We start from the raw sequence: 1,153,433 nt of genomic DNA, 5'->3' as shown, positions 1-1,153,433 counted from the left end.
CAAGCAAACCTTATGCGCACCAGGACCCAGACCCCAAGGAGACTGAGACAGAACTGTGTTTGAGTATCTCCTGTGGAGGTACAGGTCAGCAGTGGCCTGCTGCAGGGGCAGGTGCTCTGGGTGCAGCAGTCTTGGGTATGGCATAAGCCCCCCTGGAGGAGGTCGCCATTAACCCCAACATAGAGCTGCCAGAACTTACACAGAACTGAGAAACAGACACTTGGAGGGCTCAAACAGAACCTTATGTGCACCAGGACCCAGGAGAAAGGAACAGTGACCCCACAAGACACTGACTCAGACTTGCCCATGAGTGTCCAGGAGTCTCTGGCAGAGGCGTGGGTAGGCAGAGTGGCCTGTGCTGCAGGGTTGGGGGCACTGAGTGCAGCAGTGTGTGCATGGGTCCTTATGAAGGAGGTTTCCATTATCTTCATTACCTCCACCACAGTTTACTGAAACTGAAACTGAAGTCGCTCAGTCGTGTCCGGCTCTTTGGGATCCCATGGACTGTAGCCTACCAGGCTCCTCAGTCCATGGAATTTTCCAGGCAAGAGTACTGGAGTGGGTTGCCATTTCCTTCTCCAGGGGATCTTCCCAACCCAGGGATCAAACCTGGGTCTTCTGCACTGCAGGCAGACGCTTTACCATCTGAGCCACCAAGGAATCCTCTATCATAGTTTGGCCCTAGGTAAATAACAAGGAGGGAACACAGCCCCACCCATCAACAGAAAACTGGATTAAATTTTTACTGAGCATGGCCCTGCCCATTAGAACAAGACTCAGTTTCCCCCTCAGTCAGTCTCTTCCATCAGGAAGCTTCCATAAGCCTCTTATACTTCTCCATCAGAAGGCAGACAGACTGAAAACCACAATCACAGAAAACTAACCAATTTGATCACATGGACCACAACCTTGTCTAACTCAATGAAACTATGAGCCATGCTGTATAGGGCCACCTAAGATGGATGGGTCATTGGAGAGAGTTCTAACAAAGTGTAGTCCACTGGAGAAGGGAATCCCGAACCACTTCAATATTCTTGTGTTGAGAACCCCATGAACAGTACAAAAAGGCAAAAAGATAGGACACTGAAAGATGAACTCCCCAGGTCAGTAGATGCCCAATATACTCCTGGAGATCAGTAGATAAACAACTCCAAAAAGAATGAAGAGACAGAGCCAAAGCAAAAACAATCCCCAGTTGTGGATGTGACTGGTGATGGAAGTAAAGTCAGATGCTATAAAGAACAATATTGCATAGGAACCTGGAATGTTAGGTCCATGAATCAAGGCAAATTGGAAGTGGTCAAACAGGAGATGGCTAGAGTGAATATAGACATTTTAGTTATAAGCAAACTAAGATGGACTGGAATGGGTGAATTTAACTCAGATGACCATTATATCTATTATGGTGGGCAAGAATCCCTTGGAAGAAATAGAGTAGCCATCATAGTCAACAAAAGAGTCCAAATGCAGTACTTGGATGCAATCTCAAAGATGACAGAATGATCTCTGTTTGTTTCCAAGGCAAACCATTCAGTATCACTGTAATCCAAGACTATGCTCTGGCCAGTAATGCTGAAGAAGCTGAAGTTGAACATTTCTATGAAGACCTACAAGACCTTCTAGAACTAACACTCCTCCAAAATGTCCTTTTCATTATAGGGGACTAGAATGCAAAAGTAGGAAGTCAAGAAATACCTGGCTGCTGCTGCTGCTAAGTCGTTTCAGTCGTGTCCGACTCTGTGCGACCCCGTAGACGGCAGCCCACCAGGCTCCTTTGTCCCTGGGATTCTCCAGGCAAGAACACTGGAGTGGGTTGCCATTTCCTTCTCCAGTGCAGGAAAGTAAAAAGTGAAGGTGAAGTCGCTCAGTTGTGTCCTACTCTTCGCGACCTCATGGACTCCTCCATCCATGGGATTTTCCAGGCAAGAGTACTGGATTGGGTTGCCATTGCCTTCTCCTAGAAATACCTAGAGTAACAGGCAAATTTGGCCTTGGAGTACAGAATGAAACAGGGCAAAGGCTAATAGAGTTTTGCCAAGAGAATGCACTGGTAATAGCAAACACCCTCTTCCAACAACATAAGAGAAGACTCTACACAGGGACATCACCAGAAATACAAAGACCAAATTGATTGTATTCTTTGCAGCCAAAGATGTATAGCTCTAAACAGTCTTAAAAAAAAAAAAGGACTGGGAACTGACTGTGGCTCAGATCATCAACTCCTTATTGCCAAATTCAGACTTAAATTGAAGAAAGTAGGGAAAACCACTAGACCATTCAGGCATGACCTAAATCAAATCCCTTATGATTATACAGTGGAAGTGAGTAATAGATTCAAGGGATTAGATCTGATAGAGTGACTGAAGAACTGTGGACAGAGGTTTATGACATTGTACAGGAGGCAGGGATTAAGACCATTCCCAAGAAAAAGAAATGCAAAAAGGCAAAATGGCTGTCTTAGGAGGCCTTATGAATAGCTAAGAAAAGAAGAGAAGCGGAAGTCAAAGGAGAAAAGGAAAGATATATCCATTTGAATGCAGAGTTCCAAAGAATAGCAATGAAACATGTAAAATATCATGTAGGAAAAGAGTTGCCAGTCCAGGTTCGATGCACGATGCTGGATGCTTGGGGCTGGTGCACTGGGACGGCCCAGAGGGATGGTATGGGAAGGGAGGAGGGAGGAGGGTTCGGGATGGGGAACACATGTATACCTGTGGTGGATTCATTTTGATATTTGGCAAAACTAATACAATTATGTAAAGTTTAAAAATAAAATAAAATTAGAAAAAAAAAAAAAGAAAGACTTCCTCAGTGATAAGTGCAAAGAAAACAATACAGTCCCTGAAGAACTCTAGAGGAAAACAACAGAATGGGAAAGACTAGAGATCTCTTCAACAAAATTAGAGATACCAAGGGAACATTTCATGCAAAGATGGGCTCAATAAAGGACAGAAATGGTATGGACCTAACAGAAGCAGAAGATATTGAGAAGAGGTGGCAAGAATATACAGAACTATATAGAAAAGATCTTCATGATTCATATAATCACAATGGTATGATGTCTCATCTAGAACCAGACATCCTGGAATGCGAAGTGAAGTGGGCCTTAGGAAGCATCACTATGAACAAAGCTAAAGGAGGTGATGGAATTCCAGTTGAGATATTTCAAATCTTGGTTGATGATGCTGTGAAAGTGCTGCAATATGCTAGCAAATTTGGAAAACTCAGCAGTGGCCACAGGACTGGAAAATGTCAATCGTCATTCCAATCCCAAAGAAAGGCAATGCCAAAGAATGCTCAAGTACTGCACAATTGCACTCATGTCACACGCTAGTAGAGTAATGCTCAAAATTCTGCAAGCCAGGCTTCAACTGTATGTGAACCGTGAACTTCCAAATGTTCAAGCTGGATTTAGAAAAGGCAGAGGAACCAGAGATCAAATTACCAACATCCGCTGGATCATCAAAAAAGCAAGAGAGTTCCAGGAAAACATCTATGTCTGCTTTATTGACTATACCAAAGGCTTTGACTGTGTGGATCACAATAAACTGTGGAAAATTCTGAAAGAGATGGGAATACCAGACCATCTGACCTGCCTTTTGATAAATCTATATGCAGGTCAGGAAGCAACACATAAAACTGGCCATGGAACAACAGACTGGTTCCAAATAGGAAAAGGAGTACATCAAGGCTGTATGTTGTCACCCTGCTTATTTAACTTACATGCAGAGAACATCATAAGGAACGCCAGACTGGATGAAGCACAAGCTAGAATCAAGATTGCTGGGAGAATATCAATAACCTCCGACATGCAGATGACACCACCCTTATGGCAGCAAGCAAAGAGGAACTAAAGACCCACTTGATGAAAGTGAAAGAGGAGAGTGAAAAAGTTGGCTTAAAACTGAACATTCAGAAAACTAAGATCATGGCATCTGGTCCCATCACTTCATGGCAAATAGGTGGGGAAACAACAGAAAAAGTGAGAGGCTTTATTTTTTTAGGTTCCAAAATCACTGCAGATGGTGACTGCAGCCATGAAATTCAAAGACACCTTGGAAGAAAAGCTATCACCAACCTAGACAGCATATTAAAAAGCAGAGACATTACTTTGCCAACAAAGGTCTGTCTAGTCAAAGCTATGGTTTGCCAGTAGTCATGTATGGATGTGAGAGTTGGATTACAAAGAAAGCTGAGCACCGAAGAATTGATGCTTTTGAACTGTGGTGTTGTAGGACTCTTAAGAGTCCTTTGGACTGCAAGGAGTTCCAAGAGTCTATCCTAAAGGAAATCAGTTCTGAATATTTATTGGAAGAACCCATGCTGAAGCTTAAACTCCAATACTTTGGCCACCTGATGCAAAGAACTGACTCATTTGAAAAGACCCTGATGCTGGGAAAGATTGAAGGCAGGAGGAGAAGGGGACAACAGAGGATGAGATGGTTGGATGGCATCCCCGACTCTATGGACATAAGTTTTAGTAAACTCTAGGAGTTGGTGATGGACAGGTAGGCCTGGTGTACTGCAGTCCATGGGGTTGCAAAGTGTCAGACACGACTGAGCAACTGAACTGACTGACTGACTAACATCTCTTTGGCATACGAATTGTTTTGACCTGAAAATCATCAAGGCCCAGGAAATAGGAAGAATCTTTGGCTTTCCCCCTAACTACCTAAACAATGTAGATAGAACACCTGTTCCAGGAAGGGAATCATCACCTTAGATAACTATGTGTGTGTTCTAAGTCACTTCAGTAATGTCTGACTCTTTGAGACCCTATGGACTGCAGCCCTCTTGGCTCCTCTGTCCATGGAATTCTCCAGACAAAAATATTGGAGTTGGTTGCCATTCCCTCCTCCAGCAGTGTTTCTTGCACCTCCTGCATTGGCAGGCAGGTCCTTTACCGCTAGCATCACCTGGGAAGCCTCATAGGTAACTGTAGTATGAACTAGGTGTGTAGACAGGGATGGACCTAGCAAAGTCGACTTGTTTAAATTCCACTCTGTGTTCCATTGTCTCTGCATGATCCAGAAACACTTATTTAATAAACCTTTATTCTTCCATCTCTGTGTCAATTGCCTTCCTCCTTGGAAATCCTAAACTACTACCCTCAGTCTCCTCATTTGTCTTTAGCTAAAGACGGTATTTAAGGTGAGGATTTTAGCTATTATGGGGAATTCCTCAGTTCTCTTGGGTCTCTCCTATGTATCAGTTCAGTTCAGTTCAGTTGCTCAGTCATGTCCGACTCTTTGCGACCCCATGAATCGCAGCATGCCAGGCCTCCCTGTCCATCACCAACTCCCAGAGTTCACTCAGATTCACGTCCATTGAGTTGGTGATGCCATCTAGCCATCTCATCCTCTGTCATCCCCTTCTCCTCCAGCCCCCAATCCCTCCCAGCATCAGAGTCTTTTCCAATGAGTCAACTCTTCACATGAGGTGGCCAAAGTACTGGAGTTTCAGCTTTAGCATCAGTCCTTCCAAAGAACACCCAGGACTGATCTCCTCTAGAATGGACTGGCTGGATCTCCCTGCAGTCCAAGGGACTCTCAAGAGTCTTCTCCAACACCACAGTTCAAAAGCATCAGTTCTTCGGTGCTCAGCTTTCTTCACAGTCCAACTCTCACATCCATACACGACTACTGGAAAAACGTATACACGTTATCAAAATGTTGTGTGATTTTTCTGTTAATTTGTTTCACATCAATTTAATTCTTAGACCAACCAGAAAAAAGAACCTATAAGTTTTTCCAGGTAGGAAAAAAAAAGTTATTTTCAATTAGATTTAGCATTACCCTAGATTCTAATAAAATTAAAATAGCTAATATTGCTCAGAAGTTTATTGATGTTCTAAGATTTTTTTAATGTCCTGATATTGTGTTGTGAGCATTAGAAAATCAGCACCATATCCTACTAAACTCCCCTAGTATGAGCCCATACACCCTACAACCTCTTCTACAACTATGATGGGAGGCCCTCATCTTACTTTCTCTGTGAAATACTTCTGTCTTCATGAAGTCCATTAAATAGACACTGGTAACACAGAAAATCTATGCAAGGGAATTAAAGTATAACTCAAGCATAAGGCTGGAGTGTGAGAAGTGGGGACATGGCTCTTAGAAAAGAGGAACAGGAAGACTAGAGGTCCCTGGAGGTTCATTTCAGATCTTTTCACCACCCTGCTGCCTGCCTTTTCATGGTAATATGTTAATCCCAAAGATATGAGAGCTGTTTCAAACCTGGCATCAGAGTTATGTAAGGAGCAAACTGGTTGGTGCAAGGAGCTCCTGAAATATTTGTATACTGTTTGCTGCTTAACTGGGCTTCCCTGGTGGCTCAGATGGTAAAGAATCTGTCGGCAAAGAGGGATACCTGGCTTTGATCCCTGGGTTGGAAAGATACCCTGGAGAAGGAAACAGCTCTCCACTCCAGTAGAATTGCCTAGAGAATTCCATGGACAGAGGAGCATGGCAGGCTATAGTCCATAGGGTTGCAGAGTCAGATATGACTGAATAACTTCAACTTTTTCTGCTTAACTATCAACATTCAGCTATTCTCACTGGCAGTGATACCTGATATGTCATTATGGCCCAGATATAATTTTATGGCTGTCACTATTGTGCTAAATGAACAACAGTATGCTAAGTAGACCAAAGGACTGGTAAGATTTTGCACTCCTGTAAATCCACACTCATATATGTGTTATTAAAATTATTATTAAAGAAACATACTTTGAATTTATTTTAGATTTATGGAAAACTTGCAGAGATGGTGCACAGAGTATCAGTATATCACTGACCCCTCTTCCCTAATGTTAACACTTCAAATAACCATCCTTTGATTGTCAAAGCCAGGAAATAGCCATGGTTTAGCACTATTAACTAAACTCCATGCCTTATTTAATATTTCATACCTGATTTTAATTTCACCCATTTTCCCAATAATGTCATTCTGTTCCAGGATCCCACACTGCATTTAGTTTACTCCTCAATCTCCTCCATGTGATATTTCTTTTTCCTTTCTTTGTCTTTCATGACTTTAACACTTTTGAAGTCTACTGATCAGTTATTTTGTAGAATGTCTTTCAAGTTTGTATTTGTATGTTGTCTTCTCATGCATAGAATAAACATGCTTTTTGGATCAGAAAACTAAAGAAATTACATTGTGTCCTTTTGAGTGCACAGAGGTGATTTTTAAATATTCTCTGTTTAGATACAATCTATAAAGCTGAGTTCCTGTTCATCAGTTCAGTAGCTCAGTCGTGTCAGACTCTTTGCGACCCCACAGACTGCAGCACACCAGGCCTCCCTGTCCATCCCAACTCCCGGAGTTTACTCAAACCCATGTCCATTGAGTCAGTGATGCCATCCAACCATCTCATCCTCTGTTGTCCCATTCTCTTCCTACCTTCAATCTTTCCCAGCATCAGGGTCTTTTCAAATTAGTCAGCTTTTTGCATCAGGTGGCCAAAGTACTTCCTGTTCATAGAAGTACTCAAACAAGGTGTAGATGTAGGATTTTTGGCTTTGGATATAAAATTGAGGTAGTTGACTTCTAAGATCCTTTTCTGTTTATCAGATTCTATGATTCCACTTCATCTATTTAGCCAGTAAATATACTGAGAATCCACTATGTGCCAGGCATTGAAACATAAATATTTGTATTTAAACAAGTAATATTTTAGGAATATACATAAACAGATACATATATAGCAAAATAAATCTATTCATAGAGGAATGTATAAATTTCTTGGGGAGCTCAGGAAAGCTGAGGGTTAAGAAAATCAAATCGGGGAATTATGTCTTTTTTTCCACACCACCAAGAAATTCTCCTGTACCCGCTGCCGCTGTTAGGTCACTTCAGTCGTCTCCGACTCTGTGCGACACCATAGACGGCAGCCCACCAGGCTCCGCCATCCCCGGGATTCTCCTGGTAAGAACACTGGAGTGGGTTGCCATTTCCTTCTCCAATGTATGAAAGTGAAAAGTGAAAGTGAAGTCGCTCAGTTGTGTCTGACTCTTAGTGAACCCATGGACTGCAGCCTACCAGGATCCTCCATCCACAGGATTTTCCAGGCAAGAGTACTGGAGTGGGATGCCATTGCCTTCTCCCCCGTACCTGCTGGGTATCCTACAATTCAACTCATTTCTGATACTCACTGGAGTTCATGTCAGAGTCCACAGGTTAAGGGTTCAATCCTACAAGAACGCCCTCCCCAACATCCTTTAGATGCCAATTTCAAGTCCAGGTTGTTTTCTGTGCTTCAGACCCACCAATTGCTACCCATAACCCCCTCCTCAGTTTGATCAGCTTGTTAGAAAGGTTTACAGAACTTAGAGAAATATTTACTTATATATACTAGGTTATAAAAGTATATAACTCAGAAACAACCAGGTGGAAGAGCTGCATCAGGCAAGGTACCTACGAAGAGAGAGCCACTCTCCCTGAACATTCACCAACCCAGAAGATCTTTGAAATTTTGGGGGTTTTGGAGGCTTCATGACATAGGCATGATTGATTAAATCATTGGCCATTGGTGACAGAATTGAAACCTTGGCCCCTCTCCCCTTCCTAGAGGTCAAGGTTGGGACTGAAAGTTCCAATCCTTTAATTACAAGGTTGGTTCCCAGAAACCAGCCCTCAGTCCCTAGGTTACCCAGGGGTTTTCCAAGAATCATTTCCTTAACATAAAAGACACCTTTTCAACTCTGCTTCAAGAAATTCCAATGGTTTTAGGAACTCTGAACCAAGAATGGAGACAGGATCAAATAATATATTTGTTGTTATAAACCATGATATCACAGGAATATGAGAAAACTCTTCTCTCCCTAATCCCCATCTTTATCTATATAGGAAGGAATGTCCTCTAACATTGAACTTGAAGTGGTGGGGAGGTAGCTTCTTACTTCTTCACTCCCTTACTCAGCTAACTAACTGGTGAAATGTAAGACCCTGACCTTCAGTGGGTCTTGTTTTTTATTGGACGTTAATAAATGTGCTTTTCTTTATGTGTGATCCAGAGGCTTGATTTCTAGGACTGTTGTCTTTGAAAACAATAAGCTTTGTTTACAATTTTTGTAAGGTTAATCCCTCAGTGGAGGGGGTGGGCAAGGGTGAGGGAGCTATTTTCTCACTGGTGGCTGGTGTGATGCTTGAGTGTGTTTGTGTCGGGGGTGGCTGTATGAGGCTCTGCTGAATTCTCCAATCCAGTTTTCCCATTAATCACATGGCTACTTCAATCCCTGTTTTGACTCATGTGTCTATTATTCATTGATTTGAATCCAAAGGAAGAAAGATCTGTAATCAGCACTCCTAAAACTCAAATACCTTTGATTGTCAGGACAGGCTTTGTAGAGGCAGAGCTATTGGGACTAGATTTTGAAGATAAGACAGAGAATGTCAAGGGTAGAAGACAGGTATATATTTTGGACACAAGAGTTTTGGAGTGTTTGGGAAAGTAGCTAATCATAGCATCTCTCTTCTCTACCTTGGGTTTAGAACAAATTGTCAAATAAGATAACGGAGTAGCAGATGGAGAACCAAATATAATTTTTATTACTGATATATGCCAACCTGGTGAATATACCTTAGGGTAGGTCTGTAACAGAGGGCAGTGAGTGCAGCCCTTGTTGTGTGTCATTATTCTACACCCTGTTACCAGGCTCGGGTCCTGCTCAGCCATTGGTTAGCACCTCAGTGGGCCCTGCCCTCAAGCAACCAACTGTCAGTGGGTGACCATTAGTAGTCCTGCTTAGCTATTGGTCAGCACTGCAGTGGGCCCTGTCCACAAGCAACAAACTGTCAATGAGGGATCATTAGGGAAGCTGAATGTGAAAGAATTTCAGTCTAACCTGGAACTGGAGAATATGAATGGAGAATCTCACACAACTATCCTCAAAAGAACAGAACTTCAAAACTGAGAAACTGATTTCCTATAAGTGCCTGATTTACAGAAGATGGGGACTTATCTCCTGATCAAAGAACATCTGTCAAAATTCTCTTTCCATTCCCAAGCAGTGAGCTTACTACTTAGCCTCTGATTGCACCCTCTCCCCTTTTCACTTTGTGTGCATAAATACAGTTCACTTCAGACCCTCAGGGGACTCACCTGTAGCTTGCAGCAGCATGTGTTTCTGAATTGCAATTCCTCAGCTACTCCCAAATAAACTCATTCTGGTAAATCAAGCTTGCCTCAGTTTACTTTTTTATTTAGGTTGATACGCGTAATCCTCAGAATTACCCTGAATTACCCTCATGGTCAGTGATGAACTGGGGCAAGTATCCCAACATGGAGTGTATGCATGTGAACAGTATGGGGTGTGTGTGTGTGCGTGTGTGTGTGTGTATATTGAGATGCTGGAAAATAATAGAATATGAGACTAGAAAGAAACGTTGGAATAGACTTAGTTCTTTGGAAAAGCTATATAGCTTGTATCCTATATTAGCTCATTCTCATTGTCATATGAAGGACGCATTGGCAGGAGGGGAGACCAATGGCAGGCAGTTAAGCTCAGCTCTCCATTTGTTGAACTAATTCAGGAGTGAAGTGACTAGCTTATGAACCAAGACAATGGAAGTGAGGGTAGAGTGGACAGGATAGATTTAAGACAAACCAGTACAGCAGAACAGACCGACTTGGTGAACAGTTACATGTGGAAATGAGGGAGAGGAAGAAGATTAGGAAGCCAGTTGAGTCTCCTGCTTGAGGATCTGAATTAGGGAATGTGGGCAGCAGCAGGTACTTATGGAGAAAGGTGCTTATGACAATTTTTGAGCTCCTGGTGTGTGATAGAATGTGCTGGGCATTTTCCATTGGGGTTTAGGAGGTCAAGAAATAATATTCCTCCCAGGAAGCATTTCATCCAAAAGCAAAAGCAAGTCACAACCATCTTCACCAGCTACTGTCACTGTCACTGGGGCTGGACATTTCTGCCTCAGAGCCTCCAGTCCTCACAGCAAAGGAACCAGGAGGCAGCCCACCCAGCTCGCCCCTGCCCTCATCCAGGAAACCCCCCTAATCGGCCAGCAAGGCACTGGTGGACAGTAACACTTTCCCCCAACCCCACCTAGGGCCAAGGAGCGCCCGTGACACTCAGCAAAGACACTGTCCCTGACACTTGCCCTTTTTAGGAGGAAAGGCTGTACTCACCAGGGTGTCTGGGGAGCAGAATGTTCACCTGTGCCTAGTCGGATCTGCCAGCACCTGTCAGGCACACAGGGGAGTGGGAGCCATGCCCTCAGCTTCTCACCCTTGCCACTGCCCCACTAAGGTTTCACAGGTAGGATCTGAGCCCCACCCCTGGTCCAGTGCAGACCTGCCACAAGAGCTCTGCCCTCCAACAAGGCTACTGTCCACCCGAACCCAGTGGTCTGCCTCCAAGAACTCATCAGAAGCTCATTGAGGGTAAAACGTAAACCCTGTGAGAACAGAAGGATTTTGAGCAGTAAAGTTGGATCTGACCAAACCAAGGTATTTCTGCCAATCTGTCTGAGGTTCTCTCCATCATTCCAAAACTCTGGGAACAGAGCAGAGGATGGAGGCAGCAAGGAATCCTGGGAGCCACAGGCCAGGGCGAGGGTGTGTGGCCATCCTCCCAGCAAGGGTGCTAGGGGCCCCACCTGAGTTCACTCCCTCACAGATGCTCTCTGCCTGTGCTAAGTCAGACTCTTTCCAAGGACACCCAACCCCAGCCTGGTACTCAGGGCCCTGGGGAGTGGCGATGGGAGGGAGCCACTCCACTGACTACATTTCGAGGCTTAGTGCTTTCAACTCGATGAACAGTACTGTCCCTTTTGAAAACTAAGGAAAACCCCCAAGCACGAGAAGCATCAGGACAGGGGACTTGGTCTGCTGTTCACTGCTGTGAGGCCAGGACATGTGCCTCCCCAACATCAGGGGTAACATGGCAACCAATCCCCAAACATAGGCGCCCCACAAGCACCAGGCCAGCACTCCTCATACATGTCCCAAGCCCAGAGACATGGGAGCAAGTGTGCAGACCAGAGGCAGATACCTCACCAGGGATCCTGATGGGACCCCGGCCCAGTTTGTGTATGAGTTAATGGTTCTGTGCTGACGTTAACTTCCTGCACCTAGCAGATGCAAGATGCTCACATTTTGAGAGGGATACAGGAAGGTATATGGGAATTCTGTATACTAGTTTTTCACTTTTTTTCCAGTAAAACTAAAAGGTTTAGTTTGTTTTTTAAGTTAAATTCTGAAAAAAAAAAAAAGAAATAATATTCTTATTTCTCTCTCCAAATTGGAAACCATTTATGAATAGGACACAGGAGTTAGTCACATGCAGATCAAAGTCTCTGGCCACGTGGACTTGCCCATATTTTTCACCTGAATCAAACAGATTTAGCAACTAGTGAAACTAGGCAACTGTAGGCATTTATCACAGGACTGGAAACAAATTAAAAAGAACTAATCCTTTCTAAAGGCAGGCACTTCTGAAAGAAAGAACTTGAAAGACACTAACCTGAGCAGCTTCAAGTCCTTCTGAACTCACCAGAGAACTTCTCCTTTTGCAGGGAGAAATGAATCAAGGGTGCAGAGTTGGAGGAAGTGGTCCTTGGTTTTCTTTCTCATTCTTGGAAGGGGCATTGGGATTATTCACATCTATGGAAATAAGAGGAATAGAAATTAAACATTAGCTCTAGTTCTAACAGGCTTAATTGAATCACTTGCAACAGTACTGAGAGATGGGTATTTTTAATCTCCATTTTACAGACCACAAAACTGAGGCCAGAGAGGTTAAATTACTTGTTACCTTCACATGGCTATTGAGTGGTAGGGACAAGATTTATATACAGCTTTGCTTGAAATGAAATACTACATCTTTTGCCATTGAAATACCACATTGCTTTAGGAGCTGAGTTCGGAAATTTTGAATTTTAGATGCTGGCAAGGACATCCAGGTGGAGAGGGAAAGTGGAAATACATATCTGCAGTCCAGAAGGAATTTTAGACTAGAGTTATAAATGTAGGAGGCAGAGGAAAATACATGGATGTTGAGACTTTTGAGGAAGATAAAATTCCACCCAAACTGTTATTTGATAAGGAGGAATATGTAGATGACAGCTTTAGGAAAAGAGGATTTTGGGGATAATCAACAGAACTATGGGTTGACGGCAAGTTATATACATACTTTGTTATTACGTTATTTAGTCTCGGTCGTGTCTGACTCTTTGCGACCCCATGGACTGTAGCCCACCAGGCTCTTCTGTCCATGAGATTCTCCAGGCAAGAATATTGGAGTGGGTTGCCATTTCCTTCTCCATATATACATACATAAATTTTACTTAAAGTTCTTCCTTGTAATCTGTGACATATTTCCAAAGATAGATCATTCCTTTCAAAACTATGTTTATGAGTCTCCCAGCATAGGAGGTAATTATGTTCTATAATTGCCATTTCTCTCTGCTTTACAGAAGCACTGATCATGGGTTTGGATTGACAGACTAGGAAGAAACAGTTGACTTCACCCATGATTGTTTAGCTTCAGGAAAAGCTACAGGACATAATAATAGCGTGAGTGGACCAGCAGAGCAAACGTCCCAAGACTTCCAGGCACCCATTCTGACTTCCCTCCCACTCCGCACCTGGAATGCAATGAAAGTGAGTCGATGTAGACAGCCTCAGTTTAGGGGCCCCTCTGGGTCCTTTTAGCTTTCATGACTAGCTACTCACTTAGATCCTCTCAGAATTATAATTCTTTTATTCTGTAGTGCAACTTTCTCACCAATGAAAGTTGCTCATTATTTCCTGAACAATCTTGACAGTAAGATATAGGTTCTTAGTCTACTATATAGTCCTTGGCTGGATTCTCATTTATTTTGGATCAAGAACAGGCATATTCCTAAAATTTCTTCTGTTAGTGTTATGGGAGGATTTATAGGATCATGTTCCCAGGTATCTCCAAGACTAGAGTAAAGGCCACAGAACCATTTCATCCCAGTAATGAAGAGAGAAAATCAAGGGAAATCGACAAATATTATATCAACAATGTAACCCATTTATCAAATAATTATTAGTGCATTCAGTTCAGTTCAGTTGCTCAGTTGTGTCCAACTCTTTGTGACCCCATGAATCGCAGCACGCCAGGCCTCCCTGTCCATCACCAACCCCCAGAGTCCACTCAGACTCACATCCATCGACTCAGTGATGCCATCCAGCCATTTCATCCTCTGTCGTCCCCTTCTCCTCCTGCCCCCAATCCCTCCCAGCATCAGAGTTTTTTCCAATGAGTCAACTCTTCACATGAGGTGGCCAAAGAACTGGAGTTTCAGCTTTAGCATCATTCCTTCCAAAGAACACCCAGGGCTGATCTCCTTCAGAATGGACTGGTTGGATTTCCTTGCTGTCCAAGTGACTATTAGTGCATTAGAATGATCAATTACAAGTAGTCAAAATTAAAAACAAAACTTCAAGCTGATTTAACTAAAAAAGAAAAATAATTGATTAAAAACCTAAGAGCAGCTATAGCTTCTGATACAGGTTGTTCTAGGGTCTCAGGATTGCAAATGATACATGAATATTTACTCTCTCTTTTCATTTCTCCACTCTGCTTTCTGATCTACTGGCTTCACAGCTAGGCCTAGCATAGTAATCCCTATAAACTTAATGCTTGGTTTCTCCAATGTTCAAATCTAGTGGAAAAGAGACTTTATCCTTCCAAAATCCTGCCTCACTGGCTCTGTTTGGAGTACATTCCCATTCTTGAACAAGTCACTGTGGTTCAAGGGAATCTGATGCTCCAGTTGGCCAAGCCTGTAGCTGCAGCTGGAGGCCCACATGAAGCACCAGGACTAAGAACTGGAACAGGATGCCCCAGGGAAATTTGAGCTTATTGGAAAAAATGATGCCTGGATGCTTAATGACTGAAAAAAGTCATCTCTGTTTAGGATTCCCTCTCTCAACTTACAGGAATCCAGCTCAAAGTAACTTAGGCACGAAAAAATCTTCATGAATTCACATCCATGAAAAGTCCAGAGATGCAGCCAATCTCATTCAAAGCAGCAACCAGGAGCTCAAACGCTCTTTCGTGACTCTTTCACTTGCATTCCTTCACTTTGCTTTGGTGTTTAGCATTTAGGCTTCTGCACAAGGTGGGCAAAATGGCAGCTGGGAATCTCATAGCTGTTATTTAGCTGGAAACACTTGACTACTTTAGCATTTCTCATGGGTAATAGGTGTCTTTCCCATTAGCTCTAGAACCCTTGGAGAAGACTTTCTGCTCTGCTTGGGTCAGGTTTCTATCCCTTCATTAATGTCGAGGCCCCAAGATGCCTAGCTATTTTGGCAAGGTTTGGATTCACCATTGACCTAGTGAGGGCAGGACACTGGGACTAACAACTCTGAATGGGACCAGGAAGCAGCGGTTCACAAAGGAAACTATATTTCAGAAGAAGCAGACAAACCACAGCTAACGCAGTCTATTCCAAATCACTAAGTCGTGTCTGAGTCTTTTGCGACCCCAGGGCCTATAGCCACTGCAGGCTCCTCTGTCCATGGGATTTCCCAGGCAAGAATACTGGAGTGGGTTGCCATTTCCTCCTCTAGGGTATTTTCTCGACCCAGGGATCAAACTCACGTCTTCTGCATTAGCAGGAGGATTCTTTACCATTGAGTCACCAGGGAAGCCCCTCTAACCGGTTAGAGGTGTCCAAAGGATTTAATATTGTGTCCATACATTTTCTCACTCCTCTGAAAGCAAATCACCAAGCACAAGAGTTTTAAACATGAAAAAGAGAAAGATTACTGTGAGTTCCACTTTAGTAGAACATAAGACCTCATATTTATTCACTGGCAGTTCATATTCTTTGGAAGAAATTTGGGAGGAATCATGCAATTCCTTGTAGTAGGCCTGGTATTTTCCTCTGCAATGCTACACTCACCAGATCAGAGGAAATAAAGCTACTAAAATCAATGAGATGAGTTTGATAGATGGAGCTTTGTTAGGTATGATTATTGCTAGTGTTGTTTCCTTTATTAAATTTTTAATTGGAGGATATTTGCTTTACAATGTTGTGTTGGTTTCTGCCATACAACAACATGAATCAGCCATAAGTATACATATATCCCCTCCCTCTTGAACCTCTCTCCCACCCTCTACCCCATTCCACCCCTCTAGGTTGTCATACAGCACTGGTTTGAGCTCCCTGTGTTATATAGCAACTTCCCACTAAATATTTGTTTTACATATGGTAATGTATGGATGTTAGAGTTGAACTGTGAAGAAAGCTGAGCACCGAAGAATTGATGCTTTTGAACTGTGGTGTTGGAGAAGACTCTTGAGAGTCCCTTGGACTGCAAGGAGATCCAACCACTCCATTCTAAAGGAGATCAGCCCTGGGTGTTCTTTGGAAGGAATGATGCTAAAGCTGAAACTCCAGTACTTTGGCCACCTCATGCGAAGAGTTGACTCATTGGAAAAGACTCTGATGCTGGGAGGGATTGGGGGCAGGAGGAGAAGTGGACGACAGAGGATAAGATAGCTGGATGGCATCACTGACTCGATGGACGTGAGTCTGAGTGAACTCTGGGAGTTGGTGATGGACAGGGAGGCCTGGTGTGCTGTGATTCATGGGATCACAAAGAGTCAGACACAACTGAGCAACTGAACTGAACTGAACTGAACTGAAGCATGATGTTTCAATGCTACTTTCTCAATTTGTCTCACCCTCTCCTTCCCTCTAGTGTTGTTTCTTATTAAGTCTCTGCTTTACACTTTGAGAGTAACTTTGGCAACATTTTTATTTAGTTGTAATTATTTTATATTAAAGTCCTTTGGAGACGAGCTTTTCAGAAGGGGCGACTCCATCAGCGAGTCCCTTCTAAATTCATACAACTTTATGAGCAGGACCGGAAGTGAGTAAGATGTCTTTAGTGAGACGTGTTAGAGATGATTCACTTTGTTTTTCACTGTGTACCACACATTTCTCTACACGTGAGCCAAGATTTCTTCACTTCCATCACTAGGAATGAGGCCACCCAAGCTGATTAACTCACACCAAGGGTTTAAATGGAATGGAATAAAGATGGCTTATTTAAATCACACGCATTTTGAGGATCATTAGAGCTCTGTGTCCTATGAATAAGGACGATTAAAATTCAGTAGAGTTTTGAGTATTCTTAATGTGCATTTAGTTTACACCACAACGCTGTCTTTAACATACCATTATGATGTGTGCTGTGACTGCTATTCATAATGACACACACTCAGTAATATGCATGATGATACAGAATAAGTTCAAGTGTCTTTACATTATTCTTAATATAATAATGGTTCCGAGGGCTGCATGCAGCTGTGAGTGCATATTAACAGGGGTATCCCACTGTGAATTATGAATCTATAACACAAAATTTTCAGAAAAAGTACTTACTGTGTATGTAAAATAGCTGCCTTTTAAAGCTTGAAACTTGGTCTGGTTAAAATTGCTCCTAGTAATATTTTTAAAAGAAAATATTCCAGAGGTAATAAGTGGACTGAATGGATTTGTGAATGATTGCCGTAAAGTCTTAGGTAATAACTCATAAAACTGCAAAAGGAATAGAAAATTATCTTTTTATGCATGTGTAATATGAAATCAATTCAAATGAATTTCAGTAACAAATGTTCTTGATGTTTTTGCCATCTAAATAGGGATCTCCTTATTTATCTTTCATTCTTGTTGATTGAGTGATACCAAGACATAAAGGATCCTATTTCTTTGCTAATCTGAACTCAGTGCTTATCGGTTCAGTTCAGTCAGTTGTGTCTGACTCTTTGTGACCCCATGGACTGCACATGCCAAGCTTCCCTGTCCATCACCAGCTCCCAGAGCTTGCTCAAACTCATGTCCATTGAGTCAGTGATACCATCCAACCATCTCATCTTCTTGCGTCACATTCAGTGATGACAATATAGGCACTACATTCAGTGCCTAAAAATGTAGACAAATTCATGGATTATTTTTTTAAGTTGCCATTTTGACCTTATTTTGGTAATATCCAGACCCACATCCACTCCTCCCCAAAATCTCTCTCAAATTCTAATTATCCCAGTGAACCAGTCCAAACACTTTCACCTTACACAGGAAGCTTCTTGTTAATTATTCACTACACTCTTTCCAAACTTATCTTCCTTGACCTCCCACCTCCTCAGAAGATGGACACCAGCATCTTGGAAACATTCATTACCTCTTTGCTCTGTACCTCTTTTCCCTCACCCTGGAATGTTTGCTATGTGCCTGTGGACACTTTTCAGTTTCAAGGCATAGTTACAGCCTTGTCTTCTCAGTAACACAACGCTTGATGCAGCCCACCCCAATCACACGCTTAGTTACCCTCTTTACAATGCTGTTTCTGGACTGTGTACACTGCCCTCTGATGTACTTACTGGGTGGCGCACTACTAAAACACTACTGATCCCATGGGACTGACATAACCCTGAAATATGTGTAATTCACAGCATCTAGTGCAAAGCATGTACAGTATGCATTAGCTATTCTTATGCTTACTGAAATGAACTGTAATTATTTTTAATTATGAGTGTCTCTTATTAGACCGTTCACCCTCTGAGGTCAGGGACTATGTCTTATACTCAGGACCAAGAATGATATTTAGAAAAAAAAAAAGTGACTAAATGAATGCTTGTTACAAAAATGGGTTGAATATTTCACTAAAGCACTTTGTAAATGATAGAACGATTTTACACACAAGTTATCATTATGGTATTTCATTGATTCTAAGATTCCCTTTTTTGTACAGTTTAACTCCTTGGAAATTGGGACAGGTTGTCATAACTTGATTGACAGCATTCGTTCTTTCTCAATGGAACATAATGATGTTCCATAATGTGTCTTAAATTCAAAGAAACATGGCATTACTATCTTCCAAATAGAGTTAATAAGGTTATTTAAAAATATCTGTTAAGAGTTTTTGTTGATCAGAGTAGGCTGAGTATCATAATGCAAAAAAAAGGGGAAGTCACTCAGTCATGTCTGACTATATGCGACCCCATGGACTACATAGTCCATGGAATTCTCCTGGCCAGAATACTGGAGTGGATAGCCTTTCCCTTCTCCAGGGGATCTTCCCAACCCAGGAATCAAACCCAGGTCTCCCACATTGCAGATGGGTTCTTTACCAGCTGAGCCACAAGGGAAGTCCAAGAATACTGGAGTGGGCAGCCTATCTCTTCTCCAGTAGATCTTCCTGATCCAGGAATCGAACTGGTGTCTCCAGAATTGCAGGCAGATTCTCTACCAACTGAGCTATCAGGGAAGCCCAAGTATCATAATAAATAGTCATAAATCTCAGTAGCCTACCAAAGGTTAAGTCTTCGCTCGTGTTCCTGTGAAACGTGGGTCAGGGAAGAGATGAGGGGAGTTAGTCTTTCAGAGCCTGTGCTTGTTCTGTCTGGAGGCTTCTACTCCACTGGGGTAGTGGCACTTTCTCATGGACCGTCTAAATGAATGGAAGAGTGACAGCAAGAGGACCTTCTTGGAGCCTAAATGTGGCACATATCACTTGCATTCCCATCTACCAGCAAATGCAGTAACATTCCCCCACCCAACTGCAAGAAAGACTAGACTTCTAGTCTAGATGTGTGCCAGGAGGGAGAAGAAAAGGGGTCTGGGAAGCACACAAAAAATTTCTGCCTCAAGCAGCATGAGACATGTGGCAATATTGAGAGCACACACAAATATTTCCACAACTTCAGTCTGCAACAAGCTTATAATTCAATCTCTATTTAGTCAATAAGTATTTATTTAATATCTGGAATAAGCCATGCCGTGTGCTACAGGACATGAAGTATACAGAAACAATGGGATGTGGATCCTCATGTTACGGATTTATTATTATATCTGAGAGAAGAGGTGAGATAAGCACATAAAGAGCTGTAAGATAGAAAGCGAGAAGTGCCACTAAACAGGAGCTTGTATCTTGCTGGAGGAGTCAAGGAAGGGTTTTGGAAGAGACGTGTAGACACAGACTAAAACAAGGAAGACTTTGAATATGGATATGAACAGAAAGAATGCCAGGAAGAATGGACAGACTTGGACTCCAACAGGAAGAAGAAGATACAGGCTTGATCTGAGTGTTCCAGAAATTTGCCTGTGTGTGGCTATTAGCACAACTGATGCTACTTGGCATCGGTTCCTCCTGTTCTTCTATTGACCCTACCCAGCACTGCATTATGCAGTGAATCACTTCTGTCATCAAGGACTTTGTAGTTAACATTGTTTAATAATCATGAGGACCAGGTAGCCCCTACGCTCTGTTAGTCCCCAGTCAATGATGAAAATCTTCCCTGACATATTCCCAGGGCACATGATAATAGTTACACATTCATGAAACTTGACTTAGAAGTGCACATCTTGTTTCCAAGCCCCTACCTCCATACCCTCAGGTTAAGTATAAGATTGTCCCAGTGGCCGCTCACCAGTGTTGAGTGCAGCTATGAATGCCTTTGGATTGTTGTCTGCCCCATCAAGTATGTTACCCTCTAATAAGCTAGTTCATTGATTATATGGAACTGCCTACCTTCTTTTTTGGCCTAAAGATACCTTCCCAGTGAAGTGGATATTTTTTGTTCCTGTGTCCTTCAACAGCCTGGACAAACACATGGTTGCAAAAAGTCAAAGAAAATTTTAGTGAACAGAAGCAGCCTAGAAAGGGATTTGAGTAATGTTTTGAGGCATGTAGGATTTTGCTAGGTAAAGCCAAAGGGGGAGAGAGTGCACAACGGAAGTGCCAGAGGCAAGGTCTCCATGTTGCCTGCTTTGGTTCCATCATGTCAGTAGCTGGGTGAGCATGTATCGCCATCTGCCCCCCTCCCTCCCATCTTATCAACATACGATGTGGTAAGTCATGTGCCATGGGTGGAGTCTTCAGAGCACTCACAGTGCTTTCCATCTGGACATGTGTACAATATGTCCTCAGTGCAGAAGGATTTATTCCTGACACCCTGTCACCCAACCAAAAAGGCACTGTAGCAATGCCTTTTGTGCCCAGGGCCACACTCCCTTAGTTTACCTCTGATTTCAGCCATGGCTGTGATGGAAGTGGCATGGAAACCCAGACCTGCCTTGTGCTGGCAGCTTCCCTTCCATTGCAATGGGCCTCTGAAGAACCTGTCAGCCTTGAAGTGGCAGAGGAGTTAGCAGCCTTTGGGGCAGCCCTCAACTAATACTGGAGGGTGTCCAGTGGATAAATGCTCATATTTATTTCAATTCATGTGTTACAAAAATCTTTGAGAAAATCATGTTTTCCTTGTTGGTTGCTGACAAAGGAAGAGAGCTTCTGAAAGTGTTCCAGGAACTAAGAAATATCCAGGACCGTGGCTTAAAAACCTGTTGCTATAGAACTTATGTCCTTTTGGAGCTCTGGAAAGGTCATATATCTTCCAGGGAGTGTCGCGTTTGGTTTTTCATGCAGTTACTGTTCTTTGCCTTAATAAATGCTGCCTCTGTAAGCCTCCTTTAAAATATAAGAGATACCCCTCTTTGTCTAACAGCTATAAAAGCTTATCAGCACCTTAGTAACCTTTACAGGTTTATTTCTGTTTAAATCACTTAATCTGATTTACATTAGTCTTTTTAAAAGAAGCAATATTTTCTTGCTGTAGTCTTTTTAAAAGAAGCAATATTTTCTTGCTGTATACACCCTTTGAAATTGATATGGTTTAAATCTTCCCATACAGGCATCTCTGAACAGTGACTTTTTCCCCTTAGTTGCCAACAGACTGTGGAGATACCAATAATAACAAAAGAAAACACAGGTTTCCCTGTGTCGACGTCACCTTAAAATCCCATAACTCTGTGTGGCTAAAATAAAAAAAAAAAATATGAAAGGAATACCATGTATGCTCCTAGTATAAAAGTTAACTGCAGAAAAAAAAAATCCTTAGATATCTACACTGCTACATTGAGACTTGTATTTAGAGGTTCCTTACAGCTTTCATGCTGGTTGATGGAATTCAGCTCACCATGCCTTTGTATTTCTTGAGTTATTTAAATTACTTTTTAATACAGATAACAGGAATGATGAGGATTTCAAGAAGTGAAATGGTATCTCCTGAATGTTTACTATCTACTGTGAAGTATGATACACACTTTACATGCAACTCACTTCTTCCTCAAATCAACCTAATGAGATTGGTATTATCTCAACCTTATCCCAATCTTTTAAATGATAAATCAAGACTCAGGGAGGTTAAGTAATGTTCCTCAAAGTTACATACTAGTAAATACATATCCATTCAAGGCAAATCTGTTCGACTGCCTTGAAATGACAAACTAGGTCCCTTCTTCTGCTTCCTCATTTCTCACCCTCTCCTGTCTGTTCATCCATTTTACTCCACTTATTCTTTGTACAGACCCACCTTGACTACCTCTTCTGCACTAGATTCTGGCTTACAGGCTTTCAGTAGACTCAAAATGCAACCATTGGTTAAAGCCACAGAGTTACAATAAATCTAAAAGGTTATCTAAGTAGCTTAAAATTAAAATTTGAAATTAAAAACAATTGCTCCTTGGAAGAATAGCTATGACAAACCTAGATAGTGTATTAAAAAGCAGAGACATCACATTGCTGACAAATGTCCTTATTGTCAAGTCTATATGGTTTTTCCAGTAGTCATGGACTGATGTGAGAGTTGGACCATAAAGAAGGCTGAGCACAGAAGAGTTGATGCTTTCAAATTGTGGTGCTGGAGATCTTCAGAGTCCCTTGGACAACAAGGAGATCAAACCAGTCAATCCTAAAGGAAATTAACCCTGAACAGTCATTGGAAGGACTCACACTGAATGCACCAATACTTTGACTACCTAATAGGAAGAGCCAACTCATTAGAAAAGACCCTGATGCTGGCAAAGATTGGGGGAAAGAGGGGAAGGAGGTGTTAGAGGATAAGATGGTTAGATGGCATCACTGACTCAATAGACATGAGTTTGAGCAAACTCTGGGAGATATGGAAGGACAGGAAAGCCTGGCATACTACGTACGGTTCATGGGGTCACAAAGAGTCAAACACGACTTGGCCGCTGAACAACAAAAAAGTAGTTTAAACTTCCTCTAGATACAAGAGTCGGAAGCTAGGTGGAGATGGGAGGCATGCCCCTACAACGTTCTGAACACTTTTAGCTCCACTTGAAAACCTTCTATGATCAGAATTTAGGTTCTTTCAAGGTAGTCTATTCTTCAAATCTTAGTTTTAATCTTTTTTTTAAGTGTCTGTTGTAACTAGATTTCATCACATATTCTCTCTCCACTAGAGCAGCCTGCAGGGAGAAAGTTAAACTTTCTCCAGGAGAACAAGTGGCCAGACAGCTTTGGCTCCTACTTCGCTGGATAGAACAGACTGGGAAGGGTCAAATCTGGGTATCTTGATCAATTTCCAAATCAGTGTCAGTCTCTTCTGTCAAATTGAGAACTGATGTTTAGAAAGTCTCATCTTTCAGCAGATTTCCCAAATCAGTTGGGAGGATATCTCTCCCTCCACCCCTCCCTCCTCTTCTTTACCTCCCCTTTTTTCTCTTTGTTATCATCAAAAAATGATATAAATTTCCTATCCAACTATTTGGCTCCCTATTTGACCCATTGTTTCTTTTAGGGATTTTTAAATGTGAAGAGTTCTTTGCTCTTGGAGCCTCTACTGCAGCACCAACTCCACTGAAGGTAACTCTATGCATTCTGATTTATTAAAATTCAATCAGTGAGAGTTAATGAATTCCTAAGGGCAGGAGATCAATCATGTTCTATTTATATTTAATTAATTTCATGTTGCCTCACTTGTCTTTTATAACTACTTTAAAGCATTTGATAAAAGTATACTTGTGAATACATTCTTATCTTAAAATAACTTTTAATTTTTAAATGAATTTTACTATACCTAATTCATAAAAACCTTCATTTTCTAGAACTTTTAGGACATATTCAGTAAATCTCTTATTGATAAAAATCTCATGAAATCACAGATTTCATGCCTCACAAATTTCTTCATTTCATTCAAGGGAGAATTGATTCCATACTTTTTTCTTTTTCTTTTTGGTCATGAATGAAACTCAATTGTAACAATTTATTGCATGTGCTTGTTTATCTGTTTGTCTGTCTTTCCAGACCATATGCTCCTTGTGCTTAGCAGAATCCATGGTACACACAGTAGGTGTTGTAAGAATGTGTTGTTTTGTTTGAAAGACTGGCTGAGTGAGTGAATCTAAGAGGCTGTGAAACTAGAAAAGTACAGAATATACAAGACATATCAGAGGGAGACTGGCTGGTTACACATGGAGCAAAGGGATATGGCAGATGAAAGAGGTGATGACACATGATTAAATATTGAGTAAAATGAAAGGATGATATAATGTATGCAACTGGGCATTAAGATATTGATAGAGAAGGAAAGTGGGGCTAGGTTGGAAGAAGAAAAAATGTTTTCAGGGAAGTAGGTGGATAGAGAGGGAAAATTGGGAGACCAGAATTAGGGCAGGGGAAACTCATCTCTTTCAGAGGCTGGTATAATAACATGGACATAAGTTCTTCTATTATGGAAGACTCAGATCTCCTTTTGGTGGCCAGGCCAGTTATTAATTTTTCCTTCAAAAAAAAAGTAGGGAGAGGGATTCCCTGGTGGCTTAGTGGTAAAGAACTGGCCTGCCAATGCAAAAGACACAAGTTGAATCCGTAATCTGGGAAGATTGCACACACCGCAGAGCAGCTAAACCCATGCACCACAGCTGTTGAGCCTGTGCTCTAGAGCCCGGGAACTGCAACCACTGAGCCCATGTGCTGCAGCTACTGAAGCCTGCACAACCCATAGGCCATGCCCTGCAACAAGAGAAGCCACTTCTCTGAGAAGCCCATGCACCGCAACTTGAGAAAAGCCTGCACAGCAACAAAGACCGGCACAGCCAAATAATTAATTATTATTATTTTAAAAAGGAGGGAGACCATTTAGGGAAGAGGTCAACAAATTTTTTCTATTGAGTAATTATTTTCAGCTTTGCAGGCTATACAGTCTCTATAGAGAATTCTTAACTCTGGAGAAAATTCTCAATTCTGCTCCTGTGAAAACAGCCAGAGACTATATGTAAGTGGTCCAATTTAATTTTATCTAGAGAATCAGATATTGGCTGGGTTTTGCTTGGAGGCATAATTTTCTAACTCCTGACTTGGAGCTCACAGATTATAGTCAGTGTTGGTCGGTCCTCTGTTTACTCTGTTGTGTTTTCATGGCTTGTGCAATAAATTGGCTTAATGTGAAATTAAGGCCTCTCTGCTCAGAACAAACGAACAACTTAGCTTGCTTACTAATAAACTCCTTAATAGTAAACAGTCTAACTGAAAGGAAAAAAAGCACAATGTGAGGGTTGTGAGTTAGGTTTATTTGGGGCAAAATGAAGACTATAGCCTGGGAGACAGCATTTCAGAAAGTTGTGAGAAACTGTTCCAAAGAGGTAGGGGAGTTATATATGTGATTTTGGTGAAGAGTGAGTAGTACACGCAATTAAGGGTACATTTTTGCAGAAGGTTGCTGCCAGTCTGGTGACTGTGATTCACAAGAAGTAGACATCACTAGAAAAGATTTTATTTATGAGAAGATGCAAGAGTTGGGCTCCTAAAATCTTCTCCTGAAAGTATCTATCTGGAGACCTGTTCTGCCAGTTTTTCCCAGAGCAGAGCAGGGCCTCATTTCTGATCTCCACTCTGAACTCCTTTCAGGGGGTTTTGAAGCTACAGTGGCACATAATTTAATCCTTGTAGAGGTATTTTGACAAGTGCCAATTTGTAAGGAACAAAATAAAATCTTTTATTTCCTATTAGCTACAAACCATTTTACTATTCGAAAGTTAATACAATATTTGGAATGCACTCTTAAAATATACCTATCAAGCAGTTGAGAATTTCAAATGATCTATTTTAATCCTTTTGTTGTTCAAAGGGGAAGAGACAAAGAGGAAATGATTGCTTCAGACATGTGAACTGGGGGAAGTGCTGGACATGAGGTGATAGGTGAACAGGCTAGCTGGAGAAGAAAATTAAGTTTGTTCTCCTCATCGTTTGACTTAAAATCAGTACAGTTTGTCTCAAATTAACCATAAATTATTTCTTACAGGGGCATTTTTGTTAGCAATGACTATTAATGTTCCATGGCTTTGTTTTGCAAGATTTCTGAAAAAACTTTTTTTTTTGTTTTGTTTAAATATGATTGATCACATAAAAAAAGGAGTCTCAGTGGATTCCAATTGTGGTGCTCTTCATTCCTTAGGATACTAGAGAGGTAGTATTCTGATCACAATGGCACTGTAAGTTTATGTATAAAACTGTCTCTTCCCAACTATAAATGTATGGCAATAGCATCTATAAATAATACATATAGGATCACTGTTATTCTGGAAAAGAAGATAAACATCTTACTGACAAAAAATTTAAAAGACAGAAATTGCAATTAGGGAGACTGAAGCTGGAGATCTGCTACTTTATAGGATGAAAACACAAAGAGGCAGCTGAGAGCTCCACCTCAGGAGCTGAGGAAATAAAATGAGTCAGCATCATTCTCAGGGGCTATAGCCTATAATGTACTGCTTGGTAGCATGGCAAGAGGAAGCAGAGACAGCTCGATAGGGCTCAAGTCATATACTGACTTTGATACTAGATCAGCTTTAACTCCCAGAATGGTAGTTCTGAGCTGTCAGTACAAATCCTGTTTTTTGACTGGGGACCTGAGTAACCCTAATACAGTCACCTATAAAAAGACTAGACATGGTATAGTGAGTGCAAAGAGGAATAGAAAGGAAAAATGATAAAATACAATTGTGAATTTGATCTTGCAACTAAAATTTCATGAATGAAAACTCACAATAGTCAACAGATTTACTAAATGATGAAATTGTTTATTTGCTAAGTCATGTTTGACTCTTTTGCAACCCCATAGACTGTAGTTTGCCATGCTCCTCTGTTCATGGAATTTTCCAGGCAAGAATACTAGAGTGGTTGCCATTTCCTTCTCCAGGGGACCCTCCCAACCCCGGGATGGAACCCATGTCTCCTGCATTGGCAGGTGGATTCTTTACCACTGAGCCACCTGGGAAATCCAAATGATAAGATTACTAAGATTATAATCTTTTGAACATGGCATTATATGGTAGATGGTCAAAATCCTCAAAGAAACAAAGTAAAAATATATGCATAGAGAAACCAGGTATTATAAACAAAAATAGATGAGGATGAGTCATGGGTAAGAGATGATGTTTTTTAAAATATAGCAATTTAGGAAGTAAAAATGTAATCATTGAAAGAAACTCAGTAGATTGAACACAACCAAGGAAGAATGAGTGAACTAGTGGAAAGATCTGAGAACTTGACTTAGAATTCAGGAGATGTAGATAAAGTATAAAAGGAAAGGTAAGAGACAGAGAGTAGAGTGAGAAGCCCAACCCACATGTAATAGGAGTTCCAGAATTAGAAAAAAAAGAGTAGCAGAAAGGTAATATTTTAAGAGTTAATGAAGGACTTAGTGTTTTTCTGAACTGAAAAATTTATCATCAGAAAAGGGCCACAAGCTGAAATTCAAAAGTAAAAATAAATCCATATCCAGAGTAACAAAATGTAGAAAATAAGAGTAGGAGTTCTTAAATGCTAATGGGGGAAAAAGACATTACCTACATAGTGGTGAAAATAAAGCTGAGAGCAGACTTCACAGAAGTAACAATAGATGTTATGAGTTGACAGAGAGGGAAAATAATTTTCAAAATATAGCTCTGTAACTAGCTAAACTATTGTTCAAAGTAAAGGCAAAATACCATTTTGAGGTACTAGGATTAGGTGAATTCATCCCCCATGTATAATAGCTGAGTGAAGATCTAATCAAGTAGTAAACCAGTAAATTAGGGAAGATATCATCAAAATAGGGATATAAATTAACTACTGATGCTAATATTAGTATTGTGTATGTGCTTAGTCACTCAGTCATGTCCAACTCTTTGTGACCCCATGGACTGTAGCCCGCCAGGCTCCACTGTTCATGGGGATTCTCTAGGCAAGAATACTGGAGTGAACTACCATGCCCTCCTGCAGGGGATCTTCCCAGCCCAGGGATCGAACCCATGTCTCCCACATCACAGGTGGATTCTTTACTGACTGAGCCACCAGGGAAGCCAGTAACCACCAATTCTCTTAAAACTAATGAAAAGTACAAGATCCAAGACAAACAGAGGGCTAGTGTTTAGAGGGTAAAATAGACTTTGTTAGAAAAATATGAAATAAAATAGGATTGTTAAAAATTTTAATGTTGACACTAAAAGAATAGAAATACAAGTATAATTCTAAATTGGCAGAGAGAAAAAAAGAGGGAGTGAGAATAAATGTTATCAATAATAGGCTGGAAGTGAAAGGGACAAAGGAAGAAATATGGAGAAAAGAAAACACAAAAGAATGTAACATAAATGAGCCTAAATAATTCAGTAGTCACAATGAGTTAGTTGATTAAACACACCAAGTATCAATAAAAGTAGGGTGATCAAATTGCATATTAAAAACATTTTCAGGGCTTCCCTGGTGGTCTAGCGGTTAACAATCTGCCTGCCATTGCAGGGAACACAGGTTCAATCCCTGGTCCAGGAAGATCCCTGCCCAGGGCAACTAAGTACATACTCTCAACTACTGAAGACCGCACACCCTGGAGCCTGTGTTCCTCAACAAGAGAAGCCACCACAGTAAGAAGCCCACTCACTGAAACAAAGACCCAGTGCAGCCAAAAAGAAATACATCTTTAAAAAAAAAAAAAAAAAAAGCTCCAACTTAAAAAAAATACCTGCAACATGATTTACCAGTGTATCATTAGAGAGGGTGGTTTGGAGGAAGGTAAAGTAAAGCAGGTGTGTGATTTTGGTATCGCTTTTGTTATTTAGCATTTAGATAACTTCAATGTGACTTGCTTACACAGGAAAACCAAGAATAATAAAAGCAGCTGATACCACTGCATTTGTCTGCGCATTACTATGCAACTATGCTTTTCAGGGGATTTCAAATGAGAAGCACTTCAGCTTAAATCCTGATTGTGTCATTCGATTTTGTGACACAGAACAAGTAAGGTTTCTGAGATTGTTTTCTCATCTGTAACATTTTATAAAATCCTACTTCACAGGATTAAAAGTGGATGTAAGTTTAAAGTGTTTATTAAGGTTCAGTATACGTTAGACCCCTTTTTCTGTTTTCCCGTTACTCTTTAATGTGTTCTATTTGGGGCTAAGATAAAGCTAAACATTTGACTTGATTTAAAGCTTCAATAAAGAAGTAAACCTAGAGGCAGCAAAGGCTCATTAAATATCAGTCTACATATGTAGATGGTGTTTGCTTGGAAGCACTACAGGAAACTCAATGATATCTAAGAAAGGGGGTTTCCAGCTTGCACGTGCTGTAAATCATAAATTGTGCACAGGAAATGAAACACAGGATTAGTGTGTTGAAATTACATAGAACAATGTCTCCCATTGTTCTATGAATATGGAAGTAGTGAAGTGAAAGTCATTCAGTCGTGTCTGACTCTTTTCGACCCCATGGACTATACAGTCCATGGAATTCTCCAGGCCAGAATCCTGGAGTGGGTAGCTCTTCCCTTCTCCAGGGGATCTTCCCAACCCAGGGATAGAATCTAGGTCTCCAGCTTTGGAGGTGGATTCTTCACCAGCTGAGCTACAAGAGAAGCCCTAATGAATACCTGGGGAGCTTGTTAAAATGCAGATTCTGATTCAGTAGACCTGGGTGGAACCTGAGATTTTTCACATGGTTTCAATACTGATCCACTGTAGACCACAATTGGAGTTCTAAGGACATACATGTTGAGAGAAGGACAAACTTTATAATCTGAATCTTCACTAAAGACACAATGTGCTTTCTTCCACATTTCAGGTAGCTTTCTAGGAAAGCAAACAAGAGATTGTTTCTGTTGGGTTTATAGAGCAGGAATAAACATAGTAAGTAAGTGAAGTCCCTCCTTCTTGTCTGACTCTTTGCGACCCCATGGACTGTAGCCTATCAGGCTCCTCTGTCCATGGGATTTTATAGGCAAGAATACTGGAGTGGGTTGCCATTTCCTTCTCCAGAGATAAACACAATTTGTATTGATATATATTTTTCTTAGTTTGATATTGGAAGTGAGATAGTAACTATATAAATAGAAATTGATCAAAAAAAGTTGTTAGTGAAGAGAGAATTCTGAATGCAGCCACCTCAAAGTTCTCCCTTTGTGCCAACTTCACTGTCAAATTTCCAAGTCTAAGTGTTTCACTTGAAAAATAAATGGATTTCAAAGCACTTTTGTGCCATGACTCTCAGTGGGGTTTTAGAACACATATAAGGGAACCAAAATCCAAAGTAAAACCCTTTGGAACAAGATATAGTACGTTCAATTGTTAGGGTTGGATTCAGATAATTTAGTCATGTTTACTTAGGCAACATTCTTTTCCCAAATACTTCTTGCTTCTAGGATCTGAATAAGCCTCTTAGACCCTTGGGCTCAATTTCCCTGTCTGTTATCACACTAATTATTTTTTTTTAAAGAAACACTTAAAACTGTTCAATGCTAAGTTCTTAGATTTATGGATTCAATAAAAAACAGTGCGTCTTCAATTTTTCAGGGCTTGTGCTGATTTATATGGGCTTTGCTGACACAAAAATTAGATTAAAATTTTTTATTGAATCTTGTCTGAAATGCTTAGACTTGAAGGGAGACTTCAAGAGAGAAAATTCACTTTACTGGATTTGGCTTTGGGAAAACTGAATATAAGCACCAATAAGGTTACTGGTTTATGTCTGGATGTATCTCAGTCCACCCCGCCTATCAGGGGAAGAGATTTCTTCTCTCATTCATAATTTCACCAGAATTAAGTATTCTACTTCATATTTCAAAGTGTGGCAGCCTGATTACCATCTGTGTAGTCAGGGGTTTGAAATTTTCCAGGATCCCAGCAGGTGAACAGATCTCTTTCTGACCAACTCAATGAAAGAATTATCAGGAGATTTCTTTAGTGCCTTTGAAAGAACTTGTTTGTCAGAGCTCAACATTCAAATTTCTGGGTGGCAGCTTCCTGCAGCTCTAATCATAGACTTTTTCTCCTTAGTCACGATTTTCTTCATTTGAGCTCAGTTTGGTCTCTAGAAGTCCAGTAGTGTTTTATGCACTCGGATGAACATTGAATCAGGAGGACAATTAAATGGCTGAGAACAATGAACTCAGGGAACTCTGCCTTTCTTCTTTGTTTAAATCCAGGAATTCTTCTAGCCCCTGCTCTCAGAATGATCAAAACCCTTTGGTTTTCACCCCCCAGTTACAGGCTACCAGCAAAGTGTGGAATTGGTTTCATTACCTTGTGAGATTGCTGGTGACAGTGACTCATGCAGGGATGGTTATTTGTTTCCTGTGATTTTCCTGCCATGCAGGTGGTTGGTTACATAAAAAAAATTTTTTTAAGACGTTATTTTCAGATATGTCCTGAAATAATATCACCTCTGTTGGGTTGCTTAAGGTAATAGGAAACTGAAGGATGAGGGATAGGGGACTTGGTCTTGCATCAGTGGTAGCAGAAAGGTGCTGAAATGACAATGTTAGAATAGCTACAAACAGAATGCAATGCTATCATTGCTAATGCCCACAAAAATTAAACACTGCAATAAAATAATTATATATCGGGTGAACTGGTAGACTGTGGTAGTTTTATTAGTATGATTTTGAAAATTTTAATAAAGAATTTATTATGAAAATAATGAAGCAGAAATTTTGATACCTACATTTTTGCTTTTGCCATGATGCTCCCTATCCCATCCCCCACTCCGGGAGGAAATGCCCCTGGTGTTTCAATTCTCTCATCCAGAAGAGTGAAGACTAGATCTGGGAAAATTTATTTTTGACAGGTAAATTATATGTAGTATTTTTGAGGTGGGCTTCCTGGTGGCTCAGTGATAAAGAATCTGCCTGCCAATGCAAGAGATGTGGGATCAACCTTTGGGTTGGGAAGATCCCCTGGAGAAGGATATGGCAACCCAGTCTAGTATTCTTGCTGGGAAATTCCATGGACAGAGGATCCTGGTGGGCTAAAGTCCATGGGGTCACAAAAGAGACATGACTTAGCAACTAAACAACAACCAATTTTTGAGGTGTAGGTTACAAATGAATCTTAACTACTAAAAGATTGCCAGAACATTTGCATATCCATACTACCAGGGAGTTTGAAATATTAAAAAATAAATATCCATTCCCACCTGTCAAATACAAAAGCTTTTCATCTTGACACAAGTTAAAAGCCTCATTGTTATTTTCCAAACTTATTTAGTAAACACATGTTGAGCTCAGTTGTCCCTATGAATTTAATCAATCAATAAATTCTCCTTTTGAATTGTGGTTTCTCAGAACTTAACCAGTGAGGCACTGTAGGAAGGCAAACTTCTGGATCAAGCTCTTCAGATCCTATTATGCTACGCTCTCTCTCTCTCCACTCAGACTGCAAGCCTAGGCAACCACCCAGGGTTCTATGTGAGGGGCTGGGAGGCTGTTAGGAGTCAGGGAACAGCTTTCTCCTGGTCATGGTGCTGCACTCTTCTGAGAACAACAGGGCACTGACCCTGGTGGCTGCTGATAGCCTGTCTGCTGTTTTTCAAAGCTAATCTTTCTTTCAGTTCATTTTTACACTTACATTTTATTACCATGTAAAGCTACAAATATCAGAAGAGGTAAAGATTTACTCAGAGAGGATATTACTGAGTTAATCTCATGAGATATCACAACACCCATACTTTCATTTTTCAGCCGTTATCAACTGGGTTATTTCATATTAATCAAGGAAGATATGATTTTGCTGGTGTTGCTATTAGTTTTTCCTGTGTGTGGTTCTGTCATCTTTTCTTCTATGGTAGGAGAATTTCTTCAGACTCAGAATAAGATCTAGAAAAAGGTGACATGATCTATATCCTTAATTTAGAACTTGTTTCTAATGATTGATTATCTGCATCAAAGGTGAAGTTTTTAATGTTTTCACTTTAAATACAGCTCAGGCAGCATTTCTAATGCATATCTTTTCCATTAAGCATTTAACGTTACACTTTTTATTTATCTCTTGAGACAAAAAACCCATTAGTTTATAAAAGAAAATGGATAATTTTTTTGACTGAGTTTGAATGTTGCTGGAATGGGACTAAATTTGGATACGTCCATGGATTTTAGGTGAGGGACAAGGTAGTTGTGCTCATTTAAATAATCATTGGGTCAGATTTCCAGAGAACATCTTACCTGTACAAGAGAATCATTTCACTTATAGTAAGAGCATAGGGGATGTGAGCTTTACACTCAGAGAAAGTTTCAAATCTACACTGATGAGCAACAAATAAATTATTCTGTAGACCAGGTTAAGACAAATACTTTGTTTTCACTTTGTCTTTATGATTTTTAAACCAGATTGTGGCATATCATACAAGTTGTACTTAAGAGAACAGGAAAGAAGACACCTTTATTGATTTAATCCCTCAATTGATATTAACTAAGTCTTTGCTACATCCCAGGAACTGTGCTAAGCCAATTGGTTTCAGCTCATCTTGGTTACTGCCTGACAACTATCTAACATCATCCTGACCTTCCTCCTCACTGCTATTCTATAACTACCAGGTCCCAGGCCCTGAAAAATGTCTCTGGGACTAGTTTATTTGTCCTAGTTGTGATCATCTGTGAGATTTTTGCTCCACTAGTCCTGCGTCATCCCGCTTCTCTTTCTAGAGAACCATCCCTCTGATCCACCCAGGAACCCAAGTGTTACATGTGGAAATGGTGCTCTGGCGATGGCTGTGCTCATTCCTCTTGGGAAGAGGATTGTACATTTCTGGTGTAGTTGCTCTGCTTCCACAGGACATAATGGGACCTGTGATTCATCTGAACCCTCACCACAATGAACTAACAATGGAGTCCTTCTAAAACTTTTTTTCTGACACAAGTACTTTACAATTGTTGAATGACATTTCACTGTTACAAAATGGTCTAAATGAAATGGGACTAGAGATGAAGGATTACTTTAAGGCACTTAGGGGAAGAAAGAAGATGTTTTCTCTGAAACAATTTGCTTTTCAAGGCTACCAGAGACCATCTTCACCTTGAAATGCCTTGAGTAAAAGTGGGCACTAAGCAGGAAAGGATTCCAAGATTTTTCTCTAAATTCCTAAATTTTTTTGACCAGTTGGTTGGCAGGGCTCAGAGCAGTGTGAGCTATCTAAGTTGCCAAAATGGATACTTTTTTCTAGAAAACAGCAAATATTTGAGAATTCTTAGAAATTCTTACAGTATTTATTAGATTGAAAAACAAGATTATAACTCAAATTTTTAAAATTTTCAGTCTGGTCTATGAAAACTGGGGAGAATTTGAAATTAGACTGTAAGATCTCAATTATTTGTAGCTGATAATAGTCTGAGATAAGAAAAAACAAATTGAAGATAAATTTTACTCTCTAGGAGGCTAAAGTCTTGTGTGTTGGAGAAAATTTAAACAAAATTTAAAATTTTGTTTTAAAATTAAAACAAAATGATTTCTCATCCCAGAAAAATGCTCTACAATGGTTAGTAGAAAACTTATTTGAATAAGCATGAAACTGTAATATGATCCACGTCCCAGGCAATCTGTTAAGAGATAAGAAAGACAGGAGGGATCAAGATGGCAGAAGGGGAGGATGTGGGGCTCACCTCCCCAACACAAACACATCCAAAGCACACCTACATATGAAACAATTCTCAAGGGAAGCTGGAAACTGGCAGAAGAACTCGTAGACAACCAAAGCTTCAAGAAAGATTTCCACATAACTGGAGAGGATGGAGAAAAGTCATGGGATTGGGAAGGCTTTGAAAGGAAGGAAAGGCCCATACGGGTCACCTTCACCCTGGGGAGCAAGCAGGTTGAGCTGGGTGTCCCGGTCCTGGAGGCCTCCATGGAGAAGACCAGTCCCTCTGGCTGCTGGGAGACCTGCTGGGACAGGGAGAAGGGCTGGAGAATCTAGTCCCCACTTGTGAATGGTGCACGGTGCTGGTCTGCCAACCACAGGACAGAGAGCTCTGCACTGACAGCAGCTAGCTCACCGTGCTCCCCAGCCTGAGTGCAGCAAACACCCTGGACCTGCTTATTCCACACCGGAGCTTGGCATGAGATCTAGGAGAGCTGCGTCTGGGGAAAAACTCCGTCTAGGCACACAGGCAGGTTGGGGGTCTGGGATGTGGTCCAGGTGAAACAGTGGCTGCCAGGGCTAGCACTAGCTCAAACCAACACCACAGGGGAAGCCCAGACTGATGATGGCAGCAGAGCTGCTTGAATTCCTGTGGCCACAAAGCCCCAGCCTGGATAACACACCGGTCTCACTCACTCCATGTCACAGCTGTGCACTGGATCTGGGAGGACCACAACAGGGGAAGAGACACAGCCTTGTGCTACGTCTGAGCTGAGCCATGAATTCCTACACAGGCGGCACATCAGACCAGTGTGAGTACATGAGCCTCACTTCAGCGCTCCCGTCCTTTGGGGCAAAGCACGCACTCAAGGGAAACAGAGCCTGCTCAAGCTCAACCCTCAGGCTTCTGCTCCAGCAACTGGAGAGCAGACCCTGCCTCTGATAGGGTGGTGACAGCCCCTGAGCAGAAAGGAAGTCCCACCTCTCACTCTGCACAGGCTTTAGATCCCCTAACACCAGCCACCCTAACAAGGTGATGGCATTCAGCATACCCTGAGGAAAGATGTGGCTGGTGTCCATATCAAAACAAGCCTTAAAAAAAAAAGCCCTCACACCAAAGGCACAGTCTACATAGAGACACTGCCACATGAAAACACTCCCTCAAGACCACAATAGATAAGGGTTTCTCCTATATTCACAGAACAGAGAAAGTTAAGTGAAGAGGCAGAGAAACTATTCCCAATTAAGACAGCCGGGGAAGACCCCCTGAAAGACAAAACAGATCAGTCTATACTAGACAATGAGAACAAAATGGAGTTTATAAAAATGCTAACTGAATTAAGATTATCAATATAAACGCAGATCAACGTTAACAAGAAACTAGAAAGTATTAAAGATGACCCAATCAAAAATAATTCAATTTCTGAGATAAAAAAGAAATCTGGAAGCAATGAATAGCTGCCTAAATGATGCAGAAGAGTGTACAAGTGATTTGAAAGATAGAATAATGGAGATCACCAAATTAGAATAGCACTCAGAAAAAAAAGAAGAAAGCAACATATGAGACCTATGGGAATAAAACATGCCAACTTATATATAATAGGGTTTCCAGAAGGAGAACAGAGAGAGAGAGAAGAGAATCAAAACAATTTTTATTTTGTTTAAAGAAATTGTGGGATGCCCCTGGTGTTACAGTGGATAAGAATCCACCTGCCAATGCAGAGGACATGGGTTCAATCCCTGGTCTGGGAAGATTCCACATGCTGCAGAGCAACTAAGCCAGTTTACCACAACTACTGAGTCTGCAATCTAGAGCCGGTGAGCCATAACTACTGAAGCCCAAATGCCTAGAACCCATGCATCACAACAAATAGCAGCCCAGTAGAACTGCTCTATGGAACTAGAGAAAGCCTGTGCACAGCAATGAAGACCCAACACAAACCAAAAAAAACAAATAATTAAAAAAAAATGATTTAAAACAGATATTATGGGTGAGAACTTCCCAAACCTAATAAGGAAACAGATGCAACCCCATGGACTGTAGCCTGCCAGGCTCCTCTGTCAAGGGGGTACTCTAGGCAACAATACTGGAATGGGTTGCCATGCCCTCTTCCAGAGGATCTTTCTGACCCAGGGATGGAACCCACAGCCTTTTGCATTGTAATCAGATGCCTCACTGTCTGAGCCACCTCAGAAAGCACAGGGGTGCCCAAACAAAATGAGCTCAGAGCCAAACCAAGACATATCACAGTTAAAATGGCAAAATTTAAAGATAAAGACAGGATTCTTAAGGCAGCAAGAGAAAACAAGATTTAGTTACAAGGAAACACCCCATAAGGCTGTTAGCTGATTTCTCTGCAGAGTTTGAATATATCATGCAACTCCCTTCTGACTTTTAAAGTTCTGAAAGGGAAAAACCAGGAACCTGAGATAGTCTACCTAGCAAGACCATCATTTGGAATAGAAGGAGAAAGAATTTCTCAAGATAAGCAAAAACTAAAAGAATTAAAAACGTTGAAATGTATTCTTATGTATAATGGCATGTATGTAGTTATAGTTGCTTTAACAATTTCGGTTTTTAATCTACATAGTGGCTTGCTTAAGTGATATTTCAGTTCAGTTCAGTTCAGTCACTCAGTTGTGTCCGACTCTTTGTGAACCCATGAATCACAGCAAGCCAGGCCTCCCTGTCCATCACCAACTCCCAGAGTTCACTCAGACTCACATCCATCGAGTCAGTGATGCCACCCAGCCATCTCATCCTCTGTCATCCCCTTCTCCTCCTGCCCAGCATCAGAGTCTTTTCCAATGAGTCAACTCTTCGCATGAGGTGGCCAAAGTACTGGAGTTTCAGCTTCAGCATCATTCCTTCCAAAGAAATCCCAGGGCTGATCTCCTTCAGAATGGACTGGTTGGATCTCCCTGCAGTCCAAGGGACTCTCAGGAGTCTTCTCCAACACCACAGTTCAAAAGCATCAATTCTTCGGTGCTCAGCCTTCTTCACAGTCCAACTCTCACATCCACACATGACCACAAGAAAAACCATAGCCTTGACTGGACGGACTTCTGTTGGCAAAGTAGTGTCTCTGCTTTTGAATATGCTATCTAGTTTGGACATAACTTTCCTTCCAAGGAGTAAGCGTCTTTTAATTTCATGGCTGCAGTCACCATCTGCAGTGATTTGGAGCCCCCCAAAATAGTCTGACACTGTTTCCACTGTTTCCCCATCTATTTCCCATGAAGTGATGGGACCGGATGCCATGATCTTCTTTTTCTGAATGTTGAGCTTTAAGCCAACTTTTTCACTCTCGACTTTCATCTTCATCAAGAGGCTTTTTAGTTCCTCTTCACTTTCTGACATGAGGGTGGTGTCATCTGCATATCTGAGGTTATTGATATTTCTCCCGACAATCTTGATTCCAGCTTGTGTTTCTTCCAGTCCAGCATTTCTCATGATGTACTCTGCATATAAGTTAAATAAGCAGGGTGACGATATCCAGCCTTGATGTACTCCTTTTCCTATTTGGAACCAGTCTGTTGTTCCATGTACAATTCTAACTGTTGCTTCCTGACCTGCATACTAATCCTTCCTATATATTTACCTTTCATATTGGGATTTTTCCCTTTTCTGTAAATTCTTGCTTCTTTTCAATTTAGAAAAAAAAAAAACCCTTCAACCTTTCTTTTAAACAGTTTACATGTTTAAACCCTTCAACATTATAATGTATAATGGCAATAAGTACAAACGTATCAATTATTTAAAAGTTAATGTTGAAGGGTTTAAAATTTTTAAATGTTCAAAAGAAATGTTGAAGGTTTTTTTTTTTCTAAATTGAAAACAAAAATTTACAGAAAAGGGAAAAATCCCAATATGAAAGGTAAATATATAGGAAGGATTAAAGATCACTTAAGCAAGCCAGTATGTAGATTAAAACCAAAATTGTTAAAGCAACTATAACTACAATACGTATAAAAAGGATAGGCAACAAAGATGAAAAATTGGACATCAAAGAACACAAAATGTGGGGGAGGGCAGTAAAAACGATGTGTGTTAGTTGCTCAGTCATGTCTGACTCTTTGTGACCCCATGGACTGTAGCTTGCCAGGCTCCTCTAACCATTGGATTTCCCAGGCAAGAAAACTGGAGTGGATTGCTATTTCCTTTTCCAGAGGATCTTCCCAACTTAGGGATCAAACCCAGGTCTCCTGCATTGCAGGCAGATTCTTTACCATCTGAACCACCAGGGAAGCCCCATATAGATCTTCTAGAATGTGTTTGAACTTAAATGATTATCGGTTTAAAGCAAGTTGAAGTAATTATGGCTCAGCATACATGAATACCAGGGTAACCACAAATAAAAAGCCTACAGTCGATTCATAAAAACCCAAAATGAAAGGAAAGAAAATCAAACTATAGCATAAAAACAAAAACAAAGATCTACAAAACTAGAAAACAAAAAGTAAAATGGCAATAAATACAAATCTATCAACAATTATTTTAAATGTTAATGGATTAAATGCTCTGATCAAAGGCAGAGTGGTCAATAATTAAAAAAAAAAGAACCATCAATATGATGCCTACAGGAGATTCACTTCAGGGTGAAAGATGCAGAGACTGAAAGTGAGGAGATGGAAAAGATCTCAGGCAAATGGAAATGACAATAAAGCAGAGGGTAGCAATACTCACACCAGACAAAACAGACTTTGAAGCAAATGCTATAACAAAAGACAAAGAAGGGGTTATATGATGAAGGGATCAATATAAGAAGAGGATATTATACTCATTAACATACATGCCAAACAAGAATATACAGTGGAAATAAAACAGTCTTTTCACCAAGAGGTGCTGGGAAAGTTGGACAGGCGCATGTAAATCAATGAACTTAGAATACATCCTCACACCAAACACAAAAATAAACTCCAAATGGCTTAAGATGTAAACAGAAGACATGGCACCATAAAATTCCTAGAAGATATCATAGGCAAAACAATCTCTAATATAAATCATACCAATGTTTCTTGGGTCAGTCCCCCAAGGCAATAGAAATAAAAACAAAAATAAAATAACAGGACCTAATCAAACTTATGAGCTTTTGCACAGGAAAGAAAATCATAAATGAAAAGGCAACCTACAGAATAGGAGAAAACACGTGCAAACAGCCAAGCTGTGACTGACAAGGACAATTTCCAAAATATATGAACAGCTCACACAACTCAATAACAATCATAAAAAAAGAAGAATCAAAATACACAAAAGATCTAAATAGAAATTTCTTCAAAGAAGACATACAGATGGCCATGAGGCACATTAAAAGATCAAAACCACAATGAGGTATCACTTCACAACTGTCAGGATGGCTATCATCAAAAAGTCTACAACTGGAGAGGGTGTGAATAAAAGGACATTTTTGTACACTGTTGGTGGGAATTTAAATTGGTGTAGCCACTATGGAAAGTTGGTGGGAATGTACATAATGGTACAGCATGGATTTTCCTTAAAAAAAAACAAACTGAAAATAGAACTACTATAAGATCCAGAAATTCCACTTCTGGGTACATATCCAGAAAAAATAAGAACACTAAATCAAAAAGATACATGCACTCCAGTGTTCATAACAGCACTATTTACAATAGCCAAGACATGGAAGCAACCCAGGTGCCTGAAAACAGATGACTTGCTTAAGAAGATGTGGTATATACAGACAATGGAATATTAGTCAAGCGAGTTAGTGTTAGTCACTCAGTTATGTCTGACTTTTTGCAATTCCACAGACTGTAGCCCACCAGGCTCCTCTGTCCGTGGATTTCTTCAGGCAAGAATACTGGAGTCGGTAGCCATTCCCTTTTCCAGGAGTTTTCCCTGACCTAGGGATCAAACCCAGGTCTCTTGCATTGCAGGCAGATTCTTTACTGTCTGAGCAACCAGGGAAGCCCCACAATGTAATATTATTCAACCATAAAAAAGAATGACATATTGCTATTTGCATCATCATGGATAAGCTTAGAGAATATCATACTTAGTGAAATAAGTCAGACAGAGAAAGACAAATACTGTATAACATCACTCATATGTGAAATCTTTAAAAACAACATGAATGTATACACAGAACAGAAACAGACTCACAGACACACAAAATAAATTTGTGGTTACCAAACAGGAAGGGGGTGGGGTGACAATGAATTACGAGTACGGGATTAACAGATACAAAATACTATTCATAAAACAGATAAGCAATAAGGATTTGCTGTATAGCAGAGAGAATGATACCCAGTATTTGTAACAACCTAAAACAGAACATGGGCTATTCCCAGGTGGTGCTAGTGGTAAAGAACCTACCTGCAATGCAGGAGACATTAGAGATGGGGTTTCAATCCCTGGGTCAGAAGACTCCCCTGGAGGAGGACACAGCAAACGGTATTCTTGCCTGGAGAATCCCATGGACAGAGGAGCCTGGCATGCTGCAGTCCATAGAGTCACAGAGTAGGACACAACTGAAGCGGCTTAGCATGCATGCACAAAACAATATAATCTGCAAAAAAAAGAAAAAGTGATTTGCTATGCTGTACACATGAAAGTAACACAATATTGTAAATTAACTATGTGTGAAAATTGCTCAGTCATATCTGATTGTTTGCGACCCCATGGACGATACAGTCCATGGAATTCTCTAGGCCAGCATACTGGAGTGGGTAGACTTTCCCTTCTCCAGGGGATCTTCCAAATGCAGAGATCGAACCCAGGTCTCCTTCATCACAGGCAGATTCTTTGCCATCTGAGCCACAAGGGAAGCCCATACTTCAATTAAAAAAAAGATTTCAAAGGAGAAAGAAATCTCATCCCTTTACACAGCCAAGCAGATTAACTCATTATGTACATGTTTCAAGATGAATAACAAGTAAGTAAGTAAAGGACTCATTTGTCACAAACAGTTCATCCTAACTTTACCTGGTAACTGTGGAGACAGTATGTATAAGCTAATTGGATTTATCTAGAGAAAAAGCAAACCTCATCTCTTTATAACAGGAGGCAATTTTGCAACTTAGAGCAAAGTGTCCACTGAATTTAGGCTCCTATCTTGCCACAGATTCTGGAAGCTAGGGCTACTATCTCTCCTGATGTTTGTACTTCAAAGAGATGGTTCTCTAGTTTCTTCAGAAAGACATGCCTAGGTCAGAAAACTGACAAGAGGCCAGTTGACAAAAGATCTATCTAGTCTTAAAAATGATTTATATGTATTTCAAAGAGATAAGAAAGCGAATGCTCTGTGTAAAGGGAGGAGAGAGAAGTCTCCCCGTTTTCAACAGGGAGAATTAAGCTTCTTATTTTTAATTTATATTTGTTCTTACATGTGCAACTCTGTGGGAAAAAAAATCATTATTTGGTTTCACAATTGTCTGCTAATAAGATCTGTAATGTAAATGTTTACCTCTGGGTATTGAGACTGTGTGCAATATTTATAACTTTAACTCTGATAAATGTATCCTATGAGCTGAGTTCCTGAGAAATTTGAGATCGCTTCTGCAGCTGTCCTCCTCCCCCATGCTCTAAGAGAATAGAGTTTAAGAGATCAGGAATCTGGCTTATGTAATTTTGCATGTGCCATGACCCGTGGCCGCAATTCAGTGGCACGTCCAACTTTTGAGCTTCTTAGTTAATTTATATAGAGTTAATAATTCCTCCCCAGCCTTCCCCTTAATTCAGTTCCTATTGATACAGATATTCTTACTATGTCCACACAATTCCCTTCTTACTCCTATTTACAACAATGGCTCTTAACACTGAATAGATATTACACTCATCAGTGGACCATTTATAAAATAACAATGTCCAAGAACTCATGTCTTTCAGAGATTTCAATTCAGTTGACTTGTTATAGGGCCCAGGCATCAAAATTTTAGATATGTGCTGTGCAGTTTGAGTTTAGAACCACTGATCCAGAACAAATGCTTGGTCCAATAAGCCATTCACCAAAAATACTAATTACCCTCTCTCTGTAAGATGGTCCCTTGCTCATCCATTTAGAATGGTGGAGACTTCCACTTCACTGGCTCTTTTTATAATGGAGGAACATCTTTTGCAGGAAACCACATTATCATGACCACCATCATTTCCACCACCAATAACTGTAAGCTACCTATGTGAATTGTTAGTACCATGCACATTCTGGCATGTAACAACATCTAATAAATCTTTATCCAATGGATGAGGAATGCCTAGTGTCTTGCTGTATCTCACTGCTCGCTGAACCCAGGGTAGGCAAGGTGTGAGCTGAGAAACTGGAAGATAACTGAAGGAATTGTAGGAACTAGACATGTTTATTCTCTACCTGCGGGTGTGGCGGCTGTAGCAGCAGCAGACACGCTGTATTCTCTTATGGTTAACCCAATATAACACACCCTCAGCGGCTTTTCAGGTGAAGCTTACATACCTTTCTACAACAAAAGTGGCCCAAGGCCAAGCGGGTACATCCTGAGGTGCATGCACAGTGCTATCAGTGATCTCACCTGTTATATAACCATGTATTTACAAAACATGGGGCAAGAGCGAGAGGCTGTGGGGTGAGAGAGCCTGACCACCGCCATCTTGGCTAATTTGCTTTTTCCCTACATCTACTAATTAATTAGTATGTGAGGCTTAAAGAGACAGAACTTGGAGCTCTTGTATGTAAAGAAGGTCTCTTCTAAAATTCCAGTTCCAACTCCAGGGGTGTAGGATCATAGTAAAATTCAAGTATATGATTATTTTCTGATAAGAATAATTAAGGTGTGATCATGGTAAGATGTTATGCTTTAAAATGGGGGTGAGGACTCAAAGCCAGAGACATTTGAACAGTAATTAATTCCTGGATTTTTAAACACTTCAGTTGTAAGATATCTATAAAGTATTCTGCTATAGACTATCTCTCCATTGAGAAAAAATAACACCCAGAAGCTTTGAAGAAATATCACTATTTCTCTTCTTGGGTAGGATGGTAGTAGAGAGGAAAATAAATAAAGGAGGAAAACTGGGCAAAAATAATGTTTTTAGGGTTGAAGAGAAGAAGGGAAAAGTGTCAGACAACAGGAGGAAATTGACTGAGTGGGCCTTTCCCGATCAAGACAAGGAAGTTAGAAAAGGAGTAGTTTCTTTACACACAAGCATAATATTTTACTAGCCTAATAGACAACTAACAATAATTTTGGAAAGCTTCCTATCCTCTTTAACATATATCTTGTATCTTTGGTAAATGTGCTTCCTGGTGTTTTCCTCCCCCTCTGTAGTCCTGCATGGTCTTCAGTGGACAAGAATATGTATAAAATATAATACACACACATGCACACAAATTTAGAGGGCAACTATTTAACCAGGAGTTCACCTAAGTTTAGCAAACCTTCCCCCAAATGTTCTACATTCAGAAAACAGCTCCTAGCCAGGAGCTGTTTCTGAACCTGAAAAGCTGTGTGCTAAAACCTCTTGCATATTAACATATGAAAGGCTCGAGAAACCTGAAATCATGAAATCTGTTGAACTTTAACTCAGCGTTCTCCAAAGTTAGGAAAGCAAGGAACTCTTTACAATAACTTCCCTGCAGAACTGCTTGCTGCTGCTGCTGCTAAATCACTTCAGTCGTGTCCGACTCTGTGCGACCCCATAGACGGCAGCCCACCAGGCTCCCCGGTCCCTGGGATTCTCCAGGTAAGAACACTGGAGTGGGTTGCCATTTCCTTCTCCAATGCATGAAAGTGAAAAGTGAAAGTGAAGTCCCCGAAGAGCTAGACATATGTATTACATCCTTTCAAGGATACTGTGTTAAGTCATTTTACCTGTGTTGCATTTTCTATCTTGTTACTTTAGTTCTATTACTGTGGGCCTTTATTCATCTGTATTACCAAAGACCTAAGAAAATTTTGGAAAATAGGTGATAAAAAGAGGAAAGTGAAGCTACTAGAAGGCGAGAGAGATTCAAAACCAAGATGGTGTTAGATCAGGAACTGAATCAAGCTGGTCAAAAGCTTTTCATATGAATACGCAGTTTAGGGAAAAGAATAAGGGAATAGGCTGTCTGGATTCCTGTGTGTGATTTTAGGATTTCTACTAGATGCAGTCTTGGAGAAGAAAATGGCACCCCACTCCAGTACTTTTGCCTGGAAAATTCCATGGATGGAGGAGCCTGGTGGGCTGCAGTCTATGGGGTTGCGAAGAGTCAGACATGAATGAGCAACTCACACACACATACTAGATGCAGTCTAGTCTTTAGACAATACAGTCTATTCAAAAGAACTGGGATGAAAGTGAGCTGAGCTTGAGATTAAAAAAAAAAATGTTAAAATAGAGAAAGAAAAGAATCCTTCTTTATGACGATTTCAGAAAAATTGTTCTTATTCCTCTCTTGAACATGGTTATGATCCACATTTCATTAAAAAAGAAATCCTGTTCACTAATACTGTTGTTCAATCTCTCTGCTACCTCATTACCAGCTATAAAATTTATCATAACCCAAATTCAGCTAACTAGATTCCTCTGGCTACAACTAAAGAGCCTTTCTTCATTATTCCATGCTTAGAAAAATAAATGTCAACAAAAGAAGCTAATAGGAAGGATTTATGAGATGTGCAATAATTCCAGCAGCATGACTTTGATTTCCAAAATGCTCTCACATTGAGCATCTAATTTGGTACAGACTAGGCAACTATAATTATCTTAGTTTCCAGATGATGACAGTTAAATGATTTGCCCAAGATCACACTGCTAGGAGAGCCTGAACTTTGGCTCATTTCTTCTGACTCTGAATCTATTTTCATCCCAATACATTTAACAGCTTACTGGCCCTTTGATTTCACAAATAACCCACACTTAAAGTTCACAGAAAAATGATTAGTTAACAGCTAACAATTTTTAAGAAGTTACTATGTTGTGGGCTCCGTTTTGAGTCTTTACACAAACTATCTTATTTCATGTTCACAAAATTCCTACAGAGAAAACGGTATTGCTATCTTCTTTTTACCAGTGAGGAACCAAGGTTTGGAGAGGTTAATGGGCCTGGAATATAGACTCAGGTCTTTTACACACTGGAGCTCACTCATGTGCTAAAGCTGTTTGTTTTAGTTTTCTATTGCTATTGGAACAAAATATCACAGACTCAGTAGTTTAAAGCAACACAAAGTTTTATCTTACCGTTGTTCTAGAAGTAAGAAGTTCAACAGGAGCCTCACTGGGCTAAAATGAAGGTGTCGGTGGGGTCGCATTCCTGCTGGAAGTTCTTGGGGAGAAGTGACTTCTTTGCCTTCTCCAGCTCTGAGAATCTGGTCAGGTCACATTTGTTGGCTCCAAGCGTCTTCCCCTGGAGAAGGCAATGGCACCCCACTCCAGTACTCTTGCCTGGAAAATCCCTTGGACGGAGAAGCCCGGTAGGCTGCAGTCCATGGGGTCGTTAAGAGTCGGATACGACTGAGCGACTTCACTTTCACTTTTCACTTTCATGCGTCAGAGAAGGAAATGGCAACCCACTCCAGTGTTCTTCCCTGGAGAATCCCAGGGACGGGGGAGCCTGATGGGCTGCCATCTATGGGGTCGCCCAGAGTCGGACAAGACTGTAGCGACTTAGCAGCAACAGCAGCAGCGTCTTCCCCATTTTGAAAGCCTGCAGTGTTCTCTAAGGCGCCTTGCCAGCTTTCACTAAGAACGCTTGTAATTACTTTGAGTATACCTGGGTAACTGAGAAGAATCTCTCTAAAGGTCTGCTGAGTAACAAAATTAATTCCACGTGCAACTTTCCCTTCCCTCTGTAACTTAACATTTTCAAGACTTGGACATCTTTGGAGACTGTTACTCTGCCAACCACCCTGTTCTGTTTTCACAGAAAGGAAGATTCAGTGAGGTTTGGAATGCAGTAATACATTTAATCAGGTAGAAAATGCCACCAGAAGGTGTTTAAAAGACTTCAAAAACTTAATATGTAAACAAAAATAACGATAAATAATGAAGAACTTTGAAAACATGAATTTTTAATGAAACAACTGGATTTGCATAATACTGTGTACTTTGCTGCATGCTTCCACACACATCTGATGTCTATAGATCACCTACGAGGTAAATAGGTAAGACGACAGTTAATTAACCCTCTTTCCTTCCTACTTTTTTGCTTTTTCTTTTTATCCTGCCTTGTTTAACAATTTTCCCCCCCAAAATAAATTATACTGTGTAGGCCTAGCCTAGTAAAAATGATAACTATATCCTAAAATAAATGCATTAAAAATGTCCACAGCTTTCTATTATTTTTTAGCTTAGTCTTCAAGGAACGCTGTGGGAGGACTCTGAATATTATTTGCAGATGGCAGGCCTTGAAACTGGTTTATCTCATCAGTAAAAGGAAAAACAATCAAGGAGACATTGTTAGGAGAAGTAAGAGTGAAGTTGGTAAAAGGCAGGCATTTATTCATTGAGAAATCATATGGAACACTTACTGTATGCCAGGCACTGTTCTAGGCTCTAGGCAAACAGTAATGAATCAAATAGTCAAGAAGCCTGGTCTAGGGGGCATAGACATCAATTTCTAGGAGATAGATAGTGAACAACTAAACAAGTCTGTATATAATATTTAGCAGTGGAAAATGCTGAGAAGTCTGAGAAGAGTCACTCAGGGTGGTAGTTGCTGTTTTCTACAGGGTGGCCAAAGAAGACCTCCCTGATAAGTTACTATTAAGAACAGAGACTGAAAGGAAGTATTAATAAGAGACAGAACCATGTCAATATATGACTACTAGTGTTTCTGAAAGAGGGAACAGCAAGTCCAAAGGCCTTGAGGTAGGAATATTCTTGACATATTGAAAGGAGCAATTTTTTTTCCCCTCAGCATTATTAAGGTACCATATGAAAAGGCAAAAAGATAGGACACTGAAAGATGAACTCCTAGGTCAGTAGGTGCCCAATATGCTACTGGAGATCAGTGGAGAAATAATTCCAGAAAGAATGAAGAGATGGAGGCAAAGCAAAACAACACCCAGTTGTGGATGGAACTGGTGATATAAGCAAGGTTTGATGCTCTAAAGAGCAATATTGCATAGGAACCTGGAATGTTAGGTCCATGAATCAAGACAAACTGGAAGTGGTCAAACAGGAGATGACAAGAGTGAATGTCGACATTCTAGGAATCAGCGAACTAAAATGGACTGGAATGGATGAATTTAACTCAGATGACCATTATATCTACTACTGCGGGCAGGAATCCCTTAGAAGAAATGAAGTAGCCATTATAGTCAACAAAAGAGTCCGAAATGCAGTATTTGGATGCAATCTCAAAAACGACAGAATGGTCTCTGTTCATTTCCAAGGCAAACCATTCAGTATCACGGTAATCCAAGACTATGCTCTGACCAGAAATGCTGAAGAAGCTGAAGTTAAACAGTTCTATGAAGACCTACAAGACATTCTAGAACTAACACCCCAAAGAAGTGTCCTTTTCATTATAGGGGACTGGAATGCAAAAGTAGGAAGTCAAAAAACACCTGGAGTAACAGGCAAATTTAGCCTTGGAATATGAAATGAAGCAGGGCAAAGGCTAATAGAGTTCTGCCAAGAGAATGCTCTGGTCATAGCAAACACCCTCTTCCAACAACACAAGAGAAGACTCTACATGGACATCAACAGATGGTTGACACCAAAATCAGATTGATTATATTCTTTGCAGCCAAAGATAGAGAAGCTCTGTAGAGTCAGCAAAAACAAGACCTGGAGCTGACTGTGGCTCAGATAATGAACTCCTTATTGCCAAATTCAGACTGAAATTGAAGAAAGTGGAGAAAACCACTAGACCATTCAGGTATGACCTAAATCAAATCCTTTATGACTATACAGTGGAAGTGAGAAATAGATTTAAGGGACTAGATCTGACAGACAGAGTGCTTGATGAACTATGGACGGAGGTTCATGACATTGTACAGGAGACAGGGATCAAGACCATCCCCAAGAAAAAGAAGTGCAAAAAACAAAATGGTTGTCTGAGGGGGCCTTAAAATAGCTGTGAAAAGGAGGAAAGCGAAAAGCAAAGGAGAAAAGGAAAGATATACCCACTTGAATGCAGAATTCCAAAGAATAGCAAGGAGAGATAAGAAAGCCTTCCTTAGCGATCAATGCAAAGAAATAGAGGAAAACAATAGAATGGGAAAGACTAGAGATCTCTTCAACAAAGTTAGAGATACCAAGGGAACATTTCATGCAAAGATGGGCTCAATAAAGGACAGAAATGGTAGGGGTCTAACAGAAGCAGAAGATATTAAGAAGAGGTGGCAAGAATACACAGAAGAACTGTACAAAAAAGATCTTCATGACCCAGATAATCACGATGGTATGATCACTGACCTAGAGCCAGATATCCTGGAATGTGAAGTCAAGTGGGCCTTAGGAAGCATCACTACGAACAAAGCTAGTGGAGGTGATGGAATTCCAGTTGAGCTATTTCAAATCCTGAAAGATGATGCTGTGAAAGTGCTGCACTCAATATGCCAGCAAATTTGGAAAACTCGGCAGTGGCCACAGGACTGGAAAAGGTCAGTTTTCATTCCAATCCCAAAGAAAGGCGATGCCAAAGAATGCTAAAACTACTGCACAATTGCACTCATCTCACACGCTAGTAATGCTTGAAATTCTCCAAGCCAGGCTTCAGCAATACATGAACCATGAACTTCCAGATGTTCAAGCTGGTTTTAGAAAATACAGAGGAACCAGAGATCAAATTGCCAACTGGATCACCGAAAAAGCAAGAGAGTTCCAGAAAAACATCTATTTCTGCTTTATTGACTATGCCAAAGCCTTTGACTGTGTGGATCACAATAAACTGTGGAAAATTCTGAAAGAGATGGGAATACCAGACCACCTGACCTGCCTCTTGAGAAATTTGTATGCAGGTCAAGAAGCAACAGTTAGAACTGGACATGGAACAACAGACTGGGTCCAAATATGAAAAGGAGTACATCAAGGCTGTATATCGTCACCATGCTTATTTAACTTATATGTAGAGTACATCATGAGAAATGGTGGGCTGGATGAAGCACAAGCTGGAATCAAGATTGCCAGGAGAAATATCAATAACCTCAGATATGCAGATGACACCACCATTACGGCAGAAAGTGAAGAAGAACTAAAGAGCCTCTTAATGAAAGTGAAAGAGGAGAGTGAAAAAGTTGGCTTAAAACTCAACATACTCAACACTAAGATCATGGCATCTGGTCCCATTACTTCATGGGAAATAGATGGGGAAACAGTGGAAACAGTGTCAGACTTTATTTTTCTGGGCTCCAAAATCACTGCAGATGGTGATTGCAGCCATGAAATTAAAAGACACTCCTTGGAAGCAAAGTTATGAGCAATCTAGACAGCATATTAAAAAGCAGAGACTTTACTTTGCCAACAAAGGTCCATCTAGTCAAGGCTATAGGTTTTCCAGTGATCATGTATGGATGTGAGTGTTGGACTATAAAGAAAGCTGAGTGCAGAAGAACAGATGTTTTGAAACTGTGGTTGGAGAAGACTCTTGAGAGTCTCTTGGACTGCAAGGAGATCCAATCAGTCCATCCTAAAGGAGATCAGTCCTGAGTATTCATTGGAAGGACTGATGTTGAAGCTGAAGCTCCAATACTTTGGCCACCTGATGCAAAGACCTGACTCATTTGAAAAGACCCTGATGCTGGGAAAGTTTGAGGGCAGGAGGAGAAGGGGATGACAGAGGATGAGATGGTTGGATGGCAACACTGATTCAATGGACTTGGGTTTGGGTGGACTCCGGGAGTTGGTGATGGACAGGGAGGCCTGGTGTGCCACAGTTCATGGGGTCACCAAGAGTCGAACACGACTGAGCAACTGAACTGAACTGAATTGGTAAGGTAGAACTGACGTACATTGTTGTGTAAGTTTATGGTTTCTGATGTGTTGATTTAATAAACATATGTAGCAAAATGTTTACCACCATAACATTAACTAATACCTACATCCATCACACCATTACAATTCTTATGTCTTTTGGTGAGAACATCTTTTTGGTGAGAACATTCACTCTTAGCACTTTCAAAATTAAAAGACGTCTTAACCATAATCATCATGCTGTACATTAGATCCCAAGAGCTTGTTCATTTTCTAACTGGATGTTTGTACCTTTAACCAGCATCTCCCCATTTTGCCTAGATTCCAACCCCTGGTAATCACCACTCTACTCTGTTTTTATGAGTTTGTTTTTGGATTCCATATGTAAGTGATATCATACAATACTTGCCTTTTTTTAAGTGATGCTGGGCATTGCAGCAGCCCCCCTGTGCTTTTTATTTTTTTAACTAGTATTTGTCTTTATTGTCTGATATTTCATTTAGCATAATGCCATCATGATCTATCCATGTTGTCACAAATGGCAGGATGTCCTTATTTCTCATAGTTGCATAATATTCCATTTTATGAATTGTGTGTGTGTGTATATATATACATATATACACTTTATATAATGGATATATCACATCTTTATCCATTCCTCCACTGATGGACCCTTTGGTTGTTTCCGTGTCTTGTTTATTATGAATAATGCCACAATAAATATGAGAATATAGATATCTCTTTTATTTCCTGTGTTCATTTCCTATGTTTATACACTCAGAAGTAGAATTGCTGGGAAAAATTAGTCTAAGTGAGGCAGAAGGATAAAACTAGACAGAAATAGGAAGTGAGTTTAAAGAAGTAGTAGGGACAAGACTATAGCTAATATTTGAGAAATTTGGTTTCATTCTGAGTGAGATGAAAACCCACTGGGTTTTTGGAACAGAGAGGTGAGATCTGATATTAGTTCTGAAAAGGTTACTCTGGCTGCTGAGGGTGAGGAAAAGAATAAGGGAAAGAGAGACCAGTCAGGAGGCCATGAAAATCACCCTATTGAGGGAAGATGGTAGCACCTAAGATGAAGAAGGGGCCAGATTGTGAATTTATTTTGATGGCAAATCTATAAAGATTGCTGATGAAGGGAAAGTGTGGTATGAGGGGAAAGGAGGAGGCGAAGATAAAACCAAGGAGTTTAACTGAGCAACCGAAAGACTAGAGTTGATATTTAGCGCTGGGATGAATGAATCCAGGGACAGAACAAGTTTGGAGAAGAAAATGAGGATTGTGGCTTTGGACATATTAAGATTAAATTTCCCATTGGATAATCAAGTAGCAATGTCAAATAGGCAGTTGGATATGTAAGTCTGGACTTTAAAACTGGATATAAAAGTTGTGAGTCATCTTAAGTCTTTCCTAGTGTGTCTCAATATTTAGCAGTTGGAGAAAAGAGGTGGAAATTAGCAAAATAAGCTGAGAAAGAGCCAGTGAGATAGGTAGAGAATCAAAATAGAGTAACAACCTTAGAGTAAAGTGAAGAAAGTGTTTCCAGAGGGGAGTAAAAATGCAACTGTGTGCTCAGTTGCTTCAATTGTGCCTGACTCTTTGAGAAACCATAGACCAAACGTACTCCACTAGGCTCCTCTGTCCATGGGATTCTCCAAGCAAGAATACTGGAGTTGGCTGCCAAGCCTTCCTCCAAGGGATCTTCCCATCCAGGGATTGAACTCACATCTCCTGTGTCTCCTGCATTGCAGGCAGATTCTTTACCACTGAGCCAGCAGGGAAGCCCCCCAAATGTATCTAATATGGGGAAAAACATAAAATTGAAGACTGCCTGCTGGATGTAACAATGCAGAGGGGACTTTGATAACCTTGGCAGGAGTTTTTACAGTGACATAGTAAAGATGAAACTGATTGGAGTGAGCTCCAGAATGGCAGGGTGAAAAGAAAGAAGAGACAGCAAGTATAGACACCCTTTAAGAATGGCATCTGTGAAGAGGAGCAGTAAAATTGAATAGTAGTGGAGGCAATCATGAGTCAAGGTTTTTTAAAAATATTTTTCTATTTTTGAAATGTTATTTTTATTGATATATATTTGATATATAACATGTAAATTTAAGGTGTACAAGGGAAGATTTATAAAAAAAAAAATGGTAGAAATTATAGTATATTTGTAGGCTGATGGGAATGAATTAGGGTTTCCCAGGTGGCTCAGCTGGTAAAGAATCCTCCTGCCAGGCAGGAGACCCTGCGTTCCTGTATTGATAAGTTCTCCTGGAGAAGGGATAGGCTACCCACTCCAATATTCCTGCCTGAAGAATCCCCATGGACAGAGGAGACTCGTGGGCTACTGGTAGTCCATGGGATCACAAAGATCAGACACGACTGAGAGATTAAGCACAGCACAGCATAGTACAGGAATGAAGGAATAGGAGAAACTGACGATGCAGGAGTCAGGACAATTGCCAGAGTAAGTGGGTAAGTGCTTCCCTTGTGGCTCAGCTGGTAAAGAATCTGCCTGCAATGTGGAGCCCTGGGTTTGATCCCTAGGTTGGGAAGATCCCCTGCAGAAGGGAAAGGCTACCAACTCCAATATTCTGGCCTGGAGAATCCCATGGATTGTACAGACCATGGGGTCAAAAAGAGTTGGACATGACTGAGCGACTTTTACTTTCACTTTCAAGAGGACGAAGGAATGAAGCTTAGGGAAGTGCTGTCCTCACAGAGAATTAAGAAAAATGACAAGAGGGAAGGTGGAGGATGCAGGACCAGATACAGATAGATGGGCAGGTTGGTAGATGTTCTCATTACTTCTGAGAACTTCCAGCGTCTCAGTGAAGTAAAATGCAAGGTCATCAGAAGATAGTGAAAAGAGGGGAGAAAATTTGAAGAGTTTGAGGAAAGAGAAGAAGCAATCACCTAGGAGAGTAAGGGTGTCAGTATTCCAGGGAGACATGGCAGAATGCTGGTGGTGAATTTCAGCATGGCTCTGCGTTTTTCTCTAGCTCCCCCAGGGATAGGAGACTGAACCTTAATTACAATCCTTGGAGCTGTAGTAGTTTTAAAATCTGTAAAGGTATTATTTCTTTCTGGATTATAATAAAGTATTATGGGCTTCCCAGGTGGCTCAGTGGTAAAGAATTTGCCTGCCAATACAGGAGATGAGGGTTCAATCCCTGGGTCGGGAAGATCCCCTGGAGAAGGAAATGGAAACCCACTCCAGTATTTTTGCCTGGAAAAATTCCATGAACAGAAGATCCTGGTAGGCTACAGTCCATGGGATTGCAAAAAAGGGACGTGACAGGATGCTGGTGGTGAATTTCAGCATGGTTCTGTATTTTCCTCTAGTTTTCCAGGGACATGAGCTGCTACTGCTAAGTCATTTCAGTCATGTCCGACTCTGTGCGACCCCGCAGACGGCAGCCCACCAGGCTCCCCCGTCCCTGGGATTCTCCAGGCAAGAACACTGGAGTGGGTTGCCATTTCTTTCTCCAGTGCATGAAAGTGAAGTCACTCAGTTGTGTCCGACTCCTTGCAACCCCATGGACTGTAGCCCACCAGGCTCCTCCACCCATGGGATTTTCCAGGCAAGAGTATTGGAGTGGGTTGCCATTTCCTTCTCCAGGGACACGAGATTGAACCTCTATTATAATAGTTGGAGGTAGTTTTATTTTTTAATTTGTAAAGATATTATCTGGATCATAATAAAGTATTATGGATGAAGCCTTTAATGTGGTCCACCTCTGGGAACATTTGCACTTTCCATAGTAGGAGAAACCATTACCCAATACCTGATGACTGAACAGTGGAATTTCTGTAATAAGGTTGGTGAGGAAGTGTTACTGAAGAATGAGTGCGATTGCTGTTCCTCAAATAACAGTATATTGTTATCAATGGATGCATGAGTCTGGACCTTTATAAATAAGCAGTTGTGATTTTAGATATTTATTTTTGACAGATGCTATTCCCTAATGTCAGGGTGAGTGTGCCACTTAGCTCCAGAACAACAACCAAAAAGAATAGAAACAAGGAAGGATTTAAGGGGATAGCACGGTTGTAAATCTTCTTTGTTTTGCTGTCCTGTGGTTGTCTTTTAAAGCTGTGATTCATTTCCAGGGTTTTTCATCAAAGTGAATACAAAGTACCACAAAGATTCACAGTATTTTCTTTTTATAGCCCTTTGGCCCATTATTACAATGCTAAACTCAGACATCTTTGGGAAATGAGCACACAGTGGGGTCCTCATACCACAAGATGCTAACTCTAGTCACCCCTTCTATTTAATAAAGACAAAGGAGATGTCTCTTTCTCTTAAGTGGCAGAGCTAACCTTATAATCTGTCATAGCTCTGCCAAAGCAAGAAAATTCTGAGAAAACTTCTGACACATTTTTCTAGACTCCTGGAAAAACAGTATATAAAGAACCAAGAGAGCCTGACATGAAATGAAGACAGCTTACTGTTCTGTCTTTTTCCTTAATTGGAAATGCTGTTTTATAAGAAGCTCTGTTTTATTTTCATGTACTTTAGAGAAGATCAGGAGAGTCTGATTAAACTGGAAAGATCTTCACTGGTTCTCTAACACTGCTGCTTTATTTTGGGGCTCATGGTGTGATTGAAAGAGAGACGGATGCAATTTATTAGTTTTTCATATCTAAGGGTCATTATCTAGCCTATTACTAATTCATCCATATACTCCATTAAACATTTATAAGTATATGATGTACTTATACATGATACTTACAATACTTCATACTAGGTTCTGAGAATATTGAGATTAGTCGGTGATGGTCCTCGATCTCCTGTAGCACACAATCTAATCTTCCAACATAACCAACAGTGTTGGATTGAATTGTGTTCCACTAAAATTCATGTCCACCTCAGGATGTGGTTTGCCAAATCTCAGAGTGTGATTATATTTGGAAATATGGTGTTTGAAAATGTAGTTATGTTAAGATTAAGATCACACGTGGCATCCTTATAGGAGGAAGGTTATTTGAACACAGACACATATGGAGAAGTAAGCCATGTGAAGAAGAAGGCATAGGTTGGAGTTTTGGTTCCCCAAGGAAGGCCAAGAATGGCTGTCATCAGAAGCTAGAAGGAGGCAAGGAACGACAATATTCTAGAGCCTTCAAAGAGAGGATGGCCCTGCCCACACCTTGATTTAAGAGTTCTAACCTCATGAACTCTGAGACAATGAATTTCTGATGTTTTAAACTGCATAGTTCGTAGTTTGTTAATGTCAGTCCTTGCAAACTGATACAGATACTCACCCATTTTTATGTATATTCACTGCCTTCAAAGAATTCTCTTCTCTCATTTTTTCTTTTGTAAAATCATTCTCTTTAAATGGAGAAAACTTTCAAACAAGTGGTCTAATACAGTTGATTTGTGATATCCTGTGTCAACCCATATTCTTTTTTTATACCAATCAAGTATTTTTGTCTTCATGTAGGGTAGATGTTTTCTTTTAAAAGTACATCTGTCAGAGGGTTTGCTTTCATAGTGCAAGTGTTTTGTGGTGTAAATAAAAGCTAGTCATTGATGACTTATTAGAAACTGAAGGCCTTTTTTTTTTTTTTTTTTAAACCAAACTGCAGGTGAATGGCTTATAATTCTTCCCTGAACTTCAAATGCTTTTTGTGAGAAGCAAATATGGAAGGAATATGATACCAGGGTTTCTTAAAGTTAAATGAAATTTCTACTTGGCCATGTCTTAATAAACAGAAACCAAATAAATGATATTTTTTTATCTGCACAAAATAAATGGCATTTCAACCAATAGATTCAACAGCAAAGAAAAAGCCATGATAGTACAGCTGCCAATGTCAAATATAGTAAGTACTCAAGAAGGCATTGGCAGGGACAAGTTTTGTGCAAATGTTGTTTCATGAAAAGAAGATTCTCATGGTAATTGTTGGTGACTATGGAGATCATGTTCTAAATGAACATTGTACGATTATTGATTTGGAGATGGGAAATGCATTTATCCCAAAATCTCATTACCTAGCAATCACTGAGGCAGAGTCACCCAATCAGAAATAGCCTCTCTCATAAAACTATGGAGGTCAAATTATGTGTATGGTTTGTGTGTGTGGTAGGGAGGGGATGTGTATTAAAAAATAGGTTTACATAGAACAGAATATTCATAGCCTTTACTTTTCAAACCTGCTAAAACTAGATTCTCTTATAAGGAATAGGAGAGAGCATAAAAAGATCTCTTAGGATGCTTGGGAAGTAGAAAAATGGTAAATTACTTGCATTGGTTAGATAACATTTATTTTTTTCTTCAGGGGAGAGCTTTCTTCCTCCTCATTCTCTCTCACTCTCTCTCTTTCCTCCCCTCCCCTCTTTCTCCTCTTAGACAACTAACCACATATGAAATCTTAGAATGTATATATCCAGAGCTATCTAACCAACACAACCTACTTCCATGTGGCATTTCTTTTAAAATATTTCTTTCTGAAATATTTTCCTAAGAAAATGATGCTCAAGACTAATCAGAAAATCCCAACTTGATATGAAATAAAATGTAACTGGAATCTTCTGGGGGCGATGATCCCATGAAAGACAGCCGTTGTGAGCAAGTTGACAGCAAGTTTACTCATTCAGTTTATGGGCTTAACTAGTAATTTACAGGGAAATAATGCTCCTTGATGACAATATATGTTTGTTCATCTATGTTAAGAGTCTACTAATTTCCTCTCATATTCAATATGTTGGGAGATAATTTCATGTTACTGTATAAAAGTGGAGGTGTTTTGGAAGTGATGGTAACACATACATTTCAGAATCGGTTATAATAGCCTATTACATACAAACCCTGCTTATTTTAAAAAACTTGTGCTTTTTTATTGGAGTATAATTTCTTTACAACATTTTGTTAGTTTCTGCTGCACAACAAAATGACAGCTACATGTGTGTATGTGTGTGTACACCCCTCATCCCCCATCCCCCTCCTCTAGGCCATCACAGAGCGCCCAGCTGAGCTCCCTGTGCTATACTCCAGGTTCCCTCTACTGTCTGCTTTACACATGGAAGTGTGTGTATCAGTGCTACTCTCCCAGTTTGTCCCATCCTCCCTTTATCCTCTGTGTGCACATGGCTGAACACTTGCTAAAACAAGAATAAATTAAACGTTCACATTAAAACTAGGAGGGTAAAATAGTCAAAGATCTTGATCTTCCTTACTTAGTATCCCTATGATTCTCAATGATTTTTGACTAGTTCTGATCACATTTCAAAGAAGAAATGTTTACCCAATGGAAAAATGGAATTCTACCCTAATTCTTTGCAGGGAGATAATTATGTGAACCATGTATGTGACTATATCCTGAAGCCTTAAATTAGTCATAAATCTCCCCCCCCGCCCCAAATTTAATTTTTTGATCTGTGTAGACTTCCTTTCATCATGCTAAATGTTAAAATCTAACATTGTAACTAATGTTAAAATAGTTATCTGTTGAGTGCTTGCATGAAAGATGAAATGCTTGGAGCATTTGGCATGAGAATTACAGGCATTAGTTATTAGACCAGTAAAGTTAAATTTATGACCAAGTGGCCAATGAATGAATGCTTTACTCCCTAATTCCTATTTATCAGTGAGCTGTAATACTCTGAGAAGCTCTACAGAGTTGGATAATAAATAATGTATCTCTGTATATAAATAACTAGAAACACAATGACTTGTATAACTGAAGTTAAGATCCTTAGCTGGCGTTAGTAATCTGTCCCATGACTCACTCCCTAAAAAATATTTATTGAATGCCTACTAAGGGCAGGGGATTGGGGATTTAGCAGTAAATAAACCACACAACTTCAGCTTCTTCAGCGTTACTGGTTGGGGCATAGACTTGGATTACTGTGATATTGAATGGTTTGCCTTGGAAACGAAGAGAGATCATTCTGTCGTTTTTGAGATTGCATCCAAGTACTGCATTTCAGACTCTTTTGTTGACCATGATGGCCACTCCATTTCTTCTGAGGGATTCCTGCCCATAGTAGTAATTACAATGGTCATCTGAGTTAAATTCACCCATTCCAGTCCATTTCAGTTCGCTGATTCCTAAAATGTTGACATTCACTCTTGCCATCTCTTGTTTGACCATTTCCAATTTGCCTTGATTCATGGACCTGACATTCCAGGTTCTTATACAATATGCTCTTTACAGCATCGGGCCTTGCTTCTATCACCAGTCCCATCCACAGCTGGGTATTGCTTTTGCTTTGGCTCCATCCCTTCATTCTTTCTGGAGTTATTTCTCCACTGATCTTCAGCAGCATATTGGGCACCTACTTACCTGGGAAGTTTCTCTTTCAGTATCTTATCATTTTGCCTTTTGGGGTTCTCAAGGCAAGAATACTGAAGTGGTTTGCCATTCCCTTCTCCAGTGGACCACATTCTGTCAGATCTCTCCACCATGACCCGCCCATCTTGGGTTGCCCCATGGGCATGGCTTAGTTTCATTGAGTTAGACAAGGCTGTGGTCCTAGTGTGATTAGATTGACTAGTTTTCTGTGAGTATGGTTTCAGTGTGTTTGCCCTCTGATGCCCTCTTGCAACACCTACCATCTTACTTGGGTTTCTCTTACCTTGGACGTGGGGTATCTCTTCACGGCTGCTCCAGCAAAGCGCAGCCATTGCTCCTTACCTTGGATGAGGGGTATCTCCTCACTGCCGCCCTTCCTGACCTTCAGCGATCAATGCAAAGAAATAGAGGAAAACAACAGAATGGGAAAGACTAGGGATCTCTTCAAGAAAATCAGAGATACCAAAGGAACATTTCATGCAAAGATTGGCTCAATAAAGGACAGAAATAGTATGGACCTAACAGAAGCAGAAGATATTAAGAAGAGATGGCAAGAATACACAGAAGAACTGTACAAAAAGATCTTCACAACTCAGATAATCACGATGGTGTGATCACTGACCCAGAGCCAGACATCCTGGAATGTGAAGTCAAGTGGGCCTTAGGAAGCATCACTACGAACAAAGCTAGTTGGAGGTGATGGAATTCCAGTTGAGCTATTCCAAATCCTGAAAGATGACGCTGTGAAAGTGCTGCACTCAGTATGCCAGCAAATTTGGAAAACTCAGCAGTGGCCACAGGACTGGAAAAGGTCAGTTTTCATTCCAATCCCAAAGAAAGGCAATGCCAAAGAATGCTCAAAATACTGCACAATTGCACTCATCTCACACACTAGTGAAGTAATGCTCAAAATTCTCCAAGCCAGGCTTCAGCAGTATGTGAACTGTGAACTTTCTGATGTTCAAGCTGGTTTTAGAAAATACAGAGGAACCAGAGATCAAATTGCCAACATCCTCTGGATCATGGAAAAAGCAAGAGAGTTCCAGAAAAATATCTATTTCTGCTTTATTGACTATGCCAAAGCCTTTGTGTGGATCACAATAAACTGGAAAATTCTGAAAGAGATGGGAATACCAGACCACCTGATCTGCCTCTTGAGAAATTTGTATGCAGGTCAGGAAGCAACAGTTAGAACTGAACATGGAACAACAGACTGGTTCCAAATAGGAAAAGAGGTTCGTCATGGCTGTATATTGTCACCCTGTTTATTTAACTTATATGCAGAGTACATCATGAGAAATGCTGGACTGAAAGAAACACAAGCTGGAATCAAGAATCCCGGGAGAAATATCAATCACCTCAGATATGCAGATGACACCACCTTTATGGCAGAAAGTGAAGAGGAACTAAAAAGCCTCTTGATGAAAGTGAAAGAGGAGAGTGAAAAAGTTGGCTTAAAACTCAACATTCTGAACACTAAGATCATGGCATCTGGTCCCATCACTTCATGGGAAATAGATGGGGAAACAGTGGAAACACTGTCAGACTTTATTTTTCTGGGCTCAAAAATCACTACAGATGGTGACTGCAGCCATGAAATTAAAAGACGCTTACTCCTTGGAAGGAAAGTTATGACCAACCTATATAGCATATTCAAAAGCAGAGACATTACTTTGCCAACAAAGGTCCATCTAGTCAAGGCTATGGTTTTTCCTGTGGTCACGTATGGATGTGAGAGTTGGACTGTGAAGAAGGCTGAGCGCCGAAGAATTGATGCTTTTGAACTGTGGTGTTGGAGAAGACTCCTGAGAGTCCCTTGGACTGCAAGGAGATCCAACCAGTCCATTCTGAAGAAGATCAGCCCTGGAATTTCTTTGGAAGGAATGATGCTAAAGCTGAAGCTCCAGTACTTTGGCCACCTCGTGCGATGAGTTGACTCATTGGAAAAGACTCTGATGCTGGGAGGGACTGGGGGCAAGAGGAGAAGGGGACGACAGAGGATGAGATGGCTGGATGGCATCACTGACTCGATGGACGTGAGTCTGAGTGAACTCCGGGAGTTGGTGATGCACAGAGAGGCCTGGCGTGCTGCGATTCATGGGGTCGCAAAGAGTCGGACATGACTGAGTGACTGATATGATATGATATATGAAACCAAACAAAAGTCCTTGCCTTTGTGGAACACTAATTCCATGATGACTTTAATTAAAACTTTAAAACTAAATATTTTTTTAATATAAATTTTTTAAAAACAGGAAAAAAACAAAAGCAATGAAGCAAAACAGAAAAAAAAAATAAAACTAAATATTTAATGAGAGTTGTATATAAGTTTGAGCAATGTAACTGGCTTTTTTACAGAAGTAAAATTTATATAGAGTGTAATACTGTATAGGTAGGACAAATTCTTATAAACATATACACCTGGGCAATTATAACTACAAAGAATAGGACATTTCTATCTCTCCAGAAAGTTCCCTCATGCTCTTTCCCAAGGAACTCATATACCACATCAGGAATCACTGTTTTGATCTGGAAAACCCAAAATTACTTCTTCTTTTTCTTAGATTTTGTATAAATACAATTATAGCATATGCACTATTTTGTCTTAGTTTTTTCACTCTATGTAAGGTTTTTGGGATTCATTCATGCTGTTGTATTGCCATTACATTCCTTTTTATTGCTGAGTATGATTTCATTGTATGGATATACACAATTTGTATATTCATTCAAATGTTGATGGACGTTTGGGTGGTTTCTAATTTTAGATTCTTATGAATAGAGTCTGTAATAAACAGCTCGGGGATAACCCTTTTTCATATAAGTCTGTTGTCAGGTGTATATACTGCAAATATTTTCTTCCAATTTGTAGCTTGTATTTTCATTTTTAACCATGTCTTGTTGATAAACAATATTTTTAAAATTTAATAAAGTCAATTTGACACACTGTTTTCTTTTATGGTCAGTACTTTTTGCCTCATCTTTACAAAAACTTTTCCTCTTCAGGAATTGCAGATATTCTACTTTTTCCTTTAGAAGCTTTTACATTTTAGCTTTTGTGGTCAGGTTTATGACCTATTTCAAGTTAATTTCTCTGTGAGGTAGAAGTTGAAATTTATTTTTTATTCATGTATTTATCCTATAATTTTGCATCACTTTTTGAAAAGAGTTTTTTCCCTATTGAATTGCCTTGGGACATTTTCCAAAAATCAGTCAGTCATATGTTTCTGGACTATTATTGAACTCTGTTCTGTTTCATTGATCTATTTTCTAATCGTTACTTAATACAGTACTATTTATAACAAATTTTGAAATTAGCCATTGTGAGCCCCAATTTTTTCTTTCTTATTGTAGGCTCTTTCCACATAAGTGTAAGAATTAATTTTGTGATTTGTATTTAAAAAGCTTTGTCGGGAGTTCTTGAAATCATGCTGCATTAGTTTAACATAATTGAATTGTGTTGATCAGTGCATGAAGAATTGATATCTTAACAATATTTAGTCTTAGAATTCATAAACATGGTATATTTCTCCATTTGTTTGTCTTCTATTTCTTTCAGAAGTGGTATATAGTCTTATACAGCTTTTGTTAAATTTATTCCTAAGTATTTTATCTTTTCTGAAGATATTTAAAATGGTATCACTTTAAATTTTATTTTCAAATTATTTGTTACTGATATATGACAATTTAATTGAATTTTATACATTGACTTTGTAACCTTAAAATTTGCTAAATTTACTTATTAACCTAATTATTAAATTATTAATTATTAAATTACTTATTAATTGTTTTATAAATTTCTTATGATGGTCTATATAAATAGGTATTATATTATCTGCAAATAAAAACAATTTGTAACCAGAGTTTTAAAGTCTTGTTAGAAAATAAAATATTACTGAGGTTCAAAATTACTAATAATGTCAGTATAAAAATAAGGGCAAGCCTTCACCATTTTAAAGTTATATGTTGAATCTGAGACAGTTTTTCTGTATCCTTATTAACATACACCAGTGCTGTCCATTAGAAATAAATCTGAAAACTTTTCTAGTAGCCGCATTTTAAAAAATAAATAGAAATGGATATAATTAATTTAATACTATATTTCATTTTACTCAGTATATCCAAAAGTATTATTTCAACATATAATCAATATAAAAATTATATGATATTTTATAGTCTTGTCTTTAGTTCTCATCCTTTGAAATCCAGTCTGTATTTTACACTTACAGCACATCTCAGTTTGGATTAGCCACATTTCAAGTGTCCCATGGCAACATGTATCTGATAGCTTTCATATTGAACAGTAGAGATCTAGAGGATAAAAGGCAAGCATATAAACAAATAACTTGTAATTTAACAACTGAATATTTTCTCCTTCTACAGATACATGGAAGCTAGTGAGATAACTTGAAAATTTACTTTCTCAAGGCACATATTGCATTATTTAACACACTTATCAGTCTAAGCACTGTTTGAGGAAGGCAATGGTTAAGAAGCCAAGCTCTGAGCTAGATAGGCTGTTTTCCTGTCTTGCCTCCATAATCTAATGTGTGACCTTGGACAAGGCTCTTTTTCTCTTATTCTCTTTGTCTTAGGTGAGTTAAATAAGATTAAACAGAGCAAGGTGCATAGCAAGCTTTTAAGAATGTTAGCTCTGAGTATTTCACTGTGTGTGTGTGTGTGTGTGTGTATTTGGAAGCACCATGTATACATGACCTGGAGGAAAAATGGATCCAGTGGCAAGTCATGTTCACTTATATCCCTTTTGGTTGGTACTGTGTTTAAACTGAGTCACATATATCAGATTTGATAAATTAAATTGGAATAATCAAAAGTATTACACTTAACGAAGAAAAATCATGAGGAAAATATCTGTGGAGTTCACTAAAGCCGTATACCCTGGCCAGCCAAGAGAGGTTCTATCTAGGGATCTCAAAACTGCTCTGTATTTAGAGCTGAATGGACTTTTCAGACATTTTTTTATAGATATATTTGCTCTAATTTCTATTTCTGGTCCCAGGCTGCCAGTAACCTCTGCTGGCTCAGTTGACATCTGGCAGCTCTCTGGCTCAGTAACTTAAGTCAAATTACCTTCTCCTCTTTGTTTTAATAACTATCCTTTTCTATTCTCCATGGAAGCCAGAGAGAAAGGACAGGAGGAAAAAAAGAAGTCCCTCTGAGGCAAAGTCTTAGATTTTTGAAAGAATCTATTTTAGAGTTGCTTTAAAATCCATTCATTTTGATGAATATAATCTAGTATGTGTCTGGAGCCAGCCCAGTAAATTTGTGAAGATTCTCGGCTTCATCTCAGTACTCTCAGAGAGACAATAAATTTGCACTTCTGCAGCATAATGAGATTTATTTGCACAACTTCCCTGAGTGTATCTATAGAATGTGCTTGTGGGGGAGAAGGGTTATTCAAGTGCTACCATCTGACTTTGTGCTTTCAGTAAATGTTTGCTATTTGAGATATTTTTCTATGTATGTGTCTCAGAGTTTCTTTGCTTTGTGATGTGTTCTTCTCATGGGAGGCTGGCAGTATAAGTGGTTGACAAAAAAAGCTAATAAATCCAGGGTTAATAGGGCTCTAGACAGCAAAGTACATAGTATAAGGAGTCTCACTAGCTGCAGAGTGTGGTTGAAGATGGAACTGTCAACAGAAGTCTGATTATTGCTGAGGCCAGGACAAAGCTCGAGAAAATTCCAGATGAGTTTTCAGTTCACTGAAGTCATGTCTCACATCAACATATATCTCTGCCATGGGATTTGAAGTCATCAAGGAAAGATACAACTCTCTGTGGGTTTCAGCTTTGCATGGATTTGGAGTTGGTTCAGGTGAAATACTTTGAGTGGCAAAGTACACAGGAATGGAGAGTGTCCATACTCAAGTACATCATGAACTTTAAATGTTTGTGTAAAGAGCTGCATGGTGGAATCTCGTGCTTTTTTGTGACAACATGCCTTTCACACTGCTTTTGAAGCTCCATGATACAGGCAATGGCAACCCACTTCAATACTCTTGCCTGGAAAATCCCATGGACGGAGGAGCCTGGTAGGCTGCAGTCCATGGGGTCGCTAAGAGTCGGGCACGACTGAGCGACTTCACTTTCACTTTTCACATTCATACATTGGAGAAGGAAATGGCAACCCACTCCAGTATTCTTGCCTGGACAATCCCAGGGAGAGAGGAGCCAGTGGGCTGCTGTCCATGGGGTCTCACAGAGTCAGACACGACTGAAGCGACTTAGCAGCGGCAGCAGCAGCAGCAAGGGGAAATCAGGTACATTTAAATATTAGCTTCGGTGGTTACACAGTGGAGGTGAGGTGGGGTTGTGGGCAACGATTCAGTTCAGGCAGATGCTTAGGCAGGATCTTGGCTAAATGTGGGTTCAGTGACCACGGACATCTGACTGTCATGGCAGCCACCACTCTATTTCCTCAGAGAATTTCTTAGATAGGCTGAGGAGGTGTCTCACTGCGGTTGTGAAGGGGACTGGTTGATGGGGCGGGGCCGATTTTCCGAGATTTGAGCACCGAAACTGTGAGAAAGGTGGATAAAGATGACTCATAACCTCTAACGTGTAAAAAGAGTAAGAGGCTGAAACATTGTACACTTGAGGATTAGGAAAAGGAAAGGCAGCTTAAGTGTACCTCTGACATAGTGACACAATTATCAGAAAAACCCAGGCCGTCTCTGATCTGTAACACTAGCATTGGTTTCTCTCAAAGGCAAGTCAACCACCTCTTGAAACATGCACAGCTCTCACATTGAAGACAGGAAAAAAATCTCACTTAAAAATAATTGTGTCATTTATAGAGACATGGATGGACCTAGAGTCTGTCATACAAAGTGAAGTAAATCAGAAAGAGAGAAAAAAACTATCATATATTAATGCATATATGTGGAATCTGAAAGATGGTACAAATGAAGCTATTTGCAGGGCAGGAATAGAGACATAGAGAATGGACAGGTAGACCTGTAGAAGGGTGGGATGAATTGGGAGACTGGGATTGACATGGGTGTAATTGCCATGTGTAAAATAGATAGCTAATGGGAAGCTGTTATATAGCACAGGGAGCTCAGCTCAGTGCTCTGTGATGACCTGGAGGGATGGGATGGGGCTGTGAAGATCCAAGAGGGACAGGATATAGCCTGGCAGAATTTCTTGTCCTTGAATTCATTGGAATACAACTGTTTTATTACATAGATACATAGCTGATTCTTTTCAGTGTACAGCAGAAACTAGCACAACATTGTAAAGCAACTATACCCCAATTAAAAAAAAATACATCAAGAATGAGGATAAACAAGCTCCCATATAAATTGTAAGTTTCTCAACATGTACAGAACAAGCAATTTGTGCCAAGTCTATTTCTAGGTCCAGCAAGGAGGTCTAAACAAGTAGGGATCTCATCCAGCAACAACTGTTTAACTCTTCCCAGAGGTCAAGCTTTGTGTGAGGCACTGCAGGTTGGAGAGAGCAGAGGGAAAAATGTTCTAGAGCCCTTGGGAGTCTGCCAAGTACATGTTCACCTCTTCTGAAGACTGCCATGAAGTCTTGGGAAAGAGAATGGGCAGGGGGTGAAGGAAATATCACTGAGAGCATAAACCCTCCAGCTCCTGATAGCTCTCATCTTCTCACATAGCCTAGCAGGACTTCTTGCCCTTGAATTCATTGAAATACAACTGTTTTCTCAGAATCAGTTCCATTTTCTGGCTTTTGCTAGTTTGAAGGGATATCTGTTATTTTTTGAGGGAGACCAGATGACTGAAGCGACTTAGCAGCAGCAGCAGCAGCAGCAGCAGCAGCAGCAGCATGTCGCTTCAGTCATGTTCGACTCTGTGTGACCCCAGAGACGGCAGCCCACCAGGCTCCCCAGTCCCTGGGATTCTCCAGGTAAGAACACTGGAGTGGGTTGCCATTTCCTTCTCCAATGCATGAAGTGAAAAGTGAAAGTGAAGTCGCTCAGTTGTTTCCGACTCTTAGCGACCCCATGGACTGCAGCCTACCAGGCTCCTCTGTCCATGGATTTTCCAGGCAAGAGTACTGGAGTAGGGTGCCATTGCCTTCTCTGCAGCAGACATACTTACAGTTAAACAAAGGAATATGAACATGTATTATTGAAGTAGAAATAATCCTTTCTATTCTAATTTCTATCTTCCTGCCTTGTATGTTTTTCTTGATTCTTATATTTTTGGAGCTGCTCAATGGACCCATATCTTTTCTCTACCCTCTTTCCATCTGTAATTTTATCTGATTTGCTGTAATAATGAGGTCAATGTGAATGAATCCCAATCTTGTCTCTCATTTCTGCCTTTTATAGACATTATGTTGTGATAAAATTGGACTATCCACAATATGACAGTAAACTATTCCCCAAATGGTTAGCATGTTAGTTACTACTGAACTAACACAGTGTTTTCCCATGTAAACCACAGACTTTTATATTTTAATCTCTATATGTCCAAGGCTTACTAATTTGACTCGGTTTAAATGTTGCATGCTTCTGATTGCTCTTGCTTATCTCATTCCTCTTATCCCCTTCCCTTTCAAACTTACCCACCATGGAAAATAATGCTCTCTTCTTGAACTTCCCACACTGTTCTATGTACTTTGCATGTGCTAACTCATTCAATACTAAGCATAACCCTATGATGTATAATATATAACCTTAAAATCACCACTATTTTGCAGATGAGGAAATTAAGGCATAGCAATCATGTTCTTGATTTCATGTTCTTGTCCTGTGCTCAGTTGCTCAATCATATCCAACTTTTTGTGATCCTGTGGACCATAGCCCACCCGATTCCTTTGTCCATGGAATTTTTCCAAGCAAGAATACTGGAGCAGGTTGCCATTTCCTACTCCAGGGGATTTTCTCAACCCAGGGACTGAACCCGTGTCTCTTGCATCTCCTACATTGGCAGGCAAGTTCTCTACCATTAGCTCCTGCTCTTAGTAAATATCTGATCCAGGATACAAACCTAGACAGTCTGGTTCTAGGGTCCATGTTTTTAACCCTTATTCTATAATGTCTAAATATGGTCCGTGCTCTATATCTAGTGTTAAAGATGTTGATGGCAACTTCTTTTCCTACACTTATCTTCTTGAGCATACAGCTGCTGTTTGATTTTCTTTGGTTCTTCTACATTGCCTAGCGGGGTGCCTTACACATTTAGAAACTCAATACATATTGGGTGAAGGATTGATTCTCTTATTTTGTTACTGTGTCACTTTCTGTGGCTTGGTTGTCTCTAAATTTAACCAAACAACATATTAGTTGAAGGTCAATATGTTGATTTATCATAAACCTTATTAAGATCAGAGTAAGCCGTCTCCTTCACATCGTTCATGCTACCTCTCACCTCCTCCTGGCTGAAGAAGAAAGAGGAATTGGTTTGACATGACAAATTTTGTGGGCTGCTTTTAAACAACTTAATAACCTCCAGGATTTTACAAATTGATCTTTTTCTTAATGAATTGCCCAAGAAACTTTCAGGTTTGAGAGTCAGACCAACTGCTCCATAATTCATGAGTTAGTCCTTGTGTTCTTCTTGTAATGCAGGATGAACTGATTAATTTTTTGGACATTTGGCAAATCTGATCTGGGTGACTAAGTCCCTGGCCTGTTTTAAATCCTATTTCTTAAGTCCTCTGATAGGAATTATATTATGTCTCTGACAACAGTGGCCTTTGTAATGAGAACTGAAACAAAACAGGCATTAAACATACTCATGTTAGCCAACCATTATTCAATTGTCTTCTTAGTGCAAAGACTATCTACCCTTTCTTTTTGACTATATTTGAAATCTATTTCGTGGTTGCTAAATGTTACATCTTTCCTGCTAAGCCGGTTTTATGTATTAGAAGCATATGCATAGTTAGAGGCATTGGATGATAGAATTTGGATTCATCTATTTTTGAAGGTTAAAGTTTGGGGATTATTTATTACAGCAACCCAAACCATACAGGCATGATCTTTACCTTGCTCATAAAGAAGGGCTTGTCACACAGACAATAATCTACTTCAGTTCAGTTCAGTTTAGTCACTCAGTCGTGTCTGACTCTTTGCAACCCCATGAATCGCAGCACGCCAGGCCTCCCTGTCCATCACCAACTCCCAGAGTTCACTCAGACTCACATCCATTGAGTCAGTGATGCCATCCAGCCATCTCATCCTCTGTCGTCCCCTTTTCCTCTTGCCCCCAATCCCTCCCAGCATCAGAGTCTTTTCCAATGAGTCAACTCTTCGCATGAGGTGGCCAAAGTATTGGAGTTTCAGCTTTAGCATCATTCCTTCCAAAAAAATCCCAGGGCTGATCTCCTTCACAATGGACTGGTTGGATCTCCTTGCAGTCCAAGGGACTCTCAAGAGTCTTCTCCAGCACCACAGTTCAAAAGCATCGAATCTTCGGCGCTCAGCCTTCTTCACAGTCCAACTCTCACATCCATACGTGACCACAGGAAAAACCATAGCCTTGACTAGATGGACCTTTGTTGGCAAAGTAATGTCTCTGCTTTTGAATATGTTATATAGGTTGATCATAACTTTCCTTTCAAGGAGTAAGAGTCTTTTAGTTTCCTGGCTGCAGTCACCATCTGCAGTGATTTTGGAGCCCCCAAAAATAAAGTTTAACACTGTTTCCACTGTTTCCCCATCTATTTCCCATGAAGTGATGGGACCAGATGCCATGATCTTCGTTTTCTGAATGTTGAACTTTAAGCCAACTTTTTCACTCTCCACTTTCACTTTCAAGAGGCTTTTTAGTTCCTCTTCACTTTCTGCCATAAGGGTGGTGTCATCTGCATATCTGAGGTTATTGATATTTCTCCCAGCAATCTTGATTCCAGCTTGTGCTTCTTCCAGTGCAGCGTTTCTCATGATGTACTCTGCATATAGGTTAAATAAGCAGGGTGACAATATACAGCCTTGACGTACTCCTTTTCCTATTTGGAACCAGTCTGTTGTTCCATGTCCAGTTCTAACTGTTGCTTCCTGACCTGCATACAGATTTCTCTTAGCCTTACTTTATTATGTCATGCAAATGCCTGGGGAAAATTCGGAAGCTAATGATGTCATCAAAATAAACTAATCTGTGATAGTTGAAGACATTTCCTTCTTGCCTGAAGGCTGTAGCTCCAACAAATTTAAAGAGATGCATTTATTTCTTCATCCATCCATTTTTTTCAACAAATATTTATTGATGTTCTAGCATGTGCCTGCGCAGGTGCTAACTCCGGAGGAGCATGTAAAGATAAATAAGAATTGACCCTTACAGGACTTCCCTGGTAGTCCAGTGGCTAAGACTCTGAGCTCCCAATGCAAGGGGCCCAGGATTGATCCCTGGTAAGATAACTAGATCCCACATGGTGCAACTAAGCAATCGTATGCTGCAACTAAGATAGAAGATCCTGCATGTTACAACGAAGTCCCAGCACAGCCAAATAAATAAATATTTTAAAGGAGTAATTGACCCTTCCCCTTGAGGAGTTAGTTCAGTCTGGTGGGAAGACACTGCCAAGTTATGTATCAACAAAAATACTGAGTATTTACAAAAGGAAGAATGATTCACTTACAAGGGCACTGAGAGAATGTGACTTTTAAGCCAGGTCTTCATGACTAGAAAGAAGTGTGCAAGATAGAGAAGAGGCAGATGAAAAAGAAACTGGAGATGGTAGAGGACTAGAGGGATGGGGATGAAAAGGAGAGCTGGGCTCTCATGGGGAAGGGCTTAGTGTCATTTTTTTCAAGGGGCCATATTATATTCTGAAGGTAATAGAGTCTGAAGGTTTTGAAAGATGAGAGTGACATGCTTGTATTTCTTTTTGGTAGGAAGATCATTTCGGTGTCGGGTGGGGTACAATTTAGAGAGAAGATAATTGGGAATTGCCTATAAAATACTGAGTGACATTTCTCGGAATTTGATTTTCTAAAGATGAGCATATAAAAACTCATCCCTAGTAGAGAGAAGGATTTTATTGATAACAATCATATATTGATAATCGTTAATGATTTATTTGCCCTATAGCAAAAGAATCAGCTCTGGAATGACTTTACTGTGCTCAGAGTACAAAATCACTGTTATTTTCCCAACCCAGTGTACATATCTGAAATTCAACCAAACCCTTGGCATTCAAGCAAGTTCATGTTCATTTGTAAGCTGTGGTGCAGCAGGATTTGGACCAACCTCTTATGTACATTTGGTGGAAAATAACCTCAAAAGTAATTGTGGATCACAAACTTCCTCTCTTGATTAAAGCAGAATTAAATTTTAAGAGGTCATGATTATGGATACTGTAGAGCTGATGGCAATGGTATCTGCAGGTCTATTATAGAGCCCCATGCCTAGTCAATGGCCAAAATATTAATCAAGGGTGATGATGATAACTGTGATGCTGTTATTCAAGTCACTCTTAGGACAATTAATTGTTTTGTCCCTGTCCCCGGAAAGGAATGTTTTCTCTAATCATAGAGAACTATACTTTTTACATAAGAAGACTCAGATCCCATATTCATAACAGAAGAATCTTCCTGTTCAGGAGGTGTATTTGAATAGCCTGCTGGATTCATGAGAGAATTGGGGTGTATGTATGTATGTATATCACGGGGGGAGAAAAGTAATTAAGCACACACAATAGAGTCCGTCTTTAAAGTCTTATACACTAGTAAGTCTTTTAAAATGTTAAAAATATATTCAACATATGCAGTAGGAACCCACATGTATCTACAATGAATTAACACTTGAGAAAAATATCATGATGTCATGATGTTTGGCTTAATCAGACTCAGCCCAAGAAGAAGTGGAAGGAATTTTGCAGGAAGAAACAATGATGATTTGATGTCTGAACTGGTGGTAAGTAGCAATGACAAGTCAAGGCCAGAATTACTACCCGTGTGATAGAGTAGAAGTCCATCTTCTGAGTCACGTCCAAAGATATACGTTCAAGACCAGACTCTGCCACATGTTGGCTCTGGAATGGTGGGAAAATCATTCAAGCAATGTATGCCTTAGTTTTCTTATCTGTAAGATGAGTAGATTCAGTTGCGTGCCCCCTGAGAAGCCTCCTAGCTCTAATGTTATATGAATTCATGTCATTGCCTGAAGGCCCATGATTTCAGGGGTTAGGTGAATCTGACAAAGTGGTTGGTTTACCAGACTCTGCTGATGGGCTGTCAGGGCCATGGTGCTAAGCAGCAATGTAGATGAGGCAGTGAGGGGATGACTTTCTCTATTTCCTTCAGGGTTGGAGCTGATCTCTATTTACCTTAGTTTCCATAAACCAATTATAAATGTGAAGTCGCTACCTGAAGGTTATAACTCTTGAAGGATTGGATCCACCAAAAATACAGAAGTCTGCAAGGTTAGGATGCCCTGGTCCTCTCTATGGTGTCCATGCAGTCCTGTGTGTGTGTGTGCCCACCACACACAGCCCAGTTACTCAGTGGTGTTCAACTCTTTTCAGCCCCATGGACTGTAGCTCCCCAGGCTACTTTGTGTTTGGAATTTTCCAGGCAAGAATGCTGGCGTGGGTTGCCAATTTCTTCTCCAGGGGATCTTCCTGACTCAGGGATCACACCTACATCTCCTTCATTGGCAGGCAGATTCTTTACCACTGAGCCACCTGGGCAGCCGCCATGCAGTGCCATGGTTACAGCACTGACTGTCTTGGTGACTTCAGTAAGTGCTTAATCTCTCCAAGCCACATGTTCCTCACTAGAAAATTGGGCTAAAGATAGCATCTATCTCATTAAGTAGGCTGGAAGATTCAGATAAGTAATTTTAAAAATAGTATTTATTGAGTGGTAAAAGTCCAGCGTTTTGTATGAGTTTTAAACTCTTAACGTCACTTATTTCTCAAAAGGATTAGAGGGGATGTTGAGTGGAAAGACTGAGATGGTAGAGGGAGGAAACAGGGGCACCAGAAACAACATTTTTAGAGCTTTGTAGCTTTGCCCACCATTTGCCTCGGTTTTCTTATAGTTCATAGGCTTACTGCTGTTGTAGGAGTGACCTTTGACTTTCCAGAGGAGAATAATGAAGCAAGAGAAACTTAGTGAAAGTGGATTCGTGGCAAAACATAAATGTGGCTTCTGTATTTTATGTTCACACCAGTGTCTTCTACTTTAAATTTCTCTATTTTGTCCCCACTTTTCCACTTGGTAAAAATCATTTACTGTTCTAATGTTCAGTTAGTGGATTTCTTTCGTAGGAAAAAAGGCTTTTTAAAAATCTACTGTAATGACCGCAGTACAAGTGAATGCTTTCTATAAATTCACTTGGATTTTTACCTTGACAATTGTGAATGAAATGTATTTAACATACTTGAGAGAAGGAATGGTTTCCTTTTCTATTAATTTTAGATTCACACCTAATATTAATTTGTTTTTGGTTTCCATTGGGGGCTGACTAAGATAAATTGCATTCAAAGGGAAACAGGAATGATTTTGAAGACAGAGGGTAGAACTGGCTCAGATGAAAATTTCTAAAACACTGTGGTGTATTTTCTGGAATGACTGTGAAAATATCTTCCCTTGAGAAATTTTTTAACAGACTGGCTTCCTCTCTGTTTATATTATAGTCAGTGCAGTGGTAGCTGAAGTGTGGGGGTGGGGGAGGGGTGGGAGCAGTGTATCCAAAGCCCCTTCCAGTCCAATCCTTCAGAGTCTAATACCAAAGGGAAGGAAACTTCACAAACAGCCTTTATCATTAGAGCCAACTTAATGACAGAGAGCAATTAAGCATTTCTATGGCGGGTAGTATTCTGTGTCTGTTAGCTATTATTAAACTTATTGAGTTTTTGAGGGGATTTATCTCTTGTTGCCTCTCTTTGCCTTTGGCTCAATAGGGCAATGAAATCAGAATTGCATGCCTGTGACAACATGGGGGCGTTGCCACAGGATGAAAGATGTTACCAATTTAGCCTGCCGACCACTTCAAACTCGAGAGGAGGAGCAGATGGGCTGGTGCTGGAAAATTCTCTTACTTGCTAGATGAAAACAACTCATAAAATGCTAAAGATGGTAAAGTGATTTTAAAAATTAAACAAATACAAATCAATTTTTTGTGTCTCTTGGTATGTTTCCTAAACAATAAAGTCATGTTTGGCCTAGAATCAATCAAAGAGCATTTGCTGAGGGCCTGCTAAATATCTGTCATGAATTACGGAGTACAAAATTAGTGAGTTTTAAAGATATGGACTGCTTCTAGGGAGAGTACATATGATTATCGGGACAACCTGCACACACATTTGTGTATGTCTGTCTCTATCTGTTTGTCTATCTCTGTATGTATCCATTTATGCATCTATCATCTATATATCACCTATCTGTAGAATTCTATTAGCATCAGGTCTTGACAATATTATATATATATTACATATGGACAAGACTAAATGTTTAATTGCAAGGTACTGGCATATAAGACTGTCAGTTATGTAATATGCAATACAGATATTGTAAAGGAGAATATTTAAGAAAAAATGATATGAATAGAGATATCAAAGATAATTTGACCTGGACATTCAAGTACATAGATGGGAGGAGCAAAACAATTGAGTGTGACAAACAACTTGAGCCAAGATAGAGGCTAGGGTCAAGGTGACCGTGAAAAGACGTGCTTAATGGAACTAGGTTTTGGTTGATTTGAAATTACAGAAGATAAAGCAAAGTAGGCAAATAAGCCAGGAGAATTAGGCAGAGTTGGAATTAATATTGTACCCTTTATAGGGTTCTAAATTAGAGATGGCACACAGTTTAGTGGATGGATGAATTTAGATGTGGAAGTAAGCTCTATTTCTACCACTATCTTGTAAGGTTGGAGACTTGCTTAATGGAATTATTTGGGATAATGAGAACTGAACAGTTGTAAAAATACCATAGTAGAGGCAAACATTTTAAAGGTGGGGAGGAATATAATTTAGAAAATGAATTGCTGCAAACTTGGTGATATCATTCATTTAAAAAACATTTGTCAATACCAACACTGTGCTAGATACACCCAGTAGACAGGCTCCCTATTCTTCCAGGGTTTATAGCTGTGTTAAAAAGCAAAATTTAACTTAGTAAATTTTAAAGATCCTATTGGCTCTATCCCAGGTGTTACTATTGTTAAAGAACCTGCCTGCCAATGCAGGAGACATAAGAGACATGGGTTCAATCTCTGGGTTGGGAAGATCCCCTGGAGGAGGGTGTGGCAACCCACCCTAGTATTTTTGCCTGGAGAATCCCATGGACAGAGGAGCCTGATGGGCTACTATCCATGGGGTCGCAAAGAGTCAGACGTGACTGAAATGACTTAGCTCGCACACAAGGATTCAGGAGCAGAGCAGCATCTAGCAGATAGAAAGGAGCTGTACAAAATGGAAAGCTTTTATAAGCAGAAAGTAGAGAGGGACAAGGAGAGAGCAGCTTATTTAAGACAAGAGAAAAAGCATGCAACTGACTCTCCTCCCTTTCATGTGGCATCACTGGGCTTTCTCAGACTTACCTACATGTTTCTAAAACTCCCGACATCCTGAAGACTTTAACCCTGTTTCAGTCCAAATTATTGCCCTCACCCAAATTCATATGTTGAAGCCCCAACCCCCAGTTCCTCAGAATGTAAATATATTCAGAGATAAGGCTATTAGTTAGAGTTAAATGAGGTCATATAGGTGGCATGCGTGCTCAATCACTCAGTCGTATCAGACTCTTTGAGACCCCATGGACTATAGCCCACCAGGCTCCTCTATCCATGATTTCTCCAGACAAGGATACTGGAATGGGTTGCCATTTCTTCCTCCAGAGGATCTTCCCATCCCAGGGATCAAACCCGTGTATCCTGCACTGGCAGGCAGATTCTTTACCACTGAGCATCTGGGAAGCCCCATATAGGTGGACCCTAACCCAAACTGATGGTGTCTTTATAAGACAAGGAAAGGTGGACACACACAGAGAGACACCAGGATTATGCACACAAAGGAAAGGCCATGTGAATACACAGCCAGAAGTTGGCCATCTGCGAGCCAGGGAGAGAGGCCTCAGAAGAAACTAAAGCTACCAACATTTGACCTTGGACTACTAGCCTACAGAATGGTGAGAAGATAGATTTCTGTTTAAGGCACTCAGACTACATTATCTTGTTATGGCAGCCCAAGCCAGCTAACACAACTCCCAAAGCAGAAAGTTGAGGACTTTTCTGTATGATTTCTTAGCTCTTTCCTCTCTTTCCTTTCTATGATTTACTGGAGCAGGAAAGTTGGACTTCCTGTGCATAAACTTGCCTATCTAAGTCTATCTTGCCCCCAGTTATCAAGGCTCATAATATACCCATGATGAAAGAAGTGCTATATTTTCCTACACTAATAAAAATAAATAAACAAATCCACGATTTGAGTCTTTCAGGCATGACTGTTCTTATGGTAGCTATGGAATAATTTGTAACAATGAAACTAGCATGAAAATGCAGTAGTTTAATATCCTTTAAGTATTATTCCTGTACATGGCCAAGTGGAGGAGACAAGGCTTTGACACACACTCACACAAGCAAATAAGTAATTATGAAGAGGAGTAAGTATGATGAAAACAAATATAGGATCTACTGAGATGGGGATGTGCAGAGGTAGGGAATTTCTCTCTAGGAAAGTATTGGGTTGGCATTTCAACTAGGACTTGAAGAAAGAGTAGTATTTAACTTGGGACAGGGGGAGGCTATATCAGGAGTGCAATAGCAAAAAAGGAAGAAGAAAGCTCCTCTGAGGAACCAAATGGAAGCTGGTGGGGATAGGTGGGGCAGCCAAATAAGGATGAACACATAATGTGGCATGGGATAGAGTAGTGCACCGCACTATCATAGAGACCTGGCTGTGGAAGGCTGGTGGCTGCGTTAGAGGTCTGAGATTTTAACCCCTGTACAAAGGCAGCCACCAAAGGATTTCAGCCTGTGATTGCCAATTTGTGATGATGCAAACGCCAGGGAGCAAAAATATGTAATGATAATAGCCACAGTAGCATTTATGAAATGCTTCCTTGATGTCAAGAGGTATCTGTGTTATTTAATCCTTATAACACCTAGAGAGGTAATAATTGCTACTCTTTATTGGATACTGACAGTATTCCAAGCACCATGTTAAATACTTTACAAATATATCTCTAGTCTCACAACAAACCTGTCAGGAGGTATTATTATCTCCTTATTTTAAGTAATATAATGCAGGCTCTGAGTGATTAAGTGATGATTAAGGTAAGTGGCAGAACTGATGTGAAAACCAGAGCTATATAATACTACCTTCCATAGTCCTAGGCATGTGGTATGTTTAAAAACAACTGAAAAGGGTGAACAGTAGACAAAGCAAGATAAACAAGAAAGATGTGATTTGAGAAAGGCCTTTCAATATCCCTGAATTGCGACCCCATGGACTGTAGCCTACCAGGCTTCTCTGTCCATGGGATTCTCCAGGCAAGAATACTGGAGTGGGTTACCATTTCCTTCTCCAGGGGATCTTCCTGACCCAGGGATCGAACCTGGGTGTCCTGCATTGCAGGCAGATACTTTTAACCTCTGAACCACCAGGGAAGCCCAAATTAAGGGCAAATCCATAAAATTTATTTGCTATTGTGCCTGTATACTTCACCAGCAACCCATTAAATCATCTTGTGTTTGTGTAATGGGTATTAGTTTCCTAGGGTTTTCTTTTTTTTTTTTTTTAATTTTATTTTATTTTTAAACTTTACATAATTGTATTAGTTTTGCCAAATATCAAAATGAATCCGCCACAGGTATACATGTGTTCCCCATCCTGAACCCTCCTCCCTCCTCCCTCCCCATACCATCCCTCTGGGTCGTCCCAGTGCACTAGCCCCATCCTAGGGTTTTCATAACAAATAATCACAAACTCAGAACTCCCCTGGTTGTCCAGTGCTTACGATTTAGCCCTCCAATTCAGGGGGTGGGAGTTTGATCCCTGGTTGGGGAGCTAAGGTCCCACATGTGTCAGGCCCAAAAAACACAATACATAGAAGCAATATTGTAACAAATTCAATAAAAATTTAAAAAATGTTCCACATCAAAAAATCTTTTAAAAAAAGAATCACAAACTCCACAATAGAAGTTTATTCTAGATTCTGGAGGTCACAAGAAATCAGGATGTCGTCAGGTGCATGTTCCCTCTGAAGGCCCTCGAGGAGAATCCTTTGCTTCTTCCACTGGTGGCTCCAAGTATTCCTTGGCTCATGGCTGCATAACTCCATTCTCTCCCTCCATCTTCACATGGACTTCTTTTTTCTCAGTGTGTCTTTTCTCAGTGTTTCTTTTCTAGGACACTTGTCCAAAATGGCACCCCACTCCAGTACTCTTGCCTGGAAAATCCAATGGGCGGAGGAGCCTGGTGGGCTGCAGTCCGTGGGGTCGCGAAGAGTCGGACACGACCGAGCAACTTGATTTTCACTTTTCACTTTCACACATTGGAGGAGGAAATGGCAACCCACTCCAGCGTTCTTGCCTGGAGAATCCCAGGGACAGGGGAGCCTGGTGGGCTGCCGTCTATGGGGTCGCACAGAGTCGGACACGACTGAAGTGACTTAGCAGCTTAGCAGATGATCCAGGATGATCTGTTTCACATATAGAACCTCAATTTAACAGCAAAGATCACTTTTTCAGTAAGGTCAGATTCACAGGTTCAAGAGCATGGACACATCTTTTCCCCACTTTCCCGCATGTTTCATTTTAGGAAGCTCCTGCTGTGTTCTAGATGAACATACAGAGAAAACCCAGGGTGTTACCAATCTCTGATCTCTTTGTTCCCCAAGGCAGAAGATCTCCTTGCTTAGGGATTACCTTTCGCTGTGGGTTCAATCTTCTGAGCAAATATAGACAAGTTAAAAATCTACAGAAGTTTGCGGGTTTTTTTTCATTTTATAATTGGGAGTTTTGTGATATTTCACAACTGACCAGAATCAGAATTTTCCCTTCCTTCTTTGATACACAACTCTCTTTTCTATGTGTCAGTTTGTACACAGGGCATTAGGATGTGTGTTGTTATTGTATCAAAGAATAAAAAAGTCTGTCTGGAGTATAAATAATAGTTATGACTTGATCATTGCTTTTTTTCATTATGAAGTCATCAGTGTTAGTCTGACAAACAAAAGTGAAAAGATCTTCACACAGCCCCAAGTTAACAAATTCTTTTCTACTCACTCATACATCCAGGCATAAATGATAAGGCGTCATCGTATGTGTTTGGAATGGAGCCCTGCAATCTGACCTGCAGATCAAAAAAGTGCTAATAAGTGGCAATCAATCCATCAGCCAACAAATGGTTTTATTTTCACTCAGTAAGGGTTTCACGCTTAAAGGGGAGATGGATAATTAAGACTTCATGTTTCAAAATATTAAATATTGATTTGTAGACATTTAGCAGCAGGCATAAAGCTCTCCTGAGGGATGACAACAACTGTCTCAAAGATTATAAAAGATTTTATTTCTCTGGGTAGAATTTAGCATTTATTTCTTATTTAAAAGATGTGAAATGAGAGTTAGTAAAATATTATATCAAGGAGATAGCTCAGAGCTCCTCAAATTGCTGTCATGTCTGTGGTGTGTGGCTGGCCAGAGTTAAAATAAAACCGTTTTGCTAGTTGCGTATCGGCTTTTGGTTTATTGAAGTGTCAGAAGGTTTATAAGCTCTTCAACTCAAGTTTTGATTGTTTTATCCAACTACTGTCACTTCTTATCAGCATTAAAGGCAGAAATCAAAGCAAAGGCCCAGGGGAGGAGGACTTCCAAACGTTGCTTTTTGCTGTTGCTGTTGTAATGCTGACACTTTCCTGACAGGCCCTTTTTCTTGACACCATGGAGCAATTAGGGGCATTTTTATAATAAGCTTTACCAATTAGTTAATACATTTTCTGATTAAACACTCCTTTGTCTCAGCTGTACAGAAACTGCCTAAATGAGTAGGAGCTGGAGATGGGACCTACAGCTGGGGCTACATGGAAACACCACGGTGAGTCCAAATGTCACCTGAGCTTTGACTTTCTTAAGACCTTGAATCAGGAATCCTTGTCAGTGCAGGCAATTGGGACAATATTAGGGCCAGACATAATATTCAGACCTCACAAAGTAATTTTCCAATCAATAGACTCCATGTAATGTGTGGATTTTTAGCACCTTGATGAAATTCAGTGTCTTTTCAAAGGTTTGCCCCATAATAATCTCTTTTGTTGAGGGACTGTGCAAGACAAAGTGGAACATTGACTGGACATGGTGTGTGTGTGTTAATCGCTCAGTCATATGCAAATTTTTGTGACCCTGTGGACTGTGGCCCACCAGGCTCCTCTGTCCATGGAATTCTCCAGGCAAGAATACTGGAGTGGGTTTCCATTTCCTTCTCCAGGGGATCTTCTTAATTCAGGGATCGAACCTGTGTCTCCTGCATTGACAGGTGTATTCTTTACCATCTGAGCTGAATGGATGTGAGGGGACCTACAAAACAGTCTAAAGGTTCTGCAAATATCTTATAGAAGATGAATAAAAACTGTAAATTCCCCAGCGTTGCCACAGCATTCTCACAGATACAATGCAAGTTTCATCTTTATTTACACTACTTGATATGCTTCAATACAAACAAGCATACTATCAAAAATTATGCCATTTGGTTTGTTGCATCAAGCTCTTAGCTGTTAAAAGTAAAAACTGCGATTTCAAGGCAGAATTATTTTGGCTACAGAGGGCTTGGTATTGTTGGGTGAAGTAAAAGTGCAGTGCTCTTGGGTCTGCTCTTCTGAGCCCTAGCGTTCCCCACGTGGAGGACACTTGGGCAGTCTCTGCTGCCTTTCTCCCATCTTGTTCTGAGTCTCTTCCTATCTCTCAGCAGCTTCTCAAAATTTCTTCTACTATAGTATTCACTCAGGGATATTTTATTTCTCATTTTAATATGATGGAAAAGTGACAGCAGTTGGATTTTAAAAATTGGAATTTGGATTGAAGTTCTTATAAATCTTCTTTCCAGTGGAGATCATATAATATTTGTTCATGTAGCTATTGGTAGCTCAGGCTCCTTTCTAAGACCTCAGTCTTAGAGGTACCTAACAGAAGCAGAAGATATTAAGAGGAGGTGGCAAGAATACACAGAAGAACTGTACAAAAAAGAGCTTCACGACCCAGATAATCATGATGGTGTGATCACTCACCTAGAGCCAGACATCCTGGAATGTGAAGTCAAATGGGCCTTAGAAAGCTTCATTATGAACAAAGACAGTGGAGGTGATGGAATTCCAGTTGAGCTATTCCAAATCCTGAAAGATGATGCTGTGAAAGTGCTGCACTCAATATGCCAGCAAATTTGGAAAACTCAGCAGTGGCCACAGGACTGGAAAAGGTCAGTTTTCATTCCAATCCCAAAGAAAGGCAATGCCAAAGAATGCTCAAACTACCGCCCAATTGCACTCATCTCACATGCTAGTAAGGTAATGCTCAAAATCTCCAAGCCAGGCTTCAGCAATATGTGAACCGTGAACTTCCTGATGTTCAAGCTGGTTTTAGAAAAGGCAGAGGAACCAGAGGTCAAATTGCCAACATCCGCTGGATCATGGAAAAAGCAAGAGAGTTCCAGAAAAACATCTATTTCTGCTTTATTGACTATGCCAAAGCCTTTGACTGTGTGGATCACAATAAACTGTGGAAAATTCTGAAAGAGATGGGAATACCAGACCACCTGACCTGCCTCTTGAGAAATCTGTATGCAGGTCAGGAAGCAACAGTTAGAAATGGATATGGAACAACAGACTGGTTCCAAATAGGAAAAGGAGTACGTCAAGGCTGTATATTGTTACCCTGTTTATTTAACTTATATGCAGAGTACATCATTAGAAATGCTGGGCTGGAAGAAGCACAAGCTGGAATCAAGATTGCCGGGAGAAATATCAATAACCTCAGATATGCAGATGGCACCACCCTTATGGCAGTAAGTGAAGAGGAACTAAAAAGCCTCTTGATAAAAGTGAAAGAGGAGAGTGAAAAAGTTGGCTTAAAGCTCAACATTCAGAAAACTAAGATCATGGCATCTGGTCCCATCACTTCATGGGAAAAAGATGGGGAAACAGTGGAAACACTGTCAGACTTTATTTTTTGGGGCTCCAAAATCACTGCAGATGGTGATTGCAGCCATGATATTAAAAGATGTTTACTTCTTGGAAGGAAAGTTATGACCAACATATATAGCATATTGAAAAGCAGAGACATTACTTTGCCAACAAAGGTCCGTCTAGTCAAGGCTATGGTTTTTCCTGTGGTCATGTATGGATGTGAGAGTTGGACTGTGAAGAAAGCTGAGTGCTGAAGAATTGATGCTTTTGAACTGTGGTGTTGGAGAAGACTCTTGAGAGTCCCTTGGACTGCAAGGAGATCCAACCAGTCCATCTTAAAGGAGATCAGTCCTGGGTGTTCATTGGAAGGACTGATGCTGAAGCTGAAACTCCAATACTTTGGCCACCTCATGTGAAGAGTTGACTTATTGGAAAAGACCCTGATGCTGGGAGGGATTGGGGGCACGAGGAGAAGGGGACGACAGAGGATGAGTTGGCTGGATGGCATCACCGACTCAATGGACTTGAGTTTGAGTGAACTCCGGGAGTTGGTGATGGACAGGGAGGCCTGGTGTGCTGTGATTCATGGGGTTGCAAAGAGTCAGACACGACTGAGAGACTGAACTGAACTGAACTGAACATCATATAGGCATAAATTGTGAAGAGAAATAAGCCAGAGTCTCAAGTTCCCAAACTTCAGCCATGATTCTCCCCTCGATGAACCTTGAATCTCCATGCCCTGTGGTCGGCTTTCTACTGATTTTTGTTTTCTAGATCAATTGCACCATAGGGCTTTAGAATTGCTTGTTAAGGAGTTTGAAAAAGCAGCAAATTTGGTTCAATTTTTGTGTGGAAAATTTGCATTCTCTAACTCTGAAAGTCCCAGCACTAGAGCTCTGCAGCCCTTACCTCATGCTTTGAAGGTTCCATTGCGTATACCCCATGGCAAAGTGGAAAAGATTTAATGAATAGCCTTGTGGTATATGAAATTGATTTCTTTAGTAAATATTAGTTTGGGAGCTTCATGTGTGAAACTGGCATGCAGTGTCACAGTTCATTTTATTTTCTTTTTTGCACTGATATATTCAATCCTAGAATAAAAGATTTTTGTATTTCCCATTGTAGTTTATGTGATGATGTTTAAAGCTATCTTTTGCTTATAATGAAACACTTAGAATTAAAAATGCATTCTTTTAAAGGCACATCATTTTTTATTAGACATTTGAATGCATCACACTGTTTTATCAGCAGTAGTAAGTAGAGGATAGAATAGGGAAGTGACAGAAAATCTATTTGGCAGAGAAAATAGGCTCTCTTCATATGTGTATGTGATTGCATGTGTGAGTAACATTACAGTAACCGTAATACGAGGATAGACATCTTTTGGCATCATAATGGCAAATCAGAAGATAAAATACAATTTTTAAAATGTGGTCTGTTTTGGTCACTTGATTATTTCACACCAGCAGCAAACAGAAAATAGACTAAGACAAGAGAATCTATTACATTAGATTCTAGATTAAGTCCTACATTATATCTCTTTTATAAGTGAAAAGGAATTTAAAAGGTAAGTCATCTATTTGGAAAAGAGAAGGAGATAGTATAGTTGGAAATAAACAGTCATATTTGTTTTAAACATATATTTTGTAAAACAAAGAAGCAGCTGTGGTTTCCATAAGAGAACCTTTGAGAATGCATTAAATGGAATATTTAAAGCTGTAAAGTTGAAGTGGGAATTCATACCAATTATCATTGCCTCTAATAATTTAGATAGTATTTCCTAGTATGCAAGAAAATCTCTAAAGTATATGATCATGTTCAGATTTATACATAGGTTTCAAAGAAAAAAAATCTCTCTCTTTCTGAGAGCTTCCAGGAAATTCTTATTCAATATACAAATCCCTTCTGATTATCAGGTGATCAAGGAAGTATTTGTCATTTCTAAAACACTAAACATTAGATTCTAAAGATAATTCACCCCAAAGAGGGGAAAACCTGGCTCGTTTAATAATGTATACTTCATTTACAGTTCCGAGGAACTTCGTTCTTCTGGCTATGACATTTCCCCCAGTCATGGTTCTGATGTATGCAGATCTCTAAGTACATTTTAAATAGAACAACAACTGAACGATACACTCAACAGGATTCATGAAGAGGAAATAGACATATTTCGGCGTGGGAGAATATTTATGCATTATTTAACAGCAATAATGTTTGAATTCATACATTATGCAAATGCAGTTATAATCAGGAAAATGAAAGAACTTGGACTGCTGCAACGTCCTTAAACCAACCATTAGGTACCTATTTGTGCATAACATTTAATACTGCACAATGCCTTACGATACTACAGTGTATCACTCAAAGAGAAAAGTTATCAGAGATTAACTGGGTATAAAATGAAAAGTTGATGAACCCCTGATTGCTACCTTGATACTGACTTCTATAAATTTATCTTTAAACAAGTGCAAGGATGTTAATGATAATTAACATGATATTGGAATAAAATGCACTTGACTCAAAGGCTGCCCCCAATTAAACCTTTCTGCTATTTAGTTGGATATGAACAACTTCTTTATCCAGAGAGCCACTGCACTTAAATGCAGGCACTATTCTAAGAATTTTACATGACTTATCTCATTTAATCTCATAACAATTAGCTCATAACAATGTTATGAGGTAGATGCTATTATTATTCCTATCTTACAGATGAGAAAACTGAAACACAGAGAGGATGGGTGTCCTGCCTGAAGCCAATGAAGTATTAAGTGGTAGATCCTTGACTTTGAATGCAGGAAATCTGAATCCAGAGTCTACACTCTTAGTCTCAATGCCATGTTGTTTATATTACTATGATAGTTATTTATGTTCTACTTCTTTCTTTTAAACTGTAAGTTCTCTGCATTAGAAATGATAATAGTTGAGTATTTATTATATCCCAGGCAGCGTGCCAGGCCAGGTGAATGTAAGATGAGCACACATGGCCCCTGCTCTCCAGGGGCTCACAGTCCAGCAGGTAGATAAACATGAAACTAGACTGCATCGTGGGAAGCAAGAGACAGGCATGTAGAGAGAGAATTAGGGAAGTGATTGGAAGGGCATCTAACCCATCTGGAACTTTAGGAGTAGGAACTATTCAGGAATAGGAATCTAAGAAAAGCTAAAGGAAGAGATACTCCTAATTGGGACTGCATCCTAGTTACTGAGGCCTTTCCTTATCCTCTAGTTCCTGGCACGGAATTCTTCACAGAGAAATTGATTACGTAGATCAGACTAATGTTTAATTGGTTGAATTAAGCCATTGTTTCCCAACACCAGGGACTTCCATATTGGCAGTCTTGGGTCCAACAGGGTCTAGGGAGAGTTTGGAGACTACATGTGCCCTGATTTTAACTGAAGAAACATGTGCCCTGGTTTCTGTTGATTTGTAGAGAATTTTATAATATCCCTGACCTCGCCCCATGGGGGAAAAATGTACATCTCTGTGGAATTCTGTGAAATTTCAAGGTGTTTGTGAACTCTCTAAAATCCACTCGGGACCCAGTTAGGGACCCCTGGTCTAATGGAGTGCAACTTGGATGAATAGTAAGCCTACCAATATACAACGGCTGTTAGGGAGTGCAGATCAGTGGTTCTTAAACTTTCTAGTCCTGAGGGACTTCTTTACACCTGTAAAAACTAAGGACCACCCCCACCCAAAATTTTTTGTTTATCTGGGTTATATTAATCTACACCTATGTTAGAAACGAGAACTGAGAAATTTAAACATTTATCTATTAATTCAAAAATTACAATAACAACTTCCATTATGTGCTTGCATAAATGTTGTTATGCATGCATATGTGCTCAATCGCTTCAGTCGTGTCCAGCTCTTTGCGACCCCATGGACTGTAGCCCACCAGGCTCCTCTGTCCATGAGATTTCCCTGGCAAGAATACAGGAATAAGTTGCCATTTCCTTCTCCAGGGGGTCTTCCCGATCCAGGGATCGAACTCACATCTCCTGCATTGCAAGCGGATTCTTTACCTGCTGAGTCACCTGGAAAGCCCTAATGTTGTTATAGGATATAACTATGTTTTCCAAATAAAAAAATTAGCAACATGAGTGGTATTAGTTTACATTTTTATAAATCCCTTTAATGTCTGGCTCAGTAAAAGATAGTGGGATTCTCAAGTCTACTTCTGCTTTTAATCTGTTGGGATATGTTATTTTGGTTGAGCTTACAAAGGAAAATTATTCTCACATAGATATGTAGTAGGAAAGGAAGGTATACTTTAATAGTCTCATAAGGTCATTGTGGACATCCTTCTTTGATAGTACACCAAAACTTGGCAAATAGTTGTTTCTTAAAAGTTATTTGAAATGTCAAACCTGAAACAATATTAATGAACTTTTTTTCTGCTCTGCTACTTGAACATCCACTAGTTTTCTTTGCATTTTGAGTGGATCTTTCACTCTTGTATGATGCTTATAAAATTTTGTAATGTTTATTTGGAAATGCATGTTCACTGAGATATGAAGACCTTCCAAATGTTGATGCATTCCATCACACAGCATTTAAAAATTGCATTCAGTAATATCACCACCAATCTCACCCCAAAATCTTTAAATATTGGGAAGTTGTGAAACTAATCAATATGGATACAAGATTTCCAAACTTTCAATTGAGTGAAATTTAATTTTATCAAAGCAAAGATTGTCAGTTGCTTTTCTTGAAGTGATAGGTTTATTTGTTTTTGAGAAAATGTCTTCCAAATACACATTGAAAAAATCATGATTTGTCAATTGTTCTTTCAAGTAAAAATGCTTTCCACAAAGTGGCTTGTTCAGCTTACAACACAAATAAGCCCACAAATACTTCTCCCTAAGACAAAGCTTGTACGTCTATGTATAACCAAAGTGCTTCATATCTACTTCCCATTTCATCTTATTAAATACTGTATTCAAGAGTAGCTTTAATAAAATTAATTTTTACTGTTTCATAAAAGACATTCTTAAATGAAAGTAGCATTTGTTTAAAGTGTAATTGCATAGCAGTTGAAAAATACAACTACATTGCACAGTTGGATGTTGCTTCCTTGATTTCACAAAGGCACCAGAAGCCCTACCCACCATTACTTTAGCACCATTAATGCAAACCATCAAGACAATGAAAAAGGCAAATCACGTGTTAGTAACATTATGAGAATAATTTTGACCCTGCAGATGCCCTGAAAGATCTCAGGAATCCCTGAAATTCTGCATTCTACACTTTGAGAACTGTCTGTGCAGAAGGTACAAAGAGAAATTAGCTTCCTCTATGGAGGAAGTTTGAAATAAATACGGAGGCAAGTTTACAGGTTTGGAAAAAATAACTTTTCATGGAAAGGAGCTAACTCATAAAAGTATTTGTGTGTACCTAAGTATGTTTCAAGTGCAAGGAAATACTGTTTTATACTGTAAACTTCCTGGATGCCCAAAACACCAATTTTAACATTGGATTGTTCAGGATAAGAATGTGAGACTCCTGAGGTAGTCATTTCCTGGCTGCAATTTTTGACCTTAGTGTTTCAAGCACACCAATATCCATTTCTCTGGGCAGAATTTACAGGAGTCAATGGGAAACGGTAGGAGGGAATTACACTCACCCAAGTGGAAATAGAGATTTTTAAAAACCTTACAAAACGAAGACTTTCAGGAGTGAACTTATACTGCAAACACATTAGCTTCGGCGAGTCCAGGTTTAGTGTGGAGTGTTGACAGACACAAGACTGGAAAAGCAGGAGGAGGCTGTTCTGCGGTAATTAAAACTAAACTGGAGAAGTCGAAGGATGCTTGTTATTCTGTGTTTTCATAGCAGTGTGTTCAGCTGCCATGGAGGAGACTCTATTAGCATTTACTTTACAAATCTCATTTCTTCAGAGGTCAGAGCTCAAGCTGAAAATTCACTTCTGGTGGAAATTCCTTAACTTTCTGTTGGCCCATGTCACAAATGGAATGCTTCTTAGGTTTATTTTAGTTGTCTAAATATTGTAGGGTTGCTTGGTAATAAATCAACTTTATGCAATATTTTTCTTCTCTTTATCTCTGGTCATCTTGAAACACTAAGGGTTTCTTGCATTAAAGTAGAATCCTGTATAATACATAGATCACTGATAAAAAGATAATTTGGTGTTGTGAAACAGGTTAATAAGAAAGAATATTACTAGCCATTCATCTTTCTGCCTCCAAGGCAAAGAATATCTTCCAGAAAGATAGCAGTTGAATGTCTTTTTAAAAACGAAGTGGTAATTTTCCCACCAAGATTACTGGCATGTGGATGGAAATTTGCAGTAGAAAGTTATCCTAAGCTTCAGATTTCATTATACTTTGTGATTTCCTTGGTATCACCATTTCTTCAAGCACAGTTAAGGTATATTGTGTGGGATCTTTCATGTATACAGATCCTGGGATCCTGGGACAGATTCATATATGTCCGATATGCAGTTATTTCTGGGACTAGGTTAGCATTTGGTGGTATTTCCTGCCAAAGAATTTTGCAAAGGAAATTGCTATGCTTGGGTAATGCATGAAGAATATTTTCTGCTGAGACTCTGAGTACCTACCACATGAATAAAAATATGTGCTCTCAGCAGAAAAAAAAAAAAGCTTAGACTAGAAAAACTTACCCTGCTCTTCTGACCTCTGTGGGTCATTGTCACAACAAAGAGAGGACAAGTAAGTCCACAGCTTTGGAGATAAGGATAAAGGAGATTAGGTAGTTGTCTCTTGTTTCTATCCATTTGGAAGCAACTATTTCTGTGATATGGAATGCTTTAGACATTCACACTTGACTTTGTAACTAATATAGTAATTAAGCACATTTATGTAATTCTGGACTGGGTATCAGTGTTAGATTAATGGAAGACCTTTCTGGTAGTACAATTTGCTGAGCTACTCAGAAGGCTTTCTCAGAGGACTCTTTGGAGATGTCTTTTGGGGAAGTTTACATAAAAATACTCAGAGAATTAAAAATCATTGCAATAAAGGAAGACTTGGAGATAGTTTATTACAAACCATTCATTTCTTAAGTGAAATATTTCCAGCTTTTCAGGATCATATCAGATGAGAGCGAACCTCTAGACGGGTGACAGGACAGAACTCCTTGAATTCCTTTCAAGGCCTAAGTTTTCATGATTTAATAAGAACAAATGTCAAAATACTTGCATTGAAATAAAAGCCCTCCATACATCCTAGCTACCATTTTTATTATTAACTGTTGGTTAGATGCTAAAGAGTGAAGAAATAATAATAAAAAACCGGTCTGGGAAAAAGGCTGAGAAAAAGACTCTCTATAGAGATTTTCAAGGCAAGTAAAACAGCGTTAGCCTGCTGACAGGTTGTGATGGGGAACAGTTGAAAAGAGCTTAGAATTTCTGAATGGACACAAAAGCAGTACAGGTGTCACTTCAATCTCATATAATCTTAAACGAAGCCCCAAATCCTTGTTCCTTTTGTGAGTCAGAATCAATATAGGCAAGAACGAGGCCACAGGAAGGAAGCATGGTATTTGCTTATTCACAATGAATACTTTTCCTGCAATATGTTTATAATACTGGTGCTTTTGTTTTAGAGGTATAATACACCCTCCCACCACCACATACACACATTCCAAGCTGAAACATAGTACCAAGAGCATAGCATCATCCCACACAGTTTCATTATTAATAGTGTTATCATGAATGCAAATGTTGACACATTATCTGCACAACTATTTTCTAGTAAGGAAGTCCACAAATAACACTTGACATCTTGTTTGCATAGCAGCTACCATGTGTATTTTTCACTGTTCTTTGTATCTTCACTGCATATTGGAGCTCCGCATCATTTTGGCCTAGTTCAACATCTTTAAATATGCAAACCTGATTCAACATCAAAGGACAAATCAGCTTCAAACTGATTTTCCGCACTAACAGTCTTGTGCATCACCACCAAATATTATCACATTGATTACCACACAGTTTTAAGATTCAATGGTTTTGTGTTGATTTTTTTCTCCATTAATTTATGTGGCCTTTCATAATATGCTTTTGAGGGCATAATTTTTTAGTTCTCATTTTCTTAAATCTATTCTTCATTAAATGTGTAATTTTCAGTACAACTCAGGGTTTTCTAGCATCATGCCGTTAATGATACTTCAATTCTTTTACTCTATTGTTTGCAATGCAATTAAGCAAGACACTGAATCTTTAACATTAACAATTCTTCCATATGACTACAACCATTAAATAACTACTGCAAACTTGCTATCAATTCTGTAGGGTTTACATCAGAAACAATCTTAGAAGAGCTATGTTTCACCATAAGATGCAAACATCTTGGTTCCTAAGAAAGGCATCGTGGAGAGGGTTTGCTAATTGATTTTTCTTTAAGAACAATCTGTTTCCCTTCCAGTTTATTATAGGAAACACTGGTATTTGTCATTTTTCCAATATTTGGAGGCTGCTGCCTTAATAAATGCACATATCAGATGATGCTCACTCCCTGTCTGATGGGCGAATGGTGTTGGGCAGAAGAAGGTCACACTGATGTTAAATTTGCTGCTGAGCAAAGGATCAAAGTGTAAATGGAATTCTGAAAGCTGGGAAATGTGAGTGTGCCAGTGTAAATAATCTATTAATTATTGACAGCTAAGAGGCTAAAAATTCCTATTTGGTCATGACATCTTAATTTTTACATTGAGCCATTTCTGGCAATTTTTAAATTAAACTTTTCTTTTACTATAGATATGAAATATTTCCATTATACTAAATCACTGCTGGTGCTTCTTCTTTTGACATTTTGTCTGATTTCTGCATATTAAAGCAATATCAGATGACAAAAGACAAGGACTGATTTGAGCACAAGAAAGAGAACAATGATATTAGAAGTGCTTACACACTACACATTTAAAAATTTTTGTTCCTATGTAGAGGGGAAATAAATCCCCGGGAATAATGTGAGTGATGTCTGAGAAGCTTCAGGTGTGTTCACTATTTATAGAAGGCAAACAAGACTGAAGGTGATGACAATTATGAGGCCATTTAGCAGATATCACAGAACTGTAGGTCATTTTTCAAACATTTTAAAGTGTATCCAGGAAAAGGACAAGGCGAAAGTAAAATATTTTCGTGTCCTTGCTGTAAATTTTCAAAGTTATTATTATAAATCATTTAATAACACGATACTTTTCATATATTCAGTTTCTTCATCTCTACTACACATCATCAGGCTTTCTTTATTTCTGGCACGAGCTATTTGTTTAACTGAAGTAACTGGCACTCTGCTTATCAGAGTTTAACTGGAGAGAGTATAAATGGAGCCTGACGAATAGGTTGGGCCGTACAAGAACATTCGGGAACTTCTGAGGCACAGTGGGTTGGTACCCCTGACATCTAGGGGAATGGCTTTTATTAACAGCGCACTTCCATTGGCGAGGTAATGTTCAGGACTTTGATCACTATAAAGACCCTCTCTTCTGGGTTTCTTAACAAACTAAAAGGTTGAATCAGGTTCCCTGAAGTTTGCGAACCCCTTTTTGTCCATTTGGGTCAAGTTTGAAGCCCAAATGGGCCAATTTATGTTTGCAGGTTAGTGTTGCTTTGAGTTGAGGAAATATGTTTGAACTTTCTATTCAGCAGTCCAACTCAGGGGGTGTGAATACGGTGAACTGTTCACACGAGCCCCAGCACACCTCCATGCTGGGTTTCCTACTGCTGGACTGCTGGTCCAAACTGGCCTTAAAGGATTGGACACCAGAGGAGGTCTTTCATGTTTCTCTGACTTTGATTTTCCCACTCTCTGCTACTGATCATTTATGATAAACTGGAGCCTTTTGAGGTGAGCAATGTCATGGCTACTGTCTACTTTTGAAATGACACTATATTAATGCATTTTACAACTAAAACGAATATGAAATACTTGATTTTTAAAAGAAATATTTTAGGTAATAAGTCTAAGATAGAAAGGGGGAAAATGAGAGAGAGGGGTCACCATGGAATAAATGTGTGAAGAATTTAATTACATCGTTTATTTAAGAGCAGAAAGAAAGCAGGAAAGATCAGTAAAGAAGGAATTCATCAGAGACTAAGCTAATAGCAAACCATTATCCCTAACAGAATCACATAGTAAGGATGAGTCTTTGTATTTTCAGTTTGGAAAGATATTTTCTTTTTGGGGTGATGCTGTGCATTGTGTGTTCTACAACAGCAGTATCTGAAATGGAGCATCTTTAACTAGCTCAGCCATATTCCCTCGTGGTGCTTGAAATGCTCATTCGGTCCAGCAGAGGGCACTAGTAACTAGTGCACACCAGTACACATTGTGGTGTTTCCCATGATGAATAACCATATTTTCAATACATCGCAAGCCGCAGTAATGAGAAGAACTAGTTATTATTTTTGTTCTTGTTATCATGACATATCTTTTATTTATCCCATTAGACATTTCCAGCTTCTATAGCTTCAATTAAAATATCAATACCTGGTTCAGAATACTCTCTCAGTGTCAAGAACTGGGCTATTAAAAGAAATACACACAGATGTTTTCACGCTTCTAAATAAAAGGGACTTTCTTGACTTTTTCTCAAACTAACAATTCTATTCATTTAAGCAGGATTCCAAAGAAAAAGGGCAACAATTCTAAACACTGCAAATCTTTGAGTGGAGAGCAATGGTACTTTTAGAACTTTTAAGAATCATGGCTCTGCTTTCCCAGTAGGAACTTTTCAGTGAGGGAACACAGTCAAGGTTTGACAAATCTTGGTTTCACAGACAGACTCTAGAAATTTTAATTAGTCCTCTCCTTACATGTTTAGACATTAATGTTGTTTATGTAACTACCGTATTATATATTTAAACATTGCATTAATTTGGCAGCCTGCTGAGTGTTACTGAAGAATTCCCTGAAGAGTGACAGATATTTCCAACATTTTACCAAAACATAATTTGCGAAGTTTAACTAAAGCAATTTGGCCCTTTTCATCATCCTGGACCAGATGTGTAAAAGGAAGAAGCAATAGAGCTTTATTTACCTATTAAAAAAAAAAAAAACAAATATCTTCAAACACCTGGCAAGAAAGAGTTCCTTACACTGTTTCTGTGCTTTAGCAACCTAAACACATTATTACTGAATGATAGTTATCTAAAGTCTATGTATTGTGGTCGTTTAGTCCCTAAATAGTGTCTGACTCTTTTGCAACCCCACGGACTGTAGCCTGTCAGAATTCTCCAGGCAAGAACACTGGAGTGGGTTGCCATTGCCTTCTCCAATGCATGAAAGTGAAAAGTGAAAGTGAAGTTGCTCAGTCGTGTCCGACTCTTAGCGACCCCATGGACTGCAGCCTACCAGGCTCCTCCATCCATGGGATTTTCCAGGCAAGAGTACTGGAGTGGGGTGCCATTGCCTTCTCCAGGGGATCTTGCTGACCCAGGGATTGAACCCATGTCTCCTGCATTGGCAGGTGGTTTCTTTACGACTGAGCCAAAGTCTATGTTGCTCAGTCATGTCCAACTCTTTGCTACCCCATGACTCTAGCCCGCCAGGCTTCTCTGTCCATGGGGATTCTCCAGGCAAGAATACTGGAGTGGGCTACCATTACCTTCTCCAGAGGATATTCCCAACCCAGGGTTTGAACTCAGGTATCCCTCATTGCAGATAGGTTCTGTACCATATGAGCCACCAGGGAAGCCCAAGTCTATGTGTATTCTTCTTGAAAAGAAATTTTATAAGACATTTTAAGTGAAATCAATGTATTTTTATATCCCTGTATATACCTATATGTTTAACTTTGGATCATTGTGATTCTCTCTCTCTCTCTCTCTTTTTTTTTTTTTTGTTGGTGGGAAGACCTTATGAATATGTGCAATAATTTTAAAAAATGTGATATACACTGCACATAATTGAAATGACACATTTTGCTATAAAATTATACCTTTTATGGCCTTCACTTAAAACACAGAATGTACAACTAGTTGATCAATTAGAGTTTTGAATTTTGATATTCATATTTTCTTATCATCAGTTTATAGGTAGTGTCCATTTTGTTTTCCATCACTGTTGTGCCTGGTTGAGTGTCTAAAAAGTTCCATTCTACAGGACTTCCTTGGCAGTCTAGTGGTTAAGCCTTTGCATTCCAATGCAGGGATGTGGTTTTTATCCCTGGTCAAGGAACTAAGATCCCACATGCCTTGTAGACAAAAAAAGAAAATATAAAACAATGCTGTAACAAACTCAATAAAGACTTTTAAAATGATCCGCATCAACAAAACACAAGTTACATTCTAGAATATGGTAAAACTTTAGAGGGAGATTTATGCCATTTTGAATGAATTGTTTCAGGTTGCCTGCATTTTTAATACCTCTTTCTTTTCACAGAGAAGAGAAGAGAAGTTTGTTATTTTTGGCTTTCATTAGCGTTCTCACTTCAGAGTTTGTATAGGATTCTGCTTTCAAAGCCAGCATCTCTCTTCTTTTTAGCATCTGTTACATAAACAGGGTGAACAGCTACAGGATTCCAAATTGGTGAAGGAAGCAGCTAACCCGCTTATTCCTCACTAGCCAGTGTAACTGACAGCACTTAGCTCTCTCCACCCCTGCCGCCTCAGTTTTGAAGGGAAGCACTGTTTTGCTCCTTTCCCAACACTGAGGTTCTGACAACAGGCAGATCTGAGGCAACGAGTGTTCCTGGGAAAAGAGCAGAGGAGGGAAGCCTGGTAGTAGGAGAATGAAGGTAATAAGGGAAATGATTAATACTTCTATAGTATTTTTTGGCATATTTCTTTCACTGATTCTTATACCATCCCTTTGAGAATATATAATTGTGTGTGTGTATGTGCTCAGTCATGTCTGACTCTTTGCAACCCCATGGACTATAGCTTGCCTGGATCCTCTGTCTATGGAATTCTCCAGGCAAGAATGCTGGAGTGGATTGCCATTTCTTTCTCCAGGGTATCTTCCTAACCCAGCAATTGAACCCTCATCTCCTGTGTTGGTAGGCAAATTCTTCACCACTGCACCACCTGGGAAGCCCTCCCACTAAAAATTCTATATATATATTTGTATATATGTATATTTTAGGTAAAGAAGAGGGGAAATTCTCTAGACAGGAGAATTTTTTCCCCTCTGTTTTCTGAGCTAACATTCAGGCAGGAATTGGTCAAATCAAAATATCTTAAACACAAAGGAAAATACTGGGTTGGCCAAAAAGTTCATTTGTGTTTTTCCATAACATCTTACGGAAGAACCAGAATGAACTTTTTGGCCAACCCAGTATTATCTTCCATAACAAAAGCTTCAGTGTAGAGTGACTCCAGGGCAGAATGATGTCCTCAAGGATTGAATGTTTGCCTTGGTCTTTCTGCTCTGCTGTTCTCAGAGCACACTGGACTTGTGCTTAGCTTGTATCTTCATAGTCATAAAGTGGCTGCCACAGCTCCAGCAGTCACAGTTCATGTTGTCAAACAACACATAGTCCAAACACAGTTTCTTAAAGATAGCCAAGTCTGCTGCATTGAATTGTACTGTTTTACCTCTGAGCTCAGTGGTAGCTTAATTCCCAAGTTCCATAGGGAAGTAGAATGGCTGCATTTGCTCCTGCCTCTCAGGTTCAAAGACATCATAAAACAAAAACAGAAATAAAAACCTTGCACTCAGAGAGTTAAATAATTTATTCCAGGATCTAGGAGCCTACGTGGAACATAGTGCCTGTTGTTCTAAGTCTGCCCTGGAAGGGCTTTGGTTTAAGAGAAGACAGCCCTCTCAGATTTCTGTTTATTTGTGTAACTTCTTTGTACACAGTAGGCACTCAGCATCAGTTGATTTGATTTTAGGTTTAAAAATGAAATTAAAACCAAGTTCCCTTGGGCTATTTGGCTTTGCTCTCACTCTCTGGCATTTCTCTGTGATAAGTTTAATTGAATTTGAACCAGACTCAACTGTGAGAAATGTCCAGGACCCAGATATCTTTTCTCATGTGTTTAATTTGTGCTAATATTAACATAGATGGAGATAATCAGACTCAGTGAACTCATTCTGCAGCTCTAGGATGGTAGGCCCAATCTCTGTAATTAATCAGCCAATCAATCTACAATACCTTTTGAGTACCCCCACTAGGACTCCATCCTACCTGCTCTAAAATTTGTAAAAGGTGCTTTTTGTCAAGGAGCTTACAGTATATTTGCAGAAATGTGAAGTACATGTAAAGTGTTGGCTAATGGTTTTAAGGTGTTATATATGAATCAAATAATTAAGCTCCTTGGGAGGCTCGGTACATAAACAGACATAAGATGTGAGCTGGCCTGTGACAGGTGAACCGGCCACAGGGGAGTAAGAGTAATATCTCTGATGGAGAAGCTCTACTCAAATTTTATGAACATGAGTTTTCTCAGATATCTGTAGTTGCACCACCTGGAGGGATTGGAACTGAATAGACCTTAGAGGCAAACCTCAGGGCTAGAAAACTGGGCCAATTGCTTAGGGCTGTGAACTCTGTGCAGTGGGACAAGGATTCAGAGAGTCAGCCTGAGGCCCAAAGGAGGATGCTTTTATTTAGGAAGATTTAACTAAGAGGCAAAGGTTGCAGGTCCATTGAGTTGGTGATGCTATCTCACTACGTCATCCTCTGTCACCCACTACTCCCCTTGACCTCCATCTTTCCCAGCATCAGTGTCTTTTTCCTCTCTGCTGACTTTCTACAACCAAAACTTTATAGCTCCATATTATGTGATCCAGCAATTCCACTCTTGGGTGTATATCTGAGAAAAATGAAAGTACTAAATCGAAAAGATACATGCACTCCAGTGTACATAAAACACTATTTACAATAGCCAAGGCGTGGAAGTGACCCAAGTGCCTATAAACAGACAATTGAATTAAGAAGATGTGGTATTGATATACAATGGAATATTACTCAATGAAATGAAATACTGCCACTGCAGCAATGTGGATGGACCTAGAGAATACTATGCTAAGTGCAATAAGCCAGAGAAAGACAGATATTTCATCACTTATATGTGGAATCTAAAAAATTACACAAAACAGAGACAGACTTACAGATGTAGGAAGCGAACTAGTTACCATGAGCCAAGGGAGGTGGGGAGGGACAAATTAGGGGTATGGGATTAACAGGTACAAGCTACTATACGTAAGATAAACACCAGGAATATACTGTGTAGCACAGGGAATTATAGCCATCACCTTATAACAACCTACAATGGAGTTTAATCAGCAAAAGTATTGAAGATCATGGCATCCGGTCCCATCACTTCATGGGAAATAGATGGGGAAACAGTGGAAACAGTGGCACACTTTTATTTTTCTGGGCTCCAAAATCACTGCAGATGGTGACTGTAGCCATGAAATTAAAAGACACTTACTCCTTGGAAGGAAAGTTATGACCAACCTAGACAGCATATTCAAAAGCAGAGACATGACTTTGCCAACAAAGGTTCGTCTAGTCAAGGCTATGGTTTTTCCTGTGGTCATGTATGGATGTGAGAGTTGGACTGTGAAGAAGGCTGAGCGCTGAAGAATTGATGTTTTTGAACTGTGGTGTTGGAGAAGACTCTTGAGAGTCCCTTGGACTACAAGGAGATCCAACCAGTCCATTGTGAAGGAGATCAGCCCTGGGATTTCTTTGGAAGGAATGATGCTGAAGCCGAAACTCCAGTATGTTGGCCACCTCATGCGAAGAGTTGACTCATTGGAAAAGACTCTGATGCTGGGAGGGATTGGGGGCAGGAGGAGAAGGGGACGACAGAGGATGAGATGGCTGGATGGCATCACTGACTCGATGGATGTGAGTTCGGGTGAACTCCGGGAGTTGGTGATGGACAGGGAGGCCTGGCGTGCTGAGATTCATGAGGTCACAAAGAGTCGGCCACGACTGAGCGACTGTTCTGATCTGATTGAATCACTATGCTGTACACCTGGAACTGACACAATATTGCAGGTTAACCACACTTGAATTGAAAGAAACTAAACAGTTCTGTTTTAAATCCCACTAATTCTGACATGGGTGTTTGTATTATTAACAGGCAATGTCTTAATGTCTAAAGAATGTCTCTATTGCTTAGTTAAGAGACATCAACAGTGGTTTCTTGATTCAGGGTTCTCTTGGGTATCCTCCTCAAAATATACTTATAAGCAGTCACCTACTCATGTGATACCTTGAAAGCAATAGAGGAGAAAACGAAATAAATGGTGAAGAAGTATAACATGATGCTATCAGACTATTTTCACAGAAACCAAAAACTGATTAAAAGAAGCAAACAAATTTGTGGTCATTTAAAACCTAAAGACACATTTAATAACATTTCTTAATTTCTTTAAATTTCTATCTCTTCCCTCCTATGGAGGAAATCTACCCAGTATAACATTAAACTGCTAATACTGTGGTCTAGGCAGAACATGGTTCTCTGAGCCAATGCAGGCGAGTTTCAGGGAACCTAACAACATTATTGATTTTAGGCAAGCTTATTAGAATCAGTGTTACATGCCGTCTTCCTCTACCAGATTGTATTTGGACTTCATTATGAAATCTCATTACATTAAAAGGAGGCTGCAATGAGTTCAGAAAATAAAAAATTGTCAAAGATGGATTTGTTAAAGTTAGTACATCTATGAAACCTGCTTTGGGTATCAATCTGTCAAGAAACGGGATCATGTACTTCATTCTTTCGTGCATCCCCCTTGCCCTTTTCTTTTCTGGATTGAGAATATTCACCAAATCTAGTAGCATACAGAAAATCTTTGCCTGTTTTCCTGTGGGCAACTTTGTACAACATACAACTGGGTGAGACACCACTTCACATAATGGCTACAGGCAGCTTGAGGGGTGAATACTGGTTTGTTCCTCTTTCCATACAGCTTAGTAACACAATAAACTCGTGAATCCCAAGCAAGAGCTATGACAATGGAGTTAAGTCCACAGCCCTCAGGCCCCACCTATTAGTGCAGGAATATGAAGGACTAGTAGAGATTTGAAGTCACTCCCATTTCTGCTTCAGTAGTACATGGGAAATCATCTGGATGAGGTGGCTTAAATGAATGAATGAAATTGATGGAAATGAACTGATAGTGGAAATTATTTTTCCAAAACAAAGAGTTATAATACATGCTTTTCTCTTAAACTCAGTCCAGTGGCTATTTAATCAGTACCAACACACACAGTCTTGTAAATACTGGAAAGAATGATGAAAACTGTCTAGCCAGAAATCTGAGTACCCTCTCCTTCAAAATTGCGGGCACAAACTTAACACCAAACTATGAGTGTGTCTTCAGAAGCATTTCAGAAGCATTTCTGAAAGCCACATTTGAGGATCAGGTAAGGGTGGAGAAGTGTGGCTTCAGAAGCATTTCAGAAGCATTTCTGAAAGCCACATTTGAGGATCAGGTAAGAGTGGAGAAGTGCAAAGCGTTACTGGAGGCACACAGCCGCAAAGCCCCGCTGGCTTCACAGAAGGCTCCCCAGCTTCAGTTTGTACTGCCCTGTCCCAGAATGCTTCTTCCTCACCCGTCCAGTTGACATTTGGGATCTCGGCAGATCTGGGCATTGATCTGACCTGTTGGATTAATACTGTCACAGGGACAAAGACCTCAGCACCAAGATGCCGAGTAGCACACTACAGTTTAGGGAGAACTCCCAGGACTCTAGTCTCCAAGTAAAACGTGACAGTTGAAGTGACTGGCTGATTTCTCCCTCCTCTGACACGATTTTCCCATCCACCATACCTTACATAGATTAATAGTGGGGTCACACATTTACTCAAGCCATACACAACCGCGCTGGGAAAATGTAGTGTCTTTATACTCTGTGATTGATCTGAGTCTTCTTTATGAGTCCCCTCTCTCTTGGATGCTTTGAGTTGCCAATTAACAAGATATCAGTCTCCTCTGCTTTAAACAGTCTCATTTCAGCCTCTAGTTCATCTGTCTGGCCTCTTCCCAGGACTGTTGCTCCTGCACTATGGGGACTTGGCTTGGTCCCAAAGTCTAGTAATGTCCTAGAGATCTGGAGCCTGTCAAAATGGGCAAGCACTAGTAGCAGGGTTTCTAAGTTCCCCTGTAACTAAGTTTTTAATTATCATCCCCTCTTGGGCTGTGGCCCCAGGATGGGTGGGACAGGGGAGGAGGATTATACGGATGTGGAAGTACACACGTCTCTTCTTGTGTTTTGCTTCTTCCTACCAGTTTTCAGAGTTGGCAAGATTGGGCTTTTATTTTACTTTCTTTTTCTCTGATCTGAACTTCTTATTAATACATCCCACATTTCTCTTGCAGAGCTCATTCCCACTAGTCCTTGAAGTTTAAAGAGAGAATTCAACTCACCAATAAAGGATTACAACTCAGAAGGCATTTTGAAAGCTTTGTACTCATTGCCTACTGCTATATTTATAGAGGTAAAACTTGAGTGGAATTATAAAATATTGTCACTTTCTCCTTCCCATATAAGCTTTCCTCACAATGTCCATTTCAGAGACTGACTTGAGATGTCAATTGCCTTAGCTCCCATGTTGTTTAGTAGCTAGATATCTGGACATTAGAATCTCCTAAAATTCTTTAAAACAGAGGGCTGTTTATTTTTAGTAACCACAGTATACTTGGAAAAGTTTGCATGATACTTGTAACATAAATGATGAAGGGTTTCGTATCAGTCTGGTTGTTATCAGTCTGTATGCTTATGTACAAAACTCTCTTGCTACGATTTTCTTAGAGCACTTCAGAGCAAAGAAGTCTCTCACTTCTAGTTTGTAGAGTTGTATATACAGAGGCATTAGGTTATGAAATTAGTTTTTGAAGCTTCTGCAATCGGAGAAATGAGCTCATCGTACTCAACACCAGTCAACCTCCCCTGCGCTACATTATACAGTTCTGGATACAAACAGTACATCTCTCGGAGAGCAACTGGGATTTAATTATTCAATGTATTTATTCAACAAATATTTATTGCACTCTTCAGGCCATCTTTTTTTTTTTTCTTAGTGCTGGGTACAAAATGGAGAATTGTTAAATAAGGTAGATAAAGTCTCTATCCTAAGGAAGCTTGTATTCTGGAAAGTAAAATAAGAAAAAGGAAACAGATGTGGATGAAAAATGTCACCTGCAATTTATCAGTCAAAAAAGATGGGGCCATCAAGTCATCAGCCACTGCAGCCACCCCCAACTGTGCTCCCTGAGGGGATTCAGGATGGAGAAAAGCAGGATACTGGTCCTAGACAGCTAAGGTGAATATCAAAGGAGTGATTTTAATGACTGCAGACTCTTGCATCTTCCCATACATCAGATCAGATCAGATCAGTCATTCAGTCATGTCCGACTCTTTGCGACCCCATGAACTGCAGCACACCAGGCCTCCCTGTCCATCACCAACTCCCAGAGTTCACTCAGACTCATGTCCATCGAGTCAGTGATGCCATACAGCTATCTCATCCTCTGTCGTCCCCTTCTCCTCCTGCCCCCAATCCCTCCCAGCATCAGAGTCTTTTCCAATGAGTCAACTCTTCGCATGAGGTGGCCAAAGTACTGGAGTTTCAGCTTTAGCATCATTCCTTCCAAAGAAATCCCAGGGCTGATCTCCTTCAGAATGGACTGGTTGGATCTCCTTGCAGTCCAAGGGACTCTCAAGAGTCTTCTCCAACACCACAGTTCAAAAGCATCAATTCTTCGGCACTCAGCCTTCTTCACAGTCCAACTCTCACATCCATACATGACCACAGGAAAAACCATAGCCTTGACTAGACGAACCTTTGTTGGCAAAGTAATGTCTCTGCTTTTGAATATGCTATCTAGGTTGGTCATAACTTTCCTTCCAAGGAGTAAGTGTCTTTTAATTTCATGGCTGCAGTCACCATCTGCAGTGATTTTGGAGCCCAGAAAAATAAAGTCTGACAGTGTTTCCACTGTTTCCCCATCTATTTGCCATGAAGTGATGGGACCCGATGCCATGATCTTCTTTTTTTGAATGTTGAGCTTTAAGCCAACTTTTTCACTCTCCTCTTTCACTTTCATCAAGAGGCTTTTTAGTTCCTCTTCACTTACTGCCATAAGGGTGGTGTCATCTGCATATCTGAGGTGATTGATATTTCTCCCGGCAATCTTGATTCCAGCTTGTGTTTCTTCCAGTCCAGCATTTCTCATGATGTACTCTGCATATAAGTTAAATAAACAGGGTGACAACATACAGCCTTGACGTACTCCTTTTCCTATCTGGAACCAGTCTGTTGTTCCATGTCCAGTTCTAACTGTTGCTTCTTGACCTGCATAAAAACTTCTCAAGAGGCAGATCAGGTGGTCTGGTATTCCCATCTCTTTCAGAATTTTCCACAGTTTATTGTGATCCACACAGTCAAAGGCTTTGGCATGTCAATAAAGCAGAAATAGATGTTTTTCTGGAACTCTATCGCTTTTTTCATGATCCAGGGGATGTTGGCAATTTGATCTGGTTCCTCTGCCTTTTCTAAAACCAGCTTGAACATCAGGAAGTTCACGGTTCACATATTGCTGAAGCCTGGCTTGGAGAATTTTAAGCATTACTTTACTAGCGTGTGAGATAGGAAGTGAGAAAAGCTCTAAATCCATTAACCTGCAATGTCTGGTTTTCTTTAATTGACAGTGCTATTTTAATGCTCCGACTACCTGATTATTTGTTGTAAAAACTCCTTACACATCCTGGCCCCTCCTTTACCTCTTCAGAGCTGTCCCTCAGAGCTGTCTGAGAGGCTGCCTTCTGGGCTTAAGCCCATTTCTCTGATTGCAGAAGCTTCAAAAGTTACTTTCATAACCTAATGCCTCTGTATATACAACTCTATACTTCCTCAGCTAAGTACCCTGAAAAAACAAAAATAATTCTCAACTTTTAGGTTGTGCTTTTTTTTTAGTTGATATGAGTATATGAAGAGTATTTAGGGACCTTCAAGAATTTATCCATAAGAAGAAGAGAAACCTCCGGGAAAGGAAAGTGAGATTTGATAACTATGCATAGTAGAGGGACTGAGTTTTAGAAGAGAGAGGAGCTCATATTCCTACTTGGTGTTGCTGTGTAGAGCATGACTGGGACCAAAGGGGAGGATCAGAGAGGCAGATCTTACTCAATAGAAGGAAGAACTTTCTAGCAATTAGAGTTTTACTTCACCTGTCTTTGTAGAACCTTACTATACTGCTGGAAGGAATATGAATTGTTTAGTTGTTTTGGAAAACAGTTCGGCAGTTACTCAAATGACTAAACATACATTTATCATATGACCCAACAATTCCACTTAGGTATATACACAAGAGAAATGAAAATATATATGCATACAAGAAGTCGTATATGAATATTTACAGTAACATTATTCATAATAGAGAAAAGAGGGAAACAATCCAAATGTCCATCAGCTGACGATCAGATAGTCAATGGAATATTATTGGCCATAAAAAGGATGAAGTACAGATACATGTTACAACATGAACAAACCTTGAAAAGATTATGCTAAGTGAAATGAGCCAATCACAAAAAAACACATATTGTATGATTCTGTTCATATGAAAGTACAGGATAGGAAAATCTATAGAGGAAACAATACATTAGTGATGGTCTAGAGCTGGTGAAGAGGTTAGGGGTCTAGGGGAATGAAAGTTAAAGGGTATGCAGTTTCTTTCTAAGGTGATGAAAGGGCTCTAAAATTGATGGCAATGACATCTGCACATATCTGTGAATATGCTAAAATTGTATACTTTAAATGATTAAATTGTAATTGAACATGAATTATAGTTCAATAAAGTTGTTAAAAAAAGAAGTAATATTTGAATCTGTGCTTTCAACTTTTCCAACCAGATTATGGGACACACCAAATTATGGCTTTGGTTCAAGGGAAAAGAGAGGGTCCATTTCAAACTCCTTTTGAGCCTTTTAATTCCCTTTTAGCATGTATGGAAATCAGACATTCTTTGATGATTGGGGAAACTGGGTTTTCTGAAAGATAGCGCCTGCCTTTTTTTTTTTTTTTTTCTTTAGTGTTTTCTGTGTCCTTTGTCCTAGGTTCTCACTCCTAAACATGCAGCAGTAAGATGCAGAAGAAGGAAAGATCTGAGAGAAATTCACCAATCAGTTGCTACTCTTCATCTCTCAATGAACTTTTTTCAAAAAGGACAAATTTTAAAAGAAACATACAATAAAAGAAGGGTATCACTCATCAATATATTCTTGAAATTTATAATAAGGAAAAATATTTAAAATTTCAAAAAAATTTTAGCATGTTTTTAAAATTTTTTAATCTGTTTTTTAATTGGAAGATAATTGCTTTACAATGTTGTGTTGGTTTCTGCGATACAATAATGCTAACCCTAAAAATTTCAAAATTTTATTAAAATTTGTTATGAAAGAAAATGAAAATGTTAGCCACTCAGTTATGTCCAACTCTTTGCAACCCCATGGCCTGTAGTGCGCCAGCCTCCTCTGTCCATGGTATTCTCCAGGCAAGAATACTGGAGTGGGTTGCCATACCCTCCTCCAGGGGATCTTCCTGACCCAGGAACTGAACCCATGTCTCCTCCATTGCAGGTGAATTCTTTACCATCTGAGCCACCAGGTCATTTGTTATGTGACATAATAAAAATTTTACTTATTGGTACTTACTGAGTACCTGTTGTGCCCTAGTCCCATTTATATACCTTAATCATAATTCTCTTTTGAATTAAAGAAACAGTTTAGAGAGATTGTAATTTGCTTCAAATCACTATTTTTGGTTCAGTGGCAGAGCCAGGTTTAAATCTGTGTCTTTCACATACCAGTATGTTGTTACAAGTTGCCCCTGAAGAAAGTAGACCAAAGCTGCAGCTTGAACATCCTTACTGCTAAGATGTACAAAACAACCTAAGAGGTAAGAAAGAAGCCTGGTTACATAGAAGGTCCCTCCATAAAGTTATCAAAAGTGAAACCACATCCTAAGTGAGTGCTGCCAATTATTTCTTAAAAGGTCAGTACCATTGCTTAGTCCTGAAAATTCAAAATTTCTTATTCCATGATTACTGGATTCAAATAGCAGCACTTTCTCTCTCTTGTCTTTTTCTCTTGCTTTCACCCTATACAAATTGCTAGTTGTTGAGCTGCCAACAAACCAGAGCTCCCCTGGTGCTTCTCACACATCTCCAGAAGCGATGTCAGACTCATGTTCATATTCTCCTTGGCTGATGAAATATTTAAACCGTGCTGATAGCCTCAGATGGCATTTTAGATGCTGAATACACCACCCTGTGGGTCTCTTTCCAGAGGAACAGTAGGCTGCAGTGCCCTGCCTCCATCTCTCTCCCATGTTTATGCTAAAAATGACACTTTCTCCTAATGCTTTTTAATCAAAAGCAGCTCATCACCAACACTAAAAAAAAAAAAAAAAACAGTCATTGCTAGTAGGCTTGACTGGCCAAGTGCACACAATTAGTAAGACCTTTTGGAGGAAGAATGTACAGAAAATGCTCCATTCGTTGACTTTCAATTAAAATGATAACAGCAACAGATCAAGTGATAGGAAACCTGTTGCCTTTCTGTCAACCCTGAGGCTGCTGCCTGGTGGGAGAGCGAGGCTATCTTTGCAAGCACAGGTGAGCGGGTCATGCCAGGTGCAGTTCTGACACCCAAGCTAATTGAGGAAGATATTTTCATTTTGACCTGATCCCATAGAAAACAGACAAACAAACGCAAAACACTTGTCAAAGAGCTGTGCTGACACAGGTAAGGTTAATAGGTGTGAGGGACTAGACTTTCCTTAATATTAATCAAAAATAATTTGAGCCTTAACACAATGCCCTTGCTCCTTAATTTTGATGGTAAAAATCAGACCATTTCCCCTCAATGCCATTAATGGGGTCAGTCTCTGAGTTTGAGCCGGTTGCCATGCCGTCAGTCCTGCGGAATCCTAAAAACCATCATCATTTGTTTCTAAACAGATCAAGAGCTATTTACCATCTCAGTGTTTTGTGTACAGCTGGGTGTCTGGCAAATGTCCAATATCCATTAACATTTAAAAATTAGTCCCATAATGCATCTTTTCTAGGGCTTGAGAAGTATACACAGTGACACATGTTGAGAACCAATTACACTTGCACTACCATTAGTCTGGCTGCATTCAACTTCCCAGTAAATGCAGGCTAATTTAGTTTCCAGAATGGTGTGTCTAAATTCATACAATGACCTTAGAGAAGGCTGAGTATCTAAAGATTTAAAGTGGAACAAACTGCTTAGCAAGAATATTACTTTTCATAGTGAAACATGAGAACACATTATGTGATGATCCGCTGAATTTCTGCATGTTCCCTTTTAATCCCTTTTTTCTAAAACTTGCAGTTAGGATGAGTCAGGAGGGCATGGACAGATTTCAGCAACCATTTTTATTCCCTTGGTCTGTAAAGCTCCCATCACTTTGTATGTTAGCAAATAATTTGCAATGTGTCTATTTTTTTTTCACGTTTGTGGTTATAACTGAGTTACCTGATTCCATTTGTTTAACAAATGAACAAATTCTGTCTTCGGAGTACAGCACTTCAAACTCTATTTGGGAATCACATTATCATGTTGCCCAAGATAAGCAAAGCAAACTATAATGGGTGGTTTGGTAAAATGCTGAAAATAGAGGTGTTCAGAAAGAAATGGGCTTTCAGGGTGACACTAATGGTGAAGACTCTGCCTGCCAATGCAGGAGACATGGGTTCTATCCCGGGGTGGGGACGATCCCCTGGAGAAGGAAATGGCAACCCACTGCAGTATTCGTGCCTGGAGATCCCATCGACAGAGGAGTCTGGCACGCTACAGTCTGTACAGTCTCAAAGAGTTGGGCAGAACTGAGCATCTGAGCACGCACACACATAGAAATACTTTCTGGAAAATGTTCTTCAAATTTGCACTGTCTAGAAAAATTCCTCTAATCATATCCAAGGTGAAAGAGGGATTGAGTCTTTCTGGGGAGCAGCCCCCCTTCTTCCCAGCTGTCCTTTCAGTTTTCAGTAATCAGGACGGAAACTGACGGGCTTTCCTGGCTGATGATTCTGGAGCACGTAGTGTACCAAGCTTATCTTAGCTCACTTAGTCTATGTCATGCTGTTTAATAAAGCTAAATTGCTCACATAAACAGAATACTGTGCCATGGGCTTTTAGGATTCAGAGGTAGTTTAAAAATATAATTTTTCACTAACATTCAACAGAACAATTTAGCAATAGCTTACAGAAAATTGCAGGAAAGCAGTAATTTTCCAAATGTGCACAAACTGATTCAGTGATTTACCAATTAGAGACTTTGGGGGTGGTTGGGGATGTGCACTGAGCTAAAAAAGTTGTCCTCTCCTAAGGAAGATTTCCCATGACTCAGGCCACACTTGGGAACCTTACTGCATTTTTCTCAAGCATCCTGAAATATTTCATGATAAAGCTCCTTTTGGAGGTTATAATTGTTAGGTTAAAATTGCATTGATTTAAATCAGAGTTGACTCTAGGAGATGTTGGGCTTCCCTGGTGACTCAGATTGTGAAGAAACTGCCCACCGTTCAGGAGACCCAGGTTTGATCCCTGGGTCAGGAAGATCCCCGGGAGAAAGGAATGGTAACCCACTCCAGTATTCTTGCCTGGAAAATCCCACGGACAGAGGAGCCTGGCAGGCTATAGTCTATGGGTTCGTAAAGAGTTGGACGCAACTGAGCATAAAGCTAGGAAATGTCAGGGCTTCTGTAATTTAAGAGTAATTTTTAGTGCATTTAGAGACGTTTATTAGCATCTCCTCTTATTTTGAGAAGACTATATATTTATAATATTTTGGGTTTAAATGCTTCTAAACATCACAGGAAACACAACTGCTTCACTAGGGCTGTTGATCTGTGTTCTTACTGAATTGGGAGTTTGGGGTTTACACTCTTTTTTATCATTTGGGGAGTACAAATCATAGTTACTGCTGACAATTTGTAGGAGAGGAAGATAGACACAGTAGATTAAAATGATAAAGGAAAAATGTGCCAATGGGGGAAAACATCCAAACCTATGCTTTTTCAGAGCTATCTGTATTGTATATTTCCAGGTCATTTTGTGTGTGTGTGTGTGTAGGAATTAACCCAATTGGCATAGAAGAACTTGATTTATTGGGTGAGTAGAGGTTCAGTTAGGCTGAGAATATTTCATTTCAGTAACTTGAAAGGTAAAGATTTTTACCTATAGTAGTAAATGTGTGTCCTGCTTCAATAACTAGTTCAAAACAGGCTTGAGAAAAGGGTGTGTTAATCTTTGTGTAAAATGCATGCAGGGTTGTGATATCATCACACATACAAAAATTCCTTTACAATTGCAAAAGTGAACAAGAAATGTATTTCCTCCAACTTATTTAGTTTCCTATGAAGAAGTTGATCTGCAGAGGTCAATTATCCTTCAGGGATATCCTGGAAAAAATGAACAATTAGCTTGATTTTCTGTTGAAGTTGGAGCTTGAGACTCAGTATGTGATCTATTTAAAAAAGGAGATAATTCCTCTTAAACCATGTCTTAATATACAATGGAGTCTTACACTGCAGGTAAGAAATTAGCAAAATAATCCAATCCACCACCATGCTGCCAAGACAGAGCATCTCGATATGCAACAATCATGGCTTCAAAACATTAAAAGAAAAGTCTCTCATGGGGAGCAGTGAAGGATAACAGAATTCACTCCTCTTATGAAGTGTGAAACCTTATGAAAGGGAAATGCCATTTGATTTTTTTTTTTAACGAAAGAGAATTGCTCAAATCTGATTAAAGGGAGTAGCAGCAAACATTGTAATTTGGGGTAATCAGGAGAGTGTACAGTTTTACGGAGAGATGAAAGCCTAGAGCAAGACTTTCATAAGCTTCAGACTATCTGGGAGGCTGACTATTACCTGTCTCTGCTCTAAAAAAAAGCTGTTTTTGCCCCAAGAAACAGAATTTAAAGTGGGGACTAAATTGAACTAAAAGCATCCTACACAGAGCTTTTCAGAAAAGCACTGAATTTTCCTACATGATGAATCTATAAAAAAATTATTTCCTCTCTGGAAACATCTTTCTCTTTTTTGAGTTAACATGGGAGTTGTAGATACAACATTCTCCCTCTGTCTCTCTCTTTCTCTTAATTTTAGGATCTTAGTTTCAGCTGGCTCTATTACCTTGGAAGCCAGGACTATGCTTTAAGCTAAATAATATTGGATGTCTCAGAAGACCAGAACCTTCATGTCACTGACAGCATTTCCCCTGAGGATGCATTCATTTGCTTTGTCTTGGTCCTAGGAGTCTGGCTTTTAAACACACACACACACACACACACACACACACACACACACATACTTGGGAGAGAGATGAGAATATCCAGAGTGTTTAAAGATGAAGAAGTCAGAAATATATTATGGATTGGGAACTTGCTGGAGTTGTGTCATGTCAAATGTAATCCCAAGAAAATAATTTTATAGACAGTTGCTGGTTTTCTTTACAAGAGGAAGAACAGTTTTATCAAAAACCACTGCGTGGGTGGTAAAAATAAGTTTCTGCATGGAGAGGGGGGAGAGCTCTCTTGAATGGCTGCTACTTATGATACCAAAGATAATTTGTAATAATACATAAAGAGAGCACCCTGAATCCATTTAACCAATTTCAATGAGATTTAAACCCTTTTCATGCATTTTCATTGACTTCTACAGCATTCTGGTGAGGCAGAGTGGGCAGATATTATTTCTGCCTCCGCAGTTGAGAGATGGCTGTGATGAAGACTAGAGCTGAGGGTGTGTGGAACAGTGTCTGCTGATACAAGATTAGGTGCTTCTTGTTGAATCTCTTTTCAAGTTATTTTTCTTTTCTGATAGATTTCCTTTTCAATATTTTTCTCTGCTCAGTTGTACACTGCTTCAAGTCTTGCCAGGACGAAGTGGAGAGGAAAGGATCCCAAGACTTTGAATTAATCTGAAGGACATATTCTTTAATCCTCCTTTTCCTTTCTCAACTTGTCTAAACTTCTGCTGACAGCCTCAGGGTGACCTAGTAAGCTTGAGCCTGGCATCAGATGTGGCCAGAAGATAGTTTATGAGGAAAGATGTGGTCCTTTCACTCAGTCTGGACTTGCATCTCCAAAAGCAAAGCCCAGCCTACTGGCTGCTTAACAGGTCCTGAAGGATTGAATAGAAGTGGCAATTATAGCTTCTGGTGTTAAGACATAACTAGATTTAATCCCTGGCCTGACACTTATGGTCTGAGTCTTCCTCATCTGTAAAATGGCCATAATATTGATAACCACTTCATAGGATTATTTATCTAGTATTGGTAAGGATTAGTGAGACAATGTGAGAAACATGTCTATTATGCTGTCACTGCAGACCCATGCTGAACCAAACAACTCGTGTCTCTGTGATGCATAGTAGCTGTGGACTCAGACTTGAGCTTAGTCTTTTTTGTAGTATGCTTTCTTGGTCAAAGCAAGAAAGAAAACATCCTCTGTCGTCCCCTTCTCCTCTTGCCCCCAATCCCTCCCAGCATCAGAGTCTTTTCCAATAAGTCAACTTTTCGCATGAGGTGGCCAAAGTACTGGAGTTTCAGCTTTAGCATCATTCCCTCCAAAGAAATCCCAGGGCTGATCTCCTTCAGAATGGAATGGTTGGATCTCCTTGCAGTCCAAGGGACTCGCAAGAGTCTTCTCCAACACCACAGTTCAAAAGCGTCAATTCTTCGGCGCTCAGCCTTCTTCACAGTCCAACTCTCACATCCATACATGACCACAGGAAAAACCATAGCCTTGACTAGACGAATCTTTGTTGGCAAAGTAATGTCTCTGCTTTTAAATGTTGTACATCTGAAACGTATAATACTATTTGTCAATTATCTCAATTTAAAAAGTAAATGGAAAATAAAGATGTCTGAGAATCCTTTAACTAATCTTTGTTCTATTGAATAGTAAATTTTCTCCTGAGAAGGCCTTACATCTCATAAAACTGTCTCTGAAGGTGCAAAATATATGTGGTGGCAGTTTTCAAAAGCATTTCTGTGCTTTGCAACCAGAATCAAACATCAGAGAACGTTAGGTCCAGCAGCACCTTGGAGAGCACCAAACTCGCTGCTCAGGCCATTTCAGATGAAGAAACCGAAACATATAAAGGTCGCACTGCTCTTCAGTTGCTAAGTAGGTTAAGAGCCTTGGACTCCTAACTCTTAGTAACGTGCCTTTTCTTTCTCATAGGATAAAATATGATTTTACCAAATATTTCTGGATACAAGTCTAAAGGCAAAGACTATTTGTTCATGAAACAATTGATCCATGCAGGCAATCTACTTATTCAGTCAATTCATTCCTTGGCAGGGGAGGGAAGGGCATGTCACTGATGGAGAAGGGACTCGTAAAACGGCTGTTTGGCTAATTGTTTGGTGAAATAATTCTCACTTCGAGCCAGTGGTCATTTCAATATCTTTGAGCTCAGAAAAAAAGCGCTCCAGTGATGTCCCTTCCATGCTGTTCTGGATGAATAGAAGGCAGTGGTTATGGCCACGGGGCAGTCAATGGGACAGGAAGAGATGTTTGTCATGCCTTGGGATTTACAAGATGTATAACTGTGGCTAGTGGTCAGCTCTTTCTTATTCCACAGGATGATCCAAGGTGAAACATCACAGTTTTTTTTTTTTTTTTTTTCTTTTCTTTCCACAATGATTTATTTCCTCTACTTTTTTTTCCCTTCAGTGGTGCATTTATACAAGGCCTAACAAAATGTGGACACCAAACTCAAGTGCACAGTTCAATAGTTCAAAAGCATCTCTGGGAATTAAGGGAATGTTTGAGCAACCACCAGAATGACAGGTGAAGTCAATACAAGACAGCTTCAATGTTTTTCTTTTCAATTTGCTCTTAGAATGATGCAGTTTTGCCTAGTGAGGAATTGGTGAAGCTTCTTCTCTAATAGTAAGTTTTAAAACACCCAAAAGCATTTACTACTCCATCTCTACATTCTTTTTCTCTGGTAGAAACATTTTGTTCTCATAGGTCTCTAAAAGTTAGAGAGTATTTCAACATCTGTTCCATACATATTAGTTGTTCCCAAAAGAGCTTTGTGGAATCACCTTCACTAATTCAGAGCCAGCACTGAGCTCTGTTACATCTCCTTCTGTACCCTATATCAGGATGCCTAACTACTTGTGTAATCTGACGACCGTGATCTTATAAATGATGGCTCATAAACATTACTACCTGAACTTTACCAGCTCAGAGCCCCTAGTTGCTCGTTTGAGAATCCCAGCCCATCTCCCACTTGATTCACTAATCATGTGTGTAAGCTCACCCTGGGATACATTCACTTAGGATTCAGTCTCTCAAGTTCTTTGCAAGGTGTTTCACCAGTGTTGCAGTGCTGTTAGACAGAAGACTTTTTGGCACAGTCTTGGAATGGCCCTAAGAGCCTTTTGGGAGACTGAGCTGTACCATCGTGGGGAGTATCGTGGGGCTGGAAGCCCGTGAGAGGGGCTAAGAAAAGCCTTCTCCCCCTCTCTGTGCTGTACTTTGTCATCTGGATTCCAGAGTAGAATAACTTGGGTCCAGAACCTTATAACATCTGTGACTTTAGCTCCATACATCCTAACTTCTTCCTTTTGGTCCAAGAACTGCTGCCTTTCAATCTGGTGGTGGGGAAGAAACACGTTGAGGGAACAGAAGAATACCATGCTACCCTCTCCATCTTTCCTTCCACCCATCTATACCCCCACAGCAACACTCCTAACCCACACAGTGCTTCCTTCAGCTGAGAGGCCAGCCTCTGAAAATTCACTCATGGAAATGGACATTCACATGTGTGGTGGGGTAGGATGGAGAGGAAGTTGAATAGGAATGTTCTCATCCTGAAATCCTTGACCAGTGTAGGAATTCAGGGAGGAAGTACTGGAGCCAGTCAGGTGGTGAGGCCCTTCCTCTCACACTGTGAGGGAGTCTGGCTCCTTCTGGCCAACCATTGTTTCCTCTGTTGTGTGGCTGTCAGAAGTAGATCCTCTTCTCTGTGTAGCAGATGGAGTGTCTGCCTCAGAAGGTTTCCAGGAGAATAGAGTATGCTGGTGACTATTATCAGCAGTTCTTCACTGAAGAGCGCACATGCTTGCTCTGAAACCATACAGTAAAGGGATGAAGGTGGGGAGATTGCAGCTTCTCACCATGTGCAGGAGAAAGGCCTCTCAACCTTGGCCTTGAGTTCCAAGCAGATGCTTTCTTGCTCACTAATTCTCCCTGTTCTCTCCTCTCACCCCTTTAAAGCCTCTTCTCATGGTGGTGCTTTTAGTCACACCATTCCTGTTCCCTTCCTACTTCGACAAATACTCCCAGAAATTCTATAGCCTCACCAGAATGATGAAGCCATTGTATGCCTCCTTTCTCAGAAAATTCCACAGTGTGGACCTCGGGTCTCCATTAGGTACCATGGCTTTCTTCCTTTTTTTCTTCTTTCAGCTGGTCCTCCAGATGTGCTCTCACCTAGAGCCTGCTGGAGCTGTGGAAGTCCTGCTCCCCTTCTACCTCTTCCCAGGACACTGTCTCTGGAAGACTGTGTGTTTAACCTTTGGCACGGGTTTTCATTTCTCATTGTTAACAGACCATTGACTTTGCATCTTGAGAATGATCCTGGCCTTGTATGTTCCCCGTCATTACTTTCCTTACATTCATTGGCATTGTGTTGCATGCATGCTCATGCCTCTTCGAAAATTAAGTCATGGAAATGGGTGTACAAGTTGACCTTTGAACAATATGGCAGTCAGGGGCACTGACCCTCCTGCTCCATTAAAAATGCATGCATTACTTGTAGTCTGCCCTCCACAATTGTGGTTCCACATCTGGGGATTCAACCAACCTCAGATGATATACTATTATAGTATTTACTATTGGGGAAAAAAATGGCTAAGTGGAACTGTGCAGTTCAACCTGAATTGTTAAGGATCAACTGGCCATGTGTGTATTGGGACAAGACAACTCCCCAGATAGCTCCTTGACCACAGAGTTGGGGTGTGGAGGTGGGAAGACTTGCAGGCAGTTTTCTACCTGCACCAGCACAGACTGTGTTGCTGGGGGTGGGGGCCATGCCCTGTACACACTCAGTATGTTTTCACACACAAGTCCTTTAGTCTTTGTCTTAGGTTGGGTCCCCAAGAAACAGACCCTGAGACCAAGATTTAAGTGTAGGAAGACTTTTACATGTGAACTTTCAACTTGCAAACTTTCAAAGATGCATATGTGGGTGCCAGCCCTCGTATGCAGCTGTTGTACTGTGTGACTGTACTTTTCAAGGTATTGTACTATGAGATTAAAAATGTTTTCTTTATTTTTTGTGCTAAACGCTGGGCTGGAAAAAGCACAAGCTGGAATCAAGATTGCTGGAAGAAAAATCAATAACCTCAGATATGCAGATGATACCACCCTATGGCAGAAAGTGAAGGGGAACTAAAAAGCTTCTTGATGAAAGTGAAAGAGGAGAGTAAAAAAGTTGGCTTAAAACTCAACATTCAGATCACTAAGATCATGGCATCTGGTCCCATAACTTCATGGGAAATAGATGGGGAAACAGTGGAAAAAGTGTCAGACTTTATTTTTCTGGGCTCCAAAATCACTGCAGATGGTGGCTGCAGCCAAGAAATTAAAAGACACTTACTCCTTGGAAGGAAAGTTATGACCAACCTAGATAGCATATCAAAAAGCAGAGACATTACTTTGCAAACAAAGGTCCGTCTAGTCAAGGCTATGGTTTTTCCTGTGGTCATGTATGGATGTGAGAGTTGGACTGTGAAGAAAGCTGAGCACCGAAGAATTGATGCTTTTGAACTATGGTGTTGGAGAAGACTCTTGAGAGTCCCTTGGACTGCAAGGAGATCCAACCAGTCCATTCTGAAGGAGATCAGCCCTGGGATTTCTTTGGAAGGAATGATGCTAAAGCTGAAACTCCAGTACTTTGGCCACCTCATGCGAAGAGTTGACTCATTGGAAAAGACTCTGATGCTGGGAGGGATTGGAGGCAGGAGGAGAAGGGGATGACAGAGGATGAGATGGCTGGATGGCATCACTGACTCGATGGATGTGAGTCTGAGTGAACTCCAGGAGTTGGTGATGGACAGGGAGGCCTGGCGTGCTGCGATTCATGGGGTGGCAAAGAGTCAGACACGACTGAGTGACTGAACTGAACTAAACTGAATATGTATTATTTGTGTGAAAAACCTATTGTGGTATAGTACTATATAACCAATTGTGTTGGGTACCTAGGCTGACTGTGTTTGACTTAGGAACAAGTTGGACTTATGAACTTGCTCTTGTAACAGAACTCATTTGAATGTATGGGACTTAATGTATATCAGTTTGTAGGGGAGATGATCTCAGGAAATGCCAGTAGTGTAATGCAGATATGAGCCAGGAAAGAGAAGGGAGGGAGCTAGTGTGTGTGCAGTGGACTTCTGGGTTGCCAAGCACTGGGAGACTGTAAGGAACTTACCTCAGCAATGTCCCACCTAAGGGTGGGATTCCCCTCTATTACTAAAGAATGGGCCTTCCCAGGTGGCTCAGTGGGTAAAGAATTTGCCTGCGATGCAGGAGACGCAGGAGACACAGGTTTGATCCCTGGGTCAGGAAGATCTTTTAGAGTAGGAAATGGCAACCCACTCCAATATTCTTGCCTGGAGAATCCCATGACCAGAGAAGCCTGGCAGGCTACAGTTCATTGGGTCACAAAGAGTCAGACACGACTGAAGTAACTGAGCATACACACACGCCTTACTAAAGAATGCTACTCTGAAAGGGAGTAGCAGGCCCTGCCCTCTGTTAGAAACCAGAGAAAGCCCTCGTGCAGAGTCATAGGTGCTTGCAGTCAGCAGCCCATAATAGCTTGCACTGGGACAGTCAGAGCCAAAGGGAATGGGCAGGCCACTCACTGCCCCGTCCACTACTGCTCTATTCAAAGATATCAGGAGAAACATTTTTATACTTCACTGCTCTGTGACCCAGAAATGGAGACCCCTCCTTCCCTTTGGTCAGAACCTGCTCCATGCTGGTGTGTGTGTTTTTTTTTAAATGAAAGTCCTCCCTACCCCCACTCCACAGAGAAGGATTTAACAAAGGAGGGCTGGCTGGGATACTGGGCCATTTACAATCATCAGCCTTTGTTTTGATAGCTCCTGAGAAAGTGGCTAGTACCTGTTTAATGAAAGTAAGTATTTGTTAAATGGAATAATAAATATAAAAATTGGAATTTGAATCAAGGACACCTGATCTCAAGAATTATGCTCTTTTCCTATAATTCCATCAGTAAATAAACTGCCTGCAATGCAGGAGACCTGGGTTTGATCCCTGGGTTAGGAATATGCCCTGGAGAAGTAAGTGGCAACCCACTCCAGCATTCTTGCCTGGAGAATTCCATGGACAGAGGAGCCTGGTGGGCTACAGTCCATGGGGTTGCAAAGAGTTGGACATGACTGAGCAACTAATAGTTCCACTTTCTTTTCCTCATTAGGGAGACTGGAAACAGTAGTTGCCACCAGAATGGTTCTCCTCACTGGGAATTCTCCACCCTGACTGATAATGGCTTTTGAGTATCTAGAACTTGGATCTGTAAATTGGCCTGCCAACCTAGCCCGAATGCTAAACCTTACTTTGTTAAAGGCCATTCAAATCAACTGAAACGTCAACATTCTTAAAAACAGATCTATTAATAATTCAAAAGCTTTAGTAACAGTACAAGCATTTTCTTACACTATATTAGAAAATTTGACGATGTCTGCCATATTTATAATTGTACTGGCTTTATTTTTCAGAAATAGTATGATTGCTAAGTACTGACACGTCTGGTTTGATGACAGTTTTCCAAAGCCCAAAGCTCTTATTTCAGTAAAGGAAATTTGTCTAGGAAAAATGTGAATTCATCACAAGAAAAAAGAAGCTAATTTTAGTATGGGCTTAGTGGTGATTAGGTGTTTTTGTTTTTTCTATTTCTTTATAATTTGTTATGGGCAATAACTTTCTAATCAGGATTCATTCTATTCCACTGATACAAAACAAATACTAAAGTTTCAATAGCATGAATTTTCACACACATTATGTACACATGCATGTGAATTCACACACAATGTATTCATTCATTCATTCATCCATTGAACAAATACTTACTTGCTGATCCATAAATGAGTCACTAAATGTATAAACTCATTTGAAGGCCTACAATGAGGTAACTGGTTTGCTAAAAAGGAGAGCACAGACCTCTTGTTAGGAAAGACCTTAATTCAAATTCTATTAGCTGCCTAATACTGAATAAGTGAGTTCTACTCTCCAAGTTTCAGTTTCTGAATCTGTGAGATCATGATAAATAATACTTATTTCGTGATTGATGAGGGTTAAATTAGATAAGACATGTGAGTAAATTAATACTTAATTCTATGGATGACTCTATGAGTCATTGCCATTACTTTGCACATTTTTGAAGAGGAGGCAATCAAGCTGCTCCCAGATAGGATTCTCCCAAGTTGCGCAGAATGACATCTCGGTAGCTAACACAGTAGGCCACATTCTGATTTATATACCTGATGTCTTGCTCTAAAGTTTTCAGGCTTATATAGAAGTAATAGGAAGCTTCCCCTTATTTCAAGTGACACTACAATTGTTCTTATCAGGTAAGAGACATAGAATCTCTCTCTCTCTCTCTTTTTTTAAAATCAATTAGATACTCATTAAGGTCAGCAAACTTCTATTGATTGGTAAAGAAGTATGTGGCTAGTTAAAGCGGCAGTAACAAGTTAACTGCCAAGCAGAGGACACCCAGCAACTCTCCAGAAAGTTATTTTCATATATTTCCATTGAGTGTTATTAAACTCCCAGCATCACAGCCTAGGAATGCTGTTTAAATATTTGAGTGGGAATTGATTATGTGTTTTGACTTAGTTGTGCTTTTGCAGGAGTATCAATGATCACATAGATTGTTTGTTCACTTGATGAACTTCTTGCATGAGTGGTGTTGACACTCAGACTATTCCTTCAAGAATGTGTTTGGTGTCACCAGCATCCTTCTGTAATATAGTAGGGTAAATATTTTCCTTTGTATGTGTGGGAACAACTTTCTAAAATCACAGAGGAAGGCAGTGGGAATGTATGATTTTCATATACAAATATTTATTTTATAGACAACTTTTCAGGAGCATTTAGTTCATAAAGCTAAGTAGATCTATATATTGATTAGACTGGCTGGTTCCCACGGCAGGAGAACTTAATTCATATCCTATAAATTCACTATTCTCCTTAGAGTTTCAGGTTCTTCACTGGCAGCATTTCTTCCAGGGTTATAAGGCCTCTGCCACCTATGTGGGTATGGGTTAAAAAAGAAAAGAAACAATAAAGGAAGAACTAAGAATGTACAAAGTGTTTTGAAGATGGAATTACAAAGCATAAATATGTTTACCTTTGATATATTTTATATAAGAAACCTAGGAAAAATAATCTTTGTATTTTTCTTCATATTTTTACCTACTTTTGACAAAGGGAGAAGGATAAGGCAATAATGAGATTGGGTTTGTAACCTGGCCCACCTGAACGCTCCTCTACCCCTCAGTTTGGCTAGAAGAATGTTCCCTACCCATCCTGAGTCTTAGGCTCAGCCCCTAAAGAATGAATACAATTATAAATGCCATGTAGAGTTGTGAAGATTAAAGAAAATGTATACAAGGTACTCAGAAGACAGTAAGTAATGAATAATTGTCAACTATTTTTATTTCTTGAAAATGTTATTATAGCTCCTGAGAAGACAAAACATCTAGTAGTTAGACTACAGTATTAGAAGTGGGCAAGGCACAAAATTCTGTTTGTAGCTCTACTATTGACTTGTTGCATGTTTGACATGAGTAATGTACTTTTTCATTTGTGCCATTTAATTTTAAGTTATCTGGAAAATACAATGCTGGCATTTGGTGATAATAACAGTGCCATGAAACTTTTTCAGGAAGGAATCTGGAAATAATGGGGGAGGGAACAGGTCACACAGAACCTTAGGGATCATTGTGAAGATGGTGGCTTTGACTTTGCCACATCAGGATTTTAAGTAGAGGATTTACTTGAATTAGGTTTGGGAGTGTTCTGTTTTGTTTTGTTTTATTGGAGTATGCCGCTGCCGCTGCTAAGTCGCTTCAGTCGTGTCCGACTCTGTGAGACCCCATAGACGGCAGCCCACCAGGCTCTCCTGTCCCTGGGATTCTCCAGGCAAGAATACTGGAGCGGGTTGTTATTTCCTTCTCCAATGCATGCATGCATGCTAAGTCACTTCAGTTGTGTCTGACTCTGTGAGACCCCATGGACAGCTGCCCACCAAGGCTCCTCTGTCCACAGGATTCTCCAGGCAAGAACACTGGAGTGGGTTGCCATTTCCCTCTCTGTATTGGAGAATAGTTGCTTTATAATGTTGTGTTAGTTTCTGCTGTACAGCAAAGTGAATCAGCTATATGTATACAAATATCCCCTCTTTGGATTTCCTTCCCATTTAGGTCACCACAGAGCACTGAGTGGAGTTCCCAGTGCTATACAGTCAGTTCTCATTAGTTATCTATTTTATACATAATGTGCTGTGTGCTCAGTTGTGCCCATCTCTTTGCAGTCCCATGGACTGTAGCCCGCCAGGCCCTTCTGTCAATTCCAGGCAAGAATATTAGAGTGGGTTGCCATTTCCTTCTCCAGGGGATCATCCCAACCCAGGGATCGAATCTATGTCTCTTATGTTTCCTGTACTGGTAGGCGGATTCTTTACCACTAGCACCACCTGGGAACATAGGAGTGTATATATGTCAATCCCAGTCTCCCAATTGAATTAAGTTTTGAATTGACTCTTGGGATTGGTCTGTTGACAGAAGCCTGTGGGGATGGGGTTTGGGGAGAAAGATAAGGCAGGAGGTAGAAATCTTCTTCAAGTGGACATTACAGTAATCCAGATGAGAGTCAATGGTGCTTAGATCAGGATGGTTGCAGAGGAACTCTTGAGAAGTAATTAAATTCTTTATGTATATTCAAAGTAGGGACAATATCATTATAGATGAGTTGGATGTAGGGTGCAAGAGAAAGAGTTAAGAATCACTTGAAAAGTTTGACCCGAGTAAGTGGAAGCATAAAGTGTTATCAACTGGGAGGGAGAGAACTGAAGTGGAGCAACTTTCGGGTGGCAGATCAGGAGTCCAGCTTGTGACATGCTGAATTTTAAAATGTGTATTGACTTCTAGACAGAGATACTGACTAGAGAGTCAGAGGTATGTATCTAGGGTCAGAGATATGAATCTAGAGGTCAGACTGGAGATATAAATTTGGAAATCATTTGCATGGAGGTGGTATTTAAAGACATAGACTGGATGAAATCATAAAGCCAATTAATGTGATGGAGTAAAGGGGACCAGGTGTCAGGTCTTTGGACAGTTTACTTCATTAAAGGATGTCTTCCAAAAATTAAAGGCAGAGCAATCTTATTCAAAAGAGCTCAAATCTACATCTGATCACTTTTGTGCCTTCAAACTGTGAAAAGTGTAAGTCTTCTTGCACTTGCTGAGTTTCTGGTGAAAGAAAAGTTATAGTACACAGCAGGTGAAATTTGATCTTTTGGAATGTCTCTTAACTGCCATGGACTTGTATCTTGAGTGTATAAAGAATGGTCAAAATCCAATAATAAGAATATCAAGCTTTGATTAAAATATAGGCAAAATATTTGAACTAACACTTTACCAGAGAAGATATAAAAATGGTGAATAAGCACACGAAAAGATACAGAGTATAATTAGCCTTTATAAAAATGAAAATTAGAATCACAATATGAGATATCATAGCACACTAACTAAAATCACTAAAGAGCAAATACAAAAGAAGCAAATAAAAAACATGGTACCAAATGCTAAGGAGGATACAGAACAACTAAGACTGATGGTTAGGAATATAAAATGATAAAAAGCCACTTTGGAAAACAAAGTTATATGCACTCAACATAGATTTAGCACGCATATTTACCCCAGAGAAAAAAAACTTGTAAACAAAAACCTGTACACGAATGGCTTTATTCATAACTGTCCCAAACTGGAAACAATCCAAATGTCCTTTAACTGGTGAATGGATAAACTGTGGTATGTTCTTACTATGGAGTTAGTTCAGTTCAGTTGCTCAGTCATGTCCGACTCTTTGCAACCTTATGGACTATAGCACGCCAAGCCTTCCTGTCCATCACCAACTCCTGGACTCTACTCAAACTCATGTCCATTGAGTCAGTGATGCCATCCAACCATCTCATCCTCTGTCATCCTCTTTTCCTCCTGCCCTCAATCTTTGCCAGCATCAGGCTCATTTCCAATGAGTCAGCTCTTCGCACCAGGTGGCCAAAGTATTGGAGCTTCAGATTCAGCATCAGTCCTTCCAAAGAATATTGAGGGCTGATTTCCTTTAGGATTGACTGGTTTGATCACCTTGCAGTCCAAGAGACTCTCAAGAGTCTTCTCCAATACCACAGTTCAAAAGCATCAATTTTTCGGCACTCAGCTTTCTTTATAGTCCAACTCTCACATCCATACATGACCAATGGAAAAACCATAGCTTTCACTAGATGGACCTTTGTTGGTAAAGTAAAGTCTTTGTTTTTCAATACGCTATCTAGGTTAGTCATAACTTTTCTTCCAGGGATCAAGTGTCTTTTAATTTCATGGCTGCAGTCACCATCTGCAGTGATTTTGTACAATGGAGTACTACTTAGCAATAAAAAAGAACAAGCTATGGATATACAGAGCAACATGGATGAATTTCAAATGCATCATGGTAAGTTTAAAGAGCCAGATTCAAAGTCCAAATACGGACTGATTCTACAAAGACGGAACAGATCAGCTGTGTGACTAACTGGAGCTGTGGAAAGGAGTTGACCACAAAGGACACAAATGTGTATTTTGGAGCTCTTTTGTGTCTGGGTTTTGGTGGTGGTTACATGACTGTACACATTTGTCAAAACTCATAGAACTGCTCACCCAAAGAGGTGGATTTCACTGTATAAATGGTTATATCTCAATCATCCCTGATTAAAAATGTAGGATTTCTTTACACTAATGAGAAACAACTAGAAAAGAAATCAGAACAAACAAATAGCCATATGGCTTCACAGTGTTGAACTCCTGGGAAACCACCTCCGAAAGTCAAGGAAAAACCAAATCCCACGCTGGAGCCTCCCCACAGGGCTGGGCAGGGGGGAGTGAGTTGATGAGGCCCTCTTTCATTCGCTGCCTCCAGAGGACTTTGAACAAAGCCAGGGATGGCCTTGCTGTGGACTGTTGGACAGCACATCGTCTCAGTGATATATGATCCAGCCTCATGTACTACAAAGTACCAGCATACAACAAGCTTGTTGTATTTTTAGATCCCAAACTCAGAAACACCATGTATGGTATTTTCACCTGGGGTGAGGCTGACCTGAAACACCACAGGCAGACTCTGGAGTAAAAGATTTTTAACTGTGTGTCAGCAATGATTAGTTACAAAGGGAAAGAGAACTTGCCCCGTTTGACACTAAATGACAGAACAATGTGACAAAAGCTAAAAACAGCAAAAAACAGTCTTTAAGACAAGAGGCTGATCCCCAGTAGTGTTAAGAACAAGCCTTTTGATTACATCCTTTGTCCCAAGAATAATAAATCCCTACCCTCAAAAGGCTTTCTAGGCTAGTCTCCTAGATTTTGGCCTGGTGACCTCCAAAGTACAATATGCAGAGCTGAAAGAATCTGACCTGCATTTAATATTTCATTTCTATCTATCTCTGCAAAGTGTATTCTGGAGAGGAAGTCACAGAATCACTTCATATCCCTATAAATCAGGCATAACACAAACCACATGTTCTCTAGCTTTTTAGAGACCTGAGTAATGGGTTAAAAACCTGATTAGTAAAAATGCTCTTTTAAACCTCTTGACTTAGTCTTCTTGCCAGGCTGTTAATTGTAATATTGGCTTTCTGTGAAACCTCAGCCTCAGTAATAAAGTATCCTGTACGGCTTTGTGAGAACTAAGCATGCAGAGACACCAGACACGGTCCCTGCCATAAGGGCTGGCATTAGGGGAGGAAGAAGCAAGAGTTAATAATATAATAATAGTGATGATGATGATGGCTATGGTAATTCAAAATAGCATATGCTAAATCCCAAATGTGTACACAAAATAGTAATCACAATAGAGAACTAGAACACTGTAAATAGAGGTTTGAGACCCAAATAGTTCTTCCCTTAAGTTCAAGTTCCATTCCTTTGTGACTATGAAACACTGAATGACTCATGGACCCTCTGTCTCAGTTTCTTTATCCAGAAAAAAAGATAACTGTAGATTCTACTGCTTAGACCTGTGAGAATTAAAGGAGATCATGGGCATACTTGTTTGAGGACAGGATGTGGCATAGACGTGCTCTATTGGTACCAGAAGTGAAGATAATAGAAGTCCTGGTAGGATTGAAAAGAGGTGGCTACCTCTGCAATGGTATGTCAAGTGTGCTCTCAGAGAGAGGTCCTGGATGGAAATATACATTTGGGAGTGTGAATAATTCTTAAAATGATTGGAGTGGAGTAAAATTAGGGAAAGAACATAGATTAAAAAGAAGATAAGGGGACTTCCCTGGCCATCCAACAGTTAAGACTCTGTGCTTCCAGTGCAGGGGGTGTGGGTTCAGTCCATGGTCAAGGAACCAAGGTCATGTCCCAGGGCCAAAAAAGAAAATTAATTAATTGAAAAATAAAAGAGGGTAAGGCCTAGCATGGAGCCCTTTAGCATGCTGAAGTCTAGAGATTGGGCTGAGAAGGGGCTACTAAAGTTAGTTTTTTGGTTTTTTTTTTCTTTCTATTTTTATGGGCTTCCCTGGTGGCTCAGTAGATAAAGAATCTGCTTGTCATGTGGGGGACCTGGGTTCAATCCCTGGGTCAGGAAGATCCCCTGGAGAAGGAAATGGCAACCCACTCCAGTATTCTTGCCTGGAGAATCCCATGGATCAAGGAGCCTGGTAGGTTATAGTCCATGGGGTCACAAAGAGACGGACACACCTAAGTGACTACAACTTTCACTGTACTTTCCTTCTATTTATTTCAGAATTTACCTCTATAAGACTTCACAAATTCCCCAAAAACAGCACAGTCATGGAATTCAGCTTCAACCTAAATCATGATGAGTAGCTCCACTCACTTGCTTTTCTCTCATTATTCAGGGAATGTGAAAAAATAAGTTAAATAAACCTTTGTTGGCCTGTGTAATTGTAGTCCAAGTCTCCATTGTCAATGTAAAGGGTTGAAGTAATTATCTAGATAATTCAGGCAGAACCTACCAGGCCCCTGGGACCCCTCTCTCCTTCCGCCGCTTTTGCCTGAGTAACCAGGGAATCACTTCAATCCTTTCCCTGCTCACGTACTTCTGGTCTTGCTACATCTTTGACCATTGGACCCTGTCACTTAAATAAATATATCATATTGGACACAAATACCAGGGAGGGAAGACACTCTCATTTCACATGTGGATGTATTTTATTTCCATATGGACTATGCTAGAAACCAGTGAGGAAGGAAGATCTAAAGTGCAAAGGATAAATGAAGGCAGACTGTCAAAAACTGAGTCCTTGTCAGTTTGAAAGGAATTCAAACCCACTAAAGGTGCAGGAGTTGAATTTTCTCAACAAGATCCTGTATATAGCTCTTAGGGAGAACAGCAGGAATACGAGGAAAAAAAAAAACGAGAACACGTTGACCCATGTCACAAAACACTGTATGAATTTATAACCTCTTCATTAGAGATATTTTTCTAATCAAGAAGTAGCTCTTTAGCCTCATGAAAAGAAATGTGAAGGGGATGAGATGTTGTTGATAAGAGACTAGAAAATTGTACTTGCTTACATGCCCAGGATGGGATAAATAACAGCAAGGTAAATGAAAATCTCCCCAGCAAAAGACACCCTCCCTTTTGTGTGACTGAATATAAGTTCATGGAACTTGCAGTTGTGGCCAAATAAAGAGAAGCCACCAGCTCTGACAGAGGCTGTCAGATCTTATCTTAATGAGGCACAGATCCTAGGACAGGAGAAGAACAAAACGAAGCTGTGTGATAAGGTACACAGCGCAGTAATTGGATCAAGCTGAGGCAGTGGTGGTCCTTAACAGCAGCTCTGGGTACAAATGAAAGGGCTGTCACTTGCAAATAATTTGCTGTGTTTCAGTGTTCACTTTTGTCCATAGAGTTGTGTGTCAGGAGAAGAGTCTTAGACTTGCCTTCTCCATTTGCCTTCCAGAATATTTGTTTCTCACTGCACTTCGGCCAATTTAACAAGGAAATCTTGAGATGTTAGAAATCCTTTATTCACATGAATATACTTTCTCAGTTCTTATTCTGCATCCAGTAAATTCCCCATGTTGCTAGCATAGTGTTGCAATTTGCATTGCATTGTCCATGACTTGCCAAGTGAAAGTGAAAGTTGCTCAGTAGTGTCTGACTCTTTGTGACCCCATGGACTGTACGGTCCATAGAATTCTCCAGACCAGAATACTGGAGTGGGTAGCCGTTCCCTTCTCCAGGGGATCTTCCCCAACCCAGGGGTCAAACCCAGGTCTCCCACACAGAAGGTAGATTCTTGACCAGCTGAGCCACCAGGGAAACCCAAGAATACTGGAGTGGGTAACTTATCCCTTCTTCAGTGGATCTTCCCATCCCAGGAATCAAACTGGGGTCTCCTGCATTACAGGTGGATTCTTTACCAGCTGAGCTACGAGGGAAGCCCTTATGACTTTCCAGGGTTCCCCTAAAATGCTAGGTAAATATTGACATCCTGTGCGGTGAAATGAACTCTCCAGAATAAACTGAGGTCTTATTACAATTAAAGAGGCATTTAGCCCCTGAGAATCACAGCACTCTTATAACAGTTCCACGGACATTGTTTCTGTAATACATTGCTTTGCAGCAGACTGCTCTAAAACGTTTTGGTTTTAAACAATAGTTGACCATTTCTCATTATTCTCCAATGTGGATTGGGCTCACTGATGGGGTTCTTCTGTTTCATCTGGTGTCTGTTGTGGACTGAACATAAGAAGATGGTTCCTTTACTCACATGTCTGGGCCTCCCCTGGGTTTTCTTGAACAGCTGGGGGCTGGTTGGGGATCTCTGTCCATGCAGCCTCTTCATGTGGCGAGGCTGGGCCTCCTGGTGACACCATGGTCTCAGAGAACTCTCTCCACCTTTGTGGAGACCAGAATGGGAATGTAAACTAAACAAAATTAACAGCTCACATTAGATCACTGCTTGCTCTTCAGCTGTTACAGCGGTGAGTGAGTGATAGAGTTTTAGCTTCGGAATCAGGACACCTGCATTCGAGTTCTGCCTCTGCCCAGCAAGTCCTCCAGGCCCATCAGTCCTCAGCATCATCTGTAAAATGAGTAGATAGGATCAGACTGGTGTTTTTCAAATCACAAAGGTGCAAACGAGGGATTTTTTAAAGCATTTTCTCTCTCATTACTCTACAACTGAACCATGCTTAGTGTATTTATTCAAGCACAAGCGTTAACTCAAGCACTTTCAAGCAAGTACGGAAAGCACAACCTATTCTCTGCTTTCAGGACAGGTTTTAGGTAGTTTACCTTCTTCACAACTCTAGAGTATTTCAAAGAAATAAAGTCGTAACTGCTTACTAGTGCAAAGAGAGAGCATTTCTGACTTCAGTGATATGAAGAACCAGAGCAGTTTCCTGAGAGAGGTGGTGGAAATGTTCACAGGAGATTTTGAGGAATAGGGCTGTCTTCTGGGAAGAGTTTTAGTGTGTTTCTGCCTGGAATCATAGATTGACTCGAAGACCTCTGGATCCACTCACCTCAGTGTAGTGGTGTGACGGGGCTGCATTAACTGATGGCCCAATTAGCTTTTCAACAGTAAAACCGCTTATTAAGAAAACCAAACTGTCTCTAAACACGGGCCTACAGTTGACCGTGCAGAGCTGTGTAGATGTTACTTTCGTTCTTCCTGTAGCTTAATGTTCTACTGCTGTGCCATTCAATAGAAATATGACGTGAGCAACATAGGCGGTGCTTGGAAATTTATTAGAAGCCATGTTGAAAGAAACAGAACTAATTTTAAAACTTTATATTTTGAAGTAAATTTAGACATAAAACTATTACAAAAATAGTGCAACTTTCCCAGACATCTTTCATGATCCCAAACTTTCTTAATGTTAGTATCCTGCATAACCATGGTAAGGTTATCAAAACTAAAAAATCAATATTGATGCAGTATAATTAAGTACAGACCTTATTTGGATTGGTGAAATTAATTAACCCCATACATCCAAAATGAAATCAATAGAAAAATTATTGATATGATATTTTATGTTCTTTGTTTTGTAGTAAACCTTCAAAATCTGGTGTGTATGTCTCAGTTTGGACCAGCCATATTTCAAGCATGCAATTGCTCAGCGTGGCTGGGGCTCTTTCATGGAGCTGTGTGTGCTGTGCTCAGTCACTCAGCTATGTCTGACTCTTTGTAACTCCATGGATTGTAGCTAGCAAGGCTACTCTATCCATGGAATTTTCCAAGCAAGATTACTGGAGTGGGTTGTCATTTCCTACTCCAGGGTATCTTCTCGATCCAGGGATTGAACCCATGTCTCTTGAGTGTCTTACACTGGCGTGCAGATTGTTTACCACTGTACCACCTGGAAAGCCCCGAAGTCCTACTATAACAAATTAGAGAAGAGCTGCCATCAACAGTCGACTTATTCTTGTGTGAATCCTACTGGAGGCACTTGCATCCATGCAGCACTAATGGTAGAGACAAAACAGCCTCTTGTTGAGAGCTCTGACTTAGGGGACAAGCAGAGGGGAATTCCAACTTTGTAACTTAGTGTTATCTATATGACTTTGATATATAACTCAAATTTTCTGGGCCTCCTTTTCTTCATCTATTAAAAAATGAAGAAAATAGCAACAACTCATGGGGTTACCAGATTGATAAAATGAGATCATGCAGTTAAATGCTAGGACAGTGCCCTACCTGGAGTGGCTACATGGCAAATGTTAGCTTGAGTGGTCATCTATATCACAGCCAAAAGGCCAAATAAATGTCCATCTTCCTATGAGTGATTGGAAAAGTTGTTTAAGGTTCTGGTTAATATTTCAGAAAAGCTTAAGAAGTGGTTATTGAGTATCGACTATTTTTCATAAGCTTATGGAAGCTTCCATAAGCCTATTATCCTTATCCATCAGAGGGGCAAACAGAATGAAAACCACTATCTTGGAAAACTAACCAAACTGATCACATGGACCACAGCCTTGTCTAGTTCAGTGAAACTATGAGCCATGCCATGGAGGGTCACCCAAGACAGACAGGTCATAGTGGAGAGTTCTGACAAGACGTGGTCCACTGGAGAAGGGAATGGAAAACCACTTCAGTAGTCTTGCCTTGAGAACCCCATGAACAGTATGAAAAGGCAAAAAGGTATGACACTGAAAGATGAATTCCCCAGATTGGTAGGTGTCCAATATGCTACTGGAGAAGAGTGGAGAAATAAATCCAGAAAGAATTAAGAGATGGAGCCAAAGAAAAAACAACACCCAATTGTGGATGTGACTGGTGACGAGAGTAAAGTCTGATTCTGTAAAGAACAGTATTGCATAGGAACCTGGAATAGTAGGTCCATGAATCAAGGCAAATTGGAAGTGGTCAAACAGGAGATGGCAAGAGTCAACATAAACATTTTAGGAATCAGTGAACTAAAATGGACTGGAATGGGTGAATTTAACTCAGATGACCATTATATCGACTACTGTGGGCAGGAATTCCTTAGAAGAAATGGAGTAGTCATCATGGTCAACAAAAAGAATCCAAAATGCAGTACTTGGATACAATCTCAAAAATGACAGAATGATCTCTGTTCGTTTCCAAGGCAAACCATTCAATATCACAGTAATCCAAGTCTATGCCCCAACCAGTAATGCTGAAGAAACTGAAATTGAATGGTTCTATGAAGACCTTCTAGAACTAACACCCCCAAAAGTTGTCTTCTTCATTATAGGGGACTGGAATGCAAAAATAGGAAGTCAAGAGTTACCTGGAGTAACAGGTAAATTTGGCCTTGGAGTACAAAATGAAGCAGGGCAAAGGCTAATAGAGTTTTGCCAAGAGAACACACTGATTATAGCAAACACCCTCTTCCAACAACACAAGAGAAGACTCTATGCATGAACATTACCAGAAATATCAAAACCAGATTGATTATATTCTTTGCAGCCAAAGATGGAGAAGCTCTAAACAGTCATCAAAAACAAGACTGGGAGCTGACTGAGGCTCAGATCATGAACTCCTTATTGCCAAATTCAGACTTAAATCGAAGAAAGTCAGGAAAACCACTAGACCATTCAGGTATGACCTAAATTAAATCCCTTACAATTATACAGTGGACGTGACAAATAGATTCAAAGGATTAGTTCTGAGAGACAAGAGTTCCTGAAGAACTATGGATGGAGGTTCATGACATTGTACAGGAAGCAGGGATCAAGACCATTTCCAAGAAAAAGGAATGCAAAAGGCAAAATGTTTGCCTGAGGAGGACTTACAAATAGCTGAGAAAATAAGAGAAGCTAAAGGCAAAGGAGAAAAGGAAAGATATACCCATTTGAATCCAGAGTTCCAAAGAAAAGCAAGGAGAGATAAGAAAGTCTTCCTCAGTGATCAGTGCAAAGAAATAGAGGAAAACAACAGAATGGGAAAGACTAGAGATCTCTTCAAGAAAATCAGAGATATCAAGGGAACATTTCATGCAAAGATGAACACAATAAAGGAAAGAAATGGTATGAACCTAACAGAAGCAGAAGATCCTAAGAAGAGGTGGCAAGAATACACAGAAGAACTATACAAAAAGATCTTCATGACCCAGATAACCATGATGGTGTGACCACTCACCTAGAGCCAGACATCCTGGAATGTGAAGTCAAGTGGGCCTTAGAAAGCATCACTACAAGCTGGAATCAAGATTGCCAGGAGAAATATCAATAACCTCAGGTATTAAGATAACATCATTCTTATGGCAGAAAGAGAAGAACTAAAGAGCCTCTTGATGAAAGTGAAAGAGGAGAGTGAAAAAGTTGGCTTAAGACTCAACATTCAGAAAACTAAGACCATGGCATTCAGTCCCATCACTTCATAGAAAATAGATGGGGAAACAGTGGAAACAGTGACAGACTTTATTTTTTTGGGCTCCAAAATCGCTGCAGATGGTGACTGCAGCCATGAAATTAAAACACCTTTGCTCCTTGAAAGAAAAGCTATGACCAACCTAGACAGCATGTTAAAAAGTAGAGACATTACTTTACCAAGGAAGGTCCATCTAGTCAAAGCTATGGTTTTTCCAGTAGTCATGTATGGACTATATACATGACTATGAGACTATATAGTCATGTATGGACTATATACATGAGTGAGAGTTGGACTATAAAGAAAGTTAAGTGCCGGAAAATTGATGTTTTTGAACTGTGGTGTTGGAGAAGACTCTTGAGAGTCCCTTGGACTGCAAGGAGATCAAACCAATCCATCCTAAAGGAAATCAGTCCTGAATATTCATTGGAAGGTCTGATGCTGAAGCTGAAACTCCAATTCTTTGTCTACCTGATGTGAAGAACCGACTCATTGGAAACGACCCTGATGCTGGGAAAGATTGAGGGCAGGAGGAGAAGGGGATGACAGAGGATGAGATTGTTGGATGGGATTACCAACGCAATGGACATGAATTTGAGTAGGCTGTGGGAGTTGGTGATGGACAGGAAGGCCTGGCGTGTTACAGTCCATGGGGTCGCAAAGAGTTGGACATGACTGAATGACTAAACTGAACTGAACTGTTTTCCACAGTACACTGTGATGAGTACTAGAGGCAAAAGGTGAATAAAAGCCCTTACGAAGCTATTGCTACAGAGTTTGAAGGACTATTATATAAAAGCAATAGTTACCTAAGATATTTTTCAAATCAACTGGTCAGACTGCATTAATTAGTTGGATGAAAATTTACTCATTTCCTTGTTACAGAAAGAGGTGGCAAGCTCATGGAGATGGTTAGAAGTATCAAGAAAAATTATCGTTGGTAATAACAGTAACAAGAGCCAACATTTCTTCTGCACCAAATCACCCAGCAATGTGACTCTAGACTATGTCTTACCTTATACTTTCTTTATTAAAGTTTTTGTTATTTAAATCTCTGAGTGTAATGTATGTCAATTTTTACATTCCTGGCACATACAATCAGGAATCCACAGGAGTGAATCTTTCAAACTTGTAATTGTCTTTGGGAAGTTGTCCTATGCATTAACCATCCCTTCCTCCCTCCCTCCCTCTCTCCTTCCTTCCTTCTCCTCTCTTACTTTCCTATATTTCTTGCATTTATATCATTTGATATATCATTTGATATATCATTTGATATACTTTATATCATTTGATCATTTGTTCAGACTTCCTAATTTTTTATGTTATAAATGCAATTTGAGGAATGAGCTAACTTGACTTTTAATAATAAAGACTAATAACTCACTATGCTATGCTAAGTCACTTCAGTCGTGTTCGACTCTGTGTGACCCCATAGATGGCAGCCACCAGGCTCCCCCGTCCCTGGGATTCTCCAGGCAAGAACACTGGAGTGGGTTGCCATTTCCTTCTCCAATGCCTGAAAGTGAAAAGTGAAAGGGAAGTCGCTCAGTTGTGTCCGATTCTTAGCGACCCCATGGACTGCAGCCTACCAGGCTCTTCCGTTCATGGGATTTTCCAGGCAAGAGTACTGGAGTGGGGTGCCATTGCCTTCTCCGAATAACTGGTACCTTTTAAAAGACTCTATGGTGCAGCGATCACAAGACAGACTGAATTCTGCCTCTTATACATAGATACATTCCTTTTGCACAACTGAAACAATTTGAGTCTCAGTTTCCTTATTTGTAAAATGAGAGTAAGAAAAATGCTTTTTGTTTAGAATTGTTTTGAGGATTTAAAAAGATGATGTATGCAAAACTTGTATTACAACATATGCTTTATACCCATCAACCACAAAAAGTGTGTTCAGTAATGGTTGTTTAACAGTCAGTCCAAGATGTCAACCTAATTGTAATTGGGAAGCACTGAGGAATAAACACTAGTGTAGCAGGAATGTGAAAAGAGTTCTTTAGCTTTTAATTAGCTAAATGACATTTTTGTGCTGTGATGATCATTTTGAAATCTAGATTTCTTAAATTAGAAAAAAAAAACTTTTTGCCCCAATATATTACCTACAATTTAACTTTTAAAGAACCAAATATAGAGGATTTTAAGCACAACTTTTTTTTTTTTTTGCAGAATGCCCTTCTACCTCTGGCAGCAAGGCAATGACACTCATTGCCCTGGCATGAAAGGAGGCTGGGGGAAAAGGAAATGGGAAGCCAGAAATTGATTTCCTGTGTTCCAGGAAGGGATGAATGAATAATTCTTCCAGCCCCCTGATTGGGTCCACTTCTCATTGGCACAAGGAAATTTAAGAATAATCCAAATAACTTTATGATCCTGAGTCGTGAGTGCTGATGGCATTGTGTGGGGAAAGGCAACAGACTCTCTTAACAATCCGAGCTGTACAACGGATCTCTGTCCTACTTGGTTTAGAAACGATGATTCCATCACTCTTAGGGATGAGCCTGAGGGAGCATCACTGGCTGCCCTTGGCCTTTGTAAGGCTTAGCAAAATTGGCCTGGGGTGGGGATGGAGAGGCCTCCAGTGGCCGGAGGACTGCTGGAAGTTGTGATGAGGAGGGCATGGAGCAGAAGATGCTGAGGCATGGAGCAGGAGATGCTGAGCTGGGAAGGAGGGGACTGGGTTTAAATGGTGGAGACTGTGGTCTCTAGCAAGCAACATAAGACTCTCACCCTCCAAAAAGATTTAAAAAAAAAAAAGTGAGAGAAGCACTCTACCTCTGCAGCCCAAGTTTATGGATCAGAACAGACCATATCAGACCATTTTTAATGGAATACTCTAGATTATTTGTAGATTCTACCTTCCCAGCATGAACACTAGATCATATTAGCTGCATTCTTCTACAGACTCTGGCAACATTTTTACAAGGAGCAGGGGAAGGATAAGATAGTTTGAAATACTGAAGAGAGACTGTTATATCAGAAGAGACTGAACTATTTTAATGGAATAATTAAACTGTTGGATCTAAAAGTTTACCATATTAGATTAGCATTTATTTTTTCTTCTATTAACAGGTAGTACAGGTGTGTATGTTTGTATGTGTAGAAAAAAATCTAATGATGAGAACACAGGGAATATAGCCAATATTTTATAATAACTATTTATGGAGTGTAACTTTTATTTTTTAAAATATATTTTTTCATGTATTTATTTGATTGTGGCATGTGGGATCTTCCCTTGTGGCAGGCAGGTCAGTAGTTGTGACTCACGGGCTTAGTGGCTCTGCAGCATATGGGATCTTCCTGGGTCAGGGATCTAACCTGTGTCCCCTGCATTGGTAGGCAGATTCTTAACCACCGAACCACCAGGGAAGCCCTTGGAGTATAACTTTTAAAAGTTGTGAATCACTGTATTGTACATCTGTAGCTTATATAATATTGTACATCAACTATACTTCATATAATATTTTTAATTAAAAACTGGGAGTTTATTTTTGAGAAAATGGATATGATTGTGAGGAAAGCATATTTTTGGAAGGAGAAATCAAATTTCCATTTGTAAGTGTTAAATTTGAGATATCTATTAGATATCTAAATGGAAAGGATGGGTAGGCATTTAGGCATTCAGAAAAGAGGATTGTGCTAAAGATAAAATGTAGCCATTATCAGCAAATAGATGGTGTTTTTGTGCCAGGGCATGGCTTGTTGTTGTTGTTCAGTCACTAAGTCTTGTCGACTTTTTTTTTTTTTAATTAATTTATTTTAATTGGAGGTTAATTACTTTACAATATTGTGGTAGTTCTTACCATACATTGTCATGAATCAGCCACGGGTATACACGTGTTCTCCATCCTGAACCCCCCTCCTAACTCCGTCCCCATCCCATCCCTCTGGGTTGTCCCAGTGCACTGGCTTTGAGTGCCCTATTTCATGCATCAAATTTGGACTGGTCATCAACTTCATAGATGGTAATATACATGTTTCAATGCTATTATCTCAAATCATCCCACCCTTGCCTTCTCCCACAGAGTCCAAAAGTCTGTGTCTCTTCTGCAGTCTTGTGTATAAGGTCATCATTACCATCTTTTAAATTCCATATATACATGTTAATATACTGTGTTGGTGTTTTTCTTTCAGACTTATTTCACTCTGTATAGTAGGCTCCAGTTTGATACACCTCATTAGAACCAACTCAAATGCATTCTTTTTAATAGCTGAGTAATATTCCCTTGTTTATATGTACAAAACTTTCTTATCCATTTGTCTGCTGATGGACATCTAGGTGGCTTTCATATCCTAGCTATAAACAGTGCTGCGATGAACATTGGGGTACACATGTCTCTTTCAACTCTAGTTTCCTCAGTGTGTATGCCAAGTAGTGGGATTGCTGGGCCGTATGGCAGTTCTATTTCCAGTTTTTTCAGGAATCTCCACACTGTTCTCCATAGTGACTGTACTAGTTTGCATTCCCACCAACAGTGTAAGAGGGTTCCCTTTTCTCCACACCCTCTTCAGCATTTATTGTTTGTAGACTTTTTGATAGCAGCCACTCTGACTGGCGTGAGATGGTACCTCATTGTGGTTTTGATTTGCATTTCTCTGATAATGAATGATGTTGAGCATCTTTTCATGTGTTAATTAGCCATCTGTGTGTCTTTTCTGGAGAAATGTCTGTTTAGTTCTTTGGCCCATTTTTTCATTGGGTCGTTCATTTTTCTGGAATTTAGCTGAAGGAGCTGCTTGTATGTTTTTTATATTAATTCTTTGTCAGTTGCTTTGTATGCTATTATTTTCTCCCATTCTGAAGGCTGTCTTTTCACCTTGCTTATAATTTCCTTCGTTGTGCAAAAGCTTCTAAGTTTAATTAGGTCTCATTTGTTTATTTTTGCTTTTATTTCCATTACTCTGGGAGGTGGGTCATAGAGGATCTTGTTGTGATTTATGTCAGAGACTGTTTTGTCTATGTTTTCCTCTAGGAGTTTTATAGTTTCTGGTCTTACATTTAGATCTTTAATCCATTTTGAGTTTATTTTTGTGTATGGTGTTAGAAAGTGTTCTAGTTTCATTCTTTCACAGGTGGTTGACCGGTTTTCCCAGCACCACTTGTTAAAGAGATTGTCTTTTTTCCATTGCATATTTTTGCCTCCTTTGTCAAAGATAAGATGTCCATAGGTGTGTGGATTTATCTATGGGCTTTCTATTTTGCTCCATTGATATATATTTCTGTCTTTGTGCCAGTACCATATTGTCTTGATGACTGTAGCTTTATAGTATAGTCTAAAGTCAGGTAGGTTGATTCCTTCAGTTCTATTCTTCTTTCTCAAGATTGTTTTGGCTATTCAAGGTTTTTTTTGTATTTTGTATTTCCATACAAATTGTGAAATTATTTGTTCTAGTTCTCTGAAAAACACCATTGGTAGCTTGATAGGGATTGCAAGCAATCTGTAGATTGCTATGGGTAGTATACTCATTTTCACTATATTGATTCTTCAAATCCATGAACATGGTATATTTCTCCACCTATTTGTGTCATCTTTGATTTCTTTCATCAGTGCTTTACAGTTTTCTATATATAGGTCTTTCGTTTCTTTAGGTAGATTTATTCCTAAGTATTTTTTTCTTTTTGTCACAATGGTGAATGGGATTGTTTCCTTAATTTCTCCTTCTGTTTTCTCATTGTTAGTGTATAGGAATGCAAGGGATTTCTGTGTGTTAATTTTATATTCTGAAACTTTACTATATTCATTGATTAGCTCTAGAATTTTCTGGTGGTGTCTTTAGGGTTTCCTATGTAGAGGATCATGTCATCTGCAAACAGTGAGAGTTTTACTTCTTCTTTGCCAATCTGGATTCTTTCTATTTCTTTTTCTTTTCTGATTGCTGTGGCTAAAACTTCCAACTATGTTGAATAGTAGTGGTGATAGTGGGCACCCTTGTCTTGTTCCTGACTTTAGGGAAAATGCTTTCAATTTTTCTCCATTGAGGATAATGTTTCCTATGGGTTAATCATATATGGTTTTTATTATATTGAGGTATGTTCCTTGTATGCCTGCTTCTGGAGAGTTTTTATCATAAATGGGTATTGAATTTTGTCAAATGCTTTCTCTGCATCTATTGAGATAATTATATGGTTTTAATCTTTCAATTTGTTCATGTGGTTCATCACATTGATTGATTTGTGAATATTGAAGAATCCTTGCATCCCTGGGATAAAGCCTACTTGGTCATGATGTATGATCTTTTTAATATATTGATGGATTCGGTTTGCTAGAATTTTGTGGAGGATTTTTGCATCTATGTTCATTAGTGATATTGGTCTGTAGTTTTCTTTTTTGTGGCATCTTTGTCAGGTTTTGGTTTTAGGGTGATGGTGGCCTCATAGAATGAGCTTGGGAGTTTACTTTCCTCTACAATTTTCTGAAAGAGTTTGAGTAGGATAGGTGTTAGCTCATCTCTAAATTTTTGATAGAATTCACCTGTGAAGACATCTGGTCCTGGGATTTTGTTTGTTAGAAGATTTTTGATTATAGTTTCAATTTCTGTGCTTGGGATGGGTCTATTAAGATTTTCTATTTCTTCCTGGTTCAGTTTTGGAAGGTTATACTTTTCTAAGAATTCATCCATTTCTTCCAAGTTGTCCATTTTATTGGCATATAGTTGCTGATAGTAGTCTCATATGATCCTTTGTATTTCTGTGTTGTAATTTCTCTATTTTCACTTCTAATTTTGTTGATTTGATTCTTCTCACTTTTTCTTGATGAGTCTGGCTAAAAGTTTGTCTATTTTATTTATCTTCTCGAAGAACCAGCTTTTAGTTTTGTTGATTTTTTTCTAGAGTCCCCTTTTTTCTTTTTCATTTATCTCTGCTCTAATTTTTATGATTTCTTTCCTTCTAATCCTGCTGCTGCTGCTGCTAAGTTGCTTCAGTGGTGTCCGACTCTGTGCGACCCCATAGACGGCAGCCCACCAGTGTCCCCCATCCCTGGGATTCTCCAGGCAAGAACACTGGAGTGGGTTGCCATTTCCTTCTCCAATGCATGAAAGTGAAAAGTGAAAGTGAAGTCGCTCAGTTGTGTCCGGCTCTTTGTGACCCCATGGACTGCAGCCTACCAGGCTCCTCCGTCCATGGGATTTTCCAGGCAAAAGTACTGGAGTAGGGTGTCATTGCCTTCTCTGCCTTCTAATCCTGGGGTTCTTCAATTCTTCTTTTTCTAGATGCTTCAGGTGGAAAGTCAAGTTATTTGATTTTTCTCTTGTTTCTTGAGGTAAGCTTGCACTGCTATGAACCTTCCCCTTAGCACTGCTTTTACTGAATCCCATAGGTTTTGGGTTTTTGTATTTTCATTTTCATTTGTTTCTATACATATTTTTATTTCCTTTTTGATTTCTTCTGTGATTTGTTGGTTATTCAGAAGCATGTTTTTTAGCCTCCATGTGTTGGGATTTTTAGTAGTTTTTTTCCTATAGTTGACATCTAATCTTATAGCATTGTGACCAGAAAAGATGCTTGAAATGATTTCAATTTTTTAAAATTTACCAAGGCTAGATTTATGGCCCAGGATGTGATCTATCCTGGGGAATGTTCCATGTGCACATGAGAAAAAGGTGAAATTCATTGTTTTGGGGTGAAATGTCCTATAGATATCAATTAGGTCTACCTGGTCTATTGGATCATTAAAGCTCATGTTTCCTTGCTCATTTTCTGTTTGGTTGATCTATCCATAGGTGTGAGTGGGGTATTAGAGTCTCCCACTATTATTGTGTTACTGTTAATTTCCCCTTTCATACTTGTTAGCATTTGCCTTACGTATTAAGGTGCTCCTATGTTGAGTGCTTATATATTTTTAATTGTTAGATCTTCTTCTTGGATTGATCCTTTGATCATTATGTAGTGTCCTTCTTTGTCTCTTTTCATGGTCTTTATTTCAAAGTCTATTTTATCTGATAAGAGTATTACTACTCCTGCTTTCTTTTGGTCTCTATTTGTATGAAATATCTTTTTCCAGCCCTTCACTTTGAATCTGTATGTGGCCCTTGGTTTGAGGTGGGTCTCTTGTGGACAGCATATATAGAGATCTTGTTTTTGTATTCATTCAGTGAGTCTTTGTTCTTTTGGTTGGGACATTCAACCCATTTACATTTAAGATAATTATCTCTAAGTATGATCCCATTGCCATTTACTTTGTTGTTTTGGGTTTGAGTTTATAAACCTTTTCTGTGTTTCCTGTCTAGAGAAGATCCTTTAGCATTTGTTGAAGAGCTGGTTTGGTGGTGCCGTATTCTCTCAGCTTTTGCTTGTCTGTAAAGCTTTTGGTTTCTCCTTCATATTTGAATGAGATCCTTGCTGGGTAATCTGGGTTGTAGGTTTTTCTCTTTCATCACTTTATGTATGTTCTGCTATTTTGGCCTTAAGAGTTCCTATTGAAAGATCAGCTGTTATCCTTATGGGGATCCCCTTGTGTGTTATTTGTTGCTTTTCCCTTGCTGCTTTTAATATTTGTTCTTTGTGTTTGATCTTTGTTAGTTTTATTAATATGTGTCTTGAGTGTTTCATCTTGGGTTTATCCTGTTTGGGACTCTCTGGGTTACTCAGACTTGGGTGACTATTTCCTTCCCCATTTTAAGGAAGTTTTCAACTGTTATCTCCTCAAGTATTTTCTCATGCCCTTTCTTTTTGTCTTCTTCTTCTGGGACTCCTATGATTCGAATGTTGGGGCATTTAACATTGTCCCAGAGGTCTCTGAGGTTGTCCTCATTTCCTTTAATTCTTTTTTCTTTTATCCTCTCTGCTTCATTTATTTCCACCATTCTATCTTCTGCCTTACTTATCCTATCTTCTGCCTCAGTTATTCTACTGTTGGTTCTCTCCAGAATGCTTTTGATCTCATTTATTGCATTATTCATTACTGATTGACTCTTCTGTATTTCTTCTAGGTCCTCGTTAAACATTTCTTGCATCTTCTCAATCCTTGTCTCTAGTCTATTTATCTGTAACTCCATTTTGTTTTCAAGATTTTGGATCATCTGTACTATCATTCTGATTTCTTTTTCAGGTAAACTCCCTATCTCCTCCTCTTTTGTTTGGTTCAGGGGGCATTTATCATGTTCCTTTACCTGCTGAATATTTCTCTGCCTTTTCATTTTGTTTAGGTTGCTGTGTTTGGGGTACCCTTTCTGTAGGCTGGAATTTCATGGTTCCTCTTTATTGTGGAGCCTGCTCCTTGTGGGTAGGGTTGGATTATTGGCTTGACAAGGTTTCTTGTTTAGGGGAGCTGGCATCAGTGTTCTATGTGGATGGGGCTGGATCTCTTCTCTCTCAAGTGCAATGAAGTGTCCAGTAGTGAGTTTTGGGGTGTCTATGGGTTTGGCATGGCTTTGGGAAGCCTATCTTTTAATGCTCAGGGCTGTGTTCCAGCTTTGCTGGAGAATTAGCTTGGAAGTCTTGCTCTGGAACTTGTTGGCTCTGGGGTGGAACTTGGTTTCAGTGTAGGTATGGAGGCTTTTGCGTGAGCTCTTGTCTATTAATGTTCCCTGGAATCAGGAGTTCTCTGATGTTCTCAAGTTTTTGAGTTAAGTCTCCTGCCTCTGGCTTTCAGTCTTATTCTTACAGTAGCCTCAAGACTTCTCCATCCATACAGCACATTGATAAAACATTTAGGTTAATGGTGAAACAGTTCTCCACAGTGAGGGACACCCAGAGAGGTTCACAGAGTTACATGGAAAAGAGAACAGGGAGGAAAGAGATAGAGGTGACCAAGAGAAGAATAGGGGGAGTCAAAGGGGGAGAGACCAATCTAGCCTGTGATCAGTTCCCTAAGTGTTCTCCAGAGCCTGGAACACCCAGAGAGATTCACAGAGTTAAGTAGAGAAGCAAAGGGGGAAGGAGGAGATAGTGGTGACCTGGGGGAGAAAAGGGAGAGTCAAAAGGGGAGAGAGCAATCAAACCAGTAATCACATCCCTAAGTGAAAATGGATGTTGAAGATTAGATTTTTAAAGGTACAAAATTGACAACAAATACCAAAAAGCAGAGATTAAAAATCTAGAGTTTAGACTGTCAAAAAACAATATTAAAAATACAAAACAAAATCAATCACAAAAATTATAAAAAATATGTATATGAAATTTGCTTTAAAAAATAGGGGCTTTTTTCTAGTGATAGAAGGTTATAAAAATGAAAATTAAAGGAGTAATAAAGAACTTAAATTTTAAAAAAAGTAAAAAGTGATAATAGTAAAAATATACCTAGAAATTTCTCTGGAGCTATTGTGGGCAGTGTGGGGTCAGTTCAGTTTCCGATAGTTCCTTGTTCCAGCTTGTACTTGTTCTCAAGATCTATAGGCCCCCTCCAGTGCTTAGTCAATGTTAACTCCAGGGTTTTAATCTGTTGTACCTGTCACTTTCAGAGCGGTTCCCTCTTTGTTTATTTTGGCTTCCTCTGTTTCCAAGTCTCTTCAGTGTCTAATTTCCACTCTGACACAAGGGGGTGAAATTTAGGCTCACTTGTGTAGTTGTGTTGTGGGGATGGAGGGACACTGCAAACAAATATCGCTGGCGTGTGTGGGGAGTGCTTGCAGAGTATGGACCACACTGGGTTTGCCCCAGCTCAAGGTGGTGTGTGCTTTCTGGGTCTACACTGCTCAGGCTGCAGGGTGCTCTGCAGGGGAACTGTCCAAAGTGGACCCTGCCTTTCGTGCACTTCTTAGGTCTAAGCTGCTCAAGTTCTTGGGTACTCTGCAAGGGCACAGATTCAGCTGGGCATGCATTTTGTGCCCTTCCCAGGTCCGAACAGCTCAGGCGACCGGGTGTTTGGCCAGCGCACTGTCCCAGGTGGACCGTGTGTCTTAATCACCGCCCGGGTCCCAGCTGCTCGGTTTCCCGGGTGTGCCCCGAGAGAACTGTCTCAGGTGTGCCGTGTGTCTCCTCTGGGGAGTTGATCTCAGGCTGCAACCCTCCTGGCAGATATCAACCATCCAGGATCCCAGGAAGACGTGGTTAATAACCAGGAGCATGCACACAGTTCGGTGGAGGATGCCGGTCTCTGGGGCCGAGATTGGAGCAGACCCTTGCCTTCTGACTCGCTGTCGCAGGGCTGCCGCTGTGCCTTCGGTGGTGGGGAGGGGCCTGCACACAGCCAGTTAGCTCTCCTTTGATATTCCCTCAACCCTTTGCTCTGTGAGCAGGCCAGGCTGCCAGTTAGAGCCTTTCATGGGAAAGTTCTCTCTCTTTTTTTCCTCTCTGGCCACCCCACAGTTTGGATTGCTAGCTCACTTAGCTACCTCAGATTGTCCTCAGGGCATTCAGGCCTGGTCCTTCCCCTAAGCACCAATTATCCAGCCCCACCTCCCTGTCCAGCCCCTGCTCGCTGGTGGCGGACTCGAGCATCTGGGCTACTTCTCTGCTGGCAGTTGCAATTAGGTACGTATTCTGTGTGTTTTTTGTTTTTGTTTTTCTCCTGGTTATGTTGCCCTCTGAGGTTCTAAAACTCCCCACAGACCCTCCTGTGACAGGGTTTCCTACTGTTTGTAAACTTCTCCTCCTTCACAGCTTCCTTCCCAGGATGGAGCGTCTCTGTCCCTAACTCTTTGTCTCTCTTTTTGTCTTTTATATTTTGTCCTACCTCCTTTTGAAGAGAATGGGCTTCCTTTCTGGGTGCCTGGTGTCCTCCACCAGCGTTCAGAAGTTGTTTTGTGGAAGTTGCTCAGCATTCAAATTATCTTTTGTTGAATTTGTGGGGGAGTAAGTGGTCTCCCTGTCACATTCCTCCACCATCTTCCATGTTGACTCTTTGTGACCCCATGGACTGTAGCACAGCAGATTCCTCTGTCCTCCACTAACTCCTGGAGTTTGCTCAGATTCATGTCCATTAAGTCAGTGATGCTATTTAACCATCTTATCCTCTGCTGCCCCCTTCTCCTTTGCCTTCAATCTTTCTCAGCATCAGGATCTTTTCTAATGAGTTGGCTCTTCACATCAGGTGGCCAAAGTATTGAAATTTCTGCCTTAGCATCAGTCCTTCCAATGAATATTCAGAGTTGATTTCCTTTAAGATTGACTAGTTTGATCTTGCAGTCCAAGGGACTTTCAAGAATCTTCTCCAGCACCACAGTTCAAAAGCATCAATTCTTCAGTGCTCCAGCCTTCTTCATGGTCCAACTCTCACATCCGTACATGACTAATGGAAAAAACATAGCTTTGACTATACAAAAAAAAAAAAAAAACATATATACTTTGTGGGAAGTGATCTCTGTTGTTTTAAATACACTGTCTAAGTTTGTCACAGCTTTTCTTCCAAGGAGTAAGCATCTTTTAATTTCAAGACTACAGTTGCCATTCACAGTGATTTTTGGTCCTTGGCAACTCAAGTGTTTGAAGAACGTTTGCCTTTCACTGATTATCTTTTGGCAGCACTGTATGCACACCTGGGATGGGGAGATGGAGGACTGACCTTTGCCCTTTCCTTTGCCCTTGACCATAAGCCTAAGAAAAAAGAAAAAGTAAGATTAGATCTGTATGACCTAGAGAGTATGTACTGATGCTGAGAACAAAATTCTTAGACATCTGCTTGGCTGTTGATGAGGAAGGAAGGTGAACCTGTCTACACTCCATTCAAGTCTCATGGGAGGAATAGTGGGGACACAATTTGCACGTCACCCAGGGCAGTATTTTGAGAAGGAAAGTCCTATCCTTTTGTAGCTTCCTGGTTTAACAAAGGCATGAGAAGGGAAGACATGAAAGAGACGTCTCCAATTGAATACTGACAAAAGCCACTTGCCTCCTGCTGTTTCCATTGCTTTACCTTCTAAAAATAACAGCTTTGAGAGCTGGGTCTGCATGTACATCTGTCTGTTGGGGTTTGTACTCTTCTTGTATCATATTCATGCCTCACAATGAGGAGATATTTAAGGCTTGTAGCTCTCACTCCCCTCCTTTCATTTATACTCTCCACGTTTACCTCTTCTTTCACACATCCATCTTCCCGAAGCGTGCTCAGACATGATGGTGGAAGCAAGTGCTCTATTTCATGTCACTGGGGATGGATGATATTGTTCCTGGTAGATGCACATAGACCGATCTCCTCTGCATCACGGACATAATATAAAATGCCCCCCTCAGTTGAGGTGTCCACAGGTCCAGTGTTATACCTGATGGGTTTTCAGTTGCTGATTCTTCAGAGTCTATCTTGTTCTTGAAATACACAGAGTCTCCTTTTCTGAGAGGCTTGAGCAAAGTATAGGAGAAAGGTTAATACTAATAATGGCAATGATGATATTAGGTTTGCTAATATTGACAGTTACCATTCATTAAATATCTTCTTATATTCAAGTTCACTATGTTCGGTTCTTTGCCTGTCTTACCTCAGATACATGTGAAATGGGGTTTGGGAGGCCACAACCTTGGTGGTTAGAGCCATATCTCTGGAGCGAAACAGTTGGGATTAGAATTTTGGTAGCATCACTCATTGCAGTGTGATCTGGGTCCCCTCTTGGCTTGGATTTCTTCCTCTGAGTAATATGGGCAGTAGTAGTGTGTATAATAAAAGTACCAACTGCAGAAATTGGCTTCCTGGACTAAATGTAATAATATACATAAACAATTTGACATATTAAGAAATTGGAAAAACACTAGGCCCGTAGTAAGTGATAAATATCAGCTTTATAAATATCAGTATTATATTTGTCCTCCTGTCAAAAAGGAGAAAAACAAATCAAACATAAGTGATCCCAAACTGCACCATGGTAGGTGGTATGTCTGGACTTATAGTCAGGTTTGTTTAAGGCTATGCATTTTCCAGTGATGCAGAGGCCAAAATGGCCCCATAACAGATTTCTGACATTTGTATAGAGCTAATGAATGTTTCATTCTAACATAAGAATTAGTGCTAAGCATATTGTGTGCTGTATCACATGGGTACGTGTTATACCACTGTTAAGAGAGGACCACAGTGTTCCCACTTCACTGGACTCTTGCATTGGTTCAGGTGGCCTTGATCTACATGCAAACTGAAACAACAACAATAATAACAAAACCCCTGCAGCTGTGTGAGAAGTTCAGTGCTCCTGACCGCTACCACCTCTGATCACAGGCTGCAGAGTCATGACTTTATAGTAGAGCCTATGCATGTACTGATACTTTGTAAACTTTAAAACTTTTACAATTATCATCCTTGAATGCCTATTGTGTGGGTACCAATACCTAGGAATGTTTGTGCCATCTGGGTAGAAATAAAAACCCCTGAAAGTTGATGTTATAACTCTTAATGCATTTTCCTCTCTATTTTTCTTGTTTCTAATGTTGACAACCGCCCACATGGTATTCACTGGTTCTCAGTATAGCCCACAGAAATGCCAGCTGGCTGCATGCCGGTGTCAAGAGGATGAGATTGTTGAGAGCTTCTTCATAGCAATACCTTGTCAACCACCAGCATTGTTTCTAAATCTGAAATATTTTTCTTCTTCTGTGCCTTTGGTTTCTCTTTCCACTTGGGAATGAGACCCAGGATAGGTTACTAATTATATTGTGGTAGCTGTGATTCCTAAGAACTCCAGCTCTCATCTTTATGCAGCATCACTCACTTAACTATTCCAGCTAATGTGTGGAGATCGGAGAGGGCTGTCAGCATGCACATGCAACATCACAGGAAGTCTGCTGTGCCTTCAAGTAGTTCCATGCTGGCTTTAAAAATATGATTTGTTGTCTCCAAACCTGCCCAGTGCACAACATCCAGAGAGAAACATGATAAAACCACAAAATCTGCCTCCTGCCTAGTTTTGACAATTAAAATCATCTTTGTCTTCAATTACTAGAAATGCTAAATCTATCTTTTTGAGAATCAATAACTACTGAAATTCAAACAGAAGCATTTCAAAAAGCATGATGTTTCTCCTACACTAATAACAATTATTCAGGTAGCAGCACAGATTCTAAGGAATATTTTTGAGCTTAGAATCTGGCCTTGTGTACACTAGATTGTTGATTAGAGCATTAATAAATGAAGAAATCTTGCAGAGTGCACAGCACTTCCCAGGCTGTACAAAAATATATTATCTTCTACTTGACAGATAAAATGCTTTAAAAATGGAACCTCACTGGCTCCAGGACCTATTTTGGCTTCCAAAATCTCCCAGCCAAAAAACCTAAGGGCTTCTGACTGTGTGCATTTTGCACATAATGAAAATACATGGTTTGCCTTCAACCTGTGTGTGATGTGTGTGTATCAATATAGTAACTATATGTGTTATGGTGTTTGAATTTAATCTGCCAGGAATGAGATCAGTTTACTGACTTAAATGTCCTTAGAGAATGACAGAGTCAGGAATCATAGGCTTGTCATTAGAGTTATGTTTGCTTTATACTCAGTGCTGTGGTGGTTTAGGACTCTGTATTGCTGCGTGTGGAGTGGTGGTCACCATACTGAATTCCAAGTGGCTCTGGATTTGGGAGCAACAACAGAAGAGAGGGATTGATTGTTGCCCCTGTTCTACCACAGACTTGAGGTTTCTTTCTGCCTACCACAGACTTGAGATTTCTTTCTATGTGCAGCTCTTGACCCAGGGTAGTCCAGGAACTTATTTAAAATGCAGCTAAGGTTTGAAATATTCAAGTTGTTCTTATTCTGGGTATATTGTACATTTCTTTGGTAGAACAACAGATGAGCTAGTATATACTGAGTAATGTAAGTACTATGTAAGCAGTTTCTAGGGGCTTTACATGTGTTAGTCCACTTTAACCAGCATAGCAGTCCCATCAAGTAGCATTATTATTTTCCCAATTTCTAGATGAGGCCACTAAAACATAGCAAGGTTAAGTGATTTTTTCCTAGAGCCACACAGTAAGTGGTGGAAGGGAAACCGGTCCAGTGTTTTTAACCACCATGGCTAAGACAGATTTTATGTAGAAGTGGTATGGTAGTAAGGAACTTTTCTAATGGCAGGTCAATCCAGAGGAGAAGCCAGAAATCTTTGATTTATGATACTGAAACTTCTTGGCTTTTCAGGTTATGTTAGCAACGGCATCTAAGATTCCTTAATTTGGGGGGAAATCCTAAGTCTATGATAGCTATACTTTTTCTTCTTTTGCAACAAAAATATTCTAAATATGTAAAATACATGAAAAACTGCAACTAGTAAGAGGTATGATGAAAAGATAGGACAAACTTAGTGTATTAAAAAGCAGAGAGATCACATGTTTTGAAAAACAGAGACATCACCTTGCTGACAAATGTCAAAGCTATGTTTTTTCCAGTAGTCCTGTATGGATGTGAGAGTTGGACCATAAAGAAGGCTGAGCTTGGAAGAACTGATGCTTTCAAACTGTGGTGTTGGAGAAGACTCTTGAAAGTCCTTGGACAGGAAGGAGATCAAACCAGTCAATCCTAAAGGAAGTGAACCCTGAATATTAATTGGAAGGACTGATGCTACAGCTGAAGCTCCAATACTTTGGCCACCTGATGTGAAGAGTCAACTCACTGAAAAAGACCCTGATGTTGGAAAGATTGAAGGCAGGAGGAGAAGGGGGTAACAGAGGATGAGATGATTAGATGGCATCATCAACTCAATGGACATGAGTCTAAGCAAACTCTAGGAGATAGTGAAGGACAGGGAAGCCTGGAGTGCTGCAGTCCATGGGGCAGCAAAGAGTTAGACATTACTGAGCAACTGAACACCAGCAAGAGGCATGAATATAAAGATTCTCTTACCCCATGTGATGGTAATAGAGTAGCTGTTTCCAGAACTGGTGTCATCCATAGTTCTAAGTCTTACCTAAGAAGGAGGTAAGGTTCCACTTCAAAGGAATGCAGTGTTCACTATAGTTGAATCATTTGGTTGACAACGTACCTAGAGTAAGGAGCCCTTCTGTACCCTCCAATCATTAGTTAGCTTCACACAAAGTTATAGGACATTTTCTGTAAGTGCATTTTCCATAGATGGTGCATATTAGCAAGGACTAGACATTTCTTTTTTTTTTTTTTTTATGATGGAGTTTTTTTTTTTTTAATTTTATTTTATTTTTAAACTTTACATAATTGTATTAGTTTTGCCAAATATCAAAATGAATCCGCCACAGGCATACATGTGTTCCCCATCCTGAACCCTCCTCCCTCCTCCCTCCCCACACCATCCCTCCGGGTCGTCCCAGTGCTCCAGCCCCAAGCATCCAGTATCGCGCATTGAACCTGGACTGGCAACTCGTTTCTTGCATGATCAAGGGATGTCCTTGAGTAGAATGTTTTGATTTGCTCCTATGAGTTCTGACCTTCCAATAAGTCTTGTGTTCCCCTGATTTCCAAAATATTGTAAGCATTTGAGGTAGTCTTGAGTAGAGATTCCCAAGGAACCTAATGAAATAAAGAAAACTTGAAACCCTACCCTTGAAGACGCACATGTAGACCTTACCTTGGTGTGTGGCCAAGGACACAGGAGAGGATGAGCCATTGGTTCATTTGTTTCAATTCATTCCATATCATTTCACACCACCAATCCATTTCATTCTGGAGTAGCACCAACAGTATCCTCTTTTTGGCCTTAACCAGTGAGTCATTTTTTAAATTTATTTACTTTGACTTCTCCACATGGCTTCTAAGATCTTGGTTCCCCAACCAGGGATTGAACCTGGATGCTTGGCAGTGAAAGCTTGGAGTCCTAACCACTGGACAGCCAGGAAATTGCCAGCCACTGAGTTCTTTACATGTCCTGTGCTATCTCATTATTTTCACTCTTGCTCCCTGCCCTCTTCCCACAAAAAATTCATTAGCAGCACTATGAATGATTTGGTTGATTCACCTGCCAATTTTGTTACACTTAGAATTCTAGAACAGTTTTACAAATGAAAGGGTGTCTAAGTAAAGACTCTACATGTTAGGATAATTCACTAACTAATGGTTATATTGCTAATTTGATTTTGCTGCTGATCAGAGATAGGAAGAGAATTGTAATTGAAATGCATTGCCACCAATTTGTAAATGTTGGTACACATTATCCATCATTGTTATGCTATTATGCTATTAACATAAATTATCACATAGAGGTAATTTAAAACTGTTAACTGACACAGGTATATCTTCTTCCTGGTGATAATTACACATAAAGGAAAGAGGTCAGGCTAAATGTTGCATGGTATTATTGCATGGACTATTGATGGACAGTAGTGATTAAGTGATGTTAGCATTGAAAAATTATTTTGTTCCTAGTATCTCTATGAATTTTCTGTTATACATGGATTTAAACTCTCATATTCAAATAAGCAATAGATTCTTCTTAAAGCACACAGTTTGGGGGCTAACTTTTCTAAAGTCACTATTCTGCTTCACACTAATATTGATTTTAATGAGTTTTTGTTTCATGTTCTTTTAGTTGCATACTTAGTTATAGGACTTTTTCTTTAAAAAATTAGAAGACATTAACTCACTACTAGTGAATTCTTGGTTGAGTACATAATTCCCAATTCGTTTGTATATCAATTTGTATATCAATGTATATTCTTAAGCAAATTAGAATTTGCCTCAGAAGGTGAGTATTCATGTTGAATGGGGATATGTGGGCATATTCTGTGTTGATGCTATGATTGTGTGAAGAGAGATTTTCTGTGGAGTCTATCCGATTATGTACCATATGTAGCTTCGGGGATATAACTAATGAAAGGGAAACTAAGATCGATTATAGGATGAGAGACAAAGCCAGACGATGAGCATTGGATTTTTCAGGCTTAAGCTTTGAAAATCTTAAGTACTTGAAGCTTCTCAGCCAGAGGATAGGTTGTCAATGAAATACTAGAAAAGTCATTCCTGGAAATGTTCAATGAGATCTTACTACACTTGGATTTCAAATGTTAAATAACCAACAGACCTCTAACAGAATAATGTGCTATAATTTCATCTCATCCCAGAGGGTTTCATCAATTCTAGGACCGCAGAGTCTAGGAGAGGCACGTGTTGCAAGTATTTATGAGATGGAAATGAAACAATGTGGGTGATATTCTGAAGTTGTGAAATGGGGAAACTAGACTGATTTCTCAGTGCTCAGGTCAGAAAACAATCACATAAACTTACAGAGAACATGCTACAATAATTCTTTGTTGTTCTCAAATGTGGCATGCTAAATGCCAAGTCAGGACATAGTGGGATGTTTCTAAGTTCTAACATAATCATGAAGGATGAAAGACATATACCATCAGAATTACTCTTGAAAACCTTAGGAAGTTACCCTATCAAAGACCGAGACACTCTCTCAGTTAATCCAGAACCACCAGTTTTCTTCCAGGTTGGGTACATCAGTACTTCTGTGTACACCAGAGGCAGTAGGTGCCATTTATTTAGGGCCATAATACACAATGATATATATATAAAACCAGAATCTGAGTTGACAAGAGTGGGGACAGTCACATGATGAGAGGCGTGCAAGGACCAGGCAGGTTGAAGGAACAGATGTCTATCTTCTCACATGCCATCTACAACCTCTCTGGGATTTCCAGGCACTAAGTGAAATAGCTGGCCTAACTGCATTATAACAGTTATCTTTCCTTTCTTCTTCTCTTTGCTCCCTCTCTTTTCTCTTTCTCTTTTCTCCCCTCCTCCCCCCTCCTCTCCACTACTCTCAACAGAGCATGATTTAGTATCACCATGATAGTCTCTTCAAGGTAGAATAAAAACACTAAGACTTTTAAAAAACATGTGTAGTCTATTCTCAGCTCTAAGATCTCTAATTTTTCAAACCCCTATGTCTTATTTTACGTTGATAGAGATTCTTAATGTTTTTGTGGGTCAGACTTTTTGAGTAGGTTCTGAAAGCTAGGGACTCTTTCCCAGAAAAAAATGTACTATAGACATTCAATCTCAATATAAACAAAAATAAAGATCCATGCATGACCCTATAATTTTTAACTAAGATTCTCTAGACCACCACAGATTTCTCCTTCAACCAGCAGGTGATCCACATTTTGTAATCTAATATCCTCTCTATATCATCACTTTTGAGGGGACCTATAAGGATGATAAGGACAAGAACACTAAGATTGAATAGCTAACATTCATTAAGTTCTTAAACATGTACAGGCACTAGTCTAACTCATTTGCCATTTATCACAACCTGATGACAAATGGATTATCACAGTAATCCAAGTCTATGCTCCAATGAGTAATGCTGAAGTAGCTGAAGTTGAACAGTTCTATGAAGACCTACAAGACCTTTTAGAACTAAGACCCCAAAAAGATGTCCTTTTCATCACAGGGGACTGGAATGCAAAAGTAGGAAGTCAAGAAACACCTGGAGTAACAGGCATATTTGGCCTTGGAACACAGAATGAGTCAGGGCAAAGACTAATAGAGTTTTGCCAAGAAAATGCACTGGTCATAGCAAACACCCTCTTCCAACAACACAAGAGAAGACTCTGTACATGGACATCACCAGATGGTCAACACTGAAATCAGATAGATTATGTTCTTTGCAGCCAAAGATGGAGAAGCTCTATACAGTCAGCAAAAACAAGACCAGGAGCTGACTGTGGCTCAGACCATGAACTCCTTATTGCCAAATTCAGACTTATATTGAAGAAAGTAGGGAAAACCACTAGACCATTCAAGTATGACCTAAATCAAATCCCTTATGATTATACAGTGGAAGTGAGAAATAGATTTAAGGGCCTAGATCTGATAGATAGAGTGCCTGATGAACTATGAAATGAAGTTCGTGACATTGTACAGGAGACAGGGATCAAGACCATCCCCATGGAAAAGAAATGCAAAAAAGCAAAATGGCTGTCTGGGGAGGCTTTACAAATAGCTGTGAAAAGAAGAGAAGCGAAAAGCAAAGGAGAAAAGGAAAGATCTAAATATGTGAATGCAGAGTTCCAAAGAATAGCAAGAAGAGATAAGAAAGCCTTCTTCAGAGATCAATGCAAAGAAATAGAGGAAAACAACAGAATGGGAAAGACTAGAGATCTCTTCAAGAAAATCAGAGATACCAAAGGAACATTTCATGCAAAGATGGGCTCGATAAAGGAGAGAAATGGGATGGACCTAACAGAAGCAGAGGATATTAAGAAGAGATGGCAAGAATACACAGAAGAACTGTACAAAAAGGATCTTCACAACCCGGATGGTCACGATGTGTGATCACTGACCTAGAGCCAGACATCCTGGAATGTGAAGTCAAGTGGGCCTTAGAAAGCATCACTGCAAACAAAGCTAGTTTAGGTGATGGAATTCCAGTTGAGCTATTCCAAAATCCTGAAAGATGATGCTGTGAAAGTGCTGCACTCAATATCCCAGCAAATTTGGAAAACTCAGTAGTGGCCACAGGACTGGAAAAGGTCAGTTTTCATTCCAATCCCAAAGAAAGGCAATGCCAAAGAATGCTCAAACTATGGCACAATTGCACTCATCTCACACAGTAGTAAAGTAATGCTCAAAATCCTCCAAGTCAGGCTTCAGCAATACGTGAACCGTGAACTTCCTGATGTTCAAGCTGGTTTTAGAAAAGGCAGAGGAACCAGAGATCAAATTGCCAACATCTGCTGGATCATGGAAAAGGCAAGAGAGTTCCAGAAAAACATCTATTTCTGCTTTATTGACTATGCCAAAGCCTTTGACTGTGTGGATCACAATCAACTGTGGAAAATTCTGAAAGAGATGGGAATACGAGACCACCTGATCTGCCTCTTGAGGAGTTTGTATGCAGGTCAGGAAGCAACAGTTAGAACTGGACATGGAACAACAGACTGGTTCCAAATAGGAAAAGGAGTACGTCAAGGCTGTATATTGTCACCCTGCTTATTTAACATATATGCAGAGTACATCATGAGAAACGCTGGACTGGAAGAAGCACAAGCTGGAATCAAGATTGCCGGGAGAAATATCAATAACCTCAGATATGCAGATGACACTATCCTTATGGCAGAAAGTGAAGAGGAACTAAAAGCCTCTTGATGAAAGTGAAAGAGGAGAGTGAAAAAGTTGACTTAAAGCTCAACATTCAGAAAACTAAGATCATGGCATTTGGTCCCATCACTTCATGGGAAATAGATGGGGAAACAGTAGAAACAGTGTCAGACTTTATTTTTCTGGGCTCCAAAATCACTGCAGATGGTGACTGCAGCCATGAAATTAAAAGACGCTTACTCCTTGGAAGGAAAGTTATGACCAACCTAGATAGCATATTCAAAAGCAGAGACATGACTTTGCCAACAAAGGTTCGTCTAGTCAAGGCTATGGTTTTTCCTGTGTTCATGTGTGGACGTGAGAGTTGGACTGTGAAGAAGGCTGAGCACCGAAGAATTGAGGCTTTTGAACTGTGGTGTTGGAGAAGACTCTTGAGAGTCCCTTGGACTGCAAGGAGATCCAACCAGTCCATTGTGAAGGAGATCAGCCCTGGGATTTCTTTGGAAGGATGATGCTAAAGCTGAAACTCCAATACTTTGGCCACCTCATGTGAAGAGTTGACTCATTGGAAAAGTCTCTGATGCTGGGAGGGATTGGGGGCAGGAGAAGAAGGGGACGACAGAGGACGAGATGGCTGGTTGGCATCACTGACTCGATGGAGGTGAGTCTGAGTGAACTCCGGGAGTTGGTGATGGACAGGGAGGCCTGGCATGCTGGGATTCATGGGGTCGCAAAGAGTCGGACATGACTGAGCAACTGATCTGATCTGATCTGATCTGATGACAAATGTGCTTTTTATCCTCACTTTACTGTTACAGAAACTGAGATGTGGGGAAGTTAGGGAATTTGCCTAAGATCACACAACTATTAAGCAATTGAATCATGACTGGAAGCCAGAAAGTCTGGATTGAGAGTCCAGGCTCTTAACCACTATGCTGTACTATCTTGTGGTATAAAATTAACTGGGTGTCTTTTCTGCTCAGTTTGGTCAAAAGAGAATAGAAGATGATCATGGCTACACTCTCCCATTAAATTGTGACTCTGTGACAGTGGTGGTTTCTACTAGTGCTTCCCTTCTTAGAAGAGGATGCACCTCCTCTTAGTATTTGAAGATGGCTGTTCACCTACAACTACATCCAGCTAGTCTTGCAATCAATCCTCTTGGAAGCAGTTGAATTGATTTCTAGCAGCCTTTAGTCTGATTCTGGATTCCTAAAAGGACTATACCTACTTTCCAGTTTAATTACACATCACTATTTGTTTTACAATCAGAATATAATTTCAAAGACTAAAAGATAAATGATATTATTTAGAACATATGGTTGCAAGAATCAGAAATTTAACTTGAAAAGAAAAACATATTGGATTGTCAAAGATCTACAGAACAGTGACATCATGGAAAAACACAGAGGAAACTAATAGTAATGGATAGGTTTGCTTCTCATCTGCTTTTCCTTTCATTTATTTCCCCTTATTGCTAACTGGCTTTTTCCAAGTGGCAGGAAACATGAGCCACCATAGATTACACATTTTATATTTTAGATCTTATAGAAACGGAGACAGTTTTATCATTTTCTTCATGCCCAGTTCAAGAATCTAAGACAATACATTTTATGGACACAACTTGGGTTAATTTCCCAAGGGTCTGTTCAGTGGAACAAATCCAATGGGACTTGAGATAGAAGGGTTGGAGCATTTGAAAACATATCAGTCCCACAGAAATATGTGGGTAGAATAGTAAAGGAAAGTTCCCAGGAAAAGTGACAGAGTGATATACAGACAGCACTTATTGGATGGCTCCAAAAGAAAACTCAGCTAAATTCATTTGTTTGCAGTTAGCAATAAATTATAGAGGACTATTAGAAGACTTGGAAATGTATTTCTTGCTTTGCACAGTCAGAGGAATACCTTGGGGAAAATGGTGTAGCCAATCTAATTTGTGTCAATTCAGCAAATAAGTGACTATTGGAAATTTTTTATTATTTCATCCTTAATTTGGACTTTTATATCAGTTTAAGGTGAGATAAAAGTGTAAGGAAAAGCTGGTGGGAATAAGAAACACCTTTTTTTAGAAGAATAGCTGTGACTGCCTGCTGAATGACTTCTGGAAGAGTCTGGGATTGTGACAAAGATAACTAAGCTGAGAAGGAAAGTGAACATGCAAAGCTTAGAACCTGACTTGTCAGAGGTTTTTTGATAGAGTAATTGCCATCTGGTGCTTTCTAATGAAATAAGCAAAATAGCGTTAATACACATAACACTTTAAGTAACATGATTCTGGGATATGGGATGGATCAACTCCTAGAGGAATCTGCAGTTTTTGAGAAGGGTCTGTCACTGGTCTGGCTACACCTGCCTTACATTGCTGTCATTCTGCTGAGTAAAAGATAGTTTTACACAAGAGTGTTCTTACAAATTATGTTAGTGATAAAGACTTGTACTTTATGGAGGTCACATTTTCAGCACTGAACAAGAATCAGGATGTGAAAGGACAAGTTTCTTTCTCATTCTTTCTCATTCCCACTACGTGAGAGAAAGAAATTTACAGATGGGACTTCATGTATTTAAAAACACCTGGGCATCAGATTGGCGCTTTTCTCCTTGACCAGCTTGAGTGAGTGTGAGAAATAGTGTGTGGTAGATGGGCACATGCAGCTCCAACTCCATCATTTAGGAAGATGAATAATAGAGTTTTAGATTGAATGCTTTTTTAAAAGGTGCTATATGTTTAGATCTATATTTAAAAATCTTTTTCATCTACCATTAACTCTTGGAACATGATGATGGAATACTAATATCAATTTACAGCAATATTTTTTGAGGAATGGAGGTGCATTTGCATAGGAAGTTCAAAGGACAATGTAAGATTAAACAAATGTAACCTCTAATTTCTGGTGATAGTAGGCTGTCTCCATAGCTTGAAAGGACAAGGTGGTATATATGGTGAGAGAAGGAACATAAGGATGAGATATAGTGGGGAAAATGCAAGAAGAGTGCAAAATTGGTAAGAAACAAAGTGTACTTAAAGAGACTGTGGCTGTACCTAAATCACAGTCACTGATTCCATATAGAAAGAGAAAGAAAATAGGATGTTAGAATATAATTTGTGAGAAAGAAAATCCAACATGCTTCTTGGCTGTTTAATAGAATTATGACTCATTATCCATTATGTCATTGGAAAACATTAGTATATAGTTGGTCAAGAGTATGGGCTATAGAATCGAAGTTCAAAAAATCTTCCCTACTGGTTGTGTGAACTTGGACAAGTTAATCTTCTAAATCTCAGATCTACCATCTTCAGAATGTGGGCAATAATAAAACCTGCTTGAAAAGGTTATTCTGATTAAATGAGCAAATCCATGTAATGTTATTACCTCAGTGCCTGCTATACACTGAGAACAATTTCCTACTATTTATGACTCAATCATTAATTCCTCCTCCTCATTTATGGATAGAAAAATCTGTCCCATCATGTACACACCACATCCTGGTTGTATTCCTGGCTTCAGAACTCTCTAGAATGGCCTTAATGTTGTCTAATCATAGATAACTCTTGACTAGGGAATGGTAATAGACTGCTCAAGACAGAAAGTGGCAAAGTCTTAACTACCATTCCTACTGATGAATAAACTGAGTCCTAGAATGCCTACATATCTTTCATAAGGCTACCCAACTAATTGGTGTTAGACTAACAATTTTTCCATTACAACATTTCTTCTTAAGATTTTATGGGTGCCAGGAACATCTATGAGCATCTGACAGAAGCCATAGACTTTATCCTCAACCAATGTATGTCTGCACATATAAAACATTTTGCATACAATCTCAAGGATTCTCCCAACCACACACTTTCATAGGCACTTGCTTTAGCTGACCAACACCCCCCCAACTTTGCCACCTTGAAAATTAACTTTTGGTTAGATTTATCCTGTTTTTCTTTCCATCTATGTCCTTCATGTAAAGACTTTCAGTCTTTCTTCCCACTGTTCTCAAGACCATAGAGAACTCTCTAGAATGGCCTTAATGTTGTCTAAGGGCATATCTAAGGCCTGGAGCAGGAGATCTAGAAGCAATGACTTAATGTTATATTTTAAAGTTGATTAGAATCTGGAGGTCTTATTCCCTGCATCCTTTGGAAATGTTTCAAGAAAAACACATTTCTACCCAATATCTCAGGAACAGGGCAAAGAATGACTTAGGGAAAACATAAATGTCGGGTTATGTCCTTATATGTGGCTGTTCTAATTTTTATTATACCAAGAACATGTGAAATGGGATGGTGCCTCCAGATTTGCACTCATAATGGAGAGAAAAATTGCCCCAAATCATTGCTTTCTTTACCTGCTGCAAATGATGACTTGTGATTGTGCTGGTAACATATCCAAACTAAAGGTTTCTCATCAGTGGTGGAATGATTTATTTTTTCTTTTGGAAAAATTGCAAGCAATCTCTCTGTATGCAAAAGAGTGAATGGGTGGTAGATATAAAAGAATGGAAAGAGAAGAAGTGATTAGCTTTTAAAGCAACAAATGGTTATTAGAGTATTAGAGGGATAAGAGGGGGAGGTAAAGGGTCAGAGTAGAGGGAGGGGAGAGAGCAGAGGACAGAAAAGCATAGGGAGACCAGATTGCCAATTGTTCATCCAGCCTCTACAATTCTGTTGGTAGCAGACAGAGGACCCCCACTGTCCCTTCCAACCCAGACTAAAGCCTCTAGATAAAACAGCATGTGTATTACTGTGTGAGGGCTATCACAACCAGACTCTACAGACTGGATGGCTTACACAACAGACATTTCTTTTCTCTCAGTTCTGGAGTCTGGAAGTCCAAGATCAGCCTGTCAATCAGGTTGGCTTCTATTGCGCCTTCTTTCCTTGGCTTACAGATGACCGCCTTCTCTCTGTGTCCTCACACGGCATTTCCTCTGCGTTTGCATTTCCCTGGTGTCTCTTTTCAAGTCCAAATTTCCTCTGACACCAGTCAGATTGAATTAGGGCCACCTTACTGGCCTTGTTTGAACTTGATCCCCTCCCTAAAAGACTTATCTCCAAATGTAGTCAAATTCTGGGGTGCTGGGGGTTAGAACTTCAACCTATGAACAGAAGGAGACTCAATTCAGTCCATAACAGCTGAGTAACGTGTTAGCCTGGCAGCTTCATAAGTTGGTCATCCAGGCAGAGGTGAGCAGACATTGCTATGTTTTTCACTGGAGTAATATTTCTGTAAGGTAGAGTGATGTAAGGTAGGCTCACAACTGACATTTTCAGCCAGCAGGATTTGGCAGGTATAAACCAGACAGTGATTATTTTGGCTCTTTGGCCAATGCAAGTCTTGACTCCTGCACCAGCTCTCTCTGCAAAAATATGAAGTGTTTGGGACAAAGGATTTTCTATAACCCTGAGAATGGATTTCCAAGAAGGCTGCCAATCCTGATACAAAGGCTTTGCTCCCGTCCAGCTCTCAATGCTGTGTATACTCACCATGGTGGAACATTTCCAATCCCGTCAGCTTGTCTTTGATTTCACATTTTTTATAGTAACTTTCTAGCCAAATATCAATGCTGCTCACTGTCTTTTAGATGTTCAACATCAAAAGTTTCACAGTGGCTATGTTTTTATTTTATTTAAGGATTATCTCTATTTTTGGCAATCTTTGACAAGTCTTTTCAGCACCGATGCTGCTATAAACCCATTGAAACCCTGGCTTTTATGGAGAGCAAACAAGCCAGAGAATTATTTTACCCAACTAAGATGAGACATAGATTTTTGTTATCCTCCACCTACAAAAATCCTATATATCTCCATTACAGGTTTACCTTAAGAATGGAATTTTGTATCTTGCTTGCATTTTCTAAACTTTGTCTGGAGGATTTCACATAAAATTGAAAAGTACTTTTCATATCTTTTATTTAAAACCAGGACATCTTCTGGGCCAAAGAGGTGTCTTTTAGAAATGGAGCTAGGACATGATCATCTCCCCCAAATGGGAGACAAATCTAAAGTGTGCTGAGCTAAAAAGCCAGGCAGGTTTCAAAAACCTCTTACCATATTTATTTTTATCTGTATACTTCATCTTGTGTCCATTCCCATATGATCTGCCATCAATTACCCAATGTAATGGAAACCTCGAGTTTCTTACAAGGTGGAGATATGATAAAAGTAACTGGAGGCCAGTGAGGTTGCCACTTCAGCTTTTGTCTTGTTGCCTGCCCCTTGCACACCCCTGACTCCTTCCTCTAGCCTTGTTGTTAAGAGCTTCCATTTGTACATCTCTTCTTTTTCATTTTTTAAAGTTCATAGGAAAAATGATACTGTTGTGTTTGAAAGCACTTTGGAATCAGATAGATCAGGAATTGAAATCCTGGCCCGATGCTTGCTGTGCTGACTTGAACAAGTTTCTTTTTTTCTGGCTTTATTTCCTCATCTCTTAATTGGTGCTATGAAAAATAAATGGGATTATAATTATAAAGCACTTAGTCTAGTGTTTGACTATAGAGTGTCAGACTCCACACAAAAGAAAGCTATTTCTATATTTTGTATTCTCTCTCTTTATTGGTCTTTTTAATCTTGGACCCCTCTCCTCCCTTATTCCTTCCTCTCCTTTACCGTCCAGTTTTCTCTCTCTCCTAACAATAACATTGGGTACACATGTCTTTGCTTGCCATCCAATCCAATGTGTCTCAAACAAGGCCTGTATTGGAAATGCTTAAGGGCTTCTAACTATTTCAAAAACCTGAGGGAAACTTTAAACTGATCAGTAATAGCACCTCATTGTTTCTTTTCCTTTGACTCCAATTAGGTCAACTCAGTACAGAGAGACAGTCTAGTTTATGTTTATCAGCAACTCTAATGAGATATAAATGTCTTACATTTGAAAAGAGAGAGAGTGAGAAATAAAGAATGGGGGAAAAAAGAATCAGCTTGGAAATACTCTTTTTCTGGGAAATCCATCTTTCAACATATGGAGTCTATGAGGATTGGGAAAAAGAATAAACAAATCCTTTTCTTTTTCTCTTTTCTTATCTCTAAATTTAAAAGGGCATAGACTAGATGATTTTATCTGTCTTCAACACTCACGTTATAGACTATGTCAACATGACTCTAACTGAAAGATATTTTGATATTTGAGACCTGTAGCCTTTTCCTTGAGGGATACTTTAAGAAACAGGTTTATGAGTCTCACCTTCGTATTAGCTGTTCAGGATTATTATTGAGGACATTGCCTACTACATTATTCAGTGCGGCTCCTATATGAAACCCGTCTCACTATTTCATGTTGACATCTAGGAAACTTACAAAAACTTCAAATCTCAATTCTAGTCACCGAAAGGGTCTTTACAGCTTACCATCTATATTCTATTTTCCCAGATCTCAGTAGTCAAAAAAACAATGTATTCAGATCTTTCTATTTTATAATATTTACCTTAAGCCTTTACAAAAATTCAGAGTATACATTAATCAATAATTCTGCTCCCTCCTCTGGCTTCTCTAACTTCTTAACCTTCATAGATGCCATTTCTTCCAGATGCCATTTTATTCATACACCTTCTTATGCTCTGTTCATCTCCAGTGTAAAGTCAATGACTAATAGTTCATTCACACTCACAAAAGGAGGGGAGCCTGTTTTTCCTCCTTTCCTGACCTCTAATTTTTGCATGTGGATTTCTGTTTGGCTTGTAGATGTTACTCTATGCTATTTGGTAAGAAGAAATTTACAGCGATAACTGATACCCTATATCATACTCAACTTTCCCTTATGGTCTTAATTTTGCTAGTGAAGACTGTGGTATTTTTCTCTTTTCTATATTTCTCTTTTCTTTTGTTTGAGAATATGCCATATTTTGTTTTGGCATAGTCATATTATATCTTAAGCACATGGACTTGGGAAAAAATTGTTCCTGAATTACTTAGTTTGTTCCCGACTTAAAACAGATTAATTATTGCAAGCCAAATTGCCCACAGAATGTAGCTGGCTCATGCAAATCCTCAATTTAATAATTTACTATAGGTTATTGAAGGGGTTTCACAGTCTAATTATGCAAATTGCTTCAAGAGCCTTTTGGTCATTTTCAACAAAAACTTTAGTGAGCAGAATACACAAATAACATTATTTTTTACAAAAGTAGAGCTAAGACACTGAAAACTAAGATGGCATGTGGGTTAGCACCTGGTGAAAGCCAGGAATCTGGAAAAGGACTTCTCGGGTTTGAACTCTAGTTTCTTCACTTATTTGCCATGTGGTTTTGAACAGGTAACTTAGTCTTTCTGTATTTCTTTTTGTTTTTTAATCTGTAAAATGGGCCCAAAATGACGCTTTTAGCTTAGCTCAGAGCCTGGTGCATGAGCAGTGTTATTGTTTCAATGATTTTAAGTTTTCAGGATAAAATTGTCAAAATTGGCCTGCAATGAATGGGCACATAAATACACTTTATTGCCTTAACTCCACATCTCTTGGCTACTTGTCATCAGGTTTCTGTCATCCAGAGAAAGCTGTTCTATACTTCAGCATTAGACCTGGACACTGGGGAACAAAAAGGAGCTCATGTAAAATGAAGCTGAAAAAGAAGTTGATGATTTAAATAAATGAGAATTGTTTCTTATAAAACCCAGGAAGGATAAAGAGCCCCACGCAGTTCATTAACCAGTTACTAAATGGTGTTTGTGTTATCCCCATGAATACTAAATGAATTCATTATGATATGTGCTATTACAGTGAATAGCAAATGAATTCATAACGATGGGCTTCATAAAAATATTCCTAATGGAGAAGTTATGCATTATCAAGCTGGTTTCTAGAGTAACTGGGGCTTACATTTAAATGGGGGAAATAAATAATACTAGGCACGACATGGGCTAGTTGGAGTTATTTGGATAGGTTCTACAGAACTGAGAACACAGTTCATGTCTTGGTTGTATGTCAGGAGCCTCCGATGACTCTCAGGTTTTGGTTTCTGTCCTTTATTACTGATGCTTGACATCCATTTTGTCTTTGGCTCAAAGAAAAGGATCCAATAATATGTAGCTGGTCAACAGTAAACCTCTGCTTTGTGATTAGAGAGATTAAGTGCGAAAGTCTTAAAATGTTTTCAACCTTTCTTGCCCAGAGGCCATCCGATGCCTATCACACTTGACCAATCTTCAGGTCAGTTGCTGTACGTAAAATGCAGTGAACCCCCTCATCTGTCCACTTCCACACAGCATAAGAATAAAATAAATTTTAGAATGAACGGCTTGAATGGCGTATCCTTGAAGTAATATTTGAATTTTATTGACCGTCATAAATAGATTATGAAATCATGGCAGCAACAAAAGCACAGATGGTATCTTATTATAAACCTGCAAACTACAAGCAATGAGCCCCAAGACCACTCAGAGGGCACTTGTGGGCCATCGGTGGTCCAGAAACCACAATATACTAACCTCTCATCTAAAGGTGGAAGTAATTCCTTAGAAAAAATTGACACAGCTTCTCGGTTTCATAATAAACTTAAAATGCTTCCAAGGCTTAATTTTTAAGAACCAGCAGTTTTATGTGTCACCCTAATTTATGAATTACATTTGAGCCTCTGAGAGTAAAATTCAGCAAGTATAACAAGAAAAAGAAATAGGAAAACGGGACTAGTGCAAGCAGTTTAACAATTTAATTAAATAACGTTACCTGTAGCCTACCAGTGCAAGGCATTGAGGGAGATATATAAATAAGACACTGTGATAGTCTTCAAGAAATTTTCAATAGAATTTGTCATGTACATATTTCACCATGATGTAAATTAGACTGGGATCAGATTTATAACCAATATGCATGTAGTGGAATTGAATAATTATAGCAAAATTATACTATTCAGTTATATAGGATCTTTTTGTGTGCCAGAATCTTTCCTAAGCACTTTACATCAGTTGTTCATTTAGTCCTCTCAACAAGCCTGTGGTGTGGGTACTTTTGTTATTCCCAATTTCTGTGTGAAAAAGTGGAGCCACAGAGGGTAGAGTAACTCAGAAACTAACTCTAATCTTCTCTTGCTTTCCTTCTCTGATAGAGAGTTTTACTGAGAAGAATTTTGTAGTTGTAGAAGAGGGTAGAACCAGAAGATGGAAGAAGTTTGGATTCCTAATATCATGAAAAGGATTGGATTTTCCAAAACAGAAGGTGGTATCAAAAGCAGCAAAGACATAAAATAGGATGACTGGTGAAAAAGACAAAACAAGAAAGATATTTGACAATTAGAACATTGATGGTATTTTTAAGTGAGTGGTTCATGGAAGTATTAGTGCATGGACATGATTTCCAGATTAAACTTAAAGAAAATATGGCATAAAAAAGTGAAGACCGTAGGTGAAGCCTACTCTTCTAAAACAATTTAATGTTGAGGGCCAGGAGAGTAAGGGTGAGATTAGTTATAGACATTTTTTAAAAAGGACAGCTTTTCAAAATTAGCGTGAAGTAGATTTAAGAATGATTGTCAGAGGAGAGGAGAGGAGTTGAAGAAGACAAAGTGATTAAAAATGTGATCATTTCACCCTTTCTTGGGAGAGATATGCAGACTTCCCTGGTGGCTCAGACGAGAGAGCGCCTGTCTACGATGCGGGAGACCCGGGTTCGATCCCTGGGTTGGGAAGATCCCTTGGAGAAGGAAATGGCAATCCACTCCAGTACTATTGCCTGGAAAATCCCATGGACAGAGGAGCCTGGTAGGCTACAGTCCATGTGGTCGCAAAGAGTCGGACACGACTGAGCGACTTCACGTTCACGTTCACAGTTGATGTATAATATTATGTTAGTTTCACGTGTACCACATAGTGATTTAATGTTTGCAAACACTATGAAAGGGTCGCCATGATAAATCTAGTAACCATCCGTCCCCATACAGAGTTATTACAATATTGTTGACCATAGTCTTTAAACTGTATACTACATCTCTGTGACTTATTTATTTTATACTGGAAGTTTATGTCTCTTAACCGCTTTCAGTTCTTTTGCATTGCCCCCACACCCCACCCTTTAGGCAAACACCTTTTTGTTCTCTGTATCTACGAGTCTGTTTTCACTTTGTTTTGTTTCTCTTGTTTTTAAAATTCTACATATGAGTAAGATCACATATTTTTATTTCTCTGACTTTCACTTAGCACAACACACTTAGCTCCATTCATGTTGCTGCAATAGTAAGAGTCCCTTTTGTTATGGCTGAATAATGTTCTATCACATCTCTTTAATCTAATCATTTATCAGTGGACACAGATTGTTTCTATATCTTGGCTGTTGTAAATAATGCTGCAATGAATGTTAGTGGTGTATATTTCTTTTTGAATTTGTGGTTTTGTTTTCTTCAGGAAAATATCCAGAATCACATGAAATTTCTATTTGCCTTAAATAATTGTATTTATTTATGTATTTTTGGCTGTTTCGGGTCATCGTTGCTGTGCAGATTTTCTTTCTCTAGTTGTGGTGAGCAAGGGTTGCTGTCTAGCTGTAGTGTGTGGGCTTCTCTTTGCTGTGGCTTCTCTTGCTGCAGGGCACAGGCTCTAGAACACAGGCTTCAGTAGTTGTGGCTCTGTGGCATATGGGATCTTCCCAGGCCAGGGATCGAACTCATATCTTCTGCATTGGCAGGAGGATTCTTTATCACTGAGCTACCAGGGAAGCCCTGGAAGTTCTATTTTTATTATTTTGAAAAACCTCTATATTGTTTCCATAGTGCCTGTACCCAATTTACAACCCCACCAACACTGCAAAAGTGTTTTTATTACTCCACGTCCTCACCAACACTTGCTGTTTGTTGTCTTTTTGATGATAGTCATTCTGAGAAGTGTGAGGTGGCATCTCATTGTGATTTCAATTTGCATTTCCCTGATGATTGGTTATGTTAAGCATCTTTTCATGTGTTTGATGGTCATTTGTATGTTTGCTTTGGAAAAATGTTTAATCAGGGCCTTTGAGCATTTTTTAATCCTAATGTTTTTTTGATATTGAGTTGTATGAGTTATTTGTGTATTTTGGATATTGACCACTTTTGCATATGTATATCATTTGCATACATCTTCTCCCATTTAATAGGCAGCCTATTTTAGCTTGTTCAATTTCTCTTTTGTTTTTTTTAAATTTTTAATTTTGTGTAGGGATATAGCTGATTAATAATGTTGTGATGGTTTCAGGTTAACAGAGAAGGGACTCAGCTACACATATACATGTATCCATTCTCCCCAAACTCCTCTCTCATCCAGGATGCTACATACCATTTAGCAGAGGCAGCTTTTTCATTTTTGTTAATAGTTTCCTTTGCTATGTTAAAATTTTTTAGTTTGATTTGTTTTGTGCTTTTGTTTACTTACCCAAGGAAGCATATCAAAAAAATATAGCTAAGATCAGTGTCAAAGAGCATATTGCCTGTTTTCTTCAAGGAGTTTTATGGTTTCAGGTCTTACATTTAAGTCTTTAATCCATTTTGAGTTAATTTGTGTATATGATGTAAAAAAGTAGTCCAGTTTGAGTCTTTTGCATGAAGCTGTCCAGTTTTTCCAGCATCTTTTATTAAAGAGACTGTCTTTTCCCCATTGTGCTGTTTTAGTCACTTTTGTCAATGCTGTATAGTTTTCTAAGTATATATCTTTTGTTTTCTTAGTTAGATTTATTCTTAAGTATTTAATTCTTTTTAATGCAACTGTAAATAGACTTGCTTTGTTAATTTTTTCATTGTTAGGGCACAGAAACACAACAGATTTCTGTATCTTAATTTTGCATCTCTCAACTTTACCAAATTATTTGATGAGCTCTTATAGTTTTTTGGTGGCATCTTTAGTATTTTCTATATAAAGTGTTACACACCACCTGGGAAACCCCATAGAGTATCACATAATCTGCAAAAAGTGATAATTTGCTTCTTTTACAACTAGGATTCCTTTTATTTCTCTTTCTTGTCTTATTTTCTGTCTTATTTCTGTGGCTAGGACTTCCAATACTACGTTGAATAAAAGTGGCAAGAGGGGTCATCCTTGTCTTGTTTATTATACTAAAGGAAATGATTTTAGCTTTTGCTTGTGAAGTATGATGTTGGCTGTAGGCTTGTAATATATGGCTTTCATTATGTTGACATATGTTTCCCTTTATACCCACTTTGTTGAGAATTTTTACCATAAATGAATTAATTCTGCCCAAAGCTTTTTCTATATTTGTTGAGGTTATACAATTCTGCTTCTTTAATCAGTTAATGTGATGTATCACATTGATTAATGTGCAGATATTGTATCCCTGGGATAAATTCCACTTGATTATGGTGTCAAGGAAAAAAAATATTTAATAGATAATAGAGACTGAACACCATTTTGTGAGGAAACATGGCTTGGTGGTGATTTTCCCAGTTCAAGCTCTTCATTAACCAATGTGCCTGTTTTTTGTGGTTGTAGTCCAAGGAGGGGAGGGAAGGAAAGGAGCCTGTGACCAAGATAGAGAAGAACAGTGAATCCAAGGAGTAATTTCAGGGAAGTCAGGGGAAAATTTTTCTGAGTTTTCAATGTTTGGCCCATTTCAATATCACTTTCATGTTTCTTGAAGAAATTTTTGTCAAATTTTCAGACTCTGGACCTTCATTAAAGCAAGTCATAACACACACAAACACACACACATACCATCTCCAGTTAATCTAACTACTATACACAAAAGCCTTAGTTTTGAGCAATTTCCTATATTACTTAAACTTATATATGATGATTCAGGTAACTTCATCTTAACTTCATTAAGACAATGGCATTAGAGCCTGTCTTATTAATAGCATATTACACATTTCAGAAATGAGAGAACTTTTCTCATCATGCCAAGCAAAATGTCAAATGAATTAGATATGATTAAATATGAGCTTTAGTACATTACCTCATTTAATACTCACAAAAATCCTGTGAAGTAGGTATCATTATCATGTTTTACAGCTGAGGAAACATGTTAAGTGATTTGACTAAGGTTACAATGGGTGGAGAGGGAAAGTATATTCTTGAATGGGTTTCAAATATCCCAGTAGTAATTTCACCTGTATTACATTTGTCTCATTTGTACTTAAAATTGAAAGTATAAACAAGTTTAAACTATAAACTTCACCATGCTATTAAAAATTATAACTTTTTAGTGTAATGACTTCTAAAAACTGTTCACAGTCTTGTACTGTGGTTTACACTTCAGCACAAAAAACTCTCAGCACTTAGTGTGAGCGTTTTATGTAGCCTAAAAATGCTCTCAAGTAAGGCCATTTAGTAGCAACTCCATAGACAACCTCCTGAATATAAAGTACGAACAGAATCTAAATGATAAGATATGTTTAGTGGGGGAGGAACACTGTTATCAGTATCCTTAGAGTCACCCTGCTCTTAGTGTGGTACCTGAAGAAAAACAATGATGTAGATTTATTGATACTGCTCTCTACTACCCTCCTGGAGGTAATTGATAATCAATTACTTAACTGTCCTTAATATCCCTTCTATTTCTACCATAACAACCACAATAAAGCACAAATGGATTAATGTAATCATTTATTCTTTCCCAAACTCCTTCTAAGTAATTATTTGGTGCAAAGCAGTAAGATTAGCATTTTGGGTACAAATATGAACAGAGTTCCTAATCTATTCCCTTGAGGCTCTTGTTCTCTATTATGTGTGTTTTAGGTACTTACCTATATATGTACACATGTATGTCATATTACATGTAGGGACTTTAAAATGTGTTATAAAAGATATATTAATGATAATTTGGTATTACATGTTATGCTAACAGTTGTCCCAGATGACTCAAATTCTAAATTTTTCCAGGAGAGAAGCTGCCTTATATAGTACTTCTTTCCCTCATGTCTCCCTTCCTCACCAGCTGGTACAGTGGTTTAGACTTAGCGAGCAGCCAAAAATACTAATTAATTGATTTTTTAATTGACTTGTGATGATCTTTATTCTTTAAGATATATACTTGGCATTTTCTCCATGGCAATAATATTTTTTAATAATTGGTTAGATTTATTCTTTCATCAAACACTAACAAATGCCTTCCCAGGTGGCTCAGTCGGTAAAGAATTTGCCTGCAATGCGGGAGACCTGGGTTCGATCCCTGTGTTGGGAAGTTCCTCTGGAGGAGGGCATGGCAATCCACTCCAGTATTCTTGCCTGGAGAATCCCCATGGACAGAAGAACCTGGTGGTCTACAGTCCATGGGGTTGCAAAGAGTCAGACACAACTGAACGACTAAGTGCAGCAAATGCCTGCTAGAGGTCCTAGAGAATTTCTGGATAGTTGTCACTGAGTTCAATTCACATTTAAACAAAGTCTTGATGTTCCAGGATTACTAAGGATGATTTAGCATATGTCAGTTTATTTTCTAAGGTCAGTAAATCAGGCAGTGTCTCCAAAATACCACCACTATTAAGTAATCTAACTTTCACATTCACCTGGTGGGTGGCTTTATGTTTGCCCATCCAGGGGAGGAGAAAAAATGAGAAAACCAAAATTTGCTTGGTCATAGAAGGCAAATCACTCAGTCAATTGTCTTGCCTCTCTAGGAAGCTATGGCTCATAAACAAACTGAGCATATCTAAAGCTGATAAAGTGGCTGAAGCTTCAAGAGCAAAACAAACCCAGAACCTGATAAATCCCTTTGCTTAAAAGCAAAACCAAAGAAAGTTAAGTGACGAAGAGAAAAGCTTTTGTTTAGCAGCCAGGGATATGACACATAGTCTTGTGGGAGATGGGATGAGAATTCAGCTCTCATAAATAATCCCATTGTTCTAATGGATGATTATGAAATGACCAGAAAACGCATATTGCTGTCTCATTTTGATCAGGATTTAAGATAATACAGTGGAACAAGTTTGATCATTAAAGAGCTCTGGGAAAGCTGGTGTTTACTTAAAAAAAATTAAAACTAAGCCATTCTTCTCACCGTGTAATTTAGGTGACAATATTTTTTTTTTTTCTTTCACAAAAACCACTTCAGTCTTTATCAGCTAGGCTCACTCATTTCTGAGAAGTTGAAATTATGTGCCCCCAAAGACAATGATGTACATTACTGCACAACCAAATTGACTTGAAGCATTTAAGGTCATTTCATGATTAGATTTGAACTAGCTCTTCTTTTGGAAGATCTGTTATTGCTTCTTAGTTGCTAAGTCATGTGCAACTCTTTGAGACCCCATAGGCTATATATAGCCAAACAGGCTCCTCTGTCCATGAAATTTCCCCAGCAAGAATACTGGAATTGGTAACCATTTCCTTCTCCAGGGGATCTTTCCCACTCAGAGATCAAGCCCATATCTCCTGTACTGGCAGGCAGATTCCTCACTGCTGAACAACCAGGGAAGCCCTTTTGGAGGATAGTTTGTGGTAAATCCCACAAAGGTATATGAGTGTGTGTGATTTGGGAACACACAGATGACCCTTCCTTACCTCTTGAAATGATCTCTACCTTTGGACTGCACGATAACTCTCTTGATTTTTTCCCTAATCATTTTGTTAGTCACCTTCACAAGGGTTTTCTTGTTCACCCCATCTCTTCAATATGACTTTTTAGTTTTCTACCCCAGTTGTAATATATAGCAAAGGGTGTAAGCTTTGAATCAGACTGATTGTGGCTTCCGAGTAACTATGGGGTTTTGAAAAAATATCTTAGCTTTTTATGTCTCATTTTCCCTCAATGATTTGCCAAGATAATTATACTTGACTGCCTGTTTCTTAGGGCTGCCACAACAAAGTACCAGAGGCTGGGTGGCTGTCTCACAGTTGTAGAAACTAGAAGTAAGAAACTTAGTTGTTAGCAGAACCATGCTCCTTCTGAGACCTGCAGTTTTGCCTCTTTCCAGATTCTGGTAGGTTTCTGGCAGTCTTTGGCATTCATTGACTTGCCGTTGGGTAACTTGGATCTCTGTCTTTGTAATCACACGTCTTCTCCCTGTTTCGATGTTTTCACCTGACTATCTTCTTATAAGGACCAGTTACATTTTATTAGAAGCACACCCTAACCAGTATGACCTCACTTTAACTTAACCTCAGCAGTGACATTTGCAATGACATTACTTCCGAATAAATTCATGTGCTGAGATACTGGAGGTTAAGACTTTAACGTAAGTCTCCTTCTGAGACCTGCAGTTTTGCCTCTTTCCAGATTCTGGTAGGTTTCTGGCAGTCTTTGGCATTCATTGACTTGCCGTTGGGTAACTTGGATCTCTGTCTTTGTAATCACACGTCTTCTCCCTGTTTCGATGTTTTCACCTGACTATCTTCTTATAAGGACCAGTTACATTTTATTAGAAGCACACCCTAACCAGTATGACCTCACTTTAACTTAACCTCAGCAGTGACATTTGCAATGACATTACTTCCGAATAAATTCATGTGCTGAGATACTGGAGGTTAAGACTTTAACGTAAGACTTTAACGTAGGAGGGACCATTTCAACCCATAACACTAACCTATGGCATTCTTGCTTGAACTAGAATGATGGATCAAATGCTTGGCATCTAATTATATAGATGCCACGCAATTGCAATTATATCCCCTTCCTTTCTCCTTCATGCTGGGTTTTAATTACAGTGTCTGTCCATGACTGACTTCAGTATGTCCCAATGTCCTTACATCTTGTCCAAAATGTGCATTGAAAGTGGTGAAAGTTGGGTCACCACGTTGACCTCTTTTGATTCTCATCCTCGTGTTGGTTTCTGAAGACATGGCTAATAGATATTATTTGCTATTTTTGTTTAGAGAAGCATTCATTTGCGCTTCACTCAGTGTTTACCCATTTTTGGCTTCTTTCTTTGTCATTTTATTCAGTTTTATTGCAATCCCTTCTATACCACAATGTGCTTTGATGCAAGGGATCAGATGCTCCAGGAAGAGGGTTAACGTCCACGGGTAGTGGACCCCATGAGTACCAGCTCTGATTTAGGAGTCAAGACGTCTCCGGAAGGCACACTGTCCTAAGTTATAGATATTCAAAGGAGGGTAATTAGTTTTAATTGTAATGCTTTACTTTTGGCTATGCTTACCTCCTGCCAGATTTTTAATTCCCTTAACATTTAAGATTGTCAAATCAGGCCATCTGTAAACATGAAAAGTTGTAAAACTGGGGTCTTTCACCAAAACGATAGTTCTAATATTCTGAACAGAAGAAAGACTGATATTTCTAGTCCTGAAAGTCCCAAATAATTTAATTTGGAGTGGGTATATCTTGTTGCTTCTTCTCTCCCTGCACTTCCTAGGGCTTTCTGGATGTGGGTGGATTTTGGTTCAGTGACCATCTTTTAAAATTTTTCTCTTTTCTTTTCTTTCTGTCCAGAATGTGCCTTGGCAAGACTTGTGGAGAAGCCCAGCACAGCCTTTCATGAGCCAGAAAGGTTAAAACTGTGCTGAAAGGACAGCCCCAGCTCTCTGCTGTTGGTGAGTTATTCTGTTTATTCTACATATGTTTCCTTTTAATTAAAATGTCATTTTTAATTAAAAATGAAATGTCAAGAAGGAAAAAAATTGGCAAAGTCTGGACTATTGCAATGAATACAAGCAGAAAAAGTCAGTAGAGAGGAAAAAAACTTTGAAAGGATGAGAACAGTATCTCATTCACCATTTTGATAGAAAGAAAAAAAAAAATCGAGAGGCTTGGAGACGTTTGAATACTCTTTGTTGTTCACAACACACACACACACACACACACACACACACACACATCTGCTTTATAACATGTTCCCATAATTAAAAAATATATATTTGATATGTGGGCACATGCTTTAAGTTAATGAGTGATGCTGATGGGTGCCACATTTTTCATGAGTGACAGAGCCACTAATGAGATGTAGCATTGGCTACAGAGGGCACCAATAAATTGTGTGAAACACCCCTGCTGGCCATTTATTTAATTTATTTTACAGAAGTGTAATGCCTTACAGTTTAATATGGAGGTTTTATTTTGTTATAAAGATCCAAGCCTACAATAGGCTTTTCAAGAATTATTCATCATTTATGCCTCCCATTTCAGTATTGCTCTGATACGGAATGTTACATGTTACGATTAAATCGTTAAGGGGTGCTTCCATAGACAAATAAATTCCATAAAAACTGCACTAGAGTATCCATCACCTTTCTTAGAGTGCAGGAGCTGACACATGGTTAGGTAGATAGTAAAGGAATAATGAAATGTTCAGTTCAGTTTAGTTACTCAGTTGTGTCCAACTTTGTGACGCCATGGACCGCACCTTGCCAGGCCTCCCTGTCCATCACCAACTCCTGGAGCTTGCCCAAACTCATGTCCATAGAGTTGGTGATGCCATCCAGTTGGAATGCCATCTAATCATCTCATCCTCTGTCGTCCCCTTCTCCTCCTGCCTTCAATCTTTCCCAGCATCAGGATCTTTTCCAATGAGTCGATTCTTTGCATCAGGTAGACAAAGTATTGGAGTTTCAGCTTCAGCATCAGTCCTTCCAATGAATATTCAGGACTGATTTCCTTTAGGATTGACTGGTTGGATCTTCTTGCAGTCCAAGGGACTCTCAAGAGTTTTCTCCAACACCACTGTTCAAAAGCATCAATTCTTTGGCACTCAGCCTTCTTTGTGGTCCAACTCTTACATCGATATAGGGGAAAAACCATAGCTTTGACTATACAGATCTTTGTCTGCAGAGTAATGTCTCTGCTTTTTAATATGCTGTCTAGTTTGGTCATAGCTTTTCTTCCAAGGAGCAATTGTCTTTTAGTTTCATGGCTGCAGTCACCATCTGCAGTGATTTTGGAGCCCAAAAAAATAAAGTCTCTCACTGTTTGCACTGTTTCCTCATCTATTTGCCATGAAGTGATGGGACCGGATGCCATGATCTTCGTTTCTTGAATGTTGAGTCTTAAGCCAACTTTTTCACTCTCCTCTTTCACTTTCATTAAAAGGCTTTTTAGTTCCTCTTTACTTTCTGCCATAAGGGTGGTGTCATGTGTGAATCTGAGGTTCTTGATATTTCTCCTGGCAATCTTGATTCCAGTTTATGCTTCATCCAGCCCGACATTTCACATGATGTACTCTGCATATAAGTTAAATAACCAGGGTGACAATATATAGCCTTGATATACTCATTTCCCAATTTGGAATCAATCCATTGTTCCATGTCCAATTCTAACTGTTGCTTCTTGACCTGCATACAGATTTCTCAGGAGGCAGGTCAGGTGGTCTGGTATTCCCATCTCTTTCAGAATTTTCCACAGTTTGTTGTGATCCACACAGTCAAAAGCTTTAGCATAGTCAATAAAGCAGAAGTAGATGTTTTTCTGGAATTCTCTTGCTTTTTTCCTATGATCTAATGGATGTTAGCAATTTGATCTCTGACAAAATGTAGTTTTGATATTGAGTGTGGGAGAGACCAACGGGAAGTGAACCTCTCCCCAGCAGGTAATACCTTGATTTTGCCTTTCCTCTCTTTCATTTTTGTCTTGTTTGCTCTTTTTGATGAGAACTCCCCATCCCTCTCCATGTCCGTTCATGTTGGCTTTATTTTCCTCCCTCCGTGGTACTGTGCTTTTCCTTGACTTGGGTCTGTGCGTATCCTCTTCCTTACCTTTGAAATATAATTTCATCCCCATACTCTTCCCTAATTCCTTAGCTAGTTACTCTTCTCATCTTTAGATCTCAGTGTATAAAATCAGTTCTCAATAGCAACAAAATCTACTGCTTTTTCTCTACCATCAATAGGTTCTGTGATTACCCGTCCACCACAATCTTCTTTCACAATACCCTGGAGGTCTCGCTTGTAGCACTTATTGCAATTGTTATTAAATTATTAAATGCTTAACTTCCAGCTTAATTTAGCTACCTTTTCTAGAGTGTAAACTTCAGGAGAGGAAATGGTGCTTACTTTGATGGCTATGTCTCTAGCACATGGCTCACTGTCTGCTGCTGCTGAGTCGCTTCAGTCGTGTCCGACTCTTAGCGACCCCATGGACTGCAGCCTCCCAGGCTCCTCCATCCATGGGATTTTCCAGGCAAGAGTACTGGAGTGGGGTGCCATTGCCTTTACCGGCTCACTGTCTAGCACATGGATATGTATTTGTTGTTGAATGAAGTTTACTCTCAGGTGGATTCTTCAAGTGTGTAGTTAGTATGGTTTGTTACAAAGCAGGTTAAAAGTAGTGTAAATTCATACAGATTATGAAAGGGTTTACAAACAAGCCCTGTAGCTTTAGCTCTGTATTTAGTATGGCTGTGATCCATGAAAATGATAATAGTGCTTAGAGTTTTATCCTGGTGTGATCAGAAAAAATGCAATTTATGGAGACATAATTCAGTAAACTGGTGTTAAGATTCTATTGTGACAAGCAGTGTGCTTGGTACCTACTGTACAATTTAGGAACTCTCAATTTAGTAAAATTAGCAGAGCAAGTGAGACTGAAAGAACATTTTTATGTTGGTTATCTTTTTGTTCTCCACCAGTAAATGTTATCTAAAGGAAAATTAAAATTAGGTTTCTTCCCAGTTCTTCACTGGGTCTACAAGAAAACATACTGACATCTATTTACAAAGCTGAATCTGGAGGAGATTGAAATACTGTTCCTTGTTTACCTTAATAACTGATGAACTAATATAACATGACTACTTTTGTTGAAAAATAAAGCAAATGGTAGAAATTTTATTAGGCCTATATTAATTTCCTTGTCTAGTCCTGAGTGTTATAAATATAAGTAATAAAAGTAAAGACATCTCCTATCCATTTCACTGGATATTTTTTGACAGTTATCTTTGAAAAATTATTGAAAAGATTCCCTATTCTTTTATCACCATGATAGTCCAGAAGTCCTGCCTGGTGTCCAATTGAAATCCCTCCTGCTTTATTAAACTGATTTCTGCTTGTTTGCTTCTCTGTGTCCATGGAGAACAACTGATCGACATCCTTCATATAAAACCCTTTATATTCTTGGAGGCAGTAATTTCCTGTGAGATATTTAGTTGAAAGTTTCATAAACTTTAAGAGAAAAAAAGGACTGTGGTTAGTTTTTACTTCATAAAAATATTATCCAAAGTTTTAGACATAAAGATAGTTACATTTACCTTCCTGTGTGACAAATTAACTTTAACCTCTTTTTAAGTAGCACTTTAAGTCCTATCATAACACATTTAAATCATGTATTTCCTGTCAAGCGTGGTTAATCATTTCGAAAGCGTGTGCATTGTTGCAACTCTTTTCGGCTTCTCTTAATTTCTTGGTAATTCTCTTCGACTGTGTTCTATCATTTAAATTTATAATTGTTTCAATATGAATTATCACTCATTTTGAATTGATTTTGGCAATTTGATTTTAAAACCTCGAAATCTGATTATGGGGAACCAATAAAAAAAATCATGTCAGAGACAGACACAAAATATTACCTTTTAAGGTTGAGTGATTCAATTTCAGGAGCAGTTTTTAAAAAATACCTCATCTCTAGCATTCATTTCACATTAGTTGTCCACAGTAGTTTAAGAAATCCAAACATTTATATAGCAATAATGGCAAAATGTCACTGAAACTGCAAACATTTTTATGGTAATCTAGATGTGAAGGTACTTTCTGGGATTGACTACACATGATATTAACTGTCTCAAAGTTTCTTCATTCTTTATAGCAAGAGAGGTCTTCTCTTTGGAAGTTCTATGATTGGAGGGGTCTCTATACAAATTAACACAAAGTTCTGCCCAACTGTTTCCTTGGTTCTGGTGAAAGGCTGCCCTCTTGTGCGGAGATGAGAAGCAACTGTTTAAAAACCTCATTTGCCTTATTAGTGATGCAATTTCTGTTGGATTCTGAAATGGACATTAAAACTTTGCACAACACCCACAAATCATCTTTTAGAAATACCAAGAAGCTGCTCTTAACCTTACTTGGGACTCCTTGTATGTTAGAAATAAATTATGATTTTCATAATTCTTTAATACAACTCAGACGAAAGATAAACTTCACTTCCATATAAGAAAATAGCCCACTGATAGGAAGAATCTACATGGTTCCCCTCTTAAGAAATAAATGATGTGCTCATTTCTAATTACAAAATCTTCTGATCTGATAAGCATATAGCTAAATAAAAAGAAGTCAGAATTAACTCCTTTTAGTCTACTGAGGCTGAGTTTTGACTTTGTCACGAAAGGGAAAGAATAAACATGAAAACTCCTTCCAAAATTAGCACTTACAAGTGAAAAGCAGAGCACACACGCTCTCCCATCTTTTTTGTCTTATTTTTCCAAGTTTATAATTTTATTGCAAAAGCAGTGATTCCAAAATGCATTTTTGATAAGTAGATCAAGTAAATGGATTATTTCTAACTGATAGTTTAATAGTGTTTTATTCTATGCAAATGCTTTCTTGTACTTTTTAAGTTAGGGTTTTAAACAACTTAACAAATAATTATTATTGTCACTTAGAAAAGAATTAGTTGACTATCTGTGAAGTTATGAGTGATGAAGAATTGTGAGCAATGCTATCTGAATTAATCACTCTGTCTCTAACACATAACTCACAGAATGGAGAAGTAAAGCTTTGACGTGGCTTACATGTTAGAATTCTATGAGGTCTTTAGTCATCGGATGATGTTTGAACTCCATCTTTTTAAAAGACAAAAATGACTGAAAGCAGACAGAGCCCCAAGAAATATAAAAACACATGTCCACACAAAAAGTTGCAAACAAATGTTCATAGCAGTATTATTCATAATTACCAGAATAGCCAAAAAATGGAAATAATCTTAATGTCCATCAGTGGAAACCTGTGGTTTATCTATACAATGGAATATTATTCATCCATAAAAAGAAGTGAAGCACTTATATTTATTACAACATGGATGAATCTTGAAAACATTATGTGAAGTGAAATAATCCAGACACAGAAGGCTACATAATGTTTGATTCCATTTTTGTGAAATGTTGAGAATAGGCAGATCTATAAAGATATAGAGTAAATTAATGGTTTCCTAGGACTTGAGGTAACAGGGAAGTTTGGAGACAGTGAGAGGAAAAGGAAAGCTGCTGTTAACAAGTACAAGATTTTCTCAGGCAGTGATAAAATTCTTTTAAAATTGCTTGTGGTGACAGTTGCACAATTTTGGGGATATATTAAAAACCACTGAACTGTACACTTCAGATGAGTTGTACAGTATTGGAATTATATCTCAATAAAGCTGTTATTTAAAAAAACAAGGGTAAAAAAAACAAAAAACACCCACTCTGTTCTGAAAAAAGTCTTTTCCTTTATTGTCAATGTCTGATATTTGGCATTCAAAACTCCTCATATGTGTGCAGTTAGCCTCAGAACCTTCCTTGGTTTTTAAAGATTTTATGTCATTGGTTCAAATCTGCCTTCTTGTTTTATGAGTTTAATTATTATGAATAATATCCCTTCAGACTTTTCCCCCCCTTCCAGGACAAAATGCCTTGGAGGGAATGTAAATATTTTAAATGTTGTTACAATATTTATATGACTGCAAACAAAGAGCCAGGGGCGGCACTTTGCCCTAACAGAGCAGAGCACAGGCTTTGCGGTCTGACTAATGAAGATTCAACCCTGCTTATTAGTTGTGAAATCCTGCACAAGTTCTCTTTTTGAATCTCAGTTTCCTTAGCTGTAAAATGGGGACAGTTTCACACAGCTGTTCTCCTGGGTAATAGATGAAATCTATTTTTTTAACTGTTTAACTAAAGTACATGATGAGAAAACAGAGTTAGCCTCCTCAAGCCATTTTCATGTTCAGGAGGGAGTTTTTGCCTTCGCCTTTAAAAATAGGAATATTTATAGAAAGTTCAATATGAAGAAGCATTTTTTCCCTCTTTAAAAGAAAAGCTAGAAGGAAACGTAAGGATTCATCCTTTGGAGAATGGTTAAAATTATTCTCTTCAGGTATTATTTTGAAAATAATAGATTTTACTTATCTTAGGAATTTTTTTTCCTGCCCTTTCATCACAATTGCAATCAGCACACTACCTTCACTCAGTAACAACAGAAACAGCTGGATCACCTATTTTGATGAGGGATTACTCTTCATTATTTATAGTAACACCCATTTCACCAAGTGGAGCCCAAAAGAAGCAAAAAACAAACAAGTGACTTTCCTTATAACAGGTAACTGTTTTCTTTTGTATTAAATTTCCTTCCCTATTGCTTTCCCCAGCTTCAGATTCTGAAGCCCGTTTTGCCACACAGGGGACACTTTGAAAGCAGCCAAACCAACATAACCAATAGAAATTTAATTCTCAAAATACAAAGGTTTGCCTTAAACATCCTGTAGAAGCATTAAGCAAAATATTAGGGGATAAAAACAAGCACATAACCATGCCAAAGACCTTGAAATCTGAACAGAGACTATGTTCGAAGTCAGACATGCATAAATAAGTGTCTTTGCTCAGTGATATTAATGAAATAGTTAATTCTGTTGTCATGGCAACAAAGAACAGCTGTGATGAAAAACAGCTAAAGGTCTATACATAATGCCCAATGCAAGGTCTCTCTAGTTCTAAAGCTGATTTTCTTAGCTACAATAGAAGTGATGTGTTTTCAATATCATCCTAAGCTTTCATGTCAAATCCTTCCAGTTAATCCAATAAATAGACCAGCAGCATAAAAAAGAATATATGTTTGCACATTATAAACCTTATAAAAGAAGTTTACCTATGCTCAATCTTAAGAGGTGATCTGGAAAGTAAACATATACTCCTGCAAAAATAAAAACCTTTACTGAGTGGAAATTGTAAGAAATAAAATATGTTCCAATGGGATATCAGAGTAATTATCAAACATATTATTATCTAACCAGTCAGAAGGAATGTACTATATTTGAGATAACAACATCACTGGCCACAACAACAGCAATGCAACAGCAAAAATAATTCAGTTTTAAAACCCACCAGAATATAATACGTGAACAAGTTTGTTTTCCAGGCTCATCAATGCTTTTCTGTGAAAATGAATTCATTTCAATTTGCTGAATAATCATACCAGTAAATCTACCTTAGATTTCAGATCAATTTTGGATTCTGACAAAGATCCATGTAATATTTCATCTTTCTTTATAAACTTCTTCTCTCTACCCTCTGGTTCCTGGACGATGTTCTGGCTTTCTTTGTCTTCCTCATCTCTGCTCCTCATGGATCTCTATCAGAACTGTTCTCTTCACTCTCGATCATGATCGTAGTTTGGGTGCTCAGAGTTTTTTTCCCTGCATTACTGTAATAATCAAATGCGCCCCAACTTAATTTCTTCCCAGATGTCAGAGTGATCTTTTTAAAACACAAATCAAATTATGTTACTTGTCTTAAAAATTTTCAGATAGTCTCCCTTTGGTGCATGCTCAGTTGTTTAGTCCTGTCTGACATTTTGTGGCCCCATGGACCGTAGCCAGCCAGGCTCCTCTGTTCATGGGATTTTCCAAGCAAAAATACTGGAGTGGGTTGCCATTTTCTCCTCCAGGGGATCTTCCCTGACCCAGGGATCCAACCTGCGTCTCCTGCTTCTCTTGCATTGGCAGGCGGATTCAGTGGTAACCCTGAGCCACATGGGAATCCCGGTTTCCCTTTATGTTCAGGAAAAAATCCAAACTTCTTTCTTTTTTTAATTCATCTGTGTTTCTTTTTAAAAATAAGAACCACGTATGTTTAAGGTGTTCATGATGATTTGATGTACCTGTACATAGTGAAATGATTACTACAGTCAAACTAATTAACATATCCATCTCCTCACATAGTTACTTTTTAATGAAAGTACCTGAAATCTATTCCCTTAGCAGATTTTGAGAGTATAATACAGTGTTATTCACTACAGTCAGGGTATTCACTAGTCCTCTAGACCTAACACATCCTGCAGAACTGCAGTTTTGTGTCCTATGACCAACATTTCCTCGTTCCCCCATCTCCCTGCCCGTTGTAACCACCATTCTGTTCTCTGCTTCTATATATGTTACTTTAAAAAATTACATGTGTACATAAGAGTCTGAAGTATTTTTCTTTCTGTGTTTGGTCTATTTCACTTAGTCTAATGCCCTCCAGTTTCATTCCTTTTGTTGCAAATGGCAGGGTCTCCTCAGAAGGTTCTTCATGATCTGAACCTTAGTGACTTCACTCTCATCTCCTGTGATGCCCACATCTTCCTTTCTGGCCAAAAATACCTTTCGAAGCTTTCCAAATGGACAGTATGTTCTCAATGTCTGGGTTATTTTACAACTCTTTCTTCCTTTAATTTGAAGGTCTGTCTTTTTGCTTCTCCATTTAATGCTCTCCAATTTGTAATTTTAGATCTAACTCGTATTTTCAAAAGTAAACAACATAGTATTATATGTAATGATAAAAAGTGGTCCAAATTCAAATATCTCATCATCAAATCATTTAGTTAAATTGGGATATAGACACGATATGGAATATTTTGAAGCCATTATAAACTATGCTAGAGATATACATGTACTGATACAGAAAATTTTTTTTTGCTAACTTTTTGGGTTACTAACAGGTGAAGAAAACAGTATGTTCAATGTAATTCAAGTTTTAAAATCAACTTTATCCATGCATAATTTACACACTATAAAAGGCAAAGATTTTAATTGTATAGTTTGATGGATTCTTTTAATACATGGAGAAGGAAATGGCAACCCACTCCAGTGTTCTTGCCTGGAGAATCCCAGGGATGGCGGAGCTTGGTGGGCTGCCGTCTATGGGGTCGCACAGGATTGGACACAACTGAAGCGAGTTAGCAGCAGCAGCCTGTAAACATCATCACAGTCAAGATAAAGAGTATCCCATCACCCAAAATTTTCCTGGCTCCCTTAACTAGTCAATCCCACTGCTACCCCTGGCCCCAAGCAACCACTGATTTGCCTTCTATTATTATAGATTAGGTTTTTTTCCCCCTAGAATTTCAATGAAAACATATAGTATGTGCTTTTTGTGTCTGTTTTTTTTTTCTTCCAGCACAGTGATTTTGAGGTTTCCCCATGTTGTTTTATCGATAATCCTTTTATTTTATTGCTGTGTGGTACCCTCCTTCATTGTTCAATAATTTATCTGTTCATGCCTTAGTGGACACTAGAGTTTTTCCAGTTTTCACCTAAGGTGTAAATGATGTTGCTATGAACCATCAAGTACACTTCTTTGCATGGACATGTATTTTGTTTCTCTTGGGTAAATATCTAGAAATAGAATTGCTCAGTTGATTGGTAAGGATATGTTTAACTTTACAAGAAGCTGCCACATTATTTTCAAAAGTGGTTGAACAATTTTATTTTTCTTCAGTGAATGAGATTCCAGTTTCTCCACCATCTTAGAGTGTGATTCTTATCAATATTGGCCATTCTAGTTGGTGTGTAGCAATATCTCACTGTGGTTTTGATTTGTATTTACCTGGGCTCCAAAATCACTGTAGATGGTGACTGCAGCCATGAAATTAAAAGACGCTTACTCCTTGGAAGGAAAGTTATGACCAACCTATATAGCATATTCAAAAGCAGAGATATTACTTTGCCAACAAAGGTCCGTCTAGTCCAGGCTATGGTTTTTCCAGTGGTCATGTATGGATGTAAGATTTGGACTGTGAAGAAAGCTGAGCGCCAAAGAATTGATGCTGCGGTGTTGGAGAAGACTCTTGAGAGTCCCTTGGACTGCAAGGAGATCCAATCAGTCCATTCTAAAGGAGATCGGTCCTGATTGTTCTTTGGAAGGACTGATGCTAAAGCTGAAACTCCAATACTTTGGCCACCTCATACAAAGAGTTGACTCATTGGAAAAGACTCTGATGCTGGGAGGGATTGGGGGCAGGAGGAGAAGGCGACGACAGAGGATGAGATGGCTGGATGATATCACCGACTCGATGGACGTGAGTTTGAGTGAACTCTGGGAGTTGGTGATGAACAGGGAGGCCTTGCACGCTGCGATTCATGGGGTCGCAAAGAGTCGGACACAACTGAGTGATTGAACTGAACTGATGATTAATGACATTGAGCATCTTTTCATGTGCTTGGTCATCTGTTTATCTTTTTGATGAGAATCTATTAAAATCTTTTGATCATTTTTAAATTTGTCCTTTTTTCTTGAGTAGTGAGAATTTAGAATATTTTTTTCTGGAAACAAGTTTTCTGTTTTATGTATATATTACTAATATTTTCTCCTTGTCTATGGCTTGAGTTTTCATTTTCTTAATGGCTTATTTTAAAGAGGAGAAGTTTTTATGTGATTATGTTCTGGTAAAAATAAAGTGTAAGCACATCTGTTAAACCTGGAAGACAACCTGATTGTGCCTTTGCATTCCTGGAACCTGGCTCAGTATCTGACATAATCAGTGCACGATAAAATTTCACTGAATTCATTCAGCAAATATTATTGAGGACCTGCAATGTACTAGGAACTGCGCCTGGAACTGGAACACAAGTTATTTATAAAATTCAGATCTTGCAAATAAGTAGATTATAGTTCAATAAATGAAAGGTAGAGTACGGTATATGGACAAATCTCTGGATTGTCTGTGCCTAGTACTCTTGCCTGGAAAAATCCCACGGACGGAGGGGCCTGGTGGGCTGCAGTCCACGGGGTTGCTAGGAGTCCAACAAGACTGAGTGACTTCACTTTCACCTTTCACTTTCATGCATTGGAGAAGGAAATGGCAACCCACTCCAGTGTTCTTGCCTGGAGAATCCCAGGGATGGGGAGCCTGGTGGGCTGCTGTCTATCGGGTCTCACAGAGTCGGATACGACTGAAGTGACTTAGCAGCGGCAGCAGAATTCCTAGCACTTACTAGGTACTTGAAAAAAATATGCCAATGAATGAAATGGAGTGATAATATTTTTAGTGCCATTTTGTGCATGCATGCTAAGTCACTTCAGTCATGTCTGCCTCCTTGTGACCCTATGGATTGTAACCTGTCAGGCTCCTCTGTACATGGGGATTCTCCAGGCAAGAATGGAGTAGGTTGCCATGCCCTTCTCCAGGGGATCTTCCTGATCCAGGGATAGAACCCATGTCTCTTGTGTCTCCTGCATTGTCAGGCAAGTTCTTTACCATTATTGCCAGCTGGGAATCCCAGTGCCACTTTAGTGATAGTATTAATATTTTTAGTGGTTCAGATACACTATTTATTTAAGAGTTTTTTGTTTGTTTGTTTTTAATTTAATAGATATGAAGGCAGACAACCCAGATAAATGAGAAATTGATAGAAGACTGAGGAAAGTTTATAGGAGAGTGACTAAACCAAATGAGCTATTACTCTGGGACTTCTGCAAAGCTGATGACTCCTAAAAGGAGAGGGATCAGGCAAATAAATTTTTTTCATTATTTTTTTTCAGGAGAATCATCTTTAAATAAAAACGTAGCTCCAGAAGTCTGCATGGAACTGTCTCCTTTTCTTCTTTATTAGAAGTGGTTAGATCAGATCTCAAGTCAGTTTAAATGTCTTAATTATTAACAAGACTATGATCATTCTTTACATAGATGTTGTCTATGTATTCCTCAGTTGTTAGAATCAGGACAGCAATGTCATTATCTGTATAATCAAATTGGATGATTTCATCCTCAGGCTCTCTAATATGTGTGATACTGGTAACTCATTTCCTGAGAAACATTAACTCCTAGATATTAGATATGTTATTATTGGTTACTATATTTGAACCTTTTCCTAATAAGGGCAAATAGAAATGGTGATTGCAAGAAGTCTCAAAACATATGAATAAAGAAAATGTTCTTTCAGTAGATGATAAATCCTAGTTATGTAGTAATTCATGTGTAAATAGAAAAGGCCTTTGGGAGTGTGGGGAGGGATTTTTTTTTTCTGGAGAAATTGACCATTGACTATTGTTTTAGTTGTGGGATGTATATTTCTTTTATGATAATATTTAATGGGCAGGTTTTTAAGTTATCAAAGTGTATGATAGGAGATTAAGGCTTTTTTGTTTTAATTTTATGGTAGCATTCTACAGGGTGGGGTCTTTTACAAACACTACTTTCCTCTGAGCTTAGCTTTTGTGTTTATTTTGGTGATAAATCACTACCTGTGGGTGGAAATATGCACCTTGATACATTTGATAATAGCTTTGAAGACAGAAAAACACACATTTTTTGGAGTGCAAATAGAGAACATGCACTATTATAATCTTTATCTTTTTCAAACAGGAATGCAGTTCTGGGGAACATAAGGCTGTTGTCTAATTATTGGTGAATTCTGAACTGCTTGTTAACTTGTATTAAATTGAATTTGGATCATCCCTTAATCTGAACAAAGCATTTTGCTATTACATTTGCTAAAGTTTACCAGCTGGTTCATGATCATCTCTTCATCCTTCTACAGGATGACTGGTTATAGAGTTTCTTAAAAAGCAACAAGACTTATTTCAAGCTTTCTCATTTCTTCCAGAAGTTGATAGGCATTACTGTAGAAAGTCTTGGAGACAACAGAGAACTTTGTCTGGCTTATATTTTGTATGAGAAAACTCTGAAAGGGGCACTAATGTTTTTCACATCATCAGAAAATACTGGAAGAAATCAGTTACTTTCTTGAAGGACAAGGTGATTTCTATTGTTCTGTGATAGGAATTCCCAGGTAGCTCAGTGGTAAAGAATCCAACTACCAAGCAGGAAATGTGGGTCCGGTCCCTGGGTTGGGAAGATCCCCTGGAGAAAGAAATGGCTACCCACTCCAGCATTCTTGCCTGGGAAATCCCATGGGCAGAGATGCCCAGTGGGCTACAGTCCTTGGGATCCCAAAAGAGTTGGACATGACTTATAGCAGCAGCAGCAGCACTCTGGCATAACTTAAAAATCTAATGATTGAAGAAGAGGGTTCTTAGAGAAAAGAAAGAACAATATATAATTTTACCCTCAAAAAACCAACAAACTGAGACCCAAAGTCTAACCCAGTCGTAATGTTTTATCTCATCAATCATGATAGGAATTTTAAAAGTTTGTAATTTTATCAATTAATCTATCATTGCCTTAATGTCTTTATCTCAAAAATGAAGATAATTGTACTGCCTTTCTCACTGACTTATTTTGAAGTTAAATCAGATCATATAAACAATCCACTAAGATAATAGATGTCACTTAGTAAGGGCTTAATAAATATTAACACTGCTATTAGATGACTGATGTTCATACTATTATTTCCCAGTTTTATTATTATTATGGATTACCCCTCTCTGGTTTCTGTAATGTTTAGAGTCAAGACTGTAAAATGAAAAGAGCTGAGCATTCATCTTTGGGGATGATCAGGAGCTGACATTACCCTTCTGGAAGAAGCATCCTCAAACATTGAGATCACTGTGTCCTACTTAATGGATAGCGTAAGCCTTTCTGCTTGTGTCTTGAAGGGAAAGAATGTCATGGGAGACTGCCTGAGCCTGAACCAAGGTCCTGAGTTATGATAGCAATTCCCACTGTGCTGAGAGAGCACCAAAGATAAGTCAAGAGTGGGTGGTAATCAATTCACAGATTTATTTGGCAATACAGATCCACAATTCCAACATCTAAAAAAACTCCAAAATCCAAGAGTGTTTGGGGAGGAGGGTATTGTATGGTTGTTGTTTAGTCACTTGTCTTTTGTCACCAAAGTTAACCTGATCTGCACTCACGTGGCAATGAAATCTGCATGGATGTGATGTGAGTCTATTATAGCATCATCATCACCCTTAGAGTGAATACACACGACCAGAAATATTAATGACTTCATATATGAAGAGCTGCCCTGACCTTTCTGGGGATATGATATACAGGGTGGGTTTTTTTGGTGCTAAGTTGCTCAGTTGCTCAGTTGCTCATTCATGTCCGACTCTGTGACCCCATGGACTGTAGCCGGCCAAACTCCTCTGCCCATGGGGTTTTCAAAGCAAGAACACTGGAGTGGGTTACCATTTCCTTCTCCAGAGGATCTTCCCAACCCAGAGATTGAATCTGTGTCTCCTGAGTCTTCTGCATTGGCAGACATATTCTTTACCACTGAGCTACCTGGGAAGCCATGATATAAAGGATATGCATATTCATTTTTTTCCCTAAAATGTGAGAAATTCTGAAATAGAAAACATGTATGGACCATAGCTTTGTGGATAAGAGATTAAGAACTACACCTAGTAAGAGATACATTTTGATCTGGTAAAGCAAGCTGACTCAGTGTGATCTGTTTACTCCTCCGTGGGCGATCACCTCTGAGTGTCTGCTCCTGGAGAGACATCTTTCATCTTCAGGCAGTCCTGGTAGGCTCCCACAGAGAGGGGAGGCCATCAATATGAAGCCACAGCCTGACTGTGGTGATTTCTTACCTTAGAGAAAGCAACTCGTCCCTACTTTTTTGAAGCCAGGAGTCTAAATTTAAAGACTATTTGGGCAATCAGAATTCAATCTGAAGGGTGATCTCCTCAGTGAGGTTAGAATATGGCCTTGTGAGCCTAACATTTCTAGTTCCAATAAGGCCTTCCTTTGCATGTTGGAGACTTGGGTTCCTACTCATCTTTAGTTTTCAGTTTGGTGCTGAGAGCTCTTTTCCTATTGAGTGGTCCACACCTTTCCCCCCTTCAGTACTGCAGAGGACCTGTGGCCACTCTGGGCTGACACCTTCCCTTTTCTTTCCACTTGTCTTGAAAATAAGATGGTATCTCTGAAATTTACAAATATCTAACAGATTATAGCAGACAAAGAACATCATGTTAAAGAAAGACTAGACACGGATGTTAGTGCTGTGCTGTGCTGAGTTGCTTCAGTTGTTTCTGACTCTTTGAGACCCTATGGACCGTAGCCCACCAGGCTCCTTGGTCCACAGGATTCACCAGACAAGAGTGGGCTGAGGTGGTTGCCATATCCTTCTTCAGGGATCTTTCTGACCCAGGGATTGAACGTACATCTGTTACATCTCCTCCAGGTTCTCTACCTCTGGTGCCACCTAGGAAGCCCATGGATGCTAGTTCTGGTACTTAAATGTTCTAGACAAGGAACGTGAATTAGAAGGGTGTTTAGTAATGAAATCCTAGAAATGGTATCAGAGATGGAAATCATTAAAGCAGTGTGGAGGGAAAGGACTCTGGCTAGGGAGGTGCTTTACCAGCCCAGGTGCTCTGGACTACTAGAAACTGATGTCAGTGAACATTCCAACCTTCTACCAACTCCCTTTACTTTATTCCTGTTTTGCCTGCCTAGACGGAAAAAATATGTTGACATAAAGGCTTGCATTCCAGTCCCCTATTATGAAAAGGACATTTTTTGGGGGTGTTAGTTCTAGAAGATCTTGTAGGTCTTCATAGAACCATTCAACTTCAGCTTTATCAGCATTACTGTTTAGGGCAAAGACTTGGATTACAGTGATATTGAATGGTTTGCCTTGGGAATGAATAGAGATCATTCTGTCATTTTTGAGACTGTATTCAAGTACAGCATTTTGGGCTCTTTTGTTGACAATGAGGGCTATTCCATTTCTTCTAAGGGACTCCTGCCCACTGTAGTACGTATAATGGTCATCTGAGTTAAATTCACCCATTCCAGTCCATTGTAGTTTGCTGATTCCTAAAGTGTCTATGGTCACTCTTGCCATCTCCTGTTTGACCACTTCCAATTTGCCTTGATTCATGGACTTAACTTTCCAGGTTCCTATGCAATATTGCTCTTCACAGCATTGTACTTTACTTCCATCACCAGTCACATCCAAAAATGGGTGTTATTTTTTCTTTGGCTCCTTCTCTTCATACTTTCTGGAGTTATTTCTCTACTGTTCTCCAGTAGCATATTGGGCACCTACTGACCTGGGGAGTTCATCTTTTGGTGTCCTATCTTTTTGCCTTTTCATACTGTTCATGGGGTTCTCAAGGCAAGAATACTGAAGAATAAGAAGCCTTTCCCTTCTCTAGTGGACCATGTTTTGTCAGAACTCTCCACCATGACCCATCTGTCTTGGATGGCCCTATATGGCATGGCTCATAGTTTCATTGAGTTAAGACAACCCAGACATACTGGAATGCAAAATCAAATAGGCCTTGGGAAGCATCACTATGAGCAAAGCTAGTGGAGTGATGGAATTCCAGTTGAGCTATTTTAAATCCTAAAGGATGATGCTGTTAAAGTGCTGCACTCAATATACCAGCAAATTTGGAAAACTCATCAGTGGCCACAGGACTGGAAAGGTCAGTTTTCATTCCAATCCCAAAGAAAGGCAATGCCAAAGAATGTTCAAACTACCACACAGTTGCACTCATCTCACATGCTAGCAAAGGAATGCTCAAAATTCTCCAAGCCAGGCTTCAGCAGTATGTGAACCGTGAACTTTCAGATGTTCAAGGTGGATTTAGAAAATGCAGAGGAACCAGAGATCAAATTGCCACCATCTGTTGGATCATAAAAAATCAAGAGAGTTCCAGAAAAAACATCTACTCTTGATTTACTGACTACGCCAAAGCCTTTCACTATGTGGATCACAACAAACTGTGCAAAATTCTGAAAGAGATGGGAATACCAGGCCACCTGACTTGAATCTTGAGAAATCTGTATACAGGTCAAGAAGCAGCAGTTAGAACCAGACATGAAACAACAGACTGGTTCCAAATTGGAAAAGGAGTGCGTCAAGGATGTGTATTGTCACCCTGCTTATTTAACTTATATGCAGAGTACATTATGCAAAATGCCAGGCTGGATGAAGCACCAGCTGGAATCAAGTTTGCTGGGAGAAATATCTATAACCTCAGATACGCAGATGACACCACCCTTATGGCAGAAAGCGAAGAAGAACTAAAGAGCCTCTTGATGATGGGGAAACAATGGAAACAGTGAGAGACTTTATTTTTGGGGGGGCTCCAAAATCACTGCAGATGGTGCAGCAGCCATGAAATTAAAAGATGCTTGTTCTTTGGAAGAAAAGCTATGACCAACCTAGACAGCATAGTAAAAAGCAGAGACATTACTTTACCAACCAAGATCTGTCTAGTCAAAGCTATGGTTTTTCCCCTGTATGGATGTGAGCGTTGGACCACAAAGAAGGCTGAGTACCAATGAATTGATGCTTTCTAATTGTGGAGTTAGAGAAGACTCTTGAAAGTCCCTTAGAGATCAAACCAGTCAATCCTAAAGGAAAACAGTCCTGAATATTCATTGGAAGGACTGATACTGAAGCTAAAAGTCCAACACTTTGGCCACCTGATGTGAAGAACTGACTTATTGGAAAAGATCCTGTTGCTGGGAAAAATTGAACGTGGGGGGAGAAAGGGGCGACAGAGGATGAGATGGTTGGATGGCACCACTGACTCGATGGACATGAGTTTGAGTAAGCTCCGGGAGTTGGTAATAGACAGGGAAGCCTTGCGTGCTGCAGTCCACAGGGTCGCAAAGAGTTGGACACGACTGAGCAACTGAAATGAACTAAACTGAAGGGGCTGAGAGTGCAGGCTCCTTGACTTTTCTGGTTCCTATTGTACAGTCTCTGTGAGTGGAGGTGGTAGGAGTTTGCCCCAAGATGTGGAGCTAGCCCTCTGTGTATGATAATAAGCTCCCAGGACTGAGTTTCCAGCCTGTAGGACTTCTAGCAGGTGGGCGCAGGCTCTCCTGAGACTGCCTGCCTTTGCCTGCAGAGAGCAGATGGGTGATAAGGTTCCGATGACACAGACAGATTCTCGAGTTGTCAAGTAGGAAATGTGCATCTTCCCCTCCAAGTTTTCTTCCTGAAGGAAAACAGCTATTTTTGGTATTCTTTATTCTTTTCTAAGGTTAAGGTACATCAGGTTGACAATAATTAGTCAAAAATATTTACTAAGTGTCTGTTTTCTCCTCACAGTGCCAGGCCTTAGGGGCATGCAAAAGAAGGAGATATGTTTCTGCCCTGGGAGGATGAAACAAACAAACTTAAACAATAAACCATTTCTGCAGCTAAACCAGGGCAGGTAAGTGTGGCTGGTTTGATTGACGGTGGGAAGACTTGGGGACTGACAGTTAAAAGAGGAGGAGAGAGGCGTGAGCAGATTTGGTGAGAGGTTCTAGAAACCTATAAACAGAGAAGACACTTGTAGGTATGCAGGAGGCACGGAGGTGATGGATGGGTGATGGGGCTGGTCTGTCCACATGGAGAGCCCTGCTGGAACAGGCAACTGTTTATAGATTTAGCTCAGGGGTCAGCAAATCTTTTCTGGAAAGTGCCAGATCTCTCTGTCACAACTAGTGACTATGAAACTCTGTTGCCACTCTGCTATGCAACTTGTTAACCATGAAAGCAACTATAGACTGTTCAGTTAATGAATGAATGTGGCTTTGCTCCAATAAAACTTTATTTATAAACGCAATCTGCCTTGGTGTGGCCGCTGAGGTATGACAACCTCTGCTCTAGAACTGATAGTTGTTGGATCTGAGTTTTCAAAATGATACAGAAATCAGGTTCATGATATGAAATATGTTGATTTCAAGAGGTTGACTCAGTAAAACTTTTAATGCCATCTGATATGAGCAAAGTTGTTTCTATGGCTCCATTGTGGCCAATTTGCATGCTTGGTACGATTTGACATAGGCTTGGGGATAAACAGGATTTGATAGCTGAACTGGAGAGAAGAAAAGCTTTCTAATAAAAAAGAATAGCATGAGAAGAATTATCCAAAAACTGAAGGTGCCCATGATGAGTGCCCATGATGAGTATTAGGAGTATAAATGCTAAAGCCATCTACTTGCCGTGAGACCTTGGATGAATGACTTCACCTCCCAGGCTTGGATTTCCAAACTCTGCATAATAAGAATTAAATTAGTTATTATTTGTAAAAGTGCTTTAGACAGTACCTGGCATAGAGGAATCACCAAACACCTATTGAGTTAATAATAATAAAAAGAGATGTTAAGAGAACTTAAAGATTACAAATTAGGTGTTTAGGCCAGCTAACTAGTATGAATAAGTACATAAATTTTCCCTCATTGCCCATTTCCCATTATATGTGTTTTATTATTTGTAGTGGTAGAGATTAGTGAATTCCACACAGGCAGATAACTTCCATTTGGTCAAAAGTCAAACTCCACTCCTGACTGGTCACTCAATCTGCAAACAAAAGGGACCAAGATAGACTATGTATACCAAATAGGAAGAAGAAGAGAGAAGGAACATCGAAGGAAATCTAGTATATGCTAATTGTTCCAACAGGTATCAGAGGTCATACCAAAATCCTATAAAGTATGAGAGTCTTCTCATTCTCTGAGTCCAGTAGCCTGCTGCTGCTAAGTGGCAGTGGCATAAACCCAAATCCAATCTAATGTCGATGCCTGTGTCCTTCTTTTGTAGCTATGGTTTTCAAAAGGTACCTTGTGGAACTCTAGAGTTTAAGAGAGTGACCATAAGTCACTGTGAGCAGAGATTTTGTCTGTCTTTACGCTGAAACCACCAAGGCCTAGAACATGCAGTGTGTGTGTGTGTGTGTGTGTGTGTGTGTGTGTGTGCTCAATTGTGTCTCATTGCAACCCTGAGCACCATAGCCCTCAAGGTTCCTCTGTCCGTGGGATTTCCCAGGCAAGAATACTGGAGTGGGTTGCCAATTCCTACTTCAGGGAATCTTGATCTAGGAATCAAACTCGCATCTCTTGAGTCTCCTGCATCAGCAGATGAATTCTTTGCCACTAGTGCCACCTGGGAAGCATAGAACATACACTGTGTGTGTGTGTGTGTGTGTGTGCTAAATTGCTTCAGTCATGTCTGACTCTTTGCAACCCTATGGACTGTAGCCGACTAGGCTCCTCTGTCCATGGGATTCTCCAGGCAAGAATACTGGAGTGGGTTGCCATGCCTCTTACAGGAAATCTTCCTGACCCAGGGATCGAAACTGTGTCTCCTGCAGCTCCTGCATTGGCAGGCAGATTCTTTACCACTGAGCCACTGGGGAAGCCCCAGTACATGCACTAAGTATTTGTTTAAAAAAAATGAATAAATACATAAAGGAAGGGAGGAGGACATGAGCGCTTTTATTCTTGGCCTGTTTCAACCAGAGAAATTCAACTTGCATCTGTTTTATCCATTTGGAAGCCCCTGCAGTGCATGTCACTGCCTCCCCTCAAAAGCACATCATCTTGCCTGTAACACTGGCAACAAAACTCAGCGAATGTTTAAGCATCATTGCTACATTACTGGATAGCGTGTCTCTTCTAAGCCTGAGCTGAGATTAAAATCACCTGGCAAATAGAAGCCCTTGAGACTATGCTTCAGGAGCCCAAAATTACCAATCAGCATTTCTAGGACTGGCCCAGCCCGATTCCCTGGGCCCTCTTTCTAAAGGTGTATCCAATCATGCCATGTGTTCTGTGCAATGTGGGAATGGCTGTTGGGAGGAAGAGAAATTTTTTTCCAGTGACCTGAACATTTGCACTAAAGGATTCGCAGGCATGTGTCTGAGGTCACTGACAGATACAAACAGGGAGAGAGAGTACAGAGAGAAAGACTTAGGCTGGGAAGACAGTTTCCATTTGAACTTTTGCCCCAGGCACCATAAATACCAGGGCAACTCACTGGACCCCTTTAACAGAAGGTAATATAAGGAGTGAGGGCAACTTTTATTCTTTTTACCTGAAAGTAGAGCTGATGTCCCCTGGAGAAGGGCATGGAAACCCACTCTAGTATTCTTTCCCGGAGAATTCCATGGACAGCAGAGCCTGGCGGGCTAAGTCCATGGAGTCACAGAGTTGGACATGACTGAAGCGACTTAGCATGCACACACACAGAGTTGATACCATACTAAGAGGACTGAGAGCTTTGCTAACAAGAGGATGTTATGCAGTGGAAACTCAGATGAGCAGAATCCAGGTTCAGACTGAGGGGACCCTGGTGTCTCCAGGCACATGGCTGGAGTGCAGGAGCATGCAGGAGCACATGGCCCCATGGAGACAGATGCTAATCCTTTTGCTATTGTAGGAAGTTGAGAATGGGGTGTACTCTTAGAAAAGGGCTGTCATAGGTAGGCTTGTGGGCTTCCCCAGTGTCTCAGCAGTAAAGAATCCCCCTGCAGTGCAGGAGACGCGGAGCTGCAGGTTCAACGCCTGAGTTGGGAAGATCTCCTGGAGAAGGAAATGGCAACCCACTCCAGTAATTTTACCTGGGGAATCCCATGGACAGGGGAGGCTGGTGGGTTACAATCCATGGGGTCACGTAAGAGTCAGATATGACTGAGCGACTGAGCAACAATAATAATAGGTAGGTTTGCAAGTGAAGGCTGGCTGTTAACATTTATTTCATAAAGTTAATATGACTTCATTGGTCCACACAGTGACCTGGTGAGGCCTGAAGACATTCAAATCAGGTGAACATTCACACAAGTGCTGTTTGATTAGCCCAGTGCTGACAGTCAGCGTGTGTCCCCATTGGAGACAGCCTCACTAAAATCCAGCCCTTCTTGCAATTGTTCTCTTTAAGTACCCTTTGTAATTCTTTGGTTGAGGGTTTTCTAAAAACCTATTCTATTAGGGAGCCCCAAATCTGTAATTTCCTTCTAATGAGTCCTGTTAATTTTGTGACAGCCTTCTCCAATATCAACACCACACTCCTTCAGTCTGTAGGGGGGCTTCATAATGAGATGGATCCAGGGGGACAGAGAGCTGCCAGATACATTAAAGAAGCCAGTGTCCCTGACTAAGGAAGGACTTATTAATGATTTTAGTCCCAAAGGGAGAAATACATAGAAATTCCTCAGAAAGAAAGAAATGGTGATGGTGAAATCAAAGCAACCCAGATGGCCTATAAACAGGCTAATTATGTGGAAGACCCAGAAGCAACTCTGAAGTTTCTTCCCCAGCTGCCTTTGGCGTCTGCCAGGTAGCCAGATGCTGGCAAGGCAAACACATCTTCCACAGGTCATCAGCAAAGTAGTGCCAAACATTAAAGCAAATGACAACCCCCTAGGATCATTCTTATGTAACAGGGAGTATTTTAGATCTTTATGGATAAAATTCTAGAGGGTTTAGAAACCTCCATATTATTCAATGAATAAAAATTATTATACAGATTGTTTTTGTTACTAGAAAAGCATAATTATGAAATGCTGCATATATGTATCTGTTCATACCCATGACCACAATGTCAGATTAAGGAAAAATGATACTAGCATATTGTCAGTTTATTATAACTGAGAGATAAATGGCAACATTTTGATAAATAATGTCATTTAATGTCAGAGTTTTCTTTACCATTTTCAAAGTAGAAAGTCCAAAGCTTGGGGCAGATTCTGAAATAAGACACTGGGACTGTAAAGCTCTGCTCAATCTCTTGGCCTTGACCAGACCAACACCCTGACAGATATCCAAAAGCAAGGAGTGCAGGCCTTTCTCCCTAATTGAGTTTGGTGATTTCAGCAATGTCTGCAGAGAAGCCAGGCGCCTGACTCAGGATGAAGAAGGAGACAGAGGGTGGGAAAAGGAAGTGTGCGGGGTTCGTATTTTAAATGAATGGATCGATTTAACCATGGGCATAATGATGTCATTAAAGGCATCTTGGTGATTACAAACTGATGTTCCCATGAGGTGGAAAGATTAGTGCCCCCCATCCCCAAATCCAGATATTATTCAGGTGTCATTTTAAATTATACCTCATAGGAAGAGAGAACCAAGGCTTAGTCTAGAAACTTAGAAGGGATTTCTAGCCGACCTTTACACTTTTCTGGGCTCACATATTGTTACGTAATTTTCTGATATACTTATCAGTTTCCATCATCATACTGTGAGTTCCCTGAAGGGAGGAACCATGTCATTTAATTCAAAATCTTATTCTTGGAGGCGAAAGAATGATATCATCGACATACAAACCTGGGACAAATGAAGAGCCATGTGCAACAGAATGAAGCCGGACTCCTACTAGTTTCTTAGACATTATACCAGGAGTATAAACAGCAAAATAAAGTAGATAAATCAGATATTGTCAAAATTTTAAAAACTTTATGATTCAGAAAACACTATCAAGAAAGTGAAAAGACAACATATGGGATGAAAAGAATTTTTCCAAATTTTATATATGATCAGGGACTTGTATCTAGAATACACAAAAGGCAATCTAAGAGTCCCTTGGACAAAAAAGAGATCAAACCAGTCAATCCTAAAGGAAATCAACCCTGAATATTCATTGGAAGGAATGATACTGAAGCTGAAGCTCCAATACTTTGGCCACCTGATGCGAAGAGCTGACTCATTAGAAAGACCCTGACTTTGGGAAAGATTGAAGACGTGAGGAGATGGGAGCAACAGAGGATAACATGGCTAGATGGTATCACAGACTCAATGGAGTTGGGTTTAAGCAAACTTTGGGAGATAGTGAAGGGCAGGGACGTGGGGTATCTCTTCACGGCTGCTCCAGCAAAGTGCAGCCGCTGCTCCTTACCTTTGACAAGGGATATCTCCTCACCTCTGCCCTTCCTGACCTTCAACGTGGAATAGCGCCTCTAGGCCCTCCTGTGCCCTCGCAGCCACCGCTCCTTGGATGTGGGGTTGGTCCTCCCAGCCGCCGCCCCTGACCTCGGATTTGGGTAGCTCTTCTCTGCTGTTCTTGCGCTGTTGCAGCCTGGCACTCTTGGCCACTGCCCCTGACTCGGATGTGGGGTAACTCCTCTTGGCTGCCGCCTTTCGGGCATGGGGTCCTCCCAGCTTCTGCCCCTGACCTCTGACGTGGGGTAGCTCCTCTCGGCCATGCTTAGTGCGCCCGTCGCAGCCGAGATACCCCACGTCCAAGGTAAGAGAAACCCAAGTAAGATGGTAGGTATTGCAAGAGGGCATCAGAGGGCAGACACACTGAAACCATAATCACAGAAAACTAGTCAATCTAATCACACTAGGACCACAGCCTTGTCTAACTCAATGAAACTAAGCCATGCCTGTGGGGCAACCCAAGATGGGCGGGTCATGGTGGAGAGATCTGACAGAATGTGGTCCACTGGAGAAGGGAATGGCAAACCACTTCAGTATTCTTGCCTTGAGAACCCCATGAACAGTATGAAAAGGCAAAATGATAGGATACTGAAAAAGGAACTCCCCAGGTCAGTAGGTGCCCAATATGCTACTGGAGATCAGTGTAGAAATAACTCCAGAAAGAATGAAGGGATGGAGCAAAAGCAAAAACAACACCCAGCTGTGGATGTGACTGGTGATAGAAGCAAGGTCCGATGCTGTAAAGAGCAATATTGCATAGGAACCTGGACTGTCAGGTCCATGAATCAAGGCAAATTGGAAGTGGTCAAACAAAAGATGGCAAGAGTGAATGTCAACATTCTAGGAATCAGCGAACTCAAATGGACTGGAATGGGTGAATTTAACTCAGATGACCATTATATCTACTACTGTAGCCAGGAATCCCTCAGAAGAAATGGAGTAGCCATCATGGTCAACAAAAGAGTCCGAAATGCAGTACTTGGATGTAATCTCAAAAACAACAGAATGATCTCTATTCGTTTCCAAGGCAAACCATTCAATATCACGGTAATCCAAGTCTATGCTCCAACCAGTAACACTGATGAAGCTGAAGTTGAGCGGTTCTATGAAGACCTACAAGACCTTTTAGAACTAACACCCAAAAAAGATGTCCTTTTCATTATAGGGGACTGGAATGCAAAGTAGGAAGTCAAGAAACACCTGGAGTAACAGGCAAATTTGGCCTTGGAATACGGAATGAAGCAGGGCAAAGACTAATAGAGTTTTGCCAAGAAAATGCACTGGTTATAGCAAACACCCTCTTCCAACAACACAAGAGAAGACTCTATACATGGACATCACCAGATGGTCAACACCAAAGTCAGATTGATTATGTTCTTTGCAGCCAAAGATGGAGAAGCTCTATACAGTCAGCAAAAACAAGACCAGGAGCTGACTGTGGCTCAGACCATGAACTCCTTATTGCCAAATTCAGACTTAAATTGAAGAAAGTAGGGAAAACCACTAGACCATTCAGGTATGACCTAAATCAAATCCCTTATGATTATACAGTGGAAGTGAGAAATAGATTTAAGGGCCTAGATCTGATAGATAGAGTGCCTGATGAACTATGGAATGAGGTTCATGACATTGTACAGGAGATAGGGATCAAGACCATCCCCATGGAAAAGAAATGCAGAAAAGCAAAATGGCTGTCTGGGGAGGCCTTACAAATAGCTGTGAAAAGAAGAGAAGTGAAAAGCAAAGGAGAAAAGGAAAAATATAAGCATCTGAATGCAGAGTTCCAAAGAATAGCAAGAAGAGATAACAAAGCCTTCTTCAGCGATCAATGCAAAGAAATAGAGAAAAACAACAGAATGGTAAAGATTAGAGATCTCTTCAAGAAAATTAGAGATACCAAGGGAACATTTCATGCAAAGATGGACTCGATAAAGGACAGAAATGATATGGACAGAAGCAGAGATATTAAGAAGAGGTGGCAGAATACACCCAAGAACTGTACAAAAAAGATCTTCATGACCCAGATAATTACGATGGTGTGATCACTGACCTAGAGCCAGACATCGTGGAATGTAAAGTCCAGTGGGCCTTAGAAAGCATCACTATGAACAAAGCTAGTGAAGGTGATGAAATTCCAGTTGAGCTATTTCAAATCCTGAAAGATGATGCTGTGAAAGTGCTGCACTCAATATGTCAGCAAATTTGGAAAACTCAGCAGTGGCCACAGGACTGGAAAAGGTCAGCTTTCATTCCAATCCCAAAGAAAGGCAATGCCAAAGAATGCTCAAACTATGGCACAATTGCACTCATCTCACATGCTAGTAATGTTCAAAATTCTCCAAGCCAGTTCACGTATCTTCAGCAATACGTGAACCGTGAACTTCCTGATGTTCAAGCTGGTTTTAGAAAAGGCAGAGGAACCAGAGATCAAATTGCCAACATCCGCAGGATCATGGAAAAAGCAAGAGAGTTCCAGAAAAACATCTATTTCTGCTTTATTGACTATGCCAAAGCCTTTGACTGTGTGGATCACAATAAACTGTGGAAAATTCTGAAAGAGATGGGAATACCAGACCACCTGACCTGCCTCTTGAGAAATCTATATGCAGGTCAGGAAGCAACAGTTAGAATTGGACATGGAACCACAGACTGGTTCCAAATAGGAAAAGGAGTATGTCAAGGCTGTATATTGTCACCCTGCTTATTTAACTTCTATGCAGAGTACATCATGAGAAACGCTGGACTGGAAGAAACACAAGCTGGAATCAAGATTGCTGGGAGAAATATCAATCACCTCAGATATGCAAATGACACCACCGTTATGGCAGAGAATGAAGAGGAACTAAAAAGCCTCTTGATGAAAGTGAAAGTGGAGAGTGAAAAAGTTGGCTTAAAGCTCAACATTCAGAAAACGAAGATCATGGCATCTGGTCCCATCACTTCATGGGAAATAGATGGGGAAACAGTGGAAACAGTGTCAGACTTTCTTTTTCTGGGCTCCAAAATCACTGCAGATGGTGACTGCAGCCATGAAATTAAAAGATGCTTACTCCTTGGAAGGAAAGTTATGACCAACCTAGATGGCATATTCAGAAGCAGAGACATTACTTTGCCAACAAAGGTCCGTCTAGTCAAGGCTATGGTTTTTCCTGTGGTCATGTATGGATGTGAGAGTTGGACTGTGAAGAAGGCTGAGCACCGAATAATTGATGCTTTTGAACTGTGGTGTTAGAGAAGACTCTTGAGAGTCCCTAGGACTGCACGGAGATCCAACCAGTCCATTTTGAAGGAGATCAGCCCTGGGATTTCTTTGGAGGGAATGATGGTGAAGCTGAAACTCCAGTACTTTGGCCACCTCATGCGAAGAGTTGACTCATTGGAAAAGACTCTGATGCTGGGAGGGATTGGGGGCAGGAGGAGAAGGGGACAACAGAGGATGAAATGGCTGGATGGCATCACTGACTCGATGGACATGAGTCTGAGTGAACTCTGGGAGTTTGTGATGGACAGGGAGGCCTGGCATGCTGTGATTCACGGGGTCACAAAGAGTCAGACATGACTGAGTGACTGAACTGAACTGACTGAAGGGCAGGGAAGCCTGGTGTGCTGCAGTCCATATCAAAAAGAGTCAGATATGACTTAACGACTGAACAACCAAAGCAGAGATAGTAATAAACACATGAAACGATATTTAACATCATCAGCTATCAGGAAAACAAATCAATACACAAGGAGATACCGTTTCACTTTTCTAGGTGACTATAATCAAAAGGACAGATAATAACAAGTGTTGGTGAGGATGTGGAAATATCAGACTTTCATGCATTCTTGGTGTGAATGTGAAATGGCACAGCCATTTTGGAAAGAAACCCAGTAGATTCCTGAAAGCTCAAACATAGTTACCACATGACTCACCAATTCCACTCCTAGGAATTGTTCCTACACATGCACCCAAGATAAATGAAAACATATCTACACTAAAACTTGGACATGAATACTTATAGCAGCTTTATTAATAATAGCCCAAAATGAAAGCAAGGCAAATGTACATCAACTGATAATGGGTAAATAAAACATTGGTGTATCATGGAATATTACGCAGTCACAAAAAGAAATAAACTACATGCTACAAGATGGGTGGGATGAGAAGATTTTGCAAAGTGAAAGAAACCAGTCATAAAGAACCAAATATTATGTGATTACATTTATGAGATGTCTGGAATAGGGAAATCCAGAGACAGAAAGTAGATTGATGTTTGCTTGGGGTCAGGGCAGAGGGGAATTGGGAGTGATTGCTAGTGGGTATGGGATTTCTTTTGGGGGTGATAAAATTCCTAATGGTGACGGTTGCACCACTCTGTGAATATACTAAAAGCTAGTGAATTGTATACTTAAAATGGCTGAATTTTTGTGTTATGTGAATTACATCTCAGTAAAGCTGTTAAACAATCCATTATCTCCCTGGCTTACAATATGCCAGACCCTCAACCTGGTCATGGGAATGCAGATATGCATATGGCAATTGCTAGCAACCTAATGCACTCATGTGTGCATGCATGCTAAGTTGCTTCAGTTGCATCCGACTCTGTGTGACTCTATGGACTAGGAGCCTAGCCCGCCAGGCTCCTCTGTTTATGGGATTCTCCAGGCAAGAATACGGAGTGGGTTGTCATTTCCTTCTCCAGAGGACCTTCCAGACCAGGGATTGAACCTGTGTTTCTTAAGTCTCCTGCATTGGCAGGCAGTTCTTTACCCCAGAGCCATCTGGGAAGCCCAATGCACTCATGCTATGGTATGCTAAGTCACTTCAGTCGTGTCCAACTCTGTGCGACCCCATAGATGGCAGCCCACCAGGCTCCCCCGTCCCTGGGATTCTCCAGGCAAGAACACTGGAGTGGGTTGCCATTTCCTTCTCCAATGCATGAAAGTGAAAAGTGAAAGTGAAGTCGCTCAGTCGTGTCCGACTCTTAGCGACCCCATGGACTGCAACAGGCTCCTGGGTCCATGGGATTTTCCAAGCAAGAGTACTGGAGTGGGGTGCCATTGCCTTCTAGGCACATGCATAATGAGCAAAGATATTACCAGGAGGGAATAATTAACTCTCATCTCTGGGCATGCCCTTGGGAAGAGGGCTTAACTTCTTGAGTTAGTTTTTGAAAAAAAAAAAAAAAATTTTACTCTTAGTATGATCTGATGAAGAACACTATATAAAGAGGAAATAGCACTTGCTAAAGTATTGGGGTTTATATATATATATCTTGGTATAACGTTCACTTTTAAAAATTTTATGCTAAAAAAGGAAAAGATAAATTTTTGAAAGCATTTTATTGGGCAATTGCTCTAGCATTGTTGAGAGGTAGGAGGATGTTGTGTGTTCATTCTCTGTCACATCTGACTCTTTGCAACCCCATGGACTGTCCACAGGATTCTCCAGGCAACAGTACTGGAGTGGGTTGCTATTTCCTCCTCCAGGGATCTTCTTGACCTATAGATTGAACCCAGGTCTCATTGCTATGCAGGCAGCTTCTTTACCATTTGAGCCACCAGGGTACTTAATGATCTCAGCCTGTTTTCCCTTCTGTTTACAACTGAGAAAACAGGCTAAGATCACTGAGTGCCATCCACAAGAAGGCACATCTAGGAGGTGGAGCCAGGATTCAAGCACAAGGAGTTTGATTCCAGAATCTGCATTCTAAATCAGTACACCACATCACCAGTCCACAAGATTCTGTTCACCTGGTATATATTTGCTGTGAAGAAATCTTAGTCTTCCCCAGATTGACTTAAATATGCCTTTATATTATTTCCACAGTAGCATGATCAACATTTTATTAGGAGAAAATTACTGTGTATTTCTAGTTTTTTCCTTTTACACAGTGGCTGATATCTACTGGTTATTAATAAATACATGTTGTTCCCAACTCTATTGCTAAATATATCTTCAATCCATCCCTTCCTCCCTAACCACAATATTGCTGCCTTATCAGTTCAAGGTCTCAAAATTTCTTGAGTGGCTGCAACAGTACTGTAATTAAACGGTGCTGCCATACCCATTATCATACCTCGTGGTTTGAAATACTCCTAGTCAGCCTTTGTCTGTGCAACCAAAAAATACTCCTAGAGTCTCCCTGTTGATAAAACTGATCTGAAAGTTAAACATATATACCTTTGGATCCAATTATTCCATAATTTGGGCAGCCCTGACACTTGAAATTCTTTAATAACAGTTATTTGATAAATGTGGAGGAGCTGTGTCTGCTATTTAATGCATGGTGATGAAGAGTGTTGATTTGTAAACACCTCTTGGCTGAGTGTTGGAGAAGGGCATGGCAAACCACTCCAGTATTCATGCCTGAAGAATCCCATGGACAGAGGAGCCTGGTGGGTTGCAGTCCATGGGATCACACAGCGTTGACATGACTGAAGCGACTCAGCATGCACACGTTTGGCTGAGTGTAAAAATGGTTGACACAATACTAATATGCAAAAGATGGTTTTCTTTACTGTTGTTGTATCAAACAAGCCATCTAAAATTTTCAACCGCCTGACAAATTCCATATGGATCTGTTTATAGTAATGAACATCTTCTCTAAGGAAGGTATTTTCTAAATTCTCTGAAACTGACAGTCATTCATTCATTAAAATGTCACTTAAGATGCAGAAAGTAATAAACTTCTTTTCCTAAATAAACAAATCCTTTACAATGCATAAAGATTAAGAAAACTTTGTTTCTCATTTTGCCTCAGCATGAAACTTGTGGGCTAGTTTTTATTAACTCCTCAATTACACAATCTGGTTAGGGGCCTGGCAGCTTCAGAATTTTCTATTTACTACAGTTGTTAGATAGCATCACTGACTCAGTGGTCATGGATCCGAGCAAACTCCGGGAGATAGTGATGTACAGGGAAGCCTAGTGGTCTGCAGTCCATGGTGTCACAGAGTTGGACATTACTTAGTAGCTGAACAACAATTCTTTCAGATTTTTCCTATCTAGTGGAGTTGTACCTTATACTTTAGCTTTCAATACCTTGATGACCAATGGAGTTGAACACATTTTCATACATTTTGTTAATTGATAGAATACTCTTTTTTTGTGTGGCCTCTATCATGGCTTTTGCCCATTTTCTCTATTGGTAGTCTGTTTTCCTTAATGACTTGTAGGAGTTTTAAGTTTTGTACATGAGTCCTTTGTCAGCTATATGTATTGCAAATACATTTTCTCACTCTCTGACTTACCTGTTCGTTCTCTTAGTGGTCTTCTAATGAAAAGAAATTCCCAATTTTTAAGAATTAAAAGTAAATTTATTTTTGGCCATGCCTCATGGGTTGTGGGACCATGGTTACCCAACCAGGAACTGATCCTAGGCCCTCGGCAGTGAAAGCATGGAGTCCTAACCACTGAACCACTAGGGATTCCCAGAAACTCCTAATTTTAATGTTGTCATTATCAACTTTTTCTTTCATGATTAGCAATTTTGTTTCCTGCTTATTAAACATTTACCACCATATATCCATAAAATGACTAATACCCATGCCCCAATATAAAATGTTAACAAGGGTGAAGAGGAATCTGATTCCTGCTGGTGAAGTGTGAATGGCTATAATCATTTTGGAAACTATTTGAGAAAACAAATAATAGTAAACACACATAATTCCTATGATTAAGCAGTCCCATTCATGGTTATTTCTCAAATGAAATGCATACATATATGGACCAAGATGAATCTTCATGGAAACGTTATTTGTAATAGTTAGAAAGACTACCAATGACATATACTTTCTTCAGTAACAATATAGATATGAAATTATGACTTATGCACTGGAATACTACACAGCAATAAAAATCATCAAATTACCATTACATCCAATAGCATATATGACTCTCCAAAGGCTAATATCATGTGAAAGACATCAGTCATTAAAATATATATTATATATATATAATATATATACATGTATATATAGTGGCAGACTTCTATGGTGGTCCAGTGGTTAAGGTTCCACTATGACGGTATAGGTTTGATTCCTAGTTGGGGAACTAAGATCCTGCTTGTAGCGACATGTGGCAAAAAACAAAACAAATTGTATGGTTCCATTTATATAAAGTTCAAACAAAGGTAAACCAGCATGATGTTAGCGGTCATGGCAATGGTTACTTTGGTGGAAAATAAGAAGGCCCAAGGAGGATTTCAGAGATGTAGGGAGATTTTTGACTTGCATGGGGATTAAATGAATATGGTTCTCTTTGTGCAATAAGCTGAAACTTACAACTTGTGAAATTTTCTGCATGTGTTACATTTTAATAAAAGAAGTTTATAAAAAATAAAATTAGCACATAAGACAAAAATCATATTAAAATCCTTTTTGGAAATATTTGTCTCTACATTTTATTCTCTCATCTTCTACATATATTAGTGTAATTTGCTATTTCTTGGGCACAGATCAATGTTTAGTTTTTAATTCTAAGATCATGTGAGTTTCTACTTTAGATTTTTTTTTTTTTTTGTCTTAGGTACTAGATTCTAGAAACACAGAAATAGTATGGACCTTAAAAATCACTTTTAAATCCCTTGATAAAGAGCTAAAGTAGAGCAATGAGAATAGAAGTAGATACAGAAACAATTCTTATTTCAGAAGCAGAATCGATAAAAATTGGCAAAGGATGGGAGGGATAAAGTGGAACAGATTGTAGTTGATTTTTATTTTTTGGTCCAGCCATTCAAGCAAATTTGGTAACAGTAGAGGCATAGAAGACAGAGCCCACAGAAGGCTCCCGATCCTTGCAGAATATATGTCTCTTATTGCTCCTGTAACAAATGACCACAAATTAAGTTACTTAAAGCAACACGAATATTTATTATCTCACAGTTCTGGAGGTCAGAGTCCAAAAAGTATCTCCACAGGTTAAAAACTAGGGATGGGCTGAGCTTCCTGCCTTTCTAGATTCTCTAGAGGCAAGTCCTTTTTATTACCATTTCCAGCCTCTAGAGGTGCTTTCTTTTCCTGCCTTGTGACCCTGCTTCCATCTTCAAAGCCTTAAGTGACCAGTTGAGTATTTCTCCATTGCATCACTCTGACATTCTTTCTCTTCTGCCTCCTTCTTCCACTTATTGAGGATTCTCGCAATTGCATTCAGCTCACCCAGATGGTCTAGGATAATCCTCCTATTTTAAGGTCAGTAGATTAGCAACATTAATTCTATCCAGTACTTATTTTCTCCCCTTGCTGTGTGTTAGTGTTAGTTGCTCAGTCATGTCATGTAGCATGATAGTCGCTCACTCACTTGCCATGTAGCATGATAACCTCATGGGATCCAGACATTAGGGCATAAGCTGTTTGGGCAAGGGACATTATTTTGCCTACCACACAACATGATATTATTTGTTGTGATACAACAAAGATGATGTGAACTTTGAGCTCCAAGAGTCATATGTGGAACCTGACAATAAAGCCACATAAGCAGAATGGAGAGATGAAGGGAATCTAAGTTCTGTCAATGCCATTATTTGAAACTCCGCATCCAACAAACACTACCTCTGTGTTTTTAGATGTGTAAGCCAATAACATTCTTTACCTAAAATAGTTTGAATTGGGTGTTCTGTCACTTGAAATTAAGCTTCCTGACTGATATGGGGCAGGAAGGAAAGAAAAAGTTTATTGTTATTTTAATGGGCAATCTTGAGTGACTAGAAGAGGAGAAAATCTTCAAAAACTGCCAGCTGTATATGAGTTTGAATTCATTAATGATAGTGGAATAGAGAAGGCAGGGACCTGGAAGCCTCTTGATGTTTACAGAACACAACATATGGAAAAGCACTACATAAATTCTGTAAATAAATAACTACAGATACATTAATTAAGATAACTCACTACTGTAGAATTTATCAGTGACAAAATGGCTTGGCTTCTTCAATGGCGTGGCAGTTTAAATATGTATTAGAAGAATAGTAAATATGAGGACAATAATAAACAATATCACAGTTAATAAATGCTGTAGATCAGTTAATGAAAGGCAAATATACTTAGAGGGACAACTAGCCGTGCAATTTTCCAAGCTAAATGGGACTACTCACTTCATTTGTAATTTAAAAAATTTAAGCAGAAAATTTGTATTAGTTAATAAAAGAGGGAAAGAGGTACCATATTAATTAATGTTATCATATTAATTAATAAAAGAGTTAGACTACATGAATCTCCCAGGATCAGTAAAGATCTCGTCCAAATTCTTACTCTGCATGCATTTTGCTGAATTCTGTGCATCTGTAGATAAAAGGGGAAGTTACAGCTCTGGGTGGATAATAGTGTGTCTAATGGCTTTCCTGTTAATGAATTAACTTCATAGGACAGAAGTAGACCAGATCCTGCCAGGTAATAAGCTCATTTCTAAGGACTGTATCTTAACCCTTTCAGACTATGGTTATTACACAATTTCTTCAAGTCATTAAAAGGCACCTTAAGACCACAAAAAGTGAATAAAACATCTGCAAATATTCATATTGTAAAAAAATAGATAGTATCCACTTAGCAAAATGATCTGGAAGAGAAAGCATCATCTGAAATTTAAGTCAGCTGAGCTTCATTTCTAAATATGATAATTGGATAATTATATATACATATATATGCCAAAGAATGTTCAACTACCACACAATTGCACTCATCTAACACACTAGTAAAGTAATGCTCAAATTCTCCAAGCCAGGCTTCAAAAGTATGTGAACCATGAACTTCTAGATGTTCAAGCTGGATTTACAAAAGGCAGAGGAACCAGAGATCAAGTTGCCAACATCCGTTGGATCACAGAAAAAGCAATAGAGTTCCAGAAAAAATCTACTTTTGCTTTATTGACTATGCCAAAGCCTTTCACTGTGTGGATCACAACAAACTGTAGAAAATTCTGAAAGAGATGGGAATAGCAAACCACCTGATTTGCCTCCTGAGAAATCTGTATGCAGGTCAAGAAGCAACAGTTAGAACTGGAAGTGGAAAAACAGACTGGTTCCAAATAGGGAAAGGAGTACGTCAAGGCTGTATATTGTCACCCTGCTTATTTAACTTCTATGCAGAGTACATCATGTGAAATGCTCGGCTGGATGAAGCACCAGGTGGAATCAAGATTGCCAGGAAAAATATCAATAACCTCAGATATGCAGATGACACCACCCTTATGGTAGAAATTGAAGAACTAAAGAGCCTCTTGATGAAAGTGAAAGAGGAGAGTGAAAAAGTTGGCTTAAACTTTTTTCAGAATACGAAGATCATGGCATCCGGTCCCATCACTTCATGGGAACTAGATGGGGAAACAATGGAAACAGTGAGACTTATTTACTTGAGCTCCAAAATCACTGCAGATGGTGACAGCAGCCATGAAATTAAAAGACACTTGCTCCTTGGAAGAAATGATCAACCTAGACAGCAGAGACATTACTTTACCAACCAAGGTCTGTCTAGTCAATGCTATAGTTTTCCCAGTAGTCATGTATGGATGTGAGAGTTGGACTATAAATAAAGCTGAGTGCTGAAGAATTGATGCTTTTAAACTGTGATGTTGAAGACTCTTGAGAGTCCCTTGGACTGCAAGGAGATCCAACCAGTCCATCCTAAAGGAAATCAGTCCTGACTATTCATTGGAAGTATTGATGCTGAAACTCCAATACTTTGGCCACCTGATGCAAAGAACTGACTCATTGGAAAGACCCTTATCCTGAGAAAGGTTGAAGGTGGGAGGAGAAGGGGACAACAGAGGACAAGATGGTTGGATGGCACCACTGACTCGATGGACATGAGTTTGAGTAGGCTCTGGAAGTTGGTGATGGACAGGGAAGACTGGCAGGCTGCAGTCCATGGGGTCGCAGAGTCAGAAAATGACTGAGTGAACCGACTGAACTGATATATGTTAAGTTTCATCACTGGGTTCTTTCATTTTTATTATTCATCTTACTGTCTTTTTAAGAGAATCTTGATTTTCCAACTGCTTGGAATGTCGTTTTCCTGATTGCTAAGATGATGAATGAATGCTTAGAAGGTCATTCCACCAGTTAATACTAAGACAGTCTGACTTTGAGTCTAACAAATGTAGATTTTTGCTAGTAGCCTTTTATCTCTTTAAAGTGTATTTGAAATTTGTATGTGCATAAACATAAATTTCTATGTTCAACCCAAATGATATCTAATGTATTAAATGCAAAGCTATCATCTTCCTATTACAGATGAGGAAATTGAGGTTCAGTGGTATAGTTAAAGTATCCAAGTTCATGCATTTGGCATGCAGCAGATATAGGTTCTAATAACGTGTGTGATGGACATGAGTTTGAGTGAACTTCGGGAGTTAGACAAGGAGGCCTGGAGTGCTGTGATTCATGGGGTCACAAAGAGTCAGATATGACTGAGCCACTGAACTGAACTGAATGTGTGTGAGATGAAAAATGTTTTTCATATTCGTAGGAAGGTTTGAGAAGTGCAAATGAAGATGGGGAACAAGGACCATAGGCTGTGTAGTGAGGGAAGCTCAGTATTGGATTTAAATATGGACTTTGCCCTCTTCAGTGTATGGTCTTAGGTAAATTTCATTAACTCTTTGAGCCTTGGTTTTTCATCTATGAAATGGGGCTAATAACCTCTAGTCTGATTAGACTACTATATGCTTAAATGATACATTTTAGTTACATTTCAATTTTGGTTTGTTGCTGTTGTTTGGTTGATATAGTTTTGAAACAATGGTAAAAGAACTTCCTCTGCATTAAATATGTGGCATATAAAAAATTGTTGTTTAGTCTACTTTCTACTTTTTCATTTCAATTTCCTATGATGAAAAGAACATCTTTTTTTGGTGTTAGTTCTAGCAGGTTTTGTAGGACTTCATAGAACTGATCAGCTTCTTTGGCATTAGTGTTTAGGGCATAGACTTGGATTCCTGTGATGTTGAATGTTTTACCTTGGAAACACATTTTGGATTCTTTTGTTGACTAGGAGGGCTACTCCATTTCTTCTAAGGGATTCTTGCCCACAGTAGTAAATATAATGATAATCTGTATTAAATTCACCCATTCTCGTCCATGTCCATTTTAGTTCACTGATTCCTACCATGTCAATGGTCAATCTTGCCATCTCCTGCTTGACTATGTCCAATCTACCTTGATTCATGGACCTAACATCACAGGTTCCTATGCAATACTTTTCTTTACAGCATTGGAATTTAATTTAACCACCAGATACATCCACAACTGAGCATTGCTTCCGATTAGGTCTAGCCACTTCATTCTTTCTGAAGCTATTCGTAATTGCTCTCTGCTCTTCCCTGTAGCATACTGGACACTTTCTGACCTAGGGCGCTCATCTTCCAGTGTCATATCTTTTTGCTTTTTCATACCGTTCTTTGGATTCTCTAGGCAAGAATATTAGCATGAGTTGCCATTTCCTTCTCCATTTCCTCCTCACATTTTGTCAGAATTCTTCACTATGACCCATCCGTTGGGGTGGCTCTACATGGCATGGCTCCCACTCCAGTACTCTTGCCTGGAAAATCCCATGGATGGAGGAGCCTGGTGGGCTGCAGTCCATGGGGTCGCTGAGAGTCGGACATGACTGAGCGACTTCACTTTCACTTTTCACTTTCATGCACTGGAGAAGGAAATGGCAACCCACTCCAGTGTTCTTGCCTGGAGAACCCCAGGGACGGGGGAGCCTGGTGGGCTGCCAGATGTCTATGGGGTTGCACAGAGTCGGATACGACTGAAGCAACTTAGCAGCAGCAGTAGCAGTCACCATGATAAAGCTGTGATCCATGAAGGGGATGTAAACAATATTTACAGGTGACTTTTTTGTTAATGTGCAAGTCAACAAGAATTTTTAAGTTATTTTATTGTAATGCTGCTAAGTCGCTTCAGTCGTGTCCAACTCTGTGCGACCCCATAGACGGCAGCCCACCAGGCTCCCTCCTCCCTGGGGTTCTCCAGGCAAGAACACTGGAGTGGGTTGCCATTTCCTTCTCCAATGCATGAAAGTGAAAAGTGAAAGTGAAGTCGCTCAGTCATGTCCGACTCTTAGCGACCCCATGGACTGCAGCCTACCAGGCTCCTCTGTCCATGGGATTTTCCAGGCAAGAGTACTGGAGTGGGGTGCCATTGATGATAGGCTCTCAAATGAATAATATAAGACAGACCTCTGATGTATCCTCAGATAATATTAAGAAGATCTTAGCAACTGAGTGTTGTTTTATTATTGAAATTATGTATAGATTATAAAATATAACCTGATTATATGAGTTCTAGTATAAACATATTTTTAGGTGAACAGATGTTAAAAATTTGATGAACTCATTATTGACAAGGGAACCAGTAAGATTTACAACTTGTTCTAGTATAAACATTTCAATTTCAAAATAACAACACATAAGAGAAGAGACAAGATGATTTGTATTCAAAACATATCTTTATTTTATAAATTGTTTCATTATAGGATGCTTTTAGGTAAGTAAAAATAATTGCTTATTCAGTGAGTTGTTTAATTAACCTGTATTATTATTATTTTTTATCCTCACAATAACCTTGGGAATTAGAAACTGTTTTAATGCCAGTTTTAAAGATTAGACAGTTGAAGTTGGTTGTCTGAGGTAACAAGCAATTAAGTGACAGGCAGATATCAAACTCCAGAGACTGTAGTTATCTTCCAACTTTGGCTAAAGCTCAGTTATGTAAGGGACATATGTTTGGAATAGTAGTGGAGGGGTCTTAGCAGGAGAGTATTGTATTCCATTTTAATGGAGGTGGTTTAGTCGCCAAGTCATGTCTGACTCTTGCGACCCCATGGACTGTGCCCTGCCAGGCTCCTCTGTCCATGGGGTTCTCGAGGCAAGAACACTGGAGTGGGTTGCCATTTCCTTCTCCAGGGGATCTTCCCAACCTAGGGATCGAACCCAGGTCTCCCGTGTTGCAGGCAGATTCTTTACCAGCTGAGCCACAAGGAAAGCCCAAGAATACTGGAGTGGGTAGCTGATCCCTTCTCCAGTGGATTTTCTTGACCCAGGAATCGAAACTGGATCTCCTGCATTGCAGACAGATTCTATACCAACTAAGCTACAATGAGACTGCATTTAATTTGTTAACACATGAAAGGATCTGGAGGTTTTTATGATGGTGGAGAAATATGATGGGACAATCATGTTGGCCAGTAATGTAGCATAACACCTGAAAAAGTGAGCAGGGATGTCAGCAGGGATGTCAGATGACCTGTTAGGAAGTTATTACAAGAGCTGGACAATACATGTTAGAGGAATGAACTATGGCAGTTTCTACAATTTAAAGCTGGGGAAAGCCTTGGGGAATGTTTTAGGAGTAAAATTGTTGGACATGGTAAAGGACTGGATGAAAACAGGGAAGACAAAAAGTGGAGAAGTAACTATTTTGACTTTTGAAATTGAGTTTGAAATGCTTAAATACAGCAAGTGGTCAGATACATGGATAGAAGTCCAACTTGGAGGTATAGACGTTAGCATCATCTGTACAGAAGGGGTGATCAATCAGCATGGAGGAGAGGGAAGAAGTCTCAAGGACATCTTCATTAGATCTGAACTAGTTGATGATGGACAGGGAGGCCTGGTGTGCTGCAATTCATGGGGTCACAAAGAGTCGGACATGACTGAGTGACTGAACTGAACTGAACTTTATTATATGTATTACTGAATGTGAATGGAATTTACAACAGAGTTAACCCCAAACTACTCTACCTCAGAATCTAAATGGTTGACATGCGATTGTATTTGCAGAAGAGATAGCAAATGACCATGTTGTTTAAAATGCTTTATAAAATTTTATTTAATATTATTTGATCATACAGATTTTGTGGTAAATGTGCATTTCTAAAAGTGCATAATCAAACATTTATTTTTCTCTTGATCTTGCATTTGTCATAGAAAGGTGCTATGGATGATTACATGAAGATTTACTACTTATGGATTCATATTAAAATATGCCACAAAGAAGAGATAAACAAGTTTATAAGATGCTATTTGCTGATTTTAAAAATCGAGGAATATAAAAATATTATTTGGCAGTAACAGAAAATACCATTTCTTTTTTAATCACTTTCGAAATTCAACATGGACACTAAAATAAAGAGTTGGTAAAGTGGTATCACCCATATAATATATATTACCCATACTGGATTTCTCATTCTTGAATAAAGAAGCACATGACCCCACTTCTGTATAATCTGTGCTGTGTTCAAACATTAATTGCTAGGATCACGAAGGTGACTATATTAGAAGCAGATAGAACAGATCTGTGCACAGCAAAAGAGTGGCTTTAACCAGAGTTCCATCCTAATGTCTTACTTTGTTAGGAACATAGTTTAAATATTTAAACAGGAATGTCATGTTGATTCATTGGTAGCATTTGGACACACATCTCAGGCCTGAGCGGTGAATAGCATAGCTTGATACAAATGGTTACTGAACACTCTCGCCTTCAGTATCCAGTTATTTCAGTGAAGAGACCTTAAGGAAAGTTTCCCAAACCCTCATTGGCTTTCTTTTGCTACCACAGTAAATAATTATTTGACTTCATCTGAGCTTTATGGAGCTAATTACTTTTGCTTAGAAACAGAGTTAAAATTAAATGTAATTTTTAATTATAAAATGTTTCCTTGGAAACATTTGTTGTAAGTTAAATTGTACTTTGTTCTAAAATACTTAATTTCCCTTACAATTAGAAATCAAAGACAGAACTCAGCATAGGGCAATTTGAAAAGTGTAGCATTAATTGCTACAAAAAAGTTAATTTTTTCATAATGGACAACTGATGGTGAACATCCAATTAACTGCTCCATAGTTATATTGAACAATTCTGCTCAGAAAAGAATTATTCTATTTTATGACCATTAATTGAATGATCACTGAAAGCAGACATTTTTAAAATTTAGAAATTTCTTTAGAAATAATCTTTTTTTAAATTTAGAAATTATATGTTTGAATTTAGAAAAAGCTGAGCATAATGATCACTATTGAAAAGATCAGCATAAGTAGGTGACCTCGAAGTTCACTGCAACTGTTTCACAAATCACCTTAAGACACAGGATTCACAGCCAAGGGCAAGCCTCTCTTTGGTTCATAAGGTGTTGTCCTGGAAACCATTTTGATGCAGTCGATAATAGGGCAGACGGAGAGACACAGGGTACAGCCTGTACAAGTGTCAGTAACGGTGGGCAGGTGGGTTTCAGGATCAAACTGGATAGCCTGCAAACAGAAATAAAGAGTCTTGCTGTCACTGCCCACAAAGGGCAAGAACGCCCCTATTTTAGCATCAACGTTTTTCTCCACTGCAGGAGAGCTGCACTTGGAGACAGCTACGCCCAGACTGTGGTGCAGCTATAGCAACAGTTGAGCTGCTAGAGAAGAGGGGGGAAAAAAAGACAGGAAAAAAAAAAATCCTTTTAAATTAGAAACACGATGTTTAAAATTCCTTAGAGGTATTTTTCTTTCTTTGTGTGAGGAAAATATTTCATAACATAGTAACTCTCTAGTTTCCTGCATTGTGAGCAGAGTGTGGGTCCTGCCGGTCTGACCATGACCTGGTGGGTCGGCTGCCTGAGGCGGGCAGGGCGCTTCCACACCTTGTCCTTTTCACACTCCTGGTTCTCGACAGTGGAGAAGTGTCACTGTCAGATGAAGCAATGAATGCCCTTGTTTGGGTTTCATATTATGGCTATAGTGCTTACAGAAAGGCAATAGAAAAAAAAAATTTGCTTAAGAGCCAGCTTTCAGGTTTGAAGGTTTCCAAGCTGATTCTAGGCACTGCTCCTCCACCAAGGGGAAAAGCACTGAAAGACGGGAGCCTGGACACCCGGCTTCTGGTCCTGGCCCGGCACTCTTCTGCTTGGAGGACCAGGATAAAGCTTTCAGTTCTCAAACCGCTCAGGATTTTGAGAAACTCAATAATTTATTCCTTCCTCCCTCCTTCTCTCTCATCTTTCCTTCCTTTTAACATGATTTAATTTATAATATGGTGTAGCAATTGAACAACAACAATCTGTAACATGCAATGAAAATACCTGGTGTGAAATTTACAACTGAGATTTTCATTTAAAGTCATGATGACTATTTGCCTGTTAAAGAGATATTTCAACAATGGAAACAACAGACAGGAATTTCCATCTAGGAAAGACTTCAGGGCAGCTACATGGGGGCAGAGAGGGCTTGAGGACTCGTCGAGAAGTCTCTCTCGCAGAACAAGTCAATGTTTTTACTCAGACTGCGTGCTAATTTGGAGGGATGAGTGAGGGGGCTGAGAAAAATTACGAGGGTCAGTAAGCCCTCACCTTGCCCCAGATACTCCTGGAGGTCAGGTCTGCAAATCTTACATTTTCAAATAATTACTGAGTTCTGATTTTTTTTTCCTGTGTCATATACAACATGTTATAAAATCCAATTAAAGTATTTGTTATGTTTATGAATTTCCCTCCCTCAAATAAGGTTCCTTGCAACTTAATTTTTTTTCTCTTTTATGAACATAACAAATTAAAATGGTCTCATTAGAGTAAATTATGTCAGAGTGCTTAATATTTTTTAAAAATTCTGAGCTTTAAGGAAACAACCATATATCTGAACAAGTACTGTAGCTATGACAAACCATTAAGAAATTTGGTCTAACCAAATTGCTGCCATGTTTTGTAAAACAACATCTCAGATGACTGTTTAAATGAATAAAAGCTATTCTCTTCCTTATGTACTCTATTATAAACAGAAATACAAGAAACAACTGATGAAAATAAAATAATACTTACGTCTTAGAAATCTTACACTTTGAAATTTTGCAAACATGTAAAACTTCACATTTATTTGAATATTTTGATTTTCTATTTTTTATCTTTGAGAGACAGAAGAGCCAAAGGAAGGCTTTTAAAAATCTTTTTGAATGCGTAACTGCAATCTCCCCCCTCACTAATAAGATTATTTTTGTTGAAGTTTTGCAAGGCTGCAGTTCCAAAGTGGGAGTCATAACCTCTAAGATTTAAGATGTTAGAACCCTAGTGCTGTGATTTTAGTGTTAGAGCTTCCTGACTTCTCTCTGTTTGGTTAATGAGAGGAAAGATGAAATGAAAATGAATATGATATGATTAGTATTTTCAAAATAACTGCTAGAGATGCTTTCCAGGTGTAGAAAAAGATGAGTAAATACAATGGGTAAAAATTGGGTATGGAACAGTGTTAAATTGAGGAGAAAGAGGTTTTTTAAAATTTAAACTTATGTCTGTCATACCTCCATGAGGTGGTCAGAAGAATACATAAAATCATATCACAAGCAAATAGCACCTTTGTCCAAGCTAAATAAGGTAAATGAAATATAGTTTTTTAAAAAATGGGCCATTTTATCTATCTTGAAAATTCATTAGTCATCTTAAAGGGATCTTATTTTTACTTTATTATACTTCTTTAAAGTGTGAAATATTTAATTAAAACAATATTATTCTGTAGTTCTTAACCTGAAGACAGCTGATACCCACTTTTTTCTTTATTGTTCCATGGAAGACTCTCAGCTGAGCACTCAGCGACTGGAAAGAAGCTCTGGCTCACTTTATGCGGTAGGAACACAAATTGCTCAGCTTTTCCAGCTACAGAAGGATAGGTCCCAACCAGCATAGCTATTTGGTGGCAAAATGCTTTTTCTTTCTAACTGTAGTAAAAGCCCAATCAGGACTGAATGGAAGAGCACAGAAGCCAGTTCTTCAAGATCATGGAAATAAGTGCTAGTTCTTTTCCCTTCTTTCTCCTTTAAGGTATGATGCTTCCTTATGGCCATAATTGTGTGAATTTTTGTTTGAATTTTTCCTTCCAATTTTATGAGTGATGAAATGACACTAAAACAATACTGTGCATTGAATGGTGGCATCGTTCATATGAATGATTAGCTTCCTTTAAAAAAAATCACTAGAAAAATGGTATGGATGAACCCGTTGGCATGGCATGAATAGAGATGCAGATGTAGAAAACAGAGGTGTGGACATGGGGTGAGGGGAAAGAGGAGGTGGGATGAATTGGGAGACTGGGATTGACATATCTATACTACCCTGTGTCAAACAGAGAGTTAGTGGGAGCCTACTCTATAGCTTAGGGAGTTCAGCTCAGTGTTCTCTCATGATCTAGATGGGTGAGATAGGGGAGGTGTGAGCAAGGTCCATGAGGGAGGGGATATATGTACATATAAACTGATTCACTTTGTTGTAGAACAAAAATTAACCCGACATTGCAAAGCAACTGTTACTCCAATGATAAAGGAAAATCACCACTGTGCTATGAATGTGAGAGGATGGAATGCTATGTCACTGCTGAGAAGTGACATTTGGCATGTCTGGTCTGAATCCCATACTTCACAACAAAAGATGCTTTTTGCTACAAAAGCCAGAAGAAACATGCCTCACAGCACCCTAATTACAGCATGATTCTTACCTGGTAGCCAGAGTCATTACAGGTCATGTAGCATTTGCCACAGTTGATACACATCTCTTCATCGATCACAGCCACAACCTGCTCTGTGTTGTTCAGTTCACCATATGTTCCAAGGTACTGCAGAGCTTTTCCAATCACATCCTAAAAGATAGGCGCCGGATTACTTACGGGGCTCATTTTAAAACATTATCGTGTTATGACTAATATCGGTCCAAATCTCCCTGTTTTTATAGAATGTTGCATTATCTAACTTAGAAGATTTTAGATATTGTAGCTCTCATGGATATACTTTTTATAATTGTAGCTTACATATTTCTGTCTCCTGAAAGATGGACCCTCTCTCGATATCTAGCTTAGAAACACAAGACTTAACTCATTGCATTCAACAGGTTTTCCACAAATGATCTAAATCAATGTTTCTGTGGGCAGGAGAAATGACACATTTTCAATGGTTGTGGCTTTCTTTTCGTCTGTTTTGGACTTTGAATGATCCAAGTAATAAGGAGCAACAAAGGGAAATGCATTGATACTAGAAAACGTTAAGATTGCTAGGAATGAGAATAAAAATGTGAACACTATGCATTTATAGCACTGCATTTGAAGTCTAGATTTTCATTTAAAAAATGCTTTGATAGCATACCCACCTGTCATGTTTTGAAGAGTTATTTCATTATTTAAAAATTCTAATTTATGTTAATTAATTAGGTTAATCTAGTAGCTAAATAAGATGCTCTTTTACTATTAAAGAACTCGGATTTTCTTCATTCACCGTTGAAGATTCTTCATGCCGTTACACATCTTTGTTCTTCATATTAATTGGAAGTGTGCTTAATATGTGAAGCACAGAGGATGTTTCATCAACAATAAGAAACACTTTGTTTCATAAAACAAAACAAGAGAATGTAACAATGTTTGTCAAATTAGTATGCTGTCAAGATTTTCTGCTTCTGTTTTTAAATTTTAACAAGACAATCTTTTGTTTGAATTCAAGGTCCATGTTCAAGGAGGTTTCACTCTTATTAAAGCCATCTTCTGATATTCTCTTTGGTATTTTATTTCCTGCTCTTTTTTTTATGACCTTGGTTTACCCTTTTTAACTTTTATTTTTTTCCTGTTTCCACTCTAAATGACAATATGCTCATGACTTTGGGCTTTCAAACTGAAACAAAGTTTACATTATTATATACTGTTTATTGGTATAGCTCTCAAGGAATAAGATCAGAAACTTACTGTCTTTTACTATTTTCTTTTCAGGGTGTTGAAGATATAATTTCAACAATCTCACTGTCTGTTTGTAGGGGGCTGCCTGGGGTCCAAATCAATATCTCTATCCAGAGTTTCTCTCACAAACTTAAGATCTTCATTAGTGGCATGATGAGCACCATTCCTAGAATTTGGTACAACAAATTCACCACTCACTGAACTTTTCATCAACATCACAAAATTGGATCTTTCTTCCGATTTCTTTAGTCATAGAAATACTGTTAGGATTTCTTCAATCACTGAGGCTTGAAATTTCAGAGTTGTATTTTACTCCTACTTCTCCCTACTCCAATATCTCAATGATTGCCAAGTCTTTTGAGTTCTGGATTTGCAAAATCTTTTGAATATTCTTTCCATGTCCACTATGGTCTTTCAGTTCAGTTCAGTTCAGTTCAGTTGCTCAGTCATGTCCGACTCTTTGCGACTCCATGAATCGCATCACGCCAGGCCTCCCTGTCCAACACCAACTCCTGGAGTTCACTCAAACTCACGTCCATTGAGTCGGTGATGCCATCCAGCCATCTCATCCTCTGTTGTCCGCTTCTCCTCCTGCCCCCAATCCCTCCCAGCATCAGAGTCTTTTCCAATGAGTCAACTCTTCGCATGAGGTAGCCAAAGTACTGGAGTTTCAGCTTTAGCATCATTCCTTCCAAAGAAATCCCAGGGCTGATCTCCTTCAGAATGGACTGGTTGGATCTCCATGCAGTCCAAGGGACTCTCAAGAGTCTTCTCCAACACCACAGTTCAAAAGCATCAATTCTTCATCTTTAACCACTATTAATTAATTTCCCATTACTTCTAAGGTAGTTACAAGAGCCTACACAGTAAGTCTCATTATTATATTCTTCCTTTCCCATCCTATCTTATGCAGTATTGTCATCTTAATCTGTGCTGTATAGCACAAACTGAATTTCCCACTACCTTACTAAAAAAAAAAAAAAATCTACTGAATTAAATACAGTTTCACATTTAAGTCTAGCATTTAAGGCTTTCACTGGCATGCCTTTTTTGGTCTGATGCTATACTAGACACATGCCTTGTACTGAACACACTTATCAATCAACTCTTCTGGTACCTAATTCTATCTTGGGTCTTCTGTCCAGAATACTCTTCCTTCCCATTTTGATTTTGAAAAATCTTGTCCATCCTTCAAAGACAGCTGACACACCACTACTCCAAGAAGATTTCCTGAATCTTTCCTTCTTTTCCAACCAAGAAAGGTGTGATCTCTCTTTTCTTCTTTCTCTTCTTTGTCTCCTACCTCTTTCTTTCCTACACACCCACAATGGCTCATAGTATTTTATCTATTATGTGGAACTAATGATTACAGATTACTTTGAGTTCTTACTATGTATTGGGCCAGCGCCATAATTTTTAAGCATTTTCTCACTTAAATTTCACATATATTATAGAGGATGAAGTGCCTAATATCTAAGGTATAAGAGTAAGTAAATAAAAAAGCAGGCATTCAGACTAGGGCTGCCTAATTTCAAAATCTATGTCTGTAAGCACTCTGTTATGCTGACTCATCTGTTACTTCTCTGTTTAGCAAATTCTGCTTCATCTTATACATATTTCTATATTTGCTTCCTATATGCAGTCTTTTGCTAGGCTTTATTCATCTTTGTGTCATATGTGGTATATCTTGCTCCTGAGATCACTGAAATCTAATGGGTACTTGAATATTTGTTAAAATAAGTGCATCTTTCACTTCTTTATATATTCAATATATGGCAAAATATTAGGCTAAAATATTAGTTTTATTACAACTAAAATATTAGTTGTATGGGCCTAATAGCTATTTGTTAATTTACTAAATATTTTTTTAAAAAATATGAGATTCACAAAAAGATTTGAGTACTTTTTAAAAATCATTTTTTATTGGAGGATAATTGCTTCACAATATTGTGTTCAGTTCAGTCGCTCAATCGTGTCCAACTCTTTTTTACCCCATGGACTGCAGCAAGCCAGGCTTCCCTGTTCATCACCAACTCCCAGAGTTTACTCAAACTCATGTCCATTGCGTCAGTGATGCCATCCAACCATTTCATCCTCTGTTGTCCCCTTCTCCTCCTACCTTCAACCTTTCCCAGCATCAGGGTCTTTTCCAATGAGTTAGTTCTTCTCATCAGGTGGCCAAAGTATTGGAGTTTCAGCTTCAGCATCAGTCCTTCCAATGAATATTCAGGACGGATTTCCTTTAGGATGGACTGGTTTGATCTCCTTGCTGTCCAATGGACTCTCAAGAGTCTTCTCCAACACCACAGTTCAAAAGCATCAATTCTTCTGCACTCAGCTTTCTTTATAGTCCAACTCTCACATCCATACATGACTACTGGAAAAACCATAGCTTTGACTAGACAGACCTTTGTTTTTTAATATGCTGTCTAGGTTTGTCATAGCTTTTCTTCCAAGGAGCAAGCATTTTTAAAATTTCATGGCTGCTGTCACCATCTGCAGTGATTTTGGAGCTCCCCAAAATAAAGTCTCTCACTGTTTCCATTGTTTCCCTGTCTATTTGCCATGAAGTGATGGGACCAGATGCCATGATCTTAGTTTTCTGAATGTTGAGTTTTAAGCCAACTTTTTCACTCTCCTCTTTCACTGTCATCAAGAGGCACACAGATTTCTCAGGAGGCAGGTTAGGTGGTCTGGTATTCCCGTCTCTTGAAGAATTTTCCGCAGTTTGTTGCAATCCACACAGTCAAAGGCTTTGCCGTAGTCAATAAATTAGAAGTAGATGTTTTTCTGGAACTCTTGCTTTTTTGATGATCCAACGGATGTTGGCTATTTGATTGACAATATTATGTTGGTTTGTGCCAAACATCAGCATGAATCAGCCACAGCTATACATATGTCCCCTCCCTCTTGAAGTACCCCCCCCCCCATTTCCTACCCTATTCCACCCCTCTAGGTTGTCCCAGAACACTGGGCTGAGTTCACTGTGTCACACAGGAAATTCCCACTTGCTATCTATTTTCCATATGATAATGTATATGTTTCCATGCTATCCTTTCAATTTTCCCCACCATCTCCTTCCCCCACTGTGTCTACAAGTTTGTTCTCTGTTTCTGTGTTTCTACTGCTACCCTGAAAATAGGTTCATCAATATCATCTTGATTCTATACACATGCATTAATATACAACATTTGTATTTTGCTTTCTTACTTCTTCACTCTGTATAATGGGTCTATGTTCATCCACCTCATTAGAACTGACTCAAATGTGTTATTTTTTTTTTATAGCTGAGTAATATTCTATTGTATTGATGTACCACAATTTCTGTAGCCATTCATCTGTCAATGGACATCTAGGTTGCTTCCAGATCCTAGCTATTGTAAAAAATGCTGCAACAAACATTGGGGTACATATGTCTCTTTCAATTATGGTTTTCTCAGGGTAGTTGCCCAGTAGTGGGATTGTTGGGTCATATGGTAGTTTTATTCCTAGCTTCTTAAGGAATCTTGACTACTTCTTTAAATACAAAATAATCATAGTCAAAGAATCTGGATATGCTTAATATTTTCTGATACTATTTTAAATCAGTAAATGGATGAGGTTCTTCTATGGCTGTAAAAGACAATATGTGATAGAAAATAAGTTTTTCAATCTAATAAACAACCCAGTCAAAATGGTTGTTTCATTGGATTAGAGCATGACTTGACTGAAATAATCAGTAAATATTCAAAACATGATTAAATAGGAAACTCCCTAGACAGGAATCCAGCTTATAAGGTTTATTCCAAAGAAACAATGCATATTTCTAAGAAATGTTATTGTAGGAAGCAAATTCACATTCTGCATATATCAAATACCCTTTTTGCACTTTATTGGAGAATTGTTCTCGTCATTTATTAGAACACCATTTTTTTAATGTGAAACTAAATAAAACAAAGTCTTTGGAGCTCTAAAGTTTATTAACACATGGTGTTAAATTGAGTCATTTGCAGTGATGTGATGAACCTCGAGTATATCACAGAGTGAAGCAAGTCAGAAAGAGAAAGAAAAAGAATGTGTATTAATGCGTACATATGGACCCTAGGAAAACAGTAACTGATGAAACTATTTGCAGGGCAGAAGCAGAGATGCAGACATAGAGAACGGACATGTGGGCACAGCGGGGGAAGAGAGGGTGGGATGAATTGAGAGGGCAGCTTTGGCATACATACATTTGTGCTCGTGCACATCCACTCAGTCATGTCCAACTCTTTGTGGCCCCCTCAACCATAGTCTGCCAAGATCTTTTGCCCATGGAATTTTCCAGACATTAATACTGGAGCAGATGGCTATGTCTACTCCAGGGCATCTTGTCAAGCTAGGGACTGAACCCACATCTCCTGTGTCTCCTGCATTTGGCAAGTGGATTCTTTGCCACTGAACACCTGGGAAGCCTATATATACAGTACCATGTATAAAATAGATAGCTAGTGGGAAGCTGCTATGTAGCAGAGTGAGCTAAGCTCAGTGCTCTGTGATGAACTAAGGGGTAGGATCAGGAGGTGGAGAGGAGGCTCAAGAGGGAGGGCATATATATATACTGATAGCTGAGTCACAGTGTTGTACAGCAGAAACCAATACAACATTGTAAAGCAATTATTCCCCAATTAAAAAGAAATCACCTCTCTTTCATCATAGTTCTTAAGAAAATTATATATATCTTTTAATCTGAAAAATGATACAAGAATGACAACTATTTTAAATTATTTTGGAAAGAGTATCAAAGAAAATGAATTATCATTCTATGCAGTGGAAAATGTGGACGTTTGTTTAAAATCAAAGCTTCCATGTAGTACTGTCAGCTTATGAAAACCCTTGAGTCTACATTCTGGAATCTGGAGTTTGCTGAAAGGTTCATATAATAAGTGAGGCACATATGGCTAGTCTAGTCCCTGTTGGACACACATCTGTGGCGATTAGGGAAACTACATTCATTATTACAAGCAAGGTATGGCTGTACAAAGGTCACGTGATGTGCTATAGTCATCCCTGATTAGTGGAAAAGTTTATGTATGAATGTGTATGTGGGAAAAAGTGATGCTAAATTCTTTAAAGTATAGATGATACATTTGATTTAAATATCTGTTCCCAAAATTAATGTTGGAAAAGAGTACAGAATTCTAGAATCACATCTTTGTCAATTAATTATTTGTTTGGGATAATCAAAAGAACTTTGTAAAAGAGATCAGTCAATATTTCTGTTTAATACAAACTTTAGGATCAAAGAATGAGGAACTAGAGGACCCCCATCTATCCGAAACAGCCAATATTTAAATCATTTGATGTAGGTGTTTAATTACTTTACCATTTCCTTTTCTGTACTGTTACCAATGTCACAGGTTCATATTTTTTATATCAGGTTCACTGCTTGCTTAATTATCCTATCAAAATAGGAAATGAGATAATTTGGTTTGTTTCTACTGAATTTATGCTGACACTTAATAATTTCTCTTTTAACTAATGTTCTCAAATCAAAAGTTCAATGATCCTTAATGAAGCTTTTCTACTTCTGTCTTTTCCTCACTCTCCTTGCCACATCCACTTTTTTCTTTTCTAAAAAACCTGGCGTGTTCATGCTCAGTCGCTCGTCATGTCCAACTCTTTGCTATCCAGTGGACTGTAGGCCACCAGGCTCCTCTGTCCATAGGATTTTCCAGGCAAGAATACTGGAATGGGTTGCTGTTTTCTTCTCCAGTGGATCTTCCCAACCCAGGGATGGAACCCACATCTTCTGCATTGGCAGGTGGATTCCTGACCACTGGGAAGAACGTGGGAAGCCCAAAAGAACCCAGAGCACCATTTATTTTTCAGCAGTGTGATAGAGCAATATCATACAAAAATACTCTCAAAAATATTGCACACAATTTATTTTTGATATCTTGTATAATGTCCTCTGAGGAAGGAGATAGGGAGGGTGACTGTACAATTAGAAAAAGAAGTCTAAATTCTTTAAATTTAGAGTTTAAATTCAGTTGAACTCTGATAACAGGACTCAGGATGAATAAGGTGAACTGGGAGGGCAGAGACAAAGCTTGATTCAGGAAATAAAGAAGTAGGTTAGTGGAGAAGGTGAGAGAAGCAAGCAAACCAAGAGATGGGATAGAAGCTAATGGAGTGTTAGTCACTCAGTCGTATCCAACTCTTTGTGATCCCATGGACTGTAGCCTGCCAGGATCCTCTGTCCATGGGATTCTCCAGACAAGAATACTGGAGTGGGTTGCCATTCGCTTCTCCAGGTGATCTTACTGACCCAGGAATTGATCCCAGGTCTCCTGCATTGCAGGCACATTCATTACCATCTGAGCCACTAGGGAAGCCCAGAAGCTAATGAAGATCTGGGAAATGAAGTGGGTGAGGTGAGAGGGTGGAGTGGGAGATAGACAAATGGGTGTGATTTGGGTGTGGTGGAGGTTGGTTCAGTACAGATTTGTGGCCCTGATCACTGTATTCTTTTTATGTGGGTTGATTCAGGCTTTAAAGTAGCAAGTTCTTGCCAGACACTTTATATTTAAATGCATTTAATGAGGCTAAACAGAGAAGGCAGTGGTACCCCACTCCAGTACTTTTGCATGGAAAATCCCAAGGATGGAGGAGCCTGGTAGGCTGCAGTCCATGGGGTCGCTAAGAGCTGGACACGACTGAACGACTTCACTTTCACTTTTCACTTTCATGCATTGGAGAAGGAAATGGCAACCCACTCCAGTGTTCTTGCCTGGAGAATCCCAGGGACCCTGGCGGGCTGCCGTCTATGGGGTTGCACAGAGTCAGACACGACTGAAGTGACTTAGCAGTAGCAGTAGCAATGAGGCTAAATGTGATGTGTTTTTACTGTATCCTTATGGCACCCCACTCCAGTACTCTTGCCTGGAAAATTCCATGGACTGAGGAGCCTGGTGGGCTGCAGTCCATGGGGTTGCTGACGGCTGGACACAACTGAGAGACTTCACTTTTGCTTTTCACTTTCATGCACTGGAGAAGGAAATGGCAACCCACTCCAGTGTTCTTGCCTGGAGAATCCCAGGGACGGGGGAGCCTGGTGGGCTGCTGTCTATGGGGTCGCACAGAGTCGGACACGACTGAAGTGACGTAGTAGTAGTAGTACCTTATTCAACTCTTGAATATGTTTTCCCTGTTCTTTTCGGTTCTGAGAGCATTCTTTATGGGGATGCTAGACAGGTAATAGGAATTGAACAATTCTAATTGTAAATTAATTATATATCATCTATTCAAAGTAATAGGTGTTTCCTCTTTCCCTTTAAAAAAAAATTAACAAAGTACATTTCTACTTTTCCTAATATTTTCTCCAAATTCAGATAATTTGAGGCCTTGTTACTTCTGAAACATGTTAAAATCTTAAGGCCACTGTTTTCTGATCATTGTTGGTTATATGATCTCTATTTTCTTATATGACCATTGAAAACAGAATTATCTAAATGCTTAACTCTTTTCCTACTCCTTGTGAAACTCAGAGATTATGTCATCAAATTTCAATTTGGCAGCTTATCATTCTTCTTGATCAATGTTCAAGTTAGAGCTCTGACTACGGGATTGTTTTCTATTGTTGTTTCTGAATTCCCTGAAAGTAGATTCACTTAAGGTGGCATACTTATACATTTTACCTCAGACTTCCTTTCTATGGCCTAATGAACTCTAAGATGATATAGAATGGTTACTTTCCTTCAAGATTCTTTTAGCTGCCATTTTCCACAAACAGATTTTTATAGGGAGCCAGAAATAAGCCAATGCAGTAAGTTCCTCATTGCTTCTTTCTCTTTTGTGAGATTAAATTTCCAACAAGGCAATTCAATAATTTTTCCGATGTTTTGCCTTTAGTGGAGTGGGATTTTCATCTGAAGTCTATAAAGGCTTACATTGCTGCTCTATCTTGCCCGTCCATATTAACCATCTGGTTACGAGGTCTCTGATGTAATCCCAGGATAACACTTCTGTTCTCCTTTCACACTCTCCTGCAGCTGCTTCCTGCATGCTTTACCTTCAGGTATGTGGATTTCCATGCATGTGCACATCTTTTTGACATATACTGCTTCTCCTCTAGCTGTTCGATTAGACCTATTTATTTCAAACAAGATACACCTTTCCATCATCATATTCCAGTCAGGAATCACATTTCAAAATATCCTCGCAAGACTTAAGAGATGATTTTTACCAAAAAATTATTTTCGTGTGTTTTAAAGTTCTGTTTGATGATTTTTCATCTCCTACTTGTCTGTATACAGACAATTGAGAATGTGAGTACCTCCTGCCCATTTCTCTGGTATCTTCTGAAAATTGCTGGGGAAGTCCTGCAGTATTTTTCTTTCTGCGCCATCCCTTTTATGCTTCATAGTATATAATATGGCCTTACAGTTTTCTCTGAGTACTTTTCTCCTTCCCCTCACAACTCAATTGAAATAATAAACCACTCGATCAGGCTGACTGGTCTCCTGCCAACACTGTCTTGCCAGTCTTATGAGATGCAGTCCATCTCCTACTAGAAGCAGCAGGAAGAAGAGATGAAAACATCACTTGTGCCCCTAAACCATTCATTTTCCTACCCAGAAATTCAAAGACGTTAGAGATACATTCCTGACTTCATAAAGAGAATGAGAATTCATTCTCATATATATCAACAGAAGTGGGAAGCATTCGGGGAACTTTATAAGTCCTGGCAGAATCTCAAATCTCTGTTATACGCTGCCTGGGAATAAAGCACGTCTCTTATTTAGCAGGGCCAAATATGCACACTGTCACTTCAGTTTTCTTCAGCCAGGAGACAAAAGTGCCTCCTATTTGGCTTCTTTTCTCTAGCACAGGTGAACCTGTGGAATGTCAGGAGCTTCTTCAGAAGGTCCTGGTTCATCTTTGAGAAGACTTATGTATTGCTGGAGGCCAGCTGTCTTTTGCTTACTTTATCTCATTCTTCCCCTTCAGTCTTCCAATACTGATTTGGATTACCCTCCTTTTCCTCAGAATCCTTTTCTTTCAATTTCTTTCACAAAAGTGAAAGCCCCACAGTATGGCAATATGTACAATAAAGGCTGTGTCACTATGAAGTGGAAGCCAAGATGTAGGGTTGATAAAGAGGAAACTGACTGGATGCCAGGCAGACTCTAGTGAAAGTGAAGTTTCTCAGTCATGTCTGACTCTTTGATAACCCATGGACTGTAGTCTACCAGGCTCCTCTGTCCATGGGGTTATCCAGGTAAGAGTGCTGGAGTGGGCTGCTATTTCCTTCTCCAGGGGATCGTCCCAATCCAGGGATTGAACCTGGGTCTCCCACACTGCAGACAGGCACTTTACCATCTGAGCCACCAAGGAAGCCCAGCTGACTCTAGGGCCCTAGATTATTCCTTGCTGTAGGACTGACAGTCTCTGAGACCAGTTTTTAGCTTCCAAGGATGCAAAGAGAACCTGGATACCATGTTGGCTAGCAAAGACTTCTAGTTCTTAGGGACTCTTAGTCACTGTGTAACTCCTGGTACTCCAGCTGAAATTCTTAGATGTGTAATCAGTACATCTCCTTGCCCTTTCACATTATATTAAGACCAATGGAGAAAACTGGATTATTTTCCTCATTATTACCTCTAGTTTGGTCCTTTCTATAAGTTTTATTGAACAAAAGAATGAGTTGTATTGGATTTAAGATCCCATGGCTGCAAATTATTCTAATTATGTATTAATACTATGCTTTGCCAACATACTCATATGCTTAAAATGCCACTTTTCTTTTTTTTTTTCTCCCTTTCATGAGAGACAGTAGAAGATAGTGATTAAGGGTTCAAGTTCTAGAGCCAGATTTTGGAATCAAATCTTGGTTTTGACATCTTTCTAGCTGTGTGACCTTAGATAAGTTATTTAACCTCTCTGTTTATTAATTACTTAATCAGTAAACTAAGGAAAACATGGGTACCTGATAGGGCTATGGTGAGGCTTAAATGAGTTAATTCACAGGCATGCAGAACAGTGACTGAAACCTCATAAGTACTCAATAAATATTAGCTTTTATTATTAATTCTCTGCTTAATTAACACTAATTTATTAAACTCCATGTTAAATATCACCATCTCTGTGAAGCTTTCCACAATTACCCGAGGCAGAACTAATCCCTTTCACTCCTCTCTGTTCCCAGAGCATTTTGTACATATTTGAATGAACTGTAAATAATTTTTAACATGTGTCTTTCTCCCTTGTTAGACTATGAGCTCCATAAAGATAGATATCTTTCTTTTTAAAATTCATGTTGTATTCCCAGTTTCTAGCACAATTCCTGGATTGCAGCGACTGCATAATAAATATATGTTAGTACTACATGTCCTCCGAGATCAGGAAAATTGTGGTGCCTTGGACTGTGTACCTTGTATGTCTCTGGAAATAGACCCAGTCCTTAGCACACTGCCAGTCACATAGCAAATACTCAATAAATATTTACTGAGTGACTGATATTGAAACTGCCTACGTCTGTAGCAGCAGACCATTACTTCTTATCTGAGGTATTTGAAAGAAAAAGAAGAACAAAAGATGAGATCTATTGAGCATGGCTTGCTTAGAAATAATATTGTCACACTCATAACCAGGGAAGATGGGGGTAGATTAGAAACTTGAATGCATGGCTGAAAAACTTGTTCAGACAAGAGGGGCTTAGTTAACTTTGTGGGGCACTGGGGCCCTCTCTATAGCAGATGGGGAATAATATACTGTGCTAGCTGAGAGGATAAACAAAGCATTGTCATGGAGTTTAAACTATTGAACAGAGTAATCTATAAAGAGGCCAGCAGAGGAGAGAACAAACAAGCTAAAATAAACAGATGGGTGGACAGAAAAAATATTAAGCATGAAAATAGATAACCCACAGCCTCAGGAAAAAGGGAAGAAGGAAAAATGGTTATGTCAAGCATAGAAGAAACACTGTAGAGAAAACATGAAGGCAATGATGAAGCAGCAGAGGGAAGAACGAGGTGTGCCGGGGTAAGTGCGGTACAGTGAAACAACAAAAGCACGGGGAAGCAGTGTCTGACTCCCAGGCAGAGATAAAACGACTCTTAAAGGGAATGTGACTATTCATTCAATGTCATCCAGATGGAGTGGGAATTAATGGGGAAGGGGCGGGGGGCTTGCATGAAAGGGACAATAACTGTGTCCCCTTACATTTGAATAGAACTATTGGAGAAGGAAATGGCAACCCACTCCAGTGTTCTTGCCTGGAGAATCCCAGGGATGGGGGGAGCCTGGTGGCTGCTGTCTATGGGGTCACACAGAGTTGGACACGACTGAAGTGACTTAGCAGCAGCAGCCTCCTTAAACGGAGAAGGCAATGGCACCCCACTCCAGTGTTCTTGCCTGGAGAATCCCAGGGACGGGGGAGCCTGGTGGGCTGCTGTCTATGAGGCCGCACAGAGTCAGACACGACTGAGCAACTTAGCAGTAGCAGCATGATTTAGGTGAGGGGGCTTCCCAGGTGGCTCAGTGGTAAAGAATCCGCCTGCCAATACCGGAGACACAAGAGCTGCAGGTTTGATTCTTTGGTCGGGAAGATGCCCGGGAGAAGGAAATGGCAACCTGTTCCAATATTCTTGCCTGGAGAATCCAATGGACAGAGGACCCTCATGGACTACAGCTCATGGGGTCACAAACAGTTGGACACAACTGAGCCGCTGGGCAAACATGCTGAGTACGATACTTGCACACACATCACTTCATTTAGAACAATGGAGTTGCGGCCTTCTGACATCTAGTATTTATTCTCCTTGCTGCCAGTGTCTCCCCTATCTTGTTGCAATAGCCTTCTAACCAGTCTCCATGCTTTTGTCCTTGCCCATCTAGGATCTCGCTCAACCCTGCAGCCAGATGATCCTTGGAAAAACTGAGTCTGATTACATCATTCTTCCTTTTAAAAAAGCCTCCACAGTTTCCTGCCAAGGACTTTCCTACTTCGGAGTCTTTGCATTTTCTGTTCCTTCTGAATGGAATGTTGTACCCTCGGGTGCTTATCTGCATTTATCACTCTCTCTCTGTGAAGTGTCTACTCATGCCATTTAACCAGGCAGGCAACCCCTGAAAAACCTCTCCAGCGATTCCTTTTCTCCAAACCCTGCTGCATCTTCTCCACAGCACTGTGACCATCTGATAACAGTATGTATCCACTCGCTCATTTGTTTATTGACTGTTCTCACTAAAATGCAGGCACCCTTAGAACTGGGCTTTTGTTTTGTTCACTACTGACTTGCTGGTGACTAGATCATTGCTGGAACATAGTGAGTGGATATTAATAGTCATTGGATGAATGACAAAATGGATGTATGGGTAAATAGGACAATTACTGCCAATTGGCAATTGAAATCTCAGTGGTTACATGTGAAAGACACAATAAAACAGTATTGGATGCCCTTGCTAAGATGAGTAGCACTTTCTGACCTGTGGTCCTCTTCCCCAGACTTCCTCTTCCCTCCCCTCCCCTCCTCCACATCACCATTTCCTTCTGGTTATTCTCTTATTTCTTTGATCACTTGATCCCATTTTCTTCCCCAGAATTTCTATTCCCTCATAGGGTATTAGGTTAAGCAAGAAATAAGAAAATATACGAGAAGCTGCTGTCCTGTGACTGGAAACTAGTAGGCGGTGAGTATGTTAGTTATTTTCTCTTTATATCCTCCAGCACAGGTCCATAATTAGCCTGAGTTCACTAACTTCAATATGTTCAAATCTATATTTTTCATCCACATCAAAAAAACTCATCAAACCTAAAAACACCAAGAAAAAAACCTTGATTCATTATCTTTTATTTTTCTTTTAGTTCGTGGCTCAAAGGTTAAAGCGTCCGCCTCCAATGTGGGAGACCTGGGTTTGATCCCTGGGTCGGGAAGATCCCCTGGAGAAGGAAACGGTAACCCACTCCAGTATTCTTGCCTGGAGAACCCCATGGACAGAGATTCCTGGTAGGCTACAGTCCATGTGTTCTCAAAGAGTCGGACATGACAGAGTGACTTCACTCACTATCAATAATCTAAGCATCTTAATCTCCTTAAATGCAACTCCTTACCATTCCTTATACCCCAGTATATAAAAGAATCACCAAGTTTTAGAAGAATTAACAGGACTTCTTCAATTTCACCTCTGTCTATGTTTCCATTACCCTATCACTGGGAATATCCCCTTTTCCTCTTAATCTTCTAGTAACTACCCAGTCTTGATTTGGTTTCAAGTCTCTCAGTCGTGTCCGACTCTTTGAGACCCCATGAATCACAGCACGCCAGGCCTCCCTGTCCATCATCAACTCCCGGAGTTCACTCAGACTCATGTCCATCAAGTTGGTGATGCCATTCAGCCATCTCATCCTCTGTCGTCCTCTTCTCCTCCTGCCCCCAATTCCTCCCAGCATCAGAGTCTTTTCCAATGAGTCAACTCTTCGCATGAGGTGGCCAAAGTATTGGAGTTTCACCTTTAGCATCAGTCCTTCCAATGAACACCCAGGACTGATCTCCTTTAGAATGGACTGGTTGGATCTCCTTGCAGTCCTAGGGACTCTCAAGAGTCTTCTCCAACACCACAGTTCAAAAGCATCAATTTTTTGGCGCTCAGCTTTCTTCATAGTCCAACTCTCACATCCATACATGACCACTGGAAAAACCATAGCCTTGACTAGATGGACCTTTGTTGGCAAATTAATGTCTCTGCTTTTCTATATGCTACCTAGGTTGGTCATAACTTTCCTTCCAAGGAGTAAGTGTCTTTTAATTTCATGGCTACAATCACCATCTGCAGTGATTTTGGAGCCCCAAAAAATAAAGTCTGCCACTGTTTCCACTGTTTCCCCATCTATTTGCCATGAAGTGATGGGACCAGATGCCATGATCTTTGTTTTCTGAATGTTGAGCTTTAAGTCAACTTTTTCACTCTCCTCTTTCACTTTCATCAAGAGGCTTTTTAGTTCCTTTTCACTTTCTGCCATAAGGGTGGTGTCATCTGCATATCTGAGGTTATTGATATTTCTCCTGGAAATCTTGATTCCAGCTTGTGCTTCTTCCAGCCCAGCATTTCTCATGATGTACTCTGCATAGAAGTTAAATAAGCAGGGTGACAATATACAGCCTTGACGTACTCCTTTTCCTATTTGGAACCAGTCTGCTGTTCCATGTCCAGTTCTAACTGTTGCTTCCTGACCTGCGTATAGGTTTCTCAAGAGGCAGGTCAGGTGTTCCAATATTCCCATCTCTTTCAGAATTTTCCACAGTTTATTGTGATCCACACAGTCAAAGGCTTTGGCATAGTCAATAAAGCAGAAATAGATGTTTTTCTGGAACTCTCTTGCTTTTTCAATGATCCAGCGGATGCTGGCAATTTGATGTCTGGTTCCCCTGCCTTTTCTAAAACCAGCTTGAACATCTGGAAGTTCACGGTTCACACACTGCTGAAGCCTGGCTTGGAGAATTTTGAGCATTATTTTACTAGCATGTGAGATGAGTGCAATTGTGTGGTAGTTTGAGCATTCTTTGGCCTTTCTTTGAGCATTCTTTGAGCCTTTCTTTGGGATTGGAATGAAAACTGATGCCACTTCCTCAAAGAGGCCTTCCTCATCCCGTTCAATCTAAACTAGGTCATGCTATGAAAAAGACTGCATACATCTTGTATTTTTTATTTACAGTTTGTACTATAAACATAATTTTATGTTTCTTTCTCTGTTCTGTATGTTTCATGAGGATAGAGCCTGTGTCTGTTTTATTTTTTGTACTCAGTACAGTTCAGTAGCTCAGTCATGTCCGACTCTTTGCGACCCCATGAATTGCAGCACGCCAGGCCTCCCTGTCCATCACCAACTCCCGGAGTTTGCTCAAACTCACGTCCATAGAGTAAGTGATGCCATTCAGCCATCTCATCCTCTGTCGTCCCCTTCTCCTCCTGCCCCCAATCCCTCCCAGCATCAGAGTCTTTTCCAATGAGTCAGCTCTTCGCATGAGGTGGCCAAAGTACTGGAGTTTCAGCTTCAGCATCATTCCTTCCTAAGAACACTCAGGACCAATCTCCTTTAGAATGGACTGGTTGGATCTCTTTCCAGTCCAAGGGACTCTCAAGAGTCTCCAATTCCTAGCACATTGCTTGTCTCATAGTAGCTATGCAATAAAGATTTCCTAAAAAATATATGAACTTCTTCAAAACTTCCAGCTTGGTAGACCTCCAGAGCTTTACACTCTTAAGTTTATTTTGTTGGCTATAAGGAAATGGAAAGTCACCCTAACTGGTTACCTCCTTCAAGTTGTCCATTCCTAACATCTTAACTAATAGCAGATAGCATTTATTTAGGATATATTTAGGTGTAGACTAAAAAGCTGGAAAAGGAAATGGCAACCCGCTCCAGTATTCTTGCCTGGAAAATTCCATGGACAGAGGAATCTGGCAGGCTACAGTTCATGGGGTCGCAAAGAGTCGGCCATGACTGAGCACATCAGCACAGACTAAAAAGCACTTCTCACACTACCTAATTTATAACTGCATGAGGCAGACACTTTTATTATGTCCATCTTACAGATTAGTTAGCTGAGGGAAGTTCATATAGCTGCTAAATGGCAGTGCCACGATTTGAACCCCAGCATTGTGACAGAGGGGTTTCCCAGGTGGTACACTGGTGAAAGAGCCCGCCTGCCAATGCAGGAGATGCAAGAGACACAGGTTCAATCCCTGAGTCGGGAAGATTCCCTGAAGGAGGAAATGGCAACCCACTCCAGTATTCTTGGCAAGTAAGGGAGGAATAGAATCCAGATAATACACGAAGTTATCTTGGATAAAACAGTGACGTATCTTAAGATTTTCTACTTACTGCAATGCCATAAACATTTAATGAAATTAAATTTGGGCTTACCAGTGTCATTTTAGGAAGTAGCCCATGTTTGAAGAAAGTCACTGCAAGGAATTATTATGAAGCTGTTTCCTTCATTGAAATATATAGCAAAGTTTGTAAGATTTTAGCAAATTATATTAATGGGAAAATAGTTTTATGAATTAAGCCTAGATAGAACTACTCTGTCACACAGAGTTGTTGTGTGGTCAATTGCTCAGTTGTGTCCAGTGCTTTGCGATCCCATGGACTGTAGCCCACAAGGCTTTTCTGTCCATGGGATTCTCCAGGCAAGAATACTGGAGTGGGTTGCCATTTCTTCCTCAAGGGGATCTCCGTGATTCAGGGGTTGAACCCACGTCTCCTGCATCTCCTGAACTGGCAGGTAGATTCTTTATCACTGACCCACCTGGAAAGCCCATATATATACCTTTATACATAATATATACCTATCCCAGGTATTGTGAAGATTTATTAAATTATTGTTCTCTTTCTGTTTTGCTTCTACATTTCCTGAAGGAATTTGTTGTTGTTTAGTTGCTAAGTTGTGATCCACTCTTTGCAACCCCATGAAGTGCAGCACACTAGGCTTCCCTGTTCTTCACTATCTACCGGAGTTTGCTCAAATTTATGCCCACTGAGTCAGTGATACCATCCAACCATCTTATCCTCTGTCACCCCCTTCTCCTCCTGACCTCAATCTTTCCCAGCATTAGGGTCTTTCCCAATGAGTGGGCTCTTTGCATCAGGTGGCCAAAGTATCAGAGCTTCAGCTTCAGTCCTTCCAATGAATATTCAGGGTTGATTTCCTTCAGGATTGACTGGTTTCATCTCCTCACTGTCCAACAGACTCTCAAGAGTCTTCTCTAGCACCACAATTTGAAAGCATCAGCTCTTCAGTGCTCAGCCTTCTTTATGGTCCAACTCTCGCATCCGTACATAACTACTAGAAAAACCATAGCTTTGAGTATAAAGACCTTTGTCAGCAAAGTGATGTCTCTGCTTATACACTATCTAGGTTTGTCATAGCTTTTCTTCCAAGGAGCAGGTGTCTTTAATTTCATGGCTGTAGTCACCATCCACAGTGATTTTGGAGCCAAAGAAAAGAAAGTCTGTCATTGTTTCCACTTTTCCCCATTTATTTGCCATGAAGTGAGAGGACTGGATGCTATGAAGGAATGGAAGACTGGGAAAAGTTGCAATGCTTTTACATTGCATTTCTTTTATTTCAAATATAAATAATATTTTTCTTTTGATTCTTTTATACATACAGAAAAGATGGAGATCTTATGTTTACTTGAAACTAATTAACTAGAGAAATAGACCCACAATTCCCCCTTAACCCCAAATCATACAGTAGTTATAGTCAAACATGGGGGGGCAGTTGTGAAGAGCTGAAGGATCCAGCTTCTTCTTAACCATCTGTGTCCACATCATCCTTTTAGCAGCACACAAATAATTTAAAGGAAACAGCTCAAGAGACTCTTTGGGGCTATTTTATTGTTGAAAGTCCCAAGTGTTCACTTTATTTGGAATTATGGCATTGAAGTGCTGGTAGAATTTGTGTTCAGCCACTTCCATATTTCGTTTCAGGACTCTGAATCATTTAACCCTCCCAATATCAAGTCAAAATTCCACTCTTTTTTTATAGGGCACATTTTTTCTCTCTCATAGGTACAAGATATTTTTAAGGGTTCCAATTTGACTACAAAAGAGGGGTAACAGAGGAATTCCAGAAAACTCCTAAGACCAAGTTTTTCAACTGATGCTTCAACCAGAAAATGGGGATGTAGGAGTAGACAGTCACTGAACAGAGAAGAATTGGTTTCAGTGAATGCAAAGCGCATTCAGCGATGGTGATTTCAGAGAGAATATGGGCCTGTAATACCACCCTGCCTCCTTTTTTTTTCATTATGATTGCTTTAAAATAATGCCATCTTGAGGGAGGTGGGCAGGAGTGAAGTAGATGTGGCTATAAAGGGGCAAGCTGAGGGATCTTTATGCTGAGGGAAATCTTGTATCTGACTGTTGTGCACACAGGGCACAGGACCCTACACATGGGGTGAAACTGCATGAACTAAACACACATGTATGCACGCACATGCAAATGAAAAGTACAACTGAAGAAATGTGAATAAGATCAGTAGATTGTATCTCTGTCACTTTCCTGGTTGTGATACTGTACTAGTTTTACAACATGCTACATTGCAGACACTATGTAAAGAGTACACGAGACCTCTCTGTATTATTTCTTACACCTGTATGTGAATCTACATCTCTTTCATATGAAAAAGTTGAAGGAAAACAAGAAATATAATGCACACATAATTCCATCTTAATAATAATTTTTGATATTATCCAGAAAATAATTCTAAAACCCAAATTTGAACAGACTTTTCCAGGCTGAACCAGAGAAAGTTTTTCTACAATGTAAGGTATCATATGGATATTGATGGTACATATTGATCACGCGGGGCTTCCCCAGTGGCTCAACAGTAAAGAATCTGCTTGCAATGCAGAAGACACAGATTCCATCGCCAGGATGGGAAGATCCCCTGGAAGAGGAAATGGCAACCCACTCCAGTATACTTGCCTGGGAAATTTCATGGACAGAGGAGCCTGGTGGGCTACAGTCCATGGAATGCAAAAGAGTCAAAAACAACTTAGCAACTGAGCATGCATGCATACAAAAGAGGCTATCCTATCATCACAGACAAAAATTTTTTAAACTTTCAATATATTTTAAAAACAAAACCAGTGATGTATTTAAGCAGGAAATAAACACAAACTAAACAGTAAAATCGGAGAAGGCAATGGCACCCCACTCCAGTACTTTTGCCTGGAAAATTCCATGGATGGAGGAGCCTGGTAGGCTGCAGTTCATGGGGTTGCTAGAGTCGGACACGACTGAGAGACTTCACTTTCACTTTTCACCTTCATGCATTGGAGAAGGAAATGGCAACCCACTCCAGTGTTCTTGCCTGGAGAATCCCAGGGAAGGGGGAAGCCTGGTGGGCTGCCGTCTATGGGGTCGCACGGAGTTGGACACGACTGAAGTGATTTAGCAAACAGTAAAACAGACATATATATATATATACATATACATATACATATATATATATATACACACGGACAGCTTAATCTTTACCTTAACAGAAGGAATAGGTTTTTTTGGGATAAAATGGTTTCTTTCAAGTGGTAGAACGGTCACATTTTCTTTTTTCAGTCTCAACTTTTCCTCTGCTATGATTTTCTTGCGCTTCTCAAGATAAGGTCCAAAGCTTGGCAGTTTCTAATAGGAAAACACACAAATAAGAAAGCATGTTACTTCACAGAATAGAAAAATGTGAGAATATAAACACATAAATATTATGAACAAACAAAATGTGTGTTTGGAGATTGGTTCAGGTAAACTGCAACAAGGTCTTCATTCTTGGGCCATTAGTCTTCTAGGTATTAGATTTCATTAATTATTAAAAAGAACACAATATCACAATACCTTTACCAAATATGTATGTGTTAGATATACAAATGTTAATTTAAAATACATCTCTAAAAACAGAATAAAATTCACAATGGTAAAATCAGACCACTCACTTAAAACAATAGCTCTTAGTTAGACAATTTGTTTAGTTCATATAGACAGAAGGTGAAACCTATTGATGGTTTTTTTCCTTTTCATCAGGTTTTTAGCACAGTATAGACACAGCCCAGTCTCTGACAAATGCTTTTGTCAATAGCAAAGATACTTTGCCAAAGTTCTAATCTGTATCTCTATTTTATTATGTTCAAATTCTTACTACATCTCTTTAAAGATTGTAACTAACGTTTATTGCAGTCTACTGGAATAGCTGAAAAACAGAATGGTAAAAATATTGATTTCTCTGTACAGAAAATAAACTTTATTTGCATGAAGGTGGCAAAAATAGAAACAAAAAGCAGGAGAAATATCACATTGCTTAAACAAACTCCATCAGTATTCAAAATCACATTATGTAGCTTTAAATCTCAAGGTTATCCAATTGTACTTTACAAAGTTCATTTAGAAAGATACCTGGGTGTCATGGAAAAATGCTAAGTGGTTTCAAGTTAACATGAATATGCCCTCCTATTATTCATTATCCTGTAATTATTTCCTCTTCACTTTGTCCTTCTCTTCTAGAACCTTTGATCTTCACTTTTACTGACATATACTGCTGATGATGGGCACCATTGAATTCCAAATGTTACGTGTTTGCTTGTAACCTGGAACTGCTAGGCCTCTTTTCTAAGACTGCAAAAATAACCCCCTCCCACCTCTCCTGCAGAATAAAGCACATTTATCTCGCTGATGAAGGCTTGGAAAACTACAGCACTCCAAGGTCATACTGATCTCTGACCTAGCAAGTACTTTGGTACAAAATCATAGTTGTTTCAAAACACTGGCCTCTACCTGCCAGGTTGCATAATGCCCTAGGAAAGTGAGTTCTCTGGTCCTTTAGAGATGTCAATTGGGTAGGTAAACCAAACTTAAACTATGTTACAATTCAGCCAAACTGCAACTGGAAATTTATATTGGCAGAAAATACTTATGTGTAACTATCTATGATTGTTACTTCCATTATCAATTTACTGTAATTATGTCAAGTCGAGCAAATAGAAACAATGTTATGAATGCCAATTTAATTTACATACAATTAAACCTGAACTATACACTTCATCTCTGCACCTTAATGCTTTCCTAAATTACTATATTTAATGATTACAGTAATATGTGAAATGATATGATGGAGGGAGAGAATATATGAATATATTGTATCTATTTAATCATAAAATAAGTGATGCTGTGCTATTAAAACACATACAGTATAAAACAAATCCTTAATATTATCACATATTTAGGGCCCTTTAATATAGAAAAGACAAGCTTGCTTAGAGTATCCTCTACCGAAATGACTCTTTCCCCTGGCACATGAGGCGTTAGGGATTACACTTGGTGCCAATACCCCTTAGGGTTCTGATAACACCTCAGAAGGCGGTGAATGCATGTCCACTTGATACAAATCTTGTCAGAATATCACTCTCACCACACTTCTACATCAAGGACACTCGCACACTAATCTTACATCCTTGAAGATTATCAAGATTTGTTAGTGTGAAACACATGACCTCTGAGGCTAGCAGATCCCTCATGAGGAAGGCGAGTTTTATGAAAATCTGAACCATTATCCTCTTCCTTGACAGGGTCTTATCTTATTCAACACTGTCTCATTCCACCTAAAAGTTCTATAAAGTTATTCAAAAGAAATCATTCTTGGAACTTGTTAATCTACTTTTAAACATAGACCAGAGGAGATATTTCTTTTCCATTTAAATTATTGCTTATCCAAAGAGAAATAAAGTAGTTACATTTAAACTGTGATGATTTAAATTGTTCCAATAATGGTAATAATAATAATAATAGAAAAATTGTTTGATACAGAATAGAATACAGCTTGCACAGACACCAACCACTTGTTATTTGGTGCATTTTTTTTTTTTTTGCAGTGGCTGACCATATTTGCCATATTTAACTAATGCAGCCTTTTCATGACTAGAAGTGCTATAATTATAATGTGTTAATCTTTTATAATTTATCCTAAGGAGAGGTTCTCAATTTAACATAAAGATTCTTACAGGATTTTCTCTGTGTGTTAGTTGAAGAAAACAGTGGAAAAGAAAGAAAACTCGTGTCAAAGTTTTCTTTAAATTGACAGCACACCCACACAGATCACTGACTGCCCCTTCGATGTTCCGCCATTTATCTCCAAATCAATGAGGGTCTCTTTGCACGTGGTTTCTCACTGCCACATGGAGTCTGAAGTGTTGGAGGAGCAGTTTCCAAAACTTCAAGGTTGCTATAGTCATTTTGCTTTCTGCATTAGTATAAGAAATTTCAGTGCTTTTAAAAAATTATTATTATGTTGCTCATACTTAAATGCCTCTAAGATAGCCGAGAACTGAACATTTGAAAAGTTAAATTTTCTGAAAATAAAAAAGATCAATTGCCCCTTGCATCTGAGCACCATATATTACACTTAGGCATATGTCTGTGTTTAGATCTTGCCAAAGGGACAAACCAGAGCAAAATAAAAATAAGAAAGAGTGAAGGTGAAAGTATAATGGGCCACGGTATATGTGTGCAATCAGTGATGATTAATAAAGCATTTAGCTCAAATCTCTGCCCGAACATACAGTTAATTGATTTCCTATTGCAGGAGGAGAAGCAGCAGGCCCTGACAGAGCCAGCAGCAGGAGGTTTTCCTCTTCATTCATTATTTTCTTGCAGAAAAAGTTGTAGCCTGCGGTAACTCCAAGTGAGAGGTTTGAGCGTCATGCTATATTTCTTAAACAAAAGAAAAAGTTCTTTAGGACTCTCAAAAGCTGCTTTGTAACTGATGAGCTGAACAAAGCTCAGAAATGGTGTGATTTTTGTTTCAATAGTTTCTCCAGGGATTCATCATTGATGAAATTGTCCTCACCAGAAAAGCTAAATCCTACTCATTTAAAGATAACAGTATCTCACACTAAAACTGTCTCTATCCAGATATTAAAAGCATTACATTGCCGATAGAAAAGTGACAACATAATGAATCAACAAGGATACCTTAAGCCAGCAAAGCTTTAAGGTAAAGAAGTCTATTTGGATTATAATTTATTCATGGATCAATCTAAAGGTAATTGAGCATATTATGAAGCAGAAGAGGGTTCTTGTTTCTAATAGAAGCAAGCACTAGTATCTCCCAGTTTAAATTGCATATTTTTTATGAGAATGGCAGCAAGTTGGCTAATAGCACAGGTCTACAGTGCTGTACGGAGAAGACGATGGCACCCTACTCCAGTGCTCTTGCCTGGAAAATCCCATGGAAGAAGGAGCCTGGTGGGCTGCAGTCCATGGGGTTGCGAAGAGTCGGACACAACTAAGCGACTTCACTTTCACTTTTCACTTTTCACTTTCATGTGTTGGAGAAGGAAATGGCAACCCACTCCAGTGTTCTTGCTTGGAGAATCCCAGGGATGGGGGAGCCTGGTGGGCTGCTGTCTATGGGGTCTCACAGAGTCGGACATGACTGAAGCGACTTAGCAGCAGCAGCAGCACGGTGCTGTAAGAGATCAACTCTATTTTTTAATCGTATCCTCTTACCTGATTTGAAACAATGAGGGCAAGAAAGGTAATTTCTTTGATAACCAAAAGGTAATAAGTTAAAAGATAAAATGATTTCAAGTTATACTGAGTGTGACATAAATATATATATTTCATATACTGTTAAAACACACACACACATATATATACACTGAGTGCAATATATATATATGTGTTACAAATTGCATATATATTTTGCACTCAGTAAAAACCTGAAATCCATATGTGTGTGTGTGTGTGTGTGTGTGTGTGTGTGTATACTGTGTGTGTGTGTACACACTGACAGATTGAAGAATAAATTAAGTGTAAATGATATAGTAGCTTCACGACTAAGAATTAATTTTTTTACAAATTTTTTACAACTTTTTATAAAAAACATGTTTACATATGACTTAGTTACACTATCTTTTGTAATTTAGTCAACATCAGATCAGATCAGTCACTCAGTCGTGTCCGACTCTTTGCGACCCCATGAATCGCAACATGCCAGGCCTCCTTGTCCATCACCAACTCCCGGGGTTCACTGAGACTCACGTCCATTGAGTCGGTGATGCCATCCAGCCATCTCATCTTCTGTCGTCCCCTTCTCCTCTTGCTCCCGTTCCCTCCCAGGATCAGAGTCTTTACCAATGAGTCAACTCTTCGCATGAGGTGGCCAAAGTACTGGAGTTTCAGCTTCAGCATCATTCTTTCCAAAGAAATCCCAGGGCCGATCTCCTTTAGAATGGACTGGCTGGATCTCCTTGCAGTCCAAGGGACTCTCAAGAGTCTTCTCCAACACAACACTTCAAAAGCATCAATTCTTCGGCGCTCAGCCTTCTTCACAGTCCAACTCTCACATCCATACATGACCACAGGAAAAACCATAGCCTTGACTAGACGAACCTTTGTTGGCAAAGTCATGTCTCTGCTTCTGAATATGCTATCTAGGTTGGTCATAACCTTCCTTCCAAGAAGTAAGCGTCTTTTAATTTCTTTTAATTTCAGGGCTGCAGTCACCATCTGTAGTGATTTTGGAGCCCAGAAAAATAAAGTCTGACACTGTTTCCACTGTTTCCCCATCTATTTCCCATGAAGTGATGGGACTGGATGCCATGATCTTCGTTTTCTGAATGTTGAGCTTTAAGCCAACTTTTTCACTCTCCTCTTTCACTTTCATCAAGAGGCTTTTGAGTTCCTCTTCACTTTCTGCCATAAGGGTGTTGTTATCTGCGTATCTGAGGTTATTGATATTTCTCCCAGCAATCTTGATTCCAGCTTGTGTTTCTTCCAGTCCAGCGTTTCTCATGATGTACTCTGCATAGAAGTTAAATAAGCAGGGTGACAATATACAGCCTTGACGGACTCCTTTTCCTATTTGGAACCAGTCTGTTGTTCCATATCCAGTTCTAACTGTTGTTTCCTGACCTGCATACAGGTTTCTCAAGAGGCAGATAAGGTGGTCTGGTATTCCCATCTCTTTCAGAATTTTCCACGGTTGATTGTGATCCACACAGTCAAAGGCTTTGGCATAGTCAATAAAGCAGAAATAGATGTTTTTCTGGAACTCTCTTGCTTTTTCCATGATCCAGTAGAAGTTGGCAATTTGATCTCTGGTTCCCCTGCCTTTTCTAAAACCAGCTTGCACATCAGGAAGTTCACGGTTCACGTATTGCTGAAGTCTGGCTTGGAGAATTTTGAGCATTACTTTACCTGCGTGTGAGATGAGTGCAATTGTGTGGTAGTTTGAGCATTCTTTGGCATTGCTTTTCTTTGGGATTGAATGAAAACTGACCTTTTCCAGTCCTGTGGCTACTGCTGAGTTTTCCAAATTTGCTGGCATATTGAATGCAGCACTTTCACAGCATCATTTTTCAGGATTTGGAATAGCTCAGCTGGAATTCTATCACCTCCACTAGCCTTGTTCGTAGTGATGCTTTCTAAGGCCCACTTGACTTCACATTCCAGAATGTCTGGCTCTAGATCAGTGATCACACCATCATGATTATCTGGGTCGTGAAGATCTTTTTTGTACAGTTCGTCTGTGTATTCTTGCCATCTCTTCTTAATATCTTCTGCTTCTTTAGGTCCATACCATTTCTGTCCTTTATCGAGTCCATCTTTGCATGAAATGTTCCTTTGGTATCTCTAATTTTCTTGAAGAGATCTCTAGTCTTTCCCATTCTGTTGTTTTCCTCTATTTCTTTGCATTGATCGCTGAAGAAGGCTTTGTTATCTCTTCTTGCTATTCTTTGGAACTCTGCATTCAGATGTTTATATCTTTCCTTTTCTCCTTTGCTTTTCACTTCTCTTCTTTTCACAGCTATTTGTAAGGCCTCCCCAGACAGCCATTTTGCTTTTTTGCATTTCTTTTCCATGGGGATGGTCTTGATCCCTGTCTCCTGTACAATGTCATGAACCTCATTCCATAGTTCATCAGGCACTCTGTCTATCAGATCTAGGCCCTTAAATCTATTTCTCACTTCCACTTTATAATCATAAGGGATTTGATTTAGGTCATACCTGAATGGTCTAGTGGTTTTCCCTACTTTCTTCAATTTAATTCTGAATTTAGCAATAAGGAGTTCATGGTCTGAGCCACAGTCAGCTCCTGGTCTTGTTTTTGCTGACTGTATAGAGCTTCTCCATCTTTGGCCGCAAAGAACATAATCAATCTGATTTCGGTGTTGACCATCTGGTGATGTCCATGTATAGAGTCTTCTCCTGTGTTGTTGGAAGAGGGTGTTTGTGATGACCAGTGCATTTTCTTGGCAAAACTCTGTTAGTTAGTCTTTGCCCTGCTTCATTCCATATTCCAAGGCCAAATTTGCCTGTTACTCCAGGTGTTTCTTGACTTCCTACTTTTGCATTCCAATCCCGTATAATGAAAAGGACATCTTTTTTGGGCATGATACTGGATGCTTGGGGCTAGTGCACTGGGACGACCCAGAGGGATGGTATGGGGAGGGATGAGGGAGGAGGGTTCAGGATGGGGAACACATGTATACCTGTGATGGATTCATTTTGTTATTTGGCAAAACTAATACAATTATGTAAAGTTTAAAAATAAAATAAATAAATAAATAAAAGGTCTTGTAGTCTTCATAGAACCGTTCAATTTCAGCTTCTTCAGCGTTACTGGTTGGGGCATAGATTTGGATTACTGTGGTATTGAATGGTTTGCCTTGGAAATGAACAGAGATCATTCTGTCATTTTTGAGATTGCATCCAAGTACTGCATTTCGGACTCTTTTGTTGACCATAATGGCTACTCCATTTCTTCTGAGGGATTCCTGCCCGCAGTAGTAGATATAATGGTCATCTGAGTTAAATTCAACCCCATGCCCGAGGCCAGGGGTGGTGGCCAGGAGGACCAACCCCACGTCCAAGGAGCCGTGGCTGCATGGGTGCAGGAGGGCCTAGAGGAGCTATCCCACGTTGAAGGTCAGGAAGGGTGGCGGTGAGGAGATACCCCTCATCCATGGTAAGGAGTAATGGCTGTGCTTTGCTGGAGCAGCCGTGAAGAGATAACCCACGTCCAAGGTAAGAGAAACCCAAGTAAGATGGTAGGCGTTGCAAGAGGGCATCAGAGGGCAAACACACTGAAACCATACTCACAGAAAACTAGTCAATCTCATTACACTAGGACCACAGCCTTGTCTAACTCAATGAAACTAAGCCATGCCCGTGGGGCAACTCAAGATGGGAGGGTCACGGTGGAGAGATCTGACAGAATGTGGTCCACTGGAGAAGGGAATGGCAAACCACTTCAGTATTCTTGCCTTGAGAACCCCATGAACAGTATGAAAAGGCAAGATGATAGGATACTGAAAGAGAAACTCCCCAGGTCAGTACGTTCCCAATATGCCACTGGAGATCAGTGGAGAAATAACTCCAGAAAGAATGAAGGGATGGAGCAAAAGCAAAAAGAATACCCAGCTGTGGATGTGACTGGTGATAAAAGCAAGGTCCGATGCTGTAAAGAGCAATATTGCATAGGAACCTGGAATGTCAGGTCCATGAATCAAGGCAAGTTGGAAGTGGTCAAACAAGAGATGGCAAGAGTGAATGTCGACATTCTAGGAATCAGCGAACTGAAATGGACTGGAATGGGTGAATTTAACTCAGATGACCATTAGTCAACATACACAATATCAAATGCCTATTCTGCACAAGGAAGTGTCCCTTGCTACATTAAAGGTTGAGTAATTTCTATATGTAATGTGTATAATTATCATTGCTAGTAATTTTATAAGTATCTCTTGTCATTCATTAGGGCTAGTGTCATACTGAATAATATATCAAGCATATCTAGTTTTGTTGTTATCTAAAGGCATTGTGTACGAAGATCCTTGGAAAACTATTTAATCTCAATCAATGATCAACACAAAGTGAAGAGAATAAACTTTCCAAGATTTAATCTTTAACAAAATTCAGTAAGGCAATGAGTACTTTTGGATACCTAAAATAAAAATGTAGGAGCACAATGGTTGGGAGCCTGGGTTCTCTTAGTGTGTTCCTGCTGCTGCTGCTGAGTCACTTCAGTCGTGTCCGACTCTGTGCAACCCCATAGACGGCAGCCCACCAGGATGCCCCGTCCTTGGGATTCTCCAGGCAAGAACACTGGAGTGTGTTGCCATTTCCTTCTCCAACACATGCAAGTGAAAAGTGAAAGTGAAGTTGTTCAGTCGTGTCCGACCCTCAGCGACCCCATGGACTGCAGCCTTCCAGGCTCCTCCATCCATGGGATTTTCCAGGCAAGAGAACTGGAGTGGGATGCCATTGCCTAACACACCCTAATTAAATCACTACATGCTCAGTGTGATGTAAGAAAGTATGGGAAACAGAAATGAGAGGTCTGTTCTGTTCTGTCTGAATACACTAATTTTTCTTCTTCCCTTCCTTCAATTATGACAGCAATTAATTGCTTATGTTTGATTCTGAATTTTGTTCCATAATCTGCTTTAATGTGGCTTACATTTAGAAACTTGGATTTTCCCCATGAATAGCTTGTAATACTTAATCACTGATATAATACCAAGCAATATTTCATAGTATTATCAAATTTGGACAGTGGAAAACAAGAAGAAACAGAGAGGACCATCTGTACATTACATTATCATAATACTATATGGTGCCCCGTGGTACAAATTGGGACACTGGGGCTGGACATTGCAAAATATATGATATCAATGAAATGTAACTCTTAGTTTAACCTGATAAATTTAAGTGGACAACTTATGATCAAAAATTTGACGTCTATGGCAGTCAAAAGCAATGATAACTCATGCTTCATAGTGAAAGCAGAAAGGCAACATTTGCATAGTGGTTAGGATACTGATTTACAAGTCAAATTTGCATTAAAATCACAGTTTTACACCCATTAGTTATGTGACTATGTGCCAATTACCTAACCATTCTGCTACTAATTTTCCTTATCAATGAAATGAGAATGATAATATCTAACTCACGATGTTGGTATAAGCATTAAATGGAATAACATTTGTAAAGTTCATCCCTGCCAATTTATTCCCACAAGCCTTAACTGCTTACATTGCACTGTGTACCATGCTCTGTATGACCATGTTTGCTCATGTTAGGAATGAGCCCACCCTGTGTTTTTAACCTGGGACATGTCCATTTGGTGTTTTGTCTCAGTTCAGTATTCACAGGATCTTAATAATGTCCTCTACTGACTCCCCACTCTCCCCAGTATTAAGAGCCCCTCGAAGTGTTGCAAAGCACTCTGGACACTTCTATCCTTGCATTTATGCCACTGTCGTATCATTACAGGCCTCTGACTTCATCTTCCCCACTTGAGGTCCTGGTTAGTTTTTGATGTACTTACTCAATGTATTTTCTTCCCCCTTGTTTTTGGCTTGTTGCTTAGTTGTTTTTTTTTTTTTTTCTCAATAAGTTTTTCAAAACTTGAAAAATTACCGAATGAATGCATGCATGAATATCTTGAATGTAAGTTAAAAATCCTGCTGGTTGTTGGAAATATCAGACAATCCCAAACAATTACTTTCAGAAAGAAATTAACTTACAGAAATAGGTTCTTTTAAAATTAAATATTATATATTACACAACATCTGTGATTCATAAATTAAAAAAAAACAGTGCAAGACACCTACTTTATATATAAAAAAACCAATGTGTCATCTTAAAGAACCTGTAGTTAATAACAACAGCAGTACGCCAAGACAAAGGCTGTGGCAGAGGTGACCTCAGATGTCAGATGAGCAATGACAATGTGGACCTAACCCAGGCTGAGAGGGTGAAACTTTTCTAGAGGAAATGACATTAGAGCTAAGTTCTGAAGGATAGAGTGAAAGTTGATTGGCGAGTAGTGAAGACAGAGATGTGAGGGTTAGGAAAGGGAAAGAAAATCTTCCAAGTAAACGAAATACCAGGGGGAAGAGAGTAACACTTTGGAAGCAGCGCTGGGGGGCCAGGAGGCTGCTGACCCTCTGCCCTGTGTTTAATAAGATATAAGAGAGTGTGGAGCTTCTTCAGTGAAGGGCAAGCAGAGCATGTTTTGTTGTGAAGTGATGACACTGGGATGTATGTTAAGAAGAATGTCAATCAAGAGAAGAAAATCTAACATGAATGGAATGCCAGAAAAGGGTGAAGGAGGAAAGACTTGCTTTTTGCCAAAGACTGTGCAGGTGCTGGAGCCACAAACACAACAAGGAGGTGGTTCTTTCCAAAAGCAGCTTATGGCCTGTGAGGAAGACTGACTCATATTCGATGGAACTCAGGTAAGATCATTACTGTTTTATATTGACATATTATTTAAATGATGTATAGCAGATTCCTCTAAAGAAACAAACTTATTGCTTAAAGTGATAACTTTTAAAGCAATATCTTTAGCTTGGAGTTCAGGAGATTAAGTCCTGATGTAGTGATTGAAAAGAAATAAAACCAAAGAGATGTCCAAACCACTATGCATGAGAAATGCAGAAGACTCTGAAGCAGAGGGGGAAGAAAGGAGAGAAGAGGAAAGATCATTAAGAGAAGGAAAAGAGAGACAGAGAGAGAGGGAGCAGAACCTGGTGGTGTGATGGCTGGAGGACTTTCATAACGAGGAAGAGCTAATATTCAACTTTAAGCTGTTTCTATTGCTGCAGCCCAAATCCTCCTCTATGACCCCTAAAACTTTAATAACATCTCCTACCCACTTACCTTCCCTGGAGAGAAATCTGGAAGAAAGTCAGGAAAACAGGATTGAGTTTCATGGTTGGATTAGAGAATTCTTGAGGTTGGCCTCAAGAATAGACTAATGAGAGGTGAGATGTGAGGGAGATTCAGAAATCAGTGGGAGTAAGAATTTATCGCCAAAAGTGATGTAGAGAGCACAACCTCTAGGAAGTTTGTAGCAATATCCAGAGGATGGGATTGGGTGATCTCAGCTGACATCTGGGTTGTGTAGATAATTATAAGGAGGAGAGATATGCAGAGGAAGAGGTGCACAGTTTGACGTAATCCTGGTCTAATGAGCAATTTATTTCAACTAAGAGCTTCCCAGGCAGTGCAGTGGTAAAGAATCTGCCTGCTGATGCAGGAGACGCAGAAGACATGGGGTCGATCTGTGAGTTAGGAAGATCCCCTGGAGCTAGGAAATGGCAACCCACTCCAGCATTCTCGCCTGGAGAACCCCATGGACAGAGGAGGTCTAAGTCCATGGGGTCACAAAAGAGTCGGAAATAACTGAGAAACTGAGCATGCACGTAGTGGGCACGCAAGAGATTAAAGACTTTCTAGTAAAGGAGGAATTCAAACTGTGAAGAAAGATTATAAAAAGGAGAAATAGCATGTGGTGCTAGAAAAGGGGAAAAAAGAGAAAGGAATCGTTGAGTAAAGGGATGGAAAGTTAAGAAACTACAGGATGAACTCATTCTTAGACAACCTAAACATAGTAAATACCTGAAGAATAGTAGCAAGTGAAGCCGGGAAATCTGTGGAGGGCTCTGAATTTAGGGCAAAGTGGTTTGAATTTTTATTCTTCAGGGTGTAGGGAAACATGTACCCTGATATACTTTTATGTAATCAGGTCTCTGTGGTGGCAGACAGAAGGATGAATTGTTGGGAGAATGCTTGTGGTAGAAAGAGGAGAATGATCCAGAATGTTGGAGATACTGAGTTCAAGAAGTATATTGGATTTCAGAGCACTGTGAAAAAAATTTAAATAGAAAGAAAAAGAAAAAAAACATGAAAGAAAGAAGAGCAGAATGGAGTGAGGGAGTAAAGGAAAGAGGCAAGGACGAAAAAAGGAAATGAAGAGCAAAATCAATCCAAAAAATGAATTTTTATACACAGGAAAATATCTTTTAAATATTGTATACTCTGAAAAATAGAGGCCCAATAATGACTACACAAACCAACCCCAAGAATTCACATAAGTCTTCACGCCCTCACAACTCACCAACTGGTGCGCCCCTACTCTGACAATGGCTGCTGCCTGAAACCACCTCGCTTTCATTCTTTCCGACACAGAACTTCTCTCTGACAAACTTCTGCTTTCACCTCTTTACTGCTCATCTCCCTGCAAATGACCTCTCCTCTCTCACCGTCCCCCGCGCAATCAGAGTCTCAGGTGTTTTCAAAATCGTGTGGGAACTGTGTTAACGGGTGACTGCACAGGTTGTAAGCTACAGAAGAGTTACATCTTCAGGAAAATGAACATAAAACAATGTGGGTAGGGAATCTGGGAGGGACAAAATAGGATTCCGTTTTCTTTCCTTGCACACTGGAGAGCTCCTGCTTGTGCTTTGTACTGGTGATGAACTAGAGGGAGAAGACATGGGAAAATCAGCTTCCTCAACAATAGCTCTAGTGAGAGGTGACTGTAAGTTCTATCCAGGAAGCAATTGTACCATCATCGTTACCTTCCTCAAAATCAACATATGTATCCAGCATCCCTCACAACAAGCCCTTTGCAAAGTGCAGGAGTACATCAACTCTTCTTCACTGAAAACCCATAAGGTGGGTATTGTTCTTGTCCCCACTTACAGTTGAGAAAACTGAGGCTTGGAAAGGCTGAATAACTTGCTCCAGTTCTTACTTATTAATCAAAAACAGATCCAGGATTCACTTCCCAGTCTGCCAGATGCTAGACTCTGCACTGTGCTGTCACTCATACCTCTGTAGTCCTTACAAAGCTTATTAAATGACTATTTACTCCATTTTTGATTGATGTAAGGACGAATACCACACACATATTCCATTCCTTGAAATCTATGCTTCTTATTTTTCTCATTCCACAAACTGTGAAGAGAAAAATGCCTCAAAAGAATGCTGAACACATGCCATGCAAAATATCTGTATTAGTTTAGTCCTGTTTATTACTGGCCTCAAGTTTAATGAGCCCAAGTTAATACAGGTGAAAGGCCAGAGTGTTACATGCAGTAGTTAATGAAATACCATAGAGCTGCTGAGAAAATGATTAGCCAAATATGAATTTAATATGCTTCATTCTCAAGATGCAGCACCCCATGGGAGGCATCTTTTGCGGGGAGACAATGTGATATATTGCAAACAGTACTTTCTTGAGAGTTAGGAGATGTGGCTCCAACAGTAACCTTGCTACCAGCTCTTTTTGTGACCTCTCACAGTGCTGTGACTTTCTCGGTTTTCTCATCTATAAAATGAGGAGGTTGGACCAGATGATATATAATATTCCTTACACTGTCACATTTTGCTTTGTTTTCAAATTCAGTTAGAAATCCTCAGGGTTTATGCCCAGGTAACAACACATAGTCTGTGGAGGAAATGCTGGATTGAGTCATAACTTACATAACTCTTTCCCTCTTACTTAATGATAGAACATTCTGAATCTATTTAAGTAGTAAAAATATGGATAGTGTAGCTAATATTTACCAAACTCCTGAGGCTGGATGAGTTCTTACACTGCTTTAGGCTTCATCGGTACAACCACATATAGCATTGTTATCTATCCATTAAGTAATAAAATCTGTATGGATAATTAGCAGAAATAAAACAGTTTTTACAAAGAAAGCTATAAATAATCTGTATAAATTGGGAAATTCCTACAGATCACAACAAACACTACACTGTAATTACCTTTACAAAGTTTGATGTTTACTTACAAAGTCACCTGAGACACACTGTCTACAAAATCAACCATGCACATTTAGAGGTAGATATAAGTGACTGGCATTATTACTGGGCATGAACCTGCCAAGTAAGTAAGAATAAAATGTAGATACACTTGTGATTGCATTTGTGTATATTGGAAGTTTTAGGCTGTTAAAAGAAAGTAATAGTGTGTGTGTATGTGTGCTCAGTTGTGTCTAACTCTTTGTAACCCCGTGGGCTGTAAGCCTGCCAGGCTTCTCTGCCCACGGAATTTTCCAGGCAAGAACACTGCAGTAGGTTGCCATTTCCTTCTCCAGGAGATCTTCCTGACCTAGGGATTGAACCTGTGTCTCTTGTTTCTCCTGCATTGGCAGGCGGATTCTTTACTGCTACACCACTTGGGAAGCCCCCCCCCCAAAATAGACCCTTCTATAACACTAAACAGTGCAATATACAGAATGGTCACTCATCTTGGATGCAGAGACTGAGACACTGAGTCTCTAAGACAAGTCACTTGCCCTCTGTGAGCCTCAGTTGTTATCTATGTAAAAAAAAAATAATAATGATCACTCTTGCCTCCTCACTCTTCACAATTGTTTGAAATAGGAAGGCACTAACAGATTATTAAAATAGAGCTTTTACTGTTTTATAAAGTATAAAGCAGCCTAGAACTCGTGTTATTTTAATATATTGAGTATAAATATGATTTACAGTCAATATAGCAAACAATATAAAGATGAAGTGAGTATGCTGCGTTTTAAAAATGTCACAAAAAACTACATATGAAGAAAGACTTCCTGAACGATAGTTCTTCCAGTGCTTTAGGAGGACTTGGATGCAATAATATGTTTTGAAATCCACCTTCAAAATGCCACTGCTTTCATGGCAAAATATTGCACAGAATGTCAAGGGCAAAAACCAATGAGGGAAAATGGAATAAAAATTATTTCATACAATGGGATAGAAGTAAAGGAAAACATAAAAGTGGAGTGATGAAGAAAATGGGACTGCTATAAACATGAAAAAAGGCACTCAGGTTTCAGGCTATATTTGGAGCCACATTAGAAGATTAATCAATCTTTTTCAGATTTATATACTACAATACCTAATATTTTCCTACATGGAAACACCTGGATGACGGCTTTAAAAACCTTCTTACCTCAAAGTGTGGCACAAGATATAAAGTATTACATGTTGATCCAATCAAAAATCCTATTTGTGGTTACATTTCAGGATATATTGAAAAAAATGATCATTTTGAAAGTCAATTTTTAGGGTTTCTATGCTAAGCAGGAAATTTATATTGGAGAGAAAATGAAAGTAAGTGCAAGTTTTTAGTTGAAAGGAAAAGAATTTTCTAACATAATTAATTACCATGCTGGTAGGAAGTATTTAACAGGGGGAAAGAATCTTTTACATGTGTGGCAAAGGGCTCTATAAACAACAGCTTTTCCATGCAGGTTCGAATACACTAGCTAATGTCCATCTGTAACATCAGACTTGCATCCAGACCTGGGTCACTGCTGAAGGCAGTCATTGTCCCACAGATTTGGATCTTCCCCTGTCTCTTCCACACACATCACCTTCTAAACTATAATACCATTATTTGTGCATTTTCTTTTTTTTCTGTATAGATCATAAACATTTTGAGAATCTGTTGATTCTTCATCATTCCTCTTAATTCTTTGCATCTAGTTGGCAATAATTAAGTATCTGATGAATGAATGAAGGATTAAAATTGACAGAAAACTATACTGACAAGTAATTTCAGCTAACCTTAAGTGGTCACAGCTTAATGATGACAACACATGATCTAGCCTGAACACTTTTGCACAAAATATTCAAAAAGATTCCCTCTATGCATAATGTTTGGCAAGAGTGGGATTGATCTAACACTTAATGACCAGATGATATTTCCATAGTATTATAAACCAATCCCTGGTAATAACATTTACTTTGAATTGTGAAAACATCCTATAGCTGAATAAGTAATAAGGTATTGTATGCTTAGAGTTCAATACAAATAATTTCAGTGTATTTTCCAGGTTCTCTGCTTTAAGTTTTTAATAAGAAAATAGTAATGACCCACTATTTCATTCTCTTTGTTAGGTAGTTAAAATAGGGCAAAGGAGTCCAAAATGGCGGTGGCGAATGGACAGGGAGGCCTGGCGTGCTGCGATTCATGGGGTCGCAAAGAGTCAGACACGACTGAGTGACTGAACTGAACTGAAAAGACAAGGAAGAGAAAAGCCCGCGAAAATAGAACAGAGCAAGGTCAGAGGAAGGTCCGAGGACCGAAGTGAGGACTTCAGGTAGAATAGCACTCCTGACTAAGCCCAATTTACATAGGGCAGGCCCGGGGGAAGAAAAAAACATATAAAAAGAAGAGCCAAAGGGCTCTCTCTCTCTCTCTCTGTCTCCCGCATGCTGGGGCACTCTTCTCTCCACGTCTTTGGATCGACATGCTCTCACGCCTTGAAGACGGATTTTCCTGCTATCTTCTAAATAAAATAGAGCTGTAACACTGAGCTGTAACACTGATTTGTCTAAGAGCTATAACACAGTCCGTTGAGACCTGAGAGCTATAACACGGTCCATCCAGGACCTGAGAGCTGTGACACGCCTAGGGGGCTTTAATGTCCGTCACTCCAAATCTTTGTTGTGATGAGGCAAAAACCGAGGAGCATACACTCGCCTGACATATTCTTTATAAAAATATCAAACAACAAAATATTTTATAAATCATAGTTATAAAAAAAATCATTATTTTATTGAAAATTTACTTAAAACAACTGTGAACCTAGGCAATTATCACATTAGGTCAAATATCCCTGAAGGTACAATCCAGTTGATTCTGTGGCCTTCACAAAAGCCAAATGGTTGTGTTGTCCATGCTGTGGTTCTTTTTATCCCCAACCCCAGCCCTTGGGCCTAAAGATGAGCCTAATACTTGGCATTGACTAATACCACAAAATGAAGACAGCAAAGAAATCAGCTATTAGTTACGTAATTATCTGAGCTTCACCAGACATCAACCAGTTGTTGAATATCACATGTCCCAAGAAGAATTAGTACCAAATAACATGGTTATAGATCTTAAAGTTTTAGAAATTGTTTTTGTGTATTATCTCAATTTCTATCATAACATAATTATTATAATACTGATGAAACTTGAAGCCCACTGATGTGGCAAACACTTAACGCCTAAGGCCACATAACAGTAGGCAGCAGAGCAAACTCAGACCTTGGTCTCCCAACACCAAGCTTAACCCCATTGCCTTCTACACTGACTGATCATGTTCTTCCCAAGCTTTTTGGCTGCCATTTCACCTAAAACTACTGCAAGGTTTTTGGCAGTTTTAGTAGTTTGTAGTAGTTTTTCATGTAATAGGATTAAACATAAATAAATAATACTATAAATACATACAACATTTATCACAATTTTATTGATATATATTTATGTAATCATTTGTTTAAGGTCTAATCCTATCAGACAACAACTTCTAACCCTTTGTTGCACTCACCAAGCAAAATCTTTGCCTGTATTTAACCCAAATACTCAGTTATTTTATGTTTACACTTGAAAACTATATATGGATACAGAATATAACTGCTCCTTGTCCCCAGCTGGGCACTCAGTCCTGTCCAATAAGCCTTGGCATGTTACCACTGTCAACCTGGGGCTTTCTCATTACAAAAGAACATTTTTATACCTCCTTCTTTCTTCTCAAATCTAAATTGCCACTCCTAATTGTTAGTTGATAGTCTTAGTTAAAAATCATTATATTATTGGTTAAAATATTTGAAACAATTTTTCTATCTTGAATCTTATAAATCTACCTCATTTGTACTATCATCCTTCATCATTTCTTCTATTTAGATGGGAAGCACACTGGTTCTTTCCAACAATTCATCGAGGGCTCTATCTCTCATATACACCTGATGATCTGAAGGAATTTGCTTCTGTAATTTTCATCTATGCTCATCCGTGATTCAATCTCATTTTTAAAAATATTATTTCTATTAACACACAATATGCTTTATTGATTGCACCAAAGCCTTTGACTGTGTAGATTACACCAAAGTGTGGAAAATTCTTCAAGAGATGGGAATACCAGACCACTTTACCTGCCTCCTGAGAAACCTGTATACAGCTGAAGAAGCAACAATTAGAACCGGACATGGAACAACAGACTGGTTCCAAATACGGAAAGGAGTACATCAAGGCTGTATACTGTCACCCTGCTTATTTAACTTATATACAGAGTTCATCATGAGAATTGCCAGGCTGGATGAAGCCCCCAGCTGGAATCAAGATTGCTGGGAGAAATATCAATAACCTCAGATATGCAGACGACACCACCCTTATGGCAGAAAGCGAAGAGAACTGAAGAGCCTCTTGACGAAAGTGAAAAAGGAGAGTGAAAAAGTTGGCTTAAAGCTCAACACTCAAAACACTAAGATCATGGCATCTAGTCCCATAACTTCATGCAAATAGATGGGGAAACAAAGGAAACAGTGAGAGACTTTCATTTTCTTGGGCTCCAAAACCACTGCAGATGGTGACTGCAGCCATGAAATTAAAAGACCCTTGCTCTTTGGAAGGAAATATACCATGTTCCTTGGAAGAATTGGAAGAATTGGATTGGAAGAATCAATATAGTGAAAATGAGTATACTACCCAAAGCAATTTATAGATTCAATGCAATCCCTATCAAGCTACCAACGGTATTCTTCACAGAGCTAGAACAAATAATTTCATAATTTGTATGGAAATACATAAAACCTCGAATAGCCAAAGCAATCTTGAGAAAGAAGAATGGAACTGGAAGAATCAACCTGCCTGACTTCAGGCTCTACTACAAAGCCACAGTCATCAAGATAGTACAGTACTGGCACAAAGACAGAAATATAGATCAATGGAACAAAATAGAAAGCCCAGAGATAAATCCACGCACCTATGGACACATTATCTTTGACAAAGGTGGCAAGAATATACAATGGATTAAAGAGGTGCTGGGAAAACTGGTCAACCACTTGTCAAAGAATGAAACTAGAACACCTTCTAACACCATACACAAAAATAAACTCAAAATGGATTAAAGATCTAAACTTAAGACCAGAAACTATAAAACTCCTAGAGGAGAACATAGGCAAAACACTCTCCAACATACATCACAGCAGGATCCTCTATGACCCACCTCCCAGAATATTGGAAATAAAAGCAAAAATAAACAAATGGGACCTTATTAAACTTAAAAACTTCTGCACAACAAAGGAAACTATAAGCAAGGTGAAAAGACAGCCTTCAGAATGGGAAAAAATAATAGCAAATGAAGCAGCTGACAAAGAACTAATCTCAAAAATATACAAGCAACTCCTGCAGCTCAATTCCAGAAAAATAAATGACCCAATCAAAAAATGGGCCAAAGAACTAAATAGACATTTCTCCAAAGAAGACATACAGATGGCTAACAAACACATGAAAAGATGCTCAACATCACTCATTATCAGAGAAATGCAAATCAAAACCACTATGAGATACCATTTCATGCCAGTCAGAATGGCTGTGATCTGAAAGTCTACAAGCAATAAATGCTGGAGAGGGTGTGGAGAAAAGGGAACTCTCTTACACTGTTGGTGGGAATGCAAACTAGTACAGCCACTATGGAGAACAGTGTGGAGATTCCTTAAAAAACTGGAAACAGAACTGCCTTATGATCCAGCAATCCCACTGCTGGGCATACATACTGAGGAAACCAGAAGGGAAAGAGACACGTGTACCCCAATGTTCATCGCAGCACTGTTTATAATAGCCAGGACATGGAAGCAACCTAGATGTCCATCAGCAGATGAATGGATAAGAAAGCAGTGGTACATATACACAATGGAGTATTACTCAGCCATTAAAAAGAATACATTTGAATCAGTTCTAATGAGGTGGATGAAACTGGAGCCTATTATACAGAGTGAAGTAAGCCAGAAAGAAAAACACCAGTACAGTATACTAATGCATATATATGGAATTTAGAAAGATGGTAACAATAACCCTGTATACAAGATAGCAAAAGAGACACTGATGTATAGAACAGTCTTTTGGACTCTGTGGGAGAGGGAGAGGGTGGGATGATTTGGGAGAATGGCATTGAAACATGTATAATATCATCAATGAAACGAGTTGCCAGTCCAGGTTCAATACACGATACTGGATGCTTGGGGCTGGTGCACTGGAATGACCCAGAGGGATGGTATGGGGAGGGAGGAGGGAGGAGGGTTCAGGATGGGGAACACATATATACCTGTGGCGGATTCATTTTGATATATGGCAAAACCAATACAATATTGTAAAGTTAAAAAATAAAATAAAATAAAAATTAAAAAAAAAAAAGCAGAAACATTATTTTACCAACCAAGGTCCAACTAGTCAAAGCTATGGTTTTACCAGTAGTCATGTATGGATGTGAGAGTCGGACTATAAAGAAAGCTGAGTGCTGAAGAATTGATGTTTTTGAACTGTGGTGTTGGATAAGACTCTTGAGAAAGTTCCTTGGACTGCAAGGAGATCCAACCATTCAATCCTAAAGGAGATCAGTCCTGGGTCTTCATTGGAAGGACTGATGTTGAAGCTGAAACTCCAATACTTCGGCCACATGATGCTGACTCATTTGAAAAAGACCCTGATGCCGGGAAAGATTGAAGGTGGGAGGAGAAGGGGACAGCAGAGGATGAGATGGTTGGATGGCATCACTGACACAATGGAGATGAGTCTGAGTAAAGTCCGGAAGTTGGTGATGGACAGGGAGGCCTGACGTGCTGCAGTTCATGGGGTCGCAAAGAGTCGGACACGGACAGACACGATTGAGCTACTGAACTGAACTGATAATCCTTTCAGGAATCTGTCCTCTTTTCCAAACTAAGGAAATGCTTTGGTAATGAGGTCATAAAGCACCTTTATATTGCAAATTACATGGCCATGCTTTTGTGCTCATTTTACTTTGTGTGCTTTGTCACTCAGTAATGTCTGACTCTTTGTGACTTAGAATACTGGAGTAGGTTGCCATTTCCTCCGCTGGGGGATCTTCCCAACCCAGGGATTGAACCCATGTCTCCTTTGTCTACTGCACTGCAGGTGGGCAGATTCTTTACCTTCTGAGTCAATAGGGAAGCCCTTCATTTTACTTTATCTTTCAGTAATATTCACCTAGGAAAAACCCCTCCTTCTTTCTTAAAATACTACCCTTCTTTTCCTCCCACATCACTTCTGTACCCCTTTTGCTGGTTAAACTTTTCTTTATGAAACCTGTAAGTTAGAATATCCAAGACTCAGTCCTAGACACTCTTTCCCCCCCTCTATCAACATACTCTTTCTAAGTGATTTAATCTTGTCTCATGGCCTTAAATATCATTTCAGCTGTGGCTTTCAAATTTATAGCTCCGATACTGTTCTTTATACTGGGCTTCAGACTCGTAAGTCCAGCACCTAAATTAACATACTTAATTAAATGTTGGGAAGCAATCTCAAAATTAACGTATCTTAAGTAGATTCCTTACTATTTCACTCCAAATAGATTTCTTTCTAATCTTCTCCATCTCAGATAATGGAGTGACTGCTCACCCATTTGCTCAAGTGGAAAACCTAGGGTTATTCTAGGTTCTTTCTTTCCCTTACCATCCTGCTTAGATTATTCCTTCAGCAAAATACCTAGGCTCCACCCTCAACAGACATCCCCAAATTCTCCGCTTCTCACTGTCTTCACTGATAAGGCACTAGTCTGGGTTTCACTGTCTCTCACAGGGAACAGAGCAGTAGCCTCCTAACTCATCTGCCTCCTTTCTTTTTTGACTTGCTATAATGTATTCTCCACATAGCAACCAGAGCAATTGTCTCCAACAGAAATGAGAACAGGTCACCCCTCTGCTTAAAATTCTCCAATGATTTCTCAGTGTCCTTAAAATAAAATATAGAAGCTTCACAATAACTGCAGATATATCTGGTCCCTGACTACTTCTTCAGTTCTGTTTTGTTTTCTTAATTCGCTATATTGCTGCCATACTGGTCTTCTTGCTTTTCTCAAGTCTTATAAATTCCTATAGCCTTATACTTAAAGTAGACCCTCCAAATCACACTCTGCATATCTCACTTTTAATAATAATCCTATAATTAATAATTAATTAGTGTTTTTTCTCTATCTTCTCTAGAAGGTATAGACTACCAGGTTAAGCTGTTTATCAATTTTGTTCATTGATGTTTCCCAAGGACCTTGAACTCTGGCTGACTCATTGAATATTCTTAGAGAATGAAGGTATTGGGTAGCAGTATATAGTATATTTAGGATAAACAGTGCAGTCCTTGACTTGAACTTGGCTTCCAATCCTGGTTCCATTATTTACTAGGTTTTTGACCTAGGCAAATTTTGTTTAACCTTCATGTCTCTGTTGCCTAATTCATAATATGGGAGTGATTTTTCATAGGGTGGTAGTAAGGATTATATAATTTATACTTGGTATATAAAACAAAGTCAGAGCTTTGTACATATTAGGCACTTAATAAATACTAGCTCTTATCTTCAACATCATTATTTTTATAGAAATCCCAGCAGGGTGTTACAGTTTTTACTATTACTATCTTACATGTGCTTTAGCATATTTTGCTATGTGCTTATATTACCCTAGAATTAACATTTCCCTCCTTCCAATAAACTTTTTTCCCCAGTGTTTACAAGGGAAGTCAATGGATTAAGCATGTTTTACATTATGGAAGATTATTTCACATTTAGACTGCATACATTCTATAGAGTAAGAATTGCTCACATAGTTATACAACTTTAAGCTCTGCATGTTTAAGTAAGTAAAATTAAGGAAATGAAGATTTGATGGTTGAGAAGTAAATATAAACACTAGTGCTTAAAGAATGAAGACAAGCCCATTCTGTAGCCTAAAGTAAATGCTGTCATCTGTGGGGGTAGGGAAGAGCCTCAGATCTGAGCCCATTACCATGCTACTCCATGAACATCTGGCAGTCTGTCACTTCACAGGCAACAACATCTTCTCCAAACAGAAGAGACTTGAATTCATCAGGGATTCTCATAGTACAGTATATGCTTAACTTAAGTACCTGCTTTCCGTGATTTCCATAGATTATCATATTCATGACACTGTGGAGTGAAGGCATTCTCCTCACTCTCTAACCAGAACATGAAAAAGAAATTAAAACACTGGCAGGCACTTTGTCTCCAGTTTGTTGGACAAGTAAGAAAAGGACTTTCTACCCATTTATGTAAATGAAATTCTGTCAACTCAGAGCATTTTAACAAAGATAACAGCCATCTGTCTATTAATAAATACCAGGCAAGATAACAGTTACATTTGGAGTTGACTGTTTTTTCTTTCCATAAATGTAGGTCATTGGATATTTTTAAAGACGATGTTATAAATTTGCAGAAGCCCAATAACTTTCCCCCTTATCTTATTAAGCCAGGAAGAAATTTCAGCATGTACATTTTATGTTTGTTTTCTTAATAGTGGTTTTGGGATGTACCAGTCAAAGTCATTTTAGGAAATCAACCCTGAATATTCATTGGAAGGACTGATGCTGAAGCTGAAGCTCTAATACTTTGGCCACCTGATGTGAAGAGCCAATGCATTGGAAAAGACCCTGGTTCTGGGAAAGATTGAAGGCAAAAGGAGCAGGGGCAGCAGAGGATGAGATGGTTAGATAGCATCACCAACACAATGGACATGAATTTGAGCAAACTTAGATAGTGGAGGACAGGGGAGCCTGGTGTGCTACAACCCATAGGGTCACAAAGAGTCAGACATGACTTAGCCACTGAACAACAAGAACAAAATGTAATTAAATAGGTATGTGCTTACACACACACACACACACACACACATATATACACACACATATTAGTAAGACATCCATACTCTAATCCAATATTTTGAATTCAACAGAAAGACATAAAGCATAGTAGGCTCCCTGTTGTCCAGGGGTGGTTATCCAGTTAGAAATTATCTGGGTCCTTGTATTTCATTGACTATCAGAAGAGAAGCATAAAGATATGTAACAGAAAAATTAATCTGGTTACCCATCAAGCCTTAGGAATATACTTAGGAATAATATATTAATGAAAAAATTGAGTTTTGGGGGATTATCTATAGACTCAATTAATCCATCCTGGTCCAATGCTCTATTAGTTAGATTTCAGAAAGTGACTTTTTAAACAGGTGATGATGAGATTCTGAATTTCCTTTTGTGGAAGATCATTCCAAGAAAATGTGTTTTTCTCTGTCTAGTGAAGTTTGGGACAGAGACTATGTTGCTGTATTAGAATGCCAGTTAAAAGTACTGGATAATTTTGTTTTTATTTATGACCAATTAAAAGCACAGCATTATATTTAATCACATTTAAGATGTTATCATATTTTATGAGGAAAAATAAGCAGCATAAATTGTTTAAAATGTTAGTAAAACTTTTTTCCCTTCAGAGTCTGCTAATTTAAAGATGCCATCAATTAATTGCAAGGCATCCAGATTCAGAGGTATTAAAATGTGGGAAAAAAAAAAAAGCATGTCTTATAACTGATGGGATATACTATGTTCCCCAAATATTTACTGGCTCAAATATTTCTAAGTTTCTTTTTTATCACTGTTAGTAGCTATAACAATGGTATTTCATTATTCCTAGAGCAATGCTATGTGAAAATTACATCATTCCTAAAATTCCACTCATAAATAAGAGTGCAAATTTTAGAAGTATAAAACAACAACAAAAACCTTATCATCAGAAAAAGGCAGGGAATAAACACTGTTTTATTTCCAGCTTTATCCCCCAAACAATGTGAGTATCTAAAAGAAAGAGAAGGCAGAGAGGAGAACTCACTGGATGCCTCTGATCTGGGTGGAGTCCAGGTCTGCCCACCTCTGAGACAGGTATCTTTGTTTCCTGAATTCTATATCCCCCCATATCTAATCTAGACATAGGTAATGCCATTTAACAAAAGATTATTGTGAGTTTAAGGAGAAATTGTCATAAGCAATAGTGCTCCTTCAAAGAAAATCATATGTGATCATTTTTTTAAGAGCAAAATTCACCTCCTGTATTTCTTATTAATGTCTCTGCATGAGCTAAATACCAGAACAGTTGATGGACTTAGTTATTTCCAGAAGAAATGTCTGTTGATCAGAGTGCAGGGAAAAATTCTAGCACTGCCCCTCGGAGATACTTTTTCTAGGACAGAACGAGCCACAGGAGAAAGCTACACAAGACAGTGTCAAAAGATAGAGCATTGTTATGCCATTTATAATGGCTGGTGTGGGTTACATCAGCCAATAGTCCTGGGAAAGTAGGTTATCCCTGAATAAGAATGAATCAAAACAATAATGTCCTAATTTATAAGAATCAATAAAGTCATAAGCAAATACTATAGACTCCTGTTAGTCATCGCATGATGGAACTGTGTATGTGATGGCACTAATGGATTCCTTAAATGCAAATTACTGCTAAATTCCTAAGTAAACCATCCTTCACTTCAGAGCCATTGTAATCCATCTCTTATGTCAGATGAACTGTGAGACTTATCCCTCTGATCGCACAGGATTTACTGCTTTTCTTCATTCATCTCTCATACTCAGTAATCCTTTTACTTCTCCTTTCCAAGTTTATAATTTAAAAGCAATCTATTCACCATTGAAAAAAGGACCCTAGTGTAAATAGGATGTCTTCGACTTATGGCCAAAGAAGCCATTACTGGTTATACAATGGTCCAGGTTCTATTACACATATGACAATCTGGGGAGCTCCAAGGCTCGCTCGCACTCAGCAATGTTTCCTGTCACACAGAATCAAGGTTGGGTACTGACTTTGGGGGTCTCTTCCTGCTCCTATTTTTTCATATGATCTCACAATTCGTGTTTGAGAGAAAATTCCCAGAGGGCCAGGACTGGCTTCAGTAAGTTCTGTGGTTGGTCATCAAAATGGATTTTGGCTTTTTAAAAGTTCCAGTACAGTAGGTTGGCTAAATTTGCATTCATTCCTCAAAATCCTTGATGGCCATTAAAAAAATCACATACAGGAGGATTATAAGAAGCATAAGGAATGCTTACACAATATATTTTTAAGAGAAATAAAAAGTAGAATTAGATCAGTATATGCAGTATGATACCAATTTAGTTTGAGAAATTATTGCCTATATGTGTATACACACACCTGCACACACAGTTAGGGTATTTGAGCAGTAAGATTAGCAATGATCTTTTTTATACTCAATGTATTTTGCTAATTTTCTGCAGTGAGCACGTATTACTTTCATAATAAGAAAAATGTTATTAAAACAAATACTGTCTTAAAAGATATACTAGTGGAAAATACTATAAAACCTTTGTGGGATTAAATGACAATTATCATTGTGGGAAAAAACTGCTATTCTTTTTTAAAACTATAAGCTTCAAGTATAAATTTGGGATGGTAGCTACCAAGTAAATCTAAGTGGGAGAAACCATATGCAATCAGTTCACTTCAGTCACTCAGTCGTGTCCGACTCTTTGCAACCCCATGAACCACAGCACGCCAGACCTCGGTGTCCATCACCAATTGCTGGAGTCTACCCAAACTCATGTCCATTGAGTTGGTGATACCATCCAACCATCTCATCCTCTATCATTCCCTTCTCCTCCCGCCCTCAATCTTTCCCAGCATCAGGGTCTTTTCCAATGAGTCAGCTCTTCGCATCAGGTGGCCAAAGTATTGGAATTTCAGCTTCAACATCAGTCCTTCCAATGAACACTCAGGACTGATCTCCTTTAAGATGGACTGGTTGGATCTCCTTGTGGTCCAAGGGACTCTCAAGAGTCTTTTCCAACACCACAGTTCAAAGGCATAACTAGACATAAATATGATAAGCAGATCTCAGGCCAGGTTCTAAAAAAATGGTTAAATACACATTAAATCAGAAATGTTCATCCACTCTAACAAGGCACTGAATACAATTTGAGATTACATATGTTTATTTTATAGCTGTGAAAAGAAGAGAAGCGAAAAGCAAAGGAGAAAAAGAAAGATATACTCATTTGAATGCAGAGTTCCAAAGAATAGGAGGAGAGATAAGAAAGCCTTGCTCAGTGATCAGTGAAAAGAAATAGAGGAAAACAATAGAATGGGAAAGACTAGAGATATCTTCAAGAAAATTAGATATACCAAGGGAAAATCTCATGCAAAGATGGGCTCAATAAAGGACAGAAATGGTATGGATCTAACAGAAGCAGAAGATATTAAGAAGAGGTGGCAAGAATACACAGAAAAACTGTACAAAAAAGATCTTCGCAACCTAGATAATCATGATGGTGTGATCACTCACCTAGAGCCAGACATCCTGGAATGCAAAGTCAAGTGGAAGCATCACTTTAGGAAGCATCACTACAAACAAAGCTAGTGGAGGTGATGGAATTCCAGTTGAGCTATTTCAAATCCTAAAAGATGATGCTATGAAAGTGTTGCACTCAATATGCCAGCAAATTTGGATAACTCAGCAGTGGCCACAGGACTAGAAAAGGTCAGTTTTCATTCCAATCCCAAAGAAAGGCAATGCCAAAGAATGCTCAAACTACCGCACAATTGCACTCATCTCACAGGCTAGTAAAATAATGCTCAAAATTCTTCAAGCCAGACTTCAACAGTACATGAACCATGAACTTCCAGGTGTTCAATCTGGTTTTAGAAAAGGCAGAGGAACCAGAGATCAAATTGCCAGGATCTGCTGGATCATTGAAAAAGCAAGAGAGTTCCAGAAAAACATCTATTTCTGTTTTATTGACTATGCCAAAGCCTTTGACTGTGTGGATCACAACAATCTGTGGAAAATTCAAGAGATGGGAATACCAGACCACTGGACCTGCCTCTTGAGAAACCTATATGCAGGTCAGGAAGCAACAGTTAGAACTGGACATGGAACAACGGACTGGTTCCAAATAGGGAAAGGAGTACGTCAAGGCTGTGTATTGTCACCCTGCTTATTTAACTTATATGCAGAGTATATCATGAAAAACCCTGGGTTGGATGAAGCACAAGCTGGAATGAAGATTGCCAGGAGAAATATCAATAACCTGAGATATGCAGATGATACTACCCTTGTGGCAGAAAGTGATGAAGAACTAAAGAGCCTCTTGATGAAAATAAAGAAGAGTGAAAAAGTTGGCTTCAAGCTCAACATTCAGAAAACTAAGATCATGGCATCCTGTCCCATCACTTCATGGAAAACAATGGGGAAACAGTGGCTGACTGTGTCCAAAATCACTGCAGATGGTGACAGCAGCCATGAAATTAAAAGACACTTACTCCTTGGAAGGAAAGTTATGATCAGCCTAGACAGCATTTTAAAAAGCAGAGACATTACTTTACCAACAAAGGTCCGTCTAGTCAAAGCTATGGTTTTTCCAGTAGTCGTGGAGGGATGAGAGAGTTGGACTATAAAGAAAGCTGAGCACCGAAGAATTGTTGCTTTTGAACTGTGGTCTTGAAGAAGACTTTTGAGAGGCCCTTGGACTGCAAGGAGATCTAACCAGTCCATCCTAAAGGAGATCAGTCCTGAGTGTTCATTGGAAGGACTGATGTTGAAGCTGAAACTCCAATACTTTGGCCACCTGATGCAAAGAGCTGACCCATTTGAAAAGACCATGATTCTAGGAATGATTGAAGGCAGGAGGAGAAGGGGACGACAGAGGATGAGATGGTTGGATGGTATCACCGACTCAATGGACATGAGTTTGGGTAAACTCTGGGAGTTGGTGATGGACAGGGAAGCCTGGTGTACTGCGATCCATGGGGTGGCAAAGAGTCGGACATGACTGAGTGACTGAACTGAAACTGAATGTTTATTTCTGAATATATAACTAAATGTCCTATATAGTGTGGTGGAAAATTAATATGCTTCCAAGAATTAAACTGTAATGTAAACTTTAAGAATTAAAAATGTAACTAATACTAGCCTTTATTAGGGTGAGATATTTATTCATTTTATATTTCTGAAAGGAGACATATATTTAGAAAGATGCAATATAAAGCACTTATACTCATACTGGCCTCTCTGATAGCTCAGGTGGTAAAGAATCTGCCTGCAATACAGGAGTTCGATCCCTGGGTTGGGAAGATCCCCTAGAGAAGGGAAAGGCTACCCACTCCAGTATTCTGGCCTGGAGAATTCATGGACTGTATAGTCTATGGGGTCCCAAAGAGTTGGACAGGACTTAGCGATTTTCACTTTCACATTCATACATAATCATATTCAGAATAAAACTTTGTCCCTCCAAAGTTGAGTTTAACAGCTAAACAACTGTAGTTTACTGAATGTCCCCGAGCCTAAAAATACTGCATCTCCAGAAGGATCTTTGGTGGCAAGTATCATCTGCACTGAACAGAGTTGAGAAGAGCTATCAAGCTAAGTAATACCCTCACATTTAGTTTCAATAGGACTGTTTGTGGATGAAAAAGAACACTTTTTACTGGCTAGTGATGTCTTTTGTAGGAAATTCTTTTTGTGTAGAAGTCAGTGAGTATGAGAGAAGTTTCACTAGCATAATGAAAAAATGAAGTCGCTCAGTTGTGTCTGACTCTTTGTGACACTACGGACTGTAACCTGCCAGGCTCCTCCATCCATGGGATTTTTCAGGTAAGAATACTGGGGTGGGTTGCTGTTTCTTTCTCTAGGAGATCTTCCCGACCCAGGGATTGAACCCAGGTTTCCCTCACTGCAAGCAGACTCTTTACCATCTGAGCCACCAGGGAACCCCATGATTAATAAAATCAGTTTTTTAAAATATGAAACAAAGACTATATACATAAATTAGAGGCCATAGCAGCAAATACACTGATGCTGGAAAAATAAGGTATCAGTAGAGAGAGGATTATAAACAACAGTTGGTGAGACACAGTGAAGACTGGTACTTTACAAACATCGAAGACCCATTAAGATAATATCTACTTCACAAACATTTAAAAATTGGTATTTGTATTTCACTCAGGCCTGTGATACACACATATACAGCCTGTATAAACAAAATATATACTATACACACTATACACTATGTATACACACACACAGGTAAGTACACAGGGAGAGAAGCCAACTGTAATTTAAACTCCACCTTCCTCTGGAAGCAAAGGACAGATGCATAAAGGGGAAATTGGGCATGTGAACATGATCTAAAAAAAGGTAAATGAAGGACATTATTGAATCAATAAAACATTAATTTTCCCATTGTATATGATATTGAAGTTCAGAAAAAGTAGCTGTTGAAACTCTGCAAATGCTGAGTCATCTGATGTGATTTGAAAGCTGGATAATCTTCTGTCTGAATAATTCAATTAAGTTACATAAATGTGTATGCAGAGTACATCATGGGAAATGCCAGGCTGGATGAAGCACAAGCTGGAATCAAGATTGCTGGGAGAAATATCAATCACCTGAGATATGCAGATGACACCACCCTTATGGCAGAAAGAGAAGGAGAACTAAAGAGCTTCTTGATGCAGGTGAAAGAGGAGATTGACAAAGTTCACTTAAAACTCAACATTCAAAAAGTAAGATCTTGGTGTATGGTCCCATCACTTCATGACAAATAGATGGGGAAACAGTGAGAGACTTTAATTTCTTGGGCTCCAAAAGCACTGTGGATGGTGACTTCAGCCTTGAAATTAAAAGACCCCATGCTCCATGGAAGAAAAACTGTGAGAAACCTAGACAGCATATGGAAAAGCAGAGACATTATTTTGCCTACAAAGGTCCATCTAGTCAAAGCTATGGTTTTTCCAGCAGTCATGTTTGAATGTGAGAGCTGGACCATAAAGAAGGCTGAACACCTAAGAATTGATGCTTTTGAACTGTGGTGTTGGAGAAGACTGTTGAGAATTCCTTGGACTGCAAGGAGATCAAACTAGTCAATCCTAAAGTAAATCAGTCCTGAATATTCATTGGAAGGACTGATGCTGAAGCTGAAACTCCAGTACTTCCGCCACCTGATACAAAGAGCTGACTCATTAGAAAAGACCACGATGCTGGGAAAGATTGAAGGCAGGAGGAAAAGGGGACATCAGAGGACAAGATGGTTGGATGGCATCACTGACTCAATGGACATGAGTTTGAGCAGGTTCTGGGAGTCAGTGATGGACAGGGAAGCCTGGAGTGCTGCAGTGCATGGAGTCACAAAGAGTTGGACATAACTGAGAGACTGAACAACAGCAACAAATCTTTGGGCTTCCAAGGTGGCACAGTGGTAAAGAATCTGCCTGCCAATGCAGGAGACACAAAAAATGTAGGTTCGATCCCTTGGTCAGGGAGATCCCCTGGAGTAGGAAATGGCAACCCACTTCAGTACTCTTGCCTGGAAAATTCCATGGACAGAAGAGCATGGCAGGCTATAGTCCATGGGGTTGCAAAAAATCAGACACCACTTCGTAGGCACATGTGCACCCCAATGTTTCCTGAGAATCTACAATGTTTTAGGCATTGCCTTTTCTCTCTGATTCACTGTCTGCAAGGAGACCCAGGCTAACTGCACCTCTGTGTGCATGTGTGTACCTTCTCAGCTGCATCCAACTCTTTGAGACCTCATGGATTGTAGCCCATCAGGCTCCTTTGTCCATGGGATTTTCCAGACATGAATACTGGAGTGGGTTGCCATTTCCTACTCCAGGGGATATTCCAAACCCAGGGATGGACCCTGAGTTTCTTGCATCTCCTTCACTGGCAGGTGGGTTCTTTACCATTGTGTCACCTGGGAAGCCATGGACACCTTCTAAAGGCGGCTAAGTTGTGTTGCACTGAGACACCAGCTTAGGAGGCCTAGAGACATACAACCGGTATGAAATGACAGTTCTGGATCTGCTATGGATCCAGGGGAGTTCTCACAGAATTCATTTCTGTACATAATCCCTTTCTTGCAACATTTTGTAGTGATGATGAATTTCCAATTTTGGTTATTGTCCTCTAAAATATATCCCAGCAGATGCTTGAAGAAAAAATTCACATCTCCATGGGACAAAAAGCATAATGACAGGTTGAATGTGCTAATACTACAGGTTTCCCAAATAAAACCTTTATTGATTGAATGCCTTATCATTATCAAGAGTCAATCATTTATCTGACCTTTCAAGTATATGTCAGTGTATTGATGAACACAGATTTTTTTTCCTGAACAATCTTCACTAAAGATCACTTCAGAATTGTAGCCTGAAGCTTTATTATTACCGTATAATTGCAGAGGACACTTAGAGGCAGTTAGGTCAAGCACCGTTACCATCTTTCTCATATACTGATTCAACCTATATACTGGGGTTTATTCACAGTCTAGAAAGTCATACAAAGATTAGAAGAGAAAGTTAGTCCATTGGAGAGATATGCTGCATAAAATAGTCAGTATCATTAAAACATCAAAGATGAAGTTTTAAATATTATTTGATTTAGAATTTTGCATCATTCTTCATAAGTTAAAAATTGTCTGTTTTTTTTTTTTACTGTAGTACAATTAGGTCTTAGTAGTAAAGTTCATCAAGTTTCATAAGTTTTGGGGGGGCCTGTATCTTTTTATAAGCATTAATTGGTTAAATAACATAGAAACCCATAAAACTATCAGCTATTCAACTGCAAAACTACTCATGCCTGATATGCTTCTCATGGTAAAATCTAAAGTTTGCATGCCAGTTCTATCGATGATAACTTGTTACATGTTTTCAAAACTTTGGTCATTTATTTTTGATTAGAAATTGGTTATTCTCTCTAGATTTTATTGCCAACAAGTTATACATAACACATTATTATTCCTACTAGTTCTCTGATATCTGAAGTTACTTCTGTTTTCATTCTTACAGAATATATTTTGATTTCCTACTTTTAAATTTTTAATAATTTTTTGTATTTATTGGCTTTTCTTTTCAAATGACATTTTTTGTTTTATACTTTTTTCTTTTCTGTTATTGTTGTCATTTTCCAAACATATCTTGCTGATACCCAGGAGAAGTGGATATTCTTAGATCCAATGTATCTCCCTGGTAGAGGTTCACCTTCCCTTCTTTGAGCATTGTGAGCTCTCTTGATGATCTTCCATCTCTACTGTGAGTACATCTTCTTTCTTTTCCCTTCTACTTTATCCCTGTCCTTAACCTTCTGTGAAGATGCTCTTTCTTTTTAAGATTAGATTTCTCTTTCCCTCAACATTTCAAGCCAGAAACTTTGGCTTTCAAGGATACAGACCATGTGCATATACATGTGTAGAAAGCAATAGATGGTTGGAAAATAGATTCCATGTTCCTTGGCTTCTGCAAAGAAGTAGGGATGGGAAGAGAATAAAAAATTAGGTCCAGGAGTAATGAGTGACATTAGTGAGTTTTCTGTTTGTTTAAGTACCAATAAACAGCAGCATCTGAAACAGTTCTGAAAAGAGTTTTGAGTCTAGAATCAGTTGGGAAAATTAAGACTTTAGGTCTTTGCTTAAATTATTTTTTCTGCCAGATTCAAAAATTAAGGCTTCTCTAAGGGATCTTAGACTCTTTGCAACCCCATGGGCTGTAGCCTGCCAGGCTCCTCTGTCCATGGAATTTTCCAGGTGAGAAAACTGGAGTGGGTTGTCATTTCCTCCTCCAGGGGATCTTCTCGACCCAGGGATCAAACTTGTATCTCCTGAGTTTCCTGCATTGCAGGCAGATTCTTTACCACTGAGCCACCAGGAAAGTCCAAGGGATCTTTTACAAAAATCATTTTATTTACTCAAAAGATTAGAGAAGGATATAAAGTCAAACTGAAAATAAAAACCAAAAAAAATTAATTATAAGTTTTACAGTCCCTTGAATCTGCTTCAAAACTTATAAAAGCTTATTTGCTTATTTTAAATGATTTATTTTACATTTCAGTGGTCTAGACCAGGTCATCTGAGGATTGAAGTTGAGTCAGAAAGTTCCTGTGCTAGTTGCAAATGGAAAAGAAATTTCTAAATTTAGGTGCATAGCTTTGGAGATCTCTGACTCTGGAATGAAGCTATTTGCACGTTGTCCTGGGCAAGGAGCACAGCTCCCACAAGGATGACTCTTCTGTGTGTAAGACAAATTCTCTACATCATTAAAAAAAATGTAATGAGATGAAAAATAATATACTATCATTTAGTAATAAAGGAAAAAAAAACCCTCATTGTTTTTCACAGGCTTTGTAGACAAAAGGTTCTTGCCTTCAGGTGCTGGCAATTTTGAACAAAAAGCCTTCAGTATAAAAGCACACTGGATGTGTTATTTATTGTGATTTCTAGTGATGCATTAGAGGCCAGAACAGTATTTGAAAAGAATGCCCAATACCATGCATTCTATAACTGGTTCACAAACATTAGGAAGTCAATTTTATGCCCATTGACAACACATCTCATCCCTTCAGCGTGTCCCCAGAAGTCAGGTAAGAGTCCCGTGTAACAGCTCTGCACGAGAAGACTGCTGAAAGGCAGTGACATGGAAATTAGCACACTGCATGTCCCGCTTTGCAGCCCAGTCCCTTGATTTCCATGATTTGACAGGAAGATGGTATCAAAGGCTGCGGAAAGGTGTTAAGGATAGGTGAGCAGTTAGGATCGTGTGTCACAGGCTGACAGCAGAGGGAGTGTCAGACTACCTGGGGAGTGAAGCCGAGAACACGGGCCCTATCATAGAAAATATGCTTCTTGTTCAAATTCTCAGTATGGTGAGGGAGGGGCAACCTTTCTGGCATGAATGCTCTACTGCTGTGAGGATCCAGTGAAAGGTCTTCTCAGGGTTTGTTTAAAAAGGTCAGCTCAGGAACTACTGACCCCCATGACTTCATCCTGACAGTTGCAGCCCTCTCACAAAATCACTCTTGTCACTTCTAGCCTCCTGTGCTTTTCTGAAAACAAAACCCTCTACCACCTGCCGTCCATTATTCCGTCAGCGAGCAACACACGCTCTCTTCAGCTGATATTTCAATTTATTTGTGGTTAGATGTGCAATAATCCTCTGACCGAAGCGGAGGGAACAGTTTAAAGATTTAAAACAAAACAAAGCCAGTGCTTCAAACATTTCTTCATGCAAAGCTTACCAGACACAAAAATGTGGCTAATTCTCCTTCGCACAAAAGCAAAACTAAGACACGCAGATGGTCAGTGCCTGCCCTCTGCAGAGGGAGAAGCAGGGTTGGCTCCAAGTAACAAATAATTATCCAGGTCCTTTGTAACTCAAGTTGTACCACTTCTCCTGTGAGCATCCACAAAGACGGCTGCATATATTTGCTATTAGCTCCTCCTTTGTCTGGGGATTTGGTGAAAGCCCTTTCTTCATATAAGTTTGTGCGCCTTGTTCTCACATTTGACACCAACTGAAATAGCCTCGCAGAACCTTTGTTTCTATTTTCTTCAAAATGTGTATTCCTCAATGAGGAATTTCATCCTAATCTCTTCTTTTCAAAAGGATATGAATTGAACATGCAGAGAAGCAGCCTAACAGGGCCGATTATCAATTTCCATTTCCTTTCAGCATTTGTGCCACCCGTGGGTCCCTAGACAGCATTCCTTGAAGACAAAGGGCGTCTGAAATGGACAACTTTATTTTCTACACTGGTCTTTCTTAGTGGGCGACAGAGACTCATCGCCCATAATAAATCCTTCCTCTGACCCTTTTATATAATGCACAGCTGAGCTAAAAAGGAAATCAATGTGGCAATTTTAATTTAGCACTTTCATTCTGTTAATTTAGCTAAAAAATCCTATGCCATGACTTCCCCTTGTCAAAAGAGCCAATTTCCGTCAATGTAAAAATGTGAAAATGCTTTGAGCTTCTTCCCTTTTTAAAAATAGTATGGCTGTGTAAAACATGGGTCACATACTAAGTCCTCTGTGATTTTCTTGTGAATGCAAAGCTCCTATTGAAATCAATGTGAGCACAGCAAGTTGGAGAAATGAAGGGCTCTAGGGAGAAAAAAAATCTTGGCCTACACTTTGTTAGCTTTGCTAAGGATGCTTGGTAAACGCTGTAAAAACAGGATGCCAAGTGTCTAAAATGTGCACGAGGTTGTGAAGCCCAGTCATTTTTAGTAAACTGGGGCTGTTTAATCATAATTAATCCTTGGGGAGAGTTCTAAGGGAACAACACTGTTTTCTGTCCACCATAAAATGACTCATCAGTTTCACTCCTTCTCTCTGTATTTCATAGCAGGAGAATGACTGGCAGACAGAGACTTACTCATCTCTGGACATGGCATTGTCATAAGGGAAGGACGCCACCTCAAAGCCACATGGCAACCAGTGCCATGGTGGATGAGCAAACCCCATAAGGGAGGTGGTCAACGGGAAGTGAAAGTGAAAGTGTTAGTCACTCAGTCTCAGTGCTGTCTGACTCTGCAATCCCTTGGACTGTAGGCTGCCAGGTTCCTCTGTCCATGGAATTCTCCAGGCGAGCACACTGAAACGGGTTGCCATTTCCTTCTCCAGGGGATCTTCCAGACCCAGGGACTGAACCCAGGTCTCCTACACTTCAGGCAGATTCGTTACCATCTGAGCCACTAGGGAAGCCCTTTCAACAGGAATCTCATGTCAAATGAATCGCTTCTTCAAGTCTTTGCTCAAACCTCACCTTCCCTAAGCATCCTTTTAAACTGAAATTTTCCTGCTTTGTGTCATTCCCCAGCTCCACCTATCTATACAACTTACATGGCTTCTTTTTCTTCTCAACACATGACTTTCAACCTCTTTTATAATTTATTTTTATTGTCTATCTCCATTTCAGGTAAAATGTTAAGTGCCTTGATTACTTGTTCACTAAATTATCCTCAGAGCATGGCATAGCATTTGGCACACTGTAGGTACCTCGTAGGAGAAGGCAATGGCAACCCACTCCAGTACTCTTGCCTAGAAAATCCCATGGACGGAGTAGCCTGGAAGGCTGCAGTCCATGGGGTCGCTAAGAGTCGGACACGACTGAGCGACTTCACTTTCACTTTTCACTTTCATGCATTGGAGAAGGAAATGGCAACCCACTCCAGTGTTCTTGCCTGGAGAGTCCCAGGGACGGGGGAGCCTAGTGGGCTGCCATCTATGGGGTTGCACAGAGCTGGACATGACTGAAGCGAGTTAGCAGCAGCAGCAGCAGCAGGTACCTGGTAATCCATTTCCCAAAGACATTTTACAAGGCCATATCTGCAGATTTGTTCTCTGTAGGGAGGAATGGCAGCAACGCACCTCTACTGTCATCCTAGACCAAGGCCTGCTGTAGAGGGTTACTGGAGGCTGACACATTATGGCTGTGTCTGTGAAGAAAGTCACCTCTTACTCTGAGAATCCTTAGAACTTCCATAAGAACTGAGACTAGTAGAGGAGAGGAAGCCCAACTCCAAACCAGACCAGTGAACTAGTCTAAGTGTGGGCTTGTGAACAATCAGATCCTGGGACTTGGGAGTTGTACAGACAAAACTAGATGGTTTCAGTTTGACACAAGGCTTTTGCTATTGGGCCATTTAGTGAGGGTCATTATGGTGTAGGTACCATGGGTTGGGAGGATCACCCTGGAGAAGAAAATGGCACCCATTCCAGTATTCTTGCCTGGAGAATTCCAAGAGTGAAGGAGCCTAGTGGGCTGCAGTCTGCTACTACTGCTGCTAAGTCACTTCAGTCGTGTCTGACTCTGTGCGACCCCATAGACGGCAGCCACTAGGCTCCTCTGTCCCTGGGATTCTCCAGGCAAGAATATTGGAGTGGGTTGCCATTTCCTTCTCCAATGCATGAAAGTGAAAAGTGAAAATGAAGTTGCTCAGTCATCCCTACTCTTAGCGACACCAAGGACTGCAGCCTACCAGGCTCCTCCGTCCATGGGATTTTCCAGGCAAGAGTACTGGAGTGGGGTGCCATTGCCTTCTCCGGGGCTGCAGTCTATGGGGCCACAAAAAGTCAGACATGACTGAGAGAATGAGCACATTACATTACATTACCATGTCTGGCACTGCTAAAGAGATGCATCTGGCCTGTGTCTACAAGTAGATTATGATCTACAGTAGTTAGCTTGTATATTTCAAGACTGGAGCAGGACATGGAGTTTTACTACCTTGAATCTTGAAGAATGGCAAAGCTCTCAGCAGCAGAGATGAGTTGAATGGCATTAAAAGCAATGGGAATGGTGTTCCAAAAAGCTGAATGCATTTGAGGAATAGCAATTAGCTTCATGTAGTCCACTTAACTTGCAGACATGTTTACTGGAGGGATGTTGAAAAGGGAGATAAATCTAGAAAGACAGGTGGCTAATTATATCGGAGATTTGGTTTTATATGTTGTATTATTTTACTGGGGAACTAGCAGTATCTTTTAAGGTGAGAACAGACTCCTTCAAAAGTCTGTGCTTTAGGTAGGATATTTTATTTTATTCTGGTTTTGTGGGGGTAATGGGGTGGTGGTAAACATAATTAGCTAAGCAAATAAATATTTATGAGTGTTGAATCATAAAACTTAAAAACTATGAAATTCATCCAATTTCTAATCTTTCATAAAAGAATATTCTAGAATAGAGTCACATTTGTTTTTCAGAGGCTTCCTAGATAGGGACTTTGCAACTTTTCTCACTCATCTTTCCAGTACTCTGAACTGTTAAGAAATTCTTTCTCATTTTCAAACCAAACCTTTTAACCTTCATTATAGCCAATTTTATCTGATTTCATCTTATATGTATACAGAGAATTACCATATGCCATATAAAAGTTAGCCTCCTAAATGCCTGAAGAGAGTAAGGAAGAATATTTTGCTGAAATAATCTACTGTTCTCTAAAACCTTGTTGCTAGAATTTTTCCTAATGTCACTCATTTTATCCCTTTAGCCAAAAAAAAAAAAAGACAAAAGTCTTAGGTCTCTTTGCTGTCTTTATATTTCCTTCTGAAGAGTAACAATAAAACTGTATCTTGAAGAGTATGCCTATTAAAGAGACTAGTAGATGATCATTTGGTGGCTGTTTAATGTCACTGATTGACTTTTTAGTCCTCAATTGCATTGCTCTGATTAGTCTAATTAAATATAAGATTGCCTATAACCTCAGATTTTCTTCTTTCTATACTTAGACCTAGTTAGGCCAGATCATCCTTCGTTACCTTCAAAGTAAAGGTTAACTATCACGTGACCAAGTAAGAGGGAAATGTAGTTTTGACATATTAATTTAAATTTGGAAGTAGAGCCCTCAGTTTTAAGGTGATTAAATGTAGACTGCAATTTTTAATGCCAACTATAACATTTTAGGTTCTCATTTGACTTCTGAAAACTGGGAATCAGAAACACATTTACCTCGCATACCAGCCAGGACAAAGATAGACACACCAAGAGTTTACCACAGTTCCTGTAGATAAAATTTATTTTTTTAATAAATTCTGCCTCTAATAATAAGGTTGGCGTTTGACCAGTTCATTGAGACTTGGTCCTTTATTACCCTCTGAAATTGGTACTATAAAATGAATTTAAGAAAACCTTGAAATATGGCACCTTCAATAGCCCAGAGGACTCTGCTACTTTCTAAATCTGATAAACAAAGTAAATATATGAAGAAAAATACATGTGCTCCTTGACATCACATTTATATACTAGCTTATTTATGAAATTTTTCTTTATTGGTCCTTTGAATGTAAGAAAATAAGAAACCTAAATGCTTTTAAAATGGATGAGAGCATTTATTCACCAAGAAAATATACATGAATGTATACCAATATTTACTTTTGGTTTTTATTCTTTCATTGTTCCTCAATTTTTCCTTTATTTCCTATCTAATCTTTAACAACTTAAAAAAAATGCTACATTACACCATCCTAAGCATCCTGTTTCCTATTTAGCCACTGCTGGGCTTGGGTGGATACCTTTATTGAGTTGTCAGGACGATGCAGGTTCTGAGCCCTCAGCACACAGAAGTCAATACGCAGTAATGAATCTGGGTCCCTGCCAAATATGGCCTGCCATGGCGAAGTTCCATCCCTGTATTTTAAATCATGCTGGAGTTTCTTGTGTTTCACTTTTCCTTGGATTTTGTTTCATTAAACAACTTTGAGAGAAGTAGTTTACACTTTAAACCTCTGCATGAAAGTCACTGATCAATCAGTGAGTTTACAGTTTAAAATGACACAATGACTAATGTGTAGGAACCAGAAAAAAATTTCAGAATGAACTCCTTTCTTATTTTACTGAAGCAAATGGCTCCCCCTGCCCTGCTCCAAACAGCACATATTTCTGGCATTTTAATATGCCATTAGTTGAACCAGATAGATTTTAATCCCTAATAAAATAATTCTCCTAAACCTGAGTTTATTTATTTCTCTTAATGCTTTGCTATGAGAAAAGGCAAATAGTCATGCTAACTGGGTCACAATGCTTTAATATTATAACTTTTAGTAACTTTTCTCAGTAATTTTAAAATCACAGAGAGGCACAGTTTCCCAGCAGACAGCCAAGGGAAACCAAAGAACTAGATTTATTCCAAGCACAGATTCAATAGGTCAATGACCATATGCAAATTTGTCTTTTGCATTTTATATTATTTTCTTCAACTTGTTTCAGTGTCTCCTAAGAATGGAAAATATATTTTCCATGGTCCAGTTGGAATTTATTTCTCCATATTTGGACAGATACTAGAGGTAAAATATTTGGTTTCCAAGGATAGAGGCCCACTGAGAAAAATTAGATGTTACTAAAATTTGCCTGCATTTTTGGACATCCTGTAAGATCCATCTCTTACTTGCCTCCTGTTCCAAATGTCTGTGCATGCACACAGAAAATAGAGTGGTTTTCATGATCTTTTCTTAGTGAAATGCTGGGCAATCTTTGTCTTATGAATTTAGGAAAGGCATTCTCCTTCTGTCTGTGCACCCTGACTTTTTCTACTTGGTGTGAAAGAAAAACTCTAGTTTCATGGTAAATACCTACATACGCCTGAGATTTAAAAGCCTTGGACACCCCTGGTGGTCTAGTGGTTAAGACTCCATGCTTACAATATAGGGGCTATGGGTTTGATCCCTGTTTAGGGAAAATCTGCATGCCTTGTGGCATGGCCCAAAAGAGACATTAAAAAAAAAAAAATTACTTCCCTGGTGGTCCAGTGTGCAGTGGTTAAGAACCCACCTGTCAGTGCAGGGGGTACAGGTTCAGTCCCTGGTTTGGTAAGATCCCACATGCTTCAGGGGAACTGAGCCCATGCACCGCAACGACTTAAGCCCGCTCATGGCAATGAGTAGCCCATGCGCCGCAACTAGAGGGTAAACTTAAACTCTAACCTGCTGTGACTAGAGAAAGCTCTACTCTAGCACCAAAGATCCAGTGTAGCCAAAAATAAATATATAACATTTAAAAGAAAATAAAAGCTTTAATTTACTGAATATGCCAGAACAAACCATGATAAGCAATAAACTATTTTTATATAAATGCTTGGGAACAGTTCATTCTGTTTGTTGTTGTTGGTTACTTGTTAAGTTGTGTTCGACTCTTTGTGACCCTATGGACTGTAGCCCGCCAGGCTCCTCTGTCCATGGGATTCTCCAGGCAAAAATACTGGAGTGGGTTGCCATTTCCTCCTCCAGGGGATCTTCCCAACCCACAGATTGAGTCCATGTTTCCTGCATTGCAGGCAGATTCTTTACTGCTTAGTGGAGATGTAATTTATATCATTCCTTTCTCTTGATACTATTAATGGCTTATAAATCTATTTGAGATTAATAAAACAAGGATTAACTTTAGCCTTGCTCTTGCCTAATCTGTCATAGATTCTCAATTTGGGGGATAAAAATGAGTGAAATTTACTATATGTGTGAGACTTTTTCCAAAACTGTTCTTTGGCTCTCATTTTAACAGATGTGGTATTAAGTGATGAATAGCTGGAGAAATTGAGAGGCAGTAGCTACTATTTCTCCACTTTTAGTACAAAGTTCCCAAATGATTTAAGTTGGGATATCTTTTCTTTAGATTCTAATATCTAAACATAAATCTGATAAATTTGCTTGAGTAGAACTTCTAAATGTGAATATCTGACAAACTTGATTCTATCCTAGTAATTTTTATTATCTGTAGATTATGAAGCATTTGTATATAAATGCCCTGTCGAAAGCTCTGGATCTTAACAAAACAAGCACTTGCTTTGACGTGCCTGCCTGGGTCCTTCTTCCACTCCTCCATACTTAAACTGAAACCAAATTCAATTCCTTTCAATCCCCAAAGGCTCCATTATATCTCGTGCCTCTCCATGTACACATATGTTCTTCTCTGGGCCCTATACATCTTTCTTCTAGGCTTAATCTAGTGAATCCTAGGTCTTTCTTTCTAAGCTGCTTCAGTCATGTCTGACTCTTTGTGACCCCATGGATTGTACCCTGGTGGTCTTCTCTGTCCAAGGGATTCTCCACGCAAGAACACTGGAGTGGGTTACCATATCCTCAGGGATCGAACCTGCATCACCACTAGCACCATGCACTGCTTCCTCTAGAAAGCACTCTGGTCAACACTCATTTATATAACACTTGAGGTTAACCCATTCATAACATTCACTCCACTCCCCTCCCCTGAGTACTTGACATTCTCCCTAGGCTAGTTTCTTGAAGAGCAAGGACTGAATGTAATAGTATTATTAAAAACCATGACTGTCACACAGCTGTGCTCAAATATGTGTGTGGAGTAAATATAGGGAGGACTAGATAGTAAAAGTATCATCTTTTCTTTAATGTGCTTTCTGCACATGACTTCCTCATTTCAGTTCTTTTTAATGCCCTGGAAATAGAAGCTTGAAATTTACTCAAATCCTTTTTTTCTTTGGGACTTTTCTACCTACTCTGCCTGAACAGTTATTTATTTATTCAACAAATATTTTTGAGTTTTATTTGTGTACAAGTCATTTGTCAAGGTTGTGGGAAAAAAACACCAAGGGAAATCATAGTTAAGTGTTGCCCTTCAAAAGTTTACAGTCTAATAGAAAAGGAAAGACTGGCATAAAGAACACTATCATCGAAATAAGAGTGTCATGCAAGAGAAATGATGTATTTAGTTGGAGAGATAAGGCAGGTCTTCCTAAACATGAACAAGGTCGTAAAGCACGTTCAGGGTCTGGACATTATGGCATACAGAGAAAAGACATTGCAAACGATGAGATAATGTGTGCAAAGAAGAAAGAGGAAAATAGAGAGCATGTAAACGCAGACAACACAGCTTCCCAGATGGTGGTTCAGATGGTAAAGAATCCACCTATAATGCAGGAGACCCAGGTTCAATCCCTGAGTCAAGAAGATCCTCTGGAGGAGGGCATAGCAATCCACTCCAGTATTCTTGCCTGGAGAATTCCATGGACAGAGGAGCCTGGCAGGCTACAGTACATGGGGTTGCAAAGAGTTGGACATGACTGAGTGACTAACACTTAAAACACAGACGAAAGCTTATTTGGGGCTCCAGGTTTATGAATGAGAACAATGCTGTAGTATGCTGAGAGGGATCCTGGGTTTAGATAGTGGAGATCCTTTAATGCTAAGCTACAGAGTTAGATTTCTGGTTGACAAAGGGGACAACTGAAGCTTATGAGCAGAGCTATAAATCTCTCATTGTCTGGCTTCATCTTTCTATATAATATTTCTGTATCTTACTTTTTTCCTACAAAGCCACAGAAATACTTATCATTTTGATCCTTTCCTTATTATTTTATGACATAGTCATTGATTCCTCTAAAAGCCCCACTTGAAGTCTGCTGGAAAGGTCATTGTCAAACCATTTTCTCCCATCCCCATTAAGCTTTATTATTCATATCAGGTTAAAAAAATCTCAATAATTAGCATCTTTTGCAGTTTCTTACTGGTATCCATTCAATTTCAATTTACCTGCTACACATTTTCCTGGTCCTTATGAGAACTTTGACTCCAACTTTTCCATTTCTGGAGTCATTTCCTTGTCTTATATACTTCTGTATTGTCTGTCTTTTGAAACACTAACTTGTGGCCAAGCTCCCTTGAACATCTTGGATTATGGAAAAAGCATATTAAATGAAAGTTGTTAATCTCACCCTCATGATGCTATATATTGTAATGATAAACCTTGTCTGTATAGCTGATTTTGGATGAACCAAGCACATAGTAGTAGGTATTTAATAAGTGCTTAGTGAATAAATGAATGGAATGACTGTTGATTCATGTTGGAATACATGCTTCTTAGGAATAAGAATTAGTTTTTCTATTCTACACCCTCCTACACTCTCACTGGTACAGACAACTCAATAAAAGCTAATTAAATGAATGTAATTAATCCTTTCAGAAAAAGGAAAAATCCCAAGGAGGTGCAAAAGAGAATAAATTTTCTCACCTCCAAATACACAGAGCTTCATATATGGCATTTAAGATAATACAGAAACATACTCTTTAAAAAAATATAGCCATTACTGATTTTTTTTTTTAAAGCCCAACTCAAAGGCTTCATATCTTTGAACTAAACAAGAGTTCTGGGTTTTTACGGATTGCACAAACAGAAGCTGGATGTGGTTAGAGTTATCCGTGCCTAATATTTTAATTCCATTGTTCAATAATTCCCATTCCTTTGCATTACTTTTGCTTTATTATACTCTTATAATACTCTCAAATATATCTATAAAACTTTACAACCCTTTTCCAATGGCATATGGTGTGTGTTCTGAAGAGAAACATGTTTATGAGCTGAAAGATGGGAAGAAAATGTAAAGTGCTCTTACGGGACTTGGGGAGGGAATGCTGCCTGCTTGCGTGGCAGGAACATTGCAGTATATCAGACTCTCGCAACCTGAATCAGAGCTCGTCTGTTTCTGCAGTGAACAGAAGTCTGGGAATGTACTATGCTAACTTTTATGCAATTACAGTCTCCTTGTTTTGGTTTTATTGTTGTTGTTGTTTTTCCTGCTGGGGATAGAAGTCAATAGTTCCTGGACGATATTTTAATTTCATAAGCTACAAGAGGAGACATTTAGCATGTGGATAGAGGTGCGAAACCAAATACAATTTCACTGTCCTCTCCCACTGGAGCCCATCCAGATTTTGGCAGGCCACAGGTAGTTCCTTGGAGACCCTGTCGTTCTGTAATCATTCTTGTAAGCCTACAGAAGGTTCTGAAAGAGCCTCTGTGTTCTTAAAACGCTTCACTTGTTGAGCTCTAGATTCAAACTTTTAGCTTCTTCCTATATGATAAATCACTTCAGTTGTGTCCGACCCTGTGCGACTCCATGGACAGGGGTCCTCTCTCCGTGGGATTCTCCAGGCAAGTATACTGGAGTGGGTTGCCATGCCCTTCTCTAGGGTATATTTGCCACCCAGGGATCTAACCCACCTCTCTTACGTCTCCCTCCTGCATTGGCAGGCGGGTTCTTTACCACTAGCGCCACCTGGGAAGCGTATACAGAGTTCTTGTCTTCCTCTTCACAATCATGGATCTAATCATGGAGACACAGAGCCTAGAAATCTTAGCACAGTCTCCAACCTCTCATTTTGGTTTCTAGTTGATCAACAAGTATAGCTCATTTATCCTCTCAATTCTCTCCTACCCACTTCTCCCTCTATCTTTGCACTTCCCTAGTTTCAGGCCTTGACCTTATCGTGTGTGTGTGTGTGTGTGTGTGTGTGTTTGTGTGCACGCACGGGCGTGCATGCACACACGTGCACACTCAGTTGCTCAGTCGTGTCCAACTCTTTGCAGTCCCATGGACTGTAGCCTGCCTGGCTCCTCTGTCCATTGGAATTCTCCAGGCAGGAATACTGGAGCAGGTTGCCATTTCCAACTCCAGCAGATCTTCCCATCCCAGGGATTGAAATTGCATCTCTTGTGTCTCTTGCCTTGGCAGGCAGATTCTTTATCACTAACACCATCTGGGAAGCCTTATCTCCCATGGCCTAATTCAATCATATCTTAATCAATGTGACTCAAGGGTTACCCACTCAAATAACCCTTCAACATGCCACCCATAGGATGACTATTCCTTTAAGAAATCCTTATAACAGCAGCACCGGATGCACTCAGGTTCTTCTGCACATTCTGCTCAAACTTAAATCCCCTTGAACTTCTTCATCCTCTGAAATATGGCTCCTCTGTCAAACTGTGGTTTAAAAGATTCTTGTAATATTCCTGGATTTCTCCAATTAGAAATAGTCTCACAGTTAGTTGCTAGACAGTTTAGAGTCTTAGTCTCTATGTTCTTTTATTAGCAAACATAAGGCCACTCATAGACCCTTGCCTAATAACTCCATTCTTTTTCCATTTTATTTTTCTCATTTTAATATCTATCTTCTGAGTTCTCCTTAACATCTATCTATCTATCAATGTTTATCACCTACTTATCCAGTTATTACCTATTGAAATCACTGTAATGAGTTTTAAGATATAAATAGAGTTGAGGAAAATATGCTAGTGAGTTTAAGTTCATACAAGGAACATAAGATGACACTTTATATACAGAAGGTACTCAAAGGTTTTGTGATTAAACCCAGAGAATTTTGAAGCATGAAAAATTCCACAGAAAAAGATTACAAGTAAGATGTAATCGGGTCACTAGAAGGAAGCCAAACACAAGAATATGGTATTCATGCTTATTGGCTTTCATGTGTTTATAGTGAGTCATACTTCATAATTTTTACATAAAAGGGTGAGGCCACATATGCAGTATTTTCTCCCTACTATAATCCTCACAAAGAGGATCTGAAAGAGAATGTCACTCTTCACATATGTAATAATACTCAGGCACCACCATATTCACTAACTCTGTTAAACAGGAGTCATAAAAAACAGTCATCAATATCTCTCTTACCTCCACCTGAGAAAGGTTGGTGTTATGGGATGTGCACAAAAGAGGGGCAAGGAGCATAGATGGTTGGTCCCTGATCTATGTCAGAGCAAGATAACAGAAAGACACTGAGAAGGTCAGGAGCAGTGGAAGCTGAAGAGACAACTATTTGTGTTTGTGTTTGTGTGTGAATGTTCATAGGATCTGAAGAAACTTGAGTTCAAATGCCAGTCGTCATGGCATGACTGTGTATGACTCAATACAGAGGTGAAATCAAGATGTCCATATTGAGAAGTTCAAAGTATTGTCTCCCAAAGAATGAGGCTGCAACAAGTCAAGAGATCCAGTCATAACAGGAAGGAAATCCACCTTTCATATTATGCTCAGTTGGACTAGCAATGAAGAAAGGTCATTAAAAACTAAATTATTATAGTTTCTAGGGTTACCTTAATGTATTTTTTCTTATATTACAAAACTTTTAATTCATTTATTTACCTTGGCTTGGTTGCTAAGGTGTCTATAATTTAAAATACATTTGAAAAGATTTCTGTGACCTTATAATTACCACACTATGAAGAGTGAACACAACTAAAATTGGGAGGAGCATGGAGAAAGAAGCCCGGGCTGGGAAGGAGGGGAACAAAAAAACTGTTTTTAAAGATATTTTTAAAGATACACACAAATAATGTAATTCCTTCATTATCTTCATCAGACTTTCTTACATCTCAGCATTCTTTAGGTCAATCAGTTAAATCTCTGCTAATGCTTTCATCAAAAGGAACATCATGATTGAGGTTAACACTTCAGTGCAAGAGCTGTTACTAATAATAAAAAAATTATAATGCTAAGAACTTTTTCCCTTTAGTGATATAGAAAATGGCCCTACAGATAAACTACTATATCATTTCACTAATATATTAAACATCTATAAACTTGACTATAGAATAGTTTACTAGGATAGAAACTGAATAAGATGCAGGAAATCTTTACAGCATAAGAGATATGCATAAAACATCCTGTTTCTATATTTTTTAATTATAAAGGTAAAATAATACTATAGAAAAAACCGACATGGAGAAAAGTAAAACACACACAATTAATGCTCTAAAAATTCTTATCATTTTCATGGCTCCTCCTTTCATCTTTTTCAAGTGCACGTCATCATGATGCAAAATGACTGAGAATATATTTACTCATTTTGCATTTTATCATGTGGAGTGTGCCAGAACACTGCCTAGAAACTGAAATATTTTATTCAATGATGCACCATGATTTAATCAATTTTCTGTATTGCTTCCAAGTTTTTATAGTTATATTTGATTATTAAATAATGGTGAAGTGAACTTGTGTGCACATTTAAAAAAATGTATTTGGGAATATTTCCTTAGAATTAATTAAAAGGGTTTCTCAGGTGGCGCAATAGTAAAGAATCTGCTTGCCAATGCAGGAGATGCAAGAGATGTGGGTTCAATCCCTGGGTTGGGAAGATCTCCCGAAGTAGGAAATGGCAACCCACTCCAGTGTTCTTGCTTGGAAAATTCCATAGACAGAGGAGCCTGTCAGAGGCTACAGTTCATGGGGTTACAGAAAGTCACACACGACTGTGCATGCATACGCACACACAGATCATAGGATTTCTTTTCCAAAGAGTTAAAACAATGAATATTTCCAAAGTGATCAATATTTATGATATCACCAGTTACATACTGATATACTTGATATTGTCTTAATATACATAAATATAATTTTTATGCTGCTTATTTGTTATGTGATATAAAAATGATACTATTTTCCTTCAATTTTTTTCAAAAACTAGTGGGTTTAAAAATTTTTTATATGTTCTTTATTAGTTGTACTTTTATTCATGAATTTGATAATGGAGTTACCAAGGTATATTTCTTAAAATTTTAATTTAACCTTAAAAACCTTAAAAACGTTAACTCTGCCATGCTTATTATACTCTCCCTAATTCTATTGCTGAAGTTTGATAAGTATTCAGTTTTAATTTCTACCTATTCATTGGTTTGTTTTTATATCTAATTATTAGTCCTTTTGGAATTTGCTTTGGTGTATGGCATAAGACATTTTAGATTTCTTTCTATGTAACTGCTATACATTACCATATATTTTAATTAAAAATGCTTTGCAATTGTATGAAGCTCTCTGTGATACACAGAATTCACAGAACGTATTATACATTCTAGGTTCCATTTTTAATTTAAAATTATACTCTACATAGGTAGAGACTTGTTTTTAAGGGTTAACTACATCAACAATATAATTATGGGAAGCAATATTATACTGATAATAATTTACTTATCTTCTATTAATAGACAATGACTTTTGACCAAGCCAGAACTTTATAGAATTGGTGCTGGCCTGATCCTAAGTTTTCAAGAAATGAGAAGATTATTGCCTCCAATTTTTAAACTAAGTTATGATTCAATCTCCAAAATGAAAATAACCATTTTCATTAAATTTGAGTATAAATGTTTGTTTTCCTTTGGTAAATGATCTGTTTAAAATAAGACTGCATTTTGTATCACAACATAGCATTGTTAGCATGAATTCTGAAGCCAGACTGGCTGAGTACAGTTCTTTGTGTTGCTACTAACAGGCTGGATAGTTTAGGGCAAATTATTTAACCTCTTTGTGTACTACTTTCCTCTTATATAAAATGACAACAGTAACAGTCATTATCTTCTGGGATTGTTATAGAATTAATATGTATATACACAAAACTATATATATATATATAAAACTTTACATAGTTTTGGAGGAAAAGGGGGAATTATGTTAACAAAGCTTTCCTAGAAAAGGTTATCATTGGGCTAAATCTTAAAATATAAGTAGATGTTCACTACTTAAATTTTTCATTTTGACATTAAGTTTTAGAAGTTGGTGGTTGCTGATTTAGCAGTGAAGTTTTACTACATATTTTTAGAAAGTTCTGCCCAGTTCTGCTGGGACAAGCTGAATGTTTCTTTTTCTAAGAAGTCCTAGGCCTGATGATGAAGTATGTCAGTATTGCCTTTGACATGTATCTTCTCTTAGTAGAACTAGTATTGAAGAGTAACTCAATGTTGAGAGTATAAATGGTAAAAATCTAATAGAATAATTTACACAAAGGTGAATAGAAGCTAGTGGATTACTTCTTATAGGCAGGATCTCATGTACATTTTTTATTTAAAAAGTGTCTCAAAAATAATTGATATTAAAAAAAAATCTTCCTAAAGGTCAGCTTAACCCACCATTTTTCTAGGTTTCTCTAAGCATTAAGTTTGGCCACCTTGAAGCAATAATCCTAGAGTTTATTAGCTCAGCTCTGCATATAGATACTTTTACTGAGCTGACTTGGCTAGGCTCAGTGGTAAAGAATCTGCCTGCAATGCAGGAGATGCAGGAGATACAGGTTCAATCCCTGGGTCAGGAAGATCCCATAGAGAAAGGAATGGCAATCCATTTCAGTATTCTTGCCTGGAGAATCCCATGGACAGAGGAGCTTGGTGGATACATTCCATGGGGTCTCAAAGAGTTGGACATGACCGAGCAACGAATATTTTCACTTTAGCTTCTACTAAGAATTGAAGTGATATAGTTAATTGAAAGACATTTTTGTGTCTTTCACAAAATAGCAGCTGTAGGCATTGTACATTATTCTTAAATATGGATCCATGTAACAAAATTTCCTAGTATTAAGTGCCTGCCAAGAACAAAATGTTGTCTCTTAAGACAAACCTAGTCATCCTCTTTTATTAGACAACAAGCACTGCAAAGCCAACTGCTACTATTAACTTTAGAGCTAAACTTGGTGTTCTGTTTTAGTCATATAGCTTATCTTTGATTTCTGATACAAGTATTTTTTACTTCCTAAATGATTGCTGATCACTCTTGAATTAAAAAAGAATTGTATTGTCTCAAATAATTTAAACCTGTAAACTGCTTTAAAAACCATGTTGTTGCTGTTGTTGTTTAGTTGCTAAGTCGTGTCCAACTCTTTTGTGACCCTATGGACTACAGCCTGCCTGGCTCCTCTTTCCAAGGGATTTTCCAGGCAACAGTATTGTAGGGGGTTGCTATCTCCTTCTTCAGGGGATCTTTCTGACCCAGGGACCGAACCCGAGTCTCCTTCTTGGTAGGCAGATTCCTTACCACTGAGCCACCAGGTAAGCCCATTTGGGCTTTATTAAATGGAAAAAGAAATTTTTAAAAGACAGTGGTAATTTTTTTCTTTCCAAGTAAATTTCAGGGTCCTACAGCAGGATTTTTTTTGTTTTATACCTTCTATACCATTCACTTTTAGGTAGTCAATAAATAACTTGACTGATTGACAGCTGTCTTTTAAAAGAGGATGTCTAGAGAGGATTTTTACCAATGAATTTTCATTAAAAAATGACAGGTTAGTAGGAGAAATATTAAACTGAGAGAGGCTTTCTGTTATTTTCAAATTCCTCCACAATGGACTATGGTTATTTTCTATATGTAAGGGAGAATATATCCAGGATCACCATTCTTTAAGCTGGAAAGGATTTCGATAGAGTCCAGTTCCTTCATTTCAGAGATTAGGAAACCAAGGCCCAAAGAGCTTACATCATTTGCAAAGGTAGCATGCTAAGTCATTAGAAAGTCAAAACTGGAATTGAGGCGTCTCATTTTCCAATTGAGTCAGCTGAGGCCAATCCATTTATTTACTTTCTGTGTCTACACAGTAAAAATGAATTGCATTAAGGTTTGAAATCAAGCATGACCCTAATTAGAATCTCTATCCATAACCTCTAAGCTTTAAAAGTGCTAGGAATCATGACATAAATAACAAAATCCAGAGTGCCCATTGTGCCAGACCCTGTGTTAAACGTGTTTCATTATTTCCTATAATATTCACAGTAACCTCCGATGTAAGCATTGCCATTATTCCCATTTTATGGATGAGAAAATGAGCAGCAGGCCCCATGCTTAGTACAAGATTTAGCTGAGCTCTCATTTACTCCAAGTACTGCCTCACAAATCCATTACAGTAAATCCATCGCTTTCTTTTTTAGATACACAGAGATTTTACGTGGCCAGACTGAGCTACCTTAATATTCCTCTAATAGAATTCCTATTTCCTACCCACTTAGGCCTCTTCCCTGGAAACTTCCCACCATCAAAACGGAAGTTTATACTCAGCACTTGATGACTGGAGTCACAAACCGTGCTGGAACCCAAGCAAACACCAAGTATTTGGACAAGTCAAGCAGGAATAGTCTGAATTCCACCCAAAAGATGTGAAAAGAATGTGCTGCAATTAAGGTAGACCTTGGAAGAATGTAGGAATCAAATTTGTAAAGAGAAGGAAGGAATCTAAGCTGAAAGCAACTGGCTCCTTTCTTTGTTTATGCCATCCTCAACACCAGAAAAGAGTAGTATGCTAGGTTGTCTCAGACTAGAAAGAATAAAATGGACAATAAACACCATAATATTTAAAAGTGATGCAAATCAAAGAAAGTCTCAGTTAACAAATCTCTCCATTCCATAATTACGATATTTGCCAAAGGTGATCTGCTTGTTAATTTTTCTTATGAAGCCTAAGGAATCATATGGCAAATCCCAATGAAACGGTTCACTTTGAAGCATGTTAATTGTTCAGCTGTTGGTACCCCAGTACTGTGTAGTGTTTGGAGGTCTTTTGTAGCTGTGGAATAGTGGGACATTTAAAAATGCTAAGAGTATAGTGTCTTCCCAGAGTTGAGTATGCTGGATGCCAGCCTCAGTGACACATGTCCCACCTAAAAACCATGCCACACAACCCCATAATGTTTGCAGCAGATTTAAACATCTGCCTTGGAGAGACAGAACATATTACTATGGATTTAGCTTGGTGTTTAATATGGTTGTTAAATTTTAAATTGCTGTACAATGACCAATACTTTAGGTAGCAATGTAATTCTTCCAGGTTTATCATCTCTCTTGAAGCTTGACTATTCAGTACTTTGTGTAGCATTAAATTCCAGACAGAGGAAGAGTTTTTCTTTTTATGTACTTATTTTTAAATACACAAACACCTAATAGAACTTTTCAGTAAGCTTTCTCATAATGGTTTTAACAGGAAAAGACAATTGCCCTCATTGTGTGCCTCTGAGGACATTCTGCCAGCTCTGTATCTCTATCAGTTTTTCCATAATGTGCTCTTGGCACACTTACTTTGGTATGGCTGGTTTGAGAGCACTGCTTTTTTTTTTTTTTTTTTAAATTATTCTTGTCACCAAATGTGGTGTTTTCAGCACTCAAGATACACTGCAAGTGGGGATAAATACTGAGACTGACTAATATCGAGACTACAACGGAGAACACGTAGGATCACCTGCCTCTTTATAGAATGAGCCTTTAGGAAATTACTTCATCTTGGGAATATGTCTGGCTATTCTACACAAGTTTTTAAAGGGTTAGTAGTTAATGTGCCGGGCAGCACTGCTTTCATTCCCACTGCCTACGAGCAGAGCGGTCTCGGTGGGTATACACCCTAAAGGAACGTAACACCTACTTTTGCCTTTCCCACAGAGAGACTGATGGCTTCACTGACCACACATGCCTGATCCAAGATGTTAGTGAACACTCTCAGATAGGCGGTGGACTCTCAAAGGACTTTTTCAGTATCCACCACCCACGTTCCAGTCTGGAGGAAGTGATGTTAGCTAGGTATGGGGCTAAGCACAGATACAACCTGGGTATTTAAGCTGACCCTACCGGCGGATGTTGGCTGCACACTGAATGTGGCCTGGCTGAAACGTGTTCCTATGTGAAGTGTGGCATGTGGAAAGTGGGACAGATGGCAGGGGCAGTAATAAGGAACTTGTTTGTTGTTGCCGAGTGGAGGCCATTTCTTCTGCCAGCATGACTCCACAGATTTATCCTGGCATTGGTGACCAAGGGGAGACAAACAACATTGTTCAACAAGCATTCTGAAAGATAGCATATGGCCTGGAATAAATCTCTGGAGTATACCAGGATGTGTTGTGTTGTGTTACACTGTGGTAGTATTGCTCCTAAGCAGTAGGGGGCATGATGAGTTTATCCAGTTAGAAGCATAAATAGAAGTGACTGAAAACAGCAGCAAATATACTCTCATGTGCTTATGAGCTATGGTGTGGTGTGTTGCTTCTAAGATTAATTGCTTAATAAACTGCATTACTTTCATTCTTTCTCATTTACTACCAGAAAATATACATATGGGTTGGGTTTTAGGGTGACAAAGTGTTGAGAATGTTATATATATATATATATATATATATGTAAGATATATATATATAAAATATGTGTATATATGTGTGTATATATCTATCTATACATGAACTAATAAGAGGGAAGTACTAATGATGTTAGTCTAGAAGCTTAGTTAGTTGGGAGTCTCTAGGGGAGTCACTCAAGTTGGTGTCTGCTAATTAAGGCGATGCATTTTCCAGGGATTTAAGAAAACCGAGAGCCTGTCTGACTTTATGACCACTTGTGGGTTATTATGCAGAAGCAGTGACCAGCTTTCACTGATCCTACTCACATGGCTGACTTAGTTAGACACATTTTACTTTCACCAGAAAACTCATGGACAGTAATACAGTAACATTAGTCATAGAATAAAATACCAAGGTGATTCCACTTCAACTTTTTTTTAAGAAATCTGGAAATTCTGTCATTTAGTTTGATCTTTTGGAAAGAAAGAAAGAAATCTGCCACAACTGCATACTTCTTCTGAAGCTTTGTGGACTCATGAATCTTGTTTAGCCTGAGATAGTTCCTAATTAGGAATCCTGAAATTCCATTGGTCCTGTTCTGATCCATGCCAGCTTTGGTTCATTAGTGCTGCGCAAGTCCTGGTGCCTCAGATACTTCTTCCTCATTTCTGATGTTACAGCAATCAATTGATTAAGTAAATGGGATTTTTAGAAGGCTGCAAAGTACTTTTCATTCTACTGGGAGCAAGTCATTAAAATAAAAATAATTATTAGTAAAGTGGTTTCATAAGGTGAATCAAAGAAAAGTCAAAACATTGTGAAAAACTCAATAATACAACTTCCATATATGTAATAGAACAATAAAATAGCACCAAATCCAAAGACTGAGTTTTATTTGTGGATTTGAAAACTCCTGGACTTCCAGTATTTAAAACTTATCTCCCTAGAATTCGGGTTTAACCTTAACATCTGAGAATGAGTGACCTGAAGAACTCTGGGATCTGCCCAGGGTTTTATCCAAAAGCAAAAAGAGAGACAGAATGGGTTCTCACTGGGTTTGAGCGAGAATAGAGTTGTTCCTGGCTTGTCATGAAAGTGCAGCTCATTCAGTTAACTGTAGTATCAGTTTTTCTAATACTCAAGTAATTTAGTTTTGTGTTATACTACAAACATGAACATGCGACTTCCCAGGTGGCTAGGGACAAAGAATCTGCCTACCAATACAAGAGATGCAAGAGCCATGGATTCAATCTCTGGGTCGTGAAGATCCCTTAGAAGAAATGGCAGCCTGCTCCAGTTGCTGTTGCTGCTGCTAAGTCACTTCAGTAGTCTCTGATCCTGTGCAACCCCATAGACTGCAGCCCATTAGGGTCCTCTGTCCCTGGGATTCTCTAGGCATGAATACTGGAGTGCATTGCCATTTCCTTCTCCAATGCATGAGAGTGAAAAGTGAAAGTGAAGTCGCTCAGTCATGTCTGACTCTTCGTGACCCCATGGACTGTAGCACACCAGGCTCCTCTGTCTATGGGATTTTCCAGGCAAGAGTACTGGAGTAGGGTGCCATTTCCTTCTGCCCTGCTCCAGTATTGCCTGGGAAATCCCATGGACAGAGGAGCCTGGTGGGCTACAGTCCATAGTATCACAAAAGTCAGACGTGACTTAGCAACTACGCATGTGTCCACAAATCTAAACATCGGTGTGAGCCGAGAGTGGGCCTTAAGTCATGTAGGTTTGCAAACACGTGGAGGGTAAGGGAGGCTCTCTTCTGAGTACACATGACATACGCAAACCTTATCATTATAATCTCAAACAGGGAGGTGCTACTATGGTGACCTGGCTTCATGGAGGAGGTGCTTGCATTTTCTGGCACAGTTCCTGACAGATAATGGAAGCTGGATAAATGCATGTCAAACTGAACTTGGCAGCTTGAGAGACAACAGGGCAGATGGACACAGAAAGTGACCAATAGGTTCATGAGGGGAACTAAGTTAGGGCATAAAGATGGGCACCCTTGCTCTACTCTGCCTTACTTCCCTGACTTTATCTGTCACTTCTCCCAATCATTCTACTCCAGCACACTGCTCCTTGCTGTTTCTTCAGGCTTTTGCACTGTCTGCTCCTTTGGTTTGAAAATCTCTTCACAGGTGTCCACATGGCTTATTCTTCACATCCTTCACAACTGTGCTCAGATGTCACCTTCTCAATGAACTGCAACCACTCTCCTCACTCCCATACTTTTGACTACTTTGTTCTACTCTATTCTGTTTACATAGCCCTGTCTTGTAACATACTTTCACTTGTTATCCCTAATGTTCATTTTTATGTCCCCTTTCTTGAATATAAGTTCTAAAAGGATAGGACTCATTTTTATTGATATGTCCTAATTGTCAAAGATGATGCTGTGAAAACGCTGCACTCAACATGCCAGCAAATTTGGAAAACTCAGCAGTGGCCACAGGACTGGAAAAGGTCAGTTTTCATTCCAATCCCAAAGAAAGGCAATGCCAAAGAATGTTCAAGCCACCGAACAATTGCACTCATCTCACACGCTAGCAAAGTAATGCTCAAAATTCTTCAAGCCAGGTTTCAACAGTACGTGAACCGTGAACTTCCAGATGTTCAGGCTGGATTTAGAAAGGGCAGAGGAACCAGGGATCAAATTGCCAACATTCGCTGGATCATTGAAAAAGCAAGAGAGTTTCAGAAACACATGTGAAGTGAAGTGAAGTCACTCAGTCGTGTCCAACTCTTTGTGACCCCGTGGACTATAGCCTACCAGGCTTCTCCGTTCATGGGATTCTCCAGGCAAGAATACTGGAGTGGGTTGCCATTTCCCTCACTAGGGGATCTTCCCCACCCAGGGATTGAACTCGGGTCTCCCACATTGTAGGCAGACGCTTTAACCTCTGAGCCACCAGGGAAGAAACTCATCTACTTCTACTTTATTGACTATGCCAAAGCCTTTGACTGTGTGGATCACAGCAAACTGTGGAAAACTCTTCAAGAGATGGGAATACCAGACCACCTGACATGCCTCCTGAGAAACCTGCATGCAGGTCAAGAAGCAACAGCTAGAACTGGACATGGAACAACAGACTGGTTCCAAATTGGGAAAAGAGTACATCGAGGCTGTGTATTGTCACCCTGCTTATTTAACTTATATGCAGAGTACATCATGAGAAATGCTGGACTGGATAAAGCACAAGCTGGACTCAAGATTGCCGGGAGAAATATCAGTAACCTCAGATATGCAGATGACACCACCCTTATGGCAGAAAGTGGAGAACTAAAGAGCTTCTTGATGAAAGTGAAAGAGGAGAGTGAAAAAGTTGGCTTAAAGCTCAACATTCAGAAAACTAAGATCATGGCATTTGGTCCCATCACTTCATGGCAAATAGACAGGGAAACAGTAGAAACCGTGAGAGACTTTATTTTGGGGGCTCCAAAATCACTGCAGATGGTAATAGCAGCCATGAAATTAAAGGACGCTTGCTCCTTGGAAGGAAAGCTATGACCAACCTAGACAGCTTATTAAAAAGCAGAGACATTATTTTACCAACAAAGGTCCATCTAGTCAAAGCTATGGTTTTTCCAGTAGTCATCTATGGACGTGAGAGTTGGACTATAAAGAAAGCTGAGCACCAAAGAATTGATGCTTTGAACTGTGGTGTTAAAGACTCTTGAGAGTCCCTTGGACTGCAAGGAGATCCAACCAGTCCATCCTAAAGGAAATCAGTCCTGAATATTCATTGGAAGGACTGATGCTGAAGCCGAAACTGCAATACTTTGGCCACCTGATGCGAAGAACTGACTCACTGGAAAAGATCCTGATGCTGGGAAAGACTGAAGGCAGGAGGAGAAGGGGACGACAGAGAATGAGATGGTTGGATGGCATCACCGACTCAATGGACATGAGTTGGTGTTGGACAGGGAGGCCTGGTGTGCTGTAGTCCAAGGGGTCGCAAAGAGTCGGACATGACTGAGTGACTGAACTGAACTGAACTGAACTGAATTGTCTAGGGCAATGTCTGGAAAATAATAGGGATTCAATAGCTATCCTAAGCTGATGAAGAATGATTATAGGTGGCCTGAGGTTTCTGTGCCATGTTAACCGAATTCCCTTTGAAATACAACAGAATATATCCTGTGGGCGACTAAGCAATTACTGACCTCTAAGACAAGTAACTGCAATGTGTATCCATGACCTCCTGCCAAAAGCCAGTATCCTGGGTATTTGAAAATCACATTCAAATACTACTCAGGGGCTCTTGAAGAGATACCTGCATTCCTATGTTTCCCGCAGAAGTTTTCAAACACACATACACACACACACACACACACACACACAAGAATATTATTCAGCCATGAGAAAGAAGGAAATTCTGATACTTGCAACAAAATGGATGAACCTTGAGGGCATTTGACTAGGTAAAATAAGCAAGACAGACAAAGACAAATACTACACATATCAATTATATGTTAACTCTAGATAAAAAGGAAAAAGAAAAATCAAACTGAGAGAAACAGTAGAAAAGTGCTTGCCAGGGGCTAGGAGGAGGTTGGTGGAGGAAATTGAGGGAAGTTGGTGAAAGGTGCAAACCTAGTGATAAAATGAATAAAGTCTGAGGAACTAATGTATAAGTGATGACTACAGTTGATAGCACTGTATTATATTACTGAAATTTACTAAGAAAGTAAGACTTCAATATCATCACAAAAGTAAAAGAAAAGGTAAATTTGTGAGGTGATAAGTGTATTAATTAATTCTGCAGTGAGGGAGGGATCCTTTAACAATGTATACAAATATCAAATTATCACATTGTACATTTTAAATATCTTACAGTTTTATCTGTCAAATTACATTTAAATAAAACTGGGAAAAAAAGAAGAATTACGCAGGGGCTCTCAAGTCAAATGGCAGGTGGAAGAACTGCTTTGGATGCCTCCTTGGTTGTTTGGAAGCGATTTGGAGGTACTCAAGATTTGAGATCTATCCCTATATCATGCGGAGAGAACAGGATTTAGACTACAAAGTTCTTCGAATCAACTTGCATTCAGAGAACACCAAGTGCACCAAAAATAATAACATGTTACATTAAGGAAAAATAAATCTATTTTCAGTAGGATTTCACCAAGTATTTCTGGTGTTACCTTGAACAGCTAATGAGAATTCTGGTGAATGCATTTTAAAGAAAACTTCATGTAACATTAGGGAAGGAAAAGAAACTAGCATCCATAACTATATATATATATATATATATATATATATTTCTACAAATTTAGAATTATAGATACCTGGGAATCTCTCTTTTTCTCAAAGACCAAAGAAAAAAATAAAGATAAAAGAAAAAAAATAAAAGAAGTTTCTAGGGATTGTTTTTTCAGTCCTCTTCAAATAGCTTATTCACATAACTCCTATCAGATTTAGCTTCTTTGTATTGATTTAATTTCCCCTCTTCAGTGGTAGACTTAGAAAACTGAACTCTTAAAAAAAAAAAAACTTTACATAATAATATATATATTTTAAAAAGTAGCAATTTTTCTCCAGCCTTTCTTTTGTGGCTAAACTAAGTTCAATTTATTCTACAAGCTAAATACTGCCAGTTCTTTACACCCTTCCTGATTGTGCTTTCTGCCACTTGAATAGTCTTGATTCTTTTAAATTTGGTTCTTCCAGGACTGTTTTGATGAAATATTTGATCAATATTCTTTAGAGACTCCTACAAAACATTCTAAAGCTACTGCTTTCATTTTTAGACTTTGTCACTATAAAATATATATGTTCACTATGGGAAATTGAGGAAATACAGAAAAGAAAAAGCAGGAAACCAAAATTTCCCAGAATGTCTGCTCTAAGAAATGCCAGTTAATATATGGGTATCATCATAGCTGTTTTTTTCTGTCCACACATACATGTTTTTTGAACAAAACTGGAATTACATTTAGATATAATTTAGTTTCCTGGTTTTTAACCTAATATGAACATTTCCTAGGTACAGTAAACATTCTTTTTTAATATTGTATTTATTTTAAAAAGGAGTCACTTTCACTCGGCTAAAGTTGTTTATAACAAGATATATTTTTGAAATCCTGCTTGGTAGAACAGTTATATAAAGAGTATCTCAGCATTTGCTTTAAACACACTAAAATAACTAATGGCGAGTATTTGGAACTGAGAATACTTAACCAATTAGAGCAAACTGTTTGAACTGCAAAGGAAATAAACCCAGAAAAGTGACATGATGACCATCACTGATTGAGATATTTGAATTTTTTACCCAAAGAAACCTCAAGGACCTAGACTCTTGAGCAAGACGTTTTAGCATCGTCCAGTGGCTGCAGCAATTAGGTAAACCCTTGAACGTAGTGACTCAGTGTCAACAACTAGAAAAGAGCAAATATATTTTCATCTACATTCTACAAGGATTTTCTTAGAATTTAAGTCTGTCAAGTATTCACAGATTAAAAATTAGTTCTTTTTAATCATAAGAACTTTTTTTTTTAACCATAGCATATTACCAGGAAACAACTATTCATTACCTGATAGATTTATTTTCTGATATGAGCAAAATTATAAACCAAAAAGCATTCTGAAAATAAAATTTATAACCCAACTTTGTAGAGCCTTTTCTTATATGTTATCTTACAAATTTTTGTTCTACCAGAATCTGGGCAAAGAGACTGCTATTCTTTTTTCTTTTATTAAATTATTTATGTGCTGGGTTTTTGTTGCTACATGGGCTTTTCTCTAGTTCTAACAAGTAGGGGCTCCCCTCTAGTTGCCATGGGCGGGCTCCTCATTTCAGTGGCTTCTCTTATTGCGGACCACAGGCTCTAGGCTCACGCACTTCAGTAGTTGTGTCCATGAGCTCAGTAGCTGTAGCTCCCAGGCTCTAGAGCATAACCTCAATAGTTGCGTTACACAGGCTTAGGTGATCCACAGCATGCAGGATTTCCTTACACAGGATCAAACCTGTGTCTTCTGCATTGGCAGGTGGATTCTTTACTACTGAGCCACCAGGGAAGCTCGAGTTATTCTTAGTAAGTATGTATTGGCTGCCTTTCTGTGTCATCAAGAAGAGGTATCCCCCAGCCAACAATGACTGACTCCTTTAGTGTATACGGTATTCCTAGTTACAGACCTTTCCTACATGGTAATCTTTATTCCTGATTTGCTTTTCTGGTCATCAAACCCCAGTATGTATAACCATGAATCAAATATCCAATAAACGGTAAACATTAATAATTCAAGTAATTTTTTAAGGCAGAAGGACAAGAAATGCTTGTCATGCATGTTTCCTTCTGCCCGCCAATGCAGGAGACGCAAGAGACTCGGGTTTGATCCCTGGGTGGGGAAGATCCCTGGAGGAGGAAATGGCAACCCACTCCAGTATTCTTGCCTGGAAAATCCCAGGATGGAAGAGCCTGGAGGGCCAGAGTCCATGGGGTCACAGAGAGTTGAACACAACAGAGCGCACATGCTGTATCTACATCCTTAAAGTAGATAGATACACAAGTGCTTGACTTTCTGCTTTACATAAATGTAGTAGAAGGATTTTTTGATTCTGGGCAACAAACCAGAACTTAATTAACTAGTAGATGAAGTAAACGATATGTTCCAGATGTAACAGGGAACAAGTGCACTCAATTAATAGAAGGTAAAGTCACAGCCCCCAAATGAAAAAGAACTAAGAGTCATCAGGTCATTCTACATGAAAAGTCCATTTTGACATTTCTGTTGTATTAACAATCTGTTCCTACTTTGGGGGCCTTGGAAGAATAACCAGCTATATTCATAATCTCTACTACCGGTTTTGTTAATTTTTTTGAAGACCACTGGATAGGTAGTAACCTAAAACTTCTCACTACTTAAAGTGTTCTCATTTCTGTAACAAATGGATTAAAATCAACAGAAAAAGTTCCAAAGAGTGACAAAATTATTGGGTTTTCTTGAGATTGTTACGCTTACTTCTTTACATGGAAATTTTCTGAGTCTTGATGAAATACCACCTATTTGGAGTCATGTGCTATGTTGCATGCCTTTGGTAGATCAGAAAGAGAGAGGACTCAGCTCCATCACTGCAATTTGATGCAGCAGAAAAGAGTGACAACTGAAGTAGCCTTAGACAAGTTACCACTTTTCTCTTACAAATTACATTCTTATTCATTTTATAGATATGCCAAAATAGCAGTTGTTCTCTCAGTAAATTTAACAAATAAAATAATATACCTTTCAATGCAGTGGCTAAGATTCAGTCATGTTGAAGGAAGGGTGATGTATAGAGAGATGTTAGCATGGTACAGGGTGCTGGGGTGGGGGCAAGTATGCACCGTTAATAGGAGAAGATGTCAAAAAAAAATGAAGCATAATAATAGTGCAATTTATCCTTGCTAAACGTACTGCAGTGTGCTATAATTAAATATGAAAACCTAAATTTATCTCTATGTTCGGTTGTCATTAATTTAACAGGGAGTGCACATGTTCTAATCTAATGGCTGATTTTTTTTTCTCCATGTGAAGCATATTAAAATGTATATTAGCCTCAAGGTGCATAAACACAAAATAATAGACCAAAGGTTTTGGCCTGTGGAGAAAAAAATCCATGCTCAAAGGCCGTCAAGTAGCTGTGATGCAGGGGAGACACTCACTTAGCCTCATTAAGCCAAAGCTCTCTTTTGCTTGTCTTTTGTTCTGCATGACAGCAGCCTCTTTGTTGTATAATAATTCATTCCAAGTTCGTTCCAAGCTACCGAAACTGGTGAACTGTGGCCATTTTAATGAGAAGTATTGGTGGTATGCATAATCTGGAAGCCACGTGGGCCAGACAATCACAGAGCACTGCAGCCAGCAAAATGAGATATTGTCGAAATCACAAATTTGTCAAGTTGTTTTTGGACAGGGTATTATAATAAGCACTAAAATATGCATCCTATTACTCTGCATCTGCCAGTCAAAGATCACAGTAATGAATGCGTGCTGCAGGGGAAACCAGGCCGCTTTCCTAAGTAAAACAAACCACAGAGTAGAGAAAAGAATTATGTGGTAGTGGTTTTTTTTTGTTGTTGTTGTTTTTTCTTGGCATTGCTCAAATTTTTTTTTTTTTTTTAATCCTTTTCCACCTGGAGTCAGGTTCTCCTGGCATGGTGTCCACTGCTAGCGGTGAATACACAGAGCCTCCTGATGCCAGGGAGTATACGTGAATACATTGCTTTTTAATAGGTGTGCTTACCAATGGAGAATGCAAAACCTCAAATTCAAGGCTTAAATTGAGTCTAATGAAGAATTCCTTGGAGACAAAAGAAAAAAATGAAGGCTAAGAAAATCTCTCCCGATGATATGAAGCTTTATGTTTTATCCTTTCGTACTTCAAATGACTTAACCTTTGGGGCTTGTTTTTTGTTTGCTTGTTTTCCTAGTTTTTTTTTTTTTTTTGTCTGTTGGTGTCTTCCTTTTTACAGGGCTTCCCTGGTAGTTCTTTTCCCTGTGTCTTGCTTTCTTGCTTTTTTGTCTGTCCGTTGGTTGGTTTGGTTTTTAGACTAACCTGAGGCTTCCATACTAGCCAGTTTAAGAAAACAAACACAAGGTATAAGGTAAATATTTTCACTTGTCAATAAAAATGGTCCTCAAGGAGAGTGACCGTATAATTTCTCATCTAAACCAGAACTCTCCTGAGAATGAAAGAGAGAGGGGTATCAACAATTGAAGACATAAAAGCCAGGTTTGTCACATGCAAACTGGCTTACATGACCATCCTAACCATAAGTTCTTAGATTGGTAAATGTGAAAGAAACTCAACCATGACCAAAGGCAGTACAATACATTCTCTTATTTTAGACAGTCTGTATTAAACATGTAGGGGTTTTGTTTGTGCCTTCAACCAATAGATACTCCATAAGTTCTGGCTAGAAGTACAAAGATTGGAAGACAGTGGTAGACTAGAATAAAAATCCATTGTTACACTACTTTCTAATCACTCATTGAAACAAATCTTTTTGAACCTTTGTTTAATGATCAGCAGGTACTATGAGAGACAACAATTTATAAAAAGTATGGTCCTTGTGATGTTTATAAACAGGCCTGAGGGTGGAAAGATGGTTAAAGACAGGTGGCACGATGACTCAAACAAATAGGTAGACACAGTAAATGTCAATGTAGGTATAAACCAGATAGTCCCCTAGTTCAGAGGAGAGAACTATCCTAGCTGGTGAGGAAAAATGATCAAAGCTTCCTAAAGTAGGTAATGAAATCAGGATGAGTAGAATTTCTTCTGACACAGACAATCGAGTCTGGGGAATTAATTGCACGTCAAAAGCCGAGATGTGGCGATTGTGATAAGAAGGGGCAGGGAATGTTTTGGGACCACTTGACTCAGAGGTGACGTGCAGATGAATAACTAAAGTAAGGCTGGTATAATAAGCTGCACCAAGATCACAAAGAGCCTTGAATGCCAAAGGAAAGAATCCTTTATGTCTACTGATCATGCAGTATTACTGAGGCTCTGAACAGGAAAATGAGTTTTGGAAAGAGTAAGTTGTCAGTGATATGCAAGAGGACTGGAATGGGAGAAGCTGAGACGAGAAAGCCTCTTAGTTGCAGAGCAGGAGAGTGGTCCTAAAAACCTACACTAGAATATTGATGTTTGAGTTGGATAAATGGGGCGGGCTGATTCAAGTACTTCTACTCTCTTTGAAATACCCCTACTGTGAGACTTATAACATTTCTCAAGTTGCATTGTAACTTCTCGGTGTCTTCTCTGTCCTCAGCCCACCAGCCTCTCTTGCTTCCATGTCCATCTCTTATTGGAGAGCAGGTCTTGAGCTCTACATTGAGAATGCTCAGGACCAAGAGGGCGAGTCTATTTACTCTTTTGCCTTAATATTTAAAAGTGTGAGCACTCTGGGGATATAACTACTTTAATTTATAGGTGCAGCTTCGAAAAAGAAGCTAAATGCAAGGCAAACTAGAGCTCCGAGTTTGTTTTAGGTGGAAGAAGTCAGAAGTTCTGCCCACAGCTGAATCATGGAAGCCTGAAAGTGTAACAAATGTCTTGGGATGTAATGTTTCGAGTCTTAAAGCTGTGATGCATGACAACTTAAGCTCTTCAGTGCCAGAGGTCTCTGTCTCTGGGGCACTAAAACATCCCTTCATTGCCCAAATGTCTTCTGTTTGGTGTGTATCTGTGTAGGGGTGCGTGTGTGTGTGCGTTTGTGTGTGTGTGTTTTCCTTTGGGACATTTGCTTTGAAGTCTGGTCATCAAACCGGCTGTTCCCTGGGGAGAGCACCATCCTATAGAAAAAACATCTACATCAGCCTGCAGTTTGTGTGACTTGCTAAACTGAAGACAGATAACACTGCATGGCAACTGGAATGCTTTCATTTATCTCTTAATTTCATTAGATTTTTCATCTAATGGTCAAATTTCCAGTTTTCTTTTTTCAACTCTGATGATGAATATTCAGAATTATTTTACTCACAGCTCTATTTCATTCTGTAGGGAATAAGAAGCATTCTGATTTTTTTTCTTTAAAGACCTCAATAATATTTATCTCCTACATAGAATCTTCAAATACACCAGGGCTATCTTACGGCTTGCTACACGCTGGGACATGTCTACTATGAGATCCCTGGAAATAGCTGGTTTTAATTAAAATGAAATGTCACAATAATATCATTGCATATTCTGATGTCATAACAAAAATCATTTGATAAAACTTCTAAAGATTGTTCTACATAAATGGAATCCCCTACAGTGCATTGCTTGTATTTCCTTTATATGCTTCTGGTATATTCTTTCTTGCATTATAGCTATTTAAGTCTTACCTTTCAACTAAATTATAAGTTCTCAATAGATAACATCTGCTTCATTCTAAGTTCACAGCACAGAGCTATTCATGTGCGTTGGGCTCAATAGTTATTAGTGGAATAGAAAGGTAAATCTAAATGTTTCACCCTCCTCAGAGTTCATTTCTATTATAGAAACACAATATGTTGATGTGCTAACATAGGATGACAATAAATAGCAGTCTTTTGGAAACTTTCCCTTCTCCAGGGTATCTTCCCAACTCAGGGATAGAACCCAGGTCTCTCTCATTGCAGGGTTGGGAAGATCCCCTGCAGAAGGGAAAGGCTACCCACTCCACTACTTTGGCCTGAAGAATTCCATGGACTGTATAATCCATGGGTCACAAAGAGGTGGACACGACTGAGTGACTTTCACTTTGAAAACTAGCATTTACTAAATGGATAGGGTATGTGTTATCTTAAGATAACATTGCACAAATAAAATGCTCCACGTGGACCAAACTGAAAGCTCATATTGGTGGCAATGATATTGGATTCTAACTGTATTTCACCTGCAAAAGACAGATTACCTTGCTCCATCCCCAGTGCCATTATCCTAGTCTATGGCAACAATTGTCTTGCAACTAAATTTCTGTAACAGCCAGTCCCATCTGCCTCGTGCAAAATAAAAATGCAAGCTCAGTTTAAAAAGTATTACAAACTTCAAGATGGAGTTAGTAGGGCAGTAAACGAAGAGCAGAACTCTTTTTTTTTTGTTTGTTTGTTTTTAATTTAATTTTATTTTTAAACTTTACATAATTGTATTAGTTTTGCCAAATATCAAAATGAATCCGCCACAGGTATACATGTGTTCCCCATCCTGAACCCTCCTCCCTCCTCCCTCCCCATACCATCCCTCTGGGTCGTCCCAGTGCACTAGCCCCAAGCATCCAGTATCGTGCATCGAACCTGGACTGGCAACTCATTTCATATATGATATTTTACATGTTTCAATGCCATTCTCCCAAATCTTCCCACCCTCTCCCTCTCCCACAGAGTCCATAAGACTGTTCTATACATCAGTGTCTCTTTTGCTGTCTCGTACACAGGGTTATTGTTACCATCTTTCTAAATTCCATATATATGCATTAGTATACTGTATTGGTGTTTTTCTTTCTGGCTTACTTCATTCTGTATAATAGGCTCCAGTTTCATCCACCTCATTAGAACTGATTCAAATGTATTCTTTTTAATGGCTGAGTAATACTCCATTGTGTATATGTACCACTGCTTTCTTATCCATTCATCTGCTGATGGGCATCTAGGTTGCTTCCATGTCCTGGCTATTATAAACAGTGCTGCGATGAACATTGGGGTACACGTGTCTCTTTCCCTTCTGGTTTCCTCAGTGTGTATGCCCAGCAGTGGGATTGCTGGATCATAAGGCAGTTCTATTTCCAGTTTTTTAAGGAATCTCCACACTGTTCTCCATAGTGGCTGTACTAGTTTGCATTCCCACCAGCAGTGTAAGAGGGTTCCCTTTTCTCCACACCCTCTCCAGCATTTATTGCTTGTAGACTTTTGGATTGCAGCCATTCTGACTGGCGTGAAATGGTACTTCATAGTGGTTTTGCTTTGCATTTCTCTGATAATGAGTGATGTTGAGCATCTTTTCATGTGTTTGTTAGCCATCTGTATGTCTTCTTTGGAGAAATGTCTATTTAGTTCTTTGGCCCATTTTTTGATTGGGTCATTTATTTTTCTGGAGTTGAGCTGTAGGAGTTGCTTGTATATTTTTGAGATTAGTTGTTTGTCAGTTGCTTCATTTGCTATTATTTTCTCCCATTCTGAAGGCTGTCTTTTCACCTTGCTAATAGTTTCCTTTGATGTGCAGAAGCTTTTAAGCTTAATTAGGTCCCATTTGTTTATTTTTGCTTTTATTTCCAGTATTCTGGGAGATGGGTCAAAGAGGATCCTGCTGTGATGTATGTCAGAGAGTGTTTTGCCTATCTTCTCCTCTAGGAGTTTTATAGTTTCTGGTCTTACGTTTAGATCTTTAATCCATTTTGAGTTTATTTTTGTGTATGGTGTTAGAAAGTGTTCTAGTTTCATTCTTTTACAAGTGGTTGACCAGATTTCCCAGCACCACTTGTTAAAGAGATTGTCCTTAATCCATTGTATATTCTTGCCTCCTTTGTCAAAGATAAGGTGTCCATATGTGCGTAGATTTATCTCTGGGCTTTCTATTTTGTTCCATTGATCTATATTTCTGTCTTTGTGCCAGTACCATACTGTCTTGATAACTGTGGCTTTGTAGTAGAGCCTGAAGTCAGGTAGGTTGATTCCTCCAGTTCCATTCTTCTTTCTCAAGATCGCTTTGGCTATTCGAGGTTTTTTGTATTTCCATACAAATTGTGAAATTATTTGTTCTAGCTCTGTGAAGAATACTGTTGGTAGCTTGATAGGGATTGCATTGAATCTATAAATTGCTTTGGGTAGTATACTCATTTTCATTATAGGGAGAGCTGTGAGACTGCACAGGTCACACACCCATGAAGCTGGGCCTGATAATAGTCTCCTAATGATTTCTCTGATTTGATTTTACATATTTTCTGTTTTCCCATAGCAGAACAATGATGTATTTAAAATGAGATGTAGATAATATCATTGTTTCTGGGCTAAACCATTTGACAGTTTCCCTTGCACATTTAATATAATCCAAATTCTTTATCATCACCCATAAAGCTCTATACAATGTGGCCACTGCCAGCCTCTCTAATCCTATGCAGTGTGACTTTTACCCTTTTTCTCTAACTTTGGCCATACAAGTCTTCTTTCAGTCTATTAAACTAAATCACAAATGCTTTTCTCTCTCAGGGAATGCTGATCTCTGAGTCTTTCTCATCCTTCAGATCTCCTTTCAAATATCACTCTCTCAGAGAACCATTTCTGATCCCTAAACCAAAGTAGCTAGGCATTCCACACATTCTCCTAAACACGTCTTTCTCTCCTTCATTATAGTACCACAAACTTTAACTTTTAAAAAAATTAAAATTCTCTCCATTATCTGACTATAACCTCCAAGAACCCAGTTGATCTTATTCACTCCAGTATAACAACATTTGGCACAAAGCCTAGCTTACAGCAGGAGCTTAATAAGCATTTGCTGAATGAATGAATGAGTAAAAGAATGAATGCAAGGTTCATTCAAATGCTCAATGACACTTTTCTCATTATTATCATTCTTTTCACGAAGTTAAGATGTAATTCGCTCGGGCACCCAGAAATATAACAAGTTCACTTTGGCATTTGGAGGGGGGCGGGTACTTAGTAGGCTCTTCTGTACTTAGGAAGAAGATATTTTCTCAGAACAATGAGCATTTATCAATATTTATTTCTGTTATACAAAATAAGACCCAAAACTAAGTATCTTCTCACGTCGTCTGCTTTCATGACTCCTGGATGGTCTGAGATATAATGTGTCTTTCTAGGGCTTTCTCTTTCTCACTTTCTATTCTATTTCAGAACAATGGGCTGTTATTTTTCATAAGCCATCTTGTTTTTCTTTGGCTTCAAATAGAATTAGGACCCTTTTTAAGAAACCACACGCAGATAGAGTATACTGCCTCTTCCTGGAACTCTAGTATACTATTATGACAAGTGTTTTTTATAGCAATATTTACTGTATTAGGTTCAACTGTTTTTGTTGTTGGCCTGTAAATACTAGAAGTATAATTACTAGCTTTGACAAAGTAATAAAGTCAATAGAATAAAACTATGCTAGGATTATGGCATCTTGTTATAAGATAAGCAGCAAAATCAGTACACACATGGAAAATTAATATTGATATCAAATCCAGCTATCTTATGTTCAAAATAAAAAATCATTGCATTCTTAAAATATTCTTCTATGAAATTTATTCCATTTATAATGTGAAGGCTAAGAAAAAATTAAAATAGTTAACACATATATATATATATATATGGCACCTATTAGGAACTTTTTATTATATATATTTATATATATTATGCTTATATAAAAATATACTAAATGTATAAACATATATATGTATGTGTGTAAAATTTATTTTGATCTCTATCATACTTCTATGAAATCAGCAGGGGAAGATTTAACTATCTCCATTTTCTAGATGAAAAAACTGAGGCTCAGAAATACTATCTATGACCATGCAGTCAGCCAATAATAAAGTCAGAATTCAGATCTTCAGAGTCCTATTCTTTCTATTTTACCATTCTATGTTTAACAAACAGTAGACATAAAATATATTTTAAATTTAAAGTGTTCTGATGAACATATTCTACTGTTCCATGGAAGAACTTAATAGCAAAAAGTTAATTCATGAAGAAATCTTACAATAATTCATGAAGATTTACAATAGTACATGATCTGAATTTGTCTAGTATTATTTACTAAGCCCTTATCAACCTTTCCCCATCAAAAAAGAAGTGTATTAAATTAACACTACAGTTATTTAAGAAGTAACTTTTTCTAGCCTGATTTCATATTATGAATAAAGTATTCATTATCTTGATGTCTTGGTTTCCCATCAAAATGCATTAGGTATTTCCAGGAAATCTCTTGTGGTAACTTTGTAAAGCACTTACTCCATAGGAAACATTTTCAATACTTTCAATAGAAAAATACACTATGCAATTTTGTCCAAAGTTTCCAGGGATATGAAGGATTTCTTTCTTGGACTAAACCATCTCTAAATGAGATTTAAGAGTTTAAAAACTGGGAGTGAATATATGGCTGGATTACATTAAATTCAGATGAATGAGATTTGCAAGGTCATTGTCAGTATCAAATTTAGGTGTAAAATGCAAAGGTAGGAAGTTTGATATTTCCACTTTGTTATGTGATGTCTGTGCACACTAAGTCGCTTCAGTCGTGTCTGACTCTTTGCAACTGCCAGGCTTCTCTGTCCATGGGATTCTCCAGGCAAGAATACTGGAGTGGGTTGCCATTTCCTCCTCCAGGGGGATCTTGCTGACTCAGAGATTGAACCAGCGTCTCTCTAAGCCTTCTGCATTGGCTGGCCGGATTTTTACCACTAGTGCCACCTGGGAAGCCATTGTTAAGGTGACAGCTGACTCACAAATATGTATAAGTATATATGGACATACACATATGCAGATTCCCATATTTATATCTATTAAATGATAGTGGGATATCACATATACATATATATATGTATACTCATTTAATATTTATGTTATATATAATACATGCTACTATATATATGTAGATAGGCATACATATATTGACATATACAGTAGAAAATAGATATTAACATACAATATTTGTATATATTAATATATGTAATTATCTATCTGATGTTAACATTATCAAGTTTTTTTGTCAAGTTGTTCCTCTCTCAGGTATAGCATGACTAAGAAATGGATACTTTTTTAAGCTTATGTTTGATAATTTTTGTTGTATTTTTCCACTGATAAAGTAGAATTTTAAATATAACTTGTTTTATTTTTATCTGTCCTCAATTTGAGTGCTTCCTAGTTCATTAAATTTAGAAATCCCTTCTCATTGCCCCTCTGCCATGTACTTAATGATCTGTAAAACACTTAAAAACACACGAGGAGATCGATTTTTTTAAAAGAAACCCTACAGAGAAGCCTTCTGAAATGTGAGAAAAATCTTTTGTAATCAGCAATTTATTTATTTGTGTTTTAACTACTGACGTTCATATAACACAGGTACTACTTTGCAGGGCAAACCTAAATATGCTCTGCAGCTTAATCTGATGATAGCTGATAAGAGCCTGTTTTAAAATTTTTTTTTTTTTTGCATTACTATTGTAACATATTTAATTTAGAGCCTAATGAGCAGAATTACAATCCAGAGGAATAGGATTTAGGTTCAGCTGGGGGGAAACAGGACAACAGCTACCCTACTTCTACACTCCCTTTCCACCACTATCGTGTCTGTGGACTATTTGTTGACATGGTGTGATAGGTGAATTGAAGCCTGGCTGTAGGCTGTAGAACATAGTGAAGACAGAGTTAAGAGCATGTGTCTAGGCAACCTGCACAGTAGGTACCATTGTCCTAGGTAAATTAAGTGCGTTTTTACCTGTGTCATCATGAGAGTGGAACAGGCTAGAACTGTATTAGACTGAACTTTTCTCAAGTGGGGAGTTGGCCTCAACTAGTTATCTTCTGTTTGGGAGAATGCTTACCTGCCTGAATATCTGAGCACACAGACTCGGGCTGGATACTATTAAGTACGTGGGATGTAACATTTGGGACATAGTTTTCTGTTTGATTTCATTACTATACTTCAAATTTCATGCTTCCTAGAATCAAAGGCTTTTCACATTTCATATTTCCATATGCTGTCAGATGTCTGACCTTGGGATCATCATTTAAACTATTAGTAGTTCTTTTCATCTTTAAAACTTTATAACCTGTTGTTCTCTGGATCCTATATGAAGCATGAACCTTTCTGCTTTTGTGGCCAAATATTCTCTTTGAATTTTCACCAGAGTCATTAAAAAACAACCATTATCTGCCTCTTCCATAATTTGTCTCTGGGTAGGAGGCCCCAAATTGCATTAGTTGTTTTTATTATCCTAATACATTGAAAGCTGATTTTACTATAATTTGTTCTTCACTTTCATCCTGGCTCTAGGTCTCCTGATACTACTGTTTTCTAAATTGTGTCTATTAAATGTCTTACTGTGTCTATTAAATGTCTTATTTGGCATTATTATTTCACAGATTCATATCTTACATTTAACCAGGTTTCATTTCATTTCTTCTTCCTTATTTGTAATGTCTTCAGATTCTTTTGTGCAAGTTAGCTTTTTCTAAAAATTAAAAAGTTTTCAGAAAACTACAAGTTTTATAACCATCTACAAGTTTCCTTACTGTTTTTTGGCCTCATTTTCCAGTGAGATCTCTAAATAAGACCTAGAATGTGCTTCTTACTTTGAGATTTTACTTTATTGTATTATCTATACCAGCACTCCTTAAATTTTAATGTACATGTCAAATGCCTGGGATTCTTGTTAAACTACAGGTTGTGATTCAGTAGATCTGAGGTTGGACCTGAAATTCTGCATTTCAGACAAGCTGCAGGTGATGTGATGTTGCTGGTTCAGATACCAGGCTTTGAGTAGCATTCATCTAGATCATTTTAACTCATGCAAATTACATGAATAACCTAACTGATTTCAAATAAAAGTTTAATGAAAATGCTCATGCTTTTTACACTTGGATTTTAATTTGAAATGGTGGCTATTTGAGATGAATTTCTTTGATTTAGGATTAGAGAAAAGTTCTCACTTCAAAATGACCTTAAAAGGTGATGAGCGTTTGGTTTTCCCTTCTTCAGGATCTAGGGTTCTGCTTTGGGGTAAGAAAATGCCTACTTGGTTCTTTCAAGCTCTTCTTGATGGTAAGCTATATTACCTAATATTTACTCATGTTCAAACACATGTCACCTTTCTGCCCTTTCATTCAATTTTAGAGATCTCTTTTCAATGTCTTACCACCCTCTTGTCTTCTGCTTATTGGGGAGAATTATCTACTTACGTGAGATTTTATTCCTCAAATAATATAGGTTTCATTACTGACCCCTGAGGAACACAAATGCCTAGCTATTCCTATTATTAAGGCAGTACTCTGTAGAGGACATCAAAGTTCCTCTCATTACCATGCTGACTGATTGAAAAAGCAATGATTACAAGGAGCAAGCCAAAGCATATGAGACAGAAAAAAAGGAGCCTTGAACTTTCTTAAGACTCAGGAAATGTGTATTCCATGGCACAGAATGGAGTATCACTTCTGAAATATTTTACTTTCTGTGAAAACTGCCCACACATCTTGATGGATATATTTTCAAGTTGTACAAGCATTCCCATACCTGTAATATGTGTATAAGCTCTCCTTTATTTTTGACATTTTTATTCACCCTTAATGGTACATGGAGCTAAAAGTGATATATTTTCTAGACATGGCTTGATTTCAGGTGATGTATATCTGCAGCCAGAGAATAAGATTCTTTACAATGAGCAGTGTTGAATAAGTGCTTCCATAATAATCAGGCATCATGTATTTGGACTTGACTGCTCAGGGTAACCATATATATTCTTATTGAAGTGCTGGGTGCTTACAAATGTTTTACTTCATTCTGCAGTTAACAAAAATGACCCTGAAAAGTACACTGATAGCAAGCAGTATTGCACCAATTATACCCTTCACTGCATTTGATTGTAGGGTTTTCTCATTATTAGCTTAAAAGTGAGCAATACCAAGTCCAATTCCCCAGTGCCTTTTGTGCTTCTACAAATCATGTCAAGTTGCTCACAACCACTGAATTCATTGCTCTGATTTAGAGATAGCCATACATTGGATAAGAATTAAAAAATAACAATAGCAGGAAACATTTTCAAACTGTACAAATCCGCAAACTCAGAGAATTTTATATATAGGTAAATGTTCTTTTTATGAGGATTCTTCATGTTCCTCACTTACTAGGGATGATTTTTGGAGAGTCTACTTCTGCTAATGGCAAAGTACCTTGTGTTGGAGTTCTTCAGCAGGTAACTCACCACAAGCGCGCGCGCACATACACACACACACACACACACACGCATACAATGTCATCCAAAGGCAGTGAATAATGATTAAAAGAAAATGGAAAATGAAGGGAAGTGGGCATTTGGAAGAAGGGGATGACATCATTCTTTCAGCTTGAGGATGGGTTCAGTGGTATTAATCAGAGAGGTTAAAATTCAGAGAGAAATCCACAGTCCAAACTGGGTGAGAAACCAGAATTGAGTGTCCTCAAGGCCCCGAGAAACTGGGTGAATTTCTAGGAAAGGGGAAAGTTACAGAGCAGAAGATTCTGCATACATATTGACCCAAATCTCTGACTGACTTCTGAGACATGCACACACTTCAAAGACTTCAAGCAGCCCAACTAAAGCTCAAATAACTGAGAAACATATTTTGATTTCCACTAAGTGGACAGAAGGACAGGGAAGCCTGGTGTGCTGCAGTCCATGGGGTTGCAAAGAGTTGGACATAGTGACCAAACAACAAAAAAGTGGAGATAAGACAGAGTTTCAGATTTGCATTTACATAAGTTAACGGTCTGCTAAAACAAATAAAAATCAGCACTCTTAGGTAGCAAATAATAGAGTCCAGAGTCTATACGACACATCATTCATACGATCCAGAAACAATAAAAAAAATTGCAGACAGATGATAAAGCATGAAACTGTGTCATTTCTCAATAGAAAGGGCAGTCAATATAGATCAATCTTGAGACAATCCAGATATTAGAATTAGAGGTCAAGGCAGCTATTATAACCATATATATATATATAGAAACTAACACAGAAAACGAACCAATCTTAAACACATGGACCACAGCCTTGTCTAACTCAATGAAACTAGAAGCCATGCCATGTAGGGCCACCCAAGACGGATGGGTCATGGTAGAGAGTTCTGATAAAACGTGGTCCACTGGAGAAGACAGTGGCAAACCACTTCAGAATTCCTGCCTTGAGAACCCCACGAATAGTATGAAAAGGCAAAAAGATAGGACACTGAAAGATGAACTCCCCAGGTCAGAAGGTGCCCAATACGCTACTGGAGATCAGTGGAGAAATAATTGCAGAAAGAATGAAGATACAGAGCCAAAGCAAAAACAACACCCAGTTGTGGATGTGATTGGTGATAAGTAAAGTCTGATGCTATAAAGAGCAGTATTGCATAGGAACTTGGAATATTAGGTCCATGAATCAAGGCAAATTGGAAGTGGTCAAACAGGATATGGCAAGAGTGAACATCGACATTCTAGGAATCAGCGAACTACAATGGACTGGAATGGGTGAATTTAACTAAGATGACCATTATATCTACTGTGGCCAAGAATCCCTTGGAAGAAATGGCGTAACCATCATAGTCTACAAAAGAGTCTGAAATGCAGTACCTGGATGCAATCTCAGAAAAGACAGAATGATCTCTGTTCAATCCCAAGGCAAATCATTCAGTATCACAGTAATCCAAGTCTATGTCCTGACCACTAATGTTGAAGAAGCTGAAGCTGAATGGTTCTATGAAGACCTACAAGACCTTCTAGAACTAACACTCAAAAAGATGTCCTTTTCAGTATAGGGACTGGAATGCAAAAGTAGGAAGTCAAGAAATACCTGGAATAACAGGCAAATTTGGCCTTGGAGTACAGAATGAAGAAGGGCAGAGGCTAACAGAGTTTTGCCAAGAGAGCGCACTGGTCATAGCAAACACCCTCTTCCAACAACACAAGAGAAGACTCTACATATGGACATAACTAGATGGTCAATACTGAAATCAGATTAATTATATTTGTTGCAGTCGAAGATGGAGAAGCTCTATACAGTCAGCAAAAACAAGACCAGGAGCTGACTGTGGCTCAGAAAATGAACTCCTTATCGCCAAGTTCAGACTTAAATTGAAGAAAGCAGGGAAAACCACTAGACCATTCAGGTATGACCTAAAGCAAATCCCTTATGATTAACAGTGAAAGTGACAAATAGATTCAAGGGATTAGATCTGATAGAGTACCTGAATAACTATGGAAGGACGTTCGTGATATTGTACAAGAGGCAGTGATCAAGACAATCCCCAAGAAAAAGAAATGCAAAAAGGCAAAATGGTTGTCTGAAGAGGTCTTACAAATAGCTGCTTTGCCAACAAAGGTACATCTAGTTAAGGCTATGGTTTTTTCCAGTTGTCATATATGGATGTGAGAGTTGGACTGTGAAGAAGGCTGAGTGCCGAAGAATTGACGCTTTTGAACTGTTGTGTTGGAGAAGACTCTTGAGAGTCCCTTGGACTGCAAGGAGATCCAACCAGTCCATTCTGAAGGAGATCAGCCCTGGGATTTCTTTGGAAGGAATGATGCTAAAGCTGAAACTCCAGTACTTTGGCCACCTCATGCGAAGAGTTGACTCATTGGAAAAGACTCTGATGCTGGGAGGGATTGGGGGCAGGAGGAGAAGGGGGCGACAGAGGATGAGATGGCTGGATGGCATCACTGACTCGATGGACATGAGTCTCAGTGAACTCCAGGAGTTGGTGATGGACAGGGAGGCCTGGCGTGCTGTGGTTCATGGGGTCGCAAAGAGTTGGACATGACTGAGCGACTGATCTGATCTGATCTGATCTATATATAAGATGGACACAATAAAGGACAGAAATTGTATGGACCTAACAGAAGGCAATGGCACCCCACTCCAGTACTCTTGCCTGGAAAATCCCACGGACAGAGGAGCCTGGTAGGCTGTGGTCCATGGGGTCACTAAGGGTCGGACATGACTGAGTGACTTCACTTTCACTTTTCACTTTCATGCATCGGAGAAGGAAATGGCAACCCACTCCAGTGTTCTTGCCTGGAGAATCCCAGGGACGGCGGAGCCTGGTGGGCTTCCATCTATGGGGTTGCACAGAGTCAGACATGACTGAAGCAACTTAGCAGCAGTAGCAGTAACAGAAGCAGAAGATATTAAGAAGAGGTGGCAAGAATATACAGAAGAACTGTACAGAAAAGATTTTCATGACCCAGATAATCATGATGGTGTGAACACTCACCCAGAGCCAGACATCCTGGAATGCGAAGTCAAGTGGGCCTTAGGAAGCATCACTACGAACAAAGCTAGTGGAGGGAGGTGATGGAATTCCAGTTGTGCTCTTTCAAATACTAAAAGATGATGCTGTGAAGGTACTCCACTCAATACACCAGAGCAAATTTGGAAAACTCAGCAGTAGCCACAGGACTGGAGAAGGTCAGTTTTCATTCCAATCCCAAAGAAAGGCAATGCCAAAGTGTGCACAAACTACCACACAATTGCCCTCATCTCACACGCTAGTAGGAGAAGGCAATGGCATCCCACTCCAGTACTTTTGCCTGGAAGATCCCATGGATGGAGAAGCCTGGTAGGCTGCAGTCCATGGGGTCGCTAGAGTCGGACACAACTGAGCGACTTCACTTTCCCTTTTCACTTTCATGCATTGGAGAAGGAAATGGCAACCCATTCCAGTGTTCTTGCCTGGAGAATCCCAGGGATGGGGAAGCTTGGTGGGCTGCCATCTATGGGGCTGCACAGAGTCGGACACGACTGAAGCGACAGCGACTTAGCAGCAGCAGCAGCAGCAGCACGCGCTAGTAAAGTAATGTTCAAAATTCTTCAAGCCACACTTCAACAGTGTGTGAAATGTGAACTTCCAGATGTTTAAGCTGGATTTAGAAAAGGCAGAGGAACCAGAGATCAAATTGCCAACATTTGCTGGATCATTGAAAAAGCAAGAGAGTTCCAGAAACACATCTAGTTTTGCTTTGTTGACTATGCCAAAGCGTTTGACTCTGTGGATCACAACAAACTGTAGAAAATTCTTCAAGAGATGGGGATACCAGATCACCTGACATGCTTCCTGAGAAACCTGTATGCAGGTCAAGAAGCAATAGTTAGAACTGGACTTGGGACAACAGACTGGTTCCAGATTGGAAAGTAGTACGTAAAGGATGCATATTGTCACCCGGCTTATTTAACTTCTATGCAGAGTACATCATGAGAAAGGCTGGACTAGATGAAGCCCAAGCTGGAATCAAGATTGCCGGGAAAATAGCAATAACCTCAGATATGCAGATGACACCACCCCTTATGGCAGAAAGTGAAGCAGAACTAAAGAGCCTCTTGATGAAAGTGAAAGAGGAGAGTGAAAAAGCTGGCTTAAAGCTCAACATTCAGAGAACTGAATCATGGCATCTGGTCCCATCACTTCATGCAAATAGATGGGGAAACAATGGAAACAGTGAGAGATTTCATTTACCTGGGGTCCAGAATCACTATAGATGATGACTGCAGCCATGGCATTGAAAGATGATTGCTCCTTTGAAGAAAAGTTATGACCAACCTAGACAGCATATTATAAATCAGAGACATTACTTTGCCAACAAAGGTCAGTCTAGTCAAAGCTATGGTTTTTCCAGTAGTCATATATGGTTGTGAGAGTCGGACTATAATGAAAGCTGAGGGCCAAAGAATTGATGCTTTTGAACTGTGGTGTTATAGAAGACTCTTGAGGGTCCCTTGGACAGCAAGGAGATATAACCAGTCCATCCTAAAGGAAATCAGTCCTGAATATTCATTGGAAGGGCTGATGCTGAAGCTGAAACTCCAATACTTTGGCCACCTGATGTGAAGAACCAACTCATTGGAAAAGATCCTGATGCTGGGAAAGATTGAAGGCGAGAGGAGAAGGGGATGACAGAGAATGAGATGGTTGGATGGCATCTTCAATTCAGTGGACATCAGCTTGAGTAAGCTCTGAGAGTTGGTGATGGAAAGGGAGGCCTGGCATGCTGTAGTCCATGGGGTCTCAAAGAGTCATACATGACTGAGCTGAGCTGACCGAACTGATCATAACAATGCTTGTGATATTAAAAAAAAAATTAGTGATTAGAAACCTACAAGAAAGAAAAGCTATAAAAATGAAACAAGATCACAGTCTAAAATTGAAAAATACAGTATCAAAGATAAAATTTTCACTATGTTGGCTCAACAGCATAATGGATATGGTATAAGAAAAAATATTCAGTAAGCATGAAGGGAGATCAATAGAAATTATCCAATCTGAAAACGAGAGAAAATAAACAACTGAAAAAATAAGTAAAAGAACTTTAGGGATCCATGGAATAATATCAATGTCTAATAAACATTTAATTGGAGTCCTAGAAAAAAGGAAATACAAAATAGGACACAAAAACTACTTGAAGAAATAATAACTAATAGAACTCAAATTTAGTAAGATGCATACATTTACAGACTTCTCAGGTGGTACAGTGGTAAGGAATCAGCCTGCCAATGCAGGATATGCAAGATACTCAGGTTCGATCCCTGGGTCAAGAAGATTCCCTGGAGTAGGAAATAGCAACCCACTTTTGTATTCTTGTTCGGCGAATCTCATGGACAGAGGAGCCTCGCAGGCTACAGTCGATAGGGTCACAAATGACTCAGACACGACTGAGCACACATGCACAGGCCTATCAGTTCAGTTCAGTCACAGTCCTGTCCAATTCTTTGAGACTGCATGTACTGAAGCACTCCAGGCTTCCCTGTCACAAACTCCCGGAGCTTGCTCAAACTCATGTCCATTGCATCAGTGATGCCATCCAACAGTCTCATCCTCCATCGTCCCCTTCTCCTCCTGCCTTCAATCTTTCCCAGCAATTGGGTCTTTTCATATGAGTCAGTTCTTTGTATCAGGTGGCCAAAATATTGGAGTTTCAGTTTTAGCATCAGTCTGTCCAATGAATGTTCAGGACTGATTTCCCTCAGGACAACTGGCTAGATCTCACAGTCCAAGGGACTCTCAAGTCTTCTCCAAAACACAGTTCAAAAGCATGAATTCTTCAGTGCTCAGTTTTCTTTATGTTCCAATTCTCACATCCATACAAGACTACTGGAAAACCATAGATTTGACTAAACAGACCTTTGTCAGTAAAGTAATGTCTCTGCTTTTCAATACACTGTCTAGGCTGGTCACAGCTTGTCTTCCAAGGAGCAAGCATCTTTTAATTTCATGACAACAGTCACCATCTGCAATGATTTTAGAGCCCAAGAAAATTAAGTCTCTCACTCTTTACATTGTTTCTCTATTTGCCATGGAATGATGGGAAAGGATGCCACAATATTAGTTTTTTCAATGTTGAGTTTTAAGCCAGCTTTTCACTCTCCTCGAAGAAGGCAATTGCACCCCACTCCAGTACTCCTGCCTGGAAAATCCCATGGATGGAGGAGCCTGGAAGGCTGCAGTCCATGGGGTCACTGAGGGTCGGACACGACTGAGCGACTTCACTTTCACTCTCCTCTTTCACTTTCATCAAGAGGCTCTTTAGTTCTTCTTTGCTTTCTGCCATAAGGGTGGTGTCATCTGCATATCTGAGGTTATTGATATTTCTCCCAGCAATCTTGATTCTAGCTTGGGCTTCATCCAGTCCAGCATTTCTCACGATGTACTCTGCATATAAGTTAAATAAGGAGGGTGACAATACACCGCCTTGACACACTCCTTTCCCAATTTGGAACCAGTCTGTTGTTTCATGTCTGGTTCTAACTGTTGCTTCTTGACCTGCATACAGATTTCTCAGGAGGCAGGTCAGGTGGTCTAGTATTCCCATCTCTTTCAGAATTTTCCACAGTTTGTTGTGACCCACACAGGCAAAGGCTTTGGCATAGTCAATAAAGCAAAAAGTAGATGTGTTTCTGGAACTCTCTTGCTTTTTTGATGATCCAGCGGATGTTGGCAAATTGATCTCTGCTTCCTCTGCCTTTTCTAAATCCAGCCTGAACATCTGGAAGTTCACAGTTTACATACTGTTAAAGTGTGGCTTGAAGAATTTTGAGCATTACTTTGGTAGCATGTGAGATGAATGCAATTGCGTGGTAGTTTGAGCATTCTTTGGCATTGCCTTTCTTTGGAACTGGAATGAAAACTGACCTTTTCCAGTCCTGTGGCCACCACTGTGTTTTCTAAATTTGCTGGCATACTGAATGGAGCACTTTCACAGCATCATCTTTTAGGATTTGAAATGGCTCAACTGGAATTCCATTACTTCCAATAGGTTTGATCGTAGTGATGCTTCAAGGTCCACTTGACTTCGGACTCCAGGATGTCTGGCTCTAGGTGAGTGATCATACCATCGTGGTTATCTGGTACATGAAGATCTTCTTTTTATAGTTCTGTGTATTCTTGCCACCTCCTCTTGATATCTTCTGCTTCTTTTAGGTCCATACTGTTTCTATCCTTTATTGAGCCCATCTTTGCATGATATGTTCCTTTGGTATCTCTAATTTTCTTGAAGAGATCTCTAGTCTTTCCCATTCTATTGTTTCCTCTATTTTTTTTTTTTTTTGCATTGTTCACTCAAAAATGCTTTCTTATCTCTCCTTGCTATTCTTTGGAACTCAGTTCTCTTCTTTTCATAACTATTTGTAAGGCCTCCTCTGACAACTATTTCTCCTTTTCACATTTCTTTTTCTTGGGGATGGTCTTGATCAGTGCCTCTTGTACTACGTCATGAACCTCTTTCCATAGTTCTTCAGGCACTCTGTCTACCAGATCTAATCACTTAGATCTATTCCTCACTTCTACTATATAATTGTAAGGAGTTTGATATAGGTCATACCCGAATGGTGTAGTAGTTTTCCCTACTTTCTTCAATTTAAGTCTGAACTTGGCAATAAGGAGTTCATGATCTGAGCCACAGTCAGCTCCTGGTCTTGTTTTTGCTGACTGTATAGAGCTTCTCCATCTTTGGCTGTAAAGAATATAATCAATCTGATTTCAGTATTTCTGGTGATGTCCATGTGTAGAGTCTTCTCTTGTGTTGTTGGAAGAGGGTGTTTGCTATGACCAGTGTGTTCTCTTGGAAAAATTCTGTTAGGCTTTGCTCTGCTTCATTATGTACCTCAAGGCCAAACTTTCCTGTTACTCCAGATATCTCTTTTCCTTATTTCATAAAGTTTGAACATCAGAATTTCAGGGGGAACACAACAGCTTTACACACAGAATCAGTCAGAGTTTGACATGTACCATCCAAATTATTTACTTTGTCTATGATAGACACTACCATTACTGGAATTTAAGAATGTGGTATATGAATAAAAGCCTTACTTTAATTACTTCTTTTTTTTTTTCAAGGCCCAGTTCCTAACAAATTCTGAAAACATAAATTTGGACTCGGTCATTGTTTGTTCTCCAGTTAATTCTTCAAATAGCTTCAGGATAGCTTTAGTTAACTTGGCAAAACGCCCTCAAAAGTGAATTAGCATGTTTAACAACCAGGCCAATGCCTCCCTCATCCCCACCCCAAGCAAAGTCTGTTTCATTTCAAGCAGGGAGTTTAGCATATAGTGGACTAAATTTCGTCCTGTGTTTCTGTCTTGAATTGGCTGATTTGGAGGCAGGCAGACTTCCTGTATCTCATGCAATTTAGAAACAACAGCAGATTAGTGATTAAATTGGCTGAACAACTTCTGGCTTGTATCAATTAATTTCTCCAAGGATTTTCCTTAAATAAAGCATCTTTTCTACACAGCCACAGGGAGTGTCTCAAAGAGCCCAATATATAATACACCACTATCTTTGAATACTTTCATTTTTAATGTTACAAGCTCTATCACAGAAAACAGCCTGGAAATGCTATGGGGGCAATCCATCATTATTCAACATTAATACAAGTATAAGAAACAACAGTATCAAAGTTCCAATAAATTGAGACTCTGTAAAGAACTCTTTTTCTGAAAGCATCGGCAATCATGAGGGATATGAGAGTATTTCCAAGCCAATCAAGAAAGAGTTATATATTTGGTATCTATAGAGATATCCTCCTTCTTAATTTCAAGTTCAACATGAAACCTAAACCATGCATTGCTGTTGTTGTTTAGACAATAAGTCTTGTTCCACTCTTTGCAACCCCATGGACTATAGCCCGTCAAGCTCCTCTGTCCATGCAACTTGCCTGGCAAGAATACTGGAGTGGGCTGCCATTTCCTTCTCAGGGGATCTTCCTGACCCAGGGATCAAACCTGCATCTCCTCCTTGGCAGGTGGATTCTTTACCACTGAGTCACCAGGGAAACCCTAACCATGTGCAGTTAGAGTGATTTTCCAGGAGGAAAGAAAACAACCAACCTCCCAAGACCACATACTGTGAACAGTAGTAGAAGAAGGGATGACCCTCCTTTGGAAACAGGGTGGAAAGGGTAAGGCTGTTCACTTGCTTCTGGTCCCTAGAGTTTGATTCTTGAAAAAAAAAATGTAGAAGGTAAAAAAAAGCTGTATAGTAAAACAGTCTTTATTCAGATGGGGGAAAAAAAACCAAAACACTTTCCTCTTGGGGTTTTCTTCAAACGCTTGATGCTTTACCTGTACTGTTCCCTCAGCCTTTGGCAGCTGATCAACTCAGCTATCTACTCCTTCCAAACTTCTCTATTCTCCCAATTCCCAGATACTAGGAATTACCTGCCAGGAGTTATATTTTGTGTTGAGAGTTCTCCAAACATAATGAAGAGTGCAGAAATTTGCCAAATGGGTCAGATCTTGTGCTTTAAAGTTAAAAAACAAACAAACAGAATTTAATGCAGAAACAGGAAAATTACCTATGTACCCTACTATCTGAGCATTTTGGAAATTTTCCTTATATTTTATTTTCAGTACCTTTTATTACCACTAGTGTTTTCAACAACTTTAGAGAACATATTAATGGTAAATTAGAAAATAGGAGTGCTTCTGATAGCAAAAGTTTAGATTTATTAAAACGTGGAAGAAGGGATTTATATATTAAATTCTTTTTTCTTTTCAGAGAATATTCATGAAAATTTTATATTTATCAAAAGTTTTAGTGCTGATCAAAAGTTAAAATTTTCTTGCCATAGGAAAAACATGGTAAATACTTCTGCAGAATATCTTCCTCATATTCATACACTCCTTGGATTTATTTAGTTTTAGACTTAAAAATTAAAACCCATATCACTCCATTTCCTGTAAGTTGCCACTTCTTGACACTGTACAATTCTTGGACATAATTACTCTGAGTCTCTAGAGTAAGATCAGTAAGCAACTAATGAAAGATTCCTGGCAGAAGGAGATAGAATGAGACAACGACTACATAACTGAGATCAAATGATATCCATGGGGAATATGGTGCTCTCTATATTCCATAAAAGTCTACAGTAAAAGCTCACTAATTTGGATGAATTGTGTGAAGAGTTCTTTTGAATTGGTGAAAAGTCTGAATTATAGATTATTGAGAAAGAAATACACATCCACTGGAAAAAATTGCTAACAAATGCTCATTTAAAACAGCACATTCATTGTTGGTTTTCCTAAGAATTTTGATAGCATACTTGAAAGCTGTTAATTATCTTAAGTAGGTTAAACAGTTTCTGGAAATGTGTTTATACTGATAATTTATTTAACAAGGCAGTATTTTTTATATCAAATAGCATAAAGGTATACTACAGCTACTAATGAATAAACATCCTGCATTTCAGTTATATCTAAACTTTACAACTGTGGTGTTGAAGACTCTTGAGAGTCCCTTGGACAGAAAGGAGATCCAACCAGTCCATCCTAAAGGAAATCATCCCTGAATATTCATTGGAAGGACTGATGCTAAAGCTGAAACTCCAATACTTTGGCCACCTGATGCGAAGAGCTGACTCATTTGAAAAGACCCTGATGCTGGGAAAGATTGAAGGTGGGAGGAGAAGGGGATGACAGGATGAGATGGTTGGATGGCATCACTGACTCAATGGACATGAGTCTGAGTAAGCTCCGGGAGTTGGTGATGGACAGGGAAGTCTGGCATGCTGCAGTCCATGGGGTCGCAAAGAGTTGGACACAATTAAGCAACTGAACTGAATTGAACTGAAAATTTACAAGTTTGTAGTTTTCCATTATTAGTTTCTGAAAAAATTTGAGGTCTTTCTTTCAGAAGTCCACTACTCTTATTTAATATTCATAAATACATAACTTTAATTAAATATGATCATATTCTGAGTTTGGTTTTCAAATTTGGATGACAGATTTCCATAATGCATGAGAAGCCTAAACTTTTTCTTTCAAAAGTCACAGATTCTAATTGTAAATCTGAAGAACTCTGAGAATATGAAAACATTGTATAAGTCTGATATTCTCCAGACAGCAAGTTAAGCTTTTCATAGGGAAATAAGAATATTATGAGGCTTAACTAATATCTGTCTTGTTCTGTGATAGTCATCCCCTATAGGGTTCAACAGGCTATCATAGTCGAGCAGCAAATCCATTCTGGGAATTGAAGTACATTTTGCCAGCAGCCATTCTTTTTTGAGAGGGATGTGGAATGGTTTGGGATTTGTGTTCTGATTTCCTGTTAGCTGGGTTCAAATCCCAGCTCAGCTATTTACTAGCCTTGAGTGTCTTCCCATCTGTGAGACAGGGATACCAGCAAGACCTATTTCATAGGCTGTTCTGAGGCTTAAATGAGGCACTCAGTCCAGCACATGGTACTTTGTAGGAGCCAGGAGAATGTTAACAATAGTTATGTTTGCTAGAGAAATATCAAAAAGAAGTTGGGTTCTTTTGGCATGAATTGTTCTTAATAAGTTTTCATTTCTCCCTACCTCTAGGGCCTCCCTAGTGGCTCAGACAGTAAAAATCCTGTCTGCAATGCCAGAGACCTGAGTTTGATGGCTGGGTTGGGAAGATCCCCTAGAGAAGGAAATGGCAACCCACTCAGTAATTTTGCCTGGAGAAATCCATGGACAGAAGACCCTGGCAGGCTACAGTCCTTGGGGTCACAAAGATCCCAACACAACTGGGCAACTAATACAACAAAAACTACCTCTACCCATGAGCATTGTTTTAGACAAATTCTGCTTCCAAAAGAATAGTCTTTCTTTTCACAATTTTTATATATATATATATATATATATATATATATATATAAACCAATGAAAAAAAAATGAGTTCTAGTATTTTCCAGAAGGCCAAAGTCAACTTTAATATTCAGAAATTTTCAAAATTCACATTTTTCCCCCTTCAGTAAAATGGATATATCTTCCAAGTTATTTGTGTGTGATTTCTTCCCCTGTGTGTTGTAATTTCTCAGAGATGACCAGTACTGTGTTTGATCGGATTTTCAAGCTCACTCAGTTCCTTGGACGCAATTTGTCTGGGGCTGGAAACTTGCATTTAAAGTAGTTCAGTACTACCTGACTACTCTTGTTCATATTGAAACAGGGCTTCAATTTGGATTTAGTGATTTTTGTTCTGCTCTTTCCAGACTGAGATGATCCTTCTTGGTGGAGAAGATAGAAACCAAATAGGAGCTGAGTAGTTCTGTCCATTTTGTATCACCAGTGAACACCTAATTTTATATTTACTTTCCTAAGAAATGATCTGATCACTAGCATTTTCACCTGGTAGCTCTTAAAAAAAAAAAAAAATATATATATATATATATATATATATTACTGATGAGATGGATACCTCCACATTATTCTTTTCTTTCCATATCAAAATAGCTCCATATCATCATCCTTCTTACAATTTGTCTTAGATGAAGCATATATTTCTTTCTAAGGAAAAATATTTGGAGGAAATACTCTTAGTATGAATATGTGTTTACAAATACTTGTGGTAATGACCAGATTTTCTTCTTTTTTTTTTTTTTTGGATGAATTGGGTTAAGTTTTGAAACACTGTCATACTTTGCTTTTTAGATTAACATTCTCAGCTTGTAGCAGTTTATCACTACTGAGTCAAGTTACATTGTTCTAACCTGCATTCTGTACACATTTAGTGTAATAAATAAAAAAAATTAAAAAATACTCTTCAATGCTGACCAGCAGTATAACTCTTGTATGCACAGCTACACCCTGCTTGGGATTATTGCTTGACTTTATATACTCACTACACTGAAATCTTCTCAAATACACCTTTAGAGCTTGCCCCTCCACCCCCAAATCCTGCTGCTGCTTCATCCACCCCAAATCCTGCTGCTGCTTCATCTCACCCCACCCAGCTATGGCATGTTATACCTTGAAACACCAAATAAAAATAAAAAATGGATGCAAAACTTTAATTGTTTTCCTGGAATTTTTCTAGGGTTAAAGAGTATAAGGCCAGGTTTCTCTAGGACTTCCAGAAAGAACCTTACAGAAGTAAATACAGGAGGTATAAAGCATTGCAAGACTAGGGCATATCACCTACATACAGATCTAGGGAATTTTCAAGTACACTTGTAGGTTTAATGTTGCTTTCCTGCAGCCCACAATGCTTGAATAAGGACTACAGGAATGGAAGCTTCATCTGGAATATAATGAAAATGTTTCAAAATTCTTGGAAAGTGTATGGAGGGGTTTGCATACCAGTAATAAACCTGTATAAACCTGTCACTGCCTGGTACCCTGGACAGTGGCAGGCATTAGAAGCCCATAGGAGACTGTGTACCGTAGGAGAGTCTAAAGTTCATTCAAATATACAGCTACTGCCTAGATGGCTGATTTTATATGGAATTGAGATGACTTAAGAGAGAAAGACGGCAATGTTCACAGTTTGGCTGGGCATCCAGCCAGACATGCACACAAATCGAGACAGGCACGGCAGCTGCTGGAGAAGAGGCCTGATGCTGGGAGAACAAAGCAGTCCGCTGGAGCCTCAGCAGACTTCAGGGCCTGGCTCCTCCCCGTTGTCTGAAGGCTTTCTCTTCTCCATTACACTCTGGCTCCCTTTATCTTCAACATGATTGAAGACAAAAATGAGCAGACAAGGACTAGATTCATTAAGGCAGTTGGTGGAGAAAATATATGCCTATAAATACATAAATTCATAACCTAAACTGGATTTGTGGTAGAGGAGCTAAAAGTCAAGAAATCCAAAATAAAGAGACAGAACTGAAGGGAGAGAGGAGTTCACAACCTCTGCCAGTAAACAGAGTACACGGAGGATCGGCCCAGTAAGCAAGATGACAATGTGGCTAATAATCTTAGTGCTAGTGGTTAAGGGCCTAGGGAAGGATGTGATGTGCCTGCAAAAGTAAAGATTTATCCTGAGTCCACTGAATACAGGTGAGCAAGCAGGTGTCAAGTGATTCCCAGTACAATCCACTACCACAGGTCACTGGAAGGGAGGTGGAAAGTTCACCACTTTGCCCACAGATTAATAGAATCCTAGTCTGCTATCTGTCAAACCAGGATCAAATCTAAAGCATTCAAACCAAGGATTGCCTTACACAGGATGATAACTAGAGGCAGTGAAGCACAGAAGGCAAGTGTGCAGGTTTTGTGAGCAAATACACCCAGGCCTAAATGTTGTCTTTGTTTTTATACTAGCATGGGAACTTGTATGACTTTCTTCACCCTCCTGACTCGTACTTTTCTCAGTAGAAAGAGAATAATGGTTGAAACTTTACATGGATTATTACAAGGATTAAAGTAGCTAACATACAGACCCTCAAAACAACACTACATGACACCCAGTTGAAAGTGTTTTTATCACATCATCGTAACTACTGGGCAAACCACCAAGTGTGAAATCATGCACTGACTCTAACAGCTTAGTCTGTGTTATGAGATGAACACATAATCAATGAATGGCAGAAACAGGACTTCGCCAGCTATATATTCAGTGGGTGCGGCTGAGGGGTCTCACTGGACCCCAGGAATAACAAGACTGATCCCACTGACAAGACAGAGAATGGTGAGACCAGGGAAGAGGAAGTGCATTGGAACAAATGAACTCTTGGAATGTTAATATCTGGAGAAGATACAAGAAAATTTTCAAGCTAAGGAATCACTGGGTTTATGACCATGATACAGGAGTTAAAAAGTCAGGCGAAAGTAGATTTTGTGTCCCATAGAATCCAAAGCACTCCATTGTCACGATCATAGGTGGATGACGCTATTATTATCTTTCTTCATAGGCTTTAGAGACTCTAGAAGTGGGTAGGAGAAGGGGATTCATATTTTATAAACTCCAGAGTTTGTATATTAGTGAGTAAAAACTGCCTTACTCTGGTTAACACTTTTTTGGACAATCTTCAAGTAGTAAATAAAGTACTTAAAACTTATTGGATTAAGCTCTGATGAGCCTAGAAATGCTAAGGAGAAAGATAGGCATGATCTGATACAGAGTTATAGATCTGATTTCTGTGTGTGAAAATTCATATAAATTTGTTTTTGTCACACTGATTTTGATAACCTGCCATAAAACTTTTGTTAATGCTAAGAGGAAAGACACAGCTAACGCTATAAATTCATGTAGATATCTCTGCCTTACATATTTTGGTAGCAAATTAAATTTATCACTTCATTATCCCTTTCTGGCAGTTGGAAGTTGTAGACTTTAATGGAAGGTGCCAGGGTTGCTAATAGAATCTTCTCGTCACAGATGAAGGAAATGTAAAAGCAAAACTCACAAAGATTTGATGGGATTTATGCTAAAAGACAACGGCACCCAAAAGCACAAGCTAAGAATGAAGCCTGTACCCTATCAGGGGATGGAATTAATTATCTAACAGATCTGTAACTCTTTCTCTGCTATAAATAAAGACAGAAATTTTCACGTGATCACTTGGCCACAGCCATTGCCTAGTATAGATTGGAATTAATGAGGACATTTACATAAAGCTTATACTACTGTTTTCATCCCTCAAGACAGTTCATCTGTCCCTTCTCAATTGCTCCTTATTTCCCAGGTTGAGATGGACACATTACTTTCTGCTTCTATAACTCTGATATCATAAAAGCAGTTATGCTGAAAGAAGGTATAATTAGTGGTTAAAGGCAGTTTTTGCAATAAACAAAACATGGATTTGTATCATGCTTCCACTAGTAACAACTAAACCTCTTTAAGCCTTCAATTCAGTGCAATTCTGTTGCTCAGCCACGTCCAACTCTCTGAGACTTTAAGCTTTAGCTTTCACCTTTATAAAATAAGGATATAAATATATGTGTGTGTGTATATAAGTAAATGCATATATATGCATATGTGTATATAGTTATGTAAAGCATTTAATGAGTTTATTATTATTGCCGTTTTTTTTTTTTGCAATTGACCGTCCCTTGATGATAAAGTGTTCGTGTTGTTCATCACTCAACCTCAATTATCTACCACAATGCCTGGTATGTAACAGATATTCAATATGTGTTGAATGAACAGATATATATTTAAATGATTAAAAGTCAGACTCAAAGCTTCTGAGCTAGGCAGAGAGACATAAAATAAATTCTAGTTAATACTCAAAATGAAACCTGACAACAAAAGTTATGAGTTCAGAAAAGATATGTGATATTTGTTTCCAGGCATATGTTTTTAGGAGATGAGACTTAGATGACAAGAAGCACAAAAGCAGAACTTGAAAGAAAAAAAAACTACCTGCATCAAAATATAGCTTTGAACCGTTTATACTTTGCCATAGTAACACCCCACAAAATGCAGAAAGTGTACCTGTATGAATGGAAATTCAAACTCAAGAGTTTTGTCTTTATTTTAGTAAATGTTATATATAATTTTATTGTCCATTATTAACAGTGCTATTACAAGACAAAATGTCAATGCATATATTAAAGCATTAGAAAGGCATTTGGCTTAAATTTCCAGACAGATGTCCCACTGGGTTTGTTTGTATAAAGGTGGGTAGGACATTAGGGCAAAAGAGCCCAGCCCTGCATGTAACAGTCTATCTACAATCGATTTAAGGTTCTGTTCTGGGAGCTGTGGCCTCAGGCAAGGCCAGCTTTTACTAACTGAGGCTACAGGCACTGGCTGATCCTACAAAGCAAAGCAAGTTGAAGGTCTACCAAAGGACCTAATCAAATTTTCCATCTTTACAAAACAGCTTCTCATTTGCATTGTGATGCCACATCCCTTACCTGTGTCACTCCTCAAGGAGCCAGATGTTCCCCTTCTTGATTTCTAAGACCTAGCCAGCCTCCCTGATATGCAAGGCCTGAAGTATTCCAATTCCACACCCAGCTGCTGCAGGGGAGTTGGCAGAGGGAAATACATTTGTTTATGCCCCCAGCCATCCATTTTCTTTAAGCTAGTTTCCAGCCAAGATTGTTATCTAGGTACCAGTTATTATTTTCCAATGGTTAAATTCACAAGGTTTTTAGTTCCCAAAGGCTATCTGATTAAAAGGAATTTGGACACAAAAAATGTCTTTAGTATTTCTTGTATGATAGATATATCTTGCTTTGTCCCTAGAAATATTACTGAATGTTTCTTCTCTAGTTTCTTTCCTGGCCAGTTGTTTACTTTTTTAAAAGTAATTTAATGTATTTATGTATATTAACACACAGAAAAATACATAGGAACAGTATACAGTTGGAGGAATTTGAATAAATAAATATATCCATGAAACTATAACCCTAATCAAGGTATAGGACCTTTTTTTTATTTTTAGTTTAATTTAATTTTTTAACTTTACAATATTGTATTGGTTTTGCCATATATCAAAATGAATCCGCCACAGGTATACATGTGTTCCCCATCCTGTCCTCCCACCTCCCTCCCCATGTCCTCCCACCTCCCTCCCCATGTCCTCCCACCTCCCTCCCCATACCATCCCTCTGGGTCATCCCAGTGCACCAGCCCCAAGCATCCAGTATCGTGCATCGAACCTGGACTGGCGACTCGTTTCATATATGATATTATACATGTTTCAATGCCATTCTCCCAAATCATCCCACCCTCTCCCTCTCCCACAGAGTCCAAAAGACTGTTCTATATATCAGTGTCTCTTATCACTCCAGAAAATTCCCTTATGCCTTACTCCAGTAAATTTCTACTTATCACTGTTGTGATTTTGAGACTGAGCAGGACCCTATGGGGTTCCTGGGAATGGAAGACTTTCTATGTCCCCATTTCTTGTTTGTAGGGAATGGGCTTAGCCTCCATGACCTTCTCTGAGTTCCAAACAGCAGGTTCAAACTGTTGCTAACCAGGGCAGGGAGGGGATACAGAGACAATGGAGGAGCAGTCAAGAAACAGCAGTGAAGCCTTGGGACAGGATCCTGGTTCTGCCTCAAGGGATATACCTAACAATATTTTTGAGCTCTTCTGCATAAATAAACCCCCCAACAAATTGAAGATGTTAACTACTTGGTGAAGCATTCTTCATTCTATAGAGAAGGTTGGTCACAGTTTGGTAACCTCAAGAACCACCGAAGTACATCAGGAGATTGCCTGAGGCCAGATTAAAGGAGTGTAGGCCCTGAACATCCCTGATCCTTATCAGCAGCCTCACTCTTGAACCACTGCTATCAAATTCCTCACCATATCCCCACCAGTTGGGACACAGTTTTGGAGCACCAGCCTGCTGTGCCCCAACTTTCCCTCACAAAGCAATAAAGCTATTCTTTGCTGCTTCACCCAAAACTCTGTCTCTGAGATTTGATTCAGCATTGGCGCACAGTGGCCGAGGTTTTGGTATCAATTTCTAATAACATAGACTTATTTTTCCCATACTTAAATTTCACATAAATGGAATTATTTTCTAAGTATGCTTTTGTGTCTGGCTTCTTTCTCTTAACATAATGTTTTTGAAATTTATCTACCTCAAACTTTAAGGATATATGCTTTTATTTCTCTTGGGTAAATACCCAGGAGAATAGTTTGGTCTTATAAGAAAGTGTTCATCCTTGCATGAAATGTTCCCTTGATATCTCCAATTTTCTGAAGAGATCTCTAGTCTTTCCCATCCTACCATTTCCCTCTATTTCTTTGCATTGTTCACTTAAGAAGACTTTCTTTTCTCTCCTTGCTATTCTCTGGAACTCTGCATTCAGTTGGGTGGTGTCTTTCCCTTTCTCCCTTGCCTTTTCTTCTCTTCCCAGATTTTTGTAAAGCCTGCTCAGACAACCACTTTTCCCCCTTGCATTCTTTTTTCTTTGGGATGGTTTTGGGCACTTCCTCCTGTACAGTGTTACAAACCTCCATCTATATATAGTTCTTCAGGCAGTCTGCCGACCAGATCTACTCCCCCAAATCTATTTGTCACCTCCACTGTATATAGGTCGTACCTGAAAGGCCTAGTGTTTTTCTATATTCTTCAATTTAAGCCTGAATTTTGCAATAAGGAGCTCATGGTCTGAGCCACAGTCAGCTTCAGGTCCCGTTTTTGCTGACTGTATAGAGCTTCTCCATCTTCAGCTGCCAAGACTATAATCAATTTGATTTCAGTATTGACCATTTGGTGATGTGCACATATAGTGTTGTCTCTTGTGTTGCTGGAAGAATGTATTTGCTATGATTAGTGTGTTCTCTTGACAAAAACTCTGTTAGCCTTTGCCCTGCTTCATTTTGTACTCCAAGGCCAAACTTGCTATTACTCCTGGTATCTCTTGACATCCTACTTTTGTATTCCAATCTCCTATGATGAAAAAGACATCTTTTGTGGTGTTCTAGAAGGTCTTGTAAGTCTTCATAGAACCAGTAAACTTTAGCTTCTTCAGCATTAGTGGTTGGGGCGTAGACTTGGATTACTGTGATGCTCAATGATTTGCCTTGGAAACCACCTGATGCGAAGAGCCAACTCATTGGAAAAGCCCCTGATACTGGGAAAGAGTGAGGGCGGGAGGAGAAGGGTGTGGCAGAGGATGAGATAATTAGATAGCATCACGGACTTATTGGCTTCCTTGATAGCTCATTTGGTAAAGAATCTGTCTGCAGTACAGCAGACCCCAGTTCGACTCCTGGGTCAGGAAGATCCCCTGGAGAAGGGACAGGCTACCCACTCCAGTATTCTGGCCTAGAGAATTCCATGGACTATATTGTCCATGGGGTCACAAAGAGTTGGACACAACTGAGCGACTTTCATTTTCACTGACTCAATGCACATGAGTTTGAGCAAACTCCAGGAGATAGCGAAGGACAGGGAAGCCTGGCGTGCTGCAATCCATGAGGTCACAAAGAATTGGATATGGCTTAGTGACTAAACAACAACAACATAAGAAAGTGCCAAAGAGTTTTACAAAGTGGTTATAGCATTTTATATATCCACTGGTCTAGTTGTTCCCTATTCTTGCCAACATTTGATGTTATCAGTCTTTTTAATTTTAGCCATTACAGTGGGTGTGAGGAGGGTGTGAAATGGTATCTCATTATAGTATTTTGCTGCAATTTCCAAAGTCACCTAAACATTTTTCTCTTTTTTCTTACCCGGGTTTATCTGTTTTTACCTAGTGCTGTCCTTTACTTAGAAGAATATCATTCCTAATCACCAGTCTACCTAAACTATAGTGATGTGAAAGACCACCTGTGTGATGGAACAGAAGTTGGTGATAACAAAAGATACATCTACCAAAACATTTCCTTAACTCATTACTGCTAAGCTTCCTTTGAGTTCCCCAGGAGGGGCAGAATGAACCACCATCAACATAGCATCACAGATAGGCTTTTCAGAATTTTGGCGAACTAATTAAACAGGTGGTCTAGTCGCTAAGTCATGTCCAACTCTTGCGACCCCGTGGACTGTAGCAGGCCAGGCTCCTCTGTCCAAGGGATTCTCCAGGCAAGAATATTGGTGTGCCATTTCCTTCTCCAGGGGATCTTCCCAACCCAGGAATCAAACCCAGGTCTCCTGCATTGCAGGCAGATTCTCTACCATCTGAGCTACAGTGGAAGCCCCTAATTAAATTGAGGTCTGCTCAATCTTGAGGTCAAAAGACTAATGAAAAAATAAAGACAATGGTGTGGGGCTATAGAATATCTGTTATTGAGCTCTCTACCTTGTTTCTTTTATTCAATTGCTTCTTTCTTAGGCCTTGACTTCTACTTAACCAGTTAATGCATTCCTCTTTAGCCCAGGGAAATTATACTTGAAGCTCATTAGAATCAAGTGTATCTCTTATTAATTTATTCAAAGTAGAAAAAGAAAAAAAACTCACCACATTTCATACAATTTAGGCTAAATAAAATTTTTGAATACAGTGCAAATCAATTGAGCTGTCCTTTCATGTTGCATCCTTCAACTGCTGAATATTCTATATGGCATTTCACAGAAATATGATTTGATTTGAGAACATCTGCAGCAGTCTGGAACATATTTTCCCCTGTACTTGACTTTTAGCTCATTATAGCTCTCAGATGTTCTCTCAGCAATCCTGTGACATATTGGAGTGTTACTGAACAAACATCAGTGAAGCCTATGTCTTGAGTAGTGTCAATCTCAGTTGAAAATGTTTCAGCTTTCTTAGCATCAACACTGGAAGAATTTAATTAACCCACTGAAACTTTCAAAATGATAGTTAATGCATGTAAGAAATGAGAAATCTGAAATGGAGGAGGAGAGTGGATAAGTGCTTAACCTCCCACAAGCTGATGCCTGCCACCCTCAGTCTGCACTGAGCCAACCCATGAGAAGCCTTGCTCTCTGTGCAGCCTCCTAAATTTTGCTACGAAACCTCTGGCTTGCTCTATAGCCCCTCCGGAGATGGAGAAGGTGGAGGTGGCAACTACTGCTGTCACACTCCCCTGGTCCCCAAACAAGGTCAGCTTCCAGCCTCTAATCAGCTCCCATCCAGCTGCTCTCATGTTTTCAGTAGGTGGGGTTGGGATACCAAGGTCAGAAAAGCACTGTTGGCAGTGACACGGTTTTTTGCCCACTGCTGCTATTACATTAAGGAAGCAGCTGGTGAGATAATGTATGCCAAAGTGCTTTGTAAATTATAAAGTGCTTATATAATTGTCAAAAATAATCACTTCTGTTATTTCATTCCTAGGTTGCAGGATGAGCACTGAACTGGACCATTGGGTGGCAAAGTCCACCACTAAGCTGGCTAGATGGGTGTGTGGGGTCCAGAGGGCGGGGTCTCTGGTGACAGTACAAATTTGGAAGATAACAGAGGAGGAGGCTCTCAAAGGAGAGCCATGGATAGGCAAATGTTCGTATTTAAGAGCCAGAAAAAGGAAAGGTGTCCTGAAAGATTAACTCCAGGAAGGTTCTCTTCACACATAGAAATGTTATTTGCCTCCAAGCCTCTGCAGACTTTCTGCCTTAGCCTAGGGTATTCTTCCGATGTTTACTAGACCTTCATTTCAGATTACTTTGGGAAACACCCTCAAACTCCTCGATACCTCTGCTATCCTGTGCATTTCTCTATATCACTGTCATCATCATATCATATTATATAAATAACTCTTTAATTGCCTGATTTCCATACTAGTCTGTGAACCTTTTAAGGAAGACAACATTATAATGCTTGGCACATACTAGGCTTGATAAAAGGGAAGGGAGAAACAAGTAGAAAAGCGTGTTCAAAAATCAAAGGAGACATTTCAAATAGGAAGAAGTGGTTGACTATGGAATGTGACAAGATGTGGTGAAGACAAGACTGGGAAATGACTGGATTTGGTGATCACTATATCATGCAACCCTCACAAGAGTAGTTTTAGTGATTTTGGGGGGTGGGGATAGACAGAAATCTAATTTAAATGCATCAGAGACCGAAAAGCAAGTAAAGAATGAGACAGTGAGTAGAGGCAATGTTTTCTGGAATCTCAACTCTGAAAGGAAGAAAAAAATTCAGAAAATATTATTTATTTTTCTCAATAATCCTATGGAATGCCTACTGTTATCCCAAGTTTTTCGATGAGGAAATGGTGGCTAAGACCGAGTATGTAAGTTGCCCAAGGCCTTACTACTAACAAGAAAGAAGCTCTGTGAAAGGCACACATTCTGCTCAATTTCCTCAGCTGGATTAGGCCAATGGTTGGATCTCTTCATAGTAATTTATTTATAACCAGGTACAGGGCAGGAATAATTATCATTGCTGTGTGTTTGGGAATAAATGTCTATCTAGTATCTTCAGGCATTTTACTAAGAGGTCAGACCCAGGGTAGGGTGATGTAATGGGAAATTGCATTATGGTACCAGCTGCCAGCATGTGGAAAGAGGTGCAGAAAGAAAAGGGAAGGTCACTAAAGAAAAGCTCTTCCGTTTTATAATTTTTCAAAGGGCTACAGAGCTATCAATCCTCTGGCAACAGCTACAGGTTATTTGCAATTCTGTATTAATCCTCACTGGCTGGTAATAATAAACTCGAAATGTCAGTGACTTAATACAATAAAAGCTGATTTCTCACTCATTAAAAAAAAAGTCTGTTGTATCTCTGGATATCTTCAATGTAGCGACTCAGCAATCTAGGCCATCCATTTTATGCTGCACTTTCTCAACTTGAGTCTTCAGAGTTTGCTGTAGCAAAGGACAGGTAATTTAGAGACCTGAGCGCCCTCTGTGAAACGCTTCCCCTCCGAATCACACGCCACATCTCACTTATGTGGCAGCGACGAAAGCATGTCACCTGGTCATACGGAACATTTAAGAGGCAAAGAGGTTTACTTCTCCTACAGAACCCTGAAATGCTAGTGAGCACCACCAAGGCTGACCACAAACTCTGTAGGCATGAACAGAGGAGAAATCAGCTTGCATGCTTCTTATATATCTCAGTGAAGACTGTATACAGTAGTCTTAGAATAATTCTTAGGAGGCCTGGATTACCCCAAGTGCCACATGTTTACTTTCATTACCTTCACTTAAGACCTACATTAAATATAAAGAGATACTTAGCAACACTGGGTAACATTTAGGCTCCAAAAGGTTACCACCTTGATAGCCCTGAGATGATGGGTACCATTTACAGCTCAGTTGGAATGGGCACATGCAGAGAATAACTGCCAGCAGAGGATCTAGAGACGCTTCTCCAGTTTGAGATGAAATAGGATAAAACTGATAACGCAGGAAAGGCCAGAAAAGTGATTTAAAGGGAAAAGGCAACAGAAGTTCAAGTAGCACAGTCTTGACATGATTATCCAGAAATAATCCACAGCAGATGGGCCAGCAAGGTGTGAGGAGCTGGGAGTGAGGCTTCAGGGTGCTTCCAGGTCTATGAGACTACTTCACAGAGAGAGCCTGAAGCTGTAAATCAAAGGCTCCAAGAATCAAAGGATTCTCTACATAGCATGAGTCATGTTCTCTGAGCAGGTTGCAGTCACATCTTCTCAAACACATTTCTAGGGATCACTGGTGGCCATGAAGCACAGACTAGTACAGGGCATGGATTTTAGACACTAATAAGATTGCTTTCCAATGTCTATACAGCATGAAATGGACAGGAGATTTAGAAATGAAGTGGGTAATTAGATCAACATGGGCAACCAAACAAACTTGTCAGGTTTCTGAAGAGAAGAGGAAAAGAGATAGATACTTCATCTGGATATCTAAATGGATTTAGTTAATTGAGAGATTGAATGCCAGTTTTCAGTACAATTGAAGATATCTTTGCCTATCCTTCCTGAACTTCCAGGGTTTTAGTAACCCTATTCAATACAGTCACAATGCATAAAATTTCACAGGTAAAAAATACAAAACCAAAATGAAAAATAAAATACAAAAGCAAAGTACTATGGTGTGTCTTGTTTGATTTTTCTGGGGAGGAGGTAAATCAGATCCCTCTTTTGAATTTCAAAGAGCAGATATTTAATTCGTTTTCTCAAATCTTAGATTAAAACAACTTGGTATAAAGCTGAATATAACTAGAATTTCTGTTTGCTCTTTGCATTATCAAACTGACTCCTTTGACTCCCTTAATATCAGAAAAATATATCTTTTATCTAATACTCCCTTTATTCAAGTGGACAGAAGAGCTCAAACAGACATATAACAAATACCTGTTTTTTGTTTTTTGTTTTTTCCTCAGGGAGACTCTCAGGAGCACAGCTCAGAGTTACAGAGAGATATTTTGCTTTATTCCATAAAATCAGGATATTCCATAAAATTAGGAACAAAGCTAACTGGTTTGCAATAAATGTTCACTGATTCTGTAGAGTTCTTAGGAGTGGGTAGAGGGAATGAGTTCAAGGATAGTACTTGAATTCAAATTTTATCTTACATGCTTTTATAGTAATGGTTTCTTTACAAATCCTCAGTCCCCACCCAGAACAAGAGAAATCCTAATCTTTTTTCCTGGCTTAAAAGTACCATAAAAATGAATGTGGGTAACTTGTGTTGAAGATGAAAAGCACTTTTGCACAAGTTCTAAGTATATAATTAATATTAATGAGATGCATTCTGATTAAAGTAGTATATTTGATGAAGTATGAGGAATAACCACTTACTTTCATGAAAGTGACAAAGAGAATAATTTCATTTGTACTTGGCAATTAGATATCAATTTAATGAGTGAGAAAAAATAGGGAATTATACTTTTTAAAAGCATGATGGGGTTCTTGGAGCAGTAAAAATGTTATATGGTTTATATTTTATTTCAGGCCTACAATGGTGGACCACAACAAGGTGGGTGCAATGTTTACAAACACAAGAGCTCATGTTTGCCCAAATTCCTAAACCAAGCTCCACGTTCTGGGAAGTGAAAAGCCATGTCCTGAAACATCTTGTTCTGTGTCAGTGCCCACGTAGGCATTTCCATTCAGTTACATACCTCTGCTGGGCTTAGCTTTGAGTTGGGCTTAGCACTCCTCTACAAAGTGCTCCCAGTAATTTCTACAAAGTGATCAGAGTTCCCTTGTGAAATGAACCCACCCACCCCAGAGATGGGAGAAAACACGGGGAGATTTATAGGGGAAGAGCTATTCTGGTCATAAGCACTGCAATACTATCTTTTCCCATAAAATGAGAAACTTCTACCAGCCCCTTTCTTAATGGTTCACTTCACATTCTGACAGTTACTCTGTCAAAATAGAGGGCAAAAGTGGGCCCCTCCTTTCTACCAATTTTAGGACCAGTGATGAACCATTCAAACCAATTTACTGCCCAAACCCCCAATTAACAAATTTATTGCCATTTTGGGCTTCCCTGGTAGCTTAGATGGTAAATAGTCTGCCTGCAAAGCAGGAGACCTGAGTTTAATTCCTGGGTCGGGAATATCCCCTGGAGAAGGAAATGGAAACCCACTCCAGTATTTATGCCTGGAGAATCCTGTGGATAGGGGAGCCTGGTGGGCTACAGTTCATGGGGTCGCAAAGAATCAGACATGACTGATCAACTAATACTTTCATTCACTTCACGTTCCTTTCCATTTTACCTGGAAAGCAAACACTGATTTGTTCAGGAACTTTTTTACATGGGTATGAAAGGGAGTGCTTCAAAGGACAAAGTTACCAACTTTTAACCAGTTCAAATGAACCTAGTAAGAGCATGTTATCAACAGAAGGCCAAGAGAATGTATAAAAATAATCTATGAATACCAGCTGGAAAATCTATGCAAGATCTAGGATAAATCAATTCATAAAGCATTGCTCAAATGTTCATATTTACCCTAAGATTATACATATATTTTGGATACAAATATATCATATATCCAAATTACCCCCTATGTAGCTAGCTAGCTATGTTAGAATTAACTATAACAATAACTGCCATTGCTGCACATCAAATGTCTGCTATATGCTATACACATCACACATATGATTTCTAGTCCTCACAAAACACAAAGCACACACAAAATCACTATCATTGTCTAAATATGTCATTCCAGGAAAGGAGAACTGCAGCATTCATGTGGCTGGCATGTTCATCCAGCAGTAAGACACTGAACCAGGATTCAAATTCAGACCTGCCGGACTCCAAACACTGTGCTCCTTTTACTACAGTAGTGCACTGACTTCACTGTGGGATCCTTACACATTCATAAGCTGATGAGACACTCAGGACTACAAGACGATCAAGGACTATCAAAACTTACCCAACAGTTTTTGCTTCTAAGTAGGAATAATCACCATTTATAACAGGTGGTTGCCCTATTCTTCAAGGGTACTTGGCAGTTCAGCATTCTACCTAAGATACTACTCAAACCATCTGATGATATTTAGAGATGTAAACAAGTTGCCACAATAACCATGAGGTAGACTGATTTACTAATTTCGGGAAGTCTGAATTTCTAGGAACCAATTTTTTTTTTTTTTTTTTGCCATGTCCTATGAAGTGAACTAAAACAATAAAAAATATTTAGCCTCATATAATCAGTCATAGAAAGTGACCTCAATAATACTGCTTTCTAATTCCATCATTACCCAAGTAACTGAAAGTAATGTAACATGCTATTTGGAACTTCTCTAACAATATAACATAACTCCCCCCTTCCCATACATGCACACAAATAACTGCAGGGACAAAGCTGAAATGAGAGAAGAAAGCATGGACAAGAAATACAAGGCCATAAGATGAACTTGAAAACAAATGACCTTTATCTTCTTTGTACTCTCTTTTCTTGGTTAGCTTTGCAAGTGATCATTCAAGAAACTAGCAAAAACATGTTATCATGGAGCGTGGCCCCGCCCATCAGAACAAGACCCAGTTTCCCCCTCAGTCAGTCTCTCCCAACAGGAAGCTTCCATAAGGCTCTTATCCTTCTCCATCAGAAGGCAAACAGAAAACCACAATCACAGAAAAGTAACCCATCTTAAACATATGGACCACAGCCTTGTCTAACTCAATGAAACTATGAGCCATGCCGTGTAGGGCCATCAAAGACAGACAGGTCATGGTGGAGAGTTCTGACAAAACATGGTCCACTGGCGAGGGAATCGGAAACTCCTTCAGTATTCTTGCCTTGAGAACCCTACGAACAGTATGGAAAGGCAAAAAGATAGGACACTGAAAGATGAACTCCCCAGGTCAGAAGGTGCCCAATACGCTACTGGAGATCAGTGGAGAAATAACTCCAGACAGAATGAAGAGATGGAGCCAAAGCAAAAACAACACCCAGTTGTGGATGGGACTGGTGATAGAAGCAAGGCTGAATGATGTAATGAGCAATATTGCATAGGAACTTGGAATGTTAGGTCCATGAATCAAGGCAAATTGGAAGTGGTCAAACAGGAGATGGCAAGAGTGAACGTTGACATTCTAGGAATCAGCGAACTGAAATGGACTGGAATGGGTGAATTTAACTCAGACGACCATTATATTTACTACTGTGGGCAAGAACCCCTTTGAAGAAATGGAGTAGCCATCATAGTCAACAAAAGAGTCTGAAGTGCAGTACCTGGAAGCAATCTCAAAAATGACAGAATGATCTCAGTTCATTTCTATGGCAAACCATGCAATATCACAGTAATCCAAGTCTATACCCCAACCAGTAATGCTGAAGAAGCTGAAGCTCAATGGTACTATGAAGACCTACAAGACCTTCTAGAACTAACCTTCCAAAAATATATCCTTTTCATTACAGGGGACTGGAATGCAAAGTAGGAAGTCAAGAAATACCTGGAGTTATAGGCAAATTTGACCTTGGAGTACAGAATGAAGCAGGGCAAAGGCTAACAGTTTTGCCAAGAGAATGCACTGGAGAATGCAAACACCCTCTTCCAACAACACAAGAGAAGACTACACATGGACATCACCAGATGGTCAATACTGAAATCAGATAGATTATATTCTTTGCAGGCAAAGATGGAGAAGCTCTATACAGTCAGCAAAAACAAGAACATGATTTGACTGTGGCTCAGATCATGAACTCCCTGTGGCCAAATTCAGACTTAAATTGAAGAAAGTAGGGAAAATCACTAGACTAACAGGTATGACCTAAAGAAAATCCCTTACAATTATACAGAGGAAGTGATAAATAGATTTAAGGGACTAGATCTGATAGAGTGCCTGAAGAACTACGGATGGAGGTTCGTGATATTGTACAGGACAGAGGGATCAAGACCACTCCCAAGAAAAAGAAATGCAAAAAGGCAAAATGGCTGTCTGAGGAGGGCTTACAAATAGCTGTGAAAAGAAGAGAAGCAAAAAGCAAAAGAGAAAAGGAAAGATATACCCATGTGAATGCAAAGTTACAAAGAATATCAAAGAGAGATAAGAAAGCCTTCCTCAGTAATCAGTGCAAAGAAATAGAGGAAAACAATAGAATGGGAAAGACTAGAGATCTCTTTGAGAAGATTAGAGATACCAAGGGAACATTTCATGCAAAGATGGGCTCAGTAAAGGACAGAAATGGTATAGATCTAACAGAAGCATAAGATATTAAGAAGAGGTGGCAAGAATGCACAGAAGAACTGTATAAAAAAGATCTTCATGACCTAGATAATCATGATGGTGTGATCACTCACCTAGAGTCAGACATCCTGGAATGCGAAGTCAAGTGGGCCTTCAGTTCAGTTCAGTTTACGACCTTACGAATCATAGCACACCAGGCCTCCCTGTCCATCACCAACTCTCAGAGCTCACTCAAATTCATGTCCATAGAGTTGGTGATGCCATCCAGCCATCTCATCCTCTGTCGTCCCCTTCTCCTCCTGCTCCCAATCCCTCCCAGCATTAGGGTCTTTTCCAATGAGTCAACTCTTCACATGAGGTGACCAAAGTATTTAGGAAACATCATTACAAACAAAGCTAGTGGAGGTGATGGAATTCCCGTTGAGCTATTTAAATCCTAACAGTGATGCTGTGAAAGTGCTGTACTCAATATGCCAGCAAATTTGGAAAACTCAGCAGTGGCCACAGGACTGGAAAAGGTCAGTTTTCCTTCCAGTTCCAAAGAAAGGCAATGCCAAAGGATGCTCAAACTACCACACAATTGCGTTCATCCCACACGCTAGTAAAGTTATGCTCAAAATTCTCCAAGGCAGGCTCCAACAATACGTGAACCATGAAGTTCCAGATGTTCAAGCTGGTTTTAGAAAAGGCAGAGGAACCAGAGACCAAATTGCCAACATCCGCTGGATCATTGAAAAAGCAATAGAGTTCCAGAAAACATCTATTTTTTCTTTATTGACTATGCCAAAGCCTTTGACTGTGTGGATCACAATAAATTGTGGAAAATTCTTCAAGAGATGGGAATACCAGACCACCTGACCTGCCTCTTGAAAAATTTGAATGCAGGTCAGGAGCAATAGTTAGAACTGGACATGGAACAACAGACTGGTTCCACATAGGAAAATGAGTACGTCAAAAATATATTTTCACCCTGCTTATTTAACCTATATGCAGAGTACTTCATGAGAAATGCTGGACTGGATGAAGCCCAAGCTGGAATCAAGATTGCTGGGAGAAATAGCAATAACCTCAGATATGTAGATGACACCACCCTTATGGCAGAAAGTGAAAAGGAATTGAAGTGCCTCTTGATGAAAGTGAAAGTAGAGAGAGAAAAAGTTGACTTAAAGCTCAACATTCAGAAGACTGAGATCATGGCATCAGGTCCCATCACTTCATGGCAAATAGATGGGGAAACAGTGGCAGACTTTATTTTTTTGAACTCCAAAATCACTGCATATGGTAGCTGCAGCCATGAAATTAAAACACGTTTATTCCTTGGAAGGAAAGTTATGACCAACCTAGTTAGAATATTAAAAAGCAGAGACATTACTTTGCCAAAAAAGGTCCGTCTAGTCAAGGCTATGGTTTTTCCCATAGTCATGTACGGATGTGAGAATTGGACTATAAAGAAAGTTGAGCAACAAAGAATTGATGCTTTTGAATTGTGGAGTTGGAGAAGACTCTTGAGAGTCCCTTGGACTGCAAGGAGATCCAACCAGTCCATCCTAAAGGAAATCAGTCCTGAATATTCATTGGAAGGACTGATGCTGAAGCTGAAACTACCTGATACAAAGAGCTGACTCATTTGAAAAGACCCTGATGCTGGAAATAGTAAAGGCAGGAGGAGAAGGGGACTACAGAGGATGAGACTGTTGGATGGTAACACCGATTCAATGGATGTGAGTTTGAGTAAGCTCCAGGAGTTGGTGATGGACAAGGTGGCCTGGTGTGCTGCAGTCCATGGGATCGCAAAGAGTAGGACACTACTGAGCAACTGAAGTGAACTGACTGATGCAACAGCCCACAGGCAGGTCTCTCACCATGGATTTTTATTTTAAGTTTCCATATACTTGTTGATAAGATTAAATTGTTTTAAATAATTCCAGTTTACTTTAATAAAGTATTATATATATATTCTGGCCACAAGTTATTTGTGTGTTACAAGTATTATGGATAGTTTCTCCAATTCCCTAATTTAAATTTTCATTTCCTTAACTTGCCTTTTGATGAGCAGAAGTTAATTCTGATGAAGTGCAACTATTAATTTTTTTCAAGTATGTTTTTGTATCTTAAACAATTTTCTTATCCCAAAGGATATTTACTTACATTTTTTTAATTATATAATATTTTTTTAATTTTTATATCTGTGATATATTTAAAGTTACTTTTGTGTCCTGTGTGAGGTTAATATGAAGGTTCATTAAATACCTATGTATCTATATCTATATATGGTTATCCATTAATTCCAGCTCATTTATCGAAAAGTCTTTCCTTTCTCCATTGTATTGCTTTGGTGTCTTTGTCAAAAATCAATTGAGGTTATATGTGTGGTTTACGTCTAGACTTTCTATCTGTTCCATTGCTCTATTTGTCTGTCCTGACACTAAAACAGACTTGCTTGACTACTCCGGATTTATAGAAAATCTTGAAGACAGATAGATCAAATCTTCTAAGTGTGTTCTTTTTCAAGATTCTTTTGGCTACTGTTGGACCTTTGAAATCCAATGCAAATTTTAGAATCAGTTTGTCAACTTCTACAAATACATGTTCTAGGATTTTGATTGGGATTGTCGTATACCTACAGATCAATTTGAAGAAAATTGCATCTTAGCATATCTCTCTATTGATATTTCTTCATTAATTTTTCTCAGCAATTCTTTATAGTTTTGTAATTTGTAGTTTTCAGTGGGTGGTTACTGCACAAATTTTAATTTGTTCCTAAGTATTTTGTAGATTTTGAATGCTATTGTAAAGGGCATTTTAAAATTTAATTTTGGGGCTGTATATATAAAAATACAATTGACTTTTGTATATTGTCTTTATCTTGTGAAACTCTGCTAAGTTCATTTATTGATTTTTAGTTCCAGAGAATAGAAAGGAGAAATAAGAAGTCCTTCTTAAATGAACAATGCCAAGAAATAGAAGAAAACAATAGAATGGGAAAGACTAGAGATCTCTTCAAAAAAACAAGATATCAGGGTGTATTTCATGCAAGGATGGGCATGATAAACAACAAAGAGTAAGGACTTTACAGAAACAGAAGGGATTAAGAGGTGGCAAGAACACACAGAAGAACTACACAAAAAAGGTTCTCAATGACACGGATAACAATGATGGTGTGATCACTTACCTAGATCCAGACATTCTGGAGTGTGAAGTCAAGTGGGTATTAGGAAGCATTACTATGAACAAAGCAAGTGGAGGTGATGGAATTCTAGCTGAAAGCTATTTAAAATCCTAAACGATGATGCTGTTAAAGTACCACATTCAATATGTCAGCAAATTTGGAAAACTCAGCAGTGGCCATGGGACTGGAAAAGGTTAATTTTTCATTCCAATCTCAAAGAAGGGCAGTGCCAAAAAATGCTCAAGTTACCGTACAGCTGTACGTGTTTCACACGCTAGCAAGGTTATGCTCAAAATCCTTCAAGCTAGACTTCAGCAGTATGTGAATCGAAAATTCCAGATGTAGAGGCTGGGTTTGGAAAAGGCAGAGGAACCAGAGACCAAATTGCCAAGATTCCTTGGATCATAGAGAAAGCAAGAGAGTTCCAGAAAAACATCTACTTCTTCTTTATTGACTATGCTAAAGCCTTTGACTATGAGGATCAAAACAAAGTGGAAAATTCTTAAAGATATGGGAATACTACCTTACCTGCCTCCTGAGAAACCTGTGTATGTGGTTTCAAGAAGCAACAGTTGGAACTAGACATGGAACAAAGAACTGGTTCTAAATTGGGAAAGGAGTATGTCAAGGCTATTGACTGTCACCCTGCTTATTTAATTTCTATGCAGAGTACATCATGAGAAATGATAGCCTGGATGAATCACAAACTGAAATCAAGATTGCTGGGAGAAATATCAACAATCTCGGATATGCAGATGATATCATTCTAATGGCAGAAAGTGAAGAGGAACTAAAGAACCTTTTGATCAAGGTGAAAGAGGAAAGTGAAAAGGCTGGCTTAAAACTCAACATTCAAAAACTAAGATCTTGGCATCTGGTCTCATCATTTTATGGCAAACAGAAGGGGAAAAAGTGGAAGCAGTGATAGATCTTATTTTCTTGGGCTCCAAAATCATTGTGGACAGTGACTGCAGCCATGAAATTAAAAGACTCTTGCTCCTTGGAAAGAAAAGCAATGACAAACCTAGACAGCATACTAAACAGAAGAAACATCATTTTGCCAACAAAGGTCCATATAGTCAAAGATATATTTTTTCCAGTAATCCTGTATGGATGTGAGAGCTGAACCATAAAGAAGGCTACATCAGGAAGAATTCTTTTGAATTGTGCTGCAGGAGAAGACTCTTGGGAGAGTCTCTTAGATAGCGAGGAGTTCCAATAAGTCAATCTAAAGGGAATCTACCCTGAATATTCATTGAAAGGACTGATGCTGAAGTTCCAATACTTTTGCCACCTATTGCAAAGAGCTGACTCTTTGGAAAAGATTCTGATGCTGGGAAAAACTGATGTCAAAAGGAGAAGGGAGCAGTACAGGATAAGATGGTTAGATAGCATCACTGATTCAAGACATGAATTTGAGCAAACTTCGGGAGATAGTGCAGGATAGGAAAGCCTGGTGTGCTGCAGCCCATAGGATCTCAAAGAATTGGACACAACTTATTGATTGAACAAGAACAACAATAGTGTTTTTACAGGTGCTTTACAAGTTTTATGTACACAATATTACTACCTGCAAATTAAGACAGTCTTCATAGTCTTTGTTTCCAATTTAGATACCATTTATTTCTTTTTGTGTCCCTATTGCAGTAGTTAGGACCTCCAGTATAATGTTGGATATAAGTAGTGAGTGTAGACATTTATGCCTAGTTCTTGATCTTAGGGAAAGTTGATTTTTTTTCACCATTACATATAGTATGAACTATAGAATTTAAATAAATGCTTTATCAGGTTGAGGGTTTCCACTAGATTGCTTAGGTTTTTATGATGAGTAGTTGCTGGATTTTGTCAAATGCTTTTTCTGCCTCTAAGGACTTGTATCTAGAACATATATAGAATTTCTAAAATTTAATTAAAAAATCAACCCAATTTTTAAGTAGGGGAAAGAACTGAATAGACTCTTCAGAGAAGAAGATATATGGATATGTAAAAAGAACACAAAGAAGTGGTGAACATCATGAATTTCCAGGGCAATAAAAATTAATATTACAGTATGGTTGTCATGTACATACACTAAAATGTCTAAAATGAAAAGGAAAGAGAATACTAAATGTTGGCTGGAATGTGGAAAAACCAAAACACCCATCTGCAGTTGTAGGAGTGTAAAATGCTGCAATCACTTTGGAAATCTGTTTGTAGGTTTCTTATAAAGCATACACATTACCTTATGATGCAGATATTACACACCTGGATTTTACTCAAGAGAAGTAAAAATTTGTATTCACAAAACCATTTATGCCTGAATGCCTATTTCAGATATATTTACAATATTGGGGAAGTGAACCTAGCCCAAATGTTGATTTGAACGAATACTCAAATTGTGGTATATTTATACAATAAAATATTATTTACCAATAAAAATGAATTGCTTTACAGCCCCCCAAACATGGATGAATCTCTGAAACACTGTATTGAGAATAACCACACAGAAAAAAGCATACATTATGGAATTCTAGTTGTATCATGCTAAAGCATATGAGCAAACTAACCTATGTTGATGGAAATTAGTGTTTGCTTCTGCTGGTAGGAAAGACAGAGAGATAATGACTGGGAAAATGTAGAAGGGAATCCAAGAGGTGTTGGCAATGTTGTGTATCTTGATAGATGCAAGGATTTTATTGGTGTATTGTTGGCCAAAACTCATCAAATGGTTTAAGATCTATCCATTTTTATGTAAACTAATCTTCAATTTGGAAAAATGAAAAGCACAAAAAAATAAATAGCATGAAGACATAAGACTTTTAAAGTTTTTAGTAAACAGGAGATACCACTGTTATTATGAGGACTTTTGTGATAGTCATGCTTATGACATTATATATTCCTTGTGGATGCTTCGTTGTTCCCTGTATTGAAAAACATACCAGAGACAAGTAAATAGGTAGAGATCTACATACAAAGCACCACCACTACATAGCAGTAGTTTTATAAATCATATTCCTTTTGATTTTAAAAACACGAGAAGGATGCAACTGGCCATACAGATGCACACATTTTGGTTTTTATCATCAAAATAAAACCTTGTATTATGAATCACTATACAAGCACCAGACAGTGTTTCTGATTTTATCCCAATGAAAGCTTTTTAATGAGTACACATTATGTTCACTTATTAATATCACTGATAGGTATTTCATCATATTTTAATACCTACTGAAAGTAATTTGGCACGTTTACTGTTTTCTTCTAAAGTGCTTGCTATTCTTGAAAGGGCCTGGCTGGAATTTTAATTATAAACTGGCTTTCTTTTTTTCTTCTAAAGAAGGACACCACAGATAGTCTGTGCAACTTAATTCTATACACATGGAGCATTGTGCGAGGTGCTTGAAAATTCAAATATAAATGAGACATGATCTCTGTTTTCCAGAAGCTCATAATGAGCTCAGTGATGGACAAGAAGTAATATAACTAGAAGATCATCTAATAACTGCAATACTGGTTATATGAACAAAGGGCTGTAGGAGAAAAGTGAAAGTGAAAGTCACTCAGTTGTGTCTCTTTGCAACCCCATGGACTATACAGTCGATGGAATTCTCCAGGCCAGAATACTGGAGTAGGTAGCCTTCCCCTTCTCCAACCCAGGGATCGAACCTAGGCATCCTGCATTGCAGGCAGATTCTTTACCAGCTGAGCCACAAGGGAAGCCCAAGAAAACTGGAGTGGGTACCCTATCCCTTCTCCAGGGAATCTTCCCAACCCAGGAATCGAACCGGGGTCTCTTCCATTGCAGGCAGATTCTTTACCAACTGAGCTATCAAAGAAGCAACTCAATTTTCCTAGAGGGAGAGGAAGACAGTCATAGATGACTTCACAAAGGAAGTGACATTTAAGATAGATAACACATTTAAGATTTAAAAAAATAAAAGAGTGATTAATACATCATTCGGCAATTCAGCTACCATGCTGTTGCTCCTACATGATGAACATTAGGTCAGGCACTGGCACATGGTGTGGTCTAGACCCTCAAGAAGCTTATACTCCAGGTACATTTTGCCAATTCTAGAAGGAATCAAGGTCGCTCAGTTGCATACCTCATTCTTTTCACTCTGGCTTCTTTCCATCTCATTTTACTAGACTCATACACCATAAAAGACATTTAAGTTCAAAGTTACTATTTTTCTTTTTTCATTTTTGATGTAATGGGGGAAATGATGCATGGTAAATATTGACTGTTAGTTCTACCACTTAGCTGTTTTCTTACAGCATTTATTTATTCATTCATTTACTTATTCAAACATCATTTATTAAGCCCTTACTGAGTATCAGTGGGTACCGAGGAATTGGCATACAAAGGGGAAGACTGTCTGGCAGAAGAATCAGAGATGCAGAGATTCAAATGCTGTGTGATACTGGTTGCAACTCAGATGGAAGAAGAAAAGGAGAAATTAACCCTGGTCAGAGAGGTCAGAGAATAACTCAAAGAGAAGAGGATGCTTTAATTACTCTTTAGTGAACTGGAAAGACTCCAGATGTAAAGAAGAGCAGGTGAAAATGCGCACAGACCCCAAGCAATCAGCTGTGTTGTCCTGTGTTGTTTTCTCTCAAGGGCTCTTGCTTAGGAATTCTGCTTTTATCCTAAGCACAGAAAAGTGCAGTCATTTCCTTCCATACTTTCTGATTGTAAAATTTTGTTTTTTTCTTTTAGCATGCAATTTTTTCCATGTTTCTCAAGCAAATTATCTCAACATAATTCTTATTTTCACACCTTAAAATGCCAAATATTAGCATTTTATTTTCTAATGTCACTAAAATATATACTTCGCCTCCAACTCTAAAGAAGAATTTGTGGATAAAGATATAATCGCAGTTACATTTTCATTTAAGTATTCTTCACAACACTTTATCTAAACTATTTAAGGCGAATCGTATTTCAAAATTCAGAAACTTTTTTGGACTTTAAGAAAGAAAAATGGTACATTTACTACATTATACCTAATACCTCCAGCAAGATGCGGAGTGGCAACCTGGACTCAAACACATTAGTCTCTCTGCAGTAAACATGCAAATGTTCACTCTAAAAGGAATAAATAAAGATTATAAATAGCCTCATATCAGTTCAGGCCAGGTTTGCTGCCAAATGAGTTATGTGAAACATTTGGTTACAGAGTTTTTTTGGTTTCAGAATTGTTAATGAGAGAATGCGGACTTGTGGTTATCCTCATTTTATAGTTTGAGACACAGATTTAGAGAGATTAATTAACTCACCGGAGTTGCTTAGTTAATAAGTGACGAAGCCTCATAGAAACCCCACAGGCTTGCTCTGAACTCTGCCAGTAACCACTGTCCCACATACAGCAAGCAAACATTTCACTTTTATTGAGCTGCCAGGTTTTTGCCAGGTAAAGAGGGAATTAAGGTAACTGAGTATAAAATAAAAGGGTTTGGCTACAGATGCCCCTCCATTTTTGATGATATTGTGAATAGTCTCAACTTCCTAATCCTCACAGACATCCTCATTGCTGACTGTGGAGGAAAATGAGACTTGAGCCATGGAAACAAGGATTTGGCCACATTAGTTATGTTAGCTTTCAAGTAATTAGTGTATTTAATATATTCTCCCTAATGCATGCCTCATGTATTAATTGATTAAACTTCCCAAGCAATGTTTCTTCATGTGACTTTGGAAGAGCAAGAAGTCAGGCATGGACTCTGGATGTCATGCCTTTGACAACTGTCTCTGCGTTACAATTCTTCTTGCTTACGTGTCTTTGATCCAACAACTGAACTAACTCCCTGGTTCCTCAATGGGCATGTTCAACCACTGGTCATTCAGAACCCAGTGTGCTGCTTCTCTGGATTTCCTCTCCCTATTCTCTATGTCATTTCTCTTCCAGCTCAAAATCATTTCTTACCAGCTTTCTCCTACAAAAGAAGCTGTGTTATGTCCATCACTATCTTCTCAGTCTCTGACTGTACAGTACTCAGTTGCTATTCACTTCAGTCCTCTTGGCAACATGGATCTTTGTGTTCTTCCATCAGAATCAGGATGTTAAAATGCAGATTCCTGGACGCACCTTTGACCAGTTAAATCAGGATCTCTAGGAGTGGAGCCGGGGAATCTACACTGTCAGATGTATGCCACATGGTATTCAAGCACCATGAGTTTGAGATAACAGCTTTGTGGTGTAGAAGAGCTATGACTGCCCTTCCTATGGAATCTACTCTCATGCTTGCAGGCACAAATTTATACAACTTGCACCATAAGACCAGAGCAAACTATAAATGCCTGACTTCTTGCTCTTCCAAAGTCACATGAAGAAACATTGCTTGGGAAGTTTAATCAATTAATACGTGAGGCATGCATTAGGGAGAATATATTAAATATACTAATTACTTGAAAGATAACATGACTAATTTGGCCAAATCCTTGTTTCCATGGCTCAAGTCTCATTTTCCTCCATCTTCAAACACTGCACTGTAATTGGTTTCTTCTAAATTTCTACTCTAATTTATTCTAGCCTGACCTCTGAGTGAAAGATTAAGTAGAGTAACAATTATACTTTCCAAACAAATTTTTTTCCTGTCTAAAGAAGCCAGCTACTTCTAGCGGGGCTTTTTAAAAGCGTCTGCATCTTCTCTTGTTTCCCTATAGCATGAAAACATGGTAAGAAGCAGCATCCTACTCTTTAGCTAATGAGAATATAATATGAATTACTGTCAAAGATACACACACATACATACACCAGGAAAGAACAGCTAGGAAGCCACCTGTACTGTGGACCCGGAGTGCTTTGATTCACTATTAGGAATATTAACCTAAAGGAGATAGTCACCTATTGTTTGAGTCATGTCAGCCCTCACCGGAGACTCTGGGGCATAGATCTATTTACCAGACCATCTGCTTGTTCCTCAACTTAGTGCTGAGAAATGAATTAGTAATACAATCACATAGGCAAGATCTTCCTTTTTTTTTTTAACAAATGATAATACTGGAAATTACGCTTACAACTTTGATGAAGGCTGGGCTTACCAAAATGAAGTCTAAACCTAGATTCAAACTATCTGAAAATCAGTTTCCACTTATGTTATTGACACAAGTGTATCCATCATTACCTATCTTTTATTTGAATATGTAAGTTTTGAAATGAGTGTGGAAGTCCTTTAGAGACAAAATGACGCAGTGCAATGCAGCCTTTTCCATTTCAGCTCTCACGATGACTGCATATATTTGAGACAATGCTTTTATAGATGGTCATAAACTATCAAAACCATCACGTCAGAAACAATTAACTGGATATGTTTACATTGCATGAGCGTAAAGTTATTTGTAAATTTTTTTTAGTTATGAACAACCTTGGGATATTGATGGTCATTGATAAAGGCATGAGCACTCACTGTCTAAATACTCTCAGACTCAGTTTATAGTAATATGATTAGTTACACTAATAATACTGCTTGGGCACAGTCTTGCTAATTATAATATTATAAATATTAATGTCACCCAGCCTTTCTGTTTGATTGCTATTCATGGAGTCATTCATCACGATATTTTCCTGGAAACCAGCAAGATTTTATTCCCCCCCCCCCTTTTATTTTTGATCACTGGACTTGCAGTCATTCATACACATTAATCTATAAGAAGCTCTTATTTTTGGCTATCTCAATGTAAATCATTATATGATGTTTCTCTTATTCTTTCTGAGTCCCTAACCATGCCATCGAAAGCACAGAACCCAGGGTTTTTGTTTTCCATTCTTTTTCATGTGACCTGTTTCAAGTTAAGATTCATTTGAATTATTAAATGCTTCCTTAAAGAATCTTTTTATACTTGCCTCTCTTTTTTTAAAGTTAATTATTGATGTAGTGACAAGCTGAAAAGACTAAGAATTATAATTTTTTCCTCCCCTCATTCAGGACTCAAGAAACGTCTTCTGACAATGGTTGTCTATTTAGAATAATACAAAGGAAATACAAAGGCAAAATACTGAATGTTGTTTCAGAAAAGATTTGCTAAAATCACTGTATTATACAAAATGTAAATGTAGTGTATATTTCTCTGAAAATAGCAGTTAGAGAGAAAGTTGGGACATAACCTTTTGAGCCCAGATTTAACCACACACATAGCAGAAGCAGTTACAAAAGATACTGATTAGATTTTAATTTTAAAAACTTCATCATATTATTCAGGGCTCCAGTGATTTGATTGTCTGAAAATAGAAAGGTAATGTTATAATTTCCAGAGCTGGTTAAAGAATAAAGAAATCTCCAGCCTCCCACTGGAAAGAATGCCAGTCATCACCACAGTAAGCAAGAATTTGGAGGCATTTTATACTATAAACTTCAATCTTTTTCCTTTATGTGACCTTGTGTTATACAGGTTTCATAAAAATGTAGCTCAGAGACCTGTCATATAGTTGTAATCAAGGCTCCTTCAGAACAATTCTACTATGCAGTCACATCCAACGGGGCATCTGTGTTTCCCCTGTTAGTAGGACAGTGGGAGGGCAAACAAGACCCGAAATGGAAAATGAAAAAGCCAGAGTCCTCAAGGACAACCCAAGAGAGGTGACCACGTACCTTTCCCACAAGTTCAGCAATACAAGGGACTGGTTTCCCTTTCTGGTGACTCTTCGTGGCTGGACTCTGCCCATCCCAGTCCTGTAGTTCTTCAATGCTTTTCAGATAAAGCAAGGCTTTGAGGCCAGTGCAGTAGTCTTGGATGATAGTGAAATCCTGATTTTGAATAGCACTGCATACCTAGAAAAGGTAGAGCAACCAACAGAATGTCAGTTCAGTTGCTCAGTCCTATCAGACTCTTTGTGACCCCATGGACTGCAGCACACCAGGCCTCTCTGTCCATCACTAACTTCCAGAGTTTACTCAAACTCATGTCCATTGAATTGATGATGCCATCCAACCATCTCATCCTTTGTTGTCCCTTTCTCCTCCCACCTTCAACCTTTCCCAGCATTAGGGTCTTTTCAAATGAGTCAGTTCTTCACATCAGGTGGCCAAAGTATTGGAGTACCAGCTTCAGTCAAACCAAGAGCTAATTCTCCAAACAGACTCACTTTTCAGACAGTCAACACAATTTATTTTACATGCCAGGCACTGGTCTAAGCCTGACATGTCAGTCATTGCCTGCCGGGGATGGGAGTGTTAGGGAAGGAAAAACTGCCAAGGGGCACAGCGAAACTTTCAGGGACTATGGATACTTTCATCAGCTTGATGTGGGGACAGTCTCACAGGTATATACATATTTCAAAACATCAGACTGTATACTTTAAATATGTGTAAAGTGTTAGTTTCTCAGTTGTGTCTGACTTTGCAACCCCATGGACTGTAGCCCTCCAGGCTCCCCTGTCCATGGAATTCTCCAGGCAAGAATACTGGATTGGTTTCCATTCCCTTATCCAGGAGATCTTTCCAATACAGAGATTGCACCCAGGTATCCTGCATTGCAGGCAGATTCTTTACCATCTAAGCCACCAGGGAAACCCTATGTCATGCATAGTCAGTATGGCTGTAAAAAATGAGGTCCAATAGGTAGAATTTCCAAGGAGTTAAATTCAGCACAACCTAAGAATGGACATTTTAATCTCTCATTTGCTTTCTGTTAAGATGTACTGCTTAGAGGTACATGTCCTGGCTGGTCACGTACCTTGTTTGAAGGTGGTCATGCTGGGCTGGAGTGCTCTCATCAGTTAACTCAGCCCGCAGGTACCAATGCCTACCTCTTCAGCCTCATATATTGTTGTTCTTCTTTGTATTCACTATGCTCCAATCATCCAGGTCTTTCCTCTTTTCCTCAGATTTGCCACATTCTTTCTTTGCCTTGAGACCTCGTAAGACCTTGCTGCCTGGAAGGCCTTTGCCTTTTACACATGGGTGACCAACCCCCCAGGCTTCAGTCTCATGGGAAATATTACCTCTTCAAGGAGGCCTCTAGGAGCTCCATAAGGAGGTTAAAGCCTCCTTAACTCATAGAGTTTTGACTTCTAACTTTTGCAAGATTATTTGATTGACAGCTCCCTTCCCCGATAGACTGAAGCTTTAGGAGGGAAGAACCTATATTTATTTTGGACAACATATTATCCCCAGGGACTAGCACAGAGTTTGTCACTTATTCTGCTCTTAATAGAGATATGTTTAATGACTGCATATGCAGGAGAGATTTTTTTTTTTTTTTGCATGACCATTTGTTAGAAAATAGAGATTTAATTCTAGAGTTAAGGAAGGCTGAATCTGAGAAATTAGGATCCTTCTAAAAACAACATATTTGAGAGTCTGTTAGGATTTGAGTTAGAGCTTGAATTCAGTGGATTTAGAGAAACACTTTCAGATTGATTACTTACAAAGATAATTCTCCAATTTTTATATTACACATAGACTCCAGAAACTCATTTACAACTGCTGGTAGGACCTCTTCATCCATATGGCCCACCATCACTTAAACAGAAAATTTATCACCTAGAATTCAGTGACTCTCCACATCCATATTTCAAATCAATCCAAAGAAACAACCATCCAAACAAAAGTAAGCAAAGCAAAACTCATTTCTAGCCTATCTTTCCAGATGTTAGATTCTTAGCATATATCATAGTGCCTGGGGATAGCAGCCAATAAAGAAGCTCCAATACTTCTGGCCACCTGATGCAAAGAGCTGACTCATTGGAAAAGACCCCAATGATGAGAAATTGAGGCCAAGAGAAGGGGGCGACGAGGATGAGATGGTTGGATGGTATCACAGACTCAATGGACATGAGTTTGAGCAAACTCAGGGAGATAGTGATGGACAGAGAAGGCCGGCGTGCTGCCGTTCGTGGGGTTGCAAAGAATCATATATTACTTAGCGACTGAATAACAACAACAATGAAAACTCATGTCATATGTGAATGTAGATGAGGAAATACCTGAAAATAGAAGGACAAACCATATTCTACTTCAAGGTCTCTTAAAGCCTTCTGGGTGTTTAATTAATATATTTCATTACAATCCTCATGCCTAGCACACCACCAAATACTTAGCTATTGCTAGGCTGGTTGAGAAAATTTACTGAAAACATACTGAGAGGTTCTAGAATAGGGAATGGGAAATAGATAGAAACAGAGAAAGGGCAAGAAGAATGTATACCTAGCAGTTCTCAGCAAAGAGTGGTAGTCATTTCACTATGTACATATAAAAAGGCCAAATGTGGGATTCTGGGAATAGAAGCATTTAAAATGAAGGCTTAAGGAAGACAATGAAGGACACTCAGAAGAGACACAAGACAGATGTCAAATGCTGCACGAAGGGTCAATAATATCAGAGGTGAAGAGGTATCATTAAATTTGTCAACCAAAAGACATTAGCATTTATGGTGGATAATTTCTGCAATAGGGCAGAAGCGTGTTAGGATGAATTGAGGAGTCGATGAGGATTGAGGAACTGAAGATATGAAGATGTAATGATCTGATGAGAAGTTTGGCTCATGTAAGAAAAAGAGCAGAGCTAGTGGTATAAGTAGGAGAATTTTGTGTACTATTTTTATAAGGATGAAAATGGCTATGTTTTAAGGGAATGTGGCCATTTTATATTTCAGAATAAAAAAGAATGGCTCCTGTATATTAAATTTCTGTCAAACTTGGTTGAATGATGATGTGGTAAGAATAAAACAATGCAATATATAACATGAGGTAGGCTCTTATGATGGGCCACATACTCTGTTCAACACTTTTTAATGTATTATATCATGAAGTCCTCAAAATAACACTAAGAGGTAGGTTTAATTTTTAGCCCTAATTTACAGATGAGGCAAGTGAGATGCAGAGACATTAACTGACTTGTCCCAGGCAGGCCACATGGTTAGAAAGTGGATTATACTACATAATTCATGACCATGCAGGCTAAGGTGACTTAGGTGGAGACATTCACAGCAGAAAAACTCTTTTCATATAATGAAAATTATTTTTTCCATGAACCAAAACCATGCATATATACTTTAAATGGTCAATTATCTTCAACCCAAATATAACTATTGTTTTGAAAAACTGATCTAGTAGATAAAAATTGTCAATGTCTTCATGTTTTACTTCTTACTTGTATAGTATGAGTAAAAACAACAAGCCAAAACCAAAAGCAGAAATAAAAACCTTTCATTTCCTATTGTGAAGGGCTGTATGTTACTACAATGTAGGAAAGAACACTGAATAACTAAATACAGACAAGAATATTTTCTAGGAAGTCCATTTATATCACATAAAAAACCTGTTTCTCAGGAAGAACAATTTAAGCATTAATTAGGCCTGTTATAACTTTCTTAGAGTTGTTTTCTTTTCAGAACAATGATAAAGAACATCATTATAATCTCCTCCACAGGATTTTTTTTAAACTGTAAAAGTCAACTGACACTTTACTTAATCTTCTTTGTTCTGTGAGATTCTATTTTTTTTTTTTTTGTAGTATATGCTAATGGATACACTTTTACTATAGTCTTAAAACATTTACCCATATGAACATAAGAGATCAGATTTTGAAAATCACATCATGTCATGTAATTTATAGGATGTTCACGATTGCTGTGAAAACCTGCTGCTGAAAGGACTCTAAAAAGGACTCTAGCCACTTTGCAATGCATGAATAGTCAAGTTTAGTCTTAGTCCTCCCTAACTTTCCTGGTGAGGAGATACAGAAGCCACTACTTCCCTTAATCCACAATTTGTATAGAGTGGACTCAATCAAGTGGTGCCAGAGTGATCGGAGTGACTTGTGTATTTTAACTATGGAAGATCATATGGTGCTAAAGACTAAAAAGACTTCCTCTTTTTCCCACCCTCTTGTATGCTCTTTATTCTACTGTCCTTACATAATTGGGAGCTGCATTGAGCAGGTGAGGAGGACATAGGACTTGAAGAGGGAGGAGAGACTACCAGCTGGTGACTGAACATGGCTGGGATGGGGTGCTATGCTGGAAGCCCTGGACCCCACCATCAGGGTCAGAGGGGACCACTTCAGACATGTTTCATCATAAAGAACTGTCACACTATAATATACTTTCCGAAAATAATTTAACTTTTTTCCCCATAAGATTAAACATTAATTTTCTGAAAGAATTTCTGATAATAGAAGCTTTTAGATTGCTATCTCTTTGAAAAATAATATATACACACACACACACACACATATTATCAGAGGGTCTTATTAAACTGTAAATTCTGTTTCTGTAGGTTTGGAGTGAGTTCCAAGTTCCAAGTTTCTGCCTTTGTGACAAGCTTCCAGGTGGTGCTAAGGTTGCCGACTACATTTAGAATAACAAAGATTTAAGCACTGGTGGGGATGAATCTCTTATCTTAGAAATGCCTTCTGCAAAGTAAATTTCTTCCAGACAAATAATTTCCTGCTTTTTATTATCAGACTGCAATATTTTGGCCCTTTAAAGCTCTACTTACAATAATGTTATATGTGAAAACACAAGAGTAGTTTTCTGATGAAGTAGTAAGTCCATGGGATTTGATGCTCAGAAAACGGATTTGCTCAGAAAGGTGCCTTGTTCTTCCCTAACCTGCACTGAGGGTTTTATCTCTATCTCAAAGGTAAATGGTTCCTTTTAAAACTCCAAACATGTAGCTGCTATTCCTAAATGGGTGTATTTTATATGACATCTCTTAATTGTTTGTTTAACAGCTCTGATTAGGACTCTTAATAGCTGTTAACATGTTTGCTCAGTATAATTTGTAAGTTCTTTATGGTGAAGGCTGGTTTATCTTTCTTCGCAGCAGGGCATCAGGTGCCATTATAAGGATCATTGCCACCATTAATTATTTCCATGAGCGTGAATCTCCCTACAGTGAGCTGTTCTAAATAGGGGCCCTTGATTCTCAGCAGGGCCAGCTGTATGCAGAGGCTGAGTTTGTGGTGACCCCCTGTGCAGCATGATTTGAGGTGTGCCATAAAGTTCCCATGGCCACCAAACGGTCCCCTCCAGAGGTCTGACACAGTGCCCTGAATTTTCACTTTAGGTGAAGACACATTTAACAGGAGCCTGTCTATGCAAAGCAACTGTAAAAATACCTGGGAGGTGACAGAGGGTTGCTGGGTGCTACTCCTTTCTCATTATTTTTCATTAAATGAGATTAACTATATTAGTAGTAAATTACCTATTTATGATGGTCTATATCAATAACCTCAGATATGCAGATGACACCACCCTTATGGCAGAAAGTGAAGAGGAACTAAAAAGCCTCTTGATGAAAGTGAAAGTGGAGAGTGAAAAAGTGGGCTTAAAGCTCAACATTCAGAAAACTAAGATCATGGCATCCGGTCCCATCACTTCATGGGAAATAGATGGGGACACAGTGGAAACAGTGTCAGATTTATTTTTCTGGGCTCCAAAATCACTGCAGATGGTGACTGCAGCCATGAAATTAAAAGACACTTACTCCTTGGAAGGAAAGTTATGATCAACCTAGATAGCATATTCAAAAGCAGAGACATTACTTTGCCAACAAATGTTTGTTTAGTCAAGGCTATGGTTTTTCCTGTGGTCATGTATGGACGTGAGAGTTGGACTGTGAAGAAAGCTGAGCACTGAAGAACTTATGCTTTTGAACTGTGGTGTTGGAGAAGACTCTTGAGAGTCCCTTGGACTGCAAGGAGATCCAACCAGTCCATTCTGAAGGAGATCAGCCCTGGGATTTCTTTGGAAAGAATGATGCTAAAGCTGAAACTCCAGTACTTTGGCCACCTCATGCGAAGAGTTGACTCATTGGAAAAGACTCTGATGCTGGGAGGGATTGGGGGCAGGAGAAGGGGACGACAGAGGATGAGATGGCTGGATGGCATCACTGACTCGATGGACATGAGTCTGAGTGAACTCCGGGAGTTGGTGATGGACAAGGAGGCCTGGCGTGCTGCAATTCATGGTGTCACAAAGAGTCGGACACAACTGAGTGACTGATCTGACATTTTTAAAATCTCCTTCACATACATTGAGAGAAATTCTCAATACTCAACGCAAAGCTACAAATTAGGCAGATGAGAGGATAGTATCAATATTTGTGCTTTAACAATGGAAAGAGCTTGAACTTGAAAAACTATTTCTTAAAATCTAATCAAGTGGGTTTTATGCCACATCAAGTAGTATAGCCTAGGGGTTAAGCATATGCCTGCAGAAGTTTGGCAGAATTGGGTTTAAACTACATCTTAGCTGCCTAAGTATGTGCAACTTTCTTCACTTAAAAATGGAGATTAAATACTATGCACATAGGAGAGTAAAAGGTAACATATTTAAGTACATAAACTAGTGAAAGTGAAAGTGAAGTTGCTCAGTCGTGTCCAACTCTGCGACCCCATGGATGGTAGCCTACCAGGCTCCTCCCTCCATGGGATTCTCCAGGCAAGAGTACTGGAGTGGGTTGCCATTGCCTTCTCCAGGGGATCTTCCTGACCCAGGGATTGAACCTGGGTCTCCCATGTTGCGGGCAGACGCTTTAATCTCTGAGCCAGTAGCCAGCAGTTTGTAAGCTAGATTGGCACCAAAAATAAATTTCATAACATGTATAAATCATCATAGCATGAATTAGGCAGAATATAATTTTTTAAATCTGTGTTTTTGTGGTCTAATGCAGTAAAAGGTCATGGATTTTTTTTTTATTTGCATTAAGCAATAATTTCAGGAAAAGCTTAGGTCTTGTCAAAAGACATGTCTGAGACCCAGTTAAGTCCTTCAGTAGCTGTGTGACTGAAACTAGTCTTTGAGCTTTTTGAGTCCTCCTCTCCCACCTTCCAATTTGAAAACAGTAGATGATGGTATCTTATTCATCACTGTGAGGATGAAATTACCTCATAAAGGTGGAACTACTGTGGAAATTGTAGTATTATTTAGACAGACTGGTATTAAACTCCACAGTTTTCATCAAGTAATCTAGAAGTTAAAGGGCTTGGTGGAGGTCAAAATGGAAACTTTTGCCTGTAAAGAAAAAGCCAAAGTCCTTGAAATGTAAAAGACAACGTACTAGAAAACTAGCAAACAGAATTCAAACTGGATTAAAAATACTAATCTCAGGCAACTAATTTGGCAAAGAAGAGTTCTAGAGAAGTATGACATGTGAGGCTGGCATGGGTTTTAGTGTAGCTGAGTAGCACAACTTTCAAATGATATTTTGAAATGTGACAAGATTTTTAAAATAGGGATCTTAAAGTATTAGACATAATTCAGATAAACCCATAATCATAACGATTCCTTTTCATTATTACCACACAGATGGACAAACTACACTCCAGGTCTCAGAAATGTGTGCCACCACACTGCAAAATATACGATTACAATTTAAGTCCAAAGTAGTCTCAAAGTTTCTGTAAATTCATTAGTAAGAGGAGTACTGGACAGTGATTACATTTAAGTAAAAATGGAATTATGCTGCAATGCTTAACACATACCAAAATATACTAATAACAGAGTCTTATGTGGTTGGAGGAAATTCAAGAATATTCCCATTAAACAAACCATCAGTGAAACAGTGAATGAGAAGGATTATCTACTGAATTCTTAAAAGATTTCCCAGAAAAAGAAGGAAAAAAGTGACCCTATGATCTCCCTTTACCAATCCATTTTGATAAAGGGTTAATCTGTTTAAGCAATGTAAAACACCTGCAGTATTTTCATAGTGCTTTATTGTTTTCAAAGACAAAAAGGAATTCAGATATTTCTTTGTGTCACAGGTTAGGAGTCCAGAAAGGTTAAACGGTCCATGGTAACACACAATTGGAGGCATTGTTGGTCTTCCCACCCAGTCTGAAGTTTTCCAGCTAAGGCACTGACTTTTAATACCAGCACTTAGTCCATGTACCAATTCTAAGAGCAAGACAGAGAAGCTGCTATTAAATCTTTAGTTGCGTGAAGAAATGGAAATTAAACACTGAATGCTATGTTCCAACTCAAAAGATTAGTAGGTGATAGAGTCAATGGTCAGATTCAGGTCTTCAGACCTCTGCTTTTATCTTATTCCTATAAATTCCAAAATCTTAATTGTAATGTCTTCCGTAGTTGAATATGCTCATATTTGTGATTTTCATAAGAAGCACATTATTGAAAAATAATTTCAAATTCATTATTTAATGAATAATGTCAGAAATCCACAGATCTGTATAAGGATTTTAATAATTAGATGACTACTGCAGTTTTACTATTGAAACTGGAAAACAGATCTCTATTGTTGTTGGCTGAAAATGCAGTTTCCAACTCCATCTGTCCACACCCACTGATTAAAAACACCAGATTTTCCAAAGGCATGGAATCAAGTAATTCCTCACTGAATTGGGTTCTGACCAGTACTGATCAACATGTATAAAATTACAGTGTACTTTTGAAACTGGTACACAATACATACTATTGAAGTAATAATTCACAATAACAATATCCCCCTATGAGGTTTTGGTACTACATAAACATGGCACTGCTTACTGGAATTCATGAATAAAACACCAAAAATTATAATTTTATAAAGCTATAGGTGAAAAGACAGCCCCTGGAGACACACAGTACATAGGGAGCTAGACAGGGATGTATTTGTATATCCACATAAAACCACAAATCTTAGTTGTTCTATCACATTAGTTTCCATTTGTTGGAGCTGTACGACATCAAAGTTGTGATGTCCCTATATATTGCATTTAGCAGTAATGTAACAGACTATGTGAAGAAATCAAAGTGAGAGTTTCTAAGTAGTTTCCTGGCAATTGAGACAGCAGGCTCTTTCATCTGCTCTGTAACTGTAGCAATGCATTGATTTAAACTCCTTCTGAGATTTCAAATGCTTTTATACTCTTAGGTCTCTCAAGCAGCTTTTTTTTTTTTTTTTTTCCCAAAGTGATAAAATTCTAGCATTCAACAGAATACCATTTTGTTTCCCCCAAAAGGAGAGGGCTTATTTCAGCTTTGTTATGAACCTGCACAGGATCACTGAGTAAAATAGCTGTCCAAATGCCATCCTATTAAGAAATCTGGCTTTGAGTTCAGTTTTCTACGTTCTGACTGTAGCAAATTGGAGAGGGGGCAAAAAGGACAACAAACAAATAGCCCCACAGAAGTTGTTTTTTTCAAAGTTTCAACTCAGGAAAAGCCTAATGGATAAGAAGCTAAGCTTATTAATTTTTTCAATTAACTGCTACTCATTGATAAATCTTAAAGGTATAGGAGTCACTTTGTTTTGTATATTCATCTATTTCATTGTAGATTACATTATTTATCCTCTTATCTAATCCTTAAAATTATATATTTCCTGAAAAATTCTAAGTGTCCGAATGCCTCCTTTTTCCCAATCAAGAATGAATTTTATGGAGCTTGAAAGGTTATTTTTCAATGTCCATCTGTAGTCATTCTCTTTCTGATGAATTTCGTAACCCACAATTCAGCTGAATACAGACTAAGTGTATGAAGTGTTTCCAAGGTATTTTATTCTGGTATCCAGACCACCTTTGCCAACCAGAATATATTCATCTATTCTTGAAGTATTTTCTCAAAGGCAGCACAGGTGATGGGTCACCCACTTGACTGTTATTTAGAATAGCATGTGGAACTGATATTACTCATACTTTGTTGATGACACAACTTGACTGAAGATGGTCTGGGCTAATTAATTCCTCATGTGAGGCCACTTTTTTTTTTTTTTTTAATGCCATGTCATGTGGCATGTGGGATCTTAGTTCCTTGACCAGGGATCGAACCTGTGCCCTTTGCAGTGAAAGTGCAGAGTCTTTACTGGAGCGCCAGGGAAGTCACCAGCCTCAGCTGATTAGTCAAAGGGATATGCCCTGCAGGTGAGATTGCCTCTGTCCCCCTCCTTGTCTCGTCCATTACAAAGTCAGTTCCAGGTGAACTCAGATCTCAATTATGACCTGAACGAAGAAATAATAATAAAAAGAACCATACAGAGACACAGCACCTCTATTTGCCTTTTATGAGGGGCTAGAGAGAAAATGAGTGAACCGGGCACAACATGCAGGGCCAAAGAATGGTGACTTCTGTCCTGCCTCTTCAAAGACACTACTGTGGACGACCCAGCTTCCTTACAGACATAAATACAAGGCTAAAAAGACTGGGGTAAGACCTGGAGTCTTCTGTACATCAGGGTCTTATGCAGCCCATTCTTTGGTTAGGGACTATGGCTGCAGTTTGAGGAAGCTTGGTCACTTTTGCTTCAGAAGCACTAGATTTTTCTACTAAAAAAATTCTCACCATCCTGGGCTATTGCTTTCGTGCAGCATCAGTTACCACAGTAATTTTCAATTACTCCGCGGCAGCACAGGTGGTGGTGCAAGGGTTTCATGCAGCACTGTGCAAGCTCAGCACCTCCCATGATCAAAGTGGGGCAAGAAAAGCAAACTAAATACCTAAACAATAGCTGTCAGATGACTAAAATCCTTAATTTCAGGCAATCTCTCTTTTTCAACAGAGTCAACACAGCTGTGAAAACTTGACTTACGATATCATTTACTAAAATACCACATGAGGTTTGGATGACAGAAAGAGAATAAGTCATAAAGCCAAGAAAGGAAACATCTATTGGGCAAATTATCCCATGGAAATTTTTTTCTGGACCTTGAAGATGAACAAAGGTATGTGGATACTAAACAACATAAGGAGACATTCATCATTCTAAGAAAAATGGACTATTTGCCTGCAACGAGAAAAATGTTAATGTGAAAATTAGCATATTAGATAATACTGTCCCCTTCTGAACTCAAAGCATTCATAATTCAGTAATTGATTTTATGCTTAATCTATTATTGGTAAAAACACAAATTTGTGAGAGTGGTCTGTAACTGTTATCAGTGAGTCAAGAATCTTGACTGAGTTGCCAATGTAGTCTGGGACAGAAAGTTAGACAAAGTTCAGCTGATTAAGAGTAAGTACTTATGAAAGGGAAAGTTTCTCAGTCATGTCCGACTGTGACCCCATGGAATATAGTCCATGGAATTTTCCAGGCCAGAATACTGGAGTGGGTAGCCTTTCACTTTCCCAGGGCATCTTCCCAACCCAGGGATCAAAGACAGGTCTCCTGCATTGCAGGTGGATTCTTTACCAGCTGAGCCACAAAGGAAGCCCAAGAATACTGAAGCCCATCCCTTCTCCAGTGGATCTTTCCGACCCAGGCAGATTCTTTACTAACTGAGTTATCAGGGAAGACCTAAGTACTTACAAAGTGGTATAGAAAAAAATCCTGCCAATATCTAAGTTAATATAGTGAAAGCACTTGTATGTACTGATGGAAGGTTGGAAAAGCAAAGCAAAAAGGTTTATATTTTTTTAAATTGTGTTCTTTTTACACATTAAAGACCTAAAGACAAAGAGCATTAAAGACATTCTTCATTCCTTTACAATACAGCTGGAAAACACGAGGCACACAAAGTTTGTGACTTTGTGGAAAAATCAGGGAAATAAACTGTACGCTTGGTTTTTTTTAGTTATTATTAATTTAATGAAGACAAGAACCTAAAGACAAAATGCCTGGCTTTCAGGTTCCAAAAATGGATCATTGGAATATGGTTACAGATGAATAACTGAAACGATCAAACAAGCAGTTTTATTTCTGCATTTCTCACTAAAATGGCATATATCTTATGATGTGTGGAATATGAGAATTAACCTGAGGGAAAATTACCAACACCACAAGAAATTCTAGGCTGAGGGTTTTAGGATACTCCAAGGTGATCATATGATTTACCATCAAAATTGTGACACTTGAGGGGAAACGGGGAAATTAGTAATGAAAACTCCAGGACAATCAGCATAAATTAAAACTGTCCTGGAGAAATCTAGGTCTATGATTTTCTTACTTATTAGATGGCTTTCTTCCCTGTGTTTAGATTGGATGGAGATTTTCACTTATCCTCTTAGAACACACTCTAAAATGTTTTGTTACTTTTGGCTTGGTTAAACATTCTGGTCCTTCAGGTACTTATGCAGACCTCAGAACAGAACACTGGATTGAAGTCATAGGGCCTTTAATGCTTAGGTAGAATCTTGGATACCTGATCTGATCTAGAGAAGCCGAGGTATAAAGGGGCACTCTTGGCTGCCAAGGGTCTTTTGGCATAAAAAGAACTCAAGAAGTATAGAAACAGTAAGGACTGCCCTAAATCTGAATCTTGTAGGCCAAACAAAACCATCCTTAAGGATGGAAAAATCTGATGTACTTTACATATTTAATAGTCTGTTCTTTTTTACTATCATTTCCTTACACTTTACCCAAATTCTTTTAGGCTTACTGCACTTTGAAATTCACTTAATAGTTATTACATTTCAAGCACTGTGCTTTAAAAAAGTTCATTTAAATATCACAATAACACCATGAAATAATTTTATTGTCTTCTTCAATAGACAGATGGGAAACAGAGAGTCTGACTGGCTCAAAATTGGGAAAGGAGTATGACAAGGCTGTATGTTGTCATCCTGCTTATTTAACATATATGCAGAGTAAATCATGAGAAGTGCCTGACTGGATAGATCACAAACTGAAAGAGCTGACTCATTGAAAAAGATGCTGATGATGGATAAGATTGAGGGCAGGAGAGGAAGGGGATGGCAGAGAATGAGATGGTTGTATAGCATCACTGACTCAAAAGACATGAATTTGAGCAAGTTCCCAGAGACAGTGGAGCATGGAGGAGCCTGGGGTGCTGCAGTCCTTGGGGGCCACAAAGCACTGGACCACGACTTAGTGACTGAACAAAAGAGAGTCAGAGAGCTAAGGACCTTGACTAAGATCATACAGCTAATAAATAGCAGAACAAAAGTTCAAATCCTGAGTCTATCTCCTTCTAGACCCCTTTCTCAAAATTCCTGTGTACTCTTGCTTTTCTGTTGTAACCACTACAATAACTCATGAAGAAACAGGGATAAATAAATAACTGTGTGTGTGTGCTCAGACGGTAAGGAGTCTGTCTGCAGCGCAGGAGACCCGGGTTTGATCCCTGGGTCAGGAAGATCCCCTGGAGAAGGGAATGGCAACCTACTCCAGTATTCTTGCCTGGAGAATCCCATGGACAGAGGACCCTAGCGGGGCTACAGCCCATGGGATCTCAAAGAGTCAGACATGACTGAACAACTAACACACACATATACATATATTATGAATCTATTTATCTATCTGCCTATTTAAAATAGAACTCTTGTGAGGACTGTATTGAATAAAATGGCATGTATCTAGTTCATGTACCTAAAGTACATGTATAGCAGGTATCATTGCCTGGATCTCACTCTTCAGCTTCCAGAAACACAGTCAAAAGATAGGTGCTATAGCTGTTTTGTTCATCACTGCACATTCACATAGAGATTTGTGGTTGGCATGTGACTTGTTCATCGAATAAATGAATGAAATAAGATGAAGATATGAGAGTAATAGCAATCAATGATGAGCATAGTTCTCTTTCATTTTCTGTCAATAACATATTTTCTCTTCCTCTACTTACACAAATACATCATAATTCAGAATTCACACCAACCCACAGTAAGATATTATTTTAATTCCTACTATATTAGAGTCTGTACTATTCACTGCCCCATTAAACATTAACTTCTTTGCATTATCACTTAACTCTTTTTGGGGATATCAATGCCTTTCTAGTATGCAAAGAAGCAGCTCTGCTTCTTTAACATTCTTCCTGATAATCAACATATTTTGTCACAGCCAAACTTGGCCTGTATATGGATTATTGCTTATCTGGGAGTCCCACTCTAGATACCTGAAACTTGACAGCAGTTGTCATTTGATTTTTCCCTTCTAGTAGTCTCTTACAATAACAACTGGATACATATGTAATTTATTTATCATGTCCAATTTACGTAATGTTCTAAAATACTAATTTTCACATGTATATGTATATATGTTGAAATATTCATATAGAGCAGTCTAGATTTTAGCCATTGGTGAAGAATAGATAAAATAGAGCCAAGAGAAGTTAAGGGAAAAGTTTCTGTGTTTTTCTGTGCCTGGGTTTTTTAATTTAATTTTTTCACTTTTGCAACACACACATCCAGGTCAGGCCAGTGTCTCTTTGGATGAGGACCAATATTTCCATTTTAAAGAATTCTTTCTCTTTGATTATTTCAAATTTATAATTTAAATGTAAAGTTAAGAACTTTATCAACTTCCTCTAAATAGCTCACGGTAAATAAATTTATTTACTATTGAACAGATTTGTGGAAATATTGCTATTTGATACATTTTGCCCTCCTTTAATATGTATCCTGCAAAATTGCTGCATCTTCCCAGTAAAGACCTTTTCTATTTGCTTGGGATGTAGCCAGGAGTGTTTTATAGATCATTCTGAATTTTGATCATAAGAGAGCAATTTTTTGACATCATTTCTTCAAAAAAAATTTTTCCCTATTACTCAAAAATTACCCACTCACTCATGCATTCTTTCATTCAATGATACTAATTTATGAACCAGTCATCTGGTTTCTTTTCAAATTCTATTATCAAACAAAACTTCTGACTGCAGTCTCCTGAGAGTATGCTGTTTGTTTTATATCTATCACAGTGAACCTTCCTCAAAAAGATGTCAGGACCAAATGAGATGAGAATTATGAAGTACTATTTACGAGAAGGCTTTTTTGCTGTATGTACGACACAGTGGGTCTCATTAGAGGGAAGAATAACGATTCAAGTTCTTAATTGTATATCTTGATGTGAAACTAGTGCCTTTTGAGTTTTGTTCCCATGATGATTAATTTCTAAGACAAGTTACTACATTGAGCCCCAGGACTAAAATGATCACTTCTATGTTGTAAGTGATTGACATATCACACACAGATGAATATATAAGATAAAATGTGAGGACCAAGAAACGAATGAATTTCCACTGTTATGCTTTGACAACATAAACTAAAATCTGATTGTTATCCCCTCTCCACATATCAGTACATTGTAAGTTTTAAATCAATGATTGAATATGAACTAGACTATGTATATGAATTAAAGAAAAGATAAGTTAAATGCAGATCAGTGAATTTGATGTGTTTTACATTTCAGTCTTTCCTATGAAAGGTTACACTATAAGTTCACCTATTACTTACATCCTGAAGTTGTTATAAGGAATGTTCCCTAATTATGTAATGCTTTAAAATGCTATAGATCTGGCTTATTTTTTTTAACTCTCTTTAGATTATTCACATTTACTTTGTGTGTTTCAGAGACATCAGGCCCTATAAATATGCAACATTATTCTTTATTTAGTAAAACCAGGCATGTGCAATGTTGTTCATGCTGAATTTACCAGTGATTAAATTGGTCTTTAGCTTGCATCATTGTTTTCAGGCCCAATGATGAGTCATGGAACTTTTCTCTCACCTCATATATATTACTGCATCTGGTATCATTAGGATGGAGTTAACATCCAGGATGTAGTGACTGATTTAGGGAGATGATAATGAGATTATGGCTCATGCCCTTAAAGCATGACAACTGAAATCCTATCATTTTCCACATGAGGAAATATGCTAAATATTATAATATCTGACATGTCTATCACTGTGGGATTAAGCCAGCTATCTGAAACAGGTTTGATATTTTGATCCTTAGACATATTATTGTCTTTGTCTTACAAACAAAGCATAATTGATTCAGAGATAATGAGGGTTTACATTTGCAGACCCAAATTTCTAATTCCAAGAAGTTTTCAGGTACTCTTGGTTCAAGTCTATCAGCATAAACAAAAAAACAACATCACTATTTTTCTTTCCTCTGATTTCATGGGGTGGAATCAGGGTAAGAGAGGTGTTTAACTAGGAATGTGTATGTTTCAGACCAGGAGAATCTGGTCTGAAAGTTTTCAAAAGATCCATGAGTCATAAAAACATTAAATGTGTGGGAAATTTGACCCCTCAAACACAACAGAGAAGCAATATTTCTTGAATGTTTGAAGAAAATGAACTAAGAAAATGAATGAGAATGTTTTTAAACACTGAAAAATTTAGGCTTTTTTCCCCCTTTGGACATTTTCCCCTTTAGACATTTTATTTATTTTTTAAAAAATATACATTTGCATCAAATTTTATTCTTTAAATTGTTTCCACTAACACAATCTTCTGGATCTCACCTTTGGGATATATATATATATATATATATATATATATATATATGGATAATAAGGAGTAACTGAAACTGCCCTCTGAACTATTCAACACTAGATGCTTATTGTATATTTCTAGACATATACTGATATAGACATCTATAGAATATCACTCAATTCTCAGCATCTATCCACAAGCACTTATCCGTGTATCTACTGTGTGCCTAATACTGCCAAGCATACATCCCAGTTGAGAGAGAAGACAAACATTTATGGGTTATACATGCGTTTGAAGGCTTGGTACATTTCTGGAAAGTAGGATAGAGAAAAGGAGACACACAACTCTCTGACATCTCCACTAAGGTGTCTAGGACATCTGAACTATGGCCAGAAAAGCATTCTTAGTTTTCCAGCTCCTCACAACTTAATTCTCCAATAGTCCAAACTGAGGAGTCATTTCTCATTCCTTTTGATTCCTGCCCACAAAATTCTAATCTCTCAGAAAGGCTTATTGCACTCCTTTAAATATATACTGTGAATCATTTCATTTCTCTCCATATCTATTGATTTTTGTTATTAAATCCATCATAATCTCTCATCTGGACTATTAGAATATTCACTTTTCCCTGTTGACCATTCTCCAGTTATCTACACAACAACTAGAATAATTATCTTACAATATAAATTAGACCATATTTCAACACTGATTAAAACCAGAAGTGTCTTATCTCACTTTGCAAATGGGAACATCTTATATAACACCTGACCAAGCTCTGTATGGCTTGGTTCCTGCTTACCTCTCTTTCTCACGCCTGCTATAGATGCCTTTTATGTTGTCACTCATGCCTTTATTTTTGCCCTACCTATAATACTCTTCTCTGTATTTTCACATAGCTGGTGGTCTTCTCTTTCAATTCTCCTCTTAAATGTCACCTCTCCAGATCTCCAACCAGTCAAACCAGCCACCCAGTCACTATCACATTTTCTAGTTTAAGAGCACTGTGGAGCACCTATCACTATTTGTGGCATTTTTTTCTTAAATGTTTGCTTCTTATTACTCTATTTGGTACTATCAGATACTAAATAACTATTCAGAGAATGAATGGGCATTATTTATAACCACTACCTAACACTGCTTGGTCACATGACTTTCATGACTAAAGTTCTCAACAGATGTTACTTATTGATACCATCAAAGTTAATCTCTCCCTATCTATTTAACTTTTCCTACATAACATATAGCCTTAAAAATTAAAATACTTGCATCAGACATAAGCATTTATATCAAGTGTGATCATGTTTATTGATAGTCTAATGTTAATACTTTAATGCATAGAATTATTTGTGAAATAATTCTTTTTGTGAATGTGCTTACTTTTAAATTAGGCAGGGTTCATAAACATTTATTTAATCTGATTACATTTGAGATAATAATAATAGTATAAATATTAATGGATTCCTTTAAAAGGTACCATGTCTTATTTACCAGTAAAATTAAAGAAACAGAACTCTGAAGTGTTCTCAATATCCCTCTTGCTTACCTTCCGGGTTTTTCACTGTGAATCACTATTAATCCAAATTTAAAACCTTTATATTTAATAACTCTGTTACATACAGTATTTAACAATGTTAATCTATCTCTTTGTTGCTGTGTTGTTGTTTAGTCCCTAAGTCATGTCCGATTCTTTGAGACCCCATAGACTGCTGCCCACTCAACTCCTCTCTCCATGGGATTTCCCAAGTAAGAATACTGGAATGGGTTGCCATTTCCTACTCCAGGGGATCTTCCCAACCCAGGGATTGAACCCGCCTCTCCTGCATCGGTGGATGGAATCTTTACCACTGAGCTACCTGAGAAGCCCAATAATACATCTCTAGGTATGTGCATTAAAAAAATAGTATTATTTAGGTATGGATGTGAGAGTTGGACTATAAAGAAAGCTGAGCGCCAAAGAATTAATGCTTTTGAACTGTGGTGTTGGAGAAGACTCTTGAGAGTTCCTTGGACTGCAAGGAGATCCAGCCAGTCCATCCTACAGGAGATCAGTCCTGGGTGTTCATTAGAATGATGTTGAAGCTGAAACTCCAATACTTTGGCCACATGATGCAAAGAGCTGACCCATTTGAAAAGACCCTGATGCTGGGAAAGATTGAGGGCAGGAGGAGAAGGGGACGACAGAGGATGAGATGGTTGGATAGCATCACCGACTCAATGGGTCTGGGTTTTGGTGGACTCCAGGAGTTGGTGATGAACAGGGAGGCCTGGCATGCTGTGGTTCACGGGGTCGCAAAGAGTCAGACACGACTAAGTGAATGAATTGAACTGAATACCATAAAAATTATCTATACAAGTGTGTAAGTCAATGAGTTCTAGTAAGTTTACAGAGTTGTAGAGCCACCAGCCAGCCCAAATTAAAGATATTTCTACCACCCAAATGTTCCCATGTACCCTTTTACAGTCTTTCTCCCACTTCCTCCCCAAGCTGCCAGCAGCTACTGATCAGTCTTCTGTCTTTGTAGATTTACTCCTTTTGATCATTTTCATATAAATAGAATTATATAATACAAATAGAACTGTACTTTCTGTCTGCTGGTCTTCACTTAGTATAATGTTTTACACATGTTAAACAATCTATGTTATGATATCATTCTATTTTATTAGTGAATACTTTGCCATTGGACATACCACATTTTGTTTATCCATTCATCAGCTGATGGGAATTTGAACTTTATCCAATTTGAGGGTATAAGGAACAATGCTGCCATGACCATATATGTATAAGTCTTCTTGTGGATGTATGTTTTTATTTATTTTGGATAGATATGTAGAAGTGAAACTTCTGGATTGTGTGGTAAATTTATGTTTAACTTTCTAAGAGCTTCCAAAATGTTTCTGAAAGTAGTTGCACCATTTGACATTCCCACAAGCAATACACGAGGGCTCCAGTTTTCCCACATCCTCACTAGCACTTATTACTGTCTGCCTTTCGAAAATATAGTTATCCTAGTGGGCAAAATGTCAATAAAGTATAGTGGTTAAAATCAGATATGCTAAGTCAAATCATGTGAGTTTAGATTACAGTTTTGCTACTTATCATCTTATAATTTGATATTTCTGTTTATAGAATGGGAATGATACCAATAACTATCTCACAAGATTATTGGAGGAGTAGAAGAATTAGTATAACTATTAGCTTACAAAAGCATCTGACACTTAGTAAATTCAATGTAAGCACTAGCCATTATAATAGTTTTGTTATTAGATTTGCAGAGTTAAAATGTATATACATTCTTATTGTGGATTATAGTAAGGCTTTGGTAAACTACTTATGTTCTCTTCATTATCACTTCCTTACATGATGTTGGTTAAGATAGTTATCACAATATGCAGTCACTAGCATGTCAACTGTTACACAAATGGAACTAAATATCTTACATATAATTAGAATGGGTAAGACCCCAAATAGCCAGAATGACCTCCCAGACAACTCTGGTCAAAATTGGGACTTCAACTGATTTAAGCATTTATTCATTAACTCATCATTTATTCATAAAATGTATCTATCCATGAAAAAAATGGAAAGCTACTATAGACAAGCTGTTTTCCTATATAAAGTTGGATTCAGTTCCCAATCAATTGACCATAAAGACCTTATTCCTCCCTTTTCTTTATCTGCATATTTGTTTCTTTGTCCCCCTTTTCCTTTGACTGTTTGGATGATTAATGAATCATTGCTGCCTCACCCAAAAACTGAATGGAGAAAGAAGCAAAGATGAGAGTACCCCTTCTTGAATCACTACAATGCCTATTTTAGATACTGTTCTAGAAAGACACAAGTCTCATGTGCTCTTCAGATACATTTCATTTTTTCAAAAATTTTTTCCCCTTTGGCCGCACTGTGCGGCATGTGTGATCTTAGTCCTCTGACCAGGGATGGAACCTGCATTATTTGCACTGGAAGCAGAGTTTAACCACTGGATCAAGAGGGAAGTCCCTTTAGACTATGTTTTGAATGCAAGTTACTCAGTTTTAAAATATTATTGAGAGCATTTCAGAGCACTTCCCCTGGCATTCCAGCTATTAATAGAAGTGGGATCACTTCTGCATGCTTAGGTCACTGCTGTATTAATTTCCCCAAGTTACAGGGAGTCTTGGGGTACCCATTTAATTCTCTCACAGCAAGCCAGTTTTACTTGAGATCACACAATTTCTTAGCTTTCTGTGTCTCATTCTGAGAGTGAAGTCATCACTTATAATTGATCTTATGCTAAAAATTCACTTACTGACTGACAATACCACTTACATTTATAAATCAAAGATATGAACAGTATGAATATGATATTTCATTATTACTGTTCACAAGATTTTTCTTTTTTTCTGAAATCTTATGCTTCTTTTCTGTCTGAAAAGAAGTAAGGCCAGTGGATGAAAGATATATGGAAGCAGGTATAAGCCATGGAAATATGAGGCAGAACTTGCTTATAGTTTTAACTGGATAACTTGTAATGCAATAAATTATCTGTCACTGTGAATATAGAGGCTTGATAACCAGATGTGCAGAAGAGATTAGAATCCTGGATGAAGTGCCACCATGGGCCACACTACAGCTCATAGGAGTCTGCTTTTGCAAGGTGATAAAACCCAGAAGGATGGGAAAGTTAACTCTCTGGAAGGATGGACTTTAACCAAAGGGCAACAGAAGGCTGAAGGGAATGGTAGATAAATTTCTTCTTCATTTTCACTGAAATAGATTGTCCCAAGTCCCAGGACATGGATTTTTTTAATTTGTTTCTTTCATTCTTTTTTTTTTTCCTTTTCCTTCTTTGCCACCAGCTTTCAGGATCTCAGTTCTATGCTGAGAGACTGAATCCAGGCCACCTCAGTGAAATAGCTGAGTCCTAACCACTGGACCACCAGGGAATTCCTTCAAGGCAATGGTTTTTATCTAGAGTGTCTGAAGGCAATCCACATTGCCAGCTGCTCTCTGCTTGTCTTTGCATCTTGTGAAGCAGTGGCCAACTCAGTAATGCATCACTTTGTATTCAAATGGCATCTTCTTTCTCACTTCTATTTTCTTTTACTCTCGCTATCCTAGATTTTACCTTCCAACAAAACATCAGCACTTGATCTTTCCCTTAGACTCTGTTCCAATCAACCTGAACTAAGACTACCTACATGCTAGAATTGTTGTTGCTGTTGTTTAGTTGCTAAGTTGTGTCCAACTCTTTTGTGACCCCATGGACTGTAGCCCACCAGGCTCCTGTGTCCATGGAATTTCCCAGGCAAGAATACTGGAGTAGCTAGTGAACAGCAGAGCTAGGATTTCACTCTGCACAGTGTATGCATTTTCATTAGTGTTGAAACATTTATCAGTGAGGTGCAGTTTCTAAGGTCTCCCATGCCTGGCTGGCAAGTCTGAGGCTGATATCATTGCCTATGTAGCAGATTCTGGACAAGACCCTTAGGTCCCTGACACATGTTTATGGTTAGAATAAGGTTTCTAAACAGCTGAGATCCACTTCCTTTCAATGTGGTTTTTGGGGCATCAGACTCTACCTCCTGGGCTCTGTAGCTCACATTTTCAAAATGAAGCATCGCTAAACACATATTTAGTTGTACCAAAGTTTCTCATATCTTCCTGTGTAGAGGTTTACTACAGGTCTATTTTATTTTATGCTTACTTTGTAGATTCTCCTTGAATCATTTTTGCTCAGCACCATACAGTGCGTATTATATCCATTCTGCACACAGATGCGCCCAGGCGCATCCTTCTCCCTTATGTGACTACTGGGGCTGTACTACAAAGATTCCCACTTTGTGTTGTGTAAGATACGACTGAAAGTGACCTACTTTCACCTACAGAATACTTGCGTTTTGCTCTATTTAAAATAATGACCATAGAATCTCTTTCAACAAAAGGTCATCTGTGTCAATGGACAGAACACAGTGGATCAGATCACCTGCCGTAATTGCAAATTAATGCTCTCCTGGTAATGCATTAACTACACACTATTGATCTATAGTTGAATCATAGAAGAACTACTGAGAAGTGATTTTACTTTCCTATTTTTTGTGCCTTTATTGCTTTTTCCATAATGCATTCTTCTTTCAACTGGAATTTTCTCTAATTGTATCCATTTTTAATTTCCCACAGTGAGATGACTTCTAACTTGTAATTAGAATCTGTAAAAATTCATGTCTCTGTCTCAAAAGCTGTTTAGAAATCTATTGAACTGTAACTTTTATGCCATAAAACACATACATGATGCAAAGATACATATTTTTAGAGAGGCAAGCTTTTGAATGATTTTTTAAAAACTTAGATAAAACCAAAATCCATTTGGTTCTCTATCTGAAATTACAATTCGTTGAACAGTCTACAATAAAATATTCAAAAGTTTCCCCTAAAAGCATTTTACGTGGGAGTATTGATGATGTGATTTCCATTCCTTGAGCAAACTTTTAACGTATAAGTAAACAGTTTCTATCAGATACATTTTTTTAAGGAGTGTAAGTGCAAGAGGAAAATGCCAAAATCCAGTAAATATTTATAGATATCTGCACAGAATACTTCTGACAAAATCCAGATTTTTTCATGTTTGTGTCAAATTCAATTGATAAAAATTCTTCTACTTAGTGGAACTGATCATAATCTTGTATCTCAATGCTGAATTTGATCATGCTCCTAGTTTAGACATAGGTCATCTGGCCTTAGCCTGGTTTCTGAATTGTGAATTAGGAGTTGCTTGATCTGGAGAGAGATTCTGAAGTTTCCTTTATAACTTCTCAAACACCTTAAACTTATCATTGATTTTTTAAATTTCTAAATGGGAGACATAGTTGTGATTACTAAGCAGCAGCAGCAATGCTTTCTAACTCTCTATTCAGTCTGAATTCTGAACCCTAACTTAGTACCAAAATGAGTTTCTAAAATATTAAGGTGGATTTTTTAAACAAATACACAATTATGCACATCTAAATTAGGTTGGGTTCTTCAAAATAATCACTTTGGTGGATGTTGGCACTCCTCAGAATAATTTTGTTACACCTTTTTGGACTTGTTTATTAAAGTCAGTTTATGGACTGAAAGAAAAAGAGACTTGTGATTTTGTATATGTAACTCAGTTCAACAACCAACTTTGTTCACTCAACTTGGCTCTCCTTAGCTTTGTTATAGGAAATGAGATCCATTCTCAAAGTATGAAGAGTAGTTACTGATGGAATTGAAAATACCTTAGCTCCCAAGTAACTATTTTTAATAGTCATTTGAGTGGATAAGTTATGAAATGATTACTTAAAAATTAGTTACATTCAATCACAATTCATTTCAAATAATAAACTGATAAACTGGAAAGATTCAGAGAAAACCAACATAGAAAACACAATGTTTGAAAAATAGTATGTGAAAAAGAATATCTAAAATACTGGGATTTTTTTTTTAACTGAAGAATAAAAAGGTAAATAGTAGTTTAAAATTTTTTGTCAAACTTATGAAGATTCTTTCATGAAGAAGTGAAACTAGTAGTTAACCATAGCTCTGCATACAAAGCTAAAAGGAACAAACAATATAAAGGATCTGGACAGAGTCAGGAAAAAATTTAGTCGAAGAATTTCACACAAGATCAGAAATTTCATATGGCTATATCTACAAACATCTTAGCTAATTCATGGTTATTTTCTCACATAAAATAGTCACTGTGTGATATAGTTATTTTTTCTTATAGTAAAACTATCATTCAAAAAGATTAGATTTAATTTCAATTAATTTCTTTTGAATGTAGATATTAATCTATCAAGTGGTGAGTGTATAATAATTCAAAAGCCTAGCAGGCTTCCATTTAATTTCCTCTATTTGCTTATAAACAACATTGCTGCCCTGGAATCAAGATGCTTTTCAAAAACTAAAACCTCTTCCATTAAAGAAACCATCTATTAAAGTAATTTAAAAATAATGTAATAATTGACAATAATTTGAGTTTCATTGAATGGATACTAAGAGCATATTTTCCTTATATATTATCCTAAGAATACAGGGTTTCTTTTCAAATAACTACTTGCATATTGTTCTTAACATTGTAAATGAAACACTCATTAAAGCTAGGAAACAAGAAATTGCATAGTGGAAAGAAAACTATTAATATATGTATTTTAACTAGCTATGTGAAATAGTTCTGATGCCATTTAAAATAACTTTGAATGGTATCAACTATTCTACCTTCAGGTATCATAGCCTGACTTCAAAGTGAACGATGATGAAATAAAAAATACAAAATAATTGAAAAAACATATTTTTCACTTACCCAACAAGAATTTAGAATACAGTAGGCAAAATTTTTACTATCCAAAAACCCCAACTTAAATAGTTGAAGCACTGAAGTCTTCCTGTGCATTATGACCAAGAGAGAATGTCAGCTACGCATCTGCATTCACGTGGAAATAGTGTCATCGTGCTGCTTCAATTACTTCTTTTTCTCTAGTTTCAATAAAATAATACATCTCTTGATCACATTAAAAAATTCCATTTAGCTGGAACTAGCTCCATCAGAGTAGCTGATTATTGTTAAAAATTGATTTGGTTATATAACTCTAGTGAGTGTCTGTCATTTGACCATGACTCACAGCAAATGCCCACTACATTCCCTGTTTCTGTTGTATTTCAGGATTTCCTATTAATTTCAGTGACAAACCCACACAAAAGAAATGGATTAAAAAAAAATTCCCATACAATCTCAATGAAGGCACAGGTCATAATTGTACATGAATGAACTGATGGCTTCCTATAATTTCTGATGTCCTGAATAAAAGTCCTTAGAAGATTGAATTGTAATGGCAGTATCATTAAATTAAATTATAGAAAATCAAAGTAATTCAGTGGGGAAAAAGGTAGTATAGTACTTATATTCTCTATATATATACAATAGAGGAGAGTGAACATTTTGTGATGAAACTTATCACTAAAAACAACTGACTTAGTCTGGGTTTCGGTTGTAATAGAAATTCCTAAGTAGCTTTTTATTAATAGAAATTTTAGACTAACACTTAAGTCAGATGAAGGGGATATAGAATTCTGAAGGCTAAGTCTGGGACAAATGATTTAAACTAAAAGTAAAAAAAAATAGCCAGGGTTAATTTATTAACATAGTCATTTCAAACTGGTTTAAAGGGAAATTATTCAAATTGTTTATTTACTATCCCTTTTCTAAATAACTCATGGACATGCAGAAGCAAACTTCTTTTTTTCAGAATAGCCCTTCAAAAGATTTAAGACTGCAAGAGTTTACGAAGAGTTTGAGAATGTAATTTAGCAAAGGGATATTTATAAATTTCAGCACTCAGTATCTGAAATTTACTAATAATATTCATTTAGAATTTTTATAGATCTAACTTGCATATTAAAACTAATGATAGCCTATCAAAAAACATGAAAAATAAGATTTCAAGACACTGGGGTTCACAAATGAATTAAGTTAGTTGACTTGACTGACTAATAAGAGCAGTTACCCAAGAATACAGACCCATAATCAGTTTTGAACCTTATTTCTTGGCCAATGTGTTACATCTTGTTCTGTTCTAATAGTCACTTTTACTCCAAAATTGTTTCAGGGAAATGCTCTGGAATATTGAAATTACTCTCTAGCTAACTGCTTAGTTTTTCTATTCAACATTAACTGAAGCATTTTTAAAGTAGGGTTACCCATAGGGTCACAAAAAGTCAGACATGACTTAGCAACTGAACAACAATAAACTGGATATTTTCCCACTAAAATGTTAAAATATTTGTCAAAGCAAGTAGCAAAATAAGATAACAGAAATAAACTACCAATGAGAAATGGTGAAAGTGAAAGTCGCTCAGTCGTGTCCAACTTTTTGTGACCCCCATGGAGCCCGCAAGGCTCCTCTGTCCATGGAATTCTCCAGGCAAGAATACTGGAGTTGGTTGCCATTCCCTTCTCCAGGGCATCTTCCTGACCCAGGTCTTCTGCATTGCAGGAAGGCTTTTTACCAATGATACATTCCTAAAAATGTAAACAGACTTTGAAAAGCAAAAAATTGCCTATTAAAATGAATTCTGAAACCCTAAAAGAATTTCCATTTATAAACTGCAAGGTGGTCTAAAATATTTTGTGATTTTTTATATTTCAGTTAAACTCTCAATTAGCAAAAATTTAAGCAAGTAATGCTACAACCTAAATTTTTTTTTAATTTTTAAATTAATTTTATTTTATTTTTAAACTTTACATAATTGTATTAGTTTTGCCAAACATCAAAATGAATCCACCGCAGGTACACATGTGTTCCCCATCCTGAACCCTCCTCCCTCCTCCCTCCCCACACCATCCCTCTGGGTCGTCCCAGTGCACCAGCCCCAAGCATCCAGTATCGTGCATTTTTATTCAATAAAAATTTCCCCTGATTCCCCACCTTCAGTTGTTTATATAAGTGTTTCCTTTGCAGTGAAGCCTCTCTTTTTTCACATCAGGTATCATCTTACATACCAGATAATATACTTATGTTCCATATTTATCATATCTTTGTCCTCTCTAGAATGTAAGCCACATGAGGTAATGAACTTTTTCTTGTTCTACTCACAGAAGTATGTATTCCAAATTCCTAGAACAGGAATGTAGGCATGTAGATTCTCAATAAATATTTATTGAATTAATAAATGAATGCTTCTCTGTGATGTGTACTGATTAACAAGAAATTCATGTTCTGTCACACTTATCAAACCAAGGAAATAAATTTTAACATTATATTTTTGAAATGTCAGTACTTTTTCTAAAGGCACATAGAAGGTCATGGTTATTGAATGCATTTAAAACTGAATTTGAAATTGCTACTTTGAGTATAATTTTTTATTCCAGCAGTGAATTCACCTATCTATGTAGTTTATATATGTGTATCAAGAATATTAGAATCAAATGTTTAGACATTAAATTTAATTTAATCACAATTCTGTACCTATTACTTCTCTTTCTATACTCCAGTGTATCAGCACCATCATGCTATTTAAATACATGTCATTTGTATGACGGTGTCTTGTAAAAAATGTGTCTTGTCAGTACACACTTTACATTTGAGTAGAAATAGTTAGAAAAATAGATTTCATAGAAGTCCACCTTAAGATATATAAGTGGATGAGCTTTTCAAGGGAAATATTATAGAACCAGAGAAGAGGATGAAGTAGGCAGTAAGAGCCAGGGAAGAAATGGCAATAGAAAATGGGAGGGTGATGATGGAGGGATTTAGGGCCTTGAAGTGTACAAAACTTGCCGGAGGGAATTTAATGGGAATTTTTTTTTTAAGATGAATAAAAACTGATGCTTACAATCACCCAAGGCCCTGCTGACATTAAGCATTGTGAATTTGGAGAAAATTCAATTGGCAGAGTTACCTGAATTTCTCTAATAATATTCAGCAGCCCAGAACTATAGCAAATGAAAGGTTAGATTAACCCAGGTCTAAGAAGTAGAACAGGGTAAAATTTAGCTACAATGGAAGAGATATAGAAATATTATACCTTTTCCACCCCACTCAAATGCCAAGTCAAAATTGTAAATTCAAGGATTTTCCCACTCATAACTGTCCTAAATATATCTTAATACTGATTTTAGTTCTCACTTTAGGTAAAATTGGTTTAAAAATATTTTCTGGCTGAATAAAAACGTGACTTAAACTAATGACAGATCAGTTCAGTTCAGTCGCTCAGTCATGCCTGACTATTTGTGACCCATGGACTGCAGCACGCCAGGCCTCCCGGTCCATCACCAACTCCTGGAGCTTACTCAAACTCGTGTCCATTGAGTCAGTGATGCCATCTAACTAGCTCATCCTCTGTTGTCCCCTTCGCCCCTCACCTTCAATCTTTCCCAATAACAGAGTCTTTTCAAATGAGTCAGGTCCTTTCATCAGGTGGCCAAAGTACTGGAGTTTCAGCTTCAACATCAGTCCTTCCAATGAATATTCAGGACTGATTTCCTTTAGGATGGACTGGTTGGATCTCCTTGCAGTCCAAGGGTCTCTCGAGAGTCTTCTCCAACACCACAGTTCAAAAGCATCAATTCTTCAGCGCTCAGCTTTCTTTAAAGTCCAACTCTCACATCCATATATGACCACAGGAAACACCATAGCCTTGACTAGATGGACCTTATTGGCAAAGTAATGTCTCTGCTTTTTAATATGCTGTCTAGGTTGGTCATAACTTTTCTTCCAAGAAGTAAACATCTTTTAATTTCATGGCTGCAGACACCATCTGCAGTGATTTTGGAACCCTATAAAATAAAGTCTGACACTGTTTCCACTGTTTCCCCATCTATTTGCCATGAAGTGATGTGACAAGATGCCATGATCTTAGTTTTCTGAATGTTGAGCTTTAAGCCAACTTTTTTTGCTCTCCTCTTTCACTTTCATCAAAAGGCTCTTTAGTTCTTCTTCACTTTCTATAATAAGGGTGGTGTCATCTGCCTATCTGAGGTTATTGATATTTCTCCCGGCAATTTGATTCCAGCTTGTGCTTCCTCAAGCCCAGCATTTCTCATGATGTACTCTGCATATAAGTTAAAAAAGCAGGGTGACAATATATAGCCTTGACGTACTCCTTTTCCTATTTGGAACCAGTCTGTTGTTCCATGTCCAGTTTTAACTGTTGCTTCCTGACCTGCATTCAAATTTTTCAAGAGGTAGGTCAGGTGGTCTGGTATTCCCATCTCTTTCAGAATTTTCCACAGTTTATTGTGATCCACACAGTCAAAGGCTTTGGCATGGTCAATAAAGCAGAAATAAATGTTTTTCTGGAACTCTCTTGCTTTTTCCATGATCCAGCGGATGTTGGCAATTTGATCTCTGTTTGCTTTGCTTTTTCTAAAACCAGCTTGAACATCTGGAAGTTCACGGTTCACATATTGCTGAAGACTGGCTTGGGGAATTTTAAGCATTACTTTACCTGCGTGTGAGTAGTGATTTTTATTACACATTACACTAGATAATTCAGATCAAAAGACAGCATTATATCTAGAAGGTATAGCAGCATGCTATGTAAGTAATTTCGAGGACTACTTTGCTAGCATGTGAGATGAGTGCAATTGTGCAATAGTTTGAGCATTCTTTGGCATTGCCTTTCTTAGGGATTGGAATGAAAACTGACCTTTTCCAGTCCTGTGGCCACTGTTGAGTTTTCCAAATTTGCTGGCATATTGAGTACAGCACTTTCACAGCATCATCTTTTAGGATTTGAAATAGGTCAACGGGAATTCCATCACCTCCACTAGCTTTGTTCGTAGTGATGCTTTTTAAGGCCCACTTGACTTCACATTCCAGGATGTCTGGCTCTAGGTGAGTGATCACACCATCATGATTATCCAGGTCGTGAAGATCTTTTTTGTACAGTTCTTCTGTGTATTCTTGCCACCTCTAATATCTTCTGCTTCTGTTAGGTCCATACCATTTCTGTCCTTTATTGATCCCACATATGCATGAAATGTTCCTTTGGTATCTCTAATTTTCTTAAAGAGATCTCTAGTCTTTCTTATTCTGTTGTTTTCCTCTATTTCTTTAAACTGATCACTGAGGAAGGCTTTCTTATCTCTCATTGCTATTCTCTGGAACTCTGCATTCAAATGGGTATATCTTTTTTCCTTTGCTTTTTGCTTCTCTTTTCACAGCTATTTGTAAGGTCTTCTCAGACAGCCATTTTGCTTTCATGAATTTCTTTTTTTGGGGATGGTCTTGTTGCCTGTCTCCTGTATAATGTCATGAACCTCCGTCCATACTTCATCAGGCATTCTGCCTATGAGATCTAGTCCCTTAAATCTATTTCTCACTTCCACTGTATAGTTGTTAGGGATTTGACTTAGGTCATATCTGAATGGTCTAGTGGTTTTCCCTACTTTCCTTAATAATAAGTCTGAATTTGCCAATAAGGAGTTCATGATCTGAGCCACAGTCAGCTCCCAGTCTTGTTTTTGCTGCCTATATAGAGCTTCTCCATCTTTGGCTGCAAAGAATATAATCAATCTGATTTCAGTGCTGACCATCTGGTGATGTCCATAATGACACATAATTGATACATAACCTGCAATTTTACACCAGTAAGAGACTATGTGTGGAAATTTACATTTCTAACAACATCAACTTGGAGTCAATATTTTACATAGCTGGAAAGTCTCCGAGCCTAAGCTGAAGGAACACTTTGGCGGCCACTTTTTAATACCATGTTGACCCTCTCGTCCCCTCTTTACAATCTGGTAAAAAAATTCACAACTCAAGCACACTCACTTAAAAAATTCATTCAACAAATGTTTAATGTGTTTCTGCTATACACCAGCCAATACATCAGGTGACTAGTGTTTTATGATGATGCTTGGCATGAAAAGATACATTAAGCCAAGCAGATTTCCTCTTGAAAATCTAAGCCAAGAGATAGATACTCAGCTGGTAAAGTATTTCATGTAAAAAGTGGAACTGAAAGACCACTATGTAAAATGGCCCATGATGAGCATGTGCTAGGCAGTTCAGAGGAGGCAGAAATGAGGAATAAGTCTTAAAGAGGAACAGACGGAACTATAGATTCCTTTTGGGAAAAATCACATGGCTCACAAAAGAGAGGTGGAAAAGGTCTCTGCCCTCTCTGGGTAGAGAACTGCCCCATTGGTTCTTGTAGTTCTTGTCTGCATTCATAAATACTATACAATAGGCTTCATTTTCTTCAGGAAGTTTGAATGATTCTTTGCTTTTCAGTCCCAGATGAGCCTAAGCAGAAACTGCAATTTGAGTGATTCTTTCATCACATGTTTTCATGAGGACACACAGCACTTTCTATATTCACGTATGTGCATTGTATTTACACATCTGTATATCTGCTCTGTATTCTTTCTTCCTTTCTGATGCCCCAAAGTACCTTCTTTCATAATTTTTCTTTTTCTTAAGGGACTTCTTCCGTCATTCTTTTAGTTATGCTTTCTGGAAATAAATTCTTGGTATTTCTTGAGTTAAGAATGTTTTATCTTTCTTTCTTGAAGGAAATAGGATTCTGGGTTGATCTTTTCTTTCAACAACTGAAAACTTTTGTCCCACTTTCTGAACTTCATGGTTTCTGATGAGAAATCTATTGTCATTAGAATTTTTTGTTCCTTATAAGTAAAATGTCATGGTTTTCTTGTTTTCAAGGGGTTGCTTGTCTTTAGTTTTCAGAAGTATGATGATGATATGTTTTGGTATAGATTTCTTTATGCCTCTCAAATTTGGGATTCATTCAACTTCTTGAATCTTGTAAGTTTATGTCTCTTGCAAAAATTGATAAGTTTTCAGATGTTATTTCCTTTTCATCCCCTCTTTCCTTGATCTCTCCTCTGGCATTCTGATAACATGAATATTAGATCTTTTGCTGTACTTCCGCAGTTCCTTGATACTCTGCCCATTTTTTCCCTTTCAGTCTTTTTTCTATTTTTCAGATTGGTTAATTTCTACTTCTCTATATTCCATTTCACTGATTATTTCTCTGTCCTCCCCATTCTTCTGTTGAGCCTGTCAATTGACTTTTGTATTTGCTATTGTATTTTTCAGTACTGAAGTTTTCATTTTTTCAGTATTGAAGTACTTTATATCATCTATTTTTTGAGACCTTCCATATTTTCCATTTGTTTCAGGCAAGTTTGTAATCACCATATTAGAGAAATTTTATGATGACTGATTTCAAAATCTTCATCAGATCACTCTAAATCTCTGTTAGCTTGGTACTGGCATCTATTAATTGTCTTTTACCATTCACCTTGAGATCTTCCTGGGTCTTGGTATGGTGAGTGATTTTCAATCAAAACACTGACATTTTGAGTACTATGTTTAGAGATTCTTCATCTTATTGAAACCAGTTTTAGCTGGCTTTTCTGGATACCATTCTGGCAGGGGAGGGGGAGGTTGCTGCCTCCTTACTGCCCAGGTACCCTACTTGACCTCCATTGACTCTGAAGGACATTCTCCATGTTACTGCCAGGATAGGATAGGAGATCTGGCTCCCCACTGCGGTGGGAGGGACAGAGTGGCCTTGTTACCACTGGGTGGTGATAAGAGTCCTGATTCCTCATTAGACTTCCTCTGACAAAGGGGAGGAGAAGGGATACCTCATCACTGTCAGTGGGATGGAAGACCATATCTCCAACATGTGGGGGATCACTACTGCCCACGGGCAATGCTAGGTGCCTTGCTACAGCCTCTGAGACTAAGTCTAAGACTCATGCTTGTACTTTGTTTGTGTGGACAGGTTTGGCACTGCAGGTTTTAGCGCTAGTATTTGGCTGGAGTAGAGCAGTCATGGTCTAAAAGTTTTCTGTCTGCTAGGTTGCCCTTTCTTGGTTCTCTAGCTACAAAGGGTGTGTATGTGTATGTATATATATATATATATATATTTTTTTTTTTTTTTTTGGTCCACCCCTGTTGTTGTTTTTCTGTTGCTGGCTTCTTTGGATCCAAGTCTGGATATATGAGGCAAAAAGAAAACCCAGGAAACTGTCCACTCTGTTGTGCCTTGGGTCCTGAGATTCCTAGCCAGACTGCCTTCTCCTCACATTTCAGAGTCTCTTTATGTTAATTTTATATATAAAATTCAGAAGCATAGGAAAAATTACATCTACTCCATCTTCTTAGAAGCAGAAGTCTGCCTCCATTAACATTTTGATATACATTGTTTTCACTTTATATTTCATAATGGGATGTTAATTCCAATTGTCAAATTGGCAGCACATTATTTTACACTTCACATTTTTGCCAGAGAATATAAGTGATGCCAAACACTCTGCTCCCCAATTACCATCAATGCTAGGTAGTAAGAAGCCATATTAAAGGAATATTACCTCAGAAGTCACAGCCTACTTGCCATGTGAAAAATTTTACCTCTGGTTCACATCACATCACTGAAACCTGCATATCTGGCCCCTGAGAGTAATGCTTATACTATAAAATGTGAAGGCACTGTACTGCATCTACACTGAACAAGACTATAATGTAAAAAGCAAGTATATAATTAATAAAAAATAAAGTGATTTCTAAGTTATTTGTAGAGGGTTAATAAGAGTATGGAGAAGGCAATGGCAACCCACTCCAGTACTCTTGCCTGGAAAATCCCATGGACGGAGGAGCGTTGTGGGCTGAAGTCCATGGAATCGCTAAGAGTCGGACACGACTGAGCGACTTCACTTTCATTTTTCACTTCATGCATTGGAGAAGGAAATGGCAACCCACTCCAGTGTTCTTGCCTGGAGAATCCCAGGGACGGGGGAGCCTGGTGGGCTGCCGTCTATGGGGTTGCACAGAGTTGGACACGACTGAAGTGACTTAGCAGCAGCAGCAATAAGAGTATGATCACTACATCTCAGAGTATCCTTTTATGAAAACAATGAAAAAATCTCCTTCAGCTTTATATCACAAGAAAGTACACAACTAATTTATTTGTATATTTTGAAAAACTGTGATTTCCTTGCTTTGGCTACCAGGAAGTTCAGAGTCACTTTTGTTAATCCTTACAGTACCATACAGCAGAGATTTTGTATTGGCCTTACCTTCAGCTTCTTTTATTTTCCAGTCAAGATTTTGCTTTCACCCAGGTTTCCTCATGTATTTGGTTTTTATCCAGTAGCACAGTATGCATTTTGGTACCTGATCCCATTTATTTTAGAAACATACAGGTGCACAAATATGTTTAAAAAATAGAGGGTTTATAAGTTCTTAAAAGGACAGGAAATGAACCTCAGGGTTGTTTTCAACTCATAATAGAAACTTAATAAGTGCCACCCAGTTTGATTCCACAAGGATTCTTTCTTACAAGACCCTACAAGAACATATTTGTTGTCACATAATTTACCCTTTATTTGTTAGATGGAGCTTTATGAAGGGACAGACAAACACAAGTACTACCTGGAGCACCGAAGCACCACCGTGGAGAAACTGAAGACCACTTTCAGCTGAGTCAATTCCACCAGTGGCCAAAATGGGAAATTCAGGCAAAGCACGAGCAATGGTGGTCACAGCTCTCAAAGCAATAGGTCTGATGGCTGTGCCTATGGAAAACAAGGGTGATCAGTGGTTAGAGTATTGACCACTTGAGCATACCGCCTTATAACACTACTGTGTGATGGCAGTGTTGTACTAGACAAAATTCAATTTCATCTCTGCTTAAGATATATGAGTATGCAAAATAGAAACATTGCTATGTTTCAAAGTATGTTAATTTATAAATGGATATATTCTTATTTTAAGGACTTTGATGCTATTATTGCATGCAGGAATGTTATGCAAGTGGGTAGAGCAATGCAAACTCCTGCATAAAATACATACATACTACAGTTTGATATATAGTACTGTGTAAAAGATTGTATGGAACACTCAAGCATCTGTTTGAGAAAGAACAAGGAATGGCAGATTTTGTAAAAGAAAAACAACCACATACAGTGCATAAATAGACATACAGCTCTGTTATGTTTCCACGAAGTATAAAGCAGCTGGTGTGAATCGAGATACTGCAAAACAAGTAAGGTGCTGATGAACTTACAGATTCCATATTGCACTTTACATGTATTTTCCCAAATCTGACGAAACACAGTGAGCCTAATCTAATTTTTCATATGTTAGAAATTTTTAACCAAGTTAAAGAGAATTGACTAGAATTCAGTAATTAGAGATTGTATACTTGATTTTTTATACATTATTTAACCAAACATCACCAATACATTATTTGCTAAGTGTAATAAAAGCTGCAGGGATGGACAGAAGACATCATTTTTTAGGTCATATTTCACATGATTACACTTTATAAGGCTGCTTAGACTCTCAAGGGTTAACACAATCTGGAGTAAATTAATGTTCTCACAATATAGCTATGTAGTTTAATATTTCTGATGTACACTCATAAGTCAATGGTCCCTTAAAGGCATTCTCTGAAGTAAAAGTAGTTTCTTTTGTGCAAGAATGTGGCATTGCCTCAACCAGACCTCCACAAACAACTAAAGTGAAAGGTAAAAACAAGTCTTTGGTGGTGAGTCCTTTGGCATCCTGTCCACCTTCACCAGCATCTTTACCAGTATTCTCAGTATGTATTTATTGGTGTTCCCATTAAGGAAGCACAAAGAGCTTTCATTAAAATCAGTGGTTGGGCTTCCTTGGTCGCTCAGTGGTAAAGAATCTACCAGCCAATGCAGGAGACATGAGTTCTATCCTCGATCCAGGAAGATCCCACATGCCGAGGAGCAACTAAGCTCGTGTGCCATAACTACTGAGCCTGTGCACTAGAGCCTAGGAGCCACAACTACTGAGCCCGTGTGCTGCAATAAGTCTGCACACAACTACAGGGCAGCCCTTAGTCACTGCAACTAGAGACAAGCCCTCACATCAATGAAGACCCAGCATAGCCAAGAGTTAGTAAGTAAACAGAAATAAATAAAAAAAAAAAAAACAATTAAAAAAATAAAATCGGTGGTTTTCTTTTCATCTTCTTCATTTCAGATGAAACTGGATTTATGTGTAACTAATGCTTTTGCATTCAACACCAAAATGTTTGTGGAAATGACTACTTGGTGCTCCCAAACCTAAAAATATCTTCCTCTGGATATTAGTATTCTTAGGGAAGAACATTCAATGCTGAAACTTCGGAATTCCATAACTGACATTTAAATACAAGGCAGAAAGTTAGGGCCATTTAGAAACTGAACATCAGAACCCTATTTCTATTTTAAAATATTTAGCAGTGACTTCTTCTTAGTCTGAATGTTTTAATCATTGAAAAAGGTGAACACAGTGGACAGGAGGATGCATGGAAAGAATACACACACACATACTTGTAAAAACATATCTTCAGCTATACTAAAAAGAAATTTCGAGAGTAAAGGTTAGAGGAAAGCATTTTTAGGGAATTTGTAACTTGAATCTTTTAGACAGACATATAGCTATCCTGGCATAATATAAATGACATGTTCAATATATATGAAGTTGATGGCTCCTTTACACACATGTTACTTTGAAGCAATAAAGAAATGTTGGGATTTTTTTTTTTCTTATTCAGTTGACCCTAGAGAGTAAAGGAAATTTGTGCTAAGCAGATAAATAATTTATTTCTAACTGCACTGTTAGAAGACTATCATTAACACTAAGGGGTAAAGTTTCAAAGTGGTACACAGGGATTTGGCCACATATTTGAATTGATATTAATGGACATCAAATGGCAAAATCCCAGAACACAGCTTTGAAAATTTAACCAGTTCCATTTAAAGGGCAACATTATTACACAGGTGTTAAAGAACATCAGCAAACCCTCAGTGGCATTTTAAAATGTTCTGTTAGGTCAATAAGATGTTTTCTACTTGATGTTTCCCTTCTTTTTCTAAAGCTTTTCTAATTTACCTAATGAACATGAAAACCTTTCAAACTAATAAAGGTATCTTTTTAAAAATTAAGAGTAATTATGTTCTCTAAGGAAATGTGATCCAAAAATGAAGAAATGGATCCTTCTGTTGCTGGGTAATAGTAAATTCAGTTTTAATTTCCATTATAAATTCTATTTGATTGGTTTTCTTAATAACTTGATTTAAATGAAATATAATCTACCTGTTCTCAGCATTTTTTATGGGGAGTAGGTTTTAAAAATGACTTTTATCTGCCATGAAAGGTTTTTGGAAGGAAACTGAAGGTACATAAAAAGATCTTTCAAATTGTCATACAGAAATTTTTTTTAGTTTTAAAATGACAGAAATGAGGAAATAATAGATTCAATATAAAAATAAAACTTCTGGTCATATATATCAATACCACACAAGATTATACATATGTTAATCAAAATGCATAAAGATTTTCAGAATCATGACTATTGAGATAATTTTTTTTTTAATTTTGGCACTGCTATGGTAATTAATGATTTTAGATCAAAAACCAGGGAGGAAGAGGCCAGTTCAAGAAGCTCAAGGAATTAAAAGTAGACTCCATCCTAAAGGAAACAACAAGGTTTAAACTTAAAAAATTGAAATCCTATTAGCTTAAATTAACTAATAGGAAACATGCAATTTAAATTAAGTCTTCATCTACATGGGATAACCAGATGGGCCTGATGGGGAATTCAGTTACATCAAGCGTTTCCATTTCAAATGTGTAGGATATGCCAAGGAAAGTTAGCCATCCTGAATCCCCACATTTTGAAAAAAGCTGCAGGTTCAAACAAAGAAACAAACAAATGTGAACCAGACCTGTGAGTTCCAACACTGATGCCAAGACATGTACCATTAAGAAAACTTTGCATTCATTTAAACATCATATATTTTATAATTACTCCTAGAAAGAAGGGAATTTGAAGATGAACTAGTTACAGTATCAAAGAAACAACAGGCTCAACTGCTTAGGTTAAAATTCTAGCTCCACTATTTACAAGCTGTGTAATCTTATGAAAATTTCTTAATCTTTTAATCTATAAAATAATAAAATTTTAATAACTTCACAGAGCTGTTCTGAGGATTATATATATATATATAAAGGGCTAGCTCATGATAAAGATTATATGTGTGTGCTAAGTCGCTTCAGGTGTGTCTGACTCTTTGCCACCTCATAGACTGTAGCCTGCCAGGCTCCTCTGTCCACAGGATTCTCCAGGCTAGAATACGAAAGTGGGTTGCCATTTCCTCCTCCAGGGGATCTTCCTGACCCAGGTGTTGAACCTGGGTCTCTGGTATTGCAAACTGATTGAGTCACCAGGGAGGTGCCAAATATTATACAAATGTTTGCTATTATAACCTGTACTACCCTAAAAGGACAACTGATTTCAGAGGGAGCATTTCTTTAGCTTACTTTGTGCCTTCTAGGTTGTTGCTGTGTGCTTAGTAATGCAATTTTTTTTTATTGTAGACAAAAGCATGATGCCTAGGATGATGAAACTTTATAACCTCTGCTCCCTTAGAAGAACCATCTTCTGCTTCTTTTCCCCATCTCTATTGAGTGATGTCATGATGCTGGTAGGATTAACTGACTCCAAAGCTAAAAATTTCAAACACAGACATCCATATATTACATTTTTTTTTTTTTGAGAATCAGAAGGTCCATGCCCTAAATCAATATGCAAAACTTTTAACAACATCAGAACTTGAGCTTATTTGTGAGAAGTAAGCAGAACTTTACTTAGCATGACTAAATCCTTGAAGAGAAAAGACTTTTTTAATGGGCAAGATAGTGTAGAACATATGCTAATTTTGGATAACTGAAATTTTGAATAATTGAGTTTAATTCTGTTTGTTTTTGCCTTAATCATTTGACTTCTAGGACAGCTACTGTTACAGAATTAATTGTTAGAGCTAAGTCCACAATAAACTCCCTGATAATAGCTCTAGCTGGCAATAAAACAGAAATTGGGTTATAATACTCACTCGTGCTCACTGTGTATACAAAAAGAAAATGTAGTTTTAATTTGCTTACATTAATTAAAATATAATGAATTAAGTGGATAACAAATTCATTAGAAATTGAACTTTGACTTCCTAATTGTTAACAGTTTTAACATCACACAGAAGAAAGAAAATAGTAGCAAATCTAAACTTTCAAGAATTTAGGAGTTGAGAGATTGATTTTTATAAAACACATAAATCAAGCACCAAAAATGTATATTTTAAAACAACTTTAAAATGTTAATGAACCTAATGTACTGATAAATATGTAAAGCACAACTAATTAAAAATACATCTCTACACATGGATTAAAGTCCCCTGAGAAAATTAGCATAATTCAACCAGAAACTGAAGTACTAGAAGGATCAGGGTTATATCAAGAGATGTGAAATCTAAACAGGAGAAATGGGAGAGAGAAAACCAGTTGTTTTATATTGTTATTTCAGGCTTATTGTAAAACTAAAATTTTTCTTATGAGATGTTTTAATTTTGTTAAGTATTTCAAGAAAATTTCCCCCAGTCTTTATATCTTTATAACTGTTTATCTGCTTTATAACATATTCAATATGTTCATAGTCAATTCATATTCAATAATTTGGTACCTAGAATGTGCTAGACATTTTATTTTAAAGCAATAGAATTAATACTATTTACCAAAGAAGGGGACATTTACCTCTCTGGGTGCTTGCTCATGAAGTGATTTCCAAATTCCCTGATACTAGACAGGGAGACCGGGGCTTCATATACAGCGTGAGTTTTAACCCTTGCAGTGCTGGGCAGGTAGATGCTATCATGTATGTGAAGAAAGGGTAGTTCAACCTGAATAAAACTTGTTTGATGTCGCAGTTTAAAAGTTTAAAGATCAAATCTCTGTGTGGAGCCCGTACTTTTGAACTGAGAGCTGACAGTGCAGCTTATGATGAGCATCACCTTCAGAAAGCCAGTATCAGTTCTGCCTGGGGTCCAATGCTCAGTTTCGAAAGTCCACCCAAGTAGGTGTAAGTCTTGACTCTATTACTTTACACAATTGTGACTTTGAGCAAGCTCCTCAGCTTCCTAGAACATCAGTTTTTGGTATCGGTGAAACAGGAACATCAACAACAACAATATCATAGCAACTTGGGGACTATTACATGATACAGTTTGTGGAAAGCATTCAGTCCAGTGCCTGGTTTGTAGTGTATAAAGGTTGATATTACTACTGAAGTCACAGAAAGTTGACCAGAGAAATAAGCATTCACTAGAAACATGTGTGGTTAAACACTTAATACTTAAGGGGTGTTAGTTAATATTCTAGACAGTAAATTTGGAGATCCTAAGTCATTTCATTTCCAAAAAATATAGTTTAAGTCTATGATTGCAAATGCATTTATTTGTGTGATGAACTTTTATTAGATTTATAATACAATTGCAATATCTAAAGGTATATGTCTTATCCTGAAACCCCATTTTGAGAAATATAATCCATTAGTGCATAGATAAAAAGTTACATGCACAAAAATGTTCCTTGAAATACTGTTTTATATAACAAAACAGTGAAAAACAACCTAAATAATCACTAGTAGTTACGCTAGAAAATAAATTATAGTTCATTCATGTGATGCTGCAGGAAACCTTTAAAATTGACATGGAAATATGTCTAGGATACATAGTTATGTGTTAAATCACAAGTAACAGAACAATATATAGGGTGTGGTCCCATTTTAGGTAAAGAAAAAATATGATTACACTTAGTATGTGGACATGTAAATGCACAGAATACTGTGTTTTAAACTGCTACATTATCTCTGGGGAAACAGGCTGAAGAACTTTCAAGTTTGATATCTGTACTTCCATATTATTTGATTCTCTTAGGTAAGAAAGTGTCATTCACTTCTGCAATGAAAAATGACCTTTTTTTATAATGTGTCTAAAACAATACAGGAATAGGCATTTTCAGATTCTGTGCTGTGAAACTTTTATGTACAAGATGTGCAGTGCTTCTATTCTCTGTACCTTCAGAAGAGCACTTTTGGTTCTATATCTAATATTTTAAGTAAAATATTAACAGAATATATCCAAAATAGGGTGAACAGGATGACTGTGATCTCTGTCCCTGTCTTTCTTTCACAGACACACACACATAATGAGATGGAACCAGAGCTAGAAAAAGCATATAAATAGTTTTGTTTGGAATCAAAGGGTAAGCAAAATCAGTAAAGTTAAATTTCAGTAAAGCTAATTGTCAGTTTTATGAAGTAGTTTAGGCTACAGTGATTTAGCAGAATACAAGAAAGCAAGAAAATGTATCACACTTATATCAATTAAGGATACTGAGTTCTATTACTAAAGTATGCAATTTTAATTTTAACAATATCTGTCAAAATAAATTCTATCCCCATAATTTAAGATGTATATATGTATATATATACACACACATACATACATATATTATATGCAAATAGTTTATTATGTAAAGAATTCCATTGTTTTGGCTACAATAAAATTAATTTTTAAATAAAAATTTTAAACAATAATATGCATATGTGTGGTGTATAAAATGGCTGAAAGAATTAATAATCTAATGGTTGTCTTCAAGTATTTAAGAGGTAATCATGAAGAAAGATTCCATCTATGTTTTTTCTCAAAAGATAACTAGAACCAATGGTTAAGCACACACTTTTGGTTTTATTATTATTTTTTATCATTAATATCATTAAAATTTGCCAATTGCAAATTCAGCAACAGAAGTAGCTACATTGCTATGCCCCTATCACTTGAAACTAAATGGGTATTTGGCAGGTAGTGGCCATTTGAAAAGACCTCTGTACCATAGAAAATATTGGATTATATGATCTCTTCCAATTAAAAATTCCAGGATACTATGAACCTTGTCATGGTATTTTAAGGAGTAATTTTATATGCTCTGTGGTTTCCCAATAGATACCAGTGATGAAGCTAACATATAAAAGGATTGATTATAAGTGAAAGTCAAATTTTAACATTCAATGCATTCAATATGGGCTTCCCTGGTGGCTCAGATGGTAAAGCGTCCACCTACAAAGTGGGAGACCTGGGTTCGATCCCTGGATTGGGAAGATCCCCTGGAGAAGGATAAGTCAAATATACTTCAATAAATTTTTAAAAAAATAAGACTAAATTTTATAACTAATTTTGTAACTAATAAAGAATTGTTGTCCACATATGATAAAAGCAAGAATACAAGTATAATTGTCGGTTAGGAATTAGATAGAAACAATAGTAATTTATGATCCAGCTTGCCTAGGAAGTCCCAGTTTGTCACACCTATATTTATTTGGAATTACATGATGCAATGATAAATACCATCCCCTTTCACTCAAAAAGCACCTAGTTTGGATTACAAATTATAATGAAATTGTATTTAGGGATTATAGCACAAAGATAATTATGGAAGCAAATGAAATTTGATTTAGAACAAAATCATAATCTATGAAAAATTAGGAACTGACTACACTGTCCAAGACTCAAAGGATGGCATGAAGAGACACATTTCCTTGAATTTATTACTAGAAGGAAAAATATAGAGTATTTATATGTGATATCTGGGCATAATTATTCTATATGTTCTTTCTATTTTCAACCTGTAGGTGGCCACCACAAGCTACACTTATTAAACAACTCATTAGTAGCATTTTCAATACTGTCCTCTTCAGATAATTAGCAATTTATTTAAATAACCAATTTCTGTAGAAATAATTGCCATGAAATGCCCTGAACCTACTTTTTTATAAACTATAATAAAAGTGTTAAGATAATCCCTGACATTTGCAAATGCCATTAGTTCACCTTTCCTTTTGATAGTGCTATGGCATTATGCTTAAACAATTACCCGATAACACAGCGGTTTAATGAAACAGTACAGTAAGCACATTCTTCAATATGGTCAGCAAGGACATTCAGATTTAGAAAGAAATTCAGCATGCAGACATGTTAACATTGAGTAAAGACACACAGACAAAAGAAAAAAGTACTGAAATAAGTACATTGCTGCTATTTCCAACTTGGTTAGTTTTCATAGTAGATGCTACAACATATGTATTCTCTTTGGAAACAAGAATGGAAAGTTTTGCAAATTGGTTCATGCAATTGGCTGGTGTTAATTAAAATCATGTGAATCTATGAATATGCAAAATATACTCACCATATTATTTGTTCAGTAACCTCTACACAAGAGAAATAAGTAGAGAATTTTTCTTACTCTCATTTTTAAAATATTTAAGTATATTTTTACTTACAAAATGATGCAAATTTTCAAAGCAGAGTTATCAAGAAAAACTATGAACCGCTTTTACATCTCAGCTGGTATTTAGCATTTAAAATGGACCAGGGTTTGGATCTCAGCTTCTTCCTTGTTATTCAGCTCCCTATTCTAAGACCTACTGATAAGGGCTCATGGTGTGTTTCTGAGTCACCAGAGATAAAACTCTCTGAGACTGTCACAATTTTTAAGCTGTAGGCCTTCAATATGATAAAACCGGACTAGAATTCAAAACCAATGGCTGTATCATTTTATAGCAAAAAGAAAATACTCCTAAGGGTCTACTGAATACCAGGTGCTCTACTAAGACTAGAGATTTCTTCAAGAAAATCAGAGATACCAAGCGAACATTTCATGCAAAGATGGGCTCAATAAGGGACAGAAACGGTATGGACCTAACAGAAGCAGAAAAGATTAAGAAGAGGTGACAAGAATGCACAGAAGAACTATACAAAATAGATCTTCATGACCCAGATAACCACAATGGTGTGATCACTCACCTAGACCAGGTGTCTTGGAGTCCAAAGTCAAATGGGCTTTAGGAAACCACTACGAACAAAGCTAGTAGAGGTGATGGAATTCCAGCTGAGCTATTTCAGATCCTAAAAGATGATGCTGTTAAAGTGCTGCACTCAATATGCCAGCAAATTTGGAAAACTCAGCAGTGGCCACAGGACTCGAAAAGGCCAGTTTTCATTCCAATCCCAAAGAAAGGCAATGCCAAAGAATGCTCAAACTACCACACAATTGCACTCATCCCACACTCTAGCAAAGTAATGCTCAAAATTCTCTTTTGTTGAAGTGAGGCTTCAATAGTATGTGAACTGAGAACTTCCAGATGTTCAAGCTGGATTTAGAAAAGCCAGAGGAACTAGAGATCAAATTGCCAACATCCATTGAATCATAGAAAAAGCAAAAGAATTCCAGAAAAAACATCTACTTTTGCTTTATTGACTATGCCAAAGCCTTTGACTGTGTGGATCACAATAAACTGTGGAAAATTCTGAAAGAGATGGGAATACCAGACCACCTGACCTTCCTCTTAAGAAGTCTGTGTGCAGGTCAGGAAGCAACAGTTAGAACTGGACATGGAACAATAAACTGGTTCCAAATCGGGAAAGGAGTATGTCAAGGCTGTATATTGTCACCCTGCTTATTTAACTTATATACAGAGTACATCATGTGAAATGCTGGGCTGGATGAAGCACAAGCTGGAATCAAGACTGCTAGGAGAAATATCAATAACCTCAGATATGTAGATGACACCACCCTTATGTCAGAAAGTGAAGAAGAACTAAAGAGCCTCTTAATGACAGTGAAAGAGGAGAGTGAAAAAGTTGGCTTAAAACTCAACATTCAAAAAACTAAGATCATGGCATCTGGTCCCACCACTTCATGGCAAATAGGGAAACAATGGAAACAGTGACACTTTATTTTCTTGGGCTCCAAAATCACTGCAGATGGTGACTACAACCATGAAATTAGATGATGCTTGCTCCTTGGAAGAAAAGCTATGACCAACCTAGACAGCATATTAGAAAGCAAACATTACTTCGCCATGAAAGGTCTGTCTAGTCAAAGCTATGTCTTTTCCAGTGGTCATGTATGGATATGAGAGTTGGATCATAAAGAAGGCTGAGCGATGAAGAATTGATGCTTTTGAACTGTGGTGTTGGAGAAGACTCTTGAGAGTCCCCTGGACTGCAAGGAGATCCAACCAGTCCATCCTCAAGGAAATAAGTCCTGAATATTCATTGGAAAGACTGATGCTGAAACTGAAGGTCCAATACGTTGGCCACCTAATGCAAAGAACTGAATCACTGAAAAAGACCCTGATGCTGGGAAAGACTGAAGGTAGGAGGAGAAGGGGACAACAGAGGATGAGATGGTTGGATGGCATCACAGACTCGATGGACATGAGTTTGAGCAAGCTCTAGGAGTTGGTGATGGACAGGGAGGCCTGGTGTTGTATAGTCCCTGGTGTCGCAGAGAGTTGGACATGACTGAGCGACTGAACTAAACTGAACTACTAAGTTGGCTCAGATCGTAAAGAATCTGCCTGCAAATCAGGAGACCTGGGATTGGGAAGATTCCAGATCTTCCCAACTGGGATTGGGATTTGATCCCTGAATTGGAAAGATCCACTCTAGAAGGGAATGGCAACTCACTCCAGTATTCTTGACTGGAGAATTCCATGGACAGAAGAGCCTGGCTACCGTCCATGGGTTTGCAAAGAGTTGTACCTAACTGAGTGACTAACATTTTCACTTTCACTACTAAGTTACTTACACATTATTTCTATCTTCACAACAAGTTGTATATGCATTATTCCCCCTGTACAGATGAAGAAATTCAGAAAAGTTAAATACCAAATGTACATAAGAAAGACAGGGTCATGTAGTGAAGTAACACATTATAGCAATAAAATAATTAGTTCACAATGTGACCATAAAATACATTGATAGGTTTGAATTTGAGGGTTTTTCTTTATTTCCAGATTACCATATCCTTCTGTCTCTTTTGTTTAAGTACTTCTGGCAGTGCTATAAACCTGTAAATACAACAAATTTACCTATATATATATAAATATATGACTATTTAAAAATACACATATTTCCTTGGTGAAGAGATTCGGAACCATGAGTTAGCAAATTTGGTGTATAAATATTTCTCATTTGATTTGCTTAAGAATGTTCAGGACAAATGTTATGAAACCACATAAAAATCTCACAGTCTATGTGTGTTCAAAAATGGTTATTTGAAGAAGAGAAAGAGGAAGTTTAAAATGATGGTAATGCTGATAATTAGAAGTAGGCTTTGCTCTTGGAGACCCAGGACATTTAAAAATGAGCCTTTTTCTGAAGACATAAAAAATAACAAAAAGAGTTCTCACATTCGTTAGGATCATATTATCTCTTTCTTTGGAATGTCATATATTTCTTTCCTCTCTGAAATTCTGTACTCAGTTTACACTGTGGGTGTTTCCATGGTCAGGGTGTCCATGGTCGCACCTGCTCTACCGTCAAAATTTTCCTTTTATTCTCGTTCTTTTTATTTGACAATGAATTACCAGTGTAAATTTCTGTGCCCTATGATAAGGCTGTATTTCTCACAGCCTGATGAAACCCAGGTTGTACAGCAAGCACTGAAGTTTTTGTTCTCTTCTCTGGGGTGGACACCTCTCAAAGATAATAATGGACTTAAATTTTTTTTCTTATTGAAGTATAGTTAATTTATAATAATATATTAATTTCAGGTGTACAGCACAATGATTCAGTATTTTCACAGACTATACTCCATTGAATGTTATCACGAGAGCATAGCTTAGTTTCCTGTGCTATACAATACATCCTTGTTGCTTAGCTATTTTATACACAGTAGTTTGTATCTCTTAATCTCATTCTCCTATTTCGTCCCGCCGTTCCCTCTCTTCATCAGAAACCACTAGCTTGTTTTTATATTGTGAGTCTGTTTCTGTTTTGCATATATTCATTTGTAATATATTTTAGATTCCACATAAAAGTGATATACAATATTTGTTTTTCTCTGACTTATTTCAATAAATAAAATGTTCTCTATCTCTATCTACATTGCTGCAAATGGCAGGATTTCATTTTTTATGGCTGAGTAGTAATCCACTGTGTATATACCACCTTTTTATCCATTAGTCTACTGATGGGCATTTGGGCTGCTTCCATATCTTGGCTATTATAAATAGTGCTGCTATAAACACTGGATGCATGTATATTTTTGAATTAATGTTTTCATTTGCTTCAGATGTGTACCCAGGAGTGGAATTGCTGGATCAATTCCATGGGGTTGCAAAGAGTCGGACACGACTGAGTGACTTCACATTCACTTTTCACTTTCATGCACTGGAGAAGGAAATGGCAACCCACTCCAGTGTTCTTGCCTGGAGAATCCCAGGGATGGGGGAACCTGGTGGGCTACAGTCTCTGGGGTCGCACAGAGTCGGCCACAACTGAAGTGACTTAGCATAGCATGGTAGTCTTGTTTTTAGCTTTTTGGAGAAACTCCATAATAGCTGTAGCAATTTACTACTCCATAGTAGCTTTACCAATTTACATTCCCACCAACAGGTACAAGGGTTCCCTTTTCCCCACATTCTTTCCAACATTTGTTATCCATAGACTTTTTGATGATAGGTGTTCTGACATATGTTTAAAAATAATAATGTGGACAAGGTCATCTCCAGCTGGACTCTATCAGAACCCTTTGAGGACCAATGCTCCTGTAAACTGACTAGGCACTTTGGAAAGTAGGAGCTCTACTCACCAATATTTGCTCTACTGATCAGTAATTGCCCTCTCAACTAACTGACAGTAAAATTTCTTCCTACATTTCAATAGGGTAAAAAATGAGAAATCATTGTTAGTCAAAATTATTTCTTGTACCTAGTATGATGTCAGTTGCTAAAAGGCAGCAATAAAAGTATTTCCTCTCATTGAGCTTATGAGACTAAGTAGCTATAATGAAGACATGGGCAACACATGTTCACATTCTGATTATCTGAACCAGACTGAAGAAGTGTTGAAACTCAGAATAGGATGATCCAGGAAGACTGAAGTGGTTCAGAAAGGCTTTATGAGAGATGCAGGATACCAGCTAGGCTCTTGAGAGACGAGTAGGTAGGTTTGGGGTTCAGAACTAGGATATTTCAAATTCTGGCAAGGGTTGGGGACAAGGTGGGCAAAACTGCAGTTACAGTAATGAATAATTCATGTTTCTGAGACTGTTACATTAATAACAAAACTAAAGTAGCCTCTCAGGTTGGGGAACCATATACAATGAGTTTGGGTTGCATGGGGGTGTTGCCTGGTAAGCAGAGGGCAACACCCCCACTCCCCAGATATTGCTATGAATTTCTATACGATACTTTATTTTAAAACCTGATTTTTAAACTACTGAGTTGGCATGAGAATTTTTGAATTCTTATGAATGTCTGAAAAAAAGATATAATAAAATGAAAGAAGCCCAGATTTATCTCATTGCTAATGAAAAATATTTCTCCAAGGAAACTAAACAGAATATATAGTCTATGTAGTAGCTCAGATGGTAAAAGGATCTGCCTGCAATGCAGGAGATCCGGGTTTGATCCCTGGTTTGGGAAGACCCCTGGAAAAGGAAATGGCAACCCACTGCAGTATTCTTGCCTGGAGAATTTCATGGACAGAGGAGCTTGTGGGCTACAATCCATGGGGTCACAAAGAGTCAGACAGGACTGAGTGACAAACACACACACATGTCCCTGGTTGTAGCCTTTATATAGATCATAAGGATCTTTGTAGTCTGATTTTAAAAGTATGTATACCTGTGATGTATTCATTTTGATATTTGGCAAAACTAATACAATTATGTAAAGTTTAAAAATAAAATAAAATTAAAAAAAATAAGAAAATAAAAGTAATAGGATTTTTATCCATCAGAAGTTGCAATTAAAATTAAAATAATGTTTCTTCTTTTTACAACTTAGGAAGCTTGTGTAATGGAAGAGTGTACAAGTTCCACTCCATTCAACAACTGTTACTAGTATCATACATTTTCATTTTCATAAATGCATTTATGGTCTTAAAAAACATCATAAATATTGCAGGAATCTGCAGCAAGCATTAAAACAGAGCACACGGTCAAGCAATTAGGAAAGGGAAAATAATTTAACATTACATTTCTTTACAAGATCTTCCAAACTATTACCTAGAGGCACTCTTACACTATGTTAGATCATGGGTGTATTCTGGAAACTTCTTTTATACCAGAGGGCAACTGGGGGCTTAAACTGGTCATCTAGCCTCAATATGTGCTTATCCATGTGTCCCCTGATATTTTAGTGCTTTGAACTATAAGCAAGGATGCTTCTCGGGCAAGTGAGTAGTTAGAAACCGGCAGCTATTTGGACAAACCATATACTGGGAAGGAACATCTAATGGACATAAACAGAACCATGTAAAAATCAAATAAGATAATCTATGTAAAGCAGGTACCTCTGTGACAAGCACATATGAAGTGCTTAGTAAGCAGTACCATCACAACAGATTTTTAAAACAATATAAATAAAGGACACTGTGAACAACTTTAGGCAAAAAATTAAACAACTACAATGAAATGGACAAATTCCAAGCAAACCATATCTAACCAAAAATAACAACAAAAAACAAAAAATAAAAATAAAAAACCTCATAACTATCACAGAAATTGAACTGGTAATAATAATGGTAATTATTATTATAATAATAAAACAATTGTAACAAGCAAACTGCAAGCCCAAATGGCTTCACTGGTAAATTCTATCAAACTTAAGGGCTTCCCTGGTGGCTCAGAGGTTAAAGTGTCTGCCTGCAATGCAGGAGACCTGGGTTTAATCCCTGGATTGGGAAGATCCCCTGGAGAAGGAAATGGCAACCCACTCCAGGATTCTTGCCTGGATAATCCCATGGAAGGAGGAGGCTGGTGGGTCCACGGGGTCCCAAAGAGTTGGACATGACTGAAAAGAATATCAACCTTATGGAAACAATTGCAGAAGACAGAACAAGAAGGAACAGTTCCCAACTCATTTTATGAGACCAGCATAATTCTGATACCAAAATCCAACAAATATACTAAAAGAAAATAAAATTGTAGGCCAATATTCTTCATTAATATAGACTCAAATGTCTTTAATAAAATTCTAGCAAACTGTCTTTGAAGAAGCTGATAAGTTAATTCTAAAATTTATATAAAAATACAAACTAGAATAACCAAAACAATTATGAAAAATAAAACACAATTCAAGGATGCTATTTCACTTCAGGACTTGCATAATATCCAGTATCATGATAACAGTATAAAAATATAGACCAGGATGGAATCCAAAAATAGTCACCACTATAAAGTCAATTGATTTTTGACCAAGTCACTAAGTTACTTCAGTAGGGGAAAGAAAAATCATTCTAACAAACAGTGCAGAACAACTGGATATTTGTAAGAAAAGGTGATCAAAAAAAAACCTTAGTTGCTCTCTTACTGTATACAAAATTTTTTTAAAGATTCAGAATGAATTAGGAAAACAAACAAACAAAACGTAGGAAAGTATCTCTATAACCTAGAGTTAAGCAAGATATTTTTGGAAAGATATTAAAACAAGTTACTAAATAATAAAAAATACTGAATTATTAGATTTTATAAAAAACAGTAAAGAAGCCAAAATCTACAAAAATTATTATATTCACATACATAAATTTAAAAAAGACCTTATATCTAAAGTGTATAAAGAGTTCCTAAAAAACGATAATTACAAGATGAGTAATAACTAAAATGAGCAAAACTTGATCAGACTTTTCTTTTTAAGACATATAAATGGACAATGAGTACAGGAAAGTTACCCCATGTTAGAGAAATACAAATCAAAACCCACATGAGCCTCCACTTCACACTTATTAGAAAATAGGGAGAAAGAAGACTGATAACACCAAACATTGACACAAATGTGGAACAAGTTGAACTCTCATATATAGCTAACTGGAGTACAAAATGGGAAAATCACTTTGGATAATTGTTTGAAATCTGTTTAAAAATTAAACATATATCTATCCTATGACTCAGCAATTTCACTCCTAAACATTTGCCCAGGAGAAATGAAAATAAGACTACAAAAGTGTACGTACAAGAATGTTTATAATAGCCCCAAACTGGAAACCACCCAAATGTCCATTAACAAGAGAATGGATAAACAAATTGTGGTCCATTAATTTAGTGAAAATTATCAGCAATAAAAAGGACTTGCCTACTAGTACCTACAACAATATAGATGGATATGAAAAATATGATAGCTGAGGAAATGAACCCAAAAAATACACACACACACACACACACACACAAACACAGAGTAGTAGGGGTGTAAAGAAGAGGGAGACAGAGAGAATGAATAAATTATTTCATTTATATGAAATTTAAGAATAGTTAAATAAATAAATAAATATATATATATATATATATATATATATATATATATAACTGATTGTCAAGCAGTACCAAGAGAATTTTCAGGTATGAAAGAAATATACTCTATTCTATTTCAAACTGTAGTTACTCCATGCATGCTCGGTCGCTCAGCAGTGTCTGACGCTTTGTGACCCCATGGACTGTATCCAGCCAAACTTCTCTATCCATGGGATTTTCTAAGGAGGAATACTGAAGTGGGTTGCAGTTTCCTCCTCCAGGGGATCTTCCTGACCCAGGGATTGAATATGTGTCTCCTGCACTGGCACATGGATTCTTTATCACTGAACCACCTGAGCCCCTGTAGTTACTAAAAATGTAGACAGTAGTTAGTGGTAATTTAGCTGAACACTTAATATTTGTGCCCTGTATCCTATATAAAATACACTTCATACAAAAAATAAAAAATATGTAAATATATATAAGAGGTAGCAAAAAGTGTCCATCTTAAAAGTAAACATCTCCCAGCTGGATCCACGTCTAAGAAGTTTTAGATGGTTAGATCACTCAAAGACTTCATTTTACAAAATATGAGAGCATCCTTCCCATTAGTGGGCAGAAGCTACATCTGAGAGAAAATGAATCTTACATTTTAAAAGTAAACAGGACTAAAGATCATATCTGCAGTACATTACGGAAGAGAAATATGGAGAACAAGACGACCCATCAGAAGTACTTTTTAAGATGTTCTTGGCCTCTTCAATGTTTGTAATCTTCATAAAATATTCTTGAAAGCAATGCTTTTAAAGATGCCATATACATCCTATGTAAGCATGTACACGAACAAATACACACCATCAGTGATGTTACTGATTGTTAAGAATAAAAATGAATGGAGTACCAAAGTGATGTAAATATAAAGACAGGTTTTATGGCCAGGCTATAGATCTAAAGCACAGCCCCTGAATTTGCCAGGCATGCTAAGCACTGCTTCATGTACAAAGACACAACTCCAGTAAGCTGCAAAGGCTGTTTGGCTTTTTGCTGACTGTTGTACTGAGTAAGACTCCAGAGCCAAATTTCAAAAATGTCATCAACTGATCATAAATATTGTTAACATATAATGAGAGTTTCTGTTTCTGCACTTTATGTCCAAATTGCTATTTAAGTATATCTTTACCTCTCCAAAACAAGACAGCGAGTGGTCGAGGGTGTTATTCCTATTAAAACCTTGTAATCATAAACTATCTTCCCAGCTGAATCTTTAAAGAATATTTGGCTTAGAGCTTATGTCAAGTCTATGATGGGTTTGAAACAAAAAACCCTCTCCCTATTTGCTGCTTTTCCAATCTTTTATGTTTTCTGATGAAATTTCAGGCTCTTGTCAAATTGAGGTCATTCCTTTGTCGATTGGCATGGCTATTTAGGCTGAATTGGCAAGTGTGCAACCCCGAATGATTCAACTCATTGCCAAATGGCATTTAGCTAACTTCTGCATGCATGAAAAGGAGACAGCCTATTATCAGGACCAACATGGTGGAAAAAGGATATATAGTCAGTATCTAATACACATATCTAAGCAGAAATGTGATGCATATGTTTTTCCTCATTCATAGATGCTCATTCAGTTTATATTGTTGCTGTAAGTGTTTCATCGTCCAAATGCTTAAATTGTGCATAATGATTTCAAATAGCATTGGACCACTCAGAATCGGGCATGGGCATCACAGATGTGCTAAATCCAGTTCCAGAGGCATGGTTAGAACACAGTTTCTATGCCTCAAGGGGAGAGACTTTTCTAAAGAGACTTTGCCAAAAGTGCTATATATTGTTTTTCTCAACAGAGCTCAAAGACTCTTTGTGATTGTGTAGTAGCTGACAGAAGTCATCGAGGACTATATCAATCTTTCTAATATTTTCAAGGATATCTGCAATGGGTATAACTAAGGCCAGCAGTCACAATATATTTCTCTTTTCTAACACTAATATTTGTTTTACTCTAGGCAATAAGAATTGTAATTGTCATTGCTGTTTAGTTGCTAAATTATGTGTGACTCTTTTGTGACCCTATGGACTGTAGCCCACCAGGCTCCTCTGTCCATGGGATTTCCTAGGCAAGGTCACTGGAGTGGGTTGCTATTTCCTTCTCTAGGGTATATTCCTGACCCAGGGATTGAACCTGCATCTCCTGCATTGCAGGAAGATTCTTGACCACCAGCAAGCCACCAGGGAAGCCCAAAGGCAATAAGAATAAAGTGTGAGAAATAGAATGCTCACAGGCAGTAAGTGGCTTGAAAAAGGTCTCCTGTTTACATTCTAGAAGATCATTTATTTATAAACTCCAAAATACAAATCATAAGATTCCCAGAGTTATTATTTACTAAAAGCTAAATTGTTACAGAACAGCTCTTAAGATTTGAAATTTTAAAATGGCAAACTATTAAAAAGTTTCAAGAAAAAATGATATGTGTCCCATATCTAGCACACACTGAACTAGAGAAACATATTTGAGATTGCCAAAAAAAGGGCTAGCACTCTAAAGACTGTAGGCAAACAAAATGCTAACAAGTTTAATTATTCACAATGGCACATTTATGGAGAGTATAATGCTGCAATCAATAATTACAAGCCCACACAAACAGCATTGTAATAATTCTACAAGGCATGTTCAGAAGTGAAATAATTTAGAATTTGAAATCAATAGCATTCATAGACATTGGAAAATGTCAAATGGAAAATGAATGTCAGTGTTTGTATTCTTTCTGGAACATTCTCACTACTTAGATTTTAGTCATTTCTTAAAAGATTTCCTAGTATCTAAAAGCAAAAGCAAACATTTGCCCAGTCATGTCTCAGTTAACTCTTCCAACAGATTCAGATTTGTCAGGGAGCTGTTTTATACACAGCAAAGTGTCACGTCTTCACGAGAATGCAAGTTAACCCCAGTTTTCCTCCTTTAGTCTTTGTTCCTTTTGGCTTCTTTCCCTTATGACCTTCTCAGCCTCCAGTTTCACTTTGTTAGCTTGTCAGAATAAAGGCTTTGGCATAAATACTTTCTACCATAAGATATTACTTTGGTAAATTTGTAAATTAAAATACTTCTTAAAAATAAAAGAAATTGTGTGATGGGCATATGGAAACTATGTACTATAATGTCAACTTTTCTGTTAATCCAAAATCATTTCAGAAAAAAAAAATGAGTTTAAAAGAAATCCCTTATACAGCACTTGGATTCTTCCTGCTCATACAAAAAATATCAGTTTGTCTATACTGTTTGGCAGAAATGAAGACACAAATTTGTGAATACTGGAAACAGTTTTTTTAAAAACATAACATTTATAACACAAGGAACTCTGCTCAATGTCATGTGGTGATCTGGAAAGGAGGGGAGTTTGGGGGAGAATGGCAACATGTTTATGCATGGTTGAGTCCCTTTGCTGTCCATCTGAAACTATCATATGTTGATGGCTATACTCCAATACAAAATAAAAAGTTTTTAAAAATTAAAAAAAATAGCATTTATAGTTGTTTTTATTAATTGCCATTTCCTATTAAGAGATAATAGTAATAATAATAACTGTCTTTTATTAAGCTGTCTAGGCAATGGCACCCCACTCCAGTACTCTTGCCTGGAAAATCCCATGGACGGAGGAGCCTGGTAGGCTGCAGTCCATGGGGTTGCTAAGAATCGGACACGACTGAGCGACTTCACTTTCTCTTTTCACTTTCATGCATTGCAGAAGGAAATGGCAACCCACTCCAGTGTTCTTGCCTGGAGAATCCCAGGAACAGGGAAGCCTGGTGGGCTGCCGTCTATGGGGTCACACAGAGTCGGACACGACTGAAGTGACTTAGCATAGCATAGCATAGTAGCAGCAGTATATATAAAGTTCCATCTAGTCAAGGCTATGGTTTTTCCAGTGGTCATGTATGGATATGAGAGTTGGACTGTGAAGAAAGCTGAGCACCAAAGAACTGATGCTTTTGAACTGTGGTGTTGGAGAAGACTCTTGAGAGTCCCTTGGACAGCAAGGAGATCCAACCAGTCCATCCTAAAGGAGATCAGTCCTGGGTGTTCATTGGAAGGACTGATGTTGAAGCTGAAACTCCAATACTTTGGCCACCTGATGCAAAGAGCTGACTCATTGGAAAAGACCCTGATGCCGGGAAAGATTGAGGGCAGAAGGAGAAGGGGATGACAGAGGATGAGATGGTTGGATGGCATCGCCAACTCAATGGACATGGGTTTGAGTGGACTCTGGGAGCTGGTGATGGACAGGGAGGCCTGGCGTGCTGCTGTTCATGGGGTCACAAAGAGTCAGACATGACTGAGCGACTGAACTAAACTGAGTATATATAAAGCACTCTATTAAGGTTTTTACTTAAACAGTTTCATTTAATTTTCAGCAAACCCTTAGGAGTTTTTACTTTAGATGCTCAAAGAGGTTAAATATCCCTCCCTTGTAATAAGAGAAAGATCTTAGATCCCAATCAAATCTGTTGACTCCTAAATTAGTGCCACTTTCCACATTGCCTCACTTCAAAAAGTTAGCATTCTTGTACTTATGCTCATACTAGTATGATTCCAGGCACCATTCTAGGTTACACATTTGAAAGAGTGCTCAAAAATAACCCTGAAAACAAGCTGCTATTTGTCCTAAAAACAAAAGGAAACACCTGACATTTTCTAGTAAAAGCTGTTCTAGTTATGAAAACATTTCACTATCTATTCTTTGCTGACACTTCTTCAGGTTACTTTAAAAAAGGATGTATTTAGCCTTTGTTCATTAATAGACTGATGTCCAATCACCTTGAGATTCACCAAATTATCTATCAAATGAAAAAGAAAAAGCAGAAAATTTAATTTCAGATTACTCCAGAAACTATGGTAACCAGACTGTTTGGCAGTCAAAGGGTGGAAAAACCAGATTAGATAGATGGATATATTTACATATTCACTTTTACATTAAACAGAGTGGATGACACATCCCTGTATAAAACCTATTATTTAAGCACTTCAAGTGAAAAGTGTTAAAATAAATGGCTCATGACTTATGAAGTGTTAAAATAAACGTTTATTTCAACACTATACATGTCATAAGCCATTTATTTCAACACTTTCTACTTCAGAAGATTCACTCAGACAAAAGGGAAAGATTTCCTTTGCTAAGATATGTCAAGAGGCCAAAACACAGAGGCTAAAATCGGAGTTTCAGTGCTAGAGTCCTTGGTTTGGAAAGGCTAGATCAGAAGATGTGATGGGAGTTTTGATGCTTCATACCTGGGAAAAGCTTTCAGAATGTGGTACACAGCATCACCTACAGTGGCTTCATTTAGACATCACATTTATTTAAACCAATTTTGAGACTTCAAGGCCTGCCTGAGCATCAAATTACAAATGAAACATACTGTTTGGTGGTATTTCTACAAAGAAAACATACGTTCTACTTCATGAATCCACTAATGAGAAGAGTCTGATGTATCCCAAACTCTCCAGGAAATGGAGCTTCCATGAATAAAGGTAGAGTTTCATAATAAAGCTTATATGGCACTTCTTATCTGCTAATCTCCATTCTAAGTGCTGTACAGATATCAAGCAATGTAATCCTCCCAACAGTTAGACAAAATGGGTTCTCTTATTTTAGCCAATTTTTTCCCCACCTGGGAAAATTCTAAGTGGTTGAGTAACCTATCCAAGAGAAACTAAGAAGTGGTGGCACCAGAATTTTACCTGAAGCAGTGAGCACCAGAGTCCTTGCACTTCATCCCTGGTCTAGGCTTCTGCCTTTCGGAAATAGGATAACATTATTTTGTGTCATGGTCTAGAAGTTATGTAAGTTTAAGAAGTTGTCAAGTTCATGACTTCCTCTTTAGGCAGGGCCAGCCTAAATCTGTGAAAATTATCACCTCTGTAAATAAGCTAACAACAGTAAAATCATTAATGATATTTCTATTAATATAAGATACTAATATTGACTTATGACTGATTACAGTTATGTATTCTTTCTGTTTTGCCCATATTAAAATTTCATTTTCCTACATAAGGTTGAACATCTATGGATAAAATGAGAATGTCTGGTAGTGACTGAATTATTTCCCGCTACAATGTTTCTATGGCTTCTAGACAAAAACGCTGGCAATTCCATTTTTAAGCAAAGCCAACAGTAGTAGATTTCATATTCTGAAGCTCTCTCTGGGGTCTCTTTTATAATGTGACTAATCCCATTCACCAGGGTGCCACCCTCATGATTTAATCAGCTCCCAAAGGCCCTATCTCTTAAACACATTGGGGGTTGGGATTTTAGCATATGGATTTTGGGAAGATGCAAACATTCCGTCCATGACACCAATCAATCCCTTTGACAATCTCAAGGCCAAAAATTGGTAAAAAGAAGTCAGGAGACAGAAGGCATTGTTACATATGAAGAAAAACTTTTAACATATCCACAATGAGGGGAAAATTTCTTAAATCATGATAAGGGTCATTTCAAAAGAGAAAACTAAAGTATAGCAAAATTACAAAATGCATTTCTCAAAAAAGATACAGAATTTTTTCCCCAATAATAAGTTGGATAATATTGAAATATATACTAATATGTATATGATCTCTACATTTGACATGCTATTATTAGAATATAAGCTATTTCAATAGTATAATTTTGGTAACAATTTATCATATAGTACATACACTAGATGAATGAGATCCATCTTCTCATAAATGAAAACCTGATATTTAAGCATTATTATTGAGAACAGATTTTTGTTTTTTACTACTGAGACTAAAATAAAGATTATATATACATATATGCAAGGCTTCCCTGATGGCCCAGCTGGTAAAGAATACACCTGTAATGCGGGAGACCTGGTTCAATATCTGGATTGGAAAGATCCCCTGGAGGACAGCATGGCAACCCATTCCAGTATTCTTGCCTGGAGAATCCCCATGGACAGAGGAGCCTGGCGGGCTACAGTCCATGAGGTCACAAAGAATTAGACATGTTTGGGTGACTAAGACCACATACATAGATACATATATATGGTACCTGAGTGTGAATATCTTAACAACTTTTCCTCAATTTAAGAGACATTTCAGACCTTCAACTGGAAAACAGTTTGAATTGAAAAAGAACTTTTACACAAGTTTAAACTATATATAAGACTTCCCTGGTGGCTCAGTGGTAAAGAAAATGCCTGTCAACGCAGGAGACGTGGGTTTGATCCCTGGGTGGGGAAGATCCTCTGGAGAAGGAAACAGCAACTCACTCCTCTGTTCTCACCTGGGAAATCCCATGGACAGAGGAGCCTGCCGGGCTACAGTCCATGGGTCACAAAGAGATGGACATGACTTTAAACAACAAAAAAGTATACATAAAGAACTCAAGTGTTTTCAGCTACTAAATCACTAGACATTTCTTAAATGCTAACTATAAAGTAGCTGTTGTGTTTGGAGGTGGTGAAATAACTTATTGTAATACATGCTACTGGCTCCAGAAACACCTGAGCAAATGGCCATGACAGCTCAGAGGAAGGTACCATGTACTCTGTCTAGTTGGGTCATCTTCAAGATAATATGAGCTAAGTCTTAAAGGATAAGTGTTGTTTTAAAAGGCAGAGAAGGCAGGTAAAGAAATTACAGATAGAACTGCATGAGCAAAAGATCAAAGATCTGGATATAATTGAAACATGAGGTGTGTCACAGGCCTAGAGTAAGGCTGAATTAGGCGAATTAGAAGGGACAGGAAGGGGAAAAGTCTGGAAGGAGAGTGTGGCAGGTATCTCTGGGACCCACATCTCATCTTCTCAACCACCTCTGATTTCTACTATAGCTGAAGAGTTCCAGGCCAGCTATGACTAACCCAAGAATGCAAAGGCACACTTCACATTCTGCTAAGGCTTCTTTCAACTTTGTGCACCAGGGTTGAGGCTGGCACAGTAAAAGCCTATTACATCTGCACAACTGCACCCACAGAAGTTCCAAGCAGTTAAAATTCCCTGGACAACTTTCAAGTAGGGGGTGATGGGTGCCACTGGATAAACGCTTCAGCTTTCATCCTTCAGGCGGAAAATTCAGCAAGAACCTTTGCCGTCTCTATATTTCTTGGGAGTTTACAGTTACGGTCTCAGAATAATGCTCTTCATTGGCTTTTGCTTCTTCTTTGCCTCATGTTCCCTCTTCCCAAATAAACTAGCTGCATCCGAGTTTTTGTCACAGGTTTGGCATTCAGAAGAACTCAAGCTAAGGCACCGAGAGTTACAATGGGGCCTGTCTCTGAAGGGTCCTATACTCCACTCAGCATTTTGGATTTTTTTCTCACAGGAGCAGGGAAAACCTCTGAGAATTTTGAGCAGAGTGGTCACCAGATCCAATGGTATTGCAGACTTTGTAAATGGTAGTGGTGTTAAGGATTAGAAGGAGATGAAAGTGAAAGTGAAGAGATTATCAAAAGGTCATTAGATGACCTTTTAATAATAATCTGTTGGAGTAAAAGATGTAAGTCCCCAAGGATATACTATACAGTATCATGCCCCTTGTATAAACTGCAAATCCAAGCAAAATCAGATATCATATTGCTTAGGTGTATTACACACACACACACACAAATACATACACAAAATAAAATTAAAGAAAAAACAAGATCTTGGTAAACATAATGATCAAGTTTAGAATGGCGGTTATCTCTGGGTGTGAGACAGGAGGATAGGAGAGGGAGGAACAGATAGGCTTGGTTGTGGGCAACTTTTAGTTCTTAAATTGGGTTACTGGGATCATGGGCTTATATTAATGAAATAATGAATTAATAAGTAAATAAAAGAGTAGCATGCATGGACCGATCATGATAGTAGTGTCTTTTGACTGAATACCCATCTTTGTGAATCTGAGATAACCCAAACAAATGAACCCCAAACTAGTGAGATTAAGAAATAAGTATATTTTTGTAGATTTCTACTTGGCTGTTTGCTGGTGAAAAAAAAAATATAGAAGTGATTATTCTCCACCTATTTCACTTAAGCTCTGAAAAACTACACAGGAAGCTCCTAAAAAACCAGTAACAACTGAAATAGTAACTAGAGTGGAATTAAGTGACTTATGTACACTGATACCTGACTGGATAGTATCTAAAACAAACAAGATCAAAGAAAAGAAGTTCATCATGTGTAAGTTTATGGGCTTGGACTAAATCAAGGTTATAAAGACAGAAAATGAGGTAAATGAAATTCTGTCATATTCAGAGATGGATCACATGGGAACCTGTCATTCTTGAGATGCACAGAGTTAAGAGGCTGAGAGGCATTCAGAAGACTCAAGAGATTACCTCTACTAACTAGGATAATTTTTGGTTTGTAGAAGATAATTTGAATTTGCGTGAGTACCTGAGGTTATCTAGATGGAAAACACCTGAGCTACTTAGGAACATGGAATATAGTCCATTATTTATATTTTGGTTTGTCATGCATAGTGTGCACCACATAAAATTAGGATTCTGTAAGTGTCTTCTATATATACAGTAGCCTAAGAAGGTGTGACAGTGTTGACTATTGGAAAGCATTTCCCAAAATGTTGTCCAATTGAAAACTCATCTTTGGATTTTAGGGTCATAAACTCAGTATAAATTCTGCTTTCCTCTCTTGATAGCAACCGTGAACTGGATTTTAATCACTCTAAATATAAAGCTAACAACACCTACCTCATAAGGTTGTTGTGAGAATCAAATGAAATTCTGAAAATGCTTTGAAACAGTAAAAGTGTTACACAAATATCAGTTACCATATCATTTAGAGAGTAGCTTTGAAAATTGATGGATACTTGGCAACATGAAGTCTGTTTCTGGTGAGGATGATAAAAGCTAAAATTTATTACCTTTACTGTATGCTAGCTAGATCTTCAAGTATTTCATGATTATCCCTTAATGATGATGGCAGATGTTAGAGTGATAAAAACGCCAGTCAATCAAGGACCAAAGTGTTCAATCAAGGTGGGACAGTGACTTAAGGACAGTAGGTGAGATCAAGTGACATAACTGAGGCAAGGCCAGTGCAAAAATTCAAGTGGTATAAAAAAGGCAAGAACTTCAAAGGATGGCAATTGAAGGCAATTACAGCAGTAATTTGGAAGTAGTAAAATAATAAAATAATTATATGAACATCATTAATTTTTGTTCACATTAAAACTCAACAAGCTTTAATTCTTGCTTTCTATTCTCATCCCTCCCCCATATCTGTTCAAGGCAGTCTAGCCAGACTAAAATAAGGAAAAGATACGGACAGTGCATGTATGGATAGATAAGAATGTACACACACCTCTACATACATATAAAGTGGCCTTTCACCACTGTCATTCTTGGCAGATAAAACACTATAATCATTTTATAGTTGAATGGCATATAATGCAATGAAAGGTCTTCACAGAAAAAAAAATATTGTGTTTTCACCCTTTACTTTCTTTAGCAGTGATTAGTTCCAGAAATATAAAGTATCATCACTTCTCAAAAAGCGCTGTAGGTTATAAGACTGCTCCTCTGAAGTTGGCAACATGTAATAAATGTGCTTTATTTCTGAACATCAATCAGTTTCAAGAATGGCAGTTGCTTGTAGAATGGTAATAATAGAAATAGTCAGCTAATAAGTACTCTAGGCTTTAAAACACTGGATGACAGATGTGAAGCCTTCTTGTTATAAAAGAACACTCTCTTATATAATTATGGTTTTATAACTAGTTACATCAGTTTCTAAATATTTAGTTTTTAAGATTTCTGTATCTTTTTTGCAACGAAATTTATACGGCACTGTTCCATACTGACATAAGAAATAAGATATAGAAATATATTCTAGAACTACTTGAAAGTATGCTGGAAAGATGCAATGGCATTACATCATTTAATCTGAAGAGTTTTCCATTTTAATAATTACTAAAACATGATTTGAGGGTATTTTAATTTACTGCAAAAGTATGGACTTGAGGTAAGAATGTTTATGATATATCTTACAATTATCTGAAGTTAAAATGTTTAAATAATTTATGAAATAGATACATATACTTTATTGAATGTGCTCTTTGATTAAAAAAATGATGATTTTTTTTTCAAAAGCAAAATTACTTTTTGTGTCAAATACAGAGAAAAAGGTCCCTAACCTAATGTGAGTTATAATTTGCCGGAGAGAGGGTTTGCAAAGTGAACATAATTATATAATGTATCATCTCTGAATGCCAAAGAAATACTGTGGACAGTTCCAAAGGTGATCAGAGAGAAGGTGAATTCCAAGATGTGCTGGGGAAAAGTGATCAGCAAAGTACAAAATGAGATAAATAGACCTTAGGCATTACAAACTTTAGAAACTGTTTTGAAAGAAGGCATGGAAGTGAGAATGTACACAATGATTTCATAGAACAAGATAAGTGTTCAACTTGAGTAGACATTCTGTACAATGTTCACTGAGATGCAAATTGGGAAGCAGATGCTTGCTAGATTGCAGAGGTTTAGTCTAGGATGGCTAAGAAGTTTGACAAGTGAGACACTGGCATAATACACAGAGTTACTTCTGAGCAGCATTGGTCAGATTTTGAAGGAGATTTTAATTAAAGGTGAAGGCAGAGAAAGGAAAGGTGAACTAATTGGGTGCCTCTATGTGCTGGGCACTGTGACAGACAACTTTGACTTTAAGTATGACATCTTTATAATTTACTTTATCACAAATATAGGTATGTGAAATCATATGAATTCAAAATTATTTTAGAAATCCAATCATACAAATATGGGAAAGTTTAGTACTAAATGACACTTGCTTGTAGGGATTAAATTATGACAACCGTCTTTGAGAAAGAGATAAAAGAACCTATATTTCAAGAAATATCAATAACCTCAGATATGTAGATGACACCACCCTTATGGCAGAAAGTGAAGAGGAACTAAAAAGCCTTTTGAAGAAGGTGACAGAGGAGAATGAAAAAGTTGGCTTAAAACTCAACATTCAAAAAACAAAGATCATGGCGTCCGGTCCTGTCACTTCATGGCAAATAGATGGGGAGAAAATGGAAACAGTGAGAGACTGTCTTTTCTTGGGCTACAAAATCACTGCAGATGGTGACTGCAGCCACAAAATTAAAAGATGCTTGCTCTTTGGAAGAAAGGCTATGACAAACCTAGACAGCATATTAAAAATCAGAGACATTACTTTGTCAACAAAGGTCTGTCTAGTCAAAACTGTAGTTTTTCCAGTAGTAATGTATGTATGTGAGAGTTGGAACATAAAGAAGGCTGAGCACCGAACAATTGATGCTTTTGAATTGTGATGTTAGAGAAGACTCTTGAGAGTTCCTATGAATGCAAGGAGATCAAACAAGTCAATCCTAAAGGAAATCAATCCTGAATACTCACTGGACAGACTGATGCTGAAGCCAAAGGTCCAATACTTTGGCCACCTGATGCAAAGAGCTGACTCATTAGAAAAGACCTTGATGCTGGGAAAGACTGAAGGCAGGAGGAGAAGGGGGTGACAGAGGATGAGATGGTTGGATGGCATCACCAATTCGATGGACATGAGTTTGAGAAAGATCCAGGAGTTGGTGAAGGACAGGGAAGCCTGGCATGCTGCAATCCATGGGGTCTCCAAAAGTTGGACATGACTGAGTGACTGAACAACAACAACAATATATCAAAAAAGACCCAATTCACATCTCTTTCCTATAGAGGTGGCTTCCCTGGTAGCTCAGAATCTGCCTGCAATGTAGGAGACCCCAGTTCAATTCCAGGATCGGGAAGATCCTCTGGATAAGGGACAGGCTACCCACTCCAGTATTCTTGGGCTTCCCTGGTGGCTTAGCTGGTAAAGAATCTGCCTGTAATGCAAAGAGACCTGGGTTCAATCCCTGGGTTGGGAAAATCCCCTGGAGAAGGGAATAGCCACTCACTCCAATATTCTGGCCCAGAGAATTCCATGGACTGTATAGTACATGGGGTAGCAAAGAGTCAGACATGGCTGAGCAACTTTTACTTTCTTATAGGAGGTAGGAATATTGTGCCAAATAGCTATTTTATTTTAAAAAATTAATTTCAGAAGTTAGTTCAAAAATTATTTCTGAAGGTTGAGACGAGTGTGATTTTAACTTGAGAAAATGAAACCGTAATCTTAGAATTGAGAAGTAAGACTAAGCCAGGCATTCAGCATGCATTATCTCATTCATCTCTCATAATAGCGCTGGGAGGTCTGATTTGGGTTATTATCTTCAATTCACAGTGACGATACAGAGGTCATCAGCTGGTAAGTACACCTTTAATGTTTAAACTCATTCAGTTCTTTGCATCATTTATGTGGCCTCCACCCAGTAACTCCTGAAACACTGAACTATCAGCAATTTCTTGAAGCGATTGTGTTTATTCCCACCTCTGTGTCAATTCTCTTGTTATTTCCACTGTCTGAAATGTTCTTCATCTTCTTTGCTTATTCTTCCCTTACAGTCCCTACAGAATGTGATGTCCTTTTGGGGGCCCTCTTGGGTCATCCCCAGTCACCATGTTCCTTCCCTTTGTTTCCTCTAGCACTAGCAGTCATCACCTTGAATGACAGCAGTACAGGCATGCATGCCTCTTCCTTTGTGGTATGCATTCTGTAAGGGCAGGAGAAAAGTCTAGTTACTACCTTGACTGTGAGCATGTTCATGGAAAAGAAAATAAGAGTGCCAGAATATTGTAAAGTAATTAGCCTCCAATTAACATAAATTAATTAATTAAGAAAAAAAAGAGTAGGCTTTAGGAAACACTGAGCATGACCAGATAAGTTTCTGAAGCTCTTTTCAGTCTGTTTCTTCAAGGGTTAAACAGGGCCAATGAAAATAACCACCCTATAGAGTTAAATGGGAAAATGCATGTAAAGTGCTCCATACTGAATCTGTCACATGGTAAGCTGTTAATGAGTGTTAGTTCTTCCCACCACTACCACTACATCCTTATTCCTAGCTATTAATAAAATTCAATACTTAACTCCTGAAAGATTGTAAAGGGTTATGTTTTCCTCTAAAACTTGAAGACAGTTTTAAGTTTTACAAAAATAATCATCATTGGGATATTGCCATTTGAGTTTGAAGAGTCATGATGAAAAATAAATTAACTTTTATTTCTTTTATAATTTATATTTTAATTTTTGATCAAAGCCTTGAAAGAATTAGCAATTTGGGATAGATTAACTTTTACCTGGAAGATACATAAAGGACAATATTATCCTTCTTTTTTCTCTTTCTCTTTTTTAAGAGGTGGAAATTATAAGACATTTTCTAATAGAAAAGATATCAGACTTAGGCATATAGTTAGTTTTATTCTGGATCCATGCTGGGAGAGAAAACAATGAATGTTCCATTTCATTTATAATTTCCACTGTGAACATGATAAGGACTAGTATATTCTCAAATCAAATTAATCCACATTGTAGCGTTTAAGATACAGTGAAAATCCCTAATTCAAGTGTACAGTATCACCTATAAAGCCAAAATAAATGGGGTGAGATAAGAGTTCTCAGTCTTGGGTTATAGTGTCAATGCAAGACTTGAGCTGTGTTAATTCAACAAGCTTGATCTTGATTGCCAAAGCATGCTTGTCAATATTTAGCTCCCAGGGGGCATGTCAGGGGCCTTTACAGAAACTAGCTTAAATACAAAATACTATACCAGGATTTGTGATCCTTTTTCTAAGACTCAGATTAAACTGCTGATTTTTTTTCTTTTAGCTTTTTAAACCAGGAACGTGTTTTCCATATTTCTATAGTAACAAGAAGAGGAAAAATTGCAAAGAAGAATTGTAAATGCTATTATTAGGATTTCTTGAAACCCAGATAAAATTCTGTCACATAGAATCACTATAAGGCTTTTATCTGAGGTTTGAAATAGCATTTCCCCACCATGATTATAATACAGAAAAAAGTTTGGAAAAAATGTTAATCCATACTGAGAAATAAGTGTAAAACAGATGAGATTATGGGTAGTGATTCCTACAAACTTAAAAACAAATAGTTTGCAATTTTAATAACTCTATACTTAGAACCTTCTTCAATGATACTATGAAATTTCTAAGCCTCTGTAGCCATTATCCTTTACATTTAAGAAAATATAGTGAGGATCAGTCTTATAATGAAGAAAACCTATACCCACTCTGGCGATTAAGATTAAATCATGATAAGAAAATTAGTATTTTGTGATAGACTAATACATTTCTATTTCCCATCTGACTTTTCTGGTTTAATAGATATAGGTTAGCAATCTACATATCCTTTTTATTGAGCCTGACAAAGCATTTATGAAATTCAGTATGATGAAGATTATAGCAAAAATAATAACAAAATGATAAACGTATTTCACATAATTGAAAAATTACTCCTTTCATTTTGTGAAAAAATTTCATGTATGTCAAGTTCCTTACATAATAGAACTGAAAATGGCCCTGATATCACTTATCTTAGTGTTTTATCCAAAATAATGACTAAAGATGAAATCAGATCAATGCTGCACTAGTAAGAATCAAGCTGAAACCACCAGAGGAACCAGACCATGATCCAGCTATTTTTGGTTAGCTACAGACAGCTATGATGCACAGTTATTTCATTTAATACATAAATGGCAAATTTTTCTTCTCAGTCTACAAATTTCTGAATTGAAAACTCTTAATGATTTACTGAAATAATACAGTTTTGATTTATCATATTTGTTTTCCTAAGGGAAGACAAATACCTGAGATACATTCTTAAATTCTACTTGAACTTTTATGAAATGATATACCCTCCCACCATTGTCCCTAACTAGCTTCCCCAATGTCAGTTGACCCTCATAATTATTCTCATATTTTATAGATGAGAAACTAGGCTCGGATGGCTCAAGTGAGCATAAGATAGCACCAAGTACTTAAAGCATGACTTGAACCTAGGTCTGTTGATTACAACCCTGGGGCTCTGTCTTTAGCAACGTATCAGAGATTTCTCTATCAAAGGAAAGCTTGGATACAAACAATGATGAGCTTCTGGATCTCTCTCTATATATACATGTGTGTATTTTAAGAGAGACATGACTCTCCAGCATGTGTTGAAGATTTAGTTAGGGAAACATAAAGCCTAACCATTTCAGTTATACTGTGTGCAGTCTTAGAAAACCACTTCAATTTCCCCCTGATGGATAACAGCAGCAAATCAGTTTTTCTTCACTATCCCTTTTAACCTTGGACACTGCCTTATTAGATGCTGGGAATCCTAGATACAAATTACACCACATTACTTTGCTCTGGCTCACCACATTTCTGCCTCACTAGTATTTACTTTTTCTTAAATTCCTAAACTCATGTAGTATGTCCTTTGCATGTCCTCTTCCCTCTGCTCTAAGTATCCATATGATTGCATGATTGGCACCTTTTACTCACACAAGTCTCAGCTCAAATCTATTTCTCAAAGATACCTACTCCGAACCCCAATCTAAAGCCCCTCTCCTTTCTTTCTTTAACAAAATCTTACTACCTAGTGTTTCTATATTCATAACAGTTAGAAGTAACTCAGATTATCCTCCTGTGTGTACCTGGTTGCTGAGTTGTCTCCAACTCTCTGCAATCCCATGGAGTGTTGCTCACCAGGCTCCTCTGTCCATGGGATTTTCAAGGCAAGAATTCTGGAGTCGGTTGCCATTCCTTACTCCAGGGGATCTTCCCAACCCAGGGACAGAATCTGCACTCCTGCTTCTCCTGCATCCACAGGCGGATTCTTTACCACTGAGCCACCCTGAGATTATCCTTCCTAATTGTTTATTTCTCTTCTCCCTACCCTCTCCTCCTGGAGAGGAGTGCTCACCATTGTTTGCTCAGAGTCTAGAACAGTACCTAGCATATGGTAAGCTCTCTTACAAATATGTTGAAGGATAAAGAATTGAATCAGTCTCTTTAATATCCAGATACAATATATCCCACGAAAATATTTTTAAGAAATAACATTTGTCATTATCGGCCCCATCTCTGGGAAGCTGTGTCACTATGATGTATAAACAACCTCATTGCCTATTTTCTATTATGTAATTTATTTTTTAATATAAATACTGACTATATGATGAATCTGGTATTTTAATCTTTCCATTACGCTTTTAAACACAGTATTTCTTTAATAATTTCAGGTCTCCTATTAACTAGCTCAATTTCAAACATGTCACCTATCTATTCATAAATCAGAATATTTTAGTATTCTCCACTTAGATGACCAATTTCTAAGAAAATCCAATTCCTTTATTGTAGTATAAGTTTGATTCTTTCACTCAGAATTTTATAAATTATACGTTCTTCATCAGATATATTCTACAACATTTTTATGGAGAAAAGTAACATTTTGTGCTTTGAGTAAAAGTGAAAATTACTTTTAAGTCATATGAATTTAGACAAATAGTAGTATTGAATAAAGTTATTACCAATTACCAGATTTTTTTAGATAAAAAGATGGAGCTATCTGAAATAAAGAACTGTAAGTTTCCCCAAAATTAACTCATAACAATTTTAATGGAATATGCATTTCAGAGAAATACTGTGCTATAAAATCTGTATGATTCGTCCCTCTGAGTTTGGAAGGTATTCATAAATGTCCCTAGACAGCTTAGTATGTCAAGGGAGAATACCAGCCAGGGAATAAAAAATAGTGCAGTTGAGCCCAGAATACTCAATTGTCAGGAGAAGAAAGCTCTGCACCATGGACAGAGAGTGTGCAGGAAGCATCAAGACAGACTCTAGGAAGGCAAATCAATACCTGATTAAATAACATTGCTGTGGCCTACCATTCAGGGTCCTGGAGCTTTGGCCTTCCCATGCAATTCAGTTGAATTAATGAAGGTATACTTCATTATATCTTGTCAAGTGACCTCTGCTGGATTTGCAATTTTCTTCATCTTTTATGTGAATATTTCAAATGAAACCTATATCATCATGCTCTGCCCTTCCCTTTAGAAGACTAGTTAGAAAGAAAACTTTTATTTAGGTCAGAGTAACTTATCTGACCCTCAGAAGAAAGTTCCTGAAGAGTTCAGCATCTTAACTCAAATGGTGATTTAAAAAGAGATATGGAGCTGGGAACCTATCTTTTTTTCCCTCTCTTAGCTGGGATAAGCCTTCAAGGCAGCCTGAAGTTGTAGGTTGCATAAGATTATATTCCAGATCATTCTTCAGCTTTAGTGAGGATAAGAAGGATTAAGACCTGATTTCATGACTGTTGGTTTTGAAGAAGTGTGGAGTTAGAACACAACTTCACAAACTCCAGAATCAGGTGTTTGGTTCATTTTTTTCAGCAGTGTGCTCTCTGCTAAGCCACTGAGAAGTTTTATTGTCAATGCAAGAACACAGTAAGTAATAACAAAGTCCTTTAATTCTGATCTCATCATTTAGCATACATGGACAGCCAAATTCCCCTTTCAAAATTTTGGTACTCTTGAAGTGTTCGCTAAGATTCTTCAGAGGCTTAAGTGAGGAAAAGCATGGGATCTCTGAGTGTCACACAGAGGCACGTTATTTGGCTCTTCTGTCAACTTTGTTAGCTCAGCAAGGTTCCCCACTAGCTGTTGGGGGAGCTCAAAGTTTGTACTCTGCACAAGAATCACACCAAGCAGAACCCTGACTGAGCACCCAGCTTTACTTTGGGAATTGTCACCATTAATCCCTCATGAAGAATACACTTGTCAACAGCTTTGGCTGGAACACCACTTGCTCCAAAGACTAGATCTTTGAACTAATAATCACTTTTCAATGTGCTTGTTATTTTTTCTTATATCCTAGACAAGCTAAGAATATTATGCAACTATTTTTTAAAATTTTATTTTATTTTTAAGCTTTACAAATTGTATTAGTTTTGCCAAATATCAAAATGAATCCGCCACAGGTATACATGAGTTCCCCATCCTGAACCCTCCTCCCTCTAAGATCAAGTGTAGTATCTGTTCTTATCAGATTATGCAACTATTAAAAATGATAATCATGATAATTTCTAATTACATGACAAAACATGATGATATAATTTTAAGTGGAAAAGAATGAAAATAAAATTGAATATACAGTAGTTTTCAGTGATGATAAAATATAAATTTCTTGTGTGTATAGACATACATGTGTACAAAACAATGTATTCATGCACACACATGCATTAGTAGTGAAGACAGCATAGAATTACTGAATTTTATATTTTTAATATATATTTTTCTTTTATCCAGATAAAATTTTTTAACAATAATGTCTTTGTTTTGATAATCAATTGAAGGTGTCAAATTTATTGGATTTAAGATTGCTATAATTTGAAATCATTTGGTATAAGAGTATTTGTTGTATTACTGGTAGCCTTGTCACTCACTGTTCAAGTCTCTTCCCTTTCCAAGTGTCAACTGGGACCAATGCAGGGATGCAATTTTGGCCATCCAAGAATACTATACTTAGGCATAAAGAGGAGGAATGTTTTATATCTTTTATCCCAGAGCTGTTCCATGACAGCTTGCCTTTTACTATTAATACTTGCCTGCTGTAACTGTACTTAACCAGCTTGATTTGGCTGCCATACCAAAATACCATGGACTTAGTAGCTTAAACAGTAGAAATTTATGTCTCTCAGTTCTGGAGTCTGGGAAGTTCAAGATCAAGGTGCCAACTCACTGAGTTCCTTAGGAGGGGAGGGCTCTCTTCTTGGCTTTCAGTCAGGAGTCTTCTAGCTATGTCCTCATTCAGAAGAAAGAGAGCTCTGGGGTCTTTCCCTCTTCTTATAAGGGCACCACCACCCTTGTGACTTTATTTAGCTTTATTACCTTTTCACATGTCCTATCTTCAAATCCATCAGGAACTAGGGCTTCCTAATGAATATGAATTTTGAGGGGACATAATTCAGTCCATTGCTAAATAATTCACTTAAACTGAGCAAAAGTACTCATATTTTCATAAATATTCAAATGGAGGATAAACTGTAATGCCTCAAATTAATCCCACTGAAAATAAAGTCATCTATATTCAAGCCCTTAAAGTCTTTCAATCATGTTGTACTTTCCCAACAAACTCATTCTGTGAAAGAAACAATATGATATTTTGGAGATTTCAGTATTTATCTGCTAGGGTTATTTTAAATAGTGAAAGTCGTTCAGTCCTGTCCAGCTCTTTGAGGCCCCATTGACTGTCCAGTCAATGGAATTCTCCAGGCCAGAATACTGAAGTGGGTAGCCTTTCCCTTCTCCAGAGGATCTTCCCAGCCCAGGGATCAAACCCAGGTCTCCTGCATTGCAGGTGGATTCTTTACCAGCTGAGCCACAAGGAAAGCCCTATTTTAAATAAGCAGGCAAATATTTTTATCATTAATTGTTATTCTCATAACTGAAAAGGCTGGATATTAGAGTAAAATTCAATATAAAATTAAAAGTTGTCAAGATCATGAATGCATCCTTATAGGATAAAGGAGGAAAAAGACCAAAATTTAGGTGAACTGGCATTTGTAGTCTGACATAAAATTTTCACTGATAAAATATATATGATTTCAAAAATATTTTATTGGAAATTTATTAGATATAAGTAAAAATGTCTTTGGGAAAACTGAACTGGTAACTAAAATGTAGCTTCTTGATGATAAATCACTATTATTGATGATGTGCTTAAGTCTGAATAAGATTGTTTATGAAATGAACATGAGAAAGAGTACTTCCAAATTAACATTATTTACATACAATGTACTTTTATGTACATATGAGTAATGAAAGTAAAATATTAAATAATATCATTAAGCATTTAAAAATTTTATTCACATTCATACAATTTATTTATACAAATTGGCTGAAAGCTTTTTTCTCAATCATCTCATTGGAAAAATGGAGGATTGCATTATAATCCTAGGCACCATGTATTTGGACAAAAACTGCCTTTATCCAACACTTAATCTGCAAAACTTATAGTGTGTTAACTATATACAAAATAGTTTTTAACACTAACTCTGTGGATACTGGGTGGCTCAAATAGTAAGGAATTTGCCTTCAATGGAGGAGACCTGGGTTCAATCCCTGGGTTGGTAAGACCCACTGGAGGAGGAAATGTCAACCCACTCCAGCATTCTTGCTGGGAGAATTCCATGGACAGAGGAGCCTGGCAGGTTGTTACAGTCCAAATGAGTCAGCCACAACTCAGTGACTGAGCACACGCACACACTGTGGATATTACTTTGAAACCCTGAAGATAGATGCTCGTCTAGTTGGTAGTTTTCTTCACACCACTTAGCACAATGGCAATTATCTTCTAAATGTTCAAGAGTTATTCCCTTACTAGAGTGATTACAAGCACCTTGAAGGCCTGAGGCCATACATGTTTCCCTCACTTCATTCCAGCAGACTGCCTGGAATATATATTTATTAAAGGAAGGAAAGAGGGTAGAGAAGAAGGCAAGAAGGCAATGGAATCACTAAACACCTAATAATATCCCATTAGGAGCCTGAATTATTAAACAGTGGGAAAATGAGTTTTGCTTTTCCAAGGATCTATGCTATTGTGACGCTGAAAGGTAGTTTGGTACTGCAGAAGGATGTCTACGGACGCTAAATCTCCATCCTTCTCCTTCCCCAAACTGCCTCCTTGCCCTTCTGAACCAAGTGCTATCACTCCCCATATATGAGCTACTCCTTTGGATTACATCACAGATATCCAGAAGAATCTAATTAAAACAGACATACATTATGTGTGGAAGTTAATTAGCTAAGGCACTTATGCCATTTCTCATTCACATGGACAGCTATGACGTCTGAGTGGGACAACACACAGAAGAGGTAAAGTCTGCTGTGAGTGTGTAGGGGGCCAGAAAATATTTGGAATATAAACAATCACTATCCCAAGGTGGGGCTTGGGAGGCAAAAAACTGGGCTCCAACAAGGAAGGGTAATATGGGCACTGGGAAGTTGTCTGCTAAAAGGGGAAGTAAAAGTAAGAGAGGCAAAAACTTTGTTTAGTTAGGTTCTCCAAGAGCCAGCCCTGGAGCTAGCTCTATACTTTCTATCACAAACGCTTTTATGTATTTTGAGTAATTTTAGTAAGGATGACTTCTGTTACTAATATCCATCTCTTGTATTGATTCCCCAAGCAGTTATTGAAGATCCACTACTACTACCACACACCAGCAACTTTACTAACAGAAGAGTTTCCTTTAAATGACCAATATAGCCTTTCTGTGCTAAAAGATCCTTCAGACTACTGAGAGAGAGACAGAAACAAATAATAACCACACACAATGATTGATTTCTTTGATAGAAGCACATCAAGAGTACATGGAAGTCACTGAAGGGAGCATTTAATTTAGCAAGAGAGTTTGCCGGAAAGATTTGTTTGCACAGTGAAGAAAAACTGGGATTTCCCCAGACAGGGGATAAACAAGAGAAAAGCAAGAAGCATGGGAACCAGGGAACATTATAAGACCAGAGGTTGACAGCTGAGTCTAGGGAGGTAGACAGGTAGGAAAACAACAACAACAACAGAAGAAACTACGGCTAGAATGATGGCTAAGGATAAGTCTGTGCACATTAATAAAGTAGGGTATGGTGTAAAAGAATAGACAGAAGATGGGAGAGAAATCATGGTAGTAAAATGAGTTAGGAGTTTAATATTCCCAATCAGAGATAATCTTGGAGGTTAGAAGAAAAAGACAAACTCAGAAAATCAATGAAGTAGACTTTTTAGGCTTTGGAGACCAATCAGATATGGTAATACTTATCATAGGCTCTTATTTTAGAAGGGGTAATGTGCATTGAGTGAGCTTCCCAGGTTGCACTAGTGGTAGATTTCGCCTGCTGGAATTCCTCAAGCTGGAATCAAGATTGCAGGGAGAAATATTAATAACCTCAGATATTCACTTCATATTTCACCACCCTGATGGCAGAAAGTAAAGAGGAAGTAAAGAGCCTCTTGATGAAGGTGAAAGAGGAGAGTGAAAAAGTTGGCTTAAAACTCAACATTCAAAACAGTAAAAATATGGCATCCTGACCCATTCAGATCAGATCAGATCAGTCGCTCAGTTGTGTCCGACTCTTTGCGACCCCATGAATCGCAGCACGCCAGGCCTCCCTGTCCATCACAAACTCCCGGTTACTTCATGGCAAGTAGATGGGGAAACAATGGAAACAGCGATAGACTTCATTTTCTTGGGCTCCAAAATCACTGCGGATGCCTAAAGCCATGAAATCAAAAGATGCTTGCTCCTTTGAAGAAAAACAATGACAACCTAGACAGTGTATTAAAAACCAGATACATCAATGTTGAGAAAAGTCTATATGTAGTCAAAGCTATGGTTTTTCCAATAGTTATGTACAGATGTGAGAGTTGGACCATAAAGAAGGCTGAACACTGTAGAACTGATGCTTTTGAACTGTGGTGTTGGAGAAGCTCTTGAGAGTCCCTTGATGGCAAGGAGATCAAATCAGTCAATCCTAAAGGAAATCAACCCTGAAGATTCATTGGAAAGACTGATACTGAAACAGAAGCTCCAATAGTTTAGCCACCTGATGTGAAGAGCCAACTCATTGGAAAAGACCCTGATGCTGGGAAAGACTGAGGGCAGGAGGAGAAGGGGGCAACAGAGGATGAAATGGTTGTATGGCATCATAGATTCAATAGGCATGAGTTTGAGCAATCCCCAGGAGACAGAGAAGGACAGGGAAGCCTGGTGTGCTACAGTCCATGGGGTCACAAGAGTCAGACGCGACTGAGTGACTGAACAACAATAACACAGATTGGGCTTCCCTGTTAGCTCAGTTGGTAAAGAATCTGCCTGCAATGCAAGAAACCTGGGTTCAATCCCTGTGTCAGAAAGATCCCCTGGAGAAGGGAATGGCTACCCACTCTAGTATTCTTGCCTTGGAAATCCCATGGACAGAGGAGCCTGGTGGGCTACAGTTCATGGGGTCACAGAGAGTCAGACATGACTTAGTGAATAATACACACACACAAATATACAGTTCATTTGTTCAATTTATTGCCCACTCACCACTGTTTTCTACTTTAATTGTCTGGATTCCTGTTTCCCACTTGGTGAACCATTGAATCACAGTGTTCAAATGGAATCACTTGCACACTTGGAATAATAATAACTGATCTCAAGCATGCTCCCTTGAAAGTGAAAGTGTTAGCTGCTCAGTCATGTCCCACTCTTTGAAACCCCATGGACTGCCAGGGGCTTCTGTCCATGGGATTTTCCAGGCAAGACTACTGCAGTGGGTTGTCATTTCCTTCTCCAGGGGATCTTCCAGACCCAGGGATTGAACCAGTGTCTCCTGTGTCTCCTGCATTGCAGGCAAATTCTTTACCTGTACCATTAATTATATTCTTCTTTCTTATCAGTAATTGCAGTTTCCTTTGGCTTTATATCACAGTATTCCATTTTAAGAGCAAGAGATAATTGTGAGCTTTTTGAAAGATGTCTTGTTTTCTGCAGTTTGAACTTGGGACAACAGATTTTGTCAAAGGCAAACAAGCACGTTTTCACCTTTTAAAAACTCAAGTTTTGAACACATCTGTGAAAGGTCTTGATTCCATTTGGTACTCCGTGAAGTCCTAGGAAAACCCAACTCACATTCATATTTATTTCATCTCTACTTTTTCTCCAACTTCCACTACATTTTAAAATTACTTCCTAAATTAGTAAAAGCAAATAAAAAGACAGACGGCAGAGAGCACTGGCATATAAGCTTATTTTATTTGAGCATGCTACATTTAGCTAGAAGCACATTCTGATGCTTCTATTGGAACCTTTATTTACACAATAATTAATCACCTATATATGTCTTTTATCTGAGTAAATGATCAACAACCCTTTCTAAATATGTTAAGGAGTTCATTTCCATCTGAATTCTCCTGACAAATACTAAAATAGATAACCTTAATAAGGCATTAATGAGATCATTATAACTAGTTTTGTCTGTATTTAAAGCACAGATTTAAGATCTTCATTAATGATTAACTACTGGAAAACTTTGTCCAATCCCTTGAGTTATTTTTAAATCTTCATATACTATAATTACATATACTCAATCATAAAACTTTCCATGGTGCTGAGCACAATTGAACTTTGAATAAGAACAAGTATGTTACAAATCTTGGCTGTTTAAAAGGTTAATCTTTAAATAGATTAATGATGTAGTGATCTTTACTTATTTCAAGCCAATTTTTTTTTTGACTGAGGAAAAGATACTTTATTACAAGCTATCTCTCTGACCAGACTTATGGGAATAATTTCTCTAGACTATTTACCAACAAATATCTTGAACTTTTTGATTATAAGGATTCTCTGCTGCTGCTGCTGCTAAGTCGCTTCAGTCGTGTCCAACTCTGTGACCCCATAGACGGCAGCCCACCATGCTCCTCCGTCCCTGGGATTCTCCAGGCAAGAGTGGGTTGCCATTTCCTTGAGATCAGATAAATCATATGTAGTTGATCTTAAATCTTTATTTTCAGTTGTATTAAATTTTTACAAAAGTGCACATTTTCTCATTGGTTTTTAAAGGAGTGACAATTAGTTTTAAAATTATATTTCAGCCAAAATCAAACTGCAAAATTTTAACACTAAAGTTACCTGGCAGAAATGAAAACAAGGGTGTTTAACATATGATACCACAAAATTAGAAACATAAGAATATTTGAGATTTCCTTTCATTAAATACAAAATAGTTATTTCAAAAATAACTCATAGGTGACTATATTTTAAATTCATAATGTACAATTTCAGACTTACATTCAGTTTCAAGGCAAATTAACGTGTGTGTGTGTGTGTGTGTGTGTGTTTGATCTCTGATTCATATCTGATTCTTTCAACCCCACGGGCTGTAGCTCACCAGGCTCCTATGTCCATAGGATTTCCCAGGCAGGAATACCTGAGTGGGTTGCCATTTCCTTCTCCAGGGAATCTTCCTGGATCAGGGATCAAACCTGTGTCTCCTGCATTGGCAGGTGGATTCTTTATCATTGGGCCACGAGGGAAGCCCCAAATTAGCTAACAGTCTCCAGCAAAGAGGTAAACTTAAGAAATGTAATTTTCTAACATAATCAAGCCTTTCAAAAGATGGTTCGCCATAAGCACAATAGGGTTAAGGGTAAAACTCAGTATTTTATGACCCCTGAAATCTTTACAAAAAAATGAATGCAGAAAATCAACACAGAAATTTATAAACTATGCTAATATGCTAATAGGATGACATAGATATTCATCTATACTCTAAACTATTTGGTCTTACAAGATATCATTTTTTAATATAGTCTAATTACCTCCACAGAAACTGCAAAATGGAAGTTAAGGCTTAAAAGTGTAAATCTGTGCTTCTGTGTGCTTACTAGCCAGAGTTTTAAAGTGTTGGAGAGGACTAAGGAAGGTGATAAGCTATTTATAAATTGGAAGGCGTTTTGTATTTGCCTAGAAATATATATTGTCAATATGTGATTAAATTATTGCACCACTTTTCCTGGAGGATTTCTGTACTTATTGTTTTTTTTTGGCAAAACATTTATCCCACTCCTTAATCTTGTCTTCTTTCTTGCATGAATTCACACGTATTAAAATGCAGGTGTCTTGTTTGTCTGATATATGTCATTTGCATTATTTGAAATCCTGAAGCCCCCAAATTTCTTGCAGTCTGTACAATTCAGGAACAAAATTATTTAGTAATATGATTCAAAGGATAAGATAATATCTAATGAAACATACATATACAAATAAGCCATTTTTTTAACTTTCCCATTGAACTTAGGGGTAAAGTTGGAGAAAATATCTCTTTTGAAGGAAGCACAGACTCTAAATTATCATCATAGTCTGTGAATTATTATTTGATGCCTATTTTGCTCAGAGGAGACTTTATACACCATAAAGTTATGGCAATCTTTACTTCAGAAGGATATACTTCAAAGAATAAAGTGAAATAAAATAAACTTTACTTTAAAGGAGGTAAAATAAACCTTAGTTCAGATAATACGTCGAAGCACAAGATGTACTTATACAATATGGATCTGGAACACTATGAACAAAGTACATATACTCATTAACAATGATCATCATCATAATAAAATGTCCAGTGAGTATTTACTAAGTATTGCTATACTTGAAGCTCCATGGGGATACGATGTGATCAGTGTGAGTGACCACTATACCTTGGTACGTGGGACTAGCATCAGTTACATGCTTGACAAGTCCTTCTCTCCTGAAGTTCACAGTTTAAGGAAGACAGATAAGAATTTGGAAGTAGAATACCATGGAACCTTGACTGAGAGATGCACAGTATGCATGGACTTAGGAGGAGGGGCTTCTAAATTGTTCGGAGGAAGTGTAAGGAAAACACTGGACTTTGTCTGGAAGAATACATGGAAGAGTGGCTCTTATAGTAGGAATGCCTCTACATATAAGGGAGCAGTGTGACTGTAGGTACATCAGCAAGAGAGAGGTTGACATGATGTACACGTGTGGGTGGCTCAGCATGGTCAGTCGTGGCCTCCCGCAGCTGTAAGTAATGAAAACAGATGAAGATGGCTGGGCTGGACAGAATCATGCATGAACCTGGAATACCAAGGTAAGGCAACTTTTATCCTGGAATTCTGTCCATTTTATAAATTCTAGTCAAAAATGGTACCTCTCCCACAAACCTCTGATCTTTCCAGAAAGAAGTAGGTTTTCCATGGAGCTCCTCCAGAACGCTTTTTGAGTTGATCTTCTAGCATTCCCTTCATTTTATGTTGCAATAGGTGGTGGAGTAAAAAGAAGAGGGATGTAGGATTCAGAAGGGAAGGGATCTACCCTCAATTGTGTCACAAAGCTGTAGTCTATCTGCCTTTGGACAAGTCTGTTAACCTTATTACTTCTGGGTAACAATACATACATTTACCACACAGGATCATTGTGAGTACATGAAAGTACTCTAGAAATGTTACTTGAGTTATTTGAGTATATATCATGTTATTTCCTATAAGAATGCACACTCCTTTAAAGGGGACTAGATTTAGACTCTAGGATGGATGGACAGTAGCTTGCCAATTATTTATAAGCCTAAAACCTTGAAGATCTATCTCAATCATTACTTCTTCCAGGAAACTTTTGCTTTGTCCCTCTCCCTGAATGGTTTTAAAAGACGCTTACTCCTTGGAAGAAAAGTTATGACCAACCTAGATAGCATATTGAAAAGCCAGACATTACTTTGCCAACAAAGGTCCATCCAGTCAAGGCTATGGTTTTTCCAGTGGTCATGTATCGATGTGAGAGTTGGACTGTGAAGAAAGCTGAGCGCTGAAGAATTGATGCTTTTGAACTGTGGTGTTGGAGAAGACTCTTGAGAGTCCCTTGGACTGCAAGGAGATCCAACCAGTCCATTCTGAAGGAGATCAGCCCTGGGATTTCTTTGGAAGGAATGATGCTAAAGCTGAAACTCCAGTACTTCAGCCACCTCATGTGAAGAGTTGACTCATTGGAAAAGACTCTGATGCTGGGAGGGATTGGGGGCAGGAGGAGAAGGGGACAACAAAGGATGAGATGGCTGGATGGCATCACTGACTCAATGGACGTGAGTCTGAGTGAACTCTGGGAGTTGGTGATGGACAGGGAGGCCTGGCGTGCTGCGATTCATGGGGTCGCAAAGAGTTGGACACGACTGAGCGACTGAACTGAATGGTTACTTCCCCTCTCCTCGATTTATAGATATGTGCACAGTTATTACATGGTGCTTGCTGTATTTTGCTTTCTAATCTTTCTTCTCTCATGTTCCTTTGCTAGATCCTCCTACTCTTTTTGAACACAGAAGTTGAGACAGTCTTTGGATCTCTTCTCTTTATTAGTATGCATATCTAGTCTAACTCATCAGGTCCCATGATTTTTAAATACTGCACATCCTTCATAGTTGGAATGCTGTATGTACTTCTCAAGTTCTTCCTTTCCCCTGAGCTTCATAATCAAATATCCAATCAGTGACTAATCATCACTCGCATTTCTAATAGACATTGTAAATCCAACACATCTGAAATAAACTACTGATCTTCCTCCCCACTCCCATACCATAAAATTGGTCTTCTCCAGGGTCCTCCATCACTTTAAGTGGTGCCATTGTTCATTTAGATCCTTGATCCAAACTACTTAGAGTCATCTGTAACGTCCCATCTTCTCACTTCCAAAACCCAATCCATCGCCTTGATTTACTTATAAAGCCTACCCTGAATGCAATATTCCCACTCTCCATTGTTACCTCACTAGTCTAAATGACCATCATCTTTTGCCTGGATTCCTGCATTAGCCATCAAAATGATCTCCCCATCTCCATTCTCTCTACCACAGAATAGCTATTGTGACACTGGACTTAAAAATGGAAATCAGGTCATACACCCATCCTGAAAATTAGGATAAAATCCAAAATACACAGAAGGCCTCCCTGACCTCTGTTTATAGCTCTAATTGCATCCTCAACCACTTTCCTCCTCATTCACTTGACTTCACACCACACATCCTCCCTGATGCTCCTGAGCATTCCACCATTTCAGGGCCTGTGTGCTGTACTTCCCTCTGCAGATGGAAATACGGCTTGTCCCCACATTTACTTCAAGTCTTTTTTTTTTACCATTACCCTTTATAAAATTGTGATCACATATTTCCTTTGCCCCTTCTCCTGTCTTTTCCTTACAGAACTTGTGACCACATTGCATTGGGAATCTATTTACCTATTTATTTATTCCATGTCTCCCCTATTAGGATGTTAACCTTTGTGATAGCAACAGAGCTCATCTATCTTAATCAGTCTTATATTCTTGAGCAATTGAAAATAGCAAGATGATATGTATTGAATAAATATTCAATTAATAAATGTTTAATAAAACATATCATAAATAGGTTTGAATAACTGATTTCAAGTAATGGACCAGTTTAGCATTTGGATGCATTCTGATCAAGATCATGCTCAGTTGTCTCCTGACACACCAATCTCTTCTTCATAGCTTAACTGAACATTCATGAGTGATAGCTTACCTTTTCTGTTTCCCCTATAAGGCACTTTCTTCAAAATGTTTTCTTCGGTGGTACTGATCCATGTATTTAGTTTGCAATTTTGCAGTTCACTTTATGTAACTAACTCTGATTAATATGCCATATAACTATTTACTGTCATTCATCTCATGATGCAGCCTGTTCCAGGAAATGCAAAGATCAAAAAATATTAATTTCTCTTTGATTGTGGCTTAATATTTTTTCATCTTCAGAGATGTATTCCCTTCTAACTTGAACAATTTCTAATATCAATGAAAGTCTGCCTACTCAGGGACTTGAAAGCCAAAAGTTAGTGTAATAGTCTATAACAGAGCAATGTGCTTTGAGGTTCCAATTTTCAAAAGTTGCATTTACTACTTGACTGCCTCTTTACCACATTATAATTCAGGGAAGGACAACCAAAACCTCCAGAAAGTGAGTGGATAGGGAAAAAGATATACAGTTGTTGTTGATAATATAAGAGCACATGACTAAGCTGAGTTAGTTCAATGTTCCTCAATTTTCTTAACTCAATGCCTGAATATAGAAAGTGACAGACCAGTGCTCCACTTATGCTGAATTACCGGATGATATTACCAACCCCCAAGCAGACTTCCTACCATTGCTCTCCTCTAAAAGTTTGAAAACTGTGTAGACGAAAATAGGACAACCAAATCAGGCTAATTTGATGTACATAATTGGAAAGAAGACATCATTTAAGAAAAAAAAATAATTTCCTGTCATTTGGTTATGCTACAAAAAGCTAGAGAAATCTAAAATCCTGATCCTTCAGAATGGGAGAAAATAATAGCAAAAGAAACAACTGACAAACAACTAATCTCAAAAATATACAAGCAACTCCTACAGCTCAACTCCAGAAAAATAAATGACCCAATCAAAAAATGGGCCAAAGAACTAAATAGACATTTCTCCAAAGAAGACATACAGATGGCTAACAAACACATGAAAAGATGCTCAACATCACTCATTATCAGAGAAATGCAAAGCAAAACCACTATGAGGTACCATTTCACACCAGTCAGAATGGCTGCGATCCAAAAGTCTACATGCAATAAATGCTGGAGAGGGTGTGGAGAAAAGGGAACCCTCTTACACTGTTGGTGGGAATGAAAACTAGTACAGCCACTATGGAGAACAGTGTGGAGATTCCTTAAAAAACTGGAAATAGAACTGCCTTATGATCCAGCAATCCCACTGCTGGGCATACACACTGAGGAAACCAGAAGGGAAAGAGACATGTGTACCCCAATGTTCATCGCAGCACTGTTTATAATAGCCAGGATATGGAAGCAACCTAGATGCCCATCAGCAGATGAATGGATAAGAAAGCTTGGTACATATACACAATGCAGTATTACTCAGCCATTAAAAAGAATACATTTGAATCAGTTCTAATGAGATGGATGAAACTAGAACCTATTATACAGAGTGAAGTAAGCCAGAAAGAAAAACACCAATACAGTATACTAATGCATATATATGGAATTTAGAAAGATGGTAACAATAACCCTGTGTATGAGACAGCAAAAGAGACACTGATGTATAGATCAGTCTTATAGTATAGATCAGGACTCTGTGGGAGAGGGAGGGATGGGGAGATTTGGGAGAATGGCATTGAAACATGTATAATATCATGTATGAAATGAGTTGCCAGTCCAGGTTCGATGCACGATACTGGATGCTTGGGGCTGGTGCTCTGGGACGACCCAGAGGGAGGGTATGGGGAGAGAGGAGGGAGGAGGGTTCAGGATGGGGAACACAGATATAACTGTGGTGGATTCATTTCGATATTTGGCAAAACTAATACAATATTGTAAAGTTTAAAAATAAAATAAAATTAAAAAATAAAATAAAATCCTGAGTTCTGTGCTGAGAATATTTTCCTTGCACACGGAAATTTACTAGTTCCCACATCAACTTTAATTATGTGTGCATGTGTATACACAAAATACAATGCAACCACACACATACATATAGATTACACTGAATAAGACAGGGGTATTTCACATAAAATTTTTCCATAGCTCTTGTTAGACACTGAACTTGAGCTTAGGAATGGCAAGAATTTACTTTTAATATAATGTGATGTGTTAGATTTCTAAGTATCAAGGTTCTTACTCTGAGATTTTTCAAATAATTTTTTCTTTATTATTCTGAAATGTAACACACATTTGAATGAATTGCAGATTCACCACATCTACTCAGTCCTTCCTGAAAACACCACCTGGGTGACAGAAAGTAAGTATTAAAAGAAAATAAGCACAGATGTATGAAGACAGGGAGAGTAAGGAAGGTACTTCTGCAGATGAAAAATTCTGGAACTTGGAAAGTGAACTGAAAAGTAGTAACTGACTTAGCAGAAACCTATGAACATTCATAGTGTGGAAATCCCAGGAAGGCTCAGAAAAGTGGGATATAGGGCTCACAGGGGATTGAAAATGGGACTATTGTTTGAAGATTGATACGTAAAATCAATCCCTAGGACCCTAGGTCCCCTCTCCCACTCTTTGCAGTCAGGCTGGTCCCTAGAGACCAGAGATGTATTTTTATGGAGAAAGTGTACTAGAGATACATCAGATATCAAACTAGTAAAAGGCTGTGATTGAGATGATTATGAAAAGTAGGGATATGAAATGAAAGTCTGTGTATTAAACACTGAAACTATTGTTTACCCTTCTTTCTATTTATATTAGGAAGACACGTGCTTTCACCGTAGGACACTTGAGGATTCTTCTCCTAAGAAACTACTTATTTATAGAGAAAAGACCTCAAGATACTCACAAGTGTGAGCCCCAATAAAAAGGAGAGCTTATTTTCCCATCATTTAACATTTAAATTCTATAACTGATCAAGTTCATACACAAACTCAGAGCTTCCAATCAGCTTTTAATGTCTCATGCTCAAAACTGAATCAAGAAAAAGAGCCCTGGATCCTCACACACTTCAGAAAGTCTCCTACATGAACTAGAAAAATAAAAAAACAAACCATCAAAATAATAAATACATGAATAATGAGGAGGAAATAGTAAGTATATAAGAACTGAAGGAAAAAAAATGGAAAGAAAAAAACAGAAACCATTAATATCCTTAGAAAGAGCAAGATAAAACATTGCATTCAAAAGATAAGGATGCAATAAAAAAAACTACCAGAAAACAAAGAATTTTAAGAAAATTAAGCTATAACTACCAATAAAATAATGTTAGGAAATTAGAAATTATATAAAAATATTTCCCAAAATACAGAATAATTAATCTCCCAAAAGAGAGAACAGTAAGATTCAAATGGAAGAAAAATATATTTTTTTAATTAGACAGGAGAATTACTAAAAGAAATACAGGAAAAAATGAAAACAAATTATAACAAAATAATACCAGAAAAATTTTTAGATCAAAAAGGTATAAATTTTCAGATACCAAAGCCCTGAAAGTTCAACAGAAAATTTAAAGGAAAATATTCACTGAGAAAATCAGATCACAAAGGGTAAAGAGATCTGAAAGGAGGAATATATGTATCTTAAAAGGGGACTTCCCAGGTGGCAGATTTGTCAAAAATCCGCCTGCCAATGCAGGAAATACTAGATGCCAATGCAGGGATGGATTTGATCCCTGGGTTGGTAAGATCCCCTGGAGAAGGAAATGGCAACCCACTTCAGTATCTTGCCTGGAAAATTCCATGGACAGAGGAGCCTGGTGGGCTACAGTCCATGGGGTCTCAAAAGATCAGACTGCATGTGCATGCATGCACAGTTTTGAAAGAGCAGGCATTAACTTCAATCAGATTCCTCAATAACTGGCAGAATAAATTGGAATAATGTCTTAAATGTTAAGTTAAAAATTACTTTAATGAAGGAATTTATGCTCAAATAATTAAATATGAAGATAGAATAAACATTTTTTCAAATATGCATGAACTTAAAATTTATGAGAATGCTTAGACTATCTCAGGAAGTTCTCAAGCTAAGTTTCAGAAAAAAAATATAAATAAATACACTAAGCATGAGGAACAGGAGGACACAGAAATAGAGAATCCAACACAAGTACTAAGTTAAGGGACATTCCTAAATGATACCAGATGGACACATAGAGCATAGTTTTCTTTTTTTTTTTTTCTTAATATACATCAAATTCTCTTTAATTCTTCCAATAGGGTGTCAAATTCTCTACTTCACTACCATCTTTTGAATTAAATATTCTCTTTAACATATTTTAGCAATTTGATTCTTATAAATAGCTCACTGCTGCTTTACTTTGCATGTTTCTGTAAACTGAGTCAAAAGAGCTTTTTTTATTATTTATTTTACACTTTTGCTCAAACAACTTTAAAACTGTACCTCTAGTTTAAGCCAGACCAGCAAAGAACTGCTTCTATTGAATTAGACCTGGATATCATGCTAAAAACCGACTGATGTTATTAGAAAGACAACTCATTGGTGATAGCATGTTGGCTCTTAAGCCTTTTGTTGACGATAGAGTTACTATATCCCACGGTATTCACTCAGTGAGAAGGCATGCACCTTAGTTCTGAAACAACTTCAGTATCATCTTACAAACACTTTTTACATCCACATTTTAATTTTGTTCATTTATTTTAAAAAATAAATATAAAATTCCATGCAAATACATTCAGTGTCTTCACTGTGATAATTTTTCATTTCTTTCATCTTTAGAAAGCTATTCTTTCCCATTTTCCAATACAGTAAATATCCATCTTTTTTTTCTTTTTTCAGTAATTTAATCTAGTACAGGACTTCTTTAAGTATTTAATATAAAACTTATTTTGATATATAGTATAAAGAAAGAATATACTTAGATTTTTTTCCCAAAGGGCCAATTTATCCATTCATTATATGTTTAATAAAATATCTTTTTCCAATTGACTTGAGAGTCTTCTTTTATAATATGTTATGTTGTTTGGAATACAGAGTTTCAGAATTTTCTGTTATGTTCCTTGGTTTGTCACTGATTGTTATGGTAGCAAACATTTAAAAATCATCATAATTTTGCAATTGGCTTATATAATCAATTGCGTATGTCCTTTTTCACCTTTCTTTCTGGTTAAAAATACTACTCAGTAACTTCTTTTTTCCTATTTGGTCTTGGTTCTGAACTTTAAAATAATGCACATTTTAGTAAAAAACTTATTGTAATTCTATAATTGCATTAAACATAAAACATTATTTGAAATATCATATTTACAATAATGAGTTTTTTACTACAAGAATATACTATATTTTGTTGTTGTTTAAGTTGTTAAGTCATAACTGCCTCTTTTGCAACCCTATGGACTGCAGCCCACTAGACTCCTCTGGCCATGGCATTTCCCAGGCAAGAATGCTGAGTGGATTGTCATTTCCTTCTCCAGGGGGATCGTCCCAACCCGGGGATTGAATCCATGTCTCCTGAATTGGCAGCTGGGTTCTCTACCACTGAACCACCAGGGAATACCTTCAAATCTGCTTTTCCATGCTCTGCAGTTATATTGTTTCTTCCTTTCAATTCCATACATTATCTGCTAAGGTTGAAAATTTTATGCTTTTTTCCCCTTACTAGTGTGAATGCTAGTGTATAGGAAAGCAATTCATGCTTGTATACCTGCTGTATGGTGTAGGCACTGCTACCCTAAAAGCATAGGCTTGTGAATCAGTCAGACTTGGCTTCAAATAACAATGACCTGAGTCTATGACACAATTCTCCTCATTTATTAAATGATTCTTTGCAAAAGCTGCTAAGCTCACTTCCTGGTACTCACTCAGGGTCCCTTTAATAAGAGGTAGCTGCTATAATATCTTGGTGCCACCATTGTCATTACAATGTCCTAAACTAAGATTTAATATTTCATTTTGCATTTCCTAGGTATAGAAGCAAAGCACCTACAGATAAGTAACAATATTTTCTAAAAATTTATATCCCTTTTTTCATGTTATGCATAATTTCCAGCAAAATATTAGGTAACCATCTGATGATAATACATAGTTAATATTCATGAAATCAAGCCACCCTTGCATTCCTGGAACATCATTCTTTGGTTAAGATGGATTATTTTAATATAGTATTGAAATTCAACTTCTTAGTAATTAATGTACATTTAGATTCATAACTGAAACTGATCAAAAATCTTTATTTGGTGCTTTTAAAAAAATCAACTTTTTAGTATGCTGAGTTTCATAATGACTTTTCCATTACAGAAATATTCTGGTACTATTTCTGTAGTATTGGCAAAGAGGAAGCACCTTATAAATGCAACCATTAATTTTATACATATAATTTTGCTTAACCATCACAAAACTGCTTCTGAAATAAGCATTATTCTTATTCCTACTATGCAGATGAGAATATTCAGGAGATAAATATTTTCCAAGGTCTCAAAATGTATTAATTCAAAAATCTGTGCTTTTGAGCACTACACTGCTTAACATGACTTTCAAAAATATTATTTTCTAATTATATTACCACACCACCATTCTTTATATCAGATCGTTATTTTGAAGATACACTCATTCAGCAGTGTTTATTGAGCAATTCCTATGTGCCAGCCACCACTGTAGCAACAGAAGATATATCATTAAGTAACACAGTAAAATATCTCTGCTCTTGGGAAGTTAACATTTTACTGAGTAGTGTGTGCATGCATGCTCAGTCACGTCTGACTCTGTGACCCAATGGACTGCTAGGCACCTTCATCCATGGAATTTTCCAGACAGGAATACAAGGGTGGGTTCAGTTCAATTCAGTCGCTCAGTCGTGTCCGACTCTTTGCGACCCCATGACCTGCAGCACACCAGGCCTCCCTGTGCATCACCAACTCCCAGAGTCCACCCAAACCCATGTCCACTGAGTCGGTGACGTCATCCAACCATCTCATCCCCTGTCGTCCCCTTCTCCTCCTGCCCTCACTCTTTCCCAGCATCAGGGTCTTTTCAAATGAGTCAGCTCTTCATATCAGGTGGTCAAAGTATTGGAGTTTCAGGTTCAGCATCAGTACTTCCAATGAATATTCAGGACTGATCTCCTTTAGAATGGACTGGTTGGACCTCCTTGCAGTTCAAGGGATTCTCAAGAGTCTTCTCCAACACCACAGTTCAAAAGTATCAATTCTGCGCTCAGCTTTCTATATAGTCCAACTCTCACATCCATATATGACCACTGGAAAAACCATAGTCTTGACTAGATGGACCTTTGTTGACAAAGTAATGTCTCTGCTTTTCAATATGCTGTCTAGTTTGGTCATAACTTTCCTTCCAAGGAATAAGCATCTTTTAATTTTATGGCTGCAATCACCATCTGCAGTGATTTTGGAGCCCAGAAAAATAAAGTCAGTCACTGTTTCCCCTGTTTCCCCATCTATTTGTGATGAAGTGATGGAACTGGATGCCATGATCTTAGTTTTCTGAATGTTGAGCTTTAAGCCAACTTTTTCATTCTCCTCTTTCACTTTCATCAAGAGGCTCTTTAGTTCTTCACTTCTGCTATAAGGGTGGTGTCATCTGCATATCTGAGGTTATTGATATTTCTCCCAGCAATCTTGATTCCAGCTTGTGCTTCTTCCAGCCCAGCGTTTCTCATGATGTACTCTGAATATAAGTTAAATAAGCAAGGTGACATTATACAGCCTGGCATACTCCTTTTCCTATTTGGAACCAGTCTGCTCCATATCCAGTTCTAACTGTTGCTTCCTGACCTGCATACAGGTTTCTCAAGAGGCAGGTCAGGTGGTCTGGTATGCCCATCTCTTTTAGAATTTTCCACAGTTTATTGTGATCCACACAGTCAAAGGCTTTGGCATAGTCAATAAAGCAGAAATAGATGTTTTCCTGGAACTCTCTTGCTTTTTCCATGATCCAGCAGATGTTGGCAATTTGATCTCTGGTTCCTCTGCCTTTTCTAAAACCAGCTTGAACATTTGGAAGTTCACAATTCACATATTGCTGAAGCCTGCCTTGGAGAATTTTGAGCATTTCTTTGTTAGTGTGTGAGATGAGTGCAATTGTGTGGTAGTTTGAGCATTCTTTGGCATTGCCTATCTTTGGGATTGGAATGAAAACTGCCTTTTCCAGTCCTATGGCCACTGCTGAGTTTTCCAAATTTGCTGGCATATTGAGTGCAGCACTTTCACAGCATCATCTTTCAGGATTTGAAATAGTTCAACTGGAATTCCATCACCTCCACTAGCTTTGTTCATAGTGATGTGCCCTAAGGCCCATTTGACTTCACATTCCAGGATGTCTGGCTCTAGGGTGGGTTGCCATTTCCTAATTCAGGTGATCTTCCCAATACAGGGATCAAAACTGTGTCTCTTGCATCTCTTTCACTGGTAGTTGTATTCTTTAATATTGGGCCACCTGAAAAGCACTCACCGAGTAGTAGCAGATCATAAACATAATATGCCAGTAAAACTTTTGTGGAATGTGTCTAAATGCCCTTGGTATTTTGATAGTGGCTACACTGAATCTGCAGATTACTGTGGGTAGTATGGCCATCTTAACAGTATTAATTCTTCTAATCCATGAGCATGGTATATCCTTCCATTTTTGTGTTGTCTTCAGTTTCATTTGTGTCTTATAGTTTTCTGAGTACAGATCTTTTACCTACTTAGATTTATTCCTAGGCATTTTATAGTATATGTCCTTTTAAAATTTCACTATTTCATAATAATTACCCTTAAGTTTTTCAAAGACTTGTTTAACCTTTATAAAATTATCAAAGTGAAGCAAAAAAAAAAAACAAAAAAAAACACCCCAAATCTCCAATTTAGGATAAGAAGTTTGAATACTGGAATTTTCACCAACAGCTTTATTTATCATAAATTATTCTTTGTTAAAATAATCTTGAATTTAGATCTAATTTATTTCCTTTTAAAATTTTGCTGATATTTGTGGCTTAATTTTCAGGATTAAGTTTTGACATAGGTATTTAATTTTAAAACTCAATTTGCAATAGCTATTTAGGCCTACATATTTGGTTAATATTTTAAGAGCTTAACATTTATGCAACACCCTTCTAATTCTTAGATTCATAATTTAATTTAATGGTTCTCATACTTTAGTGTGCATCAGAATCACCTGGAGGGCTTGTTAAAACAGACTGCTGGGTGCTACACTTCAGAATTTCTGATTTAGTAAGTCTTGGGGTTTACCCTGAAAAGTCTGTGCTTCTAATAAGTTCCCAGGTGATGCTTGCTGCTGGTCCAGAAACCATAATTTGAAAGCCACTTTTGTAATTGATCACTCAGTTATTTAGTACATATGTCTTCAATAATATTTTTAAAGAATGATATATTTTCTGAGCCCTTGAATATATGAGAATCTTTGCCTATTAATATCAACTTGGATATTTGATTACCCTTTCTTCTAATATGTGCCACTCCATTTTCTTCTGCTATTTCGCGTTGCTGAGACCATATCCAGTGTTAGCCTAATTCTATCCATCTACCCTTATAATTCAAAATATTTTGTAGAATGTGCTAGGTAAGTCTCTTTACAGATTTTTCTGGTAATCGGTGAATTCTTTTATAGTTAAATTATTTTTCAATTTAGGAAAGGCTATTAACAGTTTAAAAATATATGCCTTTCATTACGAAATAACAAATGGAAAGTGCCTATTAAAGAAACTAAAATATAGAAAGTAAGCTTATAATAGTGATTGGTGTCTTTTCTCTAATTTCCTACTGCCCCACACCCATCTTGCTACCTCAGCAAGAATTCTGTTTTCAGTTGTCTGTATGTCCATCACCTTCTCTTTCATGATTTTGACTTCTTTTTCTAGTCTGTCTACATGTGGGAGAGATTCCTAAGGTTACCCTTCACAACACTGATTCGAATTTCCATGGTGTCTATTTTTCTCTGTCATAAAAGCAGTGTGTATTTTGTTTGTGTTATTATATTTTCGCTTTTTTACTATTTTTCCATTTCTTAATTATTTTCCTATCCATTCTGCATCTTCTCATCTCAATCCAACATAAATAAATTGTCCCTGTTTTTTCTGTCTGCTTGTTTGGGCAAATCCCCTCTTCAGGACTAAAGGTACATGCATCACTGATGTTCATATTTCAAAGGTAAATTGGTAGGCTCTAGCAGACCATGGGAGTCTGTGAGACTAAAGTAGGAAAGTTTTATCTTTTCTTCCTTGCCTTGATCTCTGACACTCTTTACAGATGGAATATATGTAAAACTACATAATTCCCAGTGAACAGATACTAGGAGTCTTGGAGTTTCTAATTCTACTTGAAGATCTTAGCTTATGAGGATTAGAGCTCTTAAGCATTAGGCACTGCCTCCAGCTACTCCTTGCCACCCCTCAAAGAGAGAGAGAGAGATGAAGTTTTCATTCATTCTAGAATCCATCTTATGGCACTGACACAACAGCAATTCTGCTTGCCTTAAAGTAGGTATAAAAGTTCTAAGTACTTCTTGGCTCTGTTTTTATCTATTCCTGGTTTAGAAAAATCTCAGAAAAATTATCAAAAATATTCTCATAAAAACAGCTCTTTTGATACATTTAATCATATGCATATCCTCAGAAATACCTGGTCAGGAGTCCTATAGGAGTGACAAAGAAGAGCCACTAAAGATGTATCCCATCCCCCAGATTTAATACTTTTATGTAAAGTTCAACAAACAGAAAATTAGCAAAAATTGTTTGACATGTGTGACATCTGGCTAAGTTAACTCAATGTTATGTTGCTCCTTTGAATTTTTGTCAGTCTTTATTTTTTCATTCCTGTTTCAGTGAGAATTTTGGAGAATCTATCTGTAGGTCTACACATTTAAAATATAAATTATTATTAGAAATATCAATGACTAAACTGAACCATCAAAGATATATTGGTTCACTTCATTTTCCTTAAAACAAACATCTCAAATTTTTATATGAATTATGATAACTTGTGATGGTGACAGTTCCCACATTAAAATCCCCTCCCAACCCTGCCAAATGAGGACTGAAGATCACAGGTGCTGAATCTCCCAAGATTCTTGTTGAGAAAAGTAAGTATTCCTGACCTCACCTCAGATCTACTGAATGAGATGGAAATGACAGTTAACAAAGCCCTTAGGTGACAACATCACATAAAACCTGTTGGTGATCCCTGTTATAAACCTATATAAAAATGGTAAAACTAAACAAAATTCTTTTGGAAATGATTTAGAATAATGGACAAGGAATACACATGCAAGTACACACACAAACACACACACTATTTCTACAAAAAAGTTATCATACCCCCATCAAGTATAAACTTGCTGTTAAAACGAAGATTTAGGAAGCTAGAAAAGCTAAGGCAAAAAGACAGTTCAACTACACAAACTACTATTGTTAGCCCAATTCATTTCTACTATGTTTTATTTTACACTATTTAAGACAGAAATTTATAATTCCATTTTAACATTGGACTAAACACTAAATTAAGAGAAAAAATGTTTGGAACTAGTGAATAAAAACCCAGCACAGAAATAATTTGATCCATTAAACCTTTGGCATCTGCCTTGAAAAGTACATATGTTTCTTTGTGTTATTTCTCAGTATATTAATATGAGAAATGCATGAAGCACAGAGGTTAATAGGAATACTGAGAGGTTTACTAGACCACTTACAGTATAATTGTGACCTGTCATTACTGTGGATTTTTTTTAAAACAGTGATTAATCTTAGTGGTATATTTATAGGTTAGTTTCAGCCTAATTTTTTTTTTATTGTTAAAGAAATACAAAAGTGGTTCTCTGTGTATTTTCGGCCTACAATATGTTAAGAACATTACAAAAGCATAATAATGTAAATTAATACAGGATGAACTGGAATAGGAAATCTGCTATAACACAGAACAATTTATGGTTAAATTCATAATATCAAGAGTAGGACAACATAAATCCCAGTATACCTAGGTATCAGCTGTGTGACATTACAGAATTTACTTGGCCTTTCTGTGCCTCAGTTTCCTTTTCAGTAAAACAGGTCACTACCTGTGACCACTTGAGCAGGCTGTAGTGATTAAATGGTATCACATATGAAAAGCTTTTAGTATCTGGTGCATAGTAAAATGGCCTATTGTCTACTAGAATTTCTTAGGTACCAAAAGCTCACCAGCAAGTCAAGATGGATGGCAGAGATTAAGAGGCAGTCTAATTCCAAAACTTTCTGCATTAAACACAGCTGAAAATTAGGACTCAAAAGGCGTTTCTTAAAAAAAAAAAAAAAAAAGTGTTTCTTGCAGGTCAAAAGCGAAATGTGTTAGTCACTCAGTTGTGTCCTACTCTTTGTGACCCTGTGGACTGTAGACTGCCAGGCTCCTCTGTTCACGGAATTTCCCAGGCAAGAATATTGGAATGGATTGCCATTTCTTTCTCCAGGGGATCTTCCTGACCCAGGGATCAAACTCGCATCTCCTACATTGCAGGCAGATTCTTTTGCAGGTCTAAAAGCTGCCTCTAACTTTCCTATGTTTGGGTGGAGATGACAAAGAAACAGCAAATGCCCCTGCTTTTACGAAGTTTATAATCCAATTAGGTCAATCATTAAAGAGCTTTGCTAAATGAACAAAATGTTCAAGACACATTCCTTGGGACTCTTGATTTATGTCTATATACTTCTTTAAAATTAATGAACAGGGATTAAAATTTCTTACATCATATCATGCCCAATGTATACTAAGAATGTCTCACCTTATTATTTTATGTTTATCTTCTTTTGTTTTAAACCAGGGAAAGTGAGAAATTATGTAGCTTACATTTTCCCTTTCAGAAAGGGCTTAGCATTGATTTTTTGGCCCAATTTCTTCCCCACCTCATAATTTTCAAAATGTCCTTTTCTCTCTCTCCATTTAATGAAAAACAAACATCTCTGAATTACTTAATAGTGCTTTTTGCAAGCTCAGTTGAAATTATGGAGGAGATGGTACTGCTCCTGTAGAAAAAGATGGATCTGTCCAAAATGAAGGTGAGACAGTTGTAGGAATACATGGTCATTTGTAACTGACTGAAGATTACAAAGAAGGAATTAGGAAGGACACCCAAAGTTTGTTCTTAGCATCATAGCTGAATGAAGCCCTCATACAGTTTATCTAAGTCAGTAACAAATAAGGTTATTTGTAGCTATATTGATGACAGTTTCATTTCAAGCAAATGCTGTGTGATTATACTTTAAGAAAATGCCTGAATGCTTCCTGTCTTTTTTGGTGTTGTCTGTTCAATTCAAGATTTTTTCCTAATTCACCTATTAGACTCAATTTTCCAATATGGAGATGAAGTGATACAGATAATAAGGGACACAGGTTTCACAAAGTTCACAGGCTTTCAAATCCAGATAGAATAAATTTTAGATTACTAAGTGACATTTGTACCTTATTAGAATTTAATAAGTATACCATATTTATACCATTCAGATTTATTGTGGCAGATTTTGGATGAAAACATTGATAAAAATGCCTAGTAGTTCATCTTTGGAGACAGATCTTACTTTGAATCTGACATGTCCTGGCTAAGTAAACTTTGGCAAGTCACTTAACTATCTGAAGTTTGAGCTTCTAAGACTGTAAAATGGGCCTAGTAACAGCCACCTCATAGGGTTATTTAAATAAGAATGCACTTAGAAGTGTTTAATACAGTGTTGGGCACATAAAGATCATATTATTAAAAAGCCTTGATATTCCACACAGCTGTTACTAATTTTTTGAATAGCCAGGGCTGAGGAGCGGAGAAGGCGATGGCACCCCACTCCAGTACTCTTGCCTGGAAAATCCCATGGATGGAAGAGCCTGGTAGGCTGAAGTCCATGGGGTCACGAAGAGTCAGACACAACTGAGCAACTTCACTTTCACTTTTCACTTTCATGCATTGGAGAAGTAAATGGCAACCTACTCCAGTGTTCTTGCCTGGAGAATCCCAGGGACGGGGGAGCCTGGTGGGCTGCCGTCTATGGGGTCACACAGAGTCGGACACGACTGACGCGACTTAGCAGCAGCAGCAGCAGCAGGGCTGAGGAATGCAGAAATACTGATCAAAATGCTAGTTCAAACTGCTGGACTTTTGGTAAAAGCACAGCAAAGGAAATTAAGCCACCAGACCAGATTCCTTTGCCTCCTCCATTTCAGCCTTAACTCTTCCCATACCATCACTCCTGTGTCATCCTGGCAGTCTGCACCTTTAATGCATCAGATACTGCCTAGGCCTCATCAAGGAGTTCACAATGCCCTATACTTAAGGACCTCTGGGAACTTATCAGGTATTCACATGATACACAATTGTCTAGGTTGCACACCAGGACACTCCTTCACCCAAGAAGATTGCAGGTAGCTTCCAAGGTTGATAAGCATTATGGCAAACAGGCTATAAACATGACTGGGAGACTCAGCGCACAGTGTAATCCTGAGAACAGCAGAGATACTGTGCACTGGAACAGACTATCTCCACAGCATTGGTGCCCCCTCCCTTTCACTGATACGAGGATACCATTGTATGGGGACGGCAGGAAAGAACTAAGTGAAGAGAGAACAGGAGGCTACCAATACTGTTGTCTTCTATATTTTAAGAGTCTGAGAAAATAACTAGGTTCATTGATATTTAAGAGCCTGTCCTGGGAGAAAACTGTTCTTATTCAGTATGTTAGTATCTATACAAAATCTAAAAGGAAAACATAGTATTTCACAGTCGTGAGCTTAATTTTACCCTTGTCTGCCTCTGACACCTGTTTCCTCTTGAAAGGATTACTAATATCCATAAATGGTCTTTAGTGGCACTCAGAATGGATTCTCTTTGCATAAACAGTGGTTTGCATTCAACATTTAATCTGGAATGGGGTGATATTTTTCCTATAGTGAAACCTCAAATACTGTGTTCTACAAGTTTTCTAGGAACTATTTCTGACCCTATTAACTACAATTTGTTTCAGATACTTAACTGTGGGTAGAGATTCTGCATTTATTTATAGGATACCATGAGTCTCTAATTTTATCATGGATTAAAGACTTTTAGGTTATTTTAGAAATAAGTTATTCAAACCAAATGCTCAGTGACACTAACTGTATGTCATCTACTGTTCAATGCATATTCTCTAGCTCAGGATTCATGTATCAGAAATTCAAGAGGAAGCCTCCAGTAATCTGTACTCTAATATGTCCTCCAGGTGCTGGCACACATTGAAGTTTGAGAAGCACTGATCTCCTGGAGTCTTACCTCACCAACATGACTCCATAAGTAAAAATTAGCTACAGTTTAGAAGCTAAATAGAAATATTTCCTTTATCGCCATACATGAGTGCTGGTACGTAAAAGAATCACACATACAAATCTTAAGTCCAACAATTAAGAGTTAATCTATATATTTTCTACTATGTGATCAGGTATTTGCTTCTAGAGGCTTTCAAGATCTTTTACTGAGAACCATTTTGATAGGTCTCTAGATGAAAGGAATAAATGCATTAGCTGTATAGTCAGAGTTTACTGGAGAGTTCAGACCAATGCTTATGGATTTCAGCCAACGCGTGGATAAAGATGGCGAAGAATCTCATTCTAGTCATGCCCTCCTTTCCTAATTTCCCTTTTCACTGTTTGGTCTTCCACTTTTCCTTAGGGAGCCGGGTGATTGATAGCCTAATCCAATGACTGTATTACAGCTGCCTCAACTAGGACTCTTTTCCTTATCATTAGCAGTTAGCCTATGGTTAAATTCACAGCTCACTGCTTGGTACAGCCCCTGAGATTTAAGGGTCTGGCCTTTAGAAAATATTTAACATAAAACTGAAATCTTGACATACTGAGAACTCAGTTCTCTGCAAGGCTTCTTTAATTAATCCAATGTACTGTTCCATTGTTCTGTATGAGACTGTGACATGGTGAACTGTTTCTGAAGCTTACAGAGATGTGTAGCTCTAAATTAAATAGTCGCTGACGTGTACCTACACCGATTTTTTAGTACAGTAGATATGCATGAATCTGTGAATATTTAAATTCAAGCTCAAACAGTGACACAATACTCTCTAGTTTTACTTTCATAATAGAACATTTTTATTAATTTCAAGCTTGAAGTCATTATGAAAACACACACAGAGGAAAGAAATTTAATAATTCATTACCACCACTGCAAAGGTAAGTTTTCTTAATATGCTTGTAAGGGTCCTTTAGTTTACAAAGTCTATCAAATATTTTCTTAGGATCTGGTAACAGATATTATTTTCCTAATTTTGAACAAAGAAAACAAATATAATATCCAGATACCCAAGAATTTGTTGGCTCTTAAACAGTATTCATTTTTATCATTTCTCTGCAGTTATTTTAAAATACCTAAGGAAATAACGTAGACCTTGATCTATGCTTTAAACCTCTGCCCTAGCTCCAGTCCGTCCATGAGCTGTAAGCATCTATGAATATGGCAGCTGAGTCCCAGATGAAAAATTATGCATCTCATAAACTGCTATTCTGCTGAAATGTCAAGCCAAGCCAAGGCTGTACCTCAAACTCAGCACTTGGCATTTTCCTTCTGTCTGCTTTGTTGCCATGAAGCAAACATGAGCAGTGCGGATTTGTGTAGGGCAGGTAGCAGGCGAGCTCACTGTCAAAAATCTATTATTAGGGCTCTGATCTCCTGCATAGACCAACGAAGGCCAAACAGTGAGAAACTCTGGCTTCAGAAAAAGCAATATAATGCAAAAGGAGATTCTTTGTCAACCTGTACATGAATATATTCAAATAAGCATGATTTAAATGAGAAGAGTTCTAATGGTGAGCTTCTCTCAACTAAGCTGATAATTTATAAAGAAAATTATAATTCAGCATCTTTATTTGATATGCCTACTTTTGACTATCCTGTAAATATACTACATATATTTTTATAACAAATGCTTTAAGAATTTGATCAAACTTGTGATAGTCTAAGAATGTTTTTAAATATGTGAATAACAGACTAGACTATTTTGCATTATGTTGGTACATACTAAAAAAAGAAAAGAAATAAATGAGTATAAAGTGACAGGTTCTTTTAATTATTCTTTTTGGTATGATTTATCACTACGTTTTTATTCATTTAAATATTATTTTTATCAGGCTATTTTAGACATTTCAGTATTAACAGCTAAGTTCTTATTGATAAAGATGGTTACAATAGACAGCTGAGATTTTATGACATAGTAGGCGTGTTTTTCTGAAAGGATTTTATGCATCAGTAATCATGTGATTGACACAAAATAATCCAGCCCATTAAAAACTACTTCTTATAAAAAAATACCAGTACTGTATTTTAAGATATAATCCTAACGTATAGTGTAAGAACGTCAAGAAATCTTACCAAAATTTTCAGTTGCTTGCACGTATAAAAATAGTTATTCAAAAGAAAATGAAACTGAAACTTTGGAGTTTCCAATCTAGTGTAAGTTTTGTTGTCTTCCCCATTTTACACATAAATTAGTGTAATTTAGTTACTAATAAATACAAGAAAATAAGTTTACGTTTATGACTGGAGCAGGTTACACTGGACTGTATTTATGTAGTGCCTGGTAGTAGTACATACTGCTAGGCTATTGCACAGTCCCAACAACCTTTCAGTAACTATTCTAAAGACAAACATAAAATATGCAGTGTGGAGCCAATGCTTAAGATTCTTTTTTAAGCTACTACATCGATCCCAGCAAGTTTGCTGAACTATACACTTTGTACTCGTTTCTAGCACTACATTGGCACAGAGTTATAAGTTGATGGCACATTTCTAACCTGCACCTTCTTTTATTGGTAATTCCTATGCCATGTTGGTTTTACAACACACACACACACACGTTTAGGCTTGTAAATATAAGCCTTCAATGTCCAATAGCCCACACTGCAAGATTTCAAATCACACATCATTTATTTGTAGAATGTGAGAGTATTTATGGAGTACACCATTATCATTTGCTAAGAAATACAAAATTATTTAACCTCTGTAGTAATCCTTCATGTGACTAGAAAAATCTAGGTTCCTGGAAATAAATCAAATCTTGAAAGCCATCTTTGATGAATTATTCAGAAATCAGTATAAAGATTGAAAGTATTAGTAGTGAATAATAATAGTGTTCTATTGTTTTAACTGAGTAACTTGATACAGATTCAATAATTTCAAACATCTAAAATTTGAAATTAAGAACAAGAATTTCCCTTTTTTGACAAATAAAGTTAGCAAGCAAATAAAAGTACAGGTTTATTTTTCAGCCTGTAGAAAGTAAATTTTATCGAGCCTTCTGCAGATAACTTTCAGAACTTTTCCCTATATGTGGGTATGTATGTGCATGTGATTACATGTGAAAGAAAGGAAACATGTACTGGGCAACAGAATAACAATAAACCTAAGGAGTATGCCCATTCCCCACTGATAAAAAAGAACCTTTTAAAACACAATAAGGATCAATAACAAGACTCCTTTAAATGAGTTTACCCCATTCCTTGATTACTGTTTCTCCTGATGCAGTTATAAATGAATAAAGGTTATCCTCCTGAAGTCAGTTGCAAGAAAGACATAACTTTAGTTATGCCATATAGGACTCATTTTTAACCATCTCTAAAAGTGTGGTCTTATCCACAGAGATGATTTCATGTGAAAACATCATACCACAGACGTGTAATACCATTTATATAGGTGATAGTAATCACTGAGTTAGGAGTGGGCTTAAATATCTTTATTATTTGGGGATAAGATCAAGAAAAAGGTCAAAGTTTGAAACTAAATAAAAAAAAATAAACAAACTAAAAGTAAGAAAAATAATGAATAATTAACTTGAGGACAGAGCTAATAAATAATAATCCTGAAGAGATTAGTGTTTCTTCTGACCAAATAGGAGCAAAGATTTTTCTCCCCTCCCTTCGAAAAAAGGAAAATCCAGTAATTTACTCAACTCTGTAGTGATACAAGTGTTTCACACGGATTCTAGAATGAAGAAAATTGGGTGGTAACAACAGGGTATGAGGTCTCTACTGTTCAAAGAAAGGTAGAGAATATTGATCCTTTAGAGTCAGTGATTTGGACAGAAGTACTTGTATGGTGGAAAACTTAATTAGTCATCCTAGTTTCATGAAAATATTCCTTATGAATACTGAACAAGATTTCTTTTGATACTATTCTCATTATGAAATCACCATTAATAGACTCATACTGTTATCATGAATCTTACCAGGTATTTCTCCTACAAGTAAAATATAGGTTTATACATCATTCTTACTATGAATTGGTTCATATGTCTGACCATCCTCCCTACTCCAATTACCTACAGATGACTTGGCAAATGCATTTTCTAAAATAACAAAGCTGAGGACGACACCTTGGGATGAAGTCCTTACTCTCCCTCTTGATATAAATTTTAAACTTCAACAGGTAGAAGTTACCTCACTTAATGACTTCTATAGGCAAAATGACATTTCTATTTAACAAAAAAACCTCCCTCTAAAACAGCAGCTTTCCAAAATTTTTGAATTAACCACAGTAAAAAAATTCATTTTATATCATGACCTGGTACTGAAATATACCTATGTATGCATTACATGGATAACTAAAAAAGATGTTTAACCACTGCTTATCCCACCCATGAGCAAAGCATTTGGACATTTTTCCTATCCAATTTCATTAAAAAACAAATGATTACAGTTCATTAAGCTTGATTCCATAATACACTCATAAGCTGGGAACCAAAGTTTGAGAAACATTGCTTTAGAATACTCTAGAATCCAGACTAATCATATTTAAAACAATGAAACTGAAATTCCTTAGCTGAGGTTCTATTTCTGAAGCTAGCCCCCTATCAGCTAACGTGTCTTAAAGGAAGGACATTACTGAAATGTGAATATTGTCCTATAGCATGTACATTACTCCAAGCTCCTCAGCATTTCCCTGCTGAAACAAAACCAAAAGCCCCATTTCAAATAACAGGAATCTTATTCTGAGGAAAAACAAAAACACAAAACAAAAACTGATCAAGAGCTAGAAGGTATAGAAAGAGAAAAATATCCTTTCCCGGCAATAAAAAGTATGTTTTGTATTTCAGGTGGCTATCCAAAACTGAACTCTTTTCAGCTTTCCCTTAAAAAAAAAAAACCAACAACAACAACAATGACAAAAAAACCCCTATGATTCCAGCAATTTTTCTAAAAGTAGATATTCCAGTGTTCTGAGACAAGACTTGAGTAAGTATTAGCACTGGAAATAAGCTGTGGGAATTTTTTTTTTAATTTTGTAAAAATACCTGGCATATTTTGTGTGGTTTTCTATACCGAAACAGAGTAATTGATAAAACTAGGAATGGTATTTAGCCATTTTGATATTTTCATCATTCCTAAACTTTGAAGCCATTATTATTCAACACATTTTGCTAGGCTAGGTTTCACTACAACTCATTCTGAAGGTACTTTGTTATAGAACTGACTTCTATCCTAAAATATATTATCATTGCCAGTTTAAACTGTTTTTCAGATTATATTACCTTTGAATTAAAGCAAACATTGCCTTAAAGGAGAAAAAACTATTAATTCCGTCAATATGGAGAGAGTCTATTTTCAAAACAAATTGTTTAATGTTAAAGGACTGAATATAGACCCTATTAGAAATGAGGTACAAAACCTTAAAAATATTAGGGACACTTTGTTATTTAAAATTGAAGTTCCACACAGGCTTGGATGAGTTTATAGCTGAAGTGAATATTTATACATGAGTTTATAAATCTTAGAAAGAGAGTTTTATGGAAATGTTAACAGGCTGTGAGGTATAGCTGAACTTGTTTGCAGGTACCACTATAATTCCTAGTGTATGTATGCTTAAAAGACTGCAACACAAAAGACTTTTTCTAATGCTGTAATTCCATCATTTTGTTAGACTGAGTTATACTATGGGAGAATATTCAGAAACTGCAGCTCAAATGAGAAAATGTGAATGGTGTTACTTATATAAAATACTACCGCAATAGTTCTTTTATTAATTTTTAATGTTCAGTACCCTCTGTGACCTCCTTTATTCTCTTGCTGTCAACATGGCAGGCTGGAAAAATTGAAATGGGCTGACAGAAAACACAGGGCACGTTACAGCCCAACTCTGGAATCTCGCAACTCTCTGAGACACAAGCTAACTCGATCCACCTTACTCTGCATTACAATAATATTTAAGGCCCTGTTTGATAGCTCCTGATAAAAGGGAGTTCTGTCTGGACCCTGAACAGGTGCTCCTCGTCAGCCTTCCTCTTTCTGACATTGTGGGAATGGCATTCAATTAAAAGCAGAATATACTCTTAAAAAAAAAAAAAAAAAAAGCATGGCTTATAGCCACACTTCACGCTCTCAAAACATAATACCTCAGCATGGAGAGAGCTTTATTTGTGTCTATGCAGCCTCTTCCAAAAGCACATTTTGGTCTGATTCAGCAAAGCTTTTCTTGAACAGTGGGACACTGCTATGTTATGTATATTTACCACTGTCTCTATCACCAAGGAGACTAATCCCCATACCAGTACAGTCAAGAACCTCACAGCACCGTCTTTGCATGACCAAGTTCATGTTGTCACAGCAACAGACTGCACAGAGCAAAGACACTGAACGGGACTTTGGGATTAAAACTTCTCTTTCTGTTTCAAATGCAAGTGTTTTATAATGAGAAAATGTGTGCGAAGGTATGAGGTCTGCAATATCTTGAAATGGAATGTTTTAATGGTTTATTTCACAGTTGTGAAAGTAAGATTTTTGAAGAATGAAGATTTCAAACTTCTAGGAAGAGTGGAAACTAACCCAGACTATGGAAAAAGGTATTAAAATCACTGTGTTTATATTCTTCTTATAAGGCCTTTGTATTAGTTTTTACTAATTAGTAATGAGATAACTGTGACAATGAGAAATCCTGAGTAATGCACAGACCACAAGAGAACAGAATTTGTGTGAAGCCCTATCTTGGTATTCTCTCTTCTTGTGCCATCACTCACTTGATGGATCTGTTCCATTTGTCATAACTATTAGGAATTTTGACAAGCAGTGAGTTATAAAAATTTGGAATCAAAAAAGACACAGCATTCTTGCTGGTAACATGGTCTCTTGAGTTTTCACCAATCCTCAAGGAAGCAGAAATGCAAGAAGAGGGTAACACCTACCGGACACTCCGCCGTATGTAGTCCGCTTCTCACGGCCCACTGCTGGCCAGGGTGTGCCATCAGCTTTTAATCCCATGAGACCTGAGACAGTGTTGGTAGCTGTAACACCATTTGCCCCACCTATGAAAAACACAGCATTCATCTGCAGCTCTTAAAGGAACAATTGTTAAAACCCATTCAAACCCACACAATCCAGGAAAATGCACACACTACTTTCTCTTGACAGCTTTTCCTCTCCTCAAATGTATCCACTAATTTCATTCCCATAATTATGCTTAAAATGCTAGACATAAGAATTTTTAATTATCACCACTTTATTTTTCCAATTATTATACAGAGTTGTGTTTTGTACTCAGTGTTATTTTCCAGGTAATTTACAATATCTTTACAAATCAGGATGCAAATTCCATTGGATAGCATGCAAGCATATATGATTTGTAAAACCATGCACTGATTGTACAATTGATGTATTCAAGATATTTATTGAGCATATGTTTAAGGCAGTGTACTAGCGTCCATCAAATACAAAGGGAGATCATAAGAAATTTCACCTGTGGAAGCAGCTATCTTATAAAAAAATTTCATTAAAAGTTCAAATGCTGTTGCTGGACTGTTACATTATGAGGTCATTTATTTTGCAGTGGTCTGCTGTGACTGTGGCTTTGTTTTCTAATTCTTTGTGTGTAAAGCAGGTACTTATTAGGAAAAATGATAGATATACTTGTATTCCTGGGCCAAAGTTGGAAGTCCACCCACTAGGTTGAGTATAGGTATGGATCTATTACATTTGTGAGATCAAGTGCTCAATTTAATAACTTTCTTAAAGTTTAAACAGAGATGTACACATAAAGTGATAGATGAGATACATTTCATTATGCCTACGAAATTTAGGCCCAGAATACATAAGGAGGCAAACTGATGTGAGTTGGGTTCTTACCTTCCTTTGCAGCTCTGGCTATGCTTACAATATCAGTGACATTTGGGGTCAACTTGGCAAAAAAAGGAATCCGAACAGCTTGCCTAACCCAGCGACAGATGTTCCGCACCAGCTCTGGATCCTGTTCAAATAGGTCAGTTAAATATAGAAAATAATTAAAGAATTGTGATCAAAATGTGTACTGAAACAACAGCAAAGCTGGAGATGTGCAAGACAAATCCAACCTGACAATGAGCTACATGATAAATTTCTCAAATTCTTCCTCAGTATTACACCTAGGCTCATTAGGGAACGAAGGTTAACACACTTCAAGTGAACTGCAAATTCATCACATAAAGGTTAAATTCCTCAAGGGAGCCTTTGGAAAATAAAATTACAAAGAACCAAATGGAAAGTGTTTCCCACTCGCAGTTAAATAATATTAGAAATAAAGCATAGACTTCTGGGGAGGTAAGTTTGAGAAACATCACAGAATTTCTAACGACCTCATTGGTTTAAGCCTATAAAAATATTTGAAGAGCTGACTCCCAGGTGAATGATATGAAATCTGAAGCTTATTGTTTTCATTATTAAAAGACTTAGTTTTGTTGAAGTATATTCAAAAGAAAATATGTGACTTCCTAGTTGATCTAATTATGATATATAGTATATGCTAATATGGGATAATTCAGCCTTAGGTTATACACGAGCTGATCAGTAACTTTAGCTTACTTCTGTAAATGTTACTAAGATCTTTGCAGTACTTTTCAACATTCATCTACTTGAAAGAATTGATCAAAATGACAAAAATGAAACAAAATATCAAACGCTCATTTTTAAAAGCAAGGCATAGACATTTTCCTGAGCCTGTTTCTTGTGATTTTTCATGCTTCTTGTTTCTCATGGGACAAGTATCATTTAGAGGGCAATCACCTTCCTTTCCATTGAAAATAACTTAGCAGTAGTAATATTCTTTGATTTCAACACATACAATAGTCCTTTTTTTCATTACTTTTAGTGCAAAATTTATTCTGACAGGTAATGATAATGTGCTTTGATAAATTACATTAAAATATGCAATAGCAATTCATTATTGAACTTGGTAATATTTTCCTAGGAAGTTAAAATGCTTTATTTTTTTTAAATTAAAGATCCACCCAGAAAAATACAGACATATATTTACTCCATGGAACATGAGGCAAGTATTTCATTTGTAATTAATATTTTTATATGTAAGAAAGTTGCTCTTTGCATTTTAACCTTTCAAATTCTTTTAAGACTAGATTTCTAATGTTTTAACCTTTAGAAAAGAACCTTTTCACTTAGGTTTAATGTATCTTGATCAGTCATCTTGTATTACTCTAAAAGTTACGTATGTGCTAAGACATTGCAATGAGGTAATTTCTGTAGATTGTTATTGTCTCTATTCAACAAACTAATAATTTTAACAAGAAATCTTTGACTTGGCTTGTTCTCTTTTCAGAACAGTAATTTCTTCATTAAACATAAATATTAAAAAAGCACTATATAGAATGCTCTACAGGGCATACTGTGCATTATGAATAGTAAAATCTAGAGACTTAACCATACAAATTCTAACTCATGAAAATGGAGATCTGCCCCTGCCCATGCAATGTTCATGAAATATTTATAACCACTGCATTGGCATTATGAAGGCAGTTGCATCTTTGTGACTTTCATTTTTAAGTTATGAATTTCCATGGGACTTAGCCTAGAAATGACAGTAACTCTAGATGATACAAATTGCATGTCCTTTGTGAAAGCTCTCTTTAAGGCAGAATTTACCAATAATTTAAAGATCATCGAATCTTTAAATTGCATAATACATGGCAGGTAGCCTGAGAAGAATTAGTGAAACAAATTTAAAATATTGTCTGGTTCAGATACAGTAGACACTAATAATCTGATATATGTTTCTAAGTAGCTTTCAATACTATTGACCACCATGCCCGTATAGTTTACTTTGAACATTTGTTACACTTTCTTCTTTGTTGATTCTCACTAGTTGAATACTTTGGATGAATGCCTTTTATTAATTTCAATTTGAAATTTGTTCAAAATTTTTCAGTTTTTTTTTTTTTTTTAAACTATGGTCCATTGGCTACCTTTATTTACTTGAATTATCTGCCACTATACTTCTAATACAGAGAAGGCAATGGCACCCAACTCCAGTACTCTTGCCTGGAAAATCTCATGGATGGAGGAGCCTGGTAGGCTGCAGTCCATGGGGTCGCTGGGAGTCGGACACGACTGAGCGACTTCACTTTCACTTTTCACTTTCATGCATTGGAGAAGGAAATGGCAACCCACTCCAGTGTTCTTGCCTGGAGAATCCCAGGGACAGCGGAGCCTGGTGGGCTGCCGTCCATGGGGTCACACAGAGTCAGACACGACTGAAGCGACTTAGCAGCAGCAGCAGCAGCAGCATACTTCTAATAGGGCTTCCCTCATAGCTCAGTCGGTAAAGAATTTGCCTTCAGCGAAGGAGACCCAGGTTCAACTCTTGGATCGGGAAGACTCCTGAATCCTGGGTCTGGAAGAATCCTGGAAAGAATTCCTGGGTCGGAAAGATCCCCTGGAGAAGGAAATGGCAACCCATTCCAGTACTCTTGCCTGGAGAACTCCATGGACAGAGGAGCCTGGCAGGCTACAGTTCATGGGGTAGCAAGGGTTGGACATGACTTAGCAACTAAACCACCATATTTCTATTGGTAAGGTTTATGCTGTTAACCTTAAGTTTATAGTGAGTAAGACATATGTTACCTGTTTCTATACACAGTTGAGCTAGCTGTTTACTAATCCTCATACAAAGCTGAAAAATAATTTGATTGTCAGAATTTTAAAAACAACTTCTAGCCAACATTATTATAAAACTTAATGACTGTTCTGTAAGTTGCAAAGTTTTGTTTGACAGGCATAATGGGAAATATTCTAATACTACTAAAAATGTGGTGAGGCTAATAAATACAAACAATGAATCTGTATACTTTGGGGAAACTATTCACATACTTCTAAAATCCTCACACTTTTGCTATGAAAATATTTAAGATTTAAAAGCAATGAATAGTGCTCTGCATCTTCTCATTTGCTACAGATAGCATCAGGTGGTGATGCCCTTCCTCACAGGCCAATATTCTTTTTTTTTTAATTTTTATTATTACTATTTTTTTTACTTTGCAATATTGTATTGGTTTTGCCATACATCAACATGCATCTGCCATGGGTGTACACGTGTTCCCAATATTCTGAATCTTATTGAGATGAATAAACTTTAGACAATTTCTAATTCTCCCCTCTGAAAATTCTTTAGGATAAGAAATATACAAAGGTACTACAGTCTCTCAGACAAATCGAGACTTTAACATTATCCACACCAACAAAAAGTCAATAAAAGAAGACAGTTTTGGACTTCTTTTCCAATTCTAAGCATATAACACTGTAGGCACTCAAAAAATTCTGTTGTGTCAATGGAAGAAGAATAAATGATAATTTCATAGATTTTCAATTGATTTCTTTATATATACATAAATTTATAGATTATGTCTGGGTTTAAGAAAAACAAATACATTTTATGACAGAGACTGTCTAAAAGGATGAAATTCACAAAGGCCTTTTCACAAATCAAGAAAGATTCTGAAGAAAAATGGTTGATAATCATGGAAAAAGAACAGCCTAACAAGTGAAAAAGCTGGCTTAAATCTCAGCATTCAAAAAATGAAGATTATGGCTTTCAGTCCTATCACTTCATGGCAAATAGATGGGCAAGCAATGGAAACAGTAGCAAACTTTATTTTCTTGGGCTCTGAAATCACTGCAAATGGGGACTGCAGCTGTGAAATTAAAAGACCCTTGCTCCTTGGAAGAAAAAATATGACCAACCTAGACAGCATATGAAAAAGCAGAGACATTACTTTGCCAACAAAGGTCCATCTAGTCAAAGCTATGGTTTTTCCAGTAGTCATGTAAGGATGGATGTGAGAGTTGGACTATAAAGAAAGCTGAGTGCTGAAGAATTGATGCTTTTGAACTGTGGTGTTGGAGAAGACTCTTGAGTCCCTTGGACTGCAAGGAGATCCAACCTGTCAGTCCTAAAGGAAATCAGTCCTGAATATTCATTGGAAGGACTGATGCTGAAGCTGAAACTCCAATACTTTGGCCACCTGATGTGAAGAACTGACTCATTGGGAAAGACCCTGATGTTGGGCAAGATTGAAGGCAGGAGGAGAAGGGGACAACAGAGGATGAGATGTTTGGATGGCATCACCAACTCAATGGACATGAGTTTGAGCAAGCTCTGGAAGTTAGAGATGGACAGGGAAGCCTGGCATGCTGCAGTCCATGGGGTCACAAAGAGTTGGACACAACTGAGCAACTAAACTGAACAAATCTTTTAAAGTGTCTAGTCCACACAAAGTTCACCTGTATCACCAAGTTTTTATTGGCTTTTCCTACAGATATGCACAATGCCCATCCCTGATTGTGATTTGTAATCTCTCCCCCAGCAACTGCTTGTATATGTGTGTGCTACTTTAATATCTATTAACCCCTTTGTCATTTATGTGATCACCAAAGAAAATTGTGAGGCAGCAGAATGGGTTGTCCTGTGATGGAGGTGTGTCTTATCACAAGCAGGAAAGCAATGAAACCCTTAAGGATTGAATGACAGACCAGGAAAGCACCTGGTGGTCTTGAGGGTACTATGTGACATAAAAGCACCAGATTAAGCTTGTGATATGCTAAGAAGAGGATAAAAGCAAACTAGAGCTAAATGTGACCTCTGTGACAATTTTAATGAGGAGCAGATCTATGCCTGTCTGTAATTAATACACTCTGGAATAGCTTCCTATGAAATAAGAAACAACAACGATAGTAACAAAAAGCAAAAAATGTAGTTCTGAGAAGACTGTTGCAGAAATCTCCATTGTCCCAAACTGGCTGTTTTTAAAAGCTTAATTTTCTATCTGGGCCACAAGATAATAATTTTTAATTCCAGTAACTAGTATGTCTCTAGTTACACATGAAGGAGGCTCTACAAATGATGCACCCTGTTGCTTTTGAGGACCCTTAGATGACCTCTCCATTGTAGGACAGGTATTTCCACCAATTACCTAGGACATCAAATCTCATTGATTTCGTGCCCTGGTACAAAGGACTAAGCACTAGAGAATGAGACTGTGAGAATTTCTTGATAAGCTAAATTACAAGTGAAATTTTTGACTTTAAGAAACATTTTTCTCCAATTTCCCTGGTAATTTTCACTCTGTACAATTCTTTTCAAAATGGCTTTCTTAGAAGGTGGCATTTCAATGAATCCACTGAAAAATTTTACCAGTTATGAAATGTTTTCCACTAAGGAACTCCTAAGTCTTAATTCACATGACATGCTAGAATTTTCATTATGTCCACTTTTCTGACAGAGAACTGGGGCCCAGAAGATCAATCTCAGTACCCATTTCACCTTTTTAATTTTCTTTCCCATTATCATGTCCTAAACCATCATCTTCTTTAGCAAAATTGCCCCCTAAAGTAAAATGCAGCCATCAATTGTAAACGAGAACTATAAAAGGCTTCTACTTCATTTATACCTGTCAGACTAGATGCAGGTTCAGAATAACAGGCAGAAGTGATGTATTTATCCTTCTATGTTAATAAAGCAAGACAGGTAGAGTTAATTACTCCAGCTAAGCATAGGAATGTAGATGTTTTAAGTTAACTTGTATTTTAGCATATGTCCTTCTTATACCAGTTTTCCTGACATAAGAGTTCCAATGATGGTACAGTCACTTTGGAAAATCACTTGGTACTTTCCTATAAAGGTAAATATACACTTACCAATCTAAAAAGCAATTCCATTCTAAGATATATTCAAGAGACATGAAAACATATATGTACACAAAGTCTTGCACACAAAAGTTCATAGCAACTTTTTCAACATAGCTCCAAATTGAAAACAACTCAAATATCCATTAGTAGAATGAACTGGCATGTCTACACAATGGAATACTAGTCAGAAATTAAAAAAAAAAAAAAAAAACAACTAAGAAATCATGCAACAGCTTGGACAGAATTAAGAAAACATTATTCTCAGTAAAAAGTGAAAGTGATAGTCGCTCAGTTGTGTTCAATTCTTTGCAACCCCATGGAGCCTGCCAGGCTCCTCTGTCCAAGGAATTCTCTAGGCCAGAATCCTGGAGTGGGTTGTCATTCCTTTCTCCAGGGGGTCTTCCTGAGCCAGGGATCAAACCTCATCTCCTGCATTGCAGGATCAAACCCCATCTCCTGCATTGCAGATTCTTTACTGTCTGAGCCACCAGGAGTATTTGCTATATGATTACATTTGTATGAAATTCCACAAAGAAAAACTATGCTGATAGAAAGCACAGAATTGGTTGCTGTGACTGAGGTTTGGGGATGGGAGACAGATTAAATGGGAAAAGGTGTAAGGAAATTTTGTAACTTTTGTAAATTAAAAAATGCTCTGTATCTTGATTGTGATGGTACTTACATGAGTATAGACATTTGTCAACATGTATCAATGTTTTGATTTGAATGTGTTTTTTCTGTTTTAAGTAAATTATACCACTACAAATTTCATTTAAAATACGAATGGACTGTACAATCCACGGAATTCTCCAGGCCAGAATATTGGAATGGGTAGCCATTTTCTTCTTCAGGGGATCTTCCCAACCCAGGGATTGAACTCAGGTCTCCCACATTGCAAGCAGATTCTTTACCAACTGAGCCACCAGGGAAGCCCAAGATAATTTCAAGGGTATTTAAACATAAATAGGGTTTCCCTGGTGGCTCAGATGGTAAAGCATCCATCTGCAGTGCAAAAGACCCAGGTTTGATCCCTGGGTTGGGACAATCCCCTGGAAAAGAAAACGACAAGCCACTCCAGTACTCTTGCCTGGAAAATCCCATGGATGGAGGAGCTTAGTACACTACAGCCCATGGGGTCGCAAAGAGTCGGACACGACTTCACAATTTCACTTTCGCTTTCTAAACATAAATAGAAAATTAAAGCCAGGGTCATTCTAGGCAATATGGGTTCTATCATTTTAACAAATATTTACTGACCACAAGCCACTCCAACTGGCCTCTGCTGGAGACAAAGATGAGTCAGATGAGGAAGGCAGAGTCTCCTAGGAATTACAGTCCACACACACACAAAAAAATGTATGGCTAAAGTGGTAAAGAATCCACCTGCAGTGCAGGAGACACAGGAGACAGGAGTTCAATCTTTGAGTCGAGAAGAACCCCTGGAGGAGGAAATAGCAACCCACTCCAGTATTCATTCTTGCCTGGAAAATTCCATGGACAGAGAAGTCTGGCAGGCTACAGTCCATGGAGTTCCAAACAGTCAGACATGACTGAGCATACATGCAATGGATGTTAAGTATGAAAAAGGAGATCCTGATATGCTCTCATTTCAGAACACTTCAAAGCACGTAGTAGCACAGCGTTTGGCACAGAGTAGGCACTTAAATACTGTTGAATTGATAGAGCTCACATTGCATAAATTAACATTGACTTTCTCATTTGTACTTACTTAGAAGAAAATTGGGAGTATAAAATTATTGGTCCAAGGTAACCTAATAACCATATCAGGCACTATGAATTATGTTAGACAATGGTGTTAAAAATGTATATACACTATCTCCATTCTTGAAAACAAAACAAAATAAAACACTTCATAATTGATGGGAGGATATAACAAACATGTAATATGAACATACAATAAGTGTATATACATGTCATGTATATACGTATAAAATATTTTATAGGTATACTTTTCTTCCTTCATGTCCCCTGTGCCTTAAGTTGAAGACAGCACAGAACTAACTGCTTGTGTGTTCTCTCCTCCCCAGGCACACACAGCCTTCTCCATTCTGAGTCTAGCTTTGGGCCTTTCTCTCCTGCCTGGAATGTCCTTTATCTCTTGTCCCTTGGATAATAACCCTTTCCCTCCTACCTCAACACAGGATGGATTACTAAATAATGACTCCTTTTTAAATACTCCCCAAATATGTCTTTATTACTTCATTTATTACGGTGTTTTATAATCTTTTTTTTTTTCATCTCTACTAGACTATCAGTCTGTTACGGGATATATCGTACTCCTTTATCCTGATCACTTTCTATAAAGTCTGAGATACTAAAGATAATAAATACTGTGTTGAACAAAAGAATGAAGAATTCCTAAATGTGGACCAGTTTTCCACAGTGAGAAAGGAAACAATTGCCCCTTCCCTTCAAAGGAGCCAAAATAAGCTGGAGATATCCGTAGCTCTTGCTCCACAAGCCAGTGGAATTTGGAAGCAGTCTTTTGTTGTCCTCTACCAGGTAGTGAACTGCTTTCAAGACAGCAGTGCCCTCCTGGGCCCCGCAATACATTAGAATCTCCCTGAGGTCCCAGGCTGCCCATGGCCCTTTCTGTCTGAATCTTTAGGATATTGAAGGTTTTCCAGAGTGTGTACCCCTAACCTTGCCTCAAGACCCAGTTAGTGGTCTCTGGGGTTTGCTGGGGAAGTCTACACACAGTTTTGTCAGTTAAAGGGAACTTGTATTACTTTAAATACCATTCCCTGTGACTAGGGCTTAATGCTATTTTTTCTTCCATTCATACAGCATTTCTCTAGCATATGATTCCTCTGATATCTCTAGTGTCATTTTTCCCCATCCCCACACACAGTTTCAGAACCTTAAACTTTTAACAGATGGATGAAAATTGCCATGGACTATTTATATGTAATTCTTAAGAAATAAGTGTTCTTTGAGTCATTATTTTTATCTCATCTGAGGACCCTCTGGTCTACCAACTCACTTCATTGTTCCAAATGGCAATTGTTCATGTGGAGGTCAGCTCTGAAAACTGTTCAAATTTTCTCCTCCATAATTTGCTCCTATGGAAGCAGATTCAGACTTCTTTGATTTATCTTGATCCTATCTTAATCCAACTATAAATCCATTGCTTCTACTGACTAAGGCAATAAAGCTGGAGAAGACATATCTGATCACTAATCAGGCCAATGGACATCTCCTGCTCACAGTGCTATGCTAGCCAATGAATGTCTTGTGGAAACTCTTCCTTATAGCACTATTGCTGTCTTATTATACAAATACCTTGAGCCTCTATTCTAGGAACCCCAAATTATACCAAAACAAACAAGCTGAACTCAGATTCTGTAAGTGGATCAACTTTTTGAACTGTTGAAAAATTGTCTAATCTTTCGCAAGAACAGATGAATAGATACACAAGGTGACTTAACTGGGTTCTGAAATGTTCTTATGAAGACACACAGAAGCTGGCAACTCTGATAGACTGAGTCAGGCACCACCCAGACCTTCCTTCAGGAAAAGACTTATGTTCAGTTGCAGCAGTGTGGTGAGCCAACTGCTCACCTTTCCAAGTTACCTTCAGCTTATAAACTGGGGTCAGGGTCCTCTTGGGGAGGCCTCAGGCAATGGACAGCAAAATCTTGGTATAAGGACCCAGCCATTCCATCCAATGCAGGATTCCTCTAGTCGGCCATCTCTGCCCTACAGTTCTCTGTTGGGCTGGTGAAGACTCTTCTCATATCTGTTTCCGGGTCTGACTGCTCCCCTTCTTCAATCCTGAGTCCTGCCTATTTTTTCCACAGGTGTTACTCCTCCAGAACTCTTTTGCACTTTTAATTCCATCTATCTGCCTGATTCCCAGAGGCTTCAATTCCTTACTTGGATTTAAATTCTCTCTGTGATAGGATTAGGGTAAATTCTAAGAAAGTTAAAGAAGGAAAAGAAACTCACCCAAATGACCCCAGAGTGTCTAACTGAGAGAAACTCAGGCAAACTAAATGGAATCCCAACAAATCTCAACCTCAGCTTTCCTGGAAGCTCCTGGAAAAAAATCAAGCCACTTTACTCAACAATGGACAATATATATACTCCTGAGTAAGAAAAGGCCCAATACCAAGAACCAGGACTAATTTTCTCCTGAAAAAGACTGTTTTAAGGGAATAGTAGCAGACAATGGTTGGGTGTCCTCCATTCAGACAGTTCAGAGTCATCATTGGAGAGTGTAGATAGCTACTTCATCTTTGATTCAGAATCTGCTGGAAGAGTCATTGCTGTGATGTGGGACACTGGAAATGACTGTGCAGAAATCTATGGATAAAGTAGATGGTACTTTTGTGTCTGAAAGGCCAAGTCTACCCATCAGGGGGTGCAGCCAGGGGAATCGGAGTATATGCCAGTCCTTACCTCACTGCCATGTCTCTTGTTGATAAAAGAAAGTAATGGTAATTAATAATGTCATGAAGAGACCTTTGTAAACTTCCTACAGGTGCACTGGGTCTCTAATATTCTATCCTAAAGTCTGCTTTTGCTTTCATATCCATTCTGCTTGCCTGAACTCTTGCATTTCTGGACTTTATCCTTTGCCCACTTCTTTCTGGATAAGATCTCCTTGAGTCTTGCCTGAGTTGACCTGCAGTTGCCCTGTTTGCACCCATACTTGATCCGTGACCTGTCGGTCAGTTACAGCCAGTCATTGCCTTCTGCTTCACAATGATTTTCCTTTGCCTATGCTGGGTATTTCCATCACTACTTCCTTTGTTTTAGTTTTTATCATCCCTCTCCCCACCCAAATCAAGAATGACACAGGCTCCATGTCTATCTTCATAGGCAAACAAATGCACGTTGAGAACCATATTCTGGCGATAGTTCATAGAAATAGAGATGCTTCAAAATCCTCTATATTAAAACATTTGTGAAAATGGCGTATTCTTTTCAGCATTATTTATGCTGAGGCCCTGCAAAGACCTTGATCTTTCCTTATATGTGGGGTGTCATTTATTTGTGAATTCAAAGGTTAGTATTGTCCATCATGCAAAAAGAGTGTTGTCCATAGTTTCTTAATGAGGTTACTCAGAGTAACTTGAAAAAATCTTACTCTATGGAAAAATAGGCTATGCATATGTTTTGCTGATACCACCAGTAGGGGTTCAAAACTGTGGGCGAGCTGAGCCAAACTGAAACTCAGCAGGCTTCCCAATCACTGTTCAGAACACACTCAAAAGGCTTCAGTAGGTAATGAAATGCCAGCAGTCACTTGCACTACTGTGTGTGGATTCATTTTAGATAAGGGCAAGTGAGTATTTAAGTGTATAACAAGGAGTTTTTATTCTTTGCAGACTTCAGGCAGGTTGACATTTGTTTTCTTAATGCAAAACATTAGTGTAAACAGTGTAACAATTGATATTTTATACATCTGTTGGTCTATTCACTTAGTCCACATTTCTGAATGCTAGAGTTAAAAACAACCAGAAGCACAAAACCTCAGTATCTTTATAACCCCGTATTGGTGTGAATGATTAACCGACACAGGGAGGAGGCTAGTATAAAACCGCCTTCTGCCCTGGAGCACCCATAATGCTGATACATTTAGGCTGAAGGGAGTCTAGGGAAGTCATGCTTCTGTTCTGGGAACTTTATGAAATCCAAGCAAGAAGGAATTATTGCCGAGGGAATTTTAAATAACATAGCAGAGAAAACTGCAATCCCTTGGCAATGAATGGTTTCAGCTAAGGGAATGCATCCATAACAAGTTGGTACAGTTCCTTAAGGGATTTCTTCCTACTGCTGCTATGAGAGCTAGGAAGAGGTACCTAGCTAGGTCTTTGTCTTGCCAGTACAGTAGACTGATTTCACTCTACGAGCTGAAAAAGATTTTGAGATAACTAAAAGAAGGGTGACTTTATTCAAAAGTTTTTGTGTAAAAATATGGGATGGGGAAGATTTAGAACGTGACCCATAGGAAGTGTGGTTTTTCACAAACTCTTGAAAGGAAATTCATGGATTTTATATTTTCTCCCAAATTTTGAGCAATCTGAATGCAATTTAATTTTTATATACTTATCTATTCATACTCATGGTTTATAAGAGTATACATTACACAGGCTGTGTGTGTGTGTATGTATGAACTTATGTGTGTAAAAAGAAGATTCTCTATTCTAAAGTCTTTCAAGTGTAAAGGAAAGGAACCATAGTGAGCCTACCCCCTCCCACCCCATTGTGGAGGCTTCTTACAAGTATATATGGGGAAGTAAGAAGGTAAAGGAAATATTTTTGACAAAGGAAGAGCCAGGCCTCTGGGGTCTGGGACATCTTTCATGTCTGTAGGACACACAGCAGCTCTGGTGACACTTTGGTGAAATCAGTGACAAAAAGCAGCTCTTACTCTCTTGTTTTCCTTTAAGAGTTGGTGTCTATGGTTTTTAGGATTAGAAATTCTGTGATATTAATGAATTTGCTCTTACTTTTCAGTATCTATTTTTTCATTTCTACTTCTACTCCCTTTCTATTTTTTCCTATATTGCCTTTTTGGTTCTCCAATTCAATTTTGCTATGATCTGCCACAGAATCTATATATTTCAAAACCAAACCCACACAGAAGATTCTCAGATACAAGCAGAATAATTCTTTTTTTTTGGCCATTCCTCCTACTTCGCACCCTTCCCATTTATTTTGTTAAATCCTCATTGCATGAAGTTTTGGTGGGACACAGAAAGTATCACCAATATGGAACCCACTGAAGAGAGAATTTTTCTGTCCCTGTTCTCTGTCAACTAATAAACAATAATACGGTTTTACGCATGGCCAACTGCTGTTCTGTTCCAGCCCAAATTTCCAATCTCATAATCAGAAAACTGGCTGACGTGTCTTTGTGTAGTGTGTGGTGCAGCATCTCCTGACAGTGCCCAACAAAGGCACCGGTGGCTGATATCAGCCCTGGTAGAGGCTGCATTATGGGGAAAACCCTTGCTGCCCATTTTCTGGATCCATTGGTTTCTGTCCCTCTTCTAAGCCTGGCGTTCCTGCCTTCTCTGGTTCTCTTAGACATCTTGTATACTTCCAATAAATTTCCTTTTCACTTCTGAGACCAGAATCGGTTTCTGTTTCTTACAATTAAGAGTTCTAAATGATAGTTAGCCAGCACCAAATATAGAGTGCCTTATTGCCTTTGACACCAGACTCCCTGATAGCCTGCTATTCTCTTTCTTTAGTCTGTAGGTGGTCACTTTTTTGCTCAGGATACAAAATCTATTCCAATGAATCGTGGTCAAGATATCTAGCACACATACTTTTCTGACAGCAAGATATTGTCTTTGATAATTTTACTTTAGAAAGGAGCTTTGGGTGGGGCAGGTCCTTAGCTTCATGGATTATATAGTATAAATAAATAATATTTTTATTTAATCCCCAATAATTAACCTAAAACTTTCCATGAATTGTGAAATTATTTTAAAAAATAAGGTATTAATTTGTCCTCAAGTACAATCAGAATCACTTAGGGCACTAAAAATTGGTCAAAGACAAGAGAATATATAAATGCCCTTTGGGATTATTATATGTCATTATGTGTCTATAAATGATTTAGCATTTGAATATGTCATAATAAGCAAGATATCATATTATTAAAGAGGCCCTTGCAGAAAGAAGTAATACATATCACCTAGGTATAGGGAAGCTTGATTTGAAATGTATTAAGAGTAGCTATGATTTCTTAAAAGATAGATATGTAAACAGAGACTGGTAATACAGCCCATAAGAAAAAATATCTTGAAGTACTGAAATTAAATTAAAATAGGATCTCCCTTTCACTCTGAATACCTGCATGATTACCAATTCGACAAGGATCTTTCATTTATCCCAACTCAACTTTACTAAGGTGCCTGCAGCCTACACAGTTGATAAAACAGCTGATGAACCTTGCATGAGGGAAAAATCTTCAAGTTGCTTGATGCACAAAATCATATTAGTATTAAAAAGAGATAAGTATTTACTTTTGTAATATTCAACAAATGTAAAGTACCCAAAGGACTGCTAAATTTAGATAGTTTCTACTTTGCATTTTTTCACTTAAAAATAAGTGTGGTAAACCTTACTGGATCATACAATTAACATTCACATGCTGCAGCAAATAATTAGCTTTCTAGAATATTGGGCAAGGACAGAATTCAGCATTACAAAAAGACTTTACTTATGCATTTCCAGTTGCTAATATTCCTAGATTTTAACATGGGGCAGTTGGAATCACAAATGCAATAGTCTTATTCTTACGTTTTCCTTTCCCTGCTCAATACAGTGTTTGTGGGAATTAAAAAACTATAGAATATAAACCTTTCTGAACATTTGCAATCACCCTGCAGCTAACCATGAAGACTTTATGAATGGTCTCATTTTGGAATAAGAAACAGACATAAAAAGAACTCCAAACAATTTTCCTTCCTTTTGAAGTGTGTACAAAAAAGGTGGGACATTAGTGGCAGAGTGATTACTTTTATTTACTTCTAAAGTGTATGCCTTTGGGGTTGAGGGGAAAGACTGGAGTCTTGAAGGATTCACAATGTGGCAACAACTAGAGTAGGGCCTCTGGAGAAACACATGGATAAAGAATACCTAGGAAGCCTCTAAAGCATAGGAATGCATGGTGTGATGGGAAATAGAAAAAATTCATCTAAATTATTGCTTTTGAAGGGAACAGAGAGGAGATATGACTAAACTGTTCAATGAGAGTTTAGAGTCAGCTTCCTAAAGTGTCTGTGCCTTATCCTTTAAGCAATCAGAAAATATGAAAAGCCATACAGTTAAATCCATGTTTTTGAAATATAATTCCATATACGTCTATGGGTTGGGTAGGATAAGACACAGTGCAAGCAGGGAGATCAATCTGAAAGAGAAGAGACACCTCTGGTATAGGAGTGCTAGTGAAAATCCAGAACATCAAAGTGGGCGGTAATATCATATTAAGGATGAATATTAAAAACTTGCAAGGTGAGAACAAACTGTTGAATGAAAATCAACAACAATTCTGTGGTTTGTCATTGTAGGGGGATAGCAATTTCATCAACCAATCTTTTCCAATGAGTCAACTCTTCACATGAAGTGGACAAAGTATTGGAGTTTCAGCTTTAGCATCATTCTTTCCAAAGAACACCCAGGGCTGATCTCCTTCAGAATGGACTGGGTGGATCTCCTTGCAGTCCAAGGGACTCTCAAGAGTCTTCTCCAACACCACAGTTCAAAGCATGAATTCTTCGGCACTCAGCCTTCTTCACAGTCCAACTCTCACATCCATACGTGACTACCGGAAAAACCATAGCCTTGACTAGATGGACATTTGTTGGCAAAGTAATGTCTCTGCTTTTGAATATGCTATCTAGATTGGTCATAACTTTCCTTCCAAGGAGTAAGCATCTTTTAATTTCATGGCTGCAGTCACCATCTGCAGTGATTTGGGGTTGTACATTTCCAAAGAGGTATTAGTTAGAAAAGAGAAAAACTACATACTACTAAGTTAAAAAAAGGTCAGTTCTCTATGTCTAAGGGGAGAAAGGAGAGGGTTTGAAGTATGGAGAGAGTAAAATGGAAATTAACAATACCATATGTAAAATGGGAATTTGCTGTATGACCCAGGGAACTCAAACAGGGGCTCTGTGACAATCTACAAGGGTGGGATAGGGAGAGAGACGGAAACGAGGCTTGGAAGGGTGGGGATATGGGTGTACCTATGGCTGATTCTTGGTGATGTGTGATAGAAAACCACAAAATTCTGTAAAGCAATTAACTTTCAATTAAAAAATAGTCACAAAAAAGTCAAATTACATTAAATATAGCATGCTTTCATAAAGCATCTTTATATAATCTTTTGCTAATTATCTAAGAGTCATATATTTACTCTCCATCAATTAAATTTCTTTAAACTTTGCCAAAATTTTCTTCTGATTATGTTCGAATCAATCTTTATAGAAAAGAGGTATAATTTATAAATGCTTAGGTTAATTTTATTATATCAGTTCTTCATACCCAAGATGCTTTTTAATTTATGCCTTTGTTTTATTTAACATTTAATTAAAGCTAACAATTTGTTTAAGTGTGATAAATTAAAGAAAATGTTTCCCAAGTTGAGTAACAGACAACTTTTAAATGTTACTTCTGAGACTTCAGAGCACTATGGCAGGATGAAATTAATAGCCTAAAACAGCTATTAGAGAATAAGGGAAAAGAAGAAAAGTAGTTATATATCTGAATTTTGCTAAAATTGCATAAATAGGAATGAGCATTAACAAAAATATGTTTTAGGATATGGAATTGCTACCAAATTGGATACTACATACATTCAGTTTTATGGTTAAGACATTAACTCTAATTACCCATATTGGACTTATAAGAGCTATTTATATTATAAGCAAATTTAAAATCCAGTAAATTTCCCTTTGCCTTGTAATCAGGGAAAATGCACATTTTAAACTATATTTCCAGTTCAGTTCAGTCACTCAAGTTATGTCCAACTGTTTGCAACCCCATGAACCGCAGCATGCCAGGCCTCCTTGTCCATCACCAACTGCTGGAGTCCACCCAATCTTGTGTCCATTGAGTCGGTGATGCCATCCAACCGTCTCTTCCTCTGTCGTCCCCTTCTCCTCCTGCCCTCAATCGTTCCCAGCATCAGGGTCTTCTCAAATGAGTCAGCTCTTTGCATCAGGTGGCCAAAGTTTTGGAGTTTCAGCTTCAACATCAGTCATTCTAATGAACACCCAGGACAGATCTCCTTTAGGATGGACTGGCTGGATCTCCTTGCAGTCCAAGGGACTCTCAAGAGTCTTCTCCAACACCACAGTTCAAAAGCATCAATTCTTCGGCACTCAGCTTTCTTTACAGTCCAACTCTCACATCCATACAAGACCACTGGAAAAACTATAGCCTTGACTAGACAGACCTTTGTTAACAAAGTGATGTCTCTGCTTTTTAATATGCTGTCTAGGTTGATCACAACTTTCCTTCCAAGGAGTAAGCGTCTTTTGATTTCATGGCTGAAATCACCATCTGCAGTGACTTTGGAGCCCAGAAAAATGAAGTCTGACACTGTTTCCCTATCTATTTCCAATGAAGTGATGGGACCGGATGTCATGATCTTAGTTTTCTGAATGTTGATCTTTAAGCCAACTTTTTTACTCTCCTCTTTCACTTTCATCAACAGGCTCTTTAGTTCCTCTTCACTTTCTGCCGTAATGGTGGTGTCATCTGCATATCTGAGGTTATTGGTATTTCTCCCAGCAATCTTGATTCCAGCTTGTGCTTCCTCCAGCCCAGCGTTTCTCATGATGTATTCTGCATATAAGTTAAATAAGCAGGGTAACAATATATAGCCTTAACGTACTCCTTTTCCTATTTGGAAACAGTCTGTTGTTACATGTCCAGTATTTATTATTTCCAGCATTTAATTGTGAATTAAAGTGACACTTGAGAAGCGTTCTTCTGGTTACTAACAGGTAAGGGTAAGAGATACCTTTGAGTCAGTATACATGAATAGACACTAAATAAATATTTTACTCTATTTTTGAAACATAAATACACTTTCAAATTATCTTATATCATAGTTGTGAGTTTGATAACTACAAGCTTCTATTACGTAGTATTATGTATACCTAGTATTATGTATGACAAATAGATTCAAGGGAGTAGATCTGATAGACAGAGTGCCTGAAAAACTATGGACAGAGGTTCTCGATATTGCACAAGGCAGTGATCAAACCATGCCCAAGAAAAGGAAATGCAAAAAGGCAAATTGGTTGTCTGAGGAGGCCTTACAAATAGCTGAGAAAACAAGAGAAGTGAAAGTCAAAGGAGAAAAGGAAAGATATACCCATTTGAATGCAGAGTTCCACAGAATAGCAAGGAGAGATAAGAAAGTCTTCCTCAGTGATCAATGCAAAGAAGTAGGGGGAAAAAATAGACTGGGAAAGACTAGAGATGTCTTCAAGAAAATTAGAGATATGAAGGGAACATTTCATGCAAAGATGGACTCAGTAAAGGACAGAAATTGAATGGACCTAATAGAAGCAGAAGGTATTAAGAAGAGGTGGCAAGAATATACAGAAGAACTACACAAAAAACATCTTCATGACCCAGATAACCATAATGGTGTAATCACTCACCTAGAGCCAGACATCCTGGGGTCTGAAGTGAAATGGGCCTTAGGCAGTATCACTACAAACAAAGCTAGTGGAGGTGATGGAATTCCAGTTGAGCTATTTGAAATCCTAAAGTATGATGCTATGAAAATTCTGCACTCTATATGCCAGCAAATCTGAAAACCTTAGCAGTGGCCATGAGACTGGAAAGGGTCAGTTTTCATTCAAATCCCAAAGAAAGGCAATGCCAAACAATGTTCAAACTACCGCACAATCGCACTCATCTCACATGCTAGCAAAGTAATGCTCAAAATTCTCCAAGCCAGGCTTCAATAGTATGTAAACCGAGAAGTTCCAGATGTTTAAGCCAGATTTAGAAAAGACAGAGGAACTAGAGATCAAATTGCCAACATCCACTGGATCATCAAAAAAGCAAGAGAGTTTCAGAAAAACATCTACTTTTGCTTTATTGACTATGCCAAAGTCTTTGACTCTGTGGATCACAACAAACTGTGGAAAATTCTGAAAGAGATGGGAATACCAGACCACCTGACATGCCTCCTGAGAAATCTGTATGCAGGTCAAGAAGCAACAGTTAGAACTGCACATGGAACAATGGACTGGTTCCAAATTGGGAAAGGAGTACATCAAGGCTGTATATTGTCACCTGCTTATTTAACTTATATGCAGAGTACATAAGTACTATGATTTGCTGTGTTGATTGGCTGGATCTCCTTGTAGTCCAAGGGACTCTCAAGAGTCTTCTCCAACACCATAGTTCAAAAGCATCAATTCTTTTTCACTCAGCTTTCTTTATAGTTCAAATCTCAAATCTGTACATGACTTCTGGAAAACCCATATCTTTGACTAGACATACCTTAGTCAGCAAAGTAATGTATCTGCTTTGAAATGCTGGGCTGGATAAAGCAGAAGCTGGAATCAATATTGCCAGAAGAAATATCAATAACCTCAGACATGCAGATAACACCACCCTTATGGCAGAAAGCAGAGAGGAACTAAAGAGCCTCTTGATGAAAGTGAAAGAGGAGAGTGAGTGAAAAAGCTGGCTTAAAACTCAACATTCAAAAAATGAAGATGGCATCCAGTCTCATCACTTCATGGCAATTAGATGGGAAAACAAAGGAAACAGTGAGAGATTTGTTTTCTTGGGCTCTAACATCACTGCAGATAGTGACTGAAGCCATGAAATTAAAAGACAGTTGCTCCTTGGAAGAAAAGCTATGACCAACCTAGACAGCATATTAAAAAGCGGAGACATTACTTTGCTGACTAAGGTATGTCTAGTCAAAGATATGGGTTTTCCAGTAGCCATGTACAGATATGAGAGTTGGACTATAAAGAAAGCTGAGTGCCAAAGAACTGATGCTTTTGAACTGTGGTGTTGGAGAAGACTCTTGAGAGTCCCTTGGACTGCAAGGAGATTCAGCCAATCAATCCTAAAGAAAATCAGTCCTGAATATTCTTTGGAAGAACTGATGCTGAAACTGAACATCCAATCCTTTGACCACCTGATGCAAAGAACTGACTCACTGTAAAAGTGCCTGATGCTGAGAAAGACTGAAGGCAGGAGGAAAAGGGGAGGACAACGGATGAGATTGTTGGATGGCACCAACTTGATGGACAGGAGTTTGAGAAAGCTCCAGGAGTTGGGGATGGACAGGGAAGCCTGGCATCCTGCAGTCCATGGGGTTGCAAAGAGTTGGACACAATTGAGCAACTGAACTGATGTATAACAGGATAACAGGAAACTGAGATGCAGATGTTAGCTAGTAAAAAGCTTCTAAAAGTTAGACTAATTCTTAGCCAAGTGATTCACTTACACTAACCTTATTGTATGACTCAATTTTCTTAGAAAACTATATACTGCTGTATTTTATATGAGATCAGTCATCAGTAGCTAAAACTGCAAATGTTCACACTCATGTTCAAATGGATTATGTTTAGGTATTCTTGCCTGGAGAATCCCCTTGGACATAGGAGCCTGGTGGGCTATAGTCTATGGGGTAGCAAAGAGTTGGACATGACTGAGTGACTAAGCACACACATTGAGATTTAAGGAGAGAAGGAATAAAGGAAGCAATAGGAAGGTAGGTAGGCAGGTAGGATAATGAAGACGAGACCCAAAAACTGAATTAACTCTCCCAAAGCATCATGACATTTTATTTTTGTTACAAATTAAGTGATAGTGCCATCTGTGTTTTCAGACATAGATACAGAATGGTATAGCATTAGCTGAATATCCACCTTTATTAAGAAAATAACTTTGGGGAGGAGAACAAGATGGGGGAGGAGTAGGTGGATGTGGAGTACATCTCTCCCCACGGATACATCAGATATACACCTTCAGACACAGAAGTGCATGCTGAACACCAGCTGAGAGCAGACAGGAGGACCTGATCAGTGGAAAAGAATATATAGAACCACGCAAAACTTGGTATGCCGAAGGAACTAGGGGAAAAAACACGAGTATTGGTAAGACTGGACCTACCCTCGGCAGGTGGGGGAAATGAAGCAGGAGTCAGATCCTCACAGCCGGGCGATTGTCTGAGTCAGAGTAGAAACATTTAAGGCTGCGAGTGAAACAGCTGATATGTGGCAGCCTAAATGGAATAAGAATCAGACAGTCCTTGATGCAGCCATACATATACTGGGCAGGAACACAGGTCTCCTGGAAGCGCCAGCGGCTGGGAGCTGGTGTTTAGGGATTGTGGAGCAAACACAGGGCAAGAGCTGCAATTGACTGCAGAGTGACAGATTGAGAGGATGTGAGAGAGGAGATAGTGGTGAGAAATGCCTTTTGGGGAAAGCCAGCCAGCCATGGAAGTAAGGCAATACTGTAGAGTCACGGGGTGTAGAGGGCGGAGCCATCACCTCTCTCTCTTGCCACAAGCTAGCATCGCAGCTGAACAATAGAGAGGCTGGCCCATCAAATGCCTGACGCACTGAACTACAGAGTAGGACCCCACCCAGAGTGCCCCTTTAAGTGCCTGATGCTCTGATCTACAGAGAAGGACCCCAGGCAAGGGATCCCTCTAAGTCCCTGAACGGGCAGAACTACTGAGAAAGACTGGCCAAAGAGGCCTTCTGATTGCCAGCTACAAGAGGCTCTAAAAAAGACTCTGATAGGGCCGTAACTCCTGCCGCAGAGGCAGTTTGTGTCCCTGAACACTTGGCACCGCCAGGGTCCCTGCAATCCAAGCAATTGCACTACCTTCATGTTCAACTGTCACCTGGGCAGAGGTGCCACAGGCAAAAAAAAAAACAAAAAAACTTATGTTTATGGGCACAGGGTCACTTCAGTCCTGACAGACTCTTTGTGACCCTGTAGACTGTGGCCTGCCAGGCTTCTCTGTCAGAGAGGGGGTTCTCCAGGCAAGAATACTGGATGAAGCGTATTGGCCAATACTGGTTGCCATCCCCTTCTAGAGCACTATATTTCCTGCTGCCCTAGCCGCCAACCCCCCTTGAGTACCTGGTCCTGCCAGAAGCCCTGAGACCCAAGCAGCTGCACCACCTCCATACCTGGAACTCAAGCCCTTCAGGGCAGCCTCAGGAGCTAAACCCCAGTGGATGACCCACATGTAGAGGTGGATATAAAATCACAACTGAAACCCAGTGGCAGTGTAGCTAAGGAAGAAGACCCAAAACCTTCCCACCAGTTGTACACGCTGCAGATTAAATTCACACGATCAACTAAACAGACTCTGTATCTATGGAACATATAAAAGGCCACTGAGAGCTCCCATAAAAGAAAGCACACTAGCTGTGATAGCTGTGGACGTTGGAGGCAAGAAAACACAGGACTAGGACCAGATTAGAATCTGAGTAGCCCCCACAGCTGGAGAAGGCAATGGCAACCCATTCCAGTACTCTTGCCTGGAATATCCCCATGGATGGAGGAGCCTGGTAGGCTGCAGTCCCTGGGGTCGCTGTGAGTCGGACATGACTGAGCGGCTTTGCTTTCGCTTTTCACTTTCATGCATTGGAGAAGGAAATGGCAACCCACTCCAGTGTTCTTGCCTGGAGAATCCCAGGGACAGGGGAGCCTGGTGGGCTGCCGTCTATGGGTCGCACAGAGTTGGACACGACTAAAGTGACTTAGCAGCAGTAGCCCCCACAGCAGGTCCAGAGGTCAGTACAGTGTTCGAGGGCATCTTAGGTGGACTGTGATTCCCAGCGTGGCAAAGGACTCTGACAGCAGCAACTCAAGAATAACACTTATTACTCTTATTTTTTGACTTATTCTGTAGATTCTTTTGGATTTTTTTTTTCTTTTTCCCCCTTTTTCCCTCCTCTGTTGTAGATGTCAATTTTATTGGCACTAAGAAATCCAATTAACCTTTTGAACTTTTTTTTTTTTTTTTATTCCTCAGTCATATTTTTTACTGTTGTCAGAAACCTCTGCCTCTATGTTGGACTTTTGCAGTTCTATGGAGTTTTCCTCTTTTTCCAGTTTCAATTTTTTAAACCTATTATTTTTTTTTCTACATTTATTCCCTTGTTTGCTTTTCCTACTATTCTTTTCCCCTTGCAGTTAATCTTTAACATATATAAATCTTCTTTATCTACCGCATTTTAACTCTGAATATCTATTCTATCTTTCTTTCCTTTCTCTCCTTTCCTCTCAACATATGTGTTAGTTTTGTTTTCATTGATTTATTCCCCACTTTGCACCTTGCTTTAGTTTTGTTTTCCAGTTTATGTTTTATTATTTTTGTTCTGGTAGATACCATTTTTGGTTTCCTTTGTTCACTGGGTCAATCTATTGTACTTATTTTGTTGGATTATTTTGTTTTTGCTTATGGGTATATATGTATATTCAGTTACACTTTCTATTGTTGTTATAAACCTCTGCCTTTTTTTCCCCTTTTTTCTTTCTTCTTCTGTTTTTTTCTCTTTTCTCTTTTTTATAATTTTAATTTTTTAACCTATTTTATTTTTTCTACATTTATTCCTTCATTTGCCTTTCCTACTGTTCTTTTTGCCTTGCAATTAATCTTTAACGTATATAAATCTTCATCTAGCTCTATTTGCATATCTATTCTTTCTTTATTTTCTTTCTTTCCTTTCCTCTCAACACATTTGTTTGTTTTGTTTTCACTGCTTTATTCCACTTTTGACACCTTGCTTTAGTTTTGTTTTCCAGTTTGTGCTTAAGTTAGTTTTGTTCTTAATTTGTAAATATAATTTTTGATTTCCTTTGTTTGCCAGATCAATCTACTGTACTTTATTTTTGTTGGACTGTTTTCATTTTGCTCATGGGTATATATGTATATTCCATTATTTTAATTATTATTTGCCTGATTTTGTAACTGCCATTTGTCTGGGGTTCATCTTTGGTTTCTTAATTTTGGATATTTGTTTTATTCTCCCTTAATGCCATAACAAAACACTTGTGGAATCTTCGTTCCTAACCAGAGATCAAACCCTGAGCCTTTGGAGTGGGAGCACTGACTCTAAGACCCTAAACTAGGAGAGAACTAACCCTAGGGAGTATCAAATGGTGAGCACTCACAAAAAGGAAACCACCTGAATATCAGACCGGGCATCACTTCACCCCCGGTCGCACCCAGTGCAGGATGCCTCACCTAAATAACAAACAAAACAAAAATACAAACCCAATCATCAGCAGACAGGAGTGCCACCTCACTCACCCTTGCCCATCAGAGGAAAAACAAACTAACAAACAAAGAACAACGCAGCACAAATCTCACCTATGTGAAGCTCACACAGACCAAGGACCAACCTTAGGAGGCCAGAAACCGAAAGGAAGAAAGAACTCAACCTTCTTCGAGGAAAGAATTCAACTTTCTTTGAAGCCTGGGAAAAAGAGACCTCAAACACAATAACTTAAAATAAAAAATGAAAAGGCAAAGAAATACTGCACAAATGAGGGAACAAACTAGAAACACAGAAGTCCAAACAACACAAAAAAAGAAAACTACAGGCCAATAACACTGATGAACATAGATGCAAAAATCCTCAACAGAATTTTAGCAAACAGAATTTAGCAACAAATCAAAAAGCTCATACACCATAATCAAGTTGGGTTTATTCCAGGGATGTAAGGATTCTTCAATATATGGAAAACAATCAATGTGATACACCATATTAACAAACTGAAATATAAAAACCATATGATCATCTCAATAGATGCAGAAAAAGCCTTTGACAAAATTCAGTAATATTTATGATTAAAACTCTTCAAAAAATAGGCATAAAAGGAACCTGCCTCAACAATGTAAAGGCCATATATGAAAGGCCTACAGCAAACATTATTCTCAATGGTGAAAAACTGAAAGCATTCCCCCTAAGATTAGGAACAAGACAAAAGGCGTCCACTTTCACCACAATTATTTAACATAGTTCTGGAAGTCCTAGCTACAGCGATCAGAGAAGAAAAAGAAATAAAAGGAATCTAGATCAGAAAAGAAGAAGTAAAGCTCTCACTGTTTACAGATGACATGATACTGTACATAGAAAACCCTAAAGATAGTATCAAAAAATTACTAGAGCTAGTCAGTGAATTTAGCAAAGTTGCAGGATACAAAATCAATACACAGAAATCACTTGCATTTCTGTTAACAATGAAAAATCAGAAGGAGAAATTAAGGATCAATCCCATTCACCATTGCAACAAAAAGAATTAAATATCTAGGAATAAATTTACCTAAGGAGACAAAAGAACTGTACACAGGAAATTATAAGACACTAATGAAAGAAATCAAAGATGACATAAACAGATGGAGAGATATTCCATGTTCCTGGGTAGGAAGAATCAAAATTGTGAAAATGATTATACTACCAAATGTAATTTACAGATTCATTGTAATCCCTATCAAATTACCAATGGCATTTTTCACAGAACTGGAACAAAAAATTTCACAATTCATATGGAAACATAAAAGACCCCGAATAGGCAAAATAGAATTGAGAAAGAAGAATGGAGCTGGAGGAATCAAGCTTCCTGACTTCAGGCTATATTATAAATACAGTCATCAGGACAGTATGGTACTGGCACAAAAACAGAAATATAGACCAATGGAACAAGATAGAAAGCCCAGAAATAAACCCATTCACCTATGGGTACTTTATTTTTGACAAAGTATGCAAGAATATACAATGGGGCAAAGACAGCCTCTTCAATAAATGGTGCTGGGAAAACTGGAGAGCTAAATGTAAAAGAATGAAATTAGAACACTTCCTAACACCATACACAAAGATAAACTCAAAATAGATTAAAGACCTAAATGTAAGACCAGAAACTATAAAACTCTTAGAGGAAAACACAGGCAGAAAACTCGATGATATAAATCAAAGCAAGATCCTCTATGACCCACCTCTTAGAGTAATGGAAATAAAAACAAAAGTAAACAAGTGGGACCTGATTAAACGTAAAAGCTTTTGCACAGCAAAGGGAACTATAAGCAAAGTGAAAAGACAATCCTCAGAATGGGAGAATATAATAGCAAATGAAACAACTGACAAAGGATTAATTTCCAAAATATATAAGCAGCTCATACAACTCAACACCAGAAAAACAAACAACCTAATCAAAAAGTGGGAAAAAGACCTAAACAGACATTTCTCCAAAGAAGACATACAAATGGCTAATAAACACATGAAAAAATGCTCAACATCATTCATTATTAGAGAAATGCAAATCAAAACCACAAAGATATACCACCTCAAACCGGTCAGAATGGCCCTCATCAAAAAGTCTACAAACAACAAACGCTGGAAAGGGTATGGAGAAAAGGGAACACTCTTGCACTGTTGGTGGGAATGTAAATTGATACAGCCACTATGGAATACAGTATGAAGATTCCTTAAAACACTAGGAATAAAACCACCATATGACCCAGCAATCCCACTCCTAGGCATATACCATGAGGAAACCAAAACTGAAAGAGACACATGTGTCCCATTGTTCACTGAACCACTATTTACAATAGCTAGAACATGGAAGCAACCTAGATGTCCATCAACAGATGAATGGATAAAGAAGTTGTGGTATATATACACAATGGAATATTACTCAGCTATAAAAAGGAACACATTTTAGTCAGTTCTAATGAAGTGGATGAACCTAGAACCTATTATACAGAGTGTAGTGAGTCATAAAGAGAAAGATAAATACTGTATTCTAACACATATATATGGAATCTAGAGAAATGGTACTGAAGAATTTATTTACAGGGCAACAATAGAGAAACATACACAGAGACTTATGGGCATGCGGAGAGGAGAGGAGAGGGTGAGATATATGGAGAGAGTAACATGGAAACTCACACTACCATAGGTAAAATAGATAGCCAATGGGAATTTGCTGTATGGCTCAGGAAACTCAAACAGGGTTTTTGTATCAACCTAGAGGGATAGGATGGGGAGGGAGATGGGAGGGAGATTCAAAAGGGAGGGGATATATGTATATCTATGGCTGATTCATGTTGAGGTTTGACAGAAAACAGCAAAATTGTGTAAAGCAATTATCCATCAATAAAAAATAAATTAATTGAAAAAAAGAAAATAACTGATTAAATTCCACTTAAAGCTATATAACTTATGCTGGAGTAGGCATTCAGAGAAATAGAACTTCACAATACTAAGGGAATTTTCTTCATATCATTTATTTATTATCTAGGAATCTTTACATTAGAAGGAAGAATGCCTTATTTCTCTCAACTTCAGGTTTTATATTTCGAGGTCCTTTTTATTCCATCTGAAATGTTACTGAGATAATCACTGTTAATTATTTCTGATTGTGAACACTGAGAACAGTCTTGGTGTTTCCAGGCCTTGATACACCCCTCTTACCTTGCTGTGCTATCTTTCTCTCTGTGCTGTTCTGTGCTTAGTTGCTCTTTGCGACCCCACAGACTGTAGTCCACCAGGCTCCTCTGCCCATGGAGATTCTCCAGGCAAGAATACTGGAGTGGACTGCCAAGCTCTCCTTTGGGTATCTTCCCAACCCAGGGATCAAATCTAGGTCTTCTGCATTGCAGGCAAATTCTTTACCATATGAGTCACCAGGGAAGCCCATTTGGCACTCTGAGGTCTGAGTTGTTTGCTTAAAATGATGACATATCTTATCTGCATATGGGGTCTTTGAGCCAGTTTTCCTGTTTCTGTTTTATAACACACACACACACACACACACACACACACACGGCTTCCCAGGGGGTGCTAGTGGTAAAGAATCCACCTGTTAATGCAGGGGATGCAGGTTTGATCCCTGGGTTGGGAAGATCTCCTGGAGGAGGACACAGTAACCCACTCCAGTAGTCTTTCCTGGAGAATCCCATCAACAGAAGAGCCTGGTGGGCTATAGTTCACAGCATCACAGTTGATCAGGACTGAAGAGACTTAGCACACATGCATATTATATATTTAGTAAATATATTAACGGTGGCAGTAATATGAACGTAGGACTAGGACTAGCTCTACCATAGGCAAATTGTTGGCAGTTTGTTTGCAGTAAGAAATCTCTCTCTGAAGACCTGATCATTTTGTTTGGTTCTCTGTCTTAAAGGCATCTTCATCTGCTCCAAGCTGAGTACCCCGTCTTCAGGCTTTAGCGTGACTACAAATAACAGTGCTGCTGCATCATATGACGGAGACTAAATATTTACCACTTATTGGATCCTGGCATACCATAAGCAAACACATAAATCACAAACTCTGGGGAAATAAATTATAAGTGAAGAGTCAATAAATGAATAAATTCCATATTATTACTGGTAGACAGTGAGAAACACAAAAGAGGCAAGAATTAAAACTACTCCTTCATACAGTAAGTCTCTGATATTCATAGACTAAATATTTGAAATCTCAAGTGTTTGTGAATGATCCCATAGAACATATATTCATTTATAGTTTTTAAAGAAACTTGGATCATGTCATGAGGTTGGTGTGAATGAGGCACTTGGCTAGGAATAAGCCTAATTTTTAAGAGCTTTTATAGTTAGCACCTACATTGCAGTGCAGCTTAACTTTTTTTTTACTTAGAAGTACAAAATAATTTTTGAATATATTAAAAAACTCTTGTGTAGAGTGACCCCAAAAGAAGCCCACTAGCTAATTATTATGATGGAAATGAGAAAAAAAGTGCAACAGTTTTATAAAGCTGATGCATCTCAGGAAATAGAAATTCTGGGTAAATTTGATGATGACTCAGGCAAAAATGAGTACACCACACGCTCTATATGGGAAACAAGAAAAAGTGATGCTTGAAAATGTTTCAGCTGGTGCTCAATTCAGAATTGATGTTAATAGCATTATAAGTGAATTTAGTTCTGTTTCTATAGAATCATTAGGGTCTACAGGGATCAATGAAATATTTCAGTTACACTTAACTGCTTACTGCTTTTTATGAGGAAAATTATATATCACAGTGATATTAGGGATTTGAGACCATCTTGGGACCTGTCCCTCATTAATATTGAAGTCTCAGCACTTGTAGATTTACTTTTCTTCTATAATTTCTTCTTAATTCCTCAGTAATTGCTAAAATATGGCTTATTCAGCTTACGATGAAACTCTTTTTGAAGGTGCAGAGTTTTCTTGAAAGTTATTTTTAAACTTGACACTACAATGGATAGACACTGAGGACTTAAGATATCTTAAGAACTTCAGTTTCTCCAAATGCCCAGGTGTTAGCATAAGCCATGGTTAAAGTTATACGCCCAACTGCTCCTGCTTGGTCATTTTTTGACTCATTTTTGAAAACTATGGCAGGCTTTATGGGATTTTTAACAAGTATATACATGGTCTGTGGCCACAAATAGTTTATATTCTAAGAGGGAAGCAAAGCTAGGCTGCTTTGGGGTGCTGGAAGCAGCATGATGACAGAATGAAAAAAAAAAAAAATGTGGGATTGGAATGAATTAAGCCTTTGTTTCCCTGGCTCTGTCACTTAGCAGCTACGTGACATGTTCCAAGCACACACTAGAAGCTCAACAGACAAGATAACCAACAGAAATTCTGTTGAGTTTAGAGAAGGAAAAAGTCATTTTGGGACAGTGATTGGTAGATATTTTGACTCTATCCTTGCAGAACAAACAAGCTTGACTGGGCAGACGTTGGAAGGAAATCTGTGCTGTGACCTAAACACAAACGAAGGTGTTGTAGGGAACAGGAAAGCCAGGTTCATAGTGGGAAAAGCAGAGTAAACGCTGTACCATGGAGATTCTGCGGATGGGTGAGGGGAAATCAGCTCAAAACTGAAGATTCCAAAAGAAAGACAGGTTGCTTGTCTCTCTGATAAGCTTCCAGAGAGGGAACTTCCTTTGTTTTTCATCATGCTTTCCTTTGCAACATGCACAGGAAGCTCTGCTGTCAGCTTTTTGTAGAGGCTGCTTCCTAAATTTAATTAGAAGATGCTTCCTAATGCGGAAGCAGAGCCTCCCCTCTTCTTTCCTTTATTGCAGTTTATCTAATCAAACTCAGCTCATCAAATTTCCAGCTTAGTTGTTTTCAACACTGTGCATCAGAATCACTTGCGCATTTAAACACAGACACACACAGACACACAGACACACAGACACACACACACACACACACACAGGCCTTTGACTCAGCCTTTTGGGAGAATCTAGGGAAGAAAGGCCCATGCATCTTTTGGAAAGAGTTTCACCGGTGATTCTAATCTTCAGAAATGATTGGGAAGGAACTTTTAGGTCATATCTTTTTTTCTTAGCAATTCTTTAAAATGCAGGTCAAAGATAGTTACCTGTTCAGATATAATAGCATCCTTGTTTCTCCTTGGGATAACTGTGTATTTTCTCCTTAAAATAATGGAATATGTCACCTTGTGAAATTAACTGCAGAGATATCAATACCTGAAAGCTAACTTCATTTACCAGAGCTCTCTCTGACCCACTGGGTACCCCCAGTCTTCTGCATTACCTCCCATTTGGCCAATTCAACAGATAGAAACAAAGTTAACTCTAAATTTCTTACATTTTAAAACAGCATGTTGGAAAGTACAACAGTGAAGTTGCTTCTCTCCTAAAAACAATCCATATACTTTTTTGAGGCAAAGACACAATGGAGTGCACTCTTTCTAATTTCCTTTAGTCTTCTACTCCTCTACCTTCTTCCTAGTGACATGAAGCCATTCAGACCTCCTTCTCACTTTACTCCCAAGGGCTGTTTTCTTGATCCATTTCCTTATGTTCTAACATCTCATTCTCTTTCTTCAGGGTAACTGGTTCCATAAATTTAAGTCATGAAGTTACCACTAGCTTAATGATTTTACCTTATAAAGGAGAGTCACATTTTAAAAGGTAACTCCAGAAAACAACAATAAAATAATGTCCCCACCTCATAGAATGACTTAGTAATAGTGGATAGTTTAGACACCATGGCACAAGAGTAGAAAAGATTCATTTGACCAAGAAGACTTTACAAAGAGCCTCCTCAATTACACCTTGTAGACTATTCAATGCCTGACTAGTAGGTGCTCAATAACTGTTTAGAATGAAGGACTGTGCCAATATATTTAAATGCCAAGGAAAGAGAACTGACCCAGAAACCAGGAAACCTGAGTTCTAGCTTAGGAACAAGATGAAAATGGACGTGAAAAGGAGGAAAACATGTGCTTAAAGGCATGGAAATGAGCCATAAAAATACAATTTTTAAAAGAAAGGAAATCTCAAGAAGGAATTCTAAATCAGGTCAAATTCTGTGCAGGAGATAAGGAAATAGATGATTGTGAAAATGCCATTGGCGTTATTTCTAATAGTATTTTGGCTAGAGTGAGAGGAAAGTCAGGCAAAAGAAGTTTGGGGGGAGTGTAAGCTGTGAAGAAGTGAAGGCAGTTTTCCAGATGACTGGAAATGAAGAGATGAAAATACAAGGACAGATATATTGAGATGGTGGTAGGATTGGAACAGGTTTATCTCAGGAGTTTGATCACACATGTTGGAGATGGGGAAGGGCCAGGGCAAGGGAGAAATTGAAAATATAAGTATAGGGAAGAAAGTGAGACATTAAAGAAGTAGACAAGGTTAGGATTAAGCACTTGAGAAGAAGGGTTTGTCCTGTAAAGGAGGAGGGACTCATCTGATATTCAGCCTACAGGGGAATGCCAACTAGAAAGAAATATTCCCAGGAGAGTCAGAGCAATGAGGGGGCAGAATTCCTCAGGACTCTACGAAATACTTCCCACTATAGTCTCTGTCTCAGGAAAAGTATTGTACCTTGTTCAGACCATCACACATGGGCTCAACTCTCCAGTATAATGTACTTAGTAAGGTCTCCCAGGACACATACCTACCATCTCCCACTGCTTTAAGGCAAAAGACCTTCAAAAGGCATATTAGCAGATGGGTTCAACTTTTTGGTTTTTGCTCAGAAACTACTAAGGGAGGTCTAAATTGCAGAATTTTGACTCAATACATTTTTTGGAAATTGGAGTCCAGCTAAGAAAGTGCCTCAAATGAAATCAGCATGGGGCTGAGTAGGATTTTGAAGGACTATGTCATCAGGAATCTCTAAGTCTGGCAGAATGGCAAGAGACAGCTTAATGGCTGAACACCACTTACCTATATTAACAGGCGTGGCTGAGTTAATACTGGGCAAGAGCTATCTCCCAGCAACAGAACCTGAATCCATGGCAGCCCGACTGGCTAAGTGAAGAACTTGGTTTACTTCATAGGAAGTGAGTTACCACTAAACTAGCAAGCAGAAGGTGATCCCCGCTTAGCTCCATTGACAACTATATCTTGACTCCCTTCTTTTTCTTTTCTAGATGAGTGGCTCCTCCATGTCAATTTATTAAATGTGGCAATTACTCTGTTACAGAATTTTGTAGATGAAGTAGCAAGATATCATGATCCTGTTATTTTGCCCTGCCATTTTAATCTCAAAACTATTTTGACTGAAATTAGGCTTAGTAGGAAAAAAAAAACAAAAACAAAATAAAGGTGAAAGTGAAAAATCGTATACATTAAGCCTTCACACTTGCTGCCAATATTTAAAACTGTGGAAACAGATTCTGGGAATATAGAAAGTTGCCAGAATAACTCAACACCTAAAGAAGCTCTGAGTTCCCCAAAGACAGCAAGTGTGAGGCTTCATTAACCTTGGGAAGGGGAAAGAAGCAGAAGTCCCAGTAGATCTGAAATTAATACAGCAGATTTTTGTTGCCACTAGAGAGGGCTCAGCCAACATATGCCAGTGATGCTCCTATCTTGCACATCTGTCCTCCGTGAAGGTACCTGATCTGCTAGGGCAGACAGACCTGGAAGGGCTGCAGGCTGGGGAGCAGAAGGAATAAATTTCTCCAAGCATTCACCTTTTAGGAAGAACTGACTTTCTTCCACTTGGACCTGTAAAGTTTTAGGACCTGATCCTATACCCTTCTCAGAGAAGGGGTTCAGGGGTCTGTGTGACCACTAGCTCCTGAAACAAAACCTGTGCATCAGCCACAACCTTCCACTTGCTCCAGAGAACCTCAAGTCCTGGACTGTTCTTGAGTGACAAAACCTATGACATGGGGAAGTCAAAGAAGAATTAATACCTATTCCATAGACTCTGTAAGTTGTGGGAAGGAGGTCAAGCTGAACAGGTAGCTATTATTAAGGAAGAGCTAATGAATTAGATAGAGAAGAATGTTAATTTACATGTAATGAGTGCTCTCAAGGAGATGCAATTAGAAAATAAAAATCACTTGAACTGACAATAATGATTTTCAGAATTCTAAAAACTAACAGAGAAAATGAAAGAGACAGTAGCCACTGCTGAGAACTGAATTAGTTGCCTGGATGATCAAATGAAAGGGAGGGGGAGAAGAAAATTAGCAATAAAATAAGAGACTTAGAGGAAGATCTAGGTGATAGAATATGCAAAGAAGTAGAGTTCCAGATGGGGAAAAATTGAGCATAGAATAGAAGTGATAATCAAAGAAATAATAGAATAAAAATTCCTTGGGTTGAAGAAAGACTTGTGCCTTTTGAATGAATGGGCTCACTAAGACTCAGACAGGATTAATTTTACAAAAAGCCACACACCTAGATATAATCAGGGGAAATGTCTGACCTCTGATGCTAATGAAAAAAAAAATTCTTTCTTCTACCCAGAACAAAAAATAGTTATTTTACAAAGGGAAGATTATCTGACTATGCTATTAAAAGAAAAGGACTGTGATCCAAGAATCTTTCAACCAGCCAATATAATACTCAAATGTTAAGGAAAAAGCACAATGGTTTTCAACATTCGAGGATTCAGAAAATATGCCACCCATGTACTGATATCTTATCTGTAGAAAATACTTGAGGAAGTACTCCCAACCTCATAAAAAATTCAACCAGAAGCAAATCATTTCATTCTGAGGAAAGAAGAATACAACAATGAAAAATGTTAAGCAATTTGTTTTAATTATATGATGATAACTCCATAACTAAGGTTTAGAATAGAAGTTATAATACAGGATTCTTTATATATATATATATATATATATATATATATATATATATATATATATAAAATTTCCCCCAGCTATTTAGGAAACCCAGGAATTGTGGAGGGAAGAAAGTGGAGGAAGGCAGGCAGAAGTCTGAAAGTCTCTAAAAAACACAGGATAAGAGCTTCAGGGGTAAAATAAGCAAGTAGGTTGTTCTAGTAGAGTCATCATAATTATTGAAGTTGATACATTAATTGAGAAATAGTGCTTTACATATCATTATGAACAGAAGTTCATATTGGAGTAAAAAATAAAAAGGAAAACAAGGGGGGTGAAATTCAACAAAGAAAGTAAATAGTAAACACTAAATAACGTGAAATATTATATCAATTAGATCAGTTACCACTATATATGTGAGTAGGTTGAATTCATTATCAAAATTTTAAAAAGATCCAGATTGGGCTTAAAAAAATCAAATCAAATAGCTAAAATAGAAAAAAAAAAAAAAAAGAGAGAGAGAGAGAAAGTAGAAATAGTAATTTAATTTTAAGAGTTAAAATAAAAAAAAAAAGAGTTAAAATCTAGATCAAAAACTTTAGCGAGGATAAGGAGTGATATTATAGAGGGATAACTAACATATTTCCAAAACTATATTCATAAACTATACACCAAGCAAGATAATACATTTAATATAACTTTAAGGCATAAGGTTTATTTAGCATAAGGCTCAGTTGGTAAAAAACCTGCCTGCAATGCAAGAGACCCAGGTTCAATCCCTGGGTCTGGGTCAGAAAGATTCCCTAGAGAAGGAAATGCAACCCATTTTCAATACTCTTGCCTGGAGAATTCCATGGACAGAAGAGTGGGGCAGGCTACAGTCCATCGGATCCCAAAGAGTCGGACACGACTGTGTGACTAACTTTCACTTAGATGCTCCCTAGTGGTCTAGAGGTTATGATTCTGCACTCTCACCACTACAGCCTGGGTTTGATTCCCAGTCAGGTCAGGGGAGCTTTTTTTCTCGGGCATCCTTGGTGGCTCAGATGGTAAATAATCTGCCTGCAATGCAGGAGACCTGGGTTTGATCCCTGGGTTGGGAAGATACACTGGAGAAGGGAATGGCTACCCATTCAAGTATTCTGGCCTGGAGAATTCATGGACAGAGGAGCCTGGCAGGTTACAGTCCATGGGGTTGCAAAAAGTCGGACACAACTGGGTAACTTTTACTACAATTCTAGGAAGCAAATAGGAAAATACTTAAAAAACGATGATTGGAGATTTGAATAAATCTTTTAGATGTTGACTGAAAACTAAGTAAGGATATAGATCATTTGAATGATACAATTAACAAGCTTGATATAATTATTGTGGAATTATTTAACATATGAAGCACATGTATTTTTCTCAGTTAGCAATGTGAATACCCTGGACATACAATCGGCCACAAGAGAAATATCTCAGCAGTTTCCCCTGCAATAGTGATCTTATTTCCTGAGTTCTTTGACTAGAAACCACAGAATTTTAGGCATTAACCACCAGTTGATGACCTACCACAGTCCTTAATCCACTGATGTTATTGTAGGAGAGTGACAACAGAGCTGAGTTAGAGAGAGAAACTGATTCAATAGATAGAGAAGGTACTGAGGCATCAAATTCTTGTCTCCACTTTTCCCAAGTCAGCTGTATTGTCATTCCTGTGGTTTGGCTCTAACCAACGTTTCCCTCATTTGGCTTAAGCTTTTATATTTTCATCCAAAAAAGGGCCAACTAACTTAAGGTTCTCTTTCTCTTTTTTCTCTCCACACATAAAATGCAAACATGTATACCAAATTTATATAAACACTTTCATTCACGTCAGTAGAATTGCAAAAACCCCAAATTAATGCAGAGAGCCTCAGATTTAGGGGCTTCCCTTGTAACTCAGTTGGTAAAGAATCTGCCTGCAATGCTGGAGACCCAGGTTCGATTTCTGGTTTGGGAAGACCCCCTGGAGAAGGAATTGGCAACCTACTCCAGTATTCTTGCCTGAAGAATCCCATGGACAGAGGATACTGGCAGACTACAGTCCATGGGGTCACAAAAGTCAGACATGACTTTGCGACTAAACCACCATGATCCTCAGATTTATATCCCTATGCATAAGGCTTGACAACTTCGATTTCTCTTATGAACCTTTCTTTTCTTCCCCAGAATAGCATAATTTAAGGAAAAAAAATTTTGTTGAGTATAGAATATATTTGGGAACCCATGGAATTTTCAAATTTCTAAATTCTTTCACTGAACAAAGACTACATCACTAAAAATGAACATTTTGAGTTATCTGGCTTAGCATTTTAAAAGGTGAAATTTACCTTAAAGACTTTTTCATTTTACCTACAAAGTTAAGTGTTCTCATTTTCTTTACCTCAAAGCAGCTAAGCATGATGATCTGATAAGGACAGTTGGTTTCTTGGTCAGCCGTTTTATCATTCCATGTTTCTCACCTTGATAACAATTGGCATATCTTTTCCTGTTGACAGTGCTAATAGCAGCTGCAGAACTAAGTCTTTCATAGATGAAGCCTAACTACTCCATGGGCTGGAGCCAACTCTATATTCAGTGACATCAGCTGTTGCTTGAAATTGGCCATAGTGGAAGCATTTATATGACAGAAAGCACAAATATTACAGATCAGGGGTTTATTTTCCATAGAGCTAGTCAACAGCAACTACTGATTTTGTTCCAGGTAGTTGATTAGACAAAGTTTGGAATCTCATGCTCTAGTAGGAAAAAATAAAAAGTGGAAAAGGCCTATATAAAGACTGATTATGTTCCACTTGAGTAAATGAATTTATTTCTGAGAAGTATAACTTTTTTAAAAAGTCATGGACTCCTTAAACTAATAATTTTAGGAAATGTTAAGTCTGAAAAATCATCATAAAATTACAAGCTAGAAAAGAATTGTACTTTTGCTTAAGGCAAGTTAAAAACATGATCTTTTCTACTTCCCTTTTTAATCTCTTATATTCTTGTAGTAGTGAATCTTTTTAGTTTCTACTTCCAAGAACAACTAATTTAATTTTTCAAAGGACAGTTAGAAAGGCATTTCAGCAAGTAAGAATTTTTCATATTATGCCTTAATAAAACTTGGAGACCTGTTATTACGCTATGGAGAGAAAAAATTACCAAAGCTTTTTCTTTCTGATAAAGCACTGAAACATTCTTATTACTTCATACAAGTTAACAATGCTAAGCAGAAGTGGACTTATGTTCTTAATAGAATTAATCAACGTCCAGCCGATTATAACCAGTATTAGGTTCAGACTTGGCAAAAATGCAAATCACAGTCATGTATGGGAACATGAACTGAAATCCCTTAATTTTCATCCACAAAATGTCCAGAAAAGTAAGAAAGGTAAATACAAGGTCAAAATCGAGCACTGAAAGTTTAACACTGATGAATGTGCAGAAGTCTAAAAGATGGATTTGTGTTGGGAGTTGAAGTCATGATAAGGGGGTTGTCAGGAGGAGGCAGAGTCCTGGCTCTAAGGGGTTTGAGTTGTTTTTATTTAGCAGCCTTTGCAATTTCTGTCCTTGCCAGCACATGAAGGGGTTTATCATCAGCACCCCCACCACTCACCATCATCACCACTTGAAGAAGGACAATTCAATTTATTTTTATGACAGAGACCAGTTTGAGGTCTGGATTAAGTCAGCTACTTCCTGTATCTGACTTACAGTTTCAGGTATTTTTAAAACACTGTTAAAACAAAGAAGTGGAACTCTCCCCCACCCCACCAACACACACACATTAAAAAAAACACAGATAACACCAAACAACATAAAAAAAAAAAAAAAAACACTTATAAAAATACTGAAAATCAGTGCAGTTCTTTAACGTTATAAAGGTCTTCTGAGATGTGTGTGTATGTGTGTGTGTGTGTGTGTTTAATTGTCTCAGCTATCTTCTACGAATCGAGAAAGACCTTCTTTTGTTTGAACGTGACAGATCAGTTAGAACTGTGGCAACTACCATTTACAGCTATTGATTTCAATGTGACATTAAAGGCCCCAAATTCAACCATTATTCTCTTCAATTGTCACAAACAAAGGTTAATAATAGTTGAGTTTGGACTGAAGGAATCAAGAAAAGATTGCCAACTGAAATTAGCACGTTGTTCCTCTCCGAGTCACAAGTCAGTATTAGGGTCTGTGTTCCACAGATTACATATATATTAACACGATTTTAAAATGTGTCTTTCTCCCCAAAGTAATATTTGAAATCCAGAGAAAGAAAATGTAGTTTCATAAGAAATCAAGCCATTTAAAATAATAAATAATTTACAAATATATTTCTCTTCGCACAGAGCAAAAACATTTTGTTTTGCTGCTTCTATTGCAGCAAAATAATGTTTCTCATAACTGTAAAAAGTGGTATGTAGCATGATTAAACAATATTTCAACCCTTTAGTTCATGCAGAGGTTACCAGCTAGAGGGGAGAAAGGTTTGATTAGGTTTATTTCTTCCATGAGAAATTTTAAAGGAAAGCATACAACTTCTTTAATATATGAGTGCTGAAGCTACAAATGGTTTTCTCTTATGGGCAGGTATGAAAGAATAAGTCCCTTTTCTATAATAAATAGGCGAAAAATAGCTGGTAAGATATTATAAATCTTCACAAAAGCAATGGCAAATTTAAAATGTCGATAAGTACAATTTCAACTTGTTTATATTTGTATCATAACTTACTACCTGTTTTGCCTATTTGTAAATGGTAAATAAAGCTTTATGTGCTGTTTCCACTATGAATTTTTCTTTAAACAGTATCTTGGTTTTTAAAATTACTCCAATAATTTTAATTATTTTTGACTGATACATTATCATTAAATAGTTATAGAGCACTATCAAATTACAATTCTCATTAGATGGAAACTAGTCATTTTTGGACTATTTCATAGGCAAGAATTCTAGATCACGTAATGAGTTTAGCATAATTTATTGTAGATCGTATTTCCAATAAGAAAATAATGAAACTCTTCCCAAAAGTTAACCTGCAATTATCAGTCCCAAAGTCTAAGGAATTTTGAAAGTGAAGCAATATATTTCCAAATAAACCTGGTGTGTTCTTTGAACAGGCAGACCAAAACTGGGCTTGATTTAATGCCATGCAAAATATTTCATAGCTTAATAACAATAGTGGTAGTGGAATTATTTTAACTACAGGGTCACATCTTGTGCACTCAAACATAATAATATCCTTTTAAAATCTGACATATTTTGAAACACACAAGAATTAACAATTGTTCCTATATAATTGTATAAAAAATGTTTCTTCCTTCCTAATCCCACAGTTTCTAACCACTATGAGCATTAGTGTGTATTCTTTTCACTTTTTATCCTATATTTATATAGGCAGATATGGGCTTCCTGGTGGCTCAGAATGTAAGAATCTGCTTGCAATGAAGGAGATCCAGGTTCGATCCCTGGGTCAGGAAGATGCCCTGGAGAAGGGAATGGCTACCCACTCCAGTATTCTTCCCTAGAAAACCGCCACGGACAGAGGAGCCTGGAGACTATAGTCCACAGGGTCGCAAAGAGTCCGACATGCCTGAAGCGATTTAGCATGCATATGCTATACTAAGTCACTTCAGTCATGTCCGACTCTGTGCAACCCCATAGACGGCAGCTCACTAGGCTCCCCATCCCTGGGATTCTCCAGGCAAGAACGCTGGAGTGGGTTGCCATTTCCTTCTCCAATGCATGAAAGTGAAAAGGGAAAGTGAAGTCACTCAGTCGTGTTCAACTCTTAGCAACCTCAGGGACTGCAGCCCACCAGGCTCCTCCATCTCTGGGATTTTCCAAGCAAGAATACTGGAGTGGGGTGCCATCACCTTCTCCATTTAGCATGCATGCATCTATGTATATACTGTGTAGTATGTGTGTGCTCCTAACAGAAGCAGAAGATATTAAGAAGAGATGGCAAGAATACACAGAAGAACTGTACAAAAAAGATCTTCATGACCCAGATAATCACGATGGTGTGATCACTGACCTAGAGCCAGACATCCTGGAATGTGAAGTCAAGTGGGCCTTAGAAAGCATCACTACGAACAAAGCTAGTGGAGCTGATGGAATTCCAGTTGAGCTATTCCAAATCCTGAAAGATGATGCTGTGAAAGTGCTGTACTCAATATGCCAGCAAATTTGGAAAACTCAGCAGTGGCCACAGGACTGGAAAAGGTCAGTTTTCATTCCAATCCCAAAGAAAGGCAACGCCAAAGAATGCTCAAACTACTGCACAATTGCACTCATCTCACACGCTAGTAAAGTAATGCTCAAAATTCTCCAAGCCAGGCTTCAGCAATATGTGAACCGTGAACTTCCTGATGTTCAAGCTGGTTTTAGAAAAGGCAGAGGAACCAGAGATCAAATTGCCAACATCTGCTGGATCGTGGAAAAAGCACGAGAGTTCCAGAAAAACATCTATTTCTGCTTTAGTGACTATGCCAAAGCCTTTGACTGTGTGGATCACAATAAACTGTGGAAAAGTCTGAGAGAGATGGGAATACCAGACCACCTGATCTGCCTCTTGAGAAACCTGTATGCAGGTCAGGAAGCAACAGTTAGAACTGGACATGGAACAACAGACTGGTTCCAAATAGGAAAAGGAGTTCGTCAAGGCTGTATATTGTCACCCTGTTTATTTAACTTATATGCAGAGTACATCATGAGAAACGCTGGACTGGAAGAAGCACAAGCTGGAATCAAGATTGCCGGGAGAGATATCAATAACCTCAGATATGCAGATGACACCACCCTTATGGCAGAAAGTGAAGAAGAACTAAAGAGCCTCTTGATGAAAGTGAAAGAGGAGAGTGAAAAAGTTGGCTTAAAGCTCAACATTCAGAAAACGAAGATCATGGCATCTGGTCCCATCACTTCATGGGAAATAGATAGGGAAACAGTGGAAACAGTGTCAGACTTTCTTTTTCTTTTTTTTTTTTTTTCAGACTTTATTTTTCTGGGCTCCAAAATCACTGCAGATGGTGACTGCAGCCATGAAATTAAAAGACGCTTACTCCTTGGAAGGAAAGTTATGACCAACCTAGATAGCATATTCCAAAGCAGAGACATTACTTTGCCAACAAATATTCGTCTAGTCAAGGCTATGGTTTTTCCTGTGATCATGTATGGATGTGAGAGTTGGACTGTGAAAAAGGTTGAGTGCTGAAGAATTGATGCTTTTGAACTGTGGTGTTGGAGAAGACTCTTGAGAGTCCCTTGGACTGCAAGGAGATCCAACCAGTCCATTCTGAAGGAGATCAGCCCTGGGATTTCTTTGGAAGGAATGATGCTAAAGCTGAAAACTCCAGTACTTTGGCCACCTCATGTGAAGAGTTGACTCATTGGAAAATACTCTGATGCTGAGAGGGATTGGGGGCAGGAGGAGAAGGGGATGACAGAGGATGAGATGGCTGGATGGCATCACCGACTCGATGGACGTGAGTCTGAGTGAACTCCGGGAGTTGGTGATGGACAGGGAGGCCTTGCCGTGGTCCAGCCCCGGCTGATCCAGGGTATTCGAAGGAGAGACGGCATCGGCGAGGATCAGGAAACAACTGCTTAATTAAACGTTAATTAAGGATATAAAGAGTAATAGAATGAGGATAGCTCAGTGAGGAAATTCAGTGGAGAAAAGAGGCTGAATAATTCAGCCAGAAGGTGACAGAAAGAACGACATGGGGAGACCAAGTTTCGGTGAACAAGGCCCGCACTTCATTTTCCAAAGCAGTCTTCATACCTTAAGTTATACATAGAGGACAATGGGGGGAGGGGTAGAGTCATGCAGCAAGCCAGGCTTTCTTCCTGCAAACTTATCATATGCAAAAGCCCAGGTGATTCGCATCATCCTCTGGCCGGGAGGCCTGCCAACATTCCAAGACCCTTTCTTCAGAAAACTTATTTTTCTGTAAAGGTGATTGGTCAGGAGCCACCCTCCAAAAGCATTAGATAAAGCTGCATTCCTACAGAGCAAAGGTGTGGCGGGCTATAACAAGAAAAAGAATTAACTCAAGGGTCCCAGGCCACAAACATTAAAGCTACTACTCACACCAATTATATTAATCAATACACTGCCAGGGACACAGCAGGCAAGGGACATGGAAACCTAGCAGCAAACATTGGCCCAACAAGTGAAAATCCCCTCACCAATATAATTTCCAGTCAATCCTTCAACCACTCAAAAGAATCTGTGCTTAGACAGTCCAGAACATCTCCTGCCTCACAGTTGGGAGGCTCTGAACAATCACATGTGGCCAGAAAAACCCATTCAGGCAGGCCAGAGGACCTCCAAAGGAGTTTGGAGGTTGAAACACTGTCACACCCAGGAATTATCAACTGGAGCTGTAAGCCAACTCCCCTTCCAGAGAGGTAGTGGGGGACAGCCCCCCGCAAAGTCAGAGGTGTAGGTGAAAGCACAAAGCAGAAAGTAGGCAGACCCCGGCCCTGGGGATAAACGCTCGAGAATCTCCAGGGGGACTCCCGAGGCTCGATCCCGCCTCTGCGCACGCCGAGCCTCCTTCCCCATGACCCCCGTCACGGGCGGAGCTCCCCACGCTGGCTCCCGGCAGCGACAGAATTCCAGTTGAGCCACTCCAGATCCCGAAAAACAATGCCACGGAAAGCGCTGCACTCAACATGCAATACGCAACATGCACTCAACATGCAACATGCCGGCTCCCGGCAAGGCCTGGCATGCTGCGATTCATGGGGTCACAAAGAGTCAAACACAACTGAGCGACTGATCTGATCTGATGTGTGTCCTCGGACTTCCCTGGTGGCTCAGACTGTAAAGCGTCTGTCTACAATGTGGGAGACCTGGGTTTGATCCCTAGGTCAGGAAGATTCCCTGGAGAAGGCAATGGCACCCCACTCTAGTACTCTTGCCTAGAAAGTCCCATGGATGGAGGAGCTTGGTGCAGGCTACTGTCCATGGGGTCGCAGAGTCGGCACGACTGAGTGACTTCACTTTCTTCTTTCTTTCATTTGTGTGCTCAGTTGTGTCCAACTCTTTGTGATCTTATGGATTGCAGCCCACCAGGCTCCTCTGTCCATGCAATTTTCCAGACAAGAATATTGGAGTGGGTTGCTATGCCCTCCTCCAGGGCATCTTCCCAACCCAGGGATAGAAGAACCTGTATCTCTTATGTCTCCTGCATTGGCAGACAGGTTCTTTACCACTAGCACCACCAGGGAAACCATATAAATACATATACATATGTTTACATAAATGGAAATATATATATACACACATACCACATACATACATATATATACACACACACCACATACATTGATATACATGAAATATTCACTTCTTCCCTCTGATTAAGACATACAGACCTACCTCATTGTTTTTGATAATGGCAGAGTATCCTGTTGTATGGATCTGCCATTCCCTTAAAGATGAATTTTTAAATTGCTTCTAGTTTTTGTCTTTTTACAAATAGTGCTGCACTGAACTATATTAAACATGTTTATGTATGTTCTAAAATTTTTATAGGATAGCTTCCTAGAATTGGATTACTGGGCCTAAAAGTTCATGCCCTGAAATTTAGTTAGATTCAGCAAAGTACTTCTCAAAGAGTGGTACGATTTACTTCCTCACTAACAAAATAGGAACATGCCTGCTTCCCCCACACTCTCAATAGCACAGAAGGCTAGGCTCGTTGCCAATTTAACTGATGAAAAATTTGATATCTGTGTTGGCTTAATTTGCATTTCCATGCTGACCAATGAGTTGAATATCTTTTCATGTTTACTGGCCATTTGCAATTCTGCTTCTTTGAATTCACTACCCATTCTTTATAGGGTCGTTTGTCTTTTTCTTATTAATTGGCTAGAAATCTTTTCTTCTATGTCTTTTTTTCCTCCGACTTATATGGATAATGCATGTTCACTTTATAAAATTCATATAGGCAAAACAAGATTAAAACTGTCCATATTTCTACCCACACAAAGATAAAAAATTTTTTTTTGGCTTATGTCTTGTTAGTAGCATCAATGATGAGATAAAATAATTGTATTTGTTCTGTTTTATCACCTCTCCAATTCACTCAGCAACATAGTCTTGGCATTTTTCTATACTTTTACTATTCATCCACAACTCAAAATAAATGTTGAATCAAAGCAGAGCTGCTCAATCAGCTTCCTCTCATAGATTTCATATCTTATACTGGATCATGATGACTGTGGAGATACAAGAACATGCCTTTTTGTTGATAAGTGGAAAACTGCAGGAAGAACATTGACAGGAACCTCAACTGCAATTACATATGCAAACAGGCTCTGTTCTTCTAAATATTTACATGTATTATAATCTTCACTGAAATTCCATAGAATGAGTACTATTATTAATCCATTTAATAGAAGAGGAAATGAATGCAGCAATCTAGTCCTAGGATCTTAGTATCTGTTCAGTCTGCCTAATGGAAGTACAAAAGCACCAATGAAATTATTTGCACTTGGTTTGGTGTTTTTGAATTATTTTTCTCAAGACAATTTCCACCCAACACATTGCAGGGATTTTAAATAGAGACTTTCTTCATTATTTAAATAGAATAAATACAAAAGAATATTTTTGATGAGATGGTTGATTGGCATCACTGACTCAATGGACATGAGTTTAAGCAAGCTCCAAGAGATGGTGAGGAACAGGGAAGCCTGGCCTGCTGCAGTCGATTGGGGTGAAAAGAGCTGGACACGACTGAGCAACTGGATAACAACAACAACAACTAACAATTGTCTCAGTACCATTTAGTTATTCATTCGATATTTTCACATTGCTTTGCAATTATAGCACACTTAAATCAAGTTTCCACATGATTTGGGTTTTTTTTTTTTTTCCATGAATTTTCTATTCTGTAACTTTTTTCACCTATCTAAGCCAGTACCAAAGTCACTATCTTAAGAGCTATCGCTTTATAACAATTGTTGATAATGGTTAAGGCCCACTCAATATATATGAAGTTCTTAGAACAATGTTTAAAAGGGAATAAATGTTATATGAATCTTTACAGTTATTATTGAAAGTCTTGGCTATTTTTGTGGGTTTATTTATTTTTTGTCATCCAAATAAACTTTAGATTCAGTTGGTCAATATCAATAAAATAATTTTGCTGGGATTTTGACTGGATGTTCAATAAACATTGAAACCAATCTGGAAAAAAAGTGAAAATATTTATGTGAAAGTCAAAGTGTTAGTTGCTCAGTCATGTCCAACTCTTTGCAACCCCATGGACCGGAGCCACCTGGCTGCTTTGTCCATGGAATTCTCCAGGTGAGAATAGTGGAGTGGGTAGCCATTTCCTTCTCTAGGGGAACTTCCTCACTCAAGGATCAAACTCGGGTTTGCAGGGAAGCCACAGGGAAGAAGATGATAATTTTCTTTTTTTTACATCTTTTTAAAATGTTTTCAATCAAAAGTTTTAAATTTTCTACAAAATGATTCTATACATCTTTTGTTAGATTAAATCTATTTATTTATAATTTTAAAACTATAATACTGTATAGTTTAAAAAAATACATTCCTAACATTGTGTAGCTAGTATATAAAGACAAATTGATATTTGTATATAGAATTTTTTCCCTAGAAACTTTCTAAAATCCTTTTATTTCTAATAATTTGCAGTGGATTAATATAGAGTTTCATTGATCAGAGTATATATATTAATAAGTTTTTAAATTCTTTTCATGTAGATGCTCAACATCACTCATTATCAGAGAAATGCAAAGCAAAACCACCATGAGGTACCATTTCACACCAGTCAGAATGGCTGCGATCCAAAAGTCTACAAATAATAAATGCTGGAGAGGGTGTGGAGAAAAGGGAACCCTCTTACACTGTTGGTGGGAATGCAAACTAGTACAGCCACTATGGAGAACAGTGTGGAGATTCCTTAAAAAACTGGAAATAGAACTGCCTTATGATCCAGAAATCCCACTGCTGGGCATACACACTGAGGAAACCAGAAGGGAAAGAGACACGTGTACCCCAATGTTCATCGCAGCACTGTTTATAATAGCCAGGATATGGAAGCAACCTAGATGTCCATCAGTAGATGAATGGATAAGAAAGCAGTGGTACATATACACAATGGAGTATTACTCAGCCATTAAAAAGAATACATTTGAATCAGTTCTAATGAGGTGGATGAAACTGGAGCCTATGATACAGAGTGAAGTAAGCCAGAAGGAAAAACACCAATACAGTATACTAACGCATATATATGGAATTTAGAAAGATGGTAACAATAACCCGGTGTACGAGACAGCAAAAGAGACACTGATGTATAGATCAGTCTTATGGACTCTGTGGGAGAGGGAGAGGGTGGGAAGATTTGGGAGAATGACATTGAAACATGTAAAATATCATGTAAGAAACGAGTTGCCAGTCCAGGTTCGATGCATGATACTGGATGCTTGGGGCTAGTGCACTGGGACGACCCAGAGGGATGGTATGGGGAGGGAGGAGGGAGGAGGGTTCAGGATGGGGAGCACATGTATACCTGTGGCGGATTCATTTTGATATTTGGCAAAACTAATACAATTATGTAAAGTTTAAAAATAAAATAAAATTAAAAATAAATAAATAAATAAAATTGACAACTAAGCTTTGTCAATGAGATTAAATGGCAAAAAAAAATGTTTTTAAATTCTTATATTTAAACATTTTTACATTTTAGTTTCTTAAAATTCTTAAAAATTCCTAAAGAGATGGGAATACCAGACTACCTTACCTGCCTCCTAAGAAATCTCATGTGAATACCAGACTAGCTGACCTGCCTCCTGAGAAATCTAACAGTTGGAACCAGACATGGAACAACAGACTGGTTCCAACTTGGGAAAGGAGTACATCAAGGCTGTATATTGTCACCCTGCTTATTTAACTTATATGCAGAGTACATCATGCCAAATTCCAGGCTGGAATCAACATTGTCAGCAAAATATCAATAACCTCAGATATGCAGATGACACCACCCTTATGGGAGAAAATGAAGAGGAGCTAAACAGCCTCTTGATGAAAGTGAAAGAGGAAAGTGAAATGGTTGGCTTAAAATTCAACATTCAAAAACCGAAGATAATGGTATCTGGTCCCATCACTTCATGGCAAATAGATGGGGAGAAAATGGAAACAGTGAGAGACTTTATTTTCTTGGGCTCCAAAATCACTGCAGATGGTGATAGCAGCCATAAAATAAAAGATGCTTGCTCCTTGAAAGAAAAGCTATAACAAACTTAGACAGCATACTAAAAAGCAGAGACATTACTTTGCCAACAAAGGTTCATCTAGTCAAAAAGCTTTTTTTTTTTTTTTTTTTCCAGTAGTCATGTATGGGTGTAAGAGTTGGACTATAAAGAAAGATGATGGCTGAACAAGAATTGATGCTTTTTAACTGCAGTGTTGGAGAAGACTCTTGAGACTCCCTTGGATTGCAAGGAGATCCAACCAGTCCATCCTAAAGGAAATCAGTCCTGAATATTTATTGAACAGACTGATGCTAAAGCTAAAGCTAAAAAACTTTGGCTACCTGACGCAATGAGTGACTCACTGGAAAAGACCCTGATGCTGGGAAAGACTGAAGGCAGGAGGAGAAGGGGACAACAGAGGATGAGATGGTTTGATGGCATCACTTACTCAATGGACCTGAGTTTGAGCAAGCTCTGGGATTTGGTGATGGACAGGGAAGCTTGGCATGCTGCAGTCCATGGGTCACAAAGCTTCAGTGGGTCAGGGAGCTTCCATAAGACTTCTATCCTTCACCATCAGAGGGCAGACAAACTGAAAACCACAATCACAGAAAACTAACCAATCCAGCTGCATGGCACTGGAGTGGTCAGTGGCGGCTGCGCAGTTCTGGTAGGCCGAGAAGAGATACCCCACTTCGAAGGTCAGGAGCAGTGGCCTAGAGGAGATACCCTATGTCCAAGGTCAGGAGCAGCAGCTGTGGTTTGCTGGAGCAGCCGTGAAGAGATATCCCACATCCAAGGTAAGAGAAACCCCACTAAGAGAGTAGGTACTGATAAAGGGCATCAGAGGCCAGACAGACTGAAACCACAATCACAGAAAACTAGCTAATCTGATCACATGGACCATGGCCTTGTCTGACTCAATAAAACTAAGCCATGCCCTGTAGGACCATGGCCTTGTCTGACTCAATAAAACTAAGCCATGCCCTGTAGGGCCACCCAATACAGACGGGTCATGGTGGAGAGTTCTGACAAAATATGGTCCACTGGAGAAGGGAATGGCAAACCACTTCAGTATTCTTGCCTTGAGAACCCCATGAACAGTATGAAAAGGCAAAAAGATAGGACACTGAAAGATGAACTCCCTAGGTGGTTAGGTGCCCAACATGCTACTGGAGATCTGTGGAAAAATAACTCCAGAAAGAATGAAGGGATGGAGCCAAGCAAAAACAACACCCAGATGTGGATGTGACTGATGACAGAAGCAAGGTCTGATGCTGTAAAGAGCAATACTGCATAGAACCTGGAATGTTAGGTCCATGAATCAAGGCAAATTGGAAGTGGTCAAACAGGAGATGGCAAGAGTGAACATAGACAGTCTAGGAATCAGCAAACTAAAATGGACTGGAATGGGTGAATTTAACTCAGATGACCATTATATCTACTACTGTGGGCAAAAATCCCTTAGAAGAAATGGAATAGCCATCATAGTCAACAAAAGAGTCCGAAATGCAGTACTTGGATGCAATCTCAAAAACGACAGAATGATCTCTGTTCATTTCCAAGGCAAACCATTCAATATCATGGTAATCCAAGTCTATGCCCCAACCAGTAACACTGAAGAAGCTTAAGTTGAAGGTTCTATGAAGACCTACAAGACCTTCTAGAACTAACACCCAAAAAAGATGTTCTTTGCTTTATAGGGAACTGGAATACAAACAGGCAAATTCAGAATACAGAATGGAATACAGAATGAAGCAGGGCAAAGGCTAATAGAGTTTTGCCAAGGAACACACTGGTCATAGCAAACACCCTCTTCCAACAACACAAGAGAAGACTCTACACATGGACATCACCAGATGGTCAACACCAAAATCAGATTGATTATGTTCTTTGCAGTCAAAGATGGAGAAGGTCTATACAGTCAGCAAAAACAAGACCAGGAGCTGACTGTGGCTCAGATCACGAACTCCTCATTGCCAAATTCAAGCTTTGAATTGAAGAAAGTTGGGAAAAGCACTAGACCATTCAGGTATGACCTAAATCAAATCCCTTATGATTATACAGTGGAAGTGACAGATTTAAGGGACTAGATCTGATAGACAGACTGCCTGATGAACTGTGGACAGAGGTTCATGACATTGTACAGGAGACAGGGAGCAAGATCATCCCCAAGAAAAAGAAATGCAAAAAAGCAAAATGGCTTTAAGAGGAGGCCTTACAAATAGCTATGAAAAGAAGAGAAGCGAAAAGTAAAGGAGAAAATGAAAGATATACCTATTTGAATGCAGAGTTCCTAAGAATAGTAAGGAGATAAGAAAGTCTTCCTCAGTGATCTGTCCAAAGAAATATAGGAAAATAATAGAATGGGAAAGACCAGATATATCTTCAAGAAAATTAGAGATACCAAGGGAACATTTCATGCAAAGATGGGCTCAGTAAAGGACAGAAATGGTATGGACCTGACAGAAGCAGAAGATATTAAGAGATGGCAAGAATACACAGAACTGTACAAAAAAGATCTTCACAACCCAGATAATCATGATGGTGTGTTAACTCACCTAGAGCCAGACATCCTGGGGTCCCAAGTCAAGTGGGCCTTAGGCAGTTTCACTACAAATAAAGCTAGAGGAGGTGATGGAATTCCAGTTGGGCTATTTCAAATCCTAAAAGATAATGCTGTGAAAGTGCTGCACTCAATATGCCAGCAAATTTGGGAAACTCAGCTGTGGCCACAGAACTGGAAAAGGTCAGTTTTCATTCCAATCCCAAAGAAAGGCAATGACAAAAAATGCTCAAACTACTGCACAATTGCACTCATCTCACATGCTAGTAAAGTAATGCTCATACGTGAACTGTGAACTTCCAGATGTTCAAGCTTGTTTTAGAAAAGGCAGAGGAATCAGAGATCAAATTGTCAACATCCACTGGATCATGGAAAAAGCAAGAGAGTTCCAGAAAAACATCTATTTTTGCTTTATTGACCATGCCAAAGCCTTTGACTTGGATCACAATAAACTGTGAAAAATTCTGAAAGAGATGGGAATACCAGACCACCTGACTTGCCTCTTGAGAAATCTGTATGCAGGTCAGGAAGCAACAGTTAGAACTGGACATGGAACAACAGACTGGTTCCAAATCGGGAAAGGAGTATGTCAAGGCTGTATAATGTCACCCTGCTTATTTAACTTATATGCAGAGTACCTCATGACAAATGCTGTGCTGGATGAAGAACAAGCTGGAATCAAGATTCCTTGGAGAAATATCAATAACCTCATATATGCAGATGATACCACCCTTATGGCAGAAAGTTAAGAAGAACTAAAGAGTCTCTTGATGAAAGTGAAAGAGGAGAGTGAAAAAGCTGGCTTAAAGCTCAACATTCAGAAAACGAAGATCATGGCATCTGGCCCCATCACTTCATGGCATATAGATGGGGAAACAGTGGAAATAGTGGCAGACTTTATTTTTTGGGGGCTCCAAAATCACTGCAGTTGTTGACTGTAGCCATGAAATTAAAAGACGCTTACTCCTTGGAAGGAAAGTTATGACCAATCTAGACAGCATATTAAAAAGCAGAGACATTACTTTGCCAACAAAGTCCATCTGGTCAAGGCTATGGTTTTCCCAGTGGTCATGTATGGATGTGAGAGTTGGACTATAAAGAAAACTGAGCACCGAAGAATTGATGCTTTTGAGCTGTTGTGTTGGAGAAGACTCTTGAGAGTCCCTTGGACTGCAAGGAGATCCAACCAGTCCATCCTAAAGGAGATCAGTCCTGGGTGTTCATTGGAAGGACTGATGCTGAAGCTGAAACTCCAATTGGCCACCTCATGCGAAGAGCTGACTCATTTGAAAAGACTGTGATGCTGGGAACGATGGAGGGCAGGAGGAGAAGGGGACGACAGAGGATGAGATGGTTGGATGGCATCACTGACTCAGTGGACATGAGTTTGGGTGAACTCCGGGAGTTGGTGATGGACAGGGAGTTCTTGTGTGTTGTTGTCCATGGGGTCCTAAAGAGTCAGCCACAACTGACCGACTGAACTGAACTGATATTTTAGTTTACTTAAAATTATTTTTCTCACTGAATTGACATTTTATATCTAGTACAATGTAGAACAGGTATTTTAACCAGCAGCCATCTTTGTTTCACAATGACCTGAAAGAAATGCTTACCATTAAGTTTGATATATATTGCAATTATTCTGCAAACATGTTTGATTACTTTTAAGGAAATTCATTCCTGTTCATAGTTGTCTAGGATGGTTTTAAAATTATAAGTAGATTTGAGTTTTATCACATATTTTTTCTGTAGCTATTGAGATGATCATGTGAATTCCTTCCCTTTTAACTGTTTATATGATAATTTATATTAATTTATATACTTCTGGTTATAAACTTGCTTCATTGAGATAAGCTCCAAGTGTCATTCCATGTTCACCTTTCTTAGGCCTAGTGGGATTCAACACGTTAATATTTTGTTTGGTGCTTTGTATCAGTGCTCATGAATAAGATTAGCCTGTAATTCCTCACACTGGCCTTTTAATATCGAGGTTATGCCTGTCTCATAAAATGAGTTGAGAGGGTGTTCCTTTTTTTGCTATGATCTATTATATTTTAAAATCTTTCCTCCAAGCACTTCCCATTTTTTAAAAGCCACTTTTGGAAGGTCTGCTTTTTTCCTATGCGCTGAAGACCAAGCTGAATGTAATGTTGGTTAGCAATTCTATAGTTAAAATGGAAATTAGGAGTCTTTTTGACTAATTAGGTTTCAAACAGCTTTGGTTGCACAGTATATTCATGGATGTTAGGATGGCATTGTCACAATTAAGGTTTTTGAAAAAATCCTTTCCAAGAGGTTGTTTCCCATCAACAAACAGAAGTAAAATTAAATGCCCGATTAACAAACATAATGTCCTCTTTAATAATTCTCAGCACTCTGGTAATTCTGCTAATATTACTGTGCTATCTGCAATTCTTTCCTTTTGTTTCATGTTTTGAATAATTCAATTAAAAGTCTGACGAAGCAATAACAAGGGATTAAATGTTGTCAAATTGTAACTCGAAATAAAAACATAAGCTCTTTGGGAGTATTTATTAAAAATCTACAATGCCTTTTCAAGTGTACGAGGTTCTTGGATCCTATAAAGTTAACTGCTTAGCCGAGTTATCCCGTTTCCTCTTTTGTGCCCAATTCCAATAAATGAAGAAAATAAAAATGTGTAAAACTGAATTACTTTCTAGCAAATAGACCACTTGGGAAAGACTCTGAAATGTCTCTATCTGGCCTATACTGAATGAAGGATGATGCCTTGCCTCCTTTTCCCCTGTATGTGAAAAGATGGATCAGTTATACGATGAGTACTGGACAGTAGGTTCTATAATTTTGACCCTTTATCTGGAAACTATTAAGGTACAAGACAAGGTAGAGGATATAAAAAGGAATGTGATATAGATCTACTCTTTACTAAAGTAAAGTAATATTTCCTTTAGTAATGGAGGTAGGATAAGAGTCATTTTCATGCATAAACTAATCTCATCTGGCTGATGGGCAGAAGGCAGCCAGGAGAATACGCCAAGGAGTGTATGGATCAAGATGTCAGCACCACAGGATTCATACCTCCCATACAGATACAATTCTGCTCTCATCAGGGTCTTCCCCCGTGGCTAAGCAGTAAAGATCCACCTTCAATGCAGGAGCTGCAGGAGATGTAGGTTTGATCCCTGGGTTGGGAAGATCCCCTGGAGAGGGCATGGCAACCCACCCCAGTATTCTTTTCTGGAGAATCCCATGGACAAAGGAGCCTGGCAGGCAACAGTCCATAGAGTCACAAAGAGTCAGACACTACTGAAGCGACTTAGCACACACACATGCTGCTCTCATCAGATTTAATGATGAAGAAGGATACAGTGAGGAAATCACTTATTTTTACATCAGGATTAAAAATAAATGAATACAACGGGCATCATTTAATAACAGGAGCTATGGAGTAGTGGTAAAACGGGCAGGCCTGCAGACAGACACTATGACTCTGAGGCCTAGCTTGGCTAGTTCTTAGCTGCTGGATTTTGCACATTTTGTTTAACCTTTCTATGCTTCTGTTTCTTTATCTGCAAAAATCAGGAACATGGTAATGATAGCTCAGAGGGCTGTTTGAAAATTAAATAACATAATCTATGTAAAATGTTAATACATGTCTTGGTACATAACGAAATCTCATTAAAAAACAAGATCTATTTGTTACTACCAATGTATAGCAAACTATAAATTCTTATAAAAAAATGGTGATGATTTGGATTTCCCTGAGAGTGCAGTGGCTCAGACTGCACTTCCAATACAGGGGGTATAGGTTCAGTCCTGGTCAGGGAACTAAGATTTTATATGCTACGTGGTGCAGCCAAAAAAAAAAAAGTGATGATTCTATGAAAATAAGAAACCATGAGACACATTCAAACAAGAAAAATGCTAAGTAATCAAAAAAAAGAAGAAAAATGTAATTAAAGAAATAGAAAGTAAATGAACTTGGGCAAACTCTGGGAGATAGTGAGGAACAAGGAGGCCTGGCATCCTGCAGTCTACAGGGTCAGGAAGAATCAGATGCAATTTAGCAACTCAGCCACAACAACAAATCATGAGACCTTTTTTTTTTTTAATTCTTGTGACATAAAAGTAATCTCAGACCTGGGACTGCCCCTCTTGAGAGCTGGAGAGGGAGGTAAGAATGACAGGAAAAGGTGACTGAAAAAGAAAGGAAGTCCTAAGGAAATTGAAACTTCCTTTTTAACTAAGGAAATTAAACTTTGTTATAATACTGACTGGGGCATTGGTGGTGAGAAGGAAGAAATTAAATATTCAAATAAAGATTTAGCCCAAAATATGTTACTTAAACAGCTTACTAATATGAAACGTACCACTGTATAATATTTATAAAATTATTTAAAAAATAATACTATAGCCCTCTATATTTACCAACTTTCTCTATTTTTATGTTCACAACTTATACCAGAATGTGGGTTGCCCATGCCAATTTTATATTTACTCATCTACATATAAGTAGATAATTTTTGTAGGCAACTATTCCACCTGACAAATTCAAAGGTGATCTGAAAGTTTGGGTTCAGGAGTCAGCAAAATAAACTAACTGATAAAATAATAGCTTATTTTTGATGATTTTTTTTTAAGACTACAAGCTTTGTAGTAAGACTGGCACCAGTCAATAAAGGCACAGGAAGAACTAAGCTTCAATTATTAGTGATGTTATAAGTCACAAAATAAGGAGAAAATATGACAATTTTTTTTGTTTGTTTTATATACTGATTTTAAAAATGTTAGCATTTAGTCAACTGTTTATATCATGAGTGGAATCTTGTTGGTATAAATGTAATAGGAGATTCAAAACAGATTGATACTGTCAATTTTTAAAAACTGGGGAATCATGCTACAGGCACAGAAAACAGAAGCAATGCCCAGCCAAGGCAGAACCATTTAGCAATGAGATCACTAAAACTCTAGAGGGTGAAATGGGTTCACCAAATAAAAAAGTCAGTTTTGTTTGATGAATCAGTTATAAAAGCCCCGCTTTTTAGGAACAAATCTGTGGGAGGTTTCCTGAAGTTCTCTTCTATTTTGTCACCAAAAATATTTTCCTGTGGCATCTGTTAAGGATGCAAGTGTCCTAGTTACTATATTTCCTTATTTACTTTCGGTCTATTATCTCATTTTCACTTTCACAACATCTTCATAGCTCTTTATATATGTTCCTCCCTCCTCTTCTCCCAACTTAGAAGGACAATATTAAAAATGTAAGGGTGAAATACATGAGAAAATAACATGAGCATTTTAATGCATCTGGAAGCTGACAGGACAACTGACTTGTTTTTGTGGGTACATTGTTGTTCAGTCGCTAAGTTGTGTCCTACTTTTTCAGACCCCATGGACTATGTGCTACACTATATTACAAGTTTGAGAGTTTACACTGAAAACCCAATTAGTAAAAATAAGATAAGTTGTTCCAATGGAATTTGTAAAATGATATTAATAGGACCAGTGTTTCTTGAAACGAATTATACAGAAAAGTTAAGGGACAGAATTCTGAGTAGCACAAAAAGAAAAAGAAAATAGAATAAAGGAAATATAAATTTGGAGACATGAGGAAGAGTAGGGAGATTAAAAATATAAGGGAAATGAATATAGAGATAGAAAAAATAATTTAAGTGGCAAAAAGCAATATACTTATTTTTGAGCTACTTTTACAATTCTTATTTTAAATAAGAAGTACAATTCAAAAATAGCAATGACCCTGGAATACAATGAAATAAATAGATAATGGAAATATAAAAACATAATAGGGATAGAAACATAAAATCAAAGGTGATTTAGGAGAAACCAAATTTAGAAGATCGTTTACAAAAAAATAAGTAAGTGAAAACAGAGGGAAAACTTTTAAAAGAAACCAGGAAAAGTTTAATTGTAGATTTTGATTTAATTCATTACTATTTAATAAATATACATATTAATACATTAAATTCAGCTATAGCAAATATTAAGAAAATCATGATCACAGCAGAGGTGAGGGTATTGTTTATATTTGTCTTTAAATGCAACTCAAAACTGAGATTGGAGAATCTGGTATATTCCTGAGTGCTCACTGCCAAGGAAATTTGAGCCTCCTAATCCAATTTAGGAAGAAAATCAGAAGTTCTTTGTAAATAAGTCTAAATAAAAACAGGAGTGCTAGATCCAAAATGATCAAGGAACAGAAAATGGAGAAGGTAGAATGACAAATAGCAATATGTGACCACTGAAAGAGGAAAGAAATTGGGAATACGAGACATAACTAAATTAAAGAATGCAAAATGCAGAAGAAAGCTGGTAGCGTCCAGTATCTTCAACACCATCCTCACTCCTGCCATGTAATAGTTGCTCAGTTAATAACTAACGAATTCATTAAACCAATGGGTGTTTCAACTACCAAACAATCATTTCAGGCTGTGTTCATCAGTGGAAAAAGGATGAAGGAAAAGCAAATCAGTAGATTTGCCAGGAATAGTGTCAAAATGACTGCCACTTTGGAATAATAGACCTATTCTTGGAGAAAGATGAAAACACTGAATAATCTGAAATTAGGAACAAAAACATAGAGATTCTTTGTGAATTGATCTCCAGGGAAGAAATAGGTCTTCACTGTTCTCAGAGAACTATTCTACTGATTGCTTCGATTGCTTTTTTACTGTCACCAACCTTGGCACTCCTCTGGCCATATGTGTGGGATTCTTGGAACCAAAATGAATATTACATACAGTAAAGTACACCTATCCTGAAGGGAAAATGACAACCACATAACATCACGCAAAAGAATGCCAACAAAAAAGAGAATTTGTTTTTGCATTTTATGAGACAATAAGGCAGAAAGAAAAAGAAAAGTAAGGAGAACGACTGCGTGACAGAAAAGAGCGGGGCTCACAACACACAAGACCAAGAAAAGGGGGTGGGGGAGCCCGCTAAGGCAGAAACAAGGTAACAAAAAGGACAAAACCAGCAGTAGAAAAGAACTGTCAGACACAAAACCCTCAAAACAATAGATACGAAAGAAAGGAACAAGATGACAGGAATAGAGCAGCATGGAATCTAGTAAGAAAAAGAAACAAAAATTTCAAATAATGGATTTTCTAACACCCCCGCTGTTCTGCCAGTGCATTGTGTCACAGCCTCACAGAACAGTGCATAATTTATTATGGTCACTCGCTGCCAGGCTGCTATAAAGGGCAACAGCTATATGAAAATACTCCCCACCGTTGGATGGCTTAATGATCTACCCTTTGTAGAGGGTAGGGCTGCGGAATGGCAGGCGAGGACAGAACCACATACAGGCAGGATGGTGTTATGCATATTTAGTGCTCTCCACCATGTGAAAGAAGGGTGAATTAACTCTGGGGGCACCTCTGTGGTGGGGAGTGTTTCACCCCTCTCCAGCGTCTCCTGGATAATCGCCATCTATCAGGGACAGTTTCTGAATGCCTGGTACCACACACTGCTTCCTATAGGGGAGGGATGATGTAAAAATTGGAACGATGAAAAAATAGATTTTTAGAAGAAAAACAGTCCTTGAAAATTAGCATTCATGACTGTAATACTGCATTATCTTTTAATCACATCTGGAGATTTAACAAAGAACCTAACCCTGTTAGGGTTCCTCTTTATAATGAATTTGGATACAGGAAAAATAAATAGGACATAAAAATAAACATCATTAAAATCATTTTTACCATTCATTTTCAGGAACACGGCCTTTTCAGTAGTATTTATATAGAAGAGCTTTCATTATTTTCACAAATAGCACTGTCTTCAAAGACAGAAACAGCAGTAAGATAGGTATTCATTTCTATGGTCAGTAAAGCCAGGGATTACTTCTTTCAAATTCTTTTTTGAAAGGCATTCGTGCCCGAAGTTGGGAGCAGAGGTTCATGAATTAGATGCCCAGGATTTCAATCCTGATGCTACCCTTTATGTGCTGTGTGGCCCTGCCACATTACTTACACTGAGTTTTCCCCTTTGTAAAACAGGAATTAATAATAGTCCATACACCATAGAGTTGCCGTGTGGATTGCCTGAGTTAGACCTTGAATCAGAACCTGGCAAACAGCAAGGCAGGTTTCATTGATTGTGTGAAAGTGAAAGTGCAGTTGCTCAGTTGTCTGACTCTTTTTTATCCCACAGACTATAGCCCACTGGGCTGCTCAGTCCATGGGATTCTCCAGGCAAGAATACTGAAGTGGGTTGCCATTCCCTTCTCCATGGGATCTTCCTGACCCAGGGATGAAACCCAGGTCCCCTGCATTGCAGGCAGATTCTTTACGGTCTGAGCCACCAGGGAAGCCCAATCAGTGATTTTTACTTATTCTCAAATAACGTGGGAGACATTCAGGAAGCATATGTAATCCAGAACTTTCTGTCATTAGGTGATGGGCATGGAGACAGGAGATAATAATCTTCTTAATTCCACTGGAGGCCAAGCTGATGTGGTATACTTTTTTTTCCCTTCCCTCATTCCGGGGTACATACCTTGTTTATACAGGGTAGCAAATGTGCAAAAGGAAGTCATAGTCAGACATTTTGACATTTTTCATCTTCCAAACACCTACAGTAACATGTGGAAAGGCTTATTCTTACAAAATGATTAGTGAGCTCCAAAAATGCAATATTTTAAATAGGAGGTAGATTCCTGCCCAGGGCACAGGGAATTAGGAATAATATGTATATGTGCGTAGTATGTACTTCTAGACAAAAATGTTTAGAATGGATTTGAGACATATTGAAGAAATCATGGCATCTGGCCCCATCACTTCATGGCAAATAGATGGGGAAAGAGTGGCTGACTTTATTTTGGGGGGCTCCAAAATCACTACAGATGGTAACTGCAGCCATGAAATTAAAAGACACTTACTCCTTGGAAGGAAAGTTATGACCAACCTAGACAGCATATTAAAAAGCAGAGACATTACTTTATCAATAGAGGTCCATCTAGTCAAGGCTATGGTTTTTCCAGTAGTTGTGTATGGATGTGAGAGTTGGACTATAAAGAAAGCTGAGCACAGAAGAATTGATGCTTTGGAGCTGTGGTGTTGGAGAAGACTCCTGAGAGTCCCTTGGACTGCAAGGAGATCCAACCAGTCCATCCTAAAGGAGATCAGTCCTGGGTGTTCATTGGAAGGACTGATGCTAAAGCTGAAACTCCAATACTTTGGTCACCTGATACGAGGAGCTGACTCATTTAAAAGACCCTGATGCTGGGAAAGGTGGAGGGCAGGAGGAGAAGGGGACGACAGAGGATGAGATGGTTGGATGGCATCACTGACTCAATGGACATGAGTTTGGGTAAAGTCCGGCAGTTGGTGATGGACAAGGAGGCCTGCGGTGCTGCGGTTCATGGGGTTGCAAAGAGTCGGACACAACTGAGTGAGTGAACTGTACTGAACTGAACTGAAGAAATCAGGCACATGAAACCTAAAACATTTGTGGTGCAAAGACAACAAAATCTCAGAATGAGGAACTGTGATTGGTTTTACAGGCAAGTAAAATGACCTAAAATGTAAATTCTTAAGTTACAAAAAATCAAGAACTGCTTTACTGAGTCATATTCATAAATCACTCTGCTCCAGACCTTCTCAATCTGAATAGCACAAAAATCCATTTTGCATGAAGGCTTAATTCATCAAATTACTCATTCATTCACTCATTCATTCATATCTTTATTAACCTGTCCAAAATATTTACTGAACCTATAATGTGTCAGAATGACATTAAACCTGGGTGTTCAATGTAGAGTAAGTCACTCTAGCCATAGTTCCTTTGTCTGTAATGTAGATGTTTATCTTCCCCCTCAAAGCTGATTGAAGAGTGGATGCAATTCCATGCATAGAAAGACCTAGCACATTGCCTAGAATAATATTGGCACTAAGTAAAATAAACTCAATTTCTAATGTTCATTAAAAAAACTCTTTATGAATTGATTATCTTGTTATACATACACACACACACATACATAATACATACATACATACATATTAGTGGTAAAGAATTTGCCTACCAATGCAGGATAGGTGGGCTTGAACCCTGGGTCAGGAGGATCCCCTGGAATACGAAATAGTAATCTACTCCAGTATTCTTTCCTGGAAAATTCTATGGACAGAGTAACCTGGCAGGCTACAATCCATAGTGTTGCAAAAAGTCAGACATGACTGAGCATGCACACACACACATATATCTATATATCTATATATATCATGGTAACTTTATAGCCACCTCAAAAATGTAATTCCTTATTTACCATTAGGAAAAGTGTACACTTCACTTTACCATGTCTATCATTTCTATTGAGAGAATAAATATCTAATGCATTTTATACATGTTTAAGTTTTTAATTGTTTAAAATAAGCATGGCTCCCTTTGGAGGAAAACTTTTAATAAGAGTTTAATAATAAGAAATGGAGAAAATATCAGAATCACAGATATGAGTGGACGGACTAGGACTGGAAAGGTAAAGATCTCCTGAGAGCTAGAATTGTGTGTGCTTGTGTGCAGTGTTAAGTTGCTTCAGTCATGTCAGACTCTTTGTGACCCCATGGATTGTAGCCCACCAGGCTCCTCTGTCCATGGGATTCTCCAGGCAAGAACACAGGGGTGGGATTATAAACCATTTATTTGTCTGAGGCGAGGTCATCAGATGAATAAAGAATGTTTATCTGTTCTGTATAAGAATGCATCATTCACTACATCATGGAGCAAAGGAGAGAGAGGCATAAAGAGTGAGAATGCTGAAAATATCTGTTTTCCTGGATCCAATCACGAAGTCAACTTTAACCTTGTATCATCAATTACATAGGGAATATACCTGTCTTAGTTTACAACACCAGAATTTTGGCAAAAGCTAGAAAGCTAAGAACTATCTTTCCACTTGTTTCTTCCTTAGAACCTCCATACAACTTATCTTCAGATGCTGCTCAGTGTGATCCTTATCTTTGGCATATGCATTTGTCTATCTCTACCATCATTTTCCTAATCTAAGATACAAAGCACTGATATTTCTTACTTGAACTATTTATTGTAGGAGATTTTAGCCTGTCTTCTCAAGTCTATTCTCATGCTCCTCTATTCTGTTCTCTCAAAATGAAAATATAGTCTTATCATATCCACCACTATCACCATTCAACTCACCACTTATTATTTGTGAGGTTATTTATCCAATATATCTCTACTTTACTAAATGGAAAGCTACCTGAGGACAGATAACATGTCTATTTTTATCACTGTATTCTCAGCATTTCACACAATTCTTGGTACATTGTGCTATGCTCAGTCGTGTCTGACTTTCCCCAACCCCATGGACTGTAACCTGCCAGGACCCTCTGTCCATGGAATTTTCTGGCAAGAATACTGGAGCAGGTGGCCATTCCCTACTTCAGGAGATATTCCCAACCCAGGGATGGAACCCACGTCTTTTGTGCCTCCTGCATTGGCAGACAAATTCTTTACCACTGCACCACCTAGGAAGCCCTTGGACATGGTAGATACTCTAAAAATTTATTGAATGAATGAAAGTAGAGAACTATTTGGTGATTCAGGGAGTGCCAAATAGGCTGTCTAAAATCTATTTCTCCTAAATAAAAAGGCTATTCTCTAAAAGTTTGAGACAGGTGTAGGATATAGAAGAATCAACAGTGAACAAGGAAAGAGGAATAGAGAACAGACACTAGAACTGAAGAGAACTCACTGCTCCTGCATACACTGAAGCATAACTATAGGAAAGACAGGAATGGAATGCATACTATGGTGTTGTCATACAATTTCTGGTATATTCAAGAAGAGAAAAATCTTGGCAATTGAAAACTGGTAACAGAAATTACAGCTGATAGAGGACTAGAAATTTTACAAAAAAGACAAAAACATCTGCATGTTCCTTTTTGATGAGTGGTTAACATCCAGGAAATGTAACCAGATTTGCAACTTGATCTATCAAGACTTTTAAAGCTGTATACACCCAGGAACAACAGATAGAGAAGAATAAACACTCAAACCATTAACTCTAGAAAAAGTAAAATAGCAAATATTTTAAGAAAAGAACTAAAGATATTCAAGGCATCTAAAAGTGGTTAAAATTGACAGTAATCTTAAAGTTGATATCCCTTTAAACAAAACTTTTTTTTCAGAGTATATATTAATTAATCACATTGTTACTTGATAAATTGATTTTTTTGATGATAGAACAAAACCATCATTAGCTCCAAACATGAGTGTCATTAAGATTTCTGCAACGTAATTGACAACAAAACAGACTTCATGTTTGTGTAACATCCGTGATTCCCAACAAGAACCACCTCATGTGTTTGAGGGTGGGGGAGCCTAACAGTTCTCTGGGAAAGTAGCTGCCAAATGATGGTAACAAAAGCCATAAAAGTTTCAATTTTGAATCAGTACTCCTAGGCTGTAAATGCTATGAGTTTGTTAAATCTATTTTCTTTGACTTACTTTTGTGGGGAGAGGGCAATATTTCCACCTCTAGTCAGACAAACCGATATACCACCTTCCTAATGTTGCTCCTCTATTCCCAGCTGGAAGACTTAAACTGATTGTACTTTAAAGATTACTTCTACCCCAGTGATAAATGTGTAAAAACTGTCTCTGAAGTAGAAGTTGCCTTAATTTTACAGTCTTCTTAGAAGTGGCGCCTCTTATACCTTCCCTTGATTCCCCTTATTTATTATTCTCTCTCTTACCTTATCTTGAACTCTGCTGCCTCTGAGTCTCTTAGTTCCTGAGTTCTTATTAGATTTCTGTCCAATCTTGCTTTTTAACCCCAAATTCAGCATCCTTTATTCTTGGGTCTTTCGTCCATTTTAACATCAAATTCAAGCCCTGTTTGCTAGTTCTTCCAAATGGAGGAGCCTGGTAGGCTGAAGTCCATGGGGTCGCTAAGAGTCGGACATGACTGAGCGACCTCACTTTCACTTCTCACTTTCATGCATTGGAGAAGGAAATGGCAACCCACTCCAGTATTCTTGCCTGGAGAATCCCAGGGACAGCGGAGCCTGGTGGGCTGCCATCTATGGGGTTTCACAGAGTCGGACACGACTGAAGCGACTTAGCAGCAGCAGTTGGATCCTATGACTAGACTCTCCATTTCTTTGCCAATATTTCTATTTTAATAATTACGGTTCCCAACTTTGTTTCCATTTCACACTGCTGATACCTATTTACTCTTCAACGACATATGCTTTACAAATTGTATGACATCACAGACTAAATTCACAGTCTCTCCCTCACCTTACTCTCACATCCCTCTCTATAGGTCAAAGATATTTTTAGTTCATCTTTGTGCCCAAGTCAACAGACATATAGAAAACTCTCAAATTTACTGTGATGTGACCATCTGAAAGTGATTCATAAAAAAACTTAGAAATGCTATTGCTGCTTTATTTCAGCATGATAAGTATAATAAAAACCATGTTAAGTTTAAAACCACATATTTCAATGTTCTTCCTGCAACTATTCACCAAGTGGTCCACCTATTTGTACAACATAATTATTTTATAAATGACATATACATGATTGTTATTATAGATAGCAACAATGATATTTCCTGATCTAGAACTAACATCTCAGTTAGTTAGATTAGATTTAAGGATGTTGCTTTCTCCTAAACATTTATAATTTTTAATAGAAAGCAATCATTTTTATATCATTAGCCAGCATTAATAACTAAAATTGAAAAACTCATAGAGAACCAGCTTAAGGCAAAATATTGGCAGTTGTAGAAATGCCTCTTACAGATCTCCTATAGTTATCTACTTATCCAAGCACCCATGTCTATGCAAATGGCTGAGAATTAAAATCAAATAAAAAGTTAGGCAACATAATATAGTGTAAAGCAAATATTTCTTTTTAATCAGAGATACTTTTTCTCATAAACAAGTTGATAATCTATTTTAAAGCACTTCCAAAATTGTATCACCAAAAGGAAAATAAAAGAAGGCAGGCTAAGTAAAATGTGTTTGGGTAATATTGGATTTTAGTCGCTTTTGGCAGGAACTTATATCATGCAGCCATTTCTTGTCTTTCTTCCAGGAATGAGGTTATTTTATAGTGCAGTGATTTCCAAACCTATGATGTCTCAGGGATCAATCCACAGAGGCAAACCTAGTTGGGCCCATATTTAACCAATCAGCTCACAGACCTCAGGTACAATTTCCAGCCTAAACTTACATTCATCCATGCTGATTAAAGCAAAATTACACATCATGTTCAGGAACAAAGCAGCACTTTGCCACCCATGTTTCTTAGAGGAGCTAGAGTCAGAAAGGGTGAGAGGAATCAAGAACCTGAAATACTGGAGGCCTCATGTGCACACATCTAACAAGTATCAAAAAGGAAATTTAACTCAGCAGTGATCCTCACCTTAGATCCCCCAAGACATACCAGAGACAGCACTGTGGCTTCAGTTTGCTGTATTTTTACCATTGCTGGAGCTTCTATGTCTGTTTCTCCGTTAAGATTTCTCATATTCCCAAGTGCCTTCATTTCACTCTCTGGGGTATATAGGAAGTGCCATGACTAGTCAGCTATTTTGGCTTTAAAAGTAGTATCTTTATACTGTCCTCTCCACAGACATGCCGTGGGAACCAGATGGAGGCAGAGCTTTGGTCATTGTTCCCTAGACCTTGTACGGCAAATGAGATAGAAGGTCTGTTAGCCCAGCTGCTGGAAAAGGTTTTATTTCCCAAGGGAAAGGATAGCACATCTGGGGCAATGCGGTCCTCATACTCAGTTTTGGATTCTCTTCCTGGTGACAGACATCTGCTCTCTGGCAAGGGAAAGAGCAATAATCTGTGTTTTATGAAAAATGTTGGCATGTTGTAACAGAAACAAATCTTTTTTTTTTTTCTTTTTTAAAAAGAAAAATACAGAGTTTATGCAAATTAAATTTGGACACAGAACAGATCATGAGGGAAATATCAAAATCTTGCTCTAGATGATATTAATATAAATCAGTACATTTAAGATCACTGAACATATAAGATTTAGCAATTTTAAATCTGTTTGTTTTGCCTAGATAAATCATCATAAAAGCAAGACTGTATATGTATTTCCTGATGGTAACTGTTAAGATTGAGTTGAATATTCCAGTGTTTACAAATTCTATGTAGAGAATATATGTAAACCAATGGATGGGGTTGTGAGAAAGCAAGACATAGCAAGTGATGAGACGGTGCACCATCTTTATTCAGGATTCTGCTCTGTCTGTAAAGTTAGAGCAGTTTTCCCTCCAGTTATATACTATCATGGAATTTTCCATTCAAAGGAATTGTTATTGAACTAGTTGTGCACTATTTAGCAATCACACCTATGATGAAGGCCAAATCATGGCTTGCAAACATTCAACAATGAGAATCCTCCAAGGGCCAGATAAACAACATCTTCGTAACTTCTTAGAATTTTCAGGTAAAGAAATCCAAACTCATTGACAGTGAGATTGAAATGAGAGTATGTATCTAGTTTCTATCTTTAACCTCTTCATTTATAACATATTATTTTTTCTTTATCATGGACAATTTAATTGATAATATATACCCAATTAATGAATTAGAGGTCATCCACCATAGAATTAGACAGGTGAATTTTATTTGAATAATTTCAGTTGAAAAGATATGAATTCCAGGTGGAGAGAATAATAGTATTTAAAAAGGTACAGAGTCGGAAGTTTCCAGGGCAACTGACTGACTCATTCAGTTGACTGGAGATCTGAGTACATCCAGATGACATAGTAGAAAATACTGGTCAGAACACTAGACGGGGGTCAATGACAAGGGCATTACAGGCGCTGGGCTCTGCTAGTTGGTTAGCTCAGACTAAGGCTATTTAGATCACTTCCCAGTCCCAAATTCCTGTCCTCTAAATAAGGAGGTTGAACTGGGAAATCTTCAAGGTTCCTTTCAATTCTGAGAGTCTGTGCCACATCATTGACTCAAGGCAAAGAAGAAAACAGCTGGTATGAAAAATAAGAAAAAGCTTTAAAAATACATGCTTTCTGATGGCAAGCACAAAAAATCATCTTAAGGAGTTATGTAACTAGTATTACAAAGTCCTGTGGAACATGTTGCCTCCTGCTCTTCTTTTTTGCTATGTGGAAGATAAAATAGGAAGGTAGGAAGACAAGGCAACTTATCCCATACGCCACACTCTACTCCCTACTATTTTTCTTTTGGTAGCTGATGGAGGGTCTAAGAATTAAAAGTACTGCTGGCTGAAGAAGGCAATCTAGAGAATCTTCAATGTCAAGAACCCAGAAAATTAGCAAAATCCTGGGAAGGCTTGGTTTCAATATTTTAAGGTTGAATCAGAGAGGTACATACTGATAAAATCCATATTGAGTGAACACTTATCCTTGGTCAAATGTCTGCTGCTGTTTATGTGTACCACATAGAGGGTTAAAGGAGCCTAACGAAGTTCTAGTTATAGGTCAAGTGTGGCCATACCTTCTTTATTTCAAGAGATGAAAGAAGTAGATTTTTTTTTTTTTTGTCAGCCACCTGTTTTTAAAATGTTGGTAATAATTTAAAACAAACACAATAACAATAGAAAGCTATTCAAGGCCTTTTCAGCTCCTGTGTGAATCTAGGTTAGGAGGTTCTATGAAGTTGAAGTAAAAATATTCAGCATAATTCTAAAAGGACAGAAGAAGAATTATTTACTTAATGTCCTATGGACACTTAGCATTTTAGAAAAGAAGACTTCAAAGAGGTGTCATTTCATCTTCACTTTATAGAATTTATTACAGTTCAAGTACCTTTATAAAGTAATATGTTGTCACAGAAAGTTTACATAGATTGCATGTAGACGACTTTAAATTTTATTGTCAAGACATCACAGCTCCCTCATTCCCGAGAGACAGAACACTTACATAGAATGTTCAGGTTTGTTTGGGATTTTAGAGCTTAATCCTGCTCTTAATTTTAAGTTAATAATGATAATATTTATATTAACATTCGAATACTGATTTCTTGGGAACTGTTCTCTGTGCCTTCCCTATATTCAGGCTTGCATGCTAACTAAAGCTCAGGCCTGGTAGCCACTGACAGATTTGTGACCTGGGAAACATGGAAGGTCAGGTTTTTTTTGTTTCTTCTTTTTTAATTTGTTAAATGGAATGGAAACTCATCCTACTTTAGAGGATTGCAATGAACTGAAGAAAAGATGGGAAAAAAAATTCATGTTGTAATATAACTCTGACTATTTGGACTATATGCCACCCAAACTAGAAGGTCTTTTTACCTTTGCTTGAGCATCAAGTTTATTGGGTGAAACCACTAACTAAAGTGGAAAAAATGTGATAGAAGAGCAGGCTGACATACTAAAAGCACAAGGGTTCTATTTTAACTATGTAAAGTACAAAATGTCTATTAAACCAAGGTTTTTTAAACAACTGCTAGTTAGATATTCATCAAATAAATAAAATATACCAAAGAGTGAGCAGAATTGATTTGTGTAAAAAAGAAAAAAGAAATTAAATAAATAAAACATTGACTTTCATGCAAGCCAGGTAAATGTTAATGCTTTTAAAAAGAATAACGTAATATGCAATTTTTATTTCTTTAGTTGTTCTTATTTTACCAATGGTCTTTATGAATAGTTTAAAAATGACATATTAGCTTGCTGCCTATAATGTTAGCATTTAAAGAATATTACAGCTGGAAGGGGATTTAGAGACCATCTAATTCAAATGCCATATTATAGAGATGGAAACTGATGCTTCAGGAGAGTAAGTGGCTTGATCAAGGTGACAAAGATGGTTGATGGAAAGAATAAAGAATGAGATTGCCTTTAAACACTTAGCAAGTGTCCTGCTAAGTGTTTAAGATTTTATATGAAGTTTCACCATGCAGGGGATACACAATTCAAATTCCTAGGTCAGCTTGAGATTTTATTTATTTCTATAAATTCCATAAATATATATGATGTCTCTATGTCATAAAGGTTATAGCCTTTTCTATTCCTATATTTCACAACTTTTAGTCACTATGGAAACATATATAAAGAGTTTAAATTTACATGTATATGTTTAAATATATACAGCTAATTAAACTTAGGTATAAAAGCAGTGTATTTCACTTAGTTGATTTGCAAGAAAATATTTGAGATAAAGAAGAAAAAAAATGTTTAGAGAGGAAAATGTACTGTATTACTATACTCTGCTTATACACATCTTATGGAGCTAAAATCATTATGATTTCTAGAAACACCAGAAACGGTGACAGTACAAGAGACTGTTTCTAATGGAAAAATATTCTAGCCATGGGACTAATGTCAGTTTGAGTCACTGATGAAGCAAATGTTTCTCAGGCTCTGGCGATACACATAGCTCTTTACTTGGCACGAAGGGAGCTTTTAGCAAACGGGATGCAGATCATACTATGATGAGGAAGACAAATTGGAATGGCTCCTCAGTCTCCCAACACTGGGTACAAATTCCCCATCCCATCAACTTGTGAGTGTTTAAGACTATAAACCTTAGGGAGGGAGGAAGAAGCAATGGGAACAGGAGGCAGAGAAAAGGAAATAGGAAGTAAAGGAGAAAATGAATAAGCCCCAGATGTCTTCGTGCCCACTCTAAAAATTCAGAGGTATAGTCAGGTTTTTTTTCCAGTGTGCTAATATTCTTCCTTCCCGATATCTAAAATATTGAACATGCATGTGTCCCAAGGCACAGAAATCATTTAAATTATGTTGGAGCAAACTAATTAAATTAGCTTTATTTTTCAATTAGACAATGTACAAGAGAATATAATTCAAAAGAAAAATTCCAAAGCTGGCTAGTAGAATTGGTTATAGTTTTAGAGATTTTAACTAATAAAAGAAATGGAAATGCTTCTAAGTTTCCTTCAGTCTAAGACATGATAGTTTTTGGAACATACGTTTTCCATGAGTTTTAGAAGTCTTAATGATAACTGACTGAAAAATGTTAGCACTTGCATCCTCATTCAGCCAAAGGCTGTTTTATCCAGCTAAATAACTCTGGGGAGGATCTACCTAAGACATTTAACAGCTGGGTAAGTTTTGAGGTGTTCACAGAGCAAAAGTCCACTCTAAAAAATAAAGCTGGGTGACATTTTCAAAATAATTGTCATATTTGTGGGAAGAAATACATATGAAAATACATCTTTCTTTTAAAACTTAGTCAATAGATTCAAATTTTCCATAGCTGTTTTAATCCATGTAACTAAAAGATATTTGGGAAATGTGTAAAGAGAGAAACTCAACTCCCTCGGACTTTGCTCCAGATATCCTTTTAAGAATGTTCCTTGTTTTAACCAAGTTACCTATCATGACACACAGACTGCTGCCTAATCACATGACTTATAAAAATTATGATGTAACATAATGATGTTTTCCCTCTACCGGTAATTCTGAGGCTTGTTCTGTTACCACACTGAATGATCTTCTGGATAATCTGTTGTGAGTGGAGTAGAGACTATACTTGAACAATATTTGACTAGGCCACCTTCTCCTGCTGCTACAAAAGAATGGTTTCTTCCCAGTCACAAATCTATCCTGAATGTTAATTAAATATTTACAAGGTACTTTAAAATTCTCCCTGAATGCTAATCTGAAAATAGCAAACTACGTTCATTTGAATAAGCAGAAATTTCTGCCTGTCCAAATTAAGCGTCTCTGGCCTCAGAGTTTAATTCAGATAATTCTATGACTTGGGGGACGAAAAAAAAAAAAGAACTGACTACCTACTATGTATAAGGCTCCATGTCAAATGCGGAAATTAAACTTTCTAGGACTAGGAAATTTGTCATAAACTACAACAATTTGTATTATTTAACTCACATGATTTCCCTCTGGGCTTAAAAGCTAAATTAGTTGCAAAATCCTCACCTTTTTAGCATTAAGCTTTTACATTGTTCCTTAACATATAACACTGTATCTAGTTACATAAAGATGCAGTATTTTCTACATATTAACACAGATTTCCACATTTTATTCATTAAGTTTCTGAAAGAGTTTTAGCATGAAGGTTCCATTTATTGTATCAAAAAATAAAAATATCATCAAAGTCTTTTTGCAACTCCCAAAACACAGTTAGAGAATAATGATCATATGCTAAAAAATGTAAAATGCAATTTGTGCTGTGCCCCATTTACTACAAAATCACTACGAACAATGCATTTTGTACAGTATATTGCTCCAGGGAAAGTGGATCAGCATCAGGAATGAATAAAGAACATTGCATTTGAAATCAGCTAATTCTGCCTCAGCGCTTTAAAAAACTATTTGTTATGATATTACCTCCTGTCAAGCACATAATGTGATATTTTCCTCAATAAAAACTAAACAGTTGCTGTAATTTCAGCTTCTCTAATTTTCTACTTTTTAAGCACTAAATTTTTAAACAATACAGACCTGGAAGTCTCAAGCCAGTCATCTGATCTTCGCATCTTCCTGCCTAAAGTAGAGTAACTATCTGTACAGGGGCCTGCTCTGTCACAGACATACATAACGGCAGCTGTTGAGGTCCTTACCTGTCCACAAGCCAGACCCATTCCTCTTTCTCCCATGCCATGCGGACACGATAAATTTAACTCCAGGGCGTCTGCTCCAGAAGCCTTTAAGATGAGGAAGGAAAATGAAAAAAAACACAAAGCTTTAACTGTGTACTAATAGGCTTTCACCACTGATAATACAACATAGGTCACATTTGACAAATTTTAACTACTCTGTTTTCTGAACCATGGCTATTGTATGAGGTGTATTCTGACTCTCTCAAATGAGGGTATCTATACAAGGATTATTCAGTTCAGTCGCTCAGTTGTGTCAGACGCTTTGCAACCCGATAGACTGAAGCTCGCCAGGCTTCGCTGTCCATCACCAACTCCCAGAGCCTACTCAAACTCATGTCCATCTCATCAGCGATGCCATCCAACCATCTCATCCTCTGTTGCCCCCTTCTCCTCTCGCCTTCAATCTTTCCCAGCATCAGGTTCTTTTCTGGTGAGTTGGTTCTTCGCATCAGGTGGCCAAAGTATTGGAGCTTTAGCTTTAGCATCAGGCCTTCCAGTGAATATTCAGGACTGATTTTCTTTAGGATTTACAGGTTGGATCTCCCTGCAGTCCAAGCAACTCTCAGCAGTCTTCTCCAACACCACAGTTCAAAAGCATCAATTTTGGGAACTCAGCTTTCTTTATAGTCCAACTCTCACATTCATACATGACTACTGGAAAAACCATAGCTTTGACTAGACAGACCTTTGTTGGCAAAGTAATGTCTCTACTTTTTAATATGCTATCTAGGTTGGTCGTAGCTTTTCTTCCAAGGAACAAGCGTCTTTTAATTTCATGGCTGGAATCACCATCTTCAGTGATTTTGGAGCCACCCAAAATAAAGACTGCCACTGTTTCCATTGTTTCCCCATCTCTTTGCCATGAACTGATGGGACTGGATGCCATGATCTTAGTTTTCTGAATGTTGAGCTTTAAGTCAACTTTTTTACTCTCCTCTTTCACTTTCATCAAGAGGCTCTAGTTCTTTGCTTTCTGCCATAACAGTGGTGTCATCTGCGTATCTGAGTTTATTGATATTTCTCCTGGCAATCTTGATTCCAGCTTTGTGCTTCATCCAGCCCAGCATTTCTCATGATGTACTCTTCATATAAGTTAAATAAGCAAGGTGATAATATACAGCCTTGATATACTCCTTTCCCGATTTGGAACCAGTCTGTTGTCCCATGTCCAGTTCTAACTGTTGCTTCTTGACCTGCATAGAGGTTTCTCAAGAGGTAGGTCAGGTGGTCTGGTATTCCCATCTCTTTCAGAATTTTCCACAGTTTATTATGATCCACACAAAGGCTTTGGCATAGCCAATAAAACAAAAGTAGATGTTTTTCTGAAACTCTCTTGCTTTTTCCATGATCCAGCAGATGTTGGCAATTTGATCTCTGATTCCTCTGCCTTTTCTAAAACCAGCTTGAACATCTGGCAGTTCACGGTTCACATACTGTTGAAGCCTGGCTTGGAGAATTTTGAGCATTACTTTGCTAGCGTGTGAGATGAGTGCAATTGTGTTGTAGTTTGAGCATTCTTTGGCATTCCCTTTCTTTGGAACTGGAAGGAAAACTGACCTTTTCTAGTCCTGTAGCCACAGCTGAGTTTTCCAAATTTGCTGGCATATTGAGTGCAGCACTTTCACAGCATCATCTTTCAGGATTTGAAATAGCTCAACTGGAATTCCATCACCCCCACCAGCTTTGTTCGTAGTGATGTTTCCTAAGGCCCATTTGACTTAGCATTCCAGGATGTCTGGCTCTAGGTGAGTGACCAGACCATAGTGGTTATCTGGGTCATAAAGATCTTTTTTGTAAGCTCGTCTGTGTACTCTTGCCACCTCTTCTTAATATTTTCTGCTTCTATTAGGTCCATACCATTTCTGTCCTTTATTGAGCCTGTCTTTGAAATGTTCCCTTGGTATCTCTAATTTTCTTGAAGACATCATTAGTCTTTCCCATTCTATTGTTTTCCTCGATTTCTTTGCACTGACCACTGAGGAAGGCTTTTTTATCTCTCCTTGCTATTCTTTGGAACTCTGCATTCAAATGGGTATATCTTTTTTCTCCTTTGCCTTTAGCTTCTCTTCTTTTCTCAGCTATTTGTAAGGCCTCCTCAGACAGCCATTTTGCTTTTTTGCATTTCTTTCTTTGGGGGATGGTCTTGAGCACCACCTACTGTACAATGTCACAAACCTCCGTCCATAGTTCTTCATGCACTCTGTCTATCAAATATAATCCCTTGAATCTATTTGTCACTTCCACTGTAATATCATAAGGGATTTCATTTAGGTCATACCTGAATGGTCTAGTGCTTTTCCCAACTTTCTTCAATTTAAGCCTGAATTTGGCAATAAGGAGTTCATAATCTGAGCCACGATCAGCTCCCGGTCTTATTTTTGCTGACAGTATAGAGCTTCTCCACCTTTGACTGCAAAGACTATAATCAATCTGATTTCAGTATTGACCATCTAGTGATGTCCACATGTAGAGTCTTCTCTTGTGTTGTTGGAAGAGGGTGTTTGCTATGACCAGTGCGTTCTCTTGGCAAAACTCTATTAGCCTTTGCCCTGCTTCATTTTGTACTTCAAGGCCAAATTTGCCTGTTACTCCAGGTAGCTCTTGACTTCCTACTTTTGCATTCCAGTCCCCTATAATGAAGACGACATCTTTTTTGGGTCTTAGTTCTAGAAGGTCTTGTAGGTCTTCATAGAACCATTCAACTTCAGCTTCTTCAGCATTACTGGTCAGGGCATGAAAGTAAAGTCACTCAGTCGTGTCAGACTCTTTGGGACCTCATGGACTGTAGCCCCTAGGCTCCTTCCATCCATGAAATTTTTTAGGCAAGAGTACTGGAGTGGGTTGCCATTTCCTTCTCCAGGGGAATCTTCCCGACCCAGGGATCAAACACGGGTCTCCCGCATTGCAGGCAGACGCTTTACTGTCCGAGCCACCAGGGGCATAGAACTCGATTACTATGATATTGAATGGTTTGCCTTAACAAACAGAGATCTTTCTGTCGTTTTGAGATTGCATCCAAGTGCTGCATTTCAGACTCTTTTGTTGACTATGATGGCTACTCCGTTTCTTCTAAGGGATTCTTGCCCACAGCTGTAGATATAACAGTCATCTGAGTTAAATTCAGCTATTCCAGTCCATTTTAGTTCACTGATTCCTGAAATGCTGATGTTCACTCTTGCCATCTCCTGTTTGACCACTTCTGATTTGCCTTGATTCATGGACCTAACATTCCAGGTTCCTATACGTATTGCTCTTTACAGTATCAGACTTTACTTTCATCACCTGTCACATCCACAACTGGGTGTTGTTTTTGCTTTGGCTTCATCTCTTCATTCTTTCTGGAGTTGTTTCATCATTCTTTTCCAGTAGCATATTGGGCACCTACTGCCCTGGGGAGTTCATCTCTCGTTGTCATACCTTTTTGCCTTTTCACAGTGTTCACAGGGTTCTCAACGCAAGAATCCTGATGTAGTTTGCCATGCCATTCTCCAGTGGGTCACGTTTTGTCCGAACTCTCTACAATTACCTGTCCATCTTGGGAGGCCCTACACGGCACGGCTCATAGTTTCATTGAGCTAGACAGGGCTGTGCTCCATGTGATCAGTTTGGTTAGTTTTCTGTGATTGTGGTTTTCATTCTCTCTGCCTTCTGATGGATAGGGAAAAGATCCTTATGGAAGTTTACTGATGGAAGAGACTGAGGGCAAAACTGGGTCCCATGGGCTGGGCCACGTTCAGTTCAGTTCAGTCAGTTCAGTCACTCAGTTGTGTCTGACTCTGCGACCCCATGAATCGCAGCACGCCAGGCCTCCCTGTCCATCATCATCTCCCGGAGTTCACTCAAACTCACATCCATCGAGTTGGTGATGCCATCCAGCCATCTCATCTTCTGTCGTCCCCTTCTTCTCCTGCCCCCAATCCCTCCCAGCATCAGAGTCTTTTCCAATGAGTCAACTCTTCCCATGAGGTGGCCTAAGTACTGGAGTTTCAGCTTTAGCATCATTCTTTCCGAAGAACACCCAGGGCTGATCTCCTTTAGAATGGACTGGGTGGATCTCCTTGCAGTCCAAGGGACTCTCAAGAGTCTTCTCCAACACCACAGTTCAAAAGCATCAATTCTTCAGCCCTCAGCCTTCTTCACAGTCCAACTCTCACATCCATACATGACCACTGGAAAAACCATAGCCTTGACTTGACAGACCTTTGTTGGCAAAGTAATGTCTCTGCTTTTGAATATGCTATCTAGGTTGGTCATAACTTTTCTTCCAAGGAGTAAGCGTCCTTTAATTTCATGGCTGCAGTCACCATCTGCAGTGATTTTGGAGCCCCAAAAAATAAAGTCTGACACTGCCTGGTGCACAACACAGTGATTCAATACTTTTATACATTTCTATACATTACAAATAATCATCATTATAAGCCTAGTCACCATCTGTTATCATACAAAGATATTACACTACTATTGACTATATCATGCATTTCATACCCATGGCTCATTTTTTTTTTGTAATTGAAAGTTTGTACCTCTTAATTTTCTTCACCTATTTCTCTCATCTTTTTAAACTGAATCAATTTTATTGTATTTTTTAAAAATCCATCCTAAGAAACATGAAGCACAGATAATTTTGTTTTAATTTAATAATTAAGTAGGAATCTTTCTTATTTAACTCATTAATTTATACAAATGGATCCTATAGAAATGAACAAAATATTTCACACTAAGCATTTTTAAAATAACTGGAGAACCATAGAATTCTTTAGAAGTCTTCTGTAAAAACTCTAAGAACAATTAAAACACTTTTTTTTTTTAATTTGAGAAATGGAAGATAAACTAAATGATTCTTTTACCTAACTTCTAGAATTCCTTCAATGCCACCATTTCTTTTTGAGTAAGGTAAGCATGGCTCAGTTTCCATAATATTATAACATGTCTATCACATCATGGAAAGACTGTTTTAAAAGTTCATTATTTTCTAGGCATATCAGACCTTTCTTTAGTCCAACGGTTTTTCTTTAAATCTTTCTTTTCTTCCTAATCGTTCAAGATTTTTTTCCTATTTTATTAATTTTAAATAAGACCTCAACAAACAAGTATTCTATCGATAGTTATATCTTTCTTGGTTGACTTTCTTACTCACTTTTACTCATTAGTGAGTCTGCTTTTCCTTCTGCACATTTGTGAAAGTTCATTGAATCATTCAGCCTATTTTCTAACATGGTTTTATTATGGTTTTTGTAAATGCTTCATGTTATTTGAAAATTATTTGAATCACAGTTTGGTGGTAAGCTTAGACAAAACACAACTTTGAGTTCTAATTCTAGATCTGCTAAGGAACTTGGGCAAGTAAGTTAACCTTCTTTGTTCCCATCTGTTCAAGTGTAAGAGCTTCCCAGATGGCTCAGCACTAAAGAATGCATCTGCCTGAAATGCAGGAGACTCAGGAGACATGGATTCCATTCCTGGATCAGGAAGAGCCTCTGGAGGAAGAAATGGCAATCCACTCCAGTATTCTTGCCTGGAAAATCCCATGGACAGAGGAGCCTGGTGGGCTACAGTCCATGGGGCCTCAAAGAGTTGGGCACAATTAAGCACCAAGCACACATACATTCAAGTGTAAACTGGAGACAATAGGACCTATCTCAAAACCATGTCATGTGAGAATCTGCAGCTTAATTAAAAGATTGTACACTGCAAGTATATATTTTTTCTTATTATGTCTTAGTTATTTCAAATATTTCTTTTAGACTTATTTGCTTTAGACTGCTAGTTGAAATGCAGCAATTAATAGCAAATCAATTCAACAACATTTTGGAATAAGCTTTAGGTGTCATTTGTATAGATATTTATACATATTTTCTAAAATGTAAGTGCAAGCTTACAATTAGATTCATAGTAGACAATAATAACTAACATTTATTGAACACTTACAATATGTCAGATACTTTACTAGGATTCTTATAATGGATATATCATTATTCCCATTTTGTAACTGATAAAATCAAGCTACAAAGAGTTCAAGTGACTAATTTATTATTCTAAAGCTTGTAAATGAGAATAGGATCTTTAAATCAAGCATTTTAAGTATAGAACCTGTATTCTTGGTCACTATCATAACTTATTAGAAATCAGGTAATCCATGGCTAGAATTGTTTTAACGTGATAACAAAACATTACAACTTGACATCTTTCAAGTTTCTAAATATTAAATAGATATTAAAATCTTGTAAGACCATTTATTAAATTTAGTCTTTTCAGTGACTGTCAAAAATTTTCCCACCACTATACACATATACAAATGCTAACCCACTAAACATACCCATAAAGATCTTTGAAATGAGGATCTAGGCCTCAAAAACAGATAATCCTGCTCAAAATAACACCAAGAGCTGGGGAATACTCATTTGGCCTCTGCTTCAATATTCTTGTCATACGATGTACACCACCTTAAAAGGCAGTTAATTCTATTTCTAAGCAACCACATGCATTCAAAAAGGTTTAATTGCTGAATTACCATGAAATGTTAAATTAACTGAAACTGGGCATGCATTCTGACTCCTGTTAGTCACAAGCTTTTTAGTTTAGTCACTTAGCCCAGAGTTTATTCTGCCTCACCTAAATGATTATACAATAAAATAATCTAGTGAAGGCAGTGACATAGAAAATTTGCTGCTCCTAATTTCATACATTATCTATTTATCATCTGTTTATTGGCATGAAGTAGAATGATGTGTTAATACTGTGGACTATAGAGCCAGATTTCATGGGTTTGAATCCCACTTTTACCACATACTAGTTGTGTGAACTTGGGCATATTATTTAACAACTTTTGACCTCAGTCTCCTCATTTCCAAAACATGGAAAACACAAAAGTACCTCACAAGATTGCTTTTCTAAGGTACAAATACATTTAATAAAAGTGAATGACTTAGAACAGTGCCTGGACTGCAGTAAATATTATGTAGTATAAGCAGTTAATCTAGTCTAACTACCTGTCTCACTGTCTATCCATCTATCTATCCATCCATCTATCCATTCAGTTACAATCTCCAACTTGCTGTTCCTCAGCTTTGATCTGAAAAAGAATATAAAGTAGCTATACACACTTCGGGGGCTTTACAGGTGGCTCAGTGGTAAAGAATCTGCCTGCCAATGCAGGAGATGCAGGAGACGAGGGTTCAATCACTGGGTTGAGAAGATCCCCTTGAGTAGAAAATGACAAACCACTCTGGTATTCTTGCTAGTATCCTCTGTCCATGGAGAATTCCATGACTGAGTGACCGAACAACAAAACAACAAAAATCCATACTTGGGATTGGGGGAAGGGGTGGCAGAAAACTATTCTAAGAAATTCTCAGAGTAGTGGTAGTAGCGTGATTTCTAAAATTCTCTGATTCATTTTGTAAAACCTCTCAGAGAAATTAGGGAAGCAAAACCACAAACCCTTGGACAATATATCCAACAAAATGGGGTACACGGTTCTTTTCCTTCTCCTTTCCTTACCTCTCTCTTCCTTATCGATCTGTGTAGTTCTAAAGTCACTGGCTGGCGACGAGCAAGGTAGGTGACTAGGAAGTTCTGAGGAAGAGCCATGAGGGCCCAGTGAGGGTATCAGAGCCTGAGCACAGTGAGAATGACAGACGTGTGGAGGGTGGCTTGGGGTAGTAAATCAGAGCCCTAGTGGGAAGAGAAGTCTTCCATGGGTCAAGGGGAACAAGTAAAAGATATAAGAGACCAAGCAGGGTAGAAAGACATGAAGCTACATTTTTTGGTGCCTGCTCAGTCAGTCACTCAATCATGTTCAACTCTTTGTGACCCCATGGGCCGTAGCCTGCCAGGCCCCTCTGTCCATGGAATTTTTCAGACAAGAATACTGGAGTGGGCTGCCATTGCTTACTCCAAGGACACTTCTTGGATTCTCCCTAATTTTCTTCTGTTAGAAGAATACATGAGGCCCACTGCCAACTTTCTACATAGCAACACTGTCAATTAGTCTCAACTATCCAAAACCGGGGACTCAAGTTCTCTGGGATCTTAGACCACTTTGAAGTGGACCTGGGACAGGTCAACACTGGATTGGCTTGGGCCCCACTGGGTACTAAGTCTGTGACTATCTCTTATCTCCAACTAGGCATCTATCTTTCCTGATTCTATTCTGTCCTGCTGACTGTTAGTATTCAGGAATTTATATCCAACTGGTCCTACGTATTCCTATCATGTACCTCTGTCTGCTTTGTATCTCAGCCTATTTGAGATTTCCTAACTTCAACATCTATTTAATTTTATGAAATGCCACTAGTCCAGATCCTAGTTTATAAAAAGAAAAAAAAAAAAAAAAAAACCCGAAAACATGAAAAGAACCTGGCTTCAAAGTGGTTTATTTGGACTCTCTGCTAGGAATAGTATGGTCACCTGGTTTTGACACCTATGCCTCTCAGCTGGACCTTCCTTGTCTTGGCCTACCAGTTACAGTCAGACCCTTGGCAATCGCCCATCAAATCCCTGACCTGAAACCTTCAGCTTTGGATTTTAATCACCTCAAGTTCATTGTGCCAAATCAAATTCATTCTTCCCATTTACTCTGTAATTGCTTCCTTTTGTTTATCACATGCCTGTATATCAGCTCTGTGCCTTTATTTTGCTTCATTCAACAAATATCTGAGGACTATCCACTGACCAGCAAAGCCCTGTGTTTGGAATTGGGGTTAAATAGTGAACCAGGTGAGGTCTCCACTCAGACAATTTGCTTTGTCATAAGGAAGACAGGTGAAAGAGCTGATGACATCACTGTTAATCACCAGTTTTATTAAATTCTGTGGAGAAAAGGCACAAGCAGAGGTAGACCAAGATTTGGGGGAGGAGCCTGAAGTTCATACAATTTGCAGATACTTCTTTAAAAATAAAAATGATTTAAAAATTAAAAAGAGAAAATCAGGTATGGGCCTTGGAAGTAGCTTGTACAAGTAAGGGCTCTGAAACTTAAGCTTCATCAACTTTAAGATAAACTAGCTTCTGAGCATAGGATTTCAGAAGGAGTAGGACAGGAGGTTAACCTACTAGTCAGGGAGCTCCAAGAGGAGGAAGAGAGAATATTTCAGCCCAGGATAATGGCAAAGGCTCTGAGGTGCACGTGTGTTGGAGGAGTAAAAGAAGGCCATTGGGGTCTGGAATGTAAAGAACAAACCCAAGGGGACACCAGGGAATGGCCAGGTACCAGACCATACAGGTCAAGTTAAGAGTTTTACATGGTCAGAAAGCTAGCGGGAAGACTGTGGTTGATTGGAAGCAAAGAGATTAATGGGGCTTTCAGATTAGGATGGTAGCAACTCATATTGAGGGCTTCCCAGGTGGCACTAGTGGTAAAGAACCTGCCTGCCCATGCAGGTTAGATAGAAGAGCAGGTTTGATCCTTGGGTTGGGAAGATCCCCTGGAGGAGGACAAGGCCCCCCACTCCACTATTCTTGTGTGGAAAATCCCACGGACAGAGGAGCCTGGCAGCCTGCAGTTCATAGGGTCACACAGAGTCGGACATCACTGAAATGACTTAGCATACACAAACGCAATGCATATTGAGCCACACCTAATTTATATGTCTCCTCAAATTTGATGGCCTTACTTGCCACCCAAGCTTTTGCCACTAGCTTAAAAAAGAACCTTGGTCCCTGTTGCTGTCCTCAGCTTTCCTGTCATTGCCAGCTCTCATAGCTCCCTCAGGATGAGAGCAGGACTCTCCACTGAATGTGTCAGAGTGGGAGCTCCAGGAGGGCCAGTGCTCTCAACATGCTGTGGGATTTGGCTTCTGAAGCAGTTGCTTAAGGAGGGAGGGACATGCAGCCCAAATGTGCAGAGAAAGTAAACCTTTGGGGTATAAAGTGTGACGAGTGAGAGAGAAGAAACAGAAGGAACCAGTAGATGTGTCCTTCACTCGTCTTCTTCTCTAAACTGTTGTGAGGCAGGATGATCCCACACAGCCCTCCCATCCCACATGGCTGAGCAATTGGCTCCATCTCCTTGTGAAGTGGCAGCTAGCTCTGGAACACACCACGCTCCATCTGCTTTCCCTTCTTCCCATTGCCTTCACTCCCCTCACACCCCCCTTAATCTTATTGCTTTGGAATTGAATCCTTCAGTGAAGCATCTTCACATTAATTTTGACTCAGGCTCTGTTTTCTAAGCTAACACACATTAAGAAAGAAATGGATTCCAAATCTATTCAAATGAGTTCAAGATCTATTTAAGATCTACTATGGGGTATGGTTCAATTTGGTATACACATTTAAAGTGTGAACATGTCTACCTAGCTGAGGCTATACCTTATTCACCTTTGTTTTGGATGGCCAGGGACTCTGCAAATAGTAAGTGCTTCAGAGATCTTCCCTCCATGGAATTGGAATAGTTTATCAATGTCCCAGAAAATTAGGATAGCATGTGATCAGATACCTGAACCAAAGAAATTGAGCAGAGCCTAACAATGCTACTAATTTGACACCAAGCTATAAAAACTTTTCTGGAGGCTGCTTCTGTTTTATGGTGCTCAAAAAACAAGACAAATTAAAACCAGGTTGAGGAATAAGACATTAAAAGTATGTGTATTCTAGAGAGTTAGAGTGAAAAAGAAAGTTTGGTTCAACATGGTTCTATTTCCAAGAATATGCATGTGAAAAAAATGATATATTGCATGCACACTGACTTTTAAAAACAGCATCTGGTAGATTTTACCATAGTTTAAGAATGTACTAGGTTCCTGGTTTTTTAACCACCCCCCAACATGGCCTTAAATGTTTATTCAAAATAATACAATAAAATGTTAGTCTCCAATGAAGTAAATAATAATGGTCCCTTCTTGTCCAAATTTTAATTCTGATATAGAGTTTCTCTCTCAATCTCTATTTTTTCATATTTTTGTACAAATGGATCTACTCTGCTATTACACACATTCATTTCTGTTTTCAGATATAACAGTAAAGAGCTGATAGCAAGATTTTCTGAATTCCCTGTTGTGCAATTCAAGAATTAATCTACTCTGTGGAGAGGAACTTCATGAATTTAAAGTATATCCATCATCATATTAAGTGATTTGCTGAACTTAAAAGCAATGGCTTGTAGAACAGCTGGTATGTTCTCTCAGATTCCTACCCTTCATTATCACCACCCCCAAACAAATGTACATTGTAAGTAGTATAGTAACTTTGGCTTGAACACTTTTGTTTTTGTTGATTTGTTTTAATGTGGGCTCTTCCATTGTAAGAAAATCTGTTTTAATCTGTTGTGAAGCATGTGTTCACAGAAACAAAACCAAATACTGACTCTACAAAGCTTTATTGGGTGCCTACCATATGAGCTATGGTGGAACCATCCTGCCTATTGCTTCCCTCCAGGGAAATATGAAGACCTGGGGATAGTTCCTTCCTGTGTTATGCCCTGAGCTGGTCCATATTTCAAAGATTAGAGGGAACTTTTTTTAATCGACACACTTCAAGATTGAACTCCTTGATATACAAATTGCTCTTCTGTTGAGAGATCTAACAGACTATTTTGACTGAATGGAAGGCATATCTTTTTCCTTTTCTTTCTCTCAAACATATTTTCCTTTTTTTCTTCCTTCCCCTTTTACTTTGATTGATTGCTAATGAGAAGCTACAAAATAATATTGAATAAAACCTCAGTTAAAGAATTAGATATAGAGTGTGAGAAATATGGAATGTATCTTTAAGCTGTATCTTTATACATATATAAAAGCTTTTGACTTTTTAAAAGTAAAATTGGCTTATTTAAAAATTAAGGCTTATTATTGACAAAAATACTTTCAGTATTTTATTCTACAGAAGGCAGAAGAGCAAGTAGTGTGATAAAGCCATTCATCATAGTCAGCTTTAAATTGGCAAAACTCATGCCAAACCTGGGCTCTGTGGAAAATTTCACGGTCAATTAGGTAAATACATGTGTAAAATGGACCCAGCAACAAAGATCACGAAGCCAATTACTGATCATATTTAATTTCATCTAAATCCCAGAAACAATTTTTGCCCTCACAGATCTAAGATATCCAAATAAACTGTACAATCACAATTTTTAAATGCTATAGAAAGCTTTATAACATTTCATAAGGCAGAGCTGTTAGTTCATAATTATTATTAGGTTTAGTCTTCACTTCTTAGAGGTTTTCAAGAAACCCCAGCTACAGTGTTTTTCGTGATAGAACAATGGACATAAGTACACAATTTTAAGTATGTATTTTTCTATTTGAAATAGAAATTTGAGGCACATGGTTAGTTGTTTGCATTTGTGCAAGATTCAATTTATATTATAGAAAACTCGCTGACTAGTGTTCCATTCAGGAGCATTCTGTCCTACCATTTTATGCATGTCTGTATTCAAACTAGTATAGTATTAAATGAACCTTTTATATTTTAAATATTCAAGAGCTTTATATTCAAAATTTCTTTTCTTGCTGTCAAACTAGCTTGCCTAAAGGCAAGGTAAGATCAAGTTAGACTCTCAAAGGTAGAATTAAATTTTATCATGGCATCCATCATAATATACAGTTTGCTTAATATGCAAATAAAGAGTATATGGAGTCAAAGAATAAAGGATTTTTAGGCAGTGTGTGAAATCCAAGGGACTACTTTTATAGAATAGATTCCTTTTAAATTTACATTTCCATCATTTTAATGAAAACACAGGGTAAACAAATTGTAATAGAAATGTTTTAAGTTACCATTTTTCACTCAATTTTTCTTCTACAGGGTTATTTTTCATGACAGCTCTTTATTTAAAACTAATAAAAATAGAAGAGAAGAAATAAAATAAATATAAAGAAATCATTACCTCAGCCTTTCTGGAGAGTTCCATCCAGTCATTTCTGTTGTAACTGCACATGATGCTAGCAATCACAATCTTTAAAAAGAGAAAGGAAAGAAAATTAGTTCAAATAGTTATGTCTTTATACACAGGGGTCTATGATATTTACATATATATGTTTATAATGGTAAATTATATCATAAAAATTAGTTTTCCATCTGCTGAAAGAAATCAGTAAAGTACAGCATGGAATTATAGTGAAGCAAAGGATAAGATCTGGGGCTTCAGACTTAGGTTAGAGACTTTCTCATTTACTATCTTTGAATGCTTGAGCAAGTTACTTAACTTCCCAATCCTCAGCATTCTCATTTTTCAAATGGAGATAATAATACTGACTTAGCCAACATCAAAAAGTGATAGTGATTACATGAATTTGCGTATGCAAAAAGAGTTGTTTAAGTTATCCAATGATGTAGTGCATGTGTACTCAGTCATGTCCAACTCTTTGTGACCCCATGGACTGCAGCCCAGCAGGCTCCTTTGTCCATGGGATTTTTCAGGCAGGAATACTGGAGCAGGTTGCCATTTCCCACTCCAGGAGATCTTCCTGACCCAGGGAATGAACCCTGGTCTTCTGCATCTCCTGAAATGGTAGGCAGATTCTTTATCACTGAGCCACCTGGGAAGCCCATAATGACGTAGAAATATTTATTAACGTAATTACTGGTATAGCTAAAAGGTTTCAAGATATGGAAAGGAAATAAATTAGTGTCTTCTTCAATCACATCTTATTATAGTATGGATAATTACACCTTACATATTCAGAGTGAATTACAGTTTTAAAGTTTGCTAAATGTTGATTATTTAACTACAGTATTACAGTATAATGGAGGCTTCATAGAGTAGTAGTTACTAGTATCTGCTCTGAAGCCAGAATGTCTAAATTAGAGTTCAGACTCTATCACTAACTGTGTGGTGCTGGACAAGACATTTAATTTCCTCATTGGTTAAACATGGATAACACTACAATCTACTTGCTGCTGTTGTGTCTGACTCTTTTGCAACCCCATGAACTATAGCCCACCAGGCTCCTCTGTTCGTGGAATTTCCTGGACCAGAATACTCGAGTGGTTGTCATTTCTTTCTCCAGAGGATTTTCCTGACCTAAGGATAGAACCCATGTCTCCTGCATTGGCAGGTTCTTTACCACTGAGTCACCAGGGAAACCCACTATCTACTTAGAAAAGTAACAATCAAATTGCTAAGAGTTTATGACTCTAATAATGTACTTTAATGCTTTAATGGATTTTATCCTATTAACTTACTTAATTGTTCTCAAATGATTCTCCCCATTTTACAGATGAAGAAGCTGAGGTACTGAGACATAAAGGTTACAGAGCTAATGAAGAGCAGAGCCAGGACTCAGACCCAAAAATTTAACTAAGAATCTGTGCTTTTAACCATTAGTTTTTGCAGGCCTAATGTAATCAGTATATGTCAGTAATTACTTTCTATTATTACCATTTAAAGACTATGAGATCAGGACATAAAGTCTGTGCCAAATCTGAAGCCACAGAGTCTAGTAGAAGAGTCCGCTAAAAGCCACTGGGCTCTCACCACATACAGCTTTTTTTTTTTTTTTTTAATATGTCTAAAAAAACAAAACAAAGATGTGACAAACAAGTCAGATGAATGCTTTTATCAAGAAAAGAAAGAAAATAAGCTATAATCATACGGGAGAGAGTTCTGAATACCAGAGCTCTAAATACTGAATAAGCCTGTCCTTAACGTTGGGTCAATTTTTTCCTGATAGACTATAATCCTCCATGGGTACCTGGACTGCTCTGCACCATTCATCATTTTATCTACAATAACCAGCATGATGTTTGGCACATAGTAGAGTTGATTGAATAAATGTACGAGGTCACTAAAGGTTTAAGAACAGAGAGTTGCATTTTCAGTTTATCCTTTTAAGATTAAGCAGAAATGAACACCATGAGTTAGAGAAGGGAAAAAATAAACAATTGGTGAAAACTTTCGGCAAATTATTATTGTATGATTCAGAGAGAAGAGTGAGCAGAACAGTTGTGAATGCTGGTCTTGGTGACAGAGAAAGGGTCAGATGTCAAAATACACAGAAACTGTGTGTATTAAGATTGAAAAAGAAGAATCAGGAGATCTGAGAAGCTGACTGTGAGTGACTGAGAAAATCTTACAACTTTAGTCAGACAAAAGTAAGACGATGCTGAGAAAAAAGGAAGCCAGGAGAAACAGTGTATTCAAACAGATTCCTATTAGAGAGAGGAACAAACAGAGAAAAGTAAAAGTAGATGATGACTAGAGGAGGAAAAGTAAGAATGCATGATTGTTTTTTACTGAGTTTAGGATTCAACTTTTGTGTAGCTTTTAAGAACTGGGGAGGAAAAAAAAAATGTAAGAATGACCCTTGGCCTTTTCTATAGGGGCTGAAAAAAAGTGAAAGGTCAACTTCTAAACTTGCCCATCTACAAGCAAGAAAGGGTCACCAGAATAATTATGCATCTTCAATACACTCTGCCATTTTCACATGCTATAAAATCTTGACGTTATTCTGCCCCACCCTCCAGTTAGAAAACAGAGCAGGGAGGAATTCCCCAGAGAGGCAACCAGACCTTCAAGGACTATACTATTACCTCCTCTTGAGTATTCCTTGCACGGGGGACTTCATTTGAAATGAAAACCAATTGGGATGAAGGCTGGGTGCAAGTGGACAGATTCTACTGTCCTCAGTGGCCTCGAGTTCAAGTCAACAAATACACCTTTCTTTTATTTTTTAAAACTTATTTTAATGGGAGGCTAATTACTTTACAATATTGTAGTGGTTTTTGCCATACATTGACAGGAATCAGCCATGGGTGTACATGTATATCCTGAACCCCACTCCCACCTCCCTCCCCATCCCATCTCTCTGGGTCATCCCAGTGCACCAGCTCTGAGCGCCCTGTCTCATACATCGAACCTGGACTGGCGATCTGTTTCACATATGATAATATATATGTTTCAAGGCTATTCTCTCAGATCATCCCACCCTCACCTTCTCCCACAGAGTCCAAAAGACCGTTCTATAAAGAAAGGTTAATCTAAGGATTTACGGAAGGAGCAGACTCCCCAAGCTTGCTGGTAAAATGTCAAGAGCAAGGTTAGATCCGAAGATTCAGACTGAAAAAATGACTTTCTTATTAGATACTGATTCTGTGGTGAAAGAGACAAACAGTAGACCTAGGTTTTTAGGGAGTTCTGTTAGCCAAAACCAAGAAAAGACAGGCAAACACAAAAACCAAACTTGCTTCCAGTTATGGCAAAGTAACCCTCAAGTTTATACTCCCATATAAATATGAAGTGACTGCTATATCAGGATGGCATCCTCCTCCCGTGTCCCTTTCAGGTGCCACAGAGGACAAGAGGGAAGATCCTTCTAGTGGGGAGGATCCAGGTAGGCAGAGGGGCTGACCAAGAAAGCCACTTCCAAGAAATCAAGGTTTACTGGCCCTGACAACTGGATATGATAGATGTTCTCAAGTAGGGACTAACATAGTTCCTCTTTACTAAATGGTGATTTTGACAAAGCTGTTTTTTCTTCAAATATATATTGATTGTGCCTGGATTGGTTAGAATCATCATTCACCTTTTAAGTCCCCAGGATTATGAGGAGCTACATTTGAGCTTGATGGAGAGAAGTAAATAACACCCAGAGAACTGTCCTGAACATTGAGAACACTGGTGCCATCAAATGCCTAAGAATGCAGTGACTGGGTATGATTTGGGGCACACTGTCATTGGGGAGGGGTGGCCACAGGTGGGAGAGATAGATAATGCTGAGCAGACAGAAGTTTTGTGTGCTCTGAACAGCTAAGCACTACCCGGTTCTTCATTCCTCATCTTCAAAAAACAGGCTCTACCTTCTTACCCAAAAAGCTGGGAAAATATCTCCAACAGGGTTAATCATAGTAATCAGCTACTCTACTCTCATTAAAGTCCTTCAGCTGAACTGAGGAGATAAAGACTTCTTTCCTCTTTGGTCCCTAAACTGGAATGGAGTGTGTTCATAGCAGCTAGTAATCACTGACTGATTCCTTACTTACCCAAGCCAACCCTCCCACTCCCACTCAAAGCTAGCTGCACTAGGATGAAAAAAAGCAGAGACAGAGGAAAGTAGAGACGCAAGATGGAGACATGGTTCTGTCACTTTTAAGTCTGGTGTACCACCAGCATGCCTGTCCAAGTGAACCAGTAAACAGCACTTTTGACTTAAGGAAACTCAAGTTATATTCTGGTTTCTATCACTGACAGTCTTGACAATTACTACATGCAAAACTAAAATTGTCACTTTTAAAATAACTTCCTAAGCATTTTTTTCTGTCAAGTAAATTTAAGGGGAAAATAACTTTATACCTTATTTTTAAATGCTAAATTATCTAAGAAGTCTAAATATCTTTATCTAAAATCAAGGGATGGTTCATGAAAATATATATTGACATTCTATTTCAGAGGAATAAAGATGACCCAAAATCATTTTATTCTTGATTAAAAGATATAAGCATTTTTCAAAAGGCCAGGCTAAAACACATCAACAGTAAAAGAACACTGAATAGAATTTAATCTTTCCTCGAGGATTGGAAAGCCCTTCCGTGATTTGCAGTGCCTGGTTTTTAATCAAACAAAGGAAGACAGGTTACTTTTTTCCTATGGAAAAAAAGAGTTAATGTATATTTCATATTGTGAAACATCATGAAAAGTTACTAGAAATGAATATCCAATGAAACATTTTTTTAAAAGAACAACATTTCCCTATATTTCATTTAATTTATGCCATTTCTAATGCTCCATTTTTATGGCTCATATTTTAAAACATTATTGGATGAGTTTATACATAAAAGCCAAATGCTATATAATGTTTTAACTAATCTTACATTTTATGAACATTTTAAGAGTCAAGTGAGAGATTCAAACCATATTAGTTAATCACTTAATATGGAAACTGAGTATCTACTGTAGTAGGCACTAAATGACATATAGAGGAGTTGAAGACACTGATTCAGAGTCTTTGATTATTCAACAATCAGTATTTCTTTGAGACCTATGTGCCAGTAACTGTAACTCTGAAGTGATGAAGGAAATATAGGGAAAGTCCCTATATTTTTAAGAGGGGGAAAAAGAGGCATTAAAGAATACATTATTTGAACTATTTTTGGGTCAAGATTTAAAAACAATACAGGCGAGCAAGATGGAGAATCACAGGGATGCATAAAGCCACATCAGATGATTTGGGTAAAAGCTGGCATTCCAGGTAGAGGAAACTGTAAGCAGGAACTCCGGAGGAGGAGTGATCATGATACACTTAAAAAATAGAAGGCCTTTGTCATTGGTGCTTCATGACAGGGCAAGAAGAGTGCAAAAGGAAATGAGAGGAGAAGGAAGCAGTCATTTCTCTGGGAGCTGAAACCTGTGGGAGTTTTTTTTTCTTTTTTTTTTTATAGGGGTAATGGGGCTTCCCTGGCAGCTCAGCAGTAAAGAATTCACCTGCCATGCAGGAGACACAGGAGATGCCAGTTCCATCCCTGGGTGGGGAAGATCCCTTGGAAAAGGGCATGGCTACCCACTCCAGTATTCTTGCCCAGAGAATCCCATGTAGCCTGGTGGGCTACAGTCCATGGGGTCGCAGAGTAGACACAACTGAAATGACTGAGCACACAGGTATGCATGCATATGGGAGGTACCAGGAGACCACTGAAAGGTTTAAAAGAGGGTAATAAAATGATCTGATTTACGTTTTTAAAAGATGCTGGCTACTTTATAGGGAACAGAATGAGGGGGCTGTAGGGTAAAAGTGAAGAGTCCAGTTTAGTTGAAATAAGGTGACTTGTGTAATATTCATGGAAATGGCCAGATGTGGAAATCTGAGCTAGATAAGTCAATGGTTATTCTCAGGAGGTGAGAAAAAATAAGAAATTAAGGATGATCCCTAGATTATTGGCTTGAGCCACTGAATGGAACATAGATGCTTCACTGAGATGGGACAAAGCCTAGTCCAATTATAAGTCAGGAACTGTTAAGATGTTCAACTTTAATATATTACATATAAAGTATTTAGCAAACTATTGGGGCTTCCCTAGTGGCTCAGAGGATAAAGCATCTGCCTGCAATGCAGGAGACCAGGGTTCAATCCCTGGGTTGGGAAGATCCCCTGGAGAAGGAAATGGCAACCCATTCCAGTATTCTCGCCTAGAGAATCCCATGATGACATTAATTGTGACACTGGATACATGAGTATAGAAGTCACTAAAGAAGTTAGTCAAGGCTATGGTTTTTCCAATGGTCATGTATGGATGTAAGAGTTGGACTACAAAGAAAGCTGAGTGCCTAAGAATTTATGCTTTTGAACTGTGGTGTTGGAGAAAACTCTTGAGAGTCCCTTGGACTGCAAGGAGATCCAACCAGTCCATCCTAAAGGAGATCAGTCCTGGGTGTTCATTGGTAGGACTGATTTTGAAGCTGAGATTCCAATACTTTGGCCACGTGATGCAAACAGCTGATTCATTTGAAAAGACCCTGATGCTGGGAAAGATTGAGAGCAGGAGGAGAAGGGGACGACAGAGGATGAGACGGTTGGATGGCATCACTGACTCAGTGGACATGGGTTTGGGTGAACTCCAGCAGTTGGTGATGGACAGGGAGGCCTGGTGTGCTGTGGTTCATGGGGTCTCAAAGAGTCGGACACAACTGAGTGACTGAACTGAACTGAACTGAAAGAAGTTCAGGTTGAAAGTGAATATTACAGAGACTCCAACATTAATGGTATTTAAAAGCCACCTGGCTTAGTGACTTTACAAACAGAATACAATAAAACAAGACAAAATGAAAGAGATGAGGATTTATCTAGAGTCACATTAAAATGTGGTGTCACAAATGCCAAGAGAGGGAAATGTCCCATAAAGAAAGGAGAAATTTATGAGGATGGATGCTTCTGAGAGCTGATGTAAGAAAACAGAGACCTGTCCACAGGATTTGGCAATACAGATGCCACTGGTAACCTTTACAAGAGAAATGTCAGGGAAGCAGGGAGGGCAGATAGTCAGACTAGACTGAATAAAGAGAACATGAAGGAGTTAGGGAAGTGATACACAAAGCCTTCTAATAGTTTTGGTGGGCTTGCTGAAAGAGAAATGAGGCAGTAAATGAAGGGCTGTGGGAGGGCAAGTGAGAGTTTGTTCTTTTTTTTAATGGGCTATATATTACATATGTTTTTATACTGGTGGAAGTGACATGGAAAAGAGGAGGAAACTATTGAAAAGCCAAGAGGTGATGATGAATCTATCACATAAGTAGAGAATGTAAACTGTGCAAGGAGCACAGGCATTGTTTCCAGTCTAACAATATGGAAAGGTAGAGTAGACAGAAAACAGGAATGCATATAGTTCAGTTTACAGATTTGGTGTGGAAAAAGTGAAATTATCTTCCATGGTGTTTAGATTTTCTTTACCATATAACAGATGAGGTCTCCTACTGACAGTTAAGAGAAGTAGAGACAGGTTTAGAAGGATGAGAGGGAGATGAAAGTATTGACCTAGACATCTAAGAAAATGGGAACAAAAATTTACCAAGGGGTTATGGTAAGAACACTAGGCTGGAAAGGCAAAAATATTTAATCAGGACGTGTTTTTACAAAATGAAATTAGTAAAAGGACAGTATAATTTAGAAAATTAGAACAAAGAAAGCTCCCTTTACACAGCTGACCATAAAACAGGTTTTATAGATTACTTCAAAGTTGAAACTCATATTATCAAGATGTTTTTTGTTGCTTTGGTCACAAAAATTTGGTGCATTCCATAAAAGGGCATTCTTATATCTAATTCTGTTGTTGAGAGAATACTTTTAAATTGCAGTTTTACATAGTTTTGACATTCATTTTGACTAATGCATGTAGCTTAAAATTACAATGTGTAAACGTTCAATTTCTATTAAACATTAATGTTCTAAAGCATATAAAATGCCAACTATAATAATTTATGAATCAGATTTTGTGTTGTTTCTGCCTGAAAAATACTTCATAGGTTAAAAAAAAACAGGACACTTACTCCACAGAAAGAAAAAATAGTGCTAAATGGCTTCAACTGTCATCCTTCAAAGCTTTTAAATTAAAGAATCACAATTTCTGGTCAAATTATTTTTATATAATTCATTTCTTTATGGAATAAAGAAAATGATTTTATTAAGCATTTTTTTTTTTCAAGCTGAATGACAATGAAGTCTGCATGTCAGAAATTATGGTGAAGAACAATATAAAACTTCCAAGTTTTATCTTTGGCTGTCTTGTCAAATTTCCAAACATTTGCAGTCTATGCTTACAACACAAGTTGGAAATACTGTTTTGGTATCCTGTAATCATACTGTGAACTACAATGGAAATTTAGTCAATAGTTCAGCTGCAAGACAACCTAAAATTTTTAGTAGGGAAAAACAGGCAAAGCGCAAAGTGACAAAGGGGAACAGTGTAAATTACAAGCAGTCAACTTAGGTTTTCTCAAACAATTTAACAAAATCTTTCCTAAAACTACGGGGATTATACTACATTGAAGAGGAAAAAATAACATGGGACATGTGATTTTCAGGCATTTAAACTAAAAAAAAAAGTTCATTAAATATTAAATAATTGTACAATATTCAAATTGTAAATGTTCTTTATGCCATTATATGAATATAGTGAAAATGAGATAGGTACAATTTTCCTGGAATGTACACATTGAGAGAAGAACATTAAAAGTAAAACTCACAAGCTCTTCAAATTTTATATGGTTATTGTTAACTTAATGGTTGCAAATGAGAATAGTACTCTTAAAGTTCTCCTTTATATTATTTTAATATTTAGTGTTTTCTTTCTTGCTTATTTTGGGACATACATATATCTCGCTTATACAACTATTTCTAATACGAAAAAGCCATGTTCAAGGTTACAAAATGTGCACATAGTTTTCATAGAGACACGTGTACCCCAATGTTCATCGCAGCACTGTTTATAATAGCCAGGACATGAAAGCAACCTAATGTCCATCAGCAGATGAATGGATAAGAAAGCTGGGGTACATATACACAATGGAGTATTACTCAGCCATTAAAAATAATACATTTGAATCAGTGCTAATGAGGTGGATAAAACTGGAGCCTATTATACAGAGTGAAGTAAGCCAGAAGGAAAAACACCAATACAGTGCTTATGGATATATATGGAATGCATATATATGGAATTTAGAAAGATGGTAACGATAACCCTAGCAAGACAGCAAAAGAGACACAGATGTATAGAACAGTCTTTTGGACTCTGTGGGAGAAGGTGAGGGTGGGATGATCTGAGAGAATAGCACTGAAACATGTATATTATCATATGTGAAACAGATAGCCAGTCCAGGTTCGATGCATGAGACAAGGTGCTCAGCGCTGGTGCACTGGGATGACCCAGAGGGATGGGATGGGGAGGGAAGATGGAGGGGTGTTCAGGATGGGGAACACATGTAAACCCATGGCTGATTCATGTCAATGTATGGCAAAAACCACTACATATTATAATTAGCCTCCAATTAAAATAAATTTAAAATAAAGCAATATGAGCCAAAAAAAGATAGGGGAAAAAAAAGGAAAATCAGAGACGTTTTCCACTAGTACAAGAAATAAGCAACCACTGTAGACTACCAGGAACTACAGTAACTGCTGTTTTTTCTTCTTCTTTTGATCACTTATTACTAGTTTTTGGGCTTCCCTTGTGGCTCAGCTGGTAAAGAATCCACCTGCAATGCGGGAGACCTGGGTTCGATCCCTGGGTTGGGAAGATCCCCTGGAGAAGGGAAAGGCTACCCACTCCAGTATTCTGGCCTGGAGAATTGCATGGACTGTACAATACAAGGGGTCGCAAAGAGTCGGACACGTCTGACTGACTTTCACTTTCACTTTATTAGTTTTTTATCTAATTTCCATCCCCTTTGTATCTAGAAACTGATCTACCATTGGTCACCAGTTACAAAAATATCAGATACTTTTCAGCCCAAACCTTTACCAGAACTCTTTCCAGCACTGAGATGGTTAACCACCACCTGACTGAAACGCTCCTCATGTGGGCTCTTGAGATACATCCTTTTATCCTTCTTGTTCCTATTTTTGCTATTCCTTCTCAGGCTCTTCTGCCCTGAGCGTCTTTTACATGTTAACGTCCCCAGGTTGTACTCATGGTCCTCTTTTAGCATTGTTTCATGCACATCCCTTAGACATCATATTCACAATGATTTCAGATAATACCTATACGTAGAAACTTCAGAAATGCCTCCAATCTGTGTCTTTCTCCTGGGTATAAGAACAGCATATCCAACTGCCTTAAAGAACCTACATTCAACTTGCCCAAAATCAAACTTAAACTTCTCTACCTGGAATTTGCCTTCTCTCTCCATTAAATATGCTTATACTCTATGCTTTTGTTCCAAGTTAGAAAACTAGATTTTCTTTCTACATGTCTCTCACTGCCTACATCCAACTATTTCCAAATACTCTCTAGTCCACAGGTTTTGAAATTTGCCTGAGCACTGAAATCATCTGGAGAGTTAAAAACATAACTCCTACATTTGTATGTAGTTAGGCCCAGACATCAGTGTTCTCTCAAGGACCTCCAGGTAATTCTAACCTGCAGGAAAGTTTGAGAAGTATTGCTCTAATTTACTCCTCAAATATCTCTTCTAGGTGTCTCTGACTCTTTCATCATATCTGTTTTAGTTAAGATGTTCATGCTTGCTCCCCTGGATTACTGAAATAGATTCCTATTAGTCTTCCCATCTCTGATACCAGGCTAAGCCATCTGCCAGATCTATCTAAAGAGACAAACCTGATCATATCACACTTCTGCTTCAAATCTGACTTCAAGATAAAAATCCAACTCTTTAGTATGCTATACAAGACCATAATGCAACATTTTCTCTAACCACAAAGAATTAAATACTTTGTTTCCTGAATATAACATGTATTCTGCATTCTCTTGACCATATGTCTATTCTTTTTGTCTGAATGAATAAGGAATGGTCCCTGTGCTCTAGGAGCATATGGTATAATAAAGCAGACATATGTAAATTGATACAAAAATAATTATAGTGTATGAAACAGCATACAGTGAGAGCAGAAAGGAAAGAGTGATTATTTGTACCTGTGTGAATCAGGGAAGGTCTCATAGAACAGTAACTCTTAATTGATTCTGAAATCATACATGAGTATTTATTGGAAACCGATTAGAATAAAACAGCCAAGAGTACTCCAGTTGTACTAAGCAGCAGAAACAAAGGCAAAGGGTGTTGCCTTTAAGGAATATGCTCTGTTTAAGGAATCTCAAGGAGTTCAGTTAGCTTTGGGGGAAATGAATGGCTTCACTTCATGGGCAATGGAGCTGTTTTCATAGGTAGAAACCAGGTTTATTCAAGCAAGGGGCTAAAACAATGGTTTCTAACCAGGTGATTATTTGGCTTTGAATTTTAGATTATTCAGCCTAGCAAATCCCTGCTCTTCTTTTGGACATTACCTCTCCTAGGAAGGCTTACTTGTTCACCCTTCCATCTCTTTGTCAGGCACCCCTCTTCTGACATCCCACAGCATCCTTTGCATTTCTTTATCATAACATTTGTTATATTGTATTAAATTGGTGTTTCTATGTTTTTAAAAGATGACCAAAGTTTAGTGGATTAGAGCCCATATTTTTCATCACTGTATTGTTAGCATCTATTGTTGTTTTTCAGTCACTAAGCCACGTCCAACTCTTTGCGAATCCATCGACTGCAGTACACTGGATTCCTCTGTCCTTCACTATCTCCTGGAGCTTGCTCAAATTTATCTCCATCGAGTTGGTGATGCTGTCTAATAATCTCATCCTCTGCCACCCCCATCTCCTTTGGCCTTCAACCTTTCCCAGCATCAGGGTCTTTTCCAATGAAAATACTAGCATCTAGTATTGCACCTTATATTTAATTGGGATTCAAAAAATATTTGCCTCAAAGGAATACTGAAATAGGTAACTGAGAAAAGAGATTGAAAGGAACACACTTTGCAAGTAATCCAAGTAGTTAAATAATGCATTGCATTACATTTACAATATCTAAATGTAAGTAAATTTTTATAGTCTACAGAGACAATAAGAACAGATAGATGGTTCAAGGTAAGAGTATTCAAGAACCTCTCATATTTAATAAAATATACTTTATATCAAAGAATAAAAATCATTTATTTATATTTTACACTTAACACACATTTTCACATCTATTATCTAATTTATTTAACATAATAATTTTGAATGTAGAAAACCTAATATTGAGAATAATGAGCACAGATAATTTATTTTACCAGGGTCAAATAAATCAATAGGAGAGGCAGGGATTAAGCTCTGGTCTTTTGACTCGAAGTTCCTCTTGACTACATCAAGACAATACCATATTGATTTCCCATCCTTTCAATTTACATTAGAGATTCTAGTTGATTTTGTGTTCTCAGTCCTTTTGTGGTAAATCATTTGAACAAAGGTGTCCCTTCTTTGCATTCATACCTCTCTGCAACGTAGTCTGTTAGTTGCTCAGTCATGTCTGACTCTTTGGGACCCCATGGACTGTAGCCAGCCAGGCTCCTCTGTCCATGGAATTCCCCAGGCAAGCATACTAGCGTGGGTTGCCGTTCCCTTCTCCAGGGGATCTTCCCAACCCAGGGATGGAGCCCAGTTCTCCCACATTGCAGGCAGATTCTTTACCAACTGAGCCACCAGGGAAGCCACTGCAATGCAGATGTGCAGCTACTCTTTAAGTGGGGGATTTATTTACCTGCCTTTTGAAACTTGGCTTTGTAACTTGTTTCAATCAACAGAATGTGACAGAAGTGATGTTGTGCCAGTATCAAGCCACAACTTTAAAGAGGCCTGTCCTTTTCTGTTTACTCTCTTGAAATCTTGAAGTCATGTGATCAAGTTAGCATGGCCTGCTGAAGGATCAGACATCACATGGAACAGGGATGAGCCGTACAGCTGAGGCTACTTGGGACCAGTCAGCCCACAGCCCACCTGGAAGTTGACTATAGATGGAGTAAGACAAGCTGGGACCAGAAGAACCACAGTTTAGCTCAACCTAAATCACTCACATGCATGCAGAATTGTGAATTAAAGTAACAGTTGTTTCAAGCAACTAAGTCTGGGGTGTTTTGTTATGTAGCCAAACTTAACTGATACCACTTTTATTAAGTGTAACAATAACAACAATAAGAAATAGCACTTGCTGTGTACTTGCATGTGCCAAGCACATGCATTACCTCTAATCATGATAAGGTGAAACTTATCAGTCCTGATTGGCATATAGGGAAGAAAAAATGTATTTAAAGAAGTTAAGTAATGCTCATGATTGTATAGCTAACAAGAGTAACTATAAATCTTGAACTCTCTACCTACAATATTTTTTTCTCTGAATCATTTTTTGCATTCCTTAAATACACATTTATAGAAAACCTTGTGGGTTTATTTTTATACCCAGTAGATTTTATTCAATGTGTGTCAATTTTTATTACTTTCATTCTCAGAGACTAACATTATTACTGTGTTCTTGCTGTATGTATTATTTCACTGTGACTCTATAAATACCATCTAAGCTAGGATAGGCAGGTAGAACTCCCTAGGAAATCATGAAGTCAAAGGAAGATCAAGTGAGAAAGGCCCAATGAGATGATTCGCTGTTTCCTAACCACCTAAAAACATTAAAGAATGAAAATAGGGTAGTACTGGCCCCTTATAATCTGTCTCCAAATCATCTTACTGTCCCTTATCTTGACCGACCAAACTGAATTCACTATATATACTGGCCACCAGATTGTTTTTAGGCTTCCATTCTCTTCTGTGTGCAGATTCTTCTTTTTATAGTCTTCTCCATTCCTCTGACCATATATCTTCTATCCACTCTTCAAGTTTCTAACACAGAGCACTTCTATTCTATTGCACTCAATGAGCTCAGAGACAGAACTACTGTCTTTACTGATATCTGAGTGGTGAATTTACTTCTCTACTCCAGTTCCTGTCACACTATATCACAAATGTGTGCTTATTTATATCACTGTCTTCCCTTACTCCACTCAATGGAAAAACATGTTACTTTTTATTCACCTTTATTTTCTTATCTTTTGGTTCGCATTGCATAGCATCTAATGAATTTAACAAATATCTATGGAAGGAAGGATGTCCTTTTGTTACTTATTATTAATTAAAAAATCTAGTTTATCCCTATAAAGATTATAGTACTTGCTGCAATAATGGAGAAAAAGTACATATATAAAACTACCAAGACTACTATATATTTTTATACCTATAAGCCATTTACTGCCTTCATAGCATGATTTTGACACTGGCTTTAATCTACGATGTCCAACTGGATTTAGGTTATTTTATCACTGTTGACCCTTTACTGAAGTTGCAGTGAGTCAATTGAAGGCATAAAATTTGAATTCCATGTACACAAAAATGTTACCTACAGAAAACCTGTGTATGAGATTTTATTTTTCTTCTATTTAAAAGGTCATGATATGTTGCTGTATTGATGTAGTTCACTCAAGGACTTAGCCTTTCAAAGGCACATAAAAGAGTTGATTTGAAATATAAAGTTTCTATATTTCAGTTTAAAACTCTTTCTATTTAGAGGAAATAAATATTCACTTAATTAAATACCTTCATAAATTAATAAGGTTAATTAATACAATGTTAAAATGTGACACAGGAATTTGAAGGTAAAAAGAAATTAAAAATAAAATAGTAATAAAGAAACTCTCAAGAAAATTACATGGAATGATGCACTACATGAGAGTTTGGGCACTTCTTCCAATACTAAACATGTAGCACTTGGGTGTTACAAAGATTATTTTGTGTTAAAGACTTTAAATCCCAAATGAAAATTTTATGTAAATACTAAACATTATTGTAATTATTTTATGAGATGTAGCTCTTTTGCTCTCATTAACTATGATTGCATGTTTAATGCAAGTTCAATTAGATAATCCTGTAGTGTAAGATAGTGGTATTGTGTCTTAAGCATGGGATGGTAAGCTTCTGGAGGATGTAGGTTGTGTCTTCCATCTCAGCATATGTGCCTTGTGGGCTGGGACTGCTTGTTCTGTTTACTAATGTACCTGACACATATTAGGAACTTAAAAGTATTTGTTGAATACAGAGATAAATAGAATAGTTGAAATGTAGTAAGTGAATACTTTTAGGAAGTCAGGGACTTCTAAAAACACACAAGTTACTCTTTCCCAACTATGTGCTATTACCTCAGAGAAATGTTGTCACTTCAGTTCAGTTCAGTCGCTCAGTCGTGTCCGACTCTTTGCAACCCCATGGACTGTAGGACGCCAGGCTTTCCTGTCCATCTCCCAGAGCTTACTCAAACTCACGTCCATCAAGTTGATGATGCCATCCAACTGTCTCATCCTCTGTCCCTTCTCTTCCTGCCTTCAATCTTTCCCAACATCAGGGTCTTTTCAAATTAGTCACTTCTTCACATCAGGTAGCCAAAGTATTGGAGTTTCAGCTTTAGCATCAGGCCTTGCAAAGAATATTCAGGATTGATTTCTTTTAGGATGGACTGGTTGGATCTCCTTGCAGTCCAAGGAACTCTCAAGAATCTTCTTCAACACCACAGTACAAAAGCATCAATTCTTTGGCGCTCAGCTATAGGAATGCTTAAATCCCACTTATTATGGGATAAGCTGCCCACCCTTGGGGGACTCTGATTCTGCCTCAACCTTTCATATTCTTCTCCAGACACCCACAGGCACTCTCCCATACTTCCTTCCTGTCTTTATTCAAATGTCATTGCCTCAGTGACACTTTAAGAATGCAAACCATCCCCTCCCAGCTCTATTTTCTTTCCCATGGCACTATTATATCATTTTATTTAAAATAGTTAATGTCTTTCTCACCTCAGTGGGAATGCACGCTCCACTGGAGGAAGAGTTTGGATACAGAACAGTAAGGGCATAGAGTGAGTCTATTTACTTGTTAAATGAATAATCAAATACTAATATATCATTTAAATATCTTTTTGCATCTGCTAACTGATCTATAAAATGGGAATAACTTGATTTACCATACTTATTTCATAGGGATTATTCCAAGAATAACATAGTATTATATATTTGACATTAAATACTTTTCAATGAAATTCAATTATTTTTTATGACTAAGAGAATAATGTCATATTCAGATTTGCCATTTTCTAAAATTTAGTTAGAGTGCAAACAATGACATTTTGAAATAGCACACCACTTTGATTTTAAAGATCCACAGATAAGACTTAAAAACATGCCATTGGAAAGGGTAGAAAGCATCATCTTATGCACTCCTTGGATCTTTCGGTAGTATCATATTGTGGGCATATTGGTAAATTAATGTAGTTTAAAAAAAGGGTGGGGCAGATCCACAGAATCAAATTGTATAGATCAAGTCACATTTTGTAGATACTTAAATATTATTTAGATTTCACTAAAATACTAGGAAATAGACTAATAGCTAGGATACCATTTATTAAATTTTATATTTTTTGGCTTAAATTGCTTTATCAGAATTGAGATTACAATCTTTTTCCTATTCACTCAGAAACAATTCTAAGGACTTTGAGCCTCAGACATGTATGTTTTCTTATTTGGAATACCCAAAGAGGATAAATACTGTAAACAAATTCCATGTTAAAGATAGAGTAGCACACTGCAATCAGTTGTGATGTTAGATGAAGAAAGTCTGAAGAGTGGGAGAGGACTTCGGAACCATGCCCTTTCCCTGAGAGGTCTAAGGAACATGCACTCTAGACCACAATGCTGGAAGCATTTCTTCTGACCCATGCTCTGCAGAAGAAACATGCATCTCCATTGCTCCGGTCTTTCCCCTATGCACTTCTGTAAGTACTCATTCATTCCCTTTCTCCCCATGAGACCACCTGCTTCAGCGCCTGCTTTGAAACAGGCACAGAAAAGGAGCTGAGTGAAAACCAGATGACTAAATAAATGAAGGATCCCATGCACCCTCCTTTCATACAAATGATTCCATCTTTGCTTTTGTTCTGCTTTCCTTCCTCCTCTTCATCAGACCCCAACCCCACCAGTTTCCCTCACCTTCTCTGACCTTTCTTTACAAGAAGCTTTTCCCATGTTTGGACCCATATGCTTCCTCTTCCTCCACTTGGAGCTGCCACATCTGCCAACAGTGGGCACCTTGGTTAACAGCAGTAGAACAAAACCCTCTAACGCACTTCACTTTTCAGGATAATGATGAATAACTAAGAAACATCCATTGTATCATTGAATAAATGATTCCCTTGCCTTCATATGCTGTTGATACTTGGGAATCAAATCAAAGATATTTCCACATTTTGTAAACATCTTAAGATTTCATCTACATTCCAAATTTCAGTTTGAAATGTTCCTTCTCAGAAGCTTGGCATAGGGATTTACAACAGAAATAATGACAGGATCTTTTACAAAGTGATTGGAACCTTTACGGTATAAACTTTATACAGCATAATGAATGTGTTGGCATTTTGAACTTATTTGCATACTATAAAAATACAACAGAGAGCACAGCAAAGTCCCTGTTAAATTCACATTACCTGTGAAATGAAGATACCAAAAGGCAGTGTAGCCTAATTAGAATCATGAAATGATATTCAAGCCATACTTCTAAGAAAACACATATGCAGTAATAGTTACAATGAATGAATGGGTTTACCTCTCATTAAGCAAATGAGAAAATCCTCAAATTTCTTTGCTTCAGTCATTTCATAAGATATTTCTAATAGCAGTAGTATCTATTTCAACTGCTGAGCTAAAGTCACATTTGTCAATAATTAGTGTACTAGGACTTCCAATGCAAAGCAAACTCTGAAGGGCCTTTTCAGAGTTTAAAATTTGATGTTTTTAACAATAAAGTTTAAAAATTAGACATTTTCTTTCAAATATTATTTTTCCTGATTGTTCACACTTTCCAGCTTCCTCATGATTGCACAGGTGTGATAACAATGCTGTTTTTAAGTAACAACAAGGTTTTCGTTTTATAATCTTTACTCTCCTCTATTCCACATATAATTATGTGATCTCTGAAACTTTCCAAACAAATAAGAGAACAGTAGCCTTTCAAAATAAACTGATTGTAAGGCTGGAGTTTGCAGTCCTCTAAATTAAGGGCAGATTATACATCTTCCCTACTATGTAAGATTTGCCAACTTGAAAGTTTGTTTAAAAAATGAATTTATAAGCATAACATGTCATGGGAATTATTGTATAAAAGCATACATGATTAAGAGTTGGGAAAAGGCATAAGATTAAAATTTGGTCATTGAGCATTTTCTGTTTTGATAATTACCACTGTATTTCAAAAACATTATAAAACTATAGCACTGATTATTTTAATTACTTGAATATTGCAAAGAACAGAATGATTTGATTTAAAAAACAAATTCCTGTTAAGATTTTTTAAATTATTTACAACAACTCCAGTTTTTCTATCATTTGAGGAAGGAATGGATAGTTGTCCTTACCTCCCCCATCAAACAAGTTATCATAGTACATAACATAAAAGCGTGTGATCAGGATTTTAGTCTCGGATGCAGCCCATGTCCCCATATGTCTCATAAATTCTTCTAATGCATTTTCACATGCATGATCGTGAATACCTATTAAGTGAAAAGGTTTACCATATGCTACATTTTTCAACTACCAAGAACAAAGGGTGAATGGTTCCTGGACTCGTATATGGAACAAAAAAGCATAAAGGCAAAACAAAAACCTCTTACATTTTTACTAAATAAAGGAAGGAATGAAGAATTGTAAAGACTGAGTGGAATCCTCCTTGGGCACCATGCTGTTCTTTTCTTGAGACAAAAGTGTTCAATGAGGGACAGATAGGGAGGAGAGGAGAAACAAATGTAGACCTCTTGTGTGTATCAGCCAATCCATCTTCTCCTTAGTAAGGAACTGTTTGCTACAGTATAGTATTAAATGCTTCCTTCAGCATACTTTCAGTAACATGAATTTTTATTATTTCTTTAGGAACAATTCACAATAGGAAGTTACTGTCAAGAGTTTGTGTGTGTGTGTGTGTGTGTGTGTGTGTGTGTGTGTGTGTTTCTTTCCCTTTTCAAGATAGACTTGGGTACACCACCTCTTGAATCGGGTTAAGCAATCCCTTTCCTCTTTTAATATATTTTAATGACTTGGAGTATTATTTCTCAGTAGATATTATTCAGTCAAGCTAGAGATATTTACTGCATTGGTTAAATGTATAATATATTCCCTGAATTATTTATGTAAGTAACACATATTATGATGCACAGAGGGTTTCCCAGGTGGCGTTAGAGGCAAAGAACCCCCCCGCCAATGCAGGAGACATAAGAGACTGGGGTTCAATCCCTAGGTTGGGAAGATCCCCTGGAGGAGGGCATGGCAACTCACTCCAGTATTTATGCCTGGAGAATCCCATGGACAGAGGAGCCTGGCGGGCTATGATCCACAGGGTTGTGTAGAGTTGGACACAAAAGTTAATGCACACACATGATGCACAGAAATCATATAGAGATTATATGCATACATATAGACATATACTACCCCAATTACACTACAGTGAATCAGCCACTTATGAGACTTTATTACCCAAACACAGACACACACACCATTTTCAGAACTGAAAGGAAAAAATCCTTGTATACAAATTTAACCTTAAGTTTTTGTCCTATCTAGGCAAAGTCCTTCTTTTTGAATTGTAATTTATTACAATAAGTCTTTTTATCAATTTAAGGTTACCATTCTTGATTGAATGCACAAGCAATTTCTGGTAAAGTACTCATTGTATCAAAATACCATAACCAATAAGCTAGGTGCTGTGAAGCTCATCATATGGGGTATCATCTCTGTCTTACACACATGGTCTTAGAACTGCCAGAATAAATTCACTCAAAGCAAATTAGTGGCTACATTTCATGTATTAAAGGACATGTGTAGTTTTGCTCTGGTGTCAGTTTCATGGTGTCATTTTGCAATGTGCATCAGAAGGGACTCATAGTGGAAAATTAACTTGGGCTTTTTAACTGTCAGAGCAAGACGCTCATCTTCTCAAAATACTTATTCCTTAATGGCGGTTTTTTTCTCATGTAGAATTACTCTGCCCCACTCCTTTTCTTACTGCCTTCTTATTTATTTGCAGTAGAGCTATCACTCTCCACTGAATATGCTGTAGCTATAAAATTGCAGAGAGTCAAGTCTCTGTAGGTGCAAAGTATTTTAGTTCACAACCTGTATCTCTGCGCATGCTAACAGCAAGCTATATTGAAGCATTTCTCTTGCCTGACTTGGCCTCTGGTCTGGTTTAAAGTGTCAGCTTCTTCCTCTGTTCATTTTATCTTAAATAACTTTGTTGATGAAAATTTTTTAGGCCACTCTAAAAAATCTTTATTAACTTAGGTATGTCTTGTTAAATAAACTCATCAACATTCCTTACTTTTCATTCAATTTTCCTTTATCAGACTAAAATTTCTTTGCCAGTAGCATGGCTGTTTTTACTTCATATGAAGCCACCCTCCCTAAATCTATAAAGAAGAAAAAAAAAAACATTTAAGGAAAAGAAAATAAAAAACTCTAGGAGACCTTTAGAATGAAAATATGGGGAAATAACTATCAATCTATGTATTTTTCAAGGACTTCCTTTTTAAGCTAGTGTTGTAGCAGTCATCAATCCTAATAAACTAACCAAATAATCTTTTCCATAGTCTTCATCTTTGATGAAACAAAACTTCATTTACAATAATAAAAACCACTATGCTTCCTGAGTTGTCCATATTTCAATGAGATACTAATCAGCAATATGGCATCTTCATGACTTATTACTGATAAAGTTTTTCCTGACACCTCTATGGCATCAGCCCTTTTCTGTGATAGAGTTACCCTAGTAGGGTGTTTGTGTATGTGTGTGCATGTTTGTGTGTGTGCATGTGTGTGTGTGTGTGTTTACTCTTGTAGCATTTATAGCTTATAAAGATATGAATTTTATAAAATAGTATCTTTAAAATAAATTATTTTGAATGCGTTTGACCTGTCTTCCCAAGTGTATACTCTTTTGAGGCAGGGATTCTTACATATGTATTTTCCCACGTATAGTGTCTTACATACATTAACTATTCCCCTGATTAGTAGATATAAAAACTATTCAATGTCGTCTAGCTTACTATAACAGAGAAGGCAATGGTACCCGACTCCAGTACTATTGCCTGGAAAATCCCATGGACGGAGGAGCCTGGTAGGCTGCAGTCCATGGGGTCGCTAAGAGTTGGACACGACTGAGCGACTTCACTTTCACTTTCCACTTTCATGTGTTGGAGAAGGAAATGGCAACCCACTCCAGTGTTCTTTCCTGGAGAATCCCAGGGACGGGGGAGCCTGGTGGGCTGCCATCTCTGGGGTCGCACAGAGTCGGACACAACTGAAGCGATTTAGCAGCAGCTGCTTACTATAAAAAGATGAAGGAAATGATTAGTATAGCGAGAGAATTTCAGTTAAGGACTGTTAATGTTTTCAGTTCTCATTTTGTCAGAATTGGCTATTAAATTACTTTTTGTTGAGAACTTGAAAAACATGGCAGGATATAGGCTTCTTTATTGCTACTCTCCAGGTTTGGATATATATACTGTAATTAGAACCATTGGCAGGATGAAATTTAATTTGTGTCAAAATATTAAAAATGCCCTTTTTGGAAGGACTAAAGAAAGCACCTTATTTGCACTTAAACCACATTATAGATGTAAAAGTATATGACACGTATTTTGTATTTAAAACTAGAAGAAGGCAATCAAATTTCTTATGGTTTTGAAAAGATTTCAAAGTGTGTCATCCCATCCATCTGCAAGGACTAAATTCACATGAATCAGCCTCTCATGCAATGTGGTGCAGAAACTGATTGTCTTGTCAGTGGCTCATGTAGAGCTGTAATTTGGAATAGGCAAAGGAAATGCATCCAGTCTCTGTGCACGGTGCTAGATTTTTCCAGAATCATTGAGCAAAAGCTTTACTCTCTGATTTGCCTTATCCATAAGCATCCAAATTTGGACCTACTTCATTTTTAACTTTGAAGATGCTATTTTATTTTAGCTTCTAGGTATATAGCCACATTTTTTTTCCATCAGAAATGGATTCTAGAATAACTGGCATAACACTTCTCTCACAGTACTTTTTGTGGTAATTAGCAGTTGCCAAAATGTCACATTATTCTTGGCGAAATTGAAAAACACTCTATCTGGAAATCATTAGAGGTCCGTGCCCTATAAAACTTTGCAAACTCAACACAGTTTTAAACAAATGTGGACAAACGCGAAAGTGCTGCTCCATTCATCACTGGGATGACAGAAGTAATCCAAACGCTCTGGGATATCTTTAACTGAGAGGTGCTCCCTGAATTCCCTTTTAATTAGGTCCTGGTTTCGTCTCCAACCCAAAGGATTTCTTACTGACTCATATCTTCCTACCATTCGTTCTCAACATTTACCCTCTACTGTTGTCACAAAAGGTTAATTAATTTAATATTTTCTAGATGAGATGGCTGGATGGCATCACTGACTTGATGGACATGAGTCTGAGTAAACTCCGGGAGTTGGTGATGCACAGGGAGGCCTGGCGTGCTGCGATTCATGGGGTCGCAAAGAGTCAGGCACGACTAAGCGACTGAATTGAACTGAACTGAAGATGTGAGAGATCTTGGACTACAGGCTCCATTGCTTGCTGTTTGAACACTGACAGGAAACATTCTTCCCTAAAGTCTACAAAGGAGGTCACATGACATAGTGAAAAGAGCTTGGGTTTCCACTTTTATTAGCTGTGGAGTTTAGATAAATTTCACAGTTCCTTGGTTACTAATCTCTGTGAGCCTCAGTTTCCTTATCTGTAACATGGGATTAATAATAACTGCCTTGGTGAATTCTTGAGCTGTTTTTTACAAAGCATTTATATTTATTTGTCTATTTCTGTATCTATTTGCTATCTCTAATCCTATCTCCATTTCTGGTTTCTATACATGTATTGCTAAATGATAAACATAAAACACCCCAAAATTATTAGCTAGCTCCTTTGCCTCTGTAATTAGGTAAAATTAGCATATATTTCTTATATATAAATATTAAATCAAATACGTAAATTTCAGTGTCAACAAATATCCCATTATAACACATGCCTTTAAGCAGGAGAATGGCATTAGCAGAATGATTGAAGGCGATATTAAAAATGCATTTCTTTTAAACAAAGCTACATATAGTACGAAGAATATTCTTTAAATATACATTCTATTACCTGATATATCTGATTTTTATTTTATTTTACTGTATTGTTTTGACTTCAATTTTTTCAATATTGAAATACAAATATGCTTCTTATTAAAAACTACCTAGAATATCAAATCCCATGCAATAAGAGTGTTAACCATTGTAAACCCTCTCATGTCTCTGAGAAGCAAAGGAATTATCTTGTTATCAATTTAATAATAGAACATTGAAGTAAATGACGCCATCCACTGACACCAGTAACACTGCCTCTCTGGGGAAATTCATGTCTGTGAGAACTGTCAATCTAGATGGATACGGACATATTAAACATACTCCCTTCAATCCATAATTCTACTCTTTCTGGGATGCCTTAATAAAAAGATTCCTTATTTTGATAAAGACAAGCTATGCTGAATATCTTGACATTACTGATCTATAATCCTTTTATTTGAAAAAATATTTTGTGGAAGGGTTAGTAAATAATTTACCAAATTATCTCCTCTTTCCTTTGTTTCCTTTAGCATCATCTGCATGTAAAATATGTTTCTGAGGTTTTAGATGGCTGAAGTACTACAATTACATAAGAGATGTAAAAAGCAGATGTAGGGTTATTGATTCAGTTATTTGCTTTAGCAAGCTTTCTGCAAAACACAGTTTACCTTTGTTGTTTTGCATTAACATTGCCTCTAGTTCTAATTCAGAGGGATATAAGATGAAATAACATGTCATACATTTTTCTATGAGAATATATGACAAGAAAAGTAAAAATCATAAGTATAAATATATCAATCAAATACACAGTCCTAGAAAAGACTGAAAATCTTCTTGGTGTAAAAATACATTGCAAGAAGACATAGAAAGCAAGAAATCAGTTCAGTTGTACTGTAAATTTACCAAAATGTTTTGGTATCTTAGATTGCTGATGCAGGTTAAATTGCATTAATGGACACAGACAGGTTTTGGCTGAAACCTAGAAGTAATGATATTATCAATGCCTAAGGACTGCAAAAGGAAGATCACATACTATAAGGGGTAAAAAAGTTCAAGGTGGAAGTAGGGATTCTGGAAAAGTTTCTTGAGATTTCCAATTGGTTTTGAACTCTTACTCCCACTGTCCCGACCCCAGATGATGATACACCAGGATGAAGAGAGGGTCAACTTGCCATGATATCATTCTACATGCTCTTGTTCAAATGCCTTTGTAGGTAACCCAACTACATATCCTACAGGCACGGGAAACACTCTGTACCCAAAGCCAAACTTACCATCTCTCTCCCCAAGTCTGTATCTCTTACTGTATTCTATCTTCAGTGAATAGAGCCATCAAATATAGTTAAGAAAACTCAGAATCATTCTATTATACTTTATTTCCTTTATGCAATAAACTCTACACCAGTTGAGTAGTACTTGAATAGTCACTATCTCTGGCAATTCTAATTCTTACACTTTCTAAAATTTATCACCTCTTCCATGTCCACTACTGTTGTCCAGTATTCCCATTTATTACATATGTGAGGTCCTTCTATAGATCTGGTAGCTAATAGCTACTTAAGATATATTATGGTGTTAATCTCACAACAATGTTATGACATAGGTAAAAATATTCCCATTTTAAAGGTTTTTTTGTTAAATTAAAATTCATGTGTATTAAGGTTTGGATAATGAAAAGTTTAGAAAAATGCAATATGAAAAATAAAAACTTACCTCTAACTCTATTCTCTGCCTCTAGAACCTTTTCCCACAAATATGAATATTATTATTATTAAAAACATGTATTTTTATACCAAAGAGATCATATCATGAAGATGGTTCTGCAACTTGAACTTCAATCCCCAAATTTATCTTTGATATTTATTAAGTCAGTCTCTGTCTATATCTTTTTTCTTAGTTTTTAAAAAAACCATTAAATAATACCAAAAAATATTTTTGTACACATATGTTGGAGATTATATCCATTGAGTAAAACCTTAATGAAGAGATTTCTGGGTCAAAGGGCCCATGAATTCAAAATTTATTGCTATGGTCAAACTGCTCTGTAGAAATAGTGTATAAAAAATACATACACTATTCATACACTATCAGTATGAAAATATCCACTTTCTTATAATCTATTTTATTAATCATAGTTAATTAATGGTATACTGGAAATGGAAACAGATGGTATACTCAATTTGGGCAATTTGGGTAATTTGAGTAAAGATTCATAAAAGGGCCGTTTACAAAGGTATAGACTTGTGTAGAAAAACCACAAGGGACCATGGAACATACTAGAGAAGCCAGTAGGGAGCTATTGGCATCCCAAGACCTGAAAGCTGGTTAAGAGGGCCATCAGAGGAGCTGAGATTTAGTGGCATTCACAGTGAGCCTTTAGGGAAGGATCTTCCCAACCTTTCCACAATCTCTCTGGTCCCACTGACTGAGCCCAATTGGAGGCCAAGGGGCAAGGGGACCCACTGACATGGGTCAACCTTCCAAATACAGATACTATGTGAGAGGGGAGAGCAGATCTGAGCAGCACACTGAAGATGTCGACCATATCTTGTCATTTCCCAGAGCTGAAGATTAAAAAGAGTTTGTGCATAATGCCGAGGCATGAGAGTATTTCTGTTCTGCCATGTTGCATTCTGAACCACTAAATACTCCTTTGCTAACTGGTTTTGTGTCTCTGCTCTTGCTCTTTTGACATTAAGTTTCTGCAGAGCTACTTAGGGATTGTTCCAAAATGCAAGTGGGGTTGTGCAATTTCTCTGGCATAAAATCTCTCAGTAGTTCTCATTTTCCTGCATAAAGTTGAAATTCCTAGGCAAGAATAAATGGCTTTCATAATTGGGCCCCTGTGGTCTGGAGCCACCTCTCTAGCCATCATGCCTGCTGCCAAAAAACACCCATTTGTACTCAGCTCTCATGCAGTAAATGGGCTTGCCAGGTAAAGTGGTAAAGAATCTGCCTGCCAATGCAGTATTTGCAAGAGACGTGGGTTTGATCCCTGGGTCAGGATAATCACTTGGAGAAGGAAATGGCAACCCACTCCATTATTCTTGCCTGAGAAATCCCATGGACAGAGGAAACTGGCAGGCTACAGTCCATGGGGTTGCAAAACATTGAACACAACTGAGCGACTGAGCATATACACACTCAAGCAGGATTGAGCCATTTGCAGTTCTCAGTTGTGAACCATTTTCTCACACTTGTATGTGACTGCATTATTTGGTCAGCAAAACCAGTTTCTCCCTTGCACACATGGCCAACTCCTATTCATTTTTCAAGATGCTACTCCAGAGGCTCTGCCTCTGGAAGGGTCATCCCAACCAACTCTCTTTTGGCAAAGATAGACACTCAGTACTCTCAACCTCTATGTGACACTGTAGATTTCTGCTCATAGCTTTCTGAACCTGTTTACTTGTTTATCTTCCCCTATACGCTGTGAACAACTTGAGAGAAGGGCTTCTTGCTTGCTCACTTTATTCATCTCCCTGTTTGGTATGCAGCAGAGATTCTGATGTCTGATGAGCTTGAATCCTGAAGCCTTCGCTAATTTGCTGTGTGTACATGGTAAAGTTCCTTCTTTTCTCCAAGTTCCTTAGCTGCAAAATGGGTGTAATATAGTGCTTTGCTCTTATCATTGTTGTGAGAGTTAAGAGTTTTAACTGTGCCAAACCTTTATCGCTATATCTGGTATAGAAGCACTCAGTAAATTGTTAGTCATTAATCTTGTGTATGGACTTACCAGGTGGCACTAGGGGTAAAGAACCTGCTAATGCAGGAGACATAAGAGACAATAAGACAAGATACATAAGACATAAGATTCAATCCCCAGGGACTGAATCCCTCCTCCCTCCCTGAAGGAGGAAATGGCAACCCCTCCAATATTTTTGGCTGGAAAAACCCATGGACAGAGGAGTCTGGTGGGCTACAGTCCATAGAGTTGGACACGACTGAAGTGACTTAGCACACACACAATCTTGCTTGCTCCAAATGTTTATGTATCATATCAAATGACCAAGGATTCCATTTCCAAGAGTTTTGGAGTGACTATTTGCATGAAAAACCATTAGATTTCCCTGGAGTAATGTGAAAAGGTTTGGGGCCTGACATTAAAACTCCTGAAGGCATCAAGTCGGGAACAGACAAAAGAAACAGGTGGCTGCCTAAATCTCTGGGTTCCTGGAGAACTATTAGGGTAGACTTTTTTTTGGTCAGTTACTGTTCATTGTGTAATCCATAGCATGCAAGTGTGTCTAGCATATAACAGGGGATAATAATATCTGGTGGAAGAATGTATATGCCCTAATTGGGACACAAATTGCGTATCACATAAAGTGACACTCATGCCCTTTGTCTGAGTGACTGGGAAATTACTGCAACTCCTCAGGAGGGTGGACACACTATTCAAAAAGCATGGCAACAATGTAGGGTCTTAAAAACTTATCTCTGATGGGAAGTCCTCCTTAGCTTTGAAGACCTGAAGGCAGAATCAATAGGAGGAGTGCTTCCAAGAGCAGAAGCAGGAACAAGTTCTGTAAGAGATGAGGATCTGAAAGGTAATGTACTTGCCTCTGAGGACAGAGGCAAGGAGATGCATAACACAGGAACAACAGCGATTGAAGTTCTCTGTTCACACTGAGTGCTGCTACTGAGTTAAATGTTCCTGAATTCTGATTCATTCCTACTCCTTGTTTTATCTTTGTGAAAAGGCAGCGATATAGAAGAATTATCTTCACCATTAAGTCTAAGTGGTATTCTGAAAAAAATGGAATTTAGAAAGATGGTAACAATAACCCTGTATATAAGACAGCAAAAGAGACACTGATGTACAGAACAGTCTTTTGGACTCTATGGGAGAGGGAGAGGGTGGGATGATTTGGGAGAATGGCATTGAAATATATATAATATCATATATGAAATGAGTCGCCAGGGCCAGGTTCGATGCACAATACTGGATGCTTGGGGCTGGTGCACTGGGACGACCCAGAGGGATGGTATGGGGAGGGAGGAGGGAAGAGGGTTCAGAATGGGGAACACATGTATACCTGTGGCAGATTCATTTTGATATATGGCAAAACCAATACAATATTGTAAAGTTAAATAAAACAAAATTTAAAAAAATCCAAGTTTCAAATTATAATATTACAATATTGAAGAAAAGTACCACTGTTTGGATAAAGAATTGTTTGCAGTTTAGAAAATGCATATCTTTTTAAAAAAATAATATATTCATTAGGGAGGGTTTTACAATTAAAGAAGACTATCACAAGTTGTTTAGTCCTTATCAATGTCCCATGAAAATGAGTAGATAGAGCTTCAAAGGGCAAATGACAGTAAGTGAATAGACTGAGGTCACATTTGCAGACTTCCTCTGATAACATGTCCACTGCTGAGCAGGGACTGTGGTACGCAGGCTGACCTGGGAGAAGACCATGAAGTCAGCAAACCAAGGAGGAATAAAACACAATAAACTTTACTTTTCTCATTAGGGTCTACAACATCTCACTTCCTACTTCCTTGGTGTTGTTAGGTCAGTGGCATTGTCTCAAATCTTACAGGTCAGACTAGACTCTGAGCACAAGACAGGGTGGTGGGCTCTGGTGCTTCATTCACTGAGTACCTACTATCTGCCAGGAGTTGTGCTAGGTTCTAGGTATAGAGTAGTCATGAAAATATGTGATACCAGCATACACAGTCAAGATTACAGTCCAGTAAGGAAAAGAAACACTCACATTCCTACAAACGGTGATGAATGCAAGTAGGTTGTTACGGTATCCAAACAAACATATACAACAAAGAATAATGGGAACTTAATATGGTCTAACCAGTCTATCCTAAAGGAGATCAGTCCTGGGTGTTCTTTGGAAGGATTGATGCTAAAGCTGAAACTCCAGTACTTTGGCCACCTCATGCGAAGAGTTGACTCATTGGAAAAGACCTTGATGCTGAGAGGGATTGGGGGCAGGAGGAGAAGGGGGCGACAGAGGATGAGATGGCTGGATGGCATCACTGATTCGATGGACATGAGTTTGAGTGAATTCTGGGAGTTGGTGATGGACAGGGAGGCCTGGTGTGCTGTGATTCATGGGGTCGCAAAGAGTCGGACGCGACTGAGAGACTGAACTGAACTAAACTGAACTGAACTGAATATAGATAATCCTTTCAGGTAATGTCTACCCATAGAAGTGACTTGCAAGTGAAAGATCTGTCAGATAAGTCAAATTTGGGGGGGTGAAAAATGGCCGAATTCAACTAAACGGACTATCATATATCAAGACCCAGATGCAGTGAGAAGACTAGTGTTATTGGATGGTACTCACAGGAGGAAATGGTATTAGATGCTGTCATGCAAGCAAATAGGAACCATAGTAAAATGTTGGTTTCAGCAAATGAAACCACATCATGATGATTTTACTAGGAATGAGCTAGAAAACTATCGTGCTCTCCCATGCTGCCCATATGCCTATTTTCTTCAACTCGAGGGTGGAGTTGAACATCACTGAATTCTTGATTTCATTCAACTCTGTAGGTAACCACACATTCACACTGTAAGCTCTTTTTCTTGTCTAGTTCATCATCTGGCCTAGTGGGAGGAGGGGTATGATTATGGCTAAGTGGGGTGGGTGAAAAGAAAGAAGCAACTTCTTTTGTTCCTTTCCTTTCAGACCTGATATTATCCTGAAGAAGAGAGTACAAAATGACATTGCAGCCCTCCTGCTGGGGAGAGTGCAGAATTGGTCATGGGCAATTGTGAGCCCTGAGCTGACATAGTACCCTGGTGACCCGAGTGAGTTAATGTATTGTCCAGAAGCTCTAATTTACAACCAGGAAGAATTTGGGGTATTGAGAGGCAGATTGAATAGGTCCATTTTGGCCCATTGTGATTTCAGTGACAGGTCCAGTTTGCTCTAGTCTAAACCGACTCACCAAATCATGCATTCAGACAATTAAATCACCAGCCCTTTGACATACTGTAGGATTTCTGCAATGTGACACAGCCCAGTCACTTTGGGTTCCAGCTTAATGTACCCTTTACTTTCCAGTCCTTTTCTCTTTCCAGGCATTTTGCACTGAAAATCTTCTTTGACACTGATTTTAAAACAAGATATACATAGTGTTGCTTATCATTCTATTAGCCTATGAATACAAAATCTTGTCTATAAGTCTGTAATAAAACCAGATACACAACCAGAAATATAGCTGCTCATCTTGATTCTAAGATTTGTGCCTTTTTAATTAATGAACACTATATCATATCTGTTTGGTCTTTTCCTGTGAAATTTTCTTAGTACATAATAAATATCACATTTAATTTTATCTACTGATGATAAGAGATAATTCCAAAAAAATATATAGTCAAAAAGAATTAAAAAAATACTTCCAAAGTGGTTCATAAAACTAATAAGAATCACATCTGGAAAACATTTAATATTTTTTTTTAATCAAAATACCTATGGAAAAGTAGTCCCTATAATAAAGGGTATTCCATGGTTACATGGGAACACTTCAGAACTTTTGCTAGGGTGGTTTATTCAGAAGCAGCCATCACATTGCTGGAAGGAGGCAGGATGGAAATATGTCTTTCATCACATGGGTAGAAAAAACAACTGAGAGTGTTAGAATACTATTGGCAAAGAAAACACAGACATGTGGCTCAGAGAAGAAAGAAAACTGTCATGTGGAAATAAGACCAGCTAGATTTGTGAAAGCAAGATCCTTTGGCCCTACTGGTTAAACTGTATCACCAGAACTACAGTAAGGGGGAAATGAACATTGATTATGAAACTATTTATCAATTATTATTTGTTATGCAAATACTTATAGTGAAGTTCTTCACAAGCATTACCGAATTTAGGCTCAGTAATGCTTCCAAGATCCTTCTGTCACTTTCGTAAGATCAATTTGAAAAGAGTCTTCCTCTTCTCCAGACACTGATATTAGTATATGATCTAGTGTGCCCTTGAGTATTATATATCTCATGCCACAGTGAATAAAACACTTTTCCACATGCTGTTTTAATTAAGGTTAAACTTCTCTTAGAGTTTTCTAAAATATACAAACCAAGCAAGTAAGAGTTCTTAGTTGGCCAGTCCCAGTTTCCCAATTCTTTATTCTAATATGTTCCAAAGGCATTGACTAACTGATTCAGTTTTTCAGATTTAAAATTTTTCTTGTATTAAAAATGTATAAAGTTATAAAAATAGAATCACATTTATTGAATATAGATTCAGATTTAAGGCAGATGAGTCTGCCTTAAAAATTTTAGGGCATATCATGACCATGCTTAGAGTAGTGCATTATAAAAAAAAAATGGTAAAATTAATTTGAAATCCCTAGATGATAAATACATGTACATTTGGCATACATAATTAATTCTTTTATTAAGTGTCTATTAAAAGCAGCAGGATAACTAGATGTTACCAAAATATTTCAGTTCAAGAAAAACAAACTGTCTCCTTCCTCTTTATAACAATACAATAGATCATTAAGCTGATATTTTAATAAACTGATGATCTGCCTGTTTAGTACATTTTGGTAGAACACAATTAGGCAAATCAAGACACTCCAGTATGGCAACAAGTTATCAAAGTAAATAGTGTAATTATCATATTGTCTTATTAGTTAAATATTAGTTGGGAATATCCTGTTACTAAAAACAGAACTCTAAAGATATTAGAAGAAAACAAAAAATCAGAAAACTCTATTCTTTTATGACTACAACTTTTTGAAAACCCTAATCTCCTATACTGATTCAGTTCTTCATTACTCCAGAGGAAAGTTTAGAAGGGACATTTTATAGAAACATATGTCCATGATTAGTAAGGTTTCATACATGATTATGCTCCTAGATTACAGACAAACTTCAAATATACAAAAGTATATTTGACATTTTATAAAAGCAGCCTTCATCCAGACATGCTATGGCTTCACCCTTATCCCCCAACTCTGATCAAATCCTCCTACATTTGATTCTAAAAACAGTCTTACTTGAATCTTTGACAGTATTCTTTTAATGATTCCCATTTTCACAACTTCCATTCCGTGCATGCATTTTAACTGTATACTTTCATACATATTATATCTATTGGCTTCAGCTTACTGAAAAACAAACCTGTCTTCTTTACAGCTTTAATAAAAAAACTCTAGTAAAACAAGTACGAAAAAATCTTAGCATTGTTAGTCATGAGTAGTGCATACAAAGATGTTTGTTACATTATTTTATATAATTTTCATTTTTAAAAAATACTAAGATAAAAGCATGAATTGAAATGTGCTTATTGAATACACTATAGAAAAGGAGAGCTATAGAACCAAGAGTGGGATGACAGTTGAAGAGAATAGAATGGAATTAAGAGGCAAGAAGTCATGGAGATATCCTTTCACACATGGAGGGGGTTATAGAAGGAAAGGGCTTTTGTTCAGAAACAGGATCTAAGCCTTCAAGATGGTAGAGGCCACATAGTTCTTTGGGAAACAAAATCAGGTGCTGTCCATGGAAAAAAGCTAGTGAGACATGATGGCACAATTATCCAGAGGATAAAAAGTGAAGACAAAGTAACAATGCTGATAAAGTTGCCTAGGATGATAGCAGATGACAGTTAAAAGCCATACACTAAAGGTCTCATGAATATTTGAAGATGAGGGAGAAGAAAAGGGAATACAGAGCAAGGGTCCACAAGGCTATAGGATAGGAAGAGTGTGGCTTAATTTCATGGAATATGGTTCATTGATAAGGTACAGTTGACTAGAAAACTAGAAAGGGCAGTGGGAAGCTAGAAGAATGCTGAATGCAACTACCGGCCTGAGTAGAGATGTGAATGTGTAGTGGGTAGGGCAAAGAGTAGGCAGGAAGAATGGGGAAAGGTGACCTTTATTTGAGAGAGACTTAAAGAATGCTCCACTTTCTGAGGGGACAGAGATATTTTTGTTAAGGCAAAGTGGTAGATATAAGACTCTAGGAAAATATTAATGTTATCAGAAGATAATAGAACATGGGTTCTCAGGGCAGAGTAAATTAGAAGGAAGGTACTCTAAGAAAGAATAAAGTTAAGTCTTACAGAATAATAACTAATCGGAGAGATTTCACCTTCAGCAATAATGCAGAACTCAGGATAAAATAAGAGGAGGAGTTCAATCACTATTAGTGACACTAATAGATGTCACTATTCAGGCCATTTTGACTACTTAGGATTTTGTTTAATATGATGTTCATGTTCCTGCAATTCCTATGGCACGAGAGAGTTCAGATTCAGAGTTGGCAGTAGAACTTCATCATTTATGCAGCATTTAATATATGAATTAAGTTGTTTTAATTCTGCACTATTTCATATTTAATCCTCAAATACATTCTTTGAGAAAATTTCTATCAATACCCACTGACTTGGAATACTCTGAGGCAAAAGGAAAGGCATATAGCCAAGGCATTGTCCTTTGTTTTTTGAAGTAATTATCTATTTGTTCATAAGTCCATTCAAAATATAAGCTTTCTGATATGGGAAATCTTGAGAATTAGACAAAAATGACCTCCTTTATTTTTATTTTTTCTTTTACTGGCTATTATCTCAAGAGCCAATATAAACCTATTTCTATTTGGGCTTGGTCAAATGATTGACATTTTTGAGTTCCCAAAGACCTGTACCTTCATCACATACAAGCTGTAATACAAAACTCCTGTTTGTCTATTCTAGGAAATTACTAAGAAAACATAACCCCAATCCTTCACTCTACACTAGGTACCAAAATAATTTCACAGCTGATTTAAAACTCTTACCCTCATCTTCATGCCCCAAGTGCAATGTGACCTGTCTAGCCAGGAAACTAACAGAGCATTTTCTCCTTTCCTCTTTCTGCAATGTGTTCCCCAGCTCCCAGCAGTGGTCTGTTCCCATAGTTAACCTCACAGACAAGATAAAGCTTTCTTGCCCAATGAAGCAAGAAGAAAAAAAAAATCTCTCTCTGAAAATGTACCTCCATATCAAATTTTTTCCAGAAATAGATGTTAATCCTGCCCCTTTGCCCACTCAGCCAATAGTCAAAAAACCTCTGAATATAAAAATTCTCAGTAATTTTCTATGTTGCTCCCATCAAACTATTTCATTACACATGGCTAAAATGGAGTAGGAAATAGAAAAGAGCATGTATTCACCTCTGGAATGATCTCATATATTTTCTGAGCATGAGATCCCATTGGCTTCTCTTATGTGCAACTCAAAGATGCCTAAAAAATGACTAAGTGTTTATGGTTCAGTTAAAATTTAAAGTGCTTTATTCCACTATTCAATACCCACTGCAACAAATACTACTGCAATCTATGCTACATGATACAATAAGACTTCTCAGCCTCAGTGAGAGATCTTTTTAATCAAATCAATGTCAGAAGTGCAGTATTTAGGGTGGTGATAACATCGCTCAAGCTCTTTGTTTATGGATGAGACTGTGACTTGCCCAAGTTCATATGGTTGCCAACAGAGCTGCAAAAGACTGTAGTTCCCAGCTCATTTATTTCCTAAACTCCATACTGTCCCCCAAACTCATCCTTCTCCCCTCCCCATCCCCCTCACAAAGCTGCAGACTCCCTAATCTCAGTTTAAATCAGTTGCTTGAAATTATTTTAGAAAGACAAGTACTTCTTCAAATGTGAAACCTGAAAAGAACACAAATTCAAAAAGTTAACAGCCAATAAATATTTGAGTGTTACCATATGCCAGATACTGTCGAACAAAATTAATGAGGTGGAATCTTAGAGGTAGAAAGGGAGTCAGCTTTGTTCGCAGAGGAAGTTTTACAGTTTGAGCTCATTACTTAAAATAAGTGGATCATGTGCCAGGAGGCAGCTAAGACAGACATCCTATCAACCAACCAAGGAATTAGAACTAAAAGCAAATCAACCCACAGTCCTGAAAAAAATACTTGACATCACTTACACTAATAAGTGATTCATATAATTTGAAATTTAACATGTTCAAAATCCATCAAGCCTTTAAGTATTTTTGAGTGTTTGGATGTTTTTAAGTTTGTTCACATGAGTACCAGTAAGAAAAGTTTCTTTTTAAAGTGTGCACATGGTTATGTGCAGTAACCATGCAGTATTAGTTTGCAGTACAAACTGCAGTATTAATTTCAATTGAGAAAATGGCTTATTTTGTTAAACAGAATATTGGGTAACTAGAGTATCAACATTGTAAAGCATTTAGAAAATTTTACAAGGATGCAAATGACATCACAATATCAGTTCAGGAAAATTTAGGAGCTTAAGTACTAAAACAGCATGGGTCTTTAAAAGTGGACATTAGACATAACTTGGATTTTGGTAGAATTAATACAAACCATTATGCATCCTTTGTAACTATATAGAGAAATCTGTTAAACATTTAGTTCAAACTGTTAATAGTATAAAATGATATACATCTTTGTAAATTTGAGTTAATGAGGACTGTACATTTTGTACTATGTGTATGATGATAAGGGCTTCCCTGGTGGCTCAGAGGTTAAAGCATCTGCCTGCAATGCAGGAGACCTGGGTTCGATCCCTGGGTTGGGAAGATCCCCTGGAGAGGAAAATGGCAACCCACTCCAGTATTCTTGCCTGGAAAATCCCATGGACAGAGGAGCCTTGTGGGCTATAGTCCACAGGGTAGTAAAGAGTCGGACACGACTGAGCGACTTCACTTTCTTATGATTGTAAAGATTGGTATGTTTTATAGCTTACTTTATTTCACATAATTTGATTTTACATGCTACTTAATTAACTTGTATGCTTTTTATATTTCAGTAAATCAATAATAACATTGGTGAAAATATTTTATGTAAGAAATAAATTCAGCATATTTTGTTTAAGTGTGAAAGTGTTAGTCACTCATTTGTATCCAACTCTTTGTGACCCCATATTTTGTTTGCCTTAAACCTAAATATGCAAAAATATCTATCATTGTGGTTTCAATTTCTTCCTTTATATTTTCTTTCCTTTCCTTTTTCTTCTTTTAGTATTGTTTTGCCTTGTTTTTGGATGAAGAATGACTAGATAGATGTTGTTACAGGTAACTGCTGTATATTGGAGAGACTGAAAACTTTGAAGTTCAATTCCTGGCTTTGCTATGTTCTATCACTTTTGTCTTAGGTATTAATAATTTACTTTTCATTTTTTAGGATTAGTTTCCACATTTGCAAAGTGAGAAAAATAATACTTTCTCTTTAAAACTATGATGGGCACTAGTGATCAAGTAGGTCTACTACTCAGCATAGCAACTGGCACAAAAATAGGTAGTTATTATTAATATTAATAAATGTACTTATCATTAATTATGATACTCTTACTAATAGATCCTGGCAAAAAGTAAGTCTAAAGGACATGCACCTAAGCTTTAATACTATTCTCTTCAGTGTAGTTCAGTTCAGTCGCTCACTCATGTCTGACTCTTTGTGACCCTATGAACCCCAGCACCCCAGGTATCCCTGTCCATCATCAACTGCCAGAGTCCACGCAAATCCATGTCCATTGAGTCGTTGATGCCATCCAACCATCTCATCCACTGTCATCCCCTTCTCCTCCTCCCCTCAATCTTTCCCAGCATCAATTCAGTTTAGTGACTCAGTCGACTCATTGCAACCCCATGAACCGCAGCACAGCAGGCCTCCCTGTCCATCACCAACTCCCGGAGTCCACACAGAACCACGTCCATTGAGTTGGTGATGCCAACCAACCATCTCATCCTCTGTCGTCCCCTTCTCCTGCTGCCCTCAATCTTTCCCAACATCAGGGTCTTTTCAAATGAGTCGGCTCTTCGCATCAGGTGGCCAAAGTACTGGAGTTTCAGCCTCAACATCAGTCCTTCCAATGAACATCTAGGACTGATCTCCTTTAAGATGGACTGGTTGGATCTCCTTGCAGTCCAAGGGACTCTCAAGAGTCTTCTCCAATACCATAGTTCAAAAGCATCAATTCTTCAGCGCTCAGCTTTCTTTATAGTCCAACTCTCACTTCCATATATGACCACTGGAAAAACCATTGGCTTGACTAGATGGACCTTTGTTGACAAAGTAATGTCTCTGCTTTTTAATAAGCTGTATAGGTTGGTCATAATTTTCCTTCCAAGGAGTAAGTGCCTTTTAATTTCATAGCTGCAATCACCATCTGCAGTGATTTTGAAAATGAAATTGCTCAGTCGTGTCTGACTCTTTGTGACTGTACCCAACCAGGCTCCTCCATCCATGGGATTCTCCAGGCAAGAATACTGGAGTGGGTTGCCATTTCCTTCTCCAAGGGATCTTCCCGACCCAGGGATCGAACCCAGGTCTCCTGCATTGCAGGCAGATGCTTTAACCTCTGAGCCACGAGGGAAGCCCAGAAATGATTTTGGAGCCCAGAAATATAAAGTCAGCCACTGTTTCCCCATTTATTTGCCATGAAGTGATGGGACTGGATGCCATGATCTTAGTTTTCTGAATGTTGAGCTTTAAGCCAACTTTTCACTCTCCTCTTTCACTTTCATCAAGCAGCTCTTTAGTTCTTCTTCACTTTCTGCCATAAAGGTGGTGTCATCTGCATATCTGAGGTTATTGATATTTCTCCCGGCAATCTTGATTCCAGCTTGTGCTTCCTCCAGCCCAGCGTTTCTCATGATGTACTCTGCATACAAGTTAAATAAGCAGGTGACAATACAGAGCCTTGACATAGCCCTCTTTCTTTTTGGAACTAGTCTGTTGTTCCATGTCCAGTTCTAACTGTTGCTTCCTGACATGCATATAGGTTTCTCAAGAGGCAGGTCAGGTGGTCTGTTATTCCCATCTCTTTCAGAATTTTCCACAGTTTATTGTGATCCACACAATCAAAGGCTTTGGCATAGTCAATAAAGCAGAAATAGATGTTTTTCTGGAACTCTCTTCCTTTTTCCATGATCCAGCAGATGCTGGCAATTTGATCTCTGGTTCCTGTGCCTTTTCTAAAACCAGCTTGAACATCTGGAAATTCATGGTTCATGTATTGCTGAAGTCTGGCTTGGAGAATTTAAAGCATCACTTTACTGGCATGTGAGATGAGTGCAAATGTGCAGTAGTTTGAGCATTCTTTGGCATTGCCTTTCTTTGGGATTGGAATGAAAACTGACCATTTCCAGTCTTTTTGGCCACTGCTGAGTTTTCCAAATTTGCTGGGATATTGAGTGCAGCGTTTTCACAGCATCTTTCAGGATTTGAAAGAGCTCAACTGGAATTCCATCACCTCCACTAGCTTTGTTCGTAGTGATGCTTCCTATGGCCCACTTGACTTCACATTCCAGGATGTCTGGCCCTAGGTGAGTGATCACGCCATCATGATTATCTGGGTTGTGAAGATCTTTTTTGCACAGTTCTTCTTGGGCATGTCTTATTTTTGCCGGGGAAATGAGGGGTGGGAAGGGAACGTTAGTAATAACCAAAAACATGTATTTAGGAAAAGAGGCATGAGGTACTTAATAAAGGTGGACAAACTGAACACTAGTTTATATGACATTGGGATCAGTCTCCAACCTGCATTTTTCTCCTTAGTAAACAGACTGAGCCAGATGATTGAAAATTAAGGATACAAAGATTATCTGGCATTCAAGGACTCTATGGCTAACAATTCAATTACATTCATTCAGAATGCTAAAGAATGGCAACTCCAATTTTTTCTACCATCATCAGCTTTCCCTCTAAGATCAGAAGGCCACTTCAGTTTTAATTGGAAGCAAATGTTAACAGAAATCAGAAAGTCACAGGAGATGGACAAAAGTTCCTGGAAAAGTCAAATATATGATTTGATATATGCTATATATCCATCGGGCTTCCCAGTGATAGTAGTGGTAAAGAACCCACCTGTCAATGCAGGAGATGTAAGAGCTGCTGCTTCAATCCCTGGGTCAGGAAGACCCCCTGGGGGAGGGCATGGCAACCCACTCCAGTATTCTTGCCTGGAGATTCCCATGGATAGAGGATCCTGGTGAGCTACAGACCATGGGGTCTCAAAGACTCAGACACGACTGAAGCAACTTGGTGCACACTCATGTAATCAATTACTAATAGATTTTGACAGATTTAATCATCTGTTTTGTTAGACTCAGTCAACATGGCTTGGGGACATAGATTCTTAAATAAATAAAAATTTAAACTAAGTATTTGACAGTTGTTTTTTCTTTAAAACAACACAAACAAAACAACCCCCAAAAAAAAGCTTTCATGGCATGTGTCACTTAATTATGTGGTTGATTTTTACAAATTATTGAAAATATTAAAAAATATTCACTTTTACATGAAAATAACATAGTATGATGTATATGACAGGAAAACAATTAAACTGGGCTGGGCATGTGGTGTGGCCCTAGAAATATTGAGGGAGCATTATCTAGAGGGAACAGAGACATATATGCAAATAATTACAAGGAAGAGTGATACATGCACAGACAGAAGTATGATTATCCTTCTCCCATAACTAGTTCCTCTTGTAAAAATTCTAGTTTACATTGATTTACTTTTTATATCTAAAAAGTGGCTATGTGTGAATCAATCCTTTTGAGAATGTAAAAGTAGAGCCTGGAGGTTAGAAAGAACAAAGAAAGAGAAATGAAACATAGGAGAACAAGCTGAAGCATTTTTGTCAGTCTCTGGCCAGACAGTATAAAACAGGGCCTTAGAAATGACCCTTAGAAAAATTCATTTATTCATTTTTCTTGAGACATGTTAAATGAGCTCCTCCTGTACACAAGCTACTGTTCTAGAAGACTGAGATTCAAGAGCAACTGAGAAAAAATAAAAAAGGTCCTAACCTTATGAAATTTACACTCCAGAGAAGAAATAAGTTTTATGAGAAAAGGGACTAGTTGAATACCATGTTCTAAAACAGTTTCTGGCACACAGTATCTATTCAATAGCACTGGTAAGATTTTGTTTCTGTGGGTCTTTTTCTTCTCTTGTGTTTCTCATCTAGAGAAGTTCCTTTAGCTGGTTTGGTGGTGCTGAATTCTCTTAGCTTTTACTTTTCCGTAAAGATTTTGTGTGGTGTAGTACAGGGAGCTCAGTTTAGTGCTCTGTGATGACTTAGAGAGGCGGGACAGGGGTAGGGGTAGAAGGGAGGCTCAAGAAGAAGGGGACACATGTCTACATATGTCGACTTACTTCACTGTACAGCAGAAACAACTCAACATTGTAAAGTAATTATACTCCAGTTAAAAAAAATACCGGTAGAATAAAAAAAAAGAAAAACTGTCTTTTCACCTGGCTTATATTTTCCTTTGTTGTGCAGAAGCTTTTAAGTTTAATTAGGTCCCATTTGTTTATTCTGTGGGAGAGGGAGAGGGTGAGATGATTTGGGAGAATGGCATTGAAATATGTATAATATCATATATGAAATGAGTCGCCAGTCCAGGTACGATGCACGATACTGGATGCTTGGGGCTGGTGCACTGGGACGACCCAGAGGGATGGTATGGGGAGGGAGGAGGGAGCAGGGTTCAGGATGGGGAACACGTGTATGCCTGTGGCGGATTCATTTCCATATATGGCAGAACCAATACAATATTGTAAAGTTTAAAAATAAAATAAAAGTAATTAAAAAATAAAAACAAACAAACAAAAAGAAACAATTTTGACAGTAATGAGTGCTGCTGGAGTTTGCGATGGGGAATGCTCTCTACAGGATGGTCAAGGAAAACTATTATAAAATGGTATGATTCAAATTAATAACTTGTGCTTGAATCTCTCATTTCTTGATAAGATGCAATTACATGAATGTTAAGAGATGTGATATTGTCCTACAGATCTCAAACCCTGTGACATATTTTTGTTTTTTAGTTTGAGTAATTTCTACTACCCTGTCTTCAACTTCACTGATTCTTTTCTCTGCTATATCCAGTCTCCCTCAAGTCTATATCATGAATTATTGATTTCTGAAATAGTATTCTTCATATATTTCCATTTGGATCTTTTTAATATTTTATAACCATCTGATAAAATTCTAGTTATCTTTCCATGACTATATTTCCCCTACCGCCCCCCTCCCCTACTGCCTTTCACACTTATTATGGTAATTCTAGAGTCTCTGGGAGAAGGCAATGGCACCCCACTCCAGTACTCTTGCCTGGAAAATCCCATGGACGGAAGAGCCTGGTAGGCTGCAGTCCATGGGGTCACTAAGAGTCAGAACGACTGAGCGACTTCACTTTCACTTTCCACTTTCATGCACTGGAGAAGGAAATGGCAACCCACTCCAGTGTTCTTGCCTGGAGAATCCCATGGAGGGAGAAGCCTGGTAGGCTGCAGTCCATGGGGTTGCACAGAGTCGGACATGACTGAAGTGACACAGCAACAGCAAGAGTCTCTATTGGAGAAGGCAATGGCAACCCACTCCAGTACTCTTGCCTGGAAAATCTCATGGGCAGAGGAGCCTGGTGGGCTGCAGTCCATGGGGTCGTGAAGAGTCGGACACGACTGAGTGACTTCACTTTCACTTTTCACTTTCATGTTCACTTTCATGCATTGGAGAAGGAAATGGCAACCCACTCCAGTGTTCTTGCCTGGAGAATCCCAGGGACGGCGAAGCCTGGTGGGCTGCCGTCTATGGGATTGCATAGAGTTGGACATGACTGAAGCGACTGAGCAGCAGAATCTCTATGTGATCATTACAATTCTATTTCCGGATTTGCTTCTACAGACAACTCACAAGAAAACTCTCTTGACCTGGGTCACATTTTTTAACCTTATACTTTTAAATTTTATGCCAGATAGTTTATATAAAAGAACATTAGAGACAAATAAAAATGATCTCAGAAAAGGGTGCATCCCCTTCTATTACCAGACTGCTAATGTAGGAGCATGAGTCTGCGCAAACTCCAGGAGATGGTGAAGGACAGGGAAGTCTGGCATGCTGAAGTCCATGGGTTCTCAAAGAGTCAAACACGACTGAGTAACTGAACAATGACAACATAGGAGACTGAATTGATCAAATCTGTAGTTGAGCTATGCACTCCAATATATTTGCCCAGAGAATTCAACGGACAGAGGAAGTGGTGGGCTAGAGTCCACGGGGTTACAAAGAGTTGGACATGACAGTGACTAACACTTTCACTTTCAATTTTTGTGTTGGTTTTACCAGATTTAGTTCACTAGCTTCAAATGTTGTGAGGGTTGGATCAAAGCTTTCTGTTCAGTACAACCTGGGAACTGGGCCACAGAAAGACTCTGGTGTCTCTTTACTATGATTAGTCTAGCCTCCAACATTGCAAACCATGGGATAGCTCTTGCTGCTTGTAGGCCAGCTGGGGAGCCTTTTGTGTTGCTGGGGAGCTCTCTTTGCTCTCTAGTTCTACAATGGCTTCCTGTGCTTCACAGTATCTTTCTGCTAAGCCTGCCTTCCTCAAACCTTCAAAGAGCTACTGCAGTATAATCAGTGAAGGCCTAGAAAGCCTTGGGGAATTCCTCACAGGACTTCCCTACCCTAGAATTCAGCAGGCCTCCGCTTTGTAACTGGAAAAGGTCCTGCTTCCCTTTGGGATGATGTCTCTGGGATCTCCTACCTTGGCTCTACATCTGGTAAGCAGCTCAGTGAAGTTGATAGAGATAGAATCAGATCGCTATTAAAGTAGAAATCCCAGTAGAGGACTATATATAGAGAAAGAAACCTAGGAAATTCTGGGAGACAACTTTAAGTTAATGATCATTCAAGAAAGTTATTGGAATGTTGTGGAATGAAGCAGCCTTGCTTCATTCTATAAAACCATAAATAAAAGCACAAGATATGCCCCAGGCCATCAGGTGAAAGAAAAATGTCACCACCCTTCTACGGTTTTTAATAAGTGCTATGATAATCCTGGGCTTCCCTGGTGGCTCAGAGGTTAAAGCAGCTGCCTGCCTTTGCCTGCAATGAAAGAGAGCTGGGTTCAGTCCCTGGGTCGGGAAGATCCCCTGGAGAAGGAAATGGCAACCCACTCCAGTACTCTTGCCTGGAAAATCCCATTGACGGAGGAGCCTGGTGGGCTACAGTCCACGGGGTCGCAATGAGTCGGATACAACTGAGTGACTTCACTTTCACTTCACTTATGATAATCCTAGTTCTGCATCACAGGGTCAGACACCCTCCTGCCCAATAAGAAGGGAAGAGCTAATGATGTAAGCCTGTTGTTCAGTCACTAAGTCATGTCCAACTCTTTGTGACCCTATGTACTGAAGAAAGCTAGGCTCCCCTGTTCTCTGTCTCCTAGAGTTTGCTCAGATTCATATTCATTGAGTTGGTGATGCTATCTAACCATCTCATCCTCTGCCACCCCCTTCTCCTTTTGCCTTCAGTCCTTCCCAGCATCAGGATCTTTTCCAAAGAGTTGGCTCTTCCCATCAAGTGGCCAAAGTACTGGAGCTTCAGCTTCAGCATCAGTCCTTCCAGTTCAGGGTTGATTTCCTTTAGGATTGACTGGTTTGAAATCCTTGCAGTTCAAAGGACTCTCAAGAGTCTTCTCCAGCACCACAATTTGAAAGCATCAATTCTTCAGTACTCAGCCTTCTTTATAGTCCTATTCTCACATCAGTACATGACCACGAGGAAAACCATAGTTTTGACAATATGGACCTTTGTCAGCAAAGTGATGTCTCTGCTTTTTAATACGCTGTCTAGGTTTGTCATAGCTTACCTTCCAAGACACAGGATCTTTTAATTTCAGGTTGCAGTCACCATCCCCGGTTATTTTGGAACCCAAGAATATCAAGTAGGTCATTGCTTCCACTTTTCTCCCTTCAATTTGCCATGAAGTGATGGGACCAGATGCCATGATCTTAGTTTTTGAATGTTGAGTTTTAAGCCAGCTTTTTTACTCTCCTCTTTCACTTTCATCAAGAGACTCTTTAGTTCCTCTTCACTTTCTGCCATTAGAGTGGTATCACCTGCATATGTGAGGTTATTGATATTTCTCTTAACAGTCTTGATTCCAGCTTGTGATTCATCTAGCCCAGCATTTTGCATGATGTACTCTTCATACATGTTAAATAATCAAGGTGACAATATACAGCCTTGTCACTTTGCCTGTCACTGAATTCCTTCTGCATTGAGACACAAAGAACCTGAGCTTCATTAAGTCCTAAAACCAGGTGTGTTATCTTAGACCATGAGTTTGGAGCAGGTTTGAGTTTGGTGCTGCTGCTGCTGCTAAGTCGCTTCAGTCGTGTCTGACTCTGTGCGACCCCATAGACGGTAGCCCACCAGGCTCCCGCGTCCCTGGGATTCTCCAGGCAAGAACACTGGAGTGGGTTGCCATTTCCTTCTCCAATGCAGCAAAGTGAAAAGTGAAAGTGAAAGTGAAGTTGCTCAGTCATGTCTGACTCTTCGAAACCCCATGGACTGCAGCCCACCAGGCTCCTCCGTCCATGGGATTTTCCAGGCGAGAGTACTGGAGTGGGATCTGAGGTGAATGGTATCAAAATGACATGGCAAAGATTTGGTTGCTAATAGCTGACAGGTTCTCTGCCTGGGCTCTTTGAGGTTCTCAAACATCATACCACTCCAGACACATCCACTAAATATTCTTTAAATCTTTATTGGTTTCTCTATTGTGATTTCCTCCCCCTCCCACCATTCCTCTAAGAAGAAAAGCAGTCAAGAGTCTCTTCTCTCCCCAAAAGAGCTTATTGCTTTCTGGAATTTAGTTCATTGGGGTTAATCTGGATGGGTTTTAAACAAATCCAATATTGCTGATTATCTGATTTGTTCTGGTTTTAGGGTGGGAGTATAATCTCTCCTGGCTTTCTGTCTCCTAACTAGAAGCAGAAGCCCTGCCTGAAATTCAAAGTCACAATCTAACCATATTGTATTTATCCTGGCTGAGTTTGAATTGGGAAGGTCTTGGAAGGTGTTAAGCAGAGATAAGGCAACAATTTTGAGTCATAAAACATGATACAAAACCCTGCAGTTGAACAGTACAAAAGTATATTAAATTTAAAGTATTTGAGGTATGATTATAGTAACAATGACAATTATTAAATTAATATACCATTTTATGTTGATTTCTAAGCTGTTTAATAATTCATCTAAACACTTATTGCACACATAGTTTTTTCAATATATAAATGTGTTCATTTCTTATATTAAGACACTTTCCCCCAATCTTAGAATCCAAGAGCCATAACTAAATATACAATTTTAAGTAAATCAACCACAAAACAGTTACTGATCATTTTAATGTTGGAGATTTTAAAGGACATATTATGAAAAAATTAAAATGCAAAAAGCAGCACAAAGTTAAATTAAATTATTTATTATGGAAAGATTAGTCAATCTAGTTACTTCTTTAAATTTTTCATGAATAAAATATTATACAAAATTTCCTTTTGAGTGATCAGTACATAGATCAGAAACTCCCAAAAGAAGCTGTATTAATAGTTAACTCATTCCTTATTAATATTCTAGGCATTATAACAACATGCGAAGTGAAGTATCTATCTTAAAAATGACTTTAATGATAAGTTATTTCTTTACTTCAAGTATATAATGGATAATTAGTTTAGGAAAAATCTCAAAGGGAGAAAAATACCCAACTGTGAAATCTGCAAATACTTTCCTTGGATTGGGTGAAAATGCTATTCAGGCCAATACCAGGGATGCATAAATTCTTTCTATCCTATTTACAATCCCATCTTGATTAGTTAGGAGCTCATTTTCCAGTTTGCAAATTATCTAGGTCTTTGATTCTTCTCTTCCCTCTGGCTGATTACCTTTCCCATTTCTCTGCTCATTAGCACCTCCACAAGAAGGGGAAGAAAATCCAGGTGAAAAAAAAAAAAGTAACTCAGACACAGGACAATTTTAGGTACTGTGAAGCTTGACTTTAAAAAATATATGCAGATATATTTTTTCTATTGTGAGTGTATGTATATCAGACTTCTGTTATCAATTTGAAATATACCTCTCACAGTCTGAGAAGTATCCTTGGGAAATTATCTTCATCTGGGTATCAGACTCTAACATGGATTGGGGATGATATTTTCATGCATTCCCTACAAGGTTATTATGATATCAACTCAGAGAAATAGAAATTTGTTTATTGTAAATGGCTATACAAAATTAATAAGTTGTTAGGTTTTGAATTCATAAAACCTCTTTGTCAGTTCTTGCTTCCTTTTCTTCTATTAAGATTCAAGGCTTGCCTTGGGAAAAGCTTCCTTGACAAAAAATGTGTTTTTGTTTTCTTCCTGCTTTGTTTTTTTGAGATCTTTTTTCTCTTAACATGGTTATGAATTGTACTCTTGGTAGAAAAGCAGAAGTGACTGGTAAAAATACCATATCTTTATTAATGTATTTCATTCACCAATTCTTCTCTATCTTCTATTAAAATGGAAAGTCTCAAGTTGCCTGTATTAATATAGTCTTACCAAAACAGACCTCATTTTAAAGTATATTTTCATGACTTTGATTGTTAAAATGAAGACACAAATTTTATGTAAATTAGAGGGTTCAGTATCTGTATGTTTATTCTATTCAGTTTGCTTCATTTGTGATAAAGAATTCCTCTGCCAATGAAGGAGACAAAAGGTGCAAGAGATACGGGTTCAATCCCTGGGTCAGGAAGATCCCCTGGAGAAGGAAATGGCAACCTACTCCAGTATTCTTGCCTGGAAAATTCCATGGACAGAGGAGCCTGGTGGGCTACAGTCCATGGGATAACAAAGAGTCAGACAAGACTGATTACGCACACACACAAGGATGAAGTATCAAATTTTACTGGTGATTAAATTAGTCCAGTACCTCTGTGACCATTTCCCTTTAGATTATTTATGATTAATTAGATCATATTTGCTCATCACAGATATAGTTTCAAATTCTAATCAAATTGAATCAATTATTCAACCATAAATAATGGTTGAAATAAAAGACAGTTATTAAAGTACAGTATATTAATCTTTAAAATAGTACTAAGTATTTAGTTTTTAGAAAACTGTCTTAAAGAATAAAGAGACTACTTTTAAGTAAATACCTCAGAAGACCTAAGGGGAAAAATATGAAATTTGTTCCTTGTGAAAAATAAATCTCTGGAATATTCCCTCTAGGAATGTTCCCTGTAAGGTACAGCATAAAAGAATAAAATAACTAGTGGCAAAAAAAAAAAAAGGAAAGTAAAATAGAAAAAGTAGTTTGTAACAAAGTTAATGCAACACATATAACTGTAGTGTAAGCCTCTGAGTCACTTCAGTCGTGTCCAGCTCTTCAGGAGCCCATGGACTGTAGCCCACCAGGCTCCTCTGTTCATGGAATTCTCCAGGCAAGAATACTGCAGTGGGTTGCCATTTCCTTCTCCAGGGGATATTCCCAACCCAGGGATCGAACCTGGTCTCTTGCATTGCAGATGAATTCTTTACCCTCTGAATTACCAGGGAAGCCTCTGTCTATACCTTATGTTAAATAACAACTTTTATTTGACAACTTCTTACTTCTAGCCTCTCATAAAATCTTGGTTCTTTTTAAAGAATTAATAGATTAAATGCGCCATTTGAGATTGAAAAAAAAAAGGAAAGAAAATGCATTTGGGGGACTTATAGGTTCAGGGACAGTAAGAGGTTTTATTTTATTCTTTCTCCTAGTTTCCCTAATATTTTTAAGAGAAGAATGCATTAGAGTTGACTTCTCCACAAAAAGAGGACACTGACTGATGTGAAATATTACCAAAATGGTATTAATTAAATTGAGTCCACTGAACAAACCTCTGCAGTTATTTGAGTATGGACTTTGTATTTTATGACGTGACCTCATTAGTAGTAAACATATAGAATTTACAAACAGTCTCCACTACCCCTCTCATGAGCTAAAGCTTACACCAACAGAGTCTAAACTCAATGGAACATCGCCATCCCCAGGGTCTCTTTCCACAGAGCTAACTGTGTTGGACGCTGTACTTCCAAACCGAGGAGGCAATGTGCGTGTGGGTGCCTGCTCAGTAGTGTCCAACTCTCTGCCACCCCATGGGCAGATATTGTTACCCAAAAGGCAGCCTGACAAATTACAAAGTAGCGGAGAATTTGAGAAAAAGTATGTTGTAGGCAGTTAATGCTTGTATACACAAAGTGATAGAAAAGCTTTGATGGATTTTCTTAAGATTTTTCCTTTACTGAATGAGACAAAGCACTAGCATTTTAATCTCCTACAAAGCAGAAACTTAAAAATCCACACATTTCTTTTCTTTCTTAACACCGCATAAGGTCATCTTTAACCTTATGTTAATTCCAGTATCCCCATATCAAAGTGAATACGATCAAAACACTAGAAAATTTCATGAAAGTAATAATTGACTGGTGGCTTGGGCTGTGGGTAGGTATTGAACAGTTGGGTGATAGAGGTTTGGCCATTTAATCCAACATGGGATTAATTGCCAGTACACATCCCATGAAAAGCACTTTTGAAATTTTAAATTTAACCTAGTGAGTCTGTTAAAATAGATTTACTGAAATACAATTGTATATGTTACATGAAGTATAACATACAATATTATGCACATATTTAGAACTTATACTTTTATGAGTTTTGACATGTGTGTATACTTTGAAACGATTATCAGAATCAAGATAATGGATGTGTCTATCATGCCCCTGAATTTCCTTCTGACTCTTTATAATTCCTCCCTCCAACTCCTCGCCTGTCTTTCAGGTAACCATTAACTTATTTTGTGTCCTTATAGATTAGTTAACTGTTCCTACAATTTTATTATAAAATGTATACTTTTTTGAAGGGAGGGAGGCTGGCTTTTTTCCCTCAGCATAATTTTTGAGATTAATTCAAGTGGTATGTATTAAGAGCTCATTCTTCTTACTGCTGAGTAGTATTTTATTGTATACATACCTACCCAGCTGGACATTTGAATCATTCAGAGTATTATGCTATTACATTTACAGTAGCTGTGAACAGTCCTGTACAAGTCTTTGTATAGACACATGTTTTGGTACAATAATTTGTAGGACGTATACAGAATGGAATATTATTTAGCCATAAAAAAGAACAAATTTGAGTCAGCTGACTTGAGATGGATGAATCTAGAGCCTGTTACATGGAGTGAAGTAAACCAGAAAGAGAGAAACAAAAATTGTATATTAATGCATATATATGGAATCTAGAAAAATGGTACTGATGAACCTATTTGCAGGGCAAGAATAGAGACATTGGAGAAGGAAATGGCAACCCACTCCAGTATTCTTGCCTGGAGAATTCCATGGACAGAGGAGCCTGGTGGGCTATAGTCCATGGGATCACAAAGAGTCGAACACAACTTCGTAACTGAGAGAATAGAGACACAGATGTAAAGAATGGACTTGTGGACACAGTGGAGGGAAGTATAAGGTAGGATGAATTGAGAGAGTAACACTGAATTATATACTCTACCATATGTAAAATACCTACCTGGGGATAGTAAAAATTTTGAGGTAATTTTTATGTATTGTGTAGAATATGAGTCATTTATTTTTTTTGCATGCGTGCATGCTCAGTCCCTTCAGTCTTGTCTGACTCTTTGTGACCCCATGGACTATAGCCAACCACGTTCCTCTGTCCCCAGGATTCTCCAGGCAAGAATTTTACCAGCATTTTATGTTGAAAAGACTATATGTTGTCCACTGGATTTCCTTCAAGTATATCTGTCAAAAATTCTTTGTTCATAAAACTAATTTGTATGTTGCTTTCTAGACTTGTTATTTTGCTCCAATAATCTAACTTTACACCAATACAATACTATTCTAATTACTGTAAGTCCTGAAGTCAGAAAGTTTTAAATTTCCAACTTGGTTCTTTTCGAATTATTCTGGCTATGGTAAGCCCTTATGAATTTCAGAATCAATTTGTCAAATAATGCAAACAATCATGCTAATATTTTCATTGTAATTTCATTTTACCTTTAAATCAATATGAAGTTGCTTGACACCTTAACAGTAGTGACTCTTCTGATCAGTGAACACGATATGTGCTCAGTTTCTAAGTTATGTCTGACTCTTTTGCGAACCCGTGCACCCCAGGATCCTCTGTCCATGGGATTTGCCAAGCACGAATACTGGAGTGGGTTGCTATTTCCTTCTCCAGGAGATCTTCCCAACCTAGACATCAAACCTGCATCTCCTGCAATGCAGGAAGATTTTTTACCACTGAGCCAAGAGGGAAGTCCCCCCATGTATTTAGTTCTTCTTTAATTTCTACCAGTAACATATGGTAGTTTTCAGTGTTCATATATTTCATATTTTATGTCAAATTTATCCCTGTTTCATTTTTTTGCTATATAGATGTGATATACTTATTTTAGTTTCTAATTGTTAATTACTAGTATATAAAAAGTAAGAATGATGTTTAAAAGTTGATCTTGTATCTTGCAGTCTTGATAAACTCATTTATTATTTAAAGTTGCATTTTGGAGAAGGCAATGGCACCCCACTCCAGTACTATTGCCTGGAGAATCCCAGGGACAGGGTAGCCTGGTGGCCTACCGTCTATGGCGTTGCACAGAGTCGGACACGACTGAAGTGACTTAGCAGTTTGGCAGGGCAAGGCCAGATTGAGGCAAGGTAGGCATTTGCCTGGAGTGCAGAATTTAACAGAGTACAAGAAAAGTCAGTAATGAAAATAAACAGTATTTCAATGTCATTTTTTAAAAAGGCAAATGTGAAAACAGGAGCTTGTAAGCTAGCTACCTACTTTTGTAAATAAAATGGTTTTTATTGGTATATTTAGTCAGATTTTCTATATAAGCAATTATGTCATCTGTGAATAAAGGCAGTTTTACTTCTTCGTTTGCAATCTGGATATCTTATTTCTTTATCTTCCCTTATTAAACAGTGTAGGAGCTCTAGTACAGTGTGTCCTAGAAATGGCAAAAGCAAATATTGTTTCATTTTTATTAGGAAGAAAATATTCAGTTTTCTACCATTAACTTAGATGTTAGGTGTAGCGATTTTTTAAAATATAATTTATAATTTTATAATGCATTAATTAATGTATTTAAGAAATTATTTTTCTATTCTTTATTTGCTGAAATTTCTTAAAACATTAGGAATACATTTTTGGATTTCTTGAAATGGTTTTGTTCTATTTGTGTTTTTGGTGTTATTAGTTTGCAATTTTTGTGAACAGCATTATTTTCAAATGTTAAACTTACTAGAATTCCTGGAATAAACCTCATTTGCTCACAATCTATTATATTCCTTCTATATTATTGGTTAATACTTGTAAATTTGTTTAGAATTTTTGCATCTGTGCTGATGAGCGATATCGGTCTATAGTATTCTTGTTCTGCCTTTGTCTAGTTATGATATCAAAGTGTTGGTGTTATAAGTTTAGTTAGGAAGTACTTCCTCTGCTTTTCTGAAAAAGTATGTGTAGAATTAGCATTATTCTTTCTTAAATGGTTGGTGGAATTAAATCATGAAGCCATCTGGGTCAGTAGTTTTGATCATGCAAGTATTCTGACCGAAATTCAACTTCCCTAATGTTATCCACTGCTTCCTGACTTCATTTTGAAAGCCTGCATCTTTAAAGGAATTTGTGCATTTCACCTATGTGGACAGGTTTATTTCTATAAAATTGTTCATAGTGTCCTGTCATTTTCCTTTTAATATCTGTAAAGTCTGCAGTGGTGGCCCCTCTCTAATTCCTTATATTGTTTTGTGTTTCTTCTCTCTTTTTTCCTCAGTCTGGTTAAAGTTTATCAATTTTATGTCTTCTTAACAAATCAGCTCTATCTTCCTTGATATATTCTATTATATTTCTGTTCTTTATTTCATCATTTTCTTTCTCTGATCTTGATCGTGTCCATTATGGTATTTATTTTGGGCTTAATGTTCTCTTGCCATAGTTTTTGAAGGTGGAAGTTATGGTCATTTATTTGAGGCCTTTCTTAATTTCTGATACATGAATTTAATGCTATAGACGTTCCCTCAAGTAATGTTTTTATGATATACCATGAATTTTGATATTTCATGTTTTAAATTTCATTCAGTTAAAAATACTTTTAAATTTTCCTTATGATTTCCTCTTTCATCTAAGTGTTTTTGAGGTATATTATTTACTTTTTAAATATTTGAGGATTTTCCAAGTACTTTCCTATTTTTGGATATAAATTTAATTCTACTTTGAGCAGAGTATATATCTTGCTTGACTTAAGTTTTTTAAAATTACTGAGACATCTTTTATGACCCAGAATATGGCCTATCTTAGTAAATGTTATGCATGTATTTGAAATGACTGTGTATTCTGCCTCCTTTGGATGGCTAGTCCTACAAATGTCAACTAAATAAGGCAATTGCATTGTTCAAATCCTCAATAGCCTCATTCTATTGTTTAATTAATTACTGACAAGCAGGTATGAAAATCTCCATTTATAATTTCTTTCCACTGCTCTTTGCAGTTGTCTCTTTTTTGTATTCAGGTATCCTGAAGTTCTGCTATTAAGTGAATGAAACAATTAGGACTGCTATCAACTCTACATGAATTGATTTTTTAATCATTATAAAATGATCATTTTTACCCCTGATAATATTCTTTGCTTTTGTAACTACTTTATCTGCTATAAATATTACAAGATTTTATTTGAATAGAATTAGCATGACATATCTCCTTCCATTGCTTCAGTATTCTCTTGTGTACTCATATTTAAAATCTTTTTTTTTTTCCTTGTTGGCAGCATACAGTTGAATCCCACTTTTTATCAAATATGGACATCTCTCCCTTTTAATTCAGTTGTTTAGACCATTTACATTTAATGCAATTATTGATATCAGTTTAATTCAGTTCAGTTCAGTCACTCAGTCGTGTCTGACTCTTGGTGACCTGATGGACTGCAGCACTCCAGGCTTCTCTCTCCATCACCAACTCCTGGAGGGTGCTCAAACTCATGTCCATTGAGTCGGTGATGCCATCCAACCATCTCATTTTCTGTCGTCCCCTTCTCCTCCTGCCTTCGATCTTTCCCAGCATCAGGGTCTTTTCTAATGAGTCAACTCTTTGCATCAGGTGGCCAAAGTACTAGAGCTTCAGCTTCAGCATCAGTCATACCAATGAATATTAAGGACTGATTTCTTTTAGCATGGACCAGTTTGATCTCCCTGCAGTCCAAGGGAATCTCAAGAGTTTTTTCCAGCACCAGGGTTCAAAAGTATCAGTTCTTTGGCTCAGCTTTCTTTATGGTCCAACTCTCACTTCCATACATGACCAATGGAAAAACAATAGTTTGGACTAGATTGATATGGTTAGGTTTAACTTTACTTTCTTTTGGTTTGAGTGATTTGACTCTATTTCATACTTTATTATTTATGATTTATCTGTAACTCAGTCACATAATTTCAATTATTTTTAGAGCTTAGTGTATATATCTTTAAGTTATCATAGTCTGTCTTCAAAGGATATAAAACTTTATATATGGTTTTAGACACTTATAGTAGTATACTTCCATTTCTTCCTCACAACTTCTGCATTATTGTTGTCATGCATTTTACTTCCAGGTATGTTATGTACCCCCATGCTATCTTATGTTTTTGTTTAAACAACAAATTCTTTTCTAAAGTAAGTTAATGATTTAAAAAAACACCTATATTATCCATGTAGTTACAAATCCTAGTGCTCTTTACTCCTTTGTATAGATCAATATTTCAACCTGGCATCCTTTTCCTTAACAAAAAATATTTTTAACATTTCCTGTAGTGCAGATTTTCTGGTGATGAATTCTTTCACTCTTTTTATGTTTGAAAAGTACTTACTTCACCTGCACTTTGAAAGGCATGTTACTGAATTTTGAAATCTGTTAACAGCTTTTGTTTGCTTGTTTTTTAAACTTTCAGCACTTTAAAGATGATATTAGTTTGCATTGCTTCTGGTGATAAATTACAGCAGAATATTATGTTTTTCTTATGTTATGTTTCTCTGTATGGAACATGCTTTCTGTCCCTAGCTGCTGTGAAGGATTTTTTTCCCTTTATCACTGGTTTAATTAATCTGATTATGATGCACTACCTTGTTGTAATTTTCTTCATGTTTCTTATACTTGGAGTTCATCAAGCTTCTTGTTTATTATTTTTGTTTGTTTTAGCATTGTTTGTGGAGTGGGGAAGGCTTGTTGTTTTAAGAAAAATTAAGAAAGTTTGGTCCATTATTTCTTCAGATTTCAGGAATTCCAGTATATATAAGTTGTCCCCAGCTGACAAGGTATGTGAGTGTGCTTCATTTAGGGTAGTTTTCATTGCTCCATCTTCAAGTTATTAACTGTTTCTTCTGCAGTGCCTAACATGCTCCTAACAAATTTTATTGTGTTCTTTACCCTTTGAAATGTAGTTTTCAAGCCTGTAATTTTGATATAGGTCTTTTATCTATCTTCCATAGTTTAACTTGGATTTTTGAAAGTATGGAATATAGTTGTAAAAACACCTTTAATGTATTTGTCTGCTAATTTTAACATAACACAGTTTAAACTGATTCTTTTTTCTTATTTTGGGTTTACGTTCTGATTTCTTTACAGGGTAGGTAATTTTTTAATTAGATGTCAAAAATTGAATTTTACAGTGTTTGGTAATAGTTTGTATTCCTATAAATATTCTCGAGAATTCTTTCTCAGTTGCAGTTATACTGAGTTCAGTTCAGTTTCTCATTCACGTCCAACTCTTTGCAACCAACCACTGGACTGTAGCACCCCAGGCTTCCCTATCCATCGCCATCTCCCGGAGCTTGATCAAACTCACGTCCATCAAGTCGATGATGCCATCCAACCATATCATATGCTGCCGTCCCCTTTTCCTCCTACCTTCAATCTTTCCCGGCATCAGGGTCTTTTCTAATGAGTTAGCTCTTTGCATCAGGTGGCCAAAGTATTGGAGCTTCAGCATCAGTCCTACCAAGGTATATTGAGGACTGATTTCCTTTAGGATAGACTGGTTGGATCTCCTTGCAGTATAAGAGTCTTCTCCAACACCACAATTCAAAAGCACCAGTTCTTCAGTGTTCACCTTTATTTATGGTCTGACTCTCACATCCATTCATGACTGCTGGAAAAACCATAGCATTGACTAGATGGATTTTTGTTAGCAAAAAAAATGTCTCTGATGTTTAATATGCTGTCTGCTGCTAAGTCACTTCAGTCGGGTCCAACTCTGTGCGACCCCATAGATGGCAGCCCACCAGGCTCCCCTGTCCCTGGGATTCTCCAGTCAAGAACACTGGAGTGGGTTGCCATTTCCTTCTCCAATGCATGAAAGTGAAAAGTGAAAGTGAAGTCGCTCAGTCGTGTCTGACTCTTAGCAACCCCATGGACTGCAGCCTACCAGGCTCCTTCGTCCATGGGATTTTCCAGGCAAGAGTACTGGAGTGGGGTGCCATTGCCTTCTCTGGGTTTGTCATAACCTTTCTTCCAAGGAGCAAGAATCTTTTAATTCTATGGCTGTAGTCACCATCTGCAGTGATTTTGGAGCCCAAGATAATAAAGTCTGCCACTGTTTCCATTGTTTCCCCACCTATTTGCCATGAAGCAATGGGACTGGATGTCATGATCTTTAGTTTTTGAATGTTGAGTTTTAAGCCAGCTTTTTCACTCTCCTCTTTATCTTTTACCAAGATCCTCTTCAGTTCCTCTTTGCTTTCTGCTGTAAGTGTGGCATCATCTGCATATCTGAGGTTATTGATATTTCTCCCAGGGATTTTGATTCCAGCTTGTGCTTCATTTAGCCAGGTATTTCGCATGATGTACTCTGCATATAAATTGAATAAGCAGGGTGACAATATAAAGCATTGAGCCACTCCTTTCCCAATTTTGAACCAGTCTGTTGCTCCATGTCTGGTTCTAACTGTTGTTTCTTGATCTGCACACAGATTTCTCAGGAGGCAGGTAAGGTGGTCTGGTATTCCCATCTCTTTCAGAATTTCCCACAGTTTGTTGTGATCTACACAGTCAAAGGCAATAGTCAAAAGGCACAGTCAAAAGGTCAATAAAGTGGAAGTAGACATTTTTCTGGAATTCTCTTATTTTTTCTATGATTCAATGGATGTTGGCAATTTGATCTCTGGTCCTCTGCCTTTTCTAAATCCAGCTTGTACATCTGGAAGTTCCCAGTTCATGTACTATTGAAGCCTAGCTTGATGAATTTTGAGCATTACTTTGCTAGCGTTTGAGATGAATGCAATTGTGCCATAGTTTGAACATTCTTTGACATTGCCTTTCTTTGGGATTGGAATTAAAACTGACCTTTTTCAGTCCTATGGCCACTACTGAGTTTTCCAAATTTGCTGGCATATTGAGTGCAGCACTTTCACTGCATCATCTTTTAGGACTTGAAATAACTCAGCTGGAATACCATCACCTCCACTAGCTTTGTTCGTAGTGATGCTTTTAAAGCCCACTTGACTTTGCTTTCCAGGATGTCTGGCTCTAGGTGAGTGATCACAACATTGTGGATATCTGGGTAATTAAATCTTTTTTTGTATAGTTCTTCCGTGCATTCTTGTCACCTCTTCTTAATATCTTCTGCTTCTGTTAGGTCCATACCATTTCTGTCCTTTATTATACCCATCCTTGCATGAAATATTCCCTTGGGATCTCTCATTTTGTTGAAGAGATCTCTAGTCATTTTCATTCTATTGTTTTCCTCTATTTCTTTGCGCTGATCACTTTGGGAGGCTTTCTTATCTCTCCTTGCTATTCTTTGGAACTCTGTATTCAGATGGGTATATCTTTCCTTTTTGTTTCACTTCTCTTCTTTTCTCAGCTATTTGTAAGGCCTCCTCAGACAACCATTTTGCCTTTTTTCATTTCTTTTTCTTGGGGATTGTTTTGATCACCACCTCCTGTACAATGCCATGAACTTCTCTCCACAGTTCTTTAGGCACTCCGTCTATCAGACCTAATCCCTTGAATCTATTTGTCACTCCCACTGTATAATCGTAAGGTAATACCTGAGGATCTAGTGGTTTCCCTACTTTCTTCAATTTAATCTTATTTTGCAATAAGGAGTTCATGATCTGAGCCACAGTCAGCTCCTGGTCTTGTTTTTGCCTGCTGTATAGAGCTTCTCCATCTTTGGCTGCAAAGAATATGATCAATCTGATTTTGGTATTGACCATCTGGTAATGTCCATGTGTAGAGTCCTCTCTTGTGTTTCTTGAACAGGGTATTTGCTATGACCAGTGCGTTCTGTTGGCAAAACTCTGTTAGTCTTTGCCCTGCTTCATTTTGTACTCCAAGGCTAAACTTGCCTGTTACTCCAGGTATCTCTTGACTTTCTACTTTTGCATTCCAGTACCCTGTGATGAAAATGATATCTTTTTTTGTGTTGGTTCCTGAAGGTCTTGTAGGGCTTCATAGAACCACTCAACTTCAGCTTCTTCAGCATTGGTGTTTGGGGCATAGACTTGGATCACTGTGATATTGAATGGTTTGCCTTGGAAACGAACTGAGTTCATTCTGTCATTTTTGAGACTGTACCCAAGAACTGCATTTAGGACTCTTTTGTTGACTATGAGAGCTACTCCATTTCTTCTAAGGGATTCTTAGAAGTAGTAGTAGTAGATACAATAGTCATCTGAATTAAATTCTCCCATTCTGGTCCATTTTGGTTCACAGATTCCTAAAAAGTTGATGTTCACTCTTTCCATCTCCTGTTTGACCACTTCAAAATCAGTTTGATTCATGGACCTAACATTCCAGGTTCCTATGCAATATTGTTCTTACAGCATTGGACTTTATTTCCATCACCTGGGCACATCCACAACTGGGTGTTGTTTTTGCTTCAGCACCATCTCTTCATTCTTTGTGGAGTTATTTCTCCACTGTTCTCCAGTAGCATATTGGGCACCTACTGACCTGGGGAGTTCATCTTTAGTGTCATATCTTTTCGCCTTTTCATACTGTTCATGGGGATCTCAAGGCAAGAATACTGAAGTGGTCTGCCATTCCCTTCTCCAGCAGACCACGTTTTATCAGAACTCTCCACCATGACCCATCTGTCCTGGGTAGCCCTACATGGCATCGCTCATAGTTTCATTGAGTTAGACAAGGCTGTGATCCATGTAATCAGTTTGGATGGTTTTATGTGACTATGGTTTTCAAATTGTCTGCCCTCTGATAGATAAGGATAAGAGGCTTGTGGAAACTTCCTGATGGGAGGGACTGGCTGTCTTGTTTTGATGGGTGGCTCTATGTTCAGTAAATATTTAATCCAATTTCTTTGATGGGCTGTGTTCCCTTCCTTTGTTCTCTCTCTTCAAAAGGACTTACGCCAGCACTACTGTAGTCAGTGCCGCTGACCCCCTGGCAGGCCACTGTTGACTCACGCTTCTGCCAGAGACTCCTGGACACTCAAAGGCAAGTCTGGCTCAGTCTGTGGGGTCACTGCTCCTTTCTTCTGGGTCTTGGTGTGTACAAGGTTTTGTTTGTGCTCTCCAAGAGTCTGTTTTCCAGTCCTGTGGAAGTTCTGTAATCAAATCCCACCGGCCTCCAAATCAAACTCCTGGGGGTTCTCAGTCTCTTTGTCAGATCCCCAGGTTTGGGAAATTTGTTGTGGGTCCTAGAACTTGCATAACAGTGTGAGAACTTCTTTGGTATAACTGGTCTCCAGTTTGTGGGTTATCTGCTTGGTGGGTCCATGTAGGTCTTATGGCGACCTCCTCTAAGAGGACTTAAGCCACACACCTTGCCTCCCAGATCTGCTGCAGCCAGAGCCCCTGTCCCCATGGCTGGCCACTGCTGACCTGTGCATCTGCAGGAGATGCTCAAACACAAGGCAGGTCTGGCTCAGTCTCTGCGGGGTCTCTGGGTCCTGGTACACACCAGGTTTTATTTGAGCCCTCGAGTGTATCTGGCGGGCACAGAGTTTGATTCTAAATGAGATTTAGCTCCTCCTACTGTCATGTTGGGGCTTTTCCTTCACCCTTGGATGTGGGGTATCTTTTTTTGGTAGGATCCAACATTCTCCTGTCGATGGTTGTTCAGCAGCGAATCGCAATTTTGGAATTCTCACAGGAGAAAATGAACACATGTCCTTCTACTTCACATTCTTAGCAGTTACATTACTTAGACATATTTTTATCCTTTCAGGTCTGGCTTTTAAGGTTTGTTGGGCATACCCAAACAAGTGCTTGGCCTATGACTAATTGTGATTCATAAGGTTTTTCACTCTGGCTGTCAAGAAGAGTCATAATTTCCAGATATACGTGAAAATTGAATAATAGCCCCTCAAATCCATTCTGAAAGTTCTTTCTGTAGTCTAATTTACTAACAGGCATGAGCTGATCTGTACTCTGTTAAGTACTCAAGGGATCTTTTGCAAATCTCCAAAGGTGTTTCTGTATGCAGCTCTCTACTTTCTGATGCTTTATCTTGTGAATGCTAGTCACCCTTGTTCTCTCTGGACTCTCAGTTCTACTTTTCTGATTTCTGACTGGTTTTTGCTGCCTGCCCTATAGCCTGGAAATTTTCTTGGGCAATGGCAGAGTTCATTTCTTTTGCTTTCCATCTCTCAGTGACCACTGTCCTTACTGACTGATGTTCTACCTCTTAAAAATTGTTGTTTCATATATAAGTTTTTGGATGCTACTATTTCAATTGAGAGAGTAAATTCAGTCCCATTACTCCATCTAGGATGCTACTAATTTTTTTTTTTTTTTAAGGAACTAGAAATGCCTTATCTTAAGAAACTGCTTGGCTACATGGAGCCAGAAATAAATCATGTAACTACGAGCTATATTATGTTTTCTTATTAATTTTGGCTACTCTTGTTTTGTGGAATTAAATATAGTTTAATTTTTCTTTGCTTCTATGCTGAAACCAAGAAAATAACTGTCATTATTCTAGCTTTATTTTAATCAGAAGCTAAGTCAAATGAATGAATGATATTAAGGCAAAGAAGTACAATGAATGAAACACTGAGGAAAGAATCAGAAGACCTTACATTCTACATAACATATAATTAACTCAAATTCAGAATAATCACTAAAAATATATTTATTAACTTAGTATTTAATTTTTAATTGGTAATTATTTCTGAAATAGTGTCTTTTATATGAACTGTTTAAAATGTTTTGAAAATCAATTGGGCAACATGATTCAAGAGCTATAAAAATGATGTTTCCTTCTATTTGCTAAATCTACCCCTCAGAATATTTCATGAAAAAAAATTATTATTTTTAGTAGAAATAAAATCTAAATGCATAAAGTTATTCTATGAAGTGTTTTCCAGGTGGCTCAGTGGTAAAGAATCTGTCTGCCAATGCAGGAGATGTGAGAGATATGGGTTTGATCCCTGGGTTGGGAAGATCCCTTGGAGAAGGAAATGGCAACCCACTCCAATATACTTGCTAGGAGAATCCCAGGGACAAAGGAGCCTGGCCAGCTATAGTCCATGAGCTCTCAGAGAGACACAACTGAGTGACTAAGGACACATTCTCTGCAGTATAATTTAAAGTCACAAATACTTGCAATATGTCAAGCCCATTACCTATAATATCTCATTTAATTTTTACAACAAACTCTGAGAGATGGTATTATCATCATACTGATGAGAATGAGGCTAAGTATCAATAAAGCAACAAGTCAGAGGAGCTGCTGAGATTTAAATCCATTCTGATTCTAAACCCTATGCCTGTCATCCCTGGACTCCATATACTCTAGAAAAGTGAAAATAGATACTTATTAAGATAACTGGACATGGACTGCTTTGCCCCATCCACTTTAATATTTTAAATTTCCATTTTATGATTTATTTTTTAGACTATGATATATTTAAATATGATTTATATTTATTTATATACACTAAATAGATCTTTTTTAAAAAAAATAATGTCACTGGATAATTGAGATTTTAGCAAAAAAAGGAAGTTGGGAAATATCTGTCTTCTGGAATTCACAGTATTACAAAATCACTACTTAAGCGATGGTGTGAAAAAGGGAAGGGCTTCCTAGAGGATTCACTAGACTTCCCTTCAATGCCTGATCCAGTACTTTTCTAAAAAAAAAACAAAAAAAACAAAAACACAAACCAGTTGAGAACATGTAGAAATTTACAGAAACATGAACTTAATAAGCTCAAATAATTCTGGATAGAGCAAATGAATGAATGATATTAAGGAAAAGAACTACAATGAATAAAACATTGAAGAAGAAGTCAGAAGACCTTATAGTCTACATAAAGTATAAGTAACTCAAATTCAGAAGAATCACTAAAAATATGACATTCTTACATCTCTGTTGGTGAAACCCTTTTCTTGGGATATGAGAAGAGAAGAGCTAGGGTGCTATTTATACTTTATAAGTTCTGTGATAGGAAAGCAAAAGTAATGAACGTGTACTGATCACTGCTGGCTGATAATACATTTACTGTAGTTTTATTTGTTACTAAATTTTATTTCTCTGACTGGATTGCATGAGTAACAGCACCCGCCCCCCTTTTCTAATTAGTTAGACTTAGTTACACATATCCCAAAGAAAAGAAAGCCTACTTCTGCTGAGTCAGCCTCCAGGACACCTGTAAGAAGACTGTACAGGAATGATGGGGTGATGAATGTCTGCTGAATAAACAGAGAGCATCCTCCTGTTTGGAAGATATCTAGATCTGACTCTCAACTTCCTATTTTCAAATATAGAACTTAAAAGGAGGCTGGGTAACAGTTCAAATCAGTCCACACCAAGTTGCTGGTATTGTTTTCTATAGATACACCTCCATCTCTGCAAAGCCAAAAGAGCTGAGCCATAAAATATTCTTCACTGGAACTAATGACAGAACTTTCTCTGTCAAGTGAAAAGATTTTTAATGGTTTTTGAGAGTCTGCAGTTGAGAAAGCTCAATCTATTTGCCCCATATCAGCAAGGGAGGATTGTAATACATATGTTCTTAATTCCTCAGGTTCTTTATAGTCAAATGGAACCTGCTTCATGGTATAATGGGATGATTTCCAGTTCCAATGCATTAACTTACTAACTCTGTGATCTGGACAGTTAAAGCAATATCTCTAATGTCAGTTCCCTCATCTGTAAAATGGGGAAAATCTTTGTTTCACAGATACATAAAGCCCTTAGTACAGTTCCTAGCAAAAATAAACAGCTCCCAGTAAATAGTTCTGGTTTAGGAGTTTTATAAATATTTAATGATGTATGCAAAGTTCATGAGTGATATTGATTATATATGTAGTACAATCAATTGATGAACTTTACACACACACAAATATGTATCTATACACGTACTTACATATACATACACATAGATATATATTCACTTTATCCATGCCAGAATTACTGAAATGATTGAACTAGTATAGGGCCTAACTCTCCCAGAGATTCTTTAAAAAAAAAAAAAAAACACACACTGAATCATTTTTATTTCATCTCCTTCATACAGACTTAGTTACTTTTCAACATGGATCATCTGCAAAGCACATAAATATTTTCAAAATTAACAAGTTAATGTTTTATACATTAACAGATGTATTAAAATACATCTGAAAAAGATACAAACTTTGACATGGTGTTGAAACCTTGTCTTTGGTCCTAGAGCAGGTCATAAAGAGTAAAGTAAGTCTGAGAGAGAGAAACAATGTCATATATTAATGCTGAGGCTAGTCTTAAGGACTGAACTCATGACTTAAGATGATAAAACGATGTGACCATTTTATTAATATGTAGATATAATTTCCTAGAAGTCCAACACATCAGGTGTGTGCTAAGAGCCAGAATAACACCTGACTTAGTAGTCCTCCTTTGATGGGAGGCAGACATTGATAAACAGCACAAATGGCAACGGACCACCGTGATCAGTGTCATGAGGACTCAAGAACTTCTGACCACAGCAGGGGACCTGGCCAAACCCCAGAGGAAACAGGGAGGGTTCTCTTGACCTGGGATCTGAGAAGGGGAGGCAGAGAGCATGCAAGTGAGGGAGGCATGGGGAACTGCATACCCATTGAACACCTGACACGATCTATCAACAGAAAGGGTACAGCTCAAACCCTTCATTCTTCCCAGACACGTGGAAGGGGCTCTGGAGGTAGGGACAGGCGCATTTCCATGGCTCAGTGGTGGGAGGCTCTCCAAAACTCTCTCTGCAAACACCAGGCCAGAGCGTCTTCTGTTTGAAACCTATAGCATCTTTCTGAGTTGAGGCTGAACACTGTCTAGGTGGGCAGCAAGCATCTCTTCTAACAACTTGCTAAAGTGGTCTAAAACAAGGCAGTGTGGTGGGGCTTTACTTTTAAGTCTGTAATGCTAATATTTATTCAGTGACTTTCTTTTTGCTATGAGGCTGGACTTAATTTCTTGGTGAAGTTAAGTTCACCCACAATGAAAGTGGTAACTGAGTCATCATTTGGTCACATCATCGTTTTGGTCACATCATCTCAGTCAAGCTAAGATTTGGTGCTGAACTTTTCTTTCTTTTTTTTATTTAATATATGGAGTATTTTTAATATTAAGAATTTTTATCACTGTCTTTCCCCTTTGATAGTATCTTGTTGCCTGGATGCCTAAAGAATTCTTTAATTTTTCCTTACAAGTGTATCAGCTTAACTAGGACACATTTCAGATTCATGTTCCGGTTATAAATTTCCTAGAACATACTGTGCTTTTTAACTTATTTTTTAATTGGAGGATAACTGCTTTACAATATTGTGTTGATTTCCTGTGCAAAACCACAAATCAGCCATAATTATGTATTTATACACACACACACACACACACACACACACTCTCCTACTCCCACCCATGTTCCCAACCCAACTCACTCCAATATTCTTGCCTGGAGAATCCCTGTGGACAGATGAGCCTAGCTGGCTAGAGTCCAAAGGGTTGCAAAGAGTTGAGCATGACTGAGCAACTAAGCACAGCACAGCACAGTGTATATATGTGAATGTTACTTTCTAAGTTCATCCTTCCCTCTCCTTTCCCCACTGTGTCCACAAGTCCATTCTCTGTGTCTACATTTCCATTTCTTTCCTGCAAATAGGTTCATCACTGTTAATTTTCTAGTTTACATAAATATGCATTAATATATAATAATGCATATTGATTTATGCATTAATCATAATGCATAATGCATAATCTGACTGACTTCACTCTGCATAACAAGCTCTAGATTCATCCACCTCACTACAACTGACTCAAACTAACTCTTTTTTTAGGGCTGAGTAATATTCCATTGTATATATGTACTATATTGTCTTTATCCATTCATCTGTAGATGGACACTTAGGTTGCTTCCATGGTCTGGTTGTTGTAAACAGTGCTGCAATGAACAGTCTCCTGGAGATCCTAATAGGCAACTAGAATTAGGAAATGCAAGAGATACATTCTTAATCTGAAGTCCTTAGAACTCTTGAGAGAAAAATAGTAAATTCATGAACTTGGATGGAAAAAAATTTAGATCTTTATTTTCCCTAGACTCTCATTCAAATGTATCATTTCCTGTATTATGAAGCAACAAACCAGTGTAACACTATCAATACCTGTGACTTTGCACCAAAGGAAACCACACAGAATCATGTTGAATTGTAGAGTTGCTGCAGATAGCTCAAGGTGGCATTTGAAGTCACCATTACATCGAGACTGCAGTAAGTATTAATCTGCCATTAGACTGTATTTTTAGTCTCTTACTAGAGTAATATATATTACTAATATTTTTTAAAATAATTCAAGAATTTCATTTTAATATAATGGGAATATTTTATTACCTTGCAAATTTCATTTTATGCACTCAAAATTGTATTCTGAAACGGGCTTTTAGGTTTCACCAGGGTGCCTACAGAGGTCATGGCACTCACACAAAGTTAAGAACTCTGTATTTAGAGGCTAGTAATCAGGAATGCATCTTCAGAATGCTGATGAAGGGCAACTTGAGTCATTTTGAATATAATGTGTGCAGTGCTGCTTTTTCAGTAATAAACTGAGAAAGGGCTTCAGTAGAAATTACATATCTTATAATAGAAGTATTACATACCATTGTTCTTCCTTCATTAATTTCTCTAACAAAGCCATTATTCTCTTTTCTACCTTCACCAGCCGAGTCACTGATAAATCCTTACCTTTTGCCTAACTCTCACTCTAACTGCCACAAACGATAGAAAATGTCAGTCTTTGCTTCCTAATTCAGTGCCTTCAGACAAAATGCAGCAGGAATTTGTTGGTAAAATTTTTTGTAAGCCTAAAATATATGATTTCTAAGGTTTTTGTAGTGAGAACGAAAGGATTCACTTAAAATTGATTTCTGTAAGCCTTAATTATACATTTCATAATAAGCATTGCAAAAATCTCAGCTTAGGGGGGAAAAAAAACCCTTAGCAATAGATTGATTGATACAATTATCAGTGTGCCAAATTTAACTCACAGATAAATAAAAGGAAACCTTGAAAGCCAAGAAGAAATCTAGTATGTGTGTGTGTATGTGTATGTGTGGGTGTGTGGGTGCTCATTCACTCAGTCATGTCTAATTCTTTGTGACCTCATGGACTATAGCCCGCCAGGCTCCCCTGTCCATGGAATCTTCCAGGAAAGAATACTGGAGTGGGTTGCCATTTCCTACTACAGGGGATCTTTCTGACCCAGGGATCAAACCCATGTCTCTTGTGTCTCCTGCATTGGCAGGTGGGTTCTTTACCACCGTGCCACCAGGGAAGCCATATGAGTGTAGGCTTTGGTATAATTCTGTGACAGTCAAGAAACAAGCCCCTTACAAGACATTTCATCTTTATATTCAAGACGTTCTTCCTGCTGTCTCCTCTACTCCATGGTCAACTGGTGCCTACTGTCTCTGGAAATAGAGATACTGGTTATGGGTGTTAGCTGACCTATAAGCCCCCCAACACAATTTCTTTTTCAAAAAAGTTAACCCTTGGTTAGAAGCTGCCACAATGGGTTGAATTATCCAATCCCTGTCATTAAAGGTGGCAGCCAGGCACTTGAGAATGATGTGGGAAAACTCCAGTGAGAGTGATAATTAAACTTGGAAAATGAAGGGTCACCTTCTTTCATTCAGCTCATTGGGTTTGGCATCAGAGTAATTCTAAAACAGTGGGGGATATTCTACTCTCAGCATGGCAATATCTAGGTGCACACACATTATTTCTATGGGTTCAAATGGGAATGCCATTTTAATTGTATTTAAAATGTTAACTTTAATATGGGGAGTAAAAATGTTAGAAATTAGTTCTAAGAATACAGAAAAAGAATAATGAGTGAAATCTAAATGGTGAAAGAATTAGAAACAAGAAAAGCATGTATTGTTTTCTCAGAAGAAGAAGCATTATAAGAGAAGAAAATTGTTTCCAGGGAAATTGAAAAGAACATTTAAATGCGTTCAAGTCTTTCTACTTGACTGTAGAATCACAAAGCAAGGGTTTTGTCTTAACTTTCTTATCTACTTACTGTCATTTCTTAGAGGCCATTATTATAATATCTTATTCCTGCTCAAAAGAGGGTAGAAAGTATCAGGTGAGCTTTAAGACAAGTTATTAATAAGAGTTATTGTCCAGAAAAAGGGTTTTTTAATTACATTGGTTCATCTAAATACTATTGAAGGAATATTTCATAGTATTCTTATTTTGCATTAAATAAGTAATACTGAGCTTTTAAGAGGACCTGAAATGATATTGCAATATAAGCAAGTATACTCTTGAACACTATTACTACAAAGGGCATAGATGCTAAAATCAAATTTCAAGTTCAAATTTTGGCATCACCATATAACAGCTGCGAGCCTTAGGCATGCTACCTAATGCCACATGCCTCAGTTTCCTCATCTGTGAAATGGGGGAAATAGTACTACCTATCTTATAAAGCTATTAGAAAATTAAATGAGTGTTAAAATATATAAAGCATTTATAACCATATCTAGTACAGAGTGATTACTATATAAGTGCTTATTCTTACGTAGGGTCATAGTGTCACAAAGAGTCAAACATGACTGAACCAACTAAGCATGCACTGCTGCTAAGTCGCTTCAGTCGTGTCCGACTCTGTGCGATCCCATAGGCGGCAGCCCATCAGGCTCCACTGTCCCTGGGATTCTCCAGGCAAGAACACTGGAGCGGGTTGCCATTTCCTTCTCCAATGCATGAAAGTGAAAAGTCAAAGTGAAGTCGCTTAGTCATGTCTGACTCTTAGCGACCCCATGGACTGTAGCCCACCAGGCTCCTCCATCCATGGGATTTTCCAGGCAAGAGCGCTGGAGTGGGGAGCCATTGCACACACACACTTACTTATTACCATTATTATTTTATTTCATAAAACTGTAGATTATGTTTTAAAATATATTATTAATTATTTTTATGGTTGAACACTTTTGTCCTTGGCATTATGAGAAGAGATTTCCAAAAGATGTGGATTCTTTAAAATGCAAATAGTCCAACAAAATTGTTACTAGAGTTGATTGTATAATGCTCATACTGATAATTGCAACATCAAGCTCCAAAATTAAAAAATTCCTAATAAGCAGAAGCTATTGATTTCAGATGGCCTTTATATAGTTTCTTTCACATCTGAAGGGTTGAACTGAGGAAGATAAATTGTATCTTATGTGATTATATTTTGTTTTAAGATAAGAGAGATTTTGGAAACAATTAGAGCTTTCTAAAACAGAAAAATAAACCTGATGAGCTAGGCCAATGTGTGATAGCTTAAGTCCCTTTGTAAAATTTTCTGATTTATCAGTTTGTGGGCAAATATCCACAGATTTCAATTAAATTATTTATTATCATTATTAGAATATTTGAAGTGTTCTCAAGGCAGTGGCACCACACTCCAGTACTCTTGCCTGGAAAATCCCATGGACGGAGGAGCCTGGTAGGCTCTAGTCCATGGGGTCGCTAAGAGTCGGACACGACTGAGTGACTTTACTTTCACTTTTCACTTTCCTACATTGGAGAAGGAAATGGCAACCCACTCCAGTGTTCTTGCCTGGAGAATCCCAGGGACAGAGGAACCTGGTGGGCTGCCATCCATGGGGACGCACAGAGTCGGACACGACTGAAACGACTTAGCAGCAGCATTTATCTTTAAAAGATCATCACAGAAAAATCTTTTTACAATGCAAACATTGCCCCAGACCTCAACATCAATTCACCACCGGCTCATTGAGAGAAAGAGAAAGAGAGAGAAATGTGTGTGTGGGTGCATGTGTGTGCACAGTGTAAGGGGCTAGGGGACAAGGAGGAGAATGAATGAATGACATTAAGGACAATCCTAACCAATATTGAAGAGAAAAATACTGTGGACTAAAAAATACCGCAGGCAATATATAAAAATCCACCAAGAAACGAAATACTGTCTGTAAGCCTGATTTTACTATAATTTTTGTATATAGTACTTTAGAAAGAAAAAAAGGTTTTATAAAAACTAGTTTGCTCATTCAGAATAAAGGTGTTAAAATATTTGGTAAGTTATTTCCCACTGAAAAATATAAACTACATAAGAAATTCTGCATCTGCTTCAGCTTTATATTTAAAATGATTTACAGTCTGCAATTTCTTCCTAAGGTCATCACCTTCATAAATACTAGCCACATACAGTGAAAACCAACTCAATAAAGTGAGTATTTCATTTCTCTTCCTCCTGCTTATATAGATACTTCTTCCATCTACATGGCACCCATTTATAACAAAGCCTTACATTGTGTGGATTTTTATGAGTTCTTTAGCATTTCTTTCTTTTTTATCTTTCTATGCATCAGCAAAGCAACTGGCAGATTCTTTAATAAAATATATTATACACATTAATATTTATAAGCCTACGAATTGGATGTTTAAATAAACATTCACCAACTTATGCCAATTCTTTTGTTTTAGGCGTTAAATCACACTTACATTGTCTGGAAAGTCGGCTTTTAGTTCAGTGACACTTTGACACCAATATGCAGCCGTTTTTTCACTGATGAGCTCAATATTCAGGAAAGAGCTTTGTCCAGGGCCATACATGGGGCCAGAGGTGGTCCCCCGGATGATTCTGGGTGAAACATTTGTCACTATATCCTGTTGAAAGAGTAAAGATATTAGGTCTCCTTTCTACAAAGAAAAACTGTTATCTTCATTCTATGCTCATTTCCATATGACAGCATTCTACCAAGTCCTGTCTCACATTTTTAATATATTTTAAATTACAGCTGAACATAAACTACTTAATGAAAAAGTAAAATATAATATTTGTTAGCTTTATTTAAATTACTTCCTATAATTGAAAGGTTAGGATGGTGGAAAAAATATATAAATTCATTTATACTGGTTTGTGGCATATACATTTTAATTTGTTTGCAATTAAATAATAAATAAAAACACATCAAGTAAAATGTCAAAATCTTATTTCAGTCTATTTAATCTAAGTATCATTAGTGAGATTTTAACTCAAATAAGAGTTAATGTTTGCAAAGAAAATTTTTTTTTCCAGAAAGTAATTTCAATATAAATCAGCGAGAGTATATATTAGCACCATTGACTCACCAAACTTGAAAACACATTCTAACAAACTAGGTTGACTTACCTATATGATTCTAACTATAAATTTACATTCAGTAAGAACCAGTTTTTCCCAAAACTGAAATGAGGATATCAATAACTTCCTGATAACTATAAACAGTAAACAGTCAAATTAACTTGCTTGTTAAGTGTAATTAACAATCCATAACTGCTTCTAAAGCTGTATTAACAAAGAAGAGGAACATTCTTACATTACAAAAAACTAAAATGAAACAAAGAAGAAAAATGTTTCTTTAGCCAACTTCCAATTAAAATTAATTTTGAGTAAAGGTCATTTAGTTAAGGATTTATCAGAATTAGTCATTTAAGTACCCCTCCTCACCATCTTGTCACTTTTAGTGAGATAACATGAACCCCCATTAGTATATAGCAATTAAGGTCAATTTACATATTTTAATTAAGAACCACCCCATATAAAACAATTAGCGTAATAGGCATACTAACTGGATTTCATAACATTTGGACGTTTTTCCAACTAGATAGACAGGAAACCTTAATTAGCATTAATTAGTGCTGATCTGCATATGTTTGATAAGGCATACCCTTGCCACAAAAGATTATTTATTCCTGAATCTGCCAAATGCTACAGTTGCAGAGGATAAAAGGACTTTTCTACACATTGCATGTTAATTTCTGGCAATTTACATTCACTTTTACATTTGAATTAGTATATTATAAAATAAATGGTATAAATGTTACAATAAGCCGCCTTAAATATGTACGTTTTTACTTATAGGAATCCTGCCAGTTAATGTTTTACTAATTAAGCTATTTCACTTCTATTGTAACTGTAGGAACGTCAGCAGCCTTACTTTGATTTGCTGTTGTGAAACCATGTTACACAATCTTAACGGGTAAAATGACATGTAGAGTCACTCCAGGAAGCTCATGCCTAGTGAGTCCAATTTCTTTCTTGGCAAATGCTTAAATGTGTGGAGTGTATCTCTGCAGGTACCTTCTGTGCAGCTCATCCAGGTAGGGACTCTCAGGCTGTCGTGGTCTGAGAGGACAATTCTAGAAATGTTTCATTCAAATCAGGCTGTCGTGGTCTGAGAGGACAATTCTAGAAACGTTTCATTCAAATCAGGCTGATTTTCTCTCATATTTCAATTTTCAAGAGCCATAATTTTAAGCTTTGAGCTCCTCCTTTCCTCTGCTATCTCCTCTACTCTAATTTTTCGTAACCTTGATAAGGCCAATCTAGGTCACAGGCTGTGCTCAGCACAGGAGAATTCGACCAAGGAGGCAAATATATTCAGGACAAGAGTTCATATTCAGTTTATCAAGTCATGTTCCCTAGCCCTGGGTAGTTCCACAAATGAAAGACCACATGTTTTAAATGACTGTCTTATAATTTATTGGTTTGCGTTAAGGAGGAAAAATCTTTCCTCTATGCTTCTAGATTTTTCAGACTAGTCGAAGAATTAAATTGACATGAGATAGACTAACAGGAGAAAATGAAATTCACTTCATATATGCAGGAATTCCACATACGTGAGAGCGTCAGAGTCGCCACATACATGAGAGGTTCAGAGACAGAAAAGTTAAATGAAATATACACGCCATTCAGAGTTAAGGAAAGGAATGGGGGTACAGGGCTTCCAAGAACAGAAGGGTCATTATAGGTCAATAAGAAGAGTAAATATTTGGTAAGCAGATGCTTGCTTTGTTGTATAGACAGGGTCACTTTAGGTAAGTAACTCCTTTCTGGGAAAAATTCCCAATTTAAATTATTCTATGTAGTTAAGGGAGGGCAATGATTTCTCTTGAAGCTGAAGCATCTTGACTTCTTTTAGCTCAAAATAACGTTCATGTAAAAGTGACACATTTTGGGGAGGTTAATTCTGAACCCCTGCATCTGGAAGTGGCACTTTCTGCTTATTCAACAAAACTGACTCATGCTTTAGACTTGCTGCCCCTGCCCATTCTTTAGGACTTAGCTTAGACTTCAGTCTATTTAGGAATCCTTTCTGATCTCTCCAACACCATCACTTAATCTGATCTTATTCACACCATCGTCACAGTACATAACTTTCCCAATTGGTACTCTTAATACTCTATATTTGTATTGTCTATATTTTTGTCAGTACATTCCAGTAGAGTGTAAACTTGAAAGGAAGGAACTTTATCCTGTTTACTATTATATAACCAGCTTCTAGCCTAGCTTTTAATGTGTTCAAATAATTTTTTTCCATTGAAGTACAGCTGATTTATAATGCTGGGTTAGCTCTAAGTGTAGGGCAAAATGATTCTTTCGTGTGTGTGAGACCTTCCCAGGTGGTGCAATGGTAAAGAATCCTCCTGCCAATGCAGAAGTCACAGGAAACATGGGTTTTATCCCTGGGTCATGAAGAGTCCCCTCAAGTAGGAAAAGGCAACCTACTCCAGTATTATTGTTTGGAAAATTCCGTGGACAACATAGCCTGGGATGGTCCATGGGGTTGTAAAGAGTTGGACACAACCGAGTATGCATGCACAGTGTGTCTATTTTTTTCAGATTTTTTTACATTATAGATTATTACAAAATGGTTTCTATGCAGTAGATTCTTGTTGTTTCAAATAATGTTTTAAGAAGGAACCCAGACTAAAACCCTAGGCCCTAGAATAGGGCTTGTCCTGAGGCATGGGAACTATAAGGTATTCATTGTTGGCCTTATTCTGTTGGTGAACAAATGGGCTTGGACTTACATTCAGGAACTCATTCATTTGTGGCTTAAATAGGAAGATTCCCTGGAGGAGGGAATGGTAATCCACTCTAATATTCTTGCTTGGAGAATCCCATAGACAGAAGAGCCTGGGGGGCTACAGTCCACAATATCGCAGAGTCAGACACTACTGAAGCGACTTAGCCTGCACACACACACTCTAGTCCATTTACTTGCTTACCCTGATCCCTCAGAGACACTTTCTCTGAAAAGAGTCCCCTACCCGACACTATGGCTACATCTTCATACCTGCAGGCAGTGATGTAGTTTGCTTAATACTCCACTTCTCCCCATCCTAGCCTACCGCAGAGCTTCAATGACACAAAGCATACTTGAACTTGACCACCCTGTAACTTCTAAGACCTTCTTGACCATTGAGCTTAAATTGCTGGATTTATCAGATCTCTAAGATCCAAATAGAATAAGCTCATTCATATATAAACTAACTCTTATGCTTTTCCAGTTCAAGTGGATAAGAATTCCTAAGAGATTTCTTTGGGTAAGGTCCTGATAAGAAGATGATTTCTTCCTATCAAGACCTAAACCAGCTATAGTTGCCTCTTGTATTTATTTGTGCCTAGGCTGTGCTCACATCTTCACAGACTGTGCAGAGATTTTTTTATATAATAAAATAAAAAGACATGAATAGAAGAATAACAGCTGTACTGAGAACGGAAAAACTCAATAGCCCAGAAATTTTAAGCCATATGCTATTTTACAGGATTCTTCCTAATGACAATTTTGCCAGAAACTCAAAACAGCCAAAAGGATCAATAAACTGTGACATTTAATGACAGTTAAGCAAATGCTTTTTTCTTCAAATATCCTGCCTCAGTGATACCTTAAAACCTCAAATTCTTCATTAGAGAATTTGTGTACTATGGGTTGAATTTATTGTTAATATTGGAGTCGTTTCATTTTCCTCTTCTATAAACCAATGTTAAACTGTAATATACCATTTGAGGATTATCAATGATTTCCTTAACCAAGAATCAACAGGAAGTACAAGGCAAATCAAAGGGAAATTTTCTCTACTTCATGACACGTGTTGTTTATTCCTTTATGTTGATTTATGACTTAGCAGCTTGCCTAGGTGGCGCTAGAAGTAAAGAACTCGCCTGCCAATGCAGGAGATACAACAGACATGGGTTCAATACCCGGGTTGGGAAAATTTCCCTGGAGAATGGAATGGCAACCCACTCCAATATTCTTGCCTGGAGAATGCTATGGACAGAGGAGCCCAGATGGCTACAGTCCATAGGGTTGCAAAGAGTCAGACATAACTGAAGCAAGTTAGCACACACATAAGAATAACTTATGACTGAACAACGATAGTGCTCCTCTAAATCGATCAGTTTTCTCTTTCCTTAACTCAAGCACAGAAGATCCTTAATAACTGCCCCAATTACAGCCATCTATTGTGTAGAACTCAACTATCCATGAATCAATTGTTACCATCACAGCAATTTAAAAATTCAGTATATGAATATTTCAAATTCATCTAAAGTGCCAAAATTCCAATATGGAAACCCAATGATAAATCAGTAACATAAACTTTATTTTAGATTTTGTTTTGCAAATGCAGTCATATATGCCATTGCTTTGTCGAAAACCTTCTCCACTGACTGGAGATTCAGACTTTTTGAATTAAATGAAAGATGAATGAAAACTTGGATACAATCAATAATCCGTAGTTATCTGATTAGAGTTAGAGCTTCAATAATTGGGCAATAACTAACTAAAGCATTTGACCTGGGAATACTAGAATGTATTATTTAATAAGATAATATTTTGCTTTAATATTTAATAGATAAATCATATTAGCATTGCAATGGAGTTAACAAAACAAAATAAACATATTAAAAAATCAGTTCAGTTCAGTTTAGTTGCTCAGTTGTGTCCAACTCTTTGCAATCCCATGGACTGCAGCACGCCAGACCTCTCTGTCCATCACCAACACCCACAGATTACTCAAACTCATGTCCATTGAGTCGGTGATGCCATCCAACCATCTCATCCTCTGTTGTCCCCTTCTCCTCTCATCTTCAATCTTTCCTGACATCAGGGTATTTTCAAATGAGTCAGCTCTTCACATTAGGTGGCCAAAGTATTGGAGTTTTAGCTTCAACATCAGTCCTTCCAATGAAGATTCAGGACTGATTTCTTTTAGGATGGACTGGTTGGATCTCCTTGCAGTCCAAGGGACTCTCACTCTTCTTCAACATCACAGTTCAAAAGCATCAATTCCTTGGCGCTCAGCTTTCTTTACAGTCCAACTCTTACATCCATACATGACTATTGGAAAAACCATAGCCTTGACTAGACACACCTTTGTTGGCAAAGTAATGTCTCTGCTTTTGAATATGCTATCTAGGTTGGTCATAACTTTCCTTCCAAGGAGTAAGCGTCTTTTAATTTCAGGGCTCCAGTCACCATCTGCAGTGATTTTGGAGCCCCAAAAAATAAAGTCTGACACTGTTTCCACTGTTTCCCCATCTATTTGCCATGAAGTGATGGGTCTGGATGCCATGATCTTTGTTTTTTGGATGTTGAGCTTTAAGCCAACTTTTTCACTCTCCTCTTTCACTTTTATCAAGAGCCTCTTTAGTTCTTCTTCAATTTCTGCCATAAGGGTGGAGTCATCTGCATATCTGAGGTTACTGATATTTCTCCCGGAAATCTTGATTCCAGCTTCTGCTTCATCCAGCCCAGCGTTTCTCATGATGAACTCTGCATATAAATTAAATAAGCAGGGGGACAATACACAGCCTTGACATACTCCTTTTCCTATTTGGAACGAGTCTGTTGTTCCATGTCCAGTCTTAACTGTTGCTTCCTGATCTGCATACAGATTTCTCAAGAGGCAGGTCAGGTGGTTTGGTATTCCCATCTCTTTCAGAATTTTCCACAATTTATTGTGATCCACACAATCAAAGGTTTTGGTATAGTCAATAAAGCAGAAATAGATATTTTTCTGGAACTCCCTTGCTTTTTTGATGATCCAATGGATGTTGGAAATTTGATTTCTGGTTCCTCTCCCTTTTCGAAATCCAGCTTGACCATCTGGAATTTCACAGTTCCCATACTGTTGAAGCCTGGCTTGGAGAATTTTGAGCATTACTTTGCTAGTGTGTGAGATGAGTGCAATTGTGCAGTAGTTTGAGCCTTCTTTGTCATTGCCTTTCTTTGGGATTGGAATGAAAACTGACCTTTTCCAGATCTGTGACCACTGCTGAGTTTTCCAAATTTGCTGGCATATTGACAGCACTTTCACAGCATCATCTTTTAGAATCTGAAATAGCTCAACTGGAATTCCATCACCTCCACTAGCTTTGTTGGTAGTGATGCTTCCTAAGGCCCACTTGACTTCACATTCCAGGATGTCTGGCTCTAGGTCAGTGAGCACACCATCGTGATTATCTGGGTCATGAAGATCTTTTTTGTACAGTTCTGTGTATTCTTTTTTTTTTTTTTTAATTTTTCTTTATTTTTTAACTTCACAATATTGTATTGGTTTTGTATATTTTTAACACCTCTTTTTTAATATCTTCTGCTTCTCTTAGGTCCATACCATTTCTGTCCTTTATTGAGCCTGTCTTTGCATGAAATGTTCCCTTGGTATCTCTAGTTTTGTTGAAGAGATCATTAGTCTTTCCCGTTCTATTGTTTTCCTCTATTTCTTTGCACTGATCATTGAGGAAGGCTTTCTTATCTCTCCTTGCTATTCTTTGGAACTCTGGATTCAAATGGGTATATCTTTCCTTTTCTCCTTTGTTTCTGGCTTCTCTTCTTTTCATAGTTATTTTTAAGGCCTCCTCAGACAGCCATTTTGCTTTTTTGCATTTATTTTTCTTGTGGATGGTGTTGCTCCCTGTCTCCTGTACAATGTCACGAACCTCCGTCCATACTTCATCAGGCACTCTGTCTATAAGATCTAGTCCCTTCAATCTATTTCTCATTTCCACTGTATAATCATTAGGGATTTGATTTAGGTCATACCTGAATGGTCTAGTGGTTTTGCCTACTTTCTTCAACTTAAGTTTGAATTTGGCAATAAGGAGTTCATGATCTGAGCCACAGTCAGCTCCCGGTCTTGTTTTTGCTGACTGTATAGAGCTTCTCCATCTTTGTCTGCAAAGAATATCATCAATCCGATTTCAGTGTTGGCCATCTGGTGATGTCCATGTGTAGAGTCTTCTCTTGTGTTGTTGGAAGAGGGTGTTTGCTATGACCAGTGCATTTTCTTGGCAGAACTCTATTGGCTTTTCTCCTGCTTCATTCTGTACTCCAAGGTCAAATTTGCCTGTTACTCCAGGCAGCTCTTGACTTCTTACCTTTGCATTCCTGACCCCTATAATGAAGAGAACATCTTTTTTGGGTGTTAGTTCTAGAAGGTCTTGTAGGTCTTCATAGAACCGTTCAACCTCAGCTTCTTCAGCATTACTGGTCAGGGCATAGGCTTGGATTACTGTGATATTGAATGGTTTGCTTTGGAAACAAACAGAGATCATTCTGTTGTTTTTGAGACTGCACCCAAGTACTGCATTTTGGACTCTTTTGTTGACTATGATGGCTATTCCATTTCTTCTAAGGGATTCTTGCCCACAATAGTAGATATAATGGTCATCTGAGTTAAATTCACCCATTCCAGTCCATTTTAGTTCGCTGATTCCTAAAATGTCTATGTTCACTCTTGCCATCTCCTTTTGACCACCTCCAATTTGCCTTGATTCATGGACCTAACATTCCAGTTCCCTTGCAATATTGCTCTTTACAGCATCAGACCTTATTTCTATTACCAGACACATGCACAACTGGATGATGTTTTTGCTTTGGCTCCGTCTCTTCATTCTTTCTGGAGTTGTTCCTCCACTGATCTCCAGTAGCATATTGGGCACCTAACAACCTGGGGAGTTCATCTTTCAGTGTCCTATCTTTTTGCCTTTTCATACTGTTCATGGGGTTCTCAAGGCAGGAATACTGAAGTGGTTTGCCATTCCCTTCTCCAGTGGACCACATTTTGTCAGAACTCTCCACCATGAACCATCTGCCTTGGGTGGCCCTACATGGCATGGGTCATAGTTTCAGTGAGTTAGACAAGGTTGTGGTCCATGTGATTATATTGGTTGGTTTTCTGTGATTGTGGCTTTCAGTCTGTCTGCCCCCTGATGGAGAAGGATAAGAGGCTTATGAAAGCTTCCTGATGGGATAGACTGACTGAGGGGCATTCTGGTTCTTGTTTTGATGAGCAGGGCCGTTGATGGGTGGAGCTGTGTTCCCTCTGTGCTATTGACCTGGGGCCAAACTATGGTGGAGGTACTGAAGATAATGGTGACCTTCCTCAAAGGATCCCACGCATGTACTGCTACAGTCCTTGCCCCCAACCCTGCAGCAGGCCACCACTGACCCACGCCTTCCCCAGAGACTCCTGAACACCCACAGGCAAGTCTCCTGTGGGGTCACTGTCCCTTTCTCCTGGGTCCTGGTACACAAGGTTCTGTTGTGCCCTCCAAGAATCCTTTCCCCAGTCCTATGTAAGTTCTGGTACCTCTATGATGGGGTTAATGGCGACCTCCTCCAAGAGGACTTATGCCATACCCACAGTCTGAGCCCCTATCCCTGTGGCAGACCACTGCTGACCTGTACCTCCACAGGAGATGCTCAAACACAGTTCTGTCTCGGTCTCCGTGGGGTCCCTAGGTCCTGGTGTGCACAAGGTTTGTTTGAGCCCTCTGAGCATCTCTGGTGGGAATGGGGTTTGATTCTAAACGTGAATTCGCCCCTCCTGTCATCCTGTTGGGGCTTCTCCTTTGCCCTTGGACATGAGGTATCTCCTCACAGCTGCTCCAGTGCCTACCATCTTACTGGGGTTTCTCTGACCTTGGACATGGGGTATCTCCATACGACCAGCGAAGCACTTATGATTTCCCTGGTGGTTCAGTCAGTTAAACGTCTGCTTACAACATGGGAGACCCAGGTTCAATCCCTGGGTTGGGAAGATCCCCTGGAGAAGGAAATGGCAACCCTCTCCAGTACTCTTGCCTGGAGAATCTCATGGATGGAGGAGCCTGGTGGGCTATAGTCCTTGGGGTTGCAAAGAGTCAGACACGACTGAGCAACTTCACTTTCTTTTCACTTTATTCAAAAATAAAACAGATAAAAGTTTATTTTCTATAAAAAAGAAAAAAAAAGATGAATTACCATAGTTCTTGTGTTTGGCCTATTAGAAATATTCAATTTTTTTAAAAAATTGATATTTATTGATAAGATAGCATTAGGTGATATCTCTGCTTCATGTGATACTGTAATTACCATTATAAAATGGAGTGCTAGTGACCTCTTAATATTCAGAGTGATGATAGTGATTTTTCAGTACTAGTAAGGAGATTTAAATGGTAAACAGGCTGATTATATTTGTTTGCTTAAGATCATTTACTTGACCTTTCTTATGCTTAAAAAAAAAAACTATGCTGTTTCCATGGTTACTGCTGGAGTAAGATAATCACAATGGACTCAATGAAATTGAAAAGGAAACTTTTCAGAGATGATTTGGTAAAAACTAAAAGAATTGGCATCCAAAAATGGTAGATTAAAATGAAAAACAAAAGTTGCAGAGTGAACTGCAGCTATCATACTACAACAAATGAATTTTTAAAAATATGTTAAGTGAAAAAAGCAAGATATAAAATATATATATATACTATGATACCTAAAACATGCTTCTGTGATGAAATATAAAAAGTAACTCAGAGAATAACTTAAAACAATTACCACTATTACTTTTTGGAGTAAGTTGGGGGGGAAATTAGGGGGTGGAGGAGCAACAGAGGCTTTCTACAAACATTCATAATATGTAATTTTAAAGAAGATTTATTCCTGAACTGCAGAAACACATGGTAGAATAAGAAGTTTGCTTAATGAATTTTTTGATAGCATAGTGAATATTGTTATAAGCTATTGATAAAACTTTATTGGTTTACCTAGAAACCTGTAACATAAATCTTAGGTATATTTATTCTTTTTTAATTTCCAAGAGTCTGCTGTGAATTGGTTGTTTTTTAATCCAAAAAAGTTTTATTTGGTTGTAATAGTTAGAATTTCAAAAATGTCATGCACTACAGGAAAAAAATGTCCTTTAAAGTATATCTATCACTTTCTATACAAGTGGGATTTAACTATACATTATTCCATAAAGCATAGACTCACTTTATAGATAAATCTAATGACAAACATCCTGTTACATAATATGATTCCATCATTATAAATCTGGCATACTGCTACCCTGGGAATAGCAAAACATAAAATAAAATTCAACAGTGGCCCAGTTTCCAGTGCAACTTCACTATTATGAAAGAATTCTCTAACATTTTATTTTCTTCATGAACTTAGTTTATTAATATTTGATTAGTCCCTGAAATAAACTTTATAATGGTCAGAATAATTTCCATTTTGTTGTTTTGGATGAGTGACATGAATAGGATGAGAATTTGTTTTTAATACGTCAATTTTCCATCCTAGTATCTTGTACAAAGCACTCAAAACCTGAATTAGTGACATATACCCATTTGTCATCAGGAACTTTGAATCTGTCTATCCACATGGTTAAACACAGTAAACAAGATCAACAATGTTTTCCTAAAAACACAAAACAATTTATCAGAGAAATAGTGGTGTTGAAAATGCAGAAACAATAATAGTTTAGACTTTTATAGCACAGATATTTCACATAGGTCATTTATTTGATCTTTGCAACTCTATCACCATGCAGTTAATGCTACAGTCAGGGCTTAGAGAAATTAAAGTGACTTGCCCACTGTTACACAGTTCTAGTGAGCATTAGAAATGAGACTAGAATCTAGCTGTATTTATGTTATATGAGTAATAAAATTATTAGTGATTTAATGTTTATGTATATGATAATAATTAGGACTGACTTTGCTGCTGCTAAGTCACTTCAGTCATGTCCGACTCTGTGCGACCCCATAGATGGCAGCCCACAAGGCTCCCCCATCCCTGGGATTCTCCAGTCAAGAACACTGGAGTGGGTTGCCATTTCCTTCTCCAATGCATGAAAGTGAAAAGTGAAAGTGAAGTCGCTCAGTCGTGTCCGACTCCCAGCGACCCCATGGACTGCAGCCCAAAAGGCTCCTCCATCCATGGGATTTTCCAGGCAAGAGTACTGGAGTGGGGTGCCATTGCCTTCTCCGAACTACTGACTTTAGTTGCAAGAAATATAAATTGACTTAACTTATATTTTAAAAGTGGGATGTGGCATGTGTGCTTTAAAGAAAAGGAATATATCACATAATGCCAGAAAGGATATTCAGTTAGGAATTGACTCTCTGTCTCTTCTCTGCTTCAATTTGTATATCTGTTCATTCTTTTTCTTTCCTACAGATGGCTTCTTCTATCTCAGTTCTAATGACAGAACACAAGTCTGTGACAGGACTTAGGTTATAAGTTGTACGTATAGTCTCTCCCCCAAACTGGTAAACTCTCAGGTCGACCAACCATGGTGGCAGAGACTCTGATGTGTTTCACTTGGGTCTGAGAGTCCCTGTTTGTATAGTTAACTTTATCCAGTAAGATGGAGGGCTCCTCAGGTGGCGCTAGTGGTAAAGAAACCACCTACCAATGCAGGAGACATAAGAGACTCAGGTTTGATCCCTGGGTCAGGAAGATTCCCTGGATGAGGGCATGGCAACCCACTTCAGTATTCTTGCCTGGACGATCCCACAGACAAAGGAGCCTGGCAGACTACAGTAAACACAGTCACGAAGAGTTGGACGCAACTGAAGCGACTTACACACATGGCACAGTAGAATTGATTAAGATTCACATACATGCTCAGGGCTTCTCTTGTAGCTCAGTCAGTAAAGAATCTGCCCACAGTGCGGGACACTGAGGTTCAATCCCTGGGTTGGGAGGATCCCCTGGAGAAGGAAATGGTGACCCACTCCAGTATCCTTGCCTGTAAAATCTTATGGACAGAGGAGCCTACTGGGCTAGAATCCATGGAGTCGCAAAAAGTCGGGCATGACTAAGTGACTAACACTTACTTCAGTTCAGTTCAGTTCACTGGCTCAGTCGTGTCCGACTCTTTGTGAACCCATGGACTGCAGCATGCCAGGCCTCCCTGTCTATCAACAACTCCCAGAGTTTACTCAAACTCACGGTCATTGAGCTAGTGATGCCATCCAGCCACTTCATCCTTTGTCATCCCCTTCTCCTCCTGCCTTCAATCTTTCCCAGCATCAGCGTCCTTTCAAATGAGTCAGCGCTTTGCATCAGGTGGCCAAAGTATTTGAGTTTAAGCTTCAACATCACTCTTTCCAATGAATATTCAGGACTGATTTCCTTTAGGATGGACTGGTTGGATCTCCTTGCAGTTTAAGGGACTCTCAAAAGTCTTCTCATTCATACATGACTACTGGAAAAATTATAGCCTTGACTAAATGGAACTTTGTTGGCAAAGTAATGTCTCTGCTTTTTAATATGCTATCTAGGTTGGTCATAACTTTCCTTCCAAGGAGTAAGCTTCTTTTAATTTCATGGCTGCAATCACCATCTGCAGTGATTTTGGAGCCCCCAAAAATAAAGTCTGCCACTGTTTCCAATGTTTCTCCATCTATCTGCCATGAAGTGATGGATCCGGATGCCATGATCTTTGTTTTCTGAATGTTGAGCTTTAAGCCAGCTTTTTCACTCTCCTCTTTCACTTTCATCAAGAGGCTCTTTAGTTCCTCTTCAATTTCTGCCATAAGGGAGGAGTCATCTGCGTTATCTGAGGTTATTGATATTTCTCCCAGAAATCTTGATTCCAGCTTATGCTTCATGCAGCCCAGTGTTTCTCATGATGTACTCTGCATAGAAGTTAAATAAGCAGGGTTTCAATACACAGCCTTGACATACTCCTTTTCGTATTTGGAACCAGCCTGTTGTTCCATGTTCAGTTCTAACTGTTGCTTCTTGACCTGCATACAGATTTCTCAGGAGGCAGGTCAGGTGGTCTGGTACTCCCATCTCTTTCAGAATTTTCCACAGTTTATTGTGATCCACACAGTGAAAGGCTTTGACACAGTCAATAAAGGAGAAATAGATGTTTTTCTGGAACTCTCTTGCTTTTGTGATGATCCAGCAGATGTTGGCAATTTGATCTCTGGTTCCTCTGCCTTTTCTAAAATCAGCTTGAATATCTGGAAGTTCATGGTTCCCGTACTGTTGAAGCCTGGCTTGGAGAATTTTAAGCATCACTTTACTAGCGTGTGAGATGAGTGCAATTGTGTGGTAGTCTGATCACAGTCCATGGGGTCGCTAAGAGTCGGACATGACTGAGCGATTTCACTTTCACTTTTCACTTTCATGCACTGGAGAAGGAAATGGCAACCCACTTCAGTATTCTTGCCTGGAGAATCCCAGGGATGCCGGAGCCTGGTGGGCTGCCCGGTCACACAGAGTCAGGCACGACTGAAGTGACTTAGCAGCAGCAGCAACCGCAGTGCACAAGCTGAAGCTGGGTATGAAACAGGAAATGAGGATATAGGAAGACTGCATAGAGTTGGGTCAGCTTAAAGAGTCGTGAATGACTGTTTTAAAGAGTCTAAAATTCTTCATGCAGGCTTTGAGAATCTTTTGTGTTTTGTCTCCTATTCAAGTTAGTAATACCAATAGCTCACAGCAGCTGTGCATTCACAGAGGTAAGTTTTACAAAAAACAGATGAAGAGCTTTTTCAGTGCTGATATCAGATGGATTAGAACGTGATTAATCAACACACAGACTGATTAAATTATTGGGTTCACTGTTCAGATAAGAGGTTTTGGATACACTCTGCCAAACTGTAATTAACTTAGAAATTTCTGCTGGCCTGCTCATAAGATGATCATGTGCTATGCTTTGAAGAAATCTTTTAGAGCCCAAAACAGCAGCTGTGAAGGTGTAAGCATGAGTCAGTTCTAATAATTGTTAAACATCTTCAAGTATTAGAGCAGAATTTTCACTAAAACTGATAAACATTAAAAAGGCTTTACTTTGTACAAAACTTGTATAAATAATGTGGTCTTACTCTAGAAGCCACTGTAAATGAAATGACTATTACTTAAAGAAGGGGGCATCCAAAAGAATCAGACAGGAGTTCTCCATTTTTGCATTATAATTAACAAGATATTGAGAGAAAACCCTCACAACACAGGACACTTAAAAAGACTGGACATGGTACCAAAAAAACAAAACCAAGAGATGCACAACCATCCCTGTGTCAAAACAAGGAGGTTTCTCAAAGATCAGAAATGACAACCCAGCAGAGATCCACCAGGCAAACCAGTTGTAGGGTGATATTTGCCCTCAAGGTGTCTGCCAGTCCCAAGTGGCCTAGAGTAAGACTTCTAATGGCTTAGAAACGTCTGAGAGAGCTGGCAAAGTCAGGGCCCAAGTGCGCTAGTTGGGTGATAAGAAACCTCCACATACAGGTAGGACCAACAAAAAGTGATGCTCTCATCTCATTTTGTGAGCTAAAGAATTACTGTAGGGCAATGATGGCATGTGTCCGTGTGAGTCCTGATTTTGTGTGAGAAAGAAAATATCTCTCCTACGAATACAAATTTGGCTGGGCCCCAAAGCACAGGTGGAAAATTTGGTTTAAAAGTAGCTCTTGCTCATAGTGTCTTCAGGTAACTAGTGTCCACATCACTCTGGAGAAATTTTTACCTCAGGGATGTGAGTTCACAATAGAATTCTACTAACCAAATGAGCGCAAAAAGCCTCATAAGTGAAAATCAGTAAGAAGAAAATGCTAAAATGTCAGATCTATCAAAAAAAAAAAAAAGAACAAATACACAGATATTGAGATTTTCACATATGGAATCTAAAATTTAACATGTTTGAAAAATAAAAGAGAGGCTTAAATGTATAAATCAAAGAATAAGAAATTCAAAGCTTACCATAAAATTTTACATATCAGAAAAATAATTTTTAGAAATAAAAAGCAGTAATTGGGAAACAAAGAATCTGAATAGTTTAGGGTAATTAAGAGACTAGACATGGTTGAAGAAAAGTAGTCAGCTTGATGATATATCTGGGAAAATTACCTGAAAGGCATCACAGACATAGGAGATGAAAGTAAAGAGAAATGAAACATGGGGAATTAAATGAGAAATCTGACTGAAGTTCACAAGAAGATAATTGGAAGAATCAGGAAATGAAATATTTCAATATTTATTGTCATAGACTTAATACAATTAAAGAAAGATGTCAATCTTCAGATCTAGGGACCTCAACAAACTCAAGGAAAGCCCATTGGATCAATGGAAAAGAATAGAGAGCCCAGAAATAAACCTATACTTATCTGGTCAATTAATCTACAATAAAGAAGGCAAGAATATACAATGGGGAAAAGGTAGTCCCTTCAATAAATGATGTTGCGAAAATTCGACAACTACATGCCAAAGACTGAAACTAGACTTACTATATTACAGCATATACAAAAATAAACTCAAATTGGATTAAAGACTTAAATATAAGACCTGAGACCATTAAACTTCTAGAAGAAAATATAGGCAGTAAGCTCTTTTACACTGGTATTAGCAATATTTTTGTGACTGTGTCTCCTCAGGGAAGGGCAACTAAAGCAAAACATAAATAGGACTACAGAAAAGTAAAAACCTTTTGCATAGTGAAAGAAACCATCAACAAAATGAAAAGGCAGCCTACTGATTGGGAGAAGGTATTTGCAAAAATATGTCCAATAAAGGATTAATATCCAAAATGTATAAAGAACTCATACAATAGTAACAAAAAACAACTTGAGGGGCTACGCTGGTGGCTCAGTCGTAAAGAACTGGCCTGCCAATTCAGGAGACACTGGTTCAACCTTTGGCCTGGGAAGATCCTGCATGCTGCAGAGCAAATTAAGTCCATACAGCACAACTATTGCCCATGCTCGAGAGCCTGGGAGCCACAACCACTAAGCACAGGTGTTGTAACCTCTGAAGCCCATGTGCCCTAGAGCCCATGCTCTGCAACAGGAGAAGTCACCACAGTAAGTAGTCCGGGCACTGCAACTAGAGAGTAGCTCCCAATTGCCACAACTAGGGAAAAGCCACCACAGCAACTAAGACTCAGCACAGCCAAATATAAATAAAATTATATTTTAAAAAACTTTATTAAGAAATTGGCTGAGGACATAAATAGACATGTTTCCACATAAGATGTATGGATGGCCAATAGACACACATGTAAAGATGCTCAAGATCACTAAACATCAGGGAAATGAAAATCAAAATCACTATGAGATATCATCCCATGCCTGTCAGAATGGCTGTTATTAAAAAGACAATAATGACAAGTGTTAGTGAAGACGTGGAGAAAAAGCAACTCTCGTGCAATGTTTGTGGGAATGTAGAATGGCACAACCAAAATGGGAAAAAAATATGTAAGTTTCTCATCAAATTAAAAACAGAAGTATCATATGACCCAGAAATTTCACTTTTAGGTATTAACTAAATAAAAATAAAACATCAATTCAGAAAGCTATATGCACCCACCCAATGTTCACTGCAGCTTTATTTACATTAACAAAGATATGGAAGCAGCCTATGTAGTCACTGATGAAGGAATGGATAAATAAGATATGGCATGTATATACAATGGAATATGTTGTTGTTCAGTAAAGTCGTGTCTGACTCTTTGCAACCCCATGAACTGCAGCATGCCAGGCTCCTCTCTTCTTCACTATCTCCCAGAATTTGCTCAAATTCATGTCCATCAAGTCGGTGATGCTATCTAACCATCTTATCCTCTCACATCCCCTTCTCCTGTTGCCTTCAGTCTTTCCCAAATCAGTATCTTTTCCAGTGAGTTGGCTCTTCACATCAGGTGGCTAAAGGACTGGCGCTTCAGATTCAGCATCAGTCCTTCCAATGAATATTCAGGGTTGCTTTCCTTTAGGATTGACTGGTTTGATCTCCTTGCTGTCCAAGGACTCTCAAGAGTCTTCTCCAGGACCACAATTCGAAAGCATCAATTCTTTGGCACTCAGCCATGTTTATGGTCCAACTCTCACATCCATACATGACTAATGGAAAAAATATACCTTTGACTATATGGACCTTTGTTGGCAAAGTGATGTCTCTGCTTTTTAATACACTGTAAAGGCTTGTCATAGCTTTCATTTCAAAGAGCAACTGTCTGTTAATTTTGTGGCTGCAGTCACTTCTGCAGTGATTTTGAAACTAAATATAATAAAATCTGTCACTGTTTCCAATTTTTCCCCATCTATTTGTGATGCAGTGATAGGATTGGATGCCATATCTTAGTGTGTTGAATGCTGAATTTCAAGCCAGCTTTTTCACTCTCTTCTTTCACCCTCATTAAGAGGCTTACTGTGATGCTGAACAGTTTGGCTTGGAAACAAACCAAGATCATTCTATTATTTTTGAGATTGCACCCAAGTACTGCATTTTAGACTCTTTTGTTGACTATGAGGGCAACTCAATTTCTTCTAAGGAATTCTTGCCCACAGTAGTAGATATAATGGTCGTCTGAATTAAATTCCTCCATCCAGTCCATTTTAATTCACTGATTCCTAAGATGATGATGTTCAATCTTGCCATCTCCTACTTGACTATGTCCAATTTATCTTGATTCGTGGACCTAACATTCCAGGTTCCTATGTAATATTATTATTTATAGCGTTGGACTTTATTTCCACCAAGAGACACATCCACAACTGACTGTAATTTCTGCTTTGGCCCAGTCACTTCATTCTTTCTGGAGCTATTAGTAATTGCCCTGGCTATTTCCCAGAAGCATACTGGATACCTTCTGACCTAGGGGCTCATCTTCTCGTCTCATCTTTCTGCCTTTTCACACTATCCATGGGGTTTTTGCAGCAGGAATACTGAGGTGGTTTGCCATTCCCTCCTCCAGTTGACCACTATTGGTCAGAACTCTCCACTATGACCCATCTGTCTTGGGTGGCATTGCACGGCATTGCTCATAACTTCATTGAGTTATACAAGCCCCTTTGCCATGGCAGGGCTGTGATCCATGAAGGGGAATGGAATACTACCCAGACATAAAAAAGAATGAATTCTGCTGTTTGTGTCAAGATGGTTGCACCTAGAAGGTACTATGCTAAATGAAATAAATCACACAGAGAAAGAGAAGCACCATACAGTTTTATTTATTCATTAAATATAAAAAGCAAGAAACCTAACAAAAAAGAAACAGCCTCATAGATACAGAGAATAAACTGGTGGTTGCCAGAAGTGTGGGGTATGGGGAGATGGGCGAAATAGTGGAGGGGGATTAGGTGGTAAAAAATTTAGTTATAATATAAATAAGACACAGATATGTAACATACAGCATAAGGGATATAGTCAAAAATACTATAGCATCTCTATATGGTGACAGATGGTAACAAGATTTATCAAGATGAACATTCCATAATGTATAAAACTATTGAATCACTATGTAGTACACCTGAAACTAATATAATACTGTACATCAATTTTACTCAAAAATAAATAAGTAAATGTAGTTCCTTGTAGCAAAAATAAAGAGATTTAAAAAGAAACCAAAGATTAAAATGACTACCAACAAGAAAAAGCAGATTGATAGTGAAACTTCTTAGCAGTGCCAGTGGAAGTCAGAAGAGAGTAAACTATTTCCTTTAAAGAAGAAATATTGACTGAGAATAATTGCATACCTTCAAAATTATAACTCAAGAATAAGAGTAAAATAAAGATGTTTTCAAATAAAAAAAATGATGAGCAAATGAATGAACAGGGAAAATGAATGAACTAATGTGACGTCAACTGCAATAAATGTGAAAAACTAAAGATTGAACACTAAGAATTGAAAAGCAAGTTGCATAAAATATAAACTGTCTGATTATGTTTACATAAAATATTAATACAGGCAAAACTAAACAACACATTATTTAGGGAGGCATATGTGGCAAAACATAAACAAAAGCAAGAAAATGATTATCACGGAATTCAATTCAGTTGCACTCAATATGCCAGCAAATTTGGAAAACTCAGCAGTGGCCACAGGACTGGAAAAGGTCAGTTTTCATTCCAATACCAAAGAAAGGCAATGCCAAAGAATGCTCAAACTACTGCACAATTGCACTCATCTCACATGCTAGTAAAGTAATGCTCAAAATTCTCCAAGCCAGGCTTCAGCAATATGTGAACCGTGAACTTCCTGATGTTCAAGCTGGTTTTAGAAAAGGCAGAGGAACCAGAGATCAAATTGCTAACATCCGCTGGATCATGGAAAAAGCAAGAGAGTTCCAGAAAAACATCTATTTCTGCTTTATTGACTATGCCAAAGCCCTTGACTGTGTGGATCACAACAAACTGTGGGAAATTCTTAAAGAGATGGGAATACCAGACCACCTGACCTGCCTCTTGAGAAATCTGTATGCATGTCAGGAAGCAACAGTTAGAACTGGACATGGAACAACAGACTGGTTCCAAATAGGAAAAGGAGTACGTCAAGGCTGTATATTGTAACCCTGCTTATGTAACTTATATGCAGAGTACATCATGAGAAATGCTGGACTGGAAGAAGCACAAGCTGAAATCAAGATTGCCGGGAGACATATCAATCACCTCAGATATGCAGATGACATCACCCTTATGGCAGAAAGTGAAGAAGAACTCAAAAGCCTCTTGATGAAAGTGAAAGTGGAGAGTGAAAAAGTTGGCTTAAAGCTCAACATTCAGAAAATGAAGATCATGGCATCTGGTCCCATCACTTCATGGGAAATGGATGGGGAAACAGTGGAAACAGTGTCAGACTTTATCTTTTTGGGCTTCAAAATCACTGCAGATGGTGACTGCAGCCATGAAATTAAAAGACACTTACTCCTTGGAAGGAAAGTTATGACCAACCTAGATAGCATATTCAAAAGCAGAGACATTACTTTGCCAACAAAGGTCCAACTTGTCAAGGCTATGGTTTTTCCAGTGGTCATGTATGGATGTGAGAGTTGGACTGTGAAGAAGGCTGAGCACTGAAGAATTGATGCTTTTGAACTGTGGTGTTGGAGAAGACTCTTGAGAGTCCCTTGGACTGCAAGGAGATCCAACCAGTCCATTCTGAAGGAGATCAGCCCTGGGATTTCTTTGGAAGGAATGATGCTAAAGCTGAAACTCCAGTACTTTGGCCACCTCATGTGAAGAGTTGACTCATTGGAAAACACTCTGATGCTGGGAGGGATTGGGGGCAGAAGGAGAAGGGGATGACAGAGGATGAGATGGCTGGATGGCATCACTGACTTGATGGTCGTGAGTCTGGGTGAACTCCGGGGGTTGGTGATGGATAGGGAGGCCTGGCATGCTGCGATTCATGGGGTCGCAAAGAGTTGGACATGACTGAGCAACTGAACTGAACTGAACTGAACTGAGAGGGAAGGATGGGACTTCCCTGGTGGCTTAGATGGTAAAGAATCTGCCTGCAGTGTAGAAGACCCAGTTCCAAAGTTGGGAAGATCCTCTGGAGAAGGGAACAGTAAGCCACTCCAGTATTCTTGTCTGTAGAACTCCATGGACTGAGGAGCTACAGTCTGCAGGGTCACAGAGACTGGACACAACTGAGTGACTAATACTTTCACTTTCACTTTTCAGAGGGAAGGACACAACTGAGGAGGGCTACATAGACTCAAAGGTACAGAAATGCCCTGCTCTGCATCTTAATTTGTGAAATGAAAGATATTCATTTATTATTTCTTAAACTATATATCTAAATTAGACATACCTTTTGGTATATTTTATGGTTTTAAATGCAACCCACTCCAGTACTCTTGCCTGGAAAATCCCATGGGCAGAGGAGCCCGGTAGGCTGCAGTCCATGGGGTCACTAAGAGTTGGACACGACTGAGAGACTTCACTTTCACTTTTTACTTTCATGCATTGGAGAAGGAAATGGCAACCCACTCCAGTGTTCTCGCCTGGAGAATCCCGGGGATGGCAGAGCCTGGTGGGCTGCCGTCTATGGGGTCGCACAGAGTCAGACATGACTGAAGCGACTTAACAGCAGCAGCAGCATGGTTTTAAAAAGAGTAAACAAAAGAAAGCATAATGTATCCAGTAGGAAACAAAGGATAGGATGCAGACCTGATGGTGGAAGTTGTGGCGGCTTCTTTTATTGTAGAGCTCGGATTTACATTCTAGTGTAAGCCATCTCGGAGAAGGTAATGGCACCCCACTCCAGTACTCTTACCTGGAAAATCCCATGGGCAGAGGAGCCTGGTGGGCTGCAATCCGTGGAGTCGCTGAGTCGGACACGACTGAGCGACTTCACTTTCACTTTTCACTTTCATGCATTGGAGAAGGAAATGGCAACCCACTCCATTGCTCTTGCCTGGAGAATCCCAGGGAAGGGGGAGCCTGGTGGGCTGCCGTCTATGGGGTCGCACAGAGTTGGACACGACTGAAGAGACTTAGCAGCAGCAGAAGCAGTAAGCCATCTAAGACTCTGAGATTAGCGTGTTGTCCCTCAACCTTAACCACCTCTGTTGATATGGCCCTGAATGATATTTTAGAGAACACTGATTCTACTGTTCCTCTAACAAAATAGTGACATTGTATGACATGATTCTTCCCATCATTTTCAGTCATCACTGATTAGGATAACAAAAAGCCATTTATCTATAAAACTAAAACATTCAACATGCAAATATTTCTATCTGCACACTTTCAATTCATGATGCAAATTCATGATTTGGGGGTAATGTCAAACTCATATTAAAATCACTTTAGGACTTCCCTGGTAGCTCAGCGGTAAAGAATCCACCTGCCAATGTAGGAGACACTGCTTCAATACCTGGTCCAAGAAGACCCAGCACACTGGGGAGCAAGTAAGCCCGTGTGTCACAACTGTTAATCCTGTGCTCCAGAGCCCAGGAATCACAATGACTGAGGCCAACTGCTGCAGCTACTGAAACCTGCACACCCTAGAGTCCGTGCTCCACAATAAAAGAAGCCGCCACAATGAGAAGCCTGTGCACCGAAGCTAGAAAGTAGACTCTGCTCTCTGCAACTAGAGAAAAGCCTGCACAGCAATGAAGCCCCAGTAAAGTGAAGTGGTTCGGTCATGTCTGACTCTTTGCGACCCCGTGGACTGTAGCCTACCAGCCTCCTCTGTCCATGGGATTCTCCAGGCAAGAATACTGGAGCAGGTTGCCATTTCCTTCTCCAGGGGATCTTTCTGATCCAGGGATCGAACCCAGGTCTCCTGCATTGCAGGCAGACGCTTTAACCTCTGAGCCACCAGGGAAGCCCAATGAAGACCCAGCACAGCCATAAATAAATAAATCGAATTATTAGAAAAAAACACTTTAGGTTACATTCACACATGCTTTGGCTATTTTAGGGAATCCTCCCCACCAATATTCTACTGACTAAAATAAGAAGACACAGTATGAGAGAGAAAAAAGAAGTTTATTACTGCCAAGAATCTGTGAAACGGTCAGCTAACCAAAAATCATTCATCTGAGAAAATATACAAAATCAGACTTCCCTAAATGTAAGTTAAGCAGCCATAAGATTTAATAATTGAAATAATAAAGTTTAAAGTCTATTTCTCATAATTGTAACACCCCTCCTCAATAACATTCCTTCATATATTAGGCCATAAAGATGCTTGTATTATAATTACAAAATGCCATTTAAAAAATGTATTATGTCCTACAGCACTTAGCCTTGACAAACAATTACTGGATATCACATTCAACTGAATACAAAAAGCAATCTTTATCACAGGTTAAAATTAGCCATGGAACAATAAAAGCTTTCAAAGCTATTCTAAACTCTGAACTGCTTTGCAGCAGTCTCATTTGAGGAAATGCAAACAAGAAAACTGAAGGACATTTGAAAAACTTCCTGTCTGTGTCTTCTAGTTTTTCAAGGTTTTTTTTTTTTTTTTTCAGTTTCATAAGAGATAATCTTGTTGCACTTATACTCTTAGAAGATGATCAATACAGCTTTATAGGGGAAGAAATCAGAATCAAAATAAAAGAAGAAAAACCTAGCAAAGAAACTGAGAATTTTGAACTTCAGAATGTGTTCACTTTTTAGGCATTATTGTAAAACGGAAAACTGAATGGCAAAATCTTTGCTTTTATCAGGTTCAGGACATGCAAACCCAAAATATGGCGCCTTGGCATATTAAATAACTTAAGCTGAAGAATCTTTTAAAATGGCAGAAGCAGAAAGGTCATATGGACCTCTTTCCCCCTTACTCTCTTCCCCTGAAACATTTTATACAACTCTGGTGTAAAAAGTACCCTTCCTGTACCTGGAGTACACTCTTATCACCAGAGATGGGGAATGGGAGGGCCAAGAAAGCTGTACAAACAGACTTGTTCAACTCATCCTTATCTTCCTAGATATTCCTTCACCACTTACTACCCCTAGCCCAAACCACTTTGTCTTGCCCATTCTTCAAAAATACAGTGTTTCTAAAAAAAAAAAAAAAATACAGTGTTTCTTTGTCTGAAAGGTAGTAATGCTTCCTGCTCTGGTCACTTTTTTTGAGTCTTTATTCTCTTTTGAAGAATTCCATGTATACGTAAAAACTCAATAAAAGGTGGATACTTTTCTCCTCTTAATCTGTCTTGTCAGTTTAATTTTCAGAACCCAGCCTGGAACCCTATGAGGTTCCAGGAAAACTTTTTCTTCCCCTACAAATGGATTTGTCAGTTAGTTCAATCACAGTATTCTGAGATAATATACTTTCTTGTTTACTTATCTTTCAGAAGACAGCATGAAATGGAGAATTTCACCACTTAAATTGTTTAATGAATTACTTTAGCTATAATAGTTACTAATTCTGAAATGGTATAATCAAAATCATAATAAAACAGTGATGGGCAGATGAGAATGCTAGAGGTAACCATAAAATAAACATTCTTATATACCGACCTAAAAATCAATTAATTTCTGGTAGAGATGTTATAATCAAAATCTTCTATCACTTTGATTAAAATACTAATTTGAGACTCTACCACTAGCTTAGAGATCATTGGATGGTTAGAAGGAACAATCCAGTGATCAGTTTTTCTTTGGATAGTAATCACAACCTGACTTTAAGTATATTCAAAATTAATTAAATGACAATAATAATGATAATGAATATGTTTTAGGTAGCAATGAATTCAGTCACTTAAATGCTTGTCCAGATACCAAGATGGGTAAAAGCCCATTAAAATGATAGCTCATATTTGAATGGTGGTCTACAATATCATCTGTACTTTCACATATACAATAAAATTTAATGTACTTAAACATCCTCTGAAACAGTTTTCCAAAGCTGCTTGCTAGAATATTTGGGTATGATGGAAAGTTCTGTGGCTAGACTGTCTTGGGATAACATCAAGTGATATCTCTTCTTGGTGATTCACAATACACTCTAACCATATAAAAAGTCTTAAGATATCCAGTACTAAACTTATCTGTCAACCTTTCTATAATTCATTATCTCACAAACCCATCAGACTCTGAAACTTTTTCTCATATATTGCCAAATAATATCCTGTATGCCTTTAATATTTTATAGAAAATAGATTATGGCATACAAATAGGGCAGTGGTCTTTAAAATTTTTTATCTCATACCCATCATTATGAGCAATCATTTGACCACCCATCTCCAAATAAATCATTTACAAAAATAAAATATTCTCATGTTTTCTTACTATATCTCAATGCTCTAGAGACCTTTGAACTCACAATGGACAGGAGGGCACTGAAAAAGATCTCTCTGGAGTACAAAAAGAAGAGAAATCTGTCCAGAGAGAAAGCTTAAAATCTTCCAAAGGACAGGAAGATTGTCTAGAGCAGAGGTCAATAAACTTCTATTGTAAAGAGTCAGGTAACACATAGTTTGGGCTTTGCAGGCAATACTATCTGTCACAACTGCTCAATTCTGCCATTGTCACATGAAAGCAGTCATAGACAAAATATAATGACAGAGCAATCTGTGTTCCAATGAAAATATATTTGTGGACACTAAAATTTGAAGTTCATGCTAAGTATTGGCCAACTATTTATTTCTTACTGCTCCTTACATAAATTTCATGTAATTTTCACAAATTACACATGTTATTTTTCCTTTGTTTTTCCCCCAAACACTTAAAAATCATTCTCAGTTTACAGGCTGTATAAAAACAGACTGATCAGATTTAGTCAGTCAGCCACTGTACCCAGACCCCTTGTTCAAAGTGTAAAGGGGCAGATTAAAGAACAAACAAAGGATGACTACAGAGAATGAGGGAAAGCACCATTCTGATTTTCCTGCAAAGCTTTAAAAGGCGAAATGCAAATAATTAGTTAAAGATGATCCTGTTTCTTAAGGTTCAGGAAGGCTTAAGACATATAAGCTGTTTGACAGTAAGGAACAATACAAAGTACAGCTGGTCAGTATAAAACAATCGATTCCAAAACATAAATGTATAGAGAAATGCTGTCCACAATATTTTTTTAAATGATGACAGTTTTGACAAGTTTTCAGGGAAGTCCAAGATCAGTCAGAGCTGGATCCATGGTCCTTATGGCTCTCTGTGGACAGTCAGCACTGATGTTTATTAGCTGGAATTGTCCTTGCAAAAATGATGTAAAGGAATTGCCTTTTAATATATCAACCTCATTAGGAACAAAATGCTGTGCTAACATCTGTAATGTTTCATAGCACTACATATAATTATTTTCATGTTTAGGTGAGGGTTATATAAACATCATAGATCTCCAGAAGCCTTTTATCTGATAAATGTAAATGTAATAAAAACCCATGGTTCTGATTACCAAAGGCTAAAGAATGAGTAATTTATACACTGCAGGCCTACAGATGTACAATTTGTGTGATAAAATAGCCCAAAGGGTAAGCTCTGATTGCAAAGACAAAGGACACAAATAAAATGCCATTATTTCCTCACAAACTTTTTTAGTTGTGGTTGATTTTTTAAAAAATAGTATTTTTATTGCTGATTTTCTGGTAGCAAAAATAAAACAGTACTTACAGGCAGTACTGCTTAATACTTTACAAAGAAGAGCATGTTGAAATTCATTCATCAGCATATTGATAAGTTTCTGTTTCTATAACAAAATTAAGCTATACTAACGGTTCACAACTCAGATTGTAGATACTAACCATAGCACCATAGAATGATCCTATAATTGGATTGCAATGTCTTGGATCAATTTTGTAATAGGCTAATTTCAAAATAATCTTATTTCTTTTTGAAATGGTTACAAATCTAATATATAGAGAAATATGGAAGATCCCAAGTACCTAAATCACAGCAAGTAAGGTATCTGATTGTTCCCTTAGATAAAATGGAAGAAATGAACTAGTAAAAAAAAAAAAAAAAAACTTAAATTATTGCTATTCACATGAAAAAAGGATTTCTAATATTAAACAAAAGGGCTCCAAGTCATGTTTGTAATTTTTATAAATAAGTGATGGATATATAAAGACCTGATAGAGATAGAGATCATATTTATTAAATGTATTGACTTGATTGAGGGGGACTAGAAGAAAACGCTTCAATAGTGTAAGAGATCAGATTAAGAGACACAGGTCCATACTGATTATATTAATCCTATTGTACCCATTTGTCCTGCATTTTCCAAAACTTTTTTTTTTTAATACCAAGAAACAGTATGGTGTATTGGTTAAGAAAATAAAGTCAAATTACCTGAGTTCACACCCCGATTCTCTCATCATACTAGCTGTGGCACCTAGACAAGTTACAACCTCCTTCCACTTCACTTTCTTCACTGGTAACATGAAGACAGAAATAAAAATTTAAAAAGCTATCTTGGGAAAAAAAAAAAACAAACCTTACCTTGGATAAGGTAAAACAATGTACATGTAGAGCTTAGAATGTGATACATTATAAATATTTATTATAGTTCAATGGTCTTTTGTGCATTAACATGCTTTACCCTTTCTATAGTTTCAATATATCTGATTTAAAATTGATGTCTATCTTATTTTGGTGAATTGATACTGTGTTTTAGGGATGTTGTGCATGGTTCTAAGTAGTACAATTGCACAAAGATACTGGAGAACTCTGGTATTTAGGAAGGCTTCTGCTAATTTACTGAAGCTGCACGTGTTAGTCGACACAACTGGACCCACAAAAGGATTTTAAGATTTCTGAAGGAGTTTACTGATAACACGCACACTGCTTGTTCTGGTAAAGGGAAAGAATTTGAGCTAGAGATTGTGAGTGCTACAATGCAGAAAAGATCTAGACCATACATATCCTTTTACGGAAACTTTGTACAAAGCTTGAGGTGCCCTCTTCATCTGTATAGTGAGATCAATAAAGTTTCCTCAAGAGTTACAAATTATACTCTCTCTACTTTCAATATGTTTTAAGGGAGATCACAAAGACTAACATGGATTGTCCCATGACAGGAAAAAAAGAAAAGAAAAAAACACTAGAGGCGGAAAGGGAGACCAGTATGTTGGTCTCCAGCAGCAGCAGCAGCAGCAGTATGTTGGACACAGAATCAAATCCCAAAGAGAAGCTGATGGGCCAGAATGATAGATTTGATTTATTAAAATAGCATGTGATGAGTAGTTGTATTTTGGATCTAACACTCCAAATACACAAGTGCAAGATAGAATGCTAACAGGTCATCAACTGAAAATAATAAAATATCATGGTGCTTTTATTTCAGTATGGCTATAAAAAAGGAGGGTACACACAGAAAACAGTGAATATATTAACAGTAAATTTGTATTACAAAAGGGATGTGATTGTCCCCCTCTTGTTATAGCTGTTAGGAGCACTGTTACCAATTTGGGGCAACAGAACACTTTCTTTAAAAAACAATAAAAATGGTTAAGAGACTTAAAATGATATCATATGAGGAATAGTTAAAAGAAGTATTTTACAGAAGGTAAAACAAATGATATATAAAAGTGTTAATCATTTATATGAAGGGCATTCATACATAGAAAGTTTTGACTATTTTTCAAATCATCATAAGAAGGAATAACTTGTACAATAACCAGGAACTATTCAAATGATTTCAATCATACTTTTAATATCCAAAGCTATTTAAAGAGGCAATACTTTCTCTGTAGAGAGTTCCTTTTAGAAGAGTTCCAATTTTTCCACATTTTCACCAACAGTTGTTTCATGGGTTTTTTTTTTTTTAAGGCAACCTAACAAGTGCAGCCATAAAATTAAAAGACGCTTACTCCTTGGAAGGAAAGTTATGACCAACCTAGATAGCATATTCAAAACAGAGACATTACTTTGCAACAAAGGTCCGTCTAGTCAAGGCTATGGTTTTTCCTGTGGTCATGTATGGATGTGAGAGTTGGACTGTGAAGAAAACTCAGCGATGAAAAATTGATGCTTTTGAACTGTGGTGTTGGGGAAGACTCTTGAGAGTCCCTTGGACTGCAAGGAGATCCAACCAGTCCATCCAAAAGGAGATCGGTCCTGGGATTTCTTTGGAGGGAATGATGCTAAAGCTGAAAGTCCAGTACTTTGGCCACCTCATGTGAAGAGTTGACTCATTGGAAAAGACTCTGATGCTGGGAGGGATTCAGGGCAAGAGGAGAAGGGGAAGGCAGAGGATGACATGGCTGGATGGACTCGATGGACGTGAGTCTGAGTGAACTCCGGGAGTTGGTGATGGACAGGGAGGCCTGGCGTGCTGTGAGTCATGGGGTCGCGAAGAGTCGGACACGACTGAGCGACTTCACTTTCTCTTTTCACTTTCATGCATTGGAGAAGGAAATGGCAACCCACTCCAGTGTTCTTGCCTGGAGAATCCCAGGGACGGCGGAGCCTGGCAGGCTGCCATCATGGGGTCGCACAGAGTTGGACACAACTGAAGCGACTTAGCAGCAGCAACAGAAGCAGAAGAGATTAAGAAGAGGTGACAAGAATACACAGAAGAGCTGTATAAAAAAGATCTTCATGACCAAGATAATAACGATTGTGTGATCACTCACCTACAGCCAGACACCCTGGAATGTGAAGTCAAGTGGGCCTTAGAAAGCATCACTACGAACAAAGCTAGTGGAGGTGATGGAATTCCAGTGGAGCTATTTCAGTCCTAAAAGATGATGCTGTGAAAGTGCTGCACTCAATATGCCAGCAAATTTGGAAAACTCAGCAGTGGCCACAGGACTGGAAAAGGTCAATTTTCATTCCAATCCCAAAGAAAGGCAATGCCAAAGAATGCTCAAACTACCACACAATTGCACTCATCTCACATGCTAGTAAAGTAATGCTCAAAATTCTCCAAGCCAGGCTTCAGCAATACATGATCCGTGAACTTCCAGATGTTCAAGCTGGTTTTAGAAAAGGCAGAGGAACCAGAGATCAAATTGCCAACATCAGCTGGATCATGGAAAAAGCAAGAGAGTTCCAGAAAAACATCTATTTCTGCTTTATTGACTATGTCAAAGCCTTTGACTGTGTGGATCACAATAAACTGTGGAAAATTCTGAAAGAGATGGGAATACCAGACCACCTGACCTGCCTCTTGAGAAATCTGTATGCATGTCAGGAAGCAACAGTTAGAACAGGGCATGGAACAACAGACTGGTTCCAAATACGAAAAGGAGTTTGTCAAGGCTGTATATTGTCACCCTGTTTATTTAACTTATATGCATAGTACATCATGAGAAACACTGGACTAGAAGAAGCACAAGCTGGAATCATGATTGCTAGGAGAAATATCAGTAACCTCAGATATGCAGATGACATCACCCTTATGGCAGAAAGTGAAGAGGAACTAAAGAGGCTCTTGATGAAAGTGAAAGTGGAGAGTGGAAAAGTTGGCTTAAAGCTCAACATTCAGAAAACAAAGATCATGGCATCCGGTCCCATCACTTCATGGGAAATGGATGGGGAAACAGTGGAAACAGTGTCAGACTTTATTTTTTGGGGCTCCAAATCACTGCAGATGGTGACTGCAGCCATGAAATTAAAAGACACTTATTCCTTGGAAGGAAAGTTATGACCAACCTAGATAGCATATTCAAAAGCAGAGACATTACTTTGCCAACAAAGGTCCGTCTAGTCAAGGCTATGGTTTTTCCTGTGGTCATGTATGGATGTGAGAGTTGGACTGTGAAGAAAGCTGAGCGCTGAAGAATTGATGCTTTTGAACTGTGGTGTTGGAGAAGACTCTTGAGAGTCCCTTGGACTGCAAGGAGATCCAACCAGTCCATTCTGAAGGAGATCAGCCCTGGGATTTCTTTGGAAGGAATGATGCTAAAGCTGAAAACTCCAGTACTTTGGCCACCTCATGCGAAGAGTTGACTCAGGAAAAGACTCTGATGCTGGGAGGGATTGGGGGCAGGAGGAGAAGGGGATGACAGAGGATGAGATGGCTGAATGGCATCACTGACTCGATGGACGTGAAATCTGAGTGAACTCCGGGAGTTGGTGATGGACAGGGAGGCCTGGCGTGCTGTGATTCATGGGGTCACAAAGAGTCGGACACGACTGAGTGACTGAACTGAACTGAACTGTTTCTGTGTATTCTAATCACCTTTTCAGGAATACAGAATATAATATTTCATGGCTGTATATAATATAGAAAATACATACCAATATGTAATTTTGTCATTTTGAACATCTTTCTTAAACTTTTATTTATCCTGAATGAAACATATAACAAAAACTGGACATCACTTTTTTTTCTACAGAAATCAATAAATTTTGAATAAAATGCAATTTGATTATAAATTCCTTTGACTTTTGAAATTATACAAAAAAATGATTCCAAATTTTACCTATCAACAATAAAGCAGTGATAATAGCTAAAGAAGTGTAAAAAATAAGAAAAGTACAATAATGTATATTAGTAAAATTAACAGAGGAATAAAAATCAGTAATTTTATCAGCATGGTTTTATCACAATAGGAAATTGAACAATGGAGCAAAATAGAAAGCCAGTGTATGTGGGCATGTTTGTGAATATGGTGGATAGTTAGACTGTAATGTTCAATTTAAGGGAAATATTTATGAAATAGTCATCAACTGTACTAGGACAATTGATACATCATTTAGAGAAAAAAAAATTAAAAATGGGCTTGCTTTGTGACTCAGTGGTAAAGAATTCACCTGTCAATACAGGAGACACAGGAGATGCAGGTTCGATCCCTGGGTTGGGAAGATCCCATAGAGGAGGATATGGGAACCCACGCTAGTATTCTTGCCAGGAAAATCCCCTGGACAGAGGTCCTGGTGGGCTACAGTCCATAGGGTCACAAAGAGTCAGACACAACTGATCGTGCATGTAGCTATGCATAAGCTAGACATAATGATGATTGTCTATACACTAGCTAAGATACTACATTTTATAAAGTAAAATAAGTAAACAAATAAGAGGAAATAGAAGAAATATATGTTAGCATGAGTCTCAGTTTTACACGTTGGTAAATTTTCTAAGTATAACAACAATGAAAGCAAACAAATAGGACAATCTAGACAATAAAAATTTTAAATATACTTCCATACCATATAATTATAAAAATATAAATGAAAACCTGGGATAATATTTGCAGCATAGCTAACTTGGATTAATACTCTTGGCTCAGTTGGAAGGGAAGGATTAACAGCTGAGTTGTGGCCTCTCTTCTAGCTCCAGTATCAGCAAAATTTTTCTGTAAAGAGCTATTTAGTTAGTATTTCAGTCTTTGTGATTCAATCAGTCTCTGCCACAACTATTCTGCAATTGTACCCTGAAAGCTACCACAGACAAAATGAATTAATGGGTGTGGCTGTGTTCCGATAAGACTTTATTTACAAAACTAAGCAAGGGGCCGGATTTGGCCCTTGGGCCTGACTTTGCTGACCTTTGTTCTAGCTTCAGAGATGCTCAAAAACTTGATCTTTGACCAAATTCTCCTTACAACAATAATTCAAAGAATGTATATCCCATCTACTTTAAACAAGAGTCCTGCTGAGATTATGCTCTACTCATTGGACAGTTGCACCTTGTTATTGAGTTTGGTCATTAATTAATTAATTGATGAGATGCAGCTACATCAAAGAATGGGAGCCACATACCTACCACTGGAATAACCATAAACTAGCAAGGTTAAGACTAAATGGATCCCAAAGAGGTGATGGTTGCTCTGAACTGGGAGTCTTTACCCAGGTAGCCTCTTTTCTAGTAACCATGTGAATCCATAGTACAGAATGATTTGTGGATGTTGGAAACAGTGCTGGAGATTCGTGTCACTTCCACTCTGCTGTCACTTTGGATGCTGAACAGACCTGTCCCAGGTCTTCTTTAAGCTAAGTAAACCTGATACTGAGCTTCTGAGCTAGACTACTAATCCAAATCCAAAGACAACTGCTGCCGACAAGAATAAATATAAGTGCAATTATAAAAGGTTTTAAATCAGTAAGAAAAAGATGAAACTTCTAAGAGAAAAATGGCAGTAAATATGAATAAGTAGCTGGTAAAATAAAAATTCGTATGAAAAATGAAAAGAGCAACAATAAAAAAGTTTTACCTCATTAGTAATCAAAGAAGTTTAAAAGATACCCCATTATTCATTATGTGCCCATCAATACAGAATTTATTTTAATGATAAAACTTGGTGAATACTGGTGAAACGTGAGGGAATGGGAAACTTCACGGGCTATTATTAGAGTTTACACTGGAAAACGAAGGAATTTAGCAACAGAGGTGCAATGAAATATACTTTTTGAACAATAGTCTCACTTCTGGGATTTTATTTCAAATGTAAATCATACAAAATATAAATTTATATGCATATATATATAATGCATATATATATTATTTGTAACAGCAAACAAACTAACACAGCTTTAAATGTCAAATAGTAAATTATTAACCTTAAAATTATAGTGAAACCAAATTCATCAGACATTGTTCACTGCCTATCTAGTGTTCACTTCTACTTTTGTTCTTACTCACGGATTCCAGTATCATTTAGGGATCAATGTGCCCAATTTAAGACTTGCCTCCCGATATTCCCTTGCACCTAGGGGAAGCCATTTGATATAGATCTGGCCAGTGAAAAGTAATCTGAGAATTTCTGAAAAAGCTTTGCTTCCTGATATAGACATTGCACGTCCCTGCTTTTCCTTTATTTCTGCCTAAAAAACTTATTTCTCAAGAGCATCATTTAAATTCCAGAAAGCAAGAAGAAAGGCCTCAAATTTTTGAAGAGGCGTAACTTTTAAGTCAGAAATCTTAAATCAGGGAGACTTCTAAAAATGTTCCTGCTATACATCCTTTCTGAGGAGCTTTCTGGAGGACTGGTTTTAGGAAAATAAGAGATCTAACCAAGAAAGGAAGAAATGGGATTCAGGAAACATGCACAGTAGCATAAAGTAATTTGAAGATTCAGAAATAAGAGTCTAGATTAGAACAGAAGTGGGTGGTCTCCATAAGTCAGAAGAAGCTGACTGAATCGTTGGAACTTTTTGTGGAAAAATGGCTTATGCTTATCTAAGAAATCAGGTAAAATATACAGGAAAAAGAATGAGAGTTATATAAAAAATAAAACATTTTTTAAAGGTGCAATTATTAAATCTATGTTAAACAAATATTTGTAAGTCAAAGGAAACAACCATTGCACACAACTTGAGTCAACAATGAACAATATTTACACAGACAAAGTAAGGTAAACACTAATAATTGAGAATAAAATTCTTAGAAACTGTAATAGGAAGCCAGTAGGAAATGTCTAACTAAAAAATGCAACGTAAGTATATTATTTAGAATCACAGTGTTTTAAAAAGCTAAAAAAAAAAAAAAAAAAGTAAGAATTGAAAGAATTGCTTTGCAATAGCAAGAAAAGAAAGTGCTAAAATGTGGGGCAGGGTACAGTTGATTTTCATAGAAATATTTTTAGTATTATTTGAGGTTTAACTCTGGGTACATACTTTGCTAACAAACTTTTATTTTAAAATAGTTATAGAAAGTAGGCTTAAACAATCTACTATGTTAAAGATTACTATTCTCTATGTATAAAAATACCCCTCGATTGTTAGAGACAAATGACTCAATAGAAAAGAAGTCAATATTTTTCCTTATTCTTTATTAAAGTTTAGCAGGAGAAAGGAAAAAACAAAAAAGCATAGTTAAAGGATGTGCACAGTCATTTCACAGAGGAAGGAGAGCAAATAAAGATAACAGTATAAAAAGATGCTCAACTTTTCCAGTCCTCAGGAAAATGCACGTGAACCAGGAGACATCATTTTTCAGTCATAATATTTTTGCAATACAGTGTGTGAAAACAAATAAAGAAAACCTCTTTTTAAATGAAGTGGACAAGCCCTGAAGTGGGATCTCTCTTGTACCGGCACTCTCAAGATTGTCTCTTTGCCCAGCAAGAGCCCAACCAATGAAAAACAGTGATGCTCAGTCAATAAGAAGCTGCCACTCTGCTGAACTCTTGCTTTCCTCCAATGAATTCTCAAACAGGCCCTCCCAACCCCATACTTTTCAAAAGAATGTTCCTCTGCTTTGTTCTTCAGATATACCTGTGGTTCAGTCATAGTTGGCATGTCCTAAATTGCAATTCCTCTGCTATTCTCAAATAAACATGCCTTTTGGGCTAAACTGCTTTCCTTTATGTTTTAAAGATTGAAAGTAAAAAAAAAAAAATGGAAAGACTGATATAACATTCAGTGGTAGAATTCATGGTGAATATGGGTACTCTGGCTGCGTGAACGGCTAGGACATTTTTGAAAATTTAATCTTCAGTGTTTCTCAAAATTAAATAATACAGATGTTTTTGACATTCCCCTTTAGGAATCTAGTTTAGAGAAATAATATTCCAGGACATGAAATGTGAACATTACTAATGACAAAAATTTATAAAATCCAAATGTCCACCAAGAAAAATATAGTTGAATAAATCATGCTACATCCAATCCATACAATGAGAATTGGGATGCCATTTTTTAAAAATGAGTGAATAATACCAATGAGGTACTTGCTTAGTACCTCACTGTACTAGGGCAGACTGCAAAAAGATAAATAAAACCACAGTCATTCATATAACTATCTTGTTAAAACCTTAAAATCTTGATAAAGTTAGTTATTTTTTAAGTAAAAAAGCCATGGTTCCTTTGGCTGTTTCATTTAACTAATTGATACCTGCATTGGCACATATTTTTATCCAACAAATATTTTACATTACTAGTTCCTCTTAGAAAACTTTGTGAGCTCCACTTTCTCCCTCTCTGTTTGTATATGTATGATCATTTACACACATAGATTCATCTAAAAACACACACACATACACATTCCTAGAGAAAGAGAGTACTAATAGTGGATTATAAATCATTACTGCACTGAAAGTATTTTTTTCCATATTGCTTCTATTAAAGCCAATGCATTACCTTTTCCTATTGGGGGGTGACAGGGGTGAGGGAAGAAGGAAAGGTGTATCACATTGAAAGTTATGAAAGTGATACTAGATGTCAACTTGACAACAATTGAAGAAGATAGCACTGTTGTTGAGATAATGGTCTAGGGATACATATATATATAATCTAAATATAAAGATTTACTGTCATTCAGTGAACTATACAGTTATTTAATATGTGGATGTATCCAGTTCTTCCCATTGCATTAACCTGTCTTATTCCTCCTTTAAAGTGGTATTATCCACCTGGAAACATACTCAATTACATTTTCCACTAAGGATGAACTGTTAAAAATCAATGCATACATCACAGACACCTATATTTTTCCTTCCCCATTAGAGTTTAAGATTGCTACAATTCTATAAGTATTGACTGACATCATTAGGTTATTTATGGTGAAGAACTTGAGGCAAAGATAGTTTCCACATGAGTTCTCTAATAGAAAATATATACTTAAATTCCACTATTTTCCCGCCCCACCCCCCACCCCCCGCCTCAGGTGAAGGCTGAACCAGATTCAGGTAAAACTACTGAACCAGATTCAGGTAAATGAAGGATATGTGCAGGCCAGTTTCATTAGTGATAATAAGAAAGAATTTTAAATATTTTATTGGGAATCAAAGGTAGCAAATTTAGTTCTCCTACTAGGAGTAGTTACTAAAAGTCTGTATTTATAGGTACTGAGAATAGACCAGTCATCTTTGCACAAAAAAAGTCCTCCACCTGCCTCTGCTTTCACCTGTAATTTCCCATTATGGAAGCTAAGATTTTAGTTCTTTTTATATTACCTCTCCAGAGAAGGCAATGGCACCCCACTCCAGTACTCTTGCCTGGAAAATCCCATGGACGAAGGAGTCTGGTAGGCTGCAGTCCATGGGGTCGCTAAGAGTCGGACACGACTGAGCGACTTCACTTTCACTTTTCACTTTCCTGCATTGGAGAAGGAAATGGCAACCCACTCCAGTGTTCTTGCCTGGAGAATCCCAGGGACGGGGGAGCCTGGTGGGCTGCCGTCTATGGGGTCGCACAGGGTCAGACACGACTGAAGCGACTTAGTAGCATATTACCTCTCATGTAAATCCATCCTCCTCCAATCTCCCAACATAACACATTTTCAGTTAAATCTCCAATCCGTATTTTTATGTTTGGAGTCAGGTAAAGATTGGGAAAGAGAGAGAACGGGGGAAAGAACACAAATACAACCTTGACTTCTTTGACTATATCTTGCATACATTTGTCTCTGGACCATATTTTGTATAATTGAATACCAGCTAGTAGAATAACCACACAGAGAGGTGCCATACAATACAGCTACTTTAAAACACTGTGATTTGTGTATCTCCAGTGGGATAAACATAATGTAAAGCAAAACAAAATAAAATATGTCAACATTTTTTCAGTATTAAATTTGTTGGGATAATGGTATTGCTGTGTATAGTACAGAAGAAAAAAGTATAAATGTAACATCGACAATGTTAACTAAAAATCATGCAGTTTTGAATTTGCATTGGAAATAATTTGTATTATTATTTATTTTATTCTAAAACAGTTAATATTCAGATGGCTGCCTTTTTAAAGCCTAGAAGCAATGACCAACCTAGCATCAGTGGGTGGCCCTAAGATCCAGATTATGGTCTCTAAATACTACTTTTTTAATTAAAATTGCTTAGAGAAATGACTAATTCTATTTCAAGGCAGAAAGAAAGCAAAGTGAGCCTAAAACATTTTATCCTATCAAAAAGCAAGGAAGCTGTCAAAAAATACAAGAGCATTACCACAGTCATGTGAAAACTTATAAATAAGTGGAAAAACTAAAGCATTTATCTTGCTTTTCCTATATGAACTCTAGCTCCAGGTCATCAAATAATTCATGGTAGGAAATTACTCTTTACAGAATCCTAGTTAACATCTGAAGAAGGTAAGATAGAAATAAATTATCATGTTTATGCAATGCCAAATAAATTAATAGACCCACAACCAACAGAGTAATATGAATAACAAAATTTGTTTTCTAAGTCAGGGTACTACTGAGACACTAGAAAAAAACATGTAACCTGTGGCTTTTTCGGGTTTATAACCTCTTGAGATGACCAATAGCTACTTACAAGCATCATCAATACAGAAAAGTGGCTATTTTGTATACCCTGAGAGATGAGTATAGATAACTATTAGATATTCTTGACAAAACAACAACACAAGTACTATCAATTCCCTAGATCTAACCATATATTACATATATTACAATATATCTAAGAATCTAGAGATAATTTAAAAGAAAGATCAAAGAGACAATAAATAAAATGTTTAAAAAACTCTAAAGAACAGATTAATTGGCTTCTCTAACAAAAATTTCAATTAAAAATTTTAAAGAGATGGAAAATTTTAAAGAGATGGAAAGTTTAAGAGAAACATCAAACAACTGCTATTTAGGGATTTTATTTGGATATACTAATTCAAATAAACAAACAAAATTAAAAACAAACAAAAAACTAGTTATTTTATAATACTAAGGAATTTTTAAATTATTTTTAGTTGTTATTCTAGTATCATTTTCATTTTAAAAGTGTTTTTGGACATATATTGAAATATTTACCAATTAAATCATAAAACAACTGATATTTACTTCAACCCAAAATAGAAAAAGTGGTGAGGTAAAAATGGATAAAAGTTGGCTATAATTATTGCAGCTTGGGGGTGGGTATGTTTTCTACATTTTGAAATTTTCTGTAAGTAAAAGTTTTTAATATGACATGAATACTAAGTTCCATTATCCCTTTTCAGACTTTCAAAACAGGTTCTATAAAAATCTGTATCTAATATTTCAATTTATGTCCCATCTTTTATAATTTATATATATATATATATATTTATATCAAAAGAATGTTTGTGTCTATTGTAAATTTAATCTCTAAATCATAAGCTAACCACAAACTAACATGACTTACAGGTGTAATGTCCGAAAAATGGTGACGATGACAGGATAATACCACTATGTGAGCACATAAAACTTGGTTGAAAAGACAAACCATAGCTTCATGAAACTATTTATACTTGCTGATATCAGGAACCTTATTTTTAGGAGAAATTATTATGATGAAAAATGTATTTTTAAGGAACTAATGAGTTTGGGGCATGTGTCACCCTAAAGGGTTAATATCAAAAATATATAAACAGCTCATACAATTCAGTATCAAAACCCAAACAACCCAATGAAAAAATTCAGGAGAATACCTGAATAGACATTTTTCAAAAAAAAGATAGTCAATAGGTATAGGAAAAAATGCTGAATATTGCTAATTATTAGACAAAAGCAAGTCAAAACCAGATGAGATAGCGTCTCATTCTTATCAGAATGGCTATCATCCAAAAATACCACAAATGACAAATGTTTATAAGGATATGGGGTAAAGGGAACCCTTTTACACTGTTGGTGGTAATTCAGTGTAGCCACTGTGGAAAATAGTATGGAGGTCCCTATAAAATTAAGTATACAACTATGATATGATTCAGCAATTCCACTTCTGGTTTTATCTGAAGTAAAAGAAAGCACTAATTTGAAAAGATACATGCACCCCAATGTTCAAAGCAGCGTTATTTACAGTAGCCAAGATATGTAAGCAACTTAAGTGTCCATCAAGAGATAAAGGGATAAAGAAGATGTGGTATATGTATGTATGTACGTGTGTGTGTGAGTGTATACTAGCAGCGAAATACTATCCATCTATGAATAAATAATGAAATTTTGCCACTAGCAACAACATGAATGGACCTGGAAGGTACTATGCCTAGTGAACTAAATCAGACAGAGCAAGACAATATCATAATGTCTGATATCACTAATAAGTAGAATCCAAAATTCAACAAATGAATATAATTAAACAGGAAAAAAAAAAAAAAAAGGTTTGGACCCATGCTCTTACCTTGTCATCAAGGCAAAAGCCTCTAAAAACTGGGTGAATTTAGTACAGTAAAAGGCAAAGAATCCAGACTCAGAAATTTTCAGATTGTCCCTGATGAGTCTTTTCCCACCACAAGCACATGTGCTAGAACTACTCGATGATATTATCTCAGACTTGGCCTGAGGTTTCTATCCTGGTTAATCCTTTCCTACTATCACAAAGATGACAAAATGTATCAATAATGATAGCTACCATTTTGAGCACTTGCTATGTCATAAACACTTTATAAGGTTTTGCTTCTATTATTTGCTAGTAGTGTACTTGACACATGGGTGAACTCAGTAACTTGTAGTTGTTATTACTACTTCATTACAACAGGTTTAGAAATAGGAAACTGAAACTTAGAGCTGAAATAACTTGGACAAAGTCCCCTAGCAAATTGGGACATGAAAGGGAAACTTGCTACTGAATACCTGAGATATAACTGTAATAAATCCTGTTGATGTTTAAATCAGCTTAAAAATTCATTCCCAGTGGCAGTGCTAGATGAAAAGTTGCTTGGTGAATCAGAAAAAAGAAGAACAGTACTTTATTCATTAATTCAAAATGCAACAAAATTTTTATTCATGCTCTAAATATGTACCTAGTAATGTTACCTTTAATATTTTGGGGGCAATTACTAGATGTCAAGAAATGTATCAAGTAGTTTCATCACTATGCCGAATCAACCACTGCATGATACTGGTTGGGCAGGTCACTAACCTTTCTATGAGTCCTTTCTATAAAGCATTGATTCCCTTTCTATAAAGTATTCACAATTACAGTATCTTTACTAGTACATTATCATCATCATCACTATCATTAACTCAGTGCCTATTCACAACAATTCTTTATGGTGTATACTCTCATCTGGTCTACCACTTACTAATAGCTTCTCTGAAAGCAAGCATTCTGTCTCATCCTCGTCTGCTGTACAGGACTAATGTTAACACATACTTCATAGGCTTGCTGTGGAGACTTAGTGAGGCAGTTAACCTACAGTTTCTGGAATATAAACAAATAAGAATTGCTTTCAATTGGGTAAACATTTAATGAATTGGAGAATGGAGCAGATATGCATAACCTTACCCCTGAAACCAAAAAGAATTAAACATTATACATACTGCACAATTGTGAGGGCTCACTGCTCTTTTGGGTCATTGTTGCTGTTTTTTTTTTAAGTTTCTTTTGATGCCATTTTTAGAGTAACATGATTAAAGAATAGGGGAAGATATTTTCTAGTAGAAAAACAATTGATTTTGGAGTTAAATAAACCTGAGTAAGAATTCTGGTTTCATCATTTAATAGCTATGTGACCCTGAATAGTTTACTTACTTCTCTGGGATTCTGATTCCTTCATTATAGGATTATAAAATAATGTGAGAAGATATTACATTCTCATTTCTAAGATCTATCATGATGATTAAATCAGATGGTCAATGTCATAAATTATTTCAGTCATATTTTCCTCTGTATAAACTTTTTAGAGGAAGGTAGGAGATTTGATCCTAGAATTTTGCACCCTCAGATTAAATATTTTTCTTTCAAAACTGCAACATCAGCAGATTATCCACCCAACTATCATAGTAGCACTGCTATTGAGAATGTATTTTCAAACTGGTTGAAACAACAGGACTTATTATGGATACATGATTATGGATATAGCTCCTGCATTCAGTATTCAGTAGCGGCTTTCCCTTTTATGTCCCAATGCCTCAAAAGGAGCTCTTCTGATGTGGTGTTTTTAATTCATTTCCACTTATCAAGGAGGGAATATCAGGTTTTATTTAAAATTTGTGTCATCCCATTGCTGTGTGATACTTGACATCACAAAATATGATGCAACTCTTCACATATTAAGCTCAATACAGTCATAAATTTGCACTCCAAGCCCTCATTGACTTCAATAGAGCTTCGACTTGTAGAATGATTGCAGATCAAGGCATTTTGATATAATGTAATTTTTAAGTAGCTTTTTTCCATAAGTAGAAGCATGCTGAGAATAGCAAACTACCTGCATAGCATACACACAGCAGTCAGTAATCTCACTCCTTGTCAAAACATTTTCTGTTCATATGGGAGTGTTGACTGTGGTGAGAGACTTAAAAAGATTTTAAGGAGAATCTCTGTAGCCACACTCTACTCCCTATGAGCATAACACAAATTTGAGGAGCTTCAGTAAAATCCATCCTTACAGAACCATACCTTGGATGCTTTATTACAATAAGCTAGCTATCATTCAACTGTTGACCTTCTATGCATGCCAATCACAATATGTTTTCCTTCATTTTAAATCAGGTTTTGTTTCCAAATGAAGATTTATTTTTCCAGTTGATCATAGTATGAACATACAGCATAAATCACAGAGAACACAGTCTGCAAAGATATGTTTCAAGTTCAAGCAGCAATGATCTGCTACTTATAATCCTGAAGACAATAAACAGTTTTATCCAATCAACCAGAGTCTAAAGAAATTCAAAGAATGAAAAGTCTTTGAAATACACAGGCTTTTGGATATCAAATTACCTTTGAAAGCCCCCACCCAGAAGTATCTCTAACAAAATCCATTTGAAATACTGCTTCAATATTCTAAAAAATCAATAATTTAAACCACAGGTTGAACATTTTTACTGCTTCTACTGCAGACTGTCATTTTTTGAAATGAAAATGCTAATGATACCGAAGGGGAAAGCACTAAGCAGAAGAGATGCATGAATGAAACCTTGGATTGGCTAGACTTGCTCGTTTGATCTCTTTCTCTCTCACTCATCTGTGACAAAATGTCTTTTAAAATCAACAACTTTCATTTTGCTGTTTCTAAAAAAAATGTACTTTTCTGTTGTACATTATATTCTTCTCTATAGGAAGTTAAGGAATGTGCTATAGCAATACATTTTATAGTAAATATGAATACAGAATGTAATACCGAGTAGGCTCTATTATTTCAGCATAATCTATAATGTCAGGACACCTTTAAAATATTGCACAGAGCACCAGGGAGAAGATAATCCCCTAGTACTAACGGTTTTCATATTCATACCACTGTACTAAAACATCAGCAGTGAAGAAAGCCATGGAAATCCACGGCTCAGGGGAGTTCAATTCGAAAGAAACTTTTTCATTGCCTCTGAAATTATTTGCAGTACTTAAAAACGTTAAGAAATAAAGGCGTGATTCCAGAGTCATCGCCTTCCCTGTGGGGGCACTGGATTTAAATGAGCTCCACTTAACACAAAACCTCACTGGTAATATGGGTGAATGTTGGAGTTGAGTCATTTTTGTCCAAGAACTGGGAATTCATAGCATATAAAACAACTTACTGGAACAAGGGCCAGAGAGATAAAACCAACAAAACAAGGATGACCCATGAATAGTCAAAGGTGATCCCAAGAACAATAGAATTTAAGAGGGAGTAATCTTGTCCCATAAAATAAGATAGCTTAAAAGAAGCCAATAGTAAATCTTTTAATAAATTTCTCACTTCTTTTCTAAAAACTTATAGCAACTTAAATTCAACCTATAGCTAAATCAGGACAAATGTATTATTGACCAGTTTGTATCAAATGATAAATTACATCATGCTGCCACCTGAAAGAATAAAAAAAGTCCTAACTTGAAATAGAAGAGAACAGAGGAGAGGACTCTGGTCTTTGCTGAGTGGTGACTATGTCCGTGGCATTGAAATACGACTGCAGAAGACATAACAAGGGAACTCGGAAACTGGTAAGCTAACATATACACACTACTATATATAAATGATGGAGAAGGAAATAGCAACCCACTCCAGTACTCTTGCCTGGAGAATCCCATGGAGGGAGGTCCCTGGTAGGCTACAGTCCATGGGGTCACAAAGAGTCGGACACGACTGAGCAACTTCACTTCACTTCACTTCATATACAAATGAGATAAAAAACAAGAACCTACTGAATAGCACAGGGATCTATATTCAGTATCTTGTAATAACATATAATGGAAAATAATCTGAAAGAGAATATATATATACATATATAACTGAATCACTTTGCTATATACTTGAAACTAATAATATACAATATTAGTTTCTCAGAGAGACATAAATCTGGTAATCAGGTAACTCTAAAAAGATTTTAAATGTTCTAATTAAACATTCAGCATGGTAGAGGAGAAAAGAGCTGGATAATAGTTCACTCACTTCATTTTACAAGGCTACACAGTGTGTTGAAATTTCATTGCAATTTTTGTCTTTTTTTCCTATTAAAACAGGTCATTCTAGAGTTCCAGTGGTTTATGGGGACACAATATTAAGGGAGTTAAGTTTTAAGGGAATTTTAAGGCTAAATTAAGTTTCTAGTAGGGGATAAAATGGGGAGGGCTCTTCAGACGGGACCTGGCTGCATGAACAAGTGCTGGGGGAACATGAGGGTGCCCTTAGGCAGGTGCGGCTATAGCAGTGAGCAGTCTATAAATCTTGTGCACAAGCACAGTCTGGAGACTGGATAATAAAAAGGACACACGGGGTTTCAGAAATTGTATAATGCTACAAAGGGAACACTACTATTTTAAAAAATCTTAGGCTTTCTGTTACTAAACCTCCTTTTGTGAAACGGTGGAGTGGACATCTTAAGGCAAAGAAAAAGTTGGGTTGAGATGATAGAGGACTTTGCACAATATGCTAAGGAGTATGAACTTTCGTCTACAGGTAGACAGAGTAGTGACATGCCAAAATGTACTTTAGGTGGGTAAATTTGGTTGAAAATAAGTATATTAATTTCTGTTTGGAAACACCATTGAAATTAGACCTTTGAAGGGGTTCATGAAACGATCAAAGTGAAGACAAATGAGCCTTGAACAAGGAAAGCTAGTGCACAGATGTAAGATACACGTGTATGGAGTATTCTGGATTTGGAAAAGGATTCTATGGGAATAGTCAATATTCCATTTGAGAAAGAAGGAGAGAAAGAAGGAAAGAGAGGGAGAGGAAAAGGGACAGAGAGAGAGAGATTGATCAGTTCCCCCATCTCAATAAACTGTGAAAATGTTTTTCTTGCCTTTCTCTGTGTTCTCTCTCCCTCATAGAAACTTAAGAGTCGAAATATAAATATGGACTTAAATGGATGAAGAGTTCTGTTGGTGGTACTTTATTCACTTGTGAACCCAAAGTTTTAACAAATTTCCCTTCCTAAGCTGCACCCAAGTTATTTGTTCCATTGTTGATTTTATTGACTATACTATTATTACCTTAGTATTTGAATCTGTGAAGTGCTGTAAGACAGTTTGTTAACAATTTGTCATGACACCTCTGCTGGGTAGGAGGATGACACACATCATTATCATTATTATTAAGATTTACTTTTACAGCTGGTACCATGATAAATGATTTACAGATAAACATAGCAATACTCAAGTTATTTATATCAAGTTAATTAATCATATCGATTTAAAATCCTGTTCTGTTATTTAACTTTTCCCTGTACATGTTAGTTTTAGATCTAATTTTGGAATAATTATATTGAGTTCAAACTTTCAAACTCTACATTAATACCTATATTTCATCTGAAAAATTATTAACATTTTCAGTTCAATTTTAATAACTGCAGTTCTTCCAGTAGGGTGACCTTTTCTTTCCAAATATTTGAAGTAATTAAGTTGGAGAATGAAAGTACCCATTGACAATTTTCTTTTGCTACTGAAAAATCCTACTTCAGTGACTGGCACAGAACAGAGAAACCAGGTTTTTCTCTTCACTTCCTTTGTTAATGGCACAAACATAAACAGCTGCAAAGTCAGAGATCCAGGAGTTGTTCTTACCTTGTCCCTCCCCATCGCTGGCTTCATGTGATCAGTCAGCAAGGCTGCTACTGTAGTTTCCTTTATATACACTAAATAAGTTGATATTACTCAGTCTACAGCCATGGGCCAATACCATTTCTTCCCTAATGGAAAGCTCCTATAAATTACATGAAATCTGGAAGCTCCTTGTCATGTTCCTCCCTATTCTAGCTTCAGTGCTCAAGCACAGTGCTTGCAAATAGAGTATTTGTTATAAGTATTTGTGGAGTGAATATATTGACCCTCCCACTCTTGCATGGCTATTTTCTAAAAACTGTCTGCCTGGTACTAGAGAAATCTTTCCCAGAAAACACATCTGATCTTGTCATTTTCACATGAAGTCCATCCGTTACCCTTTAAGAAAAAAAAAAATTATAAGCTCTTCCCCAATGAACAAATAAGGCCCTTTGTTACCTGATTCTAATTTAACTCTGCCTATTCTCACTATCGGAGAAGGCAATGGCATCCCACTCCAGTACTCTTGCCTGGAAAATCCCATGGATGGAGGAGCCTGGTAGGCTGCAGTCCATGGGGTCGCTAAGAGTCAGACATGACTGAGCGACTTCACTTTCACTTTTCACTTTCATGCATTGGAGAAGGAAATGGCAACCCACTCCAGTGTTCTTGCCTGGAGAATCCCAGGGACAGGGGAGCCTGATGGGCTGCCGTCTATGGGGTCGCACAGAGTCAGACACTACTGAAGCGACTTAGCAGCAGCAGCAGCATTCTCAATGTATCATCCCTGTGAGGAAGCTCAACCCTTACGTCTGCTTCTACTGGGCTTTCTCTCTCTACTTGACTTTGTACATGCTACTTATGCACTGCCTGTTCCCTCTTCTTCTGACAGTTACTATTCAGAACCCCTCTTAAATATCATCTCTTTTTCTAATGACATCCCTTTCTCCCAATCTTGGTCTAGTATTTTTCTGGTTCCCTTTTTCTACCTCTCTAAACATGCTTTACAAAGTGTGTGCATTGGATACCAGTGTATCTCACCAGCAGATGTTAAATTCCCTAAGAGCAAGGGTAGTGTCATAGTTCAACAATTTGTAATCCTTAAAAAATGAACAAAGAACTACAGAGATAATATAGTTCTAATAAAAATACAATGCTAAACGGGGAAATCTACTCAATGCTCTGTGGTGACCTAACTGGGAAGGAAATATAAAAAAGAGGGGGTACATGTATACGTATAACTAACTCACTTTGCTGTACAGCAGAAATGAACACAACATTGTAAAGCAACTAATGCCAATTAAAAATTTTAAAAATACAGTGTTGAGTACCAAATACATGGTTTGAGATTGCCCTATACCATCTACATGAACTTGAACAAAGCTGATAACTAATTAATTTGTGACTAATTCTCCTCATCTGTAAATGGGAGCTCTTAGACTGGAGTTATAGCTAAGGTAATTTTTTTTTAAACTCTCATGATCTGTGCTATTGTAACTAGACTGAGAAAATTACCAAATAGGGCAGCAAAAGCAGGGGAAAACATTTGATCCAGACTCCTAGAGTAATATTCTTTAATCTTGCTATCAAGAGTGTATTAAATGTTTCTCCTTAGGTGTCTAATTTTAAGTTGGGCTCATAATTTAGCTTGGAATATTTATTCATTCCCTTGAACTATATAAATGACCAAATAATAAGAGACTACTCTTTGAGTATATGACTTCCTGTAACAATATCTCCCACAGGCCAGAGGTCCATATGAACTGGCTATTTTTTACAGGGTGCCTTCCACCTTCCACCCTACACTCTTATTTTCAGACCTGCTCTCACTCTATGCCTCCAATGGAAGTGCATCAACCTTTCCTAATGACCATACTTTGAAGATCAAGAGAGAAGAATGAAAAATGGCAGCTATGTTAACAGCTAGTTATAATAATTAGCTGTCATGACGACACGTTATTAAGAATATTAATGCAATTATAAGGCCTTCATACTTTTACTATTTTAGTTACCAATTATATTGGGAGTCAATATCACAATAGAAAAAACTTCAAATTCATTCTGACGGCTGTAATAAAAAAAGACAATCAACAATGTTGATTAGTGTTGAAGATATTAGAGCCTTCACACACTGCTGGTGGGACTGCAAATTGGTAAAGCTATTTTGGAGAAAAGTTTGGTGATTCAATGAAACTTAAACATAGAGTCACCATATTACTCAGCAATTCTACTCCTAGGTATAGTCACAAGAAAATTGAATACATACATCCACTTAAAAACTTACACATAAGTGTTCAAGAAAACAGTACTTGTAATAGGCAAAAATAGTAGAAAAAATATTCTAAATATTCATGAACCAATGAATGGATAAACAAGATATTACTATATCCACAGAAAAGAACGTAGTTTGGATACATGCTACAACATGAACGATATATTGAAAATATTATGCTAGATAAAAGCAACTGGACACAAAAGGTAAAATATGTTTGATTTCATTTGTATAAAATGTTCAAAATAGGCAAATCCATGGAGAAAGAATGCATATTACTGGTCTCCAGGGACTGAGGGGTAGGAGGGGATAGGGAGCAATTGTTAACAGGTATAAAGGTTCTTTTCTGGAGTGATGGAAATGCTCTGAAATTAATTAGACAGTGGTGATAGTTATGCAATTCTGTGAGTACATTAAAAATAATAAAATCCATATTTTTAGAGTAAACTTTATGATGTATAAATTGTAAAAGAAAAATCTATAATGAAGTTGATAGCTAAGATTGCTAAATACTATATTTTTTACACTGATACTTTAATTTCAGAGATAAAACTTTCCAAATAATTAAAAAAGAAACTGTGATTACATAACACACACAAATATCTAGGCATATAAAATATACACAAATATTTTATATACTATATATATCTGTCAAAGTAAATATTATAAGTTCTCAGCAGATAACTACATGATATCAGGATATGTATAATTTATTCCTGTGTTAGCTATATATAAATGGAAACTATCTAGCTTTTGAAATAATAGAAAAAAAATTGAAATTTATATATAAACATAAACGAGGAACTTATTTTGAAGCTTGTGCTTTGTAAAAAGCGTTTTGTAAAACTTTACCTAGAATGATAGACAGATATACTTGATTTCTTTTTATGCAAACTTATCTCACTAACAATAAATAAATTTTTCATATTACTCTCTAAGGAATAAAATGAAAACCTGAGTAAATCAAAAAATAGAATGGTTGGCATTTGAAACACTGACCTCTATATGATTTTTCTCCCTAAAGATATCTAGTTTTAAATAAGCAATTTCAATGTTTAGCCTTGTATTCCTTTGGTAAATTCACTTTTCTTCTATCATGCATAATTTCTTTAAAAAGACTTCATAACCTAAGGTTCCATATGGAATGAATATGATTTTTCTTTATCCTTGAAATAAAGAATATTTTTATATCTTTTTTATATCTGTGACTTAATATTTTAAGGTATCAGTTTAAAACAGCTTGAAAAACATCTTTTTTGTTAAAGGAGTAAAATTATCATTTGTCATGCACTTCAGTTCAATCGTCAGTCGTGTCCGACTCTCTGCAAACCCATGGACTGCAGCATCTCAGGCTTCCCTGTCCATCACCAACACCCGGAGCTTACTCAAACTCATATCCATCAAGTCCGTGATGGTATCCAACCACTTCATCCTCTGTTGTCCCCTTCTCCTCGTACTTTCAGTATTTCCCAGCATCAGGGTCTTTTCCAATGAGTCTGTTCTTTGCATCAGGTGGCCAAAGTATTGGAGTTTCAGCTGCAGCATCAGACCTTCCAGTGAATACTCAGGACTGATTTCCTTTAGGATGGACTGGTTGTATCTCCTTGCAGTCCAAGGGACTCTTAAGAGTCCTCTCCAACACCACAGTCCAAAAGCATCAATTCTTCGGCTCTCAGCTTTCTTCACAGTCCAACTCTCACATCCATACATGACTAATGGAAAACCCATAGCTTTGACTAGACTGACCTTTGTTGGTAAAGTAATGTCTCTGGTTTTTAATATGCTGTCTAGGTTGGTCATAGCTTTTCTTCCAAAGAGCAAGGGTCTTTTAATTTCATGGCTGCAGTCACCATCTGCAGTGATTTTGGAGCCCCCCAAAATAAATAAAGTCTCTCACTGTTTCCATTGTTTCCCCATCTATTTGACCAGATGCCATGATCTTAATTTTCTGAATGTTGGGTTTTAAGCCAACTTTTAAACTCTCTTTTTTCACTTTCATCAAGAGACTCTTTAGTTCTTCTTCACTTTCTACCATAACGGGGTGTCATCTGCATATTTGAGGTTATTGATATTTCTCCCGGCAATCTTGATTCCAGCTTCTGCTTCATCCAGCCTGGCATTTCGTATGACATACTCTGCATATAAGTTAAATAAGCAGGGTGACAATATACGTACATACTCCTTTCCTGATTTGGAACAAGTCTGTTGTTCCATGTCCAATTCTAACTTGCTTCTTGACCTGCATACAGCTTTCTCAGGAGGCAGGTAAGGTGGTCTGGTATGCCCATCTGTTTCCGAATTTTCCACAGTTTGTTGTGATCCACACAGTCAAAGGCTTTGGCATAGACAATAACGTAGAAATAGATGTTTTTCTGGAACTCTCTTACTTTTTTAATGATCCAGCAGATGTTGGCAATTTGACCTCTGGTTCTTCTGCCTTTTCTAAATCCAGCTTGAACATCTGAAAGTTCACGGTTCATGTAATGTTGAAGCCTGGCTTGGAGAATTTTGAGCATTACTTTGCTAGCGTGTGAGATGAATATAATTGTGTGGTAGTCTGATCATTCTTTGGCATTGCTTTTGAGATTGGAATAAAAACTGACCTTTTCCAGTCATGTGGCCACTGCCGAGTTCTCCAAATTTGTTGGCATATTGAGTGCAGCACTTTCACAGCATCATGTTTTAGGATTTGAAATAGGTCAAATGGAATTACATCACCTCCACTAGCTTTGTTTATAGTGATACTTCCTAATGCATTTGTGATGCATGTAACTTCAAAGTTAATTTTAATTCAAAGATTTTTTCAGAGTATATAAGGTATATTTCTTTCTATTTAAACATATAGCATAAACACAACTTCAAATCCTCCATGGAAAACAGCGAGAATAAAAACATACACAGATGCATGAAAGTGAAAGTGAAGTCACTCAGTCGTGTCTGACTCTTTGCGACCCCATGGACTGTAGGCTACCATGCTCCTCCGTCCATTGGATTTTCCAGTCAAGGGTACTGGAGTGGGTTGCCATTTCCTTCTCCAGAGGATTAGGCAGATGCTTTACCATCTGAGCCATCAGAATCAGATGCATACATGTGGTTTGTTTGCTAATAAATCAGGAAAAGAAATGTTGACACTATAATTTAATCAAGGGCTTCTTATCTTTCAAAAATCTAGTTTTGAAACACTTAAATTTTATCTTTCTTTATTAACATAAAAGTATAAATACAAGATTTATTGTGCATCTGTGATCTTTTGCTTCAAATGCAACCTAATGTTCTATTCAAAAATCTTATTTCAAAATCCTTTAAGAAGTTGGAATCTAGAGGCAAATGGCAGAAGCAATCATTTGCTTCAGGTCTCCTTTAAAGGCGAGATATATATATACCTCACTTCATTTATAAAGGGCCTATATTTTTCAAAGCATTAGTTTAATTTACTTACAAGGAGAATTTTCATGTTTATATTTAAACCATAGATAACTTTCTGAAATGAAGTTATATTTCCTCAGCTATAAAGAACAATAGCAACAAAATCCATTTTTAGATCTTTTATTTTTAAAGTACTAAAATTTTTTGTAACTCCTCCAGCACTACTCACATGCATTTAGAAATGAAATACATATAATTTAATATTAGACTATTCTGTTCTTACGTTTTACTAAATTTAAGCAAAATTCATTTGAATGGTAAAATTGCATAAATAGTAAAACTGAAATTCTCCCATTACAAATAATATTTTTCATTTCTTTAAAGCATTATTCAAACTTGTATCTGTAGCATGTCTACTATTTTATGGTTCTTGGTGATGCATAAATGAAATATTAAATAATTCACCCAAGATTCAATTCCAAATCTTCCATCAGTCATATTTGCTATTTTTTATGTTATCATAAAGAGGCAGTTTTTTCCTTAGACACGTGGGATTTTTTTTTGGCACATGATACCAAATAACATATGTTAAAAGGAGGAACTGTAAAAACACAATGTGTACATTAATATAATGTGATAGAGTGTATCAGAGCTGATAACTTCCAGGCAAGCAGCATATTTACATGTTGAAGCACATTTTAAGCCTTCCTTTACTCACATAATTTAGGTTTCAAATATATTTCTCAATTGCTCACTGTAGAATAGCTGCAGAACTGAAACAAAACTTTCATTTAAAAATGAAAGCCCTTTTGTTTCCACAAAATCCTTATTCTGTCATCCACTGGCAGTGAGTTTTCCAGTCGTGTTCTCTGCCAGTCCTTACCAGTTTGCCAATTACACAAGCTGCTTCCCAGACATCAGACACAAATTCCACAAGACTGCTGTGCAAGCGTACCCTAATTAACCATCAGCTTAATTAGACAATTTACTGTGTAATTAGCAGGCAATTAGTCAACACCTCTCAGATCTTATTGACTGCTGTGACAGCCTTTCCGTCTCTCCACATTCCAATACACAACAGCAACCATGTTTCTAGCACTCCTCAACCTACTATGACAGGGTTCTGGATGGAGAAGTGGGTCATATTATGTAACAAAGGAAAAAATCAATACGTAGTCTGTCCAATTATTGAATTGTTTATAAACTTGTCTTTTATTTAATACTGGAAGTTCAATATTAAAGATATTTAAGTACCCACTCCAAAAATGGTTTTAGAGCCAACTTCTTACATCTTATTTCATGTTTTAATGTAAAACTGTAAATCACATGTACTGTGAATTATGCTCCATGATTGACTATGCCTGTAATAATTTGAGTGAATTTTCTGCTCTGTGTGTAAGAGAACTACTCGATTAAATCCCATTAATGTTAATAACAGTCACAGACACAAACCCCACACATATTAACAGAACGTATTCTAGAGTTGGGAAGCATTTCCTAGTTCTCAGTTAATTATGAACAGGTTCAGAAATCAGGAAGTAATCATATCTTGGTGTTTTAACATTTACATTAACACTTACTAAGTTTTACATGAAAAAGCATTTTTAAAAATGTTTTTCTCTGAGCCCATGTGTATGTCACATAACATCCACTGCTCTTTGCAGGGCAATTTCTGACCCTTCTAAAAGACTTTCCCATTTCTGGGGATTTTATGATTAGAAACTAGTGGGATTCCAACAGCCATAAGAAACAACAATTCTTTACCTTTTTTCTTTTCAGAAACATTAAAGATGAAGTTTTGGGGATGATTTAAAAGTCACAAAATCCAGTGAGCCAACTTCATTCTCACCTATGGCTTTTCACTAATTGTTCTTCTTGCCTAGAACTTTTGGGCCCTTACATTCAAAAAAAAAAAAAAGAAAGAAAGAAAGAGAAAACCATTGCTAATGGGAAAATGTAAATAATATAGAAAAAAATTTGACATAATAAGTACATTCGCTTAATTGGTAAAAGTAGAATGAGATGAGGTCTGAGAGACAGGCAGAACCTATATGATAAAGTGATCTGTACAAGAATTTTGGATCTTAGTTAAGAGCTATGAAAGCCATTAGACTGTTTTAAGCAAAAGAGTGGCGTGGTGTGACTTAGGTTGTAAGAAACCAGTTAGACTACAGTACGGAGGAGACCATTTAGCCGATGGTAGGCAGGCTGGCATGCAGGAAAGGCAGGAGCAGAAGCAGACAGGCTCTTGTAGGAAACTGGAATAGTATTTCTGTGAGAACTCATGGTGGCTCAGATGTGGGTAATACTACTGGAGATAACTCCTTCAAGGAGATGGGCAAAATTACAGTGATTTTCTATGCTTTAATAAATGGTTACATAACTATTATAATGTTTTAGTTTGGCTTGCAGATGGTAATAATATTTGCAACTCTTACTGACATGGTGTTTCACATGTTACAAATCATTTTTTATGTCTACTTTTTTTTTTAATTCAAACTGAGCTTCATTAGAAAACCATAAAAAAGGGAAAACAAAGGCTTTGCTGAAAACTGACTAACTGCAAGGTACTCTAGAATGCTCCCACTGACCCTTCCTTCCTCTCCTTCACTTGGGCCCAGACTTACACTGCTGTCTTACAGCTCTCCCAGTCTTCTCTGCCTTCATTCATATTTTCTCTCACAGGTATTTCACCTAATAACTTTCTAACACATTTAATCCCATCTCAGCAACTCTTTTGTGGAAGATCTGGACTAAAACAATTCTGATGGCATGTTAAACAGAAATAATCAATTAAGTGACAACCTCAGCATCTAGAAAAATTTCTCAATATGAAAGAAATTTTGTAAAATTTAAGAAATTTTTGTAATTTATTTTCACATAATTAATATCATAAAATGTCACACATTTTTCACATAATTTAAATTTGGCATAGACTTTAGTAATGCAACTGTGTTGAAATACAAATTTTGCTTGAGATCTTAAGGGGAATTGAAATAAATTACAAAACTAAATTCCCGTTGAGTAAATTTCCAAATAGGTGACAAAATTCTGCTTAAGGAATCCTTATGCCCTTCACCTTCAACAGAATACAAAAGCATTCTGGAAATTATAAAATTATTTCTTTGGAGGACATTAATGGTGTGTTTTGAGTCTCATTGCCATACCAAACTCCAAGAGAGTAGTTAAAAAGAGACCCTCATAACACTTGATATGTGTTCCCTGCAATTTTATTTCCCTTTTGAAGGGTGAAAACACAATGCATGGTGCCCGACTCTGATATGTCTGAAGGGTAAAGCCTGAGTTGCCTGTTACAGAAAGAGGAGCTAGAGGAGATGCAACTGTACCTTGACCAGTCTGTACTCCTAGAATTTGTCAGGGCAAAGGCAATATGGACCAGTTTAGGAACCCTATAAAATAAGGCTTAAGTTCTATTCAATAGGGACACCTAGAGAGGCAAAGAGGTCTCAGCAGAGAAAAGTTAATGAACCCAATGGGCTCCCAGGAGTTGTGCAGGGAGTAAGCAATAACCAAAGACTCAAAGAACCATTGCTGTGCTGTGCTTAGTCACTCAGTCATGTCTGATTCTCTGTGATCCCATGGACTGGGACCTGCCAAGCTCCTCTGTCCATGGGGATTCTCCAGGCAAGAATAGTGGAATGGGTTGCCATGCCCTCCTCCAGGGGATCTTCCTAACCCAGGGATCGAACCCAGGTCTCCCACACTGCAGCAAATTCTTCACCGTCTGAGCCACCCGGGAAGCCCCAAAAGAACCATGGGGGAGAGTATTATTCCCTAATGACTGGAGGAATTTTTGTTGAACCCATGTGAGCCTAAAAAAGTATGAGTCCTAAAGAAGAATAATATAGATGTAAAAATTCTATTTATCCAAGAAAATAAAATTATTCATCATGAAGTGAAAGTGAAAAGTGAAAGTCAAAATCACTCAGCCGTGTCCAACTCTTTGTGACTCCATGGACTGTATAGTCCAGGCCAGAATGCTGGAGTGGGCAGCCTTTCCCTTCTCCAGGGGACCTTTCCAACCCTGGGATCAAACCCACGTCTCCCACATTGCAGGTGGATTCTTTACCAGCTGAGCTACAAGAGAAGCCCATCGTGAAGTAGTGACATTTAAAAATTTATTCTTCACAATAATGCTTAATACTATGTTAAATTCTAAAACATATTAGACTAGGGAAATAGTCAATAAGTAGGTACTTTCCAACCCCTTCAATTGGAGCTGCCTTCCAGAGGCTTACGTTTAAGAAAGGAAAAAAGGAACAAAAAAGAATCCATTCTATCTTATTTAATAAATCAATTTTATCAATTAAGTAAAATTTTATAAATGTTTAAAGAATGTAGAGAAGATAATTGGTCAACACAGTGACAGAGGACTTGCATCATCACTGGCCTTTAAATATTAGAATAGGAGAAGAAGTCTTTGTAAGGAGAAATGGTAAAATTAAAGTGTAGATAATGGAAACATAAATCCCTTGACTAGAATGGATTACTCAGAAAAGAGAGACTTTGTCTGTTTGGGAGGGGAAGTGGAAGTGATCACTGAAATGGTGAATGGAAGTTACATCATGATTAATAGTGACTTCCAAACTGAATTACACAATTCCTCTGCTTTAAAACCCCTTCAGGTCCCTGTTGTCTATACAATCACATTTAAATTCACAGCACAACCGGCCTTTCCCATAGTCACCACAGCTACTTATACCACCTTGCAAAACATGCTGAATCTCACTTAAGATTCAGCTGCTGAAACTTAAATATGCTTGGCACACTCAAGACCATGGATGTCCATGTGCTATTCCTTCTGCCTAAAATAAAGATACAGCTCAAATGTGAAGTCAGTTTTCTTTTTAAAAAAGTAAAATCCTTATTTTGAAGTCACATTTTTAGTCTAATAATCTCTGCTGTCTGGTGTCAACATTTAGTCCTGCATCTTTGGTGCATATTCTGAACGAGTTTAAATTTTCTAGAGCAAAACCATTTACACACACATATACTCAGAGAGGCATACTATATGAATGGCCAGTGCCTAACAAATGTATGCTGAGTGAATAAGATAAAAAAAAAAAAAAAAAGTGTATATAAAGACAATTAACAGCAGCTCTCAGAATACATCTAGTCTAGTCCATATACCTAAAAGTGACACTCATGACACTTTTAGATAAATTTTAACTTTAATAGAGGGTGAATTTGGCAGAAACTAATGATAAATTGTTCCAAACATATGGGATATTGTGCGAAAACGTGCAAATGAATAAGCAGAGCAGGATAAAAAGGCCACTGGACTTAGCTGAAATGAAAGAAGCAGATGGGGAAGTTGGGTAAGTAAAGGTAAGTGATATATAAAGAGAAAGTGTTGCTGAATGTTTCTCTAAAAAAGCAGCTACTTCCTTAAGCATGTAGTGACACCTTATTTCAGAAATAGTGGTGACTATGAAGCAGTGAATACTGAATATAAAGCCCATTACAAGTCATCTAAGAAAAAGAAGCATAAATACAACTACAATTTAAAACTGAACAAATTCTTATAAAATAACAAAATAGCCAATGCAGGCATGTTTTTTAAAAAAAATTTGAAAGTGAGGTAACCACTGGGCTTTTATATTTAAAGTTTTGTTTTAAATGAATGATTCTTTACTGGAAAATTACATGGATGGAGGAGCCTGGCTGGCTACAGTCCATGGGTTTGCAAAGAGCTGGACATGACTGAACAACTAACATACTTAAATGAAGGATAAAGAGTATCCATATGTAGTGTGACTAGCCTCTTGTTAAAAATCAAGAAAGAAAATACAAATCCAAGGACGGTATTATGGAATTCAAGTTATCTTAACTTTAACCAAGACTGTATCATTCAAATATATCTAGAATATGGATATTTTTCAGCTAGTTAAATTTAAAATCTGCAATTGAGATTGAGACAGGAGGGACATGAAATCAGTTTCCCAACAGCAGGATTATACTTTGAGACAATTTCCATTAGCCATAATTATGAGAATTTTCCATTAACCTTGATGCCATTTGCTTAAAAAAAAAAGGAACTGAATAAGAGGTATTTTTCCACTACGTTAGGTTCTGCTACTAGCTAACTCAGATCAAAATTGTACACGTCAATTTATATTATTAAAAAACTTATTTGAGTCTCACTTTAACCATTCTACCAAAATGATTAACTAATTAACAAGTGTAAAATCACAGTCTGAAATGGAAAAAAGGTGGAAAAAAGACGTAATTATATTGGAAAATTGATTGGTCTCCATAGTCAGATGGCCCAAATGGTGATATAGAAAGTAAAAACAAAAAATTGAGAACACCTTAAATAACTTTAATAATGCACCAGGTTAAAAATACTACTTAGGTTACAATTGAAAGATTTATGCTTAAAATTAGAAGTATGTGTTTAATCTGTTTAGAAACATCACAATCTATATATTCTCTTGAATAAACTAAGCCTGGCATACATGACATGCTTGAAAATTATTCATTTAGAACTTTGGTCTAACTTGCAAGATTTAGCTTCATCACTGCAAGTGTAAACAATAATGGGCATGCAATATTCTTTTGTTGTTAGAGAAATCAAGGTTATATCAGAGGAGAGCTTGCTAAATTGTCTTGAAGTGAACACTTGGATGAAAATCTCTCATAGGACTACTACATGTGGACTGCAGCCTTTAAGAAAACGTATTCTTTATAATCCGAGGATGCATAAATTTTACAAATTGTAAATTCGGTCAAATTTATGAATATAATTCATCTAAATAACAAAGGGCTTCCCTCATAGCTCCATCCATCGGATTTTCCAGGCAAGGGTACTGGAGTGGGTGGCCATTTCCTTCTCCAATGGGGTCGCAAAGAGTCAGACAAGACTGTGTGACTTCACTTCAATTCCCTCATACCTCAGTTGGTAAAGAAACTGCCTGCAATGCAGGAGACCCTGGTTCTATTCCTGGGTCAGGAAGATCTGCTGGAGAAGGAATAAGCTACCCACTCCAGTGTTTTTGGGCTTCGCTTGTGGCTCAGCTGGTAAAGAATCCGCCTGCAATGAGGGAGACCTGGGTTCGATCCCTGGGTTGACTAACCATGTGAAAATCAAACTGTTACTACACAGAAATCATTGATGGTTTTAGCATGCTAAAAGTTTCCCAGATGAAAAGTTTATATTGAATGTGCTTAAATAATTTTAAGTCCTTATTTAATGTATAGATATATATTAGGAAAGCAATACCATACAGTAAAAACAAATTACTTATGTACTAAATTTAAAGCCAGAACTACAGCAGTGAAAATAATGCAGTGAACTGTGGTTCATTTATTGTTTCACAGATTTTCATGATAAGGAAATTTAGAAATGCAATAATAAAAAAATACTGGTTTTGATATAATCTTTTACAAACACAGATCTTCATTGCTCATAAGACTTTCCAAAAGGAGTTATAAGAGTATATTGTGATTTTCTGTATTGTAATCCAAAGAGAATTAGCTAGGCACTAAAATATTATTGTGAAACTTATTTGTAAAATTCCCCTTAACAATGTTAAAGATTATTTTCAGTATTTATAGTCCTGACAGTGTTAGTCCTAATTTTTGTCTGGTTGATAGGTGCTAGCAATTTGTGCAAATGCCAGCAACTTCCTCTCAATTAAGATAATGTGGATTGAAACAAGATTCTGGAAATCCACATGGGAGAACAGACAACTGACATGGTAAAAAGTGTGCAAACCTTATTATGGGAAGGAAAACAGGACTATTTAGAAAGAGAAAAGAAAAGACTTGTGGATAGGACATGAGAGCTGTCTCCAAGTAACTGAAGAGCTGTCATGTGGAATTGTGGTTTAAATTAGAAGCCTATAATTATTCATTCATCTAACAAGTATGCATTGCGTCCTTCTTATCTGCCAGACATGGTTCTTGGCACTGGGCATACAGTAGCGAGCAAGAAAGATAACATCTCTCTTCTTATGAAGCTTACTTCAAATGGCTAAAACAGAAAGTAGACACATAAATAAATGATTAAGAACATGGTAATTTCATATGGTGACAAGCACAGTGAAGAAAGAACAACCAAGGAAATGTGGGACAGACAGAATGAGATTTGAGTGGTCAGCAAAGAATTCCCTGAGGAAATTTTTCATGTGAAAACGGAAAGAGAAGCAAGAGCAGTTGTATAAAGACGTGAAGGCAGAGCAAACACAAGGAAAACAGCCCTCAGAAATGGAGGAGCTGACCATGTTAGAGGGCAGGAAGGAAGGACAGTATGGTTGGAGAAGGATGGTGCAGGAAGACTGGCTTTTCATGAAAATGGATTCCCAGAGGTTTTTAATCAATCTGTCTCTCCCCCACCAGGGCCACCTCTCAAGAACCAAAGTAGACATAAACTCCTCAGTGCCACTTTGCTTGAAGCAAGGGGTGGGAGACGCTCAGTGCACCTGTTCAAATGAACTCCAAATGCTGGTGGAGACAAACTGCCTTCATTTTTAGACATGAATTTATCCAGAGAGGATATTAGAGAAAAGAGTCTGGATTTGTATCAAATAGATGGGGGTTCAAAACAAGGCATGGCAGATCTAAACCGCTGAGTGAGAGAAGCCACACCTATGCTCCTGGGTCCTGTTTGAGGACCCAAGAACATGAATGAAGCCGTCAGGGACCAGTCAGCCACCAAGAAGGGTGTCAGACAGAACAAGTAACGTATCACGTGGGGCAAAAAGAAGCTTACCCAACTGAGCCTTGACCAGATTACCAAACTATAGCATCAAGAGCAGATTATTTGTTGTTTTAAGCCACTAAATTATGGGGCAGTTTGATATATAGCAATAAATAAGTGAGACAGAAATGCTTGCTAGTCTAAAACATGTGGCAATGGATTTCAGATTGAAGGCAGGCAGAAACCTCTCTTGAAAACTCAAGAATAGTCTGCTAGTAAAGTCTGGAAGAATGCTAGTGGAAGCTGGGAATGCAGTGTGAAAACTGTTATTGGCGACTGGGAAAAGAGTGGACTGTATTATGTAGTGACAGAACAATTGGCAAGAATGTCACTGGTGATAATTCAAAAGACAGAAAATGTACATAATGCATTTGTGGATCTGACTAAAGATATCTCTAGACAGAATGCTTTAAGTGTTTGTTGAGTGTTTCTTCCCAAGTATAATAAGGTACAGTAATAGAGAAAAAGAGCCAAAAAGGATATATTTGATTGCTAGAGTAAAGCAGATGAGCAAATGAGACTAGCACTTGCTGGGTTGGAAAATAAAGCTATTATTTATACTTTATCTCTCCTGGAAGAAGATTTTCAAACTAAGAAATGACTGTAGGGTAAAGACTGCATCAAGAGCTTTTCTATATGATACTTCGTTAGAACCTTACAAAGATTTTGCAGGAGTCCTAGTGGATTCTTCCAAGTAGACAGTATCGATTCTAAGCATCTCTAGGACGCTGTCATAGCAGCAACACATATTCAAAATGGAGAGAAGTCTGTCTCAAATAATTATGGATGTGGCTCTGGGGCATGATTTGAAAGGTTTTTAAGAGAGTTTTTGGTGACATCACTATGATCTAGGATTAAAATGGATAATTCAAAATAAAGGAAAGAATAAGAATTCCTAACTTTCTATGGGCAGAAATATTCTGAAAAGGCTACTCAACTGCCAACATGGGCCATGATTGGTCCTTTCTAAACAAAAGAAAACAAAACAAAACTCAGAAGACAGAATCAACAGTCCAGAAGGTAGGGCCAATAATGGATAGGACAATGGATTAGGGAACCACTACTTGGGAGTAGAATGAGCTTCACCGGTGGTGCTAGTGGTAAAGAATCTGCCTGCAATGCAGGAGACCTGGATTCGATCCCTGGGTCAGGAAGATCCCCTGGAGAAGGCAATGGCAACCCATTCCAGTATTCTTACCTGGAGAATCCCATGGACATAGGATCCTGGCAGGCTACAGTCCATAGTGTTGCAAAGAGTTGGACACAACTGAAGCGACTTAGCATGCATGCATTCAAGAAATAGGTAAATACCATCTGCTCAATGGTGGGAAAAACAGCAAAATCAAATCACAAAGCTGCATACATGCAGCATGGAAGGATTATTGCAACTGTCTTTATAAATACACTACCTACAGCATGTGTATTGCATCTTGTAACTTGTTTTGTCCCAGAGTGTACAGTGGAAGTGACAATGTGTGACTGGGGTCTCGGTCTCAATGGACCTTGAAGCTTCCACTCTTGCCTTCTTAGAACACCAAGAGGAAAGAGACATTATGAAGAGATGGATGGGGGCCAGCCATCTCAGCAATTACAGCAACTTCAACTAGACACATGAGTGGAGGCACCATGCCAGTCCCCAGGCATCCCTCCAATTGACTGCAAAGGCATGAATGAGCCCAGCAGACACCATGTGATGCAGAAGAACTTCCCATATGAGCTCAGCCAAACTGTGTGTGTATGTGTGTGTGCTCAGTCATGTCTGACCCTTTGCAACTCCAGGGACTGTGGCTCACCAGGCTCCTCTATCCATCAAATTTCCCAGGCAAGAATACGGGTATGGGTTGCCATTTCCTACTCCAGGGAATATTCTCAATCCAGGGATCAAATCTGTGTCTCCTGCATCCCTTGCACTGGCAGGCAGATTCTTTACCACTGGGCCACCTGGGAAGCTCCTTCAACCAAACTACCAGTGTCGTAGTTTAACTGAGTGAAAAAGCAATTGTTCCAAGGCCTTGGCACGTTATTTAACTTTCTCAGACTATTATAGTTGATCCTTGAACAGTGCAAATTTGAACTACACAGTCCACTTCTTTGCAGATTTTTTTTTTCAGTAATTAAGTACTATATGGGCCCATGGTTGGTCCAATCTGCAGATGTGGAATCACAAATACAGAGAGTTGAACTATAAAGTTATAAGCAGATTTTCAACTTTGTAGGGAGTCAGTGCTCCTATTACCCATGGCGTTCAAATTTACTATCTTATAGAGATATTATGAAGATTCAATGAATAACTTATGAACAATATTTGGCAATGTCCATGTCCATACATTCTAAGTACTCAATAAATGGTAGTTAGTAATATGTATAAAAATAATAATCATAATAATGACCTCCAATTTCAAACAATAAGTTCAAGACAGTGATACAGAAGCAACCTTGAACAGAGACTAGAATTGCCCAGGTCAAATTTCTTTTCCCTAGATGGCACTACATTTCCATACTTATTAGCCTTTCTCTAGGGTATTTATTTACTTGGAAGAAGAAAAAAAAAACCACCATATTTTAAAATCAACAATTCATTTATGTTAATAAGTTAGATTAATTTATGTCATGATGTCTCCGAGGGCAGAACTATAAAACATGGATGCAACTTGTGAGAAGGCTGATTTGGGGACAATGAATGAAATATATTTCTAAACTAGATCTTTCTATGCCTATAGCTGGCTGCATTGCCTTAAAGATCTAGCATGTTCTATCACTAAAAGTATTCAAGAACAGGCTACATTTTTTTTTCATCAGGGCTCTTCACACATGAACTTAGATAATTCAGCCAGGTAATTTTTATTCCCCTTGCTGATACTGTGTGATACTTACACTGTTTTCTAAAAAATTCTCTGTATTTTTAAAGGCTTAGTCAACAACCTAAAACTTAATATGCAGTCTATGCACTTAGAAATTCCACTGACATTTTCATTTTTAGACATATAAACATAAACTATAAAAGCAACCTAGGATATGAAAATTTTAAATTGGCCTTTTCTCCCTTGATTGAGATCAATACTCAGAACAATCAATTTTTTTGTGTTAACTATCTGTTTATGTGGCTAGAAAAAAAAATAAGCTCAATATGCTCTTGCCAAGAAATCTATGTATTCATTTACTAATTCATTTATCCAAAGAATATTTATGAAACATTTATCAAACTCTTCCTATACACTCAGCATTGTGCTGTGTGGTATAAGACTATTTTATGGCAACAGTTACAATCAATACTTTGATGCCAAAGAAATAATGAAGAACCTTAAATATTTCTCAGATTTTAGTTTTCAGTATTTTATGTTGAGAGAAACTCATTATTTGTATATCTATTTACCTAATTATTTGATACTTAAAAAATAAAATATATGCATTTGAGATATTAAAAAAATCAATCACAAGTGTACTGTAATATATATATATATAGGTATGTGTGTGTGTGTATATGTGTGTGTGTGTATGTGTATATATATATATATATATATATATATATATATAGCTTATAAATGAACAGAACTTCTGCTTAGGTTTGAATTTGATTTATTATAGTGGTAAACCCTTCTGAGTTTATCTGTGTAGTAAAGATATATACACCCTGCAGTTAGATATTATATATTTGAAGTATATAATATATTGCTACCTAAGAGAAATAAATAAAATAAAATTAACAAAACCAAAACACGTTTTCTATTTTCTATCAGTATAATGCAAACACAGGTAAGGAGGTTATTTTATATGAAATATTAACAACATCTAATATTGCCAGTTAAAGCATTACATCAGTTTGTCGTGAGAGTTTGGCTTTAATTAAACTTGACCAATTGATTTCTTTCCTACCTTTTTAAACTTGAACTCAATATATATTTATATTAAAATATTATAATTATATTTTAAATATCATTTTATAGTGATATTTCCAATATTGTCTTTATAAACAGGACTTCAAGAAAAGCAATCTAGGTATTTTAGGAAACTCTAAGCAACTCTGATTTGGGAAGGAAGAATATAGTTAATAAAAGCCAACTTTTATGCTATTTAACACAAAAGCAAACACAGGTCTTTGTTATATTTAACATTAAAAGACTGATCATTTGCCTCTCTAAAGAAAGCACATACAGCCTCTATACAGACTGCACAGTAAAGAATAATAATATTTCTGTTTACTGAGATATCAATTGGCATTTCACTGTAAGTCAATGGTCTATCATTGCTATAGCATATTAGACCTCAATCTGGTATCTACAAATGTCAAGAGTATATATATAAATATATAGGATGAAAGTCAAAGCATGTTCCAAATGCTCCAAAAATTAAAAAAAAAAAGGGAAACAAAGTTCACCTAAACACGCTTGCTATAGAAATCAGTGTAATATTCAGCTGTCAATCTAGAAAAACAAAGAGGGACCCACACTGTCAGTAGGACAGGATAATAAAATTTCCAGCAGATGTTCAGACAGGGCTCTAATTTTTACTGAACTCCCTTGGTAAGCATTTAATTTCTTTATCATATGCAAGCTTGGCAAATTGTACTTCATCAAAACTGCATTGTGAAATATTAATATTTCATATGATAACAAAACTCCATAGAATAACCTTTGTCATATTAAAAGCATCCAAATTTCAAATGTCAGGACTCTGAATTTTAATACATTTTAAGTAGATTCTTGAAATTGCATACTAATTATAACAAGGATAATCTAAATTGGTATGCTATAATGTCACACAAATGTGTAGTACATATAATACTTGAATAGATGTCTTTAGTAAGAGGCTGTGAAAAACATGAGTTGTATACTACAACATTTCACCAATAAGAAAGCACAAAAATCATAGGACAATAATATATTTGAAACATATTTAATCGTTAAATAGAGACAATATGAGAAAACAAAACAAAAAGTAGATCTTCATGATACAAACTGACTATGTTGCAAAATCATGTATGGGAAGTAATCATTTTTAAAATAGACTTACAGAAGCCCAAGGAGGCATCCTTATTTATGTCACTACAATCTGCATGAGTGCATTTAACATAGTTTTTGCACAAATATTTTGTTGTAGCCATCATCAAAGTAAGTAAAACAAAGCTTCCTAAAACCCCATTATGTTTTATGTGCCAAATTTAATTTGCATCTGTCCCTAACTCTCCTTTTGAAACATCATCACAGACTTCTGAATTGATAGATTAAATTCAAATTGGAGGTCTAGAAGGAAGTTAGCTCCCACATTCATTTCTGCTGGTGATCTTAATGAAGGTAACTGCTTTTAGGTTACTGAAAGAGACAGCTTCACAAATCAAATGCATGTCACCAACAGAGTAAAGACAAATGTCTCTGATTAATCAGAATTCAATTTTTGTAAGCAAAGAAACCAGCAAATTCGAAGCAAACATCCTTTTTCCTACCATTCTTCACTTATTCCTGATTAGCTACCCATTTTTGTTTACATACAAAATTTTTTCAATAGCATAACTAGTCATTAAATGGTATCAGAGATTCAGTTTTTCTCAATGGATTAAACATCGGATTAGAGCTTCTGAGTAATTCTTAAAGGAAGAATTGAAATACAAACAAATATAATGTCAATATTCTATAAAGATGTAAACAACTGATTAAGGATATTCTGAAGCTAAATTCAGTATGTTGTTTATTTTTACACTTTATTTAACCAAAGAATTTCTGAGAATTCAGCCAATTTATTTAAAAAAATTCCTTTAGCTATTTAATATAAAAATATTTAGGTAATTTTTTTTCATGCAGTAGGTTTCTAACTTTTGAGGATTTCTAGATAATCATGATCACATTTATACGTAGCATCTTGTGAAGCTGTCAGAATGAGACAGCCAAGATGTTTTAGCCATAATAATGCCAGCTATTGATCCTAGTAAGAGGAGAAAGAAGAGAATGTGCTTAATGGGGCATTTTTGTTCTCTATTATTTTCTTTGCCTAAGGATAAGGCTGATTTAAATAATAATAGTCTTTTCTCAGTCACTAGATTCACACATTCTTATACATTAATTATTACTAACTACCAGTAAGTATTAAATATACCAATAGGTGTATCATCTAAAATTTTATCAATAAAAGGTCAAAAAATGCTAAATTTTGCTGATCTTTTCTAATTGAAAGTCATATGAGGATGCAACCCTCTATTGCATAAATTATCCTACTTTTAAAATGTTCACTTATATACTTTCTGTATTTTAAAGACTCAATCTTAACTTTAATATGTAGTTAATTTTCTACTAAGTATGTCCACTTGTAATGTGAGAACACAGTCATAATGTCAAATTAAACTCAGGTCAATGCATTTGGGGAAACATTTCTGAATTTAAAAATTCAAGAAAACTCTTATTCCAGGCACCAATTAAGTTATACTGAGTGATTCATTTTTACATGAACTGGTTTCCAGAATTATGTGCAAGTCAAATTCATTGTCTAACTTTGAGTTGAGGCACATGTTCTCATTCACACACATTCAGAAATCACAAAACAAATAATAATGCCAAAATAAGAGTTAGTCTGTGATTATTAAATGAAATAGACATTCTGTAGTATTTAAAATTTTGTTACTTCCTAGACAAAACACAGTGATTCCCTGGTGGTTCAGGATAAAGAGTCTGCCTGCAATGCAGGAGACTGGGGTTTGATCCCTGGGTCGGGAAGATCCCTTAGAGAAAGGAATGGCTACCTACTCCAGCATCTTGCCTGGAGAATTCCATGGGACAGAGGAGCCTTGCGGGCTACAGTCCATGCATCCTAAAGAGTCAGACATGACTGAGTGACTAACACACATACAGACAAATGAGAAATAGAAATCTATCCCATTCCCCATCCTGAGACAGAAGAAATGTAATGAAATTAGCTCATTTGTAATAATCGGTCTTACCCAATAGTTTAATAACTGTTATATCTTGGTGAACCTTTGCATTATAATATTTATTCCCTAATTAAAATAAGTGATAGATATTTAAACACAACTTCAAAAATAATTTCTTACCTTATCAAGAGAGAAAGTTTTGGTCAGAGCAAAGGCCCATCCAGCTTCAAAAGCTCTTCGAATCATTGACGAACTGGTAGTTGGAGTTGCACTGGCAAGACCAAAAGGATTTGTAAACTTCAATCCAGCCATTTCCACACTAATGTCCACCAGATCAATGGGAGTATAAAACAGGGGGAGTTCGGGCTTAGCAGAAACTGAAGCTCCATATTGTGACTGCAAAAAAAGACAAATAGCCAATAATTATTCTTGAATCACATCTGATTTCTCCATATAATCTTTTACAAAAATCACTTCAGCACAGCATTAATATTAATATAGATCACACTGGTCTGTTTGGAATGATTAAGACTGGCCAATAAAGTCAGTTAGCGGAGAATAAAATTCATATATCATCTTTTTCTTATTTCAAAAGCAGTACAGAGAATATTAACAGAAATAATATCAATTAAATAAACAAAAAACTATACTTAAAACATACTGAGATTCAAACACAAAAAACCCTGAACCCATTAACCTAGCCTTTTTGTACTTAATTTGTAGAAGTATCTTTAGTGCTCAGAAATATGTTTAAAAAAAAAAAAAAACAGCAAGTCAGGAGACCTAAATTCAATTTCCAGTAAATTCATTCTATTTATGAGAATTTAGGAAAGCCACCTAACACACCCTTGTTTTTTCTCCTTTACCGTTTTCAGTACAGCAGCATAAATTCTGGCTGCCTAATTTCCCACCTCCTAGAGATACTGGAAAATGCAGGAAATCATAAGCCATAGGGAGACATCTAATTTGGAAAGTGGATAATGTACTCATGTGTACGGGGAGACTTTCTTCAGCAAAAACAGGTACCAAACAGTTAATGTTGAAATCATCCATTGGCTCTCAAACTGTAAAATTATATTTGTTAAATGGGTACAGTATAAAGCTACCTTGAATTATTGGAAAAAATCAATCAAAAAATCCTTTACAAAGTGCATGGCCCACTGCAACATAGTAGGTGCTTGCCAAATGCTGTCTCTCTGATTGCAGAGATTATTAAAGCTTTCATCGGGTTCTTTATAAAATGTCTCTGTTTCTCTCCTTCTCTCCCTCCCTTCCTCTCTTTCTCTCTGTTTATCTTTGAAAGACAAATAATACTGGCAAATATAAAGAAGATGAATTTTCTTAGCCAAAGCAGTTACTGAATGGACCAGTCTAGTTAATTCTAAAGTAAGAACTCTTTTCTCTTGTGAATAATCACTCAAAAGTTGTTTGAGCAGAACTTTAATTTTATAGGAGTGTGTCTTATGTAGATAAAGATTGCCATGACTTGCATAAAAATTATTTCTGGACCTCCACCATTTATAATGCAAAGTAAAGTTCACTTAATATGTAAAAAGGCATCAAACTTGTCAACTGAAAGACTAATGTGTCTCTGGTGCCTGCAAAGTGGTGCCTGATGGCATCTACGCTTTGGCTGTGGCACGCATCTTCTGCCAAGAATGTTCTGGGTTTCAAGGCACATTTCTGAATATTGTGCAGTTCTATATTGTGTGGATAATTCTTCTAGTTCTCACATGGATTGCAATATTATTAAAAGGATTATTAACAAAAACAAAAGTTATAATATATAATATAACAAAATGCGGGATAATCTGAGATGTGTTAATTTGAGGCACATGTGTCTGTGTGAGTGTGTGCAGGAATAGGTGAGGAAATAAACAGCTTCCATGAGATTTTCTCAGCTCTGTGCCTGCGTGCTTAGTCGCTTCAGTTGTATCCAACTCTTTGCAACTCTATGGACTGTAGCCCACCAGGCTCCTCTGTCCATGGGATTCTCCAGGCAAGAACACTGGAGTGCTTTGCCATTTCCTCCTCCAAGGACTCTTTCCAACCCAGGAATTGAACCCGCATCTCCTGCATTGCAGGCAGATTCTTTACCCACTGAGCCACCTGAGAAGCCCTTCCTTAGCTCTAAATAATAATTCAAACTGAATCAAGGAAGTTTGGATCAGATGAAGGAAGAATTTCCTGACACCACAGTTTGGTTAACACCAGAGAAATTTTACAAAAAAATTTCCTTCCAAGTCTGAGGAACCTAGAAACTTTGGGAAACCTTTCATCTGATGATAATGATAGAAATGCTTATAGTTCCATGTTCACTGAAGTGATACAGTCTCTCATCTTTTTGTGGCTTTATACTGAAGTAACTAACCTCTTGAATCTCACAGGTGAATTTTAGTTTTTCAAAAATTATAGTTATACAGCTTTGGACAATAGACCAAGGAAGTAGACATATATGTGTAATTCAACTTGCATTTCTTAATTTATGTAGTTTTAAATACACAAAGCATTGCTTTGAAACTCTTACAAATGTTGCTACCTCAATATTAGAAAGGAAATAATGTGGGCAAACTTTGCAAGATTTTTCTTGTTTCAAAACAAAAATGAAAAGCAAACAGCAAAACACATAACAAAAAAAGCAATACACACAAAACTTTTTCAAATGAGAGGTATAACTTTTCATAAAATGTATATTTTATTTCATCAACAAAAATACTACTAATGTATAGGCAGATAAGATACAACCTTTAGTTGTAATTTGTTATGGTTAGTTTGGTCACTAAGTTGTGTCCAACTCTTTGCAACCCCATGAACTACAGCACACCAGCCTTCTCTGTCCATCATAATCTCCCTGAGTTAGCTCAAACTCATGTCCATTGAGTCAGTGATGCCATCCAACCATCTCATCCTCTGTCATCCCCTTCTCTTCCCGCCTTCAATTTTTTGCAACATCAGGGTCTTTTCCAAGTGTCAGCTCTTCACATCAGGTGGCCAATGTATTGGAGCTTCAGCTTCAATATCAGTCTATTCAATGAATATTCACATTTGATTTCTTTAGGATTGACTGATTTGATCTCCTTACTGTCCAAGGGACTCTCAGGACTCTTCTCCAATATCACAGTTTGAAAGCATCAATTCTTCAATTCTCAGCCTTCTCTATGATCCAACTCTCACATACATATATGACTACTGGAAAAACCAGAGCTTTGACCACACAGACCTTTGCTGGCAAAGTGATATCTCTGCTTTTTAATACACTTTCCAGGTTTGTCATAGCTATTCTTCCAAGGAGCAAGCATCTTTTCATTTTGTGGCTGCAGTCACTATCCACATTGATTTAGGATGCCAGAAAAATGAAATCTGACACTGTTTCCTCATTATCCTCATCTATTTGCCATGAAGTGATAGAACTGGATGCCACATAATAGGCAGTCCTTTTTCATGTTGTACATACAGGGCAATATTTTTGTTTTGTTTTTGTGACTTTTTACCATAGTGTGGTGTTATAGCAACCCAGTCTGTTTGACCTCATAATATACTCAAGCCTTCATTTTCTGAAATTTGATAGCTTCTTCCCCTCTGCACTATTGCTCAAGGAACTTAAGCATCTTAAATTTCAGCCCTCATCACAAGGTTAATTCCTCCCAAATCCAAATTGCAACCTCCAGATTCAGATTTCCAAGAGACTTCAAGACATTTGGAAGTGGATACTTTGTTGTTAATTCAAACTCAACTCCTTCAAAATGTACCTCATCATATTCCCTTCTAAAGAATATTATTCCAATATTCAATATAATATAATTTCATATAATACTATTTTTCTAGTCATCCAGTGAAGTGAAGTGAAGTCGCTTAGTTGTGTCCGGCTCTTTGCGACCCCATGGACTGTAGCCTACCAGATTCCTGAGTCCATGGAATTTTCGAAGCAAGAGTACTGGAGTGGGTTGCCATTTCCTTCTCCAGGGGATCTTCCCAACCCAGGGATCAAACCCAGGTATCCTTCAGTACAAGCAGATGCTTTACTGTCTGAGCCACCTAACAAATATAAGAAAAAACCTAGATGTTGAATGATGAGAATTAGTTCCCCAGTCACACTACTGTACAAAGGATGTTATACTGGCATCAGGCACAACAAAAAGAAAAAGAAAGTATTGACATAGAAGAGAGTCTATCCTGTAATAAGTAAAAAATAGTGGTGAATAAAACAGATAAAGTCTCTTAAGATTACATATAGAAAAACATAAAGAAACCTACCAACCAATCAAGTGAACACAAAATTAAAATCACAGATCATTCACCACATTATCCTTTGCCTCATGCATTATCTGATGTATTCCCGTTAGCCTGAAATATAATCTAACACATTCTTCACCCATCAAGCTCTTAGTGATTCTTTGAAACTCAACTTATGTGAGCATATGCTTCCTGGGGCATTTCCTTAATAGATTCCATACACTTGTCTAATGTAGCTGATTCTTTTCTTAGATATTTTATCATTTAAAATATGGCTCCACCTCAGTAGTCATCATACTGGGCTGTGCAGGTTGATTTTTCTCTGCAAACAGAACATATGCTCCTTGAAGGCAGTGACTGTAGCATATTCAAATTAATATCTTCATTAGAATCAAAAATATTTGCAAAATATACATTTATATTACATCATATTTTATATAAAATACTTATTCCTAAAGGCAACTCTGCCCTTTGTAGAGAAAAAGATAAATAAAATCACTTTTCCTCAAGGTAATCCTCATTATTTATTTGCTCATTATTATTTTTAACATATGTTTTTCAACATTCTCACTGTCCTTTGTTAGATAGCTCATTTACCTTTTGTGCTCTGAAATGGAGGAACCAGCTAACGTACTTAAAAGGGTTAAATACAGAAACCTGAATTTTAAATTTCCCTCCTCCTTTCCCTTCTCTAATGAAGGAATCATCTTATAATCTGGACATCACCACAATCTCTCTAGCTGTTCAAAATGCACTTTAAACAGATTAAGGACCACGGTCATAATGGATGAATTCATTCATTCATGAGTTCAGTTAAGCATTTGTGCAATGTTTATTATATGCCAGGTACTAGTATAGTCACTGGGGATTTAGCACAGAGTAAGTCCAATGAGGTGCCGACTATCATAGAGTCTGTTTTCTATAGAGAAGCTTAGAGGGTTGATGGGAGTCAGACACCTAGAAACTAAAGGAAAACTACAGAATCAAAGAAAGGTGAAGTAATAAAGAACTGAGATCAGGATGGAGGGCAAGAGTAAACCCAGAGACAAAGGAGAGACTAAATGTTCAGCAGATTTTTTGACAGTAAAGATAAAAGTAACACTTCTTTTATAAAACCATTGTCAGACATGAGACATTGAGAATGAGAGATGTCTAAAGATGACTTTTTTCAGTTTGCTTTTTCTACTTCAGAGTTTTTTAGAGGAGACTGAGAAAAGATTTTAGTTACTTACAATTCAATCTAAATAATAATAATAATAATAATAACTCTCCAGAAAGCAGGAATAGAAGGAACATACCTCAACATAATAAAGCCATCTACAATAAACCCACAGCAAACATTATCCTCAATGGTGAAAAATTGAAAGCATTTCCTCCAAAGTCAAGAACAAGACAAGCGTGCCCAGTCTCACCACTACTATTCAACATAGTTTTGGAAGTTTTAGCCACAGCAATCAGAGAAGAGAAAGAAATAAAAGGAATCCAGATAGTAAAAGAAGTAAAACTCTCAGTGTTTCCAGATGACAGATCCTCTATATAGAAAACCCTAAAGACACCACCAGAAAATTACTAGTTGATGAATATAGTAAAGTTGTAGGATATAAAATTAATACACAGAAATCCCTCACATTCCTATACAGTAACAATGAGAAAACAGAAAGAGAAATTAATGAAACAATCCCATTCACCATTGTGACAAACAGAATAAAATACTTAGGAATAAATTTACCTAAAGAAACAAATGACCTATATATAGAAAACTATAAAACACTGATGAAACAAATCAAAGATGACACAAATAGATGAAGAAATATGCCATGTTCATGGATCAGAAGAATCAATATAGTAAAAACGAGTATACTACCCAAAGCAATCTATAGATTCAATGCAATCCCTATCAAGCTACCAACAGTATTTTTCACAGAACTAGAACAAATAATTTCACAATTTGTATGGAAATATAAAAAGCCTCGAATAGCCAATACAATCTTGAGAAAGAAGAATGGAACTGGAGGAATCAACCTGCCCAATTTCAGCCTATACTAGAAAGCTACAGTTATCAAGACAGTATGGCACTGGCACAAAGACAGAAATATAGATCAATGGAATAAAATAGAAAGCCCAGAGATGAATCCACACACCTAGGGACACCTTATCTTTGACAAAGGAGGAAAAAATATACAATGGAAGAAAGACAATCTCTTTAACAAGTGGTCCTGGGAAAACTGGTCAATCACCTGTAAAAGAATGAAACTAGAACACTTGCTAACACCATAGACAAAAATAGCCTCAAAATGGATTAAAGATCTAAATATAAGACCAGAAACTATAAAACTCCTAAATAGGAAGAACACTCACTTACATAAATCATAGCAAGATCCTCTATAACCCGCTTCCCAGAGTAATAGAAATAAAAGCAAAAATAAACAAATGGGACCTAATTAAACTTAAAAGCTTCTGCACAACAAAGGAAATTATAAGCAAGTTGAAAAGACAGCCTTCAGAATGGGAGAAAATAATAGCAAATGAAACAACTGACAAAGAATTAAATCTCCAAAACATACAGGCAGTTCATGCAGCTCAATACCAGAAAAATAAACGATCCAATTAAAAAATGGGCCAAAGAACCAAACAGACATTTCTCCAAAGAAGACATACAGATGGCTAACAAACACATGAAAAAATGTTCAATATCACTCATTATCAGAGAAATGCAAATCAAACCACAATGAGGTACCATCTCACGCTGGTCAGAATGGCTGCCATCAAAAAGTCTACAAACAATAAATGCTGGAGAGGGTGTGGAGAAAACACCTCTTACACTGTTGGTGAGAATGCAAAGTAGTACAGTCACTAGGGAGAACAGTGTGGAGATTCCTTAAAAAACTGGAAATAGAACTGCCATACAAACCAGCAATCCCACTGCTGGGCATATACACCAAGGAAACCAGAATTGAAAGAGACACATGTACTCCAATGTTCACTGCAGCACTGTTTACAATAGCTAGGACATGGAAGCAACCGAGATGTCCATCGACAGACAAATGGATAAGAAAGCCGTGGTACATATACACAATGGAATATTACTCAGCTATTAAAAAGAACACATTTGAATAAGTTCTAATGAGGTGGATAAAAGTGGAGCCTATTATACAGAGTGAAGCAAATCAGAAAGGAAAACACCAATACAGTATATTAACACATATATATGGAATTTAGAAAAATGGTAACGACAACCCTATGTTCATGACAGCAAAAGAGACACCGATATAAAGAACAGACTTTTGGACTCTGTGGGAGAAGGTGAGGGTGGGATGATTTGATAGAATAGCATTGAAACATGCATATTACCATATGTGAAATAGATGGCCAGTCCAAATTCAATCCATGAAACAGGGCACTCAAAGCCGGGGCACTGGGATGATCCAGATGGATGGGATGGGGAGGAAGGTGGGAGGGGGGTTTGGAATGGAGGGACAAATGTACACCCATGGCTGATTCATGTCAATGTATGGCAAAAACCACCACAATATTGTAATGTAATTAGCCTCCAATTAAAATAAATTAATAAAGAAAAAAATAACTCCATGACAATCATAGACCATGAGAGGTCCCAAATTTATATACTTAAAGGTTGTACTTAAATTTCATTTCATTTCATATCCATCTACAAAATCCTCCAAGGAGCTTCAATGCTTGTAGAATACAGAATACAGCATAATCTCTTTATTATTAGATAATCTCAGTTGTGATCTGGGTTTTTCCCTTTGCTTACTTGTTCTAATCACGTTTCAGCCTTTCTAATCTCATCTACTACCATTCCCTCACATCTGATACTTCAGTTTATTGAACCACTTATAATTTCTCATAAAAACCAATATCATTAATGCATCTATGCATTATGATTTTTTATTTTTCCTACAATGTTTTTTCCTGCCTGGTTTTCCTGCTCTGAAAATTCCAACTAGTTTTCTAAGAGTCAGTCTTATCTCCACCAGGGCATTTCCGCAGCTATCCACAAGCACAGTTGTTACCAAATCATACTTTGTTTCTTGGTTGCTTACACGTATTGTGTCCCATCTAATTACGTTCAGCACCTAGCATAAGACTTAGCAGAAAAATGCTTATAATATTTGTTGAATGCATCATACTAGTGACCTTCATACTAGTACTTACCTTCTTTTTTACATCAGTTTCCATAAGATGATAATGATCAGTTTACATGAAATAATCATTAGCTATATTTCAGATATTTTTTAAATGTCCAATATTCTATTATTCTAATGTAGAGTATATGTATCGATGTGAGAGTTGGATCATAGAATTGATGCACTCAAGAACTGATGCTTTCAAATTGTAATGATGGAGAAGACTCTTGACAGTCCCTTGGACTGCAAGGAGATTAAGTAAGTCAATACCAAAGGAAATCAACCCTGAATATTCACCAGAAGGACTGATGCTGAAGCTGAAGCCTCAATACTTTGGCCACCTCATGCAAAGAACTGACTCATTAGAAAAGACCCTGATGCTGGGGAAGATTGAAGGCAGGAGGAGAGGAGATGACAGAAGACAAGATGGTTGGATGCATTACTGACTCAAACTCATGAGTTTGTTCAAACTCATGTTCATCACTTGGTGATGCCATCCATCGGTCGAAGGGGGCGGCAGATGGATGGCATCACCAAGAGTGATGGACATGAGTTTGAGCAAACTCCAGCAGACACTGAAACTCAGCGAAGCCTGGTATGCTGCAGTCTATAAGGTCACAAAGAGTTGGATATAGCTTAGCAACTGAACAATAAGAGCAACATTCAACTCTTACCTCTGGAAGACTATAGAATTTAGCAAAGGCTCTCAAAAGAGCTACCTAGTAGAAACGAAAAATAACTTTCTGGGCAATGTAAATACAGGTATTCTTTAATTCAATCACAATAACTGACATAAAATTGACCTCACAATTTTGCTAGGATTCAGTTTAAAATAAGGCTTCACTGGTAGCTCAGCTGGTTAAGAATCGAACTTTATGGAGGAGACCCTGGTTTGATTCTTGGGTTGGGAAATTCCCCTCGAGAAGGGATAGGCCACTGACTCCAGTATCCTTGGGATTCCCTGGTGGCTCAAACAGTAAAGAATCTACGTGCAGTGCAGGAGAACTGGGTTTGATCCCTGGGTTGGGAAGATCCCCTGGAGAAGGGAACAGCTACCCACCCCAGGATTTTGGCCTGGAGAATTCCATGGACAGAGGAGCCTGGCAGGCTACAGTCCATAGGGGTCACATTTCTGCCCACCATGATTTTGAACTTTCAGATTCAAATGGACTCCTTTGGTTCCAAGTAACAACTAGGTTCAGAAGGTTATTGGGATGGAATAGAAGTATCTCACGTAACTCAGAGGGAATGCATCATGGTGTCCAGGAAAGGCTGGGACTCCACTCGGAAAGCCATATGATTTATCTCTTCCTTTCTCCTCCTCTCTGTTTATCTAGGATTTTTATGTCTCTGCAAATTGACTTCCTTTGCTTCCTTATCCAGAATTGTTGATATTTTATAGGTCTAGCCCAGACATTTTTAAATCTACATGTTAAAATTTTGGAGAGGTTTTTGCTTTTTTTTTTTAAATTCCAATGTCTTGGCAAGAGAGACTCCATACCAGTTACATCAGAATCACTCTGAGTAGGACTCAAACACTCTAATTTTAAAAAATCTCTATAAGAGATTGCACTGTGAACCCAAGCCTGAAAATCATTTCTTTAGCCATTTTAAAGCTTCTCCTAATTCTTATTCTCAAGTGAGACATTCAAGTTTAGCCACCATCATCTAAAATGCCTACCTTATTTAAATAAGCTGGGCACATACTCTTAAAAAGTGTTCATATGGGGACATTTATCTGCTTAAAAGGCATCAGTTCTGACCACCAACAATACATTTTCAAAATGTGAAAGCCCACTGTAAAAATAGGTCACTTACTTTATAATCAAAATGAATAAGATACTTGAATGAATAAGCAAATAATACTTATTAGGAAACTGACCTAAAAATTATTCATGATGGTTTTATTAAACACACACACATAGCATATGTGCATATGCATGGAAAACGATCATCAAATGTGAGAAGTACATACCATTCAGATATTAATGAGATACTCAATCATAATGTTTTTCATTTGAGAATAGAAATAAAAATAAGTACAATCCTATAACACAATGACCAATTATTTTATTATTATATTATTACTCTTTATCACTAGTATTCTATTAACCTGGCTGGGTCATGAATTCATAGACAGAAAAATATGCATACATAACAGTTATATCTTTGGGAGGAAAGCAAATTACATAATAATTATGTACCCCAATTGTATTTTCCCCTAATTCGCCTTAATAGAATGATTAAAAAAAAAAAAAAAAACACTGTTAAAAGCAAGACTATTGCCTGTGTTATGTTGGACTAAAGAAGAGATAATAACTATTACTATGTTTCTTGCAATTTAAAATCATCAAACAGCCTTCACTCACTCATTTCACTTATATTTCATTATGACATATCTACATTGTTCCCTATCTTGGGGTACAACAGCTCTTGAAGCATCCATTCTGAGATTATTTTAAGGCAAAAAAAAATTACATTGTGTAGCTACTTATAGCTAGATTAATTCATAGGTTGGATTAATGCATTAATTGACTCTAGCTCACTTACTTTGCTCTTTGAAGAAATATCTGAGGGGGGAAAAAAACTTGCAAAGCAGAAATTATTTGGATTAGCTGCTTCCATGATGGAAAAACCTAGGTACAGGATTATAATTATAACATAAAATCAGATTTCATTTCTCCATTTTGAGAAATTTTTATTTCTAATGAAAGTTTTAGACAGATATGAGACTATGAAAAAGTTTTGAGGGGAGAACAAGATGGCGGAGGAATAGATGGACGTGGAGTACATCTCTCTCCATGGATACATCAGGAATACACCTTCAGACACAGAAGTGCATACAAGAACACCAACACCAAGAGTGGACAGGAGTACCTGACCAGAGGAAAAGAATATATAGAATCACGCTAAACTCGGTAGGATAAAGGAACTAGGGAGAAAAACAGGAGTGTTAGTAGGACTGGACATGGCCTCAGCAGGTGGGGGAACTGAAGCATGGGTCTGACAACCACATCAGGGCAATTGTCTGAGTCAGAGGAGAAACACTTAAGGCTGAGAGTGAAACAGCTGATCTGTGGCAGCCTAAATGGAATGAGAATAAGACAGTCCTTGCTGCAGCCATACATACCCTGGACAGGGAAGCAGGTCCCCTGGAAGATGCAGTGGCTGAGACCTGGAGTTTAGGGACTGTGGAGCAATCCCATGGTGAAGTCTGATGTTAACTGAGGGACAGATCAAGGGGATGTGAGGGAGGAGATTGTGGTGGGAAATGCCTGTGGAGGAAAGCCAGGCAGCCATGGAAGCAAGGAGATACTGCTGAGACATGTGTAGAGAGTGGAGCCATCAGGATAGCCTCTCTCTTCCCACACACCAGCATTGGCAGCTGAACAATAAACAGGCTGGCCCATCAGACTCCTGATGCACTGAACTACAGAGTAGGACCCCACCCATGGTGCCACTTTAAGTGCCCTGCACACGGATCTACAGAGTAGGACCCCAGCCAGAGGGCCCCTTTATGTGCTGGATGCACTGAACAACAGAGAAGGACACCAGGCAAGGGAGCCCTCTAAGTGCCTGAACAGGAGGAGCTATGCAGAAAGACTGGCCAAAGAGGCCCTCTGATCACCAGCTACAAGAAGCTCAAAAAAAGACTCTGATAGGGCCCTAACTCCTGCAACGGAGGCAGTTTGTGTCGCAAACACTTGGCATCGCCAGGGTCCCTGCAAGCCAAGCAACTGCACCGACTTTATGCTCAACTAAGGTAGAGCTGCCACAGGCAAAAAAAAAGTGTTGTGTCTATGGGCACAGGATCACTTCGGTCCTGACAGACTCTTTGTGACCCTGTAGACTATGGCCTGCCAGGCTTCTCTGTCAGGGAGGGGGTCCTCCAGGCAAGAATACTGGAATGTATTGGCCAATACTGGTTGCCATACCCTTCTAGAGCACTATATTTCCTGCTGCCCTAGCCTCCAACCCCTGCTGAGTACCTGTTTCTGCCAGAACCCCTGCGACACAAGCAGCTGCATCACAAGCAGCTGCATCACTTCCACACCTAGTCCTCTTAGGGGCAGACGCAAGCCCTCCAGGGCAGCCCCAGGAGCAAACCCCAGTGGACAACCCACATGCAGAGGTGGAAATAAAACCACAATTGAAACCCAGGGGCCGTGTGGCTAAGGAAGAAGACCCAAAACCTTCCCACCAGCTATATAAGCTGCAGATTACATCCACATGATCAACTAGCCAGACTCTGTGTCTACGGAATATATAAAAGGTCATGGAGAGCTCCTACAAAAGAAAACACACCAGCTCTGATAGCTGTGGACATTGGAGGCAAGAACACACAGGAGTAGGACCAGATTAGAATCTAAGCAGCCCTCACAGCAGGTCCAGAGATCAGCACAGTGTTGGAGGGCATCCTAGGGAGGTGAGGTGGACTGTGACTCCCAGGGAGGGAAAGGACACTGACAGCAGTGACTAAAGAAAAACATTTATTATTCCTATGTTGACTTGCTCTGTAGATTCTCTTGGATTTTTTCTTTTCTTATTTTTTTCTCATGCTGCTTTAGTTGTCGATTTTATTGGCACTATGAAATCTAATTAAGCTTGTGAACTTTTTTCTTTTGCTCAGTCACATTTTTTTATTGTCATTATAAACCTCTGCCTCTACGTTGGGCTTTTGGAGTTTTGTGAAGTTTCCCTGTTTTTTTTTTTCTCTTTTTTTAATCTTAATTTTTAATTTTTTAAACTTATTTTTTTCTACATTTATTCCTTTGTTTGCTTTTCCTACTGTTCTTTACCCCTTGCAGATAATCTTTATGCATATAAATCTTCTTAATCTACCTTTATCTACCTCTATTTAACTTTGCATATCAACAAACAGTAAAGCTCTGTTTGTAGATGAGAGATACTGTACATAGAAAACCCTAAAGATAGTATCAAAAAATCACTAGAATTAATCAGTGAATTTAGCAAAGTTGAAGGATACAAAGTTAATACACAGAAATCACTTGCATTTATATATACTAACAATCAAAAATCAGAAAAGAAATTAAGGAGTCAATCCTATTCACCGTTGCAACAAATAGAATTAAATATCTAGGAATAAACTTACCTAAGGAGATTAAAGAACTGTACACAGAAAATTATAAGACACTTATGAAAGAAATCAAAGACAACAAAAAGAGATGGAGAGATATTCCATGTTCTTAGGTAGGAAGAATCAATATTGTGAAAATGACTATACTACCAAACACAATCTACAGATTCAATGCGATCCCTATCCAATTACCAATGGTATTTTTCATAGAACTAGCACAAAAAATTTCACAATTCATATGGAAACACAAAAGACCCTGAATAGCCAAAGCAGTCTTGAGAAAGAAGAATGAAGCCAGAGGAATCAACCTTCCTAACTTCAGATTATACTACAAAGCTACAGTCATCAAGACAGTATGGTACTGGCACAAAACAGAAATGTATACCAATGGAACAAGATGGAAAGCCCAGAAATAAACACAAAGGAGGCAAGAATATACAATGGGGCAAAGACAGCCTCTGCAATAAATGGTGCTGGGAAAATTAGACAGCTACTTGTAAAAGAATGAAATTAGAACACTTCCTAACACCATACATAAAGAGAAACTCAAAATGGATTAAAGACTTAAATGTAAGACCAGAAACTATAAAACTCTTATAGGAAAACATAGGCAGAATACTAGATAACATAAAGCAAGATCATCTATGACCTACCTCCTAGAGTAAAGGAAATAAAAACAGAAGCAAACAAGTCGGACCTGATTAAACTTAAAAGCTTTTGCACAGCAAAGGAAACTATAAGTAAGGTGAAAAGACAACTCTCAGAATGGGAGAAAATAGTAGCAAATGAAACAACTGAAAAATGATTAATTTCCAAAATATACAAACAGCTCATACAACTCAATGCCAGAAAAAGAAACAATTCAATCAAAAAGTGGGAAAAAGATCAAAAGATCTAAACAGACATTTCTCCAAACAAGACATACAGATAGCTAACAAATACATGAAAAGATGCCCCAAATCACTCATCATTCAGTTCAATTCAATTCAGTCGTGTTCGACTCTTTGCGACCCCATGAATCGCAGCATGCCAGGTCTCCCTGTCCATCACCTACTCCCACAGATTACTCAAACTCATGTCCATCGAGTCAGTGATGCCATCCAACCATCTTATCCTATGTCATCCCCTTCTCCTCCTGCCCCCAATCCCTCCCAGCATCAGATTCTTTTCCAATGAGTCAACTCTTTGCATGAGGTGGCCAAAGTATTGGAGTTTCAGCTTTAGCATCAGTCCTTCCAAAGAGCACCCGGGACTGATCTCCTTCAGAATGGACTGGTTGGATCTCCTTGAAGTCCAAGGGACTCTCAAGAGTTTTCTCCAACATCACAATTCAAAAGCATCAATTCTTCGGCGCTCAGCTTTCTTCACAGTCCAACTCTCACATCCATACATGACCACAGGAAAAACCATAGCCTTGACTAGACGGGCCTTTGTTGGCAAAGTAATGTCTCTGCTTTTGAATATGCTATCTAGGTTGGTCATAACTTTCCTTCCAAGGAGTAAGCATCTTTTAATTTCATGGCTGCAGTCGCCATCTGCAGTGATTTTGGAGCCCCAAAAAATAAAGTCCGCCACTGTTTCCACTCTTTCCCCATCTATTTGCCGTGAAGTGATGGGACCAGATGCCATGATCTTCGTTTTCTGAATGTTGAGCTTTAAGCCAACTTTTTCACTCTCCTCTTTCACTTTCATCAAGAGGCTTTTGAGTTCCTCTTCACTTTCTGCCATAAGGGCGGTGTCATCTGCATATCTGTGGTTACTAATATTTCTCTTGGCAGCCTTGATTCCAGCTTGTGCTTCTTCCAGCCCAGTGTTTCTCATGATGTACTCTGCATAGAAGTTAAATAAGCAAGGTGACAATATACAGCCTTGACATACTCCTTTTCCTATTTGGAACCAGTCTGTTGTTCCATGTCCAGTTCTAACTGTTGCTTCCTGACCTGCATATAGGTTTCTCAAGAGGCAGGTCAGGTGGTCTGATATTCCCATCTCTTTCAGAATTTTCCACAGTTTATTGTGATCCACACAGTCAAAGCCTTTGGCATAGTAAATAAAGTAGAAATAGATGTTTTTTGAACTTATTTACAATACAGAAAGAGACTCACAGATATAGAAACCAAACTTATGGTTTCCAAAGAGGAAGTGGGAGTGACAGTGATAAATCAGGAGTTTCAGATTAGCAGATACAAATTAATATAAAATTGATAAACAACAATGCCATATTGTATACCACAGGGATCTATATTCAGTATCTTGTAAAAAATTACCATGGAAAAGAATTTTAAAAAAGAATATATGTATATCTCTATCTATATATATATATATATAAACTAAATCACTTTGCTATACAACAGAAACTAAATAATACTATAAATCAACTATACCTCAAAAAAGTTAATTAATTTTAAAATTAATCAATTAGTTTTTAGAAAAGAAAACAGTATGTGGTATGTAGAACCTGTACTTCATACAACCATAGGGTTGGTTAAAAGAATAAAATAGTACTTTAAGAAAGGGCTTCTAAAGTAGTGAAGGATCCCCTGCCCCCCGCCCTCTGCAAATAATAACTAACATGTTGACAAATTTTCAAAAATGTCAGTCAAGAAGGTAACAATCGCCATATTCACAGGCCTGGGGCAAAGGTGTCAACACTGCTGACAAGATGTCAATGACTAGTAGAAGAAAAGCCTGGCGACCAGCACAGGGTGGTGCCTGACAGCAAATCCATGTAGCACAAAGGAGTCAGTATGATCAAGGCGAGAAGGATGAAGGCAAATAAAAGAAGCTGACATTTAAGAAAGGTGGCAGCAGCAATGTTAAATATTAAGACTTGGAATAAAAAGCTCAATATTGTAAGTCAACAACCTACCAGGCTTTTGTGTTAACCTATTAACTCTTGTACTTCTGAGAGGAGAAGACTCTGTTATAAGTTAAGGTGGGGGTAGGATGCAGGGAGAAAACTAGTATGGTTTCTCAGAGGTCACTTTGCCAGTTCAACAGGTCAGTTAGGCCGCTTTGAAACTCATCTGTCTCATCTTTAAACCAATAGTTGTGAAGCATGGTTGTGGGAATCAAAAGAGAAAAATTATAGCACCCTTCGGTTTCCACATTAACTGTACCCCACGCCCTGTTTTAGCAGCTGAAAGTAGTATTTATCACCAATGATCTGAGTGAATTTGTAAAAATCTATTTCCTAAACCTTACGTGCCCTGTAATCCTCAGCATATTCAATTTTTCAACCACAGTTATCAAGTTCCTACCACATGGTCGGCATTTGTTTGCCAACCACCTACTATGAGATAAGAGCTTTTCTAGGCATTAAGGAATCATAGAGAACAAACTGACAAAAAGATATTGAAGGCTACATTCCCATGGGCTATTTTTTTTTTTTTTTTGGCAGATCTTATTGCTATTTTTGTCTCTGATTTTTAAAGTATTTATTGTAAAACCCTTTCAGAAGATAGTTCTAAGATTCAATTGTCCTATTACTTGAATTTACTCTTTCAAAGTCTGTTCCTCACTTCCTGCCCTGCGTGTTAAGGGGTTGAATCAAATGACACCTATATCCCTCTCAACCAACTTCAGCATTCAGTTTAATTCATTCACTCAGTCATGTCCGACTCCTAGTAACCCGATGGACTGCAGCACGCCAGGCCTCCCTGTCCATCATCAACTCCCAGAGTCCACTCAAACTCATGTCCATTGAGTCGGTGATGCCATCCAACCATCTCATCTTCTGTCATCCCCTTCTCCTCCCGCCTTCAATCTTTCCCAGCATCAGGGTAATTTTAAATGAGTCAGTTCTTCACATTAGGTAGCCAAAGTATTGGAGTTTCAGCTTCACCACCAGTCTTTTCAGTGAATATTCAGGACTGATCTTTAAGAATGATTGTTTAGATCTCCTTGAAGTCCAGAGGACTCTCAAGAGTCTTCTCCAATACCATAGTTCAAAAGCATCAGTTCTTCAGCACTCAGCTTTCTTTATAGTCCAACTCTCACATCCATACATGACTACTGGAAAAACCATTGCTTTGATTAGACGGACCTTTGTTGGTAAAGTAATGTCTCTGCTTTTTAATATGCTGTCTAGGTTGGTCATAACTTTCTTCCAAGGACCACATGTCTTTTAATTTCATGGCTGCAGTCACCATCTGTAGTGATTTTAGAACCCCCAAATAAAGTCTCTCACTGTTTCCACTGTTTTCCCATCTATTTGTCATGAAGTGATGGGACCATATGCCATGATCTTAGTATTCTGAATGTTGAGCTTTAAGCCAACTTTTTCACTCTCTTTCACTTTCATCAAGAGGTTCTTTAGTTCTTCTTTGCTTTCTGCCATAAGGATAGTGTCATCTGCATATTTGTGGTTATTTATATTTCTCCCGGCAATTTTGATTCCAGCTTGTGCTTCCTCCAGCCCAGCGTTTCTCATGATGTACTCTGCATTTAAGTTAAATAAGCAGGGTGACAATATACAGCCTTGAAGTACTCCTTTTCCTATTTGGAACCAGTCTGTTGTTCCACGTCCAGTTCTAACTGTTGCTTCCTGACCTTCATACAGGTTTCTCAAGAGGCAGGTCAGGTGGTCTGGTATTCCATCTCTTGAAAAATTTTCCAGTTTGTTGTGATCCACACAGTCAAAGGCTTTGGCATAGTCAATAAAGCAGAAGTAGATGTTTTTCTGGAACTCTCTTGCTTTTTTTAATGATCCAACGAATGTTGGCAATTTGATCTCTTGTTCCTCTGCCTTTTCTAAATCCAGCTTGAACATCTGGAATTTCACAGTTCATGTACTGTTGAAGCCTGGCTTGGAGAATTTTGAGCATTACTTTACTAGCATGTGACATGAGAGCATAGGTTTTCCAATTTGTAAAATGGGGGAAACTGTTTATTCCAGAGGTAATTTTTGAGTATAGCATTAATGCTAAGCTTTTATAAAGGTATTCAATAAATTAGATTATTTGAAACATGTATTATTTGGGTTTCCGAACCATAAAGAATTTAATTTTGTCCTTTTTATGGATGAAAATAGTAAGGCCAAGATAACACATTGGTGACTTTATTAAATCAGGAGTTTCACATCTATAAATATTAACATACTGTGCTGCCTCAAAGCCATTAATGAGATGATCAAAAGGCAACATGACACTCCCAAAGGTCTGAAGGCAGAATTCATGAGTAATTAAGTCAGAGCTTGAACCCAGGTATCCTGACTTTTAGCCTTCCATTACATCACTTTATCCAGATTTTTTTCTTAATTTTTATTTTATATAGGAGTACATATGATTAACAATATTGTGTTAGTTTCAGGTGTGCAGCAAACTGATTCAGTTTTATATATGCATGTATCTATTCTTTTTCAAATTCTTTTCCCCTTAGGTTGTTACAGAATATTGAAAAGAGTTCCCTGTGCTATACAGGAGGCCTCTGTTGGTTTTCTATTTTAAATATAGTAGTGTGCACATGTCAATCCCAAACTCTAATTCTTTATAACTTGTGTAAGATTCAACTTTAATAAATCATTGAATGCAGAGAACAGAATTCTAGGTAAAAATGTCAATTGAGTTTTTTGCAGGTGAATTTTTCCCAGGAAGCTAAAGATTTTTTAGAGCTCTGTTCTACTGTGATAATGTCCTTAGTACCATACAGCACCAGGCATCAAGGTGTTAGAGATTTGGTCCGGAATTCTTAACACCTATATAGTGTATTTGAACCAAGTGACACGGAAGGGGCTGAGTTCTTTTATACAACAGAAGCATACACTGAGATCAGGTTCTATATGGCATGGATCAGATTTTTCAGAGTTATTTTTCTAACTCTTCTAGAGTTAGCTGCCTGAAGTAGCAATCTACTGCTAGATTGGTAAGGAAATATTCTGCCTTTATGGAGACAATTTCATTTTAAATTACTTTTCAGGTCAAGTGCTGCCATTTAATAAGGCTTGGAACCTTATACAAAGTCAATAAAAGGCATTAAAATTACTTATTAGTCATGGCATTTTCTTCTATCACCAACTGCATAGTTTTGTTTTGATAGCTCCATTAGATATAGATTCATTCCTCATTTTTTTCTTTGATATATTTTTACGACACACAGATGATTTAAAAAATAAATCCCTCTTCATACACAAAAACTATACATTATTAAAATGAATTTTTAATAAAAAAGTGTCATCTCTGATAATTAATAATTACTTTAAATATTAGCTAGGGTATACACCAAAAATTAACATGACTATACCACCAAAAGGTGTCATTTTTCAATGACAGTAAGCCAATTTAACATTTCTACTTCCCACCGAAAGGGATAAAAATGAGATCACAAAGCACTTCTGATTCTTGTTCAGGCTAAAGGTCCAGTCTCCCAATGAAAACCTGAGCTGAAGTCATCACAATACTGTGATTTTGACCAAGTGGAAAAACTTAGCATGGAAACAGCATTTAGCCATGACATACTTCAATATTATTTTTCAGAGGCTATCACTATCTCAAACTAAATCCATTATGATTTAAAACTGTCTTTTTATTGATATTCATTGTTTTCAAACCTGACAGTGGCCAATGATTTATATCAATTTTCTCTTAACACAGAAATTAAAGAGTCTGAAATATATCTTAAACTAAAAAATGCTTTTTCAATAGGTCTCAAGATTTTAATACAGCTGTCATTTGTAAAGCCTTACCTCCTCTCAATTGGAGAGGGTTTAGAGAAGAAGCCAGCTCCCTTGATAAAATAGTTTTTATCTGAAGCAGTGGAGGATTAAAAAAATTAGTATGACATATTGATGATGCTTTTTTATAAGGCATTTTTATTCTCTAAGTAGAAAGAACATTGCAGTTGGCTGTCAATCATTTAACCACAAATGAAGTCCTTTGCCTGGCTAGGAGATTTGCAACTATACCAATGCTGGTAAACTAACCACCAAATTATAGCCCTTTTTCCTGCCTCACCCAGATTTCACAGGGGCTGCACACCCAAATAAATGCCTCTTGGCTACCCATTCATCTAACAGCTGGAAAGATGACACTTGACATTTGGAAACTTTCCTGTGAAGATTGCTGCAAGGCTTTCCCATTAGCTTCCTGGTGAGACTGTAAGGTCGAATAAGCTGCCTCAAAACCTGCAAAGGGTAACGGAAATACTCTAATATTAAGCCTGTGCAATTTAAATTTCTAATTCTCAAATCATAGTTCTCAGATATTGTAGAAACCACTGGTATATTTCAGGGCAAAATAATTTCTTTGAAGATGTGGAATTAAAGTGATATTTTAAGGAATGATGATGGTAAGTCCCTTTTATTTAAAGTTGGCACTGAAGGTCTTCTCAGAAACAGAGACTTGGACATAGATAAGTTCTTCCAAGTTTGTTTGCTAAAATCCCAGACTGTCATATTTTTGGCAACTGTTCATTTCCGTTCAGAGTAGAAATCTTAAACATAAGGCCCCTGTTGTTACCATTCTTTAGGTTTTATTTTCACATCATAGAATAGCTATTAGCAATAGCTTTAAAATTCTAACAGTCTAACAATACAGGTTTGTTTCCAAAACCATTGACCTAAATATAAAATGAAACTGTAAATACCACAGTATTAAGAAAATGCTGTGATCTTATAAATCTTTCAAGTGTAAAGACAGGACTTTTTTTTCTCTTTAGAAAGGGAACATTTAAAGAGATCCCCAAATCAAAAGTTTTAATAACCTGACTGTTCACTAAAGATATTAGACAGACAAAATCCCTCACATAATCTCAAATCCTAAAAATGGCAGAAGGTGAAAGATTTCATTTATTGATATGAATGTACATAATGCAATTAGCTTTATGACAATGATCCTTCCACGGTGTGCTCAATTTTGAATTCCCCGTCTACAAAATGCCCTTACAATTTTCTACTCTTGCTTGTTAACTCAGTATTTCCCATGTGAAAGACTGACAAGACTGAACAGGCCCCTCTAAATGTTCAGTCATACGTTCAAATGCAGATAAAATTAATAATATGATGAAAGAGGAAGATGAAACATTTAAAAATATATGCAGAAAGACACGGAAGAAACAGGACACATGAAAGATATTTGAATCTTGAACTAATCACCATCTGAGGCTGAAATCACTTTTTAAAAGTTAATTTAGTGATGCTGAATTTTACCCAATTAGCAACAATCCCCATTGACAGATGGGGATTCCTCAGGATGGACATCTCATGGCCCCAAATCACAAACCAACACAAAGACAAACCTAGCTTTCTCAAAACATTCCATCAACAAATCCACCAAGAAGGGTCTCAGCTCACAGAGAAAATTAAATACTTAGCAATGACTGGGAAGACATCTTTCTCTTCAAGCTAAAATCACAACTAGCATGTTGTACTCACTCACTCTACGGTGGGACTACGACGTGACTCTCTCTTCACTAGGTACTGAAATCACAAATTGGCTTCACATAGAGTACTGAACTGCCAAGAGATGGCAATGACTTTCTGTCACCCTTGACCTGAGGCAGATCTAACTAGTGACCAAGAGGTTAAAGGCTCTGTATGTCATTACCAAGCCCATGAGATATCTAGTTCCTTCAACAACTAGTGATTCCTTTGTGCCTCAATCAAACCAAAACAAAATACACAAAAACCTCAAGTAATAGAGAATCAGGTCATCAGTGAAAGGGATTTACGATAGTTTTGAAGGATGTTATCGATGCATATACTATATACAACTGAGTAAAATCACATTAACTGTGGGAGAACTTCATCAAACCTCCATTAAAATATCATATAAGTGTCACTGAAGGTGCACAACACTGTAGAAAGTTGAGCTGAAAAACACTGTGGAAAGCTAAAACTTAAAAGATACCTGTGTTCTGTGATCTTACAGGATTAGGAAAGGCATTTTAGATATAATATGATGCCAGAATATTCATGTGTGTATTTTGTACATATGTTCTAAGAAAATTTTGCCAAAAGAATTAGTTTCAGAAGAGACTGACAAATTAGAAAGAATGACATAAGAAATAATCATAAATAAAATAACATAATGGAATTAGGCACCAGGCTCCTCTGTCCACGGGATTCTCCAGGCAAGAATACTGGAGTGGGTTGCCATTTCCTTCTCCAGGGGATCTTCCCAACCCAGGGATTGAACCCAGGTCTCCTGCATTGCAAGCAGACACTTTAACCTCTGGGCCACCAGGGAAGCCATTATAGGAATACAGCATACCTAATTAAGGGTAAAATTTGAGAAAGAGAAAGAATAAAACATATTATTTGCAAACATGTATGTAGACAAACTCATGTATATAGAAGGAACATCAAAACTAAACTAATAATAACATTAACTTTTTGTTGTTGAGAATTGACTTCAAATGCTTATTGCCAATAAACAATATTCTGTAACTATTCAACTTCAACTATTCTGTAACTTAGTATTTACTGACCCCTAAATCACTTGTGGGAAATAGATGGGGAAACAGTGGAAACAGTGTCAGACTTTATTTTTTTGGGCTCCAAAATCACTGCAGATGGTGACTGCAGCTATGAAATTAAAAGACAATTACTCCTTGGAAGGAAAGTTATGACCAACCTAGAGAGCATATTCAAAAGCAGAGACATTACTTTGCCCACAAAGGTCCGTCTAGTCAAGGCTATGGTTTTTCCTGTGGTCATGTATGGATGTGAGAGTTGGACTGTGAAGAAGGCTGAGCGCTGAAGAATTGATGCTTTTGAACTGTGGTGTTGGAAAAGACTCTTGAGAGTCCCTTGGACTGCAAGGAGATCCAACCAGTCCATTCGGAAGGAGATCAGCCCTGGGTGTTCTTTGGAAGAAATGATGCTAAAGCTGAAACTCCAGTACTTTGGCCACCTCATGTGAAGAGTTGACTCATTGGAACAGACTCTGATGCTGGGAGGGATTGGAGGCAGGAGGAGAAGGGGACGACAGAGGATGAGATGGCTGGATGGCATCACCGACTCGATGGACGTGAGTCTGAGTGAACTCCGGGAGTTGGTGATGGACAGGGAGGCCTGGCATGCTGCAATTCATGGGGTCGCAAAGAGTTGGACATGACTGAGTGACTGAACTGAACTGAAATCACTTGTAAACTCAGTAACCAAAACTTTTTTTTAATAATCTTTAATGACCCACTGCCTCCTTCCTTATCCTTTGTAGTTTCTCAGGAATTCTACCTGGAAGAAACCAGGCATTATCGTTTCCATACCTTGCCTATAGTTGAAGAAGCTCTACACAAATGCTCTCCCTTCTTTGAATATCTATACATTCCATATTTATCTTTCTACTAAGAACTCTTGTCTTCTGTTGTTTGATATTTATATCTGTACCACTACAACTGCTTTCATAGCAGCAACATATAAATTTAGTGAAACCCTTCCAGTCCAAGTAATAAATATTGTGGTTTTTTAAAATATTACATATAAGAGAGTAAGGAGAAGGAAATGGCAACCCACTCCAGTATTCTTGCATGGTAAATCCAATGAACAGGGTAGCCTGGAGGGCTGTAGTGCATGGGGTCGCAAAAAGTCGGACACGACTAAGCAACTAAGCACACACAGACACACATAAGAGACAGTGAATTTAAAATAGAATTCTGAGTCATAGAATGACATGACAAGGGGATGTCATCATTACTCTAATGATGTAATGAAACTGTGAGTTTTGAGATTATAGCTTCCATATGTTTAGATTGCTTTATTTAATGTAATGTCTCATGTCTATAGGGCTTCTCTTACGGTTCAGAGGTAAAGAATCCACCTGCAGACCAGGAGACATGGCTTCAGTCCCTGTGACTGGAAGATCAACTGGAGGAGGAAATGGCTACCAACTCCAATATTCTTGCTGAAAAGTCTTACAGACAGAGGAGTCTGGCGGGCTACAGACCAAGGGGTCACAGAGTCAGACAAGACTAAGCATGCACGCACACAGCTCATGTTTACAAGATCGTTTTCTGAGAACTCCCATGAATACTTTAGGGAAAATGATCTTCTGATCTAGGATTAGATTTAGAAGAATTTAGCTTGTATTCTATGTCCAATTTCTCAGAGAACATCTATCATGATGAGATATCATATAGCCTTTTCCCTCCTCTACTTTTTGTGACTACATTTTTGTTTGTATGTTAATAGTAGAAGAAAGCAAGTGCTGAATCTTCTGAATGACTGCTTTTTTGTAAATAACGTTTGGTATTAACTCTTCTCTTTGGTAAAGCAGAATCTTAAGCACCTTTTACACTCTCTTTACGAAGTTGGTTTTGCCAAACAGATTCATTGAACTAGTTTCTTCTCTCCTTTTCCTCTCTGAGATATACAAAGGAAGGCCAAGGAGTCCTACATTTTTGTAATGGGAGGGGTACCCCTATGTGCCTATGAACCTTCTACTCTATCCATTGAGTTGTGTGCTTATTAACAGTGAGTTGTATGTTTCTTATCCCATTTGTGTTGGCTCTAAATATAACTAAAAATTACATAAATTGATGAGCTGTATGAATGTGAAAAGAAAGCGGGTTTATTCTGTAAAAACTAAGTTGAATATTTTCAAAGGTATGATAAAAAGGTGAGATACGAAAAAACAGTAGCTGTCAAATTAGGTGTGAGAGAAAGAACTGAAATGACTTCAAGGCAATTACAGAGATTCAGAAAATTGCTCTGTATGTTCCTTGAAAATGTTGCTCCTTTAAAAAAAAAAAAAAAAGGAAGTGGTAGACAATGTATTATAGATAGACTTAGAGAAGAAATATGTTAGAACTCCAGAGACTAAATTGAAAAAGATCCTGGCCCTGTTTATTTTTTTTTTAACAGAAATGAAAATGAGACAATATCTAAATGCTTTAAAATAAAATGATATGCTTAAAGTATGTGTATATTTTTCTTATATATTCCCATTTTAACTTTTTTGGATTAACCAACAAATTGGTGATTATTGTTCCATAGGACAAGGCAATATTTTTGTACTCTTCTGTTTTTAAATAAATGTTCTGGATTTAACCAATTTACCATTAATAAATTTTCTAAATTTACCTATATAATTGTCTAATTTTTATCCCAATTAATAATTAAATGGTCTTTAATCATACTAATTAATTGTCCCCTTATTTTCTTTCTCTGGAAAGTTCAAATTCGTAGAATTTTCCATCGACTTAATCATTCCGGTTAAGGTATATTTTTAATAAGAATTAAGTTATACAAAGACTATAGCCTCCAATCACAATCTTCTAATTTCAAACTACTGAGGAACTCTCAGGATAAATTCTATTGCATTATTTTATTTTTAAATTTTAAGACATACAGTTGGGGAAGATGTTAATATCAAGGACTGCTGCTAATTGGCAAGAAAACTAACATTTCAGCGTTGAAAAGTACCAGGGAAGTAGTTTGGTATAAGGGAACAGGCACTTGTGTGTTCAAATTCTGGCTTCATTTCTAACAGGATACTGACCTTGAAGATTTATCATTTAAGACTTTATTTTTACCAACTATGAAACACAGATAATGATGCCTGTTTAACAGAGTCATTTAACCCAAAAATGCACAATTTATGATAGATGCTAAACAGCTGTGTGCTAGGTTGCTCCAATCGTGTCCAACTCTTTGCAACCCTATGGACTGTACAGCCTGCCAGACTCCTCTGTCCATAAGATTTTCCAGGCAATAATTCTGGAATGGGTTGCCATGCCCTCCTATAGGGGATCTTTCTGGCCCGGGGATCAGATCCCCATATCTTATGTCTCCTGCATTAACAGTCAGGTTCTTTACCACTAGCACCACCTGGGAAGCCCAGATACTAAAGAATTAGCTGTCGTTACTTCAACATTTGACAAGTGAATAAAAAAGGTATGTTTCAAAGAGGATAAAAATCAGGGACTACTGCTTTGGGGAGTCTTCTCGCCAAAGTCTAGCCAACATTGATTTGACTACATTAGCATTTACTAGTTGTAGTAAATTTAGCTTTCTATTACATCATACATACTTTTCTCTGATTATTTAGCATGGATAAAATAACTAAATTCAAACAACATCTTCTCCTTGAGAGAAGAAAGGCTGATGGGTTAATGTGATCAATTTTCTTTTTCCCTAGTATAGAACTTTTATCTATCCATCTGTTAACATACATGCACACATGCATAAAGACACAAACATACACATATACATATTAGTTGAATAAATAAATCCATTAGAAAGATATACGTAGAAATACAAATTTTTAATTTCATAGATTTTATTTACCTGCAGTTATTCTTTCAGTTACATACTCTTTCTTTTGGTACATTGTCAAAATTATCTTAGTATTCTTACTTAAGTGTAAGAAGAAAACTTAAATATGCCTGGACTCCACTAACACAGTATTTCAAACAAGTAAGGTGAAGTCATATTGGATCACATTAGTATACAACCAAAAAAGAGTACGTTTAATATTTTAAAATAATGACTTACAAGGGGAGGGGAAATGTTGACAAAATGAAAAATATTCCTCTCCTTGTTAATTCTAGATCTGACACGAGCACTTTTTTATTCAAACAATTCTTACCACATTTCTGCCCCACTGCATACATCAAATTAAATTCCCAAGCTGGGTATTCTCATCAATTTTTAACCCCAGTATTACAACAGATCCTTTCTCCTATTTTTTCTATATATTCTCCATGTTCAGGGTCTCCACTAGCCCAGAAAGCCTTTTGGTGAAATAAAACAAAGCTGTTGCACAGGTGCAAGGTTTATGGAGCAGGCAGAAAACACCTTTATGACAATTCAAGGAAGACACTTGCTCTGAATAGAAGCAGCACAACAACATTGTTCAGTGAGTGCAGCTCGGTCTGGATTTCAGCCAACTGGTACCCTTGTTTGGGCACCCCTTGCACAGTGAGCATGCTATGCAATCTTATCTAGCAGTGTTCTTTAAGTTCCAACAATTCAAATCACTCAATATTCTTCCAGTTTTTCTTACCTTCCCACTTTACTCATATCCTGATTTTTATGAAGTCTGCTGACTCCATATCCTGATACCTACAGCCAGACAGAATCAATCATCATCTCTTCTATACTTTCTTGTGCCTTTACACTTAATATTATTGCATTTGCTAATTTGTATTATATGTATGTTTACATAACTATTCTTAAAGCACCATTTAAAAAAATATTGTTTATTGGATGAATGAATGAATCCATGCAAGAATGACTACATGGAGAGACAGATTGATAAATGGATAAATTGCAAATGGATAAATAAGTGAATCACTAGATAAAATGTTCTTATCATTATCTGAAATAGTCTCTTTCACTCTTCATCTATTAAAATACTATACTTACCTTCACATTCTATTCAAATCTCCAATTTTATAACTTTTCTTGATTTTTTTAATTGTTCTCAGGGAACAATCTCTAATAATTTACAAATAAATATTTATTATTTTACTAAGAGCTTTCCATAAATTCTCTTCTGTATTTTTCCCTGAAATCCAATAGAGTAGCAACTTTATCATTTCTCCTTTATTAATGACCATTAATAACTTATTGATATTAATAATTATCAATATTAATTTATTAATAATTCATTTATTTTCTCCTAAGAACTCCACGTCTTGGAACAATTATGTGATTTTACCAAAGTCATACAGTTTGAAACTGCTAGAATGGGATTTGAAATCTGGTCTGTTCAATCCACAACCCAAAAATGTAATGACTCTTTATACTTCCCCTCATTTATTCACTTTGGTACCCTCCCAAAGTGAAGTGTTAGACCAAGAGCTGGTACTCAATAAGTGGTAATTGACTAAATTAACTAATAAAATATAAGTAAAGATCACTTCAGATAACTATGAGAATACTGAAATCTCAACATGGGTGTCTTTAATAATCACTTTGTATATGACTTTTAAAACAAGAGGACAACACAGTATTTTTCAAAAATCTTCAAGATTATGTCTAAAAGAAAAGTATATCTTTATCTAAAAAAGTATATTACAAAGAAAGTCTATCCAATTGCAATGACTGCATGCATGAAATAAGACTATAATATACACACACAATGTTTTTTTAAAAATCTATTATCCAGTGTTACATTTTTCCCTAAAAAGCATAATATAAGACAAGGTATTATAAGCTTTCATTCATAAATATATTTCAGGCATTATAGAAAGTTTTCTAAATGAATACTACAGTTCTTACATTCATAAGAAAACACTATTTACAGTGCTAATTATATAACAAATTTTTAGTACTAATTCTTCTTTAAATTCCTTTAAAATCAATTATCACTATACATTTTTTCTATTTAATAAATGAATACATTTTTAATTTTGAGGATATATTAGTAAATAGCACACCGCTGGCTAGGGCAGTATCAGACCGGTAAGCAGACTCTAATCAGGGAAACACAGGATGTTAAAGAACACACCAGGAAGAATGTGTTCCTGGAAGAGGAGGAGAAGGCAAAACCTGAAGGGCAAGAGGGATGCAGACTTGTGAAACGATTGGAGTTGGGAAAGGACCAGATGTAGGAGAAATCTTGATGTGTTAGGGGAAATTCAAATTGGTTTCACGAGCGAAGGAGTACAAAGCGGAGTATGGGTTTCCCAGGTGGCTTAGTGGTAAAGAACCCACTGGCTAATTCAAGAGACACAGAAGACATGAGTTTGATCCCTGGATTGGGAAGATCCCCTGGAGGAGGGGATGGCAACCCACTCCAGTATTCTTCCCTGGGAAATCCCATGGACAAAGGAACCTGGCAGGCTACAGTCCATGGGGTCCACAAAGAATCTGACATTACCGAGTGATTGAACACACAAAGAGGAGTATACTCCACTTGAATACAAAGAGGAGCCTCTGAAGAGTTTTAAATGAAGAGCTTGTATGCTAGAAAGAAAACTCTGGCTTCAGTACAGGGGCCTTGAATTTGACAGAAGGAAACTGGAGACAATTTTAAGAGGTGACAGAGGCCAGAACTAAGATACTGACTGTATAGAAAGAAAAATCCTACTTCATCTGTATATTCCTTTTTATTCTCATAATTGCCTAGCACTTTGTATCCAGCACCCTCACAGAAAGGTGGAAGTGTTAACTTTACCTGACAGAGATTTTACCTACCTTCCATTTTAACTCTGTTTTAAAGTGCCATTCAATACTTTGTTTGACTGATCTGAATCCTGCAGCCAAATCCAAAATGCTTACTGGTCACTAATTTTTAATTTTTATATATTAAAAACTATCATTGCTAGAAATTATATATATATATATATTAAAATCATATGCACTTTTTTCATCATACTTAAGAGTCTATATCTTTTATGAATAAGTGGAAACTAAGTAAAATGACTGTTCATTTCTATCAGTTCACATTTATCAGATTTAGGAAAGTAGAAAGATAATAATGAATTAAAAAACACTCTTAAGAATCCCTTTGAATGATAATTGTGAAGCACCATAAAACTACCACTTCCAAAAGTATAGTAAATATTTTCTATGTCATCTTAAAAGCTATAAATGGATTTAAATATATAGAAAACAATAACACTAACCATTCTCCACTTGCCTGTGTTCAATTTTACCTTTTCAAATCTCTTTAGCATTGCTTCCTTCCTATCATTTTCACTTCTGCAAACTGAATTCACATCTTCAATAGGTTTTTTGCTGGCCTAGCACAGAAGCCTTTTCTCCTGAGTCCACTCTCATTTCTTCAAGGAGCTAACAGACTGGTCAGTGACATGTCTGGTCAACTAAAAATTGTATTTCACACAAAAAATAATGAAATTAAAATAAGTTTATGAAAGTCTTTATAGGGATCAAGTTGACCAGGTATATATGAGAGAGGGAAGAAAAGAAATTTAAATAAGTAGCTCATAAAGAAGAGTGTACACAATTGTACTGTTTTACGAGAAAAAATATATGTATCAGCACACTAGTATAACTCTTTCAACTGTGTTTTCTTAAGAAATAACTCTATTCTGAGACTATGCTGTTACCTACTTTTCTCATGAAGTAGACTGTTAATAAATGAAAGTAAATATAATTTCATGTGTTTGAATCTCTATTTTAATGCTATTACTCAGCAAAATAAGAAGCCATCGACAGTATATTGGTTTCCAAATTGACTTTGAAAGTTTTATTAGCCTGAGGAATCCAGAGTCTCTTTGCTTTCTGCCAAAAAGTGAAAGAAAATGGCAGAAAGCACAGAAGAACTATATAGCCTCTAGATGAAAGTGAAACAGGAGAGTGAAAATCTGGTTTAAAACTCAACATTCAAAAAACTAAGATTAAGGCATCCGGTCCCATCACTTCATCTGCCAATTCATGGCAAATGTTTTCCCCATGTTTTAATGGAAACAGACTTTATTTTCTTGGGCTCCAAAATCACTATAGATGGTGACTGCAGCCATGAAATTTAAAGATGCCTGCTCCTTGGAAGAAAAGCTATGACAAACCTAGATAGCATATTAAAAAGCAGAGACACTACTTTACTGACAAAGGTCTGTATAGTCAAACATAGTCAAAGCTATGTTTTTTCCAATAATCATATATTGATATGAGAGTTGAACCATTAAGAAAGCTGAGCATCTAAGAATGGATGCTTTTGAACTGTGGTGTTGGAGAAGACTCTTGAGAGTCCCATGGGCAGCAAGAAAATCCATCCAGTCAAGCCTAAGGGAAATCAGTCCTGAATATGGACTGATGCTGAAGCTGGAACGCCAATATTTTCGCCTCCTGATGAGAAGAACTGACTCACTGGGAAAGACCCTGATGCTGGGAAAGATTGAAGGCAGGAGGAAAAGGGACAACAGAGGATAAGATGGTTGGAGAGCATCGCTGACTCAATGGATGTGAGTTTGAGCATGCTCTGGGAGTTGGTGATGGACAGGGAAAGCAGGCATGCTGTAGTCTATTGGGTCGCAAAGACATGACTGAGTGACTGGACTGAACTGAATCCAGAGTCTGAGGACCACTGATGTAGAGGATTTGACTCTAGGAATCAGAAATTTTAAATACAGGAAGTAAAACAAGTTTAGGAGGTTGTGTTTGGTTTAAAAGCAGTGAGTTTGAAGTGTAGGTAAAATATATATACAAGTCGAGTACTGAATTTGAAATGTTGTTTAGACAAGTGAAGATGTTTAGCAGCCAGTGAGACCATGGACAGAATTTCCTACTGGAGATACACAGTAGGAAGTTAAGCACATGGGTGCCCTGGGAGAATACTAGGAATATAAGAAGAGAAGAATGAGGAAACACAAAAAAGGGTGACAGGTTTGAGGACAGAAAAAGCAAAAAGAGCCAAAGCAGGAATCCATCCTCAGTGCTTGTCATGAACTGTTCCTGCTATGTGTTTCTGAGGTCATGGGGACACTCCAAAATACAGATGTTGCTGAGCCTGCAGTGGAAACCACCACCGATGCATCTCCCCAAAACACTGAACAGCTTCCCCAGTGGCTCAGTGGTAAAGAATCTGCCAGCCATGCAGGAGACATAAGAAACGCAGGTTCTATCCTTGGGTTGAGAAGATTGCCTGGAGGAGGGCATGGCAATTCACTCCAGTATTCTTGCCTATAGAATCACATAGACAGATGAGCTTGGCAGGTTACAGTCCATAAGATCTCAAAGAGTCAGACACGACTGAAGTGACTTAGCATGCATGCATGCAAAAACACTGCTTCCTAAATCACACTTCTGTCTCAGTGCACAGCCAGTAGGGTTTACAACTATACTGCTGCTGCTGCTGCTGCTAAGTCACTTCAGTCGTGTCCAACTCTGTGCGACCCCATAGATGGCAGCCCACCAGGCTTCCTCGTCCCTCGGATTCTCTAGGCAAGAACACTGGAGTGGGTTGCCATTTCCTTCTCCAATACATGAAAGTGGAAAGTGAAAGTGAAGTCGCTCAGTCGTGTCTGACTCTTAGCGACCCCATGGACTGCAGCCTACCAGGCTCCTTCGTCCATGGGATTTTCCAGGCAAGAGTACTGGAGTGGGGTGCCATTGCCTTCTCCGCACAACCATAACTAGACCTTTATATTTCTGGGACACAAAACTCTAGTCCACATTCTGGTATCTCAAGCTCCATTACTCAGAGATGCCAAAGTGAGGTTAGTGTGAAAGTGAAAGTTGCTCAGTCGTGTCCAACTCTTTGCGATCCCATGGACTGTACAGTTCATAGAGTTCTCCAGGCCAGAATACTGGAGTAGGTAGCTGCTCCCTTCTCCAGGAGATCTTCCCAACCCAAGAATCGAACCCAGGTCTCCCACATTGCAGGTGGATTCTTTTACCAGCTGAGCCACAAGGGAGGTGCAAGTAAGTATGTTAACTGAACATAAAAATATGATGTAATCAGTACCAAGTCCAAGCCCTACCTAGGAAGTAAGTAGTCATGGATGAATTACAGAAAGAGTAGAACAATCAGAACAGACTAAATAGTCAGGACAAAGAGGAAGAAAAATAGTCAAGGAAACATTAAAGACAAAGTAAATCCTGTTAGTATGTAAGAAACCAAAGATACCAAAAGGAAGCAGGCAGGAATTATATTTTGAGTTTAGAGTCATTCCTGAATAAGAAAGAAAAATAAGAATTTTACTTACAAAAACAAACTTTTCCAGAAACATTTTATGTAAATTAGGTCACTGTGTCTACATTTAGTTAAAACATAGAGTAAGAGAAGAGAGCATTTCATCAAAAAGTAAGACAACTGAAACCTAATAGCTACGGCTTTTTATCCCCTAGACCACAAAGTTACGGTAGCAGAGTAGTTTATTTTACATTTTATCATTTTTACGTTCTGCTTGTGTATCACAAAACTCAATAGTGAAAAACATTAGAATGTACATTGATAAAATACTTGTTTTCTTTTCAATTAGGTGCATATAATTTAGGAAGCAAATAGGAGCTCACCTGTTCAAATGGACAGACAACATAATTTTCTGGATTGATAAATCTTCAGGAATATAGATTTTATATAATACTGTATATTATCCAGATTTGATAAATATATTGTCTATGTCTTAATACATTGATGAATCTTTTAAACACAGAGGATAAATAACTTCATAGCATTACACTGGTAGAAATGTACAATGAATTTTCAATCACCTAAACAGGTCTGCTATCCAGTCCACATTTAAAAACTTTTATCCAATAAAATATATATGTGACATATTTCACATATATAGTAACTATACACCTTATGCTGCTGCTGCTAAATCGCTTCAGTCGTGTCTGACTCTGTGCAACCCCAGAGACGGCAGCCCACCAGGTTCTACCATCCCTGGGTTTCTCCAGGCAAGAACACTGGAGTGGGTTGCCATTTCCTTCTCCAATGCATGAAAGTGAAAAGTGAAAGTGAAGTCACTCAGTCGTGTCCAACCCTCAGCGACCCCATGGACTGCAGCCCTCCAGGCTCTTCCATTCATGGGATTTTCCAGGCAAGAGTACTGGAGTGGGGTGCCATTGCCTTCTCCATACACCTTATAGAAATGCTCATATGAATAAGTAACAAAGATAAATGAAGTACTAATCCACTGGGAAAAAATTAACTGAATTTGATGGTAAACGCCTACCTGTATATATCTGTGAATGTACCAAGAGGCTTGCTTTCCATCATTCACGGCTTCCACTGTAGTGTTGGCTATACCAACCACATCACCACCTGCAAACACCCATGGCTCACTGGTTTGCATAGTTTCTGGATCTACTTCTGGGAGATCCCATCTGTTAAATTTTATAGGGCTCAAGGCTTCTTTTACTGCAAAAAGTGAAAGAAAGCAAGCAATGACTAATTTGTGCAACACATAACAATAATTTGAAAATTAAGAAAAATTATGGTTTAATTATTATTCAAGGGATTCAAAAAACTGTTTTTAATGAACCATAAAAATGGAAAGTTAATGAAATATCTGAGTTAACAATACATTCAAAGTGTACCGACTTAATCAACTCAAAATAAAACTCACATGTATAGATACAGGCAATATTTCAGATCTGGTATTTTTGTCTAAGAATCTTAGACAAAATGGGAGAATACAGTCCTTTAAATATTATAAATGTTATAAAAAGCATTTCTAAAACTTTGTCCATAACCATTATTTTCACAAATTTATTACTTATATGACCCCAAACTTATTTCTGTGTAACACCGGTGTAAGTTATATTATGAATTTGAGTCAATTGCCAATATCTTCCTTTCACAGAAAGTTTTATAAACAAGAAAAAATCTTATACATTTTCATCAAGATTTTTACATTTAATGTTAGGTGATTTAATGAATCAAGAATACAGTTAAAATTAGCCAGCAAAAATCAACAAATGCAAACATTAACATTAGTTCTTTGGGGAAATTTCTCTGTAAAAGAGATTTAAATTTTCTGCTAAATATGCTGTGTCCCAATGAATTTAAACATGTCAGAAAAAGGGAGAAATTGAATCCCATTAATAAAAAATTTCTAAAGAAGTTGACTAGACACATGATCTGGATATTTGGAAGAGATGAAAGAAAGTAAGTTAGATAAGAAGTTGATCTAGAGAAGAAATGAAGAAAGGTAGATCGTACCATATATGATGGAGCAAACTGAGCCAATGTTTAAGATAAAATGTTCTTTTCAGATATTCACGTGATAAATTTTAAGCAGAGCTTCTCGTGTGTCTGTGTATGTACTAAGTCACCTTAGTCATGTCCAACTCTTTGCCAACCTATGGAGTGTAGCCCACCAGGCTTCTCTGTCCATGGGATTCTTCAGGCAAGAATACTGGAGTGGGTTGCCATGCCCTTCTCTAGGTGATCTTCCTGACCCAGGGATTGAACTCACATTTCTTATGTCTTCTGCATTGATAGGTGGGTTCTTCACCACTAGTGCTACCTGGAAAGCCCTACAAGTTCTCATGATATACTAAAGGGAGCTATTCTTTACTGTAATTGAAAAGAAAATATAACTATGTAAACTAAGGGCTTCCCTTGTGGCTCAGACGGTAAGTATCTGCCTACAATGCAGGAGACCCGGGTTCGATCCCTGGGTCGGGAAGTTCCCCTGGAGAAGGAAATGGCAACCCATTCCAGTATTCTTGCCTGGAAAATTCCATGGACGGAGGAGCCCGGTAGGCTACAGTCCATGGGGTCACAAAGAGTTGGACACGACTGAGCAACTTCACTTCACTTCACTTCACTTCAAACTAAGGGAGAAGATAATAGAAGTTCTTGGAGCACAAAAGTTAGTTGTTGAATAGACTGACAATTTAAGTTCAAAATTAAATAGCCAAGTGTAAAAACAAAATAAGTTATTCTAATTTTTTTTTCCTGAACAATAAAGAAAAAATATAAAAATAAACTCTGGTACATGTTTGTAGCTTTCTGCTTGAAACAGATTAGAATTCTAGAAAACCATTAAGGGACTATTGTTTTTTTTGTTGTTGTTGTTGATTGTGCTTTCTCCACAAGACTGTAGGTTCCATGAGAACAAGAATATATCCATGCTGTGGTGCTTACCACTGTGTCACCAAGCCTAGTATATCACTTAAAACACAGAAGACACTCAATTTAATGGATAGATGAATGGATTGATGGATGGATGGATGAATAAATTAGTAGATGGGTCAATGCCATCATGCTCAGGTTTTTATTTAAAAATCTACTGTTTGTATCTCTGATGCAAATTCACCTTTCATTGAGAGCAAAATTTAATATACATATAATTATTTTCAATGCAGGATGGCATTATGAGATTTTTCTAATGTTTTTAAAGGTCGCATGGAAAGAAACCTTAACATTTGTTCCCTATTGCATAAAAGATCATCACTACCATCTGTTGACAGTTACCTGAGTTTCAAAACTTTGATAGTGAGCATGACTCATCTGTTCAACTTATTATAATAAAGGTAACTGTTAACACACCATCATTGAATGGTATAGCCGCAAGGGAAGCCCAAGAATACTGGAGCAGGTAGCTGATCTTTTCTCCAGGGGATCTTCCTGACCCAGGAATCGAACCAGGGTCTCCTGCATTGCAGGCAGATTCTCTACCAATGGAGCTATCAGGGAAGTCCCATAGATAAGCATAAACATATGCAAGAGATAAAAAATAATTCTCCTGTATAAGAAATGACCTTATTTGTCCAAGACTTTGATACAACCTTGTCCTGTATAGAATATGAAATAAAGATGATTTTTAAATGAGAAGGAATTCGAAACTATTTCACTAGGAGATCAAAGCCTTTTTATACATTTTTCTCATTTTTTATAGGAATACTCTTGAAGGTTAGCACAGATTTCACTTTAAGCTTGAGCAAGGCAGGGATTATGCCTTAGTTATCTTTGATTTCCCACAGCAGCTATTAGTCAAAGCCATATATACTGTGAAGTTATTGAAGATTAAGCTCCAGGGTCCCTCACTTGCATGGGCCTCTTTCAAGACCTAAATTTGAATTTGCAATTTTTTTCTTTTTTTATAGAAAAGCCCTCAAATTATATAGGCTTCAGGTCTCACAAAATTTGAATCTATTCAAGCTCAGTGAATTGTAAATAGTAGGTGCTGAATAAATGCTTGAATTAAAGTGAAATTCATGAGTAATGTGTTTTATACTTTTTTATGATTTAATGCACATGGTATGATTCACTTTAATATTAGAGTGCCATTACTAATTCAGTCAATAAATAGTCAGGAGATGTTACTAGAAGTTTAATAAGTAATTATTGCATTTCTTAAAATATTTAGCACCAACACTATAAATCAACCTAGGAATATGTATTTGTGAATTCAAAAGCACTAATTCTATTCACAGGTCTTTCCATTAGATACACATTGTATTATTTTATGTCTCTAGACATTCATATATACTCATGTTTACTTTTTAAATTATACTCTCTTTCCTCAATATTTGATTCAATTATAACTTAAAGACTTAGATCTGACTACAAACTGTTTTAATTATATTCTATCATTTGTAACATCCAACTAACTTCATAAATAATCAAATAATTTCCTGATACTCTATTCCAAAAGAGAATTTATGCCTCATATTAAAATTATCTCAGCTCTCTTTTAAAAATCATCTATTTAATTCCCCCCTACTCTTTTTTAGAGGCCTTCAAGTTTAAAATGTCCATAGGTTCATTTAATAAATAAATAGAACGCAATGAGAGACCAAGCATTTGGTTATGCTGTTATGAAATAGTATAGCAAAACTTACATCAATCAAAATAAAAATCGTTTCTTTGCATTTTAATATCTAATAGTTCAACTTGTCCTTTATCATTTGGACAAACTTTATCATTGAAAAAGTAGAACATGGACAGCTTATAAGAATATAAGTGACCCTTAAGTGAGTCAGAAATGTTTTCTATCAGTGGCACTAAGCAGCTAACACAAGAATGACTGTTCATTACAACTAGAGAAGCAGATAATTAGGATCATTTCCCTATAAGCACAATAGACTCAATATTTAAGCATGAGAGGTAGAGAGAGAGAAAGAAAGAGACAGAGAGAAAGAGGGGGGATCATTAATTTTCTGAAATTTTGTTGATTCTGACTGGATCCAAGTAACACTTGGATACTGCGGATCCAAGTAACACTTTTTCACAATTTCAATGACTCCTTTGAAAGACAGCAGTTATTTCCATCATTTAATCATACTTTTAAAGCTCCAAAGTATTTAAGTTAGAATGCAAATTAAAGATTCAGTGAAAAAAACTACACGTGCTTTTATTCATAATTTGTCAGAAAGGAGTTCATTTATTTAGCTGCTTCTTACGAGGGAGACTTTCATCGTCATTGTAACCATCCTTCTATGAACTCCTCACAGCTGATACGCCTTACATCTCTGCTGATACGTCTAACTTGGGATACAATAAAAATAAGTCTCAGAAGGATATCTTCTGTTCTGCCTTTATCTGGCTTGGAAAGAGTGAAAGCATAAGTGGATGAAAAATGTATATTTACATTTGCAAACCAAATAACTGCTTGTCATTTCCTGTGAAGTGTTAAATGAATATTAATAGAAGGATTGTATTATTTTCTTTCTTGTTTATAAAATAATGGGGGTGGGTAGAGTGGGATTTTCTGTTACAATCATACACAGTTTCCCCACAGATTTTCGTGAGATTGCATCTTGCTGGAGACTGCAGCATATGCCCTGGTAGCTCCGTAGATGAACAGAAAAAGAACTTGAAAAAGAATCCTAAAATGTGCTTATTCACAGCCTATATTATTCTGCAAATGGGAGAGAAATGTGTTAAATGATATGGTGCCTGGAATTTTATGCAGTCTTTAAAAGGAACAAAAACATCCTTTATTCATACCAAACATTCAAGATTTATGTTAATTTTCGGCTTTAATTACTACTATGTTCCAATGAGCTGATTTAAAAAACAAAGACACTCTGAGGTAGCTTTAAAACAAGAAACGGTTTTGAAATAGGAACTTTTAGTCAACTTAATGTTATGCATGAAATGATTTTTTTATATAGACTTAATTGTATTGTGACACACAAGTTCTTCAATAAGCCACAGCTTAAAATTGCAGAAACCCTCCCTGAGGGACACATCACTAGCAGATGCAGATTGCCAAGGTCAATTAAACTGATGTAGCTGTGCTGTCATATATGTAGAAGAGAAACCCGTGAGCATATGACAAGTATATTTCTCAGTGTTTATAAAAAGATGTCAAAGATGTTATATTTTAGTACATAAATATAAATTAATTCTCCATAAACAATAAAACAATACAACAGAAATTATAATGAAGAAGGATTATTAGTATTTTTCAGTGAATTTGAGATGCTATAAAACAATGGGGGGAATAAAAAAAATTCCAACATTTATAAGAAAATGATATCTTGAAAACAGATGAATTCATCTATGTGCTTGTTGTTTAATTTTACATAACCTCTTAGCCAATAGGACCAAAGCACAATGAAACAAAACGACAAGCTGAGGCAATAACCTCAGTAAATCAGAGCTGAAAACAAAATATCAGCAAGAGCAAATAAATTCTAATTACAGGGCCAGGATATCAGAACTGTTTAAATAGAATAAGCTGGGGTGAGGAGGGGACAGAACCACAGAATGCCTAAGAATATCAAGTCCCGAAGGCATGAGCTCTGTCCTCACATCTCCCTCTTCCTCTAAGTATTCGAATCAATATGCAGTCCATTCCCAAACACGAGGGAGAGAACAATGAAGGTTCATCAACTTCTTTCTGTAAACCCCTTAAGAGTCAACCTTGATACTTTACCTTCCTCCCCTTCTTGGACTTCAAGTAACTCTGGTTCTTTTTAGAATATCATCTTTCTCTTATTCTCCTCTGTCACCTCCTACGTTGAATGAAAGTGAAAGCTGCTCAGTAGTGTCCGACTCTTTGCGACCCCATGAACCATTACAATCCATGAAATTCTCCAGGCCAGGGTACTGGCATGGGTAGCTTTTCCCTTCTCCAGGAGCTCTTCCCAACCCAGGGATTGAACCCAGGTCTCCGGCATTGCAAGCGGACTCTTACCTGCTGAGCCACAAGGGAAGCCCAAGAATACTGGAGAGGGTAGCCTATCCCTTCTCCAGTGGATCTTTCCAACCTTGGAATCGAACTGGGGTCTCCTGCATTGCAGGTGGATTCTTTACCAACTGAGCTATCAGGGAAGCCCTAGGTTGAATAACCTGGGTCTCTCTTCTCACTGCAATTCTCACATCTTCTTCTATCTAATTTCTTAATTTACACTGACTTCCTACCTTTTTCACCACCCAATTATTCCTTTCAGTTTATCCCTCTTATGAAAATATGGTGTTTATTGTCACCAAATTCCATGACCTCAGTCCTCCTCGCTTTTCCCTTTCTATAGCACCCATTAGCTGAATCATGTTAATTTTGATCTCTTTCTCTGATTTGCAGAATGCTACTCTATCTGGGCTCTCATTCTTTTTAAACTGTCCATGGGCTCCATCTGGCTACGCCTCATCTCATCCTCCTCCTCTTTGTAGCTCTCAAACATCATCTGCTACACTTCACTGCATCAGAAATTATAGTCATGCAGTCCATGGGGTAGCAAAAAGTCGGACACGACTGAGTGACTTCACTTCACTTCACTTCTGTCTTTAAACTTCATCTCGCTGGAAGTGACTTCAAATGCTACCTTCCACTTTTTTATTCTGACACTCCCATCTGCCTGGTTAGAGATTCCAATGTGGATGTTCTACTGTCCCTCCTAAATCATCACATCTAAAACCCAGTTCAACAGCTTCCTCTGGGCCTTTCACATTTTACAAGTGATTATCAGTAAGCTTGGTTTTTCATGTCTCCTTCTCATTGTGACCACCAAAGCTTCACTGAAACTCTCTTCACTATGATGATCCAGAGGGCCATATCCAGCGACTCTTCCAGTGATCGGCCCAGTTCAGGACCAGGACTAGGGTGAGGTGGGGTGAGGCATCCAAATAGTAAGATTTAAGAAGGTCTTTAGGCACAAGATCATGCAAAGGCAGTTCAGTGCCTCAACTGTCTCAACCTAAGCATGGGACTGCCTTCCTTGACTTCTCAGGAGCTCTCAATAGATAACCACTTCCTCCTCATAAAAGTCCCTTATCTAGGCTTCAATGACACCACACTTCCTGCTTTTCCATGTGCCTCCATGATCACACTTTAACCTTTACTGCTGTTTTTTTCTCTTCTCCTTTACCAAAAAACAAAAACCTGGAAATAGGCCTTAATTTTGGTATAATTTTTCAATTTTTTCTCTCCAATCATCTTATTATGTGGCCAATTACCATATACTAACAACTGAACAGAAGGAAACGCTCTCCTAGTTACTTCCTACATCTCATTCAGGTCATCCTCACCTAATGAAGAACAAGAAAAGCAATTAGCATTTATTGATCCCTTGTGTATGGCAGACATATCCGATTCTGGATGTTTCCATACAGTAATCTCATTTAGATCACAACACAATTCTTTAAGTTAGGTATTATTAGTAGCATCCTAAATACAGCTAAGAGATGGAAAAGTCAGTATATCAGTTTAGCCACTCAGTCGTGTCCGACTCTTTGTGACCCCATGGACTGCAGCATGCCAGGCTTCTCTGTCCAAGACCAGCTCCTATGAAACCAGTTATTTCTCACTTCCAAGCTCTTCTTGCCACTGACCCTTGGTGTGAGGGCAAGAAAAAGCCAGGGATAGACCAAAAACCGTCTCTCTACTGGGAACAATGCTGCTAAGTCGCTTCAGTCAAATCTGACTCTGTGCGACCCCATAGACGGCAGCCCACCAGGCTACTCCGTCCCTGGGATTCTCCAGGCAAGAACACTGGAGTGGGTTGCCATTTCCTTCTCCAATGCATGAAAGTGAAAAGTGAAAGTGAAGTCGCTTAGTTTTGTCCGACTCTTCACGACCCCATGGACTGCAGCCTACCAGGCTCCTCCACCCATAGGATTTTCCAGGCAAGAGTACTGGAGTGGGGTGCCATTGCCTTCTCCAAACAATGGGAGAAGGCAATGGCACCTTCTTCTTCTTCTTCTGGGAACAATGGGAATAACTAAAATGAAGCAGATTAGAGTTGAAGAGACAGTGATTATTTTTCTTGTAGGTCTTATTTCCACAATTTGAGAGTCAGTTCATTATAGAGAAGAAGCCCAAATATTTCCCTTTAAAAATAAAGCTTCTAAAGAAGGTCTCTGGGCTTCTCAAGTGGCTCAGTGGTAAAGAATCTGCCTGCTAAGCAGGAGATACATGTTCGATCTCTGGGTTGGGAAGATCCTCTGCACAAGGAAATGGCAACCCACTACAGTATTCTTGCCTGGAAAATCCCATATCCAGAGGAGCCTGGCAGGTTACAGTTCATGGGGGTTTCAAAGAGTTGGACAGGACTTAGCAATTAAACAGCAACAAAGAAAGACTCTATATGACAATTACGCTGACAAGTAGAATAGGCACTTGGCTAATATCTTTTGATTGATTTAACTATTTGAATTATCCACTGCTATATTAAAAAAAAAATGTTCATTTGGATATGCTTGTAGAACTCAGACAATGTAAAAGTACAGATTTAATTTTCTTTCCTTCCTTGCCCAGGATAAGCTTAGGCTCCCCAAATTAAATACAAAAGATAGATGTCAATAATAGCCTGTAGCAACTCCTTTTGTTTTACTTGTATTCTACAGGGAGTCTCCTTCTCATTTCCTAAACTGACCAACTAATCAATTCAGAATTAAAATTGCCTAAGCACTTCACCTTGATTTGCTTATTCCTCTGCAATAATTCCATCTATTTAAAACACTAAACTCCTTGAAGATTTGATTTCATTTTCTCTGGAAGAGATCTCTCAAGGAGGTCAGTGTCCTTGAAGAAAATATATGGGGATTGTTTTCAAATTCTCTGTTGGATTCCCAAATGCTGCACTTTGATTTGCTTATTTATATTCAATGATACCGTCTACTTAAGACTACAAACTCCTTGAAGGAATAGACCATCCTTTAATCTGATTTGGACTATAATCATCATAATTCTATGCACATTTGGGTGCTTAATACCTCTTGATAATTAGGAGACAGTGAAAAAAAAGTGGAAAGGCTACTGAAATATTTTATATAACTTCTCAGTGAAAGAACTTTTTAAAATGTTGAATGATATCATCAAGTGTTAGAAATAATTACAGAAAGGGGTTAAAAAATGTTTAATATAAAATCCTCATTTGCTGCATTTAAAGCATAAATAAAAACAAATAGAAAGCCAGAAGTAAATTACACTACTTGTGAAAACAATATTATTAAAATATAAGTGAATACTGAAAAATATTTTAATTAACAAAATAAATCAAATGGAAAAGATTCCCTAAATAGAGCTTTAAAAGTAAGTCTATGTGTGTTTGACTGCCATGACTAATTATGTATCCATGTAATGTGTGTTCAATTTGGGCTTATTTAAATAGCAGAAATGCTCATTAGCTGCAGTATATCTGTGAAGCTTCAGTAAACAGTTTAATGGTTTTTATGTTTAACCAATTTCATAAGTTCCTGTAATTTTAGCTTTAGCAGCTCATTAATGTTATTTTTTGATATCCATCTTATGACTTTTTTTCCTTGTCAATCGGTGGCAGGCAGATTTCAGTGCAAATTTAAAACATACAATAGAATTTATTTTAAACAATTTTAGCACGTAAGTAAATGCAAAAGTCAAAAATATAGGTTCTCTATAGAGTATTGATTGTATTACTATGTAGTCAATAAATATCTTTGGTACTGACAAAGGCTACATATTAAATAGAATTTGTGATGATAATAATGACAAATAATTATTGAGTGCCCCCATGAACATGTAGCTGGTTCTGGACGAGTCAACTCATGTTATCTCTTTGTATTTTCACAGAAGAGGTATTACTTTAATTGTATAGTTAGGAAACTGAGACTGAGCTAAGTTACACAGATTACTATCTCATAATTTGAACCTAACTACAAGCCACTATCGCTGTTCTAAGTGGGAATACCTGGAGTTCTTTATGGGCATTTGGAGATAAATACCTAAACCTTAGGAGAGGGCCCTACAACTTAAGATTAGATATAGTCATAGGATGGAAGAAGTTCTTAGAGAAAGAGCACAAGTCTGGGTAAAAATAGAATGAACCATTTATTTTTAAAGTGGTAGCAATCACTACCTGAGCTAAAGCCAGAAGAGGAATCATCAGAGTTTCATGAAGATCAAGGTATTTCTTTGTCACACAAGCCAAGAAGTGGTAATTTTAAGAAATGCCAAATACAAGAGAAATGTAAGGTAGATAACTAGATTTGAGGATCTGGAGGTCAATGAGCAGTAAAAAGAGGACTTTCGTAGATAAATGATGAAGGCAAAAATCAGAATAAAAGGGGTTAAGGAGAAAAGATCTGGCAAAGACAGCAAGGCAGTGCATACAGGATAGTCTTCTGGGAGTTTAATAACGATTGCATAGGGAAAAAAATTAAGGCAGTAGCTTGCATTCATTCATTCTATTAGCAAATATTCATTTATTATCTACTGTGTAGTAAATCCAGCTGTAGGCACTGTAGTACAGCACAGATAAGGGACCTGTCCTTGTATGATGTACATTTCAGTTGGCAGAAGATAAAATAAATAAAAGTAAATAAGTGAACCAAATGATGGTGAAAATGGCTATGAAGAGAATGACATGAATGAGAGTGTTACGTGGGGAGGGGACTGAGAAGTAGAAGAGGTGCTGTAGTGGGGATGCAGGGGCACAGACGATTCTTAGATGAGATGACATCTGAGCTAATACATAAAGGATAAGACAGGGATAGCAGGTGAGGACCTTGAGGCAGATCATTCCAGGCAGAGGGAACCATTACAGAGGAGTTAGAATGAGCGGAAGTTGATGCATTTGGAGAGCTGAAGGGAGACTTTATGTGGGTAGAAGGAAGCAAGCGAGAAGAGAGGAGGCCAAGAGATAGGCAGAGGCTGATCGAGGAGGGCTTCAGAAGCTGGGAAGGATTTTATTCTAAATAAAGTAGGACAAAGTAGAATTGATTTGTTTTATGTATTTCATTCTAAATAAAGTAGGAAACCACTGGAGGGTTTGGAACAGGGGGATGAAATGATGTAATTTCTGTTTATAAAGCTGATTCTGATAGGATTACAAGGAAGAAAGAGTAAATGCAAGGTGACCAGTGAGAAGGTTACTAGTTTCTATGCAAGTGACAGTGGCCAGCATCTAACCATTGCCTCAACAGAAGGAGGACTGCCGGTCTTCATGTGACACTTTACATAAACATCACTTTCAAATGTTCTTGTCTTTACCTTGAATTTTCTGTAGGGGCATTTAGAATAGAGCAATCATTTCATTCTGTTCATCCCAACATTTATCCATCTCTTCATTCATCCATTTATCCATTCATTCAGTGACCCCTTGAGACTGCTGGCTACTTTGGATTAAAATATGAATAAATTATCCTGCAGTCCTACTGTCAACATAATTAGAATACAGAAAGTGTATGGATTGAAACAGGAGAAGACCAGGAGCAGATTAACTATATGTTTTACTCTGTGGTGAGGGGAACGTATTTCATCGACATGGCCCTTTAGATTTCAGGTACCCACCAACTTTAGAATAAAATTCAAATACTTTAGTCTTACACTAAAACATTTTGTGAATTAGCAATGGTATATTTCAATGATATATATTATATGACTTTTTCTTGTTGGATGCCTTATGATCTAGCTGAAGGAATTACCCCTTGTATTATCCATCCTGTTCACTCTGACAAAATGTGCTTTTCCCTTGTCTCTAGTGTCTTAATTCCAACCCACTTCCCATCTCTATTACAAATACCCCTGCCTCTGTAAAACCTTCTTTGATGATTACAGCTGCAAGTCATCTCTCCATCCTGTGTGTTATGCTAACAGTGTATCTATTTCTCCTTGAGTCTACCTAATGGCATTTTTATGTGCATTTTCCCTCTCCCTTAGACTGCAAGCTCCTGTAGACAGAGTCAATGCATTCATTTTTTGTGAACTCAGGAGAACTTAACACAGAATCTAATAAACCGAGAATGAAAGCATAGGAAGTAAAGTCCCACAAGTATGTAGGAGGGCAGATTAGAAGGGTGTCAGAATTAAATAGAAGCATTTGGTTTCAATCCCACCATCAGGGGAGAATAACTTTAGATTCTAAAGCATGAGAGTAATGCAATGATACTGATGATCTAGTAGCTCATTTGGCATCAGTGTTCAAATACAGGGAAAACACTGGGCCGTATTAAACCAAGTGAATCATCACTATACTTTTCAGAGGACTTGGAAAATCACTGGATGTTCGCTGAATACAATATGCTTGGTACTCTTTCATGCACTTGTATGGAAAAAGTGGTTGTGTAATTGAAAGTCCCTTGAAAACATTTTAAAGAGCTTCATAATCACAAAATACTATAAGAATGGTTAGAATGGAAACAAGGTGGGCATGAGATAGCATTGGAACATACAAAGCTTGAGTGAGACCTCTGAATACATGTTCAAATAAGAGCTGGCTTTCTCCTCCAGCAATGCCAGCATGTTGGGGAAATCTAATAAATTATATGAACATATTATATTTACATTAGGTAGCTTCCATATTTGGGGGCTATATATTAAATATGCTTCCCAGCAGCTATTTGGTAAAGAATCCACCTGCATTTCATGAGACACAGGAGACACGGGTTCAATCCCTGGGTCAGGAAGATCATCTGGAACCCACTCCAGTATTCCTGCCCACTCCCACTCCAGTATTCTTGCCTGGAGAAACCCATGGAGAGAGGAGCCTGGCTGGCTACAGTCCACTGGGCTGCAAAGAGTTGGACACAATTGAAGTGACTTAGCACATATTAAATATGATTCAATGTAATTTCCTAATTCATAAAATTACAACTTATATGCATGTAGGTCAATATCTAATTTATCTGTCTGCTGCTGCTGCTGCTAAGTTGCTTCGCTTAGGTCTGACTCTGTGCTACCCCATAGATGGCAGCCCACCAGGCTCCCCCGTCCCTGGGATTCTCCAGGCAAGAACACTGGAGTGGGTTGCCATTTCCTTCTCCAATGCGTGAAAGTGAAAAGTGAAAGTGAAGTTGCTCAGTCGTGTCCAACTCTTAGCGATCCCTTGGAGTGCAGCCCACCAGGCTCCTCCGTCCGTGGGACTCTCCAGGCAAGAGTACTGGAATGGGGTGCCATTGCCTTCTCCGAATTTATCTGTCTAAAATAGGTATATTGTTATTTTTATTTTGTGCTTTCAGCCAAGAACACAAATGCAAAGTAATTAACAATAATCTGTAATATGAAATATATATTACTAAGATAATTAGTGTAAAATCTACATCATTCCTCAATTTTTAATTTGACTAAATTTTGTATCTTGATTTTACATCATAGCAGCTTACTATATTTTAACACTTAACAAGAATATCAGGTTTAAGAATAAACTTTTAGTGTACCATGAACTAACTAGTATTTAAAAGGCAAATATAATAGGCTATATCAATAAAGCTCTTGACATGTATTACAGTCACTATATGCTGAATACCATTTTCCTACATTTGAAGATTTCTGTTCTCTGAAACAATTTTGTTATTTTTCCATTTTCTCCCTTCTTTTCCCAGCAAAACTTGTTACATGCCGCTGCTCTACTTCTTGTGTGTAATCTTTGATTTGATGGAAAAGTACTGATTTATCCACTGTCTCCCTGTAAGAATGCATATGATATCAACCACTAGTGAAACCTGGAAAATAAAGATAAGGGAAGGCTCTGAACAGAGCTGTTCACTGGGGAAACAAACCTATTCCTATGCAGTTATTAGAGGGAAGTAAAATAATTGCAGAAATATCATGTTATGCTTCCAATGGATGTCCAAGGCAGTTGTAAGTGATGTGATGTTGATTCCAAATCACTTTCAACACTGTTATCAGTTTGACCTCCTTCCTCATCACCTCCACCCCTTTACAGTAATTCCAAAGAAAAACTATGCAAAGACTCCATTATTTTGGATAGTTATTATGCAGAAATGCCAGTACGTGCTTTAAATTCTACCACTTTATCCTCACTCTTCACAGTATATTCTATCATAAAAAGATAATAAATTTTTCAGTGAGAAAAAAAAATCTGATAATTAGGGCAATCTTTAAGAAAGTATGTACAGTTTTACTATTGGTTTTCTGAGAATGCTACTTTTCTAAAACAGGGTTAAAAGCAAGACAATGTACAGGGACTGAAAAGGGATTTATTCTCATCACTGGGCCAACAATACAAAGGATATATCAATGTTTTATTTCTCAGGATAATGGAAAGGTAGTATCAGGAACTACATGCATTAGTAAAACTGGGGGAGGTGCAGAATCACAGACTAAAACTGTCTTGATGCCCATGTCCTCCTAAAATATTTACCATCTAAAGATAAGCATAAGAAAGGCTGACTTTTTTTCCTGTTCATAATATGACAGATTCTTCTTGATTTCCAGAAGAAATGCCACATGTCCTCTTTATTCATACTTTTAAGAAACTGTCATCTAAGCTATAAGTTATAATAGTCTTTATTCATTAATCCAACCAATGAATAACCACTATTCTAGACACTAGGTTATGAAAGTGAAAAGACAAATGATATATAATGATACCTACTGTCTCTTTTCAATCTGAAACGTCTTAGTTCTAGTCCTATTTCCAGCTGTTGAATGGATTAGCAAATCCAAATGAAACACATCACCATTTCCCTCGGATCTATTTGCTCTACCTGCTGCATTCATGAGTTCTTCAGGCATTATATGGACATATCTGATTATATCCAGTTAGATCCCATGCTAGATTTTCCATATTCCACCTCTTTATCAAACAGATGACCAAATCATTAATGTCTGTGTAAAAAATACGTCTGGATTCTGGATGTTCTTCAGTAGTGCTATGTCCTTTAACTTAACTTAAGCCTTAAGCAGTAACCATGCAAATTGACAGTCTTTTAACTGGTTTCATCAATACTATTCTGTCTTACTCCAAAGCCATCTTTATCACTATCACTGCCACCTTGGAGAAGCATGTTTATTTCACACTCCTGATGCTTCTTTTCATGTGGGGGAACAAATATTGGTATAATACTTGTGGTGTCACTCTGTATCTCACCTATCTTTAAAAAGCTGCAATCGGTAATTATAATTAGCAGATATGAAAGAAGAAATTAGGCTTGTGTGGCATCACCAATGCAACGAACCTGAACTTGGGCAAACTCCAGGAGATGGTGAGGAACAGGGAGGCGTGGCACACTCCAATCCATGGGGCTGCAAAGAGCGACTGGGCGACTGAACAACAACAGCACACCCTTGCCAAGAGTATAGCTTGACAGCTAGCTGCCCAGTTGAGGGTGCCTCCCTTCCTTTAAATTAAAAATCTTCCTGCTTCAGCTTCCCAACAGGGAACCTGCATTGTTGTATCACACCTGTGACTGGTGAGTAACTTACCTACTTCAGGCATCTAATAGCAGGAAACACATTTGTCTTCTGATATGAAGCACCTCAAGGGTGACTTCATGGTTTCCCAACTATTTGAAGAATATTATAAATGGTTCAAACCCAAGTAGAGAGAAGGAAGATCCAGCACCTACCAGAATTGCTACATTAACATAAAGATCTCTCCAATATTTAAGCCTCCTCATTTATCAGTTGGGTGTGTATAGGACAAAATTCACAACCCCTGGGTTAGCATGTAAGTCTCCTAATTTCACCTAAATTTGTAGACAAATTTCCTCCAATCTTACCGCTATCCACTTCCCACCTTATCTTAACATGCAGCATGTGCTCCAGCTAAACAGAATTTCTCACTGCTGTCTGGTCACCTGAGGCCATTTATCAGCTTGCACCTTGTGTATGATATTCCCTCTAACAGAGAAAATCCTTGTTGTTGTTCAGTCACTAAGTCGTGTCCAACTCTTTGCAACCCCATGGACTGAAGCACACCAGGCTATCCTGTCCTTCACCATCTCCTGGAGCTTGCTCAAACTCATGTCCATTGAGTCGGTGATGCTATCTAACCACCTCGTCCTCTGTTGTCCCCTTCTCCTCCTGCGTTCAATCTTTTCCAGCATCAGGGTCTTTTCTAATGAGTCAGCTCTTTGCATCAGGTGGCCAAAGTATTAGAGCTCCAGCTTCACCATCAGTCCTTCCAATGAATATTCAGGGTTTATTTCCTTTAAGATTGACTAGTTTGATATCCTTGCTGTCTAAGGAACTCTCAAGAGTCTCCTCCAACACCACAGTTCAAAAAGCATCAATTCTTCGACGATCAACCTTCTTTATGGTCCAAAGCTCACATTCATACATGACTACTGGAAAAAACATAGCTTTGACTAAAAGGACCTTTGTTGGTAAAGTAATCTCTCTACTTTCTAATACACTGTCTAGGTTTGTCATGGCTTTTCTTCCAAGGAGCAAGCATCTTTTAATTTCATGGCTGCAGTTATCATGTGCAGTGATTTTGGAGCCCAAGAAAATAAAGTCTGTCACTCTTTCCATTGTCTCCCCATCTATTTGCCATGAAGTGATGGGACCAGGTGCCATGATCTTTGCTTTTTGAATGCTGAGTTTTAAGGCAGCTTTTTCACTCTCCTCTTTCACTTTCATCAAGAGGCTCTTTAGTTCCTCTTCGCTTTCTGCCATAAGGATGGTGTCATCTGCATATCTGAGGTTATTGATATTTCTCCCAGCAATCTTGATTCCAGTTTGTGCTTCATCCAGCCTGGCATTTCACATGATGTACTCTGCATATAAGTTAAATAAGCAGGGTGACAATATACAGCCTTGACATACTCCTTTCCCAATTTGGAACCAGTCTGTTGTTCCATGTCCGATTCTAACCTGTGCTTCTTGACCTGCATACAGGTTTCTCAGGAGGCAGATAAGGTAGTCTGGTATTCCATCTCTTGAAGAATTTTCCACCATTTGTTTTGATTCAGAGTCAAAGGCTTTAGTATACTCAATGAAGCACACAATGAAGTAGAAGTCAATAGTCAATGAAGCAGAAGTAGAAATTTTTCTGGAATTCTCTTGCTTTTCCTATAATCTAACAGATGTTGGCAATTTGATCTGGTTCCTCTGCCTTTTCTAAATCCAGCTTGAACATCTGCAAGTTCTTGGTTACATGTTGAAGCCTATCTTGGAGAATTTTGAGCACTGCTTTGCTAGCATATGAGATGAGTGGAATTGTGCGGTAGTTTGAACATTCTTTGGTGTTGTCTTTCTTTGGGATTGAAATGAAAGCTGACCTTTTCCACTCCTGAGGCCATTGCTGAGTTTTCCAAATTTGCTGACATATTGAGTGCAGAGCTTTCATAGCATCATCTTTTCAGGCTTGAGCAGGAGAAACTCCTACTCAAGCCCTACAATCCAAACCAAATATCACTTCAGATTAGCACATTATGCTACAGTGCATGTATTATTTACATGCCTGTTTCTCTCATTAGCCTATGTGAATCCCTGAAAGGCCAAGACTCCCTTTTACTCATATTTGTATTCTTAGTGCCTGGACAGTCCCTATAACATATTTGGGTATTAAAAAGTTATTCATTGAATGAAAAATAATGAGAGAATAAATAATAGAAATCATAAAATAAAAAGTTAAATTTTGGACATAAAAGTGAAATATTCAGACTTTCATGTATAATGATGAGAAAGAACATGCATGAAATAAGTAGGATGACAACTTTCTAAAGACATGGTATTTTTTTAATATAGCTTTTAAAAATGACTGTAAAATGACGACTTAATCTAACAATGTGGTGTTGAGCAAGTTGCATAATCTCCCCCTGGCTCTCTCCCTTCCACCCCCATTCCACCTGGAAACTCCTACACATCACTCAGCCTTCAATTTACAACCCACTTCCTCCAGGAGGCTTCTCTGAACCTTCAGATTGTTCTCTCTCTGCTTCCTGAGGACTCTAAACTTCTCCCAGCACAATTTATTATGAATGTGAGTCTTGCCTGGTTAAACTGCATTCCTGGATGCCAAGTTTGCATGTGCCTGTTCTCCACTTTATCCTGAGAACACACTCAGTGTCTGGAACAGCAGACCATCAGAAACTATTAGCTAAACAAATAAACTTGTGAAATTAGGAGTCTAGAGTATGTTATCTCTTAAGTCCCTTCTAGCAGTCTTCCTGGTGGCTCAGTGGAAAAGAATCTGCCTGCAATGCAGATATGGGTTCCATCTCTGGGTTGAGAAGACCCACTAGAAAAGGAAAGGGCAACTCACTCCAGCATTCTTGCCTGGAAAATCCCATGGACAGAGGAGCTCCGTGGGGTTGCAAAAGAGTCAGACAAGACTTAGACACTAAACAAAAACAGTAAGTCCCTTCCACAACATTTGCAAATATAAGTAAGGAAAACATCAGTGCTAGTAGCTATATTGTGATGTATGCCTGCTACTTTATTTTTCAATTCTATCTATCCATTCCTAGTCATATTAATCATCAGTGAGGCCCTTCCTCTAACATTTCTGCCATCAGTCAAAAAGTTCTCCTAGCTGGCATTAAAGTACAATATTCCTTAATCTGTAATTTGAAACTATATTGTAAACATTTCTGTTTATAAAAACGTATACAATAGGGAAAATCTGATCAATTATGACATATTCTCAACTTGGTATTCCATTCCATCCCTCTCCTGTTTATTTTTGGTAAGGCAGAAAAGGAATTCTGAAAGTTAAAAGCCACAAAAAGTAGACAATTATTCAAAGCAAAGTTTGCTGAATTTCTAAGTGCCATCAGTGGCTTCTGAAGGAGCTGTTTTATTGTTTGAAAGATGAAACATGCTTGTTAAAAAGGGGCGGGTTATTAAAATGCCCTAGTGTTCCACTTCCATTAGCAAAGTAGCATATAAATAACATTTTAATAAGAAAAAAAGCAAATTAAACATACTGATGCCATTTCTTTTCAAGCGCAGATAAGTATGACTATTGGGCACTTGACTCATGTACTGATCAATTTAAAATATTTTTCTAGGTTTTTCTCAACACCTAAAATAATGGAGGAAAAATGGGCCCTTTTGAAAAATTCCTGAATATCTGCATTGTCATGGATTCATGCACACTATTTCTTACATACCTAGCCTTTTCAAGCTCTGGCTTAGGCCAGAATAAGGCAAATTAACCTATGGACTGCTCCTTTTTTCAGGATGACAGCAAGTGAATCAAACTATACTTGAAGCTAGTATTGGCAGAATCTTTTATTTACTTTTCATGAGGTTTTGAAAACACTTTCTGAGGGCCTTCTAATAAGAGGAGCTGGTAAGTCACTTTATAGCCTCCCCACCATCCTGCCAGTCCCTCCCCGCACCCTACCCACCACCCCCCCCACAAAAAAATAAATAACACTTCCTTATGGAACTAATTGCTATTAATGCTATGAAGGCAGCTGTCTTCTGAGGGGTCCATTAAAGGTTCAGAAAGCGCTGGGCTTTGTATTTCCTTGTTGTCTCTAGTGAAATGAGCAGGAAGAAAACGTAGCCTCTGGGTGAAGTACACAAACTCCTTTCCTAGAAGCACCACACTCATGCTATGCCCGGAGAGCTCAGTCACCTCGTCACTTGCTAGCCTGAGCAGGCTGTGCAGCGTTCTCCTGAATGGGTATTACTGCCGCCATTCCTCCTATCTTCTTCTGAAAACAAAGGTTTTTAATCTTAGTTATCTAATCCCATAATTTTCAAGTGCTTAAAGGCTCCAATTTAGCAACATCAACAGTGCTTCTCTCTTTCCTTTTTCACATAAACATGAGCAATCATACAAAACAAAAATTTGGCCCAGATTTTACCTCGGATGTTCAAGAGGAGAAAACAAAGATATTAAACATATCCTCTGTTCTTTAAATATCTGATTTATGGAAAACCCAAAGTGCAGATTTCTACCTACTAAAATTAGTTGAAAGAAAATCCCTCTCAATGGTATAAAAATCATCAGAATTGATACTAAAACATTTTGAAAACATATGATACAGTTACAAACTGTGTACTTTTTTCTGCAAAGTAAAAATAATGAAATAAAACATTTTCTCCTTTAAAAATTCATAATTTGTAAGGGCATCTGTTTTACTCATTTACAAAAGACATGTGGACAGAGCCTGAAAGGCCCCAGATGAACTCCTAATTCTCAATGCTTTTATTCCTAGATAAGATTCATACCATCATAAGGGTGTACTATAACTCAACTGTAACTCAATTTAATTATCAAAGTGTGATTTTGTTACACAAGGATGGTAACATCTGCAATGTAAGAGATGCTCACTATTGAACTGAACTGAACTGAACTATGTGCTAGACATATATCTAAGTGCCTTACATATATTATTAATTTATTTATTCTTAAAATAACACTAGAAGGTAGATACTGTAATTTTCCTTCTTAAAAGATCAAGACCATGAAGTACAAAGAGACTAAGGGAGCCAGATTTCCAGCTGGGCAGCCTGGCTCTCAAGCCCCCGCTCTAAGCTGCTACACCAGACGGACTCTAATTAGTGTCATATTTATTGGATTATAAAGAATTCAACAATTTATGCCAAAACAAGGGAAAAATCAATAGCAAAGAAAAAACAGAATAACTTTTCTAACATTTATGTTTTCTAAGAAAAATAAATCAAATAAACCCCACAGCAGGAAAAATATAACAACTAGGTATAATAAAACTGGAAAAGACTCTGAGGCTGGGAAAGATTGAAGGCAAAAGGAGAAGAGCGTGGCAGCGAATGAAGTGGTTAGATAGCATCACCAACTCAATGGACATGAAATTGAGCAAACTCTAGGAGACAATGAAGGACAGAGGAGCTTGGCATGCGGCAGCCCGTGAGATCACAAAGAGTTGGACTCAACAAAGTGTCACAAGAGACTGAGCGACAACAACAAATAAAGAAATTAAAATTTTAACAAGAATCAAGTCAAATGAAATGCACAAATATAAACGAAGCATCTACCATGGCTATTATTGGGACTACAATGTACTGTAAAGATACATTCTCTGTCCTTTGGGGGTTTACAATCTAACTAGAAGATACATTATAACAGGTTCGGAAACATCAAAGCATATGGGTCTTTTCAAAGTAGACATTTCAAAGGAATGAGAGGATGACTTGGTGCAGTGTGTGAGAGAGGCACCGAGGTCATGGCATAGTTGAAAGTGCCTTCCTTCAGTTGTCAAAAAGCAGACAAAACTGTATCATCTACACCTCCTAGGAAAGTGCAAACAAGGACATATGTTATCACCTCCCCTGAAAAAATGAAGCTGTGAGGTCAGTAAAAATGGTAACAGATTCTCCTTATCAATTCCAAACTAACAGTAGAGATATGCACATTCTTTTCATAACTGGTAGTTTGGTTCCAAGCAGAAAGAAAAGGGAATAAAATAAGGAAAAAAGTCTCTTAAACTTGACACTGCTCTAACAAAAAGAGGGAAAATTCAACTCCAAACACTGATGTTGGTGTTTAACAGAAGAAAAGACTTCTTATATTATGAAACATATGCTTTTACAATAAATAAATACATGTTTTAAAATTTCCAGTGAAGGGCAATATTTGTGCAGTAGAAATGCTAGTTAGAGGTGAAAGTGAAGTCGCTCAGTCGTGTCTGACTCTTTGGGATCCCATGGACTGTAGTCTACCAGGCTTCTCTGTCCATGGTATTTTCCAGGCAAGAGTACTGGAGTGGGTTGCCAGTTAGAGGTAGCCTGTGCTTAATTTACCGAGAGCCTTTAAAATCAGATTTGAATACTAAAATCCAAATTAAATATGATTTGGGATCTTACATTCTTAGAGGAAATGGATGAGAATTTTGAAAAGGTGGAACCACCTTGAGTTTTTCATAGGAAAGATATTAAATAAGGCTAAGAATTTATCATCCCAATCAAATTAGAAATTGGACACCATACTACCTTTAGAATTTGTAACAGTAGTTAATGAAGGATTCAATTAAATTGTGCTTATAATAAGCACACATAAATTTCATGCACAGGGATGTGGAATATGTAGTCTTTTGTTCTTATTTTCTACTCACTGCTATAATCCAAAAAAAAAAAAAAAGAGAGAGAAATAAAACAGAATTAAGTAAAATAATGATGATTACTTATAATTGTGATAAGCCTTGGAAAGAATGAAATAATTAGCAACTGTAATCTAAGGATATTACACAAATTTGTTTTATAAATTTGACACATTTTTCTTTTCTATAAGCTATTGAGGCAGTTACTATTTTTATGACATGAAATAAGTATTAGAGATACATTGGGTGCTTAATACTAAAGCTATTTTATATTCTCCATTGTGAAATGCATAAATTAAGGGACTTACAAAACAATGTAGTATATACGAAAAAATTAGACAAATAATTTCCTTCAAATTTCCCAATTTAGTTTACCTTTACCAACACCTATTATTGATATAATTGAGACACTACAATTTCATTTCACTATTTTCACTTAAAATATTATTGTAATCAGATAATGTGGAGAGAATAAATTATCACTGTACTGTCAAGTTTATTTCATTCCTTTAATTCTTCAGCATATATTTACATAATATATTCACCAAGGACTTTCCAAATTAACCACTACGTAATCCACCCTGTACTAGATACTAGGAGAAACAGTTCAATAGGGAACACTGGAAAGTAAAGCTAGGCACATAGTACATAAAATCATTTGTTGAAGTTCTCAGCCAGTCAGGAGGAGTTTCATCCTCTTGTATAGGGCAACACTGGTGACTTTAATGAAAAGCAAAATTGGAATTAGATATCTGAATCTGGGATATCATTTTTGAACTTTAGTGAGAAGAGAACTATTGTACCATTTCCAATAACAGCAAACTTGAGAGGCAATCAGTCTTAGGGCAACCTGATGAGGTGCTCCTTATTTTGTGCATATCTCTCTAAATGTATTCTAAACTTGATAAAACAAACTTTTTTGTTTGAAGGTCTGCCTCCGGCTCCAGTCTGTGAAGTTTTTAAGTTCAAGAAATGCCTCATTCATCTTTGTACCCTGCAGAATACATTTTGGTACCTGGCATTCACTAGAAACTCACTAAATGCTTGTTACATGCATGAGCATAAACAGAGGATGAAATACCTTCTGAGAAATGAAAAGTAGAGAAAGAGATTTTAGAGCCATTTTATACACAAGTGCAATAGTGCTTATTGTAAGCCTGGCTACCCCTTGCCACATAGAAGTTGTCCGTTAAATATTCTTAAAAGGAATTAATGTATGTATGGATAAATGAATGAATGAGTTCAGTAAAGAAATAAATATATTAAGAAAAGAGAAAATGGTCAAAGTCTGAACTTTTTAGAGGAAAAAAACAGTCAGTGACAGTGGAAAAGGAACAGTTAAAAGAAAAAGAAAAAAAATGGAGTGTCATAAACAATAATAATGTGTTACAGTTTCAATTCCAAAGCACTTTCACATTATTTTATTTTAATTCTGATAACCGTCCTGAGAGGTAGAAAGAGTATGTATTATTATCCATGTTTTGTTACAGAGGAAGAAGCTGAGGCTCAGAAAGGTTAAGTGACGCGGAAGAGTTTTTCAAACACAACTGTCAGATGCAGAAAATAGAATAAGGAGTGAAAAGATTACCCCGAGTTTTGTGTGCAGTTCGCTGGAGTCTGTACAAAGAGAGCTTGGGAAGGAGCGAAGAAGAAGGGTAGAAAAGCAGATTGATGATTTAAGAAAGAGGTTATAAGTAAATATATTGAAGTATATCATACCACATATGCAATAATCACAAAAATATCACACATAAATCACATCACAGGAGTATTGAGCTAGTATTCAGGGCAGAAGAGACACAAACAGCTTCTCTTCTTACCCAAACTGACAACTTGCTTTCTACAATCTGATTTTCACTCTATCTGGTAACATGTGCACGTGAAAGTTTTCTTTGAAAGTATTGTTTCAAGATTTTAAATACTGCTTGGGTAAGATCTTCTTGATCAACTTTTCACAAATGATGTTTCTCTCTACCATTTTTAAATGTTTTCCATTCAAAAAACAGTATTGAATATATTTAGAAAGCAGCAGAGATGTGAATGCTATTTAACACTGCAGCTCTTCCAGCTCCCCTCTAACTGGAAAGTAGCTCTCATTAATGTCAACGTTGAAGGTCCACGTAAAGCAACTAGTTCTATTTGAGGAAAATTTTCTCAAGCAGTTTGTTTTTCAAGTCAGGAGGAGGGGGAAAAAAAGGGAAAGGGAAGGTCTGATCATTTTCCCTTGATTTCTCTAATGTATACAGGGTGAAACATATAGAGCCCTGGAAGAAACATACACAAGTAAATTTTGGAACAAAATTCACAAATAAATTTTATAATGATTTAGTCAAATAAACACGAGTAAATCAGGTTTTCTTTTCTTCTACTCAATATTTTAAATATTAAGATAAATCTTTCACTCTTTACACACATACCAACATAAGCTTTGGAAAGCTGTATTCTATGATTTTCTGAGTCACATCTACTTAAGTTTGCTAGGGAAAAGATATATTTTCCTTGATATTAGAGTTGTCAGTTGTGGAACATAAATTTAAATGGTAAGATAAATTGTTTTTTGATAGACAAAAAATCAACAAAATTGCAAGTTAAGTGATTCACATTTTTACTCAGTTTTCAGTCATATACAGAGCGGTAAGAACATTATGATCTTTTTGTAGATAACAGAATACAGTTTATATGTTGCTCTCTTTTTCCTTCCTGAACTCATCAATGAATAACAAAGCACACTGTGACTATGTCTGCATATCACATAAATGTCTAGATGAAAAGTGACAAATTCAGGCCATCATCCAACTATTTGAAAACATTTATCTTGATGACATTAAACATCTGGATGTTTCCAAATACCAAGATGTTTGATGTCCTGCAGATAAAATATCCTGATGAGTGCTTAAACGTTTTACTTATCTATTGGATAAAAATGCACATTTGCAAGCATTATCTTTTTCTGTTTCAGACACAAAATGTAATTTTAGCATGCATATAGTAGGAAGCTCTAGGAATCATCAGGTTTAGAAATTTTACTTACTCTTTTTCCTAATGAATCTTGAAATTAGAGAAACATCTTTATTTTCTTTTTAGTTAATAAAATAGATGTCATTTTGACAGTGTGCAGTAAAAAGTAAAAGATTTGCAAAATGAAGGGTACGGAGGAACCTAAGCCTTTATGTAAAGTGGCCCACAAAAACACTGTGCGTGAGGAAAACAACACAAACTAGTCTTAGTTGATTGGCTTATTATTCAGTTGGGATGTTATCTGTTTCTTCTTCTCACATCTTGTTCAAAGCATTTTGTTCTTAGCATGTCCATTTATGCCAGTTAGATGAAATGACAGAAGTTCAGACTTCCTAATTTGACAATTTTGATGTTTCTAGTGATAATTTGGTATGCGAATAATAGTAAACATGAATTCTATTTTTGACTATTCATTAGATCTTAACTTGCTTGAATCACTGAAGATTGGCTATTACAAGTTCTCTGTCACATTTTCTAACTCTAGGTCTAATTGAACAAAAGGCTGATTTTTATAGGGGAAACAAGACAAACATTGTTACAAAGCAGGATATGTATTTTGACTATAAGCTTAAAAGAAAGATTAATGTTGTTTTCAATTCCCAGTACTTTAAATATAATTCTGTATAAGTATTAAATACCATTTCTAAGTCTTACAAATCAAGATTTCTTGCATTCCATACTAGAAGAAGGAAATGAATGTTCAAGTGAAAAACAATTCCCTGAAAGCTGGAAACCATTACGGCAGTAAAATAACAGACAATTGCATAACACATTTCAGCTCCCAAGCACTCTACCTTTAGGATCACTCAGAACTGAGCCAAAGGCACTGATGACCACATCGGCTTTCAGACAGACTATCTGATCTTCATCTTCATTCCATTTTCCAGTTTCATCTTGCTCTGTCCGAACAAATTGCATGGCAACAATTCTCCCACCTTTTACTATAACCTTCCGTGGAGACAAGAAAGGCAAAAATTCACATTTTTCTTCTCTAGCAAGCTCCACCTAAAATGAAACAGAACACAGAAAAACTTGAAAATGTTTCTTCTTGATTTAATATTGATTTTTAATTCAATTATTCATACTAAAGCTTATAATGTTTAAATCAACATGAAGGTTTTTCTTTCACCAAAGCTGAGATTCAGTTATCAGCTGTTCACATTTTGTAAATCACTGACACAGGAAGTCTTGCATTGAAGCTGTCATGTGGAATTTTATAGATCATGGCAAGCGTGCGTGCATGCTAAGTCGCTTCAGTCATGTCTGACTCTGTGCTACCCTATGGACTTTTGCTCTCCAGGTTCCTCTGTCCATGAGATTCTCTAGGCAAGAATACTGGAGTGGGTTGCCATGCCCTCCTCCAGGAGATCTTCCAGACCCAGAGACTGAACCTGTGTCTCTTGTCTCCTGAACTGGCAGGTGAGTTCTTTACCACTAGTGCCATCTGGTAAGTCCAGATCATGACATCACAAGCTATTTCTGAAGTTTTAGGTAGTGCGTGCCCTATGGCTGGTAGTGTGTGAGGTTTCTCACTATAATAGCGTGGTCTCCTTATGCTTTTATTTCTGTAGGTTAAGTTCTCTTTTTAATCATCCCTTTTATGAAAATAAATTCTGATTATTACCAGGCTGCATATATCTAAACTAGAAAAAAAATCCATGAAGTGGGTGAGCAAGTCTCTGGAAGTAACTGATTACAATGGTAGGAAAGTGAAAAGATTAGAGAAATTCTGTGGAACCAAGAAACAAGTAACATTTATTTTTACTTTCGGAAAAAAAAAATGAAAATTTCAAGAAAGAGAAACAAACATGTTCCTCTTGACAAATTCCCAGTTATTCCACTTATCTGACATAATTTTTTCTGCCATAAAATTGGACACTCTTGTTTTTGCTTTCCTGCCCATAATGGGATGTCTATTAAAATAGAATGTTAAGATTTATTTATTCACTTCTTTTTCCACTTACTGTTTTGGGTGCCAGGCCTTTGTTAATGTGATCCTAACCCGTATGTTGACTAGTCTTTTGCAGGAAATGTAAAAACATCCCACAGAAGAGGTTGTGAGTGTGTCTAGTCTCATTCTTTCCCTCCCCGATGGAAGAAAGATAGATTCTCAGTTGACGAGTGAGGTTGAGAAAGTTGAATGTGTAAGGCTTCTAACCAGGAATTATGTGGGCTACAACAAAATGAAAAAACTGAGACAAAAAATAGCTTGCTCAATGTTTCGATGAAGCCATGGACCCATCTCTCAGCACTCCATCCACGAGTGGTGGTTCCATCTTTGCAGTACATCAGAATCACCTTAGAGGACCTGATAAAACCCTGCACAGGCTTACCCCCAGTTCTGTAGCACTGAATGAGGCCTGAGATTTGCATTTCTAACAAATTGCTAGGTGATGCTTTGCTGCTATTCCAGAAGTGACACTTTGTGAACCACGTCAGTTTAGACTATAGCTGCCTATCTCTGAACGTCGATTGATCTATACCATCAATTGTCAGTGAGATTAGTATCACCCATAAGGGAGTGAAATTTATTTTCCTCAGAGAAGAAAAATTCTTACATAACATAATAGCATAGAGTCACAGCATATAAACAGATACACAGAATATATATGGTATGAACATTACAATGTCATAAAAATCTAAAAATATCTAAACTCCTTCAAGGGATGATGATTTTTTTTTAATTTGAAAAACACATTATTACATATTGGAATGAAGCTATTTCAGTCTATGTCTTAATTAAGATGTTTTTTGAAAACTGGTTTTGAAGGCTTGAAAACAGCTCCATAAACTACTGTCACATAACTTTTTCCTTTTCATTATAAAATTAAGAGATTAGCAATAGCAAAAACAATAAATAAGTGGGTATTGTGGGTGGTAAATATACAAGCCAGTGGCTCTCAAACTGCTCGTGGTTTATAAGGGAGAGAGAAGTAAGTGGGATTGAATCAGTTTGAAACCTACTTCCACTGCTTATTTGGGATAGTTGCTAAATTGCTTTGACCTTACATTTAAAAAGGGGATAACAATACCTAGCTACATTAATTGGTATGTGGTGTTGCTTAAGGCAATTCAGAAATGTAAAACACCTGAAGCAAGCTTAACTTGTACAGGTGAAATAAATGCAATTTATTTGAAGTTGTCTTTTTCTGAATTCACTATTCCTCCAAATCATTCTTCAACCTACTCAGTAACACTTAGCATTAAGATTACGACTCCAACATCAAGGTAACTCAGCAGCAAAGGTAAGGAATAAAAAAAAAAAGGAAAAGCCAAGAAAACTTATACTCCTCTTTAACATTCTACAAAACAAAAATGTGTGATGTCTGGAAAGCAAAATATTCCGTAAATACTTCAAATTAAAAGATAAATATAGTTGCATACAATGCTACGCTTTCTGTACCACTTTAGTCACCTTTGTATAACGGAGTGTCTTATAGCTCACCAACATAAACCAGTTTATTGTGTTTCAAAAATGTCAAGTGATGCTAATTTTAATGATAATGGCAAACCTGACTGGAGAGCAGTGCCAAATCATTATGGTTTGAGTAAATCAATATATGATGTGTATTTATAATAGTACTCTTTTCTGTGGAGGGCAAAAACAAATTCCCAAACTAAGGGTGCACATACTGGGAGCACGTCTCAGACTCTAGGGTGTGTTTCACGCCTTTCTACTCTTCTCTATGAATACTTAAATAGTATATGTTATTATATGTAGATAACCTTATATACTTTTTACCAAATTTGGCCTTTAACTTAGAATGAGTTATTGAACACTGCAAACAAATCAAAACTTTTAAGAATTTACAATAAGATTAAGGTTGAATAAGATTTAGTGGTACTCTTGCATGGCTTTTGAGTAAAACTTATAGCCTAAAAACTATGTACTATTATGAACAGGAAGAAACTTCATTTTAATATGTCCTCAACTCACATAATAACTTTTCATATGCACCAGGGTTCATAACTTGTATTCAAATATTCAGTATTTGTGCCAGCTATCTGACTGTGCACAGAAGTCAGAAGGTATACACACTGGCCCACAAGCAGACTATTCCAAAATTCTGCTTTTGAAACTTACAATGTTATTTAGTCTCTCAAACATTTAAGATTTGAGCAGCAGACATAAATCACACTCTGTCCTGCTATCTTGCTATTCAGTTCAGTCGCTCAGTCGTGTCTGTCTTTGCGACCCCATAAACCACAGCACGCCAGGCCTGCCTATGCATCACCAACTCCTGGAGTCCACCCAAACCCACGTCCATTGATTCGGCTATGCCATCCAACCATCTCATCCTCTGTAGTCCCCTTTTCCTCCTGTCCTCAATCTTTCCCAGCATCAGGGTCTTTTCCAATGAGTCCGCTCTTCACATCAGGTGGCCAAAGTACTGGAGTTTCAGCTTCAACATCAGTCCTTCCAATGAACACCCAGGACTGATCTCCTTTAGGATGGACTGGTTGTATATCCTTACAGTCCAAGGGACTCTCAAGAGTCTTCTCCAACACCACAGTTCAAAAGCATCATTTCATCTGCGCTCAGCTTTCTTTATAGTCCAACTCTCACATCCATACATGACCAGTGGAAAAACCATAGCCTTGACTAAACGGACCTATTAGATACCTAGATTTTCCATTTTACATAAAAGAGAATAACTTTTAAAGAAAAGATAGAAAGACATGACTTGAATATATATAATTATTTGCAAAGTATTGATATTATATTGAAAAAAGAACTGAGATAATAAGATTTACTGTAGTCAATAGGGAAATATTAGGAAAATGAGAAATTCAAAGTAAGCAAAGCCATATGTTAAGTGAAATACCCTATGACTTATTTGTGGAAAACAAAGGAATTTATTTCCATTACTATGAAATCTATCTGAAAATACAAAAGTAATAATAATAAATACTCATATATTTATTTTTAAGTTCTTAAGACATAATTCATTTTAATTTTCACAAAGGAGATATAACATTTGTATATTAGTTGCTTATTTTAAGTATTTAGTTTCAAAATTTTCTCTCTGTTGCAGCTCTAAAAGCCAAAAACACAGTGGATACCATCATGATTTACAGACTAATCACACAGCCTCCTGCTTGCTGTCCCCATAAACAAACAATTGTGGGAATAAGTATTATTTCCTTCCTACAGAAGAGAAACTGATGCTCAGAGAAACCAAAGGAATATTAAGAAATGACAAAGTTTAGCTAAAAATTATGCTATGGCTAAATCAAAGCCCTGTGGTATTCAATTTTATTCAAAGACAGAAATTCTAGTATATTTGAAAGAATGAGACTTTGTATAGCTACATTTGTTGAATTTCAAAACAAGGCTAATTGGAACAGGAAAGAAAGGATCTGCTGCTGCTGCTGCTGCTAAGTCGCTTCAGTCATGTCCGACTCTGCGACCCCATAGACGGCAGCCCACCAGGCTCCCCCGTCCCTGGGATTCTCCAGGCAAGAACGCTAGAGTGGGCTGCCATTTCCTTCTCCAATGCATGAAAGTGAAAAGTGAAAGTGAAGTCGCTCAGTCGTGTCCGACTCAGCGACTCCACGGATTGCAGCCCACCAGGCTCCTCTGCCCATGGGATTTTCCAGGCAAGAGTACTGGAGTGGGTTGCCATTGCCTTCTCCAGAAAGGATCTAGCCAAAGGCAAATTAAAGGTAAGGGTTTGGCTGGATAAAGGCTGTCCTCAGTGGAAAGAGGAAATCCAAGCTTCTTGGTCTCAGTAAGTTTAGAGGTATAATCACAAAATACAGGAACCAGGTGATGGACTTAGGAACTCAATATTGTAGATTAGTTAATGGAGACTCCTTGAATACAAAGGAAGGGTAAGTTTAGAACAAAGAAGTACTACTTCATAAAGCAAACAGTAGAGACATAGAATACATTATCTAAAGATATAAAGATAGAAAATTAAAATAGAATTCAAATTTATTTATTTGTTAGACAATAAACTGGTACAAAGACAATATCTTACTTAACTTTCTATCCTCAATATCCAGCTGTGACATTCGAATATTTAAGAAATGATGAGCATAAGAAAATGAACATTTGGACAGATGCCTGGCAAATCAGGATATATTCTAGCCAATATGCCACATGAAAGGTTATCCGGTGGATTTCAGCCATATAAGTATCTAATAAAATGACTGGCACACAGTTGACACCAAATAACATTTTGTTTACCACAATGAATGATTAATATGAAAACCCCGAAGATATTCAAGCTAACAAAATGACAACTGACTCGTAGTAAATGGAGTCGACAATACTAAATATTCATCTTATAGCAAGGAACACTTAACATTTAGAAGACATGCTACCTGACCAGAGCATCCTATACTGTGAGTTTGAAATGAAAAAGCAAATGGTACTCCTTCTCAGTTGTCAGTTTCAGTGCCATATGTTTATGATGGACCAGAGTGACCAATGATCTAACTTTATGAAGTAGGTCTTAACATTTTGTTGTTCAAATGAATCAGGCTCCTGTGCTAATAACTGGTTCACAGATGTCAGTGTTAGTGCCTTTTAATACCTAATGTTTGCTTATGATCATTGTGTGTGTGCTCCATCACTCAGTCACGTCCGACTCTTCACAACCCCATGGACTGTAGCCCACCAGGCTCCTCATCCATGGAATTTTTCAGACAAGCATACTGGAGTGGGTTGCCATTTCCTTCTCTAGGGGATCTTCCTGACCCAGGGATTGAAACTGTATCTCTTTCATCTCTTGCATTGCAGGTGGATTCTTGATCACTGAGCCATCAGGGAAACCCCAATGATCATTAATAATCAACAATTCAGTGAATTGAGTATATGGACATTTCTGTTCGTGACACATATATTTATTTATTTACTTGTTTGATAAGCCTATTCTCATGAGGAACAACTGGTACACCAAGCAAATATACATGTCTCCTGTCTTTTTCCCCACCAATAAATATTCAAGGAAATTAGATACAAAAGCATCCATAAGTTTCCATTTTTGAAGTTCAATAAATCGCTACTTTATTTTCATACTGTCTGAGGGGAAAAAAAAAAAAACGCTTCTTAGCTTTGATTTTTACCTCCATATTCGGGGAAAATATGTGGTTGATGCAGAGTGAAATAAAAATAGAGTGCTATAGCATGCAATAAAGATCATCATTTTAATGATTAACTTTATGTAATGTGATGATTTGGTCTGATTAATATTACAGGCATCGTACTGTGGAAATTATGAAACAACATAATTTACTATAATTAAAAGCATGATGTCAACTCATTTTTAGATTGCATATAGACAAAGTAAGCATAGGTTATAAGCCATAATGAGCAGAACTCAAAACCAGCATACATTAAATTCTAATTGCCAAAGTTGGAGAAATGATGTGAAGAAACAATATTCTTTGTACAGATTATCGTCTAACAGCCAGACATTCAACAAGTGATCAGTTCTATCAATATATGAACATGAGGACCTCAGAGATGTTATTTCAAATCAAAATTGTTTGATAGTCTGTATTGGCCAGTGATAATCTTGGAAAATATTATCTTTTACTTCATCACTATTAAATTATTCATACTACATAATAAGAACACTATTGATGTATTAACTTGCCAACATTTATTAAGTCCTTATTATATACAAAAATGGTGCTACATGCTGTAGTTAATAAAATAATTCCTACTTTCAAAAATCTCAGAAAAAGAAACAAATATGCAATTATATTTTGTGATAACATATAAACACATTCTGTTTTAATGGCACATAAAAGGGTTATTTTAAACAGCAGTTGTGCAGGTCACAAAAGGGCTGCCTGAAAAATGTAAAATATAAACTAATCTTGAAAGATGAGTAGGAATTAGTTAGAAATTCTGGTATGAAACAGATTATCTTCCTTCGGTGAGAGAAGATGTAGGATGGCAAAAGAGTTTATCTCAAGAAAGAAAGCGACCTGGTCAAATCCCCTTGTAAACATGCTAATGGAAACAAGCTATCAATCAGCATTTGCAACTGGGAGAGCAGTTATCCTTGTAATGCTTTTGCCAAGGTATACCTGCTAGTCTAGGACTGCTAAGGTAAACAAAACCTGGGATTTATGCAGCATAGCTCTCTCTAAACAGTCATGTTAACTATGTGACTATCTGCGTATAAACTGGAGATATTTTATAGTTAAAACAACTTCGTTTTGTGTAAGTGATAGAGCTACTAATGTTACTTAGAGACTACGTTATTCTGGATCAAAGCATACCCTGATGCAACAAGATGGCAGTCTTGTACCTTTTCTTGTTTACCGCACACTTCATGTTTACTTGTATCCTTGAAATTATTAATAAAGCTGGATACAAGTTATAACTCTAATTCATGTGAGTTTGACTTCACAATCCAATCTTCTGGTTGTTTTGGTTACCAGGGAGACAAAGGAAGATAAAAGAGACAGTAAACTCTGAAAATCTACTCCTGATCACATCTCCTTTAATTTATTAAAAACAGCTTAATATATTTTGTACTTTTTGACTTATACAGACTCACAGTCTGTGGTGGAATGCAGAGCAATTGATGTGCTTACCAGTCTCTGGAATATACAAGCTAACTCTGCAATTATTCTTTTCTAGGCAAAAGTTTGCTGAAACCACAAGTTGAGGTTACTTTTTTTACTATTTCCTATGGTGTTACAAGTATTTGGCATCTTTTAACTGTAAGGTTTTAAAATGGAAGAATCTTGAACAGAAAGAAACATTTCTCCAATGAGAGTTCTACTACACACTGGATATAGTTGCCCCTTAACTATACTGTGTCATGATGAAGCTACAAAAACCAGAGATGCAATGTGTGGCATAATTTAGAGGCTTAAAATGCCTTTGCACGGGTATTATGAAATACATCATTTTTAAAAGAAGAGAGTATTTTTGAACATTACTCATTTATGACTGACAAAATGTTCTTAAATCTGATGAGCTTTTATTAATCCTCATCTTAGATTTTGCTACAATCAAGCTGTTAGTGGGATATCTCACAAGATATTTGTTAGAATATTTGTTGGAATACAGTCAAGCTATTGTTGGAATGTCTCACTAGATTATCTTCTGTATTAGGTTGGTGCCTTTGTAATACCTTCTTCAATCTTGAAATGCCTCTTCGTACAAATTCTGTACAAATTAGGATCTTATGTCTTGTGCAACTTGCTAATCCTCTCTGATTCTATATTTTTTACTGATTTTTAATTTTGATTTCATATATTGCTTGGTTGAATTTCTTTTTTTTTCTTTCTTTTTTTCTAAATTCATAGCTATCTTTTCAGAGTTTGAAGGCCAAGGAAAATTGACATTTTCAATCTACTTGCAATGCTAGGTTGATATTGTAATAAAATAAACTTTAAAAATTTAGATTAATATATATTGATAAATAATTGAATGAACTATTTATTCAAAAGCTATCAGAAGTAATTTTGAAGTATATATATATGCATAAAATATAAATTACATATTTTAATAACTTTATATTCATTTAAAGTCTTCCTATAAGGTTTTCAATGCCCCTAAAGTACTTTATGGAGAAGGAAATGGCAACCCACTCCAGTGTTCTTGCCTGGAGAATCCCAGGGATGGGAGCCTGGCGAGCCCCCGTCTATGGGGTCGCACAGAGTTGGACACGACTGACGTGACTTAGCAGCAGCAGCAAAGTACTTTATTCAACATGCTTCACTGATCTGTTGACTTGGACCAAGCACTATTCTACATTTTCAGTCAAACTCAAGTTGAATGAGCCAAACCATTTGAAGGAGATCGCACTTTGTGTGATGAGTATAAAGTAATAACTACTCTGTAAGTGTCATAATATAGGAAGCATAAAGAACTGTAAGATCTCACAGGAGGGAGAGGCTAATTAGGATGGAGCTAAGGAAGCCTTCAAAGAGAAAATGACATTTAGAACAGACCTTGAAGGATGAGTTTATCTTTTTTAAGAGAAAAAAAAAATCACTTTTAAAAAGAATGACAATGTTTCTTTTTGGTTTTGTATTAACTCATATGTGCTTTTCATTTATATCTTTTAAACTGCATGCATGACAAATATGTTTTTTAAAATTACACAAATTAGTTTTTAATATTTTCAACTTATAAAAAAGGAAAGAAGATATTGGGAAGCTGAGATGAACATTATTAATGGAAGAGGATCTTCTAAATTTCACATTAAAGTTAATAGAGTAATGACAACATAAAGTTTAATAGAGTAATACCAAAATGCCATTGTTTAATGAATTGACACCAGTTTAAAATGTGCACTATTAATGAATCTGTGTGTATGTATGTGTATATAATATATATTATATATAAAACTCCAGGAGATAGTGATGGACAGGGAAGCCTGGCATGCTTTAGTCCATGGGATCACAAACAGTTGGACATGACTTACTAACTGAACAACCATGGCATCAATACATACATGGGAAAGCTGGTAAACTTTTTTAAAAGGTACGTTGTTTTTAGCTCTACAGATATTCCTAAATAAACATGATGTAGCCATCCCTTGGGATTTTTGAAAATAAGTAAACATTTAGAATATATATAATCTTGAATGGGCACAAGCATTTTTTATCTTCTGGCCTGTTTACAGTCCTTGTTTTTCACTTACTATCTAAATTATCACATGTAGTGTAGAATTCTGACAGTCTCACCTGTCAGCTTCTTCAATATCCATGTCTTGATTGCAGCAGATTTTACCTCACCAACTGACTGGGGACACATTAATTGCAACTTGTTTCAAGTGTAGTATTTATAGATATTGCCAAAATTTTCAATACAGACTTCCTGTCATTTCATGAAGAGATAAAGCCTTCCTGTCCACATTCTGTATCATTCGCATATTTTTCCTAAATGTTCAAAATACACAACTTGGGGAATAGAAGAAATTTTAGAAGCATATAGTTATAACACTGATATTATAGATGGGCATATCAGACTAAAATACATAACCTAGACCCAAGTACTTCAACTTTGGGTTAATTCCTTTTGTGACTATTCCATTCTCTGAAATTTCAGTCTTTTCAAAAAGGTAAACACATACAGATCCTTGGAATGTCATTCCAACGTCATCATAAATTATTAAAGATGTATTTAATATCTTAGTACCAGGAAAGCCCCTAACTACCATTAATAACTTTGTGTGCCTGGGGACAACTGTGCATTTGTTTGTTTGCAGGTATCTTCATATCACTAACCTAGCTAATGGGTCTCTGATTACTTTCCATGGAGACCACCAGCTCAAATGATGTGCAGGTGGTAACTACTGAAGAGCTGCTATAAGCATCACCCTTAACTAAGCAAAATTAATTTTGCCAGCTTATAAAGGTTATTTTCTAAAAACAGTCCCAGAGTCATATTTCTTAAAACTAAATAAAAACTAGAAACCATTAGCTACTGGTAAGAAAAGGCATATTTAGCTAGTAATATTTAGATGATGAAAGAAAATACGGATGTAGCTTCAACATGATCATTTGACCTTAAAAATACTTCAGAGGAGACCTGCAGATCATACCACATTAATGATCTAAAATGGGGAATGCTCTGTGGTACCAGAAGGATTCAATTAAAAGATACATATTTTTCACATAAAATGCATTTTTTTTCAGAGTCGTGGTAACAGATGAAGACGTTTTTGACTAGCAGACCAGTCAATCTGCTTCTGTTATTTTATTATTAAAAATAATAAAGCAGTATTATCAAAATAGCTGACCTTCTGTACAGCTAAAATACATGAAAACAGGCACTGTTAAAGTTAAATCAGTTATTATTCTGGCAAATGAACAGGTAGAATAAAATAGTGAGCCCAAATAAAACAACAGAGGTAATGCATATTGGGAATCTGCTGCATGATGCAGGGAACCCAAAGCTGGTGCTCTGTGACAACCTAAAGGGGTGGGAGGTGGATGTAGGTGGGAGGGAGGTTTAAGAGCAAGTGGGCATGGGTATGCCTATGGATGATTCATATTGATATTGGCAGAAACCACCACAATACTACAAAATTATACTCCAATTAAAAATAATATAAAAAAAATCACAGAGGACTTCACTGGGGGACCACTCGTAAAGAATCCGCCTGCCAAAAAAAAAAAAAGAATCTGCCTGCCAATGCATGGGACACAAGTTCAATCCCTGGTCCAGAAAGACCCCACATGTGCAGGATACTGAACCCACACTCCCTCGAGTCCATGCTTCACAACAAGAGAAGCCATCACAATGGAAGCTCACGCACCGCAGCAAGAGAGTTGGCCCAGCTTGCCAGGACTAGAGAAAGCCCACATACAGCATCAAAAACTCAGTGCAGCCAAAAATTAAAACAACAGAATTAAAGATCTATCGTGTTTTGCTGCTATTGGGAAACCGAATATGTTTCTTGGTATGTTCTCTGTGTGTGGGACTGTGCTATTAAAATAATTTTGTATTGCATTCTTCTCAGTAATAATTAATAAGAACTACAAAGTCCTTCCCCAACCTTATCCATTAAATTTATCAACTCAAGTGGGTCTGTTGAGTCCTGACCTTCATGCCTCCTTTTAGGGATTCCCAACAGCCTAAAGCATTTCTGCAGTTCTATCTGATCTGTCAACAGCTTTTAATACCAGCATTTTGGGGGATTCTGTTATCCTCTGAAATTTAATCTCACCTATTTAAGCTTGCAGAAAGTTCTGGAGGGAATTATTAACAGATTTTCCCTCATCTTCTTAGAGGATAGTGCTGAATGATTGGCTGGTTTCCCTAAGGACCCTTGGCTGCGAAGTGCTAGTTTTTCAGTAGCATCCTATTTAGCATGTGTGTGAGGCCACAGGGGAGACTGAAAGACATTTGGAATCAGAATTACATCAATATGCTGATGATGCCTCCACATCTTCGTTTCATCAAACCTTATATTCTGTAGCATTAATGCTTCCTTAACTAAGATGGAAAATGCCCCAAAACAGCACACTGCTTATAGCTCTAATTAGACAGTGGGAAACTAGATCAATGATACATTAGAGCAGTGGATCAGCAGCTTCAGCATCACCAGGGAACTTGTTAAAAATGCAAATTCTCAGGCCCACCCCACACCTACCAAATCAGAAACTGGGATGGGGCCCCAGTAAGCTGTGTTGAATAAGCCCCTCCAGGTTATTTTGATGCACACTAAAGTATGAAAACCTCTGATTAGTTAAGTGGGATGTGCTTGTCACTGCAGCATCTATTGGGTAGTGATTCTTCACTTAGTAGATTAAAACATTTATGGATCGAATTATATGGTTCTTTGTTATTAACCATGTAAAAATTCTTGTTAAATCTAACTGGCCTAGGTAGTAATTTATATTTGCCATTAAATGGTGAGAAAACTTTATATTGTTCTCTAGTTCCCTCCTCTTTCAAAAATTACTTGAGGATTAGACCACAGCTTTGGATATATACATGCTGACATGCCTGACAGTGAGGCCTTTTACCAATAGACAAATTATGTTATTTTCAAATTCCACCCAAGAGTCAAAGCCCAATAAACAATATACATATTTGAGAAAAGCTCTAAATGTCAATCTTCATTGACTTCATAGAAACCAAGTGTGATTGCAGTTTGTGTATATTTGGGGTAGAAAGCATATGAGAAATAGAAAAAATACAAAGAAATTAAATTTGGTATTAAATTCTTCATATACATTAAAAATTTGTCTCAGGATATTCTCAAAATCTGTTATCTTAAAGTAGATACATGATATTGACTTAGCAGTTTCATAAGCATTAGCACTACCATGTCCTAGGCCTCTTTGATGTATGCAAAATTAAATAATGGTCAAGAGGTATTAACTTGCCATCTTTACAAATACTGGAAGTCCTCAGTCTGAAAAATGCATATTCACAGGCCAGTGATCCAACCCTAAAATCCATGCACCTTCTGTTGCTGTATTATTCCTTCTTTAACACTGAAAACTTTTGCCTAGAATTCGCAAAAGAAACTTCAAATGACTTCTGCTGTTAACAACTAAGCTAATTTGGTAAGTGTTAGCCTTTTCAATGCTAGAAGCCCTGGATGCTTACTTTCTCCAGAAAACATTCATTCCACAATTATTTATTAAACATTTTTCATGTGACATTCATTGGGCTAGGCAGGGGAAGAAAAAAAAGGATGACATAGCATCATTCTCATAGAGCTCACAGCCCAGGGGTTTTAAGACAATGTAAATGTTTTCATTTCTTGTAAACTAATAATAAACATCCAAACATTTGTTCTTCTAGTTTTAATTAAGCCCCAGTTCTGGTTGAGTCTACTAAGTTCTACTGCAGGCAATAAAAGAAGTTATCCCACCAACCCATTGCTTCCTCCCAATACTTTGATGACCATAGTTCATCCCACCAAGGCTTGACCTTCTGACTGAGCAATGCCTGGAGTTTGATCCTTTCCTTCCTATAAACCAGTCACATCAACTAATAGCCTTGTTGTTGTTTAGTTACTAAATTGTGCCTGACTCTTTTGTGACTTCATGGACTGTTCCCACCAGGCTCCTCTGTCCATGGCATTTCCGAGGCAAGAATATGGAGTGGGTTGCCATTCCCTTCTTCAGGGAATCTTCCTGACCCTGGAATCATACTTGCATATCCTGCATTGCAGGCAGATTCTTTGCCACGGAGCCACCTGGGAAGCATCTAACAGCCTACTCTCACAATTAGCCCCTGAATAGCTTCCCTGCATCTAACCCAATACCCCCTTAGTCAATTATCAACAGAGCCATCCTTTTAAAATTTAACTCAGATCCTGGTGTTTGTCTGCTCAAACCAGTTCAAGGATTTCCTCTTTCCTCAGTAAATACTGGCCTTTGGAACACTTACAAGACCTCATCACATATAGGCACATATTATCCTCTCATACTCGGTTCCAGTCATACTGACTTTTTTTTTTCTATTTCTAAAAGTCCAAGAAACTTCCTCAATCAAGGGTGAATGCATTTGCCTTGATCTGTAACATTTTTCTCCCAGATGTCTACATTTCCTCAATGTCTTCATTTTTATGCCCAAAAGAAAGAAAGTGAAGTCACTCAGTCATGTCTGACTCTTTGCAACCCCATGGACTGTAGCCTACCAGGCTCCTCTGTCCATGGGATTCTCCAGGAAAGAATACTGGAGTGGGTTGCCATTTCCTTCTCCAGGGGGTCTTCCCGACCCAGGGATTGAACCCAGGTCTCCTGAATTGGAGGCAGACACTTTAACCTCTGAGCCACCAGGGAAGCCTATGCCCAAAAGTCATAGTAATAGAAAGGCTTTCCTGGGTCACCCTGTTTAAAATGGAAATCTCACCTTCTCTTTCACCATGCTGCTAAGTCGCTTCAGTCATGTCCGACTCTGTGTGACCCCAGAGATGACAGCCCACCAGGCTCCCCCGTCCCTGGGATTCTCCAGGCAAGAACACTGGAGTGGGTTGCCATTTCCTTCTCCAATGCATGAAAGTGAAAAGTGAAAGTGAAGTTGTTCAGTTGTGTCCGACTCTTAGCGACCCCATGGACTACAGCCTACCAGGCTCCTCCGTCCATGGGATTTTCTAGGCAAGAGTACTGGAGTGGGGTGCCATTGCCTTCTCCCTCTTTCACCATAACCTCTCCCCAAATTCACACTTCTTATAGTCCTATTTAAATTTTTGTTCTGCATTGCATTAACCACTGTTCAACATACACTTATGTGACAATCTACTTGCTTGATCGAGTATCTTTCCTTACCAGGTATGAGCTCCATGAGCACAAGATTTTCTATCTGATATGTTCACTGCTGTATTCCAATTGCCTAAAACAGGCTTGATACACAAAGGATGCTCAATAAACTTTAAGCTGATTAAACAAACAAGCAAACAAAACTTCTACCCTCTCAAGTAATTAATTATCTGGTCTCATTGTGTTTGTGTGTGTGAGTGTTTTCTACTTATGTAGAAATAGCCACCACTCATTTCTAGTGACCCTTGCCAATGGAAGATGACTATAATATAAAGTATGAAGTAAACTGACATTGCCATTCCTGTGTGTCTTCCCTTCCAAATTTCAAGGTGCTTTAGATTTAGAAAAATAAGATGTAAAGTACTTAGTTCAAAATTGTTCAAGTACTTATTATTTGCTGAGGTCCTATGCTATACATGAGGATATAAAGATGAATAACATTAGCTCCTGTCTTCTCTCATCTTAAGCAAGTCACTTTACTCCAGGATGACTATTTTCCCTGTATTTGTATCAATGTAAGATTGCACTTTTTTTTTTTTTCTTTTTTGCTCAGTCGTGTCCGACTCTCTGCGACCCCATGGACTATACAGTCCATGGAATTCTCCAGGCCAGAATACTAGAGTGGGTAGCCTTTCCCTTCATCAGGGGATCTTCCCAACACAGGGATCGAACCCAGGTCTCCCTCATTGCACTAATTCATGCCTAAAATAGTGCTCCAGAAAAAACTCCTAGGATTATAAGACTATCTCCACCTTAGATTTGAAAGTCTGAAAAAGAGTGGATGGAGAAAAGCCCTGGAGAATAAAATTGACATTTTAAACTCAGTCATGAACCAATGGTGACTCTGATATTTCAGTGAGATTAATCTGCAATGCAGTTAGCCTACATGTGACAAATTACCTATTGACTACAGTTATAATTCTTGCCCAGTATAAAGACTCCAAATATGTTCAGGAATTCTAAAGCAAATCAAATTCATAATACTGATTTGTATAAAATAAGTAATTTATCTCTCTATAAATACATTTGGTTCCTGTTCTCAGAATTAATATCCTTTATAAGGTATTATCTTTCTTAACATTAAAATTTGAGAACTCTATGGTACATGTACCCAGCTGATGTCTCAATCAAGATTGGTCACCAGTCTCCTGTAAGAATGATATGATTTAAAATCTGTCATTTTTAGTAGTTAACTAATTAATTCTAAATAATGCTTACATTAGAGCTCAAAAAATAAACGATAATCCCCTTGTTCTATTGGCTTCATAGAATAATGAATTGACTATGACATATATATGTGTGTGTATATATATATTTAAATGTAGCTTGTAAATTTGGTTTACAGAAAATTTTGAATGTCTCTAATTACCACATTCTCCTAATATCCATGCATCATTTTGGGAAGAGTATCTATCGTTAGGATATGGAAGACTTAGCACATTCCACTGTTACTAGTTAAATACAACATCTTTCAATGATATTAACACAGAGTAAGAAGCACTTGTGAAATGACAAAGATAAATTCATTTTATCCAAATCAGTGTTATAAAATAATTTTCTTTTCCTTTGAATGTCTGTACTAAAAAATAGCAACTATGGGTAACCCAGAAATTTTAAAATTTGCACTTCACAATCTGAAGAACATTCTAGTGATTTAAACTAAGAGCCTGCACATTAACAGTTGTATCTTCTAAAATCTGTTGCATTACAACTCCATATTTTCTGACGGTTTTTTTTTTTTTTTTTTACCTCCTCAGGGACAGCTCTTATATTAACAAAGCCTTTTCTGAAGACGATGAACACTCGGCGGGCTCCACAACGTAAAGCGGATGTTGCACAGTCGAAAGCTGTGTCTCCAGCTCCGAGTACAATCACGGTTCCCCGTATCGACAGCAATGGAGAGTGACAGGCGCACATTCCTGAATGATGAAAGGAAAACCCCATTTTCAAGTAGAGAAACCATTTCTGCATGACAGCTCAAAAGATACTTGTACTCAAAGCAGTGTAAAATTGCATCTTGCAGTTTTCCAGGATGGAGTGTCACTATCAAATTATTCTGCTTCATTGAAAGACAGTTTTATTCCCACTTTAAAAATATGCTCATATATGTAATTTCATAGTCAATACCTTTAACTTCTTTTTTTTTTTCTTTCTAGAAGGATATCTATAACATATTTTGAAGAGTTTGAGTCTTAAGAAGCTGGAATTAACCAATTAAAACTCTCTTTGTCAAAGTTGTGATGTGTATTTTTAACTTACTGTCATTAAGTTTTTTTTTAGAAGGAAAAGAGTGATCCTTGTGATCTGGGTTAATAATCTGCAGTATTTCATTACAACATTTTATTTAGATATCATAAGAAATCTAATGTGTAGATTTCTAATGTGTAGCCCTGCTGTATATTATATTTGGTAAATTTTGAAAATTAACATGCTGAGTCTGTTCCCTTTATGTAACTGAAGAATTTCTAAGAATTATTTTCTTCAAATAGTTAAAACTTTTTCCCTTTTTTTTTTTTGCTTTTTCCTGTAAAATTGAACAATAAAAAATATTAATCTCCAAGTGAGCATTTTTCAACAGCATTTATATAAAGATTTAATGTCCACATGAAGATTCTTTTAAAAAGTGAAAGGCAGGTGTTTGCTATATATTAGGTAGCATTGTATTATTGGATTAAATAAAATTGGTGACAAGATAAATTACTATAATTTTTGAAATGGTACAAAGATAACTTAGTGTTATCATTTTGCTTGAAAGTTTCTGTTTGGGGTTACATAATTAGCCTCTGTAACTCTCAAATACATACTATGTGTACTAAGATATTCTTGCTTTCCTAGCAAGCATCATGTTCTCTTGGAAGAAAAAGATAAAGATAGTACACAACTTTAGCTGTAAAATTCTGCAGATTGATCTAAGAGAGGCAGTTTCTTGTATTTTTCAATTTAGGAGAATAAATGTAAGTTCTTATGTTTTCAGTAGGTAATTATATGTTAGAACAGCTTAAGTTCAGAATTCTTTAAAAGTATGTATTTAAGGAGTTTGGCTATTGGTTTTTAGGGAATACCCTGTAGTTTCCTTCTCACTAAGATGATGACCCTAGCCTAGTCACAGCAGAAGACAAGCATAGCTTCCGGTTCATCTTCCTGTTATGTGAAGTGATAGCACACAGAGACTAGGTATTAGGGTAGTCATCAAAATGTTTTACTTTAATTTCATAAAACTGTGGTTCAAGAAGGGACTGAATCTTTCTGCTTGTGTGGATAGAAATAAAGAAGACACGATCACTTGCCCCATTTTAAAACAAACAAACAAAAATAGTTCCCAAAGTGAAATTGCTGCAGTTTCTTATAAGAACACCTTCTGATGTTTGTTAAGGCACTCTTATTTTGAAGCAACTTTTCATAATGCAATTTAGACCTGTATATAATACAGTGAAAAGTCCTTATGATGATGTTCTATTAGGAGGATGGACAGTTATGTGATTCTGGCTAACAATCATATCAGATTTTTTTTTTTTTACCTTGCTATTATGAAGGATGAACAGGAGATCTGGAAATTTTCCTACTGATCCTGGATTTAACATAATTGTATAATACATATAACAACATAGGCAGTATTAGGAACAGAAGACAATTGGTGATACCTGCTTTACTGCTTTTGGCTACAAGAGGCAGAAAGTCTTTGGAAGTGTAAAACCCCTGGTCCTGTGTCAGGCCTTGGAAGATGTGATCCTTCTTGGGTTCTGGCAAACCTAAGTAATACAAATTTATAAAATATTATTAGCAAGAAGAGTGACTTTTCTTACCGACCATTAGAAAGAAAGTAGAAAGCTACACTCATTAAAATGATGTGGTTCTAAAAGAAAAAAAAATATAACCAAATTAATATAAAAGGGTACAGAAAACAATGTAACAGACATCAGAGTGTACTTTTGATATAAAATTTTTGTACTTGATAAATTGTACTTTTGATGTATATGTAAAGCATACATCATAAACCACACATTTATGTACACATAATTAAAAACATGAATACACACATATAGTGTTAAGAGGGAAATCCGCTTATACTCTTTCCTCATAACAAAAATAATATTTCTGAGTACTAAAGTGCTAAGTATAAAAAATTATCAAGAAAACTAAATGAAAATGTGAATTTGTATTTATCTAATTCCTAAATATGGAAGCTAATTATAAGGGGGAAAAAAGACTAAAAGACTTCAAAGGAAAAGAGTTTTACCACAAAAATTCAACTACTTCTACATTTCAAAATATACACAAATTAAATAGTAAATGATTAGCTAGAAGACTATTTTGACAAATAAAATGTCTTTTCTATATAAAGACATTTCTCAATTTTAATAAGAAACATTAATTCTCAATAGAAGAATAAACAAAGATAATAAAAATGGGATTAAAAAAAAATACAGCTTATAAGCACCAGAAAACTTAAACCCTTTAGTAATATAAGAACTGCCAGTTAAAACAATGAGATATGATTTTTCTTCTATTAAAAAGTAAAGGATTTAAGAAAACTACACCATATGGCAAGGTTAAAAATGGGATTTGTTATGCTCCTTTGGTAGAAATTTAGTAGAAACTGGTGCTCAACTTCTAAAAAAAGTTTTGAATCTATCATAAGAAAACACTAAGACATGCAAATAAAGGTTTAATGTACAAAAATGGTAATTGAAAAAAAAAATGAAAGAGAGAGACAAAGAAAGGATAGTGGAATACAAAAATGCCAACAGAATGAATAATACAATTTTATTTTAAGAAAAGAAAAAGATAATAGAATAAAATGCAGTTATTAAAACAAACATTTGAAAAATGTGGTAACAGATTGCAATAAAAAAACAATTTTAAATAAACCAGCAGGACACAAAGCATTGTATATTCAAGTTTTGTAAAAAAAATATATATATACATATATATATATATATATATATATAAGCAATATAATCTGAATAGTGATCATTTCTGGGAGTGGGATTAAGGATATTCCATTGTGTTTGTTTTTTTTTTTTTCCTTATTTGCCAAATGGTCTGTAATATTCATGTATCAACTAATTAGGAAATAATTGCCAACAGTTTGAAAAGAATATGAATAGGCAACTAAAATGTTTTCAAACTACAATTGAAACAAATCTGATAGCTTTCACTTCACTACAGGAAAACTTTTCATCTCAATTCCATAAGGAGGAAATTTAAATTTAATGTTATTTACTATCTAAAATTCAGTCGACCAATAGGCCATTCCAGAGAAGTAGGAGTTTATTTCAGAGTTAAATGAAGGGCAATGGTGGTTGGTGGATACAAAGAGCAAAAAGCATGGTGCAAGGGATGAGTTTTGTTGTGTGAGATAAGGTAGATACGATATTTGACCTGAAAACTGAATGGGGCTTGTGGATTGAGTTTGTAGCCAGCAATAAACCACTCCTGTCCCTTCAAATTAAATCAAACGTTTTTCTTCCTTGTCCATCACCTCCTCCATTTACTCCCCGAAAACATTTGCCTTTTGTATTTAGATTATTCTAAAAGCATTATTTTAAGTTATTTTAATTATTTAAGAAAGTTAAACAAATCATTTGACTTGCCTTTGTCTTACTTCTCTATAACTGAAAGGAGGATAAGTTTATTTCTTCATTTGCTGACATTGATGAATATACTTTAGTCTATTTGTAACATGGCAACATATTATATTACATTACACTACACTTATTCCTATAATTACATTACATTTATTACATAAATGTGTGGTTATTAATGTAATTATTTTAGAAAGACTGAGATGGGGGTGGATACACTTACATAAATAAGAGGTGACTAAGTACTTGAATATCCTAATGACAAAATAATTTTTCTCAAAAGTTATTAAGATGATTGTAGTTTAAGCTACATTTGATTAGTCAAAGGAACTTAAATCATTTTATATCCATATATATAAATAGACATATATTTAAATAATGACGTGTCACCCCTCTTATATTACTATACCACAGAGATTGTGTATGTTCTATGATACTCATTTTCTCATTTTCCTGTTAAAAAACAATAAACAACAAGGAAAATAATGTGAAGTGTTTTGCAATTTCAAGGTGATATGATAAGGAAAAATGTTTAAGGCAGATCAAAAACAAAGCACAGAGAATGCAAGTGGTGGATAAGAATTTCAGTTTCTGGTAACAAAGTCTAAGATCATTCCTTTACTAATTCCTAATCTGATCTTTTTCACTATTTGCTAGGACTAAGGCAAAATGGAGATTTACATCTGTGCTTAATTTCTAGACCCACTGCTAAAATAACTGTTATATAAAGAAATGCAAGGCATTCTTATTAAGTGCACTAGCTGACCCACAGAGATGATGACTTTTTTTCTCTCCACGAGAACTATTTCATGAGAAAAAAGCTTTGGTAAAATTTAAATTTCCCTTTTTCACTTGAATCAGACACTGACAAAGATGACTGTGTTTCCTGTTTTCACCCCACTCTGCATTTATCACTGTAATGAATTTAACATTTACTAGCTCAGATTCTCCCTGTAAATGTTCCGGAGGGCACCAGTTACATATCCTGACCTATAGATATTGGCTTGAGGAGAGGAAAAATGAGCCAGTAACTAGACAGGGTCATTATGACTGGGTTATCTCTGCAGCCTATTTAGCCACATCCCAGTTCACGCACACTTTGAGATTCCCAAGGTCCATGGAACCCTTCTCTCCCACCTGGGTGGCCGGTCATCCAATAGGACCATGTATCTGAACCTCTTCTCACAGACTCTCAGGTACTCCAGCCCAGCTGTCAGAAGTACCCTAATCCTCTGCTAACCATGACGGCTCTTGGGTGATTAGGAATAGGGTTTTGTCATCAGATTTTGGCATGAGTTCATCCTCTCTCATATTTCTGACTGTGGTTTTCTATAAGTTTCTATGCTAGTTTTATGTATACCTAGCTAAGTATGCCTGTCAAATTATCAACCAAACACTAATCTAGGTATAACTGTGAAGGCATTATATAGATGTAGTAATATCTATAATCACTTGATTTTAAGTAAAGGAAATTACTTCAATAACCTGGGTAGGCCTCATCCAGTAAGTTCAAAGGTCTTAAGAAATAAAATGTTTCCTTAAGGAAGAAGTTCTGTCTGTCTGCTGCCCTGACCTATACCTTTCAGATTCGTCAGCTTCCACAATTGCATAAGCCAAATTTTTCAATATATTATACCACTCTTTCTATCTTATATTTCCTAAAGTTTTTATCATTTGAGAGAGCCCTGAAATAATTCATTACTCTCTCTGATCTTCTACCTCTGCATTTCTAAAACAGGAATAATAATTATATTCTTTCATAGATGTGAGATTTAAAGGAATACAAAGCATTGGGACCTAGTACATAGTAAATGCTCAATAAATATTAGCTATTAAGATAGGGTTAGCTGTGAAAATAGGGGAAGTGAAAAGCAAAGGAGAAAAGGAAAGATATACCCATTTGAATGCAGAGTTCCAAAGAATAGCAAGGAGAGATAAGAAAGCCTTCCTCAGTGATCAATGCAAAGAAATAGAGGAAAATAATAGAATTGGAAAGACTAGAGATCTCTTCAAGAAAAATTAGAGATATCAAGGGAACATTTCATGCAAAGACGGACTCAATAAAGGACAGAAATGGTATAGACCCAACAGAAGCAGAGTTGGACTATAAAGGAAGCTGAGCTAAGACAAATTGATGCTTTTGAACTGTGGTGTTGGAGAAGACTCTTGAGAGTCCCTTGGACTGCAAGGAGATCCAACCAGCCCATCGTAAAGGAGATCAGTCCTGGGTGTTGAGGCTGAAACTCCAGTACTTTGGCCACCTGATGTGAAGAGCTGATTCATTGGAAAAGACCCTGATGCTGGGAAAGATTGAGGGCAGGAGGAGAAGGGGATGACAGAGGATGAGATGGTTGGATGGCATCACCAACTCGATGGACATGGGTTTGGGTGAACTCCAGGTGTTGGTGATGGACAGGGAGGCCTGGCGTGCTGCGGTTCATGGGGTCGCAAGGAGTCAGGCACAACTGAGAGACTGAACTGATTATTTGGTACTTTCTATTTTTTTTTTTCTTTTTTCAAATTCCACATCTTGTGGCAAGGAAAGAATAAAGCTTAAATCAAAGTAAAGTATTAAACTTTAGCAAATTTAAACAAAGTGCTACAAAAGAAGAAAAATGAAGCAACCTTAAGTGAAATATGAAAGATAATGAAACTTGCAAATACCCATCTATCAAAGGAAGGTTTCCCTGAGAGTAGGTGGCATATTAATAAATAAGGTACGTGTCTATACTAAGATGATTTCAAAATGGCACTGAAATGACTTTTTAATTCATCTTTCAGTGGGAAGAAGGAGGTTTATGAATAAAGAGAAATTGACAAAGATTTGACAAACAAAACAGCTCAGTATAATATATGTATAGTGTTCTTTGTCTTCAATAAGGCCAGATAGTTTCTTTGTTCCCCTAGAATAGTTACTGAAGTTTTTGGTTTTCCATCATGTATTTATACAAAGGAACACCTTCTTAAGAAGCACTGAAAGATTATTATTTTCAATTCTCCAAAAAAAAGAAAAGACAAAATTTTGCTTACATTACAGAAAATCTGACTTAACATGTATTGATTATTTACAGGCACTGTTTTAAGTGTCTGACTTATAGGCAGGTGATTTTTATATACCAACTCATTTAATTCTCCAAACAACTCTGTAAGACAACTCTTTATTATCTGCATTGCAGATAAGAGAATTCTGATGAACATAAAGATTAAGTAACTCTGTGGAAGGTCATAGAAGAAGGAAGTAGCAATGCCAGTTTCTTAACCTGGACAATCTGACTAGAGAGTGTGTATGCTTTAACTTGAAAATGCTGCCTTTGCCATATACAAGGTTATAATTAGGCCATGTTATAATGTGTTGCTACATAACAAGTGATACCTAAATTAATCATTCAATCTTAAGCTGTGTTAGCTGTGTTAAGATTCACTGTAAAGCTCTGGATACATATACAACACAGAATGTTCCTCTCTAGTGGGAGAGAAAAGACTGGCTGCTTCTCTAGACTGTGTCTTTGTTTTGTGATTACTTTCTCTAGCATAATTCCTTTCAAAAATGTTTTCCTCCTTTAGTGTATTCCTCTTGGCTGTCTACTGGTTATTTTTCAATGATTTGATATTCTTTGAAATCTGTATCTCTGCTTTGTTTCTGAAGCAGCTCCCTCTGGAGCAACTACAGGATAAACAACAGCAGGGTATACAGTAAATTATTTTTGCTCCATATTAAGTTCTACACAACTTCAATGAACATTAACATGATATTAAATATTCTGTTTCATGTTACCATCTAGTAAGTAATAGAGGAGGAATAAGTTTCAAAGGATGAGTCTTCATAGCCATTATAGGATGGGCATGTTTGTGAATTTCTCAGATTCTATATGTAATACGTGCGGTTGTTACTTCACTGGGTCCCTTATTCCGTGTTAATTGATTTGAGCAAGCATTAGTGTGATGCCTCTCATTCGAATGACAGCTAAGCTATCACGGGAAAGATGGGGACCAGATAGACCTGTCACTGGAGACAGCCTCACACACCCCACAGAAGTGGAGAAGACAGCACACAACACTGTGAGACTGCCTCAGGGACCCGGCAAAAGAGTGGTTTATGAGAAAAGGCAGTACTCTAGGATGCTGAACTGTCTCGGCAGGTTCTTCAAGTCTTGTTATTTCACACAAGTGCTTTTTTAATAAGATTTTAATAGACATAAAATCCCACTGACTATGTCCTACTCTCAAGTCTACTGGCTGCACACAGCAAAATGTAGCTGATGGTAAATGTCCTAAGTGTTTTACTTTACTCAGTACTTCTGTATCTGAGACCTTGTTTTCTTCTCAAAGAAGCAAGCATGTTGTGTGATCTCAGTCCTCACTGCTAAGCCTGGTTCGGGGAATGGTGCTACATTAGGAAGAACAATAACGTGACGATTAAACATGGATTCATTAAACAAACTCTAAGGGACACTAAGCTATCTACCACAGCTATGCACCTGTGCCTCTGTAAGAAATGTCCCTGTGTAACCATTGGTTTTATTTTTGTTTATTAAATCTTTTTAAGTATCTTAACATCAACTTACTTATTTCTAGCATTTGTAAACACAGCATACTGAATAAGAGTGAAACATCTAAGTCATTTCTGCATTAAAATTCTAGTTTTAGCACTTACTGGCAATTATGACCTTGGGCAAGCAAATTATTCTTTCTGGGCAGCTGCAGCCTTATCTTAGGTTTGTTAGGAGAATAAAATGAAAACAATACATGTAAAGCTCTTTGCATAGATGTGAAATTCATGTTTCCTTCTATTTATATTCTTTCCCTGAAAGCCTTTGTTTAATATAATCAAATGATACATTTGGCTAGATATAAATTAAATGCTCATCTCATCCATGATATACACAATTAACACTCCTGAGCATTTAAACTGTCAGTACTGGACAGACTGGTTAGAATTTTTAGGTAAGAAAATAGGCATGAGCAACGAGGGGTGGCCTAGCCCAAAAAGGTGGAAATTGATCTCTTAATCCCAACCCAGACAGGCCTAGGAGAGCTCAGAGATATGCTACAAAATAACCACAGAGACTTTTCTCATTCCTGAACATGCTCTAGGCACACAATGGATACAAACTAACACAGGGGCTTCCTTAAGTAACCTTCAGTTCAGTTCAGTTCAGTTCATTGGCTCAGTCCTGTCCAACTCTTTGTGACCCCATGAATCACAGCACGCCAGGCCTCCCCGTCCATCACCAACTCCCGGAGTTTACCCAAACTCATGTCCATCGAGTTGGTGATGCCATCCAGCCATCTCATCCTCTGTTGTCCCCTTCTCTTCCCGCCTCCAATCCCTCCCAGAACCTTAGGCAGCTAGAAGATCATTCAGTTGAGTTTTCAGTTTAGTCATTCAGTCCTGTCTAACTCTTTGAGACCCCATAGACTGCAACATGCCAAGCTTCCCTGTCCATCACCAACTCCTGGAGCTTACTCAAACTCACGTCAATTGAGTGGGTGATGCCATTTAACCATCTCATCCTCTGTCATCCCCTTCTACTGCCTTCAATCCTTCCAAACATCAGGTCTTTTCCAATGAGTCAGTTCTTCGCATCAGGTGACCAAAGCATTGGAGCTTCAACTTCAGCATCAGTCCTTCCAATGAATATTCAGGACTGATTTCCTTTAGGATTAACTGATTTGACCTCCTTGCAGTCCAAGGGACTCTCAAGACTCTTCTCCAACACCAGAGTTAAAAAGCATCAATACTTTGGCACTCAGCTTTCTTTATGGTCCAACAATCTTACATACATGACTACTGGAAAAACCATAGCTTTGACTATATAGACCTTTGTTGCCAAAGTAATGTCTCATCTTTAATATACTGTCTAGGTTGGTCATAGCTTTTCTTCCAAGGAGCAAGCATCTTTTAATTTCATGGCTAAAGTCACCATCTGAAGTGATTTTGGAGCCCAAGAAAATAAAGTCTGTCACTGTTTCCATTGTTTTCCCATCTATTTGACGTGAAGTAATGAGACCAGATGCTATGATCTTAAGTTTTTTGAATGTTGAGTTTTAAGCCAGGTTTTCATTCTCCTCTTTCACTTTTATCAAGAGGCTCTTTAGTTCTCTTTGCTTCCTGCCATAAGGGTAGTGTCATCTGCATATCTGAGGTTATTGATATTTCTCCTGCAATCTTGATTCCATCTTGTGTTTCATCCAGCCTGGCATTTCATATAATATAGTCTCCATATAAGTTAAATGAGCAGAATGACAATATACAGTCTATATGGCTCTCAAACTAATTTCTTTAATGTATATATGTTTTATTAAGCCATAATTGAAATATATTAGTTTAAGGTGTACAACATGATTCAATATTTGTATATACTGCAAAATGATTACCACGGTAAGTCAAGTTAACTGCCTTGCTTTTAGAATGAAGATATTCCTGACTTACGTATGAGATTGTTCTGAAAATGAGGTATAAAATTATGCATAAAAGCACTTTGGAAGGTTTTTTAAAAAGCACTCTGACTAAATCTAAAATAACATTCAAATGTAAGTTATTATTACTGTCTGGTAAAATTCAAAAGGACTTCCCTGATAGCTCAGCTGGTAAACACCTGCCTACAATGCGTGAGATCTGGGTCCGATCCCTGGGTTGGGCAGATCCCCTGGAGATGGGTAAGGCTACCCACTCCAGTATTCTGGCCTGGAGAATTTCATGGACTGTATAGTCCATAGGTCACAAAGAGTCAGACATGACTGACTTTCACTTCAAAATACAAAAACTGTGGATAAGAAAGACTCGTTTATAAAAGATTCATAGTACACACTTTCACAAACAGAAAATATTGTAGTTAATTATAAGAAGATACTTAAATGGCTGTATATAGATATGTAAATGTAGGAATGAGTCATAAATTTGCATATTTGTGGATATACATGTTTATATACTTAGAAAAAGTAAACTATTTCCATATCAAGCCTGAACAGTTGAGATTACAATATGGAAGTAAAGTATTCTTTTCAAGGGCCTAAGCATTTTACAATTCCACAATGGATTATAAAGTTCTTCATCTCACTTAAAAATCATTTATATGGCTCAAAGGATTTATATCTTATTTCCAAGGGAAAACAGTGCCATAAGGGTTATCATTCTAGGATCTATATATTGACTGGAAAGAGAACAGATCAATGATGCCCTATTGTGATTATTTTCTCAATAAAACTCCCCTCCTTTTTTCTGATACCCCACTGTAAATATGTTTAGCTCTGAGTGTTCAGACTGAATTCAGAAAGAATAGAGTGATTCTATATAATACATATGAAATCAGATCACCATGCATCACAATAGTATTCATTTCACTGATTTTTAAATCCCCATTAAACATCTGTTGTGTATAACCACAGTCTAGTCCTTCTCTATGTGACTGACCACAAGCATTAATTGTATGGATCACATAATTCATTAGAGCATAGCAAGATGAAGACTTTCAAAAAATGTTATGAATGAAACCATCTCATATTTTTTCCCATTTCATAAGGTCTTCTTCTATACAAAGACATATAACAATAATGACATCCAGAACTAAGAGAAGTAATGAACGTTCATATAATTTTGGATAGAGGCTGAACTAAGATCTTTTTACTTTTTTTGTATTTCATTATAAAAATAAGAAAATTTTAAAAGTACTGGGGGAAAAAAGCATTGGAGAAGAGAATAAAGTAAACAAACATAATAATTCCTACAACATAACAAATGCATTTCACTTTGGTTTTATGATTTCATGTAGAAAATATCTACAAGTTCTATTATACCAATGCTGCTGCTGCTGCTAAGTCACTTCAGTCCTATCCGACTCTGTGTGACCCCATAGACAGCAGCCCACCAGGCTCCCCTGTCCCTGGGATTCTCCAGGGAAGAACACTAGAGTGGGTTGCCATTTCCTTCCCCAATGCATGAAAGTGAAAAGTGAAAGTGAAGTCGCTCAGTCGTGTCCGACTCTTCGTGACCCCATGGACTGCAGCCCACCAGGCCCCTCCATCCATGGGATTTTCCAGGCAAGAGTACTGGAGTGGGGTGCCATTGCCTTCTCCAATAGCAGTACATAAAACTTCGTATTAAAACTTAGTATCAGGCTCCAATGTAGAGTTTGTATGGGTGACAAACAATACATGAAATAAAGCATTGTATTCACAAGATCAACGCATATGAAGTAAACTACTTGAATCCAAGGAGTTAAAATTCTTCTAGAAGATTTTTTTACCTGTTATAAAATATCTAGCAATTTCATACAACACAATGAGAATACTGCTCACTATGCATTTCATTTGTACTCTCATAATTTTTACTTCTTTTATACACCTGGATAAAATGGAGAGAGAGAGGAAGACTTTATTTTCATTAAGACAATAATGTCCAAGAATTCAAAGATGGATAAAATATCCTTGAGTGTATTTTACTTTCCTGATAAATAATGCTTATACTTAGGATTGTTAGGTAGTTAGAATAGGAAAAAGGACCCAGAATGGCAGTGGCTAAAAGACAAAGAAGGGGAAAGCCCACAAAAATAGAACAAAGGAAGGTCTGACGACCAGAGTGAGGACCTCAGGTGAAGCAAACAGCCTCCTTGTTAGCCCAGTTTACATACTGCAGGCTCAAGGGGAGGGGACAGAACCATAAAAAGAGGAGCCAAAATTGAGCCTCTGGCTCTCTTCTCTTCTCATCTTTTGGGTCAGCCCGCCCTCACGCCTCAAGGATTTTCCTTTGCTTTCCAAATAAAGCCAAGCTGTAACACTGGGTCTGTCTATCGCTTCAAATTTTTGATGTGGTGAGACAGAACCAAGGAAGTTACACACTCCCCAGACATCTGTGGTGCCGTTTCTCATATTTAACCTGGCTGAAACAACCTTGGCTTGACCCCCGCGAGGCAGAGGCCAAGCACAGCAGAAATCCAACTCAGCAAAAGCTCCCGCAGTGGAAGCTGAGCATGAAGAAAACCCAGCACAGGGGAAGTGACAAGAAGCCCAGCATGCTGGAAACTGGGGTAGCGAAAACCAATTCGGCAGAAAGCTCATGCAGCTCAGTCTCAGATGCCAGAAGACCTCCGGTTGGGGTAGGAAGTCCTCACCCCTGTGTCTGGAAGGACATATGGTTAACAAAATCTTAATTCCTTTACAATCTCGCATTTCTTGTTTCCTTGAACCACCCTCACATGGGCAAGCAGCAGTGGGTTCAATTGAGGGACTCTGGAGAGGCTACTCCCCAGTGTGTCCTAAAGGCTCCACTATCCTCTGCACTCCAGTAGTCTTACCCAAGGGGGTGGGGATTCTTCTGTCTTTAATCTTCTTTGTGCCAAGAATCGGGCCAATGAAAACTGTGAGTATAGTTCAGGTATTTAGCAGATTTTCCAGCAAGTTATGAAGAAGATTCCTCGGCACGTTTCCCCCCCTGCTTTTTCCTCCCATCCTTCAGTTCTTCTTTCCCAGGACTTGAGCCCAGCCAAAACCCAAGGTGCCTGGTTTTAGAACCTAATGAGGCTCCAGCTCTTGATGTCTCGTTGCAAAAAAAATTCAGTGAGAGACACAGTGATAGGTGAGAGGTGGATTTGTCCAGATTTAGAGAGAAGCACACTCCACAGGTTGTGGGCCACTGCAGAGAGCCAGTGTGGCAGCCATGGAATGTGGTGCAGAGTCCAGAATGTCAGTGGCTAAAAGACAAAGAAGGGAAAAGCCCACAAAAATAAAAGGAAGGAAGGTCTGAGGACCAGAGTGAAGACCTCAGGTGAAGCAAACAGCCTCCTGGTTAGCCTAATTTACATAGGGTAGGCTCGGGGGGAGGAGGAAAAAAACATAAAAAGAGGAGCCAAAATTGAGCCTCTGGCTCTCTTTGCATCTTTTGGGACAGGCTGCCCTCAAGCCTTGAGGATGTGTTTTCCTTTGCTTCCCAAATAAAACTGAACTGTAACACTGGGTCCATCCATCACTTCAAATTTTTGCTGCGGCGAGACAGAACCAAGGAAATCACACACTCTCCTGACAGGATCTACCTTATCTACTGTTCTCTATATAAAAGGACACATGAAGGAACCAAAAAAAAAAAACAACCAAAATCTTGGACCAAAAAAAAAAAGATGAAATATTTTTCTTTATATTTTTGTAATCTTTCTTATAATTAGAAAAAATTATTTTACTAATTAAAATTTAATTTTAATATGAACATAAGATCTCATTAAAAGCTCTCTTCCAGAAAAGATATATTAATGTAATTTTCTATTTCTGTCACAAAATTATACCTAGCCCTTTGATTCTTGGTATTATTTATTAAAGTGTGCTTTATCTCTTGGGCCTTTTCTATTTATTTTCCTCTCTTCTCTCTTCTCTGTTTCTCATTTTCATTTGGCTTTTGCTCTAAAACAATTTCCTTAAATTTTAATCCTCACATCATGAAGTAAGGGTAAGCAAAAAAATTCAAAGAACATGCCTCAGGCCAAGGTTTTTTCCTTAATGACTGGAATTCTTAGATGGTGTTAGAAAATTACTATTTAGGACTATGTAGTATACTATATTCCAAAGTAAAGAAATCATTAATAATAAAATACTAAAAGGAACAGTTATATTACAAAATAAATCTACCAGGCTTACAAAGAAAACAAATTTGCAACAGCCACCTGCTGTGGAGATGAGGCAGTAATCTCAACAGCAGGAAATAAAAGAGAAGAGAGGAGAAAAATACAAAAGCACAGACATTAAAAAAGTAATTAAAACACTTATCTCCATCGACATACATAACGAAAAAAACCCTCAACCAGCCACCTAAAAACATACTCCATTGAACTGCACAGCAGGAAATAGCATTAAAGCTGCCACCATAAACACACATTCTGTAGAAGGGAGAAGACCCCTTTAAAAACGTAATCTCAAAAGTATTACTAATGTGTTAATCACCAGTAAATGTACCTCACATTCATTGTATCGTATTAGTTACCTTCTCAAAGGTATTTTTAATTTCATTTCTACGCTTTTTATTCAAATAACTTCTTAAGTATAGGTACTGGTAACCTTTTTATTTGTAATCTTTCTAATGAATTTTACAACTATACTGTGAGGCTAAAGTATTCTGTACTATCAAAAACTTTATGCAAAACATTTTAATATAACATGCATTTAGATAATGCAGTAAAACTGTGTCCTTTAAAGCCAAAATCATCTTTGCTATAGTACTGAAATAAAGAGTGAAACACAATGCAAGAGTTGAGGTCATGGATTGTGGATTAAAACTGAAATGAAAGCCAAAAATCATTCTGAATTACTCACGTATGCCCTGGCCTTCAAAGCTCTGCAAAGTGAAACAACACAAGTTTAAGCAAGCAAGTGGCAGACTTTAAAATAAAGACCATGCACCCAATATGCTTGGTGACTCTCTCAGCTGCTGAAAGTTGTTTCTTCATCTATATAATTCTCCACAGGCATGTCTGTGAAGCAATAGAGAGCTGCCTGATTCAGACTCAAAAGACTTCTAATGGACTTCCGACCTTTACTTTTAAGCTATTAGCTATATGCTTGTGCCCAAGTCATTAAATTTTAAACCTCGGTTTTCTCATCTTTGAAATTAGAAGAATCACAAAAGTGCATTTCCTTACAGAAATTTCCTGTTACATGGACAAGTAAGCATAATGCAGCTCTGTACTGATGAAACAACTGAATTTTACACGCAGAAAAGCAATTCATAATTATAAATATTGGTTTTGCTATCATATAATTAATCTTTTAATTATGCATTTTGTTCTTTACTCAAATGATATATTTCTGAGGAAATTTATTTATCTTCCTCTAAATCACTACTGTGGTTTTATAAATCTTACAAAAAACACTTACCTCAGATTTTTTTTTTCTAGAAATGTGTATGATATAAGAAAAACATTAAATTATTTCCAAGATTAAATACACTTGGAATGTGTTTAGTACTACTGGTATATTGCTAAGCTAAGAGTCTTGAAATTAGAATACCTTTTTAGGAATTCAGAAAATTCCACAAAGTAATAATTTTCCAAGGACATTCTTTATGGATAGACATGGTCAACCATTTCAGAAACACATGGTTGACTTTGAACCTCAATTTGTTCATCTACAAAATAGGCAGATTATCTAGAAACCAAGTTTTGAAACTTCCTTGTGTTTCTCAAAGAATCCAAGACTATGAAAAGTATCTTTGTACATATGTGTATTTTACCATATATGTGTGCAGAGGGTTCATACCTTTCATTCCATACCCAAAGGAGCCTGCAACTAAAAAATGCTTAAAGAATAATATTCACCAAGATTAATTCAACTATGTCATATCATTTGGGACTGTGTGGATCACAAAAACTGTGGAAAATTCTTTAAGAGATGGAATACCTGATCACCAGATCTGCCTCTTGAGAAATTTGTATGCAGGTCAGGAGGCAACAGTTAGAACTGGACATGGAACAACAGACTGGTTCCAAATAGGAAAAGGAGTTTGTCAAGGCTGTATATTGTCACCCTGTTTATTTAACTTCTATGCAGAGTACATCATGAGAAACGCTGGACTGAAAAAAACACAAGCTGGAATCAAGATTGCCGGGAGAAATATCAATAACCTCAGATATGCAGATGACACCACCCTTATGGCAGAAAGTGAAGAGGAACTCAAAAGCCTCTTGATGAAAGTGAAAGTGGAGAGTGAAAAAGTTGGCTTAAAGCTCAATGTTCAGAAAACGAAGAATATGGCACCTGGTCCCATCACTTCATGGGAAATAGATGGGGAAACAGTGGAAACAGTGTCAGACTTTATTTTTCTGGGCTCCAAAATCACTGTAGATGGCGACTGCAGCCATGAAATTAAAAGATGCTTACTCCTTGGAAGGAAAGTTATGACCAACCTAGATAGCATATTCAAAAGCAGAGACATTACTTTGCCAACAACGTTTCGTCTAGTCAAGGCTATGGTTTTTCCTGTGGTCATGTATGGATGTGAGAGTTGGACTGTGAAGAAGGCTGAGCACCAAAGAATTGATGCTTTTGAACTGTGGTGTTGGAGAAGACTCTTGAGAGTCCCTTGGACTGCAAGGAGATCCAACCAGTCCATTCTGAAGGAGATCAGCCCTGGGATTTCTTTGGAAGGAATGATGCTGAGGCTGAAACTCCAGTACTTTGGCCACCTCATGCGAAGATTGACTCATTGGAAAAGCTTCTGATGCTGGGAGGGATTGGGGGCAGAAGGACAAGGGGACGACAGATGATGAGATGGCTGGATGGCATCACTGACTTGATGGGCGTGAGTCTGAGTGAACTCCGGGAATTGGTGTTGGACAGGGAGGCCTGGCGTGTGCGATTCATGGGGTTGCAAAGAGTCGGACACGACTGAGCGACTGATCTGATCTGATCTGGTGGTTCAGATGGTAAAGAATCTATCTGCAATGCAGAAGACCCGGGTTTGACTCCTGGGTTGGGAAGATCCCCTGGAGAAGGGAATGGCAACCCATTCAGTATTTTGGCCTGGAAAATCCCATGGATAGAGGAGCCTGGTGGGCTACCTGGTGGGATCACAAAGAGTCAGACACAACTGATAGACTAAACACACATACAGTATCATTTATCCAACTGCCATTCCAAGTGCATGGAGTGTGGTCTCAAATGCCAAAATGTAATGTAATTATCCACACCTAACAACTGCTACACACCATGAATGAATACCAATTCCTCTAAGAATTTGTAAATATACTAAGGCCTGATAGAATTAAGTAACAGTTTTGACATCAGACATAACTTTGTTCATATTACTACTCCACTATATATCGACTATATCTTATATATTAACGGCAACTTAAATTTCAATTCTCAGTTTCCTTATCTATGAAATCAGGTAGATTAACTGAGATAATATATCTTGATAATATGATAAATGCTTACAATAGTGACTGGCATGTGATAATGCTAATCAAAGAATTGGCTTTTATATATTTTACCTTTCAAAATCCTATTACTTGCAATAGCTGAATAATATTCCATTGTATCATATAAATCAGCCACTAAAAGGAACAAAATAGGGTCATTTGTAGAGACATGGATGGACCTAGAGACTGTCACATAGAGTTAAGTAAGTCAGAAAAACAAATATAATATATCAATGCATATACATGGAATCTAGAACATGGCACAGGTGAACCTATTTCTCAGGCAGGAAGAGAGGCACAGACACAAGAAACAGACACGTGGACATGGGGGGAAGGGGAGGGAGGGGCAAGCTGGGAGATTAAGATTGACACATATATACTACCATGTGTAAAAGAGAGAGCTAATGGGAACCTGTTATAAAACACAGGAACCTTAGTTAGCTTAGTGCTCTGTGATGACCTAGAGGGGTGGGATGGAGTAGGATGGTGGGAGGGAGATCCAAGAGGAAGGGGATATATATATACATACAGCTCACTCAGTTAACTGTATGGCAGAAACTAACACAACATTATAAAGCAATTATATTCCAAATTTAAAAAACCTATTACTTTCAACTTGCACCTTCCTTGATATTTTTCTTTAGTATTTAACATAATTTTAATATAAAATACCACAACTACCAAAACTACAGATAATTTTTAACTTAAGTGTCAATCAACATTTCCTTAGGTGTGGTAATTAACCATATAAAACTCAGCACATTAAATGTATATTCACTGTATGCTGCTGATGCTGCTAAGTCGCTTCAGTCGTGTCCAACTCTGTGCGACCCCACAGACGGCAGCCCTCCAGGCTCCCCTGTCCCTGGGATTCTCCGGGCAAGAATACTGGAGTGGGTTGCCATTTCCTTCTCCAATGCATGAAAGTGAAGTCGCTCAGTCGTGTCCGACTCTTAGTGACCTCATGGACTGCAGCCTACCAGGCTCTGAATAGCTAGTTCTAAAATATTTCATACATAAAAAAGTCAAGCAAAACTACAGTCTATCACGATCAACATTCAAATTTGGATACTAGTTGTGATTTTTAATTGTATTTAAGACCAGATGGAAATAGAAATCTTAAATGTTTCTTTTATCTAAACACTTATTCATTAATATATATTGAGTGCCTACCATGTGCCAGCTGACACATAAGGTACTAGAGATACAAAGATAAATAGCTTCCAATCTAGTGGGAAAAGGACATATAATCAAAAACGTCATAAAGCAAGGTAAGTGCTATGACAAAGAGATGCATAGGTAAGTGCACAGAAGCCCTTACAAAACACACTTCACCTGACCTGGTGACACTGGTAATTATGTTAAGTATTCAAAGTATTCTGGTAGTCACATATGGATGTAAGAGTTGGATCATAAAGAAGTCTGAGTGCCAAATAATTAATGCTTTCAAACTGTGGTTTTGAAGAAGACTCTTGAAGGTCCCCTGGAATGCAAGGAGATCAAACCAGTCAATCCTAAAGGAAATAAATCCTGACTATTCATTGCAAGGACTGATGCTGAAGCTGACGCTCCAATACTTTGGCCACCAGATGCAACGAGTCAACTCATTAGAAAACCGACCCTGATGCTGGGAAAGATTAAAGGCAAGAGGAGAAGGGGACGACAGAGGATGAGATGTTTGGATGGATCACTGACTCAATGGACATGAGTTTGAGCAAGTTCTGGGAGATGGGGAAAGATAGGGAAGCCTGGTGTGCTGCAGTCCATGGAGTTGACAAGAGTTGGACATGATTGATCAACCGAAAAATTCAAAGATGAATGTTTCCCATGGTAGAAAAAGAAAGAAGAAGAACAAGCAGCATATACAAAGATATGAGTGGGGCAAGCATTAAATCTGACTGAAATTAGGGTGTGGTAGGGGACCAGATAAGAGGGGAGCTGCTGATGTTGTTCAGTCCCTGGCTTGTCCAACACTTTGCAACCCCATGGACTGCAGCACTCCAGGCTCCTCTGTCCTTCACTATCCCTAGGAGTTTGCTCAGATTCATTTCTACTGAGTCAGTAATGTTATCTAATCATCTCTAATCCTCTGCATCCACTTTTGCTTTTGCTTTCAATCTTTCCAGCATAAGTCTTTTCCAGTGAGTCGGCTCTTTGTATCAGGTGGTCAAAGTATTGAAGCCTCAGCTTTAGCAACAGGGGAGAGGGCAGAGCAAAATTTGAAATTTGACAGATAGGGTCCAAACTATAAAAGGCTATGCAAACCACACTAAGGAGTTTGTATTTCACCCGGAGGAAACACTGCAGGGAAATAATATAGTCAGCTTTGTATATTAACAAGGACAAATTGGTAGCAGTGTGTAAAACTGATTTGCAGGTGGTGAGAATGAAAGATCTAGATAATGTAAGGGGATGCTGCATAAATCCAGATAAGAAAGGAACACTAACCTTGTACTTCTTAACCTGGATTATTAGTCATCTCTACTAACAAGGCATGGCAGGGAGTGTCCACAGCCTCAGTACAAACACAGTCTACCTTCCTGGGGGCAACAATTTCAATCAAAGATAGGTAATGTAAATTATGGTGTTTATATTAAGACAAAAATGGAGATGCTGATGAATGAAATGCAAATTATGAAGAAAAATTTAATACTTCAAAGAAATTCTGTATGTGGAATTTGAAACTGTGCCTCAGGATTCCCTAGAGGTATGTTTTCTCTCTCTTCTCCTATTACAGTAACTTTAATGGAAGGAATAAAGGGGGGGTGGATTCACATTAAGACACTGACAGTGGGGATACAGGAGAATAAAAACATATCCTAAAAGTCTTTGGGGGTTAATTTCAATGGATTTGGCACCTAGTGGATGAGAGGCGTAGAAGGAATAGTGGGGCCAAAGCTGAGCCTCAGCTTCCTGTTCTGGTGGCTTTCTCAACAGTAGAGTGCCTGACTATAGGCCAGGACAGCAAAGGAGGGGCAGATCCTAGGCAACAATATTATCCCATTTGGAACATATTGAATGGAATATGGGCAACCAGTAAAGTTATCCTACAGATAACAGACAAGTAAAAATTCAAGTCTGAATGAAGTCTCATGAAAGAAATCTGGTCTGGACCAAGAGATCTGAAAAGTATCAGCCAACAGACTGTATTGGAAGCCATGAATGCTAATGAGCTAATCCTGAGCTAAAGAAATCCCAGGGTGGAGCCCTACATAACGCATCAATAGGACATTTAAAGGAAGAAAGAGGAAGAGGAGCCCAAATGGAAATTGAAGAGGACTCAGGAGGGGCAAGAGAAAGCAGTATGCTGAAAGCCAAGAGAAGAGAGGTGTGAGTCCATACTTTCTTGTCTGCAGAAGAAAATATACAACAATAACAAAAATACATATATGTATGTGTGTGTGTGTGTGTATGTGTGTGTGTGTATCCAGTGTATAAAAATGTACCAAGAGACGGGTATTTAAAGAGTACTTTTGATTTTAGAACTCATCCCACTTGAATTTTAAGTATAGTATAAGGTCATTATACTATAAAATGGAACAAATAGTATTATTATTTTGAGAAATAATATAATGAAAGTATATTTTCAAAAAAGAGTTAAAACAGGACAGAAACAACAAAATTGAAACAGATTTACTGTAACTATAAAAATAAATAAAAATGAGGCACATCAAAAGAGGAAGAAGAAACAGGACAAACCTTACACTGACACCCACACTACAAGGTATTCTAGTGGTAATGCCCACCAAAGTAAGAAAATATTTTGCTAGAAGAGGAATATATCATATGCCTTCCTAGGAATCAGTATCAATTGAGAATATATTATTCTCACTAAAGTGCTTTCTTAAGAAGAAAGAATTACTTAACAATGGCAACTCTACATTAATGAAATTCTGAACGAATTTCTCAGGTAATGGATATCACAGCTTGTAAAATATTTGCCGATTTAGGATGGTTCATAAAGAATTTCTCTTAAATACTTTTGCCAAAACTGAAGCTTTGAATTAGGGAGCTGTGTTCCACCTCCAGTAGGTTTGGAAATCCAACAAAAGTGGCTATTGATGTGTGGTTTACCCTGCAACAGAGTTTCTGACCTCTGAAAGCAAAAGCAAATAACGCTCCCAGACAGGTGAAATACATGGCCAGCCAAGGCAGTGACGGTTTGCTCTCAGCATCTCCACCCACTTGCGTGTGATATGCAGCATTCTAGCCGATTTCTCTGTACCATGGCCTTTTCTTCTATAAACTGAAGCTTTTAAGCACCCACTTCCCTGAGACTTTCCAAGACCTTGAATCATGAAGCATTATACAAATAAAAGAAATGTAATTAATAATCACTGAAAATACTTTCATTATAATGGACTCTATTACACAGACAGACAAAGAGTCTCATCTTCTTTTACTACGGTGAGATGAACAAACTACAGTAACTGGATGCTGGATTAATCGGGGAGATCAAGTTGAAATTCTGGGTTGCTCTTTAGAAATTATTTAAATTACCTATGAACTATTAACACACATACAATCAAAAATTAAATTATATGCAAAAGCACCTGAACCACTCTAATCATAGTATATAGAGCATATATCTTGACATTGTCAATAAAAAATTACACTTTTTAAAAGTTATATAAAATAATAAATTCTATCCAAATGCCTTTGGTTTAATGAATTGAGCCATCAATGTTTTCATCTTTTCTTTTTTCATCCAGTTTCTGAACAGGTCATTTCTACTCTGAAATATAATTTTAGGGCCATTTCTTATCATGGTAAATATTTTCAGATATTTTTAAAAAGGAGAGGGAAAGGGTGGGGAGATTTGGGAGAATGGCATTGAAACATGTATAATATCATGTATGAAATGAGTCGCCAGTCCATGTTCGATGCAGGATACTGGATGCTTGGGGCTGGTGCACTGGGACGACCCAGAGGGAGGGTATGGGGAGGGAGGAGGGAGGAGGGTTCAGGATGAGGAACACAGGTATACCTGTGGCGGATTCATTTTGATATTTGGTAAAACTAATACAATATTGTAAAGTTTAAAAATAAAATAAAATTTAAAAAAATATTAAAAAAAAAAAAAGTCATATTCTAATGCTAAGCTGTTTGAGTTGTGCTGCTTATACCACGGTTCATGTAAAACCAATATTAGCGATTTAATCTAATTCAATAGTTTTACATTCTAGCCACAATTAACTCTAACTTGCTGCCTGTATTCTGTAGATTACAAAGAAGAGCAGATAGGATGTAGTTCAGAAGCTCTCTTCCCCACAACTGTCTTAAATACAGATTCAACTTCATATAAGCTCAGTAGTAATAAATATTTTAAAAGTTTACATTTGTAGCATGTTTTACTACCTAAAAAATATTTCTTGTATATTTGAGCTCCACAACAACTTTATCAGCTAGACATCTTTATGACTATTTAAAAAATGAGCAAACTGAGGTTCAAGGCAGTGAAATAAGCTTTCTAAAATCTCATAGCTAATAAGTGCCAAAGCCAGATTTAATCCAGCAAAAGCTCTTAAATACAGTGTTTCTTCCACCATTACATAAAATATATATTTAGGCTAGTATATAGTCTTTATTATTAGGGGAAAAAAGGAACCATAAGTTAGTCTTTAAAAATTTAGCATTCAGTGATCTGTGGCACCTTTATATTTCCTGAATGCTAATACAGTAGTTTTATTCATAAGAAAGATAAAAACAGGCTTTAAAGATTAGTAGGTGATTATTCATGTATCATCCCACCTACACTACAGTTTTAAAGATTTTAGTAAAACTATGCCTACTTAATTTTAAATGATCTCTTGTAAAAGGATTTTCTAAGCATTATTCATTTGTTTAAAGCTCAGATCTACAATGACAAACCCATCATCAATTCATTTTGATGAAAGAGTAATAATGAAAGCATTATTTTCCTTTTCTCACTGCAAGTCATTTGACCTATGTTAAGTCAACTCTCAAATTTCCATTCATTATTTCTACATGAAGGATTTTGCCAGCTCAAAAAAGTATAAATCTTCATTTGTCAAATTTAAACTCTCCCTGTCCCAGTTGCTATCAGGGCCAATAGCTCTTATCCTTTAAAAACAGCAAAATATTGTCAAGTCATACAACCTCCCAACAGCCTCAGATGACCCCTGGAATCAATAATATTTGTAACTTGTAAGTACACGGTTAAGGAGAACAGAAGGCAAGCGCTGTCCTCGTTAACCACATTGAGCTGTGATACTACAGCCAACTCCCTTGTGTGGTCTGTGATCAATTTTAATCTCCGGACCAAGAATAAAAGAACGCAGACTCCTGATTCTGGATTCATCTTGAAAGGAGATTATAGATTTGTACTTGTGCAGTGGGAATGAAAGATTTAATTCAACTGGCATTCCAGGAAAAAATACATCTAAACTATCATTCCTCCTCATTACCCTCACTGCTTCCCAGGGTTCTCTAACGACAGAGCTAAATACTGAAAAATGTATACACAATGGGTTAAAAAAGCAAAGCTGTCTTTGTGGACATGTGACCAACTGACTAGAGAAACAAACTTTATAGTGATTTGTTCCACTACTACACCATTTAAAGTGGAATCACTTTTTATATCTCAAATTTCATCATAATTTTGCACCATACTTCTTTGAATGAAAATCTTTATTTTTAAGCAATTAAGACTGCATCATTTACTAAAATCAGCATTTGAAAAAATGATTGTTTCCAAATGCATACATTCAGGTACACTGTTACATTTTTGGGAACTTTAAATTGCAAACTGATATGAATAAGAAAGGTATCACCAGTTTATTAGTTTTATATCTTTATATTCATTTCTCTCTCTATATATATTAACATAAATATATATGATAATGCATTTACATACAAATACAGAAACATTCTTATTTCTCTATAAAGATAATAAATACCGTATTTTATTGTTAAACATAGAGCAAATATAAAGTGTTCTAGAAGTTTTGGGGAACAGTCAAGGTAACTATATTTGAAAATTCCCTAGTTAATATAGAATAGAATTTTCACTACATCATATAAAAATTCCTGTTCCACGTCATCACCACCATCATTGCAGCAGTTTGTGAGCATTAACAATGCATCCTATATTGTGCTAGACAAAAAAAAAAAAAAAAAAACAGAAAAGTGTTAGAGGCAGAGCCTAAGTTGTAATTTCCAACTGTGGTACCTTCCAGTTGTCTGATATTGAGCATATCAATTTACCATCTTTGCCACAGATCTCTCATCTGTAAAACAAGTATGTGGTCATTAATAGCAATGAATTTAGTAAGGCTTTTATAATGAGAAAATGAGAGAATGTAGGAAAATACGGAAGTATATGTGGTATTTTATGGGCATAAAATAGTTGCTAGATATAATAAAATACATTCTAGTTCACTCATTCTTTCATTAATAAACATCCAGTAAGAGCTCGTTATGTAACAAGGACTGTGTTAGGAAACAAGATGAGCAGAAGACTCAACAATTTGATGTTTGCAAGTTGCTTAACTTTTGGACATCAGCCTACTTATTTACAAAATTAAGATATTAATATTTTTCTTGAAAGACTGATATAGGGATCAAATGAAATTAATTATGCAAAGTGTCAATCATAACACCAGCTACATAGAGGGGATAGTCAATAAATACTTATTGAATGAAGGAATAAAGAACTGGACAAATGGATGGATGGATAGACATATGTTATGCTTTAGGCAGAGAAGAAATAAGAGTGAATCAGTCAGGCATCAGCTCAGAGCACACATTTATAAGTGAATTTAAAATATTTCTAACAAGGTTTTTACATAAAGTCCTGGCAAAAAGCACATTTGTTCTGTTTCCTCCCATAGACAAATCAGCATTCAGTAAAAATCTAAAGGATAGATACAGATTACTTTCACAGGAGCTGCCTTTTCTCTATTTATTGTGTTTGGGTTCACAGTTTAAAAGCCCCAAATTGGCAGTGGTAGGTGGTGCTACTGGTAAAGGACATGCCTGCCAACCCAGGAGACTAAAAGATGTGTGTTTGGAAGATCTTCTGGAGGAGGGCATGGCAACTGCCTCCACTATTCCTTCCTGGAGAATCCCACGGACAGAGGAGCGTGGCGGGCTACAGTCCACAGTGTCACAAAGAGTCGAACACAACTAAGCAACTTAGCACACACGCACACAGTCAACTGATACTCTAAAACCAATAAAGCAGGGTGTGGTGGTTAACAGGGAGGAGCGATTTATCATTTGATTTTAAAATATTTAATGAAATCCATGACATTTTGAACAGCCAGAAACCTCTGAAAAGAAAACAGATATAGGAATGACTTTGACATTTTTATTTTAAGAAAAATGACTCCACCCCGGCCAACAGAAATGAATTTTCTATGTGAAATTTGGTAACAGAAAGTTATATTTATTCTTCTATTTAAAATAAATATTAATCTTAGTTAAAACATATGTTGATCTGAAAAGGATAGTAACATTTTAACCCATCCAGTGAGGTTATTACTATCAGTCCAGTTCTGTTCCATGTATGCTCAAATCTGATCAGTTTCAATGAGCTGTTCTCTGAAAGAAATATTCTCCCTAGGTAAAGCCATGCTATATTAAAGGTATAAACAGAAAGAATCCAGGTGTGGACCAGCACCTTATATGGTAATGAAGTTGGTGGATAACACACCCAGTCAAGTGGTAAATAGAATGATAAAAGTAACTGCAGTTTGTTCAAATAAAAGACACCCAAATTCGGGTGGAAGGGCATGAGACTCAGAGTCTAGATCTGGGAGTAATTGGCTAAGGGCAGAAAAGAGGGTGAGACACTGATATTCAGTGGAAAATAAAGTACCATTTTTTAAACACTGGTTCAGGAAAGCTTTGTGGAACTAAAAACATTTATTTTAGATATCTTAAGAGTAATGGAATGGATAAATTTAACTCAGGTGACCATTATATCTACTAATGTGGACAGGAATTCCTTAGAAGAAATGGAGTAGCCATCACAGTCAGCAAAAGAGTCCGAAATGCAGTACTTGAATGCAGTCTCAAAAACGACAGAATGATCTCTGTTCATTTCCAAGGCAAACCATTCTATATCATGGTAATCCAAGTCTACGCCCCGGACAGTAATGCTAAAGAAGCTGAAGTTGAATGGTTCTATGAAGACTTACAAGACCTTTTAGAACTAACACCCAAAAAAGATGTCCTTTTCATTATAGGGGACTGGAATGCAAAAGTAGGAAGTCAAGAAACACCTGGAATAACAGGCAAATTTGGCCTTGGAGTATAGAATGAAGCAGGGCAATGGCTAATAGAGCTTTGGTAAGAGAATGCACTGGTCATAGCAAAAACCCTCTTCCAACAACACAAGAGAAGACTCTACACATGGACATCACCAGATGGTCAATACCGAAATCAGACTGATTATATCCTTTGCAGCCAAAGATGGAGAAGCTCAATACAGTCAGCAAAAACAAGACCGGGAGCTGACTGTGGCTCGGATCACGAACTCTTTATTGACAAATTCAGACTTAAATTGAAGAAAGTACGGAAAACCACTAGACCATTCAGGTATGACCTAAATCAAATCAAATACAGTGGAAGTGAGAAATAGATTTAAGGGACTAGATCTGATAGACAGAGTACCTGATGAACTATGGATGGAGGTTCCTGACATTGTACAGGAGACAGGGAGCAAGACCATCCCCAAGAAAAAGAAATGCAAAAAACCAAAATGGCTGTTTGAGGAGGCCTTGCAAATAGCTGTGAAAAGAAGAGAAGCAAAAAGCAAAGGAGAAAAGGAAAGATATACCCATTTAAATACAGAGTTCCAAAGAATAGCAAGTAGAGATAAGAAAGCCTTCCTCAGCAATCAATGCAAAGAAACAGAGGAAAACAATGGGATACAAAAGACTAGAGATCTCTTCAAGAAAAATTACAGATAACACGGGAACATTTCATGCAAAGATGGGCTCGATAAAGGACAAAAATGGTATGGACCTAACAGAAGCAGAAGATATTAAGAAGAGTTGGCAAGAATACACAGAAGAACTGTACAAAAAAAGATCTTCATGACCCAGATAACCACAATGGTGTGATCACTCACCTAGAGCCAGTCATCCTGGATTGAGAAGTTAGGTGGGCCTTAGGAAGCATCACTACAAACAACGCTAGTGGAGGTGATGGAATTCCAGTTGAACTATTTCAAATTCTCAAAGATGATGCTGTGAAATTGCTGCATATGACAACAAATTTGGAAAATTCAGCAGGGCCACAGGACTAGAAAGGTCAGTTTTCATTCCAATCCCAAAGAAAGGCAATGCCAAAGAATGCTCAAACTACTGCACCGTTGCACTCATCTCACACGCTAGTAAAGTAATCATCAAAATTCTCCTAGCCAGGCTTCAGCAATACAGGAATTGTGAACTTCAGGCTGGTTTTAGAAAAGGCAGAGGAACCAGAGATTAAATTGTCAACATTCGCTGGATCATTGAAAAAGCAAGAGAGTTCCAGAAAAACATCTATTTCTGCTTTATTGACTATGCCAAAGCCTTTGACTGTATGGATCACAATAAACTGTGGAAAATTCTTCATGAGATGGGAATACCAGACCACCTTATCTTCCTCTTGAGAAACCTGTATGCAGGTCGGGAACTGGACATGGAAGAACAGACTGGTTCCAAATAGGAAAAGGAGTATGGAAAGGCTGTATATTGTCACCCTGCTTATTTAACTTATATGCAGAGTACATCATGAGAAACGCTGGGCTGGAGGAAGCACAAGCTGGAATCAACATTGTCGGCAAAATATCAATAACCTCAGATATGCAGATGACACCACCCTTATAGCAGAAAGTGAAGAGGAACTCAAAAGCCTCTTGATGAAAGTGAAAGAGGAGCATGAAAAACTTGGCTTAAAGCTCAACATTCAGAAAACTAAGATCATGGAATCCTGTCCCATAACTTCATGGCAAATAACGGGAAACAGTGGAAAAAGTGGCTGACTTTATTTTTTTTGGCTCCAAAATCACTGCAGATGGTGATTGCAGCCTTGAAATTAAAAGACGCTTACTCCTTGGAAGGAAAGTTATAACCAACCTAGATAGCATATTAAAAAACAGAGATATTACTTTGTCAACAAAGGTTTGTCTAGTCAAGGCTATGGTTTTTCCAGTAGTCATGTATGGATGTGAGAGTCGGAGTATAAAGAAATCTGAGCACAGAAGAATTAATGCTTTTAAACTGTGGTGCTGGAGAAGACTCTTGAGAGTCTCTTGGACTACAAGGAGATCCAACCAGCCCATCCTAAAGGAAATCAGTCCTGGATGTTCATTGGAAGGACTGATGTTGAAGCTGAAACTCCAATACTTCGGCCACCTAATGTGAAGAGCTGACTCATTTGAAAAGACCCTAATGTTGGGAAAGATTGAAGGCAGGAGGAGAAAGGGATGACAGAGGATGAGATGGTTGGATGGCATCACTGACTCGATGGACATGAGTTTGGGTGAACTCCAGGAGTTGGTGATGGACAGGGAGGCCTGGCTGCTGCAGTTCATGGGGTCACTAAGAGTCAGACATGACTGAGCAACTGAAATGAACTGAACTGAGCTAAGAGTAATATACCACCTGAAAAAAACTGCTATAAATTGATTACTGTAAATGCCAACTTATGTACAGATTTTTGAGGCCAACTTGCATTAACTGAAGATAGACTTTGCATATGTGTCTAGGAAGTAAAGTGAAGTCACTCAGTCGTGTCCGACTCTTTTTGACCCCATGGACTATAGCCTATCAGGCTCCTCCGTCCATGGGATTTTCTAAGCAAGAGTACTGGAGTGGGTTGCCATTTCCTTCTTCAGGGGATCTTCCCTACCCAGGGATCGAATCTGGGTCTCCTGCATTGTGGGCAGACGCTTTATCCTCTAAGCCACCAGGGAATGTATATAAAACATATTAGTATCATATATGTATGCAAACATTCACAACTACAAATACACAGGTAATTCCATATCTACTTATCTAGCTGTATATGTATGTTTTAGACGTATTAGTTAATAACAAATATAGTATAGCTCTATCAAAAAGTAACACAATTAATTAGCTTACCTGGTCCCCTCTAATGGTTTTGAAAATCATTCACAAGATTAAGCAGGTTTATATGCTTTGGGGAGAATAGCCTCTCTTCTTCCCTACTTTTATCCTTAACATTTTTATAGGATGGACATTACCAAGAATCCATTGACTCACACTATCCAAGGTGTTTTAAGTCACTCAGACCAATCAGGGATAAGATGTCCACCAGACCAGGTTAATTTTTAGCCAAACAACCAAGCCATCCATCACAAAGTCCTTCATAGACTATGCACCTCCTGATTGGTCGTGCCCATGCTCTGCTGGTTAATTAATATAAATAAATGTCACTCCTGGAATCTAGCCAAATTAAAATAAGCATGAGGATGAGAGGCCAGGAAATATTTTCTATGCTAACACAGCAACAGAGTAGAATGAGATGGGGTAGGGGTTGAACAACAAAGAAATGAAGAGACACAGAAATATTGTCCTTTTCCTCTTTTCAAAATCTTCGAGTACATCTATTTTTCACTGACTTCTTAATCCCTCCTTCTATCAAACAAAAGTAAATATTCCCAGAGATGTATTGTTAACATGACTTTCAAGCATTAATTTACAACTAGAAAAAGCATAATGCCAAATATTTAGAGTATATCCTGTTTCCACAGATCTCTCCTTAAAACCTGCAATAATAATATAGTAAATGACATTAAAAGTAGAAAGTGTTAAGAGACTAACTTAATCCTGTGTTGCACTTTCTAAATTCAGCATATTAATGCAATATGATATTGTCTCTGTGGAGTTCCATTTCACATGATAAAAGAAACAAGAAGCATCTGATCAATAAACAGAAAATCAAGTTACATATTCCCGCTAGGTTGCTCTAACAAGGATTAATCTCAGAAATGTTGGTGCATGCCTAATGTTGTGGCTTTTAATCCTCTCACACCAGTGGGTCTAAAATACTTGCTATTAGCACTAATGTAAAAAGAATTAATACTTTACATATGGCTATCCACTCCACTCAAATGAAGGGGTTAATGGTAAAAAATAAGCCTTTAAAGATGTAAATGATTCCTCCCATGTGGCTGGAAAATAGCTCAAGTGTTTTTCATTTAAAATTATTAACATATAGAAACATTATTATCTCTGCAGTTAATATGCACCTCACTTAAAATCTCATGGTCTGCAAAAATTAAGGAAGGTAGCATCCTTAATGATGTTATAAAACATATATCATTTATTAAGCAACAAATTATATCTTTAATTTTCACTTTAATATATCTTTAATTTAAGTTTTAATGATTATATGTAAAATGCCTTCCACAGCCCCAGGACAAATTATGTCCTGGCAACAGGGTTTGTTTCTTCTACCCCCCACCTTCTGCCCACCCCCAGGGCTAAACAAGGTTGTAATTTACCTCAAGCTTCCTTTTTATGAGCAGGCACTTCTCTGAAATACTAAGAAAACCAAGGTCAACACAACAATATATGAATGTTTTTCCATTAAGAGTCTAATTGTATCTAATTTTGACATTTCCGTACTGATTAACATAGACTATTAAATAACCCAGTGAATGTTATGAATCAAATTATCATTGCTGCCTTAAAATGTGATAAAGGTTAAAGTTGAATTAGGCAGGTATTTTTCTTCCCTCTCTCCTTCTCCCCCTACTTTCTTCCTCCCCTTCCCTATATTCCCTCGTTCCTTCAGTAAATATTTATTAAGTGGCCTTGATATGAAAGGCAATGTTCTCTTCTGAGAAGTTATATAAATTTGCTTTAAATTTAGTGTAAAGTCTACTTGCACAATCAAAGCATAATTGCAGCTGTCAATAGTTGATAAAGTTTAAGTTTGCAAACTCTCTTTCAAAGGAAACTATTTTATGTCTTGATAATCCAAGGGGACAAACTCACTGTTCATTGTGCTCACAGAAATCAATCATACTTCTCTGAAAAAAACTACGAAAGAATAAGCATGTCATTAAAATCTTTAATAAATTCTTTATTATCGTTCATCCTCTAACACAATGCTCATCACCCGTTTCACATAAATGGTGAGGTAGTATCAATCACAAAATGTTAGCATTTTGATACTATATCTAGGAGTTTTGATTTCTCATTGAATAACCTAAAGCAAGTATGTTTTTCACTGTGAAGCACGTCAAGGTGAAGGATGAGTCAACTCAAGGAGGAGAGATGATGTGATCCTGAAGGGAGCAGGGCAAAAGGAGAGGGCAGAGGAAAGAGCACACTGATAGGTATTGGTGAAACTTCCAAAACTCCTGCTACCAACACTGACTTGCCAATATGTATCAAAATCTGTTCATTTATTAAATATGCATTCACAAATTAAAATTACAATTTAAAGACGTAGGCTATGAATATAAACATATGCAACAAATAAACTCTAATTTATAAATGTTTAGGCCAAACGACAAAACCTGTGTGTGTGTGTGTGTGTGTGTGTGTGCTCAGTCCTGTCCAACTCTTTGCAGCCCAATACACCATAGCACATAAGGTTCCTCTGTGCATGGGATTCTCCAGGCAAGAATACTGGAGTGGGTAGCCATTTCCTACAACAGGGAATCTTCCTGACTCAGGGATCAACCTGTATCTTATGTGTCTCCTACACTGGAAGGCAGGTTCTTTATCACTAGTGCCACCAGATACAGCATATGTTATTTACAACACAGCGAGGTGATTTCCTTCATAAGACTGACAGAGTAAAATCAAACATAAAAACTTTTTATAGACCAGATAAAATTGAGATAAGGGTACTTCAAGGATGATTTTCTCTCAGAAGGGGCTTGATGTGCTCAAAAATGCACAGTCAAATAAGTAACCAAGCTGAGGCCTGAAACCAATGACTTAATTCTCAAGTTCATTAACAATCAAAGCATCATGGTTATGCACCAAAATAAATCACATGTACATCTTTCCCACTCATCAAAACACACACTTTTCAATGAAGTTTCTAAATCATGCTGAAGTGTGAAAATACATGATTACTTAATGTAACAGGTTGCAGACACCCCAGATATCATCAGGTCTCACTGTATCATTTTATAAATCAGTTCAGTTCAGTTCAGTCACTCAGTCGGTCTGACTCTGACCGACCCATGAACTGCAGAAGCTAAAGTTGAATGGCTCTATGAGACCTACAAGACCTTCTAGAACAAACACCCCAAAAAGATGTCCTTTTCATTACAGGGGACTAGAATGCAAAAGTAAGAAGTCAAGAAACACCTAGAGTAACAGGCAAATTTGGCCTTTGAGTATAGAATGAAGCAGGGCAAATGTTAACAGAGTTCTGCCAGGAATACACTGGTCATAGCAAACACCCTCTTCCAACCACACAAGAGAAGACTCTACACATGGACATCACCAAATGGTCAACACCGAAATCAGACTGATTATATCATTTGCAGCCAAAGATGGAGAAACTCAATACAGTCAGCAAAACAAGACCAGGAGCGGACTGTGGCTCAGATCATGAACTCCTTATTGACAAATTCAGACTTAAATTGAAGAAAGTGGGGAAAACCACTCAACCACTCAAGTATGACCTAAATCAAATCCCTTATGACTATACAGTGGAATTGAGAAATACAGTTAAGGGACTAGATCTGATAGACAGAGTGCCTGATGAACTATGGAAGAAGGATCGTGACATTGTACAGGAGACAGAGAGCAAGACCATCCCCAAGAAAAAGAAATGCAAAGAAGCAAAATGGCTGTCTAAGGAGGCCTTGCAAATAACTGTGAAAAGAAAAAAACTAAAGACAAAAGGAGAAAAGGAAAGATATACCCATTTGAATGCAGAGTTCCAAAGAATAGCAAGCAGAGATAAGAAAGCCTTCCTCAGTGATCAATGCAAAGAAATAGAGGAAAACAACAGAATGGGAAAGACTAGAGACCTCTTCAAGAAAATTAGAGATACCAAGGGAACAATTCATGCAAAGATGGGCTCGATAAAGGACAGAAATGGTATGGACCTAACAGAAGCAGAAGATATTAAGAAGAGGTGGCAAGAATACACAGAAGAACTATACAAAAAAGATCTTCAAGACCCAGATCATCACGAAGGTGTGATCACTTACCCTTACCTAGAGCCAGACATCCTGGAATGTGAAGTCAGGTGGGTCTTAGCAAGCATCACTAAGAACAAAGCTAGTGGAGGTGATGGAATTCCAGTTGAGCTATTTCAAATCCTGGAAGATGACACTGTGAAAGTGCTGCACTCACTATGTCAACAAATTTGTAAACTCAGCAGTGGCCACAGGACTGGAAAAGGTCAGTTTTCATTCCAGTCCCAAAGAAAGGTAATGCCAAAGAATGCTCAAACTACCGCACAGTAGCACTCATCTCACAAGATAGTAAAGAAATGCTTAAAATTCTACAAGCCAGGCTTCAGCAATATGTGAACCGTGAACTTCCAGATGTTCAAGCTGGTTTTAGAAAAGGTCGAGGAACCATAGATCAAATTGCCAACATCCACTTGATCATCAAAAAAGCAAGAGAGTTCTAGAAAAACATCTATTTCTGCTTTTTGACTATGCCAAAGCCTTTGACTGTGTAGATCACAATAAAATGTGGAAGGTTTTGAAAGAGATGGAAATACCAGACCACCTGACCTGCCTCTTGAGAAACCTATATGCATGTCAGGAAGCAACAGTTAGAACTGGACATGGAACTGTTAACACACTGGTTCCAAATAGGAAAAGGAGTACGTCAAGGCTGTATATTGTCACCCTGCTTATTTAACTTAGATGCAGAGTTCATTATGAGAAACACTGGGCTGGAGGAAGAACAAGCTGGAATCAGATTGCTGGGAGAAATATCAATCACCTCAGATATGCAGATGACACCACCCTTATAGCAGAAAGTGAAGAGGAACTAAAAAGCCTCTTGATGAAAGTGAAAGAGGAGAGTGAAAAAGTTGGCTTAAAGCTCAACATTCAGAAGACGAAGATCATGGCATCTGGTCCCATCACTTCATGGGAAATAGATGGGGAAACAGTGGAAACAGTGTCAGACTTTATTTTTTGGGGCTCCAAAATCACTGCAGATGGTGATTGCAGCCATGAAATTAAGAGACGCTTGCTCCTTGGAAGGAAAGTTATGACCAAGCTTGATAGTATATTCAAAAACAGAGACATTACTTTGCCAACAAAGGTCCATCTAGTCAAGGCTATGGTTTTTCCAGTAGTCATGTATGGATGTGAGAGTTGGACTGTGAAGAAAGCTGAGCATAGAAGTATTGATCATTTTGAACTGTGGTATTGGAGAAGACTCTTGAGAGTCCCTTGGACTACGAGGAGCTCCAACTAGTCCATCCTAAAGGAGATCAGTCCTGAATGTTCATTGGAAGGACTGATGCTGAAGCTGAGACTCCAATACCCTGACCACCTGATGCCAAGAACTGACTCATTGGAAAAGACCCTGATGCTGGGAAAGATTGAAGGCAAGAGGAGAAGGGGATGACGGAGGATGAGATGGATGGATGGCATCACCAACTCGATGGACATGAGTTTGTGTAAGCCCAGGGAGTCCACCCAAACCCATGTCCATTGAGTCAATGAGGCCATCCAACCATCTTATCCTCTGTCATCCCTTTCTCTTCCTGCCCTCAATCTTTCCCAGCATCAGGGACCTTTCCAATGAGTCAGCTCTTCACATCAGGAGGCCAAAGTATTGTAGTCTCAGCTTCAACATCAGTCCTTCCAATGAACACCCAGGACTGATCTCCTTTAGGATGGACTGGTGGGATCTCCTTGTAGTCCAAGGGACTCTCAAGAGTCTTCTCCAACACCACAGTTCAAAAGCATCAATTCTTCGGTGCTCAGCTTTCTTTATAGTCCAACTCTCAGATCCATACATGACCACTGGAAAAACCATAGCCTTGACTAGACAGTTCTTTGTTGGCAAAGTAATGTCTCTGCTTTTTAATATGCTGTCTAGGTTGGTCATTACTTTCCTTCCAAGGAGTAAGCGTTTTTCAATTCCATGGCTGCAATCACCATCTGCAGTGATTTTGGAATTCCCAAAAATAAACTCAGCCACTGTTTCCACTGTTTCCCCTTCTATTTGCCATGAAGTGATGGGACCAGATGCCATGATCTTAGTTTTCTGAATATTGAGCTTTAAGGCAACTTTTTCACTCTCCTCTTTCACTTTCATCAAGAGCCTCTTTAGTTCTTCTTCACTTTCTGCCATAACGGCAGTGTCATCTGCATATCTGAGGTTATTGATATTTCTCCTGGCAATCTTGATTCCAGCATGTGCTTCCTCCAGCCCAGCGTTTCTCATGATGTACTCTGCATATAAGTTAAATAAGCAGGGTGACAATATACAGCCTTGACGTACTCCTTTTCCTATTTGGAACCAGTCTGTTGTTCCATGTCCAGTTCTAACTGTTGCTTCCTGAACTCCATACAGATTTCAGGCTTCTACAAATCTAAAACCATTTCAGATATTTCATACATACTTAAAAGAACCATTTGGAGGAGGAAATGGCAACCCATTCCAGTATTCTTGCTGGGAAAATCCCATGGACAGACGAGACTGGCAGGCTGCAGCCCATGTGGTCACAAATGGTTGGACATGACTGAGCAACTGAGTTCAAAAAGAACGATTAATAGCTTAGGCTGCTAAACTCTGAAATATTCCTTGAATATTGTTGGCAGTATGATTCAAGTTAACACACATTTAAAGAGCTATATAAACAGTGTTCCGGTGAATGAAAAAACATGATTAAGACATGATTCTTGTTTTAAAAAATCATATATCCATATACCCAACTACTTACTGAACATTTTCCACTGCTTGGCCTAATATCACATCAAATTCATCATGTGTACAATTTGACTCATCATTTTCCTCCTCAAATATAATGTTGGTCCTACCTTTCCTTTTATAAACAATAAGGTTAGCATTCATTCAAAATATATTTATAAGCACCTACTATGAGACAGTGTGCTGAGAAATCACGCTGACCAATATTGATTTGATGCATGCCTTCATGTAAAAAAAAAAAAAAAAATACTGCAAGGTACACACCAACTACCCAGATCATCAGCTGTGCAAAGAAGTAGGAATCATTCACCTCAACATCTCCTTCTTCATCAAACCTCATTTTACATATTAAATCACAAAATCCTACTTGTTTTGACTTAATTTCTCAAGTTAACCTTCTCAATCTCACTACCATAGTATAGGCCCTGTTTCCTGGCTGACAAAAATAATCTCCCAAACTGATCTTCCTGCTGTAGCTCATCTTAGTAGAATCATTCCTTACCATACTGGCAGAGAGAAATGGAAAGTTTGTCACTGATCAGGGACTCTCCACATTTAAGTCCTTAGCATGGAATAGAAAACCCTTATTCAAGTTGTTTGAATTTTAGTCTCACATCTCCCAATCTTTTAATGACTACACTTCACTTCCTATAGACCAATCTAACTTTCATTGTGTAGTATCCTGAACACAATATCCCTTCTCGTTTCTCCACATATTATTTTGATTCTCTCTGATTGAATGTCCTGCCCTCCCTTTTTGTCTAGTTATTTCTTATCTTTTCTTTAAGAAGCAAATGATAAACCAATATCTTTGAGAAGATTTATAGATCAGTGTCACCACCTACCTCAAAGTGAGATATGAAATTCCCCCTCCTTATCCCCCCTCTTCATTATTATTATATAACCAGTGTTTCAGTCTATTCTACCAATTTTTACACTCTAATTATTTCTTTATTTTTGTCTTTGAATTCCTTAAGGAGAAGTCCCTGCTTTGTTATTCTCTGTATACTTTCTGCTTAGTACACAGTAGATACTCAATAAATTTTAGTCTAATGAAGGAATGGTAAATTCAGTTATTTCTTCATTTTTCATTTACTTTCACACTTTTTCTCAGCATCATAAAATAAAAGCTCCCTACATATGTGAATGATTCATCCTTTTTTATTTTAATATTCAAGTATCCAAATGTAATTTTAGGATAATGAGATTCAAAATTATTCTAAGAAAAGAATACTTCTTCAAAATATTATCTTTCTGAAACAAAATGGGATTTCTATTCAGAGACCAGAGGGACAATAAAGAGATTCCGGATAGTTACCTATTGTTCACTTAATTATTTATAAAAATAATTTGGATGTTGTGCTAGAACCAAAATTTCCAAACATGGCAATATTATAAAGCTAAGAATAAGAAATATTAATAAATGTCACTACTCACATATCAGCTCAAATTACTTTGTGATGACACAATAAGCAGAAAACTGATTCATACAAACTATATATTTGTATTATATATATACATATATATGTATGTGTGTGTGTGTGTGTATATATATATATATATATATATATATATATATATATATCTCCCAGGGGAATGATTAGCACAATTTTCAACATTTAAATTTTTCATTTCAATTTTAATGCTATTGACAAAAGGAAAGCTCAAAGAATGAATATCCTACTGTTGTATTAAAATTCCTAAGTTAATGAGACCAGAGATTTGTTCTAAAATAAAGTTATGACTTTTTTTTCTTTTTTCCTCTTTCTCTCTCTCCCATCCTCCTTCCATCTTTTCTCCTTTCCTTCCTCCCTCCCACCACTCCTTCCTGCCTTTCATAATTCATAAATGATCTAAAGACCCAATTCCTACATACTAAGATGAGGCTAAGCTATGAAGAAACACACACATACACAACGTGCATGTTTACAGCTCCCACACTTTTCTTCACGAAAACCTCAAGCCCAGTTTTGAAAAGTGAAACTGAAGTCTCGCAGTCGTGTCTGACTCTTTGCGACCTCATGGACCGTAGCCTACCAGGCTCCTCCGTCCGTGGGATTCTCCAGGCAAGAATACTGGAGTGGGTTGCTATTTCCTTCTCCAGGAGATCTTCCCAACCCAGGGATTGAACCTGGGTCTCCCTCATTGCAGGCAGACGCTTTACCCTCTGGTGAGCCACCAGGGAAGCTCACCCTGAGATTAAGAGTCTCATGCTCTACCGACTGAGCTAGCCGGGCTGCTTCAGTTTTGAAAACACCTATAAAGGAACACTAAACCAGTCCACAGTAAAATGAAGTTCATTGACAACGGGCTATTGATTTCAGGCACAATTATAAGCCTTTTACCAGGCTTCTAGATCCGTAAGATATGGTGACTAAAACAGACCTATCCTATCCATATCTGTAAGTTGGCATTAAAAAAAAAATTAAGCTTTAATAAAGTCACGTTTACACTAGAATTTCTAGACCCTTAGCTTTGTTGGATCTTTGACTTTTGGTAGTGTACATGTCCAGTGAAAAACACCATTACTGTGGACGACCAGGCTGACTGAGGATGAAACTTGTCTTATGACCTAGGGATGGTTACAGAAAATTTGTAGGAGGTTCTTTCTCTGAGTAGGGTGTCTTCTGACAAACACTTAGGAGGAAAGGTATACCAGAGAAACAACCCTGGCTAAACCCTTGCTTCTCTAAGCAAGGTCTGCAAATCTGAAGTATCTGCATCACATAAGAGCTTGAGAGAAATTCCAACCTCCACCCTAGACCCACAGCTGGAAGCAGATAAGAGGTAACTCATATTTACATTAAGCTTCCCTGGTGGCTCAGTTGGTAAAGAATCTGCCTGCAATGTGGGAGACCTGGGTGCGATCCCTGAGTTGGGAAGATCCCCTGGAGGAGGGCATGGCAACCCACTCCAGTATTCTTGCCTGGAGAATCCCAAATGGAGTCGCAAAGACTTGGACACAACTGAGCGACTAAGCACAGCATTAAAGCATTAGTTGTCACCCTGAAGTAAGAATAAAGTTTTATGAAAAAAAGAAGTCTCAACCTACCTTCTCTTGAAAGACTCTTGGTTTGCCCCTTGTTCCCACCAAAATATAGGTCATACCATGGCCAAATCTGTTGTAGTTCTAATAACTGCATAAGAAACCAAATAGAGAAGTATACAGAGGAAGAATTTTGGGGTGCTACAGTAGACCCTTTTGAATGTGGTCACCTAAATTTTATGAAAGTCATTCCCCCGGTTTGCTTTTGTCCCATTTCACTGATAAGAAAATTAAAGCATCATTAGTGCCATTAGATCAGCATTTCTCTAACTCTCTGTAGTGAGGGGGAAGTCTTTAATTCAAATCCACTTCAAAATATAACTTTGGTAAAATAATATAAAAATAAATTACTAGAAATATGAATTGAAAAAACAGCAAGCATACAAATATATGCCCTGATATTTTATTATTTGATTCATCAGACATGAACATAAACACCAGTTTATTATTGGTCAGTACTCAAACTACTGCACAATTGCACTCATCTCACACACTAGTAAAGTAATGCTCAAAATTCTCCAAGCCAGGCTTCAGCAATATGTGAACCATGAACTTCCTGATGTTCAAGCTGGTTTTAGAAAAGGCAGAGGAACTGGAGATCAAATTGCCAACATCTGCTGGATCATGGAAAAAGCAAAAGAGTTCCAAAAAAACATCTATTTCTGCTTTATGGACTATGCCAAAGCCTTTGACTGTGTGGATCATAATAAATTGTGTAAAATTCTGAAAGAGATGGGAATACCAGACCACCTGATCTGCCTCTTGAGAAATTTGTATGCAGGTCAGGAAGCAACAGTTAGAACTGGACATGGAACAACAGACTGGTTCCAAATAGAAAAGGAGTTCGTCAAGGCTGTATATTGTCACTCTGTTTATTTAACTTATATGCAGAGTACATCATGAGAAACGCTGGACTGGAAGAAACACAAGCTGGAATCAAGATTGCCGGGAGAAATATCAATAACCTCAGATATGCAGATGACACCACCCTTATGGCAGAAAGTGAAGAGGAACTCAAAAGCCTCTTGATGAAAGTGAAAGTGGAGAGTGAAAAAGTTGGCTTAAAGCTCAACATTCAGAAAACGAAGATCATGGCATCCGGTCTCACCACTTCATGGGAAATAGATGGGGAATCAGTGGAAACAGTGTCAGACTTTATTTTTCTGGGCTCCAAAATCACTGCAGATGGTGACTGCAGCCATGAAATTAAAAGACGCTTACTCCTTGGAAGGAAAGTTATGACCAACCTAGATAGCATATTCAAAAGCAGAGACATTACTTTGCCAACAAAAGTTCGTCTAGTCAAGGCTATGGTTTTTCCTGTGGTCATGTATGGATGTGAGAGTTGGACTGTGAAGAAGGCTGAGCACCAAAGAATTGATGCTTTTGAACTGTGGTGTTGGAGAAGACTCTTGAGAGTCCCTTGGACTGCAAGGAGATCCAACCAGTCCATTCTGAAGGAGATCAGCCCTGGGATTTCTTTGGAAGGAATGATGCTAAAGCTGAAACTCCAGTACTTAGGCCACCTCATGCGAAGAGTTGACTCAGGAAAAGACTCTGATGCTGGGAGGGATTGGGGGCAGGAGGAGAAGGGGATGACAGAGGATGAGATGGCTGGACGGCATCACCGACTCGACCGACGTGAGTCTGAGTGAACTCCGGGAGTTGGTGATGGACAGGGAGGCCTGGCGTGCTGCGATTCATGGGGTCACAAAGAGTCGGACACGACTGAGCAACTAATCTGATCTGATCTCTGACCAACTACTTCAGAGTCTGGCACCAGTCAATGGTTACACTGTCAGTGGCACTACTACAGACCACAGAGAACTTGAACCCAGGTGGTCATACACTTCAGAAATAAATAGATTTCAATTCAGATCAGCAGGCTTCAGAAGCACCATTTCAATCTTGGTACTATAATCACTGACTCCCGAAAGGCACAGCTCAGCCTGGAGCACAGGGTTCCTTGCTTATAGTCCAGTACTTAGCTTTTGTCAGTGAACCAAATCAAGTCATAGGCTGTGCAACACGGAAGAAATCATAATGGACCAGAAATATCAGGTGGATTTAGCTGCTAAGTCATGTCCGACTCTTGTGACCCCATGGACTGCAGCCTGCCAGGCTCCTATGTCCATGGGATTCTCCAGGCAAGAATACTGGAGTGGGTTGCCATTTCCTTCTCCAGGGTACCTTCCCAACCCAGGAATTGAACATGGGTCTCCTGCAGTACTCTTGCCTGGAAAATCCCATGGACGGAGGAGCCTAGTGGGCTGCAGTCCATGGGGTCGCTAAGAGTCGGACGCGACTGAGTGACTTCACTTTCACTTTTCACTTTCATGTATTGGAGAAGGAAATGGCAACCCACTCCAGTGTTCTTGCCTGGAGAATCCCAGGGACGGGGGAGCCTCATGGGCTGCCGTCTATGGGGTTGCACAGAGTTGGACATGACTGAAGCGACTTAGCTTAGCTTAGCTTAGCTCCTGCATTGCAGGCAGATGATTTACTGACTGAGCTATGAGGGAAGCCCAGAAACATCAGAGGCTGTAATTTTATGTCTCAGCTTTACAACTAGTATGTAGTTCAATGAAGATGTTTTTATTCATCTTCATATATATTCCAGTCTATAACAGACTAATATATCACATCACTGGGTTGTTATATGGATTCTTTGACAAAGTGTTAGTACTTTGTTTTATACATATTGTTAATTTACAAAATCTAATCTTATATAGAAACGTAACCAATTAATTGTTTGGTTCCCAATCAAAATTAGGTAGTCAAAACATATTTTCATTTCTCTTAGAATTGCTAGAGATGATTAATAAAATTATTCCTAGACAATTTATAACAAATTATACTCAAGAATCTTATTCATATCAAGCTGACAACTATCAGTTTATAATCAAAATGGATATGCTGGCTGTCATGATAAAATACAGTGTTCTATATTGATTCACTTGCCTATACATTTAGAAATATGTAAAGATAACAAATTAACTACTTTCCATTATATTGGAATTAAGTCTACTTTTGTATTTAATTGTTCAGAATGTCACATGAGAACTCTGAAAAAACAATTTATTTCTCTTTTGAATATATTACATATATTCAATCTATATCCATGTTTTAATCAATGCAAGAGAAACTAATGATAGAGTTAGAGCCCTTGGTTCTACTTTTACAATACTGATGAGCATTAACAACTCAGCAGCTGTGTTTCTTGTTCCTTTAAAAAGTTTTTATTTCCTTCCTTAATGTTGGTATTTTATTCAATTTTTTAAACATATTTGTGTGTGCGTGTACACATGTGTGCTCAGTTGTGTCTGACTCTTGTGACTCCATAGCTCCTGGTGTGTCCACTAGGATCCTCTGCCCATGGGATTTTTCAGACTAGAATAACTAGAGTGGGTTCCCATTTCCTTCTCCAGCGGATCTTCCAGACCAAGGGATTGAATCTGAGTCTCTTGTGTCTCCTATACTGGTAGGCAGATTCTTTACCACTAGCACCACCTAAGAAGCACTTACACATATACAAAGTCTAATTTCACTTAGTTTCCAGGAAATTTGGAAGCAATTTTTATCCATTAAAAATGGATATTTTAAATATGTCAACATTAATTTCTAGACTTAAAGCATTTTTAAGTTTATACTGTTTGACAGCTTTTTCTCATGTTGAAAAATAGATCTGGTAAGTTAAATCAAAATCAAACATCTGTGATTGCCACGATTGATTCTAAACACCACATAGCTGAACACTATGAGAACTGATTTAGTCATTGTTTTTTATTGAATTTTATAGTTAGGCAAAATTCCCCAGCATAAGTTAAAAAAATATACAGGAACTCTGGAATTATTACTATGAATCAAACTCAGGTTCTAGGGCTATTTGACAACATCACTATTTCAGGGTATCTATAGGACATTAATCTTAAAGTTGTTATGTACTGGTGTTCTCAGATCCGTTTGAATATATTTCAATTTCTCACTAGTAACATCTCATGGTTTACAAGAACATTTCCATATCATCTTCTTAAAAACAGGTAAATAAAATTGGCCAAAACATTTCACTTAAACTTCAAATAGCTTACACTATCACACATCAGACCAGAAATCCATATTTATTTTTTATATGATTCACTATTGTATGACTTTTATTAGCATACACTTTCATTCTTTAGTCTCCAAACACATGGAGATTTAAGCTGTAGGCTTCCTGCATACTTCTGCCTTTGTCTAATCATTTAAATTACACTTTTATGGTTCAATTTTTACTGTAATATTTTAATAAAAAAATCAGCCTCCCACTTGCAAAAGTATTATAGTTTTATATGAATTTGGATAATTAAAAGTTTTCATCCCATTAAGAGACATACCATATTTACTTCAAACTCCATTATCTAATAATTGGCAAATTTGTACATCTACAGTATAAGAGTACCTAAATTCATAATGATGGTCATGCCAGCATTGCAAGAAGCTGAATGTCTTTGGATATCAAAGAATTTTGAGTATTAAAAATATTAACTATTTTCAGCATAAGCATTGAGAACTTACTATACATTTATCACTCTTCTAGGTACTTTGAGTCGGAGAAGGCAATGGCACCCCACTCCAGTACTCTTGCCTGGTAAATCCCATGGACGGAGGAGCCTGGTGGGCTGCTGTCTATGGGGTCACACAGATTCGGACACGACTGAGCAACTTCACTTTCACTTTTCACTTTCATTCATTGGACAAGGAAATGGCAACCCACTCCAGTGTTCTTGCCTGGAGAATCCCAGGGACGGGGGAGCCTCGTGGGCTGCTATGGGGTCGCACAGAGTCGGACACGACTGAAACGACTTAGCAGCAGCAGCAGCAGGTACTTTGAGTAAGACAGAAATATGATAGGTACCTGGTGCATGCATGTGCATGTGTGTGCTCAGCATGTCTGATTCTTTGCAACCCTACAGACTGTAACCCTCCAGATTCCTCTGTCCACGGGATTTGCCAGCTAAGAATACTGGAGTGGGCCATTTCTTACTCCAGGCAATTTTCACAACTCAGGGATATAACCCGTGTCTTCTGTGGCTCCTACATTAGCAGGTAGGTTCTTTACCACTGAGCCACCTGGGAAATCACATGTACATGGTACCCACATATTATTTTATAGTTAATGAGTTACGATAGGGATATAGTTAATTTGGATACTACTATACTGCATTGGAGAAGGAAATGGCAACCCACTCCAGTGTTCTTGCCTGGAGAATCCCAGGGACAGGGAAGCCTGGTGGGCTGCCGTCTATGGGGTCGCACAGAGTCGGACACGACTGAAGCGACTTAGCAATACTTGATGCTTTTGAACTGTGGTGTTGGAGAAGACTCTTGAGAGTCCCTTGGACTGCAAGGAGATCCAACCAGTCCATTCTGAAAGAGATCAGCCCTGGGATTTCTTTGGAAGGAATGATGCTAAAGCTGAAACTCCAGTACTTTGGCCTCATGCGAAGAGTGACTTATTGGAAAAGACTCTGATGCTGGGAGGGATTGGGGGCAGGTGGAGAAGGGGACGACAGAGGATGAGATGGCTGGATGGCATCACTGACTCAATGGACGTGAGTCTGAGTGAACTCCGGGAGTTGGTGATGGACAGGGAGGCCTGGCGTGCTGCGATTCATGGGGTTGCAAAGAGTCGGACACGACTGAGTGACTGAACTGAACTGAACTGATACATGTACACTGGGGTTTGCCAGGTGGTACTAGTGGTAAAGAACCCACCTGCCAGTGAAGGAGATGTAAGAAATAGGGGTTTGATCCTTGGGTCTGGAATGATCCCCTGGAGGATGGCATGTCAATCCGCTCCAGCATTCTTGCCTGGAGAATCCCATGGACAGAGGAGCTTGGTGAGCTACTGTCCATAGAGTCGCAAAGAGTAGGACATGACTGAAGTGACTTAGCATACATACACATACACTGGAACTGAACAATTAGGTAAATCAATGACAGATGATGGGAGTCAGCTTTCTCACATAGGAGGTGTAGGAAGACACGGGCAAATAAAGGGAAGATGCTAAAATGACTGAGTGGCACTGAATTAGAGAGGGAGACAGTAAAAGCGTTAGTCACTCAGTCATGTTCGACTCTTTGTGACTCCACAGTGGGTAGCCAACCAGGCTCCTCTGTCCATGGAATTCTCCAGGCAAGAATACTGGAGTGGGTAGCCGTTTCCTTCTCCAGGGGATCTTCCCAACTCGGGGATCGAACCCAGGTCTCCCGCGTTGCAGGCAGATTCTTTACCATATGAGCCACCAGGGAAGTGCTTACAGATACAGATGATTATATATTTATAGGTATATGTATGTACACAGGTAAGAATACACATGTATCTTATTTTGTTCTGTCAGTTAAGAGGTCCTAGAAGCAACAGTACTGCAATAGCAATTTGCATGCTTAGCTCTGAGATCTTGGTTTTAGTAAAAAGGACCTTGGCAAAATGGCTGATTCCAGGACTAGGGTAAGAATCATGCAAGAAATAAATGCCTATAGTCTCTTGCAGTGCTAGAAGTTAAATGATAAAAACACAAATACACACACTCATAACACACTCCCCAGATAATGGGGATATATCAAAGAAACACTGGAACCAACTTAAAGAACTTCTAATGGCCACAGATAGAAAAATTACAAAATAAATGTATTCTATATAATATACTTAATATTAGATTATATCCCAGAGCACAAAATAAGTATCCATGAGTCCACCCTTATATAAATAAATGATTATGTAAATAAATAAAACAGGCAGAATAGATAAATCTTCACACACAATAATTCTAAATAATTTATGCAGATATTCTATTATCAAAAAGGGAAGGGTACCTCAGCTTTTAAGTATGGCCTGCTTACACTGACTTCCTTCCAAAGAGTATGAAAAGAGAGAAAAAGAGTAACTTAATAGTGAGGAAACCTATCATACATTACTTTAGCCAAACAGACCAGAACAAGTTCGAAGGTTGAATATCAGAAAGTGAAAAGAATGACCAATCTAGAGTAGAGACGATGCAGTACAGAATAATCAGAAATAAAATTGTTACCATAGAGTGTTCAGTTGTTACCAAGACCCCAGAAAGTCAGCCCTGGGCAACAGAAGCATTTTAATGAGGGGGTTTTTGATAGGGACACAATATAATTAAAAGAACTATTAAGGAAGATAATTTTAGTTGAACGGACAAAATAAAAGAAGAAATTATGATATAGAGAGGCTGTCATTAAGACAAAATATTAACATGTATAAACATCTGGATTAGAGTAATAGGAGATAAACAGAAGAAAAAAAAGATATAGAATTATGATAGTTTAGTTGTAAATGATATCCAGGATAGTAATGATAATGATCTGAATTTTGTGCTGCAAAAGTCATGTGTTGAAGTCCCAAACTTCAATAGCCAAAATGCCACTGGATTTGGAGATAGGGTTTTCAAAGAGGTAGCTAAGCTAAAATGAAGTTAAGGTCATGAGATAGGTCTTAATCCATTATGCCTGGTATCCTCATTAGAAAAGGAAATTAAGACAATAAAAATGCACAGAGGAAAGAGCATGGGAAGACTGGCACAGGGGGAGGATAGCCATCCACAAGCTATGGAGCTAGGTCTCAGAGGAAGCCAACCATACTGACATAGATCTCAGACTTCTAGCTCCCAAAATTGTGGGAAAACACACGGTGCTGTTTAGGCCACCCAGTTAGTGGTACTCTGTTATGCTAACCTTGGAAAGTTAATGTAATGATAAAACAATAATTTACACAATAATTTTCAATTCTGAGGTTTTGCAAACTTGTTCAATAACCCTGACATCTCAAAAGTTACTGGGAAAATGGAGGAGGGACCTCATGCAGGCTGTGGCAGATGATAAACCCCTCAACAGATAAATCATTGCCCTCTTGAGGTCATTTAAGAAATCAATGATAAAAAAAAAACAAACCTATCCTCTTGACTGTGCACCTACTAGCCTGTGGGCAAAGTGAAATCTGAGATCACTTCCTTCTTTTTTTCACTCTCTGTGATCCTGAAATATAGCAAGAAATATATTAATATTGCTGAGTGAGTAAGTTTATATTTCCCACAGTGCCAAGCCCAGAGTCTCCTGCATTTGTCAGTGCTTCATTAATGTTTGTTGAAACAAATCAATAGGAAAAAATGTTTTAACCTCTAGCCAAAGTTGTAATTATTTTTAAATGTCAATGACACCAACATATCTTAAATGAGAAAACAATTATTAAAGTAATGGGAAAAATATCATGCAAATATCCAGCTACTTCAGGCACTTTAGTTTAAGATGATTTTAATCTCGATTTAATTTGGGAGTGAATACTTTCAATGCCTACCACTGGTTACTACTGGACAGAAAAAAAAAAAAAAAGAATGGCTTCTAAGCCCCTCCAAAAACCCCTAACAGAAAATAGGTTTGTGTTCTCTCTCACATTTCTATTTCAGTCTATAGTTTCTAAATATGATGTCTATATTTCCAACATAAACAAGAGTCTTCTAAAACAATGTTAAATTGGTTATCAGTTGTTAATGTTTGCCTGGTTTGCAGAGGTGAGAGGGATCAAGTCTTATCATGCTTCCTTTCTGTATTAGCTTGACAATTGTCAAAATGAAAAGAGACAGGGGAGAGATTGGAGGAGAACTAAATATAGTTCTTGAGATACTTATTATGTGCCACGTATTTTCTGTGTGCTCAGTTGCTCAGCTGTGTCCAACTCTGCAACCTCATAGTCTGAAGCCTGCAAGGCTCTTCTGTCCATGGGGTTTCCCAGGCAAGAATACAGGAGCAGGTGGCCATTTCCTACACCAAGGGATATTCCCAACCCAGGGATCAAATCTGCATCTGTTACACTGGTAGGTGGATTCTTTATGACTGTACCACCTGGGAACCTAGGTATTTTCGAGATGACATATATTCAGTTTCCACAGAATCTGTGCTATGTTTAGTCGCTTAGTCATGTCCAACTCTTTGTGACCCCATGAACTTCAGTCCGCCAGGCTGAATCCATGGGGATTCTCCAAGCAGGAATACTGGTGTGGGTTGCCATGCCCTCCTCCAGGGGATCTTCCCAACCCAGGGATCGAACCCAAGTCCCCTGCATTGCAGGCTGATTCTTTACTGTATGAACCACCAGGGAAGCCCATGAATACTGGAGTGGATAGCCTATCCCTTCTCCAGGAGATTTTCTGACCTAGAAATTGAACCAGGATCTCCTGCATTGCAGGCAGATTCTCTTCCAGCTGAGCTACCAGGGAAGCCACATTAGAAGCCATAGCATCTAATGAAATATTAATGTATTATTGTTTCTAGTTTATTTAAGGAAAAATTGGAGCTTAAATTGGCTGAAGTAACTTCCCAAGTTAAAACATTCACTAAGCGGCAGATCCAACCTAGATAGCATATTGAAAAGCAGAGACATCACTTTGCCAACAAAGGTCCGTCTAGTCAAGGCTATGGTTTTTCCAGTGGTCATGTATGGATGTGAGAGTTGGACGGTGAAGAAAGCTGAGCACAGAAGTATTGATGCTCTTGAACTGTGGTGTTGGAGAAGACTCTTGAGAGTCCCTTGGACTGCAAGGAGATCCAACCAGTCCATTCGGAAGGAGATCAGCCCTGGGATTTCTTTGGAAGGAATGATGCTAAAGCTGAAACTCCAGTACTTTGGCCACCTCATGCGAAGAGTTGACTTATTGGAAAAGACTCTGATGCTGGGAGGGATTGGGGGCAGGAGGAGAAGGGGATGACAGAGGATGAGATGGCTGGATGGCATCACCGACTCGATGGACGTGAGTCTGAGTGAACTCCGGGAGTTGGTGATGGACAGGGAGGCCTGGCGTGCTGCAATTCATGGGGTCACAGAGTCAGACACGACTGAGCGACTGAACTGAACTGAACTGAATTGAAGCGGCAGATTCAGGATTTGGATCCAAAGCCTACATCCTTTAATTTACAACACACTGCCTTTCAGGATTAATGAAACTCTATATCTAAATATTAACAACAATAATTTATTAACTATAATCATTTCAATTGTCTCTTCCAGGTTAGTAAGCTGCTGTTACCCACCTAACCACTCCTTGTTGTATTATAAACTGACAGCATGAGAAGCCAGCTGGTAGCAACTCACATTGTTTCAGATATACTTCCAGATCACCCTCCTGCTTTTCGATTTCTCAGGTTTCCTGGTAGCAATGTTGTTCAGGTGCTCAGACGTGTCCGACTCCTTGTGACCGCATGGACTGCAGCACCCTGATGTCCATGTCCTTCACCATCTCCCAGAGCTTGCTCAAACTCACGACCTTTTTCTGGCCTGTGGTCACTGATGAGTTCAAACTACCACACAATTGCAGTCATTTCACATGCTAGCAAAGTAATGCTCAAAATCCTCCAAGCTAAGCTTCACCAGGACATGAACTAAGGACTTCCCGATGTATAAGCTGGATTTAGAAAAGGCAGAGGAACTAGAGATCAAATTGTCAACATCTGATGGACCACAGAAAAAGCAAGAGAATTCCAGAAAAGCATCTACTTCTGATTCATTGACTACGCTAAAGCCTTTGACTATGTGGATCTCAACAAACTGTGGAAAATTCTTAGAGATGGGAATACCAGACCACCTTACCTGCCTCCTGAGAAACCTGTATGCAGGTCAAGAAGCAACAGTTAGAACTGGACATGGAACAATGGACTGGTTCCAAATTGGGAAAGCTGGAATCAAGTTTGCTGGGAGAAATGTCAATAACCTCAGTAGGCAGGTGACACCACCGTTATGGCAGAAAGCAAAGAGGAACTACGGTGTGTGTTAGTCACTAAGTCGTGTCCAACTCTTTTTTGACCCCATGGACTGTAGCTGTCCAGGCCCCTCTGTCCATGGGATTTCCCAGACAAGAATACTGGAATGGGTTGTCATTTCCTTCTCCAGGGGAGTCTTCCCAACCCAATGATCGAACTCGGGACTCCTGCATTAAAGGCGGATTCTTTATCATCTGAGTTCAGGAATCTACTTCCATAGCCTGCTAAAGGTCACTGCCAATGTATACTCATTACTCTTCTATGAATCTTGATGCATATTCCATCCCTAGCTATCACCCAGTATGCACAGTGATTCTTCTATTGTGTAAGCCAAAGAGTAAAAAAAAAAAAACAAAACAAAACCAAAACTCAGACATTAATGGTTAAATTGTCATTTGAAAATCAGCTAGTAATAAGAAAAAATACATTTGGCATCCTATGTTTTGCCTGCTGCTCTAGGTCCTGTAATCAAGCACATAGCAATATTCTCAAACAATTGTATCAAATAACAGTTAATTATAGGAAATCTAGTACCACTTAGGAAGCTTGCCAATAATAACAATAATGATAATAAATAATACCTCTTTAAAATTTTTAGGAGATGAGAACAGCGATGATTTGGGAGGTGGTAGCCAAACACTACTTAGACTTTTAAAATGACTTATATATGCAAAAATATGGTTAGAAGAAGAAAAATTCTGTCTCTCATTTCATTGTATGCAAAGAGAACTAGTAAATACGAATGTGTGACTGTGCTATTTTATGGCCCATATATTACATGCAAAAGAGCATAGTGGTTATGTAGTTAGGCTTTAAAACTAGACACCTGTGTTCAAATCCTAGTCTCTACATACTAAGGAAATAACCTGGGATGGATTTTCAACTAGAAATTGCAATCATGAGGAGATAAGCATAATTCATTTGAATTAACACATATAACAGAAGTAGAAGAGTGCCTAGCAATTAGTAAACTCTCATATATACTAGATATTATTACTGCTTTTTTTAAGTTAATAGCTATCTTTTTTTGTAAAAAAAAAAAAAATGCAAATCACTGACTTATTTGTTTTTCCATTTTCCTACCACTCCATAACTTTTCTAGTAGTAAAAGCTATCAGTCCATCTCTAAGTCACATGCTAGATCTAACATCTTTTTACCACTTAGGTTGCTACCAGTTGGTTCAGGTTTTCCCAGAAACAAAGCCTGAGACAAGAAATCAATTGCAAGTACTTTACTTGGGAGATGATTATATCCTTGGGGGTTGAGGGCAGGAGTTGGGAAAGGGAAGAACAAAAACAAGAGGTGTTTTCCAAAAAGTTAACCCGTGAGTAATGAGCTCAGACCTGCTAGCGATTCTGAGAGCCAATGTTGGATACTTGCCTCAGAGCTATGCTATCCCAGGGGTCTGGTACCTGGAGCATTCAGGGAGCATCCGTCACAGTTTGAAGGCTGCTTGTAGAGGCATTATTTCTTTCAGTGCATCCTGCGCCTCTCCACTGTCGTCTCATCCTAGCTCTTTATTTTAGATTGATACAGCTATATTTTATCAAATGCAATAAGATCAGCATGACTGACATCCTCACATAATTCAATTACACAAATGACTCTCCTCAGAGATGCCATTTCTGATAATTCTATTTTAAAATAGCACCCCACTCCCCTTAAAAGTCAAAAATTTATTTCAAACATTAGCAATCTTTTGTCCAAGATCAATATATACAGCAGATTCTATGAATGGATTTTAAAAACTAGGATCTAGATGACATTATGATTTATATAAATCTTAAATCTTATTATAAGTTTTAAATCTTAATATGTCACCAAGAAAATGGGGATAATGAAATCTATTCCTAGGGTGTGAGAATTGAATGAAATAATATATATATGCTATAAAGCACTATATAAATGTACTACAAAACATTATTCTTATAATTAACATTTCTTAATGCTTTATACTAAATTTTGTGTACAGTTCATTTTATTTCATTTCCATTTGCCTTCCTGAACCACTTACTTCTGTCTATTTTGTTTTGTTTGTTTCTTAAATCCCTTAGAATACTCTGTGTGCCCCAACATCTCTTCCTGTGTCTAATCTGACGCTGCTCTATTTCTCCATGACTTCTCAGTCACTCTATTTCTAGCTCCCTTCACATCCTCCTCCTGGGGGGCTCGTTCCTTCCTCTGAGCATTCTGCCAGTATTGTCTCTCCTGCCGCTTGAAGCTAACAAGACCCTGAACTGCTGCTTCTCTAGGACCTTAGAGCTTAGTGTTTTGTCAACTTCAAGCTGTTTTGGAGAAAGTGTTGGCTTATTTCTCAGCTGTAGCATTGACTTAGCAAGTCTTTCTTCTAAACCCGTAAATAATTCATTTCAGGTCAAGTTTTTGCTACTAGAAACTTTTCCCAGTAAATAACAAGTTTCTTTATCTCTAGTAAGACAGTATGGTTTGGTGGTAAAAGTAGTAGGCAACTTATTAATGAAAGATAAGTTCTGTAATAGGAAGGGATAAGCCTTCCACTTTGGTACAGCACTACTTGCTACGATTTTTTTTGATGGGGAGCAAAGCAAAGAATCACAGTGGTAACACAGCTTCCTGCTCCTTAGAAAGCCTGTTCAATAGGCAGTATCATCAAAAGCTTCAAGAGTTAAGCCAAACCTCTATGGGACTATAATACTCCTGTTGTCTCAATATGTTTCATTCTAGGTTCCATAATAAATAATGCAAAAATGAAAGTGGTCGAAACAACAACAAAAAGGTAAGTACATAACAGGCTTCTGAGAGCAGCTCACCAATTCTCATTTTGCTGATATCATACCTAGTGTGGCTTACAGGTATCCCAGGCATTGGCTTAGAGGGATCCCAGAAAGACTTCCCATTCCTTCAAACTGTCATTGTCTCAGCTACCCCAATGATGGGACTGGGGTCAAGAGTACTGGGCATTCAGCTAGTCACTCCATACTCAAAGGACCACAAGTCAAAAAAAGGCACAAGCTTCTTCTGATCAGCAAAACCGAAAGCCCAGCCAGCCACTCTCAAGCCAGCTGAGAGCACAGTTATTTTCTCTTGTCAATCTAACAAACCCTGTTTGTTGCCGGCATTTCAACAAGCAAGATTTATTAAGGGTGAAATGTCAATCTTGGGCCTTGCTCCACCTTGTCCCAGGTCAGTAGGCAATGAAAGTGGTCACTCTACCATGTGGCATTTTGCAATCATAAGCACTTATGTGAAACCAATCTGAGAAATGATTTATGTTGACAAAGAGTAAGAGATCAAATGCATAACACAATAAAGAGATGGACAAAAAAATGGGCTTCTAAGAAATGCATTATTCAGAACTAAGTTGAAGGAATTTCATTTATAAAAGTAGATATGAATTAATAACTTTTCTATGTTTTATTCAGAAAAAGGACACATATGCAAACTACTAAAGCATAAAAATAAATGAAAGTGGAATATTACTGAACATAATTTACAATTTTGGATAAATGTTTGTTCTTTAAAGTTAAGGGAGTAGGAAAAAATTTGTGGAGATCTTTATAATACAGTACAGGAATAAAAGAGTCAGAGAAACCATAACCATTAAAAGATACAAAATAAGAATATTAGATAATTTTATGGATAATACAGCCATAGTTTTTAAAAATGACTTTCAAAGACCCCTTTGAAATTGAGATTTGAATTATACATAAATACAGCCATGGGATTGGACGTCTAAAATTCCATATCACCACTCAATTGTAACCTACAACTAATGCCAAGGGTACACAAGCACAAGACCATGCAACTTCCTCCACAGTAAAAATAAATAATATAACAGGGAGTGAAGTGAAAAGAGCTGGCAATGCATTTCCCCCCCAGCATATCAAGCAGGTTTTCATAAGGAAGCTGTGGTCATCAATCACTACCTCATTACCAGCCCGTCATCTGGGCTTAGGCTAAATGTATTCTGGCTGGCTGCCATACTAAATGTTCAATGAAACATCCTTAAGGCTCTCTACAAGTTCAGCTGAAGTCGCACATGCTATACATCAAAGAGGAACATTAGCGTTATCATAGCTTAATAAATAGTGCCATCCTGGCAATGTAATCTTGTGTTCTAGAGCTATCTACCATCTCCAGTATTATACTGCTTAAGTAAACAATCTTGCTATCTCCTGTGAGGTTTATTTAATAATGAATGCATATAGAGATAATGAGTCAAATGACTACAGATACATAGATATATTGCCAAACTCACTCAAAAGCTGGACATAAATAAGATTAACAAAATATTTTAATACACATATATGTAAAAAAAAAACTCTCTTGGAATATAAGTCATATGTGCCCATTGCTTTTCATCATGTTTGACTCTCACCAGAAAAATTTTAAGCCAAATAATGGCCCCAGTCTTGCTGGTGACTTCCACAATTTCAACTCATGCAGATTGGGTGGTATGTGCTTTATTGAAATGGTTGCTCGTTATCATTAGTCTTATAATCATACTCCCAGAATTTTTAATATAAATACAGCTATCATTACTTTCACTTGTGTAAACTATATTACTAGGTTTGAGGATGCGTTATTTTCTTTGGGTGGGGGGGGGGTGAAATGTTCAAAATGGTTTCACAGAAGTCAATATTTTTGCAGTTTCTGGTTATTCTTAGTTTGGTCTTTAAAGCCTAAGGATATAGGCAACATGCACATTACTCAGAAAAAATGCTCCTGGCTTCTTTCCAAGGTTCAAAATGTAAGTAATTCTAACACAAAACTGTAAGGCATGCTTTTTAACACTAACAAATATGCTGAAGCCACACTAAATTCTTTGGTTCTATTGCTAATTATATGCTTTTGATTAAGAGTTTCAAAAAAAAAAATGATTAAGAGGTCTGAAAGCTACATCTAAAAGGTGAGGTCAAACATATTAATGAGAATTTTGAATCAGGCTGCCAACAAGTAAATTTTCAAAAAGAAAACAGTGTCAAATATAAGATGAAAATCATCTTAGACCAGAAAATGAATAGAAATATAAAACAGCAAGAAAAATTAAGGCCCTAGTAAAGGGTACTGAAAATGAGATGAAGATCTGGATCCAGCTTTCTCCTGAAAGTCTAGGCCTTAGGTTGGGCTAACCTGCCAGGAAAAAGTGGCCAAAACCATTGCCAACCTGCTGACCAGAAGTATGCCATTTTAAAATGTGGACCTAGAGGGGATAGTTGGGCATAGATACAGCCTCTTCACATTGATCAAACCAAGATGCCAACCACTTCAGACATTAGATCACTGGGCAAGAAGTCCCCAAACACCTTACTAAGATGTTAAGAAGGAAAATATTTTGTTTTATCCTCTTAGATTCAGCATCTGGATCTTATGAATTCAGTCAATAAAAGATTAACAGAGAAAGGTGTATGATTTTTTACTAATATTTACATGCATTAATAGTTACATTAATATTAACATTCACAGAAAAGAAGCAAGACTCAAAGAGGCAATTAGACTTGGAGGCTTATATACTCTTTTAACAATGGAAAAGAGGTTTGAACTACAAAGGAAGATAAATTATGGGGAAACAATTGAGAAATATATGGGGGAAATAAAGCTAAGGGTTATTTTAGTAAAGTCTGTTTATGCAAACTCATGGTAAGTGTTGCATCCAATCTTTGGTTTGGAGTTCCTCTTCTCTCCTTTCCTGGTGGGCGTGGTGGGGTGGGGTATGACTCGAGTGCACTTCATGAAGAGAAATTTATGTCCTGCCTTTAGGGAGATAAGGGAAGAGGAGAGTACTCTTCCTGTATCTGTGATTCTTAATTGCTTTCAACTGAAAATAATCCTTATGTTTAAGTGGCATATTTGGCGGTGGCATATTCTGATTCTCTTAAAAGATCTGATTCAAGACTAACATTCTAGAGGAACAGGTAAGGAAGCTGCAAAACCACTGGATAGGGAAGAGAGGGTACAGATGAAGAGAAAGAGAAAAGTAAACCAATACAAAAACTTTCAATTCTATTAAAAATAAATCTGCAAAAACAACCTTAAATGTTATGAAGAATTCTAATGCTAAAACAGAAAATGATCTAAGTCAATATGCAAAACAGGAATTACAAAAAATAAACTAATTTTATGGAACAATCTGACAAAAACATTACAATAAGTATGTCCAGGATGCTCAGAATAGAATATTACATATTGGTTTTCCTTAAAAAAGTATTAACTTCCCAATACAAAAAGAGGAATATTCAATTTGAAACAATGGATTTGAAAAAAAAATCATATGAAATACTGGAAATAAAACACAATTAATAATATAACAGTAAATGAAAAAGAAAAAAACTCTTGCTCTGAAGATGACAAAATAATAATTAGCAGTGATTTTGAAAAATTCATCCACAAAGCAGAAGAGAAAATAATGAATAAGCAGGTAGAAGATATGAAAGATACCAACAGATATCTTTGAAGTTCCAAGAATAAAACAGAAAAACAGAGAAGTGTGATTCAAAAAAATAGTAGGTGAGTATTTCATAGTATTTAACACTGGTGGGCAAAGCAGGCACATATGTTTCCAAAGGGCTTATAGAACAGTGTCAGAACAAAACCTATTCATGTCTAGTGTAGTGCAACTGACAAGAGTAGGATTTTTAGGGACAAAGAAAAGCCCCTCAGGACCAAATCTAATCTCCTCCATCTAGTTGCAATTGCCTGAAATTCCTTTAACTGGAGACAAAGCCATTCAATCTATAGCTAGAGATAAAAGGCTTAAAATGCAAATAACCAGAAAGAACGAATGTGTTCAGTCTATGCTCTGTTTACTTAGATGGAGTGTTAAAGTGAAGAGGCACAAAGCACCATGAGAGATCTGTTGAGAGTGATATGTTTCTGAAGAGAGAGTCTGGAACAGAACTGCCTTCAGGCCTAGGCTATCTGGGCCCCTGACTCTGGATTTCGGAAGGCACTGCTCTAGTCATTTTTGGCTGTATTCCAAGAGATGAGGTGCTCTGTGGAGCTTAAGCTAAGTGCCCACCCATCAGGCTAGAATTTCATTCACCAAAAACCTGGGATTGCTTCCTGGGTCTGCAGGTCTTTTCCGGTTATTGTACCACCCTTAGTCGGCAACCAAGGGCTGCAGGAGCCAGGCAGCTATTGCTCTCCCCATTTATAAGATGAGAATGAGACTGTCTATTCTAGAATTGCCACAATGATTTAAGTCATTATATATGATTGATACATGTAAACATTCAATCAATGTTCATTCCTTACCCTTTATTGATAACACTATTATCATAATATAAATGTATGTGTACTGAATTTAAGAATAATGTTCTATTATCTTCTGTTATCTGCTGTCCCATGACTCAGACACCAAATAAAACTGCTGTAGTTAACATTAGCTGTTATTTTGTGTGTATATATTTGGCTGTTTCTTCACATCCTATCTTTTCTTTTCCTGTTACATACATTTTGGAAATAAGAAACTGCAAGCGCCATGCATTTTAAAAAGTGTAACTAAGAAACAGCTGACTTTTCTGAAGGTTTAAAAAATTTCCTTTCCTGATGATCATTAAAGTGATATGCAATATCAAATAATCAATGGTCTCATTAAAAACAAGACAGCGGTCTTACAAATAGTCTATGAAGCTGAGTCCTTGAGTTTCAGTGGTGTATGTCTGTGTATTTAATTTCATATAATTGGTAGGTAAACAAAGAAATAAGATTTTCAGCTATGACATTGATTCCAATTATCTCATTGTTAATTTAAGGAGCCCCCTGGAGGCTTAAGTTCCATTAACAAAATATAACCAAATTAGATCCTCAAACACATGTACGCATCACGAGATGATGCTTCACATTCCTATGCGAGTTGCTGTGATTTCTGAGTGACACTGATAAGGTCAAGAGTCATGTGAAAGCTGGTTCTTATTCTACTCAACTTAATTGAACTATGGGGACAGAACTGTATTTTTATAGTATCATAAATAAGGAGTTACCTATCAAAACCGAAGAATCCAAGGGCAATCAGTCATCAGAGAATCTTTTTATCTAGACTGCATGTATAACTGACAACTCATCAAAATATTTAAATATATATGAATGAAGTCAGGTTACACAGTGACTTGCAGAATTTCAAGAGTACAAATTCACTGATTTGTTTTTAAAAAGAAATTCCTAAGGAGGAAAAAAAGGCATTTTTCAAGTCCATTGGCACATTTAAGGTTGTTTTTAGTATTGTGTTCGACCTCTGGCAGAGGTATGTTTATTTACATGTTTATTTTGTTAAAAGATTCTGTGTGTCTGTAATGGTACTGGCTGCATAACAACATCAAGGCCTAACCAGTGCAAGTGGTTCCCTGGTATTTGTAGAGAAGTTAGGACAGACTCTCCATCTGCAACAATGGTCACTGCCTTGAGGCTCCTGACCTTTCACGGCAGCCATGTATTGTGGAAATTTTCCCTTGGTGAATAAAATGGTCATTTTTATAGAAAAGGCACAGAGGCCAATAGAGTAATAGCTGAAAAGGGTGACTCATACTTTACTCCGGTGCTCTAGCTCTGAGGTCTGAAAGTGAGTTTAAATATCTTGTTTATTCTTGCCTGCTATGACTTTGAGAGGTCAAACCCCTTAAAGAGATCGATCCCAGCAGCTGGTCTTCTGGCATAAAATGCTTATTTATGAAGTCAATGCTTCACTTTTCCTCTTCAGTCTGAAAAGTGAGTCTTAGCCTCCCTGTCTTTCTTAGATGAAGATTAAGACTGTCTAGCTGACACATGCATGAAATATAAAAGACCTATGTCACTGCTTAGGGGCTTCCCTGGTGGCTCTGAGGTTAAAGCGTCTGCCTACAATGAGGGAGACCTGGGTTCGATCCCCGGGTAGGGAACATCCCCTGGAGAAGGAAATGGCAACCCACTCCAGTATTCTTGCCTGGAGAATCTCATGGACGGAGGAGCCTAGTGGGCTACAGTCCACAGGGTCACAAAGAGTTGGACACGACTAAGCGACTTCACTTTCACTTTCACTTTCATGGCACTACTTAGCCTGTCCCAAGTCTTTCACCTGGAATAAACCAAATGATCCTCCTTTGTTCACAACTGGTTAGATGGGGGATGAATGCTTAATCCAGGTCCTAACCTCTGACCAGTCCATCCAAATACTGTATGCAGTCTGTAGTGGGGAATTTGATTGGTATTTATAATGTACTAATAGAAGGTTAAGGACTTCTTTTGGAGACAAGTACAATAAGCACAGGTAAGAGTTGTATAGAAAAGTAAAAGATGAAGATATCAGAAACAAAAAGAGAGATCAGACACAAGAGTATTTGGCCACCAAGAAATGAAGAGCTTTATTTCTATCCCTGATTCTTCCCATTTCCCATAAAGCCTGGCAATATTTCACATCCTATATTTACTATGAATCACTCTTTACTTGAGCTAGCTGCAGCAGCTTTCTGCAAAGAAGACTACCAGTGAGAATAACAAAAACAAACACACAAACATTTGTTATTATTGATTGCAATGTCTATAAAACTTGAACTACAACTTTCAAGCTCCTCCATCTCTAAGATACAAGAAACAAAACTGTAACTTTGTATAACTACCAAAGAGTAATGTTAAAATATCATCCCACTGCTTTCTATCCCAGTTATCAGGGCTATGCCCATGCCTGTTTAGTTGCTCAGTCATGTTTGACTCTGCTACCCCATGGACTGTAGTCCGCCTTGCTCCTCTATCCATGGGATTCCCCAAGCAAGAATACTAGAGGGATAGCTATTCCCCTCTCTAGGGGATCTTCCCGACCCAGGGATTGAATTCGGGTCTCCTGCATTGCAGGCAGATTCTTTATTGTCTGAGCCACCAGGGAAGTTCTATCAGGGCTCTACATGTTGCAAATATCTATGTATATATATCAGATGATAATGCACTAGAGAGTGAAACTTATCACATGTTTTTAAAAGAAAATATTTTAAAGTTACATTTCGATATATGTAAGACATTCACTTAGTTCAAAGATAAGATACAAAATGGTACATTGTGAAAAGTTACCTTTCCATGTTGTCTTTTTAAAGTTTACTTTTGGATAGCATTTAATAGATGGAATTTTAATCAATACACAAGTAAATACTCTTATTGCTCTATTCTTTTTTTGCACAAATGACAGCATATGTTGTTTACATCAACTTTTCTTCACACTACGGATCCATCTCAGAGATATTTCCCAACTGATATATAAAGCTTTTCTTCATATTTTTAATGCTTCCTAATATTGTATAAATACACCATAATTTTTTTGTAGATTATTAGCTAGCTTCTCCCAATGGACACTTAGGTTGATTCCATTTCTTCACTACTCTAAAAAATATTGCAGTTAATAAACTAGTAGACACTACATTTCTTATGCATAAAGTAATTTCTCAGAAGTGGAATTGATGGCTTTACATAAGCATTGTATAAGAGTGTCTATTTTCCCACAGCCTCATCAAAAATCTGCCACTCTAAGAGATAAAATAGTAAGTCAGTGGAGTGTTAATTTGCATTTCTTTCATTATGAGTGATGTTCAGTATTTTTTCAAACTGTGTAAGGGTCATTTTTATTTCTTTTTCTGTGAAATATGCTATTCTTAGTGTAGGATGTGAAACACGCATCCAACTTTATTGTAGACGATACCCCACTTATACCAAAACCATATAATGAATAATTTGTTTTTCCACACTAATTTGAAATACTACCTTCTACATATACTAAATTCCTGTGTGCATCTGTGTCTGTCTCTGGATTTTCCTAATCTATTCTATTGATCTATCTTTTCATGCACTAATACCATATTATTTTAATTGACGCAACAGTGATGTTTTAGGTTTATCACAATATACTTTAACTTCTCTTATAATAACATTCTTTCTAGTATATTAATTTTGAACTCCAATTTTATTGAAATTTGTTTGTAGTTTATCCGTTGATTTTTCATTGATACTCATCTAGAATTAAAGTTTTTCTCAACCAATACAATTCTTGTATCTCTATCTCCTTTCTTTACTCTCAGTGTTCTGACAGTTATTCCAATATATGTGAAATAATAATGATAATGGACACCATCACCTTGGTCCTGACTTTACTGAGAATGAGGATACTCTTTAGGCATCAGAGAAATGCTCTGTTAGATTTGCATTAGGATAGATATGTTTGTATTAAGAATATATCCATATCATCCTACTTACAGTGCTTTTCTTTGAAAGTCAATAATGACTGTTGAACTCTGTTAAATGACCTCCTGATTTTGATAGAAATTATCATATTTTCCTTAGACATGTTAACATGTTATATCACTACTTTTCCTAATGTCAAACAAACTCATTCTCTAATACACTTCCCTTTTTTCTAGTGCGTTATTCTTTAAATTTGTTGGTGGAGTCTGCTTGCAAAATTTTATTTAGTATTTTACAATAAAATTTATAAGTGAGACTGGTAAGACTGGTACATAGCTTTTTTGGTTTTTCTTTTTTTCTTTTTGGGAGAATTGGAAAATTTGTCAGGTTTGTTACTGCTTTATTTCATTAAATGTTTTGTTTTCATTTTTGGTGTGTTTTTTTTGGGTCATCTTTCTTATATGCTGTCAATTCATCTTCTAGCTCCTCCTATTTTTCTGTGTTGGTTCTGGCACTTAGGTTTTATAGCTTTTACTTGTAGAACTAATGCTACAATAAGTTTTCTTCTCTTAAATAAACAGCAAAATATTAGTCATTATTTGGGGGGCTTCCCAGATGGTGCAGTGGTTAAGAAAGACCCAGCAATCCCACTGCTGGGCATACACACCGAGGAAACCAGAACTGAAAGAGACACGTGTACCCCAATGTTCATCGCAGCACTGTTTATAATAGCCAGGACATGGAAGCAACCTAGATGTCCATCAGCAGATGAATGGATAAGAAAGCTGTGGTACACATATACACAATGGAGCCATTAAAAAGAATACATTTGAATCAGTTCTAATGAGGTGGATGAAACTGGAGCCTACTATACAGAGTGAAGTGAGCCAGAAAGAAAAACACCAATACAGTATACTAACACATATATATGGAATTTAGAAAGATGGTAACAATAACCCTGTATGGGAGACAGCAAAAGAGACACCGATGTATAGAACAGTCTTTTGGACTCTGTGGGAGAGGAAGAGGGTGGGATGATATGGGAGAATGGCATTAAAACATGTATAATATCATATATGAAATGAATTGCCAGTCCAAGTTTGATGCATGATACTGGATGCTTGGGGCTGGTGCACTGGGACAAGCCAGAGGGATGGTATGGGGAGGGAGAAGGGAGGGGGGTTCGGGATGGGGAACACGTGTATACCTGTGGCAGATTCATGTTGATGTATGGCAAAACAAATACAATACTGTAAAGTAATTAACCTGCAATTAAAATAAATAAATTTATATTAAAAAAAAAAAAAAAAAAGAATCCACCTGCCAATGCAGGAGACACAGGTTCAATCTCTGGGTCAGGAAGATCTCCTAGAGAAGGAAATGGCAACTCACTCCAGTATTCTTGTGTAGGAAATCCCATGGACAGAGGAGTCTGGCAGGCTATAGTCCATGGGATCACAAAAAGTCAGAAACGATTTACCAGTTAAAGAACAAAAACAAAGTTATTATTTTTATTATAGGGCTTCCCCAGTGGCTCAGCGGTAAAGAATCTGCGGCAATGCAGGAGCTACAGGAGATGTGGGTTCAATCCCTGAGTTGGGAAGATCCCCTGGAGAAGGAAATGGCAACCCACTCCAGTGTTCTTGCCTGGAGAATCCCAGGGACGGGGGAGCCTGGTGGACTGCCGTCTCTGGGTTCACACAGAGTCGGACACGACTGAAGCGACCTAGCAGCAGCAGTCTGCAGAGGTGGTTAGGCAGCGAAAGAAAGGAACCTTCCAAGATTATTAACCGTAAAATACTTTGGAGTATCCATCATATTCACATTTTGATTTTACTGAAAAAAAAGTGTTTGGATGTTTTTGATATTATTGATGTTGATTTTCAGAAGAAATGTGAATTTACTGGAAAATATAAGTTTAAATATTTTAGTCTCCTTTTCACAAATAAAGAAAAATTAAAGTAATATATATTATTCTTCAATTTTAACATAAGTTTATATATTTTATTCTAAGGAAATCTTATATTGATAGCCCATGCAATGAGAAGTCCAGAGCCCAATTATTTACCTGATTAGAAATGTTAGAGAAATCCCTAGAGGTGAGATATACTATGTACAGAACTATGATAACAAAAGAGTATAATATACAGGTTTTCTGCTAATATATACTTATATAGTATGTGTTTCTTACTAAAAGCAGAAAAATTAAATCCAAGATCAGACATGTTAAAAAGGGAGAAGTTTGCTCATTATAATGTGTAATAAACCATTGAGCATAACTTTATTCAACAGTGCTACATCTTTATACTTTCTCTGAATAAGCCAAAGAAACTTATCTCTGAATAAGCCAAAGATACTTATCTTAAAGTACCTTTGTATAATTATATAACTTCTGAAAATAAAGATATGTAAATTTACTATATATTTGTTTTCCTAATAAAATATTAAAATTATTACTAATAATTAGTAACAATTACTAATAATTATTCCTAAAATTACTACTAATTATTACTAATTTTAATACTGCTAAGTACTATATCATAACCAAAACCATGTCCAATAGGCTTACTGAAACAAAAGTCTCCTCAGAATCTCCTCTAATTGTTTCCCAATTCATATATTTGATATTTTGCCAATTATTGATGAGTCAACTGTGCCCTTTTTGTTTCATTCTTATTCTTATTTTCATTTCTGCTGCTACTACCAAATCAAATTATCATTATCTTTCACTTTGTGATAGCCTCATAGAAACATGAAAAATTATTGTTAAAAGGAACTTTTCAATCATAACTAAGCTACCAGTTGTCAGGTCTGGATTTAATTATGGGTGTTACTAGGTGATGGCTTGAGAATATTAATAAAGTTTTCGTCTAACAGAAATAGTTGTAAGGAATCATCTAGGTGATGAGATGCATCCTGGATTCAGTCAAGTAGCAGCTGTTATCCAGAAAGCCCAACCTTTCATAGAACTGTGGAGATCAATCTGGTGTTTAAGAGAGAATGTCTAAGGCATTATAGGCAAACTAATCTAAACCAAGGTAAAAGTGCATCAGGTGCTGTGGACTGTATTAACATAATAGGAAATGGAATTAGGGAGCTGAGCTTTAAAAGCAGTTTAATGTCTGTGGATCATCTCACTAGGTATTATGTCTTATGCTTGTTAGGAAAGCAGACACTTAGGGAATAAACTTTATTTCTGTTATATGATTATGGTTAAAATTAGTATTTTGAGAATAAAGTTTAGAACATAATTACTGAAAGTAGCTATACAAATAAAAAGTAAGAGAAAACAGGTAGAAACATAATTAAAACTAGAGATTCCATTTGTTTATATCATAAGCACATATTTTTATTCACTGTAGATAACTGACAAGCATTTATTTTATTTCAGATACTATTCTAAACATTTTATCTTTACCAAATAGTTTAATCCTATTACCCTATGTGTCAATTATATTATTTTTCAGATTTAAAAAGACTGAAACAAGGAGACATTGAGTAACTTGTTCAAAAAAAAAAAAAAAAAAACAAATTTTAGATCCAAGCACTACAGTTTTGAAACCTTCTATGATAATCATTTAGAATACATGATTCTTTGAAACTACACATATGCATATGACTCCTACTATCTTATTTCAGTCACACGAGATCCTCCATAGAACATTTTAATGTAGGAAGACTATGCTAAAAGAGAAACCACCTGGAAAAATTTCTACTATTTTTCTTCATATAACATGCTATCTGGATGGTAGACTATTTGCACTGAAGGCCATAATAACTTCTTCCACCCTGGCACGCATGCCCTATTGCAGATTACTTTGCCATTACTCCCCTTAAAATCTTAGGGGAGTCTATGACCCTGCTCTTACATTTGGATTATCTTGTGACAAAGATAGTCTCTGGTCTGCTTTGACTGAAATAATAGAGTAAGAGCAACACTGTGTGTTACTTCAGCTTAATCTTCTCTCTTCAAACCTCAAAATCATTTAGTCCAAATTACTGTGATATGATAACTTTATATGTGTGTATATGTAGGAAGGAATGGAGAGAGACTATTTAAATAGCTATTTAATACAGTTACTTAATATCCACTGCCACAATCACTTTCTGAACTATTGCCCCAAAGCACGTAGGTATCCTTTTGAATATATACATTTCTTTCATACTTTTATTACAAAATAACATAAACTATGCTATTACCTTGAATTCTTTCCTAGAACAAAAACCCTACTGAAGGTGTAAACTCTCAAATTTTTATCCATCATGAAAAATCTCTCAAAATTGACAATTAGCTTTCAGTTGTTTAAATCACCAAGTGCTACCTTCTCCCGTCAAAGTCAGCCTAAAAAAATGTCCCACAGTGTTAAGTTGAAGGTACTGCTGCTGCTTCTAAGTCGCTTCAGTCGTGTCCGACTCTGTGCGACCCCATAGACGGCAGCCCACCAGGCTCCCCCATCCATGGGATTCTCCAGGCAAGAACACTGGAGTGGGTTGCCATTTCCTTCTCCAATGCAGAAAAGTAAAAAGTGAAAGGGAAGTCACTCAGTCGTGTCCGACTCTTAGCAACCCCATGGACTACAGCCTATCAGGCTCCTCCATCCATGGGATTTTCCAGGCAAGAGTACTGGAGTGGGGTGCCATTGCCTTCTCCGAGTTGAAGGTACAAAACTTTGCAAAAAATAATCTTAATGTAGGATTGGTTGGTGTTCAAATTTTCTTATGAAAGACCCATGTAAGGACATAGAGTTTGCTTATGCTATTCATATGAGCCTGAACCTGCGCTAGTTTTATAGGAGATGAAAAGTGGGAATCAGTGTCAGCACCAACACTTAAAATTTATAAGGATTATAGACTGATGCATAATTATCAGGTTTTCACATGTGTCATTTCGTTTCATCATCATATCAACCCTGCATTTGGGACTGGGGAAGGGTGTGACTTGTCCAAGGTTGCAGTTTAAAGAATACAAAGAACCAGAAACCTGTATTTATTCTGAATCCTTATTAGATTCATACTAAGTATGCCCTGGATCTTAATTTTGTTTTACATATGTTATATCTACATAATTAGGAAGAAGAACATATCTCTATATGTTCTTTGATGTTAAGGATGTTAGGCAATATTAATATTTGACATCTTAGCAAGGAGTTCTAAGAAAACCCTTAAATCTAGAAGGTTTATATTTTCACATGTTTGCCTACATATTTCAGTTTAATTGAGGAAGCAATTTTTAGTCTTTAATTAATTGGAACTATAATTATTCAGCCTGGAGAAGTCAATTTAATGAAGATTTTCAGCTACATAAGGAGTTCTCAAGATGATCGTGCCTATTTTCACTTAAAAACTGATTCATAAGAAAAAAAGATGAAAATATTCCTGACAGTGAAGGTTAGCAAATTTTAGAAAACATAAAAGTTACAGAAATTCTTTCTATGAATGTTATTAAATCTTCATATTTCTTATTCTAGTTATAATTTTCTCTGCACATGAATAAGTTACTTAAAATGTTTCTTTTGCAGTTTTGAATGATTTTGTACTTGTGTATAGCAATGTATTTAAATATGATCACAATGCACTTAATCATGTATTATTACTTTGTAATTAAAAGATGGTATTAAATTTTTTTGACATTTCAGTGGAGTCGATATTTTGAAAATTAGCAAAAAATACAAGAAAATTCTTCTGGGACTGTCTTATTGCCAGACAAGTGCCCCTGTGTTTAACTTAAATGGTAATTAAGATTTCATTAATAATTCTAAGCTAAATATAAGAAGTGGGAGTTCAGTTCAATTAGTTCAGTTGTTCAGTCGTGTCCAACTCTTCACGACCCCATGAATCGCAGCACGCCAGGCCTCCCTGTCCATCACCAATTCCTGGAGTTCACTCAGACTCACATCCATCGAGTCAGTGATGCCATCCAGCTATCTCATCCTCTGTCGTCCCCTTCTCCTCATGCCCCCAATCCCTCCCAGCATCAGAGTCTTTTCCAATGAGTCAACACTTTGCATGAGGTGGCCAAAGTACTGGAGTTTCAGCCTCAGCATCATTCCTTCCAAAGAAATCCCAGGGCTGATCTCCTTCAGAATGGACTGGTTGGATCTCCTTGCAGTCCAAGGGACTCTCAAGAGTCTTCTCCAACACCACAGTTCAAAACCATCAATTCTTCGGTGCTCAGCCTTCTTCACAGTCCAACTCTCACATCCATATATGACCACAGGAAAAACCATAGCCTTGACTAGACGAACCTTTGTTGGCAAAGTAATGTCTCTGCTTTTGAATATGCTATCTAGGTTGGTCATAACATTCCTTCCAAGGAGTAAGCGTCTTTTAATTTCATGGCTGCAATCACCATCTGCAGTGATTTTGGGGCCCCAAAAAATAAAGTCTGACACTGTTTCCCCATCTGTTTCCCATGAAGTGATGAGACCAGATGCCATGATCTTCGTTTTCTGAATGTTGAGCTTTAAGGCAACTTTTTCACTCTCCTCTTTCACTTTCATCAAGAGGCTTTTGAATTCCTCTTCACTTTCTGCCATAAGGGTGGTGTCATCTGAGGTTATTGCTATTTCTCCCAGCAATCTTGATTCCAGCTTGTATTTCTTCCAGTCCAGCGTTTCTCATGATGTACTCTGCATATAACTTAAATAAGCAGGGTGATAATATACAGCCTTGACGTACTTGTTTTCCAGTTCTAACTGTTGCTTCCTGACCTGCATATAGGTTTCTGTTGGGAGGTACCAAAAAGTAGTGGTGAAAAACCCCTTATTTTCAGGCCATGAGCACTCCCAGAGAACAGAAAATGAGAGAAGAGAGAGGTTGAGAGACATTAATAGGTAAACATCTCTATTCCTGAAAAGAGTAGAATCAGTGTCGTCATCTTGTGTTCCTATTACTAAAGCCTCTTAAATGATTTTCCCACTTCCACTCCTCCCACTCCATAGCTGCCAAAGTAATTCCTTTAAAATGGAAATCGAATCCTTTCACTTGCCAACTCAGCTACCTCACCTCTTAGGCCACTAGTCTCCTTTCTTTCCTCCCTCCACACTCAGCTAGCATGATCTTATCTCCCACTCAGTATAGGTGTCCTTGGAATGCAGTCACACAGTCTTGTGTGTGTGTATGTGTGTTCAGTTATGTCCAATTCTTTGAGACCCCATGGACTGTAGCCCACCAGGTTCCGCTGTCCATGGAATTTCCCTGGTAAGAATACTGGAGTGGGTTGCCATTTTCTACTCTAGAGGATCTTCCTGACTCAGGGATCAAACCCATGTCTCTTGTGTCTCCTGCACTGGCAGGTGGATTCTTTACCACTTGAGCCACCTGGGAAGCCCACAGAGTTCTTTATGCTTCATTATATTACCTTTCAACTTATTTCACAGTGTGATATGTATTGTATAATATCTGTCTCCCACCAGTCTAAGAGCTCCTTAAGAGCAGGGATTATGTGTGTTCTCTTTATCTTGATGTTTCCAGAACCAGCTCAATGCTTGGCATGAAGCAGTTTCTCCAGTACACTACTAAATGAATACATAAATTTGCAATGAATAATATTTTCTTCACTAAAGACCCTGATGCTGGGAAAGATTGAGGGCAGGAGGAGAAGGGGATGACAGAGGATGAGATGGTTGGATGGCATCACTGACTCAATGGACATGAATTTGGGTAAACTCCAGGAGTTGGTGATGAACAGGGAGGCATGGCATACTGGGGTCCATGGGGTCACAAAGAGTCAGACACGACTGAGTGACTGAACTGAACTGAATCCCTTCATATATTCAATCATTCAATAAAATATTTAATAAGGATTTAGTTTATGCTCAGTCCAAAAGCTACCATGGGCAAAACAGATGCATAAACCTTGCCCCATTTCAGTTTCTAATTCATTAAGAATAATGCATGTAGTAAGTTCTATAATTCTAAACATTTTTATTTCATAGATTTTAGTTTGCTTATAATGGTGATTACATGTTTTAAAATCCTGTTGATCTGAAAAATATGTTCCTTATAATGACAACACCCAACTTTGCAAAGGTATCTTTTAGTGGTGAGTTAAACAAGCAGACACATTTCACATATTACACAATAAAAAGGATTAATAGTCCTGAAGGTGCAATTCTCGCATTGTCCCAAGTTTATGAAAATAAACTTTATATATAAACTATATAAACATTATTTCTCAGTGGATTTAACCCACTATTACTATTATCAGGTTACTAGTAACTTGGAAGAATTTTAAATTTTATTTTCTGAAATAACGATCTAGTATGAAATATAGGTAATGACATTTATAGAAAAGGCATAATTTTTACCTAAGTAACAGGGAGTAATTCAAGGTGTGTACACAAAAACACACACACACTCACATACACAATACACACACATACACACACATTAGAGCTTCAACAACAGTGCTTAAAATAGTACCATTCCATTCATTGCACTCTATTATTTATCATAAAACATGTCACCTAACTAAAAACTGTCCAATCATAAAATGATAGATTATTCGAATGTCTAGCTATAATAGTTGCAAACACACACACACTCACATACACAATACACACACATACACACACATTAGAGCTTCAACAACAGTGCTTAAAATAGTACCATTCCATTCATTGCACTCTATTATTTATCATAAAACATGTCACCTAACTAAAAACTGTCCAATCATAAAATGATAGATTATTCGAATGTCTAGCTATAATAGTTGCAGTGAAATCCTTAACTCTGAGTATCTGATGAGTGTTCAATTAAGACCTCAAGACTTCACATCTTGTTTCTGTTTGGGGACTGTTGTTTTAAGTATCTACAATTTATTCATCTTTATACATAAAACATATGTGCAATTTTAACAGTGGTATATGATGCAAAATTTGAACATTTAAGGGATGTTACACCACATTAAGTTTAACCCTCATTTATGTCTTGGATGATAGATGCAAGAATTCCAACTGAGGCGATTTTATGAACCAGTTAAATGATTTGTATTCAGAACAGCATTAAAAGTCCCCATGACAAAGTGTACTTGAACAAAAATACCCTGCTTGTGACACATCCTTTACAAGTAATGTGTTTTCATTTTTCACATGTTGCATCTCATTTATTTTACTCAGGCACACATACTTAAATCTGCAAGATACTGCAAGCTTCCAATACCTTTGAAATAATAAATCACTTCTCACAGATGTTTTCACCCGCTGTAAGGCTGCCGTTCATTAATCAAACATTATCAGTTTCTATCACTGCCCAGTGTTAAACAGAAAAGGCACTTCATTTTGAGTTCTGACTTTCATTCACTGGTTAGTCCCTGACCCCACAGTACTCACTGCTTGCATTTTAGAAATGTGAAACCTCCTACGGTGTAATAGATTTTCCAGCTAAAATCCTATGTGGTATTATATATTTGGATTCTATATTGCTTTATCCTGAGTGAAATCACACTACATACTTAAAATGGCAAATAAATGCAGTCATAATGTCCATTCAGAATTAGGTACACAAAAATAATAAATTTATAATGTAAGCTCTGGTTCTATGAATATATCTAACACATCACATTTCTAGAACACAGATGTAGGGATGTACTTTCTTAAAAATTTTTGCTTAAGCTATTTAAATCATTTAAAAAAACAATGAAAGGCAATTTGTCTACCCACAGTAATTTTTAAGCCTACAAAAGAAACTGGAGCAAAGTTAGAGACAACTGTAAAATTTTTCTCAATTTTTTCCTAAGGAAACACATTATGGAAAATGGATCGACTTGTAATACAAGATATTACAGATGATCTTATGGATCATGAGTCACTAGAGACACGCCATAACATCCTTATGACCTAAAGAACAGATAACTGATGCAAACAGCATTTCTTTACTGCCTTAAAAATAGCTCAGCAATACAGATAGTGCAAGGAAAAATTTCAGCAATCACTTTCATTTTATTTTCAAAAACATGGTCTCAAGTTATTTATTCTCTTTGATTAGTAAGTCTTGAACAATAAGAATTCAAAACGAATTCAAAGATCAAAATTGACTTACAATGAATTAATGAACTGGAGACTGCCATGCAATTAAACATAAAGGAAATGTTTTATAAATATTTCATCATTATGAATCGATATCATTACTAAATATTCATAAACTCTCTCTCATTAAGGTATGGTGCAAAAAGTCATACATTCGTATATGGTCCCTTTTCCAGTAAATTTATAATTAAAATTATGTGAAATTTTGCAAGATCCTTTTTCAGATCAGATCTGAGGGATTCAAAATTAGTAAGAAAAGTGACATGAAAAGCATGTTACCATGATTTCAGTCAAGTCTCAGCTGACCTTATAGAATATTAACTTGAGGGAAGAGCAGAGAGTAACACTACTATGGCATTTGTGCATCTGTGTGTGTGCATGGTGATGCTCCTAAGCATCAGTCAGTTCAGCCCAGTCGCTCAGTCTTGCCCAGCTCTTTGTGACCCCATGGACTGCTGCACTCCAGGCTTTCCTGTCCATCACCAACTCCCAGAGCTTGCTCAAACTCATGTCCATCGAGTCGGTGATGCCATCCAACCATCTCATCCTCTGTCATCCCCTTCTAATCCCCCCTTCAATCTTTGCCAGCATCAGGGTCTTTTCAAATGAGTCAGTTCTTCACATCAGGTGGGCAAAGTATTGGAGTTTCATTTTAGCTTCAGCATCAGTCCTTTCAATGAATATTCAGGACTGATTTCCTTTAGGATGGACTGGTTGGATCTCCTGGTAGGGACTCTCAAGAGTCTTCTCCAATACCACAGTTTAAAAGCATCAATTCTTCAGCATTCAGCTTTCTTTATAGTCCAACTCTCAAATCCATACATGACTACTGGAAAAACCACAGCTTTGACTAGATGGACCTTTGTCGGCAAAGTAATGTCTCTGCTTTTTAATATGCTGTCTAGGTTGGTGATAACTTTTCTTCCAACGAGCAAGTGTCTTTTAATTTCATGGCTGCAATCACCATCTGCAGTGATTTTGGAGCCCTAAAATATAAAGTCTCTGTTTCCATTGTTTCCCCATGGAGGCTCCAATAATATCAATCCAGAAATCCAGATGCTTCCCACTGCCCCAGGGATAAATCCAAACTCCACAGACTTCTTAACTTCATATATGACCCATGACAATTTATTCATGCCCTACCCTCATGCCCTATCCACTCTACACTTCAGCATGAATCCTGGAATACATCACCCAATACATGTCACGATTTTCACTCAACTCCTTCAAGTCTTGTCTTGTGGGGGACACTATCTTCTCTGCCAATAGTGGAGTTACCTCACCTTCTCTGTCTAAAAACCTCCCACCCTACCAAGTTAAAGTCTCATCCTAGATAGTCATTAAATATCTTGTCTGTTCTCCCTTGTATGGATACTTTAGTACAGTATTTTTTACCCCTTAAAGATTTATGAGTTTAGCTATGAAGAGAGCACGTCTAAATAATCATGGAATTGCTAATGGCTAGTAGAGTACCTGGAACAAAAACACTTGTTAAAAATGACAAATAATTGAATAAAATAATGAGTAAAAGTAGTCTTTAGCAGTAAGAATTTGAATTTCTTATTTATGCCTTGATAATTTTTTTGTCTTTACATTTTTATAAGACCAATCTCCCCCCTCCTTTTCTTTCTTTATCCATTCTATATTCTTTTTTTAATTTCCTACAAGAAAAGCATCTGAAATATTTTAGGTTTAAAATAAGTTATAATGCTAAAATTTTATTCTTCCAAGACATATGTTTAACAAGGATAGCCTACAATGTTGTCCTTATGCTAAATAATAAGCCTTTAGTTGTGAAATTGTACATTTTGGTTTAGAAGGGTTTGAGGAAAGAAATCAGAATCAGATCTCTTTTAAAGCTGAACTTAATGTCTAGCAGTGATCATTATTGTGCATGTGCTCTCCATATGTATGTGCAATAACTTATCAAGGAGTCATCTATAGTTTATAACACCTATCTTATCTCAACTAACCCAATAATATCAAAAATTAATGGTGATAAATAGAGATGTCATTCACAAATTTGCATATGGCCAAATAGGTTACAAACATGGTTTCTCCTGGTTTCATAATGTATTTGACATAATATAATATTTGAGATAATTACACTGATTGAATACTCCATTAACTCTGAGCTTCCTGGCAATGGAGTAAAAATGAAATGATTATAAACTACATAGATATCAATATCTAATGCAAGAAAATTTACCAGTGCATCAGGAGAGACTATTTTTATCAAGAAATTTTGTTATACCAGTCAATAGATAAAATTTACTGACCAATATAACAGTATTCAATAGTAACTTTACAAAAGGAATAGAACATATTTGGCTTTTTCATATTCAGAGAAGTGTAGGGAATTGTATAATAAAATGCCTATATACACAGTTCCATATAATTTTCTAAATTTGTGAGATATCTTATTGTAACCTTTATAAGAATATAATATCATATCCTTGTAACATTTCTATATAGAATCACTAATATATATTATCTGATTAGAGCAGCAAATACGTATCCTAAAAAAAAGGAATTTATTGACTATATTATCCTACTTATCAGAAACATCTTTTATAAAAATTAGCAAAATATTAAATAGCAAACAATAATATACAACTTGAAAACTAATGAATCAAAAAATGGGCTACCATAAAAGGGATATATTTCTATCTGTTGTGTCCTACTTGAGTATATACAAAATGATTAAACACTTGCATTTCCTAAGAAAAATATCTTTACAATTAATTTTGCAATGAGGCATCTTGAAAATAAAATCCTACATGATCCCATAATGAAGTGTCATGGATTTGATTTTTCAAATTACTACATTACTCTCCTACAGATGAGAATGTATCTATTTTTCCTTAGAGGCTAAAACATGGTCAGAGTGAGACACATTTGTAACCGCTGTTTCAGCTCTCAGATGTTTTTTATGAGTTTCTTCCCATGTTGCCTGCTGCAATACATCTAGCCATCCCAGCTCCAAAGTGAAAGTGGTCATCTCTATGGAGTGTCATTGTTTATTTTCATTTAAACAAACTGATTCTTAAAACTCAGCCAGAGTAAGGGAAATAAAACCTTCAGAACTCAATAAGGAAAGTTAAAATATTTTAAAATAGTCTTTTTATAGAAGAAACAATCAAATGACTATAACACACACAAGTACACAAAGCACAGGCATCTTCTGCCACTTAAGGAAACAAAAACTTAAAAACTGTACGTATCTGGGACAAATAAAAATGGATTTGTGTTGTAAAACAATTAATAAAAATATTGAGTTTTAAGTGTTTTTTTGAGTCATCTAGCTTTCACTGTTTTAGACGAAATAAGGCTGAAAGTGGGATAACACGCCTAGGAAACTCAAAATAAAGACATTTTCCTCTTTAACTTAATGAAAAATAATTGATTAAGAATATCATTATCTTTTTACAAGAATGGGAGCTTAGAAGATTGAAAGGACTTTTCAAAATAGCAACATCTCCTGAAGCTCTGACTTTATTGTATTCCATTTCTCTTATAACTTTAATGTACCATTTCCATTAGTTATCAATCTCTTTACAAGTCATAACAACACAACTTGCATGACAAACAACCATGCTGGACTGTCCTATTCTACCAACAAAGTGGTTGCTCTGAAAGCCCAGTGAGAGAAGTGATAATAAGAATCATAACTTATAGAAAAATTAACTCACTCAAAATGTAGAAATTCACTTAATCCTCCTTTTTTCTCACTAGAGTATACTTCTTAATTTTTCTTGCAGTATAGTTACTTTACACTGTTGTATTAGTTTCTGCTGTACAACAAAGTGAGTCAGTTACAGGTATATATATATATTCCCTCATTTTTGGATTTCCTTTCCATTTAGGTCACCACAGAGCACTGAGTAGAGTTCCCTGTGCTATACAGTATGTCCTCGTTAGTTATCTACTTTATACATAATATCAGTGGTGTATATATGCTTTTCTTCACTAGACTACATTTGTGTCTTGTGTCCTCCAGTCTAGGCACGGAGTTGACAGAACTAAACAGACCGAGTTCTTGAGCTATTCAAGGTGGATGAGGGAATCAAGAGATTTAGCTACTTTTTAACAGACTTTTGGCAAAGTTCCTTCATTCCTACACCTACAGCTACATGGTATTATTAATATTGAAACATTAAGTGGATTCAGTGCTGCACATCATGATACTCCTTGTCTGTCCAGTTCAGGACTCAGTTTCCTAGGGCCTCCTGATTCTGATCTCATATAGCCATCTGATTTTCAGCTTCTAAAATTTTATCATTGCTTCCTCTCCAACTCTTTTTTGGTGGGGTGGGCAGAGCTTATGGCATTGAAAAATTCTGTAGCTTTTATTTTAGCAGCAATTCAGTGTAGGATAGAAGGATATGCTTGTATTCAGCCTGACATTTTCAAATGCAAGTCTCACTGAACTAATAATAAAAATAAGAACTTCTGTACCATATCTTACTTTGTGTTAATACTTGAAAACTTTTCTATTTTCTTTTAAATAATTTGAATAGAACTAGAAAATTTATTTGTAGGTGTGGCTTTTCTCTCTTTGGTCTATATTCCCAGACTTAACTTGAACTTTCAAGTTCAAATGTAATTTCTAAAATCATTGCATTAACTGTATTCTTTAGCACCTTCACTGTACAATTACCACATAAGTATGAAAGACATAAGGCAAAAAAAATCAGCTATGGCTTTTTATAGATATTTGTTTACTAAAAATTTCAGAAAGTATCAATATTTGTATATTTACATTTCTAAATTCAAAATACAATCTTTCCATACAAATTGTGAAATTATTTGTTCTAGCTCTGTGAAGAATACTGTTGGTAGCTTGATAGGGATTGCATTGAATCTATAAATTGCTTTGGGTAGTATACTCATTTTCACTATATTGATTCTTCCAATCCATGAACATGGTATATTTCTCCATCTATTAGTGTCCTCTTTGATTTCTTTCACCAGTGTTTTATAGTTTTCTATATATAGGTCTTTAGTTTCTTTAGGTAGATATATTCCTAAGTATTTTATTCTTTTCGTTGCAATGGTGAATGGAATTGTTTCCTTAATTTCTCTTTCAGTTTTCTCGTTATTAGTGTATAGGAATGCAAGGGATTTCTGTGTGTTGATTTTATATCCTGCAACTTTACTATAATCATTGATTAGTTCTAGTAATTTTCTGGTGGAGCCTTTAGGGTTTTCTATGTAGAGGATCATGTCATTTGCAAATAGTGAGAGTTTTACTTCTTTTCCAATTTGGATTCCTTTTATTTCTTTTTCTGCTCTGATTGCTGTGGCCAAAACTTCCAAAACTATGTTGAATAGTAATGGTGAAAGTGGGCACCCTTGTCTTGTTCCTGACTTTAGAGGAAATGCTTTCAATTTTTCACCATTGAGGATAATGTTTGCTGTGGGTTTGTCATATATAGCTTTTGTTATGTTGAGGTATGTTCCTTCTATTCCTGCTTTCTGGAGAGTTTTTATCATAAATGGGTGTTGAATTTTGTCAAAGGCTTTCTCTGCATCTATTGAGATAATCATATGGTTTTTGTTTTTCAATTTGTTAATGTGGTGTATTACATTGATTGATTTGCGGATATTGAAGAATCCTTGTATGGAAATACAAAAAACCTCGAATAGCCAAAGCGATCTTGAGAAAGAAAAATGGAACTGGAGGAATCAACCTACCTGACTTCAGGCTCTACTACAAAGCCACAGTTATCAAGACAGTATGGTACTGGCACAAAGACAGAAATATAGATCAATGGAACAAAATAGAAAGCCCAGAGATAAATCCACGCACATATGGACACCTTATCTTTGACAAAGGAGGCAAGAATATACAATGGATTAAAGACAATCTCTTTAACAAGTGGTGCTGGGAAATCTGGTCAACCACTTGTAAAAGAATGAAACTAGAACACTTTCTAACACCATATACAAAAATAAACTCGAAATGGATTAAAGATCTCAACGTAAGACCAGAAACTATAAAACTCCTAGAGGAGAACATAGGCAAAACACTCTCTGACATTCATCACAGCAGGATCCTCTATGACCCACCTCCCAGAATATTGGAAATAAAAGCAAAAATAAACAAATGGGACCTAATTAAACTTAAAAGCTTCTGCACATCAAAGGAAACTATTAGCAAGGTGAAAAGACAGCCTTCAGAATGGGAGAAAATAATAGCAAATGAAGCAACTGACAAACAACTAATCTCAAAAATATACAAGCAACTCCTACAGCTCAACTCCAGAATAATAAATGACCCAATCAAAAAATGGGCCAAAGATCTAAATAGACATTTCTCCAAAGAAGACATACAGATGGCTAACAAACACATGAAAAGATGCTCAACATCACTCATTATCAGAGAAATGCAAATCAAAACCACTATGAGATACCATTTCACGCCAGTCAGAATGGCTGCGATCCAAAAGTCTACAAATAATAAATGCTGGAGAGGGTGTGGAGAAAAGGGAACCCTCTTACACTGTTGGTGGGAATGCAAACTAGTACAGCCACTATGGAGAACAGTGTGGAGATTCCTTAAAAAACTGGAAATAGAACTGCCTTATGATCCAGCAATCCCACTGCTGGGCATACACACTGAGGAAACCAGAAGGGAAAGAGACACGTGTACCCCAATGTTCATCGCAGCACTGTTTATAATAGCCAGGACATGGAAGCAACCTAGATGTCCATCAGCAGATGAATGGATAAGAAAGCAGTGGTACATATACACAATGGAGTATTACTCAGCCATTAAAAAGAATACATTTGAATCAGTTCTAATGAGGTGGATGAAACTGGAGCCTATTATACAGAGTGAAGTAAGCCAGAAGGAAAAACACCAATACAGTATACTAATGCATATATATGGAATTTAGAAAGATGGTAACGATAACCCTGTATACGAGACTGCAAAAGAGACACTGATGTATAGAACAGGCTTATGGACTCTGTGGGAGAGGGAGAGGGTGGGAAGATTTGGGAGAATGGCATTGAAACATGTGAAATGTCATGTATGAAACGAGATGCCAGTCCAGGTTCAATGCATGATGCTGGATGCTTGGGGCTGGTGCACTGGGACGACCCAGAGGGATGGTATGGGGAGGGAGGAGGGAGGAGGGTTCGGGATGGGGAACACATGAGAAATAAAGGAATAAATTTAAAAAAAACAAAAACAAAAACAAATACAATCTTGCCCATGAGTTGCCATGCTTCTGACTTTTAAAGAAAGCTGTCAATATTTTATATGAGTTAATAAAATATAAAATCAAATTTTTTTTGACAGTGCTGGGGCTTTTGTCAATCAACGATATTACATCCTATTGCCATTACAGATTAAGCAGCAGGTTTTATTTTTAATACATTGAATATAAATGAAAAACTATCCATTTTCTTATAGTTACAGGTACATCTGATAAAAGATCATTCCCTAACAAAGGAATATGAGTTGTCCAGAAAATTAAGTTTATACTGCATTTTTCTTCTAACAACAGTATCAGAAAACTAATAAACATTGATAATATATTCCAAATAGAAATATATTTATTATATAACTAATGAGGGATATTGAAGATGATTGTGTACTCAGTTCTTCTCAGAGACCATTCTCTAGATGATATAACTATAAAAATTTCTAATTAGAATTATTCCTGAAGAATTTTAAAACCTGATACTCTTCAAATGATCTTGAATTTCATATGAGAATTTAAAATTTTTAAGGTTAATTAATGGTTCAAATATACCTACAGGACTACACTTAGAGAAATCAACAGTTATTCAGTTGCTTATTTCCATTCAAAATTTCTATTAGCTCTTATTCTACAGATAGCACCTGCAGTTTTCATCAAATAAACCATAGGAACATCAAGAAAATACTTTGTTCAGTTGTACTAGAATTTAATTTTTGTTGATGCTCTATTAAGCATTTCAATTAGTTGCTATGTTTACATTTAGCTTTATAAATTAATTTTCTTGAATATCTAAATATATATTTCCTAATGAGCTTTAATATTCTGAGAGATAAATATGAAAAAGTGTTTTGAAACCAATTATAAGAATAATTTTACATAATCTGAAAATGCTGATCAAATATATCATTTCAATAATGTCAATGCCAGGGTAATATAGCTTCATTTGGTGAAAATAATGATTTTTACTTTTATGATAATGTTAGATTTTATGCTATGTACATAGAGATTAATACAACATTGAAAAGCCAAAGCTACAGGAACTTAAGAGCAAGACTACAGATATAAGTCTAAATAGCTGCTAAGTGGTCATTTGTTTTCCAGACTTCTCATTAAGATTTCTAATTTTAAGTTAAAAAAGACCTAAACCTTTAGACCTAAATATTAATTACTTAACTCATCTTTGGCCCAAGTTTGATTTCTTATCTACATTGTATAACAACTGACCACTTGTCTCCATATGCCCTGTCTTGTTACTCTCAAATGCATATCCTATTTGTATAGACTATGATGCTTAAAACCGTTCAATCATCTTTTGTATTCAACAGAATAACAGTGCAACTTCCTCAGCTTCCTAAGCAGTCTTTCAATATCTGCTTCTTGCCTAACTCTTCAAGCCAAACATTCAACAATGAGAGATTCACACACTTCAACAACACTAAAAGTACTCAGGATTCTCTATGCTAGTTCACTGAAAACTTGCTCTCTTGAGCCTTCTGACAGAAATAACTTCTCCCTCCATCTTCTCTTTTCCTGCTACCTCTTAATCATTCTTTCAACTCAGTAAAGCTGCCATCTCTCTAGGAAGTATCCATGACTCCCTTCCCCTACCCTAAAAAAACACTCTTACACTTATATTCATCAGGGTCATGGATAACGTCAGGCATCCCCATTGTGCCCCCACAAAACTGGGCACCTTTCAGTCACTACATACAATATCAAGATGTTTTGAAACTGTTACTTTACACACAATGAGTCTTTAGTCTTCCTGAAGTCAAGTACAATGTTTTCTGTTACTGAATGCTTAACAAGCAGTACCTACAATTTCTTTTGTTCAATACAACATCAAGATGCAGCCATGTTGTTTCACGTATCACTAATTCATTCTTTGTTCTTGTTGAGGATTATTTCATTCTGGTGAATATGCCAGAATTTGTTTAATCCATTTATTTACTAATAGATATTTGTGAAGAATTTATCCCCATTTTTGGCTAATATAAGTATTCATTTAGCAGTCTTTGTTGTGTTCATATTCTTATTTCTCCTGGTGAAATATCTGGCAGTGGCATCACTGGGTAGGTATAAGTTTAACCATATCAAAACTTACTAAACTGCTTTCCAAAGTACATTTTACACTCTAACCAGTAATGTATGAAAGTTCCAGTTGCATTATACTCTTGGCAATCTTTGGTATTATTAGTCTTTTTACCTTAGTCATGCCAGTGAGTGTGAAGTGGTTTCCCTGTGTAGTTTTCATTTCCGTTTATCTAACGACTAACGATGTTTAGCATCTTTTTCATATACATATTGGCTGCTGCTGCTGCTGCTGCTAAGTCGCTTCAGTCATGTCCGACTCTGTGCGACCCCATAGACGGCAGCCAACCAGGCTCCCCCGTCCCCGGGATTCTGCAGGCAAGAACACTGGAGTGGGTTGCCATCTCCTTCTCCGATGCATCAAAGTGAAAAGTGAAAGTGAAGTCGCTCAGTCGTGTCTGACTCTGTGCAACCCCATGGACTGCAGCCCATCAGGCTCCTCCGCCCATGAGATTTTCCAGGCAAGAGTACTGGAGTGGGGTACTTCTCCGACACATATTGGCTAAGCCCTATGTATTTATTTGTCTGTTCAAAGCTTTTGCTTCTTTTTAAACTGGATTGTTTTTCTTATATACCATAAAGAATTCTTAGCATATTCTGGAAATATACAAACACTATGTTGCTGTTCAATCACTAAGTCATGTCCAACTCTTTGTGACCCCATGAACTGCAGCATACCAAGCTTCCCTGTCCTTCACTATCTCCTGGAGTTTGTTCAAACTCATGTCAATTATGTTGCTGATGTCATCCAACCATCTCATACTCTGTCTCCCCCTTCTCCTCCTGCCCTCAATCTTTCCCAGCATCAGGGTCTTCTCCAGGGAGTTGGGTTTTCATATCAGGTGGCCAAAATTTTGGAGCTTCAGCTTCAGCATGAGTCATTCCAATGAATATTCAGGATTGATTTCCTTTAGGATTGACTGTTTTGATCTCCTTGCTCTCCAAGGGTCTTCTCCAGGACCCACAATTTGAATGCATCAATTCTTCAGCACTCAGCTTTCTTTATGGTCCAACTCTCATATACATACATGCCTACTGTATAAACCATAGCTTTGACTATACGGACCTTTGTCAGCAAAGTCATGTCTTTGCTTTTTAATACACTAGCTAATATATACATATGCTTAAGTCACTTTTTCATGTCTGACTCTTTGCAACGCTGTAGCCTGCTATGTTCTCTGTCCATGAGATTCTCCCAGGCAAGAATACTGGAGCAGGTTGTATGCTCTCCTCCAGGCGAATCTTCCTAACCCAGGGATCAAATCCACACCTCTTGTATCTCCTGCATTGGCAGGTGGGTTATTTACCACTAGCAGGAGATGCAAGAGACACGGGTTTAATCCCTGGGTCAGTAAGCTCCGCAGGAGGGGGAAATGGCAAACTGCTCCAGTATTCTGCCTGGAAAACCCCATGGACAGAGAAGACTGACAGGCTACATTCCATGGGGTTGCAAAGAGTTGGACGCAACTGAGTACACACACATATATATTTCATGAAATATATACACATGTATGTATGAAATATTTTCTCTCAATCTGTGATTTGCTATTTCATTTAAAAGGCAGTTTTTAATTCTGATGAAGTACAATTTATTCGTCAAATTTTAATGTTTCATTTTTTTCATTTCTTACTCACAAGTGTTTTTTTACCTATCTTATGATCACAAAGATTTTAAGGGAAATCCATAACTTCAATGAAAATTATACTAACAACCATTGAGCCCTTGGTACTAAGAACTGTGTTAAATTAACATAATCATCAGAGTAACACACATGAGGCAAATTACTATCTCCACTTAAAAGATGAGGAAACCTAAACAGTGAGAAGTTAAAGAATTTACTCAAGGGCGGGGGGGGGGCTTCTCTGGTAGACCAATGGTTAAGACTCCAAGGTTCTCAATGCAGGGGGCCCAGGTTCGATCCCTGGTCAGGGAACTAGATCCCATGTGTGGCAACTAAGACTCAGCAAAGCCAAATAAATTTTGGGCTTCCTTGGTGGCTCAACTGGTAAAGAATCTGCCTGCAATGTGAGAGACCTGGGTTCTATCCCTGGGTTGGGAATATCCCCTGGAGAATTCCATGCAAAGAGTCTGACATGGTTGAGCAACTTTCACTTCACACAGCTAATATTTAACAGTGAAGTGAAAGTCGCTCAGTCATGTATGACTGTGACCCCATGGACTCCATAGTCCATGGAATTCTCCAGGCCAGAATATTGGAGTGGGTAGCCTTTCCCTTCTCCAGGGGATCTTCCCAACCCAGGGATCGAACCCAGGTCTTCTGCATTGCAGGAGGATTCTTTACCAGTTGAGCCACAAGGGAAGCCCAAGAATACTGGAATGGGTAGCCTATGCCTTCTCCAGCAGACCTTCCTGACCCAGGAATCGAACCAGGAATATTTAACACAATTGGGATTATATTCATGTCTGTTTAACCTTGAATTCCCTGCTCCTATCCTTTACTGCTTTACTGCCTCTATAATTTTAAGTCCAGGTGATAATTTGATTATGTGTTTTAAAAATCTGGAAGGTTTTTATAGCTATAGGAATCATGGGAAATATCTGTAGGATGAATATATAATTTTGATAGAATTAGATAAGTCCAAATAGGCCACTTGTAAATTGGCACCGTGGAGATTTGGGAGAAATATTCCAGTGATCACTTTTATATCACAGAATACAGCTTGTGCACCAGTACATGGGTAGTATCTGATCCACATATTCAATAATGGAATTTTTTTGGTTATCTGTAGTGTTCCAAACAGGTATAGTTTAAAAAGATCAATCCATAATGAGACATATTTTCCATACTACATATGTTGAACTATTGGCCTTTAACATATGGCTAATTAAGCCTTTGGCATAACCCACTCTTTTCTTTTGACTAAAGGTTTGGCCTAAAGGCTTAGCTCAAAATGAATTACCTCATTTTTCAAGTCAGCAAATAAGGCTTTTTTAACTTGTTATTTTTTTCACTCACGCTCTATAGTTGACCTAGATTATTTAAAAGTAAAATACATACACAGAGTGTAAGAACTCAAGTTTTTACATTAATCCTCAATTAGATCATTCTTCATTGAATTTCACATGTTTATTTTGCTCTCTCATCTCTCCTCATAGTTTAATTTCTTCCTTTTCCACCTCATACATGAATATTGTACATTCATAGTCATCTGATTTTCACATAAGCCCAGCCTACAAAGCTCCAGTAACACAGCATGATATGCTTAAGGACGAATTTATCTTTAATTTTTAACTTACAAAATGTCCTACATTTTCCTAATAGAAATATTCTCTAATGGCATGGTATATTTCATCACTGTACCCAAGCAAAACACAAATTGTTGCTAAAGGCTAATAATACTGTATTTTTGAGGGCAATATATTTGTCATTATAATTTACTGTTGGGGTTATTCAGTGACCTGATAGAATTAACTCCTTTTCAAAGCAATAAATTACTTATAGCTGAGTATAACTTCTAGACAGACAAACGGGCTCAAATCAACTTTTTGTGCCTTTGGTTCTATATCTGCTTGAAGGGATAATAATTTTGTAGGTCTCTTACAACCCCACTGAAAAAATAATAACTTATTTCACTGTAATAAATTCGAGATATTACTTTTGTTCTAAATACAAATAAAAATGAAACTAATATTCAATAAAGTATCAACACAACATGTTTCCTCTTTTACAATAAATGACTTTATTTTCTTTTCGTCCTTTCATCCCATAAAAATAAACTGGTTAAGACTCCCATGAATGTAAAAGTACTTAAGTAACACTTTAATGTTCTATGTCTATGTATCTCTATTTTGCTGTGCAGTTTCTTTTACCCTCTTCAAATTTTCTGTTTTGTTTGTCTGGAGATAAGGTTCTGTCTCTCCTTTCCCCGCTACCCCACCCCCTCACTTGGCTATTATGTTCTACTGTAGAATTTTTCCCATCTTCACCAAACTGTCAGTGAGGAAAAACATCCTTATGACTTTCAAAAACTAACACATCTGCCTATGCTGTTCTTTCCTAGTCTCTTCTTACTCTTACCCACCTTTTCCTCCTTAAACATCATGATTTCAAACTTTTGTTTTCCATTTTCTTCTTTGCCTTGCCATAAAATGTATTCAGATTTCTCTATTAAAACAGTAACTATAACTTTTTCACCTCTCCTCTTCCCTTAAGCCATTATACACCACTTTTAACTTACTTCCCCATGATTACTCTATGGAATATAGTGGAATGGTAAGAAAACCACAAAGCTTGGATATATGCTTCAGTTCTTGAGAATCTTGGTGATCTTAGGCAAGTAACTTTTCTACCCTAGACATGTTTTTTCAGCATTAAAACTGATGTAACAAATACCTACTCTGTGGAATTATAGTGCAATTTACACGAGATCCAATGAGATCATGTGCACAAAGACTCTAACACATAGTAAGCATTCAAGAAGATGTTAGCAAAGCTCTTAGGCATTGATGATTCATGCCAAATTTGACATTTACGATTTGACAGGTGAGATTTATTTGCATTAGATAAGAAAAACTCTCAAAAACACCAAATGAACTTTCTAGAATGGTTTTTCTCAAGTTTATCAAGTTACTGATAGAACTTTTAAAAGTTTTTTTTCAAAATACTCAACAAAGACAATTCCCACAACTCAGATTTAGAACCCACCAGAGAAAGCTGCATTTCAAAACAGTCCTCACAAAGTGATCATGAAACATTCTCTAGACTGATTAATAGACATTTAAAACCTTCTAAATGACTTGGCTGAGGATTTTAGTTCATTTTCATTATAACTATTTGAGGAGAGCTGACATCTGTGATCAACAAGCTTGTGTTTAACTGTTCGGTATCCTGTCACTCATCTACACTGGTTGGGATGATCAGGAACATGTTAAGAATTCCCATAGGATCCCAGAATCCTTTCAGCATCCTATTATAAATAAAAGGGAACTGTCCATTGCAAGCAATTTGAGAAGAAAAATATACAACACTTTTCAACTGAATGGTACGTGATTTTAATAGCATATTTAAGCATTTTTGGAAAATTAGTTCTTTTTGAATAGAAATAAAACCAGTATAATTTTTAAAAATTGAATAAAAATAATGAATGAATAATTTTATATATTGTTATCAGTATTCTAAAAAGTTATAATGTTGAGGAGAAAAGAATTTAACACAACAATTACCAATGTTTAAAAGATCTGTTAAGTAAATTTAACAAAAATTATCTGTAGTAATAAGTACTGGGTAGAGTTTAGTGCAACTCATTACTACAAATTCATTTTGTTAAGAGGGTAAACATAAGCTCTGAGATAAAAGACTTGCCTAAGATATTCCTCCTTCCCTCTATTTTCTATACTAATCAACCTGCAGTGGTTTGTGAAGAGCATATGTTCAGTTATTCTGCATCGTGAAAACATATAGAATCTGTGAAGACTGATTTTACATTTCCATAATACATAATGTATATTTTCCAGACATTAGGAGAATACAATACTGAACCCTAATGATGGCAAAAGATAATTTTAGAGATGTATCTATTTAATAGTTGTGTAATTAAAAGAGAATTTCTAAATGTATTAAGCACATAGTAGTACTGCTGCTGCTGCTGCTGCTGCTAAGTCGCTTCAGTCGTGTCCGACTCTGTGCGACCCCATAGACAGCAGCCCACCAGGCTCCCCCGTCCCTGGGATTCTCCAGGCAAGAACACTGGAGTGGGTTGCCATCTGCTCCAATGCATGAAAGTGAAAAGTGAAAGGGAAGTCACTCAGTCGTGTCTGACTCTTAGCGACCCCATGGACTGCAGCCTACCAGGCTCCTCCGTCCATGGGATTTTCCAGGCAAGAGTACTGGAGTGGGGTGCCATTGCCTTCTCCGATAGTAGTACTATATTTAGGTAAACTACAAAATACAGAAAGCCAGTAACAATGCTGTAGGGAAGAAGCAAAGTTAAAAATAAATTATGGAAAACTGGATATTTTTTTGCAAAATAATTTTATTGGTTATTGAAAATGTGTTGAAAACACACATCTTAATTTATGTGATAAACATGTCTTTATGAAAAAAATCAATAACTTTTGTAACTATATCTCATATTAACCCTTGTTAACCATTTCCTTTGTAAGGACTCCAAGATTATTTTTTAAGTAAAAAATTGCTTTTCCAATTTCTTCTCTAAATACATATGTATTATACAAAATTTTGCTTTAAAAGGTATATTTTCAATATTATTTAGTATCCCAAGCTTACTTTTGACAAATATCTAACATTTCTAACTCCTTAGCATGATGTCCAGGTTTGGGGATATTGGTTCTGTACATCAACAGTTAATACCAACATCCCACTAAAGAAATTCAGCTTCTTTATGTGAGCTAACATTACTTTTTCTTAAAAACCACAAAACTTTCATCTAAGCAAAGATTTACCTAATCTATGCTAAGGACAAAATAATGGGACAGCAACAAAAGTAAAAATAACTATGAGTAAGTCATGTTGAAATAATATTCATAGAGAATTAGAATAAAGTCATTGCAGTGTGTCTGAATATCACACTCTTAAGTGTGGGCAGTTATACAGTTTCACTGGGCCTTAGTTTCTCAGCCATATAGGGCAGCTATAAAAAACAAATATGTAATCCCACTGATGCCAAGGCTTCATATAATACATATAAGCTGATAAGAGTAATGACTGCCATTTTTTAATTCCTTACCATATGCCAGTTTCACTGAAAAGACAACTTGCATTAGTTCTATTACTCCCAATAATTATGAATCGTGGGATACTGACTGAATATAACCAGCTTTAAGGCTTATCTATTTATTCATTTATTTTTGCTAAGGCACGCAGCAAGTAATACCAAATTCACCTCTCCTGCCCACACTTCACATTTGATTTACAGACATAATCAGCTACAGATGAGGGTTTATTGCATCTTTCCACTGGGATATCACAAGGAATCTCAAATGGAAGAGGTCAGATCAGAACTCATAATCTTCTCCTTTCTTATTCCATTGGTAAACTGATACCACCATCCAACTGGTCAAAAGAATTGTTGAAACCATGCTTGACTTATAGCTGTTCCTTCAATTCTGCACCTGCCTTGCTGATCCTTGCTCCTTTTCTTCATTGATCATATCTAATCAGGTGTTAAGACCTACTCATTGCACTTCTTCATGCTTGTTCCCTGCTTTCAGCTCTCACAGCCGTACTTCAGACCTTCAATTTTATTTTACCTGAATTATTTAATAGGCGCAATGTAAAAATCTCCCAGTGTCCAATCTTGACCTTCCCCAATCCATTTCCACAGTGCCACCAAATTATCTTTCATATCTCTTACCTCTCACATTACATTCTTTCATCTTCCACAGTACAAAAGAAATACACTAACCAACTAAACTAAACTCATGTGCAAACCATGTAACATCTGCAGATCTGACTCTATCTGTTTGAATCTGTCTTCCAGAACATACTCCTAGCAGTAAAAGCTACAGCAACAATAAGGAGCTGTTACATGTGATATTCCCTATATCTGGGTGTCCTTCTCATCTTGTGCCCCTTACATAATCTCTGATTTGTCTTTTTCCTATAGAGGTTAATAGCCTAGGAGGAATTAAATAGAAGCACATAAAAGTAAGAAAATACCATTTTTAGATGTTGTGCCACCATCTTACATATCATAGGAAAGAAAGAAACAGATACCTAGGGAATAATCAGGAAATATTTGTATGTCTGTATTCCCTCAAAACTGCAAGCTTCTTGATAGCAAGGCCATATTAATCACCTATTAAGAACTCAATATTTACTGGATGAAACAACTAAATGAGGTGATATAAGCAATAATGGGAGTTAAAGATTTAGCATTATAAAAATTATAGAATGATTGTTGTTTAGTTGCTAAGTCATGTCCTGCTCTTCGCAATTCCATGTACTATAGCATACCAGGCTTCCCTGTGCTTTGCTGTCACCCTGAGTTTGCTCAAACTCTCATCCATTGAGTTGGCTATCCATTCATCTCATCCTCCGTTGCCCCCTTCTCCTTCTGCCCTCATTCTTTCCCAACATCAAGGTCTTTTCCAGTGAATCAGCTCTTCCCATCAGAGCTGACCAAAGTACTGGAGCTTCAGCTTCAGCATCAGTCCTTCCAATGAATATTCAGGGTTCATTTCCTTTAGGATTGACTGGTTTGATCTCCTTGCTGTCCAAGGGACTCTCAAGAGTCTTCTCCAGAACCACGATTCAAAAGCATCAATTCTTCAGTGCTCAGCCTTCTTTTTGGTCCAACTCCCACATCCATACATGACTACTGGAAAAACCACAGCTCTGATTATGCGAACCTTTTTCAGCAAAGGCATGTCTCTGCTTTTTATTATGATGTCTAGATTTGAGAATGAAAGTCATTTATTATTGATAATACTTTAAGTATGTCTGTTGATATTTTTCAGTGATGCCAGAGTTGGACTCGAAGAATAACACAGAGATACTAGATTTTTCAAATAACATTTTCAGACTATATGGACATAGTTAGGTAAAAAATATAGCTACATATATTAAACTATTCAAAACTAATTTTTAATATGATACTGTGTCAAAGCACTTTTAAACTGTACCTTATTTTGTTCTTAGAGGTCCTGATACATAGAAAACTTCTAAACTCTACAAGTGAGGTTTGCTTCTCCTCATTTCCCTAGGCTGCTTTCTGAATCTCATTCAACAGAAAAAAGGTGGTGATAGAATAGAAATAACTTTAAGATTATGTTGCCTTTACAAAATTACTCTTTCTTCACTTTATCCTTCTCAAGCTTCTATTTTTCAGAAAGTTGACTATAAATTGCAAAAATATGATATTTGAGAATTAAAATGAAACAAACAACTCCACTCCAAAACACATGCCCAGAACTGAGGTGTTTTCATAACGAGTGTGTGTGTGTCTATAACATGTGTATACCTGTACACACAAACACATATATGTAGAAGGAAAAAGAACGTATTTAAATATAATGAAAAATAGTCACAAGGAAATCTGAGAGCTTTAGGGTCAAATCTTTACCTTTCTAATAGGAAACTTCACTGTTGAACCAATCATTACAGACTTAGTCTTTTTTATTCCTCATATGATCCATGCTATAATAGCCCAGAATTTTCCCACTAGAAATTTTAGTAAATCACTACCGAAAATTTATTATAAGGGTGAACATAAGATATACATAACAATGATTCAACTGTGTCTAGAGTCCCCCATTAATAAAGCATTTCTACAGTCAATAGCAGAGGAAAACATAGATATGGTCACACAACTTTAATAATTCATTTATTGACTGTGTCAGAGTACTCCTCTTTAGAAAGTAAATTTATATACAAAAAATTTTAATTTTATAACAACTGATTACACCTTTCAAAAATGACAATAGGATTTTTTCATTATTAATTATAATCAACATTTGGGTTTTAGTTTTTACTTTTCTTAGGGGAGGGTATTTTTCTAAGTACCATAAAGGCAAACCTAAATCCAATTTAAGTCAAGTTTAAGAAAAAAACAAAAATTGAATAAATTAGTCTTGAATTCAATATATTTTTACAGTTGGTCAAACAGATACTGAACTAAAATAAAATGTGTTTTATTCCACTGAGTAGCACAGGAGAATGCATTTCTATTTGATTATTACCTTTAAAGCTAAGAAAAATTACAAATTCAATAGCCACATTTTTCATATTAGTATTTAGTTTAATTTTATCCTTTTCATTTACCAGTTATACTTTTCCTACAATCTTTAATAGACTTTGCTATATAACAAACACCTTATGTGTCTTTTGTAATAAGATGATGGATGCAGTTGCATAAAAATGTGAGGATATGTTCCAAATAATGACCAACTTACTTCCCTGAGTACCAAAAATAAAAGGAATTATGGTCTGAACGCCTCTTTGCTACTTCCAGGTTGAATCAGTAGGGGCTAACTGTTAGAAATTATAACGGAGAGTTGAGAGAGAAAACAAAATAAAATAGAAAGAAGTTTGAGCCACCAGGGAAGCAAGAAGTTACATAGATTTTATAAATCATGTCCTAACCTAAAGCAAAGAAGATTTTTATTTCATATGCTCTTTTTTACCTATCAAAAATCAATGAGAAAAAAACTAACCATGAATCACAATTTATAAGATTACACCTTTATAACCATCAGTCACTTCAAAAAAAAATTTTTTTGAGTGATTTCAATCTCAATCCTGCTGTGATTTTAAATCTTGGCTATGATTTTATTTTTTTCTTTGATTTGAAACAAAGCATATATTTATTTACCAAAGATTACTTTTAAAGGATGAAAATATAAACCTGAGAAAAACAGCAAGTTTACCTATGTTAATAATGCTTTTAAAAAACTAACACAGTCGTGGCATCAGGAAGAAAATTATTTCTGGATACACTTTTCAGATAATCTATTTGCTAAACTAGTAACTAAGAAGTGAGGAAGTCAGGTGCGTTAATGAACATGAAAATGTGGGGACCCACTTACAGTAGCCTATTTCAAAGAACATTCAAAAAATAAACAGGCTTCCCTGGTGGCTCAGTGGTAAAGAATCCACCTGCCAATGCAGGAGATGGAGGTTCAGTCCCTGATCCTGATCCAGGAAGATCCTCTGGAGAAGGAAATGGCAGCCCATTCCAGTATTCTTGCCTAAAGAACCCCATGAAAGACGAGTCTGGCAGGGTACAGGCTATGGGGTTGCAAAGAGTCAGACACAACTGAGCAACTGACCAACAACAACAGCAAACAAAATATACAGTGACAGATACATCTTCTGCTTCAAAGACAGGTTTTATATTGCTGTTCTTAGAAGTATTCTACAAACAGGTACACATTCTCAAAACAGGTGGTATTACACTAAAAAGTTAACTTGATTTTCATTATATGTAGACTTTTATGTAAAAGTTTCTCTTGTCTCAAAACTATGAGAAAATATAAGCAATTAATATTCTTAAGTAATCCCTTATTCTACAGTCTGCTGGCCAAATCTGGTCTTCTATCTACAATACAGTTTTACTGACACACAGCCATCTGTGTTCATGCATTTACATATATTCTATTCTACGCCTGCTTTTTCACTATAAAGGCAGAGAGTTTGGTAGTTGGGACAGACACAATATGGCCTACAAAACCTAAAAGTAAATACTGATTTCTGTTTTTTAGAGAAAAATTTCACTGACTTCTCAATTGACTTTTTTTTTTTTTTTACCAGTTAGAATCTCAAATAGACATTAATATTTAAGTTCTGTCTTTTAATATTCCCTGACCCTTTTAAACTGAACTCCTTGCTGAATTTTGCACTCTCTTCCCATCCTGTCAGCTTATAATCCAACTGAGGTCCTCATGAATTCAAAAAAATAATTTTATTTTACTCAGAGAGATTCTTCTAATTCATTCTCTTGATTAATTCTGCATTAACCTATATATCTTTAACATTTATTACATCTAATATTATCACTGCAAGTTTCTGTTGGTGATAATTAGGATGCAAATAAAAGTATTAAAAGTCCTTATATACCACCTCACACCCATTACTTTGGCTCCTACAAAAAATCAGAAAATAGTAAGTGTTGGCAAGAATGTGGAGAAATTGTAATCTTTGTGCATTGCTGGTGGAAATATAAAATGATGCAGTCATTATAGAAAACATTATGGAATTTCCTTGAAAAATTAAACATAGGATCACTGCATGATCCAGCAATTCCACTTCTGGGTATACACAAAAAACAGGTGAAGGCAGAGACTTGAAGAGATTATTTGTATACTCATGTTCATAGCAATATTATTCACAACAGCCAAGAGATGGAAATAACCCAAGGGTCCACTGACAGATGAAAAGATAAACAAATGTGGTAATACATAAAACAGAAAGTTATTTAGCCTTAAAAATAAAAGGAATTTCTGACACATGCTCAACCACAGATGAACCTTAAAGTGTCTGTATGTGTGTGTGGCCCGTCACTTGGTTGTGCCTGACTGTTTATGACTCCATGGACTACAGCCAGGTTCCTCTGTCCATGGGATTTTCCAGGCAAGAATACTGGAGTTGGTTGAGATTTCCTCCTCCAGAGGATCTTCCCCAACCAGGAATCAAACTTGTGTCTCTTGTGTCTCCTACATTGGCAGGCAGTTTCTTTAGTACTGTGACACCTGGGAAGCTCAAACCTTGAAGACATTATACTAAGTGAAATAAGTCAGCACAAAAGAACAAATACTGTATGATGCCACCTATATGAAGTATCTAGTATAGTAGAATTTATAAATATGGAAAGTAGAAGAGTAGTTACCAGAGAACAGGGGGAAGGGAGAATAAGGCGTTGTTAAATGGGTATACAGCCTCAATTGCATTTTGAAAAGAGTTCTGTAGAGGAATGGTAGTGAGTGATCATAGTGCAACAAGGTGAATGCACATAATGCCACTGAACAGTACACGTAAAAAATAGTTAAAATAATAAATTTCATGTTATGAGTATTTCACCACAATCTGTAAATGAATTTAAAAATTTAAATCATTATATATAACCAATACCATCTCACTGTATTGGTTAACGGTAAAACTTTGGTTTCAGATGGACCTGAATTCAAATCTTCTAGTAAAGACAAATTACTTAATTTCTTTCAGACACAATTTATGTATGCATGAAATGAAAGAATCAGAAATATCTAAAATTACTTCAAGATAATTAAAACAATTCATATTTTATTATTATTATTAATTTCAATTAATTTATTTTAATTGGAGGCTAATTACTTTACAATATTAAAAACAAGTCAGTACTTCAAGAAATTTAGCTGCTATATGTGTTATATGTGTTGCTCAGTCACCCAGTCATATCCAACTCTTTGTGACCCCATGGACTGCAGCACGCCAGGCCTCCCTGTCCCTCACCAACACCCAAAGTTTGCCCAAGTTCATGTCCATTGCATTAGTAGTGCCATCCAGCCATCTCATCCTCTGACACCCTCTTGTCCTCATGCCCTTAATCTTTCCCAGCATCAGGGACTTTTCCAAGGAGTTGGCTGCTTGCATCAAGTGACCAAAATATTGGAGCTTCAGCTTTGGCATTCCAAAGATATTGGAAGTCCTTCAATATATTCACATGTACACAATTCTTATTTATGAATATCATTAAAATAAACATTATTTCGGAGAAGGCAATGGCACCCCACTCCAGTACTCTTGCCTGGAAAATCCCATGGACGGAGGAGCCTGGTAGGCTGCAGTTCATGGGGTTGCTCAGGCACGACTGAGCGACTTCACTTTCACTTTTCACTTTCATGCACTGGAGAAGGAAATGGCAACCCACTCCAGTGTTCTTGCCTGGAGAATCCCAGGGACAGGGAAGCCTGGTGGGCTGCCATCTATGGAGTCGCACAGAGTCGGACACGACTGAAGCAACTTAGCAGCAGCAGCAGCAGGCATTATTTTCTAAATCAATCAAAACCCTTAAATTTATTTTGCAATCTATAACCCTTAGCAGCTATGGTAGAAGTTTAATAACATACTTTGAAATATGATTAGCTGATGATAAGATTAAAAGAATAAGAGCAGTGGCAATGCACCTGAATATGATATAGTCTTTATAAAATTAAAAAAAAAAGACTTGTTTTCTTTCAGTAAAAGGAAAACAGTCATAGAAATATCAATTGCAGTAAATTTTAAAATAAATTATTCCAGCACTGACAAATTTATCAATAAAATATAAATATTAAGGTTTAAAAAACAAAACCGTCAGGTACATAAGAATGAAGTACAAAATAGGAATTTAAACAGCCAAGGTAGCAATTTTCCATTTAACATTACTTGTTTCCAGTAAACTGGATGTACTGACATAATCTTTGACTAATTAACTCAATATCAACATCTTCTCCAAATTTAACTTACGAATTAAGAGTTGGATGCACAATTTATCTCCATAACACAAGCAAAGTGAACATCTGTTAATTTCCTGTCATGGAAGTTTGTGTTTGGGGAGGGGGGGTGTGAACAGAGCCTCTGATGTGTAATGTACTTCCCATCTGCACACCAGGTGGCACTGCATGGCTAATCAGAAGATAACACACATCAAGTTTCTCGCAAATTTTGAGATAAAAAAAGTAAATAAATCAAAATTTTGTTTTAAAACTTGTTTCTTCAATGTCTATGGCAAATATGCTTTTAAGTGTACTCTGAAGATTTATGTTGTTTTAATCAAATAAATTAATCATGATCATAGTACTGTTTTCTTCATAATTAACTTCTTATATAACTTAAATAATATTATGAATATGAGTTTAAAAAATTAAGAAAGAGTAATCCAAGGAGATCCAACCAGTCCATTCTAAAGGAGATCAGTCCTGGGTGTTCTTTGGAAGGAATGATGCTAAAGCTGAAACGCCAGTACTTTGGCCACCTCATGCGAAGAGTTGACTCATTGGAAAAGACTCTGATGCTGGGAGGGATTGCGGGCAGGAGGAGAAGGGGACGACAGAGGATGAGATGGCTGGATGGCATCACCGACTCCATGGACATGAGTCTGAGTGAACTCTGAGAGTTGGTGATGGACAGGGAGGCCTGGCATGCTGTAATTCATGGGGTTGCAAAGAGTCGGACATGACTGAGCAACTGAAGTGAATTGAACTGAACTGAACTGAACTGAATGTAACCAATCTAAGTTCTCCCCCACTGACTTCCATTTATTCATTTAAATAAATTTATGTCATACAAAAGAGCCTTGAGGAATTCAGAGAATGATTTTGCTTGAGGCCCCCTAAACCATTCAAAGATAGGATCTGTAGAAAAAACAATTTGATACCAATTTCAATTGAATTGTTTCTAAAATAGATGCATTACTTAAAATACTATGTCAATGAAGTTTCTTCAAAGCACGCCTCCTTCTTCAGAACACATTGCTTTTAAGCATTTATGTCAAAGAAGGTGTTCAAAAGCCCATGGAAAAGCGTATTTGTTCATCTGATCTAGTGCTCCTAGCCAAAGACTGTATAATCTAACCTGTATAAATAGTAAATAAGTGATAAATAAGACACAGATTAGCTTGCAAATTTTCTTATTTCTATTCCTTGGGAAAATTTACTTCTACTGATAGAACACTAAAGCATATGTAGAAATATATCTAGTTTCCTCTAATTTACATCAACTCTGCCATTTCCATATCATTTCTCATGCCTCTCTTAAATCTTTCATTGTGTTTAATGGGTTCCTTTATCAAATTTTAAATACAGTGATTTACAAAAAGGTAAGATATACAGAGTTGTGTAATTTGTAATGTGAATAAAACTATCTTTACCCCAATAGTATGCCTCAACTCTAAATGGAAATCACTGATGTTTTATACATGTGTGTTTGATACAGTCATGAATTTTAGATACAAATTCATTGAACAGGGGGTTTGGAGATGGAGGTTGTGTACTGTGGCATTTCTTAATACTTCTATGATAATATACACTATCTAAGTGATTTCTAATTTTGTTAATTATTTCAAAGTTTATCCTTCAACATCAAAATTCTAGCTGTAGAGGATAACCCATGCCTAAAGGATGATTACTATACTTAAGAAAATCCATCCTAACTTCCATAGTGAAAGTTCAATAATATCCCATTCCAAGTTCAGACAATGATTTTCACTCACCAAAAAAATGTAACCATCAGTCATAAGCCATTGTGTGCATGCGTGCTCAGTGGCTTTGTCATGTCTGACTTTTTGTGACCCTTTGAACTGTATCCCATCATGCTGCCCTGTCCTTGGGGTTTTCCCAGCCAGAATACTGGAGTGGATTTCCATGCCCTTCTCCAGGGCATCTTCCCGAGCCAGGGATGGAACCCATGACTCCTGCACTTCATGCATTGCAGTTGTATTCTTTACCACTGAGCCATCAGGGAAGCCCATAACTCATTGAGAACTGCTAAAAGAAAAAATAAACAAAATAAAGTACAGTGCTTTAAAAATGGGCTCCTGTTACTTCAGCAACTACTGTAAGTGAAATATATTTTCATTCTATAAAAAATATATAGAGAAATATAATGGAAATGCCTCCATGTCTTTATCCAAAGAAATCCAAAGATGCATTCAATATTTTAAAATATAATTACATTCCTTTATAAAATTTTAAATAAAAAGAACATGAACTACAGAATATTTTATAATAATCATCTTGCTAAATAAATTACTTCCTTTTTGACTACTATATGGAAGTAGTAAATATGCTTAAAATCAATGGTTCGTTCAATAGATATTTATTGAGCACCTATAATATTCCAGAAATTCTACCAGCAGAAAAATCTATTTTTTAAAAAAGATTTTCTTGTATCATTATCTTTACCATAAAATACTTACTAAACACCCTCAAGCAAATAGCTTTGCCTTTACTAAAAATGCTCAAAAATACCTAATATTCAACAACATTATAATATTTGGTGTAATGATTTGGCATAAATGTAAAAATGTTATTAACTAAACCATTTAGAATTAGAAACTTATTGCCCTGAATAGGTCTTCACAGGTGGCACTAGTGGTAAAGAATCTATCTGCCAATGCAAGACATAAGAATTGGGGTTCAATCCCTGGGTTGGGAAGACACCCTAGAGGAGGGCATAGGAGCCCACTCCAGTGTTCTGGCCTGGAGAATCCCATAGACAGAGGAGCCTGAAGGGCTACAGTTCACAAGGTCACAAAGAGTCAGACACAACTGAAGCAACTTAGCATGCATGCATGCCTCTGAGCAGGTAATGAAAATCACGAACATATCTTTGTATTTTGTCAAAAATAAGGTACCTGAAAACTACATGAATTTTAAAAAGGTTAATTGATCAAGTATAGTTTCCAACTTCTTAAGAAATCATTATGCCATTTTTTCAACTTTTTCCTTTGTTTCTCTTTTCACTTTTTCAATTTATTGTTGTTCAGTCATTCAGTCATGTCCAATTCTTTGTGACCACATATACTGCAGCACACCAGGCTTCCCTGTCCTTCACTATTTCCCAGAGTTTTGTCATACTCAAGTCCACTGAGTCAATGAGGCCATCCCACCATCTCATCCTCTGTCACCTGCTTCTCTTGCCCTCAATTTTTTCCAGCATCAGAGTCTTTTCCAATGAGTTGGCTCTTAGCATCAGGTGGTCAAAGTATTGGAGCTTTAACTTCAGCATCAGTCCTTCCACAAAACATTTAGGGTTCATTTCCTTTAGGATTGACGATTGATCTCCTTGCTGTCCAAGGGACTCTCAAGAGTCTTCTCCAGCACCACAGTTCTAAAGCATCAATTCTTTGGCACTCAGCCTTCTTTATGGTCCAACTCTCACATCCATACATGATTACTGGAAAAACCATAGCTTTGACAATATGGACCTTTGTTGGTAAAGTGATGTCTCTTGTTTTTAATACACTGCCTATGTTTGTCATAGCTTTTCTTTCAAGGAGTAAGCATTTTTAGTTTCATGGTTACAGTCACCGTCCACAGTGATTTTGATCATTAAATTTCAAAAAGTCATATTGACATACTAAATGTCTCAAGAAACATGCTAAAACTGTAGAATACATTTAAAAAACTAATCTCAGCTCTCACAGGTTTTTAATATTGTGTATTTGTGCATGGGGTGTAGGAGTGAATATATGCACATAACCAAAAATAAGAAGAAAAATAAATTCAGCCCTATAAATAACAAATAAAACATTTTGCTATGTGTGAACATAGAGCAAACGTTTATATCAGCAGGATGAGTATAAGAGTCTCATGCAGGAAATATCATTTGAAATTAATAAGTATTCATTTTACCATATGGAGACAGACAAAGTTTTTCTCAGAGTATAAGCCAAGGTATAATGGTGGGAGACTATAGGTTACCTGTGAGGAATGGCTAGAAATGTGATAGTGGGAAGGTTAAAAAGGGGTATATTTTGGACCGCTATGATAGTCAGTTGAAAGTCATACTAAGAAAATATGACTTATTCTGAATGTACTGACAGTCAAAAAAAAGTATCGAGACATATATAACTTATCTTTATGTAGTGTTACCGTAGGTGGAAAGTTCTTCATATCAGAGTATCATATAACAGCAAAGGATGAGATGGTTAGATAGCATCACCAACTCAATGGACATGAATCTGACTGAGCAAACTCTGGAGGGGAGAGAAGGACAAGGGAAGCCTGACATGCTGCAGTCCATAGGGTTGCAAAGAGTCAGATACGACTTAGTGACTGAACAACAAAAAAGATTACTCAGAGAAGCAGTGATATGCATCCTAGGGACCAGATTTACTCTTCCTGACATGATTAGAATAGTCTCCTAATGTAACTGAACTGTTTAGGAATCAGTATCAGCTTGGTAAACTCAGAACAAGGAAATTTAGAGGAGAATGGACTTAATATATATCTTCATGATAGGGGATCAAATAACTCCAGGTTCTTTGACTTAGATGCCTTTAAAAAGACACCGCCAATTTCCTCAGATTCTTCCCCCCAACCCCTGCTGCCTTTTCTATGATTGGAAAGTTGACCAGCCCCTATTAACTGCTTCTGCAGATTAAGATGCACTTTCTATAGATATGTTAATATGATCAAAGACTAATTGCCCTACATCTATTTTATCTCCTTCTGGGGGCTTTGCTTGAACCCATTAAGTGATGATTTAATGAACTCTCAGCTGGAATTCTATTTCCCTCATTTCTGAATTCTTGGGAACCATCTCACAATTATACCAGAGTACTTACAAATGACACTAGAGTAGACATTACTGCAAATTAAAAAATGTGGATTGGCAAAATATCCATGATCTTTCTTTCACTTACAATTAAGTCAGGTTTATTATTTTAAAATAATCTATTCAGAATTTTGCATAATTCTTAAACAACTTCAGGTTTTCAGAAATGGTGGTCTAAAAACCCCATTTAATTGTCTTCTAAATAAATGGAAGTATATGTGATTGTGTACAATTTAGAAACTCCTGGTTAAAAAGCTAATTAAGAATAACTTTTACAGAGAAGAATTCTGGCTCTAAGAAGGCAAGAGAGATTTAACTAAAGGCCACACTAGCAAATTTAATACCAAGGTCTCTCAATGGATTTCCTTAATTGTAATTATCTCTTCTTCAGCTGTTACAATATTTGGGCATCATCACATTTAAAAAATATTCTTTTCTGATAGCAACGGAAGAAACTCAATGGTGGTAACAATAAGAAAAGTAAGGCTAAGAATAAAGCCTAATTCTTTCAGATTATGAAGTTCCATGCTCAAGATCATTAAGTAGAACTCCCCAATATAAACAGCTGTCATCAACTAACATGTTGATTTTCAGTCATTGTGTCTGCAATAATTTTTTTTTCTTTTTTTCTTTTTCTAAATTTATTTATTTTAATTAGAGGCTAATTACTTTACAATATTGTATTGGTTTTGCCATACATCAACATGAATCTGCCACGGGTGTACATGTGTTCCCAATCCTGAACTCCCCCTCCTATCTCCCTCCCCATACCATCCCTCTGGGTCATCCCAGTGCACCAGCCCCAAGCATCCTGTATCCTGCATCAAACCTGGACTGGTGATTCATTTCATATATGATATTATACATGTTTCAATGCCATTCTCCCAAATCATCCCACCCTCACCCTCTCCCTCTCCCACAGAGTCCAAAAGACTGTTTTATACATCAGTGTCTCTTTTGCTGTCTCACATACGCGGTTATTGTTACCAGCTTTCTAAATTCCATATATATGCGTTAGTATACTGTATTGGTGTTTTTCTTTCTGGCTTACTTCACTCTGTATAATCGGCTCCAGTTTCATCTACCTCATTAGAACTGATTCAAATCTTTTTTAAAATTTTCTTCTTCTTTTTTTTTGTTTTGTTTTGTTTTTGTTTTTTGGCTATGTTGGGTTTTTGTTGCTGTGAAGGCTTTTCTCTAGTCGCAGTGAGCAGGGGGTATGCTCCAGTTGTGGTGCAAGGGCTTCTCATTGTGATGGCTTCTGTTGTTGCAAAGTATGGGATCTAGGGAGCCCAGGCTTCAGTAGTAGCAGTTCTCAGACTCTAGAGGCTCAACAGCTGTGGTGCTTGGGCTAGTTTTTCAGTGGCACGTGGAATCTCCTGGACCAGGTATCAAACTGGCATCTCCTGCATTAGCATACCACTGAGCCACTAGGGAAGCCCTGCAACAGCTTTTTATGCCAAAGTATAGTTTGCCAGCTTCCCAGGTGGCGTTAGTGGCAAATAACCTGCCTGCCAATAGAGGAGATGTAAGACACTTGGGTTTGATTCCAGGGTTGGGAAATAAATGCAAACATCTATGCTAAGTCGCCAAAGGGGTCTCGAAGAGTTGAACATGACTGAAGCAACTTCCCACACATAGATGTTTGCATTTATTACATTTTTTCCACATTCTGCATAAAATTATCTTTCCATGTTTTGATTGCCATTTACTAGTTTTCTTTAACATTGCTTAACCTTAATTTTTATCCTTAAAATAGAGTTTATAATATCTACTTCAAAGGTCATAATAAAATTGAATGGCATAAATTATATTAAAGACTGAGAATAGAATATTTTAGCTAATACTGCTACTACTATCATTATCACTACCACTAATATCACTGTCCCTACTCTTTATTTCATTTATATTGTAACACTACCTTAAAAATAATGTAGTAGCTATTTCCCCTTGTGTTTGATTAATATTGTAATACCCTAAAACTCCAACATATTTTAACATCCTACCAACTTATTTTGGCAAATAGTCAAAACAGCTGCATTAATATCAATAATTTTAAAATACTTATAGAGTTCCTACTACGTGCCAGGAACTATGCTAGACATTGAAGATTTATCAATGTGTAAAGACGCTTACTCCTTGGAAGGAAAGTTATGACCAACCTAGATAGCATATTCAAAAGCAGAGACATTACTTTGCCAACAAAGGTCCGTCTAGTCAAGGCTATGGTTTTTCCTGTGGTCATGTATGGATGTGAGAGTTGGACTGTGAAGAAAGCTGAGCGATGAAGAATTGATGCTTTTGAACTGTGGTGTTGGAGAAGACTCTTGAGAGTTCCTTGGACTGCAAGGAGATCCAACCAGTCCATTCTAAAGGAGATCAGTCCTGGGTGTTATTTGGAAGGAATGATGCTAAAGCTGAAACTCCAGTACTTTGGCCACCTCATGCAAAGAGTTGACTCATTGGAAAAGACTCTGATGCTGGGAGGGATTGGGGGCAGGAGGAGAAGGGGATGACAGAGGATAAGATGGCTGGATGGCATCACTGACTCAATGGATATGAGTATGAGTGAACTCCAGGAGTTGGTGATAGACAGGGAGGCCTGGCGGGCTGTGATTCATGGGGTCGCGAAGAGTCGGACACAACTGAGAGACTGAACTGAACTGAACTGAAGGCACACAGACTCTTCAAACTACAAGGGTTTTAACAACTGGTGGTGAAAACAAATACATAACCAGTCTACTATGATACATGGAAATAAATGCTAAAATCTGATCTAGACATCCAGAGAGGGAACAGAAACATGATGGTGTGATGACTGGTGATAGTGAAGTGGCTTTATTTGTCCACGGTAAAGAGTGAAGGTAGGGGATGGATCATTATAAGCAAAGAGAATTACATGAAGTAGAAAAAAGTACATGTAAAAACACAAATATGAAAATAGTGACAGTTCTGGGTTCAGGCAACACCAAGTCCAAAAATTGATTTTAAAAGATTGAGATGAGGTAAAACTGAAAATATTTCAAATGTCTGCAACACCTAATGTAATAAGTCACTAAAGACATAAGTTGTTAATAAATTATGAAAAGCCTTGGCAGTCTATTTTAAGGAATTTTTCCTGTATTTTGAAGAAAATAAGGAGCTATTGAATGGGGAATGGGGGAATCTAAATGAGAGAATGATGTGATGAGATCTAATTTTAAAAAGATCACTATTTCTGTTGTTTGGCTAATAGTGGCCAAGAAAACTGGTTAGGAGGCTAAGGAGTAGCCTAGTAACATGAAAGGAGGAGAATAGTGATGGTCACAAGTAAACTCAAGAGAAATCTTTGGAATCGACACAAGTAAAGCATAGGGTCGTGATATTCAGCTTTTTAATATCCTCCTGCAGTCTCTGCTCCCTTTTTATCTATTGTGACTATAATTATGCATTTTACTCCTATTTACCCCATAATTCTTTCTCTCCCCCAAGTATTAAAAACAAAAATTCAGAAAAAAACTACTTTGTCAAAAGAATATATAAAGCATTACACCTTTTCTGAGAGTGCCTTCGTGGATGTTCCTTCCCTTACATGTTTGTTTAGTTTTTTCAACACTGTCATGCTTTATGAGAATATAAGAAGTAAATTACCATAAAACAGACGATCAGAAATGGGAAGAGAGGGACTTCCCTGGCAGTCCAGTGGTTAAGAATCCACCTTCCAAAGCAGAGGATGCAAGTGCGACCCCTGGTCGGGGAACAAAGATTCTACATGCCTCGGGGCAAGTAAGCCTGTGCTACACAACTAGAGAGTGCCCATACCCCAAAAGACCTACTGAAGCCAAAAAAAAAAAAAAAAAAAAATGGGGTGGGGGAGGGAAATAGGCTACTTTGAATTAAACGTTAAGGGTTTGATTCTTCAGTCACCTAGAACAGTGATACTCAGATTGGTTCTAGAATATAATTACCCAAAGAACTAAAACAAAAAGAAACAAATATTTAGAATACTGTAATCATGCAAAACCTATTTAATTCACTCAGCAGCTGCTTATTGAGAGGGTTGTCGTGCTATGGGGAAAAGGCAATTAGTGCTTTAGGGCCTTTACAATGTACAACAGTGGATTTTGAGCATTGACTACCAAACCACATTTTAAAAACACATTTCCCATATAATGCAATATGCATGTGCAAGCACATACACCAACCAAATACACATATGATGGAAAAACATTTTTCTCAAAATAATACTCACCCTAACAATGTGCAACACACTGATATTTTCTATTATTTTGTGCTCACTTTTAATAACAAAAAATGATGATTGTCATCCATTATATTGATTTTTTTAAATTTTATTTTATTTTTAAACTTTATATAATTGTACCAAAGAAAGCCATCCAATACTTTGAAAAAACCTTGTACAGAAGATGTTCTAACTTTATTTCTAAACACAGTAACATACTGTGCCAGTGCTTTTATTTCAATAAAAATATCAAAAATTTAAAGTCTTTGAAAAAAATACCAATTATCTCAAAGATAACTCAATCCAGTTTGAATAAGGCACAGAGCTTTATCTCACTTATTTTTATTTCACTTAGAAAAAACTAAACCTCTCATGGGTAAAGAGACATACTTTTTCAGTCTCACAATGATGTATGTACAATGAGATAGTTTCCTTAATGGATTCTGTTAGAATTTGGAAAAAAACTAAAAGTGAGCAACTTTTCACCAGCAATAGCACAAACAATATTAAAAATCAGTAATCTTCAGAATCTGAGATGGACTTACATGCTATGGACTTAGGCACGGACTTACAAAGCTATCCTTCATAAGTCATATTTAATTAAAACGTAAGTTTTTATTTTTCCTTTAGACTAACACAGAATGAGACATAGTTACAAACATAGGTCTAAAATATGATATTCCCAATGACAGAAAGAGAAAATACTCCATTATCATTATAACCAACAGGTTGAGTGCTAAGTTCTGAGTTTCTTTCTTGGCTATTACCTGCTTACTGATTTCTCTCAATAAGGATTCTATGTGTCAAATACAAATAATGATGCACATCAAAGGCGAGACTCCTATTTTTTCCCTCTCTATATATCTATCATCCTCCTTCTCTATAGGAATAGAAGTTTAATGGAGCACTATGTCCACTCAGCTAGAGGCTATATTTCCCTGCAACCTGTGCTGCCAGGTATGTTTATATTACTAGGGTGTAGACAATAAGATAAAAACAGAAGTAACATGTGCAGTGTCTGGGTCATAAATTTAAGAGGAAAGGAACTCCCTTTCTTATTTCCAATTTTTGTTAGCAGGAATGTGGAAAGACTGGCCACCTAAGAACCAAAGATGGAAGGCATGTGTTGAGGATGGTTCACACTGTTAAACTGAGAGAGGACTAAACATATATCTTGTTTAAGTCTTTATTATTTTCCTTTCTTAAAGTGGCCAAACCTATATCCTAAGTGATATAGAATTCCTATTCCAAAATTTACTTCTCTATCCTAAGTAGGAAAAGGTAGGTAAACAAAGTGAGTGAAGTCGAATTACAATATAGAAGCATGGTGAATGAACAAAAGCATGTAAAGATGTGAGGCTGTCTAAGTAATAGGCTGTCAGATGGTAATAGAAAGGTCATAAATTCCCAACTTGGCAATCAAGAGTGTCAAGTAAGTACTTCCTGGAGAGCAAGGCTACTTGTCTCCTATACACAGAACACCATTCTCCTTTTTTTTTTTTTTCTTTGACAAGATGAAACTTTCTTGTACATATTTCATAGAGAATACTCAAAGAGAACATAACTGCATTCTACACATCACTACACTAAAATGTCAAAAGATTCACTTCTCAGCATGAAAATGCACAGGAACATAAATATGAAAGGACTTCACATTTTAAGTGCTTTATTCACACCTCAATGCAGAGTCAAATGGAGTTTTGTGAATGGGATGTAGCACTATCAAATAACATATGTAAGGGGACTTAATGGAATAAAAGAAAACTCTGAAACATTCCTGATTCTTGCAGATGGAAGATAGCACTTTATAACTGAAACCACTCAGATTTATAAAACTTTCAATTCTTCCCAATTTTGTTATAATTTGCTTCTTGAGCAGTTAATTTGGATATGTTTCAGCGTATCGGCTGTTTATTTGGCCCCTATCTCTTCAGTACAGAGCTTCTTTGTGGACAAAGTTCATAGAGATACATGAAACTGCATTAGCATATACAATTCCATATCTTTTACATACAACTGCTATAGGAAACTACAACGGCGAATTTCAAATAGCTATTTGAAAACATTGCCAATGTTTCAGACCTATTGCCTGACTAAATTTTTCATTTATTATTAACTAAACACATTTTCCCTGGAAAAGGAAATGCCAACCCACTTCAGTACTCTTGCCTGGGAAATCCCACGGAGAGAGGAGCCCTAGTGGGGCTACAGTCCACCATGTCACAAAGAGTTGCACACGACTTAACAACTAAAGAACAACAGAACATATTTTAATATGCATTTGATGAGAGTAAAAGCAACTTAATGATTCAATTTTGCTGGTATTGGTAGAATATATGTGAAAAAAATACTTTCCCTATTTCTTTATGTAAAATTCTCAGTACAAATGTAATATTGAAAAATAAAGCCAAAGTCAAGGGTAATTTTCTCTTTCCTGTTTTTATCTCACATAATTATTATACTTAAATAACCTAGAGAAATATTGATGACAATGGCAATCAAGTTTATGAAAGAAAGGAGGTTGAATAAAGACATTTAGGAGCTAGAAGGCAGTGAAAATTTGTTTGCCTCTTCCTAATTTTTCACCTAAGTAAAGGGAGTGACAAGATGGTTTTAAGACTTGCTATCAACTAACCAGTAAGAGAAGATATACCATCTTGATAAAAATTTAGTAGGCAAAAAAGCATTCCTGATGATTTTATTCTAGAAACATATGAAAAATGACAGCCCCAAAATAAATGTTACCTAGCATGTGATTACTTAAAGAGATGGAACAGTTGTTACTCCTGTGTAGGTTTACTAGACATTTATATTCAAAGAAAGTGAACTAGAGAGGAGATGACAAACTAAAAGACCTGAGATGCACTTACTCAGTTTATATGCCAATCACTGTTCATAATATGATCATATAAGAGAATAAATACAAAGTTCACAAGACAAAGAATAAATTATATCAACAGTATGTTCTCTTTGGTCTCAGTACAGAGTAAGGGAAAGGGGAACATGTTAGAAAACTCAATCTCCCTGGCATAGTTAGGCAAAATATGGAACCATAGGGCACATTGATTGACTTAGCAGTTGTACACTATGTGATATTCAGAACTGTGATCAAACATCTTTATAATTCAGCCAAATATGAAAAGTCTTTAGAAAATATCAAAAAAAGTAGAAAAAGAAAATGAGCCAATTCTACCTCTTAATATCAATTTAACTAATTTGTTTTATCATAAAGAGAAAGCTACAGCATCTAGATATTTCTAAGCCTGAATTCTGAGCTTCTGTGGCATGACCTGAAAACACTTTGCATGTTAGATTTTACTGGTGACGAGAATATGGTGAGAGAATGGGAAGATAAAGACTGTCTTGTCCAAGTCAATCTATAATGAGGTGAGAAAGTGTAACTCATTATAAAACAGAAAATTTTCTTTGGCCATTCATTTCTATCTGTTTTTTTCTGAACAGACACAACTTCTACCAAAAAATGTCTGAAGGTAGTTATTCTTCTGAATACTGTCAGGAAGTAAAAAAAAAAAAATATAAAGAAAAATATTTGAAAATAAGCTACTTACCTATCCCAATGAAAGCAGCTTTGTACCCTTCTTCTTTCAAAGTACTAAGAGTAATGTCATTCACTGAAAGGCTTTTACCACAAATTATCTGTAAAGAAGGATTTTGGTAATTAGATTTTGGCATTTGAATAATTAAAATCTTAATCTTTAACATCAAAAATAATCTAGCTTAATACACACATATATAATTCCATATATATATATATATATATGAAAATATTTTGTCTTTTAGTATATAGGCTTACATATATAAAATAGTATACAAATAGAACACTAACATATTCTACTTAATGGCTAAATGCATTTTTGCCTTTTAATTAAGTGGCAGAAGAAAAGTTAGCAATTTAAAATCAAGTCAGTAAATTTTCACAGGTTTCTCAGTATGTTCAAGGCACTATGTGTGGTATTTTAAAGAATAAAATGATAAATGAGAGTTTCAGCCTAATGTACAGTCAAGATCTGTGCAGAAGATATACAGAAATAAGTATAACAAAAAACAGAGTGTGATCAGCATTATGTCTACAAGAATTGAGGGGACAGAGAGATTCGTTTTGGCTGGGGTCATACATACAAGAAAAAAGAGAGGTAGTGGGATTTCAATAAAGCCTTTTTTTTTTTTTAATGAAGTATAGTTGATTTAAAATATTTTGTTTCAAGTGTACAGCAAAGTGATTTGTTTAAACATATATGTGTGTATATCTATATTCTTTTAAAAATTATTTTCCATTATATTTTAAGATACTGAATATAGTTCCCAGGCAATAAATCCCTTTTAAAAATCAATAGGATTTTGATAGTGGGCACTGTCCAGGGAAGATGAATAAAGTCAGGAGTCAGAGGTGGACACTCCTATTAAAAGTCACAATACATTGCTCAGTTCCCAGACATGAGCCAATTTTCAGATCTTGAACTTGCTGACTGAGGAGGTGGGCAGGTCGTGTAGAAAGAAACACCCTGCAACATCCTAGCAAGTAAATACTATAAAGATTCCTCTACTTCTTCAAAAGGAATTATGGCCATTTACCCATGTAACTGTATGCACACTGGGGAAGGGGAATAATCACACATTTTCAAGGACACTGGAAAAGGCTCTTCATTGACTTGATATCTGAGGAGCGGGGCCTACAGAGACAGGGTGAAAAATAGGCCTAGATAAAGTTCACAGTTGGCCTAAGTGGAGCACAGCTCCGGGTGTTACAGCAGGTAAATAACCAGGTACAAGCAGAGAAATGGGGGCAAGGGCCTAAACCACCCAACGTATAAGCAGCAGGAGTCCATAGACAGACAAAGTAAAGTAGGAGCCTTCAGACTTATAGGAAACAATATATTTAGGGTGATAAGAATCCAAGTAGCAGGCAAAGAAAGGTAGGGAAAAGGGTGAATCTCCTGAATCCAAATGCAACCTTTTCTCCTTGGGCCCTCATTACCATAAGATTAGTCTAACAGATAAGAAGTAATCATTGTATAAGGACACCATGAAGCCATGACACTTTTAACTCAAGCTATATGGTGACAAAAATCCCTCCTTCCCCAGTGAATAGTCCACCCTTTCATTTGTAGGCCCCTCATAAGTGGCTTCCAAAGAAACCCGGTGGCAGCTCCTGAAGTGCCTGCTCACTCTCCCTCTGAGAGCGTATCCTTGCTTAAATAAACTTTCACTTCACTTTCTTAACCTCTCTGCTTCATCTCTGAATTCTTTCGTGATGAAGAAAGAACCTCAAATTCACTGGCAACCCAGGTAGTGGTTATCCCCAAGCCTCTAGGTGCATAACCAAAATGTTAAATGTGTCAGTAGAAGTAACCCCCACAATGGGTCTCTGGTCTACAAAGTAAGAGCTATTATAGCTACAATAGTTGGGAAGGCCAGAAAACTTCTGAAACCCTGGTCAAGAGACTAAATCAAACACAATATCGTAGTCTGGAGTGGGTGGAATAGTGAGAGATGGTGGTGGTCTATGTTCTACTTCTGTTTCATTCCCCAGTCTGGCCCTGCTGAGACAAGATGATTCCTGGAGAATGTAAACTACTGCAGATTTGACCAAAGTGTAGTCCTGACTGCAGTGTCTATGGCAAATGTGGTATTACTGCAGATTAGGTAAGCCTACAGGTACACTGCACATGGCCATTGATTTGGTGAATGCGTACTTTTCATCCTGTTGCTGCGGAAAAGGGATCGGAAACAGTTCACATTCATGGGAGAAACAAGAATATTCATTTACTGGTTTGCCTCAAGAATATGTCAATTATCTTCTACAATAATATACATAATCTGAAACAACCTGGCCATAGCATAGCATATCATTATGATCCCTTGCGTTGAAAACATCATGCAGACTGGACAACATAAGCAAGGAGTAGCTGGTATGCTGGAGACTTTAAGAAGCATAGACTCCAGAGGGCAGAAGATCAACCTCATGAAGATCAGGGATTAGTCACTTCAATGAGGTCTACTTGTCAGGTATCTGTCAGTATATACTTCAAAAATAAAAGAATTTACTGCAATTTTGCACTCATTTACCAATATTAAATAAGGAAGCAAAATGTCTGGTAGGCTGCTTTGAGTTTTGAAGGCAATATGTTTCAAAAAACAAAGTCTCTAAACTGATTCATAGTGGAAGAACAAAGTTTATCCATTAAAAAATAATTGTAGCTAACCTGCATAGAGTACTTAACTAAGTGCAAAACTCTCTTTTAAGTACTGTAAAGAGGACTTTTTTCATCCTCACAATAGTGTTATGAAGTGGGATCATCAGGGAAAATGGATGGGAATGGGTGGATTTAAGATGATCACTGTATCTACTACTGTGGGCAAGAATCCCTTAGAAAAAATGGAGTGGCCCTCATAGTCAACAAAAGAGTGTAAAATGCAGTATTTGGGTGCAATCTCAAAAATGACAGAATGATCTTCATTTTACAAATGATGATACTAAGGGACAAAAAAGCTTTGACAACCTTTACCAAAGTCAAATATGTACTTTAATGGCAGAAGCAGCACATATAACAGCTACGCACTTACGTCTGTTGAGGTTAAAAGGAGAATGAAGCGCAGAGCAAGAACTATCCTCAGAAACACAGAACAACATATTGCATGTGGAGAACTACTGAAAATGTAGTGTTTCTGGAATGTAAAGCACAAAGCAAAGAATAGAAAGAGAAAGTAAGGGGACTTGGAATATAACATAGAGGGCACTTTTTTTTTTTTTTTACTAAAATACTAGTTCTAATTTTAATTTGAAAGTTTGTAAGCAGGGAACAACCAAGGTGAGATTAGTAACTGATAATTCAGAACTCTGGAATACATCAAATACCATGAAATAAACTGGATAATTAAACACATATATTAAAAGTATTTAATACTAAGTATCTAATAGTGGGTATTACTATTACAGTTAGTGGAATGAGATGCTATTGAAAGTATTGAATAATGAATCTTCAGAATTGCAATTTACTTTGCAAAGAGTAGACTTTGTATTAAACTATTTCTGATAAGAAAGAATGATAAAAGTTCTAGTGCTTATTTTTTTAATGATCTCAATCCCAATATATAATGAAGATTAGACATAAAAGAAAACTACAGGTCCAAATATTTTAAATAAAATTTTATTAATCTGAGTAAGTATACAGTTTCTAAAGCTGAGCAGTGTATTGCCCTGTCAATGGGCTTATCAACAGAATTGATGCTCATAATACTTGACGTTAGGTTTGGTTTATTAATTGGTCTCAGCAAAAAAAATTCAAGAAAGACCCCCTCTCTGAGGTGGTATTTGTGTGCCTGTGTGTGTGTTTGTGTGTATGGGTATGTGTAGTTTCGTAGGGGTGTTATGTGATTTATCAAAGGGGAATGAAAATATCCCAAATTTTCCACCCTGATAGAGTGAACATGCCCCTGAATATGTAACATACAAGAAGGATGCACAAACATTTTGCATTTTTCAGTCTGTTTCCACCCTAGAGGAAGCAAACAAGTTGAACTATACTTTTGTGTATAGAAAACTACAAAGATAAATAGTTTAATTCCCAGTGTTAATTTACTGGGACTAGGACCAATCCGAGGTCAGGGGCAGCAGCTGAGAGGAGTTACCCCACATCCAACGTCACGGGCAGCGGCCCAGAGGAGCTACCCCACGTCCAAGGTCAGAGGCGGCAGCCGAGAGGAGCTACCCCACCTTTGAGGTCAGGGGCGGCGGCCAAGAAGAGCTACCCTATGTCCAAGGAGAAGTGGCTGTGCAGGCACAGGAGGGCCGAGAGGGAGCAACTGCATGTTCAAGGTCAGGAGGGGCGACCTCCTCCAAGGTAAGGAGCAGCAGCTGCACTTTCCTGAACCAGCCGTGAAGAGATACCCCACGTCCAAGGTAAGAGAAACCCAAGTAAGACGGTAGATGTTGCAAGAGAGCATCAGAGGGCAGACACACGGAAACCATAACCACAGAAAACTAGCCAATCTGATCATACGGACCACAGCCTCATCTAACTCAATGAAATTAAGCCATGCCATGTGGGGCCACCCAAGACGGACAGGTCATGGTGGAGAGGTTGACAGAATGTGGTCCACTGGAGAAGGGAATGGCAAACCACTTCAGTATTCTTGGTTGAGAACCCCATGAACAGTATGAAAAGGCAAAATGCTAGGATACTGAAAGAGGAACTCCCCAGGTTGGTAAGGGCCCAATAGGCTACTGTAGATTAGTGGAGAAATAACTCCAGAAAGAATGAAGGGATGGAGCCAAAGCAAAAACAACACCAAGTTGTGGATGTGACTGGTGATAGAAGCAAGGTCCAATGCTGTAAAGAGCACTATTGCATAGAAACCTGGAATGTTAGGTCCATGAATCAAGGCAAATTGGAAGTGGTCAAACAGGAGACGGCAAGAGTAAACATCGACATTGTAGGAATCAGCAAACTAAAATGGACTGGAATGGGTGAATTTAACTCAGATGACCATTATGTCTACTACTGTGGGCAGGAATCCATTAGAAGAAATAGAGGACAATCATGGTCAACAAGAGTCTGAAATGCAGTACTTTGATGCAATCTCAAAAACGATAGAATGATGTCTGTTCATTTCCAAGGCAAACCATTCAATATCACGGTAATCCAAGCCTGTGCCCCAATCAGTAATGCTGAAGAAGCTGAAGCTGAATGGTTCTATGAAGACCTACAAGACATTTTAGAACTAACATCCAAAAAAGATGTCCTTTTCACTGTAGAGGACTGGAATGCAAAAGTAGGAAGTCAAGAAATACCTGGAGTAAAAGGCAAATTTGGCCTTGGAGTACAGAATGAAGCAGGGCAAACTATTCATGATTCTTGCATTTAGAAATACAAATTAAAATAACCAATAAAAAGAAAAGCACTCATAACAGAATTTTGTGTTTTTATACTTATAATTAATTTTATTTGGCAGTGGTTAGGTGATGAAATGTGTATACAATCACCAAAGAAAAACTCTTCTAGCAAATATGAAATACAAATGTGCACACCTTTATGAAAACTGTTCAAAATAATGTTTGACTGTGGCTCAGATCATGAACTCCTTATTGCTAAATTCAGACTTAAATTGAAGAAAGTAGGGAAAACCACTAGGCCATTCAGGTATGACCTAAATCAAATCCCTTATGATTATGAAGTGAGAAATAGATTTAAGGGACCAGATCTGATAGACAGAGTGCCTGATGAACTATGGACAGAGTTTCGTGACATTGTACAGGAGACAGGGATCAAGACCATCCCTGCCGGAGTCCAGCTCCAGGAAATCAGCCTGAAGGGGTGAATGGTGTCGGCAGACAATGATGTAGCCTCTGACTCGAGGTTCGGGACTACATGTTTATTTCAAGCTTCAGGTTTTCTTTATATGTTGACAAAAGCATTAGGTCAGAGGTTTGACATTTTTAGTTCCCCCACCCAGATTTATTATCTCCAGAAATCATTGTTGCCCTACAAGCAGAGTTCCTGCTTCAGGGATTCTCTCAGAATTGGCTTGACTATCTATTATCTACTTCCTCTTATGTGTCCTATACTTGTGATTACATTGTAACTCATGCTACATTCCTCAGTTTATTTCTTATCTTTCTAAATCCTGTTTGCCCCTAGCATCTTAAGATCACTATCTCCTAAAAAGGCTTCTAAGCTATTCTTAATTATTCCTAAACCCTAAGTTCAGCAAACTTCTTTTGCCATAAATATTCCCCTCAAAAACAGGTCTCAGATAACAATCCTTCTCATGGCCTCAAGCTGCGGCCTACATGCTCATCCTGGAATATTCTTTGTAAAGATCCTTGAACCAATGTCAATGGTTACTTTACAGAATATTTTCTGGGCACAACTGCAGAAGACTTTGTGCTTTCTCATGCTTCTCTTAAGAACAATAAGCACCTTAACATTCTTTCCAGCCAACTCAACTGAAGAAAGGAAAGAACAAGTCAGAATCACAAGACCTAACTCCCTCATCCCAGGACCATGGGGTTACAGAGTTGGACACAACTTTACAACTGAACAACAACTTACACTAAGCTTGATGTGAAGTGAATTTTATCTGAATTTAGCTGGGATGTTTTAGAGTAGTCAGGTATATATTGCTAAAGCCATTAGAGGAAGGTATGCTGCTGCTAAGTCACTTCAGTCATGTCCAACCCTGTGCGACCCCATAAATGGCAGCCCACCAGGCTCCCCCATCCCTGGGATTCTCCAGGCAAGAACACTGGAGTGTGTTGCCATTTTCTTCTCCAATGCATGAAAGTGAAAAGTGAAAGTGAAGTCGCTCAGTCGTGCCCAACTTTCTTCATTAAAATAAAAAAAAATAACTACAGAAATGTTACTATTATATTAATAAATCTAGAAAAAGAAAATATTTATTCAGTATGATAAAAATGTTATTTCATAGATCTGAAAAGATGCCATGTATTATCACATTTACAACATACTAGAGATTCCAGACAATGAAACAGTGGAAGAAAAAAGTATATATATATGTGTGTGTGTGTGTGTGTGTGTGTGTGTATAATATACATACATACATACATACATACATACAACGTACAAATAGAGTTTTACTGTGACACAATCTTTGATTGGAAAAATTCAGTTTAAAATAAATAAGAACTAATCTATCAGCTATAGATATGAAATAAGTTGAAATTACTCAATAAGAAATTTAGAAGAACACAGTTGGGAGGGAAGATAATTAATTATGCTAAGCTTAGATGTGATGAATGTATGTTATTTGGATGATAAATATGCTCATTAAACTACCAAGAATACAGAACTGGAGTTCAAAAGAAAGATGGTACTAGAAGAATCCTTAGTAATTAACTTGGCCAAAGTAAATTCTTAATAATTTTATCAAATAATTGAAACAAATCTAATAGAGAGAAAAAAACAGGTAATATCCAAGATAATGCTAGATCATGAAAGCTAAAAATACATACACATATATATAGATACATGCACACACATGCACAGTTACATACATACATATAAGAATATATCACATGCTGCCCAGAAGCCAAAGAGAATAAATCCAGAGAAAAATCCACTTCATTGCCAGTAAATTATTGTTGACTTTAAAATATACAGTGTTAGCTGAGAGGTAAAAACATGAGGCAGGTTATAAGAAGAATGTGCTGATGAGGAAAAAGTGGTAAGGAGAGTAGACCATTTTTTAAAAGATATATCCTTTCATGGGTAAGTTTGATAAGTCATAAAAGATGAAAGTACTTCATCAATGGATGCCAGTCCTCAAAGCTGAAAACAAATCTTGTTACTGTCTCTCTTCAGAATTGTACATAGAATTTTTTGTTTACAAAGCAAGTTTGAATACTTTATTTCCTTCAAATTTTAAAACAACCTGAGTGATGGACAAGATAGCATTAACCTCCTCAATTCAGGTTCTAATAATTTCTCAATAATATAATAAATTCATAGGGTTTAAAATTCAAATGTACAAAATGATGATAAATGACTTCCTGCTGCTGCTGCTGCTGCTGCTGCTGCTGCTGCTGCTAAGTCGCTTCAGTCGTGTCTGACTGTGTGACCCCAGAGACGGCAGCCCACCAGGCTCCACCGTCCCTGGGATTCTCCAGGCAAGAACACTGGAGTGGGTTGCCATTTCCTTCTCCAATGCATGAAAGTGAAAAGTGAAAGTGGAGTCGCTCAGTCGTGCCGACTCCCAGCGACCCCATGGACTGCAGCCCACCAGGCTCCTCCGTCCATGGGATTTTCCAGGCAAGAGTACTGGAGTGGGTTGCCATTGCCTTCTCCAATGACTTCCTACACCTTCCCAAAGGCAATCTACGCTACTGGATTATTACACATGTCCAGAGCACATATATTTTCAGGCATATATAAGCAGATCTGTTTATAAAAGTGGTAATAGCATACTTTTCCCTTTGAACAAATACTGACCAAGGTGAAGGACATTAATTGACTTCATCAAGGTTATCTGACTATAAAATTAGGAAGAGACAAAACTGTAGCTGAAATGTACATTTTCTGGCACTCAGTGCACTGACTACTACTATGTCACTATGTCTTGATGTTTCCTAGTAAGAGTAATGGGTATGCCCTACTTTATGCAACATATCCAGTAAGGTAGAAATTGAATGCAATTTTATAATTATTTATAAGATGAATTTAGATGTGTCTTAAATTAATTTTTGATTTATCTTCAATTTCAAGTAACACCTAATATATTACTTTGAGGTCTCAAAATCATTTCCTTACTTAATGAGATTTAGGTAAGAACTTGCATTCAAAATGAAAGACATTTAAAGAACTTTTCAGGATATATTTATTTGAAGCAAGTAATCACCCTTAAATCTATTTTGAACATTATTTTGAACAGTTTTCATAAAGGTGTGCACATGTGTATTTTATATTTGCTAGAAGAGTTTTTCTTTGGTGATTGTATACACATTTCATCACCTAACCACTGCCAAATAAAATTAATTATAAGTATAAAAACACAAAATATTGTTATGAGTGTTTTTCTTTTTACTGGTTATTTCATTTTGTATTTCTAAATGCAAGAATCATGAATAGTTTGCTAACCACTTTTCAAAACAGTTTTTATATGTACTTACAACAATGTATTGTGTAATTTATAATATTCCATTAATCTATTATTTTGTATCTGTCATGGAAAGGTAATAAAAGTTTTGAAAAAAAATAGCAATAAATTTAGGTGAAGAGCCAGAATATATCACTAAATATAATACAAAAGAATGGAAATATCTAAAGCTATATCTAAAAGTAAAATGTATTGAGTTTTGATCATCTTTAAAAGAACAACACAATATTTATTTCACAAAATAATTAAAAATACAGAATTGTTGCTTTCTACCTTGCTGAATTGCTGTTTATATTGAAAAACGATTATAATGTTAACACTACTGACATTATGCATATAGTAAATAAAATAAAATTGTAAGAAATTTTGTCCCAAATTGTGTAATACAAATGTTTCAGAGTTCACATAACTTCCACAAAAAAAAAAAAAATGTGATTAAAGAAACCAAATCCTTCTATTAGCTGCACTGAACCCCTAAAGCAATTTAGGAATTTGTTTCTTACAGACAATTAATCACATGCAGGCGTGCCAGATGAGAACTATTGATTGCCCTTTTCCAGGCTAGTGGCATTCAGACAGTAGACAGACAAATGCCCTAAGCAAGGAGAAGCATCTTTCTGCTTCTGCCTGGTGTAGCTTTTAATTGTTCTTTCCTAAAGTGTGTGACATTTTGCTGTTAATCTTCAATACAGAGCTTACTCCTTTCTTTTAAAGCAATACATAAATGTTATGTTTTTCACTTACCTTTACACCAAGGTCCTTCATAAGCTCAATCTCAAAATTTACTACATCATGTGGCAGCCGGAACTGAGGGATTTCAGAAGTACTAAAAAAAAGAGAGAGAAACATTTGTGGAAAAGTCAGCAGTTTAAAAAATGCAACACGTGTTTCTGATCAGTATTAAAGGAATAAGTATTTCTTCTATGGGTATTTTCATAATGTATAAGATGCATGTGAGGAAATACACATTTTTATATGCATGACAAAATATGAATGTGTTATTACAGGAACAGTAGAAATTTATGAAAAAATAAAAACAATGAAAAACAAATACTAGAGAATTCATCAAAAGCAACTCCTATACATTTAAGTATATCACAATATTTAGTTGATCTATTTACTAGCAATTCCATAAATGTCTTAAGAGAAGAATATCTTAAAAAATAAAAAATTATTTGAAAGTATACAGTTTTTGATACATACATCATACATACATATGTATTCAATAACTATATAGAAAAGTATATATATTTTCTATATAATTACAGAACATGTATGTATGAGTGTGTGATATGCTCACTAAAAACTGTACTTTTATATAGGAAAAAATATATTGCAAAGCAAAAGAGTTCCAGAAAAACATATACTTCTGCTTCACCGATTAAGCTAAAGTCTTTGACTGTGTTGGTCTCATAACAAACTGTGGAAAATTCTTAAAGAGATGGAAATACCAGACCACCTGACTTGCCTCCTGAGAAACCTGCATGCAGGTCAAGAAGTAACAGTTAGAAACAGATATGGAACGATGAACTGGTTCAAAATTGAGAAAGGGGTATGTCAAGGCTATATATTGCCACCCTGCTTATTTAACATATATACAGAGTACATCATGTGAAATGCTGGGCTGGATGAAGCTCAAGCTGGGATCAAGATTGCCAGGAGAAGTATCAATAACCTCAGATATGCAGATGACACCACCCTTATGGCAGAAAGCAAAAAAAGAACCTGACAAAGAGTTCTCTTCATCAAAGAGCCTCTTGATGAAGATGAACGAAGAGAGTGAAAAAGCTGGCTTAAAAACAACTTTCAAAAAACTAAGATCATAGCATCTGGTCCTATCATTCATGGCAAATACATGGGAAACAATGGAAACAGTGACAGACTTTATTTTCTTGGGCTCCAAAATCATTGCAGACAGTGACTACATCCATGAAATTAAAAGACACTTGCTCCTTGGAAGATAAGCTATGACAAACCTAATTCAGTTCAGTTCAGTCGCTCATTCGTGTCTGACTCTTTGTGACCCCATGAATCGCAGCACACCAGGCCTCCCTGTCCATTACCAACTCTCAGAGCTCACTCAAACTCATGTCCATTGAGTTGGTGATGCCATCCAGCCATCTCATCCTCTGTCATCTCCTTCTCCTCCTGTCCCCAATCCCTTGTAGCATCAGGATATTTTACAATGAGTCAACTCTTCGCATCAGGTGGCCAAAGTATTGGAGTTTCAGCTTCAGCATCAGTCCTTCCAGTGAACACCTAGGACTGATCTCCTTTAGGATGGACTGGTTGGATCTCCTTGCAGTCCAAGGGACTCTCAAGAGTCTTCTCCAACACCACAGTTCAAAAGCATCAATTCTTCGGCACTCAGCTTTCTTCACAGTCCAACTCTCACATCCATACATGACCACTGGAAAAACCATAGCCTTGACTAGATGGATCTTTGTTGCAGAGTAATATCTCTGCTTTTTAATATGCTATCTAGGTTGGTCATAACTTTCCTTCGAAGGAGTAAGCGTCTTTTAATTTCATGGCTGCAGTCACCATCTGCAGCAACTTTGGAGCCCAGAAAAATAAAGTCAGTTTCCACTGTTTCCCCATCTATTTCCCATGAAGTGATGGGACCAGATGCCATGATCTTCGTTTTCTGAACGTTGAGCTTTAAGCCAACTTTTTCACTCTCCTCTTTCACCTTCGTCAAGAGGCTTTTTAGTTCCTCTTCACTTTCTGCCATAAGGGTGGTATCATCTGCATATCTGAGGTTATTGATATTTCTCCTGGCAATCTTGATTCCAGCTTGTTCTTTTCCAGCCCAATGTTTCTCATGATGTACTCTGTGTATAAGTTAAATAAGCAGGGTGATAATATACAGCCTTGACATACTCCTTTTCCTATTTGGAACCAGTCTGTTGTTCCATGTCCAGTTCTAACTGTTGCTTCCTGACCTGAATACAGGTTTCTCAAGAGGCAGGTCAGGTGGTCTGGTATTCCCATCTCTTTCAGACTTTTCCACAGTTTATTGTGATCCACACAGTCAAAGGCTTTGGCATAGTCAATAAAGCAGAAATAGATGTTTTTCTGGAACTCTCTTGCTTTTTCCATGATCCAGCGGATGTTGGCAATTTGATCTCTGGTTCCTCTGCCTTTTCTAAAACAGCTTGAACATCTGGAAGTTCACAGTTCACATATTGCTGAAGCCTGGCTTGGAGAATTTTGAGCATTACTTTACTAGCATGTGAGATGAGTACAACTGTGTGGTAGTTTGAGCATTCTTTGGCATTGCCTTTCTTTGGGATTGAAATGAAAACTGGCCTTTTCCAGTCCTGTGGCCACTGCTGAGTTTTCCAAATTTGCTGGCATATTGAGTGTAGCACTTTCACAGCATTATCTTTCAGCATTTGAAATAGCTCAACTGGAATTCCATCACCTCCACTAGCTTTGTTCATAGTGATGCTTTCTAAGGCCCACTTGACTTCACATTCCAGGATGTCTGGCTCTAGGTGAGTGATCACACCATCATGATTATCTGGGTTGTGAAGTTGTTTTTTGTATGGTTCTCCTGTGTATTCTTGCCACGTCTTCTTAATATCTTCTGCTTCTTTTAGGTCCATATCATTTCTGTCCTTTATCGAGCCCAGCTTTGCATGAAATGTTCCCTTGGTATCTCTAATTTTCTTGAAGAGATCTCTAGTCTTTCCCATTCTATTGCTTTCCTCTATTTCTTTGCATTGATCGCTGAGGAAAGCTTTCTTATCTGCATTCAGATACTTATATCTTTCCTTTTCTCCTTTGCTTTTCGCTTCTCTTTGTTTCACAGCTATTTTTAAGGCCTCCTTAGACAGCCATTTTCCTTTTTTGAATTTCTTTTCCATGGGGATGATCTTGATCCATGTCTCCTGTACAATGTCACGAACCTCCATCCATAGTTCATCAGACACTCTATCAGATCTTGTCCCTTAAATCTATTTCTCACTCCCACACTATAATCATAAGGGATTTGATTTAGGTCATACCTGAATGGTCTAGTGGTTTTACCTACTTTCTTCAATTTAAGTCTGAATTGGCAATAAGGAGTTCATGATCTGAGCCACAGTCATCTCCCGGTCTCCTTTTTGCTGACTGTATAGAGCTTCTCCATTTTGGCTGCAAAAAATATAATCAATCTGATTTTGGTGTTGACCATCTGGTGATGTCCATGTGTAGAATCTTCTCTTGTGTTGTTGGAAGAGACAGCATATTAAAAAGCAGAGCCATCACTTTAATGGCAAAGGTCTGTATAGTCAATGCTGGCTTTTCCAGTAATCATGTACGGATCTGAGAATTGGACTGTAAAGAAGGCTGAGCACCAAAGAGTTGATGCTTTTGAACTGTGGTGTTAGAGAAGACTCTTAAGAGTCCCTTGGACAGTAAGGAGATCCAGCCAGTCGATCCTAAAGGAAATCAACCCTAAATATTCATTGAAAGGACTGATGCTGAAGCTGAAGCACCACTTTAGCTGCCTGATAAGAAGATTATACTCACTGGAAAAGACCTTGATTCTGGGAAGGACAGAGAACAGGAGGAGAAGGAGTGACAGAGGATGAGATGGTTGGATGGAATTATTGACTCAATAGACATGAGTTTGAGCAATCTCCAGGAGATAGTGAAGGACAAGGAAGCCTAGCATGCTGAAGTCCATGGGGTTGCAAAGAGCCGGACATGGCTGAGTGACTTAAACAACTCACTACCAGAACATATGCTCCCATGAGAACAGGCACTTTGCTTTATTTACCGTTGTAACTCGATGGGCTAAGGTAATGACCAGCACATAGTAGGAGATAAATAAATAAAAAATGAAGGAAGGAATAAAAGAAGGAAGGAAGGAAAATCGGGAGAGAGGGAGCTTACCCTCAAGACTGCACACTGAGAAAGGTGATATGAGGACAGAAGATGGAATTTAATTAGAATAGTTACATCTCAAGTTTGTTGTATTTATAAAGACAACCTTTTATTCTATATGTTCTCTTTTAACAAGAAAGTTTCAAAAGAAACTTTCCTTGTGGCCACAAATCTTTTAGTACAGTCAGTCAGTGGAGAGCTCAGATATCCTGAAAAAAAAAAAATTATTCTTGTATGTTCATGTTTCTTTCATCTAAATGGAATTAATTAAAAACAACCTCCTTCCCTTCTTTTTAAAGCACAATTCTCATACTTTGAAAAAACTCTGCTTTAGTTTATTATGACACAGGTACCACATTTTAAATTTGTGTTACATCACACATGTTCTCAAAATACTTTCTGCAAATAAAACTATTTCACCTAAACCCTATTTCTTTATTGTTAGTCAACATGAAATGCAATAGACATAGTGAAAACATAACATCTAAATTAGCTAAGGCAAAGGACGTTATTATTCTAATTACACTATTTAACAAAAAGTCATAATTCATATATATTAATTTTATAATAGAAAACAATCAGAAAGTATACATATATATATACATATACATGTATACATTTGTATGTAATACCACATTCATATAACTTTGTTATCATAATATCAAGTCCTTTAAACTTTTAAAACTCACATACTGGTGGGGGAGAAGCCACAATTCAAGGAAAGCAAAACTGATTATTTTACAAATTTGTTGACACTATCGTGACACCATACAATAGGGATTAAGTCCTGGATAATTTTTACCCAACTTAGTGATGTTTTACAAACTGGTTGTGATACTTGTGCACCAGGTTTAGAAGATTCTGTTTGCGTGCAAAGGAAAAGGAAAGATAAAACTTGACATCACCTCTTTAAGCAATTGATTTCAAATACAAAGCTAATTTAATCTTTTTTAGCCACTTTGAAGATACAAGAGAATGAGAGGTATCTTTAAATGAGAAAATAAATTAGTAGAAAAGTATTGCAGTGTGATTCTGGCTAAATTCCAGTGTCAGTTTTTATAATCTTGCAGCAGTGACACATGCTGCTACCATGGCACGATCCAAAGGAGACGGATTAAACACTTCATATTGTCCCTGGACTGCAAGGAGATCAAACCCATCAACCCTAAAGAAAATCAGTTCTGAATATTCATTGGAAGGACTGATGCTGAAGCTGAAGCTCCAATATTTTGGCCACCTGATATGCAGAACTGATTACTAGAAAAGACCTTAACACTCAGAAAGATGGAAGAAAGGAGGAGAAGGGGACAATAGAGGATGAGATGGTTGGATGGCATCCCTGACTTGATGGACATGAGTTTGAGCAAGCTCCAGGAGATGGTGATGGACAGGGAAGACTGGTGTGATGCAGTCCATGGGGTTGCAAAGAGGCGGATACAGTCCATACAACAGTCCAGTTGCAAACAGTGGGACATGACTGAACTGAACTGACCTGATTGTCCCTGGAGACTGGGAAGATTCAAAGGCAAAGGAAACAAAGTAAATCATAAAAGATTTTTTTTTTAAACATGCTTGGTCATTACCCAGGGGAATCTGTCCCACTGAATATGTTTAGGAAATACATAGAAACACAAGTTTCATGTCAATTTATATGATTTAGAAGTGCATATCCTGCATAAAAAATAGAGATGCCTACTTCACTCTGTATAATAGGCTCCAGTTTCATCCATCTCATTAGAACTGATTCCAATGAATTCTTTTTAATGGCTGAGTAATACTCCATTGCGTATATGTACCACAGCTTTCTTATCCATTCATCTGCTGATGGACATCTAGGTTGCTTCCATGTCCTGGCTATTATAAACAATGCTGCAATGAACATTGGGGTACACGTGTCTCTTTCCCTTCTGGTTTCGTCAGTGTGTATGCCCAGCAGTGGGATTGCTGGATCATAAGGCAGTTCTACTTCCAGTTTTTTAAGGAATCTCCACACTGTTCTCCATAGTGGCTGTACTAGTTTGCATTCCCACCAAGAGTGTAAGAGGGTTCCCTTTTCTCCATACCCTCTCCAGCATTTATTGCTTGTGGACTTTTGGATTGCAGAGTGAAGTAAGCCAGAAAGAAAAACACCAATACAGTATACTAACACATATATATGGAATTTAGAAAGGTGGTAACAATAACCCTGTATACGAGACAGCAAAAGAGACACTGATGTATAGAACAGTCTTATGGACTCTGTGGGAGAGGGAGAGGGTGGGAAGATTTGGGAGAATGGCATTGAAACATGTATACTATCATGTAGGAAACGAGTTGCCAGTCCAGGTTCGATGCGCTATACTGGATGCTTGGAGCTGGTGCACTGGGACGACCCAGAGGGATGGTATGGGGAGGGAGGAGGGAGGAGGGTTCAGGATGGGGAACACATGTATACCTGTGGCGGATTCATTTCGATATTTGGCAAAACCAATACAATACTGTAAAGTTTAAAAATAAATTAAAATTAAAAAAAAAATAGAGATGCTAACTACCACAAAAACCTTCTACCAAAATTGTCAACACAATAATTCACAAACAGGGATTGTTCCTTTTAAAGCTTCTTGTGCAAATGCAATTAAAGTGTAGAAAGATTATTTCTAGTCTATACAGCTACCCAATAATTAAGTTCATATTTTTTAAACTAGCTCACATATTCATTGACGTGTATATTTGAAAAAAAAGTACAGTGTGTATATATGTATATATATATATATATATATATATATATATATGTTGCTAATAGATTATGTTTTTCCTAATTAATGAAGCTGTGGTAAAATGCCATTAAAAATAAAAGCCTAAATAATTCCAGCAAAATAATATGTTAGGTATTTTACTCTCCAGGAGAAAAATTTACAAAGTATGTGTGATACCTTAAAACTCAACGTAGTGAAACATCAATACAGAAAAATAATTGCTTCTGGGCTATCAGGATATTTATTCTTCAGTTTAAGCTTCATATCCTGTCTAAAGCATCTTCATACTATGTGATATTTTTGCTTGATGATTTAGTCTAATAGTTTTATATTAATAATAGCTTACTTGTAGTTTAGCATATTGTCATTATACCAATGTTGATATTTATATATCTATTAATACATATTTAAAGGTGCCATAAAATGTAAAAACAACATAAATTTTAGTCACAACTTGATTTAATTTTTTCTCTGATTATTAAATATGACAAATCTGTTGCTTGAAAAATAGTTCAGTAGCCATCAAAATTTAAATGCTAAGTAAAGCAACAGATATGCCAACTGGATATATTTTTATAATCAATGAGTTTCTTTTGCAAAAACACACTTAGGGAAAAAGAAAAATAAACTGAGTAATACTATCAAATTATCATGCAAATTCTTGTTCATTTTCACATCAAATGTTTTAAGGAATATCCAGTCCCTGCTTAAAATAAATTTAATTTTTTATGATCCTAAATAAAATACATGTTACTATAAAGTTCTATTTATTTTATAATGTTTAGGATTATTTTCCATTATAGGACATTACACAATATTGAAATAAGTTCCCCATGGTACACAGTAAATCATTGTTGCTTATCTATTTTAGGTAGAGTAGTTTGTATCTACTAACCCCAAGCTCCTAATTCATTTCTCTCACCCTCCTTTTCCCCTCTGGTAACCATAAGTTTGTTTTCTATGTGAGTCTTGGTTTGTAAATAAGTTTATTTGAATTATTTTTAGGTTTCCATATAAGTGATATCATGTAATATTTGTTTCTTTCCGTCTGACTTACTTCACTTAGTGCGATAATCTTTAGGTCCAACCAAGTTACTGTGAATGCCAATATTTCATTCTTTTTATGGCTGAGTAATATTACATTGTATGTATATTTACTGCACCTCCTTTATCCATTCATCTGTCAATGAACACTTAGGTTGCTTCCATATCTTGGCTACTGTAAAGAGTGCTGCTAGGAACACTAAGATGCGTACATTTTTGTCCTATTAGAGTTTTCATATTTTGTGGATATCTGTCCAGGGATGGAACTGAAGGATCATATGGTAGCTCTATTTTTAGTTTTCTAAGAAACCTCTATACTATTTTCCATAGTGGCTCCACCAAATTACATTCCAACCAAGAGTGCAGACCAGTTCTCTTTTCTTTACTACTTCTCCAGCATTTGTTATTTGTAAACTTTTGAAGGATGACCATTCTGACCAGAGTGAGGTTTGTAATTGCCATTGTCATTGTCGTTTTGATTTGCATTTCTCTAATGATTATGTGAGGAACCAGAGATCAAATTGCCAACATCTGCTGGGTCATCAAAAAAGCAAGAGATTTCCAGAAAAACATCTATTTCTGCTTTATTGACTATGCCGAAGCCTTTGACTGTGTGGATCACAATAGACTGTGGAAAAGTCTGAAAGAGATGGGAAAACCAGACCACCTGATCTGCCTCTTGAGAAACCTATATGCAGGTCAGGAAGCAACAGTTAGAACTGGACATGGAACAATAGACTGGTTCCAAATAGGAAAAGGAGTACATCAAGGCTGTATATTGTCACCCTGGTTATTTAATTTATATGCAGAGTACATCATGAGAAAGGATGGGCTGGAAGAAGCACAAGCTGGAATCAAGATTGCCGGGAGAAATATCAATAACCTCAGATATGCAGATGATACCACCCTTATGGCAGAAAGTGAAGAAGAACTAAAAAGCCTCTTGATGAAGGCAAAAGAGGAGAGTGAAAAAGTTGGCTTAAAGCTCAACATTCAAAACGAAGATCATGGCATCCGGTCCCATCACTTCATGGCAAATAGATGGGGAAACAGTGGAAACAGTGTCAGACTTCATTTTTTTAGGCTCCAAAATCACTGCAGATGGTGACTGCAGCCATGAAATTAAAAGAGGCTTACTCCTTGGAAGAAAAGTTGTGACCAATCTATATAGCATATTGAAAAGTAGAGACATTACTTTGCCAACAAAGGTCCATCTAGTCAAGGCTATGGTTTTCCAGTAGTTATGTATGGACGTGAGAGTTGGACTGTGAAGAAAGCTGAGCGCCAAAAAATTGATGCTTTTGAACTGTGGTGTTGGAGAAGACTCCTGAGAGTCCTTTGGAATGCAAGGAGATCCAACCAGTCCATTCTAAAGGAGGTCAGTCCTGGGTGTTCTTTGGAAGGAATGATGCTGAAGCTCAAACTCCAATACTTTGGCCACCTCATGAGAAGAGATGACTCACTGGAAAAGATTCTGATGCTGGGAGGGATTAGGGGCAGGAGGAAAAGGGGAGGACAGAGGATGAGATGGCTGGATGGCATCACCGACTCAATGGACGTGAGTTTGAGTGAACTCCGGGAGTTGGTGATGGACAGGGAGGCCTGGTGTGCTGCGATTCATGGGGTCGCAAAGAGTGGGACATGACTGAGCAACTGAACTGAACTGAACTGAATGATTATTAATGTTGAGCATCTTTACATGTGCCTGTTGGCTTTCTGTATGCCTTTCTTAGAGGAATGTTTACTTAGTTCTTCTGCCCATTTTTTGATTGGGTTATTTATTTTATTTTAATTTGACACTGAGTTGTACGAGCTGTTTTGGAAATTAAATTTTGTTGGTCATATTGTTTGCAAATAGTTTCTCCCATTCCACAGATTGTATTTTTGTTTTGTGGAATATTTCCTTTGCTATGCAAATGCTTTCAAGCTTGATTAGGTTATATTTACTTATTTTTGTTGTTATTGTTGTTATTTATTTTACCTTGGGAGACTGATCTAAGAAAATATTCGTAAGATTTATACCAGATAGAGAATGCTTTGCTTATGTTTTCTTGCAGGAGTTTCATGGTGTCATATCTTTTATTTACGTCTTTAAGCCCTTTTGAGTTTACTTTTATATATATGGCTTGAGGAAGTGTTCTAAGTTTAATGACTTACATAGAGTTGTCCAACTTGCCCAGCATCACTCATTGAAAAGACTGCCTTTTTTCCACTATTTATTCTACAGAATCCATTTATCTTAAATAAAGTAAACTCCATCCATTGTCCAAGCCTGATATGAATATCTGAAAATCACTTATACACAGTGAATATTTTCCATACTTGTGTGTGGAACTTCAAGGGAATAAATGTTTATGTGATGAATCCTGGTTTACAACAATGATGTTGTTTAATAGCAAATCATAATATGGTACTTATGAGATAAAACACTGCATAAATGTACATTAAAATGGAACATTCTTAGTAGTCTCTAACTTAATTGTAATCAAATGCAAGACTTAAGAGATTGGAGAATGAAAATACATGACCAAGACAACACATCTACATACACACTGAAATGAATCATCCAATATTCTGTGGAGGTAGGTTTCCCCATCTCTAATTTGCAAAACTCACATACATCTCCATTAAAGGAAAGATTGACAGGGATGAAATAAGCTTTCATATGATTGTTTCCTCTATTCATAAAATATTTTGCTGTGATTTTCTTAAATTCACAGAACTAGACAGAGAAATTTTAAAATAAATATTACTTAAAGCCAACTGCAAATTTAAAGTGAATAATGAAATCAAAATTTGAGCATTTGGAAAAAGAACAGTTAAAAATACCATCTGTGAACCTGAAGTTCCTATTTGATTACAAACCAACAATATTCATAATTGTTTTACCCCATTATTTTTAACACTATGAACATGAAATAAATGTAGGAATTACCTTAAACCACCAACGTATTCTTGTTTTTCAAATATAGTGATGTCATTGTAGCCTAATCGAGCCAAGAACGAAGCACAACTTATACTTGCAGGCCCAGCACCCAAAAGAACAATCTTTGCAGAATAGGCTTCAGGCATTTTTTCTGGGGGAGGCAGAGAAGGATTCCTGATTTGTGGGATATTCATTGCTTTGAATACCTATGGAGAAATCAATTGGCATGGTTAAAATTTTTAAGATAGCTTTTACATCCTCAAATGTATTTTTAAGTTTTCAAATTCACTTATGCTTTTAATAGAAATAAACATATTTTAAGTACTAATATAGGATATTTAGAAGTCATATTGGGTCCAGTCGATGACAATTTATGCTTGACTAACTCTTTCTCAATCTTTGAAATTTCTGCCTAAGGTCACACTTCTTCTAGGAAGCATTCCTGACTCACTTTTCCTACTCCACTCTCTGGGCCAACTTAAGCTTTCCTCCTCTGAGCTCCTGAATCACATTTTGCATGCTACTAAGAAAATCATTTACCATGTGTGTCATGTTTCCATATTAGTCAGCAGAACATCAGTTCTTGAGTCAGAGAATAGGTCAGATATAAAAATGCACACATATAACTTTTTAACTGTTTTAAATATTTTAGACACATGTTACCATGTATAACCAGCAGTGAGCACTATCCTGACACGTAGACATTCAGTAAATAATTTATGGCATCTGTTTCTGATTGTGACAGACTAGTTTTTGAAGGATAACTTTTCAAAAATATGTTGGAAGCACTGGATAGCCTCTGAAGTAACTCTGACTACAGGAGCCATGATCGCAAGTAAAAAGAGAACATCAGAGAAGTGAGATGATAGAATAGGAGTTACTTTTATCCTGAGGGAATCGGTGACTTCTTAGCAAAATGAGGAATCTTGTAGATAGAAGACCAAGGCTCAGAAGAAAGAGCAAGAGAGGTCTTAGGTAATCTTCTAGGACTAGAGCAACACAGGGTTTGGGGAATGTAAGAGGCTAGAAACCTGAAGCAGAAGAAAGTATGCTGCTGCTACTGCTGCTAAGTCGCTTCAGTCATGTCTGACTCTGTGCGACCCCATAGACGGCAGCCCACAGGCTCCGCCGTCCTTGAGATTCTCCAGGCAAGAACACTGGAGTGGGTTGCCATTTCCTTCTCCAATGCATGAAAGTGAAAAGTGAAAGTGAAGTCGCTTAGTCGTGTCCAACCCTCAGCAACCCCATGGACTGCAGCCTACCAGGCTCCTCTGTCCATGAGATTCTCCAGGCAAGAGTACTGGAGTGGGGTGCCATTGCCTTCTCCGAGAAGAAAGTATAGAAAAGCTTAATTCTTATACTTCATAAGAAAAAGACTAAGAAAATAAACAACAATTAAAAAGAAAAGTCTCTATAAAGCAGAAGGGGGACTTCCCAGGTGGCTCAGTGGTAAAGAATCCGCCTGCCAGTGCAGAATGCCCTGGAGACATAGGTTCGATCCCTGGGTCGGGAAGATCCCAAGGAGGGCAAGGCAATCTACCCCAGTATCTTTGCCTGGAGAATCCAATGGACAGAGGAACCTGCAGGGCTACAGTCCACAGGGTCACAAAGAGTCAGACACGACTAAAGCAACTTGGCATGCATGCAAAGCAGAAGGGAGCCTTCTGCACTCTGATGGACCAAATGAAACAACTAGAGTACAGGGGTAGCTAAAGGAGAGAAAGTCCTAGACAACATCTTAGCAGACAGCTGAAACTTATGGAGGGTTATACTCTGCAAGTCGAGCAGACCAGAGGTAGACATGCAACCCAGCCTGAGTCAGCTCAGCTCCTGATTTAGATAAGGGTGATATGGTCTCACTCCTGTCTACCTACCAAATGAAATGGTGAACCTTCTGTGGTAAATAAGTCAACCACAATGTCTACAAATTTTCATATACAAGGCCTGGCTTCTGATCAAAAATCCCAGGTCTGTCATTAACTAAGAACTGCCAATAACTCAGAAAATATAGATATGAATACATAATTCAGTACATGTTGTTATCACAAATGGACTTTATACAGAAAAACTACAGTGAACATGTTCAAAAAATTTATAAGAATGTGACTTCACCAGGAAACTTAAATTTGGTTAAAAAAGAGAAATTTTTAAAAAGAAGAAATTCAAAATTAAAATCAAAACCAAAATAAATGTCCTTAACAGAAATTTGACAGGTGAGCAAAAATGGACTCATAAACGGAAGATGGGTCAGTATTTTTTTCTTTTTCCACTTATTATTGCACCTGATTGCTCCCCTTCCCTTAGTTTGATAGCAGTAGTTTTTACCAATGAAGTGAGTATCTAAATAAAACTTTGTAAACTTCCTCTCAGAGGGCAATATATTTAGAGGTCTGGCTTTAAAAGTACACTCTTGAGGCTGACTCTTGACCTCTATCATTCTCATGGTAAAGTACTTGAATAAAGACTTTAATATCTCCATGCATGAGTCTCCTCAAACTGTAAACTGGGATCAGTAATAGCCATCTCTTAAGGCTGCTATACCATTTCTGTCCTTTATCAAGCCCATCTTTGCATGAAATCTTCCCTTGGTATCTCTAATTTTCTTGAAGACATGTCTAGTCTTTCCCATTCTGTTGTTTTCCTCTATTTCTTTGCATTGGTCACTGAGGAAGGCTTTCTTATCTCTTCTTGCTATTCTCTGGAACTCTGCATTCAGATGCTTATATCTTTCCTTTTCTCCTTTACTATTCTCTTCTCTTCTTTTCACAACTATTTCTAAGGCCTCCCTAGACAGCCATTTTGCTTTTTTGCATTTCTTTTCCATAGGGATGGTCTTGATCCCTGTCTCCTGTACAATGTAACGAACCTCTGTCCTTAGTTCATCAGGCACTCTATCAGATTTAGTCCCTTAAATCTATTTCTCACTTCCACTATATAATCATAAGGGATTTGATTTAAGTCATACCTGAATGATCTAGTTGTTTTCCCTACTTTCTTCAATTTCAGTCTGAATTTGTCAATAAGGAGCTCATGATCTGAGCCACAGTCAGCTCCTGATCTTGTTTTTGTTGACTGTATAGAGCTTCTCCCTCTTTGGCTGCAAAGAATATAATCAATCTGATTTTGGTGTTGACCATCTGGTGATGTCCATGTGTAGAGTCTTCTCTTGTGTTGTTGGAAGAGGGTGTTTGTTATGACCAGTGCATTTTCTTGGCAAAACTCTAATAGCCTTTGCCTGCTTCATTCTGTATTCCAAGGCCAAATTTGCCTGTTACTCCAGGTGTTTCTTGACTTCCTACTTTTGCATTTTGGTCCCCTATAATGAAAAGGACATCTTTTTTGGGTGCTAGTTCTAAAAGGTCTTGTAGGTCTTCATAGAACCATTCAACTTCAGCTTCTTCAGCGTTGCTGGTTGGGGCACAGACTTGGATTACTGTGATATTGAATGGTTTGCCTTGAAAACGAACAGAGATCATTCTGTCATTTTTGAGATTGCATCCAAGTACTGCATTTCGGACTCTGTTATTGACCATCATGGCTACTCCATTTCTTCTAAGGGATTCCTGCCCACAGTAGTAGATATAATGGTCATCTAAGTTAAATTAACCCATTCCAGTCCATTTTAGTTCGCAGATTCCTAGAATATCGACATTCACTCTTGCCATCTCCTGTTTGACCACTTCCAATTTGCTTTGATTCATGGACCTGACATTCCAGGTTCCTAGGCAATATTGCTCTTTATAGCATCGGACCTTGGTTCTATTACCAGTCACATCCACAGCTGGGTATTGTTTTTGCTTTGGCTCCATCCCTTCATTCTTTCTGGAGTTATTTCTTCACTGATCTCCAGTAGCATATTGGGCCCCTACTGACCTGGGGAGTTCCTCTTTCACTATCCTATTATTTTGACTGTAGCCATGAAATTAAAAGACACTTACTCCTTGGAAGAAAAGTTATGACCAATCTAGATAGCATATTGAAAACAGAGACATTACTTTGCCAACAATGGTCCATCTAGTCAAGGCTATGGTTTTTCCTGTGGTCATGTATGGATGTGAGAGTTGGACTGTGAAGAAGGCTGAGTGCCAAAGAATTGATGCTTTTGAACTGTGGTGTTGGAGAAGACTCCTGAGAGTCCTTTGGACTGCAAGGAGATTCAACCAGTCCATTCTGAAGGAGATCAGCCCTGGGATTTCTTTGGAAGGAATGATGCTAAAGCTGAAACTCCAGTACTTTGGCCACCTCATGTGAAGAGTTGACTCATTGGAAAAGACTCTGATGCTGGGAGGGATTGGGGGCAGGAGGAGAAGGGGAAAACAGAGGATGAGATAGCTAGATGGCATCACTGACTCGATGGACGTGAGTCTGAGTGAACTCCGGGAGTTGGTGATGGACAGGGAGGCCTGGCATGCAGTGATTCATGGGGTCACAAAGAGTCGGACACAACTGAGAGACTGAACTGAACTGAACTGAAGGCTGCTATAACATATTAAAAAGTAGAGACATTACTTTGCCAACAAAGGTCTATCTAGTCAAGGCTATGGTTTTCCAGTAGTCATGTATGGATTTGAGAGTTGGACTGTGAATCAAGCTGAGCACCAAAGAATTGACGCTTTTGAACTGTGGTGTTGGAGAAGACTCTTGAGAGTCCCATGGACTGCCAGGAGATCCAAACAGTCCATTCTAAAGGAGATCAGTCCTGGGTATTCTTTGGAAGGAATGATGCTAAAGCTGAAACTCCAGTACTTTGGCCACCTCATGCAAAGAGTTGACTCATTGGAAAATGCCAGGGTCCAGTCCCGGTGGATCCAGTGAAATTCAAAGGAGAGACGTCGTCGGTGAATACAATGGCTTTAACTAGATATTAATTAGAGATATAAAGAGTAATAGAATGAGGATAGCTCAGCAGGAAAATTTAGTGCAGAAAAGAGGCTGAGTAGCTTGGTTTACGCGGGAAACCAATAAAACTTCAAGATAAGAAGTTTGCACCACTTACGTAGGCCGCAGGCATCCTTCCATTCTCCCGAAGGAGAGAAGACACTGAGGCCTCCCCAGTCAGATCTTAGAGCCCAGGCATAATTAGTAAGCATGGCGGGCTCTGCGCTCCAGATGGAAACTCAGCCAGAGTTTGAGAGAGAGAACGATATGGGGAGACCAATATTTTGAGGAACTGATCCCAATTCTTTATTTTCCAGGGTCTGTTTTTATACACTGAGGTGTTATACAAAAGTCACGCAGGGACAGCAGTCCTGACTTTTATTAAAGTCAGGTGCTTCATACAAATGTATACAGAGGTCTTAGGGGTGTTACATCATCTTCTGGCCAGGGGGGCCTGCTAACAATTTATGACCCTCTCCTTGTTAACAGTGGTCAGTCAACCAGAACACTTACTTCTCCCGGGGTGATTATTTTTGAAACAGACACCACCTTCCAAAGGTACCAGATAAAGTTACATTCCTATAGGGTGAGGGTATAATGGGTTTTAATTAAGGAAAGAATTTACTTAGCCTAAGGTCCAACATGATTAATATCAAAGGTTAATACTTATTTCTTCTATATATTCATTAATGTGTATAAGGGCAGAGGATGTGGAGACTTAGCAGTAAACATTGGCTCAACAAATGAAAAACCCTTCACCAATACAATTTCTAATCAGCCCATTATACTTATAGCTTTCTAACTTCTCTAAAGAACCTGTTTTTAGAAGGTTTAAAGCATCTCGTGCCTCTCATGGTTGGGAGGCTGTGAGCAATCACATGTGGCTGGACAAGCCTGTCAGGCAGCCTAGAGAACCTTCAGAGGAGTTTGTAGGTTGAAACACTCCTATCACGCCCAGGAATTATTATTAACTGGAGCTCTAAGTTGACTCCTTCTCAGAAAGAGGTGGTGGGGGACAGCCCCCCATAAAGTCAGAGGTGTAGGTGAGAGCACAAAGTAGTAAAGTAGGCAGGCTCTGGTTATGGGGGTAGATGCTCGAGAATTTTCCAAGGGGACTCCTGAGGCTCAATCCCGCCTTTTCGTATGTCGAGCCTCCTTCCTCATGACCTTTGCCATGGGTGGAGGTCCTCATGCCGGCCCCCGGCAGGAAAAGACTCTGATGCTGAGAGGGACTGGGGGCAGGAGGAAAAGGGGACGACAGAGGATGAGATGGCTGGATGGCATCACTGACTCAATGGACGTGAGTCTGAGTGAACTCTGGGAGTTGGTGATGGACAGGGAGGCCTGGCATGCTGTGATTCATGGGGTTGCAAAGAGTTGAACACGACTGACTGACTGAACTGAACTGAAGGCTGCTATGAGGACTGAATGAGTTAATAAGTGCAAAGCTAATCTGAGTGTTTTTCCTCCCATCTGTAGTGAATGTCAGGGCACAGTGGAGTTATAACACATAGTAGGCACCCAACAAGATTCTGATTAATTTCAAAATTCCTGTGCTCTGAACTCCAGTGATAGGCTTCAATAAATGAGTACCATACATAGTTCTTTCTCACTGATACATAAGGACGGTTACCTATCTGTTATTTCTAAGTGAATAATCTTCTTGAGGGGTATTTAAAATAGATCTCCTTGCATAATTGTCCTGTGATTTCTAAATTTTCACCCATCTGGAAAGGGCATTTCTTTCATCACTCCATATTGACTCTATTATTGTTTCCCCTATAATTTTCACATTTTGAGGCAAGGGAGAAATTATCCTGATTTTAAAGACTGAGACAGAGAGATGCCAGTATTTCACTTGGGGGTGATTTTTTCCCCAAGCCTCCTCACATTAAGGAGACAGAAAGAGTATAAATTTCTAATAATTATATAGTCCTCTCTAAATGGAAAAGAACATAAGACAGTAAATGCAAAGATATTTACCAACTCTAATTTGAGGGTAAGTTTTTCTCATTTTAATCTTTCTTACTTTATGAAATGATACACAATGAAAACAAATGGAAATATTTGGTAGCTATAATTCTTCCCCAATTGCTCTACTTGTTATTACTAACCAAGAAATAGCAAATGTAAACCATAGGGAAATCATGACAAACAAAATATTTTTGGAAATTTCAGAATATCTCCACCAGTTGAAGGATATATGTTAAAAGATTAGCTGTATCCTACACATCCCATAAGAGTGCAAGTATTTTTGCAAGTATTTTAACTTGATTTTATTATAGAATAAAACATAATTTCTGGTCATTTCAAAAGGGATATTATTTCATCAGTGTAGGTCTAAGAGAAATCTTAACACAAATAAAACACTGGTTTTTCACTTCACTGGTTTCAATTTCTTTGAGTTATTTAATTAGCAATATACCAGTCTGGTTACCTTTTGAATGCCTGAATGGAGAGAGATTGTTATTTGTGCATCCAAAATTACGTTACCTCAAATTACATGGCTTCCAGGAGACGCTTCTATGTAATTTTCCTGATAACGTGCTTCCTTTTGTGAAGGAAGTCAAAAGAAACATTGAGTACATACTATCCCCTGCCCTCATCCCTTGAAAAGAAATATTCTCGGGCTACCTGACAGTTTCTCCACAACAATTAAACAAGGGACACTAAAAGTGGGAAGTCTATTTCAAACATATCAGAAATAAAGGAAAACTTCATTCAATGGCACATTTTTAGTTAATTATTAATGCACTTAGTGATTTTTTAAAAATGTTGCTGCATTATTTTTCTTATTATTAAAAGAGTCATTGTTGTAATATATAACTGGCATGGTAAAAATATTATATGATGTGAAATCAGAATGTTCTGTTCTATTCAATTTTCACCTTAATTTAGTAAATATCTTCATGTGCCCGCTATGCACTAGACACAAGTATGAGTAAGACAAACATAGACCTTCCAGTAAGTAGTTCCCTGGGTAACAGAACAATCATACGTCTTAAACACAGAAAAATTATTACAATGCAATCTGCCAATGTGTAGGATTCATTTTTATATACGGTGCTCTTGGAACCAGTGAGAAAGAAAACTTATCCCAGAAGGGAGGAAAAATAACACCTTAACTAAATCTTAAAAAAAAAAAAAAAATGACATATGTTATTGTGGAGAAGACTTTACCTCTCTAAATGTCAGCTCTAAAATTCAGAGAGTAATAATTATTTCAACAATTTATTGTGAAGATTGAGTAAATCAATGATGATAACCTCCAGGGGTTAACACTTTCTCTTTATAAGGCACTCTCTTGAGTGCTTAACCCTTTATATCTTCAGCTTCCCAAACTCTTCGAAGTTAGCTACAATTGTTCATTTTATACACAGCAGAACTGATTCCTAAATTATTGTTATTACATTATGGTTCATATTTTTATTATGATTAGGCTATGTGTTCTACTCATGCTTTAAGGCTACAATTGAAATAAATGGTTGACAAAACAATTTGAAAGCATAGGTGTGTATACTTTGGTCGTGAGCAACTTTACTGATCCAAAATCATATGCAGGTTCAAACTAATCAGTAAAAACACTTATGTGCCTTCAGGGATTTGCTCATGCTGTTCTCTGTGCCTTGAATTCTCACCTATTCCTCACTCTACTGGACATGATGTATACCTTTCAGGACTCAGTTTAAATTTCACTTTCTCAATTCTGCTTACCCTCCCTGATAGGTTAGGAAATCTGTTAGGTTTCCTAGCTACTGGCTCCCACAGTACTGTCTGACTGCTCCCCTCAGCACTTCATTATAATTTGCTTAATAGTCTGTCTTTCTCAGTAAGCAATAAGCTACCTGAGGGTTAGTATCATTCCTATCTTGTTCATCACTGTGTCCTTAGCACCCAGACACTGCAAGCATCTAGTCAGTCACTCAAATATATTTTCATTGCTGGGGTTGGAAAATAACGCTGTCAGGGGCCAGGCAATCCATCTTACAGCTTGCTGGGGATGAAAGGAGAGCAGGCAGGCAACAGAGAGTGACGGAGATATGGTAGACTAGAGAGATCTTCCCCTATTCTATCAGCTCCAGTCGCTTGCTACCATGATTTTTCTAGAAAATGATTAACTACTTAAGTATGATTAACTACTCATAAGCAATTCAATAAAATAATAAAAGAACAGTAATTAGAAGGCAGCTGTAACTGAAATATACAGGTTACTATATGATATGGCCAGATAATCATTTACTAATCTATTTTCAAAGAGTCAGGTTTTCTTTGTAGGCCATCATCATTTTTGCTTTCATTTGTATTATTTGCATTATCTGTCTTCCATTTTTTTCATAATTTACCACCCCACCACCACTAAAACATCCCTCCCCAACCTGTTTCCTCTCTCTGTAGCATCTTGAAATGAAACCTGCTTATCTTTATCTTTTTTGTTATAAACATGTAAAATCACAAATTTTCAGTGGCTCAGAGGGTAAAAAGCATCTGCCTGCAATGCGGGAGACCCTTGTTTGATCCCTGGATGGAGAAGATCTCCTTGGAGAAGGAAATGACAACCCACTTCAGTATTCTTGCCTGGAAAATCCCATGGACGGATCAGCCTGGTAGGCCACAGTCCATAGGGTCACAAAGAGTCAGACACGACTGAATGACTTAACTCACTTGGCTACATTTTACAGGTTGTCAATGGAAATTGTGTTATTCAGTCTAAGTATTTTATAATTTCTATTGTGACAACCTCTTCAACCCATGCATTATTTATAAATGTGGTTTAAATCTGTTGTTATTGCCTTCATTTTGATAATATTTTGATATTTTCAGTTCAGTTCATGAAAATATCAGTTCAGTCATGTCCGACTCTTTGTGACCGATGGACTGCAGCATGCCAGGCTCCCCTGTCCATCACCAATTCCTGGAGCTTGTTCAAATTCATGTCCATAGAGTTGGTGATGCCATCCAACCATCTCATCCTCTGTCGTCCCCTTCTCCTCCTGTCTTGGATATTTTATATCTAATTTAGTTGTGTTGTAGAAAAAAAAATGTAGTCTGTGTGATTTAACTGGAAACTATATACACACATACACACATATATATATATTTCTGAAAGTACATGGTCAATTTGGATAAATGTTCTTTCCACAGGTGCCTGAAAAGGTCACACTCACTCTACTAGTTGGATACAGAAACTTTTATACATTCATTAAATCAATCTAATACATTTAATTCAAATAATTCTTAAAAATTTTAAGTCAGGCCATGTTGTAATGTATATGTAATTTTAAGAATGTTTATTCTTCTTTTCATTACTTATTTTTCTCTTTATTTTTATTAATATATTTTCTTTTTATTTTTTTAAATTTTATTTTATTTTTTAACTTTACAATATTGTATTAGTTTTGCCATATATCGAAATGAATCCGCCACAGGTATACATGTGTTCCCCATCCTGAACCCTCCTCCCTCCTCCCTCCCCATACCATAACATATTTTCTCTGAAAGTCCACTTTTGTTACATATAAATACCACTACATTAACTTATTATGGTTAGTATTTACATAGTATTTCTTGCTTCAACCAGATTATTTTCAAGTTTGCTAAAATAATGTATTTCTCTTCTAAACATCTTATAGTTGTTTGAAGTATTTATTTTTAATCCATAATAGAGCCTCTTATGTTTTAATAGGTAAACTTGATAAAAGTTAGTTTTGTGGTTAATAATGTATTTGCATTTATTTCTTCTATCTGCCTTGTGTTTCCTGTTTCCTATGCTTTGTATTTGCTCCTCATGCTCTTGATTTTTATTTTCCCTTTTCTGTCTCTCACTGGATTAAGTTTTCTACCATCTCAGCCATCTTCGTTTCTATGACTGCTTACAAATTACATTTCTAGATTTTATGTGATTACCTTTTAATTTTTAACACAGATATTTCAATGTTTTAAAAAATATATTCCCAAGTTATCAAGTATTTCTCTTCTCTCAATACAAAAAGCCCTTAGCACCCCTGACTACCTGACCCCTGACTCCCACCTCAACCACCTTCCTTGTCAATTTTATGTAACATTTTTATCTCTATCTTTATTTTTCACACCCCAAAATGAGCTGTCATTCTTATCTATGGTCAATAGTTGATTTTATTTATGACTATATTTTTCTGGTTTCCTTGCATCATCATTTCTTACATCCCTCTTTCATTCCAAGTTTGTATCAATCATGCTGAAGAATAACTTTTTTAAGTATTCTTATAACAAGGTGAATGACAAACCACTTTAGATTTTAAATGCTTACAATATCTTTATTCATGTTTGTATTGTTAAGGGAGAAATACAGTTCTTTATCCTACTCCTTTAAAACACTGTGTTCTTGGCTTCTAACATCTATGGATACTAATGAGATTGTTGATTTTAGAATAATCTTTTTTTTTCCCCTAGAAGCTGATTCTTTCAAGAACCTTGGCATTTCAGAATATTACAATCGTGTTCTAAATGAGGAACTTATATCTTTCCTTTCTTTTGGAAAACCCTCTACTACAACTGCCTTAAGACTGCTTTAAGACTGCTCTACACCAATTTCTAATCCAGTTCTAAATTTAAAGTTTTACTAGTATTTCTATTTCAGTCAATATTTCTAATCAAGTATTTCATATCAAATTCAGTTTTATTAATAATTTTACCTTAGTTATGTGGATATTATTTTCTATTTATTTTAAAAGGCCTGAATATGATATTATTTGGTTTCATTAGGATAAAATCATCTGTAGTTTGAGTCTTTTGATTATCACTGGTTAACTAGTTTTTTAAACTGGTTGAACTAGTTTTTCTAATGTTGTTTTGAACTTTAGGTTTTAGACTTACAGTGAGAAAAAATTTTCTGTTTTTGCACTTACCCTCCTGCTTCTTACATGAAGTACACAATACTTTCCACCCCGTATCACTCCTCTCCCTCTCCACCACTGCAGAACCAAGTCTCTTATTGGAGGCCCAGAGCTCCAGTCTCCAGGTAATACTTACAGACAATACAGAAGCAAGTTACTGGGCCACTAGGCACATGCCTAAAACACTGAGAGATAGCTCTCTGCAGCTTCATACCAGCCCAAGCCCTGTTCTTTTTTTTTTTTTTTTTTCAAACTTTCTACCAGGGGTAGTTGAATCCAGTTCTCTACCATGCATAAAGCTTTTGGTACCTACTACCCCAGAGCAGTCAAACTCCCCAGCAGCCCCTGATGGTTTGCTTATGTAGAGACTAGCAGACAGTGGTCCAAGTCCCCTATCTACTATTGAATGTTTCTATGCCGGGGCTTTCCTAGTGGCTAAGTGGTAAGAATGGATGCTTTTGAACTGTGGTGTTGAAGACTCTTGAAAGTCCCTTGGACTGCTTCCCTGGTGGCTCAGCAGTAAAGAATCCTCTGCAACATAGAAGAGCCTGGGTTCAACTGGGTGGGTTGGGAAGATCCCTTGGAGAAGAAATGTCAAGCCACTCTAGTATTCTTGCCTGGGAAATCCCATGGGCCAAGGAGCCTGGAGGGCTACAGTCAGTGGTGTCACAAAAGAGGCAGACATGACTACACGACTAACAACAGCAACAAGGTACAGTAACTGAGGTATCTGTGGTTCAGACACCAAGGTGTAACACTGGGAGGTTGCAGCCAGAAAATTCAAGTTTACTTTGACTTTGTAATAATGACCTAATATTAGGTTGGGCAAGTGAGGGTTTGTGAAATAAAGGAATCTGAGGCTTTTTACTCTATATCTGCCCTTTATTATATATGAACTTGTATGAGCCTCTTGTTACTCATACATACAATGAAGATGATAACATTTATCTAGAGGGTTATTTTGAGTATGATCAATTTCTAAGTACAGTACCTAACATTGTGCAGGGCTAAAGGAGTTTGTCTAATTAACCATCAGTTTAGAAGCATTTTGATCCTTCATTTCCTTAAGCCCAAAATGGGGAAAATATTAGAACTTTACACGTCTTAATGGTTATCAATATTTTTAAATGAGATATTACAAAAAAGCATTGAGGCGCTATGCAAGTATAGGTATTATGACTCTACATTGCCCCCCCATCTGATCCTGTTTTTCATACTAAGGTCTACTCACCTTCGGAACCAAACAAGGAATATTAATGGAGATGGATTATTAGTCTAAAGATGCTAATGTAAATGCATACGCCTTATCAAGTCACTAAGGAATTTCAGGACATGTAGTATGTGTAAGCAGCCTACAACAATGCTTAATTCTAATCAATGCTCAATCAGTGTTTGTTTGATTAATTAAATCCTTACCTACTGGGAGTGTAATAATACACTTGGTGTTCATATAAGCCACTTTTCTTGGGATAGTGCAGGTTTGCTCTGCTGAACTGCACTAATTGTTAACAGTATTCTCATTCATTCCTCCAGTCTTTTGCATGATTAACTTATAAAGCAACTGACATAAGACATCAGTTCAGTTCAGTTCAGTCACTCAGTCATGTCCGACTCTTTGCGACACCATGAATTGCAGCACTCCAGGCCTCCTTGTCCATCACCAACTCCCGGAATTCACTCAAACTCACGTCCATTGAGTCGGTGATGCCATCCAGCCATCTCATCCTCTGCCGTCCCCTTCTCCTCCTGCCCACAATCCCTCACAGCATCAGAAGTCTTTTCCGATGAGTCAACTCTTTGCATGAGGTGGCCAAAGTACTAGAGTTTCAGCTTTAGCATCATTCCCTCCAAAGAACACCCAGGGCTGATCTCCTTCAGAATGGACTGGTCGGATCTCCTTGCAGTCCAAGGGACTCTCAGGAGTCTTCTCCAACACCACAGTTCAAAGGCATCAATTCTTTGTCGCTCAGCTTTCTTCACAGTCCAACTCTCACATCCATACATGACCACTGGAAAAACCATAGCCTTGACTAGACAAACCTTTTTTGGCAAAGTAACGTCTCTGCTTTTCAATATGCTATCTAGGTTGATCATAACTTTCCTTCCAAGGAGTGTGTCTTTTAATTTCATGGCTGCAATCACCATATGCAGTGATTTTGGAGCCAAAAAAAATAAAGTCTGACACTGTTTCCACTGTTTCCCCATCTATTTGCCATGAAGTGATGGGACCAGATGCCATGATCTTAGTTTTCTGAATGTTGAGCTTTAAGGCAACTTTTCACTCTCCACTTTCACTTTCATCAAGAGGCTCTTTAGTTCCTCTTCACTTTCTGTCAAAAGGGTGGTGTCATTTGCATATCTGAGGTTATTGATATTTCTCCAGGCAATCTTGATTACAGCTTGTGCTTCTTCCAGCCCAGCGTTTCTCATGATGTACTCTGCATAGAAGTTAAATAAGCAGGGTGATAAAATACAGCCTTGACATACTCCTTTTCCTATTTGGAACCAGTCTGTTGTTCCATGTCCAGTTCTAACTGTTGCTTCCTGACCTGCATACAGGTTTCTCAAGAGGCAGATCAGGTGGTCTGATATTCCCATCTCTTTCAGACTTTTCCACAGTCTATTGTGATCCACAGAGTCAAAGGCTTTGGCACAGTCAATAAAGCAGAAATAGATGCTTTTCTGGAACTCTCTTGCTTTTTCCATGATCCAGCGGATGTTGGCAATTTGATCTCTGGTTCCTCTGCCTTTTCTAAAACAGCTTGAACATCTAGAAGTTCACAGTTCACGTATTGCTGAAGCCTGGCTTGGAGAATTTTGAGCATTCCTTTACTAGCGTGTGAGATGAGTGCAATTATGTGGTAGTTTCAGCATTCTTTGGCATTGCCTTTCTTTGGGATTGAAATAAAAACTGACCTTTTCCAGTCCTGTGGCCACTGCTGAGTTTTCCAAATTTGCTGGCATATTGAGTGCAGCACTTTCACAGCATCATCTTTCAGGATTTGAAATAGCTCAACTGGAATTCCATCACCTCCACTAGCTTTGTTCGTAGTGATGTTTTCCAAGGCCCACTTGACTTCACATTCCAGGATATCTGGCCCTTTGGTTTAATGATTATACCATCGTGATTATCTTGGTCATGAAGATCTTTTTTGTACAGTTTTTCTGTGTATTCTTACCACCTCTTCTTAATATCTTCTGCTTCTGTTGGGTCCATACCATTTCTGTCCTTTATTGAGCCCATCTTTGCATGAAATGTTCCCTTGGTATCTCTAATTCTTGAAGAGATCTCTAGTCTTTCCCATTCTGTGGTATTCCTCTATTTCTTTGCATTGATCACTAAGGAAGGCTTTCTTATCTCTTCTTGCTATTCTTTGGATCTCTGCATTCAGATGCTTATATCTTTCCTTTTCTACTATGCTTTTTGCTTCTCTTCTTTTCACAGCTATTGTAAGGCCTACTCAGACAGCCATTTTTCTTTTTTGCATTTCTTTTCCATGGGGATGGTCTTGATCCCTGTCTCCTGTATAATGTCATGAACCTCCATCCATAATTCATCAGGCACTCTATCTATCAGAACTAGTCCCTTAAATCTATTTCTCACTTCCAGTGTATAATCATAAGGGGTTTGATTTAGGTCATACCTGAATGGTCTAGTAGTTTTCCTTACTTTTTTCAATTTAAATCTGAATTTGGCAATAAGGAACTCATGATCTGAGCCACAGTCAGCTACCGGTCTTGTTTTTGCTGACTGCATAGAGCTTCTCCATCTTTGGCTGCAAAGAATATAATCAATCTGATTTCGGTGTTGACCATCTGGTGATGTCCATGTGTAGTCTTCTCTTGTGTTGTTGGAAGAGGGTGTTTGCTATGACCAGTGCGTTCTCTTGGCAAAACTCTATTAGTCTTTGCCCTGCTTCAGTCGGTATTCCAAGGCCAAATTTGCCTTTTACTCCAGGTGTTTCTTGACTTCCTACTTTTGCATTCCAGTCCCCTATAATGAAAAGGACATCTTTTTTGGGTGTTAATTCTAAAAGGTCTTGTAGGTCTTCATAGAACCATTCAGCTTCCGCTTCTTCAGTGTTAACTGTTTGGGGCACAGACTTGGATTACTGTGATAGTGAATGGTTTGCCTTGGAAACGAACAGAGATCATTCTGTCATTTTTTGAGACTGCATCCAAGTACTGCATTTCAGACTCTTTTGTTGACCATGATGGCTACTCCATTTCTTCTAAGGGATTCCTGCCCACAGTAGTAGATATAATGGTTATCTGAGTTAAATTTACCCATTCCAGTCCATTTTAGTTCACTGATTCCTAGAATATCAACGTCACTCTTGCCTCCTGTTTGACCACTTCCAATTTGCCTTGACTCATGGACCTGACATTCCAGGTTCCTATGCAATATTGCTCTTTGCAGCATAGAGTATACCTAATCTCACATTTCAATTTATGCACTTTTTTGCAGTAATTGATTTTAATATGAGGACTACACCTAATTTTTTCTTCTTCTATACTTATCTATTTGATAGATGGGAAGATGCATCACAAAAATATATTATTTGAAAAAAGACATAACATTCTATTATTTTTTAGTGTGCATGTGTCTCTATATCCTCCGCCAATATAACTGTGGACATCAAAAGTTTAAAGCTTCTAGCAATTCCATGTTCAAGTTGAAGATACCGTAGGATTATTTGTCTTATTAAAATAATCACTAACTCAAGTAATCATGTTCCTTCTTCACTCACAATTCTTTAAATTATTGACTGCAGCATTTAACAAAACATGTTGATGTCATTCAAATAATTTTACTAGTTTACTTAATGCAGCCTCATAATACCTGATTGTTTGAACTATATCAGTGTATTTTTTATTATGTTATAAGCACTGGTCAATTTGATTTGAAGTATGTCTATTCAATAAATTATGGAAATAAGTAAAAATAGCAAATGATAGTATATAAATAGCATATGATGATGGGACAAAAATAGGCTATTTCAAATGAGAGCTGATATAAAAGACCTGAAAAATACAGTTAAAGAAAAATCTAAAGAATAATTCAGTTCTGTTCTTAACTAAAAGTATAAAAAGGAAATTCAAAGTACAGTGCAAGGAGTATATGCCATGCAAAACAGTATGTTTAATGGGTATTAATATAATCCCATAGAACATTTACTGTGAAAAACAAGTACTGTTTTCTGATACCAGTTTCATAATCTAATGTATTCCTAAAAATTCATAATTGAGGCAGCAACCTTAAGTACTAATCCTCTGAGCCTCATTCATTTTAAGATTTAGAGTCAAACTTTCAGTTCAGTTCAGTTCAGTCACTCAGTCGTGTCCGTCTCTTTGCGACCCCATGAATCGCAGCGCGCCAGGCCTCCCTGTCCATCACCAACTCCCGGAGTTCACTCAGACTCATGTCCATCGAGTCAGTGATGCCATCCAGCCTTTAGAACCTTGGAATTTTAATTTTTCTAAATTGTTCCTAAAACTCTTTAATATCAGTGGAAAGGAAGTGATTTGACATGCAGTTAATTCTCTATTTATAGTTATTTTTCAAACTTTGGGAAATTAGTAGAAAGATGCATTCTTCATTATCCTTTTGCAGCAATTCATTAGTTAAATTTGAGAGGCAATGAGAGTGTAGTTGGTTATTTAAATGTGATAAATATATGATTTCTTAATAAGTCAACTAAATGATCAAAGACATGTCAACATAAAAATTTCAAGTATTAAATCTATATGGAGAAATTTTAAGACACTGATGAAATTGATAAGAAAATCCACAGCAAGCTATTATTTCCAAATTATTTATTTGAAGCACTATTGTTATACTTAACTGAACTAAGAAAAAACTGCCCCCTAGAGAGATCTAGAATCATTCTGTAGTCTGTCTGTCTCACATGTGCAAAAGTGTATGAGGCAAAGTCACTGCAGATGTGGGGACAGCACAGGATTGACAATACAGGACAAAACAAAAGTAGTTAAAGTAGCTGGTCTCCTGATCCTCCTCATGCTATCCTCTATGTGATTTATTCCTTTTCTACTACATACTACATACATTTCTATTACATGTTCTAAATCATATGCCCGTGTTTAAATGGAAAGGTATAATCTAAGTATGGATTTAAATAATAAAGGTAGACTATGGAGTTGATATTTCAAAAATCACATATATATTACAGAAATATATACACATATAAATTATAGGAAAAACATTTTTGAAAAATACCATACTATTTTACTCTGCTCTCCTAACCTTTGCTTAATTTGGTTGAAAAATAGATTTATAATTCTTTAAAAGTCAAAAATCAATCATTATTTTATCAAACAAACATCAAATTATTTATATATCATGTTCAGCTTTTACTTAAGTACTCCTATCAATAGTTTAGTAGTTTGGAAGAGTAATGGTATTTGCATATATTATTTATAACATTATTTAATATTTTTATTTTAGAATTATTTTTAAAGTTGTACTCTTTCTTTACAGCGGCAGTCAATTAATTCATTGCATTATGCTTATTATTTTCATTGAGTTGATTTAGTGTTAGTTTCAGGTTATGTGTGTGTGTACCCGCTCAGTCATGTCCAGCTCTTTTGGAACCCACTGACTGTAGCCCTCCGGGCTCCTCTGTCCATGGGATTTCCCAGACAAGAATTCTGGACGGGGTTGCCATTTTCTACTCCAGGGGATCTTCCTGACCCAGGGATCAAACGAGCATCTCTTCCGTCTCCTGCATTGGCAGGCAGATTCTTTACCACTGCGTCATCTAGGAAGCCCTAGTTTCAGGATACACCATAGTGATTCAGTATTTTTGCAGATTATACTCCCTTTAGGTTATTATAAGATAATAATTCCCTGTGCTATCTAGTATATCCTGGTTGCTTCTCTATTTTATACATAGCAGTTTGTATCTGCTAATCCCATATCCCCAGTGTGTTACTCCCATTCCCTCTCCCTTTTGGTAAGCACAAGTCTGTTTCCTATATCTGTGAATCCAGTACTGCTTACCTTCACAACAACTTTGACTGTTGGGTAAATTTAAGTAAACAACCCTTTGACAGAATTCTCTAAAATAAATTGCCTTAAGTAGTCAACTTAAAAAAAAAATGAAAGCCGTCCTATGTAGTTCCACTGGGATATTTTTATTTATAATTTGATAGATATATTTGAAGCCACAGTAATAAGAAGCATAAATGGAATGTAATAAGAAGATACATTGCTATCTAAATTCCATGAGTCTCTTAAAATGCATCTAATGCCATCCTAATCTATGCTATGTCTGAAATAAATAGACGTTGCTTTGGAAAGCAGTGGTACAACCTCATTAAAACAGAGTTCTCAGAGGAATGATGTTTCCCTTTCTCCCCACTCTCCCCACCCCCCTTCACTGTTTCCTTTCTCTCTTTTCCCCTTCTCCCCTCTCCTTCCTCCCTCCCTCCCTCTCTAGTCCAAACCACAGACAAATAACATTATTTTAACTGATTTTGCTTTGAAATGCAGTGTTAGTTTATATAGATACTGTGTGACCTTTTACTTACTACATCCTTGCAAGCCTGCCCCGTTTTAATGAAGAGACAATGAGTCCCCAAAGAAAAATGTGGAAGAATTCAAGTGAATCTTCTCCATCAACTAGGGATTGTCTCAGGTTGTAAAGATCATACCTTGCACTGGTCAGGTAAACCAATGCAATTTTGAATTTGGTAGGAGAAGAAATTAAATACAAGAATTTATTGCAACAACTCACAACCTCAAATTGTTTCTATTTTCTCACTCCCAGAAGCCCTTCCTTAGAATTAACCTGTCAGAAAGCAGGAAGGGAATAAAAACCTGATTTATTACTAAAAGCAAAGTAAGATTTAAGCTTGAGGGATATTATGAGAAGGGTCCTAAAAAGAAAGAATACGTTGTGTTTGAGTTGACAACATCAGACAGAGAAGTCATTAATTAAAAATCTAGTGCTGACAGGTTATTTAATTTGGTCTTCTAGCCAAACAGACCCCAAGGATTACAAAATTCTACTGTAACCTCCATATAAGCTGATCATTTAAATGATACACAGGAATGGATCTGATAGTTGACTCCAAAAAGGAGGCCCCAGAGAGAATAAGATGTCCCAGAGCTTCAAAGTCATTAAAAAGGATTCATTAAAAAAGAAAGACATGGCCCAAACTTATAAGAAAATAGGGACAAAATGTTTTCATATTATTTCATTATAAATTTGCATCCAAAAAACACATCTGCTTTCAATCCACAGGTTCACAAAATCTAATGTGAAAAAATATTATTCAGTTTGAGGGTTTTTGATAATTCTATAACCTCTATTACTCAAAAAATATTATAGAAGAATGCTGATGTATTCTTTCAAGCTGTGAAGATTAAAGATGGTTTCAGGAAAAAGAACTAGTTAAGATAGTTTGTTTTTTATTTTCCCATAATGGGACCCCCTAGCCACACTCCAACGTAAAGTTAATGAATAAATTCTATTTTCAGATACTCCAATTTATATAACTTTCAGTGAAAGTATTTTAATAACCTTCTGGGATTACAATTAATTTGACATATGGTTTTAGAAATTTCATTTTTGAAGCCAAGTCGTTGAATAAAAACATCGTTTATGACACAAAATACTTAAACTGTAGCTGTATATCACACTAAAAATGTTGGATATCAACAAAGCTTCAGGATTAAAGTTATTTTAAGATTTTCGTGCTTCAGGGATAGAAAAAACAATTGTACATCTTACATACCTCAGTAGCATATTGCTGCAATCCACCAATATTAATTGGTCCCTCTTCAGTGGCATACAAATTACATCCACCTACACAAAGATCAGAGGTGGGGCATACCATTCCACAGGTCAGACCAAGTGGGTTGTCAGAAAATATCATCTTAGCAGCTCCATAATAGTTCTGCAAAATAAAATGTTCTTATGTAACAATGTACCTCTTAACATTCAAATTATGATGGCTTTTTTCTATTAGATCAGTGTATAAGATGCAGAGTTTATAATAGTCTTTAGCATCAGAATCCATCAAGTTAGCATAGTAAAATATACATGTCCAATACATATATATTAATAATGAATAATGAGATTTGATAAATTGAAATTTAAAATAAACCATCTAATTCTATCCTGCTACAAATATTTCTTTTCAGTTTTAACAAAAGTAGTTTGTAGTAGTTAAGTAGTTAAGTAGATTGCTTGAACAGGCTTAAAACCTAAACCTTAAAACTAAAGAAAAAAAAATTATGCTCAGGTAATTCAGGATATACTCCATGATGTAACAATATTAAGGGTGGCCAGGGCTCTCTTCCCATTCAATTCATCTGGTTTGTCCATGGATACTATGTATTTTAACACTCTTGTGTTGAGTATCATCCTTCAGTAACAACCTATTAACCAAATATGCAGATGAAACTCATTATACAAGACTAGACTGTTAAGTTCATTCCTCATCACTCCCTTCCACACATTTGACTATTATAGACTAGTTTAGAATCTTTTGCGTTTCATTAAGAATTTTTGGAATCCTACTTGTTCATAAATTATACAAATACATCATTTTTTACTGAATAATGAAAATACGTTGAACATTTCAGAAATATGTTTTCCTTTCATGAAAATTTAAAATTGAATCTGACTAGTATTCTTCAAAGCTGTTAAGTATTTTGTCAAAAATAAGGATTATTTTGAGAAACTGTAACAGTCAAAAGATCCCCAAGGAGATGTGACATCTAAATGCAATCTGTTATTTTAGAGAGGATCCTGGATCAGAAAAAGGACATGAAGTAAAAACGAAGGAAATCTGAAGAAAATATAAACTTTAGTTAATAATAATAACATATTGGGCTTCCCTCATAGCTCAGTCGGTCAAGAATCTGCCTGCAATGCAGGAGACCTGGGTTCGACTCCTGGGTTGGGAAGATCCCCTAGAGAAGGAAATGTCAACCCACTCCAATATTCTTGCCTGAAAAATGCTATGGACAGCGGAGCTTGGCAGGCTACAGACCATGGGATCACAAGAGTAGGACACGACTTAGCGACTAAACCACCACCAACAACACATTAATAAAGTTTCATTAGTTGTAACAAATATGCTATACAATGTTATATGTTAATAGGTGAAACTGGAATAAAATTCTTTGTCCATTTTCCCATATAAAAATACTCTAAAATACATTTTAAAAGAAGATAAGGAAGAATGTACTTAACAATATGAAACAGATGCATTTATTTTTTTCAGCTTTTACTTAAAGTACATTTGAAAGTCTTTGAAAACATACATTATTTCCACGACTAATTTCAATCATAAATACAAATTCCTAGATAAAATATTGAGGATAATAAAGAACAGCATTAATCTTTACTATTTATTGACTCTGTACTACATTTCTGACACTTTACCAGGTCTTTATCTAAGTTTTTAACATCAATCATCTTATTTAATATATCTAGCACTCAAGAAAAAATTTCTAGGCATGAGAAAAAAATAGAATTAAATCTTTGATAACTAGATAAAAAGTAAATTAATGAAGCAGACCCACAGGTGATACAGAAAATAATGCTAGCAGATAAAACCTTTAATTTAATTTTAATAAAAATTCAGGCAAAAAGATACACAAAATACATGAAACAATAAAAATACAATCATAATATTATAATTATTTAAAAAATAATCAAACTTATATTGAATAACTGAATGAAACATTTAAAAATAGATCTAAATGCATGGTTTTAACAGCATCCATGGTGGATTAACAATATTTCTCTTATTCAGTGTCTACTTAGCAACCAACAGTCACATCTAACATATGTAAATGACTCTTCAATACACATTTTCTGAATAGCTAGTAGAAATGTGTTATGAGATTAAAGTTATAAATAAGGAAAGTGAAATATAAAGGGTAAATAATTTGCCAAGGGATCATATAGTATATACGTGGCAGAGTCAGAATCCAAAGCCATATTGTGGCTGTATACTCTTAACTACTAAAGTATAATTTCATATGAAAGTCTACTGTTCATTACTCAATAGATTATAAAATTTAGTTATGATATTATTATTCAGTTATAGCACATACCACACTGTAAAAGAAACACAAAGCTCTTTTCATTATAATTAGGAAGGTAGACAGAAAGCCCATTAGATTATTCTTTATACTTCATCAGATGATTTTTGTTTATATAGTTTCTTTAGTTTTGATCTTTCATCAGTCCATTTTAAAACTATGAGGCATGTCTTTTACTCTTAATTCAAAAGATTAAGATCGGCTTCTTTCTCTAAATTTGGTCACATTTACCAATATCTTTGTGATGGTATGTTAGTATCACTAATAAGGACCAATAATAAAGCACTTAACTGACAAAGTCTAATTTTCAAAAATTAACATTGGACTCTCTTAAACATATAGAAAGAGCATATACAAAAAATAAGCCAAAGATATTATATCATATATTAATAAATAAAAATTCATTAAATAGCAAAGTTGATTAAAAAAGCATTTGAAGATGATTTGGTTTAAATGATGAATTCTATAAAATATTCAAATATGTACATCAATTCTTAATAAATACCTCCAAAGTACACATATCTAATTTAACCCAGAAATGCAAGATTGGTTTATTATGCCAAATACACTGTATCAATAGAATAAAGAATAGAAATCACACAATCATCTCAAAAGATGCAGCAAAGCATTTGACAAACTCCAACAAAACTTGTGGTAAAAACTTACAACAAACCACAAACACAAATCAACTTATTCTCTGATAAAGGACCTCTATGTAAATCCAACAGCTAACATCTTATTTTATGCTGAAAACTGAATGCTTCCTCCCAAAGATCACGAACAAAGGATGTGTTTCTAATTAGCACAGTACAGAAAATCTACCAGATAATTTGACAAGGAAGAGAAGTAAGTGCTATTCAGATTGCAAAGGAAGAAGTAAAATTATTTCCAATTATGATGAATGCAAAATGCAAAATGCCAGGCTGGATGAAGCATAAGTTGGGATCAAGATTGCTGGAAGAAATATCAATAACCTCAGATATACAGATGACATCACCCTTATGGCCTCTTGATGAAAGTGAAAGAGGACAGTGAAAAAGCTGCCTTAAAACTCAACATTCAAAAAACAAAGATTATGGCACCTAGTCCCATCACTTCATGGCAATTAGATGGGGAAACAATGGAAACAATGACAGACTTTATTTTCTTGGGATCTAAAATCACTGCAGATGGTGACTGCAGCCATGAAATTAAAACACACTTGCTCCTTGGAAGAAAAGCTATGACTGACCTAGACAATGTATTAAGAAGCAGAGCCATTACTTTGCCAACAAAGGTCTGTCTAGCCAAAGCTATGGTTTTCCCAGTAGCCATATATGGATGTGAGGTTGGACCATAAAGAAGGTTGAACACTGAAGAATTGATGATTTTGAACTGTGATGTTGGAGAAGACTCCTGAGAGTCCCTTGGACTGCAAGGAGATCAAACCAGTCAATCCTAACAGAAATCAATCCTAAATATTCATTAGAAGGATTGATGCTGAAGCTGAAGCTTCAATATTTTCACCACCTAATGCAATGCAAAGAACCGACTCACTGGAAAAGACCCTGATGCTGGGAAAGATTGAAGGCAGGAGGACAAGAAGACGACAGAGGATGAGATGGTTGGGTGGCATCACTGACTCAATGGACACGAGTTTGAGCAGGCTCTGGGAGATGGTGAAGGACAGCAAAGCCTGGCATGCCGTAGTCCATACAGTCACAAAGAGTCAGACATGACTGAGCGAATCAACAACAACAAATGATAAAATAATCTTTCACATAGAAAATCATAATAAATTTAATTTAAAATTATTAGCACTGTTATCTTCAATTTTATGAATCAATTGGTGCCTTGGGATGCTTAGATTGAGCATTACTTTGAGGTGTGGATATGAAGGTGTTTCTATATGAAATTAGTTTGAATTGGTGGATTCAGATAAGTAGATTGCTCTCCCCAATGTGGGTAGGTAACATACAATCCATTGAGGACCTAAATAGCATAAAAATGGTGCAGAAAGGATAAACTTGTCTCTTGTGGTTGAGCTGGGACATTAATGATATATACACTGATTTTATATGTATATCTATTTATCTATATGTGATATATTCTGCTTGTCTGGAGAATACTAACAAGCTTCCTTGGTGCCCCAGATGGTAAAAGGCTGCCTAGAGTAGGGAGACCTGGGTTTGATCTCTGGGTCAGGAAGATCCCCTGGAGAAAGGAACAGCAACCCAGTCCAGTATTCTTGCCTGGAGAATTCCATGAACAGAGGAGTTCGGCGGGCTACAGTCCATGGGGTTGCAAAGAGTTGGACACAACTCAGCAACTAACACTTTCAACACACACACAAGAAACACAGCAACCATAAATATATAACACAAATACATAAAAAATAATTGGTATTTCTATATATTAGCAATGAACAAACCAAAAATAAAATCAAGAAAATGTTTATATTTAGAAGAGCATCAAAAATACTTAGAATTATATTAACTAAAAAAGTGTAAAACATATATTCTGTAGACAACAAAACACTGATGAAAAAAAATAAGACTTAAAAATGGAAAATAGATCCATGATAATAATTGGAAAGTTTCTTGTCAGGATAGTAATACACTCAAAGCAATCCCTCTAAACACCCTAGCTGACTTGTACTTTGCTAAAATGGTCATGCTGACCCTAAAATTCATATGAATATCCAAGGGAATCAGAATAGCCAAAAGAACCTTGAAAAATAAGAACAGATTTGGAAGAATCACATTTTTCTGATTTCATAACTTACCACACAGCTATGGTAATCAAGATAAAGTGGTAATGGAAAAATGATAAAAATATACCTCAATGGAATGAATTGAGAATCCAGTAAGACCTTTGTATTTATGTTCAATTGATTTTTAAAAGGATTCCAAGAATTCCAGAGGTAAAGAACATTCTCTTCAACAAGTGATGCAGTAATAGCCAAATTTCACATACAAAGGAATGAAGCTGAATCTCCACCTCATACCATACATAAAAGTTAATTAAAAATAGATCAAACCAGTCAATCCTAAAGGAAATCAGTCCTGAATTCATTGGAAGGACTGATTGTGAAACTAAAACACCAATACTTTGGCCACCTGATGGGAACTGACTCATTGGAAAAGACCCTGATGCTGGGAAAGATTGAGGCAAGAGGAGAAGGGGATGACAGAAGATGAGATGGTTGGATGGCGTCACTGACTCAATGGACATGAGTTTGAGCAGGCTTCAGGAATTGGTGATGGATAGAGAAGCCTGGTGTGCTGCAGTCAATGGGGTCACAAAGAGTCAGACACAACCGAGCAACTGAACTGAACTGAAAAATAGATGATAGATCTAAATTTTCGAGCTAAACCTATAAAACTCTTAGAAGACAACATAGGAGTAAATCTTCATGACTAGGTTATGCAATGGTTTCTATATAAGACAACAAAACACAAGCAACAGCAAAAAAAGATAAACTGGATTTCATCAAAATTAAAAGAATACCATCAGAAAAGTTAAAAGACAACCCAGGAGGAAACCGGTTAAGAAATCTCCAACTTGAATATATAAAGAATATCTACAACTCACTAATAAAAACAAATTTAAAAACTAATAAAAAGTAAATACCCAATTAAAGTGAGCAAAATATTAGTATAAATAGTCTTTCAAAAATATACAAATGATCAACAAACATAAGAAATGATGCTCAATATTATCAGAGAAATGCAAGTCAAAATGACAAAGACATATTTCTCACATACTTGGATGGCTATAATCAAGAAGACATACAGTAAAAGCTGTTGGCAAGGATGTGAAGAAATTGGAACCCTCATCTACTACTGATGGGATTGGAAAATGATATAGCTGCTTTGAAAATTAGTTTGGCAGCTCTTCAGTTTTAAGAGTGAAGTTACCATGAGATTCAGGAATTTCCCTCTTTGGTGTGCACTCAAGAACATTTACAAAATTTATCTATGCAAAACTTTGTACACTAATGCTCATAGCAGTGTTATTTCTAAGGCTAAAACAAACAAACAAAAAAAAAAACAACTCCATTATCCATCAACTGATGTAAGGCTAAAAAACATATATGTTACTATGTTATTTGGCAATAAAAAGTACTGAAGTAATGATAAACCCTACAACATGGCTGAACCTTAAAAATACTATGCTAAGTGAAAGAAGTTACTCACAAAAGACTACATATTCTGTGTTTTTGTTTATAGAAAATATCTAGGATAGGCAAAAATAAAGAGACAGAAGACAGATTGATAATGGTCTATGACTGGGGCTCGGAGAAGAAATGGAAAACAGCTGCTAATAGGTATACGATTTGATTTTGGGATGATAAAAATATGCTCAATTTGATTGCGGTAATGAGTGTAACTGCAAATATATTTGCCATCACTGAACTATGCCCTGTATATTGGCAAATTGTATGGAAAATGAGTTATATCTCAAAAAAGCTGTTATATTTTTAAAAAGTATACATATAGGACTGGAAATTATATAGGCACTGTGGAAGGCAATAAAAATAATTCTTGTAAAAATTAAAAACTTTTAGCAAAGGGTATTTGAATAAGATTGCTAAATTAGATGCAAAACTGGACAATATCCTGTGGTTTAGTCTCTAAGTCATTTCCTACTCTTGCAACTCCATGGACTGTAGCCTGCCAGGCTCCTCTGTCCAAGGAATTTCCAATGCAAGAATACTGGAGGGGGTTGCCTTTTCCTTCTCCAGGGGATTTCCCTGACCCAGGGATCGAACCTGGGTCTCCTATATTGCAGGATGTCTCCTGCATTGCAGGCAGATTCTTTATCAATCGAGCCATCAGTATCCTGGAAGGGAATAAAATTAAATTTTTGGAATTTTTTTTCTACTAAAAAAGGATAAATTGCATCTCTACTGTACACAAATCTAAAAGAAAAGATGTAAATTTACAGTTTAATATTTTAATTAATATGTTCATATTTATTTTCCTAAAAATTAAATAATACCTAGAGATCATCTTGTATTTACTTACAAAATGCTTTACTATAGCAGCAAACAGATACAGACTTATTTCATTGTCTTAGTTATGGTTTTGGATAATTTTACCTAATAATGGCAAACATAAAACTGTTCATACCAAATAGTAACTTAAAATTAATCTTCTATTCCTAAGCAAACTTCCTTAGTTCCTACTTAAACCCACTGATCCTCTAACTCAGCACCTACAATTAAACTAGCAGTTAAATCACTGCTAGAGAAAAATCTCAAAGTCATTTTAAGCATTCTTTCCTCATCTTACTTGTCACCTCAGGAACATTTGACATGATTGATTAACAAATATGTATTGACTGACTCAATGAGTAAAATATCCTATTGCATAATTAGAAGTTTTTATAATATAAAAATAGTGTCATGGCAAAAAATGTCAATTGCAGATAACGTGTCAGGATATTTGATGGAAAAAATGGAGAAAGAACATAACCTAATTAAACAATGAAGGATTTTTCCACAAGGATGCTGATTGTTTTAAGAGTCCCAAATTCATTTTAAACACAAAAAATAATGACAGAAGGAAAGAAAAAAAATATATATGTCATAACAAATAAAATATAATGAAACAAAACATTTTAAATTACACTTATGGCTCACCATTTGCCACAGCTGTCAAACTAGGACCTGATCTATCACAGCCTATCATTGACAATAAAACTGTCTAGTAACTCATCAACAATCTCACAGCTTCAAGTATACCCCTTATACCAAAATAAAATTATAGGATGCTATAATTAATTTTTATTGGAATATAGTTGCCTTACAATATTGTGTTAGTTTCTGCTATATAGCAAAGTAAATTGGTTATACATATACACATATCCTCTCTTTTTGGGATTTCCTTCCCATTTAGGTCACCACAGAGTACTGAGTAGGGTTTTTTGTGTTATACAGTATGTTCTCATTAGTTATCTATTTTAAACATTATATATATATATATATATATATATATATATATATATAGATCAACTCAATCTTCCAATCCCACCCCTCTTTCCTTCCGTGGTATCCATATGTCAGTTCTCTATTTCTATGTTTCTATGTCTGCTTTGCTAATAAGTTAATCTGTATCATTTTTCTAGATTCCATACATGTGATATTATGTGATCTTTGTTTTTTCATTCTGATTTATTTCAATCTGTACCAGTCTCTATGTCCATCCACACCTCTGCAAATTGCACAATTGTGTTCCTCTTTATGGCTCAGTAATATTCCAGTGTATATAGGTACCACGTCTTCTTAATCCGTTCATCTATCAATGGACATCTAGGTTGCTTCCATGTCCTGGCTATTGCAAATGGTGCTGTAATGAATATTGGGGTACATGTATCTTTTGTAATTATGGTTTTATCTAGGAGTTACCCAGGAGGGGGACTGCTGGGGCATATGGTAATTGTATTTTTAGTTTTTTTAAGAAACCTCCATACTGTTCTCCATAGTGGCTGTACCAATTTACATTCCCACCAAAAGTGCAAGACAGTTCCCTTTTATCCACATGCTCTCCAGCATTTGTTATTGGTATATTTTTTGATGATGGTCATTCTGATCTGTGTTAGGTGATACATCATTGTAGTTCTGCTTTGCATTTCTCTAATAATTAGCAATGTTGAAGACTTTGTCATCTGTTGCCCATCTGTCTGTCTTTTTGGAGAATGTCTATTTAGGTATTCCATCCATTTTTTTGATTGGGTTATTTGTTTTTGTTTTTTATATTGAGCTGCATAAGCTGTTTGTATATTTGGGGGATTAATCCCTTGTCAGTTGCTTCATTTGCAAATATATGCTCCCATTCTGAGGGCTGTATTTTCATTTAATTTATGGTTTCCTTTGCTGTGCAAAAGCTTTTAAGTTATATTAGGTCTCATTTGTTTATTTTTGTTTTTATTTTCATTATTCTAGCAGGTAGGTTACAAAAGATCTTGCCTTGATTCATGTCAAAGAGCATTCTGCCTATGGTTTCCTCTAAGAGTTTTATAGTGCCCAGCCTTACATTTAAGTTTTTAGTCAATTTTGAGTTTATTTTTGTGTATGGTATTATAGAGGGTTTTAGTTTCATTCTTTCACATGCAGCTATTCAGTTTTCCCAGCACCACTTATTAAAAAAAAATATTCTTTTCTCCATTATATATTCTTGTCTCCTCCTAGGTGACCATAGGCACATGGATTTCTCTTTGGGCTTTCTGTCCTGACCCATCGATCTATATTTCTATTTTTGTGCCAGTACCATACTGTCTTGTAGTTTTGTAGTTCAGTCTATGGACTTCCCAGGTGGTGCAGCAGTAAAGAATCTGACTGACAATGCAAGAAACACAGAGGCATAGGTTCGATCCCTGACTAGACAAGATCCTCTGAGGAAATGGCAACCCATTCCAGTATTCTCGCCTGGAAATCCCAAGCACAGAGGAGCCTGGCAGGCTACAGTCCATGGAGTGCAGAGAGTCAGACACAACTGAGCAACTGACACAGTACTTTATACTCTGAAGTCAGGGAGCTTGATTCTTCCAGCTTTGCTTTTCTTTCTTAAGACTGTTTTGGCTACCTGAGGTCTTTTGTATTTCCACACAAATTGTAATTTTTTTTTTTTTTTTTTTTTGCTCTAATTCTGTGAGAAATCCCCTTTGTAATTTGATAGGGACTGCACTGAATCTATAGATTACTTTGGGTAGTAGAGTCATTTTCACAATATTGATTCTTCCAATCCAAGAACATGGTATATCTCTCCACCTGTTTGTGCAGTCCTTGATTTTTTTGTCAATATCTTACAGTTTCTGAGTTAATGTCTTTTGACTCTTTAGGTAGGCTTATTACTAGATATTTGTTTTGTTGCAGTGGCAAATTGTATTATTTCCTTAATTTCTTTCTGATCTTTTGTGGTTAGTGTATAGAAAAGCAAGAGATTTCTGTATATTAATTTTGTGTATGGCAACATTACTAAATTCATTGATGAGCTTTAGTAGTTTTCTGGTAGCATCTTTAGGATTTAGAGTTTTCTACATATAGTATCATTCTATTATTTACAAACAGTGACAGTTTTACCTATTTTTTACTTTGCATTCTTTTAATTCTTTTTCTTCTATGACTGTCATGGCTAGGACTTCCAAAACTATGTTGAATAAAAGAGGTGAGAGTAGAAATCCTTCCCTTGTTCCTGATCTTACAGGAAATGCTTTCAGTTTTTCACCATTGAGAATGCTGTTTGCTATGGTGTTATCATAGGTGGCTTTTATTTTGTTGAGGTAAGTTCCCTCTATGTGCAATTTCTGGAGAGTTTAAGTTATAACTGGATGTTGACTTTTGTCAAAAGCTTTTTCTGCACTGATTTAGGCAATCATGGTTTTTATTCTTCAGTTTGTTAATACAATGTATCACATTGATTTGTGTAGAATGAAAATTTCTTGAACTTCTGGGATAAATCCTACTTGATTATGGTGTATGATCCTTTAAACATGTTGCTGAATTCTTTTTGTTAGCATTCTGTTGAGGATATTTTGTGTCTATGTTCATCAGTGATATTGGTCTATCTTTTTTTGTGTAATATCTTTGGTTTTGGTATCAGAGTGATAGTAGCCTCACAGAATGAGCTTGGGAGTATTCCTGTAGGAGGCTATAAAATTCTTAAAAAGTAATAAGTATTATTGAACATTTCTTAAATAAAAAATCACCAAGGCAATTTTTTTAAGGCAAATATTCACTCTCTGAAATCAAACTGCTTTGCTATCAGTATAAGAGGTCATTTCAGGCTAAGGTTTAGACTTAGTTTTAAAACTGGTGGCATTCAAATGACTCGAGTTGACAGAACTAAGAGATGAGAGGGAAGGACATACAACTTGTTGCGGACTGAAATGAGTAAATAATCAAAATTTGGTGTGATGACTTGGCAGTTTGGCTAAGAGTTTATTCACTCAGGAAATGATGATTAGGAGATATATTTGGAAAATATGCTTGAACTATATTATGGAGAACCTTCACTGCCAGCATAAGAATTTGGTATTTAATTGAAGTTTTTTAATATTCATAGAAGGGTGCCAGTACTAAGGGACTAGCTGGGAAGACTTATGTATAGATTATGTGGAAATTCTCAAAAAGGGAGCAGAAATACTGGGAATGTGAAGAAGACACAGTTAAACCTAAAAAAAGAAAGTATTGGCATATATCACAGAACATAGAAACATGGTTTTGAAAATTGGGCTGAAACAACATTAAGCAATAATTGAGAAGTCATCTTTGCAATTCACCTCTTACAAATAACTTTGAAGAAATGGCAGAAAACTCTGTGTATAGAGATCTGCTATTTAGAGTCAAAGACATTCAGGAACGTATTAGAAAGAGAACACTTCCTCAACTCTTCCCATCAAGAACTTCACGATCAATATCAATTATTTCTCTCATAGTAAGTGGGAAGATTTCTTGAGCCCTCCTTCTAAATAAGAGATCTGACTCCTAGTCTGTGAGCTCTTAAACCTTTCTAATAGCAAAGGCTATAAAATTTAAATTTAGAAGGGTACTTTAAAGACACCCCAGCAGTCTCCTTGAAAATACACAACCACTTCACTAGTTTCTTCATGTTATTCAATCAGTCACACGTATATTAGTCTTCTATTGTGTGAAAGAAAAAAAAAAAAAACGTACAAGGAAGGCTATATTAGGGGGGATAAAAAATAAATATCTGATCTTTTGTGCACAGATTTATTTTATACATATTGGATGACAGTTTTTACCCTTCTTTAACAAAAATCTAGAGACAAAATGATGCTTGATATATTTGCTGCTTTTATAGCAACACAAAAGAATAGGCCTTGAATGCTGTCCAGTCCATTAGCTTACCCAGGATCTTGCTGGTGCTGAATTTTCTATTACTCATTGAGATTTTTAAAGCAGAATTTAAGGTACCCCATGTGCCATTTATGTGAGTTAATTTTAAGAAAACTTTAAGTTTTATTCTTTTTTATTTTAAAATTATAGCTTGAAACCTCATTAGTGTCATCCCTCTACAATTTAATGATTTTTAAAGTCAGTATCAAGAAACACAAGAAACCCACAAGCTAGCTATTCTCTCATATGGTATAACTATTTTAACAAATAGTTCTATCATATTCAGGCCTTCATGTCACTACACCATTATCAATACAGCTGGTGGATTTATTTTAAAGTGTTCTTCCTTCTTCCAATGAGTGTTTTCACAGATGGAAGCACCCTTCCAAGATAAACTCCAATCTGTTGCATTTAAAAAATACTTGGGCTAAACTTCAGTAAGTTTGCATGTGTGAGAAGGGTGAATTAACATTGCTTGTATTTCTGGATGGAGCTATATAATGGTGAATGTAATGATGTACATTAGTTGAATAGAAAAATATCTAGTAGTACATACAAAAAGAATAGGGAAAAGGACATCTCTGCCAGTCATCATCCCTCAATAAACAATCGATGGATCTTCAAGTATTTGGTAAAGTAGAGGTGGGAATAACTTATGAACAGAATACACAAAACCTCCTGCCCTCATATTACTCACATTCTTGTGAAGACAAATGAGGATGGAAGAATTGATTTGGCTGTTTTTTTTTCTGAAAATGCTTCATTGTAACACATACACTAAATTTTATAAGATTTTTACAAGAGTAGACCAGAACTATGAATTTATTTTGGTCTCACTTAAGGAAAAAAATTTTTTTAATTCTTGTAGAAAATAAAGTTTTTATCTGACCTTAAGATGGTAAACTAGAAAACACATACTCAAGTACACACACACACACACACACACACAGGCTTCAGAGCCATACGCTCCTGAATTTGAATCATATTTAAACCATATGACTGGAGGAAAATGTATTACCTCTTAGCACAGGTTTTATCACTTAAAAAATACAGATCAAAATTCCTTATTAATTAGTCATATTTATGTTAAATATTTTTAAAATGCTTGATACAGATAAGATGCCTAGTACATTATGAAGCACAGGATAGAATTAATAAATTTAAGTCCCCACCCCATCCCCTAGGCTTTTTCTCCTAAGAAATTTCTTAAAATGTTAATTCTAACAGTTTAAGATTTTAACATTTATTAAAGAAAACTCATGTTAGGAAGTAAATTAAGAAAGACAGCAAATAAGAGTAAAAAGTACAGAAAGAAAAACTACCACAATCTACTAAGTTATGAAGAAGAAATGGCAGAGAAACATGCAAGTAAAGGCATAATAATTTATGTACATTGTAGAAATGCAAAAATCTCATTTCTAGTTCTCCAATTTTCTGCACCGTACCCACCTATCTCTGTTTAATTGACTTGAGAATGTATAATTTTCCCTGAGTTAATTAATATAACTTAGTGTGCATGTGTGCATGTACTCAATTCACCAATCATCAAGTATTTATGAGCAGCTACTCTGTGAGAGGCCCTTTGGTAAGCACTAGATATGCATGAAGAAGCAGTGCTTTTGCCTGTAGATTGTTCTGGTTAAATGGAATACAATTTTCATCCATACCAATATCCATCCTGTTCATACCATATACCATTGCTCAAATAACATTTCCTTTAAAAAACTCCATTGTTCACCATTTTCCAACTAGAAACGTAATGCCACAATATCATCTCTTTGTACTACACTTTTTTGGTCATTGTATTTGTTAATATAAATTTATGATAACTCTATATTTTTCTGATGTGTCTTCTGCTGCTACTGCTGCTGAGTCGCTTCAGTCGTGTCCGACTCTGTGCGACCCCATAGACTGCAGCCCACCAGGCTGCCCCGTCCCTGGGATTCTCCAGGCAAGAACACTGGAGTGGGTTGCCATTTCCTTCTCCAATTAATGAAAGTGAAAAGTGAAAGTGAAGTCGCTCGGTCGTGTCTGATTCTTAGGGACCCCATAGACTGCAGCCCACCAGGATGCCCCGTCCCTGGGATTCTCCAGGCAAGAACACTGGAGTGGGTTGCCATTTCCTTCTCCAGTGCATGAAAGTGAAAAGTGAAAGTGAAGTCACTCGGTCATGTCTGATTCTTAGGGACCCCACAGACTGCAGCCTACCAGGCTCCTCCGCACATGGGATTTCCCAGGCAAGAGTCATGGAGTAGGGTGCCATTGCCTTCTCCAGTGTCTTCTATTAGCTTTTAATAATTTCTGAAGTTCAGAGACCATATCTAATCTCCAGTAGAATTACTACTAGAAACTTAATTGATCAGCATTTATCTTTTAATATCAAAAATAAAAATTTATATAAAATTCAAATCATTAGCATCACCAACTCAAAGGGCATGAATTTGAGTGAACTTCAAGAGACAGTGGAAGGCAGAGGAGCCTGGAGTGCTACAGTCCATGGGGTTGCAAAGAGTCCAACACAACTTAGTGAATGAATAACAACAACTTCATAATTTTGTATTGCCAATTTAAAGTAAGTAATGTGAATATCTATTGTGAATAATAAAATGCCCATTTTATCCACAGAAAATAATGAAATTTGCAATAGATTTTCTAAGAAATTTACAGAAGTATAATTTTTTATTCTTAGATATGACGAAACACAGAAATAAACAACCGAATACAAGGTTATTTCATTTAGAGTGCTAGAGTTCACATATACCAAAAATGAAATGAAAAGTGATGCTCAGAGAAGATAGGTGATTTCCCTAAGATCACACAGCCGACAGGTGAATTGAAAGTCGTTCAGTCATGTCCAACTCTTTGCAATCCCATGGACTGTAACCCACCAGGCTCCACAGTCCATGAAATTTTCCAGGCCAGAATACTGGAGTGGTTGCCACTTCCTACTCTAGGGGATCCTCCCAACCCAGAGGTCGAATCCACTTCTCTTGCATCTCCTACACTGGTAGACACATTCTTTACCAGTAGCGCCACCTGGGAAGCCCCCTCTTATAAGTTACCATAATTCATGGTATAATGTCTTCAAGGAGATAGAATGCCTTTCTACATAGAAACTTCTATGCCAATATAGAAACATATATGGTAGAGTCAAGATCATAATGTTAGAGTGATCATTAAAGCTAATAAAAATACGCAAAAGTAGAAATCTAGAAGTTATCATTTATAAATACTGCATAACTTGCAAGCAAAAAAAAGTTAATTTGAGAAATTATTGAAGGAGAAGTAAAATTAATATTGATAGAATCACCTATTCATATACTATATAAAATGTTAAAAGATTTTTCTCTAATCTGATATAACAAATTTCATCTTTCACTGAGATTGTTTTTCTTTATAACCCAACTAAACTGTAAATCCTTTTAAAGGTAACCAGAAATATAGATTAAATCTGATTATTCTTACTGGAACAAAAATATAACACAAATTCTATACTTAAAGGGCATTTGTTGCCCAACATCAGAAATAGAAAATTAGTATCTGGATATATTAATGCACTTCATATATCTCCCTCTTCTGAAAGATGTTATACTAAAAACAAAGCTATATCACATGTGCTACTGCCTACTCAGTAAACTATTGAGAATTATTTCATCTTTGATATAACTTAAATATACTGGTAATTAATATTTGGCTACAAGGAGAAAACTGGAACTTCTGTTGTTTCTTTGTTCTTTAAAAATCATTTGTTATTAAGAAGGGTAAAAAAACACAAGTCAATCAAATGATTGGCCAAGTTTTAAAAATAAGTTTATATTTTCAATAACAAGTATAAGTAATGGCAAAATTAAGAAAAAAATCAAAAGGTAAGAAAGAGATCAAACTACCTCACTCCAAATAATCTTACCTTAAACAATATTTAAAAAAACAAACTCAGAAATTTTTGCTGGACATCATTATATATATATATATGAAAGTTATATATATATATATATATAAAATAACTTAAGACAGAATTATTACTTATGATAGTAGAGCTAGACTACAATTTAGCACTCCTATTTTCTTTTATCCAAACAAAATAAAGTAAGACTATTTATGAAGGTTTGCTCTTCACAGACAGAAATGAGATTTCTTAATCAACTGGGTGTTTTGCTGTCTAATATAGTGTGTTATTATATATTGCTCATAAAACCACCAGTCAGCTATAATCTGCACAGAGGAAACAAACACAGTTTTCAGAAAGTCTCCATTCAAAGTGCATTAACTTAAGCCCATATGAATTTCAAAATTATAATTAGTTTTGTTTACTATTAGGGCTTCCCTGATAGTTCAGTTGGTAAAGAATCCAGATGCAAAGCAGAAAACACTGGTTCAATTCCCAGGTCAGGAAGATTCGCTAAAGAAGAGATAGCCTACCCACTTCAGTATTCCTGGGCTTCCCTTGTGACTCACTGGTAAAGAATCCGCCTGCAATGCAGGATACCTGGGTTTGATTTCTGGGTTGGGAAGATCCCCTGGTGAAGGGAAAGACAACCCACTTCAGTATTCTGGCCTGGAGAATTCCATGGGCTGTATAGACCATAGGGTGGCAAAGAGTTGGACACGACTGAGCAACTTTCACTTGTTTACAATTATTTACTTAAAATTCTTCAATTTATCAAATAGTTGTCTAAAGATGAAACTCAAATTTCCTTAAGATAAAGTTTATTGTATTATATATTCTGCAATTATTTAAGATTTAATAGCACTTAGAATGGGAAACAATAGAATAGGAAACAATAGAATGGGAAACAATAGAATAGGAAACAATAGAATGGGAAAGACTAGAGATCTCCTCAAGAAAATTAGAGATACCAAGGGAATATTTTATGCAAAGATGGATTCAATAAAGGACAGAAATGGTATGGACCTAACAGAAGCAGAAGATATTAAGAAGAGCTGGCAAGAATGCACAGAAGAGCTGTACAAAAAAGATCTTCACGACCCAGATAATCATGATGGTGTGATCACTCACCTAGAGCCAGATGTCCTGGAATGTAAAGTCAAGTGGGCCTTAGGAAGCATCACTACAAACAAAGCTAGTGGAAGTGATGGAATTCCAGTGGAGCTATTTCAAATCCTGAAAGATGATGCTGTGAAAGTGCTGCACTCAATATGCCAGCAAATTTGGAAAACTCAGCAGTGGCCACAGGACTGGAAAAGGTCAGTTTTCACTCCAATCCCAAAGAAAGGCAATGCCAAAGAATGCTCAAACTACTGAGCAATTGCACTCATCTCACACGCTAGTAAAGTAATGCTCAAAATTCTCCAAGCCAGGCTTCAGCAATACATGAACCATGAACTTCCAGATGTTCAAGCTGGTTTTAGAAAAGGCAGAGGAACCAAAGATCAAATTGCCAACATCTGCTGGATCATGGAAAAAGCAAGAGAGTTCCAGAAAAACATCTATCTGCTTTATTGACTATGCCAAAGCGTTTGATTGTGTGGATCACAATAAACTGTGGAAAATTCTGAAAGAGACGGGAATGTCAGACCATCTGACCTGCCCCTTGAGAAACCTGTATTCGGGTCAGGAAGCAACAGTTAGAACTCGACATGGAACAACAAACTGGTTCCAAATAGGAAAAGGAGTTCGTCAAGGCTGTATATTGTCACTTGCTTATTTAACTTATATGCAGAGTACATCATGAGAAATGCTGGGCTATAAGAAGCACAAGCTAGAATCAAGATTGCCGGGAGAAATATCAATAACCTCAGATATGTAGATGACACCACCCTTATGGCAGAAAGTGAAGAGGAACTACAAAGCCTCTTGATGAAAGTGAAAGTGGAGAGTGAAAAAGTTGGCTTAAAGCTCAACATTCAGAAAATGAAGATCATGGCATCTGGTCCCATCATGTGCCTCCAATGTTGGAGACCTTGGTTCAATCCCTGGGTGGGGAAGATCCCCTGGAGAAGGGAGTGGGCAACTCATTCCAGTATTCTTGCCTGGAGAATCCCCATGGACAGAGAAACCTGGCGGGCTACAGTCCATGGGGTCGCAAAGAGTTGGACACAACTGAGCGACTAAGCACAGCACAAACAATGTAATATGCATCTCTCTTTTCCACCAGCACATTAGAAAAGAGGGTACATTTTGAAAATATTACAGCTATTGGTAATTTAGCACTTAGTAAATTTACCGTTTGCTAGTCTCAAAACTGAGAAGTTACATATTAAAATTCAAGGCTGAATTCTAGAAAATTGAGTTAATGTTACCAGCTGATAAATGTATGAGGTAAGATAAGCATAAATTTGCATTACTAAATTTAAATTAATACGTTACCACTGTCTAGACACAGGGTTTCCTAGGTGGAGCTAGGCGTAAAGAACCTGCCTGCTGATGCAGGAAATCACCTGTGAAGACAAGAAACATGGATTCAACCCCCGTGTGGGGAAGATCCCCTGGAGGAGGGCACAGCAACCCACTCCAGTATTCCTACCTGGAGAATTCCATGGACAGAGGAGGCTAGTAGGCTATAGTCCATGGGGTCACAAAGAGCTGGACATAACAGAAGCGACTTAACATGCATGCATAGTCCAGACACAGCATTCAATAATTACTCTGTAGAACTTCTTTTCATTTCATGAAGCTAGCTTTACATGTTGAGAAAAGTTAGGATATTCTGAAAATAAATATACTATCAGGGGAATAGCCTTTATCAATGGTAAGATATATTACACAGCATAGTATAAAATATCTTGGTTCTGTCAAAGATATATAGATTGCCAGGACAAATAAAGGGTTTGAAATAGACCTAAATACATGTAGAATTAAGTGTATGATAGATGTGGCACTTCAGAATAGAGGGAAAATATATTTTTCAATAAACAGATTTGGAACTATTAGTCATTTAGGGAAAAAAAAAAGCTGAATATTTTTCTCATTTTTTGTACCAAAATAAAAACTAAGAGTAAGATCTATACATGTTACTCTGTAAACCATTAGCTTTACTTTATTGTACTATAGAATTTTAATCTATTATTTTTATTAAAAATATACATGCTTACTGAGGAAGTAAAATAATATGGCCATTTTTAGCAAAAATGTTAATAACCTCTTTACCCCTCCTCAACCTCAATCAACTGAGGAATCTAAAGTTCAAGTCCTTCTATGCCATGTTTAGTTTATATATAAATCAGAATTTTTTAAAGCTAGTGTTATGCTATTCATACTAGTATGCAACTCACTTTCTTAATTTAATAGGAATATCCTTTTAGCTCAACAAATATAATAATCATGCAGAGCCACATAACATTCCATAATATAAAAATAGGTTAATAAACACTTTTCTTAATGTTGGGCACTATTGTTGTCTCAAGATTTTGCTACTTCAAACAATGCTGTGATTGCTGTAATAAATACTACTGTACATGTACCATTATATGGTCATATTTTTGTTTCTCTAGGAAGAACAGATAGCAAAGCATTGCTAGCACAACTGTATAAATATTTGAAATTTTCAAATATATTACTACTGTATGAGATTTCTTGCTTCCTTTCTGCTAAATAGCAAAGGAGGCTACTTAACTTTTTAACTTTAAAAATATGATGAGAGAAAACTGGTATCACCCTTTTATTTACACATTTCTGGCTAATATGAAAGTAGGACATCTCTAATATGACCATTAATCATTTGAGTGACCTCTTTTTTAATGCTTATGAGAACACTGCCTATGCAAGGTTGGGTTCTTTTTCTTATTTAAATTTTTAGGAACTCTGATTTAATAGAAGTTAACACTTAGCCTAAACATGCAGAACAAAAAAAAAAGTGTTCACTTGGTTTCAAGTTCGGTTTGATTTTATTCTAAAATACATTTTAAAATGTGTGTAGTAAAATTTTTTCTCACATAGCTCACAGATTGAGAATTATCCTTAAACCTTTTCCTTTTTATATTTAAAAATTTAGTACACCTAAAATTTATCTTAGATGGCCTGATGAAGTGTTCTAAAGGTAAAGGCAAAATTATGCCAGGACCACTTTTCAAAGAAGTCATCATTTACCACTGAATTAAAATATCCTCTTCATTATACATTGTGTTCTCTTACTTACTTGGTTTCATTTACAGACCTTCATCTGTTTCAGAGATGTGTATCCCTGTACCAATTCTATACTGACTACAGTAGCTGTACAGTGAGCTTCAATATCTGATATGGCAAATCTTTTTGTCTTATTTTTCAACAGTCTAGTTCTTCAATATGCCTTTTTGATTACCATTCCAGAATTTACCAATAAAAATGTAGGTTTCAATCATTCTAGATTACCCATTGCTAAGTTGCTTCAGTCGTGTCGGACTCTGTGTGACCCCATAGATGTCAGCCCACAGGCTCCTTGTCCCTGGGATTCTCCAGGCAAGAACACTGGAGTGGGTTGCCATTTCCTTCTCCAATGCATGAAAGTGAAAAGTGAAAGTGAAGTTGCTCAGTCATTTCCGACTCTTAGCGACCCCATGGACTGCAGCCTACCAGGCTCCTCCCTCCATGGGATTTACCAGGCAAGAGTACTGGAGTGGGGTGCCATTGCCTTCTCCAGATTACCCATTAGATCTTAAATATTTATAGGCATTTTTCACATGTATTGAGAAGTAGTTACCTACTGTGGCTCTTCTAATTTTTAAAGTTTAAATTATAGGTAAAATATATTTTTTAAGTTATTGTGAATGTATCCATGAACTTTCATGTTCAGGGACAGAAAATGACAAGATTTAAGCAAAGAAATAAGTGGAACAACCTTAAAGCCATTTGCTAAACCAGGTTAAAAAAAGCCTTTAATTTTCAGGGCCTTTGAGAACACAGCAAATATAGATTCCTTTTCTAAATAAACATCTTTATTATAGCATTTATTTTTTAAATTATGGTTGCTCATTTTCTTTGAGGCTTTATCTGTGAAAATTTTATAAGGACTGCAATAAAGACAAGCAATGAAATATGTATATTACCATATGTAAAATAGATGACCAGTGTAAGTTCCATGCATGAAGCAGGGCACTCAAAGCTGATGCTCCGGAACAAGCCAGACAGATGGGGTGGGGAGGGAGGTGGGCGGGGGATTCAGAATGGGGGGACACATGTACACCCATGGCTGATTCATGTCAACGTATGCCAAAAACCATCACAATACTATAAAGTAAGTAGCCTCCAAAAGGAAAAAAAAAATAATAATAATTTTAAAAATTAAACATAAGTAAACAAAACACTATGTCTGGACCCACTAGACATCATAAGCAATATAATCATGCTCACAAATATTTTGGATAGTGGGATTCTCAAGAATATAAAAATAAGTAATTTCATCTGCTTTAAGAAATTATAGGTAGACTTGAAAAATAAATAAAAAGCTAACAGGGTTTTTAAATGTAAAAAAGAACTCCTAGAAATGAAAGATAAAATTGTAACTCAAAACTCAGCAGACAATTTTAAGAACATATTTGAAACTGGTGAAGAAGGTTTTAGAAAACTTGAAAGTAGAATTTAAGGAAATGATTTAAAATGTAACCTCCAAAAAACAAAGAAATGAAAGTTCAAAAAATAAGTTGAGTCATAGACAATAAAATAAGAATATTTAACATATACTTAATGAGAACTCCATAAAATGAAGTAAAGACAATGAAATAGTCCCCAAAATGATGAAAGATATCAATCCACAGATTTAAGAGTCATAATGAAAACAAAGCAAAATAAATAAAAGAAATCCATATTGATATAAATAACTGTAACACTGTTGAACACTAAAGGTTAAAAGGTCTTTAAATCAGCCACTCTCCAAAGACATTATTCTCAAGTGAGCAATAACTAGAATGCTGGTGACATTCAAATAGCATGCATGACATAAAACACTAAAATAATACTCTCTGAGAGGTGTAAAAAATAACTGCAAATCCTTTACTCTATGCACAAAGTATTTTATGAGAGTTAAGAAATGTATGAACAGTTTCAGAAACAAAAAGAGTTGGTTAACAGCATATCCTTACCAAAAAAGATTTAAAGAACTGACATTTATTCTAAGCACAAATAAACTGCTTTCTCATGGAAATCTCAACAAGGGGGAAAAAAACTGAAGAAAACTGCCAACAATTTGAATAAAACTAATCCAAAACTGGATTAATAAGTATACAGTAATTAGTATACAATAATAAAGCATACCATTTTATTCATCAAGTTTTAAAAAGAAAGCATTATTGTTAATTAGATAAGGAAGAGCTAATTAGAATTGCAGTACCTTAGTCTATGCCACAAGACCCACTCAGATTGGGCTCTGGAATGACACAGACCCATAATATTTAGCTGTTGTAAAATACAGAAAAAATTACATATTTTACATTATTTAAAAATTGGCATCATGACTGTAAGGGGAACTGACACACAAGTTCAGAACTATTTATGTAAACCAAATGGCAGACTGAACTCTGAAGGATAATGACTTGTTAGTTCTAGAGCATCACATAAAGTTTTTATAAGCTGTGTTCCCTTGAACACCATCTTATGGCAGGTAGGTAAGTTTCTGTCAGTCTTCTTAGGATGCACAGAGGTGCTCCAAATACCATCTGACAATAAAAGTGTGAGAACTAGCCTTGTGATTCAAAGGAAACCTGAAATCTCAATTATCACATTTTATTTTATATATCTAAAATATTCACTTTTTAAATTACTGATTAGTAAATTATGGACTTCCTAATACCTTTTTCATTTACTTACTTCTCTGTCATAAAAATGGGGGGTACCTAATTGGCTTTACTTTATAGGCAATGGCGAGCCACTGAAGTTTTTTGAACAAGAGTACAATATAATTAAAGCTATGATTTTAGAAAATTATTCTGAAAATGATCAATATTTTATTTGATAATGGTATAAACCTCGTGGCCATTGAAACTGAAAAGCAAACCCTAAAGTAGAATGGACTAAATCTATTGATTGCACTTCTGCTTTATAATATTTGTGCATGCATGTGCATATATACATACACACATATATCAAGAAAACATTTTTAAATAAAACTACTGTCGTCAATAATATTTATCAATAAATAATGCTGGTTAAATTGTGCTGCTCCTCTGATTTTAGTTACTTTCAATAGGAATCTATGATAAGAGCCTTTTATGTGACACTGTTTTTTTCTAATGTATATTATTAAATGTATTTATCTAGCTATAAAAGCCATTAAATCTACATAGATTCTGTAAAATCTATACAGATTGTATATAAAACGTATACAGATTCTGTAAAATATACAAGTCTGTGGAGAAGCCATTGCTTTACAACTTAATACAAAATTTTGAAAAAGAAAATAAATACTTTTTATTAGAAAATAAAGGATTGTGTAACTAAGGAAAATTTTTTTAAAGTCAGTTTTTCAGTACATTCATAGACTGACCTTATGAATTCTTACATAATGTAGTGTTGTTTTTTTTTTTTTCCAAAAGAAAACTATCCAAAAATATAACCCTTATTTACAGTTTGATGAATCTGAAACGTGTACTTTCCATTGAGAGATAAAATTGCGAAGAATAACCTTCATGAAACAGAGAAAAACTGACCCAGGTACAATAGAATTGAGTGTACCTTTAGAAACTAGAGCTGTAATCCAGTTTGTAAAAAAATAAAGAATGGAAGTATTGGTCTAAAGTCCACTGAATCACAGAAACCTAACACAATACAATCCAAGTGACATGCTTTTCTCAAAAAGGCTCAAGGCTCATTGAGTCTGGTGATCCAATTACCCTCTCAACCTGGAAAGAACCCCCCTCCTGAGTTGAGGTCCACTGGTAGAGCAATGTGGGACAGCCTACATCCTACACAGCTGGTAAATATCTTAAAAGCTGCAGGCTTTAAAGTACAAGAATCTCTTACCTTTTACGATTGCTACAATGATTCTTCAACAAAATACTACTTACAATAGAGTTCCTTAAATGTCTGAAAAGATTACATTTTCAATTAAATATCCTCAAATATCTTCTCTTCGTATGGAAATTTATTTAAATAAATACCAAGGTGCAATGCTTCATCAGGTAGTAAGAAATATGAACAAACTAATGAAACAACATTATCCTAAAATAGAGATGATTCTGATCTTACTTAGACATTTTATAAGTTTTTCAAAGAATATCATTATTCCCATTTTGTCTTTTTTTCATATATAAAATTTTTGTATAGCTTGAATGATTGTGCTATACACTTATTAGAATCACAAAATCACTACTAAATTATAGATTCTCTAGTGAAAATTTCGGAGAAGGCGATGGAACCCCAATCCAGTACTCTTGCCTGGAAAATCCCATGGATGAAGGAGCCTGGTAGGCTGCAGCCCATGGGATCGCAGAGTTAGACATGACTGAGCAACTTCACTTTCACTTTTCACTTTCATGCATTGGAGAAGGAAATGGCAACCCACTCCCGTGTTCTTGCCTGGAGAATCTCAGGGACAGGGAAGCCTAGTGGGCTGCCGTCTATGGGGTCGCACAGAGTCGGACACGACTGAAGAGACTTAGCAGCGGCAGCAGGGAAAATTTAGCTAGCATGGATCACAATTCCATTGCCTCATGCTTAAAGCCAGGAGTGCAACCTTATATAATTTTAGCCAAAACTCTTTCTACTTCAAAATTTTGGACATTTTATTTTATTCTTTTTCTCATGAGATTTCATATACATGCTTCACATAAATTATTTATTTTCATATATGTCAGAGATTCTGTGATGATAAATGTTTACGATATTTCAGTTAATAAATGAGATCTCTTTTCAGATTTTATCTTCTTAATTACAAAACAAATACAGAGCATTAGTGATTTCCTACTATCTATAGAATTGTCTCAAATATTGAGCATAGAATTCAAATATTTTCACAACTTAATATCAGTCTAACTGCTTTGTCTCTTTCCCATCACTCTTCTTTATGTAATCAAGGCTCCATTCTAGCCACACTGAATTTATTATATTTCCCTACACATACCATGTATAGCCCACATTCTTGCTTTTTCATATGCTGAATAATCTTCTTAAACTGAATGGTTTCAGCACTAATCACATTGAATTATCGGTAGGTTTTTGTGTTGTTTTATTTTTTTAATGTATCTGGTTTTGCTCAGAGTCATAATTTCCAGAAGGCAAGGTCATAGCAGGGATCCTTTTTTAGCCAGTATATGTCACTGAGTTTGATAGATAGTAGATGCTCAATAAGTAATACCAGAAACAAAAATAGTAATCACTTGTATAGTATTTACCATATTGAATGAATAGAAAAAATAATAATAATTCCACATCAACAAAATATTTGTTGAATAATTGCCATATCAGAGATTTTCACATGAAAATATTATTCAGTTCACACCACCATCCTGTAAGACAGATGCTATTCTTCTTTCATAAATCAAAGTGTAGAGATAAGTCATTTTCCTTGGGTTCACAGGGGTTCAATGCAAAAATTCAACCTGGACTTCAGATCTGGCCATGTAGATTAATACCATGTCCTATATCTAAGTAATAACCTCTAATTCTTTTGAAATCGTAAAGCTATATAAATTTATAATTTTTCTCCTACAACATTTTTAAATCACTGACATACTGAGAAATAATCTTTCTATTTAAAAAGGTACCAGTTAGTTGAAGGAGTACTTACTGGATTTTAGCAGCATTTTAGCATATAAGTACTAAATCCTGTGAAAGGAAGCAATCTCTACATCCTTACGGGAAGATGCCTTCAGTTTTTGCTCAGTAGTTAAAGGATAGGATCCTTGGCTAAGAGTTCATAATGCTTCTTTCACAAACAAAAGATACTATTCATCATTTAATCAATCAACCATTCTCTTGTTTACTAAAAACTGGGCTTTGCCTTACATTGATTTATTTTTTTTTATTTTATTTTATTTTTAAACTTTACATAATTGTATTAGTTTTGCCAAATATCAAAATGAATCCGCCACAAGTATACATGTGTTCCCCATCCTGAACCCTCCTCCCTCCTCCCTCCCCATACCATCCCTCTGGGTCGTCCCAGTGCACTAGCCCCAAGCATCCAGTATCGTGTATCGAACCTGGACTGGCAACTCGTTTCTTACATGATATTTTACATGTTTCAATGTCATTCTCCCAAATCTTCCCACCCTCTCCCTCTCCCACAGAGTCCATAAGACTGTTCTATACATCAGTGTCTTACATTGATTTAAAAAACAACATGGAGCCTATTATACAGAGTGAAGTAAGCCAGAAGGAAAAACACCAATACAGTATACTAACGCATATATATGGAATTTAGAAAGATGGTAACAATAACCCTGTGTACGAGACAGCAAAAAAGACACTGATGTATAGAACAGTCTTATGGACTCTGTGGGAGAGGGAGAGGGTGGGAAGATTTGGGAGAATGGCATTGAAACATGTGAAATGTCATGTATGAAACGAGATGCCAGTCCAGGTTCAATGCACGATGCTGGATGCTTGGGGCTGGTGCACTGGGACGACCCAGAGGGATGGTATGGGGAGGGAGGAGGGAGGAGGATTCAGGATGGGGAACACATGTATACCTGTGGCGGATTCATTTTGATATTTGGCAAAACTAATACAAAATGTAAAGTTTAAAAATAAAATTAAAAATTAAAAAAAAATAAAAAACAACATAAAGATCAAAATTCCTTTTTTTCTACTAATGTCCGTTTTCTATTTTTTAGTTGTTGTGGGGGTTTTGGTTAAAACGCTATCAGTCTCTATGAATTATTCCAAGTCTTAGACAACTTCCTTTGATTTGTTCCAGTGCCCTAGAGTTAATATTAAAGTACATTTTAAAACAAAGATATCAAACTTGAAATGTGTTTTGATAATCAAAGACAGTTCCTATCTGTAAGCATTTAGCCTGCTTAAGCTAGAATCAATCTATTCAGTGAATGGTTTGTATTAAAAAATGATTCAATTCACCACAAACTAATTTTTAAGATAATAAAAAATGAATATGGATTTCACAATAATCATTATCACAACTAGGAAGAGACTAATTAACAAAATGTGCCACATTCTCACATGCCTACAGAAATCATAACTTTAATACTTTAACCTAATTTACTAAGACAAGCTTTACGCTTTAATCATGGTAATAATAGAGAACAAGATCAAAGGCTGTTATTAATTTTCATTTGCAGAGCTAAATCCAAATTTACCTTGTTTGAGATACTTGTGATGAACGATTTGATATCTAGATTTGTTGGACAGCTCTTCTGACAGGGGGCATCTGCACATTTCAGGCATCTAGGGAATAAAATAACTGAATTAAAGAAACTGTCAAGTTACAATCTATATATTCTCTACCCTAAACACATTCAGAGTTAGTGTCCAGTAAGAACAAATAAAACTATATTATTTTTAGGAACAAAAATTGTTTAAGCAATAAACAAAGAGTACTTGTGTTTCACTTTTTGCACACTTCCTAAGGTGTATAACATAGCACCATTCAGGTAAACAGCTATCCTTTCTCTTGGTGTTCCTCCTAGAGTTTAAGAAGACCATATTTACTTAAGGTACATGATTCATCCATTTACTAAATCAGTGTTTTTTGGATCTCTCATTGCACTGATAATGCTTAGAGAATAGAGCCTTTTTATTGTTGCTGTTTGTTTGTTTAATTTATTTACGTACTGCAGGATCTGGCACCCCACTCCAGTACACTTGCCTGGAAAATCCCATGGATGGAGGAGCCTGGTGGGCTGCAGTCCATGGGGTCACTGGGAGTCGGACACAACTGAGCGACTTCACTTTCTCTTTTCACTTTCATGCATTGGAGAAGGAAATGGCAACCCACTCCAGTGTTCTTGCCTGGAGAATCCCAGGGACGGGGGAGCCTGGTGTGCTGCTATCTCTGGGGTCACACAGAGTCGGACATGACTGAAGTGGCTTAGCATAGAAGGATCTTAGTTCCCTGATCTGGGGTCTAACCTGTGTCCCCTACTGTGGGAGTGCATTGTCTTGACTGCTGGACCACCAGGGAAGTCCTGAGAATAGAATCTTTTATGATAACAGTTTGTATGTCTTTTAGACAGTAGTTATTACACAAATGCAAAGAAAAAGATTTCCTTTTACCACTTGTAAATTCCTTTCTTCCTCTTTTTATCCCTTCCACTTATCCTCCCACCTCTCTTCCCTGACTCCTTCTTCCTCTCTGATCATCCCTCCTTTCTCCATTTTTTTTTCTTTAACATACACACTATATACACAGTAATTGGGCTTTGTAGTAGATACTGCAATGCATAGACCAGATCCCCTGCCTTCCAGACTGAAACATTTATTCTCCCAGCTGCTGTGCCCTCGGGTAAAGAAAACAGGCTGAACCAAGGTCATGCCGCCTTCCCAGGGGCAGCGAGTTTCCAATAACAGGTCACTGGTAGGAAGTAAAGACCCATTCTCCTTGCCTCTACTTGGGTAACAAGTCTTCAGGGATGCACTGCAGCCTTTACTGTTGCTATGTCTGTCCAATCTTGATTCCATCACTCTAATATAGATGTATATCTTCTAATAAACTTTCCACATACTAATTTCATTTCAGAATTTGTTTCCTGGAGAAACAACCAGAGACACGTTCAGACTTTAATGTAACTAAGAACCACTTGGGAAGCCTGATAAATGTCATAGTTTGCACAGAGATGCTCCTCTTGATTTTGAGTTATTGGCTCTTGTTTAGTCGCTCAGTTTTTTCTGACTCTTTGCAACCCCATAGACTGTAGCCTGCCAGGCTCCTATGTCCACAGGGTTCTCTAAACAAGAATACTGGAGTGGGTTGCCATTTCCTTCTCCAGAGGATCTTCCTAGTTCAGAGATTGAACCCACGTCTCCTACATTGGCAGGCAGATTCTAGTTAATGTCCTGGGAATCTGCATTTTGCTGCCACTCCCCCACTCCCAATGACTGTCCTTCATGGTGATTCTGATAAACATGATTGGAGTCACACAGTATCACAATTCTATCATTACTACTTTAGGACTGAAACCACTGGCTAGAATAGTCTTTAATTTCTACATTCTTATACTTTTTGTGAATTCATTTGATAAATATTTAATGAACCCTTGTTACATGTTAGAACCTGGGATATGAGGTTATAAAAATGATGAAAAGGACAACCATGGCCCTGCTGTCGCGGACCGTGCAGTCTGGAGCAAGTTCAAACATATAAAAGGCACTTGCAGTGTCAATGTGGTCAGTGTGAATTTGGGTAGAAACAGCAAGCTAATAGAGCATATAAGAGGAACAGCAGTCCAGGAGGGAGAGGTCAGGCAAAGCTTATTGGGAGAAATAATACATAAAGGGATGCTTGAAGAATGACAGAGCATTAGGCAAGTGAAGGAGGGTGGGACTTAGAGCAGAAGATCACTCAAGAAAATGACCAAAACATAAAAACAGTATGTGCCAAGGACTAGAGAGAAAAGAACATGACAGGGTAGGTAGACTAATGGAATCTGGTCTGGCATAAAGTGAGAGTGAGAATAGAGAGGAATTAGGCTGGTGACCTAAAATTTAAGATATATCATTGTCACATTTGGCAGAAGACGAGAATTCTCTGAGATTTGCCTCAGAATGAGTCCCACGTTGCTCAGTGACAAAGGTGACGAGCGAGCTCATTTTCTATCCACTTCCATGTGTAAAGACGTTGGTTCATTTCCTTTGAGAAAACACCACCAGTCTCCTTGTCATTCTTTTGTCAATCAGAGAGTCCTCTTCATTGTCTGGACCAATTTCTCAGTACCTAATTAATATCTTGTTTTAAAATCTGATCTCTTTTCTCTGGTTTGTGCCCTTAGCCTTCTCTCTAAATTAAATTTTACACAATGAGGACCAAAGGCTTTTCATAATCAATTGTCCTCTCTGAAATGCAGTCATTAAACCTCTCCCCTATCATTTCTCTAAATGCCATTGTTAGATTCACAGCTATCATTTAGTTGAATTCCTATCTTCTAATACTTAAGATTTTTTTTCCCCTAAAACATAGTCACTGAGTTTAAAAAGAATTTCTTGGAAATTCTTGCTATGATCAGTAGCACAACAATCCAAAAAGAAAAAAAAAAAAAAGGTCTATTTTGTCCTCGATTCTGAAATATAACATATAGGTGATACCTATATGTGTTAACTTCACGTGGATAAACATGTTGTAGATTAATAGTGTTTGAAAGGATATCCTGTTATGAGGTAAAATAAAGTAGCTAAGCTAAAATAAAAAGCTATAAAATAATATGCAATAATAAATATCTTCTGACTTGTAAAAGTCATTTTGACAGTTTTTTAAACATCTGCAATTCCACAAGACTAAAACAACAAAAATATTTATGATAGATAAAGATATAGACAGACAGACAGATAGATAGAAGATTCTGGCTATCCCTAATAAGGCACAAGTTTTTGGCTTTTCTTTTTTCTAACACCCAACTTAAATATAAGGCAATTAAAAAATAAAGTTATAATGTCAGCAGGTATGAATGAGCCAAATTAATGCAAAGTGTATTTTTCTGTTCTTCCAGAGAAATCTTAAATTCAACATAAACAGATTCACTTAATAGCACTGACAACGTAAGGATTTTTAGTTGTGGTTATTAAGCCTCTTTACCAAATAACTCTCCTTTTATTATTGAGCTAGTTCACAAATAACAGCTGTTGGAAATGTCAGATGTTAATGAGGCAGGGCAACGCAAACCTGAATTGTAGCATTCTTTTTTTCTTTGGTGCCATGAATATGCCAGAATGGGCAGACTCTGATAATAATACCATCTTGCAATTCTCTAAGCGCTCTGCAGACTAAAGTGCATCAGGCTGCCATTAATCCCACTTATCACTCTGACAGCTCAGTAATTACACTACTGCTATAGCCAGGTAGTCCTAATAAAATATCAACCACTGCAGTGGAATGCATACTGGTGAGATGTTTTATTAAACTTGGGGGGGTTGATCATCAAGTGACATTAGTGTTGACCTATTTTTCTATTTGACAATAAATTATCCTTTGACCAAGCCATAATAGATATTACAGAGTGCATTTACTGTACCAAATCAGAAAGGTACTGCATTGCACTGATGTAGGCAATGGTGTAAATAAAATAGCAGAAATGCATGTCAGAATGGTATTACCTAAATTGCTTTAAATGATTGATACCATGAAAAACCACAGACATAGTACTTAGGGGAATGTGTCAACAATTATTGTAAACCACAGTTCTACATAAATTTTTCGTTAGAAGTTAACATTTAAATTACGCTTGTTTTTATCTTCAGTCATTTAATTCCCCTTTTATGTTTCAAAGTTATCCTTTTATAGTGCAGTTTATTTTGAAATGCATTGTAAGAGGCAAAAGTTAATTCAGATAAACATTCGTGTAATATTTTTAATCCCCAAATAATTACATTTATAAGGAGTATATTAAGTTATTTTAAAGCAATAAAACATCTTAGATTTTTTCCTAGTGATGAACTTCTTTCATTTTCATATTTAATAGAGAACATGACAATAGATTTCATTAAAAAACAAAATATAGAATCTTTAATAATGTTAATCCTTCATGATTCAACATCACCATAAAAAATGTATGAAAAATTTAGTACCACTATTTAAGGGACAAAAACTATTAAAGATATATTTATCCAGTATCTTTCTCTAGGGAAAGAGAGCTATGATTCCTCTCCCCAAATATCAGTGAGGCTGGAGAGTTTTATTCTATATTATGATACCAAAAACATTATAGTGAGTAACAGAAGCAGCAGCATTTCATCCTTCACACATTTAAGAACAGACACCTGCTTCTTTTATTGTTAAGCATCCATAACAGTTGGAATAGTAACCTAGCCTTGTTAAAGAATTTTCTAATCTCTGAGTCTAAATAATTTCTTTGCCAGTAAAAAAAAAAAATCTCACAAATATATTTGAAAGACTTTAAACCTCACATTGCACAGTGTTTGGGTTTTATTTGCTATACTTTGGTTCAATCAAGCCAGCATTGTTTCATCAGATTATGTATAATCTATATTAATTGATATATAATCTAACAAGGAAGTTAGCATTTACATTAAAAATTATTTTGATATTGATGTTGATTTTCCTCAGATCTTTGATGTTCAGCAGCTTTATCTGAAAGGTCTAACTAATTCAAATGCAGCAATGGGTATACGATGTAACTTCTCTACCCTGTAATACCAATGTAGGCAAATCTATAGTCTAATATCCTTCCCCAGCTTCACAATAATTTCTACTGAAACCAGGCAGAATGGAGTATCAGACTGAATGGAAGGAGTGTGAATCAAGAAATGAAGGTTAAAACTGTCATACCTATGTCTGAGTTTCACAGCTTATATCACTGGTACCCAGTGACATATCTGGAACCCAGATATGGTCACAGTAAAAGGACCCCAAAAAGGATGGTTGGCATCTTTAAAACATGACATCAATCCAATGTTCTGATACATCAAACACTCAAGGGCCATTCTCAGCTCAAAATAATTTTTTCTGCTGTCTCAATATTCCATTAACAGCCATTCTTATACTTCTCTGTTTCTCTAATTACACCACAAGTTCTTATTAACTCATGCATACTTGAAACTGACTTTTAATACCCCTAATATGCTTCCCAGGTGGCGCTAGTGGTAAAGAAGCCACCTGCCAATACAAGAGATGTAAGAGACTCAGGTTCAATTCCTGGGTCAGGAAGATTCCCTGGAGGAGGATATGGCAACCCACTCCAGGATTCTTGCCTGGGAAATCCCATGGACAGAGGAGGCTGGTGGGTTACAGTCCACAGGGTCTCAAAGAGTTAGACAAAAGTGAAGCAACTTAGCAATTAGCAATAGTAATATGCATCTTGGCCAGTTTCTACACTCCACTGGGTGGAAAGCTATGGCAAAATTACTTACAGTAACTGAAATTTTTATCCTGTGCACCATTCTGCATTTTTAACCACATCAATGATATTCATGATTTAAGGCTTTTAATATATATTTGATTGTGTAGGTTAACAACAAAAATATTTTTAAGTAAAGCTATTTATCCACTAGAAATTTCCATTCACACGTTGGTGTTTCAAGACAGTTCAAAAGAAACAAAATTTAAATAGTACACAATTCAAACAATTGATGCTCAAAACATTTTGTTGGATGATCATGAATATAGAAATATAATATAGATATAAACTTTTCTATAAACTTTCTATAGTCTGACACAGAAAATTATTGGTTTTCTAATAGTAATGGCTAAAAACAGTATATTTTACATTTTATGCATAATTTGAATTACATGAAGGAATTTAAAGTAAAAAAAATAATATTAATTTTTACTCTTCATATGTAACTGATTCTTAAATATCAATAAGACTATTTTTATTTCTGCTTCATTGATGAAAAAACTGAGGTTCCAGAAATCTCCCAGAGGCATAATGATACAGGTGGCTAAGGCATTTGAAGGAAATATTAGAACATATTTACCATCTTATACTCAGGATTAGTCCATTCATATATGAAGGCGGGTTAAAATTTTAAAAGGTGATGTTTTACTGACCTTATACCTTGGCATCATCAGTGCCTCTTTGCCACAGTAATTTGAAGACTGAGAAAAAAGGCAGTTAAGAAGTCTCAGCTAGAGAAAGCTATAGTATCCTCTCTCCTGGAGTCCAATTTTAGTTTAAGGAAAAAAAAAGAAAAAAGCAGAAGGTAGTCTTAACCTCAAGAGACTTCTCAAGTCAAGATGAAAACATTAGAGTTTTATGATATTACACAATTTTGAAGGCTAATTCTATTACAACTTTAAACAGCTTACATACAGACATATCTACTGGAAAGATAGTTTTCTAAAAATCTTTGTATGCTACAAAAACCTCAACAGCTAAGAAGCCATTAATTTGCACACATCTTATCCTGCAAGCAAATAAGACACTTCTGTAAGAACTTAGTACACAGTACCACCTTGAAAACTTTAAATATATTGTTGTATTTTACTACACAAAGAGATCATAATCATGAGTATCTTAGAATATTGTTCTTAAACTTAGATTTTTCTTTCTTACAAGAGCAAATCAGACTTTAAGTTTCTGTTTTTGCTGTACAGAAGTGGAATAAGAAGAATGTGGTGGAATCAATGTACATTATAAGCTGCAGGAAAAGTCACTGTAAGAAAATAAACACACATCATGCATACATACATAAGACAACACTAATTAGGTATGAAAAGAGAACTAAGCATGATTAAAGGAAGTGGAGTCAGTCCTTAAAGTTTTCAGAATCTACTGGGGCTTAAAGATACTAGAAATTGAAGTATTAAATAACAAGTCAAGATTTAAATACCAATACCAAAATCTAAGGGCGTGGCAGGAATGGTAAAGAACCTGCCTGCCAATGCAGGAGGCAAAAGAGATGCAGGTTTGCTCCCTGGATTGGGAAGATCCCCTGGAGGAGGGCATGGCAACCCACTCCAATACTCTCACCTGGAGAATCACATGGACAGAGGAGCCTGGAAGGCTACAGTCCCTAGGCTCACAAAGAGTCAAACACAACTGAACTGACTTAGCACACACACCTGAAAATCTAAAGAAAATATGTATATTTGCCAAATGCAGGTTATAGAAGTGAAGGGATAATGACCCCCTTTCTAATTTCCCTCTGCTACAAAGTTATTCAAAGAATACAAGGTCATAACTTACAAACTGAATTGTTGAAATGGAATAATGAATGCTATTATATGACAACTATTAGAAGTAATATTACTCATTTACAAGTTTTTAAAAATATGTCAGTAACACAAAAGCACTTAAGTCAATGAATACAGAACAAATCAGAGTATTTATTAAATGTTTCTCTGCCCAGTAGATATCTAGGCCCTAAAATCTACAATATAATTTGATCCTTGTCACTTGCAGCTATAATAGAGTTATACTTTGATCAAAAAACCAGAGAATACTATAGATAAAAGTCCTTCTTTATGTCCTGGAGGGATGGTGTCCTTGGCAAAACCCTCTTGGAAACCATTCTTTATTCAACTTAAAGACAGTAGGGATTGAGAGTATTCAAAGTGATTGAAGAAGATGGCCAGATTCAAGAAGATAGAGAGTTCCTCCACCTTGCAGTAATGAGATAATGGCAAGTCATGTACCTGAATAGGGTTCAGTTCAGTTCAGTCACTCAGCCGTGTCCGACTCTTTGTGACCCCATGGACTGCAGCACACCAGGCCTGCCTGTCCATCACCAACACCCAGAGTTTACCCAGACTCATGTCCATTGAGTCGGTGATGCCATCCAACCATCTCATCCTCTGTCGTCCCCTTCTCCCCCTGTCCTCAATCTTTCCCAGCATTAGGGTATTTTCAAATGAGTCAGCTCCTCACATCAGGTGGCCAAAGTATTGGAGTTTCAGCTTCAACATCAGTCCTTCCAATGAACACCCAGGAGTGATCTCCTTTAGGATGGACTGATTGGATCTCCTTGCAGTCCAAGGGACTCTCAAGAGTCTTCTCCAACACCACAGTTCAAAAGCATCAATTCTTCGGCGCTCAGCTTTCTTTACAGTCCAACTCTCACATCCATTCATGACTACTGGAAAAACTATAGACTTGACTAGACAGACCTTTGTTGACAAAATAACATCTCTGTTTTTCAATATGCTGTCTACATTGGTCATAACTTTCCTTCCAAGGAGTAAGCATCTTTTAATTTCATGGCTGCAATCACCATATGCAGTGATTTTGGAGCCCCCCAAAATAAAATCAGCCACCGTTTCCACTGTTTCCCCATTTATTTGCCATGAAGTGACGGGACTGGATGCCATGCTCTTGGTTTTCTGAATGTTGAGCTTTAAGCCAACTTTTTCACTCTCCTCTTTCACTTTCATCAAGAGGCTCTTTAGTTCTTCTTCACTTTCTGCCATAAGGGTGGTATCATATGCGTATCCAAGGTTATTGATATTTTGCCCAGCAATCTTGATTCCAGCTTGTGCTTCATCCAGCCCAGCATTTCTCATGATGTACTCTGCATAGAAGTTAAATAAGCAGGGTGACAATATACAGCCTTGACGTACTCCTTTTCCTATTTGGAACCAGTCTGTTGTTCCATGTTCAGTTCTAACTGTTGTTTCCTGACCTGCATATAGGTTTCTCGAGGCAGGTCAGATGGTCTGGGTTACTTTATTTATAGGAAATAGCCAGCACGAACAAGTCAGATAATACAAAGCATATATGTGTGATACATAGTGTGTGTGCACACACCTAGACTTCCATGTACCCAAATATTAATTACTAAGTGATTAAATGTGCTTGTTTGTACAAAGCCTTTAAATATATTAACCCAGAAAGCACAGCATAAAGATTAAGAGAACAAGTTCTGGGATTTGATGTCCACATTTAATTCTTGACTTAGCTTTACTGGTGTTAAGATGTTAGGCAAATGACTTAACCTCTCTGAGGATCCATTTTCTCATATGCAAATGGAGATAATAATTTGTACTTCAGAGGTTTGTTGTGAGAATGTTAAAATATTACACACTTACACCAAATAGTATGTACTCCTTTAGTTATTTAACAGTCATTCTCTATAATTCTCAAAATGCTCTGAAAAGTTATGTATTGCTTTCTCTCCTTTAATGTGAAAGGGGTCAGTGAAGAATCACACTATAGTGTTTTATAGTTATCTAAATATATTAAACATAGTGGATTTCTGACCAACATAAACATACGCTTTAAATCTTCATTTTCTCTTTATGAGATTTCAGAAGAAACAAAGAGTATTTACATTTCAGGAAAATCAGAGAGCCTTCTCAACAGATACTTATACTGGAGACTGCAGAATAAGTAGGATTTTACCATGGACCAAGGAGTCTACCAGAGCTTAATACTGAGACCAAGTTTCATATGCATATGTAGTTCTCCATATTTCATATCAGTTCAGTAGCAGCTACTATACAATGTGCATTTTACCTGCCCAGTAATATGGCAGGAATGAACGAGAGGAATGAGGGGATGGAATGAGGGGAAAAGAACATCTACTGCCTAATATAATTCTTTAAAAAAAACAGACTATGGGTTCAACCAGGGCAGAGAGAATGACCCAACACTGGTTCTCCATATCTATGCTTGTAGCTGGCACATGTACAGTTGCTCACAGATGCTTATGGAAAATTCCTGTTATTGCATTTCTTCAGGGATCAAACTGCTAAAATGCATGTCAATCTCATCAGTGATCCAGTGTTATTTATACAGAATCCTTTCCTCTTGAGGCTTCTTGTTGTTTCTTTATGCTAATACTATGAGGCAAACATATTCTCCTCCCCAAAATAAGTTAAATTAAAGATGATAGGTTGGGCAATTCAATATACTGTGAGGTTTGAGCTTTTGAAAAATGGATATATCCTAACTAAAGGTGTAACTGATCTTGTTATGAATGTATACTTGAGAAAGTAATGAAAGAAATGAGTAAATATGAGAATCCTTGTGAAAGAGGCTTTCCTTTCTTGCTGAACCACATATTACCTATATTTTCAATGCCTGTGTAAGGCATATTTCTCCCTTTCGCTTTTCCATTGCTACCACCTGAAGAGATGGTGACAGAGTATTTCTTACCCTCCAGGGTAGAGTAGCACTTTGCCTTAACAAAATATGCTATCTATGAACAAATAAAATATTTCCTTAGATAACTGTTTACAATTAAGAAAATATCTATGATTTATATACCATTTAAATTTGAATAAGGTGATTGACAGGGAAGCCTGGTGTGCTGCAGTCCATGGGGTCACTAAGAGTCAGACACAACTGAGTGACTGAAACTGAACTGAATTGATTGAATGTACATGCGATCACATACACTCGTAATAAAGATCAATCACATGCTTAGTCTGGAGAAGGAAATGGCAACCCACTCCAGTATTCTTGCCTGGAAAATTCCATGGATGGAGGAGTCTGACAGGTCCATGGGTCGCAGAGTCGAAAATGACTGAGCAACTAACAACAACATGTTCAGTTAAGCATGCAGTCATTTTGAAAAATCCAAGATTTGCAATACATCTACAGTCTAACCTGCTATTTTTAATTTAACTACAACAAGCCATATGTAATTATTTTTCAAACCAGCATATTGTTGCTGAGCACAATTGTGGTTCCCCTCACATTCTAGACAGCTGTTACATGATGCTCAATACACTTTTGATCCTTTACAGACCTTAGAGAGAACTGGGTGACAGTACTGACAGTTTTTATTACAGCTTTCCTACTACTCAATAATCTTATTTCACCTGGACTATTTCCCCAGTAGTGTCATAAACTCTTTGATTTATATTGAGAATCCTTCCAGGCTTCTTAGAAAGAAGACATTCTTCCTCATAACATATCCATATGATGTGCAAATTATATTTTCAAACTTTGAAACACCTGTTATATGTTTACCTTAATGTCAATGATGCTCCCTTAGGAAGGCCAACCAAAAAAAGTAATTTATATTAGTCACAGCAAATTTCAAAACTGAAAAAGCTTTATAATTTATGAATTTGCAGGTAATTTCAGAAAAAATATAAGACTAACAGTAATGTTGGCAGATTTTTATCTGATTTCTAATAAACATGTAAAAGAGAAACAAAGTCAAACAGTATAATCTACAAATAAAATACAATTCCTAGATATGTGGGATATATTGATCATGAAAAAAGAACATTTGTGTAAAAATGTATGGAAGATATTGATTTAAAAATATACCAGACTTACTTCATGTAAAAGAGAATTCTGTCCAGTATTTTTGTCTTTGTAAGTGCAACAGTTATTGCAATACTTGAGGTGATAAAAGAACAAATATGGAGAGCAATGACCATCCTTGAATTTTCCAACTATTGGTACTAGTGTTCAGTTTCATGTGTGGAGCCCATAAAAATTTGTCTAAAAGCTTCACTTTATAAAAATAATGTCACTCTTCCTTATTTAAAAGTAAAAGCCTTAAAGCATACTTTAAATATTCATTCCTTTTACATAGTTAAATCTATGTTGATTACCCTAAGTAAAAGAAAACTGCATTCAGCACAAAAAAAAATTTAAGTAAAAGAAAACTGCATTCAGCACAAAAAAATTTTAAGTATTATACGCAATCCAGCTGATCTTTTTAAAACCCATAACTGATTATGACATTCTCTTGCTTAAAAGGAGAACTGGCATACAGTACAATGGCCTTTGAACTTGGCCCCTGCCTACTGCATTCCTCCAGCTCCAGCTGCAACAACTGACCGACTCTGGAACTCTGTAGTTTTGTGACCAGGTCATCATTTTTCAACCTCTGTGTATTCCAACATGATCTTCCCTTGCCTGAAGAGCTACAGAATTCATCTCCAATGTCTCTCATGGAGCCCCCTGGTTCTTACCATTTTCATCTTCCAGAGCACCCTGTGGATTCTTTTATGAAAGTAATGATTACACTGGACACTAACAGTTGATTTTCTGTTCTCTGAATCCTTCTCCACTGAGAAAATGTTTGGGTTCCTTGTCTTTGTGGTAGGTCTGCTTGGAAATAAATTAATTTTAAATTGGCTGAAAAAGCCAACCAGAATTTTGGAAATGTACCAGTCACTTCTTTTAATGTTTCGGAAAACAATTTTAATAACTTCCTTTCGAACTTATGTAAATAATATATGCTTACAGTAAAAGATATTTATATTTGTTTTAATTTATTTAGTATATGAGTTGCTATATGCCAGTTGTGTTCTATGTGTTTTATAAATACTAACCCACTTAATTTTCATAACCACTCAGTGAGGAAGACATAAATATTAATTCACTATGGCTTTATGATAATCTGATGTGGTAGAAACTTTTTATTCTCATTTTAAGATAATAAGGCACAAAATTTTCTTCTCTGATTTAAGTGTAAAATATTTTATTGTCCATTTCTGTGATCCTGGTGATCATTAAGCTAACAGACATAAAAGGAATGAAACTGGGTCATTTGTAGAGATGTGGATGGACCAAGAGTCTCTATACAGAGTGAAGTAAATCATACAGAAAAACAAATATCATATATTCATGCATACATATGGAATCTAGAAAAATGGTACAGAGGAACCTATTTGCAGGGCAGGAATAGACACACAGACTTAGAGAATGGACATATGGACACGGGGTGGGGAAGGGGAACTGTGATGAACTGGGAGACTGGGATTGACATATATACCCTCCCAATGTGTAAGACAGACAGCTAGTGGGAACCTGCTATACAGCACAGGGAACTCAGCTCTGTGCTTTGGGGTGATCTAAAAGGGTGAGATGGGGGAAAGGGAGGTCTGAGAGAGAGGATATATGTATACATATAGCTGATTCACTTCATTGTACAACAGAAACTGTACAATATTGTAAGGAAACTATACCCCAATTTTAAACAAAGTTAACCAACATTTCTCAAAGGCCTGTGATTCCCAGTTTTCTCTTCTAAAATCATAATAGTGTCTGGTGAAGTCAGGGCTTGCCTCCAGGTTGTGGAATGGAAAGCCAGATTGAGGACTCTTATCCATCTAGGTCTGATGTTCTCCAAAGTCAAGACTGTGGGTATCATAATTTCATTTCTGCAGTAGTTTCCATAGTGATAGTCACAGTGAGAATTTGAGAAAATTTCTGATATAATATAAAGAACAATATATGTTGTAGACCTTCTTATACAATATATGCCACACATGGCTGGTTTCAAATGCAATCTAACAAAACTCCTTATCTGTTTCACAGCATACCCAGCAATAATACTTACAGATCATGTAATCCTTTACAAAGCATTTTTTATACTAAATTACCTACAGAGATCACTAAGATTAATCTTCTCAATAAAAATACCAGATAAACAAAGGAAAACAAATAGAAACAACCTAAAGATATCACAAACATGAGTCAAAATAGATAAAATGTATTCAGCATCTATAGTCATTACCAGTCTAAAATAATTCTGTCACTATATAGCATTTGCAACATTATATATTAGACAAAGAGACTCCAGGTAAGACCAAAATTGCTCAATTAAAGATGTTGTCCAGTCTACTATTACTTCCCACGAGGTTTAGAATGGAGTGACTTATACACTATTTCACTCCTTGGGAGTTTAATGTCTAAGAGTCAATGATGACATCTCACATGAAGAATACGGAGATTTTCAGGAAATTAATGAATATGAGAGAAAAACAGATAAGGATATAAATGTTTAATCTTCTTAATTTAATTCATATCTTAAGGTAGACCAGGGTTTCAGACAATAGCACTGCCTGGAAATGAACTAATGTGATGATAGTCTGATCATTATTAGAATATTTTGAAAAAAACTGGCTTAGAAGCCAAAGGATACAATGTTCAGATATAATACCTTGAACACAGTCATGAAAATTAGCTGCCTACAGTATATTATTTAAACTCTAAAAGCAGGAAAATAAAAAACTAAAGATAAATCATATATAATTTTGTAAACACAGAAAATTCCATTGACTACACTTCTAATCAAATTCCTTATGATTATATAGTGAAGGTGACAAATAGATTCAAGGGATTAGCTCTGATAGACAGACTGCGTGAAAAACTATGGACAGAGATTTGTGACATTGTACAGGAGGCAGTGATCAAGACCATCCCCAAGAAAAAGAAATGCAAAAAGTCAAAATGGTTGTCTGAGGAGGACAAATAGATGAGAAAAGAAGAGACGTTAAAGGAAAAGGAGAAAAGGAAAGATATACCCATCTGAATTCAGAGTCCAAATACTAGCAAAGAGAGATAAGGAAGCCTTCCTAAGTGATCAGTGCAAAGAAATAGCAGAAAACAATAGAATGGGAAAGACTAGAGATCTCCTCAAGAAAATCAGAGATACCAAGGGAACATTTCATGCAAACATGGGCACAATAAAGGACAGAAATGGTATGGACCTAACAGAAGCAGAAGATATTATGAAGAGGTGGCAAAATTACACAGAAGAACTACACACACACACACACACACACACACACACACACACACACACACATAATCTTCATGACCCAGATAACCATGGTGGTGTGAGCACTCACCTAGAACCAGACATCCTGGAGTCTAAAGTCAAGTGGGTCTTAGGAAGCATCCCTATGAACAAAGCTAGTGGAGGTGATGGAATTCCAGTGGAGCTATTTCAAATCCTAAAACATGATACTGTTAAGGTGCTACACCCAATATGCCAGAAAATTTGGAAAACTCAGCAATGGCCACAAGACCAGAAAAGGTCAGTTTTCATTCCAATCCCAAAGAAAGGCAATGCCAAATAATGTTCAAACTACCACACAATTGCAGTCATCTCACATGCTAGCAAAGTAATGCTCAAAATTCTCCAAGCCAGGCTTCAGCAATGCGTGAACCAAGAACTTCCAGATGCTCAAGCTAGATTTAGAAAATGCAGAGGAACCAGAGATCAAATTGCCAACATCCGCTGGATCATCAAAAAAGGAAGACAGTTCCAGAAAAACATCAATTTCTGCTTTATTGACTATGCCAAACCCTTTGACTGTGTAGATCACAATAAACTGTGGAAAATTCTGAATGAGATGGGAATACCAGACCACTTGAACTGCCTCCTGAGAAATCTGCATGCAGGTCAAGAAGCAACAGTTAGAACCAGACATGGAACAACAGACTGGTTCCAAATTAGGAAAGGAGTACATCAAGGCTGTATATTGTCACCCTGTTTATTTAACTTCCATGCAGAGTACATCATGAGAAATGCCAGGATGGATGAAGCACAAGCTGGAATCAAGTTTACCAGGAGAAATATCAATAACCTCAGATATGCAGATGACACCACCATATGGAAGAAAGCGAAAAGGAACTGAAGAGTCCCTTGATGAAACTGAAAGAGGACAGTCAAAAACCTGGCTTAAAACAGCATTCAGTGCTCACTTTGGCAGCACATACACTAAAATTGGAACAATACAGAGAAGATTAGCATGGCCCCCGAACAAGGATGACATGCAAATTCATGAAGCGTTCCATATTTTTTGGACATCTTATCTTTGACAAAGGAGGCAAGAATATACAATGGAGAAAAGGCAATCTCTTTAACAAGTGGTGCTGGGAAAACTGGTCAACCACTTGTAAAAGAATGAAACTAGAACACTTTCTAACACGATACACAAAATTAAACTTAAAATAGAATAAAAATCTAAATGTAAGACCAGAAACTATAAAACTCCTAGAGGAAAACATAGGCAAAACACTCTCTGACATAAATCACAGCAGGAGCCTCTATCACCTCCCACAGTAATGGAAAAAAAACAGAAATAAACAAATGAGACCTAATTAAACTTAAAAGCTTTTGCATAATGAAGGAAACTATAAGCAAGGAGAAAAGACAGCCTTCAGAATGGGAGAAAATAATAGCAAACAAAGCAACTGACAAAGAATTAATCTCAAAAATATACAAGCAGCACATGCAGTTCAATTCCAGAAAAATAAATGACCCAATCAAAAAATGGACCAAAGAACTAAACAGACAGTTCTCCAAAGAAGACATACAGATGGCTAACAAACACATGAAAAGATGCTCAACATCACTCATTATCAGAGAAATGGAAATCAAAACCACAATGAGGTACCATCTCATGCTGGTCAGAATGGCTGCTATCCAAAAATCTACAAGCAATAAATGCTGGACAGGGTGTGGAGAAAAGGGAACTCTTACCCTGGGAGAGTGGGAATGCAAACTAGTACAGCCATTATGGAGAATAGTGTGGCGATTCCTTTAAAATCTGGAAATAGAACTGCCATATGACCCACCAATCCCACTGCTGGGAATACACACCAAGGAAACCAGAATTGAAAGAGACACGCATACCCCAATATTCATCGCAGCACTGTTTACAATAGCTAGGACATGGAAGCAACCTAGATATCCATCGGCAGATGAATGGATAAGAAAGCCGTTGTACATATACACAATGGAATATTACTCAGCTATTAAAAAGAATGCCCTTGAATCAGTTCTAATGAGGTGGACAGAACTGGAGCCTATTATACAGAATGAAGTAAGTCAGAAAGAAAAACACCAATACAGTATATTAACACATATATATGGAATTTAGAAAGATGGTAACAATGAACAGCAAAAGAGACACAGATATAAAGAACAGACTTTTGGACTCTGTGGGAGAAGGCAAGGTGGGATGATTTGAGAGAATAGCATTGACACATGTATATTAACATATGTGAAATAGATCTCCAGTCAGGTTTGATGCATGAGACAGGGTGCTCAGGGCTGGTGCACTGGGATGATGCTGAGGGATGAGAAGGGGAGGGAGGAGGGAGGGGGCTTAGGGGTGGGGGACACATGTACACCTATGGCTGATTCATATCAATGTATAGCACAAACCACTACAATATTGTTAAGTAATTAGCCTCCAATTAAAATAAATTAATTAATTAAAAAAAAACACCTCAGCATTCAAAAACTAAACCATGGCAATACTGCCATCACTTCATGGCAAATAGAAGGGAAAAAAATGGAAACAGGGAGAGACTTTATTTTCTTCGGCTCCAAAATCACTGAAGATGGTGCCTGCAGCCATGAAATTAAAAGACGCTTGTCTCTTGGAAGAAAAGCTGTGACAAATCTAGACAGCATATTAAAAAGCAGAGACATTACTTTGCCAACAAAGTCCGGCTAGTCATGTACGGATGTGAGAGTTGGACCATAAAGAAAGCTGAGCACCAAAGAATTTATGTTTTTGAAGTATGGTTTTGGAGAAGACTCTTGAGTGTCATTTGGACTGCAAGGAGATCCAACCAGTCCATCCTAAAAGAAATCAGTCCTGAATATTCATTGAAGGACTGATGCTGAAGCTGAAACTCCAATACTTTGGCCATCTGATGCGAAGAACCGACTCACTGGAAAAGACCCTGATTCTGGGAAAGACTGAAGGCAGGAGGAGAAGGGGAGGACAGAGGATGAGATGGTTGGATGGCATCACCCACTCGATGGACATGAGTTTGAGCAAGTTTTGTGAGTTGGTGATGGACAGGGAGGCCTAGTTTGCTGCAGTCCATGGGGTTACAAACAGTCAGAAATGACTGAGTGACTGAGCTAACAATTCTAATGAAGACTGTTATAACACTGCCAATGCTGTCATACTTTGTCACAAGCACCATTAAATTTAAGAAATTTAAATAAAGAATTTGAATGAAATTAATAGAACTTAATGTTTGTGGTCTATGGAATCGTAACGCACTATTTTCCTTGTTTTTTCATTCATTTCCTTCCTTCCCTTTTTTTTTCAGTCAATAAATATCTATAGAGCACTTGTTATTTGTTGAGGATTTGCAATTTGCTGTTCGGGAGTAAGCATGATGAGTAAGACTTGGGTTCTGCCCTCAAAAAGGTCACAGTGGAGACTTCAGGCAAATGAGCAGACATTCTCAGATGAGGAGAAGGTGTGATAATGGAGAGGTGAGGGATGTATATAGTTGCCTCACTGTTCACTCCTCTAGCTTCAGTTCCCAGTAGACTGCTAAGGACACAATGAACAGATTTGTTTCTCTACAATATGTATGTGTGTGTGTGTGTGTGTGTGTGTCTGTGTGTGTGTCTGTGTGTGTGTGTGTCTGTGTGCGTGTGTGTGTACTGAATAGTCAAAGCTATGATTTTTCCAGCAGTCATGTATGGATGGGCAAGTTGAACCACAGAGAAGGCTGAGTGCAGAAGAATTGATGCTGTCAAACTGTGGTGCTGGAGAAGACTCTTGAGAGTCCCTTGGACAGCAAGGAAAACAAATCAGTCAATCCTAAAGGAAATCAACCATGAATATTCATTTGAAGGACTAATGCTGAAGCTGAAACTCCTATACATTGGCCACCTAATGAGAAGAGCATTGGAAAAGACCCTGGTGCTTGGAAATATTGATGGCAGGAGGAGAAGGGGGTGACAGGCAATGAGATGGTTGGATGGCATCGTCAACTCAATGGACATGAGTTTGAGCAAACCCCAGGAGAAAGTGAAGGACAGGAAAGCCTGGTGTGCTGTGGTCCATGGCGTCACAAATAGTTGGACACAACTTAGCAACTAAATAACAAATATGCCAAGTAATACAGGGCTTACATAAAATAAAAGAATGGAAAGTATTTGCTACTTAGTATCTGGGCTTCCCCAGGAAGATGACAAGAGTGAGCATCAACATTCTAGAAATCAGTGAACTAAGATGGACTGGAATGGGTGAACTTAACTCAGATGACCATTATATCTAATACTGTGGGCAGGAATCCCTTAGAATAAATGGAGTAGTCATCATAGTCAACAAGAGTCTGAAATGTAGTACTTGGGTGCAATATCAAAAACCACAGAATGATCTCTGTTCGTTTCCAAGGCAAACCATTCAATATCACAGTAATTCAAGTCTATGCCTCGACCAGTAACACCGAAGAAACTGAAGTTGAAGGGTTCTATGAAGACCTACAAGACCTTCTAGAACTAAAACCCAAAAAAGATGTCCTTTTTATTATAGGGGACTGGAATGCAAAAGTAGGAAGTCAAGAAACAACTGGAATAACAGGCAAATATGGCCTTGGAGTAGACAATGAAGCAGGCAAAGGCTAATAGAGTTCTGCCAAGAGAATGCACTGGTCATAGCAAACACTCTCTTCCAACAACACAAGAAAAGACACATGGACATCACCAGATGGTCGACATCGAAATCAGACTTATTATATTTTTTGCAGCCAAAGATGGAGAAGCTCTACACAGTCAGCAAAAACAAGACCAGGAGTTGTCTGCAGCTTGGATCATGAAATCCTTATTGCCAAATTCAGATTTAAATTGAAAAAAGTAAGGAAAACTACTAGACCATTTAGGTATGACCTAAATCAAATCCCTTATGACTACACAGTGGAAGTAGAAATAGATTTAAGGGAATAGATTTGATAGACAGAGTGCCTGATGAACCATGGATGGAGGTTCGTGACATTGTACAGGAGACAGAAATCAAGACCACCCCCAAGAAAAAGAAATGAAAAAAAGCAAAATGGCTGTCTGAGGAGGCCTGGCAAAGTGCTGTGAAAAGAAAAGAAGTGAAAAGCAAATGAGAAAAGGAAAGATATAAGCATCTGAATGCAGAGTTCCAAAGAATAGCAAGGAGAGTTAAGAAAGCCTTCCTCAGCGATCAGTGCAAAGACATAGAGGAAAACAACAGAATGGAAAAGACCAGAGATCTCTTCAAGAAATTAGAGATACCAAGGGAATATTTCATGCAAACATGGGCTCAATAAAGGACAGAAATTGTAGGGACCTACAAGAAGCAGAAGATATGGCAAGAAGAGGTGGCAAGAATACACAGAAGAACTGTACAAAAAAGATCTTCATGACCCAGATAATTACGATGGTATGATCACTCACCTAGAGCCAGACATCCTGGAATGTGAAGTCAAGTGAGCCTTAGGAAGCATCACTACGAACAAAGATAGTGGAGGTGATGGAATTCCAGTTGAGCTATTTCAAATCCTGAAAGATGACACTGTGAAAGTGCTGAACTCAAGATGCCAGCAAATATGGAAAACTCAGCAGTGGCCACAGGACTGGAAAAGGTCAGCTTTCATTCCAATCCCCAAAAAAGGCAATGACAAAGAATGCTCAAACTACCGCACAATTGTACTCATCTCACATGCTAGTAAAGTAATGCTCAAAATTCTCCAAGCCAGGCTTCAGCAATACATGAACCTTGAAATTCCAGATGTTCAAGTTGGTTTTAGAAAACGCAGAGGAACCAGAGATCAAATTGCCAACATCTGCTGGATCATAGAAAAAGCAAGAGAGTTCCAGAAAAACATCTATTTCTGCTTTATTGACCATGCCAAAGCCTTTGACTCTGTTGATCACAATAAACTGTGGAAAAGTCTTAAAGAGATGGAAATACCAGAGCATCTGACCTGCCTCTTGAGAAACCTGTATGCAGGTCAGGAAGCAACAGTTAGAACTGGACATGGAACAACAGACTGGTTCCAAATAGGAAAAGAGTACATCAAGGCTGTATATTGTCACCCTGCTTATTTAACTTATATGCAACATACATCAAAAGAAACGCTGGGCTGGAGGAAGCATAAGCTGGAATCAAGATTGCCAGGAGAAATATCAGTAACCTCAGATATGCAGATAACATCGCCTTTATGGCAGAAAATGAAGAACTAAAGAACCTCTTGATGAAAGTGAAATAGGGGAGTGAAAATGTTGGCTTAAAGCTCAACACTCAGAAAACTAAAATCATGGCATCCGGTCCCATAATTTCATGGCAAATACATGCGGAAACAGTGGAAACAGTGGCTGACTTCATTTTTCTGGGCCCCAAAATCACTGCAGATGGCCACTGCAGCAATGAAATTAAAAGACACTTACTCCTTGGAAGGAAAGTTATGACCAACCTAGACAGTATATTTTAAAAAGCAGAGACATTATCTTGCCAACAAAGGTCCGTCTAGTCAAGGCTATGGTTTTTCCTGTGGTCATGTATGGATGTGAGAGTTGGACTATAAAGAAAGTTGAGGAATCGCTTTCTTCACACCATCACCAAAGAATTGTTGCTTTTGAACTGTTGGAGAAGATTCTTGATAGTCCCTTGGACTGCAAGGAAATCCAACCAGTCCATCCTAAAGGAGATCAGTCCTGGGTGTTCATTGGAAGGACTGATGTTGAAGCTGAAACTCCAGTACTTTGGCCACCTGATGCAAAGAGCTGACTCATTGGAAAAGACCCTGAGGCTGGGAAATATTGAGGGAAGGAGGAGAAGGGGGTGACAGAGGATGAGATGGTTGGATGGCATCATTGACTCAGTGGACATGGGTTGGGTAAATTCCAGCAGTTGGCAATGGACAGGGAGGCCTGGCAGGCTGCGGTTCATGGGGTCGCAAAGAGTTGGACACTACTGAGCAACTGAACTGAACTGATATGGGCTTCCCCAGTGCTCACTGGTAAAGAACCTGTCTGCAGTGCAGGAGATGGGGGCAGGTGATGGCAAAGAGATCCAACCAGTCCATTCTAAAGGAGATCAGCCCCGGGCATTCTTTGGAAGGAAGGATGCTAAAGCTGAAACTCCAATACTTTGGCCACCTCATGCAAAGAGTTAACTCATTGGAAAAGACTCTGATGCTGGGAGGGATTGGGGACAGGAGCAGAAGGGGATGACAGAGGATGAGATGGTTGGATGGCATCACTGACTCGATGGATGTGAGGTGAGTGAACTCCAGGAGTTGGTGATGGACAGGGAGGCCTGGCGTGCTGTGATTCATGGGGTTGCAAAGAGTCAGACACGACTGAGCGACTGAACTGAACTGAACTGAATGAGTATTTGATCCCTGTGTCAGGAAGATCCCCTGGAGAAACGAAATGGCAACCCACTCCAGTGTTCTTGCCTGGAAGATCTCAAATCCCTGTGGTGACAAGAGTCAGACACAACTGGGCAACTAAATAGAAACAACAAATGAAAGTATCATTGAGCCCTCTGCCCAATTACTTTTAGGTTCATCTCAATCACAAACAGATCATCTCTTTCATCTGATATCTCTTCCTTTAACCACACACCAGCCAGTAGGTAGTCATCACAAGACAATACAATACCATAAAAGACAATATACTTTGATGGATTCTAGACTTAAATCTGGACTCTATCACTCACTAGCTTTGTGATCTTAGAATAATTATTTAAATAGTCTGTGCCCTCAGCTTCCTCATCTAACTTGCTAATTATAGGCTAGACACTATACCATTATAGGGAGAATTGCTTAAATTAATATATGTAAAACATTTAGGGCCTGCCACATAATAAAGGCTCAATGATACAAATCACTGTTGTAAATCATTATTGTCTAGGAACAATAGAGAATGCAATGGAATAAATGAGTACTTCTTTTCCACAGCTACTGAAAAGCACAATGTTATGATGTAACTGTAAGATATAACTGTAAAATAATATCTACTACACAGGTTACTGCGAAAACAAAATAAGACAATTAAGAAGAGGACCAGCAATAATGTCATGTTCATAAAAGTTGCCTTATAAATGATAATTTGAGAACATTTTTAAAAGTATGAATATCTTCCAAACCAATTCAAGAAGAGTCTGTGGAATACAGAAGTGAACTGATATCACTCTGAATAGAAACAGAATGTGTAACCATAAGATTATATGAAGTCAAACATGTAAGATGTAATTATTATGTGTATCCACAAGTTTGATCATGAAAACAGCAGTCACATAATAAAGCCAAACATAAACTGATCTCTACAGATATGCTATTAGCATGATGGGACAAACTCAGCCATGATTTGGCGTCCGTACCTCATTTGTCCAAATGATCTCTTCTTTAGTTCATTATAAATAGCTTAAGTGAGACAGTTAGTAACCAATTCTCTATTTGTGTAGTTAGTGTAGACAAATTTATACGTCTACAAAGAAAAAAGGCTTTGGAACCTAGGGTGGTAAGAGTGGGAAGGAAGGCAAATGAATCTTGCTTTGTCAAAGGAAGCACCTCTGATAGAGGTATAACTTTTTGCTTCTATTATTTCCTGCATCTAAAATGGATACTTTTTCAACACATGAATGCATTTCATATGATGGGATATCTAAATTTTCTACTTTAAGTAAACAGAAAAACTCATTTTTAAATATTTTTAGAGAATAATTTTTCTTATGTACTACCTTTTTACTCAAGCTGTGAAATGTCCCAACTGCTCCTTTCTTCATATTTTTTAAGGTGAATTTTTCAGAACAATTTCATGAAGAGGAAATTGCTTCACAAGCTAGGAAGATATGAATCTGTTCTTTCAGAATAGTGAGTGTATAAATCCTTTTTATTGAAGAAGTGTTGTTAAAGTTCTATATGTAAGACGACAGTACAGTATTGATTTTGGTAACACTGATACAAAAGCAGTATCTTTAGGTAAACATGTCATATTCTTCCTAATTTTCTGCCTTTGCTGTTATGTTTCCTTCAATATAAAATGCAGGACTCCTCACTCATGTTCCTCTTCTGGCAAATTCTTGGGCATTCTTCAGAATGGAGCTTAGGTATCTCTCCTCTTGAGAAGCCTCCCTCAACTACCTCATTTTCTCCTCTTAAAGGTAATTAATTTACTTCATATACCCACATTTTCATCTTTTACCAGATTTTTTAAACTGTATCCCCAAATAGCTGATATGTCTCAGAAGATAAATTTTATTCATTCAAAAAACACTGAGCATCTGTAAGTCATGAGAAACTGATGGCTAGAAAAACAGACATAGATACTTCCTTAGGGTTAAACATAGATACCTGCATATTAGGGTTAAGCAAACATTTCACTCTAAAGATGAAGATGAATTATAATAGCACAGAGCAATGGGATCGGGAGATCAGGGAATTCTTCCTGCCATCACAGGGATGAGTAGGAGTTACCCCCAAGCAAGGAGACGAAGGGAGGAGGCAAAGGAAACAGATGTACAGATGCTAGGAGATGGCAGGAGGCTCAGAGGTTGAAGGCTTTGAAGGGCGCTGGTGCCTGGAGCAGGAACTGATGGGGAGGGTGGCTGACAAGGGCTGAGAGACTACAGATTTAGCCTGGGACTTCCAGCAGCTAGCCATACCAGGTGCTCAAAAATGTTTGCTGAATAAATAAATGAATAATAATAATAAAGACTATGCACTTGCTTGGTTTTTGAGGGTTTATGTTATTTGTATCTTGGGAAAATTAAACATTTTACAGGGTAATTTACTTCACATTACTATAAACAGGAATATTTTTGCCTTGTTAAGACCTTCCCCTTTTCATATATTTAAAAGTAATTTAGAGAATTATAATTCAGATTTAAATACAGTATATAAAGTATTTATGACGCAGCTAACTTGAAAAACATACATCTTAATGTATATCTGCTTCCAGAGGAAATATTTATAATATTTACCAAGTTTCTCTGTGGATTCCAAGAAGATGTAAATTGTACAGTCTCTTTAGGAGAAAAATGATCCTCATTTTCCACATAGCCTTACCAAATGAATGCCCCAAAAGACAGCTTGGCACTAACCATTTCTTTTGTCGGCACTACTGGATTCCCATAATATATACTGCCCAAGAAAAAGGAACACTTCCCCCTGATTGATGAAATCATTATAGACATTTCCCATCACAAAATGATTCAGTCATGAGGCAAAGACACCTAAAAATAAACTCTCAGGGAAGACAAATTCAAGAATCAAGAAGGAATTTCAATGTTCCTTTGCACTGCAAGAGCACTGGACAAAGAGGCCTTTCCAGTTCCTATCATGTTAGGAACAAATTACATAATCCTGATCCCATCATTTAACTGGATTAAGTCTCTGTTTTCTTATGTTAAAGGCAAGGTTATATGATCAAGTGGTCTCTAAAGTGGGCCATGGTCCAGTGTCCTCCTCACATGTTTCTTAAATATTATGAGATTATCAAAGGAAAATTCTTAAGAAAAATTATAAATACCACATTCAGTTTAAGGAGTTGATAAAGAATCACCAAAATTTTAAACTATAAAGATTTTTTTTTTAATGAGAAAAGCGCATCTTTCAATAAATTAAACAGAGTCTGAACCCAATAGTGAGACCTCTCCTAAAATTTCATTGGTAACATGGAAACCCTTATTTTAATGTGAAGAACTTGAAAGAAATCCAACTCACAGTCATAAAAATGGTAAAATATTTGACAACCTTCATCTGGTCCAGGATGTCCAGCTACATTAAGTGATGAGGATATAGAATGTTTCCAATTCCTTCACACTGTATTTCTTGGCAATCTGACTTAATTTTGAACTAAAAAGTCATTAAGAAAGTTATTTAACTCCAATTTTAAATGTTACAAACTGACCTCCTCTACCTACACCTCAGCCAGAAATTCCCATTTAGTTCTATCTTTATCATGTCATTTTAGCCTCCTGCACAGAAAACAGCAAACTCCTTTTTGAAAGTGTACTGGAATAAAACAGGGGCCAGAAAATATGGCCTATATCCTGTCACTGTTACTTGAAAGCTGTGGGTTTGGGTAATCCACCTAATCCGTCTATGTCTACCTTCTTCATCCAGAAAATGAGGTAATATTTACCTTAGAATCATGAGAATTGAATAATGTCTATGAAGAGCTGAAGCCCAAATATATATTCAAAAGAAACTTATGCATTCCCTTACACATTCTGCTTGTTGGTGTTCCTACTCACCCCAACACCTCCGTACCTGGTATGTGTCTCTTGGGAATTAAGTCTTTTGGCTTGTATTTTGTTTGTTGCTACCCAAGCTATAAGCCAGAATTACCGAATCGTACAGATATTCACATTTTGCTAAGTTAGTATTCAGAAATATTTCACTAACTTTCCTAAGGCCCTAGAACTCCAAAGATCTACTGACTACTCTTTAGGTCAGATTTTTTATTTCTGTCATCCTGTATCTCTCTGCCTCTAGAATCTAGATCCCTTCTCTACCAGTATCTTTATCTTCATTCTTTCCTTCGAACACCCGGCATAGAACCTTACTATTACTTACTATCCAGAGTATAATTTTATTTTCAATATGACTGGATATCTCAAATCATACTATTATATTTCAGTCATACTATTTTCCAACAAGAGTCAAATGAAGTGCAGACTCTTGAAAACAATAACAGAAATAATACTATCTTAAAAGTCAAAAAGATCTGGGTTCCAATCCTGCCTCCTCATTTACTAATGTGACAAGTCAGAACTGTTGTGAACCTCACCTCCTGAATCTATACAAGTGGATTTATAACGTTATTAGGAGGACCAGAAGAGATTAAATATCTAGAGTCTGCCTAAGTATTTGTAAAGTAGTAACTGCTTAATAAATGTTACTTCCCCATCTCCTTTAATACTTAACAACAACAGCATTCTCTAACATTCTTTATTAACCAATAAAGAAAAGATCAGTGCCGTTATGGTGACTATCTTTCTCTGTTTTTTTTATTTGGTTAAACTTATTTACACAGCTGTCTACCCCTGTGAGTCTGTAAAACTTTCGGATTAGTGCACACCTTTATTCCTCTCTCAGTTCAGTTCAGTCGCTCAGTCGTGTCCGACTCTTTGCAACCCCAAGAATCGCAGCACGCCAGGCCTTTCTGTCCATCACCAACTCCCAGAGTTCACTCAGACTCACATCTATCGAGTTGGTGATGCCATCCAGCCATCTCATCCTCTGTTTTCCCCTTCTCCTCCTGCCCCCAATCCCTCCCAGCATCAGAGTCTTTTCCAAGGAGTCAACTCTTCGCATCAAGTGGCCAAAGTACTGGAGTTTCAGCTTTAGAATCATTCCTTCAAAAGAACACCCAAGGCTGATCTCCTTTAGAATGGACTGGTTGGATCTCCTTGCAGTCTTTCTGCATCCCTATAATACCTAGCACAATGTCCAGCAAGTAGCAGAGGGTTAATATTAAATGTTAGATAAATAAATTACTGTAGTTACCATCTCATTTATCTCCCACTCATGCCCCAATGTGCACTCACATGCAACCAATGCTTTTTAAAACTTCACAGTATGAACTTCTTAAAGATAATATCCAATAACATATTCTGTTCCCTAGACTATTTCTCACACATGGTAGGAGCTCAAACTTGTTAATCTGACTTAAGTAATCTTGCCAATGAATTAAGAGTATTTTTCACAGCAGTGACCTGCCATGCTAAGTTGCTTCAATTATGTCCAACTCTTTGCAACCCGATGGACTGCAGACCACCAGGCTCCTCTCTCCATGGAATTCTCCAGGCAAGAATACTGGAGTGGGTTGCCATGCCCTCCTCCAGGGGATCTTTCCAGCCAAGGAATCGAACCTGCATCTCTTATGTCTCCTGCATTGGCGGGCATGTTCTTTACCACAAGCACTACCTAGGAAGCCATTTCCCAGCAGTAGAATGCATCATAAAAAGATAATGAATTTTTTAAATTATTATGATTTATTAACTTGATTATTTTGATTTATGCCCGAGAACTTGAAATGAGGATTTTAAAATGCATATAGGATATTAAGATTCTCAATATTCATTATTTATTATGAATCTTCTCTCTGAAAGTCAAGCTTCATACAACCTAATTATCACGCACTTATTGTGTGCGAAAACATCCTCAAGTATTTTTTTTCCAATCAGTTCATAATTGCTTGTACTAATAGCTACTACATATTTTATTAATTTAGAATTGACATAATCTATCATTATATTTAAAAACTAAGAAAACATTGCTGACAATCTGTTGAGGTAAGAAGGAAAGCATGAGAAAGAAGGGAGAAAAGGAGAATAGGAAACTGAAAGAAAGAGGTGAAAGTATTGAGAAAAAAGGGGAAAAAGGACAGAATAAAAAGGGGAAAATTGATGAGGGTGAAAAAGGTAACAATGAAATGAGGAGGAGGAGTACAGAAATGAAAACGTGAAAAACAAGAAAACAGAACAAAGAGCATAGAAAGGGAAAAATTCTTAGATGCATATGATATTTATTCTATCCATATGTATAAAATTCTAGCATTATGAAATTAGACTATAGTATAAGATAAAATGACTCAGCTGTCTCAAAATGTCTTTTAACCATTTAGCACATTTCAAGCCCAGAAACTGTTGTGCAATTCCAAAACACTTAAATATGAGATCTGGATTTAGATCACAGTCATCTGTTTTGATTTAGCATAAAGGTGACATTACATATACATTACATATTCACATTAATAACAGTGTATACTTTCCACCACTTGTCATGTAGCTTCAAGCCAAATAATAAGCTTAGTTTTATGTCTTTACACAAAATTATTTATCAGTTTGTATTTTCACATATTAGGCTAAAAGAAATAAACCAGTTTCTATTCATAATTAACCTACACTTTATAATAATTATAAAACTCTAGGAATAAGACTGGTTTCCCTAAGAATAAATATTTATAGTACTTTATTGTCACCTACAATGCTGCCTTCTGAATAGCTTCCCATATTTTGTGTATAAGATTTATTTTATAATTCTCTCCTTCTTGAAAATGATATTAATTCTAATTCATGTTGCAGCTCTCATGCTTTGCACAATGCCCAACAATTTATATACATTCAACAAGTTTTTGTTGACTTAATTAATTAATTAATATACCAATGAAATGTTATGGCTTAGGTATACTTTAATTCCTGTGTGAACTAATCTTTTCATGTTTTACACAATATATCTATCCGCTTCCTTCATTCTCAGTACTCAGTTCAGTCTCTCAGTCATGTCCGACTCTTTGCAACCCCATGAATTGCAGCACGCCAGGCCTCCCTGTCCATCACCAACTCCCGGAGTTCACTCAAACTCACGTCCATTGAGTCGGTGATGCCATCCAGCCATCTCATCCTCTTTCATCCCCTCTTCCTCCTGCCCCCAATCCCTCCCAGCATCAGAGTCTTTTCCAGTGAGTCAACTCTTCACATGAGGTGGCCAAAGTACTGGAGTTTCAGCTTTAGTATCATTCCTTCCAAAGAAATCCCAGGGCTGATCTCCTTCAGAATGGACTGGATGGATCTCCTTGCAGTCCAAGGGACTCTCAAGAGTCTTCTCCAACACCACAGTTCAAAAGCATCAATTCTTTGGCACTCAGCTTTCTTCACAGTTCAACTCTCACATCCATACATGACCACAGGAAAAACCATATCCTTGACTAGACAGACCTTTGTTGGCAAAGTAATGTCTTTGCTTTTCAATATGCTATCTAAACTGCCTATTATACCAAGCTAATCTTTTTTTTATTTTTTAATATTATTGATTTATTTTATGCCATGCAGCATGCAGGATATTATTTCCCTGACCAGCAATCAAACCTGTGGCCCCTGCAATGGAAGCATGGAGTCCTAACCACTGGACCATCAGGGAATTCCTTAATCTTCTTTAAATATTTATTTCATGATGATATTCTCCTGCCTCAAAACATTAAAAAATCACATCCTTTCTGAGGCTTAAAAGTTTAAATGCCTTGAGCTTTCTGTCATTCAATGATAGATTTAAATGTTAACTTTCACTTTCATGAGATTCTTAGCTTTTTGTTTCAAGTATGTGACACTATCATAAACTTTATGAGGGAGATCTTTATAGACTTTGAGGGAAGGAAATGTTTTGCAGTTTATGTTTCAAATTGAATATTTAACATGTGTCAGCAAAATGTCTGCAGAATTTTTTGTTTAATGCATTTTATGGGCTATGGATACAGATAGGCTATTAGACCATCTCAAGATCACTATACTCACAGTCATTACACAATTAGAAAGGACATCTGAGAAATTCAGGTGCAAGCTCAGAGGACACAGAATCAGCTGTGGAAGACAAGCACCTGTGGCAGGTAATACCACACATCCACTCAAGAATTTCCAAGTTCCATCTCCAGTCAACAGCTCACACATCTCAGACAGGATTAGAACACAAACAGGGGAGTAGCTGGTAGCCTTACTCTTAAGGAGATAGTAACAACTGGTGAAAAAGATGGCAAATCAATCAAACCTACTACAAATCTACAGGACCCTCCACCCAACCCATAGTCTAGTAAGCGATAACATATGCACATTATTCTAAACCAATGAGCTGGGGGTGGCTTTTTATGTGACAATAGCTAATTGATAGGAAAACTGTACCTAGAAGTTCAGTACTAACCATTATAACAGAAACCTAAAATATATGGTACTCAATCTACAATGAGGCGGTAGTCAGAGGCTGTAAGTTCTTACAAAAGATAGAAAAATGCAAGAGAATTATTACTAAAAATTGAAAAAGTGCTGGAATTATCATGGATGCTTAGGAAAAAAAATGGTGATGTGTTTTGTAGCAATAAATGTAATACTTTGGCCTATGGTAAATTTAAAGTGAGATAATAAATACCTAATGAATTTATGGACCTTGGCAAGATGACTTTTCAGGTGATATATTCACAATGTCCATTGGTCTTACTACATATGATAAGGCACTTTAATAAAGAGAGAATCAAGAAAGTACTTGTCTATTTGCAAGCCATATTAGAGTGAATATTGAGAAGCCTAGGGTAACTACGTTGGAAAATAAAATTGTTTCTCATCTCTAGTCTTTCCAGCTGGCAAAACATTTTCAAAGTGAAATGATGCCCAAGGACTACAAGCAAGTCAAGGCTATGATTTCAAGGTACTTTGTTAAGAACTCTAAAAGAATTATGTGGAGTCTAGTGGGGAGAGAAGCAATGAGGACAGGGGCTTCTGGAAATCTTTAAGTTGTGGTCTCACAGATGCCAAATCAGAAAAAAAAAAAAAAAAAAACGGGAAAATAAAGTGTATAAAGAAAACCATTTCTGGAAAACAACTGTGGTTTGGGTTTTGCAGTGGACAGTAAACTATACCAGACCCAGAGAAAGCTCACAAAAGTTTATAGTAAGTTTCATAGGTAAAAGAGCCACCAGCCAGTAATAAAAGAGATTTAAATTGTTCAAACTGCAAAACATCTCTGGGGCTCCAACTTTCTATGAGCAGGAATAAGTCTCAGGAAACTTCTCTGGTGCCAAAATGAACATGAAAAGTGTTGCTCCAAAAGTAGCCAAGAAAAGCAACAGATTAGGAACGATATTACCACCAGGCAGAGCAAAAACCCCAGAGCAGACCATGGGGAGCAATGACCTGGAAAGTTACTGTCAGAGGAAAAGTCAGGACCTAATCAAGGAATATTTCCTCTTGTTTTAGAGTTGAGGGACAGGATAATATTTTTCCAGCATGGTTTCAGAATTACTATGGACCAGTGACTGTTTGGTTCCTCTCATTTTCCCCCTTTTTGGAGCTACATTTGAGGAAACACATCAGAAATTTATGCAGTTTACAAGACTCTGGAATTAACATGATGCTAAAACTGGATGAGATTTCTGAAGGTGCTGAGTTGGAATGAAGAAATTTTGCTTTGGGGAGAGACATGTGTAACTGAAGCCAGGAACAAGACCAGTGAAAAATTTCTACACCCCTTCCCATATCTATACACTCTGCAACGTGACTTTGTAGCTCCTCTCACCAGAAAGTAGTCTATTTCCATACTCCTTGATTTTAAGCTGATACTGATACCTGATACCTTGGCCAAAAGAATGTGGCAAACAGTGTACCCGTTCTGAACCTAGGCCTCAAGAGATCCTCTTATGTTTAAAAGTTCTAGATTCTGTAATGTCATGAGACATATGATATACAGTTTTTTTTTAAGTGCTTTATGTCTATCTGTGTGTCAAACATCATTAATTTAAAATTTCACTATAATGTAGCTATAGGATTGGGAAGCATAAAACATACTTTTACCCTGAGTGTGCCCTTCTAAGCATTTATTTAAATGTTAGCTGATTCTAAATGCTTTGCCTATGTACTTTGGTGGTTCAATCGGGAAAGAATCTGCCTGCAAGGCAGGAGTCCCAGTTCAGTCCCTAGGTAGGAAAGATCCCCTAGAGAAGGGAATGGCAAAACCTTACCAGGAGAACTCCATGGACAGAGGAGCTTGGTGGGCTACAGTCCATGTGGTTGCAAAGAGTCGGATACGACTGAGCAACTAACACTTCATGCAAGCATTGCCAAACGTAATTCTATAGGCAAGAACTTCTCCACAAATCATAGATTAAAAGTAAAAGGAACTCACTCATCCTTTTTATTGTCATTTTAGAAGACACATTAAGATCTGTGATGATAACATAAAAATTTCAACTATCTTTTCACGTTCTAAATTTAGTCATTTCTTTGTAGTTTAGTTGACCAGTTATTTCATAGTCATGTAAAAATGAGAATATTTCAATTACAGAAACTAAATTCCTACTACAAGATGGATAAATGTTCAACATTTTTGGCTGTAAGTAAAACTAACTTTTATGCCTGTAGGATTCCCTAAATCACAAATATTTGTTTTAAAATTCATCTTTTTCTAAAAAGAAAAAGGACGTATTAGTTTACCATTTATCAAAGACTAAATAAGGGTTCTTTCCAAATTTCTTCAAAGAAATTTCACAAAATTGCTAAAATCTATTTTAGCAAGATATATTTATCAAGATACGATAAATATTAATATTTATCATACTAGAGTAATTAAAAGATAAGAAACAAAATACTTATATTAACTATGATATATCACATAATTTTGCTAAATAAAAAATAAAAGCATTAGATCTGAAACAGGAAAACTCTATTCAGTTTTTCATATAAAATTACAAAAAAATAGCATTTACTAGATTGTAACTAACAAGAATTTCTGTAGCCATTCATCTTTTTATAGACAGAATGTCCCAGATTCTTACAAATTAAGTAGAAATTACTGGTCTTGCCTTGATTTCCCTTTATTAGCACTATTCTGCAGGAAGGAAAAGGATTTTTAGGAAAAATGAAGCAGTCTCCATATAATTTTCAAGCTCAAAGAATACAAGAGCTGGATACAATTATACAAATTTTTCTAAAGAAATAGAACATCAAGTTTCAAACAAGTAATCACAGTTTTTTTCAACCTTAAAAAAAAAAAAAAAAACTCAACTTTCACCAACATTGTACTAAGGATAATCTCTAAAAGGAGTATGTCAAGGCTGTATATTGTCACCCTGCTTATTTAACTTATGTGCAGAGTATATCATGATAAATGTTGGGCTGGAGAAAGCACAAGCTGGAATCAAGACTGTCAGGAGAAATATCAATAACCTCAGCTATGCAAAGACACTGCCCTTATGGCAGAAAGTGAAGAAGAACTAAAGAGCCTCTTGATGAAATTTGAAAGAGGAGAGTGAAAAAGTTGGCTTAAAGCTCAACATTCAGAAAACTAAGATCATGGCATCTGGTCCCATCACCTCATGGCAAACACATGGGGAAACAGTGACTGACTTTATTTTTCTGGGCTCCAAAATCACTGCAGGTGGTAACTGCAGCCAAGAAATTAAAAGACACTTACTCCTTGGAAGGAAAGTTATGACCAACGTAGACAGCATATTAAAAAGCAGAGACATTACTTTGCCAACAAAGGTCCATCTAGTCAAGGCTATGGTTTTTCCAGCGGTCATACATGGATGTGAGAGTTGGACTATAAAGAAATCTGAGTGCCAAAGAATTGATGCTTTTGAACTATGGTGTTGGCGAAGACTCTTGAGAGTCCCTTGGACTGCAGGGAGATCCAATCAGTCCATCCTAAAGAAGATCAGTCCTGGGTGTTTATTGGAAGGACTGATGTTGAAGCTGAAACAATACTTTGGCCACCTGATGCAAAGAACTGACTCATTTGATAAGACCCTGATGCTGGGAAAGATTGAGAGCAGGAGGAGAAGGGGACAACAGAGGATGAGATGGTTGGATGGCATCACCAACTCAATGGACATAGGTTTGGGTGGACTCTTGGAGTTGGTGATGGACAAGGAGGCCTGGTGTGCTGCAGTTCATGGGATCGCAGAGTCGGACATGACTGAGTGACTGCTCTGAACTGAACTGAACTGAAAGGAGACTCACTTGGACAATGAAAGTTCTCCTGAGAAAACAGAAACTCAATCATCTAATTAACTAGCTAAGAATTTAAAACTGGTTTAAATTAACTCTTTAATTTCCAGAAGAAGATACTAAAAGGTTCTTTTCTATCACGAACAGTAGCTCTGGAAAATGCAGAGTTTTTATCATGTGCCATATACCCTGCTATGCTCTTTACTATAGCATCTTTTGTGTCTTAAACCAATCCTGGAAGGCTAACACCATTATTAACTCAGGTAACATATAGGGCAACAAGCCAGCAAGTGATGGAACTTGAATCCAGAATTTATGACCTTAATCATTAATAGGTATTTCCTCTGAGCTTATTTTTATAAGGCACATTAGGAAATAAACAATATGCACAGAGTACAAAAAGAGTTAGGTCACCAAAATAGTAAAAATAGAGTATAGATTAACAAAAATGATGCCATAATTTTTAATCATATGTTATTACATTGTATGGCTTTACTAAAATTTATTTAAACAATTCCCTATTGTTGGACAAATGAAATATTTATCTTTTTTATTTCATTATTAGGAACAAATAGCTAAGAAATCACTTCATATGCATAACTGCTTATGTTCATATTATGCCATTCCAAGTTTCTTATGAGTTTATAATACATAAAATGGTTTCCCTGGTGGCTCAGCAGTAAAGAATCCTCTTGCCAATACAGGAGACACAGGTTTGATTCTTGCATCAGGAAGATCCCCTGGAGAAGGAAATTGCAGCCCACTCCAATACTCTTGCCTGGGAAATCCCATGGACAGTAAAGCCTGGCAGGCTACAGTCCATGGGGATGCAAAAGAAACCAAACAGGGCTTAGCAACTAAAACAAATATTTAATAAACCCCATATCTTTGAGTCTGTTTCATTGAGCTCTCCTTTTAGAGCTCTACTCCTTTCTTTTTAATTTCTAAAACATTTTACTATTTTTAAGGCTAATGTAACTCACAGTTGGTAGCTTTATTTTCCAAATATTTGACTAAAATTAAATTGTATAATTGAGAATTTCTACAAGTTGTTTAACTTCTATGCATCTGATTTATGGACTACCAAAATGGGAGATAATAATGGTATCTACCTCATAGGATTGTTGAGAATATTAAATGAGTTAATATATGTTGAAGACTTACAATAGGATCTGGCAAATAGTGAGCAATGAATTATATATATATTTGTATAGTATATATAGTTACCTGTGTATTTTTATGTATATAGCCTACATTTATCTAGATATATGTTTATAACTATATAACTAGTTATCTATATATGTATATAATAATTTTTATTATTTAGGATTGTTAAAGCTCACCTGTATTTGTGTAGCAACTCTGCTTGCTTTTAGATCTTTTTCCTTTCTGTAAATTTCTCTTTTTCCCCTCTTCATTACTCTTCCATTGTTACATGTCTAGTAACACTTTCTAACTTACTAACATCATGTAATCCATGTACATTTTCTAATTCATTAATACTTTCCTGAAACCCTGTTTAAGTGAGGTTTCAAATTTTGAGTAGTCTAGAGCTTATAAAGCAATAACTAGTCATTTTTCTGCATTTATTTATTCTAAATTGATGTTTCATATTACTGATTTTTATCCATTTGGTTTGTTTTATCTAAATAACTGATTTGTATTTTTTAAAACCAGCTCAGATTGCATTATAAGTTTTTTCATTTTTTATTTGATACCTTCATTAATTTTTACTGACTTCCCAACTGCTATCGTGTACCTCCACTACTACTGGGCTTCTATAGAGCACCCTAATTCTAATAGTTTTCTCATTATATATAGTGCAATATTTTTCTTATCTTTTTTTTTGTCTCCCCAGTGTTTTACAAGGCACATAATGTGCTTTGATTTTCTTTAGTTTTTGTGTTTCATTTAATAGCATAAATGAACCTATTTCTCTCCTGGTCAGTTAAAAGTAAACTGCATATTTTAATTTCTTTCATTTCCCTACTCCATAATTACACAGTCTTCATTATTACTACCTGGGATTTTACATGCAGATTATCATAATTATATTGACATATTTACATTATAATCTATTCTTTCAAGAATATGTGTCTTTTACATTCACTTGTACACAAGATATTTTAAATTCTATTCTTGATTTCTCAGCTTTTTTATTCAGTTGGATAAGTTTTCCAGCAGTTTTTCCTAATAGGTTGTGCTGTGCTTAGTCGCTTAGTTGTGTCCCAGCCTTTGTGACCCCACGGACTATAGCCCGCCAGGTTCCTCTGTCCATGGGGACTCTCCAGGCAAGAATACTGGAGTGGGTTGCCATGCCCTCCTCAAGGGTATCTTCCCAACCCAAGGACTGAAGCCAGGTCTCCCCCATTGCAGGCAGTTTCTTTACCATCTGAACCACCAGGGAAGCCTAAGTATACTGAATTGGGTATCCTATCTCTTCTCCCAGGGAACTTCCCAACCCAGGAATCAAACCAGGGTCTCCTGTATTGCAGGCAGATTCTTTATAGCTGAGCTATCCGGGAAGCCCCTAATAGATTCAATAATGCATATTCTGAATATTTTTATAATACTACCATAGATGAATGTCCTGTTTACAAAACTATCACACCACCAATCTATTTTTTCCTTAAAATTCTGTAGATAGAATTTCTCCATTGTCTCTGACGTGTGGAATCGAAAATAAGATGGGTGAAGCCAACTGACATTTACCCTTCTATGTAACCTATTTGTTTCTTTGGCCTAGATATTGATAGAACTTTTCTTAATTACTGTAGTATAATAATTTGACAATAACAAAAAGAAATTACTGAAAGCTACATATTTAGGTAAATAAAATTCTTCTATTGTGCCTACGATTATTGTCTCATTTCCACATTTTGTACTTTCTCTTTGGAACACATTTATTTATGCCCCCCTACTCTTTATTCCATCTCTACTCTGCTCTTTTTCTTCAAAGTGTTTATCATTCCTAATGTATTATATATTTCCTTATTCCCATGTCTATAATCTGTCATCCCTCCGTAGGATGTCAGCTCTGTGAGAGCAGGTACAGTATTTACTTTGTTCATTGCTTCATCCCTAGAGAATTGAATGAGATCTAGAATAGCTAGATAATAAAATATGTTTTGAGTGAATCACTGAAATCACATATATTAGGTCATCATTTTAGCTTAAATATAATTGATTTTGTCTCACATTATTTTAAACATTATCATTTTCATCTGCATTATTAAAAGCTGCTCAAATGTCTTCTTTTAATCACAGATTTTATTTTATTTTTATTTCATCCCTAGTTCTACTCATTACAGTCTCCAGAGTGGAATTTATTTGATTTAGATTCTTAGCAGTTCTGTCTTACCTCTTTCCCTTGTCTTATCTCTTCCCTTTTCTACTCTTTTTTTCACAGAAGTCATGCCTTCTTGACTGTGTTGAGGTCCTACAATTCTGCCAAGATATGTGCATTTCAATGTACTTATCTTTAGAAAAAAGGTAATGGGTAACAGTTACAGACATTGTGACTGGGTTCATTGGCTTCATTCGATGAAGTCCTGTGACTATCTTGGGCCTACCTTTCATGGAAGACCCTATGACTTGATTAGATTTTACAGACTTCCTATCCAGTTTCTCTAGTCCTTTCATTATCTTCCTATGTGTAGAAAGAGGAAGGAGGCATGTATGGGACAGGAGCGAGAGTTTCTTTTGTTCCACAGAAGTTCCAGAAGGATACAAAGGAACAGACACCTGTCTTTCTCATTATCACATGTGTAAACTCTCCAGGTCAGAAGTTAGAGCAATGATGCCTCCCTCAGTCTCAGGCATCTTTATGATACACATTTTAAGCACAATAAAAATATAAAAGCTGGCCAAGTTCTCTTAGGGGAATTCCTTTTGATGTATATGTAATATGTAATTCTTTAAGATTATTAGATTGTCCATAAGAGTTAGTTGTCAGTGTTTTGTAAAATTTTAGTATATCTCTTTAAAAGTTCATAAAATCTGGAAAAGGCTACATTATGTATATGTTAATTAAAGCAGCACTCCAGTTTGTTGACAGACAGTATATCCTTCTACCAAAATTATCTAAAATACCACATGAAGTGTGGATACTATTTGCCATGATTAAACTACTAACTACAATTAATACTTATTTATTTATATGTCTTTCTTCCCTGGGTACTCATTATTTGCCACCTAAAAGCTGATAGTGAAAATCCATAATGATTAATTTTTAAATCAAATTATTTAAAATATTAACATCTTAAAATTTATATATGCCAGGCTTTCTCATATTATGTATCTCTGATTCTTCACTTGCAATATAGAAAATGATTTAGTAATGAAAATGACTTTCCCTTTGCTTATGAGTAACTATAAATCTGTTCCTTGGAAATAGTGTCAGAGATACTCCAAACACCCAAGCTCACATTAATTTCTCCTCACTTTGAATATCTATTGCACATTCACTCACTAACATGCAATTTAGTGCTTAATTATTTGCAGATTCATAGTATGAAATGTTCTTGAGAAAGAAGTGCCAGAAGGGACCTTACAGATTATCAAGTTCAATTTACAAATGAGAGAACAGAACCACAGAGACATATTCAAGATTGCAAAGCTAGCTAATGGCAGAACTGAGGCTAGAACACAGGTCTTACAATTTCTTTTCCAGTTTTAATTTTCTAGCCAGATGGGAAGGTATTTAAGGACAGAGATCATGTCCTCTGTGTCCCAGTAACCTCTTTCATACTCACACAATGGGTATGAGTGAAAAATGCTGAAGTGCTCATAAATGATGGATGATAAGCAAGACATGCTTTTGTTCTGTTGTTGTTTCGGCTGGACCGCATGGTTAAGTAGCAATTATGTACCATATCATAAAATGACAACTGAATAGTGACAAACCTCGAACTTTTTCTCAAAGTAAGGTCACATCAGAAAGTACTTAGAAATAAAAAATATTTTCTTTGACTATAATAATTAAAAAAATATCTCAACGTCTAGTAAGCATATCAATAATATCATCTCATTTACTCTTTCGATGGCTTTATTTAGTAAGCATTACTATTATCTCCAAACTACTAATAAGAAGAAAAATCTCAGAGGCAAAGTAACTGGCTCAGTGTCTCAAAGCTAAGGAGTGGAAAGGCAGGAAATTAAACTTAGTCCATTTCATTAAAAAGCTTAAATTCGTTCTATCACTTCTCCACAGACAAATGCTGTTTATTAAACCATGTCCAAAAACTCCTATATTCAATACCACCAAAATGAAAATTATAATTACTACACTCAATATTCAAAATTACTAAAATGTATTTCTTAAAACATGTAAACTTAGTTATCACTTCTAACTAAAATGTAACAATGATATAACAGAATACATTTCTTTTCACTGCTACATCATTGTATATAGGCAAAGACAGGGTGAAGAGAATACTTAACTAACAATCTTTGGAATTAGCAACAGTAAAACTCAAAAGAGTAGCTATCTTTGATAATTTCCTACATATTCCCTAAGAAATAGCTGCTCAATTTTCCTCAAAGGGAAAAAAAAAGTTACAGTGAATTTTAATGTACAGCACAACAGTGGCTAAGGAACCACTTGGTGGAACAAGCTCTCTTTCTATACTGATGGTTATCATTGAAACATACTGCCACCTTATGACAACTCTTTTTATATCTTAATTTTCAGAACACTGTTTTAAAAATAAATTTTTGCCAGGAGTATGACCATGAAGTACAGAAATTATCTAAAATTTAAAATTAATAAATAAAATAAAATCCCTAGCTCAACTGAAAATAGACCAAGAGAAAAAAGCTATACGTAAGAGACTATTTTTAGATTTTTGAATAACAGTGATTTTGATGACATGATGTAAACATTTTTAAATTCAAGAGACCAAGATATAACTGACTGCATGTTAGCAATGGACTTAAATTTTGAGTCTACTTTCCAATTATAGCTTCAGAAGTTATATACAAAGCATTATTCCCTTACTGTATCTATCATACTGCAAACACACACTCAAAAGTTATAAAAATTGCAATGGCTCTGACTGGAAAATAGGGGAAAGAAACACTAAAATTAGGAAAGATAGTAAAGCTGAATAAAGTCCTTATTGTGTGAAATTGACAATAAGGCAAAATAAGTATTATTACTACTACAAATTAAAGACCTATTTACATAGAATCCTGTTTCCATTGTGAAATTCCTATCATACTGGAAAATGTGGAGCTTTTTCCCAGCATCTGGCTTATTTTTCTCTATGGATCCATGGCTCATGTTTGTATCGGGTTTTGTTTCCTTTTTTCCATTAGCTCTTAAGGTACTTATAGACAAATATATGATTCATAGTTATCAAGTATATAAGAAGCCATTGTATGCATTTGGTACTCTACTATTACTCCTGGTTACACCTCATTTTTATGCCTTATTTTTACTTTTGCCTGATGGTGTCATTTACTTTCATTTTTATGTATATACTTGGTACTGTGAAAGGAATATGGATTTTGGAAGCTGAAAACCTAGAACCAGTTCTAACCTTTACTAGCTCTAGGATCCTGATTAATTACTCCATCTCTAGGACAAACTATAGATTTGTCATTTATAACTTAAGGTTAAAATACCTTCTTTGCACAATTATCATAATCATTAGAGACGACGATAAGAGATACCTAATATTTGTTGGGTGCTTAAAATGGAACGGTACACTACTCATATAACAATGTCTACATTTTTATTTCAATAAAACTTCTGAAACTGTTATATTTTATAATTGCAATTAATAGAGTAGTGTTCTCTAAAAAAAGATATTTTTAAACCAGCAATGTCCTAGAATTTAGGAAAAGCAGTTATTGCTCTTTATTTTTATAATCACCCTCATACTCTTTTTGAACTAAGCAGAATTATTAACAAGAATATTTCAATCAACTGCTCAGCTGAATTTAAATCATAAATGAAGAATAAATAAATGGATGTACTAAAGACTCTGGCATTATAGTTTTAAGGGAAAAAAGCTGACAATTCACTCAACTTTTACATTTCTGCTTAAAATTTTAAGCAAAGGATCAAAACTTTAAAAAAGAAATTGTGCACAGTAACACATTGCTTAGGTTAATTACTGATTTGCTGTTTGCCCCAAAGTTTTAATCAAGAGAGTTCTTACATGTGGATAACAGTGGAGACATCTGTAAAAGTTAGTGCCACGTTTAACTCCTCTAGGCACGGCAGCACCTGGTGACGCCACAGGGAAGAAATCATGGATACTTCTTAAACATACTGCAACAGCTGTCAACTCAGAAGGAGGTATATTCTAAGTTCTACCAAGCAAGTAGTATTCCATGAAACCTCATTCTGTCGCTTCTTTTAACTGAAAAGAAGCCAGATGGAAATATGCAACTTGTCAAATTGCAAATAAAGAATTTGTATAAATCGTACTGTGCGTCACTCTTTATGTTCAGCTTTAAATACTTTGTCACTCAATTTCAGAATAATTTCACTGATATTTTAAAATAAAAACAAAGATGTTGGATGCTTTTCCAGATAAAGACCATACCACATCTCTAAGCGAATATGATAAAGGTAAAGACAATGGAAATATGATTGTATCTTTAATATAATAACAGAATGAAGAAATAAAAGACATCATTCTAGATGCTTAATAATGTCCAGAATGACTATGACTGTGAGCCATCTCTCACAACAGTTAATGGTGCAATCCGCTTGGAGCACACAGCCACAGAAAACGAGAAAACAAGCTATATTATTTATAATATAAGCATCCTAGTTGTGTTAGAATGGCTAAACCTCCACTTGCATCTCCAGTACAGTCCATTATACAAAATTATCATGATAATTATAAATATAATGTGGCCAGATTTAATTGTTAATGCATGCAAAGATCAGAAACTAATAATTTTGTGATATATTATTGCCACCAAAAATTACTTATAATTTTAAGATCATGAGATGCTTTTCATAAAACTGGACAATATTTAAAGTTAAAGCTTCACTATTTCTGAAGTGCCACTGGGAATGAGTTAATCTGTCCTTCATTCTCATATGCCTGCATAAAAACATTAGTTGAGTACTTACTATAGAACATATACCATGCACTTTTATTTTATTTATATACCATTCCTTCAATATCACTAAACATTTCTTTCATAGCTGGAATCTAGTTTAGGGTGGGAAAAATATTCTACAAACTCTGAAAGAGAATGTATCAAGAATATGAATCACATCATAGTCTCCATTGGGTATGATGTCTTAATGATGGTATGATAGCAATCACTGAATCCCTATAAACACTCATAACATTTCTCACTAAACTCTATAGTATAAGGAATTTGCTAACAGCCTCCTAATGAAACTAATTATTTGCTTCTTTTCCACATAAAGCCTAAGAATTACATAAATGATTTTAGCATGTCAACTCTCATTTTTTATACCAGTAATAACACACCTTTTGTGGGTAATCAACATTAAATTATATTTTATTAACAATATTATCCACTTTTCAAATGCTTATAATTTTACATTATTTGCATACAACCACCACATCATCCATGAGAACAAGGCATCTTTACACCCAACACTACAGATGAGAAAGCTGAGATGTGCAAAGGTTCAGAGAGCTGCCTAAGATCACGCAGACAGAGAGAGTACTGGGGTTCTGAGTAATTGATTCATGTTTGTGTCCAGCCCGTGTTTGTGACACAGCCCATGTGTCCTTCCAGTCCCTTACTCCCTGACAAAGTTTTCAGGTACAAATACTAGACTGTATTTTTTAATATATGTTGTAAAGTAACTTTAAAGGACAGAAAGATGGCACTCAAATTGTTGAGGCAGGAAACCCAGTCACTATTTTCTGCTTCCTCTCTTCTTAATCCTCTCCCACTAATAGATGCAAAATTAAACCACTGCAAACAAAGAATCTCTATGTAGGAGGTGTAGTTTATAATTCCTGGTTTCTGTGAGTTACATAACTCACTGGACAAGATATACTCATAACCCTACTACTTCTGGAGTCCTCACTTCTTTACAAGTCATTTTACTTCAAGTTTCCTTTCAGTTAACAACACAACGGATGGCAGTCACTGAAGCCTAGCTTGGCACATGTTCTATGGAAGATCCTCTCCTGGCAGCTACCTGTTCTCTGAAGAGGGGAAGCCTACCACAGAGACCTCTTGGTTATCTTCAGGTAAAACATCTGCACTGCTCCCGACACTGCCATGCACACTCGCTCTTTTTTCCCACCCTGTGATGGTTTAGTCTCTAAGTCCTGTCCAACTCTTTTGTGACCCCAGGGACTGTAGCCTGCCAGTCTCCTCTATACTTGGGATTTCCCAGGCAAGAATACCGGAGTAGGTTACTATTTCTTTCTCCTGGAACAGGGATCAAACCTGCATCTCCTGTACTGCAGGCAGATTCTTTACGGCTGAGCCACCAGGGTGGCCCTCTTCCCACCCTACTAAGCTGCAGTCTGATTTCATTCAGTTGCCTATTTACATTTAAAACTACCAACAAAAACATGGAACATCAAAGTGTTACAAAGGCAAAGGGCAGGTAGGGAAGGCCCTCTCAGAAAAGGATCACAAAAATCATACTACTGTTGTATATACCCACTCTAGCACCCCCTTCCCTTTCAAGCTTCCCTTGTGGCTCAGCTGGTAAAAAATCCGCCTGTAATGTGGGAGACCTGGCTTGGGAAGATCTCCTGGAGAAGGAAAAGGCTACCGATTCCAGTATTCTGGCTTGGAGAATTCCATGGACTGTAATAGTCCATGAGGTTGCAAAGAGCTGGACATGACTAACTGACTTTCACTTCACTCTAGCATTAACAGGTTTCATCAATTGCCTTAAGTCGTTCATAAAAAGTAAACTATTTTCCTTGACTACATTTGGAAAATAGAAAGTGAAAGTGAAGTAGCTCAGTCGTGTCCGACCCCATGGACTGTAGCCTACCAGGCTTCTCTGTCCATGGAATTCTCCAGGCAAGAATACTGGAGAGTTTTACCATTTCCTTCTCCAGGGGACCTTCCCAACTCAGGGATCGAACCTGGGTCTCCCGCATTGGAGGCAGACGCTTTAACCTCTTAGCCACCACGGACAACTAAATTCCTTTTCTGCGTTTGTCCATATGAATCAAGCCTTAGAATATATTCTCTGAATGTCAGCTGGTAGTATCATAAGGGTGTTGCTATGGTTCTTTGTGACTAAAAAATACAAAATGTGAATCAACATGATGAAGGCACAATCCTAGAGAAATGTGCAATGATGTGACAGGCACTCAAGAATTCTTGAAGAGTAGAAGAGGGCTGGGTTGGAGAGAAGCATATAATGTTACCATTTATAGTTCCTGTGTTACCCACCTCTCAAACATTCCATTCCTAGTTCTTACAGAATCAAGACAATTGAACAACAACAACAAAAAAAAGAACAAAAAATTTCCATCTTGAGAAAATAATTTTTGAATAATTATGACTAGAAAAGGTTTGCCTCTTCTACAATACAAAGAACTCCATGGCCCAATTTTACAGAGACATATATTGATCATCCTGTTAAAAAAATGCAAAAAAAAATGTTTTTATATAAGTGGATGCAGACCATAGGAAATGAGATGTGCTTTCATACTTGGGTTTAGATCGAAGGGTTGTTACCCCAGGCATGATGTTGATGAACCAGGGAAGAATATACACTATTTTACTTCCAGGCAAGAATAAGAAGGCATCGTTTCTTGGAAATCATAAAGCTAGCGAAAGAGAGAACCAGATGATAACTCCTTCAATGAAAGGCCATACTTTCTCTTAAGATCAGCGCTTTGTCCTAAATCCCAAACTTGTCCTCATGTCAGTAATAGAAAGCATCAGCTCTCCTACACAATCCCTCATACTTCTGATAAAATCATGCTACTCATAGCAGCAGATGGTATCTTAGGAGACGCAAGGGTAGAGTAAAAATAAGAAAAATAATGGTGGTTTAAGAAATAGGACTGATACTATACTGACATTATCTTCTTATGTTTTGTTAGTAATATTAGAAATCATTTACACAAATGTGAGTCACATTATAATATGTCCAATCTGATGTGCAATATTTGATCTCATTTGAATTTCTATTCCAAAGATATTAAAAATGTTCAAAATAAAAGGAATCATAAATAAAAACAAAATGAAGGACATCTCAATTCCCAGTGATCATTATCTCTCCAAGCAATAATGGTTCCCTAAGTATGAACTATGCTTTTCCTTTAAAAAAAAAATTATTCTTACGGTGAAAATAAAAACATTTTTTCAGCTATTCATATCAACATTTGAAAGTACAGATATCTATTTAGTAAGCAAGTCTCCCTGGTAAAAAGCTCCTGGGAATACATGAAAGAGCTCATTAGAGGAAAAGGACATACAGAACAAGAGAATACACTTTAGTCTCTAAGTGTGTTACAGAAAATGTGAAAGTGTTAGTGGCTCAGTCATGTCTGACTGTGCAACGCCATGGACTGTAGCCTGCCAGGCTCCTCTATCCAATGGAAATATACACAATCTTACAAGACTAAACCACTGTCCTCAAGAAATGGAGCACCAGTTTTCTGCGGGGGGAGGGGGGTGGGGGGTGGTAGCGGTTCTCATTTACTGCAATAGGCTATGAATCAACCAGATTAAATTACTCATAAGAGCACTGGGGAAGCACTGCCTCTCGCAGATGGCCTATGTTCAAATATATGGTCCCTCTCCAGTCCCAGATCAGAATGTCCTTTCTAACTACTTCTATGAAAAACATGAGTGATTTCATATTACCTGAGTAACTAGGCTAACACATGTTATCCAAAACGCCAATGTTAAGAGACTGTGATTTTGATGGTTATATATATCAACTTCTTAATGTCTCCATCTTTTACAGTGCTAAGTACATGAGGGCAAAGTTATCCAATGCATAAAAATGTATGTCCAGAGGAATTTTAACATCAATAGAAGATGGAAAAGTAATTCCTGGGTTTGTAACTTTGGCGTTAGGAAATAATATATGACTATCATTTACATGGTTGTCTGACTTTAGTAAACACAACATTTTTGTTGTGTAATGGGAATTAGATTTACATTTTGCTATTTACTAAAACCATTAAATGAGAATATAGCTAACTCAGACTTTGTAGAAGGGAAAAAGCAAAGCAGCATATAAACATATACTGGCCTTTCCAACAAGCTTCAAACACCATGAAGTCAACTAAACATTCGATTTCATTAACATGCCTATATGTAATTGTGAGAAAATTTACCACATTTTAATATGCTTTGGGGGCTTCCCAGGTGGTTCAGTGGTAAAGAATCCTCCTACCAATGCAGGAGATGCATGTATGATCCCTGAGTGGGTAAGATCCCCTGGAGAAGAAATGGAAACCCACTCCAGTATCCTTGCCTGGAAAATCCCATGGGCAGAGGAGTCTGGCGGCCTACAGTCGATTGGATGGCAAAGAGTTGGATAAGATTTAACAACTAAACAGCAGTGGCAGAAATATGCTTTTACTGAATATAAGACACATCAAAAATGTATCTTTTGGAGTATGTACCAGAAATAGGACCCGCCCCCCCCCCACCATTTCCTCTGCTAGTATCACATAAACCAGTTTGGGCCATCATTTTACACTATGCATATTATTCAATTTGAATATATATTTAGAGTAGCATTTTACAAATAGAAGAAGATAACTACATACACACAGACACACACACACACACACCTGTGATTCAAAACTTTCATTTACACAATGACACCCACCCAATGACACGCACCCATTAATAGTCTTTCATGCCATGTTTTTATAGCAGTTCTCTAAACACAAAGGGAACCTAAATATTCAGTAGATTTCAAACACATCAGACACCTCCTTGTTTATTAATAGATCTTTATATGAGTTGAAAGAGAAAGATGACCTTTCCTTATAGATCACTACCTCCTAACTGAAATAACGTGTGACCAATTTGGCCTTTAAATCTTAGGTCAATGATATGCCTCATCCGAATTAAAAAACAAACAAAATAAAGGCTCAGCATTTCTCCAGAAATTCTCAAGACAATCTTATAGATGAATGACATTTAAATCTTATTACTTTGAAAAGAACAAAGACAATTTTTCTAAAACGCATTCCCTTCTCTCTTCATAACATGTTTATTAGTAACCATTACTTTACCAAGCCTATCAAATACGATGGTTGCTGCCTCAAAAACTTTGATCTTACTTCTAGGAAATCCATGCCCTCTCTTAACATAAAAATGAAAAAAATAGGGTGATACTTAAAAATATTTACATGTGTGACTTGTAATTAGCCTCCATTTCTACACAAAAGACATTGACATTGCAAATATTTTTTTTATAAAGCAGAAAGATGAAATGTGCCCAATCCACTCTGGATTATTATAATGTTCTCATTTAAAACCACCATCTGTCAGAGATTATCTTATTTTATACCAAGGGAATATCCGTTAAATATTCCTCCTCCTCATTGTGGAAAAATGCTCATACAAGATTAGGGCCCCACCTGAGGAGGTGTGAGTATTGGTCATTTTAATCTCTCGTCTCTGAATGAAACTTAGAATAGACAACTGAGAAGTTTACACCTAAAGAATAGCATTCTTTTTAGGCTAAAGAGTGTGATTCCTGAGGGCTGCTATTAATTTACACATTCTGAGGCCAATGAGTTAATTTACACTATCTTGGCAACAAGCAGTTATCACTTATTTTGTTTGGTTTAAAAATAGCAAAAATTTACAAAGGTAAAGTTTGTTAAAATACAGCTTTTACCTGCAAGAATCTGGGTGGAAATGAAAAGCTAATGTTGGCATAACTGCTGAGGGGGAAAATTGGCTAAATCATTCTCTTTGTGCATGGAACTCCCTAACTTCTAGACTACTTAATCACAGCTTCATATTTTATGCTTTATTTCCCTGGCTTTGGGGAAAAAATACACAGGTCACTGTGAACTAAGAGCAGTTCTTAAAATATTCATGCCACCTTCTATTCTTCGTACAATAGTAATGAGAAAATTGAACTTTTTGTTCAATTACAGAAAAGACTACTAAAAATTTCAAGTTATATATGCATACAGGTAATATGTAAATTCATGAAAATAAAGCTCCTTTTCTCATTTCACAGATTTCTCAGTAGGATACTTCATATAGGCAGTAAAAATATTTGAAAGCAAAACTTAATAAGCCATAATTGCATCTATATCTAAAGTAAAATAGAAAAAAGTGAGACTTTCATTCTAAACAGTGAAATAGATCATAATGACACTTTGGAAAGAAAGAAGTTTCTAGATGCTATATCATAACTGCTGGCTTAAATTGTCAACCTGCATTTTTAGTATCCATTTAGAACAGTGGCAGTCTTCCATGGCAAGGTTCTCCTGGTACTTTGCAATACATGAAGAAGAAGAAAGAAGTCTATTTACATGATTCAACTTACCCTTAGGCAGAGAAGCAGCAAACACTTTAAAGAATGGTTCTTGGCAAAGGTAGAAGTCTGATACAAAATTTATGATGTCCTTTACTTTAAAAATTAAAAAAAAAAAAAAAGCTAAAGTCTTTTGGGAAATTCCGAACAAACAGCAGTTCAACTGAGTAAAATTATAGTAATAAAAGCACTTTTTAAATTAGAGCTAATGACTCTCAGAATGTTCTTTTCTGAAAAGAGAAGATATTTATATGTTAAGTGCTAAGATGTAAGTGTGCTTTAACATTGATATTATCATTATCAATCCATCTGCACAGAGTTCACTTTGCCATTGACTGTTACTGCTCACCTAGTGTACACATTTGAGAGATAAAGTTTAATAATACATCTTCCCCTAAAAAATTATACCAGGGTAGGGAAATAGGTATGAAATAATCAATGTGATACAATGTAACAACTACTTCATTGGTAATATGTGATAGCTTTTCTTGAGAGGGTACCAACAATCCCTTCCACCTACGTATGTGCATGCCCCTTCTCCCTTTAAGAGATGGAAACTATTCCTCCTTAAAACTAGACCACATTCTATTAGGACTTCCAGGGATCAATAAAATTGCGCCAGAAGTGCCGTTGAACCAGTTCTGAACCAAGGCTTTAAGAGGCCTAGAAGCTTTCACTTTTGCTCTCTTAGAATGCAACTTTAATGCTATATGACGCTTATTTAGCCCACTTGAAGATGAGTACCATGTGGTTCCTCCTGCAAGTGAAAGCATCCTGGCTTTCCAGCACGTGCTGAGCGTCTACAGGACTGCAACTACACAAGTGAGTCCAGGCAAGACCAGTACAACTACCCAGCTGAGTCCAGCAAAAGGAACTGTAAGAAACAGTAAACTGCTGTTTTAGACCACTAAGTTTTGGGATGGTGCTTCCCTGGTGGCTCAGAGGTTAAAGCATCTGCTCGCGATGTGGGAGACTCAGGTTCAATCCCTGGGTTGGGAAGATCCCCTGGAGAAGGAAATGGCAACCCACTCCAGTATCCTTGCCTGGAGAATCCATGGACGGAGGAGCCTGGTAGGCTACAGTCCACGGGGTTGCAAAAGTCAAACACGACTGAGCAACTTCACTTTCACTTTCACTTATGCAACAATAGATAAATGTCGTTAAATAAGGAATTTTCCTTATAATCTATTAAATCTAATCTAATTTTCCCTAAGAATAATCAGCTAGTAAAGAGAAAAAAGCCAATTCCCCTGAATTCCCACCCAGAATGAAAATATAGTGCAAAGGCAAAAATACAAGCTGTAGGCTCAAGTGGAACACAAAATCTTGTGATCGAATGTGAATCGCAATAACAAGGCCAAGAGATGACCCACATCAGTGAGACACATTAATACCCTCATTCAATGATAAACTCATAGTGATTCAGAATCTGATAACAGTTCATGCACCAGCCCCAATTAAAAATATTGCTATTCAGTATTAAAATTTTGAAAGTGATAAAGCCACATTTCAGAAACCAATATAATAGGACCATATAAGCTGAACCTCCCTCAAACATTCTTTATCTGAGGTATGATTTAATGATGGTTTCTGACTGTACTGGGAGCATCAGTCATTGAACAGCAGCATCATTTCGTTTGTAAAACTGAATAACCTATTACTCAAAACTTACTATTGATCACCAGGATACAAAAATCTGTGTGGTAAATTCAAGTAGCTTAATTTCTGGGAAAATAGTTTGTGGAATGAATTTTAGGCTTTTCTTCCCAGAACATAAATCACATTTTTTATTATAGATATTAAGCAAAAACTTAAATAGCCCCATTTCTTTTTTTTTTTTTCTGCTTTTCTCTCAACTCCCACACTTTTTTCTCAGCCCATGGGATCTCATGCTGGCCTGAGTTCCTTTTGCTATTCCACCATTTTCTCAAGTGCTCAAAAAAGCAATATTTAAACAATAAAATTAAGTATAACATAAATATGTCTTTTTAGATACATTTCCCAAAGGACTCCACGTCCTCAAATCACTCAACTCTTTTCCCCAAGTCAACACATTCAGCCTCTGAGTACAGCTGGTATCTGCTAGTTATTAGCAAAAAGCTTTAACACATTAGTAACAAAAATACCACTTTAACTTTCTGACAGACTTAGAGATGGATGCTTTTGAAAAATCAATGAGGGAGGTCTTCTATAGGACAAGGGAGCAAATCAAGTCACAGCGTAGAGAAGCACACCGGCAGCACCAGAGGATGCACCAGAGAGGGAAAGTGCACCTCTGGGGAAGCCACAGGCCACTGAGGAGCCACAGTAACAGGAATTTGGGACAGATGTGTGCTTTAAATCACCTCCTTCAGAAAATCTGCAGTAATTTCTCCACTGCTTACTATAACAATTTCTAAGAACTCTTTCTGATGATGGAAAAAAGTGATCAATTCTGTCTCAAAGTTAGTCTGGGCTCAAAAGAGACACTACTCATAGACCCAACTGACTTCAAGACTATGCTCTTTTTAAGCAGAGAAGGTGATTCTGGAAGAGGCCACTTTTCTTGCATAAGAGGGGAGCAACGATATTAGCATTTTAGTCGCTAAAAGTTCTTTCTTACACATATTAAAAAGGATAGTACAACGCCTGGAGGGATTCCGCATCAGGTCCCAGAAGAGAAAAGAATTTCTACAGCATCTATGCATTTCAAACAAAAGTACCATGTTTCCACAGAGGGCACAGAATATTCTGCAACAATGGAATTTATATGATTATCTTACTTTTTTGACATTTGTTTCAGAGAAGTTGTCTGAATATATTTTTTTTTGGCAAAATGTGGATAATAACACATGTTGGAAAAGTAAAAAGTAATTTTCTCTGTTATCCTATTATTTGAATACTATTTTTTGTTACTCTCTTTTTATCTCTTTTTTACGCTTCTTTAGAATTTTTGAAAATTTAGGTTTATGTATAATCATTTATATTGGGAAAAGCACAGTTACTACAGAGGACAATTTGCTGAATTCAAACTATTTAATTAGAAAAAAAGTTGATATGTCATTTAATTATATTTATAGGCATGAGTAAAGATTATCTACAATTATCACATGGTAAATAGCCTACTTTGCTTTAGTATAAACTACAGTCAGAAGGTTTCCAATTATCTAGTATCATAAAATATTTTATAAATAGGTAAGTTACTCTACTGAGCTTGAAACTTCTTTATTAATATACATTCAGTCAGGAAATAGGTAGTTGGTTCATCCAAAGTGTCTAACTAAGAATTAGACATATATTATAAATCAATTCCCAATACGACAGATCAGTTATACCCACAGTCTCTCAAGAGGCATCATTCACATTTTGTAAGGAACAAGTCTTTATTTTTTTTATACAGGGGATGTCTGAGATCTGTGATGTCCTCCTATTACATGCCAAAGCATCCACTCATCATTGTGACAACAACCAAAAATGCCTCCCCACATTTTCAAATGCCTCCTGAGGGGTACCCACTCTTCCAGTTAAGAATAATTAATAGATTCACTTTAGAATTCAGGAGGGAATAGAAGTTTTTTACAAAATTGAAACCAATGAAACATCTACTTCACTTGGAAACCATAATAATCTGTTTTTGCAACTGTAGCATTAGCAGTACTATAACACGTTTTATGGTCTAGTGTATATTTATAGTATAGCTGTGCTAAACATTTTTGAAAGAGTGAGAAATTTGCACTTGCAATAATGCAGAAAGCTCACAGGGAAACCATGTTTAAGCCTAGTAACTATATCATGGTCTGATCACGCGTCAGTTGGCCCCAGGTACAGTCTTTTTACTTCTTTAAAATTCCCTTTCTTTGAGAAAAGGAACACTTACACAATAAACTAAACTAATTCATTCCAAAAAGTTCGCACATTTGTGGACAAGAGGAAAACAAATGTTTTATTGACTTATCTAAAACTCGGAGAAGGCAATGGCACCCCACTCCAGTACTCTTGCTTGGAAAGTCCCACGGACAGAGGAGCCTGGTAGGCTGCAGTCCGTGGGGTAGCGAAGAGTCGGAAACGACTGAGTGACTTCACTTTCACTTTTCACTTTCATGCATTGGAGAAGAAATGGCAACCCACTCCAGTGTTCTTGCCTGGAGAATCCCAGGGATAGGGGAGCCTGGTGGGCTGCTGTCTATGGGGTCGCACAGAGTCGGACACGACTGAAGCGACTTAGCACAGCATAGCATCTAAAACTACTGTGATCACTGAAATTTGTTCAGTTAAATACTGAACATCAATGTTTTATTAGATGCTTAAATTAAACATGTATTAATGTTTTGTTAAATTGTGAATAAATATAATAGGAATATAGAGAAGGAGTTTGTAATGAGTAAGAAAAAAATCTTTTCGATTCTTAATTGCTCTAGGAAGCCCAGTGTTTACGATATTTTGAATTAAGAAAGTGATTTCAAAAATTTATAAGTATTTTAAAAATGAGGAAATATATTGAAGTTTCTTAATAGCATTCGAAGAGAAGCTTCCTCTGTTAACCCTTTTACGCAGTCATCATGCAATACAGGGTAATGATACTTCAATTAATAATTGTTCATATAATATGATATAAAGGCCCATTAGACACAAAAAAGGATATATTATCAGAAGACCTTAATCAGGAACACTTCCCTGACACCAATTTAGTTATAGGACTTTGCCCATCTCCCAGAGGAAAAAAGGGAAAGATACTGCTACTGACTCTTTAGTCTACAACAGACCTTCCTTGTGCTAAATACTATACATATTTTTAACTAGGTCCCATACCATTTTAGCAGTATTTCCATTTAATCAGTGATGAAACTAAGCCTAAATTATGTCACACCACCCTTAAGTGTCATTGAAATAATATAGGGAAGGGAAGGAAGGGAAAGTCTCTCAGTCATGTCCGACTCTTTGCGACCCCATGGACTACAGGCTTCTCAGTCCATGGGATTTTCCAGGCCAGAGTACTGGAGTGCGTTGCCATTTCCTTCTCCAGGGGATCTTCCCGACCCAGGGATCGAACCCGGGTCTCCCACATTGTAGGCAGACGCTTTACCCACTGAGCCACCTCTAATAATATAACCAGAAACTTCAGTTAAATTCATGCTCCTTTATGTAAGTTAGTCAGTCTTGGACAACTTCAAAAGGGCTAGCAGAAGAATACAGGAGAGAAAAAAGTTTCTATTTGTAATTTTTTACCCTATCTTAAAAAAGATTTAGCAAGTGGAGGCCAGTTACCATATACTCACCACCATTCATTCATTCATTCACTCAATAAACATATCTACCTATAACAAATATTATCAAATTATTTTTCCATCATTTATCAATTTTCTAAATGCTAGGGATATGCAAATTTAAATTTTGGAATAATAAATAACTATGCAATCACCTATTGAATATTTAGTTAAAAATATTAATTATAAGTCATGCTGGCTCTACTAATAGAATGTATAAAATATATTTAAAAAGTAAACTAAAGTAGAATGAAGAATAGTGTACATTATAACAAATAATAAGAACAAGGATTTCTACATAAATTTGACTATGATTTACATACTTTTAACAATTTCACATTTTGATATATTTATTTGATATAATAAAATTTCACATTCATCATTGTAGTTTTTTAACAATAAACATAGCATACACACTCTTTATACATAGACGTATTTAACTTTAATATATGTACATGTTCAATATAGTATAAAATACAAATTTCATTCTCTGAGGAAGTTACAGTGATGATTACATGTCTCATTTTGCTATTTCCAGACATACTTAAATACTATTTCTTTTTCTTATAAAATGTAATAAAAATTATCTTTCCCTGTGTTACTATTATTATTTTAAAGTCACCCTATAAATCTTCTACCAACAAAAACAGTACTTCATCAAGAGACACCCTCATTAACAACATAGTAATGAAGGTGATATCTTAAAACTTTCAGTGTACTTTATAGTTTAAAATTCATTTTCTCTTTTAATCTACATATCAGTTCTGTTAGGGAGATATTATTGTTAATCCCTCATTTTATAGACAGAAATATTGAGGCTTAAGGAAGTTATTTTCTTGTGTCAAATTACACACCTAATTAAGGAAGTTAGGTAACATTCATGTTTCTTCAGTGATTTTAATCACATTAAATGGATTCCTCTATTCCACATATGGATTTAATTTTTTTATGAAAAGAAGATTGCACTTTCTCATTCCATACAAACACAAGTTTAAAATATCCTTTCAATGTAACAGAGCACAGTGAGTACATCATTACTCCACACCCTGTTTACCAGACAGCAGGTCCTGCTCAGACATTGGGCAGTGCCTCAGTGGGCCCCACCCAAAAGCAACCAACTGTCACTGAGCTACCATTAGTGGTCCTGCTCAGCCATTGGGTGGTGCCTCAGTTAGCCCCGCCCACAAGCAACCAATGGTCAAGAAAGGACTGTTAGTGAAGGGATTCTGGACAGCAGTGGAGTGGTGGCTGTGAGGTGGAGAGTGAGGTAAGAGGTGGATCCCAGCCCAGCCTTCTCCCTGAGGCCCTCCAGGTCACCTAGCTTGGGCTAGCAGGTGGGTGGGGCCCCAGAGAACAGGCTTGGGGCTGTGTCCTGCAGAGCTCTGAGCCCTCATCAAGGTCACCCACTAGCCTTGGCCCAGGCCTTGAGGCAACAGTGAACCTCTTCCCCCATCCTTGCGTCTGTGACCTAACAGCAGTGGCAGTGTGCCTGGGTTACATTCTGTGCGACCTGGTCTCCGCTCTGAGTGGCCTGAGGAGCCTGAGGGCCAGCTGGGTTGGGCACCTGGCTCCTTCAGTGATGACAGCTGGGCACGGTGTGGGGACCTAGCGCTGAGGGAGCTGCCAACTGAAACCTGCCTCCTCTTAGCTAGGATGAGGACCTTGGAGGGTGAAAGCTGTGCCTTAGGACCTTGCTTTTCTTGTCAGGACAGAGAATAAACATTCATTTGGTAGGGATTTACAGTAACATTGTTACCTGACCATGACCTGACTTCAAGAACAAAGGATTTGACACCAAGAAGTTTGCAACAACTAGCCACCTCCCTCCTCATCTCTTTTCTTTAAAAGGGCTTTGCTGAAAGCTTTCAGTATCTTTGGGGTTCTTAAGGCATGAGCCATCCATCTCCTTATATGGCCCTGTAATATACCTTTCTCTGTTTCAAGCTCCAATGTTTTAATATTGTTTAGCCTCACTGCATCAGACACTCAAACATGCATTTTTAGTAACATTAATACACCAGTAAAATCTGTGTTTTAGTCCTTATATATTTTTGATGCAAGTAAACATAATTATGCACATGACATACACAAATAAGCTTTCACTCCAATTTACTTTAACTCTTTCTTAATGCCGGTATAAAAATTACTCTATATTGTTATTTGTGCAAAAGGTGTCAGGGAAATTCTGAATCAACACCAAGGAGGAAAGTATAGGAAGAGAAGAGGAAAGAGAGATAAGGCAGGAGAGACAGAGAAACAGAAGAGAGAACAAATATCCAGCAGTAGCGATATGAATTATTTGCTTAGTTACCACAAAAGTAATAATTACCCTGTAACTCCATGGGAACAATGGTAATTTCACAGTAGCTCATGTTACTGTTATCATCCTACATCCTGATAACTGTGAAATTAATTTGTGGCACTACTGTAAAGGTTGTCTATAGCTGTTCCCTTGGTAACAGTATTATGCTATGACAGAGAAGGAATGGGCAGGAGTAAAATGGGCAGCAGCAAGCTGGTTATACAGGGGAATGTGTCTAGCTAAATACACATGGCATAGCAATCACCCTTGGAAAAACTACCTGGTTTTCCAAAAGTGTTCCCTCCCATTCACTGTTCAGTATTTGTTGACTGTAGTTAGTTCAAATGAATAGCAGGTAATAATCAAATTACCAGTTTATAATAAGTAACAGAGTCTTATCTTTACAAAACTGGAAGAAAGTAAAAGATGTAACACATTTATCTTGCTCTATTTTTCTCTTTCCACCCCTGAAATTATTACATGTTATTAGAAGCTATACCAAACTGATACACACACACACATATACACACTTAAGAAAAGCATGCATACTGCAGATAGCTAGGCAACCCTTAGCTACAAACAGAATACCAAGTATTTTTTTAAAAACAGTTTTGCTTAAAGATATTCATTGAAAAAGGAAGATCCATTACATCTGCCATCTACTATCTTCAAAGTCATAGAAGGAAATTTTGAACATTGGCCAAAAGAATAGTAGCTTACATTTCTCTTTTTTATTTTTCTGCATGAAATATTGAAGAGAGTATACACTCAAGTGGAAAAGCATAACTGTATGATACCAAAGAAATTCTGAATTAGAGCTGTGTATTTTAAAATCTATACATCCCAAGCTTTGGATGGCTTAGCAGCCCAGAGGTACAGGCCAGATTCTCCAGCTCACCCTTCTTTCATAACACTAAACAGGCTGAATACCATTCTGGGATGGTAACAAATTGGCTGAGTGCACAGCTGAGATTAGCTAACATCTATGTGCCTGTGCTAAACTAAGTATCATGAGATTGGCACTATTTTGTCATTTTTCAGATAGAAAATTCAGATACGAATTCTTCAGAGTTCAGTAAGTCTATTTTAAAATCTATTTTTGCTTTTAAAATGATCAACCTGTACCTAGAGATATAATTGCATCTTAAGATTTATGATAAGCTTTTGCTGAGTAATATTTTCCCTGTATATGCAATGCAAGGTCAATAGTTACTAGAAAGTCTTTCGTTTGGCATATCATAGATTCCTGTCAGCCCTAACTTCAGAGACTACTACATTCTGACAATGTAGAATGTAGTTCTGAAGAAAAGCTAAATCACAGACATAAATGTTCTAATCTTAGTTGGCTCCTACCCACCAAACTTCTTTTTCCCAAAGTACTTGACATAATAGGTTTACAATTTTTGCTGAATAACTGAATAAATATTCTCAAAATCCTTAGTTGGCCATATTCCCAATAATGACCTTGTCCTAACCAACATTTAGAGTCATCTCCTCTGACACATACTTCTCTAGAGTTAGTCTCCTAACTTTTAGGTCTCTGAATATTTTCTCAACAATATCTTAGAAAAGATCAGTGAGAGTGGGAATTATGGTATATTATTTTACTTTATTTTAATACGAATTCACCACAAAGGCTGGCTACAAACTAAAGTAATAAACCACCCCCAATAAATAGAGCAATGGTTTTTACTATTATAAATTTACCACTATTCTGTGTATGACCATAGGAAAGTTTCTTGATCTACTTGAATCTCAGTATCTTCATACTTAAAATGGGCATAATAATAGTACCTACCTCATGGAATTATTATTAGAAAGGAACAAGATAATCCACGTAAAGTGTTTAGCATAGTATTGAAAATTAGAAAGATTATAATAAGCATCTATGTTATAGCTGTAATGTATTAAACATATCTAAAATACTTAAGATATATTAACTTCAGTGATTAAATTTTTACCATGTCACATAGCTGAAACATGTTCCAAAAACTTTGCTGAGTAATCTTCTGTGTACCAGGAATGAAAGGTGGCACTGAAAACAAACTTTGGTATCAAGCAGACAAGTCTATATAGGTTGTAGTTGTGTCACCTAAGAGAGTTCCCATCTGCAAACTACTGAAGCTTTTTGAATCTGAATTATCTATTAAAAAGGGTAGAGATTGTAAGTGTCCACTTGCTTTTTTTTTTTTTTTTTGCTTATTAAAATAAAACTCATACTCCTTCCCACAGCTAATGGGTCATATACTGCCCTAGAACTCATCTTTCTCTTCCAAATTCCAAGTACACTTTTTATCTTCAGAGTCCTCAAGGATGCCAAGCTTGACATCAAAGTGGGCTGGAAGCCCATGTACCACACCTGCACTCACCCATAGAAAGCAACGTGGAAGCATGGAGGATTTATACCATGATTAGTCAGGCACATTATGTCAACTGAAATAAAGTTTCTATGACGTCTGTACATTTGAGTAACTTCAGTATTTCTTAGGAATCACCAAAGATTATCCTAGCTTTACAAGAAAATGTGACCCTGACTTGTGTGATTAATAAGTAGATTTTCATGGAAATCACTGACTATATGACAGTGCCTTCTAGAGGCAAATTTATACCTGCGTTAATATGCTCGCATCCTGGAAAAAGAAAAAATACCTTCTGAAAGTCCATACTAGATATCTGAAATAACAAAGGTGAAGTACAAACTATGTGATTCATCATAACGTGAAATAAACATATATTGCTACTCTGTGATTTTAGTCTTTATCTCTGTCTGACCCATTTCTTGAGATTATTACCTCAAGATGCTCTCCCATGGAGTTTTCACTGAGAATACTTTAATCCAGTTTCTTAAAAATCCATAAAAATTACTAGGGTCTCAATGACTTGCCAACAATCCCATGTTTCAAAAACGATACATAAAAAACATAATCTTCACCAAGTGTGACTGAAGTATTTTACACCTGCAGTGTTGAATAGTTCCATTGGAGGAAAGCAGGAAAAAATATAAGTATGCACACCAAAACTAGAACCTTGTTGTCACAGTGTATTCCTGCTGAACCGACTAATTCAAACATCCCACAATTCCAACATTGATCTCTTAGCCTCCCATTTTTACTTAATTTCTCAATTAGTACAGGTCTTTATGTTCTTCAAGGTTTCTGCTATACTCTATGTTGCAAAATGGTTAAAATGAAGACACCCAGAACTTGATTATCAAATGGTTCAAGTCCCTGATTTCCTCTTTATTATCTGTGCAGCCTTAGGCAGGGTTTTCTTAAATGTAAAATTAATGTAAGAATACCTTGAATTTAAGTAATAATAGTATTCACCTCATAGGATTGTCACAAAAATTAAGTGAGTAATCACATATAAATCTTGGCATATATGTAAGCAAAAAATTACATCTTTTATCATTGAGTCCTTCAACTTTCTATATCTATTTTGGTTCATCCCCTTTTTAAATTTGAACTCAATTTTAATGATTTTTAAAACCCTTCTATAAAGATTGCTATCCCCTTGTTATTCACTTCTTCCCTTATGCCATTCTTAAAAAATTCATATTCTGAATGAAAACTTTCATGTCCACAGAGAAAATCATAAATACATGCAGAAAATCAGCATCATAATACAGCCAATGTCACCAATAAACTGAGCTCTAAAGACTCCACAGAAAGGGCACCTATTTCTTTGGTCAACTTCTTGTTCTTCCATTCTCCAACTACTGAAAACTTTCATCTTTTCTCCTGACTTCCAAGCCGTTTTTTGTTCGATTCCTTTATCTTCATCATGATAGTCTCCCTTTGTATTTTTGTGACAAAAGTCTTAATTTGGTGCTCTGAAACAGAGATGCCAACAATTCTCTAAACCTGCTTTTTTTTTTTTTTTCTGCCCCTTATCACAATGTTGTTTCTGGCCCTCTTTTATCAAACACGAATCCTTACAAATGTAATTGGATTTCATCTCCTTCTACTGTCTCTAAAGTCACATGCCTTCAAGTTTCACCTCTTCTTCTTTCATCTCCTGGAACCTCCGTGTTCACATCTAATTATTTTTAGTTACTCCAATGTGATAACATTCTAGCCAAATTCTACATCTCACTCCTCCCTATCTGTAGCCAAAACGTCAAAGAAATTTGTTGTCTATATTAACCATCTCCACTTTCTTCCTGCCCACTTATTAATGTTTATTCATTCATTCCATAGTCTACTCCAGTCTAGCTTCTGCTCTTACTTCTCCATGGATGATATTCATGTTACTCAGTATGTCTATGCCACTCATTCCACAGAATACTTTTTCAGATCTCCTTTTATTTGAACTTTTGGAAGGATTCAATAAAGTTGGCTGCTCTTTCCATCTTAAAGCATTCTCTTTCTTTCAATTTTAAAAACTCTATGCTTTCCCCCTTTTTTTATGATCATTCTCCAGTCTCCTTAGTTTTCATTTGTGTTTTTCCATCTTTTCCTAAATAATTGTTAATATTGGAGTTCTTCAAGATTCTACTGTGCTCTTTTGTCTCATTACACATTCATTTCCATGGCTTCAGTTATATCTCCACACTTATCATCTATATGTCCTTCATTCTCAGATCACCACCTTACAGCCCATCTCTGTCCTTACCTTTGGGCATGTATGTCAAATATAATTATTGAATCTAGTCATGCACTGAAATTCAACAAATATGTGCTAAGCATTTGATAGGCCCCAGGAACAGTTCTAAGCAGTAGGGATATATAGTGAACAAACACAGAAAACTTCTTGCCTTCACAGAACTTCATTCTACTAAGAGAGATATATTAAACATAAACAAGTAACATAGATAGTAAGTTAGACAGCTCTGAGTTCTCAGGAGAAAAATAAATTAGGAAAGATTGATAAGAACTGTTGATACAACTTGGGTAACGTTTATATAGCAGCCAAGGAAGATGTCTCTAAGAAGGTAACATTTCACACTGCAGTAAGATTAGATGTCAATTACAGGAGAAAATCTATTAAAAATTCCAACATATGGAGGCTGAACAACACGCTGCTGAATAACCAACAAATTACAGAAGAAATCAACATATACATATAAGTGACTGAAAATGAAAACATAACACCCCAAAATCTATAGGACACTGTAAAAGTAGTGCTAAGGGGAAGGTTCATAGCAATACAGGTTCACCTCAAAAAACAAGCAAAAAGTCAAATAAATAACCTAACTCTACATCTAAAGCAACTAGAAAAGGAAGAAATTAAGAACCCCAGGGTTAGTAGAAGGAAAGAAATCACAAAAATTAGGGCAGAAATAAATGCAAAAGAAACAAAAGAGACCATAGCAAAAATCAACAAAGCCAAAAGCTAGATAAATAAAATTGACAAACCATTATCCAGAATCATCAAGAAACAAAGGGAGAAGAACCGAACCAACAAAATTAGAAATGAAAATGGAGAGATCACAACAGACAACTCAGTTCTTCAGAGAAGAGAACTAAAGACTGAGAAGAAGCAAAGGCAGAGAGAATGGAATATGCAAAGGATGATTCTTCTCTCATATCTTCCTTTTTCCCTGTGTTCTGTGAAACTTTCTATGGTTTGCCTCATCTCTTTCTAATAGAATTTTCAGCCATGTATAATAACTATCCAGGGATTTTTTTTTAATTTCTTATGCCTTTCCTGTTTCCTTTTCTTTCCAGTAAGTGATAAATAGTATTATTTTTTGACTAGTTGTGTCTTATCTTCATGCAAACAGATTCTCTTCTAATTTATTTTATAAGTAAGCAGGATATAAATATTAAATAAAATAAATCAAATTAAAGTAATCAGTACATCAACTGAGCTTTTACTTTGTAAAGAAACAGCATTATGCCTAATAGAAAAGGGATGCAAAGAAGCCAGATTGTCGTGGATAGAGGTATGACTGAGAGGTGAAGACATGGAGTCACACTGTTCAGATTACATATTCCAAAAGGTTGGCAGTGAAACGCCTTCAGAGAAATTTGTCGTTGGATACAGCACAGTTCTGACAGGTGGTACTTAGTGAATTCTTCCAGGTTTTTAAAAATATTTAATTATGAACATATGAACATAAGCCTTAATTAAGATAACTCTTTCTTCTGCCTTAATAAGAAACTGCTAAAATGTCAGAGGGCAAGACTAAAAGTTTCTGTCTAAACTCATTGTATAGTCTCCACATTTAAACGCATGCCATGCTAGCAGGAACCACTAAGCACATTCTCACACAGGTTCAAGGCTATCCAGGCTCCAATAAGAATTTTGGACTTGAGGAAATATAGAAGAAACCACTGAGTCATAAGCAATTCCCCCTATCAGAGGATCATTTGTTTTTCTTTAGGTGACCCAGATATATTTCTCAGATATATCTGTTACAAAGACTCCCACCCAGCTTTATCTTTGAAAGACTCGCTATCTGAGATCCTGTCTTTGGGGATATTATTCGCTTTAGTGCAGGATGTCAGAGCTTGCTTACTTATCCTCTATGCTTTGGCTGATTGTGCTGAAATCTAGAACTTTTACCATTTAAAAGTTGTTTTAAATGTCTACAGTTCTTCAAAATGCACATATTTTTCCCTCTCGGGCTATAGTATAAAGTCTGGCCCTGAAATGGTTTCAGGCTTTGTCTTCGTAAGTTCTACTGGATCCTATATCAGTTTGTTTGTTTGTTTTTTCTTTCATATGGTTGTTTAATTTACACCACCAGTAACATTTTTTTTCTCAGACTAAACTGAACTGGCTCATCAAGATATAGTCAGGTAGAAAGACACCCGCAAAAAACTTGATACAGGCAAAAGCAACATTTAAATGATTCAAAGTTTTGTTCTTACATGTCTTAAACATACTAGTTTATTATTCTTCTCAAATAAACACATTATTTTCTCAAACTGAAGGTATGAAATTATTACAATAAAGCAAATTAAATATATTAAATGCTGTGTAATTATCTCATTTATATGACTCAGGTTATTAGCTTATATATGTCTTTCAAATAATTCCCATTTGCAGTTACATTTCAAACTGCAGATTTGACGCACCAGCCAGGAGGAATGCCACAATACCTGCTGTGCTAAACTTACTGAAACAAATAGAAGAAAAACACTTTATTGTGTTTTGTTCCTGTTTTACTATTTTGTAATTGGACTACCCTACAGGAAATACTCTTCTTTATAATATATCACTGAGTTAGTATAATAATCTTGTTTCATGCTCTTCCTGTATATACAACATAAGGATTTCTGAATTTTAGGGATAAAAATAATATGACACAAAAATTTAAAGATATTAATCAAAAGTTGTGTTAAGACTACTTGTAATGGCAAATGCTCCTAATAATATGACTGAATGTATTTTTTGACAGTGAAAACACAGGCACACATATGTTTGTATCCAAACAGCTGTAAAATGAGATGACACAGATTGAGAGAGAAGCATTCTGGAAAAAAAATATATGTCTTCTTCAAATATTTTAAATTATTAACAGCATATATTTTACTATTCAAAGATTACAAAGTTGTTTTTTCCTTTTAATTTTCAAATAAAATATGGCTAAAAAGCAAAGTCTCCTTGTATACAAAGTAGTCTTAAAATTTACATCTGGAGATTATGGTTTAGGGTTATATTTAATGAATCTTATTACATATTATACAGTTTTTTCATGGCTAATTTTCTCAAACTAAATAACTTTTATGGAAGTGTTAATATCTTTATAGAAAAATTATAAACAATGCTTAGAAAATGCTTGATAACTCCACTTTATCTCTCCCTGGATTCCTCATATTAAGAACACCTTTAAGGTGAATTTTGTCACTGAAATAAAAAAGTCACTGGAAAGATGTTTAAGCTGGAGTAGCTTTGTGAATTGTGCTGATAGATGTAAAATGTTATTTCTAGTGAATAATAAAAAGTCTTATCACATTCCATTTAGGAAAAAAAAAACTTGGTAGTATATTAAATGTCTTTTTAACCCTAATTCTCATTTAATGCAGAAATCATTGAGAAGAAATAAAGGAGTTCATATAACAGGATATAACATCTAATTTGGAGCTTTATATAAATACTACCTGTTCCTTAAGTACTGTCAGCATTTACTGAGGATCAGAATAAAAAGATACCAAAAAACTTTGTTTTACATAAAAGCACACATAGAATTTCTTCAGGAGCAGATACTTGTGAATATAATTTAAATAAAAAATAAAAAAGGAACTTAACATAATTTTGAAAATGACATCGTATGGTATGATGTTCTAAAATTCTGTCCTAAAACTATTTCTGAGGATTTTAACATGTTACACAAATTCATTAAGAAAAATAAGTAAATGCATTTATTTCATAAAACTTTAGACACATCCTCCTACAATGTGTTTTTGACATCTGTCCCTACAGAATCTCACTGATATTTATCTTCCTATACCAAAGACTAAAACATTTGATTGTGTTCACCCACGTGCACCATACCAATGATACAGAACTCCCTCCTGAGTAAAGAGGGAATTAAAGAAATTAGACGATAACAGGTTGCATATTATAGTTGTAAAAACAGTCACTTTAGGAAAAGTAAGTGCTTAAGTGGTCATATAAAGAGCCCAATTAAAACTAATTAACCTTTGTCTCTTAGGATTTGTAAATGTACACTATTTAGCACTAAACTCATGACAGGACCAGTTAATAACTTATTCTTATCAAAGCAGTGAGTTACTTCATTTACATGTGGGGTAACCCGAACATATATTACTTTGTTTTTTAAAAAAACAAACACTAACTTGACACTTACTAAAATATTTTGTTAAAGAAGCAATGATCTGGCTCTATTCTGATTCATGTAAATGAAATATAAATGAAAATGTTTTGAAAAATATGGCTCATAGAGGTTAAAGAGCTTACTAAAAATTACAATCATTCCTAGGGACAGAGTCAAAACTAGAACTCTGGAAAGGTAGGAGATCTTGACAGGTAAAGCAAATTAAATTTGGTTTTAAGCAGTTGAGTTTGCATGACAAAAACGCAAATGTCAAATAAATATTTAGAGCTTTGGGTCTGGGGTTCAAGAGGGTGATGCACCAGATAATACACATTTTGTTGTTGTTCAGTTTGTGGCACACCAGGCCTCTCTGTCCCTCACCATCTCCTGAAGTTTGCCCAAGTTCACATCCATTGCATTGGTGATGCCATCCAGCCATTTCATCCTCTGATGCCCTTTTCTCCTTCTGACCTCAATCTTTCCTAGCATCAGAGACTTCCAATGAGTCAGCTGTTCGCATCAGATGACCAAAATACTGGAGTTTCAACTTCAGCATGAGTCCTTCCAATCAGTATTCAGGGTTGATTTCCCTTAAGATTGACTGGTTTGATGTGCTTGCTGTCCAAGGGATTCTCATGAGTCTTCTCCAGCACCATAGTTCAAGGGCATCAATTTTTCGATGCTCTATCTTCTTTACAGTTGAGCTCTCAAAACCATATGTGACCACTGGGAAGGCCTTAGGCTTGACTATACAGACTTTGCCAGCACAGTAATGTCTCTGCTTTTCAGCACACTGTCTAGGTTTGTCATCCCCTTCATGGATCATGGCCGTGTGGTGGCAAAGGAGCTTACACAACTCAATGAAGCTATGAGCCACACTGTGTAAGGACACCCAAGACAGATGGGACAAAGTGGAGAGTTCTGACAAAAAGTGATCCACTGGAGGAGGGAATGGCAAACCACCCCAGCATACTTGCCATGAGAATCTCATAAACTGCATAAAAAGACAAAAGGATATGATGCCAAAAGATGATTCCCCCAGGTCTGAAGGTGCCCAATATGTTACTCGGGAAGAGTGGAGGAGAACTACTAATAGCCCCAAAGAGAATAAAATGGCTGGGCTAAAGTGGAAACAATGCTCAGCTGTGGATGTGTCTGGTGATGAAAGTAAAATCTGGTGTTGCAAAGAACAGTATTGTACAGGAACCTGGAATGTTAGGTCCATGAATCAAGGTAAATTGGGCATGGTCAAGCAGGAGATGGTAAGAATAAACATTGACATAATAAGAATCAGTGAACTAAAATGGATGGGAATGGGCAAATTTAATTCAGATGACCATTATATATACTACTGTGGGCAAGAAACCTATAGAAGAAATGGCGTAGCCCTCATAATCAACAACAAAGTCTGAAATAAAGTACTTGAGTGCAACCTCAAAAATGACAAAATGATCTTGGTTTGTTTCCAAGTCAAGTCATTCAACATCACAGTAACCCAAGTCTATGCCCCTACTAACAAGGCCGAAGAAGCTAAAGTTGATCAGTTCTATGAAGACCTAAAAGACCTCCTAGAAGTAACACCAAAAAAAAAAAAAAAAAAAAGATGTTCTATTCATTACTGGGGACTGGAAGTCAAGAGATACCTGGAGTAATAGGCAAGTTTGTCCTTAGAGAACAAAATGAAGCAGGACAAAGGCTAACTGAATTCTGCCAAGAGAATGCATTGGTCATAGCAAATACCTTTTTTCAACAACACAAGAGATGACTTTACACATGGACATCATCAAATGGCAATATCGAAATCAAATTGATTATTTTTTGTAGCCAAAGATAGAAAAGCTGTATACAGTCAGCAAAAACAATACCTGGAGTTGACTGTGGCTCAGATCATTAGCTTCTCATAGCAAAATTCAGGTTTAAACTAAAGAAAGTGGGGAAAACCACTAGGCCAGTCAGGTACAACTTAAATCAGATCCCCTATGAATATGCAGTGGAGGTAACGAAAAGATTCAAGGGATTAGAACTTGTAAGCAGTGTGCCTGAAGAATTATGGACAAAGGTCTGTAATACTGCAGAGGAAACAATGAACAAAACCATCCCAAAGAAAAAGAAAAGCAAGAAGGCAAAGTGGTTACCTAAGGAAGCCTTACAAATAGATAAAGAAGTGAAAAACAAGGGAGAAAGATAAAGATCAGTTCAGTTCAGTTCAGTCGCTCAGTCGCATCCGACTCTTTGCGACCCCATGAATCGCAGCATGCCAGGCCTCCCTGTCCATTGCCAACTCCAAGAGTTTACCCAAACTCATGTCCATCGAGTCGGTGATGCCACCCAACCATCTCACTCTCTGTTGTCCCGTTCTCATCCTGACCCCAATCCCTCCCAGCATCAGGGTCTTTTCCAATGAGTCAACTCTTTGCATGAGGTAGCCAACGTACTGGAGTTTCAGCTTCAACATCAGTCCTTCCAAAGAACACCCCAGACTGGTCTCCTTTAGAATGGACTGGTTGGATCTCCTTGCAGTCCAAGGGACTCTCAAGAGTCTTCTCCAACACCACAATTCAAAGCATCAAAGGGAAAGGTATATCCAACTAAATGCATATTTTCAAAAAACAGCATGGAGAGACAAAAAGGCTTTCTTCAATGAACAGTGTATAAAACTAGAAGAAAAAAATAGAAGGGGAAAGACAAGAGATCTTTTCAGGAAAACTGGAGATATCAAGGGAACATTTTGCCCCAACATGGGCACGATAAAGAACAAACAACAGAGACCTGGTAGACAGTGAAGAGATCCAGAAAAGATAGAAATATACACAAAAGGACTGAATAAAAAAAGATCCAGATGAACTGGATGACTATGATTGTGTGGTCAGCCACCCAGAGCCAGACATTTTGGAGAGTGAGGTCAAGCGGGCCCTAGGAAACGCTGCTGTTAATAAAGCTAGTGGATGCGACAGAATTCCAGTAGAATTATTCAAAACCCTAAAGGATGATGCCATCAAGGTGTTGCATTCAATATGCCAGCAAATCTGAAAGACCCAGCAGTGGCCAGAGGACCACAAAAAGTCAATCCTCATCCCAGTTTCCAAGAAGGGTAAAGAATGTGCTAATCATTGGACAACCACATTCATCTCCCATGCTAGTAAGGTCATGCTTAAAATCTTGCATGCTAGGCTTCAGCATTATGTTAACCAAGAACTTTCAAATGTCCAAGTTGAGTTTAGAAAAAGAAGAGGAACCAGAGATCAAATTGTCAACATTTGCTGGGTCATAGAGAAAGCTTAGAAATTGTAAAAATAAAACATCTACCCTCAGTTTCATTGACTGCACTATAGCCTTTGACTGTGTAGATCATAATAAACTGTGGAAAGGTTTTAAAGAGATGGGAATACCAGACCACCTTACCTGTCTCCTGAGAAATTTGCATGTGGGTCAAGAAGCAACAGTTAGAACCCTGTATGGAACAACTGTTAGTTTAAGATCAAGAAAGGAGTACAACAGGTCTGTCTGCTGTCACCATGTTTGTTTAATCTATATGCTGAGCACATCACAGGAAATACTGGGCTGGATGAGTGACAAGCTGGAATCAAGATAGGTGGGAGAAACATCAACAACCTCACATATGCAGATGGTACTACTCTAATGGCAGAAAGCGAAGAGGAACCAAACAGCCTCTTGATGAGGGTGAAGGAGGAGTGTGAAAGAGCCAGCTTAAAAATAAATATTAAAAAAGAAAAACTAAAATCATGGCATCCAGTCGCATCACTTCATGGCAAATAGATGAGGAAACAAAAGAAACAGCGACAGACTTTATTTACTTGAGCTCCAAAATCACTGCAGGTGTTGACTGCAGCCATAAAATTAAAGATGCTTGCTCCTTGGAAGAAAAGCTATGACCAACGTAGACAGCATATTAAAAAGCAGAGACATTACGTTGCCAACAAAGGTCCAGCTAGTCAAAGCTATGGTTTTTCCAGTAGTCATTTATGGATGTGAGAGTTGGACCATAAAGAAAGCTGAGTGCCAAAGAATTGATGCTTTTGAACTGTGGTGCTGGAGAAGACTCGACAGTCCCTTGACAGCAAGGAGATCCAAGCAGTCCATCCTAAAGGAGATCAGTCCTGAACATTCACTGGAAGGACTGATGCTGAAACTGAAGCTCCAATACTTCAGCCACTTTATGTGAAGAACTGACTCATCTGAAAAGACCCTGATGCTGGGAAAGATTGAATGTAGGAGGAGAAGGGGGCGACAGAGGATGAGATGGTTGGATGGCATCACTGATTTGATGGACATGAATTCAAGCAAGCTCCAGGAGCTGGCGATAGACAGGGAATCCTGGCATGCTGCAGTCCACTCTCTGGCATGCAAAGAGTCAGACAGGACTGAGCAACTGAACTGAACTGAAGATCATGGTATGTGGCCCCATTACTTCTTGGCAAAAAGAGAAACAGGTGGAAGCACTGACAGATTTCCTCTTCTTGGGCTCTAAAATCACTGAGAATGGTGACTGCAGCCATGAAATCATAAGACGTTTGCTTCTGGGCAAGAAAGCTATGAAAAACTAGACAATACAGATTTAGGAAACAGTAACTAATATACACACTATGAATACAGGCAAAATAAGTAGGTGAGATCACTAAAGGTCTGAATGTATAGTAAGAAGATGACCCAAGATGAAAGCTTCTTATATCCCTATTTTTAGAATGGGTGGGGGAGTGGATTAAATATTCTGCTTGAAATGAATAAAACAAGAAAAAGATTTGCTTTCCTCTAAAGTTATAATTACATGTAATTGCTTATATTCCACCAGTACATAAACTTAATAACCAATACAGTGCACTAAGGTAGGCGGAGCAGGACTTCATCTTCTAGACAGAATGTAGTAGGTCACAGTTGGTGCCTATTTAATGCCTGAATTGTTGAAAACTATTAAAAGCTGAATAAACCACAAGTATATTTTCAGAAAGATAAATTAAGGAAACAATCTCATTTACCATCATATCAAAAAATAAAAAATAAAATACCTAGAAATAAACCTCCCTAAGGAGGCAAAATACTTGCACTCCTAAAACTATTAGACACTGATGAAAGAAATCAAAGAAGACAAAAATAGAAAGATATACAATGGAAGAACCATTGTCAAAATGGTAATACTATCCAAGGCAATCTACAAATTCAATGCAATCCCTGTTAAATTACGAGTGGCATTTTTCACAGAACTAGGACAATTTTTTTTGTTTTTGCATTTGTATGGAAACACAAAAGAAGCTCAAATAGGCAAAGCAATCTTGAGAAGGAAAAACAATGGAGCTAAAGGAATAAGGCTCCCAAACTTCAGACTATACTACAAAGCTACAGTCATCGAAACAGCATGATAGTGGCACAAAACTATATCAATATGATCAATGAAACAGGATAGAAAGCCCAGAAATAAACCACTAATCTATGGTCAATCAATCTTTTTTTTCAAACAAAGCAAAAATGATAAGGGTAGTTTATTTTCAAAATAAACTGTGAAGCTTTCTTTCAGAGTAGCTGTAAGCTTTCCTCTAAATTATTTAATTGCATCTGACATATTTTGATGTTTTATTTCCATTATTATTCAGTTCATTTTTTTAAATTTCACCTGTGATTACTCCTCTGAAACATGGTTGTTTTTAAATTTGCTGTTTAATTTCTAAATAGTTAGTCCACCCTGGCTGGAAATAAGTAAGAGGGAAACTGAGTCACAAAATATCAGGATAGTCAAGAAGGTAGTCCGTCTTATGGGAAAAACCCAAACAACCTTTTTGGAGGACCCAATATAAGGTCAGAGAGGCAATTAAGAGAATGTTAAATATAAGGGTTATTGTAGGAATTTTCCCTTTTAATTTAGGTGAGGTAAGAATCCAAAGAGGTTTTCAGCAGAGGAGAAATATGATCTGACAAATTAATAAGGTCATTCTAACTGCTGCATAGAAAACATACTTTATGGAGACCAAATGGAAGTATAGTCCTCAACCTTGGCTGCATTCAGGAATAACCTGAGATGCTTTACAAATACTGAAGCTTACTAAAAGCTCCCCCCACCTCCCTACACACACACACTTTTCTCATTTAATTGGCCTGGAGTTTGGCTTAAGAACTGGAAAATGTTAAACTTTCCATGTCCCCATGGTGATTCCAATCTGCATCCAAGGTTCAGAACTACTGTGTTTGAATACTCTGGATAAATTTTTAAAGTCAATATTTTCTGATGGATTCTAATAGAATGTAGATTTTGAGAAAAAAAAAAGAATAAAAAGAGTTCAAGAATGACTCAATTGTTGGACTAGGTTGTTTTCTGTTAAACTACAAAGTGAATTAGTGGTAATGGAGAGTTATAGGTTGGCTGCAGTTCATTCATGCACCAAATTCCCAAAGAACTATGTCTCACAAAGATCTTCCGTTTATGTCTTCACCTCTTCTCGTAGCTCAGATGGTAAAGTCTGCCTGCAATGCAGGAGACATGGGTTCAAGCCCTGGATTGGGAAGATTACCCTGGAGAAAGGAATGGCTATCCACTCTAGCATTCTTGCCTGGAGAACTCCATGGATAGAGGATCCTGGTGAGCTACAGACTGTGGTATCACAAAGAGTTGGACACTACTGAGTAACTAACACACACTTTTCTTAGCCTATAGCCTCCCAGCCCTCCTTCAGATCTCAAGTCAATTAACTCCCTTGGGGAAATCTTCCCTGTCAAAAGATCCTATAATTTGTACTCTTACCAATAAAACTCTCCTTTGCAGAATTATCTTAGTTATAATTTAATATATGTTTATGTGGTTATTTGATAAATGCCTACCTCCTCTCTCACTAAATTATAGCTGTAAAGCTCATGAAAATTTGCTTAAGACTGTAACTCTTGTTCCTACTTGCCCTTTGCATGTGTAATAATTTAATAAATATTTAAATCATAACTAAGAGAAGCTATCTCCACAAACTTTCATTGTGTTTTCAGTGGCCTCTATTACACTTAGAGACACCCTTTTAAATAAGTGCTATTAGAGTCCACAAATACAGACATTGCTCAAAAGAATAAAAAAAATTAGTGTAATAATAAAGCCCTCTTCGTTATTCAAATCTTCTAAAACATCATAGATGAGATTTGAGAATTTTGTATGTAAAATATAACTTCATATTTTTAAAAAGTTTTGAATTATGATTTTAAAAATGCCAAATCTATTGAGTGAAGTATATCAAAAATACCCTTTTTTTAAAATTAACTTTTTCTGGACTATAGCTATTTTACAATGTTCTGTTACTTTCTACTGTACAGCAAAGTGAATCAGTTATATATATGTGTGTGTGTGTGTGTGTGTGTGTGCACATATATCTACCCTTCTTTAGATTCTGTTTCCATATAGGTTATTAAAGAGAATTAAATACAGTACCATGTTGCTTATAGTAGGTGGAGGACAGAGGATCCTGGCATACTGCAGTCCATGAGGTCACAAAGTGTCACACATGACTTAGTAACTGAATGACAACAACAAGTGTATGTATGTCATTCTCAATCTCCAAAGGTATCCCTCTCCACTTGCCATCTTGGTAATCATAATTTTGTTTTTGACAACTGTGACTCTATTTCTTTTTTGTAAACAGGTTCATTTGTATCATTTTTAAGATTCCACATATAAACCATAGCAAAATATCTTTCTCTGTCTGAATTTCTTCACTCACTATGACAATAACAAGGTCAATCTAAGTCACTGCAAATGGCATTGTTGTGTTGTTGTTTATGGCTGAGCAATATTCCATTATGTATATATGCCACATCGTTTTTATCCTAAAGTCATCCTTAAAATTCAACAAATTATACTATCAATCATTATATTTAATTACACCCCAATATACACAGAGGGGCTTCCCAGATGGTGTTAGTGGTAAAGAACCTGTCTGCCAATGCAGGAGATATGTGAGATGCAAACTAAATCCCTGGATCCAGGAGATCCCTTGGATGATGGCATGGCAATTCAGTATTCTACTAAGGAGAATCCCATGGACATAAACATATCCTAAGTTATAATCTCATATTACAAATAGAAATTCAAAGTTTTAGTTCAGTTTAGTTCAATTGCTCAGAAGTATCTGACTCTTTGTGAACCCATGGACTGCACATGACAAGCTTCCCTGTCCATCACCAACTCTCAGAGTCTACTCAAACTCATGTCCATTGAATACGTGATGCCATCCAACCATCTCATCCTCTGTCATCCTCTTCTCCCCCTGACTTCAATCTTTCCCAGCATCAAGGTCTTTTCAAATGACTCAGTTCTCCACATCAGGTGGCCAAAGTACTGGAGTGGCAGCTTCAGCTTCAGCCCTTCCAATGAACACCCAGGACTGATCTCCTTTAGGATGGACTGGTTGGATCTCCTTGCATTCAGGGAACTCTGAGAAATCTTCTCCAACACCACATTTCAAAAGCATCAATTCTTCGGCACTCAGCTTTCTTCATAGTCCAACTCTCACATCCATACAGGACTACTGGAACACCCATAGCTTTGACTAGACAGACCTTTGTTGGCAAAGTAATGTCTCTGCTTTTTAGTATGCAGTCTAGGTTGGTCATGACTTTCCTTCCAAGGAGCAAGTGTCTTTTAATTTCATGGCTGCAGTCACTATCTGCAGTGATTTTGGAGCCCAAAAATATAAAGTCTCTCACTGTTTCCACTGTTTCCCCATCTATTAGCCATGAAGTAATGGGAGAAAAATGGCTGCCAGAGGAGGCCTTACAAAGAGCTGTGAAAAGAAGAGAAGTGAAAAGCAAAGGAGAAAAAGAAAGATATAAGCATCTGAATGCAGAGTTCCAAAGAATAGCAAGGAGAGATAAGAAAGCCTTCCTCAGTGATCAATGCAAAAAAATAGAGAAAAACAGAATGGGAAAGACTAGAGATCTCTTCAAGAAAATTAGAGATACCAAGGGAATATTTCATGAAAATATGGGCTCGATAAAGGACAGAAATGGTATCGACCTAACAGAACCAGAAGATATTAAGAAGAGGTGGCAAGAATACACAGGAGAACTGTACAAAAAAGATCATCATGACCCAGATAATCACGATGGTGTGATCACTGACCTAGAGCCAGACATCCTGGAATGTGAAGTCAAGTGGGCCTTAGAAAGCATCACTATAAACAAAGATAGTACAGCTGATGGAATTCCAGTTGAGCTATTTCAAATCCTGAAAGATGATGCTGTGAAAGTGCTGCACTCAATATGCTAGTAAATTTGGAAAACTCAGCAGTGGCCACAGGACTGCAAAAGGTCAGTTTTCATTCAGATCCCAAAGAAAGACAATGCCAAAGAATGCTCAGACTACCGCACAATTGCACTCATCTCACAAGCTAGTAAAGTAATGCTCAAAATTCTCCAAGCCAGGATTCAGCAATATGTGAACCGTGAACTTCCAGATGTTTAAGCTGGTTTTAGAAAAGGCAGAGGAATCAGAGATCAAATTGCCAACGTCTCCTAGGTCATCAAAAAGGCAAGAGAGTTCCAGAAAAAACATCTATTTCTGCTTTATTGACTATGCCAAAGCCTTTGACTGTGTGGATCACAACAACTGTGGAAAATTCTGAAAGAGATGGAAATACCAGACCATCTGACCGGCCTCTTGAGAAACCTGTATGCAGGTCAGGAAGCAACAGTTAGAACTGGACATGGAACAACAGACTGGTTCCAAACAGCAAAAGAAGTAGGTCAAGGTGGTATATTGTCACCCTGCTTATTTAACTGATATGCAGAGTACATCATGAGAAACGCTGAACTGGAAGAAGCACAAGCTGGAATCAAGACTGCCGGGAGAAATATCAATCACCTCAGATATGTAGATGACACCACCCTTATGGCAGAAAGTGAAGAGGAACTAAAAAGCCTCTTGATAAAAGTGAAAGAGGAGAGTGAAGAAGTTGGTTTAAAGCTCAACATTCAGAAAAGTAAGATCATGGCATCTGGTCCCATCAGTTCATAGGAAATAGATGGGGAAACAGTGGCTCACTTTATTTTTTGGAGTTCCAAAATTACTGCAGATGGTGACTGCAGCCATGAAATTAAAAGACGCTTAGTCCTTGGAAGGAAAGTTATGACCAACCTAGACAGCATATTAAAAAGCAGAGATATTACTTTGCCAACAAAGGTCCGTCTAGTCAAGGCTATGGTTTTTCCAGTGGTCATGTATGGATGTGAGAGTTGGACTGTGAAGAAAGCTGAGCGACGAAAAATTGATGCTTTTGAACTGTGGTGTTGGAGAAGACTCTTGAGAGTCCCCTGGACTGCAAGGAGATCCATCCAGTCCATTCTAAAGGAGATCAGTCCTGGGTGATCATTGGAAGGACTGATGCTGAAGCTGAAACTCCAATACTTGGCCACCTCATGTGAAGAGTTGACTCAATGGAAAAGACCCTGATGCTGGGAGGGATTGAAGGCAGGAGGAGAAGGGGATGACAGAGAGTGAGATAGCTGGATGGCATCACCGACTCGATGGACATGAGTTTGAGTGAACTCAGGAAGTTGGTGATGGTAGGGAGGCCTGCATGCTGTGATTCACGGGGTCGCAAACAGTCGGACACGACTGAGCGACTGAACCAAACTGAACTGAATAGGCCCGGATGCCATGATCTCAGTATTCTGAATATTGAGTTTTAAGCCAACTTTTTCACTCTCCTTTTTCACTTTTACCAAGAGACTCTGCAGTTCTTCTACGTTTTCTGTCATAAGGGTTGTGTCATCTGCATATCTGAGGTTATTGATATTTCTCCCAGAAATCTTGATTCCAGCTTGAGCTTTATCCAGTCCAGCATTTCTCATGATGTACTCTGCATATAAGTTAAATAGACACTGTGACAAAATACAGCCTTGACATACTCCTTTCCTGATTTGAAATCAGTCTGTTTTTCCATGTCCAGTTCTAACTGTTGTTTCCTGACCTGCATACAGGTTTCTCAAGAGGCCGGTCAGGTGGTCTGGTATTCCTATCTCTTTAAGAATTTTCCACAGTTTGTTGTGATCCACACAGTCAAAGGCTTTGGCATACTCAAAAAAGCAGAAATATGTATTTCTGGAACTCTCTTGCTTTTTCAATGATCCAAGGGATGTTGGCAATTTGATCTCTGGTTCCTCTGCCTTTCCTAAAACCAGCTTGAATATCTGGAAGTTCAAGGTTCATGAACTGTTGAAGCCTGGCTTGGAGAATTTTGACCGTTACTTTGTTAGCGTGTGAGATGAGTTCAATTTTGAGGTAGTTTGAACATTCTTTGGCATTGCCTTTCTTTGGGACTGGAATGAAAACTGACCTTTTCCAGTCCTGTGGCCACTGCTGATGTTTCCAAAGTTTCTGGCACAATGAGTGCAGGACTTCCACAGCATCATTTTTTAGGATTTGAAATACCTCAACTGGATATCCATCACCTCCACAACTTTGTTCACAGTGATGCTCCTTAAGGCCCATGTGACTTGATATTACATAGTTCTTCAGGCACTCCATCTATTAGATCTAATCCGTTGAATCTATTTCTCACTTCCACTGTATAACTGTAAGGGATTTGATTTAGGTCATACCTGAATAGTCTAGTGGTGTTCCCTGCTTTCTTCAATTTAAGTTTGAATTTAGCAATAAGGAGTTCATGATCTGAGCCACAGTCAACTCCTGGTCTTGTTTTTGCTGACTGTATAGAGCTTCTCCATCTTTGGTTGCAAAGAATATAATCAATCCGATTTCAATATTGATCATCCGGTGATGTCCATGTGTAGAGTCTTCTCTTGTGTTGTTGGAAGAGGGTGTTTGCTATGACCAGTGTGTTCTCTTGGCAAAACTCTATTAGCCTTTGCCCTGCTTCATTCTGCACTCCAAGGCCAAATTTGCCTGTTACTCCAGGTGTTTCTTGACTTCCTCCTTTTGCATTCCAATCCCCTATAATGAAGAGGACATCTATTTTGGGTGTTTGTTCTAGAAGGTCTTTTAGGTCTTCACAGAACCATTCAACTTCAGCTTCTTCAGCAATCACTGGTCAGCACATAGACTTGGATTACTGTGATATGGAATGGTTTGCCTTGGAAACAAACAGAGATCATTCTGTCATTTTTGAGATTGCATCCAAGTACTACATTTCAGACTCTTTTGTTGACTATGATGGCTACTCCATTTCTTCTAAGGGATTCTTGCCCACAGTAGTAGATATAATGGTCATCTGAGTTAAATTCACCCATTCCAGTCCATTTTACTTTGCTGATTCCTAAACTGTTGATGTTCACTCTTGCCATCTCCTGTTTGACCACTTCCAATTGCCTCATTGGACTTCACTTCCATCACCGGTCACATCCAAAACTGGGTGTTGCTTTTGCTTTGGCTCCGTCTCTTCATTCTTTCTGTAGTTATTTCTCAACTGATCTCCAGTAGCATATTGGGCACCTACTGACCTGGAAAGTTTATCTTTCAGTCCTATCTTTTTGCCTTTTCACACTGTTCATGGGGTTCTCAAGGTAAGAATACTGAAGTGGTTTTCCCTTCCCTTCTCCAGTGGACCACATTTTGTTAAGTTTATGTTAAGGCTCACTATAATTCTAAGTATAGATAGTCCTCATAAATCCTAATACCATTTAATTTCTAATCAAATACAAAGAGCTTGTAGTTACTAACTTAAATATGTTAATTTAAATAACAAATAAAAACACGATACACTATATTTCAAGAATAGTAGTCAAAATCAGAAAATCATTGAGTATATAAACTGAAAGTTCATAAACCAAGGAAATCATCCCTTGCTGATGGTAGCTTGTTTTCTTATCAACAACCTTGTACTGTGACTATTTCTAGGTTTTTAGCTGCATCTCTTGCTCCTCATCTGGAGAAGAAAATGGCAACCCACTCCAGTATTCTTGCCTAGAGAATACTGTGTGGACAGAGAAGCCTGGTGGGCTGCCGTCTATGGGGTCGCACAGAGATGGACACAACTGAAGCAACTTAGCATGCATGCATGTATTGGACATGACACTGAGCTATTTCACTTTCACTTTTCACTTTCATGCATTGGAGAAGGAAATGGCAACCCACTCCAGTGTTCTTGCCTGGAGAATCCCAGGGACCGGGGAGCCTGGTGGGCTGCCATCTCTGGGGTCGCACAGAGTCGGACACAACTGAAGTGGCTTAGCAGCAGCAGTAGCAGCAGCATGCATTGGGGGAGGAAATGGCAACCCACTCCAGTATTCTTGCCTGGAGAATCCCAGGGACGGAGGAGCCTGGTGGGCTGCCATCTATGAGGTCGCACAGTCAGACACAACTGAAGCGACTTAGCAGCAGCAGCATCTTGCTCCTCATCACTTAATCTTCCATTATGATTTTAAAATTAATAAATACATGCTAATAATTTACCAAATTTTTATGTATATTACTGGATTCTATGTAAGCATTTTATAAAAGCCACCTCTTTTACTAGGAGACCTACCCCCAGGCACTGTTCTCTGAAAGCAGAGATTGAGTGTTCTCCCCTCAACTCTGGCACCCAGCCCACACTGGTTATTTGGCAGGCCCCATAATTAAAGTAATTTGAATAGCAAAGAACAGAAAAAGGTTGTCTACTTTTGTTTTTAAACATACATGATAACTACTAGCACTTCTGAGCATAACATAAACCTATAATGTGATAAGACTTTCAAAGATATTCCATTTGAATTATGCTACAAGGAGCAGGTGAGTGTGGCTCTGTGTGTGTGTGTGTGATGTGTATATATACATATATTGTGTGTGTGTTTAACATTTATATATTTTCAAAATTTGAGGGTTTCTTTGCAAAGTCCATTTTAAAACATGAGTACTCTAACATTAACAGATCATCCTGGATTGAGTAAAATCCAAATAATCTACCATGTTACATACTTATGAAAATATAAAATATAAAACTTAGCTTAAGGAATTTATTCATAGCCTAAATAGACTGTTTAGAAGTGTGTGTAAATATATATTTCTATGCATCATAATTAAAATGCATTTGTTGTTTTATATAAGCAGACAAAAAAATAATAAGGCATTTAATAATTTAGCATGTATATATAATCTTAGTTTGCTCATTTAGCTATAAATTAGAAATAGTATGCTTTAGTATTTATATAGTTAAAATATCTTTTGGGATAACTATATGATCTATAGAAATATATTTGATAAAAATACCTATCATAATCCTTAAAAGCAAACAAATATTTTGGTGGAGTACTGAAAGAACAATCAATACTCTAAAATTTTAAATAAGCAGAATAACTCTAAAGAAATATAAATTGCAGAACAAGTTTTGAATTACTACCAAATAAAAATAGACTTTAATTTTAGTAGAATGACCCAGTCTAAGGAATGATTCTCAGGTTTCAATTAATGGTTCTAACTGGTTCAAACTTGTTAACCAATCCTTTTAAAATTATTTAATATACTCTGTTCATATGAAATCATTTCATTATAATCATATGTCAAAACTAGTAATTTATTTCTTTACAATTAAAATTTTTCTTATCCTTGTTTCAATCTCAAAAAGAAATCCAATTCCTCAAAAAGCTTTTTCATCCAAACTGTTTAAATTTCCACACAATTCTTAGCCCTGGGTGAGAAATGTCTGAAGCAATATTTCCTCACAGAATATGAAATTATAAACAACATCTAAGGGAATGAAGGAAGAAATGAAATATAGAGGAAAAATGTGACAATGACAAATATAATACCAGTAAGTAATTTAACCTTATTGTAAATCATTTTTCTTACCCATCTAAAAAAAAAAAAAAGATTATTCTAAACTCTCTTCAAAGATAGAGGGAGATACTGGCAAGATAATTGGTTTGTAAACACAGCACTGATATCGACTTTTATCACCTCTGTGGTCCAGTGATGACACCCATTTCCACTAAAACTTGATGGAAGTTGATAGAGAAGACTTCTAAATAAAATGATTACTAGTATTTTTTCTATTTGCTAGTCAAAGTAATGGCCCTTAAAATGGGAGAGAACTATAGGGCTAAAAGTTAGGACATATACTAAATTAACTAAATTTCCTAGGAGGTTTCTTGAAACATATTAGAAAGATTGAACCTTAAATATCAGGAGCATTTTTTAAAAAAAACTGTTCAGAAATCCCATATAGCATCTCACTGAATCTTTGTGCATGAGAAGAAAAATATTCATTCATTATTTATTCATTATTTACTGATTTATTAAATAAATATTGATATTAAATTTTCAAATAAAGGCAGTTCGTCAGAGACTCCCATGGATAGAAAACTTTATAAAGGAGTTAAATAGACCAAAAATACATCAAAATGAATATTTTCCAATAAATATCAAATATCATGTATGTACTTTAGTAGATGCCACGATTTATAAGAATTTATAAATTCTTAAATCACCCATTTATAAGAATAACTGATAACTAAACTATCACAATGTTGTATTTTCATTGGTACCACGCTGTGGTTAACTAGTATCAAACTGGAGAGTAACATTATACTGTTTTATCATGTACATGGTTCTTCAACCACAAACATAACAAATGATGCTAACTGATTCAGTGGCATTGATACCAACGCCTCCTGTTGACTGCGTATTGGTGATTTTATAATTGCGATTGGCAATTTAATTCTTAATCATGCTTGTTTACTTGTAAGAGTAATCAGGAAATGTAATTTATTCAATTTCAAGGAACAGTTCAGAAATTGGGAAATATGACACCTCAGTAAATGTTCTAAGTAGTGCTTATTAATAAAACTGGAAGACTTTCATAGTGTTTTTAGTAACAGTCTACCAGAGAAAGTCACAAATTCATCACATATATACCAAACAATTATTTGATATTAATTTAATTGATCTATGTCAAGTTTGCTCTTAACCAGGGTTTGGTAAACTATGAATCATGGGACAGATGCAGCTGGCTGCCAATTTCTGTAAATAAAATTTCATTAGACCACAGCCACAACAATGTAGCCACACCCGTCAGCTGACATATTGTCTATGTGGCTGCAAATGCAGTATATCAGCATAACTGAGTGGTTCTGACAGAGACCATTTGACCTAGAAATGCTGAAGGTATTTACTATCTGTACTTCTACATAAACTGTTTGCTTACTTCTGCTTTAGGCTATCAAATATCATGTTAACTGTTAACTGAAGCAACAAATTCAGAAAAGTAAATCTAACTTACTAGCTATCTTCACTAACTGTCAAATGGGATACTTCCTCGCCCCCTGAAAAAATAAAATCAACATAAACACTCCTAATGGATGGAATTTAGTATATATCACAATAATCTAGGGCTTCCCTAGTGGCTCAGATGGTAAAAGAATATGCCTGCAATGCAGGAGATCCAGGTTCAATCCCTGGGTTTGGAAGTTTCCCTGGAGAAGGGAATGGCAAACCACTCCAGTATTCTTGCCTGGAGAATTTGGACATAGGATCCTGGCGGGCTACAGTCCATGGGATCACAGAGTCAGACACAATAGCGACTAACACACACACATAATAATCTGGAGAAATAATAGATAAGAAAGGCAGAAATTTTCTTTTAAATGTAACGTGCTGATAAATGAGAAATAAGCAGAAAAACTAAATGCAATGTATGTCTTCTAGAAGAGAAGACTGATACAGAAAAAATATAGAATCAGCTACTGTGTTATAAACCCAAATTAATTAGAAATAGCAATAACAAAATAAACCAATGTACTTATAAACAATAATGAATTATCTATAAACCCATTCTATTACTCTTCTTAAGTTGTAGAAAATGCCAACTATAATTACAAAATATGTATTCAAAACATGTAAACCACTAATTTTCCCCTTGTAAAAGCCTGATTCAAAAAGCAATTTACTTTATGGTTTACTTAAGCTTTGCAACTACATTAAAATATGATAGTATATACACAACAGCTTGTTAACAAGATTATCATAACATTAAAATCATAATGTGGCACTTCAATTATGGATACTTAAAATTAAAGCTAATCCTCACAGTACCAATTTTTATCTCCTAAATAATTTTAGCTATTAACTGCTAATTCAAAGTCTGGATCTAAAATGGTACACATTCTAGAGTAAGACTTGGCTCTGTACTTTTCTTTGGCAGCAAAACAAAAGCTATATCCTTTCTTTCCAATCTTTAACACACAATCTTCTACTGCTAAGGGAAAAATGCAATTTTTTTTACCTTAGTTACGTACTATTTATTTATATTGTTGCTAAAGTTGTTATAAATAGTAACACTGAATATACTAATAATATATATTTTGTTTGGGTCTTATTCTAAATGTATCAAGTTGTCATAAAATAACAGTCAAAATACTAGTTTGATTTTTTTCTATAAATATTCCTTTTAACTAACTATTGTCTAGTACATCATAGGCACTAGGTTGAAAGAACCAGTGCTCAGACTAACATTATAATGCATTTTATAAATATATAATTGTATTAATCCATGTTTGATTTATTTGTGCTGCTGTTTCACAAAATTCATAATTGATTAGTACATAATCAGTATTTCTCACATTCAAGTTCTAAGTTCAAAGTAGAGAAAAATATTGTAAATCAACATAGTTCCTAATTCATATATCCCAATTGCTACCAAATCCATAAATAATCCACAGTATTAATATTAAGCATATATTTGATTTATTAAACATTAGTGAAAATTAATATAGAACATTCCTTCTATTCCCCATGAATGGTGAAAAAATTAAATTATCTAGCTCATCTAAAAGTGAACGACAAATCTTGCTTTTACTCATCCCTGGAGAGAATGAAAGTAACATTCTTAAGTTATACAGTTAACAGATAATATCCAATGTATGTGTGAGTGTGCATGCACATGTGCACATTTGCACACATATGTGTAAAGTGTGTGTATACATTTATATTCATATCACACAAATTAACTTAATTACATTGAATATATAATAAAATTCAATTAATTACATATTTTTATGCAATTCATCATTTTTCTAATGCCTAACATATTTATTAAGTTGCATTTCAATAATGCTTATCAAAGTAGTTGCATCACCAGTATCTAGAAAAAGTGATGGTGTGCTTTTTGTCTTTATATTTTATAAAATCTACTATGTGCATATTAGAGTGTGTGCCTCTCTCTAACAGAAATGATAATTAGACAAGATATTCTCCTCTGCATGGAAGAAAAGAAGATACTCTTGTAACCTGATCATTGAGGGTGGGTGGGAGAGCTTTCCAAATATTACTGCTGATCCATTTAGTGGAAAAACACTTAGACAACTATAATTACCATAGGATCAAGAAATAGGATTAAAATAGAAAGTTTACACACTGCCTCTGCATCCAGTTTCACAGGTCAAACTTTGCATATAGTTAAAACACACATACATACAAGGGCTTTTATAATTATGTTTAGTTTTGAAAACTTTGAAAACAAAAATACGTTACTGATACTAAATCATATGTAGCCACTGATATCATGATATAATGTACTCAGTATTTTAACCAATTTGTGTTTACTTTTCATGCCATTAAACAATCTGCTGATTGCATGAGAAGTATTTTAATAATTATTTCTCATTTTATTTTATATTTTTCTTCAATGCCACTTCAAATTTTCTCATGCCTTATTTTTGTTTTCCAAATTGCTCATTCAATTCACTCTTCATAAGTGTTTAGGCTGCCTGCTCTTCCCCCGCTCCTCTTTTCTTTTTACCATCATAGAAGAATTTCATTGAAACTTGCTATGCATACAACTGTAACTCTAACAGATATATCTGAAAAGCAAAGGGATCTCCAAATTTCAAATGCAATCACACCACAAGGTTTTCTTGACTGAGACAGGAAGATTTGGAAAGAGAACAACTGAAATTAATGGAAATAAGAGTACATATACATGAACATATATATATACAAACAAACACACATTTACACATATACAATATATGTACACATACACCCATGCCAACTTATCTGCAAGTGTAAGGTTAAGTTATTGCTGTTATTCAGTCACTAAATCGTGTCCAACTTTTTGTGATCCCATGGACTGCAGCACTCCAGCCTTCCCTGTCCACTATCTCCCAGCGCGGCTTACTCATTCAGTCCTGTCTGACTCTTTGTGACCCTATGGACTGTAATCCACCAGACTCCTCTTGTCCATGGGAATTTTCCAGGCAAAAATACTGGAGGGGGTTGCCATGCCCTCCTCCAGAGGATCTTCTCAACACAGGGATTGAACCCAGGTCTTCCACACTGCAGGCAGTCCTCACTGTACTATCTCCCAGAGTTTGCTCAAAATAATGTCCTTAGTCTGTGGTGCCATTCAATCATCTCATCCTCCACTGCTCCCCTTCTCCTCTTTCCCTCAATCTTCCCCAGCATCAGGGGCTTTTCCAATGAGTCAGCTCTTTGCATCAGGTAGCCAAAATATTTCAGCTTCAACTTCAACATCAGTCCTTCCAATGAATATTCACAGTTGATTTCCTCTAGGATTGACTGGCTTGGTCTCCTTTTAATATTATCTTCAAATCTTATTCAGATGGACAAAATTACTCTAGTAACCAGATGGTCTTTTACTCCAATTCATTTAGAAATACCAGTTAAAGAAACAGTGTAGCTTGACCATTATGCTTAGCAAGGAGTGTAAAATTAATGTAAATAAAACAATAAGAAACTAAAACAATATCGAAGTACTAGGAGTAACACAACCCTTAGACCAGATGGCAAACAGCCTCAGTACCACTAAATATTAACCAGGAAATTAAATTAAAGTTGTTCTTTTAAACTAATACATCTAGAAGGGAAAAAGTGAAAAATACCTCTTTTTAATGTCTTTGAATCTCTCTTCAGACCTCACTCTTCAATGAAAAGTTTAGATTGCTATCTATATTCCTTCTACCTTTCAAAGTCTATGAGTCTAAAGTAAAGCAATAGCTTTAAAGGATTTTTACCTTTTGACTTAAATGATGTTTAGAATGTATCTCTTAAAATTATTCTCCTAATTTATACAGTTATACTTTCAGTTTTAACTCTGGATACATAAGTATACCTACAATTACTATTACAGACACCAGAAAAAAAGGCAAGAACATAAACTGTGCAACTCAACATCACCATCTAGTGACAGAATTCCTAACACGTGACAAAGCTAAGCAAAAATGAATAGATTTCAGAGATATAATGCCCTGGTAGTTCATCTCTATAATAATGATCCAAACGTAATAGCTCTCACTGAATATGTTTGTCCAGCAAATAAAATACTAACCCCTAATTGGCAATGTCTGTACTCTAAAATGTAATGTATATTCTCACCATAGAGGTATAGCCATAGATCTCACCAATCTATATTTTTGTGCATTAAGTCATTGTCAGAAAGCTTCATACACTTTTTAACATTTTTTCTTAATGAGCTATATTCTATTTGTACCTTTTCTTTAAGATTTTGACACTCCATTTTCTCAAGTTATTCAACTTCAAATGCTTTCCAATTTCTTATTTCTACTATGCATGCCCACTACTGCCTCAGGAAGTAAAAAGAGGACAAAGAGATACTGTCTTTAAAAAATTCCCACTTTTCCCCTTCATATTTAGAATTTTTTACAGGAGCTAAGACAGGTGTAAAATATTATAGAAACCAAATCATTTTGGATGATAAGAGAGTTGATTGACCAAGATAAGGGAAAAAATGATGAAAAAATTGAGAATTTCACCTCTAAATCAACTATTATCATACTATAGTGATTTCACTTAGAGATGATACATTTTTTCTATCTTTAAAAAATTTTTATGTCATCATTTTTAAAAATCGTGTACAATATTTCCACACAGCCATGGAACTACAATGGACTCACTAAGTTAGGCAAAAAACATCCCTTCTGGTAGTGTTGTACACTCTACGGGCTTCCCAGGTGGACTGTCTCCTGCACTAACTCTCCCGTCAATGCAGGAGACAGAAGATATGAGGGTTCCATCCCTGGGTTGGGAAGATCCCCTGCAGGAGAGCATGGCAACTCGTCCAGTATTCTTTCTTGGAGAATCCCATGGACAGACGAGCCTGGCAGGCTATGGTTCATAGGGTCACAAAGAGTCGGACACAACTGAAGCAACTTACTTAGCACAGTATTCTACATTATAAAACCACACTGAAGTTTTCCAGTCAATTCCATTATGTACAACATGTACTTTCTTTGAAATAAGCACTATCCACCATTAAATGGAAATGATATATACAAACATTACAGTACTTTGTATCTTCATTTTCTAAATGTTTCATAAATGACAAAGCATTCTCTTCTACATTATTATTTTCTTCATATCACTTCTATTTTAATCCAACCTTACAAAAAAGTAAGATTTAATACATGCCTTTATCTAAAATCAAGTTTTGGAGTCTAAAATCTGATTTTGCCACTTATTGTAGTATTTTCATCTTACTTTATTCTTTTAATTTTTCATCTCTTAATTATTTTTCTAAATCATTCATAATATGCTCTGCTTATAGAAAACTCAGAACAGAAAGCTACACACCTGAAAAAAATGTAAGTCCACCACCCAGACACAGTAGCCATTTTACTACGTTTACTCCTATTTTTTCTCTTCATTTTTTTAATATTCAATAAAGATCATGTGCTACATCCAGTTTTGTTTCCTGGCATTTTTCACAAAACATTATAACATGAAGATTCTTGGGTCACTAAAAATCACTCTCCTAAAGATCATTTTAATATCTTTATATATTATATATATATCTATATATATATAGATATAACTAAATATGCCACAATTTACCACTATGTATGTAATTTATGATATATCATATATATGAATATATTCTAGAAACTTCATTTTCTGCATTTTCTTATTTATTTCCTTAATAGTAGACAATTAGGTTTAGCTAATTGTTTAAATTTGTAAGTTATAGTTTGAGGAATAGTTTCAGATTGCCCATAATTTCTTTTTTTTTAATTTTATTTTATTTTTTAACTTTACAATATTTTATTGGTTTTGCCATATATCAACATGAATCCGCCACAGGTATACACAGTTTCTATGTCTTGTGCATAGCATATTTCACAAAGTTAAATTTATGTGAAAGGGGCTTGTTTCAAGGTTCTTACTGCTTATTGGTATACTCCTTTCCTTCAGTGCACAAGTAATTTCAACTCTTTCTGAGCTCTGAGAATGGGACAATGACTCTTATCACTCCATCTCCAGCACTCAAAATCTCATCTGCACTGAACTGCAGTAATGTCAATAACCAAGAAATTAGTACTTTTAAATGTAATTTATATTTTGCTTGCCATTACAGTTGATTATTTTAAGGGTTTCTTAATCATACTCTGCCAATTAAGCACTGATCTCCTAAATCTTTTTAAATCTCTTACACACTTGGCAATACAGAACACTGATGTCTTTAAATTTTTGTATTTTTCCATCTACAGAAGCTCTTTCAATGTAATCAAAGCTTGGTTATTTCTCAACTTTTTAGATTATTATTTCTTTTCCCATCCAAACCTCGGAGATAGTCTCTCACATAGTTCATTGGACTTTGGCTATCTCATTTATTTCCTTTAGCTCTTTAATATACATGAAACTTCCTTTAACAGCTAGCTGTGAGGTGAAAATTAAGGTGATTTGTTTTTCTAAACAGCCAAATAACTGCCTCTTGGACCATCTGCTGAGTGATTCCACATGTCCTGGATGATTGGGGTGGTCTAATATAACTACCTCTTGCGTTCTTCAAAGAATAGGTAATACACAAAAAAAATCACAAATGTCCATCTTTATCTTAAAACTGACCACCTTACTAAATTCTTTTATGAATTTCTAGAGTGTTTTTGTTGTTAATTCTATAGAGATGTCTACATAACATATAAATCATGCCTTCAGAGAGTAATAGTCACCCTGTCTCCTCCTTATCTTATTTGTTAATTTGGGTTTTATATCCATTATTATGTTCTGGATCTACTTTTACTCTTCATTTTTTGAGAGAGAATGTGTGTGATGTGTAGGTGTGATATGTGTGAACATGGTTTAGCCTTTCCCTAGACTTTCCTTTGTTGATAATTCCATCATTGAGAGGAAGATGAATGTCATGTTAGCAATACAAAAACATTCTTCCAGGACAATGCTGTCCAAACCAGAGCCGCTAACCACATGCAACAATTTGCATTTAAAATAATAAAAATTAAATTAAATTGAATTTTCAGTTACACTAGCCACAGTTCAAATGCTCAGTAACCACACAGGGCCAGTGGTGGTCATAATGAACAGTCGAGGGTATTTTTTAACTGAGGCAGTCTTTTACTCCAGTTAGCAGAAAGTTCTACTGAGTGGCACTGCTCTAGATGTATCCATGAGCCACAGAACATGGGGCAAGAATGCCACCATCCTTTGTGTCTCAGGCACATCACACTATAGGAGAAGGTTATTTAAAATTTTTAAATCTGAAAATACATTTCTCTCTGAAACATTTTCCTAAACCAAGTATTTCATTAGGCATCTGGTTAGACTTGCCTCCTTTCTGATTCAGTGCGCTATTGTTGGAAATCAGATGCTTTCCTATGGCTACAAATATCAAAATATTTGACAAATCCCAGTCCTCAATCTCTAGTCTTTTTCCTGAGTGGCAGAGTTGTCTATTCTCTTGCCTACTGCACATGTGCACATGGGTTTGCCACAGCTATCTCAAATTCATCTGAAAAACAAAATCATCTTACTTTATCCTTCTTTTCTCTCTCCCTATCTCAATTAATGTATATCCAAATACTCAAACACATTTGAGTTTAAACATATACAGTTCTACATGTAAAGTATAACTCAATAAAACTGGAAGGGAAAAGAAAACAGGTGAATACAAAATCAAAAAACTTTTTTCGACTTGCCCTTGATAAATGTCCTTATTCTTACTTTTAATCTTTATAAAAAATTCAACAAACAATTTTTAAGTACCTACTATATGCTAATACTATGGTAAGGCTAAGAATAAAAAGGAGGGCAAAATAGCAATTCTCCTACCCTCATGGGCTCTACTATCTAGTAGGATACTCAAGTAAATTAGACTTTATTCTGCAAGCATAGGAAAACTTTAAAAGGCTGTAAACAGAGCAACACTGATTAAACCAAGTTTATGGTTTTTGTGGCTATTAAATCACAAAGTTTCATCAGATCTACCTTCTAAATATTTCTAATTTTCTCAAAGACACTCCCCCTCTGTGAACTGCTGCCCCCTTCTAACCTTTATATTAGTGGTGTCACTGATTGCTCTCTCTCCCCCTCTTCACTGTACCCTCTATTTTGCTGCCAAAACAAGCTTTTAAATTATTTTTTTCCATTCTGAGTATGAGTTAAAACCTAATCTAAAACCTAGACTGTAGCCTCTTATGCTTTTTAAATAGTCAGCGATAGGTCCTTGCGCCCAGGATTCGATCCTCACATCTGGAACCAGGAAGAAGTCTAGGAGAGGTCCTCAAAAATTGCTCAGCTGTGACACTGATGAAAGAACAGGTCCAAGACCTCATGGCAAAGACTGGCCACAGAGAGAATTGGATGAGGTGACAGAGTACTGACTGAGGGCAGAGACCTCACTTGTTTGTTCTGAGCTTATAAGCAGCAGAACCTTAAACAAGGGGCTATTCAATAATACCTGAACACAGCATCTACAAGATGTCAAATGTCACATACAGTCCAGTTTTGCTCCAACATCTCCAGGCTAGACACACTCAGAAGGAGGGTACCATTGTAGGTGCTCAAAGCCCACCAAGGGCTGCTGCAGAGGTAAAGTTAGTGAGAAAAAAAGAATGCTCCACAGCCAAGCTATGCCGTACCAATGGGCCACGAGGGAAACTGCCATGGAATTTTGGCTACAGGAAAACAACTCAAGTACTGGGGCTCTGAGTCTTCACATCATTTGATTTTTGTATCTGTCTCCCCAACTAGGCCATTAGTTGCTTGGGGCAGAGACTCTCTAATTTATGTCTGTAACCCCATTATCTGGTATATTACTAAAACCCAATAAATGTTAATTAAATAATGAATGACTGACTCTATCCCCACATTGTATTTTCTCATCCTATTCAAATTCTGAAAAGCTGTAAAATGATCTTCATACTTTTTAATCTTGTCACCACCTTTGTTAAAAACCCCAATCTGCTGCTGCTGTGTCTGTGCTGTCGTGTCTGACTCTTTGCGACCACATGAACTGTAGTGAACCAGGCTCCTCTGTCCATATGATTTCCCAGGCAAGAACACTGGAGTGGGTTACCATTTCCTCCTCTAAGGGATATTCCCAACCTAGGGATCAGACCCATGTCTCCTGAGTCTCCTGCACTGGCAGGCAGATACTTTACCACTGAGCTACCTGCTGCTGCTGCTGCTGCTGCTGCTGCTAAGCTGCTTCAGTCGTGTCCGACTCTATGGGACCCCATAGACGGCAGCCCACCAGGCTCCCCCATCTTTGGGATTCTCCAGGCAAGAACACTGGAGTGGGTTGCCATTTCCTTCTCCAATGCATGAAAGTGAAAAGTGAAAGGGAAGTCGCTCAGTCGTGTCCGACTCTTCATGACCCTATGGACTGCAGCCTACCAGGCTCCTTCATCCATGGGATTTTCCAGGCAAGAGTACAGGAGTGGGTTGCCGTTGCCTTCTCCTCAGTTCAGTTCAGTTCAGTCACTCAGTTGTGTCCAACTCTTTGCAAACCCATGAATCTCAGCACACCAGGCCTCCCTGTCCCTCACCAACTCCCAAAATTTACCCAAACTCATGTCCATCGAGTTGGTGATACCATCCAGCCATCTCATCTTCTGTCATCCCCTTGTCCTCCTGCCCCCTATCCCTCCCAACATCAGGGTCTTTTCCAATGAGTCAACTCTTCACATGAGGTGGCCAAAGTACTGGAGTTTCAGCTTCAGCATCAGTCCTTCCAATGAACACCCAGGACTGATCTCTTTTAGGATGGACTGGTTGGATCTAGGAAGCCCCCAAACCACAATTTCGCCCTTAAGTAATTTAAACCATCTATCCTGGCAAGCTGCGGTCTTGGAGAAGACTCTTGACAGTCCCTTGGACTGCAAAGAGATCCAACCAGTCCATTCTAAAGGATATCAGTCCTGAGTGTCTTTGGAAGGAATGATGCTAAAGCTGAAGCTCTAGTACTTTGGCCACCTCATGCAAAGAGTTGACTCATTGGAAAAGACTCTGATGCTGGGAGGGATTGTGGGCAGAAGGGGACAACAGAGGATGGCATCACCGACTCGATGGACATGAGTTTGAGTAAACTCTGGGAGTTGGTGATGGACAGGGAGGCCTGGTGTGCTGCTATTCATGGGGTCGCGGAGAGTCAGACACGACTGAACGACTGAACTGAACTGAACTGAACTGATCCTGGCAAGCTAGACTCTATGTTACTGACCGCTAAAGTGAAAGTGAAGTCACTCAGCCCTGTCTAACTCTTTGGGGCCCCATGGACTGTAGCCTACCAGGCTCTTCTGTCCATGGGATTTTCCAGCCAAGAGTACTGGAGTGGGCTGCCATTTCCTTCTCCAGGGGATCTTCCCAATCCAGGGATCGAACCCTGGTCTCCTGCATTGCAGACAGATGCTTTACCGTCTGAGCCACCAGGGAAGCCTGACTTCCAGGATATGGTAACAAACACATTTTCAACCAGAGTCCTGAGGCCAACCCCTGAGGTAACTGAAATTTTTGCCAAATTATTCATACTTGTTTCCCAGAGCCCCCTGCCCCCGACTCATACTCTGAGATTCTAAATCGTTCCCATCAATCCTGCCAAACTTGTAAATGCTTTATTTATATCCAAGGATTCTTGGCATATAAGGAGAGACATTACAGACCAAATACTGCTGCCTATATGAGTTTTGCAGGAAAACATATTCTAAAAAGCTCAAAAAAAATTTGCTTTACATCAGACCACTTTACCGTTCTTGAAATACATCTTGCACCTGCAGCTCAGTGCCTCTGCTAAATACTTTTCCCTCTAGCTACAAACTTGGCCATCTTCAAGGCCTAGATCAAGTTTCTTACATTTTCCATGGTTTTGTTTGATTTGACACCCTTCATGTAAGACAAAAAGTGATCACAGATGAGAGAACAATTAATTTTTTGCCCCTGGATGCATTCTCCTCATATTCTATTTGTCATATAACATTATAACTTTTTGTTTAGAGGCTTCCAGAATCTTCCCATATAAAGAATGAGCTCCTGCTGGATTTTCTAAAGGCAAAACCCAAAAATTTTTTGAAAAGTGCTAGCTCCACAGTATGCTATATTATTGAATGTTTTTGGTAACTAGATTATTTAATTTTGCTTAGCAAATCTAAACATTATGAGTGTGAGTGTATGTGTGTGTAAAATATGCTGCCTATGTAAATAAAGTACATTACACAGCCATATATTAAATACTGATTCACCCAGACTATTGCTTTATCTCATAGTATGGGTGGTTGAGAGGTTACTCCAATCAGGAAATACTTGTTTTTCTCATTAGTTCATCTCTACTCTTTAAAAAGCAGAATATCCTGGTATTTCCTAAAATGACAAGTATTACAAAATTTGGCAGAATTTAATCATCTCTTCAAATGCAGTTCTCCCATACTTCATTCTGTTTTTTTTTCCTTGATGACAAATTTTCTGTACTAATTACATGTCCTTTCCTTGTTCATCGTATTTCCCTCACTCACATCCATTTTTCATTCACAATGCCCCTTTGCAATTTTTTCTATGTTTTTGGCCTTTTATTCAAAGCTTCAGAATTGGCATTCTCTTTGTCTTCCAGTGAGTCTGTGTGCTTACTTCAAACCGAACAGAAATAAAAACACATAGAGTAACTGTAATGTTCTAAATAAATACTGATGTTATGCTTATTATATTCAAAGTTATTATAATAAATATTTATAAAAATGATGCTTTCAATGTATACCTGAGGTAGTTTTATATAGAGGATAAAGAGTATATTGAAAAACAGCAGTTCAGTCACAACTCCTGCCTTGGCCTTTTCCACATGTATTTTACTCTTTATTTTTAAATTACTATTTTCAGTAACTTTAACTTTCTTAGAATGTCCAACTACATTCTATATACATACAAATTCTCTATTGTGAACTCAGTTTTATTTTTCCCCCTTTTTTATTAGTAAAGACATTAACAATAAAATAGGCTCACTTGCTCCAGCTGGTAATTTCTCAGTACTAGTAATATATTATTCCTCTTTTTGTGACATCATAATCATCTATATAGAAGTACCATGTATCTTTGTGTAGAAGCTACTGTTTCCATTAAATTTAATTACCTCCCCCTGTGGTTTTAAATAGAAGTGGCTTCAAAATGAGGGCAGCTTCTATTAAATTTAATTACTTTCCCCTGCTGCTTGCGTGGTAAAAGGGAGGTCACTAAATGAGAGCAGCTTCTAGACTAAAGTATATGGTAACTGTGTGCCAGCAATAACAAAATTGTACCCAAACTACCATTCTAGGGAGTTTCATAGGTTTTATCCTTTCTGCTATTTAAAATACTTTCTTTTGCCTTGAGTTAAGCCCCTAATATAATGAGCAATGATAGGAGGAGATATATTTTAAAAACCAATTTTAGTTTCACAGGCTAATTCAAGGTAAATATACTATTTCTATACAAATATATAGAAATCTTTCAGTGGAAATTATTCCACTCCAAGATTCAAGCTCAGAACTTTTAAGATTAACATCATTTGCTGTCGTTTCTCCAGCTGTAAGGATGCTAAGTTTTATTCTTCACACATTTTCAATGTCTAGTAAAAGCCTTCATTGATTCTGATCAGATGGATTTGAAGACTGCTTCCTAAAAGTTATTAAAAAGGTATTAAGTTTGGGGAGATTTCAGAAAAACATTCAGAAATAGGAATGTTAAAAAGAAAAAAAAAATCAGGTTCATTACAGACTGTTGTATTTGAAAAAAGTTAATCTGTATGCTTCATAACAGTATAAAATTGTACATTGGTTTAAAAATACTATGGTATAATCCTATAAAATCTAATAGAATATGAAATTTTAAATATCTCTTTTTTAATTAAATATTAATTAGGAGAAAATTCTACTCAGTTAAAACACCATTGTACTATTTATTTTTTATACAAGCAGAATGCAGATGAACAATATTTCAATTCAATCACACAGTTTAGTATAAATATAAAACAAGACACCCCTTAAGCATTTTAAGTAACAAATTAAACATTTACATTTTTTACTGTGCACTGAGGCTTAACATTTATGCTGCTTCAAAACCAAAGTAGAGCCTCAAGGGAAGTCTCTCCACTGACAAATTAATACCTTAGAGAACAGAGCTGAATGGTGGCAATGAACTCATTTGTTCCCCCAATAATGAAGAATGACTTTTTCTTTACCACATCTGTGACTGTTGCTATGGTGACTCAGACTTACCTCATTGCTTCTCGGAGAGCTCCTCGCTCACCAAGAGTCGTGTGCTTGATGTCATCAAAATTATTCTCCAGCTTCTCGCAATTCTGTAACATATTAGAAAAATGCATTAGTCCTCTAACATCCAGAGATAAAATTATATCTATGCAATTATGTAAACATATAATTGATTATATTGATTATGGACTCAAAAAATATGTACACCACTTTAATTGGGTAGGATTCATTAAAATTGACAGTGTGAATTCAACAGTAACAAAATAAAAACGTCTTATGATACAGCTGTCACAGAATTCGTCTTATCAATTTTTGAAAACTGGCTAAATAGGAGAAATGAATATTACATAAAAGTAGTACAACTTCTAGAGTTTTGAAGTTAAAAAATTAGTTCTCTAAAATAATCTAAGTATATCAAAACCAACTGTAATTTAAAAGAAAGCCAATAAAGTTTGAAATCATATTAAACTGGATATGATAAATACTCAGTTCTAAAAATATTAGTATTTACTGAAAACAGAAAGATAAAGCCCAAGCATAATATAATAATAAAGTTCAAACATTTTGAAATCAAAAAATTTTAAATTGATCTTTAAATAACACAAATACAAACTGTTCACAAATATACATATGTACATATATTTGAAAATAAGTCCAATCATTAAAATCAAGTGACACAGTATCAAGCTCTTAGCAATACTGACTGAATTTTTTAACAGATTTTTTAAAATTTTAATAATATTTTTATATGTAAAAGTAACTTAATCTCACATGATCCTAATAAGCTATGAGAACATAACGTACAAGATTAAATTTTAGCCTAAAAAGTGCATCCATATGAATCTTTGGCACATTATATTTCATATATAATTTAGTAGTACTTAGGTAATAAAATAATTGGACTTAATTAACATTTTAGTTAATTTAAGAAAGAAAAACTAATATAGTTTTAAACATTAGTGTGTTCTATTTAAATTGTAAATAAATATGCTGGATTTTACAAGAACATAGAATTTAGATTAACAATATTCAGTGTGTAAGTATTCATTGATTTAAAACCCATTTATATATATATATATATATCAATATGATCGTGCTTTGATTTTTTTAGATTGGCCAAATTAAGGAAAACATTCATTTTAACACAGAGGCATGTTTTATAATGAAAATCTTGAAAAATCACAAACTTGTACTTAAAATAACTTGAACTGTGAATAAAAGTCCTTTTATGGATATGTAAGTTGCAAATATCTCCTGCTCTGTGCCTTCTCTTTTCACTTTTTAATAGTATCTTTTCCTAAACAGAATTTCTTATTTTTAAAGAGGCCCAATTTCTTCTTAGATACATATGCCATTTAAAAGTAGACATTTAATTTTCAAATACATGGGTTTTTAAAATATCTTTGATATTAATTTCTCATTTAAATGCTTTCTTTTCTGCAATCATGCTCTGTGTTTTTTCAGTCTTCACACTTTATTGAGGCTTTCAATGGCTAAGCCAAAGATCTCTCTTGGTAAATGTCACACTGTACTTGAAAGTATGTGGGTTATTTCCAAATATCTTTTGTATTGATTTCTAACATAATTCCCTGGTGATAAGGGAACAGACTATGTGTGATTTCAATACCTTCATACTATGAAATTTTTGCACCTTGTCCTTCTTTTATGTCCCTGAATATGTTCCAGCATCTATATTTAATCTATGGGAACTTTAATAGAATTTGTATCCTACTGTTGTGTTAAAATTATATAAATCTTAATGATCTCGAATTGGTTCATGGTGCTTTTTAAGTCTACTATATCCTTTGATGGAGAAGAAAATGGCAACCCACTCCAGTATTCTTGCCTGGAAAATCCCATGGACAGAGAAGCCTGGCAGGCTATAGGCCATGGGGTCGCAAGAGTCGGACACGGCTGAGCAACTAAACCACCACATATCCTTTTACTTTTCTGTATATTGATTCTATTAATTTTTGAGTTTTATATTGAAACTCCAATTAAAAATCTTAATTTATCTACTTTAAAAATTAGTTGTCATATATAGTGGAACTATATGTAATTTTGTTCTGTATTTTCCAAGCCTCCTGTAAATGTGTTATCATACATTCATAATTTTAAAAAGGCCCAATTTATTATCACTTAGGTTTATGATTAGTGCTATTTTTGTCCTATTTAAGAAATCTTTGATTTTCCTCAAGGTTATAAATATATTTTCTTATATTTTTTCCACAGAGCTCTATTATTTTCATTTTACATTTAGATGAATAGTTCATCTGGAATTGATACTTATATACAGTACATAACAAAATCACACCATATAGGTCAGTGATTAGATCAGTGCTATTGATTGAAAAGACCATCATTTCCCCCACTTTAATTCATCTTTCCCATGAAGTAAGATACAGTATACATGGGATCTGTTTCTGGAGTCCATAATGGTCAACTGTTTAATTTGCTATTCTTGTGCCAGTATCACACTGCTTTAATTACTTATATCTATAATAAATAAAGAATGCCTTCATGTACGTATGAAAAAAACAGATAATTCAATGTAAAATGGGCAAAAGATTTACATAGACTCTATATACCAGAGACCCTATATATATAGACACTATATCACAAATAACTAATCTTTTTTAAAAATCCTCAACAGTATTAGTTATGAGAAAGATGAAATTTTAAAAATGAGATATCACACACATTTTGGAAGTGTCTAAAATGAAAAAGATAGATGATACAAAAGTGCTTTTGTAGTTTAAAAACTAAACTGCAAATTGTTACAACCACTTCATAAAGCTTTTTGGTTGCATTTTCAAAAGCTGAACATTCATGTCTGGGAATACACCCAGAACAAATATATATTATAATATGTTCACCTAAAGTCATATATGAGAATGTTAATTGTAGCACTACCAAATTTCCCAAAACTGTAAAAAAAAAAAAAGTCAAACGTACATAAATATGGGACATACAAATCAAATGTGTTATATTAACACAATGGAAAATACACAGCAATGAGAATGAACAAGCTATGACTATGTGGAGTAACATGGATGTATTTCACAAGCATTAAATTAAATGATATACAAAAGAGCATACAGGAAAATTATTCCACTTACATGAAGTTCAAAAATAAACAAAGCTATAGTGAATATTCCAAAAATAAGAAAATAATTCCATTTATAAGAACATAAAAAGAATAAAATATTTCTGAATGTTTAACAACAACAACAAAAAAGCCTAAGACTTGGGTACTGAGTACAAACATCATGAAAAAATTAAAGGCCAAAATCAATGGAAAGACATCCTATGTTCATGGAGTAGAAGACTTACTATTGTTAAGTACCCCCTAAATCACTCTAAAGATTTAACGCAATTCCTATCAAAATCCCTGCTGACTTTTTTTTTGCAGACTTTAATAAGCTGATCCTAAAATTCCTATCAGAATATTAAGAACATAGAATAGATAAAATCTTCCTAAAAACAGAAGAGCAAAGTTGAAGGACTAATACTTTCTAATTTCAAAAATCACTATAAATCTACAATAATCAAGACATATATCCATACACACACACACACACACAAATGTTCATGCCAGCATTACTCACAACAGAAGACAAAAAGTAAAAAACTGCAAGTCAATAGAATGATAAATGGATAAAAAATATGGTATGCCAATATAATGATATTTCTATTCAGATGTAAAGTTCTGGTACATGATGACCTTTAATAACATTATGCTAAGTGAAAAGGCCAGACATAAAAGGCCACATTGCATCAATTCATTTATATAAAATGTCAGTACAGGAATATCCATAGAGACAGAAAGGAGATTAGTGGTTGCCAGTGGCTGCTGAGAGGGAAGGAATTTCTGCTAATGGTAACGAGGTTTCTTTTTGGCGACATGAAAGATCTGATATCAGTGACAATCAGTGAGCAACACATTGAATATACTAAAAACCACCCATTTATATACACTTTAAGAGTGAACCTTATGGTATGTGCATACATCAGTAAAGCTGTTATTTTAAAAATAGGCAAGACTAATCAGTTGGAAAGCAGTGTATAGTGACTACAAGAGGCAGAAGAGTCTTCTAGGGCACTTCATTTTGTGAAAATTCATGGACCTGAATACCTAGGATCTGTTTACTTTTCCAAATGTGATACTGCAATAAGACACTTTTAAAAGATAGTTTGAATTCTGGTGAAGGAATCACAATGCAACAGTATTATCACTACTGTTAAAAAAAAAAGGCAGATAAGAAGTTCAAAGTATCTGACATAGTAAATGTTAGCTATCAGCTAATAATAGTGAAATAACATTTTATTATTTACTAAAATTCTGTAATAAAGATCAAATTTCTGTAACTTACCCTGATAACCTTTTGATACCTCCCTAACTAAATTACAGACTTTTTCTCTATATAGTGATAGTCTTAAAGAATGACACTTATTTGACTATAATTGCAAAGATAAATAACATAATTATTGAATTAGCTTGGCTTTGAAGAACACTCCCAGTACTTCTGAGATAAAATGTATAGTCTAGGCCTCTAAATTAGAAACCAGACTTTTCCAGTCTTTTGCCTAATACTGGATATCAGGGCAGAAAAGCAAGAGGGCGTGTAGAGTTCAAACTGTACAGATTATAGTGCCATTTCAAATATTCTATGGGAACAATAATATTTTTAAGGAGTTTTACATTTATAGGTGTGGTCAATGCAGGATTTTTATGACAGTGAAATATTGGGGAGGATTCTAAATTTTCAATAATGAAAAAATGGTTAAATAGAGCACTTTAAATTTAAAGGATATTATGCATTAATTATAAATGCTGTTTAGGTGGACATAGTCAATGTGTGATATTGAGTACCTTTTTTAAAAAGACACTATTGAATTGAACATGTTGTATGATACAATCACAATTATGGCCAACAAACAAGCAAAGCCAAAAAAGACTAGCAATGCAAGAATAACTCAGATTATCTCAAAATGTTAAATAAAAAAGGACATCTTTTTTACTTATAGTTTTCAATATTTCCCAAGGTTTTTGTTATATGTTTACATTTTTTTTTACTTCAAGATAAAAAAAATCAAGAGATTTTTTTTAAGTTTTTGAAGTATTTGTATATTCTATATTGAATGTGCTTTGTAAAATAGAATGCAACAAAATAATAGATAGCAACAAAAGAAATTTAAGACAGAAATATACTTTTCCAACATTTGTTTTTTATATTAAATATGACCCTGACAAAATAAGATTTCTGCCTCCTCTATTTGCCAATGAGTTCACGAAAGTTCTATTTCAAATTGTCCAAAAAAAAGCTTCCAATAAATTTTTTAAATCTTGCACTCACAAAAGAGGTATAAGGATGTACACAAAGCAGTAAAAGAAAATAAAGTCATGTAATAAAATCAGTTACATGTATTTTCTATATTTAACCTACTGTGTACAACTGCTACTCAAATAATACCACTTGAATGCTACTTAAGTGAATGCATAAAAAGACCCAAACATAATTACTAGTGATATAATATTTGCAGTGTACTTTTTGAAGTTTCATATATTCAGACTTAATAACAGATAACTAGTATCTATTCACAGAGAAGGCAATGGCACCCCACTCTAGTACTCTTGCCTGGGAAATCCCATGGATGGAGGAGCCTGGTAGGCTGCAGTCCATGGGGTTGCTAAGAGCTGGACATGACTGAGTGACTTCACTTTCACTTTTTACTTTCCTGCATTGGAGAAGGAAATGGCAACCCACTCCAGTGTTCTTGCCTGGAGAATCCCAGGGACGGGGGAGCCTGGTGGGCTGCCATCTCTGGGGTCGCACAGAGTTGGACACAACTGAAGCGAATTAGCAGTAGCAGTATCTATTCATGATTCTAAACAGACTTCATGATACGACTTTTAGAGTTGCATAATATTCCACTGCATCCATGTGCTATTACTTATTTAGCTAATTCCTTTTTGGTTTGATTTGTTTCTTTCTAATGCTATTACAAACATAAAACAGGAATAGATGGATGAAAATGAAATACAAGCTTAAAAGTATTAAGAAAAACATAAATATTCTTTAACTTGGATTATTCATTCCAAATAATTTCCCATCCAACTCAAACTGTTTTCATGTTAAATATATTCAAAATGTATGACTATGGTAAAGTTAATACTCAAACTCAGGATGACTGATTCTAAATCTCATTCTTGTTGTTTCCCAGTTCAACCACTGATGGAAAGCAATGTATGTTTTCTTGGTGGTCATATGATTATACTTATTTTTTGCTAGGTTTTCCATAATCCCAACACAATCAATTTAAATGAATCACTGCTAAGAGTCTCACATTTAAATCTTAAATTGAAAAAGGTTTCATAATCTCTTTCAATCAAACTTTACCAATTCAATATGGAAAACTGCATCCATTGCTTCCCCACAGGTGGCTTATAAATCAGATGTGGAAATAGACACTTCTATTTAATTGTTATGGGCATATTTTTAATAAACCACCTACTTTGGATATATATATACATAAACACACACACATACATACAAATATGTTTGCTAAATGGAGTCATTTAACAGAAATAAATCTGTACTTTGACAAGGTATTTTTGTTTCGCATGGTTGGTTTTCAAGACTATCTTAGAAACTTTGATTTCACCAACAGGGATTAATGAAATCAAATAAAATTATATCTGAATCCTTTTATTTAAAAATAATTGTCTTCAGTTAGGTTACCGTCTTTAAGACATGCTATTTATAGGACATCTGAGATTTACTCATTAAATCTAATGGAAAAGCTAGAAAGTCTCACTACTGTAATTAAGAGAGAATTTTAAGATTTCAATATAGCCGTTTAAAGTAACTCCCTAGACCAGAGCAATAACGTCCAGGGCAAAACAAGTCATAGATAACAAATATTTTAAGGCAGCCTGCTACAACCATGTGACAGAGCAGCTTAGAATCAAAAGCAAACACAGACATAGTTCACAAAAATCTCTTGCCACCTCAATATCCATTTCTCAGTCCCTTGGGAAAAACTGTACAATAAAATGTCAAAAATAAAAATAAAAAATAAGCTCTTATCATTTCTCATAATTTATAAATCATTCCCAAACAGTAAATGTTAATCTGATCAATTTTTGGAAAAGGTCAATTCACAGTAAGATCTATGTATAGACAACTATTCAAAAACAGAATTCTTGCGGAAATTTTACTTTTTCAGATTTATATTTTTAAAAATTATATAGATGGCTTCAGAATCTCCAATGAGTCTAGATGTTAGTACAAAAAAAAGTCTTTGCCTCCTTTCTATGTGGTAAGTTGAGAGCATGAAGAAAAAATACTGTTTTGTCTGTTTTTCTTTTGCACCTGACATCCCTCATCACCTTCCTCCTCTTTGCAACCTTCACTGTAATTTTAAACTTTATTTTGGCCACCACTGCTGCAGAGAAACAAGTTTATGAAGGACATTTAAAAAGAAATTAATAAAATCACTAGATTTTGAGATCTTAAAGGCCTATTCCTAGCATAAACAATACAGTGGAAAAAGTACTTGACTGTTTAGTTTTTCCAGCCACAGAGATAGGAGATAACACTCTGCTGAAGACAGAGAGAGAAAATTGGACACAAAAGCCTAAAGTAGCACCACTGAGCTCACTGTGGCTCCAGGAATTGAGGACAGCCAAAGAACTCAGAGTTGACTGAGAGAGAAAGTGTTCCACAGCATCTGAAGGTATTTCTTCACTTTAATGATGAGAAGCCTCAAATTTAATGATTTTATCCGGAAGTGGTTAAAATGACATATTTTGCCATGAAGTGCAATGAGAACCCAAAGTGAGTGACAAATACCAGAAATGCAAAGAATGCACTGTTTCACAGTCCCTAAGTCTGTACAAAGCTTATTGTGCCCAATAGAAAAAAAAAAAAAAGAGGAAACAAATGAATGCTGTAAACATTTAAACAGTCTAGTTGTTTCTTTCACCAAAAGTACCTCTAAGTCCTGAGGAAATCAAATCCAAGGTTTGTTTTTTGTTTTTGTTTTTTTTTCAAGAACAACATATGAAAGTACAAAAGAAGAGATACAAGGGTTAAATCTAATTTAAACAAATGTCAGTCTTTTTCCAGAATCAAGTTAATATCTCAAGAAACTAACATCTTTATATATTCATCCTCTCCATAAGTAAATTAAGTATCAGAGCCATTAGATGAGGGGTAAAAAAACATTCACTATCATGTCCACTATCAGTAACATTTTCATAAAATTAGGGATAACTGTAAGTAAAATGGAGCCAACATCCTCCTATCAAAATCTAGTCTCAGCCCAGTGAACACAAGTATGTACCTGAGAAAAATCACAAACTTATTTTTAAGTAACAAATAATATGTTGTTTACTCCAGGATAAAATCCTGTAACTCAGATCAGGACTTAAACCCCATAGTCTTTTAAATGAGATCACACACTTGGTCTCAAGATTTAATAAAACTCAGGTTCTTAATATCTCATTGCTGAAAGAATTCAGTGAAAGACAATGTGATAGGTAAGAAGCAGATTTATTTAGAGAAAAATACACTCCACAGACAGTGTGGGCAATCTCAGAAGGCGAGAGGCCCCCCAAATATAGCATGGTTAGTTCTTATAGGCTTAATAATTTCATTAGCTAATGAGTGGGAGGATTATTCCAACCACTTTGAAGAAAGGGCAGGGATTTGCCAGAACTGAGCCTCTGCCCACTTTCTGACCTTTTTTGGCTGGTCTCAGAACAGTCATGGCATTGACAGATGTGTCATTTAGCATGCTAATGTATTACAATGAGCATATAATGAGGCTCAAGCTACACTGGAAGCCAAATCTCCACCATCTCGAACCTAGTTGGCTTTAACCAGTTTTTGTCATGTCCTATGGCTATGTCTGGAGAAGGCAATGGCACCCCACTCCAGTACTCTTGCCTGGAAAATCCCATGGACTGAGGAGCCTGCTGGGCTGCAGTCCATGGGGTCGCTAAGAGCCGGACACAACTGAGTGACTTCACTTTCACTCTTCACTTTCATGCATTGGAGAAGGAAATGGCAACCCACTCCAGTGTTCTTGCCTTGAGAATCCCAGGGACAGGGGAGCCTGATGGGCTGCCGTCTATGTGGTCTCGCAGAGTCGGACACAACTGAAGCGACTTAGTAGCATGGCTATGTCATTCTTTTAAATGTTGTACCCTACCCGCTTCCGTCCTGTTTCAAGGGAATTTTATATATAAGTGTAGACTCAGACAGTAAAGCATCTGTCTACAATATGGGAGACCCGGGTTCAAGCCCTGGGTTGGGAAGATCCCCTGGAAAAGGAAATGGCAATCCACTCCAGTATTATTGCCTGGAAAATCCCATGGACAGAGGAGCCTGGTAGGCTACAGTCTATGGGGTCACAAAGAGTCAGACACGACTGAGCGACTTCACTTACCCCAGAACACAATTTCAGGCATAAGTAAGGCATAAGGGACTTCCCAGGATGTAAAAACTTTGAAACAGTACCTTTCCCATGGTTGATGACTGATATTTCCTATTTTTCAAGGACCTCATAATTTCCTTTGACCAAGACAATTGCATAAGAAAGCTGCAACCATCACAGCAGAGGCAGGATGGACCATCAATTTTGTAGGAAATAAGGAAGGGAAAGGCAAAAGTATATTAAAAGGAAAAGAGGACACACAGAGAAAATGAACAAACTATTCTTCAGATTAGAAAGTACAAGAACAAGAAAAACCAGTGATTAGTAATAAAACATTGGGACAAAAAAACAGGCCTATTAGCCTAAACACCATTGGGCAAGTAAGTGGGAACACACAGGAAAAATGGAAGGACATGAAAGTATTGAATTTAGTGCTGACCAGACATCCCATTTGCTACAGTAGGCAAAGGTTATCTCTACTTAATTAGTAGGAAACTGGAAATCCATACCATCAACCAGGGTAAATGTTACAGTTTTTTGGCATATAAAGATGTATTATAGTAAAATAGCTAACATGAAGGGCTTGCTCTGTGTTATACACTTTTCTAGGAACTTTACCCTTTTAATCTGCACAAAAATCATTGAGCTGTATACTTTACAAATGAGGGAAAAGGTATAGGGAAATTAAGATAACTTGCCTAAGGTTATATAGCTAGTAAGTGATAAAACAGGGATTTGAACCCAGGGAGTCTATCCTCAAAGCTAGACTCAAATCCCTCAGACTGCTTCAAAAGAGTAAACTGAATAAAGTGAATATAATAAAGTTCTGAATAGGTCCTCCTCTAGTTTTCCATTGTTAAATTTAGATGCTGCAACAGGATAGATAACAGTTTACTAGTTAAGCGGGGCAATAAGTCCATACACAATACTGACTGACTTCTTTCTAGATGTGCTATACTTTATAATGTAGGAAAAAAAGAGGAATCCAATATACACGTTTAGACCAAATTAATATCCATAAATATTGTGCATGCAACAGTCTGTATTTGGGTCTGTGACACCACTGTGACAAATATAATGAGCAATTAAATTCCCAAGTGCTCAGATTTTGGCAGCAATTAAAGTGGAAACTAGAAACTAAGCATCAAAAAGAACTGGTTCTGGTGGCCTCCTGCCAAATGAATCCCCACGGGTTGAGAGAAGGTCTAAAGTTTCAATTGTGATAAATTTTACAGTGTTTTATATCTCATCTGTTTTAAGGACTGTATAAAATATAACAAAACAAATGAGCAGAATATCAACAGCAACCTTGGGGCAAAGTAATACACAAGAATACCTCTCAATGCTGACAAATTTAAACAAGATCATTGAATTATCTTTACTTAAACTAAACCAAGCAATAATAAATTCAACCAAATATCTACTAAATCACATGCTGGATAGGACAGAAAAGAAGCAAAAAAGTTAGCAAATTACATTATTAAATAAAATAATTGATGGTATTACCATATAATTTAGTTTTTATAAGGACTACATTTCCTTTATGAAATAATCACAATAACCAGAACTAAATAAATTGGATCTAAAATGTATATATTAACCTAAATTTTTTTAATTAGTTAATTAATTTTAATAAATGAGGAAACAGTTGTATATTGTTAAGGTCACAGAGAGTTAATGGCACAGCTACTAGAACTTTAGTGTCATACTTACTAAATAACAAAGCTGAAATTAATCAATTAAATTTCAATTTAAAAAAAAGAAATTTGAAAATCTACTATTTTTTTAGGCATCATACTAAGAATCAGGGATATAAAGTTGAATAAGAAAAGACCCTCATATTGATCACAATCCAATGATAATGTACCAAAGGGAGAGGAATTAATTCTCCTAGAGTAGAGATGTCTAGGTTCATGACTTCTAAACATATCTCTGAAGCGATTCAAACTTTTCCGGATTAAGAGGGCTAAGGAGGGGCAAGAGGAAAAGGTAGTAGACTTGGCCCTAGCCGCAGACCTTGGCATCACTGTCTACTGGTTATATGTCCTTAGGCAGGGCACTTAGTTTATCCTGAGCAAAATATACTTGAACCTTCTAGAGCTGTCAGCCTAATTAGATGAGGTAATGTATGTAAATCACTTAGTACACTGAACAAATAGAAGGTTTTCAAAAAACAGAGGAAGCGAAGGAAAAAAATAAAGAGGAGGAAGAGGAAGAGTATCTCTGAACCCCACCATAATACTAACGGATCAGATGCTATGGAGTGAGGTAGAAAAGGGTGTACTTCTCATGTTGTCCAAGTGATACTAATAAGTAATAAAGCAAAATAAATACAGTCTTTATGGGAAAACAAGACTTTTAACTTTTTGATCATAAGATCCCTATGAGAATATAATGAAAAATCAAGATCCTTTTCTCCTAAAAAATGGTTGCTGTTTAGTCACTAAGTCATGTCTGACTCTTTTGCAACCCCATGAGACTGTAGCCTGCCAAGCTCCTCTATCCATGTGATTTCCCAGGCAAGAATACTGGAACGGGTTGCCATTTCCTTTTCCAGGGGCTCTTTCCTGACCCAGGGATTGAAGCCAAGTCTCCTGCATTGGCAGGTGGACTCTTTACCACTGAGCCACCAGGGAAGTCCCTTAAAAACTTAAATATTCACAAAGCAGTCAATGCAGAAGATGTAAGAGAAATGGGTTCAATCCCTGGGTCAGGAAGTTCCCCTGTAGGGAGATATGGCAACTCACTCCAGTATTCTTGCCTGGAGAACATGGACAGAGGAGCCTGGCAGGCTACTGTTCATAGGGTTGCAAAGAGTCCAACACGACTGAAGCAACTTATAACTTATAGCAACCAGCACAATATGCTATATATACAATTTCAATAACCAATGGATCTCCTGAAGCCCATCTTTGGTCCTATGTCTATGTGCACCAAATTTTAACATCAGGAAGAATGATTTTGCAATGGACTTCAGTTCAGTTCAGTTCAGTCGCTCAGTCGTGTCCGACTCTTTGCGACCCCATGAACTGCAGCACACCATGCCTCCCTGTCCATCACCAACTCCGGTGTCCACCCAAACCCATGTCCATTAAGTCGGTGATGCTATCCAACCATCTCATTCTCTGTCGTCCCCTTCTCCTGCCCTCAATCTTTCCCAGCATCAGATCTTTTCAAATGAGTCAGCTCTTTGCTTCAGGTGGCCAAAGTATTGAAGTTTCAGCTTCAACATCAGTCTTTCCAGTGAACACCCAGGACTGATCTCCTTTAGGATGGACTGGTTGGATCTCCTTGCAGTCCAATCTAAGCAATGGACTTAGATGACTTAAAAATGAAAGCTACTATGTTGTCCAAGTAAACTGAGAAGCAAGGGGTCCAATAGCTGGCAAGTTTCTATTGTTTGATAATAATGCTCAGTTCAAGCATTCAAATTACTAATAAAAAATATGATGCAAAAGTCAATCTTGTTCCCAAGCTAATAATAAAAGCAAGTTATTCACTCATTCAAAGTTATTTCTATTCTAATACATGCCAGATGTGTAATAGTCACTGGTCACTGAGGATACAAAGGCTTTTTAAAAAACAAAAACAAAAACCTCTTCATTTAAAAAAAACACAGTATCAATCCAATAAGGAAACTGTTACCAGGCAAGTATGTCCCACATCCAGTGGAAGAATCCTTGCCATACATTAATCACATATTACTGCAATCATTACAAATCTCAGATGACTGGAAGCCAGCAGGACACCATATTTTGAAGGACTCACAGGGGATTATTATCAATAAGGCCACAAGTTTTATGCAGGCAATTATAAATTTATATTTCAAAATCCAAACAAGTAAAACAGCATGCTCTAAGTTATACCACTACAACTCTAAGGCAATTTAACACTGATTAATTTAATTATTTTCTTTAGGCAGTAAGGTAAATAGGGAAAAGGTATACCAGTGCCTATGTTTTTCATGTAGTTAGAAATTCCTATGGTCTAAGTTTCTACAAAAAAAATGAGTCAATTAGATGAGCTTACTCTTCCAGTAAAATGTTGCTTTAAATCTTGGCACTCATCAAAAAGCCTCAAAACTAACCTCACTGAAGTTCTTTACAGGAGAAGTAAAAAAGTAATAACTATATTCAGATTTTTTAAATTCCAGATGAATATTCTAATACCAATATATGATTTCCAGTTCTAATCAAGAGATTCATATTTCAATAGATAATTGCTTTTCCCTTTGGTACATCTTAACTAGTCTAATCCTTTCAGTGAACATTAAGACATAATCATATTTAGCTAATGTCATTTCACTAACGGTGGCCAGCTTACAATTGGGGCCTGTCGAGGAGAATTTCATATGAGTAACAGTGAAATGGAATATAATATAGTATGAGATGGAGGAGCTGTGGAAACAGGAAATCTGTTTTTAAGTTTCAGCTTTGCAACTACACTGTTTATATGTTCTTAGGAAAATGTTTAACATCTCAATCTGCAAATATTCCCTCATGAAACAAAGATATTAATGAAAGTGATAAAAGTAATGATAAATAAATGCCGACTCCCCACTGTTCTCATGTCTGTTGCTTCGTCTACGTCATTGCTTCCCCCACAGAAGGAACTAGGCCCTTATCTCATCTGAATTAGGCTCCAGTCTGCCCACCTCCAGCCCTGCCTCTGTCCACCTTCCACGCTGCTGCTGGAATTACCTCGAAGAGTTGCAAACCTGCTCATGTTACTGCTCCCTGCTTTCCTCACTTCTAGGAAAAGCCCCAGCTTCTTGGCACAGCAAGCAAGACCTCGCCTCTGTCCAGCCTCATGTCCTGCTGGTGGTTCTGGAACCCCACGCCCTGCAACTAAACCAAACTGCAGGTGTTTCCTGGAAAGACCCTTTTTTGTTCCTGCGTCCACGCCTCTGTCAGGAACTCCCTTCTGCCTCGTGTGTGTGATGGATGCCTGTTTCACCCTTCCAGGTTCAGCCCCAGTGGTACCTCCTCCTCAAATCCTGCGCCTTCCTCAATCTTGACCCAACCCCAACTCCCCAAGTCTCAGCACCGTGTACCTCCATCTTTTCTTGCACTCACATTAAAGCATCTGTGTAAAGAGTAGATTTAAAAAAAAAAAAAAATGATAAATAATTAAAAGTGTTGTGAGGATAAATTAAATGAGATTATGTATGTGAAAAGATAAACAAGCAAGTACTGTTCAAATTGTGCTATACATTTTTAAATGGACAGACTAAATCTCATTTCCAGGCTCATACACTTAATCACAATGTGTTTTCGCCACATTTAAGATTTTAACTTTTATCCATGGTAAGAATTAAGTAATATTTTAGTACTTTCCCAAAGAAAGCAAAAGTTAAAATAAAAACAGTTCTGCAAATCCTACATGCTAAGCATCAATTTCTGTATCTAAAGGAAGTCAACAAAATTCAAGATTGAGTCTTTACTTTTTAATCTTAATTTCTTATTCAAATTACCACACAGTTCTTTACATAAAGTATGGTTACATTTTGAATGAATCTCACATGGTTTACAGGATAACCAAATGACAAAGAGCATCATTATTTCAACAAATATTGTGGAGTACCATGTGCCAGGCATTGCCAATCTCAAATTGCTGCTGCTAAGTTGCTAAGTCACTTCAGTCATGTCCAACTCTGTGCAACCCCATAGACAGCAGCCCACCGGGCTCCGCCGTCCCTGGGATTCTCCAGGCAAGAACACTGGAGTGGGTTGCCATTTCCTTCTCCAATGCATGAAAGTGAAAATTGAAAGTGAAGTTGCTCAGTCTCAAATTGCTATACAGACCTTAATATTTGCTTCTGGAAGCCACTGTTATTTACTTATTCACTTAATTGTGATCAGAGGAAGGCTTTCAAACAGCAGTTGAAATTCTGCAATCTGTCATTTCAACCAAGGATGTTTGCTCACCTTCAAGTTCTGTATGATAGGACACATCTCATTTGCTACCAGGCTATATCATTTGCCAATCAGTTTGCTCCAGTCACAGTGCCACCCTGCTGTTCCTTCTAGACAAAAGCACACTGTCTCCTCAGGTCCTTTGCACATGCTGTTCCCTCTGTCTGATATGTCCTGCCAAATATTCACAGAGTTTACACTTTCATCTCATTCAGGTCTCTGTTTAAATGGCACTTCTTTAGAAACATCTTTCCTAACCATTGTCCCTAAAACTGAATCTCTCTCCACTTTCTCTGCCCCTTTCCCTACCTTCTATTCTTCTTCATGGCATTTATTATACCTAATATTATATTACATGTTGCAGTATTTTTAAAAGACTGTATTCATAAAGGCAAGTGATTATTTTTTATTTATAAATATTTACTGTAGTTATGAAGGCAAGAGGCATGTTTTATTAATTTATTTACTACTGTATTTCCACATAGTAGTTAACCATTAAAGGCTTGTTGAGTGGATGGTCTAGGAACTTTCACATACATGAATCAGACACTGCTGCTGCTAAGTCGCTTCAGTCGTGTCCGACTCTGTGCAACCCCATAGACAGCAGCCCATCAGGCTCCCCCGTCCCTGGGATTCTCCAGGCAAGAACACTTGAGTGGGTTGCCATTTTCTTCTCCAATGCATGAAAGTGAAAAGTGAAAGTGAAGTCGCTGAGTCGTCTCCGACTCTTAGCGACCCCAGGGACTGCAGCCTACCAGGCTCCTCCATCCATGGGATTTTCCAGGCAAGAGTACTGGAGTGTGGTGCCATTTCCTTCTCTGGAATCAGACACTAGTATAGTGAAAATGAGTATACTACCCAAAGCAATTTATAGATTCAATGCAATGCCTATCAAGCTACCAACGGTATTCTTCACAGAGCTAGAACAAATAATTTCACAATTTGTATGGAAATACAAAAAGCCTCGAATAGCCAAAGCTATCTTGAGAAAGAAGAATGGAACTGGAGGAATCAACCTGCCTGACTTCAGGCTCTATTACAAAGCCACAGTTATCAAGACAGTATGGTACTGGCACAAAGACAGAAATATTGATCAATGAAACAAAATAGAAAGCCCAGAGATAAATCCACACACATATGGACACGTTATCTTTGACAAAGGAGGCAAGAATATACAATGGAGAAAAGACAATCTTTTTAACAAGTGGTGCTGGGAAAACTGGTCAACCACTTGTAAAAGAATGAAACTAGAACACTTTCTAACATCATACACAAAAATAAACTCAAAATGGATTAAAGATCTCAACGTAAGACCAGAAACTATAAAACTCCTAGAGGAGAACATAGGCAAAACACTCTCCGACATACATCACAGCAGGATCCTCTATGACCCACCTCCCAGAATATTGGAAATAAAAGCAAAAATAAACAAATGGGACCTAATTAACCTTAAAAGCTTCTGCACAACAAAGGAAACTATTAGCAAGGTGAAAAGGCAGCCTTCAGAATGGGAGAAAATAATAGTAAATGAAGCAACTGACAAACAACTAATCTCAAAAATATACAAGCAACTCCTACAGCTCAACTCCAGAAAAATAAATGACCCAATCAAAAAATGGGCCAAAGAACTAAATAGACATTTCTCCAAAGAAGACATACAGATGGCTAACAAACACATGAAAAGATGCTCAACATCACTCATTATCAGAGAAATGCAAATCAAAACCACTATGAGGTACCATTTCACGCCAGTCAGAATGGCTGCGATCCATAAGTCTACAAGCAATAAATGCTGGAGAGGGTGTGGAAAAAGGGAACTCTCTTACTCTGTTGGTGGGAATGCAAACTAGTACAGCCACTATGGAGAACAGTGTGGAGATTCCTTAAAAAACTGGAAATAGAACCGCCTTATGATCCAGCAATCCCACTGCTGGGCATACACACTGAGGAAACCAGAAGGGAAAGAGACACGTGTACCCCAATGTTCATCGCAGCACTGTTTATAATAGCCAGGACATAGAAGCAACCTAGATGCCCATCAGCAGATGAATGGATAAGAAAGCTGTGGTACATATACACAAAGGAGTATTACTCAGCCATTAAAAAGAATACATTTGAATCAGTTCTAATGAGATAGATGAAACTGGAACCTATTATACAGAGTGAAGTAAGCCAGAAAGAAAAACACCAATACAGTATACTAACGCATATATATGGAATTTAGAAAGATGGTAACAACAACCCTGTATACGAGACAGCAAAAGAGACACTGATGTATAGAACAGTCTTATGGACTCTGTGGGAGAGGGAGGGGGTGGGAAGATCTGGGAGAATGACATTGAAACATGTATAATATCACGTATGAAATGAGTCGCCAGTCCAGGTTCGATGCACGATACTGGATGCTTGGGGCTGGTGCACTGGGACGACCCAGAGGGAGGGTATGGGGAGGGAGGAGGGAGGAGGGTTCAGGATGGGGAACACAGGTATACCTGTGGCGGATTCATTTCTATATTTGGCAAAACTAATACAATATTGTAAAGTTTAAAAATAAAATAAAATTAAAAAAGTGCTAAATGATGTCAGTGAAGGCAGGTAGCTATCTTTCCTCCAAGAGACTTTCCACTGTAGCCTTATCTTGACAAATACATCATGGTCCAAATTTGGTTATTCAGTCTTGGCAAACTAACTGTTAATTTTTTGTCAGTCCTGACAATGAGTTTGCCTTTCTTATTCTATCTCACATTAGCCAAGTTAATAGAAACAGAGATACAAAATTAGAGTGCAAATACACTCATTTATTACATGAAACTGTTACATGAATGAGACTATTATGATAACATGAGGAGTGAAATTTAACTCTCAGGAAATTCAATATGGAATGGCATATAAAAATCAATGTTTGTTAGTGAGCACAGATTCTAATGAAAAGAAATCAGACTTTAAAAAGTATTATTTATTTCAAAACAGAGGGCATAGAGCATTCTTGCATTCCACAAAGAGATCATACCAGTGATGTTATTTGACTTGAATAGACACTGCCCTTGTTGAGCTTTGCAACGTATCTTATCCTATGATTGTACTATTGGACATTTAATTAGAGTTAACCCAAACAAGTCTGCATCTGCCAGATGAATCTTGGAATTCTGTAAGATAACTTTTTAATATACATGCTCCTAAGTCACAACAAAATGCTCTGTGTGGTACCAAAACATAAATCAAAAAGAAAACCTTTTGCAAGTCACTATAGTAAGAAAACAAGGACTTCTAATTAGGTGCATAATAACTTGCTATAGTATTGGGGGGGGGCGGTGGTGGATGAGAAAGCAAAAAAAAAAAAAAAAAAAAGATGAGGAAAAAAACTGAAAGTACCAGAAACTGATGGTGTTTATAGAATCTGTCTGCTAAGAATAAGATAAATGGGGGAAAAGTTGAATTATAAATTATAATCTACATTTGTATCATTTTCTCAAAACACTACTTCAATCCTAGTTCATTTCCAGCACTCTCAGCCAGTTCAGACTTATGATACTTACTAAATAGCATGGCTATATAATTTTTTTTTTTTTTTGATGAATGGCAAAAACTCCTTGGCCAAACTGACCTTCCTGTCTTCAGTGATACAGTGGAAGACAGAATGCTACAGAGGAGTAGAAGCTATGATTACCATATTTGTCTCCTAAACCTGAGTGTGTGCACTCATATTAAAAAACGTCTTTAGTACTGGAGTGCATGCAGACCACGGCTCACCATGAATTAGCTCCTTTTTGGCAGTTTCTTGCTGTGATCTTCAAATGAATGACAGAACTTTGTATACCTTCAAATACGCTTCTGGAGGATATTTTGAACCCTGATATGCTACATGAAGCCAACAGGAAAAACCTAATTCCAAGAAGATCAGAAATGTCCCAAAGTTCTGTAAGTGTTACATATTTATGAGTTAATTTTAATAAAAAGTATTTCTACCAAATGACAAAAATAAATTCATTTTCTTAATACTAATAAATTCATAGTACCCAGCATTTCATATACTAGTAAGTTCAGAGTACCAAGCACTTCATATACTGACTGATTTGTTATCGAAGAGAAGGATAGCCTAAGGTCTCTGCATTAAAACAACCATCAACCACATGATCGAACAGCTATTTAACCTTTGTCATGTTGAAGCTTGAAAATACACTAATAGTTTTACTAACATTGGTATGCCTCCACTACGGACACACAGTTGTTCTATGCAGGATACTGTGTGTGCAAGCATGCTCAGTAGTGTCTAACTCTTCTTGATCATGGACTGTAGCCTACCAGGCTCCTCTGTCCATGGAATTTTCAAAGCAAAAATTCTAGAGTAGGTTGCCATTTCCTACTCCAGGGAATCTTCCCAACACAGGAATCAAACTCTCATCTCTTGTGTCTCCTGCATTGGCAGGCGGATTCTTTACCACTGAGCCAAAGGGAAGCCCATATACAATAATGGTTTATGGTTTAGTCACTAAGCTGTGTCCGACTGCCGCAACACCATGGACTGGAGCCTGCCAGGTTCCTCTGTCCATGGGATTCTCCAGGCAAGAATACTGGAGTGAGTTGTCATTTCCTTTAGGGGTATACAGTAATAATCGGATTCAAAATTAAACATTTGATGTAATCTGGAGGCTTTAAAATTAAATAATCCCTTCTCCTTGTGAAGTTTATCTCTGAAGCAGTGAGTGATCTGTCTATGAACACAATAAAATAGGTGTATCTGGGTAGATGAGGAAAACTCTGAGGTCAGGGTTGATAGCACTGGGGGAGTGGATTAATTCCATTGTTGCTACTCTGGCATCAGTGGTGATTTTCTACATCTCAAAGACAATTTTAGATAGTTAAGCTTTTCACATGGAGGATTATTTTTAGAAATAACATCTACTTTAAAGAATTGTAAATAATGTTCTCATTTACTGAAGCTAATATGCTTATTCATGCACTAATTAATTACATAGAAAACACATGATTCTCAGTATTTAGCATTTAGTCTTTAATATGTTTAATTTGGTCAAAATCTATAGACGTCTATAAAAATCTACAGACCATATGGTTGTGTAAGGCAATGCATGATGTATTATAACAGTACCATATGGAGAATTCAAAATGTAAAGTTAGACATCAGGTAAACTCAAGAGATGTAAACATACTTTTTTCTCCAGTGCTGACAAGGACCAGTTACTTTAAAATTCTATTAACAAATAATTAAAATCTGCCTATGTATCATTTTAAACTATCTCAATTCTCTTGTTTGGAATAAAACCCCTGAGGTCAGAGCAAAATAAGTCAATTTAAACAGAAAGGAGAAATTTCAGTAGATGGAAGTGCTAGAACTGAACAATCTTCAGTGCATCAAAAATTTTAAATGAACATTACAAAAAAATATTCAATACAATTCTACATAAGTCTCCATAAACAGTACCTAAATTGATAAACTGAGTTTTGCTTATAAAAATATATAGCTAAGATTTCTCTATGAACACAAAATGCTGGTGCTAGATAGATATCAAACAAACAAAAGACCCTAAGACAGTATTTCTAATCATGTATCCTTAAAAGCACATGTGCATCTTAAATATGTAAGATTAATAGAATCATTTAAGTTCTTGCGTTAAGTTAAAATTCAGAAAAGCAATCATTTTTAAGTCACAAAGATAAAACGTTCTAACATCCTTTTGGTTTTGAAGAAATAAAGGCTTTTACTTGACAGTTACTTACATAAATTTGTATCAAAAAGAGAAGTTGGCAGAGACTTTTAAATTCAGAACAATTGTCTATTAGTCTGTTTTTAATAATTTTTCGTTGGCATGTAATCCTCTTTAATTAGATTCCACTCTCTGTTGTTTCAAGACTCCATAAACTGGTGTCTTATATACCAGCTGCTAAAGCAGGAGTTACTGTCTAAATGATATTCACAATGAGTATTTAGAAGGTTTACAATTATACCCTTGCTAATAAATTGTGCTATTTTCCCCAACAATTTTAAGTGCTAATCTTCAGAAGGCATTTTAAAATTAGCTAAAATTCTGTCAAGAGATTTACAAAAATTGTTAGCATGAAGATAATTATGTCACAGTCCTTGGACTCCATCTCTGATTGTGTGCATAAATCAGAAAATGTCAGCTGTGTTTTCCCTTAATAATTATCCTTGCAGCAATATATTATAGTCTAAATTCCTATTATAATCTTTGTTTCTGGTTTCTAAAACATCAGACAATTATTTCAAAAGTTTGGAACTGATTAAATAATTTATATTCCCCAGAAAATAAGTGATTACCGGTCCTAAAATTTTAAGTATCAGTAATAAGTAGATCAATATGGAAAGCATAAATTCAGTGCTCATGAACATTCCATCCTCAGGAACTAAGCACTTGAATTTGATAACAGTTTTTTTTTTTTTAAATACCGATTAGTTAAAATTCTAACACAGCAGGTAACAGGCACATAGAGGTATAGAGTGGAATTGAAATTCTAAGACATATATCCTTTTTTATTTCAACACCAGAGACATATGAAAGACAGTAATTGTGTATCTCAAATATGTATCAAGTTTCTATCATCTGTTAATAAATGATTTTTCTATTTTTTTGTAAAAAATATAACCTTCATTTCAGAAGGTATAAAATGAAAAATAAATTCTCTCCTTTTCTTCCAGTAATTATAAATTACATGTGTTTTAATTTTTTTATAAAACAAATGGGACTAAAAGATGAAGTTTTGATATAAGTCTAGCTAGTAACCATAATAGAAACCAAAGTCTTAGATAGTTATCATTACACTTAATTAATAGCTAATACCAGAGAGTAGTTTTAGTGCATTTCTCACCATATCAAGCATTTCAGAATTAGAAACATAAAAATTAAAATTCTCTGAATACGTCAATGCTATAACTTACCAAAATGACTGGATGTAATAGTAGTTAAAGGCATGCGGCTGAAAGTTGTGAGTATTCAAAGACCACTGAAAAAGGGATATCTTTTCCTGGAACATTATATGAATGATATCTTGGGGAAATGTTTGGAAATTCTGCCAGTCACTAGAACCAATAGTGTCACATTTTCCATTTTATTCAATACTATGTCCTTTCCCTGAAATCTCAGAATGCAAAAAAAATGTTAAGTAATTGGTAAATAATGGGGATTGAGTATTATTACTGAATTTAAACTTATAAACCCTGCAGCCACATCAGATTAACAGGACCACTGCTAGCCCAAAGAATGTAGGAGCTTGAACCAGTGATTTCAGCAGATTCACATGATTCAATTTCCTAAAAAGTAAATTTATAACTTTAGATACCAGGCTTTTTTCTTCATCAATAAAACCAACCAACAGACAAAATTATTTCTCACAAAATACATCAACATATTCCTTAAAAATATTTAGTAATACACATTATTGAGATAGAGAAAAGGAGGAGGGCAGGAAGAGAAGGGGGCGACAGACGATGGTTGGGTGTCATCATCAACTCAATGGACATGAGTTTGAGCAAACTCCTGGGAATAATGAGGGACAGGGAAGCCTGGTGTAGGGTAGTCCATGGACTCGGAAAGAGTTCAACACGACTGAGCTAATGAACAACAACAAATATCATGCCTCAGTCCTTTCTCAATATGCTGCTAAGTCCCTTCAGTCGTGTCCGACTCTGTGCGACCCCATAGATGGCAGCATCTATTGTAATTCTCTGTACTAGCCATTTTAAGCACAATTACTATCTTTCTATAGAGTTTTTCATACTCACAGAAACATATACTTGATGCTGTAGTTTGTGTGTGTGTGTGTATGGAGAGTATTTCTCAACGGAGGCCACTTTTTTAAAAAGTCAGCAATTTTTTTTTTTTCACATAACATGAATATGTAGATCTCCTACCAGATCAATAAACATGTTTCTAAAATTCCAAAAACTACATCAAATTTTCATAATTTTAATAATTTTATTAATGAGAGAAATGCAGTTTTATCCTAGCATCTTATTGCTACAAATGTATACCACTGTAAAAGAGTGATGATGATAATTATTCTTGTTGTGGGATAAATGTCTTCATAATGGAAATGTTAGGACTTATTTGCATTTTAATATACATAACTAGATTTTTCACCAAAAGTTTGTACCAATTCACAACTCACTGGCAGTATATAAAAGTGTTTAGTTACCTAAAACTTTGTTAATGCTGGATACTATTAATCTCATATATGTTTGCCAACTAAGACTGGAAATCATTTCACATTTACTTGACACTTAATGAGTTTAAGCATCTTTTCATGTGTTTACTTGTTGTTTATATTTTCTTTTGTAGATATTACCTATTCACATCCTTTGATGTTTTTCTTAATTGCTTATGTTATAAACATATACCCAGATAATTGCTTATCTTTGGCTTGTTTAGGATACATTTTTCCACACAATCATTCTCTGTTATTTGTTGCTTGTTTTTAAAGTATATTAAAAATAATGACAAAAAATGACAAAATCTATAAGATTTTAAGCTAAAATGGATTTTTAGGGAAAATTTTATAGCATTAAAGAAATAACATAGGAAACAATCATAAACATTGATAATTGTAAAGTTTTTAGAAAAATTCATAACAGAGAAAAAGAAAAGAGAATCCCTCCCCACTTGTCTGATGAAATGGGTACATTTTTGAAGCCCAACACTGCAATAGGCTTGTTATTTATGTTTAAACCATAACATTTATATATTCAAATAACATCTGAATAACTAGTTGAGAATAGAGATTAACCAAATACTGTATTTTTCTTGAATGAAAGCATGAACATCACTAATTTCCTTATTTTTCCATGTTTACCACTTCACCCTTTTATTTATGATGATGTGTTCATTTTCCAAACATTAAAGATAAAATAATCAGTTAAGAAAATTTCAGTTGACTATTTGAATTTTCTCCTTTTATTTTTTTATTATTTTAAAATATTGTATTAATTAGAAAAAATAAATGGAGTTGTGTGTACAATGTTGCCAAATCCATGAAAGGTAAAAAGATTCATATGCATCTGGGCTATGCCACTTTGAATGTTCCAGGAGTTATAGCCTCATTCTCAATTTTTACTTCGTCTCCAAAAATTTGCTTTTTTTTCTTAACTGGCTTAAGCATAAAACAGTTATTAATAGCTTTAGTTATTTAAAAGTTTGAAGGAGTAATAGCATATTTTTTGATAAATTTTAATGAAATAGATAAGAGTGTGTATAGCTGGCTTTCTCTGGTGAGACAAGTGTTGGTTCAAGAATTTTTCTTCATGAAGAAAAAATGCTGCCCTATCAGAGGTTAAAAACTGAAATAAGGTAAATCCACTTGAAGTCACTGCTCACTCTAACATGGAGTTGCAAATTTGGCTTATTTAAACATTTTTACAAGTTTGGGCATGATTCATTTAAAAAATTATAAGGAAAACAATATATATTTATGGTACATAACCAAAGTACTGCAATGAAAATGAAATTTGAAAACTGAATGAAGAGTGTTGATTATGTAGATTGCAAGGCTCAGATAATTTACATGTGATGAAAATTACAGTATCAGTTTCCAAATTAATGGCATTATCAATCATCACATTTCCCTGAATCAGTCCTTTTATGAGATTATCACAGAGACAAGAGAAGATGGACCAAAAGATTAGTGACCCTTTTATCCCTTTCATCTCATCACAAGCCACAAGTGGCTTAACTTGTCATCAGAAAATACACTTATCAAAATTTCCATCAGCACAGTCTGAAAATATTGCACTGCAAGGCTCTTTGACTTGATTCTGGATCTCTCTTATTAGTGATTATCTGGATGTACCTAGCAAGAAATGAAGAAAAGAAAGTGATGGCATCTCTCCCCTACATAACTGTGTGAAATTGCCAATGCTGAGAAGGCTAAAAAAGAATAATAACCACACTGCTGAAATTAATGTGTGATATAAGTACTTCTTAATTACACTAACTTCCCAACACTGATAGGATCACTGAAACAGCATTCTACTGGTTACCCAAAAGGAATAGCTGGGAAAAATACATATATATATATATTGTTCCTTGGAACGAGCAATTCCAATATTTTAATGTCAAAATGAACAAATCTTAGAGCAACCTGACATACTATATATTTTACTTTTTATTTCTTTGCTGTTACTTTTATTAAAACTAGAATGTAATTTCCACAAGAGAAAGAATTTTCCTATATTTTGTTCTCTGCTATGTTCACAGGGCATTAAACAGTACCTCACCATAACAGGCACTCAATGAATGAATAAAAATCACATTATATGTAGAATTTTAGATTTGCATAATATTAAAATTAAACAAAAGAAAGACTTCATAGATATTTTTCCTGGGCTAAAGGGCCAGACCTTCTCTACTATGCAGTAGCTCCTTTGATAAGCACTACATTATTGATACAGTTCTTAAAAACTGGGGAAGATGATAAGCATATCTTAATTTCATTTTTAATGACTATTAGTAATACATAATATAATGTATTATTTAAATTATTATAAAGTAATATTTCTCTTATTGCAGGCTTCCCTGGTGGCTCAGATAGTAAAGAATCTGCCTGCAATGAGGGAGACCTGGGTTTGATCCCTGGGTTGGGAAGATCCCCTGGAGAAGGGCATGGCAATCCACTCCAGTATTCTTGCCTGGGGAATCTCCAGGGACAGAGGAGCCTGGTGGGCTACAGTCCGTGGGGTCACAAAGAGTCAGAAATAACTGAGTAACTAAATATTAGTCTGAGGGACTAATATTTCTATTAAGCATATTTAATATTTAAACTTGATAAACTGAGTAGCTTGCCAGTAGCTCATGTCATCCTTGTTAGAATAATTAAGTACTGGCTGCTATTAGGCAGCTGCATGGCACAGGAGCAACAGAGAGGAGAGAGGAGATACCCCACTTCCAAGGTCAGGAGCAGCAGCCTAGAGGAAATACCCTACGTCCACGGTCAGGAGCAGCAGCTGCGCTGTGCTGGAGCAGCCGTGAAGAGATACCCAACGTCCAAGGTAAGAGAAACCCTAGTAAGACGGTAGGCGCAGAAAAAGGGCATAAGAGGGCAGCTCAATGGACATGAGTTTGGGTGAACTCTGGGAGTTGGTGATGGACAGGGAGGCCTGGCATGCTGCAGTTCATGTGGTCACAGAGTCAGACACAACTGAGCTGAACTGAACTAAAATAAAAGAATAACAAGTATAATAGAATTGTCAGTGATGATGTTAAAATTGCAAAAAATGAAAAAATTACTTAGAGCTTAATTCTCAAATGGACATTTATTATACTGCAACTCAAATGATTTCCTCTCTCACTATTATTTATTTCTATTAGAAGACATCTATATATTTAAATTGTCAAATTATCTTAATTCTTCACTTAAGCATTATACACATATTACATACACATATATTACATACATACACTTATACATATCCTACAATTCATATAGGAAATTACTTGGTGTAATTCTCCACTAAATGATACCATTAACACCTTTTACTGATTTTACGGAATTATTATTATCATAATTATCATGATGGTGGTTAGTACTGTCTTAAGTAGTTTATATGTTACTAGTTCTACAAAGATCTGCCCAATATTCTGTTAATATTCATTGACAGACTGGTGCTGAAACCACTGAAATGGAGAGGTCTTTGAAAATGCAGTGTTTGATGAATTGAAACTACTATTGGTAGTTATAAAGAAAAAATCTATATTGTTTAAAAGATTTCCCAAAAAAAAACAAAACTCACAACCTCTCAAGGAATTAAAATCTTCACTCTTAGGATATTCTTTAGTTCTAATCTGAAGCCCTTATAGTTCCCATCCTCTTGTTCTGTCCTCAATGGAAATGTTCAATAAATATTTGTTAAACTCTATCCTCTTGTTCTGCACTCACTAAGATGGAAAACAGTTAGTCATCTTTCTTTTGTAAGAACCCTTCATGCTGAAAGACTGTTATTAACTCCCTACTCTTACAGTCTCAAGTTTGAACAATCCAATTCCTTAGCCTTGCTTCATCATTCTGATTTGTTTTCAACTCTCAATTTATACACGTGCTTATCTCAGGAATCCACTTCAGTTCTCAACTTTCCTTCTTAGCAGTGGGGCTCAAAACTGGACAACCTGTTCTATGCATTTAACCAATTTTGAACATAATCAACAAAATATTGCTTTAGAGCTTCTTACTATAGCAATAACTCCCTCTCAAACAGGCTGCTCTAGATGCTCTTAGGAACTAAAATGATACTTTGACCCACTAGAACTTACAGACTTAGTGGCAGAAGCTGTTTTCCCTCATAGTAAGTAATATGTTTTCCTTCAGTATATTCAGTATATACAATTCTGTAGAGTTGTATCATAATTTTCCTCAGCACAAGCTGATTACATGTAAACTAAATACAATTTTAAGACAACAAAACAAAGTAAAAAGTGACACTCATGTGCCATTACACGGTGGATTTGAATAATTCCATCCTCTTCCCCAAATTCATTACTCATGGAAATTTCTGACAATCCCCAGTGAACAACACATCTGCTGCATGAGAACTTTTATTTCCTCCGCTAAGTGGGAACTGGAAACTTGATTTTTTAAACACTTACAATAGCATATAATCAGGCTTACCTTGCTTAGTTTATTAATTAGATTAAATTATATCCACATTTCTCTCCTTCAAAAGTCAAATGTCCACTACTGAGTGAGCAATACTCTGAAACAGACACTTCATAGCATTTGCATACATACATCATTTATATGTATTTTATTGGGATAGATTTATTAGAAATAAATTGATAATATTTTTAGAGTTTATCCTATATGTTCTAGCTCTCTGGCTTTGTAAAAATTACATTTTAATACAGAGCAAAATTAAATAAATATATACTCAAAATATCTATTTAAAATATGGTAAATTACATACTTCAAATGTCAACACTTAATACTGTTAGCCTCATATACTGTTAAACGCTTTAGGGAAAGACACAATGGTAATGTGATAGCGAGGGAAATGTGGACCTAGAAAAAACAGAATAGCCAGGGATAGCCTAATTTCTAAGGTCATGATACAGGAAAAAGGAATTGCAAAAATTCTGAGATGGCTATGAACTTGACTGCTGCTGCTAAGTCACTTCAGTCGTGTCCGACTCTTCTCGACCCCATGGATTGCAGCCTACCAGGCTCCTCCATCCATGGAATTTTTCCAGGCAAGAGTACTGGAGTGGGTTGCCATTGCCTTCTCCTATGAACTTGACTAACTCCAAGTAAAAGAAAGTGTTCTTTTAAGTTTGATATTGTGCTTAACGGTAGAGGTTACAACAGGGGAGGTGGACAGGGCTCAGATCATAAAGAATCTTGCTAAACTATGGTAAGGAGTTTGTAATTTACTGCAATTACAACATGAACACGGGGAAACACTTAATCCAGCATCACTGTTTCAAAAGCATAAGAAAATCATCATATAATACTTTGTCATCCTTAATTATTTTTGTTTACTAATTTTTTTAACTTCTTAAAATATCAGTTCATCTTGTGCTTCTAGAATATACATATTCATCAGGAAATACAGATTTCTAAAATACTGCACAAGAGATAAATGACCTTTTAGCTTGTAAAATTAAATAAGATGAATAAATAGGGAGGAATCAATGAATATCCTAGTCATCACTTTTAGTTAGTCACTCTCAGATCTAACTTGCACCACTCATATATCACTAAGAATCTTATTAATAGAAATTCAGAACTGGGCTAATTCATACAACCAATACTCCACCATAATGGTGGAGTACAAGGAAGTGCACTCCTATTCTCCTGTGAGAACACCAAAATCACAACTAGTTGCTGAAGAAACACCTACAGGAGGACCTTGGAACCTATCAAAAAAAGATACTCCACATACAAAAACAAAGAAGAAGCCACAATGCAATGATACAAGGAGCACAATCAAGTTAAAATAAAATCCCATACCCACCAGGGGGACAACCTACAAACTGGAGAACAATAATACCAAAGAATTTCTCTCACTATTGTAAGGTTCTAGGCCCCGAAACAATAGAATGGGAAATACTAGAGATCTCTTCAGGAAAACTAGAGATACCAAGGGAACATTTCATGCAAAGATGGGCACAATAAAGGACAGAAATGGTATGCACCTAACAGAAGCAGAAGATAATAAGAAGAGGTCACAAGGATACACAGAAGAACTATACAAAAAGACCTTAATGACGCAGGTAACTATGATGCTATGATCACTCAACTAGAGCCAGATGTCCTGGAGTCTGAAGTCAAATGGGCCTTAGGAGGCATCATTATGAACAAAGCTAGAGGAGGTGATGGAATTCCAGTTGAGCTATTTCAAATCCAAAAAGATGAGGCTGTGAAAGTGCTGCACTCAATATACCTAATTACATATACTCAATAGATTGCTATGAGTGTAATTATATATATCTAATTACATATACTTTAGAATTTTTAAGACAGTCCTTCAGATCCTGTAAATGTGAATTTTGATGTAATAACTGCTAATAAAAGTATATTGAAACAGTAAAAAAAAAAAATTACTCTTGGAGGAGGACGTTGTTGCCGCTGCTCCAAGCTCCCTGAGGCCCACTCCTGCTCCTGATTCACTGCTGTTCGCTCTCATGGAGGAACAAGCCAGTCAGGAAGCTGCACTGCAGCCACGGCCTTTAAAGACACTGGCAAGACTCCCATGGAGCCAGCGTGGCCATTCACCAGATTAAGATCACCCTCACCGGCCGCAACGTGAAGTCTCTGGAGAAGGTGTGTGCTGACCTGATCAGAGGTGCAAAGGAAATGAATCTCATAGTGAAAGGACAAGTTTGGATGCCTACCAAGACTTTGAGAATAACTACAAGGAAAACTCCTGTGGTGAAGGTTCTAAGACTTGGGCTCCATTCCAAATGAAGATCCACAAGTGATTCATTGACCTGCACAGCCCTTCTGAAACTGTCAAGAAGATCACTTCCTTCAGTATTGACCAGGAGTCAAGGTGGAAGTCACCATTGCCAATGTCTAAATTAAACTTTTTAATAAATTGATAATCAGTTGTTAAAAAAAATTACGTAAAAGCACACTGAATAGGAAATCTGGAAAACTCAGCAGTGGCCATAGGACTGAAAACGGTCAGTTTTCATTCCAATCCCAAAGAAAGGCAATGACAAAGAATGCTCAAACTACCGCTAAATTGCACTCATCTCACACGCTAGTAAAGTGATGCTCAAAATTCTCAAAGCCAGGCTTCAACAGTACGTGAACCAAGAACTTCCAGATGTTCAAGCTGGATTTCGAAAAGGCAGAGGAACAAGAGATCAAATTGCTAACATCCATTGGGTCACTGAAAAAGCAAGAGAATTCCAGAAAAAACATGTACTTCTGCTTTATTAACTACACCAAATCCTTTAACTGTGTGGATCACAACAAACTGTGGAAAATTCTTCAAGACATGGGAATACCAGACCACCTGATCTGCCTCCTGAGAAATCTGTATGCAGGTCAAGAAGCAACAGTTAGAACTGGACCTGGAACAACAGACTGGTTCCAAATCAGGAAAGGAGTACATCAAAGTTGTACACTGTCACCCTGCTTATTTAACTTATATGCAGAGTACATCATGTGAAATGCCAGGCTGGATGAAGCACAAGCTGAAATCAAGATTGCTGGGAGAAATATCAATAACTTCAGATATGAATATAATACCACGCTTATGGCTAATAGTGAAGAGGAACTAAAGAGCCTATTGATGAAAGTGAAAGAGAAGAATGCAAAAGTTGGCTTCAAATTCACCATTCAAAAAATGAAAATCATGGCATCCAGTCCCATCATTTCATGGCAAATAGATGGAGAGACAATGGAAACAGTGAGAGACTTTATTTTCCTGGGTTCCAAAATCACTGCAGATGGTGACTGCAGCCATGAAGTTAAAAGACACTCGCTCCTTGAAAGAAAAGCTATGACCAACCTAGACAGTATATTAAAAAGCAGAGAAATTGCCTTGATGACAAAGGTCTGCCTCGTCAAAGCTATAGTTTTTCCAGTAGTCATGTATAGATGTGACAGTTGGACTATAAAGAAGGCTGAGCACCTAAGAATTGATGCTTTTGAGCTGCGATGTTAGAGAAAACTCTTAAGAGTCCCTTGGACTACAAGGAGATCAAACCAGTCAGTCCTAAAGTAAATAAGTCCTGAGTATTCATTTGAATGACTGATGCTGAAGCTGAAACTCTAATACTTTGGCCACCTGATGCAAAGAGCCAACCCATTAGAGAAGATCCTGATGCTGCAAAAGATTGAAGGCAGGAGAAGGGGATGACAGAAAACGAGATGGTTGCATGGCATCACTGACTAAATATACATGATTTTGAGCAAGCTCCAGGGGATGGTAAAGGAAGTAAAGTCTGGTGCAGTGTAGTTCATGAGGTCCATGAGGTCACAAAGAGTTGGACATGACTGAGCGACCAAACAACAAATAACCCCATATTTTGTAAAAATCTAGAAGTATACGACTTCACAATAACTAAGACTGAAATAACACACCAAAATATTTGTGAGCTTATTTCTGAGGGGTAGGATTTCAAGTGATCCCATTTTTCTGTGTTCTATGTATTTCCTAAAATTCTCTACATTATCAAAAATTCTTTAATAGCTAACTCTGAGTTTTTTTTCAGTGCCAGATATTGTTCTAAGTTCTTTTATGTCTTAATTTTTTAAAACCCTATCATCTCCCTTTAAAAGAGCCATTATTAAATTTATTTTTTTCAGATTGGTGAAGTGTTGTAAAGGAGTTAAATAACTTGCCTAAAGTTTCCTAGGTAGAAACTGACAGCACTCAGATCTGAACCTTACAAGTATGGTATCAGGACCTGAGCTATACACTAAGCATTCCACAAATAAGAACAGAACTATCTTCTATAATTCTCAAAGCATTATAATAGCTATATTAAAAATTAAAAAGAACAAACTTGATGAATATAAAGACTGTCATGCTTGCATTTATCACCAAGCTCAGTTCTATGTCCATGCATATTTACAGGGAAAAAAATAGACAAATATTCAGTAGAAATGTTTGAATAAAGCTTTTCTTAAAGAGAGGAGTCTCCTCCAAACTTTTAATTTTGTGACTTTCCTTTAACAACAACAAAAAATCACGTGTTCTCGTTGTCCTCAGGAGCACTAAGAAATTTCCTGCCTGAGAAGTAAATGACTGAGGGGAAAAATTACAGACCATTATGGCATGCTAATAATCCAAATTAGATAAACAAACACAAGCAATGGAAAGGAAGAAAGAGCAAATGCATTCAGCAGAGAATGGTGATAAAGCGTAATGGACAGCTCATTCTCCACAGTTAAAATTGCACAAGCTGAGCTGTCTAAGGGAAATGAGTCATCTGATTTTCAAGTTATAAGGGAATCTTACACAATATTTTGAGTTTGAAAAGCTAACACTGCAGGCAATTGAAGTAGACCTCCAAATATCTGATTAAAGTCACACGCGATTACAACTGATACAGAACATTTTCCTCTCTTACAAATGGTAAAATGCATGGTAAATTTCCAGTTTTCTCTGTTACTTAAATTCCAAAGTAGGTATTAATTAATGAAGTAAGTTAAGGTTAATTAAAATTTTAGTTATGAAAATGAAGTTTAAAAACTCTCTATTAGGACATTATTCACTTCTACAGTGCTTCTTCTCCACGCCAGGCTTCAGTAGTACCTGAACCATGAACTTCCAGATGCTCAAGCTGATTTTAAAAAAGGCAGAGGAACCAGAGATCAAATTGCCAACATCCGCTGGATCATCGAAAAGGCAAGAGAGTTCCAGAAAAACATCTATTTCTGCTTTATTGACTATGCCAAACCCTTTGACTGTGTGGGTCACAATAAACTGTGGAAAGTTCTGAAAGAGATGGGAATCCCAGACCACCTGAACTGCCTCTTGAGAAACCTGTATGCAGGTCGGGAAGCAACAGTTAGAACTGGACATATATATATACGTATATTTACACTATTTTACAGAAAGTTTCTGACCGTAAATCAAAATTAGATATTTAACCCTAGTCCACAAAACTCTGCAAATATCAAACCAGACCATACCTACTTTTATAAATTTCACAGTGATTAATGGTGTCAGCAGCAAGGAAAAAAAAATAATAATTGGGGGACAAACACATGAATATGAAAGCTTTCTATAATTTTACCTGTCTGTAGCTAAAAATTGTATGTCTATATGTGTGTGTGTTTGTACTTAATTCAGGTACACTAGAACTGCATACTGGAAAGAAACTGAGTTGTTAAAGTTTGCATATCTGAATCAGTCAGGAAGTATGGTTATAGGACTACTGAAGGAAAATGGAAGAATGGATAAATGAAGAGGAAATTGGGCCAGTTTTAACAAACATTCAAGGATCAAAATTAGGAACTAAACTATCTGCTAGCTTCTTAAAATTAGTAATTCTCGTATTAAAAACTAATGCTCTATTTTCATTTTCTTTCTGTTTTCTCTTACTTATAATAATACTCACTAAGTATTATTATGACTTACATGGTGCTTTCTATGTGCGATAGGGTGTCACATTCGCTAACAATATTATTTTTATATGCTATTAGTATTATCAATATTAGTATAAATTAACATCATCTTCATTTTATAGATGAAGAAACTGAGCACCAGACAGTGGAAATAACCTTCCTAATATCAGGGAGCTAGCAATTTTCTTTTTTTTTTTTTTTTTACAGAGCTAGTAATTTTCTAAACTCAGTTTTCCCATCTTTAAAATAGAACACAATATACACAATAAGAATTATAATAATTCTTATTCTTTATTCATGAATATGTTATCAAAATTGTAAAAGTAGAGTTATAGCCAATGAGCACTGAGCATCTGCATTTTCTAAAAGGTAATCTGCATTGAGAAACTGCTACACAGAACAGCAACTTTTTATTCATCTTACTGAAATTCAATGGATCTGATGCTCACACAGCAACCCTCTGATTATTATTTGACTTTCAGCAGAGTTCCTTTCTCAGTGGTGATGACATCTCAGATTAAATCAAGAACATAATTCTGATGATGACTTAATGCCCCATGTAGCTCAAACACAGGCAGAAAATAACATACGCAGTTACTTTCCTCATTATAAATTAACAAACTGGTACACAGAAAGTTAGCAAGAACCAGTCCCATATATTTCCCTCAGAAATAACTTACCAGCTTATTAGTAAGAACCAAGCGTTCATCAATACCCACATCCCACAGTGCATTCTTTGTATCTTGACATCACCTACAGGCATATGTCTCCCTAAAACCCATTAATCCCATTCTGGATTAATGATTCCATAGAAGCACCTTCTAGCATTTGAGCATCTGTCTATCATGTTATTTCCCTTATATTACAGTTCTTTATTAATGGGTTTCTCTCTCTAACTTGACTAAGCATTCCTCTGTGTTTAAAAGTTCATGTATAACCCAGTGTTTGGTCAATAGTAGGTGCTCAATATCCACTTACTGGATTAATTAATGATTGATTTATATTTAATTCAACTCTTCAGGAACTTCTATGCTATTAGTTCAGTCCTGTGAAGTCTTTACAACTTTAGACTCAATAAAATTCTTGGGTATTGTCATACTTAAGTTTCTGAACTAGGTGAATCACTCTGAAAAGAATAATTAAGATTCTCCTGCCAAATGGGGTACATATGATGAGCAGTAACCTTTATAAAATTTCTGAGTACAATTTCAAGGCTCATTTTTTTCCTATCCAAGTATAAGACACACTATACCACACCTAGCCTAGAATCTAACCTAGAATACTATCTGAGTAAAACTGCTTAATAAATGTACTAAACTGTATAAATAAGTTAACAACCATCATTTATTTAACATTTAATTTTTCTTTCAAAATATATCATACACAGTCTTCAGTTATCTTCAGAATACACTTTTATTATAAGGTGGACATAAAGGATGTCATCAGATACTAAGAAAGCATCAGAAAACACGTGAGTCACATGCCTCATCTAAAATTGAGTAATTGGCATGAATAGTCTATTTCCATCTTCCAGCAATGATTTGCTTTATGAAACTGTTTTCAAAATCCAAGTTATAAGAACAAACCAGGCCACATGGAAGCAAACATCTTATCCTCACACACACACACAAAATGTAAGCATAAAAGAATAACAGGAAATAATAAAGCTGGGAAAACATTCTTAATCACAATGTTTGGTTCTGGGAAAATATTCTAGAGGAAAGAACAAATTTATGATAAATTAATCTGATTCAAGAAATTTGGAGGACTAGAATCAACTTTAAGAGAAATCAGATATAAGAACAAATCATTAAAAATATGTACACTTAAAAATCTTTAATAAACAGCCAGAAAGTTCCTTTTAGAAAAGACAGAAGAAAAATCTAAATGTAAAATATGTTAAGCTGGGAGCTGAAGTTCCAAGATAGTTTCAGTCTTTAGAAGACACATCAAAACATAGCCAATTTCATGTAGCTGCAATCAAACAGCCTTCAAAGTACACCAGAAGAATTAAAACTTCAGATAACAGTAAACAGTGCATTAGACAAAAATTTCAATCTTCAGGGAAGCACAAAACTGCTTTCACAAGAAGCCAGAGAATGGAAAGGGAAAGGGAACAAACTTAGTAAACAAACTAAAACATTAGAAAACTCTAACGTGTGTATGAAACAATGTTTAAAATATAAAGAAAGATCAAGTTTTGGGTTGATCTACCTAAAAGTAAGGGTTTGGGTTTCTGCTCTTGGAGAAGATAACATAGATAGGAACTGAATATAAAAAATGCATTAGATCCTAAGTGTCCATGAACAGATGAATGGATAAATAAGATGTGATACACACACACATACAAACACACACACACAGAGGACTAATACTCAACAATAAAAAGGAAATTTTGCCAATTTTGACAACACGGATGGCCCTGAAGGATATTATGCTTAGTGAAGTAAGTCAGACAGCAGAGGACAAATTATGTGTGTTTTCATTTATATGTGGAGTCTAAAAAATAAAATAAATGAACAAATAAAACTGAAACAAATTCATGGACACAGAGAAAAAACTAGTGGTTTCTGAGCGGATCGGGATTAAGGTATACAGCATAGGAGATATAGTCAATATTTTCAGTAACTTTCTATAGAGTATAACCTATAAAAATATCAAATGACTATGTTGTACATTTGAAAATAACATAAAAATTTCACTCATCTATACTTCAATTAAAATGAATGCATTAGAAAATTGAGCCCTCTTAGAAGATGAATTAAAAGTCATTTTGAAGAAATTAATTGATGCAGCTAGGTTACTTCTCTAACAATTCAATAAAAATAAATAAATGCTAACTAAGCTAACTGATGGAGAAGGAAAATGGCATCCTACTCCAGTATTCTTGCTGGAGAATCCCAGGGACAGAGGAGCCTGGTGGGCTGCTGTCTATGGGGTCGCACAGAGTCGGACACGATCGAAGCGACTTAGCAGCAGCAGCAGCAAGTTAACTGAAGGAGATAAGAAAATGTATGTACTTAAATGTTATATCAAAACTTTCCAAATCGGCAGTTTCATTTCAGTGAGAAACACACACATACACACACTGAAAAGGAGATGGAAGCTTCAAGTTTTTCCTGAACTGAATTTTTTAAAATGCATTTTCACAAAGTATCCAGTTTAGAGTGAATTTATTCCTTAAAGATAGAAGACAATCTTCCCAACAGAAATGGAAAGATCAGCCACACATTTAAAGAGACAGACATCTATAAAATTATTGCCAAAGACTTTTAGAAAAAATATCAAAAAAATCACTGGCTACTATATAAGGCAACTTATTCTCCATCACAATAACTCAGATAAAAGATCTACTAGCTGAGGAAAAACCCTGATAACATAAGAAAACAAAATCCCTACACATTGGACAAATTATTAAGAAATCAAATATTCTGAAAAGTATACTGTTGTTCAGTTGCTCAGTCATGTCCAGCTCTTTGCAACCACAAGGACTGTACCACACCAGGCTTTCCAGTCTTTCACTATCTCCCAGAGTTTGCACAAACTCATGTCCATTGAGTCGGTTACGCCATCCAACCATCGCATTCTCTGCCACTCCATTCTCCTGCTGTCCTCAATCTTTCCCAGCATCAGGGTCTCTTCCAACAAATAAACTCTTCGTGTGAGATGGCCAAAGTAATGGAGCTTCGGCTTCGGCATCAGTCCTTCCAATGAATATGCAGAGTTGATTTCCTTTAGGATTGCCTGGTTGGATCTCCTTATAGACCAAGGGATACTCAAGAATCTTCTCCAGAACCATAATTTCAAAGCACCAATTCTTTGGCACTCAGCCTTCTTTATGGTCCAATTCTCACATCCATACACGCTTACTGGAAAAACCATAGCTTTGACTATACTAACATCCTCAATACTCCAAGTGGGGCACTTAACAGAGACCAAACAGGACTACTTGGAAATGCTGTAGATAAACAGATCTCTGAGGAAGGAGATCAAGTTATGATGTTGTCCAGATGCAGTTTCAACTCCAGAACAGACCAGATACCACCACCCCAGCCCAGGTTTAAAGCCACATGAGCAGTCCTTCCATCAAGCCAACTCCCTTCTGACAAAGCAGGTCCTGCACAAGTTAAACTGACTTTTCACTGGTAGATGTTTTGGACCCTCTTTAGGCTCAAATCTCCCATTTGACTTGGAGTTGCTAGTCTAGACTCCAGTGGTCTATTTGCCAAAGGTCAGGTGTTACAGAGGGGTGCTCAGGGACAGGATTAAGAAGAGGAACTCTTGATCTTCCTCCAGTTCTGTAAAGTGCAAATGAACTTCCTGGAGCATCCAATCCCCTGAAGAAATTCCCTCACTCAGTACATCCTCCCCTGACAACAAAAGCGGTCTCTATGCCAAGCACTGAATTTTGTCTCCTAATTACATAGCTTGAAAAATAGATGTGAATCAATTTCCTAGTTCATCTGACGTTCCCACGAGCTCTTTCTGAAGATCCAGAAGATAGCAAAATGGTTTTCTTCTCCCTTTACTAAAGGAATTTTGATTTTTTTTCAAATTTTTACAATTAAAAGATATGACTCAAATGAAAGTTTCATAGGATTATGCTGCTGCTGCTGCTGCTAAGTCACTTCAGTCGTGTCCGACTCTGTGCGACCCCATAGACGGCAGCCCACCAGGCTCCCCCGTCCCTGGGATTCTCTAGGCAAGAACACTGGAGTGGGTTGCCATTTCCTTCTCCAATGCATGAAAGTGAAAAGTGAAAATGAAGTCACTCAGTCGTGTCTGACTCTTAGCAATGCCATGGACTGCAGCCTACCAGGCTCCTTCGTCCATGGAATTTTCCAGGCAAGAGTACTAGGGTGGGGTGCCATTGCCTTCTCCCTCATAGGACTATAATCCATAGGAAAATGTTCTATTACTGTGCATAATTTAAATGTGAATAAGTAAATTGACTTCCTTTTATTCAACTTGTAGGTACTGTAATTTCAGTATTTTTGTTTTTAAATCTACTGAAATAATCCAGAAACACAGCAAGTATTTTTGTCTTTGTTCAATAATAAATGTGATTTGTCCCTTTTTTGTGGCTATTACTTCAGCGATTATGGAAACCTTATAGAATTACAATTCTTAGGATAAGGTTTTATATACAAAGTTTATTGAAAAGTGAACGTCATGGATACATTGCTTGTTTTCTTCTGTTTCTAGATGGTATAAAGGCAGTATTTCTGTTTTGCTGTTTTACAAGTCTTCCCTAACTTAACTGTAGTAAGAGTTTTACCAGGAATCTCCTGTGATAGAAACATTTGAAACTCAAACTTAAATCTATAACCAGCTATTAAATTCAATGTGTTGGTGAAAGTAGCAAGTTTATTAAAATAAACCTGGTTTAAAAAATCTAAACTACCTAAAAATCTAGGCTTTGGGAAAGAAAAATAGACATTACTATCTAGTACTTCAAATAAGAATTATCAAATCTACACTACTGTCAAAACAATTTTAATACTAGTCATAATATATGCTTAATGAATATATACATGAAATCTTTAATGCCAAATGCAGAATGTATGTGACAAATATTATGTGACAGTAGTTCTTAATCTTGAATCAAAATACATGCTGTATGTTCTACAAATGTATAATGATCTATAGTTAGCTTGAAATTATTTCTGTTTTTTAATTTTTACTGGACTTTTTTTGCTTATTTTATATTACCACAGTGTAATTTTTAATCACTGTCCCCCTTTTGGATGATTTACTTCTTTGATTTTGAAAATATCAAACAATTTATTTTTTGTTATCTGTATTTTATTCTTCACCTTGAAATCTGCTTGCTTATTACCCAGATGATCCTAAGCATTACTCTTTCTAAATGAAAAAATTAAAGGTTAAAAGAAAATGCTCTCTGTTGGAATTCTGTATGGTCTAGCAACATTATCCACAGCCCTTTTAAACACAGAGCAGTAACAAGGATTCCTTCTCTTTCTATCTCCTTACTAATCTATGGAAAACCTTTCACTATATATTGACTCACTGGTAAACAGAAAGATAGAAATGACAAAGATTTCTTCTACTATTAATATAAATATTCATAACAATCTTATTTTTTTCAATCTTTCTCTGGTAGATTAAATAAGATATCTTAGATTCTCATAGTTATGAAAGACAATAGAAATACTAAATATTTTTATGAGATCACATTTTAAAATATTTATAGCTAGAAAACAATTACAGGTTCTAGCATACTTGTGTGCTAAGTCACTTCAGTCATGTCTGACTCTTGGCAACCCAGTAGACTGTAGCATGCCAGGTTCTTCTGTCCATGGGCTTCTCCAGGTAAGAATACAAGAGTGGGCTGCCATGCCCTCCTCTGGGAAATTTTCCCCACCCAGGGACTGAACCCGCATCTCCTGCACTGCAGGCAGATTCTTTACCACTGAGCCACTGGGGAAGCCCTCTAGCATTCTTACTACTAGTCAATTATTGACTTTTAAAATTAGAACAGTGTCAGTATAGATATAGTTATAAAAGTACCCTTTTTTTCCAATAAATGTTTTTTTCCTACAAAATTATTACAGAAGACAGAGGTAAATATATCTTAGCATATGAACTAAAAGGCAGAAAACAGTTAAAAGATTCTCAAACCACATCAAGAAGGCATTTAACAAATTTATAATCTATAATCATTTGTATTCACCAATAATAGACCAAGTTTTTTGACCTTGAATTATAATTAAATCCAAACATACTATTTAGGAGAAACCAAAACCAAACAAGCCAGAAAAAAAAAAAAGAAAGAAAGAAAACTTTTTAAAGATAAAATCATGGACATAAATATCTCAAGTAAGCAAACAAAAATAAAACAGCTACAATAATATACTAACAATTATACTAAGAGTAAAATACAAAGCAAAACTTTTAAATTGAGTTTCAACACATGATAAAATATATGGCTGCCTAATTTAAATGCTACCCCTTCAGTAAAGTAGAGAGTGAAAAAGTTGCTTAAATCTCAACATTCAGAAAACGAAGATCATGGCATCTGGTCCCATCACTTCATGGGAAATAGATGGGGAAACAGTGGAAACAGTGTCAGAGTTTATTTTGGGGGGCTACATAATCACTGCAGATGGTGATTTGCAGCCATGAAATCAAAAGACGCTTACTCCTTGGAAGGAAAGTTATGACCAACCTAGATAGCATATTCAAAAGCAGAGACATTATTTTGCCAACAAAGGTCCATCTACTCAAGGCTATGGTTTTTCCAGTGGCCACGTATGGATGTGAGAGTTGGACTGTGAAGAAAGCTGAGCACCAAAAAATTGATGCTTTTGAACTGTGGTGTTGGAGAAGACTCTTGAGAGTCCCTTGGACTGCAAGGAGATCCAACCAGTCCATTCCAAAGGAGATCAGTCCTGGGATTTCTTTGGAAGGAATGATGCTAAAGCTGAAACTCCAGTACTTTGGCCACCTCATGCGAAGAGTTGACTCATTGGAAAAGGCTCTGATGCTGGGAGAGATGGGGGCAGGAGGAGAAGGGGACGACAGAGGATGAGATAGCTGGATGGCATCACTGACTCGATGGACGTGAGTCTTAGTGAACTCCGGGAGTTGGTGATGGACAGGGAGGCCTAGAGTGCTGCGATTCACGGAGTCGCAAAGAGTCGGACACGACTGAGCGACTGAACTGACTGAACTGCTTCAGAGGTCATCCAACCTAAATTCCCTGTCATTTTAGTCATTTCCTCTCATTTCCAATGTAATTTTGATAGTTTACAGTGAACAGTGTCGGATTCTTGATCTCTGAAGATGATTCAGCTTCAGGACCAGGGACCAGGCTTGATCACTTAAGAGCTTTTGTGTAGCAGACTTTTATTAAAGTATGAAAAGGGACAGAGAAAGCCTCTGACACAGACAACAGATGGGGGACAGAGAGTGACCCCTCACTAGTCTAACCAAAGGAGTTACATACCTTTTAAGTTATTTATTGCAATCAATCAAAAGAATGTCTCAAAGTTTTAAAAATTTTACCAGACCCACACTCACAATTTACATTTTAAGGTAACAGGATTAGAATTTAATGATAGAAAGATCTTACTAGACCCATTCCCATAATATACATTCTAAAATATCAGGATTAGTCAGAAGGTTTTCAGGAAAGAGGAACAGTCCTCAAGGGGGATACATTGTTGTTATATAATCCCTAGTACAGAGTTTAAACTGAGTTGTCTGTTGTGTAATCATCAGTTTCAGGCTGAAGGTAAAAAACATTTTATGTAACTAAGACTAAAGAACAGGAACTTAGAGGAAAAAGAGATGTTGTACTTTCCTCCACCTTGAGAATTTCAGATCCCTATCTCCTCCTTGGAAAAGGTCAGTTTTCATCCCAGTCCCAAAGAAAGGCAATGACAAAGAATGCTCAAACTACCCCACAATTGCACTCATATCACACACTAGTAAAGTAATGCTCAAAATTCTCAAAGCCAGGCTTCAATAATGCATGAACCGTGAACCTTCAGGTGTTCAAGCTGGTTTTAGAAAAGGCAGAGGAACCAGAGATCAAATTGCCAACATATGCTAGATCATTGAAAAAGCAAGAGAGTTCCAGAAAAACATCTATTTCTGCTTTACTGACTATGCCAGAGCCTTTGACTATGTGGAGCACAATAAACTGTGGAAAAGTCTGAAAGAGATGGGAATACCAGACCACCTGACCTGCCTCCTGAGAAATCAGTATGCAGGTCAGGAAGCAATAGTTAGAACTGGACATGGAACAACAGACTGGTTCCAAATAGGAAAAGGAGTACATCAAGACTGTATATTGTCACTGTGGTTATTTAACTTATATGCAGAGCACATCATGAGAAACACTAGGCTGAAGGAAGCACAGCTGTAATCAAGATTGCCAGGAGAAACATCAATAACCTCAGATATGCAGATGCTGCTGCTGCTGCTAAGTCCCATCAGTCGTGTCGGATTCTGTGTGACCCCATTGAGGGCAGCCACTAGGCTCCCCTGTCCCTGGGATTCCCCAGGCAAGAACACTGGAGTGGGTTGCCATTTCCTTCTCCAATGCATGAAAGTGAAAAGTGAAAGTAAAGTTCACTCAGTCATGTCCAACTCTTAGTGACCCCATGGGCTGCAGCCTACCAGACTCCTCCGTCCATGGGATTTTCCAGGCAACAGTACTGGAGTGGGTCGCCAGTGTCTTCTCCTGATATGCAGATGACACTACCCTTATGGCAGAAAGTGAAGAAGAACTAAAGAGCCTCTTGATGAAAGTGAAAGAGGAGAGTGAAAAAGTTGTCTTAAAGCTCAACATACAGAAAACTAAGATCATGGCATCCGGTCCCATCACTTCATGGCAAATAGATGGAGAAACAGTGGAAATAGTGGCTGACTTTATTTTGGGGGGGCTCCAAAATCACTGCAGATGGTGACTGTAGCCATGAAATTAAAAGACGCTTACTCGTTGGAAGGAAAGTTATGACCAACCTAGATAGCATATTGAAAAGCAGAGACATTACTTTGCTAACAAAGGTCCGTCTAGTCAAAGCTATGTTTTTTTCAGTAGTCACACGTGGATGTGAGAGTTGGACCATAAAGAAAGCTGAGTGCGGAAGAACTGATGCTTTTGAACTGTGCTGTTGGAGAAGACACTTGAGAGTTACTTGGACTGCAAGGAGTTCCAACCAGTCAATCCTAAAGGACATCACTCCTGAGTGTTCATTGGAAGGACTGATGTTGAAGCTGAAACTCCAATACTTTGGCCACCTAATGTGAAGAAGTGACTCATTTGAAAAGACCCTGATGCTGGAAAAGATTGAAGGCAGGAGGAAAAGGGGATGACAGAGGATGAGATGGTTGGATGGCATCACCGACTCAATGGGGATAAATTTGAGTAAACTCCAGGAGTTGGTGATGGACGGGGAGGCCTGGCATGCTGCAGTCCATGGGTTCACAAAGAATCGGACACAACTGAGTCACTGAACTGAACTGACCTCCTTGAGAGCCCCAGATCCCTTTCTCCTCCTCTGGGACCCCAAACTTTTTATCAACCTGCCTAGGAATTGACTCTCTCCATTTCCTCTCATTTTTCTATTTATATTCACCACAGTATATCTATAATAGACAAAATTTTAATCTGTTTAATTACTGTTGATCTTTCCTAACTAGATTGTACACGCCATATGATCAGTCCCATTTAAACAGAAACTGATAGTGTTGTTTAAACAACATAACCAACAAGTTTAAATTAATAAACATGTATCAAATTTCACATGATAGCCCATAATAAGGGGACATAATTTACTTTCAATTATTCTCAGGACATTAAAAGTAACCTGCTGCTGCTGCTGCTAAGTCACTTCAGTCATGTCCGACTCTGTGTGACCCCACAGACGGCCGCCCACCAGGCTCCCCCATCCCTGGGATTCTCCAGGAAAGAACACTGGAGTGGGTTGCCATTTCCTTCTCCAATGCATGAAAGTGAAAAGTGAAAGGGAAGTCGCTCAGTCGTGTCTGACTCTTCGAGATCCCATGGACTGCAGCCTACCAGACTCCTCCGTCCATGGGATTTTCCAGGCAAGAGTACTGGAGTGGGTTGCCATTGCCTTCTCCTAAAAGTAACCTAATATTATACAAGTTTAAAAATATATTTTACAGTCAATTCTAAAAACAAATTTTTATATAGGCTTTTTCACTACCATGAAGCATAAAGAGAAAATGATAACATAACAAGAAAACTATGATAATTTGGAAAATGCGGGGCCAGGGAATTCACAAATTCTCAACAGATTAGTTAATTGAATAAAGAAAGGGAGAGAAAGTAAGGCAAAATACAAAGGACAGAGGTTGGGCTACACTGGAGCTAGATTCACGATACTGGGTAGGATGTAATCAGATAAAGTTTCTGAGAAGATACAAAACCTCAGAGAGACCTAAAAACAAGATTGAATTTAATGAATATATCTGAATTGTGTGATATACAATTGACCAAAGAAATAAAAGACTTCTTAGAAATAAGTGGAACTGATTTCTGTGAAAATATTGTTTTATTTTGCAACTAATGTTCCTGTGGGGTATCCTAGGTTAAGATGTCAAATAGATAGATAGATAGAATTTGATACATATACCAAATTATACAGAGAGCTCTAGTAAGAAAAAAATTATCGGACATATGTTCACTGGACTTAGCCACACACAGGCCACTTGTGACCATGATGAGAGCGATTTCATTATGGGGAGGAAGTGGAAACTCGATTGTGGTGGGTTTAGGAGTAAAAGAGAAATGAGTGTTAAGCTTTTCCAGAGAATGGGTAGTGATTTTGAGGTCTGGATGAGAAAACTAACTTTATCTGATTACATCTGTGAATACCTCTAGTTATAATATATACTTCAACAAATTTTTTTTAAAGTGACAAGCTTAGGCTTTGTGTTTGTATGTGGAAAAGGAAATATTGCTGCAGAGGCAGAGGAAGAAAAACGTGCACTGTACTCAAAAAATTAGCTTCTTCCATAGGCTTTTGGACATTCTGACCAGGAACTTTGAGAATTCAACAGTGTAAGATTATTTATTGACATTGGTTGGTTGGGAGAAAGATTTGCCTATTATTTGAATGTGAAAAGAAAAATAAGCAATCTTAATGGGTAGAGTAAGCGTGTTGACTGAACTACATGAAATGCATTTAGTTTTTCTCCCCAGGACTGTATTCAAGCTTATATATCTCTGTGCTTTGGGTGTTCTAGGATAGTATTTGTGAAAATATCAAAATACTTCTGCAGATATCTAAAAATGATTTATTGCAAATAATATAAAATAATTGAGACCTAAAATTCATTACTTATTGATTACTGGAAAGTCATTCATTTATATTATGAAAAATTACCATAGAATTTTCATCATCACCATTCTCTCATTCTATTTTTTTCTGTTTCTTTCTTGCCATCCTTGCTCACTCTTTGATTATTTACATTGTTCCATTCTCTCCACAGTTAATTGTCAGGAAATATTTGCTGAAAGTTAATAAGAAATTTTTTGTAGCATATTATAGCATTATGAGGTAGACTTCAAAAGAGCATGAGTCAATAACATTGCATTTACTTTGTTTTACTTAAATTTATGGCAAAAGTAACCCAGAAATTCACCAATATGACACCAATATAAGTACATTGCTTTTACTTTTAAAATCAGTTACAAAATTATAAAATACTTGACCATATTATAATGTAACAATTGGCAATTGGCTTTTTTTTTATATAAGTGACAATATTTGGGAATGTGATTACTGCATTTTAAAATTCTTCATTATTGTGCTATAAGCGGTTACACACAGATAGAAGAACCAAAGACAACTAAGACACAAGACCTGTCACCGAGAGGCTCTAGTCATCTCCAGTGTTATAACAGAAGTCATGAGAATACACACAGTTACATGGCCACAGATAAAACTTCCTTCCTTAAAACTAGGATGAAACTTCAAGAAGTATTTCCAAAAGGATATATAAAATAACCTTATTTTCCACTTACTTTCCAAATCACCTTGCCAACTTTGATTGATTCAATCAAAAGATGCCACAGGAGGGCAAATGTAGAGTAATCACACAGGCTACAGGCACTCAGTATGTCTTCCATAGGGAGATTCTTAACCAGCCTCTGAGAGTGGCTTAGAGGTGTGGCAAGACATTTATGGATGTAAAGTGATAGCATTTTTATATGATAAAAACTGAGTCATCTGTACGCATTCAGAATTTACCACATCTGAAAACATATTTGAACACTATATAGGTCCATCTGTTACCTTTCTGATCTGAATAATTTCAAAAATACCCTATTTGAAAGGTTTTTAATACATTATAAACATTTAATATCTTCTTTCTGTACTTGATTTTTACTACATTCTATTGTTTACATACATATTTTTATAGATAATGACATACTTATGTTATATGTTGTATTTACCTATATGTAAAACTTTTATTTATATAAATTAACATATATCCAGAAATGCAATTAACTCCTTTAGCAAGCCCCATTTACACATCTCCAAATACTCCCTGATACTTCAGTGTGGCATGTATATATTTCTGTATGTGCCATGGTGTTCTAAAACAGAATAAAATAAAGAAAAAGGTTGGAAAGTGCTGTACTAAATGATTACTCAATTTGTGATGATAGAAAAAGTGGCCTATCTTTATAGTAGTGGTGCTCTCTTCAGCTAGATTATTCTGTTTGTGAATTTTTAACCTACAAACAATATTACAAAGTATGCCTCAAAGGATCTCACAATTTCGTAAGATGTCCAGGTCTTAAGTGCATCAGAGTGAGAAACATTATTACTGATTTCATTTGGGCACCACAGAAAAAGCATAAAATGCTCCTCCTCAAGTGTTTTATAGAGAATAATTCCAAACAAAAATAAAAACTTCTCATCAAAACAACCCAAAGATATAAGTTATCTGATATTTCTCTTCTTATGACCTAGTTTTTTCAATTAAAAGCCAGGATGATAGCAGTATTATAATAACTTATACAACTTCAGAATCATTTTGCTCACTAAAAATATTGTTAGAGATGGTTAGAAATAATTGGGCATTCTACTACGGACCTTTTTATTGAGTACACTTGGGGCTAAATATTTCTAATTCCGATCCAACAAAACGTATACAAGATGAAAATATTGGTGTCCAAAGGCAAATGAATTTGGGAAACCAAATTTTAAATTTGAACTTCAATTTTGATACATGTGAGACTACTAAGTTTTGTTAATTAGATCTGATATAGTAACATGGTCTAGTTTCTAGAATTTTTGCTTCATTAATTTGTGCATGTACTCTTGCCAAGTATTTGTCTCAGCCCTGAGGATATAGTTGTGAACAAAACCGACTAAACCGCTGCCTTCAAGAAACTTGTATTCTAGAGAAGGAGAAAGTCAACAAACAAATATCAGCAAATATGTAGGTGATAACAAATGCTAGAGAAAAATTAAGTGTATATAGGGATAATAAGAAATAGAAAGATATATAGAACAGAGGAAAAAGAAATGCTGGAATGGGAGACATTGCTATTATGACTTTCAGTCTCAAGAAAGATCTTGCCAGTTAGATAACATCTGAGCAGATACATGAAGGAAGTTAGAGAGTATACTATGCAGATATATGGGAAGGAGTACCTCAGATTAAAAACAAAAAAAGATAGTATAAATGCCACGAAGCAGGAAGCTATATGATGTTTCACAAAAAATTAAGGAGACAGACTTCCAGTTTCTGGTTCTGCAAGTAAAGAGATTGGAAGTCACCACTGCAACTTAACAAAAAGTAAAAAGCTGAACACGCTGAAAAATCAACAGCTTTTCTTGGACTTGGAAAAGAGGAAAAGAGGGGAGGACCCAGAGCAATGCATTTTCCCAAGATGGGAGAGGCAGGTGTACACAAATTGCCACGGGAAGCAGTACCAGAGTAGGAAAAGATAAATTGATAAATTGTTGGGGACTCAATGTGAACAAGTCTGACAGTGAAAAACTCCAGGCAACCCAATAATAGGGAAGCCTCCAAAATACTGTCAGATTCACCACCCAGAGTAAATATATTAACTTGAGAGAGAGCAGACTTCAAAGCAACAAAAATTATCACAGGAAAACAAGCCACATGCAAAGGAATGAAACTTGACCCCTATCTTACACCATACATAAAAATCAACTTCAAATTGATTAAAAACTTAAACAAAAGGCCTTAAAATACAAAACTCCTAGAAGAAAACAAAGGAGAAAAGCTCTTCAACATTGGTCTTAGAAAAAATTTTTGGACTTGACACCAAAAGCAAAAGCAAAAATAAATAAGCGGGACGACATCAAACTGAAAAGCTTCTGCAAAGCAAACCATCAACAAAATAAAAAGGCAGTCTATGAAATAGGAGAAAAGATTCACAAGCCACATATCTGATAAGGGGTTAATATCTGAAATATACAAAGGACACATACAACTCAATAGCAAAAATAACCCAATTGAAAAATAGGCAAAGGACTTACACATTTTTCCAAAGGCATACAAATGGCCAACATGTACACGAAAAGGTGAACATCACTAATTATCAGGGAAATGCAAATCAAAACCATGATGAAATATCACCTCACACATTAGGACATCTATTATCAAAAAGAAAATATGATAAATGCTGGAGAAGACATGAGAGAAGGGGACTCTTCGCATACTGTTGGTGGAAATGTAAACTGATCGTGCCATATTGAGAACACATGGAGGCTCCTCAAGATGTTAAAACTAGAACAATCAGGTTGTTGTTGTTTAGTCGCTAAGTTGTGTCCAACTCTTTTGCAATCTCATGGACTGTAGTCTGCCAGGCTCCTCTGTCGATGGGATTTCGCAGCTAAAAATACTGGGGTGGGTAGCCATTTCCTTCTCCAGAGGATCTTCCTAACCCAGGGATTGAACACACATCTCCTGGACTGGCAGGCAGATTCTTCGCCACTAAGCCACCAGGTAAGCCCCAGAACTACCATATGACCCAGCAATCCCACAGAGTTAAGTCATGGGCAGAACAACAAAAGTTGGAATAAGAAGGACAGTGTTGCAAGTTTTACAATACTATATTTTATCTTGAGTGTGATGGGAAGACAGTGAGAAGACATGCTGCATTTTATGTTTCAAGATAAAAATAATATGGGGTTTGGATTTTTTTTTAATGGCTGAGGACAAGGGGAAAACAAGAAGATCATTGAGGAGAATACATTAAGTTCAATGTTGCTTTAGATCAGGGCAAGAGATGGTCACTTTGGTGAACCTCTATATTTCAAACATAAACACCCATAATAAATTTACTAAAGAACAGATGGCTGCTTCTGTCATTCTGAAACTGATATTAGGAGCAAAAACAGGTCTAAACTCTCTCATAATTCTACACATCCATTATCATAATCAACCATTCAGACTCCAGAGAACGTTTTTCTACATCTTCCATCCTATCTCCTTCAAAAAGAGAGGACAATATGAACAAGTTTGAGTTATTCCATTACTGACATATGAGACAAAAGTGCTTTGGAATGAAAGGAGGAAGTGAGTCACAGAAGCCTTTAATTAATAAACAACATAAAATTAATGTCCTTCCCTATAGATAGCATAAATGCAATACTTCATGTATCATTTGCGAGCAGTACCAAGGAGTGCTGTGTGGTAGAGGGAACTCAGCAGGGCCTGGAGAGGAATGTGTTTCTCCTCCCCACCCCCACCCCTCCCACCCCCGACTACATAATCCTTGCGAAAATCTGCTTGTGGCAGCTAGAGAATAACTTGCAATATTAAACAATCCATATTACTCTTAAATTTGTATGCCTATATAGATCTAGATAGAATATGTGAAACATAATTCTTTATAGTACCATATACATGAAAACTAAGGTTTATATTCAAATTAATTTATTTTTATCAAAATACTAATATTTGATAATATTTACAAAAAAGTTAAATATAAATTCCAACTTCATTTAAATATCTGCATTTTAAATTTGAGACATTAAAAATTATAAAGTATATTACTTCGTTGCACAATTTTTTTATTTTATTATGTCATTCTCATAATTTGAATATTTTAGAAAAACAAATTTTAAATATATCCAAATAGTCTGTAAATGTTTAAATAGTTTAAAAACTTTCATTTACATTTTAATGAATTATATTTAAATTTGTACATTTTGACTAAATTCCATTTATAGTTTAATTCTTTAAAACATTATTGTCACTAGAATACAAATTATATGACATCCTCAATTATCACAACAGTTTGTAGAATTCTGCTGAAACAAAGGCAAGAAAAAATAAATTTCATAATATAAATACAATAATTTTTAAATGATACATATGTTTATTACTCATCTAAGCCTCACCGGCCCACCAACAGAACAGACATGTATAAAAGACATATTTTTCAACATTGTCACTATGAATATGTATTTGTTAAAGTTGGATGCTAGAACATAATTTTTTAACACTTTTTGGTCTTGCATTATAGCCTATAAATATTCAGACAGAAGGGATGTGGGCTTCTATTTGTATTCTTGCCTGAGCCAAACAAATGTCCAAGCAAGTGTAACAACTAGAGATCAGATATGATTGTGCAGCTGTACACAAAATTCTAGGAGAAACCGTTCACATGGATCACAATAGAAATGAAGCTCTCGTGAGGTAGAGAAGGTAAGAAGTTGCCTTTTCTGTATGTATTTTGAAGGTAGAGCTAATTTCTTAACAGACTAGAAACCATGTGTAGAGAAAATGAGAAATAAAGAATTCAATATTTTTGGCCAGAGGAATTAAGAGGATAAAGTTATCATTCACCGAGACTTAGTTGGCTTTTAAACAGAAAAAAGTTTAGGTAACTGTTAAAAAAAACTCTTACACTTTCTATGTATTTTCTCTTGAGAGGAATGACAGAACAATAATGCCTACCACAGAAATACTTCACCATGGTAATAAGATAAATGTCAAGTGTTTTGACTTCCTTGGAGGAAAACATTCTAAAAATGCAATCTGGAATTGCTATCTTGATATTACATTCATGATAGATTTTAAATGATTTCTTAAAAGTATATGTTCTGTCTAGATTCTTTCCTGATGCCAACATTGTATTAACAATGCCAAGGTAAGACTCTAATACAATGCAAACCTCAAAACACTTTTTTCTTTCAACAACATCACTATTTTCAGCACTTAAGCACTGTTTTCAACATTACTGAATTTTACTGATCTTTCACATGTAGCTTTCTAGATGTTTATTCCCATTACTAAAATATCTGTTTCTATTTTCTAATTCATAATAAAGTATTTTTATTTCTCTTTCCGTTACTGCCTTTATGACAGTACAATAACATTATTGCTTGGAGACAATTTTCTGTCAGGTATATCAAGCTGCTGAGTAGACTTGGATCACTCTTTTGAAATGAGATTTTTAGTTAAATTTGATTTGAATTTTGGGCAATCCCAGTAAAACTTGCATAATGAAAAACTGGTAACAAAAACAACTTTAAAAGGTGGATAAATGTAACAGCTATTCCTGTTTTTTCAGTTTAGTACAAAAATATTCCAGACATTTAATTTTTCCTATAAAAATATATATTTTTATATATTCTGAAGTGTGCTAGGATTTAAAGGTGTCAACTTCATACCTAGATGCTAAATATTTTACTTACTAGCTACATGACTTGGACAAGGAACTTAACATCTCTAATTCTCTGTTCCTTGTCTTTAAATAGGGATAACTCTAGTATTTAACATCACTGAATTATTGTGAAAATTAAGTGAGTGCTATTTAATTTCTTCTTCTAAAATGGTGGACAGTAACACACAATTAAAGCCCTTCAAAAGCTGGTCCTTATTATCCTGTCTATTCTGGTAATACTATAGTTATCTGTAGTTCAAAATATGCCACTGTTCCATAAATCTGTGAGGCTACACATGACATTTATTTGCTTGTGTTGTTTCCTTTCCCCCTTCTCTTTCCTGCTTGCTTAAAGGCCTGCTACATCTTCAAGATTCAAATGATCCATCATGTTCTCCAACTATTCACTGCACTCCCTCCTGACAAAGGTAAATGTTCTGTAATTATCCAGTTATTTATTTCACAAATATTTATAGAATGCCCAACATTATCCAATGTTCTAGAATCTTTCTATGTTTTAAAATTTATCTATTCAAGATTTATCTTAAAAATATAATTGTTTCTATTTTGACCTTCTCTGTTCATTTCTTTTTTACCATCAGTCCAAACCCAGTTTGTTTAATGAATGAAAAGAAGACTGAAATGCCACCATTTCCATTTATTTCTGTCTTTGAGGGATTAGGGGCTTCCCTGATGGCTCAGAGGGTAAAGCGTCTGCCCGCAATGTGGGAGACCTGGGTTTGAGCCCTGGGTCGGGAAGATCCCCTGGAGAAGGGCATGGCAACCCACTCCGGTACTCTTGCCTGGAAAAATCCCATGGATGGAGAAGCCTGGTAGGCTACAGCACATAGGGTCGCAAAGAGTCAGACACAACTGAGCGACTTCACTTTCACTTTTACTTTGAGGGATTAAATATTTATTCAATTGAGATACTACCTGCAATGCAGAGGATGTAGATTCAATCCCTGGGTCAGGAAGATCCCCTGGAGAAGGAAATGGCAACCCACTCCAGTATTCCTCCCTGGGAAATCCCTTGGACAGAGGAGCCTGGCAGGCTACAGTTCAAGGGGTTGCAAAGAGTTGGACACAACTCAGTGACTAAATCATATTTATCTTTTTACCATCAGTCCAAACTCAGTTTGTTGAATGAATGAAAAGATTGAAATTTATTTCCATTTATTTCTGTCTTTGAGGGATTAAACATTTATTCAATTGATTCATAATATTTCCCACTCAAAAGATTAAAACCAGATTACTATGATGACATTCATCACAAAGAAAATAATGTTTCAATGCTAGACAAAATGTACTATGAACATTTCCAAGAAGGTATAAGATGAAGTAAAAAGGAATAATGCTTTTTATAGGGAAGATAAGTAAGACTCTTCAAAAGAACACTTTCAGTGAAAAAATTATAAGTATATGATATTCAATGTAATAAAGCTTAGAACATCTGATAAAGCCTAAACTTGGCCTTGCAGATAACCTGTCCAATATATACCCAAAAGTTTGAGGCTTGATAAGTTCTATCAGCCTTTGTCTGGATTGGAGGGAAGTTATCTTCTCTTCCACTTGTGTTTTTTTTTTCATCTCTGCCTAGAGGCAATTGTGGTACAGCCAGAACCACAAAAGGTATAATACCACCAGTAATTAGAAAGAAGTGATTTTACCACTGAATGTCTGTAATAACAATAAGAAGAAAAAATCAGCAGCAATGATATCAAAATCTACCAAGAACAAAGATAACAGCTAGCAGTCATTGAGTTTGCTCACTATACGCCAGGCACTATGCCAGTCAATGGGCCAAGGCAGCTGGTAGTTCTCACCATACATCAGTACTACATTCCACTCCTGTCTGTTTCTCCCTAATAAAAATATGGGCACCTTCTTATACCCCCACTATGAAGAATCTGCCTGAAATGCAGGAGACTCAGGTTCAACTCCTGGGTGGGGAAGATCCCCTGGAAAAGGAAACCGCAACACATTCCAATATTCTAGCCTGGAGAATCCCATGAACAGAGGAGCCTGGCGGGGTACAGTCTATGGGGTTGCACGAGTCGGACATGACTTAGCAACTAAACCACCACCATGGTACTCAGTATATATTTATTGAATGATAAATGACATCTTATTTAACTTTTTCATCTTTTTCCAATGTAGAGAGCTGCTCATTCTTTCTAAATTATCTTCACAATATCTGAAGAATCTTTAATCTCATTCTCTCTATTCCCATAACTCCCACCTTTATTGATGCTCTTAACTAAAAAGTTGCAAATTAATATTCTAAAGATTACTCATTAATTTTAAAACATTACTTTTATGATGGTCATATTGTAGTCAAAATCATGAGCTTATTACCCTAAGGGAAACATCCAAATCCCTAAAGTATACTTAATTGTTTTCACAAGCTCAATACAGTTTCCCTTTCTAGACATCTCCATCTTTACCCTTCCTTCTTCTATTGCTCTCAGACATGAATCCTTTCTCAAGTTTGAATTATCTATTGGATTTTTGTCTCCCAAATATACTATGCATATTCCACATTCAAACCTCTATTCTCCTTGCTGGACCTCCTGGCTCTCTTCCTTTTATGCACTCTTTTAAATCTTGTCCTACTAAACCAAAAGACGGCAAGAGCCCAGGGATAATAGAAAAGCTATTCCAAATATGTGCAAGAAAAACAACCACACTGTCAAACTACTTTAGGCAGTGCTGTGGGGAAATGATTTGGGTAGATTATTGTTGATTTGTAGTTTACAAAGCTACTAGCTTTAAAGCCAGAAAGTATAACTTAAAAAAAAAGGCATATAGATAGAGATAAAAAGAGATACATTAATATAGAGGTATAGAAATCGATTCCAATTCTCAAAACACATGAGCGGCAATTTAAAAGCATATGGATAGGATGAACCAATAGATAATAAGAGCAAAGTCATACCATAAATACTACCTGTATTCTTATTGGAAGGAAAAAATGCAAGTAATCCAAAATAACCAACTACAATTACTTCATGTAATATGGAAACAAACTAAAAATACTACATCTGGGTATGTTTTGTCTTTTACAGAATAAAGAACACTGAGTTTGTGATAAAAGGTCTATTTAGTCATAAAAATCTGGTTATATTAACCTGGATTTGTTAACCAAATATCCAAATGGATGAAGGGGGTCAATTGTATAGTGATGAACGGTAACTAGATCTTTGGTGGTAATCACATTGTGTACAGATGTCAAATTATAATGTTTTATACCCGAAACTTATATAATGTTACATACCAATTTTACCTCATTTTTTTTAAAAAAAGCATGTGACATTTGAAAAAAAAGTCAAAGATAAATGTACTATCGCTTTTCTCAATATTTAATATCTATAAATTATGACTGAAGAACTGATGCTTTTGAACTGTGGTGTTGGAGAAGACTCTTCAGAGTCCCTTGGATTGTAAGGAGATCAATCCTGAAGGAAACGAACTCTGAAAATTCATTGGAAGGACTGAAGCTGAAGCTCCAATACTTCAGCCACCTGATTCAAAGTGCCGACTCACTGGAAAAGCCCCCAGTGCTGAGAAAGATTGAGAGCACGAGCAGAAGGTAACAATGCAGGATAAGATGGTTGGATGGCATCATTGACTCAAGGGACATGAGTCTGAGCAAAGCCCAGGAGATAGTGAAGGGCAGAGAAGACTGGCATGCTGTAGTAGATGGGGTCACAAAGAGTCAGACACAACTTAGGGACTGAACAACAACCAAGACTGAAGACAGAAAATTCTTCAGAGAAATCCTAGATAAGTGTCTTATCATCTGAGCCCGAGATACTCCCCATATGTACATAAAAATAAAATAATAAAATAACATTGGTTAGTGAGCATTTACCGTGTGCAGCTTTATATTTGGAGAAGGCAATGGCATCCCACTCCAGTACTCTTGCCTGGAAAATCCCATGGATGGAGGAGCCTGGTAGGCTGTAGTCCCTGGGGTCGCTAAGAGTCGGACACGACTGAAGTGACTTAGCAGTAGTAGCAGCAGCAAACTTTATATTGGGCTTCCACAGTGGCTCAGTGGTAAAGAATCTGACTGAAATGCAGGAGACACAAAAGACGTGGTTTCGATCCCTGGATCAGGAAGATCCACCTGAGGAAGGACATGGCAACCCACTCTAGTATTCTTGCCTAGAGAATCCCATGGACAGAAGAGCCTGGAGGGCTATAGTCCTTGGGGTCACAAAGAGTCAGACATGACCGAAGAGACTTGGTGTGCATGCACGCAAGTTTTTATTATACCATTTTAAATTTATTAGTTCACTTAATTCTCAAAATAATTTAATTAGATTGCTCTAATTATTAGTATTTTCCTTCTTTATTGAAGGAAATTGGAGTTAGCTAATAGAAGTAAAGAATTGTATCCAAGATCAAGTCAGTAAACGCAGAGAAACGATTTTCACCTAAGCAACCTACTCCAATATTCTTGTCTGGAGAATTCCATGCACAGAGGAGCCTGATGGGCTATGGTCCATAGCATTTCAAAGAGTCGGACATGACTGAAGCAACTTAGCACACACGCAGTCTAGTCTGTCTCTAAGCAGGAGTTGATTACGTTACACTCTACTGTTTCACTCAATATGTAAAATTTTACTACTACTTACTCTGTTTTTCTTTTCCTACTTTAATTATGTTTAATATATTCCCTAAAAATTAAACATATTTTTCAAAGTCATTAGAATTTGACATGTGAGAAATTGTCATATTGTGCACCTTAGGATTTTTTGGTTGTCTATACCTAAACCTACTTTAGCTTAAGCCAAAATAAGATGACTATATTTGGGTACAAGAATATATCACAAAACACAAAACTGCAAAACTCTCCTGATGAAAAGCCGTGAGTAACCCAGGCAGCTTTTTATCTACATCTGCCTCAATCTTCTCTCTCTTCCAGACTGGATTTTTCTTCTTTTAATATAATTGTCAGGTGGAAAATGGCCACCCCACAACACCCAGGTTTCATATTTTTTCTGCCCAAACAGCCTAGAATGAAATACCATCTCTTATCCCAGATTTCTAAGAGAGATTCTGCTTTTCCTGGGTTGGATCAGTTTTCTCAATCAGATTCAGAATTTGACCCTAGAATGAGCTCAGAGTCAGATGGTGCATGAATAAATTCAAGGGCCCACACTATGTGTCTGTAAACTGCGGGGCAGATATCCTCAAAAGTATACACCACAATTATATTTATTCCAGGACTTATGATACATATTTGTCTCTTGTAGAAAAAGAATCCTATAACTAAGGAACATAAAAAAATACAGCAAGTTCAATCCTAAGAGGCTGCACATGAAGGCAATCAGAGTATGCCACCCCAAAATATGCTACTTCAGCATAAAGATTATTTTGAGCTGAAGGCAATTAAGACAAAGCAAATTCACAAAGAGCTCTCTGCCCTCTGCTATCTGTCTAAAAGCAGGACATAAATTTCCCTTTGTGAAAGTGTTTCTCCCCTGTTCTCCTGTACCAGGAGAACAATCCTTATCACTGAAGCCAGAAAGTTGACACCAAGATGAACAAACAAACCTTACTAAAATAAATCTTCCCATCCATTAGTTTCCCCCATATACTTACCTTCCCACAATTAACCACACCTAGAAGTCAAACCCCTTTTCTTTTGTCTGGTCACTTTTCCACAATACTCCACCCTTTGTTAAAATGCTATATAAGCCCATGAGTCTACCTGTGTCTCTGAGTCTTCACTTCTTTTCTATGAAGGCTTTATGGACATAAAAATAAAGTATTAACATCAAATAAAATGTTCATGCTTTTTATTCTATTAATGTGTTTTGTTAGTTTAATTCATAGACCTCAAACACTGAACATAAAATGATAGAAAAGTTTTTTCAACATAAATTATAAATATGGATAGATATAGAAATATATAGATATTTAAAGCTACATCCTCAAATATTGGTGTTGAAACGTTAACCACTGATCCAATCTGCAAATTTTGAATAGATATTAATGTTTTCAGGATCAATCATATGTAATGTTCTAGAGAATCAGTTAGTAAAATCTAAATAGATATTAGAAATTCTGAGAGAGTAAAAACAGAAACATTCCATTCTGTCTTATTAAAGACATAACCCTGCATAGAATATAACACAATACTTGTTTTTGTTGTTATTAAAGAAACTCAAGAGAGGTAACAATAAAATACCCTGGTCTACAGAAAAAAAAAAAAAAATGCAATGCAGTTAGGATGTTCTGATCTTGACTGAGTTACATAAAAAATCAAAGAAACTTCCATAATGGAGAACTATGATAGCAGAATTCCACATTCAGATTCAATTTTAAGTGTGTGACTAGAGGACGACCTTTTTCAAGCTATGTCTCTATGGTCCTTGACACCCAGAGTACATGCAATATTAATGTTCTAGTTTTGTGAGTATACAGCATACAGCAAATCCTCACTGAAAGAAAAGCTCCTCAATTCCTAATCATTTCAATAGGCTCTAATGTAATATTTCCTACACTGGAAATCATTGCACTTTATTTAAGGAAATCAGTCTGGCCAAGTGAGCTCTGTGGAGTGCAGCCTGCACAGACGCCAGTTCAAAGGATCAGATGTCAAAGTGCTCCCTCTAATGTCCCTTAATCATCTCTCCGATTAGTGCTTGAATAGGACTGTGATTAAAAACGCTGCTGCCATTGTCTACCTATTCAGGCGGCTAGCATTCTACGTGGGTTCCACCGATTAGTGTTTGAATAGGGGAGCGATTAGAAAGACAGCTGCCTTTGTATGTCCATTCGGGAAAACAGCAAAACTCGCATATTTATTTGTTATGAGCACCAAATAAATGTTTTGCAAAGGTAAAATATACCATTAAGCTCTAAAGACAATTCAGCTGATTTCTTTTGTTGAGAGCATTCTATTTTCCCATAGGGAAAGATATTTCTTATTTGCAAATACAGTAATATGCTTCATTAATATCTTTTAAAATATACATATTCTGTTTTTATAGACATAGTCTTAACACATCTGCTTTATTATATAGTACATATTGACCTACAATGCATCGTATAATTCCAGTTTAGTATTTATTGACTATGCAAAGAATTTCTGTATAAACAAATCAAATCAGTTTGGTTTCAGATTTTTAGGATTCCCTTTTCAATATTTTTGGATTAATATGTAATATATATGAACAAATTCTCCAAAGAGAACCTTCCTTGTCAAATGTTTAGAGGAAATGTTTCACTCTCTCGGCCCTCTTAAGGGAGGGAAACATTTCAGGTTAACAGTTAGTACCCTGCAGGGGCTTGCACAACAGAGTGTCCACCAGGGTGAAGTCCCCATGACAACGAAGAGCTATAGACTAATGAAACTGGGCAGGACCAAGATGTCATACTGAAGCTTTTTGGAGAGGCCAAAGCATGGCAAAAAAAAATTATCAGGAAGATAATTCATTTCAACTCCATGCATATATTAGGCAGAGCTCAAAAATTTGGTATCTCAGTTTCCCTGTTTGTCTCTCTCTCTCTCTCTCTCTCTCTCTCTCTCTCTCTTTCACATACATACACACACAGAGACCACACACATAAAATTTTCTGCTAAGAAATTTCTGAGCAATGCAGGAAATGTCTGTTCTGTTTTCCATTACCGTCCTTAATATCTTCCTGTCTCTTTCCACATTCTTTCCATATTTAGTTACTCTGTTCTGTACCCACTGTCATTATGGACCTACATATGTAGTAACAGAAACAGACCTGTGAGCATCAATCCATCAATGCAAAACGATGACAGTTACAGAGGATTATATACATTTGCGCCAGGAACTGTTTTAAGAATAGTATGCAAATTGATTCATTTAATCCTAACAACAACTATATCAAGTAGATGCTATTATTATCCTTAATTTACAAAAGAGGAAATGGAGGTAGAAAGAGATAAAGGAATTTACTCAAGGTCACACAGTTAGTAAATTACAGTACCAATAACTGAACCCAATTAGTTTATCTCTGTAACTCATTCTTATACCAGCCTTTCTGCTGATATGTCATCCCTTCAGGTTTCAGTCTTCTTTCATAAAAACCCAACCTCAAAGAAAAGAAAGCTAGCTTTAAACAGAAAGATTTCTTTCTTTTGCTCATAAAGCTAGCTGAAACCCACCTGACTTAGAGGAAAGTTTTTTGCAGTTCAATTTAAACCCTGACTAGACAAGTACACTGCATTCTAATCAACAGTAAAGTCAGTTTAAAAAAAAAAAAAAAAGCAGAACCACCACTTAACCATTATAAAATTTCAGACTAAAGAAGAATAAAATAAAAGCAACAGGGCTGATGGCTGACAATTACAAATGAGTTTAATTTGTATGTCACATGGATGTGGAGAAAGTTGTGATCAGTCTGAAATAAATAATTAAAGCAAAGCTTTCTTGTAACAGCCTCAGGAAATTAAGAGTTAACACTTTTCTTCTTTTTAGTCAATTAACATTTTATTACATATTTTGCCTGGAGAATAAATTTCTGATAATACTATTCTATGAGTGGAATAAAGCACCGAGAAAATACATACTTTCAAAGACAGAACTTAATATATTGCAAAATTCTAAATTATAGCAGGTAGCTCAGTGTGCTTTCTTAATGAGATGGCATGCATGTCTCTTAATGAAAGCATCAAAAAATAGAACTTTTCAATAAATGTAATTATTACTATTGTCACTGTTATTGTTACTTGTACTACTCCTCTCTGACCTCTTCTATTTCATCACTGGGTACTTCCACCCATATTCTACACTTCAGGCATGCAGCACTAAAGTTGCTAAAATACCTTTAGTTCAATATCCTTCCCCATCTTAAGTGTTTGCAATATATAGTCTGTACTCTGGTGGGATCCTTCTTCATCTTCTTTCCTTCCTTCATCTATATTTTCAACTTAAATTCTGTTTCCTCAGGGAAGTTCAACCTTAAATCCTAAAACTAGGTTACCTACTTCAGCTATAATGCCCCTGCTTGGCTATATGCATAACACTTGGTCGTGAATAAGTTTAATGCTTGTTCCAATGACTGTAAGCTGTCAGGGCAAGAAAAGCACCTGTCCCTTTCCCAACTTTTCATATTGGTGGACACATATTAGGCCTTCCATTAATATATGGTAATTAATTAAACTGTACAACTCAGATTTCAAGCACATATACTATAAATATTTAGTAAAATAATTTATCTGTAACAGTGTTTTATAAATATGGGAAAGCATGATGCAATATATTATCTAAGAGAGTTCACTGCCATAGAAATATTTCCAGTCATCGGATTAATGCCCAAAAATGTTCAGGGGATGTTCTTTGGAAATCATATTTCATATGTAGACAACAGAAACCAACCAATGCTTTCCTATTTTAATTACAAATTCAGGGTATATTTTGTATTCTTAAAGAAATTGAGATTTCCCAAAATTTTCCTTTTGAAATTCTTAACTAGACTTCTACCAAAATGCCTTTCCCATAAGCAGTATGCTTCTATAATAAATATTGGTTATGGGTCAGAATTCATATAGCAGAAGACTTCATCCCAATTTCAAAATAACAAGGTCTAAATATGTCCAAATGACCATGCAGCAAGAGTTTGGGCCCAGAATCCCCGTTGTTCTTAAAGTTGTACATCCTGACAATTTTCATATCCTGTATATATGTGTATCCTGACAGAATTTTTAGGTAGTCACATTTCACCATATATTTTAACTGCAAATTTTTGCCTCTGCTGAACTTTTAAACTTGTATTTTCTTTAAATGATTACATAGTTTTTTGTAGTTAATAACTATCCTAACACAAACATAAAATCAAGTACTAAACTTATACAGTAATAATTTCTAATCTTTGTTAGACGTATGCAAGACACTGTCCAATAAAGATCAGTTAAAATACATCATTTAAAAACAAATCTATTTTTCTAATTCATTACAATGTTCTCAACACAGGAATTCATCAGGAGAAAAGTTCTTAAAATATGTTTATATTATTAATCTGGTATGGTAAAACCATACCAGATTAATAATTTCAAAAAAAAAAAAAAACCACCAAAATGCATACTATATACAGTAGCATTACTGGGAAATGAAAGTAATGACCAGGGAAGCCCCTCAGTGAGCCAGCCAGGAGTTCTGGGTCTACTTGTACCATTAAATCCATCTGAATCCCTGCTGCAGGTTGGCAGTTGCTACCCAAGTTTAAACACTCATGAGGACATTCCTGTGTCCCAGGCTGGCTGGTACCTCTAGGACTGTGGAAGCCCTTTGGTTGGCAGCTCCTTTCAGGGCCAGTACTATGGTGATGTAAGTGAGGTGTCTATGTCACAAAATTTAAGGAGACACTCACTCTCACAGTCCTGCAAGTACCGTTTCAGCTTCCCAACACAGGGTTCTGAAAGGCTTTCCCTGGCCTCTTTCTTAGTCACTTAGTCTTAGTTAGACTGACCCACAGTAAGGATCAGGCTAAGAACCCTTATTTCATAGTCTTTCTGACCCAGAGTAGGAACTTAACCTACCTTATCTTCCCATACCAACAGATCTCATTTGAGACTCTGCTGGATGAAGGATGGGAGATAATCATCAATTCTGTTAAATCTAAATTCAAAATCAGACTCTGTGGGATAAGGGATGTTTTTATGTAACTTTGTTTCCTTCCTTCTAAAGTTGATACATGTTAGGCAACTAGGCCACTGATTTTCATTTCTTAAAGGGAAGAAGGCAAGGGCAGAAAGCACTGGCACAAAGAGATTTACTATGAGACTTCAAATTTCAGAAGTCAAGTTTTCAAGGAAACTGGAAGAACTTGGGTGATTCACAGTGTGGGTTTAGGAGGATATGTGTGATTAGTTAAAAGCAAACTTTATCCTCCACGCCTACCTTTGCATCTAAGCTATGTAAGTATTTTAAGAATGGAGAAACAAAATGAGGATCAAAAGGAAAGAGATGAGTCCAGAAATATTGTCAGATCCAGAGAAAGAAGATCAGTTCCTCAGGCTGCACAGGGGGAATGACAAACTCTAGCAAGGTACATATAAATCACAAGCTTGAGAACCTGTTACTCACTAGATGAAGCCCTGGGAAGAGGCAACTGAACCGTGAAGGTCTCCAAGCCCCAATGTTGAGAAGAACTTAAGAATGACTGTCATGTGTTCAAGAGTGACTTCAAAGTAGAAGAGAGGTAAGGGACAGGAAGGGACTTGATAAATGGGAGTAAAGGATGATTCCACATTCCCCATGATCGTTATTAGCAGAAAGATATTATGAAGCATCAGCTGGCCCCAGATCACCTCCCACACTTGGCACCAAATACTCAGAAACTCAGGTATTAGCTCAGAGAAATGTGGGAAGGGGGAGGGCCATGAAGACAGAAAAGAGAATTCTAAGAGTGACAGTGACTGAACTTCCACTCTGAGAGAAGCTCAAAACAAAAATGAAAAAAAAAAAAAAAATGAAGTTTAGTTACAGAAAAATAAAGGTTTTATTTCTTGCACGCCTGCGTTTCTAGTCTGATATTTCTACTCTCCACATAAACAATGTATTTTTCACCTACTGAAGAAGGCATTAAGTCACAAAGAATCTTGGTTTCAGTTACTTCTTTATTCCAGAAACTCCTTCAGGCACTGAGTCTATTTGGGGAAGAAAGCTATTGTCAGCAATCAGAAAAGCAAGCTCAAGCTTGAGAAGTTGTTTCAAACTATGGTTTAAGAAGAAGCCAGGACAGAATCAGATTGCATTCTCACTATGAATCATGAGCTCATTAAATTTTGGAGATTAAAAATAAAAAGTCGTATTGTGAATTTGATATGTACCAATATAGGGACCTAGGGCTTCTCAGGTGACTCAGTGGTAAAGAATCCACCTGCCAGTGCAGGAGACAAAAATTTGATCCCTGGGTCAGGAAGATCCCCTGCAGGAGGAAATGGCAACCCGTTCCAGTATTCTTGCCTGGAGAATCCCATGGAGAGAGGAACCTGGCAGGCAATACAGTCCATGGGGTCACAAAAGAGGAGGGCACGACTCAGTGAGTAAATAAAAACGATTATAACAATATTGGGACCTGCACCCCCTGTCGTTTAACAGAGCTGAGGATTCAAGCTTCCACCTTCACTTTCTGAAAGAGATTAGCTAACAAATAACTTTATTAACTACTTGGATTTCATCTCTTAATAGTCACATAAAATTGAGATGGAAAAATGGACTCAGCAGATAAGATAGAAGGCTAATTTCCAAAGTACAAAAAAATAACCACATTGACTAATCAGGGATTACACAGGAAAAGCACATTGACCCCTGCTTCCTGTAAGAACTCTCTCACCATGCTCGGTGTTCCTCACCTCACCCATTACAGTGCTTCTTGGCTAAATTCTCATCTGCCTGCCCTTGTCTGGTTATCAGTGCCAAGCTGAGCCACTCTGGAGACTGAGGCAAAAGGAAAGAAATGTGCTCCCATATGGCTTCTCAGGTGGCACTAGCAGTAAAGAAGCTGCCTGCCAACGCAGGAGATGTAAGAAATGTGGGTTTGATCCCTGGGTCTGGAAGATCCTCTGGAGGAGGGTATGGCAAACCACTCCAGTATTCTTACCTGGAGAGGCCCATGGAGAGAGAAGACTGGCAGGCTATAATCCATAGGGTCGCAAAGAGTTGCACATGACTGAAGCCACTTAGCATGCATGCATGTGCTTCCATATATGTGTTTTATATATCCTTGCATCATTTATCTATTTTGTATGATTTATATGTTTGTATTATTTACCTTGATTACTGAGTCTTTCGGTGCCTCTTTTACATTTTTCACCTGAAGCCAATGCCTAACTCGCCTCTCCCTAATTCCTGGGAGAAGCCCCCAAAGTCTAACCTCCACACTCTTCCCATTCTACATACTCTTCGTGGGTAACTCTACCCACAGGCTTTTAATTACCCACTTGTATTCTGATTATTGAAAACTCTTCATCTGCATTCCTGACCCCTTTACTTAGCTACAAGCTTTAGACTAAACAGGATGTCCCACAGGTACAAGAAACTCAAAAGATCTCAGACTGAATTCAAGATTTCTCTCAATTTATCCTATACACAACAAAATACACACATAAAGTCAACTCCCAAATCATACTTATGTCCTGTTATGGACCAAATATTGGTGTCCCCTCAAAATTTGCATACTGAAAACCTACACCTCAGTGTGATGGTGTTAGAAGGTGCAGCCTTTGGGAGGTGTTTAGCTCATGAGGGTGGAACCCTCATAGAGGGGATTAGTGCCTTTACAAAAGAGGCTTCAGAGAGCTCTCTCATCCCTTCTGCCATGAGAATACACAGCAAAAATCCATCTATGAGTGAGGAAGCAGGCCCTCAGCAGATATTAAATCTTCTAGTGTCTTGACCTTAAACTTCCCAGAGTCCAGAAATATGAGAAATAAATGTTTATTGTTTAAGCCACCTAGTCTGTGATATTTCTGTTATAGTAGCCCAAACAGACTAGGACACCTCCTAACTATATTCAAGCTAGTCCTCTCTCCTACATACCCACTGTCCCTGGTCCTCATGATTTTGTCTTCCAGGCTTCCACATTAGTCTCAGAGACCCTGCTTCACCCCTTCCACATTGAACCCAACTTCCACACTGAAAGTTATAGACTGATACATCTCAAGGCAAATCTGACCAACTCACACTGGTAATTAAAGTTCCTTCATGGTTCATCCTTTGAAAGAGTACTACATATTAATATTTCTATTTTCTTCCAAAAAAACATGAAACCTTCTTGGAAGGGCCTGTATCACGTTCATCTTCATTCCAGAGTTCTAAGTGGTACCATGCCTGGCCCACTGTAAACAAGCAATAAATGAAGAAACAAAGCAGTAACTAAGACTGTGAAGGGGAAAAAAAAAAAGTGGTTATAAAAACTTATATGTTACTTAAGTTACTTCCTAGAAGAAAAAAGGGCAATGATTTATTTTTATCTAATTATTTTTAAAAGTCTGCTTACAGAGCTCTGGTACCATACTGCATAAGTTCAGCCTCTTAGCTGTGGACTCTTAGACAGGTTTCTTAAGCTTCCTTCATCTATGAATGAAGATAAAATATAGTATGGGTGGTTCTGAGGCTTAAATGGGTTACTTCACAAAAAGCACTTTGAAATACAACTACTCAGTAAATTCTTAATATATATTACAGTTTATTCTTATTTTTATTATTTCAATTTGAGCACCTACTACATGCCATGAATTTAAAATAAATTAGCTAAAATTTCCAAAATCATGTCAAATAATTGATTGTCTTTAATTGCCTTTCCTTTTTATTTTCATCCAGGATAAATTTTCTGGTTTGTAACATTTTCTGGTCTTTAAAAATTGCTAATGGAAAAGGAGTACAAAATATTTATGTAATTAGGACTGTTCAACACTTTAAAAAAAAGGCAAAAATAAACAGCAGTTATGGAACACCTGCTTAACAGATACTGGAAATAACTGCTTTGTGCTTCATTAACCAGTAAAAACACATTTACTGAATTCAGAATTTCTAATTATCACTAGAATCGTATTAACTTGGCAAGGAAAGAAATTCCTGGGTAAAGAATTTCAGAATTTCTATAAAGCCTGCAAACAAATATTTGTTTATTAAAACTAAATGTGATTTAATTTAATAAACAATTTTAGACTAATTGTTTTGCATATTTTATTTACCTTTGAGTGGCATTACTACAGTGCCTCACATATGGTTGTTTCAAGGGCCAAAGTGGAAAGAAAGAAAGAGAAAGAGAGAGAACTCTACTCAAATAAACCCAAACCATGACCCTGATGCAGATTTGCTAAGAATGATAAGGCAGTGATTATCTGAGTCAAATCAAAATAGAAAATTGTAAAGTTAATGCAAAATTATTAGAAAATAAAACAAAATAAACACAAACATGTCAAGCTTTTACATTCGATAGTCAGGGAGTTGGCTCAAAATGACCTCTTTCGCTGCCTTCATAAATGCTATAAGACTCCTTCAATGCGATGGCGACAACCATTACAATTTGCATTTTCCTTAACTTTGAAGTATCTATTTTCTAATAATCTTATTCGTGTTTTCTAAGGAGGTAATGCACTGGAAAAGGCACACAAGATTCAGATGACCAGAATTCCAAATATGGTTACAAAACTAAGTAATTTTAATGAGTTTAAGTAAATAATTTAATATTTTCAGCATAGTCAGTAAAATGAAGAAACAAATCTGGGTTGTTCATTTAGATCATGATTAAAATCAAACACAATATGCAGCAGTAGTCTGGAAACCATATACCAAAAATATATGTGATCCTTACATCCAGCATGTGAAGACTATGTAACATCTTTAGTGAGCACCAAGGGTTCATGATGCTGGGGGCACAGCTTATGAAACAAAATATATAATGAACAAAACATAGCAATCCATGCCCACCTGGATTTCATATGCTAGTGGGAAAAAACTGACAATAAACAAATCAGTGAATAATAAAACAGTATATCAGTGATGGGTACCATGAAAAAAAATTAAGCAAAGTCTAAGGAGAGCTTAGTATGGTGGCAGGCTAGAGTTTTAAACAGAGTGGCCGGAGAAAGCCTTGCTGAGGTATACAAAGGAAACTCTGTGAACTCCCAAGTAAGCTGGAAAAATCACTGAAAGTTTCTGAGTACAGGAATATTAAAAGGATTTCTCAGGTGTATTATTATAAAGATACTCTACCAGGAAAGGGCATAAGCATGGCAACCATTACAAACCAATTAAAATAATCCAGATGAAAAATAATGATGATGGTTTAGAAAGGCAGGAAGTAGTGGAAGTGATGAGAAATAATCAGATTCTAGCTATTAATATAACTGAAGGTATATCCAAACGGATCTTCTAATTAAGTATGGGAGGTGAGACAAATAAAATTTAGGACTCAATATTTTGCTCTCAGAAAGTGGTGGATAGAGATGACTCCAGAAACAATAGATCTTGAATGTAAGATCGTAATTTGGATTTTCAACATGTGAACACTGAAATGCCAGTTAGGGATTTAAGTGAAGGTTTTCACTAGACCCAGGGGCTGGTAAGATCCCCTGGAGAAGGAAATGACAACCCATTCCAGTATTGTTGCCTGGGAAATCCCATGGACAGAGGAGTCTATAGGCTGCAGTCCATGGGATTGCAGCAGAGAGTCAGACATGACTGAGCAACTCAGCGCACACACACATTCATTAGGCACTTGGTTACAGAAGTCTAGAATTAAAGAAAGTAGTCCAGGCAAGAGATATAAATGCAGGAACCATCAGTCTATAAATGGTATTTAAAATGAGGGAGAGAATGTGATCAACAACTTACTGAGTCTTTAAAGAGAGACAGAATGATCTGAACCCTGGGTGCTCTAATATTTAGTGGTGAGAAGATGAGGAAGAGCCAACAAAGAAGCTGAGAAGAAGACACCAATGAGGAAAGAAGAAAAAAGGAGTTTGAGGTCCTGGAAGGGAAGTATAAAAAAAAAAAAATGCAGGAAGGAGAAAGTGACTGCCTATGTTAAGCGCTGCTGCTACTTAACAGCAAGGTTTGGTTCTTCAGTTAGCAAAGGCTTCCCTTGTAGCTCAGTTGGTAAAGAATCTGCCTGCGATGCAGGAGACCCCGGTTTGATTCCTGGGTGGGGAACCCTTGGAAAAGGGATAGGCTACACACTCCAGTATTCTTGGGCTTCCCTGGTAAAGAGTCTGCCTGCAGTGTGGGAGACCTGGGTTTGGACCGTGTGTTGGGAAGATCCCCTGGAGAAGGGAAAGGTACCCACTCCAGTATTCTGGCCTGGAGAATTCCATGGACTGTATAGTCCATGGGGTCTCAAAGAGTCTGACACGACTGAGCAACTTTCACTTTTCACTTTTCCCTAAAAGCCGAATTTGAAACATGTGATTTATGGAGTGAGTGCTCTTCAGGAAATAACAATACAGGAGGGATGAAGCAGGATAGAAAAGGAAACACTGATCAAGGACGGGCCAGTGATAGTGTCTAGTCTTAGAGCCACAGGGCAAGGATCTGGAGCACGACTGCCCATAGGAGCAGCCCTTGCCTTAAGGGAAACAAGCTGGCTTCTTTCAAGATACTGTTTTTGTATTTAGTTCTCAGAAATTTAATTATGATACGTCTTAATATGGATTCCCCTCGTGTTTCACAGAGGTTTTTGAATCTGTAGGTTTGTGTCTCTTGCTAAATTTAGGGAGTTTTCACCTGTTATATGCCTTTGGGGTATTTTTCAGCCTCATCCTGTTTCTTCTCTTCTTGATAAGGGTAGAAATTCAGTGGTCTGGGATGTGGGCTGCCTTGGTTACCAGGTGGCTAGTGAGCATGAAAGTCCTGACTCCCTTCTCTTTCACCAAGCAGAGGGGTTGGAGCATCTCATTATCTCATCACAGGACTAAAGTCCAGGCTCCCAGCTCAGCGTTTATGAATACATTGGGATGAGGTCACATTTTTTTTGTTGTTGCTGTATTCAGCTAGAGTATAGCAGTTACTATCTAAAAGTCTTTCATCTTGTTATGAACAGAAAAGAAACTGTTCATTTCTTCATATTTTGGCTAGAAAGAGCAGACTTTTGTTGAGGTGTGTATGTGTGTGTGTCTGTATCAGCTAACATTTCTGGTTTTCTAACTTCTTTGGCTCCGAGGCTCCAAGATATATGCAGAAAAAAAAAAAAACCCAGGGAATTCATCACTCTTTCTTGTTTCAGGTTCCATATTCCTAATTAGCCTTCTCTACACCTTAGAGAATCTTCTCATATTTGTTTTATGCATATTTTTTAATTTAGATGTGTAATTATAAAACTCAAGTATGAAAATTTATAAATTAAAAAATAAATCATATCGTGTGGTAATACTTTTATTCAATTCTTCATGGAAAACAAAGAGAATAGTAATGAAAAGGAGAAGAACAACAGTCTTTAACAACACTGAGGGTAACTTTCAACTCTAGTTCCATATTCCCTCTTTGGAAACATATTTTACTGTTCTTTGTTAATACAGTATATACAGTTAATACATAGGGTTTTCAAGTATATATCCACAGCAATAAATCTGATCTTATAATTGAGATAATACTAACATATCTTTAAAACTTTCATTTTTCCTCTAACACTTGCTATTATAGCAAATCTAAAATATACAAAAGTGCTAAGAAAACAAATACAATTAATATTTACATTTCATTTTTTTGTATGAATATGTGTATAGGTGTGGTTCTGTAAAACTATAACAACCATTCTGAAATATCGTGTTGTTCTGTACCTTGTCCATAAATTAATAATATAAATTATGTCTTTTTCAGATTATTAATTACTTCAAAAGTAATTTTATTTAAAAATAGTAATTTAATGGCTGCACAATTTACTACGGAATAGATCTGCCCTAAGTACTTAGCTATAACCCACATTTTCCCACCCATATTTTTCTCTACAAATAAACAGTTATTAGGATAATCTTCTTTCTATTTAATTATTTACCTACATTCCTTACTTGCTCCTTATGATAGTTTACTAAAAGATGAATTACTAGGTTTAAGTGTTTGATAATTTAAAGGTATTCTTATGGACTGAATCCCCTCAGATTCATTTATCGAAGGCTTAAACCCTAGTATCTCAGAATGTAACTGTATTTGGAGTCAGTCTTAAAAGAGGTAAATAAATTAAAATGAGGTCATCAGAATGGCTCTTATCTGATATATTGGTGTCATTATAAGAGGATATCTGGACACGTACAGGGGGAAGACCATGAGAAGAGAGTGAAAAGGCAGCCACCTATCATCAAGAGAGATGCCTCAGAAGAAATCAACCATACTGACACCTTGATCTCAGATTCCTAGCACCCAGAACATGGAGAAAATAAACTTCATCAGGCCACCCAGTCTGAGGTACTTTTTTATAACAGCACGTATTAACAAATATAGTCAAAGATACTGACAAAGACACTGTTAAACTGCTTTCCTAGAAATCTGTGCCAATATGTATTTAATGCGGAAGACCTATTTTATTGTATTCTTGTCAATTACCAAAAAAAAAATATGAAAATATGAGACAATTTATAAGCTAACATTATGGAATGAAAATACTAATTTTTCATAAAATAAGAATAATTAAAACAACAACAATAATAATGGTGAATGTCTCCCCTTCTAAATAAACAGTTTCAGTTCAGTTCAGTCGCTGTCATGTCCTACTCTTTGTATTTGCAACCCTATGAACCGCAGTATGGAAGGCCTCCCTGTCCATCACAAACTCCCAGAGTCCACCCAAACTTATGTCCACTGAGGCGATGATGCCATCTAACCATCTCACCCTCTATCGTCCCCTTATCCTCCTGCCCTCAATCTTTCCCAGAAACAGGGTCTTTTCAAATGAGTAAGATCTTCGCATGAGGTGGCCAAAGTATTGGAGTTTCAGCTTCAACATCAGTCCTTCCAATGAACACTCAGGACTGATCTCCTTTAGGATGGACTGGTTGTATCCCCCTGCAGGCCAAGGGACTCTCAAGACTCTTCTCCAATATCACAGTTCAAAAGCATCAATTTTTTGGTGCTCAGCTTTCTTTATAGTTCAACTCTCACATTCATACATGACCACAGGAAAAACCATAGCCTTGACAACTTTGTTGGCAAAGTAGAGTCTCTGCTTTTTAATATGCTATCTAGGTTGGTTGGTCATAACTTTCCTTCCAAGGAGTAAGCGTCTTTTAATTTCATGGCTGCAATCACCATCTGCAGTGCTTTTGGAGCCCAGAAAAATAAAGTCAGCCAGTTTCCAATGTTTCCCCATCTATTTCCCATGAAGTGATGGGACCAGATGCCATGATCTTCGTTTTCTGAATGTTGAGCTTTAAGCCAACTTTTTGACTCTCTTCTTTCATCAAGAGGCTCTTCTGTTCTTCTTCACTTTCTGCCATAGGGTTGGTATCATCTGCAGTTCTGAGGTTATTGATACTTCCTCCAGCAATCTTGATTCCAGCTTGTGCTTCCTCCAGCCCCGCGTTTCTCATGATGTACTCTGCATATAAGTTAAATAAGCAGGGTGACAATATACAGCCTTGATGTATTCCTTTTCCTATTTGGAACCAGTCTGTTGTTCCATATCCAATTCTAACTGTTGCTTCCTGACCTGCATACAGATTTTTCAGGAGGCAGGTCAGGTGGTCTGGTATTCCCATCTCTTTCAGAATTTTCCACAGTTTATTGTGATCCACACAGTCAAAGACTTTGGCATAGTCAATAAAGCAGAAATAGATGCTTTTCTGGAACTCTCTTGCTTTTTCGATGATCCAGCAGATGTTGGCAATTTGATCTCTGGTTCCTCTGCCTTTTCTAAAACTAGCTTGAACATCTAGAAGTTCACGATTCATATATTGCTGAAGCCTGGCTTGGAGAATTTTGAGCATCACTTTACTAGCGTGTGAGATGAGTGCAATTGTGTGGTAGTTTGAGCATTCTTTGACATTGCCTTTCTTTGGGATTGGAATGAAAACTGACCTTTTCCGGTCCTGTGGCCACTGCTGAGTTTTCCAAATTTGCTGGCATATTGAGTGTAGCACTTTCACAGCATCATCTTTCAGAATTTGAAATAGCTCAACTGGAATTCCATCACCTCCACTAGCTTTGTTTGTAGTGATGCTTACTAAGGCCCACTTGACTTCACATTCCAGGATGTCTGGCTCCAGGTGAGTGATCACACCATCGTGATTATCTGGGTCATGAAGATCCTTTTTGTTCTTCTGTGTATTCTTGCCACCTCTTCTTAATATCTTCTGCTTCCATTAGGTCCCTACCATGCCTGTCCTTTATTGAGCCCATCTTTGCATAAAATGTTCCCTTGGTATCTCTATAATAATCTATTAAGGGGAAACCCTAGAGAGTTTAATTTATCTGGATCATAGTTCTCACACATTTAAAATGAGAGTGACTTGATAATCATTAAAGGATTTCTAAGTTTGAAAATTACATGATTCTTTTTTCAGTGTCCTTCAATTGTTTATATCATTATACAGGATCACAACTGATAGTTGATTCATTCCTTGATCTAATTTGGAGCACACTAGTGTCCTTCCAGAGACCTCTACGAGAAATGTCATGGTAGAACGCAAAGCTCACAGAAGTGGAGCAAGGAAAACTGAATTAGAAATCCAAATCTTCTAGTTAAGTGGCTGTGTTATCATCGCAAATCATGTTGTTTCCCTGTATTTCTCTCTTTTTTAATTCAAAAAACTTTGCTAGTTGGCCATTGACAGAAGAATTAAAAATCAGATAAATACAAATGTACATATACAAATACCCTCAATTCCTATCCTAAAAGAGTTTATATGTAGTTAAGAAGTACATAAAAATAAACTAAAATCATTGTATTAAAAAGAACATATACACAAAGTATCAAAAGAGCTAATCTTAAATAAGTTTATACTTATTAATTGGTTCACTAATCACTTGGAGAAAATTAATGTTGGAGAAATTAATTTTTCTCCAACTCTTTGCAACCCCATGGACTGTAGCACACCAGGCTCATTTGTCCATGGAATTCTGCAGGCAAGAATACTGGAGTGGGTTGCCATTTCTTTCTCCAGAGGATCTTCTCAACCCAGGGATTGAACCCAGGTCTCCTGCATTGCAGGTGAACTCTTTTACCATCTGAGCCACCAAAGAAGCCCTTAGAGAAATTAATTTGGGAAATCAGGTGAAAAGGAAGTTGTTTTCCTAACAAATATTTATACCTCATAAAATGGCATATTAAATATTGCCTTCAAAGTTGTACTTACTTAATCCTCATTTATAGCCTAATAATCCCAGCCCTATAATGATTTCATGGACCCAATTATATAATATTCTAGCAGTTAGTAATCACAGATTTTTCCACCTGCACCTCATCTGGAAATACAAGATGTTCATATTGAACACTTAATGTTTATATGTTCTCCAAAAGAATATTTAACAACAGTTTGTGTATACTAGTATACCCTTCTTCAGTTGAATTATATCTGAAATTTGGAAACTCTTCCATATCATTGTGTTATTATAAAATTATTTTAAGAGGTTTTTATTCATTTTCAAAAAATAAAATTTGGCACAAACTAAATTTATATGATTTTAAACTATTTCAAAATATTTTTTAAGAAGCAAAATTAATCACATTTTTTAGAAGATTCAAATATAAAATATTTAAATATGAAAAAACTACTGCTGTATTTTACACATATTTAATTATATTTCTATATATAAAATCATGTCTTACAGTATAGAATGAGATAATTTTCAGCATGAAACCATGCATCAGTCGTACTTACAAAGCAGTTCTTATCAGGATTTCTTTTCCAATGTTTCTTGTCTAATTTCTTGGCCAAAGTGGAACGCAGAGTTGCACGAGACTGTGTTCGAGGATTTAAAGCCAGGATACTCTGAAGATAGCATAGACAAAATATAAGCATAAATATCCTGGGATTATAAAAAATCAAATTTTAAGATTCCACACACATACTCCAAAGATGTATATTAAAAATGTTGTTTTCCCCTTATACTATTGTAATTCCACAACAAACTTATCTAAAGAAATCATTTACTAGGTGATATCCCAGTTCACTTTATACAAATATTTATTTATGATAACATGAAGGAGTTCAAAAACATGTAAAATATAACAGTTGACTTTAAGATAAATTTTATAAATAGTATTCTTAAATAAGAATGAAAAGAGGCAGGCACTTCATTACAGATTTGATTTAAACTAGAAATAACAATCTCCACTAAGTTTTCAGAATTTTACCAACTGCTTTCACATGTATTATTTAATGTACAAATAGCTACTGTTATCTCAAAATTTTGGATGTGGAAATAAATTCAGGGTGATTAAGTAACCTGCTCAAGATCTCACAATTAATATGTGGAAGGGATTGAATCAGAATTCAGTTCTTCTGAGTGTTGGGCTTACATGTGAATTTAACCAAAGATGGAGTCTACATTTTATTGTGACTTTTTGAGGTATAAAATAGAATAGAAAACATTTTAAACGCATGTGTAAAGCAGCACCTGAATAACTGAAGAAATAATTAATTTAAAAGGCCTGTCTGCTTTGAAACATGACCACTGGGACTCTTCCAGAATGAATGAATGAGGACCTCTGCAGATCAACTACCTAATAGAACAATATAACGATAAAAATTAATAAAAATAAGAATCCTTTGAAGTCTCCAGAAATTATTATAGTCAAAGAGCAAATGAAAAAATTGTTATTGAAAAAAACCTACTAAAACTTGGTAAGAATGGCAAAGGTCTGTGGCATTTGAAGTGCAGTCTTGTCTCCCTCCTCCAGGCTCCCAGTTCAGCACACAGAAATTCTACCTCGGTGAATACAGCCAAGAACAGAGGGCTGACCCTCCGCCCACCCTCTAGGTGACACTGAGGTATCTCCCAAAGAAAGGCAGGATATTAGCATACCTACTCCCCTCTCCCCAGTCTACCAGCTACGCAGCAACTAAAGACCAGAAAGTGCAGCTGAGAAGTCAGGAGCTCCTTGCTTCTCCCATACCCACTCACAGAAGAAAGGCTCTATCTCAGGAGCAACAGGCCCATAACAGGATCCTGATCACCATTATCTCAGCTCGCCCATGGCTTAGAGTTAGCAAACCAGGAGAAGCAACTGAAATCAGAGGTTACTGCCTATACCAGGGCCCTGCTCATAAAGCAGGAGTGTGGCTCCCAGAAATACAGGCCACTGTAACTACCCCTAGATCTGGAGCTGTGGCAAAGGTTTTTTCCCAGAGAAAGAGGTCACACAAACAGAAGAACTGACTTCATTTAAATTAATACATGGGAAGTTCAAGCCTAAGGGTACTCTCAAAAACAATAAAGAGTTCAATGCCAGACTATTAAGAGGAAGGAGGTAGCTTCAGGAGAGCGATAAACTAAATCACAAGACAGACAGTTTACCAGAAAGAATACCTAATGGCTCCTGTATGGCCACAAGAAATCTCAAAGACTCACCTAAAAACTACTCTTGCAAAAGAGCCCAAATTTAACTGAATGACACTGTCAAGTAATTTATTAATATGTCCCAAGGCATTGCCAAAAACAACAGAGCAATCAACTAGTAATCAGAGACTAAGAACTGGGTGTGATACCAACGGAGGTGGACCATTTAACAAAGAAATCCAAAGAGAAGGCACAGAGAGTTCCACTAAAAGCACTGTCATACCACAGTTACTGAAGCCCTCACCCTATGTGAGTGCTATCAAAGATCAGGGAAACAGACATATCTAAAGCAGTCCACCAAATCACTAAACAAAAGGCTAACAACAACCAGCCCCCCACTCTGGGATGGGGTAGAGGGAAATTAGTATCCAGAATTGCTATATCATCTGAAATGTTCCATTTTCCATTAAAACAAAATAACAAGACATTCAAAGAAACAGGATTATATGGTCCATGAAAGAACAAAAGCAGGTCACAGACATTGCCTTTCAGAGGTTTCAGGTGTAACATTTAATAAAAACTTCAAAGCAGCCACTATAAGAAAGCTATGGTAACAATATCTCACCAGCGAATACTCATAAAGACATAAAAGTTATTCTTTAAATTCTGGAGATAATAAACTATAATAACTGAAATAAAAAATTTACTAGAAGGGCTCAATAGTATATCTTAATTTGCAGAAGAAAGAATCAGCAAACTTTAAGAGAACTCAAGAGATATTATACAGTCCCAAAAGACAAAGACAAAAAATATTTTTCAAAAAATTAACACAGCCTTAAAGATATATGGTACACAATTTGTTGTTGTTGAGTCGCTCAGTCACGTCTGACTCTTTACGACTCTAGACTGCAGCACCCCAGGCTTCCCTGTCCTCCTTCACCATCTCCCGGAGTTTGTTCAAACTCATGTCCATACAGTCAGTGATGCCATGCAACCATCTCATCCTCTGTCGTCTCCTTTTTCTCCTGCCTTCAATCTTTCCCAGCATCAGGGTCTTTTGTAATAAGTTGGCTCTTTGCATCAGGTGGCCAAAGTATTGGAGCTTCAGCTTCAGCATCAGTCCTTCCAATGAATGGTCAGGACTGATTTCCTTTAGGATTGACTGCTTTGATGTCCTTGCAGTACAAGGGACTCTGAAAAGTCTTCTCCGACAGCACAGCATCAATTCTTCAGCACTCAGCTTTCTTTATAGTCCAACTCCCACATCCATACATGACTACTGGAAAAACCATAGCTTTGACTAGACGGACCTTTGTTGGCAAAGTAATGTCTCTGCTTTTTAATATGCTGTCTAGGTTGGTTATAGCTTTTTTTTGCAAGGAGCAAGCATCTTTTAATTTCATGCCTCAAGTGTCCACAAAAAATTCTCTGTGACAAACCAGATGCTAGGCCATAAAACAAACCTTAATAAATTTAAAAAGGTTAAAATCATACAAAGCAGCTATCCAACCATAATGGAATGAATACAGATATCAGTAACAGGAAATTTGGGAAATTTATGAACAAGACACATGCACATAGTAAACACTGTGCTGAGAGGAGTCAGTTACAAAATACCACATCCTGTATTATTCCACTTACATAAAATGTCCAAAATAGAGAAGTCTATAGAGACAGAAAGTAGATGTGGTTGCCAGGGGCTGGAGGATTAGGGGCAAATGCAGCATGAATGCTGAAGGGTATATGATTTCTTTGGGTAGATGAAAATTGATTGCGGTCTTAGTAGCAAACTATGAATACAATAAAAGTCTTTGAATTCTACACTCTATATTTGTGAACTGTACAGTATGTGAATTATATCTCAATAAAGCTGTTACTAAATAATAGTATTAATAATACACAGTAAATTCTACATTCAGTGAATTTCACTGAACACTGCATTCATTCTAATAAACATTATTGGGGCCTATTTTATTAGCCTAACATAAATGAAGATTACTTTTAGTAATTGCTATATATGTTAGACATGATATTTCTTCAGTCAATCAATTTAGATATCTGTGTTCTGGACAACAAATGTACAATAAATCTATGAGGTTTAAACAATATATTCCTCATGATTAAATACTTCCAAAGCAACCTAGTAATATGAGCCAACAATAGAAAACATAAGTAATCCTATTTATATACAAAAAAAAGAAAACATTTTTTTATCATGAAACAGAAGCAATTTTGTTTGTTTAGTTATCCTATTTGAACCATTAGTCATTTCACACATTAATTCAAGCTGATAAATAAGAAGATGACGTTTTTTAAAGTAGTTATTGTGGCCAACATTTAAAGGGGAAAAAAAAGAACTAGATAATATGCAAGAAAGATGGCTGTATTTCATTTAGTTTTTACTTCCACAATTCATATTGTGATAAATGATTATGTTTATCTATGTTGGCACAGTAATGTAACTTTTAAGAATAAACATTCTGAATGCAATTTATTGGCTGCTTATCACAGTAACTTTTCTTTTGCACAGCATAAGTAGAAAGTATAACACAACATGAAATATTGGGTTAACCTTTTGCAAAAAGGCAGTGAGTTGAATTCAATGGATCTTGGGTAAAAATAAATTGGATTGTGGAGAATGGTTACCAAGGATTTGACTTAATAATATCCCAAATGAAAAGTGATATAAAATAAAAATACAAGACATGAGTGGTTGAGAGCTGTTAAAAACAATTTTCCAAAGCAAGATTTTTTGAAACTAAAAGTCAATATCATCAATAACTAAGCAGCTGGCAGAATAATACAGGAGAGTTCTAAATTGCATTCTTCCTAAGAAATGACCAAAGCCAAGTCCTAACAGGGTCACAGGGTCCCCTCTCTGGATAAATTGAGCAGTGTAAGAGACCCATTAACCCTTTCAGAAATAAGGCATATTACTTATAAAGGAAGATTTTCTCCCATGCAAAGAATTTGGCTTTTGGCTTCCCCAATCATTTTCAGTAACCCAATAAAAATGTACTGGTGATTCTAGAGGGAAAAAAAAAAAAAACAGAATTTGAGAGAATTTCACTGCACTAATTTTATTTAGGTTAAGAAATGATAGAATATGATCAGGAGACAGATTCGCACACGACATCAAATCAGAGGCATGTGTTTTCCCTGTGCTGTCTGTCAATTCTTCTCTGGGAAGCAGATAGAAGGCCACAACACACAAACTAGAATCCTGCATCTGAGAAGTGGCCTTCTGTACTACTACCATAGAGAACACAAAAAGGAGCTCTTATTGACTACAATCACAGGCCCTCAGTTCACAAATAAAAGCACTAAGTCTTGGCCCCCAAATACTGGAACTGAGTGCTGAGAGCTTGGATTCCAACTGCAGAAAGTCATTTGGCCAATATATTCTCTTTCTAAAAGCATATGTACAAGACAGCAAGAGAGACACTGATGTATAGAACAGTCTTATGGACTCTGTGGGAGAGGGAGAGGGTGGGAAGATTTGGGAGAATGGCATTGAAACATGTAAAATATCATGTATGAAACGAGTTGCCAGTCCAGGTTCGATGCACGATACTGGATGCTTGGGGCTAGTGCACTGGGACGACCCAGAGGGATGGTATGGGGAGGGAGGAGGGAGGAGGGTTCAGGATGGGGAACACATGTATACCTGTGGCGGATTCATTTTGATATTTGGCAAAACTAATACAATTATGTAAAGTTTAAAAATAAAATAAAATTTAAAAAAAATAAAAAATAAAAGCATAGCTTTGCTTTACATCTCAGTATCAATTATTCAAACCTAATGCACCATTAAGCTCTCTCCAGGCTTCCCTGGTAGCTCAGCTGGTAAAGAATCCACCTGCAATGAAGGACATCTTGGTTCGATTCCTGGATCAGGAAGATCCGCTAGAGAAGAGATAGATTATCCACTCCAGTATTCTTAGGCTTCCATGGTGGCTCAGATGGTCAAGAATAGGCCTGCAATGCAGGAGACCTGGGTTTGAGCCCTGGGTTGGGAATATTCCCTGAAGGAGGGCTAGTAACTCACTTCAGTATTCTTGCCTGGAGATTCTCCATGGACAGAGGAGCCTGGTGGGCTACAGTCCATGGGGTCACAAAGAGTCAGACGCGGCTGAGAGACTAAACACAGCACAGCACAGCACAGCAAGCTCCCTCTATCCTTTGCATTTTAAATTATAAGCAAATATTTCCTCTTCAGTACTGGTCATTATTTACTTTAATTGAGCCATTATACATATATACAACATAATACACATATACCAACATTTTCAATTTACAGGCTGAACTTATTAATTCATTAAATTTTGTCTTATTTAAATTATGCTTAAATTTTGTCTCTGATGATGTATCCTAAGTTCTTTATAAATGTCTCCTACTTTTCCAGGTTAAAAATAAATAATAAGTAAATAAAATTTAAAACTTGTTTCTTTCATTTTTTCATAATTTGCTATAACTATGTTAATTTAAATAAAATGTATTGTGGCAGCATTTTTTTCTTCAATAAATACTCCTGGTTAACAGAAAAATAAATAACTGTTGCTTAATCCTTTTGCTAAGTATCTCTTGCTTCATCCAGGTAACAATCTAACAAATGTTCAGCAGTTGAGAACTGAACTTTTCATTTGCTTAACAGTCTCTTGCTTATAAACCCCAATCTCAGCCAATTACCCCACCCTCTTCCAAGTCTATCACTGATCATAGTGTAAGGAGAGTTTAAGTAAGTAACTTAAGAATTTACAAAGGTGCCTTTGGTTCTTGGATAAGCTCAGAACTCCAGCTGGTTTGGGAGTACAAGAAAGAACACAGCCTCAATTTTGCATCTTACACCCACATTTAAGAGATCAACATAAATAACCTTGAAGTCTGAAAACCTTGAAAAGTCATGGTAATCAGTCCTAATCAAGAACTCTCAGATTTTCCTATATTTAATGCACTTTCATTCTTTGTACGGGCTCAGATTTCTTTTCCTTTAGATTGTACTACCTTTCCAAATAACTTATCTTCCACATTTTTCATTTGATTAACTCTATTCAAAGAATATTTTCTCCTTTATGCACAATGACTAACTCATTATGATTAATACATAATTGATGAAGGATGGAGTCTCTAACAGTCTTGAGTTTTACAACTTTAATTGTGCTAAGTATTTACTAAACAATATGCACAGTGTTAGAGGTTAAATGGGCTTAGATTTTAGCTCTATTGCTTTTCACTGGTTATTTAAACTCTCTATCCCTCTACTTCTTCAACTATAAAGTGTTGATTAGTCATAGTACCTACCCCATAAGATCATTTTGAGGATGACATAAAATTACATATAAAACTTAGAACTGTGCATCCAGAAATTGCTTAACACATGATATCAATTAGTATGTGATGGATCTAGATTTTAGACTCCACTGAACCAATCTGTATTCATATTCTTGTATTGTTCATTTTGAATATATATATAGGAATCATTTTTTAAAGGATAAATATAGAAAAAGATGAAGAAAACAAGCAAAAGTGAAAGTCGCTCAGTCCTCCGACTCTTTGCAAACCCATGGGCCTGCCAGACTCCTCTGTCCATGGAATTCTCCAGGAAAGAATATGGAGTGGGTAGCCTTTCCCTTCTCCAGGAGATCTTCCCAACCCAGGAATCAAACCCAGGTCTCCCACACTGCAGGCAGATTCCTTACCATCTGAGCCACCAGGGAAGCCCAAATTCCAGGAATATAGAATAAAGTCCCAAAGTACAGGAATATAGAAAAAGATGGAGAAAACAGGTGAAAAGGTAACTGTAAAGAGATGGTAAGTAGAGATGTTTCCCAGATGAAACCAAGTCATTGGTTCCTGAAGTTATTCTTGCCCTAAGCCTGAAATTTCAAAGGCACTTTGTCTGAAAATGCAATATGCTCTACACAAATTAAAATGGCAGTGTGGGAGGGTCATGAAATTCAAATACAGATTTTTAAAATCCAGTACATGTATATAGCAAAGTACATATCACTTTATAACACATATAACTATATATAACTTACAGACCTTTGGTCCCAACATGTTTAGGTTAACTCACATTACAATTCCTTCCTAAGAAAGACAAGTAAAAAGTTACAAAATTATAAAAAATGAAAAAAAAAATCATCAACAAGAAATAAATGAACCCCTTCACACGCTAGTTACATTGCATGGGAAACTTGATTTATTTCTACTGAACCCATAGGTAACACAAATAAAAGTTTATGTACCTTAAAAAAACTTCATCATGGCAGTCTCCTACTCAGCAAGCAAAGATCTTCTACATGAAGCTGCTCTCTGTATTTGCAAGGCCCAGTGTGTACTCTCCTTCACTTACAGAACACACATCACATACTAGGTACTTAAGCACTCCCTAATTGAAAAATGACTTTTAATGTTTTTCAGAAAAGATTAAGAATTCAAACACAGGAACCCTAATTTATACATCTGATATTACTCTCGTAATTCTTAACACAGAACAGACTCTGACTTAAGACTCTGTATTAGTCAACTTGGGCTGCTATTAAGGAATGTCAGAGACATTTCTTTCTCACAGTTCTGAGAAGGCCTCATCTCCAATTACAATCACATTGAGAGTCAGCCCTTCACCACACAAAATTTAAGAGGGACAAACATTCAGTCCATAACAGCCATGGAAAGGATTCTATTGTCTGTGGAACTATGCAAATGCTGTAAATCCAGGGCATTAATTTAAAAGATATTTTTCTCTTTAGATTGCAAATGGTACTATAGTGAGTCTATATTTCTATTTTATCAAGACAAGAAGAAACTTTAAAATAAATAAAAGGGATATTACATGGTACGCTTAAATTTTAAAAAATAAAAATATTAACAAAGAAATTAACCATTAATTATGTATCTTTATTACTTAAACCATTTGTATAGCATATGTACCAACTTACATACTGATATATTTTTATAAGAATTGAAAAAAAAAGTGTCACATGCAAACCCTTATTGAGAGGTATCAAAAATATTAAAAAAGATGAGAACCTGTACTATAGTCATTTTATTAAACAATTTCATTACCTTATAAATTATTTTTCCATTTAATATATTATTGCAAAGCATCTGTGCTTTATATATTCAAATAACCCATATTTATTTGGAAAAGGAATAATTATGAAAACTCAGGTTAAAATACATCTGATGCTTGCAAGAGCTGAAAAATATATATATGAACATACACAGAAACTTAAGATAAAATTATGGATTAAAAGAATTAAAGAGAATTATTAAATTACCAAAAATATATTCATCAGTTCACTGATAATTAAGAAAATTCATACTCTAGAATTTATACTTTTTTTAGAGTCAAGTAAAATTAGTAACTTTATCTCAAAACTTGCTTTACAGTAATTTTTTGGCCTCAAAGTAAAATCAGCTTTTCAGACTCTTTTGAAGAAATACGAAAACTATTACAATTTACCTTTAATCTATTAACTATTGAGTAAAAGACACATTGTCCCCTAAAAGATCCGTGTTTACAAGACCAAGAGTCATTTTAGCTCAAGAGAGGTTAAGTATCCATCAACGTGCTAAAAATAAAGCCATACTGATGAGCAAATGAAAAAGCTCAAAAACAAGATTTAAAGGGAAAGAAAGGAGGAGAACTTTAGTTAATTGAGCTTAGATTTTTTTTTTAATTAACTAAATTGAGCAAGCAGCATGATTTTCAGGTTCACAATAGCATAATAAATCAAGGATTGACTAGCTGCCCTTCATTTACATGGTTAACAGCTAAAAGAAAACATATGTGGGATAGCAAGTGATTTATATCAGAAATGACCTATTAATTTCCTGATTTTATTAATACCTGTGCAGAGACTAACCTTTTTTCCCAACCACCACAGCTGTAGTTGTTAAATATAAATTAAGGTTAAACCGAAGAACCAGCCTGAACCAGAAAGGGCTAAAATGGCAACACACTGGCCTGAACTGGCTCCAGCCAGACCACGACAGCAGCACCTCTGTAGATGAGACCCAAAGTGTGAGAACGTTGCCTTTGCCTCATGATTACACTAAGATCTCCACCCAAAGAGGGGACCCGCACTTGGGAAGACACAGTGTGCGCAAAAGGGCCCAAGGGACTACTCATGCTCTGGTTATTTCTGGAAATTTCCACCCCTTTCTCAAATTGATGACATACTCACCTGTAACCCCTTGACATTTTCTCGCCTGCCTCCCCCAGGAAGAAGGGATGGTTAGAGCATGGAGCTTTCCCTTCCTCTTTCTTTAATCAATAAATAAAATTTCCTGCTTTGCTTGGCAAGAACTTGCTTTTCTTCAACTGGCAGAAGCAACAGCAGGCATGGAAAGGACTCAACTGGAGTCCAACCAACTGGATCTAAGCCAGGTCTGGTAACAACTGAGAAGGATAGTAATGGAGCAAGAATATGGTCAAGTGGGAAGTTGAACTATTTAAAATCAAGAATATGAAACTTTTGAAAACATTTTTTATTATTATGCTATGTTTTAGTTTGCTTCTCAACTCTCTATGGGTTTTCTGCTGTGTTCAGTACTGTTGATTGGCTCGTCTATCCAGAAACACATCCTCTTTGATTTCCCTGACATCAGAGCTTTGAGACCTCCCTTTGTATTGACTACTTTTACTTCTGTGACTTCCATTTCCCTCTTGATCACAAATAAGGGTCCTTGGACCCTTCCTGCATGCCCCTCTACTAATGATTACTTTTCTGCAGCTGAGTCTTACCTACATTCTAAACCCTCAGTTCTGTCTTGATTTACAGTCATCTACTTCAGTGGATGCCAAATAACCCACTTGCATGTTCCATCATTATCTCAGTTTCTTCACATCAAAAAACCATGCATTCTCTTCGCCCCCGCCCCCCAGCAATTTTTAACTCCATTTGACTTCTGTCAAGAATACCACCACTTTTCTAGTAAATTGAACTTCACATGTGGTCAATTTACAACTACTATTTTTTGTTCCTTAAAGTCACACAATGCCAGTCAATGTTACTCACATCTGGCTTGTCCTTTTGTATTTCTTGCATCTATAAACTATTGCAGATCCTATTACAGTTCACTTGGATCATGATATCATAGTGTGTGCATTCAGGCTTAGTCGCTTCAGTCATGTCCGACTCTTTGCTACCCCGTGGACCACATCCCACCAGGCTCCTCTTTCCATGAAATTTTCCTGGCAAGAATAATGGAGTAGGTAGCCATGCCCGCTTCCAGGGGAATCTTATCCACCCCAGGTTCCAACCTGTGTCTCCTGCATTGCAGGATTCTTTACTGCTGAGCCACCAGGGAAGCCCGATATAATGGTACTCTCCTAATTAAACTATTCACCTCAATTCTGTTCTTTCTTTCCTATGTAACAAACATCTTCCATACACACATATAAATGCATGTGCACACACACATATACAGACCACAAAGCTTACATGTTTCCCTGTTTTATACTTAATGCCAGTAAAAACTACCACTTTATTGTTCAATGTGTTACAACCTACCACTCCAAACTACTTCCACTCTCACCTTATTTGTTGTTTATAGAGTCCATGTACAATCCTACATCTACACCTCTGCTCACATAACTTTTCTAAGATGGAACCATTTTATGTTAGTGTAAATGCTAGTTTTCGTTTACAATCTAAGATCCATTTCTTCAAAAATTAAGAAAAATTGTCCCTGCCTCTATTTAGCTCATACCCATGAACTTGGAGATATCCTATTGACACTATCATTGGACATATCAGATAAGAAATCAAGTAATTATTAATATCGATGTATTCTATTATCCAATTGCTCTGTAAGACCCTCAAAAGCAATGACATCATTTATATATTTTCCTATCCTCAAAATCAAGCATAATTTTTCATTAGTAAAATTATGCAAAACAAAAAATTGCTAATAAGAAAAGTTCTTTTTATGGCTGAGTAATATTCCATTGTATATATGTACCGAATTGGTTTTATCCATTCATCTGTCAGTGGACACTTAGGTTGTTACCATGTCCTGGCTATTGTAAATAGTGCTACAATGAACTCTGGGGTACATGAGTATTTTGAATTATGGTTTTATCAGGGTATAAGCCCAGTAGTAGGATTGCTGGGTCATATGGTAGTTTTACTTTCAGATTTTTAAGGAACCTTAATGAAAGTGAAAGAGGAGAGTGAAAAAGTTGGCTTAAAGCTCAACATTCAGAAAACGAAGATCATGGCATCTGGTCCCATCACTTGTTGGGAAATAGATGGGGAAACAGTGTCAGACTTTCTTTTGGGGGGGCTCCAAAATCACTGCAGATGGTGACTGCAGCCATGAAATTAAAAGACACTTACTCTTTGGAAGGAAAGTTATGACCAACCTAGATAACATATTCGGAGAAGGCAATGGCACCCCACTCCAGTACTCTTGCCTGGAGAATCCCATGGACAGAGGAGCCTGGTAGGCTGCAGTCCATAGGGTCGCTAAGAGTTGGACACAACTGAGCGACTTCACTTTCACTTTTCACTTTCATGCATTGGAGAAGGAAATGGCAACCCACTCCAGTGTTCTTGCTTGGAGAATCCCAGGGACCGGGGAGCCTCATGGGCTGCCGTCTACAGGGTTGCACAGAGTCGGACATGACTGAAGCAACTTAGCAGCAGTAGCAGCAGCAGCAGCAGATAGCATATTAAAAAGCAGAGATATTACTTTGCCAACAAAGGTCCGTCTAGTCAAGGCTATGGTTTTTCCGGTGGTCATGTATGGATGTGAGAGTTGGATTGTGAAGAAAGCTGAGCACCAAAGAATTGATGCTTGTGAACTGCGGTGCTGGAGAAGACCCTTGCGAGTCCCTTGGACTGCAAGGAGATCCAGCCAGTCCATCTTAAAGATGTTCTGGGTGTTCACTGGAACCATAAAGTCCTGGATGTTCATTGGAAGGACTGATGCTGAAGCTGAAACTCCAATACTATGGCCACCTCATGCAAAGAGTTGACTCATTGGAAAAGACTCTGATGCTGGGAGGGATTGGGGGCAAGAGGAGAAGGGGACAACAGAGGATGAGATGGCTGGATGGCATCACCGACTCGATGCACATGAGTTTAGGTCACTCCAGGAGTTGAGATGGACAGGGAGGCCTGGCATGCTGTGATTCATGGGGTCACAAAGAGTCGGACACAACTGAGTGACTGAACTGAACTGATCTTTTTCTCCACAGTGGCTGTATCAATTTGCATTTCCATCAACAGTGCAAGAGGGTTCCTTTTTTTCCACACCTCTCCAGCATTTACTTTTTGTAGATTTTTTTGATGATGACCATTCTGACTGTTAGAGGTGATACCTCATCGTAGCTTTGATTTGCATTTCTCTAATAATTAGTGATGTTGAGCCATAAAAAAAAGATGAAATTAGGTCATTTATAGAAATGTGGATGGACCTAGAGTCTGTCACACAGAGTGAAGTAACTCAGAAAGAGAAAAGCAAGTATTGTATATTAATGCATGTATGTGTATTAGCAGAGATAAACCTAGTTTCAGGGTAAGAACAGAGACTGAGACACAGACATCAGATATGTGGACACGGAGGAAGGGTGGGCGGGAGAAGGAAAGGGTGGGATAAATTGGGAAGTTAGGTTTGACATAAATACACTACCATGTATAAAACTGCAGCCATGAAATTAAAAGACGCTTACTCCTTGGAAGGAAAGTTATGACCAAGCTAGATAGCATATTCAAAAGCAGAGATATTACTTTGCCTACAAAGGTACATCTAGTCAAGGCTATGGTTTTTCCAGTGGTCATGTATGGATGTGAGAATTGGACTGTGAAGAAAGCTGAGCACCGAAGAATTGATGCTTTTGAACTGTGGTGTTGGAGAAGACTCTTGCGAGTCCCTTGGACTGCAAGGAGATCCAACCAGTCCATCCTAAAGGAGATCAGTCCTGGGTGTTCATTGGAAGAACTGATGCTGAGGCTGAAACTCCAATACTTTGGCCATCTCATGGGAAGAATTGACTCATTGGAAAAGACTCTGATGCTGGGAGGGATTGGGGGCAGGAGAAGAAGGGGACGACAGAGGATGAGATGGCTGCATGGCATCACCGACTCGATGCACATGAGTTTGGGTGAACTCTGGGAGTTGGTGAGGGACAGGGAGGCCTGGCGTGCTGTGATTCATGGGGTCGCAAAGAGTCGGACATGACTGACCAACTGAACTGAACTGATGTGTAAAACATTGGAACCTGCTATAAAGTACAGGAAGCTGAGCTCAGTGTTTTGTGACGATCTGGGATGAAGAGATCCAAGAGGGAGGGGATACGTATAGCTGAGTTACGTTGTTGTACAGCAAAATCTAACACTACACTGTAAAGCATTTATCCTCCAATTAGAAAAAAAAAAAATATATATATATATATATATAGTTCTTTAGCAGAAGAGTCAGAAAAAGCAGCAAGAAATGTCCACTGGAGAATGGACTTTAATACTGGCAAAACAAACAGAATTTTGTTTTCTTCTTAGTGTTCACTCTATTGCAGAAGACAAAGAACGTCATTCAGTACTTGTCAGCACTCAGAAAGATTTTTAAGCCATATAATCATTAACTACTCAGAAATGGGAGGTCAGTGTTTTCAGACTTTCATTGGAAGGATTAATCATGCAACTCACTAGCTGAAGCAGCAGCGAAACACTTTGAACTGAACCTTGCAATCTGTGGTAATATAACACCAGCAACAATTTCTGACAAGAAAACAAATGAATTACTTGTTATCCACTCAAAATGTTCTAGGGTCAAAACTTCAGATTTTATTACACAATACAGACATCTCAAACATACGAAAAACGAAAAACATGGTATCTACTTGACCTAAACTGGTTTTCTTTCAGGAATAAATAAAATGAACTCTCTGCATCTTCTCAAGGTCTCTAGAATTTAGTACATTAGAGTTGGAATGGACTTTAGATATTAATATTTCCCATCCTAATTCAGAAATCCTATTCCAAAAACTTATTGAACTATATCAAATTTATCAAAGAAATATGACAAAGGGTTACTCTGTAACATATATAAAGCTCACACAAATTTAAAATAAAAGAAAATGCCAAAAGATAAAATACAAAATGGGCATTCACATAGGAATGCATATATATTTTCAGTTTAACAGATATATTCAGCCACCCCCTGGGTTTTCATTGCAAATAAGTGTCTGTTCCTATCACTATTAGAAACACTCTTTCAAGTCTCTGATAATGAAGAATTTGCCCATTACTTCTCTTTGTGCTGTTGTCACACATTTTCTTTTTTTCATATTTTGTCCCTTTTTAAAATTTTTCAAGTAATCTTTATAATAGTTTTATTGAGATATAATTCACTTACAACACAATTTACCCATTTAAAGTGTACAATTTGATGCCTTTTAGTATATCACAGAGTTGTACAATCATCATCATAATCAATTTTAGAACACTGCATCAATTTCCTCCCCCCAAAAAATCCATACCCATTAGCAGTCACTTCACATTTCCCCTAAATTCCCAGCGTCAAGCAATGATTAATCTACTTTCTGACTACAGATTTGTCTGTTCTTTTTTTCCAGTTTCATTGCAGCATAACTGACAAATATTATATATATATATATATGACTTTATTTAAGGTATACAATGTGATTCTGATATACATACACATCATGAAATGTTAGCACAATTAAAATATCTATCACCGTACAGTAACCTTTTATTTGTGTGTTGGGGGGGGACAGATATTTTCAGTCTACTCAGAAAATGTCAAGAAATACAAAATTATATTAACTATGGTCCCCATGCTGTACATATCAGATCTCCAGAACAGGTCCATTCTGCATAACAGCTACTTTGTACCCTTTGACTATCATCTCTCCATTTCCCCCACCTTCCAGCCTCTAGCTTGTCTTTTTATGCCCAGCTTATTTCACTTTTAGCATAATGTCCTCTAAGTTCATCCATGACATTGAAAATGAGACAATTTCCTTCTTTTTTATGGCTGAATATTCCGTTGTGTGTGTGTGTGTGTTTGTGTATGTGTGTGTGTGTGTGGGTACCACATTTTTGGTATTCATTCTTCTATTGATGGACGTTTGGGCTGTTTCTGTATCTTGCCCATTGTGCATAGCACTGCAATGAACATGGAGGTGCAGATGGCTTCTCTTCAGATACTTATCTCAGTCTTTTTCACCTTAGCTTTTGAATGCTGATTTCACTGGGTATAGAATTCTAGCTTGAAAGTTGTGTGCTTTTTCCCTAGTGCTTTAAATTTGTTGTTCTGTCTTTTCATCTGTATTGTTTCCAAGAAGAAATCTGTTTACCTTATCTTTGTTCTTCTGTACATAATTTGCTTGTTTGGTTTTTTTTTCCTAGCTGCTTTGAAGATTTTCTCCTTATAATTGGTTTTGATCAGTTTGATTATGTGTCTTATTGTGGTTTTCTTTGTATTTTTTCTGCTTGGCTTCATTGGGCTTTTTGGACCTATGAATTTATTTTCACAATTTTTTTTTTCCTGATTTCTCATCCCACCTCCACTCCTCTCTTTAGGGGATTCCATGTACACACATATTAGGTCACTTGAAGCTGTCCCACAACTTGTAACTCATCATTTTTTTTTCTCTCTGTGCTTCATTTTCGATATTTACCATTACTACGTCCTCAATTACACTATCTTTTCTTCTGCATTATCTAATCAGTGTTTCATCCTATCCAGTGTATTTTTCATCTTAGATATAGTAGGCACAATTTCTATAGTTCAATTTACATTTCTATCTTCTGTGCTTCTACTTAACTTGTTGAACACATAGAATATGTTATCACTATTTTAATGTCCTCTGCTAACTCTAACATATGTGTCAGTTCTGAGTTTGTTTCAATTCATTCATTTTTACCTTCATGATGAGTTGTATTTTCATACTTCTTTTAAGAATGCCTGGTAATGTTTAATTGGATGCCAAGCATTGTGGACACACTTTGTTGGGATATTCCTGTATTCCTATATATATTCTTGCTGCTGCTGCTACTGCTAAGTCACGTCAATCGTGTCCGACTCTGTGCGACCCCATAGAGGGCAGCCCAACAGGCTCCCCAGTCTCTGGGATCCTCCAGACAAGAACACTGGAGTGAATTGCTATTTCCTTCTCCAATGCATGAAAGTGAAAAGTGAAAGTGAAGTCGCTCAATCATGTCCGACTCTTCACGACCCCATGGACTGCAGCCTACCAGGCTCCTCCGTCCATGGGATTTTCCAGGCAAGAGTACTGGAGTGGGTCGCCAGTGCCTTCTCCGATATATATTCTTGAGTTTTGTTCTAAGACATAGTTGAGTTATGTGGAAACAGTTTGATCCTCTTGAGTCTTGCTTCTAAGATTTGTGAGGTGGTATCAGAGCAGTATTTAGTCCAGGGTTATTTCTCACTATTGAGGCAAGTACCTAATGCTCTATGACAAAGTGTTCCAGTCCTGCCGGTTGGGAGCAGGCACTCTTTCCAGACCAGAGTAAATGTCAGATACTGCTCCTTCTAGTTCTCTCAGATTGTTCTTTACCCAGCTTTGGGTAATTTTTCTCACATTCATGTGCCGATCATTCCTCTGTGAAAGATTCAGGGGGAGGCCCCTGCAGGGCTCTGGTTTTCCTTCTGAGAAGCTCTCTCCTGTTACTCTGTTCTACAAAGCCCAGTGCCTTGGGATCCCCAGAGTCCACTAAGCTCTGGGTGGGTTCCAATTTCCTAAGCTAAAGCTTACAAACTCTTTCAAGAGAGTAAGCTGGGGAAATTTGGAGGGCTCTCCTCCTTTGTTTTCTGTCTCTCAGAGAGCGCATCTTTTGTTGCCTGATAGCTAGTTTCTTTAAAAACATTGTTTCATATGCTTCATTTATTTTTACTGTCAGGTGGGAATATGTGCAGGAATGGGTTCATTCAGTAGGCCTAAATTGCTCAAATCCAGCACAGTCCCAGAAAAGGACTATTTTCAGAAGTGGCCCTTGACCCACTCCTGGGAACCAAGCTGAGAATGCTCTGACCAGAGCATTTCTGTATGCCTAAGGCCTTGGGCCATGCTACACTAAACTGACTAGATAATTTAAGCTCATCATGTGATTAATACTGAACATCTGCTTTTTCTCTGGTGGTCTGGAGCTTGAATAAGTGAAGTCAGCCATGCAGCACCACATGCCCCCATGACTAATGCCCAATAAAAACTCTGGACACTAAGGCTTGGGTCAGCCTCCCTGGCGAGCAACACTACACACGTGTTGCTACACATTGTGATGGGGGGAATTAAGCACGTCTCACAGAGCTCCAGTGAGACAGGACACCTAAAAGCTTCTGCCTGGTTTCCTCTGAATTTGACTTATGTTCCTTTTCTCTTTGTTGATCTTAAGATATCTTTCAAATAATAAACTGTAATCATGAGTATAATAACTTCAGAGTTCTGTGAATACTTCTAGTGAATTAATGAGCCAGAGAGTGGTCGTGGGGACCCCTGACACAAAAGGTAAACTCACACCTTTTATTAATACTCCACCTTGAGGAAAAGTGGAAATACAGACAAGACACCATATTTTAATGACCACTCTCTCCCTGATAGCTGAGTTGGTAAAGAATCTGCCTGCAATGCAGGAGACCCTGGTTTGATTCCTGGGTCAGGAAGATCTGCTGGAAAACGGATAGGCTACCCACTCCAGTATTCTTGGGCTTCCCTTGTGGCTCAGCTGGTAAAGAGGAGACCTGGGTTGGATACCTGAGTTCGATCCCTGGGTTGGGAAGATTCCCTGGAGAAGGGAAAGTCTACCCACTCCAGAATTCAGTCCATGGGGTCACAAAGTGTCGGACACAACTGAGCGACTTTCACTTTCACTTCACCTTGTCTCCCATGCAACTTCCTAAATCATCTTGACCAAAAAAAAAAAAGAAAGAAAGAAAGAAAAGAAATAAACAAAGAAAAATTCTCAAAATGGCAATAACGTGATTTCTCCACTTACATATTCAACTAATTGTCAGCCAGTAAGATGTATTTAGAAATGTGACTCTTTTCAGAAGTCTCAATAAAAGGACGGGTGCACCTTTATTTTTCCCTTTCTCCCTCCTTTTGAAACTTGAACTTCCGATCTGAACAATGCGGTGGACTTGAGGATATCAGAGCATAAAGACAGAAACCTGTTGACAAGAAAAAGGCAGTGCATGCTCTGTACAATGTATCTCTGGGCTTCTTCACACAAGGAAGAAATAAAACACTGTCTTGTTTAAGCCACTTTTATTCATTTTTTTCTATAATATGCCTCATAAATTGGTTCTTACAGTGCCCACAGTGATTCTGTTGGCCAACCAGGTATGGGAAGCACTGATAGTCCCATCAACAAGCAAAATATCCAGAGTCAGAATATTTATAAACATGGAAATTAAAGCATTTGGCTTATGTACTTAAAAGAAAAATGGGAAATCACATCAGCATAAGTTATTATTTTTCTTGACATCCATCACAGTGTCAAAAATCCTAAACCAAAAATTACTCACTTCAAGAAGTGATCAATGGAAATTTTGTTGCACCAGCACAGAAAAAAAGAAAAAAAAAAAAAGGTTCATTTTAATCTCCATTGACTGACTGTTAATAGGTTTCTCCATTTTAACTGACATAAATTTTTTACAGCATGGCACGATGTTGTGAATAAAAATTTACCCCATGTTCCTTTAGAAACTGTTTTCTGGAAACCTTCCATGATCATCATTTGTACACTCTCTGCCTTCAATATACACTCCCAACCAAGATGTGTTAAACCCATCTTACCAGACTCTAGTAGATTACACACTTCAGTGCTCCAAGATACACTATCTCTATCGATACTTTCTGATTTAATTTCAAGATTTATTATCAGCCTAATATATATTTCAAACAACAAGACAGTTTAACTCATTTTTTTCAAAATTTAATAATGTTTCTTACTTGAAGAAATACTTCATTTTCCCAGTGTTCTTGCACTGGATGACTGTTTGTAATAGCTAATTCTAAATGAGAGTTTCCAGTTTGTGAGGCACTTTTCTAAGTGTTTTTAAGGTTGATCATCAAAACAATCCTACATGCCCTTACTAATATTATTGTCAGTTCAAAGGTGAGGAAACAAAGCTGTGAATGGTTGAATAACTCACCCAGAAAGTGACAGATTCTACATGTGTTTTGTCTTTAGACTCTATACTGTTAATCACTAATCTGTACTTCCTCCATGGGCACCAATAATATTAGTTTCATATTTCTTTCATATTTCACAACTCAAAGATTGCTGCATATTCATCATAAATAATAAAATGAATTTTGCCTTAGGACATATAACAATGTAAACAAGACATGAAATAAGTCAGACTTATAGAAAAACCTATCATCTATCTGTTAGCCACAGCATCTACCAAACTAGCTGGTTACCTGTTTGGGGGTTAAATGATGACAAAGAGGCAAGTCTCAGAAATATTGTTAAGGAAGCTCTGGAAGGAGCTGATGACAATGAATGAACACTGTGAAGAGAATGGAAAAATACGTCTATCTCCCTTGTCAACAATTTGTGATTATAAGGGCAAGGATAACCACAGAAAATAAAAGTTAGGATACAGAACTGGCTTAGGAAAAAGTGTTCAATTCATTTTGGCACATCACTTGAGTTTTGGTGTCATCTTACAAATGACATATAAGCTAAAAAAAAAAAAAAAAAATTGACAGTGAAATACAGCATGTTACCAGTGCCTTTCAATTGTTAAATTTGAATTAAGTCCAGACATCTTATCTGAAAAGCTGCTTCCTTAATTGTGAAGAAATCACAGATGCTCTGGTACCAAAAATATAGTTTACAACTTAGAAATGCCAAATAACACTACTCCCATTATAATAGAAATTATATGCTTAACACTTTCAGTTTATAAAAAAAATTTTACATGTATTATTAGATCATGTGTTCCAATGATCCACACTATAAAATCCACACTGTGAAATCCACACTGTAAAAAATGGTCTACTTATGTGCCTGTCTGCCCATAACGAATATAATGACTGGCTGTGAGTCATCTCAGTGTCTTCAAGACCTTGTGTAGATATAATATAAAGGAGGTTTACGATGAATTGAATTGCACCTCCTTAGAATGTTAGAGCTGTAAGGCTCCTCCATTTACAGATGCACCTAGGAAGGTGAAAGGACACCCCAAGTTAAAGTTGATCAAGATTAGGACCACGTCTCCTGATTCTATTACATTACCATATTCATATAGGAATATTATTACAAAGAAGCTACCAAATATTTTGAGTTATGCACTATTTTATGTTGCCTCTGACCCAGTCACTTCTGTCTGACTAGAAGCCATATAAAAAGGTAGAAATGGAGCAAGAATCAACCGTGTATAAATAATAAGACCAGACAGAGGCATACTAGGTCAGCAGTTCAGTGTTTCATAATTTTTGGATAAAACTAGATTCCTTTTGTTTCCACAGGAAAGATTACACGATCCCTATATTTAAATAATTCTTTAAGCATTAAAAGTTTTCCATTGCCACTGAAATAATAACTCATCTCAGGATGAGTAAATTATCACCATCACTTTCAATACAAAGCTTCTTACACTTCAGCTGTCATATTACAGATTCATACTGAAAATAAATTTTAAGCAGAGTTAGATTGCTGTGTAATGAGTAATAATTTTATCAAATTAGTAGCATTCAGCTTCTAGTGAGATTTATTATTTTATTCATAGAATATTTTGTAAAAAGAGCATACTAAACAGAACCATTTAACTTTTAAGACTTTTCTAAAATGGGGCATACCACTAGGAAACAATCAGCTATTGTTCTCTATTTCAATCTAAATACCTGTAATAACTTCCAGGTATTTGATAAAAGGCACTTCCCGTCACTGTATAGGTCCACATACATTCTACAAGCCTTCTTGGCATTTAAATTCATTCAAAGGTATAAACATTTTCCTCAAAAATGATGGATATTAACTTGTAATTAAGGTTATTATTTTGGCATAGAGAAGAATTTGACTTAATGGAAGACTGTGATAGAAATCAACAAGGTTGTTACATAATTAAATGACAGAATTGATTGTGAGCAACAGTCAAGCTATTTACACACTTGTTAAGATTTAAGGAACCAAGGTTAGATGATTAATACATCTCTTGTAGTATTTACTATGAAGTGAAATAAAAACTTAAAAGACTAGGAACAAGTTATTTACCACAGATAATGAGATCTCAGATTCCTTTGCCTTTTTTTTTTTTACACTGAACATAACAATTTTTATCAGGAAAGTAAAAATTTTCATTAAAATGAAATTGAACCCTCCTAGTAAATTATTCAGAGAAGGAAATGGCAGCCCACTCCAGTATTGTTGCCTGGAGAATCCTGTGGACAGAGGAGCCTAGTGGGCTGCCATCTATGGGGCTGCACAGAGTCGGACACGACGGAAGCGACTTAGCAGCAGCAGCAGCAGTAAATTATTTGATAACTTTTATATATATATATGTATATATATATATATATGGTGTTTCTCACGATTCATGAATCAGTTCTAAAGTAAAGCTTCTGCCATAACCAGAATCTTGAAATAGACAAAACATTCTAGTCTAGCAAATCAATACTTTACATGAACAAGGCTGTAGAAATTTCCTGTGGTTATTACATTAATTCTATTATTAACCTAGTAATATGTTTAGGACCAATAATAGCTTTTAAAAATTATTCCTTAGAAAACTTTCCTTGAAACTATCTTACAATTCATTGTTTTCTACCATCTAGCCCATTATTTGGTAGTTTCAACTCTATTAGAGGAACCCAGAGACTCAAATATTTAATGTTTTAAAATCTTAATTTAACCGTTAGGTAGCCTTTTAAAATATTGTACTTTTCTGAAACTGCTAGGCAAATAGCCAAAGAAAAAGTGAAAAGTGTCCCAAAATGTGACAGATGAATAGAAACTGGACTCATATTACTGGGTGAATTAAAAACAGAAACAGCTCAAAGTGCTGCCTCTAGAAAAGGAATGGAGAGAAGATGAGAGGACAGCTGAGAAGTCAGTGCTATGCTGGACTGCGCTCCAGTGGGTACTGGAGAGCCTACAATTAACATTTCTTTTTTCCCAACTTCATGTTTTTAGGGTTTAAAGTCTGCCACAGAGAATGTGCCTATGACCTAGTAATCAGCAAATGCTGCAAATCATGGCTTCCCTGCTCCCATCCCCCTCTCCTCACTCCCAGTCAGTTGTTTGCCAATCCGTCACTGGGAGGAACAGTAAAAAGAACCACTGACTTCAGTAAAAGCTTTTCTTTATTTTTTATCTTTATATTGTGCATTTGTTACACTAATAAAAAAATTAAATTTAAAGATGCCTTTATTAAAACAATGGGATAATTCAGAGCTTATTCCATAGGATTCACTGGGCAGCAAGGTAATCATAACATTTCAGCAACAATACCTTAATAATAATGGAAAGAACTCAAAGGTCCATTCTAATCCAAAGTAGTTCCCATGGGTATTAAAAGGCACTGGCGAGCTTGAGTAATAGCATGAGAATTTGCATAACTAGTCAATGTAATTTAATATCCCCAGAAAAGTTGACTCAAAGAATAAAGGTTATCAAACCCAAAGGTTATATTTTTAAACCAAAGGTTCTTATGGAGGCATATTATTTTAAAATTGAGAAATGAAATAATTACATAGATTCCTGATTTATTTCATTTTCAGATTAACTGAGAACTAGACAAATTGCCTTGTTTTGAACATTGTAGAGCAAATTATAATTACACAATATGGACCTCTAAGCATTTGCCATTATAGCATAATTAAATCAAAATTGTATTAGTACTAAAGACACAAAAGAGGCAATGGTTAGGCTAATATAAATTAATCACAGCTCGCACCCTTGTAATGCATTTTTTTTCTAATTCTCAAATATGAGGTGATCGTCTTCACAGTGGCATCATTACTGTTATAAAGTAGAACTGCAAAAGAATAATGTCCTTCAGTCAAGGGGTCCGGTGAATCAGTTTTATAACATATGTCTAAATATATAGAAACTAAAGAAAGAAAAAACATATATATCATATATATTTAGAATCCCAAAACCAATTCCAGTTTTCTTGTCCATTTTGCCGATTTTTCTTAATTTCTCCAACAAATAAGGACTGTGTCCTGTCCGAGGTCAAAGAAGCCCGGCAAAGGGCAAAACTGGTCAGTTGACACCATGTTGAGAAGTGATTGATGAAGCCTCATCAGCTCCCTCCACTGCAACCATCTGGTCTGTGGATTAGAAGCCATTCATACTTTGCTTCATTTACACATGTGAAGGACTCCTTGAAGAACTGAATATAAAACATCTTATTGAGAAATTTTGTGAATGCATACAGTGAGAAAAAATGAGGTAACATCTGAAGGACTTCTCACTCCTATACTACTTTGATTCCTCATTTTCATGTCATGTTTTTTAATGTCTAAATACAGAGCAATGTAAAACTGGCTCATCTTCATAGATTTTAGTTTCCAGTTCACCACTGCCTATAGTCACACCATTTAACCTTTCTATGCCTTTGGCCTCATCACTTCTGAAACTAATATATCTTTGAAAGGTTGGAAACATGGTTTTAAGTAAGGTGGGGGGGAAAAAGTGCTCTGAGTACACAGACCCACATTTAACCCTCTTACCACTAACTCTACCAGCTCCTGCAGTAACACCTGTCTTACACTTGACCTGGTTCAGCCAGGACAGTCCTCTATCTATCCCTAGAAACAGACACCTAACTCATTTTTTGGCCCTTGAATTATAAGAGATTGTAGCGAATGTGGGAAAAGATTATATCAGAGCTTACATGAATCTATTATCATTTATTCAATAAAATGAAAATAGCAGTGTGAAACTAAATCAAGCTGTATGAAAGTAGATTTATAATATGCATACTTTAATTCTAACACCATAATTCTGAACCATCATACCCAAGCACTTTTCACCTTCTATCTTGATTTATACTTATTTGTGAATTTGCTTCAAATTACATTCTGATGTCATAAGCTCATTTAGGAAAGACACATTAATCTTTTTAGCCAGCCCCCACATCTTATTAATACTTAATGTAGTGCTTAGGATATAGCAGATACTTAACAATTACTTATAAAACTGAATGAAGATACATACTTTGTTCATAACTTTAGCTTCAAAAAAATATATTTAATTTTCTGTGTAGATTTTAGAATTTATCTATTTGGTTCTTTGTCATATTTAATTATAACATACTTTTCCCTCATACAAGTACTGTACATGTCTGTAAGTCAAATGACTTCATGATAATCCAGCTTACAAATGCATTTGTTCTTAATTCATTTGTTCCAATCAATTATAGTGTGATGTAGACAGGAAAAGGATCATGATCTCCATTTTATGAACAGAAATTAGCTTAATTTGACAAAGCCATACAGTGGCAGGACCAGGACTTTAATAGCATGTTTAGGGCTCTTTAAAATATATTATGATATTTGACCTTAATTACTTCCTTAAGCTATGAATGTGAATTTATAAAGCTCTCCCCTGTTACATACTTTAGCTTATCCCTAGCCTTACTATCTCTATTTCCAAACTTTCACCCCTCCTTCTCTTCCTTCCTTCCACAAATATCCCTGCTTTTCTGCAATTCATATTAAAATCTGTATTCATTTGCTAGGGTAACTGAATGGCGTAAAACAACAGGCTCACAGTTCTGAGGCCTGTAAGTCTGACATTAAAGTGTCAACTGCCCTATTTCCTCTGAAACCTGTGTCTTGTGGAGGCTCTGGTGTTTGCAGGCAATCCTCTGCATTACTTGGCATGTAGATGATTCACTCCATCTCAGCCTCCGTACTCATAAGGCAATCTTTTCTCATGTATCTTCACATCATCTTTCCTCTGTATTCTACTCCTTATAACTCTATGTTCCTGTCAGCGTACCAACCCCTTGATTACCACACTGCCCTCTGCCCAAACTCAGTGAAAATCAAACTCAGGGAAAGAAAACATCGAGTTTTCTTTCCCTCCCCTCCATTCCATATTTTCAAAGGGATAAAAAACCCCTTAGAATAAAAACAATCATTGGTAGCCATTGATATTTTGATAGCTGATAATTGCACAGCTACTATGTGTTCAAAACTATTAAACATGTAGTGTCTACCTCAACCATACAACAATCTTATGGTATGTTACTATTACTGCCCCCATTCTTCAGTTATGTGTGCTCAGTCACTTCAGTCACGTCCAACTCTTTGAAACCCCATCGACTGTAGCCCACCAGGCTCCTCTGTCCATGGGATTCTCCAGGCAAGAATACTGGAGTGGGTTGCCACACCCTCCTCCAGGGAATCTTCCCGACCCAGGAATCGAACCATTTGATGTTTTCATCATTTTTTTTATTTAAAAATTTAATAAAAATTAAAAAACATTATTAACCTTAAAAGGGTATCATTTTATACACATTCAAACACTGGTAAAAGCCATATAAAACTGTACTAGTTTTCAAGTATTTCGAATCCTTACAATAGTTTACCTGCAGTTAGCATCCTTTCATGATAATGTGATCTTAAACTCGTATAAAAATATTTTAAAGTTTTGCTTACTACTATCTAGCTTGGGGATGAAGGGGTGATGGGCAGTAATTTTCATGAACCATCTAAGAATTTTCTATGAATGCTTTATCTCTTTCAAAAAACATAGAGGCTTAAGAATACCAATCTTCAGAGTTCGGGTTGCAAGTAAATTTTAGCTTTAAAAGGAAGCATGAATCAAAAGTTATTTTGGAACTTCCCTGGTGGTACAGTGGTTAAGACTCCATGCTTCCAATGCAGGGGGTGTGGGTTTGATTTCTGGTTGGGAAAATAAGATTCCACATGCTGGGATGCATAGTCAAAAGATTAAAAAATTAAAAAAAGAAAAGAAATGTTCTTTAAAAAGTTATTTTGGTTAACACACCTAGGACAAAAGAAAAATGTTTTGCTTTATTAAATTTGTCATTGTGACACAACTGTGTTGAGGCAAAAGTAGTTACACTAATTGCCCCTTTCATCTTCTTAAGTACTATGAGAAAAAGGGAAAAAGTGCAAACATGCATGTGCTTGTATACACACACACACACACACACATTATTCATTCTTTTAATGTAAAGACTTAAGGCGAAAGAATCCTTTGAGAATCTGGACTGCTAGAGTGATTTTGGTAGTTGGACTTCAATATAAGAGTTTCTATCCTTAGTCACAAACTGGGACATCTGCAGTTGGTATTATATTTATTCATTTGAGATGACAATCTGAGATTTATCCATTCAAAATAACAATTTGAGACTCCCCACCCCCTTATCTTGTTATCTCAGGGCAGCAAAAACAAGGAACCATGATTGGGCAATAAAGCCACAAACTAAAAATAAGCATCAGTCAGGACCGAGTCCAAATCAAACCATATTCACATCAAATGAAATGACCACCAAATGCCTAATGTCATTTCATAGCCTTGTATTGGTGGTATGAGGATGAGGAAAATGAATAATTGGTTCCAATTCCATTTTGTCCTTTCTGTCTTTGCACTCAATAATGAGCCCCTTTTCCATTTTAAATATACCTTTTAAAGTTGCTTAATTCAGTTGAATCATTGTAAGTTAGAAAGGTGTAACTGAAATGCACTATAAACCATTAAAGCCTCCCTCTCAAGAATATTTACAGTATTTTAAGAAAAAAAAATTTGTTGAAACATTATTTTTAATAACTATGCTAAAAACAAAATAAATGTCTGATAATAAAGTTTCAGCTCACTCAGTCCTGTCTGACTCTTTGCAACCCCATGCACTGCAGCACGCCAGGCTTCCCTGTTATCACCAACTCCCTAAGCTTACTCAAACTCATGTCCATTGAGTCGGTGATGCCATCCAAGCATCCCATTCTCTGTCGTTCCCTTCTCCTCCTGCCTTCAATCTTTCCCAGCATCAGAGTCTTTTCAAACGAGTCAGTTCTTCACATCAGGTGACCAAATATTGGAGCTGCAGCTTCAGCATCAGTCCTTTCAATGAATATTCAGGACTGATTTCCTTTAGGATTGACCGGTTGGATCTCCTTGAACCCCAAGGGACTCTCAAGAATCTTCTCTAACACCACAATTCAAAAGCATGAATGAAAAGATAATGAAGTTTATCTTCAATAAATTTTGTTATCTCCACTCCCAGAGAATCATGCTGCTATTTAAAAATATTTAAATAGTAAGAATGTAGGGAAATGCTTCTGACAGAATAAAAAGGCCAATATAAGATTGCATTCCTTCTCTTTTTTGTGTGGTATATATTATAGATTTTGGGTCTGAGGTTAATATTGAGTATGAGGTCTATACATAACTATATATGTATGTATATACATACATACATGTATGTGATTCTTAAGTTGCTTATTTAGTTTCAAACGCATTTTAGCAATCCTGCAGTTTTATTCCCCATTCCCTCACTACTATTGTTTTTGACATATTTTACATCTTTTTGTGTAGCCCTTAACTTCCTCTTGCAGATATAGATGATTTTACTACTTCCATCTCTTAACCTTCTTACTAGCTTTGTATGAGGTGGATTTACTACCTTTAGTGTGTATCTGCTTTTACCAATGAGCTTTTCCTTTTGTAATTTATATATGTTTCTAGTTCTGGCCTTTTCTTACTTGCTTAGAAAAGCCTCTTTAATATTTCTTGTAAAGCTAGTTTGGTGGTGCTGAACTCTTTTTCTTTTTGCTTGTCTATAAAAGCTTTTTATTTCTCCATCAAATCTGAATGAAAGCCTTGCAGGGTTGAGTATTCTTGGCTGTAGGTTTTCCCTTTCATCACTTTAAGTACACCATGTCTATAGAGTTTCTGCAGAAAAGTTAGTTGACAGCCTTATTGAAGCTCCATTCTATATAACTCATCACTCTTCCCTTGCTGCTTTTAATATTCTCGCTCTCTCTCTAATTTTTCCCATTTCAGTTACAATACATCTTGGTATTATCTTTTTGTGTTGATCCCGTTTGGGCCTCTCTATGACTCCTGGACCTGGATGTCTGTGTTCTTTCTCAGACTAGGAAAGTTTTCACCTATGATACCCTCAACCTTGTTCTCTTACTTTTCTCTCTTCTTCTGTGGCAACTATAATGCAAATGTTACTATGTTTTTATGAGATAGTTATTACTATGTTTTCCTAGAGATCTCTTAAGTTGTCCTCATTTTTTTCATTCTTTTTTTCTGTTCAGTGTCCGTAATTTCCACTACTCTGTCTTCTAGCTCACTGATCCATTCCTCTGTATCATTTCATTTACTGTTGATTCCTTCTAGTGTGTTTTTCCTTTCAACTACTGTATTCTGCATCTCTAGTTGGTTTCTCTTTATATTTTCTGTTTGTTATAAACCTCTAACTTCTGACTTTGTTCATCCATTCTTCTCCCACGTTCTTTGATCATCTTCACAATCATTACTTTAAACACTTTATCTGGTAGATTGCCTATCTCTTCTTTACTTAGTTTTCCGTCTGGGGGTTTACCTTAACCTGTTGGAACATGTTTCTTTGTCGCCTCATTGTGTCTGAATTGCTGTTTTTATTTCTCTTTATCTGGTAGGTTGGTTGCATTTCCTGACCTGAGAAATGCAGCCTTCTGTGGGAGATGCTCTATGCATCCCAGCAGTATAGTCCCCTCTGATCACTAGAGCTATATGCTTCAGTGGTGCACCTATGAAGGCTGCATGGGTACATCTGTTGCAGCAGGTTGAGTACAGTGGGTAGTTTGGTAGATGTGGCTGTTCCTTCATCCAGTTGGTTTCCAAGTCTTGCCTTGTACAGAAGCTGCAATCTACTGGTTAGCAGCACCAGGTCACAAGGCAGCTGGATGGAGAACCCCAGGAGGTCCCAGGACTTGTACTGGCTAACTCTTAGGCAAAGCTGGTTCTGCAGTGGGTTGGCATAGGGTTAAGATTCCTGGATCTAGAGTCTGTCTGCTGGTAGATAATGCCTGTTCCTGCCATGGCAGGCTGTGAGTTTCTGGATGTCCCAAACTTGGTGCTGATGAGTGAAGCTGGAAGTCAGGGCAACTGGCTGAGGAGTCCATGATATCTCAGAACTGATACTGGCCTGCTGGTGGGTCGGGCCAGGGTTGGTGGAGTCTGAGGCTGGTGCTGGACACTGGTAGGCTCCACGGGACACTGGGGCCAGGGTCCATGGGATCCCAGGGTTAGTGCCAGCTCACTGTTGGGCAGAGCCAGTTCCCAGGGTCTCTGGCTGCATGGCCCCAGGCTTGTGTTAACTCACTGCTGAGTCAGAACCTGTGGCGGCTGGCCAAGGTTTCTCAGAGTGGTGTCAGCCTGCTGATAGGTAAGGTGGACCCTGTCATGGCAGGCCACCAAGCTGTAACTGAACTGGAACTGGTGTCCACTCACTAGCAGATGGGGCTGAAACTCACTGGGTTCTGGGATTACTGCCTGCCCACTTGAGGGAAGACCTGGGTTCTGGAGTCTCTGGTTGAAGGGCCCTAGGGATACGAGTTCTAATGCCTGCTCCCTGGTGTGTGGGATCAAGTCCCAGGCCCACTGGTAGACAGGGCCATATGTAGCAGAGGCTGTGTGTTCAAGGGATCTTAAGGCAGCCTGCTCGCTGGTGGATGGGGCCGTGTGTGTGTGTGTGTGTGTGTGTGTGTGTGTGTGTACACACACTGGAATACTACTCAGTCAAAACAGAGAATGAAATTTTGTCATTTGCAACAAAATGGATGGACCTGGAGGGTATTATGCTTAGTGAAATAAGTCAGATGGAGAAAGACAAACACTACATGTTAATACTTATATGTGGAATCAAAAAATAAATTAAACAAATGAATGAAAATAACTAAAAGAAACATAATCACAGATACAGAGAACAAACTGGTGGTTACCAGCGGGGAGAAAAAAGGAAAAAAGGGCAAGATATGGGTAGTGGATTAAGATATACAAAGTACTATGTATAAATGAATAAGCTACAAGGTTATATTGTATAGCACAGGGAATATAGTTAATATTTTATAACTTGAAATGGAGTATAATATATAAAAATTTTGAATCATAATATTGTACACCTGAAACTAATACTGTAAATTAACTACACCTCAATAAATATATAAATATTGTATATGATTGAACTATTTAGGGGGAAAAAACCTCATGATAGAATAATACTAAATTACTATTAGCATGACTGTTTTATGTGGTGTGACTGTATGTTTGGGATCTTCTTTTCACCCTTTTTTGTATCTTTTAAATCTTCTATAATGATCACTAAAAATAATTTTAAAATTAAGTTAGAGAAATGAAAAAATGTTTTAATGAAAATTAACCTCTCAAAAAGAGTATTTTTCTGTGAAAGTTGTCATGATTTATTCCCAGGGATCTGTGAAGGGGAACTGAATAACTTTCTCTTTGAATTACTGAGGACATCAAACTTTTACACCAGCATTCCCCAAAATCTGTCATGGAAAAATATTTAGCAGAGAATCCCCAGAATTTTGAGGACACTGTGGTGCAGAGTCAGAGAAAAGTAACTTGTATTTCTGTGGGCCTGGGGACCCAACTATTTGTAATCTAGTTTCCACTGACAGTTATCGATCAAAAAGCACACTGGAGAAACTGATTCCTTTTTGGAATCTCTGTTCCTAATTTCTAGTTAAAGATAGCATCATCCTACAGATATACAAAAATATGAATTTATGAATTCCAGATCACCTTCACAGAACTCCAGCCATATATAGAAAAATCAGACTTCTTCTGCATGCTCAGGGGAGATTTAGACTTATTTATTTGATTAAAAAAGAAAAGGAAGCAGGCAAGCATGAAAAAAGTAAAAATCAGATGTATATCAAATCCACACAGCTGGTATAAATGGTACACTTAATCCTACATAGAGTGTAAAATACACTAGCTCTGACACCACCACCTTGCATTTCCTTAATATGATCACCCAGCAGGTCATGTTTCCAAACAATTTCACCAATCCCATATTTTATTACAAACCATCACTGAAAGACTGATCAATAACAAACTTGTTGAGGAAATCAGCAGACTCTTCCCAGAGGTTGAGTGACTTCCACAAGGTCAGACGCAAAGGATCTGACTTGTGGAGCAAAAATATGCCCAAACTCGGCCCCTATCCCAGGATGCTTATTTTCACTAACATATAGTAAATACACATTATCTTCTATTGTTTTGCTGAAGATCTTCACCTGGCCTTTAGTTAAATATACTAAAATTTTTAAAGCTTTAACATGCTACTATGGTCAATTTTTAATATCATTCAAAGGATTTCACAAGGACTGAAGAAGTGGATCTACTTACAGGAGTCAATCTTGAGTAGGTAAAAACAAGGTGAAAACTGGAGGCTGAGGCTTGGGGGGAGAAGTGAAAGTGGGAAGGGGCATGGGGTGGATCAGCAGAGAGTGGGAGGTAATAAAATATTGGGGGAGTGAGAAGTGCAGTCAGGCTCCATCCTTGAGCACCATCTGTATAAATCAGGCCTGGAGTTGACATGTAATTTTGTGTTGGTCCCCTGAGAAGTGGCCCTCAGGGCTTCATTATTGATGAAGAGATTTTTCTTCAAAGTGGCCTAGTCAGGATTGCCTCAAGGGGACATTCATAAGCACTCATAATATCAATTTCCAAGCACCTGGGAGGTAGGAACACAGATTGTCTCTTTAATTATTATGATAGAGGTAGAGGATAGTGAGAATGCTATTACACAACCAAGCTGAAATCCTCAAAGAAATGAAATTATTATAATGTAATGCAAAAAGTTTATGATCTGAGTCATCCTTTAGAAAGGACACACTTTACCTTTTCCTGGTGCAAAATAGGTTGATCTCCAATTCCCTCCTCCCTCGGACTTAAAACAGTTACAGAATGTATAATATTATATGTATATATAATATATATATAATATATATATATAGCATAGTATATAATACTGTAATATACAGTATATAATATATATTAAATATATAATGTAAATATATATTATAAAATACTATACAAATATAGTGTGTGGAAGGATGCTTAGAAGCCCAGAAAAAACTTTCTTTGAAGCTAATATGATGGCTTAAAGAAACTGTAAGTTTAGTCCAGTTAAACACAAGAGATATGGAGCTGGACACTTTTTCTTAAAATAATGATACATAAGGATTTCTTTTCACAGAAGAATAACAATAATCCTGTCTGAAAATCATTGAGAATGCCAAGAAGTAAATTTCCCAATGGTTTGACCTGATCTAGTCATAAAAACATGCAGAAAAACACCAACAATTCAATCCACATGTACAAATGCAGTGAAACAGCAAGGGTTAGGAGTAGGAGGACTCCTGCATTTGACTCTCTGCCCCAGTGTGTTAGATGTGGACAATCCTATATAGAAAAGGCCTTCACCACATGCTTCCTCTAAATCTTTTACAGCTTACACTATAGGGCTTGCTATTCAGTGGGTGCTAAAATGATTTTTAAACAGAAATCAAAAGCAAAATGAAGACAGTCCTTTTAATTTGACCTGAATTTCAAAAACTCCCCCATCTCACTGTTAATACTGACAAAAATAATTCAGGAATTTTCTCATAAGTCATGTCTGCAACTTTTTTTAATCTGTAATAAGCCCCTCTCATAATTCTTCTAACTTCATGAACTCTCTCTTTCCTCACATATTTTAACAGCTTTTGATACCACTAGTTAATTCTTGGAGTTGGGCAATATTCTAACCAAATGACATTTATATAACATATATGTATAACATACATTCAATCATAATATTTAAAATAACTACTACCATTCAAGAGGTATATATTTCAAGTGACAGATGCTGAGTTATTATATGTACATGACTCCAATTAATCCTTATATCTAGTACATGAAATAAGATTAAATCCAACTGACAAAGAAAGAAATGACAGTTTAGGAAACGACCACAATCATACAAACAAAAATATATATAATATTGGTGGCAGGATGTGAACACAGGCCTATTTTAACACAGTGTGTTTATTTTGTTTTTTAAACTAACCATGAAATGAAGCTTAATTTTTTGAAGTACAAATCAAAAATTTTATATAAATATAATGAGTTCCTAACATCAATATATAGATAAGTATGGTGAAGAGTCTGAAAGAAAAGTTATATGCTGAATTAAATACAGATGTTTCATATCTACTAGTATAACATTTTAATTAAAAGCAATGGAAGCAGTAATAATTATAAACCACAGGAAAGACATAATCCTATTAAGAGTTATCAGTAGTATAACTGGCTCCAGGATATCTGTGAACACCCACATTATTGATGTTTGAGGCCAAAAAACACCTTCTGTCTTAATATGGAGGATTAAGAGGAAATGAAGTTCAGAAGGCAAACATGTCACATTTGAAAATCAAAATCCTGATCATAGATAAATTCACAATCTTAGAATGCCTTATTAAGTATTTTTTAATTAAGGCAGGATATAAATGACACAGAATTTTCTTTACAGTTTTAAGGACTATTTATCACTGTGTCCATTTAGCTAAGAAGCAGAAAGGCAAATTGGCCAGTTCTCATTTTCAATCTCTTCAGCACACGGAGGCCTAGACTATATCAAATATCTTACGGCTTCTTTGTCACATTATTTCATGACAAGAAATATTTTTCAGTCTCATTGTCTTTAATTTTAGTATTTCTAATATTGTAACTTAACATTATGCTAATTTTTTGAATTCTCCCCACAAGTGACCACACCTGTTTATCCTATAGGAAGATCTATTTTTCAGCTGTTGTGTTGCCAGTTCATATACAACGTATGGTAAAATACTGTATTCAAATAGTTAAGGAAAGATATGATTGCTTAATGATCATCCAATTATCTCAGCATTTTGATTAAAGGTCTTCATAGTATTCTTATTAATTCCTCACTGCAAAGGTGGAGCTTTCCAAAACTGGATATTCCTTCTACAATGTAAGAAAGGAGGCTATTGAATTTTAGCACACTTTTACAATTAAGCCATCAGTCAACACTATCTGCTATGATTAAGATTAAGCAGATCCAATCTAAAAATCTCCCTAGTGATGGATTCATCATTAGTCATTAATCTCAGTTTTTAATTAAATCACTGAAAGCAAGTCATCTGAATTCATGTGTAGGAGGCAGAATTTAGAAGAAAAACTATAATGAAATGTATATATATATATGACCATTCTTAACTATAGAAATGTGTATAGTACCTTAAAGCTACAAGAGGCTTCCACTGAAATAACTCCAAATTTGGAGTAACTTTCCAAATACTGTAATCAGGCACGTTTCTACTGCCCTGCTAAATTCCTTAGAAAGGAGAAATACTTTAAAATTAAGTATTGTCCACAGGACAGCTTAAAGTAGGGAGAACAAGTATATTTTTAAAAATGCAAACTCACAAAACAAATTGAAAATGAAATTTTAGTTTTAATGCTTTAAAAGCCTTAGCAAGTCAAGATAGCATTCCCAGAGATTTGTGGCACCCAATCAATAAAAGCAAGGAAACAAAACTGGACTTAAAAAAAAATGTAGGTTTATATAAATAAATAATGCATACCTTCTGCAAAGCTGTGTCTGTATTTTCTTCTTGGGATCTACCTCCTCCCTCCCCAGGGGCAAAAGCAGTTATAATAAAGGGTATTCTTGCAATATCTTTTCTCACCTCTACCAACGAATTAGCCTTTTTGCAAAATTCTCCTAAAAATTTAATTTCTCCAAGTTGTTACCCTTATACTCCCGTTTCCCAAAGCCATCACTTTATTATCTTATTTTCTTAATTAATAAACACAAAATTCTCGACTGTCTTCTCAAATGAATAGAAGTTATAGGATCAGTTATTCAAAAACCATTTCTATTTAACTCTAAAAGTATTATGATTTTGTGGATATTGGACTGAAACCTTTTTTTTTTATTCACAGTAAATTTGAAATGAGTTTATAAACTACCAAAGAGTCATTAACTGATAATTCTAAGAAAAAATCTTGACTTGGGGTTGTGGAAACAGTAGAGTGGTATATAGCAATTCAGTTCAGTTATAAATACTTACCAGAATTATTAATATCCAAAGAGTTAATTAAAAGTTCACTGTACCTGCAAACATTTTTCTTCAGCTATACTTCTATAGTAAATTCTCAATTATCCATGTCAGTGGAGAGGAACAAAACACTGAACAAAAGTGAACTCTTCCAAAATCCTTCTTACTTGCTTTTAAAAGTACAGATAATGACATTACACCAGTTGTTGATTCAAACTAAGTGAATTATTGTGAAGGTATTGCTGAGGTGAGGGAAAGTGATCAATGTCTGATAGTCACCTTTTTTGAAACCTTCCCCAAAGAATTTGTATTCAAAAGTCATTCTTGATAAAATTCAGTTGTATCCTAAAAGTAAGCCCACAAAGCAAAATATCTTTTAAGTCTATAGCTACATTAATGAACTTTAAAATAACAATTATTTCATAGGCAGTGATTTTCCTTAGTGTTCAAAATTTTTAATTTTATCATATTTTGTTCTTTTCTGGAGAAGATGTGCTATGATATGTTTTCTTGTCTGATTATTCTCCTTACTTAGCAAATCATGCAAATGTGACACAGAGAAGTTAGGTATTTAAACAGTCACCTGTCTGAAAAGGCGTAGAAATAGACCTCAACCACAGGCAATTTGCACCAGATTCCAAAACAATGTGGTCCTGAACCACATTAACATATCTGGAAAAAAGTCTGATTTCTCATACATCTTCTATAACGACAATAATTTTTGAGCATATGAGCTAGGTTCTATTGCCAAGTACCTGTTATCTACTACTGCATCCTTGCTATGCCTATCTTCCTACCCAGGGATATTTTAGTTTTGGAGTCTGGTGACCTTCTGACTGTTTTTTATGCTCTCAGCCCTTCAAACCCAGATGTGATATTGGATTGAGGTTAGAAATATGGAGTGAGCACACAAAATAATTCTGTAAACCTCAATAACTTTTTGCCCCAGAAATAAAATATTTCTTGGCTGCTTCACTGCAACTTGAGGTTCTATAGGTAGCTTAAGGGGGAAATTAAATCACTGTTATAGAGGGTTGTTACTATCACCTTCTGTTCTTTTCTCATTTATCAATTGAACATGTACTCTGTTTTACACTGATAATTTTTTTTAAAGATGGTGTGCTTCATATATTTGAGACTAAGGCAATGGTCACAAGCAGATAAATTTCTAGACAATGGTTTTAATGAATTCATTCAAAAAAACCAAATCCAATGTATGCATTCAAATTTGATAGAAAACTAAAAATTATGAGCTTTCATAATTCATTCAAAAAAATGAACTTTGGTGAGTCAATAGGATCACTTGAGACATCTACACTTGAATGTATTCCTCTAGACTTAATGTATTTTTTCACACTGCATTATATTTTAATGATGAATTTCATGCTCTTTCATGGTACTCTAGCTCAGGAATCGTGGATATTACTTTGAGGGAAAAGAAAATAACTATGTGTGATGAAAGATGTTACTGATTAAAGTGTGTTGCATGTGTGAACTACACAAAAGCTGAAAAAGCTTAAATACCACTATTCTATATTACAAGTAATATCAGGCTGACTAAGGTTAGACTGAGGTGAGTAAATGTAAGGGTCTGACCTTCTTAAATAGTCTTAGTTGAAACAATTCGGGAAATTAAACTGGTCATTAATGTTTCAGTGGCATCTTTTCCTTAGTGTAATGTGGTTAAGAACTGATTTCATGGACAAATGCAAAACAGCTACCGATAAAGAAATTCAAACTCCAAAAGCCGCCAGCCCTCTGACATTCTTAATTCTGATGTCAGTACATCAGTACTACATGAATGTTGTCAGAAGGTTACTATTTGAGTTAGCTTAAAAAGGGGTGGGGGGACGGGGGTTGGTTAAGTCAAAGTAACAAGGACCAAAAAGGCCAACATAAATCAATCATCCTTTACCTTGTGCATGAATGAATATTGGGTTAAATATATCACACTGATCAATATGAAAAAGTAAACTATCCACAAGAGAAATCACAAGTAAAATTAAGTAGACATGTACACACAGCATGTGCGTGTGTGCTCAGTCATACTTTGGCTCTAATTACCACGATGGATTTTTCAAACGAAGTATGGAGTCTGGAGAAAACACTACTACCATCCCCCAAACAGAACACAAAGTTCCTACAATCAATGTTAGAGGCAACGCGGTGGCAAAAGCAGCTCTTTTGCAAACAGGTGGTTTTAAAGTTTTACTTAAGCCACTGACTGAAAGGACGGAGGAAAGAAAAATGTCATTTGTTAAGAAAACACAGGCATGCACAAAAAAGCCCCAAGCAAAACACAACAAAAAACTAAAAAGCAGTTTATTTTAGCTCAGAACTGTGAACACTGGATTAGTATGTCTAAAATCACTGCTTGTAATTATATTTCTCTCGTCGCATGCATAAAGGTCCTAGGGAGAAATCGAAGGAAATGGTCATGTTACTTCAGGTTACTACATGTTACTTCCTGTTTATTCACAGGGAAAAAGATGACATTTTTACAGGAACACGGTGCAAGAGAAAATAAAAAAAACTGTTGAGAAGAGGAATATACAGTTTATTTTGTATTTCTGAAGGCACTGTATTTTTCATGTTCTCAATATCCTATCTCGTTCTTCCCTATGTTACTTTCATAAGCAATACTAAGGCTAGCAGTGGCTGCTGTAGCTTACATATACATCTCCATTATTTCTATCCTCCACCTCTGCAAATATGCAGAATTCAGCGACTGGAAGTGGGGGTAACAGACAGGTATCCCGAAATGCTTACAGGGCAAAAGAGGAAGTGCGGGATAGGCTGCGAAATGAACGCCCTTATGAGAAAGTCCATCTCCCTCGAACTCTTCTAGTGCTTCAGTCACGGCCACCCAGAAACTTCGGACCCCGACTCCGAAGTAAACAGCCAGGTCCCAACGCGAAGGACACCCCTGCAGCCGCGGACTCCCACTCTTCTCCCCGCCAGCCCACACGGGGCGCCGGCTCCTCTGCTGCTCCTCCTCCTCCTCCGCAGAACTCGAGCGGAGGCAAAGTTTCCCGAGTCTCCCACTCTTTTCCCGGCCCGGCGGTGGCCGCAGCGCCCTTTCGGGCACCCACCAGCTGCGCTCCCCGCCCTCCCCTCGCCAGCCCGCGCGCAGTCGGTACCTCGATATCCGCCACGTCCTTGCTTAGCACAGGGGCCATGGCGATGCCCAGAGCCTGGGGTTTCCTTGCCACGAACCCTTCCGCGTCCTCAGGCTTCAGCCAGAGACGAAAGTGACAGCTTGCCCGAGCGCCCCTAGAAATAGAAAACGGAGGGCCAGAGGCGCGGAGGCGGGGCGGGCGCCAGGCGGTGACGCCCCCGGGGCGGGGCTGCGCGCGGGGCCCTGAGGCTCCTCTAGCCCCGCACAGCGGGCAGAGCGGCGGACTGGAGTCCTGCCCCGGCTCCCGCCTCCGCCCCTCCTCCTAGCTGCTTGTTTTCCTGCTACTCTTGGCAGGAAGGGAGGGAGAGAGCGCACTGGCCTCTCGTCTACAAACTGTTCGAGGCAGAGCTAGGTAGGTGGGGGCTAGATGTGACAGAGCCGCAAGATTAAAGGTAAAAACAATCGACGCCCTAAGTAACAAATTATTCATTTTCTTTCCTTCCACAGGAGCCCTGCGAGGTGCAGAAACACTGTCTTTTGGCAACTGCATCTTCAGAATTCCTCAGGGATAAGGTAGTAAATGTTCCTCCGTACATTCAACAAATAGGCGGAAACAGGAAAGGGCAAGAATTTTCTGAAAATGGACGGTCCCTGGGGGCGGGGGCAAGAGGGAGGCGAGGAGAAGAGGGGCCAGGAATAGAGGTGAGAAAAAATTTCTACAGTCAGAAGCAGCAAGCAGTTAAGTCCTGTAGGTGGTACAGAATCAAGGTTGTATATTTGCAGGACAATCCATTCTAATGGCCTTTAAAAAAATAATTCTAAAACGTGAAGCTCTTGTCAGGAGTTGTTCTTTATGTTTTGTTTTAGAGCTTGCTGGGGAGGGAGCTATTTCATTTGGAGATGGTCTCAATCCAGAAAATATTCTCCTCACCTCTGAGTATATCTATCTGTACTCCAGATGTCTCTCTCCGTTTTCCCTCCATCGTCCTCTCTTCTCCTGAAACTCATCTTGCTTACTTCTGTTAAGGATTTTATCACACTTCTTAGTTCTCTTGGCTAGACAGTGAGCATCTGGGTTCTAGTATTTCCTCTTCATCATTATTCTTTCATTAGTTCATCATTTCATTCAATAAATATTTATTGAACATTTTCATTACCAAACACTGTGTTAGGTTATCTGGCTATAGTCTTCAAGAAGAAACATCATTCTCATGGAAAGTTACTCAGAGTAAGGAAATGAGCAAACTAATAGGAGAGATGCCTGCCTGAAAGGTAAAAGAAGGATTAGGGCAGAATTAATGGGGTGTCAGAGAAGGCAATGGCACCCCACTCCAGTACTCTTGCCTGGAAAATCCTATGGACGGAGGAGCCTGGTAGGCTGCAGTCCATGGGGTCGCAAAGAGTCAGACACGACTGAGCGACTTCACTTTCACACATTGGAGAAGGAAATGGCAACCCACTCCAGTGTTCTTGCCTGGAGAATCCCAGGGACAGGGGAGCCTGGTGGGCTGCCGTCTGTGGGGTCGCAGAGTCGGACACGACTGAAGTGACTTAGCAGCAGCAGTGGGGTGTGAGTGCTCACTATCATGGGTGGGTGGGAAGACTTCTTTAAACAAACCATCAGATTACCTTCCAGAACCTGGAATTTACTAGGAGATGGATACATTTTTCTTAAATAGTGTATTAAGAGAAGGTAGAAAGTTACACAGAAACCTTGAAATCTTTCTTGACTCCCTTTTTCTCCCATATTTAATGAGCATCCCCAAGCTCTCAGAATTCAACCTCTTAAATACATCTTGGAACATTTCTTCATTTCTCCATCTTCACTGAACCCACCAAGAGCCAAGCTGATTGTATTGCAACTTCTATTCTTACTCCTTTTCACTGCAGATTAAACTTTAAAACAGAGAAGGCAATGGCACCCCACTCCAGTACTCTTGCTTGGGGAATCCCATGGATGGAGGAGTCTGGTAGGCTGCGGTCCATGGGGTCGCTAAGAGTCGGACACGACTGAGTGACTTCACTTTCACTTTTAACTTTCATGCATTGGAGAAGGAAATGGCAACCCACTCCAGTGTTCTTGCCTGGAGAATCCCAGGGACGGGGGAGCCTGGTGGGCTGACGTCTATGGGGTCACACAACTGAAGTGACTTAGCAGTAGCAGTAAGCTTTAAAAAGTATTAATTGGCTCATAAAACACACACACAGAATAAATCTTTCAGTGATTCCCACTGCATTCAGAAGAAAATACAAACTTCATTGTGACCTCTGAATAACCAGCACTTCCTCTCTTCTGCAGCTTCACCCTAGGGCTTCTCTTGCCAAGAGTCACTGTGTTCCAGTTACAAGGTAATATTACGTCTTGTCTTCTACCACTTTTCTCCCTTTGTACATATCCTCCATTCCACTGGCACTTTAGATCTCAAAGAAACTTTCCCTGACCCATGCCCACCACCAACAAAATTAGACCTACCCTGTCTCTGTTATCCTTTCACAGCACCCTATTTTTTCCTCCATAAGTAAGTAGGTATTAGTTGCCCAGTCGTGCCTGACTCTTTATGACCCCATAAAGTCCTGGTGGACTGCAGCCCACCAGGCTCTTCTGTCCATGAGATTTTCCAGGCAAGGATACTGGAGTGGGTTGCCATTTCCTTCTCCAGGGCATCTTCCCGACCCAGGGATCGAACCCAGGTCTCCTGCACTGCAGCAGATTCTTTACTGACTGAGCTACAAAGGAAGCCCCATAGCCCTGTCAGATTTTATTTGCCAATTTATTTGAGTGTTCAGTTCAGTTCAGTTGCTCAGTCGTGTCCGACTCTTTGCGACCACATGAATCGCAGCATGCCAGGCCTCCCTGTCCATCACCAACTCCCAGAGTTCACTCAGACTCACGGCCATCGAGTCAGTGATGCCATCCGGCCATCTCATCCTCTGTCGACCCCTTCTCCTCCTGCCCCCAATCCCTCCCAGCATCAGAGTCTTTTCCAATGAGTCAGCTCTTCACATGAGGTGGCCAAAGTACTGGAGTTTAAGCTTTAGCATTATTCCTTCCAAAGAAATCCCAGGGCTGATCTCCTTCAGAACGGACTGGTTGGATCTCCTTGCAGTCCAAGGGACTCTCAAGAGTCTTCTCCAACACTACAGTTCAAAAGCATCAGTTCTTCAGCGCTCAGCCTTCTTCACAGTCCAACTCTCACATCCATACATGACCACTGGAAAAACCATAGCCTTGACTAGATGGACGTTAGTTGGCAAAGTAATGTCTCTGCTTTTGAATATGCTATCTAGGTTGGTCATAACTTTTCTTCCAAGGAGTAAGTGTCATTTAATTTCATGGCAGCAATAACCATCTGCAGTGATTTTGGAGCCCAAAACGTAAAGTCTGACACTGTTTCAGCTGTTTCCCCATCTATTTCCCATGAAATGATGGGACCAGATGCCATGATCTTCGTTTTCTGAATGTTGAGCTTTAAGCCAACTTTTTCACTCTCCACTTTCACTTTCATCAAAAGACTTTTTAGTTCCTCTTCACTTTCTGCCATAAGGGTGGTGTGATTTGTGTAATATATGTCACATCTATTTATGAATGTAAGCACCAGGAAGCGAGGGTCCATATTTGGCTTGGTCGCTTACTGAATATTCAGTTTCTAGGCAAGGACTGAAACATATGAGAGAAATACTGAGTGACTGAATGACCTCAGTAGATCCTGAAGGAGATTTACACACTAAGCAGTTTGTTTTAGAAACTGTAGTTTCACTTTACCATGTATTCTTCTCAATGTTCTACTTATTCCTGGGAAGTAAAATCATAGTATTTATCAATGACTTTCTAGTTAAAATGTGTCAAACTACTTTCTTTTTCCTGGAGTAATTTTCCAAAGTCAGATTTCTTTCATCTTCCTACAATCATACTTTACTTACCACCAGATCATCTATATCCTCTTTTTTGGAGATTTTTTTAAATGTATACATGCATATGGATAGTAGTGGTGCGTGTTCAGTCATGTCCAACTCTTTGCAACCCTCCAGACTGTAGCCCACCAGGCTCCTCTGTCCACAGGATTCTCCAGGCAAGAATACTGGAGTGGGTTGCCATTTACTTCCCCAGGGGATCTTCCCAACGCAGGGATCGAACCTGCATCACCAGCATCTTCTGCATTGGTGGCAGATTCTTTACCACTGAGCCACCTGAGAAGCCCATACATACATATATTGTACATATATTTAGAAAGAGAGAAAGAGGATTTACACACATGTGCATATATACACATATGACATATATATAATTGTAATACATATGATTCCTTTTCCAGGTTAACCAGAAAGTTTCAATAGTTGATTTCCTGACCACAGAGATATAGATTTAAGTGTTCTATTAGGTTGCACACTAATATAGATCTTATCAATTAGCAATCCATACTTCTTTTTTGGTTGTTTTACAGGTATAAGTGTGCAAGTTATCCTTAAGAGTTAGAAATGTATTTCCATTTTTATTTTATGTGACTATTATTCTCCTAAACCACTATATAGGATAAGCCCCAAATATGCTATCTTTCCAAAGATGAGAGATTCTTCAGTGATACTCAATAATCAAATATAAAATTTAAATGTTATTTTACCATTCCCTCAACCTTACCAAACAGATGTATTCTATTCTGAGAAATTTAATTAAGGCATATAATCACATTGCTCATATGCCACACCTATACTCCACGATCAGTAATTGAATCTAATAATATTTTAAATCCATTGAAATTCCACATTAAACACAGTTGTACCTGTAAATAATCCAAGCTGTTTGAAGCTTACTGAAAATGCATTCACAGTACACTTTTTTAAAGTTGTAAATTATGATGGCATTTGTCAAGCTGTCCCTCCATCTGGAAGCACAGTCAAATATCAGGTGTTCCACATTAATTTTTTTGTAGGCTTTGGTGAGACAGCTCATCTAAAATGGTGCAAACTTACCAAAATGCATCTCAGCCTAATAATTTACATTACATAATTGAATATTATTATTATTATATAGTCAGAAGGAAGGCTTATGAGTCATCTTTTATTTCTGGAAAGTTTTTCAGTACCACAAACTTAGAAACACAATAAACATGTAGGTTTCCACGTGCTTTTATGTCCCTGCTTTACTCAAAAATTAAGCAATTTTTAAAACATTCTTTGGGGGGGTGGTCCTAAGATGGCAGAGGAATAGGACAGGGAGATCACTTTCTGCCCCACAAATTCATCAAAAGATCATTTGAACACTGAGCAAATACCACAAAACAACTGAACACTGGTGGAGGACACCAGGCACCCAGAAAGGCAGCCCATTGTCTTCAAAAGGAGGTAGGACAAAATATAGAAGATAAAAAGAGAGACAAGAGAGTTAGGGATGGAGACATGTCCCAGGGAGAGAGTCTTAAAAGTTTCCAAACATCAGGAAACCCTCTCACCAGCGGGTCTGTGGGGAGTTTTGGAATCTGAGAGGGCAACATAACCAAGAGGAAAAAATAAATAGATAAAACCCACAGATTATGCACCTAACTGCAACTCCCAGTGGAGAAGTAGCCCAGAAGCTTGTGTCTGCCACCAGCAAGCGGGGGCTGAACAGGGAGGCGCGGGCTTCATTGCTTAGGGTAAGGACCAGGCCTGAATGCCCTGAGGGCAATCTGAGGGAGCTAACATGAGATAGTAACCCAAACTGTGGGATAGCCAGAGAGAAAAAAAAAAATTAAAAAAGGAGAGAGAGAGAACTTTCCCATGAAAAGCTCTAACCTAAGGTAAGGCACTGCTGGGCCCACTCACAGAACAAAGGACTGAGCCAATACCAGAGGAGAGTCAGCTGGCTGCAGACCAGCCCATCCCCCGCCAGAGGCAGGGAGGCAGGTGGGCGACAGCCAGAGCTGGAAGGAAAGGGCTAACTTGGCCCCAGAGACGGCATCCCCTACCAAACTGTGAGGCTCCCAGTTGCTAACCAAGTCTTCCTGAGATCCTGAATGGCTGACATCCATCAGGAGGGTCGCAGCCAGAGATCAGTGCCCCAGAAGAGACACACAGCACACCTGAGACAGCGCTCCCACTGCACACCCAGGAAACCAAGCGGCTGGGACCAGGGAGGTGATAAGACACACCGCCAAGCTGGGAAGAGTGTACTTGACCAGCACCTAGTCGCCTGAGCTGCTCGGACCTGGGAAGGGCACAAAACTCAGGCCCAACTGAGTCTGTGCCTTTGTGGAGTACCCAAGAACCTGAAAATGAGTGGTGTAGATCTAGGAAGTGCACGCAACACAGGGCCCACCTTAGACAGTTCCCCTGCAGAGCAACCTGGAGCCTGAGCAGTATAGACTGGGAAAGCACACACACCATGAGCAGGGGCAAACCCAGTGTGGCCCATACACTGTGAGCACTCCCCACACACACCAGTGATATTTGTTTGCAGTGTTCCTCCCTCCCCGCAGCACAATTGAACAAGTGAGCCTAAATAAATGATCACCTTCACCCCCTTGTGTCAGGGCAGAAGTTAGATACTAAAGTGACTTGCAAACAGAGGAAGCCAAAATAAACAAAGAAGAGGGAGAGGCTTTGGAAGTGACAGGTGCAACAGATTAAAACCCTGTAGTTAGCACTGGCTACATTGAAAGGGACCTATAGACCTTGAGAAGAAGTATAAGGTGGAACAATGAACAATCTGAAACTGAACTGACCACACACTGCCCTCAACAGCACCAGAGAAATTCCTAGATATATTTGACTACTAGCATTTTTAAATTTTTTAAATTTCTTTTTATTTTTAAGTTCTTTATTACTCCTTTAATTTTCATTTTTAAAACCTACTATTACCTTGAAAAAAAAGATCCTATTTTTAAAGCAAATTTCATTTTTTTATATAACTTTTGCGATTTTGTTTTGTTTTTTTTTAATATTGTATTTTTGAGAGTCTAACCTCTACTTTAGATTTTTAATCTCTGCTTTTTGGTATTTGTTATCAATTCTGTACCTTTAATAATCCAATATTCAATACCCATTTTTACTTAGGAGTGTGATTACTGGCTTGATTGCTCTCTCACTTTGTGACTCTCCTTTTTCTCCCCCAGGTCACCTCTATCTCTTCCCTCCCCCTTCTCTTCTCTTCTTAACTCTGTGAATTTCTTTGGAAGTTCTGGACTGTGGAGAAAACTTAGGGAACTGATCACAGGCTAGATTTGTCTCTCTCCTTTGGACTCCTCCTCCTCTCCTCCTGGTCACCTCTATTTCCTTCCTCCCTCTTCTCTTCTCTATGGAACTCCATGGACCTCTCTGAATGTTCCAGACTGTGGAGAGCAAATAGGGAATTGATTACTGGCTAGACTTCTCTCTCCCCTTTTGATTCCCCCTCTGCTCCTCCTGGTCACCTCTATCTCCTTCCTCCCTCTTCTCTTCTCCATGTAACTCTGTGAACCTCTCTGGGTGTCCCTCACTGTGGAACACCATTAACCTAGATGTTTTATCTAGGTTATCTTTTCACCATTAACCTAGATGTTTTATCATCGGAGCTGTATGGATAGAGAAGTCTTGAGGCTACTATAACAATAAGACTGAAAGTCAGAGGCAGAAGGCCTAAATCCAAAACTTGAGAACACCAGAAAACTCATGACTCCAGGGCCCATTAATCGACAAAAGCTCATCCAAAAGCCTCCATACCTACACTGAAACCAAGCTCCACCCAAGAGCCAACAAGTTTCAGAGCAAGATGTACCAAGCTAATTCTCCAACAACACAGAAACATAACCCTGAGCACAAAAATACAGGTGGCCTAAAGTCACACCAAACCCATAGACACCTTAAAACTCGCTACTGGACACTTCATTGCACTCCAGAGAGAAGAGATCCAGCTCCACCCGCCAGAAACTGACGCAAGCTTTCCTAACCAGGAATCCTTGACAAGCCACTAATCCAACCCCACCCACAGTGAGGAAACTCCACAATAAGAGGAACCACAAACTTCCAGCATACAGAAAGGCCACCCCAAACACAGCAACCTAAACAAGATGAAAAGGCAGAGAAATATTCAGCAGGTAAAGGAACATGATAAAAGCCCACAAAACCAAACAAAAAAGGAAGAGATAGGGAGTCTAAATGAAAAAGAATTCAGAATAATGATAGTAAAAATGATCCAAAATTTTGAAAGCAAAATGGAGTTACAGATAAATAGTCTGGAGACAAGGATTGAGAAGACTCAAGAAAAGTTTAATAAGGACCTAGAAGAAATAAAAAAGAGTCAGTCAATAATGAATAATGCACAACATGAGATCAAAGGCTCTCTGGAGGGAACCAACAGTAGAATAAATGAGGCAGAAGATAGGATAAATGAGGTGGAAGATAGAATGGTGGAAATGAAGCAGAGAGGAAAAAAGAAAAAAGAATTTAAAGAAATGAGGACAACCTCAGAGACCTCTGGGACAATGTTAAACACCCCAACATTTGAATCATCAGAGTTCCAGAAGAAGAAGACAAAAAAAAAAAAAAAAAAAAAAAGCCATGAGAAAATACTTGACCAGATAATAGTTGAAAACTTCCCTAAAATGGGGAAGGAAATAGCCAGCCAAGTCCAAGAAACCCAGAGAGTCCCAAACAGGATAAACCCAAGGTGAAACACCCCAAGACACATATTAATAAAATTAATGAAGAGCAAACACAAAGAGCAAATATTAAAAGAAGTAAGGGAAAAGCAACAAATAAAACATAAGGGGATCCCCATAAGGATAACAGCTGACCTTTCAATAGGAACTCTTCAGGCCAAAAGGGAATAGCAGAACACTAAGAGAAAAACCTACAACCCAAATTACTATAGCCAGCAAGGATCTCATTCAAACATGAAAGAGAAATCAAAAGCTTTACAGACAAGCAAAAGCTGAGAGAATTCAGCACCACCAAACCAGCTCTTCAACAAATGCTAAAGGATCTTCTCTAGACAGGAAACACAAAAAGGTTTATAAACTCAAACCCAAAACAACAAAGTACATGGCAATGGGATCATACTTATCAATAATTACCTTAAATGTAAATGGGTTGAATGCCCCAACCAAAAGACAAAGACTAGCTGAATGGATACAAAAACAAGACACCTATATAGTCTGTCTACAAGAGACCCACCTCAAACTTAGGGACACATACAGACTGAAAGTGGAGGACTGGAAAAAGATATTTCATGCAAATGAGACCAAAAGAAAGCAGGGGTAGCAGTGCTCCTATCAGATAAAATAGACTTTGAAATAAAGGCCATGAAAAGAGACAAAGAAGGACACTACATAATGATCAAAGGATCAATCCAAGAAGAAGATATAACAATTATAAATATGTATGCACCCAACATAGGAGAAACGCAATATGTAAGGCAAATGCTAACAAGTATGAAAGGGAAAATTAACAGTAACACAATAATAGTGGGAGACTTTAATACCCCACTCACACCTATGGATAGATCAACTAAACTGAAAATTAGCAAGAAAACACAAATTTAAATGATACAATGGGCCAGTTAGACCTAATTCATCTCTATAGGACATTTCACCCCAAAACAATGAATTTCACCTTGTTCTCAAGTGCACATGGAACCTTCTCCAGAATAGATCACATCCTGGGCCAAAAATCTAGCCTTGCTAAGTTCAAAAAAATTGAAATCATCTCAAGCATCTTTTCTGATCACAATGCGGTAAGGTTAGGTGTTAACTACTTTGGCCACCTCATACGAAGAGTTGACTCATTGGAAAAGACCCTGATGCTGGGAGGGTTTGGGGGCAGGAGGAGAAGGGGACGACAGAGGATGAGATGGCTGGATGGCATCACCGACTCGATGGACATGAGTTTGAGTGAAATCTGGGAGTTGGTGATGGACAGGGAGGCCTGGAGTGTGGTTATTCATGGGGTCGCAAAGATTCGGACATGACTTAGCAACTGAACTGCTGAATTGAACAGGAGAAAAAACTATAAAAATACAAACATATGGAGGTTAAACAACACACTTCTGAATAACCAACAAATCACAGAAGAAACCAAAATATGCATAGAAATGAATGAAAATGAAAATACAACAACGCAAAACCTATTCAGTAAAAGCAGTACTAAGGGGAAGGTTCATAGCAATACAAGCCTACCTCGAGAAACAGGAGAGAAATCAAATAAATAACCTAACTCTACACCTAAAGCAACTAGAAATGAAGAACTCCGGGTTAGTAGAAGGAAAGAAATCATAAAAGTTGGGGCAGAAATAAATGCAAAAGAAACAAAAGAGACCATAGCAAAAATCAACAAAACTAAAAGCTGGTTCTTCGAGAAGATAAATAAAATAGACAAACCATTAGCCAGACTCATCAAGAAACAAAGGAAGAAGAATCAAATCAAAAAAATTAGAAATGAAAATGGAAAAATCACAACAGACAACACAGAAATACAAAGGACCATAAGAGACTACTATCAGCAACTATATGCCAATAAAATGGACAACTTGGAAGAAATGGACAAATTCTTAGAAAAGTATAACTTTCCAAAACTGGACCAGGAAGAAATAGAATATATTAACAGACCCATCACAAGCACAGAAATTGAAACCGTAATCAGAAATCTTCCAACAAGCAAAAGCCCAGGACCTTCATAGCTGAATTCTACCAAAAATTTAGAGAAGAGCTAACACCTATCCTACTCAAACTCTTGCAGAAAATTGCAGAGGAAGGTAAATTTCCAAACTCATTCTATGAGGCCACCATCACCCTAATACCAAAACCAACAAAGATGCCACAAAAAAAAGAAAACTACAGGCAAATATCACTGATGAACATAGATGCAAAAATCCTTAACAAAATTCTAGCAAACAGACTCCAACAGCATATTAAAAAGATCATACATCATGACCAAGTGGGCTTTATCCCAGGGATGCAAGGATTCTTTAATCTGCAAATCAATCAATGTAATACACCACATTAACAAATTGAAAGATAAGAACTAAATGATTTTCTCAGTAGATACAGAGAAAGCTGTTGACAAAATTCAACATCCATTTATGATAAAAACTCTCCAGAAAGAAGGCATAGAGGGAACATACCTCAACATAATAAAAGTCATATGTGATAAACCCATAGCAAACATTATCCTCAATGGTGAAAAATTGAAACCATTTCCCCTAAAGTCAGGAACAAGACAAGGATGCCCACTCTCACCACTACTATTCAACATAATTTTGGAAGTTTTGGCCACAGCAATCAGAGCAGAAAAAGAAATAAATCCAAACTGGAAAAGAAGTAAAACTCACTGTTTGCTGATGACATGATCCTCTACATAGAAAACCCTAAAGACTCCACCAGAAAATTACTAGAGCTAATCAGTGAATACAGTAAAGTTGGAGGATATAAAGTTAACACACAGAAATCTCTTGCATTCCTATACACTAACAATGAAAAAACAGAAAGAGAGATTAAGGAAACAATTCCATTCACCATTGCAACAAAAAGAATAAAATACTTAGGAATAAATCTACCTAAGAAACAAAAGACCTATATATAGAAAACTATAAAACACTGATGAAAGAAATCAAAGATGACATAAATAGGTGGAGAAATATACCATGTTCATGGATTGGAAAAATCAATATAGTGAAAATGAGTGTACTACCCAAAGCAATCTATAGATTGAATGCAATCCCTATAAAGCTACCAACGGTATTTTTCAGAGATTTAGAACAAATAATTTCACAATTTGTATGGAATTACAAAAAACCTCAAATAGCCAAAACAATCTTGAGAAAGAAAAAGGGAACTGGAGGAATCAAACTGCCTGACTTTAGGTTATACTACAAAGCAACAGTCACCAAGACAGTATGGTACTGGCACAAAGACAGAAACTTAGATCAGTGGAACAAAATAGAAAGCCCAGAGATAAATTTACGCACCTATGAACACCTTGGAGAAGGCAATGGCACCCCACTCCAGTACTCTTGCCTGGAAATCCCATGGATGAAGGAGCCTGGTAGGCTGCAGTCCATGGAGTCTCGAAGAGTCGGACATGACTGAGCAACTTCAGTTTCACTTTTCACTTTCATGCATTGGAGAAGGAAATGGCAACCCACTCCAGTGTTCTTGCCTGGAGAATCCCAGGGATGGGGGAGCCTGGTGGGCTTCCATCTATGGGGTCGCACAGAGTCAGACATGACTGAAGTGACTTAGCAGCAGCAGCAGCAGCAGCATGGACACCTTATCTTTGACAAAGGAGGCAAGAATATACAATGGAGAAAAGACAGTCTCTTTAAAAAGTGGTGCTGGGAAAACTGGTCAACCACTTGTTAAAGAATGAAACTAGAACACTTTCTATCACCATACACAAAAATAAACTCAAAATGGATTAAAGATTGAAATGTAAGATCAGAAATTATAAAACTCCTGGAGGAAAACATAGGCAAAACACTTTCTGACATGAATCATAGCAGGATTCTCTATGACCCACCTCCCAGAGTAATGGAAATAAAAGCAAAAATAAGCAAATGGGACCTAATTAAACTTAAAAGCTTTTGCACAACAAAGAAAACTATAAGCAAGATGAAAAGACAGTCTTCAGAATGGGAGAAAATAATAGCAAATGAAACAACTGACAAAGAATTAATCTCAAAAATATACAAGCAACTCCTAAAGCTCAATTCCAGAAAAATAAATGACCCAATCAAAAAATGGGCCAAAGAGCTAAACAGACATTTCTCCAAAGAAAACATACAAATGGCTAACAAACACTTGAAAAGATGCTCAACATCATTCATTATCACAGAAATGCAAATCAAAACCACAATGAGGTACCATCTCACGCCAGTCAGAATGATTGCTATCAAAAAGTCTACAAACAATAAATGCTGGAAAGGTTATGGAAAAAAGGGAACCCTCTTACACTGTTGGTGGGAATGCAAACTAGTACAGTCACTATGGAGACAGTGTGGAGATTCCTTAAAAAACTGGAAATAGAGCTGCCATATGACCCAGCAATCCCACTTCTGGGCATACACACAGAGGAAACCAGAATTGAAAGAGACATGTGTACCCCAATGTTCATTGCAGCACGGTTTACAATAGCCAGGACATGGAAGCAACCTAGATGTCCATCAGCAGACAAATGGATAAGAAAGCTGTGGTACATATACACAATGGAATATCACTCAGCTATTTAAAAAAATGCATTTGAATCAGTTCTAATGAGGTGGATGAAACTGGAGGCTTTTATACAGAGTGAAGTAAGTCAGAAAGAAAAGCACCAATACAGTATATTAATGCATATATATGGAATTTAGAAAGATGGTAACAATGACCCTATATGCGAGACAGCAAAAGAGACCCAGATGTAAAGAACAGACTTTTGGACTCTGTGGGAGAAGGCAAGGATGGGATGATTTGAGAGAATAGCATTGAAACATGTATATTATCATATGTCATCATATCATATGAAATAGATTGCCAGTGCAGGTTCAACGCATGAGGAAGGGTGCTCAGGGCTGGTGCACTGGGATGACCCTGAGGGATGGGACGGGGAGGGAAGTGGGAAGAAGGGTCAGGATGGGGAACACATGTACACCCATGGCTGATTCATATGAATGTATCACAAAAAAAACCCTCAATATTATAAAGTAATTAGCCTCCAATTAAAAAAAATTCTTTGGAGGGTGATTTTCTCCCAAACATTAGAGACTTTGATTTATCATAAAACTTTTCTTCCCTTTCTGATTTTCTAAGGCCAGATTAACTCTTATACAAATTTACCAAGAGAATCATGACTGAAAATCAAGTGGATTCAAATATTTCTAATATACCTGCTCAGAAAATGTAATTATATATATAAATACATATGTGTGTGTGCTTATTAGTTGCTCAGTCGTGTTTGACTCTTGTGACCCCATAGACTGTAGCCTGCCAGCTTCTGTCCATGGGATTCTCCAGGCAAGGATACTGGAGTGAATATCAGTCCTATTTTATGGAATAAACACGGTATAATTTATTCAACAACGTGTATCATGTATTCTATACAAACCTGCTTGTGCATACACATATACACACGCAGGTGCTACATATATACATATGTATCATGTATTGGCATAAAAATCACAGATAACAGAGAAAACATAAATCCCTGTCAGAAATTTATTCAGTGATTACTTATCGAATGCTACTGTTTCAGACACTGAGGTCGGCATTAGTGACACCTCAGTGTATAATAAAGACAATTTTCTTGTCATCACAAAAATTAAGCCACTGGTTCAGAAACTCATACTGTCACATAATGATTTTGAGTAAGTGTTTTAAATGAATGGGGTTATTATGAGAGTTAAATGACAATGTATATGATAGTATTTTGTAAATTGCAAAATGCCATGCAATGTTACACATTAAGTATTTAAAGATATGTTCTCCAATGCTCATGTTCTGGAAATACACCATTGGAGTATGATTGACTATGAATGATTTAGGGTAAAATGCAGTGTGAGTAGGAGGTTTATAGACTTAGCTGACTTAAAGTAGGGAAAAAATATCCTCTAGAATGAATAGTCCCTGAATTTCTCTCATTACTGCAAATCCTTTTCTTCTTGCTTGTTGCTTCTCTCTCACAATCAAAATTTACCATAATTCCAGCAGCTGGCAGTTAAAAAGCTGTCTCTTGGTTTTCTTGCTGAGAGCTTACTCTTTTGTAGTTTTAAGTATGTTTATATTTGGGATTGAGACAGAACCTTGTTGAAATTATTCACTGTTTATTTTGGTTGTCTGCAATGGACATCTCATGTACCTCATAGGTTCCCACCCTTCCCTGCAAGTTAAGACTAAGGTATTCATTCTGGGCTTACTGGTGGTTGACAGCTCTATGCTGAGTCACTCTTTGGAAATTGCCCCTGGCTAAAGAGATTAATTCACCTGAGAATCCTGCCTCTTTCTCTGGTTCAGTTCAGTTCAGTTGCTTAGTCATGTCTGACTCTTTGTGACCCCATGGACTGCAGCACGCCAGGCCTCCCTGACCATCACCAACTCCCGGAGTTTACCCAAACTCATCTCCATTGAGTCGGTGATGCCATCCAACAATCTCATCCTCTGTCGTCCGCTTCTCCTCCTGCCTTCAATCTTTCCCAGCACCAGGGTCTTTTCCAATGGTAATGCACATCCAATAACTGATGTAGGGCCATAAAGGTTTGGCACTTGCCTCAGTTCAAAATATCTTTGGCCATCCCAACTTCAGAGGTCCCTGATGGGATAATCTGAGACGTGTGTTGGAATTGCCAAGAATTCAGCTTCCTCTGTCCATCCTGCTTCATTCTCCACTCCAACAGGTCCTTATCCAAATAACACTTCCCAACAAATAAACTTCCTGTGTATACATTTCTTTGTTAGGTTCACTTCCAGAGGACCTAAGCAGCATTAACACCGCAGAACATTATTTCACTGATAAAATAAATTGTATTTAAATGTACTTAGTTATCCACACATCTGGACATAAAAAACTGACTCACATAATAAAGTCTCATAATTTTTCCATATACTGAGATATTCCTGTATTTGTTCATATATTTATTCATATCAAAAATAACTATATGCCTAATATATACTAGGTATAGTGAAAAAAAATAGAGATATGATGAGCAAAAAAGAAATGAATTCTCTGCTCATGCAGTTTACAGATAAGTTAGAGAGATGAACATTTGTCAAGTAATCACACAAAAATATAATATTTACTATGAATAACAACATCAAGGAAAATGTAGAGAACTGTTACATCTGAAGTACTGGGAAATCAGTGAAGGATAGCTTGAGTAAATGACCTTGCTGCTAATTTCTGAAGGACAACAGGAGTTAAGAAGGCAAAAAGTATTGAAAGTGAAAGTGCTGGTTGCTCAGTCATGTCCAACTCTTTGCGACTCATGAACTGTATAGCCCACCAGGCTCCACTGTCCATGGAATTCTCCAGGCAAGAATATTGAACTGGGTTGCCATGCCCTTCTCTAGGGGATCATCCTGACCCAGGGATCAAATTTGAGGCTCCTGCATTGCAGACAGATTCTGTACCATCTGAGCCACCAGGGAAGCCCCTAAGAAGGCAAAAAAGAGGAGATCAAAAGCATTCCAGGCGAGAAAGTTATCTCTGCAAAGACTCCAAGAGCAGTGTTATCCTATTGGAAGGGAAAGAAGACTCTGATATCTGGAGATCAAGAAGCTGGGGAGCAGGGGTGGGAATTATCCCAGAGGGAGGCAGTAGAAATAAGAATGGCCTGCACTGTTTTAGTTTTAGTTTAGGATTTTGAATTTTATCCTATAAGAAATGAGAAATCATGGAAGTTTTTTAAAGCAATGCAATGACATGATCAAATGTATGTATTTTGAAGTATCACTCTGATTGCAGTATATGTATAATTGCATATTCATATACTCACTTGGGTGAATGTGTGAAAATCAACAAAGGCCAGTGATTTCTGGGCTCAGTCATTTCCTCCACATGCTAGACTGGCTGATAGTCACCATTGTCATGGAAACCAAAACAGTGAGTTTTCTACCATGTATCAATATCATTGTCACTTATTATTTTCTAATAATTAAAAAGCAGGTCTCTATTTTTTTCCCCATGGGCATGTAGTGAAGTTATAATATTATATTAGCTACAGATGTACGCCATAGTGATTCATAGTACGTAGTAGTTTGTACTTCTTAATCTTCTACCTCTATTTGCCCCTCCCCCTTTTCTTTCCCCACTGGTAACTACTAGTTTGTTCTCTATATCTGTGAGTCTTTTTCTGTTTGTTATATTGATTCTGTCCCAGGATCCATCTCTATTCGTCATCAGGCAGGCACCAGATTTGGAATACTATAAAACCCACAGCTAGCCATGTCAGGAACTTGCCCCACCCACCAGCAGGCCAACACTACCCTTGAGAACTCTGATCTTCCAACCACTCACCCCAGAACCTGGCTCTGCCAGCCAGCAAGCCAGCACTAGCCCTGGGACCCCTTGTCCCAGTATTCCACAGTCAGCTTCTCATGACTTGGCCCCACCAAAGGGTGGCCAAGAGCTTCCACACAAAGCAGGGCCTGGCAATGCTTTGGTCTGACTGACAGCAGACTGACAGAAGCCACCCACAACCCACCACAACAGAAGTACTCATGCAGCAAGTAGAAGTGATACCTCTAGAAATACAGTTCTAGTGACCAGAGAGAGGGGAGTGCCCTGCTGGGAATCAGAGAACATCTTCTATAAAAGGCCACTTTTCCCAGCTCAGGAAGTATAAACAACTTATCAGATACACAGAGATTACAACAACTTAGGCAAAATGAAGCAACAGAGGAGTAAGATTAAACTCCATAAGAACTAAGTGAAGTGCAGATAGGCAGTCTACCTGATAAAGAGTTCAAAGTAATCATGAAAATGAACAAAGGACTCAGGAGAAGAATGGATGAAGTGAGAAGTCAGAGGTTTTTACCAAAGTTAGAAAATGTAAAGAACAACATCACTCATTGTCAGAGAAATGCAAATCAAAACCACTATGAGGTACCATTTCACACCAGTCAGAATGGCTGCGATCCAAAAGTCTACAAATAATAAATGCTGGAGAGGGTGTGGAGAAAAGGGAACCCTCTTACACTGTTGGTGGGAATGCAAACTAGTACAGCCACTATGGAGAACAGTGTGGAGATTCCTTAAAAAACTGGAAATAGAACTGCCTTATGATCCAGCAACCCCACTGCTGGGCATACACACTGAGGAAACCAGAAGGGAAAGAGACACGTGTACACCAATGTTCATCGCAGCACTGTTTATAATAGCCAAGACATGGAAGCAACCTAGATGTCCATCAGCAGATGAATGGATAAGAAAGCTGTGGTACATATACACAATGGAGTATTACTCAGCCATTAAAAAGAATACATTTGAATCAGTTCTAATGAGGTGGATGAAACTGGAGCCTATTATACAGAGTGAAGTAAGCCAGAAGGAAAAACATAAATACAGTATACTAACGCATATATATGGAATTTAGAAAGATGGTAACAATAACCCGGAGTACGAGACAGCAAAAGAGACACTGATGTATAGAACAGTCTTATGGACTCTGTGGGAGAGGGAGAGGGTGGGAAGATGTGGGAGAATGGCAATGAAACATGTAAAATATCATGTAGGAAACGAGTTGCCAGTCCAGGTTCGATGCATGATGCTGGATGCTTGGGGCTGGTGCACTGGGACGGCCCAGAGGGATGGTATGGGGAGGGAGGAGGGAGGAGGGTTCGGGATGGGGAACACATGTATACCTGTGGCGGATTCATTTTGATATTTGGCAAAACTAATACAATTATGTAAAGTTTAAAAATAAAATAAAATTGGAAGAATGAAAAAAAAAAAAAAAAAAGAACTAACCAGAGATGAAAAATACAATAATTGAAATGAAAAATACACTAGAAGGAATCAAAAGTAAATAAAATGATAGAGGAACAAATTAGTGAGCTGGAAGATAGAGGAGTGGAAATCATTGAAGCTAAAAAGAAAAAAGAATGAAAAGAAACAACTGTTTAAGAGATCTCTAGAACAACATAAAACATAGTAACATTCTCATTATACTGGCCCCATAAGAAGAGAGAGAGAAATAAAGGGGCAAAAATATATGTAAAGGTATAATAGCTGAAAACTTCCTAGCCTGAGAAAATAAACAGGCATCCAGGTCCAGGAAGCACAGAGAGTCCCAGACAGGATCAACTCAAAGAGGACCCACCAAGACACCTTGAAATAAGAATGGAAAAGCAAAACTTAAAAAGAGGCTAGATTTTTAAAAACAGCAAGGTTATAACAAGGTACGTACTGGGAAACTCCCAGAAGGCTATCAACCAACTTTTCAGAAGAAACTCTGCAGGCCAGAAGGAAGTGGCCTAACATATTTACAGTGATGAAGGGGGGAAATCTACAACCAAGAATACTCTACCTGGCAAGGCTTTCTTTCAGATTTGATGAAGAAATCAAAAGTTTTACAGACAATAAAAAAGGAAAAAGAGTTCAGTACCACCAAACCAGTTTTCTAAAAAATGTTAAAAGAGACTTCTCCAAGGGAAAAAGAAAAGACCAAACCAAGAAACATGAAAATCATGAAGGCAAATATGCAGTCAAGGTAGTAAATCTACCATGTATAAAGCTAGTAAGAAGACTGAAAGGTAAAAGTAGTAAAACCATCTATGTCTGCAATAAGAACTTAAGGAATTCACAAAACAAAAAGTTGTAAAATATGATGTTAAATACAGTAGTAGTGAGGGGGTGGGAGTAAAAATGCAGGCTTGTTAAAATACTTGAAATTAAAAGATGGGTAACTAAAAAAACTATACGTATATATGTATTATATATCTAGATAGATAGATAAATATCTCATGTTAACCACAGACCAAAAGTCTATAATACACACTTAAGAAAGAGAAATGAATCCACAAACAATTAAAGATAGTCATCAAGACACAAGATAAAAGAACAAAATAAGAAGAAAGGAACAATAAAGAGCTATAAACAACCCCCAAACAATTAGAAAAATGGTAATACATTCAGTTCAGTTCAGTCACTCAGTCGTGTCCGACTCTTTGTGACCCCATGAATCACAGCACGTCAGGCCTCCCTGTCCATCACCATCTCCCATCTCCCAGAGTTCACTCAAACTCATGTCCATTGAGTCAGTGACGCCATCCAGCCATCTCATCCTCTGTCGTCCCCTTTTCCTCCTGCCCCCAATCCCTCCCAGCATCAGAGTCTTTTCCAATGAGTCAACTCTTCACATGAGGTGGCCAAAGTACTGGAGTTTCAGCTTTAGCATCATTCCTTCCAAAGAACACCCCGGGCTGATCTCCTTTAGAATGGACTGGTTGGATCTCCTTGCAGTCCAAGGGACTCTCAAGAGTCTTCTCCAGTACCACAGTTCAAAAGCATCAATTCTTCGGTGCTCAGCTTTAACTTATCAGTAATTATTTTAAATGTGAATAAACTGGAATGCTCCAAAGGCATAGAAGAGCTGAATGAACACATATAGATTGCCAACAGGCACATAAAAAGATGCTCAACATCACTAATCATCAAAGAAATTAAAATCAAAATCCCAATGAGATATCACTTCACACTTCTCAGAATGGTTATCTTTAAAAAGACCACAAATAACGTATGTTGGTGAGGACATGGAGAAAAGGAAAGCTTGTACAGTGTTGGTAGGTTTGTAACTTATTGCCGCCAATATGGAGTACAGTGTGGAGGTTCCTCAAAAACTTAGAACTAGACTACCATGTCATCCAGAAATTCCACTCCTGAGTATATATCTGAAGAAAATGAAAAGACAAATTCAAAAAGTATAAGTATCCTAATGTTCAGAGAAGCCTGATTTACAGTAGCCAAATATAGTAGTGGCTTAAGTGTCCATCATCAGATGAATGAATAAATGTGAAGTATATATGTATATATAGAATACTACTAAGCCATGAGTAGCCAGGGAGCTATCAGGCTACCCTGGTAGCTCATGTGGTAGAGAATCTGCCTGCAATGCAGGAGACCCAAGTTCAATCGTTGGTTTGGGAAGATCCCATGATGAAGGGAATGGCAACCTACTCCAATATTCTTGCCTGGAGAATTCCATAAACAGAGGAGCCTGGCAGACTACAGTCCATGGAGTCGCAGAGTCAGACATAACTGTGCGACTATCACTTTCAGCCATAAAAAAAGTGTGAAAGTTTGCCATTTGCAACAACATAAATGGACTTGAAGGACATTGTGCTACATGAAGTGTCAGACATAGAAAAAACAAATATTGTATGTTATCACTTATATGTGGGGGGGGGGGAAATCCCAATGCTTTTAATCAAAGTCTGGAAAGAAAAACCTAAACCCTTCTTAATCAGTGGCTCTCTTTCTGCTTTCCAATATGAAACTGTAAAGATCCATTTTTAATCTTCTGAATAATGAATGACAGGGTATTCTTGTTCTTTGGTTTGTTTTCATGATCTCCATTTCCTCTATAGTGTGAAGTCCTTGTTAGTTTTGAGTGTGTCTTATCCTATCTTCCTCCATGCCTAAAGAGTACCTAGTAATAGTACATATAATTATGTTCAAATTCGTATTAATTATGGTAAAGCGTCTGCCTGCAATGCAGGAGACCCG

At 37.4% G+C, this 1,153,433-nt stretch overlaps 1 protein-coding gene, 1 long non-coding RNA gene, 2 other non-coding genes and 1 pseudogene across 6 annotated transcripts; 2 read left to right on the top strand and 3 right to left on the bottom strand.

Annotated features, from left to right (window-relative positions):
* Positions 1–588: 588 nt before the first annotated feature.
* On the bottom strand, positions 589–660 carry TRNAC-GCA (transfer RNA cysteine (anticodon GCA)). The gene has a single exon. It is a non-coding gene; the product is annotated as a tRNA-Cys (tRNA).
* Positions 661–12,419: 11,759 nt separating this feature from the next.
* Positions 12,420–46,433, bottom strand: LOC132344995 (uncharacterized). Its single transcript, XR_009494093.1, has 3 exons — positions 45,840–46,433; positions 41,022–41,214; positions 12,420–12,625 (listed from the first exon to the last, which is right to left on the bottom strand). It is a non-coding gene; the product is annotated as an uncharacterized lncRNA (long non-coding RNA).
* Positions 46,434–209,982: 163,549 nt separating this feature from the next.
* Positions 209,983–1,132,427, bottom strand: DPYD (dihydropyrimidine dehydrogenase). Of its 3 annotated transcripts, NM_174041.2 has the most exon segments (23): positions 209,983–211,422; positions 214,633–214,773; positions 234,867–235,010; positions 349,984–350,163; positions 384,365–384,507; positions 453,137–453,256; positions 454,074–454,194; positions 523,771–523,854; positions 536,636–536,704; positions 605,730–605,894; positions 672,601–672,816; positions 706,426–706,610; positions 732,161–732,371; positions 748,821–748,990; positions 750,713–750,820; positions 856,232–856,319; positions 866,040–866,121; positions 876,888–877,084; positions 897,389–897,550; positions 924,739–924,826; positions 1,019,120–1,019,202; positions 1,093,482–1,093,592; positions 1,132,315–1,132,427. In NM_174041.2, coding segments are annotated over 23 exon segments (3,078 nt in total). In that variant the 5' UTR covers positions 1,132,354–1,132,427; the 3' UTR covers positions 209,983–211,251.
* On the top strand, positions 940,439–940,545 carry LOC112446061 (U6 spliceosomal RNA). The gene has a single exon (XR_003034139.1). It is a non-coding gene; the product is annotated as a U6 spliceosomal RNA (small nuclear RNA).
* LOC107132310 (small ribosomal subunit protein uS10-like) lies at positions 1,023,018–1,049,506 on the top strand (annotated as a pseudogene).
* Positions 1,132,428–1,153,433: the final 21,006 nt, after the last annotated feature.

Source organism: Bos taurus, chromosome 3, assembly GCF_002263795.3.
Source record: "Bos taurus isolate L1 Dominette 01449 registration number 42190680 breed Hereford chromosome 3, ARS-UCD2.0, whole genome shotgun sequence".
In the NCBI taxonomy this organism is placed as follows: Eukaryota; Metazoa; Chordata; class Mammalia; order Artiodactyla; family Bovidae; genus Bos; species Bos taurus.
Note: the sequence above shows the minus strand (reverse complement) of the source record. Positions and strands in the feature narration are given on the sequence as shown.

Bases quoted from the DNA above. Each gene is read 5' to 3' on its own strand.
- DPYD (XM_059881513.1), bottom strand. From the start codon at position 1,132,353: ATGGCCCCTGTGCTAAGCAAGGACGTGGCGGATATCGAG. The intron at 877,085-897,388 runs GTATGTAAGATG...ATTTCTCCATAG, and splicing joins TGCAGCAATATGCTACTGAG to GTATTCAAAGCAATGAATAT. The intron at 748,991-750,712 runs GTATCACCAATT...TTCATCATTCAG, and splicing joins AGCCAAAAGCAGTAAAGCAG to GAATGTGCGCCTGTCACTCT.